The sequence below is a fragment of the Tamandua tetradactyla genome, chromosome 24 (assembly GCF_023851605.1).
Source record: "Tamandua tetradactyla isolate mTamTet1 chromosome 24, mTamTet1.pri, whole genome shotgun sequence".
Classification (NCBI taxonomy): domain Eukaryota; kingdom Metazoa; phylum Chordata; class Mammalia; order Pilosa; family Myrmecophagidae; genus Tamandua; species Tamandua tetradactyla.
The window spans coordinates 13629621-14630823 of NC_135350.1; the positions used below are offsets into that span (position 1 = coordinate 13629621).

The 1001203-nt window shown below is 37.5% G+C and overlaps 5 protein-coding genes, 1 long non-coding RNA gene, 1 other non-coding gene and 5 pseudogenes across 11 annotated transcripts; 7 read left to right on the plus strand and 5 right to left on the minus strand.

The window, feature by feature from the left end:
* Positions 1-52433: 52433 nt before the first annotated feature.
* COL25A1 (collagen type XXV alpha 1 chain) lies at positions 52434-539413 on the plus strand. The gene is given in 34 exon segments (XM_077143256.1): positions 52434-52730; positions 53748-53817; positions 333070-333114; positions 342615-342622; positions 376066-376083; positions 399646-399672; positions 399815-399841; positions 431685-431744; positions 433333-433440; positions 435757-435792; positions 450367-450393; positions 452407-452451; positions 468862-468915; positions 470876-470902; positions 473324-473368; positions 480758-480790; positions 481198-481233; positions 485727-485771; positions 500191-500253; positions 503991-504059; positions 506461-506505; positions 507580-507657; positions 513667-513711; positions 517109-517153; positions 520140-520220; positions 521191-521253; positions 521980-522030; positions 524128-524154; positions 527260-527340; positions 529919-529954; positions 531560-531613; positions 536813-536866; positions 538292-538318; positions 539270-539413. Coding segments are annotated over 34 exon segments (1971 nt in total).
* LOC143668641 (U6 spliceosomal RNA) lies at positions 484573-484679 on the plus strand. Its single transcript, XR_013168506.1, has one exon. It is a non-coding gene; the product is annotated as a U6 spliceosomal RNA (small nuclear RNA).
* A 52545-nt stretch (positions 539414-591958) lies between the features above and the next one.
* Positions 591959-612393, plus strand: ETNPPL (ethanolamine-phosphate phospho-lyase). 3 transcript variants are annotated; one of them, XM_077142584.1, is made up of 14 exons: positions 591959-592210; positions 594905-595023; positions 595483-595642; positions 597607-597681; positions 601736-601826; positions 603013-603129; positions 605019-605101; positions 605695-605920; positions 606845-606999; positions 607748-607837; positions 608039-608169; positions 609732-609799; positions 610832-610940; positions 612134-612393. In XM_077142584.1, the coding sequence occupies exons 1-14, from the start codon at positions 592155-592157 to the stop codon at positions 612139-612141; spliced, it is 1488 nt and encodes a 495-aa protein (XP_076998699.1). In that variant the 5' UTR covers positions 591959-592154; the 3' UTR covers positions 612142-612393. The 3 variants fall into 3 exon arrangements, with proteins under 3 accessions (XP_076998699.1, XP_076998698.1, XP_076998700.1); XM_077142583.1 differs by lacking the exon at positions 612134-612393 and having other exon boundaries at positions 610832-612127; XM_077142585.1 differs by lacking the exon at positions 612134-612393 and having other exon boundaries at positions 605695-605740; positions 610832-612127.
* Positions 612394-677712: 65319 nt separating this feature from the next.
* On the plus strand, positions 677713-679529 carry LOC143668443 (casein kinase I pseudogene; annotated as a pseudogene).
* Positions 679530-701347: 21818 nt separating this feature from the next.
* On the minus strand, positions 701348-702561 carry LOC143668581 (RAC-beta serine/threonine-protein kinase pseudogene; annotated as a pseudogene).
* Positions 702562-711470: 8909 nt separating this feature from the next.
* Positions 711471-711985, minus strand: LOC143668582 (adrenodoxin pseudogene; annotated as a pseudogene).
* A 3894-nt stretch (positions 711986-715879) lies between these two features.
* Positions 715880-716698, plus strand: LOC143668584 (thioredoxin-related transmembrane protein 1 pseudogene; annotated as a pseudogene).
* An 18346-nt stretch (positions 716699-735044) lies between these two features.
* On the minus strand, positions 735045-744067 carry OSTC (oligosaccharyltransferase complex non-catalytic subunit). Its single transcript, XM_077142586.1, has 4 exons — positions 743850-744067; positions 742041-742134; positions 740291-740488; positions 735045-735627 (listed from the first exon to the last, which is right to left on the minus strand). Exons 1-4 carry the CDS (start codon positions 743986-743988, stop codon positions 735609-735611), a joined length of 450 nt encoding a protein of 149 aa, XP_076998701.1. The 5' UTR covers positions 743989-744067; the 3' UTR covers positions 735045-735608.
* Positions 744068-800644: 56577 nt separating this feature from the next.
* Positions 800645-805511, minus strand: RPL34 (ribosomal protein L34). Its single transcript, XM_077142588.1, has 5 exons — positions 805410-805511; positions 803925-803998; positions 803745-803844; positions 803345-803448; positions 800645-800772 (listed from the first exon to the last, which is right to left on the minus strand). The coding sequence occupies exons 2-5, from the start codon at positions 803987-803989 to the stop codon at positions 800688-800690; spliced, it is 354 nt and encodes a 117-aa protein (XP_076998703.1). The 5' UTR covers positions 803990-803998; positions 805410-805511; the 3' UTR covers positions 800645-800687.
* A 103-nt stretch (positions 805512-805614) lies between these two features.
* Positions 805615-837058, plus strand: LOC143668048 (uncharacterized). Its single transcript, XR_013168262.1, has 3 exons — positions 805615-805883; positions 834939-835019; positions 836897-837058. It is a non-coding gene; the product is annotated as an uncharacterized LOC143668048 (long non-coding RNA).
* A 39937-nt stretch (positions 837059-876995) lies between these two features.
* Positions 876996-878824, minus strand: LOC143668585 (uncharacterized; annotated as a pseudogene).
* A 94179-nt stretch (positions 878825-973003) lies between these two features.
* Positions 973004-997286, plus strand: LOC143668049 (uncharacterized). 3 transcript variants are annotated; one of them, XR_013168263.1, is made up of 6 exons: positions 973004-973344; positions 973794-974123; positions 981386-981514; positions 981848-982006; positions 992373-992555; positions 995152-997286. XR_013168263.1 is itself a non-coding variant. In XM_077142589.1 (6 exons), the coding sequence occupies exons 2-5, from the start codon at positions 973886-973888 to the stop codon at positions 981872-981874; spliced, it is 306 nt and encodes a 101-aa protein (XP_076998704.1). In that variant the 5' UTR covers positions 973004-973344; positions 973794-973885; the 3' UTR covers positions 981875-982006; positions 992373-993468. The 3 variants fall into 3 exon arrangements, 1 of the variants encoding a protein (XP_076998704.1); XR_013168264.1 differs by lacking the exon at positions 995152-997286 and adding an exon at positions 978370-978485 and having other exon boundaries at positions 992373-993468; XM_077142589.1 differs by lacking the exon at positions 995152-997286 and having other exon boundaries at positions 973794-973899; positions 973988-974123; positions 992373-993468.
* The last annotated feature ends 3917 nt before the right edge of the window (positions 997287-1001203 follow it).

Here is a 1001203-nt window from a genome sequence, read left to right on the forward strand (position 1 = left end):
ATATTTTATTCACTTGATTTTCAGGATACTACATTTCCTGGTTGGTCCTTTTCAGTCTCTTTTTCTGGTTCTCCTTTTTTCTTCCCATCTTCTGATTATCTGAGTAGTCCAGGACTTGGTTTTTGGGCTTCCTGTTTATCCCAACTATACCCATCCTTTGTTCATCTCATTTAGTCCCTGTTATGTCCAAATTTATACCTCCAAACCAGACTCCCCAATTCAAGTTAATTATACCCAATTTCCTACCCTATACCTCCATTTTAGGTATGGTCACTATCTAAACTCTACGTGTCACAAACTGAATTTCTCCTCCTTGCCCCCCACCCCTCACCAAGCTTGCTCTACCAGAAGCCTTTCTCATTCATCTCCACCGACTGCAACTCCACCCTTCCAATTGTTCAGGTTGAAAATTTGGCAGTAATTTTAAAATTCTTTCTCACATCTCAGACCTCACATCTCATACACCAGAAAATTATCTTGGCTCTACCTTCAAAATATATCCAGAGTCTGATCTGAGCACCTATCACTACTCCCACTGCCACAACTCTGGCTGAATCACTGCCGCCATTCTCCCACAATATGGCAATCATCGCTAACTTGCTGTCTCCCCAGCCTATTGTGTGTGTTGGGGGAATCCACCCAAAACTTTTCTAAATCAGCACACAGAATGATCCTTTAAAATAAAATTCAACATAGATTGTTCCGGTTTGAAACTATGATGTACCCCAGAAAAGCCATATTCTGTAATCCTGATTCAAAATTGCTGTGTGAGATCTTTTTGATGAAGTTGTTTCCATGGAGATGGGGGGGGGGAATCTTTTGATCAGATGGTTTCCATGGAGATGTGTCTCCACCCATTCAAGGTGGGTCACTCATTAGAGTCCTTTAAGAGGAAGCCATTTTGGAAAAACCTTCAGAGCCCACACAATCTGAGACTTTTGGAGATGCAGAAAGAAAACATCCCTGGGGAAGCCATCTGAAGGAAAAGCTATGAGAGAAAGCAAGCAGACATTGCTATGTGCCTTCCCACCTGACACAGAAACTCTGAACATCATTGGCCCTTTCTCGAGTCAAGGTATCTCTGTCTGGATGCCTTAGTTTGGACATTTTTACAGCCTTAGTACTGTAAACTTGCAGCTTAATAAATTTTCCTTTAAAAGCCAACCCATTTCTGGTACATTGCATTCCAGCAGTTTTAACAAACCAAAACATAGATGAACCTTGAAAATATTATATTGTGTGAAATAAGCCAGGCACAAAAGGACAAATATTGTGTAATTCCATTTATATGAAGTGTCTAGAATAAATAAATTCATAGAGATAGAAAGTAGAGTACAAGTTACCAGGGTCTGGTGGAAGCGGAGAATGGGCAATTATTGTTTAGTAGATATGGAGTTTCTGCTAGGAATGATGAAGATTTCTGGTGATGGATAGTGGTGTGGTGATGGTAGCACAATATTGTAAATGTAATTAGTTGCACTGAATTGTATGATTAAAAACACAAATTTTATGTGATCTATGTGTTGCCACAATACATTTTTTTAATTAGCCATGCATACCCACACACACACAAGATACAAATCAGATCAGTCACTCCTTTGCTCAAAATCCTTCAGTGGCTCTAGATTTCCCTCAGAGTAAAAATCTAAGCTGCTGTAACTGATCTACCCCATTACCTCTCCTACTTCATTTCTTAAAGCTCTGCCCCTCATTCACTCTGCTCCAGCCATTCTGATCTTCATTTTTTCCTGGTACATGCCACACTGGTCCCATCTTAGAATCTGTGTACTGTTGTAACACTCTACTCTGATGTAATCATGGTTAATGACAATGCTTTAAGTTCAAATGACACTTCAATGAGGCCTACCCTGACAATCAATGGAGGGCTCTTCCTAATGCTCCAAGTCACCCTCCCACCACCTCTTACAGTAAGAATGCAATTCAAATGAAACAATTAATGGCTGCTAAGGAAAAAAGGGCAATTTTAGTCCATTTTAGTAAAACCACAATTTCCAAATGAAGAACGTCTTATTTCACCGTACTCTGGAGTAATGAGTTAAATCTTTCGGAATACTTTATTGTGCTTTATATACACTATTGTAACTGTTAATATCCACATAATATTATAAGGTATGTACTATTGTTTTCTCTGTATTGTCCATGAAGAAAATGGGATGCAGGTAGGTTAAGTAAATTTCTCCATTCACACAGCTAAGAACTGGTAGAACTAGAATTCAAACTCAGGCAATTGTCTCCAGAACCCATATTTTAAATGGCCTCATTAAGCCTGGAGTGTATCTAGATCTGAGTGACTGGTTCTAGAAGCTATGTCGTATGTCAGAAAGCTGAAGGAAATGGCATTTTTCTCAGAAAAGAGAACACTCATGAGGACGTGGCAATTTTCCAGTGTGTGAAGGAATGATAAGAAAGAAGGATGTGATTTTATATTGCTATAGAAAGGGAAAACTGGGGCCTACCAAGGAGATGAACCAGAGAAAAACATTTTAGCCTAATATAAAAAGGAGATTTTTAGCTAATAGAGTTGTCTAAAAGTAATATGATCTCCTATTCAAAGCGATGACTTCGCTGTAGTGTAAAGTTTATGCAGACCCTGGATGACCCCCTCTGGAAGATGAGGTTTGTATTAAGTGGAAGTTTAGACTTGACCTTCCTACTTGCAGTTCCTGTGATTCAACTGCCCTTCAACTAGTAGCTTACTTGATGCCCAGAGCAATGCAAGGAAGGAACAGTGTGAGGCCAGAACTAATTCACTTGTATGGGCAAAAGAAGCAATTCATACCCATTCATGCTCCCCTCCATTCTACCAGCACCCTTGAAATGGGGGAGGGGTCATTTATATTTCCTAAATAGCAAAGTTTGTTCCTCATATGAATGTGACATGATTAAGCTCACAACATGTTGTATTTTGCCCTTATTTGAAAGTAGGGCCTATGTTAATTGGACTCATGAGAAAACTTGTTAATGCTCAGACTGGAGGAAACATGATTAAACACTTTCTAAATTAGTCTTAATTTGGAAAGAACTCAGTGAGACACTTCAGACTAGATGTGTCAAAGAGGGCATCTTTGGAGACTGAGTGGGTGGGAATGGGTTGGAGGGATTATGGTGGAACAAGAATGAGAATCCAAGAGAACCAAAGACAAAATTTGCCGACTTTTCTGGAAGACTGGACCTGCTTTACTTCTTATCCTCAAATTAGTGGCTTCTTGACAAGTTGGGGACAACATAGCATGGACTGGAGTTTTGCTATCAAACTGAGCTAAGTTCACATAAGTTCTATTCCACTTACTAGTTGTGAACTGAGTTCATTAGCTGCTGAGTCTCAGCTTTAGCAGGTCGATGATCACTGACCTCTAAGGGTTGTTTTCAGGATTGAATGGAGGTAATCTGACCAAAGCTAATTGTAATTTTGATGCTCAGAAAATGTTAGTTCCTATGGTGGTTTGAAGTTGTATGTACTCCAGAGAAGTATGTTCCTTAAGTTAATCCATTCCTAGGGTGTGAACCCATTGTAAGTAGGATCTTTTGGTGAGGCTACTTAAATTAAGGTGGGATCCACTCCATTAGAATGGGTCTTAATCCTCTTACTGGAGTACTTAATGAGAGAATTAAATTCAGACAAAAAGAAAGAAAGCCACGTGTTTTGGTTTGTTAATGCTTCTGGAATGCAATATACCAGACATGGAACAGCTTTTAAAAAGGGAATTTATTACAAGTTTACATTCTAAGGCCATAAAAATGTACAAATTAAGGCAACCAGGGAAAAATACCTTGAATTCAAGAAAGGATTGTTCTAGTTTGTTAGCTGCTGGAATGCAACACACCAGAGACAGATTGGCTTTTAATAAAAGGGGATTTATTTTGTTAGTTTTTCAGAAAAGGGCAGCTAAATTTCCACTAAGGTTCTCTCTTATGTGGGAAGGCACAGGATGGTCTCTGCTGGCCTTCTCTCCAGGCCTCTGGGTTCCGACAACTTTCCCTGGGGTGATTCCTTTCTGCACCTCCAAAGGCCTGGGCTGAGCTGCAAGTGCTGAGATGAGGAATGCCAAGCTGCTTAGGCTGTGCTACACTGTGCTCTCTCATTTAAGCACCAGCCAATTAAGTCAAACATCATTCATTGCAGCAGGCACACCTCCTAACCAATTGCAGATGTAATTAGCAACAAATGAGGTTCACATACCATTGACTCACGTCCACAGCAACAGAACTAGGTACCTTTACCTGGCCAAGTTGACAACTGAACCTAACTACCACAAGGATGATGTCTGTTACATGGGAAGGCAGGTAGCTGGCATCTGCAGGTCCTTGTTTCCAGTTCCATTGCTTCCACTTTCTGATGCTCTCTAAGTATCTGTGGCCCTTCACTTAGCTCCTCTAGAACACAGCTCTGGGTTCTGGCTTGCTTAGCATCACACAGGAAAATACACAACAATGCCTGCTGGGCTCTGCATCTCCAAATGTCCATGTCAAGGCATCTGTGTCAGTTCTGAAGCAACTGCTCTCTAAGCATCTGATTCTCTATCAGCTTTGAAGCAACTGCTGGCTCTCTCAGCTACTGGTGTCTCCTGGGGCTTCTGCATTTCCAAACGTCTGCGTCTGCATCTTCATCTGAGGTTTCTTCAAATGTTCCCTCTTTTAAAAGACTCCAGTAAACTGATCAAGACCCATCTTAATAGGCAGAGACACATCTCCATCTACTTTAAATGTCATTCCCACAATTGGTTGTCACATCGACGTGGAAACGATCCAATCAAAGGGTTTCCACCTGACAATATTGAATCAGGATTAAAAGAAACATGGTTGCCCCCACAAGATTGGATGAGGAAAAAGACATGACTTTTCCGGGATACATAACAACTTCAAACTGGCACCATGGAAGCAAGAACCTGAAAGTAATGAAACCCAGAAGAGAAAGGAGAGACTAGCAGACACCACCATGCACCCTGCCATGCAGTAGAGGAGTCAAGGATTGCCGGCAGCTGGTCTTCAGGAAGAAAGTGTCATCTACATTTGAACATTTTCATGGCTTCAAAACTGTAAGTGCATAAGCTAATAAATTTTATAGTTAAAGTCAATGCATTTCATGGTATCTGCTTTGATCAGCTTAACAAAAATTTTTGTATGCCATTTTTTAAAAATATATTTTTATTGAAAAATCTTCACACACATACATTCCATACATGGTATACAATCAGTAGCTCACAACATCATCTCATAGTTGTATATTCAACGCCATGATGATCTTATAAAATAGTTCCCTTCCCTCTTCTTGAACCAGGGAAGAGAATCTCTAGAGTTGCACTACTCAAAGGATGATTCGCATGCTGTTGCTAGATCAGGAACTGTCTGTCACTGATTAGAGATGAGATAGGAAGCTTGCTCCAGATCTATATCAGGTATGCTGCTTCTTTTATCTAGGAAGTATAACCCTTTTCACCCCCCAAATTTGACTGAACTGAACAGCATGTTTAATGACCTAAGTCTTTATATTTGTGCAAACAGCTTGTCTGTTTGTGGTCTAGTTACAAATATTTCATGGGCCAGCACTTGAGATAGCACTGTTTCTAGAGACATTATAATAAAGACTAATGACATAGAAACTAGACCCTAGAACCAAAACTACCTGGAATCAAATCCTTGTTCACCTGCTTAGTAATTCTGGGCAAATTACTTACCTCCCTATGCCCCAGTTATCTCATATAGGGCATAATGAAAATAGGCATATTAATAGGGTTTTTTTGTATATTGTTAGTAACTCTGTAAACCTTTAAAACACAGTCTAGCATTTATTAAGTAGCATGCAAGATTTTGCTATTATTATTATTGTCCCCAAAACCCTTAGAAGTTTTCGTTCAATATGGACTAAGACAGGTTACTTTCATTCTATTATAGGCTACTTACTCTTTAGTGGCTCTTTATTTCCTTTTGTCTCTCCTTTTTTCTTCTTCTTCATTCTTCTCTTTCTTGTCTTTTCTGCTCCCACCTTCTGCTGAAATAGATGGCATCATGATCATTTCTGCCATCCTGCCAGCACTGAAGTATATTGAACCTTTGGTGAATTCGTTCATCAATATTAATATCTTGGAAGCTAGGTTTGTAGTGGGTTGGGGCTTAAAATACTTGTCCTGGGAAAGAAAATGTCTACATCAATTTTTCAGAGAAAAGAGAGAGATAAGATACATCCTGCAGATTTATTGACACCGCTCACTTCTGTTTTTTAGGACAGGGGTCTCTATTTTTTTTTTTGAGTCTGCTCATCTTTTTGTGTATATGTGTGTGAAAACTTACATAGCATTTTTAAAGAATTTTTTGTTCATTAAATATTTTGCAATAATTTCATTTTTGTATACCATTTTTTAAAAATATATTTTTATTGAGAAATCTTCACACACATAAATTCCATACATGGTGTACAATCAATAGCTCACAATATTATATCATAGTTGTGTATTCAACACCATGATGATTTTTTCAAACATTTACATCATTCCAGAAAAAGAAAAAAACTCATGCATGCCATACCCCTTACCCCACCCTCTCATTGACCACTAGTATTTCCAGCTACCCAATTTATTTTGCACTTTGTTGACTCTATTATTTATTTATTTGTTTGTTTATTTATTTATTTTTTATCTATATCTTTTTACTCATCTGTCCATACCCTGGATAAAAGAAGCATCAGCACAAGGTTTTCACGATCACATAGTCACATTGTAAAAGTTATATCTTTATACAATCATCTTCAAGAATCTAGGCTACTGGAACACAGCTCAACAGTTTCAGGTGCTTCCCTCCAGCCACTCCAATACACCATAAACTAAAAAGGGATATCTATATAATGCATAAGAATAACCTCCAGGATACCTCTTGACTCTGTTTGAAATCTCTCAGACACTGTAACTTTATTTTGTCTCATTTCTCTCTTCCCCTTTTTGGTCAATAAGGCTTTCTTGATACCTTGATGCCAGGTCCTGGCTTATCCCCAGGAGACAGTTCCCGCCTTGCCAGAGAGATTTACACCCTTGGAAGTCATGTCCCACATAGGCAGGAGGGGAGTGAGTTTACCTGCCGAATTCTTAGGGAGAGTAGCCACATATGAGCAACAAAAGGGGTTCTCTGGCGGTGACTCTTAGGACGATCTTTAAGAAGGCTTAGCCTATCCTTTGCAGGAACAAGTTTCGTAGGGACGAACCCCAAGATTGAGGGCTTGGCTATTGATTTGTTGTCCTTAATGTTTGCAAGAATATCAGAAATTCTCCAAATGGGGAAGTTGAATATTTCCTTCTCTCTTCCTAGTCCCCCAAGGGGACTTTGCAAATATTTCTTTATTCACTGCCTAAATTACTCTGGGATATATCACGGCATCACATTAACCTGGACAAACCAAAAGATTCTCATGCTCTATTCAAGATTCCATGTACTTATGTTGTTCAACTAAACTGACCATACAAGTTAAGTTAGGAAATGCACTAGCCAAAATATAATTTTTGCCCCAAATAAATATCTCTCCCTTTATTCTCATATAGAAGTTGTAGTTTTAAAATATGGGCGATATCATCTTTTATTCTGTATTCTGATATACCTTAGTCCTATCCCCAGATCAGCTTCATTCATATCTCTATTAGAAGTCTGATCACTTTTTCATCTTTTTAAATAGTTCCTATATGGGGTACTACTGAGTTTCATAGCTTCAGAGCTCTAACTCTGAGTCTCAGGTGTCACATAAATACCCGAAGTTTCTGGGAAAAATCAGGTTATAAACAAACTGCTCAGTATCTCACAATTTAGAAATAACAGTTACAACTCTTGAATATATGTGGCTGCTGTAAAAACTTACAAACTAGGCCTTATACAATAGGTCCCAACCTGATAACCCATGTTCTCAACTTCGGTTTAGTCAGGTTGTTTGTTAACTTTCTAAATTATATAGTATAACATATATACAAAGCAAAGAAATAAGAAAGCGATAGTTTTCAAAGCACTCTTCAACAAGTAGTTACAGGACAGATCCCAGAGTTTGTCATGGGCTACCAAATGATCTTCTTATATTCTTCCTTCTAGCTGCTCCAGAATATAGGAAGCTAGCGAACTTAAATACTTTATTATCATCACAATCGACTTTTTTTCCTTCTTTTCTTTTTGTGAAAAGTAACATATAGACAAAAAATATATAAATTTCCAAGCACAGCACCACAATTTAGTTGTAGAACCTATTTCAGAGTTTGACATGGGATACAATTTCACCATTTTAGGTTTCTACTTCCAGTTTCTCTGAAATACTGGAGACTAAAAGAGATATCAATATAATGATTCAGCATTCATATTCATTTGTTAAATCCTACCTTCTCTGTATAATGTCACCATCACCTTTGATCTTTCCATACCTCTCTTTAGGAGTGTTTGGGTTATGGCCATTCTAAATTTTTTATATTGGAAGGGTCTGTCACTAATATGGAGTAGGGAGATGGAACTATCTGACATTCTGGAGAGGCTGAGCTAGGTTTCAGGACTTATCTGGACCAGGGACCCATCTGGAGGTTGTAGGTTTCTGAAAAGTTACTCTAGTGCCTGGAACCCTTATAGAATCTTATATATTGCCCTAGATGTTGTTTAGGATTGGCTGGAGTGGTCCTGGTTGGGGTTGGCAGGTTATGACAGTAGCACGGTCTAACTGAAACTTGTATAAGAGCCACCTCCAGAGTAGCCTCTCAACTCTATTTGAACTCTCTCTGCCACTGATACTTTATTAGTTACACTTCTTTTCCCCCATTTGGTAGGATGGAATTGTTGATCCCACAGTGCCAGGGCTGGATTCACCGTCCCTGGGAGTCATTTCCCACATTGCCAGGGAGACTTTTACCCCTGAATGTCATGTCCCACCTAGTGGGGAGGGCAATGATTTCATTTGCAGAGTTGCGTTTAGAGAGACTGAGACAGCATCTGAGCAACAACAGACGTCCAGCAGGAATAACTCTTTAGGTATACCTATCGGTAGTCTAAGCTTCTCCACTATCTACATTAGCTTTACAAGAAGAGGCCTTATGATCTAGGGCATGGCCTATTGATTTGGGTGTCCCTAAAGTTTGACACAGTATCAGGGGATTCCCTGATGGTAAGGTTTAATAGTTTTATATTCTTTCTCCCATCCCTCAGGGGACTTTGCCAATACTCTTTGATTATCTGCTTAATATACTCTAGGATATACCTGGGCATTACAATAATCTATACAGGATTAAAGGATCTCTTTTTTGAATTAGATTATGCACTACAGAAAATTTCAGTTCCAGACCAAATAAACCTTTCTTACATTGGTCTTAAAAAGTATGTGTGGTTCGAAAATACAGACACTGTCTTCCTTACCCCCATGTTCTGAATTACTTTAATCCCAATCCGTCCGGCTTTGTTCTAATCTCTAAATATCAGGTTATAAATATATAACAGCCTCTCAAAATCCAGAAATAATAATCACCACTCCGAACTTAATGTGTCTGCTCTAAAAGCTTACAATCTAGGCCCCTGTTTTCTTATTAGCATTTTCTAAAGGTGACCATACCATTGTTGTTTTTTTTGTTTCTGGTTTATTTTGTCCCACCAAATGTCCCACATGTTCATTCACATCACTGCATGCCTCACAACTTTATTCCTTTTTCTAGTAACACAACCTTCTTTCATAAGTATACACCATCGTTTGCCAATCTACTTCTCCGTCTGTGCATTCTTCAGCCACCTGCATTCATTGGGCATCATGGAGAGGGCCCAAAGTCCACAGCCCATCAACATTTTCAATTTTAGATAATTTCATTGTTCCCAAGAGACAGAAAACCAATCAACACACCCTCGCCAAATAGGAAATCTAAACCTCCTCTTAACTCTTGTCCCTCACCCCATTATTTACCTCTGCTGTTGCTGTGGTAGTGTTGACGGTTTCCTTTAGAACATAGCCCATAGCATGCAATAGTAGTTTTCCCCCTGTACGCTGAACTTAAACACTCTTTATACAAGAATCATATCTTTGAAGTAATTCTTGAGAGAACAAATTCATATTTCTAGTGTTAATCAGTGGGACACATAGGTCTATACAACCCCTTTCAATCTTGTTCATCTTCAATATAGTGATATTACTTATAGACCCACTGCAGAACCACCTTCACGCCTATTTATTCCCTTACATTGGAGTCCAACCTCATTAGCTAAGGGTTCACCCATCTCTAGCTTCTATGTATCTCTAAGTCCCCTATCTCCTGTAATATAAAAGTCCATGACTATACCTTTATGCTGATCATTAAAGTGGAATCATACAGTATCTGTCCTTTTGTGTTTGGCTAATTTCACTCAGCATTATGTCCTCAAGGCTCATCCATCTTGTCCTGTGCTTCAGGACTTCTGTCTTACTGCTGCATAATATCCCATCATATGTATATACCACATTTTGTTGATTCACTTGTCTGTTGATGGGCTTTTGGTTTGTTTCCATCTTTTGCCGATTGTGAATAATGCTGTTATGAACCTTGGTGTGCAAATGTCTGTTTGTGTCATTGCTTTCAGCTCTTCTGGGTATATACCAACTAGTGTTATTGCTGGGTCATAGGGCAACTCAATATCGCTGAGTTTTTATATTATATTTTGTCCATATGATTGAGGCATGTTAATGTTTGTCTTTTTGTTCCTGACATTTCATTCAACATACAGTCCTTATGTTGTATGTCTCACACCTTCATTCCTTCTTGTGGCCACTCAGTAGTCCATTGTTAGTATACACCATAGTTCCCCCTTCCATTCCTCAGTCGTTGTACCCTTAGGCCACCTCCATCCATTGGAGTCTGCTTGTCTTGACACTTATCTTCTTTACCTACATAAAAACCACTGTGGGCAATCTTTTGAGAGTGGTTCCAAGAAAAATTTACATATTGCCATATTTTCAAATAAATAAAAAGTTAAACACTTTAGTTTAAAATACTAGATAATCCAAGTGCAGTGTTTCAGGGCAGTCAGCGCATGTAGTCATTTGTGTCTGTATATATTCCTGCTAGATATTTCAATTTGCTAATTCTGTATCCTACTACATGGTCATCTTTGAATGATAGCTGTCTGTTCTCATTTAGTTGGCTTCTTAGACGATTCATTTTTACATATCATCCTTTTGGAACAACACTTCACCTACTTGGCTTGTTTTGTTTGTCTGTTTGTTTTTCTGCTTATGCTCCATTTGGATGACATTGTCTTAAGTTTTAATTCTTTCTGATTTTCACTCAGTAAATAATTGAAGAATTAGCATCACCAGCTGTCCCCGCTCCACATGCATCCCTTTCCTCTCATATTCTTGCAATTGATTACAATTGATAACAAACATCATCCAACCATTTTATTGACTTTTGTCTATTTTTAGAGAAAGTAGATTGGTTCCAGCTGTCACTCTTTTACTTTTATTTTCTCTATCCCTACATCAGATCTATGAGAACTTCTGAATGTGCTCAGCTATAGTGGCAAATTATTCTATTAATAACTGCTCTTTGTGGGGTCACTTCCAACCTTCCCCTTCAAAGTGATCCTCTTACTAATCTTACAGGGCTAATTTTCAAATTTTAGAAGCTGATAGGAAGTCATTGGAATGGATATTACTGGTTTTTGAAATAGGCTTTGGCTTCCCATCGACCTTAGATTTTATGACACTATGAATGTAATCACTAAGCAGCTAAATAATTTTTAAGAGTCTTCTCATTGAACTCATAGTATCATATATTTCTATGATTCTTGGTAATAATCTGAAATTAATGTTAGGATCCTGAGTGCCTGAGAAGTAAAACAAAACAATTTTAATGATACAAAATAATGCAAGGCAAACACGCTCATTTGGAAGTTGGGTCTTAATTTTATTCATGGCCCTTACAAAAGGTTTAGATGAAACCAAGGAAAGAAGTACAAAGAATTTTTATTAAATATGATTTTTCTCATGTATGAAATGAAGATAGTGCTTGCCCATTAATTTAAAGTGCTTTGTGTCTTCTGCTTTATAGGTATCCTGGGTGTGTCTGTTTGAAAGGATTATGTGCCCTAGAAAAGCTGTATTTTAATCCTGATCCATCTAGCAGGAGCAGCAGTTTGTTTAATCCCTATTCGGTACCATAGGTTGGAAACTTGATTAGATTATCTCTGCAGAGATATGACTTGCCCAATTGTGGGTATTAACTTTTGATTAGAGGGAGATGTTGACTCTACCCATTCCAGGTGGGGCTTGATTAGTTTACTGGAGTCCTTTAAAACAAGAAGCATTTTGGAAAGAGCTTCGGAGTGATAACAGAGCCAGGAGAACGACACAGTCAGAGACCTATGGAGATTAAGAGGGAAAACACCCCCGGGGGAGCTTCCTGAAACAAGAGGCCTGGAGAGGAAGCTAGCAGACTTCGCCATGTGCCTTTCCAGTTGAGAGAGAAACCCTAAACATCATCAGCCTTTCTTGGGTGAAGGTAATCTCTTGTTGGTGCCTTAATTTGGAGATTTTTATAGACTTGCTTTAATTAGGACATTTTCTCCACCTTAGAACTGTAAATTTGCAACTTAATAAATTCCGCCTTTTAAAAGCCATTCTGTTTCTAGTATATTGCATTCCAGCAGCTAGCAAACTAGAGCACTGGGTGTATACATTATTTAAATGTAGAGTTAAGACAATTGAGATAAACCATTTAAAAGAAAATTTTGGCTGTGTGCTGAGGGGGAAGAATCTGGTTTGACTATCTATCACAATTACACCAGTCGGACAATTGTTCAGACCTTGATTCTTATCTCTTCTACATAGCTCTCCCCAAGTACCCCTCCTTTCCCTACCCTGCATTTAATCTATCACTAAGTCCTGATGGCACGACCACATCAATGTTCTTGAATCCATTCTCTTCTCCCGTTAGTCCAGGTTATCATTATCTCCAGCCTGGATTCCTACAATGGCTTCTAACTGGTCTCCTTGTCTCTAATCCTGGCTCTGTACCCAGGCTAGAAGAATCTTTTGTAATGCAAATCTGATCAAGACATTTGCCTGCTTAAATCCCTTAGATACCTTCTCATCATCCTCAGGGTAAAATCAAATACCTTAAATGCTTATATAACCATTTTGGACCTGGCCACTGTCCATCCATCCAGCTTCACTGCTGGCCACTCTCCTCCTTCTCCATGAGTTCTTTTTATGTTCTCAGACTCAGCACACATTTTCACATGCCATCTCCATTCTGTCCCCACTTTTTACCTGTTGAACTGTCTATCCTCAGGGCTCAGCATAAAGGCTGCTTTCTCAATGAGGTTTTGGACCCATAAACTGGTTAGATTCCTTACTATAATGTTTTCATTTGTCTTTTCTTCTTTACTAAACTATAAGCTATGTTTGTCTTGTTAGCTCGTGTACATGTATTACCTAGTCCATTGTCTGACACATCAGAGGCATTCAACAAATATTTATTAAATGAATGAGTAAAGTGATTTGCACATTGCCAGGCATAGTGAGCATTTAATGAATGGCAGCTATCTGCATCTATATCTATATCATTTCACACACACACAGAAACACATGGCATTGTCAACATTAATAGAATAATCTTGCTGCATATAATAATAGACCTATAATGAAGTCTGTGATGGGAAGGATACAATCTATTTATTGAAATTACTGAAAGTGTGTAAATTGGCTCTCCACCCAAACTGGAAAATAACCTTATAAGTAAGCATGTCCCTGTACTGCTGGACAAATCTTGAATGAGCTTTCTGTGCAGTAGAGGTGGTAGTAAAGTACATGTGTAGTGAAATTTTAGTAGCCCATATTATTTGAACATACACAGAGGTTATGGTGAGCAAATGTTTAAGTTATTGCTATTTGACACATACGTGTGGTACTGAGTGCTCGCATTGTGCCTGGGTACAGCATATAATTTAAAAGCAGACGTGGTTCCTTGCCAAGTGGAGTTACATGTTCTGATTTACGAAGGGTTGCAACAGGTTTAGGTTTTGGTAAACCTAAGCTTTACTACAAAGCCCTTCCTGGCTCCCTGGCATTATATTGGAACCTTGTGGCATTAATAGTGAAGGAGATCATGACGTGAGAGGCAATGAGGACTGTGAAGTGAGAGGAGTAAGTGAAAGGGACTAACTAACTTTCAGCAGCTGGCTTCCAGTTGCTACTTCCTACCCAGAGGAAACGGTGGTGTGCATGAGGGAAAACAAATCAGGGAACTAGAAAGCTGCAGTCTGTGAGACTTGCGTCACTTACTACGATTGAAATGTTAACAACTGAAAAGTTACTTTTCCTAGTCAGTCTCTCATTGATAAACTCCATTTCAGGAATAGCTAAGCTACGTCAAGTCAATGAAGGTAATCACTTTTTTCTTATTACTTTCTGATCCTGGTGCCAAAAGAAAAAACACATATCCACTTAAGAGACTCTGTAAGACTGTAGTATGTTTTTCCCAGGCATATTCACTTTTGATTTCTCAAATATAGAAACAAAGATTTATTTCTTTAAAATTAGAATTAGAAAGATTCTCAAGGAAATATATATCCAAGTTGGATAATTATTTGTATTCAGTCATTCTCCTTGAGTGCAATCAAAGTCTCCCAATTTGGCACTGTCACTCTGGAAGGGAGCACGGGTGACTGTGCTCTAAGTATCTGCTCCCCCCGAACTGTTTAATATTAATACTGTGTTATCATGTATGATGGACTTTGCTTAAGTAAATCTATTGGTTCTTGTTCTCTCATATATTAATTATTTCATTTGCATTGTACACTATTGTACGATATGCAGGTTGAACATTGTTAAGAGATGTTAAAAGGATGTCCTTTAGGGAAATCATTTGCATATGATCACCATTAATAAAGTTAGGCTAAATAATTCCTGACCTCATGTTCACTTTCTGGTTCCTAAATAAGAACCATGTGGCCCCGGGAAGTATAGAAGTCATTTTTTTTTCCTTTTCCTCTTGAGTTCTTCATTGATCAGGGAAATACCCCAAATACGTGGCTGACTCTTGCTCAGTGTGCCCCAGTCTTGAAGCAGTTGGACCCTTGGATTGGCCTGTTCTGGACTCTGCACCATGCAACTCTGTGGCCCATTGACCCAGAACTGGAGAAAGGTTGGTTCTCCACTCCCCAGTGACATTTTTTTTTAGACTCTGAAGGAATTTATGTAAATGCTCAGGTCTCAATTCTAGATAAAAGGTTTGAGAGTATATAAAATATCTTTTTATTATACTTTTCTTCCAAGAAGTTGAAGTTTTTTTTTTAACATGTCATAATCATTTTTCCTATGAATGCTCTGATGGAAAGATAGAAATGTTTTAAAATATAATTTAAAAATTGAAGCAAACTCCAGGAAAGATTTATATATTTTCAAAATACATCAGGCATGGCTGTTAAAATAATGATATCTTAGTATACATGCTACACAATAGCATTTTTTTTCCTATTATAGAAGGGAAAAGTTTTATACTCATATATAATTATTCACATCCAATTTTTATTTTTGAAGAATAGACTTAGTTTACTGATATGATTTCTATATAAATTATGACTGTGAGCATCTCTCCTTTTATCAGTTTCTTGTCTTTTCTTGGTTTACTTGAAAAATAAAATCCACATCCAATGATCTGAATATGAAAATAATTCCTGAGAATATGTATAAGGGCTGTTCATAGAACTGCACAGCTGTTATTTTATTTAAATGTCACAATTTTAAAGAGACACTGTCATTCTGGGACATATGATGTATGCACAGTATCTAGCTGTTCTAGAAAGAGTCAAGGCAAATTCCATTTTTATGGCTTTAGTTTTTAAATCCTGGGAAGACTTTATAGAAGGAGACTGACAAGAGGGACAGGTGGATATTGGCTCCAACTTGGTGACAAGTTTTCAACCTCAGTTGCATTCTTACAACAGGGGAGTGTAGAGCAGCTGGCAGCCTGGGAGCCACTGTTGTACAGATGGAATTCTTGTGGTAGAGAGAAGAATGTCCTATTCGGATCTCCATGCTTTATGAACAAAGAGTACAACTTAAGAGATTGCAGCTACTGTTTGATCTAAATGGTGGAGCTCTACTCCCTCCTCCCCCCCACCCCCCAAAACATCTTTTGTATTACATTTCTAGTGATTTATGTTTAGGAAAGAATATAACATTTCTCAATTTATTGCTAGTCACTGATTTTCTGAGCTCAGTGTGTTTTTCTAAAGGCCCACCCCTCACATTTGTATGGCTGGGGACAAGAGTACAAATGGAAGCCCACACATCGTATAACTAAATATTTACAATATATTAATCAGGTTAACTTTTAAATAAAAGATGTTCTTTATTCCTGTCTTGGAGTTTCCTACTAGAGCAGGGGTGTGGGAAGGGAGACAGGACCCTGTTCTTCTCATCACTGGTTCCATCCTACACTACAAGAGGCTTCATGCACCCTTATGTGAATATCCCAAATCCCAGATCCAAGCTCCTTCCACACTCCTTTGCCCATAGCTGCCCCTTGTTCACCCTTAGGTCTAAAAACTCTGGAAGCAGGTTGAAGACTATCTGGGCAAGGAATTCTATGGTCACTCAGAAAGTGGTCCAGAAGGGATGGTGCAGGCTCTAAGTGTGAATAGGCCCCTTCACCTGGCAGACTGGTGGGGACATGGGGGAAGGGGAGGGCTCAAGGAGGACAAGAGTGGGGGCCCTGTAAAGCACAGGGTCCAGGACAAAGGTTCTCTTGCCTGGTCTAAGGACAATACTTTTCTCCCAGACCTCATAGTACCTTCCATGGCTAGAAAGGGAGGATGACTTTACTTTGTGGTCAACTTCTGAATTCTCCATTAGGTTAAGAATGGCTAAAGCCAGTCATATACCTGATATTTATGGCCCATCTGCTCTCACACTAGGAATGATTTCAGTAAGGATCAGGTAGAATTCCTATGGCTGCATATAAAATACGAAACCTGGTGGTTCAACATGCAGACTTACTCCCACCCTGTATTTCTATAGCATTTGGACTGGAGCTGCAAATGCATAATGACCACTTGTCAGTTAGTGATGTGTGAGAGCACCTTGGTCTGAAAGGTAAATGGCAACCATTGTTACCTCATTGCAATCCTACAAATAAAGGAACTTGGTTCCTTTATTTGTAACCACCATTTATGGTTACTTTAAATACACAATAAACTAGGAAAGCTACCAATTAACAAAAGCAAGAGTTTTACCTGAGCTTATAAATCAGTGAAATTTGGGTTGAGATGGAATACACAACCAAAATGACCTGAATAATAAATATTGCCTATTGATATATAAAGTAGATTTTCAAAAGAAAGAGCAGAGAAAGAAATCCCCATTCACATTTTTCATGATATCACACATAGATTAGTGTGGCATGATGTGGTTAGAAAACCCCACAGTGTTAGTAGGAAGGCTAATGTTACATAGATTTCTACTTTAAAGTCCAGGGGGACCCAACCAAGTGGAAAAATAGTTGAGTTATGGTGGAAACCAGTGACCTTGTTAAAACTGAACAACCAGGTGTTCAGGGAAAGAATGGTATGAGAGACTGCTTTCTTTCTTGCTGAGCATAATCATTCACTGTGAACACAGAGAAAAGGAATCTTTGTTACCAGCACAGAGGAAGATAAGAAGTGCTGTGTATTTGAGTGTTTAAAAACTAACCTGTGTTACAAGTTCATTTTGGGTTCACACCATAGTCAACCCCAAATTTTGAACTGTAATTTAGCTATAGTGCCTGGAATAACGTTAGCTGGGTGTTGCAGCACACAGTTGATAGCAATTAAATGGGGATGCTTATCCATAGGTGTAGGATATATTTGCTCTTTCTATGTAACTTAAAAATGAATTTTTTAGAAAATTGAATGGATGTGGATAATTCTCATTCCAAAATAAAAACCTTGGGTGATTATGTTATGGCAGTGGGTGAGAGAGGTTCAAAGTGAAAGATCTTGCCTTTAAAAAATTGTGTTGCCAATATTTAAAAAAAAGTTGATCTGAGACATAGCTTTCACAATGTGACTGTGTGATTGTGAAAGCCTTGTGTCTGATGCTCCCTTTATCTAGGATATGGACAGATGAGTAAAAAATATGGATTAAAAAATAAACAAATAATAGAGGGAACAAAGGTTAAAATAAATTGGGTAGATGGAAATTCTAGTGGTCAACGAGGGAGGGGTAAGGGAAATGGCATGTGTGAGTTTTTTCTTTTTATTTCTTTTTCTAGAGTGACGCAAGTGTTCTAAAAAAATGATCATGGTGATGAATACACAACTATGTGATGATATTGTGAACCATTGATTGTACACCATGTATGGAATGTTTGTATGTTAAGAATGCTTGTGTTTGTATGTTTTATCAATAAAAATATTTAAAAAAATTGATCTGAGAAGTATAAAAAATTTACAAACATAAATATAAACAAATACTTTTGGTTGGATTCCTGTTGCTGTTGGGATTAAAAAACCTACCTGAGGACCATGTGATGGTGGCTCTGGCAGAATTCTCGCCTGCCATGCCAGAGACCCGGATTCAATTCCTGGTGCCTGCCCATGCAAAAAAATATCCCTGCATGGTCTGGCCCCTTCCTTCCTGTCTAGCTTCCTTTCCAAAATGCTCTCCCTGCCCCACCCTAGCTCCCTTTACCTTTTTCTTCCTATCTCACTCACGTGTCTTCCCTCACTTGGCTAACCCTTCTTCCAGTCTCAATTTACATGCTACTTTCCCAGGGATTTTGCTTCATTTGCCAAACTAGTTAGGTCTTCCCACTGAACGCTTTTCATTAAACCTTGCCCTTGCCCTTTCCCTACTGTGAAGAACTAAACATCCATATCATATGATGTTCCTGCCCAGTTGTTAGAGAGTGTGCTGATTTGTTAATTCCTCTCTTCCAGGGAAGATGTGGAGGTGCTGAGGGGACAGTGGAAGCAGGAAAGAAACCAGAGAAGTAGGAAATGGAGAACAAGTACAAATAAAGGGAATACTGTGGCCTTGGGCTAGAGAATGAAATTTTTGGGGAGGGACTTTAGGGCATGAGGCAAGTAACAGAGGAGCAGGGACTTCTAGCAGTATTGCTGAAGTTATATATTTCCTTCCCATGGTTCCAGTGGAATTACCTGTTATTTTCTGGACTTTAAATAACATAAAAAAAAAAAATACACATTTTCATCCAGGAATTCTTGGTTGTCACTTCATTTGTCAGTCTATCAGCTTCTTTTCTGGACCAACCACCTGTTAATCTAGATTTTCACTCAAGATCCATTCTGGCTTTTGCAATGTCATCCTCTTTGTTATTAGTCTCCCAGGCCCATCTTGAAAGTTTCCTCCCCATGGAAGAGATCCTCACGTACTCCTCTTAGAGGCTCATATAACAAAAATACATAAATTAAAGGCAGCCGTAAATTGGTTATAGGAAATTCGTTATTTCTTTCTACTAATATAAAAAATAGTAATAACATTTCTTACGAGCTTAGTAAGTATCGGTAATTATTCTAAGTTTTTAAACGTATTAACTCATTTAATTCTCATAAAAGCTCTATAAACTGGGTACTTATATTATCCCTTTTTTATTACATATTACAGACAAAAATTGAGAAAACTTTCCCAATTTTCAGCTAGTAAGTATCAGAGTAAGGACTCACCCAAGGCAGACAAGTTCCAGAGCTCATTTATATACAATGCTATGCTTCCTCTTCTTAAATCTTTCAATAAACCACATTTGGGAGACATTACTGAATCAATAATCTTTTTATTATATTTTTAAAGAGGGTGTTTTGTCACAGTTCATTCATTCATTCATTCAATTATAAGAATGTTTTGTGTGTCTACTGGGTGCCAGGCCCTGTGAAGATTCAGCAGTGAAGAAAGACGTGGTCCCTGCCCTCCCAGATCTTACAATTTAGCCAACAGTTAGATAAGATAATAAAAACAGCATCATTGGGATTAAGATTGGCTTTATATAATTAAAGAATTACAAATCAACAGTGATTTAATGAAAAAGGAAACTTGCTTCTCGCCTGAATGGGTGAGAGAAAGCCTGGGGCTGGCCCTGCACTCTTTACTGCCATCCTTGACAAGCCACTGTGGTCCGAGTCAGCTGGTCCACCCCCAGCTGACTCGGGGTGCCTCCCAACCAACGGGGAGGAGGGGAAGGAAAGAAAGGCGCCCCCACTTCCCTCAAGGAGACTTTCTGGATGCTTCACATTCGCCTAACATCGCATTTGCCAGAACTTAGTTACATACCTATACCTAACTGCAAAGGGGGCTGGGGAATGCATATGCTCAGCTAAAAACCAGAGTTCTAGTTCTGTTTTAAGGAGAAAAAGGAGAATTAAATTTGGGGGGAGGCAATTAGCAAGCTTCCACATATGCGGACATATTTTCCAAATTGAAAAGAGCTTTATAAAAGTAAAAGAACATATTATTAAATAGAGTTTCTTCCCTTATATGGGTTTTTTTTTTCTCCTTCAGAGCATAGGGTTTTCATTTGGTTTCTTCAGCAACTCTAATATCGCTAAATTTCTGTCCATCTTCTTTGACGTATTTTGGAAAAAAGAGAGCTAGAAGCCTTTATGTATACATATTTTGCTACATTTTTTCATATTATGTTACCTTTTGGTATCACACAAAAATGAAATACTTCAAAATTCTCCCAAAAAGTGAAAATCTTTTGGAGGATATTAAATTTTTAGTATCACTTGGGAAAAGAGAAGAAACTGTTTTGAAAGGAGTTGATTCTTGTGCTATCTACACAGGGGACAAATCGAGCAATTTTAATTATGTAAAAATTTCAGATTAAGTTATTTTCTATATGTTATTATTATTATTACTTTCTTTGTTTTTGCCGTGTAAGCCAGACATTGTCTCAGTTCTCCGTTTTATTGTTTGTATCTGTATCAATGAATGTCCATCATGACATGAAGCAGATAAAATCTAAGGGGTCAATTTAAAAGTGTTGAATGGAGAGACTGCGGAGATGTGGGCAAGGTTAAGATAACCAATAAGAAAACTCCCAGGGACTAGCATCAATGCGAAGCTGTTACCACCCCTGGCCTGAAAGGGCAAGTGGAAGCAGTGGTATTGCTGGAATGTGGTGAGAACAATAGCTATGGCACAAGGACCACCCCACACGGCCTTACAGAGAATAATCCAGGATTAACTAATAAGAGCCTGGCAGAGAAGAAGAGGGAGTCTGGGGAGGGATGTGGAATGTATCCCCTCAATCTCTCCCTCCTCCAGCAATCTCATTTCCTGACAACACTTCCTATTAGCTGAACTCAATTGAAAGCCCAGATGACATAAAGCTGGGCCACAGATCAGGGTAGAGAAAGTCAGAGAATGGGTCTGCAAGGTCAAATGAAGAATGACCAGCATGACGTATATAGTTGATGAAAGTCATTTGAATAAACCTATACCGCGATCCTCTCACTGATCAATGTTTGCTGACATCAGTATTATGCGTTAATATTCCAAACTGCTGCAGTTTAGCTTTTCAGGTGAAAGTTTCAGATACATAGTTCCAATTTTAGAACATGGTACCTGTGCCAGTTTGAAACTATTATGTACCCCTAAAGGCATGTCTTCATCCTGATCCTATCTTGTAGGGCCAGACCAATTGCTTAGTGTGGGAAACTTTGGATGGTTCCATGGAGTTGTGACGCACCTAGTTGTGGGTGTGGTCTTTTGATTAGATAGAGATGTGATCCCACCCCTTCAAGGTGGGTCTTGATTAATTTACTAAAGTCCTTTAAAAGGAGAAACCTCAGATGCAGACACTTGCTTCAGAGCTGACAGAGACACAAATGTTTGGCGATGTTTAGAGGGCCGGGAGAGAGAGCAGATGCCTAGAGCCGGCAGACATAGCTATGTGCCTTCCGATGAAATGCTAAGCCAGCCAGAATCCAGAGTTGTGTCCCAGAAAAGCTGAGTGAAAGTCCACAGACACTTAGAGATGAAACCAATGGCCTCAGGAGCTGGAAGCAACAGAACTGGGATTAAGGACCAGCAGACACCAGCCATGTGCCTTCCCACGTGACAGTCATCGGAGTCAAGATATCTTTCCCTGGATGTATTAATTTGGACATTTTTATGGCCTTAGAACTGTAAACTTGTAATAAATTCCCTTTATAAAAGCCACTCCATTTCTGGCATATTGCATTCCAGCAGCTTTAGCAAACTAAAGTACCTATTTATATATTCTGATTTTGACTGTACCTTTCCTGGAAATGACCATAGGAGTGATTACTTATTAAGGATCAGTTAGTATGGAAAGACAAGCACAACCTGGCTATGCAAGAGTAATCCAGGTTTAGAATACAAAGGGAAAAAAATAAGGTGGGGCTCCCAAATTTCTGGTCAGTTTAGTGATTCAAGAGATTTCAGCCATATCGTGTTCATTTTCAGAAGTCCTTGAGTTCCCCAATTTGGGTGACAGTTCCTTGACTTTAGTCTCTCCTTAGAGTCATGGAAGTAGTTAAGATCCTTCAAAGACCCATAGGGGAGTAAGACTAAAAGGGGCTCACAAGCATAATCTAAGTTGAGTAGATTAAGAGGGGCCAATAAATGTGCCTGAGGAGGACCAGCAATGAGAAAAGCAGGAGGAGAAATGGGGGAGAGTGGCATTGAGAAAGGGAGTAGAAGCCTGGGCTGGGGTGTATTCGAGTAGTTTCACACAGTGACAAAAACCTCTGCTTCTCCTGGTGCCTGTCCATACTGCTAAGGTGATTAACCCTTCAGGTTTGCCCAGAACTGAGGGGGTTGCTTGGATGTGGACTTTTTATGCTAAAACCTGGAATGGCCTGGGCACACTGGGATGAGTTGGTCATCCTGCTTCTTCTCTGCTTCATTTTTTTCATATAAGCTAATTTTTAATCAGGGCCCCATTTTCTCTTCCCTCAGCCCAAAAGATAGGTCTGTGCATGTTTTAACTCTTAATTGTAGGTTCAGTTCAAGTTCACTCCCTCATCCTTGGACCCTAAGAAAATCAAAGCATATGTCTAGGTATGCATTTGTGACAAGAATCTTCCAGAAAATCCCAAAGCAGTTAAGGGATTGGTTAGTTCAGTGCATGCAGTATGCCTTATTGGGGTTTATAAGATAAGCATCAAATTTAGTCAAAACTATCCTCGAGCTTCTGATGAGGGCACCACTTTGGAGACCAGCATAGTTTATCTTGATAGAGTAGGTTCTACCCACTCAGAGTCACCTCTAGCTTTAAAAAAGGTCAGTGTCTCTTCATTAAGAATTGGGTACTAGGTTGTTGTGGGACAGCTATAGGTTTTCATTCCCACCTGGGATGGTGGCATGCAACTTCTGACCTACAGAAAAGATACGCTTTAAAGATGGGCCCTTGAGAGTCTTGGTATTTGAATATTACCTAATCTGTTTTCCCCCTTTTTGAATTCTTTTGCTTCTGCTCTGGCCCCCATTGCCTGAGCACCTTATTCTCCTGAGTCATCAAGGGGTTATTGTTATAAGCAATATTTAATTATGATCCCCTTTCAACTCCAAGATGACAGTGCATTGAATCTAAAAGGTTTTCTGATAAAGTGGGCACTAAGTACCATAGTTCATGCTGAATATTCACCTATGTATGGAAGGACTGTTGATATCACTGCTCCAGAATGTGCTCAAACTATTTGATCTGATTCATTATTCAACTAAGACTTGATTATAATAAATTAGACAAAATAGAGAATATATTAATGAACAAATGTGTAGATACATTATTGTGTAGAGTTAAAATTTTCCAACCTTAAAAGTGAAAGAATACAAAGTCATGGTTTTCAGGGATTGCATTTCTTTACTACACTTTTTGCTACAACATAATGAAAGTTACTTTACTTCATTAATATAAAATTTAAGGCAGCTAATGAGGTTGAATTGAGGCTTATGGCAGGAAAACTAAAGGAACTTGAATACTTTTTCCTACCCTATTCATTAATGGCCATGCAACCTATTGTGCCTGCCCCATGCTGCCAGTTTGCTGTGAGAATAAGGTGGTTGGAAAGAGTGAGGATTCAGAGAAGGAAAGGTAAGGTTGGAAAGTGGAATTAGTCACCCAGAAGGGTCTTGGTCCCTCCTCCTCCTGACTATAACCTCTTGTTTTTCAACTTGGAGTTGAATTGTTCAACAGAATATAATGGATAGGTTAAATATGGAATTCAGATTTTTCTAAATTGATTTTTTGTTTCTTATCAAATAATGTAAACGTAGTTAAAAATACAAATTACATAAAACCCTACTAAACTGAGTCCAAAGAAATTCAGTTGTGCATAATATGGGGTTGCATTACTGTGAAGCTTGCAAAACAACTGGGGGAGTCTAGTGCAGAATATGGGAACCAATCTCCAATCACACTACTGTGGAACTCATGCTATTGTGAGGCGGGTCATCAAAGGGTTTCCTTGTGGATCTAAAAGTCATCATTAAGATCAGCAATTCCCTCATCACCCACACCCAGACATTTTTAGCTGTTTCTGCTGATAATGATGTACTTTTAGATAATATTTTTGGGGTGAATCAAAGAGTTGATATTATCAGGATCTCTGAAGAGCATTCAGTGAACCCTCAAGCAGTATACCATGATTTTGGTTCTTTTCATGCATGTTTGCTATGAATTTTTACTTTATTCAGTTTTCATGTTTATCCTCAGTTCTTTCTATATGCAACAGAGAGCTCTCATACATCAATTTCGCTTTCCAAGTGCTCAAATATACCAAAAGATCATCTTATAGTGTAAAGTTCCAGTGTACCTTCAGAGTAGCAATTAATTAACAGTGTTTACTGTAATCTGTTAAGAACTGAATGAGAACACAACAAAGAACAGTTTTAGAATGTTATCCCATTAAATGACTGGAAAAATTCAATGTTTAATGCATATTGTATTACCTTTGACTAATTACTCCATTTTTTAATTTCTGAAAGTAGAATAAAATACATTCTAGACTTGAAAGAGGCTTCATTCATTCTTTTTTTTTAACCGTTGTTTTCAATATATATTTTCCAATACTTATTTAACTACATTTTAAATCTACCAAAAATGGCAATTTTATGCGATTCAGCTTAATACTATATTTCTGGGACCCTGGTAGGCACTGAGTCATTACGATCTTATCCAGTCCCTTATTTTACAATTAAAAAAGGAAAACAAAGTTATTCTATAAAGTCTACCGATAAAGATATTATAAGAAACAATAAAGAGTAATACATTTCTTGGAGCTAAACAAAAATATGATTGTTAGCATACACATTGGAAGTGTACTTTTATTTCCTGCTGATTTATGGTTCATATGGTATACTTTCCTTTCCTTTCCTGCTCTAAATTTGAACATGTTACTGAAGTCCTATGCACTAGATACTTTCAAAAGGAAAAAAAAACAAAAACTAAAGTGTAAACAAATAAAAACATTGTAAAGTGGGAGAGTCTGAAAACATGCCTATTTATTTTCATGGTAACGTGGAAAACTCTTTAGCCTCCTGGAATATTCATTATCTTAATTGACTTCTGGCTAGTCAAGTCTTCAAGAGGACAAAAAATAGTCTGTGGGTTAAATAAATTTGTTGGAAAGTAAAGCTGGAATGAAAGCAACATCTGAACTTTACTCTGAAACCAGAAAATCGAATACAGTAATGATTAAGGCATGCTGCTTTTTCCAGGAATGATCAATAAACTGGGGGAAGTCAAGTGCTACCTTGAGCACCCAAACTCAATAAAGAATAAAGTAAAGTGCTGAAAAGGAATCAGAGCTCCATTCTTCAGAAGCACATATTGGAAAGAGAATGTCTAAATGGAGAAAAAGAAAGAAACAAAGCTGTTTCATTAGAAAGGTGTTTAAGGGGCTTATTCTTCGTTAGTGTGTGTGCATATAAATTCCATTCATGTTAATAGGACCTAAATTCTCAAGAGGAGAATAGAGTGAGTTGTGTATGTGTGACTAAATGAAGTCTTGGAAAAGTCAATTAAAAACCACAAATGGTAGTTTAGGAGCCTAATAGAGTTGTAAACATCTGCAAGAGAGGCATTTAATTTTAATTAATGGAATAATGTAGTTTTCTTTTGATAAGACAAAATCATAAAAATGGCAAAGGGAAAAAAATCTTAAATAAGCCTAAACTTAGCTCTCAATATCATGGCTTAAAGTTAAGGGATTTTGTTTTAAACTCCAGATGGTGAAATTGACCCCTTTTGAGAGGTTCATAATTTGCATTCAAATTGCAATATTGAGTTATATAAAGAATTCAAATCCACTGCCCATTTTTCCTAGGCTCCACAGTTCAAGAAAGAAAGAAGACACAGTTTCACACACACGCATTCACACACACACACACAAACACAAACACCCACCACACAGAGGCTTATTTATAAAGAAACAACAAAACTTTAACCTTTGGTTATTTACAAAATGGAGCAAAATCAAACCAGATTTTTAAAAAACAACAATGACTGCATAACAATACACCAACTAGTAGAGGGAAATTTCTTAATTGAGGGAGAAATCTGTTTATGGAAGAATAATCTGAAGTTGCACTGCTGCAGTTAACATATAGTTTCAAGTGAACAATAAATTTCTTTAGTAAAGTTGGGGGTTACAAATAAACTTTCTCTTTATGAATATTTAATACATTATTTCCTATTCAATTTTTTTAAGTCAAGCTTTTTGTAAGCTTATACTTTATTTCTCATAATTTAAAGTATTAAAAAGGTGCTCAAATATTTAAGTAAAGAAAAATACATGAACATGAGACAGATTTGAAAAACCTTCATGTCTTACCTGAAGTGCTTTTCTTTGAAGCGTCTCATCTAGCCTCAATATTTGGGAAAAGTTGAATTTGGCACCGAGAAATGCTTTAGAAGGAAACTGAATGACTAAGAATTTATTTGATCTCTTTTCTAATAAAAGGAACAACATTTAGAAAGAATATGAGTGAATCCTCTTTTGGTAAGATTATTAAGAACAGATCTTAGAGGGATTTGATAAGACACATTTGCATTAAGTCTTAATCTTTTACTCTATGATATCTCCAATATTATGGCACTGAAATCATAGTTCTTGCTATAAAGTAGTAAGTCTCTAATATTGGTATCTTCTTCCCATTCACTTTATTTATAATCATTGTAGAGGGTTATTTATATTTTGGGATCTAATATAGCATCATTTTAAAAATAGAAGATTCATAAAATTTGTACAGCAACAGAACTAGCACCAGATGTGTACACACACACACACACACACACACACACACACACACACACGATTATATCCTTGAGGCATAAAATCAAATCACTGCAAATGTAGGACACGTTAAATATAGAAAGTTTAAGAAGAATATGCAATATGTGGTATCATTTCTTTACTGATAGTATACATAAGGTATGCTATCAGAGGGGTGAATTCAGTTTTAAGGCAAATACTTATTGCAGTGCTGCTTTTGAGACAGGCTGCCAGGAGCCCATGGATAGAGAGTGGAGACAGGAAATAGAAAACTGTCTCAATATAGTGGGAGGTGGGTGAGCTGTGAAATGAGGGAATTAAATAGGACCCTGAGATACTAGTGTTGGTAAGGGTGTAAGCCACTGGAACTCTCATCACTGCTGCTTAGAGTATAAACTGGTGCAACCATTTTGAAAAACTACCTGGCAGCATCTATTAAAGCTGAACATTTGCAAATCAGCCAACCACTCCTAGATATAAAAGCAACAGAAATACATAGATGTTCATCGACATATTCAAACAAGTTTACAGCAACACTATCTGTAATAGCCAAAGGATTGGATACAACCAAAATATCCATTAATAGTAAAATGGATAAATTGTGTTAGAGTCAAGCAATGAGATATATGCAGCAATAGGAATAAAGGAACTACAGCTATACACAATATGAATGAATCTCACAACCATGCTGATGAGAAAAAGAAGTCAGGCATAAACAAGTATGTACTGTGTGATTCCGTTTATAGAAAGTTAACAAGAAACGGACCAAACTAAACTAGTAGCCGTCCCATGGCAAGGGGAAGAGGGAGTTGTGACGGCTTCTTAATCAGGGCATAGGTTGCACAGGAGTGCCCATTTTGTAAAAATTTATTGATCTGTACACTTATGATTTGTGTAATCTTCTATTTCTGTATGTGTATTTACTTTCAATGAAAAATTTACCATTTTTTTCTCAAGCAAGTTAACAGGTCCCATAGAAACTTGGGAACCCAAGCCAAAAGGAAAGAACTTTAGGAAAAAAGGGTAATGAGAGCTTTAAAAGGAATTGGAGGAGGGACAATCAATGTAATCAGAAAATTAGGGTTTGAACAAAAACTTATGTCACAATGAATAAAAATATAGACTGACCATTAATATTCAGGAAGATCCGAGGAGACTCAAGTTTAAATCAGAACAGACAGAGATATGAATATCAAGAGAATGAGGTCAGATGCAAGGACAAACTGGAATGCCATTAGACAAAAAAAAAACAAAAAAAAACAAAGCTGTCAGTATATGAGCAGTGTGTCACACAATAGCCTGGATGACCTGCCAAACCATGCTGGGGTTTAAGGACTCTTGCCCAATGGTGAGGGCTTTGTACAGTTCATATAAAGGACTAGAGGAAAAACTACATGACTTACCATTTTATTTATAGATCATTTACACATGAAGTCATGGAATAAAAAAAGAAGTAAAAAGAAAAAGATAAAAACCACAATTACATCTGAAGATTACAAGATTCATCTCTTAGTCTTTAGTAGAAAAAATTAGAGTCAGTAAGCATAGGAGAAGTCTTAATCAATATTATCAATTTATTGTACCTATTTGATATTTGTAAAACATTTCACTTAACATCATCAGAATAAAAATTCTTTTAAAAGTGTATATGAAACATTTACCATGATGGATTATATGTTGTTTCTAAAGCAAGTTTCAGCAAATTTAAAAGAATGGAAATCATAGAAAGAATATTCTCTATTATGTAATTAAATTAAAAATCAGTAACAAAAAATATCTTGAAAATCCCCCAAATATTTGGACATTTTAAAAGACAATTCTAAATGAGCAATGGATAGAGGAAGAAATCACCATGAATATTAGAAAATTTAATATGTAAAAAGGATTAGGATCCAAGTTGGTTTATCACTCAAAAAACAGTCAATGAAGATGTAGGTGATAAATACAATAATAATAAATGATACTAAATGTCTTTATTGTTTAAGTTGGTTTGAGCTGGATTTTCAGCTCCTTGTAGGTAAAACATTTTAATAGATACAATAATTTTTTTCTGCTTCTAAAAGTAATGGTCGGTCATTTAAAAAATTTAGAAAAGATAGAAAAACATGAAAATGTAATAATCCCACCATCCAGAAATTATTTTATGATGATGTTTATTATGACTTTCTAGTCTTTTTCTATGTGCAGATACATGTACTTTTAAAAACTCAGGGATATTAATGTTCTTATAGTTTATATTTGTTTCCTTCACTTAATGTAAAATAAACCCAGGAGAAATTATTCTACTCTAAATTAATTTAAACTTTGGCATATTATTTCATTTCATGGTGTATAATAAATGTCCCCTTTTTTGATATTTGGGAGTGATTCATTTTTTCCATGTTATAAATAATGCTATAATAATAATATTCTGCCTGTATTTTTATACATGTTTTTGTTTTCTTGGTATATATTCTTACAAGCAGATATTTTGGTCAAAAGATATGAACAAACTGAAAGCGTTTGATCCATATTTCTAAATTTCCAGCTTGTTTTCAAAGTGAGAGTTTTAATTTGTGCCTAAAACAAAAATGTCATATTGAAAAATTCCTGTAAGGACTTGCAACAGTCTTTTACATCCACATTACCAGGGCAGTGTAGGAATCCAGCAAAGATTATTGTGTGCTTCTGACATCGGTTATTGGATGGACATTCTCAAAGAGCTCTCACTCTCAAAAAAATCAATCCATGAAATTCATCATATTGGTAGATGGAAAAAGACAAAAAGCATTTGATCATCTTAATAAATGTAGAAAAAGCCTTTGACAAAATCCAACATCCATTCATAATTAAAAAAAAAAAACTCTCAGCAAACTAGGAATAGAATGGAATTTCCTCAATCTGAGCAACTTCATCTATGAAAAACCTGCAGGTAATAATTATACCTATGGTTGAGTCTGAATGTTTTATCCTTAACATCTGGAACAAGGCAAAGGATGCCCACTCCCATCCTTTCGATTCTACAAGTGTCTCTTCAGGGCAAAAATGCAGGAAAAACAAATAAAAGGCACACATCTGTCTTTATTTGTAGACAACATGATTGTGAACATAGAAAATCCTAAGGAATCTAAAAAACGAAACAAAACTTAACAGACTAGTCAGTGAGTTTAATAAAGTCGTTAAAAACATCAGTGTTTTAAAAAACCTAATGTATTTCTAAGTACTTGTAATAGACAATTGGAAATTGAAATTTGCAAAATCCGGATTATTTTCAATTACATAAAAATTCTGAAATACCTAGGGAAAAATTTAACAAAATATGCAGAAGACCTATAGAAAAAAAGCAAAATATGCACACAACCTATAGAAAACATTCAGACTCAACCATAGGTATACTTATTACCTGCAGGTTTTTCATAGATGAAGTTGCTCCTATAGAAAGAAAACCTATAGAAAGAAAATTGATTAGAGCCACTAAAGAAGATTTAATAAATGGACAGCCATGCCACATGCATAGACTAGAAGACTTGATATTGTTAAGATGTCACTTCTCATGAAGTTGATCTAAAGGTGCAATACAAAATCTACCCAAATCCCAGAAGGCTTTTCTCTAGAAATTGATAAACTAACTCCATAAAGCTTTATGGAAAGATAAAGTAAATAGGATAGATTAAAATAACATTTTATTAAAAACAAGAACAAAATTGGAGGGTTTATACAATCTAATTTCAATGCATACTATAAAGTTACAGATTTCAAAATAATGTGGTGTTGGTATCAAGATAGAAATATAGATAAATGAACCATAATAGAGAGACCAGAAATGGATTTACACATACTGTTGGTTGATTTTTGACAAAGTTGTTGAAGTGATTCAATGAGGGGAAAATGATAGTTTTTTTCCAACGAAGATGTTGGAAAAACTGGATATCCATATCAAGTAATAGGACTCTAGGCCCTTATTCCACAGCATACATAAAAATTAATTTGAAATGAATTGTAGATTTAACTATGAAACCAAGTGAAAAGTACAAAATTTCTAGGAGAAAATCTTTATGATCATGGCTTAAGCAAAGATTTCTTCGTCTAGAAAAGCACAATTCATGAAAGAAAATATTGATAAAAAGACTTCATTGAATGAAAACATCTGCTCCTCAAAAGAGACTGTTTAATAATAACAAAAAAGCAAGGCATAGACAGGGAAAGAAATAATGACACAGGCATGTCTGAAAAAGGACTTGGATCCAGAATATATTTTAAAATTTTCACAACTTAATAATAAGAAAAGAAAAAAATCCAATTAAAAATGGGCAAAAGATTTGAACCAGTTCTTAAGTTGGGCCTCAGTGGTAAGAACGCGATCCCCTTCCACACTTAAACAGCAGTGACTTGACCTTTCACGTTGATCTGAATGTTGTGAGTCTCCCAGCGGCTGGTGTGGCCCTACTCTGTGCCTTACTGGAATCTGGTCTGTGTACTTCCTCCAGCACATCGTTTGCTTCTTTAAATCACTAGATACTTTAAACTTCCATTCGACATGCTTCTTGCTCCTTACTTCTTTATAGAATAAGATCTTAGGAATTCCTGCTATTCTTTCACCTAATCCCTGCCTGATGGATGACACCCTTACTCATCCACTAGATTTAACCATATACTTCATAACTACCTCTTGATGGACCAGGCTCAGCTCTGCTTGAACAGAGAGGTCCCTGATAGAGGAAACAACGGGAAATGTACTGCTAGACGCTTTTCATGACACTACATGGGATGGGGTGTTCTTAACTCTGATCACAAATGATCAATGTCTATCTGGTCTCCCTCAGCCCGATACCTTCCCTTCTTAAGATTTTGCCTTAACTCAAGTTCCAGTAACTTCCTGAATGCTAGGATCTTGGTGTGAAAATATGGTCAGACTTGCTGATCTAGAGACCTTATTTCTTCTGTGTCCCTGGACTAGACTAAAACTTTCCTTATTTAAGAATGGGACATAATAAAGTATACCCTAAGGGATATTAGGATTTGATATTCGAAAACTCAACATTTACTCTAATAGTCAGGACCACAGTCCCTAAACCCTACTCTGAAACAGAGTTCCTGGGGGTGGTTTTTCCACTAAAAACTCTGGCAATAAAGCTGCTGGGAAGGAGCTTGCATGGACTGGTTCTCCCAGTGACCAGCTTAGAAAGATACGATCAAAACACAGAACTTATGATCTTAAATCCCTATGGGAAGGATATTTAAATGGCCGTAGGGGTGATGAGGCCCTGTGGTCTAGATTTTCTACGTAGAAAAATAGGATTAACAAGGCGTTGGGGACAGGGATGGATTTGAAGGCCTAAAACTGATCATCTGATTCTGAGGAGAGGGTCTGGAAGCTGCATTTACATATCACTTTTCATTAGACTGAGAAAACGTGGGATGTGAAAGATAGTGGCAGAGGACTGATGGGAAATGTGGTAAATTGGAGAAATTAAGCTCTCTCTAAGGAGGCTCAACTTCAGGTGATTGCTGCCAGTTGGCAATGGGGATGGTTGCCAGATCTTTGACTTTTCAGAAGATGGAAATCCAGCTTTTTATAAATGGGAAATCTCCTATTTTTAAAACACTGTGTGGGCCAAATAAAACATGCTTGTGGGATGAATTCAGTCTGCAGCCTACCATTTTGAGGCCTTTGATTTATAGTCCACACAAAACATGACATTTCTGTTCCAATTTGTAATCTCGAGGCTTGTTACTCCCAGACTCAGTTCATTTTCTGCACTTCACCTTTCTCCTTCACTCCTTTATTATTTACACACATGTCTACTTCTCCCACAAGGTTATATGTCCTTTCAATGGCAGAGCTTGCAGCTTTTTCATTTTTGTATCTTCTTTGAGGTTTACAATTGTGCTTTGAATAGTGCAACACCAGAAGGTATTGCTAAACAACTGTCCATTAAAGAATTATTTTCAAATCTAGTGAAAGGAAACTTGAAGCTCTACTTGGGGTCCATTCATTGAAAATCAATTTTTCAAAAGTCAAATATCTGAAAGCATTTTGGGATTTCTACTTTCAGTAATAGTTTGTTTTAATTCAGCACAATTTCCTTGCAAGATGGACTGAACTATCTAGACAACATATAGAAAACATATTATTAACAGCATCAAAGACCTAACAAGATAATGAAGAATTGCTTTGAGAAAACAGGGCTGAGCGTAAAGTATAAATTGATGAACTGATAATTATTTGATCCTGGCGGCATTTTCAACTCTTGGGAGGTGATAGAGAAGGGCAGGAAAAGACCCATGAATGCGTTAAGGCTGGAGAAAAAGATGGACGCCTTGGAGACTCCCTCCTTCCCTTTGCCTCACAACTTCTACCCCCAGCCCCAATGGCTGGGACTTTTCCTTCTCTCCCCAAAATTAGACATTTGCCCTTTGGGAGAAACAGCTGTCTAGTGCTTTGGGCTTTAGCAGGACAAGAGCAGAAGCTGAGACCCATCTGATGTCAGAAACCTCATGTGGTGAATCCTTTGCCCTGGGATAGTTTGGTGAATTCACTTTCCCCATTCAGCATTCTCTGCTGTAGCTCATTCTGAAAAGGCTAATCCTAGTGAGATGATTGTTGAAACTGTGGATAATGGAGCTGTCATAAATATACCAAACGCAACCTGAGGCACTCTTCCTCTGGACTTCATCTTTTGAGGCTTCTATTTGTGTCTCCTTCAGATATTCCCCTCCTCACATAGTGAAGGGTGCACTGGGCTAATGGCATGTGCCCATCCAGTTCTGGTGCCTTCCTCCTCCCACTCCCCCATGGTCTGGGGACTGAAGAATAGGATTCCCTGCCTTGTGGTGCCAAAGCCCATTTCCTAGGCCTCCATATACTTCTTTTCCAGGCCCATCCTCCAAAGGTCATACCTTGCCATTAGGATACGCATTCCTAGGTCCCAAAGAGAGGCCATGGGGCAGGTGCATATATGGAATATGTGTGGGCAGAGATTGGACATGAAGTTAACTGCCCACAAGATCCCACACATTCCTTTATTTTAGGACTCAAAGTAAGTTACTAAAGAGAAACAAACTAATTGTTATTTTAAGAACTTTCTGAAGCTGGGGTTGTGTAAGATTCCCTGTGTCAGACTTGTTACTGTGATAACATGAGAGTAGCCAACTCATAATGACAACATTGTACCTAACAACAGTCTTGTTGTACAACTTGGAGTCCCAAATCAGAGAAATTTCCTCTTCAGGTGCCAGATGTGTAATAGATGCCTCAATAATGGGGAGTCTGGGAGACTTAATTAATAAGGTTATTAAAATAGCTGGACCGGATCTTTGCTCACAGCCCACTGTGTCCACTGCCAGACTCTCCAGATGCCACACTCCATTCACTTGCACAAATTCCTGACCAAGGCTAATTTATAGGCATTTACCTGATCACCATGGAGCCAGACAAATTAGTGACAGGAGTAAAAACATGCAACACCATGTTAGCAATGTGTTAAATATCCCCTCTGTTAATTATAGTAAGTGACACATCAAAAAGTGAGAACTCAAATATTCTTTGAGTTGTCAACAGACTTCAGAAAAAATTAAATGATTTTCCACAAATAAGCATTAATGACTTAAATAATAATTATTTTAGGTATATTGGAACATCAGATCAAGTATATTGTGTTGAGAGAACTGAATAAAAGTTGTTTTTTTCAAATTTCCCCTATGAACTCTAACTTCAATTTAAGTTCTACTTCATTTTGAATACATGTCTGTGGTAGATATGCTTTATGTGTGAGAAGCTGAACCTTGGTGATTTTTTAGAATGTTGTCATTCTGCTGGATACTTGATTTAAATGGAAAGGCAAGTGTTTTTGTTTACTAAAGCTGCCAGAATGCAATATGCCAGAAATGGAATTGCTTTTATAAAGGGGATTTATTCAGTTATATGTTAACAATTCTAAGGCCTTAAAAATGTCTAAACTAAGGCATCTAGAGAACAATACCTTGACTCCAAAGAAAGGCTGAATGGTGTCACATGGGGAAGGCACATGGCTGGTATCTGAAGTCCTTGCTCCTGGTTTGTTACTTTGTTCTTTTGATTCCAGTGGATTCCTCTTAAGCACCTGTGGGTCCTTTATTTAGTTTCTCCAGGGTAAAACTCTGCGTTCTGGCTTGCTTAGCATCTCATGGGAAGGCACATCAGCTGGGCTTCTCTCCTGGCTTCTGGTTTCAAGCAGCTCTCGCAGATCCTGTGGGTCCTTTTGGCATTTTCCCTGCATCTCCAAATGTCTGCCTCTGTGTTGGCTCTGAGCTCTTTCTCTCTCTGTGAGCAACCTTAAATACTCCAGTAAACTAAATAAGACCCACATGAATGGGCGGAGTCATAGCTCCATCTAATCAGAAGTCCAACCCAAAGTGGATGTGCAGCATCCACATGGAAGCAATTTAACTGAAGTTTCCACCCTACAGTATTGAGTCAGGATTAAAGAACATAGCTGCCTCTACAAGTGTGGATTAGGATCCAAAGAACATGGCTTTTCTTGGTTACGTAACAGTTTCAAGCTATCACAGCAAGTTTAATAACCAACTTTTATCTACTCTGCAACTACCTCTGAATTTTAAAGAACAGAAAGCATCATTTAAGAAAACAGCATTATAGAGATAAAATTCACATTGAAGTCACCCATTTAAACAGTACTATCCGATAGTTTTTAGTATATTCACAAAGTTGTGCAACCATGACTACAATCAATTTCATAACACTATAATCACTCTAAAAAGAAACCTTGTATACTTTAGCAGTTTCACACACCCCCCTACCCCCATTCTCCCATCATCTAATATATTTTGTCTCTATAGGTCCACTTAGAATGCAATTTCATGTAAATGTAATCATACAACATATTGCCTTTTGTGACTGGCTTCTTCCACTTAGCATAATGTTCAAGATTCATTCATGTTGTAGCATATATCAGAACATCATTCCTTCTTATGGGGTTGAATAATATTCCATTGTATGTGATTTGTTTATCTATTCATTAGTTGATGAATTTTTGAGTTGTTTCAACTTTTGGACTTTTATAAAGATTCTCCAGTCTCTCCAGTCTTCAAATGATTGTAGCCCCGCTTAACATCTTGATTGGAACTTCATACCAGACTTTGAACTTGAATCACCCAGCTAAGGCAATCCTAAATTCCTGCCCCACAGAAACTGTGAGATAATACAGTTTTTTTTTTTACTGCTGTTAAGCTTTGAGACAATTTGTTATGCAGCCAAAGACAGTTAATACAGTAATAAGTGCTCTCGCACTTGTATAAAGTTGATGTGTAGAGCCATGTTTATAGTAACATTGTTTGAAATAGGGGGAAAACAGAGAAAATTCAGAAGCCCATAAGGAGGAGAATGGATAAATATATTGTGTTATAATCATATAATGGTATATGTGCAGTAACAGCAGTGCTTGGACAGAGTATTGTCACCACTGTTTCATCTAAATTTTGTCTCTACTTGAGTTGTGCTGTATGAAACATATAGCAAGCAAACATATGCAGGAAGGCATTGAGAACTGCAGCTCCTGCAGCCATTGCCCCAACACGTCATGGTGAACAACAAAGTTCCTAGCCAGTGAAATAGCAAGAATTCATCTTGATGCTAACCACAAGTTCCTGCCTTGCCACAGCTGGGGATGCACCTTTCCCAGAGCATGTATACTAAACCCCCAAACTTACTTCATCTTTGCTCATTATAATAGTAAATTTTCCACCTCTGAGTGGGATTCAGATGCCATTTTCTGAATGCCATTTTACTTTCTGTAAAAGTATGTTCTAGCATGACCAAGGATGAACATGTATGTAAAAGTAAGTTCTAGCATGATCATAGCCAATGATTGTAGGAGCAAGGGCTAAAACAAGACCTGCAGAATTTGTTGAGAACAGCTGGCTTCAGAGTGGTGGCAGTGGTAATCTGTGGAGATTGCTATTTGCTTAATGGAGAACAGTCTGGGAGAGAGAGAATGTTTGTTTTGTCTTAGCCCCAGGTTCTTTACGGTCATCTTAAGTAAGCACTCTGTATTCTCGCCAGGTGCATACGCACTCTTTGTCACATGAATCCTGCAGTATATAAGCAGGAACCAGTTAAGAATAAAGTTGTCTGTTGTCGCCGAGCTTCAGACCCCCTGATCCCGTCTGTCTTGCTCATTATTCCTTAATATCCTTTGCGCTCCACTCCAACGTGGAAACAACAAATGATGAAACCCCACTGCCTGCCTGCACAGCCACGTGCAAGCACATTCCTGACCCCCTATAGAAGAATCTTGCTCACCTCCCTTTGGGGAGAAGGTGACTTTTGGACATTTGTCCATCCTTCTGCATTCTTTGGCCAAAGAATAAAGTTCTGCTTTGCTTCCCCAAATCTGCTTTTGTTCTAGGCTGTGAACAGCACTAGACAGGAGACTCATTTCAAAGCTCTGACACAGGGAGTGTCATAATAGTAACAGTCTAAGTGGATCCCTCAAATATAATTTTGAGAAAAAATAAATATATTGGGCAGGCCACGGTGGCTCAGCAGGTAAGAGTGCTTGCCTGCCATGCCCGAGGACCCGGGTTCGATTCCTGGTGCCTATCCATGTAAAAAAATAAAAAATAAATAAAAAATAAAAAAATAAATATATTTATATAAACAGGACATATATGTGAAGTTAAAAAACATGTAAACCATCAACAAAATGCTAGCTTTCCCTTAGCTATTGATCAGCCTAACAATGGGCCTAAAAAACACTAGACAGTATCTCAAAGCCATATGTAGAAATAAAGATTTCTGGTAAAGGCAACTCTAAGGGTGCATATAATTGTCAGTACTATTGTATTTTTGGAATTTAACTTCACTTTTATAATTTAACACTTATAAAAGTAATTGTAAATCTTTGCTGTTGGACACACAATATTTAAAGATGTAATTTGTGACAGAACGACATAAAGTGGTTGAGGAGGAGTGTTATAGAAATATAGTTTGTGTACGCTATTAAAATTAAGTTGATTTCAAATTAAATGAGATTGTTATAGATTTAAGATGCTAAATTTGGGCTCCAAAAGAAATCTACAAAAAAAATAAATAAATCTACAAAAAAATCTAACAAAAAGAAACGAGAAGAGATTCTCAATGTTTCACTAAAACTAGAAACAAAAGTAGGCGATAATGTCTGACAATGAACAAAACTGGTGTAAGACTTACAAAAAACATAGTAAAATGGCAGAAATGAATATTAAAATATCAATAATTTCTTTAAATGTAAATGGTTTAAACTCTCTAATCAAAAGACAATTATTGACAGAATGGACAAAAAATCGTGACCCAACTATATACTGTTTACAGGAGACTCATCTCAGACCCAAAGGCAGAAATGGATTGAAAGCGAAAGGATGGAAAAAATATTCCAAGGAAATAGTAAGTAAAAAAGGGTTGGGATGGCTTTAATATATGAGATAAAATAGACTTTAAATAAAAAACTGTTACAAGGGACAAAGATGGACACTATATATTTATGAGAGTACCAATTCAATGAAAAGGTATAACAATTATGAATGTATACATAAAAGAAAATTACAGAATGAAATCCTTTATGAATATGGAGGCCAAAATCCTCTGCAAAATACAAGCAAACTGAATCCAATAGCACTTTTGTAAAATAGTTAAACACCATGACTGTGCTGGTTTGAAACTATTATGTATTCCAGAAAAGCCATGCTCTCTTAATCCAATCTTGTGGGGACAGACATATTGTTTGTTGGGTGGGACCTTGCAATTAGATTGTTTCCATGTAGATGTGACCCCACTCATTTAGGGTGTATCTTAGCCCACTTACTGATTAAGTAAGTCTCCTTTTAAGAGGGAGACCTTTTAAAGAAAGCACAGACACTTGGAGACAGAAAATGCCCTGGGAGATGCTAAACTAAGAGATGAAATCCATACTTTGGCCTGGAGAAGCTAAGAGAGATCCCACAGACACTTAAAGAAAAAATGCCCCAGGAAAGGCCAGAAGGACCTGCAGAAGCTGAGAGAGCCATTTTGAAACCAACTCAGAAGAGAAGGTCCAATCAATGTCACCATGTGCCTTCCCATGTGATGAAGAAACCCGGATGTCAGTAGCCTTTCCTCAGAGAAGGTATCTTCTTTTTGGTGTCTTAATTTGGACATTTTCATGGTCTTAGAACTCTAAATTTGTAAACAAATAAATTCCTGTTGAGAAAGTCAGCCCATTTCTGGTATATTACATTCTGGCAGCTTTAGAAAAATGAAACTTTATATCTATATAAAATCACTAGAAAACTTGGAATAGAAAGTAACTTCTTCATCTCATAGTTAACATCATACTCAGTGGTGAAAACTGAATGCTTTACCCCTAAGATCAGGAACAAAACAAAGGTGTCTTCTTTCACTTATTGCTATTCAACATTGTACTGGAAGTTCTAGTCAAAGCAAATAGGCAAGAAAAAGAAATAAAAGGTATGTCATTTGTAGAGGAAGAAGGCAAACTATTTTTATTCTCAGAAAATACAATCATATATATAAAAGGAAAATCCCAAAGAATGCCCAAGAAAGCTACTAGTACTAATAAACAATTTCATCAAGAATTTGATATTCTTACAAGCACTGTGGACAACCAAAGCTATAGGCTGAGCCCCCAGTCTTGGGGTTTGTTCATATGAAACTTAACCCCACAAAGGATAGGTCAAGTCTACTTAAAATCTAGGCCTAAGAGTCACCCCCAAGAGAGCCTCTTTTGTTGCTCAGATGTGGCCTCTCTCTCCAGCCAACAGGACGAGCAGTCTCACCACCCTCCCCCCTCTGCGTGGGACATGACTCCCAGGGGTGTGGACCTTCCTGGAAACATGGGACAGAGATCCTGGAATGAGCTGAGACTCAGCATCAAGGGATTGAGAAAAGCCCTAGAATGAGCTGAGAATTAACATCAAGGGATTGAGAGAACCTTCTCAACCAAAAGGGGGAAGAGTGAAATGAGACTAAGTGTCAATGGCTGAGAGATTCCAAACAGAGTCGACAGGTTATCCTGGAGGTTATTCTTACGCATTAAGTAGATATCACCTTGTTGTTCAAGATGTAGTGGAGAGGCTGGAGGGAACTGCCTGAAAATGTAGAGCTGTGTTCCAGTAGCCATGTTTCTTGATGATGATTGAACATTGATATAGCTTTCACAATGTGACTCTGTGATTGTGAAAACCTTGTGTCTGATGCTCCTTTTATCTACCATATCAACAGATGAGTAGAACATATGGAATAAAAATAAATAATAGAGGGAACAAATGTTTAAATAAATTTAGTTTGAAATGCTAGTGATAAATGAAAGCGAGGGGTAAGGGTTATGGTATGTGTAATCTTTTTTTTTCCTGTTATTGTTTTATTTCTTTTTCTGTTGTTTTTTTATTTCTTTTTCTAAATTGATGCAAATGTTCTAAGAAATGATGAATATGCAACTATGTGATGATATTAAGAATTACTGATTATATATGTAGAATATGTTAATATTTTTGTCTGTTAATTTTTTAATTAACAAAAAATAAAAAATAAACAATTTCAGCAAATTTGTGGAGTACAAGAGCAGCACACAAAAATAAGTTGCATTTCATACACAAGCAATGAACAGTCTTAAAAGGACATAAAGAAAACAATTCCATTCACGATAGTATATTCAAGGACAAAATATCTAGAAATGAATTTAATCAAGGATGTAAAAGATTTGTATGCTGAAAACTATAAAGCATTGCTGAAAGAAATTAAAGACGGCCTAAATAAATGGCAAGACACTCTGTATATACAGATGGCAGATTTAATATTGTTAAGATGTCAATATTACTGAAGGAAATTTACATTTTCAAAGCAATCCTGATCAAAATTCCAGAGGACTTTTTTGTAGAAGATTAATCACCAAATTAGCATGGAATGGCAAGAGACCCCAGATAACCATTACCATCTTGAAAAAGAAATTTAAAAGTTGGAGGGCTCTCATTTCCTGATTTCAGAACTTAGTACAATCTTACATCAATCAAAATAGTTTGGTACTGTTTTGGATGAACAAATAGACTATTAGAATAGAAATGTAAATTCTGAAATAAATCCACACATCTATGGCCAATTAATTTTCAACAAAAGCGCTAAAGTCAACTCAATGGGGAAAGAATATTGTATCCCACAATGGTGCTGGGAAAACCGGATATCCTCATGCGAAAGAATAAAATTGGACCCCCGCCTCATTACATATACAAAAATTAACTCAAAATGGATCAATGACCTAAATATAAGATCTAAAACCATGAAACTCTTTGAAGAAAACATAGGAGAAAATCTTTAGGACCCTGTATTCAGAATGGATTCTTAGATATGGCACCAAAAGCATGAATAACCAAAGAAAAAAATGGATAAATTTGACCGTATCAAAATTTAAAACTTTTATGCACAAAGAACATTATCAAGAAAGTGGAAAGACAGGGTGAGCCACGGTGGCTCAGCAGGCAAGATTGCTTGCCTGCCATGCCGGAGGACCCGGGTTCGATTCCCAGTGTCTGCCCATGTAAAAAAAATAAAAAATAAAAAAAAAGAAAGTGAAAAGACAATCTATAAAATAGGAGATAACAGTTGCAGAACATATATCTGATAAGGGTTTAATATCCAGAATATACCGAAAACTTATACAACTCAGCAACAAAAAGACTTAACCAATTGAAAAATGGCAAAGGACTTGAACAGATGTTTCTTCAAAGAAGATATCAAAGTGGCCCATAAGTACATGGAAAGATGCTCAACATCTTTACAAATTGGATACTGCTGGCCATTAGGGAAATGGAAATCAAAACCACAGTGAGATACCAGCTCATACTTACAAAATGGCTATTAGTGAAAAAAGAATAAAGAAGGAAAATATTGTTGGTGAGGATGTGGAGAAAGAACTGTTGTGCATTGTTGGTAGTGATGTAATATGGCCTGACCACTGTGGAAAACAGTTTGGCAAGTTCCTCAGAAAGTTGAACGTTGAGCTACTATATGACCTGGCAATCCCACCTCTATGTACATACCTTAAAGAATTAAAAACAAAGGCTTGAGAAGATATTTGTACACCGATATTCATAGTGCCATTATTCACAATAACCAGAAGGTAGAAGCAACAGAAGTGTGAGGACCCATGGCCCAGGCCCTGCCCTGCCCCTTTCGTTTTTTTTTTTTTTTTAGGGGGTGCATCGTTCCCTTTCCATTCTGAGAGGCACACATTCACCTACATGACTAGGGACAGACATTAGCGGTCAAAGAATGTAATACTCCTCCCCGTTTCTGCACACCAACCACTGTTCGTAACCCATCCTTATGAGATTCTACTGAACCAGATCTCATAAGAGTCTGCTGAAATCCTGTTGTAACAAAGTCTCACTGGACCCTGTTAAATTTTATAGGCCACCCTCTTGGTACATGCCTTCCTTTTGGTTTGGGGCGCAGAGTGCAGATCTTCATGTCCCAAGCAGCCTCCATTGGGAAGATTTTCTTCCTATTGGTAAGTCTCTAATTAAAACTCATCAGTAATATTCTGCCTGGTATGTTCTTTGGTCTTGGGGTTGAGCTGGGTTGGGACATTTGGCAAGCCAGCCAGGAGACCAAAGAGCTGCTGGTCATAAAAAGCAGGGATACTGGGGAGGGAGACTCCCTAGGGGGAATCCTGGGATGACCTGTATTGTCCATGTGGGAAGAAGTGGCTACCCTTCTGGACAAATGGGGTAACCAAGAGAGTTTGGAGATGCTTATAATTCCCTGCCTGGACTAATTGTCCTCCTGCAACAGGCTGTAGGACAATTGGGATTTTATAAGAACAAGGAAAGCTTCCAGGCAACCACACCTGTAGCCTGGCCTTTTTTGGAGGCCTTGGGATCAATTATGGAAGAGGACTTGACAGTCAAAATGGCAGTTCACCACCTGAAAGAGGAACTTAAGTCAGAGAGGCATATGCAGGTAGCCTAAGTAGAGTTCAGTGATGCTTTGAATGAGAGGCTACACTGGGTAGAAAAGAATTTTGAAATATTAGCAGGCCACTACATTAGGACAAGGGGGCAAAAGTTGCCTAATTTTCAAGTAAGATACATTCTAGCTTTCCCCAGTTGATATCTCAGAGTCTGGGACCTAGTGGAGTTTTCTTGAGGGTCCCCAGTCTGACTGAGAGGAGGAGGATAAAGGGTGCAAATTTGTTCACCCTCTGATCCAACATAAGATTAAATCAGAGTACATCCCAACCCAGCTGGGCCCCCAGGCAGATTGGGATGATGCCACTGATGTGCCCCAGCCATGCTGACCAAGAAAAAAAATACATTACGATGCGAGATTTCACTGCCTCTGAATTATGAGAGATTGGGATTCAGTATAGGTAAAAACCTAAAGAACTTTTATCAAATTGGCTACTGTGATTGCGGGACACCATTGCAAATGGTATACTGCTCTCAGGGCATGAGATGAATCAATTGTCCTCTCTGGCCACCCATCCTTCTCTGCATCAATGCATGTATTCACTAGCTCCCCAAATGCAAACAAATTTGCTACTTACATGGCTCATATTTCAGTTCAAAGAGGTGTGGCCCAATTTGCTCCATCAAACCCCACATTGGAACACCACTGATGAACTATAAGATGTATTAAGTGGGCTAGGGATAAAGCGTGTGATTTCCACACTGAATGCTATTGGACCTGATAGGAATTAATGAGTCTATTCAACTACCGCTCCTAATCAGTAGAATGGGATGTTGGTGCCAATTCTCAGCACACTTATAAACAGTCCAGGAGACATGCTGGCCAAATGATTGCACACCTGGAAAAGACATCACCTAAGGCAAAGGGGAGCTGGAGTCAGAGTTAAGGGTTGCATTTCAAGGGGACACGATGGTTCAATCTGGGTGTCATGCAGCTGGACCTAATAGCTGCTGGAACTAAAGCTAAGGATATTGATAGGTGCTCAAATGCAGTATTAGTTAGACTGTGGAGCAAACTTCCCAAGGCGCAGAGGTTTACTAGTTGAAATTGGGCCACTAGAGGAGGATGTGGATTCAGGTCAAAAGACATGGCTGACATCACACAGAAAGCCCTCCACCAGCACCCCCTAGCCCAGGCGGTCTGGGAGGCTTCCCCCTAGCATTAAGGGGTGGGTCATCCCCAAATAAGAAAAATATGTAGGGACCCTGGGGATTGGAGGCCAGTGGGTGATCTTGTGGTCCCCCACTGATGAACATAGTAGGGTTTTGGCCTTAGTAGACAGTGGATCTTAATGCATTTTAATGTATGGGAAGCAGCCATGAACTGGGGGCCCCATGCCAACCATTGCTGGATACCGGGCCAAGGCATTAAAGTGACATAGTGGCAATTATTAATGCAAATTTGCCGATTGCTACTTCAGACGTATATGGTGTATATATCTCCTATCCCGGAGTATATATTAGGAATTGATATTTTGCAAAATATTACCTTGCAAACTACCATAGGCAAAATCTACCTCAGATACTGAGTGGTCAAAGCTGTCCTTAGAGGACATGCTAAGTGGTCACCAGTGACACTAGATTTCCCCTAGGTGCACTGTGGCAGTGCATCAGTATAAGTTGCCTGGGAGCCATCAAGAAACCACAACCTAAGTTAGGGAATTTTCAGATCATCTGAGAGTGGAAAGGTTGCCTTGATACTATTCTATTATTGTAAACTGGGTCAGGACTGAAATCATTATTAAAGTATACAGGCACCACACAGCCTAAAAGCGTTCATGGTTCCTGCCCTTCAGTGGCTATGGATCAGTAAAATGACACCTTAGTAATAATAATAGCCATACCAGTAAGAGCGACAATTTATATTGTATTTAATATGTGCTAAAAATTGTGATGCTTTATAAGTAGTTTCCCATTTATTCAACACAAAAGACCTATGAGTCAATGGCCATCCTTGTTTTGTAGATGAGAAAACTGAGGCATCCAAAGCCACCCAGCTAGTAACTGGCAGAGCTGGATTATGAGCCCAGGCAGTCTGGTCTTGGAGTCTGGAGCTCTTAACCATGAATTGACTCAATGCTACAAACATGCTCTGTTCGTATGACCTTACAACACAAGGTTGACATGTTAAATTTAATGAAAAGGTGCCTCTTGTTTGAATTAGCAGTATAACTCAGACCCATTATGTGGGGTTATTATTGAAGTTTAAGAAAAAATTCATCTCTCCCCTCCCTGCACAAAACAAGTATCAAACTTCTGACTCTGCACTGAGAAATGGGATTTTGGCAGGCTTGTATTTGCAGATTATTGGATTCATACAGTTGTCACCCCCCTGCTTAACCAGGCTTCTGTAAATGTGGTCAGTTTTTTGATCTGCCTGAAAGAGTATTTTTCAGCCTGCTACTAAGATCCAAATCCTCCTTTTCTGCTCTTCTGTGCTGGAGATATTTATAATTTGTTTATGATTTATTGAGATGTGCCTGACTGTGGGAGAATTATCTCTTTTAAGTTTCAGTTCACTTAACTGTTCACTGCCTACTGTGTTCCCTTTGGGAACTTTGTCTTAAAAGGTGTTCCTATGAGAGCACATTCTCATCTAACATCTGTGAAATAGCAAGTACGATACAAGACACAATTTATTTTCATATTTTCTTTATTAAGGTCCTTTGTGGGCACAAAAGGTGGTTGCAGATGTAAAGGGTGGCCATGATACTCTCATACATTTGCTTCTGTTTGATAACTTTGATGGTGGACTTTGGATAACACTGGTTTCAGGAAACTAGCTTCAAAAATCAATGGTCTTAAAAAAAAAAGTCAATGGTATTGGGGAGCAAGGGTATTTCAGTGGTAGAATTCTTGCCTGCCATGTGAGAGACCAGGTTTGATTCCAGGTCCATGCGCTTCCCAAAAACAAACAAACAAGCAAAACAAACAAACAAAAAATTCAACAAATGCAATAACAGGTTACTCACATGGAAGAATAATGAAATGTGACACACCATACAGCATACAAAAAAAAAAAAAATCAATGGTGCTAAAAGATATTTTCTAACCAAACTGAAGAATTTCTCTTTTGTGTAGTTACTATTTAAAAACATCATAACGTTATTTTCATAGCTACTTCCTTTGGTCAAATAATCTTTCTAAATACCCATAAGACATCAAAATTTTAAAGATGCATGAATGCTTTACCTCTATCTATATATCCTTTATCTATATATTAGCCTCTTAGAAGCATATAATAATGAATTTTGCCTTTTTTACATTAACACTTTACCTTCCTGTTCTATCTTGTTTATTGTCTTTGTCTCTCCCCCCCACACACACACCTTTCTTACTTTAACTTCCTGCCACTCCTCTGCATTTCTTTCTTTCTTTTTTTTTCTGGTAACCTAGGACCAGTAGTACTAGCAGCAGTCCTGAGAGCTGGGTCAGGATGTTGGCAAGGCTAGCATTAACAGGTAGGAAGGATGAGAATGGCTGAACAGCTTGTCTGGTTTGCTGCTTTTGAATTGCACAAATGAATGGCATAATGAAAATAGAACCTATTTGGTTCACTTTAATATGCCTCTATAGAGGGCGTCCTAATTTTACATGCCATGGAGAAAGCATAGCTCTTCAGTTCTTTCTTTTTGAACATGTCAATAGTACTAGAAATGCATAAACATTTAAGAGACAGAAATTGTTTACTACAGTGCTGTTTCAATTATAGGGCCTTGTGGCAATTCCAGTATCACTTATGATGCCGTAGCGGATGAATATTGAATTCCTGAGTTAGTGATTGCATTTGCTGGAACCAAGTATCATAAACGTAGTGGCTTAAAAACAACAAAAAGTATCTTATAGTTTCAGAGGTCAGAAGGGCTAAAATCGAGGTGTTGGTAGGGGTGCAATCCTTTTAGAGCTTCTAGGGGAGAGTCTATTCTTCATTCTTTTCAGCTACTAGAGGCGTGTGGCCTTCTTCCATCTTCAAAGCCAGCACTCGCATCACTCTGACTTCTACTTCCATCATCACATTTCCTCTGACTCAGACACTCCTGCCTCCCTGTGGTAGGTTGAATTATGTTCCCCAAGAAAAGTTGTGTTCTAAATCTTCTTTTTTCCCTTTTTTATATTGGGAAATCTTCACACACATACAGTTCATAATGATATACAATCAATGGCTCACAATATAATCACATACTTGTGTATTCATCACCATGATCATTTTTAGAACATTTGCATCACGCCTAGAAAAGAAATAAAAAGAAAAAAGAAAAACTCATATATACCATACCCCTTATCTTCCCAATCATGACCACTAGTATTTCATTCTATCCAATTTTTTACTCTTTACCCCCTGTACTATTTATTTGTTTTTTATCCTTATTTTTTTACTCATCTGTCCATAGTCTGGATAAAAGGAGTGTCAGACACAAGGTTTTCACAATCACATGGCAACATTGTAAAAGCTATATAGTTACACAATCATCTTCAAGAATCAAGGCCACTGGAACACAGCTTAACATTTCAGGTACTTCCCTCCAGCCACTCCAATACACCATAAATTAAAAAGGGATATCTACATAATGCAGAAGAATAACCTCCAGGATAACCTCTCGACTCTGTTTGAAATCTCTCAGCCATTGACATTGTATTTTGTCTCATTTCTCTCTTCCCCCTTTTGGTCAGGAAGCCTTTTTCAATCCCATAATGCCAGGGTTGTCCCCACTGCTTGAGAAAGAATTCCCTATATGGGGAAGTGGAATATTTCCTCCTTTCTCCCCCGTCTCCCAAGGGGGCTTTGCAAATACTTTTTTATTCTCTGCCCAAATTACTCTGGGGTATATTGTGGCATCACGTTAACCTGTACAAACCAACAGGATCTCAGGCTCAATTCAAGATTCCATGTAATTATGGTGTTCAAATCAACTGGTCATACAATCTAAATTAGATAATGTGCTACCCAAAATATAAATTTTTCATCAAATAAACATCCATTTCTTTGGTCTCACACAGATGTTGAAGTTTAAAATATGGACTATATCATCCTTTGTCCTGTATTCTGGTTTACCTTAGTCCTATCCAACTCCTTTTCATTCATATCTCTAGTTGAAGTCTGATCACTTTCTTGGCTTTTTTACCAGTTGCTATATGGGTAATGCTGACTCTCATAGCCTCAGTGCTCTAACTCGGAGTCTTAGGCATCAGAAACAAACAAGTTTCAGGGAATATGTTCTTAATCTTAATTCGCGTTTTTATGGGTTTGAATTTATCTGAAGGCAGGACCTTTCAAAGATGCTATTATCAGTTAACATGTGACCAGTGGAATCAGGGTGGGTTTTAATCCATTTACTGGAGGCCATATAAAGAGGAGAAACTGGAAGCCATAAGTCATAGAAGTCCACAGAGGAGCCAGAAACTAGAAGTCAGCAGGAACCAAAGAGCAGACACAAAGGGGGGGGGGGGGAAGAGAGAGACAGAGAGAGAGACAGAGAGAGAGAGAGAGAGAGAGAGAGAGAGAGAGAGAGAGGGAGAGAGAGAGAGAGAGAGAGAAATTGCCATATGACAGGAAGCAGAGGTACAAGCCAAGGAACCCCAAGGATTGTGGCACGCCAGCACCAGGATGTTACAGACTGCTGGGGGGAAGCAGAGTCTTGCTGATGCCCTGAGTTTGGAATTCTAGCCTCCAAAACCATGAGACCATAAATACTTGCCATTTAAGCCAATCCATTGTGTTGTATTAGTCATAGCAGCATGGCATACTAAGACCCTCTCTTTTATAAGGACACTTGTGCTGACTTTGGGCCCGCCCGGATAATCCAGGATCATCTCCACCTCTCAAGGTCCTTAATTTAAATCTATAAAGTCTCATTTGCCATGTAAAGTGACATATTCACACATTTTTGGGATTCACACAATGTGGGTCCATTAGTCTTCTTACCACATACCTGTTCTACAACAGCTGCTTGACTATTTTTACTGTTGATACAGTTTTAGGTAAACTGGAGTCACCTGAACTATACCATTTTTAGTGTCATTTTTACTTTCTCGACTCCTTCTCCACATATGAACCAAAACAACTGTGCCATGATGAAGTATAGAACAATGTGGTCAAACCCCCAAGCTTTCTTGATCCACACATTCTCTGTGCTTGATGCAGAGAATCTACTGGGTTTTGACATCTTAGTTCTAATGCCTGGCACATTTCTGAGTTATTGCACCCACCAATGAAATAAAGCAAATCTAATCCTCTGAATTAAAGTCCCAAATACATGAAATTCCAACTCTATCCCCTTACGAATATATGGTGGTTCTGAAAGCTTGTAACAGTTCTTATGGACCTTCTCATGTGCATAATTTCTATAAAGTATGCTATTGTATCACCAAAATTAAATGTGTAATCTCCTCTCAGCACCAGTTAGGACAGAAAATAGCCTTTCTATTGAAACATTAAGAGAGTGGTGCTTTGTCCAAAAGAAAGACTTTTCATTGTTCTTGTCTCCATACTTTTATTAGAAAAATTGATGTGGAGAACATGAAGGGAAGAATGAGCAATGAGGTAGGTGAGATGGCAGATGCCAGGTGGTGGTGGGACTTGTCAGACATATAATCTTCATCCTAAGAAATACTGAAGGGATTTAAATGAGGGGAGGAGGGTATGGGGGAATTCAAGGCTTGGTACTGGATATTTTGGCTTAGGGACACTAGATGTATGGTAGCGCCATTTACTGAGATGGGAAACAAAGGAAGAACAGCAGGGTTTGGAGGAGAGATACTGGCTAATTTGGAATTTCCTGGGGGACATCCAAGGGGAGAGGCTAAGCAGATGATTGGCTGTATGGATCTGAGGCTTAGGAGAAAGGCTAGCTCTATGGGTTTATGACTTAACTGTAAAGATGGTAACTGGGAATTTTACTGGAGAGAGTGTACAGAGTTAGAAGAGATGATGTAAGACAGAGCCTCACGGCACCAACATTCAGAAGACAGGCATGGAAAACTGTTTCCCTATATATAAGACAAGGTCAGGAATTCCCTACTCATGTCACTGGGTTATGAGGTTCAAATGAAAAACGGTCTTTGAAAGTACTTTGTAAGGTATTATACCAGTGGTTCTCAAACTCCAGTGTGTGTAAGAATCATATGGAGGGTTTGTTAAAATAGGATTGCTGGCCCTACCCAGGAAATTTTGATTATGTAGGTTCTGGGGTGGGGTCCCAGAATTTGCATTTTGCTTAAATTCCCAGATGATGCTGATCCTGCCTGTCCTTTGAGAACCACTGTGTAATACAGATATATAAAATTATATCTTTGATTGCATAGCGAAATTGTTTCCCCCCAATGTTTTGTCGGTTTCTTTTCCTATTTTTTCATTCCTATATACTCCACAAACAGATATTGTTGAAACGTCTTTATCCAGCTTTATGCCTACCAATATCTTTTCACACACGTGAAAGATCTTAGTGCATTAATTTTTTTGATTGTTTAAAATAATGAGCAACGACTTGACAGTTTGGTTAAGGAGGGTAGAAAAATATTTAGCATGCCTTATGGAGAAGAGATAAGTTGAAATAAAAAGTGGGATTTAAAAAAATGTCAATTAAATGCAGAACGCTACTACTTACCAACTTTCCAAAACCCCATTAGAGACCTCGTAATTTGATACAGAAAGAACAGCATAAGGAGTCAGGTAAGGGGAAAAATTGACCTCATTCTTTAGTCCTTTCCTAAATCCTGAGAAATGTGTACACCTCAACGCTCACTTTTTCAATCCCACAAAACGGGGAATCAGGAAAACGCATTAGCACCCCAGAGTACAGACTGGGAACACTGAGCAGGGAGGAGACTCAGCATCGCCAAGACAGAAGGAAACTGGGGGAGGGGAGAGAAAACTTCCTCTCGCCGAGAATCTGCCGCGCGGCCGTGGGAAGAGCAGGGAAGTAGGGAAATGTACCTCACGCGTCAGCCAGACACTGCCTCTGGGCATGGGGGAAAGTGAGGGAGGAGGGATAAACGCTGCACCAGAGCGGAATAGCAAGAGCTCCCGCCTCTGGTTCTGAGTGGAGATCTGAAGTGCTCCAGCGTTCTGCTTCACTTCTTTCCTCCTGGAGGCCATTTCTCCATTTTTAACCGAGATAAAGAAGGGGTGCCGGGCTGAGTCGGTATAAACCAAAGTTGCTGCCTTCCTCACCGCAGACCCCGCAGCGACCTCGAGTCCAGGGAGGGAGGGTGGCCTTAGGGGGAGCAGAAGTTATCCTGTGGGCAGGGGGAGGGGCCGTCAAGGTCCTCGCCAATCACGGATTCCGCTCCAGCTATCTGCATACATTATGTTAATAACAGACCTCCTGCTCCGCGCCCACCTCGCGGGTCTCCGGGCCGGGGCTGGCTGGCTGCTCCAAGGTGAATACATTATACTAATGAGCCGGCTCCGACCTCGGCGTGGGGAGGGGGGCGCCCTGCAGCCAAGGCGGCGGGCCGGACGCCGGGAGGCGGGAGAGGACCGGGGGAGGGACCTCGTACACACAGAGCGCGCGCACTCACACACACTCACACGCGAGCATCCCGAAGGATATTTAAGGCTCGCACACGCGAGGCTGCGGAGATACTTCGGGAAGCCGCGACTTCGGCCTCGCGCCTTGCTTCTGCTCCTTGGGTTACTTCGTTTTCCTCCACCACCCCCCCCCTCCGGTCACCCCTTTTGCCCTGAGCTCTCTCGGTCTCTCTCAGCCTTTTTTGCCTTTAACTGAATCCAGGTGGGACACAGGTCGGCGTGCGGAAAAACGTCGTATAGGTAGAAATAAGGAAAACTAATAGAAAGAGAGACGCAACAGGTCCGGTGCTCGGTGGCAGCGGCTAGCGGCGCCCCTCTCCGCTTCTTGCCCGCAGCCCCTCCGGCTCTGTGCGGCGGCTCTCGGGACCTCGAAAACCGGTGTCAGTCTTCTGGGAGGCTGGGCGGATCATCGGGTGGGTTTCGTTTCGGTTTTTACTTCATTGCCACCCAAACCCCAGACTGCGGGTGTTTTTCACGCCCGGCTGGGAGGGGAGAAGATAGCGGAGGATGGTGCACGCCTGCTGGTTTCGGAGCTGAGGAAAGTGGAGGTCCATCTCCGCTCTCGAGCTCCGACTCGGCCAACTAGTGGTGCAGGCACTAGGACAGAACTTTGGAGGAATCGGCCTTTTTTCTTTGCTTTTAAGATTTTTGGAGGTAATAGAGGGTGGTAGGCGAAGCCGAGGCAGCCGACCCCGCCACAATGCTGGTGAAGAAGCACGCCGGGAAAGGAGGGGGCCGTGAGCCCGGCTCCGGGGATCCGAGCCCTGCGGTGCAGCGCTGTGCCCGGACCTGGCCGGCGTGCGCGGCCCTGGCTGCCCTACTGTCGGTGGTGGCCTTGATGTTCTGCCTATATCTGGGGGTGAAGACCAACGACCTCCAGGCGAGGATCGCCGCTCTTGAATCCGCCAAAGGGGACCCTTCCTTTCGTCTGCTGCCTGATTCCCTGGATCAGCTCAAAGCAATGGTGCAAGAGAAAGTGGAGCAACTTCTGGCTCAGGTGTGAAAGGCTGGGGTATTTTGCACAGACGCGAATCTGTGTACACGATCAGTCTTTTCCCTTACTGTGTGCATACTCCGTGTGGCTGTCTGTGTGCATGTGCTAGACCACTGTAGCATACATTTGTATATGCTCATCTCTCCGGCTCTGTCATCATCCCTCAGTCTTCCCTGATGTTTGCATGATGAACATATATGGAGGTCTATAAGGGGACAGGGTGGGGTGGTATTTTATCTCTTTCTAGTTTTCTGGAGTCACATGTGATTCTTTAACGTGGCGCTTATTCTTGCAGAGATAACATCTGTTTTTTTCCTTCACATCTTGTAAGAAGGTTAGGGCCATACCTGTTATTAATATACACAAGATACTCTTAAAAATGAAATATCCCTATATATGATTTAAAATTAATGATTACAGCATTAAGTGTTTTCATACTAAATATTTAAAAGGAAAAAAAGTCTTAATTTTTGTAAAGGATGTAGTACCATGGGTGTTTGTGAATGCAGAGCCACTGTAGTTGAGAGTTGAAAGGAATTGACATGTTTATTAAAACATGTCTTGGCTTGGCTTTAGACAAGAATTAGGGGTTTTTCTGGAACACGCTCTTCCAACAGAAAGGCTGTTTGGCAGTAGTTGCAGCACAGTGTGATAAAGCAATCCATCTTTATGTATAAGGTATTGGCTGTTTTAAGACACACATCTTACATAGAACTGCAGTATGTTAGTGCCAGGCTTTTGTACTGATTGCCTGTATTTGAGCTGGGGTTGAGAGTTGGGGTAGTTGGGGAATGAGAAAGATGTTGCACAAGTCCAGCATTCTTGATACCATGTAAATAGTCTTTTTCCTTTTTTTCAACATGGATATTATTAACTTTTGACTGAAGTCTAAGTACATATGTAAATGTTAGTTATGCAGGCTATCAAATACTGGTAACTCAGGCATATGGCCAGAGAGCCCCTAAAGAATCCATTTCTGCTCAGTGCTGTTGCTGATTGTTAATACTTCTTTTCCTACAGAAATCCTATGAACATATGGCTAAAATAAGAATCGCAAGAGAAGCACCTTCAGAGTGCAACTGCCCAGCAGGTAAAGTGAAACTATTTAAGAAGGTTTCTTTTGCAGCAGATCTTTTTAAAACCAAGAGCTGGTGTCTGTCAAGCCTACCTGTAACAATAGTAAAGAAAGAATGCAGATCCAACTTAGTTTAATAAAACCAACATGTCTCAGTCAAAAGAATGGCAACTAAAGCCCAAATATTATTTTAGGCAGCATACCAAGATTGGCTATGGGAAAGCAAAGGACATACTGATAATCATCAAAGAGAATACAGGCAAGATGAGGTACAAGATGAAATTCTTGATTCACAGATTTAAAAATATTTTTCAGTTTTATGAAATTATCTTAATACCTGTGGTAAAAAAAGATACATTGTAGAAATGTTAGATTCTGAATTCCTTGGTGGCTAATGTTGCATTAGTGCGAGTTTCCCTATCATTCTTTTTGGCATGTGATTACATTGCTAGGCCACCTTCACTTCCTCTGCTGCATTTTTCTTTTCTATAAAAAGCATTCTCTCTCCTATATTATTGCTAAAGATGAAGACTAAAAGAAGATTGGTGCTTTATCTTGAACTTCCCATTACAAACTATTGCATTCTCAATGACTTCTCAGAAAAGGTTTTCATATTTTTGCCATTTTTCTGTGTAGCTTGTAAGAACTGTATTAATGATAGTATATTAGTAGAAGGATGGAGACAAGAGACCTCAATGAATCAAACCTCCTTAGTAGTCCTTTTTCTTTTTCCCAGACCTCTGAGGCTTGGTAGTTATCTGTAGACCTCCTCCCAATTTAGGAGCTCTTGGAATGTGGTCCTTGGGATACGTCTAGTGTATTCAACTAATAAAAGCCATGAAAAACGCCTGAATCTTGAGATAAACTTTGTTAATGCATTTATGAAAATTTTAGTTTCTTTAATCATCACTGATGTAAAAGTGAGTGTCTTTACATTTTCTTTAATGACCAGGGTCATGACGCTTAAATTTAAATACATAGACTTGGTTGTATACATGGAAAGTTTAGTTCCCATATTTTTCCATATTCTGAGTTTTTTACCCCTGCTGACAACTTGATTTGACACAGCTAAACTAGACACCATGTCTAGCAATTTTTAATGTCAACCCCAGGATGTACATCATAAAAATGTTTGCTGTTTTTATGTTCGGCTATATTGTTGACCAAATGCTAATTTTTAAATGATGCCCTTGGCTTGAGAAGAAATACATGTTAGGTGACCAGAAAACCTAGAGTTAACATTTGACGTGGTGGGTTTCATTCTTAGTTATTTCAAGTTGGCAAAGATCTCAGAAGTCAGAAATTTGAGGAAGGCACTTTTCTAGGGCAGGAATTAACTCACAACAACCTCATCAGCCTGTACAGATTATTTAAATTCCCAGGACAGTTGGTACAGGACTTTACTGATTATACCACTTAGAGCCCAGCATTTTCTGTATACAATACTTTTACTAGCTGTGTGCAAAATAACTAGTGTTTAATTAATTGAATTCCTAGTGAATTTGATAAAAAGTAGAAAAGTGCCAACCACAGCACTGAGTTTGGTTTTATGTGAAGATATAATTGCTTCATGAAATTTATTGTCAGTAAGCTATTGAAGTCTAACTTATAACCTGGAAGACAAAAATAAGGGAATACTATTAGATTCAGAATTTACTTTGTATTATCTTGGAAGATCAATTTGAATCATTTGTCATCTTAACATATTAATTTAGTAATAAATGGCAATTTCCCTGGCTTTTTTGTTGGCTCTCAGAAACAACTGCTTTACTTCTTGCCACCACTAGAGCTCCACATTACATCAGTTTTTACCCAGATACTTGCAAGGTAAACATCTGAAGGTGCACATTCCATTATACAGAATCAAACAAGTTTCTTGCTGACTAAACTACTGTTATACAAATACTTCTTTCTGCTTGTGGAATATCAGACATCATCAAAATACGGCATTATGTTGAAAATAGTATCCCAGAGAAAACTGGGTATTTTAAATTATGGTCAGTGAAGTATTGTCTTAGGGCATGAATGGGCTGGCCAAAAGGATTAGAAAGGAGATACTGAGTTTCCCACCTGGTTTGTCTCTAACCCTGATTTGCAGGGACTAAGAGTTGTCACCCAGACATCTGTTTGCAGGGCAGAGCCCGGCAAGTCTGTGACCTTAGCTCAGTTCCGGTGGACAGATGCCCACCCCTTGAAGTTGACACTCTTGTTGACAGTCTCAACCAGAGAGCAATCTTTTGACAGCAAAAGAGTGAGTCTGTACTGTTTATCTTCCACTTTAATTGCATTTGATAGAACTCAGTCCCAGCGAGGTTTATCCAAGTAGTTTACGACAAATTCATAGAACTTACAGATTTTTTATATATATACAGAAAAGAACCTTTGTGGAAGAAGGATGAGAAAAACTGTTTATTGAATTATTTCTAATTGTAAGGGTTGCACTGTCTCATTTAATCTTTACAACAACCCTGAAAGCTAAGTATTAGCAATCTCAGTTTACATATGCGGAAACTGTGACTCAGAGAAGTTAAGTAACATAGAAAGTTCAAGGTCAGGATTCATGCCCACATCTGATGGAATTGAAAGCCTAAAGTCTGTTGAGGAACAGAGAATGAGTATAGGCTTTGGCAGTTTTGGAATGGAATATTGGGTCTGCTGCTAAATAATTACGTGGTCTTGGTCAAACTAATGCACAGAAATCTTTGTGTTTTATTTTCCTCATCTGTACAAAATGGCCAATAATACCTTCCTTGCAAGGTGATAATTAATAAGTGGCATGGCATATTAGTGGCTATTCGTTAGTGATAATAATTACTATTCCTTTTACTATAATATATACTACTCAACTCTAATCTGGCCCATGGAGACACTTGATATAGGAGTATTTTAAATTCCCAGAACAGTTGGTACAGGACTGGAGATATTGGATAACTTGCTCAAAGCTAGTTAATGGCAGGTTTTGTGCTAGAACACTATGTTTAATTAAACAAATGCATAGATAATTCGTGCAGATAATCAACTAGTCAGTGTCTCTTGGTGAGATATTGTGAAGGTTGTTTCTTTACAGATATTTATAGTGGTCTCTTAAATTGATTTTATGGACATATCAGGGAAAACTTTTGATCTTTTGGGTCAGCTATGATCCAAGTAGATAGTATCTTGGTTAGAAAAAGCATGGAGATACTTAAGACTCTTTTTACAGTTTCAATAACAGATGTTCTAAAAAAGTAGTTTAACTATCATGCTCATTTTCACATTACTCCTTTTCAGGCAGCTTTATTGATATATCATTTGCAAAATTCACCCATTTTAAGTATACAGTTCAATGATTTTAAAAAAATTATAGAGTTGGGCATTCATCATCACAATCCAATTTTAGACCATCACCCTCACCCCCCAATGTCATATTTATTTTTCTCATGCACTCAGGAGAGGCTCTATTTTTTTGAATATGTGCTTTAAAGAAGCCCAAATTTAAAAAAAGCACAACCCATACAAATTGAAGTTCTGTTTAGCAGAATGTTTGATTTAGCAGAAGGTAAGCCATGGAAATCCAGCTGGCATCTGTGGCTTGGCCTCTGTAAAATCTTCTCCCCTCATAGGAGAGAATAAGTTGGCTTTTTGCTATGGCTGTGGAACTCTGTTTTGGGCTCTGTGCTTAGAGTCCTATGAAAAGTCTGTATAAGCCAGGCATTCTTATGCGAGGGTTTCTATGTGCCATTTGATAAAGAATGCTGAGAGCCAGGCAGCCAGCCAAAAGATGATTAGATCCTAAAGGTTTCTGTACCTTACTCATCAGTAGTGTTGCCTGCCCAGGGTATTAGGTAGAACAGCCTCCATGGTGTAGTGGGCAGAGAATGCAAATGGGAAGCAAGAATCCAGAGTTCTAATCCTGCCTTTGTCATTAACGTGTTATATGATCTTGGACACATATTCCCATGAATGACTTTTACAGACTCCATTTTCATGTATCCATAACAGGAGTGTTGAAGTAGAATGATTTTGAAGGGCATTTGTTGATTCTCCAAGTATAAATGGGGACCCTGCTGTATGCCAAATACTGTGCTTGCCATTGGGAATATACTGATGGACAAGGCAGACTTGGAATTTGCCCTCATGAAGCTTATATTTCAATAAGGATGACAGACATTTATTTTAAAATGACACGAATTTATAGGTGGGATAAGTGCAACCAAGAAAAAGTATAGTGTGCGTTGGTACACATGACCAAAATCTCTTCCATGTTGTAGATATGAAGAATTTTTTTTTTCTTTTCTCTGGGGAAAAGAAGAGAAAAATATAATTCCCTTTTAGAAATTCACAATAGGCAAAAATTTGGCTTCTGATTTAAAAAAAGCTTCAGCAATGACTAAAATGTTGATTTGCCTAGTCCCACTTAGATTTTGGGTTTTCAAAGAATTTATGTTAAGATAATGGTACAGGATACCTGATATACCCACACTGAAACTTACCCCAACTCAAGCAAAAAAAAATGGGACTTTAAATATATAAAGGGCTGTTGCAGATAGGATGGTGATGATTTATTCTCTACGTTTCTCCCAAAAATAGAGAGATTCGGGTTGGGTAAGAAGAAAACCTTTTTGTCTGATGGTTCTGGACAGTACACCTGGACCTGGTTACTGTATATTCACTGATAATCATCACATTTAGAATAGCAAGTCATCTTCTTAGAGGATAAGCTAGAGATAAAAAAGGGTATAGTAGATAAGTTCCCTTAGGCCCTCCTAATCTATGAAAATGATTGTATACAAGTAAGAATAAATGTAAGCAAGTAAAAGTACATCTGTTTTCTAAGTGTGAGTTATACAGCTCTTAGCAACTGACTTTGTGGTAACTTCTAAGTTTTGAGTGGAAATACATATTAATTGTTGGTAGCTTTAAGGTTTTGCGCCCTATTCCATCTTTTAAAAAGGACCTTTAAATTACTTGGCATAACATAATTTTTTTTTTATAAAGTCATCGGGATTTTGAATGATGTCCAACTTCCATAAATTTTATTTTATCTTATAAATCTTATATTTCCTACTAACATGGGTTTTCACTTATGCTGCACACTTTTTCTAACCAGCCACACAATGAATGGAAAGAGTGCATCAAGAAAATAATAATGTGTACATTTTCAATTATGTAAGGTAAAAAATAGTTGGGATAAAAAAAAACCAAATTAGAAATACCATTAATGTTATTTAAACTAGAATAGAAGGCATTCTCCTCTTCTTTGGCCAAGCAATACAATGTGACATCTGAATGTCTGAAAGCATTCATGTTAAATTGTGTCAGTCCTAATGAGTACAACAGTTTGGGTGTAACACTTTTAGTTGTTGCAGTACTGGCAAAACTCCTGTCACCCAAGGGACCAGGGACAAATTTCTACTTGCATCAGTGTTCTCCTTTCTTGGCTCTTGGGTTCTCATGTTTATGTTATTAAGAAGCCAATTCTTCAAATTTCTTTTTTCTTCCTTACCTTAGTAATTCTCCCCCCCCCCACCATGAGCTAGGAATTATTTAAGAGAAGGATATGAATTCTACATGTAGTGTAATTCTTTCTAGCTCATTCGAAGAATATGTAGGTACAAGTAGCCTCTTGGGGCCATAATAACCTACTGTGTTTCTGGTTTGCTTGTAACTGCGCTAAGCCAACTATATGGCATTTAAAAGAACAGTATCTAAATGTCAAAATTAGGTCTAGAAAATGAGAAGGGAACGCGTCCTCTCATGTGCAGGATTAGGAAAATGGAGAGCTGGGAGTGGCGGTGAGGAACAGACCAGAATCAGGAATGTTTGCAGTCCAGGAGGTTATTTCCTGCTGCCGGAGGAATCCCACTGGACATTTACCAAAATAATGTCAATCTGTGTTATTTTGAGTGGAAACTATCACCAAAACCTATCATAAAAATTTTTTTTATTCCATCCTACTACTTTATAAACATTGCTTGGTTGTTTGATGGAAGCTGAGAATGTGAAAACAGTGTGTGACCGCTAAACACAGTAGCATTCTTGCCTCCCTGAGTTGTCAGCATGGGTGAAGTTCCCCACAGTGGTTTAATGCACCATGATATTCAACACTTGTTTTCCAATTTTGTTAAAAACAACTGTGGCATACCCAATTCTTAGACATGGGTAGTGGCTATTTCATTTGGAATTTGTTCAGCAGTCTCTCAATTAAAAGAAATACTGGTACTTTAAAATCGACTTCTAAAAAGGAGGGAATGCAGAAAGGTGGGATACAGAAGTAAGTGGAAATCACTTACCTATTAAAATAGAGCACTTTTCGTTGGTGTCATATATTCCTTCAAGTGACTATTCTATGTCATCTGATTGATTCTTCGAGGAACTGCCACCAGGTGGCAGGCATCTTCCCTTTGTGACCACAAGGTGGAGGAACTGAGCTGGACTGCCTCTGATCTGCCGACTCCTTCCCAATTAAAACTGTAGCTGACTTCTCTCTTGACTTCTATTTGCAATGGAAAAGACTTATGGAAAAACTTATGGAACTCTCTCCACCTATATTTGGAGGCTGGTGTGTCCTATCAGTTTTGAGATATTTAAAAGAATCTAGTACGTTTCACATTAATATTGTCAGAAAGTTGAGTTATTTAGTAGGCAAATCCACAGATAAGAACTTGAGACTGGTATTCCAGTAGCTAGAATAAAGGAGCTAAATGTAATCATATTTGTCAGTTGGGGATTTTTGTGCCCACCTTTTTAAATTTCTCAGAATGAAGGATTATTTGGAATCACTTACCAGGCTTTTGACAATTTATTTGGAGTCCCTTTCAAGTTCATTCACCAAGTAAGATGATGGTTAAAATAAGTTCTTTATTTTCCCTCATACAGAGTACCTTAATCTGATGACTAAATTTGTCTTTTTGTTATAAAAGCATTTATTTTCCAGGATTGCCAAAAACCGTGTCTATTTATTTGGATAGTAATAGCTTAAATTTTAGGAGCTCTAGGCTCCTGGATTATGTAGACAAAGTTTTTATTCTTGTATTTTAAACGTAATCAGTACATTTTAAAATACGTTTTTCACATTAGGCTCAGTGGGTGAGCATTATGGTAATATTGAGACTCAGAATATAATATGTCTATATGTGTAACTAGAAGTAGCCTGGTTGGAGTGGGGATAGAGTCTATGATATTTCCTTTCTTTACCAAAGACGTCATGTGAAAGGAGAGCCAAAGGAGGGAAAAGCTACCCATAACCCCTAATCCTCAGAATCATATATCTTTACCACTATACTTAGAAAGCTTGGCATTTTAGAGTTTCCATGATAATGAAATTCTGGATAATAGTTAGGGAGCCAGAGGAATTCTCCATGATGGCTGTATCCTTTCTCATCTTGTAACAACTAATGGGTCAGAATAATCTCAGGAGTTTCTCTTTCAAGACTGTTACAGGGTCAGAATTGCGCTCTTATTTTTGATCCCTCAGATACTGGAATTAAACATGCAGGAAAATTGACAGATTTCTTTCCTGACATTCCAGTGTTTTAGCTCAATTCTGGCAGCTATCAAAGGTAAGTTGTTTGTATTACCCTTCTAGGAATTATGCAGCTCTAATTAATGGCCTCAGGGCCTCTAGAATCGCTGATAATTTTTAGATATACAGGATATGATCATTAAATAAAGCTGATTCCCAAGAACCATGCACCAAATCCAGCATTAGAAAAAGCTGGCAAATTCTAGGATTCTTAGGTGAACTTTGGCATGCTAAAACTAATTTTTCACTGATGGAATTAGGGCACAAGATCAAAGCAGACTAAGGCTGAATAGAAACAAATTTCTTAACTTCATTTTTGGGGTGGTTACAACCAGGCTGGGGTCAAGTGGGCTAAGTGGGTCAACGATCAAGTGACCCTTGTAGGCGGGTCCTGACCCACTCTAACCTGTAAGTGCTCTGGTGGTACAATAGTGTTCTACTTTCAGATGGAGGGGGTCGAGAGGCCAGTTCTACCAATCTCATGTATGAATTCCTTGGCAGGGGGTGTTGTTTGATTCTGAATCTCTGGGATTTATTCTAGAGCTCTCTCTCTACTAGAAGGTTCTCCATAAAGTTTCATATGATCATAATGAAGAACTGTTAAATTGGCTTGGTTGAGAGACATATATATATATCTTATATAGGTACAAATATTCTCTTCTCATGCCTTTTAAACATTTTCTGAGAACTTGGTGGGGCATAGAGTATTAAAGCAGATGCAAATCTTGGAAATCAAGTAGTTTAGGGGTTTACCGACATTTTTTGAAGAAGTTGAACCTTTTAAACAAACTAAATCTTTTGAGAAACCCCAGTATGTGAAATTAGATACAATTTTGGTGGGGGCTGAGGGGACAGAGGCCAAAGGCCTTTATAGTCTTCCTTTCAGCTCCCCACTCCCACCCCCTACTGCCGTGGTAACCCCAAAGAACCTCAGGACTCCACAGGGCACTGTTAAAATGACTGAAAGTCCAATTCCCAGGGTGACCGAAGATCCCATGTCTATATAAACCATATATTTGGTGACATAGAACTCCCCTTCCAAATCCTGTAGCTAGAAGTGTTATTAGAAATGAGGAAGGCATTTTGAATTATTTATTAAGATAATGGAAAGCTGGAAAGCTGGGTAAATAATCCTGTGTAACTGAGCATGCACTGCTTACTAGAAAGCCAACATCTTACTGCATCCTTTTTTCTTAAAAGTCACTTATTTTTTAAAATTTTGAAGTCACAATAATGTTCTTTTTTTATGGACATTTTCTGTGGTTTTTGACTTTTCCTCCTTTGTGATTTCACTTGTTCTTTAATTCTAACTATTAATATGAGGCTATCATCATTTTATAGCAATCCCTTACCTAGCTCATATATTTATTGGAAGCAGTTTTTTTTTTTTTTAAACTAATTGGCTTTTTGGATAATGGTTAATACTTAGCTTGCAAAGCAGTATATGAAAAATAACTTACCTCCATCTCATATTATTTGTAGAAAATCCATTTTGCCAATAAATTGTCAATAAAGATCCATCCAAGATCTTTGAGACTTTTTCATTGGATTTGATTTTGGGTACTATGTAAAGCTGATATTGTTTTTGTCTTGAAATTTAAATAGACAGTACAATGAGAATATAGGAATTATATCTATGTTTAAATAATAAGAGGAAAAATCTCCAGGAATTAAAAATAGTTTACCAAAAATGAAAGAAAAGCATACCATATGTCACAGAGATAGTGTAAATCTGGCTACAATCATTCTGTAGCAAATACTGCAGAAGAGTATTTGAAAGGCAGTACTCTGCCTCCCATTGAAATGAGCATACACTGTCATCAGCAATGTATTTACTGTATGACTGGTTAGTTGTGGACAGTAGTTTGGCCGAGTGCAGCACCTTTCTCAATTGTCTTGTAGGCACACATAATATAATGATATGATGTCTGGGGTTATTGAGCTTTGGTGAGCAATTTATTTTCTCTTTAATATGCAATTTAATGCTATGAACTTCCAGGAAGTCTGGAAGAAAAAACCACTTTTCTTTTTAAACCATTTTAGTGACTTTGCCTTCTCGGTGAAGACAGCTATAGTAAAGCAGCAAAGATAGGAAGGGTTACCGAGTAATAGAGGCTGGCAAGATCACATATGTCAACTAAAGCTATTGTAAGCTGAAGAAGCAAGATTTAAGCCAAACAACCTATCGCTCCTAAATCTACTTCCAAAACCCTACAGACATATTGACAGCTTCCCTGAAGTTTACGCAGCAAGCCTGACAGTAGGGTTTAGTACTGCCATACGTGTTATGCATCTGGAAGTTTTTAATACGAGAAAAACTCTAGCAATGAGAAATTACATCTGCAAAGAAATCAGAGCTTTTAGGTTTTTGCATATAGTTTCGTTCTGCATAAAGCTATTTAATGCTCTAAATTTCGGATCTTTCGGAGAATGCTTTCCTGAATATTGGTTAGATTCTGTCATCAAGTTCTGTGTGGCAAATGCTAAGTATTGGCAGTAAAATTTAAGTTGCCAATTTGGAATATTAAAAAATAAGGTTAATTTATTTTTATGACAAAGGTGTCCTGGAATTAAGAGGTCTGAGGTATACTTTCCATTTTCTATGTGTGAGCCCATGACACATGGAACTCAGAATGTGTTTTATTCTTTTAAGCCTTCATCTTGAGCAGAAAACCCTTGCTTTTAGCATCAGTCTTTAAAAAGCAATCCTCACAGGGGTGCGAGGGTAGTTCGGTGGCAGAATTCACACCTGTCATGCCGGAGACCCGGGTTTGATTCGCGACCCATCCAGTTTCCAGACAAACAGACAAAGAAACAAGCAAGCGAACAAAAAACCAACAAACAAAAATTCAACAATTGGTGCTGTGATCAAGGGATACCCACATGGAAAAAGAATGAAATGTGACCCCCCCACCCACACATATAGCATACAAAAAAAAAAGCAATCCTTAGGCAGAAGAATTTTATAAGCAGCCAGATTTACCTCTTGCATGTGCACATCCTATATCATTTTTTCACCATTTGCATTTTTAATGTCTCCGCTTTTGTTTAATTGTGATCATCTGCCACTTCTCATTAGCATTTTGAGCATCCACATTGCTTTTGAAGTTATCAGATTAACCATGTTCATAGAACTTCTGAAGACCAAAGCAACACAGCACACACATCCAAAGACAGATAAACAATGCTCCCTCATGCTCTCCATAAGCAAGCGTCACCGTAATGCGATCTGTGGTTGGGGAACAGAGTGGACAGGATTATTTATGGAATATACCTAAAGATTTAGGAAACCACTAAACTAGTGGATCTTCTATATTCCTAAATAAGAACCCACCTTGGAATCTGGCCACTTGACTTTCTAATTTCCTCCCCTTTCTCTGGCACACATGTGAACTCTTTTGTCTCCATTCCCTTTATGATGCTACCTGCCTTACTGCTGGCCTCTTCGGTCAGTTTGGTGCTTCATCTTGGTAAAGTCTAGTTGGCCAATTCTGGGTAACAACTACATTTATGGGTAAATCCAGCATCATAACCGAGGAAATATCAATGGTAAATAGGAATGCTTCCAAATTTCAAAAAGTAGTGAATTATTTTCTCAAAAATTGCTGTTAAAAATAAGTTTCTAAGAAAGTAAAATCACAACTTTCATACAGATATAAAATGAACATGTATTAAAGATTTTACACAACACATTATTAAAGAAGGAACGGGCAATATTGCAACCAATTCATAGGTTGTAGATATTTGTAGCTCAGGAATATTGAAATTGACTTGTGATCTTTTCCACAATGGAGGAAAGAAGTCATTTGCCCTCTACCAGTCAAAATTTCCATGTCTTGAAGCAAATTTTTTTTCACTGATCAGTTGTCTGCAATTCACAGAGTTGTAACATAGCCCTTCTTACCTCTGAAAATCAGAATCAGATCAATGGAATGGTTGTTCTGTAGGCAATGCATAGTTTTTCATTGAAGTATAGATTTTCCCCTACATCACTGAAGAGACTACACAGGAAAAAAATTCCTTAGGTAAGCAATTGAATCATCATAGTCATAATAATTACTTATTATTCTACTGCCTACCGTATTCTTATTTTATGGGTTATGTGCTACTTCATTTTGTTGTTAAAATTAGTTATTAAGAGCACAGTTTCTTTTAGTTTGGGCTTTATGTACTTTATATACTAGACCCATGGGGGTAGTGCTAGACCTGCATTACTGGCCTGATTTGCCTAGTGGCCTTTAAAAATGTAATACTGAAAATTTCTTTAAGGAAGGGAGCACTTTGAAAGAATCAGCTTCCTCTACTGAAGGACTGGTGAGTACAGCTTCACAAATGTTAAAGAAAGAGTTGCTGACCCTGCCTTGGTATTTTGGGAAATTATGATCAAGCTATTAATTTATCCTTTCTCCCTTTTCTGCTCTCCTGGAAACCACTCCGACTAATAATAGTGGTTATTGTAAATGTCCAGTTTAAAATAACCAGGAAAGTAAGACATAATAAGGAGTCAAAGATAATTAAAAAAATTTTTTTTTATTAATTAAAAAAAAATTACAGGAAAGAAACACAAACATTCTTAATATGTGATCATTCCATTCTACATATATTATCAGTAATTCACAATATCATCACATAGTTGCATATTCATCATCATGATCATTTCTTAGAACATTTGCATCAATTCAGAAAAAGAAATAAAAAGACAACAGAAAAATATAACAAACAGAAAAAAAATGATACGTACCACACCCCTTACTCCTCCCTTTCATTGATCACTAGCATTTCAAACTAATTTTATTTTAACATTTGTTCCCCCTATTATTTATTTTTATTCCTATATGTTCTCCCCATCTGTTACAAGGTAGATAAAAGGAGCATCAGACACAAGGTTTTCGCAATCACACAGTCACATTGTGAAAGCTGTATCATTATACAATCATCATCAAGAAACATGGCTACTGGAACACAGCTCTACATTTTCAGGCAGTTCCTTCCAGCCTCTCCATTTCCTCTTGGATAACAAGGTGATATCTACTTAATGCGTAAGAATAACCTCCAGGATAACTTCTCGACTCTGTTTGGAATCTCTCAGCCATTGACACTTTGTCTCATTTCACTCTTCCCCCTTTTAGTCCAGAGAGTTTTCTCAATCCCTTGATGCTGGGTCTCAGTTCATTCTAGGAATTCTGTTGCACGTTGCCAGGAAGGTCCACACCCCTGGGAGTCATGTCCCACGTAGACAGGGGGAGGGCAGTGAGTTTTCTTGTTGTGTTGCTGGAGAAAGAGGCCACATCTGAGCAACAAAAGAGGTTCTCTTGGGGGGGACTCTTAGGCCTAATTTTAAGTAGGTTTGACCTATACTTTTTGGGATTAAGTTTCATATAAACAAAACCCAAGACTGGGGGCTCAGCCTATAGCTTTGGTTGTCCACACTGCTTGTGAGAATGTCAAGAATTCAACTTGGGGAGGTTGAATTTTCCCCCATTCTCACCATTCCCCAAAGGGGACTTTGCAAATACTTTTCCACTCACTGATCAAATCACTCTGGGATTCATTGGGGCATCACTCTGGACAAACCAACAAAATCTCATGTCCTACCCAAGGTTCCATGTACTTAGGTTGTTCAACCAAGCTATCTACATAAGTTATATTAGGAAATGCACTAGTCAAAATATAAATTTTGTACCAAATAAACATTTTTTGCTTTAGTCTCACATATAAGTTGAAATTTTAAAATATTAATTACCATCTATTTTCAGCACCCTGCAGTAACGACATTCCTTTGTTCTTCCTCATGCAAAAACATTTTCTAAATTTGTACATTTAGTCACTATCATTATACACTCTAGGCAATCCTAGATTATACCATCTCAATCTTTATCGTCTATCTGTCTTTCTGATTTCATTTGTGCCCCCTGCCTTCCTCCCTCTATCATTCTCACATGCAGCTTCATTCAGTGTTTTAACATAATTGTATTACAGTTAGGTAGTATTGTACTGTCCATTTCTGAGTTTTTACATTCAGTCCTGTTGCACAATCTGTATCCCTTCAGTTCCTATTACCCAATATCTTACCCTATTTCTATCTCCTGATGGTCTCTGTTACTAACGAAATTCTCCAAGTTTATTCGCTAATGTCAGTTTGTATCAGTGAGACCATACAGTATTTGTCCTTTTGTTTCTGGCTAATCTCACTCAGCATAATGTCCTTAAGGTCCATCCATGTTTTTACATACTTCATAACTTTATTTGATATGATAATATTCCATTGTATGTATATACCACAGTTTGTTTAGCCACCCATCTGTTGGTGGACATTTTGGCTGTTTCCATTTCTTGGTAATTGTAAATAATGCTGCTATAAACATTGGTGTGCAAATGTCCATTTGTGTCCTTGCCCTCATGTCCTTTGAGTAGAGACAGCATATAGGTGGGTCCCGTTCCCTGATCCATTCTGCCAGTCCATGTCCCCCGATTGGGAAGCTTAATTCATCAACATTCAGTGTTATTACTGCCCGGGCAATACCCTCCTCTACCATTTTGCCATTTGGCTTTTATATGTCCTTCTAATTTTCCTTCTTTTTACCTTTACTCACAGTTTTCCTTTCTACATTCTTCTCCACACCTCTCTCTTCTGCCTTTGCATCTGTCTGTAGTGCTCCCTTTAGTATTGCAGAGCTGGTCTGTTGGTCACAAATTCTCTCAGTGATTTTTTTTGTCTGAAAGTGTTTTAATTTCTCCCTCATTTTTGAGGGACAGTTTTGCTGGATAGAGAATTCTTGGTTGGCAGTTTTCCTCTTTTAATAATTTAAATATATCATCCCACTGTCTTCTCGTCTGCATGGTTTCTGCTGAGAAATCTACGCATAGTCTTATTGGGCTTTTCTTGTATGTGATGGATTGCTTTTCTCTTGCTGCTTTCAAGATTCTCTCTTTCTCTTTGACCTCCGACATTCTGATTATTAAATGTCTTGGAGTATTTCTATTTGGATCTATTCTTTTTGGGGTATGCTGCACTTCTTGGATCTGTAATTTTAAGTCTTTCATAAGAGTTGGGAAATTTTCAGTGATAATTTCCTCCATTAGTTTTTCTCTCCTATTCCATTCTCTTCTCCTTCTGGGACACCCACAACACGTATATTCATGCACTTCATATTGTCATTCAATTCCCTAAGTCCCTGCTCATATTTTTCCACTTTTTTCCCTATATTTTCTTTTTCTTGTAGGATTTCAGATGTTCCATCCTCCAGTTCACTAATCCTATGTTCTGCCTCTCAAAATCTACCATTGTAGGTTTCCATTGTTTTTTTCATCTCTTCTACTATGCCTTTCATTCCCATAAGTTTTGTGATTTTTTTTTCAAACTTTCGATTTCTTCATTTTGGTCATTCCTTGCCTTCTTTATATCCTCCCTCAATTCATTGATTTGGTTTTTGATGAGGTTTTCCATGTCGTTCATATATTCTGAATTTATTGTTTCAGCTCCTGTATCTCATTTGAATTGTTGGTTTGTTCCTTTGACTGGGCCATATCTTCAATTTTCGTAGTGTGATTTGTTATTTTTGCTGGCGTCTAGGCATTTAATTACCTTAATTAGTTTATTCTGGAGATTGCTTTCACTTCTTTTACCTAGGGTTTTCTTGCTGGATGAATTTGTTGTCTCTCTGTTCTTTGACACTCAGTTCAGCTTTTTCTGGACCTCTAGCTTAGGTTTTGTTTAACAGAGGAGAATTTTTCAGTTCTTGTTTTCTTGTTTCTTGCCCTGCTTGTATGGTGCTTTTCCCCCCCACCCTGAGGAGGGTCTACACAGGTATTATAGCCCCAGCCAGATTTTCCCAGACCAAACTGGCCTCCTATCAGGAGGAAAGAGTCACCTGCATTGGTTTTCCCTGAGGGTGAGACCCAGCAGGTTGAAAGACTTTCCTGTAAAGTGTCTGGACTCTGTTTTTCTTATCTTGCCCAATATGTGGTACTTGTCTTCCTGCAGGTCCCCCCAGCATAAGATGATGTGGTACCTTTAACTTTGGCAGACTCTCCCTGCTCGGGGTGTGGTGGAGACAGAGGAGAGGTTGTAGACTGGTTTTAATGGCTTCAAATTGCCAAGCCCTGGTGTCTGAATTCCTTGAGGGAGGGATTCCACTTGAGGTGGACCTCACCCCTCCCCTGGGGAAGGTACAGGCTTGAGACAAGCCCTGAAAGGAGCTTGTTTCTACCTATGCCTGGGGCAGTTGCATCCTGAGAAGTCCTGCTGCTGAATCCAGAGGCAGTCAAGCCTTTGTAGAAACACAGCCACAAAAAGCTCTGCTTCCTTTTTTTTTCTTTTTCCATCAGCCCTGCCCCCTTGCCGGGTCAAAAATGAGTGACCTCCACATTGACCAGGTTCACCTGAGCTGGGGGCCTATTTTTAGTAGTCAGAATTTGTTGATTAATGCCACAATTGGTGTTTGGTTGGGCTCAGCCCCTGTTGCTGGTAAAGTCTCTTTCCTTTCCCTTCTGGGAAGCAGCCTGTGGGGGAAGGGCGCCGGCTTCCACGGCTTGGGGAACTCACGGTTCTGGGGAGGTTTGCAGCCAGTCCAGCTGGTCTAGACTTGGGTACGCTGTGTGTCCCATCACTGACGTGGCTCCAGGAGCTGTTCTGAACTGTTTCTGGTTATTTAGTAGCTGTTCTGGAGGACGAACTAAAATGCGCACATTGCTAAGCCGCCATCTTGACCCCTCAAAGATAATTTTTAATCATAACAGAATTTGGAAGGGACTGCATTATGACTTGACAAAAACTTTGTGACTAAATCAGTATAATCCTCATGTTTTATATTTTTCTCTCTGTGTATTTAGCAGTAGAGCAAATACAATGTGCTATATTAACTCTACAAATATATGTAGCATATCTTCTTAGCCAAGAGTGTATACTCTCCCCTTTAGGGGGAGCAAATTTTAGTTATTCATGGGTTTGCGTAAGACTGGTTATGGAGAAGCCAATCTTACATTAGCCTTACGTGAGTTTGTGGTCTCTGCCTGGATTTTGGGTTGCTATTTTGGCCACCCTGACCAATAAGCAATGCTCCCTCATGCTCTCCATAAGCAACCGCACCCTAATGTGATCTGTTATTGGGGAACAGAGTGGACAGGATTATTTGTGGAATATACCTAAGGATTTAGGAAACCACTAAAATAGTGAATCTTCTATATTCCTATATAAGAACCCACCTTGCAGTCTGGCCACTTGCTTTTCTAATTTCCTCCCCTTTCTATGACGCACATGTGAACTATTTTGCCTCCAGAATTCAGGAATTTATCTACTAGTATGGCTTCACTTTGGGCACATCCTTCCAGTCTCCATTTCCCCGCCCTTTCATTCATATGTTGCTGCTTCAGAGACTGTATCTTTAGTTCAAATTTCTAATGATTTATTTACCATTATTGGCCAGCTACCTGTTCCCTGAGCCACTGCCATATTTGATCTTTCTCCACCTCTGTTGCTACCTATATACAATGTGTACTTTATCACATTACCCCAAATATCTTGGTCCTCAACTATCCAGGTGTATGGGTGCACTCCTCTGCTCCTACCTGGCTCAGTTGCTGCCACCTTTTGGTTGAGTCCACTTTGGTTTGGGCAGAACAATGGTCGTAACTAGATAATGAAACTGTGTGTATGTAAGAAGAAATATATCAGAATGGGGGATAGCAGGGACACATCAACACTTATGTTTGGGTAGTCTTATATTGTGAGATAGAGGAGACAATTAATTATAACTATTAAGTATTCTGGGTATTAACATCTAAAATTAATTATGTATTGTGAGTAGCACCTGACCTCTGAAGTGCAAGCAGCTCTGGCAAAGGCATAAGAGCCATGCATATTGTAGTCTTAAAAACTCTTTTTATTTGATTAATGAATAAAATATTTATTACTGCCTACTATGGATAAGACCCTGTGCTAAAAGCCTTAACATTTAAAGAAATAAGTAGGCTGCCTAAGCTCATGGAAAAGAATAATAGTGTCAGATAATGGAGACTGAAAACTTCAAGAGAACTAAAAGGTGCAAAAGTAGTCTGTAGCTGACTGTATCTAATTTTAATGGATTTAAAATGACAATAATTGCTTTTTAAAATCATAATTCCAGGTCATTTACTTTTCATTATTTCAAGCATAGATAACATATTAGAGAAGTTGGCATTTGAACTATAATTTTTTTTTGAGAAAATTGAAATGTTTTCTAATGATTTATGATGCTTTGCAGAAATTTTGGTGATACATCAATTCTTTTTCTGAAGGTAAATAATCTTTGTCAGTTGTTAGGTCTAGTGTGAAACTTTTGATCACTCTTCAGGCTACCTTCTTCGGCAGTTATTTTTAAAGAGCCTTGTGTGGGGGGGTTTCTTAAGCTTCCATTCAGATTCTATGGTCATGTTTTCAAGTGAAGAAACAATCTCTGGGTGTTGGCTACACTCTTGTGTTGGAAAAGGAGACCCACTCAGCTGGCCATGAATTACTAGTGCAGCGTTTCTCAACCTTGTCACTGTTGACATTTGTGGCTGGGTAATTCTTTGTTGTAGGGGCTGTTCTGTGCCTCGTAGGATGTTTAGCAGAATTCTTGGCCTCCATCCACTAAATGCCATTTACAACTCTTGGTCATGACAGCCAAATTTCTCCAGACATTGCCAAATATCTCCTAGGTAGCAAAATTGTCCACCACTGAGAATTACTCTTCTAAGGACACCCAGTGAATAAGGAAGGCAAGTCTGTCAACTCTAGAGTCAGCTCTCCTGGAAGATCAGGACTTGGAAAGTGGCCAGAACAATCAGGGTATATTGTCATCCCCTCAGCAGAGGCATCCATTGCCTGTCCACTGAACTGAAGACTTGTGCTCTACTTCAGTGACTCTTCTCCAGGCTGCTTACTGCTCCATTCTCTCTACCTCTACTTCATGGCTTGCATTGGCTTATAGCCAAGGTGTTGCTCAAGGTTGATCTCTTTCTTTGTGTTTGATTACAATATTGTTATAATTAAAATATTACATGCACATGGCAAAAATTGCAAACATTTAGATTCAAAATAGTATACAATGTTGCAGCCTCCCTAGTCCTCTATTAGTAGTTTGTAGTGTATCTTCTCAACATAAATTGATTTACTTCCTTCTTTTTAAAGGCTATAGGGTATTGTACTGTACAGATGTGCCGTAATTTATTTGGTGAGAAAGCAAATAACTTTTGAAAGTTCATATAACTACCTCCTGTTTCCTGAAGAAGAATCCTTTGATTTCTATTTCTATTCTCTCTACACAACCTCCAGCAATACCCTGTATACGTGGGAGCTTATTAACATTTGTTGACAAAATATAATACTGATGTGGTATTATAATACTTCTCTTTTGGCATAGGCAGGCTCCAGGAATCGAACCAGGGCCAGGGTCTCCAGCATGGCAGGTGAGAATTCTGCAACTGAGCCACCATTGTGCCACCCTGATGTGGTATTATGATGATAAATATTAAAAATCACTCTCAAAAAAAAGCTCCAAGTTGAAGCATTTGCAGATTTCTGGGGTGCAAACATTCCCACCATGGTTGATTTCAGCTTACCATAGTGACATTCAGAAGTGATAAGTTTGAGTGTTCTTTTGCTTTGTTTCAGTAGAGTTGATTTCATTGTAAGTTTATATAATTTAATTTTTATTAATGACTGTTTAACAGTGGGCTCACAAAATCTTGAAAACTCCTGTTTCGTACAAGCCATATAAGCTTTTAGCACCTTCTGGCACTGATATTCTTGTCTCCATACAGACTGCATTCCTTGTCCTTGGTAATGTTTTCTATTAGTGGTAATCCTGTCTTCCATAGTCTTTTAGAATGTCAGTGTCAGGAGGCTCTTTAAAGGTTAACTAGACCAACATCATCTGTACTTGAATTCTCTCAAGGACGTTCTGATTAAACGGTCCTTCAGTTTATGACTATCTCTTGAAATAGACCATTTAATGTTTGGACAGACTTGTTAGAAAAACTTCATCTTTTTGTTAGGTTGGAATTTGTCTCCTTATGTAGCATCCACCATGCTACAGCACCTCACCCTGTATCATAGAAGACAAGTTGAATACTATGACACTCTTCAAATAATTGAGATCACCTATTATGTTTCCCTTCGATGCTTTTAATTTTAGGGTAAAATTCAACTGGTCCAGGTTGTTGTCTGTCTTAAAGTGTAGCCCACGCATACGAATGAAGCTCCAGGTGTGGCCTGTCAGGCACATAGAAGGGAGAGGGAAAGAGAAAACTTCTCTAGTTCTAGGTATTATACTGTTAACATGTGCAGCCTAAAATCACAATAATTTTTCTTGCTGGCCCTGTCATTCTGTTAACTGACACTGAGGTTAGCACTGATGAAAACCTCTAAGTATTTTTTGTGTATATTCTGTTAAGTTCTTTCTTCCTTCCTTTGTTTGAGTGGGGGGATAGAATACAAATTCAAGACTTTGTATTTATTTTCACCTATTTTTATAGGACCCAAGTTCAGCCTTGTCATGATTGTTTGGGATCATGATTCTGTATTTTGATAAATTTCCTACTGCTTGGCTTCATATAGTTTGGAATTTTGATGAGTCAGCCTACAGTGTTTTTTTTCTGAGTCTGAGCATGATATAATGAGCACAAAAGTCCAGTGGCTTAGTAGATTTTCTTTTTTGGTTGCCATTAGTCTATTTATTAGTACCTTTGGAATTGACTTTTTACTAGCGATTTATCCACTTAATTTTCTTTTATGCATTGCTGTACTTCCAACTGTGTTCCTCAGAACACATTTTTTTTCTTTCTTTCTTTCATGTTAACAAATGTTCTGAAGAAGAAGGCTTTTAGACCAAATAAATTAGAAGCATGCTAGATTAAATTGATATAAGCAGATTTGTTTACTGTAGGATTTGTGCATTATGAATCTCCAAAATAGGGACTATAATGCATCATGTTTTCTAAATTTATTTGGTCAAGGAAAAAATTTTTTCCTTTTAGATAAAGTGACATGACTAAAAGCAATTTGTCTGGTGGTTTGGTAAATGTTTTCACGAAGGCAAAACATAGGGATGTACTGCAGGGGTTTTTAGAACTTTAGCTGACATTGTCTAGGTTTAATCAAGTGTTTTCCAATTTTTCCGAAATACAGGTTGATGAGTTTGTAGAAAGGAGGAGAAAGTATACAAACTAGTGATATTCCAGGTAGGACTGAAGTCTAGAGTTGGAAGACAAACTTAGATGCCAGGCAAGTAGCATAAATGTGTGAAAGTGTTAAATAATAGGGAGTAGGCTATATTGCCTTCAGATTCCGGTGTAAGTCCTGCTCAAAGTGCTCAAATTATTTTTTAAAGTATTTTGTCAAAAAAGTAAGCCTTTGAATGTTATTTACTTTTGCCTAAAGGCTAAACTTTATTATTGTAGATACCTAACTCAACTACTCACAGGGACACTGCTTTTATCTTTGGAGAAACATTGAAAAGCTCGTATTTTATACACATTTCTTCTTTTTTCAATACAGCTATCCTCCCTATTTAGCATAGCTTACTTTTCTTTATGTCATGTTTCAGGGTATGTAGCCTGCTCCTATTATATTCATTAAGAATATTAAAATATATTCTTTCCTGAAAAATATAATCTTAATCATTTGTTTTTTTTTAATACTCCACCATGGATAGAGCAATATGATTTAAATTTTAATTAAACATAACTAGGTACAATAAGTATTTAATTTATATCAAAACATTTTATGTAAGTCTGCCAAGTAACCTAATAATAATAGCTCAATGAAGGCTCATAAAACTTCAAAGATATAGCCAGAATAAACTTAAAAATATAATTTTTATAAAGGTAGAAAAAATAGCTTCTCAAATGGTATCATTCTTTAAAAATTTTTTTTTACATATATATATTATATATTCGCATGCCAGGTATCATTCCTTTTAAAGGTAGCTCACACTCATTTTAAAATCATGCTGACTTTCTGTATGATAGTCATACAAATTTACACTAATTTAACTGTTCCCTTCTTTTTATACATTTTGGTTATTTTCAGTGCTATTATAAATAACCCTGTAAAGAATAATCTGGTATAGAGGTCCTTGTGTGCATAGCTGATAATATATTGTAAGCAGAATTGCTGATTCAAATGCTATAAACATTTGCACAGTTCATGAGGCATGCAGCCAAACTGAACTTGAATAAGTTAATTGTAGGGCTGCACTTTCACTCATGTTGTGGGGAACTCTTGAAAGGGGATGGATAACATAGCCACAGTATATGAATTTGGCAAATGATATTTGGGAATATTTTTTAACAGTGCTTGATTCTATAAATAGAAAAGTGAAATTTGTTCAGAACTTCTTCCAACATCTGTTCATTTCTTCACCATTTAGCTCAAATCCGTAATGTTTGGTCTTTATAGTCTTTATTTTCCTAAAAGAACAACTTTTAGTTCCTTTCCAATTCTGGCTTCTGGCCTCATTTATTTTTTTATTTTTTTATTTTTTTGCTGTAGAAGGAAAAAAAACGTTGTAGTCTTCAAAGAACAAAAGTATACTCTAATTATAATATCATTCTTTTAGTTTTGTCCTGTAGGCTTTGTAAGAACTTTGGGTTTCTGTTGTTCTTTACTCTTTGGGGAGCTAGATTTAAAATCCAGCCAGAAATCCATCAACATTATGCTGTGTGTTTTGGAGTCTGAAGAACTGCTTAGCATGAACATTAGTGTTCATATAAAGAAATGATTTCATTGAGAGATGAATTCGTTTTAGAAACATATTTGAAATGAAAATATAATTTGGGTATAAATCATCAGTTTCCCCATTAAGTTGGTTTTTAGCTGCCTGCAGGATGGCGCATTGACACATCCACAGGATTAACTAGGAAAAGTTAAGACTATGTTAACAGCAGTGCTTTTAGTTGTATCTTAAAAGAACAGTCAGTATTCTAAGAAGAAAGATGTTTCAAGGGAAGAAAGTTCAGTGTAATGACTAGCAAAAGTGGGTTATATTCTTATAAAATAAAGGTATAGTCTAAGAAAAACAAACTACCCTCTAAGACATTTTGCTTCAGTATTGCTCCTTGTTAATTAGCTGATTAGCTGGGGGTAATCTTTTTTTTAAAATATTTTTATTGCAATCCTTAACAAACATAAAAACATTATTTTTTCTAGTGCATTTCTTTTTTTTATTATGAACAACAAACATACAAATATTCTTGACATATAAACATTCTTGGCATGATTACAATTAATGGCTTACAATATCATCATGTAATTGTGTATTCATCACCCTGATCATTTTTTTGAACATTTGAATCATTCCAGAAAAGAAAGAAAAAAGAAAAAACTCATAAATACCATACCCCTTACCCCTCCCTCCCTCTCACTGACCACTATAGTATTTCAGTCTACTCAATTTATTTTAATCTTTGTTCCCCCTATTATTTACTTTTTAATCCATATTTTTTACTCAGCTGGCCATACCCTAGACAGAAGCAGCATCACACACATAGTTTTCACAATCACACAGTCACATTGTAAAAGCTATGTCATTATACAATCATCTTCAAGAAACATGGCTATTGGAACACAGCGCCACAATTTCTAGTACTTCCCTCTAGCCACTCCAATAACCATAATTTAAAAAAGGGATATCTATATAATGCATAAGAATAACCTCCAGGATAACCTCTTGACTCTGTTTGAAATCTCTCAGCCACTGACACTTTATTTTGTCTCATTTGTTGATCCCATGGTGCCAGGGCCAGACTCATTCCTGGGAGTCATCTCCTATGCCACCAGGAAGACTTTCATCCCTGGATATCATATTCCACATAGTGGGGAGTACAGTGATTTCACTTACAGGGTTGGGCTTAGGGAGAGTGAGGCCACATCTGAGCAACAAAAGAGGTTCTCCAGAAGTAACTCTTAGGCATACCTGTATATAGGCTAAACTTCTCCACTAAAAATAGCTTAATGAAAGTAAGTCTTAAGATAAGGGCTTGTCCTATTGATTTGGGTATCCCTAATGTTTGACACAGTATCAGGTGATTCTCTGATGGTAGAGTTTAATAGCTCATGTTTTTTTTTTTTTTTTTTTTAGCATAGAAACATTTTTTTTATTAATTAAAAAAAGAATTAACAAAACAATTAGAAATCATTTCAATGTACATGTACAATCAGTAATTCTTAATAACATCACATAGTTGCATATTCATCAGTTCTTAGTACATTTGCATCGATTTAGAAAAAGAAATAAAAAGACAACAGAATAAGAATTAAAACAATAATAGAAAGAAAAAAAAACAAAAAAAACAAAAACAAAAAACCTATACCTCACATGCAGCTTCATTCAGTGTTTTAACATAATTGCATTACAATTGGGTAGTATTGTGCTGTCCATTTCTGAGTTTTTATATCCAGTCCCGTTGTACAGTCTGTATCCCTTCATCTCCAATTATCCCTTCTCTTTTTTTTTTTTTTTAATTAACGGAAAAAAAGAAATTAACCCAACATTTAGAGATCATACCATTCTACACATGCAATCATTAATTCTTAACATCATCACATAGCTGCATGATCATCATTTCTTAGTACATTTGCATTGGTTTAGAAGAACTAGCAACATAACCGAAAAAGATATAGAATGTTAATATAGAGAAAAAAATAAAAGTAATAATAGTAAAATCAAAACAAAACAACACAAAACAAAACAAAAACCTATAGCTCAGATGCAGCTTCATTCAGTGTTTTAACATGATTACTTTACAATTAGGTATTATTGTGCTGTCCATTTTTGAGTTTTTGTATCTAGTCCTGTTGCACAGTCTGTATCCCTTCAGCTTCAATTACCCATTGTCTTACCCTGTTTCTAACTCCTGCTGAACTCTGTTACCAATGACATATTTCAAGTTTATTCTCGAATGTCCGTTCACATCAGTGGGACCATACAGTATTTGTCCTTTAGTTTTTGGCTGGATTCACTCAGCATAATATTCTCTAGGTCCATCCATGTTATTACATGGTTCATAAGTTTATCTTGTCTTAAAGCTGCATAATATTCCATCGTATGTATATACCACAGTTTGTTTAGCCACTCTTCTGTTGATGGAGATTTTGGCTGTTTCCATCTCTTTGCAATTGTAAATAATGCTGCTATAAACATTGGTGTGCAAATGTCCGTTTGTGTCTTTGCCCTTAAGTCCTTTGAGTAGATACCTAGCAATGGTATTGCTGGGTCGTATGGCAATTCTATATTCAGCTTTTTGAGGAACCGCCAAACTGCCTTCCACAGTGGTTGCACCCTTTGACATTCCCACCAACAGTGGATAAGTGTGCCTCTTTCTCCGCATCCTCTCCAGCACTTGTCATTTTCTGTTTTGTTGATAATGGCCATTCTGGTGGGTGTGAGATGATATCTCATTGTGGTTTTGATTTGCATTTCTCTAATGGCCAGGGACATTGAGCATCTCTTCATGTGCCTCTTGGCCATCCGTATTTCCTCTTCTGAGAGGTGTCTGTTCAAGTCTTTTTCCCATTTTGTAATTGGGTTGGCTGTCTTTTTGTTGTTGAGATGAACAATCTCTTTATAAATTCTGGATACTAGACCTTTATCTGATATATCATTTCCAAATATTGTCTCCCATTGTGAAGGCTGTCTTTCTACTTTCTTGATGAAGTTCTTTGATGCACAAAAGTGTTTAATTTTGAGGAGTTCCCATTTATTTATTTCCTTCTTCAGTGCTCTTGCTTTAGGTTTAAGGTCCATAAAACCGCCTCCAGTTGTAAGATCCATAAGATATCTCCCTACATTTTCCTCTAACTGTTTTATGGTCTTAGACCTAATGTTTAGATCTTTGATCCATTTTGAGTTAACTTTTGTATAGGGTGTGAGAGATGGGTCTTCTTTCATTCTTTTGCATATGGATATCCAGTTCTCTAGGCACCATTTATTGAAGAGACTGTTCTGTCCCAGGTGAGTTGGCTTGACTGCCTTATCAAAGATCAAATGTCCATAGATGAGAGGGTCTATATCTGAGCACTCTATTCGATTCCATTGGTCGATATATCTATCTTTATGCCAATACCATGCTGTTTTGACCACTGTGGCTTCATAATATGCCTTAAAGTCAGGCAGCGCGAGACCTCCAGCTTCGTTTTTTTTCCTCAAGATGTTTTTAGCAATTCGGGGCACCCTGCCCTTCCAGATAAATTTGCTTATTGGTTTTTCTATTTCTGAAAAATAAGTTGTTGGGATTTTGATTGGTATTGCATTGAATCTGTAAATCAATTTAGGTAGGATTGACATCTTAACTATATTTAGTCTTCCAATCCATGAACACGGTATGCCCTTCCATCTATTTAGGTCTTCTGTGATTTCTTTTAGCAGTTTTTTGTAGTTTTCTTTATATAGGTTTTTTGTCTCTTTAGTTAAATTTATTCCTAGGTATTTTATTCTTTTAGTTGCAATTGTGAATGGGATTCGTTTCTTGATTTCCCCCTCAGCTTGTTCCTTACTAGTGTATAGAAATGCTACAGATTTTTGAATGTTGATCTTGTAACCTGCTACTTTGCTGTACTCATTTATTAGCTCTAGTAGTTTTGTTGTGGATTTTTCCGGGTTTTCGACGTATAGTATCATATCGTCTGCAAACAGTGATAGTTTTACTTCTTCCTTTCCAATTTTGATGCCTTGTATTTCTTTTTCTTGTCTAATTGCTCTGGCTAGAACCTCCAACACAATGTTGAATAATAGTGGTGATAGTGGACATCCTTGTCTTGTTCCTGATCTTAGGGGGAAAGTTTTCAATTTTTCCCCATTGAGGATGATATTAGCTGTGGGTTTTTCATATATTCCCTCTATCATTTTAAGGAAGTTCCCTTGTATTCCTATCTTTTGAAGTGTTTTCAACAGGAAAGGATGTTGAATCTTGTCGAATGCCTTCTCTGCATCAATTGAGATGATCATGTGATTTTTCTGCTTTGATTTGTTGATATGGTGTATTACATTAATTGATTTTCTTATGTTGAACCATCCTTGCATACCTGGGATGAATCCTACTTGGTCATGATGTATAATTCTTTTAATGTGTTGTTGGATACGATTTGCTAGAATTTTATTGAGGATTTTTGCATCTGTATTCATTAGAGAGATTGGTCTGTAGTTTTCTTTTTTTGTAATATCTTTGCCTGGTTTTGGTATGAGGGTGATGTTGGCTTCATAGAATGAATTAGGTAGTTTTCCCTCCACTTCGATTTTTTTGAAGAGTTTGAAGAGAATTGGTACTAATTCTTTCTGGAACGTTTGGTAGAATTCACATGTGAAGCCATCTGGTCCTGGACTTTTCTTTTTAGGAAGCTTTTGAATGACTAATTCAATTTCTTTACTTGTGATTGGTTTGTTGAGGTCATCTATGTCTTCTTGAGTCAAAGTTGGTTGTTCGTGTCTTTCCAGGAACCCGTCCATTTCCTCTAAATTGTTGTATTTATTAGCGTAAAGTTGTTCATAGTATCCTGTTATTACCTCCTTTATTTCTGTGAGGTCAGTAGTTATGTCTCCTCTTCCATTTCTGATCTTATTTATTTGCATCCTCTCTCTTCTTCTTTTTGTCAATCTTGCTAAGGGCCCATCAATCTTATTGATTTTCTCATAGAACCAACTTCTGGCCTTATTGATTTTCTCTATTGTTTTCATGTTTTCAATTTCATTTATTTGTGCTCTAATCTTTGTTATTTCTTTCCTTTTGCTTGCTTTGGGGTTAGCTTGCTGTTCTTTCTCCAGTTCTTCCAAATGGATAGTTAATTCCTGAATTTTTGCCTTTTCTTCTTTTCTGATATAGGCATTTAGAGAAATAAATTTCCCTCTTAGCACTGCCTTTGCTGCGTCCCATAAGTTTTGATATGTTGTGTTTTCATTTTCATTCGCCTCGAGGTATTTGCTAATTTCTCTTGCAATTTCTTCTTTGACCCAGTCGTTGTTTAGGAGTGTGTTGTTGAGCCTCCACGTATTTGTGAATTTTCTGGCACTCTGCCTATTATTGATTTCCAACATCATTCCTTTATGGTCCGAGAAAGTGTTGTGTAAGATTTCAATCTTTTTAAATTTGTTAAGACTTGCTTTGTGACCCAGCATATGGTCTATCTTTGAGAATGATCCATGAGCACTTGAGAAAAAGGTGTATCCTGCTGTTGTGGGATGTAATGTCCTATAAATGTCTATTAAGTCTAGTTCATTTATAGTAATATTCAGATTCTCTATTTCTTTGTTGATCCTCTGTCTAGATGTTCTGTCCCTTGATGAGAGTGGTGAGTTGAAGTCTCCAACTATTATGGTATATGAGTCTATTTCCCTTTTCAGTGTTTGCAGTATATTCCTCACGTATTTTGGGGCATTCTGATTCGGTGCGTAAATATTTATGATTGTTATGTCTTCTTGTTTAATTGTTCCTTTTATTAGTATATAGTGTCCTTCTTTGTCTCTTTTAACTGTTTTACATTTGAAGTCTAATTTGTTGGATATTAGTATAGCCACTCCTGCTCTTTTCTGGTTGTTATTTGCATGAAATATCTTTTCCCAACCTTTCACTTTCAACCTATGTTTATCTTTGGGTCTAAGATGTGTTTCCTGTAGACAGCATATAGAAGGATCCTGTTTTTTAATCCATTCTGCCAATCTATGTCTTTTGATTGGGGAATTCAGTCCATTGGCATTTAGTGTTATTACTGTTTGGATAATATTTTCCTCTAACATTTTGCCTTTTGTATTATATATATCATATCTGATTTTCCTTCTTTCTACACTCTTTTCCATATCTCTCTCTTCTGTCTTTTTGTATCTGACTCTAGTGCTCCCTTTAGTATTTCTTGCAGAGCTGGTCTCTTGGTCACAAATTCTTTCAGTGACTTTTTGTCTGAGAATGTTTTAATTTCTCCCTCATTTTTGAAGGATAATTTTGCTGGATATAGGAGTCTTGGTTGGCAGTTTTTCTCTATTAGTATTTTAAATATATCATCCCACTGTCTTCTAGCTTCCATGGTTTCTGCTGAGAAATCTACACAAAGTCTTATTGGGTTTCCCTTGTATGTAATGGATTGTTTTTCTCTTGCTGCTTTCAAGATCTTCTCTTTCTCTTTGACCTCTGACATTCTAACTAGTAAGTGTCTTGGAGAACGCCTATTTGGGTCTAATCTCTTTGGGGTGCGCTGCACTTCTTGGATCTGTAATTTTAGGTCTTTCATAAGAGTTGGGAAATTTTCAGTGAAAATTTCTTCCATTAGTTTTTCTCCTCCTTTTCCCTTCTCTTCTCCTTCTGGGACACCCACAACACGTATATTTGTGCGGTTCATATTGTCCTTGAGTTCCCTGATACCCTGTTCAAATTTTTCCATTCTTTTCCCGATAGTTTCTGTTTCTTTTTGGGATTCAGATGTTCCATCCTCCAAATCACTAATTCTATCTTCTGTCTCTTTAAATCTATCATTGTAGCTATCCATTATTTTTTCTATGTTTGCTACTTTATCCTTCACTTCCATAAGTTCTGCGATTTGTTTTTTCAGTTTTTCTATTTCTTCTTTATGTTCAGCCCATGTCCTCTTCATGTCCTCCCTCAATTTATCGATTTCAGTTTTGAAGAGGTTTTCCATTTCTGTTCGTATATTCAGGATTAGTTGTCTCAGCTCTTGTGTCTCATTTGAGCTATTGGTTTGTTCCTTTGACTGGGCCATATTCTCAATCTTTGAGCGTGGACAGTTATCTTCTGCTGCTGGCGTCTGGGCATTTATTCAGATTTCTCTTGGTGTTGGACCCAGCAAGGTTGTAATATTTTTCTGTGAAATCTCTGGGTTCTGTTTTTCTTATCCTGCCCAGTAGGTGGCGCTCGTGGCACACGTTTGTCTGCGGGTCCCACCAGTAAAAGGTGCTGTGGGACCTTAAACTTTGGAAAACTCTCGCCGTCCGGGGGGTTCGCTAGCCTAAACGGCTTGAGCCGGCCCGGGGTCCGAACGCAGGGAGGGTTGCTGGTCGCCGCAGCCAGGGAAAGAGCCCGTCCGAATTTCCTAGTCGGCCCTGGGCAACAAGCGTGGCGGGAAGGCGCCAGCGGCAGCGGCCCGCCCGAGAGAGTGCACGTTCCCCGGGAGTCACGGGTTTGGAAGGGGCCTCCCCCACCCGTCACCGTTCTCCGCGGCCTGGGGGTTTCCGATCCAATTCTCTCAGTTGGTCCGGGGGCTCCGTGTGGTGTGGGCGCCAGCCGTCTTTGTTTCAGGGGACCGCCTCTCCAATTCTCCCAGCCGGCCCGGGAAGGGGGAAGGGAGTAACTCCGGCCGCTTGCCACCCCGCCCGGTAAGGCCCGCGCGCCTCGGCGATCTCACCCGAGCTGCTTCTCTCAGCCAGCCAGCCGTTCCAGGATGGGGTACGCTGTCTTTTTTATCTCTGTTGTGGCTTTGGGCGCTTTCTGTATCGTTTCTACTCCCCTAGTAGGTGTCCTGGAGAAGAAACTAAGATCCGCGCGTCTTACTAAGCCGCCATCTTCTAGGAAGTCCAGCTCATGTTTTTTCTCCCATCCCTCAGGGGACTTTGCCAATACTTTTGGATTATCTGCCTAACGTATTCTAGGATGTATCCAGATATTTACATTAAACTATACAGGATTAAATGCCCTCATTCTTATGCTGGGCTCCTTGTGTTTCAGTTGTTCAACTGAGCTGTGCAGACAGTTGAGTTAGATTATGTGTTATAGAAAATTTGGATTCCAGACAAAATAAAGCCTTCTTCCTTTGTTCTCAAAGAGTATATTCTAAAATATAGACAATGTCTTCTTTACTCCTGTATTCTGAATTACCTTAATCCTGACCTGACTGGCCCTATTCTTTTCTTATTTTTTTATTTTTAACTTTTTTATTGTATAGTATAACATATATACAAAGCAAAGAAATAAAAAAGCAATAGTTCTCAAAGCACTCTTCAACAAGTGGTTACAGTACAGATGCCAGAGTTTGTCATGGGTACCATACAATCCTCTCAGATTTTCCCTTCAAGCTGCTCCAAAATATAGGAAACTTGAGGGCTTAAATTTTTTTTATCATCACAATCAATTTTTTCCTTCTTTTTTTGTGAAAAATAACATATGTACAAAAAATCTATACATTTCAAAGCACAGCACCACAATTAGTTGTAGAATATATTTCAGAGTTTGATATGGGTTACAATTCCACAATTCTAGGTTTTTACTTCTAGCTGCTCTAAAATACTAGAGTCAGCCTCATTCTTATTTCTAAATACCAGGTTATACAAATATAAAACAGCTTTTCAAAATCCGGAAATAATAATCACCATTCCAGACTAAATGTGACTGCTATAAGAGCTTACAGTCTAGGCCCCTGTTTTCTTATGAGCATTTCCTAAAGGAGGCCATACCATAATTGTTCTTTCATTTCATTCTGGCTTATTTTGCCTCACCAAATGTCTCACAGGTTCATTCACAATGTTTCAGGCCTAACAACTTCGTTCCTTCTTGTAGCAGCACAATATTCGATCATATATATACACCTTTGTTTGCCAATCTACTTCTCTGTCAGTGCATCCTTCAGCCACCTGCATTCATCAGGCATCATGTATAATGCCCAAAATCCACAGTCCATCAACACTCTCAATTTTACATAATTTCATTGTTCCCAAGTCAAAGATAACCAATAAACACATCCTTACCAGACAGGAAATCTAAACATCCCCTTAACTCTTGTCCATCCCCCCATTATTTACCTCAGCTGTTGCTGTGGTAGTGCTGATACTTTCCTTTTGAACATAGCCCATAGCATGCAAAAGAAGTTTACCCCTGTACCCTGGACTTAAACACTTCTTGTACACGAATCATATCTTTGAAGTAGTTATTGCAAGAATTTATTTATATTTCTAGTATTAATCAGTGAGACACATAGGCCTATACAACCCCTTTCAAACATGTTCACCTTCAATATGGTAATATTACTTATAGACCTATTTAGAATCACCTTTGCTCCTATCTATTCCCTTACATTAGAGTTCAACCTCATTAGCTAACCGGTCACCCATCTCTAGTTCTATGTATCTCTGAGTCCCTTATATTCTGTATTATAAGCCTCTGATTTTACCTTTACCATGGTCATAAAAGTGGAGTCATACTGTATCCATCCTTTTGCATCTGGCTTATTTTAATCAGCAATATGTCCTCACGGTTCATCCATCTTGTCATGTGCTTCAGGACATTATTTCATCTTGCTGTTGCATAATATTCCACCATATGTATATACCACATTTTGTTAATTCATTCATCTGTTAATGGGCATTTGGATTGTTTCCATCTTTTGGTGATTGTGAATCATGCTGCTATGAACTTCAGTGTGCAAATGTCTGTTTGTGTCATTGCTTTCACCTCTTCTTGGTATATACCAAGAAGTGCTATTGCTGGGTCATAGAGCAACTTAATATTTAGTTTCCTAAGGAACCACAAAACTGTCTTCCTTAACAACTGTACCATTATGTATTCCTACCAGCAGTGCTTCACTGTCCCAATTTCTCCACATACTCTCCAACATTTGTGGTTTCCAGTTTGTTTAGTAGCAGCCATTCTTATAGGTGTGAGGTGGTAGCTCATTGTAGTCTTGATCTGCATTTCCCTTATAGCTAATGAAAATGAGCATCCCTTTATGTGCTTTTGAGCCATCTGTATTTGCTCTTCAGAAAAATGCCTATTCATATCTTTAGCCCATTTTATAATTGGGTTGTTTGTTCTTTGTTTTTGAATTGTATGCTTTCTTTGTATATACAGGAAATCAAATGTTTGTCTGATGTGTGATTTCCAAATATTTTCTCCCATTGAGTTGGCTGCCTCGTCATGTTTTTGACAAAGTCTTTTGAAGTGCAGAAGCATTTGATTTTGAGGAATTCTCACTTATCTATTTTTTCTTTTGTTGCTTGTGCTTTGGGTGTAAAGTTAAGGACGCTACCTCCAATTACGAGGTCTTGAAGATGTTTCCCTACATTTTCTTCTAGAAGTTTTATGGTGCTAGTTTTTTTTTTTTTTTATTTTATTTTTATTAATTAAAAAAAGAATTAACAAAACAATTAGAAATCATTCCAATCTACATGTACAATCAGTAATTCTTAATAACATCACATAGTTGCATATTCATCATTTCTTAGTACATTTGCATCAATTTAGAAAAAGAAATAAAAAGACAACAGAATAAGAATTAAAACAATAATAGAAAGAAAAAAAAACAAAAAAAACAAAAACAAAAAACCTATACCTCACATGCAGCTTCATTCAGTGTTTTAACATAATTGCATTACAATTGGGTAGTATTGTGCTGTCCATTTCTGAGTTTTTATATCCAGTCCCGTTGTACAGTCTGTATCCCTTCATCTCCAATTATCCCTTCTCTTTTTTTTTTTAATTAACGGAAAAAAAGAAATTAACCCAACATTTAGAGATCATACCATTCTACACATGCAATCATTAATTCTTAACATCATCAAATAGATGCATGAACATCATTTCTTAGTACATTTGCATTGGTTTAGAAGAACTAGCAACATAACCGAAAAAGATATAGAATGTTAATATAGAGAAAAAAATAAAAGTAATAATAGTAAAATCAAAACAAAACAAAACAAAACAAAACAAAAACCTATAGGTCAGATGCAGCTTCATTCAGTGTTTTAACATGATTACTTTACAATTAGGTATTATTGTGCTGTCCATTTTTGAGTTTTTGTATCTAGTCCTGTTGCACAGTCTGTATCCCTTCAGCTTCAATTACCCATTGTCTTACCCTGTTTCTAACTCCTGCTGAACTCTGTTACCAATGACATATTTCAAGTTTATTCTCGAATGTCCGTTCACATCAGTGGGACCATACAGTATTTGTCCTTTAGTTTTTGGCTGGATTCACTCAGCATAATATTCTCTAGGTCCATCCATGTTATTACATGGTTCATAAGTTTATCTTGTCTTAAAGCTGCATAATATTCCATCGTATGTATATACCACAGTTTGTTTAGCCACTCTTCTGTTGATGGAGATTTTGGCTGTTTCCATCTCTTTGCAATTGTAAATAATGCTGCTATAAACATTGGTGTGCAAATGTCCGTTTGTGTCTTTGCCCTTAAGTCCTTTGAGTAGATACCTAGCAATGGTATTGCTGGGTCGTATGGCAATTCTATATTCAGCTCTTTGAGGAACCGCCAAACTGCCCTCCACAGTGGTTGCACCCTTTGACATTCCCACCAACAGTGGATAAGTGTGCCTCTTTCTCCGCATCCTCTCCAGCACTTGTCATTTTCTGTTTTGTTGATAATGGCCATTCTGGTGGGTGTGAGATGATATCTCATTGTGGTTTTGATTTGCATTTCTCTAATGGCCAGGGACATTGAGCATCTCTTCATGTGCCTCTTGGCCATCCGTATTTCCTCTTCTGAGAGGTGGCTGTTCAAGTCTTTTTCCCATTTTGTAATTGGGTTGGCTGTCTTTGTGTTGTTGAGATGAACAATCTCTTTATGAATTCTGGACACTAGACCTTTATCTGATATATCATTTCCAAATATTGTCTCCCATTGTGAAGGCTGTCTTTCTACTTTCTTGATGAAGTTCTTTGATGCACAAAAGTGTTTAATTTTGAGGAGTTCCCATTTATTTATTTCCTTCTTCAGTGCTCTTGCTTTAGGTTTAAGGTCCATAAAACCGCTTCCAGTTGTAAGATCCATAAGATATCTCCCAACATTTTCCTCTAACTGTTTTATGGTCTTAGACCTAATGTTTAGATCTTTGATCCATTTTGAGTTAACTTTTGTATAGGGTGTGAGAGATGGGTCTTCTTTCATTCTTTTGCATATGGATATCCAGTTCTCTAGGCACCATTTATTGAAGAGACTGCTCTGTCCCAGGTGAGTTGGCTTGACTGCCTTATCAAAGATCAAATGTCCATAGATGAGAGGGTCTATATCTGAGCACTCTATTCGATTCCATTGGTTGATATATCTATCTTTATGCCAATACCATGCTGTTTTGACCACTGTGGCTTCATAATATGCCTTAAAGTCAGGCAGCGCGAGACCTCCAGCTTCGTTTTTTTTCCTCAAGATGTTTTTAGCAATTCGGGGCACCCTGCCCTTCCAGATAAATTTGCTTATTGGTTTTTCTATTTCTGAAAAATAAGTTGTTGGGATTTTGATTGGTATTGCATTGAATCTGTAAATCAATTTAGGTAGGATTGACATCTTAACTATATTTAGTCTTCCAATCCATGAACACGGTATGCCCTTCCATCTATTTAGGTCTTCTGTGATTTCTTTTAGCAGTTTTTTGTAGTTTTCTTTATATAGGTTTTTTGTCTCTTTAGTTAAATTTATTCCTAGGTATTTCATTCTTTTAGTTGCAATTGTAAATGGGATTCGTTTCTTGATTTCCCCCTCAGCTTGTTCATTACTAGTGTATAGAAATGCTACAGATTTTTGAATGTTGATCTTGTAACCTGCTACTTTGCTGTACTCATTTATTAGCTCTAGTAGTTTAGTTGTGGATTTTTCCGGGTTTTCGACGTATAGTATCATATCGTCTGCAAACAGTGATAGTTTTACTTCTTCCTTTCCAATTTTGATGCCTTGTATTTCTTTTTCTTGTCTAATTGCTCTGGCTAGAACCTCCAACACAATGTTGAATAATAGTGGTGATAGTGGACATCCTTGTCTTGTTCCTGATCTTAGGGGGAAAGTTGTCAATTTTTCCCCATTGAGGATGATATTAGCTGTGGGTTTTTCATATATTCCCTCTATCATTTTAAGGAAGTTCCCTTGTATTCCTATCTTTTGAAGTGTTTTCAACAGGAAAGGATGTTGAATCTTGTCGAATGCCTTCTCTGCATCAATTGAGATGATCATGTGATTTTTCTGCTTTGATTTGTTGATATGGTGTATTACATTAATTGATTTTCTTATGTTGAACCATCCTTGCATACCTGGGATGAATCCTACTTGGTCATGATGTATAATTCTTTTAATGTGTTGTTGGATACGATTTGCTAGAATTTTATTGAGGATTTTTGCATCTGTATTCATTAGAGAGATTGGTCTGTAGTTTTCTTTTTTTGTAATATCTTTGCCTGGTTTTGGTATGAGGGTGATGTTGGCTTCATAGAATGAATTAGGTAGTTTTCCCTCCACTTCGATTTTTTTGAAGAGTTTGAAGAGAATTGGTACTAATTCTTTCTGGAACGTTTGGTAGAATTCACATGTGAAGCCATCTGGTCCTGGACTTTTCTTTTTAGGAAGCTTTTGAATGACTAATTCAATTTCTTTACTTGTGATTGGTTTGTTGAGGTCATCTATGTCTTCTTGAGTCAAAGTTGGCTGTTCATGTCTTTCCAGGAACCCGTCCATTTCCTCTAAATTGTTGTATTTATTAGCGTAAAGTTGTTCATAGTATCCTGTTATTACCTCCTTTATTTCTGTGAGGTCAGTAGTTATATCTCCTCTTCCATTTCTGATCTTATTTATTTGCATCCTCTCTCTTCTTCTTTTTGTCAATCTTGCTAAGGGCCCATCAATCTTATTGATTTTCTCATAGAACCAACTTCTGGCCTTATTGATTTTCTCTATTGTTTTCATGTTTTCAATTTCATTTATTTGTGCTCTAATCTTTGTTATTTCTTTCCTTTTGCTTGCTTTGGGGTTAGCTTGCTGTTCTTTCTCCAGTTCTTCCAAATGGATAGTTAATTCCTGAATTTTTGCCTTTTCTTCTTTTCTGATATAGGCATTTAGAGCAATAAATTTCCCCTTAGCACTGCCTTTGCTGCGTCCCATAAGTTTTGATATGTTGTGTTTTCATTTTCATTCGCCTCGAGGTATTTGCTAATTTCTCTTGCAATTTCTTCTTTGACCCAGTCGTTGTTTAGGAGTGTGTTGTTGAGCCTCCACGTATTTGTGAATTTTCTGGCACTCTCTCTATTATTGATTTCCAACATCATTCCTTTATGGTCCGAGAAAGTGTTGTGTAAGATTTCAATCTTTTTAAATTTGTTAAGACTTGCTTTGTGACCCAGCATATGGTCTATCTTTGAGAATGATCCATGAGCACTTGAGAAAAAGGTGTATCCTGCTGTTGTGGGATGTAATGTCCTATAAATGTCTATTAAGTCTAGTTCATTTATAGTAATATTCAGATTCTCTATTTCTTTGTTGATCCTCTGTCTAGATGTTCTGTCCCTTGATGAGAGTGGTGAGTTGAAGTCCCCAACTATTATGGTATATGAGTCTATTTCCCTTTTCAGTGTTTGCAGTATATTCCTCACGTATTTTGGGGCATTCTGATTCGGTGCATAAATATTTATGATTGTTATGTCTTCTTGTTTAATTGTTCCTTTTATTAGTATATAGTGTCCTTCTTTGTCTCTTTTAACTGTTTTACATTTGAAGTCTAATTTGTTGGATATTAGTATAGCCACTCCTGCTCTTTTCTGGTTGTTATTTGCATGAAATATCTTTTCCCAACCTTTCACTTTCAACCTATGTTTATCTTTGGGTCTAAGATGTGTTTCCTGTAGACAGCATATAGAAGGATCCTGTTTTTTAATCCATTCTGCCAATCTATGTCTTTTGATTGGAGAATTCAGTCCATTGACATTTAGTGTTATTACTGTTTGGATAATATTTTCCTCTAACATTTTGCCTTTTGTATTATATATATCATATCTGATTTTCCTTCTTTCTACACTCTTTTCCATATCTCTCTCTTCTGTCTTTTTGTATCTGACTCTAGTGCTCCCTTTAGTATTTCTTGCAGAGCTGGTCTCTTGGTCACAAATTCTTTCAGTGACTTTTTGTCTGAGAATGTTTTAATTTCTCCCTCATTTTTGAAGGATAATTTTGCTGGATATAGGAGTCTTGGTTGGCAGTTTTTCTCTTTTAGTATTTTAAATATATCATCCCACTGTCTTCTAGCTTCCATGGTTTCTGCTGAGAAATCTACACAAAGTCTTATTGGGTTTCCCTTGTATGTAATGGATTGTTTTTCTCTTGCTGCTTTCAAGATCTTCTCTTTCTCTTTGACCTCTGACATTCTAACTAGTAAGTGTCTTGGAGAACGCCTATTTGGGTCTACTCTCTTTGGGGTGCGCTGCACTTCTTGGATCTGTAATTTTAGGTCTTTCATAAGAGTTGGGAAATTTTCAGTGATAATTTCTTCCATTAGTTTTTCTCTTCCTTTTCCCTTCTCTTCTCCTTCTGGGACACCCACAACACGTATATTTGTGCGGTTCATATTGTCCTTGAGTTCCCTGATACCCTGTTCAAATTTTTCCATTCTTTTCCCTATAGTTTCTGTTTTTTTTTGGAATTCAGATGTTCTATCCTCCAAATCACTAATTCTATCTTCTGTCTCTTTAAATCTATCATTGTAGCTATCCATTATTTTTTCTATGTTTGCTACTTTTTCCTTCACTTCCATAAGTTCTGCGATTTGTTTTTTCAGTTTTTCTATTTCTTCTTTATGTTCAGCCCATGTCCTCTTCATGTCCTCCCTCAATTTATCGATTTCATTTTTGAAGAGGTTTTCCATTTCTGTTCGTATATTCAGTATTAGTTGTCTCAGCTCTTGTGTCTCATTTGAGCTATTGGTTTGTTCCTTTGACTGAGCCATATTCTCAATCTTTTGAGCGTGGACAGTTATCTTCTGCTGCTGGCGTCTGGGCATTTATTCAGATTTCTCTTGGTGTTGGACCCAGCAAGGTTGTAATATTTTTCTGTGAAATCTCTGGGTTCTGTTTTTCTTATCCTGCCCAGTAGGTGGCGCTCGTGGCACACGTTTGTCTGCGGGTCCCACCAGTAAAAGATGCTGTGGGACCTTAAACTTTGGAAAACTCTCGCCGTCCGGGGGGTTCGCTAACCGAAGCGGCTTGAGCCGGCCCGGGGTCCGAACGCAGGGAGGGTTGCTGGTCGCTGCAGCCAGGGAAAGAGCCTGTCCGAATTTCCTAGTCGGCCCTGGGCAACAAGCGTGGCGGGAGGGCGCCAGCGACAGCGGCCCGCCTGAGAGAGTGCACGTTCCCCGGGAGTCACGGGGTCACCGTTCTCCGCGGCCTGGGGGTTTCCGATCCAATTCTCTCAGTTGGTCTGGGGGCTGCGCGTGGTATGGGCGCCAGTCGCCTTGGTTTCAGGGGACCACCTCTCCAATTCTCCCAGCCGGCCCGGGAAGGGGGAAGGGAGTAACTCCGGCCGCTTGCCACCCCGCCCGGTAAGGCCCGCGCGCCTCGGCGATCTCACCCGAGCTGCTTCTCTCAGCCAGCCAGCCGTTCCAGGATGGGGTACGCTGTCTTTTTTTATCTCTGTTGTGGCTTTGGGCGCTTTCTGTATCGTTTCTACTCCCCTAGTAGGTGTCCTGGAGAAGAAACTAAGATCTGCACGTCTTACTAAGCCACCATCTTCCAGGAAGTCCCCTGAGGTGTGGTGCTAGTTTTTATATTTAGGTGTTTGAGTTAATTTTGAGTTAATTTTTGTATAGAGTGTAAGGTAAGGGTCCCTTTCATTCTGTTGGCTATTGATATCCAGTTCTCCCAGGCCCAATCAAATAGACTATTTTGTTCCGTTTCAGAGGATTTGGGGACCTTGTAAAAAATCAGTTGACCATAGATTTGGTGGTCTATTTCTGTACCCTCAATTTGATTCCATTGGTCAATATTTCTATCTTTCTGCCAGTACCATGCTATATTGACCACTGTGGCTTTATAATAAAGTTTTAAAGTCATGAAGTGTTAATCCTCCCACTTGGTTCTTTTTTAGGATGCTTTTAGCTATTTGGGGTTTCTTTCCCTGCCAGATGAATATGACAGTTAGCGTTTCCAAGTCTTCAAAGTAGTTGTTGGAATTTTGATTGATACTGTGTTGAATCTATAGATCAATATATTTAACCTTCTTATCCATGAACAGGGAATGTCTTTCCACCTATCAAGATCTTCTCAGATTTCTTTTAGCAATGTTACGTAGTTTTCTGTGCACAAGTCCCTTACATCCCTAGTAAAGTTCATTTCTAGGTACTTGATTCTTTTAGTTGCTATTTTGAATGGACTTTTTTCCTTAACTGACTCCTCAGTTAGGTCATTGCTTGTGTATAGAAATGTTACTGACTTTTGCACATTAATTTTTTATCCTGCCACCTTGCTGAATTTGTTTATTAGCTTAAGTAACTTTGTCATAGATTAGTCAGAATTTTCCATGTGTAGTATCATATCATCTGCAAATAATGGAAGTTTTACTTCTTTCTTTCCAATTTGGATCCCCTTTATTTCTTTGTCCTGCCTGATTGCTCTTGCTAGAACTTCTTGTACAATGTTGAATAATAGTGGTGTCAGAGGGCATCCTTGTCTCTTTCCCAATCTTAGGGGGAAAGCTTTCAGTTTGTCTGCACTGAGTATGATGCTGGCTATCAGTTTTTTATATATGCCCTTTATCATATTGAGGAAGTTACATTTGATTCTTATCTTTTGAAGTCTTTTTATCAGAAAATGATGTTGAATTTTGTCAAATGCTTTTCAGTATCAATCAAGATGATCATGTGGTTCTTCCCTTTCAATTTGTTAATGTGCTATATTACATTATTGGTTTTGTTGTGTTGAACCATCCTTGCATTCCTGGTATAAACACCACTTGGTTGTGATGTATAATTCTTTTAATGTGTTGTTGTATTCAATTTGGTAGTAATTTGTTGAGAATTTTTGCATCTGTGTTCTTTAGGAAGACTGGACTGTAGTTTTCTTTTCTTGTAGCATCTTTACCCGGTTTGGGTATTAAAATGCTATTAGCTTCATAAAAATGAGTTAGATAGTATTCCCTTTTCCTCAATTTTTGGAAAAGTCTGAGCAGGATTGGTGTTAGTTCTTTTTGGAATGTTTGATTAAAATCCCCCTGTGAAACCATCTTGCCCTGGGCATGTCTTTGTAGGAAGATTTTTGCTGACTTATTGAATCTCTTTACATGTGATTCATTTGTTGAGATCTTCTATTTCTTATTAAGTCAGCATGACTTGTTTATGTTTTTCCAGGAATTTGTCCATTTCATCTAGTGAGTCATGGGTCATGGGGCTGTGCTGGTGAAGGTTCTGTGTTCAAGGAACTAGGCTTGGCTCACTTCCTAGTCCCCATCTCCCTGTCCATGCACTCCTAAGGGTGCCAGACTTCTGCATTAGGGTGTTTCACCAACTGTATGGTCTCCAGTTTCTGCTTCTCAATTCCTCAGCTTTTGCAACCAGTTCCTCCCTATGTGGTGCAGAAGACTCTCCTACATCACTTGCACCCTAGAATCACCATCTCAGTTGCTGTCCTATCCCTTCTCTAGTTGTTCTTTGGAGCAGGAGTGAAGTCAACATATCCTATTCCGCTATCTTCCCGGAACCCTCCCCAGGTGGGTGTAATCTTCAAGCCAGTTTTCTTAGTTGGGTAAAATTTTTTAACCTGTTATAATCTATAAACCAGTTTTCTTGGAAATAACCAGATTAATAACATAAAAACCATTTAAGAACTGGAAATGGCTAAATGGCTTTTCCTGTTTTTCAATACTATTGAGCTTTCCACATACAAAATATGGTTTGTGTAGATTGTTTAGTATTTGATAACCTTCAGGTCACAATTGGCTCATATCCTGATACCTTCTATAAGGGACTAGGTGGTCATCTAAAAGCATTCTAAAAGCAGTATGAGAGGTAGTGTCTTTTTCTTACAAAATTAGAACTTCTAATATTTCACTAAAAAAGGAATGTAAATAACTGCTATTCTTTTTTGTAAATTGACAAACCAAAACAATATACAAATGTGAACATTGTTAACATACAAACATTCCATACATGGTGTACAATCAATGGCTCACAATATCATTACATAGTAGTATATTAATCACATGATCATTTTTTAGAACATTTGCATCACTCCAGAAAGATAAATAAAAAGAAAAAAGAAAAAACCCATATATACCATACCCCTTACCCCTCCCTCTCATTGACCACTAGTATTTCCATCTACCGAATATATTTTAACCTTTGTTCCTCTTATTTTTTTCTATGCCCCTTACCACACTCCCTTTCATTAATCACTAGTATTTCAATCTGCTCAGTTTGTTTTAACATTTGTTCCCCTATTATTTTTAAATTTTTAATCCATATTTTTTACTCATCTGTCTATACCGTAGATAAAAAGAGCATCAGACACAAGGTTTTCACAATCACATACTCACATTGTGAAACCTATATCATTATACACTCATCTTCAAGAAACATGGCTACTGGAACGCAGCCCTACAGTTTCAGGCACTTCCCTCTAGCCTCTCTAACACACCTTAAACTACAGAGGGAATATCTATATAATGCATAAGAATAACCTCCAGGATAACTTTCTCAACTCTGTTTGAAATCTCTCAGCCACTGACACTTTATTTTGTCTCATTTCTCCCTTCTTTCTGTTGAGAAGGTTTTCTAAATCCCTTGATATTGAATTCCAGCTCATTCTAGGATTTCTGACCCATGTTGCCAGGGAGGTTTACACCCCTGGGAGTCATGTCCCATATAGAGAAGGGGAGGGCAATGAGTTTGCTTGCCATGTTGGCTGAAAGAGAAAGGCCACATCTGAGCAATAAAAAAGGTTCTCTGGGGGTGACTTTTAGGTCTAATTTTAAGTAGGCTTAGCCTATCCTTCGTGGGGATAAATTTCATATGAACCCCCCCCCCCCAAGATTGAGGCCTCAGGTAATTGATTTGGTTGTCCCCACTGCTTGCGAGAATATCAGGAATTCTCCAAATGGGGAAGTTGAATTTTCCCCCTTTCTCACCATTTCCTCAAGGAAACTTTGCAAATACTTCTTTATTCACCATTTAAATCACTCTGGGATTTATTAGGGCATCACACTGGACAAATCTACAAAATTTCATGCCCTATTCAAGGTTCTATGTACTTATGGTAATAACTGCTATTCTTGAATGTTCAACCCATCCTTCTAACTTTTTCCTTTATTTATTTATTTTTTCTTTTCTTTTCCCCTCTAACTTTTTAAAACACTTAGTTAATGTCTTGAAAAGTCTTGGTCTTATTGTAATTTTAGCTTTGCAAAGTAGTGAATAGCAACTACTATGCAATAATTCATAGTTAACTATATTTATTTAGAAGCTTTTTCTATGCTATTTTGGATAAAAAGTGGAGCTTATTCTCTACAGATAAATATTGTAAAATGTTTTCTTGTATTGTCTCAATTAATTAAATTGTTTTCCCATTCAATAGCCAAGGCTAACATATTCCTATATTTGCTTTCTTTATCTAGCCACATATCTTTATATCTATGTCTCTGTGTATCTATAGCTATATAGATCTGTGTGTATTTTGTTGAACTATATGAATATAAGTTGTAGACATTATGACATGTCACCACTTCACCACTAAATGCTTCAGCATGAATTATCCAAGACTAAAGGTAATAGCTACAATACTATTATCATGCCTGTCTTATTTTTCAGGGGTTCCTATGATAAATACCATACACTGGGTTGGCTTGAACAACTGAAAAGTATTGTCTCATGGTTTTGGGAGCTAGAGGTCGAACATCAAGGTATTGGCAGGGTTTGCTTTCTCCTGGAGTCCATAGCATTTCAGCAGTCCTCCCTCACATTTGAGGAAGGATTGTCCTTGTGCCTGCTCCTCAGATTTCCACCGACTCTCGACTCTTACTGACTTCCTTTGCTTATAATGTCCCTACTCACATTGATCAAGGGCCATCCTGATTATGTTAGTCTTCATCTACAGAGGATTTTTGCAGATCCAATTCAAAATTCAAAATTCAAGATAAGTCTACACCTTATTTAATGACACATTCTCAAAGGTATTCTTTACACATGGGTTTGCACACCTCCAAGAATGTAGATTAAGACTCAAACATGTGACTACTAGGTGAACAGAAACAGTGCAGAACAGCTCCCGGGGCCATGACAGGGAATGGACACATAGCGTACCCCAGTCTGGACTGGCTAGTCTGACTGCGAGACTCGGCAGCGGTGAGATCCCTGAGCGGCGCGCGATTTCCTGAGCAGCGGCAGCTGTGGTGGCCGGAGCTCCTCCCTCCCTCCTTCCCAGGCCGGCTGAGAGTCTTGGAGAGGCAAGTTTCCCAAGCCGCGGTGGCCGGCACCCTTCTTTTGCGGGTGGCTTCCTGGACTGGCTACGAGTCTCGGATCAGAGGGCTACCCAAGCCACGGTGGCCCTCCCCCGCGGGCGGCTTCCTGGTCCGGTGGTGAATTTCCCGGGCCCGCTGCGGCCGGCGGCCGACACCCCTCCAGGGAGAGGAGGGAATTTCCGACAGTGGCAGGGACCGGGTCCACCCAAACACCAATAGGGGCATTAATAAAGGAGCCACAGGGTCCCCTCAAGCCGCGGCGACTGACGCCCCCGCCACGCGCGGCCCCTCGAACCAACTGAGAGAATTGGATCGGAAATCCCCAGGCCGCGGAGAACGGTGACCGGGGAGATCCCTTCCAAACACATGAGACAAACGTGTGCCACGAGTGCCACCTACTGGGCAGGATAAGAAAAACAGAACCCAAGATTTCACAGAAAAATCTTACAACATTGTTGGGTCCGACACCCAGGGAAATCTGACTAAATGCCCAGACGCCAGCAACAGAAGATAACGGTCCACGCTCAGAAGATTGAGAATATGGCCCAGTCTAAGGAACAAACCAATAGTTCAAATGAGATACAAGAGCTGAGACAACTAATGCTGAATATACGAACAGAAATGGAAAACCTCTTCAAAAATGAAATCGACAAATTGAGGGAGGACATGAAGAAGACATGGGCTGAACAAAAAGAAGAAATAGAAAAACTGAAAAAACAAATCACAGAACTTATGGAAGTGAAGGATAAAGTAGAAAAGATGGAAAAAACAATGGATACCTACAATGATAGATTTAAAGAGACAGAAGATAGAATTAGTGATTTGGAGGATGGAACATCTGAATTCCAAAAAGAAACAGAAACTATTGGGAAAAGAATGGAAAAATTTGAACAGGGTATCAGGGAACTCAAGGACAATATGAACCGCACAAATATACATGTTGTGGGTGTCCCAGAAGGAGAAGAGAAGGGAAAAGGAGGAGAAAAACTAATGGAAGAAATTATCACTGAAAATTTCCCAACTCTTATGAAAGACCTAAAATTATAGATCCAAGAAGTGCAGCGCACCACAAAGAGATTAGACCCAAATAGGCGTTCTCCAATACACTTACTAGTTAGAATGTCAGAGGTCAAAGAGAAAGAGAGGATCTTGAAAGCAGCAAGAGAAAAACAATCCATCACATACAAGGGAAACCCAATAAGACTATGTGTAGATTTCTCAGCAGAAACCATGGAAGCTAGAAGACAGTGGGATGATATATTTAAAATACTAATAGAGAAAAACTGCCAACCAAGACTCCTATATCCAGCAAAATTATCCTTCAAAAATGAGGGAGAAAATAAAACATTCTCAGACAAAAAGTCACTGAGAGAATTTGTGACCAAGAGACCAGCTCTGAAAGAAATACTAAAGGGAGCACTAGAGTCAGATACAAAAAGACAGAAGAGAGAGGTATGGAGAAGAGTGTAGAAAGAAGGAAAATCAGATATGATATATATAATACAAAAGGCAAAATGGTAGAGGAAAATATTATCCAAAGAGTAATAACACTAAATGTTAATGGACTGAATTCCCCAATCAAAAGACATAGATTGGCAGAATGGATTAAAAAACAGGATCCTTCTATATGCTGTCTACAGGAAACACATCTTAGACCCAAAGATAAACATAGGTTGAAAGTGAAAGGTTGGGAAAAGATATTTCATGCAAATAACAACCAGAAAAGAGCAGGAGTGGCTGTACTAATATCCAACAAATTAGACTTCAAATGTAAAACAGTTAAAAGAGACAAAGAAGGACACTATATACTAATAAAAGGAAGAATTAAACAAGAAGACATAACAATCATAAATATTTACGCACCGAACCAGAATGCCCCAAAATACGTGAGGAATACACTGCAAACACTGAAAAGGGAAATAGACTCATATACCATAATAGTTGGAGACTTCAATTCACCACTCTCATCAATGGACAGAACATCTAGACAGAGGATCAATAAAGAAATAGAGAATCTGAATATTACTATAAATGAGCTAGACTTAACAGACATTTATAGGACATTACATCCCACAACAGCAGGATACACCTTTTTCTCAAGTGCTCATGGATCATTCTCAAAGATAGACCATATGCTGGGTCACAAAACAAGTCTTAACAAATTTAAAAAGATTGAAATCATACACAACACTTTCTCGGATCATAAAGGAATGATGTTGGAAATCAATAATAGGCGGAGTGCCAGAAAATTCACAAATACCTGGAGGCTCAACAACACACTCTTAAACAACGACTGGGTCAAAGAAGAAATTGCTAGAGAAATTAGCAAATACCTCGAGGTGAAAGAAAATGAAAACACAACATATCAAAACTTATGGGACGCAGCAAAGGCAGTGCTAAGAGGGAAATTTATTGCCCTAAATGCCTATAACAGAAAAGAAGAAAAGGCAAAAATGCAGGAATTAACTGTCCACTTGGAAGAACTGGAGAAAGAACAGCAAACTAATCCCAAAGCAAGCAAAAGGAAAGAAATAACAAAGATTAGAGCAGAAATAAATGAAATTGAAAACATGAAAACAATAGAGAAAATCAATAAGACCAGAAGTTGGTTCTATGAGAAAATCAATAAGATTGATGGGCCCTTAGAAAGATTGACAAAAAGAAGAAGGGAGAAGATGCAAATAAATAAGATCAGAAATGGAAGAGGAGACATAACTACTGACCTCACAGAAATAAAGGAGGTAATAACAGGATACTATGAACAACTTTACGCTAATAAATACAACAATTTAGATGAAATGGACGGGTTCCTGGAAAGACATGAACAACCAACTTTGACTCAAGAAGACATAGATGACCTCAACAAACCAATCACAAGTAAAGAAATTGAATTAGTCATTCAAAAGCTTCCTAAAAAGAAAAGTCCGGCACCAGACGGCTTCACATGTGAATTCTATCAAACATTCCAGAAATAATTAGTACCAACTCTCCTCAAACTCTTCAAAAAAATCGAAGCGGAGGGAAAACTACCTAATTCATTCTATGAAGCCAACATCACCCTCATACCAAAACCAGGCAAAGATATTACAAAAAAAGAAAACTACAGACCAATCTCTCTAATGAATATAGATGCAAAAATCCTCAATAAAATTCTAGCAAATCGTATCCAACAACACATTAAAAGAATTATACATCATGACCAAGTAGGATTCATCCCAGGTATGCAAGGATGGTTCAACATAAGAAAATCAATTAATGTAATACACCATATCAACAAATCAAAGCAGAAAAATCACATGATCATCTCAATTGATGCAGAGAAGGCATTCGACAAGATTCAACATCCTTTCCTGTTGAAAACACTTCAAAAGATAGGAATACAAGGGAACTTCCTTAAAATGATAGAGGGAATATATGAAAAACCCACAGCTAATATCATCCTCAATGGGGAAAAATTGACAACTTTCCCCCTAAGATCAGGAACAAGACAAGGATGTCCACTATCACCACTATTATTCAACATTGTGTTGGAGGTTCTAGCCAGAGCAATTAGACAAGAAAAAGAAATACAAGGCATCAAAATTGGAAAGGAAGAAGTAAAACTATCACTGTTTGCAGACGATATGATACTATACGTCGAAAACCCGGAAAAATCCACAACAAAACTACTAGAGCTAATAAATGAGTACAGCAAAGTATCAGGTTACAAGATCAACATTCAAAAATCTGTAGCATTTCTATACACTAGCAATGAACAAGCTGAGGGGGGAATCAAGAAACAAATTCCATTTACAATTGCAACTAAAAGAATAAAATACCTAGGAATAAATTTAACTAAAGAGACAAAAAACCAATATAAAGAAAACTACAAAAAACTGCTAAAAGAAATCATAGAAGACCTAAATAGATGGAAGGGCATACCATGTTCATGGATTGGAAGGCTAAATATAGTTAAGATGTCAATCCTACCTAAATTGATTTACAGATTCAATGCAATACCAATCAAAATCCCAACAACTTATTTTTCAGAAATAGAAAAACCAATAAGCAAATTTATCTGGAAGGGCAGGTTGCCCCGAATTGCTAAAAACATCTTGAGGAAAAAATACGAAGCTGGAGGTCTTGCACTGCCTGACTTTAAGGCATATTATGAAGCCACAGTGGTCAAAACAGCATGGTATTGGCATAAAGATAGATATGTCGACCAATGGAATCGAATAGAGTGCTCAGATATAGACCCTCTCATCTATGGACATTTGATCTTTGATAAGGCAGTCAAGCCAACTCACCTGGGACAGAACAGTCTCTTCAATAAATGGTGCCTAGAGAACTGGATATCCATATGCAAAAGAATGAAAGAAGACCCATATCTCACACCCTACACAAAAGTTAACTCAAAATGGATCAAAAATCTAAACATTAGATCTAAAAGCATAAAACAGTTAGAGGAAAATGTTGGGAGATATCTTATGGATCTTACAACTGGAGGCAGTTTTATGGACCTTAAACCTAAAGCAAGAGCACTGAAGAAGGAAATAAATAAATGGGAACTCCTCAAAATTAAACACTTTTGTGCATCAAAGAACTTCATCAAGAAAGTAGAAAGACAGCCTACACAATGGGAGACAATATTTGGAAATGACATATCAGATAAAGGTCTAGTGTCCAGAATTTATAAAGAGATTGTTCAACTCAACAACACAAAGACAGCCAACCCAATTGCAAAATGCGAAAAAGACTTGAATAGACACCTCTCAGAAGAGGAAATACAAATGGCCAAAAGGCACATGAAGAGATGCTCAATGTCCCTGGCCATTAGAGAAATGCAAATCAAAACCACAATGAGATATCATCTCACATCCACCAGAATGGCCATTATCAACAAAACAGAAAATGACAAGTGCTGGAGAGGATGCGGAGAAAGAGGCACACTTATCCACTGTTGGTGGGAATGTCAAAGGGTGCAACCACTGTGGAAGGCAGTTTGGCGGTTCCTCAAAAAGCTGAATATAGAATTGCCATACGACCCAGCAATACCATTGCTGGGATTCTACTCAAAGCAATTAAGGGCAAAAACTCAAACGGACATTTGCACACCAATGTTTATAGCAGCGTTATTTACAATTGCAAAGAGATGGAAACAGCCAAAATGTCCATCAACAGACGAGTGGCTAAACAAACTGTGGTATATACATACGATGGAATATTATGCAGCTTTAAGACAGCATAAACTTATGAAGCATGTAATAACATGGATGGACCTAGAGAACATTATGCTGAGTGAGTCTAGCCAAAAACTAAAAGACAAATACTGTATGGTCCCAATGATGTGAATCGACATTCGAGAATAAACTTGGAATATGTCATTTGTAACAGAGTCCAGCAGGAGTTAGAAACAGGGTAAGATAATGGGTAATTGGAGCTGATGGGATACAGACTGTGCAACAGGACTAGATACAAAAACTCAAAAATGGACAGCACAATAATACCTAATTATAAAATAATCATGTTAAAGCACTGAATGTAGCTGCATCCGAGCTATAGGTTTTTGTTTTGTTTTGTTTTTACTATTATTACTTTTATTTTTTTCTCTATATTAACATTCTATATCTTTTTCGATTGTGTTGCTAGTTCTTCTAAACCAATGCAAATGTAGTAAGAAATGATGATCATGCATCTATGTGATGATGTTAAGAATTACTGATTGCATATGTAGAATGGTATGATTTTTAAATGTTGGGTTAATTTCTTTTTTCCGTTAATTAATAAAAAAAAAAAAAAGACTCAAACATGTTTTTTTGTGGGCTACCTGATTCAATTTCCAACAGTCTTCCCTCTGGATCCCCAAAAGGCATGTTCTTCCCACATGCAAAATTCATTCATTCTGTTCTAATATTCCAAAAACCTTAAGCCATTTCAGTAACAGCTCTAAATCCAAAATACCATCAAAATTTGCTTTGGGTGTGGTCTATCTTGGGGTGATTTGTCTTCTGTCTCTTCTTCTTGCTCTTAGTCTCATGTCCAAATTTCTATTTCTTAAAGGACTTCAGTCATATTGGATTAGGCGCACCCTGATTCAGTTTGCCTTAACATCCTGTTTACAAATGAGTGCACACCCACAGGGGCGTCAGCCTTGAACATGACTCTGAGGGGGACATGATTCAGTCTACCACAAGGGCAATAAGGATGAGCAAGCGTTGGAAATTTAAATTGTAGGAAATACAGTAGAAGAAAAGGGAATCATTAAACTTGAGAAAGACAAGACCTGAAGGTGATGGTAGCAATGTTAAGGAAAACATGGTGACAGCCATCAAATGTGTTTGGATAACACTAGAGGACAGAACTTGGATTGAGGGGGGTTGTTAACAGGAAACAAATTTATGTTAAAAGGATTCTTTTTTCTTCCTAATAGAAAGGCTGCTTATAAATGGCTTTCTTTTGGTGTGGTATGCTCCCCATAATTGGAAGATTTAGGAATCACAGTAGTACGACACTGTGAATGTAATTAACACCACTGAAATATGTATTTGAACGTGGTTAAAGGAGAAATTTTAGTTTGTATTTATGCTACTGTATTAGCTAGGGTTCTCTAGAGAAACAATCAGCAAAAGATATCCATAGAAATAAAATTTATAAAAGTGTCTCACATAACCGTGGGGATGTAGACCCCAAGGTCTGTAGAGCAGGCTGCAAGCTGGTAACTCTGATGAAGTTCCTCAACAAACTCTCAGGAGAGGGTGGCTGGACAACCATGGGGACGGAAGAGTCCAAGTCCGTAGGGCAGGCTGTGAAGCTGGTGACTCCAGTGAAGAGTCTGGATGAACTCCACAGGAGAGGCTCACCAGCTAAAGCAGGAAGAGTGACTGTCTCTTCTGAATCCTCCTTAAAAACCTTTCACTGATTAGATTAAGCATCACTTATTGCAGAATTCTGATTACAAATGCAATCAGCCGTGAACGCAGCTCATGTAATCGTGATTTAAGTCAATGAAATGTCCTCATAGAAACAGACAGGCCAGCGCTTGCCTGACCAGATGACTGGGAACCACCACTTGGCCAAGTTGACACATGAACCTGACCATGACAGCTTCTATGAAAAAAACTTTAAAAAAACCCTGTTAAGACTGTACAATATAAGCAGTGAACCCTAATGTAAACTATGGACAATAGTTAATAGTATAATTATAATGCTATTGTTTCATCAGTTGTAACAAAGGTATGAGACTAGTGCAACGTGTTAATAATAAGGAAAACTATGTGAGAGGGGTTATATCACTGTGTGATGTAAGTGAATTATGTATTTTCTGAATGATTTCTCTGTATATCTACAACTTCTCTAATTAAAAAAAATTAAATAAAAAAAGAATTGCTGTAGCAACAATAGCAAACAAATAGCTATTCAATGCTACTATGTGTCAAGCACAGATTTAGGTGTACAAAAAAAAAGACATAATCTTCACCGTTGAGGGCTTATCGTTTAGTAAAATGGTAAGAATAATTAAATCATAGTTGTTTCTGAGAGCAGTATATATGAGGAGAAGAGTGACCTAGGAGAGTTTGTCTTTGAGTTCAACATTGAAAATAGATATGTATTTGCCCCATGGACTGGGAGTGGGAATGAGGAGAGGTTGAGAAGAATGAAAGTGGTCATGTGACTTCCATCAAAGACTTTGTAGAAAGACTCACCATTTGACAATTGGTGGCTATATAACCGCTAGAGCCTGTTTTAACTCGACAACCCTACCAAGTGATTGCTTTGTCAAGAACAACAACTGCAAAGCTTTATAGAGATGTCTAACATTATATTCTTTCTAAAAATTTTGCCTTGGGTTGAACAGAAATTGCCATTTCTATTAATATTGCCCGCACAAAAAGTGATGGTGATGGGATCATTAAAACTCTTTGGGAAAATGCCTGTTGACATTAATGAGCACTTGTTTCAAAAGTGAAGACAGATTCCTCTCCAATACTCTTTTTTTCCCTCAGGCGCCTCTGCATATCCTATAGTTTACTGCATTCATTGTTCTTTATTCTGTGTGGCGAGATGTGTTACAAAGAGGTTACTCACATCTTCTGTCTTACTTTGTGCCCAGACACACTAATCTTTTTGTTAGGCCGTGGTTGGTCACCTCAGACCAAACCCTATGAAACCTCTGGGGTAAAGTGGCTTGAGATGAACTTTTTGTGACAGACAGCCATCAGTTCAAAGCCTGTTTAGTGTCAGTGTTAAAGGAAACTATAGTGTCCTTTAATAGAGGCTCATAGGGGGACCTTTTTCAGGTCAAAAGGACAGATGATTTTCTCCACTTGAGATCATATACAATACACAATAGAACCAATACGTGCTTTCCCACCGTGCTATGTACGCGCCTGGTGAGAACCTGCAGTTTCTATAGACCCAAGCTGGAGACATTTACTTGCTGCTACTGTTCTTTTCAGCTGTGTTGTTGGTAGGCCGAGACCGCCCTTTTGTAGAGTGACAAAAAGGGATTTTAGTAAAACATGGGCTACATAAAGAAGGCCATTGTGGATACATGTACCTTCTGTGTAAAAACTAATTTTGAATTTTAACCACAGTCAAAGGGAAGTTCAACAACCAGTAGCTCTGGGTCTCAATTATTTGTGCTGAGTTGTAGTCAGTGGTTTTGACTGTGCTAACATGTGCTGAAAATTGTCATACAGAAAGTTAATCACATGTGTGCTGTAAAAGAAGATACATGGTGTAGAATATTTCTAGACAATTCGTGTTTGACCATATGTCTGTACTAAGTTTCTTAACTACTCTTATACCAGTTTACTTACTGAATTTAGTAGTTATTTTTGCTTATATATAAAATATGGTTTTTCATTAATATTTTCATCTTAAATACTTAGTTTTTACTTTAGAAAGAAAATGATAGTTTTCTATGTTTCTCTAAATTTTTAAATTATTTGTTTGAACAAAAATTAATTAGCAAAAACAATTCTGGGCATTTTAACTGACTGCTTCTTTCCCCTAGGATATTTTGGCATATTTCCTGTGCATTCAACAATGTTAATACAAAATAAATTAGCACTTACTATGCATTCATTTTATGACAGACAATAATCTGCTCTCCATAGTTTTCAAGTATTCAGTGGAAGTGATTTCTCACTCTGTAAATGAATCTGAAGCTAAAAAGAGTAGCTATTGATTCATTAGAATCTTATTAGAGAATTTAGTTTTCTTTTCATCTCTTTTTTGATACATCCAGTGCATATGGCTTGCAAATTTGAGATGAAAGTGAACTTTGCATGGCAAATTAGGGTATCTTTAATTAGAGAATCTGAAATCTGAATTTAGATTATCTGATTTTTTAAAATAAAAAAAGATAAATAGACCATTTCATTGACAGGAAAATAAAAGATGCTTTGAAAAATTTGTGATGGTGCAATGCATATGCAAACAACATAAAATAATACATAATTAATTTATAGTGAGTGGTACTGACTGTAAGTGCTGTGTATTCAGAGGAAAGAGGATTCAGGTCTGTGTATCAGGTGATAGTGCTTTTTTGCTTTATAAATAGTAATTGGTTTCTTTTAAAGATTCCTTGTGTTTATTTTAGTATTGTTTTTCCAGTTTAGAATTGATCTCACATTAATGATCTCATTTGATCTGTTTAGCAATCTGGACATCAGATATGACACGTATTATTCTCACAATTTGCCTGTAAGAAGACTGAGACCAGACATTTATACCACTTATCCAGGATGGAGATGCCATCCTTTTCTTTTTCTATGTATAAGGATACATTCTCTGCTGATGCACACAGTGCTATCCTTAAGATAAACTTAGGAAGGTAGCTTTAGTACTTTTTATAATATTAGAAACCATTGGATCAAACAAACATAATGGCTTTCAACCAACTAATTATATGTATTCAGAAGTAAAAATCTTATGAGAGTGTATTGTTTTTGACAATATGACATTTTATCATCTTCTGGCAAGCAACAAATGTAAAGGTTACATTAATTTTCAGTATATTGATGATTATTCAACAGCCTGATTTGCTGATGTAGTTCAGTGCCAACTTGTCCTTCCATAGGACTACAAAGGCTCTGTGTTGTACTAGGCTAACTAATATTTTCAGTTACTAGCATCTCGTTTTGTAACAATTTGGGGATTTCTTACATAACTAATTTTTAGTTAAAAAGTCTCACTACCTTTTATAGAAGACTCCTCCTTAGTAATTCAGACAGTTACTGTAACCTTTGCATGTATAAATTGAGAACCTGGTAAGCATGAGGTATTTCAGTGGGCCTGTGGATATAGAGGCAATGAAGAAAGTCATCCTACATGTGGCATCTGATCTCTCATCTCCTTTATCAGACATTCCCGCCTCCCCCAGTTTATTCTTCATGGTGTCCAAATTGGGATGTTCCTAGAATACAAATCTTATATCAGCTTAAAAATTTGCATTGGCTCCAGCCCAGATTGTTCCCAACCTACCATTTCAGTCCCACGTGACACAGTGCTTAGTACCCACAGGAAGCTTTCCCTCCCTCAGAAGTGCTCTGTCCTGCTTTCTGCGTTTGTCTGGACCCCTCTGCCTGGAAGGCTCTCCACTCTCCTTTCCTGTCTGGTAAATGCCTGCCCATCCTTTAAAACCCTTCCAGATGTCAGTTCAGATGATAAGCCTTCCTCAACCTGTAGGCAAAGTTAGAGAAGCTTGCTGTAGTGCTCTGAAAGCAATATCACTTTACATCTCAATTACTTTTTTCTGGGCCTGTGTAGCCTAGCCATGGTGATTAGCCCATAGGATGTGCTCAATAGCTCTTTGATGGAAAACTTCTGCTTTCAAAGAGCTTTATGAAGAAGTTGTGAAACCAACACGAAATGTCAGCAAACATATTTCAAAGTAGATTATATGGCTAGTCATAGATAAGGCTCTCATAATTGCCTGTTTCTACCCCCCTTAAATAATGGAGTTGTATTAAATAATTTCTAGTGCTTATTCTAGCTTTAAAATTGACAATGTAATGGCAATAAAAATTTGGTATATTTTAATAATGGTATGTGGTAAATGGTAGTTTGTTTGTACATTGTTGTATGCATTAATCAAAAACTTTATCTCCACTCCACCATTGACTCCTTGACTCTTTATTTTTTGAAAAAAAATTTTCTTGATTAGAGAAGTTGTGGGTTTATAGAACATTCATGCACAAAATACAGGATTCCTATACACCACCTCACCACCAACACCTTGCATTGGTGGGGAACATTTATTACTGTCCATGGTTCAGCTCAGGATTCACCTTTGGTGTAGAGCAGTTCTGTGGATTTTTTAGAGAATTTTTATTCTTTAACCATATATACGAGCTAATATTTCTCCTTTTAATCACATTCAGATGTAAATTTCAGTGCTGTTAATTGTATTCACAAGTTTGTACCATCACCAACATCTTTTGATTCTTGACTCACTTTTACAAAAATTTACTGAAGTACATTGCATGCCAAGTTGAATGATAGTTTCCTGAAAATGGTGTTTACAATGAAAATATTGTTAGAATTCAAGAGGATTTGAACCTTTTTTTCTGCCAATTCTTTGAAAAATTTTAGCCCAAATATTGTAAAAGTTATGAACTTTCTTCCAGGTTCTCAATCCACATCTTAAAATTTGAAATAGAAAGGAAATCATCAGAATGAAAAATAACTATGGTTTCCAGGGTTAAAATTTTTTTTAATATAAACCATTCCCTTGAAAGATGCTGCTCAAATTTCTCTTCTGCGTAGTGCATAGTGTATAACTGGCACTCAGTAATATTTAATATAATGAATTACAGAGGTTGAGAAAAGTTAGGCCTCCAAAGAGCAAATCCAAGATGGTAGATGGGATTTTCACATTATTGGGAAGACAAGGTAAAAGTTGACATAGTTGGTCTGCTGGGAGTGATTCGTCACATAAGTGGAAGTGCTGCATTTATCTAATTTATTTTATCGAGGGAAAGACTATTCTCTTTAATAGCCACTTGTTTAAGGTTGAAGAAAAAAGATGGCCAGAAGAAATAATATACTTTCCAGCTAGGAAAAGTAGAATTTAGTATGCTATAAAATGTGACATTTTCTCTTCCAACTTCCTTGAAAAGCCAATATAAATTTATTTGTCCTCATTTAAATGTACATTTTAGTTTTTGCTTTTCTGTGTTAATGGACATTTTGCATATAAGTATTTTTAATAAAAATAGTAATGAAATTTATTTATATTTAATATATTTATTAAATAATAAATAAATATATTTATTTATATTTAAATAAATGATAAATTTATATTTAAATAAATTATAAATAAATTTATTTATATTTAATGAATATATTTAAATAATAAATATGATAAATGAAAATAGCACCATATTCTAAATTGACACAAAAAAGAATTTCTGTAATTTTCCACTGGGGCAGCAATGATGTAGCAATGATAAACTTTTATTTAAAAGAGCTCAGGCTTTGAAACCTGCTCCTGGTTCTGGTTCAGCTACTTACTAACTGGGTTTTAGCAAGACATTTAAATATTTGGAGACTCAGTTTCTTCATCCATAAAATAGGAAAATTAATATCAACCTGGCACTGGTTGTTTTAAATATGAGAAATAATGTATAACTGCCATCTAGCATAACACTGGCACATAGGTAGGTATTTAATAAATAATGATTAACATTATATAATTATGGTCTTTAGTTTATATAACTTTTACTGAAAAAAATATTTTCCATAGATTTTTAGTGCCTAACATGGTACCTGACACATAGTAAAGTTACAGTAAATACTTACTGAGTAAATCAACTAATGTAATTTTGTGCAAAGAGAGCCTGGTCACATATACCATTAGCGTCACATGGTATACATATGAAATAGGGATACTTGAGGAAAAACTTGCCAGTGGAGAAATTAGCCAAGTGTGCAGAACTCCCTGAGCTGTCCTAATTCACAGGGAGTAGTAGTGGATTACGTCTTCCATGGTAAATCCCCAGAAGAGGGACCGCCATGCTTTGTATATTTGTATGGGTTGAAAGGCTATGACAGCGAAGCACTCTTGAAAGAGGGAACCAAGGAAAGCCTGCTGACTTGGGAAGTGTTTTTGTTAGAAACAGTAGCCTTTGGAGCTCAGAGAATGGTCAGCTTGTCTCTCTGTTGAGCCACCTCCCTTGTGGGGGACCAGGTCTTTGCCGAGCCTCAAGACATCTGGACTTGTCTGCCTTCAATAGAGGATGTGATCCTTTCGAGCAATTACCCGTTATGGTTCATATATACTAGGTTATCATGGACTGGCTTGAAATCCTTTTCTGTTTCATAAGTGACATTATATTTGTGCATGTCTTTGGTTCCATACATTTTATTTTAGAATATTATGTTATTTTTGAATGGGCTACACAGGTTCATTATGCTAAGATTAAAAATGCAAAAGAAGAAGTCTTTCTCCCACCCACCCCTATGCCAAACTGCTCATCTATGCAGAGGAAATAACAGCTTTCTTGTGTATTTCTATTTCTTGTGTGTCTTTCCAGACAGAGTCTATACATACAAGTGTTTATGTTCCACATGCTTTATACAACTTGGACAATGGTCATCTCTCTTCTGACCTTACAACAGCAATAATTAACAACATAAAATATCTCCAGCACTGTGACTAAATGGCATAATTCCCTCCTTATTACAGCCTCATTAAAAGAAAATAAAACAAAGCAAAAGGAAACCCTTGAAATTATTGCAGACATTCTTTAGACACCCAAATCTCTGAATGCATATGCCATTACCTGGAGAAAATAATCATGCTTTGTTAAAACAATATTCTCTTTGTAATATTTAGCAGATATTAACTCATTTCTTTAGAAAAGCATTCTAAAATGAGTTTTCAATTACAGTGAAGATTTACTTGCAGTCAGAATTTATGGTAAACTAAGTTCAACATTTTCTAAAGTTTTAGATTTCTCTCCCAAATAATTTCTACCAAAATGAAAATTTTTACTTACTAATGAGATAATCTTGATGAATGCATAAGTAAGAAAGAAAATATAACTTAAATTGTAAACTCAGATGAAGTCTGGTTGATTAAAGCTCCACTAGGCTGTTTTACACTGTGTTATTCATAAACAGAATCCTTACTGACTAAAGAAAAAAAGATGAAGGTTTAAAACTTCTTGTTTGATTATCATACTCAAAATTTACAATGGAATTTAGTTTAGTTTGATCAGGGACACTGAACATTTTTTTTTAGTTGGGATAGTTCCTAGATTCTTTAATTTTTTTTTCCTGTTTAAATTCTTGGATACTTACAAATAGAGTTGAATAGAAAAGAACACTTAATGTTTTGAATATGAAACATTTTTTTAATTATGAGTTTAGAAAACTTTTATTTAAATAACAGGTAAATATGGGATTTAAACTGATTTATTGGACCTTCTTACATTGCCAGTTATAGGAATGAGAATTTGCTCTTGTATTTGTCAGCAGTAGTTTCTGACAGTATTTTTAGAAAGGTGACTACATTTTAATTTTTAACAAACCTACAGAAAAACCCTGTAGACTTTTCCCATCTGGTTTCAAGAGCTATAGCTCAGCGTTTGGGTTCATTAGCTTCTTTGCCATGTGATTTTGGATGCTCTCAGATTCAAGTGATGCAGTTCATCTAATTAAAACAAAAGGCAGAATAAGCTTGATGTGCAAAAGTGAAGGTTCTTGGAGGACTCTCAGAAAGCTGACAGCATGAAAGTTATGGGTTGAGTTTATAACTGTAATTGCTAGTTGGTTTCGCTTGAAGGAAACATGTAATTTAATTGTATGGAAAAAAATTTTGTCCACATTTTTTGGTCATTTTTTTTCTATTCTTTCTTTCTAAAATGAATGCTTTTTTAGATGACAGTAGTGGATGCAGCCATTTCAAATTGAGGATGTCAGGCTGACTGGTTAGGGGACAGCCATTTATTTATGAAGACCAATCTTAGGTTATTAGCACATTCTCCTTACTACATTAGTCTTGTTAGTACTCTAGTACATTTTCTCCTGTCCCTCATATCTTGTTTTATAAGTTTAGTGCTAACAATTTAACTCATCTATAAAATATATTTCAGGGGCAATGGGGATTTTTAAGATGCCTGAAGTTACATTGCTTAAGGTATAATTGCTTAAAGTATAAGCTTGATACTATTTTCTTTCTTCAAACCACATGAAGATTTCTGGAGGCTGCTCAATCTTCATTTCATTATTGCTGGAGAAACTTGTAGCTTGTCTGCTTTCACAGATGCTCATACATAGTCTTCCAGGCAAATAGTAAAAATAATAGCTGACATTCATTATACCAAGGGCCAAGCACTATTTTAAGTAATTTTCATGTATTGTCTCAGTTAATCCTTACAGTAACTTATTATCCTAATTTAGTAGGTGGCATAAATGAGCCCCAAAGAGGTTAAGTAGATTTCGTTTACCATGTAAATTTAAGTGGCGAAGGTTAGCTCTGACTTATTCCACAGTCCAAGCTTTTAGGGCTTAACATCTATTGCTCCTGAAGAGATGGCCTTATTAAAAAAGAAGCTGGAGCAAAGGGAATGTTTGGAGGTACTATTGGCAGCAGGGAGGATGGGTAGGAAGTAGAAAAATATCTGAGAAGAGAGAAGTGCTATGGCAAAGCTTTAGAATAATATTAAGGAAACCAGGAAAAGAAACTATTTTCACTGATATGACTTGGCTTCTGTTTCTGGTGTTATAAAATGTATTCCAGTACAACCTGTTGCACTATTAAATTCTTTTTTTTTTCTTTTAGGGTTGGGTTTCTGAATATTTATCCTCTTACTGTTGCCTGTTTTCATAGCCATTTAGTTGGTAGATAATTTTAAAAAGCAGATTACTCTAAGGGTAATATTTAGGAAGGTCTAGTGGGATATGTTGTAGCACAGGGCCAAAACGGTGGCTGTTCTAGAGAAGAATCCTGAGCGGTGGTATTCTTAAATTATTATACTTGTAATTCTTTGTATCTTTCAAATGATGTAAAAGTACGGAGACATCCTATTTTTGTTTATTAAATCCTCTGTTAACCCATCAGGAAATGCATTCAAGAATAGTCCTTCTATGAAATAAGGAAAATTTCATAATTATTTGAAAAGAAATATTAAAGAGAAAGCATAGTCAATTTGTTTAAAAAAAAAGCAGAGCTGTTTAAACTGTCCTTTGGCCTTCAGCTTAGAGTATTTATTTCAGAAATGACTATTAGTCCAAGATGTTAATCCATGCTGAATACTTTGCAGTGTTTTAGTTCTCTAACTTCAATATATAGGCTAATACATTAGACTAGGGGATTTGAACCATTATAGCTTATGGTTTGCCTGAAAACTTGAGGATTTTCTAATTAAATACTGGATGTTCAGTGACTTTGTTGAGCTTACTAAATCATGAGCTTTTCTGTCTTAGTGACATGGCTAAAATTGGAAATGTCAAAAATGCCTGAACAAAAGCATGATTCATTGTCTTGGACCTGAATTTAATTTTAATTTTCTTTTTATTAAAAAAGAAATTATAAATAGATTAACTAGAAATTCTGGTGTTCACATATTTAATTTTAGCAATTCTTTGTTTCCAAGTTGCAAAACACTTTCATTGCCAAATGTGATAGCAGTGCCTATAATATAATAAAATTAATTAATTACCCAACATCAGACGCAGAGCTACATGACTGAAAATTACTGAAGCTAGAATTCATTAATCTAAATGAGGTGGGATTGCTGAAGATGTTTGTGAACCTGGTGGTGCCAATAATTCCATGTGTTGCTGGATTTCATTTGAAATCTTAGAGGGATTTGATCAGCAGGTCTGATCTCTAGTCAAGACTTCAAACTCAACTGAATTTATCATTTCCACTTCCCTTACCTAATCTGCCCCTCCACTTTTGCTCCTCTCAGTGAATAATGGTCATTGTCCAAATCAGACACTTAGGAATTATCTTTGACTTCCCTTGCATGCCCTACAATTTTTCATTCACCAAGTCCTATCTGTTCTCCTGCTAAATAATGCTCGTCTGTCCACTTCCCTCTGCTCCTCCTGCCCACCGATATCTCTTTCTTGGGTTACACTAACAGCCTTCTGACTGATTTCCACTACCCCACTTTCGTGCTTCTCTAGTCGATTCTGTGCACCGTAGGCAGGGTGCTCTTTCTAAAATGCCAATCTGTTAAATCCTGATTGAAGCCCAGATATTAGAATGTGGCTAACATTTTTGATGGGGCCTCTATCAACCAGCCCAACTTCATTTCTCTCCCCTCTTTGTTGCCCATTAGCCCTATTACACTATTTTCTCTTCTCTCTTGCCATGCTCTTTTTCATCTCTGGGTCTTCACCCATAATACCCCGTCATGGAATACTTTACACCATCCTCAGCCTGCAGTTCCCTCCTTAAACTTCTCTTCATTCTTAAAGCCTTTTCTGACTTTGCTCCTCTTTTACTCATCAGAGTAGTGGATTATGTTCTGCTGTGTGCTTTCACAGAAGTCTGGATTCCATAGAATTTAGTACTTTTATTTTTAGAGACACTTAAAATCCTTTACTGTTATTTCTTGTTGAATGTTTTTTTCCATTAGACTGTAAGGAACATAGAGGAAGAGACCCTTCTCTTGCTCACCATTGTATACCAAGAGCTTCTTGGGGTGCCTGGCACATTGTAGATATTTATGACTACATATATCAAGAATGAATGATTGGCTACATGATTTATTTATTTATTTATTTGGTAAAAAGGGAGAAGGAGATATATAAAATGTATGTGGTAGAGTACACAGGGCTCAGGGGCAGGAAGTGAGGCACGAATGTAATATAAAATCCTAGAGACAGAGAGGGCTCTGCTTCAAACAATGTTTAGATTATCAATCAGCCCACCTCTTTATAACAACTTCCAGTAGAATGGCATTGTAGTTTTCTGCAATAATGAGTTGTAGGAACCAACAAACTTTAAGTTAAATTATGTAGTCTTTTCTAATATCTAATTTAAACTTCTTTATGCTGCTATAATATAAACTCATTTCTGATCTTCCTTAGGTGAAATGAAAAGCCATATATGCTTATGTTATTACCAAGTTCTTCCTGTTTTCCTCCAATATCCAAAGCTTTTTTTTTCTTTTCCTCCTTTCATTCTTATCTTCTAGTCTTTTAATTACTTTTTATTGGTGGTATTTGAACCTTTCTGAGCATGCCACCTGTTAAGTCATAAACTGAGATAATCAAAACCTAATTAGTCCTGAGTACAATGAAAGGAGTACTTCTTTAAAGGCTCATTATTGTTTTTTTTAAATATAGCTCCAGTAACTCTTCAGTATTATATATAGTAATGAAAGTAAGAATTTGCCATTTAAAAAATTATTGCCCCTATTCTGAAAGGTTTTGATAGACAAATTGCTAGAAAATTGTTCCTTCTAATGAAATACTTTTGTGCATGAAGAGATTAAAATTTCCCTGTGTGAGCCTGTGTTTTGTTTGAATTGGGACTAATTATGACCCTTTTATTAAAGAAACTCTTAAAAAAATATATACCTTTGCGAAATAGATGACATTCTTTTTTTGAAAAATAAAAACTTTTGTTGATGAAACTTCAAACCTAAGATGGTTATAAATATCTAGTATGATGCTAATTCTAATAATTTATTTTATTTAATAGGTAAACGATTATACCAAGGGAAGTTTTAAAACCTACATTATATCATGCATTTAGGAATATAGTAGGTAAATGTTTGGGAGGATAAGGAAATATTCTGAAAATGTAAGATCAAAAATCATGATCACTCTGGCCCATAAAGTTATGTTCCCTTACTACTTGTTCTCACATTATCAAAAGTACCCTGTTTTAGGGAGGAAAAAAGGAAAAAAATTAAAGAAGTTAGTTACATGGATATTTTAAATTACTGTATATCAAGATAGTAGATGACTATACTTTTTAAAAAACTTTTTTATTGTATAGTATAGCTTATATACAAAGCAAAGAAATACAAAAGCAATAATTTTCAAAGTACTTTTCAACAAGTAGTTACAGGACAAATTCCAGAGTTCTTTATGGGCTACCATATGATCCTCATAGATTTTTCCTTCTAGCTGCTCCAGAATATAGGAGGCTAGAAGGTTTAAAATTTTTTTATCATTGCAATCGACTTTTCTTTCCTTCTCTTTTTTTTTGTGAAAAATAACATGTATGCAATAAAGCAATAAATTTCAAAGCACAACACCATAATTAGTTGTAGAACATATTTTAGAGTTTGACAGGGTTATAATTCCACAATTTTAGGTTTTCATTTCTAGCTGCTCTAAAGATACTGGAGACTAAAAAAGATACCAATTTAATGATTCAGCATTCATATTCATTTGTTAAATCCTATCTTTACTGTATAACTCCACCATCACCTTTGATCTTTTCATCTCTCTCTTTAGGAGTGTTTGGGCTATGGCCATTCTAACTTTTTCATATTGGAAAGGTCTGTCACTAATATAGGGTAAGGAGATGGGACTAGCTGATGTTCTGGAGAGGCTGGTCCCTCTAGATTTCAGGACTTATCTGGATCAGGGACCAATCTGGAGGTTATAGGTTTCTGGAAAATTACTCTAGTGCATGGAACCCTTGTGGATTCTTATATATTGCCCTAGGTGTTCTTTAGAATTGGCTGGAATGGCCCTGGTTGGGGGTTGGCAGGTTATGATAGGTAGCAAGGTCTAACTGAAGCTTGCATAAGAGCAACCTCCAGAGTAGCCTCTTGACTCTGTTTGAACTCTCACTGCCACTGATACTTTATTAGTTACTCCTCTTTTCCCCCTTTTGGTCAGGATGGAATTGTTGATCCCACGGTGCCAGGGCCAGATTCATCCCTGGGAGTCATCTCCACACATTGCCAGAGAGACTTTCACCCCTGGATGTCATGTCCCACGTAGAGGGGAGGGCAATGATTTCACTTGCAGTGTTGGACTTAGAAACACTGAACCATATCTGAGCAACAAAAGAGGTTCTCCAGAAATAACTCTTAGGCATACCTATAGATATGCCCACATTCTCCGCTACCTATATGAGCTTCACAAGAGTAAGCCTCAAGATCTAGGGCATGGCCTATTGATTGGGTGTCCCTCAAGTTTGACACAGTATCAGGGGATTTCCTGATGGTAAAGTTTAATAGTTCCATATTCTTTCTTCCATCCTTCAAGGGGCTTTGCCAATACTTTTTAATTATCTGCTTGATATACTCTAGGTTATATCCAGGCATTACAATAATCTATACAGTATTAAAGGATTTCTTTCTTATTCTAGGCTCCCTGTATTTCAATTGTTCAAATGAACAATACAGGCAGGTTGAGTTAGGAAAATTTCAGTTCCAGACCAAATAAACCTTTCTTCCTTTGGTCTCAAAGAGTATGCGTGGTTCTAAAATATAGACACTGTCTTCCTTGCCCCTGTTTTCTGAATTATTTTAAACCGAACCTGATCGTCTTTGTTTTTATCTCTAAATATCAGGTTCTCTCTCTCTATATATATATATGCCTCTTGAAATCCAGAAATAATAATCACCACTGAGGATTTAATGTGTCTGCTATAAAAGCTTACAATCTAGGTTCCTGTTTTCTTATAAGCATTTTCTCAAGGAGACCATACCATTGTTGTTCTTTTGTTTCTGCTTATTTTGCATAACCAAATGCCCCACAAGTTCATTTACATCATTGCATGCCTCATGACTTTGTTCCTTTTTGTAGTAACACAGCCTTCGTTTATAAGTATACACCATTGTTTGCCAATCTACTTCTCAGTCAGTGTATCCTTCAGCTACCTGCATTCATCAGACATCATGTATAGTGCCCAAAGTCCACAGTCCATCAACATTCTCAATTTTAGATAATTTTATTGTTCCCAAGAGAAAGAAAGCCAATAAACACACCCTTGCCAAATGGGAAATCTAAACCTCCTCTTAACTCTTGTCCTGTCCCCTATTATTTACCTCTGCTTTGCTGTGGTAGTGCTGATGGTTTCCTTTTGAACATAGCTCATAGCATATCAATAGCAGTTTTCCCCCGTTCCCTGGACTTAAACACTCTTTTTACACAAATCATATCTTTGAAGTAATTCTTGCAAGAACTAATTCATATTTCTTATATGTGTTAATCAGTGGGACACGTAGGTTTATACAATCCTTTTCAGTCTTATATCAATATTACTGCCAGTGTAAGTCAAATATGAGTTGCTGTTGTTTATAATGAGTATACTTATGGCCAAAGTGTGCTTATTAAAAGGAAATAACATCAATTTATTTGTATGTAAAAGCTGATTTCAATTCAAGAAGTATTTATTTGGCAGTTATGTATCTAGTATTAACAATGTACTCTGAGGAATGCTATTTTTACTTTAAGAAGCTGAAAGTAGTCAAATCTCAAAGACAGAGGATATTTTGAAATACTTTAATTTGAAATAAGGCTGCTTGAACTCTTAAACACACTTATGGGTTTTATCACCTAAATTTTATCAACTATCTTCCTTTGTTGCTTTATTTAAAAATGATAATAATTTTTATCATTCTTTTAAATTTAAAGATGACTTTTATAGATAGCTTTTATATATTATATAAATACATTGTGCCAGTTCTTTCCACTTGGTATTTACTCTAAACCTAAATTTTGCAAAAAATATTTAATTTTTTTTTCCTGATTATGATAGTAATACGAGCTTCTTGTGGGAAAATGAATAATAAAGGAACTTGCAGAAAGACTGTTCTACCAAACAAAATAACTACTGCTAATGTTTTTTAAAACATATTTGCTTTTAGAATGTTTTTAAAACATATTTGCTTAAAATTTTGAAAATGTTAAGTATGTACTTCGTAGTTGAGATCATATGCTATCTACAATATTATATTCTATTTTTCAACTGGACATTATTCAATAAACCTTTCCCAGGTTGTTAAAAATCTTTATAAATATAATTCTCAACATCTACATGGTAAAGATTTACATAACTATTCTACCTGTTTCCTATATAAATATATTTTTAAATTCAGGCGTAAAAATAAAATAGTGTAGCCTCAAGTAAGACTTTTTTTTTGCATGTGTTAAGTGCAATATTGATTATTTGTTTGAGTAGAAATATATTTCTGTCTTTTTTAAGTTCCAAAAACTTTACTACTTCCCCATTTTACTCATTTCTTTTAAGTTTAACCACCATCTTCCCTGTACAAATTACTATGCAGCTCTTTCCGAATTAAGGAATCAACTCATGAAAATGGTTCTTCTCTTGCCATCTGCCACCCATTCCTCATTGAATAAAAAGATATTTCAACGACCTTACAGCATGCGATCCAGGAATTCAAAGAGAACACTTCATGGAGTTGATGTTGAAAATGGAGGCAGTTTTGTGTAAATGGAGACTGTTTTCTCACCTGTTCTAACTTTGTACCTGGTGCAGCTGTACCTTGGGTCATAAATTCAAATTCTAGATCTCCAAGTGAAAAAATTCAAAAGGTGTTCCTTCATCCCTTGTTAGTCACACATTAAATCTTTATTTTCCAGACTCTTCCTGCAATACATGGATGACAGGGCAGCTTCTGGATATATTGTGTGTGCCTTCTTTCTATAACTACATATGTTTTTCTTTAGCTGTCTTGAAACCAGCATTGTTTTAAGGGGACTAAATGGAGAAAGATGCCAATGATGGCTGTTAAAAAGTGGAAGTAGATAGTGGTTATCTGCCTGTGCAATCACCAAAGATTGTGTATGTGAATGCAAACACTTAGAAGTGTAAACCAGAACACATGTCTCTATATGAATCTGTGCTCTTGGTAATCCTAGCTGGTCTTTGTAGGTCGTCTAAAACTATCAGGAAGACTCTGTGGTGTACTTTAAGGTGCCAGTCCTACTCATGACTAGGGTAATACCTTACATATTGAAACAAATCAGTATAACCTTCGGGCCTTGTTTTGGTTTGCAAAAGTTGCCAGAATGCAATATACCAGAAATGGGTTGACTTTTACAAAGGGGATTTCTTACCTTGCAAATTTATAGTTTAAGGCTGTGGAATGTCCCAGTTAAGGCATCTACAGGATGATACCTTCTCTGAAGACAGGCTGCTGGCATCTGGGGTTCCTCTGCCAGTTTGCAAGGCACATGGCCAGCCTCTTCTGGTCCTTTGCTCCTGGGTTTTGTTACTTTCAGTGCCTGGTTCCAGAGACCCCCTCTCTGAGTTTCTGTGGGTCCTCTCTTAGCATCTCCAGGGCTTTTCTCTCAGTTCACTCTGGGGCCTTTTTCTCTAAGCCCCTCCAAACTTTTGTGAGTATTTCTCTCCTAGCTCTCAGAGCTTTTTCTATCCTTTATCCTCTCATAAAGGATTCCAGTTAAAATGATCAAGACACACCTTGAATTGGATGGGTCACATTTCAGTTGAAACAGCCTAACCAAAATGTTCCACCCACAATAGATCTGCACCCACAGAAGTGGATTAAAAGAATGTGGCCTTTTCTGGGGTACATAACAGCTTCAAACAAGCACAGACCTTATATGTTAAATCAAAATAAAGATGTAGGAAAGGAAAATGGTGTTAATCACTGTGACAGAATTGTAGTTCCTGTCCACAGTCTTTTTTTAAGTAACTATGGCAACGAAACCTCAATTTTCTAGTAATTTAGAAATATTAACAGTAAATTTGGAAGAAACAGATGATAGTTTGCAGGAACTAGATTACACATGTTCACATCTTGGTGCCATTACTGCTTTATTCATATTATTATCACTGATAATATTCATGTTGGGGTGTCATACAATATTTGGCTGAAAAGGTAATAATGACAGTAATATTATATTGATAATACTTGTATTATTATTAATAAACTGATAATGATAATAATAATTGCCATTTATTGAACACTGAACAATTCAGGCACTGTTTCAAGTATTTTACATAAATTCATTTTATTTTTAAAATAATTTATGAAGTCAGTGCTATTATTTATTCCCATTTTACCAATGATAAACTGAGACAGATAAAATAACCAACTTCCCAAGGTCAAGCAGTTACTTAAATGGTCATAGAGTTTGTAAGGTTAACTAGGGTTGTACTGGGGAGTATTTTAAATTTAAGAAAGCTCATGAGTGGTAGAAAAGACTTTAAGGATGAATATTGTATGATTAGTGGGAAACCAGTTGGCTCTCTGTAGATGAATAATATAGTGAAAATAGCATTTTAGAGAGACTGAGCTGGAAAGTATAATGTGTAGCTGGAACAAAGCACACAGAAGCTGGGAGACTACAAGGTACTGTCGTTATTCAGCTGTGACATTGTAAGTGCGAATGGGTGGTGGCAGAATAGAAAGGAAGAGCAGGAAAGAAGGATTCAACTGAGTTCTGTGACTGTTTGGTAAGGGAGAAAAAGGCATCAATGATGACTTACAGGTGTTTTACTTAGGTTTATGGTAGTATCATTAACAGTTGGTCATGTGTCTTCATATTTAACCAACTTCCTGATGCTCAACATTTTCAATTAATCTTTAGAAATTCTCCATCCTTTTTTATGTGGGTGGCCATTGTGAAAACTTGATTCTCTTCTTACCTAATTCCTCTTTCAGAGTTCTCTTCTGTAGTGTGCCGTCTTCCAAGTCTCAGTCTGGGACTCATTTCTTTTTCTTTTATATACTCACTTCATTACAGAATATATATGATGTCCAATTACCTTTAATCTGGAGGTAATGCAACCTAATGGAGGGAAATAGATCTGGGCTTAAATCCCAACTATACCATTATTAGTTCTGGAATAACAATTCCTTTGATCTTAGTTTTCTCATTTTTAAATGGGAATGATGCCTACCTTGTGAAGTTATTATGAGCAGTAAATGAGCCTAAGGAAAAAGCCCAAAACCCGGTTGACCCGCCATGAGTTTTTCTATTTGCTCCTTTTGTTCAATTCTGTCCTATCACAATATTTCTCTTTAGTTCAAGTTGCTTCCCTGATGGGGACTCTTACTACAGTAAGAGGAATAGCCAGGATTTTTTTTTTGCTTGCCAGATGTTAATCTGTATATTATCATCTCTCATAGTTAAATAGCACAGTCATTGTCTTTCTGTTTTAAACATGGAATGAGTTAATATTCTAAAAATACAAGATAGGAACTACAAAGAGACGTAATAATAAACTGGGTTTATGTGAAATTACACTTCAGACTGGGGGTGAAAATTTATCTTCAAAGTGGATTCTTAAGTGCAGTATGAAGACAAGCTGTGGGAAGATGATATGTGAAATATAAAATTTTCCAAACCCCTCACATATCTAGAAATTTTATTTGTACAGATGTTATGAATGATATAATGATTGATCATTCATGTAGCAATTAAGGTAGAAATTCATTTGGTTAAACAGATGCTATCGTGAAGAGAATTTATCGCAGCAAAATACTGACTCATATAGAATGATAGGAGTCACCTTTTTTGTAGCTGGGTGAACTTAGATGAAACTGCTAAGGGGAACTAGTCAAGCTAGCTAAGTTTGGAAATTATATTAACTTCCAACTGCTGGCTCCAGTATCTTGAAAATGAAATATTACAAATAATCTCAGAGCATTACAGTCAGGAGACATTTTAGGTATGATCTGGTACCATCTTGTTTTACAGAAGAGGAATCTGAGGTCTGCAGATTTAAGGGGACATGCTAAAGACTTCCAGAAATGATAGTGGCCGGTCAGAGATCAGACTTAGGTCTCTTCATTCTCAGCGTTCTTGCCATTTTGCCACAGAATTCCCATGAGCGTTAACACTATTTTCAACCAAATGGTGGTTCGGAAATGAGGCTTCTGTAAAATTGGAAAACAAATAAAAGTAGTACTTGGAACTCAAACTTCTTTCATCATTAATGTTGTTTGCTCTTTCTTTTGTGTTTATTTCTTTTAAAATACATTTAAAAACCTTTAAGATCACAAAAATTCAGTTACCTCTCAAATCATCACATGAAGTGGATGCTTGAGGGATGGGCGTTTTGTGCATTGACATTCCGTAGGCATGTGAACTCCAGCCTGAGAAGATGCCACCCTGCTTTTCTGCCTAGAAAGTCACTTATAGCCAAGTTGGTTGCAATTGTATGCATTCCCCCAAGGTGGATTTGATCTGAATGAAATTAATTTAACTGTTTACACTTTTTTTTTATTAATTTAAATTTTTTTAAAAAATACCAAAAAACACCAAACACAAACATTTGTAACTTTTGATCATTTCGTTCTACATATATAATCAGTAATTCACAATATCATCGCATAGCTGCATATTCATCATGATGATCATTTCTTGGAACATTTGCATCTATTCAGAAAAAGAAATTAAAAGAAAACAGAAAAATTCATACATACTACACTCCCACCCCTCCCCCTCACCGATCACCAGCGTTTCACTCTAAATTTATTTTAACATTTGTTCCCCCTATTTTCATCTTTATTCCATATGTTTTACTCATCTCTTGATAAGGTAGATAAAAGGAGCATCAGATACAAGGATTTCACAATCACATAGTCACATTGCATAAGCTATATCATTATATAATCATCTTCAAGGAACATGGCTACTGGAACACAGCTCCACATTTTCAGGCAGTTCCCTCCAGCCTCTCCACTACATCTTGACTAACATGGTGATATCTATTTAATGCGTAAGAATAACCTCCAGGATAACCTCTCTACTCTGTTTGGAACCTCTCAGCCATTGACACTTTATTTTGTCTCATTTCGCTCTTCCCCCTTTTGGTCGAGAAGGTTTTCTCAATCCCCTGATGCTGAGTCTCAGCTCATTCTAGGGTTTTTCTCAATTCCTTGATGCTGAGTCTCAGCTCATTCCAGGATTTCTGTCCCATGTTGCCAGGAAGGTCCACACCCCTGGGAATCATGCCCCACGGTCTACACATTTTTTTTTGAATGAAAAAACTTACCACCTAATTATAGATAAAACTTAAGAAATAGTTGGAAATAGAGTGCTAGAAGATGCTTTAAAATAATATGGCCAACTCTTTAGTTTTCCTTTCTAGGTTAAATCCATACCAAACACCCCATTCCCCACCCCCATCCCACCCAAATAAAAATCCGGAAAACAATGCTTAGCATGTTCAATTTGCGTATAGTTTTGCTTTTGGCTCCTTTCTGAAAGGCTTTGGGTTCATGTGGAGGAGGTGAGGTTAACACTGACTGACAATGTGGGAGCCAGGCTTTGTTCTAAATCCCAGTTATGATTCTGGACTGGCACTTGAAATCTGAAAAATACTCGTTTCACTTATGCACAAGAATGGAATGAATTTGAAACTTTAATGTGTCTGAAACTCAAAGCAAGTTTTGCTTGTAAATAGTAGATTACATCTTCTTCTTTCATGATCCAAGTTTCTCAGATTTTCTCTCACCTTTATATGAGTTATATTTTCATATACATAGTAGAGTGTATAAGAGATACAGCATTCATTGTGAGATAAATATATGAGATTATTAGAAAGTAGCAGTATTTTAAAGTTGCTAGGTGTTTTAATGAGAAGAATTTGTTGCTGTTTTGATTTTTCATCAGCTTCTCACCTCTTCTTTCCTGGTCTTGGGGGAAAACCAGAGAAAGGTAAAGAGGTTTTTAAAACAGTCTAGCACATAATAATAAAAGCTATTTGAATGAATGAACAGTAGTTCTCATCTGAGAAGGGGTTGTAGTGGAGGAGAGGAAGAGGATTGCACACAAGAATTCTCCAGGTAGACTTTTCCAACCACAAATATCCATCCCCTTTCCCATTCTGAAATTCTCTCCCTGGGGAAGAGCCACTGCTTTGGAACAATGAGTTAAAATAAATTTGGAATGCACCCAAACCACAAGGTCTTGAGCTTTGCACCAAATTTTCAACTTCAGTGGGGTCTGAGTTTGTGTTAGAAATGTGGCACTTTTTCTGTTTTGCCATTTAAGTTTTATTTTCAAATTAATTTGGAGTATAAGATGAGGTTACTTTTGAAATATAATCTTAAATATTACAAGGATACTATTTAGGAGAAAAATATTTTTTTCATCATATCTGTGTTCAGAATTCTTAAAAAAACTGCAGGAGTCACATTTTTACTGCCCCAAGTGACAGAGATTTCCCATCAAGTAAAAATTTCATTGAGAAAAGGAATTTTCCCACCCAAATAAGATCTTTTCTTCTCCTTCTCCTCCTCCTCCTCCCTCTCTTTCCTCTCCTTCTCCTTTTTCTTCTCTTCTTTTTATGTATTTCAACTCTACTCACGTATTTCACCTCATAGAAGAAGACAGCATTTTCTTTGCCTGGGGACTCCAATTCATTCCTAATGGGTGAGACAGATTTTCCTAGCCTTATATTTGTATTAGTGCTTTTTGAAACTAGCTAAATCTCTGAAAGCATTCAGTTCAATGCCTGGTGCATGGTAGAAGCTCAAAAACTGATTTTCTCTTTTCCTTCTTCTTTCTTTTCAAGGGACATCCAAAGACATGAAAGATTTCATTTTTAGGAATTCTTATATTTATTGGTTTGAAATCCCCGTCAAAAACCTAGAAAAATCTATCTGCTAGGGACTGTCTCATTTTCAGGCATATGGGTTAAAACACAGTAACGAAAATCTCATTAAAGAAATTTCATCCAATAAATTCAATTTAACCAAAATTTGTTTAGGATCTACTGTAAGCAAGGCACTTGTATAGGCATTGCAGGGAATAGAGAGTAAAGGACAGCCTTGTTTCTTTGTAAAAGAGTTTTAGTCCAGGATTGGTGAAAATTAGTGGGGCATAGATTTAGTCTATTGCACTTAGACACAGTAAATTCGAGTTTTGGGTTCCTTCCTTATTTAAACACAAAATATAATTCTTATATTTTAAAAATACCTATAAAATGAGTACTGTATTATTTTAAAGTTTATTTTATTTGGCATTGCTCAAAGGAGAGATTTTGAAGAGATTATGGGGAAAGCACCTAGATTTTTTGAGTAGGTTAGGTGAAAATAAATGCTCAACAGTGTTTGCAAACTATGGCTATTTGGTTTATTTCCCTAAAAATTAACATCGTGTCTTAAAGCTTTTGTGTTTCAGTCACACTAATTCCCTACCATTTATATAGGCAACTGTTGTGAACACATTTTACAGCAAACCTATCAATGAGGTACTATTTAATTGTACTGGATATTGAACAGATCTGGGGAGTTTAAATGACTTGCTCAAGGACACAGAGCTCATTATACGAGTAAGGAGCCGAGAATTCAGGACACCAAACCTTTAATGCATTAACCTTTTCATTATCCACACCCCTTCTACTAAAGGATGCCCATCTCCTCAAAGAAGAAAGGTGGCTCTTAAATCTCACCTCTCTATTACTGTTGGCTAGTGCAGCCCATAACAACTTCAGTGTGTCTCCAAAACTATATGTGTTTTCTCTCAGTAAATTGGAGTATTTGAAGGAAGCTGGCATGAATTAGCAAAATATATGAATTATAGATTGCTTATAGGTAAACATAATTTTAAAAATTACTCAAGTACATACAGTAATTCAACTTCCTTGCTAGCAAATATTTTATTGATATGGGAAAGTAGAAATCTTACAGGGTCTGCTTGAATGAATATATACGACTTGAGTGTAGATAATATTCTAAAATACTTAAAAACAGTTCACCTAGAAGATTTAAGTAGATCATGAATAGTTACTCTAGCAATTTCTTTTTCTTTTTAAGTAAATCTCTTCTTTAATACATGCAAAGGTGAAGTTAAATCCTGTCTTGATTAAAGCATGACAGGTTTTGTATTATTGGCATTGGAGTTATGATTACTTATTATATTGCATTCATGCATAATGTCTTTTCATTGTTTACTTTGTCTTTCTTCTTGGATTTTAAAATTGCTCCTGGCTAGACAGTGTTTTCTCCCAAGCATCTAATTCTGGGTAGGGCCAAGGAGGAAAGCAGGTAGTTATCTAATATGTTCATTATGCAAGTAACTGCATTATGCTTAGGGAATATAAAGATGATGGGGGTCTTAAGCAGGCATGAATCTTTGCTTCAAGGTACTTGTAGTCTCTTAGGAGACACCATATAAATAATTACAATGTGGATTATCACCATGTTCCATAAAAGAGCTACTAATAGAATGCTGTGAAAATTTAGAGAAAAGAGTTGATTACTATTGCCTGGGGTACTCCGGGAGCCCTTTCCAGAGATGTTGGCATTTGAGTTGGGCATTTAAAAGCTAGAATGGATTTGAAGATTTGGACAGTTTCTATCATGCATATGAATTAGTTAAGTGGCTATAATATCTTGTCCTTACTGCAACAGTATCCAATCAGTGTTCAATAAATGTATGGTTGAATATGTGCATGGACCATACTTTGTATGTCACTGGCCAGCTGTCTTCTTGATATGGGTATAGTCAGGAAAGCAATTGGAAAATTTTTGCACAGCAAGCAGCTGGCCCTAGCAGCCCAAACTTCACTTAAACAAGAACTTTAACTGCTTAGTTTCCTTGCATTCATTGCCTCATAAACATTAGCCGTCATACTTTGTCTCTGAAAAATGGTGCAGCTGCTTGTTGGCTGTTTCACCCACCCCTCACTAATCAGCTGTTTACCAGAGAGCTGGATTGATGTCTGACAAACAGATGATCTCCTACAGGGAATGACAGGAGGAGTAGCCTAGCAGCTGGGAGGTTACTAGGGCTCTGGCTTGGGGTCGACACTGACTTGATTGCATTGCATGGTTGGAGATTAGTGTGCACTTATTCTCCAGCCAAATACGAAGATAGGCAGATACTGATAATTTTGGGGTGGAAGAACTCTGAAATGCTGAGTCCATGGAGGCAAACAGAGTGTTAAACTCTGGAGAACTTAGTAGGAGGCTTCACTAGATTCAAGTGTCTTTACTGCTACTAATTTAATGAGTGGCTGAGGCAGGGGACATCTTCAACACAACTGTCTTGAACAAGTGATGAAGATTTCAGCCACTGTGTAGGATCAAGGAATATTCTGGACACACTTGTCAGGAAAATAATCCTTTGCCATAGTTGAATGTATGCATGTTTATAGGTGGCAATAAGAGTTTGAAGAAGGGAGCTATTAATCACCCTTTGACTAATCATAATTCTGAAGTTTAGATGAAGAATAAAGGGTTTCAAATCACTTTGGCTAAGGACTAGGGAATAATAGTAATTATAATCATAGTGATAAATTTATATTGGGCTTTGTAAGAAGGTAAAATGTTCTCACATGTTATCTTGACCCTGGAACATTATGGCCTGTTCTCAGTTCTTACTCTTTTCATCTCTTTTTGGCATTTGACTCTTTCCCTTGGTTTCCATGACAACGAACTCTCTTAGCCCCTTTCTTTCTCTATTCTCCCTATTCTGGACCTCTTTTTTCTTTCTGCTGGCCAAAAGTACCCCATGATTTCTTACTTAGACCTTGTCTCTTATGTCTTTATAGTCTTTCTCCTGAGGTCATCTATTCAGATGAAACTCAAATCTTCACTTTCAGTTCTCATAGAGATAAAGCCCTGTATGCTTAGCTACCTGGTGGTCACTCCACAGATACTGTAGTTCCTTTTTGCTTTGTTTTGTTTTGACCTCAGACTTAGCATGTCTAAGACTAGCTTCGTCTGCTAAGTTGCTTCTCTTACTAGTTATCTACCATGTGTTTGTTATTGACATCACTATCCTTTAGTCACCCGGTTCTTTCCTGTGATTCTCAAATTCGTTTTAAAGCCTGGCAATTGTACCGAAACAACATTACATGTGTCCTAATTCAGGCACAATTTATCACTTGTAGGCTTCTAAAATAATCTTTGAGCTGGTCTCAATTGCTGTCTTTTTTGCTTGTAAAAATATGAATTGCCTTTTTCTCTTTCTTCTTTCCTAATCTGACCCTCAAAGTCTTCCATGATGAGGCTCTTTTGTACTTTTTCAGGCTCATCTCTTCTCACTCCTTTTCTCCTGTACCATTTGCTCCAGCCCATCTGGAACACTTTAAATTCTTCAAACACACTACACCAAGCCTTCTCATTTTACATCTTTGATTGCATTCTCCCTCTTTATTTCCATCTTTTATGGTCCAGTTCAGTTGCAGGTCTCCTAATTAGAAATGTTATCTTTATCATTTGAACCTGTAGAATGACAATTCTGTTTTTCTTTAATGGCAATTATTACAATCTGCTTTGAATTCCATATTTTATTTTTATGCCTTTTTCATGTAAGCATCTTGAGGGTAGAACTCATATTTGGTTCCATCTTTTGTGTCCCTCATTTATCCCAGAGCAGAGGTTGCCTCCTAGAAAATTTAACCCTTTTGTAAAGTGAATAAATGAATTAATGAAAAGGTTTAACAGAGAGAGACTAGATAGAAGAAAAGGGGTAGATTTAAATATATGGAGGAATAAGAATAGCGGTGTCGATTCTGAAGACGAATGAAATTTCTCCACACATATGGTGGAAAATTTCTGCGATTTTAGGTTGGATCTCTATCATTGCTGAGTGCTTTAACTTCCAAAATAAACTTTCCATACCTTTTTACTCGTTAATTGTCTCTTGCATACAAGTCCCAACCTAGAGGACCAAGTTCTAAAAGACCTTGCGGATTTCTCTGTTTAACTATAACAAACTGGATAATATTGGTCTGTGACAGGACTGTCCCTATTTCCTTGGTTTGTCAAGGAGAGTTTTGTTTTTTACCAGCTGTTCTGGTGTAATTATTAATAGAGTCCCTTTCATTCTCCAAAGTACCTTGGTTTAGATAATAAATTATATAACATGGTCACCCAACCTCTGTTCCAAGATATGATAGTAACTGAACTTTTAAATTTTTTCTTATCTGTGTCAATTATAGTGCCACATTGTGAAATTTTGAGGTTTTGTTTTTTAATCAGATAACGTAAGACGTCTAGTTTAAGTGATTTCAAGTTTTTTAGCTATTTGATTAAGAGACTGTAAAATGCAAATACAAAGATATCAAATGGACAAATCAAGAAATATATTTTTTTTCTCAAGGCCCACAGGTTTATTTTGCATTCTGTTATCATAGGCTTAAGAATTCCTGGGAAAAGCCAACTCTAAGAGATTTACTTCAAGCTCTTCATCAAATATTCTGTGAAGCAATGCACTGCCTAGACACGAGTGTCTGTGATCGTATGTGTTTACTTATGTAAGCTCTTCTGCTGACCATATTGCAATTGCTACAGTTATTTAAATGCTCAAATGAAGGGTGATAACAATTCCAAAAACATAGCATCTCAAGATATTTAAAAAACTGATCAGATGCTTTTTATGTGCAGTGTGGCGGAAAATGAGCAGGTCCTTATAATTATTCTCAGGGCTGCTGTTTGAGGATTAAGGTTTAAATTACTTGAATTGCAGATGCTTCAACTTCTTTTTATTAATTTTGTAAAGCCCCTTAAAACTTGCCAATTACTGCAATAGAAAGGGAGCAGTGGGGTCCTGTGAATATATTTAGATGCATCATGATCATTGTAAAGCCTACAAGATGACATAAGCAGTTTCTCTGATAAATACTGTGAGCTTTACAAATATTATTATCCTGCTTTCAGCATTTCAAGGGATACTAAGATATTGAAAAAAAAAGAGCAAAAATAATCCACAGTATAGACTCTATGCTTTCCTATTGTACGTGACCATTTTGTCTTGACTTAGGGAGTTAAATGTATGTCATTGGGCTTATTTTCATGATAAGGAAAACAAATTTGTTCCTGTTTCCTTTTCTCTTTATCCCTCTACCTATTCCAGGATTGATAAAGAGGATAATATTTCTGGAAGATCAAAAAAGTTGGGAGTTTATTGAAGTCTAGGGCTGATTTGTGTAAGGTATAAGAATCTTGTATGTAGGAAAACCTTTATCCAACAGACTTGTTTCTTTGATTTCTTATTTACTGCCTCCCGTACTTTCTAACATAAGTCACTGTGTATTAAAATAAATAGACCTAAGAGACTCTGACTCAAAGTCATAGATTTTGTAATACAGAAATGATATGAGAGGATTGATCTTCACTCCTATCACCACCCCATCTCAGATGGTAACACATGTCAGATTTAAAGACTTTGGGAGAGGATTTCACTCTCAGGAAAATCATCCTGATATCTAACGTAAGTGCTTCATATTGGAATTTAAGGCTATTTCTTTTGGTTCTGTCCTCATTGTAGCTGGAAAACAGCTGGTCACTGGGATAACTGATCAAATACCTTAAGAATGTTACTAAATCATCCATCAGCCTTCCCTTCACCAGGCAGAATAATCCCAGCTCCTTTAATCTTTCCCCATAGATATTACTTTCCAAACCTTTAATCATCTTTGTGATCCTTCTCCACTTTAGTGAATTAAGTTTGAAGCCTACAAATTGGGTGCAGCTTTTTTTAAAAAACCCATCATTTTAGAATAAAGAGTAGCTCTCTAGTCCTGCAAAGCTTTTGGCAGAGTCACATCAGCACCCAGAGGCCCCTTTCTTCCCAGAAGCAGAGCTGGCTCCTGGACTTTTTCATTCCAAATTTATAGAATAATTTCTTATGCATGTGTTGGTGGCAAAAGACTCATGGGATCAAGAAGAGATGAAGGCTTCATTTTAAGGTAACACTTCCCATATCTTCTATTTTCTCCCCCCTCCCACATTAAAAAGTGTATTGTAATTTTTAATAGCTTTTGAATATCACTATTAGTAGTTGAAGAAATACTTTGAATAGGGTAGTTAGTATAGAGAAAGAGAAGTTTTTAAAGGTACTAATCATTACTTAGAGAAAGCATTTGTTTATTTTCATGTAAGAAATACGAGTACATTTGCTAAATTAATAATGTATGATCGTTACTATACATAAAGAACTTCTCAAACTCTGGAAATGAAAAGTTGGGAAAACTTTCGTAAAATGAAAAGCCATTCATTTCCATTAATTGCCTTAAAATATTGGTGTCTAAAAGCAAATAATATAAATATCAAGATGCCTTTTACTTAAAATGTGAGTTTAACAACAGGGAAGAATCATTGAATCATATTATGTGACTTCCGGTCTCTAGGGATTATAGTTTAAGCCTTTTCCAGTTCCAGCTCCATTTTATGAACACTAGTATTGGCTGGTATCCCAAACCATAAAACTACCTTTCCTAATTTGACCTATCAACCCCACCCTCACCTCTTGAAAAACTTTGACAAATTGTGTGTTGGGCTGTGTGTTTATTGCAGGGAGTGAAGTGGAGTGTGAATAGGTTAAGGACATTCATTATTCCAAGGTCAGTGTTTGTCTTTTATAAAATGAGGCTAAAAACTTTCAAACAGAATAGGCTGTTGGTGAATTGTTGGTGGAATTGATTTCTTGCTACAGTCACACAACTGGTGCAAAGCTGAGGAAATGTGGCTGTAAAACACAACAGCTATTGGGCTGTTTGTGGGAAAAACTGGATGGCAAGCACACAAACATGTGCCAAGCAAACAGTATTCCACTTTATAAAGGCTCAACCTACTGATGTCACAGTTAGAGAATGTGGCACATACAAAAACAGTCCACCATCCATTAGTATGCCAGAGCCCAGGCTTTTGGTCTTTGTATCCAGCTCTGCCAAAGGTTTGACACAACTCAAGGACACAAGGTGGAAAAAGTCAAGACTTCATGGTGCCTTTCTATCCACTATTTTTTGTTTGTTTGTTTAAGTGCTCTAGAAGTATATTATACTTTTTGTAATAAAAAAGACTTATGGACACATCAGGAGTCTGTACAAATGAATTAAAGTCATGGAGGTAGTAGTCTAGGGGTGAGATTGGGGTTACTAGGTTCCACTAACTCTACTTCAACAACAAATTCTAAATGTTTCCTGTGTTGTAAATTAGAAACTACTTGTTTTTAATTAAGACCATCTGTAAGTTCCAAAAGACTTGGGGACTAAAAGAGTGCCAAGGTGAAGACTGGTGGTGTTTATCTGAGTTGTGTTCCTCAAGCCAAGTATTTTTTTGTTAGGCAAAGCTTCATAGATTCGAGTTAGCACATGGCCTGTTTCCTCTAAAAGTTACACATGAAGTGACCAACAGGTGACTGAATGATTGTATATTCAGAAACTATCGAGCAAAGAAGACCACCCGGCCTGGTGTATATAAGATCTAATACAATTTTAGCATTAGATCTTGGTGATTAAAACAAAGTTTCTGTTATTTTAGTGCTTAGACAAAGAAAGAGAAAGCAAAGAGACATGGCATTCCAGAAAATACAAACAGTACAGATGACACTGGAAAGAAAGAGGCCATCTGAGGGAGAAGGCCAGAGATGTGGCAAAGCTAAAAAGGAATAGCTTCAAAATAGAGCAAGAATAAGTTGAATCTAACAGGTAGCATTGGCTTCTAGGATGTAAGAATCGAGGGACACCTTAGAGATTGTATAGCCCAGTTCCTTAAATTTATAGATAAAAAGCTGAGACCTAGAAATATCTTCCTTTCTTTTTGCCTCTGTTTTTCTACTGGAAAGCTGGTGGGGTAAATACTAAGGTGATGAGTAACCATTCAATAAATTAATGCAGGAGGCATTGTGTAGTGTTCTGAAAGAATTCCATTCAAGTAAACAAATAATAGCAATTGACTTCAGGTAAAGTGATTAAGTTCTATTAAGGAAATATTGATTTGTACCTCGCATTGTTTCAGATAGGATTTATAATTTAATATGGGATGGAAAGATGTACAAGTGATAACAGTACAGTAACAGTGGTTGAAGTCAATGGACTGCCAAACTTCTGGGCACGCAATTCAGTTGTATTATCTCATTTAATTCTCACAGTGACCTTGTAAGTTCCATTTATTGTTATCGTCTCTATAGCTTAGGGAACTGAAGCACAGGGAGACTAAATCACGAGCTCGGGTGGCAGAGTTAGGGTTTGGACACAGATCTGTTTGTCTGTGGAGAGTGTTCGTAACTGTGACATTACCATGTATCTGCCTATACAAGGCAAAATGCTGACATAAACCAAGAAAGATGTGAATTTATATGTGACGTTCAAGATTCAGGGCAATGCTGGAAGTGGGTCTGCAGTAGACTGTGGCCTTGGCATTGGCCTTTGAAGAATGTTGGATTTTAGACAGATGTTAATGAAAGGAAAGATATGTTGGGCAGAGGACACAGAAAAAGCATAAAGGTAGAGAGAAGGAAAAGCTGTGCAGCGAGTGTGGAGGGTGCTGAATTAGCTGGATGGAGTGAGTGGAGGAGCAGTGAGAGTTACGACTGGGAAGCCAAGCTGAGCTCATGCTGTGAAGAGCCATGCTAGGATTTTCTACTCAATTCAGCAATTTAGGGAGCTTGATGTAAGTGTTTTGATGATGAAAAATTGAAAGAAAATATATCTGGGATTTCCTCGGAATGGGAGATACAAGAAAAAGGATATGTGATATTTTTTTAACATCATAGGAATTATTCATAGGCATCTTCTTGGTAGTTGCCAAATTTAGCATCATATTTCTCTTTGAAAATATTTCTCTCTCTCTAAAAGCCCTTGATTTATAATAATGAAAATTACAGATTAGCATTCTAATAACCTTTTTTTCTAAGTATTTATAATGTATTTCAATGTAAATGTTCTATTTTTTAACAGTTTACTATTTCCAGAGAAGGAAGTTTATCAAAAGAAGATTATATTCCTGAAAGTTTAAGAATGCCACATTCTTTTAGTAATGATGGAATGGATCCAAGAATAGTTGGTTCAAAGTTTACCATCAGTCCTTCCCTTTACCAGTGTACATTCTCTATGTTAATATAAATGGAAAAACCAGTGTGCATTCTCTACGTTAATATAAGTGGACATTTGCCAATTTTGGCTTTAAATAATCCTTTGGATAACCCCTTATTTATTCATGTATTTTTTTTATTTCTACTTTTACTGCCCGGTTTGAAAGTTTATTCCCTTGTAAATTTTACGTATGAAAAATTCTATCAGGGTGAACCCTAATTTCCCCTCAAATAAGTTGAGCCCCAAAAAAGAATTTTTCAAAAAGGTATCAGTTGTTTTATTCATCTCCATTATGGGTGAATTGCCCTTGCTTTCTATTTTCCTAGTTGTGCCATTCACACAAAGTCTTACCACTCATTATTCTTTGTTAAGAAAGGATCACAATAGAAATATTTTTGTTTTCCTATCTGGTTATATATGAAGGAGAGTTATGTACTGTGACTGCAATGCTAGGATAATACCTAACACTTTTATGAAATAAGACATATTCTAAATTATTTCCCTTGTACATGTTTGAGACAGATCACACTTAGCTTTTTAGCATGCTCAGCTAGCCAACTAGTAGTATAGTTCTTAATTTAAAAAATTTCTTTACTAGTCTTTAATTTGACATATTTCTGAAACATTTTGAAACCGTTTCCTCCATTTTTCAGTGATCATTCTATATAAGTTAAAACTATACAGCAACTTTCCTAGAAATTTTTCCTTCTTTACTTCACAATATTTTTTAGAGAAGCAAAGAGCCCACACCAGTCTGTTTTTCTTCCTATCAATTCCTGTTGAGATCCAAATATAGTAAAAAGGCTTAGTATTCAAAAGCCACAGCTTTTAGCATAAATTTTATATTTATGAATTGATATTTCAAAAATGTAAATCATCAGAGGGAAAAAATTGAATCAAGGAATGTTCTAAAAACCAGGCAAACAATAAGATTATTTTAAACTGTTGTAGGACAATAAATAAGGCATTTCTGGAAATTAGATATTTGGAGGAGATTCAGAGTTAAAGTGCCTTTCTTGGATTTGGATGACTTATTCAATAGAGATGGTATTTAGCAATCAATTATATTTTGTGCCAGGCTCATAGATTGAACATGATTTATTAATTTCCTGAAGTATTGAATGAGGAAAGTGGCTGTTTGTGGTTGTACCCACGAGTTTTATGGGAGCTTTTAAGAATGAAGCGGAGGAGTTACAGGTGTTTGGGGAATGGCTTTGGGTTTCATCCAATTCAGGGCTGATGTTCTCTTCCAGGTTCTGTTGCCTTTGCTGCCTGGCAAACCAGAAAATATGCAATAACTCTTATTTAGAGAAAATCAATCTTTGTTATGTTTTGATTTATTCAGCAGATGTATTATTGAACATTTATATGTAACGAAATTTTATAAATGAGGTATTTTAAATACATATTGGGACTTCTAGTTTAAGTGATATTGCAAAAAGGAAGAAATCTTTGAAAAATGGATCATTTCACTGAAGTTAAATTTTTCAGAATAAGAGTTTGTATTTTGATGATTTTTAACTTATTTTACAGTAGGATATGACTTTTTAACTTCAAACAATTTTTTGAAACATGTGAATTAAATGACTACAAATATAAGCAATGTGTAGGAAGCTGGTATTGTATACTAAGCAACTACAATTATTGAGCCATGTGTTAAGGAATTGTGGAATGCGGAGAAGTGAAACAGTCTGTCCTATAGAGGAGGCCATGCCTAGCTCTGACTGTGCAGCCTAAGCCAAAGAGAAGCAGAGGGCACAGCTAGACTAACTGCTCAGTATGTTCCGTCAGGGAGGCTACACTTAGACTGATGTACATTATCTGCTTGTTGAGATGGTTTCACTTATTACTGACCAGGGTGTGCTATGGAAGACCTGAATGCATAATTTGTATCATAGAAGAGTTTACACTTAGAGTTAAGTGCCCAGGCTCTGCCTTCGAGGATACAACATCTAAACCATACTGTATAATTTGTACCACAGAAAAGGTTGCACCCAAACCTAGCTGTATAGTCTGTACCATAGCAGAGGTTACATTTGGACGTGACTGCATTATTTGTAGCATTGATGAGTTACTTCTATTTCTAGATATGCTTATGATGTTACTTCTAGATATAATTTCATAGTGTCTGCCACAGAGAAGGTAGATAGTCTGTGCCATAGGGGAGGTTACATATAGATCCAAATGTACCATTTGTGCCTTAGGGCAAGTGACATCTGTTCTGGTTTGCTAGCTGCCAGAATACAATATACCAGAAATGGAATGGCTTTTAAAAAGGGGAATTTAATGAGTTGCTAGTTAACAGTTCTAAGGCCAAGAAAATGTCCCAATTAAAACAAGTCTATAGAAATGTCCAATCAAAAGGCATCCAGGGAAAGATACCTTGGTTCAAGAAGGCCGATGAAGTTCAGGGTTTCTCTCTCAGCTGGAAGGGCACATGGCAAACATGCATCATCTGCTAGCTTCCTCTCCTGGCTTCCTGTTTCACGAAGCTCCCCAGGAGGCATTTTCCTTCTTCATCTCCAAAGGTCACTGGTTGGTGGACTCTGCTTCTCATGGCTATGTTGTTCTCCTCTGCTCTCTCTGAATCTCTCTCATTCTCCAAAATGTTTCCTTTTTTATAGGACCTCAGAAACTAATCAAGACCCACCAAAATGGGTGGAGACATACCTCCAGCTAATCCAGTTTAACAACCACTCTTGATTAAATCATATCTCCAGGGAGATGATCTGATTACAGTTTCAAACATACAATACTGAATAGGGATTAGAAGAAATGGCTGCCTTTACAAAATGGGATTAGGATTAAAACATGGTTTTTCTAGGGTACATACATTATTTCAAACCAGCATAACATCTGATCTAACTTCCCAGTCTGGCTGTAGAAGAGGTAACATCAACACCTAGCTACTCAATATTTGCTATAGAGGAGGCTACCCCTTTACCTAGCTATACAACCTGTGCCTTAGAAAAGGTTATAGCAGACCTAATTGCATAATCTGAGCCAGTGATTGGGTTTCATCTGTACTTTGCTGTTTGTTTCATGACTTTACTGGATTAATTTGTGAAGTCTGTATTCTTTGTTATTTGTGTACACTGATGCATCAATTGGTTGGCTTAGTGATCACCTAATATTTAGACAGAGGTTTCCTTAAGTGCTTTGCAACATTAAGTCTCCCACTCTTTGTCAGGGGGCCCTGTGTATATACTGGAGCATTTCTTCAATGTTCTGGCTGTTTACAGCTCTATCTTAACCTTCACTTCTTATTTGCACAGGACCTCAAGGTCAGCCAAAGATGAGAAATTAGGACCTTCTCAGATCTGTTCTAGGCATGTACACAGGCTGACACATAAACATCCCTGGGAATATATTGCAGCTTTTCAAAACCCCCTATAAATATCTCACTCACCAGGTTTTCCTTTCAAAATTTTTTTTGCCAGCCCCTTACTAACCCCAGCTGCTGTGGCCACTTCAGGTAGCTATGATCTTAAGCAATTGCCATTGATTGGTTATAACAAACATCCGGGTTCTAGGGCTTTTCTCACTGACTCAGGTTAAAAAAAAAAGAAAGAAAAAACAAATCCTGAGAGTGATGTTTTTCCAGAAAGTTTTCTGGAATTGGGGCCTTTCTGGGGTCTCCAGATCAATTCTACCCCATCCACTGACTGCTGGGCTGCTGCTCTTCATGGCTACCATGGTCGCAAGGCCACTGCTTTTCAAGGCTGTCCAGACTTGGAGAGAGGGGAATGGAAATAGGGTAAGTTAAGATTCCACAGAGCTCACTGTTGTTACTGAGATTCATCTGTGTGGGACAATGGACTAACCTTTGAGGAAAAGTTTGGAAGAAGTAAGTAGGTAGGGTATTAGAATATACCTGTGATGAGAATTAGTCGATTGTATTTCTGTTACTGAAGTTGGGAACTTTGTTAAGGATGCATGTTATGTTTGGAAGCAGTGTCTGTGAGCTGCAGAACTTAAAATTATTCAGTAGCTGGAACAGAGTGACAGAGGTGTACTGATCAAGAAGTTTTAAGTATGGCACATTATGTTCTTTGGCCCATGGAAGCTTTTAATAAACCACTGCAGAATATTGAAGCATGAGTAATGGGTCTTCATGTACCATAGTAATGTCAGATGGCTCATTTATTAGTCATTCATCATAATATCTTTGTGACACGGGTCTGTATTATTATAATCATTACCTGTCTCCTGCTTGATGAATAAATTGAATCTCAGGATGTGAATCGCGTTAGTAAAGGTCACACAGCTTATGAGTAAGTTTTTTGTTTTTTTGTTTTTTGTTTTTTTTACATGGGCAGACACCAGGAAACGAACCTGGGTCTCCGGCATGGCAGGCGAGAACTCTGCCTGCTGAGCCGCCGCAGCCCATCCTATAAGTAGGTTTTTGCATCAGTTCTTCCAGTGTTTACTCAGTGCTCATTTAATGGAATTAAATGGATTAAATATGATGTCTTTTAATGGTCAGGAAACAGAAAAAAATACACAGACTTTCTTTCAATATCTGTATTTCCTGATCTTCATAAATGAGATAGTTTTGGATTAGTTGGAACAGAATGAATCTGGTAGTCAGGGTACTGTAGAAAGAAGTCTAAGTGCAATTAATATGTACGGACAAAGAAATAACACGAGAAAGAGAACATGGATTAAGCAACCTCAAAATAAGATGATAAGAAGTAACATTTAGTAAGTATTTAATTATAATGGTGATTTTATTTTCATTAGGCAGCACATTCTTCGGACCTGCGAAGTGAAGTGCAATGCTGTTCAGTTGATCAGCATTAAAAACCAATGTCTCCCTTAAAGAAATAAAAACAAAACCAGGTCCTTTAATTCATAACATGCAGATTAAAGCCAACCTGGGTAGGAAGAAAGAAGACAAAACTCTTGAGTACCCAAAAGTTAGTTGCTGCTAATGTTTGGTCTAATTCCAACATTTTGGACTTCCTCTTCTCCACTGCGGATAGCAATTATCACTTTTTAATGTGGCTTTGAAATTTTAGAACAGAATCCTTGTGAAGTGCAGCAAACATTCTTGAACTGTTTTCAGAACATTCTTTTCATGGAGCCATGGAACCAGCTGCTCCTCTGCCTTCGTCAGTCAGTATTTTGTCATTGATGCTTTCAAGAATGTGTGTATAATAAAACAGGATCTCGACATGGATCTAGTTGTAGCTATTTTAAGGCTTTCATAGCAAAATGAGACACTGATTTATACCATATTTTTCCTTCCGGTCTAGCCCAAATTGCATGATTTGTTACAGAGGTTACCTACATATATCTCTCCAAAACAATTTTGTGGGTGCAATTGTAGAGCAATTGAACATTTTTTTCTCTTCCTTTTTTTATCTTTTTGATTGTGAAGGAGAACATGGTCTTTTATTAGAGAATTTTAATGGGCTAAGGTCCTTGATATCTTCCTTGATATTTGCATAAGTGTGTTAAAACGTTGGCACAACTATTCATTTTAAAATCTTTCTGTTGAAGACAATGTTTTATTGATAATAAAAGTTAAAATGTTAAATTACAATTTCAGGCAACATGTTAAAAGTTGGCAAATATGGAGTAAATAGGAAGTATATTGGAGTTCTCTGTGTTGCTTTTATATTATTTTTGCAACTTTTCTGTAAGTTTTGAAATTATTTCAAGATAAAAAGTTTTAAAACTTCAAGCCAAAATTTACAGGAACGCTGCTGCTTAGCATCAACATTTTGCTTTTATGTAATATATAAAGTTATCTTCACATTTTTATTGACTGAAACTGTAATATTTAACTATCTCACTTATTTTTCAGTGTGCCATGTCAGAAAATCAACTCATACGATAAATACTGAGTATATCATTTGGAAGACCTGGAGGGAGAAATTGTCAGCATGAATTATATTATGTTCTCTTGTTCACGTTGTGGCTTTATTGACAAAGTATTGATGTTCGTGCTTAGGAGTTGAAGGAATATTTCTCTTTTCTTAGTCACTTATTTTGCAAATTATATGCAGAAACTGGGTGACTCCTGAAACCAACAGTAATCATTTTTAGATTTTTAGTAACATCTGGCTTACCCAGTAAATTGAGTTGCTGACTTCTGTATTCTTTGACAATATCCAGTGCCAAAGAACTATCATATGTTAGGTAGTTATGTATCACCAGATTCCATGATAGGTGTACTTTATACTTTAATCTGCATGATTTTCACAGCACCAACCATTTGGTATATGATTTTAATTTCCTTATTTTACAAATGAAGAAACAAACTCAGTAAGGTTCTACCATGCCCATGAGCACAAATTTAGTAACTGGAAGAGCTGAGGTTCAAACCAAGGGCTGTCTAAATCACAACGCCATGCTTTTTCATTCTTCTATGTTGCCTCTTAATAATTCAGAAGCCTTTTTCTCAGCAAACACTAATCAACCTATTTAGAAAATCTTATTCAATTTGGATTATCAGGATGGAATTTGTCATAGGTTAAAAAAAACAAGAGCTGTAATGCTTATCCAAATTGACCTCTTTTATTGTATTCCTGACCACATACCTCATGTCAAGTAAAAAGAGCCACTGCTACCCTGCAGTTGTCTTTCCTGGATTTCTCTGTGAATTTTGCCCTCTTTGATATATAATATCATACACAACACACAAGAATGTTGTACTTTAAAATATAAAGTCTTATATTTTAAAAAGAAGAAGTTGCACTAAATAAAAGCTAAATCTTAGAATTTCTGCACTCCAGATTGCTAAGATGTATAGCATGTTTGTCATACAACATGAGATTTGACCATGAGTATTTAATTATGTAATAACAATAGTTACATGTCATAGTTATATTGAGCAACTCTCATCAGCCATGGTAAATTTTATTGATTAGCTTAAAATTTTTGTCAACATTTCTGAGTTTCTGCACTATAGAAATCTATTTCTGTGTCACTTCACCTCCATTTGTTCTCTGTACTATCGATTTAAGTGTCTGTGTGAATGTACTACTTCTTTCTTTTTAATTCTTTGAAATAGACCATTGGATTGGCATACTGACATTGGCATAGATGTTTCCCTATTTGACAATTTAAACAGCACTTGCGACTATGAAAATATTATTGTTAAACTTTGTAAGATCTTTGGGACACTTAAACACTTGCACTGTTAAACATACATTCCCTATTTAAGGCTACGTCTGAAATTGTAAATGAAATATAACAACTGTTGATTGTCATGAGGCAGGAGAGATATAAATCATTGAAAATGTTATAAATAACACTATTTATGGTACAATCATGCATTTTATTGCAACATTACATCACTCTGGAAAAAGGACCTTAGAAAATGCTGTACTGTGTATAGCAAATAAAAAATGAGACTCTCGCCTTCTTGGTGAATGTCTCCAAAATAACCAGGAAGCCTCCAAAATAACCAGGAAGGCCTTTGAAATGTAACTACTTAGAGTCCATTGTGTGTAGGGATGGGGGGAGGGTGGGAATCCGGAATGACAGTGGCGAGGCTCCACGCGATTTTGTATTTTCTCCAGGTGACTTCTGGTATTTTCCGAGGTAGTGAAATGTCTCCTGTGCAATTTTGTTCATTCTCACTCCCAAATTTTGCTACTTCTTTAGATTTATACTGTAAATTACTGTATAATTGTACAAAGTTATATTTTAATCAGATATGTAGTTGGGCCTTTCAAAACCGATTTTGTTTACAGAAATGATTCAAGTAATTCTAAGATAGGGTCTACGTAACTTAATGAAGGATGACAAATATATCCTACATCTCACTTGGCCACTGAGTTTTCAGGAATTCCACAATAATGCTAAACACTTTAGTGAACCCTGCACATGGAGGGGTGACGGGCCTCCCATATTTGACCTCTGGTTAAGAACAGGATCTATAGGGTGGTTTAACAAGTTTTCACATTGTAGGAAAAGCCTTGGTAAAACTCACTTTTGCTGTTCTACTGTCCAAAGAAAGAAAATAAGCCCTGAGATTTTTCCTTGGGATTGAGAGACAATAGCTTGATTAAATTGAATATATTCATTTAAAATGTTATGTAGGGATTGAATGAGCTTTTAACAAATCTCTGCTATTTTTCTACGGGCATTTATTTTACTGAGAACCGTTCTTTTTGAATGATTTTTAGAAGCAATTGTCAGATACCTGTTGAAGTGGAAGTATAACTAGAATATCTATCCTTCCTGAGAACTGATTGCTATGTTTCTCGAAATGTGATTCCAAGGCCAAATGCAACATGATCAACTAGGGGATTATTATTCAGTCCTGACTGATTAAATTGGTTTCCAGGGAATATGGCCCAGGTATCTATTTTTTTTTACAAGTATTCCAGGTGATTATGTACAATATAGTTAGAGACTCACTTTCCTGCTTAGGTGGAAGAAAAGCAGAATTTCTGTCATATTTTAGTCAGGTAATTTACATTCTTTGGCTAAAAATTGAAGTATAGATGGTTTTGATTTGTTAAAGCTGATGGAATGCAATATACCAGAAATGGATTGGATTTTATAAAGGGGACTTATTAAGTTACAATTTAGAATTCTAAGGCTTTGAAATGACCAGATTAAGGCATCCAGAGAAAGATACCTTGACTTTAAAGGTAGGCTGCCCATATCTGGAACACCTCTGTCAGCTGGGGAGGCACATGGCTGGTGTTTACAAGTCTTGTTCCTGGTTAGTTGCTTTCAGCTTCTGATTCCATTGGCTTTCCCTCTAGCATCTGTGGGTCCTCACTTAGCTTTTCTGAGGCAAACTCTGAATTTTTTCTCTTAGTTTAGCATCTCCACAAGTCTGCGTCTCTTAATTTTATCTCTCTGACCCTTGTGTCAGCTTTGAGTTGTATGTTTTCTGCCTTTTATTCTCTTCATAGAGGACTCCAGTAAAAGGATTAGGACCCACCTTGAATGGGTGAGGTTACATTTCTATGATAACAATGCAATCAGAAGGTCCCACCCATAATTAAGTGGGTCACATCTCCATGCAAACAAGCCAATCAAAAGGTCCCATCCAATAATCGGTCTGCCCCCACAAGATTGGATTAGAAGAACATGGCTTTTCTAGGGGAACATAACGGTTTCAAACCAGCACACAGATGTAGTCCCAATTAAATAAATTTAATATGTGAAAATACAAACCCTAGGGTAGGATTTTAAATTAAGATGACTCTTGTTTAAACACATATGCCAAAACTTGGAAGTATAAATGGTATTATGCCTTTCAAGGAACCTCCATTTATAGTCCACTGACTTGGCTTTATAAGTTCCACACATATTTCAGTGGGGAATTCCAATGATCTTTTAAATTTTTTCCTTTCGAATTACCTCAGAACCTGATTCAACACCCTCTAAAGACAGTCTGATTACTTTTTCTTCTTCTTCCTCCTCCTCCTCACTTTTTTTTACCTTCTTCTTATGTACAGTGATATTACCCAGCATGTTTAAAAATGTTATCACAAGTCTTGGCTCAGAATGACTTTTGACTATTTCTGTAAGTAATATTCACTTTTGAAGGATAAAAAACTCTGAGGATATTAAAAATACATTAAAAACTTCAAAATATATTTACAACAATGAAATAAGTGTCAATGTAGCATCTTCAGGTATTTACTTTGAAGAGGATAATATAAATTTTAATTTGTATATTTCAAAGTCAGTAAGTCTAGCATACTTTCCAGATATCTTTATTGACATCACCCTCTTATATTTAACACTAGTCACACACTATTTTGTATGCTATGCCTGGCTATAAAAGATATTATTTAGTAATAAACATGGAAGACTTCATTACTTAACACCTTTACTGAGGCCCTGCTAGATATAAGACATTATGTTCAACAACAGGCTGGTAAATAAGACCTAATTTAAAAATACAGTGGATAGGATATCTCCTTCCTTTTTCTGAAGCCTCTTTTCTAACTTAACTTTGGGTGTTGCCCAGTTGCTAGATAATATCACCAACTAAATCCCTAAACTGTATTTAAGAACCATTATTAGTGTAGTTTTGTTGGTTGTGTTAGTTTGTTAAACTGCTGGAATGCAGTATTTCAGAAATGGAATGGCTTTCAAAAAGGGTGTGTCATGGTTAGGGACAGGTGTCAACTTGGCCAAGTTGTGGTACCTGTTCATCTGATTGGGCAAGCGCTGGCCTGTCTGTTGCAATGAGGACATTTCATAGGATTAGGTCATGATCACGTCAGCTACATCCACAGCTGATTCCATTTGTAATCAGCCAAAGGGGAGTGTCTTCTGCAATTAGTGATGCTAAATCCAATCATGGGAAGCCTTTTAAGGAGGACTCAGAGGAGACAGGTTCCATTCCTGCTTTGGCTGGTGAGCCTCTCCTGTGGAGTTCATCTAGGCCATCCATTGGAGTTATCAGCTTCGCAGCCTGCCCTGTGGATTTTGGACTCTGCATTCCTACGGTCACGTGAGACACTTTCATAAATTTTATATTTGCAAGTGTTCCCTGTTGATTCTGTTTCTCTAGAGAACCCTAACTAATACAGGGTGTTTATTAAGTTGAGTTTACAGTTCTAAGCATATAAAAATGTCCAAATTAAGACATCCAGGGAAAGATACCTTAGTTCAAGGAAGGCTGATGGGTCTGTAACACCTGGGTCAGCTAGAAGTTCATGTGGCTGGTGTCTGCTGGTCCCTTGTTCCTGGGCCCTGTTGCTTTCAGCCTCTGTTCCTGTTGGGGTTCCTTACTTTGCTACTATGGGGCTGACTTTCATCTCTTGGCTTTCCTTGGCTCTCTCCAGGTTCTGATTTGCTTGGTATCTCATGGCAAAGTCTACTGGGCTCCAAGCGTTTCAAAACATCTATACCTCTGTTCTCTGAAGCAACTGTTCTCCAAGTGTCTTCATCTGCTTGCTCTGTCATTTCTGTCAACTCCAGCTCTACCCACAATGTTTCCTCTTTTAAAGGATTCCATTAAACTAATCAAGACCCACCTGGAATGGGTAGAGTCACATCTCCATCTAATCAAAAGGTCACGCCCACAAATGGGCACACCACAGCTCCATGGAGATAATCCAATCAAAAGTGTGTGCCCTACAGTCTTGAATTAGGATTAAAAGAAACTGCTGCCCCCACAAGATTGAATCAGGATGTTAGAAAGAAAGCTGTACCTGAAAAAGAATAAATGCTCCTCCAATTGTGGAGAAGAAAAGAATTTATTCACAATATTGCAAGAAAAAGCGTGCAACCAAAATGTGATGGCTGGCATGCCAAGTGATAGAATGCTGCAGATTTAATACCCTAAATTTAGCATTCAGGTCCCTTCCCTGTTTCTCTGCTGATTGGATACTCCAGAGATTACAGTCTATCCACATAGTCTAATTCAAATTTCCCGCCAAAGTTTCCCGCTTTTGATTATACTTTACAGTCCAGTGACCCTGGTCATTACTTATTTAGATTTGTTTTTACCCATATAAGGATCTGGCGCCAATTCTAGGTTTATGTCAGAGGCCCTCTCCTTCCCTTGCTTGCAAGCTCGTTCTGAGCTGTTTTGCAGCCTTTTGTTTAGTTAGTTCCATTTCTCTAATCCTGTGCCACTTTGTGTAAAAGCTAAACTTAATTCTATTCCTACAAGGATCAAAACATGGCTTTTCTGGGGTAGATAATATTTTCAAACTGGCACGTTGGTAAACCTAGAATGAAATATCAATTCCTAATGTTTCTATGGAAAGCTGTACCCTGTGTTTCTGAGAGAAAACCTGAGAACAAGGTTGAGATCTTTTTGATGACAACTGTTATCTTGGAATAGTAATATTTATTTTGGGGGATGGTCCACATAGGGGGCTTGTTAATAGGCTGAAATGTTTTGGAAAGATGCAAATATTTACATCTAATTTTGAAATTTTTATTTCTGTAAATGTCAGAAAATTAAAAATTAGGCCTTGGCAAAAGAGATTTAGGCTGGCAATAAAGAACCATTTTTTGATAGTGTATGGACTTCAAACATTCTTAAGAAAAGAAATGAAATATCTCTCCTTCAGAAATTAATTCTTGGTCAATTTGAGCTGGTTTACATGTGGTACCATCCGAAGGCAAAAGGATCAACTTCTGTAATCTCATTCGGCTCTCTGAGTGACACACACACACACACACACACACACACACACACACTCACAGGCTCACATACACACAACCAACCACATTTGTTGGTAGGAAACAAATTTCAGTTGGAATTATTTATATATTTTTATAATGAAGTTAAACTTGTTAATTTTCAGATGTATACAAGATAGATTATTGAAACAAGAAAGTAGATTTATAGAGAATTTGTTTGGTCAGGCAGTTATGTAAAACAGTGGAGCTTTTCCATTCAGCAGTATAGATTTACTTAATCTTAAACCCAGGACTGACACCTCCTTGGGGAGTATTTCTGGTTTATAGCTGTGAAGACAACATGACCTTCTACAATTCTCTTGGGTCACTGAGGAAATAGTTGACTAGGTGTGTGAAGTTAGGATTCTAAATTGTACGTTTAGTGTTAATGTAAAGGCAGATGAAATTTATAAGTTGAACATGTTAAAATGTTTATCTATGTAGTAAGTTTTGAATTGATTATTAAATTGATAAAAAGAATTATTAAATAGCTTAATAAGGTAAGATGATTAAAAAAAATGTGAGCTAATGGTTTGCTTCATTTAAAATTTTTATGACTTTCTTAAGCACTTATGCCTATTATACTGAGATTTGGCACCACTTAATTTCTCTATGCCCTTTTTAGAGGTTACAATAGCAGCAACATTGGTCTGTGATACTGTCCTGTTCTGATCCTTATAATTTATAATACCAATAAAGACTGACATAATAGAACGTTAAGATACAGACAGTTAATGAATAATAAAGTATTTACCTTTCAGATAAGATCACGAGCCTCTGTTTTGTAGGTTGATCAGTAAAAGGAAGGCCAAGACTGGTAGGTTTTTAGAAACATTGGTTCAATCCCTTAACATAGAAGGTGTGGATTGAGTCCATTATCTGTGACCCAATTTGCATTGCAGTGTCCTCATAATCTGATATGCAAAACCAGCCATTGCTTAAAATAATAGAAGTGTGAAAAAAATAGGTTTTTTTTTTTTTGTATATTTATCTCAACTGCCTTCTAATCTCACTTCCTTGTTTTAATTGGTATGAATATATGTTTTGAGTATTGAAAATGAAGCATTTACACAATGTGTTTTAAGGATGACAAAAACCTGGCTGGATTCAGATGTATTTCTGCTTATGCTTGCAAATATTAATGTGATTTTATCTATTACTATTTTAAACAAGTTTAGTGACTTGATGTAATTTTTATGAGTATAAATTTTAAGAGTTGATACTTTAAGAACAAGAGAAATTTGCATGAATTTTCATTCTACTCTGATTTAATGGTGATGAGGTAAATTTGAAACATTTTGAAAATGGCCTCATTTTTTTTGTGAAAGTTTATTCAAACAATGGGCAATCAATTTCTTTCTTTCTTTCTTTCTTTTTTTATTGGTAATACCGTTTGGGTCAATTATTTGCCCCAAATTATTTAGTTCTAAATATGAATGACATCATGTTGTGTTGGAAAACTCTTGTTCCCATGAATTTCTGGCTTTAAAACCTACCTAACATTCAGTTTAGGTCCATACTCCAGCCGTACAATTTCCTGGAAAAATACCCATACATACCAATAAGATATGTCTATTTATATTCTTTTCGGAAGAATTATAAATGTAGAAACCTCATAGACAGTATGACACTGAAAACAGTGAAATAACGATATCACAGGAAATAAATCATAGTGTGTTTTTTGTTACTAAAAAGTAAGAAAATTGTTTCCATGTGCCCTAAAAGAATATGAATTTAGTTTCCAGAATTCAGATTTCAATAAAGTACTTTTGAACTTTTTTCTACTCTAATCTTAGTAATGTTATCCTTATGAGGTTTGATTTGATCTTCATAGTAAAACCCATTCATATACTTATGAAAAAAATTGCACTTATTATAGAGAGTACTTTATATCTGCATATTTGTATCTGATAGTAAAGACATTATGTCCAGACCTGATACATGTAGAATTAATTCCAACTTCAAATCTTCATTTAAAAGTGTTGTTAAAATTCTCTACATTCTATGGGGGGATCCACAGGGTACGGGGGTGAAAAATTTTTTGGATAGATTTTGTGTCTAGTTTGAATTGCTTTTGCTCATAAAAATCTGCTATATAGTTATTTCTGAATAAATCATCAGTTGAAATAAACCACAAGTACCTAGAGTGAAGGGGATGTCTGCTTAATCTCAGGGAATGTATCTTCAAGTTTATAAATAGGGATTCAGTGAAGAGCAAAATCAGTTAATTTTTAAAATAAAATGTAATGAGCCAATAAAAGAACTATAGTTGGGATAGCTGACATCATACTAAATGTTTCCAGAAAACATAGATTTTCTCATAATGTGTTTTTTGATGAGTTTTTTCTTTATGGAATACACAAAGACTCTATTGATTGAAGGACTCATAATAACTGGTGGGTCCATTGCCTTTATTAGATTAAAAGTTAGACCATAAATAATAAATGGGTCCTTCTAACCTGCTTTCTAATTAGAAAAAAAATTTATGTAGAGAGTTTCCTTTTCAGTATTGAACACAGATACAAACAAAACTTTCTTGTTTTTCAAGAGATTATAAAAATATAGAAAAAAACCAAACTTACAAAGGTTTTTATTTTACCATGACTTTTAAGGTAAGTTTTTATTTTTCATATATATAGCAATGAATTTTGTTTACTACGTTTCTTAGTTTGCCAGGGTTTCTATAACAAAGCACCACAGACTAGTTGGCTTAGCAACAGCAGAAGTTTATTGTCTCATAGTTATGGAAGCTAGAAATCCAAAATCAAGGTGCTAGTTGAGCCGTGCTTCTTCTTAAAGGGTGGGTGCTGTTTCGTGCCTCTCTCTCTTTCGGCTCTGGTGGGTGGCAGCAATCCATGACCTTCCTTGGTTTGCGGCAGCCTAACTCAATCCCTGTCTCTGTCACACGATTGTCTTTCTCTCTCTGTCTCTATTTTTCTGTTTCTATCCAAATATCTTCTCCTTGCAAGGACATTAGTCTTGAGTTTCGACTCATCTTTGCTAATTGCATCTTCAAAAATTCTATTTATAAATAAGCTCACATACACAAGACCAGGGGTTACGACTCGAACATGTCTTTTGCTGGGGGAGGGGGACACAATTCGAACCCATAGCAGGAGGATACCAAAGGAAGTTGACTTATGAGTGCTAAAATAGTTATTTCATGTTGTCATGTTGTAGAAGGCTACTTTAAGAAGAAACTAAATTTTAGTTATAGTGAGGATGTAGGGAAGTATTAGTCTTTTTTCTACAGGCATAGATAAATAAAGCTAAGTTGTAGGAGGCTGTGTACACTAAAGATGTATGGCTTTCTCCTTAAATTCATCAATCAGGAATTGATGAAACTAAGGGCATGGCCTAGGAGAGGTGATACTAAAAATTCACACCCACCTTTACGTTTCTTTTCTGGGGGTGGCATAGAGGGTGCTGGTGTAGGGGTAGGTGGGATATAGAGTAGGGGAAGGGTGGTAGGAAGAGGCAGGTAGCATGGAATGGAGTTAAAAATTGGTAATTAAAAGACAAATTCCTTATTCTTCCACATTTCTTTATACCTTTTCAAAAACAGATTCTTTTCATAACCATTGCCAGAAACTGCCTAAAAATACAGGCTTCTGAGAAGTGAGAAAAAGTGTGAATTAGTGGAAAGGACACTGGACTAGAAATAAAAGTATCCAGAAATTCTAGTCATGTGCCAGCCACAGTCTTCTATTGCATGAATTTTGTCACCTGTTAAGTAAAGAGTTAATAGATTCACTGTAAGTTTCCTTCTAGTCTGATTTTCTGTGATTTGGTAATTCTGCAACTAAAGCCTTCTAGACTGGCTTAGTTATTTTTCTTTTTATAGGATTCCAGTTGAAGAGCATGGGCAACTTGCCCAGGAAGAGTTTGTATTAACTCATTGATAAAAATTTATATTGGTTTACCACTGAACCAGTCAAATTTCGCTTTTTGCTAAATTGATAGTGTCGAGACCATTAGATACACATCTCAAGTCTAGAAAAGAAAAGTCTTGAGAAACATCTAGAATCTTGTGGAAATATTAATGACTTGGAACCTATTTTGGCAGTGAATATTATAAAGCAGAAAGAATTAGTCACTTTAATCTTATTTTGGATATAAGTTATATAGATCAGTATAATCTCATTAAATAAAAAACTCCCATGATTAAAGGATGACAATTTGGCCATTTTTACTAGATTTTTTTTGAAGTATAGAATATGTAAATTAGTGATGTATAGAATATGATCAAACCAATAAAAGTTTAAAAGCAGTTCATTGTATAAGAATATATATCCGACATTTTTTTGAGTTAAAAGACTTATGTGGTTTCTGCCATAGGAGCTGAGAGAACACAGTCTGTATAATTTGAACAAGGACATGGCAGAGTGACAAATTATATAAAAATCTGAGATGGGTAGAAGCAAAATCTAGACAGAGCCTGGATTGTCTTGAATTTGGACACACTTTAGATCCTTCGTGGGGCTTCCCTTGTTAAGCTGCCATGGAAAGTAAATTTAATTCAAAAGCCAAAAAGAAAAAAAATTGTAGCAATTGGTTCTGCAGACTTTAGTATTTAATAACACTTTCCACTATAGCTCAATAATAAATCATGTCTCCTAATCTACAAAGTATTATGGCGCCTCAAAATCACATCTTTTTAAACAACAGTGCGTATTATAGAATTTATCCTGAAGGTGAGTACTGGTTTATCTTCTCCATTATTGGAAACTGAGAAATGACTTTACCGTATGACTTTTAGTTGATCTAGGGGACTCTTGTCTGTTATTCTGTATGAAAAAGCCAATTTTGGGGAAAGCACACACTTCCCCAAAGAAGATATGAATATAGATTAGTGCCTAAGAGTGGAGGCTCTGGAGCCAGATTGCTTGAGTGCCCCACCGCTTATGAGCTGTGGGAACATGGACAGATTACAGGGCTTGATTTCTGGCTAGTCGGGTCCCCTGTGTAATGGTTGACACCACTGAGACCTATTGCACTACCCATTTCAAAGCTTTGATGTTTTTTTTTTTTTTTTTAAATTTTTTTATTAATCAAAAAAAAGAAAAGAAATTAACACAACATTTAGAAATCATTCCATTCTACAAATGCACTCAGTAATTCTTAGTATCATCACATAGATGTATGATCATCATTTCTTAGTACATTTGCATCGATTTAGGAAAAGAACTAGCAACACAGCAGAAAAAAATATAGAATGTTAATATAGAGAAGAGAATTAAAATAATAATACTAATAATATATATATATATAAAGGAAAAAGAAAAAAAACAAAAACAAAAGATACAAACACACAAACAAACAAACAAAAAACCATATTTCAGGTGCAGCTTCATTCAGTGTTCCAACATAGTTACATTACACTTAGGTATTATTGTGCTATCCATTTTTTAGTTTTTGTATCTAGTCCTGTTGCACAGTCTGTATCCCTTCAGCTCCAATTACCCATTATCTTACCCTGTTTCTAACTCCTGCTGGTCTCTGTTACCAATGATATATTCCAAGCTGATTCTCAAATGTTGGTTCACATCAGTGGGACCTTACAGTATTTGTCCTTTAGTTTTGGGCTAGACTCACTCAGCATAATGTTCTCTAGGTCCATCCATGTTATTACATGCTTCATAAGTTTAGTCTGTCTTAAAGCTGCATAATATTCCATCGTAGGTATACGCCACAGTTTGTTTAGCCACTCGTCTGTTGATGAACATTTTGGCTGTTTCCATCTCTTTGCAATTGTAGATAATGCTGCTATAAACACTGGTGTGCAAATGTCCGTCTGTGTCTTTGCCCTTAAGTCCCTTGAGTAGATACTTAGCAGTGGTATTGCTGGGTCGTAATCCATTCTGCCATTCTATGTCTTTTGATTGGGAAATTCAGTTCATTAACTTTTAGTATTATTACTGTTTGGATAATATTTTCCTCTACCATTTTGGCTTTTGTATTATATATATCATATCTGATTTTCCTTCTTTCTACACTTTACTCCATACCTCTCTCTTCTGTCTTTTCGTATCTGACTCTAGTGCTCCCTTTAGTATTTCTTGCAGAGCTGGTCTCTTGGTCACAAATTCTCTCAGTGACTTTTTGTCTATAAATGTTTTAATTTCTCCTTCATTTTTGAAGGACAATTTTGCTGGATATAGGAGTCTTGGTTGGCAGTTTTTCTCTTTTAGTAATTTAAATATATCATCCCACTGTCTTCTAGCTTCCATGGTTTCTGCTGAGAAATCTACACATAGTCTTATTGGGTTTCCCTTGTATGTGACAGATTGTTTTTCTCTTGCTGCTTTCAAGATCCTCTCTTTCTCTTTGACCTCTGACATTCTAACTAGTAAGTGTCTTGGAGAACGCCTATTTGGGTCTATTCTCTTTGGGGTGCGCTGCACTTCTTGGATCTGTAAATTTAGGTCTTTTAAGAGTTGGGAAATTTTCAGTGATAATTTCTTCCATTAGTTTTTCTCCTCCTTTTCCCTTCTCTTCTCCTTCTGGGACACCCACAACACGTATATTTGTGCGCTTCATATTGTCATTCAGTTCCCTGATCCCCTGCTCAAGTTTTTCCATTCTTTTCCCTATAGTTTCTGTTTCTTTTTGGAATTCAGATGTTCCATCCTCCAGTTCACTAATTGTAGCTTCTGCCTCTTTAGATCTACCATTGTAGGTATCCATTGTTTTTTCCATTTTTTCTTCTTTGTCCTTCACTCCCATAAGTTCTGTGATTTGTTTTTTCAGATTTTCTATTTCTTCTTTTTGTTCAGCCCATGTCTTCTTCATGTCCTCCCTCAATTTATTGATTTGGTTTTTGAAGAGTTTTTCCATTTCTGTTCGTATATTCAGCATTAGTTGTCTCAGCTCCTGTATCTCATTTGAACTATTGGTTTGTTCCTTTGACTGGGCCATATCTTCAATTTTCCGAGCGTCATCCATTATTTTCTGCTGGTGTCTGGGCATTTGATCAGATTTCCCTGGGTGTGTTACGCAGCTGGTTGAAAGCTTTTTCTGTGAAATCTCTGGGCTCTGTTTTTCTTTTCCTGCCCAGTAGGTGGCGCTCGTGGCGCTCGTCTGTCTGCACCGCAGTTGGCCCGGGAAACCGCGCGTGGAGGTGGGGGTCGCTGGCCGCCGCGGCTTGGGAGAGTGCCGGTCCTAATTGCCCAGCTGGCCCGAAATGCCAAGCGTGACGGGAGGGCCCCGCTATCCAACGTTCCCAGTCAGGCCGGTGAGCCACGTGCGTGGAGGGGACCCCAGTCGCCAGCCGCCCCGGCCGGGAAAACGCGCGCCCCTCGGGTAGCTCACCGCAGCAGATTCTCCCTGCCCGTTCAGCTGTTCCAGAATGGGGTACGCTGTCTTTTTGGTCTCTGTCGTGACTCCGGGAGCTGTTTCGTATTGTTTCTGTTTCTTTAGTTGCTTTTCTGGAGGAGGAACTAAGACCCGCGCGTCTTACTAAGCCGCCATCTTCTCCGGAAGTCCCAGCTTTGATGTTTTTATCTATTAAATTCAAATATTAGTAGTATCTTTCTTTCAGAGTTGTTTTGAGATTAAAAGATTAATCCACCAAAAAAAGGGTTTATACATGTGCCTAACACATAATGAGTTTGATTGAAAGTATTCGCTATTTATTACTCTTATTCTTATTGTGTGTGTGTATCTCTCTCTCTCTCTCTCTAGTATATTTCAAATAAATATTATGTTAAATGTTATTTATCATTCACGTAACTTCTTTGGAGAAATTTCTATTCAAATCCTTTACCCATTTTAAAATTAGGTTGTCTTTTTCTTTTTGCATGGTCAGGCACCATGAAGCAAATCTGGGTCTCCCACATGGCAGGTGAGAACTCTGCCTGCTGAGCCACTGTGGCCTGCAAAATTGGGTTGTCTTTTTATTGTTGAATCACAAGAGCTCTTTGTATATTCTGGATCCAAGTCCCTTATTAGATACATGATTTGTAAAGATTTTCTCCCATTCTGTACGTTGTCTTTTCACTTTCAGATTGTGTACTTTGAAGCTCAAAAGTTTTTAATTTTGATGAAGTCTAATTTATCTACTTTTTTCTTTTTTCCTCTGTGCTTTTGGTGTTCTATCTAAGAAATCATTTCCTTATCCAAGGTCATGAAGATTTACTTCTATTCTTTCTTCTAAGAGTCATAGAGTCTAAACACTTACATCTACGTCTATAATCCATTTTGGTTTTGTGTATGGTAGGAAATAGGGGCTCAACTTCATTCTTTTGTACTCGGATATCCAGTTGTCCCAGCACCATTAGTTGACAAGATGATTCTTTCCCCCATTGGGTTGTATTGGCACCCTTGTCAAAAATCAGTTGACTGTAAATTTAAGTCCTATATCCTTTTTAAAACCTAGGCTTCGTCTAATTAGTTCCAGTTAAATGGAAAAGTGTAATTTTTCTTAAATGTATTTCATAATAAATTCCCTTTTCCTTTCTTTCAGTTGTCAATGTCAGTTTCTTATATATTTCTACACTAAATTTTTTATGCCTTAGTTAAAACTAATTTTCTTTTATTTCCATCAGTCAAATAACCCTTGTCCTCCTTAAAGGACATTACTAATTAACCTTCTATTTATATGCTTATTACTACATTCAGAGGGAAATATGTTAATCTGAATGGAAGTTATTTGTAGCTAGCAAAGGAAAGAATTTGAGTTACACATAGATTGTATTTCTGATTCTCTATTTCATTTGTTGTAAACTAACAAGATTTCTATAGCTATTGTGTTTATTTAAAGTAGTGAATTTTTGTTGGTTTGAATCCTTGAATTCTTCTTTACATGTAACCTTTCATCTAGTGTACTCTTCTTTTTTAAATTGTCTTGATAACATAGATTGTACCCTAAACTCAAGAATTATCAAAGAAAAGTGAAATTTTTATTTGAATAGATTAGAGAATTGAGGTGCTGTATTTTGTCAAAGACAAAAAAAAGTCAATACTTTCCCCAAACAAAGAGCGATATTGATAAAATACCTAAAATATACTAACATTGATAAAATACAACAGATTTTTTGAGAAGTTAAAATGTTAAATATGGTATAACTAAACAATGAATACAGAATAATTTTAATATTAACAAAATTTGAGAGAGATTGAGAAATTTTCATAGTTTTCAAAAGGATAATTTATAAAAATCTGGTATAATTTCCAAAAGAGAAATAAAACTTACATAAGAAAATCCATCCATTGCCCTTTTTGTAAATGCCAGTACGCTCGAATTACAACTTTACTGTTATTCTCCAGAATTTCATTTTTATGAGGCATTGTCTTGTCTAGGTCCTGCACAAGCTATAAAACAAGCCACATCTGTTTTAAACTGCCTCATTTGCCAAAATTTCAGTATCGGTGTTGCAGTCTTCCACCTTTGTTTCCCCGTCTTTTAAGTTTGCTAAAATCACAGCATTAATTACAGCCTCTGACTTAATCCCAATACTTTCATGTCACGACAAGATGGTGTGACTGGCAAAACTTTTATCAATTATTCAAATTTTGCATATCACTCAGAAAAAGTGATGATAGGAAATGAAGGTAAATTAACTTTCTTAGGGGCTTCAGTGGAAAATCTAATTGAAATGAAATCTGCATTCCACCTCCTTTGTTAACAATGTCTTGAAACTGTAGTTTATATATGACTTTATAATTTTATATAGGATTCCAAAGGATTTGAAGAAGTAGATAATAAAGCGTACTTAAGGACCTCATCAATTAGGGCTAAAAGGCTCCAGAAGTGTGATTCTTTAGCTTCTCATTTCAATCCTGTTTTTATCTTCATGAGCGTGAGTTAATCATCTCTTTCATCTGTATAATGGGTCTGGTAGTAGCTGTGGGGCTAGCTTGAAAATGTGTCCAGTCCATGCCTGTATCTTACTACATATAGCAGTGATATCACTGTGAGTTTCAAATTAAATCTTCATATATAGAATAATTATAAATATACCAGTGTAGTTCACCACTCAGAGATTAACGTTTTAAAACAAATAGTCCTTTTAAAGCTACCCACCTCCTCATTTATTTAGAGTTATATTTTAGCTTTTTTTTCAATCAATTGTAGGGACCAACAATTTCTACCAACTATGTAGTGTGAAAATAATATTTGAACTTACTAGGCTGGAAAAGATCTTCTAATGAATTAACTGAAAATAATTTCATTTAAGTATAAAATAAAAGCTTCAGAGTTTAGGATCTCCTCTTTGGAAAATTCATAACACCAAAGTAATGAAATTAACAAGAATAAAAATAAAAATAATTGGATTTCTGCTATGTGCAATTACTTGTTGTCATTTCAAGTCAAATATTTGCTCATTGATAAGAAAATGCAATTTAGTGTCAGATTTTTTATTTCTTAAAATCTTTGGGAAACAAACGAAAGCATTTGCTACATAAACATTTGCTGTAAAAATTAGGCAAAGAGAGATTAGGTTACAAAATAACTCTAGGATTTTTAAAACAATAGTCAACCATTACTCTTAGAATTTCCTTTTTAAAACCCCTAGTACATATTTTGTTAGTTGTTTAATAACCAAGTTTGCTTTACTATAAAGGCAAAATTTGTCTTTAGTGTCTTCTGCCTCTCCCTTTTTGAGACCTCCTCCCCTCTCTTAATATGCTCCATTTATTATTTTTGATTTCCTGAGGTCTTCTACCTGGCAGTCCACTGGATTTCTTCTTTTCTGTTATCTTTGGAGCCTTCTTCCTTCCTGCCACTCATCCTTCCATCCATCCATCTGTCCGTCCATCTATCCATCCGTCTAAACATCCATCCATACAGTTAACAAATGAAATGAACATCTGCTGTGTGCCAGGCATTGGTCTGGACATGGAATACAGGATAGAATGAAATAAAATTCCTGCCCTCATGTACTTATATTCTGTTAAGAGGTGACAGAGAATAAATACATTAAATATATACAGTATCTGTAACTAATTGGTGTTACAAAGATAAATAAAGCACGAAAAGAGATAGTGGGGCAGATGGGCGTGCTATGTATGTAGAAGCTACGTTTCGGTCAAGGTCAAGGCTAGTCAGCTATTCTGATAAACAAATCTGTCGCTGCTTCTCAGTGACCCAATGTGTTGATTTACCCATGTACCATCTTTTAAAAGGTCTTTCTAGAAGTAACTCCTTAAGTTAGAGAATTGGTACATGCATAGATTTTTTTTTTCCAAGGTAAGGAAGACAGCTTGAGGAGGGTCTTTTGCTGTATTCATTCATCTAATATGTACCATGTGCCAGGAGTTGTGCTAGGTGCAGAAGATGCAATGTTGAGCAAGAAAAAGGTGGCTTCTGGGCTCATGGAACTTTATTTTAGAGCTGTCTCTCAAAATTGTGATATAATGTGAAAATCATTCTTGGATAACAAAAAAATAGCAGCTGATTATGTTGGGAAGGGTCAGTTCTGATCTGACTTTACTTGTATCTTTCCTGCTGATCTCCAGACAAAAGAATTGAATGTAATCTCATTAAATTGTTTAAAAAACATTCCCCAAATACTCATCTCTTACTGACTATATAGTTTAATGTTTCAACATTATAGGGAGGTGAGAAAATTTTTAGTTTAAGTGTTGATGGCTGATAACCATATTGTTTATAGATAAACTATATTGTTTCCCTTCGTTTTAATACGTTCTTGAGTTGTTTTTACAGAAATTTTATGGTGGAAAATAATGCTGTGAACTGTATAACCCAGATGCGAATCGTGAAAGTTGGTATAGAGCAGATTTTTTATATGATGATTTGTTTATTGACTTTCAGAATACTGAATAAAAAGAACTCATGTACTTTCATTTAAGAAAACAAATTTTTATTTTTTGCAGGACGAGTCAAAGATTACTGAGTAGCTCACCTAAAAAATGACCCAAGTTGTTACCCTGATTTCCTGCAGACTGTGTATATCTGCCAGCTATTGTTTTACTAAGATGAATGAATCCCTGCCAAAGGATTTAAAAGCTCTTTTAGAACTATAAAATTCCTTAGTGTACAGGAACAAAATTTGCTGAGCTAAATGTTCATCAAAAGGCAATGCATCAAGTAAGGGAAAAATCTCCAGACATTCCGGCAGATTGTACATTTAGATTTTCTTGTATATCATGTTAAAACAAAAATTATGGAAAGCATCTGTTACTGGCCTGAAAACCAGATGAATCCAGAATAGAACCCAACGAGAGCTCCTTGCTAGCACTGTACCAGTCTTGCTATGGTGGAAGGGCAGCCGTGGTGTGTCCTAAGTGCTTCATAAGACGCCTATCCGGCATCTCTGACTCACACAAACATCAGCAGTTCTGATGCTATTCAGTTTTACTGAAGCAGAGGATAGATGGTTCCGTGCTTTCCTGCTGTGTTTTATCTCACATTGGTGTTTTTTTCCCCCGACTTGGCTTTCCTCCAACAAGCAACTTGTTTAACAGATTTTTTTATATCCTAGCTGAGACTGTCAAAGTCCTGTTATGAGGAAATAAAATATATACATTTTTTAGCTATAAAACTATTGTTTGTTAGTTTTTCTAAAAGAGTTGATAATCTAGGGCTTTTCTTAGCCACTGGTCTCTCACATGAACAATGTAGATTGATTGGGAGACTCCCCCCAGTTTCCTATACTCTACAGATATGAAATTAAGTATAAAGTCAGACAATAATATAGTCTATATTCCAACTAGATTTTTTGGTTTACAATGAGAATCTCATTTTTAGTACTATTGTATGAAATAGGCTATTTGGTATGATGAAATTTTCAATGTATTTTGCTACTTTTTTCCCCCTTGAGATTAGGTTGGTTAAAATGGCCCTTTTAAGAGGTCAGGGACACAGATTTATCCCCGTAAGTCAAAAGTTTTGTTGTCTTTCATGAACCCGGACTGTACCTTTAATCACAGGTCAGTACTCTCAACAATATGTGTCATTGATTAAGAGGGAACCCAGATAAAAGGGTGAGGATGGGTTTAGGCTAATCCAATCATGATCATGGGATGTTATTTTCTGATATATGACAATAGGTTCACTTTCAGGGATGAAAGATATGTGGGGGACGCTCTTTTATGTTACAGCACAGTTTTTTTTTTTTTTATTATTACTTGGTATAAAATACAAAGGGTAGGTTCTTCTGTTATATGAAACTCATTTTTTTTTCCATTGGGGAGCAAAGGCAGTATTAAAGTAAGTTTATAATTTGGACAGAGTAGGCTAAGGCATTGTTCTGTCTATTACTACGTGACAACCGCTCTAAGACGTAGTGGTTTCAAGCAGCAACAATCACTGAATTTGTTCACAAACCTGCAGTTGGGACAGGGCTTGTCTTTGCTCCATGTGGTATCAGCTGGGATAGCTCAGCCAGGGCTGGGGGATCCGTTTCTAAAATGCGTCACTCACGTGGTTGACAAGTTGGTCCTGACTGTTGTCTTGGAGTTTAGCTGGTGCTGTTGACTAGGGCTCCAAATTTCTTCCCACATGGGCTTCCCCATTCAACAGCATGGCAACTGGGTTCCAAGAGCAAATCTTTCAAGAGGCAGGAAGTAGACGCTGCCAGCATTTTGAGGCCTGGGCCTGGAAACTGACCCAGCATCTTTTCTGTCATATTGTATTGGTCACGTAGTCACAGAGCCCATTCAGTGAAAAAATAAATTTAAGAAATTGTAATGGTTTGTTCTCGAAAGCCTGGCAACATGTACTTTATTTTAGAGAACCTCCAAAGAATTATTCCAGTCCCCCACTTACCCCTTCCCCCCACCTCTGCCTTCTTTGGCTTCCACCTTCTTCTCTATCCATTTGGAGAAAGTAGTCATATAGGTACTTTATAAACAATTTCTTCCATCCTGGTATGAGCATGCTGCTCTGGCTATGTCAAAAAATGGAACGCACTGATTATATATGTAGAACAGAATGATCGTATGTTAAGAATGTTTGTGTTTCTTTGGTTGTCATATTTAAAAAAAATTTTTTTAATTAATAAAAAAATTTAGAAAAAAAAGTGGAATGTAATTCTCCACTTCTTTAATTTGGACTGATCTTGGTGCTTTGCTTAATCAATAGAATGTGGCAAAGTGATGTTCTGGGACTTTCGAGGCTTGATTAAATGAAACCTTATAACTCGCTGCTAGGCTTCTTAGAATGCTTGTTCTTGGGATGCTCCCTTTTGGAACTTGGCTTCCATATTGGGAGATGCCCACCCTCATGGAGAGTCTTTGTGTAGGGCTCCAGGTGAAAGCCCCAGTCGAGCATTTGGCTGGTAGTCAGGGAGTGAACCACTTGTGAAAACAAGGCTAGCCACGCTTTCAAGTGATTGCAGCTCCAGCCCATATCTGTTACCAAGTAGGAGACTCCAAGTGAGAAACACCCAACTGAACCCACATACCATGAGATAGTGTTGTTTTTTGAGTCACTGAGTTAAGAGGTGGTTTTTTGCAAAGATAAATAATCAGAACACCATTCTTCCTTATTCTCCTATTTTTTAATGATCTTCAATGAGTCATGATTAAACGATTCTCATACCAACATTAAAATATGCATATTATTTTATAGATAAGGAAACTGAGGCCCAGAGAGGTTTAATTAATCTCTTCAAGGGTAAACAATCAGGAAATGAAAGGCCTGAGATTCAAAACACAGGTGTTTTAGGATATAAAAGTCCATTTTGTTTCTACTACATATCTTAGGTAAGATTGCACAGCCATTGTGAGATAATTCTAGGTGTTATTTAATATGGTTCATGGGGATGCTGAACAGACCATAACAGGTAGATGCTCTAGTTGGAGACTTGGGTTCGGAGGGGCTGGAGAAAGTAAAACAAAAGCCAGATTAGAAATATAATGGCAGGGTCCAGGGAACTTCTATTAAGAGATACCCAGCAATGGGGGTGTCTCCAGAAACTTACATAATACCCTGCAAGAGAAAGAGTGTTGAAATAACTTCCAGTGAGATGCCGGCTTAGGACAAGTACCAGTGTTCCCGCTTCTCGTGCCTCTTCTTCCTTCACAGTTACTACCACTCATTTCCCACCTCAGTCCCCAACCTGGATGGGTTAAGGCTAGTAAGAGAGGAGGTGATCATGAAAGAAAGACGTCCCGTAATCCTTTTCCTGTGGGTAGACTTTATCCAGGGTAGATGTATAAGCTGGAACGTGAAGTGAAGTTGGGAGCCTTAATTATATGGAACGGCCTTTCTAGGTAACAGATTGAGACTGCAGTTTGCTATTTTGCTATTTAAAGAAAAAACAGGAGTTTTTATTACCTCAGATTGATCCAAAAGGTCATGATTGTTTGAATTTTCTTTCATCAGTTCTGGGAAAAGAACTCATTCCACTGTATAAATTATACAGAGACAGTAGTAGAAAAAAATAAGGATATATTAGGATTGTGTTCTTTTAAATTATGCTGGTTCAGGTCACCTGTTTGTAAGTAAAATATCTTGCAGCTAGAATTCACTGTGCAGTGTTTTGTAGGGTGGGCAAAATCCTGAAAGAGAGTGTTTCTGTTCAGTATATAAAAATAGTAAAAAGTGGGAGCATCATGTAATCCTTCCAGTGAGACTGATACACTGTATAAAAATGTTCATATAATTATCATGGAAAATAATTATGTTGTATTTACCAAAAGCAGTTAAAAGAAGGCAAAAGAAGTTTATCAATATAATTACTGATACAATTTTCTATTCTATTTAATAATTTGTGAACAAAACATTTTCCCCAAATACATTGAAATTTACTGCTACATATCTGGAAAGAAATAAAGTTTAGCAGTTCATACACATAAATATTTTTTTGGGGGGGTGCATGGTCTGGGAATCAATCCTGGGTCTCCCACATGGATCAGTTCATATATTTTTTGTTTCATTTTACATTTTATCATTGCCTTTACTTGTATTAAGTAAAGCTCTCATTGATTGGGATGAGATTTTATATCTGAAGGAGTTCTGGGCTATTCAGTTAAATATGAACGTTTCAGGACCTCTTATTTTTTTTCTGGCATGATCTCCGATCAGCTGTTTGGTACAATAAAAATAAAGTCTTTACCATTCAGTATTATTATGTGACTAGCTTCACCTGCTTTTGGAGACAGAAATAGATACGGGCTTATTCTGAATACTTATGGAGCAGCAAACATCCTTTGTTTTTGGGCTGTCCTTTCTTGCATAGAACTTTCACTTATGTTGTTAAATTTACTTGAAAATATTAATTCAGAGTCATTTTGCTTTAACACAGACATCTAGTAGAAGATGACCTACAAAGAAATATCTCTAATTAACATTATTATATACATGAAAGAAATGTTCACTGAATATAACCAATAGTATAATAATAAAATATTTCATTTAGTAAACTAATATTTATTATATAGCTACTGTTTTCCAAACACAGTGCTAAGAACAGGAGGTAGATAAATGTAATAAATAGTCTAGTTTATGTTTCTGTGTATGAATGAGGATAGAAAAAAATAGAGAGGGCAGTAATGCTGCTGGGGACACCTTTTATTTCCTTCATGAGATGCTGTCTCCTGTGCCATTGCTTTTTGTGACTTAATATCAAGGAAACCTAATGTGGTATGATGAAGGAAAGCTATGTGGACTAATGCATATATGTGCCCTTTTTTTTCCCAAAACGAGAAAAAGAAAAGCATTTGTTAACTTTCCTCCATAATATGATTCTTTGTAGTATCATCAATAAAGTCAAGTGCAATTTTTAAAAAATTCTGAGATCACTATGTTGATTACCTTTTGAGAAACGTTACTGTTTTTAAACTACCTGAATGAAGTCTAAAAAATGTAAATTTTTCTTACTAGAGTTTTTTTCTTAAAAAAAGAAATTTTTGGTAAGGCCTGCTGGGGCTGAGGTGGAACCCTCTGCAGGATGTGGAAGAGTATCTGCTAAAAGGAAACCCTTCAGTGTTTTGTTGAATGAATGAATGCAGACTGAAAAAGTGAGGTATGATGAGTGCCAGTTACTTTTTTTTTCACCGTATAGCTGTGCATTTATAATCACAATTAACTTTAGTTTCTTTTTTGTGAAAAATAACATGTGTACGTAAAAGCAATACATTTCAAAGCATAGTGCAACAATTAGTTGGAAAACAGATTTCAGAGTTTGGTATGGGTTACAATTCCACAATTTTAGGTTTTTACTTCTAGCTTCCCTAAGATACTGGAGACTAAAGGAAATATCAATATAATGATTAGCAATCATACTCATTTGTTAAGCCCCACCATCTCTGTATAACTCCACCATCACCTTTGATCTTTCTTCCACACTTTAGGGGCATTTGGGATATGCCCATTCTAATTTTCTCATGTTAGAATGAAAGGGACTGTTGATAATATGGGACAGAGTGATGGAACTAGTTGATGTTCTGGAGAGGCTGGCCTCTGCATTTCAGGACTTACCTGGTCCAGGTACCCATCTGGAGGTTGTAGGTTTCTGGAAAGTTACCCCAGCACATGGAAACTTTGTAGACTCGTATATAATGCCTGGGTGTTCTTTAGGATTGGCAGGTATGGTCTTGGTTGGGGTTTGGCAAGCTATTATAGGTAGCAATGTCTAATTGAAGCTTGCATAAAAGTAACCTTCAGAGTAGCCTCTCGACTCTAGTTGAACTCTCTCAACCACTGATATCTTATTTGTTACACTTCTTGTCTCCCTTTTGGTCAGGATGGCAATGTTGATCCCACAGTGCCAGGGCCAAGCTCATCCCTGGGAGTCATCTGTCATGCCACCAGGGAGACTTTCACCTTGGATGTCATGTCCCATGTAGAGGGGAGGGCAATGATTTTACTTAGAAAGTTGGGCTTAGAGAGAATGAGGCCATATCTGAGCAACAAAAAGAGATCCTCCAGAAGTAACTCTTAGGCATAGCTATAGGTAGACTAAGCTTCTCTGCTATATACATAAGCTTCACAAGAGCAAGCCTCAAGATCAAGGGCTTGGCCTATTGATTTGGGTGTCCCTAATGTTTGACACATTCTCAGAGGTTTCCTTGGTGGTAAAGTTTAATAGTTTCATATTTTTTCTCCCATCCTTCAAGAGACTTTGCCAGTACTTTTGGAGTATCTGCTTAATATGTTCTAGGATGAATCCAGGCATTACATTATGATATACAGGATTAAAGGCCCTGACTCTTATTCTGGACTCCCTGTGTTTGGATTGTTTAAATGATCTATCCAGACAGGTCGAGTTAGATTGTGTGCTACAGAAAATTTAGGTTCTGGACAAAATGAACCTTTCTTCCGTTGGTCTCAAAGAGTAGATGAGGTTCTAAATATAGACAATGTCTTCCTTACCCCTGCATTCTGAATTACCTTAATCCCAACTGGATCGGTTTCATTCTTTCCTCTAAATACCAGGTTATACATATATTAAACAGCCTCTCAAAATCCAGGAATAAAAATTGCCACTCCAGAGTAAGTGTGACTGCTATAAGAGCTTACAATTTAGGCCCCTGTTTTCTCATAAGTATTTTCTAAATGAGACCATACAATATTTGCTCTTCTGTTTCTGGCTTGTTTTCCCTCACCAAATGTCTCACAGTTTCATTCACATCATTGCATGCCTCACAACTTCGTTCCTTTTTGTAGCAACACAATGTTCAATCACATGTATAGGCCATTGTTCACCAATCTACTTCTCAGTCAGTGCATCCTTCAGCCGACCTCCGTTTATTAGGCATCATGTAAAATGTCCAAAGTCAATAGTCCATCAACACTCTCAATTTTAAACAATTGTTCAACAATTACTTTTGAGGTACTGGGTTACCCATGTTCAGAATCTGTTGCTCTAGCCAAAGCAGTTTTGCCCAGGCTTATACATGGTAGGTAAAACGAAAGACTCGCTTCAGAGTTGTTAATTAAGTGCAATCTGCTCCCAAGATATGATTTTCAGGTGATCGCATATTCTCATTACCCATGTGAGCAGGTGTGTCTCTTCCTGTGATGTTATTTTAAGCTGCAGGACACCTGCTTTATGATTGCAAGGAAAGGAATGATTTGTGTTCGGCTTGCTTTAGAAAGAATAGGCAAGCCCTTTCAAGTGATATTCGAAGAAGTTTAAGAAAGTCTTGGCAGCAGTTGTCATGGTATCATGCTGAAAAGCAGTTCTTTGATAGCGCATGCTTTGATAGAGGAAAGCTCTGTGTAAGTAGAACTGACCCACAAAGCATAACTCTGTTTATCTATTTGGATGAATTGCAAATTAAAACTTCACTTTCTCTTGCTTCTGACTTTTTTCAACAACCTGAGTATCTTTAATGAGCAATAACAATTAGGGTTAGTAATCACTAACTCATTGTAAATAGAGTTGAGACAATTCTAGGGCTTGAGGGCAATATTTAGTGCTTATTTGGAAGCAATAGCCAGCTTGTTACTTCTGTTGTCTTTGACATTATCTAGTGAGAAAAACAGCTGTTTTCTCAGTAACTTCTCCTCAAGGAAAAAACCATGAGATAGAAAATTAGCATTATGAGACATTTCAGTGAAAAGTGACATTCAACTCCTGAGCTATATGTTTTGTCAGTGACAGAAGCCTCAGGGACAAGGCTTCAAGAGTGAGAGTAGACTTGTTTTGAGGACCTCAAATGATTCTCTCACAGTTCACTCAGGCTCTGATATTACTTACATCACTCAGACTAGGCTCCAGGAAGACTGCCAAGATGTGAAAACTTCCCTCTCCACCCCCCACAGCTAATTGATGATCTGATAGGGGATGCTTTGACTCAGCCATATCACATATACACACGTGAGTTACAGAGGCAGCTGGCATGCTCATTGCTGATTTCTTTGTTTGGCAACTTCCTAAAGCAGCATGGGGCAGGCTGAAACACTTGGCACTTCACCTAAAAGGGAAGAAGTCTGTTGGTTAACCCCAGCATGAGGGCAAACAGGACATTAAGCGGGGTCACTATGGTGTCCAATAGCAGGTTAAGGGATGTAATTTATGGACTGGATTTATAAACTTCTGACGTTTTTGTTTGCAATTATCAATTCTTGTTTCAAAAATCTCTGCGGAAATTAAGTACCTGAAACAGATTTCTGTATACAATGAAGGAATGTTAACTGAAAGAACCCCATTTAGTCGGGTTCGAGGCCAAGTTGAGTTGATTGGACAGGTCCTCAGGGGTCGTTGATATATTATAGCAGACAGTAGACATGAGGGAGTTGTCAGACTGCCACCTGGGCTTTCCTTTTCCCACTTATCCCCTCCCTGGCTCTTGCCAAATCTGCTTTGCATTTGAAGTTGATTGAAATGGGTCTCACTGTTAACCTGTCATCTGAAACCCCAGTGATTTAGAGAGCTGTTTGTTCATTTCAGTTGGTGCAAGAAATTGAAGTGAAAAATCTGGATCCTTTTAGAGCATTGGAGATGACCAAACAGAAGTGTCTGGACTTACCCCCGATTAATGGAAAAGTGTTGTCAGATGCAAGGGATGAAATTTCTGGTGGAAAGGTGGTCCTTTGGTGCCAAAAGTTTGTTGTGGGTAATGACCTCTGTGGGGCTGTTCAGAAAGCCCCTGGAAAACATTAAAAAAAATTATACCATCTTGGATTTAGGTGGGTTTATTCCTCCTAAGAGCACAAAATGTTTTCATATATAGGTTATCTCATTTATCTTCATAACATCAGTGTGAAATAATTTGTGCACTTATAATTATTCTCTTTTTTATGGAGGGAGAAGATGGGGTGCCAGGGGAAACTAGAAAACCATGAAATGTTTTTGTTTTACAGTATTTTTCTTTCCAAATATAAGTATATATGTATTTGAGCCTATCTTTATTATACAAGAAAACTATTTATTTGGGGTGAGTTGTGTAGAGTGGAAGGATATTAACCATTTTGTGCCGTAAGATAATTTTAATGAAAGGTCATAAATTCCTATTAAAGCACTTTGCATATATATATTTTGTAAACTTTTGGTGAATTGAAGCAATGGTGGATGGAAAAGAACTTGTTCTGAGAAATGAGTTGAAATAAGCTGGTTTTTGGTCCCTGAACATTGGAAGTTTAGCTTGCCTAGCAGTAATGAAGTGGAACCCAACATTACTTTCCAGGGCAGAAAGCAGCCTGGCCTGAACACCTTGGTCATGAAATCTGGGAATTGTTCCAACCTTAAAATGTTGTCATTGTATTATATCAGAGATGCTATGAAGAAAAATGATGTAAAATTATGGAGAATGAATTGGGCTTTTTAGCAAAAAATGTTTTGTGACGTAGGTGCATTATTGAGAACACCTGAATTACATTTGAGGACAGTATTTGGTGAAATTTTATTAGCTAGGATACAGGTTTTTCTGAGGCTATGGAGAATCTAAAAATATTATGACTTAATCAAGAGAGAAGTTTGTATCCTTTCTTGTACAGCTGGTAGGTGGGTAGGCTGGTCTGGCGGCTTGACGTAATCAGGAACCCAGGACTCTTTGGTCTTCTATATTCAACACTAATGAAATTTACAGTCTGATATGGCTGTTCTTATCTTTCCTTTCTATATTTGCATTCCAGTCAGCTGGGAGGGGGAGAGGCAGTGCAAAGCCTGCTCCGTATTTGTTGAGTGCACAAATCAGATGCCCTACATATCAGTTTCTGTCCACAGTCTATTGAGCCAAACTTAGTCCTATGGCGCATTAGCTTCAGGAGTGTCTGGGAAAGGTAGTGTTTAGTTCAGCAGTCTTATGTCCAGCTGAAATGTGAAGGATTGATTATTAAAACAAGAAAGAGAGCAGATACTGGGGAAAAAACAACAGTCTCCCACACAGAAACATATTGTGACAAAATTTTAATTTATTGTAAGACGTATCAGCTCTATGACTGTTTTAGAGCTAAATACTATGCCATTCTGGATAACGTTTCTGGATAATATTGCCATTAATTCATTTTCTGTAATAGAGCTTCTTAATTCAATTAATACTAATCACGTATCTAGATCATTAGGGTAATGGATTATATATTTATATGTTGTATTAAAAAAAATAGAGCAACTATCAAGTTCCTTACTTTTTGCCCCTGCTCCTTAGTATTTTGAGTTGGGTTAATTATATTCTGATGAGGAAATTTTTCACACATGTGTGCACACATACACACACACAATGATAGTAAAGTTTGGTAGAAGTATCAAGACTTTATTTACTAATCTGTTCTGTATTGCAAAATCGAATCTACCAGTCATAGTAGAATCAGAAGTACTGCTTGGCTTCAAGAGAGAGTAATGGGCAAATTTTCATTGAGCTGGACTACCAGGAATAGTTTTTAGGCATGTATTTTCCTTCATTTTTGCTTTTGTAGTTAACTGCAACACATTATGAAAATAAGTTTCTTACAACATACTTTAGAAAATGTCTTCAGTTTACAGGATAGTACTTATGAAAAGATCAAGTCTCTTTCTGTTTGATGTTTAAAAAAATTAGCCATGTTGTGTCTACAAGCAGCTTCTTTGTGAAATAAAAATTCCCTGTAGTTTCAATTGCATAATTGATCTTATAACCATAATGTGATATTTAAATTATTTTCTGAATACACTGCTTCTCAGTGGTAGTTGTTTTGTTTTGTTAATAGCTGTTACTGTTTTTTGCTTCCCTGGTCTAATAAAAGAGGGTGTAATAAATAATTTTTCAAAATTACACCTAAGCTATAGGGGAAAATTGCTTTCCAGTTGGATTATTTCCCTCATTTCTTTGTACAGAATCTTTCAGGATTATTTTCTCAAATTATAATGCAAAAATGATAACCTTTAAAAGTGTTAAAGCCCAACCATTTTGGAATTTTCTTAGAGATCCTTTGGGAAAGAATGTATTCCTTTACAATTTTAAATTAGGCTAACATAGGTGTATTGATAAAAAAAATCATAATACTTATGAAAAAATAGAGCCTTTTTCTGCCCCACCCACAATTTCCATTCTAAGAGACAACTACTTGAAACCATTTAGCTATTATGTCTGTTATTTACTCCTATTTCTGAATAATATGCTCATGGGGCTATTTTTTATTTTTGAAAAATCCTACACATTATCTATTGTTCTCTAATTTTGTATGGTGAGGATTTATTGTTATGTTTGCAATTATTCTCTTCTCCTATAACACCTGCCAAACACATATGTATCTTTCCCCCACCCTTTCAATATAGCGATTTTATTATTTGTGGTTCAACCAATATTTGGTGACTGTTTTGTATGATTATATAGGAATTAGTCATGGCTGAGCCATATACTTTTCTCTGATTATGTTTTTCCTTGATAAGAAACATTACTTTGTTTATTTGCTTACTTTTCTATGGACTTCCCACTCTTCGCTTTACCTGAAAACACTCTGCTATAGCTATCAAATACTTCTCACTACAGTTAAAAACTCAGTAAATCTATGGATTCTTTTTGTTTGTTTTCTTGTGACATCCTAACTGGATTAATACTCCTCCTCTGTGGACTGCTACTTTTTAGGTCTCCTAAATTGTGGTCCTGAACTTTCCCCTCAATATCATCCTGTGAATTCCTTTTGCTTCTCTCTCTGCTTCATAGATCCCACATCTTCTCCCTTGGATGAGTTACTGGGTTTGGTATACTACATCAGCCATTATTAGTTCCTGAGAAAGGGTAAATAGGAAGTAAAAGTTTTTAGAACTTTCATGTAGGAAAATCTCCTTTATACAGTTGATGTATCTAATGGTTAGTTTAGTTGGTAAAGAATTCTAACTTGGAAATTATTTTAGCTCAACAATTTGAAGCCATAATTCCACTTGTCTTCTCCCTTCCATTATTGGGGAAGCATTCTGATGCCATCCTGATTCTCTGTCCTTCATGTATGTCCTGTTTTTCTATGTATAGTTTTGAGGAAGCTTCTCTTTATATACAATTTTCTGAAATTTCAGTTTATGTTTTGTGTCAGTCTTTATTCATAGTTAAGGTGGGTACTCAGGGGAGTCTTCAATCTATAAATTGTTGTGTTTTTAATGGTATGGCCAGGAGGAGATATATATCAAATAAGTGAAACAAGTTGAGGATAAATGGTTTGACTCATCTGTATCTTAATGACAGTTGAAACTGTCCAAGTAGATGAGATTGTTAAGGAAGAGATGCAAAAGAGATGAAAGAACTGAAAAGGGACTCTAGGGAGTGCTATGTAGAGAAATAAAAGAGAAAGAAGAACAGCAAAATAATCTGAGAATGCATGTCAAGGGAGAACCAAAATGATATGGTATCCCAGAAGTAAAGTGAGAAATTGTGAGGATCAGAGATGGTGAACAGCAATGAACGTGGAAGAAAAATTGAAAAGATGGGAACCAAGCAAGGAGCCATGGATTTGGCAAGCAGAAGTTTATCAATAGTTTTTTTTTTTCATAAAGTATTAGGAGTGTGTGATGATCAGGTTCATATGTCAACTTGGCCAGGTGATGGTGCCCAGTTGTGGTCAAGCAAGCGTTGGCTTGTTACTGCGAGGACATTTTGTGAACTTAAATCACCAACAAATTGATTGCATCTGTGGCTGATTACATCTACAGTTAACTAAGGGGAGCCTCTTCTGCAATGAGAGGTGTTTAATCCAACCAGTTGAAGACTTTTGAAGAAGTGATGACTTCAGCAGTTAGAAGAGTGAGGTTTTTTTGTTTGTTTGTTTGTTTTTGCTTGGGCAGGCACTGGAAATCAAACCCAGGTCTCCGGCATGGCAGGCTAGAACTCTGCCACCGAGCCACCATTGCACCACACAAGAGCATTGTCTCTACTTTAGCCAGCTACTCCCTCCTGGGAAGTCCATCAAAACCCTCATTGGAGTTGTCAGCTTGCAGCCTACCCTATGGAATTTGGGCTTGTGCATCCTCACAGTTGCGTAAACCACTTTAATAAAATCTCGTGCTATTTTCAGGTATCTTCTGTTGGTTCTCTTTCCCTGGAGAACCCTGACTAATACAAAGTGGAAGCCAGAATGAATAAGATAGAATAGGAAGTGGAAGTAGTGATTGTAGAATATGGTTTCAAAAATGTTGACAGAAAAGACAAAAGAAGAGAGAAGACAATGGAAAGGTGTAACAAACTCAGAAGGTGGCCCACCAGCAATGAGACTTCAGCCTGTTATTGTGTGAAAGGAGGCACTGGCAAGAGACATAAAAGATACAAACTGGAAAGGAATTCCATATGGAATTAGCTTCCCATTTATACATTCTGGCCTCAAAATAAACTGACATTTGTGTGATTGGTTACTGACTGGTTTATATGCATTTTAGAAAGCTTTATACTTAAATATAGGTGTATATCAATTGGCTTAGGCTAGATTACTTTGTGATAAGCAACAATCCCCAAAACTCAGTGGCTTAAAGTAACTGAGGTTCTTTTTCTTGCTGACACTTCAGGTAGACTATGTAATGGTTAGGTTGGGGATTTTGCTGCAATTTGTCCTCACTTTAGGACCCAGGCAGATCATAGCAGCCCTCCTTCCTGTGTGCTGCCAGTCACATTGGCAAGAGGGAAAAAGTCATGGCAAATTACACCCGTGGCTTTAAAATTTCCAAGTAGAAGTAACTTTCAGCCGCTTCCCCTCACACTTTATCTGCCAAATCAAGTCATTGACCATGCTGCCTTCTAAGGGGTGGGGACATGTGGTCCTAACACATGCCAGGAAGAAGAGTTAAGCAGAATAGTTGAGCATGTCCCTAATGTTTAACATGAGGTGATACTTATTTGCATTACAATATTGATGTAGAGTTCCCAAATAAACAATGGTGTAGCCTCCATTCCATCCCTGATTGCAGTTTATAAATGCTGTATGGGGAAGTGTTTAGTGTTCAGACCAAGAGCTGTGCTCTGTTATCCTAGTTTCACGTACCAGAGTAATCTCTTGTATCTGACAGATTTTTCATAAATGTGCATATTAGAAGTCTTCAGGGAAGCATCCCAGACATTTGTAGCGTTATTAAGAAGTTAAATTGTAAACCATTTTAAGTGTGGGAATGACAGGAGTAGTAATTTTATGGATTTTGAAACATTTTTTTCATCACAGCTGAAACAGATTTATGTTTAACACTTTGCTCTATCTGTTAAAAAGTGCAGTTCCAGTGCTAGTGTGGAGTGCAATCAGAGCATTATTACTTTAGTGTGACACCCATTTCCTTGATGTCATCTGGTTTTTCAAGAGCCTCTCTGTTGGATTTGATCTTCCAATGAGTTTTACCTACTTAATCAGTGAATGTAAGTGAGTAAAAGGAGTCTCTTTCCACAGTACTGATAAAGTTCTTTTGGAACACTTAAAAAGAGTTGAAATCAAACGGGAAGAAGACTGCCAGAGAGATAAAGCAGCATGTGTTTTGAACATTGGTTTTCTTTTGCTCAAGTACATAGTCTTAATGGTTATCCTCCAGTTTTTTGGTAGGTAGAGTGTGGTGTGGTTAATAAAGTAGATTTCACTATTCGAAGAGCTGAGATGAGTTATTTCTGAAAAGAGCCAGTGTTGTGTTGGGTTAAAGAGTCTATGAAAGGAGTAAATGCTGGCCAGAGACCCACACTCATCTTTACAACAACAGGAGTAGGATAAAATGGAAAAGGTTCAAAGCAAAAGCAAACAGTTGATGTAAAAGCACAAGAGAAATTAATTTTTAAGACACATGACCCAAGAAAAATACAAAACCTTTGTGTCATCAAGGAGCAGAACTTGTTTAAAATAGATTTTCATTAAGACAAAATGTATTGGATGGATATAACACTGGCAATATGTTAAAGTTTCATATGTATTATGAATAATCTTAGTTTATACTAGAGTGGCATTGCCCTGATAATTGTTTATTATTTAATTTCATAGAATATATAGTATTTTGACAGGATGACTAATTTGAATTAGTTACCTTGAAGCCGTAATAGTGATCTGCAAACTGAAGCATATTTAACCTTAGAAATTATTAGTTGATTTCAACAACTCTGGGCGAAGGTGTTGGTCAGCATTTTAAATGGAATAAGGGCTTAGAAACAGTCTGTATAACATTAGTTTTATGAAAAGGAGAGATAGGCTTATATGTAGATGTTTCCCAAGGTGTACTTGTAAATTTTAATATGAAATTTTGAAAGATTGTTCTATTATTTTAAATATGTAGTATTTGAATGTGTAATATGACTAAGAATTTAAAAAGATATGTTTGTTGGATATATTTATCTGGTTAATAGATTTTTAAATGGACCATGACTAACAAGAAATAACAACTCTGTTCATCTAAAAGTAATATATTCTAACATTACCTGATTTTTATAGTAAAGGTCAGACTCTCTAAAATAAATCTGGCACCTATCAGTGTATGCACATTGGTACACAAAATATCCTAGGAATTAGTTGATTTTTCTTTGTTTTTCAGGAGCACTATAGCTTTCTTGTTAAACCCACTACAAAGGTAGAAGTTTTGATGTGTAAGATACGGAAGGTGAAGTATATTTGACTGTTCTTACTTGTACACACACAGAAGAATGCTTTGCAGTGTCTTCACTTTACCCATGGGCTGCATTAAATTTTTATAAATGATAGACTCCATATTTGAGAGGACAATTTTTTTTTAAAAGTACATTCTTTCTGCAGATTTGAAAAAGTGTCGTATTCATTGTATGGAATCCTGGTAGAGATATGATGAAGATACAATACAGACTTGTGTTTGCAGCACATTTCGCATTAGTGTAAGCCCATTTCACATATACAAAATGTACACATATCTACATTTGCACCCACACACACCCACACATGTACATATCCACATTTATACATATTACAACATATGGTGTTTATGTTTTTTGTACATTCCAAATTGTGAGAGAAATGTACATTTTTTTTTGTATTTAGATAACAGACTTTAAACCGACATCCCAACTGTGTATCTGTCTTTAAATGCTGCTTTGGACTTAAAGAGGAAAGGAAATCTGTCTTACTGAGTTTCCTTTCAACATTGCAATGATGATTTTACAGAGATCTATCTAGCTGGCCTAGAACCTTCATCTCAAATTTGATTTTAATCTCATTTTCTCCTCTCTGCCTGTGTCTGACTTGACCAGTCCTTCCTGGGATCTGGGAGAAGGACAAGATCTTCTTTTCACTTATCCCACTTCCTCACCTTGGGATGGTGTCGGCAGGGTGTTGTTTGAAACTCACAATTCTACCCACTTCCTCTCCCCGGTGAGTCATGGCTCTCATGCTCACTCTGTTTCTCTAGTCTACACCGACTGATGTTTACTGCTGCAACTTTGGCTAGGGTTTAGAGGCAGGCTGAGTTTTGGTGGGGGGGGGGGAGAGGCAGATGTGAGTTTATTTCATCACCCACCTTGAAATGAGGGATCCAGATAAATCAAACTCTTTCTTTCCTTTGCATTTCCCCACATCACTGCTCCTGGATGTTGGGTCCTGTTGACCAGTGGGGAGCCTTCTGGTGTGGAAACCATCAAAGTGGCTCAAGCCCAGATACCTTCCACAGTGTCCATGAGGCCATAGGAAACTTAGACTTCCTTTCTACCCCAGGTGACGGGGTATCTGGCTGCCTTGCTGGCCACTCCCTCTTTCTCTGCCCTATCATCATCTCACTCCAAGTTTTTTCAATCCTGTTTGGACAGGCACAGGTGGGGTGATGGTCAAGACCACTGCCTAAGTGGACATATAATTAGAGGACAGAATGCCAGTCTTTTCTTCCTCATGACACCTCCAACCTCTTCCTATGACACACTGGATGAAAGTGGGTAGAGGATCTAAGAACTTCCCTTCTTCTCACCACAAACACTGCACTCCCTGACAAGGTGGGTGACCCGGATCTTTCAATCTCCATCTTTACCCCTCATCCTCAGTTTTCATTTTTCAAATAGGAGGGGTGTGTATATGTGGGCTGGGTAGGCAGCTGTCTGTTGGGGCTCAGCAGGATTGGTTCTCCAGCCTCTGAGAAAGATCCCAGTGGAAGACACTTAGCTCCAATTGTTGATGACTGTGTGATGTGTGGTACGTACGAAGTACCTCTTGAGCCTCAATTGTGAGTGACAATCAGAAGCCACAGTGAACTTCCTCTCAGCATCCTGTCATTCATGGTGGTAAACAAAGGCACCGAAGCATTAGGTGTCGCTGGCAGAGTTTGTACAGTGGAAGAATAAAGGAAAAGTAGAGATGGCGATTAAATCACCCCTATGTTGCACTTCCATAAAATGAGACTACATCTGTGGTCACTGGACGCTCCCTCCTCTCTCTGTGTGTGTCTTCATTTTGCCCACAAGATTTAGAAATTCCCCCAATTGTTTGTCTTCAATTTTCTGTCCTGATTCTTCATTTTCTTGCTGAATAACTTTCTTGTCTATTCTCATAGCCTCAACTTTCACTTCTATCAGGATGGCTCCGAAATTTAGCTCTTTCCTGAGCTCTGTTGCCACATGTGTAATTGCTTATATTGTTATTTGGATATCTTGCCAGAACTCAAACTTAACATCTTGTAAACTGAATTAGCATATTCCCTCAGACAAGTTTCCTAACTTTCTACTATTTCATATTTAATAGCATTACCATATTCCTAGATGCCTGAAGTTCGGTTTTGTCATTTTTTCCTCTACTAGTTGTTGCCAATTGCTCTGAATTAGTTCTTCCCTAAATCTCTCACATATATCCATGTCCATTCTTACTGATAACCTTTAATCAACTTATATTTCTTTCTTAGACTATTGCGATCCCTTCCCCTCCCCTGTTTTCCCTGCCTTTAGTCTTCCGACACTTTATTACAGATGATCACTGGATTCATTTTACTGAAGTCAAGATCCAAATATTCCTCAGTGACACCTTGGTTACTTCTAAGCCTGATATGTATGGTAATTCACCATGGGGCCACTTCTGCCTTTGGCTCCCACTGCTTCTCCACTGTTCTAGTTGAACTAAATTACCGCTGTGTTCCAAACAGGTTCTGTATTTCCCTTGGCAATCTTCCTCTGTTTCTAATCCCACTTGCTCTTCAAGACCCAGCTCAAATGATTACTTAACTTATGAAGCTTCCTCTGATACTCCTTGTTGGAATTAACCTCTCTCTGACCACCACTTCTGCTGCACTTAGTTTTATTTCTCCTGGAGAACTTACCACATTTGATTATAGTAATTTATATACGTCTTACCTCCCATACCAGTGTGTAAATTGCTTTAACATGGAGATTGAATATTGCATTTCTCTCTATGCATTCATACAGTTGAAAGAATAGAAACTCATAGTCATTACTTAGATACCTTTCCTGTGATATCTTCTTTAGAGATTCAGGATTTTGTGATATAAATTTTAAAAGCAGGATATTGCTGCATGTGTAAGTGCTTCTCACAGTTCTTATTGCTGTCAACATTCATAAATTATTTGAACTGTATTCTCCATTTTTTTTGTACAATATATATCACGTCTATTAACCCAAAATGTGAGGAGACTTTTAAAGCTGAATGAATTCATTATGGAAAACAGGGGAGACCTCAGAGCTGAAGGTGGTTGGCAGAAGTGAGAGGCTTTCAGGGAAGGTGACTGAAAACAAGCAGGCTTCTAAGCCCTCAGTCTTTTTGAGCAGCTGCTCTGCTCTTTGTGTTTTGCGTGTCCCTTTCTTGTGGGTGACAAGTACCAAATCTCTTAAGGCATGCAAGGGAATGAAAATGAGAGTTTGGGGCTCATGGCCTCAGCTGTTTAAATTTATCACCCTGGTCAAATAGCACAAATTCTCTTCTCTCTTTTGCGTTGTCCTTCTTAGTTTCCCACAAGAATGTGCTTTCCCCAACCTGACGGGCAAATGTATAATTTATTTCATCACTGAATTTACTGTGAAACCAATTGTTTTCCTAGTGCGTGGAACCAATGTAAACAAAACCAAGAAGCCTGGTTTGTGGCTTATTTAAAACACTGCTTTCTGAGTACTATTCCAGCAAGCTCCCTGCTTTGGGATAGCGATCTGGTGTGTATTAGCAACGTTGCTGGAAAATGCTGAGGCAATTTGCCATCTTAAAAGTAGCGCTACTATAGACCAGAAAGGTGATAGGCTTTATGCAATAGATCTAAAATAATTTCAGAACTCATAAATCTGGGCCATTCTCAAATTCTTATTTTGAATTATCACTTTGATGCTTCTTTATGTGAAGCAGCAGATGAAAAGTTGCTACTTAACTCTAAATGTTAGGCTTGAGGAGTGTTCCCAAGTTCATTAGTTAGCTTTAAAACCTACCACCTAATAAATAGAAAAAGAGATCTGGATTATGAGACAGTTATGAAATTGCACGATTTAAGATATTTAGTCTCTTTTAAAAAATTGAGCATCATATATCCATATGTTCCATATTTTCTTCAGGAAGAAACTGTATCAGTGCTCAGACACTTTCAGGCCTATAAAAGCTTCATTACTTAATACAAATCCCGTAGTACCCACTCATATCAGTATGATCGCTAATATCTTACACAGCTTTCTTTTAGAGGACTGGCCAACTCACTTTCCCCCTTTGTAACCTCAAACTCTCACACAGTCCTGCCAAAGTTGCCTTGTTTATGTTCAAGAGAGAATCTGAAGATCTCCCAGTGGCAGTGCAGATAAAGGAGTGTGGAGATGTGTTTAGGCGGGTTTGGTTCAATATTTCTTACACAGATTTCCTCACCCCCTACCACCTCCAAGTCCTGGGCTTTGCAAGTAGTGGTTCTACAATGTGCATTTTGAATTCTCTTTGCTGAGATTTGTGTGTGTACCAGTGGGGTATAGAAGTCCAGATTAGCTGCAGGATTAATTCAGAAACTCAGTGGATAATCTTTCAGAAATATCAGCACCTTGATTTGTGTTTTTGCTAGTTATTTCCAGTTTTTAACTTCATTTATTTACGTTTCGTTATAAGATAAATGCAAGTCTATTTGTGAAAATTGGAAAATATAGAACAATAGGAAACAGCAAAACACACTCATAATCTCACCAGGATCAACCATGACTAAGATTTTGGCATAGTGCTTTAAAATATTTTAGCTATGAATTTGTTCTTTGCCTTATTAAGATCGCACTGTAATATTTTATTCTGTTTCTTGCATTTCAATTAGTATTAAATCATTGATATTGCCTTGTCATTAAATATTCCTTATATAATTTTTAGTAGCTGCAAAGCCTTATAATATTACATTGATGTTATAAAATTGCTGACATTTGACACACATATCACATGGTTCAACTTAATATTTTATTATCCCTTGATTCTATACATTAAGATTTCTTCTAATTTTTCATTATCATCAATACTGCTTTCATTAACAACTTTGTGTTTAAATCTTGTTCTGCAATTTTTTTTCCTTTGTGATAGATCAATTTTATTATGCAAATATTTCCCTAGTCTTGAGTTCCTAATCTTGATTCCATTTTTTTTGGAGGTGGGCCAGATTGGAATAGACCATCAAATAAATTTTTAAAGAAGACTATATGCTTAGTATACTTCTATATTGCATATAAAAAATCTTTATTGCTTTTGCATATGAAAACCAACTCAATTGTTTATGAGATTCTTGGTAAGCAGCCTTCTTCCCTTAGAACACTGCATATATTGTTTAGTTGTGTTCTGGTTTTTGAGTTGAGGAGAATGGCAAGCTTTGATTGATCTCTTTCCCTCCCTCCCTCCCTCCCCTCCCTCCCTCCCTTCTTTCTTTCCTTCCTTCCTTCTTTTCTCTTAGCAAATGTTTTCCTTATTCTTGTGATTGAAATATTTGTAAATATATTTCTTGAAATTGGCTTCTTTTCATAGATTTTTGCATAAAATATGATGAGCCCATTTCATTTGCACATACATGATTTTTTTCAGCCTAGGAAAAATTTCTTTGCTTATTGTTTCTGTTCCAATTGGTTTGGACTAAATGCCACAATAGTGGTCTAGCTTTCCAGTCTTTGGTCTACAGATGGGTCATCTTCTCTTTCATTTTTTTCATGGACTTGTTTGTTTCTGTACTTCAAGTTTTTCCTTATATCACTGATTATATTTTCTGAAGCATAAATTTCCCCCTTTATGTTCAATTTAGCTCTATTCCTGCTTTCTTAGTGTTATTTTTTTATGCAAAATTTTAAACTACCATTCTTTAAAAAGTAACATAAACAAATGAAAAGCATAGGACAAATATTTTGTAGGGGAAAAGTCTCAAAAAATATTAAAGGTTGATAAAATTAATATGAAAAAAATAATCCTTTCAACTAAAAAGTATATCACTGCCCTGCGACAAAAATGGGCAGAGACAATTACAAGCTCTTTGCAGAAGACTTAAAATAGGCAAGTGCAGGAATAATGTCCAGTCTTATTAGTAAAAATTTTTAACCAACATAATATTTTTAAATATGAAGTTTAAGGTTAAAAATCAATACAATGCTGAAATGAATTATCACAAACAGTCCTGATGGGAGAGCAAATTTCAACAAACTTTCTTAGAATCAGTTTGTTGATATATGTTAATAATCTTAAAAAGGAGAAAATTTGTTGATCCAACATTCTTACATATGGGAACATATCTTAAATAAATAAGAGCTATGATGAATACAAAGATGTTCATTTATGCCATAAAATTAGAAAATGTAAGCACCTAAATATTTAAGAGAATCACACACACTAGAACATATACATAATGGAACATTATGTATCTATTTTTTAACCCTGTTTTAAAAGAAAATTTAATTATTTGGAAAAAAATTAATTTTAATGTTAACTGAAAAAAGAAGAAAAATATTATGTATATTCTATTATCTAAATAAAATCCTCTCTCTCCACACACACACACACACACACACACACACATGCACAGTTCTTGTATGTATCATTTTATAATTATTATCATGAACTTCATCCCATGGTCTTTTTTTTCTTTATTAGAGAAGTTGTGGGTTTACATAACATTCATGCATAAATGCAGGACCCTATTATTAACACTTTGCATTGGTGTGAAACATTTGTTTCAACTGGTGAAAGCACATTTTTATAATTGTACTATTAATTATAGTCCAAGGTTTAACTTTGGGTTCATCATTTGTATAGTGTGTTTCCCCCAATGGTCTTTAAATCACACCTTGTTCTCTTCTCTGGATTTTTCTTCTTTCGTGGAAGGCATGCTGTCTTCCATCACACAAAGGATTTCCTGTGGTAAATAATGTTCAGATATCTCTTCTGATTCTTCAGACTGATGGTCCTCTTACCTTGTTTTGCAGTGCTTTCTTCTTTAGGCTACACTTTTGATTTTTCTTTACTCAGTCTAGAAGAGTGAGAGACTGACTTAAGAGTGGTGATTGCCAATGACTTGCCTTTGGCCCCATTCTTGGACCACTTGGGTATGATTTTATTCTCAAATCTACAGCTCCCTGGATGTTTGATTCATGTATCTTCTTGCCCAATTTTTCAAGTCTAATAGGCTTTCATGTAATGTAGCTTAGCTGGGTTGAAATCGCATCTTCTCTTATATTTCCCTTTCCTTCCCCACCCCATTACTCTGACACACTGAACAAATGGGATACATTTGTATTTTTCTGAAAATTTATACCATAATATATCAAATTTTTCTTCTAATTTTTTACCTTAATATTCAGAGATAATAAATATCTGCAAAAAGATAAATGTAATAAATATGCAAAATAGACAAAAAGTGAATAAAGATTAGGAAAAACTTTATTGTTTTGCTTATAGACTAGGAGAGTGCTAGGACTGCGACCTGTAGTTTGCCAAGAAAACTGAATCACAAAGAATCTAAGTGATTTCTCCAAAGTGACATAATCAGCAAGAGGGCAACAGGAAGGAGACCTCAGTGTGGTTATCTTTCTGTTATGACAGATCCCATCCACTGGAAGGCCTGGGAAAATCATGTAAGGTGTAGCTAGAGAGATCCTTTCATTGTCATTTTTCTGTCCTGTATTTGGTAGATCGTGGAAATTGAGAGAAAGTTCTGAAGTGTCATCTAATTATAAAGCGAGTGAGGAAATCTATAAAAGATACTTTTCCAAAAAATAGGCAAGAGAGGACTGCCTAGCAGAAAAACTTATATTTGAAGTCAGACAGACCTAGATTTGTATCTATAACTCCTCCACATACTAATTATGTCACTGTGGGTATGTTACTTCATTTTTCTGATCCTTAGTTTTCTCATTTGTAAAATGGGAACGTTAATGCTTCAGGACTATTATCTAAAGCCACGATATCACTGGTATAGTTCAGTGCTCAATATGTGAGAGTGATTATTATTATTATCAGCCCATAGATTCAGTCTAGTCCAAGGACTCCATTTCCTAACCACAAGAACTATCATAAGGAAATATTTCCAAGTCCTTGACTGGCTTAGATTGTGAATAATCTTGAGAGAGGTAAAGCAATTATTATGAAGTGCATAATCAGGAAAGAAGCAAAACTATATAGATCTTTTGTTTTAAAATAGCACTTTCTTTAACCTTAACAAGATTCTTAAATGCTCACCACACTTTTTTCTTTTCTAAAAATTTTTGAATTTCAAAACACCAAACAGTTTATGCCAGGAAAGATTTTCTACTGACTCGTCTTGTTCTAGGGACCCCAGAGGGCAGAATCAAGATGAAGAGATGGGAGTTCCCAGGAGACAGATTTAATTTCAACTAGAGAAAGAACTTGGAACCGTTTGAGCTCTCTGAATAAGGAATGAGCTACCTTAGGAGATGGAAAATTCTTCACTCTCAAAGAGAACCACCTGGCCTGAATACTCTAATAAGGCTTCGAGCAGAGGGTGGGAAGTTATTCCGCTCGTCCTCCGAGTTCTCTTACACCCTGAAATTCTGTGATTCCAGAATGTCACTTTCAGGAAGTCTCTTGCTTTAGAAAAGTAAGTACAAATGGAAATTTACCTCAGTGTCTGGTTTATGACTTAGAAAATAAAACTCGGATGGGCCTGTCCGAGCCGCCTGGAACTTAAAGTTCATTCAGATTGTACCTTAGGTCTTAGTTAGCGCTACTGACCGTGGCTTTGGAGTTAAATAAAGTCTAGAAAGTACCGTTGTCTGGCACGGGGAGCCAGTGCAGCAGACTTGGTTCTTACCTTGGTGTTTAACACTTCATTAGGTTCTGGACATGATTCTTTTGTTAGATGCCAGCACAAGCATTTCATTACAGGTTCAGGAAATCATGAAGAGATAAATGCTCAAAAGTATGCTTCCGAGGAAGATATTAATGAAGTGTTAATGCATATAACCCTCTTTCCAGAGTCGAACCCTCTAGAGGGGGTTTGGATTTATGGATGTGAGAGTTAGTTCATGCCAATAGAATCTTTAGATTCATTTAACTGCAGAGTAAATATGAATATTAATTAAAAGACTTTATTTAGTACTTCCTTGTGAGCAAAATTCCTTGAAAACTTCTTTCTGGAACAAAGCCATCTGCTTACTCAGTCATGGAAACCTAGAGCCAACAAAACTAATATATGCTTTTCCTTACCCTGAGATGTTAGACAATAATAACATTGTATTCTCCAAGCTGGAGAATTTTAGACAGAAGCTTCAAAGGAGACTTGTGAAAGAACTCTTCAACAAGCTTCCGGAGCGCAATCATGTTTTAAAGCTGCTGTGTGTTTTAAAGGTTTTAGTTGATCCCCTCTAAGGAATTTTTAATTTCTGGTACTGTAGTCTTCAGCTCTGTTTAGTTCCTTTTCATAATGTCCATCTCTCTATCAACATTCTGTTTGTGTGCATATATTATTTTCCTGATTTCCTTTAGTTCTTTGTCCATATTCTTCTTTCGTTCTTTGAGCCTGTTTAGGACCATTTGTTTAAGTCTTTTTCTGGAATGTCCTAGGTCAGATTCTCCTCAGTGATGGTTTCTAATTCCTTAATCTTCTTCTTTGCCTGGGTCATTGCTTGTAATCTTTTGTTGAAACCTGAACGTTTTGATATTTTAGCGTGCTATCGGTGGATCTTGGATTCTGAGGTGTCTGTTCCTTAAGATTATATTCAGGTAGCATATGATAGAGTTTTCCGTGAATGCCAGGTTCTAATAAAAAAAAGAGGAAACTCGTTTCCCAGTCTTTGCAGATAGATCTTTACCAAGCTTATGGCCTCCCTGGTACTTTCTGCATATGCCTCTTACCTTGGGCATGCACGGCACCAGGAATTCTTCTGTTTACTTAGATATGAATGTCCCCTCTTCCCTAGGAGACAGTTTCCTCGCAGTCCCGGGCACTGCACTGTGTGTCCTGTATTTAGCGATTCCTTGACCCAGGCGTTCTATTGGAGAGCTCTGAGAGCTGCCTTCTACACCTAGGGCAAGTTTGGGGACAGTGAGTCCCTTACGGTACCACCAGGCGATTGGGCAGACATGCATGATCCCAGTATGTGTCAGACGTTTACTCTGCTCCCTCTGGAACCAGGACCAGGGACCCAAATGGGCCAGCTCCGTGCCTGGCCAGTGAGGGGTGAGGGAGAGGCCAGCCAGGGCGCCCCAAGATCAATGTGCTTGTGGCCTTTTTTCTTGAGTCAGTGCCTGTCCTGGGACTGCAGTGGTTTACCTATTTTCTGAAGCTTCAGGAAAGATATTTCTGCCAGTGCTTCCTCATTGTTTAAAGCTTTTGTGAGGGGAAGCAGCTCACTCTGCCATCTTGATTATGTTTTCATTAGTTTTCCTCTCTCACTTTTGACTTTGATTTCCTTCTTCTTCCCCTTTTTTTGTCCTTTTCAAATTTTATGGCTGGTGGGGATGGGAGCAAAGGACCAGGGTTTTTCATGTTGTATGAAAAGAATGCCGGCGGGAATGAAGAACAGTTAGGTTGCTTTTATTTATTTTAAATCCTATTTTAAAATGTTTGTGAGCATGGAGGGGTGCCTCTCTCTCTGTCACCTTATTACTTAGGTTAATGATCCTATAAGATTAATACCTGATAGTTTTAATTGTTGCAGGTAAAAAAGTAAGCCAATCATTGTTGTAAATGTTCCTAACGTCCAGGTGAAAAGGTTGAGTTATAATGAATGGTGAAGGGGGACCAAAAAGGACTTGGATAAAGCCGGGTTGATTCTTTGTCTTCTTTTTTTTTTTCTCTCCTCTGTGCCCTCTATAGTTTTCAGAAAAGCAGCTTGAAGCTTAAAGGGCTAATAGGAAACTTTTTCTCTGTTTTAGTATAGAATGTTTCCAGGCTCCAAGTTTGCAATTTATCCTAACACCTGCTGGGGTAGACGCCTGAGCTCTAAATCTGCCTCTAATTCTATTGCCCATAAAGTGTGGGAACTCTGCACATTTGTAATTCCAGTTTTGTTTAACTGAAAAATTTGTAAAAAAAAATTCTACAAATTTTACATTATGCTATCTAAAAGAATTCTATTTTCACAGATTACCTGGGAATTCCCAGTGCTTTAGCAATCTGTTAAACTGTTGGGAAATGCTAAGTGCAACTATTCACCATAAAAATTGCTCAAACTTTTACCATGTTCATCAAATATTTTACTCTTAAACAGTCAGATTGATTTTAAAAGTGAAGATATCTTATTCAAATACAACTGTATAGCAGATGGGAGTAATATAATCATCATAATTTACCCATTGGGGTCCTTTATTTAGTAATAAACAAAAGTTATTCTCCTGCACATTGCTATTCCTTTGTACTATTTATAAGCAATTTAAAATGATAACAACCTTCCTTGAGAGTGATATATTGTGTTTGATATTACCAATTGGTCTTTATTTTTAAGATATTATATAGAGATTAAATCCATGTTAATTAATTTCCTCTTTATTTCATGAAGGTAAATGATGTTTTACTGAATTATTAAATTTAATTCCAGGGTAATGCAGAAAAGTAACCATTTAGAGTAGGGGGTTTTATGAATGGACCTCTGGTCCGTGAAACCCTTGAAGTTGAATGTAAATCATGGGTTTTGTATGTTTTCTCAGAAGGTCCATGCATTTCTTCAGCTTCTCAAAGGAGTCTTGTGCCCTCCCACCCCCAAACACATTCAAAATGCAAGAAGCAGAGGCTTAACATAAAATAGAATGGGTGGGCAAAAATGCTTTCAGCTGGTGAAAAGCTTTAAGGATTTATTTCCCATAGTGCTGTGATGTAACAGCGGTGAAGCACCATGAGGAAATGCTTCTTGATTTACAGAGCTCACATCATTTAACACAATCTGCCAAAAGGCCTCAAGAAACCTGGGGTGCATACAGGATATAAGTGCTATGAATTATAACATTATATATTCAGTTCTACTTTTCCTCCTCAGTCTCTAGAAATGCCACAAATGTGTGTATCAAAGCATTATTTCAGTGGCACACTTTACAAATATTAAAAATAGGCATACACTATTTTATCATTTCATGGAAATTTTAAATATCTTACAAAAACTTTTTTTCTAATGTTACAGCCCTTTATGACATTATTTCAAGGGGATCTTCAAACTACAAAAATATGGGTTTGCAGCTTATTTGACAAACTTGTTAGTGGAAACCCCGTTGATATAAGGGACTTCTTTTTGTATGTTTGGACTCTCAGAGCCACCACCATCGTCATCCCTGCCCTCACCACTGTCACCACCACCACTGTCTGTGCCAGATACTGGTCATGCCCTTTTCATGCGTTAGTTCATTTACTTATTACAACAATCCCATGCTGTCGGTACAGCTCTTATCCCATTTTACAGGTAAGGAAGCTAAAGCAGAGAGCGGTTCAGTGACTTGCCCAACCTGCTGTCCATGGGCTAAATGATTCAACTTCACTTAATTCCAGTTTTTCTTTGTATCTAGTCACCAGAAAACTTATACATTTGACTCCTTTTCTGGAGCTTCAGAGCCAAAATGATTTCAGCAATTGTCTTTGTATGTTGGGGCATTGTGGCTCAATGATTATGATCATTTGTGTGCCTTTACTAATTAATTTATGATCTACAAGCAGTTTATTTACATTTTAATCTTCTTAAATTTCTGAATAAATTTGAGAGCAAGGTATTAAACAATACACTAAAGTGATGCCTCACTTAAACAAGGCATATTCCTACCTGAATGTGTTTATGCTTCCAACATTTGTATACATGAAGAGCAGGGTTAACATTTTTTCTAAACCTCATGGTGCTTGCTGCACTGCAGCATCTATTTCACAAAAGCCTTGCAACACAGTAATTAAAATATGCAAATCTCTTCATAATGAACTGTGATTTTACAGTCTTTGCTCATGGAAAATACTTATTGATTTCAAATGTGAAGCATTTTGTTGTTGAATTTTCATTATTTGTTGAACAACAAACATGCACAGAACTTTCTAAACCTCTATTTAAAAATAAAGCAACGTTCTGATAAACTTTCATAGTAAGTTTCCAAGTATCCAAAGTCTACAGAAGGCTACATAAATAAAAACATTACTTCAAAAACTTCAACTTTCCGCACCGATGCAAAATGTTTATACTATGGAAAGCTGTGTGATGGGGGTGGTATATGGGAACTCCGTGCTTTCTGCATGATTTTTCTTTAAACCCACAACTGCTCTATTAAGAAAAAATAATATAAAATAGCCCTAAAACAAATTTAGTTTTGAAAACAAATATGTATATCCATAACACGGAAAACAATAAGACAAGTGTTTAAGTGCCTTTGTGATGTAGTTTCACAAAATGAGATTTGTAAAACAAATTGAGATAAACTATTACATATTTCCTTAGAAACTACCTTTTTTCTACCCTAACATGTACACATGTAAGCCAAACAGGGAGTTTAGTTTCTGAAATCTGGAGCAATGGAAGGAGGAGCAAATGTTTAGGATCATGAATGCCTATTAGAGGTCTCAGATGACCGTGGTGTGACAGGATGGGACTCACTTGCATAGCTGAATGGGACAGGGCTTTGAAATCAACAAACAGTTGTTGCGTCAGGTGCAGGGGGAAGGGGGAGGACAGAACAGTTTAGGCAGGTTGCTTGGAAGGCTGTCTGTGGCTGAAGTGAGGATGTGCTTCTTTCACCAGTTTGGAGGGCTCTTGGAGATGTTGATTTAAGGTAATGAGACACAGGTGGCAACTGTCACCTTGAAGGCACCCCTCCCCTGCGCCCGTCATTGGAAGCAGACAGGTTTACTGTGCCTTTAGACCAGGAAGGAAGAACATGATTTTCTGAATTCCTATCCCCAAGTGCAGAAGAAGCTTGGAAGAACATTTTAGGACAGTTCTTTTTTTTTTTCTTTATGCAATTATAACATTTCCTTAAATGAATATATATCTTAACATTATCTATTGGATTGATTAATAGTTAACAGTTCTATAAAGGCCTTACATCATGTGAACTTTTTAGGTACAATGTTCTGTTGGGTTTGAGCCTCATAAATTTCCTGGAAGGTGAGTTGGCTGCATATTATGAAATCCATTTTCCAGATGAGGTAACTGAGGTTTAGAGAGAGAGAGACCATTTGTTATCAGCCTCATCATAGTTATTAAGTACAATGTTGACTATAAATCTGTATCACTTGGTTCCATACTCAGTGTTCTTTTACTATGTTAGGCTCCCAATAGACGAAAAAGCTCTGGTTATTGATATTTTTCCCTGAATGCCACAATATTCAGTCTAAAGTAGCTATCTTAAAAAACAAAAAAAAAACAACCTCCAGACCCATACATAGTTAATAAGCCCTTACTTAACACAACTGAGAAAGTTTGAATTTTGATACTTTAGGAGAAAGTATTTGGCAAGTCCCCTTTTTAAAGGAATGCTTCAGATGTTTGAAAATCTAATTTGAATAATTGGCATGGAAATGTATGTAGGACATATAAACTGTAAAAATGGAAAAAAAGAAATTGTTTTAAATATATAACTGAATTAGGGCAAAGAATTGTAGTCCACTCCTCATAAATATTAGTCTGTCTTTAAGCCTATAATAGTGTATAAAAGTAGATATTTTATTTGTGTTTAATTCATTTACTCATTTTGAAGCATTACATTTGAAGCACTACTCAGTTCTTTATGCAGTTTATGACAACTTAGGCCAGCTTTACTTTTCACTGTCTTCCCTCACAAGATTAACGTGTTTTTCCTCTCTTTTGCTTTATTTATATCGTTAATTTTAATAACAGGCAGTTCATAGTCACCGATGTTTGCTGTACAGGCTCCCATAGAAGCAAATTTAACTGGGGCCACGACTGCACAATGAATCACATTATCTGACATCATGTTTTCAACTTCTAAATTATTCAAAAGTGTTTTTGTTGTGAGCGCTGGCATATTCTCATTAGCATGGAGCTGGTCAGCCAGGCTGAATCAATCACGCAGGGAGAATTTGTGTCCTGCCAGGCTTGTCGCCTCCTGTTAACTCACACGATAAACTTGGCCTGGGACTCTTCTTGGCTGGGAATAGTGGAGGCTGGACTGATAGCAGATGGTGTCCACTGTATTTGTCCTAAAGGTTCGGCATCCAAAGTGGAGTAATAGGGTCTGGGGGTGGGAGTGCGTCCAAGGAGGAAACCTGTCGGAATAAAATGTTCTTGCTCACTCTGGTCACTGGAATAATAAAAGATCCTCAAGTTTTAATGTTTTTGAGAGGCTCTTTTTGCCAGCGATCCCCAGAGGTGATGATGATGGGTGCTTCTGCAGGCCGTTGTTTGGGATTTGTTTATACCACATTTTAAACATTTTCAATATTTTCTTCTCAGCCCCACTGACTCTACAGACAATGAAATCAAGGCTCTTAGAGGAATGTGTCCAAGTGACGCAGCCAGTCAGTGACAGATGGAGCTTCTGATCTAGGCCAATTGCTCTGCTACGTCCCATCTCTTGTCATCACATTTAGAAACTTGGTTTCGTTTGTTTGCATATTTGTTCCTGGGATGGTCCCCAAACCAGGAAACCCAATCACAGATACGCCAACTTTACAGAGCTGCTGTAACAAATTATCACAAATTTGATAGCTAAAAGCAAGAGAACTTTATTCTCTCACAGTTCTGGATGACACAAGTCTGAAGTCTAGGTGTTAACAGGCCCAGGCTCCCTTCAGGTCTCTCGGGGAACACTGTTTTGCCTCTCCCGGCTTCTGGTGACGCCAGGTGTTCCTAGGTTTGTGACGGCACAACTCCAGTCTCTGCCTCCATCTTCACATGTCCTTCTTCTCTGTGACTTGTGTCAAATGTCTCTCTCCTTCTCTTATGAAGATCCCAGTCACGGATTTAGGAGCCCCCATCAATCTAGGATCATCACTTGGTTATATCTGCAAAGACTCTTTTTCCCAAATAAAGTCACACTCACAGATAGCAGGGGTTAGGAATTGGACAGATTTTTGGGAGGTCACAACTCAATCTACTAAACCAACCTTAGCCTGTGTCAATTCACTCAGCACTCTACTCTCTTTATTGGAACTTTCTGATCTTCACTTTTTTATTACAACCTGTATATTTATTGATCCTTTCTAGTCTCTGGGAGAAACATTAATTATTTTTCCTAAATCCTCCACTCTGATAAATCAAGTCCCCTCTCTAAACTCTATGTGAGAGCTTTAAAGTCAGGGACTGTATATTTTATCTTTGTGGCTTCCATGGCTGTCCCAGGCAGGTGCCCAATAAATGTTTGTTGCATGGATGAATGATTGTATGACCATTAATAGATCTTTGCAAACATTTTTGATTTATTACACTATTCTCTAATGCAGTTACATCAAATAACATCCTCACTATAGGAAATGACTCTTCCTGGGAAGGACATTTGGTAGGTCATAAAGCATACGCTAAAAATAATCTTTAACACATTGAAAAGTACTGATACCACAGGCCCCCTGTAAAGATATGGGAAAAACTCCGATGCAACTAGACACCTGTAGGTCTTCACTGAACACCCAGCCCATCATTCCAGCTCCACCATGGCGTTTTGTGTAGCTGCAGATGTGTCGATTGAAGTATTTCCTTCTCAGAATAATTGAAACTATTTCTAAAAATTAAACACCTTGAGAGAAATAGGTAAACCTCGTGTTTTGTGAGTACTTGGATAGATTGGTTTTATGTATTCACTGGGAAATATTTAATTTTAAAAAGTATGGAATGAAAAAGAGCCATATGTTTCTAAAATATCAAAATGGCAGTTGTGTGTTTTGTATGGAGAGCTCTTATCGGGTGCTGTATATTTCACTGAACTTGTGGTTCAGTTAGATAAGATTCCCCTGAATCTATGTGAATGTAAACTAAAGTTGGTAAATTATGACTACATCAAAGAACATTCATTGAGTGGTGTTGCTTCATTCTTAGGTTCCAGGTTTCAAATTAAAATATGTTAGCTGCCTAAAATCCCAGGTTTGAACACTGTGCAAACTATTTGCTTCGTAAGACTAGAAACTTGATGTCTTTTCTCATGAGCTTGACCATGAGCAGAAGCCCATGGAAGCTTCCATATTCTCTTCTGACAAGATAGCTTAGCACTCAACTAAAACAATGGTTTGTATGGATGAAAGGCGTGCCTGTGGTTTTGCATCAGAACAACCAATGTGGTTGTTGTTTCCATCTCTTCCTGTTCACCCTGTTGGTGAGGGAAGGATTCCTGCCCTAGGATTATAAGAATGACCAAATTCAGGACACTTGACACTGGACGGATGCGATTGAAGCAGTTTATTAAGTCATGGATACTCACAGCTCTGGGAGGAGACACCATGTGCCAGGCAGGACCTCATGGGGGTTGCGTTCAGGAACAGGATAAATGAACAAAGGCTGTGGGAGCCAAGTTTTGTCGTGTCAAGAGAGAGAGGTGTCCCCTGGTACCTGTGTAAGGATGTGATTGGTGTGTTATTAAATAATTCCACAGGCTGTGAGGGAACTGGAACCTGTGCTCAGGGATGAGCAGAACCTGCCTATGATTCCCTTGCAAAGAAGAGGTATTTGGCTAGGAGCTCCTTATGTGAGGTAGCAGAGCGGGAGGGGAATTTATGGTTAGGCCATTAGAGGCCCTCCCAGTTTCACCGGATGACAACATGGCCCATAATATTGGGCCTTAACTTTAGGCCTTACACCAGAGTTGCTACTTGTGGCTCACAGATTTTTCATGTTTCTGGTCACAGAGCTGAATTTATTTCTCATAAACATTGGAGGCATAGATGTTGATAGATTTTTACTTGTGGTCTATGGACAGAATTTAGAAAGTGGCTTAAAGCTCATGTTTTTCATATTCTAGCATCTCTCTCAGCTTTTAACTTTAATCCTTATAAAATTAGAAAATATAGCAATATTGAACACATAGAATTATGTCTGATAATGATTATAGCTTTGAATGTATGGATGATTTATTTTAAACTGAATGTGGTTATTGAGTTCTAGTCAGTGAGAATTTCTATAATGAATTTCTTTTGCATTGGTATTTTTGCCAGCTCAGTCCTGCCATTTGGTGGCTCATAGAGATCCTTAGAAGCAAGCACTTTCCTACTAAGTCAGAGTGTAATCTGACATGTCCTCATGTGCAATGAAGTTTTATACCTTTTTAATGTAATTTATTAATATCCCTAAATAATATTTCCCATAAAATATAATTTAGATAGGAGTCTAACTGAAGGTCATTTTATTTAACAAAAACATCTCACATCTTGCTGGTGGTTTTATCATGTTTTTACAATTTTAAGAAGAACCTGGCACCTTCCTAAAGATTGAGCTTTTCTATACTGAAAGCTACTACAGACTGTTCATCTACCCTAAGAAATTTTAAATGTGTAAGTATGACATTTTATTTTAAGGATTTGCATGACACCTGCAATTGATTTGTAGACTTCTGACCAATCATGATTAGTATTTACCACAAAATGCTATTTCCATGATGTAGATTTATTTTTTCTACTCAACTTAGAGTGAGTGAGTGAGAGGAGTGGCTGGTTGAAAAGCCCACAAAGCATTGTGTTGCCGTTCTCGGTGTTGAGTTCCTAGGATACTGTTTATTTTGCTGTTACATTAAAGGATCTTTCAGTTTTTGAGGGGGATTCTGAATTTGTGTGTTCTGATAGGACAAAGGGAATGCAGTCATTACTTGGGGAATTCACAGGGTTTGTAGTAGATTATGGTAGATTATGGTCCTACAGGCAAGACATTTAGACTCTCGGGAGGCAAATGGAATCCGACTGTGGTCACAATGTCAATTGCAGAAAGGTTTAAATCAATTCATTTCATCTTCAGTTACCAACTTAGACATCCCACACCCATGTGTGTCCTTGCCAAGTGCCTTATTCTTACTCATTATATTTAATCACACTTTATGATCTTTGCCTACTTAAATATCTTGTTCCCCCTACTAGACTATGAGCTCTGTGAGGGCAAAGACTGCCACTGTGTGCCACAGCATGGTGCCTGGCCAAGTTGAACAGTGAGGAGGGGAAGAAGGGAAGGAAGGTTTAAGGAACAGGGAATGTTCTTCGTAAGCTCAGTAAGCAAATTGCTCCTACATAGTGTCAGACTTCCAGAGCTGGTGGCTCAGGTGACCCTAAAGGACATATTAAACCTTCAGATGTCTGGAACTACTCTATCAGGTCCTAGTCCCTTGAGAACAGACTATTAAAACTTCCCCTAGGCCTTACTCCCCTAGGATGCCTCTGGCTCTGTGTAACCATGGGGTCCAGAGTCTCCATAGTGACTCGTCTTTATTAAAGGCCTTGAGTAGCTCCACGTCATTGTCATCTTGCAGAGCACAGTTAAGGGAATGGCTGGGGCCTTAGTAGAGGAGTCCCGAATTTAATCAATTGCAAAGAACAGGTTGTTCTACTTTGCACATTTTCAAGGTGTGTGACGATCATTTATGAGTCAGGTATCGCTTCAAGTACTGACTGTTCAAAGATGAATAAAACTGAGCTCTTACCTCGGAAAAGCTCAGGGGAAAACAAGTGCCTAAGCAAAATGACTGTGAAACAGAGTCTTTCGATGTTTCCTATGTTATATCCCACCATTCACTTTATATTTTGGTGAGAGAAAATAAAACCACCTGCCTTGCACAATTTTTATACATCGACTAAGTGAGGCAAGAGATGAGAATGTTGGGTTGTGAATGAGAAGGGAATGATTGTATGGAGCCCTATATTGGCCTTGCTGTGGTGGGAACCTCCAGGATCCCTTCAACTACATCCATCATCCAATTTGACTCAAGTGACATTCCTTGGACAATGTATACTCAGTCTTGGTGATGGGATTTACATTCATGCATTCAGTCAATTATTACTTACTTGATAAGTAAGTAATAATTGTTTAGCACTGAGTGGGGCACTAGAGATAGTTCCATGAGAAAGACAAACAGTCGTTTCCCTCATGGAGCTGTGGAAAGTGCCTGGCACATACTGACAGCTGATGGAGGACCCAGTAACAGGATGGAGGGAGAATGCATGCTTATTAACTGTTTAAATCCTTGTATCACACCTATACTGTTTCTATATAGGAGTTTTGGAACAAATAAATATACTATGTTGTATTCTTTTTAAAGAGTCTTGTCTAGTTCAAGTGCAAATGAGTTGATTTCTCCTCCTCTTCCTTCCTCTCCACCCACCCTTCCCAGGACCTCCTCACTGTGCACATATTGAAAGGCATGCCATGGACACAGGTCCTCTGAATTGAAGTAGTTTAAATCTGTTTTAGTTTCCTTGACTGCTCATGCAAATACCATGAAATGGGTCAGGTTTAAACAATGGAAATTGATTAGCTTACAGTTTTGAGTCCAAAAGGAAGTCCAAATCAAGGCATCATCAAAGTGATGCTTTCTCCCCCAAGACTATGGCATTTTGGGGCTGGCTGCCCATGATCCTTAGATCCTCTGTCACATGGCAAGGCATGTGGTAGCATCTCCTGGCCTCTCCCTTCTCTTCCCTGTTCCTTGCATGTCCATTCTCTTGCTTCCTGTGGCTTTCACCTTGAGTTTCATTTCCCTTATAAAGGTCTCCAGTAATAGGATTAAAGCCCATCCTGATTGAGGTGGGCTACACGTTAGCTGAAATAATCCATCAAAAGGTCCTAAAAATGGGTTCACACCACAGGAGTGGATTATATTTAAGAGCATGTTTTCCTGGGGTATGTGCAACTTCAAACCGCCAAAACATGAGTTTAAATATCCCTCTGTGCTGACAATGAAGATTAAAAATTTTTTTTCAGAAAAACCTTTAGACATGCATATCCAGCAAGAACTAGAGTTTCCACTATATAGGGGTGGAGATATGAAATTGAGCTGTAAAGTATTCACTTCTCCACTTGAACTAAACAACACAGTATGTAAAAACTGGTCATTGCTGCATGTGTTTAGGAGGACCTAATGTAGATATCCCATTTTGGTAACTACAGCTTTTAGCATTAATAATTATTTTATTTGTCATTTTCATCTTTCCTATCAGGGAATTGTCTCTTCTCCCTCATGGAAAAAAAAATCAGGAAAATATATGTAGAATTCTTGTTTAATTTCTTCCTTACTTTCATTTTTTTTCCTATAGAACATAATGGAATTTTAGTTAAATAAATTTTATGGAGTACACCCTCAGTTCAGATTAATTTCATGGCATACTTATTTTCTCTTGAACTAAAATTCATAACTAAAAATACCAACCATTATTTTAATATTGATTTTTCTGAATTGTGCAAGCTATTGCATATAACATATGCTTTCATGTACATGATTAATAATACACTTTTCAAATAGTTTGTGGCATTTTAAATATTGTATTCTCTAACTCTTTGGCTAATTAAACAACATTGTAGAGTGATATGTTTCTATGTCATAAAAGATATAAAATGTTTTATTTTTCCTTTTTGTTCCTCTCCATTTTGAAGGTAAAAACAAACATTTGTATGAGTTTAGAAATCTTTTATATACAAATCCAAAAAAATTGGTTGAAGAAAATGTACCTTTCATCATATTATGGTGGAAATAAATTGTTATATAGATTCCACCTTTATTGAAATCTCTAGAACTGCGATAGAGTTTGATCCACTCAGCCAGAGTGGTTCAATTCAGCCTAAATATGTATTTAGAAATTTCATTTATCTGTATCTATCTATCTACTAGTTAAAACATAGTCTCTGCTCTCAAGAGTATGTACTAGACCATTGGAACAGGTGAAGGCAAAGAGAAAACAAACAAATATGAGTAAGTGCCATAACAGGGGTTAAAAAATTACTGTGACAACATTGCTAACCATTCCATGCTAAATTACAGAAGGCTAGCTTTGGATGGTTGCCAGACATACGATGGAGGGGAAGTGAATTTTAAGCAAAGTAAATAGCACGTACAGAGCAAGATTTGCTATAAAGAGCCCAGGTAGGCAGAAGTGACGTATGACATGTAACTAGAAACACTGAGTAAATTAAGTGGAATAGTAGATGAGACTGGAGAGGCAGGTCAGGGAAAGGCCATTTAGACCAAGTTAAAGAATTAAAATCTATCCAGTAGAGAATGGGGAGCATGTGGAGGCTTTTAAGCAGGAGCATGGCATTATCAGATTTTTAGCAAGGTAATTTTCAGAATGATGTGTGGAGGAGGGAAAAGGCTGGGGAGATTATCCTGGAGACACCTGAAATTGCACAGGTGAAAGATGCCAAGAGAGATGCTAAGGCATTATGTGTGGGGATGAGGATGGTGCATTTGAACAGTCCGGTGAATTCATTTTGAAGTTTAGTCTAGAGATTCTAAGAATTTTAGCTTAAAAATAGTTGATTCTTGCCAGGATGATTTATTTTTCATTTGTTTTATAAGCTCGTGATACTTTCTGAGTCAAATTTTGGAGTAGTTTGAATCACAGCTTGGTTTAGTTTTGTCTGGTTCCAGATTAAATTTTTGGCACAGCCTGGAAATAGCATCTCCTGCAAGGAAATGTATATGATATATAATAGCTCCTGAGAGTCATATTTGTCAACAGGAACTTGAACTTCATTGGTGTATTTTGAGTTTAGCAAGGAATATACTAGGAATAACAATACAAATTTGTTAATATTTTATGAATGGATATCCTACCTGTTGTTTATATTTATGTTTGTGTGTGAAATGCATGCAATAAAAGTAGTTGGCATGATATAATAATTGCCTTTGCCTATTCGTAACAAAAAAAAAAAGAACCGTAACTCATAGGGAAACTGCAATGCAAGAGAAATATGCATTACATATTTCATACGTTTCCAAAGTAAACTAGCAAAACTCCCTCTCTCTTGCTGGTTCTTGCTTTTGATCTTTTTTATTTATCTAGTAGCATTTCTTCAGCCCATGACAGCAAGAGTGCTGTACTAAGTTCATTTAAAATCTTCAGTTATTTAGAGCTAGAATAAAAAGTGGGAAAGCAGAGTTGCAGTAGAGGAAGAGTTCAGAGGGTTACCACTAAAATTTCACATAACCTTAAAAACAGTCTTAGCTGAGGGACTGCCACAGTTCATTTCATTTCGGATGAAGATACAGAGCCACCTCCAGGAGAAATGATGAGCTGTTATAGGAGAACTGGATTGTCAAATTTGAATTTATCATTCTTTCTTAGGATCCTAAGAAATGGCAACCTAAAAACCCAACTAGCTACTGTTATCCATTCTATTTCTGCCCAAATTTCCTGGTTTAAGGAATTAAGATGATATCTGAATGGAGGCCAAGAGTAATAGTTTTGACTGGATTATTTCTCTAGCTCCTCCCCTATTAGTCAATCAATCTTTGCTCCCCGTCTATGTAAAATTACTGATAAATTGTTGGGTCACTCATGATTACTTCCTTCTATAATTTGCTCTGCTAGTATCCATTACTTTTTCTTTTGTGTTGTTTTCACTTGTTCGGTGATGGTGTTTTCTACTGGAGTGTAAGAAACTTTATTCATTTTGTCTATGGGGCATAGTCAGAGCAGAACAAGTGCCTGGCCCCAAGCCGATGGTCATTAAATGTGGCTCCAAAGAATGGGAGGAGAAGGGAGGGAGGGAGGAAGGGAGGGAAGGAAGAAGGGAAACCAATTTTAAAAAGTAGAGAAGAGAGTAGTAAAGGCTTATAAATTCAATTACTGTTATAATTGCACTTGTAGTGATAATGTTCTTACAGTGAGAATAACATTATAATGACGCATTTGAAGAACGGTGCCTGGCACGATAAATACTTGTTTTTGTTGAATGTTCTCAGATTTGTTCTTCATCTGTTCAAGAAGCCATGGCCAAAAAAGTCCTTCTTATTTCTTTTTTCATTTGTGCTATATGGGTGGAATTAGTGATCAAGAAATAGAGGAATTATGGGGCATAACTCAGAAAGAACTTGGCTCAACCCTTGATGTGTCCCTTGCCTCGCTTTGCAGCCATATATTGCCTAGGATTTGCACACATGTTATCCTGAATGGGACTCTTGAGAGGGAAAGATGAGTTTTATAAAACATACTTCTGGTTCAATTTCAAGGATTATTTAAACCTACTTAAGATGTTATATGAATTCCTATAGGATTCTTTCCCCTTACAAACTTTTGTCTAGCAAGACTAAGTTCTCATTTTCCTCTTACTTTGTAAAATTCAGAAGAGCATATTTATTTTTAAAATTCCCAATGAAGCCCTCATTGTGTATATCTGTTTTACAAAAAATTGGTAAAACTTAATTTCCTAGTTTCAGATGCACATCATTTACATACTTGTCTACTACCTTTAAATATTGTCTCCTTGCAGATTTCCCATTCACTAAACTGGAATGAAAGAAAACTGTGATAGATCTATCAAATTCAGTAGAAATGTCTAATGTCACTCAGCAATAAAAAAAATCAATTTATACTCCTGGAAGAGGCCATTTTTCAGAAGCTATAATTTGTGTATTTGATTTATATTTAGTGAATACTTTATTTGATGCTAAAATAGATAAACAACAGCAAAGTGCAACATTTAGAGCCTTAATAAGACTTGTGTTCTCAGTGGGCCCGAAAATATTTTCATTGTAAATATGTTTCACTGTTACTATGACTTGACACAGATCAGTGGAGTGTAAAGCCGATTTTACAAATAGTTTGATGTTTAGCCCTTGGAAAGATATTGACATTTGTTCCAACTCCACATGCAGAGCCCAAATAAACAGCAGTCACACAACACCCTTAGAAGATGGTTTAAATATTTTTATTTGTGAGCCAAAAGTAATAAGGAGATCAGAATTGTGCATGCCAGTTTTTTTGGGAAGCTTGTTCAGTTGAGTTCCCAGCCAAAATGAAAGCAGGGAAATGACACTTACTTGGTTGAGGACATAAAGGAGGGAGAAGCGATGGAATGGTGGTTAGATTGGCAGAAAGGAGCTAATGAGTCCCAGCTGTACTTAAAAAGAATGCTTTTAGGTTTTTAAGCGCAAGAAGTGATGGAAGGAAGGAGATTGGGACAATTGATCTAACAGACATGCCAAATAAAACACATTTGTTGTTCGGTGGGGAATCTGGTATATGCTACTGAATACTGTTAGCTCATCTTATAAGTTGTAACTAAAATTACACACCCTTACATGTACTCGTAGACAGCTCATGTTGAATTGGCCTGTGCTGATTTTGAAGTTCAGACTCTAGATATTCACAGCACTTATTAAATAGAAAATCTGGATTATTTTTGTCCATTGTGCATGTTTTTTTAAATAAAAGTGGAAATTTAAACTAAAAAATGTCATCTTTTAAAAGTAAGGGTTCAAGAAATCATTTTTTTTTTACATGGAAATTTCAGGTGCTTTCAGATGCTGAAAATACTTCGGGTGCAGAAACATTTTTATTGAACTCTTGTTTATATAAAACCCTCTTCTGGATATATATCCTATAACAATGTTTATTTTACATTTATGTTATTTTTGAAAGTTCCTAATACAGAGGAAACACTCACTTAAAAATAGTTGATTCCAGCCTGGATCAGCAAATGCTTCAACATGAAGTGTTTAGGATATGGGAATTAACTGTAGATGGCCTGGAAGCCTCAATGTGTGTTTCTACATCTCTCCTCTGTTGAAATGTTGACGGGGAACATGTACGAATTAGTAAGGAGCATCAGGTGTGTTCTGGTTGCACTGAGATATTTTAAGAAATGACATGCTATGATTGAGATTTTATTTTTTAATGATGTACAGAATGTCCAAAATTCCTTCTAATGATCTTTAAAATCTGTATGTATGCCCTAATTTTTCTCCATGCTCTTTTGGTTTTCTTGTCTCACATTGATGGTTGGAAGCCACTAGAGATGACCCTGATAACTAACTTTAAGTCTTAACTGTGGTTAAATAGAATTGAGGAGTTTTTTTTTTTCCTTATTCAGTGTAATGCATAGGAAATTTGTTTCATGCTGCATATTCTGCTTGAAAGTTATAAAACTTTATTTAAAAAATAAAAGCATAGTTTTATAATAATTGATGCCCTTTCCTATATTAACTATTGACATTAAAACCTAACCTTGGGTTAATGTAAATACTTAAATTATTATTTTTAATGTCAGAGAATATACAGGCTAGTTTCTATGGGCAGATGATGTTACATGACTGTCATACATTGTTTTTCCATTTGGAGGTAAAATGTTTTTTTTATGGACATTTGAAGGATTCCTGCTTTGCTGAGTTCAGGTATAGAGCCTATAGTGACAAAATTAATACTGCTAGAGCTAAGTGGTGCTGAGATCATAGTATCCTGAGCCATCCAGCCAGGTTTAGTAATTAATTATTGAAAAGCAAGAAGATGCCGGAATATCAAATTAGACCTGATTGTGATTATTCAGAGAGAGACTGGGCTGAAAGTCTCATATTGCTAATTAGTATCACAAACCAAATTGTTGTGGAAATACTTAAAATATTATGAGAACAAAAAATATCTTCATGCAGCATAGAAGACCCATTTAGAAAACTTGCTCTACATGATTTTATCCATTTATTGAAACATGTTCCCTAAAGACCTGTTGAACAGATGAATGAGATGAATACTCCCTGTTAAGTAAGTGATTAAATGGATATTGTTAATCTAGTTTGAATTATGAATCTGAAATCATATGGCACTAGCCAGGACAGGCTTACTGTTGTAACAAACAATCTCCCCAAATGCAGTCTCTGCATATAAAAAAAGTGTTTAAGACACAGTCCAAAAAGTGTTTAAGTGGGGCATGGAGTGAGTGGCAGGGAAGTGGTGTTTTCTGCTCAGTGCATTCATTTGGGAGTCCAAGATCCTTTCATCATATCTTGTGCCATTTCAGGAACTTGTCTTCCTCTATAATCAACTGTGTATAGGAGCAGAGAAGAAAACAGAAGGATTTGCATAGAGGCTCCTACACAAGCCAAGCCTAAAAAGGATTCATGTTCCTTCTGCCTACATTCTATTGTGTGCCTGAGAGAGAAAGGAAACAGGATTTGGTGAATACATAGCATTCTCTTCCACAAGCATTTCTTAAGAAAACATCTTGTAATTCATCATTTTCACTAATTAAAACTGAGCAATACCACTTGTGAATCCATATTACTCAGGTTTTACTACTTAGATTAAGTAATTACTGAGCTGAAGTGTTGAAGCAATTTGCAATTCTCTGATCATCAACATTGACCATTTTTGCATTGGCTCTAAGCTGAAGGGTCAGGAAATCTGTATGAATTATTTATTTTACTTGTATAATTAGAAATGACTCCTCAGTGTATTGCAGCAGATCGGAACCAGAAATCAGCAGGATTTGATGAACAGAGACACAGGTGGCTTCTCATAATGAACCCGATATGAGGAATTTGGAGCAGTTCAAGAGCTGAGCTGGCTTCCAGGTGTTCTTGTTCGCAAAGTCAGACTTCAGTTACCTGCCAAAGAAGTAAAGCCTCATTCATCGGAAAACACCTTTAGCCATTTATACTGTTTCGGCTTCCAAAGGCTGCTGTGCAGTAGGATTTCCTGCTGAGGGGAAGTGGTTGATCTTCTGCAATTAGTCTACTTCAATTTCCCTGCTGCTGCTTCTCCTCTGTATGTTACTAGCCCACCTCTCTTATGTCCTTAGTACCTTCACATCACATTTTGCATATTCTCTTGTCATATAAAACAAAATACTCTGGTAAAATGATTGTTACATGGGTTCATCAAAAGCCAGTATCTGGTGGAAAGAATTTTAGGCTGATAAACTGGCAACTTAATGTCTGTCCACTAACTTCAAAACATTGTACAAAACTCCAAACTTTGCTGGACTGATCAAACTGATTGGCAAATAATTCAAGCTAGACACTTGGGTCACATTTTATTTGCTAGGTAGTATGGCTTTTGTCTTAGCCCAGGATGTCCAGAAAACAGAGCCTGAGTCAGAAACTTACGTGTTAGCACTTTATTTGAGGAGTGTAGACCCAGGGAAGCAGAGGTGAAGGTTGTAAAGGGGTACAAGGCAGGGAAGGTAGAAGGTAGGTCTGCAAATATAAGAGGGCATGTTTCTACCTGCCACTGTTCTGTCACAAAGGGAGGACATCATCAGAAAGGACCTATGGGCTATTGTGTCAGAATAGTCTGTCGGGGAAAGAAGAGAACAGTTTATCCACTGGTTTGCCCTGTTAGCATTAGATTTCCATTAGTGAAAATTCCCATTGATAGGTATTGGCTCCTGTGCCCTTTCAGGTTGTGTCTCTTGGCATCTCCAGGCAGCTGCCAGGAAAGTTAGTTCCCCTTGTGTCCACTTGTGTCCAGTGCCGCCATTCTCTCCTGGTTGGACAGTGCTGTGCAGGGCTCCTGCATCTGTAGTGGGTGCACCAGCTGTAACAGCCACTTGGCTCCATGACTGGAGGAACCTCTGTTGCTGGGGTCACTCTGGCCAGAAGGCAAGGCAAGTGTGCAGATCTGAGGCACATAAACTTAGTCCAGTAAACTGTTATTCTTTCTTACAAACTCTTTTAAGTCATACGTATTCTGATTTCTATAGCTTCCTACAATCCACCTCATTTTAATGTGGTCTCCTTGAGTCTAGACATTCTTCATTGCAAACCGTACCCTTTAGTGCATTTAACTTACACTGCAGAGAAGGAAACCAACAAACTTCAGGTACACAAATAACTATGATAATTTTAGGGAACAATGCATGGTGTGAAAAAAACAAAACAGACTGATATATATATAATTAGAGGTGTCCTGAGAATACAAACAACTTGGTACTTAGATACTTTGACCAACTCTTTTTTATTCTCTGCATTACCCTGCTAATCTCAACAAATTAATTCTTATTATTCAATTTGGTCTCCCTCTTCCAGCAACTTAAAACTATTTGCAATCCCCTAAATTTGACTTGGTAATTTCTTTTTGTGCGTTTACCATTTTTTGACCCCAAAATGCCCTAAACCTATTCTTAGTTAATCTTTCTCCTTCAAAATGCAATTCTTAACTCATCTACTATATGACACCTGATACACTTAAATGTTCATATTCCTATATTTACATCAACTGTATGATATTACAGTAATTTGAACTGAATTCTATTTTTTAATCACCATCGACTTTTTTTCTTCCTCTGCCCTCTTTCTTTCTGCCCTCTTTTTTTTGTGAACAATAACATATATAGAAAAAAGCTATAAATTTCAAAGCACAGCACCACACAATTAGTTGTAGAACATATTTCAGACTTTGACGTGGGTTACAATTTCACAATTTTAGGTTTTTACTTCTAATTGCTCTAAAATACTGGAGACTAAAAGAAATAACAGTTTGATGATTTAGCATTCATATTCATTTGTTAAGTCCTATCTTCTGTGTATAATTCCATCATCATCTTTGATCTTCCCATACCTCTATTTGGGGTTGTTTGGGCTATGGCAATTCTAAATTGTTGCTACTGGAAGGGTCTGTCACTAATATGGGGTAGGGAGATGGAACTATCTGATGTTCTGGAGAGGTTGGGCTAGGTTTCAGGATTTATCTGGACCAGGAACCAATCTGGAGGTTGTAGGTTTCTGGCAAGTTACTATAGTGTGTGGAACCCTTGTGGAATCTTGTATATTGCCCTAGGTGTTCTTTAAGATTGGCTGGAATGGTTCTGGTTGGGGGTTGGCAGGTTATGACAGGTAGCAAGGTCTACCTGAATATTGCATAAAAGCAACCTCCAGAGTAGCCTCTTGACTCTATTTAAACTCTCTCTGCCACTGAAGCTTTATTGAATACACTTCTTTCCCCCCTTTTGGTCTGGATGTAATTGTTGATCCCATGGTACCAGGTCTGGATTCATCCCTGGGAATCATCTCCCATGTCGCCAGGGAGACTTTCACCCCTGGATGTCATGTCCCACACAGTGGGGATGGCAATGATTTCACTTAGAGAGACTGAAGGTAGGACAGCAAACACAAGAGGGCATATTGCCACCTGCCGCTGCTCTGTCTCACTGAGTCACGTCTGAGCAACAACAGATGTCCTCCAGAAGTAACTCTTAGCCATGCCTATAGGCAGTCTAAGCTTCTCTGCTACCTACATAAGCTTCACAAGAGTAAGCCTCATGATCGAGGGCATGGCCTATTGATTTGGGTGTCCCTAAGGTTTGACACAGTATCAGGGGATTCCCTGATGGTAAGGTTTAATGGTTCCATGATCTTTCTCCCCTCCCTCAGGAGACATTGCCAATACTTTTTGATTATCTGCTTAATATACTCTAGGATGTTTCAAGGCATTACGATAATCTATACAGGGTTGAAGGACCTCTTCCTTATTCTGTTCTTCCTGTGTTTCAGTTGTTCAAATGAGCTATACAGATAGATTGAATTAGATTACGCACTACAGAAAATTTCAGTTCCAGATCACATAAACCTTTCTTCTGTTGGTCTCAAAGAGTATGTGTGGTTCTAAAATACAGATATCGTCTTCCTTACCCGTGAGCTCTGAATTACTTTAACCCCAAAGTGTTCGGCTTCGTTCTTATCTCTAAATATCAGGTTGTATACATAAAACAAAATCCAAAAATAGTAATCACCACTCCAGACTTACTGTGTCTGCTCTAAAAGCTAACAATCTAGGTCCCTGTTTTCTTATCAGCATTTTCTAAAGGTGACCATACCATTGGTTGTTTTTTTGTTTCTGGCTTATTTTGTCTCAGCAAATGTCCCACATGTTCATTCACATCATTGCATGCCTCATGACATTGTTCCTTTTTTGTAGAAGCACAACCTTCGTTCATAAGTATACACCATTGTTTGCCAGTCTATTTCTCCATCAGTGCATCCTTCAGCCATCTGCATTCATCAGGCATCATGGAGAGGGCCCAAAGTCCACAGTCCATTAACATTCTCAATTTTAGATAATTTCATTGTTCCCACGAGACAGAAAACCAATTAACACACCCTCACCAAATAGCAAATCTAAACCTCCTCTTAATTCTTGTCTCTCCCCCCATTATTTACCTCTGCTGTTGCTGATGGTTTTCTTTTGAACAAAGCTCATAGCATGCAATAGCCATTCCCCCCACCCCATACCCTGGATTTAAACACTCTTTATACAAGAATCATATCTTTGAAGTAATTCTTACAAGAACTCATTCATCTTTCTAGTGTGAGTCAGTGGGACATGTAGGTCTATACAACCCCTTTCAATCTTGTTTATCTTCAATATGGTAATATTACTTCTAGACCCACTAGAGAATCACCTTCACTTCTATCTATTCCCTTACATTAGAGTTCAACCTTAATAGCTAACGGGTCACCCATCTCTAGCTTCTATGTGTCTCTAAGTCCCCTATATTCTGTATTATAAACCTCTGATTATACCTTTATGCTGGTCATAAAAGTAGAATCATACAGTATCTGTCCTTTTGTGTTTAGTTAATTTCACTTAGCATTATGTCCTCAAGGCTCATCCATCTTGTCATGTGCTTCAGGACATAATTTTTTCTTCCTGCTGCATAATATTCCGTCGTATGTATATACCACATTTTGTTGACCCACTCATCTGTTGATGGCATTTGTTTTGTTTCCACCCTTTGGTGATTGCGAATAATGCTGCTGTGAACATTGGTGGGCAAATGTCTGTTGTTGCTTTCACCTCTTCTGGGTTATACCAAGTAGTGCTATTGCTGGGTCATAGGGCACATCTATGTTTAGTTTCCTAAGGAACCACCAAACAGTCTTCCATAGTGGCTGTACCATTATACACTCCCACCAGCAGTGCATAAGTGTCCCAGTTTCTCCACATCCTCTCCAACATTTATAGTTTCCTGTTTGTTTAATGGCAGCCATTCTTTTTATTTATTTATTTATTGAACATACCAACATACAAACATGAACATTCTTATCACATGATCATTCCATTCTTGATATATAATCAATAACTCACAGTATCATCACATACTTGTAAATTCATCATCATGATCATTTCTTAGAACATTTGCATCAATTCAGAAAAAGAAAAAGAAAAAAGAAAAAAATTCATACATACTGTGCTGGTTTTACCCTAGAAAAGCCATGTTTTAATCTTAATCCCATTCTGTAAAGGCAACCATTTCTAATCCCTATTCAAAACTGTAATTAGATCATCTCCTTGGAGATGAGATTTAGGGAGTCACATCTTGATGTGTTTGCTGTTATCTTGATGTAATCTTGAGTGGTCAAGAGTGGTTGTTAAAATGGATTAGGTGGAGACGTGTCTCCACCCATTTGGGTGGGTCTTGATTAGTTTGCTGGAATCCTATAAAAGAGGAAACATTTTAGAGAAAGGGAGATTCTGAGAGAGTAGAACAACGCAGCCATGAGAAGCAGAGTCCACCAGCCAATGACCTTTGGAGATGAAGAAGGAAAATGCTCCCAGTGAGCTTCATGAAACAAGAAGCCAAGAGAGAAAGCTAGCAGATGACACTGTGTTCACCATGTGCCTTTTCGGATGAGAGGGTAACCCTGAACATGTTTACCATGTGCCTTCTCACTTGAGAGAGAGACCCTGAACTTCATCAGCCTTTTTGAACCGAGGTATCTTTCCCTGGATGACTTAGATTGGACATTTCTATAGACTTGTTTTAATTGGGATATTTTCTTGGTCTTAGAACTGTAAACTAGCAACTTATTAAATTCCCCCTTTTTAAAAAGCCATTTTGTTCCTGGTATATTGCATTCTGGCGGCTAGCAAACATACCATACCCCTTACCCCTCACTTTCATTCATCACTAACATTTCAATCTACTAAATTTATTTTTAACATTGTTCCTGTTATTATTTATTTATTTTGAATCCATATGTTTTACTCATCTGTCCACAAGGTAGATAAAAGGAACATCAGACACAAGGTTTTCACATTCACACAGTCACACAATAGCAGCCATTCTTATAGGTGTGAGGTGATATCTCATTGTAGTCTTGATCTGCATTTCCCTTATAGCCAGTGAAAATGAGCATCTCTTTATGTGCTTTTGAGCCATCTGTATTTGTTCTGCAGAAACATAACTATCAACATCTGTAGCCCATTTTGTAACTGGATTGCTTATTCTTTTGTCATTGAGTTATATGATTTCTTTGTATATATAGGAAATCAAACCTTTGTTTGATATGTGATTTCCAAGTATTTTCTCCCATTGAGTTGGCTGCCTCTTCATCTTTTTGACAAAGTCTTTTGAGGTGCAGAAGCATTTGGTTTTGAGGAGTTCCCATTTATCTATTTTTTCTTTTGTTGCTTGTGCTTTGGGTGTAAAGTTTAGGAAGCTACCTGCTGTTACTAGGTCTTGAAGATGTTTCCCTACATTTTCTTCTAGAAGATTCATGGTTCTAGTTTTTATATTTAAGTGTTTGATCCACTTTAAGTTAATTTTTTTGTAGGTACAAGATAGGGGTCCTCTTTCATTTTCTGAGCTACTGATATCCAGTTCTTCCATGCCCAATTATTGAAAAGACTGTTTTGCACCAGTTCAGAGGATTTAGGGACCTTGACAAAAATCAGTTGACCATAGATTTGGTGGTCTATTTCTGCACTCTCAATTCAATTCTATTGGTCAATGCTTCTGTCTTTGTGCCAGTACCATGCTGTTTTGATCACTGTAGCTTTATAGTGGGTTTTAAAGTCAGGGAGTGTTAAACCTCCCACTTCATTGTTCTTTTTTAGGATGCTTTTAGCTATTCAGGGTCTCTTTTCCTTCCAGATGAATTTGGTAGTTAGCTTTTCCAAATCTTCAGTGTAGGTTGTTGGAATTTTGATTGGTGCTGTGTTGAATCTATAGATTAATTTGAGGAGAATTGACATCTTAACTATATGTACCCTTCTTATCCATGAGCAGGAAATTTCTTTTCACATATTTAGGTCTCCTTTGATTTCTTTTAGTAATGTTATGTAGTTTTCTGTGTACAAATTCATTCTTAAGTATTTGATTGTTTTAGTTGCTATTTTGAATGGAATTTTTTCCTTAACTGACTCCTCAGCTAGCTCATTGCTTGTGTATAGAAACATTATTGATTTTTGCACATTAATTTTATATCCTGCCACCTTGGTGAATTTGTTTATTGGCTCAAGTAAGTTTGCTATAGATTTCTCAGGATCTTCCAAGTATAGTATCATATCATCTGCAAATAATGAGAGTTTTACTTCTTCTTTCCAATTTGGATGCCTTTTATTTGTCTTGCCTCATTGCTCTAGCTAGAACTTCTAGCACAATGTTGAATAATAGTGATGATAGTGGGCATCCTTGTCTTGTATCTGATCTTTGGGGGAAGGCTTCCAGTCTCTCTCCATTAAGCGCAATGCTGTCTATCAGTTTTTCATATATTAAGGTAGTTACTTTTGATTCCTATCTTTTGAAGTGCTTTTATCAGAAAAGAATGCTGAATTTTGTTGAATGCTTTTTCAGCATCAATCAAGATGATCATGTGATTTTTTTCCTTTTGATTTGTTAATGTGCTGTATTACATTAATTGATTTTCTTGTGTTGAGCCATCCTTGCATTCCTGGTTTAAACCCCACTTGGTCATGGTGTATAATTCTTTTAATGTGCTGTTGTATGTGATTTGCTAATATTTTGTTGAAAATTTTTACATCTATGTTCTTAGGGAGATTGGCCTGTAGTTTTCCTTTCTTATAACATCTTTACCCGATTTTGGTATTAAAATGATATTAGCTTCATAAAATGAGTTAGGTAAAGTTCCTTTTCCCTCATTTTTTTGGAAAACTTTGAGCAGGTTTTGGTGTTAGTTCTTTCTGGAATGTTTGATAAAATTCCCTGTGAAGCCATCTGGCCTTGGGCTTTTCTTTGTAGGAAGATTTTTGATGACTGATTGAATCTGTTTACTTGTGATTGGTTTGTTGAGATCTTCTATTTCTTCCTGAGTCAGTGTTGCTTGTTTGTGTTTTTCCAGGAATTTGTCCATTTCATCCAAGTTGTCTAGTTTGCTGGTGTATGGTTAATCATTATGATTTCTTTTATTTCTTCAGGGTCTGTGGTAATGCATTCCTTCTCATTTCTGATTTTGTTCATTTGCATCCTCTCTCTTTTTTTCTTGTCAACTTGCTAATGGCCCATCAATTTTATTGATTGTGTCAAAGAACCAACTTTTGGTTTTATTAATTCTTTCTGTTGTTCTTTTATTCTCCCATTCATTTATCTCTGCTTTAATCTTTGTTATTTCTCTTCTATTTGCTTTGGGTTTAGTTTGCTGTTCTTTCTCCAGGTCCTCCAGTTTACTGTTAAGTCCTTGATTTTTGCTCTTTCTTGTTTTTTTAATATAGGCATTTAAGGCAATAAATTTCCCTCTCAGCACAGCCTTTGCCACATCCCATAAGTTCTGATAAGCTGTATTCTCATTTTCATTCATCTCCAGATAGCTGCTGATTTCTCTAGCAATTTCTTCTTTGACCCACTGATTGTTTAAGAGTGTGGTATTTAATCTCCATATAAATGTGAATGTTCTCAATCTTTGATGGTTATTGAGATCCAGCTTCATCCCATCGTGATCAGAGAAAGTGCTATGAAAAATTTCAATATTTTTAAATGTATAAAGACCAGTTTGGTGCCGCAGTATATGATCTATCCTGGAGAATGTTCCATGAGCACTAGAGAAGAATGTATAACTTTGTGCTTTGGGGTGTAATGACCTATATATGTCTGTTAGGTCTAATTCATTGATGAAGTTATTTAGCTTCCCTATTTCCTTGTTGATCTTCTGTCTTGTTGTTCTATCTGTAGAGGAGAGTGGTGTATTGAAGTCTTCTACTATTATTGTTGAAACATCTATTGCTCCCTCCAGTTTTGCCAATGTCTGTCTCATGTACTTTGGAGCTCCTTAGATTGGGAGCATAAACATTTATGATTGTTATATCTTCTTGTTGAATTGACCCTTTAATTAGTATATAGTGTCCTTCTTTGTCTCTTATGATGTCTTTACATTTAAAGTCTATTTTGTCCGATATTAGTATAGCTACTTCTGCTTTCTTTTAGTTGCAAATTTCATGGAAGATCTTTTTCCATCCTTTCACTTTCAATATATTTATATCCTTGTGTCTAAGATGAGTCTCTTGTAAGCAGCATATAGCTGGATTGTGTTTCTTAATCCATTCTGCCAATCTGTATCTTTTAATTGGTAAGTTTAGTCCTTTAACATTCAAAGTTATTACTGAAAAGACATTTCTTGATTCCACCATCTTATCTTTTTATTTTATTTGTCAGATGTTTATATTCTTTCCCTCTTTCTCTTTATATTGTTTAAATTACCCTTAATGGTACTCTTCAATTTTGTGCCCTCCTCCAGCCCTTCCTCTCCTGTCTTTTTTTTTCAACTGGCAGAACTCCTTTTAGTATTTCTTGTAGGGCCGGTCTCTTGTTGACAAATTCTTTCAGGACTTCTTTGTCTGTGGAAGCTTTAATCTCTCCCTCAGTTTTGAAGGACTTTTTGGCTGGGTACAGAATTCTTGGCTTGAAGTCTTTCTCTTTCAGGATCTTGAATATAACATACCACCCTACTTGCCTCCAGGGTGCTAGTTAAGTAGTCTGAAGTCAGCCTTATTTGATTTCCCTTGTATGTAGTAGATTGCTTTTCTCTTGCCCCTTTCAGGATTTTCTGCTTCTCTTCAGCATTTGACAGACTGATTATTATGTGCCTTGGGGAAGGCCTATTTGGATTTATTCTCTTTGGAGTTCTTTGGGTTTCTTTGACTTGTATATTTATGCCCTTTATGAGGGTTGGGAAGCTTTCCCCCATTATATCTTAAACTACTCTTCCTAGCCCTTTACTCCTCAATGGGAAATCCCTGAGTTCCCATTCAATTTTTTTCATCTCTTTTGCCATTTGCTGTTTTGAGTTTTCAAAGTCAATTATCCTGTCATCTATATCACTTATTCTTCCTTCTGTCTCTTCAAATCTGGTATTGTGTGCCTCTGGTTTGGTTTCTATTAGGTCAACAGAGTCTTGAATCTCTGTGATTTCTGCCATTTTTGTATTTACTCTTTCAAATTCCTATTTGTCTTCTTTTACTGTCTTCTTGATCTCATTTATGTCATTTGCTAGCTCACTTATTTTATTAAGTAGAGAGTTGTAAGAGCATCTTTGATTAGTTGTTCCAACGTCTGTCTCCTCTGGTATTTTAATCTCATCATTAGGCGGGGGTATATCTGTCTGCCTTGTGATATGCTTAGTGATCTTCTGCTGTCTTCATGGCATGTAAATATCTTGATTGATTTACTTTGGGAGTTGATTTCTCTCAGTAGTCTAAGGCCTTGTTTTTGTGGGGATGGTTGTACAGCAGGGAGCAGGGCACAAGGTGGAGCACACAGTACATTTTTGTTTCAGGACAGGTATGGGTGCAGGTGGGGGATGTTATGGTAATGATTATAAACATGGGTGCCCAGTGGCCAGGGAGGATGTAGCTGTGCAGGTGCACCGGTCTGGGGAGCATAACTTTGGTGTGCACTTAAGTCTAAGGAAATGGGGCCCTTTGTGCATATGCATAGAGCTGTGGCAGCAGGTTGGCATTATGCCTTCATAGATTGGGTGCAGATGTGAACTGGCTATGCAGGTTGGCACTTCTCAGAGTTGGGAAGTGAGGCTGAGGGTTGTCCTGAATTCTATTTTATGTTAAAATTGTTCTACAGTCCCTTTTAATGTTGTTTATTAAACATTATTTTCTTTTTTTCTAAACATAGAAAATTGTATATAAATTTTGGAAAGACTGAAAGAAATCACACAGGAAACTTCAGGGTGCTGTTGAAAGAAGAAGTTTAGAGTGACCCACTTCATATCTAACAAAAGTTAACACAAGTTTTGTGGTTGTGTCACTAACTAGTTCTGTGATCTCAGGCACTTCCCATCTGAAATTTCCATCTGTAAAATGAGTTTTACAAATAATGTTCAAGGTCTTTTCTAGCTTCAGGATAACTTTAAAATATTAATATTAATGTAGCAATTGGAATGATATATCTGTTTTGTTTTTCTGAATTATTTATTCACCATTCAGAAATAAATAAATATTATTTATTTATACACCATGACTTCCAGAATTTAAATATGGGAAAGAAAATTTTATTATATTAAACAGGACAGATATTTGGCTTTCAAAGTTTAGAGTGCAGGAGAAGCAGTAGGGTGTTAGATATAAAAGAAAATTTCTTTATCCCTTTCCCAACCATTTGAATTCAATGTGTCAGGGTACAGGAAGTTTATATTTAAAGAAGCAATTCAGATAATTCTATTTTGAGTAGTCCTTGATGTAGATATTTAGGGTTGAAGAAAGAAAGGATTGATATACTAAGTTATAAGGCAAAATAATAAGAGGAACTAATTTGATTTTTCTATCAGCTAGAACAATGATGGAACTACTGATACTTTGTGTGATAGTTAGGTTCAAGTGTAAGCTTGGTCAGGTGAAGGTGCCTAGTTCTATTGATGTGGACGTGAGCCAATGGTACGTGAACCCCATTTGTTGCTGATTTTATCTGCACTCAGCTAGGAGGCGTACCTGCTGCAATGAATGATGTTTGATTTAATTGGCTGGTGCTTAAATGACAGAGGTCAGTGTAGCACCGCCCAAGCAGCTCAGCATACCTCATCTCAGCACTTGCAGCTCAGCCCAGGCCTTTGGAGATGCAGAAAGGAATCACCTCGGGGAAAGCTGGTGGAACCCAAAGGCCTGGAGAGAAGGACAGCAGAGATCACCCTGTGCCTTCCCACATGAGAAAGAACCTCAGTTGAAAGTAGCTGCCTTTCCTCTGAAGAACTATGCGTTAACTAAATAAATCCCCTTTTATTGAAAGCCAGTCCATCTCTGATGGTTGCATTCCAGCAGCTAGCAAACTAGAACACTTTGAATGGGGTAATTCTTTGTTTGGGGAACTATCCAGTGCACTGTAGAGTTCAGTGGCATCTTTGGCCTCTACCCACTAGATGCCAGTCCCAATCTGTCCTTTCTAAACATGGCCACAGCAATGACTACCAAAACTGTCTCCAGACATTGCCAGATCACTCACGTCTTAGTCTGCTAGCTACTATGACAAATACCACATAATGGAGTGGCTTAACTTCAGAAATGTATTGGTTCACGGTTTCAGAGGCTTCTTTCTGGGGTAGATTGTCTCTCAGCTGGTCAGCAAACCTTGGGTCCCTAGGCTTTCCTGCCACATGGCGGTATCCTCTCTGTGAGGTTCTCTCGTATCTGATTTGCTGACTTCCAGCTTCTGGTTCCTCCTGTGACTTTCTCATTTTAGTCCTTTTCTCCAATAATAGGATTAAGAGCCATCCTGATTCAGTTAGCTACACCTTAAGTAAAAATAGCATCTTCAAAAGGACCTATTCACAATGAGTTCATAGGAATGGATTAAGAGCCAGAACTTGTTTTTTTCTGGAGTACATAACTCAATCTACTGTTCTCCTGGTTCAGAATCACCAAACTGAACAAGAACAGGCTCTGGCTGAGATCCATATAGAGGAGTTGAAATATTTAAATTATTTACATAAATTTAAAATATGTGAATTAAATTTCATTTGTTGATTTTATAAAATGTTCGGAGTCTAACAATCAAATTTTTCTTTCTCTCTCTTTTTTTTTTTTTTGCATGGGCAGGCACCAGGAATTGAACCTGGGTCTCCGGCATGGCAGGCTCTGCCACTGAGCCACCATTGCACCGCCCAACTATTAAATTTATAAGATAAAATTATTGACTGTAAATAAAAGAAAGAAAACGATATAGTATGTAGGATGGTGAAGGGACTTTTGGGTATGCTTAGATCAAAACTCTGTTTTTATTATTTTTTTAACTATTATTTTCTTTGAAAAACAGTAAATCCTAATGAGCATTTTTAGTTCCTCACTTACAGGTCAGGCCAGCAGGTCACTGTCCAGTGAGGTCAATGGGTGGTTCATACAGCAATTCCAGTTGACTGCCTCCTCACTGACTGTCTGCTGGATCAACAATAGGCCACTTTTGTAGTAATCACAGCAAATTTGCTAAATGGTGCAGCTGTGCAAAACCTGTTTCACAAGAGAACTTTTTGATGGTAGTGGCTTATCTTTGACAGGTCAAACTAAGGCAAACATAGATACAGAAATATAAAAATGAGCAAAAGTCGCGTCTGTTTGTCTTTGTTTTTAGTTTTAAGACAATTTGGCATTTATAAACTTAAAATTGAATATTATAAATTTGTGATATGTACAATTTTGATTAATTATGGCCAATTTCCAGGGCAATTTTGCTTTATTCTTACAGTTTGCTTTGTTTGTAAACATTTAATTAAAATTTTTTGTTTGACTTCATTTCATTAATTCAAACAGTTACTGAAAATGAGCCAGAGAGATGTTCTGTTCTTTTTTTCAACTTTACGCATATGCTCAATTTTTAGGAAGCTCTGAGCTGAGCAATGAATTATGGTTTCTCCTCAGACCTTTTTTACTCATGGATACATCTTGAATCTAAGTTAGAAAACGAAAAGCTGTATAGATTTCTATAAGACTGACTTTAGAGAAAGCAATGGAAATGTGGACTCTTATCTTTAGGCTTTAGTCATTGACTTGTTATACTACTCCTAGCCAAGCATGGTGTCTTTTGTAGTTTCTCTGTTTACATAATCTAAGAAAAATTGGTTTTGTCGCTGTTACAAGTTTTTATTATTTTACACTTTGGCCTGTTTGAAAGTACAGGAATTTAAATATTTGTTTTGTGCTATTTATAGTTTGGTGATCAATTTTGCTCCCCCCACCCCTTGCTAGATCGTTCTAATTGCCTGGCTATTTTACATAGATTGTTCTGTTTCTGATGCAAACAAGCCTGCTTACTTTTACACTTTAACCCTCCCAGACAGCTTATTAACATTTCTTCTATTCCCGACTTCCCTCCTTCACCTCCAAAATGCTAGAAATGCTACCTTTTGTACATAACACACCAAACCCTTTTTGTTCAGACACATTTCAGCTACATATCTGGAACCCTGTCTTTTGAGTTTAGAATACCTAAGATGGGTGCCTTTCTCTGACAATTTCCGTCACAATTAATGGCTCTCTGTAGCTTTCTCTCTCTTTTTATCATTCATTCGGTACTGCAAAACATGCATCGTATTACCCAATTACTTAACTGTCAACCATTGCGGTTTCTGGAAGAAGGTCTTAGGGTGCTAGTGAAGTGGAAGCAAAGTCCTAGGAAAGACAGACTGGTGGGATGTTGATGAAAAGTGAGGCACTGTAGATTCTCTGTTATTTTCTTTGTTCTCATGTATGTCTCTAGTAGTGAAGATAAGTGAGAACTGACTGATTGTATAAATTATCCTTTTATTTTAAAAATCCACCAGAATTACCACTCTTAAGATTGGAAACTTGGTTAGATTGCAATAAGAACTGTTTGAGTAATATATTCAACTGAAGCTCTGACAACAACATTAGATTTAATGAAAGCCTCATGTGCTGTGGAATTTTTGCTGTTTTCTCTTTGCATCTAGGATGCAACCTCTGTTTTCTCTTGTTTTGCTCTTACTCATTTTTTTCTTCTGTATTTTGATTGAGTTCCCTAGAATTTTAGTAGGGAGACTTGGAAGTATAGTTGAGAAAATGTTTTATCTATTTTTTATTTTGCCTTTAAAACATTGCCATTTATAGGAAAACACACAAATTAGTGAACGTTATATAACAAAAACAGTCCTCCATCCTTCCAGGAGTCTTGATACATTTTAATCAGCTAAAATCAAACACTTTCTTCTCTTTCCTGTTTTTTTTTTTTTTTTTTTTGACATGGGCAGGCTCAGGAAATCGAACCTGGGTCTCCATACAGCAAGTGAGAATTCTGCCGCTGAACCACTGGTGCACTGCCCCCCCCTTCCTGTTTTTTATTTAATTTATCCTGGCTTTCCATAGCTGAACATCACAAAGCTTTTTAAAATGCAATAGGTGCACTGAAAAAACTCAAAGTGCAAATTTTACAGGAACATGCAAAGAAAAGTGGTTTTATAAAGGCACAGTTTTGAGTTTTTTTTTCTTGAGCCCAACAGGTGGTTTGTCAACATCCATGTAATTTTATATAGAGGTATTCTGAGGCTTTAGCACTGTAGATGATGGCATGCCAGATATGTCCAGACCTTTGATCCTGGGTGTGCTTCAGTATCAGGAATGGCACGGCACGCCACACTCTGCTTTGCAGCAGTGGCTATATGGCTGTGTGCTTAGTGCCAACAGGAGGGTTTCTTGTGACAGTGACTGCTCCTCCTGGGCATGGATGGGCAGCTGTACTTGTAAAATCTGTATTTTTTATATACTAAATGGTTGTCATGGTACCAGTATTCTATCAGCATTCTTAAAAGATGAGATTGGTGATTTTAAAGTAAATGAAATAAAATTGCAGCAACTTTCTTTCTTTTTTTTTTTTTTTGCTTCAGCTGATTATAATTCAGAATATACATCAAGAGCAGCAAGAGTATTAACATGCTTTTGAATTTATTGCCATCTTTCTTAGGGAAGTTAAAACACATTGTACATATTGTCTTCAATATTCCTTAGAGGACTTATGAGATAGTACAGGTGAATATATGGGGGAAACCCCACAGGAAGCATCGAAAGTTATTCTGTTGACTGAATTATGGAATAACTTGATTCTCTGCACTGTTCTCTGGAGGTCATCTGCCATGGATAGTTTTATAAACTGAGTTAATTGAAAGTGGTTACGATCTTATTGGAGTATACTCTTTGGGTTTTAGTTGTCTTAGCTCATATGTTTCAGTGTGCATTGATCTTGAAGATAGGAGATTTTAAAATCCTGGTAATTTTTGTTGAGTCAACATTCATTTTGTGAACTTTCATCTCGATTTCTTCAGCAGTTGAAAAATTATACACAGCTCCCACTCTGCCTATGGTCATTTCGCCATTTTCTGAGATTTATTTTTTCTTGCGTTTTCTTTCTTTATTAGAGAAGTTGTGGGTTTACAGAACAAGATGCATAAAATACAAGATTCCCATATACCACCCTATTATTGACACCTTGCATTGATGTGGAATATCTGCTAAAATTGATGAAACCATGTTTTTATAATTGTACTATTAACTATATCCACGGTTTAACTTAGGGTTCACCATTTGTTTAGTGCAGTTCCTTTTTAAGTGCTTCAAATTCAGGAGCTATATATAAGACAATCAGCAATCAGTAAAAGGTCCAATGTAGGTATGTCATCTTGCACTGGATCTTGTACACTTGATAGCTAAAGTGCTTTTACTTTTGTCCAACTTGTGTTGATAATGGAAGCAGTCTTCCAGATATTATAGCAGGTAGTTAGAATTCACATGCAAATTCATCTAAATCTAGAGCAGTAGCTCTTGACTTTTGTGGGGTTACAGACTCCTTTGATAAGCTAAAGAAAGCTATGGAAACTCTATGCAGGAAAAATGACCCATGCAATACTTTGTACAGGTGATATTAGGGGGTTAAAAGACTCCCTGAATCTTTTAATGATCAAGATGATAGACTGAGATGTTTCAGGGCCCCATCCACCCAGAGTCTGTGCCAGCAACCACTGGCAGAAACATCTTTCTCAAAGCTCCAGAGAACAGTTGAATGACTGCAGTAACAGGGCAAGTGCATATAGGGTCACCTATAAAATAAAAGGCTAGCACTCAAAAGCAGTAGGATCTTGTGCAGTCTTTGCTGGCACTCCCCAGTCCCTCACCAGCTCAGCGCAAAGCCATTCTTTGCTCCCACTGTGGATCCCCAAGGCTAAGGGAGTTTATCACCACTAGGTCCAGTCCTACCAGAAAAGCTAAAGAGAATTTTGCAAGTTGAAAGAAAAGAGCAATAGACAATAGATTGATAAGGGTAATGATCAGGCTAAATATAAACGTCAATAGTATTGTATTTTTGGTTTGTAACTACTGTCTACTTCCTACAGGGTAAAAGGGAAATGCATAAAATGTAATGAGAAATCAGTGGTTTGGGGCTCATAATGTATAAACATGTGATTTGTGACAAGAACTACATAAAGGTGGGGGGAAGAGGGATTTGAGAACAGAATTTGTTTATACTATTGAGCTTAAGTTGGCATCAAAGCAAATGTGTTTATTACAGAGTTATGATGTTGAATGTAAGCCCGTTGTAACAGCAAAGAAAATATCAGAGAATATGCAAGCTCATAGAAATAGGAATCAGAGTACACGTTGTCAAGGGCAGAAGGAACGGGGAGTTAGTTAAAAATGGCTGTAGGGTTTCTGTTTGGGGAGATGGGAAAGTTTTGGTAGTGGAAGTTGGTGAGAGCAACATAGTAAATGCAATTTATTCCACTGAATTATATGCTTGGGAGTGACTGAGATGGGAAAGTTTATGCTATATATATGTTCCTGTAATAGTAAAGAATAAGGAAGAGCAACTAAAGACACAATGACAATTAAAGGCAATGCACAATCCTGGGCAGTACCCAACAAGGAAGGAAATAAGATGTGGAAGAAAATGATTGGGATACATGAAAAAATTGGAATATAAACTGTAAGCTTTATATCAGTGCTAAATTTCTTGAACTTACTAACTACACTTAAGGTGGACATGTAAGTGCATATCCTCGTTCTTAGGAAGTGTACATGCCAATATTAAGTGTTCAAGGAGCATAACGCATACAACCTACACTCAAGTGTTCAGAAAATGGATTGATAAATAGATAAACAGACAGATAGATGGATAGTTGGATAGACAGATGGAATGATACAGCAAATGTGGCAAAATGTTAAAATTGGTGGATCTGGGTATCTGAGGGGATAGAGTATGTTGGAATTTTCTGTGGGGATTTGTATTGTTTTTATAACTGTCCTGTAAGTTTGAAAGTATTTCAAATTAAAAGCTTAAAATTTGAAAGCAGACTCCTTGAATTGCACATAAGAATCCTTGATCTAGGGTTCATTAGTAACCAGAAACTGGATGAGATAAATGAATTTTACTCTGTTTCATGCTATGTTCTTGTTTCTGTGTGACTTTACAGTTGAAATCCCAGATTTCTATTTTCACCATACCTCTTATCCTCTTTAATGCCCCAAACAAGCCCTATAGTTTTTATGTATCAAGGGATCAGTTTGCTTGGTGGTTGATGTAGTAACACTGACATTGTATATATAGATTTGGGGAAGTTCCAAAGTAATCGTCAGTGATGGAGAATTTAAATGGGAAACCAGATTTAAAATCACTAACAGATGAATGCTCTTCATACCTTGCTATTTGGGCCATTAAGAATTAAACATTTTAATTAGCTAATTTTGCTAAACTATGACATATAGTTGGCTACGGTATTCTTCAGTTTTCTCAAAACAACCCGGCAGGCATGGGAAAAAATCAAGAGAGCTTTCAGCTTTTCAGCTGTACTCCTTCTAGTACAGGGAGGCTGACTTCAAAAGCTGGACTTGAAAGGTCCTTAGCTTTTATCTAGAACAGACAACATGCTTGAGAAAGTTCCTTAAGTTTTTTGTTTCAGTTGACATTGACACACTGGGTCAGACTTGTCCCGAAGCACCATGTCTAAACAGCCTCCTTTATGTGTTTCTAATTGGGATTCTTTCTCAGGAGGGTCAAATTAGAGCTCCCGTGACAGCACTGGCAGTTGACAGCTTCAGGTCAGTTCTGCCCCTTGAGACACGTAAGACAGCCACTTAAAGGTTTGTTCCTACAGACTTTTGACAAATGGCCCTACTTTGACTGTGTACCTAATAGACATTTTTGTTTTTCTTCTGGATCAGTGCCCCAAATCATGGTTTTTCCTTAAGCACCTTAGCTTCTGCTTTCCTCTCTTTGCTTTTGCCTTTTGTTTGCAGTAATTCAGTTTGTTCAAAAGCATTTGCTAATTTTCTTGTTTATGCATCGTATCTAGCATTCTTACATAATGGGGCCAGGCTTAACCAACCTCCTGATGTATTTAACTCTGAAAATTCATTATGCTTGAGTGAACTGAACAGAACTACAAACACTGGAATTGTTCCATTGGTCTGTCTGTTTTATGAAAATAACATACGCTTGATTAAGCTATGATAATCTATATTGAACATTGTAATAATGAAAATTAATTGATTAGAAACGACAGAATATGGTTTAAAACTCTTTAAAAGATCCATTAATTTTTTGATTACCCACCATGTATGAGAACCTCTGAAGAAATATATTAAGTGTATTGATTTTAATCTTATTTCTGTAACATACTAATTCACAGATATTTGAGGATTGCATCTTTGGTAGCTTTTGTAAGGATTTCAAATTGTTTCATACATATGAATTCAGTTACTGGAATGGAAGTACCTTACAGTGTCCTTTTAGATTCCTGTTGTTTTAAAGCCTGAGCAGTAATTTATGCCTGTGAAAATAGGAGTGATAAATTGGAGACTGAAGTATGTGTTGCTTTTTCCCAACAGTCTAAGGGGTAACAGGGAAGGTCAGACAACTGTAAGTCTGTTTCTTTTTCTTGAGTTCTGTAATGCTTTTGTAGAAGGAGAGGGATTGTTTCTGAACAGTGGAAGCAAGAGTGCTAAATGACTCTTATCTTTAAATACTGTAAAAGTTTATTAGTTTTATGCTCCCTTGCCTAGAGTTGGTTAAAAAGGATTATTTAATACTATGAATATACCCAACACCATGAACATCCTCCCTGCCTTGCTTTGAAATCATTTGAGTGATATCAGAGCTTACTTTGTGGTCAGAGAGATCTGAGTATATGGCAGAGAAATAGAGGCTAAGTAGATTGTATAATAGGATCATCTTTTCTTTCCCTTGCTAGCTAAGAATACATTTACCAGGCCCTTCTCCTCTATCCACTAAAGAAAAAAGACAGAGTGGCTAAATGTTGGGAAAGGTTTCTCCTGATTGAAATCTCAAGAGTAGGGAAGTTAAATAAAAATAAGAGAAAGACTTCCTGCATGCTTTGCTTCAGTTGACACACCATGAGATTTCAATTCCTCAAGGAGGATGCTTTTTCATTTTCTACTGATGACTTCAATTTCCCATTGCTTATTTGCATCTGCTTATTGATCACAACACAGAATGTTTTCTTTTGCACTCATGTTCAGCATTATTTTCATATTTTTGCTGATGAGGGAACTGCCTCAAGTATGCAGATGAACGATTGCCCTGCCAGATCTCCATGAAGTTCTTACATGCCCACAAACACGCCCCAAAGTCCTGCTCCACAGTTCCATGCTTTATTCAGAGATGCCTTCCTCAGCAATCCTCTCTTCCCCTGAGCTTTGGGAAAAACTAGTATGTGTGTGTGAGAGAGAGAGAGAAGAAAGAAAGGTTGTGTCACAGAAAGTACCTATCAATAATAGAAACCTAGAGAGTCCTCCAGTGGCAAATGACCTCTAGAAGTGATCTTAGGTAATACTGTCCATAAGCTGTATAAGACAGATGATCGATTCTCTCTGTGTTATATTCTTAAAGACCTCTATGTGTAGAAATTCTACCATCTCCTTCACTAATCTTTAATTGCCACCCAGACAAAAATCTTACAGTTAATTGAGATTCAATTTATTATAATTGTGATAGTCAAAATCCCTGCAGTATTTCTAGTTTGTGAATAGTTTGTATTTTAATAATTTTCTTGCTACTGCTCTAAATTTTCATTTGCTCAGATATGTTATTTTCTTATTGTTTCTAATTGTCATGTTTCAGTATTACACAGTCAAACAGGACTTCCTAAAACCCTGCCTGTACCACTTGGCAAGCTATTTACTCCTGGGCTTCAGGTTCTTCATATGAAAAGAGGTATAATAACACTGACCTTTTGGGTTTGCAGTATATGTTAGTTGAGCTAAAGTATGTATGGTATTTGGTACACAACAGGGCGCTCAAGGAGTGATAACTACTGGTTGGTGTTAAACTTTTTGTAAGTTTCTTATAACCTATATCCACAATGAACACATAACAGACAATCAGTAGAAATTGAATAATTTTGGTTGATAAATAGAAATGCATTAATTCTACTGAACCAATATCAACTCTCTCGTAGTATTTTCAAATGATTTATGTCTTCACAAAGATTACCCAAGGAGTAAACTGATGACTACTACGTTTTGTTGAGGAGACCAGTAATAATTTTCTGGTTATTCTTTGGAGATACCTGTATTTTATAACAAAATGGAGTAAAACTCTCTTCTCGGAAATGTTTCCCTTTGGCTTAGAGCCTAGAACTGCTATTAATCTTGCTTTTCTTTAATTTTTACTTTTTAGTTTTTAATGATGTGATTAAGTACCATTTAGAGTGAAATTTTATTCTCCTTTATATAAAATATATATACTACTATCATGGAAATACTGGTACTTTTACATTTAATGTTATTAAGGGAAAAGAATTTTTAAGAAAAAAAGCAAACTAGACTTGAGTACTTCAAAATGTAGGGTACTTTTACTTCTCATAGTTGCTGTGTCTGAATTTTCCTGACCAGCTATAATTAAATACATGCTGATGAGCTTGGGTAATGTAAACCCATCAGGATTCAAGTATAGTTTTTGAACTTCACTTATATTGTGCTAAGTTAAATTTTGTCCCACTGATCTACTATTACAATAATTATTAAGGTTGTTAATCTTCTCTTGGGCTCATTGTTGTGGTTTGTTTTTCATTTATACATCAATATGCTTTCAAAAAATGTTCTCGATCCCCTTTTAGTGTAGAGCAAATGCCACATCCTTTCAATTAGATATTCATGCTTTCTCTTGAGCATTACCTGTTCATACAGAGAGTCAGAAACCTTGAAATTGCATTTCTTCTGAACACCTGTATATTTGGGAACATCATTAGGAAATACTGGACTAGATCTAGTCATGCATCCAATTAAGTGGAAGTTTGCCATCTAGTTTAGGATTCTTATACTTTCTATACGCATAGAAAATTCACTGTAATAAATATCTTTTTATGTAATCTAAGTTAGCTTTATTCACTGGATTTTAGCCATTTCTTTAGTCTAGGCCTATGTTGTCTAATGTAATTAGATCAGATAAAATCTAGTCATAAATACTGGGCATCTTTAGAAAGATGGAAGATCCTATTTCCAACATTCAATGAGAAATTAGCCAGATTTAGAGTGGTTGAAAAATAAAAGAGGAAAGGGTGGTTCCTGTACCCAATGCTCTGTGAGGTTTTATTCCAATATGTCTGAGTTTCCTAAGGGTAACATGGAGAGCTTCTTCTTAGTTGTACTAACTAAAGAATTTCAGATGCCATTGCTGAGTAAATGACTTTAAACTGTCTCTCAGGAAAATTAAGAATTTTTTCAAAATCAGGTTGGAATTGTATATGCTATACATAGATGTCTTCTCCCTCTAGGGATACTAATAAAACATGCAATGCTGAAACTCTAATGGACATAAAATAATTGTTCTGTGGTTAATGTCAGTCACAATTTTATGGAAGAGTTGATTAAGAGAATGCCAGCAAATTCTAGCAGTCTTAGAAGAGATACTGCACAGTTAGCAACCCTAGAAGGATCATTCTAGTTAGGAAGAAATCATTCACTGAAGTACTTGTTAACACGTAGGTAAATTTCAGTGGGAAAGAAATGACCTCTATTAATATTTATACATTTTTTAATCAAGATGAGATGCACAGAACATAAAATTAACCATTTAAAAATATTGACAATGTGGCACAACTAATGTATTATTTTTATAATATATATGACATTCTTAAAAATTGCTTTTGTCAAGGTAAAGACCTTTCAGAAATATTTCAAATATTTCTTTATGAGCTCACACCTAATTAATTTTCAGCCAACCAAAATAGAAGTCAAGAAGACAGAGTTCAATATCTAACAATTGCTTCTTCTTATATTTGCAGAACTAATAATGTTGGAAATATTAAGTTAATAGATGAATAGAAAACATAATCTACTTTTTCAGAGCTTTAATTGGAATAAAATGTCAAGGGTAAACAGTTTCTTTCGTAAGAAATTCAATGATCATTTGGTGTGTAGATCATCTTAAGGTCTAAAATTGATTATTCAGCTGGCAGAATGCTAAAGAATATAAATCCATATATAATATATTTCCTATTGAAATTTTTCACTAGACATGAAGGTCCCAATGTTAAGTTTTAGTTCTCATAAAAAAAAGTTGTTTCCCCTACTTTAATTCTAGAAGGAATTTTCATATCTTACATAACTGTCAATTACTTTAATGATAATTATTTTTGAAATGCGCTGTTAAAATAAATTAGAGAGCTGCAAGAAATCTTTCACCACATATCTACATTTCTTCTTTTTGCCCCCAGACTGAAATGGAACTTCTTGCTATGTAATATCCCTTGGGTTTATCCAATGTATAAATTCCCATTTCCTTGACAGTCTAGAAATTATGACCCCAGCTTTTACTCATCTCAGAAGTGCCCTTAGGAGGTATTTTTTGATTAGCTAAAGAGGGAGAACTGCCAAAGACTTTAGACACTTAAGGAGCCTACTAGATTCTCTTTTTAAGAATCACAATGGAGTTAGACAGCTTTTAGAAAAATAACAGAAAGATCGGACTGTGATCAGTCATAGAATTGCAGTGGTCTATGTGTGGCTTTACTCTCTGTATCTAAAAATTGTTGCAACCAATTCATTTGAAATAGCTTAGCTAAATTGGAGACAACAGAAACTGCACACACACACTCACACACGTAGTAGACATGTTTATATAACATTATTTCCAGCAGACTATCAATCCAGAAACTTTCATTAAATATAAACCAGAAGTGGCCTCTTGATCATTTATATATGTCTATATTATCATCCATCTAATGCTGTAGAATAGCCAGCTATTATATGCCTTACATCATTTTTCATATATATGACATACATTTGAAAAAAAACACAATTGTTTAAGAAAGAAGTTGTAAATAAAATACAAGTAGCACTTTGCCAGATATTTCACGGCAATCTCAATTCAACATCCATATAGATGTCTGATTTGCTGTGTTTCATAGAATCATTTATATTTAGCAGCTCCTAACCTCAATGACATTCCATATATTATCCTTATGGCTTGAAGTCAGAGCTGTGTATGTTGCCAACATCATAACTTTTAGGTTGTAAATTCCCATGAGAAGATATTATATTTTATTAATGTTATTTAAAATCACCTCAGAGCACGGCACAGTTGTACACTTCAGTAGGTTCAATTAATATTCATTAATGTACATTTAAGAATAGTGTAGTTTTCTGTGTATTTCAATATTTAATTTCTGAAATTTAAAATATATTAAATTGTTAAATGTTTTTTATGATAGCAAATGATACAGTAGGAAATCATTTCAGAAATGGGTCTTGATCATTGTCTATTGGCAATTGTGGATTCATTATCAAAGTGATTCAATTCCACACACACTTATAAAATTCTTACTATCTACAAGCACTTTGCTGGAAAGTGGGGCTACAAAAATAAATAGGCAGCTCACAAATTAAGGGGAAATTGAGATTGAAGATCTTTTAGAGAGGCAAGCAAAATGCAAGTAAAATGTACTGTGATAATAAACTGTTGGAGGGGAGTGGTCAATTGATTCATCTTTTATGTTCATGAGGGATGACTTCAAAGAGATGAAATGAAGATGCATAAAAATATACAGGTTGAAGAAGGAGGAGAAGGGGCATGGATGGGAAGAAGATTCTCAAAAAAGTGAGAAGTATAAGCCAAGACATGGGGGCATGAATGTTTGGGAAATGGTGAAAAGACTAGTGAAACTGCACCAGAACATGAGTGCAAGAGAAGCAGCAGAAGGAAATGACTAGAGATTAAAACAAAACTGTGAAAGGTCATTGAATACCATGTAAGGAACCGATGGAGGTTGTGAAGCTGGGAAATGGCAAAATCAAAGCTGTAAATAAGAAATATAATTATTACAGCAGTATGGAGGATGAATTGGGAATTGAGGAAGACTTGTGGCAAGGAGATGTTGAGTTCCTGAACAGGGCAGGGGGAGTGTGAATGGAGAGCAGGGAACAGATTCAGGAGACATTCTGTGAGAGGTGACAGATGAACAGATATCCAAGAGAGTTTTACTCCTTCTGCTTTGGGCACCCGGCTGGATGGTAGAATGGATTTTTGTTTGGGACAAATGATTTTGTGTTTCTTTTGCAAAAGGAAGAACACGCTGTCTTTTTTGGCATGGTAAGTAACACTTTGAATTAATTGCCAAATGTAGACAGGTGAAATTGACCTGCTTTACTGCTTTTAAATATTGTTATTAAATCTCATTTCTGTGAGTTTAATTCCTTCATCTGGAAAACAGTGTGAGTTGGGTTGTTTAAGACAGTCAAGATTTGTTAAAGTTCTAAATTCTTTTGATCATAAATTTCTGTTGATCTAGTTTGTTAAAAGAAACATGCCTGCAGTAGAGCAGTAATGGCAAAACAATGGTAGTGGAGCTCAAGTTCTTTATATTTAGGGTGCTTCCCTCTGCAATATTTATTTTCACTTTAATTTATACTCTGTCAGCCATTTTCAGACTGCCTAGGAGTCAGGGCATGGTGGCAACACATCATGTGTTGGAAGTGTGGAATTTAGTTAGTCCTCCAAGACAGCTAGTAAATAGTCTGGAACTGTCTGGAACAACTGTTTGGGGAAAATCTGTGACCAGGAACACATTGAATACCAGCCTGGAATGGGTAGAAGGGCTGAGATCACATCCAGAACTGTAAGTAAAGTCTCCTAAATTGTGAAGACTAGCATCCCTCCCCCACTGGCATGGCAGGCTGTTTTGGAGACACTTCCCCTTGGGAAATAGAAGCTGTCTCTATTAGGAACAAGTCAGGGAGAGCCCAAGCAAGCTCCAGTTGTAGATTTAATTGAAAAATTTGGACTGCTGAATACAAACACTGAGCACAGATTAAACTCAGAGCAAGCAGGAAAGGAACCCTGAGGTCTTTCCTGGCAGAGAGGAGGCAGGGCTGAGGGAAAACAAACAAACAAAAAACAGAGGCTTTTGTAGTTTGTTGAGCTCAGAATATTGGAAAAGTGCTGTGCCAAGTAAAAGGGCACAACTCTGGCTCTTGATTGATGAACCCAGTGGGGCTGGGGACTGGCTCTGAAAAGGATTTTTTTTTTTAATTTTAACTTTGTAGCAGTCTATTTATAAAGCACACACAGACACACACACACACACACAAACACACACACACAGGCATTTTCACGTGTCAGCATTGACCCAGGAAAGATTGGAGTTAAGGTATGTCAGAGAGATTAAGAAACTAGTCAAGTAAAGGAGATAATTCCCTAAAGGACATATTGTTCCCCAAAATGGGGGTGCAGGCAGGGCCCAACATAAGAGGCAGCTCTCATTCAGAGGATTCAGACTCCAGGGACTGGAAAACAGAAACAACTTAAGCCCACCTTCTACCTCACCCTCTGTCTCAGGGACAGGGGCAGGGTCCTCTAAGAACTTAAGGCACTGCACCACTTTATACCAATGGGGAACTCTGGGCTGAAAAGTGTGACTTGCTGGGCAGGACAGAAAAAGCACAGAGTTTAAGAAGCTTCTCAGGAAAGACTGGCAACCTGCTGGGCCTCATCCTCAGGAAACTTGACAGTGATGACACCCTCCTCCTGAGACTGGGCCCATCTTATCTGGGGAAATCTGATTGGGACCCATCATATCTGGGGAGACCCTCCTCAAAAAAGTGTTCCATATAGGCAGAGCAAGAACCCAAAAAAACTTTTTCTGTTTAAATGAGGAATTCTGATCAGTGACACAGAGGTCTAGAATAAGTTGAAATGAGTGTCAAAGAACAGATAGAGAGCAAAGCCGAACAACAAGAAAACCCTAGGTAAAAGATAGAAAATGGCCTCCAGAAAAAACTAATCAAGGAAATCAGATGCCTAGACATTAGCAAAAAATCACAGGTCTTACCAGGAATAGCAAAGATATGGCCCAGTCAAAGTGAAAATCTAACACTTCAAATGAGATACGAGAGTTAATCAAAGATATTCAAACAAATCTTCTAAATCAAATAAAAAATCAAATCAATGAGGTGAAGAAAAATATGGCAAAAGAGATGAAGGATATAAGAAGACATTGTGTGACTGTGCTGATTTAAAACTATTATGTATCCCAGAAAAACCACATTCTAACCCTAATCCAATCTTGTGGGACCACTCTTACTGTTTAGGATCCAAACTTTAATTGGATTATTTTCATGGAGAGGTGACACATCCAATTGCTGGTATGGCCTTTTGATTAGATGGAGATGTGTCTCCTCCCATTCAAGGTGGGTCTTGATTAGTTTACTGGAGTACTTTAAAAGGGGAAACATTTTCAAGAAACCTCAGATGTAGGCACTTGGAGAACATTGCTTCAGAACTGACAGAGACATGGATGTTGGAGATGCTTGGAGTGCCGATACCAACAGAGCAAGCAGATGCATAGACACAGGCAGGGCCCAGCAGACATTGCCTTTCCATGAGATGCTAAGCAAGCCAGAACTCAGAGTTGTGTCCCAGAGAAAATAAGTGGAGGCTTACAGAGGAGCCACTGGCATCAGAAGCTAGAAGCAACAAACCGGGAACAAGGACCAAAAGATGCCAGCCACATACCTTCCCAGATCGGCCTTCCTTAAGCCAAGGTGTCTTTCTCTGGATGCCTTCGTTTGGACATATTAATGTCCTTAGAACTGTAAACTTGCAACTTAATAAATTCCCCTTTTGAAAGCTGCTCCATTTCTGGCATATTGCATTCCAGCAGCTTTAGCAAACTAAACAGATTTTAGTACCAGAGAAGTGGGGTGCTGCTGCAGTTTGCAAATACCAAACATGTTGAAGCAGATTTGTAAATAGATAAGGAGAAGATTCTGGAAGAGTTATGAGGAGCTTGATAGATGTTTTAGTTTGTAAAAGCTGCCAGAATGCAATGTACCAGTAACAGAGTAGCTTTTAAAAAGGGGAATTTATTAAGTTGCAAATTTACAGTTCTAAGGCCATGAAAATGTCCAAATAAAGGTAAGACCATAAAAATGTCCAAACTAAGGCATCCAGGAAAAGATACCTTGGTTCAAGAAGGCCAATGATGTTTGCAGTGTCTTTTTCAGCTGGAAAGGCACATGGTAATGTCTGGGTAGCTTTCTTGCAAGGCTTCCCTTGGAATTTTCTTTACACATCTCCAAAGATCTCTGTGTGGGCTCTGTTGATTCTTAAGCTTTTTCCAAAATGGTTCCCTCTTAAAGGGCTCCAGTAAGCAACCCCAGCTTGAATGGGTGGAGACATATCTTCATGGAAATGATCTCATCAAAAGTTACCACCCACATTTTGTGGGCCACATCTCCACAGGAACAATAAAAAGACCCTACCCAACAATATTGAATGAGGATTAAAGAACTTGGCTTTTTTGGGGTACACAACAGATTCAAACCCAGCACAGTAGAGAAGGCCTAGAATGTTTTGAAGAGACTGTTGGTAGAAATGTGGACTCTAAGGATACTTCTAATATGGCTTTAGACAGAAATGATGAACATGCAAGCTGGAAGGAAGGCATTCTTTGTGGATAGAAGGCAGAATTTGAGAGTGATGAACCTGGATATTTAGCAGAAGAGATTTCCAAGCTAAATGTGGAAAATGCAGCTTGGTTGCTACTGGCAGCTTAGAGCAAAATGTGAGAGGAAAGAAATAAGTTGAGAACTAACTTTTGGGTACAAAGAAATCAGAAACACATGGCCTGGAAAATTCTGGGTCCAGTGAATACGGCCCCACATGAGGATTTAACCAAACATGGAAGCAGTCAGCCATTGCAGGACAAGCAAGGATTGGAGATGGGGTTATCCAGAAAGGATTGGTGAAAAGTTCTATTGTCTCTTGGGTATGACCCCAGTATACTGCATAGAAAACCAGCGAGAATGTTATGGGATCTGTATAAATGGAGCCACTACCAGGCTCCATAAAAGAGACAAATTGAAGGATAAATGACTTCAGAGGCAGAACCACAGAAGCTGAGGTCTGGAGCCAGAAAATCTCAGACCAGGAGAGTGGACTCACCCATACATGTGGACAGGGTGAATTTCCCCAGGAAGCAGAGGGTGGGTCTTCCACTTTTTTACTCAAGAAGAATTTTGTGACACCAGGCCTCAGAATGTGCAACAGAACAGAATGTAAAGATTCAGAAATGAGTAGCACAATACTATCTGATGGTAGCACATTAATATAAAATACCTGAATGAAGCTGAATGTGGGTATGGTTGAGGGAGAAAAGCTGGTGGCATATAAGACACCAGAAGGAAAGATAGAGGATAAAGATTTAAGAATGCCTGGAGTGAACAGTGATGGTGGTTAAATGTACAAATATAAGAATATTTCTGCATGAGGGACAAGAAATGAATGCCAACATTGCAAGGTGTTGAAAATGGGATGGTATTCAGGAAAAAATATAATTAATGCAAACAAGGGTCTATAGTTAACAGTAAAATTGTAATATGTTTCCATTGAATGTAACAAAAACAATATGCTAAACTAATTTCAATAAGTGGGAGATATGGGGAAGTGGTATGGGATTCTTCGTAAAAGAAAAGGAAATGTCCTCATATAGATTGTGGTGGCAAAGCGATGGCTAGGTGATTATACCAGAAACCATTGATTTTTTTACTTAGGTTGGATTGTGTGGTGTGTGAACAAACTATATAATAATGAACAGAGGGATATACAAGTGCCAGAGAATATGTGGAATGAGAGATGTACCTGCTCACAGTTGGTAAGGAAGCTGAGAGGGGCAGCCCCTCTGGAGGGCAGTGTGGTGGTTCCAAGGGAGGCTAGGGGTGATCCTGCAACCCTGTTGCTAGGTGGTATATACTTGGAGGAACTGAGAGTAGGGACATGAATGGACGTCTGCATATTGGTGTTGATGGCAGCAGTGTTCATAATTTGCAAGTGATGGAGGTGACCCAAGGGTACATTGAGGAATGGAAGGGAGAACTGTGGTATATACATACAATGGATTACTGAGCAGCTATAAGAAGAAATGAAGCTGTGAGGCATGCAACTAGGTGAATGAAATGAGTCAGAAATGAAAAGACAAATATGATTGAGAAATTGAGAGCCTAGGCTATCAAGTTAAGGCCTATTGTAAAGATTCCTAGACTGTAAGCTCTTATAGCAGTCACATCTATTCACGAGTTATAGCTGTTATTTCTAAATTCTGAGATACTGAGCTTTTTGTGTATAGTGTATAACTTATTCATTGCCTGGAAGTCCAGGCATTTGTGTGACAACTGAGGCTCAGAGTTAGAGTCTGAAGCTATGAAAGTCAGCATTACCCCATACAGCAACTGTTAAAAATTTGAAAATGTGATCAAACTTCAGCTAGAGAGATGAATGAAACTGATCTGGATAGGACTAAAGTGAATCAAAATACAGGGTAAAGGATGATACAGTCCATATTTTAAAACTTCAGCTTCTGTGTGAGACCAAAGAAAGAGATGTTTATTTGGTGCAAAATTTATTTTTTTTGTAGCACACTATCTAATATAAGTTGTATTGTCAGTTTATTCAAACACCATAATTACATGTAATCTTTAATAAGGAATCAGATCTTGTTGGCTTGTACAAGTGAGTGTGATGCCCTGATACATCCCATACATTTTCTGTCTGATACATTTGGATAGAAAATAAAAAAGTATGCAAAGTCCCCTTGAGAGACTGGGGAGAAAAGATCAAATATTAGACTTCCCCATCTGGGAACAGCCCATTTAATAGGCTAAGAGCTTGGTCTTTGGGCTTGCCCCTATGAAACTTATTCCTGCAAAGAAGAATCTAAGCTTACTTACAATTATGCCTAAGAGTCACCCCCAGATAACGTCTTTTGTTGCTCAGATGTGGCCTCTCTCTCAAAGCCAACTTGACAGATGAACTCGCTGACCTTCCCCCTGTTCCCAGGGGTGTAAATTTCCCTGGTAATGTGGAACATGATTCCCAAGGATGAGCTGAGATCTGGCATCATGGGACTGAGAAATCCTTTTTTGAGCAAAAGGGGAAAGAGAGAAATGAGACAAAATAAAGTATCAGTGAATGAGAGATTTCAAATAGAATAGAGAGGTTATTCTTATGCATTATATAGGCATCCCTTTTCAGTTTTTAGTGTATTAGAATAGCTAGAAGGAAATACCTGAAACTGTTGAACTGTACTCCAATAGACTTGATTCCTGAAGATGATTGCATACGTACATAGCTTTTACAGTGTGACCATGTGATTCTGAAAACTTTGTGGATGTCTCTTCCTGTATCCAGAGTATGAATAGATGAGTAAAAAATAAGGACGATAAATAAATAAATAATAGGGAAGATAAGTGGTAAAAAACTGGGTGGATTGCAATACTAGTGGTCAATGAGAGGGAAGGGAAGGGATATGGGATGTATGGGGTTTTTCTTTTTTTCTTTTTATTTCTTTTTCTAGAGTGATGCAAATGTTCTAAAAATTATGCTGATAAATACACGACTATGTGATGATATTATGAGCCATTGATTGTATACTTTAGATGAATTGTATGGTGTGTGAAAATGTCTCCATAAAAATATTAATAAAAAAAAGAGAGAGCTTTAAAATATTTTCAGATGAACAGACACAGAGAGTTTGTAAACAAGAGACTTGCTCTACAAGAAATACTAAAGAGCACTGCAGGCAGAGAGGAAAAGGCGGGAGTGAGAGGTTTGAAAAAGAGTATAGAAATGAAGATTACACTGCAGGAGATAGAAAGAGGGTAGAGATTGTGTTTTTGATGCTGAAGGAGTACAGAATATTCAACAGGATTGATTGTAAAGATCCAGACATGGACAGCACAATATTATCTGATGGTAGCACAGTATTGTAAGTATACTGAACAAAGCTCTGTGAGTATCACTGAAAAAGGAAGGCTAGGGGCATGTATGACATCAGAAAGAGAGAGAGAGGGTGCAAACTGAGACCGTATAATTTAGCAAAACCTAGAGTGGACAATCATGGTGATTTAATGTACAAATGTAAGAAAGTTTTTACTTGAGGGAGAACAAGTGAATGTCACCATTTTGAGGTGTTGAAAATAGGATGGTATACGGAAAACATACAATCAATGCAAACTAGGGTCTATAGTTAACAGTAACATCGTAATAAGCTTCCATTAATTGTAACAAAGGCAATATACCAAAGCTAAATGTCAGTTAGAGTGGGCTATAAAGGAGGGGTAAGGGATTCTTGTTGTTGTTGCTTCTCCTTTTTATTTTTTTTCTTCATTTAATTTTTTTTCCTCTTTCTTTGTGGAAGAAATAGAAATGTTCTTATATAGATTGTGGTGGTAAATGCATAACTATGTGGTTATATCAGGAGCCATTAAATATTTACTTAGGATGGATTGCCTGGTGTGTGAACAAAACTGTCCAAAAAATGAACAGAAAAATACAAGTGCTGGAGGAAATGTGAAGAGAGAGAGGTATCAATTCATTGTTGTTAGGGAAAAGAATGGTGCAGCCGCTCTGGTGGACCATACACTGGTTCCACAGGAGACTAAGTATAGGTTTACCTTATGATCCTGGAATCCCGTTATTTGCTATATACTTGGAAAAACTCAAAGCAAGAATGTGAATAGAAATTTGTACACTGGTGTTTATGGTGGCATTCTTCACAATTTGCAATAGGTAGGTACTTTGATGGATGAATAGAAGGATGAACTGTGGTGTATACATACAATCCAATATTGAGCAGCTGCAAGAAGGAATGAAGTTGTGAGACAAGCAACTAGGTGAATGAACCTTGAGGACATTATGTTGAGTTAAATAAGACATAAATGAAAGGACAAAATTGTAAGGCCCCACTAATATAAACTAACTATATTGAGCAAGTGCTGAGAATTGAATTTGAGGCATAGGTTATAATGGGATAGGACAGGGACAGAATTGGGCAATCAATGATTAGATGGTACAGAATGTTCAATATGTCTTATTGTAAATGTTCCTAGACAGTAAACTCTTACAGCAGTCACATCTAATCCTGAGTTTTAACTTTTATTTCTAAATTCTGAAATGGTGAGCTCCTTGTGTATGAACTTGTGTACCAGGTGAGGAACCTGGTAGTTCCTTGGAACTTTGGGATCTGTGTGAAACCTGAGACTCAGATTTCTGCAACTCTGAAAAGCAGCATTACTCCATACAGCAGTTGTTAAAGAAGCTGAAAAAGAGATCAGATTTCAATTAGAAATATGAATGAATCAGACTTAATTAGAACAAAAATAAATCAGAATACAGGGTAATGGCTGATATTGACTATAGTTTCAAAGTTCAACTTCTGTATGAGATCAAAGGAAAAGATGTTTATTTGGTACCAAATTTATATTTTCTGTAGCCCACTATCTAATATAATGAATGGTCAGTTTATTTAAACAACATAATTACATGGAACCTAGAATAAGGATGAGTTCTTGTTATTCTATACAGGTTAATATAATATCCTGATACATCCCAGACTATTTTAGACAGAAAATTTTGAAAGTATTTACAAAGTCCCCTTGAGGGACTAGGGAAAAATGTGAAAATATGAAACTTCCCTACCTCAGGAATTCTTGATATTTTTGTAAGCTTTAAAGACTCCCAATTTAATAAGTCAAGCCCTTATGAAACTTATTCCAGCAGAGGAGAAGGTAAACCTACTTATAATTATGCTTAAGAGTCACCCCCCCTCCCCCACAGAACCTCTTTTTTGCTCTGATGTGGTCTCTCTCTCTAAACCAACTCTGCAAATAAACTCACTACCCTCTCCTGCTATGTGGGACATGACTCCCAGGGGTGTAAGTCTTCCTGGAAACATGGAACATGACTCCCAGGGATGGGCCTAGCCCTGGCATCTTGTGATTGACAATGCCTTCTTGACCAAAAGGGGGGAAAGAAATCAAACAAAAATTTTCAGTGGCTGAAAGATTTCAAATAGAGTCAAGATGTCATCCTGGAGGTTATTCTTATGCATTATATGATATTCCTTTTTAATTTCTAGTGTATGAGAAGGAATTTCCTGAAACTGTTGAACTATAATCCAGTAGACTGGATTCTCCATGATGACTGTGTAACTATATAGATTTTATTGTGTGACCGTGTGATTGTGAAAACCTTGCGACTGACACTCCCTTTATCCAGCATATGGGCAGTAGAGTAAGAAAATAAAGGCTAAATAAATAATAAGAGGGATAAGGGGTATGGGATATTTTGGGTGTTCTTTTTTATTTTTTTCTTGAAATAATGAAGATGTTCTAAAATTGATTGTGGCAATACATGCCCAACTATATGATGATACTGTGAGCCATTGATTATATACTTTGGATGGATTATTTGGTGTGTGACTACTCAATAAAATAGCATTTTTTTAAAAAAACTGCCTAGGAAGTGAAGGAACTCTGCCTTAACAAATTGTGAAAAGGATGAGTCACCCCTGGCCACATAGCTCTAGGATCTGGACAATTTCTTCCTTCAGCCTGGGTTATGCTTCAAGCAATTCATTGATGCGGGCAATGCTCTCACTTTAAGATTGCCTTTAGATACACTAACTGGAATACTTTATCTGCTGCGTTCTCAATAGATTATCAATACAGACCCACAACAAAAAGAATTTTTTTAATAAAACCTGAATACAGACACAATGTGAAAAGCAGTTTCACATAACTAATTTTCCTGTTCGAGGCTTCAGAGTAGTGAGTGAGTCCCTTGGGGTCATGCACAGGTCCATGATAAACAAAACGAAGCCCCTTTTACTAGAGCTAGTTGGTCCTGATGGGGGATACCCAGAACCTCATGCCAGGTCTCTGTGGGTTGGAAAAACCAAATAGATGGCTCTGATTCAGTGCTAAGCTGTAAATGTGTTTGCAATTTAGAAGTCCACACCTAAATTCTGTTAATCGTTAGGAATTTTAAACAGGTTTTGAATAACAAGCTGAGATGCAAGTTCAGATTTTAATCAGGAAAATGCAGGTGAGAAATGCAAACGTTGCCAAGGGTCTTTACATGCTGTCATTTTTGCCCTTGTCTTGCTCATGTTTGCACAGTAGAGGATACTGTGATCCTCCCTGGTCCCCATGATTTGGTTTAGATAGTTCACACGATGCTTGTTACAATCTCTGAGTCAGGCAACTCTTATATGCCTCATTTCCGTACATACCCAGGTTTGGTCTGAAGATATTTGCAGATTCCTGGCACACATCAATGCAACATTCTCAGGCCCAGTAGTTACACAAATGTAAATTTTGGAGGTTATTAATTGAAATGAAAAAATAGGAAATGAGAAAAGGAAACTCCATATTCTTCAAGAGTGGAAACCAGCTTCTCTCTAAGGAAATGGCTGCAGAGGGGCATGGGATGCATCACTGCTGCCTCTTGACAGGTTCACCTTGGAGAGACACAAATTAAATCCTTTCAGTTGCTGTTTTGAAGCTAAAAGTGTTTGACCGATTCAGCCCCTGAATGGTGTTTAAGGAATAAAGAGAAAAGAGCAGGAAGTTCTAATTGGCAAATTACTTCTTGTTATTTAGTTTGGCTTCCACGTTGGAAATTCCAATAATGAGGAGCTTTGTGGGACCTGCCCTTGAGCAGAACCAGGGGGCTTTTTGTTCAATTACTATTTAATGTGAAGATATTCAACAAACATATTGTAACATTTAAGCCATCACTTTCTATTAAACAAATATTGTAGTATAATGATTTTTAAATCTCTCTCCATGGATGCTTTTATGATTCTGAACCATCTAAAGTGAAGTGTAAATTGCAAATAAGACCTAAATGGATTTTTCTTGTTACATGGTATTTATAGGGGTATTATTACTTAATGACAGTTTCGCAAAATATTCGAAAATATATGTTTACCTAACAATTATCTAAACTTCTTCACCATGGTTTTTCTAATACTGATTAGGAAAAAGAACCTCAAGAGTTTTTTTGGTCATTCTAAACTGAATTTACAGCAAGGTGAACATCTCCTTTTGATGCTAGTATTTCAGAATGTTAATGAAGACTTTTTCAATTGTTTACTTAATAAGTTGCAGAAGACATTTTGACGTAAGTTTAGACTTACACCCTTAAATTTTTAAAAAACGGGCTTAAGTTTGCAAAATTATGTTACAGACATCTTACTGAAACATGGAGAGTTATTTCAAATTTGGAGATACATCAAAGTGGTTAAAAGGAAGATACTTTTCACTTTGTATCTAAATGGTACTTGATGAACTTTAATACTTAATCAGAAGTTAATAAGTAGCAAAGTAAATAGTTTTGCTTAATGCAAGACAATTTAAGAATATAAGATTCTGTGTTATTTTTCATTAAACTTTACAGAATGTGCTTACATCATTTAGATAAATAAATATGAAGGTTTTAGTGAAAACCCTCTGTACTCTCATTTCATAGATAGGGTCATTGGTTTTTAGAGGAGAAAAAGACCCTGACTTTCTTGATTATTGGAACTTTCCATATTCACTTAACAGTTTGTTACTTGACTGCAGGATTTTATGACACAATATTACTTGCAACAATTGTGCAGTTAAAGTCACTGTAAATTAATTACCAGTTTCCTTTTCACAATTAAATGTCTCACACAGGAATAATTCATATAATGCTTTTGGAAATGCTAATGACTCTTGAGGTATAATCTTGCCTTGTTTCTGAATACTTAAAAAATTGTGTCTCTTGGAATGGACTATGGACTTACAGTGTGCTGTGAAGTGCTACACAGAGGTGTCAAGCTGGTAAATGGAATAGTTTTCTGATGAGATGTGAATCTGAGTTGTTTTTTCCCCAAATCTCAGATACTGTATTAAGTTGTGCTTTGGATAAGTCATTGGAGATGAAGGGAAAGAGACAGGAACCATGCCATTGAAGTATACGTATAATGTGCATAACAATTGAAATAGTTTCTTGTATTTTGATGGTGTATGATGTGATTAGCTCTCCCTTTTCTGAAGATAATTGGGGTCTTATACAAGATATTTAACCTTAAAACTAGAATTTTGTAGCAGAAATGGTTGTTTACTTAAATGGTTATTTTCATTGTTGGTTGCAGATTATTCTTTCAAATATAATGACAATTTTCCTAAGTGTCTAAACTTGCTGATAAGAACGTTTAAAATGTTATTTCCTGTTTAAAACTCTTTATCAGATTCCCATTCCTTTAGGTAAATACTCAATCCAGTCCTTTGACATGACATATTAGTTAATTATTGCTGTGTTAAATTGCCCTAACACTTAGTGGCTGGAAGAAAACCACCTTTATTATCTCACAGGTTCTTACCTGTGTCACGTGTACAGGAGGGGTGGCTCTGGCTTGGGTCTCCCATGAAACTGCAATTAAGAGGGCTGTATTCGCTCCAGGGCTTGACTTGGAGAGAGAAAATCTGTTTTCAAGCCCACTTACATGGGCCTTTCTAAGGACTGTCTCATGACAATTGGCTTCCCCCAGAGTGAGAGAAAGCACCCAACACAGAAACCACAGTCTTTTTATAACCTAATCTTGGAAGTGATATCATTTTGCTTCTGTATATTAGTCATTAGTAGCAGCAGGGCAGTAATCCAGACCACACTCAAGATTGTGACGATAACACAAGGGGGTCAACACCAAGGACCGGGTGCATTTATGTCCATCTCAGAGGCTGCCTACCACAAATGGTTTATATCGTTCAGATCCTAATGAACCGTCTCTCCAGTTTCGTGCTTTACTGATTTTCCATTCACACTAGAGTCCAACCTGAAATGCTCCATATTCTCTCTTGCCTCCGGAACTTGACTGGATATTCTTCCTTCTCCTCTTCATTTAGCCAACTCACACTTGTACTATGGGTTTCAGTTTGAGTACCACTTCCTCAGGAAGCATTTCTTGACTTATTTTCTCCCAATTCCCCAGCTTAGGTTAAGTGTTCTTGCTCCTTCTTCATTTATAGTATGTATCCGACTCTTTCAATTGTATGCCTTTTGTGTCAGACTGTGGTTAATTTTCTGCTGCTTTTGCTAGAGCTGTATCCCCAACACCAAGTCTTCTGTGTGGCATAATACTAGGCACTTAATATTTGTTGGATGAATGGGTTAACGATTACCGAGATGCATAAGATGTGACCATTTCATTCAGCTAGTTTATGGCCTCATTTATGAATTAATCAGAGAATCACCGAATGTGACTTCCTCTGAATTCATTTTATTGAGCCAAGTCTCAGGTCTGTTGCTTAAAAAAAATAGACTTCTGGTTTTTATAACTTCACTCTATTTTCTCCTCTGATTTTTATGACTTAATATTTAGACTTATGTTGGAGATTGAAATTGGAGTTTAGAGAATTACATTAAGAAATAAGCTACATTTAAGTAAAGCTTCAACTGTTTTGCAGAAACCAGTCCCTGTTTTGATTTAAGCTGTCCTCACTTGTTTTGAAAGTTGGTGGTAACTTAAGTGAAGAATAATCAGCTGAATTTGGCTTGAACATGGAATATTTGCTTTCAGTATAGATGGAGTCTTAGGTGGTGTTAAAAGTTTTGCATTAGAAGTAGGGATATAGGGCAGTGCAACGGTGGCTTGGTGGCAAGAACTATCGCCTGCCCAGCTGGAGACCTGGGTTCGATTCCCGGAGCCTGCCCATGCCAAAAAAAAAAAAAAAGGAAAAATAGGAATGTAATAGTCTGAACATTATGTCTGTATTGCCTGCCCTTAAAAGCAGGTCAAATTTATGATTATGCATTTCTTTTTAAATTTAAAAGTTGAGAGGGGCAAATTCTTTTTAGTGAGTAAACACAATAGTGAAGCAGTACAGCAAAAAATAATGTGTTATTTTTCACTTCTTCTAAAAGTAATACTCTCTTTTTATTTTATTCATTTTCTCAATTCCTATTCATTCCTCAGTCCAATATAACCTGTCTTCTACGTCCATGTTCAGGAATTTCTTCTGGTAAAGCTCACCAGTACTAGCTTGCTACCAAAACTAAGGGGCTACACTTCCTTTTCTTGCTGGACTTGCCACTGCATTTAACTCTAGATCGCCGTCTCACTTTGAAACGTCTTTCCCTGGAGGTTTTGTAACACCACTCATGGTTCTTTTTTTGTTGTTTGTTTAACCACTTTGGCAATTTCTTCTCAGCAGACTTCTGGAGGTCCATGTCTGCCCACTCCCTAATTGTAAGAACCCCACAGGTTCCATTTGACCCTCCATTTCTTCATGGACTACAAATTGCATTACTTCCATTTTTTTCTGTCATCTATATTCTGGTGACTTCAAATCTCCAAACCAGATTTCTTCTTCATGTCCCAAACGTATATTTCTTCCCCCCTGTTGACTTTTTCACCTAAATATTCTTCAAGCACCTCAGATTCTAAATTCCTTCTTTTCTATACCTCCTTGCCCATCTCAGCTGAGGGCTCCACCATCCATCGAGTTCACAGAATGAACCTTGATTCCCCCTATTCCATTAACCACTTCTCTGCACCATTATCTAATTACCAAGTGCAAGTGATTTTACTTTCTCAGCCTTTCTTAGTTCTTAACCTTTTGAACACCTTTTTTTTTTACATGGGCAGGCACTGAGAATTGAACCCGGGTTTCTGGCATGGCAGGCGAGAACTCTGCCTGCTGAGCCACCATGGCCTGCCCAGTTCTTAACCTGTTGCTTCTTCCGTCACCTTAGGCTATGGCGCATTGTCTAGTCATCATTAATAATGCATCGCCATGTCAGTGGTTCTCTTCGGAGGTGGGGAGCACTCCTTGGGGAAGTCCTTAGAGGGAATGCAGGGGCCATGGGTAGTTTGAAACAGGTCTGGAAGTGGTTCTAATGGACTTCCAAGATTGACAATCTCTGTCCTGAGCATTGTGTAAATGAGTTCTGCTTTCTTCCTTCCAGATGCTACTGTTGTCGTTCGAGCCCTTTTCACCTCTCCTGAGCACTGGAATACTGTTCTGTCTTTGATCTAATCCACCTTTCTATAGAATTGCCAGAATAATGATCTAATATAAATACCTGTCTATTGTCTCCTACTTAAGACCCTCAAAGGCTGTCTGTTATTCAAAAGAAAAAAAACCAAGTTCAGTGATCTGACCTCTGCCTCTCTCTACAGCTCTCCACTTTTTATTTAATCCAAGGCATGTGAAACTTGTCTTTTCTGAGCATCCCATTCTTTTACTCACCTCTGTTCTTCTCTGAAGTACTCTTTTGCACTTTTATTTGTCATCCCTTTAAAGAAATAGTTCCTGACCCTCTGTCCCTCTCTTACATTTCTCCAAAAGTGTGTTAAATGTTTTCAGAGAAAATTTTGTGAAGATCTCAGTCATTGCACTTTCCGTATTATACGATTATCATGTTTGTGTCTATATTTCCTAAGTGAAAGTTCTTTGAGGCCGAGGACCTTTGTCTCTAGTGACTAACATAATGTCTCTATGTGGTCACATATTTGTTGAAGGAAAAGGTGAATTAATAGATTTGTGCAATTGTCCATTCCTTCACTTAAAAATTATGTATCGAATGGCTACTGTGTGCCAAGCATCATTTTACATACAGAGGGTTACTGTAATAGAAAAAGAAACAGAAAAAAAAAATAGAAAAGAAATAGGGTGCTGCCCTCATAGACCCTATATTCAGTTGCTAATTCATGCCAATGTAATATTTGTTGATATTTACATGACATTTTGATAAAGAGAGGAGACTTTCTTGATAAACTGAACAAGTTGGGTCCTATCTTAGGAAACAATTCAATCTCTGCTAATTATTTTCTTAATTTGTAAAAACTTCCTCATGGGGAAATACTTATTAGATGGAGTTGTGAACAAAAAAGATATGTCATAATAGTAAATATTAAACAATAGTAAAAAGAACAATTAAAATAGAACCTAGTGTTTCAGTGAAATTTTTACTTCTATTACTTAGGTCTTTAGCAACAAATCTTCCTTTACATCATATAAGGACAAATGCACTGTTTCAACAATAATTGCACAAATTGAAATTAGTCTCCTTACAAATCTTTCATGATAATTATCACAATACTTAATATACTTTCATATTAAGTATAAGAAAGGAATTATATCCTATTTTTGAAACTAGTGGTATAGAATAGACTTGTGAATGGATCCTTAGATGTAGTATGATGTTAGAAAGTGCTCTTTTCAGTTGTGTTGTAGATGGGTTTTATGTTAATAGTTGTTTTTCCAAAAAACAATGAGCAAAGTCATTTTCAGGAGGAAGTACAAGGTGTCGAAATCAAGTATTTCATTAAGAGAAGCGTGAGTGAATATTTAAAACTAATACTCTTTTTTTTGTGCCACTATACATCACTATGAATTAATTGATCCCTACAGCTTCAAATATTACTATGCAGCATTTTCAGGTGGAAAATCAAAACAGAACATAGATTTCTGGAGTGATGTTTTTGGAAGAGGCTTTGAAAAGTTATCTTTTTATTCTTCTGTCTCCTAAAATGAAAAATCTATTCATTGATTTCTCACCTTCAGATAAGGCTAGTAGTACACTAACCCAGAAAAAAACATTCCAGTAAATCAAAAGCCATGTTATAGTACAATATGCTGTCTTAATAGCTAATTGAAATTTCTCCTTTTACATTAAAAATAAATAATATGGTTAAGTTAATGTTACCATATAATTAATTTAAAATGTGGTTGCAGGATCAACTTATTAGACAGCTCTTTGTGATTTTATTTAAATTAAAAACCTTTTATATATTGTCAGGAATAAAGGTTAAATCACTTCTGAGATAAGTCCTTTAATCATATATACCAATCATCAATAATTCTGTATTATTTTTGTTCCAAGAAAAATCAATTTTTAAAGGATATTGGATATAGCCCCATTGAAAATCTTTCTTGGAAATCTGCGAGCAAAATTGTAATGACCAATTTAAAAAATAAAAACAAATCTAATATTTATCTGAAAGTCTCATTAGCATTTTTCAGCACCATGAAATCTGCACGTGTAGCTTTGATGAAATTATTTGTGACCTTTCTCTCTGCCAAAGGAATGGTATCATGGTAGCTCTCTTCCATTGAATGGTGTCCTTGGTGATGGCTGTTCAGTAGTAACACATACTCTAGTTCTAGGCACTACTGGGTTTCTGACAGTGCACTGCTAAATAAACTGAGTTGCAGCTATTCGCATGCACTAGCTGAGTTCCTGGCAAATGTGGAAGCTGGGAGAGGTGGCTTCCGTGATTTATTTGTCTTGGTTTGTGCCTCCCTGACTGTGTGTGTATGTGTGTATGCGCTGTATGGTGGGGTCACATTTCATTCTTTTTCCGTGTGAGTATCCCATTATTGCAGCACCATTTGTTTGTTTATTTTTTTATTTTTTATTAATTAAAAAAAATTAACTAACACAACATTTAGAAATCATTCCATTCTACATATGCAATCAGTAATTCTTAATATCATCACATAGATGTGTGATCATCATTTCTTAGTACATTTGCATCGATTTAGGAAAAGAACTAGCAAAACAACAGAATGTTTGGTTTTTGTTTGTTTGCTTGCTTGCTTGTTTGTTTTGGGAAGTGCATGGGTCAAGAATTGAACCTGGGTCTCCCTCATGGCAGGTGAGAATTCTACCACTGAATCACTGTTGCACCCCCTCTTCCTGACTTTTGATGTGTACCACACTCTTCCTGTCCCCAGTACACATCACATCTGGATAAGGACGTATATGAGGACGGTTTTTACTGCTTACTTGGTGATAGTCACATCTTTCATCTCCCCTTACCTTGCTCATGGACTCCCCTTACCAATTGAATATCAATGAAATATGTGGCACTAAAAGACAAAATACACAGAACCATAGAGAGTAAATATCAGTGATTGCTAGACCTTCAGGAAGAGGGGGAAAGGGATATAAAAGTGAACTTAGGTGAAATTATTCTATATAAAACTGTAATGGTGGATATATGTCATTATGCATTTATCAAAACCCATAAACACGGAGTGAACTTCAATGTAAACTGCAGACTATAGTTAATAATAATGCATCATGTTGGCTCATTATGTGCCACACTGATGCAAGATGTTAACAAAAGGGGAAATTCTGTGCCTGGGATGGAGGTGTAGGGGTGGGGGTGATATATGGATATATGGAATTAATACTATCTAATCAAGCTGTAAATATAAAACTATACCAACAAAGAGCCTATTGTTTAAAATCACACACAGAAACAAAAAATCCAAAATATATACCTTTCCAAAGATAATTTCATTATAAGTAGAGAGAGTATAATAGTATACTTAAAATTTTATTTGGGATAATTTTGTTTCCCCTAGTCTTTTACATATCAGCCACTTTAATGCAATGAAAGCCACAAATGTAGGCTTTGTATGTAATTTATGCTTCTCTAGAAACCATACTTAGAAAAATAAAAGCTAAACAGATAAAATTAATTTTAATGATATATTTAACCTAATGTATCTTAAATGTCATCTTTTCAAAATGCAAGCAACAAAAAACATTAAGATATTTTTCAATCATTCTTTCATACTAAGTGTTCAATAATTATGAAGCCAACTTATTGTATTAGTGAGATACCTATGTTATCATTGATAAAACAATATCATTATAATTATGCTATTAATTATAGCTCATTAGGGATCACTGTGTTGTACAGTTTAAAAAAATTTTATTAGAGAAATTGTGGGTTTACAGAATAATCATGCATGTACTGTAGGATTCCCATGCACAATCCCGCTACTAACACCTCGGTGTGGAGCATTTATTACAATTGGTGATAGCACTTTTTTTATAATTGTGCTATTTTTTTTAGCAGTAGTTACCTCTGTTACAATTGACAAAATATTATTAAAATAGTAGTTGTACTGGTTTAAATCTGTTGTGTACTCCAGAAAACCCATGCCCTTTAATCCTCATTCAGTATTGCTGGGTGGGATCTTTTAGATTGTTTATGGAGATGTGACCCAACCAATGGTGGGTGGTGACTTTTGATTAGAAGTTTTCCATGGTGATGTGACTCCACCCAGTCAAGGTGGGGTTACTCACTGGAGCCCTTTATGGGGGAACCATTTTGGAAACAGCTTTAGAGCCACAAGAGCCACCGGAACCAACAGAGCTCACAGAATGGGGAAGCCCTTGAAGAAAGCTACAAATCTTACCATGTGCCCTTCCAGCTGAGGGAGAAACCCTGAACATCATCACCTTCTTGAACCAAGGTATCTTTCCCTGGATGCCTCAGATTGGACATTTCCATAACCTTGCTTCAATTTGGACATTTTCATGGTGTTGGAACTGTCAACTAGCAACTTAATAACTCCCCTTTTAAAAAGCTGTTCCGTTTCTGGTATATTGCTTTCTGGCAGCTTTTGCAAACTAAAACAGTCGTATTAACTATCATTCATGGTTTACATTAGGTATATTTTTCCCCATATACCACCCTATTATTAACACCTTATATTACTATTGTACATTTGTTATAATTCATGAAAGAACATTCTTAGACTAGTACTATCAACAGTGGCCCATTATAATAAATTTCACTGTGTTATACACTCCTATATTTTATCATTTAATTTTTATTCTGGTAACATATATGGCCCAAAGTTTTCCCCTTTTACCATACTCACATACATACTCAGTGCTGTTAATTCCATTCACAATAGTGTGCTACCACTATAGTGTACTACCACACCCACTTCCAACCCTTTTCAATCAACTCAAATAGAAATTCTGTACAAGTTAAGCATCAACTCCCCATTCTCTTCCCCCAGTCTATCCACTGGTAACCTACATTCTAGATTCCAACTCTATGAGTTTGCTTCTTCTAATTAGTTCGTATCAGTGAGATCATACAATATTTATCCTTTGAGGTCTGGTTGATTTTACTCAATATAATATCCTCAGCGTTCATTCATGTTGTCACAAGCATCAGGACTCCATTCCTTTTTACAACTAATATTCCAGTATTCCATTGATATCCATGTTCAAGAAATTTGGCTTTTTCTTGTTCAATTGAATCCTGACTCTTATAGGAATTAAAGAGTAGAGTTATATATTGAGGATACAGTACTATTGGGTTTTATGTTTACCCTTTTAGTCACCCTTACTGATAACTTCATTTCTTCACACTATTCCAAACCACTCTCTCCTGCTTTTTCCTTTCAACCTGCAGAGCTCCCTTTAGTAATTCTTGTGAGGCAGATCTTTTGTTGATGAACTCTCTCAGTTTCTTTGTATCTATGCATATGTTAAACTCTCCATCATTTCTGAAGGACAGTTTTGTCGGATAAAGAATTTTGGGCTGGCAGTTTTTCTTTCAGTACCTTAAATGTAATCATAGCACTACCTTCTTGACTGCATGGTTTCTGATGAGAAATTGGAACTTAGTCTTATTGAGGATCCCTTGTGCATAACGAATCTCTTTTCTCTTGCTGCTTCCAGCATGCTCTCTTTATCTTTGTCATTTGACATTCAGATAGTATGCATCTCAGAGTAGGGCCATTAGAATTTATACTGTTTGGAGTACACTCCACTTCTTGAACATGTTTGTATATTTAGGTCTTTCATTAGAGTTGAGAAATTTGAGACCATTATTTCTTCCAATATTCTTTCTGCTCCTTTTCCCTTCTCTTTCTGGGACACCCATGGTATGTATGTTTGCACACTTCATGCTGTCACTCAAATCCCTGAGACACTCCTCAAATTCTTTTCTCTATCTCTTTTCCTGACTGATTTCAATTGCTCCATCTTCTAGTTCACTGTTTCTTTCTTCTGCCTGTTCAAATCTGCTGTTAGATACCTTTAGTGTGTTTTAATCTCTTCTATCGTGCCTTTCATTCCCATAAAAGTTCTGTTAAATTTCTGTCTATACTTTCAAGTTCTTGTTTATACTCACACACTGTGTTCTTAATATCCTTTATCTCTCTATGTATATATTCTGTCATCTCTTTGAATTGAATTAGAAGATTTGTTTGAATTTCTTTAATTGGTTGTTTCAAACTCTGTGCCACCCCTAAAATTTTCATGTTTCCTTAACTGAGCCATATCTTCTTGTTTCTTAGTATAACATGTAATTTTCTTTTTCTTCTGATGTCTGTGCATCTTATTATCTTTGTGAGTTAACTCCAAAGGTCATTTTCTCCCTCTTGTCTAGGGTTTTAATGTTGATTGACTTTCATTAAGGCTCTTTTTGACACTTATTCTAGACCTTTAGAGTAGGCCATGTTTAACTGATCAGATTTTCTCCTTTACGTTGTCTGCTTCTTGCCCCGGATATGTGGTACAATTTTTAAGGCTGCACTTTTTGTGTAATTGTTTCACATCCAGGAGAAAACTTCCCTTCCTCTTTTCTTCATCCAGGAATCTTAACTTATACTGTTTATTTTTGAGCAAAACTTTCTCCTCAGCTCCTATGATTTGTTTAAATTCTCTCCTTCAGTCAGTGCCCCATTTTCTTTCTACCTGTGAGCTCTGGAACCCTCCTGTTTCAGCAGTTCAGTTTAACAACACCCCTACCTCCTTTTTTTCCCCCTCTCTTTCTGCAAGACCTTTCTGCCTCTGTTTTTTTCTCTGTTAGAGTGTCCTGCCTTGGGGAGCTAGATGGATTCAATTCAGAAAGGCGGGACTCTAGAAAAGTCCATTTTGCATGTAGGTAGTCCAGTCAACAGGAATGTAATTGAGTGAGGGTGCAACACTTCTCACCCATCTTTCTATTGTGATCTGCTCCCCTCCTTGCCCACCACAGGTTCTTTTGTATGCAACACTCCTCAGAGGCTCCTGTGGACTTGTGTCCCTGTGCCTGGAGAGACTCTCACGCTTTCCTGGAGAGACTCTCATGCTGTGAGTGCCTCTGTAGTCTGTGTCCCAGGTGTCAGGTGGAGGGATCCAGGCCACAACTCCAAAGGTGCACATCCCAAGCTGCACAGGACTAAAGAGGGGGAGGGAAGAGAGCTGGTAGTCTAGGAAGAAGTTCCCTACCTGATATTTTTCTTTTTCTTTGATTTGGTGTATGTGGAGACTTTCTCCAGTCTCTACCATCCTCCAGTGTTCTAAGCAAGTGGGATTTGTTATTTTATTTGCTGAACCTCTGGGGAGGTGTTTTCAGGAGGTGTCTTAAGTCGCCAAGTTGATGGAGTCCTGTGGTGTATTTTTAATGTGAGCTACCCCTGTCCTTTCTCTGGCACTGCCACTTTTGCAGCAATGCAACTACTCAAATATCTTCTGGAGCAACATGACTCCAGTCACAAGGAAGATGACCACACCCTGCAACCCATTCTTTTCAGTGGATGCGAGAGCAAAAAGTCCAGTATTTTTTTATTATAAATTTTATTCTAGTAACATATATAAAACCTAAAATTTCCACTTTTAATCATATCCAAATATATGATTCATCAGTGTCAGTTACATTCACGAGGTGCTACCATTACTACTATCCACTACAAAAACATTTCCAGCACCACAAACAGAAAGTCTGTACCATTTAAACATTAACTCCCCATTCCCACCCCACCCTCACTCCAGTCCCTGGTGACCTGTATTCTAATATCTGACTCTAAAATTTTCTTGTTCCTTTCAAATTGGTGAGATCATATAATATTTGTCCTTTTGTGTCTGGATTATTTCACTCAACTTGATGTCTTCAGGGTTCATCCATGTTACGGCATATTTCAGAACCTAATTCCCTTTTAAGGCTGAACATTATCCCAATGTATGGATATACTACATTTTGTTTATTCATTCATCTGTTGAACCTTGGATTTCTTCCAAGATTTGGCTGTTGTGAATAGTATGGTTATGAAAATTGGTGTACAAATACCTATTTCTGGCACTACTTCCAGTTCTTTGGGGTATATACCTAGAAGTGGGATTTCTAGGTCATATGCTAATTCTATACTTCACTTTCTGAGGAAATTGCCAAACTGTTTTTCACAGCAATTGCACAGCAATTACATCCCCATATGAATGTTCATATATTTCTACATCCTCTCCAACACTTGCTATTTTTTCTAATATATCCGTTCAAGGGGTTAAAATGGCATCTCATTGTGGTTTTGATTTGAATTTCCCTAATGGCTAAAGATTTTGAGGACCTTTTCACATGCCTGTTTGCCATTTTGTATATTCTTTGGAGAAATGTCTAGTCAAGTCTTTTGCCCATTTTTAACTGAGTTGTTTGTATTTTTGTTGTTTAGTTGAAGGATTTTTAAAATATTCTGGGTGGTAAACCATTATCAGATATGTGCTTTCCTAATATTTTCCCCAATCTGTAGGTTGTCTTTCATCATATAGACCTCTGATGCACAAAAATTTTTGATTTGATGGCATCCCCTTTACCTAAATTTTTCTTTCGTTGCTCATGCTTTTTGTGCAAAGTCTGTCCTGAAGATGCTTCCCTATGTTTTCTTCCAGCAGTTTTTCAGTTTTGATTCTTATATTTAGGTCTTTGATCTATTTTTAGTTAATATCTGTATATGATGTGAGGTAGGGGTTTACCTTCATTCTTTTGCATAAGGAAATCCAGCTTTCCCAGTACCTTTTGTTGAGGAAACCATTTTTTCCCCATTAAGTGAACATGGCACTCTTGTCAAAAGTCAATTAGCCATAGATGTAAAGGCATATTTCTATTCCATTGGTCTATATGCTGTTGTTGCACCAGTACCACACTTTTGATTACTGTAGCTTAATAATAAGTTTCAAAATTGGGAAGTATGTGTCCTCTACATCCATTTTTCTTTTTCAAGATGGTTTAAGTTATCCAGGTCCCCTTACCCATCCATATAAGTGAAATTACCGGCTTATCCATATCTGCAAAGAAGCTGTCTACATTTTTATTAAGAGTGCAATGAATCTGTAAATCACTTTGGGTAGAATTGACATCTTAACCGTATTGAACATGGAATCTTCTCCCATTTATTTATACTGAAGAAATTTCTTCCTATTCCTAGTTTCTAAGTGTTTTTATTAAGAAGGAATGCTGGATTTTGTCACAAGTCTTTTCTACATCAATTGAGATGATCAGGTTTTTTTTTTCCTTTGTTGTATTAATTCAATGTAGTACATTAATTGATTTTCTTATGCTTAACCACCTTTGCATTTCATGTATAAATCCCACTTGATCACGGTGTATAATTATTTTAAAGTGCTGTTGGTTTCTATTTGCTAGTTGTTTTATTGAGGATTTTTTGTATCTATGCTATAAAGAATATTGGTTTGTAATTTTTTCTTGTGGTCTTTATATGGCTTTTGTATTAGGATGATGTTGCCTTCATAGAATGAGTTAGGAGATATGCCCTTCTTCAAGTTTTTGGAAGAATTTGAGCAGGATTGGTATAAATTCTTCTTGGAATGTTTGGTAAAATTCACCAGTGAAGCCAGCCATCTGTTCCTGGACATTTCTTTGTTGGAATGTTTATGATTACTGATTCATTCTCTTTACTTTTATTGATCTGTTCTATTTCTTTTTTGAGGCAGTTTAGTTAATGAGTTTCCAAGAATTTGTCCATTTCTTTAGGTTATCTAGTTTCTTGGCATATAGTTGTTCAAAGAATTTTCTTATAATACTTGTTATTTCTGTGTAGTCAGTAGTATACGTAACACATTTCATTTCTGATTTTAGTTTTTGCATCCTTTCTATTTCTTTGTCAGTCTGCCTAAAGTTTTTTGATATTATTTATCTTTAAGAAAGTACCTTTTATTGATTCTCTCTATTGTTTTTTGTTCTTTATTTTGTTTTTATCTGTTTTAATCATTGTTACTTCATTCCTTTGGCTAGATTTGTGTTTGGTTTCCTGTTCTTTTCAATATCTTTCCGTTGGGTCCTTGATTTGAAATCTTAGTTTTCAGTGTAAGCATTTAGAGCTATAAATTTCCATTTCATCACTTCCTTTGGTGCATCCCATACATAAATTTTGGTATAATGTGATTTGTTTTCATTCTCCTCAAGATGTGTCCTTATTTATATTTGAAACTTAACATGTAGTTATTCCTGGAAAATGACCTTTGTGCAACAGAGAAGAATGTATTATCTGCTGCTATTGGTGAAGTGCACTATATGTGTCTGTTAAGTCTACTTGATTTATATCATCATTCAAGTCTTCTATTCTTATTGATCTTCTCTCTAAAAGTTCTCTTATTGCAAGCAGTGTATTTAAGCATCCTAGTTTTATTGTAGAACCACTCTTTTTCCCTTTAGATCAGTCAATATTTACCTCATGTATATTGGGGGCTCTGTCAGTAGGTGCATATATATTTATAAATGCTATACCCTGTTAGATTGACCCTTTTGCCACTATATAGTGACCTTATGATGCTTACAACAACTTTTGATTTAAAGTATGTTTTATCTGACGTTAATATAGCTACCTAGCTCTCTTTTGGTTGCTATTTACATGGTATATTTTTTCCCAGCCCTTCACTTTCAATCTACTTGTGTCTTTGAATTTAAGGGGAATCTCTTGTGTAAATCATATTGCTGGGTCATGTCTTATCCATTCTGCCAATCTCTGCCTTTTCACTGAAGAATTCAATCCCTTTTAATTTAAAGTAACTAGTTATGCAGAACTTTCTTCTGTCACTTTCCTCTTTAGTCTTTGTAAGTTGTATGCTCTTTTATCCCTGAATTCTCCCATTAATGCTGTCTCTCATTTTTATTTGATTTTTTGTGTGTAGTTTGCCATTTTGATTCCTTCTCATTTCCTTTTGTGCCTATTTTTCAGGTATTTTCTTTGCAGTTCTTGTGGGGTTTAAATTTAGCAACATACATCTATGACAATCATGCTTGACTTTATACCAACTTCAGTAACATAGACAAACACCATTTCTATACCTTTTTGCCTTATTTGCTAGATACAATATATGTATATTAGTGTAAATACCACATATTTACCCTAATATTAAATGCTTGCATTTAAATCTCTAAGAAGCACAATGCCAAAAAACATGAAACAGCAGCACTGGCATTTATGCTACCCACACTGTTATCTTACTGGAGGTCTTTTATTTCCTTACACCACTGCTATCTGCTGACTAGTTCCCTTCCCTTTCATTCTGAAGACCTCCCTTTAGGAATGTTTAGGGCACATCTAGTTGTGATGATCTCCCACAGCTTTTGTTCATCTGGGAATGTCTTGGCCTCTCCCTAATTTTTGATAAATGATCTCACTGGATATAAAATTTTTGGTTGGCAATTGTATTCTTTTAGCACTTTAAGTATTTTGTCCCACTTCTTTCTGGCCTCATGGTTTCGGATGAGAAATAAGCACTTAATCTTATCAAAACTCTTGTACTTCACATGTTGCTTTTGTCTTGAAGCTTTTAGAAATGTCTCCTTGTCCTTGCCATTCCACAGTGGGTCTACTATGTATGTAGGCTTAGTTCTCTTCAATTTTATCCTCTTTTGGGGTTTGTTGGGTACCTTGAATATGTATATTCATGTCCTTCTTTAAATTTAAGAAGTTCTACCATTATTACTTTGCATATTCTTTCTGTTTCTTCCTTTCTTTATTCTCATTCTGGCACTCCCATTATGTATTGATAAGTTTGATGGTATCCCACATGTCTCTTCGGCTGTGCTCACTTTTTCCCTTTCTTTTTTTCTGTCTGTTCCTCAATCTACATCATTTCAATTGTCTTGTCTTTGAGTTTACTGATTCTTTCTTCTGCCGGCTATACTCTGCTGTTGAATATTTCTAGGGAATTTTTCATTTCAGTTGTTGTGGACTACAACTTTAGTGTTTTTATTTGGTTCTTTAAAATAATTTTCTCTTTACTGAGATTCTCATATTGTTATTTTTCTGATACCCCTTAGTTCTTTCTCCATGTTCTTCTTTATCTCCTTGAGCATATTGAAGATCATTTTTTTTTAAAGCCTTTGTCTGGTAAGTCCAAAGTTTAGTCTTCTTCATTGGCAGTTTCTGAATTTTTACCTTGTTCCTTTGGATAACATCATTTCCTGTTTTTGTTTTTTTTTTTTTGTCTTGTAATCTTTGTACACTGTAATTATAATATTTTAATTTAATAACTCTGAGATTTAGTCCCTTTGCTATCTGTTCCTTAAGTTTATGTTCAATTAGTGATATGATCTATTTCCCCAAGTGCCGGGAGCTAACAGAAACAAACAAACCAACATAAGAAATGTCGGTCACTGTATTTGTAAATTGGCTCTGTGTTGGTTGGTACTTTCTTTCAGAATGTAGCCCTCCTGTCAAGAATAACAACCTGATGCAAATGCAAAATACAGGGTCCTTCTTTGTCTCTTCTGAGTCTATGTTTTGTCCTGGGCTTATACTTGCTCCTGATTTTAGAAATCACCCCATTTACGAGAATTCGAATTCTCCCTCTGCTCCCTATGAAACAGACTTTCTCTCTCTTCCAGCTGCTGTATTGTAGGATTTATAGCAGCTAATCTTTTGCCCAGGCCACTTTGACTTAATTGTTCTTTACACTACTTTGGTTGTCTTCAAATTGCTTCTACCTGTGGGGCAAGTGAGGCTAAGACAAGTTTCCAGGTTCTGTCTTTCATGTTGCTACCCAATAGACTGGTGCTGACCTACAGGCAATGCGGTATGTGCATAGGAGTTCTCGTCTTCTTCCAGAACAAGACCAAGATCCATAATGGGAGCAGATGCTGGCCCTGCTCTATGCTGGGGGTGTGGTAGCTGACAGCAAGGGGACCAAACGCTTCTCCTACCCTTTTAAAAGCTGTGTTTTTTATTTGTCACTCGCCCAGTTTCTGCAGCCCTCCCTTTAAATGTTTACTGGAGTTCTGAGGAAGACATGTTCAAAGATTCGGTAGAAAAACAGTTCTCTGGGGCATCCTATGCTGCCATTGATCAACAAAATATCCAGATTCTCCTTCTTACTATTTCCTTGAACCCGACATTCTCACTTCTCAATTCTATGATTTTGCTTAAGCTGATTTTCTCATATTCTCCTCCCCTTCTTCTTTCAGCTGTACAAATATTGCATACTCAATATTCAGTACAATTTCCACCTCATAGAACTCACCCTTAACCACTTTATCCTATAGTCCTGTCTTTCTGGTCTGAATTCTCATAATACTTTTTCTGGGCTGTTCATTTTGACATCTATGTATATATATATATATATATATATATATATATACTACCTTGCATTATTACTTTTTTTAATGTGTGTGCTCTCTCTCCTCATCTAAATCTTAAGCATTTTGAAAACCGACTTTGTGCGGCTTTTTGGTGGCTGTTACAATGTAGGGATGTACAAAATGTACATATTGCGTACATAGACATGCATATTGTGGAAATAAACACTAGCTGAGACAGGACTACAATTTAAATACTCCTGTTGATTGACTTTAATCACCCTCATCAATATGGCCTATCTTAGGCTCCACTGTCTAGAGGGATTTTATTGATTAATGCGCATATGTTCTATGGGAAGATGGGTTTAATAAATAATGCTACCTTGTGAAGTGAAGGAATTTCCAATGCTTATCTCACTTCAGAACTCCACAATTCTTTTATTCTTAAATAGCTTTGTCCTTGCAAGACAGAGAGATAATTTAGAATCTTTCCTTGAAGCACTTAATAAAATTGGTCAACTTTATATAATTTCCCATAGTGTGTTAGTTTTGTGCAACAATCCAGCAGGAATGAAAATATGGTGTGGTTTTTTGATACAAATTTTGTCACACTTTGTAGCTGAAAGATAACATTTGACATCCGTCAAGGGAATGGGTCAAATTTAAAAAATCAAAGACAAGTGTGACTCATCTTTTAATTACCATTTAAATCATGCTTTGCTTATATTAATTACAAATTGTCCTCTCTGAACATTTTTGTGCTATCTCTCTAGAGCATTTATTTTTTAATTTTGAAGAAAATTGTTATTTTATAATATGTGTTAAATTTGAGCATAGTAATGGGAATTTGAATGAAAAATTACAGAGAAATTACAGAAATTATTTGAAAAAAAATATGGCACACCTAAATAAAAACATGCTTTATTTCACTGATTCCCAAGACTGATTGTAACTTAGAGTCACCTGGAGAGCTTTCATAAAATGCACTTCTCCAATCTCCCCTTAGATGGATTAAATCAGACGTTTTGGCCTTGGGATCTGTGTTTCAAAATCTGCCCAATTTAAAAATCCACTGCTCTGTCTGCTGCTAGTTTCTGACATTGCTGCACTATAACACACTTCTATCATGGCTTTACAATTATAAAAGTAATACTGGTCTGGGGGTAGCTAAACAGGAAGGAACCTTGGGTAGGTTCTTCTCTGAAGGAGATTTTGGTGACTTGATAGCAGAAAACATCATGACGTCACCATCTTCAGCTTCCTCCCACTATCCCATCTGGCCTTGTTTTCATCCTACACTAATGTACAATATTCAATACTCTGGGCAGCACAACAAGATAACAGCCTAGTCATGAGCAGTTCCCAGCTGATCCCTCAAGGTAGGGTAGATGTTCACTGGAAAAGGCTAGTTGCTTCACCATAGGTGTTTAGCTATGTTTCAGTAATAGAGGCCAGGCACCATTTGGCATAGAGCTGTCTGCATTGCTAAACTCTTTCCGTGATTTATTGGCTGAGATATTCCTTGGAGATATGGGAACTCAGTTACCAAACTAAAATATTATTTATCTCTAGATACCCAGAGGAGGCATATCAGAGAGTGATTCTGTCATTTTTGACAATTTCAATTCTATTAAGTTTCTTTTACACAGTTTTTAAAATCTTTTGTTTTCCATAGTGTTCTGGAATTGTGTTTAAGTTTGTAATGTGCACGTGATCAATAGTATACACTGTTCTCATTAAATGCTGTTCAATAAAATTTATTTACTAATTAAATATATATTGCTTTTTGTGTTATTTTTCACAAAAAACAGAAAAGAAAGAATGAAAGGCCATTGTGATGATAAAAAATATTTCATCTTCTAGCCTCCTATATTCTGGAGCAGCTAGAAGGAAAAATGTGAATGGATCATATGGTAGCCCACGACAAACTCTGGGATCTGTCCTGTAACTACTTGTTGAAGAGTGCTTTAAAAACTATTGCTTTTCATTTCTTTGCTTTGTATATATGTTATGCTATACAATAAAAGTGTTAAAAAATAAATATATATTGTTTGTAGATAAATAATATAAAGTCAATATCTCAAATAAAAAGAACATTTAATATCTGCTGTGTTCCAATTGATTTTTTTTTTTTGGGTGCATTTACTCTTCATGCTATAATCCAAGGTTGGTTTTACTGTCCTGTTTTATTTTTCTTTTACTAATGAAAATTCATAAGCCCAGAGAATAACTTGTTTGAGGTCACCCAACTACTAAGTGGTAGAATTATGTTTATGTGCCATGAATTTGTGAAGCCAAAACCAATGATTTTTCTATTCCAATATGCTGTTTCAACTAGAAGTTACTTACACATCAATAACTAATACTTTCTTTGAGTATTAGAAAGAATAATGGATCAAATTGTGATCATGAAATGTTGAGGCTTCCTTATGACTTATATAAATGCTTAATTAGACAGTACACAATAAGGGTTAAGGGTATGGTTCTAATAATCATATGTAACAAAACATTTTAGAATATTTTATGTCTAGGGAAAATATATATTGTACCAGTGAATGTTCTGCTTGTCATGAGTGATTCTTGTTCAGTTTTTTGAGACATTAATATCTTTCTCCATTTCTGTTATTTTTCCCATCTATTTATTCAATGAATCAGAAAATGAGCTGGGAAAGTAAGAATGCAAAATGAAATGAAGAGCAAAATTTCCTGTGAGTTAGCATCCCATAACTGTTAAAATGAAAGTCTCTTACCTAATATTTGTAATAAATGTAATAGTCCTTACCAGGTCTCTGATGCAATTTAGTTTCTTTTGCCCTTAAAATGAGAACTCCCATGCTTTGGAACGTTATTAAAACGTGCACTATTAAAATAACATTGCTATTGTTGTGTTTTGGTTTTACTATTAGTACAAGGCATAGTGCTATAGTAAAGAAATATTCTTTAGATCTTATCTCAAATCAAAGGATCAGGTTAAGAACCACTGTTCTACATTCTTGTTTTCAGAAATTTTTTTTAAGATATGAGTCTCATTGTCTGCAAATATGTTCTGATTCCCTGAGAATCCACTTTAAAAGAAGGTGTAAACAAAATGAAGTAAATTGGCTCTAATGATTCAATTGGCCTTATTTTAGAAAGAATGTCTACACTCATCAAGTGTGTTTTTCATTGTTACGTTTTACTGTTCTTGTTTGCCATGAGAACTATGAGGATATTCTGTTTTTTTTTTACCTCTTTGCATTTCAATTAGCAAAATAATCAAAGTTTTCTCATATACATATATTTCTCCTAAAAAAATATTACAACATGACAGAGGGTATAGGAAATATTTATAGAGCTTGGTAAAGGAGTGAAAAACCCTGTGCTGGGAATAGAAATTGGAATTATTAAGTGGATCTCTTCTTGTCTTTTTCTTAATGGAGGAAACATTAGAAGGTAGTAATTTATCTTAAATGGTCACGAAATAGTGGCTATCTAATAATCTTACCAGAAAAATGGCAAGGTTTGTTTCTAAGTGATGTTGACATCATGTTCAATTGCTCGTCTTTTTATGTTCATATGTACTGCCAATTGTAATTCTCATTTTATCCAGGGTTTTAAAAGTAGGACAGCTGTCACTTATTTCCCACATGACTTGTCCCTGTCTTGGGTTGACTCTTCAGTGGACTCAGATCACTGATTCCAGGTGATGAAAATTGGTGATGATTGTAACAGTAATGATGGCGTTAAGATGCCTTTTTTAACCACTGCAGCTCCTCTCAGCCAATGATGATGCACACGCTGACCTTTGGGTTAAATATTTCATAGAAAAATAAAGGGAAATGTTGACAGGTTTATATTCTAAAAATATTTTTGTTTAAGAAGATGCATTGAAATAACCCATTTTAGTCTCAATTTTCAAAGATTCATTGAGGGCTGATTTAGATTGACTATGAAAATATACCCATTGAAAGAAATCGGGTGTTCAGCGCCCTGCCAGCTGTATTTAGCACGCAGTTTCCTGTCATTTAGAAGTGTTATTTCCTGAGAAGGCTATTTCCTCTTTCACTGGGGATAAGTTTGTGTGTTGAATAGATTTACCTAGAGTACAGCATTAGCCTTGAAAAAAATCCTCATAATCATTCGTGATGTAATATCATCATGTTTTATTCCCTAAAGGATAGCAATCTGCTCCCCACAGCCCCCAACCCAGCCACACACATAGAAAAAGTTTACACAACCTTTTGATATTTCTTAATAGGAAAACAGTTTCCCATCTGTAGATGTAGGTTCTGTTGGGAAGGAGTCTTTTGGGTAGTGTAACATCTAAGAATGCCTCTGCTTACATTTGTTGCTATTTATTTAAGGGGAAAAATAATATTTGGGGCTTTCTTTGCTTTTCAGAATTCTGTAAGAATTAAGAAAACATGACAAATAAGTAGGCTTCTTCAAACTTTCAGAATACCCAGCCAAGCAAATAGAATTAAATGTATTTATCAAGAAATTTTCATGTATAGTAAAAGGAGGGATAAAAATCATATTTAAAAAAATTTTGTTATGTTTTTCTACCTAAAGAAGAAAGATAAATGTGTGGTTATTTTTCAAAATAATAGATTAGCATTACCTGGCTATGTAACTCTGTGGTTTGCTTACTTGATTTGTAAAATTCTTCCTCTTTAAGAATAGGACAAATAGAGGTAATGATGGATCATTTTGCATTTAATGTTGGGTATTTGCTGTAGAGGGAGAACGTTATTACATTTCAGTTAACACACTTTCTTTTTCAAGCAGTGCTGACTATTCGTGTCTTCACTAACAGTAAAAATTAGAAGTTGGAAGGAAAATAAAGAAAGCATTTCAATTTGGAGGCTTTCTTTGTGATCTCATGCTTTCTCACGTGATGATTTTGCTGAGTTTTTTAGAAAAGAAAGAAATTTTTACAGTATGTGTATATTAAGGAGAGGTCATAGACAGAATGGGAAATTTCACAAAATCACATTTTTAAAAACTTTTAGTTTAGAAGATGATTGTAGTTAATATTGTCTGGCTTCCAGTGAGGACTTTGCCCACATAATTAATTGCATGACATATCTGAATATTACATTTTAGGACATTAATTAAAACCTTGAGATTTAATTGTGGAGAAATATATGGTGGAAAAGCTGAATGACTACCTAACTGCTTGAAATTAAAAACTGATTAAGTAGGGAACAGAAATTGCCAAAAAATACCATCTTACATAAACTAAAATGCTGATTTTATAGATTATAAAGCCAGTGTTAATGTCTGAAACAGAGTGGTAAAAAATGGTTATGGAAAGTTTTCCCTCTTGTATTTCTAGATGCAAATCTAGAATGTTATTTTTCATGTATCTAACATGCTTTGAACTTTTAATGTAAACTCATTAGTGTAGCATCTGGGAATGGGTAGAACAGATAATTTATCTACCCGTAGGATCAAAAGAACCAGGGATTTCAAGAGGAAGGAGAAATTCTAAGGAGATAGAGGCAGCCCAAGGCCCATGCCCAAGAGATGGCCTCATAGGAATGCCTTAGAATAATTAAAAATATATCATGGTTCCTTACACAAATGCGGAAATAATCTCATTTGCCAATTCAAATATGGTTAATAGAATAATATTTCTTTGTAGTTGTGAAATACTTTACTTCTTTATCTTTAGCCTAAATATGAGCATATTACTACAAAACATATTTTGTTAGAGAGTTGTTCAATATGCCTTACTTTTTGTATTTCCATGTACTTAATGATTTGCATAAGTCTTTTATCATAACTTAATTACTTCAACTAAATCATTCATTCATTCACTCATCCATCCAGCAAACATTATTAATATGGGCTAAGGACTTATTTCTTTATTTACTATAAATCATATTGTGAAAATCATGAAAAATAATTTTTCATTTTGAAGGACAAATTTAATAGAATGCTATGATTTTGCTTTGGCAAGCAAAGATCTCTAAATCTACATGTACAGCAAAAAGCCTGTTATTTTAGGCAGTAAAATCTGGTCATACTAACATCAAATCCTTTTTTTTTTCTTTTCTGATGGTTATTATTTAGAATGAAAACACCCTTTACATAGTTCTTGTTAACAGGAAAAAGTTGATTAAACAATGCACACCTCAGGCATTGTGTATATACTCTACTATAGAACTGAAAGTTATCAGATATTCTCTGGGAAGAAATTTCATATCCCTAAAACAGTGGGTTTAATTAATAGAATATTTTATTCTTTGTAGGTAGCTTAAGTGGGTCTGTGATTGCAGTAGTTTGTATTTTATCTTCTCTTATGAAATAAGCCATTTGTGGATAACTAGCTATGGCAATCACCTGGCATGGTTAGTGAAGAACACTAATATTTCTGAAGACTTTATTGTCCTTATGTTTATTTACTCTAGGCTGTTTCCCTAAAATTGTCTCATTCTGAGAACTGAAAAATTGTGTAAATAACTCAAGAAATATATATCTACATGCTCCTGATTCAGTTTTTTCTTAGAAAGGCATTCCTCAGTACATTTTGCATCAAATTTACTTTCTGCCTTATCTAAAAATCAGTCACGTCTTCTTTTTTTCTATCCTTGATATACTCACAGCTCAAAATGTCTCTCAATTAGTATGTGAATTGTTTCGTTGAGAAAGTTCACTGGGAACTCTTCAAAGTCCTATAATCAAAGTGCAATTACATATCTTTCAACTTATAAGGAATGTCTTTCTTTCCTAATGCTCATAGCGCTTCCTTTGTGGACATCTGTAGTTCTCACATTCTACTTAGCTTTGCTGCTGAGGTTATGTTTCTCGAAAGAGAGGATTGTACCTTATTCCTCTTCATATATCCTCTCTCAGAACTATCATAATGTCTCCCACACAGATGCTTTTTAAAATGAACAACTAGATATGTGTTTACATTATCATAAACTTTTATCGTTTCTTTCAACTGTTAAAAACTCCAGCTTTTTTTCTTCCTCTGTTTTAAAATGTGACACCTCTATTTTTGCACATCTGGGTATTGAATCTAGAACAATTCAAACAGGTAAATGATGATAACCCAGCTTTAACCAGAGCAACTTCCCCTGTATCTGTCCCATACGTAACCCTAGGATCGCCTTCTCTAGGATACATGATAAGTAGAGGAAGGTGTTTTATGCCCACTATTGAGACATCCCCTTGGCAGCAGCTTCTTCTGCTCACATCTAAGGCCTGCTGGGGCTACTTCTCACATCGATACAGTAGGAACTAAATTTCGGAACCATTTATCTCCCTGATGCTCCTATCCTTACACTGGCCTCATTGGAAGGGCTCTGTAAGAAAAGCCACAATTCTTTTATTGCTGGATAACTTAACCTTACCTTCTCCCCCCTTATGTCAACCCTCCCACACATACACACATACACACTACCCAACTTTCTATGACTTAATAATCACCTTTTCTGAAGGAATGGGCATGGTTGATGGAAGCTACAACATAGATGAAAAAAGATTTAGATTGTTGTGCCTGTTCCTCTAGTTCAAATGAAAACAACCACAACCACACAATGAGAAACCCTACTTCCTCCATTTCCTAGCTTTGCTCCTTGAGGTCCTTCCTTCAACTTATTTGTTTTCTTTCCTGCATGGGCAGGCACCGGGAATCGAACCAGGGTCTCTGGGGTGGCAAACAAGAATGCTGTCACTGAGCCACCGTCGCATCACCCCTTCCTTCAACTTTTGACAGAACTCCTCAAAAATCAACATTTTGACTCCCTATCTGCTACCCCCTAATCCCACACCATAGGGCTTTGTCCTCTAGAATTCATCCTCTTTTCCACACGAGAAAATGCCTGAGATGCATGAAGCATTTAGCAGTTCCCAGTACCTGAGATAATTCTACTCAGCATGAGGTGTTTTGGGAGGTGGTGAGTCTCCAGCAGAAGAGTGTATGCAGACTATGATACTCCAATTCTGGATCCCTTCGAGGCCTCCCTGCCAGTACAAAGTACAGCTCTACTTCATTCTTCAGAATAGTTAAGTGGACAACTCTTGGGTCAAACACACATATATATCTACCCTAGACAGGCATCCTACCCAAATATAAAAGTAACTTTTTATTGACAGAGCAGTATAAGTCATATTAAGCAAATCTACTTCCCTATTGTATCCTCACCTGCCCACAGTGTTTTCTGCTGTATTAAGATACAGCAGAAATGAGCCCATTACCTTTTTTCAAAATAGCAGGCTTATGAATCTCCTGCCCGACAATGAGGGCTCTTTGGCTTTCTTACCTTGGTCTTGAAATTACTTGTTCCTGAATCTTATGCCATTTTAAAATCTGCGTTAGAGTGTTAGCTACAATAATATCTGGAAATGGAAAGGAGAACAATAAGGGGATTTATTTTCTTTCCGTTCAAGTAAATCTCCCATAAGTAGAGATGGAGTTATTCTTTTAGTTACTGTTTAGACTCTACTGAATAAGGTGATTTCTAAGATTCCTTTCAGACCTATAATTTTATTATTTTAAATAATAATGGAAGAATGTTTTACATTATTTTGATTTTGATTTCAACATGTGAATTTCATTTTGGACAAAAACCATTTCAATTTCATTTTGTTTTTATTGTACAAGTCTTTCATTGGATGTCTGTATTCCAAATTTTTAAATTACATCCTGCTTCCTACTGTTCTAGCAATTAGTGGTCTAGCTGTCTAATTTGACTGGAGTTTGATTTTGCCTGAATAAGTACTTTATTCAAACTGTTCTTTATTATGCTGGTAATTTTCTTATGCCATAAATATACAGCCATTCATTCTTTGGTAGACCAAACAATGGGGTGGTCCTTATGATGTTGTTATACCAGTTTAAATTCAAAAGAACTTTTAGCATCCAGATAGCCATTTTAGTTGCTAACAGTACTTACATGCTCTGCATTTAAAATGACCCTATTCCCGCCCCCCCCCCAAAAGGAAAACAAACAAAAAGAAAAAAAATGACTCTATTCTTTAGGGTTGGTAACCCCACAATCTACTACCTGCCCAAAATGGAATCTCTACCAAAAATGGAATTCCAACATGTCATATTGATAGTTAAGTAAATGTGCTTGAATCCTGTGCTTTGGCCTTACCGAAATATTTTATTTTCCAGGATACATGAGTGCTTCTTTAATGTCTTCGATGCTGTTCCCTTAGCCTGAATGTCACATTCTGCCTTTCAACCCCCTCTCTACCACCTTTTATACCTGGATAACTCCTTTTAAAAATGCTTGATTTTTTTGTGTCATATCCTTTAGGAAGCTTTTTTTCAATTCTGCCATTCCCTTCAAGTCCGAAGTGAAAGACCATCCTACATTTGTGCTTTCATGTAATTACCACTGTCACTGCAAGAATAAAGTTTGTAAAAATCTTTCCTAAACTATGAGGCTGTAGAGCTCAGGAACTACACTGTTTATCTCTGCACTGACAGCAGAGATAGAGGGTAAATTTATGTTTGATGAATTGATAAGAATATTGGTTGTAGGTAATTATTTGAGTATTTATTCTGTTGTCTGAATAGTTCCTGAATGATGTATGCAGAGCTTACTGTTATACCAAAATATTCCCAAATCCTGTAGAAAGGACTTTTTCAGTTCTTAGCATATTGGGATCTTATTCTAGGGTAATTTTTGCTATTGTTATTTTTGTTCTCTTTGTGAGGGGAAGATAGTGACAATTATTGGTCATCTACTGTCTGTCAGGTTTTCTGCTAGGTGCTTAGCACATTTTCTCATTCAATCCTTAAGACAATCCTTTAAGATTGATTTTATCATCTTCATTACATATTAAGGAACTAGACACTCATGGATGTTAAGTAATTTATTCAACTTCATATCCACAAAGTGGTAGAGCCAGAATTTGAATCCTAGGTCTGTCTATTTAGTGCTCATATTTTTTGTAGTACACCTATTGTCTCTCTTTTGATACATATGGAGATGCTTATGAAAGTGTGTAGTGTTTATGAAGTGCTTTTGAAAGGTTATTGTAAGGACAATTCCCATTTAAGGAAATAGCATTAAAGGAATGATTCATAGAATGTAGGTCAGTCACCAAGTCTTCTTTATTGCCCAATTTACCATAAACAGTTATTTAATTTTAGATATGTTTGGTTTTAAATGTATCCATTAAACAGCTACAGAGTTAGCATTTTCAAAAGCTATATTGGGGTAAAATAGAAGCCTCTTGGATATACTGAGAATTACAACAAATGTAATAGTAACACAAACTAAAACACAAAATTACATTTGGGATCACACAGAAAAGTCCATACATGGTAAACCATCAAAACAGAGTTTTGTGTTAAAAAATCTCTTGTGTTATTAGAAGATCACTTTGGAATTCCCTAAAATGTGATATTACTGCTCTGCAAAATGTCCAGGATGCAGGGTCTGGTTTGCACATTTGTGTCAGATCTCTTCCCAGAGCTGCAAAACAATTTGTTTCTGTCATCAGGGGGTTAAAGAAGCAGTTTTCTTCCTGTGCTGTTGAGAGACTTTTTTTTTCCCTAAGAGGTCAGGGAAATACATCAGAAGAGGAGATTATTCACTTTTGCCCCAGTGCTACTAAAACAGTTGTTTGTTTTTTCTTCCTCTCCATTGTAAAAGTCATCCTTATTCTCCACTTATTACTGGAATTTAAGAACTGTATCTATGCACTGATACCACTGCTGATTCATTCAGTTCTTTGGTTTTCCCCATATCAATCAGATTTTTATTTGTCAGTATGGGGGTCTTAGTTTGAAGCTCAGCTGAATTTGGTGGCCCTTCTTAAAATCTTTGTGGACATTTGCCAATTTTTAAAAATTGTTACAGAGTTCAACAGACTTTTGCATTCTTGGCAAGATTCCAGTGCTAAGAGAACTGGATTAAGAATAGAAAGAATGCATAGAGAAATAGGAAAACCTTTGTGGAAATGTGATGGGGTAGTGTATGTTATAAACTTACTCATTTTTTTCTCTACTCTGCTGTCATATGAATTTTTCAGGTTAAATTGAACTTAAAATTTACTTTCTTTGAGACTATTCTCATTTTTTTTTGAGAATAAAATAAGAAAATATTTGCATAGTTTTACATTATAAAAAAGCTTAACATGGACTGAGGAGAGAGATTCAAGCAATAAAGAATGAAAGTAGCTTTTTTATTAATACTATAGCAAAATAGAAATACTGACTTATATCATGTACTCATCTAGGCAACTGGAAAGAACCACTTCTCAAAGTTTCATAATTGAATTCATTAATAGTAATAATGACAATAATAACCAACCCATACGAACATTTATTTCATATTTATAAACTGTTCTCAGTGCTTTACATGTATTATCTTACTTAATCGTCAAAAGAATTGAATAATTTATCTTCCTTTTACAGAAGAGGAAATGAAGCACAGAGAAGTTATGAAACTTTCCCAAGAACATACAGCATTTCAGTTAGTATGCTTATAATTGCAAGTAAAAAAACACACAACAGTGTGAATATTTACTATTTCGTATAACAAAAAATCTAGAAGTAAGGTTACTCTGTGGTTGATTAACTCAATGGTACCATTCAGAGACCATCTCCTTTCATCTTCCTACTTTGCTGACCTCAGTATATTCACTTGCTTACCTAGCTTAGTTATCCTCTAAGATAGCTGCCATATTTTTAGGCATTATAGAAAACTTTGTCCATAGGTAGAAATAAAAGGGGAAAAGCCCTTTTCTCATTCCTCTCTTTTTTTTTTCAAGAAATTGGAATCCCTTGCCTGAAACTCCATAGGCAGCCTTCTAGTTCTGTCTCGTTGGCTGGAACTACATTATATGCTCAAGCTTAAACCAGTCACCAGGAAAGGAATGAAATACACCAGATTGGTGTAATCCAATAAAAATTACTCCTTGGAAAAGAAGAGGGGCTTAGCCTCTCTTAGAAATGGACTATCAAGTAAAGCAAGCAAAATGGGATTTCATTAGCAAAGAAGCTGGGGGTTGCAAAGGTAACCAACGTCTGCACATATAAGCTAATGTGTTGTGACCTGAAAGTCAAACATAGGCGGTCTGCCTTCACTTAGCCTGTGCTCTTAGCCACCTTACTATGAGGTTTACTTTTCTTTAATCTTTTACTTAAGAAAAATTGACTATAGTCATCATCTCTAATTGCTTCTACTTCCCATGAGAAGGAGTAAATTACTACAGAATAATATCAGGGGGAGCTCAGGCCCCATTTGGAATATTTGGAAGATCTTCCCTAACAACAGAGTTTATTGTCTATGTTTATTGATAAGAAAATGGAAATATAGTCAGATAATTTAATTAATAGTATGATATCAATTCATTCATTCATTTACTCACTCTTTCTTTAATTCACTGAATAAACATTTATTTAGTGCAAATAAAAGCAAGAAGATACAACAAAAGAGATTAAAAGCAAAATCAGGCAAACAGACTGGAGAGAATAACCAGAAGCCCAGGAAACCCATAATCTTTATCATAAAAATTTAATGTAAGAATCTTCCAATGTATTGAACATGAATTTCTTTAGTTTTCAAGGAATATCCACAGGAGAAAATTGTCATAGAACGAGGTTTTTGTCTCCACTCCCCTCCATTATGTATTAAGCATCTACTATGTTCTTGACATTTGGTGCTGTGGATGTAAAATAAATGTATAATGGTGGAGAAAAATAAGCACTGATTACAAGAATATGGATGCTGTATTATAAAATTTGTCCAGCGTCCTAAGAGTTTATGACAGAGGGAAGGTCTAGGAAGGTTTCACAGAAGAGTGTAATGTTTGAGCTGAGATTTAAAAGGTGAGAATTTTATGAGGAAGTCTCTCCATCACCTGGTGGCTGGGGCCACACCCATACTGGAATCCTGGTGCTGCTGTCACCAAGGTGTGCAAGACAGAAGTTCCAGAGGGAGGATTCCAAGGCCAGGACAGAGGGGGCTCATTACTGAGTCATTGCTCTGGGTCATGAAAACATAAACAAGCCGTGACAACTCATGGTAGCAAATTGGTAGATGATAGGCTGAAGAATTTGTAAAGCAAGGAACTGGCCATGAGAAGACTAAATACAAAAGGAAATCCAGAGGATATTGAGACTTCAAATGTAGAGAAGGCTAGGGCAACTGAAGAGGGACTATAGGATAGGGTCAGTGCAGGACACGTTTTTCTGGACAGGATTCGGGCTCTCACACATGTTGTAAAGCTGTCAATTCCTGCTGTTTACATGGAAGTGGAAGGGAAGACATCACATACAGAAAGAACAGGAGCTGCAAAACTACAGCATGGTACATTGAAGTAACACATCAAATATTTCCATATGGCAGAGTAAAGACTCCGCATTCGGGTGTAAAGAAAGAGGTTGGAGAAAAATTGGAATGGTGACCAGAGAAGGGTTTTGAAGTGCCTGGTGTGGCACTGATCTTCTAAGGGATGAAGAATCCTTGAAAGATTAATGTGATCAGCTTTGAGTTTTATACAATTCATTCTGGAACTTGTTTGGAGAATATTTCAGGAAGATGGGGCTGGTATCATGGAGACTGGATAGGATGCTGTTGAAATAGTCCAGACAAGAGAAGATGAAGGGTTAAACTAAGACAGTGGTAGTGGAAATGGAAAGGGGAAAGGAAAATATGTCTTGTCTGGAGCCTATAGTATTTGGAGACAGATGTGTGGTGTGGCAGACAAAAAGGGTCAAGGATAAATCTCCAGTTTCTTGGTAGATGTGACACCAGTACTCTCGACTGAAATTTAAGGAGGAGGAGAAGCAGGGTTACTTGGGGAGTGTGAGTTTGGGGCAAGGAAGTAGAGAAATGGAAGGAGGAATGACAGAACAGTATGAGAAATTCAGTTTTGTGCAGATTACATTTGAAGTTGATAACACGGACCTGGAAATCAGAAGTGATGTTGGAGTTGAAACTAGAGATTTGGGAATTGATATTTAGGTTGAATCACAGAAGAAGGTAAGATCACATGAGAAAAACAGTGAACTGAGAAGAGGGTAAAGAACACACATATTTGAGAAGCAGTAACATTTCAGGGACAGAGAAAAGAAGTGGTGTTCACAAATATCAAAATGGAATTTTGAGAACAAAGAGTAAAGAAATTTCAAGGAGACTGCAAAAACGCAAAAAAAAAAAAATAATAAGCATTATTGTGAGCAAGTTAGGCTTTGTGCTAGCTGGCTGCTAGCAGTCCTTGATCCTTGGCTTTTTTTGTCACATGGCAATTCACATTGCAGCATCTCCTTTCTCTTCCAGCTTCGTGTTGACTTCACAGCTCCAAGCTATGCCAGGGTGCATGCGTTTTGTGGATTAAAATGTTGTTAACTGTGCATAGAAATAAATATAACCTAAACACAGTATTGTATTTCTCTCTCCACTGACAAGAGTTGACATTTTATATCCTAAAGCATAAAATAAAACATGCTTCCTACCATCGTATCCTACAAATATCTGTATTCTTAGTTCAGATATCGATATTATGAAAACTGGCCATGCACATAAATAGGTTTTTAAAGTATTTAGGAGCTGAGGCTGATAATTTTCCCATTTATACTTAAAAGGACGAGGTGGGAGAGGAGTTGATCAAGTGAAATTCAAAGTTAAGTAGAATTTAAGGAAAAAATGCTGTTATCCATTGTTGCCTTCCATCTGCTTAGTGATAAGTTATGTATCTATTAGGAGCCCACGGTGAGAAAAATAACAAATAGCTAGGATTTATTTTAAAATATGCCTTTGTTTTAGTGTCATTATTAGTCATGTTGGTGGTCCTTTTTGGTGTAAAATTTAATTGATTCAGTTTAAAACAAGAGAGTATTTGTTAGTATGGTTTCAGAGATGTCCGTTTTGGTCTGTGTGCTGTTTTACCCTGGACAGGGGCTGGTATCTCTTATTTCTCTGTTTATTTTAGGTGAAATTTTATGACGAAAGGGGAGAGCTATTTGCTCCTTATCTTTTCTGTTTTTCTCTTAATCTTTTCCTCTTTCCACTCCCAACATCACCAACACATCTTATTAAATGACAAATTTTTCATTTTCTTTTCTCAGTGGAAATAGACAACACTTTTTTATATCATAGCTCAGGTGAACTATAAGGCATGTTATTACTTTTGAAATATTTCACTGATGTATAAACTTTAAAATATCTAGTCATCTTTGAGGATGAAATAGAGAAAAAAATTCTATAAATATAGACTATCTAGAAAGTAACTCCCGAAGTCCTTCTTTGAGGTACATTTAGAAACCTAGAAAAAAAATACTATCTTGGGGAATTCGTAGCAGCAGGGGAAAAAAGTATGTTTTTAACAACTGCTTTATTTTACTTATTGTCACTTTTATCTAAATTGTTTTATTTAAATTTAGGGTGAACACTGATTTTATCAGAGGGATTTTCAGTGAATAAAATATTTAAAATATTCTTTTGTTGGAGCACATATTACATTTTAAATGGAGAGTGAAAATTACACACCCATATAGTCTGAAAGTGACCGATGGGGCTGAAATTTTGCTCCATTTTGGGAGAACTCTTAATTCTTACTCTTGGACTTAATATATGCTGCACACTGTTAACAAGACATACGGACAAATTCTCTTAGACATACTTTTCCTGCATAGCACTTCTCATTAATTGATTTCCTGTAGTTTCTGACATAGTTTAATACTTTGTTATGAACAATGTCAAGAAGTAGTTATGATGAAAAGCATATCGGTCTTCCTGTAATGTACGCAATTTCAGAATTTCCAAGGTATTTTTTTGACAAACTTTAAGGTAAAGAAAACATCCTTTAAATTACAAAGTAAATAAAGATATCAATTAATTGATTTTAAATTTGTATCATTTGTAGGAAAGTTGAGGAGTGATGAGGAGTTGGAGTAGAAATTTCACAGTCCACCACTTCAGAATTTTAAAACATGACGCTTGTGGCTAGTGTGACATATCACTGTCACAATCGATGATAGAAAAATGTGAGGGAGGAGTAGGAAGGCAGGAGAAAAATGACAAGTTGTATAGTTCATTACTATGTTAAAAATTTGTTTCTTATAAACAAATTACAGTGTTCTTTTTCCTCTGTTCTTATCCTAATCATTACAGACCTATCATTCATACCAAAAATGTAGAAAACCCAATTCCTTCATTAATTGTAATTAAGGATCATGTCCATCCTTAATAACAGCATGTACTTGAGTGAAACTGGTAATTAAGATTGACATAAAGTAGTTTTGGCAGAAAATTTATAGTTTCTAGAAATTAACGATATTCAAAGTTATTGAAAAATTGATAGGTTTTATGAAGAAGGCTGATGCATATTTAGAAGTAAAAGCTGCCTCTTGGTATATTACAGTGTGCTGAAGAAGATTTGGGGTTTATTTACCATCTTTACCTTCTGCTTCCTTGAGAGAATCATCCTTAAGCACAAGTACCAGAGCCCTTCCTAGCATATTTTTACTCTCTTTAAAATGAGAAAAATAACATATTCCCAAGTGAAGCAGATTTATTTTATTCACCACTTCATAACACTCTATTTTATTTTCAGTTACATCTTACTAAATTCTCACAAATAAAGTTGTTATTTAATGAGTTTTTACACTATTTTTTCTTTTTAAAAGTACTTTTATAACTGGCAATTACAGACATGCAAAATTAGAGAGAATAGCTTAATGAACCTAACAGTTATCAATAAATGGCCCTTATACCTACTCGAGTCCCCCCACTGTCATGATTATTTGAGAAAATCCAGAATAAAATATTATTTCATATGTAAATATTTCAGTATATCTATAAGGGTTTAGGACTCAATGCTGATTTCTTAATTCACCAAATATTCAGACAGTCTCCTTATTTTTCTGATGGTGTTGTAGTTTTTATCAGTTCTTTTGTTTGAATCAGGATCCAAATACTTTACAATATGTTGATATGTCTCTGAAAATTTCTTTCATCTATAAGATGCCCTTAGTGGTTTTTTTCCTTTCTCTTGTTGAAGAACTAGGTGATTTTCCCTCTAGTTTCCCACAGTCTGAATTTTGTTATTGCATTCCCATAGGTGTCTTTTGGTGTATTCCTCCTCTCCTCTCTGTATTTCCTTCAAATTGGCAGGTAGAGCTAGAGGCTTGATCAGAATTGGGTTCATATTCTGGCAAGTGTATGTTGTAATGGGAATTTGGGGATTCTGCTAGGAGATAAGTATGATTTTGTTCTCTTCCTCTCTCTCTTTGTTGTTATCTGACTTTGATGAATATTGACTGGAACCATTAATTCATTCAGAGCTGCATAAAAGGGGGATTTTAAAATACTAGTATTCCTTCTTCATTTGTTAAATGGAATACGTCTATAAAGGAGAACTTCCAATCACCAACTATTGAGTCATGCTGAGCTAGAGTTTCTGTAGAAAAGGAAGGTCACATGCTAAATTCTTTCTCTTTATCAGTGTTACTCAAAATAATGAATATCTCCCAAAGGTATTCTGTGTGTGGGCATTTTTAAAATATTATAGTCATCTCATGGGTTTGTTTTGTCAACACTTTTTAGTTATTATCCTTATTAGTACTCAAATTGTCTCTTCTTTGTTCCAAGTTGACTCCTGAGCCTTTTTTACACAATTCTAGTAGTCTTTATAGCTTTTTTCCTTGCTCCTTTCCTGTCCCATAGCTGAACACAGGTATTTTTCAAAGGAGCCCTTGTTCCTTTCAGTGGGAGATGATATATCAACCCAATGTTTCTGGATATTTTTCTTTTTGAATTAAGAACAATTACTTTCAAATTTGTTTGCCAATTTAAGAGAAAGTAGGCACATGGTTATGTAGCAAAGAATGTCTTGGTGTTTTTAGGCATGATCCCATGACTTCAGATATGACCCTAAATGACAGATGGGAAGTTAATTTTCATTTTAATGATGTAAAAACCAATGAGAGTTGACATTGAGTGCATAATATAATATAAGGTCAAGCAGGAAAACAAAGCATTTGGTATTGCTGTCAAAAATAATAAAATCCCATTGAATTTGTCCAGAGAATTAACATTCCCATTTATAATCACCAAAAAAATATATAGTTGGGTGCTAAGAAAAAGAAGGATGAACTTTCTATGAAAACAAATATTCTAATCATTGTATCTTGTTTGTATAAAGATGTTTGAGTTTATTTGAAATTAATGTAGTTGGATCTCTTCTTAGCTCTGGCAAGAATGAGTATCTTAGAAGATCATGTTGTTCGTATGCACCTTGATGAAGTTCTCTACATTAAGAAATCTTTTGTTTCCTGAATGCTAGTGCTGTTACCAAACCAATGACATGATTTTAGTATTTACATGATTTGTAAATATCTACATTTCAAAATAGTATATTTAAACACAAACATAATGATGATTTCATTAAATATAATCAGTCTAAACTCACCAATTAAAAGGCAGAGATTATTAGAGTAGACAAACAGCAATACCTAAATGTATGCTGTTTTCCAGAGAAAATCACTGCAAATATAAAGAAGGTGGGAGTGACTATATTAATGTCAAAGTTGATTTTTAAAAAAAGAAATTGTGCAGAGTTCTCACCTGCCTACTGGAATCCCGGGTTCAATTCCTGGTGCCTGCCCATGAAAAAAAAAAGAAATAGTGCCAGAGGTAAAGACAGACATTTCATAATGATAATGTCAATTCATCACAAGGACATAAAAATCCTAAATGTGTATGCAACTAATAACAGAGTTTAAAATATATGAAGCAAAAATTGATGAACTGAAAAGAGAAATCGAAATTTTTCATAATTTTAGTTGGAGATTTAAATATTCTTATCTTGAAATTGAGCAAACTCACAACAAAATAAGGAATAGAAGACCAGGTAAACATTATCAGCCAACCTGATTTAATTGACATTTGTAGAATTTTCTTCCCAGTAGCACCAGAATGCAGTATTCTTCTTAAGTGTACATGAAACATTCACCAAAGAAGGCTGCATTCTGGGCATTAAGCAGGGCTCAATAAATCGAAAAGAAGTGAAGTCATACAGAATATGACTTTGACCTTATTCTTTTTACCTTAATAGAATTGAATCAGAAATCACTGACAGAAAGATATCTGAGAATTTGGTGATACACTTCTAAATTACATGTTAGGAAAAAACTGCAAGATTATAAGATGTTTACAGTTTTATATATCATGTTTTACATATACATGTGTGCCTGATGAAAAGTGGCAGTTTCATACATTGAACATTAGTAGAATTAGGAAAGTTGAAAGTACCTGAAAGACTTCTATGGGGCAAGCATAGTAATCATGCAACTGCTCTGTATAATGGAGACTGTTCCTCATAAAGAATTTAGTTCCTAAGGGGAACAAAATATTATAAAAACACAAATACAATGCATTCCATGTTGGTCATTAAGCTTTTTATAAAAATGATAGTCTGGATAATGTTTAAGGGGTGATTTATTCATGAAATGAGGTTCACTGAGCTCTTTGTGGTGAGTTTTCCTAGGGGATGGAGGATTACTTTTTGGCAGTAGCTCAATTAGTTCAGGGTGTGTGGAGAGGAGACCGAAAAGAAGAATTGAAAGGGTCTTAATTTTGTGACCAAAATTAAGCTGTAGAGGGGCCTTTGTCTGCTTTCTATACTGAGTAGAAAATATTTCATGAACGAGATAATACACATGAAATAAATTATTGGGAAAGGCAAATGAAGGGGAGAGCACGGGTGAGTTCAAGAGACACCTACACTTGATTCTGGAGAATGGGGATTATATATTATGGGAAAGCAAGGGAATTCTTCCAAACAAAGTGGTTATATTAAAATAGATGGTTTTTCATTTTTGTATACTTTTACATTTTTGCATAGCTTTAAATCTCTGTTTCTAAGGTGTATCACTGCAAATTCAAACTTCTTTCACAGACATTTTTCTTCAACTTTATCTTCCACAAGTTCAGATAGAATTAGGTTTGAGGCTTTAAGAGTTGCTGAATGCAGCTTATTTTAGCAAATTTTGCCGCTACTAACTAAACTTTTACTCTTTTACATAATCCTTCTTTTACATTGAGAGTCCTGCTTGATCTGTCCATTCCTCTTCTTGTTCTTTCTTCCACCCGCCATCATTGCTACATCACACAATGTTTAGCAAAGTATGCTGAGTATTTGCAGTTCTCAGGTGACTCCCATTGAGTTCTCTTTTGAAGTATTTTCAAATGGTTCAGGAACATTCAGTGACACAGACAATATTCTCTCATCACACTTCATTTATTTATTTTTTTTGACATAGGCAAGCACCGAGAATTGAATCCAGGTCTCTGGCATTGCAGACGAGAATTCTGCCATTAAGCCACCATTGCACTGCCCCTCGTCATACTTGAGAGAGACAGTTTGGAGTTTCTACTATTCCTTTTATTCCATACTCCCCTAAGACATTTTCCATATCTTAATTGGTATTCTACTTCACAAGTTTTAATGATAGCTGGTATTCTTTGTCCTAATAATTTAATGTTGCTCTGTTATTGAATATATAGTAGCTTCTCTTTTCTCATGACTGCATATATTATTGTGGGGAGCAATCCTAGACAGATCCTTGCATATACTCATGATTACTTCATTAGGTTAAATTACTAGAAGAAAGAATATGTATAAGTTGTTAGACTACCCTACAGAAAAATTACCCCAATTTTTATTCCCTTAAGCAGTGTATGAAAGTGTCCATTTTCCTGTCAATTTATGTTATCATTTTTAATCTATCAATTAGAAAGACATTGGCTCTCTGGGCTCCACTCTTAGGGTACAGAGTTTGATGTCTCCTTATTTTATTACACCTATGCCCTTCAAGTGTTTGTGATAATTTTCCAGTTTTTTTAAGTAAATTTTTTTGACCTGGGAGAAGGGTCAAAAAGAAATTACCTGAGACTACTTAGAAACTCAGGTGGAAAGATTTTATGGGTGGGTTTGAAGGTTCAAAACTAAAATGTTGACCAGAATCAATATGGAGTCAGTGTGCTTTAGTAGATTATATTTAATAAAGAAATATGCATGAGAGACAGACACAATGTGACTCTTAAATAGTGGTGGGAAAAAAAATAGTGGTGGGAGTTAAAACATGTGATGGTGGGATAGGAAAGGAGAGGAATTATAGGCTTCAACTGTGTGGGACATGATTGTGATGACAAGAATAGAGTTTCAAGTTAACTAAGGAAACTTTAAAACAGTATTGGCAGATGAGAGTGGCTGCATTATAATTTAAATCTAATTAAATTTAAAATGTGTTGCAAAGATCTTTGCTTTCATAGATGTGATTATATAGGGTACATTTTATTTCAAAATGATTCCTTTGTAATCTTGCATATATCTCTATGCTGTCATATTTTCTTGGTTTTCTCTCACTAAGTTTGACATAACCTGTAAGCATACCGTTTACAGTATAGTCAAAGCCTTACTTTGTGTTTTACTGAAATAGAGTTTTCAGTAAAAATAGAATACATACTTTGCCATAGTTTTCTCTTTTATATAAAAAAGTAATTACATATAGCATTAAATATATGATTAACATTCATCTAGAAAATCAAATGTTAGTTGGATCTCTGTTCACTTCTGTTTTTTCCAATTCATAGCATAACTTTTATGTTAATTTAGATCACTCGTTCCTTGTTTGTTGTTGTTGTTTTGGGTCGGGGGAGGCGGGGTGCATGGGCCGGGGAACTAATCCGGGTCTCCCGCATGGAAGGTGATCGATCATTGTACCACCGAGCCACCCAGGCACCCTGTTGTTGTTAAATCTCCATTTTCCCAAGCAAAGAAATCTTTCTTCTGAATATCTGGCTACAGAATTGTATAAAAGATTCAAGCTGGTGGTTTTGACTTCATTATATTTCTCTGATGTACACAATACCTCATAAAGGAAAGTCTATAAAAGGTATTTAGTACATTAGAAAATAATATAAAATAATAATAGAGCTAACATTTATTGTGCATTTACCATGTACTGTATGTCTTGAATATTTTACATGGATTATTTACTCTGAGGTGGCTAATGTTATCAAGCTCATATTACACATAAAGAGACTGAGTTCGGACAGGTTGAGTCACCCTATGCTAGCTAGTAAGCAGTGGAGCCAGGAAACAAACTAATGCAGACTGGCTTGACAACCCGAACTTTTAATCGCTGCATAATGAGTTCCCACATTCTCTCACTTGGTTTTCTGATCTCTCAGTTTTTGTAATTAGCTGTGCTTGTATAATATCCTGTTCCTGGGAGGCTACAGGTAATTTCATTCTTTATCTCCTTGATGAAATTTATTTCTTGCTCTCTGATGAAATTATCTGACCCAGACTGCTTAGTTGTTTAAATTAGCAAAGGAAACTAATGCAAGTAGAGAAGACTCATGAATTCTTTAGTGACCTAAAGTCAAAATTTTTTTGTTTTTTTTTTTTTTGATCTAAGAATAAAAGGGTTTAATTATCACTCAGAGAGCGAAAACGATCCTCAACATCAAAGATATTTCAATTGTACTTAAAGCAAACTGGTCTATACTACACAGGAAAATGTTCACCCAACTAATTACAACAGGTAGTGGTATCATCTCCGCTAAAACTACATCTGCATAGATATGGGGCTCCTCAGTTAAAGCAAGTGCTGGTATCATGAACGGAAGCATCGTGTTGGCCGAAGTTATCAATGCTGAGGGGTTCTCGGTCTACCCCCTGCTTCTGAGCACCTGGGCTTCACTGTCACATTTCTCATCAGATTACTCAGAGCTTCCTCTGGCCCTCGGACCCTTGTTTGTATGAGAATTTGGGCCTTAGAAACTAGGTATCAACTTAAGCAATGCAGCACCTCTGTGTCTGCTTCAAGAAAAGCAGCCCACTATAAATCCATAAAGTTTTCAGGAAGTACATGATATTGATGAGGGGTCATAAAAGTGATGTCTAGAGCAACAAAAAAAACCTTGGTGCATGTGCATTCGTATAGTCATAAAAATAGTTTGCTGAAGCAGAGGCCTTCACAAAATCAGCATGCCATCTGTCCTCCAGCAAATATCATTGCTCCGTCATTTCAAGTGATTGTTATTTACAGTTGACAGAGTGAAATTTGTTATTTACCTATGATAATATAATTTCTATCAAAATGGTCCACATTTAAGCAATTGCTTCCATAATCTTGGAGCAGAAATAGCTTTTTGTTAGGAGCTCTGCAGCTGAGCAGACCTCTAGAGTCTCCTTCTATGTATTTTTAAAGGCCTGATTTGGGTTAGTGTGTTTATTATTATTATTATAAAAGAAAAAAAAAGCTGGACTTGGGAAAAGTTTCTGTTTGGTTAATTAAGTGGCAAATGGCATTTTAAATGTGTGGAATTTATAATCATATTATTGATAATAACAGAGCCAGTCTCTTAGCAGCAAACTGTAGAACAGAGTTTGATTCACTACAGAGAAAACATTGATAGTAGGGCAGGGGTTTTAAATAGCATATACACTGTTTTCCTATGCATGAAGAAACATGCATCAAATGTTGAGTGATAATGGCAGTGTTCATTTGGCTATCATGTCACCAACCCAGTTTTCCTACAGCTGCCTACGCTTTCATTCTACCCTCAAACACTTTCACTCTATTTCAGTTTTTCAAACCTCCATTCAGCAAATGACTCATTTACTGAACAAATTCTAAAACTGTGGAAGCACAAAGGCCAAATTTCAAATGTAGTAAACTTTTTTATTGCCACTTTCACGTGATTAATTCTGTGGAGGTGGACATGCCTTCAGGGGTTGCCACAGACAATAACAGTGTGGCAGAGAACTTGATCTACTCTCTCATTTTCCACACAACAGCCCGTGGTATATAAGGACATTGCCTTATTGAATGCAACGAGGACCTTTTTTTTTTCTAACATCATGGCCTCCCACCCTAAAATTGTTCAGTTTACTATTCTCTTATTCAGAACAATACTTTCAGAGACTTTTTCAGAGGGGCAGCTCAATTTCAGGGTCTGAGAAGATTTGGCTTCGGATCCTCCAAGCTTTCTCAAGAGAATTTTGAGCAGCTCATGCATTGTCTCTGTAAGACGTTTTAGAATGAAACCTTTGGGCGTAAACATATTGGCTGCACGTGTGCTTCACTCCAGCAAAATGCGCCTGAGAAGACGCCACAGGAGAAGCCAAGTCCCTACTGATTCCTGGCATTCTGGTTTTGCATTATTATGCCCTCCTCCAAGGAAGAATAATAGGATGAATTTCCTTTGTTCCCAAAAGCATATCTGAGCACCACATTTCTGCTATTCCTAGGTTAAAAAAAAAATGCCAAAATATTTTAAAAAGAGAATTACATATAACATCCACTACTCTAATGGAAGCTTAGTTCTTAGAAAGTATTACTTTGGTGTCCTAGCACATGTAGCATGAAATGGATTCTCAGTAATACTGGAATCATGTATCAGATAGTATCAATATAATGATAACATGTATGTTCACTGAAAGAGTTAGGCTTTGGGGAATATCTAAAATTTTAATCAATTTGAATATTTGAGTAACTCATTTTGTTGTACGTGGCTGTAATGTCTAGTGTATGAAAGAGCATTCAAGCTGAAAATACTTCTTTGGGGGATAATGTCTGCCACATTCATGGCAAATGGTTGTTGGTTACGTGGGAGTAAAATAAAGTGAAAGGAATTCTTTTAAAAACCTCAAAAAAAAATAATCGTGAAGAAATGTAGACCAAGGATCCAAATGCATGATTAGTATATATTTAAGCTAATTCATTCTTGTCTAATCACTAAGAGATGCTGCTTCACCTTCTGTGGTTTTTGAAAAAATCCTTTTGTAGTCTTTATAACTCATCAGATGACTTAAGTGAAGGCTTATTTTGAGTTTTGGGAGAGGATTTGCAAACTAATCATTAATGATGCCCATTTGCACTGATGAATGTTTGAAATCCTGAAGTTTCCAGACATAAACAAAGTTAACTTCGATGTTCAAGTGGATTATGGTGATCTATCTAATTGTTCTCTTCTGGTGGAGTTCAGCGTCCATGACAAACAAATGTAATGGAAATGAGGAAAATTAAATTCAAGAGTTTGCCTTGTGAAACTTCAGTTCTTCTGGCAGGATCTGAATGAGGACTTGTTTGACTAATGAGACTTAAATACTATCTCTTATCCATCATGTGCCTATGGTTTGGATATGTCTCCTTTTGTATTTTATTTAAATATCACCCCAGTAAGGAATAGTTCACTGCCCCCCACTGGAAGAATATTTTACAAATGCAGAAAGTCTGTACTAGACTCTGGAAGACAAATTTTAGTGGTCATTCATTCATTTATTTCATTAACTTTTGTTTCATTCATTCAGCAAACATGATTTGTTATAGTTGTGTTCCAATTAAAATTCCTTAAATGGTTAGAAATATTTTTGCAATGAAAAGGACTGAAAGAAATCATAGTATGAGTTGCTATGAATTTAAGAAAAGTAAGAGACTTTGATGATAATTTTGAAGTAACCAAACTATTGTCATCTAAACTGCATGAAGAATTAGTGCAAAAATGTTTTTAACAAATTTGGTCCCGATAGGATTTGTCTCAGATATTATTATCCATGATTAGCTCTGGAAAATTTTCTTAGTCCTTAGGTCACAGCAATTTATTTTTAAACCTACCTTTTGATTTGTACATTTTGAAAGAGATAATTAGATTGGTTGAGATATCAAAGATTTTTAGTTGTAGACCACAAAATCGTATGGAATTCCATCTTCATGGAGGGAAGGGGTATGTTATTTTTAGTTTTAGTTTGTATTTTTTAAAGCATTATTAAAGTCATGTTTGGTAGTTCCCTTTACATTTATCATCTGAGCTCCACATGTGCTTGGAAGACGATTTAAGTTTAGACTTCTTGTTTTATAAGGTGGTATATGGGAAAAAATACAGCTAATGCAAACAATGGACTGTAGTGAACAGTAATATTGTAATACTTTTTTTATCAATTGTAACAAAGGTACCATACCAGTGCTAAGTATCAATAATAGGGGGTATAAGAGTATGGGATTTTCCTTTCTGGAGAAATGAAAATTTCTGAAATTGATTGTGGTGATGAATGCACAACTCTATGATTACACTGAGTCATTGGTTATACAGTATGTTACTGGACAAATGCTGTGGATTCTTTTGCCCGACGCACTCACTAACCAATTCCTGAGACACTGGGGTTTCAAAGAGAGAAAGAATTTATGACTATGCATGTAGTAGGAGGGCAGATGGCCTAGAAGACCAAAATCTGTCTCCTCGAACTGCAGTAATGTGGGTAGTTTTATTAGAGAAAAGATGGGCAGGGTTTAGGGCAATGAGCACCGTGGGCCCCGATGATGTAATTGGAGGTGATCTGGTTATTGAGCATGCGCAGAGTGATACATGCTTAGTCGCTGAGGGTGTGAAAGAAAATGGTGGAATGGGGGATGGGTGACTTGTAGGTTAAAGTCTAAGCTACTGTGCATGTCAGGTGGGCCCACTTTGGTTAGGTCCAGTCTCAATCATCAAGATAATTTGGGATTTGGGGTGAATTCGTTCTGGGCAGACCCAAGACCCTTCATTTACAAACATTAGGGGCTACAAATTACACTTGTTGTCTAGTGATTACAAGACTCTGAAGTTGAAAAACTGGGTAACTGGGTGCAGATGAAGTTTAGTCACAAGGTTTTTACAATCACAGGGGCAGAAGATAAGGGCTATACAACCATTATCAGAGAGCAAGACAGCTGGATTACAATGCAGAGATTTCAGGTATTTCCTTGTCTACTTCAATACACCGGAAAGCAAAAAGAATTATTTATATCAAGATCATCCCTTAAATCCTGATTTCTCAGTTACACGTATGATGTGTGAATAAAAAACAGTTTTTTAAAAAACTTCTTGTTTTATTCAGGCCCAGAGTGGGAAATTTGACTAAAATTCAAAATAATACTTTGCACTGATGATTAAAAAGTGACTGTAATTTTACTTTATTTTATAAAGCGGTTGACAAGATTTTTAAAACATTAGCAATAGCTCACAACCCTCAACCTTTGCAATCTCCTATGAACATAGATTATTGCCACCCCCGTTTTATATAAGAAGAGCATAAGGCCACAAATTGAACGAGTTGCTCAAAGTCACACAACTTTGACAAAGCTGAGAATTCTAAGTTTTCTCTGGCCAAGTTGTGTGCTTTTTTCCACTATGCCATAGCTGCCTCCAAAAAATCTCGGGAAATAATAAAAAATGCATGCACACAGAAGGCACTAGGGATGATTTATAGGCATTGTTGCTTATGAAGTTTGCATATTTTTTGACTGACAGCAAGGGAAACAAGTTTTAGCAATTTTGTTGCATCCATAACTTATTACAAGTATCTTAAAAGTTCAAGATATCATCTGGGAAAGCTAGAAGGTAAGGAAATGGATCTTGAGCGCTCTGGTTTGCCCTGAAGGAAGTCTGTTCTTTATGGAACATGGTATTGATTATTGATTCCCCCGTGTGGAATCCTAGGAAGCATGGCTATGTCCCAGATCTCACTGTGGACCAGCGGTGGCAGCCTTTGTCTTATGTTCACTTTCTGCCGAGTCACAAATACCTCTCCTTATTGCATTAGAGGGCTATAAATTTTTCACGATCCCAAGCTGAGTTTTAACCCATCACCTCCAGGTGAAAAGCTCCCTATCACATTACTGTTTCCTTGGGCTGTCATCCACTGCCCCTGACCAACATGCCATTATAAATGTTTTAAGAGCATGCAGGTCTTTCAGCCTTGGGCTTGGTAAACAGAGCTGGCTCACATCTCAATGAACCTTGGAAAACCTGCCCCTGCACTGGGGTGTTCATGCAGAGCAGCCAGCCTCTTCAAAATAAGTGATGATGTGTCCTGGCCTATTCAGATTAAAGTGGATTCCGTCTGAGTCTAGTGTTAAAGGCAACAGTATTGTACAGGACTCTTTTCACCCACAGAGGTATTAGTCAAACATGTGAGCCACCACTTTTCTAGTCGGTAGGAAAGGGAAGAACTATGCTGGCTTGCTTTGGCTGACTTCTAAAAGAACCCTCACGAAGTGACATATGCTTTTGAGCACACTTTCGGGGAATGCTGTGTTAAGTGTTGTGGGTGATGCATGAAAGTCCTCGACAGAAAGGCATGCAAAGACAATTTGGCGTAAGGTACCTTGAAGCAGCTGTGTAAGATAGCTCACAAAGAAGTGCATGAGCAATAGATTGAATAGGCACTTGCTGTAGAAGTTCTGAAGGCAGAGGAAATACTTGGGGCTGAGGAATACTTCCTCAGTGAGATGAGGCTGAGCTGCATCTTAAACAGTAATGGGAGTTGGATGGACAGAGAGAAGGAGAGAGAATGTTCAGGAGCAAAACACTGGAAAGAAGGCCGGCCTCTTGGGGAGCCGGGAGACCAATCTGACTGCAGCTAAGGAGTTATGCTAAGGAGGCTCTAAGTGAGCGAATCGGAAATGAAGGCTGTGGGCCAGATTGTTGAAGCCATTGAGTGCCAGGCTAACGACTGGACTTTATCCTGAAACAAACTTGAAAAAGGTTCCACTGATTTCCACTAACTTTCCCCTCAACCCATTCACATTGGTTCTCTGTCTTCCAGGAGGGCTAGGCAAATTTGGTTTTTGCCTTTCATGGTGGGAAAAAGAAGGTAGCCAGCAACTTTGGATTCTCTTTCTGTAGATAAAAAAATAAGTTGTGCTGAGGAAGGTCTTTCTTCAAACCATTTCATTTTATTTTATTTTTCTTGCTGATCCTGACTGTAAATATTAGCAACTTTGATTTAACTTTAGGGGATGCACATCCATCTCCTTGTAGAGGTCAATCACTATTTGACCTCTAATCTGAGCTAAACAGAAGAGGTACTTTCACTCGTTGTTACATCATCTCATGCTACTCAATAGAGCTCTCAATGATGTTAATTCAGAAAATAAACTTCCAAGTGGAATTTCAAATTGGTATGTTCTACTTGGCATTCTGACCACGAAGTAAGTGTTTGAAACCCAAGTAGTAAAGAAGGATTTTTTTCCTTAAATAGCACTTATAAGTATATTATCTTTAATAAGACATTTAGACATAACATAACTACATTTCAGCACTTTCAAGCAATATGTTTACTTCTGGTTGCTATTAGTTCTAGGAATGTATATTTTAAATTTAATTTCTGAAAACACTTTCAGGGTGTCCTAACAGCTTCTTGAATTTTTGATAAATGAAATAAAATGACTGATGACAGATGCCTTCCTCTATGTTTAATTAAGATGAAAAATCATTTACAAAAGGGAAAAATTATGTGAAGGCTCACTGTAGAAGAAAAATAAAGCAAACTTGCTAAATAGAAAATAATAGAAGATTGAAATGTAAATTAAGCATTCACAAATAAATTTTCAAAGGCTTGATATAGAAGGAATAATGTAAAATTTTCGGCTCCTATGCCTTTCATATTTCAAATGTATTAATTTGAACTTAAACTCTAAAAAAGTAATTTTGCCTAAAAAATAACTTCACTTTATTCTTAAATAGAAATGTTTTACATTTGAATATACATTTTATTTGGAAATAGGAACATTTTACATTTATATGTACTGAACTCTGTAAGCTTAAACTTCCTGCTGAATTTATAGTGCTTCATGTTTGTATCACTTCAGCTAAATCTTTGAAAAAGATATTACCTGTTCAGTAAGTACAGTTCTAAAATATATTGAATGTCAGATAGCAAATGTATCTGTACTGAATGCTTCAAGTAGATTTGATGTTATTAGTTAAATCTTTGCTAAAATTTGAATATATGACTGCTCCAATAGGAACTGAGGTGAATTTGATCTTTGCATAATTTATGAAAAAACAGAATAAGTAAAATCAGTAGAGTACGTCCAAGCACTTTTGAATTCTCTATTTAGTAGAAGGGAAAATAAGTTAATATTTATTAAATATAGGTGTTTCCATGTTCCTTTATTCATATCCTGTGAAGTAGGCATTCTAGTGAAGAAATTGAAGATCAGAAATGAAACTCAAGTTCCCAGAATAGATTAAAGACATTGCGTTGGAAAAGCTTCTCTTTTCTGGCATTTATATCGGTGCTACTCCACTCTCTTCAACTGTTGCATCTTGCCTAGTGGAAGTGTGAAGTTATTCTGATTTTTTTTCTCTTGCTCTTAGAAATGACCAGATCTTTTGCGCAGGTAAATTCTATTATTCTTTATCTGTAACTTTGTTAAGCTATGTCTCCATTTTGATGATTCCATGTCAGTTTAATGATCTTTTCGATTCAGGTCTTGCTCTTTTGTTTTCCTTGAACCACTCCTTCCTTATCCACTGGGCTTGTCCAAGCTTCTTCAGGTGCCAGTCGTGCGCAGGTGCAGCAACCTTTGCAGTCTTCTCTGGAACGTTTTGTTAATAAAGAATTGAAGAGTAAGGCAAAGATGACATTTCTGTTTCTGCTTCTTTTTCCTTTGTGGTATGTGAGTGATTTCTGGAAGTAAAGGGGGGCATGACTATTTAAACTGGAATTCCCTGGGAGGAAAACTCTTGAAAGAGTTCTCTATATCCACTGTCTTCACTCTCTTACCTCCCACTCTCTACTCAAAAGGCTTCATTTGGCTGCTACTGTCCCCTTTACATGCCTGTCAAAATCGTCCATTATCTCATGTTGTCAAATTGAGTGGTTCCTTTGCTGCTCTTCCGTGTGGGACCGCAGTGAAGCATTTGGCACAGTTGACCACTGTCCTTGAAATTAACTTGTCTTCCTTCACACCACCCTCTCTTCTTTCTCCTCCTGACAGCTCTTTCTATATCTCTTTTAGGATTTTTCCTTCTCTGCAAAGCCCATACAGAGAACTCTAACATACCTCCACCACCCCCTTGATACCCAGATCCACCAATTTTAACATTTTGCCATATTTGCTCTATCATCTGTAACTAGCTATCTAAACATCTATCTTTCTATCATTCTTTCATCTCTCTGATTTATTGTCTAGATATTTGAGAGTAGGTTGTATACATCATGTTCCTTGAACACATAAAACTTTCCTGTACATTTCCTAAGAATAAGTATATTCACTCATGTAACTACCTTAATTACAGTTATCAAGTTCAAGAAATTTAACATTGCTAAAATGTTTCAAGTTTATATTCAATTTTTTTTCATATGTCCCAGTAATGTCCTCAATTATCAGACCCAGTCCAGGAACATATATTGCATTTAATTGCATTTGTTGTCTCTTTAGTTGTTCTTTTAAAAAAATGTGGATACACTTATACAATATAAATTTTCCCTTCTCAGCCACTCACAAGCATAGCACTCAGTGGGATTAACTGCATTCATACTGTTGTGCTACGTTCACCATCATCCATTACCAGGACTTTCCCATAACCTCAAACAGACATCCTACGCCGTTATGCTTAACATTCTAAATCTACAGTCTATTTTGATTTGATACCAGCTTAACTCTGATAGCATTTACAAACTATGTTCCTATAGATTTCCATCCTCCTACCTTCATGTAGTGCTGATTGCAAATTATAAATTGATACCTTGTGCTCAAAGCCATTGATTTATCATTATTTTTGATGCATTTTCATTTAAGATCCTATAGGAAGTAAAAGTGGAGTTGTAAATTTAAAAATACCATAGTATTGACATTTATATTCACTCATATTTTTAACTTTACCAGAATTCTTTATCTTTTCATGTGGCTTCATTCTATTGCCCAGTGTCCTTTCCTTTCAACCTGCTGAACTCTTTTCAGCATTTCTTATAGGGTTGGCCTAATAGTAATGAACTTCTTCAGCTTTTGTTTATCTGGGAGTATCTTACTCTCTCCCTCATTCTTGTAAGATTGTTTTGCTGGCTATAGAATTCTTGGTTAACAATGCTTTGGTTTCAGCACTTTAAATATATTATCCTATTGCCTTCTTGCCTCCGTGTTTTTTGATGCTTTAAACACTTAAGGTCCCCAGGAATCTATTCTGGATTCCTGCCTTTCGCAATATATAAAGTACTTTATGGTGACCTCATCTAGTGCCAAGTTAAAAAAAAAAACAACCACAAAACCCCCCCCAGCAGCGATGTATATATTTATGACTTGCCAATCTAATACCTCCAGTCTTGACTGTTGTACAGATCTTCAGATTCTTATATCCAGCATCCTACTTGACATATCCATATGGGTTCTTCCATTCAACCTTTCAAGACATATGCATCAAGTGCTTAGTATTTACTCTGCACTGTTCTAGGTGCTGAGACCACAAAGAACAAGATGAAGCTCCTGCCTTCTTGGAGGGTACATGCTTATTTGGCCAAGACAGAAAAGAACAACCAAGCAGATATGTAGATGACCCGATTTTTGTCAGGATAAGTGCTATGAAGGAAATTAAGGCAGAGTAAAAACGATAGGATATAGAAATGTCTCTGAGAATGAGTCATCTGGAAAGGCTATTAATTGACTCAGACTAACAAGATTAATAATTAAACCTTTTAAAACTCTTTCTTCTAAATGTGCATTTCCACCTAGATTTTTATGTGTATAGTCCCTTCCTATGTCTCTGATGCCATTTCATGCCACTGACCCATTAAACTTCAGCCAAGCTATCTTTTTTATTTGTAACTTGAACACACCAGGCTTGTTTCCACCCAGGACTTTTGCTTTGGCTGTTCCCTCTTTCCAGTGATTGCTTGGCTCAAACCTTTTTTTTGCTTTTTGTTATTCACATCTCAACATGTCCCCTTTGTAATAAGAACTTTCCTGACAATACAGTTTAAAGTAGCCACCTAGTTTTTCTATTTTAGTCTCTGCATAGCACTTTTTGCTAATGAGACTTTTTCTTATTTGTCATCATGTCCTCCATTGAAATGTAAATATCATGAGAACAGGGAAATTATCTATCTTGTTTATTCCCATAAATTCAGTGCCTTCAACAGTACTTTATTCTTCACAAATATTCAACTCATCAAAGTTGATTGAATGTCTACTATGTCTAACTCTTTAAGCACTACCTTAGGATTCATGAGACTAAGTTGAATGCAACAAGGTTCCTGTCCTTTAGAAGTTTACAGATTTGTGCCAGGGGTTGGGGAGCAGCCAGGTAAATCAACTATTTTATGTTGATAGAGGTACCCAGCCGGTTCACTGAAAGAATGAGCATATCATATCTATTCCTTGAATATATTGAGGGTTTTTTTTTATTTTTTTAAAAACATATTGACAGTTACTATTGTTTTTAAAATTGACTTAATTTTTACATCTTTTATGGAATTTAGATCAAAGAACTGGATTCTAGTCTTGGATCTGCTACCAAGTCCTAGAGTGATGAATTAATCTATCTGTTAGGATTTACTCACCTTTAACATGGGGATGAGATAATGACCCCATTTTAATTTAGGGATTTATGGGAAGGTTAAAATGAGATGTTTTAAAAATATAGAAGTACCCTAAAAATGTATTTAATACTGTCTTGTCATTAAATTCATTATTATTTCTGTTTCTAGTGGATAGAGGAAACTGAATTGGCATACATTTGTGACTTCTGAAAATAATGAATATAAAGCTTAACACATTGCATGGCATATTGTGAACAATAAATGCAAACTATTATAGTAAGTATTAAAAATAGTGGTATTTTCATGAAATGGCAGAATTACTTTGTCCTCCCCATAGAATCCACCACTGTAGAGTTTTCTAATTTATGCATTTTAAAGATTGTGCTTTTGGACTATTAAAATTGGAAACATAAAATTTGGTCTTGCTTAATAACTTCTGCATATAAAATATAGAACTGTTAAGAATTATAACACTCTATATTCATTATGAATCTTATTCAGGATGAAATCTTTATTAGCAGGCTGGGAATTGTTTTATATATGTGGATTGAAAACAATCCAGCCTCTCACTACTAAAAAAGTTTGAAGAGTTTATGGTTTCATGTGGAATTTTGAAACTTGAGCTGGTTCTGGCAACTTGTATGTGGTTAAGAGCTCAGAACCACTGATTTGAACTTTGGTTCAGTTTTGCTGCAGTTGGCAGAAGATCCTCCAGTGCCTTATCATTCTGGTGCCATATTTACTCTTAACAAATTCAGAACTATTATTGTCAGTTAATGAAATTAGAAATGTAGTCTCATAAAGCTAAGGTAATAGTAGATGTTTTTGGTTTATTTCATTTGCATTTAACTCTCACTTAAATCTTCAAATTGTTGTAACTAGGCAAATTAGGAAGCTGTTACCTATTTTTGAAAATTAGAGAACAATGAGGTTACAAAATCTAGAAAATAAAGCACCAACATCACTAACTTTGATAATTATGGGCACATGACATATCTGTGACACTTAAGCTAAACTTAATGATCTATAACATTCCCCAAATGCCTGTTAATAGGTGTTTTTATGATTTAGGATCCAAGATAAAAGGGTATTTTTTTAAGGTATCGTCTCTAGTTTATAAATCCTCTTCTCTTTGTATCTGCAAAATGGTATTTTGGTGAATACCTATGCAGGGCACTGTATAAGATGCTTTTCAGAAATTAAACTCAACTGAAACACCACAAACTGTATTAACTAACATTCTCAAGTTTCATACAAGTTTGATAAGATTAAAACTTACAAAGGACTTTATAAATACATACGAGTCACATAAAATACGCATTTCCATTTTTATTGATTATTTTTGAAATGTTATCTTGACTTTTAAATTCGTCTGTATTTTACCTAAGAATGTGTTTTCAATGAAAGAGAAAAAGGAAACTGAGAGTCCATTCATTACCACAGAAACCTCAGAGTATTAAATAACTCCTGCATTAACTTTTTGGATGTCAGTCAAGTTGTGTGTTGCTTTTAAAATATAATAATATGAACAGTGTCTAGAATGAGACTCAAATAATAATCACAGAACAGAGTATTCCTCAGTCCATTTCAGCTATTTGACCCAATAGTTAACTATTATGGGAATTCTAACATTTTTAAAAATACTAGGTGAAACATACTATGCAGAGAGCAATAAATTTTTGAGTATTATATATCCTAATTATATCCTAAATGTCTGTAATTAATAACAGAGCTTACTAACCTACAGGAAGCAGGTAAAAGTACAATGCCGTCTTCCACGTGCAGCAGCTCAGACAGTAGTGGATTAAATGTTCTTAATGAAGCTGAAGTGGCCACATAGAGCAGATGGTCACTGAATGTGGAATAAGAATCTTGTACATTTATAGATGAGTGACTTTGTATTTCATCCATATACGTGAGAGACTCCACTTCTATCTTTCAGACAAGGGCAGTGCAGGGATCACTTCACAGAAGGCGGCAGGACTTTCTGACCCTGGTTAGGTCGTGGTATTTCCATGCCTGGTGCCATTTCAGTAGTGAAGGAGAGAGGGGAAGGCAGGTGAGAGGGCGGGTAGTGTGCTTTAGGTGCAGAAATATTTTATTGCTCTGCACAGTCAAATGGTTGTTTAATCCTAAGGATTCTAAGAATATGCTTCCTGAATACACTACTTCCCTTAAGAGAGTTTTTGTTTACTTTCATAAGAGGAAGAATAATGCCGTAGTACGAATATCAGTGGTATTATTGAGGGCTGAACGTCATCCACAGCTCTCAGATTACGTGAAGGTTGCTTCTCCACCAGCTTCCTGGAACATGTTACCCATACCCTGAGTGGTTTATAGGCAGGTCCATATTCAGCTTTTCTGGAATGGAGGGATTCTGCACAGTCTAGGTGACAGGAGCCATCCAATTAGTCACTGTCTGTGGACCCTTTTTTTTTTTGTATGCTATATGGCGGGAGTCATATTTCATTCTTTTTCCATGAGTATTCTGTTATTGCAGCACCATTTGTTGAATTTTTGTTTGTTTTGTTTTGAGAAAGTGCATGGGCCAGGAATCGAACCCGGGTCTCCTGCATGGCAGGAGAATTCTACCACTGAACTACCCTTGCACCTCCTGTTGACCCTTTTCTTTTTCCTCTCCCAGACTCCTGCTATGTCAGGGGACCTATCAGTGAATTTGTTTTTGGGATTCTGGACATGCTTTGCGTATTTTCAAGGAATATTCAACTGACTCCTCTAAAGATATGTGAAGGAGCCTGATGCATTGAAATAGCGGCTTTCTTAAGCTCCTGCATCTAAGAAAGGACTCTTTCAAGAAAAGTTAACAAAACTATCAGCATCTATTCCTTTGGTTTTATGGATGTTGAGAGTCAAACATCAACATATGTTTTAATTTATCAAGTAAGATTCCTGTTCTCTTTTGGTACCAGAATATTTTTGAGTTGAACATTCACCATCCTTTGGCTAGTATGTTAATTATGCATTATTCATAATGAAAGGTTTGAATTTGTTATGCTGCAACTGTTTAGCCCTTGACAAATGATTTCGATAGGTGACACCCAGTTTTAAGTAAATAAATAACAGCAGGGGCCAATTTTTTTCTAAAAAATGTGTAGTACTGGGAGCTTCTTTGGCAAGTTACCACTTGCCCTTTTACTTTAATTCTAGAAAACTCATGTGCTTTCCAACAGAGCTAACAATCTTTTGGTAGGAGGGTTCTCCTGGGGCTTCTTTAGTAGCTTCCATTCCCATTACTACTTTGTCTTATTCTACTCTCTGGATTTAGTAAAGTTTATGGTAACTTTTACCTCATCCTTATAAAGTATACTGGATGTGTTTTCAGGATAAAGCTCACTTGCATGCGATCATTCCATCCTTAGTAAGTATTTTTGGAGTGCGTTTGTATTCTAGGCAGTGACTATAGAACTAAAAGTGGAACATGTAACCTGGAGCATGCACGAAGATTTAGTTAATCAGTTTTGCTGAAAAGCTGGCTCTCCAAAGGGAGTGTAGGAAACTAAAGTTGGGAACATGGGAGATATTGTAGGGGACCCTGAATGCTAAAGTTTTTATATTTTCTCACTGGTTGTTTTTTTTGAGCTGTGGAAGTATATGATCCGAGATGTGCTTGAGGAAGAGTAATTGAAGACCAGTGTGCTTAATATGTGGGCGAGGTGAAGGACCGGGAGCTAAGCATTCGCTCGGAATTTTACAATTGTCTAAGTGAGTGGAACTGGAGACCTAAAGGTGGAGTCAGTGGAATCAGAAGAGAGAATGGATGCCAGACGGATTGCAGAATAAACAGTTTATAATAAGATAGGAACCTGAGAGATGGGGTGCATGGTATATGGCTTCTAACAGAAATAAGATTCTTGGAGCTTGTCTGAGGGGTAGATAGGTTCTGTTTCAAAAATTTTGTATTTGAGAAATCTGAAGGATACCTATTAGATATATAAGATAAATAGAAATGCAGGATTGCATTTTGTATAGGGCACAGTGCTGGCACTTTAGATAGGGGATTCAGCCAAGCAGAGGTGATAGAAAGGATGGGAGAATAGACAGAGAAGAGAATGGGATCAAGACAAAAACTTGGAGAACAGGTATACTGATTTCAAAAGGAATTGAAAAGGAGTGGTTCTGAAAAAAAATGGTAGAAAAATGAGGATAGTTTGAGTCACAGAGGCCATGCTGCTTTGAAGATTTAAAATGGGGATTGAAAAAAGAAAAAACTCATTGAATTTGGAAACTTATTGGCTACTTTTGAGAGAGCTGTTTTAGAATTATAGGGGTAGAATATCAGAATAGCCAGAAGGAATGAGACATATATAAAATGTTATTTATGACTACTATTTGAGAAAACAGAGAAGCAGTAAACATTACGTTCCAGAAAACAAAACACAATGAAATGAAACATCTTGAAAAACAATAGGTCATCCCAGATGTGAAAACCACTGATTCATACCAACTGGGAAATTGATATTGCATTATAAATGAATCATGCTGGGCACACAAAGTATACTGGGATATGGGCTTGGATACAGGGTATAAAAACATAGTGTGTGGTGCTTGGTAGAGCATTGCTTATATCATAACATACCAGAATAAATTTTAAAGGAATTCAATTTACTTTTAAAAAGTGGTTCAGGCATCCCTGTGGTGTTAGAGAGATTAAGTGTGTGATATAAAAATAAACATACTTCAACCACTGGGTCACCAGAAATTATCAGATCATGAGAGTTTGCAGTGGAAAATGTGTTTTTCCTACTTTATATTGCTGTTTCCTTTATGGGAGGTAACTTGTAAACAGTTTTCCTTCATTACAAGTTTTAAAGTTCAGCTTTGCAAGAATAATATTAATACCGTGGCATTAAGGAGGGAAAAACAGTCCTATAAGTTTTTTTTTTCTTTCACCAAATGTTGGTTAATTGAGTCCCTTCCAAAGTCCATACTAGGTGAATAGGACATGTACCCCAGCCTCCAAGAACTTATGGTCCCATAGTAGAGACAGCTGAAAGAAATTAATGCAGTGATTTGCTGTAGCTTCTAAGACAGATGTACTTGATTTGAAGGATACACAAAACAAGGGAACTCTAAGTTCTATTGGGGTCATCAGGTAAAATCTTTAGAGAATTTGCATTGCTTATGATGAGCCTTGAAATATGGATGGGAGGATTATTATTTTTTCTTTTTTTAAAAAGCACATGTCCTCTTTTACTTTAAATTGTTTTTCTCCTGCAGAATATAAAAAAATTAGAGAATAGCAGGAGAAGAAAAGATGGAAGGGAAACACATGAAAAACTGTGGAGATGAAAGCTATTCCTTTTCTTTGTTCTCTTATTTTTCATCTTTTTTTGTGCAAGAATATTAGAGGTCAGTCTACTCTCTGTAGGTTTATATGTATTAAATTATTTTATTTGAAAACTTATTTCTTTGTTGTATTTTATCATATTGAATATATAATTGAAGAAATGCAGCAGTTTGGAGAGTATAGAGTAATACAAATTGTTTTAGTTTCCTTTAGCTATCCTTTTTTTCATTTTTTTAGGCTTTTAAAATTTTTCAAAGTCACTTTCTTATTTTAATAAGCAGTAACTAAATAAATAATTTATCACAGTAAATAAAATGGATGATTATTGTGGAGCTAAAAACATCACAAATTCTTAAAGTAGACTGATCAGGCAAATACTTGGATTTGTTTCTCAAACGGCCCTGAAATAGATGAATGCATCTTTGTTTGGAAGTTCTGTTGAATTTTCATTACAATATCAGATTTTTTTAACTGCTGTACCCTTTAGAAAGTTTTATTTTGGAAGCGGCTATATTAAACTTGCTTTATTTACTATGATTTGTTGTAAATTTCCTTCTCTCATTGTGTTGCATTTTCCATCCAATAATATTCCATGAGAAATTCTTTTTTAGGAAAAATATTATTTTGTTGAACAGGTCGGTCTTGAAAACATGATGCAATTAGATCAATTGGGTTTATTACTAATGCTTAGTATAATTATTATTGTAATATGAAATAAAAACAATTAGAATCAATATTCTCTGTCTTTCCCATCTATAGAGCTTTACCCTAATTTTTGTATAGCTCTTTCTTCTTTTTCTAGATAACTGATCTAGATCATATTTATGTGATATGAAAAAATTCTGGTGGGTGATGGAGTTTTGGAAGTTCAGTCATAATGGTATAGTAGACTAGAACAACTGTGTGCATTTTTCCAATCATGCACCAAACATGTATTAGTCACTTTAGATGTGTGAGACACAGGACACGCGCAGTGAGGCAGCATGGTGTCTTAGGAAGGTATGGACTATGCATGACACAGCACCGGTTTTGGCTTCTGGGGCCGGCGGTACTACTCATCAGCAATGTGACCTTGGGCAAGTTACTCTGTCTCTATGAATCTTTTCCTTACTGTTCAATGTTGATGCTACGATTCTGTTCAGGAGAGGATCAAATAAGAAAATATTTATGCCTCTAACACAGTATGTGAACATATAACATAAGTTAAGTAATTTAAGGGAATTGATTGCAATAATTCAAGTGAGAGGTGATAGCTGAAAATTTCATTGAACATGGGGAGGAAAGGATTGATCTTTAAAATTCCTAAAATATAGGAAGTAAAATCTAATAGTAGCACAATTGTGAAAGAATAGTAAGAAATAGGAGGCATTCTGCACTGAGAAGTCAAAAGAATATAAAACATGGGAATATTGTGGGAATCCTGTACAACACTCATGGAACCCTGCCTTTAGTATCTTTTGACAGTTCTGTAAAAATATGGCTGGTCATCAGCATCTTTAAGGAAAGTTTAATATACAGCATATTTAAAAATTCTATAAATTGGGCTTATTTAGGCAAGGAAAATTAAAAAAGATTTTAGAAAAGAACTAGTCAATGTTTTTTGCAGTGGGGCACCTTTGCGTAAGGGTATCACAGACTTATGGAGTCCTGGAAAATGATTTATCCCTTGCTTCTTGCATATAATCTAACTTTTTTTTTCTGATGGAATTACCTGTCTTACGTAAATATTATATTACCATATTTATTTTTATTGTATTTTCAAAATCTACAGAGAAGCCATTTGGTATACTGGGTAAGAGCTAAGATTCTTGAGCCAGACTGCTGAGAGTCCTTTCCTAGCACTACTACTTACCAAGTAATTAAAAAGTTCCTTAGCTTCTGTGCCTTGGATTTCTCATCTGTCAAATGGGGATAATACTAGCACCTATCACATGAAGTTGATGTAAGGATTAGACAAATTAGATAAATAACTGATCTAGATCATATTTATGTGATATGAAAAAATTCTGGTGGGTGATGGAGTTTTGGAAGTTGATGTAAGGATTAGATAAATTAATATTTGTAAGAACACAGTGGTGGCATGTGGCTTATGCTATGCATGTGTTAGTTGTTGCTAATATGGGATGCTGTTGTGCTGCTGACACAATTGTTTTGATGATGACGTGCAAACTGAAGCTGGCACCGTCCAGTTTTCCCGAGTAAAGCACTCACCTCTCATGTGTATCAGGAGTTCCATACTGATGAGAAAGAAAGCCATTTGATTCATTCTATCGCCATCATGATGTGAATTCTGATTCCAGATCAGTCATTCCTATTTCACACTGCCCTTGTTGTCTCCAGTTATTCCAGTATGTGTGACGAAATTCTCAAAATAGATTAGTTTTGACCCCCTTCAGCTCTTACAAATGTAAATAAATAGGACTTTCCAGGACAATTGGTTGCATGTGACACAAAAAAATAGCATGCCATATCCAAAATGCTGGAAAATTCTGCTCTAAATCATAGGAATATTTTGCCTTCTTACTCCCTCTGCATACTAGAATCATCTGATGGATAAGGGCATTGCATTATTTTTCAACATAGCCAGAAAGCACCAACATTTTTTTTGGTTATAGAATGAATGTATTTATGACTCAATCTAGAAGGATTGCCCAAATGACTATAAAGAAAATTTTCAGTTATAACAAGCACTATTCTGTATAGTTGGCGGGTTAATCGTTGAATAATGGAGAGTATTCTTTAATAGAACAATGAGAACATTCAGCTGTCTAGCTGGGGAATCTGTCTGGACACCAAGAACAAATGAAAATCTTGGATAGAAGAAAATCCACCTAAAAGATTGTGAGGCTTTGCTTTAGCTCGATCTGAATCTCAGGATTATTCTGCAACTATATTTCAGAAAGATCTGTCTTATTTAACACCATTCTCTCATTCACTTGAAAAAAAAACGCCATAACCTAGACCATCAATCTGTTTCTTGGAGGATCAGCGGAAATTGTACGATTCCTCTGACCCTGCAGCTCTGTAAGCTTGCCAGTGAAAACATGCTTTTTTTTGCCTATTGCATTCTGTGTGCCATGTAATAAGTGGAAACAAAAGTCAGGCTTCAAAAGCTCCATAGGCTTCTCTTGCCCCTACACTCATATTCTGATCTGAGCCAGCTTGCTGCAGTTGCTTGGCTCTGGGAAGACAAAGGACAAGCAGGAAGAGCTTCCCAGGATATCAGCGCAGGGTTCACGTGAGTCCACCTGTGTGATGCTGGGCCCGCGCTGCCATGTTTTACTTCCATGGCACACACCCCGCACTACACTCCTGCCTTGTGATTCTTCTAGTTAAGTTCCTCCACCCCTAACCCACGGATTTTAACATTTCTTGTGAAAATAACTCTCCTACATCTTGTAAGCCCTACCATTCATTTGAAGGGCTTATGATAATTGGTGTCTTTTTTCCATAATCCCCTTGAATCTTGATCTGCTCTGTTTCTGATGCCAGAAAGGGCTGTGAAAAGCAGCTTTATGATAAATACTGTTTTAAAGCCTGCTTTGCTAGTTTTTTGTTTTTTTTAAGAAAAGTCTAGTTGACAGGTCTGATGATAAAAATGATCGTGTCTTTACTTTAAGAGAGAACTGCAATTTTGAGAGTGGTCGGCAATAGATGATAAATAGATCATCTCAAAAGTTATATGCAATAATGCTAAAATTCCCACCCAAAAAGGATGGTTGTTTTAGTTACGCCTCACTAAATGGTCTGAAGGAGTATTGTAAATATCAGAGGCTACTTTTAAATAGTACCAAAGTTCCCTGATTCTTATTTAAAAATAAAACAAAACAAACACAACACATTTTAGGAAAAGAGTTAAGGGTGATATTATCCAGTGCTTCTTTGAGTTCTGGAGGGTTTAATAAGAAAATTAGCAGATTAATACAGAAACTCCATGAAAGGCTTCTAAAGAGACAAACAGGTCAGGAGACTATCCGGGCATACCCTGGAAATGGCGACGCTCCAGGATCAGTCAAGAAGACAAGACAAGAAAACAAAACATCCCATCACCAGACCACTTCTGTCCTCTCTCGTCCCAGGATTATCCTCCAATGGGTGATGGCCAAAGAGAAGAAAATAGAGCTGTCAAAATATTCTAAACATGAAAATTTCAGTTACCACCTCGCCCCCACCAAAAACAAACACGAAGAAACAGTGAGTGGGTGACTACCCTTTTCAGATTTATAAATGACCTCTTTTCCTTTCTCCTTCAGTTTCATCCTTCTGCACGTGATCTTAGTACAGCTTTCAACACCACTGTGAATAATGTAGCTTGAAAATGCTTGAGGGATTTTTCTTTTTTTGTCTATTTCTGTTTTAAAATGGTTTCATTCTTACCCTTCTGACATTTGTCCTCATGGATCAATGGCTGCCCACAGTTCTGGGGCTGGTCTCTAGGCTGGTGTTCACTGGGGTTAAGCAGACCTATGACTATTTAAATCCTTCAGGCTGCTAAGGGCAGCTGGGTGCTGGACACCACAGTAGCTGTCACGGTTAACTGAGCTGTTTAAAGAACACGCTGCTGCTTTTTTGTTGTTGTTCTTTTCTTTAGAGGGCAAGAAATGGGAGGCTAGGTTTTTTTTTTTTTGTAAATGACATTATGGAAATACAGGTATTCCACAAGTTAATGGTTCCTCCTGTATTCCCTAGAGCAGTGGTTTTTAGCCTGCGCTTAAGTATCACTATAGACAGGGAGATGACCTTCTCTTGTTCTCTACTTGTATTTCTGTTTTAAAAACTTATTGTTTTTAAGGTCTTTTTTTATATGACTTTATGCTTTCTGATTTGGTTTTCCATTTTCGTGTAACCCATACTCACTTATCAAACTCTCTACTCACTGTGCTGTCATCTACCAATTAGCTTATCAGATGACTTGCTTTAAATACAGCGAACAGATAACACTCATTGCTGGTCCCTCTGCTGTACTTAGTAGCATAACAAATTCTTCTTGGCTGATCCTGGCACATCACCATTTATAGAGTGTGTCCTGGAGTAGGCAAAATTTCTTCAATGTTGGCTCAGTTGGGAGTCTGCAGAACACCAGGGTTGGGCATATAATAAGCACCTAAATATTAAATCAATTAATAAATGGATAAGCTACTAGGGTTAATAAAAATTGACAATGGGGCAAAAGAGTGAATTCTACTTAAAGAGAAGTTTATAATTTTATCATGAAGTGCAAAGCAAGTATTGTTTACTGTGTAGTTTGCCCCCCTGCTGTGAGAAATAGCATACAGTGAGTTTTGGCCTAACATCCGGAACTTATTGGCTCATGGTTTTGAGGCTAGAAGTCTGAAATGAAGTTATCAGCAAGACCATGCTTTTCCCCTTGTACTAGTTAGGGTTCTCTAGAGAAACAGAATCAACAGGAAACACTTGCAAATACAAAATTTGTAAAAGTGTCTTACGTGACCGCGGGAACGCAGAGTCCAAAATCCGAAGGGCAGGCTGTGAAGCTAGTGACTCCAGTGAAGGGTCTGGATGAACTCCACAGGAGAGGCTCACCAGCCAAAGCAGAAATAGAGCCTGTCTCTTCTGAATCCTCCTTAAAAGACTTCCAGTGATTAGACTAAGCATTACTGATTGCAGAAGACACTCCCCTTTGGCTGATTACAAATGGAATCAGCTGTGGATGCAGCTGACCTGATCATGATTTAATTCTATGAAATGTCCTCATTGCAACAGACTGGCCAGCACTTGCCCAACCAGACAAACAGGTACCACCACCTGGCCAAGTTGACACATGAACCTGACCATGACATCCCTAAACTCTGTAGCATTCTGGTGCCAGCTGGCTATGGTCCTTGGTATTCCTTGGCTTGTATCTCTGCCTCCTGTCACATGATAGGGTCCTCCTGTTTGTTACCCCTTTCATCTGCTCCTTTCAACTTTTCCCTGTGACCTTCTCCACCTTTTACCTTCTGGTTTCTTCTCTTTATAAATCCTCCAGTAATATGGATGAAGACATCTAAAAACGACATCTTTCAGAGGTCCTCTTTACAATGAGTGCACGCCCAAAGGATGCAGATTAAAATTAAGAACGTGTCTGTGTTGGGGTACATAATTCAATATATCACGCTTACGTTGTTTAAAACACCTGAACAGTCATATTCATGGGACCCTTTCACCTAGGAAATCCTGCTATATACTTGTAATATAGAGAGATGTTTTGTGAATGCTTAGCCATTTAAATTTTTCATAGTAAGAACTCCCTCCCTGGGAGTGATGTTTTTGCACTTTCGTGGGCTTTCAAATGACAATGTGATATCAGGCATACTGATAATTTGACTATGTCTGAATGACTTACATAGAAGGTAAATATGCATAGACTGAAATACACACTAAAATTTTTAAAGTATTTTATTACACATTTTCCTATGGGGCAACATTTTTCCCAATGATAGTGGAAGTCTTTGGGGACAAATATAATTTGCATTTATTTGCTCTCCCACAATTTTATGAGAAGATCTAATATATGAAATGAATTCAGTCTTCATACACATTTATTTTTGGTCTATTTTATCATCCTATCTTTTTCAGCTCATATAATGCCAATTCTTATGACTATTGTTCTCTTCAAACATGATTCTGGGCATGTCTTTAGTTTAATCCCCAAGTTTTGGAATAATTGCAAATGTCTTCTTTCTTCCTTTGTTGGTATGTACATGTAGTGAGTTTGTGTCTGTTTTTTCTGTATGTTCACACCCGTTTCGACATTATTAAGAAAAAACTGTATTTTACTGGCCTGAGTAGCACCAACGGTGCCCTGGTAGCTTTATAAATAGTTGTTGCTAAACAAGTTTGGTTTTCTTAGATAAAACATGTGACTTCATTGAGCTAGAAGATTCAGGTGAATGCCTAGCTGGTGGCACTATTGAAGTGTAGAGCATTGAATCATTTTCTCATCAATCAATAAGAATAATGTACAGAATTCTCTTTGGATCTTATGTTAGTTGCATTACTTGAACTAAATAACATCATTAGGAATCTAACTGCCTGTGATAAGATTTGGATGCAATTTAAGATTTCATATGTTAGCTGTCCCCTGTTTAACATTTTATATCATTTGGCATATCTATACTGAATTCTCCTTTTTATGTGACTTCAAGGGGCATTTTAAAGAGAAGTTATTAGTCTTTAAATGAAAAACAAGAACCTAATGAAACCATGAGTTGGTCTGGAGCTACCTTGGTCCACTTTTCAACTAGTCAGAATAGCCACATTAATATTGAAGGGTGACCCTGCCTACATAACCTGCATCTTCCTTACCTTTTTGTGGATTAATTGATTAGGATCTGGACAAGAAGATGCAATTGTGTTATTTTTTTCCTTTGGTGTATTAAACTATTACTTTTCATGTGGCTATTATGTCCTGGAAATGACCCTGAAAATTTAGTAGAATCCAAGGATAAACAACAAAATAATAAAGGTTTGAAGATATGATCTTTGAAAAGTTATTTTAAAAATGGAGCATTTCTAAACTCTAGGGAAAGCAACCAGGAAAGATGTGATAGCATCTTAAAGCATATAACTTAATGTCATATGAGTAGAGTAACACTGTTTATCAGTAGACCACACAAACAGATAAAGCTGCAATATTTCAAAAGACACATTTTATTGTGTTTCAAGCTAAACTTTAGATATCTAGCATTAACAACACCACACTATATTATAAAGCCAAAATTCCAAGGGTGCTTATTAAAGAAGATCTGCTGCAATTGTTTCATTCCTTTTGAATAACTACACACCAGACTGGGAAGCTAACTCAAAGAATGAAGATGAATTTTGTCCTTAGATATTTTGAGTAGAAATCTGGGATCTCTGGTTTAATGGATCTCCATTGTCTCATGAGTTATGTCTAGAGTAATTTCTAAATCATAAAGGAAGTTCAAGGGAAGATTAGCAGCAGAGTTATTTTCAGGAATTAAGAGCATTTGTTTGTTTATTCTGAGGTGAGAATCCAAGGTTTTGGTTTCTCTCCTTCTTTCACGATTCCTCTCTCCCTCCTGCCACCTACATAACATACACACACACACACACACACACACACACACAAAACTGGTTCATTAGAAGTTCTCTGAATTTACCCAGATTGTAGGTATAACAGCATAGTGATTCCAACTGGAAGCTTAGTGACTAATGATAAATTTGTCCTCAAAGAAAAGCTTCAACCTGATAAACTGGATTGAGACTCCCAGCCCAGAACACAGTGGAGGAATGGGATAAACCATAAAAATCCTAACCTGTGTTGTAGAGTCAGGGTCCTCTCAAGTTGGGGATTGGAGTGTGTGGTGCTGAGCAGTATAAAGTTTTATGTGGGCCCCTTATAGAGTTACGTAGCTGATTTAGCACATCTGGGCAAAGAATAGCTTGGCAGCAGTAGTGCTGTAGTGCCACATTTATTATTGAGAAATAAGACATCTTGGTAAGATTGAGGAACTGAAGTGGTTGTGGTGCTTGTCATTTCAGAATCTTCAAAAGGTTTCAGAAAGAAGACAGAAAACTTGCAGAAGGTTCTGCAAGCTGAGAATGTGGGTGTGTGTATATTATAGACCTCAGAAATTACGAAAATGGTGAAATCAATAGTACCCACTAGATTTGAGAGACCCATATTGCTCTAATAATTGCAGGGAGAGTGAGATTCCAAAAGCTGGGATCCTTCTGGCATGAGTAAGTTATGCTTTGGACTGGGAATGGAATTTTAATGATAATCTTGACTTCAAATAATTTTCAAAAACAGGAAAAACTTCTCATTGTTTTATTCTCTCTCAAAACTCACTCCCTACATAAGACATAAATTGAGTTTATGTTATAAACTAAAAAATGTTCAGCCTAATAAGGAAAGAAAGAAATGTGAGTTGAGTAAAGGTGACATGGCATAGATTTGGAGAAACTAGAGCAACCATATATTTCTGGTGACAATATAAACTAGTATAAATGTTTTGGAAAACAATTTGGCAAAATGATCAATTGCCACAAGAAGTGTGTCTTTGAGCCCTTCAAACCATGAGCCATATTTCTGAGATTGCTTTCCAAGAAAGTAATCAATCCGATAGAAAAATCCATATGCACGAAGATGTTCATTATGTTTTATTGTTATTTGTAGTCAAAATGTGTGCAACCAAAATGTTCAACAGTAAAATCAGGATCAAGGATTATATAATTTAGTCTAAATTAAACAAAATATGATTATAGATAATGATTTTGGAGACTAATGCAACATAGAAAATGCTTATGATATGAAAGTAAGCAAAAAAAAGATTAAAAACATTATGTATGTAAAACACACATATGAAATATATGGTAATGAAAATACACTCAAGTCAAATAATAGTTCTGTTAGGCAGTGAACCCTTTTTATTGCTTTTCTTAATTTTTAAAACTTCCGGTTATATAGTTATCTTGCTTTTATTTTTAAAGTTGTATCTTTTAAAATTTAACTATTTAAGCTACGTAGCATTATGCCTATTCCATAGCTGAATCAGTAAAACAAGTTGTCAAATGTTTGGAAGCCAGCAGCCTCCATGTTTCCCACGCAATTTCAGTTCTCTGTTTTCTTCTTCAGAAAGAAAAAAAATCACCATTGATAGACATGAATGCTTCATTTTCACAGAACTCAGAAAACGCACTTATTTCATTTGTACTAAGTGCACTGATTCTTTGTACATCCAATTTTCCTTTTAGATGACTTCACACACATAGCATGTGTGACATTCTGCTCTTGACCTCAGCATGCTCACAGTGCTGGAATTTGATTAAATGCATATGGTATATGACACTCTAAATTAAGAAGAATTTTAAAGTTGTCATGAGATATTTTAACCATACTTTAAAGAAGTGATTAGGTATTCTTTAAAGTGATAAAGGTTTCAGATGAGGGAATTCATATTTCTTGAGGGCTTAATATGCATTACAGCCTATGCTTTTTATATGTGATCACCCTCCTTATCATAATTATTTACTCTCACATGTCCTCCTTCTATCGCTCATAGAACTAATCACCATATATAAATATGTATTGCATTTATTGGTTTATTTATTTGCCATCTGCCTCCCTTCTTTGTATGAAAGCTCCACAATAAGGATCTTGTTATACATCCCTTTCTCTGTTTTAACTCTAGGACCTAAGCAGAGACAAGCCACAGTAGATTCTTGAAATATTTTTGAATATTTGAACTATAAAACACAAAAACCCCTACTCTTTTCACTTAGATATGCTGTTAGTTGTATATTTTAAGCCACTAAGTAGATGGATATTTATCAAATCCATCATAGCACATTTAGAAGTAAACTTCATACCAACAAAGTTTTATCCTGAGTTTGCTTTCCTCTTCCTTCCCTGTTTCTTAATCTTTTCTCTGATAACATATATGCAACTTAAAACTTCTCCCTTGGGCAGTGCGACGGTGGCTCAGAAGGCAGAGTTCTCGTCTGCCATGCTGGGGACCTGGGTTTGATTTCCGGTATCTGCCCATGCAAAAAAACAGGAAAAGGAAAAAAAAAAACTTCCCCCATTTAACCACATTCAAATATATAAAACAGTGGTGTTAATTACGTCCACAATGTTCTGCCACTGTCACCACCATCCAGTACTAAAATTTTCCAATATCCAAACAGAAACTCTGCACCAATTGAGCATTCACTCCCCATTCCGTTCCTGACACTGGTCCCTGGAAACCTGTGTGCTAATTTCTGATTCTATGACTTTGTTTATTCTAAGTTTCATATCAGTAAGGTTATGCTTGTCCCTTTACGTCTGGCTTACTTCATTCAACATGGTGTCTTCAAGGCTCATCTATGTTGTCACACATTTCAGAACGTCACTCTTTTTTATGACTAAAAAAAATTCTGTTGTATGTTTATACTGCATTTTATTTATGTATTCATCTGTTGAGGGACACTGTGAATAATGCTGCTGTGCACATTGGTGTGCAAATGTTTACTGAAGTCCCTGCTTTTGATTTTTTGTTTTGTATATACATCTAGAAGTGAGATTTCCAGGAAACGTCTTCCTTTCCAATCTGGATGCATTTTATTTCTTTTTCTTGCCTAATTGCTCTGTCTAGTCTTTCCAGTACAATATTGAACGACAGTGGTGACAATGGGCACTCTTGCTGTGTTCCTGCTCTTCAAGGGAAAGCTTTCAGTCTTTCACCATTAAGTATGATGTCAGCTCTGGGTTATCATACGTGCCCTTTATCATATTAAGGAAATTTTCTACTATTCTTAGTTTTCTAAATGTTTTTCTCAAGAAGAGATGATGGACTTTGATAAATGCCTTTTATTCATCAGTTAAGATGATTGTGTGTGTTTTTTCCTTTGTTCTATTAATGTGATGTATTACATTAATTTATTTTCTTATGTTGAACCACCCTTACATACTGGGGATAAATCCTACTTGATCAAAAAGTAATTCTTTTAATATGCTGTTGGATTCAGGTTGATAGTAATTTTTGAGGGTTTTTAAATCTAAATTCATGAAGAATGTTGGTCTTTAATTATCTTTTTTTGCAGTATCCTCATTTGACTTTGATATTAAGGGAATGTTGGCCTCAAAATGAGTTGTGAAATGTGTCCTACTCTGCAATTTTATGGAAGGGTTTTAACAGGATTCATGTTTATTCTTCTTGGAATGTTTAGTAAAATTCACCAGTGGAGTCGTCTTGTCCAGTGCTTTTCTTTTCTGGAAGGTTTTTGATTACTGACTCAACTCTTTACTTGTCATTGGTCTGTTGAGATTTTCTACCTTTTCTTTTTTTTTAAATATTTTTGATTAATAAAACGACATACAGCACAAACATTAACATACAAACATTCTGTACATGGTGCATGATCAGTGGCTCACAATATCATCACAAAGTTGTATATTCATCACCATGATTGTTTTTTAGAACATTTGTATCATTCCAGAAAAAGAAATTAAAAGAAAAAAGAAAAGAACTCATACATACCACACCCCTCACCCCTCCCTCTCATTAACCACTTCTACCTTTTCTAGAGTCAGTGTAGGTACTTTGTTATGTTTTTAGGAATTTGTCCATTTCATGCAAGTTATCTAATTTATTGGCTTACTGTTTTTTTTACAGTATCCTCTTGTAATCCTTTTTATTTCTGAAGGAACATAGTAGTGCCCCTACTTCATTTCTGGTTTCATTTATTTGCATTTCTCTCACTTTCTCTCTCTCTCTCTCTCTCTTTTTTTTTTTTTGTCAGTCTAGCTAATGATTTGTTGGTTTAATTGATCTTTTCAAGAACTGTTGGTGTTGTTGATTCTCTCCTGTCTTTTTTTTTTTTTTATATACATTCTCTATTTCATTTCTCTTTGCTCCAATCTTTGTTGTTTCCTTCCTTCTGTTCACTTTGCGTTTGGCTTGCTCTTCTTTTTTCTAAATCCTCTAGTTGTGAGGTTAGGTCTCTGATTTGAGATTTTTTTTCATTCTTAAAGTAAGCATCTAGAGATTAAAATTTCCTTCTCAGCTCTTCCTTTGCTGCAACCCACAAGTTTTGGTGTGTTGTGTTTTATTTTCACTTGCCTCAAGACATTTACTGATTTCCCTTATGATTTCTTCTTTGACTCATTGGTTATTTTAAGAGTGGGCTGTTAATTTACACATAGTCATGAATTTTCTAGTTCTCCTTCTCTTATTGATTTCTAGTTTCTTTCCATTATGGTCAGAGAAAATACGTTGCATTATTTCAATATTTCTAATTTATTGAGAATTGTTTTGTAACCTAACATATGGTCTATCTTGGAGAATGCTCCATGAGCACTAGAGAAGAATTTGTGTTCTGCTGCTGTTGGATGAAATGTTCTGTATATATGTTAGGTCTATTTGGCTTATAGTGTCTTTTAAGTCTTCTATTTATTCATTGAACTTCTGTCTAAATGTTCTATCCACAACTGAAAGTGGTGTATTGAAGTGTCTTACTATTAATATAAAGCCATCTGTTTTTCTCTTAAAATCTGTCAATATTTGTTTCCTATATTTTGAGGTTCTGCCAATAGGCTCATAAACATTTATAGTTGCTATGTGTTCCTGTTGAATTAACCCCTTTGTAAATAAAAGGTGACTTTTTTATCCCTTGCAAGAGTTTTCTCTTAGAGTCCATTTTATCTGATATTGGTATAGCTACCCCAGCTCTCTTTTGGTTGCTTTTTGCATGGTATATTTTCCCCCATCATTTCGCTTTCAACTTTCTTGTGTCTTTGAATTTCAAAGGCAAATCTCAATTCAACAGCATATAATTGGGTCCTATTTTTGTATCCTTCTTTCGATTTCTTCCTTTTGACTGGAGAGTTTAATCCATTAATATGTAAGATAATTATTGATAATATAGGACTTTTCTTCTGCCTTTATAAGTCATATACCATTTTTGTCTCTTAATTCTTCCCTTCCATGTTGATTGGATTATTGGTATTGTGCCATTTTGAGTCCCTTCTCATTTTTTCCTGTACATATTTTCCTTTTTGTTTTTGTGGTTACCGAGGGGCTTAAATTCAACATCCAGAACCTATGACAATCCTGTTTCATTCAATACCAGCTTACCTTCAATAGGATACACATAAATTTTACCTATATCCCTCTGACCCCCCCATTTTGTTTTACTTGTTACAAATTTTATCTTTATTCATTGTATGTCCAAATCCATAGATTTACCATTATTTTCTAAGCATTTGCCTATCAGAACAAGAAGTGAAAAGTGGAGTAATTTACCAAAAAATACTGTATAATAGTATTGATATTTATAATATCTATATGGTTACCTTTACCTGAGGTCTTTATTTCTATTTGCCACTTTGAGCCACTGTCTAGGGTCCTTTCCTTTCAATATGAAGAACTCCCTCAACTTTTGTTTGCTGGAAATGTCTTAATCTTTCCCTCATTTTGAAAGAAAATCTTTCTAGATATCAAATTCTTATTTGGCAGTCATTTTCTTTCAGCACTTTAATTATTTCAGCCCACTGCCTTCTTGTCTCCGTGGTTTCTGATGAGAAATTGGCACTCAATTCCCTGTGTATAACATGTTGATCTTCTCTTATAGCTTTCAGAGCTCACTTCTTGTCCTTTACATTTGATAATGTGATCAGTACATGACAGGGTGTATTTTTCTTCATTTTTATCCCATTTGGTGCTCTCTGGGCTTCTTGGATTTGCATATTTAGGTCTTTTCCTAAGTTTGGGAAGTTCTCTGTCATTATTTCTTTGACAATTCTTTCTTCACCTTTCTCTCTTTCTTCTCCTTCTGGGACTCATATCATGCATATATTGGTATAATCGATGGTGTCCCAGAGGCGTCTTAGGCTACTTTCACTTAAAATTTTTTTATTGTTGTTTGTGCTTCTCAGCCTGACTCACTTCAATTTCTTGTCTTTAATTTAGCTGATACTTTCTTCTGCCAGCTCCAAACTGCTTTCGAAACTCTTCTGTGAATTTTTCATTTCAGTTATTGTAGTCTTCAACTCAATAGTTCTACTTGGTTTCTTTTAAAATTTCAATCTCTTTACTAAGATTCCCAAATTGCTCATTCATTGTTTTTCTGATATCCTCTTGTTCTTTCTCTATACTTTCCTTCAAATCCTTGAGCATTTTTTAGAAGTCTTTTTTTGGTGTGTCCCACATTCTGGCCTTCAATGGTGTTTTCAGGATTTTTATACTTTTCCCTTGAATTGGCCATCAATTCCTATTTCTTAGTTTATCTTGTAGTCTTTTATTGCAAACTGTACATTTAAGTATTTTAAAGTGTTAACTGGGATTTATTCTCTGAGATGACTGTTTCTTGATTTTGTAGTCAGCTGGTGATAAGATAGATGTTCTTGAGCTTTAGCCCTACATCAGGAAGGTCTGCTCCAGGCAAATGCGGTGTGCAGGGTCCTGTCTGTCTTTTCTGGGCGCGTGTCTTGTCCTGGGCTTGTGCTTGTTAGCTGTTTTGGAGCTCCCTGTTTACAGGAGTGTGAATGCTCCCCTATTTCCCAGGGTATAGATTTCCCTCTCCCCGGTGTTTAAAGCAGGCAAGCCTTTACTCTAGACTGTCTGCCTCCACAGTTTCTTACACCTCTTTCATTATCTCAAGCTGCTTTTGTCTGCAGGGAAAATTCTGGGAAGGAGTGGGGAATGGCAGAGAGGTGTTTCCCAAATCAGTTTTTCCAGCTGAAACAGGGCTAGGGACCCATGAATGGAGCACAGACCAGTTCCAAAGTGCCCTGGAGAAGGGATAAGGAAGGGTGCCAAGACCCTCTTCCATGACTCCCCACAGTGAGCTTTCTTGGCCTGTCCAGCTAATGCAATCCTTCAATTAATTGTCTCCTGCAGCCTTGAGGAAGTATAACATCTTTGAGTCTACTCTGCAGTTGCCTTTGTCTGGGATGGCCCCCACTCTGAGCCTGAAGTCGATAATCAAAAGCTGTGATCAGCAATCAGCCATGCCCACTCCTGTTTGGGGGAAGAGTATTTTTATGCCCTTTTCTGTTGTCAGTGAGCTAGCAAGGGGCTGGGTCCCATGGCAGTGTGCTGTGAGGATGGGGGATGGGCACCTGTACCTCTGCACAAAAGAGCAATTGACTAGTCTTCACCTTAATTACAAGCATCTTCCTCCTGCACCTCCTTGCATGCTATACAGTGTCCTACTGGCCTCCAGTGTTTAACTGTTGTTCTAGGGGAAGAATTGACTACTAGAGCTTCCTACTCCAATATCTTCCCACACTTGGAACTTGAATCTTGTTGGTATTCCTTTGTACATAACCAGTTGCTTTTCTGTTGTAGCTTTCAGATCTCTCTCCTTATCCCTGGAATTCCACTGTTAGACTGTTGTGTGTTTAAGCATGGCTGTTTTGAGTTTATCCTGCTTGCAGTTGTATTGGGTTTCTTGAGTGTTCATATTCATGCTTTTATTGGGTTTGGAAATTTTTCTGACATTACTTCTTTGAATATCCTTCTGCCTGTTGCTCCTTTTCTTCTCCTTCTGGGCCCCCCATAATGCATATAATGGTGTGTTTGATGGTGCTCCATAGCCTGTAGTATTTAATTGTCTTAGCTTTGGGGTCACTGATTCTTTTGTTAGCTCTAATCTTTTGTTGACATTCCTAGGGAATTTTTCACTTCCATTATTGTGGCCTTTAACTCCATTATTTCTGTTTGGTTCCTTTCAAAAATTCCATCTCTTTGTTGAGATCTCATATTGTTCATTCATTGCTTACCTGATAGCCTTTAGTTCTTGTTCTATATTCTTTCATCTCCTTGAGCATTTTTTTCCTTTTATTATTTTTTAATGGAGTTTTATTGAGACATATTATATATGTACATACCATATTATCATCCAAATTATATGAGCAGTGGTGCCCATTATCATCATGTAGTCATCATGAAGTTTTAAGATACAGTCAAAATGACTGAATGTGATGACATCACTTTGTCATCATGATCTATTGTTGAATATTTTCATTACTCTAAAATGTATATATATATATATATATAATAAGACTAAAGGTAAAAAAAGAACACCTAAAACATCCCATATCTCTTATTCCCCTATTATTTATTTAATTTTTGTCTTTTCTTTCCCTTACTCTTTTATATTACTCATCTGGATAAAGGGAGTATCAATATCAAGGTTTTCACAGTCACACAGTCATACCTTAAAAACCCTGTAGTTATCCAGTCATCTTCAAGAATCAAGGCAATTGGTTGCAGTTCAGTAGTTTCAGGAATTTCTCTCTAGCTATGCCAATAGCCCCAAAACTGAAAAAGAATATCTGTATACTACATAAAAATAATCTCCAGAATGACTTCTCGACTCTATTTGAAATCTCTTAGCCACTGAAATTTTATTTTGTTTCAGTTATCTTCCCCTTTTTGGTCAAGAACTTTTTCTCAATCCCATGATGCCAGGACCAGGGTCATCCTGGGAGTCATCGGGGGGGAGGCTGAATTGGCTTAGAGAAACCACATCTGAGCAACCAAATTTCTCTGGGGGTGACTCTTAGACATAATCACAAGTAGGCTTAGCTTCTTCTTTGCAGGACTAAGTTTTATAAAGCAAGCCCCAATGTCGAGGGCCTAGCCCAACAAATTGGCAGTCCCCAGTGATTATATTAATATAAGGTCTTCTCCAGGTGGGGAAGTTTAATATTTCCACATTTTCCCTCAGACCCTCAAGGGCACTTTGGAAATACTTTTATTTAATCTTCTGCCCAGATTACTCTGGAATGTATCAGGATATCACACTAACCTATACAAACCCACGAAATTACTTCCTATTCAAGATTCCATGAAGTTATGGTGTTCAAATAAGGTAACCATACAAGTTAAATTAAACTTGATAATGTGTTACTGAAAATATAAGTTTTACACCAAATAAACATCTCTTCCTTTGGTCTCACACAGAAGTTGAAGTTTTAAAATACAGTCAATATCGGGCAGGCCACAGTGGCTCAGCAGGCAGAGTTCTCGCCTGCCATGCTGGAAACCCAGGTTTGATTCCCTGCCCATACAAAAAAAAAAAAAAAAAAAATACAGTCACTATCATCCTTTACCCCTAAGTCTAATTTACCTTAGTTCTGCCCAGATCAGCTTCATTCATATCTCTAATTGAAGTCTGATCACTTTTTCAGTGTTTTTAACAGTTGCTGCATGGGTAATGCTGACTTTAGTGCTGCAGAACTGTAACTCTGAGTCTCAGGTGTCACACAGATACCCAAAGTTCTAGGGAATGACCAAGTCATACACAAAGAGCTCAGCATCTCAGAATTTAGAAATTACAGTTACAATGCCGTAATAGATGTGACTCCTGTAAGAGTTTACAATCTAGGAACCTTTACAACAGGCCTTGACATGATAACCTATGCTCTTAAATTAAGTTCTCCGAGTTTGCTATAGTTAGTCCATGTTAATAAGGTGCTATATAATTTGCCTTTTTGTTTCTGGCTTATTTCATTCAACATTTCGTCCTCGAGGTTCATTTGCCTAGTTGCATGCCCCACTTTAGTCCTTCTTGCAGTCACTCAATAGTCCATCATATGTCTATTCCACAGTTCCCCCTTACAATCTCAGTTGATATACCCTTAGGCCACCTCCATCCACTGCAAAATGTGAACACTGCCTCCATAAACACCAGTGTGCAAATGTCCATTCATGTCCCTGCTCTCAGTTCCTCCAAGTATACACCTAACTACAGGGTTGCAGGATCATATGGAAACACCACCCACAGCCTCCTCTGGAGCCCCCACACTGCCCACCAGAGGGGCTGCACCACTTTGCTTCCCCACCAACAGTGTATAGGTATGTCTCTCTCTCCACATTTTCTCCAGCACTTGTATTTCTGTTCATTTTTGAACTGTTGTAGTTATACATAATACAATCCAACCTAAGTAAAAAACCATGGTTCCTGGTATAATCATATGGCCATGACTTCATCACAACAATCTATATGAGGACATTTCCATTTCTTCCACAAAAAATCCCATACCTCTCTTCTGTATCCCCCACTTATTGACATTTAGCTTTGGCGTATTGCTTTTGTTACACTCAATGTTACTGTTAACTATAGATCCTAGTTTGCATTGATTGTATCCCCCATATACCATCCCATTTTCAACACGTTGTGATGTTGACATTCATTTGTTCTCTCTCATGTTGAAGCATTCCTATCTTCGTAAATGTAATCATCATTATTGTATACTCTGGGCATCACTAAGTTATACCATCCTAGTCCTTCTCTTCTGTCTTTCTTCTTTGATAATTTTTAACATTATTTTTTGAAAGTCTCTTTCAGTATATCCACATTATAGTCTTCTTCATTGCTTTTTTTCTGGATATTTATACTCTTCCTTTGAATGGTCCATCATTTCCTGTTTCATTGTTTGGCTTGTAATCTTTTCTTGCCCACTGTACAGTTTAATATTTTAAAGTGTCAACTCTGAAATTTAGCCCTTGAGTTGTCTGTTCCTTAAGTTTATCCAGCTATTGATATGACAAAGATTTTCTTGAGTGTCAGGAACCAAAAAATACAAACACACCAATGCAAAACACAAAACAAAACAAAAAAACAATACCTGTCACAGTTTTTGCAAGTTGAGTAGGCATTGATTGTTGCCCTCCTTCAGAGTTTAGCTCTCTTATCAAAAAGATCAGCCTGAGGCAGGCAATGGTGGCTCAGCAGGCAGAGTTCTCACCTGCCATGCGGGGGACCCGTGTTCAATTCTCAGTTCCTACCCATGCAGAAAAAAAAAAAAAAAGATCAACCTGAGGCAAATTTAAAGTACAGGGACCTCTCCATCTTTCTGAATCTGCTTCATTCCCCCCTCCTGGGTGCTTTTATTGGATGACTCAATTTAAGTAATCCTTTTTCCAAGGCTTATATGACTTAATTATTACTGTACTGCTTTAGCTGTCTTCAAGTTGTTTCTGCCAGAAGGGCAAGTTCTGGAAGGGTGAACAAGAGAGGAGTTTCCCAGTTCAGTTTTTCATGCTGCCACTAGAATGATTGACACCAACATTCAAGCACCGGAGTATGTGCATAGGAGTCACTCTGCGCCCTCTGTAACAGGTCCGGGGACCCACAGTGGGACCACAGGCTGGCTCCACACAAGGCCGGAAAGCTGGGCAGCAACACACAATGAGCTTTGTCTATCATTTTTTCAAGTTTTTTTTAATTTTAATTTGGCACTCATCTAGTTACTACAACCTTTTAATCTTCTTCTGAATTCTGAGGAAGATTGCTCTTCCAATTTTTATTAGAAGTTCAAAGATTCTGTGGGAAATCAACACTCTTGAACATTGTACACCACGCTGTATCTGACCAGAAGTCCCTCCCTCCCTCCCTCCCTCCCTCCTTCCTTCCTTCCTTCCTTCCTTCCTCCCTCCCTCCCTCCCTTCATTTCTTTCTGGCTCTCAAAAATGCTGATCTGTTGCATGTGCACCAGGCCTTTAGACTAAATATCTTACTTACTCATTATTGTTTCTTTGTTGTATTTATACTTTCATTCAGATATAATGATTCAAATGATGTGTTGAGTTTGGGGAGCCTTCAACATGTCATTAGGAAGACCCTGTTAAAAGAAAAGGGCAGGTATCCCCTCTGTGAAAAAGCAGTAAAATAGTGTGGATTAGTTTCCAAGGTCCAGCATGGGCTTCCTGTACTGGCCAGCTTCCAAGCTACTGAAGATACATGTACAGCTGACTTTGGAGGAATCACCAAAAGCAATGGCACATGCACCTATAGACTTCTGGGCATTGGGTAGAATGGGACCTGAACTTGGAAGACAGGTTTTTGGTTTTAATTTACGGCTGGACTCTTTGACATTCCTCTGATGCATCAAGTCAGAGAACACCCAGCACTAAACCAGCTTCCTTACTTTATTTGAAATCTGACTCTCCTCTCAATTACCCAAAACATACTCTAACTTTGAGTTGAATTAGATTGTGAACAATTTTCACCTACCTAATCTTGTTTCTTCCATCTTTTCCTCCTATTCCATTTTGCTTCTATCCCTCCTTAAATCATAACCATAATCTTGGCCTCAAAAAAGTCAGTAGAAGCCAAAGGCAGTCTCATGAGGGAAATATTACTTTCATGTGTGGCCTAAACATAGCACATAAACTACTTCCTGGTAATGAAAAAAAAGAACTGTTCACCAGGAGATGGAGAATGTATTCTTTTGTAATGAAATTTTCCACCGTGCTTCCTGATATCCTAAGTGTTCTCCAATGTGAGGATACAAAAATTAGGTTCCTGTGTGGCACCAAAGCATTGTCAAGTAGGCATATAAATAAAACCATTTCTGTGACTCTGCTTCTAAAATCTAGAAGATAGTATTTACAGTGCTTTTTTTTCCCTGAAAGTCAAAGTCAGACTATATGACAAGGCTTTCCACTAAAACAGGAGAGGGAGATGGCACAGGGGTGCACAGTGGAGTCTCTTAGATATGGTACTTATTCAAAAAGTAAGGATGTACAAGGTCTAAAGATGATTTTGTGATTGCCTAAGATAAAAGAAATTTTTAAAATTTGGATATTTTTATAGTCCTATTATAGGGTGGTATCTTGTAAAACTTATTACACTTTCCTACTAAAGTAGTAGGAGTGAGATCAAAAGCATAAATAACTCAAAAGAGTTCTCTTTTTAAAGTCATTAGCTCATCATTGTGATCTCTCTGTATGAAACCCAAAGAAAACTTAAAGGCCATATTTGTTAAAGGAAAATCCTTATGAGAAATCACAAATACAGTGTAGAAATGAGAATAATTTTATCTAAATGCATTATACTATAAAGGTTATATGATAAAATTTGAGTTTTGTTACTCTTTCATTCATATATCAATTCTTTAAGTATCTATTAACACTCTGTTATTGTCCTCAGTACTAGGAACCAAGGATGAATTAGTCTGGTTCCCCATCCTCAAGTGATTGAGAATAGTGGATAGAAGCAGACTTACATAGAAATAATTGCAATGCAAGATGGTAAGTGCTGTGATAATGATGGATGTGACGAGATGATACTAAAAAAATGTATGACACACTATAGCATAAGCGTCAACAAGTCAGGATCGATGCCAACCCCAAAGCTGGAACAGAGTTTGGAGACTCTTTCTGGGCCTGGTGTTATCTCCTATAGTGCACATTTTGTATGGAAATTCAAGGGGTTCCTGGGCAGGGACCGGGATGGTCAGGGTATTAGGAGGACACTGTGGGTGGGGGGTGGGGGGACTGTCTCCCAAACCAGCATACAACCAGTGTGACAAGGCAGGGCTGGTGTATACCAGTTGCAAATCAGCTCTGGATTTGGAGCATTTCAATGCATTTCAAAATGAATGTCCAGATACTTCCATCACTATTATTATAGATTGCTGTCTATTTTAAATTCACTGAGTACATTTCTGCAGCTGCCACTGAGCTTTGGTTCAAATGATGCATGTATCACTGCAGGGCAGGTGGAGAATGTGAAGAAGACTTTGATGGGACTCCGTTCAGCTTCAGGTTCTGGGTTTAAATGACGGATCAGCATCTGTGTGGTCACCAAAGCAATTACTACTACAGAGGGGTAGATATGTGCTACCTTTAATCTGACCATATTGCATTTCATCATTGGTTGTTGCGGTGAAATGAAAAACCCTCCCATACGGTGAATACTTTATTGTCATAAAGAAGGCCTTACCAATCTTAGCTAAAATTCTAGGCTTAATGACCAAACTTAAGAGTCTTTAATAACAATGGAGGTTGTTCTGTAGTTGTCTCGGTAAAATTTCCCTAAATTAATATTAGATAGTATTGGTTATTTCATCCAATAGAATAGAAGTAAAGAATAAAATTAAGGCAGAATAAAATTATTATTTAAACACATATACAAACGCATGTATCCCTGTAAAGCACGAAAAAGATGTTTACGAGCCTTTTGGCATTACCTGGGTTACGGCATTACTATTTCAAAGCACAACAAAATGTTTCTGTCAGAAGAATAAAAGTTCTCCTGGAATGTAGAATTGCTCTGGTCAGCTTATAGTGGACACAACTGAACAAGGACTGATTATTGATTTCTCAGAATTTGTGATACAATTGAATGGAGGTGATCCTATTTCTGAATAGTCCTGCTGTTTCTTCCTAAGAGAGGCAGAGTGTAGCAAGTTGAAACAACTGTGCTTCATCATTGTGTGTCCTCAGGCAGAATGGTTAGAACCCCAGGAGGATTTGCGTGCCTGCATCATGCCCTGGGCACTTCCCCTACTCAATCCCTGTGGAATTTCTCAGCTGCAGCCATCAGTCCGCAGAGTTAGATGAACCTGAAAGCAGCAGACCACATCGCTCTTGTTCATTCCCATTCTCTAGTTCTTGTCACAGTTCCGAGAAGTCAATAGAACTGTGGGCTCTGGCCCACCTCCTACTGTTGCATTTGATAAACCATCCTCTTGCCCTCCTATAGGAAGAGCCTTTACATTTGATATAAAAAATCTAGCAACAGCTGTTATTATTTTGCTTGCTTAATGCTATGGCTGCTTATAGGGATATGAAATCAATTGACTTAACTGGCGTTCTTGTATTTACTTTGGTGGAATGTGGGTTACTACTTTTATAGATACCGGACAGCAGCTGTGGTCATTTAGTTAGAAAATGAATTGTTTTCTTTGCTTTTCATAGAATCATCATGCTGGAAGGCAGCATGGAGTTTTGTTGTTTTTTTTTTTTTTGGCATGGGCAGGCACCTGGAATCGAACCCAGGTCTCTGGCATGGCAGGTGAGAACTCTGCCTGCTGAGCCAAAGCATGGAGTTTAATACAATTCTTTTATGTTAAAGATAAAAAAAAATCCAAAACCCTGCAAAACTCAGTGCCAACAAGGAGGTCTCTGTTTTCTGTCCATTGATTATGTTGCCCCCTTGTTTCAGGATGACTCAGATCAGAAATCCACTGACAGAAATTCTGAATTAGTGCACTACTCTGTATGGGTGGAGATATTGGGAAGAATTTCAGTAGAAAGATGCAAACAGCACTAGTAGGTTTGGTCACACTTTTGAAACCTGTCATTATAGATACTATAATAGCATCATCAAGTTATTATCCACTTTACTTGAGTGAAATTTTTAAATTATGTCTATGAAACTGACCCTAAATGTTATTGATGTCTAAGTACAAGAGCAATGGCATGTTTTCCAGGTTTGGGGGCTTGCCCCTTCCATTTTAAAGATCTGTGTATCTCATCTTTAAAGGAGAAATGAAGATTCTGCAGAAAATCAAATCCATCTTAACATGCCGATATTCTGATACTGTTTCCAAGGTTGACATATGATAATGATAGAGGGACATTTCGTTGAGTCTATCAAATATGTGTAAATAGTACCACCTTTTTTTTTCTGAAAGGCTCAAATCCTTGGAGCGACCTTTGAATTTCAACCTCTCATTCATTCCTTACATCCATTTCAGCCTCCACATTCAATTCTTCTTGTCATATATTACTTTTAGTGTTTTATATTCTGGCCCCATTGCCACCAGTCCCTTTACAACCTATTGCCTAAGCTTTTGTAAGAGCCTAGTAATTGGCTTCCCTAACTACTGTCAGATTATTCCTCCCAAAACACCATTTTCTTCATGTCATGATCTTACTACTCAATCTTTATTAGCTTCCTATTATCTCTTGGAGAATTTCCTAACCTCGTCTTCCACCATGTGAGGGCTTCTGTAATCTGCTCTCACCTTATTTATCCATCCAACCTGTTTCAAATAATAAGGTGGTCCTAAATTAGCTGCAGTGCACATGGTTAGCTGTATTTACTATTATCTTATTCTATAACGTCCTTTATCCTCTTTTTAATCTATTTTTCTAGGTCAGACTAAAGTCTTTCTCTGAAGCTTCCCCCAATTCCATTCCTGAGCTCCTGTGACATAATCTATGCCATATATAACACTGTATTATATACTGGTTAGCATTGGTCTTTAATTGTTTTTGTTTTAATCCTTGTATTCTAACAAGATCCTGAGACCTTTTAAAAAAGAAACCATACATACAATGTTGAAACCTTGCCTATTCTTTGATTTAAAATATTTTTAAAGTGAAGAACTGATTAGCCATGCTCACCTTTATCTCAGCATAAAATATTCAGAGAACAATAAAATTCAATCAAGTTTCCAGGGGATTTACTTTATTTATAATAATCCTTTTTCATTCTATGTATTAACAACTAGCTTCAAAGCTTACTAGAACTTAAGAATTTCTTAATAATGATTATGTAATGAAGAGGCTGAATATGAGGAATAATTAAACCTCATTAAGTCATACATTTTTGGAAATATGCCTGTGGATGCAATATAGGTAGTGTCAAAATGGATTAAGATCCTCATTTTCTAATTCTTGTTCTCACTCAAATATAGATATGGGAAATCATTAAAAATGGAAATCTTTTCTATTGAACACATTTTACACAAAGTTCTTTTGTGCAAGAAACTTATTTTACTTATATTATACAATTGTCTTATTCAAGACACTTTCCAAAATATCTTGAATAGGATACCTAATGTGCCTACCTAAAAGCACCTTAAAAATATGAGCATAAAATAGATTTTGTAGCACCAACGACATTTTCTGAGCATCAAGGTTTTTTTTAATATTTACTACCATCAATGGTTTTCTTGAAGGTTTTTCCTCTAAGGTTACATGGTATCATAATACAATGCCATATTTTAGAGCTGTTCTCTTTTATGCAAAGCTCTTATGACAGTCAAGTTGCAAAAAAGTTTTTTTTAAATTCTTCTTTAAAATTACCCTTCCCTTCCTAACCTAATGTTGTAAAGCTGAACTTGAACCTCTGATAGTTATTGCCAGAGCTTCCAGTCTACTTTTTCAGGGGTCTTTTCATAAGTCCTTTAAGATTGATTGGCATTTATAGTTAGACCTTACACATACTGCTTATTGGCCTCTGAAACACTTCCAAACGCTGGCATGCTTTGAGGTTCCCTTTTTTTGTCAGAATAAAAGATGCCAGATGGGAAGCCAATTAAAATTTGGTGTATGCCTTATTATTTAAGACTGTAAGAGTTTTTTTGTATCAAAACAAGAGCCATTGTGTCCATTTTTTAAAACTTTGTCTTCCTACAAAGTATAGAAAAGAAACTCACCTTCCAAAGTTAAAATCACATGTTTTAGAATGGCCCTACTGAGGTTTCATTGAAAAATGTTTGCTTGCAATGTGATGGGAATAGCAGCAGTAAAGTGCCAAAATTATTATGAACTCATGTGGGAAAACATTTTATTCACAGAAATACACTCACAATATTTCCATTTTCTAGGGAGTTTTCCTGTCAGGATGAATCTGAAACTTAACTGTAAAGAAACAACTGTGTTTATTTTGAAAGAGGCAGTAAAACCTGCGGTGATTTCAAGTACCTAGTTTTGAATGGTCAAATGGGATTTGATTTTCTGGTGCTTTATCACCTATTTAGCATTTTCTATGGGCGGCCAACCACTATCCTAATCTGTCCTGTATTTTACTTTCAGTTAGTTTAACAAGATAATTTGGCATTTTGTAGGGCACTTTTTACATGCATGACAATTCCAAATACATCATAGCATTGGACAAATTGATTCCTCAAATAGGCAAATAGTAGCTCCTCTTTAAACTATGGCTTGAAGTATAAAATGCTTTTTATACTGTTCCTACTTAAAAACAGAATAAAGGCAAAAAAAATTGTGTATTTTTACTTAAAAACGTATAAAAATGTTTGTTAAACTGATGTTACAATACAAGAAAGAATTTATATCACAAAATGAATGACAAGAATCATTCATGGTAGGTAGGAAAAAATGGAGAAGGGTGGGCCAAATACATTACAAGGGCACAGAGGATTGTCATATTATGTTTTTGGAATTAAGCATCAAAATGATGAAAGACCACGGATTAGTCAGAAAAGACTATCTGACATGGAGACCTGGATTTGAGGGATAATAGGGCCTTATAAGGGGTTAGATTATGGCCAATGAAGATGCGCTCCTTTCCATATTTAATAAGGAAGGACACTGATCAGAGGAATTGCGTGACAAAAATATATTAAAATGATTACCCTAGTATTTGAATGCAGATGGATTCAGGGGATACCAGTAAGACTCAGTACTAAGGAGTAAGGAACAAAACTATGCAATTAGAATTGAGAATGGAAATAAAGAGATTAGCAAGAATTGTTTTGAAGAAAAAAATTAATAATACACAATTTCTCGAGAATATGAAAGAAGGATTTAAAAATGACTTTGACATTAATTGTGTCATGACAGCCCAAATTCTGAATGCAGTGCAACTGTTCGGTAGGTAGGTGATGCCTTTCTTATTCAGAATCTTCAGTCTAAGGTTATTGGGAATCTAATATGTTGAGGTTATCAATTGTCATTTGTAGTAGGACTGGACAAATAAGAAACATGTGGAAAGTGATTATAATAGGTAATACTGAAAGAAGGCTTTGTCTGTGCCAGATATGTTTCTAAATGGATCAACCTGCTTGATGAAATAGGTGCTATGAGGCACCTCATTTAGAGATAAGAAAACAGGCATAAAAAGGTCACACAACTGGGAAGTGTTTTAGCCACAGTATGAATCCAGGTGGACAGCTCCTGATTCCATATTCATAATCGATATACTATGTAATTCAGGAAAGTCACACTCTTAAGGAAGTGACAAGGCATTCCTTGATGTCTCATTCATTCATTCATTCATTCAACATCTTAGGGTCTCTACTGCTTGCTAAGTATAATGCTAGGTCACAAAGCTGATGAAACTGGACTCTACCCTCCTGGAACTGGTCCAGAATCTGCCTGAAGGACAGATATATGAGCACAGAATAAATTATAGTTCAGAGCATTCAGATCAGTAAGTAAAGGGCAATAAGATCACATAAGAGGATAATGTCATCAGCACACGGTGTCTGGGTGGCTTTCTACAGTTCCCCAGCACTAAGCCTAAACAGTAAGTAGAATTAGCCAAGCAGAGAGAAGGACTTCAAGAGAAGAGTGGAAACAAGGGTGTGCAGCTAGAGACAGCACGAGGTGTATGGATATTGCAGCATAATGTTGGAAGAAGGAGAAATAATTGGGGGCTGAATGTAGTGGGTCTGACATGACATCAAGGCAATGGGGGCAGGGGCTACCAAACAGGTCACTCTGGGAACTCTGTGAAGGCTGGTTTGTAGGCAGAAAAGGGCTAGAGGCTGTTCTCTTTTCCTGGTTTTCTAATTCTTCAAAGTCAGGTCTCAAACCTAATATCTCAAAAATAGAATCCAGATTTTCACTTTTTATGCATTGTGTTTTGCAGCATAGACACATATATGTCTTCACGGCTGCTCTGTGCCTGGTACCTCACAAATAAAAATATCTCATTTGTTCTGCAAAACAGCTTTGAGGTTGATATTACGTACATTTGTAGATGAAGAAACGTGTTCTGAAAGATTAATCTGTCTAGAGTCACTCAGCTAATATGTTGCAGAGACAGATTCAACTTTGGTCCATATGGCTGACTTCAAAAGTGGTGCCCTCCTGTTTATTATTGTTTTAGCAGAAGAAATATTCAAAGGTGTTATTATTCCAGCTTTCAAAAGCAATAGTCATCCATTAAACTACCACTTAATTACTTGCCAAATCCTTTCTAATACAATAGTGAACGAGACAGCCAATATTTCTCTTTTCAAAAAACTCAATCTTTTCATTTGTCTTATTTTAAATACTGATATGTAACAGACTTGTTAAAAACTGATGTGCATGGTGTAAGAGTGTATCAACCAAGTATATAAATGTGTGCTTGTCTTATGCTGGTCACATCCCCTTAGGTTTACCATGACGATTTTCAGTGTATGATGAGAGAACTATTCCTTGTTAACTTTGTAAAATAAAAGTTTATCGATGCTTGACCAGTAATTTCTCATGATTATTTTTCAGTAGTACAATACATTTGGTATTTTATAGGACTGTTTGCATTTTAAGATATATGCCTGGTAAGCTAGAATCATCAACAGAGGCCTTCAGAAATATATTATGAACCTAGTCTTTCTAGATTTAAAGCGCCTATTTTCATTAATAGTAGCTCAATGACTTTGTATCAGAAAATACAGTGTTCTGCAGGGTGCTCAGTAAACAAGCAGGTCTTTGGTTTTAGAATTCACATTTCAGGAGACTTTCAGGATCTAAATCCCTAACCCATCACATACTAGCTGTGTGACCTTGTAAAAATCCCTTAACCACTCTACATCATCACTTTCTAAAATTGTATTGAGGTCACACAACTAGAATAAACAAATGAGCTGATGCATGTGATGTGCGTAGCCCAGTGCCAGATGTGTAACGAGCACTTATAAAATGATAACTATCCGCATTGTCCCTTTTGTTATGTCCAAGTATTTTGTACGTTCCCTCCTCTGCCTCCCCTTCTCATGACACTGTGGGTTTGTCAGGTCCTCTGACTTCCACGGACAGCCTCTTATTCTATCACTCCTGCTTTAGTACATTTGTGGCCAGATGCTTGCTTCATCTGGTCGCCTGGCTTCCATGCTGCCCTTTCTCTCTGAAGTGGTCCTATTCATAATCTGATGATCTCATCCTGATTTTTTGTTTACTCATTTCCCATCGCTAATTTTCAGTGTTAAACCAGTTGTCACTTTCTTTCATGATTAGTTTTCCCATTGTTTGCTAATTTTGGCGAGGATCCTGAATAATTAATTTAGCATCAGCTTAAAATAATTTGGGTCATTTATCTGAGTGTAATGATATATATGGTTCTGCTGTGTTTAGTTCCCTCGTCAGAAATTTGGCAAAAGTTTGTGACATTGCAAAGCCATTAATGAAAACAAATCCCAGTTTCCACTAACCCGCTTTGTTTTTCACTTTCCCATAAGAAAGATTGCTTCAGTCTCTGACAAATCAAGAATTAGCATCAATTTTATTATTGAGCATGTGAAAGACGATATTTGCCCATTGATCTTATTCTCTTCTGTTTGTTTAAAAGTTCTCCTTTTCTTAAATGATCTATCACTCTGGATTACATTAAATCTTGTTATCTAGGAAGCTCATTTACATTCTTTACAAGTTTGGAAATTGGCATGTTTTTCATTTTAATCTATTACATTGTATACATAATGATCACTCTTGTTACAGAGCATAAAATCTCAGAACAAATCACATCTTACCTAGTCTACAACCTATTCTCTGACATCTTGCAGACCTCTCTCCTGCAAGTAAAAAAAACCTATCATGAAAAATCTCTTGTAGGATCATGGGGCAAAATTTTCTAGTACCATAATAATGAAACACTTTATGTGTGGGAGACGAATAATAGGTATAACAACTGTGTCACATCAGACCTCATTAGCGTCAATGCGCTGCAGCTCTAGCTATTTGGAGTCTTGAGCAGTTTCTATTGAATATTCTACTATATTTATTATCTACATATTGGACACAGCAATAAAGACAACTCATTTGTTTGAATTCCATTCTGGAGACAAAGTATCTAAACAAAACCAAGAAAATACTTCATTATACTCTGTTTAGAAATCCCTTTATTTTATTGTTTAATTACCATGGTTTTCCAATATATTCATCAGCATCTCCGGTTTATGTGTGGATATTTTTTTCCTGGTGTAAAATATGGAAGTTTCTCGGTAAACTTGAAACACTTCATTTAAACTTAGCATCAAGTTAAACTGAGCTCATATTGCGATAATAGGGAGGAAGGTTTAAAAGGGTCCATTGGTCCCTTTCCACAAGGAATAGGAATTCAACCAATTTAAAAATAACTCTGATGACCACATAATGTTGGGAATTAGATTCACCACAAGCTTGTTGTAATTCCTCACAAGTACTTAATTTTAATAGCAGTGATTAAAATTCCACTTTATTAAAAATTTGGAAAACTACAGGAATAGATAAAACAAAATTCCTGCTCTCAGCGTATTTCATGAGAAAGAAAAAAGACAGACTTCACCAGTAAGGCATGTCATACCTTCTTAGGAGCTCTTTTAATGAAAAGCATATTGTGGGATGTCTAGCCTATTTTCTTGTAAACCAATGGCTTTCAAACTTTTCTGGCTACTAAGAAAGTATTACATTTTACATCTAAACCAACACACACACACACACACACACACACACAGTTGACTATAGGTGGCCTATTGTGTACACTGTTAACACATCCACATTTATTATCCGTGGATTTCATTTTTTATCTTTTTATACTTTCCATGGGTTACATTGTTTTTTCCTCATTCCGTGAATGCAAATTCTGCACATACTTTATATCTCATAAATTTTACATTGAATGGTAAAAAATTTCCTGGAAGAAGTACAAAATTATAAATATAATTGGGAAAGCAATATTTGTAAAATCATTTCAAAGATGTAGTATTTTTGTTTGATTCTTAAATTACCATCTAGGAATTTAACAAAACAACTGTAATTACTAAGTGTAGGGTACCAGTGTATTATAAATATTCACATTCTTATTTAAATTATGATATGGCCTGGTTAGGGCATGGAAATCAAAATTTCATCTTTGTTGCTTATAACAAAAATACAGTGAACAATTTTACCAGTAGAAGTTATTAATGTTTGTGGTTTTTGTTAGTCTAATAACATGTAAGATTAGAGGCCCTGAAACATTGCTAGTATGTCTCTTGAGTTGTTAAAGCAAGTAAGAAGTACTTTTCCAACTTTTCAATTGAACTCTTCCAATTTTTTAGTTGAGTTTACTGCCTTTAAAATAAATACTATTTATCTGAAAAAATACTCTAGTGAGAGATATAAAGCTTGACTATTGTAACCTTAAAGTACTACCTATTTTTATTATGTTTCACTTTCTTTTAAAAACTAACAGACCACTGAGATTAGAAACTTGAAAAAATTTGAAACAGAAACATCCATAAAAGATATTTAAAACAAATAAGCCTCTGTTAGGAATAGAGTACATACACCTATATGTTAACAAAATCTTAGGCAGTAAATATCCTAAATAAAAAAACAATTTCTTTTAAAAGCTGACTGGTAGGAAACAATGTTGGCTTGTAGTACATAGTCATAGACAGGTTGCCTTTAGCGATTCATAAAGTGCTAAGCCCCATGCCAGTTGCTAGGGCTAGAAGGATGAACAAAAAGTCCCTAACCTTAGGAGTTTAAAGTCTATTGGGACTGTAACAAATAATATTAATGCATCTGCCCAAGTAGTTAGAAAAATATGAAGCAGGCCCATTAATAAAATTAAGACGTTTAAATACAGTCTCAGTCTTTTCATCTGTAACCTCCAGAATGTGAGTTCAGTAAGGAAAGGCTATGTGTGGTAGAGATCACTGAGTTTGGAATCAGGAATTGATATCGGCTGCGTGATTGTGGCAGGTTGTTTCACCTCCTGGGCCTCAATTTATATGCGCAGAAATGAGAATCATTGATATTATGAAATAGTTTTAGCTAATGAACTTTTACTTGAAATTGCAGCCCAATATGGCAAATTGGAGCTGGTCTGGCAGTTTCGACAAAAAGGGCAGTATGAAAACCTTTGGGTTGTTTGATCTCCTGGTGATGCTGTAGTAATGCCATTTTATGGGTATGGAGAGAATACATTTAGTTAAAATTCTACTTCTGCCAGGCATTTGCTATTTAAGCCTTTTACTTCTAATTGTGGATTGAAAGGCTTTGGTCTGTGTTGAAAGAATTTGGGGCATTAATCAAGCCAGCAGGTGGGAGGACTTTGGGGCAGGCTCTGAAATGAATCTATGCCTACTTGTAAGGTTAATCCAGAAGATCTGAAGGTAGACCTGGTTTAGCTGGAGACTGGGGGAGGTTGGTTCAGAGAGGATGAGCGGCAGTCTCCTCTGTGCCCAGACAAGTTTCTCCCTCTCAAGCGCCAGCTGCAGCTGTTGAAGATCTATATTCCTGGGAGCAGCTGGGGTGGAGGGGCACCCTTGGTTTGCACCCAGTTCTCCTCCAGGCCTCTCTACCTAAACACACATTTGCCCAGATGGACTTCCCCACCTGCTGGCTGCTTCTTCTCCACTGTTTCTCTCCCTGACCACAGGCTCGGTTTCCTCTGACCTTTCCCTTTCTGTAACGTCTCTGTCTTTCTACCTCCAGAATTTTGGACGCATCCGGTATTTTGTTTTTTTGGAATGGTTACTGTTGTTTGAAGTATTTTATGATTTTTTCTCTTCTGAAATTAAAAGATCCTCATACCTCTGGAAATGAAACTTTTGACTGAGAAATTTCAATGTTTTGTTAGAATGCATCAAATTATTTAGAAGTCTTGCTGTATTTATTGGAGAATAGGCAGCAACATAGCATGGAAATAAGTAGCTTTTGAGCTTCAATGCATTAATGAAAAAATAACATACAGTCACTTAATATATGTATACAGGACTTTGCAATTTTAATCCTTATAGTAATTATATACATTTGGCAGAGAAATAACCTGCTATTTTAGCAGATTAAAATCAAAGAAATTCATTGGAATTAGCCTCAGTTCACTGAGTATTGAAAACCTATAGGTCTTTTAACTCTGCCCTATTTCTCTTCATTATACTACATTGCCTCTTAATATTTTGATTAGAAGGTAATATTGACCTTTAACAATATTATTCACATATATATGTTCAGTTTTTTTTATCACATACCTAGATGTATTACAATCTCTGCTGACTAAATGTAAAGAAAAAATGGAAACAAAGCAAAGGGAAAGCTAATATTTATTGAGCACCTAATACTGAGCACCTTTACACACATGTGTTATCTCCGTCATAAAGATTCATTCATGAGTTAATTCTCTAATGATCAGTGTGCAAGCCTCACTCTTGTAACCAGATGGCTGCATTTCTCTCTGTTCTCAGGTTTTTATGACAACACATAAAAGCAGACTCACACAGGACATGGACTCTTCCCTTTGTTTTCTATCTATATATGATACCAGCTGTCCTAAAAGCAGGCAGAGCCAGAAATGTATGTTGGAATAGAAAACAGGAGAGAAAGAAACAAAAAAAGTCAATCACGAATTTGGTAACTTTTCTCTAACACTTCCTGTGTGTTGATAGCTGTTTATGAGAGGTAATATTTTTAAAATACAAATAAAATTCCTATGAAAGTCTTTTCTCGGAGCTCCAGAAAAGTTTATTTTAAGCTCAGTCTTAAAATACTAGCAGGAACGAAGATGCGTGAACAGATGCGAGTAATAGAGGTAGAGCTGACTGGTATTGGTAATTTATCTAAACCAGATAAGGGCGAAGGCAATCTCTAAATTTTTCCAGGTGTTTGGCCGATGTGAAGGGGAGGATGGTGATTCAAAACAGAGAGAAGAGCATGAAGAGCCGTGTTTGGGGTGGATAGATGATATGTTCATGTATGGACATATTGAGTTTTATTTAAGATGCTTGCTTGCAGTCATCTCATAGGCAACTGAAATGACAACAAAGATTCATCCTACTCTACATGGAGGAAAATGGGTTCAGGAGGGCCCTCTGAACTGAAAAAGGGTCTTTAGAGAAGATAAACATGCAGCATGTTTTTTTTTTGCATGGGCAGGCACCGGAAAACAAACCCAGGTCTCCGGCATGGCAGGTGAGAACTCTGCCTGCTGAGCCACCAGGGCCCACCCTGCAGCATGTTTTGACTCAAATAAATAAGTGGGTTAGAGGAGAAAAGAGAGTAATTATCCTCTGTTTTTTGACAAGTCTGCTTTGGAGAAGGGTTGCAGTTGGATAAGTTGATAGGCAACTAGTGTTAGACCTATAGCATTATTTTCTGCTTACATGCTGCTACTACTACTACCATTTCCCTAGTGCTCAGTTTGTCAGAATGAATGAGAAAGGCATGTAATTCACACTCTTTTCCATGTGAAATGAACGCATGTGTTAGGAGCGTCAGAGGTCCTACTGTTTTCTGTATATTCAGCTTTCTCAAAACTGCTCTATCAGGAGAACCATCACACCACTAGTCCCCAAGCTATGAGATGCAACAACTTTATGCCCAGCCAGGTTTATCATCTGTCATCACAGCTGGCCAACTTCCTCTTCAAGGTGCCTGTGGTTTCTGCCCTTCCCTCCAGTCCTGTTAACATGAACTCACTGCAATACTTCATTGCCTTTTTATTTTGTTACTGCAACTATTCCTACATGGCTCGTCTCCTCTATATATTTAGTTCTTTTATTCTTTTCCTTTAATCCTTCCTTTGAGCCATTGGTCATTCAGTTATCTTAAACATCAACTTGATAGTATGCTTCTGCTCAAAAGCTTTCCATAACACCCTGTTATCTCTCAGATAACAGCTAAACTTTTCTTCTTGTCTTCCAAAGCTGCTTAAAATCTGGGCCTGTTTTGCTTCTCCCTACTGTATTTTCCAAGTCTTCCAACATGCATGTTATTTGTAGTAGATAAGTCTCCTCTGTGCAATGTAAAGCTACTATGTTCATTTCAAGCTTGTATATAATCTCCTCTCTGATATATTTGTTCTGGTGAAAGGCTCATTCTTTGCTGCTCTCATCCAAATCCAGCCCTTGCCCAAGTTCCATGTCCTCTACAAGCTTATGTGACACTTCAGTATTCCTTGGACCTTCCCTTGTGATACTTAACTTTATAATCAATTCTCCATACTTAATTGTATGTGGTCTTGCTTTGACAGCAAACTTTATATTTTCATCACTTTAAAACGTAATAGAAAGTATTACTTAACATTTCAAATTCTTTACCGATTATGTGAGTTACATTTACTAAACTGAACTTATATTTTCAAGGAGAGTTATAAAAGGTTACATCTTAAGAGATATCTTGTTCTAGGTGGAAGTTCAGATGATATATTCTTACATCTAATAAAAAGACCTACCAGGCACTAGAGGAAGCCCAAACTGAATAGGTGATGATGGAGATGATGGAGATTCTCCCATTGCTAAGATCCTCCTGGGTTTTCCTGGAGCCTGTGGAGGAAGCAGGGCGTCAGCATTAGCCATGCCATCCATTACCATGGCAGAGAAGGGGCTTCCTGGTTTCCTCAGTGCAGCTGAATTCAGGGCCAGGGCAGAGGCAGACATTAGTCTGGCTGTTACCAATAACCCCCAGCCCATGTGAAGGCCCAGATATGGGCATAAGTTTGCTTTTGGCACACATCAAGAGCAGAGTTTTACCTCAGGTGAGTACATCATTAGCAAGGAGGATAATGCTCCAACAACGTCAGTGGTGGGCCAAGAGAGCCAGCTTATCTGAAGAGACCTTGCTATGATGAGATTAAATGACCTGGACATGTCTACGCTTGGTTTTATAGTCATCTGTCTTTGAAGTATAAATATTATGGTTGATTTGTACTAATTTCTATCTCAGGCTGACCTTTTGCACCTTCTTTCAAGCATGAACTCTTTTTGAAGCATAAGCAGTACCAGTTGTCATGAATTTTCTTATCATGAAGAACACTCTGGTTTTATAGACTCCCTCTGTTTTCTGTAATTCACTCTTCATTTCATGAATTCTCTGCTTGTGAGTTTTCACTTCCTCTATTGCTGATAACTTCTGCTTTTCCTCTTCCTGTTCATATTTTTCTTGAATTGGTTTCCTCTGCAGAGTCGTGTCTTTCTGCTGATAGAATTTACTGAGAATTTCTGCTACAGGGACATGGCTATTCAGTAAACCAGTCAAGTTCCAGCTTCTGTATTTGTTCATATAACTCATGCTTGACTGACGCTTCATTGCTCAGCTTGGAATAGAAATAGTCACTCTATTTTTCAAATATTGTTAACATCAGTTTTGTCTAGGAAATAGCTATCATTTTTCTTCTCTGATTTTCCCACTTCTATGATCTGCCAGCTGTCCACTGTCAAATCATCTCATCCATTACATTTTTTAATTATTTTTGTCCTTAAATTCAGAAGCAGGATCAAATCTTCTCATCTGCACAGGAAGCTTATTTAAAACTTCATTTTTATTCTTTGTAGGAAAGATACTTATGTCTTTTGGAGAGTTTTGCATATTGTTCACTCCAGTCTCTGTTTCTTATAATAATTCTAACATGTTTTTCTTTAATCTATATTTTCTTTGTACATCCAGTAGAGTTTAGGTTCCATTCTTCTAATTATTTAGCTTAGTTTAGCCTCACTCTATCTTTCTTTTTCAAATATTATGAAATTCTTTCTACACAACCTTGTCATATCTAATAGATTTGTCTTGCTAAATGTCTTTTCAGGTTTCTACATTCTGTTCTTCCTCAATTCCAAATGTAACCAGCTGTTTTTCCACATTTGATTCATTTCTTTATGCCTCCTGACTTGACTTTTTTATTTCTTCAAAAGATATCATTGCTTGATTTTTTAAAAATATCTTTTAAATATTTTTAAAAGTGTAGTTCAAGTTCTTTCTAAACTTTTGTACAATCTATTATTTTTACTTGATAAATTCTACAATGTAAGAGGAACATTTTTTTAAGGGGTGAAATGACAAATAAGCCTGATTCCTAATAAATAAGTAATATAGACTTCTAGGGTATGTAATACAAATTAAGATTGGGACTTTCTGGCATCTTTGTTGTAGGTGAGGCAGCCATCAGACTAACTCCCTTCCATTGTCATTTTCCCTCTGGTAATTTCTAATATTGTCTGTTTATTCTTGAGTATTCATAAGTTTCCACATCCATGTCTCTAAGTTTGAATTATTTTTACATGACACTTGAAATGTAAATTCAATCTGAGATTCCTGTGTTCAATTCTGAATATGTCTCATCTGTGATCTCTTCTTCAGTGACTTCTCTACCATACCTTCCATTCTCTTTGTTTGGATTCTCTAATAGCACAGGTTAAATAATGTCTCTTAACTTATATATATGCAAATATGTTTATATATTTTTATTACTATTATTATTATTATTGTAATTTTAATCTTTCTCCTTGGTCTGCATTCTGCATCTTCCAATTCATTAGTACTCTCTTTGACAGTGTCCAGCTAGCATTTACTCAGTTTATATTTCTTATTTCAATGATTGGCTATATTTTTCATTTTCAAAATTTCTAAAGAGCTCTCTTCGAAATCTATCTCTTCTTTTTTTCCAGTTTTGTTTTTTTTAATTTTAAATCCCTTAACCTTTCATTGAAGTTATTTCTTAGTGCACAATTAATATACTGATGTTTATGAAGCATTTTTTAAAAAGTAATTAATTTAACCTGGAAAGTTCATGATCCTGTTGCTGAGATTATTTATGACATTTCTTTAGCACTAGATTTCTCATTGTATTTAGGAATTTTAGTTTGCATACACGTTATGTGTGGGAGGGTTTTGTTTTGTTGATTTTTTTCTCTGTTTGTGTCTATATATTTTTTTCTTTCCTCTATTCTCATCCTTTCTTATCAAGCCATTCTATATTTGCATTTACCTGACCTCCCAGCCTCCTAAACAACCATTTCAGAACTCCTGTCACAGTTTTATGTTAAAAGTTAGGTATCAACCCAATAGAATCTTGAATCATTTTTTGAGAGGTTTCTTGTGAGATTTTATGTGTTTTCTTAAGCCTTTAAATCTTAGACCTGGTTGATGGTCAACACTTTTTTTTTTTTTTCAACTTCTCAGAAATTCTAGCCTATGGCTTTATAAAGTGAGAACTTTTGAATCTCTGTCTCTTAGGAATAGAATTCCTGGCCATCGCTCCTCCTTCTAGAACTGAAGGCCAGCTGGCATATGGTTTCATTTCTGCACTCTACTTCGCCTTTCTGGTCCATTTCTTGTCCATGATGATGTCCATCTCTTTTTTGAATCCAAATTCTTCTAAAAATTTTTCACTTTTCATAATTAACGGTGTGTTTGGAGCAGAAGGAATCATTAGAGCATAAACTCACCGTGCTACCTTGAAAACATGGTAATAACAAATTTTTTTCAGTTGTCTCATTTTAATCTCTCCAACTTCTTTGCCTCTAGAAGACAGGTATACATTTTTTCCCTCATCTCTAATCCCTACTAGATGGAACACAAATATCACAGGCACATTGTGGTTGCTGAATATTTCTTAGTTTAAGTGATTTAGTAATAGAAAAACTGATTCCTCATCTTAAGGATCTTGTATATATCAGAATATGTCAATATGTGTGTGTATGTATGTATGTATAAATATACTTTTCATGCCTATTTGGGTCCCACTGGGTTTATTTTGAGTCCCAAAGGTCTTTATTTACCTATTCTTATTTACATGATTCTCCATTTCCTCCTATCTATCCACAAATGTCTTGAACATGATGAAAACCTCATTTTATTCTAAACTCCAGAAAGAAATCTGAAATTTCTAACGATGTCTTGGGGCTCTGCTTCAAAGCTGCTTCTCATAATATTTTCAACCAACTTTATCGCTTGATTGTTTTTAACCTCTTACAAAACACAGATGGCCAGACTTATTCTGTGTAAGGGTTTGAGAGGAAACCAACTGGCCCATGGATGTTTTTGTTTCTGATGATGGTGTTTCCATGTGGAAGGCAGTAGCGCAGGAACACACATTGTGAGTCTGGTGAATACTAAGACCTATACTGCCTGTGTTTTGAACTTTCTAGAGTTTGGAAGCCATCAGTCCTAGTTAGCAGCTCATTCTTTAAAACCAGGCAGTTCTCTATTTTCCTTGGCCTTTTTCTCCCAGCAAATATCTTAAGGTCTCAATTCTTATTGTGGGCTAATTATTTTTTCTACTTGTCTGAACCATTATTCAGAGGAGGCTATTCCTACCCAAGGAAATGAAGACAGAAATTATATAATTGAAAATAATAGCTTGGAAACCATGAATGTCTAGAAACTTGTGCTAAGTCTGATATTTATTGGCTTGGTGGTCTTTACAGGAAACATGCTGAAATTTTTTCCCCCTTCTTTTTAAATGCAATCATCATAAAAGCTAAATATTTATTGAATGACAAAAAAGAGCTAAGACCTATAGTAGCAAAGACCTATAGTTACTTCCTAAACACTTTCCAGTTAAAAGGGATGTGATTTAAATTCTAGGGGTCTCGGGTGGGCCACTGTGGCTCAACAGGCAGAGTTCTTGCCTGCCATCCTGGAGACCCGGGTTTGATTTCTGGTGCCTGCCCAAACAAACAAACAAAAAATTCAAGGGGTCTCCATTAGAGAAATTCCAAAAAAAAAAGAAATTTCACACTGAATAAAATGGAAATATTTGCAAGAATTATTTCCATTATTAATGTATATACTCAACTAATTACCTACTAAATATTTTCAAGAGAATTCCCAACGGATCAAACTGAAAAGAAGCCAGTGCCATTTGTATATAGTACTTTAATTATTAATTTATTGAAAATTGCAGAAAAACATGATTTCTTAAGAATCTGGAAATCTCAGCACCACCAACTTGCTTACAAAACTTTTCTTTGTTCATGATTTCCAAGGAGGATGAACAAAATTCTGACTTTTAGTGTTCTTAAGTAACACTAGATGATTAGACATCAAGAGCAGCTTTTATAATTAAATGAAGCTTAAGAGTTATGCTGAAACCCCAAAGACAATGCTGTATCAAATATCTGGTCCCTTTCTTGGCGTTAGTAGTTAAAAACAGATTATTAGCTATGTTGGAACCTGGAAAACAGGTTGAACTACACTCAAAAATTATTTTTCATTATTTCAGGCCCTCCAGGGAAACGAGGTAAGAGAGGCCGAAGAGGAGAATCTGGTAAGTCTCTCTTTCAGCTGCTCTGTGTCACTCATATTCTAGTTAGTTTCCCTCATCTGTTCTTCCTAATTAATGATTGTATGGTTTCGCTGGAGATTGTGTGTGTGTGTGTATGTGTTTAAATCTCCTTAGCTAGATTTAGAATGGTATTTTTATCTTCTCCATATTTCCACCAAACTGTAGGAAGGAAATTTTAGCAAATATTTTAAATTACAATTGAATAAAATTGGCACCTAGTTTTGGTTTACTTACTGTGTCAGAGCTGTCCTTCCTGTGTATAATGGAGTCTGTGACCTGCACACAGTACAGTGGCAATAGCCATGCTTCCATCTCTGTAGGTGGTCAGTAAATGTTTGTAGGTTTTCTGTGGAAACATCTGCCTTGGGGCACATAACTTGGAAAGTTTATTATTTTTTCCAATTGGCATGATTTTGTTGTGCTTTTACTCTCATTTTTTCCACAGAATGAGAATTTTTTTTTCTGTCTTGTATAATTGTAGAATTTTAGTGATAACAGGAGCCTTAGTTGTCAATCTAGCACTTTCACTTTGTGATTGAAGAAATAGAGTTCCAGAGCATGCAGGTGATTTGGACAAGGCCACGACATTTTTATGAAACAGATCAATTGTCCTGATACCCACTTAGGTGATTTTTTTGCTTTTAGGCCAAATCCATATATACAAAGTAAGGTGAAAAAAAGGTCTAATTTAAAAATTTTTGGAATCAAGAGATCCAAGCGAGTGATTTCACCTACTGTTTTACTTGTTTTGTAACGTTTAAGTTTCCAAAACTGCAAATGGCAATGTGAAAACTCATCATGCCATCCATCCTCCCTTGCAAGATAAGAGGAAAGTAATTTGAATTTTGGTTATAGTGTGCTGAGAAATGTTCTTTTCAAATATTTTCTAGGAGTACTTGTCAGTATTAAAAACAATCAATTACCAGGGTTAAAGCAATAGAACCACTAGCCTACCAAGAATAGCAGACATCAGGTTGATGTTTTTCTGCCCCTTTCCCATTTTTTTTTGAAAAAGAGGTAAAAGTAAAAAGAGTTTATGAGAATCCATTACTTTGGGCTTCATTCCTTCAAAAGTATTCTCAAAAGTCATCTTTAAATCTTATTGAATCTAAATAACTGGAAATGTGTATAGCTATCACTCTTGAACTATGAATTTTTAAAATTGGAGATGCTTTATAAATTTGCTTTGAGGAAAAAAGAATGATAAAGCATTAGTGGAGTCAGGTAACCAGTGAATTGATCTTGTGTCAAAAGAAAGAAAGAGGGATAAAGATGTTTGTGGAGCTAAAGGTCATGTCATCAACATGGTGATCACCTGAAAGATTTTCCCCAGAGATTTAGTAAATAGGAAAAATTCCACTTGCTTTGAACTCTGGAGGATGGTAGAAACCAGAGAATGACTCCACCAATGCTGAATTGAAGAAACAAAAATTTCAGGTAGAAGTCTTTCCTAGATGCTGGTCTGTTCTCGTTTTGTCCTTGTCCTCACTTGGTCCCGTGCAGCTCAGGAGACACACAGAGGCAGCAAGACCCCAGGTCCCTCTCACCATGGACAGAAACTTGTAGCCCGAATCACAGCAGTGAGTTGGAACTTCAAGCACATCCAGGCACAGGGACCTAGGTCTGCTAAGACCCAGGACAGAAGCAGGAGCAGCTGAGGAGTGCTGCATACAAGAGGGCCCTTGGAGATGGGGGGCAGAAATGCGACCAGCCTAGAAAGGTTGATAAAAATTGTGACCAATTCAGTTTTAATTGGCTGGACCACCGAAAGGAAAACAGACTTTTCTGAAGTGACCCACTTTTCTGGATTGACCCCATCTAGCTCCCCGGGGCTAAATAACCTAATGGGGAAGAAACCAGAGGCAGAAAACCCTCACAAAAGAAAGAAAGGGGGAAAAGGGTTCAAATGAACTGTTTTGAGAAAGGACAGGTCCCACAACTGAAAAATAAAAGGAAAATGGGGTATTGAGTGAGGGAGAGAATTTAAACAAATTATAAAAGCTAGGGAGAAAATCTGTACAAAAACAAACAGAACAGATCAAGATTCCCAGGGAAGTAGCAGAGTAAAGGAAGCTCTGTCCTGGAGGTGAAACAATTGCACAAAATGTGCAGTCTTAAAAGCTGCACAGCATACCTACGGCAAAAAATCAGATAAAAGCTGAGAAAATCTGAACAGTTAAACATGGGCTATTCTAAAGGTCTAAAATAAGTTAAATCAAGCATCAAAGAAGAGAATTCATATGAAGCTAATCAACAGTAAAACCCTAAATAAGAGGGAGAAACAGACCTTCAGAGTTAACCCATCAAGAGAATCAGATTCTAGACATCAGCAGAAAATCACAAGCCATATTAAGAAAAAGAAAGCTATGGCTCAATCAAGGTAACAAATTATAACTTCAGAGGAGACTGAGAAGTTTGAACACCTAAATAAAGATATTCAAACAAATCTAAATCAATTTGAGAATTTGAGGGAAAATATGTATAAAGACATAAAGGATTTTAAGAAGACAATGTGTAAGCATAAAGAAGAATTTGAAAGCATAAAAGGAAATATAACAAACTGTGGAAATGAAAAGCACAATAGTAGAGATTAAAAATACCTAGATGCATATAATGGAAGATTTGAACAGGCAGAAGAATCAGTAAGCTAGGAGACAGGGTAATGGAAATCATACAGTCAGAAGAATAGATAGAGGAAAGAAGAGAAAAAAAAAATCAGTGTCTCAAGGATTTGAGTAACAATAGAAAGCACACAAACATACATGTCTTGGCCAGAAGGCGAAGGTAAAGAAAAGGGGGCAGAAAGAATATTGAGAAAACAATGGCCAAAAACTTCCCAACTCTTATGAAACACTTTAATATATGTCTAAGAAGCACAAGGTACTCCAAACAGAATAAATCCTAATAGATATCCTCTGAAACACATACAAATCAGAATGTCAGATGTCAAAGGTAAGGACAGAATACTGAAAGCAGCAAGAGAAAATTTGTCCCATGCAAGTGCTCCTCAATCAGACTGTGTCCATTTCTCATCAGAAACATGAAGGCAAAAAGGCAGTGTATGATATATTTAAGATACTGAGAGAAAAAAACTGTCAGACAAAAATTCTTTATGCAGCAGAACTGTCCTTCAAATATGAGAGTTTAAAGTATTTACAAATAAACAGAAATTGAGAGAGTTTCTCCATAAGAGACTAGCCCTACAAAGTAATACTAAGAGACTTCTGCAGGTTGAAAAGAAATGACAGGAGAGAGTAGCTTAGAGTAGTGGGAAGGAATGAAAATCACCAGTATGAGTAACCAAAAGAGTAAATGCAAAACCCAGTAGTACTGTATCCTGAAAATACAACTCTATTCTTGAATTCTTAAAAGAATCAGAATACAATTGAATAAGAAAAAGTCCTGTGATTCCTCTTAATGAATATACAAAATATAAAGTGGTAAAGTCAGACAAAAACAAAATTAAGAGGGAAAACAGAGAGATATGGGAGCAAAGAACACTACTGAAGCTAGGTTGGTAACTTTTCAAATTGGTAGATTAGCGATGTACCAATTTGTAGATTGTGTAATATAAACTGCAAGGTAACCAGAAAGAAGGTATTTTAAAAATATACAGAAACGGAAATAAGAAAGAGATCAGTCAGATGCATTCCAAAGACTGACCATACAGAAAAGGAGATTGCAATAAAGGAAAAGAGAGGCAAATAAATAAAAAATAAGATATGGCATATAAAAACCAAAAGATAAAATGGCTGAAGAAAGTACTGCCTGTAGAGTAATAGCATTGAGTGTTAGTGTATGAACTGGCAAATCAAAAGATGCAGGTTGGTTGAATAGATAAAAAAGCCCACTATCACCACTTGCTTTGGTTTGTTAATGCTTCCAGATATGCAGTATACCAGAAAATGGTTGGTTTTTATAAAGGAAGTTTATTAATATAGTTCTAAGGCCATAAAAATGTCAAAACTAAGGCGCCCAGAAAAAGAATGACCCAAGATAGGGCTGATGATGTTCGGGGTTTCTCTGTCAGCTGGAAAGGCAGGTGGCAAAGTCTGCTAGCTTTCTCTCCTGGCTTCTGATTTCAAATAGCTTTGCCAGGGACATTTTCTTACTTTAACTCCAAACATCTCTCTCTCTGTGTCAGCTCTGAAGCATTTTCCAAAATAATTCCCTCTTAAAGGACTCCAGTAATTGACCCCAACTTGAATGGGTAGAGACACATCACCATGGAAACAACTTAATCAGAAAGACCCCACTCAAGCAATATTGAATTGGGATTAAAGAACATTGCTTTTCTAGGGTACGCAACAGTCTCAAACTGGCACATCACTGTTATTTATCATTGTACTGGAAGTTCTTGCCAGAGCAATTAGGCGAATATAAATAAATAAAAGGCATCCAAATTGGAAGGGAAGAAGAAAAACTTTCACTATTTGCTGATAACATGATCCTATATATAAAGTCCCCCCAAAAGTTACTAGAGCTAATAAAGTAAGCCAGCAAAGTGGTAGGGTACAAGAAGAATGTGCAAAAATCAGTAGTGCTTCTATACACTAGTAATGAGCAATCTGAGGAGGAAATCAAGAAAAAATTCCATTTACAATATCAATTTAAATCATCAAAAATCTAGAACAAATTTAACCAAGGGTGCAAAAGACCTGTATACAGAAAACTACAAACATTGCTAAAAGAAATCAAAGACCTAAGTAAATGGGAGGACATTCCATGTTCATGGATTGGAAGACTGACTATTGTTAAGATGTCAGCTCTACCCAAAATTGTTAACAGATTTAATGTTATCCCAATCAAAAGTCTAAATTTTAAATATATTTAGAAGGGTAAAGGGCCCCAAAGAGCCAAAAACATCTTGAAAAAGAGGAGCAAAGTTAGAGGACTCATGCTTTCTGACTTCAAAGCATATTACAAAGCTACAGTGGTGAAAACAGCATAGTATTTGCACAAGGAGATATCAGCCAATGGAATCAAATTGAGAATTCAAAAATAGACTTCTACACCTATGGCCAGTTGATTTTTTTTTAACTTTTAAAATGTGAAATATAACATATACAAAGAAAAGAAAGAAAAAGCAGTAATCTTCAAAGTACACTTCAATAAGAAGTAACAGAACACATTTCAGAGTTTGTTATGGGTTACCATTCCACTATTTAAGTTTTTCCTTCTAGCTGCTCCAAAACACTGAAAGCTAAAAGAAGTATCAATATAGTGATTCAGCAGCCATACTCATTTGCTAAATTCTGTTTTCTTTGTTATAACTCCTCCTCCTTTGATCCTTCTCCCAATCTATAGGGATCTTTGGGCAATGCCCATTCTGACGTTTTCATGTTGAGAAGGGGTGTTGACAATAAAGGAGGGGGTGTAATTAGTTGATAATTTTGGAAAGGTTGGTCTATCTGGATTTCAGGATTTATCTGGCCAAAGAACTGTCTGGAAGTTTATAAGTTCCAGGAAAGTAAATTTAGTGCATGAAACTTTTATAGAGTCTCTATTAGAGCCATAGGTGTTCTTAAGAGTTAACAGGAGTTATATTGGCTGGGGTTTGGCAGACTATAGCAATTAGCAATATCTAGCTGAAGCTCTCATAAGAGTAGCCTCCAGAATAGCCTCTCAACTCTATTTGATCTCTCATACCCACTGATGCCTTATTTTATCACCCTTCTTTTCCCATTTTTGCCAGAAAGGTGTTGTTGATATCCCAGTGCCAGGGTCACACTCATTCCTGGGAGTCATGTCCCATGTTGTCAGGGAGACTTTCATCCCTGAATGTCATGTCCCACAGAGAGGGGAGGGTGATGATTTTCTTTGAAGAATTGGGTTTAGGGAGAGAGAGAGAGACCACATCTGTGCAACGAAGAGGTTTCCTGGAAGCAATGCTTAGGACTCATTATAGTGGTCATAGCTTCTCCACTACAGAAATAAAGTTCATAAGGGCAAGCCTCAATAGGCTTGGCCTATTTTCTTGTGAGCCCCCAATATTAGAGAGGGTACCCAGGACTTCCCAGATGGGAAAATTTAATACTTCCATATATTTTGCTTTGGTCCCTCAAGGGACTCTACCAATACTTTAAATTATCAGCCCATCATAGTCTGGGATGTATCCAGATATTACATTAAATTATACAGAATTACGTTTTGACAAGGTCCCACTCAATGGGAAAGAGGAACCTCTTCAAAAAATGATGCTGGGAGAACTAGATGTCTATAAGCATAGGAACGAAAGAGGACCACTATCTCATACCATTATCTCAAATACCTTAATTTAAGAGACAGGACTATAAAACTCCTAAAATATATATAAGGAAGCTGTGCTAGTTTGGCAGCTACCAGAATGCAATATACCAAAAATGGAACTTCTTTTAGGAAAGGAATTTAATAAGCTACAAGTTTATAGTCTATGAAAATGTCCAAACTAAGGCATCCAGGGAGATATACCTTAATCCAAGAAAGGCAGATGTGACTGGAACACCTCTGTCAGCTGGGAAGGCATGCTGATCCCTTACTCCTGGACTTCACTGCTTTCAGTTTCTCTTCCCGTGGAGGTTCCTCACTTTGCTTCTCCAGGGCTGGCTTTCATCTCTTAGCTTCCTTTGGCTTGCTGCAGGTTCTGGCTTGCTTAATATCCCATGGCAATGTCTACTGGACTCCAAGCATCTCCAAACATCTGTGTCTCTGTTCTCTGGGTATTGGCTTCTGTGCCAGCTCTGCTCTGAAGTGTCTGTTGGCTTTATCATTTCTGGCTCTCTTCAAAATGTTTCCTCTTTTAAAGGATTCCAGTGAACTAATCATGACTCATCCGGAATGTGTGGGATCATATCTCCATGTCATCAAAGGTCACACCCACAACTGGGCAAATCACATCTCCATGGAGATAATCTAATCAAAGTTTCAAGCCTACAGTGTTGAATCTGGAATAAAAGAAATGGCTGTTTTCACAAGATTGGGTCAGGTTTAAAACATGGATTTCTGGAGTACATAATACTTTCAAGCCAGCACAGAAACATCTTCAGGATCTTGAGTTAGACAATGGTTTCTTAGACGTTACACTCACACAAGAAATAAAAGAAAAATAGGTAAATGAGACCTCCTCAAAATAAAAAACTTTTGTGCATCAAAATTCTTCATCATGAAAGCGAAAAGACAACCTACTCAATTGTAGAAAATATTTGAAAACCATATTTCTGATGAGAGTTTAATATCCAGAATATAGAAAGAAATCCTGCAACTCAACAATAAATAGACAAAGAACCCGAATAGTAAATGGGCAAAAGACTTGAAGACATATTTCTCCAAAGAGGATATACAAATGACTAAAAAGCATGAGAAAATATGCCCAATATCACTAACTAAAAAGTTTAAACTAGCTATTAAGGAAATGCAAATAAAACCACAATGAGATACCATTTTTACACTCACTAGAATAGCTGCGATTGAAAAAACAAAATGATACAAGTGTTGGAGAGGATATGAAGATACAGGAACAGTCATTCAGTGCTGTGGAATGGTATAATGTTATAGCCACTGTGGAAGATAGTTTGGCAATTCCTCAGGAAACTAAATATAGAATTACCATACGACCTGGCAATCCTGCTGCTGGATATAAACATAGAAGAATTGAAAGTGGGGACTTGAACAGATATGCACATACTGTTCATAGTGGCATTACTTACAGTTGACAAAAATGGTAGCAATCCAAGTGTCCATCAGCCAATGAAAGGATAAATAAAATGTAGTATATACATACGATGGAATATTATTGAGCTGTAAAAATGAATGAAGTCCTGATACATGAGACAACATGGATGAACCTTGAGAACATTGTGTTGCATGAAATAAGCCAGGAACAAAAGGGCAAATACTGTATGACCTCACTGATATTAACTGATTATAATAAGCAAACTCATAGAGTTAGAATCTAGAATATAAATTACCAGGGGATAGATTGGGGTTATTGAATGGGGAATTGATGCCTAATTTGTTCAGAATATCTATTTAGGTTGATTATAAAGTTTGGAAATGGATGGCAGTGACGGTAGCACATTATTGCAAGTGTAGTTAACAGCACTGAACTATATATGTGAATGTGGTTGAAATGGGAAGTTTTGGGTCATTTGTATTAGAATGCGAGTTGGAAGGTAAAACATGGGTCTGTGTAACACAGTGAACCCTGTTGTGGACAGTGAACTGGGGTTAATAGGACAAGTGTAAGAATACTCTGTCATGAATTATAACGAATGTATGCCTTTGTTACAAGGTATTAATAATGGGGTGGTATATGGGAAAAATACACATAATATAAACTATGGACTATAGTTAAGAGCACTATTCAATATTCTTTCCTCAGTTATAATAAAGGCACCACACTGATGCCAGGTGTCAATGATAGGGGGGTACATGGGAATGTTGTACTTTTTACATGAGTTTTCTGTAAACCTACAACTTCTCTAATTAAAAAAAATAACAATAGTTTTTAAAAAGTCATTGTGCTAAGTGAAAGAAACCAGACATGAAGCACTATAGTATTTTATGATTCCACTTATATAAAATGTAAATTTAAATAAATGTTAGAGACAGAAATAGACCAATGGTCATATAAGCCTAGAGAAGCATAGAGAGATTGAGAGGTGATTGCTGTGGAGTATGGGGTTTTCTTTTTGAGTAATTAAAATGCCCTAAAATTGATTGTGGTGATGCATGCACTGTTCTGTGATTATGCTAAAAGCCATTGATCATACACTTTGGGTGGATTGAATGGTATGTGAATATATCTCAGTAAAACTAATTTTAGAACACAGAAAGAGGTTTGAGGAAAAAAAGGATTTTGTATTTATACAAAGTTTTATAGAACATGTAAAGGCAATGCCCAATTGTATTTAGACTACTTAGAAGTGGTATTTGTAATTGGGTTATATCGTATGTGAAAAATTGAAATCCTCTTAGGCTTTGTCTGTATTTTGATGAGAATACATAGCTTTAAAGAAACTTTAGGACTTAGTCATTTGTATATGCAGTATTGTTGAGTGAAAAGCGTTCATCGAATAATGGGAACATTTCTGATTTGGTCATTTTACCAATCTCAAGAAGGTACATATCAGTTACACTATAACAGGTCTATCATAAATGACCAAAGTTTCTTATGATTCATATTTTATCTAAAATCCTAGGTATATCAGTTAGACAGTCTTTATTAAAGGTAGGTGAACCCCTCATTTATCCATAGACGAGACTCCGGGAATCAGAGAATTTCCTGAAATGTTATGTGCATGTGTACATACATTTTCTAAGAAAGCTTCAAAGGGGCATATGATCTAAAAAAAGATTGAGTGGCTAAATTTGAAATGACGTCATGATCTTTATATTGTGCTGATTTTAATGGTGCTTTAGTCTTTGATTTACTCTTAATATTTTGCATATTCACTGATTGTTCTCCACTTTTTTTCCCTCTCTCCACCTCCTCTCTCCCACAGGTCCTCCTGTAAGTATGTTTGCTGCATTTTGGCTCTTCTACATTAATCAGGATCATGTATGTTAAAACTTTGTAAAAACATCAAATTGTAATCTATATTTCAATTTTTAAAAATATTACTAACTTTTTAATAGTTACATAAGTGGGATTGCTGAACATCACTTAGGAAATTATTTTTATATATACTCTTTCGTGATCATTTGATATATTGGATTGCAATATATGTCAATTAAAAAAAAACCTTTTATTTTTGATAATGATCACAAACCAATTACTCTCAGAACTTTTGGAATAGCTTATGAAGTTCCTAATTTTAAATTCTTTTCTTGGAATTCTGAGAGTTCTTTTGCAAGCAAATCTCCAGGCTATTTCACACTTCTTTTTTCATCGGTTTAAACTTGTATCTGAGATATTTGCATTTGCCAGTCGACCAAATGTAGATGGCAATAGGATCTTGGAAATGATACCCCCTGTGGGCTTTGTCCAATACTCCCTCCTTAGGCCACACTCTCTTTGAAGTCTGTTGGAGTTTTGCCTGCATAAAGAACTTGAGATGGAGTCCTTGGAGAGTTTCACTTTCTTTTTTCTTTCCTTGGGTAGGTCATAGCTGCAGCATTCCAGTCTGCTTTGCACTCACAGGAACAGATTATCTTGTCAGCTTGGAGCTAGATGCGTTTTTGAGTAATATCCTGGAAATCTCTGTTGTCTGACCCCAGTGTTTATTCTGGGTACTGTGCATTTACGGTAGCAATGAATGATCATTGGCCTTGAGATGTTTTCTCCTACGAAATAGCCAGTTTGCTCCAGGGTTCACAGACTCCACATTGGCAACTTATCTAACAGGCCAGCGTGGTCCAGGGAGAGGGGCTTAACAGATACTCATTTACTTTATTCAGAGGAAGCATTGGCTTCCAAATATCTTTTGCAGTCTTCCTGCCACATTCAAGGATGGGACATAAATCATGTTAGAAATGACTTTCCTTCTGTAACTGACTTTCAACTCTTGCTTAATGCTAGACAGATGGCATGCCCCAGGTCTGGGAGCCTTTACTCTTTGGCTTCATATTTAAGTCTCTGTCTTTAAAACTAAAAACAAACCACTACTACCCAGAGGAAACTCCGGAGATTACAGCTAGAATATAGTGTTCAAGGCTTCTTTTAGTGGATCTACGTCTTAGGCATGCCAAAAGGTAGTTAAATTTCATTTCTGTCTTATGGTGACTTTCAATTTTCTGAAATTTCCTCTTTGGTCCCTTCGCATTTAGGCAGCCGTATAGCTTGTGCTTTCTTGTGGCCATCTACTAGTCTAAATTCTGTATCTGAGGATTTTAATTGTTCTTCCTTTCTTTATTATATAAAAAGAAAGGCTCACTAGTATTTATTAAGCTCCTACTATACGGCATGCATTACCCTAAGTGCTTTACATGCATAATTTCATTTCGTTCTCTCAACAACTGCTGATGTTACTTTTCCCATTGTTCAGTGAGGAAATTGAGGCTCAGAGAGGTTAATTGTGATTGCATAGTTAAATGGTTTGCCAAGTCGGAATTCAATTAGATATGTCTGATTTTAAACCCCTTTCACAGCATTCCCTATGTCTTATGAATTATAAGTGTGTAATAATATGGATCATTGTTAGACAAATTTGGGAGGCCATGGGCCAAATTCATTGATACAAATCAATGATACAAATAATTACATATAATAAAAGCATGATCTAAAATGCAAAGTGGCTGGTCTAAAAAACAAACATAAATACTGCCCCACTGCATTTTAAAGAACTTATAATGTGTTTAACAAAGTGCATCAAAATCAAGAAATCAGGAATAGTCATGAGTTTTCATATTGACTGAAAGATAAGTCAAAAAATTAGATAGTTCTTGCATCCAATTTTGCTATAGAGTAGGTGGCCCACTTTAGTTTCCTGGCTGCTAAAACAAATATGATATGATGGGTTGGCTTAATAACATGAATTTATTCACTCATGGTTTCAGAGACTAAAAGGCTTGCTTCCTCCTTGGGTTAGTGTGTTCTGGCTAGTCAATGACCTTTGAGGTGCTTCAGCTTTTCTGTCACATGATAATGCACATGGCAGCATCTTTTCCATTTTCCTCTGGGTTCTGTTGACTATCAGCTTCTAGCTGCTCCCCATGGCTTCTCTAACTGTGGCCTTCTTGATAAGCCCTCCAGTTAAAGGATTAAGACCCATCCTGATTCAGGTGGGCCACACCTTAACTGAAGTAAGCCCATCAAAGGGTCCTATTTGCAATAAATTCATATCATAGGAATAGATTGAGATTAAGAGCATGTTTTGCTGGGGTACATGACTCTAAGCCATGACATGGCTTTATAGCAAATTTCCATTGTGTTTCTTACATAGGAATAAAAATTAATGAGCAGCAGCAGCATGATTAGATTTGTAGAGGTATTATCCATCTGAAAACTCAATTTTTAGTAAATATACTATTCCTATTTCAGTATCATTTTAATGTGTGCATATATATATATTTTTTAACATGGGCAGGCACCGGGAATCAAACCTGGGTCCTCTGGCATGGCAGGCGAGCATTCTTGCCTGCTGAGCCACCATGGCCCTCCCGTGTGTGTATTTTTTTGTTTTACATCTTTTCTATGAACTCAAATCTAATAGTTTCTGCAATGTTATTCTCAGGAAAATTTTGTTTTCCTAATTTCGTGTTTTTTTTTTTTAAGTATTCAATTATCTCCACAAAGAAGAAATTGAGTAAAATATCAAGACATATGTTGCAATTTTAACTGCGATTGCCCTTGCCTCCATTCTATAAACTAAATGAAATGCACAAATGTGCCCAAAATGTTAAATAATCTTGCTTCTGTTGAACAATCATTGGCACAGAATTTATATCAAATGGATCCTTAGAGCCTCCTTCTAGCCCTGTGCTGTGAGTTCACAGGTACAGAAGGGATTTAAGGTATAACCTGATGTTCTGAAATGTATTTTCTGGTCATTTTGCTTTTGTTTTGTTATTAAAAATGCTCCAGTAGTGCAAAGGACAACACTAGGGCACTCCAGCAAACAGGGACAAAGAATTCTTGGCGCAGGTGAAAATGATAGATTTAATTGTTACTGTGATTCGTCTTTTTTTTTTTCATTACCATCATGAAGTAATACCCTTGAGTAAGATTTGTTTAAATCCTTACTTAATTATAAAATATAAGAAGCCTTTTCATTTGCAAATTCACTTGATACAGATTTGGAAAACTTGGATATGTTATGCTAGGCTTGTATGTGGCTAAGTGTTTCTTTTTGTCACTTTCTGTTTCTTGCATATTGAGATCATTTATAATTTAAAACTTGAAATACAGCTTGAATGAAATCTCACGTATCAGTTTACTCTCTAAGAAGCTGTTCAGCTTATTACTTAGCCTTATCCATTTTGACAAAAAGGTATTGCTACCGTAGCAGTCTCAGGTACAAAAGGCAGCAATGGAGCAATTTTATATAAAGTATATAATTTATTTTTATGTGAGAATCAGATACCTTTTTTCCTATTTTCTTTCTCATAAAAGTAACATGTATTAAATTATTACTCTAAAGAACTCCATGCAATTGAGTGCCTAGCTCAGATATCACAAATAGATTTGCTAGAATGATTTGCCTGGCCATTGTGTTACCCGAATCCAGATGGCACAAAATTACACCTTCTATTTTGGGATATTTAAAAAATAAAAGCATTCATGTTTCAATGCCCTTATTTTAAATTAAAAAAATTTTTTTTACATGGGCAGGCTCCAGGAATCAAACCTGGTCTCCGACATGGCAGGCAAGATTTCTGCCACTGAACCACAATTGCCCGCCCATAATACTTTTTTTTTTTTTGAGCAAAATTTACAGAATTAATTCCGTTTTCAAATGTAGCAGGTTTTGCACCTAGTTCTTGATCTTTTTTAGAGTTAATGTGGGACACAATCTCTTCATCCTTTTCCCTCAAAAGGAAGTGCCATTCTAATATTCACAGGTCACAGGATGAAGCACGTCCTATAATTGTAGCTGGAAAAGAGTCAGGAGACCTGTTTTAACTGGGTTTGTATCAATCCATCAAGCCCTATAATTATGCTTGACTGACAGAGATATGATGTTTTTGTTGGTAGCCAGAGCCCTCTGAGGTGTGAAATATGACGCTGTCGTGCAGCCTGTTCTGTTCTACCCACCATCGACAATTGTCAACTCAGTTTGAACCCTAGACTCTTGTTGACAGATGAATGAAGCAGATTTAGCCAAGTCAAACTTACACTGTTATTTCTGCCAATGTGGTAGATGGATTAGGAAAATAAATCTCCAAAGAGCTTTTAAATGGAAAACCCCAATATCTTCATTTCATATTGTAAAAAACCAATGATTTTTAAGTCAATAATAAATATTTTCCAGATATTCTAAGGATTATAAATCATAGTCTCTGCCCATCACGTGTCACTTAACACCAATTCTCTTTCTAGCCCTGAGAACTAGATTTATTAGACCCATTTTACAAAGGAAGAAACAGAGGCTTGAGAAGATCAACTAATTTGCCCAAGATCTCACATCTAGCAGAAGGCAGAGCTGGGATTTGAACTCCAGGCCTGTCTCTCTTTAAAGACCATTTGCCCTCATATTTCTACAGTATGCTTTTTCAGGCATGTATGATTTAAGTGTTATTACTTTCTTTGTAGTATCTCCTTTGTTAAATCTTATCCTAACCTCTATCATATGCAATTCATATAGAGCTTTTCTTAGTTTTCTGTGGATTGGGCATCTTGTATATGCTCTTTCATGCTGCTAGTTACTCAAAGTATCCTATAAATCATTTAATTCTCAACTATTGAAGCAAATAGGATAAAGGAGCAAGCTTTGGCTCCTGAGTCAAGAAAACTGGGTATAAAATTATGTAATTTTTCAGCAAATGTCCCCTTAATTCCTTTTTTGTTATACTCCTGCTTAAGTATTCAAGCATTTTGATTTTCTGAGGCCCAAAAGAATGCGCTATTGAACCTGTAGGGACTATTTGCTCCATAATAATAGGGCATTATTACGTGGAGGGAATAAATCATTTTCTTGTTGGAGGCAGTGCTACTCCTATGAATGGATAGATATATTCAGATGCAGTCACTATAACAAACCAAGAAAGCAAACAAAGACCTGGAGAATTAATTTCTGGCTGCTTGCAGACAGTTACAGCAGAATGACCATGGGTTTCTCAGAAGGGTTTTTCACTTTAGAACCCTATACACTGGTTTATCTCTTGAAAGAAAAGCATAGTAAAAGGGAGCGCAACTATGAAATCTTACATGGAATAGTTTCCTCAATGACTTTTTATGTCTTCTGACCAAATAATTTTTGAGTGCTTCAGGTGGCCACATTTGTAGAGAGCACTATGTTCAGTGGCATTTTGTTTCAATGCTTCCTCTACTATTGTTCACAAAACCTTAGTGCCAGGTGAAGCAGAACTTTGGAGTCTTAGAAGTAACAACAGAGATGGATAAATGCCTGCAAACTGGGGTAAATAAGGGTATTTAGTCTAAAAAGAAGAAGAAGAAATAGACATTAGAAATATTGACCATATTTTTCTTTCTAACATTATTTTCTTGTGGTCTATTTCTAGATACCATCTGTGTTAGAATAACTTTAGCTCTTACGTCTGACAAACCCTGAAATATTACAATAGAAATGTATCTCTTAGACATGGTGAGGGGCAGTGCTTCATACAAGGACCCAAGCTATTGGAAGCTCTGCCGTCATTAGCATGTGTCCTCCAAGGTCCCCCTAGGCCTGGACATTTAACCACCATATAAGGGAAGAACGGGAGTAGAGGGCAAGATGGGAGGATTTTATGAACCAGCACCGGTAGTGGTTTATATCACTTCTGACGACATTCCTTTGTCAAGAATCGAGTCACAGGTTCACTTTCCACTGCAAGAGAGGTAAAGAAATGTAGCTGTCTGCTCAGAAGGAAAGGTAAAATGATTTGGTGAACAGCCAGTTTCTTCTGCTCTTTCTGGAAATAATTTCATAAGAAAGAGAAAGAACCAGAGACAATCAGAGAGATGTACATAGATCCATCACTTGGGTAATAATGCAAACTCTGTCTTCTGTAACATTTTAGAGAAGAAAACCACTTATTAAAACTTTTACCAATAAAACCCTTGAATAGGAAAAGAATAAAAAGACAGGGGTTAAAAAGAGAATAGCATAAAAATTGTGGGTGATTTGGAAAAAGAGTAGGTTATTAATGCCAGGCCACCCACCTACTTCTTGCCCTTGGTGATATTGAAGCCTTTTTATCTTTATACACCAAATCTTTAAGCACCAGCAGACACTGTTGTGGTCTTCTCTGTCTTCTGTCTGCTGTTTCTCATGCCTCTAAGTGGTTTCACTCTCTTGTGCTTATAACAGCGTTGGGTCCAGGATGACCTCCTCAACTGGTTATTTAGGGACAATTCTGTTGTCTCTCCTGTTTCATATTCCCAATTGTTTTCACACAAAAAAGTAAGCTTCTGTTCTAGTTTGCTATCTCCCAGAATGAAACACACCAGAGACGGATTGGCTTTCAGTAAAAGGGAATTTACTGATTTAACATATAGTTCTTCAGAGTTAAGGCAGCTAACTTTCAACCGAGGTTCTTTCTTATGTGGGAAGGCACATGGCGATCTCTGCGGGCCTTCTCTCCAGGCCTCTGGGTTCCAACACCTTTCCCCGCGGTGATTGCTTTCTGCATCTCCAAAGGCCTGAGCTGAGCTGCAAGTGCTGAGATGAGGTATGCTGAGCTGCTTGGGCTGTGCTATGTTGAGCTCTTTCATTTGAGTACCAGCCAATTAAATCAAACATCACTCATTGCAGCAGGCACACCTCCTAGCCGACTGCAGATATAATCAGCAACAGATGAGGTTCAATGCCATTGGCTCATGTCCACAGCAGTAGAACTAGGCATCTTCCCCTGGCCAAGTTGACACCTGAATCTAACTACCATAGCTTCTGTAAAAAAAATGACTCTCACACAGTCAGAATCACTTTTATTACATTTGAAGGATGAACAATTGCCATTCATTAGATTGCCAACAATTAGATTAGAACAAAAAAAATGAGAGTCTGGAAATGCATTTTCTTTCCCAAGGGTACTTGGTAGGTGAAATGAGAGAGGGCTGAAAGAGTCTGTTTCTTTTTTGACTAAAAACAAAAAATACCAGGTAGCACAAGGCAATCAGAATTTCTAAAGAGGAAATTAAAAATAAAACTCTCAGCTTTAAAGTCTCTCTGCTGTTGGTTGCTGATAGGACACCTGCATTCCTTTGTAATATCTATACTAGCAAATGGGGTGTCATGATACCTTCTCTTGTTTTACTTTTCTGTGATCAAATACTTAGTCATCTTCCTGAATTTCTAGAATTGTCTACTCATATTGGCCTATAAATATCTTATGGGACAAATGCAAGAAGTAACTATATGACCCCTCTGAATTTGTGAAGCAATAACTAATCACATTTTAGAAAGCCACTCCAAAATAAATTCAGTTACAAAGCACTTTGGACTCATTTCGAATGTTAACATTTTGAACAATGGCAAATGAGCAGTCTGAGGGTGTATCATTGTTTCCTCAGGAACAGCCAAGCATTTAATAATCCTCCACACCTATGATTGCAGAGTAGAGCTCAATGTCCCCCATTCTTCCAAACTAGCCACTTAAAATGCCTGTGACAACTTCTTATACAAAGAGTGGCTTCTGCTTATTTTCTGATTATTTGAACACCATGAAGTTGGCTTATATTTAGTCTAACTTAAATTACCTACTTAATCGGAATTAGGTCCTGGGCTATCACTTGGAAATAATTCCCTACTTTAGCTAGTAAATGAACTTTGGTTCTTTTGCTTTGGTGGGGTTTGGTGGAGTTAAAAAGAAAGTCAAACCATGGAATCTAAAGTCTCCCAGTTTAACTAAATGTTCTTAGTAATTTTTATCCTCTTTAATGGTAATTTAAGTGTACTTTTTATTTTCACAAGCCTTCCTGCCTCTTAAGGTTCTTAGGGTTAAATAAAATAAAATTTTTGCTTTACTAGTTAATATTGTCAGCCTCAAAGATACATATAAACATTTCTAGCTTTTATTTCTGTAGAATTTTTTATTAGAAAGCATTTCTGTATGATCAAGGAAGTGAATAAAGGATGGAATAATAGGATTTAAAGAAGAGGTTTAAAGGAGAACTAATAATTAGTTAATACAAATAGTTAAAATATAGGGCACATTCATTCACTGATACATTAATCAAACTCATACTGATTATCTAGTATATGCCATGCCCCCTGCTAGCTGATAGGCATGTGATAATATGTGGCCCCTGTCTTCAAGGATCTTAGAGTCCAATGGGGACAAAACAAAGCAAAAGCATAACAATAATATGTGAGGAGAGGATGCTCAGCATAAGTCAAAGTGTAGTTAGGGAATGGTTGAGAGTTAAATAATCCATTTATTGGCCATCCCCTGAGAAGATCCTTCTTGTTCAGGGGCAAAGATGATGGATGCTTCTGGACCTAAAATAAGTTAAGGAGTCATCAAAGTGAAAAGTCAATCTTTTAGGAAGGCTGGCATTTCCAAAGACTTTAAGGCACAGAAAAGAGTAGAGATTTTTTGGAACTGCATGTTAAATAAGGCTGAAATGTATAGTTCCAGAAGATTAGGCAGTAAACAGTGAAAAAAGATACTGAAGTATGATGAGGCTGTGAAGGACATTGTATGCCTTGCTAAGTAGTTATCTTGAAGGTAGGTGGAGTCTTTGAAGGATTTAAGCAAGGGAATGGCATGGATATATGAACATTTTAGGAAGATCCACCTCGCTTGGAAGACAGATGAGAAAAGAGAAATGGTTAGGATACTGTCACAGTTATTCAGGTGAGAAATAAAACGGTCTGGAAGAATGGTAGTGGGAGATGTTGAGAGTGGGGCAGATTCCGATGGCATTGATGCAGTGAAAATGGCAGAAAGGCGTTACTAAATGAGGGCATGAAGAGGAGGAGTGTGGGAAGAAGTGGGCATGATCCTTTGCCTCTCTCTGGGATATAAGAATGCCGGCCACTGGGAAAGAAAATAGAGAAAGAACAGGTTTGGAACAGGAATGATGCTGAGGTCTGGTTTGGAGATGCTGAGTCATAGATGCACATGAGATATCCATGTGGAAACATCCAGTAACCAGTTGATTATATTGTTATTCTACTTGGGAGAGAGGCTGAGCTGGAGAGAACTTGAGGAATAATCCGAGTATATGTGGATGGTTGGTGAGGTGATTGAAGCAGATGAGGCTACTCAGGGAGAAGGTGTTGGGTGAGAAGTTAGTGGAATGAGAATCAAACACCCCACCACCACCTTCACCACCACCCAGAGTTTATTTGCCATTTATGAAAAGTGGATCCCTTAAAGGAGACTGAAATAGGGTATAGAGAGGTTGGAGGAGGATCAGGACATACTAATGTGATGGGAGATGCAAAAGGGGAAAGACCCAAAATAGGGACAGTGGTCAACAGGGTCCAGCACCACAAATAGGCAAATAGGTTAAGGACTGAAAAGTGTCCTTTAGCAATAAGAAGGGCTTGGTGATGTTTTTCAGAACATTCTTGTTTACATTAATTAACGTACTTTGTTTCCCACCAAGGTCTGTTTATATCAGCTGCTTAACCCCGGGTGCATGATATGGAATGTCTTAATACAAATCAACCACCACGACGGGAAAATCCATGTATCCTCAGGACAGCACATTTAACTGAAATGTCTCTTTTGAAAATGTAATTACTCCAACAGTTTGAAATAAGTCTAGCATTTGGAATGGAAGATGGATATAGTGCCAGTTTGCTCCTCACAGCTTGTGAGCATAATGGAAGTCTCCTGTTTAGTTTCTCCCTCCCTCCTCTCTTTTTTCTTTATAATAATTTTAGAGATCAAGTCTCAGTACAGCTTTTAATCTGGTTGAAGAGAAAAACCTTTACCTATGTCCACTGTTGAATCATCATACAAGCCATTCTACACTGCAGTCACATTTAAGTCACAGCAGTAGCTCCGAAAGTTTCATTAAGCCTATGAATGGCTAGAAAAACTGGGTCTTGAGCTGTGACTTGAAAGATGGGAAATAACTGTATCAGTGACGAGGGCGAAGTATGGCTAGGGAGGTGGAAATGAGCTGCTGGACAGACAGAGGTGGCTGAGGTGGATGGAAGTAGGAGGTTAGCCCATGAGGAGCAGTTGGGATCCCACTTAGGATTGAGTGCCAGACTGAGCAGTTTAAATTTTAATAGAGAAAGCTATGGGTGGCTATTAAGCAATAAGTGAAAGCTTGTTTAGAGTGATTGGTCTGAAGGTGATGTGCAGGATAACATCTGAAGGAGACATAAAGAAAGTCTAGATGGGCTGAAGGCATGCATAGGAAGGGCTTCATCTGTGAAAGCTTACTAACAAAGAGTTATCAGGCTTAGAGAATGAATATGCTGCATGAACAGAGGAAGAGGTTAAGGATGATTCTGCACTGGGAACAGAGTAAGGCATTGCAGGAGCAGCAAGTACAGAAAGGAAAGCTTTTAGGGTGTCTTAATTTCCTGGGACAGCCATACATGTGACTATAGACTATGTTTTAGTTGGTTAATGCTGCCAGAATGAGGTATGCCAGAAATGGATTGGTTTTTACAAAGGGGATTTATTAGGTTACAAATTTACAGTGCTAGGGCCATGAAAATGTCCAAATTAAGGCATCAAGAGGAAGACACCTTTTCTGAGGAATGGCTGCTCACATCTGGGGTTCCTCTGTCACATGGAAGGCACATGGTGACGCCTGCTGCCTTCTCTCCTGGTTCTGGTTTCAATAGGTATTTCCAAATGTCTCTGGGAATTTATCTCTCTCTTAGCTTCTTTAAGCTCTGAGTTTCATCTGTCTTTTATCCTCTTATAGTGGACTCCTACTAGGGAACTCAGATCCACCTTGAATGGGCTGGGTCACATCTCCATGGAAACAAGCTAATCGAAAGGACCCAGCTGACAATAGGTCTGCCCGCACAGGGGTGGATTAAGAGAACGTGGCCTTTTATGGGGTATATAACAGATTCAAACCAGCACAGACTGTGGCTTAAAATAATGGAAATTTATTCTCTCTAGAGCTGGAAGTCTGTAACCAAGGTGTTGGCAGGGCCGTGCTCCCTCTGAAGGCTCTAGGGAAGGATTCTTCCTTGCCTCTTCTGAGCTTCTGGAGATTGCCAGCAGTCCTTGGCACTCTTTGGCTTGTTACTGCATAATTTTAAGCTCAGCCCTGTTGTCCGTGGCCTTCTCCTTTATACTTGTGGTGCTGTGCCTCTTGTATTATAATGACACCGGTTTTTGGATTTAGGGCCTACCCTAATCTAATTTTAACTAATTACATCTGCAAAGACCCTATTTCCAAATAAGGTCACATTCTGAGGTCCTGAGTAGACATGAATTTTGGGGAACACTATTCAACCCAATACATTGGGAAAAAAGATTTCGATTTTGAGCATTTTGAGTTTGTGTTATTGGTAGAATATCTAAGTGGAGATATTCTGCAGACCTTGACACATACCAAACTCTTCTCATTTTGACCACAAAGTTTAATTTACTTAGGGTTTATTTTTGCAACACTGTATTGTGGCAAGGTTGGTGTGGAAATACAAGCAAGAAGATACTCTGACAAAATGGAATTAAAGACCACAAGGAGTTGACTGGGTTTACTAATAAAAAGGACCTTGGTGATGTCTTCAGATAAATGCCTTTCAAGCTGTACTTCAGATCCCTAATGAACATACATAAATGTATCTTCTGCTTGTCCCTTTATCTCCCTCTTCTCCTTCTTCTGTGAATCTTTCCTCCTTCCTCCTCTGTCCCTTTTCTTGGCTCAGCTTTCATAGTCCATGTGTATAACCTTATAACTGTATACATCCCTGACTGGACAAGAATTCCCAGCTAATCATGCAGTACATTCAATGCAAAGTTCAGAGAGCCAAAGCTTTTTCAGATAGGTCATTTGATGTCTGTGCCATACAAGTAGGCAAGGCTGACAGCCATCCTCTACTTTGCTGGAGGGGAGCAACGTACTTAGGGCCGCATGGATCATAAGTGGCATGTGGATCATGCGGACAGCACAAAGCTCTGGGGGGCTCAGATCTGATCTTTCTATAGCAAGTAAATTCAGACCCACAATTTTTTTTTCAAAATAGTCCACAGAGAGTCTCTCCTGCTTGACCTATTTCAGGATTAAACATTTCTGGAAAGCTGGTAGTTGGAAACTATGTAAAAGAAAGATTAATTGGTGATAGCATTTTTGCTGCCCAGAGCACACATCGTGAATCAGGGAAAAGCGTGAGTGAGAAGTTCCGAGGCAGCAGCATGAACTCAGAGAAGGTGAGGGCTTGCTCTTCCTGATCAGAGTCCCATGATGCTCTCTGTCCTTCCTGGCTTTTGACCTGTCACACTTCACAATGTTCCTTGGGAGGAGAAGAGAAGTGAAGCTGGGAAAACTAGAGTGTTTATGCAAAGTGGCTGAATCACCACGTCCTTCTATTAATAGACAAATGAAGCCCATATTTGTGTAGTTAACCCACAGACAAAGAAAGATCATGTTTGGCAGGCATGGTCAAAACCCAATCTGGAAACTACAAATTTAAAAGCAATTATTTTAACTTTCATATCACAAACTTCCTTTTGGACGCGTCCATTAGCTACATCTATGTTAGGCAGGTCTTCTGGGAGTAGAAATATCAGCATTCCAGAGCTTTGTACTACCCAGACCCCGTGGATTTTATAGGACACATGAAAGCATACTTTAGCCCTAGGCTGCAGACACGGTGTTTTATTCTGATATATAATTTCATTCAACAGTAGTAGACACACATACTTTGTCTCTTGATTTGCAGTTTTGGGAACAATTTCAACTTGCTTGCTTCCAGAGCACATTATTAACAACCAATTGGCATACAGTTTCAGGCTTTTTCACAGATGAGAGTGAGAACTGAAAGAGGGGATTAGGGAGTTCTCTACAGGCACCCGGATAATTTATCGCCCTTCTGTTGTAATGGCTGAATGTATATCTTTCACCATATGTAGCCTTCCATTTACTCTCTTAATCAATGGTAAAGAATAAGAATTGGTTTTTAAAAACCGTCCTTGGAGTGGAACTAATCAGCTTGTGGTTTCCTTTCAGGTAGTATGACCATTATCCAATATGCCTTATATAGATACTCTGATAGGAAATGACCTAAACTTCCACTTCCAGTTGTGTGGATTTATTATCCTGACGTGCCCTTCACCTCCACCAAACCCTCTACTTTGCATATTAAAGTTAAGCCTCTACTCATTGAATCTTCATGTCTGGAAAGTTGATCTGGCATTACCATTACATACAAACATACTTTGTACATTATGTGGCATGAGTTGAAAAGAATTGGTTTAGAATCCTTGTTTGAAAGTTGTGTGAAAGATGAGGATTTATTCATCTGCCTAACTAGAGCCCTTGGGTTTTATTTGTTAAGAATGTTATTTTCCCATAGACATTAGCTCCCCTATTTGAAGGAAAGAAAACCCCTTGTTTTATCTTTAATTTGGTAAAGTTAATAGAGTTTAGGAGGAAAAGATTTGAAGACCATAAACAAACTGATGGCAATTTCAGATCATTGGAACATTTGGAGAAAATGAAAAATTGCTTGACCTTGTTTCAAATATCATAATTTATAAGAAACTCACTACAGAGATTGTATAGTTCCTATACTATGAAGTTTCCTATATACATATGTTTAATCAAAATCACAAGGCAAATGAATTTAGATTGCAAAAAAACCTTCCTATTAATCATTATGAAGATGGGATGCTTTTATTTTCTCATTAAAAATGATCATTAAAGTATAGGCAATTATTTCATCACTATTAACTTGTAAAACTTTCAGTATGTTCTAGAAATTTCATAACTAACCTACCTGATTCATTTTCTAGGCCTGTGTACTTTTTTTTTAATTAATTAATGGAAAAAAAGAAATTAACCCAACATTTAGAAATCATACCATTCTACATATGCAATCAGTAATTCTTAACATCATCACATAGATGCATGATCATCATTTCTTAGTACATTTGCATCGGTTTAGAAGAACTAGCAACACAACAGAAAAAGATATAGAATGTTAATATAGAGAAAAAAATAAAAGTAATAATAATAGTAAAAAAAAAAAAAAGACAAACAAACAACCAGACAGACAAAAACAAAAAATAAACAAACAAAAAAAAACCTATAGCTCAGATGCAGCTTCATTCAGTGTTTTAACATGATTACTTTACAATTAGGTATTATTGTGCTGTCCATTTTTGAGTTTTTGTATCTAGTCCTGTTGCACAGTCTGTATCCCTTCAGCTCCAATTACCCATTATCTTACCCTGTTTCTAACTCCTGCTGGACTCTGTTATAGTGACTTATTCCAAGTTTATTCTTGAATGTTGGTTCACATCAGTGGGACCATACAGTATTTGTCCTTTAGTTTTTGGCTAGACTCACTCAGCATAATGTTCTCTAGGTCCATCCATGTTATTACATGCTTCATAAGTTTATCCTGTCTTAAAGCTGCATAATATTCCATCGTATGTATATACCACAGTTTGTTTAGCCATCTACACATAGTCTTATTGGGTTTCCCTTGTATGTGATGGATTGTTTTTCTCTTGCTGCTTTCAAGATCCTCTCTTTCTCTTTGACCTCTGACATTCTAACTAGTAAGTGTCTTGGAGAATGCCTATTTGGGTCTAATCTCTTTGGGGTGCGCTGCACTTCTTGGATCTGTAATTTTAGGTCTTTCATAAGAGTTGGGAAATTTTCAGTGATAATTTCTTCCATTAGTTTTTCTCTTCCTTTTCCCTTCTCTTCTCCTTCTGGGACACCCACAACACGTATATTTGTGCGATTCATATTGTCCTTGAGTTCCCTGATACCCTGTTCAAATTTTTCCATTCTTTTCCCGATAGTTTCTGTTTCTTTTTGGAATTCAGATGTTCCATCCTCCAAATCACTAATTCTATCTTCTGTCTCTTTAAATCAATCATTGTAGGTATCCATTGTTTTTTCCATCTTTTCTACTTTATCCTTCACTTCCATAAGTTCTGTGATTTGTTTTTTCAGTTTTTCTATTTCTTCTTTTTGTTCAGCCCATGTCTTCTTCATGTCCTCCCTCAATTTATTGATTTGGTTTTTGAAGAGGTTTTCCATTTCTGTTCGTATATTCAGCATTAGTTGTCTCAGCTCCTGTATCTCATTTGAACTATGGTTTGTTCCTTTGACTGGGCCATATTTTCAATTTTCTGAGCATGATCCGTTATCTTCTGCTGGCGTCTGGGCATTTAGTCAGATTTCCCTGGGTGTTGGACCCAACAGGTTGAAAGATTTTTCTGTGAAATCTCTGGGTTCTGTTTTTCTTATCCTGCCCAGTAGGTGGCGCTTGTGGCACACGTTTGTCTGCAGGTCCCACCAGTAAAAGGTGCTGTGGGTCCTTTAACTTTGGAAAACTCTCGCCGTGGGGGAGGTTCGCCAGCCAAAGCGGCTTGGAAGAGTGCCAGCTGGCCCGGGGGTCCGAACACGGGGAGGGTTGCTGGCCGCTGTAGCCCGGGAGAGCGCCCGTCTGAATTTCCTAGTCGGCCCGGGGCGCCAAGCGTGGCGGGAGGGCACCAGCCTCCGCGGCCCGGGAGAGTGCACCGTTCCTGGCCGGACCGGGGAGTCACGTGTTTGGAAGGGACCCCCCCCGGTCACCGTTCTCCGCGGCCTGGGGATTTCCGATCCAATTCTCTCAGTTGATCCAGGGGGCCGCGCGTGGTGGGGGCGCCAGCCGCCGCGGCTTGAGGGGACTGCCTGCCCAATTCTGCCAGCTGGCCCGGAAAGGGGGAAGGGAGGGACTCCGGCCGCTTGCCGCCCTGCCCGGGGAAGCCTGCGCCCCTCGGCGATCTCACCGGAGCGGGTTCTCTCAGCCAGTCAGCCGTTCCAGGATGGGGTACGCTGTCTTTTTGATCTCTGTTGTGGCTCCAGGAGCTGTTCTGTATCGTTTCTACTCCCCTAGTAGCTGTTCTGGAGGAGGAACTAAGATCTGCGCGTCTTACTAAGCCGCCATCTTCTCCGGAAGTTCCTCTAGGCTTGTGTACTTTTAAAATTTAAATTAATGAGAAAGTTTTCACTCATGTGAATTCTTGCTAGAAATTGATCTGTCTCATCCCTCTATTAGCAGTAACTCAACCTTTGCTGCATAACCAACATAAGTACATTCAGTGATTTATAATACTCATATTGTTAGTAAACCAGGCTCCATGTTAGGATAAGCATTCCTTTGGGAGAGAGTTTTTAATCTTTTTTTTTTTTTTTTGCATGGGCAGGCATTGGAAATCAAACCGGGGTCTCTGGCATGGCAGGTGGGAACTCTGCCACTGAGCCACCCGCCCTGGGATAGAGTTTTGATAGTAGTCAGGGGGATGGTTTATTTTAGAAGTTTCTTGTTTTGGGACTAAGCCAGCATTGTTTCAGGTATCAATTTTTTCCTTGGTACATCCTGCTTTTGCTGGCTGACAAGTAATTACAGCAGGTGGCATACTATTAAAATCATTATGTTAAACCTCTTAGAAAAAGATATTTCTGCTGTGAAGTGTTTGTTCTCACCTTGTCTTACCCTGTGCTGGCAAGTCTTTTAAATACCTTAGGATACCAAGTATGGCCTAATAATAGGATAAGTTTTAACTTTTTATCCTAAATTATAGACCTTCTTAATTTTAAACTATATAAACCTACTTAATTTTAAACCATAACCAAGAATAGCTAGGCTTTTTGTTTGGCTTTATCCATCAAGGGCATGATAGGAAGCCCAGTGATACGAATATTCAGGCATATATAAAACTCTGGCTCCTTGTCTAAATATCTAGATATGCATATAGTGGGATAATAAAAGTACAATAGTGGAATATTAGTTTTAATATTTAGCATTTAGAAGTTTTAGTTTCTTTTTTTTTAAGTTATTGTTTTTTTGTGTTTCTTTTTTTGGTTTTTTACATGGGCAGGCACTGGAAACCGAACCTGGGTCTCCGGTATGGCAGGCGAGAAATCTGCCACTGAGCCACTGTGGCCCTAAGTATTGTTATTTAAGAAAACACACATTATACTTAGAACCACCAAAAATGGATATCTTAGTTAACTTATCCATAGGCATATTTAAAAAAAATATCGAAATAATCATTGTAAAACCTGTCTTTGTGTAGAATGGTATGATTTCTAAATGTTGGGTTAATTTCTTTTTTTCCGTTAATTAAAAAAAAAAAAAAAAACCTGTCTTTGCCTAGTAAGTTTCATAAATCAATTTAAAAGTAAGGCAACAAAGAAAAAAATCTGCAAATACAGATATCAGAGACACTTAAATTCTAAATATAAATTTCAGTTTATTTGTTTAAAAATGAAGAAAAAACTTGGACTTGCTCTCTGGGGTTCCCAGAAACTAAAATTCTATGATTTTAGTATTTTATGCATTCTGAAACTGTGGGGTGGCACAAAGGTGGCTCAGTGGCAGAATTCTCACCTGCCATGTGGGGGACCTGGGTTTGATTCCCGGAGCCTGCCCATGCCAAAAAAAGAGAGAGCTACACTGTGGCAGGGAGTTTATTTCTTACTCCTTAAATAATATTAACCTTTACTTGAATTTAATCTCAAAATTTTGTTAATCATTTATTACTTGGGTTTTACTTTGTATTAAAAGAAAAAGCTGAGAGGAAGTTTGAGAATCTATTTACTATTGATTTGAATTTAAATATTTTAATAATTTGGCTTGTTTATTAGATATAATTTTATTCATCTTTTGGATTCAGATCTTTTATTAAGGCAAGATTAATACTTGCCAAATGAAAAATTGAAAATGTTATAGAATGACATCCAATGGAATGATACCAAATGTTTTGTGTGAAGGATATCATTATAAAATACGTTTTCCCTTTTTTTTTCTACAAAAGTTATAGGAAAACATGATTCTACTGCATTATTAAATGGGTTAACTGTCTCTCAGTCTTTTCTTACTTCGTAGAATGGGAGATGCTGAAAAGAAGAATTTAGTCAGGAAAGGTAGCAAAACCAGGGAAATTTCTACACCTGGAAAAAGGCAGGCCAAAACTCCGTAGAATCACAAAGCAAAAAGATTCTGAATTTATTGTTTCCTTCAACAATCAGCGTCGTGGTCTGGTTGCATTGCTTGACCTCTCTCCTCTGGTTGGGACTACCTTTCGTGTTCCCGCCCGTTACCACGTCTGTGCAAGCAAGGGGACCAGATTTCATTGTACTATGGATCGTTCCTATGGGAATATAACAGGAGCTAAAAGATTCCGGAACTGTACTACACCTGCCCTCTGACATCGGTGAAAAACCCTCCCTCTGCTTAATGGCAGAACCAGGTCCTTTGACTTCCTTTGTGAATAAGGGCAGTGCTACATAATTCTCATGTCTTAGTTCATGCCTCATACACCTATACTCTCTTTGTGTGTGTGTGTGTGTGTGTGTGTGTGTGTGAATGTGTGTATGTGTTGTGTGTGAACTGAGCTGAAACTTCTCCCTGACCTCTCCTTTCGGTGAAAAAAATAATAAATGGCTGAGGTTTGCAGTTTGTCAAAAACTTTAGAAAGATTGCTTTAGCAGACTTTATTTCTAGAAATTTGTACTGCCTTCCCACCCTCTTTTGGAAGGACCTGGTGGGACACCCGAATTTACTTCATGCACACCAATTATCAATACAAACATCTCCCTTGGCCTACTTCCTTTCACTTACACAATTTCAGGGATGGCCAGTTAGTCCTGCTCCAGGTGGGCACAGAACCGCTCATGCGTGGGGGCACATGCTTTCTTCTCTCCCCAGTAAACACAAAGCATGCTGTGTCTGCAGCCCATGGAACACTTCCTTTTATCCCTCAGCAGTTATTTAGAATTATTCAGAAAGAACCCACCAGGCTTCATTAATAGAAGCAATTTAGCCAATGGCTCTAAAAATGCAAAATGATGTTTCCTGCTTACCTTAACTTAGAATATTTACATTATAGAAGAAAATAAATGCATTCAGGATATTCATGATGATAATATTCCAATATCTAATTTAGTCCCAACATCACTAATTGTGCAACATTTTCCATTAAAATAAAGGTGATTTAGAGCAGGCCACAGTGGCAGAGTTCTCACCTGCCGTGCCGGAGACCGGAATTTGATTCCTGGTGCCTGCCCATCTGAAAAAAAAAAGAAAAGAAAAAGGTGGTTTATTTTTTCAAAACAGTTTTATTGCAGTGAGAAGATGGGGGGATTTTAAATAATTTTGCACAATTTAAGCCTTTCAAAAGACTTTCCACTTGTTTGGAGGAAGGGAGTGGGGGAACCCTGTCAGTACAGGGGTCTGAAAGTGTGTGACTCGGAGTCCCTTTGTGGACTGGGAGTGCCTCTTTTGAAGAAGGGCCCTTGCTTTATTTTCCCTTGTTGCTCCAGCCACCACCACAGTGCCTGCCAATTCTGGCTGGATAAAAATTACTATAAGGAGGAACTTTTTAAAAATCAAGTGTTTGTTGCATGCCTTGGACCATCCAAGGTGACATTCAAAGATGAATGTCAGTGTAACAAGTGTAACATAATTGTTAAAAAGTGTAGGTTCTGGGAACTGGCAGTTCTGCTTTATATCTCAGTATTTCTATAGTAGCTATGTGATCACAAGCTACTCAAACTATGTCTCGGTTTCCACAATGGAGCTAATAATAGAACATTCAACACAGAATCGTGGTGAGGACAAAATTAGATCACGTCCACCAAACAAACATCGCCCTGCCTGGCTTATTGTAAAAGCACTGTAAATGTTAGTTGCTCAAGGAGCAACTTTCTAATGGGAGAGCTGAGATACCAATACCTATAATTTAGGACAGTATATAGTGGCATAAAGGAATTAAGAAAAAGATCTAAGGCTATTGGGGAAAAAAAAAGTTTCCACCTATTGTTGGAAAACAGGCAGAATTTTGTGACGGGAATGAAGTAAGAGATGGGACTTTGAGACGTGGAATGGACACGAGGGCACAGCAGGGAGAGGGAACAGCAGGAGAGGTGGTGTGTGTCGGGGCGGACAGGAGCCTGAGGCAGCTGGAGGCAGTTTACAATGGATGGGTCCCTCCAGAGGCTACATCTAAGGGTTGTTTGTTTGTTTGTTTGTTTGCATAGGCAGGCACCGGGAATTGAACCTGGACCCTGCATGACAGGCGAGACTCTACCTACTGAGCCACCGTGGCCCCCCTATAGCTAAGGGTTTTGACTGCCAGCTCTAACGCAGCATTGCTTGATCAAAATGAAAGGCCATTTCTTTCGATAGAGTACAGGTGAAGTTTTAAATTTCAGTCAGTTCATTTTACTAAAATTGCCATAGTTCTTCCTCTGGCATTTCAGCAGCACTTTGTTTCCGCAGTCTCTATAGACCTTAGAATTTTGTGATTTCCCTGGTAAAGCTTAATTTGGCTCTGTTACAGAAGACATAGGAGTGGATGAGCAACGTGAATTCTATGATAGCTTGTTGTGAATGTCTGAAGTATTAGACCACCTCAGGAGGAATCTGAATATTTTTCAGCAGCTCTGTGTTTAATGTCTAATTATCATTGTTTCATGCATGTTGTCTTTAGAATTTTCTCTGTTTAAAGATATCGGAAATGGCCCAACTGTATTTCCAAAATTGATCCATATTTAGGCTCTAGACAAACAAGTATCACAATGCACTCAATTCAATTCAATATTTTACATTAAAGCCTCTGTTGTCACGACAAACTAACTTAAGTAACTTGGCACTTTCCATACACTAATTAGCTCCTTCCCATAACTTCAAGTTCATCTCAGACCTTCCTTGCTTGCAGATTAGTAGGGTGGTTCAGTGACATGCCCTGATATAATTATAAAAGGTTTTTTCTGCTGGAATTTTCTCTTTCATATACAAAATTTAACATAGGATGTAAAAAGAGGCTCACATCATAGCTTTTAGGAAAATGCACATTGAGGTAACACTTCGTACCTACTAGAATGGTCAGTATGACGACAAGTGAGGCAAACATGGGTTGAAATTAGAGCCCTCATCACTGCTATTGGGATAGTAAAATGGCTCAACCACTTTGGAAACCAGTCTGGCATTTTTCTCAAAAAGTTAAACACAGAGTTACCATGCAACTAGCAGTTCTACTACTAGGTATATACCCCAAAGAACTGAAAACCTATGTCCATGCAAAAAATTTTACATGAACATTCATAGCAGCATTATTCATAGTAGCCAAAAAAGAAAACAATTCAAATGTCTATCAACTGAAGAATGGATAAAAAAAATATGGCTATATATATATCCATAGAATGGAATATTAGTAAGCCATAAAAAGGGATGAAGTACTGATTCATTCTACATCTATGAAATTTGAAAATATTATGCTAAATAAAGAAGCTAGACACTATATATTATATGAATCCATTTATATAAAATGTCCAGAATTGACAAGAGACAGAAATGGATTAGTAGTTGCCAGGGTCTGGGAAGAGGATGAGAAAGATACAGAATTTCTTTTAGAATGATGAAAATGTGATAGTTATATAATGTGTGAATATATTAATAAACACCAAATTCAGGGATGAATATTATATGTGGATTATGTCTGAATAATTTAAAAAATTTAACATAAGGCACCTTCCATGCCATTCAAACTTTTGAAGAATTTTATGTTCTTTTCTATAAAATTGACCCATATCATAGACATAAGAACAGCTGTGATCTAAAGTTTCTGCACACCCCTGCCCTTTGCCCCAAGATATTTATTATTATAAATGACATTTCTATTTGACTTCTTTCAATAAGCTCCTGCTCTCCCTATTTCTTCTTCTCAATGCAAAATTAAGGGGGAATAAAAAGAACCTAAAAGTAATATTGCAGGTTGTGGAGATCACTGTTTTTTAAGGCAATGTTGAGATCCAAAGATTATAGGGAAATTCAGAATATTTTAGGCAGGAAATTGTATGTCATGCAAAATTATACTTCTAATGATTTTGAAGTCCATAATGAATAAATATAGCCTATAAATTCCCTATGTTATTGTCATATATAACTGAGATTATACTCCTGAAATTCAGCATAAAAATAAACATGAAACAACTAAATTAAACAAATTAATATTATGTTCAAAAATAACTGATAAAAGATATACTAGTAAAAACTAAAATAATCACTCAACACATCTGACATTTTGCTGATTGATAAAAGTAATAGTGCTTACTGAATATAACCTAATGGATATATCATAAAATGATGCGAAAAGAATTAAAAAGAAAATTTCTGACAAAGAAATGGAAACCCACGTCCTCATCATTCTGTCTTCCAGAACTTCTCCCATCAACCTAAACATCTTCAACAACTTGGCATCAAAGTTCTTTAACTTCCTAAATGATGACCTTCAGCAACACTGCACTACACTTTAGCAACTCATTTCCATAGCTTCATCCTGGACCTTTCCATCCCCCTGAACTGTTCCATGTCTGAAATCTTCAATTCTAATAGACCAGTCCCCTAGCATTACACTCTGGCTTTGCTAGTCCCTGACTTGCTTTGTTCCCTCCTTCAACATCTCCCCTTCAACATCTCCCCTTTCTCCAGTCCTTCCGCAATCACCATCAATCTCTGACCACAGCCATGGACCACTTTCTTCCCATTTATACTAGTCCTTCTGGTTTCCATCTTAGGGAATCAGTTTCTACCCTTTTGCCATTCTCAGTCCTTTATCTTTCAACACACATACCCTGAAAACTCACCATTTTAGATTGTTCAAATGATCTGATTTCCCTTCTACTCACAGCCTGCTGAACTATTGAGAAAACATAGCACAACTATTTGAATTGATTCTCTGATGATGTTTTGCCTGCTTGCAGACTTATGGTATCCAAACTCAGAGTTCATGGGCAATACTTTTTTTACCTGTTCATCTCCTTCTCCCATTCTGCACAATGGCTATTTCAAATTTCACCAATCTCCTTAGCCTCGTCCTTGATGATACCCAAGACCTTATCATTACAAGTAAGAGAATCATCTCCATGGTCTCAATTTCAATCCTTCTACTCTCTGAGCAATGCCTCCTCTTTTTCCATCTCACTCTGTCCCTCTAGCCCTTTGACTCCAATTCCTCAACTGTACTGGCATCTCCAATCCATTTATCCTACCACCTTTTCATAATTCCACAGACATTCTCTGTTCTTCTTCCTTCCCTCCTTAACAATTTAGATGTCATGGTCCGTTATTATAATCATACCCTTGCCTAAATACACCTATAACTCCCTTGCTCTTCTCCGTCTCTCGTTCTATCCCCGTCTGGGAAAACATCAATCCTGGTTAAATACAAGTCATCCTTTACTCTGAATGTGAGTGTAGAATAGCCTGTTAACTGGTCTCACTTTAAATTCACAACCACTGATCTCAGGAGATCCCTCAGTGTTGCCCAGCAGTGTCTGTAATTCAATCACTCTCTTACTTTCTTACATGACTGTTTCAAATTAGTTAAGTTGGATTTTAAATATGGATCATGATGAGAGACCAGTGTGACACCGTGGAAAACCAAGACCATGACGCATAAGAAATGATAGTTTGTTATTCAGAGTTCCCAGAGACAGAGGGGTGCCATGAAGTGTCTCTAGGAAGCACAGTCAGCTTGGGTGACTCAACCCACAGGTGGGGATTCCACAGGCAGAGTGAAAAGGACCCATGGACTCATGCCTTTATTGTGGTCCAGGAATGGGGGTTAGTGTATTTCCTGTATGAGTCGAGGATTGGTTCTTTTAAAGCAAATGAGTGCAAAAACGGAAAGGACTGGGTGTCCAAGGACAATGGGGATGGTTAGTTCTCATTTTGGGCCCACTGTGAGTTTGGGGTGAGGTGTATGGGTGGTGGGCATAATTGCCAGTTTGGTTGGAGGGCAGCGTATTTATGCCCCAGGACTGGAGACCTGCTTATTAAGTAGGCCAGAGGTCAGTGTTGAAGCGAGTGGCTTAGCCAAAGGAAGATAGATACCGAGGCGTTCACAAAAAAATTTTGATAGTTACAACAGCTATTTCATACCTTTTTCTTGGACCTGAATCCTCCAGAATCTTCTCCCCACACAGTGTCATTGGTAACCTTGTTTCTTATTTCCTTGAGAAAGTAGACGCAATCTGAATATATCGACACACTCCCAACACCAAAACTGCTAACTTATTCAGCTCCATACCCTGCTTTCCTCCTTTAATAAGTGATAAACTGTCCCTTCACTTGTGCAGTTGATCCCATCCCCTCTGTGTCTTTCAAGGTCATTTCTTTTACAATTGCTTCCCTCCTGTATCATCAATTCTTCTTTTCTATTTGATAATTCCACTAGCATACAATTATGTCATAATATCGTCCATCTTAAAAACAAATTTACCTGACCCCTTATCTTTCCTTATATACTTTCCCATTTCCTTCATCCTGCTGCCTTTTATGACAAAACTCCTAGAAAGAAAGGAGTCCATACTCATCAAATATTGCTTTCCCATTCTCTCTTAAATTCAATAAGGCTTTTCTCTTTACCACTCTGCCAGAAACATCCTTGTCAAGGTCAGTGGTTACTTTCACCATGACAGGTTCAGTGGTCAGGTTTTAGTCTACGTCTTCCTCGACCACATTCAACACGCAGACTGCTCCCTCCTTCTTGAAATACTTTCCTTGCTTTTGTCCACCCTCAACATCCTTCTTTCAAGGTGTTCTACCTACCTCACTGGCCACTTTTTCTCAACCTTCTTGCATGTTCTTTTTTATTTTGTACTCTCTAAATATTGGACTGAGGGCTCAGTTGGACATTTTTTCTTTTTTATATTTACTCACTAGATGATACCATATAATTTTATGGCATTAAGTATTATTTGTAGGTAAAAGACTTACAAATTTGCACCTCTGATTTGTACTTCTCTCAATTTTGCACTTGCATATACAATGTCTACTCAATATCTCTACTTCGATGTCTCATCTCAAACTTAACATGTCCAAAACCAAGTTCTTGTATTCCACCTCTACTCTCCAGATCTGCTCCTCTTACAGTCTTGTCCCAGATCGGTAACTGATATCTCCATTTCTAATTGCTCCAGTCAACCTTGTAGTTATTTCTGACTCCTTTTTCTTCTTACCTTATGTCCAATCCGTCAGTAATTCTTGCATCACTTCCTTCAATATAGATCCAGACTTTGACCACTTCTCACTTCCTCCACTGCTGCTACCATTGCCCAACCTGTCCTTTATCTTTTACTTGGATTGTTATAAAAGTTTCCTAACTTCTCTCCCTATATACCCTTGCCCCACTACATACTTTTCCCCTCACTGAACATGATCCTTTTCAAATATAATTTAGATTATGCCACTTCTCTGTACCCTGCCCCCTTGGTTTTCTATCTTTCCCAGATTAAAAGCCGAGTTCTTATCATGACTTACAAAGTCCTACATGATCTTCTCCCTCCACCACTGTGACTTCTTGTCTGTTTCCCTCGCTTGCTCCAGTCTAGATGTACTGTCTGTTGCTTGAACACTCTAAACATATTTTGACCTTATAGGTCACTTACGTGTGATGTTCCTTTTTCCCTATCCAGCAAGTCCTTGCGTGAACCACACTACAAAATAGCCCCCTCCTCTGTTGCTCTCCAGCCTCTTCATCCTCATATAGTTTTCTTCTTAGCCCTTCTTATCACCTGCCACACTATTTATAAACAATCTCTTAAAGTCTGTTTCCTCCAACAAGAATAATATCAGGGAGTTTACTATATTTACTATCTTCCCACTACCGTTAACAATGCTTGGCACAGTGTAGTGCTTTGATAAATGTTTGTTGATTGATTAAATAAATGATCAACCTTATTCTCCCCATGCCCAACCCATCCCCAATAGACTTCTACTTCAGAGTCCATTGAGGTCCAGGGCTTGGAGTACTCCCCCTTTATAACTGCATAATCCAAGTTTCTCTTTATCTAAGGCCACCTTCTTCTCTTCTGCTTAGACAAAATGATATCCCTTCTCCTACGCCTTATTCTCTGCCTTCACTTCCTCCTGTAGTGAATGTTGATGATTTTGCTCCCTAAGCCATTTGTTTTCTCTCAACTGACAGTTTTGTAGACATTTTCCAATCCTTTCTACCTTACCACAAGAACAAAGAAACAAATTTTCCTCAATCCTGTATTCCTTTTAGCTATTACCCTGTTTCTTATCTTCCTTTGACGCAGTAACTAAAAAGAATTGTCCCTTGAGTATGGCAAATGCTTAGTGGATATAATCATGATTTCGACTTTTTGACTTCTGTAGATAATTGCAGATTCGTACCAGTGTTCTTTATCAAAGTCAGAACCAGCCTCGGGGCCCTCTTAAAACAGTATTCCAGGGAGCCCTTAACAACTAATCACAGTTGAGATGACACCTGATTGCTGTCAGTGGTGCTTATTCTGTTCTTAATTTCCTCACCTCACTACTCAATCAGTTACAGTAAAGCTGACTTCCTGTTGGTTAAATACATTAGACTCTTTGCAATTCTCATTTTTATCAACTTAAAAAAATTCTCTCCAATCTTAACTTCTGTAACTGTTTTTTGTTTGTTTGCATTATGAGTTATTCTTTTCCTCCTCTGTTTCCTTTTTGGGGGCACTATTCCTCACCTGCCCCTGAAATGCTTAGATTTTCCGACCCAAGAGTTCTTAATCTGGTGTAAATGATTCCTTAGAGGATCCATAAATAGAATTAAGGTGACTTTTCTCCTTTCAAACTTTTCAGTGTTTTATATATGCTACGTCTACTAGAGCAGCTATTGCTTTTATCCAGTTAAAAGAGGGTTAAGAATCACCGTTATTTGCTTTCCCTGGGCAGTCTTGTCCAAGTCCATGGTTTCAACCACCAGATGATGTAAATAAGAGCACAAAAAATGTCAAGTCAGACAAATCCGTGTTCATATTTCAACTTCTTCTTTTAGAAGCTGGATGTCTTTGGACATGTTAATGAACCTCCCTGAAACTTGGATTATTTAATGACAAAATGGGGAAATGACCTCTGATTTGCAGAGTTCCTGTGACTAAGAGACATGTCGTTTGTAAAGCACTTAGTACCTTGTAGTAATCAGTAAATGTAGCTATTATGATGTAGCCCCAAACACGTGGGCCCCTAGAGCATGTATGCTTGTTGCTTGCAGAGCCTCTCCTTCGCATTTTAAAATAGGTTTTCATTTTCAGAGCTCTGCCTTACTGAAGCAGTAAGCATTATGTGACTCATGCATTATGAATTAATTGACTCTCCGGGTGTTAGAAATCCACTAGCACGCATTTATATATGTAAAACATCTAGGACAGCTGCAGAGTGCATTGTCAAAGTCCATCTCTTTGCATAATGTTTAGAAATTGTAATTGGGCACTTATATAAATTTAATCAGACTGAGAGCATTTCTATAAATTGACTTCCAGTATTCATCTGGAGCATTCAAAATGGCAAACTTGTAAAGTAGTTTTAACAAAAACATGCAGAAACAAATTTATTCAATATACACAATGTAATAAAATTTGGTAGGGCAGTAAAAATTGCTTTTGCATTCCTTAAAAGGCATATGTTTTAAAGCTATAGAAGTGGGGCAGGTGTCTCTCCTCACATGTATTCCATATGTATGTTGTATCCTATTATAACTGTGTCTGTAGAACTGATCATTTATTTACAATTTGTTAACTAATCCTGATTCCATACCAGTTGCTCAGAAGGCTTGGATGAACCTTATGTTTTAAAAATTTGTTCACATCTATTGCCAAAAGCATATATTCTCTAAATGATTCCTTGAAATAATACAGCTAACCTCCCAATCCAAATATTCTGTTTTTCCAGAATAGCAAAGGTTCCAACAAACTCTGAGCCTAGGAGGCTCCCCAGTCTCTGTGGAGCTATGACATCCGATCACCAGTGTTTGAACATGTAACTCCCCTGTGCCTCATCTATGCCTAAAAGCGATGCGGGGCATACCATCACGTAAAGTTAAAGACCTTACTTATTGAATTTAAATAATATATTTTAAGAATTTAGCTGCATTCCATCAAGTAACTAAAACCACCCTGAATTGAGAGAATGCTGAGAAATGGATTTCAACATCATTGACCTAAATCTTTGAGTGCATGAAACGAGCATGGAAAATTCTAGTAAATTCACTAATTAAGGTTCTGCATAGAAGGTCTCTTCAGTGAATTAAGTATCATGTGCTAATGTATTTTTATTATGAGACAGGGGTCTAGCAAAATATTTTCATTTTCTTTTTTATATAGATTTATAACTATATATCACATAAATATGTATGTATACATGTATAAAATATATCTGGGAAAGTATATAATACTTTTATATACTTTTAAATATACTTATATATATATATACTTTATATATACTTTTAAAATATAAATAAATATAATGTATGCAGGTATATAAATTTCATGATTGGAATAGTACTATATTTCCAGTGTTCATTCTAAGGGAATACTCAGGGATACAGTCAAGTATTTCTATAGAAATATGTAAACACTGTTTATGATAGAAAAAATCTGAAGGCATCTAATAAACATAAATGATATAAATAAATGCATAAAGAAGAGACTTTACCTTTTTTATGTTCTACTTATGAAAAGTTTAGTGACAATAAAATTCACACAGTAAAATTCTTTATTTTTAGTATGTTCCACATAGGAACAATTAACCATAAGGAAGAAAAGATAAATATGGAATTGCTCTAGAAAATATAATAATGTTTTTAACTGATGTGGAAAGGATTCATTAACCTACTTAAATATAAGAGTATTTATTAATGAAAGGCAAACGTCATGGAAGAAATCTTCCAAATTTTGAAACCATTTGTATTTTTTTTACCTTGAGCCCAACAAAATCACCTTCATGCTTGTGCCATCTCTCAAATTAAAAAAAATATATATATATTCTCTACCCTTGAGACTATAGCAATTTAATTTCCTCCAGCATAGCACAGAAGATAGCTTTTCCTTCCCAGAGTTAAGACTACTGAGGATTAAGTATTTTTCAAAAGAAAGCTTTAAAAGGGAAGGCTCTTATCTAAGTTATTATGTGGCTGCAGCTAATGTTAGAATTATTAATATCTATCCTGTTTGGTAGCACGACAGGTAATATAGATTATAAATAATGTTTATTTCAGTCAAGCATGTAAGAGTCCTTAGAAGCATGAACAGCTTACAGACTTTGGAAGATTATTTAGGGGCCCAGCAAATTTACTTTTTAATTAATGCACATAAGCCATAATGCTTTATTTTTTCTATTGCGTTTCTCTCAAGTATATCATTTGCATATTAATTTGTTTTAAAATTAGTAGGGGCAGTGCGATGGTAGCTCAGTGGTAGGATTCTCACCTGCCATACGGGAGACCTGGGTTTGATATCCTGGTGCCTGCCCATGCCAAAAAAAAAAAAGATATTAATAGATACTTCCTACCGAATTTGGTGAATGAATTATTGACATTGCATATATAACTTACTTTAAATCAGCATGCTTTGTTTGCATAGCACTATATAATTAACAAAATAATTTTCATCATATTTTCAGAGTAGTCAGATATGGAGGCTTAATCAAATTAAGGAGTGATTTTTTGTCAAGATAGAATGTTCTTACTTTTTCTTCTGTGAAACAGCTGTGTTGATAAGTGTTTATTCCCCTGAAACCTCTGCAGTCTTTAACTGTTTTAGTTCCTGCTCTTCTGTCTTGAGACTCTATTATGGGGCAAACTTCCTCTTGGACATGAATGTGTTCATTCTGCAGTTAACAGAAGCTAAGAGATCCCTGTCTGGAATATCAGATGGAGCACCTATATTTTGAAAATATGACACCATAATATAATAAGAGTAACCTTTAACATGGTTTTTCAAAACATTGCCAACTGATTTTGGGCCAGTCAAAATATTCTCACCTTTCTGCAGTTTAGCAGTTGTTTCTCAAGTACCTGCTCTCTTGGGCCCTGGGATAAATACTGGAGATAAAATTGTGGATAAATTCACAATGGATGGAGGGTGGGCGAGATTCCTGCTTCCTGTGCAGCAAGTGTAGAAGGAATCTGTTCCACTTACTGGCACAGACTCTGGGTCAAACTGCTACTCTTGAAAGGTTAAGGGCCCTGTTGAGACGGTGTGGCCCAGAACCAGAAGATGTTCCATGATCGGATTCTTTCTGGTTCTCAAGTCCTGCTGCCACCAGGACAATCCTGTCACCACCCCTCAGAGTTCTTCAGTGGGATTCGTAAGTGTTGTCTAGGTGCTATTTTCACCTGAAAAGATAAATAAGCTTCATATCTGAGTGGATGGGCTTGGGAATTTTCAAGAGATAATTAAGTTTTAGTCATTTTCTTCAAATGATATTTTTAGGCAGGAAGGGTTCCAAAATGCAAATTATAGAAATAATTATGTTAAAGTTTTTTCTTTCAATTCAAGAGACTAAAATAAATCTGAATCCAAGTGTACTAAAATAAAAGTGATAGTCAAGCCTGGATGTCTGAATAAAGCAGTTTTGAGTTCTTAAAACAGTTTCTTTCTTACTACCTTGAAGTAGAGTTTACCTTTTAGAGTTACATGAACGATACTAGTATTCCCCCAGCTTTTGCAAATGAAGGTATTTTTACTTAAAGTATGAAGACATATGTGAGTCCATAATTTAAATTTTGAAATACGATTATATTTTAAAACTACAAATTTTGTGTGCCTATCTGCATGTATATTAATGAAAAAAAAACAGCATTTGTCCCATCTGAAAAAAGAATGACACAGATTTCCAATCCATAAAAAAGTATCATGTAGAGAAACTAATTGCCTCAGTCAGAAATCTAATGAGTTTGTAGATTTGTTGATTGAGAGAAGAGTGTTGGCACTTTCTGGAAACCTTAATTGTGATAGCAGCTAACAAAGAAGGGTTAATATGGTGCATTAATTGCCTAATTTAACAATACATACTCCAGTGATCTGTCATCTATTTATCATGTTCCATTGTGGTTTACTTGGCTCCCAAAACTTTCAACTTGTTTTGAACTCTTTCATGCCAAGCACCAGCTCCTGGCTGATTGTTTTCCACCACACTGATCTCATTATCCCTTTTTAAAGTCAGCTCCTCCTGCTGTTTCTTTTTCTTCACGCTGGTGCCTAAGCTGCCCTTAGGTCATCGCATTTAATTGTTGACAGTAAGTCAGAGTATTCTCCACCGTTACATGCGTGTTCCTAATTCAGTATTTCTGTGGTTTAACTATTTTCCTTTGCATGGTTCTTGATTAACAGAGTCAGGTCTTTATTTATAGAAACATTTTGTTTATTTGATTGAGGGGAAAAAAGGACCTTCTTGGGAATTCCTTTAAACAAATTATCTTGTGTTCTGTGTGACTTAATCAAAATTCACAACTATCATTTGTGGTGTACTTGAGAAAATAAAAAAAAAAAAAGTTAACTTTCACAGTTAACTATTAATAGTGTTCACTACCTGAAATAAGAATAGAAAATATCCACCAATAAATGAGAATACATGCATTTCACAGTGGTCTACCCAGATGCAACTTAAGGAAATCTTGAGGGTTTTTTTTGTTGTTGTTTTTAAAGGCAGTTCTTCTGTGGCCAAGTCCTTATCTCCCAGCACCCTCAGCCACAAATTTGTTGCTGAGGGGCTCTTCACCTTGGATTCTGGCCCACCTCTGTCCATGCTTTGTGCCCCCATTCAAGCAGCTGACACTGCCTCACCTGCAGAAAGCCTTTCCCCCTCATCATTTCCCTCATTTGGCCAGGTGGCTTTATTATGAAGACTACAAAACTCCAGCTCCCAGACTCTGCTTTTGTACAGATATTTTAGGTTTCTTCTGATGAATAGTCTGTTACATCATATTGAGTGAGAAGACTTGGAGTAGGCAATCCTGAATCTTACAGAATATTTGTAAGGCTTGTATTGTATGATCCATGTTTTAGGGCAGAGTTAAGAGCTTTATCATGCCGCATGCGTCATTTCTTAGGCAAGCCTCCCTACCCATCCATGTCCACCCAAACTTCCAGAGTGGGAGACAAAATGACCTGATGGAAAATGCATGAGCTTTGGAATCAGCTTTGGGTTTAAATTCTGGTTTTCTACTTGTAAGCTATGTGATCTTTGTCTCCGAACCTCAGTTTCTCCATTTGTAAAATGCAGGCAGTTTTAAGGAGTAAATGAAATAGTATATCCAAACGTGCCTGGTATTTGGTAAGGAATTAATAAATGATATTTTCTTTCTTCCTCTCCACCACCAGAGAGTACAGGAATGGGGTGACTAACACCCACAGTGACTTTGTTTGGCTCGCCTTCCTGGCGCAACTAGATAAGACCTAGCCAACCACGTTTTCAGCCAAAGTTCTAGAAAACCATCTGCTCTGTCCCCAGTAAGAAGAGGTGCCTTGAGAAATCCCAAGCCTGATGTGGGGACAAATGAGAGAGTTTTGGGGTCTTCTCTGGGCGTTGTAGTAGTTCTATGCTTTTCAGTGTAATATCCAGTGACGTAAGCGGCTACACCAAGACTGTACATTATTTATTTCTTCTAAAAATTCCCTAACTCTGTGTGAACTTTTTCATTAATCTCATCTGACACAAAACCCAGCTGGAGATTTTAAATTGATGTGCAATCAATACTTTCATTCACAAGTGATTTTTCTTTACCTAGAGGCATTTACAATTATGCTGCTCTGAAATTTTTATCTGCTTAAATAACAACACAGTGACATTCAGAATGAATGAGATTGGCCAGAGGTTATATTATCTATTGACTATGTGAAGAATTATGTGACGCTCTTTAATTGAGCCAAAGACTTCTCATATCCTTTTTAATGCCCGTAGGTTGAATTGTGCAGAGTAAAAGTAAAACTTTCTCTAAGACTTAAAATATTATTGAAACAAGGAGAAATGCAAAGACTCAGTGAGTTCTTAAACTGAAATATCTGCCTTTTCCCTTAATTCTGGCCATCTTTGAATTTGTAACTCATAGTCATAGTTCCAGCTATAGGACTTTCCATTTAAATAACCCATTCATTACAGTAATGTGAGGTGAAGTACTCCTTTTGTCTTTTCTTTCCCTAACTAAATTCTGGAGGATGCTAAAACCTTTGAGTCACTTTAGAGTGACATCTAATTGCCCTTAATATAAGGATGTTAGATAAATAATATCGTATAAAGATATTAAGATGTGATAAAAAGTTTTAGAACCGCGAAATGGAATTTGTCAGTAGTTAAGTCTTGCCATCTTCAGAAATATTTTGTAAAGCTCTTCAGAACTGGTTGAAATTTTGGTAATAAAGTATTCACTTTTGAAGATTATTTTATAATTTTTTAATTCTTCTGCTTTCAATTTCAGGGTCAACCTGGTCCCCAGGTAAGTGAATTCTTTTCTAAAAAGTTCATTCCAACTTAGGATTCCCCAATGTGGAAGTTTTACTGCAACTCTTTTCAAAGGATATAAAAAAAGCTATAAACTGGTAATCACGACACCAACAGTAGACCAAATATTTCCCAGGAGTAAAGCCGCGGGGCCTCTTTTGGGTTGTGTGAGCCATATCAGCTGTTGGACCAGATGGCAAGTTTAACAATGTACCATCATATAAAGCTAAACCCTTAACTGATCTGAAATAGTGCCACAGAACTTTAATGTAAGATAGAATGACTTAGTAAATATCAGGTCTGAGCTGGTTTGCATTGGTACTGATTAATCATGTACTAATAATGTTGTAAATCCATGCAGGCTCTGATTATTTAGACTGCCATTCTGCTAGCTATTTTTGATTCATTATAGGCAGATAATGAATTTGTTCCACATTTTCAATATAAACCAACTGCCGAAGACATGATTTATTATGAAATGTGAATGCAATCAACAGAAAAGTTTTTAAGCCCTCAGTCATATTAAAGAAAATGAACAAATTTTAGGAAGGATAGAAATGTGTGTAAAGATGAAAGTAAAAAAGAAGAAGGGAATTGTCAGAAATTCAGTCAATAAAAAAATCACAAACTCAACCTTGATACTAATAGCAGTCTGTATGAAGCTATGGAGAAGGTAATACAATTATTAATGCTTTAATTTTTAACACCATAATAACTGCAAATAATTATTTGTTGAGTTTCTTTCAAGTTTCTTTCCCTTGATGTCCCAGGGCCATTTCACTCTTATGCCTTTGGACATTTTCAGAACATCTTTATCAATGAATATCATGAAGTAATAGTCTATTGTGTCCTAATTCTCAAGAGAATATTATTTAGAGACTTTATGAGCTCTGTATATAAAAATGACTGATAAACAAACAAAAACCCACATCCTTCCATGAAGCAGTCCTTTTCACACTAAGTTCATGAGAAAAAGATTGGCTTTTAATTTATATTGATATTTGAAAACAACTCTCATTATTTGTGATTTTCATTCCTATATTCCAAGTTGACTGAAGGTAGTTATTGAGACAGAAAGCCCACAAGAGAAAGTGAATAGTTTCTTCCTCAAATTTGAAACTGCTACATGGAAGTGGAATGAGGACAAAGTAAAAACCCTGGAAGGTGTCACTGTCCTAGTTGTATAGAAATGAAAACAGCATCAGAAAAGACAAATGATTCACCCAGGGTGATGCTATAGGAGTGGGAACAGAAGTCAAGTCTGTCCCTAAAACATTCATTCCATAGTAGCACTCAGCTTTTGAGAAAGGAAAGTGAACCAGTAGATGGTAAAAGAAAGTGAAATATTGGTTTTGAGGGGAAGTTATAGTCTTTAATGTATTTTAAGACTTAATAGTAGCTTTGTCTTGCCCCTATCCCCCTCCCCAAAGCTGTCCTTGAGTTAAGAAGTTGGCTTTATTCGGGAGATGATTAGGAAGCATTGTGAGGGACTAGAGAAATAACACAAAGAAGTCAAGAAAACCAAAAACAGATGCATTGAAAAGCAGATTACTGCTATGAACAGCCAGGACTCATTGTGCTGGGGAACCTATAACAGCCCACATGGGACATGACTCCACATCATCCCAGAGAGGCAAGAAAGTTTGGATGTATTTATCCATAGTCTCTCTTCCTTCCCTCATTGTTGAGAGTCCTGCCTGGGTGTTAACTCCCTGGCACTTCTGTCTGCTCCAGGCAAAAGTCTAGCACACGCCAGCAGCCAGAGGAATGCATGAAGCCATAGGGGACCTATATTGTAGCTTTATCTTAAAGGGCAAGGAGCAATGTAAGTGAACACATATGTCTGCTACAACATTCAGTACTTGTGTCCCATTGACAAAATGATGGGTGGAAACTTCAGATGTGGTTATAAAGAGTTGGAAGTTTGCAAATAAAGGCAGTATTAAAACATCTTAGTTAATGAGAGGCTTAAGAGGGGTAACTGTGAAAAGAAGATTACAGAGATAATAAATCTTGAGTATACAGCCACAACTAATGAGCAAAAGAAGGATGATAAACCAGTAATATAATAAGCCAAGGATGGACAGAACCAGGAGCAATATGGATCACTGTCATTAAGATTTGAAAGTGTATTATGATACTTAGGAACACCTTCATATTGGGTCTTATTTTTACTATGACTTTTGAGAAAAATAAAATCTACCTATTTGCCTATACTTGAAAATTTTGGAAACTTGCAAGGAGGAGGGAGGGTACTGGCATTTCCAAATGTTGGTTTGCTCTGGTTTTCCTTCATTTTAGCTGCTGTTTTGCTTTTAGTGGGCACTCTGATCACATAATGGCTTCCTCATCATTTCAAAAGAAAAGCAGTGAATAGAAGGGATAGGCTTAAGGGGAAATGGGAAGCCAAGAATTACTCTCATATTGTCTTTCTGTAGCACAAAAAAATTGGCAAAGTTTGTGTTGCTATGTCCCCAAGGAAAAGTCTGACCTACCTCTTATATCTACATCATTATCGTATTTTTCTGAAGAAAATTCCAATTTTAATTTTAAATTATATAGTTCTTAATGAAGTTTTTCATTTAGCTTTAAGATTTTTACAAACTATGGATGAATAACTTTATATAGGCTTCTGTCCATCTATTTATTTCATTTTCCCCATCACCTATTATAGTGTTACTTTCTCAATCCCTTGTCTACTCTTGGGAATTTTCTTTTGCAAAACGTGTATCTTTAACAGTCAGTTAACCCCAAGTACATATTTTATCTATCAAAAATATGAGCATTTAGAAATGCCCTATCTAGTAGATGTGATTATAAAAATGTGCAGCAGAGTTATAGTATTTTATGTAGTGTATCTTAAATTGACACCTTACCATGAGTCCACTTTTCCTTAAGCAGATTTATATAAACTATACATTAAATCTGCCTAACACAAATCTACAAATTACATATAGTGAATAAGCAAGCAAAATACATTTGAAAAACAAATAAGGAAATGTTTATGGGTTTTTAAATGGTTGAAAGGATTCTTATATTTGACCAAATTTCATTTAAAATTTCCATACTCTGTTATTTGACTTACTAAAAATGATCTTATTCACATACCGTGTATTTCCAGCACCATGAATTGTAATTCTGTGTGTGTCATATTTTGTCTTTTTCTTTCTTCTGCTTCTTCTTTGTCCTCTTCTTCTTCAAGTTTTGTTTTTGCTTAAAACAGAAATACACTTTTTTCTTAAAATGTCAACTTTTAAAATTTCCTTGGTCTTATAAGATTTCTGAGCTAAAATGCATAACTTGCCTTTTGTTATTTATCTAAGATTTACTGTGGCATATTTACCTACATTTCTTCCCTACTAAACCCACTCCTTCCTACAGCCCCTTGTCTGTCTCTTAGCACATATCGTTAGTTGTGGGAAAAAGGAAGGTCATGAAGGTTCTAAAATTTTCTTTTTACCTTTCCTTCCCACCTTCTGCTGCAACTAATTAAGAACGGGAGAGGAAGAAAGAGTTTGCCACCTTCCAAGCGTTCACCAACAGATTCCCTTCTGTAAATGTCAAGCCTCAAAGTTCCCCTCCTCTCCCTGAATCATAGCCGCTTCACCCAGGCACTCTTCTCATCTAGTCTACATACTCCATTGAAAATTCACACTCCTCTCACTTTGTAGCTTTGGCAAGAGATACATTAAAAAAATTCCAAATTCCAACACTTAATGCATTTTCCATAAAGACACTATCACCGATGTTGTTTGGTTTCTGTTGTACAATAGGAATTGTTTTTAGGTACATAGGAATTGCATTGGCTTTTGTGGATTAGGCTGGGAAAATAAACCATATTTACATTAATATTTGTATAGGGAGATACAATCAGAGTTCCAAACAATTAATTTCCAAAGAGCCAAAGGTGTTTGAGTTGGAGGCTTGTACAAATTATAATTAGCAACTTTTTAATCCACATGCAAATGTTTATGCCAATGAACTGCTTCTTATATATGTTGAATGTTCCCACATCATCTTATAAACAGTATTATACAGCCCAAAACTCTACCTTTAGAGAGTAAAGCACTTCTTGAATATTTCATGTTCTTCAGTAAGGGCTTCCTGATTAATAAGGTTTTATTTTGCAGACTGAAGGTAAAGAGGGAAATTTCTATTATTCAGAGAGGCCTTCGGATCATCTTCTGAAAGCTAAGACAGCTTAGATGGTTTTGCTTTGATTGCTAAGAAATTGTGAAGAAGGCTGGAAATCTAAATGCCAATGAACCCTGTTACAGTGATAGTATGAAAAACTGAATATGAAAATAGACCTTAGGAAAGAGAGGGGCATCTCTGCACTTACATAAATGGGGGAGAAAATGGTTCTTGACAAGAGAAATGAGATGGTGAAAGGGAATTAGGAAAAAAAGGCCTAGTAGCTGTGGTTAAGATGGAAAAAAGTGTGGGGAAATGAACAGAAAGGATGTTGCTGAGAATCCACTGTCTACTATGAAAGCAAATCAAAAGCCTGGATATGAAAAGGAGTGGAATAGAGTGGATATTGTCCAAAAGACTTGGAAAAATTGGTAAAACAGGAAAAACAGCAAGGGACATAGTGAATGAGTAGAGCAGAAAGGAAGAAAATTAGAGAAAAAAAACCAGATGTGCATTAGTATATCAAACTAGAGATAATGAGACTCTTTGGTGGGTGTGGCCAAATTAATATATTGAAATGCAAGTCATCTTCATATGTGTTCATTAATTCATATTCACATAATTTGGTTCAGTCCATCAACAAGTGTTTATTTAGCCCTTCCCATGACCGAGGCCTAGTGCTGATGCTGAGAAGCTGTGGTGACCAAGATAAGCCCAGTCTCTGTGCTCAGGATGGTCCTTTCAGGATTCATAGTCAAATTAGAGTGTCAAAGTTCTGTCTTTCCTGGCAGACCTACCACTTCTGAGGGTGACTTTAACCCCACCTGCAAGTCTGCCCTACACCTGCACATCTGCCTAGTGCCCGGGATCAATCTGGATCAAACCCATGGGGAATTTAAGGAGACCTTTTTCCAATGTGCAGATGATCTGAGGTCAGTGTTTGCCATGAGCATGGAACTGTGTCATGGGCCTCTGGTAACTGAACCACTATCTGGTTCCCATGCCTGCAAGCCCCTTCCACATTACTTGAGTTGTCCCAGGTCCTGGTTTCCTATCCTTTCTAACATCAAACATCAGAGTCGGGATGGTGCTGCTCTGAGTCTAGCTAGGCTTTCCCCATTGCCACTGAGGGCACTGTCAGGGCATACCTGCTGTCTGGCCACTCACTGCTGCAAGGAAAGCAAGTTGGGAAGGTGAGCATTTAGCTTTTCGCTGTCTTTATAGTAGAAGCCTCAAGGTAGAGCAGTCAATCATCAAATATATTGCCAGATAAAACTTTCCGAGTGTGGTTCTGATTGCCACTCTTCTGGCCCCAAAACTTTGAGTCTCAGTGTGTTTTCCATTTAGAGTTATAATAGAATCTGGTTCCTTGCTTGGCATTCCAATCATTTGATTTGGACTGTTTTTCTAGCTGTAGCTCTCATTAGTTCACTTGTCATCCTGGAACTATGCATCACCCAAACTGAATCAAACCATTTACTTTTTTCTTTTCAAATCTTTTTTTTTTCTCATTTTCCTTTCCTTAGACAGGTCTTTTCTCTAGAGCTGCGCCCCTTCCAGCCCCTAGATTTCCACATGACCAAATATTATCGGCCTTCATAATTGAAGCAAGCAAGCTATCTTTACTGTACCTCAGTTGAATGTAAATTATCTCTTTTTCCAAACTCCCATTGCATGTTATCTGCACAGCTTTTAACATTATTTTACACCTAAAATGAAAGAGGCATAGACTTCAAAGCCAGACAGATCATAAATCAAATCCCGGCTCTGCCACTTAAAGGCTGTGTGATCTTGGGCCAGTTACTCGATCACTCAGAGTCTCATTTTCCCCAGCTATAAATCTTAGATAATAACGTCTTATTGCAAATGATGGTGTGAAGACTAAAATAATACGTGTAAAATTTCTAACGTGAGGCCTGGTACATGACAAATACTCAGTATATGTTAATTTCCTTCCTCCCTTCCTTCCTTCTATTTTATCATAGTTATTTGTAATCACTTTTCTCTCTCTTTCTCTTAACTTTAAGGGCAGGGCCTCTGTTCTCTTCATCTTTAGTATCCTCCAAAAAAGCTAGTTTAATTGTTCATGTATCAGAAGTTCAACAAATATTGTTGAGTTGTGAGCAATACGTGGGAGAGCTCCCGGGGGAAGGAAGCCAAGGGACACAAAAGATTATTAGCTTGTCATAATTCTGAATCCTTTAGTCAGTAAAAGCCTGTGTTATAAATGATGCTATTTAAATCAAATCTTCGAGGTTTCTAAGCTCTGGGATTTTACCAAATATTTATCAAGCTTTCTGTCTTGCTTCCACATGCTTTACTGTATTTGGTTTTCTTTCATTATAATAGTTTATTTGTATTGACATGTAATCTTTGCTTAAAATAAACAGGTAAAAATAGCCCAGCTCATATTTATGATGTATTAATTTATTTTTTTAGCAGTTCATTTGTAGGGTCAAGACTTAGCTTTGATTTGTAACAAGCAAGGCTATTATACCATGTAGTTCAGGGTGGTTGTATGAAATATCACTTTGCTTAAACATTATTGTTCTCCCACTAGTAAATAGTTTAAGACAAAATGTAGAAATTAGTTATTTTGAAAAAAATCTCTTAGGACTCCGTCTTTTATTATTCACATAAATACATCAGCCTTAAATTTTCCCCAACAAACCCAGCAATGTCTTCAATAGAAATGCCTGATAATGAAACAGGGGACCCAGGGTATTAGGTGAAAGGTTCTCTTTCAGACTAAAGTCCCTTCTTTTGCCTAAAAATTTTTTTAGCATTTCAAAGCTCTCCTCATGACTCCTCTTTGGCATTTCATATAAACGCAATGATAGTTTAATTCCCTTAGGTATTTGGAGGACAAAAGTGGCATGTATGTTATAATTCTGTATTACTCAGGGAAAAAAAATGTCAGAGAAAACCACAAGCAAATACCACGAGACATCTACACATAGAGACGTGTGGCTTCTATTTGAATTTTTTCAGCTTCAATTGAAAAGCAGTGGAAGATGTAGAGAAGTCATTTTATCACTGTCTTTTTTATCAGATCACTTTTTTTCCTTTTCTTTTATTCTGCCATTGTCATTGCCATTTCACAATGTGTTACTGAAATTTACAAAAATCAAACTGTGTAGGCCTTGTAAGGAATTATGAATAAAATGTTTCATGTGGGGGGTTTATATGGCATTTAACTTTCTGTTCATATGCTTTTAATTATATACTAAACTCCTTCTAACCTAACACTTCAGCAATTCCCATATTTCATGTTTGTGTTACAGCCTAGCCTTTTTCAGTTCCATATAGTCTAATTTGGGGGCAAAGGGAAGACATACATATTCTCCAAGAAATTTGAAAAGTGTTTGTGTGTATGTGTGTGCTTGAAAAGTATTTTGCTCACTATGTAATAGAACTGTCATATTAAACTAGTAATGTATTATTCTGTCCTGAATAAATGACGCCACACTTGACAGAATATTATCATCCCCATTATGTACATGTGATGTGGTGACTACATGACAGTGTTTATAGGAGTCATAGCACCTTAGATGTGTTAGTATTATATGAAGTGGTTAATATGAAATGAAAGACTCTATTGTACTTAAAATGGCTTATATTTTTGAGAGTACATGTAGTTATAACAACTTGTTTTATTTTTACTATATTCTGTATCTATTTTTATGTGGTCATTTGTGTATTGAAAAATGTATAACATCATTCAAGTTTAATTTTAGTTTAGCATTCTTTTCCAGTGAAACTATTTGCAGAATTTCTCTTACCAACTCTATGCTATATTTTATATCAAATATATTCCTTTTAACTCTGTCTGAATAAAGGTGGCTAACACACAGCATTTCATGAGTAATTGAGTTAACCTTACGCTATTTGCATATGTGGAAGCTTTTGTCACTCCCTCGCTTCTACTTCCACCGTATCCCGTGCATGTTTCTATCATTGAACGTATCAGACTGAATTTCACTAAGGAGCTGGAACTAACTCATTTTTTGAGTCTTAATTGCTTTGTACAGTTATTGACAAATAGGAAATGCATAATGCATTTTTGCTGAATAAATGTATATGTTTAATAATTAAGATTTAAGGATAATTTTGTATTCATTTGATGATCAGACAACTTAGCCTACTGAAAAACGTCAGCTTTTAGCAATCTATTTTTAAAGTAGCATGTGAAGTACATTGGATAAGGCTAATGGTGTGGGCTCCAGATGCAGATTCTTGAGTTTAAATCTTTATCTACCATTTGCAAGTTGTATGACTTTGGACAAGTTATCTAACTTTTCTTCTTCAGACTTTTACATGTAAAATGAGAATGATTTATTTGACCTAACGCATGACTTAATAAAGTATTTAGAATGTGTAGGACGTACGTAGGTTGTATTAGGGTTCTCCAGAGAAACAGAACCAAATTCCTTACGGCAGACTCCAAGTTAGTAACTCTGATGAAGGTTTCAGTGAATTCCCGGGAGAAGCTGACTGGCTAAAGTAGAAATAGGAATTCTTCTTTCTGTTATTAAAATCATTAGTTCTTTTTTTGAAGCCTTCAACTGATTATAAATTTCTCTCATTGCTGAAGCAATCTCCTCTGTTGATTATAGATGCAATCAGCCATAAATTCAATCATTTGACAAATGAGTTAGATTCACAAAATTCTCTCACAATAGTAATCAGGCCAGTGCTTGCTTGACCAAACAACTGGACCCCATAACCTAGACAAGTTGACATATGAATTTAGCATCAATATAAGTGTTATTAAAATTATTAAAAGTATATTTATGCATGTATAAGCACCCATATATATATATAGTTTCTCACATAAATACTCTCGGAAACAGAGCAATAAAAACTTTATCTTGCCCAAATAAGTGGATAAACATCTAATAAGATAAAAACCTTACAACATAGAGAGGTTTAGGAAAAGTTAAAAATCTTTAACTTAAGAATTTCATGAATTTTATAGTAGTGAGTATTATAGTATAGGACTCTCCAACTAAAACACTTATGCTCACATTTGTAAGTGTATATAATTATATCTAAAGATAGCAGAGTTTTAGTTCAAATTATTATTTTTTGATGAAATTGTCACTTTGAAATGTTTCAAACTTTAAATGTTTTATTTACAAATTGTCTTAAGTATATATTATATCTATACTCTTTCATATATATGTTTTTACAGATTCCTTGATAATTTTGATACCCTGACCGAAATTCTTAATAAGTGTAAATTTTATTTTCTAAGTATCTCCAATCATCCAATTGGTACCACAGTTTTAATATAAAATGTATTTGTTGTATAATGCAAAGTTAAGATGGGGACTTTGTTGGTATAAGATTGTAGGTGGAAAAATAGCTCCAGACACATTTTATTCTATTTTCTTTCTCTCATATAGACAACATGTGAACATAGTGCAAATAATAATTATCAGAGACTCTACCATTTCCCTTAATAAATATTCAGTTTTACACTTCACTTTTCTTTCAAATGTACAATATATTTCAGTGTTAATCATTTAAGTGTTTGTCAGGCAGAATCCATCACAATAATTCAGGTTAAGTGACTTTTCTTTTATAAAAAATACATGAGATTGGAGATAAAGGTGATGTATACTTAATTCATATGGTTAAATAAGCAGCATTTATTATCATTTTGCTTGGAATAATAATAGCACACCTTTCTTGAAACCTTTACCTGGCAACTTGAGCTATGGCTCTATTTGGAAAAACAATCAGCATCATAGAATTTTTTTATTTCTAAAAGAAATGTTATTCTTTGCAAAAAGCCACCATTTGCATTTGTCCAGGTTGTGCACAGCTAAGGGCTGCTCAGCCAAGGGACAGGTACAGCCTGCAATCCAACTCATGTTTTAACAGTGAGCCCTGGAAAGGGGCTGTATCTGCATAGAGGAAACAGTTCTTTTTCTAATTAGCATGAAATCTGCATTTAGGCTACTAGGCCTGTGAATAGAGTGCATGCAGTTTACTTAGAACAAAACAAGCCAGAGTCTTAGTGGTGCACATAAAGAGTCTGAAATGAGAACAATACATCCAGAAGGAGATGTAGAGTGGGCAGCAGAGTTCCTGCAGGAAGACAGAATGGGCAAGTTGTAGCTGAAACTGCAGAAATTAATTAGATTTCCCAGGGAGAGTGTGTAGAGGGGTAGAGAGGTAGGGAGAAGGGAGGAGATGCTTTCGTTAACTGCAGAAAGAGAAAAAAGATCCAGAGAGGAAGACTGTGGAAGCCCCATTGGGCAGGAAGAGACCCAGAAGAAAGTGCTGCCAAAAGCTAAGGGAGCTGTGATCAGCCATGGGTTTGCTATTAGGAAGTTATTTAGTAACCTCCGTAACCTGGTGGTTTTCAAAGCAGTAGTGCCATGGTTTCAGGAGCAACTCGTGTAGAAAACTTTCTAAAAATTTGGAACCACAGGCAGAACAGAAAAGGAGCCAAAATATTTGCTTAGGTTTGAGATGTGAGAAAAGAAAAACTTTTCACTGAATAGCATTCATCTCCAAGAGACTGTGTGATGTTGACTTGTTCTTTTTGCTGTTAGTCATAACTCTTCCGGACTAGTGTTATAAGTCAACAGACAAGAACTATAATGACCCCAAAGGCACAATTTCTGGCTGAGCTCAAATACTTTCTTGAAAGCATTAATTGGAAAAATGTTGGACGTAAAGATAATCTGTGACTTCTTGAGCCTCATCAGACTTTTCAGGAAATGCTTATTTTAGCCTTGATGCTCTGTTAAAGACCTCGGTTGTGGATATCTGCTTATATATTTATTGAATCCTTACCGTGTATAAGATACAGGGCTATACATTTGAATTATGAAGAGAGGAGGGAGAGGGATATAAAATATATAGAAGACCACATGTCCTTTTAATTACTTCCTACAACTCCCATATGAGGTCTTTATCATTTGCTCCATCTTACAAATGTGAAAACTGAGGCTCAGAGAGTTTAACTACCTGTCACAGGTCACATGCTCATACTTATTAGAGCCTCTAAAGTCAGTGTTGTTACACCTGCCTTATTCCTCTCTCCTTACCCTCAAGAGCTTGGCTGTTCAGTGAGAGGCATATATATGTATATAGCAGGGTAAGCTAAGTTTTACAAAGAGGTTTATGTGCTTTAGGAGTTCAAAAAAAAGAAGGGGAAGAGCATATCCAAAAGGAGATCTAGTGAAGATTCAGGGAAGAGAAGTTCCTGAGATGAGACATCAAGGACTGGCTATAAAGTCAATGAGACTGTGGGAAAGATGGAGACGGAAGGGGGTGTTCCAAGCAGAAAGAATGCATAAGCAATGACATGGAGAATGGCAAAAGTGAGGGCCATCTCAGGACAGCTGGTATTTAAGTCCGTCTGGAAGAGAAGACAGACATGGAAATAAGGGATGATCAGACAAAAAAGAAAATTTGGAGGACTTAAGACACAGTTAAAAGTTAAGAATGTATTTTTTAGGAATCTGAAGCTTTTTAAAAAATTACATTGTATAACTTATTATGGGAATTCTCAAACATACTCAAAGGAAAGAGAAAATAGCATCAAAAACAGACATAAACCCATCACCCAGCTTCAAAATTCCCAGTAGTTAATTTTGTTTTCTGAATCCTTTTCCCCATGTTTATTTTGTTTTGCTTTGTTTTGTTTTTGTTGGTATATTTTAAATCAGAAGTCTAAATATCAGATCAGTGCATCTACAAATATCAGAATATGAATTTCTGACAAATAGGGACTTTTAAAAACATAGCTGTCATTTCATTATTAACTCATAAAATTAACGATATTCCCTTAATATCAGCAATACATAGTCCATATTTAATTTTCCCCAATTGACTCAAAATGTCTTTTTACAGTTGGATAGCTTGAATCAAGGGCTGAAATCCACACTAGGCATTTAATTGCTGCAACTTTTAAGTTTCCATGTCCACTGGAAGTCTTCCCTGTTTATTTTTCCATGCTGGAATGGTTAATTTCGTGTGTCAACTGCGCTAGTCTGTGGTGCTCACACTGGTCAAACATCAGTCTAGATGATACTGTGAAGGTGTTTTGTAGATATGAGTCTAACAGCCGTAATCAGCTGACTTTAATTAAAGGAGATTACTCTTGATAATGTGGTTGAGTTTTTTGTCTTAAGAGCAAAATCTGAGATATTCTATCTAGTGTGATGGTTTGAAGCTCTATATACTCTGGAAAAACATGTTCTTACATCTAGTCCAGTCCTATGGGTGTGAAACCCATGGTAAGTAGGACCTTTTGATGAGTTTACTTCAGTTACAGTGTGACCCACCTCAATCAGGATGTGTCTTAATCCGATTACTGGAGTCCTTTATAAGCAGAATGACATTCAAACACAGAGAGAGGAAGCCACAGGAAGCAAAAAGCTGAGATGGAATCCAGAAGAGAAGGAAGAGACCAGGAAATACCACCATCCCTTGCCATGTGACAGAGAAGCTAAAGATCACTGGCAGCCAGCCCCAGAAAGCTATAGTTTTCAGGGAGAAAGCATCATCTTGGTGATGCCTTGATTTGGAAATTTTCCTGGCCTCAAAACCATGAGCAAATAAATTTCCCTTATTAAAGCTGAACCATTTCATGGTATTAATTGAGCAGCCTAGGAAACTAAAATACCCAGAGAAGAAGAAATTATTTCTCAAGACACAACATCAACTTCTATCTGAATTTCCACCCTGACTACCTGCCCAGTGAATTTCAGACTTGCCAGATTGCGCATTTGATGAACCAGTTCCTTAAAATAAACCTCTACACATATATCCATTTGGCTCCATTTCTCTGGAGAATGCTGACTGATACATGTCATCAATTTTTCAGGACATTTGTCCTACATAAAAGAGAACACCTTACTTTCTGGTTCAGTCTAATTACTTCCTCATGGTATTGTTATCATGTTCCCTTATTCTCTTTATTTCTTGTAAATTTCTAGCTAAAAGTAGAGGTTTTATAGGTTTGGGTTCAATTTTGGGGACAATCTTTTATAAAGATATATTTTATCATATCTGGAAGCACATAAATTTTGGTTGATCAGTGGGTTAGTGTTGACCTAATTCCCAACCATCCATCACCTAACGACTTCTGCATTCTTTGAGAATCATGGCCCATAGCAGTTGTTTCACTGTGCATTACAAAATAGGCCTCTGAAGCTTCTGAGCTGAGGAATTATAAAGTTAATCTGACAAAAGTGCACAAGATGGAGTGGGGTGAGGAAAGACCAGGAGAGTCTTGTTGGGTATGCCGGTTATCCAGATGAGAAACCGTTTGGGAGCAAGGGTGCTGGCACCCAACATGGGATTTTGCAGAGAATCAAATGTATAGGACTTTGCAATAGATTATTACATTTACTGAATCAAATATATCACTGAGGTTTTAGGCTTGCAAGAGTAGTTCTCTTTAAGGAAAATTAGTAGTCCTGATTGACTTACAGCAGAAATTGTGAAGTCTGGTTTGAGAGTGTTGAGTTTGAGCTGACAGTGGTATGTCTTGGTTTAGACATCTGGTGAGCAATTAGGAATGCAGGGTTGCAGGTTGGAAAAGAATTTAGGATATGTCAGGTAATAGTTAAAGTCTTGAGGGTATATTTGATAGCTGATGAAGGAAGCAAAGTGAAAAGAGAAAAGGTTCAGACACAAATTTGAGCAATCCCAACGTTTATGGGCTCTGTCAACCCTTCCTCCCCAAAGCACCGGTTTATTTCATTTTAGGTTAGCTCAAGGTAACTCCTTTCCAGGGCCCATTGGACTGGCTCAGCAATTTCCCTTTCCATAGCTCAGCTTTCTTCCTCCTAATGGAAAGAAATGCCCACAGGACCAATGTGTATTTCAACTCATTTTCCTTTATTTTTACCAAAACAAGACTGTAAAATATGTAACTTCTATTATGCTACCACCCTTTTATTTTCCAAAATTCAATTTCCTTTCTTTCTATGACTAGCCTATTCCTTAGGGAACTTTGGTAGAGACTGAAAGGTAGATGAACGGGCATTAAAATGAGGGTAGAGCAAAGACATTTCTTCTCCTTTTCTTTAAGAGAGAGAGAATGAGCATCTTTAAAACCGAGGGAAATAATTCAAGGGAAAAGTAATGGCTGAAGAGACAAGGGAGTGAAATAATAAATAGCAGAACGTGACTGAGAAGGACACAAGATGGTACAGCTACTACCTTTACTCCACAGAGAGAACGGTGACGATACAGAAAAATCTGGAAATGGAGAGCACAGAACTTGCAGACTCTCCTATTAAAAGGTTTTGATCTCAGTCGACCTTCAAGGATGATGGAGGTCAAGGGTAGGTTGGAAGCTTGAGAATCATAGCCAAGTCCTCAGATTCAGGCTCTCCCAGCCTTCTCTGACTGTTACTTTTCCATGCTTTCTGAATATCTCCTTAGACTCAAAGGGATGCCCCACACTTATCCTTGTGTTGTGCTTACTTTCCCTTTACTATATCGGTGTTGCTCTATAAGCTACTGCAAATGAAGCAAAGAATCAAACTGACCTTCCAGCTCGGCTTTCTTGAATAGCCTGGGCAAAATTATGTTGGGACAGTCTATTCAGAAATATCCTGAAATAGAGGATTATAAATTAAACCCAAGGTTTAAAGATGGATATACCACTGAATTCATGTGAATAATATTTAGGACAGTAAGGGTATTGTTGGGTAGCTCACATCATTAACCATAAATTCACAGGGGCTAGTCTGGACATTAAACAAGTTGATACTTTCTTTCGACAAAAGGAATGTTTAGGATTCGAATCTTTCATTATGAAGTTCATTTTATTTTGACCTCTTCAGAAAAAGTAAAAAAAAAAAAAAAAAAAAACTAGAAAAGTTAATAAAAAAATTTTAGCAATCTCATCAAAAACTTAGAAGTAAGGGACAGATGTTAGGAAGAAGGGACTCCATGGTTTTGAATGGCAGGAGCAGTAATTTGGCTGTATTTAATTTGTATTGTGTTAGGAAAGAAAGCCAGAGTGAGCTTTCCGATCCCTGCTGTTTTATAAGCCCTTTACTTCATTGAGCTATATCAGTCTTACTTTTAAGGGTCCTTTTTCAATGTTTGCTTTTTCTAAATTTTCTTTTAGTGCTAAACCCTACTAATTGCTTCCTTATGGCAGCTGCTTATAATTTAAGATTGATCATGGACACATACAGTCCCTTGTTCAAGGTTCAAATGAACATCTCGAAAGACCCTATAGTTATGATCTCACAACAGAAAATACCCAGAAAATAATAGCCGTAAAAATTAGTATTCTAGTAGTGGGACTGGTTTTGATATTTTAAATTTCTGTTTCTACCCACCCCCTTTTCTGCTTGGTCTCTTTTAATGTTCAATGAAAAATGAAAGGTGTAAAGTCTGAAGCTATAAATCTGTTTATGGCTCTAAGTCCCTTCCCTGGCTTAGTTGAGTTTGACACTATAATAAACAGTTCTTCTGCAGCAACACTGAATCTGGTTCTTGTATGATTCTTTATATGTTGCTGCTTTGAACACTGAGAGCTTTATTGCATTCTTTTCTCTCTGGGTGATTTAATTCAGCAAGATTTGGTTGAGGACCTAGTCTGTAGTAAGAGTGAGAAAGTGGTTCTAGGGCCTAGAGCATAAATTTGCTTTATTCATTGGAGTAATGTGGTTAAACTGCAATGAAGATTTTGGGGGCGGGTAGGGGTGGTGGGTGGTTTAAGTTATAGTTCCTGAACAATAGAAGTAAACTAACTTAAACATGCATATTTTCTAAATGTTTTCAAATGTCCATCCAGCATATTTCCCAAAATATTGCCTTTTGATTTTAAGAAATCAATTTGTTTCTTATTCATCCCGTGGTTGAGTATCTAAAAAAGAAATATTATTTAATTTTATATTTACAATGGTTAAAACTATCAACTGTGGACTGAATAATCCACAACTGTTGGTAGACCAGGCATTTTATAAGATGCTTTGGGTATCATGTTTGATTTTATAAATGAGGAAACTGAGCTCAAAGAAGTTAATTAGCCTGCCAAAGATCACACAGGATTCTAGGATTTCAGCCTGGATCTGTCTGACTCCAAAGCTTGGTCTCTTAACTGCTAAGATACTTTATTTTATGTGCTTTATTTTAAAATAATTCCCCCAAATTATATTTTACTTTTTGCTGAAGCATTTAAAAATAAATTGCTCAAAGGCATACATATTTACAATTTAGCTAGACTTATATATAGGGGCTCCTACAAATTTTTTCCTACAACTTCAAGTTTTCAGAAAAAAGAACTTTTAACTTGAAAACGCATACATTATTATTTCAAATTATTTGCAAGGTTGAAAGTCTATAAAGCAAAATAATTTAGGGGATTTGAAAAAGAAATGTCCCTAAAATACATATTCTGTTAGTAAAGCAGAAAAATATACCAATGAATTCAAGAAATTCAAGGTTAAGGCGTTTGTTTGGAAGAATATATGTTTATATTTTAGTTAGATGTGAGGCTATGCTAACCACATAAAACGCTTTATTCAAAAATAGATTTGTCCACACCTAAATAGGTATGGTGCCTGGTTTTTTCAAATAAAAACTAGATTTTCCATCATTAACACTATTTATCACTATGATTTTGTACAGTTTCAGATGCTAATTAAAAGCTTGGCTCCAAATTTAATTTCTTCATGGACAGGTGGTTTAAGAGTACTTGTCTCGTTGGCATAATAGGCCAAGTTAATAGTGCTGTCTACTGAGTAGGTAAAAGTCTTAGTACAATTGAGGCGTCTATCGTGGTTGTATGAGGGAAAAGCTAGCTAGTCCCTGTTTCTTCCCTCCCCGGAGACTTCCTGGGGTGCCTCAGGCAGACATCAGACCTTCAGGGAACACTGCTATGGTGCTCTGCCTCTGGAGAAGCAGTCTGCCAAGGTCCAGACTCTATCTTCTGCGATTGTCCTGTAAACCCACAACTTCTCTAATAAAGAAAAAAAAAAAAGGAGACTAAGGAAATTATGGCTTTTAAAATATGATAACCTCAGGTTTTCAGTTTAAAAAGTAAATGAAGGGAAATGCAATTTTATTCCAAAGTTAGCATGAAAGAGTGGCTTCTGTACAACATGACAGCACAGCCTGGCCAAGCACACAATATCCAGCCTCCTTTTATGCAGCGATGAGGAATGAGAGAATTGTTCTCTATCAGCTGTTTTCGATTAGGCCAGCCAAACTGTCAATACTCTGTTCTGGACTTCAAATGCACTCATGAAACCAAGCTTAAAATTCTGTGGGGTCCCCTTGGCTTGGAACTGCTAGGTTTGTGTGGCATAAGCCCTTAGACCAACACGTTACTGCAAATACAGGTAATTGTGAGCATTCAAATGAGTAGTCAGGAGTCCCAAGTCCAATAAGTTAACTGATCTTATTGGTTCTACTCCAGAAGAGGTCTTCTGAAACTTGAACATCTCTAAATCCTGCCTGCCACAATCTTTTTTCCTTTTTTTTTTTTTACATGGGCAGGCACCGGGAATCGAACCCGGGTCCTCGGGCATGGCAGGCAAGCACTCTTACCTGCCGAGCCACCATGGCCCGCGCTCTGCCACAATCTTAATTCAGACTTTCACCATTTCTCTCCTGGACCAAAGCAACAACTTCCAAAGAAGCTTCCCAAGCTCTCCAGTTCTGGAGTTCTGCAGACACACTGGATCTCTGCAGTCCACTATTAAGCTGATGGCAATATTGGGTCCAGACACCTAGGCAGGGTTAACTAACCCCCCCTAATCTCCCTTTCTTGCTGCTACCCACCCCCTTTCCCTAATCTACATATGCTATCACCACCCTGAACTCTCTTGCTTTTCTCTACTAGCACAGTTTCCCATCACACTTATGCATGCTCTTCCCTTCAGACTGAACTGCTTCCCCCCACGTAGTTTTCTTATCTCTGGCCAATTTTCAAGAGCCAATTCCTATATCATCTTTTCAACTCCAGCTCTCCTATTTTCTTTCTTCTCTATACTCCCACAATACAACATCTCTTCCACTGATTGCAATTTTATTTTCGTGTCCCTCTCCAGACTCTGAGTACATTGCCTGGCTGAGCTCAGGCCGTAAATGTTTAGAGGATGAAACCTGCTCGTCCTCATAATTCTATGGTAGTGAAAAGCATAATCAAAAAAAGTTTTCTTATATTTCAATAACGAAAGTATGTCTGGAATTAAATTGAACTTATCTATAGTTTTCTGGGATAGAAATCAGAACCCCATTCTTATGCCAGCAGATCTGGCTGTCAAGAATTTCCAAGATATGCTTCTTTTTCATGTTTTCGACCTCTGGCAGAAATTAATTCTGATTTCATGATGGTCATCTTTAAAAAATGATTACTCCTTACCTTCTGCCAGTTCAAAGTAGGCAAAAGTTACAATTATAGTGATGAAAATCCTTTATCGAGGAACCCAGCTCCTATGAATGTATCTGTCTTTTCCAGCAATATTTCAATTACTTTCATGGACTTTGAAATCCAGTATTTTCCTGAATCTCATTCATTGTGCCTGTCTTTGCTTTTAGTTTGGTCTTATCATTTAATTGAAATAGACGATAATGTATGGGGAAACTGCTAAACACTTATTTAGCATTTGGGCAGAAATAGATTTGTGGAGGTTGAAATCGATACAAGTGAAGGTCTACATTATAAGCTTGCTACTATAAATTCTGAATCGGAAGTTGTTCTAGTTTGCTAGCTGCCAGAATGCAATATACCAGAAACGGAACAGCTTTTTAGAAAGGGGGAATTTAGTAAGTTACATGTTTACAGTTCTAAAGCCGGGAAAATGTCCCAATGAAAGCAAGATTATAGAAATGTCCAATCTAAGGTATCCAGGAAAAGATACCTTGATTCAAGAAGACCAATGAAGTTCAGGGTTTCTCTCTCAAGTGGAAAGACACATGGCAAACACAGTCAGGGTTTCTCTCTCATCTGGAAAGGCACATGGTGAACGTGACAACATCTGCTGGTTTTCTCTCCAGGCCTCTTGTTTCGTGCCTGGGAAGCATTCTTCATCTCTAAAGTCGCTGGTTAGTGAGCTCTGTGCTACGTGGTCCTGCAGTGTTCTGAAGCTTTCTCCAAAATGCTTCCTCTTTTAAAGGGTTCTTGTAACATTAAGACCCACCTGGACACGTCTCCACCTAGTCAGGCTCAATACCCACACTTGATTGAGTCACATCTCCATGGAGATAATCTAATTAAATTTCCAACATACAGTACTGAATAGGGATTAGAAGAAACAGCTGCCTCTACAAAATGGGATTAGGATTAAAACATGGCTTTTCTAGGGTGCATGCATCCTTTCAAACCAGCACAGAAGCTATTTGATAAGGGGCTAGTTTGAAATTTGCCACTGAAATTCATAAATAGAGAGTTTGCTAGTAAGTTAATAATACAAATTATTCTCTAAAAGAAATGTTCCATCAGCTAAATAATGTCACTAATAAAAATCTTATTGCCTTTAAGTATCTTATGGGTACCTATAATTACATAAACTAATAGAAGAATGATTGCAAATATTGTTATTTTTTATTAAAGTTTTTTTTTTTAAAAAAAAGATCTGCTTCCAAGACAATGGATCAGGCCAGAAGAACAGGAATATTAGATTGTTAGCTTCGTGTCATTGGAAGCAACAAATGTTATTGGGTTTAAAATGATCTCTAATTCAAATATGTGTTAATTCGTATTGTTGTCCATCCATCAGTTTATACTAGTGAGGGTTTTTGTTTTGTTTTGCTTTGTGCTTTTTACCCTAAAGGGAAAAAATAAAAACCCTATCTTGAAGGATAACCTAGTTTTATTTTTAAAGGTTGATAATCAAAGAATCCTTTCTTTCATTTGCAATGTTTTGACTTAGAAAAGAACTGTGGCTCCCAAACTTTGAAATACCATTGTGTTTACTAAGGTAGCTCAATTTCTCTTCAAATTCAGCCTGTATTTCCAGGGATGAAGGTCCGATTCAGAAAGAAGAGTGGTATTTCAGACAGAGCAGAAGAAAACACCTGCCATTAATCCGGATAGCACAAGTGGGGTTTGGAGTGTCCAGAGGGGCTGCCACAGCTGTGAATGGTGGTTGACCTCTGCCTCAGTTCTGTCTTGAGCTGGCAGGTGCCAGGAGCCATTCTGTCTGCTCAGAAACACCCCTTTTTGAAACCACATTATTTGTTGTTCAATTGTGATACAGATTTCATGTGTTCATGAATTAAGCGTCTTACTTGTGGTGAGCTGACATGTGTGGCAATGACATTAGTGACTCAACATTGAGAAAAAGACAGTTCCCATTTTAGACACTGCAAAATCATTTCAGAGAAGCTTTGACTTCAAACATATCTTATAACCTAACAAAATGCCTTCAGAGGATTGGTACAAGTAGAGAGTTGGCTCCTGAAATCTCACCAGCAAAGCAAACAAAGCTTTAAAGAGGAGAATCTTTTTTAGGGGGCAGCGGGGGAGGCTGCATAGGGGTCCACAGTAACAGCCGGCCTTAAAGTAGCTGGATTTTCTGTGAGTCATTTTCGTAGTGCTAGTTTGTGGAAAGTGTTTGTCATTATTACACTGGACTGTTAACTTTTCCAGGAAAGGGCCCTTGTCTTTCTAAATCAGTTTCCCCCCACCCCATACCCTCTTCTATATTGGTAAACTATAGGTATTTAACAAATGTACATACAACTCAAAACAGAGTCAAATAACATGCTACTTAAATCAAGACTAGAACCTCCTTTGTATTTCTTAGACCTAATGGTAAGCATCATTGCGTTATTCTTTTTTTAAGGTTTCTTCCCCACCACGCCAACCCCCAAAATCCTACTTATATACTGAGAATTTTGGCGTGTTAAAATGACTAAAGAGATTCCTTAAACAATTTTACAGAGGAAGGCGCAGAGACTGCATGTTACTTACTATTTGTTTTACTGAAAACATGAATCAAATCATTAATGAAAAACTTTTACTGAAAACATCATGAAAAATGATCTTCTTAGGTTCCATATTTTTATTGGCAAAATTACTATGGGGTAACAAAAAAAAAGAGTTCCGTCTATTTGATTCCATTATCTTAGTCTTCTAGACCTCTTCCTGTTCTTCAAATACTCTTTCTCTCATTTTGAATGTGAGATCTTGGGGACATTTTCCATGACCCTGCGGGAAGTACAATTGGGAGACATTTGGGGAGGCACCAGTTGAAGACAGAACCAGTTACCTGGGCACCATCCTGTCTGAGGATCTAGTTCTAGAGCTGTATCCCAACACTCAGTGTTCCAAACCACTGTATTTAAAGTCACACACACTATAGTAAAGTCCTGGCTCACTCACTTCAAAGAGGCTTGACCAAGCTTTGAGTAGTCCTTGACTTTTATTTTTAGTATCTACGGAGGGGAGATCATTATGTTATCCTTACTGGACTGTGGTAAATTACATGCAATAACAGGTGCAAGTTATTTGTTGATGGTGAACAAATACATATACAAAATATGACACATGTTGTTATTATTATATTACTATTATTAATTATCTTATAGCCTCATAGTTGTTATCAGAAATGCCACAACTGAAAGAGGGAATGTAGTACAGTTCTTCTGTTGCTGACACTTAACAGAAGAAGGTATTTCCATAGGCAGAGCCTTCCTATGTTCCCACCTGCAGTGAGGCGCAGGGACCTAAGAAGAGGGTACTTTACTTCGCTGCAACCTTGACTTTACTTCCTGTCTAGACTTGTCTCTGTGTCTTGGCCTCATAAGGATGGAGGCAAGAAATTATAGGCAACTCTGAAATGCCCCAGTTCTTCAGGTGGGCTGAACACTGAAACATGACTTCATCTCTAAGAACTAGAAAAGGCAGCATTATTGATGCCTCTAAAATGATTATTTCCTGTAAGCATTGTTTTCAAAGTTAAGACAATTACATTTTGACTCAAGAATAGACCAACTGCCCAATGGAACAAAACAGAAATTCCTAAAAAGATGCATATATATGGTCACCTGATTTCTAACAAAGAGAAACACTAAAGTATGAAGGAAAAACACCATTTCAGATAAATGGTGTTTGGTTAATTTGATATCCAGATGGGAATAAAACATCTTGACTTTGGCCTCAAGTAATACACAAAATCAATTCTAGATGATTCCAGATCTAAATATGAAAGCTTTTTGAATAGCCATTGAACAACATCTTCAAAATCTTGGAGGACGCAAAGATTTCTTAAGTGGTACACCAAAATAGTTAACTGTAAAGAGAAAATGGATAATATTAATATAAGTTTTGGACTTACTGGTTTTAAAGATGATTCAAAGTTTTCACCATTAAAAGAGTGAAAGGGCAGTCTACTGAATAGGAGAAGATATGTGTAATAGATATCATTGACAAGATACTCATACCCAATTTATATAAAGAACTCCAAACTATTATCTATACCAACTTATACTACTAGATATAATATATAAAGAACTCATACAAATCAATAGGACAATTCTAGAAAAAAAGCATAAGGTATGAATAGACTCTTCATGAAAAAGAATATCAAAATGGCCAAGGTATTCAACTTAATTAATCATTAAGTAAATATAAATTAAAATCACAATACGAAACTACTACACACCCACTAGAATATATAAAATGAAAAAGGTGGTAAATGCCAAGTGTTGTTAATGATATGGGGGAAATCAAATCTTCATACTCTGCTGACAGGAGAGAAAATTGTTGCAACTACTTTGGAAAACCATTTGGCAGTTTCTACTAAAACTAAACGTGCAGCCTACAATTCCATTAGTATTACGTAACAAAAATGCATTCAATTTTTCAGCAAAATATATAGTAGAATGTTTATAGTGGTACTATTTGTAGCAGCCGTAAACTAAAAATTCCTGGAAATCAATGGCCATCAATAGGATAAATAATTAAACAACGAAATGTTATAAAGTAATAAGATTGAAAAATTTATAAGTACATGTAAAACTATGGATGAATTTCATGCATATTGAGCAATTAAAGGCAGACCCATAACATATGATCCTATCTATCTGAAGTATAAGTATAGAAAAACGAATCTATGCCATCAGAGGTCAGAATAGTGGTTACTCATGGCAGAGTTAGTAACAATAAAATGCCACAAAAGGATCTTTTGGGTTACTGGCAAAGTTCTATTCCCTGAGCTGGGTGCTACTTGCCTAGGTATGTTAAGTTTATGAAACTAAATATTCAGCATATTATATACTTATGACATTCTTTTCTGTGGTTGTATATATTAAATTGTTTTCACATTCTAACCATATTTACAATTATAATTTAGAACCCAAATTTCCCTGAGAAACCTCACTGACAGACATATTTCTGTGCTCTTTACATGTATCTTGCAACACTAGGTGATCTATTCAAGCTACAATAATTTCTTAATGAATTTTTTTTCTCTTTTTTCAGGGCCCACCTGGTCCAAAGGGTGACAAGGTAAGAAAATATGTAGCAGAAATAAATTAAATTAATGGATATCCATTTTGGCATGAACACACTATGTTATATTTTGATGTTTTTAGTGACCTTCATATATAGATTTTTTGCTAAGCTCTCATCTCATCTTCCTACATTGCAGGGAGAACAAGGTGATCAGGGCCCTCGGGTAAGTTGTACCCCTCCTAGCCTGGGCAGAAAATTAGTTTTCAGCTCCAAATTTATTGAATGAAAGTACCCCAGCTTTGTAACTGCCTTTGTGTTGCATGGTTTAGTAATGGCTGTCGAAAATCCTTAACACTTATAAATGAAAAATCTATATTAATAATTACTGCATATATCTTGTTGCATTTTCTTAACTTGATGCTTATAAGCAGAACAGTTTTCAATAATTAGCCTTACTGACTAAAGGTCAGAATCTCTTCTAAAATTCAACAACAACCACCTTTTCAATGGCTATTGAGTCCTACAGAGCTGCATGCATTGTTTTGTAATATAGAGGCTTCATGGCCCATTCAATAGAATTTGGCCTTTTTCTGCAGTTAAATTTTATGTGCTATTGCATAAATATATTTTATTACAGAGGATGTAAATATTAATGCAATTTATATTTCTTATTGTTCATCATAGGTTTGAATTTCATAATTCTTATAGAATTTAAGTAGATAAAAGGTGTTGCAGAGTTTAGCATTCTATGGAGGAGGGACGTTCTATTATTCTTCTCAAATGTAGTTCTTTTAACCATTATAATACATGGTGAATGCTCAGTTGTTACCTTGGTAGTGCCAAGTCCTCTGCTTCACATCTGTGCCTTATTACCCAAATGTTCAGACATACTGTTCCAATGATGTAGTGGCTCCGTTCAGACATACCTCTCAATTTTCTCATGTCACTATGCACAAAAACGAGTATTTGGTTGAAGAGAGTCATTTTTTTTTTTACAGTTGAAAAGCACATTCAAAGCTTTCACATTGCAAACCAAAATTACTTAGCTCTTTTTGTAAAATGCACTGTGCTTAGTTAATTATTGAATTCACGTACACTGCAGTAGAGACTTTATTGTAAAAGGTATAGTTGATGCAAATTTGTAAGGCTTGCCGTCTTATCTCCTCCTGTTTCTCAAATTAGATAAAACTTATGCTATGATTTACTTTCCCTTCTATTCTTCAGCCATTTCTTAATGTAGAAATCATCAGTATGCCTCAGAGCATTTTATTTCTCGTGCCAGTTATTCGAACTGATGACTGACTTGAAGCTAAAAGTTCATCATAATGGTCAAGGAAATTATACATGCTATCCACTGTCATGGACATAACTGGGACAAAACTCTTATAATCATAAATGGTTAGAATATAGCCCCTTGCTCTTTACCTAGTGACTCTTTCACATGGCATGTCTCCATGTATTGAGTATCATTTCTTTCTACACATGTATCAGAATCACTCAACTTGCCCTTTGCAAGTAAGAGGGAACTTGTTTCCATTTTGAGAAATCTTCTTTTGGCGAAAGAAATTAAAGGGTGGTTCACAGCTTAGCTGTCATCAGTATGCATGCAGTCATCATTTTTAAAGGTGTGTTGGCTTTCATCATTCCAACGAGTGATGATTGATTATAAAGCTAGGCCACATTTTCTGGGTGAAACCTGAAACCCTGTGAAGTTCACCTGGTTTCATGTTGCGTTACAAGCTGAGGCTTAGACCTGGTTGCTTGAAAGTTTGGCCAGAGTTCATGAACTGCTTTGACAAATGCAGACTGCCTTTCCTACAGATTTCAGCCAGTTTTCACACTGAATGGGGCCAAGTTTCACTCGATCCAAGGGCCAGTTAGAATTTCAGGTGGAAAGTGGCAACATTGGATCCCATTTCCCACTGGATTTCGTTTTGTATTGGGGAATTTGGATTGACTTCATAATGCAGGGAGAATCTTTATGGGAGAGGATCTAAGTGTCCTGGGAAGATTATGTGAAAGAGAATGAGAATCTACTGAATTGGCTGTCTTTTCTTGGAGCCCTAGTTTAGAGACAAGTCAGGTCACATTAAGTGCTCTTAGAATTTTTTTTTACATGGGCAGGCACCGGGAATCGAACCCGGGTCCTCTGGCATCGCAGGCAAGCATTCCTGCCTGCTGAGCCACCATGGCCCGCCCTCGTAGAATTTTATAAACATTACTTTCCAGTAAGATAGTATTAGGTTATTAGGTAATAATTATAAAATTTATTACCTCAAGATATTAGAAAGAAATATTTGTATTTCCCGAAAAAATAAAAAATAAGCTAGAATTGGAAAAGTCTTCAATTTAATGGAAATTAATTTTATCCGCATCCACTACTCAGGCACAGCATCCCAGTAGGTGCTTACCGAAGATTCTCTTTTTTAAAATATGGATCTTTACATTTGAATTTTCATCCTATCATCATTGATTCTTAATTCCACTTTTTACCAATTCTTTCAAGTGATTTCTTTCTTTCCTTAAATAAATTAACAATGTAACCCTCTAAACACCATCACTTCAATTCTTTGTTAGGTGGCTTTCCCTTATGGAATCTCTACTGTTTTCTATGAATATGATGTCCTTTTTTCTCCCTGGCTCCTAAGTGTCAAACAAGAATATGTTAAGCCATAGTATATGAAGCAAAGCAGGAAGAACTTGAAGATAAATCGAAATTAAGAACGTGAAACTATTTCAACGCGCTTGAACATTTAGTCAGCAATATATATATCGAACATCTACCATGTGCAAGATACTGTTAATATTATAAAGACCATAAATTTGTCCTTTTCTCTCTATCTCTTGTGCCACTGCCAAATTCAAGCTACTGTCATCTCACGTTCTTGATTACTGCAATACCCTCCCAATTAATCTCTGCTTCCACTCTTGACCCTGTATAATCCATTCTCTACACAGCAGCCAGAGAGATCATTTTATGTTATAAATTAGATCGTATTACTCCCATGTTTAAAGCCTTAGAATGAAATTCAAACTGCTTTCCTTGGCCTCCAGGGGATTTTTATGATCTGGCCCTTCCCCACCCCGTAACCTCATCTCACAGTAATCTTCCCCTCCGCCCACAGCACTCCATGTGTTCTTCAAACTCCAGGACTTGGGTTCTTATCATTGAGATTTCTTCTCGAATCTCACCTCTTCCAGGAGTACTTCCCTAACGACTCAGACTAAATCTGAAATTATCCTGTTTTGCTTGTTTACTTGTTGACCATCTGTGAACAAAACATATACTCACCTTAGAACATCACCTTCATGAGAGCAAGGACTTAGGTACTTCCTCCACCTAGAATAGTAAGAACTTGATAAATATTTGTTGAATGTATGAATGTAACATTATTACATCATTACTGCTCTCAGGGAGCTGTAGTAATAGCAATAGATAATCTCATGGGTGCCTGACTAAGAACACTATGGGATTGTGTGTTTATGCCTTAAAAAGCTATGCCTAGAAGATGTTAGAAAAGTGAACATTCTTCCATTTTAAGTGATCAGAAGAGACTGGGGAAGAGGCAACACTTGAGGATTTAACAAATGAGTAAATTTTGGAAAATAAAGTGAAAAAGGGAAATGATATAAGCAATTTTTACAGGTAAGAAGTGGCAGAATTTATTAAAGAACCATAATATTCCATTTGCTGAGAGACTAAGTTAAATATGGAAACTTGTCTCAAAAAAAGTTGGTTGAAGTTGAGTAAGAATAGGTTATCAGAAAGAAAAAATAGGAAAGGAGATGTGAGATGATTATCCACGTGGGCTAGAGTCAGGCAGGGCAGGAATTAAAGTCCATGCTATCACTTTCTATTGTTGCTATAAGGATAAAATAAAATTATATATGAAAAAAAACAAGAAAATATAGGAAATGTTTTGGGCAGGCCACAGTGGCTCAGCAGGCAAAATTCTCACCTGCCATGCCAGAGACCCGGATTTGATTCCTGGTGCCTGCCCATGCAAAAAATATATAATAATAATAATAATAATAATAATAATATATATATATATATATATATGAAAAATCCGTAGTAAGCATTCAACAAAATCATAGCTATATTTTTCTACCTATTCTCAAGTGAGACGCTGGGATTAAGTAATTTGCCCAAGCTCACAGAACCTCTATGTGATAAAAATAGATATAACCCAGGTTTTTCGCCTCAGCTTTTTGTTGTTTCTGTGGCATAGACTGACTCCCTATCAATAAGGTAGTTGTTATAAATGTCAGTATAAAATGATAGGGATTCCAGAAATATCTATGGTTAAAATAATGTGACAATAATAACAATAAATAAATTACATTGAGTGCTTACTGTAAATTTTCCACATTTTCAGAGCAGCACAATACCCTGATAAAAATTATTAAACACTAAAATGGCTGTGCTTACTTTTAAAGCTATGGTTTTTTTTTTAAAGCTAATGTGTCAAACAATCTATAAAGACATACCTTATTTCAACACCCCTGTATAATAGTTACTTCTACTATTCCTGTTGAATAAATGAGAAAATCAAGACATAAAAAGTTTAAATATTCTGTTCAAGGTCACAGAGCCAAGCAGTGTCAGAACCAGGATTTAAACCCAGGTACTTACAGATTTCCTTTCCCACATATTATCTTATGGACCCCATCTAAGGGTTATGAATGCCCGGGTACCTTGTTATAATAAAGTTTTACTTCTTAACTCATTGGCACCAATTTAAACATGGTATAATTTCAAAATCCTGGTGAATGTACTATCAGTGATATTTTTCTTCAGCATAACCAGATGAAGTCTGTGTCTGTTTTCTGCTGTTCATAATGCTGATTACATGTTCTATAAGGTATTCTGTTGTTTCTGCTTTTATTCTGAGTCTCTCATTGCAAAAGATTGAATTACATTCCTTGAGCAGTAACAGAACCTGAATGTCAAGCGTAAAAGACTTTTAAGGCGTCCCCATGTCATCTCATCTGAACCCATCGTCACCATTTTTGGGTGCGTGTGCCCAGTTCATAAGGGCCTTTGCCCTCATCACAAACTGCGGCCCTGGGAGTCACAACTGTACCCAGAGCTTCATTGTTTTGACTCATATTTCTTTTCCCTATCTTGGTGACTTAAAACAATAGCTTTAAAAAAAAAAAACATAGCTTTAAAAGTAAGCACAGCCATTTTAGTGTTTAATAATTTTTATCAGGGTAGTGTGCCATTCTGAAAATGTGGCAAATTTACTAAACAAACCCAAACATCACGAAGGTATCTTCTGACGATGTATCAATCTTCTAATCAGTTGGTTGCCATCTCTTTGCCAAATAACATAGATCCCTGATAAATTAAAGATTTAGTGGTCGTTGGTCTCATCATCAGCCAACAGCTGGTTTTAAATGATCCTTGGGTTCTCACAGTTTCAATAAACCACCCAGGAGCTCTGCTTAACTATTTTCCAAAAAATTCTTTTCTCCTCACAGTGTGTTCAAGTAAATTTCATAACAGCTGGGACTGGGCAAAACCGATAGCATCTTAAAAACATCTTCAGCAGGGCAGATTACATTCTAGAAAAGGAAAGCATTTAGAAGTTTATTTTATTATGTTAACCTTTGTTGACTTGAGTGACTAAACAGATTCTTTGGCTCTGCTAAAACATTTAGGCCTGGATATTAATTTGATTTTCTTATTTACTTAACCCTTGCCTCTCTCTTTAGCCTTAATGAATACACTACTCATTTGGTACTGAATATAATGCCTGTGAAAAAGGACTAGATGTAACACAATGGAAAGAAAGAAATTGTGAAAAATGGTTTTAATGCCTTCCAGATTCAGGATAAGTTGGCATGGAAACAGAAAGCTCATTAAAATTTGCAAATGTTCTTGTTATATCTTATAATCAGAGATCCCTTTTGAATGTTCTTTGTCATATTTCAAATCATTTAGAGTAGCCTTTTTGAATTGAGCCCAGGAACATTTATAAATTTGTCCTAATGTAGGCCAATTTTAAAAATGTATTTTTGCAATCAGTTGTTGTTGATGTGTAGACAATATTTTGCCTTGGAATTCAGTCTTGTAGATTGTATGTCACAATTTACAATTTGATGATTGGTCTCATCAAATGAGAAAAAGAAGAGGTATTAGGAAAGACTAAGGAATAATGACTATTTTCTATCACTTTGCATCTTGTAAGTTTTTCCTGTGATATAAAATGCTATATAAGTAAATCTATCTCTGTAAAATAAATATAATAACCCAGTTGTGTAAGCTTGTATGCAAAATATTTGGAAGTAAGAGGAACATATTGCATTACCTTTATATCAAAACAACAACACACAGCAGAAAGCTTCAGAATTGAGTCCTTAACTGGAAATTCTATTAATGACCCTGGGTATATTAAAATAAAACCGAGATCCAAACCTAAGCACATTCTCTGATAGGGAATTCTGAAGAATGATCCCATTTACGCAACCACCGGATTTCCTCTTAGTCTTTTGAATGCAGTGACCTTCATATTCAAATAATTATCTCATTCCATTTCATGAAGAAAAGGAAAAGTTTCATTTGTCCACACTTTTGTGCTCATTGCTTAAATTAACTGTAACATTCTCTTCTTTTTACTTTCTCATGATTTATATTTCTGAACCTATACCTTATAATCTTCTAAGACTACTGTACACTATATCACATTTTTTCTTGAAATTAAGTGAAATGAAAGATTTTAGATGGAAAAGAATATTTATGGAGTGGGCCACAGTGACTCAGTGGCAGAGTTCTCACCTGCCATGCCAGAGACCCAGGTTCAATTCCCTGTACCTGCCCCCCCCCCAAAAATTACGTATATATATTTAATATTGTACTATTTTTCTTTTGATTGAGGTCTTACAAGTGTTGTTTTGTTTTCTGTAAAATATTCTGTAAAATATTGGTTAAATAATTCCTTGATGAGAAAAATATTAATGATTCTTTCGCAAACACAAAACTATACGGACGAATTTATTCTCTTTGTTTCATATTTAAACAAGTTGATTTTCACTGGATTTCAGGAACAAGTTTCTGAGATTTGTTCATTTATATTTCATGGAGTTATGATTTCCATTAATGCCTACAACTAAATTGTATCATAAAATATTGAGGAAATGGTAGACTTGTAGTTGGTTTCTTTCTTTATTGTGTAAGGAAAGGAAGTAAGCCTTTTAGTAATTACATTAAAATCTGCTTTTTAAATGGGCAAAAAGTTCAACTTATACTGCAATTGATAGTATCAATGAATAATAAGTATCTGCAAATAGGAACTCCAGTAATTTATAAGCAATTTAATTAACGAAATCTAGCATGTTTAGCATCATCCCTTCCATCACTCCCAAATGCATAATTTTTTTTCTTTTTTTTTCCAAATGCATAATTTTAATTACAACTGAAAATGTTGGAAGTGAATAAACCAAACAAAAACAAGAAATGCATGAACAAGCAGATATTAGTGGTGCATCAGGATTTGCAGAAGGGAGTAGAAAGCAAGGCTATATTTTTTATTCTTCCCTTCAGAATGGGTGAAATAATGGCTTTTGCATTGATAGATCATGTTCAGGGAGAACAGTTCCTGTAGGTCAGAATAAGATAGGTCTCTGGAAAGACATTTAATGCCAGACAGTAGCATCCTTTCATAAGCATACCTGCACTAATGTGTCCAGCAGCTCCCTATAGCAGACACAGCCTGTAAATCACATGGGACAAACAGGACAGGCTTTGTAGGAAAAGGATGTCAGTTGCAAAGTTAAACTTCAAATGCAATCCTGTAGTCACTTTGGGGGCAATCAGGAGGTTTAGATTTTCATCTCTTAGAAGTCAATTGAAATTTGTTTGAAAAATGTTGATATTCAGAGAAAACCTTACTGACCACTAGTGGTTTTTTTATTAGCACAAGTGAAACTTTGAATAATTTAATACATACACGCATTAACACATACATAATAATATAATGCTCTTATAGTCCCACATACCAAGAAAATTTCTGAGCATACTTATCTTGTTTTATTAGTGTATGAATTTAAAAGAAATCTGTTGATAAAGGCATCTTAGTGATGGAAAAGGTGGTTTCAAAACCCACCTTTGTTTCCAAAATATCATAGAATTGGTAAGAGGACACTCTTTCCAGGACAGTTGCTAAAGTAAGCCACAGGGCTGAAGGAATTCATTAAAATTAAGAATTAAGATAGATCAATAATGGGGAATGAGCAGGAGGAGAGGAAAATTGGCAAGGCAGTGTCAGTGCTGTTTGAAGCCCATGTGATATGATGTGGTGTGAGCTGGCAGGAACTGCTGTAACCCGAGGAAGTGCAAGGGAGCTCACAGCTGGCAATTTCTATCCCATGTACCATGTCCTCAGAGGACCATGTCAACCTGAACATTCAAAGTTTATTGGCAGGTGTGAAAGAAAAGACTAAGGGAGACATCACTAAGTTTTTAATTAAGGGTACATTCAGTCATTTAAAAACAATCTTGATTCCCTGGGCCTTTCATTAGGCTTCCTATTATTAGAAACTGAGTTAATCTGTTTATTTAGATTACTAAAATTGTGGCCCAGTATTCAAACATCTCACCAATGTCTTCCCCTCATCATCACTTACAGGAGGTAATCACTGTGAGACTCTGGGATCACCTAAGGGAGAGTCTTCCACTGATGAAGGTGAAAGTACAAATTGAAGGATGTCACTGAGAGAGCTATGTCCAAATGCAGGACAGGCCAGAGAATTTTCTAAGACTTGCCTTAATTCTAAGTTGCATATACTGTTCTATATGAAAGAATTTTTCAAGGTTGACCAATTGTCTCTTAATATGAGAATTATTAGAATCTTACCTTTTTCACAATTGATGGTTTAAAGGGTGTACATATGAGCAAGTCTCCCTAGCAGTAATTATTCTATTCATTGATGTATTTTATTTATTCATATATGTGCATGTAAATAATTTACTCAGAATTGCAATTCTCCATAATCTGTTTATGAAACAGAGTTCTCAGTAAGTACAGATTATTTTTCACGAATACAAGATCTAAACTCATGCAAATAGTGTACTTACTTTTGTTTATGCACTAATTACTACCCAAAAAAGATCAGTAATGTTCAAAGTAATCTATGAGGTTTCCTGGATTAAATTGATATATCTTCTCAGTTTTTTTTAAATAATATTTTCATTGTGGCACCTCAGGAATACTTAAAGAAAACCTAAATTAATTTTGATCCTTTAATGCTTGATTTTTCTTCCTGCATATCGTAGCATACAAAGAAAACCATTCTTAATATTCCTTTATAAAGTTAGATGGAAATGAGCCCAGTGACAGTTCTCGACTATTACAACAAAGGTTAGTTCTGATTTTGCAGCAGAATCCACAGAGCTTTCTCGTGATGTTCCTTGAAGGACAAATATTGGCCTTGATTTAACATCAGAGGAATGTTTGAGTGCCAATTCAGGAGACATCAGTTCCCTTTTCGTAGATATCTTATTTCTTTAAAATTCTTAGTGATTGAGGAAGTCAGAAGTTCCAAAAGCCCCTAGAATGCTAGCATCTAAATTTTCTTTTAGAAATATTCACTTTTATGACACAGAAGGGGTTCAAACTCATTCTTTGCGTTCAGTATTATTATAGCACTTTACTCAAAATCTACTTTTATGCTACCCAACTGTTCTTTGCGAAGGTAAGCATTTAGAAAGATTGTAAACTACTGTAATAGTTTTATCAGATGTTTAGAAATGTGCAAAAATTTTCATCTTCATAAGTAAGGCTGATACTTGTCATATGGCAGGAAAACTAACAACTATTTAACCGTTCTTCTTGATTTCTTTTACATTTCTTTGATATATCTTTGCTTTTAATAAACTTATAACCTATGTGACAATCACTATAATGATTTTGATGGTGGAAACCATAATAAATATTTTATATTTAACAATATGCTCTTCTTTCTCTGCCAAGTAGATAGTTACTATGTTTAAATTAAGAACTTCCCTTGTACACACACACCACTTTCATTTTCTGGCATAGATAAGCAGCCATTATTTATACTTTGACAAAAGTGACATTTCTAAAGGATCTTCAGTGTTATAGGAGACTCTGGAATACAACATTTTAAAGCCCTTAGAATGGCTAGAAAACTAGAAGGTTTTTTTGCCTTTCTTCACTCAACACAAAATTACTTTCCTACCTTACAGCCTATAGTTTATCAGTCATTTAAAATTACTCAATACTATCATAGAAGGAAATGAATTTTGAAAGTTACAGGAAGAAGGGAATATCTGGAGCTCTAATAGACATTTTGGATTTGTTCAGAAATTAATGTAGAGATTTACAACTTCACCCTTCATTTCACACTTTTAGGCAGAAAAGTCAAACAAAATCAAAATGGAAAAAGCTTGCTATGCTGCCAGTGCAGTGCTAAATGTTAAAACTGTAATTCTATACTGGTTTGTGGTATTACTTCCACTTTGTAGCCATGTAGTTCTAATAAATGTGTCAGAGAAGAATGCAACGTTTGAATCATGGTATGTACCCAGAATTTTATATAGTAACTGTTATAATAACTCAAGATTTGTAGAACGTGTCAAATGAAATCGCATGTGCCAACAGAGTTGTAGTTTGAGACACTGTCACAACTTACATGGGGTTTCTCTTTAGAGTAGAGATTAACACCCTTGGTTATATCAGGGGACAGTTATTCAATGTCTTTATTTTTCCTTATTATTAAAATATGTCCAACACTTTGTGCACTCTTTCTCTATGTTTTGAATCATTCTCAACGAGGTACATTAGAGACTGTGAAGTTGGTAGCCAGTGGACCGGATTCTGGTGATAGATAAATTTTATTTGGTTTTCCCAAATTAATTGCTAAAAATCTTAATTGGTAAATTTTACATAAAACTTGATTTTTTAAATTTCCCTTGAATAAATTGGCAGATATAGCCCCCATTCGATCCACATTCTTATATAAAATTTCAGTTGACAGAAGACCTGAATTCCAGAAGCTGCTTTACTTGGGACACGCATCCTCTATCAGCACAGTGACATCCAGCCCACTTCATTTATTTACATGTATACACATCTCTGCTGGCATGGAGTCTTCAGTACTAGGATTAGATACTGAAGTTATTTTGCTTCTGATATTATGAGGACAAATCCCATCAAAATTTGCAGATAAATAAAACAAATCGCAAAACAACTGATATGGAATCATTTATTTTTCAGGCAAAAAAATTGCTTCCTTTAATTTCATTCTATTTGCTTTAAAATTGCACAGAATTCTTCTAACACAGGTGATTGCCAATCCACAGTACAATGGAATGGTTTTTTGTTGTTGTTGTTGTGTTAGTGTGTCAACCCTGTTAAAGGTTAAAATTAGGAGAAGCTTGGAGTAGTTTTATATCAAGATTCCAGTACAATTTATTCTAGGTTTTAAGCTTTTTTGTTTAAAATATAAATTGTAGAATAATAGAATCTTTTAAAAGTTACCCCAATTGTACATAGAAGATAACAGTAATTAAATAACATGTAAATAATGCTTAAGAGATACATTTTAGTTCTTTAGTTATAAGTTATATATAACTTATAGTTATATATATAAACTATAGTTAACTATAGTTTATAGTTAACTATAAAGTTAGAAATGTCACAGACTTTGAAGGCTAACACTTGAAAGTCACTCTTTGGCAGAAAAATGTGGCCCCAAATTTCAGAATTTCCTCTAGGTTGCTTTGAAAAAAAACTGCATGTGTTGATTTATTACTTAATATGTTCTAGGTTAGATATCTGTGTAGGTTGTAGCTGAAGTTCATAGTTACTTAGAATCATAATATAAATTTAGTTGCATATGCTTTAAAATAATTTTCTTCATCATATTAGTCAGTATACTTAAAATGACCCACCAAGGGGCGGGCCGCGGTGGCTCAGCGGGCAAAGTGCTTGCCTGCTATGCCGGAGGACCTCGGTTCGATTCCCGGCCCCAGCCCATGTAACAAAAACGGAGAAACAGAATACAATAAAACAAGAAAATGTTTAAAAATGTTTCCCTTTCTTCCTTCCTTCCTTCCTTCTCTCTGTCTTTCCTTTAAAAAAAAAAAAAAAAAAAAAAAAATGACCCACCAAAACCCTGACCTTATAATCACTCCCAGGAGATTATCACTCTGTCAGATTTCCGGGATTGCTGAAGGGAAATTCTTCTGCTATTGAAGTAGGAAGTACAGGATGAAGGCTGTGATTGAGAAGCTATGTCCAAGTGCAGGACACATCAGAGAATCCTCTAGACTTGCCTTAGTCCTATGTCACATTTATTGTGTTATTCTGATTGCCTTTTTCAAGGTTAACAATTTATTTCTCATATTAGAAATTAAAAAGAACACTTCAAGAAGCACTCGTGTTTTAAGACATTATGTTTTTTGTTGGGTTTTTGTTTTTATCCTGGTTGTATAGTTCGACTAATAGAAACATCTCCTCTCACAAACATTTCTAAGAAAATTGTCTTTTTCAGACACTGATACAAAGCAAGTACATGAATTGTTTGTAATTGCCCTTTACAACTGTACTGGCAAATGTGAAGAGAAAGAAATAATTTGGATCAGATTATTTGACCCTTTCCATTTTGTGACTTCTTTGGTATAAAAATAATTTTATTCCTGATTTCTTTGAGGGCAACAAATACAGAATTTGAGGATGTGGTCTAAAGGATTTTAAAGCTGTGGCATTAAAAAACATTATGTGCACATAATCAGTGTTTTATTACAGTGTTTTTAACTTTGACTGATTTAGTGATTAAAAATTGGCAATTTCTTAGAGTCAGAAATCCTTTATCACTGTCAGAATGAATATATAGATAAATCTTGATTTCTTATTTTAAAAAGGCGTTTGGGGGAAGATAGTATGGGTGGGAGAAATTCACTTGCTGCCCTATGAAACTTTCTCTTACGGCTGCAAAACAAACCCATTTCCAGCCACCCATATTGTCTAAAAGCCCAAATGGAATAACTTTAATGCAGTGTTTTCATTCAAACACCTTCGCTGATAAAGAGCTCACTCCCTCACAAGGCAGGCTATTTTATTTATAGATAGTTCTAAATATGGCAAAGTTATTTAATCACTCATTCAAAAAATATTTAGTGTTCATTCCTTTAAACCTTGTCTGCTGTGCTCTACTTTTTACATATTTAGTCTTAGTCCTGCCTTCCACGTGACAGCCCTTTAGTGATTTTGGAGAAACACTGAAGCTCAAGGTTGTATTGGACCTCAAAGTCCTTCTAGTCCAAACCCGCATTAGCTACATTCCCCAAAAGTGACAGCCCAGCATAAGCCTGAACACACAGCAAGATGCTGAGGTTATGCACTGTGCATAGTTCTAAACCTTTTCTTTCTTTTCAACTTTTTTTATTGTATAGTAGAGCATATATACAAAGCAAAGAAAGAAAAAAGCAATAGTTTTCAAAGCACTCTTCAACAAGCGGTTGCAGGGCAGATCCAGAGTTTGTCATGGGCTATCATACGATCCTCTCAGATTTTTCCTTCTAGCTGCTCCAGAATACAGGAAGCTAGAGGGTTTAAATATTTTTTTATCATCACAACCGACTTTTTTCCTTCTTTTTCTGTGAAAAATAACATATATACAAAAAGTATACACTTCAAAGCACAGCACCACAATATTTCAGGTTTTAGCATGGGTTACAATTTCACGATTTTAGGTTTTTACTTCTAGCTGGCTATAAAATATTGGAGACTAAAAGAGATACCAATTTAATGATTCAGCATTCATATTCATTTGTTAAATTCTATCTTCTATGTATAATGCCATCATCACTTTTGATCTTTCCATACCTCTCTTTAGGGGTGTTTGGGCTATGGCAATTCTAAATTTTTCATATTGGAAGGGTATGTCACTAATATGGGGTAGGGAGATGGAACTATTTTATATTCTGGAGATGCTGGGCTAAGTTTCAGGACTTATCAGGACCAGGGACCCATCTGGAGGTTGTAGGCTTCTGGAAAGTTACTCTAGTGCCTGGAACCCTTGTGGAATCTTATAAATTGCCCTAGATGTTCTTTAGGATTGGCTGGAATGTTCCTGGTTGGGGGTTGGCAGGTTATGATAGGTGGCAAGGTCTACCTGAGGCTTGCATAAGAGCAACCTTCAGAGTAGCTTCTTGACTCTATTTGAACTCTCTCTCACTGATACTTTATTAATGATACTTCTTTTCCCCCTTTTGGTCAGGAGTTCTAAACCTTTTTAAAGACAGCTCTCACATTAAAGACAGCTCTCACTTTTCATCTCCTCTTCTCCTGCTCCAGCCTCAGCTCTTCATTGCATTCCTCAAGCAATAGTATTGTGTCCTCTTGCCTCTCTGGTTCTCTGTACATGCTCCTGTCTTCCTGTATATCTTCTTAAAGAATAACGCCCAGAAATTAAACACAGTAATTCAGATATGGCCTGGCCTGAGTAAAGTGGAATATAATCCACCTGCCTATTTTTTCTGTTTCTGTTAATATAGTCAGAATTAGATTAGCTTTCTACAGCATTGGCAGCCATATATCATCTTGACATATAAGTTTATTATCAAGTTAAATTCTAAAGTCTTTTTTTTCCCCACTAAACCTTAGCCCCTCAATTGCTTACTGAAAATATCAGTCTCAGTCATTGATACAAATATTGCATGGATCAGGTCTCAGCATGCAAACCATAATCAGCTAAGTATTATTATCTTGGTAGATTGTTCTATCAGCTATAAATCTACTTTTTTTCATTGGTTTTCAGTTAACGTTTCTCAATTTAGTAAATAAGAATAAGACAAGAATCCTTGACCTACTCTTGCCGTAAGCCATTTACATATGTATACACCCACCTTTTATATAACTTTCTTAAAAGCCAAGTAAAGATAGCAATTTCAAACTGCACTTCTATTTTTTAATATAAAGCACACTTCTTTTACAAATTTTCACGAATTCTCAATAACCTATTCTAATCTTGACTTATGTCAATAAAATTTTTTTACCAATCTGTCTGTATTTCACAGGATCTACCCTCTTCCTTGTTTTTTGTTTCTTCTATGACTTCCCCTACTTTCCACAGTTCCTAAAAAAAATGATCTGAATAGTTTGACAATTGTTTTTGGCAAATGCTCAGTATGTTGGAAGTCATTTCTGTAGGCCAATACACTTGAACTACTATGGATTCCCTAATCTTTCATTATAATTTCTTCATCTTTGTTGGCCTTTTGTTTAATATTACTAATATTTGAGGCAATTTTTAGTCCAAATATTTATACATTTTTTTTCTGTTTGACAGAGACATAGAAGCTAAATAGGAGTTGGCTGCTATTACTTTCTTCTACCAACTGTTAACATTTTACTCTCAGTTGACAGGAAAAAAAAATAGGCCTATCCTTTCATTATTCTTCTCTCTCCAATTCTACCTGACAATTCCCCCCTTACTGCCCTTAGTATTTTCCCCCAAGCCCTGTGGGGCTTAATGCTCTGGCATACATTTTAATGTTCCATGCCACTTTTCTTACATTAGTCCTTAGTTTGACTACTGCTTCTTTTTCCCTTTCATTCCTTACATCTAATTAGGGTAGTCATAATCAAGGAAATCCTGCAAAGAATAGGAGAGTGGAAGAGAAATTAAGGGCCTAGTAATTCACAGATTGGGTAATGATGTCATATAAAAGTTGACTCTGTGTCAGTTCCTTTGAAAATGTTTTTGTCCTTATTCACATTTGTTTAGTGCAATTTTCACAACTTTTAATAACTTCCCCAAATATTTCACAAGTCAAGAAGCATGGCATTTTTACTGTCGGTCCTTTTTGAAGGTTCATCTCAACTCTATGTAACATTTTTGAAGCTTAATCCCAGAACTATAAAAAGACAAGTTATTCTTTCTCCCTTTTGTGTTCCCTGACTGCTAATAACCATGTCACAAAAGGAGAATGGTTGACAGTGACTTATGTGTAAATAAGTAGATAGTTCAATCTCAAAAACGATTTGATAGGAATACATCTTGCAGTTTCTTAGCCACATATGGGAGTCATAGAAGTTGCAATTGATGAGGTGGTGGAACTGGTTACTTATCTGAGTGTACCAGATGCCACCTGAGTTTTAAAAGTAAGCTTTGTTCCTTATGGGTGCTGAAATTGGAGACTCACTGACGAAAAAATTTGGATCTACGAAATCCATCTGTATTTTGTAAACCAGGTGATTGCTTTTAGATCTTAAGACGTTGGAGGAAGATTTTTTTCCCTTGGTTTTTGTTAATATAATACCATCACTTCATGTGTTCAAACACAGACCATTTTGAGACACAGGTATTTTTTTTCTCTTTTTTTCTTTACTGATCAATAAGGTAAACACTTCATCTGAATTGAAGGCCATGTTACATTCTATAACAAGTTAATCTTTACTCTTGACATTTTCAGATGGCTTATTATCCAAATGTTTGAAATTTGGAGTTACAAAAGGAAATTTGAGGTAAAATGTTTGAATATTATCAGCGTGCTTACTTTACGTAAGTTGTATATGCAAATAAATACCACTGTTTAAAACTAAATATAATCATTGTATTATGTGATATACTACTTAATATTAAAAATGTTTTGCACTTCATTAAATAACATCATCAACTACAGCCAGGAAATTAAAACCAAAAAGTAAAACATTCACATTATGAATTCTAATATCCATATCATTATAAAGTTTAGATTTAATTTCACAGAAGTCAGGAAATTCAGTTCTGTGATCCCCAAAGAAGCTATAACTCTCACATAGATTACAACAGCTTCTTTCATTAGGAGCTCAAATCATAGCGCTCCTCCCAGATGGATCCATCACTTTGGAATACAGTACTTCCTTTTCCAAAAGAAATTGCACCTTGTTCTGTTCTTTTTCCTCCTAGAGGTACTGTATAACAATCATATTTTTAAGTTTTTATGACTTAAGAATCAGTATTCTGAATAACAACATATGATTGATGCCATGAAAAGTTGTAATCTTTTCTTTAAATGTGAATGCAACCAAAATAAGTTACTTCAACTGGGCAAGCTGTATTATTTCCTTCCTGAAGCAAAGCCCTACTACAGTTGTTGTCTTGCTTCTAACAGCATATAAAAGCACCATATCAGAGATCTTAAACGGATGGTCTGTGGGCCACAGCCTACCCTCGAATCTCTTTTTGTTTGGCCTATAAAATATTTTAAAGTGAATTTGAATTGGTAACAAACATTGAAAATCTGACATATTCATTAAAAATACTCCATTTCTAGGCTTCTCTTGAAATACATGACAGTGAAGCAGCCCTAGTTCTGCTTTTCCATGTAGCAAAAATCACTTGAACAATCACTGCTTTCTTTTGGCTCCAGCTTTACCCTCCCAGTCAGCCAAGTAACCCCACTACCTTTTGTCTTAAACCAGCTTCCTTATATGTGTTATCTGCCTGGTTCTTATGGTCATTTCAATTCATTCATATGTAATAAGTATGAATGAAGTCATTGAATTCATTCATATATACATAAATGTGAATATATTTATAATAACATCACTGATGTTATGCATGTATAAAGCACATCAAATAGAAAGATAGTTACAGGTTGTCCAAACCTGTCCCAAATTGCAATATTTCACCCCCTTATAAAAATGCTCATATATCCCAGATGTTGTCAAGCTATGGGTTCTGTTTTAGTTTTGTGTGATTGAATAGATGCTAGGAAAACACAAAAAATTTAGGATATGGACTAAAGGGGTATGTGTTGAATTGTGAATCCTAAAAAGATATATTGATGCCCTAAACCTTAGTACCTTATCTGGACATAGGGTCATTGCAGATGTAATTAGGTGGGTTAAGATGAGGTCATATTGGAGTAAGGTAGACACTTCCTCCAAAATGACTGCTGTCCTCATAAGAAGAGAAGAAGCATAGACACAGACAGGAGAACATCACGTGATGACAGAAACATTCAGGGGAGAAGGCCGTATGAAGATGAAGGCAGAGATTGAAACCAAGGAACTCTGAAGGTTGCTGACCAACACCAGAAACGAGGAGAGGCAAGAAAGGATTATCCCTTACAGGTTTCAGGAGGAGCATGGCCCTGCTGACATTTTGATTTTGAACTTTTTGCCTCCAGAACAGAGAGAACAAATGTGTATTGATTTAGGCCACCTAGTTTGTAGTCCTTTGCTAAAGCAAGACTAGTAATCTAATACAGGGGATCTATGAGAATAGATCCAGATTAACGAATGGATGCAGGTACCTAGAACAGTACCATTTGAAGTAACATTACTCTCTGGTGAACTCTTCCAACTTCCCTAATTCTTCCATTGCTCATGTCACTTTTGAGAAGTTAAGTTATCCCAGAGGACCATCAGGTCTTTATTGTGAGTGAAACTTTATTATAGGGGATGGTGAATTTCAGAGATGGAGTGGGATATACAAGGTTAACTGTCCACTGGGACTTAGCTCTTTTATGGGGCAGCTTCGGCTGTTTATGACTTCTGTTGGAAGAACAGAGGAGTGTGCCATCTAGAAAACATGGCAAAGAACTTTGGAGTCAACTCAATCTAACATCATAGAAAAGAAGTTAAGTAAATACCATTTAAACTAGAACACTAAATGGAGTTTGTAGGAAATAACACACCAATGTGCTTCCTTTTCTAGAATGAATGTGTGAAAAAAGTTGAATTTTTCTCCCAGACTCCCTTCAGTAGAATGTGCTCTGTCAGCTAATGAGTCTCCTATCGTCTTGGTGCTTTTCTTCTTTCCTGATCCACGTTGTGTCTCTGCTCCCAGATTTGAACTGTTTCCTTTGGGAAAATGGAAATGGATAGGGTATTTCCAAACTGAGTTGAGTCTTTGACCTGGAAACCTCAACTAAAGAACACATTTGGTTTTATAGAAGTATAGCTCCAAAATATTATTGAATATCATATTAGTGTAAACTACGCCAGCCTAGAAGATTCCTTAGGTATTAAAAGACTATTTGATGATGGCTGCCTGTGCAAAAAAAAAAGACTATGTGAGCTCCAAAGTTCCGAATTTGTACTTCATATACAAGTTGCATGAAATTCAGATGCGACTGTATCAGAAGTTTACTTTTGCTTTATTTTTTTTAAGGGCGTATTTTTAAGTAAATGAATGAGCATTCTGGGGTACTTATTTTAATTACATGAAGGAGCAAAATTTTTGCAGGTCCCTTTCAGCATTTACTTGCAAGCATACATGCTAATTATAAAAGTTCTTATTTATTCATTGACAGTTAATGCAATTATATATACTAGATACTAATTCATCAGGCTGGTACTGCTTAAAAAATAAATTTGAGGACCACGGTGGCTCAGCAGGCAAGAACACTTACCTGCCATGCCAGAGGACCTGGGTTCGATTCCTGGTGCCTGCCATGTATAAAAATAAATAAAAAAATAATTTGAAATTATAAAAATAAAATTATTTCTAATATAAATTAGCATAAATATAGTATTTTATAATTATAAATTATAGTATAGTATATATAATTATAGTACAGTATATAATTATAATATAGTATATAAATAGTATAGTAAATTATGGTATATTCACATATATATAATTATAGCATATAACAGTATAGTATATATAATATAGCATATAAAATAGTATACTATAATTACATCCTGTGTATACATACTATAATTACTATAGTATGTATTTATAGGATAGAATGTAATTATAATATAATGTGCTATTCAGATTGCTATGTATTTAGGCAGGACATTTCCCAGATTAACTTATTTTAACAAATTTTATTGTTCAAACGCAAATTCATTACCTTAACTTTAAAATTTAGCAATTTTTCTGTAATCTTTAATTCTGTTAGAGCATCTTGTCATCAACTTTGAAACAAGCCCACACTCCCTTCTTGTTTTATTATCTAAAGAGTTTTTAGTAATGCACACACAATTTATCCAGAGTGAACAATCAATGGCTTTTGATATGGTCACGGAGTTGTGCATTCATCACCACAGTCGCCACAATCTCTTCTTTCATTTTTTAACTTTAAAAAATTTTAAAATATATACACAAAGAAAATATATATATGCACAAAGCAAAGAAAGAAAAAAAGCATAATTTCAAGCTATACTTCAACAAGTAGTTACAGCACAGATCCCAGAGTTTGTTATGGGTTACCACTCCATCATCTCAGATTTTTCCTTCCAACTGCTCCAAAACACTGGCGGCTAGAAGGAGTATGGTGATTCACTATATAATTATTATGATTAATGTACTGTGTATATAATAGATATACGCACATACAATGGACTATATAGCCATACTCATCTGCTAAATCCCATCTGTTCTAGTTTGCTAGCTGATGGAATGCAACACACCAGAGGCGGATTGGCTTTTAATAAAAGGGGATTTATTTTGTTGATTCTTCAGAGGAAAGGCAGCAAACTTTCCGCTGAGGTTCTTTCTTACATGGAAGGCACAGGATGATCTCTGCTGGTCTTCTCTCCAGGCTCCTGGGTTCCAACAACTTTCCCCGGGGTGACTTCTTTGTGCATCTCCAAAGGCCTGGACTGAGCTGCTAGTGCTGAGATGAGGAATGCCGAGCTGCTTAGCGGGTGCTACATTGCAATCTCTCATTTAAGCACCAGCCTATTAAGTCAAACATCACTCATTGCAGCAGACACGCCTCCTAGCTGACTGCAGATATAACTGGCAACAGATGAGGTTCACGTACCGTTGGCTTATGTCCACAGCGACAAGACTAGGTATGCTCACCTGGCCAAGTTGACAACTGAATCTAACTAACACACCATCTTCTCTGCTATACCTCCTCCTTCTCATTTAATCCTTCTCCCATTCTAAAGGGATCTTTGGGCAGTGTCCCTTCTGACTTTTTCTGACAGTGTGGGTGCCTGTACTTAAGGATAAGGAGGTGTAATTAATTGATAATCCTGAAAAGGCTGGATCCTCTAGGCCTCAGGACCCATCTCACCCAAAAACCCTCTGAAAATTATATGTTCCAAGAAGACAAACCTTTATAAAGTCTCATTTCGAGCCCTTAGGTGTTCTTAAGAGACCACAGGAGTGATGTTGATTGGGGTTTAGCAAACCATGATAATTAGCACTATCAAACTGAAGCTTGCATAAGAGCAGCCTCCAGAACAGCCTCTTGACTCCATTTGAGCTCTCTTGGCCACTGATGCTGTATTTTATTACACTTATTTTCCCCCTTTTGGTCAGGAAAGCATTGTTGATCCCACACTGCCAAGGCCAGGCTCACACCTGGGAATCATGCCCCATGTTGTCAGGGAGAATTTCACCCCTGAATGGCTTGTTCCACATAAGGGAGAGCACAATGATTTTCCTTGCAGAGTTAGGCTTAGAGAGAGAGGCCACAGCTGAGCAATAAAGACGCTTCCCGGAAGCAACTCTTATGCCTCATTATGAGTAGTTCTAGCTTCTTCCCTACAGTAATAAGTTTTGTAAGAGCAAGCCTCAAAATTTAGAGCTTAGCCTATTTTCTCTGGAGTCCCCAGTGTTTAGGAGGGTATCCCAGGGCATCCCAGATGGCAGAGTTTAGTAGTTTCATATATATATATTTTCCCCTTCAGATCCTCAAGGAACTCTACCAGTGTGTTTTAATTATCAGCTCACCATAGTCAAGATGTCCCCTGGCACTACACCAAGCCATGGAGAATTACAAGGCCTCATTCCCGTTCTGGACTCCAGGAGTCTGGGCTGTCTAGAGGGGAGATCCAGAGAGGCTGATTCAGACTACGCATTGCAGAAAATTTAGGTTCGAGACATAATAAACCTCTCTGCCTTTGATCTCACACAGCAGCCGAAGGCCTAGAGTACATACACTATCAGTTTTTACCCTGCATTCTAATTTACCTTAAACCCAGATAAATTGGCTTCGTTTTAAACTCTGAGGCCTGATCCCTTTCTCAGTTACTTCAACTATTATTGTATGTATCTATGCTAACTTTCAGGTCTGCAGCACTCCATTTCTGGGACCCAGGTGTCACAGAGCTGCTCAGAGGTCCAGGGAAACACCACCTAATACTCATATAGCTCAATGTCTCAGAATCCAGAAATACATCCACAACTTCAGACCAAACATGGCTACTATAAGGATCTACAATCCAGACTCTAATTTTTTAATGAGCCTTTTCTGAGAGAGGCCTTAGCATATTTGTTCTTTTGTTTCTGGCCCATTCTGCACAGTCCATTGTCCCCAAGGTTTATGTAGTTCATTGTGTGCCCCTCAATGTCCCTCCTTTTGTAGCCGCACCAAATTCCATAATATAAATGTATTGCCATTTGCCATTGTCCTTCTCAGTCATTGTACCCGTTCACTCCCTCCAGCTGTGGGGCATGATGGATAATGTCCAAAATAAGTAAACCGTGTCTTATTGTATCTTCATTTTGTTATACAATCAGCAGCACTCTCAATTTTAGGCAATTTTCATTGGCCCATAATGACAAAGAACTGGCAAACATAATGTTCTACCAGCCATGGGATCAAAACTACCCCTTATCACTTGTCCCTCCCCACCCCAGTTAGTTGTCCCTGCTAGTGCTGGGGTACTATTGATGTCTTCCTGTTAACCACTGGCCATAGCATGCATTTTTAGTTTTCCCCCTATACCCCTCTACCATTGGCTCCTTGTCCACTATTGAACCATTGAAATAGTTCATATGACATATTATTTATACTCGTACACTTAATCATTGGGATGTATGGCACTATTCATCTCCTTTCAGTCATATTCACCTTCAATATGGCAATGTTACTTATAAACTCACTAAGTAGTTATCATCACTTCTATCCATTCCTTTGCATTTAGATTCAACCTCTTTGGGTAACCTTCCCCCATCTCTAGCATCTTTGTATCTCTCGGTCTGCTATATTCTACGGTGTAACCTCTGAGATTACCTTTACCAGTCATAACGAAATCATACAGTAATGTCCTTTTGTGACTGACTTATGCAATCCTTTCTTGAAAACTTGAGAGCCAAACGTGTTTCAGAATGTCAAGTTTTTTTTTTAATTATAAAGTCATTATTGTATGTACACTGAATATTGTCTAACACTCTTAGAGAGACCCGGACACACTGTAATCAAACGGGCATTATTTCTGCAGTAAACATAGGCTTATTCACACAAAGAAGGGCTGTTAAAGACCACACCTGTCCACACATCTTTTCAAGTAAGTTTTTGCTACCAAATGAGTTTGCCACAAATTTAGAAAAATCTTTGTTTAAACCTATGAAAAAATATTTTATTTTCAGGGACTTTGGATCATGGACAGTATCTTCTTAAACCCACTTGTGGCATATCACTCTCATTCTATAAAAACCTTAATGCCTCTCACTACCTATAGAATAAAGCTTTCCCCACTTTAAGCATCATTCTGTCAAGGACTCCCACATTTACACCTGATCAACTTTTCCAGGCTTGTCCCCAAAAAGTATGTTCTCTACTCCAGCCAAATGTAATTTACTAGAATTCCTTGAGTATATCCTCCACCTTTTTGCTCACTGTTTTTCAGACTGAAATACCTTTTCCAGAGGCTCCAACTCCATGCCCCACCTAATGTACAATTGCCCTTCCTTAGCTCATCCTTCCTAGCTCACCTCAAATTCTACCTTTTTAGGAACCTTTCTCCATTCCCTACTCAGAATGTGCTTAAACAGCATTCTGCTTGCACCTCTATTTAGAGCACCAGTTCAGTATATTTTCCATTTGAGTTGGTGTTCATGTGATAACCCTCCTCCCCACCCATTTAAACCTCTGCACTTCTTTCACTTGGCAGATAGCATGTATTTCAGAGACATTTGTCACATGAAAGAATTAGCGATTTAGTTCATTCCTCTCTCACTCTCATCAAGCTGACTTCCCCAGGAATCGTACATCGCTCAGTCACGGTCATTGCCCTTATCCTACCTTCCTCCGCGTAGAGAAGAGGGTCTACGTTTCATTGAAAAGTGTTCAGAACAATTCCTAATCTTGATATTCAGGTATAGATGCATATAACTTTGGAAAAGGAAAGCATGGTTTCTGTTTGGTTCCAGTATTCATCTTAATGATATCATTTAGAAAAGAAAGGTGTCAGTACCTTTTGAGGGTGGTCAGCCTCCATGGGTCTAAAGGGCTATTTCTACTCATTCTGCAGGTCTCAGCTTCAATATCACTTCCTTGGGGAAGGCATTCCTGAACAGCTGTCCTGGGTTGAGTCCCCTTTCTGTGTACTCCTGCAGCTTTTGTTTCCTAACAGTCATCACACTCACTTACTGGGTATGAATCTCAATCCAAACTGAAATCAGAACTGTGACTTAATTTTCTATAAAAACCTGGTTTCAGAATCTGAGCCTCCATTGTTCTGAACTGACCAAAAGAAAACAAATCTGCCCCCATGTAATTTCTACATTTCCCTCCTCCTTTAGGACTCTGTCACACTGTGGGGCTCTTCTGTAGTATCAAATTGTTTAGAGGTGATTACTGGTCTTTGGTCATCAGTCCATGCAGTTAGTGTATCTATGTGGCATGGACTTTTTCTGCTGTTTTTGTGCCATGCTTAGGCAGGGGAATCTTTCGTGAGGCTGCCCATGGTCCTGTCCTCCCAGACAGATTACATGGCCATTTCTTCTCTGGGGTATTTTTGCCTTCCTGGAAGTGCTGTTGGGAAGCAGGGTTAGGCACCTCTCTTTTGGAGCCCACAAATCTACATCCTCTCTCCCATCTTGGAGGAATATCTTGCTGGACATTTTTGCTTTCTAGAAATATTGGTGGGCAAGTTTTATTTCCTACCCTGCTGCAGACCTACTCTGAGGCAGTAAGCAGAGGGCCAAATAGAAGCTTGATTGGGGGTCAAAGGAAATTGAAAATAGCAAGTGAAAAAGAATATAGGCGAGTATCCCAAAAGATATCCCAGCCACATTTGTAATTGCTGGTTCAATTTCTGCCTTTCTTGTTATATTCTAAGGTCTGCGAGGTCTACCTTGTTTCCCTCTCTAATCTCAATGCATGAATATTACCTTGTTTGTAGAAGGATCTTATTAAGTCCTTCCTTCCTGAATGAATGAGAATGAAATTCAGAGACAGTGAAGATTTGGGGGCGTATAATAATGAAGAGGGTAAATTCTGGAAACAGATGGCCAGTGTGACTCTTGGCTCTTCTACCTTCAGTTAGGTCCACGTTTCCTAAAGGACCATAAAGGTCTTATCCTTGTCATGTTTCCATTTCTCCCTCTGCCGAGTGACTGTTGTGAGGATTAAAAACTTAATATTTTTAAAGCTCTTAGAACAATTCCTGGCGCATGGTAAGTATCATGTGGTGTGGACATTATTATTATTGTTATTATTAAGAAACCTTAGAACCGGACTGCCCTTACGTTCATTTAGCAAGCATAGATCTGATCCAATTATGATGTTTCCATAAACATTTGCTGCACTTTCATTTTTGTACACCCTTCTAACCTCAGGGTGGTTTAATTTTTCTCCCTGGTATTCTGAGTGCCTACACTGCTCTTATTCCCTCAGGGAGGCTAAGTGCTTCTTCTGGAACCCTACCTCTTTACAATGGATCTCATCTTTTGTTGCCCTTTCTTAGCTTCATGTCTTTAGAAAACACTTTACAACCACACCTAGAATCATAAATTCTTTGCACTATAAGTGTAGCTTATACAATTTTTCTTATGCTTTACGCTTGCCAGTGTTGAGGCTTATCTTCCATTTTTCTGCCTACTCAGATCTTTTGCAGTTTATCTTCATCATTTTTGTGGCTATATTAACAATTTAATGACATCTGTTAATATAGAAATTACATTCATCACTTTGTCTTCCAGATAATTTGTAAACTCATATTTATAACTTATGAATAAAAATATATTTCCTGGGTTGACAAAGGTTAATGTTTAGGGTAGAAGATCATAGAATGGAACTTAGAATATCTATAAAAAAGAAAAATTAGCATTTTGAGCCAATATCGCATTCAACTACAGAAGGCTAATTTTTCCCATAATTAATACTTCCATAAGCAATCTTTTTCATTTAGTTATAAATTCTGATTTTCACAGGCTCCAATTCTCATGATATTTAGTTGTTCAGGTGATTCCTGTAGCTGTTTAGTGTAGCTGATTTTTTTATTCATACAAAGAGATTATACCATCTACTGCAATATGGGATGATTTATCATCAAATTTCTTTCTCTTGATTTCTTCCTTTCCTTACTTGACCTTCTAACAGTTCCTGCTGTTATATGAAGTTATTATTTAACCTAAATACTTTCACATTCTATTATAATATTCTCCATCTGGTATCTCTTAGGTAGAAATAATTTTATCAACTTCTAGGAATATTTATCTTTATTTGTGCTGCACACATGGCAACCCAGTGTAATGGTTGTGTTGTAATGCGTAATATATTTTGGGCAAACAGAATTATGCTACTATTTGTATTATGGAGAAACTCTGGTATTTTCATTTCTCAGCATAGCATTATTTTTCTTCCAATATGATTTGTAACATGGCCCCTTGACCACCCTTGTACTTAAAAAATTCAGATTATTTTTTCCTCCATGTGTCCACATCCTCAGGCACACTCCCTTGTGCTTACCAATGAATATCCATTGTCAGAACACACTGACTATTGTTAACATGTTCTTGCCACAGGTCATTTATGTGCATTTATATAGCACAATTCATGATACAATAAACAGTGAAGTATGTGTGTCTATCATTTCAGTCATTTGCCAGTAGAGAATTTTCGTGAGAAGGGTTAGCATTCTTCTTATTTCTACAACTATTGTTTTGTTTGTTTGTTTTAACACTTTTTGTAGTTGCCTCTTCCTCTACTCATCTCTTAAGTAAAAGTCTTTCCTAGGTTCTTTCACTCTACAATGTCCCTTGGTAACTTCGCCCAGACCTCCTATCACTCCTTGGCTGCCCACAGGCATTTCAGATTCAACAAGTCCCTAACTGAATTCCTCATTCGTTAGCTACTTATCCTGCCCCCAGAAAAGTCACGCTTCCTCTAATGTTTCCTCTACTGTCCTTCCCTTGTTCAAGTTAGAGACCTAGGACCATGATATGAGTTTCATTTCCCCTTACATCCTCAGCCAAGCTACCAGGTCTACAAATTCTACCTTCTTGATACTGCTGAAAACTATTTGTCCCCCTCCTAGTTCTAGCACCCTCCACTGGACTTTTGTAATGTTTTAAGGCTGGGAAAGTCCAAAATCGAGACATCAGCAAGGCAATGCTTTCTCCTCAAGGTTATGGCATTCTGTGGCTGACTGCCAGCAATCCCTGGTCCTTAACTTTTCCATCATATGGTAATGAACATGGCAGCATCTTCTTCTTTCTCCTCTGAGTCTTTTGATTTCCAGCTTGTGCCTCCTCCCTCTGGCTTCTCTTCTGTGTCTAATTTCCTTTGCTTATAAGGACTTCAGCCTTCATTCAGTTTGGCCATACCCTAGCTAACGACATTTTCAAAGGTTCTATTTGCAAATGGGTTCAGCCCACAGGATCAGAGGTTGGGAATTTGGACATGTCTTTTGTAGGGGATGTGATTCAGTCTCTAACACTCTGTGAGCTTAGAATCTTGCTCACCTTTAAATCCCAGAGCCTAACATAGCAAATGCTGCACAGAAGGAACGCAATAAATGCTTCTTAAATCTTTTTGAATATTTATTAGAGTTTAAGCTTTCTAATACTTAAACTGTAAAACAAGTAGAAAGAAATTATAAGCACATACATCACTCAATAACAAAATCTGGAATTTGAAGTCCTAAATTAACATTTCTGCTTCTATCATTGCCTTATTGAATGCTTTTGATAAAACACAAATTTTTCTCCTGATAATGTGATTATATAACATTCATCATTACAGAGCATACAATTAAAAAAAACAGCATCTTGAATTTATGGCTTTTAAGGAGTCAGAAACATTTATTGTGAATTATTTATTCATTCACCATCCCTTTCGGGTAGGCTTGCATCTTTCCTTCTAAAAGGAAATGAAGGGAGATGAATCTCATCGAGCAATGATGTCAGAACACAGGATCTGTGCTGGTTGCCTGTTTCACAGAATGTCATGAAGATTCATGAAGTTGTCTGAATCTTTATAAGTTTAGGAGGAAAATGGCATGTATCAGGTAATTTTACACTCTTGTCATCCATTTCTCAAGAATTCACAAAATTTGAAAATACTTAAATATTATTTCAGTATTTCAACACTTCCTGGACACTTTCTCCCCATTTTTTTTCTGGAGACATTTTTTTTCCCACACCCACTCAAACCATCTGTGTACCAGGCAAGTTTGCTGAGATTTAAAACCAAATAAAATATATCCATTTCATTTATTTAAAAAAGATACTGACTAATGATACTGTGGGGAAAAAAAAAAAGGGCAGAGTTAGTGTCAGTGTATTCTCTGTGCTAACATCTAGAGAAGTCTAAAAATAACAGTCACACAAAGCCATGACCTAAAGACAACTCTGCCACCGGGACTTTTCAAACTTGTCCTCCACAGAACCCCTGCAGGAAGCAGAGGGTCAGTGCTTACTGTGAACATCTGGAGGTATCCCTGTGAGAGGGAGCTTTCTACTACCAACAAGTAGTCAGTTAAAAAACAAATTTTGCAAGTTTTACATTCTACCCTATAATGTTTGCTCTACATAAAATTTTTTTAATTATTTAAAAATATTCATTTAATTAAAATGGGTTTTTACACAAGATGCAACATATTTACTATTGCCTTTAAACACTCTTCTGGAGACTAACAATCCTGAAGATTAATGTTAGTCCAGTTTGAAAAGCAGAAGCCATGGAATTTTTTTAGAGTTTAAGAGAATTCTTCCACATGCCCCTTTTTTATTTTGCTACATGTAAACTCTGGAGTCTTTTTGCCTAGCTCATTAATTAAATTTTTCAAATGTAGCTTCACACACCTAATTGGAAGCATCTCCACTGTTAATATAATCGAAAGATATAAAATCAGCTTCATCAAATAGAAATTTTCTATTTGTGGAAAAGGATTTATCCACGGTGAGATTACCTACCCACTTTCCTGCTTAGATCTCAGTAATGTTGGAAACCAAACTAAGAAGTCACACTACATACTTAATTGTAGTGTGTGTGTATGTGTGAGCATTTAGAAAATATAATCAAACAGTAAGCTGGTCATATTTAGATAATGATACAAGAAGTGACTTATTTATATATTCAGATTTCAAAATTTCCATAAGATATACCATGTGTGCTGTTACAAGTTTTTCAAAAATTTTAAATTATGTTTGTTAGATAATCCTGTTTAAAGTGACAATATGATTTATCACTACTAATCAGGATTCTGATCCTTCATTGACTTCTTGTTCGTATCTGTTTTCATTCTTTGTTACATAAATATGAGGTTTATATATAAAATTCTGACTGTGTAATATAGGGCTAATGAATCACAGATGGAAAGATGCTGGCACATTACCATCTAATAACATTTTAAACTCATATTCCATAGTAAAACAAAAGCAAATTGTACACATCTGTTTTCCAACTTACAGCATTTCTGAATTTGTGCGGAGTCTATACTTAAAGGACTTTTGCTTGGGGAGAAGAAAAAGAGGATACAGGTCACACTGAAACTCCCCGGCCACGTAATTGCCTTATCAGAAAGGATTTGGCGAAAGGAATAGATTTCATCTGCTTTGCTTCCAGAGAAGTCCTAGTTCTAAAGAAGGAGAAGCAAGAACCTTTGCACTGAGAAATGTATTCATACTACAAACATAATTTTATTGCCTCTCTTAAAATGAAAAATGTATCCCTAATATGGAAGGAATAGGGAGAAAACTATCCTTAAACCTAATAAAATTTAAAACCTAGAAACTTTCTGACCTTAGGTGAAAGATAGCCTCAAAATAGATCTGGATTTCAGACCTGGCACCGTAGGATCAGCAATTACATCCTGACTAAATGAGGGGAAAGAAGTGTAATTAATAAAGTATCAGTGGCAAAAAGAGTTCAAATGGAGCTGCGAGGCTACTCTGGAGGTTGCTCTTATGCAAGCCTCAGGTAGACCCTGCTACGGATCATAACCTGCCACCCCCCAACCAGGACCATTCCAGCCAATCCTAAAACACCTAGGGCAATTTATAAGATTCCACAAGGGTTCCAGGCACTAGAGTAACTTTCCAGAAACCTACAACCTCCAGATGGGTCCCTGGTCCTGATAAATCCTGAAACCTAGCCCAGCCAGAACATCAGATAGTTCCATCTCCCTACCCCGTATCAGTGACAGACCCTTCCAATAGCAAATATTTAGAATTGCCATGGCCCAAACAACCCCAGTGAGAGGTATGCAAAGATCAAAGGTGATGGTGGCATTATACATAGAAGATGGGGCTTAACAAATGAATATGAATGCTGAATCATTAAATTGATATCTCTTTTAGTCTCCAGTAGCTTACAGCAGCTAGAAGTAAAAACCTAAAACTGTGAAATTGTAACCCATGTCAAAGTCTGAAGTATGTTCTACAACTAATTGTGGTGCAGTGCTTGGAAATTTATAGCTTTTTTGTATATATGTTATTGTTCACAAAAAAAGAAGGAAAAAAAGTCTATTGTGATGATAAAAAAATATTTAAGCCCTCTAGCCTCCTATATTCTGGAGCAGCTAGAAGGGAAAATCTGAGAGGATCATATGATAGTCCATGACAAACTCTGGGATCTATCCTGTAACCACTTTTTGAAAAGTGCTTTGAAAACTATGGCCTTTTTTAAAATTTCTTTTGCTTTGTATATATGTTATGCTATACAATAAAACAGTTTAAAAGAAAAAAATAGATCTGGATTTCTGGGTCACATGCTAATTCTAAGTTTAACTTTTATCATTTGCGGTGCCACCAGACTGTTTACCACAGTGTGACTATATCCTTTCACATTCCCTCCAGCAATGTATGAGGGTTCCAATTTCTCCACATCAGCCCCAGCACTTCTCTTCCTTTTTAAAAAATAAAATATTTCCATCTCTATTAAAAAGAATGCATTTGGAAGGGAAGAGAGGCAGGGCAGTGTGGAGGAGGGAAGTAGAAAAGAAGCATGCAGAAACTCGAGGCTGTGAATTGCGGTGGTTGTTGTTTATTTTATTTCTATGATAAACATATTTTGTAATTAAAAAAAGAAAAATTAAAAGGCTCTGATTTCATATGTTCTTGGAAAAGGAATAGAACAAAAGCAAAATTTCTCTCTCAGAACTACCCAACTGATAACGCCTGTGAGGATTAGTTAGGATAAGTCCCTGAAGTACCTGACGGCAAAATGTCTCTCATTCCTACTGGGTAGGGGATTCAAAACCACTTTCCTGCTTTAAATGGTTGTGTGAACTATGGTGTTCTTTGGAAAAAGTTATATGACAGAAGTGATAACTGCTCAATGTGACCATAAATCTCCCTGATATGAAATACTCGTAAGAGACAGATTTCCATCAGCCACCAAATTCCTCAAACAGTAGAGAACCAAGAATCATCATATGGCTTGAGAGAGAAATTTTGATGTGTGGGCGGTGAGACTATATCCTGTGACGCTTACTGCATTTATTCTGAGGAAAACTTCTAATCGGACCGCAAACATTCTGTTCAGTGTTGTCATCCAAAAAGGAATTAATATCCGTATTGTGTGTCCTGAGTTTGTAAACAGAATATCAGTGGAGGGAAGTTTCAGTGCTGTGTTCATAGCAGTTTATGTAAGTATCTCTACTCTGTAAACTAACGTTTTGTACCTAAGATTCCAGAAATGTTCAGGGTAGCGGACCCTTTACAAGGGTAAAGGTACTGATCCCTTTGTACCTGCTGGAAAGGACAGGTACCTTGAGTTCTCAGTCTCCCCATTCCCTTAAAGGAATGATTTACTTGTCTGATTTTGTTGATCGTGTGTCCAATAAGGCAAGGCTTAGAACAGGGAAAGGGAGACGCGAGGTACTTGCTTGTTTTGTTCGTCCGCCAATGAAATGTCTGTGTGACGTTTTGTGTCGTGTTGTTTTGGCGCTGTGCTGTGTCCATAGGGGCTGCCAGGCTTCCCCACAGTGGCTGCTCTGCACAGTAATCAGATCCTCACCGTCAAGGTCTGTGGTTAGTACCCATGCCTGCTCAGTCAGAGCCCGCAATCAGCATAAGAGTGAGCAAGAACAGTTAAAATTGGCTTGCAGAGTTCATCTGCGTCATCTCATCATACACTTAAAGTTATCAGTACCTGGGACCTCACCTGCACCGAGGAGGTCAAATATAAATTAAAAAGGTGTATCTTGAGCGTGCATGAGAGTAAGATATTGAAGTTGAGCAGATACAATGAAGAGAGGCAGGCATAAATACCCAGGACTGTGCTGTGCCTCGGTGGTTTAATTTGCATACATTCCAATGCTCTGTGACATTTTTCAGTCAATTAAATAACCCCAAATCCTCTGGACTTCAAGCATCATTAAAATGGCAGTTGGGTTCCTGCCACAATATGCTGGTTGCTAAGTCTGACAGTAACTGAACTGGTGCTTTGTCTCTGGACTTTCTGCTCAGACCGCTGAGTGCAGAGTGAGTTGAGTTTACCTGGTCCTAGGATTATACTATGTTAAAAAGCATCCAACATCCAGAACAAAGAAATGATGGGGGACATAAAAGGAATCATTTCTAATTAGAAATCTGGTCTCACCGCCCTGTTTCAGGGTTATATTTCTTTCCGGAAGAGCCAGAGGGTCTGATGTTAGACACAAGCGCCAGTTCTGTTTTGTTAAATGATTATCATGAGTCTAATGTGTATATCTTTATTTCTTTCTTGGGGCCTTCTGATGTCTATTCTTCAACTCTCTCATCTCTGAACTTCAACCTTTGACCTCACCTGACTGATCAGATGGTGTTTCCTAAAATCAATCATGGGTTTCTCTCTGCTGATCAGCAGCTCATTAAACGCCGCCTCATTAAGGTAGTGCTTATTCTCGCTGAACCTGATTTCTTCTTTACATTCGGTTATTACTCTGTATACTGCTGCTTTACCATTATCTCTAAGGGGCAGGGGGAGGGGCTGTTTATTTATTTGGAAATATCCTAGAACAAAATTATGTTCTGTGAGCTGCATTTGTATGAAATATTTATGCAAGTACCAAGATAAAAAGATATAGAAAGATCATATAATCTTTTCTTAATTAAAAAGTCACACAGCTTAAGTTGGATCTAGTCATAGATTTAGTTTCTAAGCTTTCCAGCTTTAGTCATTTATAAATTCTTGCATAGTGTGGCAGGAGCCACATATGCTGAACTTTTTATAGGTAATAAAAAGGTAAGCAAATTTGCTCAACTATAAATACAGCCATTTCATTTAACAAGATGAATATAACTGATGCAGCTTTGTCATGGATAAGGTTATGCAAAAGTTTTGTACAAGCTCTAAACATAGTTGTAACCTATACACCATTTCCCAGAGCTATGAGGGCTTGGTTCCTGAGCTGCTCTGATTTTAATAGCATCTAGTCGGCTCACCCAGCATGAATATTTATTTGCTCCCCGCTGGCAGGCAAATTGCCTACAGACTTCATGTTTCTGGTTGCTCTGGTTCTTTTCAAGGTGCAAAGGTGGGTTAGATAATACAAATTTAAAGCGTTGAAACAAAAACCTGGGGCTTTGCCTTTTATGGTCATTGTAAGTCTGTTCCCTTCTCCGTTGTAGGGTGACCAAGGACAGACAGGGCCTCCCGGCCCCCCGGGACCTCCGGGCCCCAGAGGGCCTCCTGGGGACACAGGGAAAGACGGCCCCCGTGGACTTCCAGGAGTGTCTGTAAGTGGCTTGTTGGATCAGTTGTTCTCACAGGTTTGGTTTGGTTTTAAGGGCCAAGAACTGGGATAGAGTGTGATGGGGAGGGGTCCCAGGGTTAGCAGTTGAGTCGGTTGGGTTGAGACAAGTGGGGTGATAGGAAAGTCCCTAGACAGGGCAGGGCAGGGCAGTCCCAGCCCCAATTACTTCACTACTCAGTCAATGGGGAACCCACACAAACCACAAAGAGACCTGGAGGCAGCCGCTAAACTGAGACGTTTCTGATTGGAGATGCCTGCTAGGTGGGAAATTAATCACACTTTCAACAGCAGAGACAATAAAGTTCCATGTTATTTGTGGAGAGAAAAAGAGGTATAACTTTCTAATATCTAAGTCCTTATAAATAATTTGACTGAAAAATTGGTAACTAATGGTTAAACCATTGGTAAGTATGGTTTGAATAACGTTTGTTCTTTATATGTGAGTCGTATTAATAGAAATAATTTAAAAGTGATCTCTATATTTAGTTACTAAGATTGGTCAAGTGTCAATAAGAAAGTGGTATGGGAAAAAGCAGATATGTTGGTTTGGTAAAAAAGCAACCTAGCATTTACAAATGATGCATGAAAAAAGCCAAACATTTTTGGATTTATATTTTAACTTTATGACTTGAAATTCAGTTTTATTGCTGAAATATGTTATTTAACACATTGCTTTAACTTAATTGCTTTCATTAGTGTTTTCATAGTATAAAAGTATAAGGTATCTACAAAATAGAAAATTTGGAAAATAAAGACAACCAAAAAAGAAGAAACAAAAACAGCCAGAGTAATTCAGGTTTTGGTATATTTCCTTCCAGTTCTAGGTGCATACATTTATATATTTTTTCAAAGAGCATTCTTTTTAAGAGTATGTGGAAAAGTTTTCTGAGCAAACCTTCATAAGCCCAATTTCCCTTTCTGAAAGCAACTGTAAATTTCCTCATATGAAATGAGGAATTGACTTTCAACATAAGATTTACTGGTTGTTAGGACTGCTTTCAATGAGTCAAAAGAGGTAGTGAGCGATTTATTGCTTAAATTATTTTCTAATGTCTCACTATTTCTCAGGATGATAAACCATAGATAGAGAGATCAGTACCTGTAGGGGTGTTTAAAGATGCCTAAGTTGCTGGTTGCCAACAGAGGTACGAAAAATATCTCTTCAAATAAAAAAAAGTAGCTAAAATCATTTTTATGATACAAAATCAGTCAGATTACTGGGTGTTGTCTAGGACAATAATAGAAATAAAATTCAAGGCAGGAATTGCTTATAAGAAACAAAAATAAAGAGAAAGTATGACAAACCATAAGCAATCAAAAATTGTCATCTTTTAAATGTATATAGTTTAAGTAAAAAATAGAACTTTTTTGCACAAAGGACAAATTACTTTTTTTTAATTCCATAAATATAATTTGAACTGGATTTATGGTCTCAGAGTTTATTTGAATATACTGTCATAAGCACCAGAAAAGATTTCACAAAAATAAACTGGGGGTGGGCCACCGTGGCTCAGCAGGCAGAGTTCCTGCCTACCATGCCAGAGACCCGGGTTCAAGTCCCGGTGCCTGCCCATGCAAAAAAATTTTAAATAAATAAATAAATAAATAAACTGGGGAGTTTTTAAAGGCCATCAACATCTACATATATCAGTTTATAAGCACAAATAAAATATATATATTTGACTAATGACAATGTCATTATAATATGACAAGAAAACATGATTATCAGTTCCTTGTTAATATGACTAATAAGAATATAGCAGAATTTTCTTTACAGATTTTAGTAAAACCTATTTCTTCAGCCATGATTAATCCAGGAGGACCAAACTTCAGAAAAATATCTGGCTCACTTTATTTTTTAATTCTTGTGCTAAGAGTAATTGTCTCTCTGCCCTATAAAAAAAAATTACATCTATAAAGAGGACATTGGTCACTGTATTTTTATCATCATAAAGAAGATAAAATAAATGGGATGTTACTGTAGCTATAAATACTTTTCTTAGGACAATTTATTGACTTACAATATAATCACTGTTGTCAGTTTTATTTAGAATGTATTCTAGATATAATTCCTAAATCTCTGCTAGATGCTAGATTCATTTTATTAAATCCTAAGATGTATTTGAAGAGAAAGAATCAGCTCTCTTTTGTGTTATTTTTGCACCACACCATTTAGTCTGAAAAATATATTTGACATTTACGTGCCCCGGTGGGTATTGTGTAAAAAAAAAAAAGAAAGTGATTGAAATGGATTGTTATGTTTACAGCATTAATAAAGTTATTACCTTTCTTTTTAAAGGGTGAACCAGGGAAGCCAGGAGAACAAGGCTTAATGGCGAGTATCTCAGTTTATCTTTTTTTATATTGAAAATAAAACTACAGTCAAGATTTTGTGTGACAGATGCATCTGTTATGCAGCCTATAGCAAAAGAGTGAAAATTAATACGAGTTTAAAATAATATGGTCTATTTACTATAAGTTAAGGATCACAAAACTACACATCTACAGAACTGACTCAGGAGGAAAAAGCAGTTTCCAGGTACAGGGCAGAGAGAGCAAGACTTTCAGAAAGGTCAAAGGAGAGAATTTGATTTAAGCAGCTCTGCGGTAAAGGAGATTAAATGCAAGGATATGCTTATTAGCATAAATAGAAATAACTTTTCAAGGGGGTCAAGAGCTACTAACTGTGAATCAGCCTAGCAAACCTTCCACAGTGATTCTAGGAGGTGTGTTTTCATTGAAGGGCTCCACGTAGAGAGAAACAGTTGTGGGTTTTGCTCTCTATGAGTTAAAACAAGGTCATGGAATGATTACTTGTAGATTTGCCCATAGATGTTTGGGTCCCAGTTCCTCATAATTTGCTTATCCTTTGCCAGTGGGAGAGATTTTGGGGCAACCTTGCTGAGCCCTGATGAGTGGAATTCTTTCAACCTCCCCTCCCTCTCTCTTCCTTTCTGCTTCTTGAACCACTTAATATCATAAATCCATTTATGATATGAACAATATTGGGGAACACAGGGTGATGCTCTAGTAACCCAAATTAGCGAGGACAGCTATGTCTCACACTCATGCAATATGGGTGAGCTCAGAAACGGCCAGGAAGCTGGAAGGTGATTACAATATCTTGATAATGGCCATTCTATATATATAATGTGTGGCATACAGCCTGCAGGTGTTCAGGGTATAAAAATTTATTTTAAAAATATTTGACTAGGTCCTAGTGAAATAATGCACGGGTATGTAAGAGCTGGTCTGGAATTAAAACACATGGTTAGTGGTTTAAAGGTCCAAGGCTTCCTGCTGCAGGGAGTGCATTCAACAGCTGGCCTGGGGGGAAACACTCGCTCACTTGTAGCTTTGCTGCCTTAGCAAGCTCACTAGCAAGATGGATATACTAGCACTAAAGCTGACCCACCTCCTGGAAATAGTCTCGGTTCCTGACCTATAACATCAGTACAGATGTTTGATAGAGATCATTTTATTTGGTACTATAGTAGATTCCTTTTAAAAAGCATAAAAAGAGGGCAGGCCACTTGCAGAGTTCTTGCCTGCCATGCCAGAGTTCATTTCCCTGTGCCTGCCCATGCAAAAAAAGTGTAAAAAGAGAAAAAGACCGTAGATAAAAGTTAAACAAAATATATGTCATTAGTGTTAATTGTATATAATGCATTTAACTCTCAATATTATAGTGTCACAGAGTATGAAGGGGTTTTGGAAAGCTCCAATATAAATTTTGAAACTGCCTTAAGCAATTATATACACCTATAATTTCTATTCTCAATGATGGTCAAAATATATTCTTCCAATGCATTCTGCTTACACTGAAGGCTGCTGGGAATTCTCAGGAGTCCTTGTTGCCTCAGGAATGCACAAGCTAGTCAGGTTTTATCACTGGCATTGGCTTTCTACCCTGATGCCCAAAGCAGAATCCTAATATATAAAGTTCTAAAATAAAACGGATATTTAAAAATATCTCATCTTCTGTAAATACATATATATTATGTATACTATATGAATAGCTCATATAGAATACGCTATATGAATAACAGCGTAATTCCATTTCCTTAAAAGCTCTTACCTTGATATCATTCTATATAAATGATAAACCCAGCCATAAATGAATTATTTTATTATCTTCGTGTACTTTAATCTCTTCTTTCCTATAGCAACCTTCTCAGATAAAGGAAATCCTGGATATCTTTTTCTATAAGCTTTTTCTGCTTCCTTTTAAGTCTACGGATTTCCACTTGTAAAAATGCAGCTAAAAAAATTAATCAAAAATGCAAATGCTCTAAAGGGAGATGTGTTATAGTGATCATCTAACTCTTTCATGTTAGAAGGAGGTTTTAAAAGAAAACTCCTATAATGTACATAAAGAAAAGCAGGCAAATCATAAGTGTACATCGCTGGATTTTCACAAAGTGAACATCCCTGCATAACCACAAACCAGATCAAGAATTAGAACATCATCCCCAGGAGCCCCTCTAGTAACCCAAATTAGTGAGGACAGCTCGGTCTCACACTCCTGCAGTAGGAGTGGCCTCAGAGACTGCCAGGAAACTGGCAGGTGATTACAATAATGTTGATAATGGCTATTCTATGTAATGTGTGGCATGCAGCCTGCAGGAGTTCAGGATATAAAAATTTATTAAAAAAATATTTGACTAGGTCCTAGTGAAATAATGCACAGGAACATAAGAATTGGGCTGGAATGAGTGGGTGAAAGTTCCAAGGCTTCCTGCTGCGTGAGGTGTATTCAACAGCTGTCCTGGGGAGAAACATTCACTCACCTATACGCGTGGCTGCCCCCTTCCCAGAGTTACCATTATTCTGACTTCCACCATACGTTAGTTTGTCGGCATTTGAAATTTTATTAATAGAATCATACAGTATGTACAACTTTGTGTCTGGCTTCTTTTATTCATCATTGTATTTGTGAGATCATCCACCTCTGTTTTAATAATCTTCACAACTGGTTAGGAAAAAAAAACACTCAGGGGGCATGACCTCACTTCCTTGACAGCCCTGCTAAAGCTGCGTCATTCAGAGAGCAGCAAATGGTTGAACAGTCTGTCCAATCTTGGGCAAGTCACTTAACCTCTCAATTCTCATCTGTAAAGAAAGAATAATAATACCCTCTCTGCCTTCCTTACAAAGTCGCCAAGGACAAATGCAGTAAATTAGGGGAAAGCACTTTAAGGTTTATAATGAGGAGTATGTTGTTATTATCACTCAGTTGTCCTCTCTAGAGTAATTACAGGTGAACATGGACTTTATGTAGCAGACATATTCCTATAAAGTTTTATATGAATCAAATTTCATAAATCAACCTATTTTAAATGTACAGGGGAGTTTTACTATTTAAAGCAACCCTATTCAGAGTCTTTATAAAACAATAAAATCCTCTATTCCCTCTTCCCAGCAAACTGAATTTTTATATCTTATATTTGCTAAAAGTGGATTATTTCTATGTTTTAAAAAAACAATATTTTTAAAAATCACTATTTATTAACTTAAATAGCACCTGTATATTTTAAGCTGTCTCAAAGAGAGACAAGAATATTGAAAATATAATTGTGAACAAGTTTTTATGAGGAGAAAAGTTTCCTTAGGAATTTTCTCTCACATTTTTATGTGTATGTGCACATATGTGTGTTGTAATTCAGAATTTGGCAAGGAGAAGGGCACTTCTATCAGTAGCTCAGGTCTCAGAACTACTTGTTATAAAACTATAGTCTGTGATCCTTTTTACTGATCTATAAAATATAAATGATAATTCCTGTTCTCCGTATTTCTGGGTAATGGTGAGAAGCCAATGAAGTAATATGAAAATGCTTTATGAAACAAAGAGTTCCATAAATGAGAAGTATTAATGTTAAAAATATATATCCTGTGACAAAGCTTGGCAAACACTAAGTCTACTCTATGACAGGTAAGGGCTAAGAACAATGAGAAAACAGCCATCAATTATGGTGTGTCAAATACTGCAGTTGTAGTGCAACTTATTCCTTTTGTCCTAAGATTGTTCCCTTTTCTTTCCTCTTCCTTCCCTCCTTCCCTCCCCTTTCCTCCCTCTCTTCCTTCCTTCCTTCCTTTCTATTTTTGCCTTCTTCTCCTATATACCAATCACATAATCTTACATTATCAATTGTTGATAATGTACCTGTTAAAAGAAAAAAAAGGATAAGGATAATTAATGCCACTACTTTTATCTTTTCCACAGTATATAAAACCTATTATATTTATTTGTTTGTGTTGTGGAACAGCTCTTATGGCAGGAGATGCACTGGAGAATTTTTTTAAATGTAAAATGTTTCTGATAATGAAATGAAGACACTAGGAATAATCTAAAAATAGCTCTTACAGAGCTGTTTATGAACATGTCAGGTGGAGAATTAGTTTTCATAATCCAGGAGATGTATTTTATATTGCATAAATAATCATTGGAAGATTAGCAACATCTATGATAGAATAAAAAAGACCCGCAGCTCAAGCAGTTCCACATTTATTTAATCCTGCCATACATCTATTCTGTACACATGACATTCAGGTTTTCCAAGAAGTTCAGGAAGAGATTTTAAAAAGCAGAATCTTGAGCTTAAATAAGTCATTGCTTATGCTTGTTTAAAATAGATTGGAATAACTGCTGTGTGAGAGTTACTGTAAAGTTATTCAGTTACAAGCCATTGCTATCCCACAGATTTTACAAAACTCATCATTTTACTGAATTGTATTTTGCTTTGCTGATTGTCTTGGTCATCAGAATGACAAACTTGGAGACAAGAGCAGACTTCTCCTCCTGATTTTGACCTAGCAGAGAAAGCAACCCCTAAACCTTCAAATCACAAATAACCAAAATCATCTCAGCATGTTTGGTTGTTAGCCTGGATTTTAGTAATGAAATCTTGTTTGGTGAAACTGCCTGTGCTTCATTCAGTATATGCAGTGCCTGCTAGGATCCTTAGCAACTGTTCTAAAACTTTATTATTCTCTCTTAATCTCATTTCCATGAAGTCCACCTAAATGCCACACTGACAGAGCCCTTCCCACCTCCTTGGTCTTTTTATTCAGAGCCTCCTATATGCATGGACTTCAATGGTGATGCCTAAACGTTACTTTAATGTGCTAACAGAGAACTCTGGCCCTCCTTTAAAACTGGCTCTGTCTTTTAGAAACAAAAGGGAGCATTTTCAATAGTGAATTAGAAGCAGAAATACAACCAAGTAATAAAAGTATGAAAAGATGATCTAAAATGCTGAGTAGATGACCATTCGTTCATGATTTTGTTTTGTTTCTCTTAAGGACCTCCAGAATGAATCAACTCCATTTTTAACTATCTTTACATTTGCTGTAGTGCAAAGTCTAATAAGCTATCTCCTACTGGGCAAATTATTTATGATATTTAGGTTCAGATTCCTCTTCGTCTGTATGAGACTAAGTAATATTTGAATCCCCCTCCAGCTCCAAAGTCCTGTCATCCTTTTATGTTTTCATTATAAGTGCACAGTCACATGTTAGAGACCCATTTATCCATGTTATATATACCTAAATATTTTGTAAATAGCTAAAGGTAATGAACACAGTTATATGTTATTTTTTAATGGAAGATACTCTTAACTATCTCCTTCAAAACTGTAACTTCAAAAACATAACTCTAACAAACTTTTAACTTTAGAATTTGATGTACTATCACCATAATGATGCAAAATATATCACCCTTATGTGTGGATATTAATGAAACTACAGTGAATCTTTTTCACCAAACTCATGTCTCATCATTAGATTAAGAAGAAACTTTTCCAGATACAGTTTCAGTCCAGGCAATGCCTGTTCCTTGCTTCTGCAGAGTCTATGGCAAGAGTACAAATGGAAGTCCTTATAACCTTGATATATATGTCCTCATAATGATTTGGGAAGTTCAAATGTAAAATTCTTGCACTTCTTGGAGTTGCAAGTCAGAGTGTGATGGCATGAAGAGAGCCGTAACCAAGCTCCACCCCTGGACCTTGGCCTGCTCCTTCTCTCTCCCACATTGCCTCCAACCCTCATCTTTAGAAGACTCACGTTCTCACATGTAGATATTCTTGGATGTCCGCAGGACAAGACTTCATCCAGTGTTCCCCAGATATCCACCTTTTTGCCTCCTCTTCCAACTCATTGGTGTGCACACCGGCGGTGAGGTCCACCTCCGAAAGAAAGAAGCACCCTGCAGTCCTTGACACAAGCTCATATTGTTGGAGCAAGAAATTCCAGCATTTCTAGTAACCAAAACATAGTCTGAGGTGGGAAGGGGTTGGCTACAGTTGGCATGTCCCCTTGGTCCCATGGGATCCTGACCTTATGAAGAGGAGCACGACCACAGAAGAGCTCTCTAAAGCTTGAGGCCCAAAGCAAGAGCACTCTTGCCCAGGTTTGAGGGCAGCAGGCTTTGGCTTTGGGCCACCTCCTTTGAGAAAACTCTGCACACATCAGACACTCACATGCCCTTCTAAGCTAAGTTAGAAACTGTGTTCTCCCTCTTTCTCCAAAGCATTTATCACATCATATTATAATTGTGCTTGATACTTAGTTCAAAAAGTGAGTGACTGAATGATATGAATCAAAGATTCAATAAAACAGTATTACTACAAAGGAATCAGTTTTATATTTTTCTCCCAACTAAAATCATCGTACCCTAGGATTGAATTCCCAGGGTTGGATTAGGTATTATAACTTCAACAATCCAACAGAATTATTAGAGAACTACTTTTTCTTCTATATCTTCTTACATTCATTCATGCATGATATATTATTGGACATGTAGATATGTATCATAAATTCAGATATTAAATGGTACGTGTGTGTGTGTGTATATATATATATGCTTGTGACTGTATGGTATAACTAAAAGACTGATCTTCATGTGAACAGTAGAAAAGTAATTGTATCAATTTATAGTCACTGTGGCTAATTTTCAAATAGACGATAAAAAATTTAGTAGAAATCATTTCATTTCCCACTTCACAGATTAAGAGACAACATCAGAATGATTAAGTAACTTGGCCAAGGTCACGCAGCTAGTTAGTGGCAGAACTAGGTTAGAATCCAGTTGACCTGATTACAGACTTACACATTTTATCATCTAGTTCTGTACTGTACAATGCAATAGCCACTAGTTACACGTGGCTATAGAAATTAAAATTCATTAAAATTACATTAAAAATTCAGTACCTCATTTGTACTAGCCACATCTCAATAATGGCATGTGGTTAGTGGATACCATTTTAGAATGAGCAATATAGATAACTTCCATCATCACATAAAGTTCTATTGGACTGCCCTGGCCTGGATAGAAAACAGACTTGAACAACTTATGAGCATATATTATCGTCTTAAATTTAAGACCTTCTTCTGTTGATTGTGGGGTTTTTAAATCTTTGCAGCCAGTGTTTCTCAGCATTGTTGATTTAAAATAGGAAATGCACTTAACCTTCGCTCAATAGAAGTAATTTTTGCTGGCTGTAGTGTAGGATGATAGGCCTTTGTGAGCCATAAATTTGTTTCCTTTATGGTACACGAAGGAAGTATGTTTAATCACAGAGGGGAGAGGAAGCCTATTAATTTTTCTTTTACTCTGGGTCATTTCCACTTTGGGTTCAACGACAAGAAACAATTTATTAAATATTTCGAAGGTAAGGAGGGAGCTAATTTCAGCCCTGGATTTCTGGTGGGGGGTCGTGCAGAGCCTCTGTTTTGGGACCTGATAGTGACATAGATACTCTCAAATATCTAGATCTGTCTTTAATCTACAAGTGGTATTTAATGTTCAATATTTAGTCTTGGATTCTGGTTTTGTCAAATGGTGAGAAAAATGCCCTACTTTTTTAATTTCCTGAGCTTTAGGAGACCTCCCTAAAAGAGGTCATGGCCTCATGGTTCTGAAAAACATCAATAAATGAATCATCTTGTTTTAATATTTTTCCTAAAAAGTCAGCACGTGATAGTTTAGAAATAATTTACTCTTTTATTAAAAAGCTAAGACTTATTCCATTTAAAACTTCTTTAGTGAATGTTTATAAGTAAGTATAATGACGTGCCATCTTATTGATAGGCTCTAAATGAGACTTGGCTTAGAGGACCTTCTTCAAATAAAAGAAATTATAGGGAGATATTATTAAAACAAAAACCCCAGATCCTTAATCAAAAACCTCTGCCTCAAAAACTGGGAACTTTTTCCAATGAACAAGTTATGTCAGTTGGGTGAAGTTATGGAGGAAATTCAGTAAATGGAATTTAATGATATTTATATTCACTCAAACACTGTTTCAATTTCGTCAATACGTACTTATTCTCTAGGCACCGGGCTAAGTGCTGAGGAGGTAAAATATATGACCGGAGTCCTGCTCTTGAGGATGTCACTGCTTAATCAAGTGGATTTTTAAAATATGTAAGCATAGTAAAATACAGCCACTTAAAATGTGCTAGAGAAACACAGACGATGAAAATAAGCTCTGTCTGGGTGCTTGGAGAAGACTGGCAAAGAAAATGAGCTGTGATCACTGAGCCTCAAAGAATGCCTAAGAACTTCACATGAAGACTAATAGGAGGGAATGCACTGCTCAGGAAAATATAAATGATCAAGTGTAGCTGAAGACCTGCTTCACAAACGGCTTGAAACAAGAAATGAGGCTCTCTGCTCTCAGTAACATCTCACTTTTTTTCCTTTTTATTCTGTGTTCCTTCTTACCTAGAACAACTAAATCATTAAGTTTTAGAATCAAAATATTTCAGCATGCATTCTTATGTTCTAAACATTACCCAATAGTTTCAAATTGGGCATTTCCATGCACTTAAGGCTATGAAATCTGAATCTTACAAAACATCACTTGAATTACACTCCAGACAGACTTATAATAGTGGCTAGAATTTATGTTTCTTAACCTTCCCCATCAAACATCCAGGGAGAACGTGGAATTTTTTATGAGTACATCTTAAATTATTCCTTCTTAAGGAAGACAAATTTCCATTATTTGTTCCATATTTCTTTATGAACCAAGTTTAGGTATTTTCCGATCTAATGATGCTTTAGCCAAGGTTAATATCTTTCAAATACTTGTAATTTAAAAATTTGTTGCACCAAATTCTTGAAGAAATGTGATGTTAAATTTTAATGATTCCATAAATTAGATTATATATGTTATCATCCTTCTCTATGGAACTAAACTTTAAAAAGTATTTTCTTCATGTTGCCTGACCTTTATTAAGTCATGGAGGAAATCTTAATTCAAAAAGGAAATAATTTTGAAAGGCTTAATAGTTTGGGATTTTTATCCTCTTCACAGATGGATCGCCTCTTTTTTTTTCATTCACTGAGGTTTTTTTTTTTTTATTACAGAAGCTGGTTGTATATTCTTAGATCCAAAAATGACCAGCAGCTTCAGAGCTTCAGATTTTACTGTCAGCCACCAGGGACAGATCAGGGACTGTGTCTGCCCCCTGCTCACACAGAGCACCATTTCCTAATAGCAGGCAACCAGAACCTGCCTTAAAACACCTCCCAGGGGCACCCTAAAGCACATCATTTAGAAATTCTGCATCCTGTTTAAGTAATTAATACCTCAATCAAATTTGTGTTAACATGGGTATCAGAAAAATTCATTCATTTTTTTTCCATTTCATGAATGATCAAGCAAGACATTTTACCCCCCATGAACTAGAAAGTACAGCCAAAGCATAATGAATCATCCATTTCTTAATTGCCTGCTTTGAAGATTTACTCAGGTTGATAATTCTGTCTGCTGTTTGCATGGTAGCTTTCTGAATTGCATTAAGGCCTTAGACCTGCATTCACAATCCCAGCATTCTCAGGGCGAATGATACCATGCAACTGAAATGAGTCTTGCTTTACCATTTTAATATAAAAACCAGGAACTGAATTTCTCCACTCGCTCTCACACTTAGACGTAATCAGAGGCAATTAAGATAGGCCCCTAGAATTAGACTGGCTCAAGAGAACAAACTGGTACAATAGCTCGTCATTCTTATGTTAAGGCACTATTCTCTTTTGTTTAAAAAGCTCAGTATACTTTATTCTTCATTTGTTCATTCATGTAATTTCCATCATACTCAGAATAAACACAACTGTTCTAACAGTCACCTCAGGTCATGCAACTGTGGTCTCCCCTTACTGTCTTTCTCTCCTCCTGCTCTCCTTTTGCCTTACTCGGCCACAGCTTCCTTGCTGTTCCATGAACACACTCTTCATATGCCCACTTCATGATTCTTGCACGTACTGTTCCCTTGTCTGTAGCATTCGCCCCAGGCCTTCTGCTTGCCTTCTCTCTGAGCTCTTTGCTCAGAGTCCCTTTATCACTGAGGCATTCCCCATTGCCTCAATTTAAAATTAATCCTACATCTACTTGTCTCAATCCCTGTCCCCCTCTTTGCTTTAGCACTTACCACCTGACACATCTTTATATCATACTTGCTTATTTATTTGTTGTCTGTCTCCATTCACCAAAATATAAAGTCAGGAGGGCTTGTATTTCTGTCTATTTTGTTCGCTGTTGTATCCTCAGCATCTAGAATATTGCCTGGCACTCAGTGAACTCTCAACAACTAGGAAATGTATGAATCAATGAGTGAGTGAGTGGGTGAATTCAAAAGGGTTCCCTGAGCAATTACTGTGCACCAGCTACTGTGTAAGATGGAAGACATGTAGAGTGAGGGAAAAAGTACCAATTATATTGCTGCATAGTGAGTCCAGTGAAAGAAATGCTATCACAGGGGTGCTTTGGAGAATGAAAGAAGGGGACCAGACCCCAAGAAGAAGGGAATGGATGAAGGAGAAAGAGGACAAAAGAGCAAAAGCCTTTAATAGGAGAAGGCAGTCAGATGTCCAAAGGTGGGGACACGTGGAATTGTGGCTCATGTGGCAAACAACACTATTACCAACACTTAGATTTTTCTTAAACGCTTTAGAGAGTCATTGAAGGATATTTAAGCTGAGGAAAGGTAAGAATGCATTATTAGCCTTTTAGAACGTTCACTCAAATGACAATGTGCTGAAAGGATTGGAGGAGACAAAAAGTGGAGTGTCCATTAGGCGAATGTTACATGAGTCAGAGAGGAGAGAGGAGAGTTTGAACAAGACCATTGCAGTGCAGTTGGAGAAGAGGGCTGGGCTGGGCGAGATACCCTTGAGGAAGAATCTGGTAACTTTGACAGGAGTAGTAAGGGATCATTCTCAGGCCTGAGTAACCTGCTTTCGGTAAAGACAATCATCAACATATGGGCTATTATATGTATTTACCTTGCTCACTGTATGTTGAATATTGTACACAGTCTTTAGAAATGGAATCCAGCAGGGGTGGAGGAAAATAAGAAAGAAAATCAAGTGCACTATGTAATTTTTTATTTGTTTACAAATTTTTAATCTTAACTTTGCATAGCTTTCCATGGCTTTTCTGAAAGGTCATGAAAAGTTCAGTGTAAAGATTTCTCTTAAGGTGAGTGAAATTGCCACTCCACACTTAGATTTTTTTCAATGACTCATTTGGTTTTTATCTTTTGAACAAAATTACATCCATGATGCAAAATTCTTCCATGAAAAAGTTCAATTTACATACAATTTACATCACCCAGAACATATGTTGAAATGAGTATACCTTAAGGTTCAAAGTTTATTTGACATATCTGGAGTTAAACTGAAAGAAATATACCTTAATATGTTGAGATTCTGTAGGTTGCCTAGTTTCCCATTTGAAAACATATACAAAGAAAATATCTTGAAAGTTAAATAGACCAGATTATTTCCATCTCTGTTGGTTGTATACAAAATATATACAAACATAAATGCGCCTGCCAAGAAAATGTCTAAGGAAAGGGCACTTGGTTGGTTGGTAAAATGGACTAAAAAGAACTTTGCTCCTTGGTTTGGAAAGCTGATTTGATCCAAACCTACTAAATCATGAAGATACAATATGAACGTGGAATTATTTTAGAAATCTTGGAAGACTAGATCAATTGACTTATTTCTGAATTAATATACAAGAGAAGCACTAGTTTGACTAACGAATAAAGACTTTATCTTTTTTTTTACTAAGTTTTTATGCAGGCTGAAAATAAAAAAATATAAGAAAAGTTAGATCGCTTAGTCAGTGACTCTATGGTATTTACCCATTGTTTTATAAATTCATGTTTGCACTAGAAGCCACGAATATTAATCAAATGTAGAAATCTTAACTAACCGACATATACTCATTTCAAAATAATTTGTTTTTGGAAGAGGAACCTTAATTTGTAAGCTTAAATTTAACAACCGCAATGTCACTGATATATAATGGATGTATCAAGGATGCCGGAAAGACACACATCTAAAGCAAAAATTTTGATCAGTAAAATAACTATTTGGTGTTTTACCCTCATACATGGTTTTGGTGGTGGGGTGGTATATGGAAATCCTGTATTTTATTCAAGATTGTTCTGTGAACCCACAACTTCTCTAATTAAAAAAATACAAAATTAAAAAATAATAATAATAACCATTTGGGGTGTATGTGCACCTTATGTTCAACATCCCCCTCCCAGCTCCCTCTTAGTAATGTATGACACTATCCTTGGCTTGTTAACACTTTTTTCCTGCTAGTGATATCAAAAAGGTATATGCACAGTTTCGGTAGCTGAGAATATATTCTTGACAACAGTGTTATGAATAATACATATGACATCTACTTACCATTCAAAATTAATGTTTTATCTTAAAAACTGGTTTTATTTTTATAATTTAGCAAAAATAATAGTAGTTTCCTAGCACTAAAGAAAGCATTATATGTATTTTCTTTGTGGAAATCTCTTGATTTTCATTAACTATTATGTTAACATGTACAACTAATATAATTTTATGGACTTCAGAGTTGTGAGTTGTCTTTCTAAGTAATTGGTTGGATGTGATCGTGCAACACAGACAAAATTAGAAAATGCCAGATGTGTTAGTCTCTAGTTCAACAGTTGATTTAAAATTTGCTCTAATTTTCATATGAAATATTCCATTCCACACATGCAATGAAAGATCCAATTTTAGTGAACAGTATTTTTTCAAGTGGCAAAGTTAGGTTTACAAAGGGAAGCGAACCTTTGTGAGTTAAACATATACAATCTCAGTCTAAACATTGAATTAATTTATTTTTGTTGTATGATTTCCAGTGTAACATAAACATTTTAAGAAATAAATACTCTAGAGGCACTTAGGAAAATGGAACCAGAGATAATGCTAAAACCCAAGTCTTTTCTTCACTTTCCGATCTCCTATTACCACAACCTCTAAATACTACCAGCATTAACAGTCACTTCCCAAACAGTATACCCCAGTGAGGAAATGATGAAGCATGTTTATGTAGATAGGAGAAGGAACTGGTGATGAACAGGAGGTTCTGATATGGATGCAGGGATAATTGATGGAGAAAGATCCCTGTGGACAGAAGAAAGGATGGATTCCAGACCCTACCAGAACACTTGCCTTGTGTAGGAGGAAGGACCCTTCTTCTGTTATAGGAAAGATGTCCATGTGAGTTTGAATTGATGAGGGACATGATATTGAGAGAATTCACATCCAATAGCCTCTGTTTTCTCTGCAAAACCTAGAATAGGGAGGATTTTTTTTTAAAAGGTGTAGAATAGGTAGAGAGAATGTGTGACCACACAGATGTGTCAGATAACAGGATCATTAAAAAGTTGGTTGGTTGAGTAAATCAAATAGGAATATATTAAGGTAGTATTGCATACAGTACTTTCAGTAACCTAAACCTGATTATATCAGGAAATTGTGGGTCATTGTATGTTTTTTATAAAATGTATGCGTGGCCAGTTCTTCCTCTACTGGCCATCCTCGTGCTTTATTCAGTATTACTATGTGTGAATGCAAGATGCTGATTAACTGAAATGGCATACATTGAAAATAAGCTAGCTGTTAGTTAAGTGCAACGGAATGAAGAGCTCACTACGTGAAATGATGAAGCACCTATAATTTTGCTAAAATATACCAAAATTAAATATATTTTGAAAGAAATGGAAGAAACTGCTTCATATTTTTTATTTAAAATAGACTCAAGTAGTCAGAATTATAGCTGGATCTCTGTGTGCTTTTCCATGAATACACATGGAAGACAGTTCCAAATCCATGAGCCTTTCTCTAAATAAAGCTAACAGAATGCCAGCACTGGCTTTGTGGTTGAAAAGCTGCCAAATCTCAGAACTGCCACATTTCCATTTTATGTGTAAATACGCTCATTCATTTCCCTAAATACTGTATTTCTTTTCTTCCCCTGAGTATTTTAGTCTAAGTTACAGCTGACAGCATCTTTTGTTCCCTTTTCTGGGACACACTAGGAGCCACAACTGACCTTGGCATCTCTTGGTTTGTAAACAAGTTTTTGGGCAGGTCAACTGGATACATTTCCTAAGAAAAAAAAAGTATATTTTTTTCATAATGCTGCTCAATTATTTCGTTTGTAAATCTATTTACTAAAGCTTTACAGATGCAGAAGCAATAAAATGTCTATTTGCTAGGGAACTGCATTAGATTTTAACTAGTTTTAGCTATAACATCTCCAGACTTCTAAATGAGATTGATATAGTCAACCTGCAGATATCTGAAAAACAGAACAGAAGCTTTGGAATAGCAGAGTTTTGTTGTTGTTTTTCAAGGAAAATTCAGAATCCTATGCTTAATGTTCTTCAAAAGAGTGCAAGAGAGAAGAAAAGACCTATTGTGCAGTTGCAACTCAAAATTTTCATTTTCCTTAATATACAGAACATCAGCAGATTTCAGTCCAGCTCTTAGAAGAGACTTATAGAATAAGGGAGTCTTAGTTGGTCACTTAAGCTCAAATGGCTTTGCTATTATGTTAATTGAATTTCTTTTTTCTTTTAGGGTCCCCTGGGGCCTCCAGGACAAAAGGTAGAGTATAAACAACAGTACTGTGAAAGTAATTATACTCCTGTTGCCTAATGTCCAGCAAAAATGGTGAATGGAATTAGCTACTGTAAGCAATCCTGAAGCACTTAGTCTGGTTTGTACATTCGGCTTTCTCAAAATGCAACCATAATGTAAGCTGTTAGATTTCTAATTGACTCCATTATAGAAAATTCAATAAATCCAGAGCAGATTCTTTTCAATCTGTCTGCAGAATTTGTACGTTATTAGAATTTTTCGTCCAAACACCGGTAAAGCATTGAAACCAAACTTAAGTGAAGGGTCATATGACATTGCAAATTGAATGCATAGTCTTGCTCAAAATATATGATTGCCAAATGACTATAAAACTGACCAGAACAGAGACTATAGATCTTGCTTGATTATTATATTCAAATGGCTCAATAGTGTCTTCCTTTGTTGAGGCAACCTGAAAGTCACTTCCTGCTTTTCATTTCAACGTTATCCTCAGTCACCAGACTGATCATTGCATTCAGACGGAGGGGGTCTCGGACTTCTAAAATTACACCAATAATACAGCACTAAATATATCAATAGCCGGTAGATGGCTCTTTGCCAACAAAATATCACTAAGTTACCATTCCCCATTCTATCCCCTTCCCTCTCAAGGGGAATAAAGGATACTTAACCTGCAGAAAACTTTTTTAAAAAAACTATTATAACAGGTGGAAAAGTGATTATTCTTTATCTTTGGAATCCATCAAAGACAGAGACTTTTTATCCCCCAAGCACTGGGCATGTGGCATCTGTTGAAACATAATCCTACAAACCAAGCAAAAGCCAATAAGTTGTGTGACAACTAGTGTGTAGGAACACTTTGTCCTTCGCAATAATGTCTCTATTAAGCATGGTGTGAAATTGTAAAGCTACCCTAATCCACATGCAACCAGGATAAAATTACTGCTTCAGGCTTCGGGAAGTCCTTTAATGACTTACCCAATATAATCACCGAATGCAGTAAGGAACTTGCCATCTCAGTTTGTTTTGCATATGATTATTATTTAATAAAGTTTTAAACTATATATTATGAGAGAAATTTAATATCATACATCGACTAAGGAAAATCTGTTTTCTAGTGCTAGAAAAAGAATAAGAACACTGTATTTTAAAATTGTTCTTCCGGAGTCTAAAAGGGAAGCCTAAAAGAAGGAAATGACATCAGTAGTTGAAAACATTTGTTAATGTCTCTACGTCCAATTAAATGTCATGCATTTTCTCAGGTAATAATTAGCTTTCTTATTCTGAACTCACCCAATCTCTCTGACCATCGATAATCTCTCCACTGTGCTTGCGTGGTCTGAAGGTGCACAGACGCAAACACACACACACAAGCAGGCACATACACACAAACACACAAGGTAAAATTTTTTGTTCGGAAACCATGTTGTTCCTGGACAGTGTTTAACACTTTTACACCTTTCTAGTTTGCTTTGAAAGACAAATTCACACTCATGTGACTTGAATATACTCCCTTAAGATTCCAGGAGGGAAGTACTTCGAATCAACAAATCTGAGTTAAGATTGGTCCTTTATTTGATTAATTGTGTAACAAGTAGCTGTTATTTGAATTACCTTTTGTTTCATGGTATTTCAACTCATGAAATTCAAGAGCTACTTTTAGGGCTAGGCTTTTTCCAGATGGAACTAAGCCTATTTTTTTCTTGAAAGCACCAAAATTTGGAGTCATATGACCTTCAGATAGATAGGAATCTCAATTTCTGTTGTGAATTTTTTTAAAACTGTATTTGGATTAGGTAGAGCTATAGAAACAAGGTTAAATGGAGAAACAACTCATTCAGAAGAAAAAAGTTCCCACTGGCATACATAGAAGTTGTTATATAGATTTGAGAGAGTAGAATAGAGCAGGCTGTTTTAGCAAGATAAAATTATGGCTGGCATAACTAACACAATATAAATTTAGAAGTGATGTATTTTATTATTATGATTTCAACTTAATATAATCATATTTCTCCTTAGGGTTCTGTTGGAGCACCTGGAATTCCAGGGATGAACGGACAAAAGGTGAGCTCTATAGATTATAGTTGTGTTTTTTTTAATAATTTGGAGAACATTAAATCAACAGAATTATTTTAGTCAGTTATATTAGTATTAATTTTATGTGCCCATTAAATACATTATTTATACTTCTGAAACATAGGGAAATTATGGTGCAAATGATCAAAATAGTTTAATTTTTTAAGATGCATAAAATAGAAACTCTTCACATAAATTTCTATTGTAAGTATTTTGGATGTATTATTTTTTATGTTTTATATATGAGATACAACTATATCTTTCTCATAATTATACATGGAGTAGGGAAAATACTATGTTTAACGTTAATTGATTTAAAAAATCACACTCTGCTTCTGTCGTGGTAAAGCAAATATATCTCATTTCTTTGGTTCTCAAAAGTAACTTTTAACAGAGGGAGGTTATCAGGCCTGAATCCAGAAACAAGCTCTTTTTACAGCTAAGTACAGTAAGGAACTATTTAGAGTTACCAAGCTCTGGTACTAAATTTTATTGTAATGTTTTAATAGGGAAACAAAATAAAGTTAAAAAAATAAAAAGAACAAAAACATCCCAACAACTCTATATATACATATCTATTTGTCTGTGTACATTTATACCTGCACTAAGCTTATGAGTTGGGCAAACCATCTATCATCGTCCCACAGATTAGTCTGGCATCCTGTGTTCCCCAACAGTCCTTCAATCTGGAACTCTACCTACAGAGACCACTGAGTTGGCTAACAAAGCTGCTAGCTAAGCCAGACTACTGAGAGCCAGGATGCTGAGCTCGGGACTTTCCAGTCCCCTTCAGTGATCTTGGCCTGGCCCTCGGAACTTCTGTGATTCATCATTTTGTCTTCCCAGAGGTTTTAAATCCATGTGCCCTTGACTGTATTCTAATATCATGAGGTGCATAATCCATACAGGAAAAACTTTGTGGCCTTTTACGTCTTGTCCATCTTTTTCTTCGCTATCAATAAGACATAAACAATCACATTTTTGAAACTTCTGAGTGGTTAAGAGCAAAAGACTGCCATTCGAGGGTGTGTGAAGTTTGGCAAAGTCCTTGAAGCCTTGAAACCTCACTTTTCTCATCTGTAAAAGGAAGACAATAGCGGTTCATACTCAGTAGGATCAGTGTGAGAATGAAATGAGTAAACATTTAAAAAGCACTTGCATCAGTGTTTGGTATAACTGTTAAACATTTTCTTCATTTCATTTTAGTGAAATTCTGGAAGTTTGATTAAACTATTCTTTAAATGGGGCTCTCTATTTCAAGAATTCCTCACTTCCCAGGGGAAATTAAAGTTCTCTATGAAGACTTATGGTATCCTTGAGTCCACAAACCAAACACTGCACACTCACTGTCCATGCCTCAGCTCTATTTTTCTACTTCGTAAAATGCATGTCCATTTGCTTCTCAGTTCCTGGTAAAGACAGAAGACTAAACTTCTTGTTTATTTCGTAGTGCTACCAGAACAAATTACCACACACTTGGTGGCTTAAACACAACATGAATCAATTCTCTTACAGTTCTGGAAGCTCGAAGCCCAAAATCAAAGTGTTGCAGGGCCATCTTATCTCTGAAGGGTCTGGGGAAGAATTCATCCTTGTGTCTTATGGGTCTTGATGGCATTCCTTGGCTTATAGCTGTATCACTCCAACATCTACCTCAGTCTTCACCTGAGCCTCCGTCTTCTGTTGTCTCTTTGTGCCCTCTCCTCTTCTTAAATGGACACCAGTCATTAGATTTAGGGTCCACCCTAATCCATATAACCTCATTTCAACTTAATTACATCTACGAAGACCCCATTTCCAAATAAGGTCACATTATTTGGAAGTATCAGGAATTAGAACTTGAACATATATTTTTGAGAGTCCACAATTCAGCCCACTACAATCATAAGCAAAAAATTGAAAGTGTAGTCATACTGAGATGGACTTTAAATTATAAAACTCAAGATGATGTTTAGAAAATACAAATGATGAGCATAGCCTAAATGTAGTTTTTTACATTGATGAAAACCAAAGCCTGTATGCCCTGAGGGTAATGTTTTGATGCTGCTTCTTCTACTTTTTTCAATTTTGAAACAATCATGAAAGTTTTTAGAAACTTTTAGCCTGAAACAAAACAACTGTAAAACTGTCACATATACTCTTATGAAGACTAAATATTCTTCATTTTTGCAAAGGAAATATGCTATTTCCTTCTCAAGAGAAAAGAATGTGATATTTTCTTGTCCAAGACACCAAGCTTGAATTATATTTCAAGAAAATGGACAGTTAATATTTACAATTTATGTCTTATTATATGTCTTTATGACATTTAAAAAATGTTTTCTGTAAAATGTAGGAAATTAAATTTCACCCTTCTATGAAGGTGTTAACACAATGTAACTTAAATTTGTTTTTCCATTTCATAGAATTTAACCTGAGACTTTGTGCATGGAATTTTTGTTAGCCTGGGCATTATCTAATATTTGTAACATCTGCTATGTCATCTTTAGGAAAATAAAGGACAAAAAAGGAGCCCTCTTCTCTGAAGCAGGTTATTCAGATAGCAAAAACAAAGTTGGGAGTAGAGTAATAATTCTATTCTTTGAACATATGAAATGTGTTTTGATCCTCTAGGATTTGTTTTTCTAAGAAAGAAGCTTTCTATATATATATATTTAAAAACCTCGGTGTCCTTGATGTGTCTTGAGAATGCATTTCTTTTCTATATTACAGCCTCACTTTTGCTGAAGAAATACTTTTAATGCTTAGAAAATAGGTTTCAGATAATAGTGAATGGAGGATATAATTTCTAAACTCTCAGAAATACGGCATATAACGACTGGGAAACAAAAATATTTTTCTCTTATGTCTTGAAAAAAGAAATTAAGCCATTTGTTCATGGGTTCTTCGCTAGAATGCTTACTAGACTTGACAAAATTGGCGATTGGCCTTGACTGATAAACTAGGGGTGACATTTTACATTTATTTTCCTTTAAATTATAGTCACCTAGACTGCTAATCTGAATATTTCTTATTTTTCAGTGCTCTCCCAGGTCTTCAGATTGTATTAGGAAGGAAGACTTAACTAAGCAGTAACATGGTGTTAAACTCCAAGCTAGTCTCTTGTGGCATCACAACCCAAAACACTAGCGTCCTTCTGTAAGAAGTGGGATGCCGTGTAATACAGTGGAAAGGGTGTGGTCTCTGCAGTCAGACAAAGAATGTTTAGTCTCCTTGTCTGGGCAAGTTCCTAACTTCTCTAAGCCATGGGTGTAAAATATAGAGGCAGACCTAACAGAATTGACTAGATATTGAATCTAAAGTGAACACTATATAGTGAGTGCTCAATAAATGTTATCTAGTAAGAGTGTATAAGGATTAAACTATCTTAAGAAGAATTTCTGCAAATGAGCTAGAGCTGTAAGCCTAGACATTTACATTCAAGCAAAAGCTAGTTGAATTCAAGACAGGATAAAATGAATATGCAAAATCACACATGAATATAGTATGAAAATGTTTCTTCTGGGTCTCCCCCTTCCCATTACTGAGTAGATGGGCTGTAAGTACCACAGATATGGGAGGGACAAGATACAGCTCTCATTATTTCAAATGCCTAGTTATCGGTGTGGGGTCATTTGGGAGAACTATCTTGGAGTCTGGGAACTCTGTCACCTCATGTGTAGCCTTTGAAAGACACTTTTTCCTCTCTGGTCTCAAAAAGCTTCATTTCTAAATTGATACAGGGGTCGATGCTAATTTATCTCTAAGTCCCTAAGAGATACTGAGTGCATAAAAAGTTGCCCTTGACTCGTCCAATTCAAGCAGTTTCTAGCTTCCTCTGTTGCAATTCTGAAAACTGTTGTTTCCTTAATTTACAATATTTTACAAAGCCAAAGCAACAAGTACAGATTTAATGATAATTTTTACCTAAAATTTTGAAATGTTTCTCTCTTCTCTGGCAAGTTGTATTGGACTCCAATTCTTTTTGTAATTCTCGTGGAATAGATCTTGTTAGTTTTTAAAAGTAAAATTGGCATTTTATTTATACTTCATGATTCTTTCTCTTTCCCTCTCTCTCTTTCTCACCCACACATACATACACTTGTACACATACACACATGAAAAATGTTTATTTGAATATTTTGTCAATTAAATCTACTTCAGATACACTGGGGGATTGAGCCAATTAAAATAACCTTATGGTAAAACCATTTTCTAAACTGAAGAATCATGTGGCAAAATAAATTGCTGCCTACAATTTTTATTTGTATATTCATACATCTGATCATTAAAAATTTGAACTCTTAGTAGGTGTTTTAACCCTTAGTAGGTGTTTAACTCTTAGTAGGTACTTCTCAACTCTTAAATATTTTCTCATTAATTTGTATCCAAACAATAAATCACAATAATGACGTTGTGTTTGATTAGTAATTGTACCCAGCATTTTGCAAATGCCACATAAGAGAAGAGATGGGATTGGAGAATTGGTTCATCAGAAATCTAATTTGTGCAACCTTTAGTTCACAGCTTTGTCTCTTTTTTGCCATGAAAATAATATTAAAGATTTATTTTCTTGCTTGTTGTCTAAGCAAGCTAGAATTTTTCTGAGGATCTCAAAGTAGTAGAGATTGTTTCCAAGGCAAAAGATAAATATCAAACAATCTTGTTTTATGTATTTTTTTAAATGTTTTCTAGAATTTATTATTATTTTTAAGACTTCAATATAAAATACAAATAAAAAATTAATATTAATTTGTTATCTGTAAATCTATCCCACACAGTTATGTGATTTTTAAGTACCAGTACATTTTAATTAGTTTACAGTTATGGTATTTGGAATTCCTCTTCATCTCTTACACATAAGTCTCATGGTCCTTCACTGACATTAATCCTCACAGCGTACTTCTAATGGCATTTTTATTGGAAGTGTATTGGGAGAGCAGGTAAATTGAAGCTTTCAGATCTCCAAAGATTAAGCCATTTATTTAAACACATTTTCTGGACTACACAGTGAACTCAGTATTTTTTATTCCTGATCCACTTCTCTAACCAATAAACATGTTCCTTTCTTTTTCTGCCTTAACACCACGGTATAAAAATGAATTAAATTCCTAAAAGATTTGAGTGTTGTAAGTACACTTGTTTTCTGGTTAGTTAACTTCAGATTTTCCTCTATCAATAGCAAAATTTATCCAGTTATCTATTCTTCAATATATTTATGATTTTCCCAATTTAGACTTTAAGACACTTAGAGTAAATATAGCATTGATTACTGATTCCAGATTAGATAATAGTTCAAAGAAAGTATTTTACAACAATTCAATCCTTGTGTAGATGAAAGGTAAGAATTAAATAACTGTTATTAATTCTTCTGTTTTTAAACGAGCAATTATGAAGATCAAATAAATTCTAAGAATTTTTTTAGTATTAAGAACATTTTTCTTTAGTACTATAATTATAGAATGTGGTTTTTTCTTCTTAAAGAAGCACAATCATTTTCTTCTTATAGAATATTTCATAAAGTCAAACTATTTTATCCCTGAGTGGGTGTCATACATTCTCAAGCATTTTTATACACAAGCGTGCTCTTGACAAGACCTCTCACTCAATTTTACTTTTTAACAGAACAAAAGATATTTCTATTCTTTATATAATTAATTTTAAGCTCCTTTGAAGGGGAATAAAAAGTTAGTTGAAAAGGGCAATTTAATTCTGGTTTGATAAAAAACAATTACAATATGATTTTTTAAATCCACTTTTCACCCTGACTTTATTCAAGCATGCTATTTTGAAATTTAATGTTAGTTATCATTCTAGTAAATGAAAATATTGTTGGAGGAGGAGAAAAAAAATTGAGGAGAGAGGATTAGTGGGGAAAGGCTGTGAGAGGAAAAGAAGCACCGCACCGGCTGTTGTAAAGCAGTAACCATAAAAAATGAGGGAACATCAAAGCAAATGTGTTTAAAAGAAATATGACATCCTGAAGTCCATTTATTTTTTATTTAAATTTAATACACTGTATTTAGTAGAAGAGATCCATAAAAATACTTGTTCTTCAGAGCAGATTGGATTGTATACGTACTCTGGGAAAGTTTTTGCCAAAGCTTCCCTTAAATGTGTTCATTAATCCATTTACTGATTTCTTCAATCATTCAGTCAACAAATAATTATTCAGCCCTTACTTCTAAGCACTAGGCACCATCCTGAGCATTGAGACCAAAGCGCTCTCTGTCCTTATGGAAGTTCCAGTCTATTGGGTGGTGTGGACACTAAATGAGTAATACCCTGAATGCCATGACGGAGAAGCCCAGGGCCGCATGGGGCCTGGTTTGAAAAAATAAAGGAATGCTTCCTTAATACATGATGTTTAGGAAGGACTAAAAGGATAAATGGGCATTGCAAGGGTAAGAGAAACCATTGCTGTGCTGCAGTACTTACATATTAAATAAGAATTCTATTTCTCAGCACCATATTCATTACTACTGTGGGGTGCTGCATTCATCACGGGCCCTATTTTTCCTTCACGTTTCTGACCGCTAAAATATTAAGTCGATACGAACCACTAAGCCTGTTTTTTCATCATTAGATTTGCTCTCTAAATGACACTCGTGATTTTGAAATATGTATTAAAAGTAGGGCTGCAATGAGACAACTTGCGATAACAATCATAACGGGCTCACATGCACCCATTCCCATCCATTCGGTTCTGAGCCTCAATGCTAAGAGACTGAGAGCCATTGTCCAGTTGTGAAGCAACACTATGAGACTGATTCATGAGAAAGAATTTCTTTCAGGATCCTCTTCTTCAGTTCCTTCGTGCAGAGAGCAGAAGCGGTGTGTGATAATTACTCATATTCAGCTCTTACTAACTGTTGCACTGTTCTAAGTGGTGCATACAAATTAGCTGATTTCATCCTCATAGCAAATGAAGTGGGTACTGCTGTTATCTCCATTTTATGAATGAGGAAATTGAGACCCAAAGAGGGTAAATATTTTGCCCTGTATCATACAGGTAGTAAGTGTCAGAGGAGGGGTTAAAGTGTGGATTTTAAATTCAGGAAAGCCTAGGTTCAAATCCCAGCTTTGTTATTCTGTATTTGTATGACCTTGAACAAATTACTTGCCCTCTCTGAGTCTCAGCTTCCTCATTTGTCAATATGGGGATTATAATATTTACCTGTAAGTTTAATTAAAAAAAAAAATGAACCAAGTAGCATGTTTAACTATCCATTAGAAGATTATTATTCCATGAGAACAGACCACTTCCCTCTCTGAATTGGAGATATTAGTACCTCCGTGACTCAGAAACCTCTTAGCCATATAAGTGAATTTTAATAGGAAATATTATCTCTTCACTGACCTTTGCAGTTTTTCCAGTTGGACATAACCATCTAACATTTCTATTAATAATTAAGCACGTTCTTTTTCCAAGAGAAGAGAAAGTGTTATCCTTCAACCTATGGATTTATTATTAGTAACTATATTTTAAGAAAGAACAAATTAGCTGGATTTTTTTAAACTTAAAAAAATGGATATCTTATCAAGGGCACATTATGTTGCAAGTCATAGAAAACTTACCAGAACCAGTTTAAAAAATAAAGGTATTTATTGGTTCATGTAACTTGAAAGTCCAGCATTAATGCAGGTTTCAGCCTTGCATTGCTCGAGCAACCAAACCACGTCATTAAGAACCCAGTTTCTTTCATCTCTTCGCCATGTCCATGCAGCTGTCCTCATCGAATGGCCCACTCTCCTCTGCATTGCAAACTGACTGCCAGCCACGCCTGGGTCTTCATCTTCCTTATCTACATCCAGAAAGGAAGAGTCTCTTTCCCCAGACAGCCTCCATCTCTCATTCCCTCTGTGAGGACAATGTCAGATGCCGACTTGGCTTAGACCCAGGCTGCTGTGGCTGCTACATCCATCACAGCAGCACAGTGGCGTGGAGAGTTACCAGCCAGCACTAAGTATCCAATTTAGAAGAGAGATTCTTCTTACACCAGGAAGCTAAACAATTGTGTTGCATCGGACTTATCCCAGATCTAGGAAATTCTTCCACCTCATTAATCCTCTTCATCCATTATAGTATTTTGTCTTCCTAAAACATAAGCCTTTATTCTTTATCTTTTAAAATAATCCATTCAAGTACACACAGGCGATTATTTTCTCCAAAGAAGAGAACCTGCTGTGGCCTCATGCTCTCAGGCTGGTTTTTGCTCACCTTTGCATCTTTCATGAGTTGTTGAAAAAGGCAATACTGGACAATGCCTCCCTTAGATCCAGGCCAGCACTGCTCTTCATTTGAGCCTGCTTTGTCCTTCTTCTGTCTGTGACACCCCCGACAGGGGGAGGGGCACAGAGGGCCAAGAAATAATGCCTGCTCGGCGCCCAACCTCCCCTCTTCTAGATGGTGCATCTGGCTCCCAGGTATCAAGACTTCCTGCTTCAGCTGTTCTGAGTCTGCTTCTAGTGGCCATTTGGCTTTTTCCTCAGGTCCATCTTCCAAGGGTGAACCATTTTGCTGGGGTGCACACCCCCAAGTCTACGGATGGCCTCTGGGCAGCTGTTGGTGAGGGGCTGTGAACAGAGCTTGCAGACTGAGGTGTGCCCACGGCTCAGGGAATACCAGAACCGGGGTTGAGAAGAGAATAGGGCTGTGACGAGAAGGAGGCCAAAAGCAGGGTGGGGTGAGGGGCCGTCTCTGTGTATTCCTACCCAGAAGTCCAAATGTTACGTGAGCTCACGGCACATAATTCCTCTCACTTACGTAAATTTTATCCAAATAAACTCAATCTAGCCGTGTTCTGTGATGCTGAACTTTTAGGTATCTCTTTGCACTTCAGTTTTCTGTATTCAAATTCTATTGTGCACATTTCTGTCTACATTAGAGTATAGAAATGTAGAGCAAAAATTTTTAACCAGAAGAATTATTTATGATGTAGTTCATAGTAATATAATTGATATGACAGTCATGGTTTTTATTTTACATTTTTATGCATTTGCAACTACTGAAAAAATCATAATGAAGGTTTGGTTAATAAGTGTAATTTAGTTATTACTTTAATCAATTTAAAACCCATTTCAAAAAATTATCTGAGGGCAGTGCAATGGTGGTTCAGTGGCAAAAGTCTCACCTGCTGTGCTGGAACCTAAAAATAGAGAAAGATTATCTGAAATAGAATATTTTTATTAAGTACCTGATTGTTATACCTGCTACCTTTCTAATAACTAGTATTTATGTTACCAGTGTGGACAAAGAGAATCTATTTTACAGAGTGAGTCTGCTGATGAGATAAACAAGACAAAATTCCCCTGTAGGAATACCTGCTCCCCGATACAGAACCAAACCTAATCCCCAGGCTAAGGTATTCTGGTCTTCCTTTCACCATGTTCTTAAAGTCCTCTCTGCCTCCAAGGAAAAATAAAAGAAAAAATTAGGAATTGGTATGAAGGAGGAGCTGAAAAGATGAAATTGCTCCATATGAGAGAGAGAGAGAGAGAGAGAGATGCAGAATTCCCAGGAGAGTCGAGGGAGGAGGGAAAGAGGAGGAACGATGAGATGGAAGGGGCAGAGAGAAGACATCAGCGAGGTGAAGAAAGGCTGCAGCTCTGGGATGTGACTCCTTCCACGCACCCCAGATGTCCATCACTGAGCTAACAAAATGCCCATGGAAAGTGGGGTTTTTTAGACAACAGACGAAGAACTGACTGATGCATGTGAAATTGGTCTGGAAAAAGATAAAGGTAACACAATTGGACCCAAGCATCTGAGCAAAGGAGTCTGGGAGAGCAGGTCTCAGACTTCCACGACTTGTAAAATTGTGACTTGAGCCAAGTTTAATCAAATCTCTATAAGTAAGGAGCCGCAGGGGACTACTTTATTCCAAAAACAACAAAAGCTAATTTTGATCTTTAGAGCTTAGAAAAAGCAAGACATTAATGTACCACCCCACCCTCCAATACCTTACAGAATAAAAGTTGAACTTTACAGAGGCTTGAACAATTTGCTCTATATCCCAAGACCAACAAGGCAGAAAACTAAGATGCAACTTGGATGCAACTGGAGGGGCTTCTGGGCTTTCCTTGGAAGCCACTGAAGTTCTACCCCCCTTCAAGGGACTCTGTGCCTGCACTCACTCCCACCCTTTGCTCTGAACTTACCCTGTTCCTCTCTGTTCTTCAATCCTAATGTTTCATACTGACCTTGGCATGACCCATCTTCTCCTTGGGTCCCCTTCTCTCTGTAGTCAAAACAAGAGTCCTCTCTTACCACCAGGGTCAAAAACCATTTTCCATTTTCCCATTAGGGCAGCTTTGTTGTCTCAGTGTATGTTGGGCCTAGAGTGCACATGTCTTAATATAATATCTCTCCACTCTTCCAGAGCTCCATTCATCATTCTTACAGCATATGTTGAACAATTATTATGGGTAAAACACAATTTCTAGGCACCGTGGAAAGAGTACTGCACAAAATACACAGTCTTGCCCTCTAACAATTCATGGTTTACTGGAGTGGGGGCGTGGAGGGTTGCCAGGTAAAATACAGGCTGTCCAATTAAATTTGCATTTCAGATGAATAATTTTTAATATAACTATGTCCTATTCAATATTTGGGACATAGAAAACTGAAAAACTACTCATCATCTGAAATTCAAACATAACTGGGCATCCTGTATTTTTATTTGCCAAATCTGGCAGTCCTATTAAGGGAGACAGAAAAGAAACAAAGAATTTTATCTTAGGTGCTAGGTTTGTGCCATAGATAAATGAAGGAAGGTGACAGGCATAAGGAGAGAGAGAGGGTGGTTGTGGACTTGGGAGCAGCCCTTGTAATAATGGAGCATTTGAGTTGAGACTAAAGAAGGTGATGGAGTAAGCCTCTATGGGTGTCTAAAGGAAGAGCCTAAGGTGGTGCATTAGAGAGAACCCCAAGTCTGCTCAGCATGTTGGAACATCACCCTTTACTGCCAGTGTGCTCTGTGTTCCTTGAGCTCATGTTCCTCTTCTTTTGATGAAGTCTTACTAAGGAGGCGTCTCCACTCAGTGATGGGCCCAGTTTACCACTAATAGGCTGCCAAACAGGCCTAGACATGTCTGAATTCTGGGCAAAGATAGCTCCCGTCCAATCATGGGTTTCAAGAGAGAAGCAGAAGTGCCAGAGGCAGCCACATGTGGCAGCAACCATTTAGTTCAGTTTCTGGTTTTGAAGTGAAGGACTACCTGTACTCCCTAATATTTTGTACTCTATCTCTAAATCTTCTTTATAAATGTTAGAATTGTTGCTCTGGTAATATATACACACAGCAATTTTTCCTTTTCTATCTCTTGTTCCCCACAAAGTAAATTATGTATGGTGTGCTGGTTTGAAGCTATTATGTACCCCCAGAAAAGCCATCTCCTTTAATCCTCATTCAATATTGCTGGGAGGAATCTTTTTTATTGTTTCCATGGAGATGTGACCCACACAATTGCGGGTAGTAGCTTTAGATTAGATGGTTTCCATGGAAATGTGTTTCAACCCATGCAGGGTGGGGTTGCTTACGGGAGCCCTTTAAGAGGGAAGCATTTTGGAAAAAGCTGTAAAGCCACCAGAGCCACCAGAATGGACAGAACTTCAGGGAAGCCATTGAAGAGAAAGCTAGCAGATCTTACCATGTGCCTTTCCAGTTGGGAAAGGAACCCTGAGCATCATCAGCCTTCTTGAACCAAGATATCTTTCCCTGGATGCCTCAGATTGGACATTTTGCTTACATTGGACATTTTCACGGCCTTAGAACTGTAAACTTGCAATTTAATAAATTCCCCTTTTAAAAGCTGTCCCGTTTTTGGTATATCACATTCTGGCAGCTTGCAAACTAAAACATATGGCCACAGGTAATAATATGTTTTCCTTTCTAAGATATTTAAACTAGTTGTTAATTAACATTAGTAATATATGCACATGGTTAATGTATTTAACAATGCAAAAGGAAATGAATTGAAAAATTAAAGCTCCCCATCCCAACCTCAAACTCTAAAGACACCACCTAGATGAAAATCACTATTGATGGTTTCTTTTGTAGCCTTCCAGAATTTTTCTGGAGGTCTCTACATTCCTCACCTTGTATTTCTCACTTAATGATTAACCTTGGCAATCTCTAGATATGTGCATTTTATTCCTTTAACTATTGTATAGTGTCCCATTCAATGGATCTGCTATAATGGATTTAACCAGCTCCCTATTCGCAGGGTGAGCAGGTAACGGGTATCATCTAAACTTGGGTACCTTTGAGAGCAGAAGGGCTCTGTTAACAATCAGGTTAGAACTACAGGCAAACCTGGGTTTCCTCATCACAGACCTGCTATCTGTTGTCTAATATCAGAAAATATATTAAATATGTTTATCTATTGATCTCATTTTGAATATTTCTGAACTTTAGTTATTACAAACAGCATTGCAGTAAAATCCTTGCAATAGATTTTGGTATACTTCTGCAAGCACATCTGTCAGGTAAATCCCTAGGCCATCCATGTGCTACTGACTGGGAATTTAAATGTGCAAAAGCCCATAATAGCTGGTTCAATAGTGAGAGGCTTTTATCATTGTTAAAGAAAATGTAGTACTGAAAAGGAACAAATTTACTTTGACAAGGTAAAAATATATAATTTTAGTAAAATTATATCATGCTAAAAATTTAAAGCTATGACTCATTTTAAATTCCTACTGCCAGACTGGAAAACAATTGTGATTAAAGCAGTGGTAAGCAATATCACTGCTCAATGGCGTATTTCCCTAAAGTGCTAAATCTTAATAAGAAAACTGTGTTCCATTGAATCTTTGCATATTCTTTCAACTTGTGCTTTAAAAGCAGTACCTGAAATCATTATAAAAGTCTTGCATGATATTTTACATTACTGATATAAAGAATGTTTCGTTAAAATAAAAAAAAAAAGGAAGCAGCAAACCATTCTCTTTTTTTGCATGGGCAGACACCGGGAATTGAACCCGGGTCTCTGGCCTGCCAGGTGAGAACTCTGCCTGCTGAGCCACTGTGGCCCACCCTAAACTATCCTTTTTAAAAGTCACTCCAATTTATTTTGTGCAAATATACAAATGGTCATTTGGGAACAATGCACTAGGACTAGCCTTAGAATTTAATTTATAGTCTAAGAAACACCTAACAGTCTACCTACAGGTACAATGGTAGCTGTTGTTTTGCTCTGTTGCCATCTGCATGTGTATTAGTCAAGTTTCTCTGGAGAAACAGAACCAACAGGAGAGATATGTAAATATGAGATTTATAAAGGTGTCTCACGCAACCATGGGAATCCAAGAGTCCAAAATCCATAGGGCAGGCTGCGAGGCTGGCAACTCCAATGAAGTGTCTTGACGAACTCCACAGGAGAGGCTCACTGGCCGAAGAAGCAGTGAAGGAGTCTCTCTCTTCTCCCTTAAGAGTCTTCAACTGATTGGATCAAATCCGAATGAATGGATTTTTCTTTAATTCAAGTAAGATTCACATAACATAAAGTTAACGATTTTGAATAAACCACTAATTGGTGTTTAATACATTCACAGTGTTGTGCAATGACCATTTCTCTCTAGTTCCAGAACATTTTCATCATCCCGAAATAAAGCGCCATACCCATTAAGCCGTTACTCTCCATTTCCCTCCCACTAGACCCTGGTTACCACCAATCTTTTCTGTCCCTTTGGGTCACCTATTCTGAATACTTCATACAAATGAAGTCATAGAATGTGTTTTTCTTCATGTAACTTATATGCGGACATATTGAATCTTACAAGTGATAAAAATATATAAAATTGAACAATAGCAAGCTCTCATTTGTACTTATTAAAAATAAGAACAAAATGAATTAAGAAAGTGAAACCCAATCCTAATGAGGTTATGACAATGGTAGCACAGAGTGGATAGCTCTAAAAGCAGATAAAACATTCAGAAACCTTTTGGGAAACAATTTAGAAATATGCAATTGGTGCTATAAAAATACTTCCATTGACTGGTAAAACCAGCATATAGAATTTATCATAATGAAATAATTTGACAGAAAAAATTGTTAAGTTTGCTAACAGGGGTGTTTACTTAATTCATCTTTAAGAACAAAAATTGGGAACCACCTGAGTATTCAGCGTTAGGGGACTGATGAAACAGATGATTATCCATAACTCTGATAGATGATAAACTATTCACAAGACTTTCATGAAGACCATGTGACAGCAGGATATATAATGTAAAGATAATGAAAAAGATAATGAAACATCAAGCTATGTAATATGCTTTCAGTTGTTTACAAATATATAAGCATATGTAAAAAAGATTTAAAGGAAATAGAATGAAATGAAATTATAGAGTGAATGGATTACAAGTCATTTTTTTGTATCCTCTTATGTTATAGCATTATTTTAACAATATATAAACTCAAAGAAAAAAAAGTAATAGTCCCTTGATGTTCATATATTAAGGAGAATGCTGTGCAGATACCTAAGCAACATTTCTCTTCCTTGCTTCAAAATCTCAGCATGTATTTTGTCCAGTGCCAGCAGTTGAACCAATTTTTTTTTATAACTCTGGCTACCATGGTTATTCTTGAAAATCTAAACAAAGTTTGTATTGTTCCCTGACAGCACCTCATATTTGGATTAAACCATGAGTTATGATTTTAGTGCATCCTGTTGAGGATTCTTTGAAGGCAGACTATATACCTCTTTTTTTGGTTACATAGTAAATGATAGTCCTCTTTCAGGGTGTATTCTGTTTCCAAGTTCTTATCCTTTTGCTATATTCAAATAGCATATCAAAAATTTCCCATAATAGCCATTGTTATTCTAAGTCAAAATCATTTTGCCATTTTACCAAGGGAAGTGCAAGAGTTAGAATTATAGTGTGACTTTGTATGGAAAGCAGAAGTTCTTCCAGGAGGTTAAGACTGTAGCAACTATAATAACCTAATGTAATAGTAAAACACTTTGCATATGTAGAAAACACTATGAGTGTCATATTGCTTAGTTTATCTGTGTATAAATCATCTTTTATAGGTTCTATTTCATTTAATTCAGTTCAGATTTTCATACATCCTGAAGACCATTACTAAATAAGAGTATAAACCAAATGATAATGAGGATAGACATGTTCATCATCTACTCTCTCCTAAATTTATATCAACTTCTAGATTCACTCATGCATTCATTTGGCATTGTAGCATAGTGTTAAGAGCACAACCTCTTAAGCCAGAGCATGAGAGCTCAAATTCTGGCTATAGCTGTGTAACACTGGGCAAGTTACTTCAATTCTCTGTGCCTTCATTTATTTACCTGTAAAATGGTGATAGCAAATAATATTACTTCATAGTACTTTGTGGGAACTGAGTTAAGGAATGTGACGTTCCTCGCACATAATAAACACTTAAAAATACTACTATTATTATGAATAGTAATAATATTCATAAATTTGAAGTGTTTTTGAAGCGGATAACACAAATCTAAAAAAGGCTCAAGCCCTGCTCTACAGGTGCTACATTTCAGACTTGGAAAATATGCTCAATTAAAGAAGCAACCTCAGTGCAAAGAAGAATGTAGCCCAGTAATTGGGGTACATCATAAAGAATTTCGGTGAATGTTTTTAAATGGAAATTAAATTCTAGTTGAAGTATATTTGAGCCACATGTAGGATAGAGGGTGACAGTAGCTTTCCTTTGCACTTGAAGATTCTTCCTCTTTACAAAACAGTTGCTGATTCAGAGTCTAGGACAACTGGTGTGTGTGTTCATCTTTCTGAAATGGGAGAATGTTCTAATGCAATAGCCATCATCATTTTCCCCAAAGCCACTAAGACAGTGATGCCCACAAATCTGAATGTTTGATTCTAAATAGTTTTACAGTAAAGCTGGAACAAGAAATTAATGCCATTTTTTTACTCTTGTGTTAAATGCGTCTAAGTGAATTAAGTAGGTGTTCAAAGATGTGTACATTCTTCAAAAATTTCAATTTGGAAACACTCATTTGATTAACTCTGACCAAAAAGAAAGGTAATGATTTAGTCTTTCTTTTCCTGAGCTGATGAATCACTTAAGAGTTTTCCATTGAGAGGCCCATATTTTCTATTGTCTTCTACTCATGCAACAAGTATTTATTTGCTTCCTATAATAAACCCAGCAACAGGCTAGATATTAATTTCTTTTGGTAAGTTGCTTCAGCTTTCTTAATGGGGAACAGACTGAACAAAGGAAATCAATCCTGTGTTGGCTTTGGTACCTTGCATATACGATTGTAGACTATATAAGCTAACTTGTATTTACACTAGTTGGCACTTATTTTCTGGCTACTTCTATAGCATTATTGAATGGTTATCCCCTCTAATGATGTTTATAACCTAATGAGTTTGTCTGTTGTATTTAGTAGTGTTCATTTTTCATTTTGAGGGTGAAGCCGGGTTGCCTGGAGCAGTGGGACAGCATGGAATTCCAGGTCTAAAGGTTAGTTCATATGAAACCAACCATAGTCATCTGAGACCTGAATTTACATGAAATTGTAAGTTATTACAATGTCTTATATTCTGCTGATTATACTTGGATGGAAATTTTTTGTCAATACTGAAATATGCTATAGTATGGAATTTTGTAACTAATGAATAAATTATGTTTGTGATTCTCATTAGCAATAAAAATGCAGGAAAGCAAATAAGATATGATTCTCTATAATCTTTACTCTGAGACAACCTCAACATAAGAAAGCCCATATTTCCTATAGTCATGAGAATATAAAAACATAGACCCTGTCCATATTACCTACAATTAGCATAATATTTACAAGATTTACTGGAGATGATCACCGTGACTCTGTGGCTTTTCCTCAAAATTCGCCCACCTCCAGCACTTATGCAATGTAACCAGTTCATCGTGTAAGAGCAGAATAAAGATGTGGCATGTTTAAAATTTTAAAATGGGTGTAGTCTGAATTACTAAATAGGGAAAAAATGTAATGAGCGTTGTTTTATTTTTTTGGATTGCCAGCTTTTCTTTGTTTCTTGAAGAACAAATGAGCCTGTTAAATATAAAAAGATTGGTAACCATTTAGTTTAGCCATACAGGCAGACAAATCCCAAAGCCTTTGATGCGCAAACATCCCTTACAGTACAAAAACTAATGTCTAATCCTGTCAGCTGTGCTGGTGTGTACCTATAACCACAGATGCCCGTCAGCTGATTTTACAGATCACATTGCCATTGTCAGGAGCCTAGGGCAGACCTAAAATTCCTAGACCTAATCCTTTGTCCTGCAGGAGAGGAGAGAAAATATCTTTGCTGAGGCTACAGCCATTTTCCTGTCTTCTTCGCTCCCTTGCTCCATGCTAAAAAGCCAAGCAATAGGAGTAAAGGCTTAATGCACATTCACGCTGCTATTCTTTCATTGCCTAGTGGCCACCGGGATAAATGTCTAGCGGTGAAGGGGGCCAGCAATTCAGAAAGCCCATTGTCAGGTTGACTTTCAAGGAATGAGTCTTGTCTGCAGACTAATTCCAGAGTGAGTGGGTTGTAGCAATAAAGAACACAGTCATCTCCTTAAACAATTTTTGAAAAGCAGTTTGATTGCTTAGCCATACTAACCCAAGTTTTTCATAAGAGAAGTGTTATCATAATGTATATGATTTATTTTAGATCCCATTCCATCTCCTGTCCCTTGCCTGCTTAAGGTTATAATGAAATTCTCTTCAGAACACAATCTTGTGTTTTAGTTCTCATTCTGTCTGGTCTACATTTTCAGTAGCAAATTATTTCCTAAACTCACTTGGATACTGTTGCTTTCTGGTGTCTTTCCTGAAGGTACCATACCTCTTATAATACACCTGATCTGGAACATTCTAGACACCAGCAGGTTATAGAGAGTCTTTGGCCTCGTTAAGGGGTCCACTCAGCACGGAGTGCTTGTGGTTATGTTAGGGGAAGACAGCCTGGAGAACCGCCCTGGAGAACCGCCCTGGCACTCAGGACCCCTGTAATGATCCAGGAACCAGGGGATGCTTTGAGTGAAATGCTTTGTAGAAGAACAGGCCAGTCTACCTTATAGATGCTGTGTTTGGGCAGAATGAAAAATAGCAAACCATTTGAATGCTCTCAAAACATTGAACCCTCATGCCATTGGTCTCTTTTGTGTGCCAAAAGCCAATTTCTGGATGATAATCTTAAAATATCTTTTGTTGTGCTCTAAAAGCAAAAAAGTAAGCTTATATTTGATATTCATACTCATACCCAGTTCTCCAGGAAACTCCCCTTGTTTGTTTCTATGTGGCAACCATGTATAACCAGAATAGAAAGTATCACACATGGCTTAGCTAGCATGTTCAATATCTTATTTTGTTGGATGTCATTTAATTATGTATTTTAATATATTTTATTTGTATTTTAATATATCCCTCAAACTCTGTTCTTTTGCTCAGGGAGAACCTGGAGAACGAGGAGAAAAGGTGAGTATGATTCTGCTTATATATTTCTTCTTTTTTTCCCCCAAAAGGTATCCGAACTGAATCAAACTGTGTAAATATATTATATATGTATAAAGTGACAAAAGGATTTTTTAGTAGAAGAACATGGTGTAATTCTTATGTGTGGACAAAAGTTTGGGTACAAAGGCTTAAAGAAATGGAGGGAAAGAGAGCAAGTTTAAACATTCTATGTTGAATTTTTAAGTAGCTTTCAAAAATACCTAGGCTTGAAAAATTTCTATTCTAACTACTTAATAACACCACTCCAATCCTTTTCTCAGCACCACAGCTCTCTCTACTGCTTCTTATGTCACTAGGTTAAAAGGATACAGATGTTTACCTGCAGCAAATGTGCTGAATGTTGTCCTACAAAGAATGCTCATAAAAACTAAAAAGAGAAGCGAAAGAAGCAGCAGTAATGGTGCATGTTAAATTTCTCTTGGACTCTCTTCCTTACTACTTTGGGACCTGTCCTGATTATTTTTAGATTCTCAGCGTATATTATGATGCCTATTTTCCTGATTCTCTTGCTATTTACTTTAATAGTGAGTAAGAAATATGCAGTCTGTGTGGGAAACAACCTGTATGCTGTACAATACTCTTCATGCGATCTTTGCTAGTCATGCGATCTTTTTGGCCAATCAGTATTATGACTGTAATTCCCAAAAGACATTCATCTAAAGATCAAACTTCTTGAATATAACTCTATTTTTTTTTTTATTATTATTTTTTATCATGGGCAGGCACTGGGAATCGAGCCCAGGTCTCCAGCACGGCAGGCGAGAACTCTGCCTACTGAGCCACCTTCACACCACCCTATAACTCTATTTTTCAATATTGCAAAGCAAACAGAAAATACATCTATTTAAATGGGATAAAAATAGAGAGCAGAAAAGGCAATTTCTTGCTCTGAGTCCATACTCCTAAGAAGGTTTTTGTTTTTTCAATAAAGAGATATTCAAACAATTTTTTAAAGCATGCTGATGGGCTGCCTACCAAAAGTTCATCCTAACTGATAATCAGTATATTTATTTAGCATGCAGTCGGATCACTGTAAGTTACATGAAAATTAATGAGACAACAGATGAGACATCTACTCTTTTGTGTAGAATTTAAGGAGGAAAGGTTGCGGTGTTAGCACGTTCCCGGGATTCATAAGATAAAGGGTCTCAGGCTCTCCTGGGCGCCGTGGTGCATCATTCTGATAGACAAAAGTCCAAGCAGGTTAAAGTTACGCTTATTTGAAACAATAATAGAAAATGGAAAGAGAAAAGTGAAAGTCTCCCTCTCCTGCCCACTCCCCTCCCCCAAGGAAACTATTATTATCATTAGTTGCTTTCTTAGCTTAAGGAAGTTTTGACATGACAGGAAAGTGACCACAGCCTTTGGAATATACTAAGAATAATACATTGCTGTCACTACTAAGAGCTACCATTTATTAGGGCTTATTATGTGCTTGATACTGTTCGAGTTGCTTTACATGCAAAATATAAGTTATTTCATAAAACTCCATAAAGTATTTTTATCCTCACATTACACACGATAAACTTGATGCTCAGAGAATTTCATTTGCCCAGTACGTGCTGAAACTGAACTCAGAATCCGGATCTCCCTTGCTGCAAACCCATGATATTTCCGCTATAACGTGCTGAAGATTTACATTAAATAATTTGGAGTTTAAGGAAGCAAAGCATAGATAATAAATGAATGCCTTTTTCTAATGCATTGTTCTATGGGTACAAAGGAGACATCAGTGAGGGAATAGGCATAAGATGTCTCAAAAATCAAAAGGAAAAAAGCCTTCAAACTCATTATGCTCTGATTCAGAAAAATAAAACCCCAGCTTTATAATAAACTTTTCATATTATTAAATGCAAAAATATAGGCTCAGATAAATAATCCACACATTTCAAAGGTATTGTCAAACACTTTAAGGCTCTTGAAGAAAGCGTAGGATTTATATAACCAAATGGAAAAGACAGGTTGGGATTCCAGGTGGAAGGAATAACACAAGAAGGGATACAGAGGAGGTGATGGTATGGCGTCTTGAGGGAAGAGGAGAAAGTCTTTTTTAGTGGGAGGTTTAAGCATGGAAGAAAATAGAATGGGTTGAGGAGGCTTTAAGTGCCAGAATAAGGTATTGGGAGACAACATGGAAGTTAATGTTTTCGGTTAATATTGTGGAGTAGTTGAAAACTGTTCAGCCATGTCCATTGTAATAAAATTTCTTTGGATCAGTTGATATCAGGCAGCTGGTCAAGTTAAAGTATATTAGCTCTGTAGATCATCTATAAAAAATCTTAATATATGATGCTTATGAAAGAAAACGTAAAATGATGAAAAATACTCTTTGCTTAATGTTACCAGTATATTTTATATACTTTCCTTTCCTCCCCCCCTCAGGGTGATGCTGGAGAGACTGGCCCTAAAGGTGACGCAGGAGAAAAGGTACAGTTTTGTGAAATATCAAAGTGTTCGGAATGAACAAAAAATATGATTTCACATATATGAAAATGGTTAGATTTTGAGAGGAGAATGAGTGAGTAGCTTCAGAAGACAAGATTAGAGATAGTTCTGCAGGATTAGAAAACATTTAAATATTTGATTTATAAAAGATGACTATTCTTCCAGTTCCTGGCTATATATCTAAACATTTTTTAAGGTGAAATGGTATGGCACAAATTCTAGAATATACGTAGTTAAGTTTCCAGTAAGGTGGCTTTCAAGGAATAAAAACACCTGGTCATGTGCAAATGGGAAACTTCCTTTATACCCAGGATATAAAAATACAGTTCCTAAAGTGATTTAGTTTATCCCAATTTTAGAAGGGAACATGTCAAAAGATAGGGGTGAGATTAAAGAGTTTGAGTCTTAATTAATGTCACTGCCTTTAATTGATGTCACTGCCTTTAATGCAGTCTTGAAATTGTGCCTCAATTTGAAATCCACTAAATCTTGATATTTGTTCAGACTGTTTCTGCCACTTTCTTTTCTAATTTTTAAACCATTATTAGCATTTATATTGCAGTAGTCATGTGGCTGTCTTCCTACATCTCCTTTTTTGCTCCCTAGTCTATTGCTGTGGCTATCTTTTGCTTGGATTCATACTTTATAGACATCTCTGACATAGGAAGAATATTTTACTTCACTTATGCTTTGCATTAGGAAATAAGATCTTTTTAAGACACTGAAAATAGAATAGAGTCACTTGGATTTTAAATTAAATCAAGCCAAGCAATTGAGTGATAAAAAAAGAATCATTCATATAGGCTCACAGTTGGGAATGCAACTATTCTGCATTGGAAATTATTACAGTACAGATGCATAATGATTAGCCATAAAATCCACAAAATAGAAATCAGTTTGGTTGGGCCACAGGGGCTCAGCAGGCAGAGTTCTCGCCTGCCATGTGCAGACACCTGGGTATAATTCCTGGTGCCTGCCCATATCAAAAAAAAAAAAAGAAAGAAATTTATCTTCCTCATTCTTATAAATATTAATATAAATATGGTGTGGGTGGTAGGATTGAAATAATGTCACCAAATAGTGTGTTTGTATTCGAGGGGCTGTATTTCCACAGCCTAGAAATTTATGTGCACACTCGGCTTCTTGTAGAACAGGTTTCTCAGTCTCAATCTCAGCTCTGTTAACATGTTGGTAAGGATTGTGTCTACCTGCTGGTGCGACAGCATCCTCTCTCAATTTGTGACAACCAAACAGGTCTCCAGCTATAGCCAAATGTACCCTGGGGGGGCAAAATCACCCCCAGGGTTGAGAACCACTGCTGCACTCATTTCACTTATCTGTCGAACATAAATATCATACTACAATAAAAAATGGAAGAAAATGTTTAATACTAATGAAAGCAATGATATACTCCAGCTACTCTTGAAGTCAAAATTTGAAACCCCAGATACATAAACCTCGATGTTATATTTAACTTTCTGGGTTTTTTTTTTTTAAGTGAAGTAGTAGATTTACAGAAAGATCATCCATAATAAAATTCCCATATACCCCCTCATTATTAACACCTTGCATTAGTGTGGGACATTTGTTACAATTGATGAAAATATTATTATAATTGTACTATCAACTATAGTTCATGGTTTACGTGAGGGCTCACCATGTTGTACTACCCTATGATGTTAGTTTTTAAATTTTTATTCTAGTAACCTATATATAATCTAAAATTCCTCCATTTAGCCACATTCAAGTATATAATTCAGTGCTGTTAACTACATTCACAATATCTGTGCTACCATCACCACCATCCATTATCAAACCACCTCTATCACCTGAAATAGAAACTCTGGACAATGTAAGCATTCTTGTTCATACTTAGAAGCAGGGTCAAAAAAGCATTTTCTGTAAAGGGCCCCAAAATAACTATTTTAGGTTTTGTTGCCTGTATGGTCTCTCTCACAACTACTTAACTCTTCCAGGGTGAAAGCAACCACAGACTATACATAAGCAAATGAGTATGGCTGTGTTCAATAAAACTTTATTTCTGGGTACTGAAATTTTAATTTTATGTATCTTTAACATGTCATGATATATTCTTGTACTTTTGATTTTTCAAACCACGCTTAGCTCACAGGCCATACAGAAACAGGTGGCAGAATAGGCTTAGTCCACAGCCCAGAGTTGTCAACCTCTGCTTAAAAGAAAGAAAATCTTCTAAACAGAAAGCAATTTCTGAGAGTGAAAATAATGTGTGCCAAGTCTGAATTATGCCTATATGGATTTATACAGAAGATGTGTTTTGAAGCTTCATTCAGAACATTGGCCAATAATTGTTTATCTTATCACACATATTTTAAATTGAATTTTCCAACAGGAAAGCATCATTTTTTTTCTTTTAAAAGATCAAGTACTTCTTAAAGGAATACTGTTCTTATTTTTTATAGTAATGCAAATCATTTACCATACTGACTCACATTGTAAACTCTTATAACTGTTACCTTTTCTTAATATGTAGAAATTGAAATCGACTAGGTTGGTTGTTTTTCTTTTGTAACGAAACATTTTATTAGTCAACTGAAATTAGGCACAAGAATGCTTCAGTTAAAAAGGAAATCATTTCCATAAGCTTTCAATGGGTCTAAGCAGGGAATTGTAAATAGAAATCTGTAACATATAATATGTAATCTGACCTGTAGCATTCATCTCCGAGAATGCTGTAATTGGAAAATAATTTTTGATGTGTTTTTTAAACATTTCCTGCTTCTGTCATATAATTTGTTTCCAGCATGTTGGAAACACTCTTCTTATGGCCTTTGTATTCAGTATGTGAAACTCATTCATCATTTACCAAGTTTGGGATGTAAAATGAAAAAGCACTTCTTTTGTGCCATTGATGTAGTAAATTACGTCATTGACTGATTCACTTTAATAGGATTTTTTTTCCTTTTGATCCAACTCAGCGCCTTTGGATGGTAAAGCAATCTAAGTCTTTCCAGACTAGTCATCTGGAAATGCTGTGGAACTATAAAAACCATTAGGCTGGGTTTTCTCCATGGCCAGCAACCATGCCGCACTCGAGGTTTCAGAATGACCTGCCAAAGACTGATTTCAATGAAATGTACAGTTATTACTGGAAGGTTAAGTTCTAGCCTTTGGAGTATTAATCCCACCACCTAAAAAGTATGTAGAAATGGGTTTCTTAGCCATTTCCCTGCATTTGAAAATAGGTGTTTGTCCAGGACTCTGAATTGTTTGACCATGCCACTCTATTCATGAGTCTATCCATTGATTCAAAAGCTCCCCCTTCTTTTGGTTGGTATTACTTTATTATGTCTTCATTTTGCTCGCTGACCTCCATTCCTACAAATATGCTGCTTTCTCACTTTACATATGACATAGCATCTTTGAGTTGCATCCTTGAGTATTTTCCCAAGCCACAGTCATCTTTGGAGACACCAACCCAATAATTTTCTTTCAATCAAAGCTAAAGTGAGCACTCCTATCCCAGTCTGTGTTGGGCATCCTCTAACTTAGCACGGTATTCTTGTAGCTTAGAACACTTCTACCCTTTGTCTACCTCTCCTAACTCTTTACCTCCACTTCCCCACTTTCCAACCCTCAGTTAGGTCCTATTCCCAAATTCAGTTCCTCGAAACACTGACTTCTAAGTCATTTCCTTGGGGCAGCCTTTCAACCTCCTCTAAATTGGTTAGGTAACCTAATACATGCCCCCATCGAAGTCATCATAATCCCTTTCATAATCCTCTCATGGTTTATTGTAATTCCCAGTTTAAGTGAACATCCAGACCACTGGAAAACTAAAAGCGCACAAATAACCATATGATGCCAGACAGCTGTATTTCCAATACCAAGTCAAGCTCTTGGCATATAGATAGAGCATAATAAATATTTATTGAATGAATAAACTTTTAGAACTGTGTCTGATTTTCACTAAATGGTCAGACTTTTTCTTAATCTATGCATTTGTTTATCATGTCATCTGTGTGACTACAGTGAGTATCAGCAGTCACTGTCATTCCTGAATGCTTGCCTTGTCCCAGCCCCTGTACTGAGTGATTTTCCTCCATTGCCTCTTTAATCTTCACAACAGTTCTAAGAGATGAATGCTAGTGTGGAGAGGCTTGAGTATAGGCCCGGTTGGAACGTGGTGGCTCTATGTCCATAATCTGTGCTTTCATCCACATACTAGGAAGGGGATAGCTATCATGTGGACAGCAACCTTAGGCCAAACCACTGTTTGTAAATAGCATCTTAGTTTTTTGTTTCTGTGGTATGTGAACTGCATGACAGTAATGGCTGAGTTTTAAAGACAAAGGGTATATTTAGGATTTGGGTAATGGGACAGATATGCAAGATCATGCATATGATTATGGTATCTAGCCTTGACCAACTGCACATAAAAAAAAAATTGCAAAACAATTTGGTGGATTGGTCAGAATTCCCCAAAACATGATGGTCTGTTCCTATCCCAAATTTTAAAAGAAAGAAAGAGAAAGAATCTATTACTGCCAAATTGCAGGTTAAAGACAGGGATTGTGACTATGAACTGCTGTCTCCCCAACTCCCTCGTCCAGGATATGCTTGGCACATAATTGGTGCTTAATAAATATTTGTTGATTTAATTAATGAATGATAGAAATAAGTCACCACGTTCACTTCAGATTCCACTCTTTCTTTATTAGCGTATACATTTAATTATCTACCAAATGTGTATTTGAAAATAATCACAAACAAAAACAGAAATTCTGTGGTTGAATGAACAAGAATAAAGTCAAATTTGTTTAACTCTCTTACCTTCTTATGGTATTTCTCAACTAAGACTTATCCTGTGGAAATTTTTATTTCCAAACCAACTGACTCATCAGGCTTAAAGTATACTTAAGGCGCTTCCCCTATCCACCTACTTTAATCCTCCTTAATCCATATTCATTTTCACTTTTGGGGAAAGGAAGATTAAAATTCACTGTTTTATTTCCATTTCTTCCAGCATTAGCCTTGAATATATTTAAGTTGTGAATGTCTTCCAACAGTTGCTTGGCCACTTAAAAATTATAAAATTCTTTGAGATTTCACAGTTTTAAGTTATTAAAAAGAGAATAAAGATACCATTCATAGTTGTACACCAAAATGAAACTGTTCAGATTTCTACAAATAAATCAGTTTTTCAGGAAACTATCCTTATCTTCTATGAGAATTAAATTTAGTCTTTATTTTCATTAGATTATGTAGTCATGTGAGATTAAAAACTGGAAAGAAAAAAAAAACCCAAACTGTTAACTAAATTAACACAAGCAGCTTGCTTTTATTTACAGGTTTATTGCAACTTTTACGCCCCTGTTGTCAAATCGAAATGAACCAATTACTCTTTTCTTTGTTCAATAAAAAAATGAAATTTAGGAAGCCCAAAATTCACTTAACCTCAAATTGCTTCATTTTCCTCATCTATTAAATCTGCCTATTTCATGGAAATTTTGTGAAGTATACAATGAGTTGAAAGAAAGGTCTTTGCAAAATCAGAATCGCTTATATCAATACAAAAGTCTTATTGTGCTAAGTATTACAAACCTGACTCATTGGTGTGGATGGCTCTCAGAATTGATTTGCTAAAAATAGAAATGTTATTTTATTAGCTGTATTTATTTCGCTTCTTATTCGGTACTCAATGAATGTTCATGATTGGGAAGAGAAATCAGTGTCATCCTACTGTAAGACAGTAGGACTTGAGGTCCTCTTCATCATTATGTTTAGTCATGTTCTCATTGTTACTTGAATAATAGCAATTACAGATGTCAAAGAAACTCATATATATATATATATATATATCAGTTTCCTCAATAACCTAATTTATGATTTCCTTCTTGTTCTTAGGCTTTATTTTCCTTAAAGCTTTTTTTCATTTCATCTTTGACTGCTGACCTGCTTAAAAAATTATTTTTGAGGTGCATTCATTCATTCATCATGTATATGTATCAAGCATATACTAGTGCCAGGCACTGGATAAAAATAGAATCTGCTCAAATCCAAACTTTTTAATGGAAGACCAATGAATAAGCAGAAAATCTAAGTCCACAGTTATAAAATGAGTTGCACAGGACATGGACAGGAAGTTACACAGGACATACGCAGGAAGGTGTATGTGTGAGAAGTATGTGTCTGGTTGGTCAGTGAAAGTTTCTCTGAGGTTTTGCCACTTCAGCTGAGACCTGAACAAAGAGTGCCAGAAGACGGAAGAGAAGTTGGGAGATGAGGACAAGTGTTCCATGTACAAAAGCCTGAGGCCTTATCTCCGTCACTAAAAGAGATTTATGAGCTGCTTCCGGAATCTAGAACAAGGAAATAGACACCTGGACCAGCTCCTTGACGACTTGCACAGATGGGGCAGCTGAGGAAACCTGAATATGTGCCTTCCTTTTTGTGGGTGTTTCTGTTTTCCAGATGGTCATAAATGACTAAGTTTCCCCCCACCCCCACTCCTTTTTCCTTTAGTATATTCAGGTGAGAGAGAGGGCTAGAAGATACTTGAAGATAGAAGTACTTTGCTAGCCTCATTTCAGAAATAATCTATATTCCCTGCTATCCTCCATATTTTGTCCTCTACTACTCTCCCCTGTTTATTTGTATCGTATTTACTTTAGAAAACTACTCACCCTCTGAGATCTGAGCCGAATTTTGTGCCTTTTAAAAAACTCGATTCTGTGTCAAGATGTTATCTCGGAACTTACATGCATCCCATCACCCACAAGTCATCCGTCATCCTGTAACTTCACAGTGACTGTGTTACAATGAAATAAGTGTAATGCTTGAACGGTGATGGTTGTAACTGTGACAGTGCTTCATGAGGAAAATAAACCCACCTGGTGCATGGCTTTTTCCAACCCAACATCATTAACCCTTTGACTTCATCTGTTGAACCTTGACTTCCCGAAGACCAAGAGGGTCAGGGAACTCTCAGTAAATGATAGCCAGTGACATTAACGAATTCCGGAAATAGAGAAAACCAAAAGTTTCAGATTCCTGAATTACAAGTTATTGCTGCAGAATGCATTTTTGCAGTGTATCAAAGGAAAAGATCCATATTCATAAATTGATATTTATTTTAAGAAATATAGCCCTTATGTGTTTTGCAATCAAAGTAAGCCCTATTTTTAGGAAGCACACTGCTTATCTTGGAAACTGTTGACATCTTAGAAGCTGACATATTGATACAAATGTTTGTGAAGTATAGTTAGGCCCATTAGCCATGGGACCCCCTTGAGTAACTGTGTCAATAATGATTGGTTGCGTGTTTGTGTTCTTTCCTGTTCTCACCATATTTCTGACATGTGGAATAATCTCTTGTGGATTTCATTTTAGGGTGATCCTGGATCATCTGCTGCAGGAATTAAGGTAATTATAGCCTTCCCAGCATTTGTACCCTAAGGGCCACAGTTCTGAATTAGTAAGTTTTGACCTTGCTTTCTTTCATCAACTTTGATAGTTATAACTCTTTCTATTCTTCTGCATAGTCACCTTCAAACAGAAGAAAATTTCTCTTAGAAATCTGATAAAGGCCTAAATAAGAGATCTTGCCTTATCTTTCCTTTCTGCTTGACTCTTCTGGAAAGAGGGATTTGTATATTCAGAGAAAAAAAAGTTTTCTTATGTCTAGTAAGATACTGAGCAGTAGAATAACATAAATAAAGTGCATGCGAATGAGAAGGAGGCTGTGCTTATGGTGAACATTTCCAGAGGCCTATGCGTTTTTGGAAAATTCTTGTAAGACTGTCCCTTTCATTGTTGGTTTTCTTGACCAGGGAGAACCTGGAGAATCTGGTCGTCCAGGGCAAAAGGTAATATCTCTATCTCTACTGTGTGCTTCGTACTGCCCCATATTCACTATTTTACATCTATTACTTACTAGGTAATATGAAAACAATTATGGAAAAATGATGTGGTTTCTATGCTTTGCATGTAGACTGTTATTGATAACTTTTCATTTTCAAATATCTTGGTGTTGGCTGTAGCAACATCTGAGAATTTTGTGCATGTAAAAGGTTGATACATGAACTAAGGTTGGTATATACTCAGCTGTTTGAAACTAACAAAGATCAATTGCATTGGAATGCCAACAACTTATTTTGCATGTTTAAAGATAACCTGCGTGTTTGCAATCTTTCTTGAGAAGAAATGCATATTGACTAAACTGTCTCAATAGGTAATGATGGACAGCTCTTTAAAAATTTTATTTCTTTTCCTTTCATTTTAAATGCTCCCCTTCTGATAATTTTATTATGCAAATCATATCTATTTGTGCAGTGAATGTTATATTATGCAAACCAGATTTGTTAATAAACTAAATTTTAATTAGAGGTGTGGTCATACGTTTTACTAACCAATCGTTAGATACATGATTTTTTTTATCACTGTGTTTCATTTCAACTGTAAATTAAAAGACATGTATCAAATATGTTTAGATCCACATTCTCATTGGAGTTGGCCGCAGGAAACAACTGTTAGCAGTGCATGGTCTGAGCCTCTGGGTCCCCATATCCAGTGCAGTCAGACTGTCGGAAGATGGACTTTACCTCGTTAACAGAAGGGGGGAGAAAGAATAAATTCCTTTTGCAGTAGTTGGAGCTTTAAGACATACTAAAATAATGTTCCCACATTCTGGAAGTCACTGAGAGGACCATTGTTTTATTTTAAACAGTTGGTATTGAAGTAATCTTTTATACGATCTTTCACATCCTTTTAAAATTTCTCTAATTTAAAAGCAATTTTTTTCACTTGAAATTGAGAAATGGTTCATCAGGCACAGTTTCAGGTAAAGTTGATACTTTTCCAAAGAACCCCGCTGAACTCTGCCACCTTTACTATTGAATTCCTAAGATTTCTTGATTCTTTACGTTGGAACCTTAAAATTAGTAGCGTAGTCAGAGATCCAAGGTCTGCTTTCATTTGAAAAAGCAAATACTCTTATCAGATTATCTAGTTGTAGGTCTCTTAGACTTTAACAAAAGTAAAGGCTAAATTTAAGCTGCCCTCCAAATCTGTGATCTGCTAAGAGATGAGCCTACCAGACTGTTCTGTCTCTTTATAAAGCAGCAAAACTACTCTGCCATAATCTTCGATAGATTCCACTGTTTCCAGAATAGAAAATCCAAATTGATTTCAATTATTTAGTGAAACATTGCCTTATCATGAATATTTAGTAATATAGTTTAGATTCATTTTGGGGAGTTTATAGGTTTGCAAATGAAAACATTGGTTTTCCTTTGCAGTTCATTAGAAAACAGTTGTAAATTATTTTGAGAGAAGGGGATAGCCTTATTAGAAGCTTATAATGCATCTGAATGAACATGTCCACTTAAATAAGTAATATCTTTTCATTACTATGTAGACTAAATTTTACTCCTCACAGTAATTCTTCTTTCCCACAATATTTATGACTTATTTTGTCTAATACCAGAATTTGATAACACTTACCCCAACACTGATTTAAAAATCAAATATTTCCACACATGCTGCTTTCTGAGATTACAAAAATGACAAACTGAAATGAGTACAGGATCAACTCAAGAGCTCTCCCTATCTTCCGTTGCCATTTTCCTCACTGCTGTAGAACTGGCACTTAAATGCCAGTGTTAGGGACACTCCCAGGAAAATGTAGGATATCATAATGGAGCCAAAAAAATTGATTAGCTTTCCACTTTGGTTAATTTCCAGTATGGAAGTTTGCTATTTATAGTAACATTCATCATATAAGAATAGTGTAGTTATAAACTTTCATAGCTTCAACAATGGCGTATGTGATTGATATGTGCCAGTGTGTGTATATGTACAGTGAGTGAATGTGTAGATTTATGAATTAAGGTGTGTTTTATCACATAATTCTGCCCTTCCTCACTTCTCTCACATCTTTTTTAAAGTATTGATTTTAATGTCAAAGGAGTGACATTAGTTGATTCTTCCTAAGAGTGGATATTCACAGTGGAACTATTTCTGGCAGGGAAGGGCAACAGTAATAGAGACACAGGGTGGATACAGAGCCCCAACTTTGAGAGTGTACAGGGTCTGTTATGGTGACCTTCAAATTATGACCCAGATCTGACCTACTAGCTATGCATGCCCAAAAACTCAGCTCAGGGACGCCCCCAAACCAACGAATATGTGACAGTGGTGAAGTTAACTGAAAAATTCTCTCTTAATTGGAAGATAAGCCTTCATATAAAGATGGAGAATTTATATAAAGAGAAATATCTTCCCTAAAATTTTAGATGATCCACAAAGGGGAAAACAGCAAGAGTAACTATTGTATAATCTTCCATTATATCAACTAATGGATTTGAGCTAAATGCTCAAAGTCTTTGTAAGTATTCAATCTGTATTATAAAATGTTCCATAATGTCTTATACATCTTTCTTGTTGTTAAAAGACATGGATTGTGTGTCTGTGTATGGGTGTGTGTAACAAAATCTTCCTTTGAAGTAGTCATACGATCCTTTTAATTTGGTGGGAGGGAAGAGTAGAGGATGAAACAGCATTACCACTTATTTATTTCTACCAGTATTTCAGATAGAATGGCCTGAGCTTGGGGTGGGAATGGTGTTCAAAAAGAATGCAAAACTATAAATTTGTCATCAGTATGTTTACGTGTATTGGTTGCCTATTCATTTTGGTTGCATTAATGTGTTTTCAAGGGCATTAAGCTTTTTTACAGTGAAATGGAGTCTGCAGTAAATATGGATCCAAGCTCTTTCAACTGATCTTCCTCAACTTTTTGAGTGAAGGGGAAAAGGGAAAGAAAATAGAAAATCAAATTACTCTATTCTATTTATGTAAAGTTTAATTTATTTGGACAAATATTCTATGAATGGAATAACAAATCAGTTCTTAATAGTCATTCATTAGCATGAAAACCAGAATGATTGAAAAAGGATCCTTTCTTATTTGGCTTAATCTCATTGTATTGTTCACAATGCAAACTTTCATTTATATAGTTTCAGACAGAATAGTTTTTCTTTTGCATTCCTGAAGTACCTTTGACCGACACTATCAAGAAAATTATTGTTCTTTCTATGTCTAACTACAGAGCTTAATAAACAGTGTCTGAAATAATTTTGTGATAATATCAGAGCAAATTATGGTGCTTCACGATTTGAAAAATACGTATTAAAGATGGCATGTTTGTGCTCGCTTCGGCAGCACATATACTAAAATTGGAACGATACAGAGAAGATTAGCATGGCCCCTGCTCAAGGATGACATGCAAATTCGTGAAGTGTTCCATATTTAAAAAAAAAATGGCATGTTTGATGTTCTTAGTAGATTTTCCTTGGAATAGGGACAGGTTACAGCATTTAGATTAGAAGTGCCTCCCTGTGTTACTTTTGTTGTCAGTTTTGTGTTCCCATCTTTTTAGCATAATTATCCCATTTAGTGACCGTCATGAAATGATATGACTCTTATACCTTCAAATGTCATTTCCATAAAGAATAATCTCATCAGTCCAAAACGGGGTGGGCTTTCATTTTCTCCTGCAATTTTTTTATACTTCTTTCATGGAATTCAGGAGATTTTCTAAGCAATGTAACCTCCTGTCACCATGCTTTGTGTTTAAAGTAATGTAGACAATTCTGTGAAAATGAGAAGGTTTAGTTTGTCTCCAGTGAGCTCACCCAAAATGTACCACTTAATCTCAAACCTGTATTCAGGAACAGCTGCACTGTACCATTAGCTAAACTGCTAAGCAGCATTGCCCAGACTTAAACAAATGTCAAGAACATAGGCTGGAGTTAAGTATGACCTTAACCATTCATTTATCTTCTCATCATTCAGGAATGGAAAAGAAATCTTACTATACTTTTAAGTGAGCGAGACATTTAATGTATACCATTTTGATGTGACCATCTGTTCCTCCAGCCAACTCTTGATAATCTGAGGTGAGGGGGGTACTGGAATCGGATGCATTACTGGAATGCACACATAACCCTCATTTCAGCAAATAGCCTCAACCTCCTCCACAAATCTTTGACCGAAGAAATAATGAAATATACTCACAGACGTTCCTTCTCCTTTCATTCCTCTTTCTCACCTTCTGCTAGAGACGATTAAGAGCATGAACTGGCAGGAAGGGGGAAAATCCTAACTAATCTGCAAAGTGGTCAGCAAATCCCCCGAATCAAGAGTTGACTGAACTGCATAATCTCACCAGACTTCTTGAAACTAGACAGCATTTTTTATGTAGCAGAAAGTATTCACTGGGATCATTTGCCATGTTTTTCTCCCAATATTGTGACTGCATGAATATCCTCCTATAACGCTATGTGATTTTCCCGTGTAGGGTGAACCAGGCCTTCCTGGACTACCTGGACTTCCGGGGATAAAGGTAAATACTGTACTGACAGTGTTGGCTTCATAGAACTGTGCTTACTAGAGTCACCCAAACAAGGCGAGAATAGGAAAGGATGAAAAATAAAAATGCAGCAGTGCTGTTTAAATGCCCTCCAGCCATCTCAATCAATTAAATTTGTAATTAAAAATTAAGCACAGGTACTGCTAAAGTTTGCCATGCTCTATGAATTGTATAATCAGCTGTTTAACCCATGATGCCACTTAAGTTGTAAAAGCCGCGTCATTTGTCGCCTCGGGAGTTCTTTTAAGCCTGGAACTTCCCCTTACCCTTGTATTTTAATTTTATCCTTAAGAACCTGTCAGATTTTGACCAGAATTAGAGTCTTAGAATCCCCATAAATCTGACATTTAGGCAGCTGTTTTTGTGATTCACCCATTATAATAATCCCTCAAAAATGTTTTGTGCTTCCACTTCCTGTCAATAATTGTCACTGTGAAATACAAGTGGTGTTATTAAAATATTTTGACCCAACATGCACTATCCCTATAAATTTTCTGTATATCTTTTGAAATGATTGCTTAAAGCTTAGTTTGAAAGCATTTTCTTTTTAAAGAATAGACAGTGTTCAAAATGTCCCAGGGCAACCGGCAAGCTTAAAGTTGTATTGCCATACCTGTAATTACTCCTTTAAAATCAGCTTCTTGTTCCCAATTTTTTTTATTATAAACTGTTTGATAGGGTAACCTAATGTAAGTAGTTTGTCCTTATCCTGTTCTCATCTCAGAGTTCTGACTCCATTTCTAGTCCATATTTCAGCACTCTAAAATTAATATTCCTGAGTTTCAGTGTGAGAGTTGCGGATGCTGATTTTATGAAGATTATGTTTAGAGTATGAGTTACTTGAAATAATATGATTTTTTTTAAATAAGCATTAAGATATTGCATTCCCTTAACAACAACAAAAAATACTGAATTCCCAGAGATCATATGGTATCATATATAATTTTTTAGTAAGTCTGTTTAGTATAACCATTAGAAATGAAAGCTCTGTCTTCCCGACTGGCACTGCGGAATTTTGGTCCTGGCATTTTGTGTGATGTTTCCAGATGAGTATCATACATATCTAGATATGTCTTTTAAATATATTTTTGTCTTTGGTTTCTTCAGTGAAAAAGTACATTGTGTGACACCAGTTTACTAAATAGTCAAAGTCACTACCTTTTCCCTTGGTATTTTGCAAAACTAACTTCATAAATTAATAGGCGATTTCATTTTGTAGAGTTCATTTACAGCACTTCCTTAACTGCCACACAGAAAAAGAAAAAGCTTATTACAAATGATTGGGGGAGCATAGATTTTATAACACGCTTTAGAAAATTATATTCAGAATTAATTTAAAAGAACCTGGTACCTTTATAAATAAGGAAGGAGAGTGTTTCAAAGGAGAGGCATTGTGGAGGGGCTGGGAAGAGGCCCCTACATTGGGAGCTGTGGCTGCACTAGCCAGCTCATCTGACGGGAATCTCTGTGCTGTGAAATCCACAGTCTGCATGCAGCACTTTCTTAGTGGGAAAGCAGACATGAAGATAAAGGAATTGGGTCTTCCCCTCCAAAACAAAAGGCATATGTATATAATTTCCACTACTACTATTTATCATTATCTTTTATTTATTTTTTGTTCTCCAGCATTGTAAAGATTGTAGATATCCCACTAGGCACTTGCCATTTCCCTAGTCATCAGTAGACAAGTCTGAGTACTGTGATCTTTTCCAAATAGGGAGGGATAATGCTCGTCTGCCTCCTCCAGCAAATGCTTTTCCTCCTAGGCACATAGGAAATTACCAGACTGACTTAGTGAGGTCATGGAACGCTAATATTTTCCTTTGTTTTTCTAACTCTGATGAGTGACTAAGTGAGAAGGAGCTATCAGTTTGCAAGGACCCTTTTTATCCATTCACTACAAATACTTTTCTATGTAACCATCAAGGACTATCGGATAACAGTCCGGCATTAGATCACAGATGCTATTTTTGGTGTGATAAGTTTTGTCTTCTCGCTCTAGTTCAGGATGTGAGAGATTTGATTTCCAACGATGTAGTAGGTAGTATAATTAAATGCATTTTAAAAGGTGACAATTTAAGGACTCATCAAGGTCATTCATAGGCGTTGGAAATTTGTAAATGCAGAATTTAAAGTGTGTAATTTTATGATGTAGTTCATTGACTTGAGGTGTTCTTTATTTGATTAATTTGCCTTACCTTATTAGGTGTCAGCTCCTTATTAAGAATATGTGACTTCATGGTGTGAATGAGGAGGAGCATGTACAAGAGGAAAACACCATATATGGATTTAGAATGGGTGGCAGCAAGAATGTTAGTCATATTCTTCCTAGACTTGTGTGTTTGTTTATGCTTTGGAAATACTTCCTGTTGCTATTCATCCCTTCTTATCTGCTGGTGCTACAGAGAGCACACAAATGCCATCCATTATTGCTAAGACGTTGAGGAAACCAGCCATGACATACCAGGGAAGCTTTGATTCACCACCTGTTGCTCTCGGGGAATGGTTGGAAACTTAATGAGCATCCAAATGCCTTCCACACAGATTTCAGGAAATGAGGAAAGTGCCTAAATCCAGACAGCAGACTCACCTATCTATCATCTTAGAGTACCACTCCGAGAAAAGTGCTAATACCTTAAGCATACATAATAAAAGTCATGAAGAACAGAAATAACCTAATTTCAAACTACTCCTAAGCTTCCTGCACAGCTATTCATGTGGAAGGCATTTGGAATTCCTATTTCATGCATTCATGGTTCATATAGTGTCAAGATATCCAACTGGGAAAATTAAATTATGTACAATCTACCATGCAGGCATTGATCTTCTGGAATAAGATTTTAGCTCAGAATGCCTTTTTTTAATATACAAACCTTCCAATATATTTTTTAATAAGTAAAGTTTATTATAATGAGCTTTTTTGATATTACATTAAAGGCTAAGATTCTAAATTCCTAAGTTTTCTAAATTTTCTCACCACGCTTATTTTGAGAAATGTCAATGCATTTCTTACCCCATTTTATGAGTACCTTGCCCTAGTCATTAGGCAGTATAGAGCACCGATCAAGAACCCTGATTTGAGAACCAGCCCACCTGTTTGCGAATCCTAGTTCTTCTCCTTAGTAGTCATTAGGCCTTGAGAAAAATATGCAATCCCTCTGCCCTTCACTTTTCCTCATAAGATGAGAATCATCATTGCATATAACTCAGAGGATTGCTGCAAGGATTAAATTAATTAAGATATGCACAGCTCTTAAAATATTTATTACCAAGCATACAATAAACTGTTGGTTTACTAGGGCTGCTGTATCAAAGAACCACAAACAACGTGGCTTAAAACAACAGAAATTTATTGTCTCACAGTTCTGGAGGCTGGAAGCCCAAAAGCAATGTATTGGCCAAGCCAAGCTTCCTTTGAAGTCTTTCCGGAAGAGTCTATTCCATGTCTTTTTCCTGGCTTCTGGAGATGGTTTGCCAGCAATGGTGTTTGTTCTCTGCCTCAGTTGTCACATGCCATTCTCCCCTCCTCTGTCTGTGTAACTGGCCTCCCCTTCTTAAAAGGACACTTGTCATATTGGATTAAGAGTCACCTTAATCCGGTTTGGCCTCATTGTAACTAAAAACATCTTTGAAGACCCTATTTCCAAATAAGACTGCACTCACAGGGCATGCCTTTTGTGGGGACACAATTCAACCCATAGAAAATGCTATATAAATTTTAGATATGTTATTTCCTTCTCTTGGGGCAGCTTAGAATGTTGGAATCATTGGTTATACATCTGTTCTACATAGTCTTTCCCCGTGTGAGTAATGTTAACTATAGAACATACAGCAATTTGTACTTTACAGAGTTAATAGATGTAAATTCCAAAAACTGCTCTGCAGTGATGGGTAAATGTCACTTTTAAGAGCAGTAAGAGAACCTGCTTTCTCTTGAAATGTGACAACACACTATTCCCCTTGTCCGAGTACCCAAATATATTCCCAGGAACAAAAGATGAGGGAACACAATGTCCTGGACATAAGACGTAGCACTGTCGCAGTGCTCCTCGGCACTGCTGATGGGAAAAACATGACGTGCAATGATGGAAATCCTCCTAGGCCCTCAGTGAAGACATTTTAACAAATATGGAGGCTCAATGCTTGCTTTTCGCCTTTCAACATATACCACCAGTTTATCACACCATATTCAGAGAGTAAATTAAAAAAAAAAAAAAGTAGGGCAAGGGAGACATAATATGGTAAAAATTGCATTCAATCAAAAAGAGCCTATCAGTTCATGTCATAAAAAAATGTTTATATCTCCCTAAAAGCTCGATGTTTTTGCTCTGTCTCCACATTAGTGAAAATTTATCATTCAGATCAGGACGTAGAGGACTGAGATAGTATGAAACAGTAACTGCCTCTGTCTGGCTCATTATGTTTAATCACCCTTGACATTCAATCATATAAGACTTACTTTTATAGGTGGCAGAAACATTTACTTTGGCATTCTTAAGATTAAGTATATTGCTCAGGAATCTAATGGAAACCTATCCTCTAAATCCACTGGAGATGAGGTTCCTTCCTCTGAAATGTCAAATCACATTTTAAAATTAGCAGAGGAAAACTTTGGGAAGTAACAGCGGATGTGAAATGAATTCCTAAAAGGAAAAGGAAAGAGAAGAAATAATGGTTAAAGGATAACATTCTCTTATTGTTACTTATAATTATTTCCTGCTTGCACAAAGTCTATCTGAGTTGAGTAATTCAAAGGTCCAATTAAGAAACTCCTGCAACCAGAAATCAGAGACTTTTAGCAGCTATAATGAAACCTCCAATAAATACAATGTGTGCTTTCATGATGCAATTCTGTTTTAAAAAATCAGAATGGTGTGTTTTCTGGGTTTTCAATAAACCTGCTATTGTAGTTCACTTTTAACATAGCGACCAGGATGTTTTAATTTATACTCAAATTTGATCCTTAAGGGAAATAAGTGTTTTGGGGCAGATACTACTTTCTCATTCTTTGTTTTTTTTCTCTCCCTCAATAATTTTACAAATCAATCATTACCAAAACTGGCTGGATGGAGGTTGTTATTACAACAAATGTTCTTGCTGTAATCCTCAAAAGCAGGTATCATGCTGACTTGAATTCTAATCAGCCTTCAAGCAAGAAGAATATTATATGGCTAATGCATTCAGTGTCAAGACACATTAATCAAAATTATTGGTGATGTTTTTAGCACCCAAGCAAATCAGCACATATTTTTCAAGGTTCATTGTACTATTTTGGGGGACAATGAAAATTAGATCTTCTTTGTGGCAATCAATGTCTTGGAAGACATGATGTAGTTTAAGCTGGCTTATTAGAGGTTTTTAGACAGGTTTAAAAATAATACTCTTGCTCCTTAAATTGATAATGACTTATAAAAATAAAGCAAATGGTAATAAGTGAAAAACCAGAGATTTTTCTGTGGGTGAGAGCTATGCAATTAGGACTTTCTAGCCTACCATTCCATTTAACCGTTGCTAAATTCTGAAAGTCCATCGGGAAATATCTGGTGAGCCATTTCTGTGTGGATGAAGCTCTCTTTTCCCTCCTTACCTCTATTAATAATTCCATTTGAGTATTTGTTGATTGTCCTTGTCTATATGAAGGACATTCTTTATGTAATTTGAAAAAATAATGTAGAACGAGCTGTCTTACTGGTCATTTTGAAGATAAAGTGAATTCATCTGAAATAATTTCTTGCTATGTATTGAAAGTGGATTTAGAGATGAAACCTAGCCCAGCCTCTCCAGAACATCAGATAGTTTCATCTCCCTACCTCATATTAGTGACAGACCTTTCCAATATGAAAAATCTAGAATTGCCGTAGCCCAAACACCCTTAAAGAGAAGGATGGAAAAACCAAAGGTGATGGTGGAGTTATACAGAGAAGAGTATGAATGCTGAATCATTAAACTGTATTTCTTTTAGTCTCCAGTATTTTAGAACAGCTAGAAGCAGAAACCTAAAATTATTAAATTGTAACCCAAGTCAAACTCTGAACTATGTTCTACAACTAATTGTGGTGCCATGCTTTGAAATTTATAGCTTTTTGTCTATATGCTATTTTTCACAAAAAAACAAAGAAGGAAAAAATGTCGATTGTGATGATAAAAAATATTTAAGCCCTGTAGCCTCTAAAATATGGAGCGGCTAGGAGGAAAAATCAGAGGATCGTATGGCAGCCCATGATAAACTCTGGGATCTGTCCTATAACTACTTGTTGAAGAGTGCTTTGAAAACTATTGCATTTTTATTTCTTTGCTTTGTATATATGTTATGCTATGTAATTTAAAAAGTTAAAAAGAAAATAAAGTGTGTTTAGAGAAAAATCAGTCAAGATTTTATTATGAAATTCTAAAACTCAATGAGATCTTCGGTGGCCATTGTTATATTTCAGAAAGGTCATGTTCTTAAGGAATTTCCTAGCTTCTCCTTGCCTTTTTTGTAATATATTCTGTTGTGGTTGGGAGAGGTGGTCTCCCTCCCCCTCTTTTGTTGTCTTGCTTTTGTTTTTTGAGCCAGAAGACATAGAATTTAAGCTGCAACCTCAATAAGCTACTTAGCAAATGGATTGAAGCAAAATGACTTCAATCGAAAATCATACTTATATAGTATCTTCCTTTTATCTATAACCTTTGGATAATTTCACCCTGAAAGATAAAGAGAAAAGAATTCAACTTCCTATAGCTAGATCTTCTTGTGGGTCACTTCATTCATGCATATTGGCATACATATACAATATAAATTGGCAGTATACATGTTGCCAATTTATGACAGAAAGAGAGGGAGAGAAAGAGAGAATCAACCCTAATGCTGATACCCTAATTAACAATGGAAGTTTTTGGCTGGTGCAAAAAACAGGATAACGTTTCAAATATAGCGCATATGAGTTATCATGGCTTACCTTCATTGATTTTAATAATACTAGGCCTATATTGTGCTTCATCCTGTATTAATAACATATTGAGACCTGGTTTGTGAATTCAGATGATTGTGAGTTTGGCAAATTAATAATGTTAAGGAAATACAGCCAAAGGATAAAACTCCTGAAACAACTCAGGATGAAATCCAATACACTATCCAGAATAAAACCAGAAAATTAGACCAAATTTTTCTTCATTTTGTAATTTGATGCTGTATCAGTCCCAAATTATAATAGCAGCAATAGGGATGAGATTTTTATTGCCCTTACAACCATTGATCACTGGTTAGGTATCAGTTTTTAATTAATTATGTTTTAGCAATTAAAAATTTGATTTGTTTGAAATAATCTTATAAATAGGGTTGTATAGGTTTTATTTCCAGGTGTTGGTTAAATCATACCTCTATACTATTTTAAGAATTAAATAATATATCTTTCATATTTTTCCATATTTGTTACAAGTACTCTTGTATAACTAATTAAAATACAACTACATAAAACAATAACAAAAACAAAAGTAACAAAATAAACTTGGATGTAATTCCTATTGTAATGAGTAGATGAACAGAACATTTTAAAATACCTTTTCCTCTTTATTCTTGCTCTTTCCTTTTCTTTTTCTCTATTTTCTCCCTCTCTTCTCCCTTTCTCCTTCCCTCCCTCCATTCCCTCATCTACTTCCTCTGCTCTTCTTTCTCTTCATTCTTTTAACTTTTCTATCACTAATGTTTTCAGAGACTGATTTTTAGCCAATACAACTTAATTTTATCCTCCAGTAATGCAAACAACTATAAATTGCTTCTAGTTCTTATTTGCAATATTATTAATAATACTTTTTAATAATCTCTGTTAAATAATCTCTGTCTTTTATGCTCTGCTATATCCTTTTTTTAGGATATAAGAAAGCTGAAGCACTTGGACTTTCTTTTATGCAAAGTTACTCAGTGAGTCAGATACAGGGCTGGATATGAAAGCATCTTCTTTTATGAATGTTACCTTCTGTAGTCTAGAACTCAAGGTCATGCTCTAGAAGGTGATGACAATGTGTTGCTTACAGTGATGGTTGGTGTTAAGTAGGTAGTGCTCAGGGTAACTTTTTTGCAAAAACATTTTGGTTCTTTGGAATGCTATTGCTGTAGGTGCCAGGAATTACTAGAGGTAGGAGGTTGCTGTTATCACTTTACTGATGGTCATATTAGGCAAAGTATATTAACTGTTAAAGGAGCCTTGGTGATTACCTAGCTTATCCACTCACTTGATAGATGAAAATCTGGAGACTCAGATTGTCTTTTCAAGAATTCAGAGCTAGACCATGGAGAACACAGATTGAAACCCATCTCCAGGCTCCCATCCATAGCCCTGTAACCTCTCATACCAATCGAATATAAAAAGTTATGATGCCCAGAATACTGCTCGAACAACTATGAAACTAGGTCATATAAAGTCTCAGATCTGTATTCTTTTAGGTCTCCAAAGTAGTGCCACTAAAAGTCTGCAATGCGATCATGTACAGAAATTAAAATAAATACATAGGAAAGTTTATTATAACTTAATATCTGTTTTAATAATAAAAAGTCAGGCTTATATTTTATATGTCCTACTGTCTTAAATTTCATTTTTCCATCAATTAACTTTTTTTTTTTTTTTTTTTTTTTTTTAAACATTTTCTTGTTTTTATTGTATTCTGTTTCTCCGTTTTTGTTACATGGGCTGGGGCCGGGAATCGAACCGAGGTCCTCCGGCATAGCAGGCAAGCACTTTGCCCGCTGAGCCACCGCGGCCCGCCGTAAGAAAGGGAAACATCTTTTAAACATTTTCTGGTTTTATTGTATTCTGTTTCTCCGTTTTTGTTACATGGGCTGGGGCCGGGAATCGAACCGAGGTCCTCCGGCATAGCAGGCAAGCACTTTGCCCGCTGAGCCACCGCGGCCCGCCCCCATCAATTAACTTTTACATATTTTACAAAATATTTTGGTCTGTGATTAGTTGGAAATTAAAAATATAAAAAGTGGTCTGTCTTCCTCCCTTTCTCTCACTTCCTCTCTTTCTTCCTCATCTTTCCATTACGCAGACAAAGTCTTTTCACTAAGCCTTTCTCATTTCTTTCTGCTCCTCCCTTTCTATTATAATAACTTCCTCCACATTCCTTGATTTTCCAACACTGCATCCGATACTAACCATCTGGTCAGGTGAGGACTGTCCTCTGCTAGTGAGAAGAGTGGGGAGGAAAACCATGTGGCCAAGCCTAAATCGTCTTTAGTGGACGCTGGAGAGGACAGGCTAGGACTAGTCATGGTGTACATTTGTTTCCTTTACCCATTTGTGCACATATTTAAAATAAAGCCATTCAGAAAGAAAAATGTATTTCTTCTCGTACAAATCATGAATAGCTATCTTAGAATTACAGAAGCCACATGAGTAATAATTACCTTTTAGCTCACTGATACTTCTGACGCGTTATTAGAGTTGTTGAATCTTCAAACTCAAAGCCTGAGGAAACATTTGAGAAAACAGATCCAAGATGTTAAGTGACTTACCCCAGGTGGCAAAACAAAAAATACCAAGCGTTTGGAAATTCTTGCACTGTACTCTTACCTCGTTTTAAAAATTACAGCTTGGCATTTTATCTATAGGACTTTTACGTCCATGCTCCTCCAAATCCATCAAAATGAATCTTCAGATTGGTTGAAAGTATTTATACACCAAGAATACGTGTAAACATACAAACAATAGTCATCTTGCTCATTCTACCCATATTAGTGATACAAACAACTGATAAGTGTTAGGCACCGTTTTGGGATTTTGGATGTAGAGCTCATCTTATAGAAAATTTTTTCATTCTTAGGTTTTGATTTAGATCATTGCAAATCCCAGAATATGGAAACTAATTCGTATTTTTGCTGCGTTGATGCCTCTATTTTCAAATTATATTGAGAATAAAGTGTTAGGACGACACTGTTTCCATTATGGGAATTTTATTTTTTTTAATTCTATAAATAAAACTTTTCTGGATTGTGGTTTTGTACTAACAACATAGCATAGAATTAAATGTTTTAATACAGAGGTCAAAAAGTGGGCCATTTTGAGCAAATGTATTCCATTTATTCTATAACTTCCCATTAAACAACCTACATAAATAGCCTTTTCCTAAATTTACTCCCCCCCCCCCATTTCATACACTAAAGTAGAAATCCAACTTTGAGATTTTATGCACCTTTTGACCATCATTTCTGTAGTTGCCCTTCCCTGTCGAGCCATAGTACTGGCATTTTAACAATGTCATTTTAAGATCTCTCAGTTTTGGTTGCCTACACTCTTTTCAGTCTTTTCTACATGCTGTTGACAGCACCAGTATGAATGGAAGCAAAATTAGCTTTGTAATCATTTAGCTGATCCAAATGATAACAGAAGTAAAAATCTACAATACTCTCTAAATTGACATGGTGAGTAACTAGAGAGATGGGAGAAATGTACAACATATACTATATAAATGTGTATCCATACACACACACGGGAAACATGAGAGATAAACAGACTAAAATGGCTCTGAAATAATTAGTGCTCTTCTTAACTTATCCTTATGCTATTCTCTGGTGCCATGTTGTACAGGACAAACCAGACATTAGAGACACCACCATTCCCCCATTTATTGTAGATTTAAAAAAAAAATTTTTTTAATCAATAGACCATAAACGTAAAAGATAGTTTCAAAAGATGCCCTATTTTATTGGTTTCACTTCAGGGGCAGAGCTATCTTACTTACTGTTTGCCTGCTTAAATCTGTGTTCCCCTGCTTATAATAGCCAGTAAGCCACATCACTGGCTCTTTTCAAAGATCTCTGCCTTATTTTTCCATTTAGTCCTAAAGTGGCTTATTAAAATTATGATTTGAATTTTTTGTTCAGGCAATTGTCATAGTAAAAAACAAACCCCTGGTTTTATTTTTTTCTTCATTAAAAGCAATTACATTGTAGTTGTACTTTCTTCTATTGCATCTCTCCCCCTCTTTGCCTACTCAGACAAATATGTGTGAATAACCTTTAAATTAGCATTCTCCTATTCCTCATTAATTAAATGAGATTGAATATGTAAGACAGCCCTGAGAATTGTTATATAGTCTTGTAGGAATAGTGATTTCTCCCATTTGTTGCCCTCAAAACCTATGGAACTTTATTTTCATGTGGACTGATTTACTCCAAAGATGATTCCCCAAAAACATCTTCTCTTTGATTCTATTTTGATTATCCATCCCCACCTTTTTTATGACCCAATCTCTTTTCTTTGTCTGGTTAGTAAGAATTGTGACAACAACAGAACAGCCACTTGTTTATTTTCTATCCAATTAAAGAATTTACATAACCTTAGATTGTCATTGTCTTTCTCCTGAGTATTTTAGATTTTAAACCTTTGAAATTTATGTCAGTCTTTGTTAAAGAGGCAAAAAAATTTTTTTTAAAGGATTACATTCATTTAGCTTAAGTCAAGGGATATGGCCATTTTCTCCTTTCCCTTTCTTAGGAAGAAAAATTATTCTTACTAAACCTGTCACTTCTCTACATCACCGAATCCTGATGTGCTTTAAACCCCTTTTAGTTTTACAATTCTAAATGCCCTGGCAGATGGAAATTCTCTCTTAAAATGATGATATAGTTACAAGAGAAAATGTAGGGTTGATTCTTGAAGGAAGTGGAAGAGAGGTTGAGTACAGCACCATGAGCGTGGCAGGGTGACAGGAGGTCACCTCACTACACCCTCAGACTGCAGAGGGCTGATCAGGTCCTGTAACTACTACTAATAACAGTAGCTACCATTTCTTGAGCCTGGAAATTGAGGACAATAATAATAATGACAAGCATTTTCTGAACACTTACTTTACTCTGGGGATAGCGCTATGCGCTTTGCTTGCATTATAATTTATAGGTCTTTACTAAGCTCCCTTTCACTAAGCCAGAATCTTCATTACTTGTCAGATTGAGGCTCCAGCTTGCAAAGTCGGGCTCTAACTCAATTCTGTACATTTGTATACAGCAGCAGTTCTCAAACTTTTTAGTCTCAGAACCCCTCCTCAATCCTTAAAATTATTGAGGCCCAAAAGAGCTTTTATTTTTGTGAGTTATGTTTATTGATATTTACTATGTTGGAAATTAAAGCTGAGAAAGTTTTTAGAACCCATTACATGTAACATACGTAACATGTTTTATGCAAAATAACTGATTTTTCCAAAACAAAGTTTAGCAGGAAGAGTAGCATCACTACACATTTATTTTCATCTTTTTTATGTCCAGCTTAATAGAAGGTGACTGGATTCTTATATCTGCTTTTGCATTCAATTTGTTGGAATATTTTGTTCGGTTCAATGTATATGAAGAAAATCCAGCCTCACACAGAAATGTAATTACATAAGGGAGGATTATTTTAATAGTCTTTTCAGATAACTGTGTATATTCTTTTTTGATCCTACCCGCAAACTCCACAAGTAGTTGTTTCTTAAAGATTAGATGCAATGTGGAATCTGAAACATTAATGAACTTTTCATACTCTTTACACTCATGAGGGAATGAAAGTAAGGCAAATCATGTCTTTGTGTTATTATTAAAATCATTTTACCTTGCAGACTCCCTGAAATGGAGGTTCCCAGGGATTACCAGAGCATACTTTGAGGAACGTTTTTATAAATTTAGGAAGATAAGAAACAGCCCAACCAGCTCAAGTCCATGTATGAACCTACTCATGACTTAGTTTCTTCGATAATTGTCTTGAGAGGCAGAGAGGGCAGAGAGACTGCTGACCAGGATCCTTCAGTATTTTACCACGGGCTCACTGGCTGATCCTGGCAGATGCCATAAATTCAATGGCCTCCTATAATTTTCTCCTCCTTCTCCTGCCAAGATATAGAGATGCTGGAGATAATGGTTCTAAATGATTGAGCACTCCAGAAGTAAGCACAAAACTGTGATCCAATAGTTAAATGTGCTGCTATTCCCCTTGAATAGATTGAAATAAGAGATGTGTCAGTATGTGTGGATATGGTAGATGCCTTACTAGATTGGCTTGGTAAGGTATAACTAATCATACTCAAAGTCTTTAAAAATAGTAAGAATAGTGCTGAAATTGTTGCGACTGTCAAACATATATCTAATTTTATATTTTGGAATATAAATTATTCCTGAGAATATTCTGTTTAAAGTGATGTTCTGTTCACTAATTAAAGGGAATTTATTGTAGGTTTTGTTTTTAAAAAAAAATGGCAGGAAATGAAACACTTTTGTCTAGCCACTGACATCACAAAGGCTTATTTATTTATTTGTGTATTATGAAACTGCATGCTTCATTTTTTAAAAAAATTTTAATAAACTAAACACTAACATGAATATGAAATATGTTTTTGCAAAGTTTAATCTTTTTCTACTCTATTATCAGCTGTGCTTTAATGATGCTTCTATTTGCTTTGCTTAAAAGTCAGTTCATTTTCTTTCTACTTGAAGATATGCAAGAAGTTTTGAATACATATGAAGTTTCTATGTATTAACTTGCATTACATTTTCATGACAGTAAGTCATTACTGATGATACATGTTGACTTCAATACAGCTTTTTTTCTTAAGGGTGGATAGGGAATCTGTAGATTTCATTTTATGGGAAAATATTTTACTTGTAAATAAATGTATTCCTTAATTTTTTTATTTATGAAATAATTAAACACTTTTATTAGAAGCAGAACAGTTATCATTGATTTCTCAGAATACAGTTCAAATTGTTATTTTAGACATTAAGAGAAGTATACAATACTATTTGTCCAGATTTTCCTTTCCATTATGTTTAAGGGTATGGGGAGTGGAAGAGTAGTTACAGAAACCTCACAAGCAATGAATCTAAAGCATTAGTTGCCCCCTTTTTTTCTTAAACCAGTGCCATGAGCATCAGAGTTATAGATAAATCTGAGTTATATATCAATATGATATATAATGTCATGACTTTTTGTAGGGGTGACACCCTGTTGTTTCCCACCCAATACCCAAGGTTTTATAGAGCATTTTTTAAATGTTTGATTTCTGTTCTACTCCGTCATAAAATAAGGGCTGAAAATCACTGCCTTAGAAAAAATTTTAAAATGAAACCAGAAATAATTATTTCTGCTCCAGAAATAATCTTGGGTGAAAACAAAACAAAGCAAAACAGTAAATATGGGAACAGTACCATTATATCCTTTGTTTTAAAATTTTGTTATCGATTTCAGGTAGCTAGATATTTACATTTGAGCTCATGTACTTAAAAACGAAATAAAACTTTGTGATATTCAATAAAATGTGAGCACTGGATTCCTCTAGGTATTTTCACTGTGTGTGATCGAGGGAGGAAAATCCCAGTAGAAGGAAGTCAGTTTGACTTTACTTACTGACAGATGAATAACAATCTTGTATCCCCATCTTTTTAAAGGGAGAACCAGGTTTCATTGGTCCTCAAGGAGAACCGGGCTTACCAGGGTTACCAGGAACAAAAGTAAGTGAGAAAAATAAAATAAAAAAAAAAGTAGATGGAGACTTTCTCCCTTCCTTTCTTTCTGAATTTTCTTCATCTATTTTTAGTCCATTGTTGCTGAAAAAAATGTGGGTAACCTTCTTATCTAGATGATCAGATATTTTTTCCTAATGGAACACTAAGGCAGTCTATTCTTCCCTTACTAACACATCTAATGGAAATATCATTTCAAGTAGAGTAAAGGGAAATTAAGTTCAGAAGTCCTTAGGCAAGATGGTGGTATATATTACTTGTTCCAGGTGTTCCCCAAATCGCTCCTAAACTATATATATGATGCTCTAGGCCTATCGGCCACTGGAAAGATGAGGGAACTCTAAGGAGGAGACATAGTACTCATTAACTCCTACTCCTCATCCGTGATTTTAGGACAAATTGTAGATCAAATATCATTAATAGATTTCAAGGCAAGTAGTGATGTCGTATAGATTCTTCTCATCCCAGAAAGTTCCAACCGGAATCATATCTGCAGAAGGATCCTGTAATGGAAGCCATTGCATGACCCTCTACTTGGCCACCCTAGAAAGAGCCCTAAAAGCAAAGTCTTTATGCTTCCAGGTAAAAAATTATGCTGCCACAGCCGTAGTCAGGGTCATCGTCTGCTTTTCTCTACCCAGTGAGACAGAAAAAGGTATGATACTGCTGATGGAGCTTTACTCATGACAGACTCATGCATCAAAGAAGGGGCAAAATTAGATCAAACTCCATCCTTTTATTTCTAAACCACAGTAGTCTTTGCCTCAATGTGCATTTCATTCACCAAAAGCTAGAGAAATAGGTTCGTGGTCTATTCTGACAAAAGGGTCCTCATTTCTGCCGGTCAAGTGAAAATTAACTCTAATCCTAGTAAATGGAAACTATGTGTGGCCTAAGAGAGAAGGAAACTCAGTCAAATGATGCAAAATTGCTGTTTTCATCAGCGATTTTCCTTTTTTACATAATGAGCTGTCAGGCTTATTAACCAAATATGAGGAATACCTGTTTTAGCCTGAACAGGTTCACACAAGAAATGTGCTTTCTGGAATTTTAAAAATAAGAGGAAAAGCAATTAGCACACCCTGTTACTATAAGGACTGTTGTATGTATTCACGCCCGTAGCTTTAGAGCGGGGCAGAGAAAGACGCTGTCCCCGGTGAGCACAGCACACAGGCAGGGGAAGCTGAGCCGTGTGGGAGGGAACCAGGTGTGAACAAGATTTGCAAATATCGGGGGCTTTTTTTTTTTTTTTTTTTTTTTTTTTTTTTTGCTTAACCAGGGAAGAGAAGAAACACAGGAAGTAGAGGGTCGAGTTCATCCCTGAATGTCTTTTCTCTAATTCACTGATGTTAAACTATTCAGCAATTTCAAAAAAGATCCAGATGCAGATACATAACATCAACATAAATTGCTGCTTATGAAGAACCCAGAATGATGTTACCGACCAGATACTTTCATAAACAGACACCTACTCTGAACCCCCAATAAAAAAGAATGTCCTATATCTGTTTTATATTTCCTTAGGAAAGGAAATGGATGGGAAATTTGTTTTATTAGCAATATTTTGAAGTCAGTTTTCAGCTGAATTGCCTAAGATGAATTCAGTATCATAGAAAAATATGATTATTTAAAAATATCTTTTAGCTAAACACCGGTCTTTACTAGAAGTCTGGGTTTGTATCACTGAATTCAGAGTAAAAAAATAAAATGGGGTTCATTTCCCGGAGCCTGCCCATGCAAAAATAAATAAATAAAATAAACTGACCCTTCTTTACTCCTAACAGAGATTACAGGGGGAAAGATTTGTATTAGCCTCTAAAAATCTGGTCTCTGTACTGCTGAATCATCAGTGTTTATGTCACTGCCCGGGATTAGGCCTCTGTCAGCCTAAATGAATGGGATTTTATTCAGAATGTTTTAAAATACATTGAATGATATTGTTTATTCATCTATTCAACAATTTTTTTGCTAGACGTTTTTCTAGCATTTGAGAATGGGGCATAAATACAACAAATGCCACCTCTGCTCTCCTGAAGTTTACTTTCCAGTATCTGTGAGAGAGGGGTGGAAGGAGAGAGAAAGAAGTAAACAAATAAGATAATTTGAAAGAGTGATGGGGAACTAATTAGAGGCATTGTGATAGAAAATGATTCTATATAAAGATGTATAGACTCCATTCCTGTGGTAAATTAGAGATAAATGATTCTTAAAGAAACATTAAATTATGTCATTTTTAAAACAGAAGTTTCATAAATGGATAGAAGCCCTGTAGTCTCCAATCCCTGGGAAATCCCCCTCTGTACCCTCCTTTCTATCTCCAACATCTGGTCAAGTCTGTTCCTTTCTTCCAACTTCTCCATTTTCACACCCTCCTCGGTTCATGCTTGGAACCCTGCTGAATCCCCTGCCGTCTTGCCTCCTGTCTTTCTTAATTCTTGCCCCGATTTATTCCATCTATCCTACAAAGCAGCAAAGGTTTCCCAATGGGCATGATACAGATAAGGGTCTTGGAATTTAGAGTTCTACATCATCCATCATAGATCCAGTCCTTTCTCCCCTTCCTTTCCAAGATGAATCCCTTCCTTCAGTGAGGAACAGATCATCAAGAGTCTGAATTTCAAACATGTTTGATTATTGAAATTCTAGCTATCATGAAGCCAAACACATGGGGAATGTAGAATGGCACCCTTTTCCTGGAGGGCAATTTGGCAAGCTTTTAAAATGTTCATACTTTTTGACCCAGTCAGCTAGGACTTATCCTAGGAAAATGATAAGAGATACCAAAAGATTTACGTATGAAGACATTTATCCAAAAATTGAAGGTTGAACACAATCAGCTTTAAATGATATCTCTCCTGCCTTAAGAGCTTTGAGACTTTGGGCAAGTTATTTAACCTCTAATATTTTCCCCATTTGCTCTGAGGAGTAAATGGGATAATGCATGTAAAACTTTTTGTGCAGTTCCTAAATTCATCAACAGTACATTAGGAAACAGCAATAATTATAAAGTGAACCCTACCCAGCTTCAAGACATGACTCAAGTCTCACCTCCAGGAGCCACTGTACCAGTCAAGACCCCTTGGGGTCCCTCTACTGTCACACACAGCCTTACATTACTCCTCAATTCTTATCTGTTTTGTTTGTGGAACTCTTGTGGAACTAGATCACTAGTTCCTTGAGGGCAGTAACCAATCTATACTCCAGAGATTAAGATGAAACACCTACGTGCATTGTACCTTTCCGTGCCCTTTTCACCATAGAAGAAACTGAGCCTCAATTTCTTCTAACTGAGCCGCAGTTAGAATCCAGGATGTTGAACCACAAAACCTGTGGTTTAACCACTTTGCTATGCTTCTTCCCAATAGTATTTAAGAGGTGGTTATTAAATAAATGCTCACATACCAAGTCCATTGCTATCTTCAGTTGTAATGATGGTCCATATCAATTCCCATTAAAGGTTCCTCCTATTTATCAATATAGGTATCTGAGAGACATTGACCAAACCATTTCCTCATCTATCAAATGTAAATGATCCTATTTTGTCATACTTGATTTAATTATTAAATGAGATCATTCATGTTAAGAAATTTATATAGTGATGGGTACATGGTAAATAAGTAGAAGCTCTCTGCTCTCTTTGGTTTACTCAACTCACTTATTAATCTCCAGGAACCATCCTGGGAGGGAGTGGGGTTGCCACTGAAGTGTTCTGTGATTTGTAACAGGGTGAGCGTGGGGAGGCAGGGCCTCCTGGAAGAGGGGAGCGAGGGGAGCCTGGAGCCCCGGGACTTAAGGTCAGTTATTCTTATATTGGAAGATAACACTCTTTGGTCTGGAAATATGTGCCACTTGCTTTAGAAATTGAAACTAAAATAAAATTCTACAAGAGGCATTGAAACAGCCCAAATCTCAAAGAACTTATTGAAATGCACACCAGTTGGGTCTTTTCAAAAGGAATGGAATGATTCAGCTTTTCCAGTATATTCTATTTTGTTGGTCAACAAATTTAATAACATATCTGAAAGTAAAGGGGGAAGGTATTGCCCTACCAATACATACCACTCAATGTGTTTTAAAACTTACTGAGAAAAATCTTTGTTGATATGTGCTGTGTTAGTTTCTATAGTAACCTGATGGTAACACCTTGAAGATATTAGAGCAAAGGATTTATTTTATTGTTCAATCTTTACTCATCTAAACTTCCTGCAAGCTAATGTGGAAACACTTTATTTTAATAACCCGTTCTAGAGACCAAGGAAATGATTTGATCTGATGAAAGGGAAATTTATGCAAGCAAACACCGTTGAGACTAATTATTGAGAATTATTCACAGAATGCTTTCCCACCCACTGATGGGAGAGTCGCCTTCAGAATGAAAATGGAATGAAGGCTGGTGGGGGGAACAGAGAATGAACTAAAGATATGGTAATGATGCTTAGTGTCATATATAGGGAGTGTCATGTATATGCATATATATTATATATATATGCATAATGCTATATAAATATATAGTATTAAGGAAAGCCATATATTGAAGCAATTAAAATAAAGTGTTCCATTTTTCTTCATTATTCTGAGTCAATGCTAATTTCTTTTTTCTGTTCTTATCCCCTATGTCATTTTCTCTTTTTCATCTTCATATTCTCCTATAATAGGGGAAACAAGGTGAATCAGGAACTAGAGGCCCAAAGGGGTCAAAGGTCAGTAACAACATTGGGTAATCATTTTAATGGAACATGAGCCCATCAGAAGCTCTTGGCCTTTTTCACAGAGAATCTTCCCACACTGAGATTGTAATAAATTTATTCCATTTGATGAGATCTCAGAATAATTGGTTTGTTTCATCTTGTTTCTTTGTGTATTCTTATACTTCAGACTGTTCTTTAACAACAGTTTGCTTTTTCTGTATCATAAATATAGCTTCTTTGGGAAAAATTAAGTAGTTTAATTTAAATTATGTATTATGTAATATTATTTTCCATCCCCTGACTATCATTATGATAGATGTTCAAATTATATGTTGTTTTTAAGTTAGTTGACTCCGTTCATAGCATTAAAATTTCACCACCAATTGAAATTTTTCCTTTTACTGTGTTCTTTTATAGTATCTGCCACGGTACTATACACTGTTAGTAGAATCATGTTATTTAAAGAGCTTTTAGCTAATAACATGGACAAATGTGTGCAAAAAATTAAGAAAAAGAGCAGAAATTAACAATGCTCCATTTCATGGCAAATATCATACTTATTGCCAGTCATATTAGCCTAATGTAGATCAAAGAACTTCTAATCCTTTTTCCTGCTTATCTTCACTGGTCCCCCCCAAGCACATAGGAATACATGTAAAGACATATAAAAATGCTTTGAATCCCATATAGGTAAGAGGTTCTACAGATTTAAGGCTATTTTAAAGAACCATCAGATTCAAACCTCTTCTCCACTGTTTTGGTTTAGACTACTGAGAATTTTGAGTATTCTTGGGGCCATGCATGTGCCGTTTGGGGCTTGGATTACTCCTGGTGTCTCTCCTGGTAGAGTAATAATACCGTAAACGGAGAGATCTTCATATTGCACTGAAAAAAAAAAGAGCTGATTTTGCCCTGCCCCTGGCCTTCAGCTAGCTGCCCTCCACCCAGCACCTTCTGAGTACTGATGTTTCCTCATCAGTGCATCAAGCATAGATGTTTCCTCATCAGTGGAGGGATCCTCATCAATGGAGGGAGGACTAGCCAGTGACCTTTCCCTCCTAATTCTCTCTAGCAATGAACTTTCCATTCCGTCCCTTCCCCAAATATGTATACTTTTCTTCCAGAATACAGACAACCCAATTGTTTGACTTTTCTTTTTTACCTTTGCCCCAAATCTCTTCATGTAAAGACAAGGACTTGGCTCAATCTGAAAGATAAAAGCTTTGCATGCTATGGAAACCACTCGTTTTGCCTTTGAAGATCACATTCAGGAAGAGAGTTGCCATGTTGTTCCAAGAAACTATTATCTGAAAGGAGAATTTTAATTCCCTTCAAGATGCATCTTAAAGAAGCAGTTGCTGTTATGGTGATATTTGCTACTGCTGCTGCTGCTGTGCTTTTCCACCTCAAAAGTTCATATTAAGGGTGCTGCCGGGTTAGATTTGCAGAGATTTATTTTGACCCCACCACTAATTAGTATCCTTTTTTCTCTTTTCAATGGGGACAGGGTGATCGTGGAGACAAAGGGGATTCTGGAGCTCTGGGACCGAGGGTAAGCGTGCCTATCCACCAAGTTTTTGCCCATCCAAGCCCAGATCTGAGGTTATGTGTCTGTGTGACTTTTCACAAGGAACCAAAAATGAATAATATCCAATATTAGCATTGGAAGCAAACCAGCTGTAATTATTTCTGCTACCCTCCTCCTTTCCTCTTTTTTTTTTTTTTTTTTTTTTTGACATGGGCAGGCACCGGGAATTGAACCCAGGTCCTCTGGCATGGCAGGCAAGCATTCTTGCCTGCTGAGCCACCGTGGCCCGCCCCCTCTTTTTTTTTTTTTCTTAATTTTGTTTACCAGGAGCAATGAGTGTGGGGATTTTAACACATAAAATTAAATTCATGAGAAAAAGGTCTGAGGAATTCTCCCTAGCTACTTTCCCTCTGCTAAATGAGCAATATAGCAAGCTCATAGCTATCCAACCAACGGCATTTTTTTTTCAATTAATCGAACTATAAAAGAAAGCAATAACCCATATGTTCATAGCCTTTTTTATAAACAGGCAGGGTAACAAAACATGACGAATGGCAATTAAGTGACAGACCTAATGACTAAGGTAGAAGTCTTAAAAGAAATATATATTCTTCTTTTTGTTCCCTATTTGGTTTAATTTTGATGTGATTCTATTCCTTTTGGGAAAGCTAAACATTTCCTACAGAACAGTGTTCTATCCTCTTAAAGAATGAGGAAGAAATCTATGGGGTTTAGATAAGCAGAAAGAGGTGAGGAATTGCTTTACTAAATATAGATAAAGCTGATACAATTTTGCAAGTCCCATCAGATTAGTTGAACTTTATAATTTTCAGAAAATAGTTGCAGATATTAATTCATACCTCTTTCTAATCAAATTTCATATATTGAATCTACCAAAGACAAGAAAGTTAGAAGTGGCTTGCCTCTTTTGAAATTAGGACAAGACTTGAATGTCATTATTTGTTTGAAAATGCGGTTGGGCCCTAGTAGGGACATCATGGTCAGAGAGAGCTGCGAATTGCGATTTCTGTTCTGTCATGGTCTCTCTACGTGCTGTCCTAATTCTCATGACTTTCCACTTACTGGTTTTTTCCACAGGGTCCACCTGGGCAAAAAGGAGTTCAAGGAGCCACCGAGATCATAGATTACAATGGCAACCTCCACGAAGCCTTGCAGGCAAGTGCTGCTCCCCTCCTTTACACATGCACACAATGACACTAATGTAATGTTTGTAAATATTAACTCCCACGCCTCTTGATTTTTGGAAGACTGCTGCTCAAAACATACGTTCTCCTGAATCCATCCCTTTCTCCCTACCCCAGTTGGCCTTCTTTATTTTGTAGCATTTTCAGGCTCTCCTTTTTAATTTCTCATTTTCTTTCCCTGCTACCTTCAAATATGCTTCTTTTGGCAGACTCAATCTTTGCGTTAGTTTAGCCAAGATTTACTTTTTGACTGGAGCTGCCTGGGTTCAAATCTCAGCTCTCCCACTTGCTAAATGCTCAGCTGTGAAGATATTTAACCTCTCTACCTCAGATTTCCCATCGGTAAGATAAGGATAATAATCTTTATTTCATTGGAGTGTTGTGAGAAGGAAATGGTTCAATACATATTATGCACTTAGAACTGTGCCTAGGCCATTGTAAACCGCATATAAATAATTCTTACTATTTCATTCAATTCTATTTCTTCCATTAGCTAAAAGTGCGTAGACGATGTGACCTGACTCCACCACTTTTGCTTCCTATCCATCCTTTCCTACTTAGATCCTTGTATTCTAGCCTCTATCATGCTTCTTTTGAAACTGCTCTGACAAAAGTCAGCAGATAACCTCCAGATCAAACCCACTGCCCTCATCACCCTTGGCTTTTCTATGACATTTATACTAAACCATCTTCTTTTTGAAACTCTTTCTTTTTCATCCCTCAGAACTTCTACTGTCATTTCTTTCATGTGTATTCTCTGATGAATCTGCTCTATTTTGGTATTATTAATTTCTCTGTCCATTCCCTAATTTTTGGTATCAAGTCTCTTCTTTTCTTGGTACAATCTCCCCTTTGTTCCTTCACTTTATGGCTCCCAAATCTTTTATCTCCAGCTCTGATCCACATATATCTCCAGCTGCCTAAGGGTCTTCCCGCTGTGGATGCACCGTTGCCTCATCACCTTCCACCAACACATGCGGTTATATTCGTTATCTCTCCCACCTATCAAACTCATTCCCTCTCTTAACTAACCGGTTTCTGGTCATGACATCAGGAGTCCTGAGTACCTTGGGATAGAAACTTTAGAGTCTTAGTCCTCCATCCATTATAAATCACCAGATACTGCTATTTCCCCTTCGACGTGTCTCTTGAGGTTGCCCCATTCTCCCCCTTCCCAGCACTACTGCCATGTCCTAAAACATTTCATGTCAAACACCGCAGCAACCCCAGATCAGTTCTTCTGCCCCGGGTGCCTCCTTGTCCTTCTGATATTGCCTATCACTCCAAGGCTACTTTTCCTGAACTATCACTACCCTGTTGCCTACTCTATCAAGCCCAAATTTCTCCATATGACTTTTAAAGCACTCTAATCCTGTCTTTTCTATGCAGAATTTTGTATTTATCCACTACATACAATTTCCCCTGAAGTGGTCACTTTTATCATAATTCTACTAATTCTCTCCTTTTTCCCTCAGGCTCATTCCAGTCTTCTTTCCTTCAGCCATCTAAATTCTTTCTAGCAATAAACTGCCACCACCCAGAGGAGTTCTTCCTCTTAATCCCTTTAAACATTAGCAGCCCAACTAGAGCCCAATAGTTTAACATTTAATTGTTTGCAAATTGCTTAATTGATTTTACTCTTGCTTCTTACCTGATTATAAATTTCTTGGTGACAGGAAATGTGCCTTATGCTTATTTGTTTCCCCCAAAATGCAAATGTCTAATCCAAGTCTGGGCATGAAAATATTAAATAAGCTGCTATTGGTTAAATAATTGGATATATATAATTCATATAACCAGGTCATTTTTCTGCTTATTAAAGCCCAATTCGACGTGTTAAATCTTTCTCTGCCATTTGGTACCTGTTTGAATTGTTTTTCTGCCCTTATGAGTTAACATCATCTAATTGTGATAGATCTGCATTTCTATAGGTAATTTGCTATCGCTACCATTTTTGACTATAAAGTATTCATTAGTTTTTCAGAATCTATCTTCAGCTAAACCTATTTTTCTGTTGTTTCCATTCTTTTCCTTCTGGTAAAATGTAAAGAGAAGCAGGTTTACTATTTTGAAAAATGCTGCCTGGGCAGTTTATACAATCAGCAGCTGGAATCGGTGTGTGTCAGAGTAACTGGATTATACATAAGCAGTTCCCTCTGGACGATTGTCACTGTTCAGAACCTGTTTTCTGAATTGTTGCCTTCCTCCCACAAGTTGTTATCTTCATGGGGAGAGAAGCAGAGGCAGAGACAGAACACACAGTTTTGGTGTTTCTACTGTATTTACCAAAATTCTTACTTATTAAATATAGGGACAACGTATTTTAAACCTAATTTAATTGCAATATGGTAATTTTTCCTCAAAGTGCTTCCAATGTTCCATTCCTCTTGCTATTACTCTTATCTTCCAAGAAATCTTCCATTATTATTGACAACTTTCTGTGAGATTGTGAGATCCTTTACAGCACTCTTTGCACAAACAGGGCCTGGCATGGGGCAAGCTACCCCTCGCCTAAAACTGGAATCTCTGCTTTGATCACCTTTCTCCTACTAACTAGCTGAGTCATTTGGAGAAATCACCTAATGTATCTATACTTCATCCATCTCATCGGTAAAATGAGGATGTTATCAGGATAGCTTTTTTCCTAGTCCTTCAAATCTGACGTTACTTTTTTTTTAGGAGAGCTTGAACACTTTATGCTGATATGTCAAAAAGCATTGTACTTAAAATTTAAAAATCTGACAATTGCATCTTGATATGAAAGATTGTGTATTTTCTCTTGTTTTTTTTTTTTCTCACTTCAAGTTCTGAATGACTGTCAACCAGTCAATATCCATCGAAATTAACTAATTCATGCTTATGCCTCAGCCTAAAAAGTTATTCTTATTGGATTGTTGGGGCAATTATATGTTGTACTTGTAAATAATTTATATTTATTTACTTTTTCACTTCAAACCTAGTTACTGGTTTTTCTAACACAGTACTTTAATGAACTAAGAGTCCCTAATAAAATCAATTTAAACTAATAGCCATTAGACTGAGAATAGGTAAAAGACATTTACTTTCCAATTCTCTGAACAATAATGGATAGTTACAGTTTTGCAGATTTTATTTCATTATTGCCTCCTCTAAAAGAAATATCTGCAAAACAAATCTAGAATAATTAAATAGTAGTATATTACAGTTATAAAAATACCACATTAGAAATATAAAATTTTACTGTCGCCTCTACTGAAAATTGTTATTTACATGTACCTTCTCCAAACGTCATTTATTTTATTTTTATTTAAAGTGGTTATGTTTCCACAATTAGCAGTAAAATATCTGTTTCCTAATGCAAACTTTTAAAAAGCCTCATCACCATCTAAACTAAACCTGTTCTCTTGCATGAATCATGGGTGATTTTAAGCTTGCATCATTATGAGAAATGAAACAAAATACTCTTTAATTCTAAACAAATTCAATAAGTATCTCAGGAAATAATTAAGAAGCTGCCTGATTGGAAGCCTTCAACCAATTTACAGTTGCTCTACCTCAAGCCTTCCATTTCATTTCCTATCTCACTGGAGAACTGAATGTCCTTCTCCATCCTACCTAAAATTCTGATTTTCAAATCATTACTTGAGTGCAAGAGAAAGTGAGTTTATGTAACTTTAACTTAAAGGATCCTGTTACAAGAAATCCGAGGCGAGCTTACATCTTCAGCATCCTGTGGGTGCCTGAACACTGATGCTTCAGGGTGGTGGTAAAAATGATGTATTTGTGAAGGCAACTTAGTTTGTTGTCATTTGTTCTTCCATTAACTGGATGCAATCTATCCTGTACAATATTCAGGTCTCCCAAATATAGTTATTTAACAAAATTATTTAAACCCCAATAATATTCTTTTATTGTGACAGGTATTATTAAGCTAGTTGTTATCCTTAATCTTTTTTTTAAAAAAAGCAAACAAATTATCTTGTTCAGATGAAAAAATAAATACAATAATGCATGACGCATGGGAAACTTCAGAGTCCCTTTCTATAACTATTTTCTCTTCCTAAAGTTTTATAGTTCTGCTTCTTACTTTAAAATGTAATATGTAATTGGAAAGAATGGTAAAGAAATTATTTCTACCCTATCATTTTCTAATAGCCTGTTTACATGACTCCTCTATACTCTAGTGAAAATATAGCTTTTTTGTAACTCTAAATCCAACTCTTGCTCTAGGTGAATCTCTTAAAAATGAAATATGGTTTCTTATGTTACGCAGATACAATGATTTTTTTTAAGGCTTGATTTTTTTGTAGCCTTGCCCCAGTTTTGTGGCCATTTTTGCCTTTTGAAGCACTGATTTTTTTTCCTACCACGTTTTCTCTGAAGCTATGATGATCATGACTGACATTATCTTAGAATACTAACTTTGACTATTTATACATATGTATAACTCTGCTGGTTTCTAAGGAATATTGACACCATGTCACTAGAGACACAAATGTTTGAAGTGAGATAGATTATTTTAAGATTTTTTTTTTTGCAACAACCATAATAAAAATAGCAGCAACAACCTGAATTAGAGATTAGGAAGGAATCATGGAAAACAAAGGGATGGTGATATCCCCAAGTTTAAATGTAATTGGGTAACATTTCCCTATGACCAGAGTCCCTAATGAAAAATGTTCCCCCTTGGATGACTTCATAAGGTGGATATAGGCTCCATAGAACGTTTAACACAGACATAGACAAGAAAATATTAATGCAAAAGCAAGATTCATGAGTTGAGGTCCAGATTTTAGAGATTCACACTTTGAGAGAGTATATTCTGTAACTGGATTCTAGTACGTTATACTAAGAAACAGTAAATCCATGTCAATTTGTATCTTCAGTCATGGCACCAGGAAAAAAAAAAAAGCTGATTATAATGGAACAAATGAACTACAGGTTAAAAGAGAAGAAAAATACTATTTATGTATTTGGATATTTCCATTTTCTTTAATCAGAGTTCTTTCTGGAATAAATCTCTTACGAATAGCAGTCTCTTTGGTTCATAGTTACACTGACAAAACTCTAGGGTATACCATGCCACTACATAGTGTTAATTTTGAAATTTTTTTTCCTTATCCACCGACTTTTTAAAATAAAATTCTATAAATATATTTTTTTAAATCCTTTACACCCATACTGTACTCATTTGAAGGCAGGATAATATTTTCTCAGTACCTTATTCATTCCTCACAAGACGTCAAACTTGCAGACATACTCAAAAAGTTTCTTATTTCAGAAATGTGTTATTGTACCTTTTCACACAAAATAGGTAACTCTGTCTTTATCAATACATTTTCCCAACAGAGGATTACCACCCTAACTGTCACGGTAACTCAGACTTGCATGGTTTTTGTGGTTTATGGCTGTCTATTGGTGTTCATGCATGCTGGTCATATGGTACTAATAAAGCAATTCCTTTTGTCTGCTACTTAATAGTACATTTCCTTATATTAATAACCTTGTATGACATTTGGCTCCAATTGAATTACCCTGTTTGCTTACTGCAAAAGTCAAGAAAACTAAGCTGTTGCTATTTTTCTTAAAAGTCTTCGGCCCTATCTTAATTATGTAGCTGTGTTCTTTAGTGCTTGGGAAATCAAGGCCTTTTTTCGGTAAGGGATGATGTGTATTATAACTGTGGGTAATCTTAGTAGGCTAATTCATCCCAAGAGGATGAATGTGAGACAGGGCTGCAATTTTACGTTGTCGTATAGAATCAGCCCAAATGCATCTTCCGTATTATTTTCACTTAAATATGTTGATACGTTATTAGCATATAAGTAGGTAGTTTTTATACTTGGGCAACCTGTGAGTTTTTTTCCCCATTGCAAATCAGTTTGGGGGATATTTGATTATGAGAGAAAGAAGAGAGATAAATGAAGCTTTTGTTATTTGAACGTGGATCCTAATACCTACACCTGCTACTTTAAAAACTCTGTGTCTTCTCTTGACTTAGGGCCCCCCGGGACCTCCTGGACCTCAAGGACTGCAGGGGCCAAAGGTTATTCTTTATGTCACTTGTTTCTATTGCGACAGACTCACGGTGCAGATGATTCTGTATTACGTATACGGGCCTTTGAAAATCAGCCTTACAAAACACTGGAGAACTCAGCAATATTGTTTAAGAGGCTTAAGAAAGGAAAGTCTTGGTTGAAGTAAGAGATATCAGAAGAAAAGAAAATTAGGAAAAGTGGGAGAGAAATATGATGGTATTTATCTTAGGGGGAGGACGCTGAAAAGAACAGAGAATATAAAATGAGAAAAATGAATTCTGCAGAAATTGAAATTCTAAAGAAGCACAATGTGCTGTACAAAAAAAAAAGGAAATATTTAAGTAGAGGAGGATTGAAGGGAATTTATTCTGACAGTAAGAAAGATTCTTCCCTCCAATCCTTTTGTAATAAAAAAACAAGGGACGTTTTAGCATGATAGATTCACAAAGGACCATTTTTTAGTTTTTTTTTTAAAAACACTTCTCTATATTATACATATTCGATCAGATATCCTAACCTTCACATCTTATCTAATGAGACATGCCAACTATAAACAGTAGAAACCTAAAATTACTTGATTATATCTAGAATTTGTTAGTAGTGTCAGCTTTATGGCTTCAAACTAATGCTTAGTTATTCAACAGTGTTTGATTAATTAACACAGGGTCGATTCAGAATAAGATTGTCTGAGCTACATGTGTTGAAATATGGCTTTCATCATTGTATTTTGCAGGGGATTAAAGTGGTTTTGAAATTCATCTTCTGTTTCTGCTTCTTCAGGCAGTTTATTTGCTAAGTCTGTTACAGACACACACACATTCATTGGCTTTTGCACTCATTTCTTTTTAGATACTTAAAAACAGAAATTTAGTGTATAACAAAAACATTTTTTCTTTTACATAGAATTATATTATTTTATTATGGATTGTATTACTTAGGTCCTTGCCTATGTCTGTATTATTTAGAACATAAATCCTAATTTCAAACAGATTTCATTTATAACATTAATGTAAGGTTTTGGATTTTTAACTTTCTATTCTTCCACCACATTCTGGCCCCTAAGAGATGTAACACAAAGAAAGTTCCAGTCATACAGACAAGCTTTATTCCTGGTGAGCAAGTCTTCCTGGATCCCTATTCTATAATATTTTGGTGAGCTGGACTAGACAACTTGGAGGAAAATCTGCAGGCTCTTCTTTCCTCTACAACCAAGGTCCAAGTCCTTTGCTTTGTCTCCCCTAGATCACCCAATCGACTAGGTTTCTGAAGCCAAAACTGTCCTCAAAGCCAAATACATACCTCATTCCCTGCAAATCACAGAAGCTTCTAGGACATTGTACCCTTCCTTCAGCCTAAAGGCCTACAGAAGCCAAAAAGGTGCCCCTCCCTTGACCTTAAAAGACAAAAAGGCCCAGATAACCAAAAAGCTGTATCACTAAAACCTACCTCCCCTTTCTTTTATAATCCAATAGCTATTCATTTTCAATTATTCTGTAATTTCTGAGCCAACACTTTGATAGAGAGTGTGGTGTATGGTTTCAACAAGGAGCTTACTGCCCAGAGAGAGAGGAGGCAAGTGGAGGCACAATTATTAATAAATAGAATAAGTGCTTTAAATAAGAGCACATGCTATGGACAGGCAGGGGAGGGCCCCTCTCAGTCTTAGGAGTTAAGGAAGCCTATGAGCCAAAACTGAAAGGGAGAACTTCACCACTGTAGGTCCAAACAAGTGGTGTGGGGCAGGAGTGTGTGTGTGGGGGGGAGGTCAAAGCCCTAAGAAAAAGTCTTATTCCATATCCACTTAAACTTTACCATTTTACACTTTCACTATTGTTTAGCTGATTTGGTCCTTTATGCTTCTGATGATCTCTCCTTGAGAAAGTTGGGATAATTGGGGAAGGATGTGGCTCAGCCAGGAGTCTGGAAAGCGCCTGGTTCACAGTCTTAGACAGAAGAGGCACCAAGTCAGTTAGCATTTCTCCTCCTTCAGTGAAACAAATATTGTTTGATTCCTTAGACATCAAATAAATGTTTACAAAGAACATTTGAGCAGTGAAAGATAAACAGTAACAACCCATGAGTTAGGTTTCTCCTTAAACACACTGGTGAGCTACATTGTAAAGGCAAAGCCTAGCAAAGCAGTCATTGTTGCACCCAGAATGCTGACAAGTTTGCAGATGCTAATGGAAGGAGGGCTTAGCCAGGTGCATCCAACCTCAGCATACTTGTTTGTGGTAAAATAAACTTTGCTGCTACCACAAAAAGAAGGAAATCTGAAATCAGGAAAGGCATCTTTAAATTTCATTTGTTTGGAACCACAATTCATGCCTTCCTTAAATATTGGAAAGCTCAAATTTCATGCTGTGGCTCATAGCTCTTAAAGTTTTTACCAGGGCAAAAACTCTGGCCATTTCAATATTGTGGTTTATAACATCACCAAACAAGGCTTTCTAGAAAATACAGCTTCAAATCAGCTCCATTGGAATTGTGTCTGAGAAGCAGGCCACTTAGACCTCAGAAGGCTGTTTTCACAAAGTTTCCATGGTGTAGGAATCAGAGATGTTTGTAATGAGATCTGCATAAATGCCACATTGATTTAAAATAATACCTAGCCTTTCAAGGAATTTGTTCAGTATCTCTCAAACTGAAAGGTGACTAGACATTTGTTGTTTGAATAAATCTCTAGCACATTATTTTTAATGGAATATCTTCGGTTTCTTTAAAAAAAAGACAGCATAAATCTATTATTTTTAGTTTGTTAAGGGTTCTACTAAATCATAATATGATATTAAATTTTATTTCATTCTTAGCGTGATATAGGAAATTGAATTGATCCAAATGTAATTTTATGTGAATTAAGATATCTGTTTATTACACTCATCAGTGAAGCTTTTCTTAAAAGTAACATATTTACAATGATTATGAATTTGTATCTAGTGTTCAAACCGTATCAGTTAAAATATTGTAAATATATGAGACAGCATTTTATTATTTCTTTAGTTAACTCATATTTCGCTTTTTTTCCAAATTCGAAAATAAGATAAATCAGACAGATTTTTTTAAGGAAAAGAAAAATAACCAACTAGGGCCAAAAAGCTGTTGCCATAGTGGTCTGCCATCAAATGGTTTGTTAGTTGACTTTCACCATTGTTTTTCTTTAGCCTGCATCTCCCATGGGAAAAAAAGTTAAAACACTGGATTAGTTACATATAAGTAGTAGTATACATGATCTTCAAGAAAAATTTACTTCATTTGGTTTAGATATGAACTATGATATAATGAATATTCTTAGATTGACAATGGATTTGTTAAATTGTACGCTTAACAACCAGTATCATTTTTCATTTAGTATAACATGTCACCAATGATAAATAGACACACAGCATGACATTTTTATCTTAACAGGGAGAACCAGGTTCCCCAGGAATCCCAGGAATTGATGGAGAACAGGTAATTTCCAAAGATATATACTGTCATTTAATGCAGCATTATTGATCACTGCTTTCATTATAGTTTAGAGCCAAAAAAAAGTAGGAGTGTTGATTTATGATAACCTTTTTTTTTCACCATCTATTCGAAAAACTACTTTTTTTGTTTTTTTGGCATGGGTACTCTGGGAATCGAACCTGGATCTCTGGCATGGCAGGTGAGAATTCTGCCACTGCGCCACCATAGCACCCCATTATGTTAACTTTTTTTTTTTTGGCGTGGGCAGACATCAGGAATCGAACCCAGGTCTCCAGCCTTGCAGGCGAGAACTCTGCCTGCTGAGCCACCATGGCCCGCCCCTACATTAACTTTTAAAAGCAATTAGTTTTGAAGTAAAATTAGAGTGTTTTTTTTTCCAGAAAGATACAATGTGATATTTTAGTTTTGTCCTTAATACTCCTTATCAATCTACCAGTGACTCCTCTGTGAATTTTTAACAGCCTTGCAAGGTCATTATCAATTTCATAAGACTAGCTTAATTTTTTGTCAGTGAATAAAAATAATTCAGGATTAGAATTAGTGACTGTAGTTTCCACAAAATTTCTATATGTTGTTATTTTGACAATGCTTTTTCTCCACAATTAAAAATTATACCTAATATTCTGGTGCCTTAGAAAAGACAGGAACAAGCAGGGTACTTGCAGCTTTGCAGATGCGGCAGTATTTCAGAAGGTTTCCCCTAAAACATTATGAAAACGGGTCAACTAGTAAATGTCTTAGGCTTTGCAGGCCACTTAAGCTCTCCATCCTGTTTTTTGTTTTTTTTTTTAACACCCTTTAAAAATGAAAAAAATATATTGAAAAATAAATTTTAAAAATCATTCAGGCCATACAGAAACAATTCCAGGGCTGGAGGGCCCTAGTTCGCCAACTCCAGCTCTGAAAGTATCTGATCAGCAGAATGTGGACAATACTCAAAATTCAGAATCAAATCTCAGGGCTTATTTCAAGATCTTTGATGTTTTCTGGGCTGTCTTTATTTCCCAAGAGATGGTTAAAGTCAAGACCATAAGAAATCAATAGGATTCTTGATACAGGTGGTGAATAATTTACTCCTCAGGACAAAATACTATGTAAGAAAATTCAGTTTAGGAGAAGAATTGTTTTTAATAGTAGATTTGTATGTTGAAATCATGTAATGTCACTCTAAGTAAATATGTGATAGTTTAAAAATAATTTTTTAATGGCTTTGATGGCTTGCTATATCAATCAGAGATCACATTAGAAATTTCAAATTTGGTTTTATTACCTCTCCCATTGTCGGTTATTATAAATTATCAATTTGACGTCTGTAGTGACCTTGACATTCGTAGTGACATACTCCCTGGCCCCTATCTATGCAATAGCTGGGGTTTTTTTCTAGAGGCTTTACAGGGTCTTATTCTGCTAAGTACAGTGGTTAGTTGTCCTGCTGATCTCCAACATCGAATTCCTAACACAACCATGGTCTGATTGACCAGTAAGATCCATCTAGCCATTCAGGCACACTTACCACCCACCCAGTGGGAGATTTTGAGCAAGGTTTTATGAAACAGATGTAGTTTACAAGAAAAGACACTTTCCTGTTCTTAATGTAGAAAAGGTAAACAAGTTTGTGCATCCTGCAGGCACGTACAATAATAACTGTGATCATCTCTGCTGAAAAATGGACCATCTGTTCATATTGTAGTGGATGAAAATGCTTAACAATGGAAATTAATTTCAGTATTAGTATCACAAATTTAAAATTTACCAAGATTCAGAATACACTTTAAAGTGAGAATAAAAATAACATCCTGGCTTACCTCAAAGAGATGTCATGAGAACAAAATAAAAACATTGTAAAAAAGTTGAAGTTTCTAAAGGATTAACTGAGCATTAGTTTGCAGTAAATTATTTACCTATCTGTAGATTGGACCAATGAAAATTGATGGTGATTGAAACTTCTTCCTGAATTTAACAGGGTATAGTGGGTGGAGGTGGGAGAAATGTATTGGTATTTTTGTTATAATATTCAAAATTATATTATATTGTTGACAATTAAATCCATTAAATTGTTTTCAGGCTGATGAGATCCCGTATTTTAGCTATGAGTTAAAATTATGGAATCAGGAGAAATGTTGCTGTTCTAGTTTGCAGGCTACCGGAATGCAATGTACCAGAAACTGAACTGTTTTTAAAAGGGGGCATTTATTAAGTTGTAAGTTTATAGTTCTAAGTACATAAAAATGTCCCAATTAAAGCAAGAATATAGAAATGTCCAATCTAAGACTCTAAGGCATCTCGAGGATACCTTGGTTCAAGAAGGCCGATGACATTCAGCGTTTCTCTCTCAACTGGAAGGGCACATGGCGAACACGGCATCATCTGCTAGCTTTCTCTGCAGGATTCCTGTTTCATAAAGCTCCCCCAGGGGTGTTTTCCTTCTTCATCTCCAAAGGTCTCTGGCTGGGTGGTGTCTCATGGTTTTCATGGCTCTCTGCAAAATGTTTCCTCTTTTAAAGGATTCCAGTAAACTAATCAAGACCACCCTGGAATGGGTAGAGTCATGTCTCCCTCTAATCAAAGGTTAATACCCACAATTGGGTATCACATTTCCATAGAGATAATCCAGTCAAGCCTCTAACCTATAGTGATGAACAGGGATTAAAGGAACAGCTGCCTCCACAAGAAGGATCAGAATTAAAATATGGCTTTTCTAGAGTACGTAATCGTTTAAAACCAGCACAGATGCCAAACCTAAGTTCATGTTATTCATATTTAATTGGCACAAGTAATAGAATTTAATCCTTTCTATTGCATGGGAAAGGAGTATTGATTCAATGTAGAGGGTTGCTATGAGATATAACCGTACCTAAAAATGAAAACTAGAACGATCCCAGCAAAATTGAACTGGAATGCCATTTTCCCTAGAATATAATTATCAGGAGTCAGTATGATTCTTACGAGCAAACCATATCATTTGTAGGGACTCACAGGCTCGAAGGGAGAAACGGGGGACCCAGGTATGCCAGGTGAAAAAGGAGGAATTGGACTTCCTGGATTACCGGTATGTTTATACTTTTTATGATATATTCTTATTAAGACAAATTTTTAAATCACAGAATCACATATTACTAGCTGTAGTCTCATATAGTGGGTATATATAATATTTTTATTTTGAAATATTTGAGGCATTATAGTGCTCCAGCTGGGACACTAAAATGAATTTTAAAGCATCTAGCCAAATAAATTATAAAATAGACATAAATCATTTTTATTAGATGATAGTAAAATAAATATATGTGGCCACTTTAATTTGGCATGGATAAGATGACAGTAAGTGATCAATCTAAAATAAGCTGTAATTGAGAAATCACATACCATGTAAAATAAGCTGTAATTGAAAAAAATAAACAAAACAAAAACTACACAACAATTTAAAAATAAGCCACTCTGGAAAGTGTTCTTTGTGAGTGGGACACTGTAGGATGGTGTTTTATGAGGGTTTTCCCCCTAATTTTAAGTGAAAATTTACAGGGAAATTGCAGGAAAAAAAAAGTAGAAAACCTCACTGCCCCAGATTTTTTTTAAAGAAGGATGTGTATAAGTAATGCCAAATAAAAGCTATAAAAGACTTATCTTATTGATTGTACACTTTAGATGGATTGTATGGTATGTGAATTTATGTCAATAAAATTGCTTTAAAAAAAAAGACATCTTTGCTATTTAAAATGGGTATGGCCATAAGAAATACAACATTTATAACCTGATATATTTGACACTGCATATGTTTAACCAATTAGGCCTAACCTACTTTTTATTTACTTAATATTTTCTTTCGCAATCCTAGGGATTTTAAGTAAACTTGCTGTTTTAGGCTAAACTGCAAGGAAATAAAGTCTTCTTTTATATTTACAGTATATTTATATTTATGTATAACAATCTCAAGAGATGATGGGTTTGGGGGAAATTGTCAGGTTTTTTGCACTTTGGAAATAATGTTCACCAGTTACACTCTGCTTATTGGTTATTTGTAGGGGGCCAACGGAATGAAAGGAGAAAAAGGAGACTCCGGATTGCCAGGTCCTCAGGGTCCTTCTGTAAGTCGCTGGGGGTGAACTTTGGTTCCTGAACAACTCTGACACGAGCTGTCGTTTCCCTAGCGCCAGGTGCTTTAGCAACAGTAGAATGACCGCGAACCTCTCATTTGTCAAACTGTCGGCCTTGTTCAAAAAGCAAGTGTCTCAGAGACCTGAGTTAGAAGCAGTTTTTCAGAGAACTGTCTGATCCTGGGGAGAAAATCAGTGGTTTTTCCGCAACGCTTGTGGGTAGAGCTCTGTGAATACAGAACATACGCTCTTTTTTTTCCCCTTCACAGCCCTGTTTTTGCTTAGTGAAGTGTTTAGAGTTTAACAGTGGTTGTGGCGTTATAGCAGTTGCTCGGTAATCAGTTGCTTCCTTTTCTTTTAATGTACTTTGGATTTATTCTGGCTTTGGTAGACTGTTTTCTTTTTTTAAGATTTTGTTGTTGTTGCTGTTTTTTTTTTTTTTTTTATTTTAAACATGGGCAGGCACCGGGAAACGAACCCGGATCCTCTGGCATCGCAGGCAAGCATTCCTGCCTGCTGAGCCACCGTGGCCTGCCCTGTTGCTGTTTTTATAAAGGGATTTCTCGACCTAGAGAATCACATGCCTCACTTCTTCCACTGTCCTTCTTCCTCTGAAACTATTGATAAACTATTAGCAGAACCCCAGTGCCGGATTCCGGCTGAACTGCCTTATCTCAATGAAGTAACCAAACCCATGTCTGTTTTCTGGACATACAGATCATAGGCCCACCAGGCCCGCCGGGTCCCCATGGCCCACCAGGCCCCATGGTAAGTCTCTCTTCTCTCCAGAATGTAACTGTCTATTTATGAGCCTGCTATAGAGACACGAACATGTCCCTCCAACAGCCAGCCTGTAGGTTGTACTATTCTCCATGGCATGTTCAGAAAATATGAGGTGCTTCGAGATATACGGACTTTACAATGTGTCCTTTGCTCCCTCAATCACACATGCCGGAAAGAGATGGAGTAGTTTCAGATAAGATTGTTGAGGAAAGACAGGTCAGGCCAGCTTTCCTCCTACCTTAGTGTGTGAATATTGGCAGGTCGTTTTGACCAATCACTCCTCTAGTTTATTAGTCGTCAGATAATATTAATGATCATTGCCATTAAGCAATATTTCTAATCTACTTTGAGGCTTGAGGTCCTTGAATGAAATGTTCAGTGAGAACATTTATAAAATAAGGTTATAAAAAGTGGAGCTTCCTTCCACAGGCATCATCTGTTGGCAGACCTTTTCCTTTTTGTTTATAGCGCTTTCATTGATTCAGCTTGCAGCCCCAGTATTTCCTGCAGGTGTCTCACAGTGCCCAGCACAGACAGGTGGCCCTACCCTCGTGGAACTTATATGCAGTGAGAAAGGCCCCCATTAAACAAGAGTAATTCCCCAAATGGTGAAGAAGTGATGGTTAAGACTAGAATGTAGAAGGCAGAGTGCCTCAAATGTTTATAACTGGCTGGGGCCAGAGTAAGTCAGGCAGATTAAATAAAGTCACATTAATCTCTAAGGTGGCTCCATGAATCAAATCTCTTCAGTCATACAAGTTAAATAAATTGTGGTCACTCTTTTCTCCTATTGTGCTCTAAGAAAGAATATCATTGGAATGATTTAAGCCATAGACTGTAGCTCCAAATCCAATCATCTACTTCTTACTAACTGTCGTTACTATTAGATAACATGAAACAATTATAATTGAACTCTTTTTCTTAAAATTAAACAGTTTGTTAAGAATTAAACAAATGACATACTTTTGCTTTTTTATACTCCCTCCATTTAAGTTAGAAGGTTAAGTTAGATAATACTACATCCTGCTTATATCATAAAATTAATTAAAGGAATTTTTAACCATTATTAAAATGAGATAAGAATTCTTAATAAAGTAGCTGCCATTTCCTGAAAATGTTTATCCACAACTTATCTAAAGGGAAACTAGTATTCTAGTGTAGACATTGTAACAAATATTTATGCATTGCTTGATAAAGTGCTTTTTCTCTGATGGATATTCAAATATTCCTTTCTTCAGACAGTTAATTAAAATCACTTGGGAACTTTTAAGTAATCCATAGTAGATTTCAATTAATTTAGCATGATTAATTAGTTTCTATATTTAGATTTTCCACAAAATATATTTTTGTTCTATTTTTATGCTGGACTCACACATACATTATGACTCTTACATTGGTAAACAATTGCTACAAAAGCCTTGAATAATTCATCTTTTATGCATTCTGAATAATAACACTTAGACCTGTTATATTAGGATCATTTCCTTAATCGTAAGTAAGTGATGCAAGGAGGCTCCAAACTCAACTGTCATCTTCCATTTCCTTCCTCCTTTAGATTCCCCAACACTTTGGGTCTGAAGGCACTAATAAAGGAAGTCTCCTCTTCCCTGGTACTTAAACTGTGGGACGTCTCTTTGGCAAATTACCATCTTTTAAGTCCTACCTTTAGTGAATTTAAACACGCTAAGCATCTAAATATATTCCACTCAAATTTTTATAAAAAATGAGGATTTGAGAAATAGGAATAATATGGGTTCCACATACTTTTTATTTCTTCCATATAACTCCTACAAGACTCTCTGTCCCTCCCACAGGTCATTTATCTCATAGTGTTGTTATGATGATTTAATGAGGTCTGACTAGCAGACAGAATTGCTATGAATGAATTTCCTATTACAGAGGAATCTGAGCACTGGAAGAAATTTTCCAGTGGGTCATGAAGTCCATTCTCCTGCCTTTAGCTATAGCTCAGACAAGAAGACTCTAGTTTTGCCTCCCTACCTTTTTTACTTTGCAATAATATTCACTCTTGGAAAAACAGTGAATCAATTCTTAATTAAAAGCTATGTTTTCCACTTTCAGGGACCACATGGACTTCCTGGACCAAAGGTAATCCAACAAATCCCTTGATGATTTGATTTCCGTTTCCTTGTGAATCATGGAGGAGCATGATGGAGCATGTCTGTCCTGTCTTATTTATTTGTCAAGTAATGTTGATACTCTTTAAGCCTTTAAGCATCCGGATGTTTAAATCTCACAACATTTAATGGCTCACACCAAATTAAAGCTTTTTCCTCGGCATTATGTAAGTTTCTTAAACTAATATACTCAAATCAGCCAGCTAGAAATGAACCTGATGAGATTATTAGACGAGTCCAAAAGATCTTTTTTATTATGGTATCTTTATGTTATATTTGGATGTTATTAATTGGTGCTACTTATTTGCCATATAGTGGTACTATATTTGAAGATTTTAACTATCTGTTATTTTAATTTTCTATTGCACAAGAGGTCGCTGATCTAGAATCGGGGAGGGTTTGCTGTGGTGGGGGAAGGTCACATCACAGGCATGTGTTGAAGTCTGTACTCTTTGGGTTAGCAAGAGGACAATGGAGAATAGTCTGTTCTTGCCAGAACTAGTGCAACTTGCATGGAGATATTCTCAAACTGATATTTACAGTTGTGTAGACCAGGAGGACACCCGGGAGGATTGAAAGGATCCCTGAAAGACAGGCTCCTTCTTCTAGGGACAGTACGTGGTGAGGCTTTAGTCTCCACTTTGCCACTGACAGACTGTGTCATCTTGGGTCGATTAATGACTCTCTCTGATCCTCAACTTGCACAATTACTTAATTATTGGGTAATTTACCTCATAGTACTGTTGCGGCAATTTAATGAGATATGATTTTAAAACACTTGGGAAAGTATCTGGTACCGTTGTTGCTAAACACCCGATAAAAGGCAGTTGTTGTTACTGTCTTATACTTCGATGCTTTGTTCTGAGCAAAAGAAATTCCACAGCTAGTTCTCAGGGCTGATGAAGAGTAGGTTCAAGGACCCCTGAAAGTTCTCCTGAGTTGGGGCATTTAAAAGGAGGGAGGGGCACGTAAATACAACATTAGCACTAGGCATCAGAGAACAAGAGGCAGCCCGTCCTTTCCTGTGGCACCTTCTGGCCCACCTTGCTTTAGGGTTGGCAGCAGGAATTGGTCTGATTCAGGAAATCTGAGTTTCCTTCTCTGGGTCAAGCATTAATCATAATGACTAAGACTAAAGACACCAAGGCTGCAGTTTTAAATTCCACAAATGGTTCTGATACCCTATCACCATTGGTTTAGGAGATGGTCCAAGGGCTTTTATATATCTAGGATACTTTGATTCCTATGTTACTGAAATCATAGATTTCAATAAAGTTATAAGGTTGCAAAGACATCACAGATTCTCTGTTGTAGTCCTTTGCTTTTGCAGATGGTAAGCTGTAGGCCAAGAAGGCTTGGTTTTTCACCCTAAATTACATTGCTAGTTAATAACAGAGCTGGGACTAGAATGTAAGTCCAGAGGAAGTTTTACCTTTTTGCCACTGGTTTTGATCACTTATAAACTCAATCAATTATTGCCTACTCCTATCAATACATGATTTCTCACCAAAGAATTTTATAGCCTACCATCTGCCTTGGACATCGTCATCTCAAGACCACTTGCCATGTCCACACACATGCAGAGCCATGAATCTCAAGTCTGAAGTTGGCCATTGAGCCTTGGCCTTAGTCTAGCACTCACTCTGACTCTGGCAGTTCCTGGTATCATGCACCATACTTTACCCTACCATAACATATTTGCATTTCCTAAATTGGCAGCACTGAAAGCAATATATTTTCAAAATCCAGAATATTCATTGTCATGCCAATATGTTCATTATTTTGCGACCCCTTTGAAAGCTCAAATATATAACAGTGTTCCAAGGATGAACCTAGTCTATGTTTTCCAGAATTTCCTGATGAAAAGATTTGCCTGGGAGGCTTATTAAAAATATCCATCCCTGTGGGGTGGCGTAATGGTGGCTCAGTGGCAGAATACTCGCCTGATATGCAGGAGACCCAAATTAGGTTTCCAGAGCTTGCCCATGCCAAAAAATAAAAAATAAAAATAAATAAAAATATCCATTCCTGTGCTACTATAGTTGGGTGGGGCCCAGGAGTCTATATTTTCATCATTAGGCAAGTTGGGGAAATATTAGCCAGGTTAATCCCTTCCCCTTTGTGAGCATAAGTCCCCCGTTCTGCCCTCCAGCAACACTCTATAAGGCATTTGAGTCTGCAATCATCATCCTTTCATAAGTCCTTCAAGATTTTCTAGATGAAATTAGTATCTATACTTAAAAGATGAAAAGTGTACCAGTCAGAACTTTTACTAGCTATAACAAACTCCTATACATAGAAAATAGGTATATTATTCATTAAAAAAATAGGTATCCTAGATTCATAAAAAGAAGCCAAGAGAATTTATTACTGATCTTGGCTTTTGTAATGTCACCTTGAGTTAAATTTGTACCTCTTTTATTCTAACATTGGTTGAAGCAGACAGTAAAACTGCATTTAAATTCTTTTATCTTCAGACTCTCTTCTGGGATTGGTGATTTGTTGTCTACTCTATTGATTAATCCATGTAGGGTCCTGACTTGGCAATATCAGTGAATGAGGACTTACTAGATGGCATTACTTCAAACATCAGCTGCTACAGTTTTAGCTTATTCCCCTGAGCAAAATGCTTAAAGGCTTAAAATATCTGTATATAACACTGTCCTGCAGATTCCAGTTTTCCATTCCAGCAGAGTGGGTTTTACCTACTGAACCTCCCTTAGCATACTGCACTTTGATGGGCTTGGTTTGCTTGGTCAGAACAACACAGAATAACACTAATTTCTTGGAATATAACTCAATAATTCAGGAGTTCAACCATATATATCTTGATTGTAATGAACACATTTTCTCAGAAGTTTTATTTCCCAGAATATTATTTCACTAGCAATTTCAGTTTATTAATTTTTTAAAAATTTTTTGCTTAAATTTTTGAACTGATGGAAGAACAAATCCTGGCCTTACTCTGCTGTTGCCTAAAACTGGAATCTGCAGTCATTTTAGAGACTGGCTCTCTTCTCTCCCAATTTAAACACCCATAATAGCAACCAAAATTGGCATTTGCTTTTGCATTTAGGGTGAACCAGGGTTAAATGGTGTTAAAGGATTGAAGGGTGAAGCAGGTCAAAAGGGTGACAGAGGACCCCTTGGCCTTCCAGTAAGTAAAGAAAATTTTCCATTTCAGTGCAAATCTCAGACTTTTCTTTCTACCCTAAGTAACAACTCTGGTTTACTCAGTAACTGTTTTGTTGAGATTTCTGCAGTTAAAAAACATACTCTATTAGAGCAAAGCTGGTCTAGTTGTGTTTATTCTGATGCCTGTTCTTATGTCAGAAGGAAGATCCCATATTAAACAGTGCTATAAATGTTTTGTCATTCTTCAATTACGCACATGCTAGCCCTCTGCTTTCAGGGCTGATTGTTTTCCTCATATCCCCATCTCTCCTTTAAAAAGTGTTGTGCTTATTTTTTTCAGAATTTCTCCCAAACACTTGTATAGTTAATGCACCTTAAATTCCTCCCTTAGTTATTTTTTCTTCTTCAGTAAAAAAAAAAAAAAAAAAAAAAAAAACTGTGGTCCTCTCTTGGTGGCAGGTATGTGATTGGCCATTGTTAATGGCGTGAGGTCAAAGCTGTAGTCCCTTCCTTACATTAATCAATCATATTGTGCTCTCAATGTTTTATGTTGTATGTTTTGGAAATAACCTGTTATGAGGTTCTTGTGGCAATATTGGCTAGTATGGAAGGCGTGTTTTGCAGTTGTTTAGAGATTTTTTTATTTTTAATTAAAAAGGGATTTCCCCCTTTCTATTACAAATAAAAAGATGTTTTAAAATGACTATTGAATATAAGGTTCTAATTTCAAGCTTTTAATTTACTATCTATTCAATGAATATAGATAAAAGTCAATAAAGAACCTTATAGACAATATTATGAAGGTATGACATAAAATCAGTATAAACTCTGTTTTATACATATTTGAGGAAGGGGAGGGAAAAAAAAAGTCAGTGACCATTCATTCCGTTTGTCCCTATGAGTTCTGTACTTTAAGATGCAAAGGTTTTCTACTTGATATCCAGTGCTTTCCACAGACCAGGCACATAGGAGATGTTCAACATTTATGCATTTACTGAATGAATAAGAAATTAGTGAATTATATAAGCCTCATATTAGAGTATAGGTTAAATCATACCAATTACATTAACAGACCACAAGCACAGAAATTTTGTAACAATAAGAGTCATTTATCAAACATTCCAGATAGATACAATATTATCACTGACTGTAAAATTTTACTATTCACCCATTTTTTTTCCAGTGTTAAAATAATGGTGACTCTACAGAGAGTAAACAAAGGCTAAAGAAAGTTTTGATTTTCTACTTTATTTTAACCCTCAATCTGTCTTCTTTGAAGTTTTCAAATTTGGGGCTAGTGATAATTTTTATGCAACATTTAGCCAAATGCTCTACTCTGTGCTAGCATTAAACAAACACATGCATATTTTTAATTTAATCACTGCTAACTGAAGATGTTTTGCAGTTATAGTATGGATAATAATAGGATTGTACTGAAGGAATTTTAAGATTAAAAAGGCAAAAAAAGAAAATATTTATAGTGCAGCATCATTGGTAGAGTTTGCAGCTGGAATAGATTTTTCTTTCCATTTTGTATTATTAACTGTATTTGAAGCATAAAATGGAGAAATAGTTCTGCAACTTTGCCAAGAAAATTTATAGGGCCAGTGCTTCATCTTTCTTGAATACGCCTTGATCTAATCAATATTTAAAAAGGGCTGGAAATAAATATCTGGGCTCTGAGATTCAAAAGCTATATCAAAGAGGTAGTTGTGTTTGTTCTTGATATAAGCATTGGAAATGTCATTTTTTTTAATCCTACACTGTTGATGCATAGTCTAGAGCTCAAGATAAAGAAAAGCATACATTTCCTGAGAACAGAATCAGATTTTTTTTAAATTTTCCATTCAGGCTCTAATGCAAGGATTATTTGAAATGAATTGAGGAAAGATTTAGCTTGGGACAGTTTTATTTTTTGTTTTGCATCAGGACTTTTTTTTTTTTTTCCGGCTTTTTCCTGTTCCTAGAAGTCCCTCTAGTGGTGACTAGTGTAAACGATAAAAATAACCCAGAAAACAGCATGTATTCTTCATATAAAAATCCAAGAATCATCCTGGCATGTGAAAACTGCATTTGTTTTATTAAACACTATTTTAACAAGTGAAACTAGAGCCCTTTCCTTGTCCTCTAAAATGCTAAACTTGATTGATTATTATAGTGAGCTTTTTCTTAGGAGGTTGGTCATTAGTTTTTCTTCAGAACATAAAAAAATATATCATGACTAGTATAGTCTTTAACAGGTAAATTTCATATGGAAATGATATACCAGTCTATGGCTGTTATCGGCAATTACTTTGTAGCTCTCTTTATTTTTTATTTATTTTTTGTAACCCTCTTTATAAACCTCATCAAGTTGGTTTCTAAATAAGAATTTGTCTAAATAAAATGTCATTAAAATGCCATCATCTGTGGGGTGTTTACTGTCATGTGTTGTTTATTTTTCTACTAACAATTTGTAGCAATGTGATATTCACCCAGAGCCCTGTGACTGCATACTATGTTGTTTGAAGTGTTACATTTGTTCATTGGTACCTCATACTAATCTCTGTTCTTGTCATTTGTGTGACACCCACCAACCCTGCCACCAACCAAACACACAGGGAGCATCTGGCTTAGACGGAAAGCCAGGATCCCGGGTGAGTCAGTCCCTCCTCTTGCTCTGACAAGCTTTGCAGCTGTGAATTGTGTGCATTGGGACAGACCCCTTTGCCCAGTGTACTCCGTCCAGTGATGAGGGGTCCATAGGGCTGGAGTGAAAGGCGAAGGTGGACAAAACCGGACGAAAAAGGAAGATGGATAGAGATGAAGCTGCAACTGTTTGAAGCAGTATTGCCTGAACTGCCAGAATGCTTTTCTGAAGCCCAGGTTCAAATCTAGATAATTGGCTAGGAGGGGAGAACTGCCAGTCTAATTGGCTTCATTGTCTTTATATCCCAGACAATCTTTCCTTAACAGATAGACATTCCCTGAAATTCCATAAGAGATGCCCTCAGAAGGGATTAAAATATCAAATCTGGCCCTTTTTGTTTTCAATTTGTGTTTCCTTTTATGTCGATGTCCATCTTAGGAATGTAACTTCTTCCTTGAAACTAACTTTCAAATCTTCCTTCATAGAAATAAGACTTGTCTGTCCACTGTCATTTTGTCTCTTTTCTTTGGTTCTTAGCAGTTCCATCTCTTAAATTTCAGCCACAGATATGCAGTATTTAGAAGTTTTTTAAAAATGAGCTTTGAGTATAGGCATAAGAAAAAGTCAGCTAGGGTGATGAGAATTCATCTACATTAGAATGAATTTAAAACTCTGAATTATTTCATATCACAAGCTTCTAGCAGAATAAATCAGGATAGGAGAGCAGAAATAGGAATAAATACTATAAAAAGTTATGCTGGAATGGTTCCTGCATTTGAAAATGTTATAATAAATTCTTTGCAAATCTAAGCATACTCTTCCTGGAAATGAGCAAATATACTTTAAATCCTTGTTTCATTTTTAAGAATCTGAAAGAAACTCCCAAGCTCTTCAACCATAAAAGCCGGGTTCAGGTAGTCATTTTTAGTGGACCGCAGTGTTCCTATATTCATTCAAGTATTACCTCCTCCGCCACAGACAGCTTAATCCTGAAACAGGCCAGAAGGCAATTATGCCATTAAATCATCCTGGCTGCCTGGTTTCGGTGTTGTAAACCTAGTGACTTCACCAGAACCTTCAAGAAGAATTCCTTCCCTCTAAGCCCCTGCTGCCCCCAGCAGAGCCACAGAAAGTTTGGTTTGAACACTTAAACCTGGTTCTCATTCGTTTAATAATTTTTTCAACACATGGAACTGTTCCAGCCTCTTATAAACAACTAAGCACAAGGCTTCCCAGTATTTCTCACAAGATGTAGGGCATGGGGATGGCACCACGGGGCTGAGGAAGGGGCGATGGGAAGGAAGAATAAGTGCATTACTCTTCTTAGGTTCATGGGGGCAAAGTGACGAAGTTCCATTTAGTAAGGGAAGAAATATAAAACTGAATATGACCTATGGCTTTTTGTGTGTCCCTTCACTGAAATAGATGGTTATATAATTCATCCTTTTTGCATGAATTTCTTGAAATAAATGAAGTGCTTGAGAAGGACATGGGTTGTCTAACTAACATTCCAAGGTATCACTCACCCAGGAAAAATCCAGGATAAATTATAACTACTTTTCTTACAGCCCTTGTGATATCACATGTGATCTTATTTTTTTCTTTTTTTTAGGGTACAGATGGCCCTATGGGACCCCATGGCCCTGCAGGTCCCAAAGGAGAAAGAGTAAGTTGTTTCTGAAGTTATTAAGCTCTGTACTAAAATAGCTTCTCCATTTTAGTTGTGCTGAACTGTTCATTTTTCAGACAAAAAATTGGGAGCTATCTAATATTAAATGAAAATAGATACCATCTTGAGTTCCTTGAGAGTCCATACACTGAGAGATGAGAACCACAAAGTATAAAAGAGAATATGGGCGTCTTAATAAAAACAATGCATACATTTTCCTAGCTAAAATAAATGGCTCATATTATTTTTCCTTAAACCATAAGGATGACGTTTCATTTGGCCTTAATCCAGAAAGTGGAAGTCAATGGAGCTAAAATTTCCAGGACTAAATATTTTGGTTGATAAAGCTACTGTATTCTTTCAGTGTAAGTTATAACTTTTTTAAAAAGGAAATTACAAAACCTGAGTACATTTCTCCTCACCGCTATGCATGCTCCCGCACCTCTTTTTTTTTTTTTACCAAAAGAATAGCCTTTCTTTAAGCATAAGGAAATAATTTCAGTGCATTATAGAACAAAAATCTTTCACTCCTCTCTATTGCTAGGCCATGTTTTCTCATATCCTTTGGAGGAAAAAAAAAGAGACATTCAGAATGGAAGATAAATATCTGACGCAAAATGTACTGTAGCATCAGCAATCATCATCTGTCTGGAACTTCTCTCCCTCTTTCTCCAATTTTCTCCTACTTTTTCTTTTCCTCACCTCAGAAAACTCAGAAGTTTTTTGTGGGTGTCTGAGTGGAATTGTGTCATCAATTTCCCCAGCATCCAGGATGGGATATAAAGAAAGTATCTTGAGAGTGAGGGCTTCGAAATGCTGGAATGAGTCACTGTACATGTTTGTGGTCTTTTAAAACTACATAGATTTTCATCCGTCTGGAGTATTTGCTTTAAAATGGAGAACCAGGTAGTGATTTCTTTGACATGCCTTCAAATACCATAATTCTCTGTTCTATGAAATTAATTTATTCATTCAGTGAGTATTTATCAAATGCTACTATGTGCAAAATACAGTATTATGTCCCGCATGAAGTAGAAACATTGCCTTCACACTTACATAAAGCCTGTTTTGCTTATTTGTTCCAGTGCATTGACTGATAGCACTATACTTGATTCATTGTGCCACAGTGTTTTATTAATGCTTACATACTGAATACTGCAAAGCAAGCAGCTATTTTTTCCAGACCTAGAAGAGTTTACAGTCTAATTGTGGAGGGGAAAAAAAAAGCAAGAAATAAGCAGAGAATGAGGCCAAAGTGTATGCAAATAGTACCGGCTGTACATACAAAGATGAGAAAGTCTGGCTTTATTCAAGAATACTTCCAGAAAGAGCTGAGTCCTAAAAAGATTTAATCTAAAAGAGCATGATTTCTCCCCAAATGTGCAATTTTGTTTCTAAGAACAAGCCAATGACTTCTGAAGATAAACTTAATTAAAGATAATATTTAAAAGCTGAGAGCCTCAACACTGCTGACACAGATGTGCTTTCAAGCATTGTATCAAGAAATCCAGTGCGTGTACTAAAAATGGAGCAGCAAATCTTAAGCAATCTTTTGGCAGAATGCCCTGGGGCTCAAGAGGGCTTACCGTTTGGTAAATCAGCTGCTACTTCCGATGGCTCCACTGTGTCACAAGAGTATCATGTCTCCCTGCTGGGGCACAATGAACCAGGAGAGCAAATGAAATCGCTAAGAATTTGGGGAGGCATAGTTGAAGTCAAATGGTGTGCAGTGTAAAGTGTTACACTTGTATTTACTCAGCATGTTAACTATCTTAACTAGATCAAGTATCAGTTCTGTCCAAGTGCTCCTCAGCCAAAGTGCTAAACTGGAGTGCGATTCTCAAAGTTAATTGACTGAGGTGCCACCTGGACTCTTGACAAAGATTCAAATTTTAAAGAGGTAGAAATTAAGAAAAGGAGGCATTCTAGAATAATTCCTCAGTGTAGACATGCAAATTAAAGAGTCTGAGTGAAATTAGACCAGCCTAAAAGAATCCAGGCTTTTGACAGGCATTGTTACTTTTCAAGTGACAAATAAATGATTGACAGCATTAGTATTCAATTCCTCAAGAACCTGATGCTTCCTGTCTTCGTTGGGCCATGTAACTGCTTCAGAATTCCATAACACGTGTTAAGTTATAGAGGTTCAAAAGTTCCTTTGGAATTACTTAATCTCGGCAAAGAAATTGCACATTCGATCTTTGTGTTAATATTCAAGCTGGAACCATTAGGGTGCCTTTGGCTCTGAGTGACAGAACCCCAACTCGAAATGGCTTTTCCTTGAGATGGCTCTGTTTGCTACCCATGGGCAAGCTGGTTTTAGCGGTTCCAAGTGTCATATCCATTGAGTCAATGGTAGAAAGTATAGAGATGGTCTCCTCCTCTTTTTCTTCCTCAATGGTGAGGAAAGAATTATTCCCCATTGCTTCCCAGCAGACTTCCTGACCTCTCATGGGGCAGAGTTTCATCATATGCACATTTCTGAAGGTGTAACTGACAAGAGAAAATTGTTGTTATTAGCTTTAAGTGAGGAGGGCAATTCTATAAGAGAAGTTCCACAGGAAAAAGGAAATGTTATGGAGGCAATTTTATTCAAACCAGCTAGGTATCCTTGTTCTTAAAATAAAATGATGTTTTGGTTCTCAGTCAGAGGAGGAGGAAGGGACTAGGTATAGCGGAATAACCTGTGGAGTTTTTTCAGAATAGACCTACTTGAGGTTAGGTGAACCCTTCCTTTCAGTCCCTACTTCCCACTACTCACAGTACACATGCACACACACACACACACACACACAGAGTTTAAAAAACTGTAAATAGCACTGCCAGGTCAAACTGAAAGAAAATTATTTTAAATGGCTGCTCTGTGAGTTGCCAAACCCTTTTCATTAAAAACAAGATCTCTAATTCCTTAACACTAATGATATCTACCATTTATGGAACATATGATGTGTCAAAGTATAACTTCCTATATTATAATCATGCTTAACCTTCAGAACAATTCTTACAGAATGCATATTATTATTGTTATTTTACAGCCAGTGAACTAAGGCATAGAAAGTTTAAGCTGTCTGAGGTCACACAGCCAATAAATGACAGAACCGGAATTCAAATTTACATCTGTTTCATTTCAAAGCCCAGACATGTCCCTAAATGTAATTGCTGCTCCTTTAGTAATAAACATAAAGTACTAATGAGTAGAAGTTCAACAAGCTTTTACCGTATTTATTCTGAATAATCTCCTATATCTTAAAGAGCTGTACTATATGCACCTCTAGGTAATGGTGAAAATTAGCTCAACCCACCCCTGAAGTTTAAGTTATAGAAGAGTGTTAATATTCCCCTGAAATGCTAAAATTGACCTGAAGCTGGGATTCAGAGAACACGAGCATAATATATGGCTGTACCTGGACAGTTATGAGCAGAGTTTGACATTTTGCCCGGCAAAGATTTCCTGACTGTTGAACTTCTTCAAGAGTGTGAAAAAGGAAGGTAACATTTTCTATTTGGCTACTCATATAAATATCACAGTTAGTCCTGAAGTAACACTTTCGATCACTTTAGTAATTTTAAACCACTTAAATAGTCACTTTAAAGTAATTGACAAACACTTTAATTTTAGAGATGGCAGCAGAAGAAAACACAATTAAAAATGCAGAATCTCTCTTTCTTTGACTATGATCACAATTAATTCATATTCATAGGAGTGCTTCTAGTAACACATTCTTTAAAAGCATTCATGATTATCATTTAAGCTAGAGCAAGCATGTTTTTAAACAGGCAGAGAGAGAGTAAAATGATATGTACTTACCAGGCATTTGGTGGAAGGAATAAAACTTTTTAAACTCTATCTTTTGCAAGATAAGCAAAACATATACATGACTGTATTGATTTAGATTGAATCGTTAATTCAACAAATAGTTACTGATGCACCAGCTACTATTCTAAGTACTGTGGCTTAGTACTTAGGTAATACTAAGTACTAAGACACATATTCCAACGAGGGCAGCAGAGAATCAACAGGTTAACATTTGGGTGTCTCCCAGTGAGATAAGTGCCCTGAAGTAAAATGCAGCTCCTTAAAGAGAGGGGTCCGTAAAGGAGGGGCTCGCTGGAGGAGACGTTTGATAAGAAAAAACAAAAGCACCTCATTCTTTTTTATTTAACATGTATATATATATATATATCACACACCATGTGATCATCCAAAGTGTACAGCCAATGGTTCACAACATCTTCATATAGCTGGGCATTTATCATTGTGATAGACTTTTTTGTCTTTTTTGTGAAAAATAACATATATACAAAAAAGCAATAAATGTCAAAGCACACTACAACAATTAGTTGTAGAACAGATTTCAGAGTTTGGTGTGGGTTACAATTCCACAATTTTTGGTTTTTTCTTCTAGCTGTTCCAAGACACTGGAGACCAAAAGAAATAACAGTATAAGATTCAGCACTCCTACTCATTTGTTAAACTCTACTTTCTCTGTAGAACTCCACCATCACCTTTGATCTTTCTCCCACTTTTTAGGGTTATTTGGGCTATGGCCATCTAAATTTTTAATGTTGGAAGGGGCTGTTGATAATATGGGATAGGGAGATGGGACTGGATGTTCTAGAGAGGTTGGCCCCTCTGCATTTCCAGACTTATCTGGTCCAGGGACCCATCAGGAGGTTATAGGTTTCTGGAAAGCTACCCTAGTGCGTGGAATCTTTGTAGAATCTTATACATTGCCCTCAGCATTCTTTAGGATTGGCAGGAATGATTTTGGTTCGGGTTTGGCAAGCTATGGTAGGGAGCATTGTCTTACTGAAGCTTGCTTAAGAGTGACCTCCAGAGTAACCTCTCAACTCTATTTGAATTCTTTTCAGCCACTGATAAGCATTTCATTCTTAACAATTTTTTAAAAGAAGTAGATATTTCAAATAGTAGCAAATAAATGCTTCACACTAACGCCAAAGATACCCAGTTGCAGCACTCTTGATATGCAAATCCCTTCACTCACGTGGGCAGCACAGGCTCTATGTTCTCCTGTCACAGGTGACTTTAGTAAAATTGTGGATTACATTCGCTTTATCCTGGATAGCGATTCTGTAAGAATGGTGCTTCAAATAGAAGCTTTACACGCAGGCCGTAACAGAGAGTGTGTGTGACTACAAGTGTGTATTATTTGATCTTTCCACCTTTCATTTTAGGGTGAAAAAGGAGCCCCCGGAGAGCCAGGACCCAGAGGTCCCTACGGTCTGCCTGTGAGTTCACTGTCGCCTTCAGCATGCAAAGATGACCTTTCACGGAGCAGCTAACCCTACCTGTGGGCACACTAATCACACTAGAGGGCAAGGAAAAGTCACTAATTATCTAAAATACCAATATGATCGTGTCCTTCAGAGTTGCGTCACGGGCACCGCGTCCCTCGCCCTCTCGCGTTCTCTCCCACATGCCCCCTGAGATGGCGGGGGGGGGGGTGGGTCACAGACTGTCCCAGGGATAAGCGTTGCCCACCCGAGGGCAGGGGTCGCGCTGTCAGGTGCCGCCCACCCGTGCTATGTGACGCAGACCCGTCCTTGGCACTTCTTGGAAGGGTCACTGTGTCCAGCAAACATGTGAGAAAGTTTGATTTAAAACAACTTCCTTCAGGTTTTTTTTCTTTGCTCGCAGATTATATACTAAAACTACTCTGGCTGATAAGAGCGAATTTTCAAATTAAGTTGATATTGGCAATGATTCTATATTTGGGATCTTCAGAACACAGATTGTTCATAGCACATTACATTCAGGTACATAGAGTTCAGGTGTGGAGGCCTCAGGTTTCCTCATCTCTGGATAATTATAATTGATTCTGCAGTCTAGCCACAGGAGAAACTTATGTTAAGATTTTTTAACCTCTACATACCTTCCGCACACTTTTTATAAACTGCAATAGCAAACATAAACCATAATTAACTTCAGTACCTAAAAGATGCTGGTTTTGAAATAGATTTCCACATCTACTTGATGGAAGCAAAGCAGCCTCTCATTGGCTTCGGGGTGTCAGGAGGGTGACACAGTTGGGGTATCAGGGTGATACTTATCCTGTGGGGTGCAGTTATCATCCTTACACAGCAGTCTTAGACTCCTTTTATATCTGGGGGTCTTCATTTACAAAGCTTACTTAGAAACAGTTTTTTAAGTCGCTACCTTCTCACACTTCATGTTTACACATAAGGTGCACGCCTAGCCAAAGTAAAACTAACATTAACAAATACACTTTTCACATTCTTTACTCATCTTTGAGCTCACAACTAAGTTATTAAATTGAGGTGACACAGAGCATTGATTCACATACTATATTAGTGCTAGTGTGTGTGTTTTTAATTCTACTAAACAGTGTTTTTGCTTTTGACTTACTCCTGGTCTGATAAGTTGAATATCAAACATCATCAAATTTCAGCAAAATCTCAGCATATTTAACCCTGTATATAATCCACATTCTGTGAGACTTAACTGCAACATTAACAGTCACTTCATTCAAATTAACGAAAGAAATTTGTACTGCTAATCAATGGAGACTTTCGCATTTCTGAAGTAGTTCTAATATTGCTGTTGCATGCCCTAGCAGCCTGAAAAAAAAAAAAAACAATAACTGATTCATGAATCTTAGGAACACTAATGTAGCTACTATGGTTCTTTGGCAGGGAAAAGATGGAGAGCCTGGTCTTGATGTAAGTAATACATACGATACACATCTTCCTGCTATGCTAGATGCTGATAATTTCCATCATCAAGAGCATCAGGAATACTTCTTATTTTTTCCATGCATATAGCTGTGCCTACAGCATATTTTGCTGTGCATGTAGACAATGATATGAAAGAGTCCACTGGTATTTGCATGAAATAAACATAAAAGCAAGAATGTAATCTGATATAAAATTAATAACTCACAGGGGATAGTGGCACTTCAGAATACATTCCCCAAATAGACACATTCTTAACATCAGCAATTGAACCACCTATGTAAAAAATATACAAAAAATCAAAATATCTCTCCCATGCTATCCTTAGGGAATGGTATATAGTGTTTATTCTCAAAGCTGTAGTATTTTTCCTTTAAAGACCCTATATATCTCTGCTTACATAATTTTATGAAAATAGAGAATGTCAAAAGCAAATGCCTCTATGAACCATCACTGCTCATCATGTATCATGTGAATAAGAACAGTAGCAAAAGAAATAATAACCACTGTTTACTGAGCACCTATTATGTACAGGCAACGTGCTGGCACTTTATATACATCAGTTCATTTCTGCTCACACCACAGTCAAGGCAATAAAATGCAGAGGTAAGTGATTTGTGAGGATCACACAAATCAGTGAACTTGCCAGGATGCACACTGGTATTCTTGTGTTCTTTCCATTTACGTTTCTTAGGAGAAAAAGCAAGAAACTTGTTTTATATATATATATATATATATATATATATATATAAAACTAACTGAGATATTAGAAAACCATTATTTCTAAGAACTGTTTTACCTATTTCAGTTTTGGGTTTGTTTGACTTGCCGTTATTCTTCATGTTTGAGTTCAGAAACATGAAATCCTAATTTTTTTTCAACTTAATATTGTCACAGATAGATCAATGGATATTTTTGGTTTTGTTTCTGATCCTATAGGGCTTCCCTGGTCCACGAGGCGAGAAGGGTGATCTAGGAGAAAAAGGAGAAAAGGTGACTTCTCCACTCTAGCATGTGCCCTGCTTTGCTGTTTTCATGGTTTCTGCTTTGCTGTCCAACCATGTGATTCCATCACATACCTAATCTTTCTCCATCCTGTGCACCAAAAATACAGTGTTGTCTGATCTAAGGAACCGGGTCTTCCAAGAGGAATAAAGAGGCCTACATTAATAGAAATGAGATCATCGCCAGTTTAGAGCAACTTTTATAATCTCCAGATTTCCAAATTACTGTCTTTCCACCACCTGGCACCAATTCGGCAATAAATTTAATAGCCAGGGATTCTTGAAAATGACCACCTGGCACCAATTCGGCAATAAATTTAATGGCCAGGAATGCTTGAAAATGACGAAAGAAATTAATTGTATTAAAGGAAAATTAAATTGCACAAATCTGCAATGATCTTGTCAGAGCTCACCTAGCCCGGTAAAGTCAGCATCTTCTTTATCTTCTCAGCATTCCCAGTAGAGAGCCAGAAGATTGCCAGGTATCTTCATTTTTGGTTGGCAAAGGGAGGGCAAGTAGTGTGAGTGATAAACCACAGTGAGCCCATGATGTAGGAACTAGGACCTGCCACTTTCAGACTCGGAGCTGACTGCTGTAGCTATTTTTAAAACCTAGATACTAAGAATTTTATGACCTAATGTTCACGTTTTAGCTCAGGAATAGCAGCTCCAGGGTATAGAGGACCCAACATCAGGCAAAGTGGTTTTATGTCGGAAACCAATATTTGGACTATGGATTTTCCCTTTCCTCCCTCTTATTCTTTTCTCTCTCCATCCCTGTCTCAGTTTCTGTCCCTCAGTCTCTCTCTCAATCTCTCTCTTTCTTCCTCTTTATGTCCCTCTGTTTCTCTTTACTTTGCTGGGGTTTTTGCCCTAATAGGACTAAGAAGAATTTTTTACCTAGGCAGAACAAACAAAAGCTTAGCACCTCAGTAGAACAGTGAAAATTGATGGCCGGAACTGAGCTTTCACAGTGCAAATTTAAACTAATTATCTTTCTCAGATGAATTCATGTCCTGCTGTACTTAACAACACAACACACTGCTTTTAAAACCCCATAAAGTCTCTTGAACAGTGAAGTTCATAGCTATTCAAAAGCAAGGCCAAATCAGAATTGTCAAACAAAGAACGTTAAGCCTGCTGTGCATCCTTTAGGCCTTAGACTTGACTTAGCCTTCCATTGGTAAAGGAGAGCAAGTGACTGGTTATCTAAAAGCACCCTTCCATCACATCTATTGTACACTTAGCGTGTGCTTTCCTGAGGTCTTTGCATGTGTCTTTTAATCCTCATAACAATTCCCTGACGGTGGTGGTGTTCATATCCCCACTTCACAAAGTAACTGAGGCATAAAAACTTATTTTAATCTGAATTATAAACTCTAAACTATAAAACACATGTGTTTTGAGATAAAATGGGCGTGCAAACTTTTAGCCCAGGTGTGTTGCTTTAAAGATTACCTATATTTATATTTATATGTACCTAATTGGTCTGGATCTAAAATCTTATTAAAAATATGTCACCGTTGGAAGGATGCTCATTTTTATGCCTTTGAATAAGCAAGGAACTACCAGTATTATAATTTATGAGAATATAAAGCTACAAATTTAATCCTAAGAGTAATATAAATCACCTACACAAAAATACTTCCAAATCTCAGAATCCATGATTAGAAGTTTTCCTTATTTATGAAAATATGATTCTAAATTTGAACACTTTTCTGCACACCATCCTTTGACATGGAGGACATAAACTAGCATGTGTTCACACCCACGACAGATGGTTTTAAGTATTTGGAGAATCACTACCTATCACAAGTGAATATTGATAATCAATAACATTGATACACTATTCTTTGTACAGTAGTGTTTGTTTTCCATAAAACTTGAGATTCACTGAAATGTTACTGAAAAGTGATTCCCATAGCTTGTCACAATCAACATTCATAGGGAACATTTTATCTGCTGAATAGGTTAAGCTGAATTGATTTACCAATCAAACAATCAGTTGAATTCTAAATTAACACCTAACACTCCTGGTCTCAGTCACGCCTAAGTGAAGAAGAGTCCGTGGCCTCCTGGGAGAAAAGAGCTCATCCAAACACGCTTAAGTCAACTTTCTGTCCTGCACTGAAAAGTTATTTGTTAAGGAAGGATGTTGAGTCTTCTTACATGAGTGAGCATTCTACTCCAGGATGCTTCTTTCCTGTTTCACCTGCATTCACTTCACCCTGGCTTCTCCAGTCTTTGTCCACTCAGAATTTTTCTTTCTTTCCCCAGTATTAAGAAAACCCAAATGTTTTTCATTCTGAGACTTCAGATACAATCTTTTTGGCACACAGGAAATAAATGAGGTCCTTTCGTGCACTGTCAGAATGAATGTATTAGTTTGAATGTAAACCACATATATGTTCTGTCACCTTTGAATATTCATGTTGTGTTGCTCCAGAAATTATTTATTTTGGTTTTATTGTAACTGCCTTCCTGACTGCAGAATGAATACACTAAATTTCTATTGTATGGAATTTTGTATTCTGTACAGCACCAACTCCCTGTCTATAAATATGCAGAGAAGTTCATGTTGATGTGAAACAGCTGAGGTGCATCCCTTCCTTCTCCTCCTTTTGCCTCCATTCCTTAATTCTCCATCCCTATGATCCATGCAAAAATCCCACAACCTTTACCTTGATTCCTAAATACTAATTTCCATGGCTATATTCCCACCAATAATTATTCTGCCTCCCTCATTTTTACTGTTAGCTCAACTGAGTCCAAACTGCTTTTCCTATCTTGAACAGACCCCCTTTTTTTTTTTCTGTTGTTATATTGTAAGCTGGAAACTCATTTACCATTGGAAACATCTGGCATGAAATCACGAAGAGGGTGAATTAAAGAGGGTCCCTGGGTTTATAAATAAGCCTCTTTCTCCAATTGGCATTGCAAAGAAGTATTGGCACCTTTAAAATTTGTTTGCCTGACCTAATAAAGGAAATTCTTTGCTTTAAAAACGTTTTGTTTCCTAAAGAGGAATGTTAACAGAAAGAGAAGCACATTTTTAATACATTAAATTTTTTGAGAGCTACAAGAAATATCATAAAACATGATACATCTTGAAAAGATAGAAGTTATTAATATTCCTTCTTTTTCCTCTGGCTCAAAGTAGTTTTCATCTGTCACAGTATTGGGAAAAAAGCAGATTGACAGACATTGAAAACTGAGTGAAGAATCCATTATTCCTATGAACTTCACCTGCCGCTGTCTGACTTCAATGCAGCTGGTACTTGTCCTAGCCAGATGCATGGAGAGACACCTAATTCACGATGACAAAGGCTTTGTGGGCCAAGTCAGCACTGATTTGTCTTTCCTTGGTGCTGGCTCTTTGGGTCTCCTTCTTTCTTCTTATTGAGCATTTTAAATGAAATCCTTCATACAGCTGCCCAGAAGCCATCCAAGCACTAGCACTCTGAAAGTATAATTTATTTTTTAGTAACATCATGCCTTACCCAAACCAGAAAACAGTGGTAAATGCCCTTCCAGACTTTTATTGGCTAAACCATTGTTTGAACCACACTATTTCCTCCCAAATAAAACCTGTCTTTTATCTAAACCCTTGTATCCACAGGGGGAAAAGGGAAAGAAAGGCAAAAAGGGGCCTAAAGGGGAGAAAGGAGAACAGGGTGCCCCTGGATTAGATGCACCTTGCCCGTTGGTATGTCCGACTCGTGGAACTCTGTCTCCAGATGTCATGTGTGGAGAGAAAAGATGGGAGAAGAGCAAGCTGGAGGGACAAGTAACTGTAGGACACTCTTTGGAGTCATTTAGCGTAGACTTTAAGGCTACGAGAACATCTACCTCGAGTTTACCTGATGTACTCCACACCTTACCCATGCCCACTTGCTCTTCCTGGTTTCTCAACATTCAGGTATCAACACACAGCTTGAAACTGAAGATCTGGTCAGAGAGGGAACCAGCACTATTCCGTGTGCCTCAAGAGGTCGCTGTTCCCCACACAAGCCTTTGTTCTAGGAATATGCTGTAGCTAGCTCCATTTTATTTGGTCCACCTTCTCCAGATGTTACTTTTCCCTTCAGAGTCGCTCTTCTCCCAGCCTTTTGTTGTTATAGTTATTTCTGTAGCAGAATGTGCGCTTAAGTGATTTCTTGTGATAGTAACGTTATGAGTTAATCTTTACAAACAGGGATTCCGAGGCGTTAAGGGGGAAAAGGGGGAGCCAGGCCAGCCTGGCCTGGATGGGCTGGATGCCCCTTGCCAATTGGTACAGTATTTCTCTTTCCTACCCTCCTGCATGCGATTCATTTGTTTATTATGTATTCATCTCTATCCGTGTAAAGTGGTGCTTTCTGGAGCAAACTTGACGTGTTAAACACACTGCCCGCATGTGCACGGACAGGCTCCTTCAACGACTCTTAGCCATGGGAAGAGACCAAGCATGGTTGAATGCGCATTAACCTCCTGGCATTGTTCTCACAACTGACGTAGCCATCATACCTGTGTTCTTTGAAGTTTTAATTTATTCAATAACTATAAAGATAACATTAACACTATATCAACATTTTCCATGTAAAGGCACTGCTAGTCCGTAACTTTTATTTTTACCCCATGTGTAACTTTTTTTCTCTTGTTCTTTAAAAGAAATAAGGGCATTTTTTGTTTCTTTCACTAAACCTCTGTCAGGCCATAAATAAGGCCAAACCAACAGAGTTACACTTCTGTTGTCCAAGAGTTAACCAATTCAAGGGAATGCTGTTAAGAGACCATAGGGAAAAAAAAATGAATTTCCCCAAGCTTCTAGAGATGATCATGGTCTGCAGCCCAAACCCTCTTCTTTGTCATGTAACCGTTTCAATATAATGGTCTCGCCTTCTGAAACTCACTTTCCTGAAGTAGAGAGAACTCCCCTATCTCCATTAGCATGAACTCAAAATCCTCCTCATACTAAAATCTAAAATTCTACTGGTTGATCCTTCTCCTTGTACCAATCTGGCATTACTGAATATTTTCCCAAAAATTTTATAAAGCTATTTCAGTTTTTTTAAGAGGAAAGCATATTCATATTTTCTGAGGTATAAAGAAAAAAAAATGATGGTTAAATTAATGATTATACTTGGTGTGCATGTTCTTATATTATTCTTCATTGCTAAGCATGATTCTTTAAAATAAAGTTGTCATTTTCAAGTCTTTTAAGAATTTTAATCAATCAATAATTATATTTAGAAAAATCTCAATGTGAAGTGCTCAGTCTTTTGTTTTGTTTGCTTGATATTGATAATATATCATATTTTATCATCATTTCATTGAAGGAAAACACAAGCATGCTTTCATATTACACAACTTTTCCTGCCTTATTTGTATCATTTGTATCTGAAGAATTCTTACACTTTAAATTGAAATAAATTGTGCAACATTTAGGAACCTCTTGTTTATTCAGAATTCATTAACTGACTTCTGAATAATCTTAATAGATGGAAAAATTGTTGAATGCTATAGACAAGATTTTATTATAAAAGTATAGATAGGCTGCTTAGCTTTTAAGCCAATTAATTGAACATACTCTACTATACCTACTTTAAATGTAGGAAACTGAAAAATAATAACATGTTAAGATCTTTAAACTTCAGATAGAAATGGCTTATCACTGGTGATTCATCATTATCATGCATTAAGCCATAGACCATAGCGACCAGGAAGAGAAGTCATTTCACGTAATCTAATAAGGATAATTGGAAGGTGTGTTTTAATAAAATTAAGAGTTATAGTGCAGGTTTATTAGCTAAAGGTGTAACTGTGAGAAGACCACTATGCTTTGTAAATTGCTTTTTCAAAACTAGGTGTAGCTTTTTCTATATTTGATTTATTTTCAAAATGTATACTCACTCTGGAAAGCATTTGAATTTTCTTCAGTGTAACTGACGTCTGGTAATACATTGGGAGTTGTAATTAGAAAAAGATGGCTGTGACTGACGCCACCTCACAGGTTGAGATACTGTTTTTTAAGCTTGTGAGCATGCGAATTATGATGTATGGCCACTTTTGTAGAGCCTGAGGAATATTTTTTCTTCTCTTTTAAAAAGGGACCAGATGGATTACCCATGCCTGGCTGCTGGCAAAAGGTAGGCTGTGTTTCAGAATTATTTCTAAAAGGTAGCACTCTTCCTTTCTCTTATCCTGGGCTAGTTTTTCCATTCAGAACAACAGATTTTCTAAATTGCACATTTCTGAAAGTTGTTTGGGTATTGAGCAAAAGAGTCCAACTTCCAGATTATCTCTTGGTGAACATGTTTGCTGTTGATTTCTCACTAATCTGATGAGTAAAAACAACTCTTAGCAAACATAATTTGGAAGCTTCCCTATCTAATTATACGGAATGGAAAGAGGTGGCGCATATTGATAATGGTGTGTTTGTCTCTCAATAAACTCTCTTCTCCTACTGGTTATAGCTATTCTTAATTGTGATTCTTTTTCTATTTATACTCAATTACTTAGATAAATATGCTAATACAAGGTAGAACCCTGTCAATATTACTCACAAAGTTGAGAAAGCAGAAAATAAATGTATTATGACCAAATTTTTTCTTAAATGGCATCTTGGTTAATTTAGAAGGACCTGGATATATTTAAGTGCTTGTGCAAAGGCTATGTGAAAACCCTTTCATATAAAAGATATCATTTGAGGATTGATGTAATCTTCAAATTAACCTTATAAGGTAATATTATCCTCCGTGATACAGATGAGGAAACTGGTTTCCTCAAGTGGCTAACTTCTGGCAAGGCAGAGCTGCATATATAACAGGCCTAGGAGAAGGAGACACTGGAAAGCATTGGCAGAATCTTAAGCAGGCAAGAGACGTGAATGAGGTGTACTCTTCAGAGAATACCAAGCCTTTACGCAGTAATGGTGTGAACATAATTATAAAAGAGTGCACCTATACTACTGAACCAAAAAGGAATACTAATGATAAAAAAAAGTTAAGGAGAAGCATGCAGGCTACTTTGGTAATTTAAGATGGTTTTATCCAAAATCTTGTGGTTTATTCAGCAAAACTACAACAAAGCTATATGGGATTGTCAGAAGGTGAGAAGAAACTGACTCTATTGGTTACCTCTTGCCTCGGCACTCCTGGTAGGGGAGATCTTGTGTAACTCATTCTCTTGCTTAATCTGTTTCATCCACCCAAGCCAGAGAAAGAAAATCCTTCCTCTTAGTAACATCATTTATTCAGCAGCTTCCCAACACTCCACTTTGAGGCTGTGAGATAATTAGCGTGATGACGTCTGAGGTCAAGTGGCTCTCAGGAAGATGAGTTTGTTATCATATTCCTTATCACCTGAGAAAACCATCCTTTCACCGTCAGAACCCCAGTTCACAGAATTTTTAATAACATCCTGAGCTGGAATCACCATTTACTCTCTAGCCCTTGCCCTATAAGTTAATACTAAATTAGCACACTTTACATAGGGGACATTTGAAAGGCTTTGTCCAGCCTTCTGACACCATTCAGAACTTGGGTTCACATTCATTTTTGCCTCTAACCATCTTGCTTTTTGCAAGAGCATAATGGCAAAAGCAAAGGACATGTCTTTTTGGTTCATGAAATAGCCAAATCCAATAGCAATATAATTAGCATTAGGAAATCAGAAATTTCCCTTATAAGTATACATTTTTGCACAGAATAGTTACTTTATTCCACATAAGATTAAGGATTTCATGAAACTAGCATCTTCTTATATGAAAAATATTAATGCTGATAAAACTTCAGTATTGCTTGACACACTCCCCAGCACACACAAATGCAAACCATTCTGACTAACCCCTCATGACCAAAAGAAAAGAGATAGAAAAAGAAAAGGAAGAAAGGAGGGAAAGAAGGAAGGTAGGGAGCAAAAGAGGGAAGAGGTTGGGGAAGGGAGCAGAAATGAGGGAGGAAGGAAGGAAGGAATTAGAAAAATGAAACATTCTAAATTTCTTGTGTGGTTAACTTAACCATTTCAAACATTCTTGTCTATCACATTTAATTATTTTTAAATGATACTTTAAAAATAAAGCCAGTAGATTGCATTCAGAAGCCCTATTTTATGTGAGCCAACCATTTGAAACCCTGTTACGTCAATGAGGTTCTAGAACACAGTGGCAAATGTTTGTTGGACTTTAAATTCCGGTGTGATGATGATGCTCATCATTGTGATTAATTAACAAGTCCCCTGTGTCTTACTACTCTGTAGCACTTTTTCAGACAGAGCTATTTGATCTTTGTTTAAATTATTTTTCCCCCCAAATATAGTTCAATTTCCTAAATTAACCAACACAGGAAGAAGAGTTGCTAAACTAGAACTGAATAATGATGTGCCAGTTCACAGTGTAATTCATACAGTGGGTAAATGGCAGAATTTACTGTTAAGATAATACCTACAGGCTACTAAGGTTATCATCCATCCTCATTCAATGACTAAAAACCATTTATAGGGGAAAAAATGCCTATAGCTTTGTTCCATAATATTAAACTTTCATCTCTTTTAATGTTTTAATAAACTTTATTTTTCCAAGAAGGGTTAACAGGTTTAAAGCAGAACCTTTCCAAAGCAAAGTGACAGTTTTTTTAATGATGTTTTAAAATCTCAGAAAACAAAGTAAGAATCTTTAAAAGTCTATAGATTTTTGACAAAACAAAAATTGCATCAGATTTGAAATGTGAAATAAGTGGGCATTTGGAAAAAGGAATTCTTCCCACAGACACATTTTTTGGCATTGACACAATGTGCAGAAAACATTTTGTGAACTCCAGCTCTGAATACCACAAATTGCCCAGCCTCTCACCCAAACGCACCTAATACAGAGAGGAAAACCAGGGTTGTTGGTTAGTAAACTGATGGCTCTTTGGGGATGTCCAGTTGTGAGTGGTGGACAAAAAGGCCTTTGTCATTCTCCTTCTCTGTTCATTAGTCTCAATTAAGAAATAAAATCGAATTTTCTCACTGCCTTTCTTTGAGTAAAAGTCAAGGAGGAGTCTGGGTGGGCAGTGGTGGCACAGTGGCAGAGTTCTCGCCTGCCATGCTGGAGACCCGGGTTCAATTCCCAGTGCCTGCCCATGCAAAAAAAAAAAAAGAAAATGTCAAGGAGGACTCTAAGATCTGCTCTATAAGTCTGTGCCTCAAAGATCACTGCTTCCAGTCCTCTCAGACTTAACTTCAGTTCTGGGAAACCCGTAATAATCAAAAAAGAAGCAGAGATTTCAGGTACCTTAGATCATGGTGGAACCTTGAAGTCCTGATAGGAGGAACGTCCACCTTGCGTGCCATTCATGGCAGGACAGGGCTTACAGAAGGAAAGAGGCAATGAGGACTGGAGGAGAATAGATGTTATAGTCAGGTGGCAGTGCAGTAAACAACGCTAGCGGGGTCAGAATCCTAGCCTTTTCCACAGTTGTGTTTTAATGCTTGGAGAAGATGTATGTAAATTATAAAGAGGAAATGTATTTTAATCATGATACACACGTGATAAAATCCCAATTTTCTGCTTTCCTAGAATATTTACCGAGACAAACTTCTCAGTGGCAAAAGAAAAATGTGGGTTGAATCTAGGATGGAAATTTTCATGACATCCTAGAGGTTATAATTTTATGGGGCATATGTTAGGTCCTCAATTGGCTCGTTGAAAAAGACTGTTCAGGGTTCTACCTTTTTGCTTAAAGTGTGTTAAGAATTTTTATCCTAGATTACTAATTCTACCTATTTGTCTTTTTTGTTGTTTGTTTTTCTGCAGTGATGAATCTAACCTTCCAAGCATGAAGTTATGTATATTATGGTCCACTTTTTATATTTATAGTTAAAACTGAACTGCAGACTTTACAAATCTGAGATATGTTTACATATAGCTGCTTCTTCTGTTTGCAGTAGTATACATCTTTTCTTCACTTACATCTGATATTGGGCAATATGTGAAACCAGTGGGAAGCCTGCAAAAATATAGCTCAGTAATTCTTTATCTTATGTAAAGATATGTATTTATATGGACATGTCAGTGACAGAAAATTATTGTTCTTGCTATTTTCTTACTTTGGGCTTGTTACTTTGCATGGACAAAAAGTGCCATGGAATAGTTTACATGAAATTGTGACCAAATATGGACTCAAAGTTATAGACTGACTGAGTTTAGAGTTCACCCTAACATTCCTATCACCTTCAGCCTCAGCACTGAGTCATGCCCGCACCATCCACTGAAACCGTCTAAAAAAGCATGACTGTGTGCCAACCCTGCCTGTCGTTGTGCAACTTCAGATGCTAGCATGCCTCTTGATGCCTTCTTTGATCACATCTGAACTTTTATTCCTTTTGTCATCTCAAGGGGGTGACGCCGTGGCTTATTGCCAAAAAGAGATAAAGTGGCAGAGAACACACGCACAAATGGTCTTGTGTTTTGAGGGAGTTGCAGTCATCTACAGCTTCCGGTATTGTGGGCTCACGCGCCTGCCTTGGTTGAAATATCAAGGTTTTGAGCTGGTTGTGGTCGCCAGTTTTCCTTAGGTGCCCTCCGCAGTGAAGACACGGGAAGAGGACTGGTTCAGCATCCTGCACTGTCTCTCGTGTGACCAAATAGGAACGAGGTTTACAAATGCAGACACCCAGAACAGCAACTTTTTTTTTTTTAATAAACTGAGTTCTAGCAAGCGATGATATGGGTGCTTTTGGAAAATGACAGAGGCTTAAAGCATTTCTTTGGGGATAGAGATTCTTGGAATGGCAGCCCCTGTTTCTGGTGTGTACATCGATCCAATGCTCAGGTTGCTGAGAACAACACACGCCCATGAGGGATTAGCCAAGATAACCAACCTCTCCTACAAACGCAGAGAAGCTCCCTGATCCATCTGTACAGAAGTCGATGTGAGAGATTTCGTTCTAAGATTCAACCAGTGTCAAATATTTTCTGCAAGCTCCTAGAAGCAGAAGGATATTTTCCATTCTTTTAAATATTTCTTTCTTTTCTATTTTTTTTCTTTTTGGTTCCAGGAATATTTATAAAATATTTGTTTCAGTTTTTTGTCACATTTTTTGAACAAATTTTTAAAGAAAATTCTGCAAATCATCAAAACTTTGTGCCAACAGTCAAAATAACCTCTTACAAACTTCTCTTTTGTTTTGAATAATTGAAAAGAACACAAAAGAAGCTCCGCTTTCTGTTTAGTTATTGTAAAGAATCAGAATTAAGCATTTTGTTCAGTACTTTTTGATTTTTTAAATATGATGAATACATACATTCATAGTGATTACAATTAAGATAATGCCAAGATTTGATCACATTTATAGTATTAATTCATTTCTATTTCTTATAGTTCTGTTTAGATCTAAATTTTAACTAGTTCGATTTCTTTATACTTTTTTACATTTTAATTATTTGTCTGATCCTTTTATCCACAGACCAAATCTGAGATGTCAGAAAGCTGTGAAATATAGTTGCCAAAAAGAAAGTATTTTTCATCTTCTTAAAGTAGGCTCTAAATTTACCTGATGTATAGGCTGAGCCTTTCATTGCAGAATGAAGAGTTGGTACCATGTTTTAAAATGATTATTCTAGGTTAAAGGTTTACCTAAGGAGAAATGCCGCCAATGAGTAGTTACCCATTCAGCCCCTCAGACAATTTAATTTCCCTCCTGATGCAGTGCTGTTTTGTGGGGAAATTACCTCATAATTGGCATAGAGTGACAACAGTTAATATAAGATCATAAGACAAGGATTCTAAGATCTTTATGATCTCTTTCAAATTATGTAACCAAATGATTAATTATTCAAAATGGCTTTTTTCCCCATTAAGTTTTCCAGGTTGAAAAGCTGTTCAAGATAGATTAATCTAACTGGTGACATTGCTAGTAACATTCCATGCCCAAAATCCAATTTTGCGTTTTAAAAATATTAGAAGGCATTTTCTAACCATCTCTTATGTGACATGGTTAGGATAAGGTATCATTCAATGTCAGAAACAATTTGTCTTCAAATGGTTTGGAAAATGAACTAAAGCAGATGGGACTATAGTCTGTTCAGGAAAAGAAAGTTTAAGTCTTGAGAAAAATTCGGTGGCTATATTTCTTCCTTTCTAGTTTCCTTTCTGCTCCCCTCAGAGAAAGAAGTATTGACATGGATCACTATTTAAAACTTGTATAGCTTCAAAAGCGAATAAATATTCAACATCAAAAGACAAACACTTCATTTACAAAAAAAAATTTTTTTAAACAGAGCCTTTTGAAGGATACTGTTCTGTCCTACACATATATCAGGTTTTTGCTCTATAACCAATTTTGTAACATTAATTTTGACTCCATAATCCAAAAAAAAAAAAATTTGAACCTCCCATTACATTTTTTTCCTGGGATAAATAAAGAAATGGTACTCCTCTTTGTTCAGTGGAATTGCTAGGTCTTAATCATCATGGATAATCTTAACTCTTGGTTACTCAAATATTTTCAAGCATCCAATCTATCATCGAAATAGAAAATCCTCGAATAATCCCCAAATGAACTAATGAATTATATTTAGCGACCGATGTTTTGGATAGATACATATTTTTCTTAGATAGTTTCCCTTTCTTTCATTTTTGTTGCTGGATAGATGATTGAGAAAACATACATGAGGGACACATAGGCAGTAAGTCAAGGTCAGGTTCTATTTCTGATAAAATATCTTTTAAGGATGCCAAGTTGGTATGTGTTTTAGCTTTAAAATTGTTTTCCATTCATGTTGGTGCTGATGTATTTCTTTTCTTTTTCTTTATGGACAATGTATCTACTATGGTTAATTTCATGTCTCTGTTTAATATCATTCCTAAGCTGTGTGTGATTTTTATTTTTAAAATTCATGAATTTGCTATAATTATGGTTCAATGACCAGTCTTTCTTAATGTAAAACCAAACAAAACAGTGTAGCTGTAGCTGACGTGTGCTTACTTGGATTGTGGGTTCCTTTATTTCATGTTCATTTCATTCATTATACACCTTTATCAACTTTCATTCTCACCTCTAGCTTATACACTTTGATTAAGCATGACAGAACCAGAGTTAGACAAGTTTGCACATACTAAACAGAGTACCTGGCACATAAAAATGCCTAATTTTGCTTTCTTTTTTTCTTTTTCATTTTTCACTATCAAAAGCAGTCTTGAAGGATTTTATAGAAAACATGAGCATATCTTTCAATTCTACCATAAAGTCTTGTTCTTGAATTTATTGTCTGTGCATGATGTTCTAGTGGGGCGGCAAGAGCTTATATATCCATTACTTCATATTATATATCTTTTGTCTCTAGTATGTGTATATAACTGCTAGTTTGGAAAATCATCCAATCAGCATGACTGTACCTATTGAAAAATTGTCTTGGGTATCTTATATTTTTATGACTTAGAAGGTTTTCTTTTTTAATGTCACTAATTATAGCATTAAAAAAAGTTAATAATTTTTAATCCTTTTTTTTAACCACTATATCTCATCTTACCCGCAAATGGGTTTTTTAAAAAGGTGTTTTGACATCTTCTAAGTGCTCATAGGGAATATACAGATATTGCTGTTTGAAACCTTATTTTCTTCTACTTCTTGATAATCAAATTATGTTAATATGTAACATTACCAAAATGAACCTTAGTAATTTCTACCAAAAAAAAAAGAAAAACTGCTTTCTCTAGGAAGTCAAGTCCTAATCTTATCTTGCACAAGATATTAAGTAAGAACAATCACATGTAATTATGGCTGTTAAAATCATACATCCCTTTTGGAATTAACATGCTTGACCAATTATGATTCTGCTAAATTGTCTTAGAATATAAAGACCCTCAGCCCCTGCTTTCTCACTTTGAAGGTGAAATATCTTCATATTAGCTAGATTTACTGTGTGCCCAGCAGAGATATCCCTCCAACTTAAATAGTGGATTTTAGTTTTGGTAATACAATATTAATAAAAATTTTAACGAGATACCTGATTTTCTAAAAAGATATTTAAATACATAAAATTGTGCTGCTTATTCACAGAATTATAATTTAGGGAATAGGAAAACTTTTTCAATCAGATTCGTTATGTTTGATTTACTAATAACAAAGTACCAGCATTTCTCAAAATCAGTTAATATTCTCACATCTATCAGAAATACTAATGAATTGGATTCACAAAAGAATGTCTTACATATTGTTGGCATTTATGTGAATATTCTTTATATTGTTGTAAATGTTTCAAACAACTTAACATTGTTAAAAGATGTATGTATCTGATATTTCTTTAGAAAATATTATATTTTATTTGTATTTTTTACACTTTAAAGTTCATCTCTTTGTGCAGCTATTTTTATATTGCAAAAAATAATCACATAAATTCAAAATAAGAGCAAAATGCAAAAAAATATTTTGGCCATCATTGCAGAGTATTTTTTTTAATGTTTTGTGGGCCAGTGTCAAGTAATTGATTATTTTGAGAATATGTTGTGTCTTATCACTGTAAATATGGCACAAATCTTTTATTCCCAGTAGTGTAAATAGTTGAAAGATTGAATTCTCCCTGTTTGCTTTTTTATTTCAGTTTCATTGTAATTTCTCCAGCTGACATTGCTGAATTGAAGACCCCTGTGGTTTTTTATTTGCAGTTTGATGATAATTGCATTGTGTTCAGTTTCTAATTTGCTTTTATTTGATTTTTTAACTTGTTTTCAGGGTTCTTAGTTTGTAAGAAGTTGATCTTCAGAATTATTTTTTACACTATTTATGACTTATTTTCTTAATGTAAAAAGTGTGTAATAATTACAATATTAATCCAAACAATGATAATGAATTGTATTGTTATAAAGCTTTATTGATGTTCATGAAATTGGCTGTGTGCTGTGATTGAACCAGTCTATAAAGAATTTTATTCAACTCTTCTATAATATTGTAACCCACAGTTCCACTCACAGTAGTGATTTGTTAAAACTAGTACTTTCTCATTTTTAAGTGTTGCCTCTAAAATGAACTTTCCCTCCAAATTCACTTTTCTTTCTGAATTTCCATCTTAACGAATTGAACTGCCTTTGCACTTACACCAGTTGACTCATCACCCCAACACAACCATCATATCAGTCATCATTGTGTCTCTAGAATGTAGCACATAATAATCACTTAATAAATATATATTGGATGGTGAATGACTGAATGACTCGACTAAGGGCATCAATTCTTTACATGCCCTAAAACACGTAAAAAGCGCATTTTCAGTCCCCATCATTCTTGCTCTGACCAATAGCACCAGATGCAGTTGGCCACTGCTACTCTTCTAAATACTCTTTTCTTTAGTTCTCATGTATCTGCACTCATATTGTTTCCTACTATTTTTCTTTCTTATTTTCCTTCCTCCTCTACCTGATCATGAATGATGAGCTTCAGAGCTTGGCCCTACATCATCTCTTCTTCTCTTCCTCTTCTCTGCCCACATTCTCTCTAGGACAGCTTGTTTACTCCTACAGAGACCAAGTTTCCATCTCCATCGCAGACTTCCTTCTGGTTTCCAGATCTACCGCTATAGGCACACCCACCTGCCATCCAGACAAACAGATGACAATATTAATCCAAACAATGATGATGAATTGTATCGTTATAAAGCTTTATTGATGTTCATGAAAACCTTGGCTGTATGCTCTGATTCAAACAGTCTATAAAGAATTTATTCTACTCTTCTATAGTATAGACACTGCTAACCTCTCGTCACCACCCTCCATCCTCTCACTCACAAATCCATTTGCTTTTCAATGCTACCTCCTAAATGTCTCTCAGATACACTTGCTTTGCCTTGGTTTGGGCTCTCCTTATTTTCTCTCAGACTTTTAAAAGAGCCTCCTAACTGGCCTCTCTGCCTCTAATAACTACCTCTCCTTTACTTCATCCCTACATCACTGTGAGGGGTGATGATTCAAAGAAGGCAAAGTTGGCTGTGTCTTATTTGTTTACCAATTCATTCTCACATTTCATTTCACATGGGATTTCAGGCAAATTGAAAGAATGCTACAAACAAATTAAAGTTTAAAAATAAAAACCAGGAGAACCATATATATATAAATAGTTTAAGACCATAAAGAGAAGTATAATGAAAAGATATATAAAATTGAACACTGTCATTAAACTTGAGTAATTGATGTGATTGCGAGTTTCCTGGTGTCCATAGCAAAAAGGGAAATAAATCAACAATAGTTTACATCATCCATAAGATAAAAACATCTAGTTCTTCAAAAGAATGAAAGATGATTGTAAGTAAATTTCTCTTGATATTTCTTATTAGAGGACATTGCAATTTAGGACATCCCTACAATAAATACAATGGTATATTTTTATAGTGTTCCTAAATGTTATAAGATAAGCACATATGCCAAAATGACTTTCACTGAAAACAGTGAAAGACGAATGTAATCATTTTATTGTTTTGCTTAAAGTCCTCCAGTAGTCCTCCATTGTGATCCAGCTTTAGCTTTATAGTGTCATTTCTTGCTCATCAGCAACCCTCCCCCAGACACAGATTGCTGGACCCAACCCCCTGAGTTTCTGATTTCATAGGTCTGGGCTGGGACTTGAGAATTTGTATTTCTGACAAGCTCTTAAGGGGTGATAATTCACCCAGTCCAGAGTCCACATTTTGAGAATCACTGTTTAGTCTATTTTAATGGAATGTAAGTGGCATTGATGCAGTGATGACAAACTTCCTCTTATCGTGAAACTCTTAGAGGAATTATCTCTCCCTGATGTCTTAACTAAAACTCTGAGCTCATTCTTGTCCAGCTCTCTCAAGTGGAGACTGCTATTTCTCTCACAGCCTTCTACTTTAAGGGTGAAAAGAAAGGTACCCATGTTGTTCCTCAACCTCCCCCAGTGGTTTTCCCATGTTAAACTACTTGTCAATCCCTTTAGCTGCTCTGAAGGCCCGAAATAGTCTCCATTTCCACCTCCACCATCCATTTGAAGAACTCATTCTCTTCTTTCAAGGCTTAATGCACATTTCATCTTTTTACTAACCTACCCTTCCTGCCAAGCTTCTCTTCTCTGCTCCAATAATTCTTTGTGCTTGTCACTGATAAAACACTTGATAGATGGTTAATAACTGTATGTTCATCTGTGTGTTTACTAAATGGTGACCCACGCATGAACCCAACTCATACTAGATTCTCAATAAATATTTTTAAATTAATAATGAAAGTTGCACCAACAACAGCAAAAATAAAAAAAACTAGAACGTACCAATTTTATTATAGATATATGTAATGAATGTAAAGCAATCCACACAGCTAATTCCTAGCATGCTATGTAGTTCTCAAGCCAAAGGAAGATGTGTTATGCTCTTTTTTGAGTCTAAATTAAGAATATGTTTTGTATGAAATAGGGTGCAATGATATCTAATAGAAAGACAGAGAAGATTAAAAATTTAAAGTCAATGGAGACGATTTGAATGACCTCTTTGGTGAACAGAAGCAGTGAGAAACACATCAAAATTGTTGGGAGATTTTGAGCAGGTCACTGAGAACCATGATTTTGCTGTAGATCTAATCCATATCTTTGTGCAATGTGCTTGGTGTTGTCATCCACCTAAACATCAGTTATTGCCTTGTAAATCTTTCTCTCAATTTGTCTTTATTTTATTATGCTTTCATTGTCCCTTCATGTTGGGAAACTAGATACATGCCAATAGTTTCAAACTTTAACATCCATCAGAATTTGCCAGAGAGCTTGTGAAAACACAGATTGCTGGACCCAACCCCCTGAGTTTCTGATTTCATAGGTCTGGGCTGGGACTTGAGAATTTGTATTTCTGACAAGCTCTTAAGGGTGATAATTCACCGAGTCCAGAGTCCACATTTTGAGAATCACTGTTTAGTCTATTTTAATGGAATGTAAGTGGCATTGATGCAGTGGTGACAAACTTCCTCTTATTGTGAAACTCTTAGAGGAATTATCTCTCCCTGATGTCTTAACTAAAACTCTGAGCTCATTCTTGTGCAGCTCTCTCAAGTGGAGACTGCTATTTCTTTCACAGCCTTCTACTTTAAGGGTGAAAAGCAAGGTACCCATGTTGTTCCTCAATGCCAGTTCCAGACAATTAATTCTCTGTCCATACACACAAAGCTCTACTTTCTTTGAGACTCATGTTACTTGGTTACTAGTACCATCTGCACTTCCTTGTTGCAGTCATCTAGTGACCCACCAGTTATTCCGCTTCATTCATTGAAGGCTTTGGTACCGGTTTATAGTTTCTTCTTTGCCGTAAGTGCTGCCCATCATCAAAAGTGATTTAAATGTCAACATGGACAATGCAGCCACAACTTTCAGTCCATTTTCTTCTCAGACTTCATGTCTAATGACTTTTAACTTTTTATACTTAAAAATTTCCAGGAACATTTTCCAAAAAATAATACAAATCTCATACAGATATCTCTAATATATCCCTAACCCATCTCCCAGATACCCAGATCCACCAATTTTAACATTTTACCACATTCGCCATGTGAGTCTGACTATCTATATCTATCTATTTATCTATCTATCTATCTATCTATCTATCTATCTATCTATCTATCTATCTATCTATCTAATCTATCTACCTACCTACCTACCTACCTATCTATCCATTTTCTGAACACTTGAATATGGGTTATATAGATCATGCTCCTTGAACATTAATACTGCTATTTACATTTCCCAAGAATAAGAATAATCACTTATGTAGCCACCTTAAGTGCAGTTATCAAATCCAAGAAATTTAAAATTGGTATAAGGCTTACAGTCTATATTCTAATTTTTTCATGTGTCCCAATAGTGTTCCTTCTCTCCTCCATTGTTCAGATCCCATCCAGGATCATGTATTGCATTTAATTGTCATGGTATCTTCAGTTGCTCTTTCTTCTTCTTCTTAATTGTGGGAAAATACATATAACATACAGTCATCCATTTCAGCCACTCCTAAGCACACCATTCAGTAGTATTAATCACACTCACAGTATTGCAATACTCTCACCACCTTCCTCTACTAAAAATTTCCCATCTCCCCAAACAGAAATCCTAAACCTATAATGCATTAGTTCCCCCAGTCTCCTTTCCCCCTGCCCCTGGCAACCTTATTCTAGTTTCTGTTCCCATGAGCGTGCATGTTCTCCAACATTTTCTTTATAGTTACCACGAGATGAAATTTAATATCTTAAATCAACTACAATTTCATTTGCTTTGGTACCTACTTAACTTCACAAACTACGTTCCTTTTTCCCTCTATCCCCCTACTTTTATGTAGGCCTTATCACAAATTACATGTTTATACATTATGAGTCAAAAGCCACTGATTTATCATTTGTCTTTTCGATCTGGTAGGAAGTAAAAAGTGGAGTTACAAACCGAAAGTAGAAGGGTACTGTTATTTACATTCACCCATTCACCAGAGGTCTTTCTTTCTGTTTTGATCTATTGTCTATTTTTCTTCCTTTCAACCTGCAGATTATATGTACTGTCATAGGGACAGTCTAATGGTGACAAACTCCCTTAGTTTTTGTTTATTTTAGATTGTCTTAATTTCTCCTTTTTTTCTTTCTTGTGTATGCTGCATGGCGGGCTCACATTTCATTCTTTTTCCATGTGAGTAACCCATTACTGCAGCACCATTTGTTGAATTTTGTTTGTTTGTTTCTTTTTCTATTGGTTGCTTTGTTTGTTTGGGAAGTTCATGGGCCGGGAATTGAATCTGGATCTCTGCCATGGCAGGAGAGAACTCTACCACTGAACTACGCTCACACCCCCTCCCTTATTTTTGAAACACAGTTTTGCCAGACATAGAATTCTTGGTTGGCAATTCTTTACTTTCAGCACTTTAAATATATCATCCCACTGCCTTCTCACCTCCATGGTTTCTTTTTTCTTTTTTTCATAGTTACATTAGGTGTGTTTTTTTCCCCATATACCATCCTATTATTAACACCTTGTATTAGTGTCATACATTTGTTAAAGTTTATGAAAGAATATTCATATACTTGTACCATTAACCCCAGTTCATTGTCCACAATAGAGTCCATTATGTTATGCAGAACCATGTTTTATCTTCTAACTCTCTTTCTAATAACAAACATGATCCTAAACTTCCCCCTTTCAACCACATCCACATATATATTTCATCAATGTTAATTATCCTCACAATAATGTGTTTCCATCACCACCATCCATTTCCAAACATTTTTAATCATCTAAATAGAAATTCTGTATAAATTAAGCATCAGTGTCCCATTGTCTACCCCATCTATCCCTTGGTAACCCATAATCTGGATCCAAACTCTATGAGCTTGCTTATCGTAAGTTTATATCAGTGAGATCAGCTAGTCGTTGTCCTTTTGTGTTTGGTATTTCACTCGCATGATGTCCTCCAGGTTCATCCATGTTGTCGCATGCATCAGGGCTTCATTCCTTTTTACAGTTGAATAGTATTCCATTTTATGTATGTACCACATTTTGCTTAACCATTCATCTGTTGGTGGACACTTGGGCTGCTTCCATCTTTTGACATTTGTGCATAATGCCACTATGAACATCAGTATGAAATCATCTGTTCAGGTTCCTACTTTCTATTCTTTTATACCTACTAGTAGTGTTACCAGGTCATATGGTAATTCTATATTTAACTTTCAGAGGAACTGCCAAATTATCTTCCACCATTGCTACACAGTTTACATTCTCACCAGCGATGAATGAGTGCTCCTATTTCTCCACATCCTCTCCAACACTTCTAGTTTTCTGTTTGTTTAATACTGGTCATTCTAGTGGGTATAAGATGATATCTCATTGTGGTTTTGATTTTCGTTTCCCTGATCGCTAATGATGTTGAGCATCTTTCCATGTGCTTTTTAGCTATTTAGATATTCTCTTTGGAGACATGTCTCTTCAAGTCTTTTGCCAATTTTTAATTGGGTTATTTCTTTTTATTGCTCAGTTGTAGGATTTCTTTATATAGTCTAGATATTAAACCCATCTCAGATATGTGGTTTCCAAGTATTTTCTCCCATTGAGTAGGCTGCTTTTACTCATTTTTTACAAAGTCCTTTGATACACAAAAGAATTCAATTTTGAGGGAGTCCCAGTTATCTATTTTTTCTTTCATTGCTTTGGGTATCAAAGCTAAGAAGCCTGTGCCTACCATAAGATCTTGAAGATGTTTCCCTACATTTTCTTCAAAGAGTTTTATATTCCTCCTCTTATTTTTAGGTCTTTGGTCCATTTTTTGGTCAAATTTGGTATAAGGTGTGAGATAGGGATCCTCTTTCATTCTTTTGGATATGGATATCCAATTCTCCCAGAACCATTTTTAAACAGATTGTTCTGTCCCCATTGAGTGGACTTGGCAGCCTTGTCAGAAATCAGTTCTTTTCTCTAACTGTTCTTCTTTCTGTCTGTAAGATTTCAATTGTCCTGCCTACTACTCCACTGACTCTTTTCTTCTTTCTATTCAAATCTGCGGTCATATGCCTCTAGTGTATTTTTAACCTCTTCTATTGTACTTTCATCCCCATAATGTCTGTTATGTTCCTTTTTATGCTTCCAAATTCTTTATGCTCACACATAGTCTTCTTAATATTCTTTATCTGTTTAGCCCTCTTTTTCTTCATCTCCATGAATTGATTTAGGAGCTATGTCTTAATATCTTTGATTAGTTACTCCAAATTCTGTGTATCCTCTGAAGTTTTTGTTCCCTTGATTGGACCATATCTTCCTAATTCTTAATATGTCTTATAATTTTTTGCTGATATTTAGGCATTTGATTATCTTGAAGGGTTTTCTCTGAAGGTCATATTCTCTCTCTCTTCTCTCTTCCTAGGGTTTTATTGTTAATTGACTTTGTGTTGTGTCTTTTTTGACACTTGGTTCAACTTATTCTAAACTTTTAGCGTAGCCTGTATTTCACTGGTCAGATTTTTTCAGCTCTTCTTTGGTTGATTCCTGCCTTAGATATGCAATTTTTAAGATGGCATTTTTAGTTTTTGTTTTGTTTTGTTTTGTTTCACTTCACTTCCAGGAGAAGGCTTCCTTTCCTCTGTTCCTTATTCAGGAATTTTGACTAGTTCTGTTTTTGTTTTGTTTTGTTTTTAATTTTAACAAACACATTTTTATTATAAGAGTAAATGTAAAAATAATTAAGGCAAACATATGTATGCTTTGCAAAAGAAAGTTAAACATGACATAGAGGCATAAGGTGAAAAAAGTTCCTCTCACATCCTTTTACCTCTACTACTCTACCAGTCTCTCTCTGAGCCAAACCTGGTACATAGCTATTTACCCCATTTTACAGAGACTAAGTCTTAGTATATAGCTATGTCTATCCTTTTTTATGTAAACAGGAACTTACTACATAATTCACTACCACATTATTTTTCCACTTATGTTCTGTTTTCTTTTGCTTTGTCTCTCTAGTTTTTTTCATGTTTAAGTTATTAAAACTGTGATTTCCTTCAGAATTCCAAACTATGCACACTGATGATTTCAAGTATGTGCAACAATATTTTTAATGTTGAAAACATGAAAACCATTGTTACAGTAATTAGAATTTTTGATGGAAAAAACCTTTGAATTTTATAAAATCTTTTAGTTGTTTAATATAAATTGTTAACTAATTTAAACTAATTTCAACAGCAAACATTTTGCAACTGAGAGGGTGGCTGATGGTTTCACATAGGGTCAGGTGACTCTGTTTTGCTTCATTCCAACCTTGATGTGAATCTGTGCCCATTCAGTGCCCACCCAGAAAATTCCAGTCATGCCAAACATAAAATGAATTTTACAGTTTTCCTGAAAATTGTCAGGGTTAAAAAAATTATTTATGCACAATATTTCTGATGGGAAACAAAACAATCCTCCATTGTCTATGTCGTTTCCCAAGTCCTTTCCCTTATCTTTGGCCACCAAGATTCTCTCATTCTGGTACTTTCCTATCGTTTTGAAACTGGGCTCATCAAAAGTATTTTTGAACAAAGCAAGTCTTATTTTACAAAGAAATCTTTCTAATGGCTAGAAAAGTAAAAAAAATTCTCCCTTGATTACAGTCTACAATGACAAATTGGAAACTCAATCTGCCGCTTTTCCTTGGGATCCACAAATTTATCTTGTGCTCAAGACCAAGTACGTTGGACAGGCAGAATAAAATGCACTCTCCTAATAGATGAGCCAACTGCTGGTACATTCCTTCCTCTATCTTCCTGAGCATATATAAATACTCACTGGAGACGGTGACTCAGGTGGGCATGTTTTACGACATCCAGCTCACACTCCAGGGTATATCTGTCTCTACCCAGGAGCAAATGGGATTCTTCCACTATGGCACACAAACACAAAAGAAGAGTGCCGCACAAAGAACACTTCCCTGAGTTGGCTTTGGATTGTGACCTGCTGGCTAGGGGAACTGATGGCCACTAGTGAAGCTGTCCTTCTCTATGTGAGTAAAAGGCCTTTCTATCAGACTCTGAGTGGTGCTTTTGTTAGCAACTCTGACACTGTATTGGAGCAGTTGATAACTCTTTAGGTGTCTTTCTTTTTTTTATTTTTCAACTTTTTTTATTGTATAGTATAATATATATACAAAACAAAGAAATGAAAAAGCAATAATTATCAAAGCACTCTTCAATAAGCAGTTACAGGACATATCCCAGAGTTCGTCATGGGCTACCATACAATCCTCTCATATTTTTCCTTTTAGCTGTTCCAGAATATAAAAGGCTAGAGGGCTTAAATATTTTTTCATCATCACAATTGACTTTTTTCCTTCTTTTTTTTGTGAAAAATAACACATATACAAAAAAGCTATAAATTTACAAGCACAGCACCACAATTAGTTGTAGAACATATTTCAGACTTTGACATAGGTTGCGATTTCATGATTTTAGGTTTTTATTTCTAGCTGCTCTAAAATACTGGTGACTAAAAGATATATCAATTTAATGATTCAGCATTCATATCTTCATTTGTTAAATCCTATCTTCTCTGTGTAACTCCATCAACTCCTTTGATCTTTCCATCCCTCTCTTTAGGGGTGTTTGGGCAATGGCAATTTTAAATTTTTGATATTGGAAGGGTCTGTCATCAATATGGGGTAGGGGGATGGAACTATCTTATGTTCTGGAGAGGCTGGGCTCGGTTTCAGGACTTAGCTGGACCAGGGACCTATCTGGAGTTGTTCTGGAAAGTTACTTTAGTGCATGGAACATTTGTGGAATCTTATATATTGCCTTAAGTGTTCTTTAGGATTGGCTGAAATGGTCCAGGTTGGGGGTTGGCAGGTTAGGACAGATAGCAAGGTCTAACTGAAGCTTGCATAAGAGCAACCTCCAGAGTAGCCTCTCGACTCTATTTGAACTCTCTCTGCCACTGATACTTTATTCATTACACTTCTTTTCCCCCTTTTGATCAGGATGGAATTGTTGATCCCACTCTGCCAAGTCTGGATTCAGTCCTGGGAGTCATTTCCCACATCTCTAGGGAGACTTTCACCCTCTGATGTCATGTCCCACATAGGGGGGAGGGCAATGATTTCACTTGCAGAGTTGGGCTTAGAGAGCCTGAGGCCACATCTGAGCAACAAAAGAGGTCCTCCAGAAGTAATTCTTAGGCATGCCTATAGGTAGTCTAAGCTTCTCCACTACTTACATAAACTTCACAGGAGTAAGCCTCATGTTCGAGGTCATGGCCTATTGATTTGGGTGACCCTAAAGTTTGACACAGTATCAGGGGATTCCCTGATGGTAAGGTTTAATAGTTCCATAGTCTTTCTCCCCTTCCTCAGGGGACTTCGACAATATTTTTTGATTATCTGCTTAATATACTCTAGGATGTTTCCAGGCATTACAATAATCTATACAGGATTAAGGGACCTCTTTCTTATTCTGTGCTCCCTGTGTTTCAATTGTTCAAATAAGCTATACAGTTAGCTTGAATTAGATTATGTACTACAGAAAATTTCAGTTCCAGATCTAATAAATATTTCTTCCACTGGTCTCAAAGAGTATGTTCTGAAATATAGACACTGTCTTCTTTACCCCTATGCTCTGAATTACTTTAACCCCAACGTGTTTGGCTTCATTCTTATCTCTAAATATCAGGTTATATATATATATAACAGCCTCTCAAAATCCAGAAATAATAATCACCACTCCAGACTTAATGTGTCCGCTCTAAAAGCTTACAATCTAGGCCCCTGTTTTCTTTTTCTTTCTTCTTCTATTTTTTTTTGTTATAGTATAACATATATACAAAGCAAAGAAATTTAAAAAACAGCAATAGTTTTCAAATCCAAAAGTGGTTACAGGATAGATCTCAGAGTTTGTCATGGGCCACCATACGATCCTCTCATATTTTTTCTTCTAATTGCTCCAGAATATAGGAGGCTAGTGCCTCTCTAGCTTTTTTTTTTTTTACTCTCCTCTCATTGTCTCTAGCTGCTTTTGCCTGGAGGGAAAATTCTGGGAGGAGAGTCCCCCATGAGAGGACTCTACCAAGTCAGTATTTCCCAGCCAGAACAGGGCCAGGGAATCATGAAAGAGGCACAGACAAGCTCCAAGGTGCCCTGGGTATGGGATCAGGAAGGACACCAAAACCTCTCTGATGGCTCCCCAATGCTGTGTTTCCCTGCCCTGCCCAGCAAATGCAGCCCTTCAGCTATCAGTTCTCCTCTCCCCTGAGGAAGCAATGTGTCTTTACATCTCTACTGCCTCCATTCCTGTTGGGCATGGGGTTGAAACAGTGGCTTATGCTGCCTTTACTGGGGCAGGTTGAAACAGTAGCTTAGAGCTGCAGCCCCAGCAATCCAAATTTGCTAATTGAAAAATGTGATCCTTGATCGACCAGGCCCAGCTGTCTTATTGGGGAAGAGGATTTTTATGTCCCTTGCCAGCCCACCACAAGAGTGGGGGATAGCCTTCAGCTGCCACCAAGTAGAGAAAGCAGCTCACTGTTCTTTACCTTAGTTTATCAGCCTCTCCATCTTGCTCTTCCCTGGATACTGTATACAGTGTTTTTCTGGTCTCTTGAGCACCAGAACAGTTGTTTCACAGTCCCTGCCTTTTAATAGTTGTTTTATTAAAATAAAGACTGAGTCCTGGAGCTCTGACTCTCATGCCTATGGTTTCTGATGATAAATCAGCACTTAATCTTATTGAGGCTCCCTTGTACATGACATGGTGCTTCACTCCTAGAGCTAGAATTCTCTTTATCTTTGACATTTGCCAGTTTGATTATAATATGCTGCAGCATGGGTCTATTTGACTTTATCCTGTTTTAGAGTCCATTGACATTTTTGGACATGTTTATCCATGCCTTTCATTAAATTTGGGGAGTTTTTAGTCATTATTTCTTTGAATATTCTCTCTGCCTCTTTCCCTCTTTTTTCTCCTTGTGGGACTCCCACAGACATTTATTGGTACACTTGAGGTTTCCCATAGGTTCTTTAGGCTTTGTTCAGTTTTCTTCATTCCTTCTTCTTTTTGACCATCAGACTAAGCAGAATTCACTGATTCTTCTGCTGTCTCCAATCTGCTATTAGAACGCCTCTAGAAATTTTCTAAATTCCTGTTATGGTGGTTTTCAACTCTGTTTGATTCCTTTTCATAATTTCCATCTCTTTTTTTAATATTTTTGTGTGTATCTATCATTTTCTTGGTTTTCTTTAGTTCTGTGCTGATGTTTTCTTTAGCTTTTAGAACATATTGAGAACGATTTTTTAAAAATCTTTGATAGGTCCCAGATTTGGGACCTCACTGATGGCTTCTAATTATTTAATCTTCTCCTTTACTTGGGCCATTGCATCTTGTTTCTTTTGTGGTCTTTTGTTGAAACCTAGACACTTTGGTATTTTAATGTGTTATTGCTGGAATTTAGACTCTGAAATGCTTGTCCCTTAAGCTTATATCCAGCTAGTGTTATGATCAAGTTTTCCTTTAACACCAGTACTAACCCCCAAAAAGAAGAAGGAAAAAGAGAAAATACCTTTCCAGGCTTTGCAGATTGACCTGTGCAAGTTCTCTCCTTTAAGGAATGGGTTTAGAGACTAGCTCCAGGCCAAAGTATAGGAGCCTCCTTGTTCTTTTCTGTAATTCATCTCATCTTGGGCATGTGTGCATGGCTCTGGAATTCCTCTGTTTACACAGATGCATATGTCCCCTCTTCCCTAAGAAATCATTTTCTCATGGTCCTAAATACTGTATTATATGTCTTATAGCCAACAATCCCTTGTCTTAGGCAGCACAACTTGACTCCTCTCCCCTGAGGAGAGCTTTGTGAGCTACCTTCCACATGCAGGGCAAGGTCTGGGATGGCGAGTCCCTCTAGTCACCACCATGTAGACTGGGCCAGATATACAAGCTTCCAGTATGTATATGAGAGTTAGACCAGATATCTGCACTAGGAGTCTGGGCCAGCTCCTCAGAGCTAGTGATGGGAGTAGGAGAGGCTAGTCACAGCACCAGGGGATCTATCACTTTTGAATGTAACTTTTTTTGGGGCATGAGCAGGCACTGGGAATTGAACCAGGGTCTCCAGTATGGCAGGTGAAAACTCTACCTGCTGAGCCACTGTGACCTGTATCTATCATTTTTATGTAGACTTTTTATTGATTCGTTGCTCTCCCTGTTACTGGATCCTTTGACTATTTTCTGAAATTTTGGGAAGGATGTTTCTGCCAGTTCATGCTGGTTGTTCAAAGCTTCTGTAAGGAGAATGGAGACTTGAAGTGTTTCATTCTGTCATCCTGATTAGAGCGTAATGACATTTTTAAAAAATTTTACATATATACAACATAACATTTCACATTTTAACCACTTTTAACTATACAATTTAGTGGTATAGATATGAATTGTAATTAACAATTCAATGGTGTTAATTACTTTCACGATGTGCTACCAACACCACCATCCATTACCAAAACTTTCCCATGAAACCAAACAGAAATTCTATACACATTAGGCATTTCTAATGACATCTTTGTACTTGCCAAAAAAAATCACACACTCTGAGCTTTTCAATACTTGGAACAGCTCCAACTATGAAAACATGCATTGAGCATCTCACTCTGAGTTTCAACTCCCTTCCTCCATCGTGTTTCCATTTGCCCACTTGGCGAAAGCCAGTCCTACGATGTCTCATCCATCCATCTTCTCTGCTTCTCTAAGGACTCTGGTCCACTCCATTCCACAGGAGAAAATCACACATCGATAGAGATCAGTCTCACCTTAAATTCAAAATCTTTACACTTCTCTGTGCTTTCAAAACTACCAAAAAACAACAATCTTTCCTTATTTCTTTTTTTTCCACTATCCTGAAATTTCCACCCCATTCACTCTCAGCAGATGATATTGCAGTCACAGAAAAAGAAAAGAAACCTCCAGTGTAAGACTCCCTCAAATCCTCCCATCAGTACTGAGATGTGTGTTCACATCCACACATTTGATTTTCTTCCCTCTTTTCCATTATGAGAGAAAACAGTATCCCTCTTCTGACTAAAAGCTAACCTCTACCCTAAATTTCCATGTCCACCCCAAGCTTCTCAGGAGCCTTACTTTATCAGTTATAAATCTTTCTCTTCAGATTCTTCCAACTTTACAATATTCCAATTTTATAAATCTTTTCCTCAACCACCTGTACTCCTTCAGCTGCTGTCCTTTCTCTTTCCTGCTTCCCCTAAAAGACAACTTTCTAGAAGTTAATTATATACGCACCATGCCCACTTCCTGTCCCCCATACATTCTTCAGTTCACTATTAAGCTCTATCTGTACTATTCCACCAAGCTACTATTTCCCACAGCGAGCGCCTCAAGTCCCATGAATTAGGTTACCATCAATATGCCCAATTCTCTCCCAAACTTCAATTTTGGGTTGCAACCGCTCACTCTGGATTTGCAGCATGGTCCTTAAACTCAGCTTATGCAGAACTGAGCTTTCCCTCTGCCCCATGCCCATGTTCCTCTCCCTGTGTTCCATTTCTCAGAGAATGGTGCTCCACTCACATAGTGATGAAGCCATCATATCTGACTCAACCCTCCCTTTGCAATCCCATCACACTCCAAGACCAGCTGATTCTACTGACGCAATACATATTAGACCTACCCACTTCATTCCATTTCCATGGTCATAGCTCAAGGCCAGGAAACTTGTATCTTTTGCCTGGATTACTGAGTAGTGATGCTGACAGTATTTGGTCCTGCCCCACACCGTATCCAGAAAAATCAGAATGATCTTTCCCTGCTTAACAATCTTTAAAGTGAAGTTCTATGTTTCTCTGAGGATAAATTTCAAATCCCTTATTGTGGTTTGCAAGACACTTCCATACTTAGCTAGTATCTATTTCTTCTCTAGCCTTACTTCTCATCATTCTCTCCCTTGAATTTTGCCTTGACAATGTGCACTTTTTCAGTTCTTCAACCAAGTTCTTCTCTTTCACCTCTAAGTCTTCTCTCTGCCACTTTTTCATCTTTATTTAGCTAAATAGTCACTTTACTTTCTATCAACTCCTACTTATCCTTCAGCCTTCTGCTTAGACTTTGCAATCTCTAGGCAAACTTCTCTAAGTTGTCAAATTTCCTCTTCTCTGGGCTTCCATTATATCCTCTACTTGACTTATAATAGGACTTTTTACGTGGTATTACTCCATAAAGTGAGGGATATTTTTATTGTGGGGATGTTATACATAATGTCCAGCATAATGCCTGGCATTTAGTTGGCACTCAACAAATATTTTTTAAAAATTAGTAAGAGAAATTACTCAGAGGATACAGAACAAGCCATCCAAAGGTAGCATAACCAACTGGATGTGAGAATATGCAATGCAACAGTGAGCATTTAATTTGTGTTAAAAGTTAAAAGAAATTAGGGTGGGCCGCAGTGGCTCAGCAGGCAGAGTTTTCACCTGCCATGCCAGAGACCTGGTTTCAATTCCTGGTGCCTGCTCATGCAAAAAAAAAAAAAGGTTAAAAGAAATTGTAAAGAACCCCTCAATACAAGGGTATTCTATAATTCTTACAAATTGTAGTCCCGTAACAAATAGTGATAGCAAAAAAATATATATTTAGGGGGCCTATTTTCACTGCTTCTGGATCAAGCTGTGTTGTCCAGAAAACAAGTGTCCTATGAATTAGTAACTGGTATTCCATTAATCAGCTAATTTAATATAAAAATATGAACTGATGGCAACCATGAAAGGGATAAAGGATACAATTTCCATGGAACACAGTTTGGAAAATGCCACTCCACAGTATCATTTGATCTAATTCACTTGAAACATGTCATATCTCAGAGATGCAGGCAGTCAATGTACCTTGCTACCCAGTGGCATTCTTATTACAGGACTTCCAAGAAGTGACCCTAGTCAAAGCTGTTTTCACAGTAGGGTGGTAACACCTTACTCTTTGGTGTCCTTTCCACTCTCCATTCCTTCTGCATGAGCATTTTTCTTCTCTCATATCTTCACCCTAAGATGCCTGAAGATTTACTTCTTAGCTTGAATTAAAGCCTCATTTCAGTGTCCACCCAAGTCCATCATTCAAAGGCAATAGTGACACAGCGCCATTTGGGAAATGTTCTTCAATAGAGTGGATAGTAGACAGTCAATTAGATACAAGCTTTTCTTACTAAATTACAAGTCTATACTTACAAATTAAAGGGAAGCTTGCATATGGGAATGAGAAAAGGCAGCAAGCTACATTTATATTGAGCCAGTATATCAAGTCACCAAATGAGAAGCTAAGAATACTGAAATAGTCAGATTGTGGAAGAAACAGTTGTTGACTCCAACTGTAGCTGACATGTTTGATCGATGGGCAAGGTATCAAATATCTTAGTCAATTCAGTACTAATACTGTGGCACTTCCTAGACTGTTCTGTCTACCTTCATGAGACAAAATGAACATAAAACAAAAAAGATAATAGAGAGCTTGAATAAAGATGTTTGACAAGAGAGCTTATCCTTAGATGGTTTTAGCCACATAGTTTGCACAATTTACTGTTTTAAACTTCCTGCCTATAACGTACTATCCATAACTTGCTGCCCATAATTTGCTCTCACTGTCTTCCTTAATTCATCCAACAACCTTTGTGCTAAGAGCTCCACAAAAGTAAAGATAACTTTTCTACTAAAGGCTATTCTTCTACTAAAAACTAAAGGATTTTTTAATCTTGAAAGAGTATATTCTTCAATTTTTCTGTCTTATATTCTTCCAAAAAATAAAAAAATGAAAAAAAATCTGATTATTTTATGTTCTTGACACAAAAAAGGAGAAAATATATAATATAAAAAGGGGAAAATTAAAATATAACATTTAATAAAATTCAGTAGTGATTCCTGATAAAAACTGAAATGGAACAGACTCTCCTTAACCTGACCCAGGAATGACTATACCAAAATCCTGCAGCAAACATCTTTCTTAATAGCAAAAAGTTAGAAACATTCTCTTTAAAATCAAGAAAAAGGAAAGAATATCAACTCCTACTGTTCAATATTATATTGAAAGTCTCAGGCAATGTACTTAGAAAAAGAAACAATAAGATAAAAGCGTTTGGGAGAAAAAAGGAACAAACCTCCTGTAATTAGTTTTATATGGCGGCTGTAACAAATTACCAAAACTCAGTAGTTTAAATCAACACAAATATGTGATCTTACAATTCCACAGAGTTCAAAATGAACATGTTGACAAGGCTAAATGAACATATTGATGAGGTTCCGTTCCTTTCTGGAGGCTCTGGGGGGGACTCAGTAGCCTTGTCCTGGTCAGCTTCTGGTTGCCCCTTGCATTCCTTGGCTTATGCCTCTTTCCTTCTCAGCTCCTTCTGGTGCTGCTGTCTCCTGCTTCTGTCTCCCTCTTCCACTCTGAAAGTCCATGGGGTTAAGTTGGGCCCAAGTGGTTAACCTCCTTCTTTTAAGTCAGATGATTAGCAACCTTAACTTTACTGGCCACTTTAATTACTCTTTGCTATATAATATAAATGGGGTATTGGATCTGTATCATCTTTGTGGTGGTGGTTCCACAACTATATGCATTTTGAAATTCATCAAATTGCTTACATAAAATTGGTGAATTTTATTGTGTGTAAAGTATAGATCCTCATATTTTGTTATGTCTGATTTTGAACTTAATCTAAACAGAATCATCTTTTGAGGAGAAAAGACTAGGAGAGGGCTAAAGAGAAGCTTCTCGAATGCAGATAATTTTCTACATATTGATCCAAGTGGTGGTTACAAGGAAATATTCATTTTGGAAAAAATCAGTGAGTTGTATATGTAAGATCTGTACATTTCTGTGTAGGTGTGTTAAATTTCAATTTACAAGTTTACCAAGAAAAATAATAATAAAACAGGAATCTAGTCACTCTCAAAACAAAGTATCCTAATTTTTTTATATTTTTATTCTCCAGTTTTTTATAGTTGTCTTACCCACATCTAATTCAAATACTATTTTTAATTTTTTTTTCTTTTAGAGTTTGAGAAAATTTGTTTTTTGAGCTTTCTAAAGCATTCAGGAAAGGTTTAAGTTTTTATTTATAGGTTTTCCTATTTGATTTTTTAACTAAAATTGATTATTTGTTAAAAAATAAATATTTTCAACAAAAATACACCACATAAGAAAGTTATCATCACTTTGATTTTGTAGCATTGGACTCTTCTAAAAGTTACAAGTAGTCAATTTATATTCTTTGCTTTTTTGTGTGAAACTAGAAAAATTTCTATTTTTTTATAAAATAAAAATGATATTGACATTTTGTTACCTCCATATCGAAAGTGATTTAGCATTCTTCTTGTTAAATATTGATTGATTTTTAACTGTTCAAAATATTAAGGTGTGTGATTTTTGTTTTTATTGATTTCAACTTGTAGCCTCTTTTTTTGTTTTGCTTTGTTTTGTTTTTAGCCTTTCGAGGATTAACTGAAAGAGCATGTAATAAGATATTACTGTTACATGCTGTCACATTTACTCTTCATAACCCTGAAAAGCAAATATTATTTTCACTTTTTGACCAATAAAGAAGCTGAGACCCAGTAAAGTTGAATAACTGTCCCACGGTTATCCAGCAAATACATGGCCAAGCAAGGATTTAAATGCAGGGTAAATGCACAGCCCTTTCTACTCTACCACTCTGCCCTCCGGGAGGTACACAGTATCTCTACCATTTCTCCCAATTCTGAGATGACATGATTCCATATGTGACTAGCGACAATAAACAATAATACCCCGTTATATTTCCACAGCAGTCTGTATTCCTAAGCCATTTTCACATCAATTTTATCGGATTCACCCAGAAACTATATCAGATGAATGGTCCAGTATTAATGTTTTCATTTGAGAAAAGAATGTTTTCATTTGAGAAAAGAATTCCACAGAGTTCAAAATGAACATGTTAAATTGACTCGGCCTAACGTTAAGAGCAGAACCTGGGACCAGAACCTCCTAACTCTTAGAACAATCAATCCCCTTTCACCAAGACATGGGAAAGTCACCCAAAAGGATACTGTGTTCCAATAACCTTTTATTAACATGCATTTTCAATTTAAGATCTTCTTAGAGCAGAGGAAAATCTATTCCAAATTCTCATCATTTTCTTCAGAGTTAGACTCTGTCCTTTTTCTTCAATATTAAAAGTAAATTAGTTCTAGAATGTGCTCAGTTGCTCTCAAATTGTTTCCAGGTGTCCACAAATGTTTAAGAACTCAGGTGCTGGAGTGAAATGGCCTGTAATTGGATCCTTGTTCAAATAATAAGGTAAATTGCATTAACTTCACTGGGCTTCAGTTTCCTAAATTTGTAAACTGGATAAAAGTACCTACGTCAAGGTGGTGTGTTATATCTATTTAGTGAGCTAATTACATATGCATGCTAAGGATAGAGCCTGCCAGGCCCAGAGTGAGGACTCAATAAACCACCAGCTATTATTCTCTTCAGAGCAAAAGCCCTGCATAGTTATCATCTTAGTAGGAAGTTTTGCAGTGATTAGGAGGTTTATATCTATGTTAAGAAAGTGAAACATTTGTTCTTAAGGACAAATGCTTTTTCTTGCATTTCAGTGACTATTTTACTGTCCCTAAAGCATCTGACATAGTATGTATAAAGGCTTAAACATCAATTTTGATGTAAAAGCCAATGAGAAACTCAGGTAGTTTTCTACTGATAACTTAAGTTCAAAGTTAGTGAATATCATCATCTCCCAAGACACTTGGCAAGTTGCCTTGTGTAAAGATAGCCAACTATTGACAGGGGAAATGTACCGTGCTCTTAGAAATGAACAATTAAAGGAAAAGGCATCAAAAGACAGCTCCATCAAGAACCAATGATATCGAGACATTCTGTTCCATGTTCACCCACGATGTTTACACAGAGTCTGATCAAACTGCTAAAGAAGCTGTTACTCTGACTGTCTTGTTCGAGCAGTCCCACCGGCCAGAACACTTATATAAACCCGGCCTTCTGTGTCCCAAGCTTGGCTCTACACAGCATATCGTAATATCAAAAGAGATTAACAACAGCTAGCTGAGGGTAGTAGGCTTTTCATGAATTAGTCTCTTCCTGTTTAAATTCAATATAGCAAAATGTTATCAACACTATTTACAGGTTAACTCATGACAATGTCACAGATGGCATATAAATTGCCTAGCAATTCAGTGTATGCTAACATTATCCTAAAGATATTTACATTTTGACTTACATATTACTAACATAAAACACAGCTAGAAGTCAATAAGCAACTCTTAGGGATGCTAAGAAAATTCATCCAATGGCATGAATTTTAAGAGACCTACCAACAGGTCCAGTCTAACTGGTTCCTTGGCTCCAAGTGACTTGAGCACTCTGGCCAATCTCTAACTGCTAACTTAAGCTCAAAAAATAGTCATGGAGGCTGCTGCCAAATCGGTGCAAAAAAGATACAAAGGGATACATGGTCTAGACAAGCAAACAGATAATAATAACACTTGTCATTTAATGACTGCTTACCACATACCATTATACTAAACCATCACATTCATTATCTCATTTAATTCTTACACTCTCCCTGTGGGTTAGGTACTTTACAATTCTCATTTTATACATTTATAAAGCTTAGAAAGATTAAGTAATCTACCCGAGCTCACACAGCTAGGAAGCAGCAAAACCAGGCTTTAAAAACTAAGTGATTAAAATTAAGTACTCGTACTCCACAGTCTTTATTACAGTGCTAAAATGAATGGCCGCGTAATCATTGCAAACTTAGAGATATGTTTAGGGTAAATGCAACACAGAGGTGGAACATTGACCAAACTAATTTCATTTCTCATTCTGTAATTCAAGAATGCAAGTAAGGGGTGTAACTGGATTCATGGCAAGAGCCTACAAATTTACCCTGAAGGTCTCCCAAATGTCTGCTCCCAACACCTGGTATAGACGATGAACTGCTCCCTCCTTTCTAAGATTCAAAGCAAAATTTGGAATTATGATATGTGCTAAAAATGTTGTCTGCCCCTCTACCACACATATCAATCACCCAGAGTAAATTGGGTCACTATCTCTTGATGAATTTCCAATTTCCAAAAGTTAACCATAATCCCAGTACACCCCTCTTTGGATAATAATGTATAATATGTAATCTACTTTTTTAGCAGATTAACCCTGACAGCAAGAAGAGACCAATTATTCTGGTTAAACTGACACAAAATTTCCAGTGTAATTCTGGATGCAGACATGACTAGCTATCATCTAGCTATCGATATACTAATAAGTTAATGCTCTCGCTCGCTCTCTTTCCCTCCCTCCCTCATATATATGTATGTATATGAGAGAGAGAGTATTGCAGATATATATGTTACTTAGGATCTAGAGACAGCAGAAAACAGAGAAAGAAGTAATCCAGAATTGTGGAAGTAGCTGATTCATATTCCCAGATATACAAGGATGAGAATAAGGTAGAAAAAAAAAAAGAAGAATAACAACAAGTCTCATTAAATGATTACGGTTCTGTCTCTTGTTATATTGACTATACTCTGAGAATCGTTTGCACTAAAATCACTAGTGAGTGATGTGAATCATATAATGAAAAAGCATGCATAAGGCGGGAAAAAAGAATAAATCCAGTTAATGCTTAAAATCCTCCCAAGTTAGAACATTTAATGGTGGAACGACCTTCAAATGCTCCTCAATTTATGATCCTTTTCACAAGTGAAGGAGGAAATAGGGATCAAAAGATGCATTGGTATCATGTGAAATTAATAATGATAATTAAAGTTTCCATTTAACAGTACTCCACGGCTCAGAGTACTCCACTTTCTTATATAGTATCTCCAAAGGACAATTATACTTTGATTTCATGTTGTACTTGACTTCCCGAAGTACTGAATGTAGCTGCAAGCAAGCAGAACCTCCCCGGGGAAAAGCAACGTAGCTTCAGTGAAATAAAGATAATAGGAATTCTTTGCCTTGTATTCCAGGACACTAGTGGATGTAACCTTCAGAAAACCAAAATCTGATGCATAGAAAAGTGTGGAAAGGCATGGGAGGTAAAATACACGAATGGGTAGAAATACATGTAGAGAACCACAGAAGAACCACAGAGTAAACATACAAATAGCCAAGCAGCATCCAGCATCCCAAAGGTTTTGAAGGGTCGTGGATTCATCTTTGGGTTCATGGCAATAGTAAAAACGTTCTGAGTAAGAAGTCGGGATAATTGTGCTTGAGTCCTTTTTAGACACTAGGAACTATATAAACATAGGCCACTCAAGTACCCTTGTGAGCATCAGGTTCTTCATCTATAAAATGGGAATAATGTTCAGCAACCTGCCTTTCTCTCAGTTGTTCTAAGAATCAATAAAAAGTGCTTCAGTGCAGCTAAATCATTGGAGACAGATGCATCCGTGCCCAGAGCTCGACTCTCGAAGGACCCCGTTTGTGATCACAAATCAGGCTGAGAAGGAAAGAACAGAAAAAACAAGTGGAATACAAGTATGACAGGTATCACCCTGGGAGTTTTGCTTTTCTATCCCAAAAAATCATGGTACCCAGAAAGCTGCTTGAAACAGAATATTCAAGATGTCGATACTCTCTTGTTTCTGCTGAACGCTTAAAAAAAAAAAAAAAAAAGTCAAGCCTTCATACAAAATTAAAAGAACATTTAGTTTGGCATTCTTTTGAGGCTGATTATTAATAACAGATTTTTATGTGTTGAACCAAGGAATTTACTTATATTTCAGACTACATCAAGATCTAGAATCAGACAACTGGGGCACGTAGGTAGATAACGCACGACTTGAGCCCACTCACGTAGCATTGATTCCATAGGGAGTGTTTTCATTTCCTAGGCTGCTTAAGCAAATAACCTGAAATGGTTTCACTGAAACAACGGGAATTGATTCACTCACGCTTCTCAGGCTGGGAAAATGTCCAGACCAAGGCATCATCAAGGTGATATTTTCTTCTCAAAAACCCATTGCCTGCGATCCTGTGTTCCTCTGTCACATGGCAAGGCACATGGTGACATTTGCTGGCCTCTCCCTTCTGTTGATCTCAGCTTCTTGTTTCCTTGGCTGTCTCTCTGTGTGTCTGAATGTCATTCTCTTAAAAAGAAATCCAGTAATAGCATTAAAACCCGTGTGATTAAAGTGTGTTGCACCTTAACTGAAATGGCCTCATCTAAAGGTCAAACTTCAAATGGGTTCCCACCCACAGGAATGGGTTCTGTTTTTCTGGGATACAAACAACGTCAAATCACCGCAGGGGGTAATACAATAAAATGTTTTCTTCTCACAACCTACTCTTAAATGTTTAGAAAATAGATGGCTAAACAGATCAGCTAGATCGATAATAGATTATAGACAATAGATGAGATAGATGTAACATGATAGATTGACGATAGATCATAGATTGAAAGATAGAGAGGCTAGAAAGCTACAGCAAATTTGACAAAAGGTTCAAAGTTGGTAGATCTGGATATTTGAGTTGGGGGTATGTTGCATTCTCTGTTTGGGTTTGTATTATTTTTGCAGCTGCCCTTTAACTTTGAAATTATTTCAAACTAAAAAGTTAAAAAAAGGCATTCTTCAAGACTTCTCACATAAATTTTTAAAATGCAAAATAATATATCAAGCAAGAGATCAAACAATGTGAATAGTGCCTGTTTTACATATTTTTACACAGTTTTGTTTAATGTCCACATTGAACTTTAACAAAATTATATTAGGATTTTAATTGTTCAGTGAAGCTATATTATAACTTCATTGTGAATTAGAAACACTTCAATTGGTGGTATTCTGCAAAGAACTAAAAATTCTCTCAAAATATTTAATCTCACTAATAACTAGAGCACTAGGTTCACTATTAGGAAGTAATTGGTATCAAGACATACTATGTAAAATTAAAGAGTGTTTTTAGGTACGTGGAGAAAATAAACCTTTCCAGCCCCTCATTTAATTCAAGATTATCAAAAGAGATATTCTTCTAAATGTAAAACTAAAAACTGTCTATGATTTGCCCATTTTTCTTTAGCATTCTCCCATCTTTCTTCCTTTATTAAACTCCAAATCCCAGACTAAGAGAAAAATGTTATTTCCTTTTGAATTTTTATGAAGTTTCTACCTTATTCACTTCTGACTTCTTCCCCCTTACCTAATCAATAAAATTGATTTCAATCCTTTTATACCTTAATTTTGAGGTATAAAAATCATACCTCATCTCACCAATAGAGGGCAGACCCTGAGTGCCCAGAGAAGTTATTTAACCTTCTACGCCCTTGGGCCTAGTTTTCTAACAAGTTCGCACATGATGAAGAATTTCAGTGCTCACACCGCCAGTCCTTCCGGACTCCAAATGTAATTCATTTATTTGACTATTCTCTACATATACATCTTACGTCTCAAATAATGTCCTCTTTTCCTTTGAGAAAATGGTATCAAAAAGCAAACAGAAGGTTTCTCTAAGTTCCAGATCCAAATATCACAAGCATAAGAACAAAACCTGAGACATACAACTAGCAGGTTTTTCCAATAAATCCAAGGCAACGTGGCACTTCATAAATGCAGACAGCTGGATGCTAATTTACATAAAGATTTATATTCCAACTAAAATAAACTAAATATTTGCCCCAGAAGTCCCACCTATCTGAAAACTGGCAGAAAGGACTGACCTGTGTGTTAATGAATCTTTGATTTTTAAAAAATTAAATTAATTACGCAACTGATTTTTAAAGGGTAATATTACCTTTAATGAAGTCACCTTTATTGAATCAATAGCAATTTCTAAAAGTTCAATTAATATATAATTATTTCATTTGATTCAAAAAGCAAAACCCTTTTGATATGTTTCCCTTTCTTTCTCCATCTATTTTCCCCACCCCACCCTTCACTCAACTCAAAAACACCTTAGCACCCATCATACACAAAGCACCAGAATAAGATGGATAAAGCGAGGCTCCTGCCCTCAAGGTATCTGCAATCTATATAGACAGAAAAACAACCCTCCAGAATATCCAGGCAGCACAAAATAAGCTCGGTATTAGTAGCACAAAGAAAGCATTGTAGGGGAAGCCAAGAAGAAATCTTAAAGTGTTCTTGGATTCATGCTCCTTAAACTGAAAGAAAAAGTGCTTTCATATTATCTTCATGGTTTGTAAGCCCTACTCAGGTTTCTTTTAGCAAGTGAGTAAATTCTGACTGGAGTTTGGCAGTGGTTCTGGCATCCTTGCAAATGAATTTGTTTCTGCATATGGACCTTTTATAGAAAAATCTTTTTATAATAAAAGGAGAAAAATACTCCAATCACTTATGGACATGGTACAAGTAGAGCAGCAGAGCGGCGACCTGTGGGAGTGAATTAAAATCTTTGGGCTCTTCCTTAAAAATAGGGGTGACTCTGAGCTGTGGTGGACCTTGAGGTCAGAGAGATTCAAAGTGGGGAAATCCCAGCAGGTGGAGAATCTGTTCATCCTATCTGAACTATGAGCACTGCTGGAACAGGTATAGTTAGACCAGGGGGGACAGCCTGTACTTTCTCCCTTGACCTCTACTAATTACTACTGTTCTAGTTTGCTAGCTGCTGGAATGCAATACACCAGAAACGGAATGGCTTTTAAAAGGGGGAATTTAATGAGTTGCTAGTTTACAGTTCTAAGGCCGAGAAAATGTCCCAATTACAACAAGTCTGTAGTAATGTCCAATCAAAGGCATCCAGGGAAAGATACCTTGGTTCAAGAAGGCCAATGAAGTTCAAGGTTTCTCTCTCATCTGGAAAGGCACATGGATAACACAGTCACAGTTTCTCTCTCGGTTGGAAGGGCACATGGCAAGCAAGGTATCGTCTGCTACTTTCTCTCCTGGCTTCCTGTTTCATGAAGCTCCCCGGGAGGCATTTTCCTTCTTCATTTCCAAAGGTCGCTGGCTTGTGGACTCTGCTTCGTAGTGCTACAGCATTCTCTGCTCTCTCTGAATCTCTCATTCTCCAAAATATTTCCTCTTTTATAGGACTCCAATAAACCAATCAAGATCCACCTGAATGGGTGGAGACACATCATCCCCTAATTCAGTTTAACAACCATTCTTGACTAAATCACATCAACCAGGGAAAGGATCTCATTACAGTTTCAAGTATACTGTATGGAATAGGGATTATTCTACCTTTATGAAATGGGATTTATATTAAAACATGGCTTTTCTTAAGGGGCATACTTCCTTCCAAACCAGCACAACTACCTATGTTTATTGAGTCATGAAATACAAAAGTAAGTAAAGGATCCTAAAAGGATTGGGCATTTGGAAATAAAATTCATTTCTGACTTGTCAACGATCCATAATACATAACTTTAAATAAACCCCAAATTTACAGCCCATGGATAGTTTAACTCCATATGATTATTATCCCCAAAACACTCTATTTTCCTTCTCCAAATTTTATACTGTGGCAAATAATTAGCATCATTTGATAAATATTCATTTTACAACCTTCCTTATATAGATCGTCTTGCCCAAATTTTACCACCACTGCAAAATGAAAAGAATCAGACGGTTAGCATGTCTAAGACGGTTAGCATTATGACTAAAAAAAGAAGCAATGGTTCCGTGTAAGCCCCAAGGACTCACCTATAGATAAAATCAGTGGCCTGATTACTACTACATTATCAACATAGTATATGATATCATTTGTCTAACATTTGTTATGTCATCAGAATCTTACACAATCTGCAAAAACTGAGGCTCAGCAAAGTAAAATACCTCGCCACAAGTCCCTCACTAGAAAGTGAGGAATGGAGATAGAATTCAAATCTCCTGGCTCCAGCTCTGGCCAGAATGAATTTCAGATCTCTCAGAAGAGCTGTGACTGCCAAATATTATGGCTTAAGGATGCTATTATCAGGAGATCCAGAACCATTTTAATTCAAGATATTATCAGGAGATCCAGAACCATTTTAACTCAAGATTAAGGGAAAAGGCAGAGTGGTGAGCTTTCAGAGAGAGGGCATACAGCCCTAAACCCTTCCAGGAAATTAAGCGTTAGTAGATTTAGTAACTTTCTGAGCTGGGGGTGGGAGGCAGTTTGGTTGGGGGTCCGCAATAATTCAGTGAAGTATCCAAGCAAATTAACAGTCAGAACCAACACTTAATTCAGCATTTAGCTTATGTTAGGAGTATGTAGATGATCCATTCACCCCTCAAGAACCCTAGGGGCTAGCTACCCTATTTAACCTGAGAAAGCCAGAGTAGAAGAATTAAGTGATTAGACCAAAGTCACAGTAGTAAGGGAGCTCTGAACCAGCACTTAAACCCAGGCCCTGGAATATCAAAGCCCAGATTCACCAGCCTGTGCCACTTCTCAGCAAAGTTCAGTCACAATCAGAGCAGTAAATTGTTCAGCTCCACAGTGACAAGTGCCTGGAACTTTTTCAGTTTTCCAAACCCTGCTTTTAAAACACTCTTTATTTAGTATGGCATTAAAACTTCTGGCAGTTGGATTTATACTACATATACAATGGGAAATTGATAGCTGTCAATCTAGAGCAATAATAAAACTAACTAAAAGGTGAGGAGACTCCGAGGAGCATGACAAAGGAGAGCGTGCTGCCCTCAGAAGGTGCTGGAACACTGGCAATTCAAAGATTCTGCGTTAGACCAAACTTCAAGGAGATTGTCAACGTGCAAGTAGAAACATAGGGCATAAATAAATTTAAAAAAAAACAAAAAAATTAAAAATTAAAAAAGAAACAAACACAGGGCATATTTCTCAGAACTGAGAGCACTTGTTCAAATAAAATATATTCGTGTATCCACAGCATTTTAAGCGACTTTACCCAGAAGTGAAGAATTGTTATACACAATGAAGTGGAGAGAGAGATTTCTTAAAGCTTATATGAACATTCAAAGCTGATGTATGTTATCAATTAATTCTCTTTTAGGTACTTCTTCTGAGAAAAAAAGAGGTGTCAGTAGAACAGGAATCCCCGTGTTGTATTTTTATAAAATGAAAGAGCAAAGTCATTCATTAATATCCTGTTTGACCAGTCATTTTACACATATTGTAGTAATTATAATAATAATAACAACACTAGCTGACACTTAATAGGCCCTTATTGTAACGTTAGGCATTATTCTAAGCGTTTTACTGCATTATCTCATTTAATGCTCCAACAACCCTAGGAGGTAGATCCTCTCCCTCTCCCTGTCTCCATCCCATTTATAAAGGATTCCAGTAAGAGGGTTAGGACCCATCCTGAATTAGGTGGGTCACACCTTCCGGAGTAGCCTCGTCAAAAGGCCCTGTTCACACCCACAGGAATGGATTCGATTTAAGAACATGTTTTTCTGGGGTAACATGAAAGCTTCAAACCACCACAATTCTCAAGGCATGCATGGCATGTATCTGCAATGCCCCCTCCCAAACTTGCTGGGAAAAAGAGGTTTACATGACTACATCAAAGCAAACAACTCAGAATTCAATACTGGACATCCTTGTTCTTCGAAAAAAAGGTTCCTTGACATTTTCTTCCACTCAGGACCCAGCTTCCCCCTATACACCTCACATCTCTCTCCTTATCCGTCTTTTCTTTGAACCTTCCATCTCCGGAGCAAGAATTTTTCCCCTTTCCTGGGCAGAGCAATCCAATCCAATGACCTCTCTTTATTCAAAGCCCTGCTCTGAGGCCTAGCATCTCATATCCAGAAACCTTCTCAAGGCATTTTGGCTTTCCACACTCACTCTCACGGAGGAAGCATGACTCTGGTTTTTAAAAGCGCAATTTTCCCTGCTACAAAATGTACCACAGATCTTGATACTCAGGAAAAGAAATGGACTTTGGGGTGGGGGTGGGGAGTTAGTTATTTCAAGGCTACAAAAGTCAAAATGTCATGAAAACCTCAGTATACTTAATTTTTTGGGGGGTGGGTGGGTGAAATAATTGCAATTTTACAGGACAGTTACAAAAACAATACAAAACCCATTCAGAGCTCCGACATATACTCCAGATACCCAGATCCAGCATCAGGTACACTTAAATTTTAAAATAAATTTATAATGCCAATTTAAACACCCCTTTATTTCCATTTTCTAAAAATTGACTTCGCCTGTCTGGCCTGCCTCCATATTCCTTCTGAGTCTCAATGGAAAGCCAGGAAGAAAAGAGTCTTCTTGGCCAACAAACTTAACAGCCACGTGGCTCCAAAAGTCTGCCAGTTCCCAGGGAGGCTGCTTCCTGACAAAGACTGCCTGGAGGGGCTGCCACTCCCGTGTCCCACGGGTATTCTTGCCATGTCTCCCATCATTTCTATAATTAGTCATCTAAAGAGACTTATTAACATCTCTGGATTTTTTCACATAAAAATGAAGCTAACACATCACCCAAATGCTGCTGCATAGATGACTGGGAAAACATGAAATTGTTCGGTTTGACTGCAACTGTGCAGCATAGAATGTTCTCCAGGAAAAGCAGCTGATGCGTTCAGTCTCAGCCAAACCTGCAAGCAGTTTTGTCTTAACCCTCTAATGGCAAAAGTGTAGCTTGGCAGTGCGAGGAAGAGAATAAACACAAACTTTCTAGGAAAGGGTTTTCGAGACGGTAGGTAACAACTGGCACACCAAGTAGCACTTGAGCAGCCAGTGGGGCACAGGCTTTAGAGGAAAACAGACCTGGGATCTTGTCTAACCCCGAGCAGGAAGCCGTGGGCAAACCATGCAAGCTTCTCATTTTCAGTTTCCTTCTCTGAAAAAGGAGAGAATATCTACCATGCTGGTGCAGATTGGAGATAAAAAATTCGCCCAACATATACCACTCACGTGGGGAGGAAGGCAATATGAGGTAGCTGTGATCGCTATTATACCTATTGCCAGAGTTGAGATTTATTTTTAAAAAATAATTATTGAACATCTACTGCATGCCAGGCCCAGGATTACCACTAGGGGCAGTAGGGAACAGATCAGACCCAGTTCCAACCCTATAAAGCCTTTATTTTAAAGAGGAAAAATTGGCCTTAGACACCACATTTTTATCAATTAATTAATTGCTATTGAGGTTATTGATAATTTAATTGATTTAGTGAAAGTGTTTAAATGTATTCATTAAAAAACATTTCTATTTATTAAATTATAAAATTTTAAATACCAGCTATTAATGAATGATTTTTAACATTGATTTATTACAATCATGACAAATGCTCTGAAGGATCAGTGTGAAAAGATTCAACAGCGCTAGGTCAGCTGGAGTTCATTTCCTAAGCTGATGGGTAGTGGATGCAGGTCAGGCAGCTACCACGAGCAAGCATCATCCGAGCTGGCATGTGGAGGTTGTGAGCGAAGCTGAGACCCGAAGGTTGTGAGTCGAATGGAGAGAGGCAGAAGTGGAGGTGGGTGCCGGGTGAGCCACATGGCTGAGACCTGGGAGCTGCAGTGCAGAAGGCCAGTGAGGCCGGACCACAGCGGGGGGAGGCGGGTGGGGGTGGGGGTCGGGGGCCAGGCTGGTAGACCCGCAGTCTTGCAGGCCTTGTTTAGGATAGTGGACTTTATTCCTAAAATAAATGGGAAGTCATTGAAGACTTATTTAGCAGGGGGGTGGGATTTACCCAGCTTTTGTATTAAATCCATTAGTCTGGCTGCTGCACAGAGGAGGCACTGGAGGGGAACCCACATATAACTGTAGAGCCATCATTAAGAGGCAGTTACTAGAGCCCAGGCAACAGATAGTTTTAGACAATGAATAAAAGAGATATGTTGGAATAGCCCCACGAACCCTGCAGTCTCCTAAACAATTTCTCAAACTTGTCTGATGATGAGACTCTGAGACTTGGTAAAAATGCAGGTTCCCAGGTTCCCCCCTCTGGACATTCTGTTTCTGTTGTGTCTGGGGCAGGGCCTGGGAATCTGTACTTTACACAAGCTTCCCAGATGATTCTTCTCATCATGCAAATACACTGAGAAATGTAGCTTCCTTGCCCTTGTAAAATAAATCTGGATTTCTAGAGATGGTGCTCCTCATCCAGCAGAGGATCCAGGTGTAAATTCTCAATTCACGTAATGTTTTTCCTACCCAGAATTAAAAGGACTTCAGTTATAATATTTCCAATGTTCAAATCATCTAAATCATTTTCCTTGCTTGCTTTAATTTTAAATTGGTCTATGAAACATTTTGTACAAACAGGTTTCACAATGACTACTTAGATATTTTATTTAAATATGACTATGGATTAGCTAAATAAGATATCCATTTTTGCTGGTTAAGATTCTCATACGTTAAATGTAAAAACATTTGTATCTTTATATTTTCCTACAGTCAGGAGATATCTTCACACACCATGCAACCCATCCAAAGTATACTAACAGTGGTTCATAATATCATCACATAGTCATATATTCATCGCCATGATTATTTTTAGACATTGCATTATTCCAGAAACAGAAAAAAAAAGAAAAACCCCTCTATATCCCATATCCCTTACCCTACTTCTTACTGACCACTAGTATTGCACTCTACCCAATTTTAAGACTGGCAATAGAGGTAGGTTAACTAAGACAGTGTAGTATTGACACTGTTTGTTCAGTGGAACAAAACAAGCATCCAGGAGTAGACCTGTACAAACATGGGCAACTGACTTTTTTTTTTTTAAATATAGTTATACAATCATTATTAAAGATGAGGGCTATCAGATTGTAGTTCAAGAACCTTAAGCATTTCCTTCTGGCGACTCTAAAACACTAGACTCTAAAAAGAAATATCTATATAAGTCAGTATTTCTTAGATTCTAATTTCAAGGAGTAATCTTTTTGAAATCTATCTATCCAGTAGCACTTTCTCTCTATTCATCCACGGAGAGGCAGCATGGCATAGTGGTACAGAGAATAAGTATAAGAATCAGTGTCTCAGTGGGCAAACCCAGCTGCTTTACTTATTAATGGGAGAAGTTATTTAACCTTTCTGTTTTTCAACTTTCTCATCTGAAAAGGGGGATAATTATGGTGTCCACCTGTATTAGTTTCTTTAAACTGTGTAGTAAAGTGCCACCAACTGGAGGTCTTAAAACCATAGAAATTTATTCCCCACAGTTCTAGAAGCTAAAAGCCCCAAATCAAGGTGTCAGCAGGGTCATGTACCCTCAAAAACCTGTAGGGGAGAAGCCGTTTTTGCCACTTCTAACTTCTGGTGTTTGCCAGCAATCCTTGGCATTCTTTCGTTTGACATTCTTTTGTGTGTGGGTACGTCAATCTAGTCCCTACCTCCATCTCCTCATGGCTTTCTCCACTGTGTGTCTGTCTTCACCTCGTGTGCTCCTCTCTGTGCCCTCTCCTCTTCTTATAAAGACGCCAGTCGTATTGGATTAGGACACGACCTTCATTCAGTATGACCTCACCTTATCTTGAACACATTCCATCTTGTGTAGTGTGTAGTAACCTGGAGAATATCTTTTGTTGGAAACATACATTTCACTCACCTTTGCATGCTTTTCACAGACCAAATGATTATAATTTGCCATTCATATTCTTCTCGTTGGATTACTGAATGGATTTCTAATTGTCGCAAGCCTGTGTGGGATACATCTCTTCATTTCAGTTAGGCACAAGTATGCTTTGCTTGGCTAAACCTAGGTGATTGAGAAATCTTGATCTTCACGTCAGGACTCACTCTAATGCCAATCAATAGAGTCAGAACCAAAACTGAGGGAACATCAACCTCTGAGGAGGAAAGGTACAACAAATAACCACATACTAGTGAAGTACTTGAGAAAATATAGAAAAAAAAAAACTCAACACTTATTCATTGACAAAGCCTTTATAGAACAAACTGATGGACATTATCTCTCTTCATTTTGGGATTATTAATGTGTCCATTCTTTATTTAAAGACTGTCCTTGGTACTTAGCTAATTACATATTCCACATTGTAAAAGAAGAAACAAAAGGGAAATGATCTTTTATGCAACAGTAACTGGCCCATAAAAGATAATGACTCTAAGTATCTTTCTCTTAAAGAAATGACTGAAATGTAAATTAGCAGTCAACAAACAGTTATACTGTGCAGTTCCAAGGGCCAGTGAATACTTTCACCTTCAAAACAAGGTATTCAGTTTTCAAATGTGTTCCTCTGTCACTCAATCAGTCAACAAATATTATCAAAGCCTATCACATCCTGAGCACTTTGCTAGCACTGGGGAGTGCCACTGATAAGCTAGTCAGATAAGGACCAAAAAGGATATTAAGACGGAGAGGCAGGGTAGGGGGTAACTTGGATGACAAACTGTTTGAGGTAAAGTAGAATGGCCTCTCTGAGGCTGTGACATTGAAACCGAAGCCTGAAGAACGGGTGGAGAGGAGGCACATCAGGCAGAAGAAAAAGCAAATGCCAAGTCCCTGAAGTGATTCAGGGCAAGGAAGACCTGTGTGGAGATGGTTGTGGGCCCTGGGGAGGGTGGCTCGAGATGCCTGTAGAAGTGAGGTTCAGGTGTCAATTTGGGCCAGTTGATGATGTCCACTTGTTCTGCTGCTTTGGACTTAAATCACCAACATGTGACTGTCATCTATGGCCGATTCCATCTGTGGTCGGCTGAGGGGAGTGCCTTCCACAATGAGTGAGACTTAAAAGTAGAAGTCAGTGGTGCAGGGTAGTTCAGTGGTAAATTCTCACCTGCCATGGGGAGACCTGGGTTTGATTCCCCACCCATGCAAGCCCACCCTCCCCCCAAAAAAGAAAGAGTAGATATACAGCTGGCAACCTCCCCCAAATATGGAACTAGGCCAATATTACGTGATTGGAATTTATTACAAGTCTTCAAAGTGTCTTTTGCCCTTCATTTACAACACCTAGATTCTTTTTTTTTTTTAACTTTTTAAAAATTATATACCATAACATATGTTCTAGTTTGCTAGCTGCCGGAATGCAACACACCAGAGATGGATTGGCTTTTAATAAAAGGGGATTTATTTTGTTGGTTCTTCAGAGGAAAGGCAGCTAACTTTCCACTGAGGTTCTTTCTTACGTGGAAGGCACAGGATGGTCTCTGCTGTTCTTCTCTCCAGGCCCCTGGGTTCCAACAACTTTCCCCGGGGTGACTTCTTTCTGCATCTCCAAAGGCCTGGGCTGAGCTGCAAGTGCTGAGATGAGGAATGCCGAGCTGTTTAGGCTGTGCTACATTGAGCTCTCTCATTTAAGCACCAGCCAATTAAGTCAAACGTCACTCATTGCAGCAGACACGCCTCCTAGCCGATTGCAGATATAATTAGCAACAGATGAGGTTCACCTACCATTGGCTTATGTCCGCAGCAACAAGACTAGGTATGCTCACCTGGCCAAGTTGACAACTGAATCTAACTAACACAACATATATACAAAGCAAAGAAATAAAATAGCAATAGCTTTCAAAGTACTCTTCAACAAGTAGTTACAGGACAGATCCCAGAGTTTGTCATGGGCTACCATATGATCCTCTCATATTTTTCCTTCTAGGTGCTCCAGAATATAGGAAGCTAGAGGGCTTAAATATATTTTTTATCATCACAATTGACTTTTTTCCCTTCTTTTTTGTGAAAAATAACATATATACAAAAAAGCTATAAATTTCAAAGCACAGCACCACAATTAGTTGGAGAACATACTTCAAAGTTTGACTTGGATTACAATTTCACAATTTTAGGTTTTTACTTCTACCTTCTCTAAAATACTGGAGACTAAAAGAGGTATCAATTCAGTGATGCAGCATTCATATTCATTTGCTAAATCCTATCTTCTCTGTATAACTCCACCATCACCTTTGATCTTTCCATCCCTCTCTTTAGGGGTGTTTGGGTGATGGTGATTCTAAATTTTTCATATTGGAAGGGTCTGTCACTAATATGGGGTGGGGAGATGGAACTATCTGATTTCTGGAGAGGCTGGGCTAGGTTTCAGGACTTATATGGACCAGGGACCCATCTGGAGGTTGTAGGTTTCTGGAAAGTTCTCTAGTGCATGGAACCCTTGTGGAATCTTATATATTGCCTAGGGCTTCTTTAGGATTGGCTGGAATGGTCCTGGTTGGGGGTTGGCAGGTTATGATAGGTAGCAAGGTCTAACTGTATAAGAGCAACCTCCAGAGTAGCCTCTCGACTTTATTTGAATTCTTTCTACCACTGATACTTTATTAATTACACTTCTTTTCCCCCTTTTGGTCAGGATGGAATTGTTGATCCCACTCTGCCAGGTCTGGATTCATCCCTGGGAGTCATCTCCCACATCGCCAGGGAGACTTTCACCCCTGGATGTCATGTTCCACGTGGGGAGAGAGCAATGATTTCACTTGCAGAATTGGGCTTAGAGAGACTGAGGCCACATCTGAGCAACAAAAGAGGTCCTCCAGAAGTAACCCTTAGCATGCCTATAGGTAGTCTAAGCTTCTCAACTACTTACATAAACTTCACAAGAGTAAGCCTCATAAAGTTTGACACAGTATCAGGGGATTCCCTGATGGTAAGGTTTAATAGTTCCATAGTCTTTCTCCCATCCCTCAGGGGACTTTGTCAATACTTTTTGATTATCTGCTTAATGTACTCAAGGAGGTACCCAGGCATTACAGTAATCTATACAGGATTAAAGGACCTCTTTCTTATTCTGTGTTCCCTGTGTTTCAACTATTCAAATGAACTATACATGTAAGTTGAATTAGAGTATGCACTACAGAAAATTTCAGTTCCAGACCAAATAAAACTTTCTTCCATTGGTCTCAAAGAGTATGTGTGGCTCTAAAATATAGACACTGTCGTCCTTACCTCTATATTCCGAATTACTTTAACCCCTACTTGTTCAGCTTTGTTCTTATCTCTAAATATCAGGTTATATATATATAACAGCCTCTAAAAATCCAGAAATAATAATCACCACTCAGACTTAATCTGGCCCCTGTTTTCTTATAAGCATTTTCTAAAGATAACCATACCATTGTTGTTCATTTGTTTCTGGCTTATTTTGTCTCACCAAATACCCCACATGTTCATTCATATCGTTGTATGCCTCATGACTTTGTTCCTTTTTTGTAGCAGCACAACCTTCGTTCATAAATTTACACCATCATTCACCAATCTACTTCTCTGTCAGTGCATCCTTCAGCCACCTGCATTTATTGGGCATCATGGAGAGGGCCCAAAGTCCACAGTCTAACAACATTCTCAATTTTAGATAATTTTATTGTTCCCAAGAGAAATAAAACCAATAAACACACCCTCACAAAATAGGAACTCTAAACCTCCTCTTAACTCTTGTCCCTTCCCCCATTATTTACCTCTGCTGTTGCCATGGTAGTGCTGATGGTTTCCTTTTGAATATAGCTCATAGCATGCAATAGCAGTTTTCCCCCTGTACCCTGGATTCAAACACTCTTTGTACAAGAACCATATCTTTGAAGTAATTCGTGTGAGAACTAGTTCATGTTTCTAGTGTTAATCAGTGGGACACGTCGGTCTATACAACCCTTTTCAATCTTGCTCATCTAACACCTAGATTCTTAACGTGCTGTACCTCATAGCTCTTCATTTCTCCACCCACTTCTGGTAATGCAACTCTACCACTCCAATAATGTATTAATATGAATATAAATGCAACATTATCAAGAGAAAGAACATAGAGATATTGATCAAATGTATTGTATGCAAATTAGGTGTCCTGTGCTGCCCTTTCTAAACACACAGAGAATGAAATGATCTAGTCTTAACTCCATGGCTAATTAGTTATGCAAACTTGAATAAGGTTTTACTGTTCCTGGACCTCACTGTTCTTATCTACACAACAGAATGGGTAAAGGAAAGTTCTTAAAATAATTTATAATTTAATATTATAGCTAATTGAGATTCCCTTGGTCCTCATATTTAACTTCATATTTGATCCGTGTGAAAAGACCATCCTAAAGAAAGCCAAGATGCCTGGGGGAAATCCCGAATTCTCCACTATACAGATGTGTAATCACAGAACTGGCTTAACCTCACTTTCCCCATTTGTTGAATGGAATAATAATTCTCATCTTCCTCTCTCAGTGGTCTTTTTAAAAATTTTTTATTAATAAAACCAATCAACATACAATATGAATATTCTTTTTTTCATCATATAGTTGTATAATTCATCATGATCATTTCTTTGAACATTTGCTTCAATTCAGAAAAAGAAAGAAAAAGAAAACAGAAAAAAATTTCGTACATACCATACTCCTTACCACTCCCTTTCATTGATCACTAGTATTTCAATCTAAGAAATTTATTTTGACATTTGTTCCCCCTATTATTTATTTTTAATCCACATGTGTTACTTATCTGTCCATAAGGTAGATAAAAGAAGCATCAGACACGGGTTTTCAATCACATAGTCACATTGCAAAAGCTATATCATTATACAATCATCTTCAAGAAACATGGTTACTGGAACACAGCTCTACATTTTCAGGCAGTTCCCTCCAGGCTCTCGGTTGTGCCTTAACTAAAAAGGTGATACCTATTTAATGTGTAAGAATAACCTCCAGGGTAACCTTTCGACTGATTCTGTTTGGAATCTCTGTCACTGACACTTTATTTTGTCTCATTTCTCTCTTCCCCCTTTCGGTTGAAGGTTTTCTCAATTCCTTGGTGCTGAGTTCCAGTTCATTCTAGGATTTCTGTCCCACCTTGCCAGGAAGGTCCACACCCCTCTCAGGGGTGTTTTGAGGACTGGATAAAATAAGTCACGTGAATGCACTTTGTAATCTGCATAGTTGGAGAGAAATTAGAAGAGCAGTTACTGTTAAAAGTAAGCTTTTGAAACACTTTATACATTATCACTTTCAACATATTAAAAGCTGTGTCCCTATAATTTATAGTTCATCACACTTGACTTGCTTGTGCTGAGTAAATAAATGATCGATTGTTGTTGAAACATGCTCAGTGTAAGAATGAAGAAACCTGGAAAACAAGTGGAAAGAGGGAATTCAAAGACAGAGCAGGAAGAAAGGCGAAGGCGAAATAAAGTTAGGAAAATGAAAGGCAAGTTTTAGAAATAACAGGGAGGGGGAGGGAAAGTGGGCATCAGCAGAGCACGGGCAGGAGCCAGTGAGACTGGGGGCGGGGGTGGCTGGCGAATGGGTGGCTAGTGCAGTGACATGACAAGCAGTCATCAGGCCGGGGAGGGGAGGAGAAGGAGGGACTTGGCGGAGGGCAAAGGCAGGGCATGACATAAAAGAGAGAATACCCTAGCTGGCTGATGTCACCAGGAATCTCCAGCGGCCGGGGTAAGGAAACCCAAAAGGGAATAACGTGAGGGAAGGTCAGCTGCCGAGTCCGGACTCGGGCTCGCGAGGGAGGCGCACCCACCGGGCAAGGGGGACTCCCCGCAGCGCCCGGCAGACCCACCACCATGTGCGAGCTGTACAGCAAGCAGGAGACCCTGGCGCTGAGGAGGAAGCATATCGGGTAAGAACTCCCCCACGAGCCGCAAAAAGGGAGAAATCAGTGCCGGGAAACAGGTGCTGGAGCGGAACGCGAGCGAGAGACGAGGTTGACCCAGGTTCCGGAGTGCCACATGCCGCGCGCCGCCCTCCTGCTGCGCCTGCGCACGCGCACAGCCGGCCGCCCTCGGCAGACAGGGGCCGCCGGGCCCGCGCAGGAGCCGCGCGCTGGGTGAGCCGCGGCGCTGGGCCGACACACGCACCTCCAGCCCGCGAGCGCTGGGCTCAGCCGAGCGCGCCGCGGCCGCCACCCCGCCGGCTCCACCGCCGGCCCCGAGAGGAGTTGACCCATGAGGGATAATCGCTCTAAAGGGAGAATACTATCTCCAGCCCCAATCCGAAAAACTTTTGAAAACTGCGGTTGCAGAAATATCCTTGGTGATGACTGTGAAAACTAACTCATTCTGACAAATTTTGTTTAAAGTGAACTTTTCCATCCTTTGCATGCTTGGTTAAGGTAAAGGGTTATTCCGGTAGAAAACCTTAGAAACTTCGGAAACTTCATTCGCAGATGCAGCTCACCCACCCTGGGATCCTCAACTATGTCCTCACGTCGTTTTAAAAATGCACGTTCTAAATCGCTTGTGGTGATGAATGCACAGTTGGTGATGACACTGTGAACCGCTAACTGTGCAATTTAGATGATTGTATGGTCTGCGAATGTATAATATATCTCAATCAAATTGCATTTAAAAAAATGCAACGTTCTCCCTAGTCTGCTTTTATTTTGTCCGTGTTTTAAACAACTTGGTAATACCGTGGTGTGGGACTCAACGTGGAGCCAGACCTGAGCTCTCCTGCTGGTTGTGTGTCATGTTATCTGTGTGACCTCTGCCCAATTACCTTAAGTTCCTCTTGGATGAAAGTAGGAATAACATTCCGCTTCATAGGCACGAACACATGAGATTTGTGTTAGTGCATTAGGGTATATGTAAATATGCTTTTAAAAGGGTATATGTAAATATAAATGATTGTGGCCATTAGACAAACCCCTTGTTACTGTGAAATCAACTATCTACAAATTTACATGTAATTAAGTGTAAATTAATTGTATTAATTAATTAATGCAGCTGGACTGATGGAAAAGCGAGAGGATTGGGTGTCACAAGAAAAAGAAGGACCAGTACAGTCTTCTGAGAAATGTGGGCAGTTTCTCAGACAGGCTCCTGTTTTCAGCCCGGGAGGCTCGGGATGGCATGGGAGACCGGATGTTAGTTGAATCTCCCTCAGGCAATGGGATCAAAATGGTTAAATTCCTCTCACCCGCTATCCAGTCACCAGATCTTTTTCTAATCACCTCTACTTTCTGTTGGTTTTAATCCCATGTAGTTAGATCCCGATGAAAACCTGATCATTTCTGACATGAGCAGAACAAATTCTGTAAGAGGGGAAAGGGAGGAGAATTTTACCTTGAAAGCTGAGGGATATGGTGGAACGTACGTTAAGGCAAGACACAATCTGCAGGTTTCAAGCCAAATCCGTAACAAAGGTGTTCTTTGGATTTTAACTTGTTGATATAATTTGGCAGCTGAGTTTGAACCAATTAGAAATTCTCATTAAACATTATTTTCTTCTTAGCTGTTGATGCTTAATACAGGCACCAAAGATTAACACAATTAATATTGGGCAATTTTAAAATTTAAGATTTTTTTAATTTAATTTCTTTATCACAAGAATCAAAATACTTTCTAAACACTAGCATATCAATTTAATGTGTAAATATGGAATTATCGCAGCACTACTCCAATGTATGTGGTATTTTTTGTGCACACCAAATCACTTTTAGTTAAATGTCCATGGAGCCCAAAGTAGATTCATTGTGATGTCTCTTTGCTGCAGATGGTCATCAAAAAAAAAAAAGAAAGAAAGAAAGAAAGAAAAGAAAAAAAATGGGGTAATTTTTTATTATGCTCAAAAGAGTGGATTAGGGGATTGTCTAATAGCCACAATCATTTATATAAAAAGTTCCATCAGAGTGTTTGACTCAAGTTACTTACTTGCATTTCACATGTAGAGGTATTCATTTCTTCATAAATTAAATTACAGACAGAACCTTGGGCTGATAGATGGGGCTATGGCATAAGACAACCTAGTTTCAAATTCTGTTTTGTTCTGTTTTGTTTTTAACTTACTGGCTGTGTAACCTTGAACAGTTATTTTTCTGTGCCTTGGTTTCCGCATCTATAAAAAGATGAGAATGATAATTCCTGTCTGGAATTATTAAGGAAGTATTAAGGAAGACATTTGTAAACTATATAACACAGTTCCTGTAAACTATATAATACAGTTTGGAGTTTTTCTCCAAAAAAAAAGAGAAAAAGGCTGTTGTTGTTTCTGGTAGAAAAAAGCTTCCCAAAGGAAAATTTTATTATTGATTTATTGATTAGAGCTGTCACAGAAGTTAATCTGTGGTGCTGAAGAGAATTGTTAAATCATGGTAAATTTAATATAAGCATAAGAAATTGGAGCAGTGTTAAGATTAAGGTAAAAGGTAACAGGCTGATATGAAATGAAAAAAAAAAATCCAATACATGTCACCAGGTTGTGTTTTCCCTTTCTTTATGTAATCGTAATTTTCCACTGATAGTGACCTTCATTAAGAAGGAAAAATACTGAGCAGTCCTACCAGACCAAAGTGTTTTCCTTTCATTATTTCTAGGCCCTCGTGTAAGGTTTTCTTTGCTGCGGATCCCATCAAAATAGTGCGAGCCCAGAGGCAGTACATGTTTGATGAGAAAGGCGGACGCTACTTGGATTGCATCAACAACGTTGCCCATGGTAAATGTCCTGCCTGTTGTGCTTGGACGGATACAGTTATGGGGTATGGCAGACCTGGGACTGTTCGTATTTGTGCCAGGAATTGCAGTGGCTGCGGTGCCTTTGTTAAGCAGCCAGCTTAACAGGGAAAAGTTGCAGCAAAATGTGGAAGGAAAAGAAACTCCTTCCGTCCTCCTTCCTTCCCAGCCTCCTTTTTTTTCTTTTCCTTCCTCCCTTCCTCCCTTCCTCCCTCCCTCCCTCCCTCCCTTCCTCCCTCCCTCCCTCCCTCCCTGCCTCCCTTTCTTTTACTTTTCTTCCTTCCTCCCTCCCTCCTTCTCTCTCTTTCTCTCTGCCTCTCTCTCCCTCTCTCCGTCCCTTCCTTCTTTCCTTTCTTCCTTCATGTTTGCTTCAGAATTTCTCTCATTTCCCAGGCACGAAGAATTGTAATTTTTTTTTTGACTTTTGTCTGTTAAATTTCAGTGGGACACTGTCACCCTGAAGTGGTCAAAGCTGCCATGAAACAGATGGAGCTGCTAAATACAAACTCTCGATTTCTCCACGACAGCATTGTTGAGTACGCCAAGCGCCTTTCAGCAACCCTGCCAGAGAAACTCTCTGTTTGCTATTTTACAAATTCAGGGTATGTTTTGGGGTTTCCCACCCAGTCCCACTCCCACCAATCTCTTCATCTCCTCTACTGCCATACCTTTCTTCTTGAAACATGATGTCTAAACAGGTGTCCTAAGATCTTTGCCATTTACTATGTGACCACGCAGAGGGACCTGACCTTGGTTTCTCTGCTTTGCTGCATGAGCCTGCTGTGCACAGGACACTGAACCTATGCACCAAGGCTTTTGAGCACAGCCTATGACAGTTGCGCATGCCGCACAACTTTCTATTATCACAGTTTCCTTGGAGAAAGATGGGAAAAATATACCCTTAAGTCTCCCTGAAGGATAGACACTTGGGTAGTAACCATGGTAAAAAGTATTCAAACCTACTATTACTTTTATTTTTTTTCTCTATATTAACATTCTATATCTTTTTCAGTTGTGTTGCTAGTTCTTCTAAACCGATGCAAATGTACTAAGAAACGATGATCATGCATCTATGTGATGATGTTAAGAATTACTGATTGCATATGTAGAATGGTATGATTTCTAAATGTTGGGTTAATTTCTTTTTTCCGTTAATTAATTAAAAAATAATTATGCAAAAAAAAAAGTATTCAAACCTAATGAGTCAAACGATGCTCACCTGTTTGGGCAGTAGAGTGAGTAGTTAAGATTTGATGGGCCACACAGTATTTTCAAAGCATAAATGAGGAATTTTAGCAAAGTAAAGACTTTTTAAACAAGCTATAACTTTTGTAAGATTTTTTAATTTGTTTATTTTCCTGGGCAGTTGAGCATATTTTCCCCAGCACAAATACAATGAAGGAAGGAGGAAATTCAAGTGACTTGAATATGTTCCAACAACTTAGTTCTGTAAATTCAAATTATTATCCGTCCATTCTATGAAATATGATGCAGATGTTAAAAAGTATGTTTTTGAAAACAGTAACATGAACAAGCTTGCAAAACAATGTTAAGCTATATACACAGCAGAAGTTCATATTTTTAAAATTATATATATGTTACAATTAACTATTAGAAATTCAGTAAATGTTTGATTATATGATTCTATGATTCACTCTTCTCTTTTTAGTGAGATGTTTTAAAGCCAAATTTATAACCAAACGATTATTCTCCTTTTTTCTTATAAAAATATGTTAGGATCTAGCTTGTTATAAAGAATTCTTGTCTTCAATAAAGGAAATATCATATTTGACTTTCACTTCTAAAGAATCTTATGCTATCAAAAAAGGTTAGCCCCAAACATCACAGTCCCGTAGAGAAGAAGTAGCAGAGGCTGGAATAGTACAAAAAGCATTGTTTCAAAGTCAGACAGCCTTTGTTGTGAATCCTGGCTCTACCTCTTTCTAGCTGTGACACCTTATTCTGCTCACTTAACCTCTCTGAAACCGCTTCCCCATCCAGTAAAAGTAGATAGTGATATTTGCCTTACAGAATTGTTCTGAGGGAAAATACAAATAAAACTCTCAGCATGATGTCTGGCATATAGTAAATAGTCCAGAACTGTTTATTTTCTTTCTCTTATCTGGTTGTATATTTAGATGCTGTAAATCAGGTAGAAAAAAATTATGGTCTTCATTTCATAGATAAAAATAATTAGTGTTAAACAGTGGATCAGTACAATGTAGTCTGTTAGCCAAGCTCACGGCCTTAGACTCCCTTTCCTCCTGCTGGGATCAGTCTTCTTGTCCCCAAAGTTAGTCACCTACTGACTCAATTGAACTGGGCTGGAGATTGAAATAGCAGCAGATTCTTCATTTTTGTTGGTTTTCTTCGTGCATTTCTTCTTCATTGAAAACATCTGGGGCACTTGTATGAGAAGAGTGAAATGAGATTCTAGTGTGGGGGAGATCGAAGATGATAGATTTTGGGATAGTTTTAACCTTGCAACTTTTGTCATTAAAATTTTGGTGTTTTTAAAAGAGATTGCATTACATTGACCCCTCTCTCTTATCTGTTATCTTATTAGCTCCGAGGCCAATGATTTAGCCTTACGCCTGGCTCGGCAGTACAGAGGCTACCAAGATGTCATCACTCTCGACCAGTAAGTCTTAATGCAAGATTTAGGAAGTCTTAAGTCTTAGGTCTTAAGACTTAAGAAAAGAAAGAAGAGGAAGAAGCTCCTTCAGAGAAAAAGTTGTATTGATCCTTTCCAAACTAATACTATAAGCAGGTGTAGAGGAGGGTGGGTATATGGTATAGGATATTTATTATTGAATAAGGTATCAAGTGCAGTTTAGGCTCAGAGAATCGTAATTCCCTGTAAGCACTGCCGATGGGGGGGCTCTGTTGGGTGGTATGGGGCCTCTCTATATTTCACACGTTGAATACTTGTTAAGCTACTACTACGTGTAAGTGAGTCAACTAATCTTTTTTTCTAAAAAAAAATGCAATTCAGTTCTCAAAAATCAAAAAATCCCATTCACTCTTGTGACTATCCACTATAATGAATTTAGAAGGTAATTTAGAGCAAATGTTCTTAAGAAGAACAAGCGGCTAAGTAAAATTTAGTACTTTCTCGTTTGTTTCTATTCTTAATAGTTACTACTTAATCTTACCTGTCAAACATGAAGTTACAACATTTTATTTATTGTATTCACTATCTGAAGGTTGGCCTGGGACTCAGATCATTTAGGCCAGTGAACGTAGCTTTCCTCCACTTAAAAAAAAATGCTTTAGAACATGAAATCTGACAATTGCCTTCTTTACTAGGGAATTAGATTTTCTTTTCATTTTCTTTTTCTCCACCCTCCCTCCACTCACCACCTGACTAACCTCAGATGCAGAGGACTAAATCAAACATGTGCCTCATTTCTTGGACTTTTTTATGCTCCTCTCATTTTATGTGGGTGTATAAGTTTTCTATTGCTGCTCTAACAGATCACCACAAAATTTCAGTGGCTTATAAAAAATAGAAATGTATCCTTTTACAGTTCTCTATGTCAAAAATCTGAAATGGGTCTCACTGGGTCAAAATCCAGGGGTTACTAGGGCTGAATTCCTTCAGGAGGCTCTAGGGGAGAATCCATTTCCTTGTCTTTTCCAGCTTCTAGATGCCATCTACGTTCCTTGACTTGTGGGCCCCTTCCATCTTCAAATCCAGTAATCACATCACTCTGACCTCTGCTTCCATCATCACATCTCCTTCTCTAACTTTGCCCCCCTGCCCCCATCTCCTTCTTTCAGTTAGAAGGATCCAGTGATTACATTGGCCCCACCCGATCATCCAGGATAATCTCTTCATATCAAGATCCTTAATTGAATCGCATGCCAAGTCCCTTTTGCCATATAAGGGGATTAGGGCGTGGGTGTCTTTGAGAGCCCATTACTCTGCTTACCACAGTTGATTTGTTCTCTTTTATTCCCATTCTTTATAAACTCTGTCCTCACCATTTATAAGCAACTGTTCTAATGTGTTTCGTGTATACTTTTATTTCTGTATTCTTACAAAATGTGTATTCATTTATGTGCCTCTGTTTTAATTTTGCAGAAATTACTATAGTTCTGTTTCTGTTTCTGACTTAGCACTGTCTCTAGAGCTCTATGTCGTTGGGTGTGTATCTTTTCAATTCTTATAACTCAGCACTGTCCAATAGAAATATAGTGCAAGTCACCTAAGTACTTTTGCATTTTCTATAGCCTCACATTTGTAAAAAGAAAAAAAAATAGAAATTAGTTTTAATAATTTTAATGTTTTCTTTAACCACTGTGTCTGAAATATTATCATTTTAACATGTAATCTATAAAAATATTGAGATATTTTACATTTTTGTATATGCACCAAGTCTTCAAAATCCAATGTCTATGTTACACTTACAGCTCATCTCAGTTCAGACCAGCTACATTTCCAGTGCTTAATAGTCACGTGTGGCAAGTGGCTGTCATATTGGACAGTGAAGGGGTACAGCATAATTCAGTTATGTTTGGTGTTTGGAGTGATAGAAGTTATTAATACTTCAAATTTGCCCAATTCTAATTAATGGAGTAATTATCATAAAAATAACATCTATTTCAGTTAATCACTGAAATAGGTCCAAATATTGGACCCTTTCAACATGTAATTAATATGAAACATTTTTTTTGTATGTCTTTGAAATCAAGCATGTATTTTGCCATTGCAGCTCATCTCAATTCAGATTAGCTGCATTTAAAAAGCTCAATAGCCCTAAGTGGCGAATGGCTACTGCAGTGGGCATTGCAGCCTTAACTACTGCATAATGCTCCCCGGTGATTGTCCTCTACTCCTGGTTACCACAAGCAGGATGCTGTGAGCATCCTCGTACATTCTTCTACGTGTCCTCTTTCAGACCTTTCTGAAAATTTCTTGGGGGTAAATACCCAGAAACAGGATTGCTCAGCCATATGGTGTATAAAACCATAGTTAGTTTCACTAAAAACTGCCAGATTGGTCTCTAGAATAATTGCAACAATCTACACAGTGTATAATAGTTCCTATTTTCCCATATCCTCACCAGCATTTGACATTATCGAGATTTCTAAATTTTGCCAATCTGGTAATTATAAAGTATCTCAATGTTGTTTTTAATTTGCATTTTTCTAATTATGAGTTTGAGTACCTCTTCATTTGCTTATTATGCTTTCTTGAATTCTTTTTCTGAGAATTGCCTGTTCCTATTCTCTGCCCGTCTTTCTTTTGTGATTTTTATACTTTTCTTGTTGACTTCTAAATCAGAAGATCTCAACCATGACTGTGATTAAGACTTACCTGGAGAAAAAAATGTTTTAAGTCCCTACTCCAGATCAATGAAAAAGAATCTCTGGGGGTGGGTCCCAGGAAGAAGTATATATTTTTAAGATTTCCAAGTGATCCTAATATACTGCCAGAATTGAGAATCACCATTTTAGGTATTAATCCCTTTCACTTTTAGACATTTCAAATATCTTTTCCCAACTTATTATCTGTCTTTTAACTTTTTGCATGGTATCCTTCAACAGAAATCTTTAATTGTTATAAAATCAAATAGATACAAATAGCCACCCACTTTGTTACTATTTACGTATGGGTGTACCTCTGAGCTCTTCTTCTGTTACAGTGACTTCTTTGTTGTTAATCCAATACCATATTAATTTTATTACTATGGCTTTGTAAGATGCCTGATATCTGGTAGGACAAGTCTCTCCTGTTTGCTTTATCTACCGTAATACATCTTTCATAATTACCTTTCCAGACCTCCCAATTATATCTATGGGCAAGAAACAGAAAAAAGAATATCAAACCACCAGTAATTCAAGTGAGAGAAAAGAATTCCATAGCCACTTGATAACCTCTCATTCTTACTTCTTGAAGTGGCCTCCTGTTCCTTCCCAATTGGTACTGGCCCAGGTGTTTGCAACTGAAAATCCTTTATACATCATTCCAAACAGAAGCACGTGCCCATTGTATAGGATGTTTTTTAATTTACTGGAATATAACTTTCAAATACACTGAAATGATACATACACATGAACTTTTTCATGAAGATATAGAAAATAATTTTTTTAGATTTATGCAGTCTAACTTAGCAGATATAATCCAAGGAAATTTAATTTTTTTCTACTAAAGAGAAATAGTCTCTGAAGCCACACACTTGGTTTTGCATGTGTTTTATTGCTTGTGTAAGGAGAACTGGACAAATTAAATGGCCAATCTTGACATGAAAAAATTAAATCTAGTGTAATCAAATCTGGCACCAATGCTGAGACTTTTCCTGGATGATATTAATACTATTTTTAGGTTTTTATTTTGAAATGTTTTCAAATTTTCAAGACTGTTACAAAAATAATCAAAACCAATACAGAGAATTCCAACACACCCCTCACCCAGATGTCTAGACCCATCACCCCTTAGCATTTACCACTCCTTCCATGTCACTCTAAATGGACATGTTCATCTACCTACCCATGTATCTATCTGCCTGTCTATCTATTACCTATTTTTGTAAACATTTGAGAGTAGGTTATATACATCGTGCTCCTTGATCACTTAATACTTTCATATGCATTTCCTAAAAACAAGTATGTAGTGCAATGCTATTTTTAATATACTAGAAAAGCATCTTTCTTTGAGTAATTTTGGTTACTTTTCTTTTTCTTTTCAGTGCATACCATGGTCACCTATCATCTTTAATTGAAATCAGTCCTTATAAATTTCGAAAGGACAAAGATGTCAAGAAAGAATTTGTGCATGTGGTAAGTATCTTAAGAATCCCAGAATCCGAATGTTAGACTTGAAGACTGCCTAGTGATAATCTAGTCCAACCCTTTCATTAAAATGAAACCTTGTAAAAAAAAACTAAGATCTAAAGCAGTTATGTGATTTGCTAAAGTTAAAGAGCTAACTAATAACAAGATTGGGCTTAAAATCCACTGATGATTATAAACAATAGGCAAATTAGGATGGTGGTAGAGGATGTTAGAGCTATGACTTCAATTAATTTTTCCATCATTGATGCTAACTTACAACTGAGTTGAATGTGTATAACTCTTAAAATTCAATGGCACAATACTACCTAATTGTAATGTAATTATGTTAAAACACTGAATGAAGCTGCATCTGAGCTATAGTTTTTTGTTTGTTTGTGTTTTTTGTTTTTTCTTTTTCCTTTTTTTATATATTTTTTTATTTTTTATTTTTATTATTTTTTAATTTTTTTCTCTATATTATCATTCTATATCTTTTTCTGTTGTTTTGCTAGTTCTTTTCCTAAATCGATGCAAATGTACTAAGAAATGATGATCATATATCTATGTGATGATATTAAGAATTATTGATTACATATGTAGAATGGAATGATTTCTAAATGTCGTGTTAGTTAATTTTTTTTAATTAATAAAAAAATTCAATGGCTTTCACTAAATTATTATATAGATTTATTAAGTGAAATAAAGAAACCATCCATGTTGTTCAAACAGTGGAACTGATTTGGTATGTTTATATTTATTAAGGACCTGAAGACTTTCTTAAGAAAATCATCAAGTACCTTCTCTTATATGTTAGAGATCTAGAAACATGTTAAGGCATGCTTCAGTTTTGTGAGTGATTGCAATTTGGGATTTGATAAATATTGGTTTATTTCCATATAAATAGTTACTACGGCTTCCATTAGTTCACATTTTCAAATTGTGTAATCACACTTGTTGATTTGAATTTGCTTTTTATGGAATGGGGATGTAGTCTGGATCTGGGAGCAAATCCAAGCTCCTGTTCACAATACAAAGACTTCAGTTCTTCACAGAATTCAGAAATGTTATGGAAAAAGAATGGCAAAGGAACCTAGAGTCCCTGGAATCAACATGATCTCCTTTCTAATATGCCCATGTGGGGAAATACTTCTTTTGTCAAATTATGAGAAACAGCATCATTTGATGTTTTCAGGCACCAAATCCAGACACTTACAGAGGAAAATATAGAGAAGACCATGCAGACCCAGCTACTGCTTATGCAGATGAGGTGAAGAAGATTATTGAAGAAGCTCATAAAAGTGGAAGGAAGGTTTGTATTTACAGCTCTGGAAATATTCTAACATCTTTTGTTAAATAAATTGAAATCATAGTGATAAATTAGGCAGGTGGAAAAGGACTAGATCTAAACTTCCTTCTGCTTTTCTCTGGTTACATTTTTTTTATGATACATATTTTTAAAAAACTGCATTATTATATTCATGTTTCTCAAACTTCCTACTTTTATTTATCCCACAAATGCAATCGCTATGTCCATTCCCTCTGGGGTGAAGGATCTGGTTCATAGGGCTGGAGAAGAGGGAATTAAGAAATGTCAGAGCTGAGGGCTAAAGTCCAACAAGTCCAACTGAGAGCAGCAGCAGCAGAGGTTAAACTATAGTGAAGGGAAAAGAAGAGGCAGGGTGGCCCAGAGCCTCAGGGTCTGTGCAGACTTTGAGGGAGGGGCTACATCTGGCTAGGACAAGGCAGAGAATTTTCTTTCAATCCAGACCTGGACTTCCAAGGCAGAACCAGAATCTTCCAGACTAGGAAAAAAAGGTTTCCATTTTCTCACTCTTCACCCTACTCTCTTCAGCTTAATGTAAAGTACTCATCCTATTTTGGGGTTACTTATGTGTAGTTGTAAAATGACTTGACATATACTTTGTCTTTAGATGGCTTGTGGCACAGATGTGGCAATGAAGAGAACCTTAATTGAGATTAGCGATGAAGCCCTCACTTTTTTTCCAATTAATGGAAATATTTTTGCCTTAATGACTGGACAGTCATTTGCACTTCTTAACTGTTTCATCATTTTTCTTTCGAGTCATTTGTTTTTTCATATCTTCCTGTGTAATATTTATGTGCAGAGAAAAAAATGACCTAAGATGCTAACTGTTGTGGGGTGCTCCATACTCTTTTCCTGTTCAAATGTAGCCTGTACCTCTTTACACAAACAGTAAACACTGTTTCCAGGGAGAAATATTCCATTTACAAGATCATATGGACTTTCTGTGGCTAAGAGAAGGTTTGCGTAATTTTTTGAGAACATTAGACTTCAGTAATTATAGGATTGATGCTCTCCCTTAAGCTCCAACACAATAGTGAACAGTGCTTAAAGCAATGAACAAATATAAGAGAGATGCTTCAGAATATTAAAGGTACTTGTGAATTTATGGAATTTTAGACCAACAGTCTCATTTTACAGATAAATAAGCTAACTAAAAATTTACCCAAGGTAATACAGTTACTATGAAATAGTCAGAACTAGAACCATGGTTTTCTTGACTTCACATCTCATCCACTTCCTGCACTTTCTGTTTTTACATCAGCATTTATCTATTTTCTACTTTTGCTTTCTTAGCTCTAGAATACTTCATCTGCAGTTCCTAGTGTGAATTGCTTAATTCTGTTAAGTCTGGTTCAGGGCAAGAACTAGAAAAATAGCATGGTAACCATAGTGGGTGTTTGCAAACCACCCTCCCATTTCATTAGGGCAGATCCCAGTCTCAGAACTAAGGATAGAGTCCAACAAGTCCAACTTTACCAGGCCGTGGAAGCGGGCACCACAGTGATAACTTTGTGACCTGATACCTTTGTAATCTGGGTAATTAACATTTCAGATCAAAGGCTGACCACAATAAATACTTCATCCTATTGAAACCACGCCATTTAAATTAATTTTAGAGAAATGGAAGGTACCCACTCATCTACATTTCTCATGGTAGTTTTCTTTAATACCCTAGCATTTCAGAAACTAATGCTTCAGAGCAGTTGCTTTACAAACAACTGACTTTTCTTTTCTCTTTTTAAGCCAGATGGCCTTTTGTCACAGGTCTATCTCAAACCATTTTTGAAATAACTAGTTTTATAAGAAATCCTCTTTTTTAAGGGGGAGGAAGGAGGATCTAATGAACTTTGACCCCATCTTCTCTTGTATAGATTGCTGCCTTTATTGCTGAATCCATGCAGAGTTGTGGCGGACAAATAATTCCTCCAACAGGCTACTTCCAGAAAGTGGCAAAGTATGTACTTGACTCGGGCATCCTTGGTAAAGCTGAGGGCACTTTGATAGTTTTTTGCTGAAAACTGCCAACGTTTAGCATGCACAATTTTGTAGGGCCATTATTGAAATACTTCCAGACTAACTGCCACTCCATTACTCCTGGACATTCTCCCACATTCCCAAGATCCAGCAAATGAAGGGTTTACATGTCATCCTAGAGAACCTTCAACCCCCACTCCAGCCCTGGACTGGCATCTTCTCTAATTGGCCTTACCAGTTAGCAAATATTTGAAGATTAATCCTGCTAAAAGCTACTTATTGTTCAATTCTTTCTCTTCTCACTTAAAATACTGCAATATCACTTACTTTAAGTAGCACAAGCCCCAGCAATATAGAATATATCTAATATAGAAACTATGATTCTATTGGGAAGTCAGTGACATCTAGTGAGTTGAATACTGACATTTTGAATACTGAAATGTTTTTAACAAGGATTACAGGCTACAGGTTAACAAAAAATGTTTTTTAGGTCTTCAATAATCCGTATCTTTGTGGGAGAGTTTGGGAACTTTCAGTGACCTGAGGGCATAAGATTGACTCTTTCCTTTTCAGATACATCCACAGAGCAGGAGGTGTGTTTATAGCTGATGAAGTTCAGGTAGGCTTTGGCCGAGTCGGGAAACATTTCTGGAGCTTCCAAATCCATGGTGAAGATTTTGTTCCAGACATTGTCACAATGGGAAAACCAATGGGCAATGGCCACCCAATGGCATGTGTGGTGACAACCAAAGAAATTGCAGAAGCTTTCAGCAGCTCTGGGATGGAGTATTTCAATACGGTAGCTCTTCTTCTCTGATTTTGAGACTAAGAGATAAAAATGATGATTCATTTTACACTTTTTGCCAAAGTGATAAAAAATAAAATTCAGAATTGTCAACTCACCACCTCAGGACCTAGCCAAAGTTTGATCAGATTTTATTCTATCTGGCTCAGTTTTCTATGCATGTTTCCTAATGTATCTTTCCCCTTCCTAAAATGTTCTTATTAGTTGTTCTAATGATAGATGGCTTTCCTGCTAACCTCTGGAAGTTATAATATTTTCATTAACAGATGATATCTCCTTCCTGTGTGTTTTGTATTATATCAAAATTGCCAAAACACTTTTAAAGTATTTAGGTGGCTTGGTACTATAAATGCTGTGTGGCTGCCATATAAGGTATTTAGCTTTTGTCTTTGGAAAATTTTACTTCCTTGGTTTTGCCCCCAGAAGTCAGAATCTTTAAGATTGGAAAAATTCTGTAGTTTGTAAAATATGCACAACTGGAGTTGTTATAGCTTAAGGTAAGATTCAAATCTAAGGATATAAATTGCCTGACAGAAATCTCTTTACTTAGCTGTTTTCACTAAGCTCTTGAAGGGCAGAAGCCTATATTGCCCTCACTGAACAACACTCTCAAATCTTTAATTCCCAATGCAAAGTCTGTTTTTGTTCGAATGAACCAGTGAATTCCCTTCATACCAGTTATGCAATATAATTTGGATTATGCAATATAATTATATGGAGAATATAATTTGAAATGAACTTTCACTCAATTCTGAATAAGTGATTATGCCATATTCTAAACCCAAGAAACAAGGGAAAATTTTATTGAAATTATATCCTCACTTGCTTATGTTTGAAACAGATTTCTCATGGATGAAGCAATGCCACTAATTCAACTGTTACACATTTTCTCATTGATCTTTTTTTTTTTCCATATAGTATGGGGGAAATCCAGTATCTTGTGCTGTTGGTCTGGCCGTGCTCGATATAATTGAAAATGAAGACCTTCAAGGAAATGCCACACGAGTAGGGAATTATCTTATTGAGTTATTGAACAAACAGAAGGCTAAACACACTTTGATAGGAGATATCAGGTATGTTTATTATGAAGTCATCATGTAGTGTTTTGTTTTTCCAAATTAAAAACAGATTATATTTTATCTTTATAACCCAAAATAAATGATAGAAAACAGTGAAAGACTAGAAAGAAAAACAATTCTCAATCCATAAATTAACATTTGGATATATCCTTCATTTTTTTAAGTAAAACTGGGATTGTTTAGGCATGCAAAAGATAAAAAATTAAGTAACTCGAAATGATCTATTAAAAATTAGTTAAAATGCTGTCCTGGAAACCTGGACGTTTTCCATAGCTGTGTATAAACACTTGTCATCATTATCATCCTGAGAAACTAAATAGCATGGAAAAAGTTGTTGTTTTTAAACCTTTTTCTTTTATAATTAAGTGGGAGTGAAAAACTGGGTGACAAAAAGCTTCTTCCAAAAATTAGAAGGAGCTGTGAACCCTGGGTTGGTGTCTTAGCTTAGTCAGAATCAATAACAATTGCCCTTAAAGACCATCATGTTTGGCTTCAAGTTCAAATTTAGGGACAGTTGATTAATTATATTTAATTAATTGTATGTTAATATATAATTTATGTATTAATCTATAAACCTATATATATGTATATAATAAAAGTTATATATCTTAATATATAACTATATATCATTAATATATAGTTAATTAATTATATATGTGACTTATATATACATAATTAATTTTTGTGACAATGCAGGGCTTGATAGAGGGTGTGTCAAGTTTTCTTTCTTCACCTTCCACAGAGGTGTTGGCCTTTTTATTGGAATTGACTTAGTGAAGGACCAGCAGAAAAGGACGCCCGCCACAGCCGAAGCTCAACACGTCATCTACAAGTAAATCCACCCCCTGCTCGTTAGATCTCTTGGCGCTAGGATGCCCACCCAATTAAATCTGGTTTTACTTCCTTCCACCTCCCCGAGAAAGGGGAGGTTAAGACCCAGGCCCCTTATACATGTGGGCTCCTTTCATGCGGCCTCAGTTGACATCACTGTTCTGGAATACTCTTCGTTAACATTTGTATGTACTCGATATAGGATGAAAGAAAAGCAAGTGCTTCTCAGTGCTGATGGGCCTCACAGAAATGTGCTTAAAATAAAACCGCCGATGTGCTTCACTGAAGAAGATGCAGAGGCTATGGTGGGCCAACTTGATGAGATTCTATCAGGTGAGTCCACAGACCTTTAGGATGTGCCTTCCTGACCCGATCGCTCAACCTGGTTTGGTAACACACCGCCTGTGTGCATCTTTTACTTATGAAAGAGTGAGGGAGGACAGAAATGAATGTACAACTTTGCATTGAAAACTAGAAAAGAATAGCTGGAAATAACAACTAAATGAACTCAGTTTAATCACAGTTTTCGTTTTGCACTTATACCACTCCAAATCTAAATGTTTACTAAAATATACTGTGGGTTCTTTAAATTATTATCATTTATTTTCATTTCCAATATTTGGGATATATAAAACTGCATGTTGTCATTATACCAAGCACCACAAATGCTGTAGTGTATAGCATTTCAGCCTTTCACTATTAAAATAATTGGAACGTGTTTAGTAAAACTTGCAGGCCACAGGTTAACAAACTTTTGTTATATGCTATATCATTTGACCTTGTGATTATTTCACTTATTAAAATTTAATTTTTGATGACTTTTGTCATTCAAAACTATAGCCTCTTGCAGCAATTTATCTTTTCTTTATGCATATTATGCAATTAGTTAATTGTTCTAGTTTTTCCATCAATATTTCAATGTTATGTGAAACAGGTGAATAGATATGTAATTCTAAAAATTATAATCAATTCCTAATTATCTATGCAAACATATCAAAGGACAGTCGGAAGAATGACAATCATAGAATAAAATTTTTTACACTTAATCTTCCATCACACTTTCCCAGTCCCCACCCCAAACTGAAGAGCACCGAATTAGCAATCAAGAGTTTTAAATTCTGATCCAAATTTCACCATTGATTTGCTCTTAATTGGGGGGGAAAATCACTTAACCTCACTGTTACTTAATTTCCCCACAAAAAAATGGAAATGACAGTAAATCTCAGGAGGACATTTCGAGCATAAAATAAAATTAATTAGCAGTATAAAATCATGTTAAGAACCATAAAGCACTGTTGAACATTAGATCACTGTTGTGGTTGCTATAGTTAGCACTCCTGAGATTCGACTTTCCTGCTCCCTTATCAGCCTTTGGGATTAGGATAAGGGTGAAAAGTCATGAATCAGTATAGCAGAAGAAATAGATAATTAATATTGGGAAACTTGAGGGTCAGCCTAAGTTACTTGTGATATGGTCTCTGTCTGCAGGCGCTGAGAATGCTCATACCCAAAGCTGGCAAGTGTTCCTCTCAATTCTGTGAACTATGATCCCAAGAAGTGCCAGGTGGAAGGGTGCCACCAGGTTGAGGCAAATCTGTCACCTTTACTTAAAAATCAGTACAGAGCTTGAGCATTATTCATTATGGACTCAAAGAAGTTTCTCTAAATGAAGCAGACAAGGCCTAAGGAAAACTCTCTGTAATTAGGCTCAGTGCTACTTGTAAATGTTAATGATGAAATGCTACAATAAAATGTTAATAGCAACAGTCTTAATAGTGACACTTTCATTAACACATTATATTTAGCTCTCTGTTCTTCACTAAGGTACCAAAAAGGGTTTTGACCTTTTAAGCACTTTATATTATTCTGCCTTCATTGTATCTTTCTGGATTTAGTTTTAGAAGCAGCCACGGGAACCAAAGCTGAAAGTGTGGTCTCTGGGAATTATCCATGCAGAACCAAGGTAAGAGTCTATTTTATTCTTAGGGGAGAAGATGAAAACTTTAGGAATTTGGAAAGACCGAAATTAAAAAAAAAGAAGCACAATGACGTTTTTAGAACAAAACTGGCTTATTGTTACAATTTTGAGTGCACAATGAAAATATTTCAAAGAAAATTTTCATACCGTTTGAAAGGAATAAAACCAAGCAACCATTCTTACAGGACCATTCCCTTCTAAGCAACCTCAGTTTGCTCTAAGGGGACACCTCATCCGGCCTCCGATTTCCACACGCAGCTCTTTAAGTCAGCAGAAGCATTAGCTGGGTGACTCCCAGATGCCAGGGTTTGGTTCTGAAGTGACTGAAAGTATAAACTTCGAATGGCAGACCCGGCCCGAGAGCCACCAGGCACGGCTGGCCTAGTTTCTGTATTTGATGTGCTTCCAGCAGGGAGCCTTTCCACTTTCCCCCCACGCTGCCTGGGGTGTGAGAAAGTGCGCCTGAGCCTGGGAAACCAAAAGGCGAGACTTGAGAGGCTCTGTTGCATAATTTGTTGTTTGTTTATGACTAAGATATATAAAGGAACACTGAGTGCCTCGAGTGTGGCTGCTCAGCCAGTGCAGTCAGCAAAGTCCTTTTTGTGATTAAAAACACGATTTGCTAACTGGGCTGTTTCTCTCTCCTAACAACACAAACCAATTACAGAGATCAATTATTATCTGATGTTCAAAAGTTCTCTGTTGAGTCTAGGATAGAATCACTGCTATAAAAACTGACCAAGCATTGCAAAGAAGCTTGCAGAAAAGGGAGTTTGCCTCAGGAAAACTCATTTTGGAGTTAGAAAAGTCAATGCATGTTTTTATGAAATTTTGGCTTGGAGACCCAGATTGAAAAATTGAAGTATTTCAATTGCCTATTGAAGATACTAAAAGGGTTAGGAAGGAAAAACCAGTGTTGTTTCTTTGTTTGTTTCTCGGCTTGTTAAATCAGTCCTGTGGAGGCTCACGGGGTTTAGGGGAGGTTTACCCTCTGGAATTTTGTGTCCTGTGCTGCAGGTACCTAATGAAGCACACTCAGAATTGCTCAGCGATGGCTCCACTGACTCCAAAGAAAATTCCAGCAGAAAGAGAAATGGACTGTGTACAGATAAACATTCGCTGCTCAGTAAGAGGCTCAAGACATGAAAAAATAACAAGATAAATGTCCAGAGTTACTGAGAATGAGTGGGCATGTCTCTTCTGTTAATAGCTCTGCCCCACCCAATAAAGGTGGACTTTTCATTCTGTTTGGGTTGTAAATAAAAAGGTCAATGAGTGATAAAGATAAACCAAATGATAATCAACCATGTCAAGATTATTAGTTCAGCCTCTAGCCTGGTAATTCCTTACTTGAGATTGTTGGACATGCTTAATGTATTCTACTACATCTAAACTTGCAATTCAACAGTAAGTTGGAGTATTACTCCTCATGTTTTAATGCTTGAAATTAGAGAGCAAAGTGCTGTAGATGCCTTAATTTTGGAGACTCGGTTCCTTAAAATTAAATTCTACAACGATTTAATATATGAGTATGTATATAGATTTTAATAAAATAAAAAAATGATATAGACCCAAACATTTTTTATTAGAGAAGCATCTACCCTTCCTTTACAGAGAATATTCAGGGTTAGGGTGCTAAAATCAAAACCATTTGGAAAAATATACATACAACGAACATCAAAAAGTGAATGAATAACTCACACTTCTGGTGGTGAACTAGGTTAATTGTGATCCGAGGAGAATGCAGGAACACTCACATAAAGTGTAGCTGGGATGGCAGCCATAGCCAAGAGTGCTGTGTTCAGTCGGGAGACCTCAGCTCTGTCACCTTGCAGACTGTGTCACCTTGGACAAGTCACTTACCTGTTGGGTAAGAGGTTCATTTTAACCTGGCATCCTTCTCAAGTTTATGATCACCTATACGCATGCCCTCACACATAGGCACACGTTATTAGCCAGAAATTGGCAGAGGGAAGTGAGAAAATCTAAAACATCAAGTGTGTCTTCATTGCACGCTGGAGCCATTAGACAGTCTTTTGGAGGTATTTATGCAGAGGCTAATGTACTGAACTGGGAGAAATTTGATGTTTAGTGTTGACTTTTTCCAATTTCTCTCTATTGCTTTCCCAACAGTTATTAAGCTTTGTGTTTTGTTTTTTTATTTCACAAAGAAGAGATGATAATTCTGCTTTGGCCATCCCATGATAACTGAGAGCAGTGTTAGGAGGAAGGAAATTAATTGTAAAAACTTCCTTTCTGAGTTCAGCATAAGTACAAATGTAAAATTCAAGATCCCCTTATTAAATGTTTTACTTGCAGAAGTATAACTGCAGAACCTGAAGTTGGCTGCTGGGAGCTGTAGAAGAGGAGACAGAGGGAAAAGAAGTCCGAGTTTTGCTCTTACTAAAAAGTCGACACAGTCCAGATGAGCACTCCTGAGAGCATCTCTTGTTATTCGGCTCAGGAAGTGCTTGTCTCTTCTTATTGGAGCCCAGCGTATATGACTAGAAGGGGAAGGAGGAAAAAGAAGATAACTTAGATCTGTGCTATGAGTTTTACAAGTATAAAATAATTAAAATTAAGACTTTATGCTTTGACATTCTCCACTCTTCTCTTTCACTTATACATCAGTTTTATAAATTAGGTTTACATAGAGGGGAGATACAGAAATGTGACCTCTTCCTGAATACAACTGACACTACCTGTGTGTGAAGTTTGAGGTACTTGCCTCATTTCTGTGGTGTCAGAATAGGCTGTCAGTTTGGGTCCCCCCTGGGAAACAAATGCCAAGATAAAGTTAGAAGTACACAGATAGATTCGGGGTAACAGCTGTGAAAGATAAAGCAGCGAGGGACCAAGAATAGTCAGGAAACACCTTCTGACCATGACCCAGACCTGACCCCTGTGAAAGGAGAGGAGATAGAAAGGGAAATTGAGTGGGAACCCCCTGAGACTGAGTTGCAGCTCTAAGAAAGTCTCTGCCGGCATTTTTGGGGTGCTCCAGGGCAAAGCAATGACCAGGCCCTGGCACCCCTACGGACTTCAGTCATCACCTGGGAACTACCAAGGAGAGAAATCCTCAGCTCAATCGCTGCAGTGTGTCTGGAAGATGCTATAACTGGTGGCTGTTAACTGACTGCAATCTCACCATGGGTTGTCTCCTGAAGGGAGAGATGAGCAGCATGCTCCATGGTACCACAGTCCACCCCTTTTGCTGCACAGATCCACCTCCCCATACACTTTGGTGAGCAGCTTCTCAATGATACCCATGAGTCTCCCTTCCTGAGGGGAAGACTTAGCAGAGTGATATTAGTGGGACAATTTACCATTCTGTAACTGCACTCTCAGGGCCACAACTGATACCTATCATCTCCCTCCTCCGTTCTCTAAATTCCACTCACCTTCAGCTGTCACTTCTGCATGTCCTGATAGTGGTGCATCCCCTAAGGAATCAGAGGTCCCCATAATCACGCCACTCTCGACCATGGCTGCTGCATTGGTTCATCCAGTTACAGTTAGGCAGGGGGTACCAAGAGATACCCAAGTATATCATTTGAGATCCATACATTCTTCCCTGTCTTCTCTTCTCCTGCTAATCACCATCAACTACCCCTGCCAGCATGATGATTCTTTACCTGCTGCCCTTGATACACATAAGGAGTCCAAGGCACTCAGGTATCAGCCAGACCTTGAAGTTTAACAGGACCCTCGCTATGTGTTTTAATTCCTAGGCTGCTGAAAGGGATATACCATGAAGCAGTCTGGCTTGAACAATGGGAATTTATTCACTTACAGTTAGAGTCTGGGAAAATGCCCAAATCAAAGCGTCAAGACCACTCTTTCTTCCCAGAGATCAGCTGCTGCTGATTCTTGACTCCCCTGCCCCATGGCAGTGTCTGCTGGTCTCTCCCTTCTTTTCCAGACTTTTTTGGCTTTTGGCTTCTTGCTTCCATTGTTTTTTCTCCCCATATCCATCCTATTTATAAAGGAATCCAGTAAGAGAACTAAGATCCACCCTGGGCCATGCCTTAACGAAGTAACCTCATCTAAAAGTCCTACTTAAAATGAGTTTTAAAATGGTAAAAAGTGCACTGCTGTGGGAAGATGGCAGAGTGGAAAAAATGGGGACAGGGAGACAATGACCAAGACTGCAGTCCCGGGAAGTGATTACAGCAGTGCACTTTTTACCAAGGTGCATAGTGTGGCGGTTTAAAGCTGTATGCACCCCAGAAAATCATATTCTTAAAGCTAATCCACTCCTGTTGGGTGTGAACTCATTTTTTTTTTTTTTGAAGTTTTTTTCTTTTTTTTATTAATTAAAAAAAGAATTAACAAAACAATTAGAAATCATTTCAATGTACATGTACAATCAGTAATTCTTAATAACATCACATAGTTGCATATTCATCATTTCTTAGTACATTTGCATCGATTTAGAAAAAGAAATAAAAAGACAACAGAATAAGAATTAAAACAATAATAGAAAGAAAAAAAAAACAAAAAAAACAAAAACAAAAAACCTATACCTCACATGCAGCTTCATTCAGTGTTTTAACATAATTGCATTACAATTGGGTAGTATTGTGCTGTCCATTTCTGAGTTTTTATATCCAGTCCCGTTGTACAGTCTGTATCCCTTCATCTCCAATTATCCCTTCTCTTTTTTTTTTTTTAATTAACAGAAAAAAAGAAATTAACCCAACATTTAGAGATCATACCATTCTACACATGCAATCATTAATTCTTAACATCATCACATAGCTGCATGATCATCATTTCTTAGTACATTTGCATTAGTTTAGAAGAACTAGCAACATAACCGAAAAAGATATAGAATGTTAATATAGAGAAAAAAATAAAAGTAATAATAGTAAAATCAAAACAAAACAACACAAAACAAAACAAAAACCTATAGCTCAGATGCAGCTTCATTCAGTGTTTTAACATGATTACTTTACAATTGGGTATTATTGTGCTGTCCATTTTTGAGTTTTTGTATCTAGTCCTGTTGCACAGTCTGTATCCCTTCAGCTTCAATTACCCATTGTCTTACCCTGTTTCTAACTCCTGCTGAACTCTGTTACCAATGACATATTTCAAGTTTATTCTCGAATGTCCGTTCACATCAGTGGGACCATACAGTATTTGTCCTTTAGTTTTTGGCTGGATTCACTCAGCATAATATTCTCTAGGTCCATCCATGTTATTACATGGTTCATAAGTTTATCTTGTCTTAAAGCTGCATAATATTCCATCGTATGTATATACCACAGTTTGTTTAGCCACTCTTCTGTTGATGGAGATTTTGGCTGTTTCCATCTCTTTGCAATTGTAAATAATGCTGCTATAAACATTGGTGTGCAAATGTCCGTTTGTGTCTTTGCTCTTAAGTCCTTTGAGTAGATACCTAGCAATGGTATTGCTGGGTCGTATGGCAATTCTATATTCAGCTTTTTGAGGAACCGCCAAACTGCCTTCCACAGTGGTTGCACCCTTTGACATTCCCACCAACAGTGGATAAGTGTGCCTCTTTCTCCGCATCCTCTCCAGCACTTGTCATTTTCTGTTTTGTTGATAATGGCCATTCTGGTGGGTGTGAGATGATATCTCATTGTGGTTTTGATTTGCATTTCTCTAATGGCCAGGGACATTGAGCATCTCTTCATGTGCCTCTTGGCCATCCGTATTTCCTCTTCTGAGAGGTGTCTGTTCAAGTCTTTTTCCCATTTTGTAATTGGGTTGGCTGTCTTTTTGTTGTTGAGATGAACAATCTCTTTATAAATTCTGGATACTAGACCTTTATCTGATATATCATTTCCAAATATTGTCTCCCATTGTGAAGGCTGTCTTTCTACTTTCTTGATGAAGTTCTTTGATGCACAAAAGTGTTTAATTTTGAGGAGTTCCCATTTATTTATTTCCTTCTTCAGTGCTCTTGCTTTAGGTTTAAGGTCCATAAAACCGCCTCCAGTTGTAAGATCCATAAGATATCTCCCTACATTTTCCTCTAACTGTTTTATGGTCTTAGACCTAATGTTTAGATCTTTGATCCATTTTGAGTTAACTTTTGTATAGGGTGTGAGAGATGGGTCTTCTTTCATTCTTTTGCATATGAATATCCAGTTCTCTAGGCACCATTTATTGAAGAGACTGTTCTGTCCCAGGTGAGTTGGCTTGACTGCCTTATCAAAGATCAAATGTCCATAGATGAGAGGGTCTATATCTGAGCACTCTATTCGATTCCATTGGTCGATATATCTATCTTTATGCCAATACCATGCTGTTTTGACCACTGTGGCTTCATAATATGCCTTAAAGTCAGGCAGTGCAAGACCTCCAGCTTCGTTTTTTTTCCTCAGTGAACTCATTTTAAGTTGTCCCTTTAAGATGGTAGATTCAAGAACTGCTTTCACAATAATTATTTTGAAAGTCAGTGGATTAAATTAACCAATTAAAAGAAACAGATTGGCAGAATTGATTTTTAAATGCAATCCATTTATATGATGTTTACAAAAGACACATCTTAGACCCAAGGATACATTTAGGTTGAAAGTGAAAGGGTGGAAAAAGAACTTCTATGCAAGCAGTACCCAAAAGAAAGCAGGAGTAGTTTTACTAATATCAGATAAAATAGACTTTAAATGTAAATACATCATAAGAGACAAAGAAGGACATTATGTATTAATAAAAGGGACAATTCAGTAAGAAGAAATAAGAATTACAAATGTTTATGCTCCTAATCAAGAAGCTCCAAAGTGCATGAGGCAAACACTGGCAAAACTGAAAGGAGTAACAGATGTTTCAAAAACAATAATGGGAGGGGTTGCAAGGGTAGTTCAGTGGTAGAATTCTCGCCTCCCATGTGGGAGACCTGGGTTCAACTCCTGGCCTATGCACTTCCCAAGCAAACAAGCAAGCAAACAAACAAACCAAAACAAACAACCAAAAATTCAACAAATGGTGCTGCAATAAGGGGAAACTTACATGGAAAAAGAATGAAATGTGACCCCTGCCATACAGCATACAAAAATAATGATAATGATAACAACAATAATGGGAGACTTCAATACACCACTCCCCTTTATAGCTAAAACAACCAGACAGAGAAATAACAAAGAAAAGGAGAACCTAAACAATGGAATGAATGACCTAATAGACATATATAGATCTTTACACCCAAACACATGAGGATATACATTCTTCTTTAGCACACATGAAACATTCTCCAGGATAGCTCATATGGTTGAAATTATCCAAAGTACTTTCTGTGACCACAAGGAATGAAGCTAGAAATTAATAATCACCAAAGAACCAGAGCTTTCATAAGTATGTGGAGATTAAACAACACACTTTAAGTAATCAGTGAGTCAAAACAGAAATTGCTAAAGAAATTGGTAAATATTGAGACAAATGATAATGAGAATACAACATATCAAACATACAAAAACTTATGGGATGCAGTAAAGGCAATGCTGAAAGGAAAATTTACTGCACTAAATACCCATATTAAAAAACAAGAATGAGCAAAACCTGAGAATTAACTATTCACCTAAAGAATTTAGAGAAAGAACAGCAAAGTAACCTCAAAGCAAATAAAAGAAGAGAAATAACAAAGATTAAAGCAGAAATAAACAAACTGGAGAACAATAAAACAATAGAGAGAATCAACAAAACCAAAAGTCAGCTCTTTGAGAAAATCAATAAAATAGACACCTAGCTAGACTAACAAAGAAAAAAAGAGGGAGGGTGCAAATAAACAAAATCAGAAACTAGAGGGCGTTGTTACCATGGATCACAAAAAATTAAAAAAATAATACAAGAACAGTGTCAACAATTATATGCCAACAAACTAGACACCTTAATGAAATGGAAAAATTCCTCAAAACTCATGAACTACCTATACTGATTCAAGAATAAATAGAAGATTTCAACAAACCAATCACAAGTAAAGAGATTCAATCAGTCATCAAAAATCTTCCCTAAAGAAAATCCCAGAACTAGACTGCTTCACAAAGGAATTTTATCAAACATCACAAAAAGACCTAACACCAATCCTGCTAAAACTCCTCAAAAAAATTGAGGGAAAAGGAATGATAAAAATCAAACTCATTTTATAAAGCTAACATCACTCTAATACCAAAACCAGATAAAGATGCTGTAAGAAAGGAAAACTACAGGCCAATTTCTCTAATGAACATAAAAGCAAGAATTCTTAACAAATAACTATCAAATCGAATCCAATGACACATTAAAAGAAGTATATATCACAATAAAGTGGGGTTTATATCAGGAATGCAAGGGTGGTTCAACACAAGTCAATCAATGTGATACAGCACATTAACAAATCAAAAGGTAAAAATCACATGATCATATTGATTGATGCTGAAAAGGCATTCGAAAAATGTCAGCATCCTTTCTTGAGGAAAACATTTCAAATGGTAGGAATTGAAATAGCCAGCATCATACTTAATGGTGAGAGACTCAAATACCCCTAAGATTGAGAATGAGACAAGAATGCCCATTGTCATCACTATTACTCAACATCATACTACAAGTCTTAGCTGGAGTGATTAGACAAGAGAAAGAAGTAAAACGCATCCAAATAGGAAAGGAGGAAATAAAAGTTTCATTATTTGCAGATGGCATGATCCTATACTTAGGAAATCCTGAGAAATCTATGACAAAGCTACTTGAACTAATAAACAAATTCAGCAAAAGTGTGTGGAATACAAGATTAATATGTTTCTATTCACAAGTGATGATCTGCTGAAGAGAAAATTAAGGAAAAAATTCCACTCAAAACAGTGACCAAAAGAGGGAGGTGTGATGGTGACTCAGTTTCAGAATTCTCACCTGCCATGCTAGAATCCGGGTTTGATTTCCAGCACCTGCCCATGAGGAAGAAAAAAAAAAAAGGTGAACAAAAGAATCAGGTATCTAGGACTAATCCCAATGAGAGATCTCAAGGACTTGTCAAAGAAAATTACAAAACATTGCTAAAAGAAAAATTTTTTATGACCCAAATAGATAGACATTCCTTGCTCATGGATGGGAAAGTTGAATATCATTAAGATGTCAATTCTACCCAAACTGATCTACAGATTCAATGCAATCCCAATCAAAATCTCAATAACCTACTTTGAAGACTTGGAAAAGCAAGTTATCAAATTTATTTGGAAAGTAAAGAGACTCTGAATAGCTAAAGATACCCTAAAAAAGATGAGCAAAGTTGGAGAACTAACAATTTCTGATCTTAAAGCTTACTATTAAAGCCACAGCAGTCAAAACAGCATGGTACTGGCACAAAGATAGAAGTATCAATCAATGGACTCAAAATGAGAGTGTGGAGATAGACCATTATAGTTATGGACAATTGATCTTCAATAAGGCCTCCAAATCCAATGAACTGGGATAGAATAGTCTTTTCAATAAATGTGCATGGGAGAATTGGATATCTATAGCTAAAAGAATGAAAGAGGATCCCTACCTTACACTCTATACAAAAATTAATTCAAAATGGATCATAGACCTAAATGTAAGAGCCAATACCATCAAAACTCTAGAGAAAGTGCAGGGAAACATCTTCAAGATATAGTAATGGGAGACAGCTTCTTAAACTTTACACCTAAAGCACAAAACAGTGGAAGAAAAAATAGATAAATGGTAACATCTTAAGATCAAGAGCTTCTGTGCCACAAAGTTCTGTTCTGAAAAGATGAAGAGGCACCTTTCTCAATGGAGAAAATATTTCAAAGCCACATATCAGAAAAGGGCTTGATATCCTGTGTACATAAAGAAATTATACAGCTCAACAACAAAAAGACAAACAACCCAATTATAAAAGGGGCAGAGGATATGAATGGACATCTTTTGGAAGGGAGAATACAAATAGCTAAGAAGCACGTGAAGAGATGCTCATTTTTATTACCAATGAGGGAAATACAAATAGAGGCAACAATGAGCTATCACCTCACACCTATAAGGATGGCTGCTATTAAACAAACAGAAAACTGTATGTCGGAGAGGATGTGGAGAAACTGGAACATTTATTCACTGTTTATGGGAATGTATAATGGTGCAGCCACTGTGGAAGACAGTTTGACCATTCCTCAGAAAACTAAATATTGGGAGAAGCAGGGCAAGATTGTGGTGTAGTAAGGTGTGGAGTTTGGTTTGTCTTCCAGAGCAGCTAGTAAATAGATAGGAATGGTACAGAACTGCTGGGGGAACACCAGTGACCAGACACACAGTGTACATCAGTCTGGACCAGATGAAACAGCTGAGATTCCACAGAGAACTGTAAGTGCCCCAAGCCACAGACTCGGGTGCCCCTACCCCATGAGCACGGTAGGCTAGTTCCCTAAGAGGAAAGTAAACAGACTGCTCCTAGTAGCAAGGGCTTAGCTCAATCAAGCTCCAATGATTGAATTAATTAAATTCTGACTACTAAAATCAGGCCCCCAGCATAGAGAAACCTGCAATAAACACGAAAGGAAGTAGGAGTTTTTGCCCCAGCAGAAAGGGGGTGGAGCTGACAGAAAAAAAGAGGCTCTTTGATTTAGGCAGCACAAAATATTGGAAAAGGGCTGGACCCCAAGAAAAGGGGGCACATACAGCATGGAGATACATAAAGCCACATACCTAATCAAACTCTTGATTGGCAAACATGGGAAGCAGGAGTCCAGCTCTGAAAATTCTTTTTTGTGTGTGGTTTTGTTTGTTTGCTTTTTGTTTTTTCACTTCTTAAATAGCTTGTTAGATAGAAATGCATTGCCCCAGGCAAGGGCAAAACTAAAACACATCTGAGAGAGAAAGTAACTAGTCAGGTGAACAGGGTTAATTCCTTAAAGGGTCTATCTTCCCCAGTGAAAGGGGTCGGAGCCCATTTCAAGTGGAATAGCTCCTTCAAGGAATTCAGGTCCCAGGGACTGAAACAATAAAAGAAACAAACAGAAACAATCAAAGCCCACATACTGCCTCACTTCTGTCTCAACCATGCCCCTGACAGGGAATGTCTTTTGAAATTAAAGGGACTTCATCACTTTCATATGATTTGAAACTGCGGGCAGACAAGTGCCATAATCTGGGCAGGACAGGAAAAGCACAGAGTCTAGAGGTTTCATAGGAAAGTCTGACAATTTGCTGGGTCTCACCCTCAGGGAAAACTGATGCTGATTACTCTCTTCTCCAGAGTTCTGGGCTGTCTAGTCTGGGAAAATTTGACTGGGGTCTATAATATCTTAGAACCTCCTCCTCAAAAAAATAAAAGAGTCTCCATATAGGCATGGCAAGAAACAAAAAAACAAGAACTGAAAAATCCTGATCAGTTAAGCAGAATCTGTGCTTGAGGTCTAGAATAAGTTGAACTGAATGTCAAAGAACAGATATAGAACAAAGCCATCCAACTAGAAAACCCTAGATAAAAGAGTGAAAACAACCTTCAGAATAAACTAATTAAGGAAACAAAATGCCTAGATACCAGCAGAAAATAATGAGTCATATTTAAAAAATCTGAAGATATGACCCAGTCAAAGGAACAAACCGAATACTTCAAATGAAAAACAAGAGTTAAAACAACTCATTAAGGGTGTTCAACAGACATGCAAAAATCTCATCAAAAATCAAATAAACAGGTTGAGAGAGGATAGAAAGAAGACATTGAGAGAACATAGAGAAGAACTTGAAAGTTTGAAAAAAATCACAGAATTTATGGGAATGAAAGGCACAATAGAAGAGATTTAAAAAACAATGGAAACTTACAACAATAGATTGGAAGAGGCAGAAGAAAGGATTAGTGAACTAGAGAACTGGACATCCGAAATCTGATGCACAAAAGAAAATATAGGGAAAAGAATGGAAAAATGTAAGCAGAGTCTCAGGGAATTGAATGACAGCATTATGCACATGAAAATAAATGTTTTCAGTATCCCAGAAGGAAAAGAGAAGGGAAAAGGAGCAGGAAGACTAATGGAGGAAATGATCACTGAAAATTTCTCATCTCTTATTAAAGACATAAGATTACAGATCCAAGAAGTGCAGTATACCCAAAACAGAATAGACCCAAATAGATATACTCTGACACTTGCTAGTCAGATTGCCAAATGTCAAAGATAAAAAGAGAATTTTGAAAGCAGCAAGAGAAAGGTAATCCAGAACATGCAAGTGAAGCTCAATGTGATTATATGTGAATTTCTCAGCAGAAATCATAGAGACATGAAGGCAATGGTATGATATGTTTAATATCCTGAAAGAGAAAAAAATGCCCATCAATAATTCTATACCCAGCAAAACCATCCTTCAAAAACAAGTTGGAGATTAAAATAATTTTCAGACAAACAGTCACTGAGAGAATTTGTGACTAAGACACTGGCTCTACACTACAGACAGATAGGAAAAGGCAAGAGAGAGAGGTCTGGAGGACAGCGTAGAAATGCAGAATATCAGTAAAGGCAAAAAGAGAAAAAAATTAGATGTGACATATAAAATCCAAAATACAAAATGGTAGAAGAAAGTACTGCTTTTACAGTAATAACATTAAATGTTAATGGATTAAATTCCATGTTCTAGTTTGCAAGCTGCCAGAATGAGATATACTAGAAATGGACAGTTTTTAAAAAGGGGAATTTATTAAGTTGCAAGTTTACATGTTCTAAAGCCATGAAAATGTCCAAATTAAAGCAAGACTATAGAAATGTCTAATCTAAGGCATCCAGGGAAAGTTAACTTGGTTCATTTAGGATGATGACGTTCAGAGTTTCTCTCTCAACTGGAAAGGCACATGACAAACATGGTAACATCTACTAGCTTTCTCTCCAGGCTTCTTGTTTCATGAAGCTCCCCCAGGGGCGTTTTCTTTCTTCATCTCCAAAGGTGTCTGGCTGTGTGGGCTCTCATGGCTCTTTCCAAAATGTTTCCCTCTTAAAGGCCTCCAGTAAGCAACCCCACCTTGAATGGGTGGAGACAAATCTCCATGGAATCCATCTAATAAAAATTTACCACCCACAATTGGGTCATACCTTCATGGGAACAATCAAAAAGCTCCCAACCAGCAATATTAAATGAGGATTAAAGGACATGGCTTTTCTGGGATACAGAAAAGATTCAGACTGGCATATTTCACCCTATGGACTCCAAAAAGACATGTTCTTCACAAATGTAAAATACATTTATTCCATCACAATATAAGAAAGGCTTAAACTATTTCAGTAACAATACAAATACAATACAAAGTCAGAAATGGTACAAAATCTCATCATCTTCTTCAAGGTCCGAGGCAGTACAACTCTTCCACTGCAGCAAGATGGAAGGCTCACCCTCTGCCTTTGGGCAACCTCACCCTTCCCTAGTACTTGAGTGGGTCTGCTCTCCTAGGCTGAGGTTTCTTGACTTCAGACCTTAGACTACATGGTTCTGGCTCTGAAGATATTTTACCTTCACTTCATCCCTCTTCTGAGACTTTTTAGTCCAGATTGGCAGCAATTCCATTTATACAAAGTCCCACAGCAGTCTTTTGGCTTTCTATGTTGTAAGGAAGAATCATGGCCATAAGACAGAAGGAGTTTCCAGAAATCCTTCCTGGATAACTCCATCTCCAATCCTTGCCTTTTCTGAAATGGCTGACTGGTTCCACAGCTGGTTAAATCCTCATGTGGGGCACTATTCTGGAGTCTTCCTTCCTGGAAGCCCAGAATTTTCCAGAACATCAATTTCTGGTTTCTTTCTACTCAAGAGTTCAGTTCTCAGCTTATCTCTTTCCTGTCACATTTCACTATAAACTATGAGGAGAAACCAGGCTGCACTTTCCACATTTCATTTGGAAATCTCTTCTGCTAAATATCTAAGTTCACAGCTTTTAAAATTTGCCTTCCATTCAAAACTACTCATCAAGTTTGCCAGATTATCTTCCATTTTAAAATAAGGATAGCTTTCCTTCCAGTTGGCAATAACACATACCTCATTTCTGTCTAGAGTCTCATCAGAGGTATCTTTAGAGTCCATATTTCTACCAACAGTCTAGGTCGTCTCTATCAAGCTCATCACATCTCTTCCAGAATCTTCCCTTTATCCATTTAAAAAGCTGTTCCAACATGTTTAGTATTTGCAAACCTCAACAGCACCCCACTTCTTTGGTACCAAAATCTATTCTAGTTTGCCAGCTGCTGGAATACAATATACCTGAAACAGACAGCTTTTTAAAAATTTATTAAGTTGCAAGTTTACATGTTCTAAGGTGATGAAAATGTCCAAATTAAAGCAAGGCTATAGAAATGTCCAATCTTATGCATCCAGGTAAAGATATCTTGGTTCAAGTAGGATGATGACATTCAGGGTTTCTCTCTCAACTGGAAAGGCACATAGCAAACATGGCAATGTCTACTAGCTTTCTCTCTATGGTTTGTGTTTCATGAAGCTCCCCCAGGGACGTTTTACTTCTTCATCTCCAAAGGTCTCTGGCTGTGTGGGCTCTTGTGGCTCTTTCCAAAATGTTTTCCTCTTAAAGGACTTCAGTAAGCAACCCCACCTTGAATGGGTGGAGACACATCTCCATGGAATCTATTTAAACAAAAGTTACAACTCACAATTGGGTGGGTCATTTCTCTTGGGGAACAATCAAAAAGGCCCCACCCAGGAATATTGAATGAGGATTAAAGGACGTGGCTTTTTTAGGGTCCACAAGAAATTCAAATTGGCACACTCCCCAATCAAAAGACATAGACTGGAAGAATGGATTAAAAAGCAGGACACATTTATATGCTGTCTACATAAGACTCACTTTAGACCCAAAGACAAAAATAGGTTGAAAGTGAAAGGTTTGGAAAGATATTTCATTCGAACAAAGATCAGAAAAGACCAGGGGTAGCTATGCTAATATCCAACAAATTAGACTTCAAATGTAAAACAATTAAAAGAGACAAAAAGGATACTATGTATTAAGGAAAGGAATAATTCAACAAGAAAACATAACAATCATAAATATTTATGCACTGATCTAGACTGCTCCAAAATACATGAGAAAAACATTGAGAACACTGAATGGAGAAGTAGACACCTCTACCAAATGAGTTGGAGACTTCAATTCCCTGTTCTCATCAATGGATAGAACATCTAGACAGAGGATCTCTAAGGAAACAGAGATTTTGAATAAGCTAAATGAACTAGACTTAACAGACATTTACAGAACATTACACCCCACAAAGGAGGATACATGTTATTCTCAAGTGCTCATGTATCATTCTCAAGAACAGGCCATATGCTGGGTAATAAAACAAGGCTCAATACATTTAAAAACATTGAAATCATACAAAACACTTTCTAGGATCATAACGGAATAAGGTGGAAATCAACAATAGGCAGAGGGCCAGAAAATTCACAAATATATGGAGGCTAAACAACATACTCTTTTTGTATTATTATTATGAACAACAAACAAACATACAAGCATTCTTGATATACAAACATTCTTGACATGGTTGCAATCAATGGTTCACAATATCATCACATAGCTGTGTATTCATCACCATGATCATTGTTTTTGAACATTTGAGTCTCTCCAGCAAAAGAAAGAAAAAAGAAAAAAACTCATGCATGCCATACCCCTTACCTATCCCTCTCATTGGCCACTATAACTTTTAATCAACACACTCTTAAACAATCAGTTGGTCAAGGAAGAAATTTCAAGAGAAATCAGTAAATATCGCAAGGCGAGTGAAAACGAAAACACACATATCAAAATTTATGGGAGGCAGCAAAGGCAGTGCTGAGAGGGAAATTTATTGCCTTCAATGCCTATATTAAAATGAAGAAAGAGAAAAAGTCAAGGAAATAACTGTTCACTTGGAAGGACTAGAGAAAGAACAGGAAACTAGCCCCAAAGTGAACAAAAGGAAAGAAATAAAGAAAATTAGAGCAGAAATAAATGAAATTGAGAATATGAAAACAATAGAGAGAATCAACAAAACCAAAAGTTGGTTCTTTGAGAAAATCAATGGACCATGGCTAAGCTGACCAAAAGAGAGAGAGAGAGAGAGAGAGAGAGAGAGAGTGAGGATACAAATAAATAAAATCACAAATGAAAGAGGGGACATAATCACTGACCTCATTGAAATAAAGGTAATGAGAGGATACTATGAGCAACTATATGCTAATAAATTAAATACCATAGATAAAATGGACAACTTCATAGAAAGGCATGAACAACCAACCCTGACTCAAGAGAAATAGATGACCTCAACAAAACAATCACAAGTAAAGAGATTGAATCAGTCATCAAGAAGCTCCCAAAAGAGAAAAGTCCAGGACCAGATGGCTTCACATGTGAATTCTCCCAAGCATCCAACAAAGAATTAGTATGAATCCTGCTCAAACTCTTCAAAAAAGAGAAAATTGAAGAGGAAGGAAAACTACCTAACTCATTCTATGAAGCCAACATCACCCTAACATGAAAGCCAGCATAGATACTACAAGAAAAGAAAATTACAAACCAATCTTTTTAATGAATATGGATGCAAAAACTCTCAACAAAATACTTACAAATCGATCCAGCAGTGTATTAAGAGAATAATACACCATGACACAGTGGTATTCCAGGTATGCATGGCTGGTTCAACACAAGAAAATCAATTAATGTAGTACACCATAACAATAAGTCAAAGTGCAAAAACCACATGATCATCTCAATTGATGCAGAAAAGGCATCCGACAAAATTCAACATCCTTCCTTGATGAAGACACTTCAAAGGATAGGAATAGAAGGGAACGTCCTCAACATGATAAAGGGAATATATGGAAAAACCCACAGCTAACATCATCCTCAATGAGAAAAGACTAAAGTCTTTCCCTTTAGGCTCAAGAACAGGACAAGGATGCCCACTGTCACTATTGTTGTTCAACATTGTGCTGGAAGTTCTAGCCAGAGCAATTGTCAAGAAAAAGAAATAAAAAGTATCCAAATTGGAAAGAAAGAAGTAAAACTCTCACTGTTTGCAGATGACATGATTCTATATGTCAAAAATCCAAAAAAAAATCTATAGTAAAGCTGCTAGAGCTAATAAATAAGTAAGCAAAGTGGCGGGGTACAAGATCACATCCAAGCATCAGTGATATGTCTATACACTAGTCATGAGGAAATCAAGGAAAAAATTCCATTTACAATAGCAACCCAAAGAATCAAATATTTAGGAATAAATTTAAGTAAGGATACTTAAGACCTATATACAGAAAACTACAAGAAATTGCTAAAAGAAATCATGGAAAACCTAAATAAATGGAAGGGCATACTGTGTCCATGGATTGGAAGGCTAATATAATTAAGATGTCAATTCAACTCAAATTGATTTCTAGATTCCATGCAATATCAATTAAAATCCAAACAACATTCTTTGCAGCAATAAAAAAACTAATAACCAAATTTATTAGGGGTAGGGTGCCTAATAACTAAAAATATCTTGAGAAAGAAAAATGCAGTAGGAGGTTTCACACTACCTGACTTTAAAGCATATTATGAAGGTACAGTGGTCAAACAGCATGGTATTGGCACAAAGATAGATATACTGGCCAGTGGAATTAAATTGAATGTTCAGAAATAGATCTTCTCATCAATGGACTATTGATCTTTGATAATGTAGTCAAGCCAACCCACCTGGGACAGAGTAGCCTCTTCAATAAATGGTGTTTGGAGAACTGGTTATCTGTATGCATAAGAATGAAAGAGGATCCATATCTCACACCTTATGCAAAAATGAACTCAAAATGGAACAAAGACCTAACTACTAGAGTTAAGACCATAAAACTATTGGAAGAAAATATAGGAAAACACTTTATAAGTCTTGTAATATGAGGCAGTTTCCTAGACCTTATACCCAAAGCATGGGCATTGAAAAAAGAAACAGATAAATGAGATTTTCTCAAAATTAAACACTTTTGTGCATCAAAGAACTTTGTCAGGCAAGTAAAAAGGCAGCCTACACAATGGGAGACAATATTTGGAAGCCACATATCAGATAAGAATTTAGTGCCCAGAATATATAAAGAGATTCTTCAACTCAAGAACAAAAAGACAGACTTCCGGGTCAAGATGGCAGCTTAACAATGTGCACATTTTAGTTTGTCTTCCAGAACAACTACTAAATAACCAGAAACAGTACAGAACAGCTCCAGGAGCCACGATAGTGACCAGACACACAGCGTACCCCAGTCTGGACCAGTTGGACCAGCTGCGAGCACCTCCCAGAACCGTCAGTTCCCAAAGCTGCGGCGGCCAGTGCCCCTCCCCCACAGGCCGCTTCCCAGAGGGGAAAGGAAAGTACTTTACCAGCAGCAGGGACTGGGCACAATCAAATGCCAATTGTGGAACTAATTAACAAATTCTGACCACTAAGAATAGGCCCCCAGCTTAGGTGAACCTGATCAAAGTGGAGGTTGCTCATTTTTGCCCCAGCGCCAAGGGGGCAGCACTGACAGAAAAAGGGGGGGAAAAAAGAAGGAAACAGAGGTTTTTGTGGCTGTGTATCTACAAAGGCTTGACTGCCTCTGGATACAGAGGCAGGACTTTTCAAGCTATAACTGCCCCAGGCATAGGCAGAAGTGAGCTCTTTTGGGGGCTTATCTGGAGCATGTGCCCTCCCCAGGGGAGGGGTGAAACCCCACCCAGGTGGAATCCCTCCATCAAGGAATTCAGACACTAGGGCTTGGTAATTTGAAGCCATTAAAACCAGCCTACAACCTCTCCTCTGTCTCCACCACACCCCCAGCAGGGAGAGTTTGCCAAAGTTAAAGGCACTGCATCATCTTATGCTGGTGGGACGTGCAAGCAGACAAGCACCACATACTGGGCAGAATAAGAAAAACAGAGTCCAGAGACTTCACAGGAAAGTCTTTCAACCTGCTGGGTCTCACCCTCAGGGAAAACCAACGCAGGTGACTCTTTCCTCCTGATAGGAGGCCAGTTTGGTCTGGGAAAATCTGGCTGGGGTCTATAATATCTAAGTAGACCCTCCTAAGTGTGTGTGTTGGGGGGGGGGGAGGCACCACACAAGCAGGGCAAGAAACAAGAAAACAAGAACTGAAAAATTCTCCTCTGTTAAACAAAACTTAAGCTAAAGGTCCAGATAAAGCTGAACGGAATGTCAAAGAACAGATAGACAACAAATTCATCCAGCAAGAAAACCCTAGATAAAAGAAGTGAAAACAATCTCCAGAATAAACTAATTAAGGTAATTAAGTGCCTAGATGCCAGCAAAAAATAACAAATCACACTAGGAAAATTGAAGATATGGCCCAGTCAAAGGAACAAACCAACAATTCAAATGACATACAGGAGCTGAAACAATTAATTCAGAACGTACAAACATACATGGAAAACCTCATCAAAAACCAAATCAATGAATTGAGGGAGGATATAAAGAAGGCAAGGAAAAAACAAAAAGAAGAAACTGAAAGTCTGAAAAAACAAATCACAGAACTTACGGGAATGAAAGACACAGTAGAAGAGATGAAAAAAACAATGGAAACCTACAATGGTAGATTTCAAGAGACAGAACATAGGATTTCTGAACTGGAGGATGGAACATCTGAAATCTGACAAGAAACAGAAAGTATAGGGAAAAAAATGGAAAAATATGAGCAGGGACTCAAGGAATTGAAAGACAATATAAAGCGCATGAATATATGTGTTGTGGGTGTCCCAGAAGGAGAAGAGAAGGGGAAAGGAGGAGAAAAACTAATGGAGGAAATTATCACTGAAAATTTCCCAACTCTTATGAAAGACTTAAAATTACAGATCCAAGAAGTACAGTGTACCCCAAAGAGAACAGATCCAAATAGACATACTCCAAGACATTTAATAATCAGAATGTCAGAGGTCAAAGAGAAAGAGAGGATCTTGAAAGCAGCAAGAGAAAAACAATCCATCACATATAAGGGAAGCCCAATAAGACTATGTGCAGATCTCTCAGCAGAAACCATGGAGGCGAGAAGACAATGGGATAATATATTTAAATTATTAAAAGAGAAAAACTGCCAACCAAGAATTCTATATCCAGCAAAATTGTCCTTCAAAAATGAGGGAGAGGGCGGGCCGCGGTGGCTCAGCGGGCAAAGTGCTTGCCTGCTATGCCGGAGGACCTCGGTTCGATTCCCGGCCCCAGCCCATGTAACAAAAACGGAAAAACAAAATACAATAAAAAACAAGAAAGTGTTTGGAGATGTTTCCCTTTCTTCCTTCCTTCCTTCCTTCTATCCTTCCTTCCTTCTCTCTGTCTTTCCTTTAAAAAAAAAAAAAAATGAGGGAGAAATTAAAACATTTTCAGACAAAAAATCACTGAGAGAATTTGTGACCAAGAGACCAGCTCTGCAAAAAATCCTAAAGGGAATACTAGAGACAGATACAAAGATGAAAGAGAGAGGTGTGGAGAAGAGTGTAGAAAGGAAGACTATGAGTAAAGGTAAAAAGAAGGAAAATTAGATATGACATATAAAATCCAGAAGGCAAAATAGTAGAAGCAAGTACTACCCATGCAGTAATAACACTGAATGTTAATGGATTAAACTCTCCAATCAAAACACATAGTCTGGTAGAATGGATTAAGAAACAGGACCCATCTGTATGCTGTCTCTACTCAAAGGACATGAGGCCAAGGACACAAGTGGACATTTACACACCAATGTTTATAGCAGCATTATTAACAATTACCAAGAGAGGAAACAGCCAAAATGTCCATCAACAGAGAGTTGACTAAACAAACTGTGACATTTACATAAGATGGAATATTATGCAGCTGTAAGACAGAATAAAGCTATGAAGTATGTAACAACATGAATGGACCTTAAGGACATTATGCTGAGTATGATTAGCCAGAAACAAAAGGACAAACACTGTATGGTCTCACTGATATGAACTGACATTAGTGAATAAACTTGCAATATTTCCTTGGTAACAGAGACCATCAGGAGATAGAAATAGGGTAAGATATTGGGTAATTGGAGCTGAAGGGATACAGATTGTGCAACAGGACTGAATATAAAAACTCAGAAATGGACAGCACAATATTACCTAACTGTAATACAATTATGTTAAAACACTGAATGAAGCTGCATATGAGAATGATAGAGGGAGGAGGGCTGGGGCATAAATGAAATCACAAAGAAAGATAGACAATAAAGATTGAGATGGTGTAATCTAGGAATGCCTAGAGTGTATAATGATAGTGACTAAATGTACAAATTTAAAAAATGGTTTTGCATGAGGAAGAACAAAAGAATGTCATTACTGCAGTGTGCTGAAAATAGATGGTACTTAATATTTTAAAATTTCAAAAAAAAAAAAAGAACAGAAAGACAAACAGCCCAAATAAAAAATGGGCAAAACACATGAACAGACACTTCTCAGAAGAGGAAATACAAATGGCTAAATGGCATATGAAAAGATGCTCAACTTCCCTGGCTATTAGGGAAACACAAATCAAAACTACAATGAGATATCATCTGACATCCACTAAAATGGCCATTATCAAAAAAAATGAAAAGCAAATGATGAGTGCTGGAGAGGATGTGGAGAAAGAGGCACACTTATCCATTATTGGTGGGAACGTAAAGAGTACAACAGCTTTGGGAGGCAGTTTGGCAGTTCCTCAAGTATAGACTCGCCATATGATCCAGCAACTGCATTACTAGGCATATATTTGGAGGACCTGAAGACAAGGACACAAATGGACATTTGCACACCAATGTTTGTAGCAGCATTATTTATGATTGCCAAGAGATGGAAACAGCCCAAATGTCCATCATCAACTGTAAAACAGAATAAAATCATGAAGCCTGAAGCAATGTGGATGAAACTGAAGGTCATTATGCTGAGTGAAATTAGCCAGAAACAAAAGGACATATACTGTATGGTCTCACTAATATCAACTAATGTTAATGAGCAAACTTTAAGAGTTAAAGTTAAGATCACATTTTATCAAGAGATAGAAAGAAGGTTGAGATCGGGCATTTGGTGCTGAAGGATTATAGATTGTGCAACAGCATTGACTGTAAAAATTTAGAAATGGATAGCACAATATTACCTAATGGTAGCACAATAATATAAATACACTGAATAAAGCTGAATGTGAGTATGGTTGAGGGAGAAGGGCTGACGGCATGTATGAAACCAGAAAGAAAGATAGAAGATAAAGACTGAGACAGTATAACTTAGGAATGCCTAGAGTGAGCAATGATGGTGATTAAATGTACAAATATAAAAACTATTATAAAAGTCACAATATTTATGAGTTGTAACTGATATTTCTAAATTTTGAGATCCTGAGCTATTTGTATATAACCTGGTTATTCCCTGAAATTTCAGGTATTTATGTGACATCTGAGACTCAGAGTTAGAGCACTGAAGCTATGAAAGTCAGTATTACCCCATTCAGCAAATGTTTAAAAAGCTGCAAAAGTGATTAGACTTTGACTAGAGATATAATGAAGCTGATTTGGAAAGGATTAAGGTAAATTAGAATGCTGGGTAAAGGATGATATGGTCCATATTTTCAAACTTGAAGCTCTGCACAAGACCAAAGGGAGGGATGTTTATTTGGTGCAAAATTTATATTTTGGGTAGTACATTATCTAATTTAACGTGTATGGTCAATTTACTCGAATACCATAATACATAGAATCTTGAATAGGGTGTGAGATCTTGCTGGTTTGTACAGATTAGTATGATGTCTTGATATATCCCAGAGTAATTTGGACAGAGAGTTAAAAAGCATTTGCAAAATGAGGAGAAAGGAGGAAATATTCAACTTCCCTATCTGAGGAATTCCTGATATTCTCACAAGTGGTGGGGACAAACAATTCAATAGACTGAGCCCTCAGTCTTTGGACTCATCCCTATGAAGCTTATTCCTGTAAAGGAGAAGCTAAGCCTACCAATTATTATACCTAAGAATAACTCCCAGAGAACCTCTTTTCTTGCTCAAATGTGGCCTCTCTCTCTAAGCCCACTCAGCAGGTGAACTCACTGCCCTCTCCCCTATGTGGGACACGACTTCCAAGGGTGTAAATCTCCCTGGCAATGTGGGACCTGACTTCCAGGGATGAGCCAGGACCCAGCATCACGGGAATGAAAAAGCCTTCCTACCAAAAGGGGGAAGGAAAAAATGAGGCAAAGCTTCAGTGACTAAGAGATTTCAAACAGAGTCAAGAGATTATCCTGGAGGTTATTCTTACACATTATATAGTTATCCCTTCTTAGTTTATGGTGTGGCTAGGGGGAAATATCTTAAACTGTTCAGCTGTGTTCCAACAGCCTTGGTTCTTGAAGAAGACTCCATAACTATACAGCTTTTACGATGTGACTGTGATCCTGAAAGCCTTGTGTCTGATGCTCCTTTTATCCAGGGTATGAACAGATGAATAAGAAAATAAGGATAAAAAATAGTTAGTAGGGGGAGATTGTTCTAGTTTGCTAGCTGCCGGAATGCAATATACCAGAAAATGGAATGGCTTTTAAGAAGGGGAATTTAATAAGTTGCTAGTTTACTGTTCTAAGGCTGAGAAAATTTCCAATTAAAACAAGTCTATAGAAATGTCCAATCTAAGGCATCCAGGGACAGATACCTTGGTTCAAGAAGGCCGATGAGATTCAGAGTTTCTTTCTCAAGTAAGGAGGCACATGGCGAACATGGTCAGGGTTTCTCTCTCATCTGGAAAGGCACGTGGTGAACATAGCATCATCTGCTAGCTTTTTCTCCTGACTTCTTGTTTCATGAAGCTCCCCAGGAAACATTTTCCTTCTTCATCTTCAAAGGTCGCTGGCTGGTAGACACTCTGCTTCTCGGGGCTATGTCATTCTGCTCTCTCAGAATCTCTTGCTTTCTTCAAAATATTTCCTCTTTATAAGATTCCAGTAAACTAATCAAGACTCATCTAGAATGGGTGGAGACACATTTCCACCTAATCCAGTTTAACAACCAGTCTTGATTGAGCCACATCTCTAGGGAGTTAACTTAAATTTCCAACATACAGTACTGAATAGGGATTAGAAGAAGTGGCTGCCTTTATAAAATGGGATTAGGATTAAAACATGACTTTTCTAGGGTACATAATCCTTTTCAGACCAGCACAGAGATAAAGGATAAAAATTGGGTAGATTGTAATACTGTGGGTCAATGAGAGGAAAGGGGTAAGTGGTAAGAGAGGTATGAGTTGCCCAATAGATGGAGGGAGCCAAAGGGTACAATTACTGAGAAGTAGGATGGTAAACTGTGATACATTTATATGATGGAATTTGTTGTGGCTACACAAAGAAAGGACATCAAGAGACATACAATGAACTGAATAAACCTTGGGGACAATGTGTTGTACAAAATAAGCCAGAAGCAAAAGAGAAAATATACTAAGGTATCTCTCAGAAAATACTTATAAGAGAATTGGACCCTACCTAGATTGTAAACTCTTACAGCAGCCACACTTAGTCTGATGTTCTAAATGTATTTCTAGATTCTGAGACACTGAGCAATATGTGTATCAGCTTGTATTTCCCTGGAACTTTGAGTAACTCTGTGATACCTATGTCACAGAAATGGAGTGTTGCAGCCCCCAAAATTAGCATAGCTATATATAATAACAGTTAAAGTATCCAAAAAAGAGATCAAGCCTCAATTAGAATTTAATATGAAGCCACTCTAGCTGGGCTGTGTCTAAGGTAAATTAGAATACAGGGTAAAAGATGATAATGTCTGTACTCTAGAGCTTCACCTACTGTATGAGGCCAAAGATAGAGAGGTTTATTATGTCTAGAACCTAAATTTTCTGTAATACATAATTTAAATCAACCTCTGTGGATAGCTCATTTAAACAACCCAAATGCCTGGAGTCCAGAACAAGAATGAGGACTTGTAACTCTCTATATCTTCATATAACAACAGAATATAACTCAGACTCTGGTAGGCTGATAATTGAAAGGTATTGGTGAAGTCCCTTGAGGATGTGAAGGGGAAATAAATATATATATTTATAATATAATACATATATTAAACTCTCCCATCTGGGAAGCCCTGGGTACTCTCTCAGCCATTGGGGACTCCCAAGAAAATATGCCAGGCCCTATATTTTGAGGCTTGCCCTTATAAAACATGTTTCCATAAGGGATAAGCTGAGATTACCCATAATGAGGCCAAAGAGTTGCTTCCAGGAAGTCTCTTTGTTGCTCAGATGTGGTCTCTCTCTCCCTAAGTCCAACTCTGCAAGGAAAATCATTACCCTTCCATCTTCAAGGAACTTGACATTGAGGGGTGAAACTTTCCCTGACAATGTGGGGCATGGATCCCATGGATGAGTCTGGCCCTGGCACTGTGGAATTGACAACACCTTCCAGATCAAAAGGGGGGAAAGACATGTAATAAATAAGGTACCAGTGGCCAAATGAGATCAAATGGAATAAAAAGGCTATTCTGGAGGCCACTCTTATGCCAGCTTCAGTTAGATAGCGCTAATTGCCATGGTCTGCTAAATCTCAATATCACTCTTGTTGACTTAAGAGCACCTAGGGCTTGAACTGAGCCCTATAAATGTTTCATATGCTAAATTTGCTTTCCTGGAACTTATAATTCCCAGAGGATTCCTAGGTCAGAAAAATCCTGAAATCCAGAGGGACTAGCCTCTCCAAGATAATCAGTTTATTACATCCCCTTGTCCTTTAGTATTAACACCCCTTCTCAACATGAAAAAGTCAGAAGGGACACTACCCAACCCTATGATTGGGAGAAGGATCAAAGGAGAAGGAGGAGGTATAACGGAGGAAATAGGATTTAACAATGAGCATGGCTGCTGAACCACTATATTAATAACTCTTCTAGCCTCCAATGTTTTGGAGCAGTGCAAGGGAAAGATAAATTTGTGGAGTCTGTTCTGTTCAACTGATGTTGCCACTGCATGCAACTGGTGTTGCTGTTGCTTGACCTTGGTAAGAAATAATTGAAATGTGCACTCTAGCTGGGAGGACTGGCTATCCTCCCAGAAGGAGGTGTACTTTAATAAAGTTTTCTAGGTCCCAGAAAGCTCCTATAAGTCTCTAGTCAGTTCCCAGAGGACCCAACTGGGCCTAGCCATGTAAGCTAATTGGAACTTGGCCACTACTGTGTGAATATCATAAAAACTGCATGCAAGCAGTTAGAGAGAGAAAGAGGAGATCTTAAGAAAAAGAAAAAGAAAGAAAGAAGAGAAACTTAGGAGACATAGAAGAAGGGAGAGAAGAACCTTATGAGAGAGGGAGAGCACCTCATCAGAATCTTATGCTCTGCTATGGATTTTAACTATGGAGACTCTGAATGCTGTTTTCAAGATTGCTGTGGATTTTTACTAACTTGGAATGCTGCTTCTGAAACTCTCCAGCACTTCTCTTCAGGTGTTGGTGCCATCTTATCTGGTGATGTAACTATGCTTTATTTTTAAAGACTCTTTTAATTACTATCTTTTAATTATTTTCCTTAATTACTTTCCTAATAAAATCTATTTTTTAATCATTGAAGTCTAGGTTGTCTGCAAATCCAAACCTATAAATTATGTGGCCACAAATATTATGTTGCATTTCGTGTAGCAAGCAGTTAGGTGGAAAAATCTGGTATGGTGGAATGGTATCCCAAGGCAAATTGTTGGATCTTTTCTGTAACTACTTGTTGAAGGTGCTTTGAAAAGTATTGCTTCTTTTTTCTTTCTTTACTTTGTATATGAGTTATATTTTACTATAAAAAAAGTTTTGTTAAAAAAGTGCATTGCCTTTGGGGACCAGGACTTCCAACCCTGCAGAATACAAAGTTTCAAGGATGAGAAGAACAAAATCCTCCAGTGGTTAACTGATGGCAATTTGGATGGCTCCTACTTCCACACCTTGGATCTAGAAACCTTTTGGAGACACTGTGTCATACAGAAGTCTCTGATTCAGTGAAAATATTATATCCTAAAGGATAGCACTCCATCCTTGCACAATATTACTTCTGAGCTGGTGCTTCACCTGCACCTTCAGCAAGGTATTCCAATACTTTATCTGGCCAATAGCTTCTGGATCTTATGGTGTGTAGCACAACTAGTCAGTCTTCTGGTCATGGGCTCACTCTTGTATCTCTTTACTGTAAAATGGGTCTTTGGTTGATATGTTTTGTGGGATTCCATGCCTGTGAATCAGAAACTCTGTAAGCCCTTAGACTGTAGTGGTCGCTGAGGCTTTGCAAATAGAGAAGGCAAAGAAAAAGCCCTACCCAAAGAGATGTCTCCCCTGTGAGAACAAACCACTAGCCCTCCCAGGATGGAGAGGGTCTGATGTAGCTAGCTTGACACTAAGTAGCTGGTTGGTCTCTTGAAGGAAAAGTGCCATCTAAGGGCTATAGCATTGATCTCTGTCAGATTAGGCTTTCAGAGGTGGTTATAGCTAAACCAGTCTTGGTAAACTAGGACCAATACCCTTGGCCCAGGTGTAGCCTCCACCTTTGCCACTGTGGACACTCTGTTCATGTGCCCATCATGCCTGTTCTGGAGTGGCTGATGACAAAGTCTGTCTAATGTCAACTGGACAAATCATTTTGCCTACAATTAGTTGTAGAACATATTTCAGACTTTGACATGGGTTACAATTTTACAATTTTAGGTTTTTACTTCTAGCTACTCTAAAATATTGGAGACTAAAAGAGATATCAATTTAATGATTCAGCATTCATATTCATTTGTTAAGTCCTATCTTCTATTTATAATTCCACCATCACCTTCGATCTTTCCATACCTGTCATTGGGGTTGTTTGGGTTATGGCATTTATAAATATTTTACATTGGAAGGGTCTATCACTAATATGGGATAGGGAGATGGAAATATCTGATGTTCTGGAGAGGCTGGGCTAGGTTTCAGGACTTATCTGGACCAGGGACCCATGTGGAGGTTGTAGATTTCTGGCAAGTTACTCTAGTGACTGGAATCCTTGTGGAATCTTATAATTGCCCTAGGTGTTCTTTAGGATTGGCTGGAATGGCCCTGGTTGGGGGTTGGCAGGTTATGATAGGTAGCAAGGTCTAACTGAAGCTTGCATAAGAGCAGCCTCCATAGTAGGCTCTTGACTCGATGTGAACTCTCTCTGCCACTGATATTTTATTAATGACATTTCTTTTCCCCCTTTTTGTCTGGATGGAATTGTTTATCCCACAGTGTCAGGTCTGGATTCATCCCTGGGACTCATCTCCCATGTCACCAGGGAGACTTTCACCCCTGGATGTCATGTCCCACATAGGGGAGAGGGCAATGATTTCACTTGCAGAGTTGGGCTAAGAGACTGAGGCCACATCTGAGCAACAACAGAGGTTCTCCAGAAGTAACTCTTAGGCATGCCTGTAGGTAGTCTAAGCTTCTATGCTACCTACATAAACTTCACAAGAGTAAGTCTCATGATCAAGGGCATGGCCTATTGATTTGGGTGACCCTGAAGTTTGACACAGTATCAGGGGATTCCCTGATGGTAAGGTTTAATAGTTCCATAGTCTTTCTCCCCTCCCTCAAGGGACTCTGTCAATACTTTTTGATTATCTGCTTAATATACTCTAGGATGTTTCCAGGCATTACAATAATCTATACAGGGTTAAAGGACTTTTTCTCATTCTGTGATCTCTGTGTTTCAGTTGCTCAAATGAACTATACAGATAGGTTGAATTAGACTATGCACTACAGAAAATTTCAGTTCCAGATCACAGAAATCTTTCTTCTATTGGTCTCAAAGAGTATGTGTGGCTCTAAAATACAGACACTGTCTTCCTTACCCCTATATTCTGAATTACTTTAACCCCAACATGTTTGGCTTCATTCTTATCTCTAAATATCATGTTATATATATATATAACAGCCTCTCAAAATCCAGAAATAATAATCACCACTCCGGACTTAATGTGTCTGCTCTAAAAGCTTACAATCTAGGCCCCTGTTTTCTTATAAGCATTTTCTAAAGGTGACCATACCATTCTTGTTTTTTTTTTTTTTCTGGCTTATTTTGTCTCACCAAATGTTCCACATGCTCATTCACATCGTTGCATGCCTCACGACATTGTTCCTTTTTGTAGCAGCACAGCCTTCATTCATAAGTATACACCATCTTTCACCATTCTTCTCTGTCAGTGCATCCTTCAGCCAACTGCCTTCATTGGGCATCATGTAGAGGGCCCAAAGTCCACAGTCCATCAATAGTCTCAATTTTAAATAATTTCATTGTTACCAAGAGAGAGAAAACCAATAAACACACTCTCACCAAATAGGAAATCTAAACCTCCTTTTAACTCTTGTCCCTCACCCCATTATTTACCTCTGCTGTTGCTGTGGTAGTGCTGATGGTTTCCTTTTGAACATAGCTCATCGCATGCAATATCAGTTTTCCCCCTGTACTCTGGACTTAAACACTCTTTATACAAGAATCAAATCTTTGAAGTAATTCTTACAAGAACTCATCCGTATTTCTAGTGTGAGTTAGTGGACACATAGGTCTATACACTCCCTTTCAATCTTGTTCATCTTCAATATGATAATATTAGTTATAGACCCACTAGAGAATCACCTTCGCTCCTATCTTACATTGGGGTTCAACCTCATTAGTTAACAGTTCACGCATCTCTAGCTTCTATGTATCTCTAAGTCCCCTGTATTCTATATTATAAGTCTCTGATTATACCTTTATGCTGGTCATAAAAGTGGAATCATGCAGTATCTGTCCTTTTGTGTCTGGCAAATTTCACTCAGCATTATGTCCTGAAGCCTCATCCATCTTGTCATGTGCTTCAGGACATAATTTTGTCTAACTGCTGAATAATATTCCATCATATGTATATACCACATTTTGTTGATCCATTTGTCTGTTGATGGGCATTTGGTTTGTTTCCATCTTTTGACGATTGTGAATAATGCTGCTATGAACATTGGTGTGCAAATGTCTGTTTGTGTCACTGCTTTCAGCTCTTCTGGGTATATATGAAGTAGTGCTGTAGCTGGGTGTTCTAGTTTGCTAGTTGCTGGAATGCAATGCACCAGAAATGGAATGACTTTTTAAAAGGGGAATTTAATAATTTAATAAGTTGCAAGTTACAGTTCTAAGGCTCAGAAAATGTCCAATTAAAGCAAGTCTATAGAAATGTCCAATCTAAGGCATCCAGGGAAAGATACCTTGATTCAAGTAGGCTAATGAAGTTCAGGGTTTCTCTCTCAAGTTGGAAGGCACATGGTGAACACAGTCAGTGTTTCTCTCTCATCTGGAAAGGCACATGGTGAACACAGCGTCATCTGTTAGTTTTCTCTCCTGGCTTCCTGCTTCATGGCCTCCCTGGGAGGCATTTTCCTTCTTCATCTCCAAAGGTCGCTGGCTGGTGGACTCTCTGCTTCATGGTGCTGTGGCATTCTCTGCTCTCTCAGAATCTCCAGCTTTCTCCAAAATGTTTCCTCTTTTATAGGATTCCAGTAAACTAAGCTCCACCTAATCCATCTTAAGAACCACTCTTGGTTCTCCAGGGAGATTACCTAATTACATATTCATACATACGTACTGAATAGGGATTAAAAGAAATGGCTGTCTTTACAAAATGGGATTAGGATTAAAACATGGCTTTTCTAGGGTACATACATCCTTTCAAACCAGCACACTGGATCATAAGGCAACTTGATATTTAGTCTCCTAAGGAACTGCCAAACAGTCTTCCATAGTGGCTGCACCTTTGTACATTTCCACCAGCTGTGTATAAGTGCTCCAGTTTCTCCATATTCTCTCTGAGATTTATAGTTTCCTGATTGTTTAATAGCAGCCATTCTTATAGGTGTGAAGGGGTGTCTCATTGTAATCTTGATCTGCAATCCCCTTATAGCCAATGAAAATGAGCATCTCTTCATGTGCTTTTGAGTCACCTGTACTTGCTCTTCAGAAAAATGGCTATTCATATCTTTAGCCCATTTTATAATTGGATTGTTGTTCTTTTGTTCTTTTGTTGTATGATTTGTTCATATACATAGAAAATCAAACCTTTGTCTGATAATGTGATTTCCAAATATTTTCTGCCATTGAGTTGGCTGCCCTTTCACCTTTTTGACAAAGACTTTTGATGTGAAAAAGCATTTGATTTTGAGGAGTTCCCATTTATCTATTTTTTCTTTTGTTGCTTGTGCTTTAGGTGTAAAGTTTAGGAAGCTACCTACTATTACTAGGTCTTGAAGATGTTTCCCTACATTTTCTTCTAGAAGCTTTATGGTGGTAGTTCTTATATTTGGGTATTTGATCCACTTTGATTTAATTTCTGTATAGAGTGTAAGATAGAGGTCCTCTTTCATTCTCTTGGCTATTGATATCCAGGTCTTCCAAGCCCATGTATTGAAAAGACTATTTTGTCCCAGTTCAGAGGATTTGGGTACCTTGTCAAAAATCATTTGACCATAGATTTGGTGTTCTATTTTGCATTCTCAATTTGATTTCATTGGTTAATACTTCTGTCTTCGTACTAGTACCATGCTGTTTTGACCACTGTGGCTTTATGTAGTTTTCTGTGTACAAATCCTTTACGTGCCTAGTTAAGTTCATTCCTAAGTGCTTGATTCTTTTAGTTGCTATTTTGAATAGAACTTTTTCCTTAACTGACTGTTCAGCTAGCTCATTGCTTGTGTATAGAAATGTTACTGATTTTTCCACATTAATTTTATATCCCACCACCTTGCTGAATTCATTTATTAGCTCAAGAAACTTTGCTGTAGATTTCTCAGGATCTTCCAAGTATAGTATCATATCATCTGCAAATAATGATAGTTTTACTTCTCATTCAAATAATGACAGGGATTATTTCTCATCAATTTGGATGCCTTTTATTTCTTTGTCCTGCCTGATTGCTGTAGCTAGAACTTCTAGCACAATGTTGAATAATAATGGTGACAGTGGGCATCCTTTTCTTGTACCTGATCTTAGGGTGAAGGTTTTCAGTCTCTCTCCATTTAGTACAATGCTGGCTATCATAAGTTTTTCATATATTCCCTTTATCATATTGAGGTAGTTACCTTTGATTCCTATCTTTTGGAGTGTTTTTATCAGAAAAGGATGCTGAATTTTGTTGAAAGCTTTTTCACCATCAATCAAGATGATCATGTAATTTTTCCCTTTTGATTTGTTAATGTGATGCATTACATTAATTGATTTTCTTGTGTTGACCCATCCTTGCATTCCTGGTACAAACCCCACTATGGTCATGGTGTATAATTCTTTTAATGTGTTGTTGGATTCGATTTGCTAGCATTTTGTTGTGAATTTTTGCATCTATATTCATTAGGGAGATTGACCTGTAGTTTTCCTTTCTTGTAGCATCTTTACCTGGCTTTGGTATTAAAATATTAGCTTCATAAAATGAGTTAGGCAGAGTTCCTTTTTCCTCAATTTTTTGGAAAAGGTTGAGCAGAATTGGTGTTAGTTCTTTCTAGAATGTTTGATAAAATTCCCCTGTGAAGTAATCTGGCCCTGGGTTTTTCTTTGTAGGAAGATTTTTGATGACTGATTGTATATCTTTACTTGTGATTGGTTTGTTGAGATCTTCTGTTTCTTCCTGAGTCAGTGTAGCTTGCTCATGTGTCTCCAGGAATTTGTCCATTTCATCTAAGTTGTCTAGTTTGTTGGCATATAGTTGTTCATAGTATCCTCTTATGATTTATTTCTTCAGGATCTGTGGTAATGCACCCCTCCTCATTTCTGATTTTGTTTATTTGCATTCTCTCTCTTTTTTTCTAGCGGTCCATCAATTTTATTGATTTTCTCAAAGAATCAACTTTTGGTTTTATTGATTCTATTGTTCTTTTGTTCTCCCATTCATTTATTTCTGCTTTAATCTTTGTATTTCTCTTCTCCTATTTCCTATGGGGTTAGTTCACTGTTCTTTCCCAAGTTTCTCCAGGTTTTGCTGTTAAGTCCTTGGTTTTTGCTCTTTCTTGTTTTTTTTTAATGGCTTTTTTTTTTTTTTTTTTTTTGCATGGGAACTGAACCTGGTTCTCCAGCACAGCAGGCGAGAATTCTGCTGCTGAGCCACTGTGGCCTGCCCTTGTTTTTTAATATAGGCATTTAAGGCAATAAATTTCCCTCTCAGCACAGCATTTGCCACATTCCCTAAGTTATAAGTTGTATTCTTATTTTCATTCATCTCCAGATAGCTACTGATTTCTCTAACAATTTCTTCTTTGACCCACTGATTGTTTAAGAGTGTGTTATTTAATCTCCATATATTTGTGAATGTTCTCATTCTTTGGTAGTTATTGAGTCCAGCTTCATCTCATTGTAATCAGAGAAAGTGTTGTGAATTATTTCAATATTTTTAAATTTATAAAGCCTGTTATGTGTCCCAGCATAAGGTCTGTCCTAAAGAATGTTCCATGAGCACTAGAGAAGAATATATAAACTTATGCTTTGGGGTGCAATGACCTATATATGTCTGTTAGGTCTAATTCATTTATCAAGTTATTTAACTTCTCTATTTCCTTGTTGATCTTCCATCAGCTTCACAGCCTGCCCTGCGGATTTTGGACTCTGTGTTCCTATGGTTATGTGAGACACTTCAATAAATTTTACATTTGTGAGTGTTTCCTGTTGATTCTGTTTCTCTAGAGAACCCTAACTAATACAACTTGGTACCAGGAGTGGTGTGCTGCTGAAGTTTGCAAATACCAAATATGTTGGAACAGTTTTTTGGATGGCTAAGGGGAAGATTTTGGAGAAACTGTGAAGAGAATGATGGAGAAGTCCTGGAGTGCTTGAAGAGACTGTTGCCGTAAACGGAACCACTGCCAATCTGAACAAAGGGGTCACAAAAGGGACAAATCGGAGTTTGCAGAGTAGGAACCATGGAAGCTGGGGTCTGAAGCCAAGAAACCTCAGCCAGGAGAGGACCCACCCATATACATGGAGAGGGTGAGTTTACCTTAAGGGCAGAGGATAAGTCTCTTATCTCTTTGCAGTGGAAGAGTTGTGCTGCCTCAGGTTTTTGAGAAGATAAAGCATGCTTCTTTGGGACTGGGGAGAGACTGGCTGCCACCACATGGAGGGGTTGAGCATGTGCCCTGGAAATGGCAGAGAGCCCAGGTGTGGCCCTGATGCCTGGAGAGAGTGGAGCCAAGAAAAAATGGTCTCTTCAATGTTCCCCAAGGTTGAATTGGAAAAAGGCGGACCACTGAATAGGCCCTTGGAAAAGGTGGGACTGCCACCTTCTAAAACTGAAGGATAAATGACTTTCATATTTTGAAATCCAATGGTGTTTGCCCTGCAGTTTCTCCTTCTAATTTCTCCCTATGGATCCTGTGACTGTCCTCCTTTGCATATTGGCACCAGATAACTTGTTTTGAGATTCACAGGTCCACAGCTAGAAGAGAACTTTTTGCACCTTAATGTTGTTTAAGGTGATGCGTGTAGTTGCCAAGTTGACAAGGGGTGGACTTGTGCTTCTCTTCAACATTTGACAGACTGATTAGTATGTGTCTTGGGAAAGGCCTATTTGGATTTATTCTGTTTGGAGTTCTTTGGGTTTCTTTGACTTGTATATTTATGTCCTTTATGAGGGTTGGGAAGTTTTCCTCCATTATATCCTCAACCACTCTTCCTAGCCCTTTACTCCTCTCTTCTCCTTCCGGGACACCAATTATTCTTTTATTGGTGTGCTTTGTTTTGTCTATCATTTCCCTGTGTTCCCATTCAATTTTTTCCATCTTTTTTGCCATTTGCAGTTTTGAGTCTTTGAAGTCAATTATCCATCCTCTATATAATTTACTCTTTCTTCTAGTATTTTTTTTTTTTTTTTTTTTGGTCAACAGAGTCTTTAATCTCTGTGATTTCTGCTATTTTTCTATTTATTCTTTCAAATTCCTCTTTGTGCTCTTCTACTGTCTTCTTGATCTCCTTTATGTCATTTGCTATTCCTCTTATTTTATTAAGTAGAGTTATATGAGCATCTTTGATTAGTTGTTCCAACGTCTGTGTCTCCTCAGGTGTTTTAACGTGGTCATTAGGCAGGGCTATATCTGTCTGCATTGTGATATGCTTAGTGATCTTCTTCTGTCTTCGTCACATGTAGATATCTTGATTGATTTACTTTGGGAGTTGATTTCTTTCAGTAGTCTAGGGTTTGTGTTTGCATGATGGTTGTACAGGAGGGAGCAGGGCACAAGGTGGAGCACTCACTATGGTGATTTGTTTCAGGGCAGGTATGGGAGCAGGTTGGGGATGTTACACTGATGCTTGTGAACATGGGTGCCCAGCAGCTAGGGACGATGTAGCTGTGTGGGTGCACCGGTCTGGGGAACGTGACCCTGGTATGTGCTAGTCTAAGGAATGGGGCCCTTTGTGTGTATGTGTACAGCTGTGGCAGCAGGTCAGTGTTATGCCTTCATGGACTAGGGGCAGATGTGACCCGTCTGTGCAGGTCAGCACTTTCTCAGAGCTGGGAAGTGAGGCTGAGTGCTGTGCACATGCGTGGTTCTAGGACTGCTGTAACGTGCAGCTCCCAGAGCTGAATGACGTGATTGGGGGCCGGTGCACATATGTGGGCCTGGGAGTGTGGTAAATGGGTGTACTGAGCTCAGATAGGGCAGAGTGAGGCTGTGCGACACTATGGATGGGGGTAGACTAGGTATGGAGGTTAGTTTCCACAACTTTCATGTGCTGTTAACAGCCTGCAGGGAATAGGGAGGGGAAGGTAGTGCTTGGGAGGGTGCAGGAGAGGTGGGTTGCGCTGCACTTGGGGTAAGGGTGTGGGAGGCAGGTACGTTCACTGGGGGCTGGTGGGTTGAGGGCACCTGGAGCATGGGGAATGGGAGCGGGTGAGATGTGAGGTGAGTCACTGGTCTCAGGGCTATGCTGGTGAGGGTAGCATGCCCAAGGAACGTGGCCTTCCCTGCACGCCTGCGGGTTCTGCTGCTCCGCAACTCCACACCAGGCTTCAGCTTTCTGCCTCTCAGTTCCTAGGTCTCTGTCTATTTCCAACATTTTATTATTAAAATATAATAAAAATTACATTTTAAATGTGCCTATTGAAGTGGCATGTAGTTAGATTTGTATTTTTGATCTAGTCTGACAATCTTTGTCTTTCAATTTGAACATTTCTACTTAACATGGTTCTATTTGAATTTAGACATATCATTTTATTAATGATCATTTGTTCTGCTTATTCCTTGTTTCTTTTCTTTCTTGTCTTCTTTAGAATATATTTGAGTATTTTTAAAATTCCATTTTCCCTGCACCATTAACTTGGAAATTGTGCAGCATTTTAACACTTTTTAGTAGTTAACTTAGAGTCATAGTATATGTCCTTGACTCATCAAAATCTGTTATCAGCTGGGATTTTTGTTCTCTTCCTGCTCAATGCAAAGACTTTAGCATACCTTGACTCCACTTAACACCCTCTGGCAGGTATAGTATTGTTGCAGATTTTAATTCCATAGTTTTAAACCTAACAAAATACTATTAATGTTGGTTTTAAATACTCAATATTAATTTAGATTTACCCACACATACATGCTTTTAATTGATCTTCATTTCTTCCTGTATTCCTGACCTTCCACCTGGGCTTATTTTCCTTTTTCTGAAGAATCTCATCTTAGTACTTTCCTTTAGTTCAGGGCTGCTTTGTGATTAATTCTTCCCTTTTTTTTTATTTGTTTGTTTGTTTGTCTGAAAATATTTTTATTTCATTCTCATTTTTGAAGGATATTTTACTAGGTTTAGAATTTTAAGTTGGCAGTTATTTTCTTTTAGCACTATAAATATATCAATCTAGAGTTTTACTAATATTCTCTGTATTAGACATTCTCTAATGTCTCAGGCTTCCACTGTTTCTACTGAGAACTTACCCATCAAATTAACTGTTCTTTCTTTGAAGGTAATCTATTTTTGTTAGCTGCTCCAAAGTTTCTGTTTCCCTTTTTTTTTTTTTTAACTTTTTATTTATCCTGCTAGAAATTAATCAGGCTTCCTAAATCTGTGGTTTAACGTCTTTCATCAATTTTAAAAAGATCTCAGCTCTATTTAAAAGACTGCGTCTGGTACATTCTCTCTCTCCTTTCCTCCTGAGACTTCAGTTAAACAAATGCTGGATCATATCAATGTGTGTATTGTGCTCTCTTCTATATTTTATTTATTTTTTGTGTGTTTTTATTATTTTCTTCTGCCCTATTTTCCAGTTCTTCATCTGAGGCTAATATGCTGTGAAATCCATCCATTGCATTCTTCTTTTAGTTTTATTTTTCAACTTTAGAATATACATTTTGTTCTCCTTTATAGTTTCTGCTTCTCTGCCTATATTCTCAATCACGTTTTTTTCTCCTCCTTGAATATAATAAGCAAAATTATTTTAAAGACTGCATCTAATATCTTCAGTTTTTAAATTCTCTAGGTCTATTTCTATTGTCTGTTTTTTTTTCTGTTGGCTGTTGTCCATGTTTTTTACTGTGCTTTGTGTTATTTTTTATTTTTGATACCAGAGATATCATATAATATACTATATTTTTTAAATTGTGTTTAGAGATAATTTGAGGCCTAAAATGTTATTTTCCTCCAGAAAGGCTTAATTGTCCTCATTCCAGGTGCCTACGGCACTAGCACCTTGGAATCACCTTAATTCAATCAGGAACCAAGACTGAGATACAAAGCTGAGACACTGTCCCTGGAAGAGCCTGTTGACTTCCATGTCACCTTTGCTCATAAGGCATCATCCTTGGGGTGTGAACCTAGAGTGAAGGGGTTGACCATAGAACCCTGCCTTATTGGGCCATGGAACACAGTGTCTGATCCTAGCCCTGCAAAATCTCAGCTCAGACAAATATCTTGCTCATTAAAATGATTTCCTACTATTCATAGTTAATTCCTCAAGACAGCTACATCAACTTAGGTTAGATTTATGCCCACATTGCCAAAGTTCTTGATCATTTGAATGTTTTTGGCAAGGAGTCAAATACATTACATGTTTTTCTTGTTATTTGGCTGGCAAAGAAGACATACCAATATATATACCAGTTTTGCTATTTCCTTGTTTACCTGTGCTTGCATAAATTTGTATTATCTTTTGCTTTAGTTTGCCAAGTGCTGCTGGAATGCAATATACTAAAAATGGAATGGCTTTTATACAAGAGATTTATTAAGTTACAAGTTCACAGTTCTAAGGCCATAAAAATGTCAAAACTAAGGCATTCAAAAAAAAGATACCTTGACTCAAAGAAAGGCCAATGTCTGTCACATGGGAAGGCATTTGGCTGGTACCTGCATCCTCTCCTGGTTTCAAACAGCTCTCTTAGCCCCTGTAGATCCTTCTGGCTTCTGGCTTGCTTAGCATCTCAGTAGGAGGCACATGGCAACATCCGTCAGACTCTGCATCTCCAAACGTCCATGTTATCTCATTTAATCCTCTCAATTCTATGAGGTGGTTACTATTGTTATATTCTCCTCCTATTACTAATGAGAAAATAGAGGGATATTGGTTCAAAAGAGAAAAATAGGTAATTTTTATTTTCCCTAAGAACACGTAAGAAAAGTGACAGAGTTAGGCTTTTTCCTTATGGCAAATACATTTCCCTCATGTAGCTAAGTCATGTTTGGGTTAATAGTATCAAGAGACATCTTACATAGATTTATGATGCTAGTCAAAAGGAAAAAAGGTAAAGAAATTAGCTATGGCACCTATAGATGGGCTATGATCTGTCACCTTTTCTTTCTTTATTGAATATTTTTATTCCTTCCTCTTTCATAGCTCTCAATATGTTTTAGTATAAGTATTTATCTGTTTGCTGCAAATTATTGTAATTAGTCATTTAATTGACTTTTAAAATCCACAAGGACAGAAATCTGTTTTACATTGCCTAGATCATACTAGGTTCCCAAAATGTTTGTAGCATGAGTGAATGAATTCTGAGAACTCTGCTAAGTGTGGTGGCAGAGAAGGAATAGAGTTACTGCATCTAAGCTCTGCAGTGAGGACAGCAATGTTCTGGCAATATGTATCACCATGTTGGGGTTTGGTGTTTTTTTTTTCATGTTGGTATTTTGACTTGACCTGAAATATAAATCAATATGTAACATTGGGCAGTGCTTTCTTGCATGTTCTTTTAATCAGTCCTTTACCCAATTTGATTTTTCTCCTCTTTTCCATATAGCTTCTCACCCTCAACATTATTCATATATCTATTTTTCTCTTTGAAACCAACCTTCCCAAACCTATTTTTTTCCTATTCTATCCCTCTCCTATATAACCTCTTTCCAAAAACTTTCACAAGAATATAGCTTTAATGCTAGTTTGGTAGCAAAGAATAATCATGACATTTGTGTATGTAGAAGAGCCTTAGAGCTTATCTAATCCATTTTTCAAGCTGTGTCATCCTGGGCCTTAGGGATTCTCTGGAAGTTCAGTAAAAAGGGAAGAAGAACACGAAGCCTCATTAACTCAATTAGAGCAGATCAACTTCCACATAAGAAAAGGTCTGTAAACTGCATTCTGGGTTCAGCCCACTTGTTCCACCGACGGATGAACTAGAGGCTACAAATATTGAGTGACTAGATGAGGTGTCCCATATCATTAAGGGAAAGCTGGGACTGGTGCCCAAATGACTGTGACTCCTGGGCCAGGCTCGTTCCTCTATACCTTTTAAAAATGTTCAGGTCAGAAGCATAAAAGAATAATCAATTAACCGGGTGGATGAACCTACTAATGGAAGGTAAAACCAGTTATTTTGATGAATTGGCTTTTAATTACTAGCAAGCAAAAAGCAAAACACAGTTTGTCAATCAGTGATAGACATGAAAATATTAATTAGGAAAACTCACCCTAGTGACACCGTAACAAATGCACAATAATTCTCCTAGGTAATATTGATCTGAACATAATAAAAGATTGGCTACCAAATGCTGATTTATGCATCCTTGCTACTTTCTATATCAATAGCAATATCACCTGTTGAACTGAAATAGCTACCCCAAGCAGTGGAAATCCGGAGTGCATTTTTCATTCCCTAGAGAGAAAATAACAGCAGTTACATAGGATTTCAAGTAGAAATGGCATTATGGGAGCAGAAAATGCAGATTTGGAAAGCAAGAAAGACATTTACAGAGAGCAATAGTCTCCTAAATTTGCTCTTTCATAGCACCCTAAGGGCTCACCCACACTTACCATGCCTCTATCATGCTTTGCACATAGCTATCCCTCTTGGTGTGATAAGATATCAAAAAGGAAGGGAGGGATTGTGGGATGAAGCTAACTATTAAACTATTCATTCTTTTCATATATTCAATAATATGTTCTTTTATTTTCCACTACCCCTAAAATATTGCTGTATAATATTGTTGAGTCCTAATTTATTTCCTGTCTCCTTGAAATCTCCAAGTTGTTTCTTTTCTTTCTTAAACTGCTTCTTTATTTAATCCTTTTCTAAGGAGTTTCACTTATGCAGATTGCTTTTCTAGAAGCACAGATTTCCCTGTGATGATCTGAATCAATCACCCAGCCATTCCTGTCATTGCACCATGGGCTCATTTAAAAATGGCAATGGAAGCACTGATCTATGTATAGATTTAGCAACATGGATTTCCACTTACCAAGGCTGACCTGGCTACAGCCACAAGTGAGTGCCCAATCCCAATCAGCACAGACCAACTTTGAGCCCCCAGTATGGCACTATTCCCCAAGGGGGGATCAGCCAGCTACGCAGTGGCAAACTGATTGTACTGGACAGCTTCAATCATGGAAGGGGTAATGCTTTGTTCTTACTAGAGGAGATACTCTGAATATGGATCTTCCTTCCCTGACTGCAATGCTTCTGTCAAAACCACCATTCATGGACTTACAGAATAACGTATCCATTATCACGGTATTCCACACAGCATCACTTCTGACCAAGGAATACCTTTCAAATTAAGTGTGGCAATGGCCCATGCTCATGAGATTCACTTATCTTACATGTTTTCCAACATCCTGAAACAGTAAGATCCCACAGGCAGCTTTAGAACATAAATTCACTTTGAGGTATGGTGGCCCGCTCTTTAACATTTCAGTTAGTCATTGTCTGTAGGACAAGGATGGGCTAAGTTTCCAGACACCTCTAGGTTGCCAGCTCCACTTGGAAGAGGGCAGTTCTCCAGAGAAGGGGGACAGCTGTGGGTCATCAGCAGCCAATGCTCCCAGCAGCTGAGGGCTGGGTTCATCAGCCTGATAAAAGGTGGCTGGGCAGGGCATCAACATCATCCATTAAAAGGGACTTTTTCTTTTAAACACAGAAGAGATTTTCAACTTGATGTACTTGTTTTGAGACTTCTAACATGCTTTCTTTTCTCTTGAGATGCAGACTCACATCCTCTGCTGAGTGTCTGGAGAGCATTTCTTAAATGTCATATCCTTGAGTGGTCAGTATAAACAAACTGGAAAATACAAATACTGGAAAATACCACAATGATTAGGCCATTTGATTGGCAAAAATTGAAATACTGGAGAGGATGTGGATCTGCAGGACAACTTTATAAGATGCTGGTAAGAATATAAATTGGCTTAACTGCTTTGATAATAGTTTGTCATTACCTACCAATGTTGAACATTCACAAACCCTAAGATTCTCCAAAGTACACATTCAATAGAAACATGCAATGTGCATGAGGAACCATATATAAGAATATCCAAAGCATTATTGGCAGTAATAAAACCTGGAAACACCCAATTTCCCCTCAGTGTTAGAGTGGATTAATAAACTATGTAATAATCACATAGTGAATATTGCATGGTGATAAAAAATTATGAATTTCAATGCCACATAATACTATTATAAAACTTGGCAATATAATATTGAGTAAAAAATAAGTCCAAAAGATACATAAAGCATGATGCCCCTTTTTATAAAGTTAAAAACTGAAATCACTGGGTTTAGGGCAGTGTGATGGTAGCTCAGTGGCAGAATTCTCTCCTGCCATGCCAGAGACCTGGGTTCAATTCCTGGTCTTTTTTTTTTTTTGGCCCATGCATAATAAATAAATAAATAAATAAATAATTACTGGATTTATATTGGTATTAAAAATGCATTTACTACCAAAAAAAAAGTATAAAGAAAGCAAAACAAAGGAATGATGAACACAGAATGATGGTAAGTACAGGTGACAGAAAGGACAGGATAGGTTGATGAAAAGTACCACCTGGTTAGTTGTTGGTTATTGTCAGGGTATTAGTTTACGATTTAGACATTGGGGTCTCACATATTTGTTGTATTATTTAAAATAATTAAATGACGAAGTCAAATAAAAGCAGACCCTTTATGGGCCTATGTTTAGGATATAATATGATTTGAGGATTTTGATTGATTTAATTATATACATACACAGACATAATTTTTTTAAGTGGAAGAGAAGGAAAAAAAGATGGAAATCGATGAAAGGAAGAAACCACTAACATTAGGGAACTTGAAACAGAAATCATTATCTTCCACATAGTGGTTGTATGACACATTTATTTCTTTAACTCCCATAGTGCTTCATCCTTTCATGCTACTTTTAAAAGATGAGCATCAACCTCCATTAAAAATCAGAAAAATGACCAAATTTCATAGCCCATTCCTGGGACTGCACAATCTCCAAGTTAAGAATGTCACAGGAAGAGTTTGCTCTTGTTTTTTACAGGAAGAAAATCTTTTACTTTGTCATAAGAGCAGTTAAAACAGTGTTATAAAATTTTTATGGTGTAAGACTCACCTGGAGACTTCAAAAGATTAACTGAGATCCATTCTTAGAAATTCATTTCAGTTGCTTTGGAGTAGGATTAGGAATCTGCATTTTTAACAATCATTCCAGATGGTTCTGACACAGGTAGTCTGTGGACCACACTTTGAACAATAGTAGGTTAAGACTTGAAGCAAGAGGGAATTTGTATAGCTAAGGAAGCTACTGGTAAGAAGTAGTAGCTCAGTCATGAAACAACTAAGAACCAATTTTATTGTGAGCAAATTAATCTTATAAATATGAGGCAATCAAGAAAATGATTCTCTTCCTTTTTATGCATTTAGTCTGTGTTAATGCTAAGAATTATATTGGTCCTTGGGAGTTGCATGTGAGTGTGTTTGTTCTTTTTCACATCTGTTTATAATCCAACAGTTACCTCCTGGACATTTAGTAGAATAAACAAGTAAATGTGCAAAACTCACACTGGGAGGAAGACCTTGGAAAGGACTGGACTTGAAAGGACCAACACCCACCCTACCTGGGTCTTCTCAAATAGAATGCTAAAGTTCATTATAGACCATCTTGAAACCAAGTAAACTACTCATCATTGAATCTAATTGTTTTTTCCTTTTTGACGAATATAATGGTGCAAAGTGACCCTTAAGTTTGAGGGGAAACTGCTTTGGATTTCAAACATTATTAAGCTACTTCCAAATTTGTCTTTTCTAAATTAAATAAACCTAAAGCATAAAGCCTCTGTAGTTGACTCCTTTGGGCCTTACATGAAAATTTGGAAAGTTGTTATTGTTACCAAGAACTGCTTTGAGATCCTCAAATAAACAATATATGATATTAATTTGCATATTCAATAGGAAAAACCTCCAGTAAATATTACAAAATTCTAACAGAACCTTCACTCTGGGTCACCTTTTTCTCTACGACTACTACGACTAACAATAATAATATGATATCTACAGCTCTGAAAATGAAACCTGAGTTTCTCTGAAATTTTCTGGCATTACAGGATGGAATCCAGTTATCAAAGGTAATCTGAATAAATAAGCTTTGCTCCAGAAATGCATAAAACTGTTTCACTGTGATTGTTTCCATGTGTTTTTTTGCAAAGCTTCGTAGTGGTCAGACTTCCAAGAGTGATATAAACAGCCTTTTTAAAAAAATGCAATGTTTGCATTAGCTAGTCCTTCATTAGTGTCATATGTAATTGGCTTGATTCTGGTGTTAAAATTTCTGGGTGCAGACTTTCATGAGCCCTGGAGAAGGAGTTGCTGCCAGTGTGTATGTGTGTGTGTGTAGGTCAGGTGGGCGAGGGCAGGGGGAGGGGAGAGTAAAGTATCTGCAAAGTTAACAGTTGATTAGAACATGCAAGGACTTCAAAATGAAGATGTAGTAAAATGTTATCTCAATCTCTGTTCTAGTTTGGTAGCTGTAGGAATGTGATATACCAGAAACAGAATGACTTTTAAAGGGGGAATTTATTAAGTTGCAAGTTTGTAGTTCTAAGGCTATGAAAATGTCCCAATTAAGCAAGCCTATAAAATGTCCAGATTAAGGTACCAACAAGAGGTTACCTTCACTCAAGAAAGGCCAATGAAGTTCAGGATTTCTCTCTTAACCTGAAAGGCACATGGCAAACATGGTGACATCTGCTAGCTTTCTCTCCAGGCTTTTGTTTCATGAAGGTCCTCCGGGGGGGCATTTTCCTTCTTCATTTTTAAAGATGCATGAGCTCTGTGCTTCTCATGATTCTCTCCAAAATGTTTCCTCTTTTAAAGGATCCAATAAACTAATCAAGACCCACCTAGAATGGATGGAGTCACATCTCCCTTTAATCAAAGGTTAATACCCAAAATTGGGTGAATCACATCTCTAAGGTGATAATCTAATGAAGTTTCCAACCTATAGTACTGAATAGGGAATAAAAAAAATGGTTGTCTCCACAAGATGGATCAGATTAAAACATGGCTTTTCTAAGGTACATAATCCTTTCAAACTGGCACAATTCCTATATTGACTAGTGAAAGTCTTGGCTTTCCCTAAAGAGTGGCCACCTGGTTTCAAATAATGCCTCAATTTGGGTTTCCTAAAGGAGACACTGCAACAAGGATTTGGGTGTAGATAATTTTCTTTGGAGATAACCCCAAAAAGCAAAAGTAAGAAATGGGGAAAAGTGAAAGTAGAAAGGGAGAAAAACAACAACGAAGGGATTACACACTAGGCAACCAGGGCCCTAGAACAAGCTGTGCAAAGCACAGTTTACAATTGTCCTAATGAAGAATGGTGTGATGATTAGGTTCAGGTGTCAACTTGGCCAGGTGATGATGCCCAGTTGTACTGTTGCTGTGGACTAAAATCCTCTGCATTTTAGTTGGCTAAAGGGAGTGCCTTCTGCAATGAGTGACATTTAATTTAATTAGCTGGAGGCTTAAAAGACAGAGGTCAGAAGAGAGCTCAGAAGCTCAGTCTCAGACATTTGAAAATACAGAAAGGAATCACCCTGGGGAAAGCTGTTTGAACGCAGAAACTGAGGGGGAAGAGCAGCAGACATCTCCATGTGTCTTCCCATGTGACAGAGGAACCCAGATGAAAGCTAACTAGAACTATAAATTTATAACTTTTATACATTGATAAAAGCCAGTTCATTTCTGGTGCATTGTATTCAGGCAGCGGTTGCAAACTAAAACAAATGGAGAACACAGAGAATCTTACCCTCTTCTTCCTCCATTGGTTGAGGGATACCCCAGGGATATTGCAGCCTCCACATTTCATACTTGCATCTGTTTGCATGGAAGCAAGTTCCCAAAACCCACAGATAACAGTTGCTTGATGTGATGTTAGACAGTTGGGTATTGTTAGGTGAAACATACAACTGTTATTGTGTTCTATTTGGAAATTAAGTGTGTTTCAAGGTGATATGTATAGCTGCCAGGTTGACAAGTAGTAAACTATAATGGTTAGGTTTCGGTGTCAACTTGGCCAAGTGATGATGCCCAGTTGCCTGGTCAGTCAATCACAGGCCTGACAATGTTTCAAGGATATTTCATGGCTGGTTGATACACCAGCCTTCTGGTTTATCAGTTAGTTAATTGCATCTGTGACTGATTACATCCGTGATCAACTAAAACTCGTTTCCCACCAATGAAATAATCCAATCAGCTGAAGACTTTTAAGGAAGAAGGGAGACTTTTTCACTGCTTCTTCAGCCAGCAAGCCTCTCCTGTGGAGTTTTTCCAGAATCTTCATCAGAGCTGCCAGCTTTACAGTCTGCTCTACAGATTTTGGACTCATTCACTCCTACGGTTGCATGAGACACCTTTATAAATCTCATATTTACAGATATCTTCTGTTGGTTTTGTTTCTCTAGAGGACTCGGACTAATATATGTATGTACTCTAGAGTTTCACCTACTGTATAAGATCAGAGGCAGAAAGGTTTATTGTGTCTAGAACCTACGTTTTCTTTAATACACAGTCTAAATCAGCCTGTCCAGATAGTTTATTTAAACAACCCAAACACATGAAAATGAGAATGGGAATGAGGCCTTGTCATTCTATATAGCCTTAATGAAATACCCAGAGACGTCTCAGACTATGGTGGGCTGATAATTAAAAAGTATTGATAGAGTCCCTTGAGGGACTGCAGAAAAAATTAAGTACTGTAGTCCTTTGAGGGACTGGATTAAAAATAAGGAACTATTAAACTTTCCCATCTGGGAAACCCCTGGCACTCTCTCAAATGTTGGGGACTTCAAAAAAAATAGGCAAATCCCTTAATTTAGGCTTCGCTTTATGAAACTTATTTCTGTATTAGAGAAGCTAAGACTACCTATAATTATCCTTAAGAGCTGCTTCCAGAAAACCTCTTCAGTTGCTCTCATGTGGCCCTCTCCCTCTCTAAGCCCAACTCTGCAAGGAAAATCATTACCCTCCCCCCTATGGGAAAATGATACTCAGGGGTGAAAGTCTCCCAGACAATGTGGGACATGACTCCCAGGGATGAGCCTGGCCTTGGCACCATGGGATCAATAATGCCTTCCAGTCCAAAAGTGGGAAAAGAATGGTAAGAAAACAAGATATTAGTGGCTAAGAGAGTTCAAATAGAGGGGTGTGAGTGTAGTTCAATGGTAGAATTCTTGCCTGCCATGCAAGAAACCCAGGTTCGATTTCAGACCCATGCACTTCCCAAACAAGCAAAACAAACAAATGAAAAGTCAAACAAAAACAAAAATTCAACAAATGCTGCTGCCATAAGGGGATACTCACATGGAAAAAGAATGAAATGTGACCCCCCCCCCCCATAGAGCATACAAAGAAAAAAAAAGAGTTTAAATAGAGTCAAGAGGCTATCTGAAGGCTATTGTTATGCAAACTTCAGCTAACTATTGCTAATTGCCACAGTTTGCCAACCCCTAACAACATCATACCTATTAACCCTAAAGAATACCTAGGGTTCCGACTGAGACTCTATATATTTAGTGCACTAATTTTATTTTCCTAAAACCCATTACCTCCAGAGGGTTCCTTAGCTAGATAAGCCCTGAAACCCAGAGGGACCAGCCTCTCCAGGAATATCAATTAATCCCATCCCCCTATCCTATATTATTGACATCCCTTTTAAACATAAAAAGTTAAAAAGGATATATAGCACAAAGTTGCTCACAGAGTGGGAGAAGGATCACAGGAGAAGGAGTTATAACAGAGAAGATAGGATTTAACAAATGAGTATGACTGTTGAGTATGACTGTTGAATCACTATATTGATATTTCAGTGGAGTGATATTATAGTGAGGAAGCTAGAAGGAAAAACCTGAAACTGTGGATTGGTAACAGAAATCTGTTCTGTAACTGCTTTTTGGAATGTACTTTGAAAATAATTGCTTTTGTTCTTTTTTGTGTATATGTTATATTTCACAATTTAAAAAAAAGTTGGGAGGGCAACGGTGGCTCAGTGGCAGAGTTCTCACCTGGCATGCCAGAGACCCAGGTTCAATTCCTGGAACCTGCTCATGCCAAAAAAAAAAAAAGTTAAAAATGGATTAAAATATAATTATAAAAGCTCAGAACTATCAGATTCCTAAAAGAAAACATACGGAAGCATGTTCAGGATCTTGTATTAGGCAATGGTTTCTTAGACTGCACACCCCAGGGTACAAGCAACAAAAGAAAAAAAAACAGGGCATTCTCAAAAGCAAAAACTTTTGGCATCAAATGACTTTATCATGAAAGCAAAATCATAACCTATACAATGGGACAAAATATTTAGAAACCACATATCCAATAAGGGTTTAATATCCAGAATACATAAAGAAATCTTACAAGTCAACAAAACAACAAACAACCCAATTAGAAAATGAGCGAAAGATTTGAATAGACATTTCTCCAAAGAAGAAATAAAATGGGCAAAATATACATGAAAAGATGCTCAACATCATTAGCTATTAGGGAAATACTAATCAAAACCATACTGAGATAACATCTCATACCCACTAGAAGGCTGCAATTTAAAAAATGGAAAATTCTAAGTGCTGGAGAAGATACAGAGAAATACAAACACTCATTCAATGTTGGTGGGAATTTAAAATAGTGCAACTGCTGTGGAAGACAATATGACCTGGCATTCCCACTTATATGTATATACCCAGAAGAATTGAAAGCAGAGACTTAAACAGATATTTGCACACCATTGTTCATAGCAGCATTATTCACAATTGCCAAAACATGAAAGTAACCCATGTGTCCATCAACTGAAGAATGGATAAATAAAATGTAATACATACATAAAATGGATTATTATTCAGCCATAAAAAGAAATGAAGTTTGATACATGGAACAATATGGATGAACACTGAAGACATCATGTTAACCGAAATAAGTCAGACATAGAAGGACAAATGTATAATTTTTATTTATTATAAATAAATAAAATAATTTGAATAAGCAAATTCATATATTTAGAAACTAGAATATAGGTTACCAAGGGCCAAGATGGAGGTATGGAATGGGGAATTAACGCTTAAATTGCACAGAGTTCCATTTGAGTTGATGGAAAGTTTTGATGATGGATGGTAGTGATTGTAATATAACATTGTGACTGTAGTTAACAGCACTGAATTATATATTTGAATGTGGTTAAAAGGAGAAATTTTAGGTTGTAAATATAAATTTTAGTACAATAAAAACAAAAAAAAATAAAATATAGAACTGTTCTATACAAACATTGAACTCTAATATAAATGATAGACTAAGTTAATACAATTATAAAAAAGTTCTCTCATAAAATGCATCAAATGTACCACACTAACGTAAGGAGTTAATAATAGACTGGAGTTTTATTTTCTTAGGCTTCTCAAAACAAATACTATGAAGTGGGTCAGCTTAAACAATGGGAATTTATTTACTCATTGTTTTGGGGCTGGGAAAACATCCAAATTACGGTATTACCAAGGTGATGATTTCTTCCTGAAGACTGGCTGCTGGTGATCCTTGGCTCCTCTGTCACATGGCAAAGCACATGGCCTTAGTTTGCAGGTCTCTCCTTTTTCTCCCAGGTTTCATTTATTTTGGCCTCTTTCTTCCATGACTTTCTCTCTATATATCTGAATTTCATTCTTTTATGAAGGACTCCAAACTGATTGAGATAGGACATGCCTTAACTGAAGGAACCTCATCAGAAGGTCCAACTTACAGTGGGTTTGCAACCACAAGAATGGATTAAGTTTAAGAATATATTTTTCTGGAATACATACAGCTCCAAACCACCACAGATGGTATATGAGAACTCTTTATTTTATACATGACTTTTCTGTAAACCTACAACTTCTCTAATTAAAAAAAATTTTTGATTATACTGGGGTATAAAAATGGGTATCAGGAGCCATGCTGGGAGGAACTGACAGAGGGGTTAACCAAGAAAAAAGTTATTTATTCACTTTCTGCCCGCTCCTATTATTTAGGATGTTTTAGATGGCTAAAACAGGTAGGCCATCTATCTTTTGGCAGGAAGGTGAGACTTGTATTTTGAGAGGGAAGCAAAAGCAAGCTGCACGGGGTAGTCCATCCAATTATTACTCCTCCCTGCCACCTACAGCTGTCTGCAATCTCTCCTCTGTGCAATCTCAAGGACAGAAGGACTCAAACTAGGCTACCTGATCTGCCCTGCCCCCTGAGCCATTTCATTGCACCTACAGTCTATTCCCTATCTCAAGAGGGAAAATAATCCAAGCCAATTTAAAAAGGAAAAGGAGTCTTGACTAAAGCATGACAACAATTCTGTAAAGATGCTCCCCTTGGTAACTACCAGAAAAGGAGGGACACTGAATTTATAGATGCTCAAGTGGAAGATTGAATTGACCAAAAAAATTGTATAGTCCCAATCCCTCTTTATATAAAAAGAGATAGAAATGTCTGATTATTAAATGATGTGCCCAAGGTCATACAGCCCTCCTCTGAACTGGACATCTTTTGGTGAATCTGTCACTTTATAACATAATTTCCTCTCTGGGAATTTTCCTTATACCCAGGTGAATCTCTTATAGCCCTATTTATGCTGCCTATAACTGATAAGACAGGAGACTATATCCAAGCTGTGCCAATCATACGAACCAGTAGTGATTCGTGATTCTTTGTGTGGCTGGAAATATAATATGTAAATTCAGGAAATATAACTTGAGAATATGTTGGAGAGCCACATTCCCCCTGTCATGTACCTCATGCACAATGTAGCTGAGAAACTGGTCAGCAGAGAAGGGTGAGGTAGATGTGCAGAAAATAGTAGAAAAATAAAAGTGAATAAGCCCTGGGGGCCTTCTAGGTCCTCCTTCCAGCCCTCACTGAGCCCAGCTGCATTCCTGCTCTTAGGCTGTATTACATGTCCCTACTTCCCCTCTGCCCCCCACCTTAAGTTCGATCAAGTTACTTGCTTCTCTTAATTGCAACCAAAGAATACTAAATCCCTTTGCATTGAATGTAAGTAGATAATAGTACAGAGATGGCTCTCTCTGCTTGCACTACTAGCTATCAAGCAAGGTGCCTCTCTGATCCTTCCATCTCCCATTGACCACTGAGGAAACGCAGAGACAGGGGCACAATGGGGAAATGCTTTTCTGAGCCCAGAAAGATATGACCTGGAAGGAAAGTTGCTAAGAACAGCAAATGTCCACATTTAAGTATGCACATAAAATGTGGACAACAAGGGTCAGTAACCCTTTTTTCTTCCAAGGATGTAGATTCAGCATCAAGGAATCCCACAGGATAGAGATATTAAAGCTTGTCATAATGGAAAGAGCATGGCCTTTGAAACCAATCAAATCTGGACTTAACTCTATCCCTGCATTTGTATCTTTAAAAAAATCCTTTCCAACTCTGAAGTCATGAAGATATACTCCAATACATTTTCTAAAAGGTTTATAGCTTTTCACATTTAACTATTTAATCCAGCTATAACTGACTTTCATTTATGTGGGGCTTTCCAGATGCATATCCATTGTACCAGTGGCATTTATTGAATATCCCATACTTTCTCCACTGGTCTACTTTATCACCTTTTCATACCAAGTACCCATAAAAGTATGAGTCTGTGTCTCACTTCATTTCTATTCTTCATTTCACTTCATTCTATTTCTAGTCTATTTGTCTACTGCTGGGGCAACACCACACTGTGTTAATCAATACAGCTTATATGTTTTTATATTCAATAGAATAGATTTTCCTACTTTGTTATTTTTCTTCTAGACTGCCTCACCTATTCTTGGCTCTTTGCAATTCTGTATAAATTTTAGAATCAGCTTGTGAAAATTTTGATTGGATTACTGAATCCATAAATCAATTTGGGGGAGAATTGCTATACATACAGCATGTATCCATTTATATAAAGTGAAAAAAAAACAAGAAAAACTAATCTATAATGTTTAAAAATGGATAAACTTTTAGCAAGGAATTGATTACCATAAAAGTCAGTGTTGTGGTCACCTCTGAGGGATAAGGGGTCATGATTGGGAAAGGATACATAAGGCCTTTGTTTTATTTCTTAACCTGAATTGTAATTATGTGGATGCCTGTTTCATGTTTATTTATTAAAATGTGCATTTATAGGTATACTTTTTATAGGTATATTCATGTTAAAATATTTTTAAAATTCTGACTCTGCTCTTGATAACTGTGTGATCTTTGTTATATTCATCTCTCTCCGAGCCGGTTTCCTCAAAATCTGCAAAATAGCGCTAATACCTGCATTCACAGGTTTGTCTCTTCTTACAGCATTGCAAACAACAGAGAACAATGCTTAGCATATGGCAGATATTTTTAAAATACTGATTTCCTTCCCCCTCCTGACAATCCCAAGTAGAATCAGAGCCAGAGATGAAAAGACAGTCTCCATGAGGATCACCTATTCAGGAATGCCCTGGTTACATGCAGCCTTGGGCTTACATTCTGACCTGTACAAAAGGAATGCTGACTGGGCAGTGAGGTTATCACCTACTTTTTCTAAAAGTCATAACATCTATCAGTTTCATCACCTTAAGAGCAGGACAAAGTAAAGCTCGTTCAATAATGCTTATCTCTAAACCAGCCACCAATTGGCAATGGACTTTCTACCCACCCCTTTCACTTTGTCCTCAGGTCTACAGAAAGTGAACCTGTAGCCATTGACCCTTAATGGTAAGCACTGCCAGAGTGTAGCAAATGGCAGTAGAGCCATGTGGGTTTTTGGGTTGTTTTTTGTTTTTTTTTTAACTCATTCTGAATGGAGATTCCTATAAAATAATGCCATTGAGCTCCTGAGTTTTTATGTCCTTTGAACATCTTATGTGTTAAGGGCAAGTATGGTCCCTTAATAATAAAAATTAAATAATAATAGCTAAAATATTTTGAGTGATTACTAAATGTGCCAAGCATTTTACTAAGCACTTCAGGGGTATTCTTTTATTTAATACTCACATGATAATAAATATAATTTTTACTTTCCATTTTACATATAAATAAATTGGATCTCAGAGAAGTTATGATTTGCCCAACCTCCCATGACTAGTAAAGTATGGAGACATTTACCATATATCTAAATTCACTTAGTGACAAATTACATAGTAGATAAACACAAGCATTCATACTCGTACATACAAATGATATGCCATACTTTCTATTTCTGCAATTGGTGACTATCACAAAAATGGTATGTTCTCCAATCCATTTCATTCATCTATGACTGATGACCAAAATCAGGGCAGTAACAAATAACCATGATAATTCCCCTGATTAAACTAGCTCAATGTGAATTAATTTACCACTATAAAAATGAGATGATAGAAGAAAAGGAACACACACCTTATTATCCTCAGTATCAGAAGTGCATTTTATAGCCAAATTGTTCCATATCTAAAGGAAATAAAACTATCAGCTGCACAAAATAGCAGGTGCTTTTTGGGCCCTAGAGGAAATAGTCGTATGATCACAAGAGATTTCCAACCCAAGCTGGGCTGATAGAGATGTTCTGCTGAAAATCTGGAATTGAAAAAAAGAGGAGATTAAGTCTCTTTCTTTAGCCTGATATTTAACTCATGAACTCAGGTTCTATCAGGGAGAAATACATTCTGTGCCCAGAGAAGCTGAGAAAGCTGTTCACTAGAGAAACAAAGTGAAACTCTCAAACAAAAAGAAACAGAAAGGTGGGGCTGGCAGTGCCTCACCAACCACTTTGTCAAGCCCATTTCCTGCTATGAAAATTAATTTGGCTACAGCAAACAAGGACCTTATGGTCCATGTGGCCTCTAAGGGCTAAGTGCCTCCTGGACCACCAGCCCCAGCAATAGCACAAAAGGAAGAGAGGCAGTCAGCTGCTGGGGAGTCCTTTCCACAACTCAATCCTCCAACACCGAGAATCTCCCATCTCTACACAATGTCCATGCCAGACCCCCTGAAAAAGGGGGGTGGGGCTCAGAAGGTCCTACCTTGTCATGTACCATCAATAAAGTATACTGAATCCACCTAAAATGAAGAAGAAGAAGAAAGAAGCAGAAAAACGAGGTTAAGAGAAAGCGCTCTGCAGGGCCCATGGTTCCTCATTCCAAAACCTTTGGGTGTCTAGCCGCACGCCTGCATCAGGTCCCATGACACATCCCCTTACCCTTTTCATTGGTATCCTTTCTTGGATTGGTTTTTGTCTTAACTAGTTGAGTGTGGAAGAAGGTATTAAAAGGAAACTAATCTACACACACACATACTTTCTCGTGGTAAAGCTTAGAGGGTATCTATTTGCCAATGTTTTATTCTCTCTATCCCAAGCTTCCCCTTCAAACTTCACTTGTGCTTTGAGAAGTATTGCTTAATAACTTGTCTCACCAGCACTGTCATGGGACCTTAAACCCAGACTTAGTGCCATATCCCACTCCCTGAGACTGTGATGGAATTCGTCTCGGGTGCACAGCATCAGGTGTTTTAAAATGCCCCAACTTCCCAGGTGGTTCTAATGAGCACCTAACGCTGAAGACCTCTGATGTAGAGCAGCTGTGTGGTTGGTCTCAGCATCACCTGGAGAGCTAATAAAGAAGACAGATACCCAAGGTGCCAAAAGTAGGACAGCACCTCAGCACTGAACGTTTTCCAAGTCATCTCAGATGATTTTGATATGGATTATTTTAGTTTGCTAAAGCTGATAAAATGCAATATAACAGAAATGGGTTGGCTTTTACAATGGAGATTTATTAACTTACAAGCTTACTGCTCTCAGACTATGTAAATGTCCAACTCAAGGCATCATCAGGCAATGCTTTCTCCCTGAAGACCAGCTACCAGTGAGCTTGGGCTCTTCTATTACATAATAAGATATATAAACATGTCTGTTAGTCCTTTTCTCCTGGTTTCACTGCTTTCAGTTTATGGCTTCAGTGGTTTTCTCTCTCAGGTCCTCTGGGGATTTTTTCTGTCCTCTTATACAGGACTCCAGTAGGAGATTAAGACCAACGTTGAATGCGATGGATCACATCTCAATGCAAATAACCTAATCAAAAGGTCCTACTCACAGAAATGGATTAAAAGAACATATTTTCTGGGGTACATACAGCTTCAAATCATCACATGGACCAAAGTTTGAGAACCCTTGATACAGAGGGAAAATGTTGATGGCAAGAAGTTAGGCAAGTTTTAGAAGAACATAAAGGTGGTGAGAATTATATTGACAAACTTTATATCCTCCACAGCATCTCGTTTAAAGTAACTACTATCTAATTGAGCACTTGCCTTCCTGGGGCTTACCCTAGGGGAGACTTGAAGCTCATTAGTTATCTCCAGTTGGAATAAGATAGCAGCTCCTTAGCATCTGAGACCAAAAGACATAAAAAAAAACCAAGTTTATAAAGTTCCTGATCTACCGAGGATGAGGAAGGGGAGAGGATATGCAGAAAGAAAGCTCTCTAAAAAGGGTTAAAATTCAAAGTTTAAGAAAATGTTGGAATTTGTGCCAAAGCCTACTTTCTTATCTTCACAGACACTCTGATGGTGTGGCCTGAGAAGGGAAGCATTCCATGTTTGTTTGGGGTGGCTTCAACGCTAACAACACAACAGGGCCAGGGCTAAAGCTCTTGCCTGACCTGAACAGGAATGGGTCTATCCCCGGAGTCTATAGGACTTGACATAGAACAATTTCTAGAAAATAAACATTATAATTACTTCAACAGATGAGTAAAGATTTCATTGTTTTCTGAAGAACATTTGCTGTGAACATCTATTGTTTTCTGAAAAACATATGCTGTGAATGTCTCATCAGGAAGGTGGCTGGGAGCCTGGGGCCACGAGTGTTTCCATTTCATTTCTTCTAAAAAGTGGGTAGGTTATAGGGCTGAAGAGGAAAGAGGATGGATTTTGAAGTTTGGGAGAATGAACGGGAATCTCAGCTTCTCCACTTATTTATTGTCTTAGTCAAAGTAACTCCTTTAGCTTCAGGTTTTCTTGCTCCTCGGCACAGTTGTGAGGATTAAATGACAAAATACATATAGGATGCTTAGCAAAATGACTCCACCATAGTAAGCAATCAATAAATCATTGATATTATTTTTGTAGATATGCAAAAAGGAGTAAAAATGTTTGTGGCTGGTATCTTGACACATCCCCTACCAATGGAAGCTATAAGTTTCCACACTTACCTTCTAGAATTGCTGCAATTTTTCTATATATGATATATTCATTAAGTGTTTTCTCATTCAAAAGGTGTGTGAGGGCCTAGTAGGTTTAACACTTACAATGGAGAACTGCAGGAAAGACTAGCTGAAGACAAATTTCCAGGAACTCCATTTTTGCCTCTAATCCCTGCCAAATGAGAATTGTTTCTGATATGAAAATTATGACTAGAATGTGTTAAAGATTAAATCATTGATAATACTGATCCTTTGGGTAAAGAGAGAATGGAAAGAAGTTAAGGGTGTTGGTAGATCACAGAACTTAAACTTTTGAGATAGATATAGTGTAAGTGGGTGAGAAAAAAGCACCTAAGAAGTTGAGGCAGGATGAAGGCAATGAGGCAAGGGAAGTTACAAAGAAAGAGAAAGGGATCTAGATGAATGAAAGGCAAAATACCCAGAAAATCTTGGGTACTTTGAGTATTGCCTGGGTCTCATCGTGGCACTGAACCCCACTAGGTCATTTATTCAACAGCACTTTGTCCATTCATTCATTCATTCAACAGATACATATTATGTACCTACTATGTAATTAATCTCCATAGCAGGTACATGATAAATTCCTGATCTGGATGTCAGGCTGCTCCACTTACTAACTGAGTGGTGGCAGGTTACTTTTACCTCTATGCCTTAATTTACTAATCAGTAAAATGGGAATAGTAGTAGTACTTACTTCTTACAGGTACAGTGAGAATTAAATTAATACATATGACGTGCTAAAAAGGAATGTCTGGCAAATGGCAAATTCTCAGTAAATGTCAACTGCTGCTTATTAGTAGTACAAAGCCATTGGGGTACCAAACTAAGAATGCTACTTTTAGGAGATTATCAGTTCTTTCCACCACCCCACCCCCTTGCAGACAAATACCCTCAAATTCAAGATTTATGATTCATAGTCAGACTTCAAAATTTCAGAACTTTTTTCTTTTTCTTTTCATTGTGTACCTCACCTAAAATTCTTCTGTTTCATTTCATTAGCACTCCCTTCTCTCACTTTAGCAACTTTGGAATTCCTGTGTTTGTTCAGAGTACTCATTTTATTCTCATATTTTTTGTCCTTTCTACAGTAGTGACTCCTTGCCTCTCAAGGCCATTGGAAACATTCAGGTCTTTTATAGACCTGAATAAAAAGTACTCACTAAATGTTATTATCTTTTCCCTTTCCTCTCATCATTTCGAGCTCATAGTATCATTTTCTATTTTTGAGATCTATGATACAAGTTAAAAATGGCTGGTTCATCTTTAAAGTGGTTAATAGACTTTCATTTTTATCCCCCCAAAAATTATAAGTCATCCTCTGATGACTCTCAGAGGATGTAATGCAAGACTTACTTATATTTGATCTATGTCTACAATTGTCTTAAATTCTCCATCTCCATTTATCCACCAAAGAGACTGGAAATCTCATCAAATTTCTGGTGAACTTACAAGTATTATAAAGGTTAATGAGGCAATCTTTCAGCGATTCTTTGCATACTGGGAGTGTATAAATATTATTATTGCATACTTTTTGAGGAACTTCAGTGCTTATAAAATAGCAAACATCCCCCTCAGGCTATTAATAAGAATTCTTAATTTTAACTTTTCAGATTGTATTGTGTTCAGTTTCTTTCATCTCTAGAGTTTTGTTAAGCATTTTATTGGTATTTTGATGCAATGAAATTCTGAAAGTCATATAAATTAGAATGTATATGTATAAATCAAAAGTTTGGATGTGTTTTATATATATATGTATATATATATATATATATATACATATATATATAAACTTATCATCCACATTAGGGATTTTATACGTAATACTAAAAAATCTTTCAGAATTAAGCTTGTAAAGGATAAATATTAAAGACTTGAGGGAAGAACAGTTTTCTTCCTGATTTTCTTCCTACCTTTCCAGCTATAGGTTGGTTTTCCCTTCAAAATATATCACTTCTAGCCCCACCCTCACTGCCCCTACCCTGGTCTAAGCTACCTCATCTCTCTCCTATATTATTGCAATTAGCCTTATAACCGCTCTGCTCTTGCAGAATGTTCTCACACCACCGCAGCCAAACTGATTTTATTAAAATATGTTAAGTCAAGACATTCCTCTGCTCAAATTCTTTCAGTGATCTCGCATCATATTCAAAGTAGAAGCCAAAGTCAATACTATATCCGACAGCCCCTATGTGATCTGGCTCTGTTATCTGTCTAACCTGTTCTCTCCTACAACTGTCCTCTTTGTTCACTCAACTCCAGCCACACTGGCCTCTTTACTGATCCTTTAACTAATGAGTTATTTAACTAATAACTCATTAGTTAAAGGATCACTGCCTTTGCACTTTCTCTTCCTTTTACTCTTCCCTTAAATGACCTGTGGCTAGTTCTCCCACTTCATTGATTTCCTTACTCAAAAATTCCCTTCTCTGTGAGAACTTCATTGCTATCCCATTAAAAATTGATGCCCCACCCCCCAAATTCATGTTCCCTTTTTTTCTTCCTGATCATTTCACATATATACCCATATTATCTATTTCCCATATTTGTTTATTATCTGTCTTCCCTACTGGAAGGTAAGCTCCACGAGAACAGGATTTTTTTTCTCTGTTTTGCTCCCTGTTGTATCCAGTGTCTAGAACATTGTCAGGAAAAAAGTAAGTACTCAATATAAATATCTGCTGAATAAATGAATGAATGAAACAAATGGATTAATCATTTCATTGTAATTGATATGTTGCTAAGAAAATAAAATCTGAAACAAATAACTTTAGGCATCAGATCACCTCGCTGCTGTGGGGTTGGCCAGACACTCTTCATCCTATGCGCCCAGTAGGCTTCTGTTGCTAATGAAGCATGTGGGTGGATGACCCTCACCCCAACTCCACAGGCATCTTCTGCTGGCAACCTCCGTCCCTGCATAAGCTTCATACATCTTCAAAAAGGACTGACTCTCCATAGAAAGAGTTTTTCAGACTGCTCACTGGTAGCTAATCAACAGAGACAAATAGAAGTTTGTCCTTTTTCAATGTTCTACTGGGTTATCGGGTCTCCATCTTTATGCCCTTGCCTCTTAGTTTTGTTCTCAAATCCAACGGATGACGATTTCTATTCAGACTTAATTAATCCCTTAAGGAACTGGTTGTATTATGATTTTCTGCTTCAAGAGTTTGGCTCTCAGTGTCAGCCTGAGTATAAACATTTAAGTAAGAGAGCACTCATCAATCGGCAAACATTTGTAGAGCTACAAGTTTCCAGGCACAGTATGATGAATGCAAACATAAATAAGATTTAGTCAGTCCTTGCCTGTGAGGAGATCAAAGTCTGGCAGGGGAGGGAGACATGTAGACTAATTCAACACAAGGTCATAAGCCTGTGATGGACAAAGGGTTGTGGGAATACTGAACAAGGACAGCAACAAAGTCTGCAGCGAGAAATGAGGTTTGAAGGATGAGAAGGAGGTTACTGAAAGGGGAAAGTGCATTATAGTCAGAATAACAACATGAGATTCTCACAGCACACAACATCCCCTGCTTTACCCAATATAACATAAAACAGCAGTCACCTTCTGTGTGTCTTAAAGATGAAAAATACAGCAGAATTCCAGGTAAAATAACCATTATTTACAAAATTTTATGCTTTTCATTGACGTGTGATTTAATTCACTTCCAGAAATTCCCCTCTATGGTGGTCAACAGACTGAATAAAGTAACACAGGATAAAGCAATCTGAGGTACCCATTTGGTGTGTTTTCCACTGCAGCCCTTCAGGCTGTTAGACTTTAGAAATCATTTTTGCCCAAACTTGACCTCCTCCACTGATAAGGAAGCCAAGGGTCCTGGAAGGATAAGAGCACAGCAAGGCTAGGTCACCTTTGTCTCTCAACAGGACCTAATTTAAAAATAAATCAAGTGTATGCATCAATTCTTGCAACTTCCAGCACATTCCAAGCTAGTTTACTGCTCTACAGACCTGCTTGCCCTAGCCCTCTCCCAGATGGCTGTTTTGGTTGCAAAGGGTCTCAGTATCCAGGAGAAGCCAGCGACAGATCTCACCTGATTGCTCTCCCATATCTCAAACAGTCCTTGATTCACCCCAACCTTTGCTTTTTTTTTTTTTTTTTTGCATGGGCAGGTACTGGGAATCGAAACCAGGTCTCTGGCATGGCAGGTGAGAACTCTGCCTGCTGAGCCACTGTGCCCCACCCTCCAAGCTTTGCTTTTAACGAGGCTCCTGTGCAGACCCAAGGGCTGTGAATCTAATTTCAAACCTAGGTCCTTATTGGGCATTAAAACCTATCACATCTCAGCATTGAAGATTTTTTCAGATTCACCACTGGTATTCCTGATTGAACTAGATTTCCCATAACTTGTGCTCAGAATGGACAGGAATGACATGGAAACAAAGGGAATGGAAGGAATGACATGTTCTCTGCCCGGTACTCTGTCTTCCCCACCTCGTTGTAGCTCTAGAGCATAAATGTTCATAACTATGTGTAGACTAGCATCGTCCCGAGTGGACATTAGACTCTTTCAGCATTCATGCTCAAGTTACTTCAGTTAATGAGGGCTTATTTTGAGGTACCAAAGGGAAATGAAGACAGGAAACCATCTTTATAGTCATATAATTGGCCTTGCACAGCTATTCAGGATACCATAGAAAGTTGGTCGTCCAAGAGTTCCTGGTCTGGGTCATCTAGTCATCTCTATTCTATTACCTCCACCGGTGCCCTCCCCTCTGCTTGTCCTACAGCGTTCACTAAGACTCCATCTGCCTCTCCTGCTGCTGCTGCCAACCACCATCTGCAGCCAAGTGACCTGGACTTGCATTCCTCAGCTTTCTACTCTCCCTGCCTTTTCCTTTCGCACAATTAAAAAAAAAAGTATTCAACTGTATCTTTTCTCACAACCTAATGTATTTCATTTCTGCTAGTCTTGATATAGGCCACTAGTCAGTCTCACTATAGGGCCTTTGGCTAGGAGAGCATTTTGCTGAGCAGTTGAGGTCAGAGCAGCCAAACACCTTGATTTGGAACAGATCAAGGGCATTTGGAACAGATTCTGGGCATAAAGAACCTCTGCAGTCAATTTTCTCAGAAGGCGAGCCATGTAAATAGCCAAGGAGCCTATTAAGTACACACTATGTATTTACTTGTTTGGAATATGCCTCCCTCTCTAGAATATAATCACCATGAAGAAAGGAACTATACCTTGTTCACTGTTACATCCCTGGCATCTGGAAGAAAACCTGCTAACTAGTAGCGCTCTTTAAATGCTTTCTGAATAAATAAATGTAATCTCCCAACAACCTATGAGATTGGTACTATTATTACCCCTTATATCAGATAAGGAAACTGAGGCACTGAGGGGTCAAGTACATTACCATAGGTCACACAGAGTAAATGGTGGAGGCCAGATTGAATCCCAGACTGAATCCCATTCTGACACTAGCATCCCCAGGCTTAGTTACTGTGCCCTGTGCCTCTCAGCATACTTCCTACGTTGGTTTGAAGCTGTTGTGTACCCCAGAAAAGGTCAGGGTTCTTTCAGTCCATTCTTATGGGTGCAGACCTACTATGGGCGGGTCCTTTTAACTAGGTTGTTTCAATTGAGATGTGGATCACCCACTTCAAGGTGGATCTTAATCCTTTAGTGGAGTCCTTTAGGAGAGGATAAAAAGCAAAACACAAAAACAACCAGAGAGACTCCAGGGACATCTTGGAGAGGTGTTCCTAGAGAAGCAAGCAAGGACCCACAGAAGCTGAAAGCAATGAAAACTGGGAGAGAAGGATGAGCAGATGTCAGCCACTTGCCTTCCCAGCTGACAGAGAAACTCTGGATGTCAGCAGCTTTTCTTCAGAGAAAGGATCATCCTGTTGTTGCCTTAATTGGACATTTTTATGGCCTTCAAACTGTAAATTTGTAAACTAATAAATCTCCAGTGTAAAAGCCTATCTATTTCAGGTATATTGCATTCCAGCAGCTTCAGTAAACGGGAGCACTTCCTAAATGTTCTAGGAAGAAAATCTTCTTTCCAGTTTCTTCCTATCTGAATCAGACTCAGACCTGATAAAAAATGAAATAATGGTTCCCTTTGGAACTGATGCTATCCACAATCACCAGCAGAACACTTTTTTATCCCCCACTAGAAGGGAGTACGCCATAGCAATCCCTACATCCAAAACCATATTAGGGGCAAATGTCAGGTCCAGGGAAAAACTCAACCTGGCGCCTCAGTTAAACTGATGAAATACCAGTATCTAAGAAAGTTAAGATGGATTAGGCACACAGGTTGCCCAAGAAAGCTGTAATCTGAACTATTATGCAAACTATGTAATTTTGTCAGTTAATTCATGTTCTCCAAATGATGAACAATTAGCTCTTCATTAACAATAAGGAAAAAACCTCATTGACAAGAGCGTCAGGTTCACTTCACTTGCAGTCTGTTAAAACCATCACGCAAAAAATAGTCTCAGAGCAAAGTACTTCAGATATGTCTAAGCCAACATAAAACCTTCAAAAAACAGAAGTGGCTAGAGGCAAAGAATTCTTAAAGTTGAGAAGTAACACTTTTTCTCACAAATAAACACATCAAGAGGAGACAGTGATAGAATTAAATTGAGCCAAAAGTATAGCCCTGGAGCTAGACTTACGTAATACGGCTTCCCTTTGGTAACAATTTGTGAGGTGTAACTGATGCTCACGGATAAATACTGTGGTTCTGACCTATTATCTACATTCTAACAAATTTATTCAAAATGTTTATTTCTTTACAGACAAAAATAGATCTCATCATCTGGGATTTATTTCAAAATATTTGAGGACAGGACTAGTGACTGGGGGCAGTGACACAGAGGAACAACACTGGCCATGAGCGGACAAAAGGGAAGCTAGGGAACGAGTATGTGGAGGTTTATGGTACTAGTCACCCCACTTTTACCTGTGTTTACAATTTTCATAATAGTTGGTTAAAAAATAAACAAGTAATTTAAAAAACCTTTAAAAAAGATGTATTGAACACTTACAATGCACACGACAATATGCTACGTACACCCAGTGTTACAAGATCACATTCTTCTCTCAAGGAGCTTAATGCTCAGGTAGGAAAAATAAAGCATTAAAGGACAGAGTGAATTTGTACTCAGTGAATTAAAATACAAAGAGGGTGTCCGGACCTTAAGAGAGGGAGAGAGAACCTCAAAGAGTTCAATTCTAGTACTGTGCTAACTGCAGCAGCCCCGTTATTAGACCAATCTTACAGGGCCCATTGCCACTAGTCACATAGTATAAACATCTGTTATCTTATGTGTTGTGGGGCACACATTTTCTCCCTGGACAGGACATAGCTGTGCTCAAGCACACTCTAGTAAATATTTAATTAAGAAAGAGAACGGGGGAGGTGGGGAGTAAATGTACATAATAGGTACAGTAGGATAATAACAGGTGAAAGATGGTTTTGCAAGCATTACATAAACTACCTGACATTTTAAAAGAAGACTGAGGGCGGGGCGCGGTGGCTCAGCGGGCAAGAGTGCTTGCCTGCCGTGCCGGAGGACCCCGGTTCGATTCCCGGCCCCAGCCCATGTAAAAAACAAACAAAACAAACAAAAAAATAATAAAATAAAAAAAAATACTAAAAAAAAAAAAAAAAAAAAAGAAGACTGAAATGTTATGACAAAACTGGGTCATTTACAGGAATTGAACATTTTAAAGGCTTTAAAACACGTATTTTATGATTATATATTATTGATTACTACTAAAAACTAATGTTATTAATTCGGTTTTGTAATTAGTTTGCATAGCTGTGGGTACAGCAAAAAAGTAAGAAAAAATAATCGCATAGGTAGGTGCAGTCATTTGATATACATCTGATCTCATTTCAGCAAATGATATGACAAAAGAGATGGCACTATCAGAGGAACTGAACTAATTCATTTCAAATACTGAAAAACAGTATTTCATGATAAGGTAAACTGCATCCTCAATTGTAAAAATGTAAGATATATCATAAGAAGTAATGAACGAATTATGGCAACCTTGAAATACCTTACCAACTACATGTTGGAAAAAGACATTTGCCATAAGCCTTGAGCACGCCTGTGCATTCTTGCTAGACATGCTAAGCACGCAGGGTTCTACTGCTCTCTATCCAGGACATTTCTTAGGACTGTGTTTGCAGAGAGCAACTTTGAGGAACGAGATAATCTCTCTCTCCAGACAAAGAACAGGCATTTCTTATTCCTCACCATAAAAGCAGTGGATTCCCCAAGTTCAGTGTTCCCTGGCTGCCACACACACTGGCAGTGTGAAAAATAACCACATGGACTCTTTCACAGCACCCCTGCGGAATCTAGGGTTGGGAGGCGGGGTGCTTTGGGAATTGACACCAACATGAAGCTCATGCTGCTTCTATGCTATGAGTAATGAAATCCTTCGTCTCTGACCCAGAAGTCTCATGCTAGCGTCCATGAAGCAATAATTGGCTTGCTTATTAGCTTACAAAATAGGGTAAAATTCTACACCCTTTGGAAGAACTTATTCAGATTATAAAATATGCCAAAGCACAAACTTGTTAATTTTTAAATCAAAAGTCAATGAGGGCAAGCCACAGTGCCTCAGCAGGCAGACTTCTGGCCTGTCTTGCTGGAGACCCAGGTTCGATTCCCGGACCATGCACCAACTCCCAGAAAAAGTCAGTGACTCCAGCAAATTACTAAATGTTCATTGTCCAAGGTGACATAGATGGCAGGCAAGTTAGTTAAAATATTTTACTATGCAAAGTAACATCTTAGGTGGGATAAACATTTCAAATGACTAAGCACTTTTATCACAACATATGTGCTATGTGACTGGTTTTATGTAGCTTAAATGTAAGACAATCCTGACTTCTGCTATCATTTACTTCTTAAATATTCTTTAATCAATTAAGTGCTAAATGTGGCATCTCATGTTTGAAAATAATTCAAACTTCATTACTTCTTACTGCACATTCTGACTGAGTGAATAAGCCAAAGATCCACCAAAGATGGTTGAATGGAGACAGCGATGAAATGGAAAGTTTTTCCAGAAAATCACCTGGCAGACCTCAGCTCCAACCTGTGTGGATCTGTCCCTCAGCTTTGCTAGATCAGAAATACAGTTTTGACTGCATTTTGAAAATAGTCTCAAAGATGTGACTAAATTTACAAGTTTAATTTGTAAATCCCAATCCCATTTTACTGAATGAGTATCTAACACAGTGTCTGTCAGTCATGCCCAGAGCCCATCCAGAAATAATTGCTTGGACCATAGGACATCTGATATGAAAGTAGCTAAAACATGGCACCTGGCGTGAAAAAAACTAAGCTGGAGAAATTAGATTTTTTAAAACTAGGACGTATTGATAGAATATGTTTCTAACAAAAGAAGGTATACAAGAAGCTACAATGAGGTTGGGGTGTGTGTGGTAGAGAGATAAATCAGAGATATAAGGAATCATGATAAATTCAAGTTATAAGGAGGCAAAAACTGTGAGTAGGAGTACATAGATAAGGAATACATTACCTAAGAAACAGTAATACCACGTAGCCTAGGAAACTCAGAAAATCAACAAGTTCTTTTATTTGCCTGAGGGGTTACACATGTTCTTTCACTGAATATTTATTTAGTATCTATTATTCAGTATCAGGACGTTCTACATTCTGCCTTCACGTAATCTAGACAAAAGAAATGAATCATGGTATATTAGACAGTGTTAAGTGGAAGGGATCAAAATAAAGTAGGGAAGCTAGGGTTTGTGATTTTTAAATAGGGCAGATGGGGAAGGCCTCCCTGAGAAATGAATTTTTAGTAAAGACTCAAAGAAGGTGACCAAATGAGTTGTCTGGGAGCAGGGAGAGCAAGAGCAAAGGTCCCAAGGCAGGAGTATGATTACTGTGTTTTATGCAGTTTATGTAGAGCACTGTACACATTTCTCAGATGCAAAGGTGAATGGGACTAAACTGATACAATGTAACAAGTGCTACAACAGGTGAGTATGGATGTTCAGCTAGAATTAGGAGCAGAAAATTTTGTAAAGTAAATGAGAAACAGAAGCAGAACTTGAAATCAAGCAGTTTCCAATGTAGCTGACTCCTTTTCATAAACAAAAGATTCCTATTCTCTTAGGGCCAAATAAGGACATATTCTTGGAAGTTCTCTTCTTGCTTAAGAGCTGAGGCTCTGGATCTAGGCCCTTGGGCCACCACTAGTATCTGTGCAACCTTTGGCGCTTGCGTTTACCTCTCTGTGACTGTTTCCTCACCTGCAAAATGGGCATAATAGTACTACCTTAGGAGGTTTTTGTGACAGTGCAGTGAGTTGATATACAAAAAGTACTTAGAACAATGTCTGACACACAGTATGCGCTCAATAATATTAGCTATTTTTACTCCCTATGGTTCCTTGAACAACAAAACTTTTCAACAATGAAAGAAGACGGTTTCAAGGGGAGTTCCCTGGAAGAATGTGGGGTTTAGAAGGTTAAATGCTGTAAAGAATCAAGTGCTGCACTAAGGCCAGTGAATCAGCAGTTTCCCATTCCCTGTTTACTCCCTGTCTGTTAAGAAACACTGATTAACAAACTCAGAGGAAGAGATCCAAACTGAATTTAAATGACAAGGAAAACAACAAGTTTTCCTGATATTCGGGCAATTTTCCTATTAAAGTTTTACTTTAGTAAAAACCTGGTTGCATGACCTTTTCCAGGAGTGGGGGTACAAAGAAATCTGCACACTCCAGATGCAGAAGCTCCAGTGATACTTGGTAGTCAGCCTTTCCTGGTATATCTGTCTGTTCTTCTCAAAGTGCTGACCAGGTGTGGCACAGGGGCAGAGGACACCAAACCATGTGGTTCCAGACATATCACAAGCTTGTGACGATCTGCACAGTTTACTCAACCTCTGGACACCTCAGAGAAGAGGCATTTACACGAAGGGGCATACGACCTTTCGCAAGTGAACACATGTCCAAGCTTAGTAAGCGGAAGGACTGGTAGTATGTCATGGACTACCTTTGAGAGGTTATTTAAATGTTTGACAAATCCTTTACTTGATTGTTACAGCAGTTTTAGTGGTACTGTCAACGTCAGTGCAGCCTCTATCTTCTCAAAATTAGTTAACTGATTGGTTGTTTTTTTAATTGTGGTAACATATATACAACTCAGAATTTCCCATTTTAATCATTTTCATATGTTCAATTCAGTGTTATTAATTCCATTCACAATACTGAGCTTCAATCACCACTGTCCATGACCAAACCTTTGCCACCGCCCCCCATTCTCCAAACAAAATCAGTAACTCCCCACTTACCCTCCCTCCCAGGGGCAGCTTGTCACATGAGACATCTATTACCTACAAATGTCAGAGTAATGTATAATCACCACCATCCTATAATTAATACTGCAGTATTGTGCCTCGGCTCTTTAAAAAATAATGACGGGACGGCCAACAGTGGCTCAGTGGCAGAATTGTCGCCTGCCATGCCGGAGACCCCGGTTCGATTCCCAGTGCTTAAAAAAAAAAAAAGAAAAAAAGATGGCCGGTATTTAAAAACCAATAAGAGAGCTTCAAGAGAGGCAAAGAGAAAGCAAAGTTCCAGAAACATCTGGGTTTTTCTACTCATCGGTTTAGTTGGTACTGGGGGTGGGGAGGCCTGGGGGGGGTGGGGAGGCCTGGGGGGGGTGGGGAGGCCTGGGGGGGGTGGGGAGGCCTGGGGGGGTGGGGAGGCCTGGGGGGGGTGGGGAGGCCTGGGGGGTGGGGAGGCCTGGGGGGGGGGGCGGGATAATGGCGCTGGTACCAATTTCCTTTCCCCTCCAGGTTGGCTGGAGCCGGAGGAACAAGATGGCGTTGCGGGCGGAGTGACGGCCCCGTGGCCCTGCCTGGCGCCGCCCCGATTCCCGCGACCCTTTCCCCAAGCCGCCCAGAACGCAGGAGGCCCGCCGGGTAGCGGCGGAAACGCCCTCCCAAACTGCAGCCTGGCACAAAGCAACGTTCCGGGGGGGCACGTGACCCTCTTCCGTTTCCCGCCGTCCCCCCCCCCCCCCACGGCGCCACGCCGCCGCCCACCCTCCATTTCCTCTCACAAGATGGCGGCGAGCAGCCTCGGCTCTCAGGCCGACTTCGTCGTCGGAGGGAAATACAAACTGTTGCGGAAGATCGGATCTGGCTCCTTCGGGGACATTTACGTGGCGATCAGCATCACCAGCGGTGAGGAAGTGGCCGTGAAGCTAGAATCCCAGAAGGTCAGGCGTCCTCAGTTACTGTACGAGAGCCAGGTCTATCAGAGTCTTCAAGGTGGGGTTGGCATCCCGCACCTGCGGTGGTCTGGCCAGGAAAAAGACTACAATGTGCTCGTCATGGATCTTCTTGGCCCCAGCCTTGAAGACTTCTTCAGTTTCTGTTCGAGAAGGTTCACAATGAAAACCATACTTATGTTAGCCGACCAGATGATCAGTAGAATTGAATATGTGCATACAAAGAATTTTATACACAGAGACATTAAACCAGATAACTTCTTAATGGGTATTGGGCCTAACAGTAATAAGTTATTCCTTATTGATTTTGGTTTGGCCAAAAAGTACAGAGACAGCAGGACAAGGCAACACATACCGTTCAGAGAAGATAAAGATGTCGCTGGCCCTGCTCGATACGCTAGCATCAATACACATCTTGGTATGCCACAGAGTCGCCGAGACGACTTGGAATCATTAGGATATGTTTTGATGTATTTTAATAGAGCCAGCCTGCCATGGCAAGGAATAAAAGCTGCCACAAGGAAACAGAAGTATGAAAAAATTACTGAAAAGAAGATGTCCACTTCTCCTGAAGTTTTATGTAAGGGGTTTCCTGCAGAATTTGCTATGTACTTAAACTACTGCCGTGGGCTGCACTTTGAGGAAACCCCGGATTACACGTATCTGAGGCAGCTGTTCCGCGTTCTTTTCAGAACTCTGAATCACCAATATGACTACACATTTGACTGGTTAATGTTAAAGCAGAAAGCAGCGCAAAAGGCAGCCTCTTCCAGTGGGCAAGGTCAGCAGTCCCAAGCCTCCACGGGCAAGAAAACTGACAAAACCAAGCGTAATGTGAAAGGTTTCTAAGCATGAATCTCTGGACAGAAGCAGCAGAGCACATGATCAGAGCAGCGTTTGTTTCTCCCCCAATCTAGAAATGCTAGTTCATATTTACACTGGCCAGTGGTTACGGACAACCATTTACGTGATGTAAAGAACTTAATTTTAGTATAAACTGGTCCTGGGCAGCGTTGGTGGTGCTGTATCCTGAGTATGCTGTAATTGTGAATGTTAACTGAGATAGTGAAAGATGATGTCCAGTTTTCTAATGCGTTTTTTTTCAATAGAAAAGTTAACTAAATGGTTGATGCACATAAATTGGTGGAGAAATTATGCTTTTTGTTAAAACTTTATTTTGAGCTATACTGCTTTGAGATTACGTTTCAGAAGAACTGCATGAACAGTCTGCAGCCACGGTTATGATGGCTGTAAATGTTCACAATTGTGCATTGTTAAGTTTTTTCCATCCCTCTGGTTTTTGCAAGTTGTTCACTTAAAACATTCTTAAAATGGGTGGCTTCTTGTTCGCAAGCCAGCTGATGTGGTCGTAACTAAATATCTGAGATTCTATCTGCTTACCTGTGCTAGAAAAAAAAACAAAACAGCATCTAAAGTAAAAACTTCTGACTGTTAGGTTATCCTTAGGACTCTGCATAACTCTATAATATGCTTTGTATTAAAAAATGTGTATCTGTCACCGAAATTTAGAAACATCTTACAACTGAACATGTATGTTGCTTACATAAATGTTATCACTAAACATCTATATGATCTGGAATTTTCTTTTATTTTAAAATAGGAGCTTTTTTTATTTTCCAAGTTCATTAAAAACTAAAAACTTTCTGTGAGAAAATGAGATTTTTAAAAAAAAATCGAAAGTTTCTCCCTAACTCATTATGGAATAAAAGTTTCCCCAATTTTTGAATAGACTACTTCAAGCCATTTGTTAAGAAATAATCCCTTGCAAATCATTTTAGATTTAGTGTAACAACTTTTCCTCAATTTTTTAAAAAAAGTTTTTTAATCATCTGAAGGGGAAAGATATTCTTTTTTTTTTTTCTTTTTTAATGGCTTGCAGGTACAATACCTGGTACCGCAGCTGCCAGGAGTTGCTTTTGTAACTCCTACCATCACGGACTTAACAGTTAGACTGATTTTGAATATAAATTAAAGCATTAAACGGTTTGACAACACACACACACACAATTATGTGTAATTTAGCAATACTATTGAACTTTCCTGGGCTTCTGTATCTTCTTTATGATCACAAAAGCCTTGATAAGATGCACGTTCCAGCTTTTGAGTTTCTAGGAGACATTTGACACAAAAGGACACAGAAAATCTGACACATCAGTTCCTTTGCAAAGTAATAATGAATTCCTAAAGTCACTAACTCTGGGGCCTCAACTCAGCACTTTAGAGTTGGGACAAGTCTCATTTTATTCAGTTTTCCACAGGAACAAGTTCCTTTTTGGTAGAGGGGTTTTTTTGAAACCCTTACTACAGGTAAATCATAATTTGAGAGTGCTAAAATCATAATTATGTAAATCTGAAGCAGCTGCAATATTGTGCCTCAGCTAAAGCCCGGCACACAGTAGGCATTCAGTAAATACCTCTTTGAACTCATAGTTGATGAGTGAATGATCTATCAATTAAAGGATTCTATTTTAGGAGTTCTGTCATCCTTCCTGCAAATACTATTCAATTATCAATAGCCCCATCTGCTGGCCAAATGGAATTCATTGGTAGCACCACAGATAGTGAATAAAAAACCTACGTGCCAGAAAATTGAAGATTAAAAAAACAATCAACAGTGAAGGAGGCATTAGAGATCATCTGATATAATCCATTAATTTTACAAATAAAGTAGCTAGTTAATTAATGACACATTCCTAACTAGTCCAGAAGAAATGGAGAAAATAAAATAATTTTTCACAATTATGCTTCAGGTACAGGAAGTCTGAAAAATATAGACTGAGACAGAACAAGTATGAAATTTTTAAGATGAATGTGATCCACATATTAAAGTTACTTCCTGGTTTAAAATTGTTGCCTGCTCTTCTCAGTGGAAAGGATGAAATGGGAGTTTGGACTTTAAGTCAAACTGCTGGTTATTTCTAGGTTGAGATATTTACCTTTTTGGGCTTAATACCCTTTATCCATAAAGTATGAATGATAAAACTCCACTATGAGGATGAGAAAATCCCCCTTTTAAAACACAACTGCTGGCACACAGAAACTCCAAAATTGTAGGAGGAAGAAGAAAAGTTGCTATGGTTGTTGTTATTAAAATTGTGGAATAATAGCTTCCCTATATACCTAACAACAGGATTGTCAGGAAAATTGAAGTAATATATATGAAAGGTCTTTACAAATTAAAAAAGTATAATAGGACTGGAAGTTATTATGAGTTAGAGACATTAAGTGATGTCCCCAAAATTATACTTTTAATCATCAGTTAAGCAACAAAATCTTAGAAAGAAAAGAGAAAGAAAGGGAGGGAGGGAGGGAGGAAGGAAGGAAACATTCACATTTTTTCTTGGATAAGCTGTTTTTGGAAACAGGTTTTCATTTGCTGCCTGGAAAGGCCCTCTAATTTCTCTTAACTCAGCTCAAAAAAAACAACAATTTCTTCTTTAGTTCACCCCACTCTCTCACATTTTACAATAAGCAGCTAGAGAAAGCCAACTCACAATTTCTGTTTTCTGCCTGGAAAGCTCTCCAGCCACATCAATGAGTTCATTAGGTGCCCTTTCTATTTTCCATCTTACCTCAGGCAAAACTTAGCAAACTTTCTTCGTTTACATAAATGTCTCTTTCCTTCAACCTCCAATATCATTTTCCTCACTGTTCTTCAAGACCCCATCAACAGTGTCCTCTGTTGGCTATCACTAATAGTCTTTTGGGGGTCCTTCCAGCTTGCCATGACAGCCTCCTCAGGAACCTTCCAGTTTGCCCCAACTACCAGTCTCAAAGCCAATGATACATTTCCATTCCAGGTATCTATTGCTGCATAAAAAAACACTTTGAAAACTAGTGGCCAAGAACAGCAGTTTGTTAATCTTTCTCAAGTTTTTATAGGTTAACTGAGCTCAACTGGGAAGTTTTCCTTGGGGGTTCTTTTGCAGTTGCAGTCAAAATGGTAGCTGGGGCTGAATGTCCATGATGGCTCATTCACATGAGTAGCAGTTAATAGTGGCTTCCAGCTTGGAGTTCAGCTGGTGTTGGCAGGAGTGGCCACGTGTGGTTTCTCCATATGGCTTGGACTTCTTACAACCAGGCTGCTGGTTTCCAAAAGGGAACATCCCAAGAGCCAGCATTCTAAGACTCAGGCAGCAGTGGCTTCCAACTCATGTAAATAATGGTGTAGTATCACTTCTGTCATCCTTTATGCATAAGGTCCATCTGAGTTTCAAGGGTCTAGAGAAATTATCTCCGCCTTTTCATGCAGAGTGGCCAGTTTCCTCTGTTAAAAAAGAAAAAAGCACATGGGTTAGGAGCTATCATTGTGCCATCTTTGGAAACTACAATCTGCCATACAGATTATTTAAAAATATATGAATCAAAAAAAGACAAAAGAGGAAGAAAAAGAAACATTGAAAAAGTGAGACAAATAGTACAAAGTAAGAAGATAGAAAAAAGACCAGATACATAACAATGACAATACGTGAAAATTGGCTAAATTTACTCATTAAAAGACAAAGATTATTGAATAAAAAGCAAATAAAGCTATATGATATTTACAGGAGACACTACTCAACTCTAAGGTCAAAGAATGGTTGAAAGAAAATGATAATACATATACACAGCAGATTCTAGCCTTCAGAGAGCTGAGTTAGCTAGCTGCACTAACGTGAAACTACGTAGATATTGAGATCAAAAATCATTGTTAGAAATGAAGAGGGTCACTACATAATGATGAAAACTTCAGTGCACAAGAAAGTTATGGCAACCAAATTTTATAAAACTGAAAACATTGGAAAAATGATAATCATGGTGCAATATGAAACTTTAGGTTATTGATGGGTCAAGCAGTAACTCAAAAGCAAGACAAACTAAACAATAGATTGTGTTCATACATATATAGTAACATAATCTTTTGAAAGGTAAAGACACGATAAACACAATGATAAATCCCTCTAGGACTGTGGATATCTCCAGAGGAAAAGCAGGGACAGGTAAGGGTCGAGTATAAAGGTGAGTGGTATTGCTGATATTTTAATTCTTATATTAGGTGAGAGATTCATAGGACTTTATTCCTTGATTGTGCTGCACAACATACATCTATGTTTCATAGACTCTTTTGATTGTATTAAATATTGTGTAATTAAAATGTTAATATGAAAAATGATACAACATCAAGCTTTATAGGGGAAACAAAGGACTGTAAGATACTAAAATTAAAATTTCATTAATTTTTAATTTGCATCCTTTCCATAGTGCAGTGCTTTTAAAAATTTTTCCTCTGTCAATTTTTAAAAATTGGATAAGACTTCTTAAATGGTGTCCAAGAACCTCTGAAACAACAGAGAAAATGTGCATGTGAGAGAGAGAGAGGAGAGATGAGGGAAAGGGAAAAAAAGTACATTCTCCTGACAAGAGTGTCTAAAGATAAGCAGTGTGCAGAAGGGTTAAGGATGAACTTAAGAAGCAGAAACTTCAGGGTTTGAATCCTGAATTAAAGATTTCTTAGTGCTTGATCTTTGTCAAGTTGCTTACCTCTCTGAGACTTGATACACATCTATGAAATGAAAATAGTAATGCATCTCACAGCAGTGTGGCACAGATGAAAGGAAATATTAAATGTAAGGAGTTTGGCATAGTTCCTGGCACAGAATGTATAAATTTTTATTGCTATTCTTTTTATTTTAACTATTATCAAATCCTCAGTTGGTCTATGACCCAAAAGATTAAGCCGCATTGTAAGAACCAACACATCCCCCTCGATTCTGTGTATCTGGCTCTCATTTATCCATTATATTTGGTCTGTAGTATGAGCTCACTTTGTCCACTGCAATGTAAAAGCAGTGTTAGATTCCAGGGATAAGTAAGTAAAGACCTCACACTTTCAAAGGAAAACTGGCTTTCAAAAAACTTTTATTGCAATATAACATTCACACAAAACAAGTAAAATCATAAGTATGCAAGTCAATGCATTTTCCCAAAGTGTTAGCACTTATGTAAGGAGTGTCCAGATGAAGAAATAATATTACCAGCTGCTCATGAAGCTGCCCTCATGCCTCTCTGGTTACTGTTCCCACCTCTCAAAGGGAACGACTATCCCTCTAACTCATGGAAAAGATTGACTTTTAAACAACTAATTAGAATAAAGGATGAGAAATGCATGATGTCCTTGTAGAAAGTACAAGGGTTAGGAGCTAGACAAACTTCAATTCCATCATAGCTGATCCCTGAGAAATGCAGATAAAAATATCCACTAGATTGAATAGCTGTTAAGATTGGAAATAATACGTATAAAGTACCTAGTACATCACCTTTCTTTGTTGGCTCAGCCTTCTATTTCTTTTTATGACTACTAAGAGATCCAGAAGGTAACTGGGGCCCTTGATAGAATTAAATAAGATAGTATATGTGAGGGCATTTTAAAGGTTGAAACATATTATACAAGTGTAAAGTGTTATGTGAGAAGATACAGTACAGTAATTGCTCTGTGGGGTTAAAATTGTTAGATATTTTCCTGTTATCTCTACCGGTTAAAATAGTGCAGACCTCGCTGGAGACTCTGACTTATGACAATTCTAATTGTAAGCTGTGTTGAAGTCCTATTAACCCGGTCAAACCTTGAATGTTAAGCATTTGGACTGGCGCTCTACTCTCTTCTACTGTCAAGAGAAAACTTTTTCTGAAGTGGAGCCACTGTCAACACAAGCGCTTAATGCCATGTGTGAAGGTTCATCCTCGATAGGAGGCATCTGAAGAAATGGACCTTATGAAGAGGAGATGCCATCCATTAACCACAGGCAGCTTCTTGGCCTTCATTCAAAGGCTGGCGTCATGCTACTAATAGACCATTTCTATGCAGCAATGAATATAACATAAATCCTAAAAACACCTTTTAAATAGACATAAAAATAAAGGCAGGCCGGGCCGTGGTGGCTCAGCTGGCAGAGTTCTTGCCTGCCATGCCGGAGTCCTGGGTTCGATTTCCGGTGCCTGCCCGTACTAAAAATCAATAAGTAAATAAAGGCAGACATTGCATGCTTCAACTGCACTTTCTCACATGCCTGTGTGAGCACATTTCCAACACTTCTATCCCCGGGGAAGAATATATAATCATGCAATCAATAAAACTACAGAATGTGAGGGTGAAGAAGAACTAAAGATAAGTTTAGAGCTAACATTTATGGAGCACCTAAAATGTTCCATTATCTCATCAAATTCTCACAACCCAATAGATAGGTATTGTTATCTTTATTTTATTGAGAGGAAAATGAAGTTCAGAGAATCCAAATAATTTGCTCAAGGTTACACAGCTCCTAATTGGCAGAGCTGGAATTTGAATCCAAATCGGATTGACCCCAAATCCAGAGATCTGTCTGTCATTAGTTTCTAGCTTCATTCCACTGTGGTTGGAGAAAATGCACTGCATGATTCATATTTTTGTATTTTACTGAGACTTTTGTGACTTAATATATGGCCTATCCTCAAGAATGATCCATGTGCACTCAAGAAAAATATACATTCTGTTGCTGTTGGGTGAAGTGTTCTACATATATGTCTGTTAGGTCTAGTTGGTTTAGAGTACCATTCTGTTCAAGTCTTCTGTTTCCTTACTGATCTTCTGTCTAGATGTTCTACCCATTATTGAAAGTGGCATAGTAAAGTCTACTAATATTAATGCAGGACCATCTATTTCTCCTTTTGAAACTGTCAGTATTTTCTCTGTATATTGGGGTCTTGTTGTATATATATTTATAATTGTTACATGTTCTTGTTGACTTGACAAAGACAGTATAATAATAACTGTCTTTCTCCCTCATAACAGTTTTTTACTTGAAGTTTATTTTATCTGATATTAGTAAGATACCCCACCTCTCTTTTGGTTACTGCTTAATTGGTATGGTTTTTTGGTTTTTTTTTTTTTCATCCTTTCACTTTCAACCTTCTTATGCCTTTGAATTTGAAGTGAGTCTCTAGTAGGAAGCATATAGTTGAGTCTTGTTTTTTTGTCTATTCTGCCAGTCTTGACTTTTTGACTGCAGAGTTTAATCCATTTATATTTAAAGTCACTACTGATAATGCAGGATTCTCTTCTGCCATTTGCATTTAGTCTTTGTAAGTCTTACACTTTTTGTTTCCCTCAATTCTTCCATTAATGCCTACTTTGGTATTTATTTTATTTTTTATATTGTATGCCTTCTAATTTCTTTCTGGATATATTTTTTATATATTTTCCTTATGGTTGCCATAGAGTTAAAATTTAAGCTTCTAAACATACAACAATCATATTTGATTTGATACCAACTTGACTTCAATAAAACACACACATATGCTATTCGTATTTCCTTCCATTCCCACACCTTTTTTGTACTCATAGCCAATTATATCTTTGTACACTGTATATCCAAAACAACAGACTTATTATTATTTTTATGCATTTGCATTTTAGCACTTATAGGAAGTAAGAAATGGAGTTACATGCCAAAAAATATAGTACAATAGTACCGGCATTTATATTTTGCACATATGGTTACCTTTACTAGAGTCTTTATTTATTTATAGCACTGAACCACTCCTAGTGTCTTTCCTTTTCAGTCTGAAGAGTTCCCTTTAGCCTTTCCTGTAGCATAAGTCTAGTGGTGATGAAATTTCTCAGCTTATGTTTATCTGGCCCTGGGGAGGAAATGAGGGATTTAGGAGCTTCTTCCATGGCTCCCCCAAGGCTGCACTTTCTTAGACTTGGGTCCTGCCCAGGCTATGCAGTCCTTTAACTGTCTTCTGCAGCTCTGAGGAAGTGAACAGTCTTAAAAGTGTACTGTCTTCAAGTCTCCTTTGCCGCCTTTGTCCAGGGTGAGGTGGAACAATGGCTGCCCTTAAAGCTATGCCCTGGCGATCTGAAGTAGCTAATCTAAAATAGTGGTCAGCAATCGCGCTACAGCCTTCTACCCCAGAGATTGGGGAATTCAGTTTTTATGTCCCTTTTTGCCACCAGCAAACTGTGCAAGGGGCAAGCAAGACCCCACTGCTGCCTTCCCTCACAATTAAGGATGGGTAACGGTAACTGTTGAACAGAGAGAGCAATTCATTGGTATTTACAATTTACTAGCCTCTTCCTTCCACTCTTCCCTATATCTATTCAGAGTTTTACTGGACTCCAGAGTTTCAAAATAATTGATTCGGATAGTGCCTGCCTGCTTAACAGTTGTTCTGGTGGATGGACTAATTCTTGGAGCTTTGTACTTTACCATCTTCCCACAGTTCTATTCAGTCAGCACATCACTCTCAGTTTGGACAGAACATCTAGACAGATGATCAAAAGAAACAGAAGACTTAGACAAGACTATAAACCAACCAGACCTAACACACATACATTGAACACTTTACCCAACAACAGCAGAATACCTATTTTTTTCAAATGCACATGAGTCATTCTCCAGGATAGATCATATGTTAAGTTATAAAACAAGTCTCAGTGCACTTAAAAAGATTGAAATCATACAAAGTATCTTCTTCAGTAACGACAGAATGTAGTGAGAAACCAATAATTGGAGAACCAGAAAACTCACAAATATGTGGAAATTAAACTATACATTCTTAAACAACAAATGTGTCAAAGAAGAAATCCCTTGGAAAAGTAGAATATCTTGAAACTAATGAATATGAAAATGCAACATACCAAAACTTACAGGATACACAAAGGCAGAAAATTTATAAATGTAAATGCTTCCTTTAAAAAGGAAGAATGGTCAGGCGGGCCACAGTGGCTCAGCAGGCAGAGTTTTCCCCTGCCATGCCTGAGACCTGGGTTTGTTTCCTAGTGCCTGCCCATGCAAAAAAAAAAAAAAAAAAAAGGAAGCAAGTTCTCAAATTTGTTGCCTAACCTTACACTCGGAGAAATTAGAAAAAGAAGAGTGTACTAAACCTAAGTGAGGAGAAGGAAAGAAATTAAGATTACAGCAGAAATAAATTCAATAATGAACAGAAAAATAACAGAATCAATAAAACCAAAAGTCAGTTCTTTGAAAAAATTAATAAATTAACAAATAATTAGTTAAATTGAAAAATAAAAAGAGAGAGGACGCAAGTAACTAAACTCCAAAATGAAAAAGGGGCCTTACTACCAATTTCACAGAAATAAAAAGAATTTTTTAAGAGAATAATATGAACAATTGAATGCCGATAAATTCGATAACCTAGATGAAATAGACAAATTCCTAGAAATACACAAACTACTTATACTAACTCAAGAAACAGTAGAAAACCTCAGGAGGCCAATTATAAGTAGCAAAATTGAGTAGTAATCAAAAACTTCACAGCAAAGAAAAATCCAGTATCAGATGGCTTAACTGAAGAATATTAACAAACATTCAAAGAAATAACACCAATCCTGCTCAAACTCTCCCCAAAACATTGAAGAGCAGAGAATACTTCTAACTCACTCTAGGAGGACAGCATAACTTTAATACCAAAGCCAGATAGATAGAAGTACCATAGATAAAACAATTATAGACCAATATCTCTTATCAACATAGAAGTAAAATTCTCAACAAAATACTAGCAAACTGAATTCAAAAGTACATTTAACCCTCATACTCATTTGTACTGATATTTCTTTTAGTCTCTAGTACCTTAGAGCAACTAGAGGTAAAACTTAAAATTGTGGAATTGTAACCCATACAAACTCTAGAATCTGTTCTACAAATAATTGTTGTGATATACTTTAAAATTTATTGCTTTTTAAATATATGTTATTTTTCACAAAAAAAAAGAGAGAAGGAGGAATAAAACAGAGAAGATAGAATTTAACAAATGAGTATGACTACTCTGTCAGACTAATCATTACACTGATATTTCTGTTGGTCTCCAGTGTTTTGGAGCAGCTAGACTTAAAAAACGAAAAATCGTGGAACTCCACCCCCATGCTAAACTTTAAAATCTGTTCTATAACTACTTCTTAAAATGTACTTGCAAAAATTTTTTGTATATATGTTATATTTCACAATAAAATTTTTTTTAAAAAATGTTTAGAAAAGGACAAATACATGCAGAGGATCATATAATCCATTAAACCAATTTGTAAACAGGGAAATAGATTGCTTATTCCATTAAATAATGCTTTATCCTCTTAGAGACTTTTTTTAATGCTTTCTCTCTTTTTTAGATCTTTATTTTCCTGCTTTTTTGCTCTATTTTCTAATAGTATTTCTTAACGCATTTTATTTTATATTTTAAAATCATACTATTATCTTTATATTATTTGTTTGAATGCTTCCCAAATTCTCTAGGCATTGGGGTTTAACTAGTATCAATTACAGGTGTTATAGGAGATAGTTGTTACAAAGCAATTGCTTGTTATGCTAACTTTCTAATGTGACTTTTTGGCAGGGATTTATATGGTATAATAAATAACTATCAGCAAGTTGTTTCTATTCTGTTCTCCTAATTCATTGTCCCTGTGAATGTTTATTTAGAATTCAAAGTAACATTTAAGTATAACTGTGATAACATGCCCATTCTCAGGAAATTTTGTTTCTAATTATTATATTCAAATTTAATAAATTTAAAAATAATTATAAAATCATAGGAAGTAAATTTTTAAGTTTGCTGCAGAAATAGTTTCTGTAAATTATGAATAATAATCCTTTTATATAAATGTAATCATACAATATGTGATATTTTAATATTGGCCCTTGAGATCCATCCAAGTTACGTGCATCAGTAGTTTGTTACTTTCTTTTGCTGAATAATATTTGATGGTTTAATATGCTGAATAGTATTTCATGGTTTAATAGTTTAACAGTTCCTCTATTAAGGGATATTTTGATTGTTTCTAGTTTTTGACTGTTACACATAAAGCTATTACAGATCACCATTATTTTTTTTTAAAAAAAGGACATTTAAAAGGGGAAGTTTAGAGTTATGTATATCACCAGAATGAAAGTTGGAGGTTAACCCATGGGAATGTATAACACTGTGAATCTTGTAGTGGACAACGTTTGTGATTAACTGTACAAATATAAAAAGGTTCTTTCCTGAACTAAAGCAGATATACAACACTATTATAAGGAGTTAGTAAGAGAGGAATATATGGAAAAAATGTACCTATTACAAATGAAGAACTATAGTTAACAGAAGTATTTTAATACTCTTTCACCAACAGTAACAAATGTACCATACTAACACTATGGATCAATAATATGGGAGGATAGAGAGTATGGGAGGATTAAGCTTTTCTTTTTTCGTTTTTATTTCTTTTCTGACGTAATGAAAATGTTCTAGTTTTGACCATGGGGCTGTATGCACAGCCATGTGATGACACTGCAAGCCAATGACTATATACTTTGGATGGTTTCTATGGTGTGTGAATATATCTCAATAAAAAGCATTAAAAAATAAATGCAACTTAAACTACAAAAAAAAGTACATTTAAAGTTTGTATACCACAACCAAAGTGGGATTTATCCCAGGAATTCATGAATGGTTCAACATAAGAAAAGTAATCAATGTAGCGTGCCACATTAATACAAAAAAAGGAAAAGAACAAGTACAACCATTTAAATTGACAGGGTGTGGTAGGTAACAGGGGGTTAATACTTAAAATGTACAGAGTTTCTATTTGGGATGATGGAAGAGAATTGGTAATGGATGGTGCTGATGGTAGCTCAGCGTCGGAAGTGTAATTAGCAACATGGAATTATAAATTTGAATGTGGGTAAAAGAGAAAATTTTAGGTTGCATATATATTACCAGAATAAAATATTTGAAAAAATCCATGGAACTGTACAACACAGAGAATCTTAAATTAAATCATAGACTATATTTAATAGTACAATTATAAATGTGCTTTCATCAATTGTAGCAAATATACTACACCAATGCGAGGTATTAATAATGTGGCAATATGGGACACCTGTATTTTATGCATAATTTTTCTGCAGATCCACAACTTCTCTTTACAAAAAAAAAAGTAGCATATTGAAGTTTCCTACTATTAATGTAAAACCATCTATTTCCCACTTCAAATAAAGAATGTCTTGTTTAATTGTACTTGATTCTATTGCATTTCACAGTTAGTGTTTTTTGTTTGTTTTGTTTTGTCTTACATATCGAAGGTTTGTGCTATCCCTGCATCAACGAAGTCTATCAGAGCCACTTTCCCAATAGCATGTGCTCCTGATGCCCCCTCTTCTCACTATGAAGTAGTCTTTCCTCCCTGTCAGGTCCCATGTGCTCTATTGTATGTCTGAAACCCAGTAATCCCTTGCCTGAGGCTGCTACGATCTGACATTTCTTTCAAAGATTTAGCTGCCTGTGAGCTGCTTCTGTGCACAGGACAAATTCTGGGATGGCTAGCCAGAGATTAGTGTCCTGCTTATCTTTCAGCCTGCCACTAGGTAGACTGATGTGCATATACAAGCTACATGGTATGCACATAAAGGTTGCTCCGCTTCTTTCAGACCTGGGAGCAGGGACCACACTTGAGAGCATGGGCCGGGATGGGATGGGGAAAGGTCCATAAGGTTTTCCTATCATCCCTCCTGCCCCAGGATGTTGGACCAGAGCAAGTACAGGCTGGGTCCTGATCTGAAATGACCGTAAAAAGAGGTCAGCGGAGATGGAAGAGAATTGTCAAATAAACAATAAACACACACGAAAAGGAAAAAAGACAGCCCCCCTCAAGAAAACAAACTCCTACCCATCCCATGATACCCTTTTGTGAAGTGCCTAGTACAAGAGGTTGGGTGAGGGGATCAAAACCATAAAAACTAAATGCCAAACACCTGGAGATGTTGGGTGGCAGGGTTGAGAAGAGGGGGGAGCCATGGACAGGGCAGCAGGTGGATCCCAGGCATGGTTCCTCCCACTAGGGCATCACCCCTCCTCCCCAACACAGGATGAAATGTTTGGGCCAGGGATAGAGGCCCAAGCTGACACACACCACAAACGCACACCCTCCAGAGACCAGACACACTTGTTCTCACACACACACATTCGCATCTGTGTCCCAGACACACAGGGCACCCAGTGACACAGTTCAAGGCATGCACACGTATGTCCACAGCACACACATGTTGCCAACAGCATTACATGCACTCACACTCATACTCACATCAATGTCGCAGAATGAGTGGCTCTGAAGAGTGATGAGGTGTCAAGGAGCCTGGAAGCCTCCCTCCTCAGAGGTCCCCCACCCCAGTACTGTCAGGACCCAGACCCCTAGAACCCTAGATCTAAGTCCAGTAGGGCCCAGTCTCATCTTGGTGCAATTCGTAACAGCTGAGGTGTCACTCCTCCTCCAGGACAGAGAAGGGCCATCCCACCCCGTCACCTCATATGACTCCAGCCCAGGGTCCAACAAGAGGAAAAGTTACCTAGAAGGAAGACTGGTAAGGCATGGGCTGGCAGGGAGAGGGGCCTAATCCCTAAATATTCCTCCTGCCTCATCCACAGGGTCAGGAAAGCAGCTTGGAGGGTACAAGGAAAAGGCAGGGCCAGGAAACAGTGGCCACACTCATGGCCCCTCCTGGTTTCCCACAGGACTGATATGAGGACCTGGCTCTGTCCACATGAAGGAGCCTTAAAACTCCTGACCCCCCAGTTTCCAAAGGTGCCTTGTCTGTCCCTGGACATTATTACTTTTCTGGCCCCGTGGAGGATAACGACATTGATCTTCCCCACACCAGGCCGCTTCAATCTAATATCAGGTCCTGTGCAGTGGGCATCACACCATCACAAGAGAAGCAGCTGCCATCCAGGAGCAGCAGCACACGCAGGCCCCAAGGCTTCGTGTTTCAACCCTCATTGGGGCTTGTGTTAATTAAAAACCTGAATCAGGGTAATGGATTCAGGAGTGAATGAACATATATAGTTTGTTCTACATCATTTCTTCTTGGTAGACCTTCAATAGACGAACTCTTGGTGGATGCCAGTAAAGATGTAGCTTCAAGCAACACTAACATCAACAATAGCCACCAATAGATGATTCAGAAAACAAAGTCCAAGGAGATCAGGATGAGTCCTAATCCTCTAACTGCAGTACTTTTTAATAGAAATGAAAACACAGAGAGAGAAAAAGCCATGGAAGCAAGAAAGCCTTAAAGAGAAGGGAGACAGGAGTGTGGACCTTCCTGGCAACATGGGACAGAAATCCTAGAATGAGCTGGGACTCAGCATCAAGGGATTGAGAAAACCTTCCCAACCAAAAAGGGGAAGATAGAAATGAGGCAAAATAAAGTGTTTGGAATGAGAGATTCCAAACAGAGTTGAGAGGTTATCCTGGAGGTTATTCTTATGCATTAAATAGATATCACCTTTTTAGTTACAGCACAACTGAGAGACTGGAGGGAACTGCCTGAAAATGTAGAGCTGTGTTCCAGTAGCCATGTATCTTAAAGATGACTGTATAATGATATAGCTTTTGCAATATGACTATGTGATTGTGAAAACCTTGTGTCTGATGCTTCTTTTATCCACCTTATGGACAGATGAGTAAAACATATGGATTAAAAATAAATAAGTAATAGGGGGAACAAATGTAAAATAATTTTAGTAGATTGAAATGCTAGTGATCAATGAAAGGTGGGGGTAAGGAGTATGGTATGTATGAATTTTCTTCTGTTTTCTTTTTCTGAATTGATGCAAATGTTCTAAGAAATGATCATGATGATGAACACACAACAGTGTCATGGTCAGGTTCATGTGTCAACTTGGCCAAGTGGTGGTACCTGTTTGTCTGGTTGGGCAAGTATTGGTCTGTCTTTTGCAATGAGGACATTTCATAGAATTAAATCATGATCATGTCAGCTGCATCCACAGCTGATTCCATTTGTAATCAGCCAAGGGGAGTGTCTTCTGCAATAAGTGATGCTTAATCTAATCACTGGAAGCTTTTTAAGGAGGATTCAGAAGAGACAGGTTCTCTTCCTGCTTAGGCCGGCTAGCCTCTCCTGTGGAGTTCATCCAGATCCTCTGTCAGAATCGTCAGCTTCACAGCCTGCCCTGCAGATTTTGGACTCTGCATTCCCATGGTTATGTGAGACACTTTCATATGTTTTATATTTGCGAGTGTTTCCTGTTGATTCTGTTTCTCTAGATAATCTAACTAAAAACATAATTATTGAATTATAGTTATTGAATTCATGAGTTATTGATATATATCAAGAATGGAATTATCAGGGTGGACCATGGTGGCTCAGCAGGCAAGAATACTCGCCTGCCATGCCAGAGGACCTGGGTTGAATTCCCGGTGCCTGCACATGAAAAAAAAAAAAAAGAAGAATGGAATGATCATATGGTAAGAATGTTTGTGTTTGTATACGGTTAAGTTTAATAAATAAATAAATTGAAAAAAAAAAAAGAACAGAGACTAGCAGATGCTGCCATGTGCCTGGCAATGTGGCAGAAGAGCTAAGGATTGAGGTGCCGGTCTTCAGGAAGAAAACATTGCCTTGATGATGCCTTGATTTGAACATTTTCTTGACCTCAAAACCGTAACCTAATAAATTCTCATTGCTTAAGCTGAACCATTTCATGAATTTGCTTTAATCAACCTAGGAAACTAAAACAATGGTGATTTTTAAAAATTATCCTAGATGTGGCCTTCCTTGTGAGGTGTGTCCACCTGTTCATCTCATATACAGATGTTAGAATGATTAATTTATTTTTATGTATTTTATTTAGTTAGAACATGTTATGCTTTTAAGCAATGAAAAGGTATATATATAATATATATATATATATATATATACCTTCCCACTTTTGCCTCTCTCTTCTAGTTGCTAAGGGCTAATGTGATGTGAGTGAATTTCATCAGTTGTGCCCTGGATCTACCTTCTGCTGGATTTGGTGAATGAGCCTTTAACAAATATACAGCAGATATCCACAGCAGTTGTGGAATAAATTTGGCTCTCACATCTACCATTTGCTATTTACCTGCTAAGGTTGTACATAGATCTGTGTGGTCAAATACAGAGGAAAAAAAGGGATTAACAAATTCTATCTCTGTTTTGTACTCAGAAAGTAATGAATCTACTCAGGAAGAACAATAATTGGTTTATAATTCTGGAAGTTGGAAAAGTCAGTTCTCTTAATACATTACTTTTATTTATGTAAAAATCATTTTTATTGGGAATAACCGCTTCCAGGCACACCTAAAATCAGCAAAGCTTTATGTTTATTAGTTGGCAAACTGATAAAGGCCTTAAAGAATCACACACAAAGTGAGAAACTTTTAATTATATGCAATTTAAAAATTTCTTGTAATTACTTAAATATGATAAAGGCCAAGTACCATGAGATTTTAAAATATTATAAAAGAAACTCATGATTATTTGCTATATGTGGATTTTTTTTCATTTTATCTTTATTGTTTTTTTTCTTTTTGTGAAAAATAACTTATATACAAAAAAGCAATGAATTTCAAAACACATCACAATAATTAGTTGTAGAACAGATTTCAGAGTTTGATATGGGTTACAATTCCACAATTTTAGGTTTTTACTTCTAGCTGCTCTAAGATACTGGAGACTAAAAGAAATATCCATATTATGATTCAGCAATCATACTAATTTGTTAAACCCTATCTTCTCTGTATAACTCCACCATCTTTCTCCCACTCTTTGCCCATTCTAACTTTTTCATGTTGGAAGGGGCTGTTGGTAATATGGGAAGGGGCATGGAACTAATTGATGTTTTGGAGAGATTGGCCCCTTTGAATTTCAGGATTTATTTGGTCTAGGGACCCATCTGGAGGTTGTAGGTTTCTGTAAAGTTACCCTAGTGCATGGAAGAATCCTTTGTAAAATCTTATATAACACCCTAGGTGTTCTTTAGGATTGGCAGAAATGATTTTGATTGGGGTTTGGCAAATTATGGTATATAGCAATGTCTAATTGAAGCTTGCATAAGAGTGACCTCCAGAGTAGTCTCTTGAATCTATTTGAACTCTTTCAGTCACTCATACCTTATTTGTTACACTTTGTGCCAGTTTGAAAGGATGTATGCACCCTAAAAAAGCCATATTTTAATCCTAATCCCATTTTGTAAAGGTAGTCTGTTTCTTCTAATCCCTATTTAGTACTGTATTTGGAAACTTTAATTAAATTATCTCCATGGAGATGTGATTCACTCAAGAGTGGGTATTAAATTGGATTAGGTGGAGATATGTCTTCACCCATTCCAGGCAGGTCTTAATTACTTTAATGGACTCCTATAAAGTAGGAAACATTTTGAAGAAAGCTGGAGATTCAGAGAAAGCAGAGAAGAAGGACAGAGCCACAAGAAAGCCACAACAGAACACTGCAGAACCACAAAGCAGAGAGTTCAGCAACTTTTGGAGATGAAGAAGAAAAACACCTCCTGGGGAGCTATAGAGGAAGCTAGCAGATGACACTGTGATTGCCATGTGCCCTTGCAGCCAAAAAGGAAACCCTAACTGTGTTCACCATGTGCCTTTCCACTTGAGAGAGAAACCCTGAACTTCATCAGTCTTCTTGAACCAAGGTACCTTTCCATGGATGCCTTAGATTTGATATTTCTATAGACTTGCTTTAATTGGGACATTTCCTTGGCCTTAGAACTGTAAACTAGAAACTTATTAAATTCCACTTTTCTTAAAGCCATTCTGTTTCTGGTATAATGCATTCTGGCAGCTAACAAACTTGAACAGATTTGGTACCAGGAGTGGGGTGCTGCTGTGGTTTGCAAATACCAAGCATGGTGAATGGCTTTTTAAATGGATAAGGGGAAGATTTTGGAGGAGTTGTGAGGAGCGTGACAGAAAAGGCTTAGAATGCTCTGAAGAGACTCTTGGTAGAAATGTGAACTCTAAAGATATCTGTGATCAGGCCCTAGACAGAAATGAGGCATGTGCTATTGCAGACTGGAAGGAAGGCGATTCTTGTTTTAAAATTGCAAATAATCTGGCAAAGTTGACTAGTGGCTTTAGCTGGAAGGCATATTTTAAAAGCCATGGACTTGAATATTTGGCAGAAGACATTTCCAAATTAAATGTGGAAAGTGCAGCCTTGTTTCTCCTTGAAGCTTACAGTGAAATGTGACAGGAAAGAGATAAACTGAGAATTGAACTCTTGAGTACAAAGAAATCAGAAATTGAAATTCTGGAAAAAGAGATGCCAAAGAATAGTGTTCCATGTGAGGATTTAACCAAATGTAGAACCAGTCAGCCATTTCAGAGAAAGCCAGGCTTGGACTTAGAGTTACCCACGAAGGATTTGTGGAAACTCCTTATATCTGATGGGCATGACCCTAGGCTACTGCATAGAAAGCTAATGAGAGTGTTGCAGGATCTGTATAAAGAGAACCACTGCCAGTCAGGACTGAGAGGGACAGAGAAGGGACATATTGGAGGAAAAATAACTTCAGAGGCAAAACTATGGGGGCTGGGATCTGAAGTCAAGAAGCCTTGGGCAAGGACAGCAGACCCATCCACACATGTGAAGAGGGAGAGTTTGTAGCGAAGACAGAAGATGGGCCTTCCACCTTGTTGCAATGGAAGAGTCCTGTCTCCTCAGGCCTTAGAGAGGGTGAAGCACATTCTTCGGTTCTTGTGGAGAGCCTGGCTGCCACCACATGGAGGGGTTGAGCATGTGCCCCAGAGTTGGCAGACAGCCTGGGTGCAGCCCTGATCCTTGGAAAGGGTGGAGCCAAAAAAAGGCAGTCTCCCCAGTGTCCCCAAGGTTGCATTCAGAGAGAGGAAGGCCTCTGTGTAGTCCCTTGGAAAGGGTGGGACAGCTACTTTCTAAAGCCTTGAAGATAAATAACTCTCAGACTTTGAAATCTAATGGAGTTTGCCCTGCAGGTTTTCAAAACTGCTTGGGTCCCATGACCTCTGTGTTTCTTCCTCCCTATGGAAATGGGTGTATGTATACTCCAACTGTTCCTCCTTTGTACAGTGGCAGCAAATAATTTGTTTTGAGTTTTTACAGGTCTGGAGCCAGAGGAGAACTTTGCTTTAGGGCAGACCATGCCTGAAACTAACTTTGAGATTTTTGTACTGATTTTAACCTTGTTACTAAAATGGTTTAAGTTTCTCTGATATTGTTATGGAATGAATGCATTTTGTATATGGGGAAACATGTCTTTTTAGGGTCCAGAGGGTGGAATGTGGTGGTTTGAAAGGATGTATGCACCCTTAAAAAGCATGTTTTAATCCTAATCTCATTTTATAAAGGAACCTCATTTCTTCTAATCCCTATTTAGTACTGTATTTGGAAACTTTAATTAGATTATCTCCATGGAGATGTGACTCACTCAAGAGTGTGTGTTAAATTGGATTTCGGTGGAGACTCCACCCATTACAGGTGGGTCTTGATTACTTTAATGGAATCCTATAAAAGAAGAAACATTTTGGAGAAAGCTGGAGATTCAGAGAAAGCAGAGAAGAAGGACAGAGCCACAAGAAAGCCACAACAGAATGCCACCGAACCACAAAGCAGAGAGTCCAGCAACTTTGGAGCTGAAGAAGGAAAACACCTCCTGGGGAGCTAAAGAGAAAGCTAGTGATGACACCTTGTTCGCCATGTGCCTTTCCAGCTGAGAGAGAAACCCTGAACTTCATTGGCCTTCTTGAACCAAGGTATCTTTATCTGGATGCCTTAGTTTGGACATTTCTATAGATTTGCTTTAATTGGGACATTTTTTCAGCCTTAGCACTATAAACTAGAAACTTACTAAATTCCACTTTTTAAAAAACCATTCTGTTTCTGGTATATTGCATTCTGGCAGCTAGCAAACTAGAATACACTTCTTTTCCCCCTTTTGGTCAGGATGGCATTGTTGATCACACAGTGCCAGGGCCAGCCTCACCCCTGGGAGTCTTCTTCCACATGTAAGGGGGACTTTCATGCCTGGATGTCATGTCCTGCATAGGGGAGAGGGCAATGATTTCACTTGCAGAGTTGGGTTTAGAGAGAGAAAGTCCACATCTGGGTAACAAAGGGGGTCCTCCAGAAGTAACTCTTAGGCTTCCTACCTTCATAGGTAGACTAAGCTTCTCCCCTATGTACATAAGCTTCACAAGAGCAAGCCTCAAGATCAAGGACTTGGCTTAATGATTTGGGTTTCCCTAATGTTTAACACAGTATCTGAGATTTTCCAGTGGTGAAGTTTAATAGTTCCATATTTTTTCTCCCATTCCTCAAGGGATTTTGCCAATAATTTTTTATTATTTGCTTAATGTACTGTAGGATGTATCCAGGCATTATATTTAGCTTTGCAGGATTAAAGCCCCTCATTCTTTTTCTAGGCTGCCTGTGTTTGAATTGTTTAAATGATCTCTTCAGACAGTTGAGTTGGATTATGTACTACAGAAAATTTAGGTTCAGGACAAAATAAACTTTTCTTCCTTTGATCTCAAAGAGTAGGTGAGGTTTTAAAATATAGACAATGTCTTTCTTACCTCTGTGTTATGAATTACCTTAATCCCAACCTGATCAGCTTCGTTCTTATGTCTAAATACCAGGATATACATATATAAAATATCCTCTCAAAATCCATAAATAACAATTGCCACTCCGGACTAAACGTAACTGCTGTAAGAGTTTACAATCTAGGCCCCTGTCTTTTTACAAGTATTTTCTAAATGAAACCATACAATATTCCCTCTTTTATTTCTGGCTTATTTTGCCTCACCAAATGTCCCACAGGTTCATTCACAATGCTGCATACTTCACAACTTCATTCCCATTTTTTTTTTAATGTTTTAAAAACGGCACTTATTGATTGAAAATAAATGTGTAGATAAGCTCTTGGTAGCATGGAATCCAGTTTTTAATGAACTTGAAGTACATGAATACTCCTTAAATCTCCTCCCATTTATCCACCACATTCAAATAGGAGTGAATTTTTAATATTTTACCAGGAAAAAAATTTTTTTTAATTCTTCCATAGTTTGATACTTTTGGAAAGAGATACATAAAAACACACTGTTGTGATGTACATTTAACATTTATTACAACTAGTTAGTGATGTGATAAGACATTGATCACGTGGGCTGAATATTGGTCATGGTTACAACAAAGCTTAATCCAGCCCGGCATATACAAGTGAAAATGTAAACCACGAAGAGATGTTTAAATATGAGTGAGTATGTATAAAAGTAATATTGAAACAATTATATAACTTTTAAAAGTATAGGACCCACTAATGCCATTTTACCTCATTCAACTCTCACTTTTCTATGAAAGGTGTCTTTTTATTTCTCTAAGACTTCTGATAGCCAGACAGTACCATGGAACGGAAGGAAGACAACCATAAAGTTTGCAGTAGTTCTAAGTAGAGGGAAACAATAAGAAAGCAAAATAAATTTGGCTTTATGAAGCATCTCAGAAGGAATATTTGTGCTTTAAACAATAACTTATGGAATGCTTTGTGAAAAGACCCACACGTTTTCTGCTAAGATACTGTTATAAAGTCCTGCTAAATCAACATTTCCACTTTATTTGGGGCATCAAAACAATGCAATTAAGTAACTAAATGATTACAACCACAAATAATTCATCTAAGCAGTCAAATGTGTCTTGGCCTTAAATGAAATGTGCTAAGATGCAACATTCGGTTCTGTTTCTTATCCCAGGTTCAGAACACCCAGGAAATAATTTTTTGTGTAAAACAACATCATGCTAATTAAGTGATTTAAAATCTGTATTCCTTTTATGTCTTAAGGTATGTAGCTTCCAACAGGGGTCTTTGGTCTAAATTTGTTTTAGAAAGTCTCAACATAGAGTCAGTTAAATTTTCATTCATTATGTAACATGCCAAGTTCCTTTATTCTCATGTATCAAAATACTGCACCAATCTTTGGTTTCATAAAACCAGGTTTCATGTTATAATTTAACAGTTTCCTTTGTCAAATACGGTAACATAGTAAATGGACATTGCCAGGTGGTATCATTTTCATACATACACAGAATCAGATTAAGAGAAACTGATATTCAAACTTTCAACTATCCAGAAAAAGGTATCTTTCTTTCCTGCATCATTCTAATTCATATTTAAGTCCTGTAATTTCTCACTTGAGTAACCAAAGTTCCCTTTAAAAAAACAAGAAGTATTTTTCTGTAGGTCTGAATGAAGCGGCGTAGCACACAGTAATACTGACAAACACCTTACACCGTTAGCTAACACGGACATGGAGGCTGTGAACAGCTACAGTGTGTGAAATGCCACAAGAAGTCGTCAACAAGGGAGAGGAGGTATGTCAGTCCAATGGCTTCAAGAACACAATGTGGGGTTCAGCTTCCTCCTGCAGGAGATCTGCCTGCTCAGTGGCCTTGAGGACATTTTTCTTGGATGTTTCCTGAACTTCCCCTCCCAAGAGAAACTCATCCAAAATAAAGTAAGCCTTCTCAAAATTAAAGATGATATCAAGTTCACACACACACACTGCCAAAATACTTGTCAAGTAATTTTGATGTGGTCAAGAACCCCCACATCGTGTTCTTGAAGCCACTGGACTAGGAGAACTGGGGGAAGTGGGTTCACTGGTCCAGGTCCTTCTTCAACAGTCCAGAAGAAGGAAGTTGGTCTAGCAGCTGAGGACATGGGGAAAGTGAACCTTCCTCCTGAGATGAGCTCAAAGAGGCACTAGTAGTCTTGGTTGTAGAAGGGCAGGTGGCCGCGCACCGTCTTGCACATGACCACTCCCAGCTCACAACAGTCGCGGCCCACCCGCAGTTGTTATGGAACTTGGACGCTAAGTTCCCTGGAGTTCCACAGAAGGTCCGCAAGGTGCCCTCTTTGCACAGCCAAAGTCTCTGGTCTTGATGTGACCATCTTTGTACACAAAAAAGTTTTCCAACTTGATGGTACAGTATACCACATCCTGAGAGTGCAAATACTCAAGGGCTGAGATGATCTCTGCACCATAAAACCAGGCTTGTGCTTCCATGGAGACGTACTTCCCAAACAGGTAGAGGAATGGTTCACCACCTTCGGCGTACTCCATCGGGAAGCAAAGGCGGTCATGGAGCTGGAAGGAGGAATGGGTGCCTGGTGTGCCGGAGGACCCTGCCTCGGTGACTGTGGGTGATGGTGGCCTCCTTCCGTAGATCTTCACCAAGTAGTAGCAGACCACAGCCTTCTCCCGCACCAGGAAGAGTTTACCAGAGATGCCCAAACCGAGGAGTTTGTGATAGTTGAAGGCATTCATAGTCAACTTAGCCCACGCCTTGCTGACCACCACTTCCATCTCCTCTGTCCTGGAAAAGACGCTGGGCAGTCATACTTGTAGACCATGGGGTTGTTGCCAGGCCCCACTGCTTGAGGCTGTTGGCAACAATCTGGGTGGCCAGCATCCACTTCAACCTCTTATCTGGAAAGTCCATGTGTAAGGCCCCTCAGTGATGGTGGTCCACTACAGACAGCCTCTTGGTCTTCATCAGTTGGCATTCTGATGTTTAAGGGGGTGAGTAGGGTCAGGTTGGGTGCCTCAGGCATCTCCTTATACCCAAGGAAAGTCATCAGTCTTCAGCAAGAAGTATGGAGCCTCCAGGTCTTGATGCAGACCTGGAGCCTGCCTTCTTTGATGTCAGACCTTTGTTCATGGTAGCAGTGTGACATGCTGCGACCTCCTTGCAGCAGCTCAGGGCAGCAGGACATGTAGAAAGTGCCATGGATAAAACACAGTCTTTTACAGTAGACATCCAGCCTCTAAGACCAGGCTCTATTCTCTCTGATTACCTCGTTGGCTTGCTTGGACTCCTTGTGTTCCCCTGGCAAGGTGGCAGAGGACAGGACTCTCCATGGCAGGCCGAAAAGCTTACCTGGCAAGGTCCCTCCAGGTTCTTTCTAACTGCAGCTTACCACCTCCTACCATCCACCACCCTCTCTTTCCTGTTGTTTTTTGAGCTGATCTTTTCTTGATGCAGCACTTGTCCAGTTACTACAACCCTTTCTTTGTGTTCTGGTGCTCTGAGGAAGACAGTTCTGCCAGTATTTGCTAACTGTTCAAATATTCAGTAGGGCAGTGGAACCCCAGAGCATCTCACTCCACCATCTTGGTGACCCCTAAGGACTTTATTTTTAAAGGACATAGGCAACCTAGAATGTAGTTAAAGAAGAGTTAGTGTAAAGGAACTGGATCCTGTGTTTCTGTTCCTCAGAGAAACTAGAAATGATGAGCATGGAATAAGGAGGCACAGGAGAAAATTTTAATATTTGAAATGCTGGCTGTCATGCAGTGCAGTTATGTTCTAGATAGACAGAAGCAGTGAAACTGAAACCAAATAACCAAAACAACCATACCACCACCACCAAATAGCTTCCTAAAAGATAAAAGGATACGAAGATGAAATGGGCAACCTTAAGAGGTAAGCAACTTCCCATTATTGGTCAACTGAAGTTAAAGGACACCTAACATGGACAGTGAAATTAGGATTTGAATTTTTTCAAATGACAAATTGTATGAACTAAATTCCTTAAACTTGATAACAATCTTGCAAAGAGGCAGCTAGACAACTGGGTGCAACAGAACTGGGGAAACAAGTGGGGTAGCCAAAGAAAGGAAGACGTAGAAGTTTCCATTCAAGGAAGAGCCCTTTGAAAACTGACTGTTTGACAGCTTATCTGAGGAATACTATGCATATTTAAAATGTGCAATTTATTAGTTTGACATATGTGAAGAGGCCATCACCACAATCAAGATCACAGACATACATCACCTGTAAAGGTTTCCTTGTGCTCCTTTGTGATCTCTCCCTCTAGTTTCTCCCACTCCATCACCTCTCCCCTGCCTCCATCTTTGAGCAACAAGATATAATTAGATACAAGTCCTTTGTCTGATATACCTCTTGCAAGTATTTTCTTCCAGTCTGAAACTTGTTTTTTAATGTTCTTAGCAGGGTCTTTTGAAGAGCAAAATTTTGAATTTTTAAGTCCAAATGATTGATTTTTTTAATTTATAGTTCATCTTTTTTTGCGTATCATATTTAAGAAATCTTTGCCAAACCTAAAGTCACTAAGATTTTCTCCTATGTTTTCTTCTAGAAGTACTATGGTTTTTGGCTCTTACATTCAGTTATGTGATCTACAGGGTTAGCTTTTCTATATTTTGCATATAGATGAGGTAAGGGTCATTGTTCTTTTTTCTTTTCTTTTTTATTAATGTTTTAATTTTTTTAAACATAACAACAAACAAGCACAAGCATTCCTACCATAGGATCATTCCATTCTACATATCAGTAATTCACAATATTATCACATAGTTGTATATTCATCATCATGATAATTTCTTAGAACATTTGTATCAATTCAGAAAAAGAAATAAAAAGAAAACAGAAAAAATTCATATATAACATATCCCATATCCCATACTCCTCCCTTTCATTGATCATTAGGATTTCAATCTACTAAATTTATTTTAACAGTTGTTCCCCCTACTATTTATTTTTAATCCACATGTTTTTACTCATCTGTCAAAAAGGTAGATAAAAGGAGCATTAGACACAAGGTTTTCACAATTACACTGTCACACTGCGAAAGCTATATCATTATACAATCATCTTCAAGATACGTGGCTACTTGGAAAACAGCTCTACATTTTCAGGCAGATCCCTCCAGCCTCTCCATTACACCTTAACTAAAAAGGTGATATCTATTTAATATGTAAGAATAACCTCCATTATAACCTCTTGACTCTGGAGTCTCTCAGCCATCGACACTTTATTTTGTCTCATTTCACTCTTCCCCCTTTTGGTCGAGAGGGTTTCTTAGTCCCTTGATGTTGAGTCCCAGCTCATTCTAGGATTTTGTCCCATGTTTCCAGGAAGGTCCACACCCCCAGGAGTCATGTCCCATGTAGAGAGGGGGAGGGCAGTTAATTTGCTTTTTGTATTGGCTGAGAGAGAGAGGCCACATCTGAGCAACAAAAGAGGTTCTCTTGGGGGTGACTCTTAGGCCTAATTTTAAGTAGGCTTAGCCTATCATTTGCGGGATTAAGGTTCATATGAACAAACCCCAAGATTGGGGGCTCAGCCTATTGCTTTGGTTGTCACCACTGCTTGTGAGAATATCAAGAATACTCCACCTGGGTAAGTTGAGTTTTCCCCCTTTCTCGCCATTCCCCCAAGGGGGCTTTCCAAATACTCTTTTATTTACTGTTCAAATCACTCTGGGATTTATTGGGGCATCTCTTTGGACAAACCTACAAAATCTCATGCCCTATCCAAGATTCCATGTACTTATGGTGTTCAATTAAGCTGTCCACATAAGTTATATTAGGAACTGCACTAGTCAAAATATAAATTTTGCAACAAATAAACATTTTTTGCTTTAGCCTCACATGTAAGTTAAAGTTTTAAAATATTAATGTGCTGGTTTGAAAAGATGTATGTCCCCTAGAAAAGCCATGTTTTAATCTAAATCGCATTTCATAAAGGCAGAATAATCCCTATTCAATACTGCATGTTTGAAACTATAATCAGATCATCTCCCTGGAGCTGTGATTTAATTAAAGTGGTTGTTAAGCTAGATAAGGTGACGACATGTCTCCACCCATTTGGGTGGGTCTTGATAAGTTACTGGAGTCCTATAAAAGAGGAAACATTTTGGAGAAAAAAAGAGATTCAGAGAGCAGAGCAGAACGACATAGCCACGAGAAGCAGAGTCCACCAGCCAGCAACCTTTGGAGATAAAGAAGGAAAATGTCTCCCAGGGAGCTTCACGAAACAGGAAGCCAGGAGAAGAAGCTAGCAGATGATGCCGTGTTTGCCATGTTTCCTTCCAGATGAAAGAGGAAACCTGACCATGTTCACCATGTGCCTTTCCAGATGAGCGAGAAACTCTGACTATCTTCGCCATGTGCCTTCTCACTTGAGAGAGAAACCCTGAACTTCATCAGCCTTCTTGAACCAAGGTATCTTTCCCTGGATGCCTTTGATTGGACATTTCTATAGACTTGTTTTAATTGGGACATTTTCTTGGCCTTAGAACTGTAAACTAGCAATTCATTAAAGTCCCCTTTTTAAAAGCCATTCTATTTCTGGTATATTGCATTCTGGTAACTAGCAAACTAGAACAATTAATTACCATCTACTTTCAATGCCCTGCAGTGTTGACATTCCTTTGTTCTTCCTCATGCAAAAAACATTTTTAAATTTGTACATTTCGTCACTATCATTATACACTCTAGGCATTCCTAGATTATACCATCTCAGTCTTTATTGTCTATCTTTCCTTCTGATTTCCTTTCTGCCCCCAGGTCTCCTCCCTCTATCATTCTCACATTTAGTTTCATTCAGTGTTCTAACATTATTGTATTACAGTTAGGTAGTACCGTGCTATCCATTTCTGAGTTTTTACAATCAGTCCCATTGCACAATCTGTATCCCTTCAGTTCCAATTACCCAACATCTACCCTATTTCTATCTCCTGATGACCTCTGTTCTTAACTGAAATTATCCAAGTTCATTCATTAAGGTTAGTTCATATCAGTGAGACTATACAGTATTTGTCCTTTTGTTTCTGGCTAATCTCACTCAGCATAATGTTCTTAAGGTCCATCCATGTTGTTACATATTTCATAACTTTATTCTGTCTTACAGCTGCATAATATTCCATTGTATGTATGTACCACAGCTTATTTAGCCACTCGTCTGTTGATGGACATTTTGGCTGTTTCCATCTTTTCACAATTATAAATAATGCTGCTATAAACATTGGAATGCAAATGTCTGTTAGTGTCCTTGCCTTCATGTCCTCTGAGTAGATACCTAGCAATGGTAATACTGGGTCATATGGCAATTCTATACTTAACTTCTTGAGGACCCACCAAACTGCCTTCCATAGTGGTTGTACCATTTGACATTTCCACCAATAGTGGATAAGTGTGCCTCTTTCTCCACATCTTCTCCAGCACTTGTTGTTTTCTGTTTTATTGATAATGGCCATTCTGGTGAGTGTGAGATGATACCTCATTGTGGTATTGATTTGCATTTCCCTAATAGCCAGGGAAGTTGAGCATCTTTTCACGTGCCTTTTGGCCATTTGTATTTCCTCTTCTGAGAAGTGTCTGTTCAAGTTTTTTGCCTATTTTGTAATTGGGCTGGCTGTATTTTGTTGTTGAGTTGAACAATCTCTTTGTATATCCTGTATACTAGAACTTCATCTGATATATTGTTTCCAAATATTGTCTCCCATTGTGTAGACTGTCTTCTTACTTTCTTGACAAAGTTATTTGATGCACAAAAGTGTTTAATTTTGAGGAGTTCCCATTTGTGTATTCATTTCTTCAATGCTCGTGCTTTGGGTGTAAGGTCTAGGAAACCCGCCTCCTATTATAAGTTTTATAAGATATTTCCCTACATTTTCTTCTAACAGTTTTATGGTCTTAGATCTAATGTTTAGATCTTTGATCCACTTTGAGTTAATTTTTGCGTAGGGTGTGAGATATGGATCCTCTTTCATTCTTTTGCATGTGGATATTCAGTTCTCTAGGCACCATTTATTGAAGAGACTATTCTGCCCCAGTTGAGTTGGCTCGACTGCCTTATCAAAGATCAATTGTCCATAGATGAGAGGGTTTATAACTGAACACTCTATTCAATTCCATTGGTCCCTATATCTTTATGCCAGTACCATGTTGTTTTGACCACTGTAACTTCATAATATGCCTTAAAGTCAGGTAGTATGAGACCTCTGACTTCATTTTTCTTTCTTAGGATACTTTTAGCTATTTGGGGCAAAAATAGTTGCTGTTCTGAACAAATTTGTTTATTGGTTTTTCTATTTCTGAAAAGTTAAGTTTCTGGGATTTTAATTGGTATTGCATTGAATCTGTAAATCAGCTTAGGTAGAATTGACATCTTAACTATATTTGTCTTCCAATCCATGAACACAGTATACCCTTCCATTTATTTGGGTCTTCTGTGGTTTCTTTTAACAACTTCTTATAGTTTTCTTTGTATAGGTCTTTTATCTCTTTAGTTAAATTTATTCCTAAATATTTTATTCTTTTGGTTGCAATTGTAAATGGAATTTTTTTCTTGATTTCCCCCTCAGATTGTTCATTACTAAAGTATAGAAACACTACAGATTTTTGAGTGTTGATCTTGTAATCTGCCACTTTGCTGTACTCATTTATTAGCTCTAGTAGCTTAGCTGTGGATTTTTCGGGGTTTTCGACATATGGTATCATATCATCTGCAAACAGTGAGAGTTTCACTTCTTCCTTTCCAATTTTGATGCCTTGTATTTCTTTTTCTTGTCTAATTGCTCTGGCTAGAACTTCCAACACAATGTTGAATAACAATGGTGATAGTGGACATCATGTCTTGTTCCTGATATTAGAGGAAAGTTTTCAGTTTTTCCCCATTGAGGATGATGTTAGCTGTGAGTTTTTCATATATTCCCTTAATCATGTTAAGGAAGTTCCCTTCTATTATTATCCTTTGAAGTGTTTTCAACAGGAAATGTGTTGAATTTTGTCAAATGCCTTTTCTGCATCAATCAAGATGATCATGTGGTTTTGCTGCTTTGATTTGTTGATATGGTGTATTACATGAATTGATTTTCTTATGTTGAACCAGACTTGCATACCTGGGATGAATCCCACTTGGTCATGGTGTATAATTCTTTTAATGTGCTGCTGGATTCAATCTGTAAGAATTTTGTTGAGGATTTTTGCATCTATATTCCTTAGAGAGATTGGTCTGTAGTTTTCTTTTTTTTGTAATATCTTTGTCTGGCTCTGGTATGAGGGTGATGGCTTCATAGAATGAGTTAGATAGCTTTCCCTCCTCTTCAATTTTTTTTTTTGAAGAGTTTGAGCAGAATTGGTACTAATTCTTTCTTGAATGTTTGGTAGAATTCACATGTGAAGCCATCTGGCCCTGGACTTTTCTTTTGGGGGAGTTTCTTAATGACTGATTCTTTTTCTCTTTTTAAGTTTACTAGGTTTTCTTTAAGTGATACAATTCAACTTCTTTAATTTGAACTTTTCAAATTTGAAATCTTTTATTTTTTAATTTTTTTAATTTATTTTATTTTGGTTCATTATTATTTTTTTCAAATTTGAAATCTAAAACCATGTATCTTTGGAAAAGAAAGTTTAGATAACCCCTCTGAGACTACAAGGAGAATATTGAAGCTACTATAAACAAGAAATTAAGATTTAACAAATGATTATGATTAGTGAATCATTATATAGATGTTTTATTCTTTTTTTATTGTAGAATAGCCAAAAGTTAATGCCTGAAATTCCTGACACTCAACTCATCTTGCCCTTGTCTATACCTACTATTGTAATGGTTATTCTAGCCTGGTATTGGCCGAGTTTATACTTGATATTGTAATGGTAACAACTCTATCTCCCCCTGTTTGAATCCATAAAAACCCTGAGCTCCATAGACTTGGGGAGACAGATTTTGGGGCCAATAGGCCATCTGAGATCCTGCTTCACATGTAGCAATAACTCTGTCTCTCTTTGAAACCCTGGTGTCATGATTGGTTGTTATTGTGCACAGGGCAGAGAACCCCATATTTGTTAAACATCACTACTTCAGAGAACACATTATTTTAAAGCTCTCTCCACAGAGAAGGCACAGAAAAGTTTTTAAACACCTAATGAATATTACAAGATTCAAGTTCTTCCTAATCATGATTTACATATTAATTACTTTAAAAGAATCCTTGGTTGACAAATTGGTCATTTTAACTCAACCAGATTATTTGTATATATGTTCCATCTTTTGCTGATAAAAGGTGAGCAAAATTCCTTCTCTTATTCAGCTCTGTATTCCCCAATAGAATATGTGTCTTATGCCAAGTATCTCATGCTGAATATAAGTTGACAAATATTTATAAAAATGATCACTTGCAAGTTGTCCCCTGAACAACTTGAATTCAGTTGTTCACATTTTTTCATTAATTTATTCTGCTCTTTCTTACAAATAGTCCTAGTTTTACTATACATCTGAAGAGCAAACTGTCCAACCGTTCATTAACTAGTACATATTTACTTTTAGTAAAAATAAGGATACAACTATTTTCCATTTTATTTAGTTGTCTGTGATACTCTAAGCCATTCCCTCATTTCTGGGACTCACGCGTACTGTTATGCAACTTCAGCCTTGTTTAAGAGAATGGTGCCACCTAGAGCTGTGCAATGAGGCAGCCTATTCATTTCCTTTTCTGGTTCAGTACAGAGACAACCAGCTCATAAGATTTCCATTCTGCTACAGAGATTTACACTCTGTGGTATTTTTAAAAGATTACACAGATAGACCATTCTTAGACTAGGAAAGAATAAAGACTACTAGTATTTAGTTTATTTCTCCTGTATTGCCATTACAGAAATAAAACTTTTATAGCTTTAGAATTCCTGTGTTCAGACTTGTCAATGAATCAAATTTTGAAATATTTCCTTATAAGGTTAATAATTGTCTTTGAAATTAGGTTAGTAACTGTCTTTGAAATCGCTCACTGAGCAATTAAATATTTTTTCTCTACACATTCATATTTAATTACTTCTCTCAGTAAGATATTCATATTTTTTTTCCAGTTTCAGTCTGAACATTTAACTTGTAGTAACAAGAAGTGGATTCTATACCAGATCTAATTTAGTTGTATGGCCCTAGACAAAAAGTTTTAGATTCCCACCCTGCCTTCATCCAGATCAAACAGGGTGTTCCAGCACAGCTCTTTAAGAGCTGAGTCAGCACAGCCCCAAGACCAAAGAACATGCTAGGCAGAGAGGCAGGTGCAGATTTAATTAGGATTTACAAACAGGAGAAGATCTTTCCCAGTGGCGGTCATCCAGAAAATGGAAGTCAATGCTCCACAAAAGGGCAAAGAGTGCAAGGGACAGCTTAAAAGGGTTTAAGACAAAGACATTCCATTGAGCGTAAGAACAGAATTTCAGCAGGGCCTCGTGAGACAGAGGTATGGAGGTTTATGATCAGCGGTGATCTACGGTGATCGAGGGGAGTTTAATCTTTGTTTACGATACCATCTGTACGTTCTCCCCCTCTGAGGATGTATGATGATCCTCAACTCTGTCCCAGTCACTGTAGGCAGCTCCATGCAGTAACTTATTCTCAACATGGATAGGGGCCTGGCTTGGGGTCTCCACCCAGGGATAATAGCTTTTTAATCTACTTTATGGTTAAAAAGACGTAAGATTTAAATTGAAACATTTTTCCAAAGTCACTAAACAAATATAAGGTAAACTATGCTAGATTTTATCATATTAACTATTTTCTAATATTTGACTGACATTTTTATAATTTAACTGAAAAAAAGATTGTATATTTTCAGAACTGCAAAATTCAGGCATTATACAAAATGAATTCAAATAGTAAAGTTAGTTAAAATAATAAATCCATTCATGCATGTTCTCATTTAAGTACAGTAAGAAATAATAATTATAAGAATAGGTAAATTTTCAGGTGGTGTGGCAGAGGCTCAGTGGCAGAATGCTTGCCTGCCATGCTGAAGACCTGGGTTCAATTCCCGGAGCCTGCCCATGCCAAGAAAAAAAGTATGTAAAATTTCATGAAAGTATTCTATTTATTGTAGTTTAGGAGATCTAGCCCACATCAATGGATTGTCTGGCATCAGTCACTGAGTCAGGGACTGGAACAGTCAAAGGGTCCATAGATTTTGTCATGCACATTTGGCAGCCCAACTGTGGTGTGTCTGTTAGTCCCCAGGCCGCATCAAGCATGTCATTCTCCTAATCAGTGATTGCTTGCAACTTTCAAGTATGTGCTCTCCAAAGATGAGGTGACGGGTGGCACATCAATGTCAGATTATTTTCAACCACAACTTCTAGCAGAGAATCACCAACTTTTCCTTGGGCTGTTAATGTTTCACAATCACGGTTTATAAAGTGGCCTGTTACTTTATCTTCTGCTCTGTGCCAGTGCTGACACACTCGGCAGCCTTCTCGTTCCTGCTTCTGTCAAGCTGCTGGGTCCCCAGAAGTCCACAGACACCCACACAAGGTCCAGCAAGGAGCAGCCACCCACAGGCGGTGCTGCCAAAAGCCATGGAGGCCACACGTAGAAGCAGGATGCCCCCAGCAGGTCCAATTTTTCCATATCAATTGACCAAATATTTGTAAGTCAATTTCTGGACTCTATTCTGTTTCATTGACATATTGCCTATCTTTATGCCTATAGATTTTTCAGTCTTTTAAAATGTATTGAAACTTATTGTAAGATCCAGCCTATGGACTATCATAGTAAATATACCATGTACACTTAGAAAGAATATGTCTTCCTAGAGGGCCACTGGCAGAAAGAGCACCAGAAACCTTGAGATAAACCTTCAAACTCAGGACTCCGGTGCCGTGCCCCAAGTGCCACCAACCTGGCATGAGGTCCAGGGACTGAACTGTCTCCTAAAGGAGACACTACCTGTGGCAAGTGAAGAAGACTGAGGATGCCTGAGACTGCACAGAATTCTGCTGACTTCACACTGGAAAGTCAACGTAGAGGAGCCTCGGGGGACACTCAACGTGGCAGTTTGTTTATTCCAGGTGAGAGACCTTTCACAACAAATTTCTCCTTGCCAGAGACTACGCTGCTGTTCCCCATGTTCAACTAGGTACCTCAATAACATAGTCAGAGACTTCTATACTCACACCAGTAGGGCCTGCTGCCCACTCACAGCTTGAAGAAATTACAGAAGATGCATCATCAGCTCAAGTTCCCTTAAGATTAAGGCACAGGAACGGGTAAGGGGTATGATATGTGTGAATTTTTTCTTTTTTCTTTCTTTTTCTGTAGAGATCCAAATGTTCAAAAAAAGAGATCACATCACAACTATGTGATGATATTGTAAGCCATTGATTGTACACCAAGTATGGAATTTTATATGTTAAGAATGTTTGCATGGGGCCATGGTGGCTCAGCAGGCAAGAATGCTTGCCTGCCAGGCCAGAGGACCCAGGTTTGGTTCCCGGTGCCTGCCCATGTTAAAAAAACAAACAAACAAAAAAAGAATGTTTACATGTTTGTATGTTAAGTTTTATTAATAAAATTAAAAGAAAAAAGACCAAGGCACATTAAAAGCCTTTGAGGGAGAAATGAAACAGCATTAAATTAGGGTGGTGGCTTGGTTGAGCCCAGGGCAAATTCCATGAAGTGATCAGGTTCAAGGAAAAAGATATCTCTGAGAAAAACAGCAATAAACAGCACCTGGAGCCAAACAACCTGAGTGAGTCATCTATAGAGAAGGGTGGAGCTGATCAACCCACCCAAAAGCACATTATCTACAACCAGGCATCACCCCGGACAAGGAGGGTGAGCAAAGAGCCCCAAACAAGGAAAGGGGAGGAGGAGAAAAATCGAGGTAATCAATAAAACATTGCGGGGCCTCTTGACTCACAACACTCTTTTCTTTGGAAGAGTGCCCCATGCTCCTCTCACATGTGCATCTGATAAATTTTTTGCCTGCTTACTCTAAAAAAGAAAAAAAAAATGAGGGAGCAATTATGACATTCCCAGCTAAATAAAATCTAGGAAGTTCAGCACCACTAGACCAGCTAAAGAGAGTTCTTTGGGTTGAGAGGAAAGGACAATAGATTGAAGCTGCATGAAAAAATAAAGATCTCCAGTTAGGGTAACGCCATGGGTAAATCTAAATGCTGGTATTATTTTATTTTCAGTTCATGACTCCACTTTACTTACTACAAATGCACAAAAGGCAAACGCATAAAAATTAATGATAAATCAGAGGTTTTGCACTCATGTATAAACATGTAATTTTTTACAAGAACTACATACATTTGTGACAAGAACTACATTTTCCTTACTGATAAGGAAAATTCCATCACCAAGCGATTGGGTGGCTAGATTAAACAAACAGGACATGAAGGAGCCCAAATTCGCATCCACAGTCTGGACTCTATACGATTCATCCTTTGAGCAGCAGCTGGGACAGTGAGGCTGTGGTTCAAAACTCTCATTCCACTGCCCTGCTGTGTGCACTCAGATGTACTCGTGCAACACTGACCTCTGCTGACACCCTGCATAAGGCTGGGGGATCAGCACATCCATGCACATCTTCCTGTGCAGGGTCTCTAGGATGCTGCAGACGTTGTTCTGTGGGTTCTGTGCCCCGACACAGTCAGACTAGTTGCTTCTAGCTATTCATTTGTAGGCAGCCCCTCAGGAATACCCTGTGAGGGGTGCAGCCCCTTTCCCTGCCTGACTTGGGAGCTCACAGTGTCCTTGTTTTTCCAGGAGACCCAGGCTTCACCTTTCTCCCAGCAACCATGGGTCTGCTGTGACCTGTCAATCTCAGCAACTTTGTCTTGGGAATTATCCCTGAGTCTTCTCTGCAATCAGGAGGAGATACCACATTTAGGGTAGCCAACTTCTCTTTGTGTCCAAGTAACTGCAAAACTAACTCTATCTAGGGTAATTGGAGGAGATCTTTTTAAGGATTGAAAGTTTTTAATCAGACATTAATGTGGTTTTTCCTATTTATTCTCAAAGTGCCTAGAGCACTTTCTACAGTTTCATTTTCAGTAACTGCAGATTATAGCTAAGAAGCCAATATGAGAAATGAAGTCAAATTTCAAAGTTATTCAAATATCTAAAAAGAGGCAGTAAAGGAGGAACAGAGGAACAAAAAACATAGAAGACATGTAGAAAACAAATAACAAAATGGTCCCAACCCAACCATATAAATAATTACATTAATTGGTAATGGGCTAAACACCTCAATTGAAGAGCAGAGATTATCAGAAGTCCTTTTAGTCCTTTTTTATTTATTAATTAAAAAAATTAACAATAAACAAACAGAACATTAAGATATCATTCCATTCTACGTATATAATCAGTAATTCTTAATATCATCACATAGTTGCATATTCATCATTTCTTAGAACATTTGCATCGATTTAGAAAAAGAAATAAAAAGACAACAGAAAAAGAAATCAAATGATTACAGAGAAAAAAAAGATTATACATACTATACCCCTTACCCCTCACTTTCATTTATCACTAGCATTTCAAACTAAATTTATTTTAACATTTTTCCCCCTATTATTTATTTTTATCCATATGTTCTACTCTTCTGTTGATATGGTAGATAAAAGGAGCATCAGACACAAGGTTTTCACATTCACAGAGTCTCATTGTGAAAGCTATATCATTGTTCAATCATCATCAAGAAACATGGCTACTGGAACACAGCTCTACATTTTCGGGCAGTTCCCTCCAGTCTCTCCACTACATCTTGAACAACAAGGTAATATCTACTTAGTGCGTAAGAATAACCTCCAGGATAACCTCTCAACTCTGTTTGGAATCTCTCAGCCATTGACACTTAGTCTCATTTCACTCTTCCCCCTTTTGGTCGAGAAGGTTCTCTCAATCCCTTGATGTTAATTCTCAGCTCATTCTAGGGTTTTTCTCAATCCCTTGACGCTGAGTCTCAGATCATTCCAGGATCTCTATCCCACATTGCCAGGAAGGTCCACACCCCTGGGAGTCATGTCCCACGCAGAGAGGGGGAGGGTGGTAAGACTGCTTGTCGTGTTGGCTGGAGAGAGAGGCCACATCTAAGCAACAAAAGAGGTGCTCTTGGGGGTGACTCTAAGGCCTAAATTTTAAGTAAACTTGACCTATCCTTTGTGGGGTTAAGTTTCATATGAACAAACCCCAAGACTGGGGGCTCAACCTATATGGTCATTTTTAAATACACGGATTTACTTTTATTTTCTTTGATGAAATTGGGATCTCACTCAATTTTGTTTCCTAAACATCTAACAAATAGTTTCCTGTTTCATTAAATTTTGTTCTACAACATAATTAATGATTTTATAATATTTGATTCAATATACCATAATTTATTTACCCAATTACCCAATAAGTTATTTACCCATATCACTCTTCATTTAGTGTGCTTTCATTTTTGCTGTGATAAAAACCTTTCTGTAGGTGGGGGCCACCTCTCTTGGTGTGGGATGTGCGAGTGGCTGACATGGCACCCTCTGGGAGTCTTATGGTTCCTGTGACAGTCCTAGTGTTGTTACTTTGGGAGACTCCATGGATCCATGGGCAGAGGAGTGACATGGGCATCATCATGAATGTGAACTGGAAAAAGTTGCTGGCAGGAGAGTGGAGGATAAAACTTTATGCTCTATGGTGTCCTGCTTGTCAGAGTCTTCACTCAGAATGGGGAAGTTTTGCTGAATGGGAAGATCTTGAGATTACTGTTGCAAAAGTAGGTGTCACAGAGCAGCCAGGACTGAGTGGACAATTTATCATAACTGCTCTTCCTACCCTTATCCTTGTAAAGACGGTGAATTTAGGCACTATCAGAGCTCAAGAACTAAGGACTTCATAAACTTTATAAGTGAAGAAGAGTGGAAGTATTGAACCTGTTCATAATGGCATGTCTAGGTTCTGTTTGATGAGTAGCATGTCAGTACTCCTTCAGCTGTCCATGTGGATCAGGACTTGCCATAACTATTTTATTGATTTATTCAGGCATCATATGCAATTTTTGCTTTAGAAGTTCTGCTTTCAGGGTTATTAGGACTTTGTATGACATTTGTGGTAGATTGCCCTTCTCCTTCAAAAAGGTGCAGAACACAACCACATACCTCAAAAAATATATTACCCAGATCTTCTTAACCTTTGAAAAAAAGTAGAGGAGATACAAGAGGCTGATGAAAATGTATCAGAAGAAGATGGTGAAAGTAAAGAACAGACAAATAACAAAGACTTTCCACAGAATGCCATGAGACATTTTGTGGGTCCTTCGTTGGCTGCAGATAAATCCCAATTATTTTTGTAAATATTTTAGTATTATGATTTTGGCAAAAATAAAAGATTGATAACTGATTTTGGAACAAACTGTGACTTACTTTTGCACTGCAAGGTTCAGCCTAGATTGCCAATAGATTGAGCAATCTACCTTCAGAAAATAAAAGTAGCACTAGGTATAAAAATTTAAAATAGGTTCCTAGAAGATGGTGGAGTAGGATAGATGAGTTCAACTCTGTTCCAAGGAATAGCTAGAGAAGGGACAGGAGGGTGACTGAGAGGGCAATTCCAGGGTGTAAGTGACCACAGAGAGTCTTCTGCACCACATAGGATGGTCCTGATTGCAAAAGCTGAGAAGCAGAGAACCGAAGACCATTCGGCTGGTGCAAACAGCCTAACACAGAAGCCCAGAGCCCACAGGAATGCACAGATGGGAGTCGGAGACTAGGAAGTCAGCCAAGCCGCATTCCTTGAACACACTACCCTCACTAGTGCAGCCCCATGACCTGTGAATCACTCCACACTCCAAGCACCTGAACCTGTTCACCTGCCCCCAATCCCCATGCTCCAAGTGCCCCCACCTCACCAAACCCTCATGCACACATAATCACCTCACAAACCCACTTCACAAACCCACCACAAGTGCATGTATACCTTCCCCAGCCTAACTCACCTCTCCTGTGCAAGCGCAGTCTTGCCCCACCCCTCCTGAGCCTTACCTCCCTGTCTCTGCCCCCATTAAGCAGTCACCAGCACATAAAGGCTGTGGGCACTTACCTTCATACCCAGGCTACACTCACCCCCAGCCTATGCAGTCCTGCAGCCCCACCTGGACCTCCCTGAGCTCTGTGTATGGATACATCAGTTTACAGTACTCTCAGATCTGCACATGAGCACAGCTCCCAGTCATGCTCCACAGCTCTGGGAAAGCACTGGCCTGTGCAAATGGGCCACATCCATCTCCAGCCCTTGCAGGTACAACACCAACCTACTGACCTAGCTCTGTGAATGCATGCAAAGGGCCATGCATCCTGGATCAGTGCAAACCAGGGCCCCACCCCCAGACCAATGCACCCACACAGCCACATCCTCCCCTGCTGCTGGGCGCCCATGCTCACAGGCACCAGTGTAGCATCCCCAACCTGTGCTGCAACTCATCATCACACTGTTGTGCCCCACCAGTGCCCCACATCCTGCTCCACATCCATCCAGAAAATACAAGGCTTTAGACTACTGGAGAACATCAATTTCCAAAGTAAACTAATCAAGATACTTACATGCCACGAAGACAGTGGAAGATCACTAAACTTATCATGATGCAGACAGATATAGTCCAGCCAAACAACCGAATTAAAACACCAGAAGAGACACAGATGTTGGAACAACTAATCAAAGATGTTCATATAACTCTACTAAATAAAACAAATGGGATGGCTAATGGCACAAAGGAGATCAAGAAGACACTAAAAGAGCATAAAGAGGAATTTGAAAAAATAAATAGAAAAATAGCAGATATCACAGAGATTAAAGATGGTATAGACCAAATAAAAAACATACTAGAGACACACAACAGCAGATTTGAAGAGGTAGAAGAAGGAATAAGCGAAATAAGACAGGACAACTGATTTTGAACACTCAAAAGAGCAAATGGCAAAAAAACAAGAAGAATTTGAATTGGATCTCAGGGAAATTATGGACAAAACAGAGCACACAAATATAAGAATCATTGGTTTGCTAGAAGGAGAAGAAATGAGTAAAGGACTAGGATGATTAGTTGAGAATATAATGGGGGGAAACTTCCCAACCCTTATAAAGGACATAAATAAAGAAGTTAAAGAAGCTCAATGAACTCCAAACAGAATAAATACAAATAGGTCTTTCCAAAGACACATACTTATAAGTGTGTCAAATTTTGAAGAGAGGCAGAAAATCCTGAACGTGGCAAGAGAAAAACAATCTACTACATACAAGGGAAACCACATAAGACTGAGTTCAGACTACTCAACTGGCACCATGGAGGTGAGAAGTCAGTGGGATGATATATTTAAGATACTGAAAGAGAAAGACTTTTACCCAAGAATTCTTTACCTAGACAAATTGTTCCTCAAAACTAAGGGGAGGGGTTAAAATTTTCACAGACAAACAAATACTGAAAGAATTTGTCAACAAGAAACCAGCCCTACAAGAAATACTAAACGGAGTCTGCCAACTGAAATAGAAAAACAGGGAGGGAGGTCTGGAGGAGGACACAGAATTGAAGAGTACCAGTAAGGGTAACTTAAAGGATAAAAAGAGAAAGAGAGAAAAGAATATATAGATCTGACAAATAAAATCCAAGAAAGGTAAGATGGTGGACTCATGAAACCCCTTTTCAGTAATAACTTTTAATGTTAACAGACTAAACTTACCAATTAAAAGATACAGATTGGCAGACTGGATTAAGAAATATAATCCACCTATATGCTGCTTACAAGAGACACAAGGATATAAATAGACTGCAAGTGAAAGGATGGAAAAATATCTTCCACACAAGTTGTAACAAAAAGCAAGCAGGAGTAGCTATACTAATATCAGACAAAATAGATTTTAAATGTAAAGACATCATAAGAGACAAAGAAGGAAACTATATATTAATAAAAGGGACAATTCAGCAAGAAGAACTAACAATCATAAATGTCTATGCTCCCAATTAAGGAGCTCCAAAATACATGAGACAGACATTGGCAAAAGTGAAGGGAGCAATAGATGTTTCAACAATAATAGTAGGAGACTTCAATACACCACTCTACTCTATAGATACAACCAGCTCAACAAGGAAATAGAGAAGTTAAACAACTTGATAAATGAATTATACCTAACAGACATATATTGGTCATTACACCTCAAAACACTAGGATATACATTCTTCTCCAGTGCTCATGGAACATTCTTCAGGATAGATTATGTGCTGGGGCACAAAACATGTCTTTATAAATATAAAAACATTAAGATTATTCAAAGCAGTACCTCTGATCACAATGGAATGAAGCTGAATCTCAATAACCACCAAAGAATGTGAACATTCACAAATAAATGGAGATTAAATAGCACACTCTTAAACAACCAGTGGCACAAAGAAGAAACTGCTAGAGAAATTAGTAGCTATCTGGAGATGAATGAAAATGAAAATGCAACATATCTGAACTTATGGGACGTGACAAAGGCTGTGCTCAGAGAGAAATGTATTGCCCTAAATGCCTATATTAAAAAACAAAAAAGAGGGAAAATCGAGGACTTAACTGCTCACCTGGAGGAACTTGCAAAGGAGCAGCAAACTAACTCCAAAGCAAATAGAAGAAGAGAAATAAAAAGATTAAAGCAGAGTTAAATGAATGGGGGGAACAAAATAACAATAGAAAGAATCAATAAAATCAAAAGTTTGTTCTTTGAGAAAATCAATAAAATTGATGGACCACTAGCAAGGCTGACAAAGAAAAAAAGAGAGAGGATGCCAATAAACAAAATCAGGAGTGAGAGGGGGTTGTTACCACAGACCCTGAAGGAAAAAAAATTGTAAGAGAATACTATGAACAACTACACACTGACAAATCAGACAACTTAGATGAAATGGACAAATTCCTGGAAACACATGAACACATAAAGTTCAGGAAGAAGTAGAAGATCTCAACAAACCAATCATAAGTAAAGAGATTCAATCATCAAAAATCTTCCTACAAAGAAAAACCCAAGGCCAGATGGTTCTGCAGGGGAATTTTATCAAACATTCCAAAAAGAACTAACACCAATCCTGCTCAAACCTAAAAAAAAAACCTGAGGGAAAAGGAATACTACCTAACTCATTTTATGCAGCTAATATCATTTTAATACCAAAACTGGGTAAAGATGCTATAAGAAAGGAAAACCACAGACCAATCTCCCTACTGAACTTAGACGCAAAAATCTCAACAGAATACTAGAAAATTGAATTCAACAACACATTAAAAGAATTATACACTACAACCAAGTGGGGTTTATACCAGGAATGCAAGAATGGTTCAACAAAAGAAAATCAATTAATGTAATACAGCACGTTAACAAACTAAAGGGAAAAATCACACGATCATCTCGATTGATGTTGAAAAAGCATTTGACAAAATCAGCATCCTTTTCTGATTAAAAAAAACTTCAAAAGATAGGAATCAAAGGTAACTTCCTCAATAATAAGAAGGGGATATATGAAAAACTGATAGCCTGTATCATACTCAATGTAGAGAGACTGAAATCTTTCCCCCTAAAATCAGGAAGAAGGCAAGGATGCCCACTATCACCACTATTATTCAACATTGTACTAGAAGTTCTAGCTAGAGCAATCAGGCAGGACAAAGAAATTAAAGGCATCCAAATTGAAAAGGAAGAAGTGAAACTTTCATTATTTGCAGGTGACATGATACTATACTAGGAAGACCCTGAGAAATCTACAACAAAGTTACTTGAGCTAATAAATTCAGCAAGTTGGCAGGACATAAAATTAATATGCAAAAATCAGTAACATTTCTATATAAAAGCAATGACCTGAGGAGTCAGTTAAAGAAAAAATTCCATTCAAAATAGCAACTAAAAGAATCAAGTACTTAGGAGTGAACTTAACTAGTGATGTGTTCTAGTTTGCTAGCTGCCAGAATACAATATAGCAGAAATGGAGTGGCTTTTTTAAAAAGGGAATTTAATAGGGAAATTAATAACTTGTAAAACTGTTACAAGTTAACAGTTTTAAGGCTGAGAAGATGTCCCAATTAAAGCAAGTCTATGAAAATGTCCAAGCTAAGGCATCCAGGGAAAGAAACCTTGGTTCAAGAAGGGTGAAGATGTTCAGGGTTTCTCTCTCAGCTGGAAGGGCACATGGCTAAGTCTGCTAGCTTTCTCTTCCCATTTCTTGTTTCATGAAGCTCCCCGGGGGCATTTCAAAGTCACTGGCTGGTGGACTCTCTGCTTCATGGTTCAGCAGCATTCTGAAGCTTTCTCCAAAATACTTCTTCTTTTATAGGATTCCAGTAAACTAATAGAGACCCATGTAGAATGGATAGAGACATGTCTCCATCTAATCAAGTTTAATACCCACAAATGATTGAGTCATATCTCTGTGGAGATAACCTAATCAAATTTGCAACCTAGAGTACTGAATAGGGGTTAGAAGAAAGTTACTCCCACTAGATTAATTAGGATTAAAACATGGCTTTTCTAGGGTACATAAATTCTTTCAAACCAGCACAGGATGCAAAGGACTTACACACAGAAAACTAGATTACATTGCTAAAAGAAATAAAAGAAGATCTAAATAGTTGGAAAGACATTCCTTGCTCATGAATAGGAAGAGTAAATGTAGTTAAGATATCAGTTCTACCCAAACTGACCTACAGGTTCAATGCAATACCAATCAAAATTCCAACAACCTAATTTGAAGTTTTGGAGCAGCTAGTTACCAAATTATCTGGAAGAGAAAGAAACCCTGAATAGCTAAAAGCATCGTAAAAACAGAAAAGTGAAGTGGAAGCATTAGCACTTCCTGACTTTAAAACTTACTAGAAAGCCTCAGTGGTCAAAACAGCATGATACCGGCAAAAAGATAGAAGTATTGACCAATGGAGTCAAATCAAGAGTGCCAAAATAGACCACCAACTCTATGGTCAACTGACTTTTGACAAGACCCCCAAATCCACTGAACTGGAACAAAATATTTTCAATAAATGGGCATGGGAGAACTGGATATCAATAGCCAAAAGACTGTAAGAGGACCTTTACCTTATACTCTATACAAAAATTAACTCAAAGTGCATAAAAAACTTAAACATAAGAACTAGCACCATAAGGCTTCTAGAAGAAATGTAGGGAAACATCTTCAAGATCTAAACTTTACACCCAAAGCACAAGCAACAAAAGAAAAACAGATAAGTGGGAACTCCTCAAAATCAAATACTTCTGCACCTCAAAAGACTTTGTCAAGAAGATGAAGAGGCAGCCAACTCAATGGGATAAAATATTTGGAAATCACATATTGGACAGAGGTTTGATTTCCTGTGTATAAAAAGAAATCATACAACTCAACAACAAAAGAACAAACAACCCAATTATAAAATGGGCTAAAGAGATGAATAACATTTTTCTGAAGAGCAAATACAGATGACCCAACAGTACCATGAAGAGATGTTCATTTTCATTAGCTATAAAGGAAATGCAGATCAAGACTACAATGAGATACCACCTCACACCTAAAGAATGGCTGCTATTAAACAAACAGGAAACTATAAATGTTGGAGAGGAAACTATTAAAAAGTGGAGAAATCGGGACACTTGTCACTGCTGGTGGGATGTGTAACGGTGCAGCCATTATGAAAGACTGTTTGGAGACTTAGGAAACTAAATATCGAGTTGCTCTATAACCCAGAAATAACACTACTTGGTATATATCCAGAAGACCTGAAAGCAGTGACACAAACAGACATTTGCAGACTAATGTTCATAGCAGCATTATTTACAATTGCTAAAACATGGAAATAATCCAAGTGCCCATCAACAGACCAGTGGATTAACGAAATGTGGTATATACATAGGATGGAATATTTTGCAGTAGTAGGACAAAATGACATCCTGAAGCACGTGACAAGATGGATGAGCCTTGAGGACATAATGCTGAGTGAAATAAGCCAGGCACAAAAGGATAGATACTATATGATTCCACTTTTATGACCATGGAAAAGGTAAAATCAGAGGCTTATAATACAGAAAATAGTGGATTTAGAGTTACATATCAACTAAGGATGGGTGAATGGTTAGCTAATGAGATTGAACTCAAATGTAAGGGAATAGGTAGAAATGAAGGTGGTTCTCTAGTGGGTCTATAAGTAATATTACCATGTTGAAGGTGAACAAGATTGAAAGGGCTTATATAGACCCATGTGTCCCACTGATTAACACTAGAAATATAAATTAGTTCTTTCAAGAACTACTTCAATGGTATGATTCATATACAAAGAGTGTTTAAGCCCAGAGTACAGGGGGAAAACGGCTATTGCATGTTATGGACTATGTTCAAAAGGAAACCATCAGCACTACCATAGGAACAGCAGGGTTAAAAAATGGGGAGAGAGACAAGAGTTAAGGGGTAGTTTATGTTTCCTATTTAGTGAGGGTGTGTTTACTGATTATCTTTCTCTTGGGAACAACATCTAGAATTGAGAATGTTGATGGACTGTGGACTTGGGGCATTATACTTGATGCCTAATGAAGGCAGGTGGCTGAAGGATGCACTGACTGAGTAGATTGGCAAACGATGGTGTACACATATGACTGAATATTGTGCTGTTACAAAAAGAAGCAAAGTTGTTTGTCATGCAACGATGTGAATGAACCTATGGTACATTTGGTGAGGCAAAATAAGCTAGAAATGAAAGAACAATTATTGTATGGTCTCCTTCAGAAAATTCTTAAAAGAAAATGGGGGCCTAGATTGTAAGCTCTTATAGCAGACACATTTAATTGAGAGTGGTAATTATTATTTCTGGATTTTGAGAGGATGTTTTACATATCTATAACCTGGTATTTAGAGATAAGAATGAAGCCAATCAGGTCGGGATTAAGGTAATTCAGAACAAAGGTGTAAGGAAGACATTGTTTATATTTTAGAATCACACCTACTCTTTGAGACCAAAAGGAATAAAGGTTTATTAACAGAATCTAAATTTTCTGTAGCACATAATCTAACTCAACCTGTCTGGACAGCTCATTTGAACAATTGAAACACAGGGAGCTCAGAATAAGAATGAGAGTCTTTAATCCTGTATACCTTCATGTAATCTCTGGATACATCCTAGCATATATTAAGCAGATAATCAGAATGCATTGGCAAAGTCCCTTGAGATATGGGAGGAAAAATAAGGAACTATTAAACTTTATCATCAGAGAATCCCCTGATTCTGTGTCAAACATCAGGGACACACAAATCAATAGTCCAAGCTCTTGACTTTGAGGCTTATTCTTGTGAAGCTTATGTAGGTAGCAGAGAAGCTTAGCCTGCCTATAGATGTGCTTAAGAGTTACTTGAAGGACCTCTTTTGTTGCTCAGAATTGGCCTCACTTTCTCTAAGCCCAACTCTGCAAGTGAAATCATTGCCCTCCCCCACTACATGGGACATGACATCCAGGGGTGAAAGTCTTCCTGCTGGTGTGGGAGATGACTCTCAGGGATGAGTCTGGCCCTGGCACCATGGGATCAACAATTCTATCCTGATGAAATGGGGGGAAAGAAATGTAACTAATAAAGTATCAATGGCTGAGAGAGTTCAAATGGAGTCGACAGGCTACTCTGGAGGTCACTCTTATGCAAGCTTCAGTTAGATGTCGCTACCTATCATAACTTGCCAAACCCCAACCAAAACCATTCCAGCCAATTCTAAAGGACACCTAGTGCAATATATAGGATTCTACAAAGGTTCCATGCACTAGGGTAACTTTCCAGAAACCTACACCCTCCAGATGGGTCCATGGACCAGATAAGTCTTGAAACCTAGAGGGCCCAGCATCTCCAGAACATCAGATAGTTCCATCTCCCTACCCCCATATTATCAACAACCCCTTTCAACATGAAAAATTTGAATTTGCCATAGCCCAAATACCCCTGAAGAGTGGGACAGAAAGATGAAAGGTGATGGTGGAGGTATACAGAGAAGGTAGAGTTTAACAAACTAATATCATTACTGAATCATTAAATGGATATTTCTTTTAATCTCCAGTATCTTAGAGCAGTTAGAAGTAAAAACCTAAATTTGTGGAATTGTAACCCATATCAAACTCCAAATATGTTCTACAACTTATTGTTGTGCTGTACTTTGAAATTTATGGCTTTTTTGTATACATGTTATTTTTCACAAAAAAGCGAAAAAAAGGCATTTGTGATGATAAAAAAAAATTATTCCTTCTAGCATCCTATATTCTGGAGCAGTTAGAGGAAAAATCTGAGAGGATGGTATGGTAGCCCATGATAAACTCTGGGATCTGACCTGTAACTACTTGTTGAAGAGTGCTTGGGAAACTATTGCTTTTTTCTTTCTTTGCTTTGTATATATATGTTATATCACACAATTAAAAAAAGTTAAAAAAAGTTTGAAGTAAAATTTAAGAACAGTATGGTGCTAAAAATCTGCTGTCAAGCCAAAAAATTTGATTATGTTTTTTTTTTAATAATAACCTGGTTCTAGTCTGAGTTCAGAATTTACATTTTCTAAGTAGTCCATTATTATGCTATTTAAAAAGATATACTAAGGAACTTGTTAGTGAAAAAGATTTCATTTGATAGAAATTTTCCCAGTTTCACTGTGTGAAAAAAAAAAAACATATTTCCCATAAATGGGAATTTTGTCCATTGTCTCAAGAAATGTATATTTCACTGACAATTCTGTGGTGTTTTGGTGATATAGTAAAAAAATTTCCTAACATTCTTAGATTATGCGATTGATAAAACTACCTTAATTTCATTACAATTTTCTACATAAGATAATTAATATAGGATATGCTACTGATTCAGGAAGTTTTTATAAATCCATGGAATTGTTTTAATTCCCATACAGGTTGATAATTGCCTTTTTTGTCTCTCTCAGTTCAGTACATAGTTTTTTATTTTTCAAATTCGGTAACAATTTCCTGGAAATTTCCATGTTTTGGTAAACAGTGCTTTTCTGTTGGTTCAACTTGATAAAGTTTACTGAGAGATCCTTAAAATTGAAGACCGATCTATGGATAACTTTAAAGTTTTGCTACTCATCTCAGATTTTACTTCATTCTTATAGAATTTACTTGTAATGTTTTCTTTTTTAATTTATGATTTGAAGATAAGCATTCCTGATTTTTCTTCTTTTGGTGTTGTGGAAAAGTCTTGATATTTCACATTTAAAAAATTCACAGAAGCTTAAATTGATATAAAATAAAGTTTGCTTTCTACTCAGGAAAAAAAAAAGCATCTTATAGGAAATGTTTTCAATGTATTTTGGTCCCCATATGTGGAAAGTTCTTATTTGATTCTACAAAGTCAGTATATTCTTGATATTTTAAAATTAAAAGAATTTTATGTTTTTAAAAGAAAATATCTACTGTAAACACACTTGACATACATCTTTATGCATATCTTATGCATATGCATATTTAGGGATAACTCTTAGACATGGAAATTGGTAGGACAAAAGGTATAAATATTTTCAAGGTTCTTCATACATTGCCAGATTGCCCTTTAAAGAGATTATACCAATTTGTACTCAGTGTATGAAAACTGTTTTAGTTTTCTAGGCTTCTCAAGCGAATACCATGAAAGGGTTTGGGTTAAACAATGGGAATTTATTTGCTTACATCTCTGAAGTTAAACCAAAGTGCAAATCGAGGCATCATAAAGGTGACGTTTTCTCACCAAAGACTGTGGAGTTCTGGTGTTGGCTGCTGGAAATTCTTGGTACTTAGCTTGTCACACGGCAATGCATATGGCAGCCTCTCCTAGCCTGTTAGTTCTCTTCCAGGTTCCATTGGTGTCATTTGCTTAGTTCTTGTGGCTTTCTCTCTGTCTGTCTGAATTTACTCCATTTATTAAGGATTCCAGTTAGGAATTAAGACCCATCCTGATTGAGATGGGCAACATCTTTTAAAGTGAAGTAACCTCATCAAAAATTCCTACTTACATAGGTTCACACCCGCAGGAATGATTAGATTTCAGAACATGTTTTCCTAGGGTAACATGAAGCTTCAAACCACCACAATTACACATTGGACATTTTTTTTCAATTAATTTTTTTATTCAACTCACAATATCATCACATAGTTGTATATTCATCATCATGATCATTTCTTAGAACATTTGTATCAATTCAGAAAAAGAAATAAAAAGAAAACAGAAAAAAATTCATACATACTATACCTCCTACCTCCTCTTGCATTGATCACTAGCATTTCAATCTACTAAATTTATTTTAACATTTTTCCCATTATTTATTTATTTTTAATCCATACGTTTTACTTGTCTGTTTATAAGGTAGATAAAAGGAGCATCAGACACGAGGTTTTCACAATCACACAGTCACATTGCAAAAGCTATATCATTATACAATCATCTTCAAGATACGTGGCTACTGGAAAACAGCTCTACATTTTCAGGCAGATCCCTCCAGCCTCTCCATTACACCTTCACTAAAAATGTGGTATCTATATAATGCATAAGAATAACCTCCAGGATAACCTCTCGACTCTGTTTGGAATTTCTCAGCTATTGACACTTTATTTTGTCTCATTTCACTCTTCCCCCTTTTGATCGAGAAGGTTTCCTCAATCCCTTGATGCTGAGTCCCAACACATTCTAGGACTTCTGTCCCACATTGCCAGGAAGGTCCACACCCCTGGAAGTCATGTCCCGTGTAGACAGGGCGAGGGCAGTGAGTTTGCTTGTTCTGTTGGCTGGAGAGAGAGGCCACATCTGAGCAACAAAAGAGGTTCTCTTGGGAGTGACTCTTAGGCCTAATTTTAAGTAGGCTTAGCCTATTCTTTGTGGGGTTAAATTTCATATGAACAAACCCCCAAATTGAGGGCTCAGTCTATTGCTTTGGTTGTCCCCATGGCTTGTGAGACGATCAAGAATTCTTCACCTGGGTAAGTTGAGTTTTCCCTCTTTCTTGCCATTCCCCCAAGGGGGCTTTGCAAATACTTTTTTATTCACTGTTCAAATCACTCTGGGATTTATCGGGGCATCACTCTGGACAAACCTACAAAATCTCATACCCTACTCAAGGTTCCATGTACTTATGGTGTTCAATAAAGCTGTCCACAAAAGTTATATTAGGAACTGCACTAGTTAAAATATAAATTTTGTACCAAATAAACATTTTTTCTTTAGCTCACACATAAGTCAAAGTTTTAAAATATTAATTACCATCTATTTTCAACACCCTGCAGTATTGACATTCCTTTGTTCTTCCTCATGCAAAAAACATTTTTAAATTTGTATATTTAGTCATTATCATCATACACTCTACGCATTCCTAAATTATACCATCTCAGTCCTTACCATTTATCTTTCCTTCTGATTTCATTTGTGCCCCCAGGCCTCCTCCCTCTATCATTCTCTCATTCAGCTTCATTCAGTGTTCTAACATTATTGTGTTACATTCAAGTAGTATTGTGCTATCCATTTCTGAATTTTTGCAATCAGTCCCATTGCATAATTTGCATCCCTTCAGCTCCAATTACCCAATATCTACCCTATTTCTATCTCCTGATGACCTCTGTTCTTAATTGAAATTCTCCAAGTTCATTCATTAATGTTAGTTCATATCAGTGAAACCATACAGTATTTGTCCTTTTGTTTCTGGCTAATCTCACTCAGTATAATGTCCTTAAAGTCCATCCATGTTGTTACATACCTCATAACTTTATTCTGTCTTACAGCTGCATAATATTCCATCATATGTATATGCCACAGCTTGTTTAGCCACTCATCCATTGATGGACATTTGGGCTGTTTCCATCTTTTGGCAATTGTAAATAATGCTGCTATAAACCTTGGTGTGCAAATGCACACTGGACATTTTTAATGTGTCATGTGCAACTGTTTTTTCTTTTAGGAATTATTTGGTCATGTCTTTTGTGCATGTGAATAGGTTATTTCATTTTTAGAAAGTGTTAATTGTTTCAAATACTCTCTCTACATTGTGTTTTCCTTAGGTTTTGTTTTATAAAGTGACACAGAATGAAATGTATCACAGCCTTTCTTATTCTTGAAGACAGTTCATTAATACACTGTTTCAGTTCCCTAAAGCCAACAGATTGTAGCATACCAGAAATGGGTTTTTTTACAATGGGGATTTATTAGCCTATAAATTTACAGTTCTCAGTCCATGAAAATGTCTAAATTAAGGCATCAGCAGGACGATACTTTCTGTGAAGAAAGGCTGCTGCCATCTGGGACACCTCTGTCACGTGGGAAGACACACAGCTTGCATCTGCTGTTCCTTCTTCCCAGGTTGCTTTTTCTTCTGGCTTCAGTGTCTTCCTTTCTTAGCTTTGTGGATGTGTCCTGTCTCTCAGCTTCTCTGGGGTTTCTCTGAACTCTCTGGGTTTTTCTCTATGAGCTTCTCTTGGTTTCATTCCTAGCGGCTTCTCTGAGCTTTTTCTGTCTTTTATCCTTTCAAAAAGGACTGCAATAAGAGAATTACGACCCACCCTGAACGGGATGGGTTACATCTCTATTGAAATAACCTAATCAAAATGTCCCACCTACTATAGGCCTGCACCTACTATTTTTTTATTACATCTTCAAAACCCAAGCTTGACTTATAGCTCATCTTAAGTCACATTAGCTGCATTTCAAATACTCAATAGCCACTTGTGACTGGCTACCAAAATGGACAATGTAGGTCTACAATAGAATGCTGTTGTTTAGTCTTTTGACTGGTAAGGATTAATACTTCAAATTTACCTAATTCCAATTATTGGAGTAATGATTTTAAAAATAATATCAATTTCCATTAACCAAACACATGGCATGGTATAAGAAAACATTTCAGCAAATTGAGAGTGTTACAAAAAAATAAAACCAAAAAATAGGGTAAAAAGCCAGTAATATGTTCCCTTGGTACATATTATACCTTCTACCCTTAAGCCCTGCAAAATTAGCAACCTCACCTCACTTTCTAAATGTATTTTCCAAAACAAAAGAAGAAAATGTCCACCAAATATCTGATTGAAACTGATCAAATAGCCATTTCCATTGGGATTATAGACTTGAAATTTGTAATGGTATCAAGAAAATTTCAAAGTGTCTGAAGCAGTTAAGTGTAATGATCAAGACAGGTTGGCAGCTGTGCCAGTTTGAAATGATTATGCACGCCTGGAAAGTCATGTTTTAATTCTAATTCAATCTTTTGAGGAAAGCCATTTCTTTTCTTCCTAATTCAATATTGTGAGGTGGAAACTTTTGATTAGATTATCTCCATGGAGATGTGGGGTGCCCAATTGTGGGTGTGGCTTTTTATTAGATTGAGATGTGACTCCACCCATTCAATAAGGGTCTTGATTCACTTACTAGAGTCCTTTAAAAGGGGAAACATTTTGGAGAAACTTCAGATTCTGATGCTTGAGAACAGTTGCTTCAGAGCAGACAGACACAGATGCTTGGAGATGCTTGGAGTGCTGATAGAGAGCAGATGACTAGACACAGGCAGAGCCCAGCAGACATCACCATGTGTCTTCCCATGAGATGCTATGCAAGCCAGAACCAAAGTTGTGTTCTGGAGGAACTAAGCGAAGACCCACAGAAGCCAAATGAGGAATCTCACAAGAAACTGAGGCTGAAATCAACAGAGTCCAGGAGCAAAGGATGAGCAGATGCCAGCCACATGCCTTCCCAGCTGAAAGAGGTGTTTCAGATGGCACCAGCCTTTCTTAAGTAAAGGTAACCTTTTATTAGTGCCTTAATTTGGACATTTTCCTGGTCTTAGAACTGTAAACTTGTAGCTTAATAAATTCCCCTTTTTAAAAGCCATTCCATTTCCAGATGTTGCATTCTGGCAGCTTTAGCAAACAATACACCTACCTTGCCTTTGGTGATTAAGTGTCGCCATTTGGCTTCTGCCAACTTGGGATCTGATCATCCCCCTTGTGTTCAAGGATTCCACTCAGTGACGGCAGTTTCTACAGTAATATCTGACCTACAGAAAAGGGCAATTACCGAACTCTTCAGGGATGATGGAGTCTGTCTCAAAAATTTATTCCTCAAATTTCTAGTAAAAGGTGTGTCTTCTGGACATTCCTGTGGTGTTTGAGGTCACCCATGATAAATCCACTCTAACATTCCAATCTAAGTTGTTTGATAATCTACATTATACTAGGGCAGTTCTGGCATTTCTACCTCAGGTAATGTCAGCCACCTTTTGATCCATGCTTCAGCTAACCATCCCAACAAACTGTTCATGCCCTTTCTAACCCCTTGAGCTACAACACTGAATGCAGAATTTTTGCTTAGTGGGCCCGTATCAATAAATTCAGTCTTATCCAACTTCATATTCCTTTTACAGTTATCTCACACCCTTAATATCTACACATATTCCCTTGGTTTCTATTTATATAAATTTGAAAACTCATGCAGTTTTTGTGGAGTATAGAGTACTTCCTATGGTTCACACTTTGTACCTCACCTTTCAAGGCCTATTGGGACTTTAGTCTAGTTATAGGTCATGAAGAAAAGACGGGTGGTGGGATTGGGTCATGAAAAGAATCAGAAGTGTCTCTCAAGTCAATTACCTCAGGGCATTCTGTTGCAGTTTCATATGGTGAAACAGGATTAAATTTCAGACAGAGGAGTCAGGACTGTTTCCCCCAGGGAAGGTAGTTACAGATTTAGCAGGCACTTTCTGAGACATTTACCATCGGGGCTTTAGAAAGTGGCAGTTCCACCCTTTCCGAGGGCCTACAAAGCAGCTGCTAATCATAGTGTGAGGGTTGCAATACTGGGGATCAGTGTGTGCGTGTGTGCGTGTGTGTGGTGGGGGTGGGGTGGGAGGGTATCTTGAATCCACCTCTCCAAGCACTGGGGTAACACCCAGGCTCTCTGCCATCTCTAGGGCATATGCTCAACCCCTCAGAACAATGGTACAATTGCCAGGCTCCCACCAATCCCTGGCCTATGTGCTCCACTCTCTGATGCCTGGGCATCAAAACTCTTTCTGAACAACAAAGTAGAAGGGCCACCTTCTGCTTCCGTGGCAAACTCACCTTCACCACATGTATGAGTAAGTCCACTCTCCTGGCCTGAGTAGCCACAGACCTTAGCTTCCATGGTTCTGCTGAAGATATTTTTCCTTCAATTTGTCCCTTTTCTGTTCCATTTAGTCCAAACTAGCAGTTCTGTTTATGTTGCTCCTGCAACACTCGTCTTCTATGCAGTATACAGGGATCATAACCATCAGACAACAGGACTTCCACAAATCCTTTCTGGATAACTCCATCTCCAATCCTCACTTGTCCTATAATGGTTGACTGCTTCTATGTTTCGTTAAATCCTCACATGGGGCCCTATTCACTGGGGTCTCACTTTCTGGAAGACCAGAATTTTCCAGACCATCAATTTCTGTTTGTACCCAAGAGTTCAGTTCTCAACTTACCTCTTTCCTGTCACATTCTACTATAAGCTGCAAGGAGCAGCCAGGCTGTATTTTCCACATTCAATTTGGAGATTTCCTCAGCTAAGTATACCAGGTCATTGCCTCTAAATTCTAGCTTCCATCCAACAGCAATTCTCAATTTGGCCAAATTCTCTGCCACTTGAAAATATGAGTCACCTTTCTTCCAGTTTCCATTAACACGTGCATTTTTCTGTCTAAAGGCTCATGGAAGTATCTTTAGAGATCATATTTCTACCAATAGTCTGTTCAAAGCAATTCAGGCCTTTTCTATCAAGCATATCACAATTCTTCCAGAATCTTTTCCTTATCCATTTAAAGACCATTCCAACAAGTTTGGTATTTACAATATACACCATCCCACTCTCAGTACCAAAATCTGTTTGGTTTGTAATGCTGCCAGATTGCAATATACCAGAAACAGGACGGCTTTTAAAAAGGGAATTTACTAAGTTACAAGTTTACAGTTCTAAGGCCATAAAAATATCAAACTAAGGCATCCAAGGAAAGATACCTTGAGTTAAGAAAGGCCAATGTCTGTCACATGGGAAGGCACATGACTAGCATCTGCTGGTGCTTGTTCCCAGCTCCAATGCTTCCAGCTTCTGATGCCAGTGTTTTCCTCTCTAAGCATCTATGGGCCTTCAATTAGTTCCTCTGGGGCAAAATTCTGGGTTCTGGCTTGCTTAGCACCTCATGGGACGGCACATGGCAACATCTGTCAGGATCTGCATCTCCAAACATCCATGTCTAGGCATCTGCTCTCTCTGTTAGCACTCCAAGTATCTCCAAATGTCTTTGTCTCAGTCAGCACTGAAGCAACTGTTCTCACATGCAACTAAATCTTAATATGCAGAAGTAAAATGAGGAAAACGAGTAAGAGAGATTTTGGCAGAGATGTGTCGGTGCTTGAAACTTTTAAGCAGCTAGTAATCCATGGTTCCAAAAAATTAAAATATTTCCTCATCCCAAGTCTGGGTCTAAGTGTTCCTCCTATGTGCCTCTCCTATACCAAAGAAAATTTGCCTTTTTAACAAAATACTCACTAGATATAACTTTACCTGGATAAGTATATTTTCTTTTGTTCACTGATAAAACCCAGCATCTGACATGTCTTTTTCAAATAAATAAATGTATAATTCTTACTACTATGTTAGCAGATTTCAGCACCAATAAACAGCAGCACATAATGGAAACAACTGGTCCGCTATCTGGAAGATATGGCCTCCAGTTCGAGTTCTATAGCAAATGAACCTGTTACTTACTAGCAAAATGGGAAAAGTCTTGTTCTTCCAGCTTTATACTTCAGGAATGTACCATTTAGTGAGCGTCTAAATTATTTCACATATCCCAATTCAAATAAACAATCTAAGTTCAATCTGCTATGAGCCAGATACATAGGATTTCCTCTTCATTTGAATTTTGTAAATATATTTTCTTCATAAATCTGTGGCAGAGATGTGCTACTTACACCCACTTTTTTCAAGAAAGGACTTGCTTCCCATTGCAAGGTGTGGCAGCTAGCATCATTAGCTTCATAAGGGTTCACCTCAGCTTTCTAGCCAGACTATTCACTTAATTTTTTTGCTTTGCATTTATTAGTACCTGACATTTTACAAACATTTTCTGTTGATTATCTGACTTCCACATAAGAATGTAAACTCCATGAGGAGTCTGTCTCCGTACCACTATATCCTGTTACAAAGTCCCTGGCATTTAACAAGAATCCAATACTTTTTGAATAAGTGAATCTTTCCCTTATGAAAGGCTACATTTAGATCAGCCTTGGAGTTAGGGGGAAAAATCACCTAAGAGGAAATTTTACTGTAAACTTAAGAGATTTTAGGGTAAAAATTGAATCTAAACCTTTAGAGAAGCAAAGTTCATGGCATCAAAGAGAACTGGAAGGCCTACATAGAAAAAATTAGGAAACAAAGATCAGACTGGTCTAGAAATGTTTTTATAAATGCTCAAAGTTGTGTCAACTGAAAATTAATGGCTGATGGGAACTTTCATCTAACACCATCCTATGCTTGAATACTGGAGGGATATGAAGTTGCTCCCTCACAAAGCAATTTTTTTGAGACTCTAGGATACCACTGGCAGCTAAACAAAGTCACAAGATGGAACTGAATGATTACAAACCAAAAGACGAATATTCAATATCAGTCATTTAAAAAATAAACAGAAATGGTGTTAATTAGAAAAATTATTTATTTCTGCTCCTTTCATAAACCTTATTATTCAGGAAACAACCTTACATACACATCTGAAATAATGTTCTATCACACACTCTGTTCAAAGGCAAAGCACCATAGACAAAGCTGCTCAACTGTCCGGAGTTCTCAGGTTACAGGAGCTCGCTTCCTGATTTTACATTAATTTCTGAAAATCAGAAATGCTATCTCCAAAAAACTGTTAAGGGAATTATAAAAAAAAAAAAAATCACTCTCTTCAATATTATACTTGTAGAAATGGAGTATATTTTCTTCTAGAAATAAAAAACTAAGAAGAAAATGCCATTTCACATCGTTGGTATGCTAGCAACAGGAAAAAATACTGTAATAAGATTGTCTTTCCGATATTTCCAAGAAGAAATTCTAGTCCAAGCTTTAATAAGCTTCTTGTTTTCACTAAATGCTTCTTTCTCTGCTGCTTTTCACCTTTTTCCACATTTCATACTAGAGGATTGGTACAGCCTTTAAAACTTCATTAACAGGAGCAAATCCAGTATCCACTGCTTTCTTCTCAAAAGGCACTCTAACCCATCAGATAGCCTCTGTAGAAATAAAATTTATAAAAGGAAGCAACATTTTAAAGTGTCCAAATAATTTCAGAATGAATCAAATAACAAACCAAAAATACTGTGTGATTCCTTATTATGATTCTTATTTCGTATCATAACCCCACCAAAATAAGTAAGTTACTGCACCTTGGTTCTACTACCCTTCTCTCTCAAAGTATAACAAAGTTACAAACCGATATGGTAAGAATATAAGATGAGAAAAAGTTAAAGAAAATGTTTTGTAAAAGTTAGAGTCAAACAATTTCCTTTGGACTCTCAATTGTAGCACAAATAGCAAACCTTTCTATGGAAAGAAGTTGGTTCGGATTTCTAAAAACCATAATATTGACAGAAGAAAAAAGCTGAAAAATTTAGAACTATTCACATTTGGTAGGTGAGCCACTGAGTCAAGAAATACTGACTGTATTCCTTTAGGAAATGTCCATCTGACACTGCACCTCTATTCCTTTAGGAAATAACCACATAACTGTCAGGGGCTCTAGCCTGACAGTGCCTGCCACAAAGTAGAAACTCAAAAATGTCATCTTCTTCCCATCCAGTTTCTGGACTTACTTGACTTCCTATACAGCTTAGCTATGTGTTGGGCCCACGCAATCTGCCTAGAACCCATATGCCCTTTATCTTTTGCTGTATTGGCCCAGCCAATCCACACTCAAGTAAAGAGAACTTTCATCTACCACAATCACATTTACAACACCTCAGATACAGATATTCAGCCTCTGCTTGTATATTTCCTAGGATATGGACTTGCTCTCTCACAAACATCCTGCCAATCACTTTTTGTTTTATTGTTACTTTTTCTGAGATCCTTACAGATTTCTGTGCAGTTGGAAGAAACAGAGATTCCTTGTACAAGACTGCAGGTTACCCCAATGGTAACATTTTGCAAACTAAAATAAAACTTGGATGTTGACATTTACATAATCCATAGATCTAATTTAGTTAGCAGATGACGCCATATTCACGATGTGCCCTTCCAGCTGAGAGAGAAGCCCTGACTGTGTTCGCCATGCGCCTTCTCACTTGAGAGAGAAACCCTGCACTTCATCAGCCTTCTTGAACCAAGGTATCTTTCCCTGGATGCCTTAGATTGGAAATTTCTACAGACTTGCTTTAATTGGGTCATTTTCTCGGCCTTAGAACTGCAAACTAGCAACTCATTAAATTCCCCTTTTTAAAAGCCATTCCATTTCTGGTATATTGCATTCCGGCAGCTAGCAAACTAGAGCAGAGAAATAACAGTCACACAGGAAATAAACTAAAAAACTGAAAAGTAGTACTACACATTAAGTATAAGCATCAAAACATAAAATGACCTTGAATCAAGAGCTATAAAATTATGCTTAATGTTCATAGGTATCCTGCAAACAGTTGGTATTAAATAATATTTGCTAAATACAAATGCAAATGTTAAGGTGAAAAGAAACACTTTTGAAAGAGATTTACCAAAAATGAGTAAAATAAGTTTTTGTACCTGCAAGGTTAAATTTCAGTTAGGTGGAAGAATCACATCTATATATCCTCTTAAACCCTAAATAATGTTAATTTTAAGTATTACTTGATTTTTATTCTTTACTTTTCATTCTGTGCCCTAGCCCTACACCATGCCCAAACATTACTTTTTTTTAATTTGAAGATTTCACACGCACAATTTTACATATATCATCTCATGAAGTATACTAGAAAGTTTTTTTATTTTCAAAATGAAAATTGCTCCTCTGTAACTGTACTAATAAAAATATTTTAACCACTATAATTTAATTGTTCCTTTTAAAGTATATGGCCATGCATGCAAATAATTAATGCCATGCATTTTATTAGTATCCATATTTCTTCAAAAGATAAGACATCAGATTAAATCATGTTCTAATTAGTAAAATTTTATCAGTAAGAGAGACAACATCAGGTCTTTAGGAGAATGTAAATTAAAATATATAGAACCGGTAGTTCTATTTCAGTGCTACTGTTTTCTATTTTAAAGGTAACTCTTGCCAAAAGAGATAAAAGAGTCTGTGAAAAATAATTAGATCCTGAAGCTGTCATAGAACATTTTATAGCATAGCCATCCTTTATTCCTGATGCTAGCAACTTACTTGATTTGGAAACACCAGTGGTCTTTTCTTCCCATTTCGTAAATATCAGTCTATTTTTATACATCACAACATCATAGAAAATGCATGTGAAAGAAGAAAGACACATCCCTTCCTTGCTGATGGTACTAACCACAACTTCCTGTGGGCAATGTATAGCCCTCAGACCTGGATCATCACTTGTTTCAGGACCTGCTAATATTCTAACAAAGGCAATACTGTTGCTTCCTTTCCTACCTAAAACTGAAATTGTTTTTCCCCATTCTATATCCCAAGTAAAGGGCATTACAAGTTGTGGATGAGAAATCATATCAAAAAAGGAATAAAAAATTCTTTCATCTTACAAATTCAAGTTCTAGATTTAGCTGCATGGCAAATTACAGAAAGTAGCAATTCAGAACATTGTTCTGCCTTGATTACATCTAAATATGATCTACAAGCCAACTTTGATTATATCTTATTATATTCCTAAAACCCAGGGAGTTCCTTATTTCCATTCCCCCTAACTTGGACTTTGTCAACAATCCTGGATATTGGCCTATAGGATGGGGATAGAAAGACAGATATTGGTATAAATAATTGGAAAAGATGCAGACAATTAAAGATGTCCCAAAACTTTTTTGCAAGTAGTAGATATCTCCAATCATCTTAAAGCTAAATGCCTGAAGTAAAAGATAAAACACCTCTTTTCTTATTTAACACACATCCTCAGTATAGCATCTAAAAATATAAGGAATCATGGGAAGTTTTTGTAGAAGTAGAACAAATCTAATTATATGGGCAAAGTCCACTAACTTCGGTTTTGATATATGTCTTCAAAGTTTCTTTCTGTGTGGCTGGTAGTTTTTAATAGCCTGTTTATTCTCCCTAGGGGTCTCCTCTTTTCTTATTCTGCTTTAGAACACTTCGGTTTCTTTCGTACAAGAATATCTTACCAGCCTATACTGACTGATTTTTCAAAAGAAGCAAGAAAAAAAGAGTACAAAAAGAGGAGACTGGGGTACCTAAGACTACTTACAATTTGGTCAGTGGTTAGAATTGTTTCCCCCAGACAAAAATAAGAGCCATTGGTAGAGGAATCAGAAGGGGCTATATTGCCACAGAGATAGTCAGCGAAGAATACAGTGCTCTTTTCTCTTTCTGCCAGCTAAGACAGAACATGGTTATAGAATAAGTACTTCTGACTTTCTTGGGGAAGCCTGCCCATTCCATCCAGATATGTTATAGGCAACAGATGGGTTAGGCCAAAGGACAAGTGAACTTGTGAAATTCGAAACATTTCTGTATTCCCTTTTATTGCCTTCTATAAAAAGATAAGGAAATATTAGTTATAAGAAATGAGGTTTAACATATTTTCCAAAAAATGAACTTAACTAAGAACTATTCTTTGTACAGGTAAGCTTGCTCAAAATTCCTAGTTACTAATTGCATCCATGGGTGAAATCAGAGTATATGGAAATGTATAGGCTTGTCCACATTTCAAAACCAATGATCTCAAACTGAATTATAAAAATGGCCATAAAACCTATTTATTTTTCTTCTAAAGATACTGTAAATCTTCTGAATCAAAATGATTTAGAAAAGATATAATACGATCTTTTTCCTGTTTTTCTTTTGGAGGCAATTATTCTCTTCTCCTTCCCCAGACTTAGTGGCTTTTCTTCATGCCAATATTCAAAATGCAGCAGCAACTAATGGCTTGAAAATATTCCCTACATAATTGCTATCCTACATGTCAAAGATTAATCAAAAAATACTTTAAAGAGCTGACTATGGATGTTCATGAAGTAAAAAACTAGAATACAGGTTACCAAGGGCTGAGTAGGGAAGAGGAATGGAAGTTAATGTTTAATTGTTATGGAGTTTCTGTTTGGGGTAATGGAAAAGTTTTGGCAATGAATGATGGGGATGGAGGCTCTGTGTATTTAAGACCAATGAATTATATCAGAAAGGGATAAAAAAAGGAAATTTTAATTTGTATATAATTTACCATAAAAACACAAACCCACAGAACTGTACAATACAGAGTGGACTCTAATGTAAACAGTGGACTAAAGTCAATAGCATAATTATAATAATACTGTTTCACGAATTATAACAAAGATACTATACTAATGCAAAATATTATTAACAGGGGACTATGTGAGATGGGGTATATAGGAATGCTATACTTTCTACAGGATGTTTCTGTAAATCTACACCTCCATTATACTGAAATAAAATGTTAAAAAAAAATTTTTTAAAGCACTTTAAAGAAATAACAATTTTCTCCAGTCTATGATACTGAGGCAAAATAAATGAATTTTCTCATGAATATGCATTGGGATAACAATCAAGAAGAAGAGCTATTGGTCTCAATTTTGTTACTAATTAGTTATAACCTTGAGCAAGTCACAAATTTCTTTGGGGTTATATCACCACAATAGATTTTCCATCTGTTCACATGATGGTTAAGTTAAATCTCCTATGATTTTATGGTGTCCACGCAATTGTTTTACTTATTTGTAACACAAGTTATTAATTATGCAAAGTATAAAATCACTTACGGCAGTTTCATTCTCATGAATACTCTAGCCATGAAAAAACTCAACAGGACACAGACGAATCCAATGAACAAGAGAAGAAATCTATTGAGTTTTGGAATGTTTGGTGCATTGGATCGGTCCAGGATTATGAATCCTAAACCTCCCATTGTGAACAGGAAGCTGGATGCAAGTCCTTCCATAATATATTGTCCATTTACTCTGAAAAAGAAAAGAAAGACCTTAGCAAAAAAATAAATGAGAATTCCCAGAAAAAAATGAAGCTTTTTCTTCAGATTAAAATTCCTATTTTTGCTTTAAGCTAAAAAAATTTTTGTACTAACTTTTTATTCTTACTCCTACAATTATTTTACTACATACCTGAATATGCATTCATTCATTCAGTCAACAAATGATTTACTGAGAGGCTTTTACATATCAAGCACTATCCTAGGTGCTGGAGATACAACAGAGATAAGAGACAAAAATCTTTCTCTTCATGTAGTTTACATTTTAAAAAGTCTTAAAACCCCCAACCTATTGTCTATATAAAATCAACATTTATATTTTAATTATTAGCTAAAAAAATGCCAATTATTTTATGGATATGAACTCTTTACTCAGAACTTTAGCTTAGCTTTTACTACTTTAAATTTCTACTATTAATTTAAAATTATTCTTAAATCAGTTAGAAATGTTTCTTGAGGTTTATAAAACCTCTTGTTTCAAAGGAAAATATTTTCAAATAAGTATTCTTAACTAAGGCTTCATGAACCCCTATAAAGCCCATGGATGGGCTTCCAGCAGTCCTTAAATCTTTACAATTACAGCAAATTTGTATATATGCATGTATCTGATTAATCTAATTCTCATAGTTCATGGACCTTGAAAAGGTAATTTTTCTGTAAAGCAAATGATTTAATCATATGCATATAGACAGAGGATATACGATACACTTTTTTGTTAACTGTTTTAATTGAAAATGTAATATATGTATGTACCGTGTTCAAATTTCAAACAGCACAAAAAAGGACACTGTGAAAACTCTCCCTACCATCAAGATCTCTTGTCATCTAGATCTCCTCCCCAGAGAATCATAATAATCTTTTCAGGAATAGTCTATGCATGCAATGCCCTTAATATAAACATAACGTAAATATAAATATGCTTAGGTAGATATAGATACCAAGTGGGTTTTAGTAAGCAATACAATAAGCACTGCCCAGTTGAACCAAACCACACTGGACTAATGTTTCAGTGCTGAAACTGAACCCCCAAGTCTCAAAAATTATCATTCTTACTGAATGGTATATAGTCAAGGAGTCCATAAAGTTTTTCTTAAATGGCTAGATATTAAACACCTTTGGCTAATAGGCCATATTATTTGTGTTGAAATTATTCAATTCAGCTGCTGTAGCTCAAAAGCATTATAAACATATACAGAATATATAAACAATGGACTGGTTTGTTCTAATAAAAACTTCACAAAAACAGGTAGCGTGGTTTGCTGAACTCTAGAATAGTCTATCAATATATTTCAATTTGATATCCTCCTTTAAATTTGTGATTGCATTAATCATTGTGAAATATTTTCGCTCAAAAAAATTTTTAAATATATTTTTACTCTTGTTCTTGCTATCGCCAAATCCAGCATTTTAAAACAACTATTGCCTAAATACGGATAGACCCCAGAGGTTTCATATATTTTTAAATAAGTCGGCATGCCCTAGTAACCTTTTTTCCCACCAACAACCTTCAAATAAAAAATCTTTACCTGTAGGCCAGGAAAGCTACTGGCCTCTGATGCCCATGCTCATCAGTCATAGAACCAACACTTGGAGGTTCAACAATAACATCATAAATTATTCCTATATCAAAAACAATAGTACAGATTAATTGGATTCCTAATTTAAAGGATAGGATGATAGATAGTTTTCATTTCTCTAAAGGTTCACAGGCACTTAAACAGGACTGCTTTGATTGGATTACTATAATCATATGAGGCCCAACTATCCCCAAAGCTTCATTTTGATAAACCATTCAGAAATTCAACTCAATATTCTAGAATGTCTTGTAAAACAACATTCTCTCTGAGAGGTATGAATTTCATAAATTCAATAATAATAGTGTCTAAAACTCAAAAAATGACTCCAAAATAAAGAATAACACTTAAAGGCTATGTTTTAGCTGAAGAAAATGTTGCCCATATGCTTGGATTTATTTCCATAAATTGAGAGGTAAGTAGAGAAATTTTTAAGTTTAAATGTAAAACAAGGAGACACCTGAAAATCATACTATCAGGTAGATGATTCATGATCAACAACTCAAATTGGTATTTACCACTGATCCATCAATGTTAGGATAACATATTTTTAGTCTCCCACTGTCTGTATCTTTACTTTCTCCACTATTCTCAATTTCCTCACCCTAGCCCATCCCTGACTAACAAAGCAATGTCACATAGGAATTCCCTTATCTTCTCCCCACAAACATTACTTCTACCCTCACCTCAATTATTCCAGCCACAAAAGGGAAAAGTCCCTCCTATCAATGTGGGATCCTTTCTATAGAAATCAGGATCCCATCCCTCCTTGCCTTCTCTTGGATTTTACTTTGAATGTATCTGTATTTTCAACCTCTTCTTTGGTACTAAATCAGCCCTCCGTTGACTCCAAATCCTTCTAGCTAATAACCTATTTTTCGATTCTTTTTCCTAAAGGGAGTCAGGCTTTCTTCTTTGAAAGAATTAGGTAAACTTGCTGTCTCCTCCTCATCACTTCTCCCCCAAATCCTAAAACCACAGTAACACATTCTGGAGTAAATTTTAAACTGTGGTTTAAAAGGGTGGTGGCTCTGAAAAGACTTAGTTGGACTGCCACCTCACCACTGAGCAAAGCAACGCCCCTTTGCAACGTTCTATTTGAAAAGGACAGGTTAAGACGGAAATTCGGAAGCATTTAATAGAAACGCTGTTTTGCTTATTCTTTAAATTCTCAACTCCGCTCTCTGAAACACAGAACCTTCTGCAAATCTCATCTCCAATCTCAAATGTTTGGCCAAACCGAGGTTTCGGGAAATCTCATTCATATTTATTGTCTATCCAAAAAGCAACACAAGATCCTGGAGGGTGAGGTAACAAACCCAATGACTCTCAAGTCTCTTCCAAGGTTCCAGGGACCTCAGACAACCAGAAGTTAAAAAGCTCCACACTCTCTTTACCAGATAAGCAGAATGGGCCAGACCACACTTTCCCAGGACCCTTTTCAAACAACTTATGGTAGGCAATAAAAAAAACCAACAATCATAGGTTTGAAAAATATATTTGACTCGGATCCCCGGGATAAGAGGACAGGAAAGGCAACAAAAGAAGACTTCTCTCGAGATTCAGAACAGAGTCAGGCTGGAGGACAAAGAAACCTGCGGGTCAACACTTGAGACCTCAGAACTTTCCGTCTCCCTCCGAAAACTCGAAAGCACAGCGATGCTTTCCCCGGGGACGAGAGTCAACGGAACAGACGGGCTTTCTGGGGCGGAACAGCTCGCCGCGCTTCAGCGCCTCTCGGCCCCCATCAGCCCGAGTTACCTCCGGTGATGAGGAAGTAAGACACCACCACCAGAGCGTACACCGTCATAGCCGACGGCATGTGCACCCAGGGCGGCTTCTTCAGCTTCAGGTTGGGACATTCGAGCACTAGGAATGGGACTCGATACAAGGTCTCCATGTTGGTGGCAGCAGGGACAGCTCTCTGTCTCCAGCCCCACGCGCCACCCGGAAACAGAGCCGCCGGCCCTCTTGCCCGCGCATGCGCGGGGGAGTGAACGAAGGTCCGCAAAGCTCAGAGGCGGTTTAACACACCCATAGAAAAAAGAAAAGAAGCTACATGGAAAAGATGAATGATATAATTTAATGCTATATACTATTTCATGATTATAAGGTTAATTTGAAATAAGAATCTCAATTTACTGCCCATGGATCAAATAACTATTTATGTACCTTTCAAGACCTGCAGGGCTTCAGACGTGGCCAAGCTGAAGGAGCAGAGGTAGCAGAATCCTTTCTGAGCTCTGCCAGCCTGCTGACCGAGTGATTTAGAAGCTGATTGGACGCCAGACACTCTGGGTTCCCAGAGCTCAAGGATGAATGGGAGGGTTTAGAAATCTCTGCCTTTTCTAGTAGCGGTGCTTTTGAAAAGATTGAAAAAGCCCTGGGTTGTGGAGCTTTTTTTTCTTAACTAGTAATGATGGGGATAATGATGATGATGCCTATGACAATAGTTATAAATATAGTTGCTAAAATAATAGATTGTTATTAAAAAAAAAAAAATTCCAGCCCAGAACTATCACAAATGCCAACAAGACTTTTTAAAAAGGATGCTCAGTGCTGTTGCCTTAACACAACCAATCCTTATCCTCGTAATCCCGTCCTTACCATGTTTGATGGTAAACATCAAAATCATACCCGACAAAAATCATTGTTGTCCTGATTTCTCTCCTTATTAACACTCCACATTCAAAAGTTCAGCAGATCTTTTTGGCTATCTACCAAAAACTATCTTTAATTCATCCACTTCTTGTTGTGGGGCGCACCAAAATAGAGACCACACAAGTCAAAGCTATTTGCAAGCCAATTAGGAGTCTTTATTAGCCGGCCAGCGACTGCCTCAGAAACTCAAGAAGGAGGAATCAGAAAGCAGGCCCGAGGAGTTCTCAAGGGGGGCTTATAAAGGTAAAAACCACAAGCGTATACACAGAAGCAGGAAAAAGGACCTTATCTTTTTGAGCCACATCTTGGTTTGCAGCTGTAAGCAAGCAATCTTATCTACAGAAGCAGAGAAATGCCATTTGCTCTTGCACATTACATCCCATTCTTTTTGTTTCTTAACAATGATTATTGTTCAATTTTTAACTCTTGGGAACTTCCCACCCTGGGTCTTGTGGCTCCGGATACCTTCTTCTAGCTAGGGCCTGATTTATTGCTCCTGACCCCCTACATTCTTTTCATTTTCGTTGCTACCACTCTGCTGCCATTCACCATTATCTCTTTTTTTTTTATTAATTAACGGAAAAAAAGAAATTAACTCAACATTTAGAAATTATACCATTCTACATATGCAATCAGTAATTCTTAACATCATCACATAGATGCATGATCATCGTTTCTTAGTACATTTGCATCGGTTTAGAGGAACTAGCAAGACAACAGAAAAAGATAGAGAATGTTAATATAGAGAAAAGAAATGAAAGTAATAATAATAGTAAAAAACAAACAAACAAACAAAAAAAAAACCTATAGCTCAGATGCAGCTTCATTCAGTGTTTTAACATGATTACTTTACACTTAGGTATTATTCTGCTGTCCATTTTTGAGTTTTTGTATCTAGTCCTGTGGCACAGTCTGTATCCCTTCAGCTCCAATTATCCATTATCTTACCCTGTTTCTAACTCCTGCTGGACTCTGTTACCAATGACCTATTCCAAGTTTATTCTCGAATGTCCGTTCACATCAGTGGGACCATACAGTATTTGTCCTTTAGTTTTTGGCTAGACTCACTCAGTATAATGTTCTCTAGGTCCATCCATGTTATTACATGTTTCATAAGTTTATCTTGTCTTAAAGCTGCATAATATTCCATCGTATGTATATACCACAGTTTGTTTAGCCATTCTTCTGTTGATGGACATTTTGGCTATTTCCATCTCTTTGCAATTGTAAATAACGTTGCTATAAACATTGGTGTGCAAATGTCCGTTTGAGTTTTTGCCCTTAATTCCTTTGAGTAGATTCCCAGCAATGGTATTGCTGGGTCGTATGGCAATTCTATATTCAGATTTTTGAGGAACCGCCAAACTGCCTTCCACAGTGGTTGCACCATTTGACATTCCCACCAACAGTGGATAAGTGTGCCTCTTTCACCGCCTCCTCTCCAGCACTTGTCATTTTCTGTTTTGTTGATAATGGCCATTCTGGTGGGTGTGAGATGATATCTCATTGTGGTTTTGATTTGCATTTCTCTAATGGCCAGGGACATTGAGCATCTCTTCATGTGCCTTTTGGCCATTTGTATTTCCTCCTCTGAGAGGTGTCTATTCAAGTCTTTTTCCCATTTTGTAATTGGGTTGGCTGTCTTTTTGTTGTTGAGTTGAACAATCTCTTTATAAATTCTGGATACTAGACCTTTATTTGATATGTCATTTCCAAATATTGTTTCCCATTGTGTAGGCTGTCTTTCTACTTTCTTGATGAAGTTCTTTGATGCACAAAAGTGTTTAATTTTGAGGAGCTCCCATTTATTTATTTCCTTCTTCAGTGTTCTTGCTTTAGGTTTAAGGTCCATAAAACCGCCTCCAATTGTAAGTTTCATAAGATATCTCCCTACATTTTCCTCTAACTGTTTTATGGTCTTAGACCTAATGTTTAGATCTTTGATCCATTTTGAGTTAACTTTTGTATAGGGTGTGAGATATGGGTCTTCTTTCATTCTTTTACATATGGATATCCAGTTCTCTAGGCACCTTTTATTGAAGAGACTGTTCTGTCCCAGGTGAGTTGGCTTGACTGCCTTATCAAAGATCAAATGTCCATAGATGAGAGGGTCTATATCTGAGCACTCTATTCGATTCCATTGGTCGATATATCTATCTTTATGCCAATACCATGCTGTTTTGACCACTGTGGCTTCATAATATGCCTTAAAGTCCGGCAGCGCGAGACCTCCAGCTTCGTTTTTTTCCCTCAAGATGTTTTTAGCAATTCGGGGCACACTGCCCTTCCAAATAAATTTGCTTATTGGTTTTTCTATTTCTGAAAAGTAAGTTGTTGGGATTTTGATTGGTATTGCATTGAATCTGTAAATCAATTTAGGTAGGATTGACATTTTAACTGTATTTAGTCTTCCAATCCATGAACATGGTATGCCCTTCCATCTATTTAGATCTTCTGTGATTTCTTTTAACAGTTTTTTGTAGTTTTCTTTATATAGGTTTTTTGTCTCTTTAGTTAAATTTATTCCTAGGTATTTTATTCTTTTAGTTGCAATTGTAAATGGGATTCGTTTCTTGATTTCCCCCTCAGCTTGTTCATTACTAGTGTATAGAAATGCTACAGATTTTTGAATGTTGATCTTGTAACCTGCTACTTTGCTGTACTCATTTATTAGCTCTAGTAGTTTTGTTGTGGATTTTTCCAGGTTTTCGACGTATAGTATCATATCGTCTGCAAACAGTGATAGTTTTACTTCTTCCTTTCCAATTTTGATGCCTTGTATTTCTTTTTCTTGTCTAATTGCTTTGGCTAGAACCTCCAGCACAATGTTGAATAATAGTGGTGATAGTGGACATCCTTGTCTTGTTCCTGATCTTAGGGGGAAAGTTTTCAATTTTTCCCCATTGAGGATGATATTAGCTGTGGGTTTTTCATATATTCCCTCTATCATTTTAAGGAAGTTCCCTTGTATTCCTATCTTTTGAAGTGTTTTCAACAGGAAAGGATGTTGAATCTTGTCAAATGCTGTCTCTGCGTCAATTGAGATGATCATGTGATTTTTCTGCTTTGATTTGTTGATATGGTGTATTACATTAATTGATTTTCTTATGTTGAACCATCCTTGCATACCTGGGATGAATCCTACTTGGTCATGATGTATAATTCTTTTAATGTGTTGTTGGATTTGATTTGCTAGAATTTTATTGAGGATTTTTGCATCTATATTCATTAGAGAGATTGGTCTGTAGTTTTCTTTTTTTGTAATATCTTTGCCTGGTTTTGGTATGAGGGTGATGTTGGCTTCGTAAAATGAATTAGGTAGTTTTCCCTCCACTTGGCTTTTTTTGAAGAGTTTGAGGGAGTTGATACTAATTCTTTCTGGAATGTTTGATAGAATTCACATGTGAAGCCGTCTGGTCCTGGACTTTTCTTTTTAGGAAGCTTTTGAATGACTAATTCAATTTCTTTACTTGTGATTGGTTTGTTGAGGCCATCTATTTCTTCTTGAGTCAAAGTTGGTTGTTCATGTCTTTCCAGGAACCCGTCCATTTCATCTAAATTGTTGTATTTATTAGCATAAAGTTGTTCATAATATCCTGTTATTACCTCCTTTATTTATGTGAGGTCAGTGGTTATGTCTCCTCTTCCATTTCTGATCTTATTTATTTGCATCCTCTCTCTTCTTCTTTTTGTCAATCTTGCTAAGGGCCCATCAATCTTATTGATTTTCTCATAGAACCAACTTCTGGTCTTATTGATTTTCTCTATTGTTTTCATGTTTTCAATTTCATTTATTTTGGCTCCAATCTTTGTTATTTCTTTCCTTTTGCTTGCTTTGGGATTAGTTTGCTGTTCTTTCTCCAGTTCTCCAAGTGGATAGTTAATTCCTGCATTTTTGCCTTTTCTTCTTTTCTGATATGGGCATTTAGGGCAATAAATTTCCCTCTTAGCACTGCCTTTGCTGCGTCCCATAAGTTCTGATATGTTGTGTTTTCATTTTCATTCACCTCGAGGTATTTGCTAATTTCTCTTGCAATTTCTTCTTTGACCCACTTGTTGTTTAAGAGTGTGTTGTTGAACCTCCACGTATTTGTGAATTTTCTGGCACTCCGCCTATTATTGATTTCCAACTTCATTCCTTTATGATCTGAGAAAGTGTTGTGTATGATTTCAATCTTTTTAAATTTGTTAAGACTTGCTTTGTGACCCAGCATATGGTCTCTCTTTGAGAATGATCCATGAGTACTTGAGAAAAAGGTGCATCCTGCTGTTGTGGGATGCAATGTCCTATAAATGTCTGTTAAGTCTAGCTCATTTATAGTAATATTCAGATTCTCTATTTCTTTATTGATCTTCTGTCTAGATGTTCTGTCCATTGATGAGAGTGGTGAATTGAAGTCTCCAACTATTATGGTATATGTGTCTATTTCCCTTTTCAGTGTTTGCAGTGTATTCCTCACGTATTTTGGGGCATTCTGGTTCGGTGCATAAATATTTATGATTATTATGTCTTCTTGTTTAACTGCTCCTTTTATTAGTAGATAGTGTCCTTCTTTGTCTCTTTTAACTGTTTTCCATTTGAAGTCTAATTTGTTGGATATTAGTCTAGCCACTCCTGCTCTTTTCTGGCTGTTATTTGCATGAAATATCTTTTCCCAACCTTTCACTTTCAACCTATGTTTATCTTTGGGTCTAAGATGTGTTTCCTGTAGACAGCATATAGAAGGATCCTGTTTTTTAATCCATTCTGCCAGTCTATGTCTTTTGATTGGGGAATTCAGTCCATTAACATCTAGTGTTATTACTGTTTGGATAATATTTTCCTCTACCATTTTGCCTTTTGTATTATATATATCATATCTGACTTTCCTTCTTTCTACATTCTTCTCCATACCTCTCTCTTCTGTCTTTTCATATCTGACTCTAGTGCTCCCTTTAGTATTTCTTGCAGAGCTGGTCTCTTGGTCACAAATTCTCTCAGTGACTTTTTGTCTGAGAATGTTTTAATTTCTCCCTAATTTTTGAAGGACAATTTTGCTGGATATAGGAGTCTTGGTTGGCAGTTTTTCTCTTTTAGTAATTTAAATATATCATCCCACCGCCTTCTAGCTTCCATGGTTTCTGCTGAGAAATCTACACATAGTCTTATTGGGTTTCCCTTGTATGTGATGGATTGTTTTTCTCTTGCTGCTTTCAAGATCCTCTCTTTCTCTTTGACCTCTGACATTCTAACTAGTAAGTGTCTTGGAGAATGCCTATTTGGGTCTATTCTCTTTAGGGTGTGCTGCACTTCTTGGATCTGTAATTTTAGGTCTTTCATAAGAGTTGGGAAATTTTCAGTGATAATTTCTTCCATTAGTTTTTCTCCTCCTTTTCCCTTCTCTTCTCCTTCTGGGACACCCACAACACATATATTTGTGCATTTCATATTATCCTTCAGTTCCCTGATCCCCTGTTCAAATTTTTCCATTCTTTTCCCTATAGTTTCTGTTTCTTTTTGGATTTCAGATGTTCCATCCTCCAGTTCTCTAATTCTAGCTTCTGTCTCTTTAAATCTATCATTGTAGGTATCCATTGTTTTTTCCATCTTTTCTACTTTATCCTTCACTTCCATAAGCTCTGTGATTTGTTTTTTCAGTTTTTCTATTTCTTCTTTTTGTTCAGCCCATGTCTTTTTCATGTCCTCCCTCAATTTACCGATTTCGTTTTTGAAGAGGTTTTCCATTTCTGTTCGTATATTCAGCATTAGTTGTTTCAGCTCCTGTATCTCATTTGAACTATTGGTTTGTTCCTTTGACAGGGCCATATTTTCAATTTTCTGAGCGTGATCCATTATCTTCTGCTGGCGTCTGGTCATTTAGTCAGGTTTCCCTGGGTATTGGACCCAACAGGTTGAAAGATTTTTCTGTGAAATCTCTGGGTTCTGTTTTTCTTATCCTGCCCAGTACGTGGCGCTCGTGGCGCTCGTTTGTCTGTGGGTTCCACCAGTAAAAGGTGTGTGGGTCCTTTAACTTTGGAAAACTCTCGCCGTGGGGGAGGTTCGCCAGCCGAAGCGGCTTGGAATAGTGCCAGCCGGCTCGGGGGTCCGAACGCAGGGAGGGTGGCCAGCCGCCGCAGCCCAGGAGAGCGCCCGACCGAATTTCCTAGTCGGCCCGGGGTGCCAAGCATGGCGGGAGGGCGCCAGCCGCCGCAGCCCGGGAGAGTGCACCGTTCCCAGCCAGACCGGGGAGTCACATGTTTGGAAAGGACCCCCCCCGGTCACTGTTCTCCGCGGTCTGGGGATTTCCGACCCAACTCTCTCAGTTGGTCCGGGGGTCCTCGCGTGGTGGGGGCGCCAGCCGCCGCAGCCCGAGGGAACCGCCTGCCCAATTCTGCCAGCTGGCCTGGGAAGGAGGAAGAGATGGACTCTGGCTGCTTGCCGTCCCGCCCGGGAAAGCCCACGCCCCTTGGCGATCTCACCTGAGCTGGTTCTCCCAGACAGTCAGCCGTTCCAGGAAGGGGTACGCCATCCCTTTGATCTCCGTCATGGCTCCGGGAGCTGCTCTGTATCGTCTCCACTTCCCCAGTAGCTGTTCTCAGTCAGCGCCTTGCGCCGCGCGGGCCGTACTTGCCGTTCCGGTAGCCGCCACCGTGGGTACAGGAAGCTGCTGCCGCGGGCGTCCGGACCCTTTAGCTCCGCGGGTCTCGCTGCCCGCCTGTCGCGGGCCAGTCCCGCTCTTGCCTGGCCCTGCCCTCCCCGAGCGCTGCAGCTGCCACCGTCTCAGCCCCGCCCCTTCCCCCACCCTGGCCCAGCCTCACCATTATCTCTTGCTGGGCTTCTGCAAAAGTTGGGGTCTCCCCACTAATATCCATTCTCCACACAGCAGACAAGATGAGGCTTCAAACATAAATCAGATGATACCACTTCCTTACTGGAATGGAATTCAAATTTCTTATTAGGGTCTACAGGGTAATGGGTAATCTGGACCCTTTTTACCTAAGTGATTTCATCTCCTACAGCTCTTACTGTACCACGTTATTTAAAATAATATGCACCCACCTTGCTTTCACATTATCTTGTTCCGTTCCTCAATTTGTAATCATGTTTTGATTAGTTATTGTTTAGAACAAAGATGCCTTAGAACAGGTATGTTGTCTGTCATTCATTGCTGTATCCCTGTTCCCTAAAATGGTGCCTGGTTTATAATATGTACTTAATAAGTGTTTTTCGATTGCTTAATGTCATTGTTGTAATTTCCAGCATCACCAGGGATGGGAAATGCTGACATCATGGGCCTCTTGGCGTAATGCAGTGGGAAGCAAATCTATGAAGTATTGTTGCCAGGAATATTTGACCTGAATCTATCAGAAACAAACAAACAAATCTAGCATGTAGGAAATTCGGTAAGACTCTTCAAAGGATCTAGTATCAGGAAGAACAGCGAGAGTCTTGGAGTAGGTTCCTTTTCTAGATTGAGGAAGATTTTAAAGAGGACAAATAACCAAATGCAATGGATGAACCTAAGATCCTTAATTTAAAATGAAAACAAAACAGAAAAACAACTTCAAAGGGCATTCGGGGACAATTGGGGAAATTTAAAAATAAGTCAACGGATGATGTTATTGAATTAACATTGATTTCCTTACATGTGATACTTGATAGGTTTCTCAACCGGGAGAGAGGAAAAGAGATCAAAACTTGATCAAAAGAGCTTTATCACCAGGCTATGCAGAGGCAGACTGAAGCCTAAGAGGACAACAGCCCTGAGCAGGGAACAGGGTACCAGTTATATAGGATGGTTGGCGGGAAATAGGGAAACGGAGGTGGTGGATTTTCATTGTCTAGTTCAGACACAGAAATTGCCACATTCCCATTGGTTGGTTTAGAAGCCAAGGGCTAAGCGGGGAGTTGGCAGCTTTTCATTGGTGAAGTTTAAAATTTAAACGCCACTTTAGTCATGCAGAGTTGCAACTGCCTTGGCCAGATGTTGGGTAACAGGAGCTTATCACAGATTATAACTGCCAGAAGACAAGAGGGCGTGGGCTGGGGTGGGCTCCGTGGGTTTCCTGGAAATCAGAAGTGGTGGAAGCTTCTTGGAATATTTGCTAGGGGGTTGACACATCATGGAGGAAGGGGTTCTGCCTAACAGTACTGACGTCCTAGTTGTGTAGGAGTCTGTCCTTGTTCTTGGGAGAGAATGTCTTTGTTCCTGAAATATTTAGAGGAAAAATGTCACATTGAACTCACCCAACTTTCCAATGATTAGGCAAAAGGAAAATGTGGGTATGTGTGCGTGTGGAGAGAGATGGAGCAGGTGTGGCAAATGCTAATAGTTGATGACTCTAGGGAAGAGAAATGTGTTCATTGTACTGTTCTTCCGATTTTATATGGCTTGAAATATTCTAAAAATAAATTTTTAAAATGTAAATTGTGAAACTTTGAACTTTTATAGATAAAACTAAGTACAAGGGAGTGCAAGGGTAGTTGAGTAGTAGAACTATTGCCTGCCATGCTGGAGGCTTGGGTTGGATTCCCGCCCTTGAACTTCTCCCCACCCCCCACCCCCCAAAATTCAATGAATGGTGCTGCCATAATGGGATAGTCATATGGAAAAAGAATGAAACGCGATCCCCACCATACAGCATACAGGAAACAAACAAACAAAAACTAAGTACTAGAGTATTTGTGGTTGAACTATTGTAAAGTATTTCCTGAAGGAAATTTGCTTCTAGTAATTTTACTGTTTTCTTCAAAAGAGAGAGAAATCAAAACTTTTCTTTAGAATATAGTGTTAAAAATTGTGAATGAACCTTTAAATTTTATATGTCTTCTTATTTTCTCAACGGTACATGTCTTTAATTGCACCCAAGTTTTTCTGTATGCATTCTGGAGGGGAAGGAACTGGATGGGGAGTGGTGAGCTAAAAGTTAACACAGAAGTCTTGGACTTTCTAGAAACGTCTATTTATTGATCTAAGTGCTGGTTACTCAGGTGTATTCACCTTATGGAAATTCATCTAGCTGTGCTAGATTTGTGCTCTTTTCTGTTTATTTATTATACTTCATTTGGAATTATTTAAAAGAGAAATTCATGTGCATGTTCTATCTTAGAATAAGATAGAATATAATAAAATCTTGTTGTTATTTCTTAAAGGCCATCACATGGAATTTAAAAGTCAAAAAGAAGCAAAAACTATCCAAGATCAGACAGGGATTTAGATCCTTCTGAATTGAAGTGAATGTTCATTTTGAACTTCATTAAAATCTTTCAGGCACTTTTTTTTATAGCAAGCTAGCTTCCAGATGGAAATACCTCTTGTATTACTTCAAGCATTTACAAACCAAATAGTTAAAATGCATGAAAATATAAGATGGAGAATTAGTCTTTGAGAATGAGTTAGATGGCCTAACATTTTATTATTTTCTGTTTTGTTTTGTTTTCTATAACCTTTTAAGAATCTACAAATGTCAGTTGCTTTTTTTGAGTAACAGTTAAAAGTGATTGATGATATACATCCATTACAGAATGGTAGATTTATTATTGAGCCAATCTTGAAATTTTTGTTCTATTTTTTTTTGCTTGTTTGTTTTACTGAGCCCATATTATATTATGAGAAGTCATGAATTGGTTCTGCACTTTTACTTAGTTTATGACCCCATTTTTGAGAAATTGTTTAAAGACATATAACAAAATATATGTGATGTGGTATTATCTAATTCTACAGACAGGTGAAGCTTGTTGCTCTTACTGTTCAATAGGGAGAGTCCTCCCAGAGTCTAAGTCACACTCTAATAACAATCAGAATGTAAAAGGAGGTATATGAATCTTAGGTTATAAAGGTACCACTAACAGTACCAATAATGAAATATTTTCACACCTGGAATGGTTAGGTTCTGGTGTCAACTTGGCCAAGAGATGATGCCCAGTTCAGTGGTCAGGTAAGCACTGGCCCAGCTGTTGCTGCAAGGATATTTCATAGCTGATTGATAAACCAGAAGGCTGATGTATTAAATCATCAGTTGGTTGATTGCACCTGTAGCTGATTGCATCTGTGATCAACTAAAGGCATGTCTTCCGCAAATGAAATAATCCAATCAGTTGAAGACTCTTAAGGAGGAAGAGACTTTTCCACCACTTCTTCACCCAGTGAGCTTCTTCTGAGAAGTTCATCCAGACCCTTCTTTGGAGCTGCCAGCCTTACAGCCTGCCCAACGGATTTTGGGCATTTCTTCCATTTCCACGGTTACATAAGACATTTTTATAAATTTCATATTTTCAGCTAATTCCTCTTGATTCTGTTTCTCTAGAGAACCCTGACCAATACAGCACCAGAACTAGCATTTACATGTAAGAAGAAGTTTTCTTCTTCTCAACAAATATTTATTGAGTGGAAACTCATACTAGGCACTGTTTGAGGCACTGTCTCATGATATAAATACAAACTCCTTACAATGTTAGCTTATGGGGTTTGTAGTGATTATTTTAAATTTTGGAAATTGTTTTAAAAATCACGCAGCAAAACAGATATGTTCTTATTGCAAAATAAATACTAACAATACATATGTGACTGGGAAAGTCTTGCCACTTCAGTTTAGAAGCTAAACCTTCTCTATCTTTCACGTTGGGGGGGCGGGGGGGGGGTGGAGAGAGAGAGAGAGAGGCTTTCCTCTCTTTCCCGGAGGATCTTCTTAACAATTCAGGTCTTGGAATCGGGAGCGAGCCGGATCAGTAGCGCTCGCTGGAGTCTGACTGGAGGCGAGGACTACAGGATCTAGAGGTCTCTGGAAACTTCAGCAGCTCCAAGCTTGTTGGCTACTGCAGTTTCCCGGAGGAGTGACGCTGTGAAAACAAACCCTGATTGGGCGGGCCCGAGCTGAGTTCTCCATTTATGGACAGATCGCCCGGCCCGAGCTGAGACTCAGCCAGAGTAGGGATGCCACCGAACCCGCCTGGATGGAGACCCGCCTGGGTTCCCATTGGCTCCTGTGAGTGCTTGGGTGTCAGGAGACTGTTTTTGGTGAGAGGAGCCAACTTTTGAAGTTCGCCCGAGACTGCGTTCGGGCCCCAGCTCCCGGCAGCCGAACCCGGCAGAGGCATGACTGCCGGCGAATCACCATGGATTTGGTATTTACAGAAGAAATAAGGGGTTAGAGGTTAAATGCCAAAAGTATTAAAAACAGATATCTCGAGGACTTCCGGAGAAGATGGCAGCTTAGTAAGACGTGCGGGTCTTAGTTCCTCCTCCAGAACAGCTACTAGGGAAGTAGAAATGATACAGAACAGCTCCCAGAGCCATGACAAAGACCAAGAAGACAGCGTACCCCATTCTGGAATGGCTGACTGGCTGGGAGAACCCGCTGCAGTGAGATCACCGAGGGGCGCGAGCTTCCCAGGCCGGGGCGGCAGGCGGCCGGAGTCCCTCCCTCCCTCCTTCCCAGGCCGGCTGGGAGAATTGGATTGGAGATCTCCCAAGCCGCGGAGACCGGCGACCGGGGTCTGTTCCAAACACATGGCTTCCCGGTCCGGCTGGAAATGGTGGATAGGCATTCCCCCAAGCCGCGGCAGCCGGCACTCCCCCCTGCCATGCTTGGCGCCCTGGGCCGGCTGGGAAATTTGGACAGGCGCTCCCCCAAGCTGCAGAGGCCAGCGACCCTCCGCACGTGCTGATTCCCAGGCCGGCTGGGAGATTCAGATTGACACTCCCCCAAGCCGCTTCGGCTGGTGACCCTCCCCTACAGCGAGAGTTTTACAAAGTTAAAGGAGCCACAGCAACTTTCATTGGTGGGACCCGCAGACAAATGAGCGCCACGAGCACCACCTACTGGGCAGGATAAGAAAAACAGAGCCCAGAGATTTCACAGAAAAATCTTTCAACCTGCTGGGTCCTACACACAGCGAAATCTGATTAAATGCCCAGATGCCAGCAGAAGATAATGGATCACGCTCGAAAAATTGAAGATATGGCCCAGTCAAGGGAACAAACCAATAGTTCAAATGAGATACAGGAGCTGAGACAACTAATGCTGAATATGCGAACAGAAATGGAAAACCTCTTCAAAAACCAAATCAATAAATTGAGGGAGGACATGAAGAAGACATGGGCTGAACAAAAGGAAGAAAAAGAAAATCTGAAAAAACAAATCACAGAACATATGGGAGTGAAGGACAAAGTAGAAAAGATGGAAAAAACAATGGATACCTACAATGATAGATTTAAAGAGACAGAAGCTAGAATTAGAGAACTGGAGGATGGAACATCTGAAATCCAAAAAGAAACAGAAACTATAGGGAAAAGAATGGAAAAATTTGAACAGGGGATCAGGGAACTGAAGGATAATATGAAATGCACAAATATATGTGTTGTGGGTGTCCCAGAAGGAGAAGAGAAGGGAAAAGGAGGAGAAAAACTAATGAAAGAAATTATCACTGAAAATTTCCCAACTCTTATGAAAGACCTAAAATTACAGATCCAAGAAGTGCAGCACACCCCAAAGAGAATAGACCCAAATAGGCATTCTCCAAGACACTTACTAGTTAGAATGTCAGAGGTCAAAGAGAAAGAGAGGATCTTGAAAGCAGCAAGAGAAAAACAATCCATCACATACAAGGGAAACCCAATAAGACTATGTGTAGATTTCTCAGCAGAAACCATGGAAGCTAGAAGGCGGTGGGATGATATATTTAAATTACTAAAAGAGAAAAACTGCCAACCAAGACTCCTATATCCAGCAAAATTGTCCTTCAAAAATTAGGGAGAAATTAAAACATTCTCAGACAAAAAGTCACTGAGAGAATTTGTGACCAAGAGACCAGCTCTGCAAGAAATACTAAAGGGAGCACTAGAGTCAGATATGAAAAGACAGAAGAGAGAGGTATGGAGAAGAATGTAGAAAGAAGGAAAGTCAGATATGATATATATAATACAAAAGGCAAAATGGTAGAGGAAAATATTATCCAAACAGTAATAACACTAGATGTTAATGGACTGAATTCCCCAATCAAAAGACATAGACTGGCAGAATGGATTAAAAAACAGGATCCTTCTATATGCTGTCTACAGGAAACACATCTTAGACCCAAAGATAAACATAGGTTGAAAGTGAAAGGTTGGGAAAAGATATTTCATGCAAATAACAGCCAGAAAAGAGCAGGAGTGGCTAGACTAATATCCAACAAATTAGACTTCAAATGTAAAACACTTAAAAGAGACAAAGAAGGACACTATATACTAATAAAAGGATCAATTAAACAAGAAGACATAATAATCATAAATATTTATGCACCGAACCAGAATGCCCCAAAATACGTGAGGAATACACTGCAAACACTGAAAAGGGAAATAGACTCATATACCATAATAGTTGGAGACTTCAATTCACCACTCTCATCAATGGACAGAACATCTAGACAGAGGATCAATAAAGAAATAGAGAATCTGAATATTACTATAAATGAGCTAGACTTAACAGACATTTATAGGACATTGCATCCCACAACAGCAGGATGCACCTTTTTCTCAAGTGCTCATGGATCATTATCAAAGATAGATCATATGCTGGGTCACAAAGCAATTCTCAATAAATTTAAAAAGATTAAAATCATACACAACACTTTCTCGGATCGTAAAGGAATGAAGTTGGAAATCAATAATAGGCGGAGTGCCAGAAAATTCACAAATACGTGGAGGCTCAACAACACGCTCTTAAACAACAAGTGGGTCAAAGAAGAAATTGCAAGAGAAATTAGTAAATACCTCGAGGTGAATGAAAACGAAAACACAACATATCAAAACCTATGGGATGCAGCAAAGGCAGTGCTAAGAGGGAAATTTATTGCCCTAAATGCCTATATCAGAAAAGAAGAAAAGGCAAAAATTCAGGAATTAACTGTCCACTTGGAAGAACTGGAGAAAGAACAGCAAACTAACCCCAAAGCAAGCAAAAGGAAAGAAATAACAAAGAAAGTATCTTGAGGAAAAAAAACCAAGCTGGAGGTCGCACGCTACCGGACTTTAAGGCATATTATGAAGCCACAGTGGTCAAAACAGCATGGTATTGGCATAAAGATAGATATATCAGCCAATGAAATCGAATAGAGTGCTCAGATATAGACCCTCTCATCTATGGACATTTGATCTTTGATAAGGCAGTCAAGCCAACTCACCTGGGACAGAACATTCTCTTCAATAAATGGTGCCTAGAGAACTGGACTATTGCTAGGTATCTACTCAAAAGACTTAAGGGCAAAGACACAAACGGACATTTGCACACCAATGTTTATAGCAGCATTAGTTACAATTGCAAAGAGATGGAAACAGCCAAAATGTCCATCAACAGATGAGTGGCTAAACAAACTGTGGTATATACATACAATGGAATATTATGCAGCTTTAAGACAGAATAAACTTATGAAGCATGTAATGACATGGATGGACCTAGAGAACATTATGCTGAGTGAGTCTTGCCAAAAACTAAAGGACAAATGCTGTATGGTCCCACTGATGTGAACTGACATTCGAGAATAAACTTGGAATATGTCATTGGTAACAGAAAAAAAAAAAACAATACATATGTGGAACAAGTTTCTTTTCAGTAGTACTCCCAGTTTAGTTCTCCTTCAGGAAGTATGGATTACTATTCCCCAAATTCTAGAATGCCCAACTGGAATAGAAGAACAACATAGTCATCAAATGGAAGAATCTTTACATTAATGTCCTGACCCATAGACTGAGGGCAATTATGGCAGGAAAGTTTACATGAAACCTGTTGAACTGCCTTCACCTATGAAAATAGTAAATCAGAAGTGACTGCAGAGGTTAATGTTTCCATAAAAGGACTTGAAAGACACACAGTGGTGATACCTAGCACATTTTATTTGACTTTCCAGTTTGGTCCTTGCAAAAGAAAGAGGATTTTGGAGGACAATACTGGATTATTGTGAACTTAATCATGTGGTAACAACAATTGCAGCCGCTTCTCTACACATGGCTTTCTGGCTGGAACACATCAACACATCCCTTGGCACCTCTTAGGTAGCTGTTGATCTATAAAGTGCTTTTATTAAATAAATCTATTAGTGAAGACTTTCAGAATAAATTTGCTTTCAACTGGCAAGGCCAGCAATGTACTTTCACAGTCCCCTCTCATGACTGTATCAATTATCCATTCATTGATGTAATCTGATTTTCCAGGGTACTTGATTGTCTTTTTACTGTACAGAACAACACATTAGACCATTGCATTGAAGATAAATTATTGGTTCTAATCATTTGAGTAACACCTAGATACACTGGTACTAGATACACTGGAGTAAGACACATGCATACTGGGGGACAGGAAATAAATACACAAAATTTTCAGGGACACCTTGATGAAATTTCTAGGAGGCCAGTGATCTGTGGCACATTGAAATATCCCTTCCTAGGTGAAGAACATGTTGCTATATCTTACTGTCTCTTCTACTAAGAAAAAAGCACGATGCCTAATGGACCCTGTTGGATTTTGAAGGGAACATATACCTCACTCAGTAACACTATTCTACCTATATAATGAGTTCTCAAAAAAAAAAAAAAAAAAAAAAAAAAAACCTGTGAATTTTGAATTGAACCCAGAGCAAAATGAAATACCTGCAACAGATCCAGCCTGTTAGGTAAACTGCTCTGCCACATGAGCCAAATCTCTCAGCAGTTCCAATATTGCTTGAAATGTTGTAGCAGATAGGGATATAGAGATATTCTATGAAGCCTTGATAAGGTCCCATAGGTGAATCACAGCAAGGAACTGTATGATTTTGGAGCAAATCTGTGTTATCCTCTGCATTTCTCCTTTTGAGAAATAGCTTCTGGCTTATCACTGAGCCTTAGTAGAGACTAAGCTACTGACCATGGGCAACCAATCCAATCCCCTGAAATCTGAATTACCCTTCACCAAGTTGATGTTGTCAACTATGCCCGTGGATGTGGGTGTCCATAGCAGCATTCCATCCTCAGAAAGTGCTATGTGTGAAAGTAGGTCTTAAAGGCACAATAAATCATATGAAAACTAGTCCAGATAGACAGATATCCTGCCACATTGTCTCTTCTCTCTTGATCTATATGTATGGTATCATGGAGAGTGTCCTATGATCAGGAGAAATTAAAAGTTGGGGTCTCTTTTACAGATAGCATTGCATAACATGCCCGCAGTACCTGAATGTAGATGACTTTGCACTAAAGCCTCACTTGAGGAGAGGGATGGGCATGAAGGAAAGTGATGAGAGGACATATTCCTATGGGCAAAACTTTGGAAGCATACCTGGTTTGCTCATTTTGCCCGGAAGGAGAGATGGCCAGAGGTTCTGGTCTACAGTGATTTGTGGGCAGTGGCTAAGCATTTGCCTCGATGGTCAGAAAATTATAAAGACCACAACTGGAAAACTGGTGACAAGGAGGTCTGGGGAAGAGATAAGTGGATAGATCTCCTATATAGATACAGTAAAAAGTGTGAAGATATTTGTGCCCCACGTGAATGTTCATCAAAGTACAATCTCAGAAAAGGAGGACCTTCATAATCAGATTAATAAAATGTCCCATGCTATGGATTTTAGTCAGCCTCTTTCTCCAGCCATTACTGTCCTTGTCCAATAGCTCCACAAACAAAGTGGTCATGGCAGCAGTGATGTAATTTATGCATGAACTTCAGCTCACTAAGGGTGATCTAGCTAGAATCATGGTTGAGTGCACAACCTGCCAACAATAGAGCCTAAGGATGAGTCCACAATATGGCACACTATTTCCCAGGAGGATAACTCAGCTGGGAGGTTAATCACATAGGAGCATTTCAGTAGGCACTGATTTTTACTGAACTAGACAGTGGATACAAGGTTTCCTTCTCTGCCCACAAAGCTGCTAACAAAATCACTGCTCTGTGGACTTGTGGAATGCTTATTTACCATCAAAGTATACTGTATGGTATCATTCATTTTATAAAATGTTTTTATTGAGAGATCTTCACAGACATATAGTCTATACACGGTGTACTAGCTGTGGCTTACAATATCATCACATAGTTGTGTATTCATCACCATGATCAGTTTTAGAACATTTGCATCACTCCAGAAAAAAAAATAAAAGGAAAAATGAAAAAACTCATACATCCTATACCTCTTATCCCTCCCTCTCATTGACCGCTAGTATTTCAATCTACCCAATTTATTTTACCCCTATCCCCCTATTATTTATTTATTTATTATCCATATTTTTTACTCATCTGTCCATACCCTGGATAAAAGGACCATTAGACACACAGTTTTCACAATCATGCAGTCACATTGTAAAGGTTCTATCATTATATAACAGTCTTCAAGAATCAAGAATACTGCAACACAGTTCAACAATTTCAGGTACTTCCCTCCAGCTGCTCCAATACACCATAAACTAAAAAGGACTATCTATATAATGCATAAGAATAACCTCCAAGATAACCTCTCAACTCTGTTTGAAATCTCTCAACCACTGACACTTTATTTTCTCTCATTTCTCTCTTCCCTCTCTTGGTCAAAAAGCCTTTCTTAATCCCATGATGCAAGGTTCTGGTGAATTCTGGGAGTTCCATCCCATACTGTCAGAGAGATTTACACCCTGGGAGTCATGTCCCATGCAGGGGAGAGGACAATGACAACGAGGTCACCTGTTGAGTTGGCTTAGAGAGAGAGGCCCCATCTGAGCAACAAAAGAGGTTCTCTGGATGTGATTCATAGGCCTAATTTTAAGTAGGCACAGCCTATCCTTTGCAGAAATAAGTTTCATGGGGCAAATCCCAAGATTGAGGGTTCAACTTATTGATTTGGTTGTCCTTATTGTTTGCGAGAATATCAGAAATTCCGTAAATGGGAAAGTTGAATATTTTCTACTTTCTTCTCAGTTCCCCAAGGGGACTTTCCAATACTTCTTTATTCACTGCCCAAATTACTCTGGGATATATAAGAACATCACACTAACCTGGACAAACCAACAAGATCTCACGCCCTATTCAAGATTCCATGCACTTATGGTGTTCAAATAAACTGACCGTACAAGTTTATTTAGGTAAATGCACTACCCAAAATAAAAATTTTGCACCAAATAAACATCTCTCCCTTTAGTCTCACACAGAAGTTGAAGTTTTAAAACATGAACAATATGTTTCTGATACACCTTAGTCCTATCCAGATCAGCTTCATTCATGTCTCCACTCGATATCTGATCACTGTTACAACTTTTTAAACAGTATAAGGAGGTTTTCTGAGACAAGCCCAAAGGTAATGTATATCTCTTCTGCCTGCATTTCATGGGCCAGAACTTGGTTTGTTGCCACAATGTAGCTGTCTTCCCAGGAGGTAAGAAAATGTGTTTTGTTAAACATGTAACAGATTTGCTACAAAAATCTTTAAAGACTCATCCAGGACTTCTGAAATGAATATAATCTCAACATTGCCTTGACATAAGAGAGATGACCATTTGGTCTTTAAGTCTATAGGAATACTAATATGGTAGCTAATGAAAAACTCTGGGATCTATCCTGTAACTACTTGTTGAAGAGTGCTTTGAAAATTATTGCTTTTTTCTTCCTTTGCTTTGTATATATGTTATATTATACAATTGAAAAAAATATTTTAAAGGTTAAAAAATAAGTAAAGTACTATTGTAACTGAAAAGTATTAAGTAACCAGTAACTTCTTCTGTAACATGCTATTTATAGTCATCTGCCTCTTAAGTCCCTCTTCAGGACATAAACATTCCATTTTTCCTAGCTAATTCTCTGAATCTCTTAGTTCTGAAGGTACTTTTCTTTCCCCCTCATCTGGCTGTCTGAAAATGGCAAACACAGTAACTTTAACTTAACTACTTCTGAAAGCTAAAGTGAATCAAATTAGTATAGCCCAAATGTTATTTTTTTGCCTCACCCGTGTGAACAGGTGACCAAGTCAGTGTTTTAAAAAGCACACCTCATGAACCAATTCAAGGCTAAAGTCACGTTTCTTTTTTTTCTTAAGCTATGCATTTTTGAAAGCTTGAACCCAGACAAAACCTCAACAGAACGTCCAAATAGTCTCTGAACTGATATTTCATTTGGTCCAAGTAGCTGGTTCAGGCCTGATTTCATGAATTCCTGTTCATTACTAAGCCTTCTGAACTCTGCAATGACCTTGAGTGACTTAGGCTATTCCACTGCTGATGCAAAAGAAAAAATGCCCATAACCAAGGCTCCAGAGCAAAGATTAGGCAGAAAACTGAGGCAAGTACCCAGAAAATTCTGGTAAAACCTCACAGCCTGACTTGTAACTCCTTTTAATATCACAACCCCAGAACAAGGCAGCACAAAATTGATAGGCAAGGTTAGAGGAGAGTAACTGAGAGGAGGAAACCCTGCTGGGACTAACCTAGAAAGAGATAAAAAGGAACTCAGAGAAACTGGTTGCTCCATCTTATCACAGGACTGGGAGGTAAATATTTCTGAGATCTGGTCCTGGGTAACCCCTCAGTGGCTTCAAACATACTGCTCAGCATTTCTATTTGGGTAACATCCTTTTTCAAATAGAGATTCCTCTCTGGGCTGAAGGTGACATTCAAATGTCATCTATCTATCTTGTCTGTTCCCTTTCCAGGCAACAACCCATCTATGTACTTATGTACATAACCCATAAGTTATCCTTAAATGTTTTTAAATTATGCAATTGTTAAATTACTGGATATAAAAGAGGGTCTATGACTCATTTAGAAGAAGAATGATTATCACCCCCCAAAAAAAGATAAAAGAACTTTGTTTCTTCTTTTGGGGAGAAGGCTTCAAGTTTCAATTTTACCAGGGATAAGTTGCATCATGTGAGGTGGGTGCATGAAGGTTTCATAGCCCTTATTTGAAAATTAAGTGTGGTTTAAAAGATATATGTGGATGCCAAGTTGACAGGGAATGGTATATGGTGAATTTGTATTGTGACAACTTAGCTAAGTGAGAATTACATTTCCCAGAATCCCTTCCCTGGATAGTTCTGAGTTAGTGTGGGCCAGGAGACATTATTAAGAGGCTTTTTTTAAAGTAACAAAATAAAAATTTCTACGTGATCTTCAATTACTCCTGAAACATTCAAAATACATGAAAATGGCGGGTTAATTAAATGAATTATGAATCATCCATATAGTGGAATACTCTGCAACTATTAAAAATTACACCATGCAGAGCAGCTAGTAAATAGCCAGGAACTATATGGAACAACTGCTGGAGAGACATCTGTGACTGAACACACAGCACCCACCAGTCTGGAATAGGTGGAATGGCTGAGATCCCACATAGAACTCTAAGCCTCCCAAGATGAGGAGGCCAATACCCTTTCCTCATGGGCATGGCAAGTTGGTTCTCCAAGGAAAGGGAACAGACTTTAGTAGTAGCAAGGACTTAGTTCAACTAAGCTCCAAATGTAGAGTTAACAAATTCTGACAGGAGGGGCCAAGATGGCGGCTTAGTAATGTGCGCGTTTTAGTTTGTCCTCCAGAACAGCTACTAAATAACCAGAAACAATACAGAACAGTTCCCAGAGCCACAATAGTGACCGGACACACAGCGTACCCCAGTATGGACCAGCTGGACTGGCTGCAAGTCTCCGGAACAGCGAGTTCCCCAAGCCGCGGCAGTTTCCCAAGCCACGGCAGCAGGCGCCTGGTGCCCCTCCCCCACAGGCGGCTTCCCAGAAGGAAAGGAAAGAGACTCTAACAGTAGCAGGGACTGAGTCCAACCAAACACCAATTGTGGCATTAATAAACAAATTCTGACTACTAAAAATAGGCCCCCAGCTCAGGCGAAACTGGTCAAGGCAGAGGTCGCCTATTGGGCTAACCAAAAAAAAGGAAAGGGGATGAAACGGAGGCTTTTGTGGCTGTTTCTATGGAGGCTTGGCTGCCTCTGGATTCAGCGGCGGGATTACACAGGCTGCAACTGCCCCAGACATACGCAGAAACAGGCTGCTTTCAGGGATGTCTCCTGCCTGAGCCTTCCCCAGGAGAGGGGTGAAACGCAACTCAGGTGGAATCCCTCTCTCAAGGAATTCAGACCACAGGGCTTCGCAATTTGAAGCCATTAAAACCAGCCTACAACCTCTCCTCTGTCTCTACCATGCCCCCAGCAGGGAGAGCCTTCCAAAGTTAAAGGAGCAACAACATCTTTTGCTGGTGGGACCCGCAGACAGACAAACAACACATACTGGGAAGGATAAGAAAAACAGAGCCCAGAGACTTCACAGGAAAGTCTTTCAACCTGCTGGGTCTCACCCTCAGGGAAAACTGATGCAGGTGACTCCTTCCCCCTGAAAGGAGGCCAGTTTAGTCCAGGAAAACCCGGCTTGTTTCTTGTAATACCTATGTAGACCCTCCTAAGGGTGAGGAGGGAAAAGGCACCTTACAAGCAGGACAAGAAACAAGAAAACAAGAACTGAAAAATTACCCTCTGTTAAACAAAACTTAAGCTAGAGGCCCGGAAAAAGCTGAACTGAAGGTCAAAGAACAGATAGACAACAAACTCATCTAGCAAGAAAACCCTAGGTAAGATAAGTGAAAGCAATCTCCAGAATAAACTAATTAAGGTAATTAAATGTCCAGACACCAGCAAAAAATAACAAATCACACTAGGAAAACTGAAGATATGGCCCAGTCAAAGGAACAAACCAATAGTTCAAATGAGATACAGGAGCTGAAACAACTAATTCTGAATATACGAACAGAAATGGAAAACCTCATCAAAAACCAAATCAATGAATTGAGGGAAGACATGAAGAAGGCAAGGAATGAACAAAAAGAAGAAATGGAAAGTCTGAAAAAAAAAAATCACAGAACTTATGGGAATGAAAAATACAGTAGAAGAGATGAAAAAAACAATGGAAACCTACAATGGTAGATTTCAACAGACAGAGGTTAGAATTAGTGAACTGGAGGATGGAACATCTTAAATCCAAAAAGAAACAGAAACTATAGGGAAAAGAATGGGAAAATATGAGCAGGGGCTCAGGGAATTGAATGATAATATGAAGCACACAAATATACGTGTTGTGGGTGTCCCAGAAGGAGAAGAGAAGGGAAAAGGAGGAGAAAAACTAATGGAAGAAATTATCACTGAAAATTTCCCAACTCTTATGAAAGACCTAAAATTACAGATCCAAGAAGTGCAACGCATCCCAAAGAGAATAGATTCAAATAGACATTCTCCAAGACACTTAGTAGTCAGAATGTCAGAGGTCAAAGAGAAAGAGAAGATCTTGAAAGCAGCAAGAGAAAAACAATCCATCACATACAAGGGAAACCCAATAAGACTATGTGTAGATTTCTCAGCAGAAACCTTGGAGGCAAGAAGACAGTGGGATGATATATTTAAGTTGCTAAAAGAGAAAAACTGCCAATTGAGAATTCTATATCAAGCAAAATTGTCCTTCAAAAATGAGGGCGAAATTAAAACATTTTCAGACAAAAAGTCACTGAGAGAATTTGTGACCAAGAGACCAGCTCTGCAAGAAATACTAAAGGGAGCACTAGAGACAGATATGAAAAGACAGAAGCGAGAGGTATGGAGAAGAGTGTAGAAAGCAGGAAAATTAGATATTATATATAAAATACAAAAGGCAAAATGGTAGAGGAAAGTACTACCCAAACAGTAATAACACCAAATGTTAATGGACTGAACTCCCCAATCAAAAGACATAGAATGGCAGAATGGATTAAAAAACAGGATCCTTCTATATGCTGTCTACAGGAAACACATCTTAGACCCAAAGATAAACATAGGTTGAAAGTGAAAGGTTGGGAAAAGATATTTCATGCAAATAACAACAAGAAAAGAGCAGGAGTAGCTATACTAATATGCAACAAATTAGACTTAAAATGTAAAACAGTCAAAAGAGACAAAGAAGGATACTATTTACTAATAAAAGGAACAATTCAACAGGAAGACATAACAATCATAAATATTTATGCACTGAACCAGAATACCCCAAAATACGTGAGGCATACACTGAAAATACTGAAATAGGAAATAGACACATCTACCATAATAGTTGGAGACTTCAATTCGCCACTCTCATCAATGGACAGAACATCTAGACAGAGGATCAATAAAGAAACAGAGAATTTGAAAATTACAATAAATGAGCTAGACTTAACAAATTCTGACTACTGAAAACAGACCTGGAACACAGATAAACCTGGAGTAAGCACTTAAGGAACCAGGAGTTTTTGCCTGAGCAAGGAGGGGGTGGGGCTGATGGAAAAAAAAATTTAAAAAGCATTTTAAGTTAGACAGCACAAAATACTGGGAAAGGGCTGGATGCCAAGAAAAGGGGGCACATAGAGCCTGAGGATACATAGAGCTACATAAAAACACAAGCTTTTGATTGGCTAACCTGGGGAGCAGTGGTGTGCTCTGAAAAGGCTCTTTGTAATTCTTTTACTTCTTAACAGCATATTAGATAGAACTGCAAGCACTCTCAGGCTCAAGCACTGCCCCATTCAAGGACAGAATCAAGGCATGTCTGAGAGACAAAGTAACTAGTCAGGTGAAAGGGGTCAATTTCCCAAAGGGCATATCAACTCCAAGAACAGGGGGATAGTGTTCAACTCAAGTGGAGGACCTCTTACAAGGAATTCAGGCCTCAGGGGCTAGAAAAAGGAGGCTGCCTATTACCTCACCTCTGTCTCAACCACACCACTGGCAAGGAGAAACTGCTGAAATTAAAGACACTGCATCACTTTACACTGGTGGGGAGCTGAAGGCTGACAAGTGCCATATGCTGAGCAGGATAGGAAAGCACAGAGTCTAGAGACTTTGTAGGAAAGTCTGGTAACATGCTGGGTCTCACCCTCAGGGAAATCTGATGCTGATTAGTTTCTCCTCCTGAGACATGGGGCTGTCTGGTCTGGAAAAATCTGACTGGAGTCTATAATATCTGAGGAGACCTTCCTCAAACAAAAGCTCCATATACGCATGGAAACAAACAAGCATACAAAACACAAGAACTGAAAAATTCTCATCAGTTAAACAGAACCTATGCTAGAGGTCTAAAATAATATGAATGGGCTGTCAAAGAACAGATAAAGAGCAAAATCATCCAGCAAGAAATTCTTAGGTAAAGAGTGAAAACAACCTCCTGAGTAAGCTAATCAAGGAAATCAGATGCCTAGGCACCAGAAAAAATAATGAGTCATACTGAGAAAATTGAAGATATGGCCCAGACAAAGGAACAAACAACATTTCAAATGAGATACAGAAGTGAAACAACTAATTCAGGATGTTCAGACAGACATGCAAAATCTCATCAAACATCAAATCAATGATATTCTCACAAGCAGTGGGGAAAACCAGAGCAATGGGCTGAGCCCCCAGTCTTGGGTTTTGTTCATATGAAACTCGATTCCATAAAGAATAAGTCAAGCCTACTTAGAATTAGGCCTAATGTCACCCCCAGGAGAATCTGTTTTGTTCCTCAGATGTGGCCTCTTTCTCCAGCCAACACAACAAGCAGCCTCATTGCTCTCCCCCTGTCTGTGTGGGACATGACTCCCAGGGGTGTGGACCTTCCTGGCAAAGTGGGACAGAAATCCTAGAATGAGCTGAGACTCAGCATCAAGGGATTGAGAAAACCTTCTCGACCAAAAGGGGGAAGAGTGAAATGAGACAAAATAAAATGTCAGTGGCTGAGAGATTCCAAACAGAGTTGAGAGGTTATCCTGGAGGTTATTCTTACACATTAAAAAGATATCACCTTGTTAGTCAGGATGTAATGGAGAGGCTGGAGGGAACTACCTGAAAATGTAGAGCTGTGTTCCAGTAGCCATGTTTCTTGAGGATGACTGTATAATGATAAAGCTTTCACAATGTGACTGTGTGATTGTGAAGACCTGGTGTCTGATGCTCCTTTTTTCTACCTTATCAACAAATGAGTAAAACATAAGGAATAAAAATAAATGATAGGGGAAACAAATGTTAAAATAAATTTAGATTGAAATGCTAGTGATCAATGAAAGGGAGGGGTAAGGGGTATGGCATGTATGAATTTTTTTCTGTTGTCTTTTTATTTCTTTTTCTGAATTGATGCAAATGTTCTAAGAAATGATCATGATGATGAATATGCAACTATGTGATGATATTATGAATTACTGATTATATATGTAGAATGGAATGATCGTAATAAAAAAATTTAAAAAAAACAAAAAAAAATCAAATCAATGAGTTGAGGAAGGATATAAAGAAGACATTGGGTGAACATAAAGAACTCAAAAGTTTGAAAAAATCACATAACTTATGGGAATGAAAGTCACAATAGAAGAAATGAAAAGAACAATGGAAACCTACAATAATAGATTTGAAGAGACAGAAGAAAGGATTCATGAACTAGAAGAAAAGACATCTGAAATCCAACAAATAAAAGAAAATATAGGGAAAAGAATGGAAAAATATGAGCAGAGTCTCAGGGAATTGAATGACAACATGAAGCACATGAATATATGTATTATGGATGTCCCAGAAGGAGAAGAGAAAGGAAAAGGAGCAGAAAAAACTAAGGGAAAAAATAATCACTGAAAATTTCCCATCTCTTATGAAAGACATAAAATTACAGATCCAAGAAATGCAGTGTACCTGAAAGAGAACAGATCCAAATAGACCTACTTCAAGACACTTACTAATCAGAATGTCAAATGTCAAAGACAGAGGGAGAGTTTTGAAAACAATGAGAGAAAAGCAGTTTGTCACACACAAGGGAAGCTTGATAAGATTATGTGAATTTCTCAGCAGAAACCATGGAAGTGAGAAGGCAGTGGTATGATATATTTAAGATTCTGAAAGAGAAAAACTGCCTGCCAAGAATTTAACACCCAGCAAAACTGTCCTTCAAAAAGGAAGGAGAGATTAAAATATTTTCAGGCAATCAATGAAAGAATTTGTGACTGAGAGACCAGCTCAGCTAGAAATACTAAAGGGAGCACTACAGGCAGATAGGAAAAGACAGGAGAGAGAAGTCTGGAGAAGAGGGTAGAAATGAAGACTATCAGCAAAAGTAAAAAGAGAAAAAAATTAGATATGACATATAAAATCCAAAAGACAAAATGGTAAAGAAAGTACTGTCTTCACAGTAATAACATTAAATGTTAATGGATTAAACTTCCCAATCAAATGACATAGACTGGCAGAATGGATTAAAACAGCAGGACCCATCTATGTGTTGTCTACAAGAGACTCACTTTAGACCCAAGGGCAAAAATAGGTTGAAAGTGAAAGGTTGGGGGCAGGCCACGGTGGCTCAGCAGGCAAGAATGCTTGCCTGGAATGCCAGAGGACCCAGGTTCGATTCCCGGTGCCTGCCCATGTATATATAAAAAAAAGAAAGTGAAAGGTTGGAAAAAGATATTTCATGCAAAGAACAATCAGAAAAGAGCAGGGGTAGCTATCCTAATATCTGACAAATTGGACTTCAAATGTAAACCAACTAAAAGAGACAAAGAAGGACACTATTTATAAATAAAACAAACATTTCAACAAGAAGACACAACAATCCCAAATATTTAGGTACCAAGCCAGAATGCTCCAAAATACATGAGGTAAACACTGACAAAAAGTAAGCACTTTTGGGCATCAAAGAACTTTGAAGGAAAGTAAAAACACAGTCTGTGCAATGGGAGACAATATTTGAACACCATGTATCATATAAGGGTTTAGTATCTAGAATATATAAAGAGATTCTTCAACTCAACAACAAAAAGACAAGCAATCCAATTAAAAAATGGGAAGAAGACATGAACACTTTATTGAAGAGGAAATAAAAGTGGCTAAAAGGCACATGAAAAGATGCTCAGTATCACTGGCTCTTAGGGAGATGCAACTCAAAATGATAGTAAGCTATCATCTGACATCATAAAATGGCCATTATCAAAAAAACAGAAAGTGACAAGTGCTGGAGAGGCTTTGGAGAAAGAGGCACACTTATCCACTGTTGATGGCAATGTAAAATGATGCAACTACTCTAGAAGGCAGTTTGACAGTTCCTCAGGAAGCTAAGTATAGAATTGCCATATGATCCAGAAATCCCATTATTTGGTATATATTTGAAGGCAAGGACACAAATGAACATTTGCACACCAAGGTTTATAGCAGCATTATATATGACTGCCAAGATATGGAAACAGCCCCAACGTCCATCAATGGATGGTAGCTAAACAAACTGTGGTATATGCATACAATGGAATATTACACAGCTGTAAGAATACAGCTGTAAGAATTCAGAATAAAGTCTTGAAGCATGTAACAACATGGATGAAACTTGAGGACATTATGCTGAGTAAAATTAGTAAAATTAGAAAAAATATGAACTAACATTAATGAGTGAACCTTGAGAGTTAAAGTTAAGAACACAGGAGATAGAAAGAGGGTAGATATTGGGCATTTGGTGCTGAAGGAATACAGAATGTACAACAGGACTGATTGTAAAAATTCAGAAATGGATAGCACAGTACTATCTGATGGTAGCACAGTAATATAAGTATACTGAATGAAGCTGAATGTAAGTATGGTTGAGGGAGAAGGGCTGGGGGGCACATATGAAACTGGAAGGAAAGATAGAGGATGAAGACTGAGATGGCATAATTTAGGAATGCCTAAAGTGGAAAATGATGATGATTAAATGTACAAACATAAAAAACCTTTTTGTGTGAGGGAAAAAAAATACTGCAAGGTGTTGAAAATGGGGTAGTTTCCTGGTTTGAATCTGTTCTGTACCCCTCATTCAATATTGCTGGGAGGGATCTTATTTATTGTTTCCATGAAGATGTTACACATCCAATTGTGGGTGGTAACCTTTGATGAGATGGTTTCTTTGGAGATATGTCTCCCCCCATTCAAGGTGGGGTTGCTTACTGGAGCTCTTTAAGAGGGAACCATTTTGGAAAACGCTTTGGAGCCACCAGAACCAACAGAACGGACAGACCTCAGGGAAGCCGTTGAAGAAGCCTGGAGAGAAAGGTAGCAGATGTTGCCCTATGCCTTTCCAGCTGAGAGAGAAACCTGGAATATCATCAGCCTTCTTGAACCAAGGTATCTTTCCCTAAATGCCTTAATTTGGACATTTTCAAGGCCTTAGATCTATAAACCTGCAACTTAATAAGTTCCCCTCTGCTAGAAGAAAAGGAAATATCTTCAAATAGAGTATGGTGGTGAAGGCAAGTCTATATACTTAGGGTGGATTGTATGATGTGTGAATAAAACAGTTTAAAAACAAACAGAGAGAAACAAGTCCTAGAGAAAATGTGGAGAAAGAGACTTATCTATTCATTGTCAGTAGGTACACTGATAGGTGCAGCCCCTTGGAGGGCAGTGTGGTGGTTCCACAGGAGCAAAAAATGGGGTTGCCATATGATCCTGTAACCCTGTTGCTCAGTATATACCTGGAGGAACTAAGTGTGGGGGCACAAATGTACATTTGCACACCAATATTTATGGTGGCAGTGTTTTTGCTTTTGCATAAATGGAGATGGCCTAAGTGTACATAAACTGAGGCAGAAGGAGAACTGTGGTGTATACATACAATGGACTACTGAGCAGCTGCAAGAAGGAATTAGGTGAATGAACCTTAAGGACAGTGTGTTGAATGAAATGGCAGAAACAAAAAACAAATATTTTCATGCCTCACTCATATAGACTAACTATAGTATACTAACTCAGAAAATTGAAGTCGAGAGCATAGGTTAACAGGTTGGGGTCTGTGCTTTTTTATTGTTTCCATAGAGATGCGAGCCACTCAATTGTGGGTGGTAACTTTTGATTAGATGGTTTCCATGGAGATGTGTCTCGACCCATTCAAGGTGGGCTTACTTATTGGAGCCTTTTAAGAGGGAATCATTTTGGAGAAAGCTTTAGAGCCCACACAGCCAAAGACCTCTGGAGATGAAGAATGCCCCCGAGGGAGCTTCATGAAACAAGATGCTGGGAGAGAAAGTCAGCAGACTTTGCCATGTGCCCTTTCAGCTAAGAGAAAAACCCTGAATTTCACTGACCTTTTTTTTTGAGTGAAGGTAACCTCTTGTTGGTGCCTTAATTTAGACATTTTCATTGCTTTAGAACTGTAAACTTGCTACTTAATAAATTCCACTTTTTAAAAGCCTTTCTGTTTCTGGTGTATTGCATTCTGGCAGCTTGCAAGCTAGAACAGGGGCCTATTGTAAAGGGTCCTAGATTGTAAGCTTTTACAACAGTCACAAATATTTGGGAACTGTAACTGTTATTTCTAAGTTCTGAGATATAGAGCTGTTTGTATATAATCTCGTTATTTCCTGAACCTCTGTTTATGTATATTACACCTGAGACTCTGAGTTAGAACACTGAAGCTATGAAAGTCAGCATTATCCCATACAGCAACGGCTTAAAAAGTTGAAAAAATGATCAAACTTAGACTAGAGATATGAATGAAGCTGATTTGGATAGGACTAAGATAAATCAGAATACAAGGTAAAGGATCATATGGTCCATATTTTAAAACTTCATAGCTAAATGTGACAGGAAAGAGTTAAGCTGAGAACTGAACTCTTGGGTAAAGAAACCAGAAAATGATCTTCTGGAAAACTACAGGCTTCCAGGAAGGGAGAACCCAGAGAATGTGCCCCATGTGAGGAGTTGGCCAAATGTGGAACCAATCAGCCATTTCAGAGAAAGCCAGGACTGGAGATGGTGTTATCCAGGAAGGGTTGTGGAAACTCCTTATGCCTGATGGGCATAATCTGAGCTTACTACATAGAAAACCAACAGGAGTGATGCAGGATCTGTAGAAACAGAACCACTGTCAGTCTGGACTGAGAGGAACAGAAAAGGGACCCCTTGGAGGAGAAATAACTTCAGAGGCAGAACTGTGGAAGATAAAGTCTAAAGTCAAGAAATCCCAGGCCAGGACAGCGGACCTACGCAAGTACTTGGAGAGGGTGAGTTTGCACCAACGGCAGAGGACAGGATTTCCACCTTATTGCAGTGGAAGAGTCATGCTGCCTTAGGCCTTGGAACAGGTGCAGCACATTCCTTGGGAACTGGGGAGAGCTGCAAGGAGAAACCAGGCTGCACTTTCCACATTTAATTTGGAAATCTCTTCTGCTAAATATCCAAGTTCATGGCTTTTAAAATCTGCCTTCCAGCCAAAGCCACTAGTCAATTTTGCCAGATTATCTGCCATTTTAAAACAAGGATTGCCTTCCTTCCAGTTTGCAATAACACACACCTCATTTCTGTCTAGAGCCTTGTCAGAGGTATCTTTAAAGTCCATGTTTCTACCAACAGTCTCTTCAAAGCATTCTAGGACTTCTCTATCGAGCTCCTCATGACCCCTCCAGAAACTTCCCCTTATCCATTTAAAGAGCTGTTCCAACATGTTTAGTATTTGCAAACTGCAGCAGCACCCCACTTCTCTGGTACCAAAATCTGTTCTAATTTGCTAGCTGTCAGAATGCAATATACCAGAAATGCAACAGCTTTTAAAAGGAAGAATTTAATAAGTTGCTAGTTTTACAGTTCTAAGGCTGTGAGAACGTCTAAATTAAAGCAAATCTATAAAAATATCCAAATTAAGGCACCAACAAGAGGTTACTTTCACTCAAGAAAGGTCGATGAAATTCAGGGTTTCTTTCTTATCTGGAAAGGCACATGGTGAATATGGCAACATCTACTCACTTCCTCTCCAGGCTTCTTGTTTCATGAAGCTCCCCCAGGGATGTTTTTCTTCTTCATCTCCAAAGATCACTGGCTGGTGGACTCTATGGCTCTCTAGTTGTTCTCAAAAAAAGGACTTTCTCCAAAATCCTTCCTCTTTTAAAAGATTCCAGTAAACTAATCAAGACCCATGTGGAATGAGTGGAGTCACATCGCCCTCTATTCAAAATTAATACCCACAATTGGGTGACTCATATCTTGGTGGAGATAATCAAATCAAGTTTCCAAAAAGAAATGGCTGCTCCCACAAGACTGGATTAGGATGAAGACATGGCTTTTCTAAGGCACATAAATCCTTTCAAACCAGCACAAGTGGGTAATACTGCTTCCCAATTTTATTTCCATCCCAAGTAAGAGTATTTGCTTTTTGCTATGTTGTTTACTAAGCACCATCAGGGAACCCACAGGAGTATGAGAAACTCAACACCTTAAATTCAAGAATATCTTTTTCTCCACAGAAAGGTGGCACATAGTAGGAATCCTTAAATATTAGTTTTATAAAACAATGAATGAATCCTTCACTCTTTCATCTTTCTTTTTTTTCTCTGAAGCAAGGTTTACATAAATTTTATTGTTCCAAGTAAAGATCTGCCCATCAGAGACTTCTAAATAGATATATGTGGTCTCAGATGTCACCATGGAGATATAAAAAGGTCCTGATTGCCGAAGAGGTTACTACAGTTAAAGGACACGATCAAGACTGGCCCAGAGTGATTAAGTCACAGCATGAGGATGAGGACTGCCTGCTTTCTCCTGCTTGTAGCTCTACAGGTGACAGGACCCATCCCATAGCACAAGAAAACACAGGAAGCAAGAGGTGAGCCCAACAGTGACATCTGTCGGCTTGAGCTGCTTCTGTGGTGGCTTAGAATAGATCTGGGCGTGGGCACAAGAAGTTGCCTAGCTGGGACTATCCCTCAGGAGTGTCAGTGCAGACAGAAGACACCAGCAGACAGCAAGTGTCGGCCAGCTGGAGCCCAAGTTTGGGAAGTGAAAATGGTGGTGGCAGCTGGAATTTCCCTCTCTCATCTTTCTCGGTCTTTCAAGGTTCCAGCCTACCACTTACACATAATGTTCTTTTGTGTTCCCTCCTCTTTGCCTCCACCACCACTTATTAGTCCAAACCAGATCCCCATCATATCCTGCCTCCAATTCTTTCCATGGTGCAAGTCAGGATGCTCTTTCTAAGAAACTGAAGGAATCTCATTATTGCCAGTCATCCTGACTGCTGGCTAGAGAGAAGTAAGTAACTGGATAAGAAGTAAAATTTGGTTTATTTTTATCCATTACTATCTTTTGTTTGTTTGTTTAACTCATAGCTCTTTTCCGTATCCTAATACCTGTTTTGGGGGGAATTGGGGTTGTGCACTGAAAACATTTGCCTAGTCTCACATACTTCCCTCCCTTCTTCTGGAGAGAATGGGCACCAGTGAGGGTAGGTGAGTGGTTCTGTTTGACTGAAGAGTAAAGTTGGCGAGAAAGAATGGCTGGAGATAGTACTGAAAAAGGAAGGATGAAACCTGATCGAAGAGGGTCTTTCAATGTCCTGATGTATTTGGGTTTTATTTGATAAGCAATGAATAACCATCGGAGTTATTTTTTTAATTGACATAATCAGTTTTGTGCATTTAAAAAACAGATTTATCTTCTAGCCCAACTCTTGGAAAGCATGGGTCAGGGAAGCCTGAAAACCAAAGAACACACTAAGCAGAGAGTTAGACATGAAATTTAATTAAGACTTATGAACAGGAGAAGATATTTTACCGTGGTGGCTGGCATTGGAAAATGAAGGTTGGTGCTCCACAAAGGGGGCATAGAGAGTGCAAGAGCTTATAAGAGGTTAGGACAATGGTATGGGAACAGAGTTTCAGTGGAGTCTCGTGATTAACAATGATCAGGGGAGGGGAGTTTTGTGGCTTGTTTATGAAATCCCCCCCACCCCCACTCCAGGAGGTTGGATGACCTTTAATGTCTCTCCTGGTCATGTAGGTGGCTTTGTGAAAAGACTTGCTCTCAATATGGATGGGAATACTAGCTATATGGAGGGGAGTCTTGTGCCCTGAATCTTCACAATAAGGTAGACAGTTCTTTTAGGAGCTCAACATGGAGTCCACATGAGACAGTGTTGAGGACCTGGAATAGAGGGGAGGAATAAGGAAAGCAGGGAGTCTGATGGTAAGAGAAAGATTTAAAAAGATCTTTCATAGGTAGAATTTTATAAACAAATGGATACAAGGCTTGGATGCTATGGAAAAGAAGGCTGTGATGAAAGAGAATGGTGTAATAATTACCCCTGGCATCTCTGGAGCTGTGACCAAGAGCTGGACCAGAAAGAAGGCTTTTCCTAAAACTGCCGTCTTCCTGGTGAGAACTATTTGATAGAAGGAAATAGTTCTTTCTCCAAGAGAAAGGACCCTGGTGGTGTTGAGAAGTCAGCAGCTGAAGACTGAGAAAGAAGCTGGGGTTATAGATCCAGGAATCGACAGTATCAGGGTGCTAGTGGAAGTCAAACAGTGGATGAATGCGCCTAAACATGAGATATTGCAGGTGGAGTTGCTACACTTTGGAGGGGTCATAGACTTCTTGGCAGAATTGATGAAAGCTATGCGCTCTCTTTCCAGGAAAGTGTCCATACCTACCCACCGAATGGAGCCTGCAATCACAGGAGGTTCACAGACTGAAGCCAAAGGAGTGAAAGGAAAGATAGCTGAAGACAGATGCCCAGAAAATCACCCACATGATTAGGAAGATACTGAAAAGTAGATACGACAAGATCAAAGGAGGAAAAGAGCCAAGGGAGCAGTAGAAGTCTCAGAAGGGTAAATTTGACCAGTGAGTAAATTGCTAAGCACACCATACAATAATGACTTCAGCATGAGTTTGACTTAGATACTAGGTACAGCGCCTGGACATGGTATCCTGATAAATGCTTATAAACGTTTGGTGAGTTAATTCATTAATTTCAGTAGCATGGTGGCAGGAGAAACCAGATTACAGAAAAAAAGTGAAGAAAAGAAACAGCAAATGTAAATATAATGGTAGTGAATTAATATATTTCATCCCACACAGCTGGGTATGAAAGAAAGCCAAGAGCTGGGGAAATGGCAGAGAATATTTTTTTTAATATGATGGTGGGACTTCAGCATGTTTGTAAAAAGAAGGAAGAACATTGTGGAGAAGAAGGGACCAAAAATGCCAGAGGAAAGGGACCAAGGGTCATGTTTCAGTTTGTTAATGCTGCCAGAATGCAATATGCCAGAAATAGAATGGCTTTCATTTTCATTATAGTTTATTTTTTTGGAATAGTTATTTCTTTTTTAATTTGTTTTTATTATCAAACCAAAACAACATACAAACATGAACATTCTTAACATACAAACATTCTGTGTATGGTGTACAATCAGTGGCTTACAATATCATCACATAGTAGTATATTCATCACCATGATCATTTCTCAGAACATTTGCATCACTCCAGAGAAAGAAGTAAAAAGACAAAAGAAAACCTCACACATATGATACTCCTTACACCTCCCTCTCATTGACCACTAGTTTTTCCGTCTACTCAATAGATTTTAACCTTTGTTCCCCCAATTTTTTTTCTATATCCCTTACCACTCTCTTTCATTGTTCACTAGTATTTCAATCTACTCCATTTATTCTAACATTTATTCTCTCTATTATTTATTTTTAATCCATATTTTTACTCATCTGTCAATATCATAGATAAAAGGAGCATCAAACCCAAGGTTTTCACAATCCCATAGTCACATTGCGAAAGCTATATCATTATACATTCATCTTCAAGAAACATGACTACTAGAACACAGTTCTACAGTTTCAGGCACTTCCCTCTAGCCTCTCTAACACCTTAAACTAAAAAGGGGATATCTATAAAATGTGTAAGAATAACCTCCAGGGTTTCATACTCTGTTTGAAATTTCCCAGCCACTGACACTTTATTTTGTCTCATGTCTCTCTACCCCTTTTTGGTTGAGAAGATTACCTCAATCCTTTGATGCTGAGTCCCAGCTCAGAATGGCTTTTGTAAAGGGGATTTATTAAGTTACAAGTTTACAGTTCTAAGGCTACAAAAATGTCCAAGCTAAGGCATCCAGAGAAAGATTCCCTGATTCAAGAAAGACTGGTGTCTGTCACATGGGAAGGCACTTGGCTGGTGTCTATATCTTCTCCTAGCTTTAGTTTCCAATGGCCCTTTCAACCTCTGTGGATCCTCTGGCTTCTGGCTTGCTTAGCATCTCATGGGAAGCACACGGCAACATCTGCTGGGCTCTGCATCTCCAAACGTCCATGTCTAGGCATCTGCTCTGTCGGCCATCAAATCATCTCCAAGTGTCTGTGTCTATGTCAGTTCTGAGATTTCTCCAAAATGTTTCCCCTTTTAAAGGACTTCAGTAAACTAATCAATACACACCTTAAATGGACATAGTCACATCTCCATCTGGTCAAAAGGTCACACCCACAATTGAGTGGATTACATCTCCATGGAAACAATCTAATCAAAGGTCTTGCCCACAAATGGGCATGTCACATCTTCATGGAAAAAATCCAAAGTTTCCACCCTAAATGATAGTCTGGCCCCACAAGATTGGCTCAGGATTGACAGCACATGGCTTTCCTGGGGTACACAACAGATTCAAACCAGTACTGGCTATGGCAAGAGTATGTGGGATCAAGCCTACCAGTGGCAAATTTATCTTGGAAAGGATTTGTTTTAAAAAAAGATTTAACTTTCTTCTAAATAAAGAGCATAAAGTAGATTAAGCAGGTATAAAGCAACCAATACTTAGTGTCTGCTATGTACAATAGTCATATTAGGTGGCCTTACTTTATCCATTCACTCATTCTTTGGAGTAGGTGTCATTGGTTCTGTTTTTCAGATGATGTAGCTGAGATGCAGAGATTGAGCAACATGTTTAAGTTGACACAGCCAGTAAGTGGCAACACCCTGGCCTGCTGACTCCCAAGTCCGTACTTGTTATGTACATTGCATTTTTGAGGTGCCAAAGAAGAAAAACAAGCTACAGAATTTCATCTCTGATAGTTTCTGTATTTTAAGTTACTGGAAGGCTGCTAAGAGAGAGTGTTGGATTAGGGAGAAAGGTAAAGACTTGAGACAGCTATTGTGTAAGCAGATTGCTTTGTAGTACTATGGATCTTCATGAATGAATAAATAAATAATATATACACATACATATAAATATGTATACATATAGATTTTTAAGAAAAATTTCTGCAGATCTGCATAGTTTTGATCTTCACTAAAAACTGTTGCAATTCAATTACGAAACAACTTCTTTTTCTGAAAGCTGCACACTTGTAATTGCTCTCTGTGGCCACAGCAGGGCAGGAGTTCTCTTTTATAAGAATCAGAGTTTTAATCTCACCAAAATGTATTTTCAGTTCCTTGAGATCCGCAAACTATATTCACAAGTATAATGAAAAAGGAAACATATTTAAAAGAAACTCTCGATACTGTGTTCAAAAAAGAGTAATTGAACTTTACATAAAATGGAAAAGACTCCTCCTGGCATGCAAGGATATCTTAAAATGCAAATAGTTTACTTTTTTAATGATGAAAGAAAAATTGTGTGAAAGCAATATTCCAGAACTTTTTAAAATTCTTTTTTTTAATATCTAGTTGTCTTACAAACTATATAGACTTGTAAAAGTAAGAACAACAACAAAAATTGTGTGTGTGTTTGCCTGGAATTTTTGGTGATTAAATCTTTTAAAAGAATAATTTCTGGTTAAGCTTTTTAACAGTGAATGTATTGGATTTTTTTTTCCAGCACAGAGATTTATGAAAATTTAAACAAAAAATGCCCCACAACACCACCATCCAGATGATTCCCCTTTCTTCTTAAATAAGATTACATATTCAGATTTATAAAATTCAGAGTACAAAGCATAAAAAAATGAAAAGCAAATGCCATCTCCACTTATCATCCTATTCCTTCTCCATAAAAGTAACCACAATTAATAAATTTCTGTGATTGAAGAATTTTTTGCAAGGAATGTTTTACCCCAACCTTAGGAAAGGCATTTTTAACAGACTTTCATGTCTTAAAAAAAAATGTGAACCAGAATCCAGGTTGCAATTGAGCTGCAATGTGAAATGTGGCGACTTTGTCAATGGCCAACCTCACCACCACCATGTCCATCGCCACCTTTAAGAGCAAGTAAGAAATGAAAGTGCCGTCTCACCTCCACAAATGGTCCTTGCAGAGGTAAGGTATTTGGGGTTCACTTTAGCAGCAGCTGCTCCTGGTGACTGCCGGGAGCCCAAAGAAAAGACAACTGTCTCCACAGCTGTCAGCATGGCCCTTTCATATACACTGAAGTCAATTGAGCAAAACAAAACAATTCTAGCTTAGAAATGATGAGGGAGTCTTTAAGACATTGATTTATCCATACTTGCACAGATTGAAGAGAAAAGTATGTTTTATATATATATGTATACATACACTGAATAAAATATCTAACTTTTTAAGAATGTTGTAAAATATTTCCATATGTACATTATATCAAAGTACTTCTCCCCAAGCTCAGTTGAAAGGAAATACTCAGAGCATTAAGCCCTACAGAATAGATGTCTCAAGTTGTGGTTTTCAGATGTCCTAACATGCTTCTGCCCAGAACTAATCAAATACAGCTTGGCACATTTAGCTATTGTGTGTGTGTGTGTGTGAGTGTATTTAATTCCTTACAAAGCAAATAAAAGATCATTTGGGGTAAAGCATTATATAGGGGGGTAAGATATCAGTTGACTCTTTGGTTTACCTCCAGCATTATCACTTCTCTTTAATCATTCAAAATGAGAAAAACGCCATCCTGACCATCTTAAGGCATTTTGTTTATCCACAAGTATGTAGAAGGCAGTTCTTGTACTAGAAACAAGAGAGAGAACAAACATGCACAGATCAGCTCTGCAATGTGCCAGGCACTAGTGTACATAACACAAAATATCTAATTGAACCCTCATAATCTCTGAAGTGGTGATTATCATCTTTATTTTACAGGTGAGGAGACTGAGGCTTAAAGAGAATAAGAAAGTTGCGGGGAACTACCTAACTGGTTAATGATGGGCCTAAGATTCAAATCCATATTTGTTCAACACCACATCCTACATACGTTACTATCTCTTCGTGAAAAGGCCATCCAAGATCCATTTCTGTGAGAAAATGCTGGATGTTGGCCCAACTTTCAGAGATTCTTATTGGGGGAGGGGTTTTAATGGGGCTCAGGAATCTACATTTTAATAAGCTTCCCAACAGATTCTTAAGTGAATCTAAAGTGTGATAACCACTGTGTATATTGTAATGCTTGGGTTTTTAAAACACGAAAGGAGATCTCATATGAAAACTTCATTGAGCCTCTGTTCTAGTTTGTTAGCTGCTGGAATGCAGTATATCAGAAACAGAATGGCTTTTAAGAAAGGGAATTTATTAAGTTGCAAGCTTATAGTTCTCAGCCCAAATTAACGAAAGGCTATAGAAATATCTAATCTAAGGCATCCAGGGAAAGATACCTTGGTTCAAGAAAACTGATGATATTCAGGGTTTCTCTTTCAACTGGAAAGGCACATGGCAAACATGGCGACATCTGCTAGCTTTCTCTCTTGGCTTCTCATTTCATTAAGCTCCCCTAGGGGCGTTTTCCTTCTTCATCTCCAAAGGTCCCTGGCTGCGTGGGTTCTAAAGCTTTTTCCAAAATGATTCTCTCTTAAAACGCTCCAGTAAGCAGCCCCACCTTGAATGGATGGAGACACACCTTCATGGAAACCATCTAATCAAAAGTTACCCCCCGTAATTGGGTGGGCCACCCAATTATCTCCATGGATAATCAAAAAGCTCCCACCCACCAATACTGAATGAGGATTAAAGGACATGGCTTTTACACCACAGATTTAAACCAGCACAGCCCCTAATGACAATTTTTCAAGAAGTACCCATCCCAGTGTGTTCTTCACATGTCCTTTGGTTTATCTATTAGCTTTTTATACCAGTTTATTTTTAATAGCTATTTTTATTTCTGAAATATATTTAGTTACTATTCATTAAATATTATATGTATTTTATATTTATTTACTTAGTATGGTTATATTTAACTATTATATAAATAGTATTTATTAAATATTATTTATATTTAATTGTTTGTATTTAATAATGTTTATATTTGGTTATTTATAGATTGCTGGGATCTCTGACTCCCAGCAGATTGAGTTACCAGCCTCACCTGCTCAAAATTCCTTTTGCTAAAGTCAGTCTTTCAACCCACAATCAGGTTTGTGGAAATGTAAATGCTCCTAGAGGGAATATACTGACTCATCTTCATACAATGACTGGTAGCAAATGTTTTTCTGAGATTAGGTTTTGAAGAAAGATAGAAAGGGGACAAGAATTAACGTTCATTAAGTACCTACTAGATAGCAAACACAGTTAATTCTTACAACAACCTTGGAAGATAGGATTTATTATCCCTATTTGAGGAGTTCATAAACAGAGTCTCCAAGAACTTGAGTTCTCAAGGTCACAGACTGACTAGGTAGTGGAGCCCACTCTTTGTCCCCTATGCCAAGTTGCACACCAATGTGTGTAGAAAGAGGGTGCAAGGGCACTGGGGAGATGGGAGGCTTTGTAAACTCCAGAAAATTTCTCCAAGGTTAGTGCTAGCACAGTGCCGGTGCACAATTAATGTCTGTTGAATTAATTGATGTGACTTCTCTTTGTTATCAAAGAGGACTTTCTAAATGCTAATGTGCTCAAAACCCTTTGATGTCTCCCTATTGCCCATTATAGTGGCTCGCAAAGTTGTTCAGAAAGAAAATCACTTAGAAATCATGGTGCTTCCTGAAGAACATGATATATTTATATATAACACTATAAATTAATAATTTTTGTTAAATCAGATTTCATGCAAACAATATCCAGCACCATAAATTTAAGGGAAAGAAACTAGATCAATAAATTTACCCATGCATTTACTTTTTTTTCTAAAAATAGGGAATCTTGCATCACCTTAAAGAAGATCAATGTTTTATGGGAGCTTAGCTTGAAACACACTGGTCTCTATGATAAAGTCCAAACTTTTTAGCAGGGCATAATAATTGGTAATATTTATTGAGCACTTACTACATTCTAGGCACTAGGTAATAGAGAATGAGTATATATTCCTCACAGAAACCCCATATGAGCTATACATTATTATTCTTAACCCAATTTTATATGAGGATACTGATGTTCAGAGAGGTTAAGTAACTTGGCCAAGGTCAGCAGGTGGTAAGTGGTAGAGATGGTGTTAAAACAAAACAGCTTGAGTCCAGAGAGCTCTGAATACTATAGGATACACACTTTTGTGACCTGCCCTGCCTACTCCTTTGGCTTTGTCTCCTGCCTCCTATATCCCCAAAGTATTGATATGCTTATCCTTCCTCAACCAGCAGTGCTCTTTCATGTTTCTGACCTTTGCACATGCCATTTCCTCTTCCTGTAATTCCTTACCTTCCATCTTCCATTCTCACTGCCTACCACATTAGACTTCCTGAAAAAAGTTATACCATTCCTTCTGGATTCAGCTGTGAAATTTCCTTTGACTTTCTCCCCTTGGGCATAGTCAGTAATTCCTTCCTGGGGTCCCGTTGGTACCCAGTACATATTTCCATTGTATTTCATTTATCATATATTACTCTAATTATTTAATTTTCTTAGCTTGTGGCTTAGTGTAATAAAGAACTTGGCTGGTCTTTGTCCATAATTCCTAGGCGGTAACCTCTTCATCCTTGGAATTTCCCCTGATGGGAGCATCTTATGTTATTCACGGTGGGCCTCATATCACACCTGACAGCTTGTGCTAACGAGATGACTCAGGTTAAGCGACTGACCTATTGGAAAGACCATCTATGTAATTAGGAGGTTGGAGCTTTGAACCACATCTTATCAACCCCATCTCTGGAGAAAGGAAATGGGCTAGAGATTTGAGTTCAACAGCATAGGCATTATTCAATCAATCATGCCTTAGGTGATAAAATCCCGTAAAAATTCTAGATATCTGAGGCTCAGAGAACTGCCATGCTTGATAATATACATTGTGGTGCTAGAAGGTAACACATTCTGACTCCATGGCGAATCAACAGGGAAGTTTCATGTGGGGCCATCCAGAGCTTGCCCTAGGCAACTCTTCTTATTTGTATCCTTTTTGCTATAATAAGACTAATCATAAGTGTAACACATCCTGAGTTTGAGATTGTTCTAGCACATTATCAAATTTCCCCAGGGATCAGGACCTCTCCCTTAGGGAAAGGGGGGGCTTTAGGCACGTAACAGCCCACATGACAAGAGAATAGACATTCATTAAAACTCCCCTCCCCTAATCACTATTGTTAGCCAACTCTTGAGGGAGTCTCTGCTTCTGCTGCAACTAAAATATCATGAGATTCTGCTGAACCTTTTAAGACATCCCTCCTTGACATTCTCACTCTCTTGGTTTTGGTGTGGCGTGCTCACTCCCATTTCCCAACTGGCTGCCATTAGGAAGAATTTTCTCCTGCCCATAAGTCCCTAATTAAAGCTCATGTGTACTTTTCTCCCAGGTGTGTTCTTTAAGTCTTGGGATAGTGCTGGGCTGAGACATTTAGCAAGCCAGCCAGGAGTCTAAAGAGCACTGGCCATAGAGAGCAGGAGTTTAGGGAAAGGAGACTCTGCAGAGTAACCCCAGGGTGGCCTGCTTCCTTGATGTGGGGAGGGGTAGCCCACTTGCTTGACTGTGCTGCAGTCAATTAGCTGCAGTTGGTTGGCCTGTTGTGTGCAGTACAGCCAGCTACAGCAGACTGTCTCAGAAAGACAGAGAAATGCGTAAATTTGAAAGATGCATTGAATGAAAGGCTACACCTTGGAGATAGGAGTTTTGAAATATTGGCATAACCGTATGCTAGAGTAGGAGGATGTGGACTGCCCCAGGGACAGTGAGGCATATCTTGACTTACTTTGACTGGGACCCAAAGGCTTGGGATCCCATAGATTCTTTATCTGATGATGAAAAGGAGAAAAAAGTAGTTTGGGAGGAAAAGAGTGGAGTGATTCCCTCTTTGTACGCAGTGGTTCCAAAGGTTCCTCTTTACTATTAACACTCAGTTCTTAAGTATTTCCTTAAATAGGGCCAGTCAGCCTGTTTTTGCCTTCACTAGGGAAGGAGAACAAAATATTTTCATCATGCTCCCATGAGGCTATTTACATATACCAATCATCTGCCACAGTCTCATAGCAAAGGATTTGGTTAAGTGGAAAAATGTAACTCATTATACTGTCATGATAATCAGTAACTCTTTTTTAGAACTAAAAGAAGCCTCAGGCTCATTGTTGTTTTGCCTTGGGAGTTGGATGGGCAATTAATCATGATAAATTGCAATCCTTTGGCTGCCTTGTCAAATTCTTGGGATTGTTGGTGTACTGGAAACATTTCATTCCTCACTTAGCCCAAATGTTAAAACCCGTGAATGTTTTGATTAGGAAAAGCTATCTCTGGGAATAGCATGTCTCCCAGCAGGCTGCTTTTGAAAAAGCTACATGGGCTATCATACTGTCTCAGGCTATATAGGGGGGTGGGGGGGGTGGATTGATCCAGATGTGCCTTGTGAATTAGACACAGCCAGTACTGATATTGGCTTTGGATGGGGCCTGTGGCAAAAGCAGCAGGTAAAGCAAGTTACCATCAGCTTTTGGTCTGAACTACAGCATCGCTCATTAGGTAAACAACAGTGGGCTGCCTATAATGACTTACTGCAGATTGAAGGACTAACTCAGAAATGTCCTGTGAAATTAAGAACAGCCATCTCCATACACAGTGGATATGTGATGCTGCCACTGAGCCTCACTCTGGCAGTGCGCAATTAAGCATATTAATGGAATGGAAAGCTTATCTGTTGCAGCATAGCATTTTCAACAACAGCCCCTTAAGTGATATTCTGAGACCAGTTTCCTATGTGGAAGAACAATGCTTGCCCTTCCCTGCTGATCTTTCTGAGGTGGCTGTCTGTGTGCACACTACTGACAGATGTGGTAGTATATCTGAGTCTACCAGATACACTGATGGATCAGCACACAGGCAGCATGCCATCTGGATGGCAATAGCCACGCAACCTAGTACAGATACTATATGGTGGGAAACTGGAGCTATGCAAAGCAGCCAATGGGCTGAATTAAGGGCTTTATGAATGGTCATTGTTCATGAACCAGGAGATGCATTAACTGTTTGTGCTGACAATTAGGCAGTGTACCAGGGCCTGACAGTATGGATGGCCACATGGAAGCAAAAGTAATGGACTGTTGTCTGCCACCCCTTTTGGGGAAAGGAAATGTGAGAAGGCATCTTAACTACCTGTAATAAGCAGAAGATAACTGTGTTTCATATTTCTGCCCATAACACTCATTCTTTACCTGGCAGTATTGAAGCAGTTGCTTTAGCAACAATTCATCGTCTTTAGCCAGCATCATACAAAGCTGCTGAATTTTGCAATGAAAGACAGGGCACCAAGGGTACCACACTCTGTGGAGACTAGCACAGCAATTCCAGCTGCCCATCATCAAACAACTGAAAGAAGTTGTTGATGTCTGCCCCTCTTGTTCACTGTGTTGCCCTAGCATGTTTCCTCACCAACTCAGTCACACTGGCCACAAGCAGACTCTGATCACATGTCAGGTAAATTATATAGGTCCCTTTCCTTATCTGGAGGTACAGAATATGGTTTTACTGCTGCAGATATGGCCACTGGACTGTTGATGACTTTCCCAGTAGGGAGAGCAAACCAAAGAGCTATAAATACATGGCTTAAAAAAGCTAAGTGCATTCTGTGGGTTCCCCACACTGTGGACAGTGATGGAGGACCCCCTTTACAGGACAACTAACCTACGTCTGGGCTACTGAATATGATATCTTATAGACATTTTATTTGCCTTAGAACTCCAAAGCAGCAGGGCTAATTGAAAGAAAGAATGGGCTTATAAAGGAGCAGCTAAAAGATAAAAAGCAATCTTGGTAGCAGTGGTCATACTGGTTGTATCCAGCCCTCACCACCCTTGATTCTCAGCCCTGAGCAGTTGTTCTTACACCTGTTGAACTGGTAATGGATGGAAACCATGGAGGCATTGTGAATTCAGGTAAAAGGGCCATCAATCAACACTACAGCCACAATGAGGCAATGAAAATAATTTGCTATTGCCTGCACTACAAGCATTAGAGATTGGGGAAAATAAGGTCAACTGGCTGTGGTTTTGGCCAATGCAGCCATACTGGTTGGGAATCCTAAGCTCAAAGAGTTTCTGAGTCATCCAAAATTTGAGTATTAGACCATACTTTATACACAAAATGCCAAAGTTATATATGTAACTGTCCTGATTTGAAACCATTATGTACCCCAGAAAAGCCATGCACTCTTAATCCAATCTTGCATGTTCATACATACTGTGGGTGGGATCTTTTGATTAGATTGTTTCCATGGAGATGCAACTCCTACCCATTCAAGTTGGATCTTAATTTGTTTACTGGAGTCCTTAAAAGAGCTCATGGAGAGAGATTCCAGAGCCAAGAGAGAGAACAGAGAGATGAAACTAAGTGACAGACATTTGGAAATGCTTGGAGACAGACAGATGCTCAGAGAGGAGGCCACTGGAACCAGAAGCTGAAAGAAATGAAATCCAGGAGCAAAAGACCAGCAGACATTGTCATGTGTCTTCCTATGTGACAGAGAAACCCCAGACATGATTGGCCTTTCTTGAGTCAGGGTATCCTCTTGTTGATGTCTTAGTTTGGACATTTTCATGGCCTTAGAACTGTAAATTTATAAACTAATAAATTCCCTCTATAAAAGCCAATCAATTTCTAATATATTGCATTCTGGGTAGCTTTAGCAAATCAAAACAGATTTTGGTACCAAAGAAGTGGGATGCTGTGGTTTGCAAATACCAAACATGTTTGAATACTCTCTAAATGGATAAGAGGAGGATTCTGGGAAAATTATGAGAAGCATAAAGGGAAAGGCTTAGAATGCTTTGAAGGGACTGTTTGTAGAAATATGGAAGCTAAAAGTTCTTCCAATAAGGCCTTAGACAGAAATAATGAATGCGTCATTGCCAACTGGAAGAAAGACAATCTTTGCTTCAAAGTGGCACAGAATTTGGCAAAGTTGAGTCCTGGTGTTGGATGGGAGGTAGAATTTGAAGGTGATGAACTTGGATAAATAGCTGAGGAAATTTCCAAACTAAATGTGGAAGATGCAGACTGATTTCTCCTTGCAGCTTATAGTAGAATGCAAGAGAAAAGGGATAAGCTGAGTACTGAACTCTTGGATACAAAGAAACCAGAAATTGATGGTCTGGAAAATTCTGGGCTACTGGAAAGTGAGACCCCAGAGAATAGTGCCCCATGAGAAGATTTTACCAAACATGAAGCCACTTAACCATTTCAGAAAAAGCCAGTATTGGACACAGAATTATCCAAAAGGATTTGTGGAAAATCCTATTGTCTGTCTGATGGTTTCAACCCCTGTATGCTGCATGCCAGGTCAACAATTTTTTTTTGCAAGATCTGTATGAATGGAACCACTGCCAGTCTGGAGTAGAAGAGAGAAAAGGGGCATTGAAGGAAAAATGACGTCAAAGGCAGAACCATAAAAACTAAGGTCTGGAGCCTGAAAATCTCAGGCCAGGAGAGTGGATCCACTCATGCATGTGGAGAGGGCAAGTTTACACTAGAAGCAGAGAACAGGCCTTCTGCTTTGTTGCTTAGGAAGCGTGTTGGGCCCTCAGGTCTCAGAGAGAGTAGAGCACATTCCTTGAGGATTGGGGAGAGCCTGACTACCACCCCATTGCTCTGGAGGGTTTGAGCATGTGCCCCAGAGATGACAGACAGCTGGGTGCAGCCCTGATGACTGGAGAGGGTGGAGATGAGAAAAAGGTGATCTCCCCAATTTACCTTCAAGATTGCATTCAGAGAGAGGTGGGCTGCTGCATAGGTCCTTGGAAAGGGTGGGACTGATGCTTTCCAAAGCCCCAAGGATAAATGACTCTCAGACTGTGAAATCTAATGGCATTTGCCCTGCAGGTTTCCAGAACTGTTTGGGTCCAGTGACCCCTGTGCTTCTTCCAATTTTTTCCTGTGGAATTGAGACTATGTATCCTATGACTGTCTCTCCTTTGTATGCTGGCAGCAGATAACTCATTCTGAGTTTTACAGGTCAAGAACCAGAGGAGAACCTTTCCTTGGGACAGACCATGCCTGTTGCTGACTTTGTTGAGATTTTGTACTGTTTCTGACTTTGTATTGTATTTGTATTGTTACTGAAATGGTCTAAGTCTTTCTAATATTGTTATGGAATGAATGTATTTTGCATTTGGAATGAACATATATTTGGGGGGGGGGGTCCAAAGGGTGGAATGTGCCAGTTTGAAGCTTTTATGTACCCAGAAAAGCCATGTCCTTTAATCCTCATTCAATATTGCTGAGTGGGAGCTTTCTAATTGTTTGCATGGAGATATGTCTCCACCTATTCAAGGTGGGATTGCTTACTGGAGTCCTTTAAGAGGAAACAATTTTGGAAAAAATCTTTAGAGCCCCAGAACTGACAGAACCAATAGAACAGACAGAGCCCCAGGAAGCCATTGAAGAAGCCTGAAGAGAAAACTCACAGAAGTTACCATGTGCCTTTCCAGCTAAGAGAGTAGCCCTGAACATCATCAGCCTTATTGAAGCAAGATATCTGTTCTGGTTTGCTAGCTGCTGGAATGCAATGTACCAGAAATGGAATGGCTTTTTAAAGGGGGAATTTAGTAAGTTGCTAGTTTATAGTTCTAAGTCAGTGGAAATGTCCCAATTAAAACCAGTCTATAAAAATATCCAAATTAAGGCACCAACAAGAAGTTTCCTTCACTCAAGAAAAGCCAATGAAGTTCAGGGTCTCTCTCAACTGGAAAGGCACATGGTGAACATGGCAGTGTCTGCTAGCTTTATCTCCCAATTGCTTTTTTCATGAAGCTCCCCTAGGGATGTATTCTTTCTTCATCTCCAAAGGTCTTTGGTGATATGGATTCTCTGTTTCATGGCTCTTTCAAAAATGCTTGCTTCTTTTAAAGGATTCCAGAAAACCAATATTGACCCACCTGGAATGGGTAGAGTCACATCTCCCTTTATTCAAAAGTTAATACCCACAATTGGGTGAATAACTTCTCCGTGAAGATAATCTAATCAAGTTCCCAACATACAGTACTGAATAGGGTTCAAAAGAAACAGATGCCTTCACAAGATTGGATTAGAATTAAAGCATGGCTCTTCTAGGGCATATAAATCCTTTCAAACCAGCACAGTATCTCTCTCTGGATGTCTTAATTTGGACCTTTTTATAGCCTTGCTTTAATTTGGACATTTCATGCCTTAGAACTGCAAACTTGCAATTTATTAAATTCCCCCTTTTAAAAGCTGTTCTAGTTCTGATGTATCACATTCCAGTAGCTTGCTAACTAAACATAAGGCCATGAAAATATCCAAATTAAGGCACCAAAACGAGGTTACCTTCACTCAAGCTATCTGGAATACCTCTGTCAGCTGAGAAGGCACATGGTGACATCTGTTAGCTTTCTCTACCAGCTTCTTCAAATGGCTTCCTCAGGGACATTTTCTTTCTGCATCTCCAAAGGTCTCTGGCTATGTGGGCTCTATGACTTTTTCCAAAATGATTCTCTCCCTTAAAGGACTTCAGTAATCAACCCCACCTTGAATGGGTGGAGATCAAGCTACCAAATCAAAAGGTCATACCCACAATTGAGTGGGTCACATCTCCCTGGAAACAATAAAAAAGATCCCATCCAACAATATTGAGTTAAGATTAAAGAACTTGGCTTTTCTGGGGGTATACAACAGCTTCAAACCAGCACACCATATGACGGAGAAACCCCAGACGTGATAGACTTTTCTTGAGTCAAGGTATCCCCTTGTTAATGCCTTAATGTGAACAGTTTCATGGCCTTAGAAATGCAAATTTGTAGCATAATAAATCTCTTCTGTAAAAGCTAATCCATTTCTGTTACATTGCATTTCAGCAGTTTTAGCAAACCGAAACACTAACCAAACGGGGATGCCCTATATCCCAAGGTACAGTATGTATGACTCTGTGGATACTTATTGTGCCCAAGCTAAATGTGAATTTGATTCCAGAAAGCTCCCTGCAATTGCACTGGGAAAAGGTGTAGTATTTGTCTCCTAATGGAAATTTAACTTGTATTCTTTTTGCCATTAGCAATCCGTTCTAGTTAGCTAGCTGCTGGAATGCAATATGCCAGAAATGGAATGGCTTTTAAAAAGGGAGAATTTAATAAGTTGCACATTAACAGTTTTTAGGCCATGGAAATGTTCCAATGAAAGCAAATCTATAGAAATGTTAAATCTAAGGCATCTAAGGAACGATACCTTGATTCAAGAAGGCCGATGAAGTTCAGGATTTCTCTCTCATCTGGAAAGGCACATGGAAAACAGTCAGGGTTTCTCTCTAGGCTGGAAGGGCACATGGTGAACATAGCATCATCTGCTAGCTTCCTCTCCAGCTCCCCGGGAGGCATTTTTCTTCTTCATCTCCAAAAGTCGCTGACTGGTGGACTCTCTGCTTTGTGGTGCTGTGGCGTTCTCTGCTCTCTCAGATTCTCCAGCTTTCTCCAAAATGTTTCCTCTTTTATAGGATTCCAGTAAAGTAATCAAGACCTACCTAGAATGGGTGTAGATATGTCTCCACCTAATCCTGTTTAACAACCACCTTGATTGAGTCACATCTCCAGTGAGATGATGTAATTAAAGTTTCCAACATACAGTACTAAATAAGGATTACAAGATACCATTGTTCCCGCAAGGTTGATTAGGATTAAAACATGGCTTTTCTAGGGTACATAAACCTTTTCAAACCAGCACACATTTGTACTGGTTTGAAAGGGGGCCATGTCTTAACTGTGATCAGTTTTGTGGGAGCAACTGTTTTTTCTAATCCTTATTCAGTATATAGGTTGGAAATGTGATCAGATTATCTCCATAGAGATCGGACTCCACCCATTCCTCATGGGTCTTGATTAGTTTAACTGAAAGTCTTTAAAAGAGGAAGAATTTTGGAGAAAACTTCAGAATGAGGAGATTCAGAGAGGGTAGAGCCATGATAGGGTAATGAGAATGATGAGAGCAAAGAGCCAGGAGAATTGCAGAGCCTATGCCACCAGAGACCTTTGGATATGAAGAAGGAATACATTCCCCAGGCAGCTTCATGAAACAAGAAGCCTGGAGGGAAAGCTAGGAGATGTCATCATGTTTGCCACGTGCATTTCCAATTGAGAGAGTAATGCTGAACTTCTTTGGCCTTCTGAAACTAAGTCATTTTTCCCTGGATGCCTTAGAGTGGACATTTTTATGCCTTGCTTTAATTTGGACATTTCTCGTAGCCTTAGAACTATAAACTAGCAACTTATTAAATTTCCCTTTTAAAAAGCTATTCCGTTTCTGGTATATTGCATTCTGGCAGCTAAGAAACTGGAACAGCATTGTAGGAAATATCTTTCTGCAATAGGCTTCTGCAGGAACCAGCATGCACAATAAATCTCAAGGTTGAGTAAGCACTGAACTGCCACTGATGGGTGCCACCAGCCAGCCTTGGACTGTGACCCCTGTGAATTGGAATACATAGACTACCCCGCTGGCCTGCAAAACTCAGCACATTGGAAAATCTAAAAAAGAATCTTCTGATTTAAGTCTGAAATCACAGGTTTAACTATTTTCCTTTTCTTGGCCATAACGGTATCACAACGTAGAGTTATTATTTCTGTGTGAGGGACTCTTAGTGTTCTGTTCTCTCTTATACTGTTGTTGCGGAATATGGATGCAGTGTCTGTCCTATGGTCAATGCAAACTGCTGTGGGGGGATGGTGTGTTGTGGCAGCCCAGGAATCAGGACTCCTCCCTTAGGGAGAGGGTGGGGCCTTAAACTAATGTACTAAGAGTGGTAAGTGGTTGAGCTAAGACTGTGAGTTCTGGAGGGCACCGGTGGCATCATCCAGAGTAGGAGTTGGCAAACTATGTACATGGGCCAAACTTGACCCAATTTCAGTGTTTGTAAATTAAGTTTTACTGAAACATGGCCACACCCATTTTGAGCATATTGCTTATGGCTGCTTACACACTAAAATGATAGTTGAGTAGTTGCAACAAATGCCATATGGCCTGTAAATTTTCATGCAATTCAAACTAACATCCAATAAACATTTGAATTTCCTCAAGTCCATTTGTTCTTTAGGCATGTCAAGCTATAAGCTTATTTCCATACGGGGGGAGAAAGAGAGAGAGAGGGAGGGAGGGTGGAAGGGAGAGAGAGAGAAAGAAAGAGTTATTCAGAGGGCAGAGCCCCAGGCTATTTGCCTTGGCCAAGGAATATAGAGGCTGAATGAATAACAGGGGAATTGAGTCAATAATTTTAATCCTTTTCCTCTTTGATAGTAGGTTGATGCCTAAATTATCTAGAAGATTGCATAATTTAAATATCTCATTATGCAAAGGAGAATTTCTTTGTTACTAACTATAATCAACACTTCAGGAATGCTTTTCTTTCACTGATCTCTCCTAGGAAGAAAAATGTGGCATAGATTTCTGTGGCACTAGGACCACATAGGTGTGCTAAAAGTGATGTGCTAACAGGGATGTTCCCTCTTATAGGGATTAACAGCTTGTCCACATATTTCAAATTTATTGTGCTCTAGATGTTGAAAGCAGATTGGGTTGCATGAATTAATTTTACTTATACAAGTTAGTTTCTTGACTTAAGGCATTTGAACATATCGGTTCCTCTCTCTGGAATTTTCTCCCTACTTTTTACCCAGCTAACATCTACTTATCCTTGCTGTGAGCTTAAACATCACTTCCTCAGAAAGCCCTACCTTAACTCCACGGTGACCTTCTTGTCTTACGCTATTTCACAACATATGCGTTTTTCCTTTATGATCCCTATCCCAAAGTGTACAGTTAAAAATACTTCTGTATATTCTTCATTTAACATGGTCCCTGCTCTGTTCAGTGAGATCAGGTTGACTTTTGTTGACTGTTGTATTAATATTTATCAGCAGCACAGTTTCTGGCACATAGTAGTTTCTAATAAATACTTGTTGAATGAATGAATGAAAGTTAAAGTAAATTATGACACAATGTGAATACATGGAAAAATATTAACATTGTTCTTCAAGTCAGCCAGAAGCATTTCAGAAGACCTACTAAAAATCGTTGAATAATCAACATTTAGAAACCAAAGAGCATCTTTGATCCAGATGTTTTTTGTGCATGTATTTTATCCTTAGTTTAGAAAGGAAACTCATGAAGATAATCTTAATTTTTCTACACCTGAGTTAGAATACAGTGATTATCACATCTAGTTTTCATCGTTAAGGGAGATGAAATTTATTTTTGCAAGATTTTCAATTCTGTTTCCCCACATTCACACGCATACAACTGGTCATACACACAAAACTGGATAAAAAAAATTTTGTTTTGTATTTTATGAAACATACACCAGAACATTTACAGAATCAAAAAATGATAAGCATTTATAACAAAAACTTTTTAAGTGAAAATCATTGTCATACATGTATCAGAGTCCTGGTACCAACCGCATCATATTTAAGCTGCAATAAAAGACTGAGGCTTGAAAAAGTCTAGTGGCATATTGATAATGTTTAATGATCAAGCTGTCTGGGGGCAATAAAAAAAAAAAAAAGATTTGTAGCATTTCCTGATTTCCAGAGTGTAAACACTCCCACCATGACCAATTCAAAGCTGTCAACCTGGGAGCTGGGTAGAGATGCACACAAACAGCTTGCACAAGTCAGGGAGAGCCGCTTTCAGCACACCACTGGTCCCACTGGGGAGACCTAATCATTATAGAACTACCAGCAATAAGTAATCTAAGACACTGCTTCCCAACCTTATGCCACAAGAATTGTACATGATTTTAGTTGATTTGACAAGATGCACACTTTATAGTCAAAGATGGACATAGTCCTGGGTTTTAAAATCCTGGAAACCCAAGTTCCTAATCATTAGGGCAAAAAATTAAAAGTATGTTGTTAAAGCTGCTGAAAGCAAACTTGATTTACTTATTTAAACATATGGAGTTGTTTTGCTGCTAAGCGTGAAAGACAGCCCACTCTATCCTTCTAATGGAATTTATCAATTCAATGAACAGAGAAATACTAGACTTTAAAAAGAAAACTCCTGACTACATTCACATGTCTTTTTAGGAATCTGTCAAGAATATTTTAAGTCACACACGTGGAACTGGATTCAATAAAAGCTTTTTTCTTCTCTCTCATTTTTTTTTTTTTTTTTCAAAACCAAAATCCAGAGTAGTTACAGAATCCATTTTGGTCACTTGGAACTTGGACGGAGTTGGAAAATTGTTCACACCAGTCAATGTTCTTCTATATTCTAAAAATCACCAGGTGTGGGGGTGAGGGAATTATTGGTGAAAGGGTGAGGGGCGGTGAAGAGGGCAAGCATCAGCAAAGGGAGGCTGAAGTGTGGTCAATAAGTTATTACTTAAAGGAACAAAGATGAAGAAATGATCACCAATCCAGGCACATTTTACATCCTTAGAAAACATTCATTGTTATGCTAATAATTAAACTTGATTATTTAATGTCAGATTATGAATTTTTAAAAAATCAGCACACAAAATAATCAGATGTATAAGACTGCTTATCAGTTTTTTTGTTTTTTTTGTATGTTGTATGGTGGGGCCACATTTCATTATTTTTCCATGTGAGTAACCCGTTGCTGCAGCACCAGTTGTTGAATTTTTTGTTTGTTTGCTTTGCTTGTTTGTTTTTTGGGAAGTGCATGGACCGGAAATTGAATCCGGGTCTCTCACATGGTAGGCGAGATTTCTACCACTGAACAACCCTTGCATCCTGCTTTTAAGTTTTAAATAGAGAAAAATTGGCAATTGTCCAAATGTTCAAAAGAAAGCATATATTTAAATATGGCAGGTGGATATGCAGTCATTAAAATAATTTTTTCAAGAAATATGTCCACAGAGGTTAAACAGTAAGGGTTGAAAAGCTATATATTTATATTACACTTCCGATTTTGACCTCAAATGTCTTAGTGCTGTGTGAAGGGGATGTTTAGTCATGTATGTCACCAGAAGGAAAGTTGGATGTAAAACATGGGAACGTGTAACAGTGAATCTAGTAGTGGAATTATCCATGACTGTTATTACAAGCTATTCCATGAACTAGAGCAAATGTTCAGCATTATTGCAAGGAGTAAAAAATACAGGTGCATATGGGGAAAAAAATGTACCTATTCCAAACTATGGACTATAGCTAACAGTAATATTTTAATACTCTTTCATCAACAGTAATAAATGTAACCACACCCATACTATGGGTCAATAATGGAGGTGGGGTGGGGATAGAGTATGGGAGGTTTAGGGTTTTCTTTTTCATTTTCTTTCTTTTCTGAAGTAATGAAAATATTCTCTATTTCATCATGGGGATGTATGCACAACTATGTGATGATACTCTGAGCAGTGATTGTATACCTCAGATAGTTTCTATGGTGTGTGAATATATCTCAATAAAATTGCACTTAAAAAAAATATCCACCTTATTGCCTAGAAAACAAAATGGGAGGAAAGACATCAAATTAAGAGTAACTGAGAGAAGTGACAGTAAACGGAGTTTTTACATGCTGTTTTTCCAAATTGTCTCCAAAGATGTCTTATAAGTGAAAATATCTTAAATTTAGAAAAGATTGAACCATTTAACATATCAATTCTTTGAAAAGTATGCATACTTTAATACCAGCTTTCTCAAATTTGTTAACCCATTTCTTATTTTGCTGAAATTTGATAGTCTTCATCAGTTATAGCCCACATATTCAATTGTATTATTCTGCCAAATTTTGCATAGTAGGCAAAGAGAAAGGCCTTTATTGGCTAGAACTCATGTTGGGGTGGTACAGGCTTTCCTCTTCACAGCTACTATTGAGTAATTTTATCTCAAACCTTTGAAAAATTAAGCCAGTCTATAGAGTAAATAAAAAAGTAACTGGATTTAAATTTTAAAGCACATTGTTTGGCAGTGTTATAAAAGGACCGACTTTCAGACCAACCACCATTAAAACCCTATACAATCCCAAAACGCCTTGGTGCTTTACACATCAGCCACACTAAAGCAGAGTTAAATAAGAGATATTAAGCTACCTTAACATCCAAACCTTTTCAAGTTTATCTTCCCATTAAGAATGTTTCTATTTTAAATAGTGATCAAATTAAATATTATGCAAGATAATTCTAATATCCTGATTGCTTCTTTACCCTCAGGATTGGCAATGTGATGAATCTCACAGACTCCTAGATGCCTTGAATCTAGGAATGTTGACAATAGGGGACCCAGCTATCATTTCTTAAGATAGTTTTCATCAGTGTCCACAAAACCATTTTAAATTTCCAATCACGAAATACACTATCTGTAAGTCTTAGGGACATGAACAATTGAGCTCTGACACTTAGCAACTGTATGACTATGGGCAACACTGTACAACCTGTATGTCTCAGTTCCCTTATCTGTAAAATGCATTTAATACAGTCATTCTGAGGATTAAATATTTCAAATGTTTGGAACCAGATAAAGAACATGGCAAATATGGTGACAGCCACCACCACAAAGTATTATGGTTAAGAGTAACTTCTTTTTCAAAGTGCTTGGGTTCCAATGCCAATTTAGCTACTTAGCTGTAATCCCGTTCCTCATCTACAGACTGATTAGAATTAGCTATTTAGAAGAAACTTGCTGGCAGCAGGGTAGCAAAAAAGGTTTTTCTGGGCGGGCCACGGTGGCTCAGCGGGCAAAGTGCTTGCCTGCTATGCCGGAGGACCTCGGTTCGATTCCCGGCCCCAGCCCATGTAACAAAAACGGAGAAACAGAATACAATAAAACAAGAAAATGTTTAAAAATGTTTCCCTTTCTTCCTTCCTTCCTTCCTTCTCTCTGTCTTTCCTTTAAAAAAAAAAAAAAAAAAAAAAAGTTTTTCTACTCTAGTTAATTCTAAGGTGTTACCTAAATGAAAGATTAAAATAATACTTGAATTCTGTAGTACTCAGTTTCCATATTCCTCAGCTTGTGCAAATAAGCCTGGGAATCCCTTTTACTCCCTGAATTTGGAAATACACTTAACATAACCTGAATAGTCTTGAAGACAATTCAAGATGCATGGGTTGGTTCAGTGGTAGAATGCTCCCTTGCTATGCAGATCAGGGTTCAATTCCCTACCCATGAACCCAAAAAGAAAAAGATAATTCAAACAATCTTATAACGAGCACTTGGAACGATGAAGTAGTCTAAGTGCTGTTAAGTATTATCTATTAGCTTCATGTAACCTTATAAACATTTGTCAAAATTTATACTGTAGTTCCCAAGGGAAGGGTGGGAATTGATATACTAACATTCTTTTAGTATCCTGACCTTAGAATGTGAATTTCACTAAATATGAAGTTTTGTAAACAGTAGCTCAATTGATGAATAGGTAGATGTTTTGAAATCTTAAAACTGCAGCCTATATTGTTGTACCTCCAACTAAATTAAGTTCTCCAAATTAGTCATTTCTGAACTGAACTAAAACAAGTAATGGTTTAGTGATGATATATAAAGGCCTGGTTCCAAATAACTTGTTGAGCATAAAAGTTTGTCTTTATGAAGGCTCCTGCCACTGAAGGATGAACATAGTCTAAGTGGTATTTTAAAATGAGATAACAAAAGATCTATAAACTGCCCCTAGGTCTTAGGCTATTAAGAGAAATGCATTTATGCTCCAAGGCAAAGTAGTGGCTACAGTTGCCATAAAAAAAATTCCAGCAATCACTCATCTCCCAATTAGTTTCTTTTAGAAAAAGTAATCAATTAAAAATCACGGGTCCCGGGTGGGCTGCGGTGGCTCAGTGGCATAGTCCTTGCCTGCCATGCCAGAGACCTAGGTGTGATTCCTGGTGCCTACCCATGTAAGAAAATTAAATAATAAATGAATAAATAACGGGTCCCAAGATACCACACAAAAAACAAATCTGTATAACAAGTTACAACAAAAATAAACATAGACAAACAAGTCTTTGATTTTTATTATTCAAAAAAGCTTCACATTTTTATTTAGCTTTTTGACTCTGTGCTTGTGCCTTCAACACTTTCACAACGATTTTCTGCTCCTCAATCAGGAAAGCACGTTTGATCCTATAAAGGAAAATACTGTATGAATATAATTTTGAGAACTGTTATCTCACTTATTAACATAGGACAGGAAAATAACTGAACAAATGATTAGAAACAAACAAAACTTCTATTGAATAAAAGCTTATACAGAGAGATCCTTTTAACTTTTCAAACTCCTTCCCAATGTCATGTAAGGAAGGATCAGCATTCTTCAAGTTCCACGCCAGTAGCACCCACCCTTCCCTTCTTCTGGGTTAACATAAACGACTACAAAATCACTCCCACAGGAGACCATTCTCTGCCTTTTATGTTAACTTTCCTTTAATATCATTTATTACTACTCCCTCTGGAGCAAGGTGTAAGAATAATTTAGTGCCTATTTAGAGGGTTGTGATGAAGACTAAATTTGGAAAGACTTCAAATTTTCTGGGTTTTGAATCTCCATTTAGGGAGGGAGTACATTTTATAGATGATAATTATTTACCTAAACTCTATAGTTTTGCCATTGTGTAAAGGAAGTTGCTCTACTTATCCTTTTTTCTTGCCTGCTCAAGGGCATATGGAGTGTTCATACTTGTACTTTATGAAAAATGCTGTTCAGCACAGTGAAAAGCACTGGAAATCAAGAGGACCAGGGGTCAAGTGTCAGACATGCATTTTGTGATAAGCCATTTACAAATTTTTCTCTTTACATTGCAGAACCCTATTCCCAATGACTTCTTGTATATAATTCACACAGCAAAACTCATCTTGCTCTCACTGAAACTTGCGCCACATGTGTTCTCTATGGGTACTACCTAGACTCAAAACCCTGGGATCTCTCTTTCGTCAAATCTCCTTATTATAATCACATTAGAGATACAATTGATGTCTTAATCACAACCCTTAGTTTCCTAAACATACAAATAGCAAAGACTAAACAGACTTGCTCAGCATCAACCCAAAATCCTAATTTCCAGGCCACCCTTATTTGGCCTACTAAATTCATATCCCCAGGACCTAGAGCCTGAAAATTTGTATTTTAATAAATGTGCTCCTGTGAGTCTCACATTCACACAACTTAAGAACCAAAGACTGGTAAAAACCCAAACTCCTCTAGCTTCAAACTGGAGTTTATCTCCAGTTTATTTTTCCAACTTCACTTCTCATTTCTCTTCTTACATCCTCAACTCACCAGATCAAACAATTAGAGTAGATTATTTATCTTGAATTTACATTAATGCAAAGTCTGATCCTCCCCTTGCAAATTAACTCTTGAGAGGTAAAAATGGAGGTAAAAATGGAGGTTTGCACGTTTGGTGTGAAAAATCTGGCTACAATCTTAGCTAGGCAACTTTACAGAAGAACTAATTAAAGTGGAGGAAAACCACTTCTCTGAATCAATTTCAGCTCTTGCCAACTAGTTGTTAGTGGTATTACCTAAAAATGTTAAAAACAAATTCGAGCCATGCATACCTGTCCCTCCCCACTGCTACTTCCTTTGCCTGGATCTTTAGTTATTGCCTAAGTTACTTTAATATCATCTTGACTTGTTTCCACTCACAGGCTTTATATACTAGTCAAGCCAGAAACCAGGAAATCATCCTTGACTCCCCCTACCCCATCAAATCAATCACCTCCCCAAATCCTTCCATTACTGCCTTCTTTGGTGAGGAATTTAACGAAGTCAGTGGGGTTAAAAGCAAGGGTCTCAATAAAACTCAATGAACCCTGGTGCTGCCCCTTATGTGAACTTGAGTAATAAGCCCTAGTTTCTTCACAAAATAGGGATATCAACTCCCTCTTGATAAGACTTGCGAGGATTTTAGAGTTAACCACAATGTTTGTCAATAAATGTTACTATTACCAATTCCACTGCTACCACCCTACGTTATAACCAATACTTTCCTAGACAATACCCCTATAACAGACTCCACCCAAACAGAACCCTCACTCATCCTTCAGGTCTTAATGAAAACATTTCCTCATCCTTGACAAAACAGAGGAGCTATATGTTCCAAATGCACAGCTTTGTTGAATGACTTCACCATCCACTCTGTTGCTGTTACGCTTCTGGCACAACAAAGGGTTCCCTGCGCTGCTCAAAACCCATGTATTACATTTAAAGGATCCAGTTAAAAATCATGCTTTAAACTTGGAAGGTTCTTCATGATATGTGACTTTTCTTCTGCATCACCTCCTATAATTCTTTGCTCCTGCCGCATCAGAAGCACAGTTACTTCGTTCCTATGCTTTTGGTCTTTCATGCCAGGTACTTGACTGGTTCACCCTTCAAGACTCAGATGAAGTGTACCCTTTGAAACTCTTTCTCGGATCCCCAAGAAGTCGACCAACTTTAATTACCACTGATCATATTTTCTTACCTGCCTCCTTCATAAAACTTAATATTTTACCACAAGCATAAAAGTTTTCAAAGATTTTGACTGAATTAATACCACTTATTGGTTTGCATAGCACCCAACTTCTATAGTCAAGGAAGGATTCAAAAGCATGCAACTTTAAGTAGCTAATTCTTCTTGGCAGTCTTCTGATAATGACTGAGATACAATGTAACAAATACACCAATGTTTAAGAAAGTCCATTTAATATTTACCTGTCACGGACACATTTAGCACACATGGAACCACCATAGGCTCTGCTGACGTGCTTTTTGGTCTTAGATAACCGCATAAGAACCTTAGGCCTCACAGCACGAACCTGAATAAAGAGAATGTTGAGATGAGTTTGTGATGCTTTACTAGAAAAATAAAATTCTGATTTTTGCTAAGTCTTATTTTTGAAAGTGCAAAGGGAATTGGTTTCCAATGAAAATTTACTTATTATCTGAAAGGTATTTCATATATAGGGTTTTAAAGGGCTGTATTCTTGACAGATTTGGACCATGATGCTTCATAATTTTCAATCCTCTTAGTGGTGACTTTTCCTTTATTCATCCCCTTACCAAGGGAGTGTTCCTCAAAAATCCAACCCTTGCTATGCTGCTTATCACTTACACCCCGAAGTCGGCCTGGGCACACCCCACACGCAGATTTTGGTGCTTTCCCAACTTTTTTGGTATAAAGGTAAACAATTCTATTCCCAGGGGTCCGGGACCTAGGAGGCAAAGGATAGGAACAGGTTGGAATTTTGTAGAGTAAATGAAAATATGTATTTAAAATTTTAGAACTACTTACAGCCTAGTTTTATTAGAAGCAGTATTGTAGGACAGCCTACGACGGTACGTCAAACGCTGGACCATTTTGAATGCCTAAATTAAAAAGAGTGGGACAAAATCATTTTTCTCCATTATGAAATAAATTCAAACCTCAAAATACAGTAACAAATAACTTTTAGAGTTGCTCTTGTCCAGCCACTTGTTACCGCTCCTGTGCCCTAGTTTTCTCACCAAATATACATTAGTTACCTATACGCTGACATATATCCTAACATATTAAGAAGTCTTATGAAAAGCATTACACATTTTAAAAGAACATAATGAAATATTTTCTTATATTATGTGCTTGTATATGCTACTTGGTTAAAATTCTGGTCACCAGGCCCTTTCCTCAGGGTCTTTGGGGTTGTACCCAGAAGAGCATTAAGACCAGGCAAGTTGGAGAAACACTGGTTTTAAAAAGAAGGTTACATGGGAGATGTGAAGTTGAATCCTAGCTATGCCATTTACTGGGACTGCTGTGCAACAAACGAGCTCCCATCCCCCAAATGGGGTTTTCTACGTACTTTATACAACCCTCATTAGGAGTGAATGAGCAAACTATCCCAGTTAAAACAGGGTTCACCAAAAAGCAGATGCCCAGGGTTGTGTCTTGCCCCAAAGAGTAAGTGCCTTTAGTCCTAGATTAAATAGGTGCCTTTGCATTTTGCACCTAATTTATCTCCATTTATCAAGTTGAAATATTTGTTACTTAGCATGTCGATTTTAGATACGCACATGACAACTAAGGAATTTTTAACTACTCTACTCAAACTAACATAAAACATAAAAACTTGAAACAAGCTAAACCATTTCATTACAGCATGTTATGCCCTCTGGCAGAGTTCTCACCTGCCATGCCGAAGACCCAGGTTTGTTTCCCGGTGCCTGCCCATGTTAAAACAAACAAACAGCAACAACAACAAAAAACCCCAAGAGCCTGAATTTGTTGTTACAAACGCCAACATTTTTCCTCCGTGGACGATCTTATTACTTACTATATGGCGAAGACAGGTGACTTCTAAATTACTAATATTAACTACACTAAAACAACTGTCCAAAACCGACACGAAAGCCCAGTGCGAATGTCCCAGAAAGCCTCTGTCCCGTTTGCATCGCAAAAACTAAAAGGCAAAACCCATACTAAAATACCTTCCCTGTTTGGGAAACAGAAAACACTTTAAAACAACCACCCCAACTTGGCGGCTCCCCGCCCTCCCTTTCACGGAGAACATCTTCAGGCGCAATGTGAAGATATGAGTTAAGAGTCGAAAATGCCCCATAATATTAACCAGCCTGACCACAAGTCTTTTCTATTTTTCAACGCTGGACTGGGAAAGCGGCAAAAGCCCCTAGCAGTGAGCTCTGGCCATTACTGGCTCCGAAGGGACCGTCGGCATCAAGGGGTGACCCAAGTTAAAGGCTAGCGTTTGGTCCCCGCCACCCTCCCTCCTGAGCCCCTTACCCCCACGCAAGTTCAAAGGACCGCGCCTGCGACTGCCCAGCTTCTAGAACCACCCGGATGGCAGACGATTGTAAAGGGAATAAAAGGTACAAAGCAGCCATACCTCAGGGTACCGTCCCCGGAAGAGAAAAAGGAAGCACTCCCCAGTTCAAAGGTCAAATATTAGTGCGCGGGTCAGGAAGTTGTGTCAGCGCTAGGGGCGTGACGGACAGAGCGCAGCCATGTTGTACGGTAGCCGACGCACCGCCCTTCCAGAGGGCGGGGATGCCTTTCAGCGTTCTATAACACAGAATCTTTCCGGAGTCATTGAAGAAACAAAGCTAAGTGACAAATGAGCCGCAAAGGACAGAGGGGGGACAAAGTTTTGTTTTGTTTTATTTTGTTCCGACCGGCTCTTCGACACATCGAAGCTAAACTGCGCTGACTCTGGTGTGAGACCTGGGTTTACATTCCAAATCTGGCACTTATCATTAGGTGACGTTTTGAGGAATTATTCTTTGGCCGTCCCTTCTTTTTCCTTGTCATTCATTCAGAACACAATCTTTATAAGAATATTGGGGTTTTCATTCAGGATCTGCTAATTATTAGCTCTATAACTTTGGGCAAATCCTTAAATTCTCTAAAATGGAGATATCAGTGACCACCCTACAGGTTATGTCATGATGAAGGACATCAGGAAGTTTTAACACAGGGGCTTGTTAAGAGTAAGGGCGCAATAGAAGGGTTGTGAACAAAAAGACACTAGAGGTTTCATGTGGGTGGTAAAGCTTGAGCTGGACCTTACAATGAAACAAAATCACCTTTCTAAAATAATCTGTAGAAATTTACATTAAATGTGTATTTTCCTGAGAAGAGGGTCCTTATCTTTCATCACGTTGCCAAAAGGGGTCAAGACTCCCTGAAAAGTAATGAACGCTTTGCTTGGGCTCTAAGGGAATATGCCAAAAAAAGTGTGTGTGTGTGTGGGCGATCTTTAAGATTTTATCTTAGATTAGGTTCCCTGGCAACAGACTGAGAGGGGGAGTTTTGTGCTGGTTTATTGGGAGCGCTTTTAGGAAATATCCACGTAAGGAAGTGAAGTTGACAGGATCAGGTGATCCACAAAGTGGTTGCCACTGAGGCCACAGCTGTTCCAACAGGAATTCTGGAAGTCGAATGGCTCTTTGGAGTTTTCCCTTTGTGTTTCTGCATTGGTCAGTCCTTAGCGTGTTCCTCCCCGACTGTGAGTGAGGCAGTTCCCTGAGGCTGAGGGCAGTGTCCATTGAGGGAGGCGGCTGTGGGCCAGCAGCAGCCTCTATTCCCAGCCGCTAGGGGGTGATGATGCTTTGACCCGGAAGAGAAGATTTTGGGAGAGCATCGCAGTATCCACTCAAGTTTTCTTCCAAAATAACGTTTCAATTATTTAAATAAAAAGTCGTGTTAATGACTCATTTAGAATTTTTTTTTTTTTTGCGTTGAGAGAAAGGTAAGGATGCAATTTTGCTCTTTCCTGATGGATGACCATTGTTTTCCTCTCCCCTTGCGTAATCTGATGTTACCTTTTGTCATATACCAAAGTTCTGTACATGTAGGGGTCTGTTTCTGGCTTTCTGTTTTATTCTGCAAGTCATTTAGTCTTATTTTATCAGTTCCATACTTTAATAAATCCTAACATTTGGAAGGACAATATTCACATACCCTTCCCCACTTCAGAAGGGAAATTCTTGACCTTTTTCTCTTACAGAAACATTTTTAGCTAATCTGAAATTTAGTAGTACTTGATATTAATCTATGGTAGAATTAGGGGAGAATTAATGTTTTTATGATATGTTTTTCTAAGCATGAATATGGCATATCTCTCCAAATATTTAAATCTACTTTAATGTTCTTTAATAAAGTTTTATAATTTTTCTACAACATTTGCATGCCTTTTTTTAGATTAATTTTTAGGTATTTGACATTATCTGATTCCATTTTGAATGGTGTCTTTTAAAATCTGTATTCTAGCTGTTTGTTGCTGGTATATAGAAATACAATCAGTCATCTTGATAAATTCTCTGATTATTTCTAATAATTTGCATGAAGATTCTTTTGTATTTCCTATAGAAATGATCATATAACCATTAAGGAAATTTAAGTGGTAATTAAACATCATCACACAATAAGTTTACTGCGTAATGAATTGTCACAACCACGTACACCTAGATTAAGAAATAATATTATCATCCTTCCAGAACCCCACTTGTTTCCTCTTTCTTTTCCTCCTCCTTTCTTCTAGTGTAATTACTATCTTGACCTTTAACCCCATAAATAATCACTATTCTGACTAACCACATAAATAAGTTTTTCTATTTTTGTAGGAATTATACTCTTTGTATCTGGCTTCTTTCACTCAACCTTATATTTACAAGATTTAGCTATATTATTTTTCATTATTATTACTTCACGGAATTCCACCGAGTAAATATACCACTATTTATTGTTGATGGACATTGAGTAGTTTCCAGTTATGGCTATTATGAAAACTTCTCTGTGAACATTGTTGCATGTATCTTTTGGTAAAGATATGTTACCAAAAACATATCTGTTAGGTATATACCTAGAAATGAAATTTCTGGGTCATACCATATGTGTGGTAGGCAGAATTCTAGGAATTTTAAGATGGCCCCATGACTTCTGTCCCTGTAGTGTTACTCTTGTGATAATATAGTATTACAAGACAAAAGGGATTTTGAAGATGTAATGATGTTTACTAATCAGTTGACCACAGTTGAGGCCAGAATCAGAGATGGACTGAGGAGATGTGATGTAGAACACCAACAGCTTGTCCCAGGCTGAATATAGAATTCTAGTTTGGCAAGGTTTCTTTATTCCCTTTCCTTTTAGTACTTTGAATATATCATTCTTTTATTTTCTTTCTTCTGTGAGCTGTTGAGAAGTCATAAATTATTCTTATTTTTGCTTCATCAAGGCAATTTATAATTTCTCTCTGACTCCTTTTTTAAATGTTTATTATTGTTAAATATAATATATATGCAATATATGTACAAAGAAAAGTAGAAAAAGCAATGATTTTCAAGCAGGTACAGAACAGATTTTAGAGTTTGTTATGGGTTACCATTCCACTATTTCAGATTTTTCCTTTTAGCTGTTCCAAAACACTGGAGGCGAGAAGAAATATCTATTTTTCTTTGTTGGAAAAGAAAGAGATATAGAAAAAAGCAATAAATTTCAAAGCATATCACAACAATTACTTGTAGGATGGATTTCGGAGTTTGGTATGGGTTATAATTCCACCATTTTAGGTTTTTACTTCAAGCTGCTCTAAGATGCTGGAGACTAAAAAAAATAGCAATATAGTGATTCAGCAGTCATACATATTTGTTAAGCCCTAACTTCTCTGCATAACTCCACCATAAACTTTGATCTTTCTCCCAGTCTTTCATGTTGGGAGGGGCTGTCAATAATATAGGATGGGGGATGGAACTATCTGATGTTCTGGAGTGACTGACCCCTCTTCATTTCAGGACTTATCTGGTCCAGGGACCCATCTGGAGGTCGTAGGTTTCTGAAAAGGTACCCTAGTGCATGGAACCTTTGTATAATCTTACATAATGCCCTAGGTGGAATGGTTTTGGTTGGGGTTTGCAAGTTATTGTAGGTAGCCATGTCTAACTGAAGCTTGTGTAAGAGTGACTTCCAGAGTAGCCGCTCAACTCTATCTGAACTCTCTCAGCCACTGGTACCCTATTTGTTACACTTCTCCCCCCCCCCCCCCCCCCCCGCTTTTTTTTTCAGGATGACATTGTTGATCCCACAGTGCCAGGGCCAGACTCATCCCTAGGAGTCATCTCCCGTGCCACCAAGGAGACTTTCACACCTGGAAGTTATGTCCCACGTAGTGGGGAAGGCAATAGTTTCACTTGCAGAGTTGGGCTTAGAGAGAGAGAGAGAGAGAGAGAGAGAGAGAGAGAGAGAGAGAGAGAGAGGGAGAGCGCCCTCTGGAAGTAATTCTTAGGCATACGTATAGGTAGACTAACCTTCTCCACTACATACATAAGCTTCACAAGAGCAAGCCTCAAAGTCAAGGGTTTGGCCTATTAATTTGGGTGTCCCTAATGTTTGATGCAGTATCAGGAGTTTCCCCCGTGGTAAAGTTTAATAGTTTTTTTTCTTCCATCCCTCAAAGGACTTTGCCAATGCTTTTTGATTATCTGCTTAATATACTCTGAGATGAGTCCAGGCATTACATTAAGCTATACAGGATCAAAGATCCTCATTCTTATTCTGGGCTCCTTGTGTTTTATTGTTTAAATAATTTAACAAGACAGGTTAAGTTAGATTATGTGCTACAGAAAATTTATGTTCTGGGCTAAATAAACCTTTCTTGCTTTGGTCTCAAAAATTAGATGAGGTTAAAACATAGATAAAGTCTTCCTTACACCTATATTCTGAATTACCTTAATCCCAGTCTGATCATCTTCATTTTTAACTCTAAATACCAGATTGTATATGTATAGAACAGCCTCTCAAAATCCAGAAATAATAATTACCATTCTGAGCTAAACATGGCTTGTTTAAGAGTTTACAATTTAGTCCCCTATTTTCTTATAAGTATTTTCTAAATGAGTCCATACAATAATTGTTCTTTTGTTTCTGTCTTATTTTGCCTCACCAAATGTCCCATAGATTCATTCACAATGTTGCATGCCTCACAACTTCATTCCTTTTGTAGCAGCACAATATTTGATCATATGTATACACCATCGTTCCTATGTCTCAGTTAGTGCATCCTTCAGCCACATTCATTAGGCACCGTGTATAATGTCCAAAGTAAATAGTCCATCAAAAGTCTTGATTTTAGTTAATTTCATTATTCACAAGAGAAAGATAACCAATAAACACACCCTTACCAAATAGAAAATCTAAACCACCTGTTAACTCTTGTTCCTCCCCCTTTGTGTTGGTACTATTGTTTTCCTGTTTAAACATATCCCATAGCATGCAAAGGCAGTTTCCCCCCATACCCAAACTTGCATACTCTTTTAACAAGAGTCATACCTTTGAAGTAGTTCATGCAAGAATTTATTTCTATTTGTAGTGTTAATCAGTGGGACACATGAGTGTATACAACCCCTTTCAATCATGTTCACCTTCAATATGGTAATATTACTTATAGACCCATTAGTGAACCACCTTCACATCTTTCTACTCCCTTACATTTGAGTTCAACCTCATTAGCTAACCAGCCACCCATCTCTAGCTTCTGTGTATCTCTAGGTCCCCTATATTCTGTATTATAAGTCTCTGATTTTACGTTTACCATATCATAAAAGTGAAATCATACAGTATCTCTCCTTTTGTGCCTGGCTTATTTCATTCAGCATTATGTCCTGAAGGCTCATCTACCTGGAATGAGCTTCAGGACGTCATTTTTTCTTACTGCTGCATAATATTCCATCATATATATGACTTGTTTCCATCTTTTGGCAGTTGTGAATAATGCTGCTGTGAACATTGGTGTGCAAATGTCTGTTTGTGTCACTACTTTCAGCTCTTCTGGGTATATGTTGAGTAGAGGTATTGCTGGGTCATAGGGCAACTTGATATTTAGTTTCTTAAGGAACTACCAAACAGTCTTCCATAGTGGCTGTACCATTATACATCCCCACCAGCAGTGCATAAGTGTCCCAGTTTTTCCACATGCTCTCCAACATTTGTAGTTTCCTGTTTGTTTAATAGCAGCCATTCTTATTATAGGTGTGAGGTGGTATCTTGCAGTCCTGATCTGCATTTCCCTTATAGCTAATGAAAATAAGCATCTCTTCTTGTGCTTTTTAAACCATCTGTATTTGCTCTTCAGAAAAATGCCTATTCATATATTTAGCCCATTTTATAATTGGGTTGTTTGTTCTTTTGTTGTGAGTTTGTATGATTTCTTTATATATACAGGGTATCAAATCTTTATCTGATGTATGATTTCCAAATATTTTCTCCCATTCAGTTGGTGCCTCTTCACTTTTTTGACACAGTCTTTTAACACTCAAAAGCATTTGATTTTGAGGAGTTCCCATTTATTTATTTTTTCTCTTGTTGCTTGTACTTTGGGTATAAAGTTTAGGAAGCTACCTCCTATTACTAGGTCTTGGAAGATGTCTCCATACATTTTCCTCTGGGAGCTTTATTGTACTGGCTCTTATATTTAGGTTTTGATCCACTTTGAGTTAATTTTTGTATAGGATGTAAGATAGTGGTCCTCTTTCATTCTTTTGGCTATTGATTTCCAGTTCTTCCATGGCCATTTATTGAAAAAACTATTGTTCTAGTTTGCTAGCTACCAGAATGCAATATACAAGAAATGGAATGGCTTTTAAAAAGGGGAATTTAATCAGATGCTAGTTTACATCTGTTCCAAGGCTGAGAAAATGTCCCAATTAAAACAAGTCTATAAAAATGTCTAATCTAAGACATCCAGGGAAAGACACCTTGGTTTGAGAAGGCCAATGAAGTTCAGGGTTTCTCTCTCAAGTGAGAAGGCACATGGTGAACACAGTCAGGGTTCCTCTCTCATCTGAAAGGGCACATGGTGAACATGGCATCATCTGCTAGCTTCTTCTCCTGTCTTCCTGTTTCATGAAGTTCCCCGGGAGGCATTTTCCTTCATCATCTCTAAAAGCCGCTGGCTGGTGGACTCTGCTTCTCATGGCTATGTCGTTCTGCTCTGCTCTCTCTGAATCTCTCATTCTCCAAATGTTTCTTCTTTTATAGGACTCCAGTAAACCAATCAAGACCCACCCGAATGGGTGGAGACAAGTCATCACCTAATCCAGTTTAACAACCACTCTTGACTAAATCACATCTCCAGGGAGATCATCTGATTTTAGTTTCAAACATACAGTATTGAATAGGGATTATTCTGCCTTTATGAAATGGGATTTAGATTAAGACATGGCTTTTCTAGGGGACATACATCCTTTCAAACCAGCACAACTATTTTGTTCCAGTTTAGTGGATTTGGAGGCCTTGTCTAAGATCAGTAGACCATAGATTTGGTGGTCTATTTCTTCACTCTAGATTGAATTCCATTGGTCAATAATTCTGTTTTTGTGCCAGCATCATACAGTTTTGACCACTGTGCTTTATAATAAGCTTTAAAATTGGGGCGTGATAATCCTCCCACTTCATTCTTCTTTTTATAGGATGATTTTTTAGCTTTTTGGGGTCTCTTTCCATTCCAGCTGAATTTCCAAGCCTTCAAAATAGGTTATTGGAATTTTGATTGGTACTGCATTGAATCCGTAGATCCACTGGGTAGAATTGACCTCTTAACTACATTTAATCTTACTATCCATGAGCAGGAAATGTCTTTCCACTTATTTAGATCTTTTTTGATTCCGCTTAGCAATGTTAAGTAGTTTTCTGTATACAAGTCCTTTACATCCCTAATTAAGTTCATTCCTGGATACTTGATTCTTTTAGTTGCTATATTGAATGGATTTTTCCTCTTAATTGACTCCTCAATTAGGTCATTGCTTGTGTATAGAAAAATTACTGACTTTTGCACATTAATTTTATATCCCGCCACCTTGCTGAATTTATTAGCTCAAGTAACTTTGTTATAGATTTCTCAGGATTTTCCTAGTATCATGTCATCTGCAAATAATGAAGTTTTACTTCTTCTTTTCCAACTTGGATGCCTTTTATTTCTTTCTCCTTCCTGATTGCTCTAGCTAGAACTTCTAGTACAATGTTGAATAATAGTGGTGACAGGGGGCATCCTTATCTCATTCCTGATCTTAGGGGGAAAGCTTTCAGTTTCTCTTCACTGAGTATGATGCTGGCTACAAGTTTTTCACATATGTCCTTTATCATATTGCAGAAGTTACCTTTGATTCCTACCTTTTGAAGTGTTTTTATCAGAAAAGGATGTTGAATTTTGTCAAATGGTTTTCAGCATCAATCAAGATGATCATATGATTTTCCCTTTTGTTTTGTTAATGTGCTGTATTACATTAATTGATTTTCTTGTGTTGAACTGTCCTTGCATTCCTGGTATAAACCTCACATGGTCAGGGTGTAGAATTCTTTTAGTGTCTTGTTGGATTTAATTTCTAGTATTTTGTTGAAAATTTTTGCATCTATGTTCATTAGGGAGATTGACCTGTAGTTTTCCTTTCTTAGAGCATCTTTACCAGGTTTTCATATTAAAGTGTTGTTAGCGTCATAAAATGAATTAGGTAGTGTTTCTTTTTACTCAATTTTTTTTGAAAATTTTGAGCAGGATTAATGTTAGTTCTTTTTGGAATGTTTGATAATATTCCCCTATGAAGCCATCTGGCCCTGGGCTTTTCTTTGTAGGAAAATTTTTGATGACTCATTAAATCTCTTTACTTGTGACTGGTTTGTTGAGATCTTCTATTTCTTCTTGAATCAGTTCATGTGTTCATGTATTTCCAGGAATTTGTCCATTTCATCTAAGTTGTCTGGTTTGTTAGCATAGAGTTGTTCATAGTATCCTCTTATGATTCCTTTTATTTCTTCGGGGTCTGTGGTAACAACCTCCCTTTCATTCTTGATTTTATTTATTTGCATCTGCTGTTTTTTTTCTTTGTCAGCCTTGCTAGTGGTCCATCAATTTTATTGATTTTCTCAAAGAACCAACTTTTGGTTTTATTGATTGTTTGTATTGTTCTTTTGCTCCCCTATTCATTTAACTCTGCTTTAATCATCGTTATTTCTCTTCTTCTATTTGCTTTGGGGTTAGTTTGCTGCTCTTTTGCAAGGCCCTCCAGGTGAGCAGTACAGTCCTCGATTTTTGCTCTTTCTTCTTTTTTAATATAGGCATTTAGAGCAATAAATTTCCCTCTCAGCATAGCTTTTGCTGCATCCCATAACTTCTAAAATGTTGTATTCTCATTTTCATTCATCTCCAGAGAGCTACTGATTTCTCTAGCAATTTCTTCTTTGAGTTACTGGTTGTTTAAGTGTGTGTCATTTAATCTCTATATATTTGTCAAAGTTCTGGTTCTTTGGTGGTTACTGATTTCCAGCTTTATTCCATTGTGATCAGAGAACGTGCTTTTAATAATTTCAATGTTTTAAAATTTATAAAGACCTGTTTTGTGCCCCATCACATGATCTATCCTGGAAAATGTTCCATGAGCACTAGAGAAGAATGTATATCCTTGTGTTTTGGGGTGCAATGACCTATATAAGTCTATTAGGTCTAAGTCATTTATCAGATTGTTTAACTTCTCTATTTCCTTGCTGATCTTCTATCTGGTTGTTGTATCTATAGAAGAGAGTGGTGTATTGAAGTCTCCTACTATTATTGTCGAAACGTCTATTGCTCTCTTCATTTTTGCCAGTGTTTGTCTCATGTACTTTGGAGCTCCTTGATTGGGAGTATAAATATTTATGACTGTTATTTTTTTCTTGGTGAATTGTCCCTTTTATTAATATAGAGTTTCCATCTCTATCTTTTATGATGTCTTTACATTTAAAGCCTATTTTTGTCTGATCTTAGTATAGCTACTCGTGCTTTCTTTCGGTCACAGCTTGCGTGGAACATCTTTTTCCATCCTTTCACTTTCAATCTATTTGTATCCTTGTGTCAAAGATGAATAAGCAGTAGATAGTTGGGTTATATTTCTTAATCCATTCTGCCAAACTGCATGTTTTAATTGGTAAGTTTAATCTGTTAACATTCAAAGTTATTATTGTAAAGGCGTTTCTTAAATCACCATCTTATCCTTTGGATTTTATTTGTCAGTCTATATATTATTTTCCCTCTTTCTCTTTTAATCCTTTAAGTTGCCCTTACTGGTACTCTTCAATTCTGTGCCCTCCTCCAGACCTCCCTCTCCCATCTTTTCTTTTCAGCCAGCAGAAACTCCCTTTAGTATTTATTCCTTGTAGGGCTGGTCTCTCATTGACAAGTTCTTTCAGCATTTGTTTGTCTGTGAAAATTTTAATCTCTCCCTCAGTTTTGAAGGACAATTTGGCTGGATACAGAATTTTTGGTTGGAAGTCTTTCTCTTTCAGGATCTTAAATTATCATACCACTGCCTTATCACCTCCACAGTGCCAGTTGAGTAGTCCAAACTCAAAATTATGTGGTTTCCCTTGTATGTAGTAAATTGTTTTTCTCTTGCCACTTTCAGGCAATCATACTAACCTGGACAAACCGGCAAAGTCTCATGCCCTATTTAAGATTCTATGTACTTATGGTGTTCAACTAAACTGACTGTACAAGTTAAAGTAGGAAATGCACTACCCAAAGTATAGATTTTGTACCAAATAAACATCTCTCCCTTTGATCTCACACAGTTCGAATTTTAAAATATGAATATGTCATCCTTCTGATTTACCTTAGTCCTATCCAGGCCATCTTTTTTCATATCTCTACTTGAAGTCTGATTCTTTTTCAACTTTTTAAACATTTCTTTATGGGATACTGTTGACTTTCATAGCTTCAGAGCTCTAATTCTGAATCTCAGGTGTCACATAAATACCCAAAGTTTCTGAGAATGACCATGTTCTAAACAAACAGCTGAGTATCTCAGAATTTAGAAGTAACTATTACAACTTGTTATTTGACTGCTGTAAGAGCTTATTATCTAGGACCCTTTATAATAGGGCCCAATCTAATAACCCATGCTCTCGATGTCAGTTCACCAAGTTTTTATATTATAGTTAGTCCACATGAGTGAGGCATAATGACATTTGTCTTTTTGTTTCTGATGTTTCATTCAACATTCAGTCCTTAAGTTTCATTCACCTAGTTGCATGCCTCACACCTTCTATCCTTCTTGTGGCCTCTCAGTAGTCTGTTGTATGTGTACACCATAGTTCCCCCTTCCACTCCCCAGGTATTGTGCCCTTTGGCCACCTCCATCCATTGTGAATCATGAACACTGCCACCATAAACACCAGTGTGCAAATGTCCATTCGTGTCCCCACACTCAGTTCCTCCAGTATGTACTGAGCAACAGGGTTTCAGGATCTTACTGAATGCATTTGTTCTTGGTTTTATTAATTTTGGAGGGGTAGGTCTACATGTATTATCCGGGCATATTATCTCTTCCTTTCTAATATTTATTCTTCTTGTCCAATTCTGTTGGCTGATACCTCCAACACAATATAAAATAAGTAGTGGAGGTAACAGGTACTTTTGCCTTGTTCCTGACTTGAGCAGGAAAGCATTCACGGTGTCATGTATTAAGAAAATAACCATTCATTGTTAATTCTTAAATCATATTAGGAATAGTTGTTGAATTTGTGAATATCCTCCTTAGTATCTGTTGAGACGATAATTTAAATTTTCTTTTTCAATCAGTCAAGTGAGTAATATTTATGGGGAAAGACGGGCGACCTTTTCTAATTTGCACAAAGGTATCCAACAGGTGAGTGGTATTCCTGGTTTACTGACTAGAATGTTCTTCCCCCATACCTGGGCAGCTCACTCTCACTTCCTTCACATCTTTGCTCAAGGTCATTTTTTCAGTGAGGTCTGTTGTACTATCCCAGTTTTTAATTTTACAACCTCCATTGCCATGTACAGTTCTTCCCACCTTGTTCAATTTTTTTCTACAAGCACCGCTTTTTAACATACCTTGCAGTTACTTGTTAGGTTTATTATATATTGTCTGTCTCCCTTTAAAGTATGCTCCATGACACTAGGTAGCTTTGTCTGTTTTTTTTTGTTTGTTTGTTTTGTTTTTACTATTATATCTTTGGTGCCTAGAGTAGTGCCTGCACATAGAAAACACTCAAAAGTATTTTTTTGATGAATGAATAGAGATTAGAGCCTATCAAGGAATGGGACAGTGGGGAGGGAGGTTTAGACTTCAGCCTCCTATTCAAGAAGAGCTTCAAATTAAGAATTTTATTATGTTTTAGGTGAGGTTATATTTACAGTCATTGAGATACAGTAATGAGATTGAAAGATTTTCATTGTAGAACTTTTACATTTTGTCCCAATACTGGACCTCACAAGTTGTAGTGTACCTCAAACAAATGCATTTAATGATTATCTGTGAATAGCTAAAGTCTATTACATTGCATTTTGTGTATTGAAAGCATTACTAATTGGTTCAATGCAAGCATTTAAAATATGCCATGGTTTTGGTAATCTTGCTTTGGCATGTCATCACTTAAAAAATTTATAATGAGGGTGGACCATAGTGGCTCAGGAGGCAGAGTTCTCCCCTGCCATGCCAGAGACTCAGGTTTGATTCCCGGTGCTTGTCCATGCAAAATGCAATAAAATTTATAGTGAGAACCTCAATAGAAGTAGCAAGAGCAGCCCAAGCTTTTCTTAATCTCTGAGAGGCCTTAACAGAGTCTGACTGCCTATTATCTGCAGCCCTGCATCTTCTGAACCACTATTGAGCCCTTTTGTGAAATGTTCCACCTGCACCTTTAATTGCTTAGCCAGGTTGAGGTAGAATTTAGAGATTTTTCTTTTTTTGCTACAAAGAGTTAAAATATCAGAACATTTTAACCATTCTAAATTTTAGAAATAGACATTTCTAACAAATTAGATTTTTCTAATAGAAATGTCCTGAGCCCAAAGCCCTAAAGGGGAGTAAGGAAGACAATTCATTTTAATTTAAATAATCATTTCTTAAGTAGCAAATGAACCTAGTTCTATTGTTAAAGAACATTGTATTAAATCCCTGAATGTTGAGTTTCAAAACAGCATAAATGCAGTGGCTTCAAGTTTTACTAATGAAATAAGTTACTATTGGTTACTGTAACCTCTGTTTATTGTCTTACTGGGTGTTGTTATTGGGAGCAGATGAGAAGAATGATTTAGAGATCGAGGAAAGAATAATTGTGTGAAATCCCCATCGTACGTTTCTATTGTTAATAACTTCTTTAAAGCAGCAAACAAAAAAAGCTAACAATTTCATTCCTGGAGGAAAAAACAGCATAAGAAAATGTGAGAAAGCTTATTTTGTTACCACAAAAGCTACACATACAGTGTCTGATTGTTTTGTTTGTGCTTGATATTTAAAAATAATACATTTTATGATGATTGAGTTCACTATTCTTATTTTAGATACAAACATTTTTTATTTATAGCCAAAATGACTGAATTTCAGCCAATGTCTGAAGCAACATTAAAGCAACCATCAACAATGTATTAATAAGGTCTATATTATCCCTAAATTCTAGCATTGGACTCCTTTCTGGGGATTTATCTTGGGTGAGTTAATGTAATAGAGTAGAAAGAGCAGGAGTATGACAGACAGTATAAGTCAATCATGGAATGCTTTAAATTCTATGCTAACAAGCTTAAACTTTATTATATTTTCTTTTACTATATCTTTCTCATTATGGGCTACCTTTTGACTTTCAGAAAATAAATTACTCTCTGACACTGTCATTTCATCTGTACTATGGGTTAATGATTCTATATTACAATTATCTTGGGAGAATTAAAGGATATGGCATGTAACTGAGGCTGGCCCATAGTAGATACTCATTAAATATGGCTTTAGTATGTTTTGTACAAATGAAACACTGCTTTCTGCTCTTCCTTATTAATCAGTTTTGAACATCAGTGTCATATCTTGTGCTTTACTAATGTTTATTGTGTTCTTGGGGAAATCTTTTTATTCCTAGTCATTTACAAAGAAGCCTAAAGAAACCATTACAGAATTTACCAAAATGGAAAATAGCATGGGTTGACAAAAGAGAGCAAAAGGAGCTAAAAGGTTTGGTGTATCAAAGCCTTGACTTTCTGGAGATAAAGTTTTCTTCAGAACATAGCGACTAGCTTTGCTGACCACATGAACTGTGCATTGAATTGGTTCTGCATGCAAATCAAATCATTGTTTTTTCCTGTTGAGGACTTGGTGAAATGATGCTATAGAGAAACCCAATGCATTTCCATTATTACTTTCTCACAGCAAAACTATTTTGTAGCAAGAAGAAAATAATTGTACAGAGTGCTCACCTAGCCCCACAAAAGAAGTACATAATATTTTGTTTGTGTTGAAAGTTTTTCTTCCAAAATGTCATAACCCCATAAGAAAGAGAATGAAAATCCCGTTATTTTAATTTACATCTAGCCACAAGATAAGTGAAGTCATCATTGAAATTCTAATTAAATGGGATGATTGACTAAGGTAGCACATCAAAGAAGAGAAGCGAATATGATAAGTTGAAGACTTATTAATTAGTCTGCGTGGAAGAAATTCCAGGGATGTCAAGCTGAGCCTGCTGCAAGGAGAAAAAAAGCAGACAAGAAATCGTTCGTTTCTTTGAAGTTAGGAAGTAAGATAGTGATGGAGGTAATTGTGTCTGACTGGATCCAGTAATGAAGAGCTGTAAATCAGACCTCAGAAATGAAGGAAAGATTCAAGTAACGAATGTGGCTACCCCCCCTGCTGCGAAGAAACAGAATGCAGAGCTCACTAATTGACCCAACCTATTTCCCAGTAGTTCTCTGTTATTATTTATTAATTTTTAATTTCTGAATTATTTACGTCCTGGGAAATTATTTTTGACAGCCTGTTAGGCGTGCCAGAGTTAATGGAGGATGAAAGGACTGGTACCAGAATTAGCAGGGATGTAGTCACAAGCTACTGGATTTAATGATTTTGGAAAGAAAAATTGATTTCACATAGCGTGTCACTTTATACTACTTTAGGGATACACCAGCCATTTGATTAATTGAGGAATAACCAATTCAAAGTATATTTGAAGTGTAAATGAGCCACAGTGCTCAGCTGTTTATTTTTTGCCCTTTCTGAGAGATCTGAGTTTTCTTGAAGCTGATAATTAAAAGCTGATGAAGACACACTTGCATACTTTGACTGCACACCTGTTTGATTTGTATTAAACTCAGGAGGGAGGAAAACCCTGAAATACAAGAGAAATGTTCTCACATTTCTTCTTTGTCCCTTCTAATCTCTATTTGATTTCTTTGCTTTAGCGTATGGCACAGCAGAAGTTGCAGTTTGCATCCCATAAGAATGAAGGTAAAGGACATTTGTCATTCACTTTATGGTTTATAAGCATGATCAGAAAAAAAAAGCAGTGCTTTCTAATGCATAGAATGGGAAAATAGAAGAAAATTTATTAAAAGAAAACAATGACTTTAATGAATGCAGTACATTGAATCATGTCCCGCACTAAGACATGTTCAAATCCTAACACGTGCGAACCCATTTGTAAAGGGGATCTTTGAAGATCCTGCTACGATGAGGCCAAATTAATCAGAGTGGGCCTTAATCCAAACGGCTATAGTCCTTCTATACAAAGAATATTTGAACCCAGAAATAGAAGCCACAGAAGGTGACAATGAAAGATCTCCGTGTGGTGGAAGCAGAGATTGATTGCTAGCAAGCCATGATCAGAAAACTACAGACTTTGCAGAAGGCATGGCCTATCCATATCTTGAATTGGTACTTCTAGTCTTAAACTATAAGCCAGTACATTTCTGTAGTTTAAGCCAAACAGTGTGCAGCATTTGTCATTGCAATCCTTGCAAACTAAGACAGTAAGTAAAGGAAGAGAATTAACCTATGAGAAAAACTAGTGGGGCAGAAATATGCTTCACCATCCAGGCTGAAAGCTCTATGCCATTTATGGCTTCTCCCTTTCTGGCCTCCCTTGTTGGCCTTGATGTGTTCATTGCCAGCATTTTTGTTTGTTATCTATCTTTGATCTAATCCCATAACTGATCTCCTTACATCCAATCTTCCCCTTCCACCACATTCTACACAAGTGCTTCTCAAATTTTAACATGCACACAAGTTGCTGGGAACTCTTGCTTCTCTACAAGTTCAAATTCAGTTAGTCTGGGCTGGAGCCTGAGATTCTGCCATTCTAACAGGCTCCCAGATGTCCAGGCTATTGGTCATCAACCCACTCTATGCTGTCTAAGTCTCTCTGTTTTTTCTTTCTTTTTTTAAGCATTGCTTTTAACCATGTAACTCTCTCATTCAGAAACCTTACATAACTTCCAGTGCCTACAATTAAATACAAATTCCTCAGCCTGGCATTCAATATCTTCCTCATATGGTAACAACCTGCCCTCCTGCACATATTGTACACTTTTCCATCTCAAATATTCCATTTGTCTCAAGAATATCTTATGTATATATTTTTTTCAAATTAAGATCAAATCAAGTTGTTCACTCATTGTAATTGGTTGTTATGTTTCTTTTGTTGCTTTCCGTTTAGAATAATATCCTACTCTTTTTTCATGATGTTGACTTTTTAAAATAGACTCTTTATTATGCATGGTTAATGTTAAAAATATGAAATATATGGAAGCCATTGCTTGTGAAGTAATTTGCCTGCTCTAACTGCAGGGATGCAACATCTAGTTCATTGCTGTATATGAGTACAGATTTTCTTCCTGGGCTGTATGATTTGGAGCTTGCTCTTTATTACCAGAGTCGGAATATGGAAATCATATTATATCTTTCCTTTTTTTTTGTCTGACTTATTTCACTCAGCATTAAGTCCTCTAGGTAAATCCATGTTGTCATAAGCTTAAGGACCTCATATCGTCTTACTGCTGTATAACATTCCACTGTGTGTAAATACCGCATTTGCTGATTCACTCATCTGTTGATGGACACTTCAATTGTTTCCATCTTTTGGCAATTATGAATATTGCCACTATAAAAATGTTTGTTCATGTTACTGCTTTCAGCTCTTCTAGGTATATGACTTATATTAGTATTGCTAGGTCATAGGGCGACTTGATATTTAGTTTTCTGAGGAACCACCAAGCTGTCTTTCACAGCAACTATACCATTATACATTCCCACCAGCGGTGAAGAAGTGTTCCAGTTTCTCCACACCCTCTCTAATATTTGTATCTTCCTGTTTGTTTAATAACAGCCATTCTTATAAGGTGTGAGATATCCCACTGTAATTTTGATTTGCAATTCCCTTATAGGTAATGAAGATGAGCATCTTTTCATGTGCTTTTTAGCTATTTGTATTTGCTCTTTAGAAAAATGTCTATTCATATTGTGATGGCTAGTGTTCTAGTTTGCTAGCTGCCGGAATGCAATATACCAGATATGGAATGGTTTTTAAAAAGGGGACTTTAATGAGTTGCTAGTTTACAGTTCTAAGACCGAGAAAATGACCCAATTAAAGCAAGTCTATAGAAATTTCCAATCTAAGGCATCCAGGGAAAGATACCTTGGTTCAAGAAGGCCGATGAAGTTCAGGGTTTCTCTCTCAAGTGAGAAGGCACATGGCGAACACAGTCACAGTTTCTCTCTCATCTGGAAGGGCACATGGCAAACACGGCATCTTCTGCTAGCTTCTTCTCCTGGCTTCCTGTTTCATGAAGCTCCCCAGGAAGCATTTTCCTTCTTCATCTCTAAAGGTCGCTGTCTGGTGGACTCTGCTTCTCATGGCTATGTCGTTCTCCTCTCTCTGAATCTCCCATTCTCCAAAACGTTTCCTCTTTTATAGGACTCCAGTAAACCAATCAAGACCCACCCAAATGGGTGGAGACATGTCATCCCCTAATCCAGTTTAACAACCACTCTTGACTAAATCACATCATCCAGGGAGATGATCTGATTACAGTTTCAAACATACAGTATTGAATAGGGATTATTCTACCTTTATGAAATGGGATTTTGACTAAAACATGGCTTTTCTTGGGGCATACATTCTTTCAAATGAGCACAGCTAGGTTCTGCTATGAACCTAGCCAGGTGATTATGCTCAGTTGTTTGAACAGGCAAGCACTGGCCTGACCATTGTTTCAAGGATAGTTGGTGGCTGGTTGGTAAACTGGAAAGCTGGTGTAGTAAATCATCAGTCAGTTGATTGCATCTGTGGCTGAATATTGCACTCAGCTAAGGCAAGTCTCCCACCAATGAGATAATCCAATCAGTCGAAGACTTTTAAGGAAGAAGAGAGACTTTTACACTGCTTCTTCAGCCAGCAAGCCTCTCCTGTGGAGTTCATCCAGACCCTTCATCTGAGCTGCCAGCTTCACAGTCTGCGCTACAGATTTTGAACTCTTCCACTCGTGTGGTTGTGTGAGACACCTTTATAAATCACATACTTATATATATCTCCTGTTGGTTCTGTTTCGCTCGAGAACTCTAATACAGATTGGTACCTGATATGGTTCTTGAGAAACAGAATCTTAAAAATGTGTTTTACAATTGTTTTTCTGCTCTGATTAGACTCAAAGGCACTAATGACTCTGTTTCCAATAATCAAGATGATACTGACAGTCCATTTGGGGTGAGTTGGCAAGAGAGATATGCAAAACATCACCATTAGATTCTGCTGATTGTAGGCTTATCCGAGGCAAGGCTTTTGGTGAGAATGTTTCTGACGCCTTTACAGAGTTTTGTAGAATTAAGAAGTATAATTTTGTTGGCTGGCTAGATAAGCTAGGTACAGTGATGAGGGAAAGGGATGAGCTGAAGGCTTAAAATTTGCAGCTTAAGTGACATATGAATGATGTAAAAGTTTTCATGTGTTCCCTGAGAGAAATTTGTATTTCCTGTGGGCGCAGACTTGAGATCTCTGAAAACCAGACATAGAACCTCATTGTGCAAGTAGCAGATTTACAACATATACTAAAATTCCCTTGTAGGGGGTCTGCTGTTAAAGTAAGGGCTTTTATTGGGACAAAATGGGATCCTGAAACTTGGTTTGGGGATATATGGCTTGCTAATGATGGGCATAAGGAATCCCTGGAATCTGCTGAGCCTTTGCTAAATAAACCTGCAATAGACTGCCCTGAGGAAAGAGCTTCCTGACCTCCAACCTGCCTTAAGGAAACAGCTTCCAGGCCCCCAGTCTTTCCAGAAGAGTCTGCTATCCAACCTCCCACCTAACAAGATGAACCCTTCAGTGCCTGCTAACCCTCTAACCATCTTCCCTGGGGAAATAGCCCTCACTCCTCTGTCTGGAGTGACTGATCCTGTTTCACCAGATGAAACTGCAACGGAATGCCCTGAGGTAACTGGCTTAAAAGACACTTCTATTTCTTTTCATGACCCACCCCCAGCGCCCCCCTCAGCCCCCACGTGCTTTCTTTAAAACCTATAACCAAAGTCTCAACAGGCCCTGAAAGGTGAGGTACAAAATGTGACCCATGAGCAGGTATGCTGTACTCCAAAAGAACTGCATGTGTTTCCATGTGCAGGGAAATATGTGTGGGAATGGATATTAAGGGTGTGGGATAATGGTGGAAGGAATATAAATTGGATCAAGCTGAATTTATCAATATGGATCCACTAAGAAGAAATTCTGCATTCAGTGTTGTAACTCGAGGAGCTAGAAAGGGCATTAACAGTTTGTTTAGATGGTTGACTGAAACATGGATCAAAGTGGCTGATATTACCTGAGGCTGAAATGCCAGAACTGCCCTGGTATAATGTAAATGAGAGGATCTAGAGGCTTAGAGAGATCGAAATGTTAGAGTGAATTTATCATGGAAGACCTGCTTACATACCCCAGGAATGTCCAGAGAGCAAATCTTCGAAGAGAACCTTGAGAAATAAATATGTGAGACTAGCTCCATCATCCCTGAAGAGCTCTGTGGTTGCCCTTCTCTGTAGGCCAGATATTACTGTGGGAACTTTTGTCACTGAGCTGGAATCCTTAAACAGAATAGAGATGATTTCATCCCGAGTTGGCAGAAGCCATGTGGTGACAGTTAATCACCATAGACAAGGTAGGTGTAGCCACCATAATGGACAGTAGACTAAAAGCAGCAGTCAGAATAATCTGACTTGCAGAGACTTGTGGCATTGACTAGTTTGATCATGGTGTAGCTAGAAGCAAAATAGATGGGCAGTCTACTAAATTCTTGTTTGACCTGTACAAGAAGAATTCTAGAGCTAGTGAATAAAAGTCTAAATTGAATTACAAAACAGAGAGTCATGGCCCCTTAATCAAGTCCCAGACTTGATGGGCAGTCTACTAAATTCTTATTTGAGCTCTATAAGCAGAAGAATTCTAGGTCTAGTGAACAGGAGTCTAACTTGAATTACAAAAGCAGAGTCATAGCCCCTTAATCAAGTCCCAGACTTGACACATTCAAGAGCTTCTTGAATGAGGAGTCCGGGTATCCTTGGGGAAGGGCCCTTTTACACTGCCCAAAATTTACACTGTTAACCTTTTTCCCAGTCATCTCCAAGGAGACCTATGGCCTTTTACCAGAGTGACTGTGTACTGGGAAAAAGGAAATGATCAGATATTTCAGAGATTATTAGACACTGGCTCAGAAGTGACACTAATTCCAGGAGATCCGAAACATCACTCTGGTCCACCTGTAAGTGTAGGGACTTATGGACATCAGGTTATCAATGGAGTTTTTTTTTTAGCTCAGGTCCATCTCACAGTGAGTCCAGTGGGTCCCTGGACCCATTCTATGGTCATTTTCCCAGTTCCATAATGCATTGGAATCAACATACTCAGCAACTGAAAGAACCCCCACATTGGTTCTCTGACTTACGGAGTGAGGGCTATTATGTTAGGAAAGGCCGAGTGGAAGCCACTATAGCTACCCATACTTAGCAAAATTGTGAATCAGCAGTAATAGTGCATTCCTGGAAGGATTGCAGAGATTAGTGCCACTCTTAAGGACATGAAGAATGCGGGGGTGGTGATTCCCACTACATCACCAGTCACCTGTCCTATTTGGCGTGTGCAGAAAACAGATGACACTTGGCGGATGACAGTGGATTACTGTAAACTTAACCAGCTGGTGACTCCAATTGCACCTGCTGTTCCAGACGTGCTATCATTGCTTGAGCAAATCAACACATTGCCTAGTACCTTGTATGCAGCTGTTGATCCAGCAAATTTTTTTTTCTCAATAGCTGTTGATAAATACCACCAGAAATAGTTTGCTTTCAGCTGGCAAGGCCAACAGTATACCTTCATTGTCCTGCCTCAGGAGTATATCAACTCTCCAGCCCTATGTCACAATCTTGCCCACAGGGACCCCGATCATTTCTCCATCCCATCCCCCAAGACATCACACTGGTACATTATATTGATGATATCATGTTGACTGGACCTAGTGAGCAAGAAGTAGCAACTATTCTAGACTTATTTGTAAGGCATTTGTGGGTCAGGGGATGGGAGATAAATCCAACAAATATACAGGGACCTTCCATTCAGTGAAATTTCTAGGTGGCCAACGGTGTGGCATGTTGAGATAACCCTTCTACGGTGAAAGAGAAGCTGTTGCATCTGGCCCCTCCTACAATCCAAAAAGAGTTACAATACCTAGTTGACCTCTTTGAATTTTGGAGACAGCATATTCCTCACTTGCGTGTGCTACTCTGGCCCATTTACTGAGTAAAAAGCTGCTACTTTTGAATGGGGAATAGAAAAAGAGGAGGCTCTGTGACATGTCTAGGCTGCTGTGCAAGGTGCTGTGCCACTTGAGTCATATGATCCAGTAGAATCAATGGTGCTGGAAGTGTCGGTGGCAAATAAGGATGCTATCTGGAGCCTCTGGCAAGCCCCTATAGGAGAATCACAATGCAGACCCTTGGGATTTGGGAGCAAAGCCTTACCATTCACTGCAGATAACTACTCTTATTTTGAGAAACATCTTTTAGTCTGCTACTGGCCCTTAGTAGACACTGAACACTTAACCATGGGCCACTAAGTTACCATGAGAGTTGAGTTGCCTATCATGAGTGAGTGTTTGTCTGACCCACCAAGCCATAAAGTTGGGCATTCATAGCAACACTCCATCATAAAATGGAAATAGTATATATGACATAGGACTCAAGCAATTCCTGAAGGCACAAGTAAGTTACATAAGCAAGTGGCCCAATGCCCATGGACCTCTCTCCTCCATATTACCTTCTCTTTCCCAAACCACAGCTGTGGATTTTTGGGACGTTCTTTACCATCTGTTGATTGAGGAAGAGAAAACCTGGGCTTGGCTTATAGACAGTTCTATATGATATAGAGGGACTATGCAGAAGTGGAAACTGCAGCACTATAACTCCTTTCTGGGATGTCCTTAAAGGTCAGTCATGAGGGGAAATCCTCCCAGTGACTGAAACTCGAGCAGTGCACCTGGTTGTTCATTTTGCTTAGGAGAACTGGCCAGAGCGGCATTTGTATACTGATTCATGGACTGTTGTTAATGGTTTGGCTGGACGGTCAGTGACTTGAAAGGAGCTGATTGGAAAATTGGTGACAAAGAGGTCTGGAGAAGAGGTATGTGGAAAGACCTTTCTGAGTGGGCCAAGAACATGAAGATGTTTGTGTCCCATATGAATGCTTACCAGAGGGTGACTTTAGCAGAGTAAGATTTTAATAATCAAGTGGATAAGATGACCCATCCTGTGGATACAAGTCATCCTCTTTCCTCAGTCACTCCTGCCATTGCCCAATGAACTCATGAACAAAGCAGGCATAGTGGTAGGGATAGAGGTTATGCATGGGCTCATCAACATGGACTTCCACTCATCAAGGCTGACCTGGCTATGGCCACTGCTGAGTACCCACCTGCCAGCAGCAGAGACCCACATTCAGTCCCTGATATGGCATGGCTCCCTGGGGTGATCAGCCTGCTATCTGGTGGCAGGTTGATCACATTGAACCACTTCCAGCATGGAAGGGGCAGTGATTTGTTCTAACTGGAACAGACACATACTCTGGATATGAGTTTGTCTTCCCTGCATGCAATGCTTTTGCAAAAACTTCCATCCATGGACTTACGGAATGCCTTATCCACCATCATGTTATTCTACACAACATTGCTTCAGATCAAGGAATCCATTTCACAGCGGATTAAGTATGGGAATGGGCACATGCTCATGATTGTCTGGTCTTACCATGTTCACCATCGTCCAGAGGCAGCTGGGTTGATAAAATGGTGGAATGGCTTTTTGAAGACTCACTTATGGTGCCACCTAGGTGGCAATACTGTGCAGGGCTGGGGCAGTGTTCTCCAGGAGGCTGTGTAAGCTCTGAATCGGTGTCCACTGTATGGTGGTGTTTCTCCCTTAGCCAGGATTCATGGGTGCAGGAATCAAGGGGTGGAAATGGGAGTGGCATCACTCACTATCACCCCTAGTGATCCACTAGGGAAATTTTTGCTTCCTGTCCCTGAAACCTTAAGCTCTCCTGGTCTACACGTCTTAATTCCAAAAGAAGAAGTGCTCCTTCCAGGGACACAGCAAAGATTCCATTGAACTGAAAATTAAGACTGCCACTTGGCCACTTTGCACTTCTTATGCCACTGAATCAACAGGCAGGAAAGGGGATTATTGTTCTGTCTGGAGTGATTGATCCTGACTATCAAGGGAAAATAGGACTGCAACTATGCAATGGAGGTAAAGAAGAGTTTTCCTAGAATACAGGAGATCCCCTAGGGCATCTCTTAGTACTACCATCCCCCGTTAAAATCAATGGAAAACTGCAACAACCTAATCCAGGCAGGATTACCAATGACCCCAAAACTACAGGAGTGAAGGTTTAGGTCATTATCTGGCAAAGAACCACAGCAAACTGTTGTGCTTGCTGAGGGTAAAGGGAACATGGAATGGGTAGTAGAAAGTAGTGATAAATATGAACTATGATCATGTGGCCAGTTACAGAAACCAGGACTGTGATTGTATGAACATTTCCTCCCTGTTTTTGTTACGAGCATGTTTGCAGTTGTATATAAGCAAATATCTTTCTTTCTCTTATCATCTGACATAAGTTGTATTATTCATGTTATAGTATTTAAGTCATAGGACATGAAGTTTAAGAGTGAATGCCATCTAAAGACTTGAATCCTATTCTGGACAGATGTAGTGTGTTTCAGGTTGTACACAGGGCAGTTGAGTGTTGTTAGGTGAAACATATGTCTGTTATTGTGTTCTATTTGGAAATTAAGTGTGTTTCAAGGTGATGTGTATAGTGGCCAAACTGACAGAGGGTGGACTGTGATGGTTAGGTTCTGGTGTCAGTTTGACCAGTGATGATGTCCAGTTCTCTGGTCAGGCAAGCACTGGCCTGACCATTGCTGCAAGGATATTTCATGGCTGATTGATAAACCAGAAGATTTGAGTATCAGTCAGTTGATTGCATCTGTGGATGATTGCATCTGCCATAAGGCATGCCTCTCACCAATGGGATAATCCAATCAGTTGAAGACTTGAGGGAGAAGAGAGACTTTTTCACTGCTTCTTCAGCCAGCAAGCCTCTCCTGTGGAGTTTGTCCAGACCCTTCATCATAGCTGCCAGCTTCACAGACTGCACTATGGATTTAGGTCTCTTCCATTCCCACAGTCACGTGAGACACCATTGTAAATCTCCTGTTTACATGTATCTACTGTTGTTTCTATTTCTCTAGAGAACCTTGACTAATACACTTGGCTTGGATCCTTGCTCCCATCACATGGCAATGTCCTCTCCTTTCTCACTTCTGTAACTTTTTTGGTCCTCTTTTTAATGTCTCCAGTAATCTGGATTATGACAACTCTCATATAGTTTTGCCATGTCTCAACTAAAAATAGCATTTTTAAAAAGGTCTTTTTTACAATGCGTTCAAACCCACAGGGACATGGATTAAGATCAAGAGCATGTTTTTTGTTGGGGTATGCAATTCAACCTACTACAATGATGGTTTACAAAATTGTAGGGAGTGCACAGGTGGTGCAGTGGTAGAATGCTCGCCTTTCATGCAGGAGACCCGGGTTCGTATTCCCAGACCATGCACCCAAAAAGAAAAAAAAATGTAGGGAGGATTAAAGAAACCAACAAAGGATGGTGCTGTACTCCTGTCTAGCAACAGTCAAAAGCCATTAATATATTTAGATCTGAAAAAGCAAGAGGAAGAAACAGTTATCAGAATCTGGAGAGAGTAGCTGTAGAAGAAGGCTGTAGAACAGGCACTGTCGCCTTGGGGTGAGGGAAACAGCCAACCTGCAGAGACATGGAGAGTGGGACCCAGGAAAGTAAGTATACTAATTTTACTTTCTTCCTAGACTCCGGATTTCTTGCTGGTGTCTCTGTTTGGTTGAACACAACCACAGGGCATTAGAATCTGTGTTGCAGTCAGTAAAGGTCTACTTCCACACCACAGACGAGGCTGAAGAAACAAACTTTTCAGAAATCATGTCTTTCTTTTGCTTGATTTTTTCTCTCATTTTTTGTGGATGTTTACTAGTATACTAGTATACTTACTAGTTTCTTGAGAAAGAGTACATGAGTCTTAAAACTTACTTATCTTCAATGTCTGAAAATGTCTTTATTCTTCCGTCATATGTATTTGAAGGTTTGGCTGAATCTAGAATTTCTGTAGGAACAATTTTCCATGTAGGAATAATGTTTCCTCAGAATTTTTAAGGGTTTTCTCCATTGTCTTCTGCAACTTTGAAGTCTGAAAACATTCTGAGTTTTGATTCTTTGTATTTAACCTGTTTTCTCTTTGGAAGCTTATATGATCTTCTCCTTGTCCCCAGTGTTATGCAATTTCACAATTATGCACTTTGATATCATTCCATTTTAATATCTTTTGTGGGGATGCTTAGTGGGCCTTTTCCACCTGGGAACATGCATCCTCAATTCTGGGAAATTTTATTTATTTCTTAATGATTTTTTTGTTTTTTTGTTTTCTCTGTGCTCTTTTCCTGAAACTTCTGTTACTCAGATTTTAGACCTTCAAGTCTGCTCTTTTTATTTTTCTTTTATTTTCTCTCCTATTTTCCTTCTTTTTTGCTGTACTTTCTCATAGCTTTCTTCAACTTAATCTTTCAACTTTTTTACTGAGTTTTTCATTTCAGCGATTTTTTTTTAACTTTCAAGAGTTCTATTTACTCTCTGAATTTTCCTTTTATAAAAGCCATTCTTTAGTTTCATGGTTATAATGTCTTCTCTGATATATTTGAGGATATTAATAATAGTTTCATTGAATTTTTTTTCTCCCTTAGTAGTCTCTATTTCTTTAAGTTGCTTTCCTCTACTTACTGGTTTTGGTCTCTACTTCCCATGTTAGAGTCCCGCCCAAATATTTAATATTCCTTGGTTGGTCTCTGTTGAAGACTGAGAATGGAGTACTGAAAATATAGTTGGTTACTGAGTACTTTCTTGTTTTTTTAACATGGGCAGGCACTGGGAATCGAACCCGGGTTCTCCGGCACTGCAGGCAAGTGTTCTTGCCTGCTGAGCCACCGTGGCCCATCCAAGTTACTGAGTACTTTTGTGGGGCTTATTTACCCTGGTGTTAGAGTGATCTGATGGGCTGTCTGTTGGTGAATTCCTGATGTATTTTTACGTTTCCTCCTTGGTTGGTTAAGTTCAGCAGTCAAGAATCTTCCAAACTTATGCATAGAGGAAGATGGTCAAGCTACTGACATCTAGGAGTGAAGTTGGGGAAGAGATAGAAATTTTTTAGCATTTAGCTTTCAATATGCATTCAGTAATGCAATTTCTTTGCATTTGGTATGAATTATGCATACACCTTCAATTGTGTCTAATGTCCCCCAGTCCAGAGGTCTTCACTCTGAACCCACTCTTTAGAATAAACTATTATACTCAGGTGGGGAAAGAGTAATTGCCCAGCATATGCCATATGAGTAGAGATATAGGGATCTAACCCAATGACCTTTCCCACGATCTTCCTTAATTAAGCCTTCCTCCCCTTTCCCCTAATTAGAGAGATATATTGTGCTACCAGTTGTCAATCTGCCTCCCAGATTCTGAAATTGTACTGCTTGTATTCTCATGTTCTCCTCTCTCGTGTGGGTTTGCTACCCTAAAAGACAATCTCTGTACCCAAGTGTAGTGTGATTTTGCAGAGGAGCAAAATGAGACCTGTGGGTCAGCCTACCATCTTGACCCAGAAAACCATTTAATCTACTCTTGCTCCTTTTAAAATGGGCAATGAGATGGAAATTTCAGGATACGAGAGACAAGCCAATTAAAGGGTTTTCCTTCTGCCTCCTTTATTCTCTATCCATGACAATGTGAAGCAATATGTAGAACAAACCAGCATTCATTTAAGCCATCTTCTTTTCAGGAAAATGGTTTTGAAAGTTGAGCAGTGTGAGCAACTGTATTTTGGTCTTTGGAACTGACCCAAAAGGGTTTTTCCACAAACCATGACCGAGCTGAAAGAGGGAGGCCTTTTTTATTTTTGTTTCTTTTACTTTCTCTAGGTCAGAAAAGATAGGTTCCTCTGTGCTCTAATAGAAACTATACTAACTCACTTAAAAGAAGTTCAATGTACAGGGCGGGCCATGGTGGCTCAGCAGGTAAGAATGCTTGTCTGCCATGCCCAAGGACCTGGGTTTGATTCCCGGTGCCTGCCCATGTGGAAAAAAAAAAAAAAAAGAAGAAGTTCAATGTGCAGATTTTCTCTGATCAACACGTTAAACAATAAGCAAGTGAAAAAAAAAGAGAAATTTTTCTTATGTTATTTATTATACAATTACATGTGTTACTTATTGAAATATAGATAAATTATCTTCCGGGAAAGGTGCACTTAGGACTTTCCTAAGATGATAATGAAGAATGATAAACAGCAACAAAATACAATCCCTTGTGTTTCCTATACATATATGAGGAAAAGAAATCAATTGTATTATTAGAGTTACGGATACTTCAGACCATAATATGGGGATTTTGCCAAAAGGCGCTGAGATTGACTTTAATGAATGTTTATGGATTCCGTCATCATTCAGTCAGTCATTTACTCAAACATGTTTCTTGATTCCCAATATGTGCAAAGTTCTAGTTCCTGGAGCTCTTGCTATGGACAAGACAGGCACCGACCCTGCCCTCCTGGAACTTATATTCTGGCAGAAAGGATAAGCATGAAAGAAGTAATTACAACAATTAGTGTGATAAGAATATATTAAAAGGGGGAGTTGCTCTAATAGCATAATGTTTGAACTGAGATCTGAGAGAGGAGTAGAAGTCAATTAGGCAAAGAAGGGATTTAGGGGACCCGGGAAAGCATTCCAGTCTTAGGTAACCATGTCTACAAATGTCCAGAGGCATTCCTGGATGGCCAGGACAAAGAGTCAGAGAGAGAGAAAGAGACTGGAGATGAGATAGAGCAGCAGGCAGAGTCCAGTTCTTGCTGGACTATAATATTCCTTCAGAAAGAAAAGAACTCCTAACAGCAGAAATATTTGGCTGAGAAATATACTTGCTCAACAGTTTGAGTGGTCATTCTGCTCCAATAAGACAATGCTTTTTTATTCGCATGGGCAGGCACTGGGAATCGAACCCAGGTCTCCAGCATGGCAGGCCAGAACTCTGCCTGCTGAGCCACCATGGCCCACCTAACAATGCATTTTAATAAAAACATTTTATTTAGGACAAGTTTTCAAAAAGTATAAATATTTTTAATGGCTGGGACTTTTATTGGAATGACAAAATGGTTTTCTAACAGGTGAGCAAAAGAGAATCTATTAAGAATATTCAACACCATCTATTACATTTGTGAATATATTCATCCCCGAAGTTTTTGTTTTGTTTTGTTTTAATCACAATTCAGTGGTCAAAGGGTAAAGTTTTTTGTTTGTTTTGTTTTTTTTACCACTCACTATTGCTCAAATAGCTTCATGTGCTGTCCTAGATCATGAGGTTAGTTGTGTTTATTTCCATATTAAATATAAGGATTCATTCTCATTAAAGCAGCAAGGGAATTAAGCTTACAACTTCAATTACCATTAATTAATTCCCCACACTTCAAGCCATGCAGTTTGCATTTAAACTCCCAATACCCAAAGAATAACAAAAATCTATTTTGGTCACTTTTTATTTTCATCATTTAAAGAGTACATCTTATTTCAATTAGACCCATACAGTTCCAGATTATAAGAGAGAACAAATACTCCCTTCTAAAAAAACTAGAGATGAGGGGAGGAGTCTTTTAAGTCTTTGTCCTCAAAGAAATTCTGGCTTCTTTCCATTTCTCTTGCTTTAATTGAAGGAGCTCCTAACATTGGGTAGAATTAGCCACCTCATATACATGAACTTATTATTTACAAGCAGATGGATAGTTTCCCTAAATTTGTTTTTCCTTACACATTAAGCTATTCCTGGGTGGCTTTTCACTATCTGAGAAAGAGAAAGAAATTGAGCACATGATTTAAAATAAAGCAAAATTAAGTCTTCCTCAAAAGCCAACCCCACCATCTCTGGCAGCAGCAAGAGGATCAGACGAACTCTTCAGAGAGGGAGGCTTGATCTAAAGATGGATAAGAGACTGAGCTCGTCAGGATGTTCCCCATTCTTTCGGCAAGTTCTGAGTAACAAAAAGAAGCTGGCAGGGTGTTACAGAAGCAGACACAATCAGAGCTGGAGTTCTTAGAGATAAAAAGAGGTGCCTGGAATAGGTTTCAATGGAAGCTGGGTGGCATGCTGAAAATAAGTTCTAAGAAGCCTCATCTTTTAAGTTTTAGAGCCATGAGGTTTCTTCCTGCAATGGGTAATTTTGCCTCAAATACATCCATAATTCATAGTAGAATTGACCATGTTACAGTAAAATCTCATTTTAGTGGAACTCAATTAAATGAAACCATAAATTAACTGAAATTTTTGTCTATACTTGGCTTTCAGGAAAAAGATGGAAATCATGAAAGGAAGACTGCACTGTCAGTCATTTGATAAAAAGTAATAACTACAAAGTCAAGTTCTAAGGTCAGTACAAATTAATCCCAATCTTCACTCCACAGCTGTACAAAGTCTGATTATGTCCAGAATTTTGACTCTGGGACTCCACAAGATCTTTGATATAAAAGTAGCACAGTAAAAAACAAAAATGAAAAAAAAAAAGATTAAATTAAATGCAGCGCGTTATATGTTCCATTGGAAGAAAACAGTGTCAACAGTATATTTTACATGAGTCCATTAACAAGGGTTAAGGCTAAAGCTATTTTCTGGTCAAATGACCCTTAATGAATAAAAATCTTAATAACTATTCAGCCTATTTTTCAAGTATTCTGATTAATCAATAACTTTTTCCAAGATTAAGTAAACATTTAAACACATTGAAAGAGATCCAGTTATCAAATAGAAATTCAACCCAAAATTTCCAAATGCAAGGAGAAAAGAAGGGTTTGCCGATATTAGCATATAATTTAATATATTTTATATTAGCATATAAAGGAAACAAACAAAAATCAATTGTATACTCATGGTGGGCAAAAACCACATCTATTAAAATCATTTAAGCACAGAGAACCATCACTGGTTCAGCCAGGTATAGGTATATGCCTGATGCCATTGCTGTTAGCATAGCCAAATATTTCTACCCTGGGAAATTAAATATAAAGGATTTAAAAGTGATCTTTTTTTCACATGACAAATTTTAAAGAATGCTTTTATTCCTTTCCTTTTTTAATGCACGGTTTTTGTTAATGGACCTCTCTGATAAAGAAATGGTGAAGATTGATTTTGTGTGGGAATAAAGAGCAACTATGTGACATTATTTTTAGGCTTCTAGTGTCATGCCTTCAACAATAAAGACAAGTCACTTGTTTTAGACTCTTCATTACCTTCCCGCTCCACATCAGGTCTTAAAAACATTCCCCTCTCTCACTGCTTTGGCTCCTTTTCAATACATCTGCATATTCTACCCAGGAACTTTATTGTGGTACCATACAAATGCCATGTTTCCAAGCACAATGGATTTTATTAGCTCAAAATATCCCTACTGGACCACACAGCTCTGATAGCCAAGGGGAACAAAGAGAAGAAAGAAGACTCAAATTTGCTGAGAAAGATAGATCAACTGTTGGGGGTCTGGGACAAGCTGTTCTCGCGTAGTGACTCCCTGGAAGAGGGTAGGAGAGCACGGCAAACCCACTTCCCAAGATTCTGTAAACGACAGACTCCTGAAGCCAGCAGTGACCCACAGGCTACAAACACTTGTGTAAGTGTGTAAGAACTCAAAACAGACTAGATGGAACAGCCAGTGTGATCTGCTTTGTTTCCCAGTCGGAACTGGAGAGCTGCAGGAAGATTACCAGTCAGTCAAAGGGGAAAAGATATGCTATTTTTCATGAGCAAAAGAGACACAGTTTATGCTTGATGTGTGTTGCTCAAGCATTTTCGAGTTGCTTTTCCATTAGAGACAATGAACTCATCTCCCTCTGCTCTGTGCTTCATATTACCAAATTACTGTTTTTGAGGCAAATACCTAGTTAGGGCACTCGCTTTAGCAGTGGAAGAAGAAATTGGTTCATGAGGAAATGAACCTGTGCTTGGGCCATCAACAATGTCAAGCTCAAAGGAACTAAATGAATATTAATTGTTTCCCTCATTTTGTTAATAGAGAGTTGAAATGATATGTATTTTTTTTTTTTTTTACCTTTTGCCATTTTGGTTTTTTGATTGTTGCTTTTGACTGTTGTTTTATCCTGCCATAAAAGTGAATAGAAAATGAAGGAACATCTCTATCTCTTTCCCTAGGATCTTCAGTACAAGGATAAGTTCCAATAATGTGCTTAGCTTTATAGATAATCGTTTTTCTTGTATTTTTTCTTTCCCTATATACCCACCTTTTTGATTAATAGCATCCTCTCCCAAAGTCTTCAATTTGCAAAACATCTGATTGAAGGATTGAAAAATAAGATTTATCAAAAAGAGGGATGAATTAGTGTCTTCAAAGAGTCTGAAAGTCATGGGAAGAATGATTTCTTGCTCTTCATTTTCAAAAAGAACATTTAAATAAATGGTTTCTCACTGTAGCTATGAGTCAGATGTTTTATTTGAAAGAGTCATTTGCATCCAACTATAGTGATAGAGGAAATCAGGTTTAAGAAGGAACATCACAGAAATTGTTTCCACTAAGTGGGCGTGAAAGTTGGTGTGGGTTGATGAGACGGCCCACATGTCTTGCCTCAGATACTGCACCTCTCCCAACACCCAGCAGTGTGGTGAGGCATGAGCTTTTATACCTCATGAAAGAGGCAATGCTCAGGGCCAAATAGGGCAAGGAAGAGTAGGTTCATTTTAAAACTGTTTGTATGATCCTATACTTTAACTCTTTATTTTTAGAATTAGAATGAGAAAAAATAACACATTCATCACAAATACCACACAATGTAGAAATCAGCAATTAAAAAAAAAAAGTAGACAGTCTGAATACACCTCTTTAAAGTACTTATCTGACATTTTGGGCTGCACACTTTTCATGGGAAAGTCATGCAGAAAATACAGAATTCCCATATACCTCTCTCACACACAATTTTCCCTATCATTAACATGATTAGTGTGCATTAGTGTGGTACCTTTGTTACAATTCATGAAACATTATTATTATATTTGTACTGTTAAGTATAGCCCATAGTTGAAATTAAGGTTCATTCTGTGTTGAACAGTTTTATGGGTTCTTTACTCTGATAACTTATATACAACTTAAAATTTCCCATTTTATCGACTTTCAAATATACAATTCACTGGTGTTGATTTCATTCACAAAATTGTGAATCCATCATCACCATACATTTCCAACACTTTTTCATCACCCAAAAGAGAAAGTCCATACCAATTAAACATTAATTCTTCTCCCACCCAGCCCACAATAACCTGAATTCTAGTTTCTGACATTGTAATTTGCATATTCTGCTAAGTTCATACAAGTGAGCTCATACTGTATTTGTCCTTTTGTCCCTGTCTTATTTTACCTAACATGATGTCTTCAAAGTTCACCCATGTTGGAACAAGTATCAGAACTTCATTCCTTTTCAGAGATGAATAATATTCTATTGTATGTATATATCACATTTTGTGTATCCATTCGCCTGTTGATGGACTCTCAAGTTGTTTCCATCTTTCAGTTATTGTGGATAATGCGCTATGCACATCAGTGTGAAAATATCTGAGTCTTAACCCTTTTTTTTTTGTATGCTGTATGGTGGGGTTACACTTCATTATTTTTCCATGTGAGTATTCCATTATTGCAGCACCATTTGTGAATTTTTGTTTGTTTGTGTTTTTGTTGCCGTTGTTGTTATGTTTCGTTTTGCTTGTTTGTTTTTTGAGAAGTGCATGGACCAGAAATCAAACCCGGGTCTCCCGCATGGCAGGTGAGAATTTTACCACTGAACTACCTTTGCACCCCCTTTTTACTTTTAGTTACATGGAGACCAAGGTCATAAAATTCCAACTCTTAACGTACAGAGGTCCAGAAGGATCAAGTGACTAAGGTCATAAAATTAGATGATAACCAAACTCAGACTTGAGTTCAGATCTGCTTATTCCAGAACTCTTCTCACTTTACCACCCTGCTTCTGTGGCTATATAAAGCATTTTGCAATGTCTGAGATAGATTGTCTATTTTCCTCTGTTGTAGGCAGGAAAATGCCCCAGCACAACCCACTCCCCAAATGTCCATGCCCTAATCCCTGGAACTTGTGAATATATCTTGCTGCATAGCAAAGGGGAATTAAAGTTGCAGATGAAATTAAGATTGCTAACCAGTTTCCTTAAAATAGAGAGGTTATTTTGGATTATCTGGGTGGGCTCAATGAAATAACAAGGTATGTAAATGTGGAAGAAGAAGGTAGAAGAGCCAGGGTCAGAGTGATTCAATGTTAGAAAGATTTGATTGGCCATTGCTGACTTTGAAGATGGAAGGGGAACACCATCTGAGAGATGTGAGTAGCTTCTAGAAGCTTGAAAAGGCAAGAAAATGGATTTTCCCCTAAGAGCCTCCAGAAAGTAAGTGTCCTGCCAATACCTTGACTTTCCCAGTGAGACCCTTTTCAGGCTTTTGACCTTCAGCATTATAAGATAAATTTGTGTTAAGCCACTAAATTTGTGGAAATTTGTTACAGCAATAATAGAATTATCATCATACTCTGCAAAAAGTTCTTAAAACACTTAATCACTAATGATGGTATATTGCACTATTTTTAAAAAGTATCATCCTTTCAGGTTTGATCTAATAAGTTTTAGCAAATAAAAATAACTGCAAATACTCATGCACTTATTTTGTGTCAAGAACTGTTCTAGACATTGCATATATTAACTCTTTTAAACTTTTTAACAACATCGTGAAGTAGGTTCTATTACCACTCTTACTCTATAGAGAAGAAAACTGGGGCACAGAGAAGCTGTGGAACTATCAGGTTGCAAAGCTGGAAAGTTGCAGAACTGGGATTGAACCCAATCTGGCTGTAAGGGTCTGTATACACTGCCCTGCTCTTCTGCTGCTAGTGTCGGGCAGGGATCTGAACTGAGAGCGTCTCTTCCAAAAGTGGATATAACTAACCTAGTTTTTTACCCAAGAGCTAAACAGAATTGCTTATGGAGGTCCATTTTTTTTTTCTAGTTCTAGATATTCCTTTTCAATATTTTTTAGCTATTTCCTGTACCTCCCCTTATCGGTACTTAAACTTTACCCTCTCCTTAGCCCTGAGAATGTTTCCGTATGTTAATCAGTGGCAATTTCATAGTCTTGCAGATATGGATTATTCAAGATCTGATAAACATGTCTGTGGCTTTCTGGCTTGATTATCTCTCTCCTTTTTTGCCCACTTCAGAACACATTGCCCTTTCTACAGACAGTGAAGGGCAAAAGAGGTGAAAATAAAATCTGCAGACTTAGTTATTGGTTAACAGCTCTGACAGTTTTATGCTACTTTATTGTCAAATGAAGCTGAAGCTTTTTGTGTTCCTATGATGTTTTATATTTGGACATTATTTTCTTTTAAGTCTTTATTTCTAACACAGGATTTTGTTAATCTGATTCATTCATTCATAATGGAGTGTATGCTAAGCTGTATACTCCATTATCACAGGTGATCAAGAATTGGCTTTAAAATCATGTCTTTTTTTTTTCCTGTCTCTAGACACAGAAACCAAAATAAGAAGTCAAAAGCAGTTTATTTTTCTTTGAGGCTTCCTTCCCATTTTAAATATGCACTACTCTGGAGAACTTTTAAGAAGGATTTTGTAGGCAAGTCTGGAAAATAATTCTCAGATATCTAGCAGATGGAGATGCTCATTAGTAGATAGAGATATGTATTTGGAGCATGCTACCCACTTGCCATCCCTGTTCTGGGTTAAAGTACTGAATCACCATAAATTCCTACTGAACTAATATATGGGAGAATGTGAGTGTTGGTGGCACCCTCTTACCATTTTTCTGAGTCCTCAGAGTTTTCAAGAATGTTTAAATGACATAGAAGATGTGTAATCCTCAATAAAATACAACCTAAAATAAACAGAATTAGGATGAAATTAAATATGGGGAGTTTGAGGATTCAATATTTGACCAACTTGAAAGATTGCTAGATAATGTGGACGGTCATTGAGAGTTGGTGCAAACTCTCTCTTTAGAATAACAATTGTGACTTTTCAGGTCTTTTTATTTGTGAGACCCTTTGTTAAGTGACTTTGCCTTTTTAACATGTTTAACCCTCATTCAAACACATAAGACGGTATTTTTTTTAACTTTTATATTGTGAAATATAACACATATACAAAAAAGCAATAGATTTTCAAGTACATTGTTAACAAGTAGTTATAGAACAGATTTTTAAGTTTGGTATGGGTTACAGTCCTACGGTTTTTAGTTTTTTCTTCTAGCTGCTCCAAGACCCTGGAGCCCAACAGGAATATCAAATATCAATGTAATGATTCAGCAATCATACTCACATGTTAAATCCTACACACAAGCTAGGTATTTTTAACTTCTGCTTTACAGAAAAGGAAACAGAGGCCAGCAAAAGTTAAATAACTTTCATTGGGCTTATAAAAGGGAGCAAGGATGTCAATGCAGGACTGCGTGAATCAGGTTCCAGAGGAGTCTCCCCAGGGAGGCTTCTGTGGTGGGTTGTTGCCTGGAAAAGGAACGGACAAGATAGATAAATGACATTTGAATGTGACCTTCAGCCCAGAGAGGAATCTCTATTTGAAAAAGAACGAGTTACCAGAATAGAAACACTGAGCAGTATGTAGTATGTTTGAAGCCATTGAGGGGTTACCCAGGACCAGATCTCAGAAATATCTACCTCCGAGTCCTGTGATAAGATGGAGCAACCAGTTTCTCTGAGTTCCTTTTATCTCTTTCTAGGTTAGTCCCAGCAGGGTTTCCTCCTCTCAGTTACTGTCCTCTAACCTTGCCTATCAATTATGTACTGCCTTGCTCTGGGGTTGTGATATTTGAAAGGAGTTACAAGTCAGGCTGTGAGGTTTTACCAGAATTTTCTGGGTACTTGCCTCAGTTTTCTGCCTAATCTTTGCTCTGGAGCCTTGGTTATGGGCGTTTTTTCTTTTGCATCAGCAGTGGAATAACCTAAGTCACTCAAGGTCATTGCAGAGCTTCAGAAGGCTTAGTAATGAACAGGAATTCATGAAATCAGGCCTGTACCAGTTACTTAGACCAAATGAAATACCGGTTCAGAGACTATTTGGATGTTCTGTTGAGGTTTTGTCTGGGTTCAAGCTTTCAAAAATGCATAGATTAAGACAAAAAAGAAATGTGACTTCAGCCTTGAATTGGCTCATGAGGTGTGCTTTTTAAAACACTGACTTGGTCACCCGTTCACACGGGTGAGGCAAAAAAACAACATTTGGGTTATACTAATTTGATTCGCTTTAGCTTTCAGAAGTAGTTAAGTTAAAGTTACTGTGTTTGCCATTTTCAGACAGCCAGATGAGGGGAAAAGAAAAGTACTTTCAGAACTCAGAGATTCAGAGAATTAGCTAGGAAAAATGGAATTTTTATGTCCTGAAGAGGGGCTTAAGAGGCAGATGACTATAAATAGCATGTTACAGGAGAAGTTACTGGTTACTTAATACTTTTCAGTTACAATAGTACTTTACTTTTTTTAACTTTAAAATAGTTTCTTTTTATTGTCTAATACAACATATATACAAAGCAAAGAAAGAAAGAAGCAATAGTTTTCAAAGCACTCTTCAACAAGTAGTTACAGGATAGATCCCAGAGTTTTTCATGGGCTACCATATTAGTATTCTTACAGACTTAAAGACCAAATGGTAATCTCTCTTATGTCAAGGCAATGGTGAGATTATATTCATTTCAGAAGTCCTGGATGAGGCTATAGAGATTTTTGTAGCAAATCTGTTACATGTTTACCCAAACACATTTTCTTACCTCCTGGGAAGACAGCTAGGTTGTGGCCACAAACCAAGTTCTGGCCCATGAAACGCAGGCAGAAGAGATATACATTACCTTTGGGCCTGTCTCAGAAAACCTCCTTATATTTTTTAAAAAGTTGTAATAGTGATCAGATATCGAGTGGAGACATGAATGTAGCTGATCTGGATAGGACTAAGGTGTATCAGAAACATATCGTTCATGTTTTAAAACTTCAACTTCTGTGGGAGATTAAAGGGAGAGATGTTTATTGGGTGCAAAATTTATATTTTGGGTAGTGCATTTACCTAAATAAACTTGTACGGTCAGTTTATTTAACACCATAAGTGCATGGAATCTTGAATAGGGCGTGAGATCATGTTGGTTTGTCCAGGTTAGTGTGATGCCCTAATATATCCCAAAGTAATTTGGGCAGTGAATAAAGAAGTATTGGAAAGTCCCCTTGGGGAACTGAGAAGAAAGTAGAAAATATTCAACTTTCCCATTTAGGGAATTTCTGATATTCTCGCAAACAATGGGGACAACCAAATCAATAGGCTGAACCCTCAATCTTGGGATTTGCCCCGTGAAACTTATTTCTGCAAAGGATAGGGTAAGCCTACTTAAAATTAGGCATAAGAGTCACCCCCAGAAAACGTCTCTTGTTGTTCAGATGTGGCCTCTCTCTCTAAGCCAACTCGGCAGGTGAATCACTGTCCTCTCCCCTACATGGGACATAACTTCCAGGGTGTAAATCTCCCTGGTAGCATGGGACGGAACTCCCAGAATTCAGCAGGACCAGGTGTCATGGGATTGAGAAAGGCTTTTTGACCAAAAGAGGGAAGAGAGAAATGAGACAAAATAAAGTTTCAGTGGCTGAGAGATTTCAAACAGAATCGAGAGGTTATCCTGGTGGTTAATCTTATGCATTATATAGATATCCCTTTTAAATTTATGGTATATTGGAGTGGCTGGAGAAAAGTACTTGAAACTGTAGAGCTGTGTTCCAGTAGTCATGTTTCTTAAAGATGATTGTATAATAATATAGCTTTTACAATGTGTGATTGTGAAAACCTTGTGTCTGATATGCCTTTTAGCTAGGGTATGGACAAATGAATAAAAAATATGGATAAAAATAAACAATAGAGGTAACAAAAGTTAAAATAAATTGGGTAGATGGAAATACTAGCGGTAAATGAGAAGGAGGAGTGAGGGGTATGGTATATTAAGGGTTTTTCTTTTTTATTTCTTTTTCTGGAATGATGCAAATGTTTGAAAAAATGATCCTGGTGATGAATACACAACTATGTGATGATGTTGTGACCATGTATGGAATATTTGCATGTTAAAAATGTTTGTATGTTTGTATATTGTTTTAATCAATAAAACTATTTTTTAAAAACCCTCATTATTTTCCATATTCTCTCTGACCTCCATCCTCTCACTAGTTACATATGACAAGGGACAACTCGGAGACCCCAGTTATTTTAGAACCACAAGACTGTTAAAACCTAGACCCCTGAATGACACTACAGAAAGTCACTTACCTAAAAGGTATAACCACATAGAGCATTGAGTGAAAGAGAAATAAACTTTTATTGTGTTAAGCTAGTGACATCTTGGGATTTGTTATAGCAGCTAGTTTTACTTAATCTAACTAATTAAGAAATGGTCTTTACAATCAAGGTAAAGGAAAGTAATTTTTATTATTAGGTCTGGATAAATAAAACTGCATCACTTTTCATAAGTTAAAATGGAGCTGAATTGAGATCTCAAAATCTGTACTTTTTCTATTGTTATGGCATGTAATACAAGATCAGTTGAAAATTCAGTCAGTTGATCATTGTATTTGTAATTATATCCAACTAGTTTGTCTGATATTTAAATTAAATTAATTGATGTTTAGATTCAAAAGGCTAGTTGTTTGGTGGCAGAAAAATTTTCAAGGCTTTGTTATGTTAGGCATCTCAAAATTTTATTTTTGGCCTATTTTCAACAACAGAACAACAAACAGAATTCTTTTTCTTTTTAAAACTTCAGTCTGTCTTAGGACATTTTAATATTCAATTTAAAGTAACAATATTTACCATAAAAAGCTCACTGAAACTTTCTCCAATTTAATTTATTCACGTACCCAATCTTTCGTTACCTAGAGAAATGTTCAAGTGAGTCTAGAATCTTTGGGTAAAAATGATAGGGAATATGATGTAAGATAGTGATTTTATAGCATTCATTACAAGATTATTCTGTGAAACAAAAGTAGTAATAGTAATAAGAACAAATGGGCTTTCAAATAATCTTAAGATATGATAGAATGGAATTTTTTCACTAACTCTGAGTGGTAGAACTTGGATGTCTTTTGAAACACAAATTGGAAGGTACTTATCAAACAAGGTTAATTTATTCTGGGTCTACACCACAAAATGGCTTCAAACTTTTTAAAGTAAGTCATTTGAGTACTTTAAAAATGTCTGGTGTATGGTAACCTTCTTTAGCAAGTTTATATGAGAATTAGGTGGCATCCCAACAGCATCTTGGGATTTCTTACCATATCAAAGCGAACCAACTCTGCTTTCAAGCTTTAATGAGATAGTTTATGTAATTGAAGTATTTTAAATTACCATGTAGTACAGCATGAAAAAATCACTGTTTTCATTAGCTGAACTCTTTCTGTTAGCCCAAACTAAAAGTCCTGATACTGAAGCATGGTATAATTAATGCATTGTTAAACATGTTAAACAGCAGGTCACAGAGGAATTTAAATGAAAGAATTCACCTAAAATAGCAAGATTTTGCCATAACCATTATTCTTTGGCATCAATATTGTATCACTGACTCTACCAAGCCAGAGGAAATAGCAATCAGAAATAGGCCTCATCTATACAAATAAAAAACTAATAATTGTGGCATCACAATTCAGTCATTTTCTTTGTCCTTGTAGGTAATGCAGCTCTCCTGTCAATGCACAGGCACAGTGGATTGCCTTAGACATGTTCCACTTAAAAGTGCTTCTTAGAGCTTTTTTGATGAAGAAAATAGACTTATCATGACTTAAGAAGAGCTCATTCATAGTCAACTGGGGAAAATTCATATAACATTTGCCATGATTGTCTTCCATTGAATTAACTGGTCATCTAACAGTAGAATATCAGGCTGAAATTTCCCATCACTTAAAATCTGGTCCATCTCAGTATGAACCACTTCTGTATTTAAGCATGAACAAGTATCCTAAGAATCATGCTCCTTGCTCAATTGATTGATGCGTCATGAGCTAGAATGTATGGCATATTAAAGAAGTTACATAGCAGAGGGGGTGGGAATCCCCTAATTTCACTTAAGGGCACAGTTTCCTTTAATATATTAAATGAATAAATATCTCTATCTTTTTCCCTAAGATATTCAGTACAAAGATAAGTCCCGTTAATGTGCTTAGTTTAATAGATAATCGTTTTTCTTGTCTTTTTTCTTTCCCTTTATACCCACCTTTTTGATTAACAGCATCCTCTCCCAAAGTCTTCAATTTGCAAAACATCTGATTGAAGGATTGAAAAATAAGATTTATCAAGAAGAGGGATGATTTAGTGTCTTCAAAGAGTCTGAAAGTCATGGGAAGAATGATTTCTTGCTCTTCATTTTCAAATAGAAGAACATTTAAATAAATGGTTTCTCACTGTAGCTATGAGTCAGATGTTTTATTTGAAAGAATCATTTGCATCCAACTATAGCCAAAGAGGAATTCAGGTTTAAGAAGGAACATCGGGCGGGCCATGGTGGCTCAGCAGGCAGGAATGCTTGCCTGTGATGCCAGAGGACCCGGGTTCTATTCCCGGTGCCTGTCCATGTTAAAAAAAAAAAAAAAAGAAGGAACATCATAGAAATTGTTTCCACTAAGTGGGAGTGAAAGTTGATGTGGGTTGATGAGACGGCCCACACGTCTTGCCTCAAATACTGCACCTCTTCCAACACCCATCAGTGTGGTGAGGCACGAGTTTTTATACCTCACGAAAGAGGCAATGTTCAGGGCCAAATAGGGCAAGTAAGAGTAGGTTCATTTTAAAACTAAGTTTGTGCTCTCCTCTGCAGAGGAACCTCTCAGATACCTCTTTGTATGATCCTATGACGTTAACTCTGTAGTTTTAGGTATAAAAATGAACATTCACTTAGAATTAATATGAGAAAAAATAACAGATTTATCACAAACATCATGAAATCTAGAAAACAGCAATTTTTTTTTAAAATTAGAGAACAAACCTGAATGCACCTCTTTAAAATACTTTGGACTGCATACTTCTCATAGGAAAATCATGCAGAAAATACAGAATTCCCATACACCTCTCTCACACACAATTTTTCCTATCATTAACATTTTACATTAGTGTGGTACCTTTGTTACAATTGATAAAATATTATTATATTTGTACTATTAACTATAGCCACAGTTTAAAGTTCATTCTGTGTTGGACAGTTCTATGAGTTCTTTTCCTAATAACTTATATACAACCTAGAATTTCCCATTTTATCCACTTTCAAATATACAATTCACTGGTGTTGACTGCATTCCATTTGATATTGGCTTTGCTGTGGGTCAAGAAAAGAATAATACTCAACTCTGTTGATTGAAAAATGGTTTGGGGTGGGTCATGGTGGCTCAGCAGACAGAGTTCTTGCCTGCCATACTGGAGACCCAGGTTTGATTCCCGGTGCCTGCCCATGCAAAAATAATAAATAAATAAAGTGGTTTAAGATGGATTTTTAGAAATTACATACAGAGTATTAGCAATAGAAAAGAGCATTTCTTTGCATTTTTAGTGCTTTGGTTTTACGCAAAGGAATAGTTATAACTTGAGAAAAAAATTGTTTTCATAGGTTAGGTATATAATTTGGCAATAATTTGAGGAATGTTTTTCTTTGCTTCTCTGTAATTTTTGTGGGATATTAATTTTGTTGGTCTGTTTTGTTTCATAATTAAATGTCCTAGATGCTTTTCTGCCAATACTCATTCTAATAGTTAAGTTCCAAAGTCTTTCCAATTTATACAAGGTGTAGCTATGGACAGGCGAGATGGACCCAGTAATCTTCATTTCATTAGTTTCCTTATACTTCTTACATTTTTTGTACAGTATGTATATGATTTTGAGGGTTCTCTTCCTAAAATAGAACCCTCCCACAGAAATTTTTTCCTCCCACAGAAAAAGTATTAGTGCACTATGAAATATGTCAATTCTTTTTTTCTACCATGTTATAAACTACAAAACTGGAAACTTTGATGTTTTGATTGTTAGTCCCTTGAGTACTGTATTCAGTTGGAGTTTTATTTTCCCATCCCTAATCCAGGCTGATGTTCTTTTTTTGCAATTCAATCTCTGTTGCTTTAATCATTTTGGATTGTGCCAATGGCTTCTCAGTAAGAAAAGAAATAGGGAGCCAGGCTTGGCATGGGACAAGTCTCATCAGCAAGAGTAAGACATTACCTATGAGTCTATGCACAAAACAGCCCACTGTCAGATTAATGAGGCACATGTTTTAATCGTTAAGAAACATCACTATGTGGATTCTTTGCCTCTGTTCTAATCATTTCTATGTTTTTACCAGAGAGATCATCAAATGCTTTAATTTCAGAAGTCATCCCATTTCACTGCAAAGAACAGCATCTATGTGGGGCAGAAATAAATATTTCAGGTCCTAAGAAATGCTAAATAGCTTTGTGCATCAAGGCTTATTGAAATTTATAACTATTTCTTTGTCCTTCAATGCATGATTTTGGAGGGACAGGTCTGTGACAAATGGAGCAAATGGAGCCAGCATGGGTTTCAATTTGTAAAGAGTTGAAGTAGAATTGGGGAAACATATGTCCAGGCTGCTGAGGTGGAAATGGATTATTTCATAGACTTTGGGCAGCATTTAAACTGGGCGAGTTGAAAGAGACACTGCTGACTAAGCCAGCAGGTGCTCTGCTCATTTTGCCTCAGCTAGAAATTGCTTTGTGCAAACTTTCAACTCGCAGGTGGTATCTGGTTGGCAAATGTTGGCAAGAAATTGTGGTGTTCTCAGGAGAGTTCATTGTGAGCGGATCAGAACATCGCTCTGAGACCTGATTTTTCTAATGAAGTCATGTTCAGAAAAGACTGTAAGCATTTTAGTACCATTTGAATTTCTCCTCAGATATGTAGGTTATGCCTAAGTGAAATCTAGAGCATAGGTTCAGAAAGACAAAAATCTAACTACTAGTTAAATTGCTCAGGATGTCAAATACATGTCTTAACTGATTTTTCACTGAATTTATTAAATTAAATCATTTTATGAACTCTGTGGAAGTGTCACATTGCCCAATGTGTTACCACAGCGTGCATTCGCAATTCTTCATAGCTTTTCTTATATGGACTAATAATCTTTATTTCATTAGTTTCCTTACACCTCTTTCATTTTGTATACAGTATATATATGATTTTGAGGGTTCTCTTTTAGGAACCCTGAAGAAATTCCTCCCACAGGAAAAGTATTAGTGTATAAGTTGTTCTTATATATATACTATTCAACTGTGAGCTTTTAGAGGGTTGAGCCAGTTACATATTTACCTTTGTGTCCTCAAGCTTTCACATAGTAGATGCTGCCCTAAAGATTACAGAGCAGAATTAATGGTGAAGGGATAAACAGAGAGTTTCTACTTTACTTTCTGGAAATGTAGGGGATAATGGAGAGAGTTCAGAAATACAAAATTGTAAATTTACAAGGAGTCTCCAAGATCACCTAGTTTAATACCCTTATTTTTCAATTGAGGCAGAGAGGTCAAATGACTTGCTCAAGGTCACTTAGTTGGTAGCAGAGCCAGGATAGGGAGGAGATTGAACTAGCATTTACCAAAAGCTGCTGTAGACTAGGCATTGTGCTATCCGATAAGATAGCTACTGTCCTCACATGCCTGCAGGCACTTGAAATATGGTGAAAGACTAAGAATTAAAGTTTTAGTTTTATCTAATTTTAATTTAAAAACTTAAGCACTGTAAAATTTTTATGATTTTTGTTTAGGTAGGACTACATTTCATTTTAATCACTGAAAATGTGTTGTAAGTGTAAAATACGTACTGGCTTTGGGAGACTTCTAAAAGAAAGCAGAGATCTCAATCGTTTTTCTATTGATTGCTTCCTTGGAGATGTGATATGCCCAATTGTGTAACTTTTGATTGGAAGGTTTCCATGGAGGTGTGTCTCACTGGAACCCTTTAAGAGAGGGCCATTTTGGAAAAAGCTTTAGAGCCTATGCAGCCAGAGACCTTTGGAGATGAAGAAGGAACACACCCCTAGGGGAACTTCAGGAAACAAGGAGCCTGGAGAGAAAGCTAGCAGACATCACCATGTTCGCCATGTGCCTTTCCAGTTGAGAGAGAAACCCTGAACGTCATTGGCCTTCTTGAACCAAGGGATCTTTCCCTGGATGCCTTAGATTGGATATTTCTATAGCCTAGCTTTAATTTGGACATTTTCACAGCCTTAGAACATGTGAACTTGCAACTTAATAAATTCTTCTTTTTAAAAGGCTTCCATTTCTGTTATATCTCATTCTGGCAGCTTGCAAAGTAGAGCATGGGTTAAATGAAATGTATAATTACAATTACACCCACGTGTTTCTTTTCATTTTAAATGTGGTTACTAGCAAACTTAAAATGGCATGCTTTATATTTTCATTGGGCCGGGAGCTGTGCTAGAATTTTGACATATATTATTTCATTCATTTCTCACAATGCTCTCTCCATTTTACTCTCTCCAATTTACTGATATGGAAACTGGGGGCTGAGAGGGGTTAAGGGATTTGCACAAATCAAACTGCTAGGAAATGGCAGAATGAAGACTGATATGAAGTCTGGTTGACTTTAAAGCCTGTACTCTTTCTAGCCCTAATTTGACAGATTCTGCTTCAGAATCCAAATGTAATTGAGACATATGAAACTGAATTTTATATTCCAATAGAATGATTCACCATTCTTGCACTTATTTTGGCTGACTACTTCATAGGAAAAAATGGTGAAATTCCTTGACTGATCACTGCAGAATTTAAAGTGGTTTACCTCAAGGTTCTCAGTTCTCTGTTCTACATGTGTCTCTTCCAGAACATTCTGAAAACCAGACACATGTAACTAATTTACTTCAGGGAATTTTCTTATATTTTTGTTTGCCTCATTTTTTATTTTTTTTTAAAAGTAAGTTTCTAACAATGTTTGTGCTTCTGGTTGATTAAAATCATACATGAAGCTGATTTAGCCTTTTTGCTGATTCATCCATTTCTTTCCATGAGATTTAGTTCATGTGTTTTGGAAAAGGGCTATCATTATTTATTTTGAAGCTAAAATTATTTATTTGGGAAATTAAAAAATTTAAATAGATATTATATTGTATTCTAATATTTGCATTGCCTTTGTTTCCAATATAGGTTTGCTTTTTAGCCCAGGGAAGGAAAATGAAAAGATAATCTGGCAGCTGTCTGCAGAGTGTGTTTTCTGTACTGGCGGCCTCAAGGTGATTCTTACTTGTTGCTATCTGAGACTTGAAAATTCCACTACGAATTTGCTCTGAGCTCTAACATTGGGTAGATACAGATGCCTAAACATGTGGCCCCCAAAATTCACATCCACGAACCCCTAAACATAGGTTTTGATGAAAGGATAGTAGGCTCTGTCCAAAGACTGTGAATTCACTGAGTACCTGAATTTGTAGAAAGAACTGTACTCTCCTCGCAGCTCTCCTACTTATAAAGGGACTTGGTATCATTTTAGTGCCACTGCCTTTGTCGTCAATAGAGGGCACCAAAGGACAGAGAAGTATTTATTGATAGATTTTGTTTGTTTGTTTGTTCATTTTTCCTCAGCTCAAATTCGCTACTTTTCTTTTAAAAAATTCTTTGAAAAGTACTGCCATCCATATGTGTAATGTCTCCTTTGCCCGTTCATGGCCAAGCTGAGCAGGGCACAGGCTGAAGCGGAGATACAGGATATGAGCGGCCTCCGAGACTGAGACAGAACTCCCAATTCCCAGGCACTTTCTTTTACCACGTGGCATGGTCCCTGTTTCCCCAGCTAGGACTCTGGTCTGCAGCTTCACTTGCACTGATCCCTTAATTATTTAGCAATTTAATTCCTTTAGTGGAAAGTAAATTGACTTAGTAAATATTTACATTTCTGACATAAGGGAGGCACTTTATTAGTTTCTGGACAAACTATTAAAGTGGGTATTTATTTTACCTACTAGGTGAGATAAATACCTACTTTAAAACTATTAAAGTAGACCGGCCTGCAGGCAACCTGCAGTCTAGCGGGCAATGGAGTGACCCAACAGTCGCGCAGACAGACCCTAAAAAGTGACCTTGACTAAATGGTGCTTGAGCTGAGAGCTGAAGACTGAATCAAAGTTAACTATAAGGAGAGCTAAGGAAGATTCCAAGCAGAGGGAACTGGAGGCTCTTCGTATGTGAGTCAGGAGGCAGCAAGCTTTCCTGGAATGGAAAGAAAGCCAGGTGGCTGGAACCTGGAGGAGGAGAACAGAGGGGCTAGGGCTGGATAGGGAGCAGGCAAGTGTCATGCAAGGACTTCCAGGGCAAAGGAGTTTGGGTTTTGTTGTATGTGCAACATAAAGCCCTTGAAAAGTGCATGAGCGATAGGATCGGATTTGGACTTTAATAAGGATTACTCTAGCTGTTTCAGGGAGACTAGACTAGAAGAGAGCAAGGTCAGAGGAGGTGCCCACCAAGGTTCAGATGAAAGATTAGGATGACTTGCGCCGGGGTTGTGAAGATAGAATTTGCAAGCCTTAGCTGTAAACCGGGTGGGGTGGGGAAGGAGAGGGTATTGATAACGATAATTCTTAGGCTTTCACAGGTTAAGTTTTTCAAACGTAGAAAACACAGAGGGTAGTGACTAGGAAGTGTTATTATTGATGTGATATGGAAACCAGGAATTTAAACATGAGACAGTAATTTGATGGATAATCTTAGTCCAGGTTATTGGTCTTTGTATCAAATCTCCAAACTTCTCTGTCATCATCTGAACACCTCAAGAAGAGCTGGGAGTTAACAACATTGTAACACGGTATCTAAATACATGCCTGATACCAATGTACATGCATAGAAAAACATTCTGGAAGAATATAATTAAACTATTAACTATGGTGATTTTTGAAGGGGTGAGATGAGAAAGATGGCCAATTTCAAGTTAAGACGCTACTTTGTTTGAATATTTAAAAGTAAGCCTTAATTGGTCTTCTCATTAGAAAGACCCATAAAATCACCACCATCACCAGCAGAAAGCTTTTGGCTGGGAAATTTAAAGCCCTTTGTGGAGCCCCCAATAATGTTCCACCTCCATTAAACCTCGCTCCTGAAATCTAGAGAGCTTTTCCGTTTTGGGACCTTCTAGCCCCAGAGAGCATAGATTTCTCTCCCTGCAGCTCATTAGAGATGCTTGGAAAATCATCTCAAGGACTAGCTTTAGAAGCCCTCCCAGCCCCCTTTGATCTTTTCAGTAGCAAATGTTATTATTTGTAGCACAACCATCCAGTTTTTAGGTGAGGCTAAAACAGAGCCATTCCAAGGTGCTTTTGAGACTCCCTGAACTCGAACAAATGACTCATCCTTCTCCCAACTGATGTATCAGCTCAGTTACATCCCCAGGGATGTCATTTCCATTTGCTTGGTAAATAATTAGCCTGGCTGCCTTTGGCTATAGAAAGGATTATAAATATTTTAAGTGCACTGTAAGTGATTGACGGTCTCTATTTGATGTCATCCATGCCTTGCAATGCTCTGGGTGAAAATTTACCTCTAACTACAAAACATCCTTGGGCAGATAAAGATTCTAAGCAGTCAGAAGAAGAAACTGTCATTTAGGTTGCTATGGTCAATGGGAATTCACAAGCAGGCTATGATAAGCCAGGAGTTTCACCCTATCCTATTTTAGCTCACACCTCACACCAGTCACTCTCTCACCATGAGAGAAATACAGGACCCCATTTCCTAAGAAGACCATTTATGTGTTTATAGGAATTTAAAAATAATTCATTGCACAGTAAGTTATGTGGAACATAAAAATTCCCATTATGTAATTGATTACAATCTTGCAGCGAGTTCTTTGTGATTGCTATGAAAACCCAATGTCCACCTAGAGCACATCAGTACCTGAGTAGTGGCACTGAGGACCTGGTAAGAACCACTGCCCTAGCCAGAGAGGGCAGGGAGTCTGGAGGACAGAAGCCAGCGTCAGGGGAGAGGGTGCATCCACATCCTTGCCGAGCATTTTGTTCTCAACTCTTTCAGTGTGACTTCTGATTAAAATGGCAACATATGCTTATTGATTCACAAAGTGCAATGATGGCGTGGTGTTCAATGTGAATGGGGTCTGTACTCCCCCCCCGCCCCAGAGATAATCACCGTTAAGGTTTAATATATATCTTTGCTATAAATAGGTTCCTACTATGCTCATTATTTTGCAGCTTGCTGATTTTATTCAACAGTGTAATGTGTTCCACTTTCCTAGGAGGAAAAATCTGAAAGAATGTATGGTAGCCCATGACAAACTTTGGGATCTGTCCTGTAACTACTTGTTGAAGAGTGCTTTGAAAATGATTGCTTTTTTCTTTTTTCTGCATTGTATATATGTTATATAATAAAAATTTTTAAAAAAAAGATAGCATATTTAAGTTTCTGATACATAATACCAAATTACACTCTCATCAGAAGTATATGAGAGTACTATTTTCTATCTAAGCCAAGAGAAAGCATATGAATCTTTTAACTTTGCCAATTTGTTAGGCAAAAAAAAATGTATTTTTGCTTTAATTTTAATTTTTATTAAAATATTAATGAAATTTTTATTTCTGTGTTGTTTTTTATTTTATTTTTTTGTTTTTTTTTTCAGTTTAGTTTGTGAAAATTCATGTGTCCATTTTCTATTAGCATTATGTACTTACTTGACTTTTTTTCTTCAGAGGATTGCTTTTTTAATCTGTTAGGCTATTTTGAGTTATAAGTAACAGAAAACCCAAATCAAATGGTAGAGTGGTACAAGGTTGATGGATTCATCAGATAAATGCATCATCAGTCACCCTCCATGCTTTCACGTAGCCTTCCTCATGGTTGCAAGATGGCTGCAGCAAATCTAGCCCTCACATGCAAATGCAACAACAGCCAGTGGGAAGGGAGAGGCTGTTTCTTCCTACCTGGTTATCTGTATCGTTGAAAGAAGTCTTTCCTGGATACTCCCCTCTTCCCCCCAAAGCTTACTCTCACTTCTCACTGGACACAGCCCCATCACATGTCCAATCCTAAATAAGTCAGTTGCAAGAGGAATGAGAATTCCATGAGTGATCTAAACTATAACAATTTACTCCTACGGCTAGGGCAGGGGGACACCTCCCCTGATGGCTAGATGAGGAAATCAACAGAATTTGCTGGAGATTGAGGATGTGTAGGGGAACCCTGGGAGATCAGACTGGAAAGACAGGGAGGACTGGAGAGGGAAAGACCAGGGGAGCCAGTTAGGACATTTAAGTAGGAGCTATCATAGACAGAGAGGCTGCTAGAAAGCCACTTCATAATCTAAATTAGAGATGATTAAATTCAATATGCACTGTTGTCGTGTTCTGTGACATATGCGGAAGGTACTTGGCATACAGCAAAGACTAAAGTAGACTTTATAGATATTATTGTCCAGCATTTTGATTTTTCTTGAATCAAAATGACTCCATTGCACTGATAAGCATAAAAATAACATTTTCAATGACTAATAGTTATTGAGAACTCACTATAACTGGACATTTGTTTTAAGCACTTCACATGTATCGACCTGTTTAATCCTCCCCAAAACCTTAGAATTAGGTACTTCTATTATCTCTATTTACAGGTGAGGAGACTGATGCACGGAGAGGCAACGTTACTTTGCTCCAGGTCAAAGAGCCAGTTTAGATGGGCGAGACAGGACTCAAGCCCAGGAGTCCTGAAGGGTAGTAAAACAAACCCTTCAGAAGCGAGAACGTTAGTAATACGAGCAATGGGCGGGAGTGGATGCAGTAGAAAGGGAAAAGCAAGTCACTATTTATATCTGGCAATTACTGAAGGTTTACACTGATGGACTGTGTTAAGTGCTATTTACACTTAAGCTTACTTAACTCTCTCAACTCCATAAAATACATATTTTATTCCATCAGTGAGGACATTGAGGCTTAAAGATGTTGTCACTTGCCAAATGTCAATGTGGTATTTGAACTCAGGTCTTTAAAACTCGAAATCTAGTGAGACTCATCACTCCACTCTATTAATATGAAAATTATTTTTTAAAGAGAAGGCAAGGAATTCATAAAAGATCACTAAAGGATTTAAAGATGTACTAGTGCTCCTTTTTTTCTTTTTTAATTGAAGAACATCAAGAAAGTCAAGTTTTAAGTGTGTTACTGTACTTCGGCCAGTCTGAGTTGACCTTTGCACAGATCATGGTACCAATTAGACATGATTCTCTGAATGTGGTTGATTTTAGGATTTTTTTTCATTTTTTTTTTTTTTTCACATGGGCAGGCACCAGGAAACGAACCTGTGTCTCTGGCATGGCAGGTGAGAACTCTGCCTGCTATGTCACCATGGCCCGTCCTGTACATAGGATATTGAAAATTGTTTTTATTGAAGGGACCTAAAGCCAGGCTAGAGACACCCTCTTTCCAAACACTTTATTCAAGAAAGAAGTCATGCATATTAAGCCTTTACTATGCATTTATAGTCTCTCTCCATGATGCTTTTGTGCATAGAAGAGGCATCTTGCATTTATCAATTTCTTAGATGAATGCAAATTAGTTTTAATTTGTATAAACATCCAGCCAAATCCCTGCCACCCATTCTCACAAGCCAGGAGCTCCACCAGACCCCACAGCACTCCACTGTGGTCCCCGTGGGAGAGAGGCCTGCTGCCCTGCAGAGCTAGGGAGCAACAACTGCCTGGAGGCTTTTTGTTTTTTTTCTTTTCTTTTCTGTTTCCAGGGAGATTCCCTCAAGCCCTTGTCCAGATGTTAATGTGGCACATGTTGCTTTGGAGTCTTGACTTTTCAAATCTTCTTTTCTTTAGCAGAACTGGCTGGAGCAAAGAAAATTGCTATGGGGTATTATGATTTCTTTTTCTTCTAAGCTGAGTTGAATCCAGCCAATATTAGCAGTGACCAAAGTCACTGCCATCTGTCAGTTGTGGGTGGCCCAAACCAGTGGGCTCCTTCTTCTCCCAGTGGACAGGTAGCTTGCAGTGGAAACACCAGCACACCACATCTGGAACTTATTGGCAGACTCAAGAGAGAATTCAGAAGTGGGATCAGTCACAGAGATAGAATGCCCTGCTTTTTCTTGGAGCTGGTATCTCTTGGGCTCAAGCCTGTGGCCAGTGGGTATAACAACTAAAGAAAGTTTTCCAACAATATAGTCCAACTGAACATACTTTTATGAAGCACAACTTCTACCAAAAATGGAGAGAAAGAAAAAAAAGAAAAAAAACCCCCAAACCAAACACACCCAAACCAACTCACTTTATGCATGCCACGGAAAATAAAATTGCCTGCCATGAAGATTTTTGGATTTAAATTGTTGCCAATTCTAAGAGAAGAGGTAGAGTAGCTGCTTTAGAGATAACCAGTATTCTAACAAAATAACAAGGACTAATACTATAATTAGTAAACAGAGGTGGGACAACTCTTGCTTCCTCTTCCTTAGCTATATAGAGATTACCAGGGGAATGAGAATGGCAGGATGGGAAAAAAAATAGAAAACATATAAGGAAATAACTTTATAAATAGTCAGAATTATAGTATTGTTTTGCATTAGAATGGTAAAAATAGCTGCACATAGATTTTGAAAGTATTTTATTTTGTAATATTTTATATACATATAAGTGTCTCAAGTTTAATTCATCAGAATTTAAATTTACATGCATAAACGTTCAATATACACTCAATTTCAAATATAAACTATGGCTATTATTATAGAAATAGTAAAGAATTTGGATGAGTGAAGGGAATGGGAAACCGTTTTTGAAAAATTGCCTGATGAATCCATGGAGAGGCCAAACAGGTTGTTAGAGATACGTGTCATGCAGTCACCCAGGGGCTTACGTTCCTACGTTTTCCCCTGGAGCTCTGCACGCGGGGTGGAGGCAGTATGCAGCACAGGGGAATTCATGGGCTCTGGCATCAGGCATACGAGCAAAGGGCAGGAGTGGGTAACTCCTGACTGTTACTTCGTAGCTATGTAACTTTGGGTAAATTACTTAAACTTGCTGAAGCTTTATTTTCCTCACTTATGGAATGAAAGTTGTTAACTCCTTCGGTGGCGGTCTACTGTGAGGATGAGATAAGATAATGGTATTAAAGCACCTAGTGCCTGGCCAAGGTTATTTTGTTTCCTCTCTGTACTCTGTAGGTGTTAAAAGTCAAGGTCATCATGTTAATACACAGGTTTCTCAGACATAACTTGTCTCTGAAAGGGTGGAATCTGGTCTCTTCTGCCTTGCACTGCTTTTTTTTCCTTCTCCTTTCATTTTTTTTTTCTTTTTCTAATAATAATATAATTGCACAGCCTTCATGGAAGAGCTGATTCACTTTAAGCGTTCCTTTTCCTTAGCCCAACGGTCTAGCCTAATGTGAATTCAATGAAGAAAACTTTTCCTAATTGCTGGAAGAAATTCATAAGCCACACGGCTCGATCCCCACCCTGACCCGCTCCCCTTCCCCTCCCACCCTCGGTGGAGAATGGAGGAGAACCGGACAGTGAGGAGACTGGTCATGAGATGATTTAGAGTCAGTTAGGAATTGTGCTTGTCTGAACCTTAGCCTAGAGGCCACTCTGTCCCAAAGTAATTGGGAGTTAAATGGATATTAATTCTGCCTCCGAATTACCGTTGTGCTTGTGTGGACTGGTCCGATTCACTTCCTCACACACTGTGTAGCACTGTGTCTTCATGGACTCCTGCGTGTCTGTGAGTTTCTCCGGGTATGGACGAGCTGGCTGGTTTTGTACCTTTCATGGTGCCAACATCACATCGGGGCATCTAGCAAGCAGTTGATAAATAATGGATGAACAAGTGAATGAATTAATGAATGACATCTAGAACAGTATTTCTCCACTTTTTAAAACCTATGTCATCTTATCTTTTAATCCACATCACCCTCCCTTCAAATGTGGTATTCTTCTAAAAGAAGCTTACCCTGAAAGCGGTATTTCTCCGTTATCTTGGCACTTACAACTTTGTTGAGCTTCACTTTTTCTACTTTTTTTCCCCCAAAATTATACATTTGAAAAATAGTATGGAGCCTGCTCTTTCAAATGTCCCCTCCTGCCCAAAGATCTGATATGCATCCCCTCCTACCCTTATTTCCCCACCTCCCAACCCCAGCCATAGAAATATCTGTACCATTTTAGTTAAGAGACCTTGGAAAAGCAAGGCCATCTCTAAGCAAAAATCTTTTGACTGATACCTAGTTCTGGGCCAAGTAAAAGCTCTGTTAGTTTCTAAATATGAATACTTTCGATAATGGCGCAAATGACAGTTTTGGGAAAAAAACAGTCATGCCCTACCATCACCGAGGATATTTAGTAGTTCAAAACTGAATTTAAGTTCAAACCTCCTAAGAAGGGACCCTGTAGCCTATGCTGAGATAGAATGCCTGGGATTCTTCAATCATTTTTCCTTAAATATCTGTCCAGTTTATGCCCACGCATGTGCTTTTGAAGTAAAAATGAATCGTATTCTTTTCCTGACTCAGGCATTTAATATTATTAGTGAAGACAGAATAGCCAGAGTTTAATTTTTTTGAATGCTCTCAGCTTGAACTTTCAGAATCTAGGAGCAGAAAGTTTGGCCATGGTAGCTAGAAGCCTGCCTATACTTTTTGTCTGCATGATTTAAAAATGAAAAACAAGGAAAGTGCTGTGTAATTTTATAGCAACCAAACACATGGTTTTACCCTTTCCTTTGGGATGAAAATTCCTTCCTGTAGAAACGAAGGTTATGCCCCTACTTGCGGAGCCCACAGCGAGACACTTTGATGTGAAAGAGGATCCTGGTAAAGTAACGGATACAGAAGCCAGTGTGGGAATAGGAGGAGTCTCCAGAAACAGGAAAAGGCATTGTCCCAAGGAGGGGTTATTTCATTCCTCTCCGTCGTCATTTGGGCTGTCTGGCTTATTTCCTCCCCCAGGTTGGTGAGAGTTGGAAGGAGGGTCCTTTGTTAATGAGGTCAAGAACAAGACTGCCCTTTTTGTGAGGTGGTTAGGATTGAACTTTCAGATTTCATATTTTATGAAAAGTGACCAAGAAAAAAAATTAATTTAGGCTTCATCTAAGCAAGTCCAAAGAAACTGGCTAGGAAGTGAAAACTCTAATCAACTGATGTGGCTAAACAACATCAAACAACTTGGTTAGATTGATTTTCCAAGGAAATGCCTCAATTGGTCAACAGTTGAAGCGCAATATAGATATAAGACTTAAATTTTGCTCACGGCCAAGTTGCCTGCAAACCAGATCATCTGCTAGAAGAAAATGGATTTTATGTTGAAATTTTCATAGAGAAATGAATGGCGGTTGGTTGGAAGCATTTATAAACACAGAGCAATGCTTTGCACCGGGAAAATTCATGGACTTGTTTTCTGGGTTGGCATTGTCTCTGTGTGGGTTCTGTCTTCCTTGGGGGCTTCCTCATCACACACCAGGCTGTACCCCACAGCTCCCTTTGGGGACACAGATGCCTGGGCTCTGGCAGAATATTCAGCCAAACCTCCAGCATCTGGGAGCAGTATGGGAAAGAGTGTCAAGGCGGATTTGGGTTGGCAGAGGCCTGAGGCCTCTGGCCACATTGTTTTCATTCTACTTAAAGCTGAATGTTTTCAGAGTGCTTGGGAGTGATTTGTATTAGTCTTCATACCAGTCCATGGCATGGGACAACTCTGATGTTGAAGTTCCCATTTTAGAGTTGGAGAAACTGATGCTCAAGAGGCTTAAAGGACCAGCCCATCGCCATGCAGAAAATGAATGATAGACCTAGATTAGACTGCATCCGTGGCTCTGAGGCTGTAATGGTTGCACAGTTCACAGAGAGCACTTGCATCTGCTATCAGAAAGAGAATTAATTTCTATCACCAAGACCATGTGGGTTCCCCCTGTCTTCCCAAGGCCAAGTGAAGCTCCAGCCAAACATACCTCAGCACATGAAGTTTGTCTGAACTGCTAGAAATGTTCGTCTGAGTTTGGGCTCAACCTAGCTTCTCATTCTTTATGCCAGCTTTTAGATTACATACAAAGACCCATCAGGAGGGTTTGAGATGAGCAGGAATTTTTTTCTAATTTGGAAAATTAGTGCATAAAAACAAAACCAAAGTACCTTAGGGAGCATAAACTGAACAAGATCTCATAAGGCAATTTAACTTGATATGGCCAACATATGGGGCACCTTTCATGTGCAAGATCCAAAGATGAATAAAAATAGTCCTGCCTCTCCATGAGTTCACAGCCTTCTGAAGCAGGCATACAGACACACACATCTATGTGACAAGGCAGGCTGTATAATCGCTGCAATAGAAGTGGAAACACATTTTTATGGGTGTCCAGAAAAAGAGGAACAGACAATGATTCTGATCAAGAAAATGTGAAGGTTTCTCAGAGGAGATCATAATTGACAATTCAGATCTGTGGGTCAGAAATGGAGGTCAGAGTGGTGAGACTGGCCCAAGGTCGGATCCAGTTCTATTTCTCTCATACCCCAATTTCTTGAGAGCCATCCTCTGAATGTTACCTGGAGACATGGTAGACTGTGAAATTAAGAATTTATCCTTAGCTCTATTTTGCTTAAAAATCCCAGAAATGAGACAGTGTGGAAATGATCCAATTTTTATCATTTTTGAATAATTTTGTTATTTAAATTCTCACTATTGGGAACCTTCATAATAATGAGATTTACCCAGTGGCTTGTATCAGTTTTAATTTTTTGATTTAAAATTTTTTTTAGCATGGGTAAGCTTCAGGAATCGAACCTGGGTCTCCAACTTAGCAGGCGAGATTCTTGCCACTGAACTACCACTGCACCACCCTGTATTGCTTTTAAAGGACTTAAATTCAGAGGAAAATTTTCAAATAGATCAACCATGCATTGAAATCTATTTAAGTTTTCTATGTTTCTAAATGGCATTTTCCTGAAATACTTGTTAATTACTAAATTATTTGAACCATGATTGAATCTGCTGGGTTTTCCTACTTATTTGAATTAGGGCCAAATGAATAGATAAAACCAAATCTATCGCCTCCATAGAAATAGAGTAAGAGGTTATAGACATAGAATTAGAATTAGCTACAGTACTGAGCAGGTGAGCCTGGTCATCAACATATGATGTTTTTTCACATGCAAAAATAGCAGGCTTCTCAAAGTACCTGGATATTACACTGAGAGATGCTTGGTAAATGCTTTCTATTAATATCTCCCCATTAAAAGTGATTTTCTAATAAATGTGTAAAGCAAAAAAAAAAAAATAGCCACTTCTGCTTGGATAGATCTAAATTCCTTTATTTTTAGTCACCCACATGTGTGAAAGTTTTCACTTAAAACAGGTACTAAGAGCTCAAATTTTGGGATAACATCTTGCCTACATGTGAGTCTGACAGTGAGAATATATATACATTTGCTTTTGTCCATAAAACTTGTCACCTGATTATGCAGAGTGTTGTGTACAGTCTGTTTAAACTGATACTCATACAAAACTGTTCTAAGAGGAATTGATTCAGTTACTCACTACTGAGCACACACTGCACCAAGCACTGTGTTACATGCAGATCAGAGGTGGTGCTTGCTCTAAAGGAGCTTATAGTATTATAGGGTAGGCAAATAAGAAACAAACATATTGATACTCAAATATTGCGGTGAATACTATGTTTCCTTGATTAGAGATGCCACTGGTTATAATATGCACCATTATTATTTGAATCACTTAGAAAAACAGTGGCCAATTAAACTATGGCACATTACTGATTTTAAGATTTATCCCAATTTCTGAGGCATTAAAATATATTAAAAAATATGTTTTAGCATCAGTGAAATGCAATTCTCTCAGAAAAAGAGAGGACTGGGATAGATTGTTCTGGGGGATCTTTAAAAATAGGGATGGCTTCTCTGATGAGATGGCGTTTTTGCTCACACCTGAAGAATTAGGAGTCGATCCTACTAAAACCCAAGAAAAACATATACCAGACAGCAGTAACAGATGTCTGGATATGTCTGAAGGAGGACAAGTCGGTAAGGGGCAAGTGGAGGAGGCTGAGAGGTGGGTGGGGCTGCGAAGGGGACTTTCTTGGGAGCCTGGGTTTTATTCTAAGTGCAGGGGAAGTTATCGGAAGGCTTTCAGAGAAATGATCCAATTTCTGTTTTAAAAGAAGGATTACCTGATTACTGCATGGAGAAAGGAGAGCTGCTTCCCTTTGGGATACTTACAGGTTTGGTAGCAATTGTTTTGGAATGTTCTCCAAGCCTCCACTGAATTTTGTTATAGAATTCTAAACCTTGAGGCACCTCCCTTTCCACCAGGTTCTTTAAGGCTATTATAGTTTTCCTGCTGTTGCTGGGCATTTTGCTGGCCGCCCCACCTCCTCCCACAACTGCTGCCTGCTCCAGGGCGGGCTCCCAGCCCTTCCGTACCACCATCCTAATCCGTGGCCTGGACCCTGTCGCAGCAGCCATCTTCTCAATCAAAGCGAATGCCACTTTTTGGAAATCTTGGGTGGTCTGACCCCATAGTTTAGTTCAGTGGCCACAGATATTTCAGGCTTCCAAGAAGTAGTCTTATCCTTTCATGGTACCACCATTTAAGCAACTTGAAACAATTTCCCCAGGGACCAGCCTGGAGGTACAGTTGAATAACACCACAGTGTTTTTCTTCCTCCCCACAAAGGACCAGCTGGTGTCTCAAGACCAGGCATAAACCTTTTGGCGTTCTCCTAACTCAGCGTGAGAGAGCGCTCTGCTTTCCTTCAGCATTCTACCCTCCAAGGTTGGGGAAAAACCCTTTCTTCCTTTGTTGTTTGAGACTTTTAATCTTGATGCGGGACAGGCTCACTTCTGATTTTCATTCTTTCCCTTTCACAGGAGAATTTGTTTGCACTGTGCCTTGGTACATTATAAGACCCCGTGCAGATTTTCAGATTAAGTCTCAATTCTCTATCCACCCCTCCACTAGAAAAAAAGAGAAGTGGGAAAGATAGTGTTTAGAACCGGCAGCACCGCACGCTTACCCCGTTTTAGTTTCCTAGGCTGCTCCAAGCAAATACCATGAAATGGGTTGAATTCAACAATGGGAATTAGCTTACAGTTTTGAGGTTGCAAAAATGTCCAAATCAAGGCATTGAAACAATGTTTTCTTCGGAAAGATCAGCTGCCAGCGGCCCTTGTCTCCTCTCTCACATGGTAAGTAAGGCACATGGCTGCGTCTGCTGGGTTTCTCTTCTGGGTTTTGTTGATCTCAGCTTCTTGCTCCTGGGGCGCTCTCTCTCCCTAACCCATTTGCCAGGTGAGGAGGTAAGGAGATTAGGTTTTATTAATCACCACCAGGCTGGTGGTAGCCAACATCTGGTAGCTGGAATTGTTACAACTCCACAGTTGGTTCTCTTTGCCTATATCTTAACTGTTAATGTCAAGTCCTGGTTGTGACCAGGACTAAGTGGTTGGAGATGAGCCTTTCTCATTCAGAGAAATTTTTCAGTGGAATTTGATTTTTCCTGGGTTATGCAGAGTTATAAGAGCATTTCAGGCCAGAATCAGGTTGATCCCTTAGTGCTACTGTTCTTAGCAGCTGCATCATTGTTTCACACCCATACTGTTTATCAGAGTGAAAAGTAAACCCAGATAGGCTGGGTCAGGACCCATCCAACTTCTTTCAATGCACCCCCAGAAACACCATCACTCACCCCTTTTGTCTTAGTGCTAAGAACTGGACATCTCTTTCCTCCTGGAATAGTTTTTGGATCAAGTCACACCAGCTTTCCTTGACATATTTTCCTAATTCTAAATCTCCAGGTAAAAGAGTGAGAGGTTTTGGATCCTTTTTTTCCCTAAGGAAATCATGGCTTCTTATACTGTCTCCGACCACATCTTCACATCCTATTTTCCCTAACCACCCACATCCCATTCCTCCTTCATCCGCTCTGCTACGGTTTCCATTGTCAGCAAGATTTGTAGTGATTCCAGCTAGCTAAATACAAGTCACTGCTCCCTATAACCTCATTTTCCTGACCAAGCAGCACATAGTTAACAACTTCTCATTTTAAAAACACTCGTGGCTTTCATGTCACTACAGTCCCGTTATACCATTAACTGCTTTTTGTTTTCTCCTTTTTGATGCTCTTTCTTTGTCCCACCCCTACATTTCCAATGACTTGATCCTATTCTCTATTCTTTTCTATCCATAAACTCATTTTGGTTGATCTCACCCATTGCCATGACTTTATAAACCACCTGTGTGATGATGATTTCCAAATGTATTTCATGAGCTTCACCAAGCTCCACACTCACATATCCAACCTCCAACCTCCTTGATATGCAATTTGATAACCAATAATCTGTCTTAGTTTACCAGGGCTGCTGTAACAAAGTGTCACAGACTAAACAACAGAAATATATTATCTCACAATTTTGGAGGATAAAAGCTTGAAGTCGAGGTGTCAGTTGGGCCTTGCTTCCTCTTCAGTCTATAGGACCCTGATGGTAGCCAGCGATCCATGATGCTCCTTGACTTGTGGTATAATTCAATCTCTGCCTCTGTCTTATGGCTACTGTCTGCCTCTTAATGACTGTGTCCAAATTTCCTCTGATTATAAGGTCACCAGTTATATTGGATTAGAGCCTACCTTGATGCAATTTGGCCTCATTTTTTTTTAAATGCAATTTTACTGAGATATATTCACATCCAACATGTACAATCAATGGTTAACAGTATCAAGATACAGTTGTGCATTCATCACCACAATTAATTTTTGAACATTTTCATTACTCTAGAAAATACATATAAGAATGAAAATAAAAATGAAAATGAAAAAGAATACCCAATACATCCTAGATCCCTTATCCCCCACCTATTATTTACTTATTTTCTGTCCTTATTTTTTTACTCATCTGGTCGTACACTGAATGAAGGGAGTGCCTCCCACAAGGTTCTCACATGGTCATACTGTAAAAGCAGTATAGACACAGAATCGTCTTCAAGAATCAAGGCTACTGGATGGAGAGATGAAACCAGACACAGACGTTTGGAGATGCTTGGAGACAGACAGAAGCACAGAGCAGAGCCCCTGGAACTGGGAGCTGAAAGCAGCAAAACCCAAGAGCAAAGGGCCAGCAGATGTCACCATGTGCCCTCTCATGCATGCTGGCTTGACACTGTTATTTACCCCAGAAAAGCCATGGTTTTTATTCTAGTCCAATCTTGTAGGGCCAGGCCTATTGTTTGGGTGGGACCTTTCTGATTAAGTTGTTTCCATGGAGATGTGACCCACCTCATTGTGGCTGGGACCTTTTGATTAGGTGGTTTCCATGGAGCTGTGTCTCTGCCTATTCAAGGTGGGTCCTAATCTGCTTACTGGAGTCCTTTAAGAAGGAACCATTTTTGGAAAAAACCTCAAAGCCAACACAGACAGAGACATTCAGAGATGGAGACAGAGACATTCAGAGATGGAGACAGACACATTCAGAGATGCAGAAAGAAAATGCACCCCCCACCCCCTCCAGGAAGCTATTTGAAACCAGAAGCCAAAGGTCCAACAGATGTCAGTTATATGCCGTCCCAGCTGACAGAGATGTTTCAGATGCCATCAGCCTTTCTTTTTTTTTTTTTGAATATTGTTAAATAATACTTTTTAAAAATTTTATTTATTCATTAAACATAACAACATACAAACACCAACATTCTTACCATATGATCATTCCATTCTTGATATATAATCAATAATGCACACTATCATCACATAATTCTATGTTCATCATCATGATCATTTCTTAGAACATTTGCATCAATTGAGAAAAAGAAATAAAAGGAAAACAGAAAAAAATTCATACATACCATACCCTTACCCTTCCCTTTCATTGATCACTAACATTTCAATCTACTAAATTTATTTTAATATTTGTTCCCCCTATTATTTATTTATTTTTAATCCATATGTTTTACTCATCTGTCAATAAGGTAGATAAAAGGAGCATCAGACATAAGCTTTTCACAATCACACAGTCACATTGCAAATGCTAATCATTATACAATCATCTTCAAGAAACATGGCTACTAGAACACAACTGCACATTTTCAAGCAGTTCCCTCCAGCCTCTCCATTACACCTTAACTAAAAAGATGATATCTATGTAATGCATAAGAATAACCTCCAGGATAACCTATCGACTCTGTTTGGAATCTCTCAGCCATTGACACTTTATTTTGTCTCATTTTGCTCTTTCCCCTTTTGGTCGAGAAGTTTGTTTCAATCCCTTGATGCACCATCAGCCTTTCTGGAATCAAGGTATCTGTCTCTGAATGCCTTTCTTTGGACATTTTTATGGCTTTAGAACTGCAAACCTGTAACTTAATAAATCTGCTTTATAAGAGCCAAACCATTTCTGGTATATTGCATTCCAGCAGCTTTAGCAAACCAAAACAGATTTTAGCAACAGAGAAGTGGAGTGCTATGATTTGCAAATACCAAATTCTGAAACAGCTTTATAAATGGATAAGGGGAAGGTTCTGAAAGAATTCTGATATGCTTGATAGAAAAGGCCTGAATTGTTCTGAACAGACTGTTGGTAGAAATGCGGACTCTAAACATAATTCCAATGAGGCCTTAGACAGAATGTGTCATTGAAAACTGGAAGAAAAGTGATTCTTGTTGTACAGTGGCAGAGAATTTTGGCAAAAGTGAGTCCTGGTATTGAATGGAAGGTAGAATTTGAAGTTGATGAGCTTGGATATCTAGCTGAGGAAATTTCCTAACTAAATGTGAAAAATGCAGCCTGGTTTCTTCTTGCAGCTTATAGTAAAATGTGACAGGAAAGGGATAAGCTGAGAACTGAACTCTTGGGTACAAAGAAGCCAGAAATTGATGGTCTGGAAAATTCTAGGCTTCCAGAAAGTGAGACCCAAGGGGCTAGTGACCCACAGGAGGATTTAACCAAACATGGAACCAGGCAGCCATTTCAGGAAAAGCCAGGATTTGATATGCAGTTATCCAGAAATGATTTGTGGAAAGCCTTGCTGTCTGATGGTTTTGACTTCTGTATGCTGCATGTCAAGTCACCAATTTTTTTGTGAGATCTGTATGAATGGAACCACTGCCAGTCTGGACTAAAAGGGACAGAAAAGGGGCAGATTGAAGGAAAATGACTTCAAAGGCAGCACCATGGAATTAAGGTCTGGAGCCAGGAAATCTCAGTCCAGAAGAGCAGATCCACCCATGCATGTGGAGAGGGTGAGTTTGTCCGAAAAGCAGAAGGTGGACCTTACTCCTTGATACTCAGGAAGTTTTGCTGCCTCAGAAAGAGTGGGGCACATTCCCTGGGGATTGCAGAGAACCTGGCCACCACCCCTTAACACTTGCATATGTCCTTTTGAGAATGCAATCCTATCTATAACACAATAATTTTAAAAAGGAAAATTCTTGATTCCCCTCTTTAATTTGTTCTCATCATCTTAGTAAATGACATTGATATACAACTAGCTGTTTGACCTAAAAACCTAGACACTAGCCTTAATTCCTTTCTTTTTCTTAGCGCTGTGTCCAGTCCATCAGTAGGTCTAGTCAGCTCATCCTCCAAGCTTAAATCTGACACTTTTCTTCACAGCTACCATCTTTGTCTAAGTCACTCACTGATATCACTCACCTAGTTTCCTCCTTCCACACTTGCTCCCTCAAAGCCCATTCTCTACTTAGTAGTAAGAGTGATTTTTATGTAATTCAGGTCATGTCCCTTCTCTCTCATTTCACTAAAGGAAAATCCAAATTTCTTACTTTGCATGATTTGGTCTTGCTATTAAAACTTCAACTTTTTTCTTTCAGAAGAAGAAACATTTTAATGGAAATGGAAACACACAGAAGGCCAAACAGGGAGGCTCAAAAAGGAACAGTATCTAGAGTTGCTCTAGAAATAAACTTAGTAGGAACTCACTGATGATCTCAGTAGAATTCTGGGACAAGAATAAATAAATTCCCACATTTCCCTTCTGGTTCATGTGAAACTGAACTGCAGACTTGAAATACTCGGGGAGAGAATCCTATTACCCAACAATGGGCCTAATGCCTTTGGCTAATGTAAAGGACATTACCACAAGTATGCACACAGCAGAGATGTATTTCTCCAAAGAAAACTAGAGTACATTTACCAATGAAGGGGGAACAAAAATGCATGGAAATAATAACAATTCATTATGATGGGTTCTCTTAAGAGGGAGCCCTTAATGACTGCTAAACCTGCTTGTGTGGGCTACTTAGTATAAAGTAAAAACTTATTTGGAGTGAAACTGAATCCTTTCATTATGAGCTGTTATTTTAGTTATAAATTCTAATGCTGAGAAATGAAAAGATAATATGGGTATTTACCATACAATATGGAGAATGGAGAATGTTACTGCACAAACTATCAAATACATGTATAAAAAGTTATATTTAAAAATACCAAAGTTTTTAAAAGCTAATATTACTCAGAAAAGTCATACTAAATATTCCATAAATTTTAGAATATGTTCCTTTCTGGTTTTTTGACCACTGCTATTTTTTTTTATTGATTAAAGAAAAAAAAAGAAATTAACCCAACATTTAGAAATCATTCCATTCTACATATGCAATCAGTAATTCTTAACATCATCACATAGATGCATGATCATCATTTCTTAGTACATTTGCATCGATTTAGGAAAAGAACTAGCAAAACAACAGAAAAAGATATAGAATGTTAATATAGAGAAAAACATAAAAATAATAATAATAGTAAAAAAAAAGAAAAGGAAAAAGAAAAAAAAAGAAACAGACAGACAGACAAAAACAAACAAACAAACAAAAAAACCTATAGCTCAGATGTAGCTTCATTCAGTGTTTTAACATGATTACTTTACAATTAGGTATTATTGTGCTGTCCATTTTTGAGTTTTTGTATCTAGTCCTGTTGCACAGTCTGTATCCCTTCAGCTCCAATTACCCATTATCTTACCCTGTTTCTAACTCCTGCTGGACTCTGTTACCAATGACATATTCCAAGTTTATTCTCGAATGTCGGTTCACATCAGTGGGACCATACAGTATTTGTCTTTTAGTTTTTGGCTAGACTCACTCAGCATAATGTTCTCTAGGTCCATCCATGTCATTACATGCTTCATAAGTTTATTCTGTCTTAAAGCTGCATAATATTCCATTGTATGTATATACCACAGTTTGTTAGGCCACTCGTCTGTTGATGGACATTTTGGCTGTTTCCATCTCTTTGCAATTGTAAATAATGCTGCTATAAACATTGGTGTGCAAATGTCCGTTTGTGTCTTTGCCCTTAAGTCCTTTGAGTAGATACCTAGCAATGGTATTGCTGGGTCATATGGCAATTCTATATTCAGCTTTTTGAGGAACTGCCAAACTGCCTTCCACAGTGGTTGCACCCTTTGACATTCCCACCAACAGTGGATAAGTGTGCCTCTTTCACCGCATCCTCTCCAGCACTTGTCATTTTCTGTTTTGTTGATAATGGCCATTCTGGTGGGTGTGAGATGATATCTCATTGTGGTTTTGATTTGCATTTCTCTAATGGCCAGGGACATTGAGCATCTCTTCATGTGCCTTTTGGCCATTTGTATTTCCTCTTCTGAGAGGTGTCTGTTCAAGTCTTTTTCCCATTTTGTAATTGGGTTGGCTGTCTTTTTGTTGTTGAGTTGAACAATCTCTTTATAAATTCTGGATACTAGACCTTTATCTGATATGTCGTTTCCAAATATTGTCTCCCATTGTGTAGGCTGTCTTTCTACTTTCTTGATGAAGTTCTTTGATGCACAAAAGTGTTTAATTTTGAGGAGTTCCCATTTATTTATTTCTTTCTTCAGTGCTCTTGCTTTAGGTTTAAGGTCCATAAAACCGCCTCCAGTTGTAAGATTCGTAACATATCTCCCTACATTTTCCTCTAACTGTTTTATGGTCTTAGACCTAATGTTTAGATCTTTGATCCATTTTGAGTTAATTTTTGTATAAGGTGTGAGATACGGGTCTTCTTTCATTCTTTTACTTATGGATATCCAGTTCTCTAGGCACCATTTATTGAAGAGACTGTTCTGTCCCAGGTGAGTTGGCTTGACTGCCTTATCAAAGATCAAATGTCCATAGATGAGAGGGTCTATATCTGAGCACTCTATTCGATTCAATTGGTCGATATATCTATCTTTATGCCAATACCATGCTGTTTTGACCACTGTGGCTTCATAATATGCCTTAAAGTCAGGCAGTGCGAGACCTCCAGCTTCATTTTTTTTCCTCAAGATACTTTTAGCAATTTGGGGCACCCTGCCCTTCCAGATAAATTTGCTTATTGGTTTTTCTGTTTCTGAAAAATAAGTTGTTGGGATTTTGATTGGTATTGCATTGAATCTGTAAATCAATTTAGGTAGGATTGACATCTTAACTATATTTAGTCTTCCAATCCATGAACACTGTATGCCCTTCCATCTATTTAGGTCTTCTGTGATTTCTTTTAACAGTTTTTTGTAGTTTTCTTTATATAGGTTTTTTGTCTCTTTAGTTAACTTTATTCCTAGTGTATTTTATTCTTTTAGTTGCAATTGTAAATGGGATTCATTTCTTGATTTCCCCCTCAACTTGTTCATTACTAGTGTATAGAAATGCTACAGATTTTTGAATGTTGATCTTGTAACCTGCTATTTTGCTGTACTCATTTATTAGCTCTAGTAATTTTGTTGTGGATTTTTCCGGGTTTTCGACGTATAGTATCATATCATCTGCAAACAGTGATAGTTTTACTTCTTCCTTTCCAATTTTGATGCCTTGTATTTCTTTTTCTTGTCTAATTGCTCTGGCTAGAACCTCCAACACAATGTTGAATAATAGTGGTGATAATGGACATCCTTGTCTTGTTCCTGATCTTAGGGGGAAAGTTTTCAATTTTTCCCCATTGAGGATGATATTAGCTGTGGGTTTTTTATATAGTCCCTCTATCATTTTAAGGAAGTTCCCTTGTATTCCTATCCTTTGAAGTGTTTTCAACAGGAAAGGATGTTGAATCTTGTCAAATGCCTTCTCTGCTTCAATTGAGATGATCATGTGATTTTTCTGCTTTGATTTGTTGATGTGGTATTACATTAATTGATTTTCTTATGTTGAACCATCCTTGCATACCTGGGATGAATCCTACTTGGTCATGATGTATAATTCTTTTAATGTGTTGTTGGATTCGATTTGCTAGAATTTTGTTGAGGATTTTTGCATCTATATTCATTAGAGAGATTGGTCTGTAGTTTTCTTTTTTTGTAATATCTTTGCCTGGTTTTGGTATGAGGGTGATGTTGGCTTCATAGAATGAATTAGGTAGTTTTCCCTCCACTTTGATTTTTTTGAAGAGTTTGAGGAGAGTTGGTACTAATTCTTTCTGGAATGTTTGATAGAATTCACATGTGAAGCCATCTGGTCCTGGACTTTTCTTTTTAGAAAGCTTTTGAATGACTGATTCAATTTCTTTACTTGTGATTGGTTTGTTGAGGTCATCTATTTCTTCTTGAGTCAAAGTTGGTTGTTCATGTCTTTCCAGGAACCCGTCCATTTCATCTAAATTGTTGTATTTATTAGTGTAAAGTTGTTCATAGTATCCTGTTATTACCTCCTTTATTTCTGTGAGGTCAGTAGTTATGTCTCCTCTTCCATTTCTGATCTTATTTGTTTGCATCCTCTCTCTTGACCACTGCTATTTTATGCTTAAAGCAAATTTTCATGCTCAATCATGAAAGTCTACCACCTAGAGTGAAGATTTTCTGTACTCTTTATAAAAAAATACTTTCAGTTCTGGGCCAAGATGGCGGCTTAGCAATGTGTGTGTTTTAGTTTGTCCTCCAGAACAACTACTAAATAACCAGAAACAATACAGAACAGCTCCTGGGGCCACATTAGTGACCAGACACACAGCGTATTCCAGTCTGGACCAGCTGGACCAGCTGCGAGCCCCCACAGAACCATGAATTCCTCAAGCTGCAGCAGCAGGCACCCCTCCCCCACAGTCTGCTTCCCAGAGGGAAAAGGAAAGAGACTTTACCAGCAGCAGGGGCTCAGTGCAACTAAGCTTAAGTGTGGAATTAATTCACAAATTTTGACTATAAAAATAGGCCCCCAGCTCAGGTGAACCTGGTCAAAGCAGAAGTCATTGATTTTTGCCCTGGTGCAAAGGGGGCAGGGCTCATGGAAAAAGAAAAAAAAAAGAAACAGAGGTTTTTGTGGCTTCATTTCTACAAAGGCTTGACTGCCTTTGAATACAGCGGCAGGACTTCTCAGGCTGCAACTGCCCCAGGCATAGGCAGAAACAAGCTTGTTTGAGAGCTTGTCTGGAGCCTGTGCCTGCCTCAGGGGAGGGGTGAGGCCCAACTCAGGTGGAATCCCACCCTCAAGGAATTCATACCCTAGGGCTTGGTAATTTGAAGCCATTAAAACCAGCCTACAACCTCTCCTCTGTCTCCACCACATCCCCAGCAGGAAGAGTCTGCCAAAGTTAAAGGTACCACATCATCTTATGGTGGTGGGACCTGCAGGCAGACAAGCACCACATACTGGGCAGAATAAGAAAAACAGAGCCCAGAGACTTCACAGGAAAGTCTTTCAACCTGCTGGGTCTCACCCTCAGGGAACACCGACATAGGTGACTCTTTCCTCCTGATAGGAGGCCAGTTTGGTCTGGGAAAATCAGGCTGGGGTCTATAATACCTACATAGACCCTCCTCGGGGGGGGGGGGGGAGGCACCGTACAAGCAGGGCAAGAAACAAGAAAACAAGAACTGAAAAATTCTCTGTTAAACAAAACCTAAGCTAGAGGTCCAGAGAAAGCTGAACTGAATGTCAAAGAATAGAGAGACAACAAATTCATCCAGCAAGAAAACCCTTGGTAAAAGAAGTGAAATCAATCTCCAGAATAAACTAATTAAGGTAATTAAATGCCTAGACGCCAACAAAAAGTAATAAATCACAGTAGGAAAATTGAAGATATGGCCCAGTCAAAGGAACAAACCAACAATTCAAATGAGATACAGGAGCTGAAATGATTAATTCAGAATGTACAAACAGACATGGAAAACCTCATCAAAAAGCAAATCAATGAATTGAGGGAGGATATAAATAAGGCAAGGAATGAACAAAAAGAAGAAATTGAAAGTCTGAAAAAACAAATCACAGAACTTATGGGAATGAAAGGCATGGTAGAAGAGATGAAGAAAACAATGGAAATCTACAATGGTAGATTTCAAGAGGCAGAAGATAGGATTAGTGAACTGGAGGATGGAACATCTGAAATCCAACAAGAAAAAGAAAATACAGAGGAAAAAATGGAAAAATATGAGCAGGGACTCAGGGAATTGAAGGACAATATGAAGCACATGAATATACATGTTGTGGGTGTCCCTGAAGGAGAAGAGAAGGGAAAAGGAGGAAAAAAACTAATGGAAGAAATTATCACTGAAAATTTCCCAACTCTTATGAAAGACTTAAAATTACAAATCCAAAAAGTGCAGTGTACCCCAAAGAGAATGGATCCAAATAGACGTGCTCCAAGATATTTACTAATCAGAATTTTGGAAGTCAAAGAGAAAGAGAGAATCTTGAAAGCAGCAAGAGAATAGCAATCCATCACATACAAGGGAAGCCCAATAGGACTATGAGTAAATTTCTCAGCAGAAACCATGGAGGCGAGAAGACAGTGGGATGATATATTTAAATTATTAAAAGAGAAAAACTGCCAACCAAGAATTCTATATCCAGCAGAATTGTCCTTCAGAAATGAGGGAGAAATTAAAACATTTTCAGACAAAAAATCATTGAGAGAATTTGTGACCAAGAGACCAGCTGTTCAAGAAATACTAAAGGGAGCACCAGAGACAGACACGAAGGCAGAAGAGAGAGGTGTGGAGAAGAGTGTAGAAAAGAAGATTATGTAAAAAGGTAAAAAGAAGGAAAATTAGAAGGATGTATAAAGGCCAAAAGGCAAAATGGTAGAGGAGCGTACTGCCTGGGCAGTAATAACACTGAATGTTGATGGATTAAGCTTCCCAATCGGGGGACATGGACTGGCAGAATGGATTAGGGAATGGGACCCATCTATATGCTGTCTCTACTCAAAGAACATGAGGGCAAGGACACAAACAGACATTTGCACACCAATGTTTATAGCAGCATTACTTACAACTACCAAGAGATGGAAACAGCCAAAATGTCCATCAACAGACGGGTGGCTAAATAAACTGTGGTATATACATATGATAGAATATTATGCAGCTGTAAGACAGAATAAAGTTATGAAGTATGTAACAACATGGATGGACCTTAAGAACATTATGCTGACTGAGATTAGCCAGAAACAAAAGGACAAATACTGTATGGTCTCACTGATATGAACTGACATTTGTGAATAAACTTGGAGAATTTCGTTGGTAACAGAAACCATCAGGAGATAGAAATAGGGTAAGATATTGGGTAATTGGAGCTGAAGGGATACAGATTGTGCAACAGGACTGAATGTAAAAACTCAGAAATGGACAGCACAATACTACCTAACTGTAATACAATTATGTTAAAACACTGAATGAAGCTGGATGTGAGAATGATAGAGGGAGGAAGGCAGGGGGCACAAATGAAATCAGAAAGAAAGACGATAAAGATTGAGATGGTATAATCTAGGATTGCCTAGAGTGTATAATGACAGTGACTAAATGCACAAATTTAAAAAATGTTTTTGCATGAGGAAGAACAAAGGAAGGTCATTACTGCAGGGTGCTGAAAATAGATGGTTATTAATATTTTAAAATTTCAACTTATATGTGAGACTAAAGCAAAAAATGTTTATTTGGTACAAAATTTATATTTTGACTAGTGCATTTCCAATATAACTTATGTAGATAGCTCGGTTGAACAACCTAAGTACATGGAACCTTGGGTAGGACATGAGATTTTGTTGGTTTGTCCAGAGTGATGCCCCGTTGAATCCCAGAGTAATTTGATCAGTGAGCGGAAAAGTATTTGCAAAGTCCCCTGTGGGGAATGGTGAGAATGGGGGAAAATTCAACCTCCCCAAGTTGAATTCTTGATATTCTCACAAGCAGTGTGGACAACCAAAGTTATAGGCTGAGCCCCCAGTCTTGTGGTTTGTTCATATGAAACAAGGATAGGTCAAACCTACTTAAAATTAGGCCAGAAGTCACCCCCAACAGAACCTCTTTCGTTGCTCAGATGTGGCCTCTCTTTCCAGCCAACACAACAAGCAAACTCACCACTCTCCCCCTGTCTGAGTGGGACATGACTCCCAGGGGTGTGGACCTTCCTGGCAACGTGGGACAGAAATCCTGGAATGATCTGGGAGTCACTATCAAGGGATTGAGAAAAACCCTCTCGACCAAAAGGGGGAAGAGTGAAATGAGACTAAGTGTCAATGACTGAGAGATTCCAAACAGAGTCGTGAGGTCATCCTGGAGGTTATTCTTACGCATTAAGTAGATACCACCTGTTATCCAAGAGGAAATGGAGAGGCTGGAGGGAAGTGCCTGAAAATGTAGAGCTGTGTTACAGTAGCCATGTTTCTTGATGATGATTGTATAATGATATAGCTTTCACAATGTGACTGTGTGATTGTGAAAACCTTGTGTCTGATGCTCCTTTTATCTACCTTGTCAACAGATGAGTAGAACATATGGAATAAAAATAAATAATAGAGGGAACAAATTTTAAAATAAATTTAGTTTGAAATGCTAGTGATCAATGAAAGGGAGGAGTAAGGGGTATGGTATATATTATTTTTTTTCTGTTTTGTTTTATTTTTTCTGTTGTTTTTTTATTTCTTTTTCTGAATTGATGCAAATGTTCTAAGAAATGATCATGATGATGAATATGCAACTATGTGATGATATTGTCAATTACTGATGATATATGTAGAATGGAATGATCACATATTAAGAATGTGTTTCTTTCCTGTAATTTTTTTTTAAAAAATTAAAACAAACAAACAAACAAACAAAAAAACATACCTTCAAATCTGGAACATGATTTTCCATGTAACATAACTGAAGGGAAATTGCTTTTCTGATTCATTCAACTTATAAGGTGCTCATGAATTCCCTGAATTAAATTTTCAAGGTGATCTACATTTGAACATGTACTACTCCTTATTCCTTCAATTATTCTCTTGTCTACAAAGATTTGTATGACTTCTGAAAGCTTCTGTATATCAAAAGTGACTGTTTTCTATGTGATTCATCTGACATAAAGGTATTTTTAGAAACTTCTGCTCATGCATCCTGTCTGTATGATCATCTAAAGTCTCCTGAGGATGGGTTTTTGTAAGAACACTTCTAGCATTCGCTTAATCATTCTGATTCCTCTCTTGTGAGTTTTCTGAAGTATACGAAGCCCTGAATTCCAACAGAAAGATTTCCCACATTCAGAGCACTTCCATGGTTTCTCTCCTGTATGAATTCTCTGGTATTCACTGAGGGATGACTTTCGAGTGAAAGCTTTCCCATATTCACTACATTTAAAAGGTTTCTCTCCTGAATGAGTTTTCTGATGTATCTGGAGTGATGCCTTCCTTGGATAGGCTTTTCACATCCATTGCATTCATAGAGCTTTCTGTTGAATGAATTCTCTGAAGTATAATGAGCCGTGATTTCCCACAAAAAGCTCCTTCACAGAAGCTACATTCATAGGGTCTCTCTCCTGTGTGTGTGTTCTCCTATGTATAATGAGGTATGACTTGCTGCTGAAAGCTTTCCCACATTCACTGCATCCATAGGCTTCTCTCTTGCATGAACTCTCAGATGTGCAGTGAGCTGTTCCTTCCTACCGAAGGCTTTCCCACAGTCACTGCATTCAAAAGGATTATTTCCTGTGTGAATTCCCTGATGTTCAACGAGTCGTGTCTTCACATTGAAGGCTTTCCCACAGTCACTGCATTCATAAGGTTGCTCTCCTGTATGCATTCTGATGTACACAAGGAGGTGTGACTTACTCCTAAAGCCTTTCCCACATTCATTGCATTTGTGCAGTTTCACTCCAGTATGAGTTCTCTGGTGTACAACCAATGGTGATTTCAAATTAAAGGCTTTCCCACATTCACCACATTCATGAGGTTTCACTCCTGCATGACTTCTCTTATGTAAAATAAGTGGTGACTTCTAGCTGTAAGCTTTCCCACATTCAGTGCAACCATAGGGCTTCCCTCCTGTGTGAACCTCCTGATGAACAGGAAGCTGTGACCTGAAAGAGGAGACTTTCCCACATTCATCACATGCATAGGGCTTTTCTCCCGTATGAACTCTCTGATGAGCATTAAGGTTTGACTTGGCACTGAAAGCTTTTTCACGCTTAGTGCATTCATAAGGTCTCTCTCCTGTATGAACTCAGATGTACATTGAGCTGTGATTTACAACAAAAAGCTTTCCCACACTCACTACATACACAGTTGTTTTCTACTATATGAACCTTTTGATGCTTAAGAAAATATGAATCCTCATATCCATGAAACTTATTGGGATTCTTTCTTACATAACTTCTGGTAGAGCCTGAGTTTTGTGTCAAACTTTTTTCCATGTCTGTTATATTTGTGGATTCTTTCTCTTGAGGAAAAATGGCTTGTGCTCAGGTGAAGTTTTCCAAAAGTGTTATAAGCAGAGCTTCTCTCAATACTTTCATACTTTTGTTGCTTTTCCTGGTACCATTCTTCCAAGTCTACTAAGACTCAGATTTAGTTTTTCACCTCTGAAGGTAAGCCTAAGTCCATACAGCAACTGAACAGCTCTGACTGGAAATTAGTATTTAGTATCCAAAGCTCTTCTCCTTGCTCCAGCTTGAACACTAAATCAGGTCTGGTACCATGATATCCCACTGATAGTAAGTTGTTATAGTTTTCCAATATCACGTTCTATACAGGTATTTCTGCACAGAATTTAATAGCTGCCATTCTTCCCAAGTGAATTCCCCAGATAAATCCTTGAATGACAATAATTCCGGAGAAATAGATCATTTCTGCAACAAGGATCCCCATTTCCCTCACACTTCAGGATTGGCAGCTGGCAGTAAAGTGTACCTGCTGAACGCGCCCCACACGAAACTGTCCGGAGCCTGGTGGCCACCCTGTGTTCCATTTGGCGAGCTCCGCCTGGGGAGGGTGGGGGGCAGGACCCGAAGGCTGTGCACCTCCACGAAGCCCGCGGCCAAAAAGACTCAGGTGAAAGGCTCCCGGGGCGATGTGGTCCCGGGACAGCAAACCGCACTTCAACTTTTTTAATGGATTAAAGGTGGATTCTTTTACTCTTGAAATGTAGATCCTCTTACCTTTTTATGTAGATCCTTTTACTTTTCAATCTAATCCCAGTCTCACAGGCAATTGAACACCTCCTGATTTTTTAGGAACTGGTTGTGGGCACGTCAAAACGAATTCCAGAATGACTGGACTTGTAGAGACTCTAGGATGACGCTGGTCCAAATAAATAGGGAGGACCCGGGTGTAAATGAGCAAACATCAATGTTCCCTGATAATCTTCAGCTCAGATCTTCAGCTCATGGCTGAACCTAGAAAAATTGTAAAGGAAATAAAAGCTGTCTTCAGTGCACCAGCTTTTTTTTTTTTTTTTTCTTGAGGCAAGACTCCTTTCAGATCACCATTACCTGCTCCTATCTTGGACTTATTTTGCCAAGTTTATAGCAAAATTTGTTCTCATAGTTTGTAAATGTGAAATTGTTTTTGAATGTGGAGAGAACAATAAGACAAACATTTTGTATCAGTTTTTAAAAGAAATGCCATATTTCATTGATTCTAAGCACCTATTTTGTCCTATTTAAATTATTAATAATTCACTACCAAATTCTTTCCCCAATACTAATCTCCTCTCAATGTGTCCTGACACATCATTCAATCAGTTTCATCTTTTTTTAAAAAAATTGCAAACATCTCTCTTAGTGTCTTTGTTTTCTGCTTTTTAGATGCAATTCACAGTTGTCATCCTAATATCTCTTTTCACATTGTGTTTTGGGGATTTACTTTGCCTTTCCAATATTCTTTCCATGTCCTAGGCCCCATGTTCTCCTCTTTCTTGGTCCTCAATTGAGAAGTGCACATGTTCCAGGATCTTCCTGAGAAAGGAATTTTGCTATCGCAGATTGAAGATGCATGCAAATTCTTTGACACACCTTCCATTGCAAGAGGTGTAGTTGGACTGGCTTGCGACTACTTTGACTAATAGAGTGTGACAGAAATGACACCACACCAGTTCTAGTCCTAGCCTTTAAGAGGACTGGCAGCTTCTACATTGGTGTCTGAGACCAGGTAAGAAGTCTGACTAATTTGAAGTTGTTGGGCTATGAGGAAGACCAACTAATCATGCAACAGAGGTTATGAAGAAAGAGAGAGAAATGCCCTGCCAGCTCCCAGCAATTCAAGTCATCCAATCTGAGATCTCAGACACTGAGGAGCAGAGAAGATCTGTCTCATCTCTGCTCTGCCCAAATTCTTGGAGTTATGAGATTATGTTAATAAATAGTTGTCTTAAGCCACTGAGTTTTTAACAGTATTTTAATTGAGATATCTTCACACACATACAGTCCATCCAAACTATTCAATCAATGGCTCACAATATCATCACATAGTTGTGTATTCATCACCGTTATTAGATCATTATTAGAACAAGGAATAAAAAGAAAAAAAACCTCATCATGCATCCCATATAAACTACTGAGTTTCAAGGTAGTTTGTTATGCAATAGTAGAAAGTGGAATGTGTGGAAAATAACTTGAGATGCTGAGTATCTTGAAATGTCTTCATTCTATTTATTACTTATGTAATAGTATGTCTGGGTATAGAATTCTTGGTTGGAAAAAATTTTCCTTCAGTATTTGAAGGTATTGTGCAATTGTTTTCCAGTTTTGAGTGTTGCTGTTGAGAAGTCTGATGTCAACCTGATTTATATTTATGTTTTCTGATGCCATTCTAATTTATATAATTTTATATGTGACTTTTTTTTCCCCTATGGAAGGTTTAGGCTTTCGTTTTTGATCACAGTGTTCTTAAATGTTATGATGATGGGTTTTATTGTAGGTCTTAGGTTTCAGCTTCCACTGATTCACTAAGTTCATCTCATTTGTCTGCCTTCTAATTTATAAACTTTTGTTGTTCCACTCCTCTACACTACCATTCCCTTGTAGATCTATGCTTTTTAAAATCCATTCACTGTAATTTTAATGGAGTTTGGGAAGCAGGGGCTGTAATTGTATGTGAAGGTGGTCATCTGAACTTCTGCAACATATTTTGTAATATTTTAAAATTGCGTGTTCCACATTGTCTCCCATACAAGACTGTAAACTCCTTGAGCGTAGGGAGCATTCCCTGTTAGTCACCACTTTATCCTCATCTCCTAGCACTGTGCCAAGCACAAAGCTGTCAATAGATATCTGTTGAAGGAAGGAAAGAAGGAAGGAAGGGATGGAGGGAGGGAGGGAGGAAGGAAGAAACGCTTAGAGGCAGAAAGCAGGAGAGATGGCAGGGGCAGATGCTTCATAATTAGACATTATCTAACTCCTCATTTTTCTAGATCATTCTTTCTTAACTGGGGTGATTTTGTGTCCCAGATGACATTTGGCAATGCCTGGAGGCATTTTTGAAAACATTTTTTTATTGAAAATTATAACATGTATACAGAAAAGTGATAAACTTCAAAGTTCAGTTTAGCAAGTACTTATAGAGAAAGTTTTAAAGTATAGTGTGGGTTACAGTTTCATAATTTCAGAAATTTACTTCTGGCTGTTCTAGTACACTAGAAACTGAAAAGAAATGTCAGTATAATGATTCAGTAGTGATACTCCTTTGTTAAAATCTAACTTCTCTGTTACAACTCCTCCATCTCATTTGATCATTCCCTCAGTCTTCAGGGATTTTGGGTAATAACCATCCTAACTTCTTCATGCTGAAAAAGGGTGTTGACATTATGAGGTAAGAGGATACAACTGGTTGATGTTATGGGAGAGAGTGGTACCTCTAAGTTTCAGGGCTTCTCTGATGTAGGAAAAATCTGTAGGTTTTACGTTTCTAAAAAATAAGCTCAATAAATAAAACTTAGAGTTTGAGATAGAGCCCCAGATTTTCTTTAGGATTTTCAGGAATACTGTCGGTTGGGGCTTGGCATACTGTGACAGTATGCAATATCTGGCTGAAGCTTGCATAAGAGTAACCTCCAGAATGACTTCTCAACTCTACTTGAAATCTCTTAGCCATTGAAACCTTATTTTGTTATGTTTCTTTTCCCCCTTATGGTCAGGAAGACATTCTCAATCCCATGGTGCCAGAACAGGTCCATCCCTGGGAGTCATGTCCCACATTTCCGGGGAGATTTACAGCCCTGGTATAGAGTAATGAGTTTATTTGCAGTTTGGCTTAGAGAGCAAGGCCACACCTGAGCACCAAAAGAGGTTCCTGGGGGCATTTTTGATGGTCACAACGGTTGGGACTCAGGGTGGGATGTTCCTGGTATCGTGAGTGGTGGTGAGGGATGCAGTTAAACATTCTACTGTGCACAGTGCAGTTCCACAACAAAGCATTATTCGGTTCAAGATGTTATTAGTACCGTATTTGAGAAACCCTGGTATAACTAAGTTCTAATATAGCTAATTTTTAGAGCTTGGTCTCTTTTAAATCTGCAGCCTATTGTCAAAATGCCACACATGCCAAAACTGAATTCCAACTATCTGTTCTCTTTGATGTCTAGGCTCAGTGCAGAAGTACTAAATTTGAATGTCCTACAGCTATTTTAGGATATTTTATTTTATATTTATGATATTTTATTTTATATTTAATATATCCATTATTTTCTTCAAAGCTATGATTAACAGTGGATAAAAAAGGGAGTAGAAAGGAAATATACAGATTTCTTATTTGATTATTTTTCTTTCTCCCATGGAATAAGTGGATTTAATGGTGTTTTATATTTTTTGTCACCTGCTCCCCCACCTTCTCAGAGGCAAGTGTCCATCAGCTCTTCAAAATAACCAAATGAGCTGTCATAGCACCCTAGGGTTAGAAGGGGCCTCCTTTTAAGATAAAGTAGTTGTGCCTTATGGAGATAGCTCAACACAGGGCTAGAATAAGAATCCAGTCTGTCCTAAAAGGTAGCTTTATTTTGATGTGGCATGTTATTTGAATTAACAACAAGAATAATCTCCTTTAACTACATAGATTCACCATCAAAAACAACAACAAATAAAATGCTTACTCCCTTCTGCTTTCATCAGACTTGAAATCAGCTTGGGCAACCCTTCCATGTCATTCAACCATACCAGATACCACACCACGGACCCTGTTGACTATGGCCTTGCAGACAAAGCACAGATTTGTAGTTATATGTCATAACATGCGCTGCATTCAGGAGCCTTGCATAAGCTAAATCTTGATGACAGCTATGTTTGCAGAACAGATTCACTCAGGCTAAACTCAGGGGTTAGTCATGGTTATTTAATGCTTCACCACTCCCCAACGCCACCTCTCTTCCAACTTCGCCATTCAAGCCTAATCTAAAGTTGGCACAGAATGAACTCCGTGCCTTCTCCTTTGCGGTCCTTGTTCCACTAATGGCTTGTGGTAAATTTCAAGAAGTTAACCATTTTGCCTTTGTTACTCTCTCTATAGAAGCAGAATAATAGCTCCCTCCCTCCTTTTCTTCTCCCCCAAACTTCTGAAAGTCAATACCACAACAAAGGTCCTTTGACAGGTTCAGATAAGTGAAAGCCCTGAACCAAATCCATGGAACGTGCCTGCTCCTCCCTTCAGTGCTCTGCAGGATGAGAGTTCAGTCATTCCTCTATCCCACCTGCAAGGTGGGGAAGGAGTCCTCTTGCTCCAGGTCCTGCAGGACCTCTCTAAATTTAACCACACCTCTGGGCAGGAAAAGTCACCCAACCTTCTGAAGAGGCCCACCCACCCGTGAGGATAATCCACATCACTTATGGCCATGGTACAGATTTAAAGAGCTTTTCATCATCAGGAGGGATCCTGGGTGCGAGATACTTCTTTATCAGTTGCCACTAACACTTTCCTGCTACTTATTTTTGTTCACATTCTTGTGTCATTTGTGTACATGACCTTTTCCCTACTAATCTGTAAGTTCCTATGAAGGTAGGGCCCGATCTTTTAAATATTTGAGTAGATAACATATTTATTCATCCATCATAACAGCCTTAATCTATGCTTTGGCCTTAGGGGTTCGATGAATAATTGTGGTGGGGTGTTAGTTGAAGGTAGAACTGGTACCCTTGTTTACCGGTGACCGCCCATATGCCCTTTTCTTCAGGAGTTGTCAGTGATGAAATCAGAAGGAAAAAATGCATGCTTTTACCTTTTAATATCAAAATCTTTGTTTTGAGTATAAGATGGGAAAAAATTGTAAAAGATAAGCAAATAGAATCATTTCTTCTCTTCCTTCCCCAGTCTCCCCACCAAATAACAATTACATGGAGAAGGAGAGAGTGGGAAGAGCAAAAGAGCTTAAGAAATTGGTCTGTCTTTGGACCTTGCCTCCTCCTCAGTCCCCAGAGACCTTTAGAATATCACTGATATGAGTTCACCTGGGCTTGGCTGATCCCCTCTGGAAACTACTCATGTCCTTCTAGAGAAAGGGAGCAGAGATGGTTTTGCAGGCTGGAAGGAGCAGAATGGTTGCCTGAGACAGTTTCAGATCCTTTGGGGTCTCTAGAGGGCTGGAGTTGAGTAACTTCTCAGGCTCCATGAGAAGAGGCCTGGAAATTGGAAGGGAGGAATGACGTAAGGAAAGAGAGAAGGAAATGGACAGGAGGGAGAGTAAGTGAAAGAGAGAGAGAGAAAAAGGGAGGGAGAGGAAAAAGGAGGGAGAGAGGAAAAAGGATTACCTACTCAAGCTGATTCTGCCTGACCCTAATGAAGATTTTCAACTAACTAGCAAAGGACCTTCTGAGAGAGAGGTATTAGGTCAAAACTGATTTAAACAGTCGATCACCAGCAATTTCATGTCATTCAACCTAGTACAATAGGCAAGGCTCTGATGACCTCTGTGGGTCTCAGTTACTTTAACTTTTGTGAGTTTTTTCCTCCGTAAAAATGCTGAAAAATGTATCTTATGACTTCATTGTTATAAAGACAAAAATATTAATAGTATATATCAACCACGTGTTCTTTGCCCCCCAAATCAGTTTTTTTCATCTGATTTATAAAGAAATAAAAAACATTTTGTGGCTCCTAGGGGTCATGTGTCCCCTCAGCACTGGGCCCAGTGGGGAATCAGCCAAAAAAGGACAAAAACGTCCTGCAAGACTTGGGACTCCACCGCTGAGAGATCCTTCTTCTCTCCTGGGTTTTATAGATCCCCTCCTTCTCCCTAGAGTAGGCTTCGCTCACCTTGGCTTTTCCACAGGTGAATTAATCCCCCTAATCTCCAACCCTGGTCAGTAAATCTAGCTCGTAATTAGGGAGGATAATTCTATTTCAAGGGAAAACTAATTGCAATTGCGTTTGTGTTGCAATGTAAATTAGCCTGGCTATCACATGGAGAGCTGCCCATTACATATTGAAAAACAAAACAAAACAACAGAAAACAAAAAAACAAGCTTAAAGCTACAGGCTCGTCAGATGGATACTGAGTTCCTAACCACCATCCATCCACTTTATCCCTACTGACCCTAAGCTAAGAGAGCCCATCTTTGTAGGCAGGCAAATTTACACTTTAGCAAGCGTTGAGACCTCCCGCTCCTTTCCCCCTCCGCCAATTGCCTTTCTAGGATTGTAGCAGAAAACACACTGGATCCTGCTTTGAAAGTCATAGGGGCTTGTGCGAGTGAATGGCATTTTATTACTCCCCCCATTATGAAATAGCCTCCTTACTGTCAGACCTGCCGTGGAACTTTTCTTCACTTTTTCCTCAAATGCCAACCACCCACATTTCAAAAGCTTTGCAGAAGAATGTTGAAGCTTTGCAGAAGAATGATGAGCTTCATCAGACAAACTTTACAATACACAATCCATTAATTGGTTATTTTTGGTAAAACATAGGCACACATGCATGTGTGTGCGCGCACACACACACACACACACACACACAACTCTGATTTTATGAGACTTGTTCTTAATAGATGTCAGTGGGGTTTTATTCCACAGAGTAATTCTCAGTCTTTGGAGTACAACATCCAGTCTTCTACTTCTTACCCTACAGAGTATGCCTATAGTTTTAAATTAGAGAGAATTAGTTTTTTTTTGGTTTCAGTAAGTGCTTTGACAACTTTATGATACCTTTTGGAATTTACTTTTCTAGCTACTTGTGTCATCTTTGTGTTATATAAAGTGATGTTTGCATTTCAAATTAACAGTTGACTTTTGAATACATATGGAGAACTTCAAGTTAATTAAATATTTTAATGAACAAGGTATATATACTATTCACGGCCTATCAGTCTTTAGGAATTATTATAGAATATATTTGACAATGAAACTAGGCTAAACTCATTATTCCCTTGATGATTATGAAGATATTTCCTATCTGTAAGATTAAGAAAATAAATTTTCATTTGATACTGATGTGGGGATTTCCAGTTTAATGGAAAGTTCGGTAGCCAGAATAATAAAGTAGACCTAACTGTGTTTCACTCTTGGATCTGACTGTAACACCTGGAAATTACATATATTTTGTTAAATGAGGCAGTGTATATAAATAAGCCAAGCACTGGGCTTACCACATAGAATCTTTCCAGTCAGTGAAGATAGAATTTGAATATGAAATTATTTGCATCTTGGGGAGTAAATTCCTAGAATTACTTATATATATATATTTCTTTTCTATCAATCTCATTCATTCCACTGTATTTATTCAGCACATATTATATTGTGTCAATTCTAAGTTGGACATCAATTTATATTTTATTAACTCTAAAATTGGGATAAGTTTAACAACGGTGTCCTGCAAATGCTGTCACCCAGAGGCAATCAACATGTAATAGTTGGCTATTAGCCCTGTGGCACAATGAGATAAATGTTTCTGTCAACAGACTTTTTGAAGGCCATTTGAGGAAGGCATATGAATTGTGGTTGTTGTGTGAAACCTAACACTTGGTAAGACCAAAAGCCACCATTCCCCAAACTTGTAAAATGGTGGGTGTCAGTGGCTTGTTAGAAAATCCCAGAGACAATAATGAATCACTCTTTTAAAAATGGTGCATCTCCAAAACTTTATATGGCAGAATTTGACATTGTGGGAAAACTCATGGATACCAACCCCTCTAAAAAAAGTAAGTCAGCAGAGTTAAACTCAGAATATGAAGAAGTTTAGGAAAATTGAACCAGTTTGTTTCTTTCATTTTCTTTTTTATGTATGTGCAAGACAAATATGATAAAAATCTATGACCAAATAAATCTCTTATACTAAACAGAAAAATGTCTAAGTAAGAAGAAAGCATAGTGTCATGGTTTTGAGCATTATGTCACAATACTTTGAAGGCTTTTCTCCCCTTTCTTAATGGTATACAAAATAGTGGTACTTCTTAATATTAATGTGCCATAGAGTCAATGAATTCTGAATATCTGCTAGACACTGTGCTAGACTTTGCAGATACAATTAATCAAGTAAATATTTACTGAAAGCTTACCATATGTTCCCAAATTGTGCTAGGCATAATAAATGGACAAGAACAGCTCTCATGGAGCTTGCCCTGGCTAGGATGACACCAAACAAGATGCTTCCAGAGAAGGATAAATACTATGAAAATAAAAATATGTAATGTATTATGAAGAAAGTATATTGAAATAGTTAAAACACTGGTGTTGAAGACACAAACCCTGTTCTCAAGGAATTTGCAGTCTAGTGTTAAAGAGAGAAGGAATGAAAAAATGGTAGGTTAGATGCCTGAACTCCTGAAAGCATCTGGAGGAAGTAACCATTACAGTATCTTCAGGGGTAAATAAAGATTAGCCACGGGAAGAGGAACTGAAAGGTTTTCCAGCAGAGACTGTCATGTTTGAAAGCCAAGAAGCGATAAGGAGGCTAGTGAATTTCTCTAACTGCAAGTAATTCATGTTGGAGAGCTTGCAGTATGAGGTTTGAAAAGCTTCTATGCAATGGTGAGTCTTTTGATCTTTATCCTGAGAGAATGGAGAGCTACTGCAGGGTTTTAGACAAAATATGATTTGCATTTTAGAAAGATCACTCTCGATGGATTAATTTTCTACTCTTCCCTTCTCCACCAGCCAAGAAATAAATTGTTGCAGAAAATTCAGGAAGGAGAGGATGGTAGGCATGCTAAGTTTCCCAGTTTTTCCAACTTGACTAGATCTTCGCCCTGATTGTATGGTGGCTTTGTTATAACATGTCGACTTCAGGAACCCATCGTTAAAGGCAAGGAGGTCCAGTTTCAGACATTAGAATCATTTTGTAATGAAGGCCTTTCAAGCTATTTGACTAGAAAAGCAGGTTAATAAAATCCACAAATCCACAAATCCAATAAATAAATAAATAATAAATAAATCCAATAAATAAAATCCACAAATCCAATAAAAATGTCACCCAAATTACATGATAAAGTAAAAAAATCAAAGTGCATGGCAAAGTCCTATTTATTAAACTTCTGTGGGACTGGAAGACTTCGACCTGAAATTTATTAAAGGGTCTTGAAAGTCAAAGAATAGTAGCTCAGATGAAACCCAATTGATTATGTGTTTCTGTCAGAACTCAAGAGTTGTCCACAGGTCTCAGCTAGAGCTTCTTTTCATGTTTTAGAAGGGAAAAGATCCTAGCAACTGTTAAACTGGTAAATATGAAGCATGTGTCTGTTTAAACAGGTGTAGATGAAACTGTCAAAAGGCTTGAGCTCAAAGGAAAGACTCAGTACTGAGATGCCCCTTTATGGAATTCCTGCACTTTTTGAAAAGCACTTGGCACAAATTTTCTCAGGCTACTCAAACCCCTTCCTCTGACTCAAATGGTGGAGAAGGTGCAATTTCAGAGCAGTTTATGCCTCTTCCAGTGGACATGGTTATGGCCTTTTCTTCTTGGAGCCCATGAAGGGATACAAGGACCAGAATCTTATTTGGAGAGATGGGCTGCTGAACAAGCTACCCCAGAAGACTCCTGGTCCCAGGGAGAGTGTTAACATTGTTCCTTCGTTGCTTTAGCCTTTTTGAAACTAGCTGCATTTTATAAGCAACCCCTTTTTTAAATATATAATCATTTATTGAGTTGACTTTTTATAAGCAATCTCTTGCAAGGAAATAAGGTTGGGCCAAACAAGTCGCCTCTTTTTGGATATTTTATCCTCATGTGCCTTTATATTTCTGGGTGTGCGTGGCTTACCCCTTCAAACCATTTAAAGAATGTAGATAATACCTATCAGAGTTGAGTCACCCTGTCAAGAGAGTAATGCACAATTGCGCATCCTTGTAAGTTATTTATCATACCCTGGGGCTTGATAGAATACAATTTCCTTGATGAAGAGATAAAAAGGAGTAACATAAAAGCAGGGTAAAAGAAGAACATGTCATTAAAATTGAATCTACCTTCTGGTGTTAACTTTTTCTGAGTTGATTTTTTTATTAGTATTACTGAAATTTATTATCACAAAAATTTACTCTGTAGAGCATCTTTCCAGAAAATGAAGAGAATGGTGGGGTAAGGAATGGGGCAGAATTATGGAGAGATGGAGGATACCACGAACAGAGAATGGTAGGAAGGCAAAGAAAGAAAAGGAAAAGAGAGGAATTAGGGAAACCAGGCCCAATAGAACTGGAATGCTGAAAATGCGATTAAAGGAACTGATCCCCAGAGAATGGAAATAAACACCTCTGAAAAAGCCACAGCTTTTGTCTTTTGAAATTACTGGAAGGAATTCAGCTTGGCTAGTCAGAGAGTACCCTCTGGCCCACGGCCAACCCCCTTAGCTCCCCCAAGGTTAGTAAAATGAGGTTTTAGAGAAAAGGACCAACCTTCAGGAGCAAAGCCATTGTAATTTGAGCCAGCCAGGACTTTTAACACCAGGGTTTTAAAGCAAAGGTTTTTTTTATTTTGTTTTGTTTTTAAATTTTGTACCAAATAAATACTTTTTGCTTTAGTCTCACACATAAATTAAAGTTTTAAAATATTAATTGCCATCTATTTTCAACACCCTGCATTATTGACATTCCTTTGTTCTTCCTCATGCAAAACGTTTTTAAATTTGCACATTTAGTCACTATCATTATACACTCTAGGCATTCATAGTTTATACCATCTCAGTCTTTATCATCTATCTTTTCTTCTAATTTCATTTGTGCCCCCAGGCCTCCTCCCTCTATCATTCTCACATTCAGCTCCATTCAGCGCTCTAACATTATTGTATCACAGTTAGGTAGTATTGTGCTATCCATTTCTGAAGTTTTATAATTAGTCCCGTTGCACAATCTGCACCCTTCAGTTCCAGTTACCCAATATCTACCCTATTTCTATCTCCTGATGACCTCTGTTCTTAACTGAAATTATCCAAGTTCATTCATAAATGTTAGTTCATATCAGTAAGACCATACAGTATTTGTCCTTTTGTTTTTGAGTAATCTCACTCAGCGTAATGTCCCTAAAGTCCATCCATATTGTTACATACTTCATAACTTTATTCTGTCTTACAGTTGCATAATATTCCATTGTATGTATATATCACAGCTTGTTTAGCCACTTATCCATTGATGGACATTTGGGCTGTTTCCATCTCTTGGCAATTGTAAAAAATGCTGCTATAAACATTGGTGTGCAAATGTCCATTTGTGTCTTTGCCCTCATGTCCTCTGAGTAGATACCTAGTAATGGTATTGCCAGGTCATATGGCAATTCCATACTTAACTTCCTGAGGACCCACCAAACTGCCTTCCACAGTGGTTGTACCATTTGCCAGTCCCACCAACAGTGGATAAGTGTGCTTCTTTCTCCACATCCTCTCTAGCACTTGCCGTTTTCTGTCTTATTGATAATGGCCATTCTGATGGGTGTGAGATGATGCCTCATTGTAGCTTTGATTTGCATTTCCTAATAGCCAGGGAAGTTGAGCATCTTTTCTTGTGCCTTTTGGCCATTTGTATTTCCTCTTCTGAGAAGTGTCTGTTCAAGTCTTTTGCCCATTTTGTAACTGGGTTGTCTGTCTTTTTGTTGTTGAGTTGAACAATCTCTTTTTATATTCTGGATACTAGACCTTTATCTGATATATCGTTTCCAAACATTGTCTTCCATTGTGTAGGCTGTCTTTTTACTTTCTTGATGAAGTTCTTTGATGCACAAAAAGCAAAGGTTTTTAAGGTGCCTTATGGTTCTAAAATTCTGTGTCTCTCAGGTTGGGTGGGTGAGAATGGCCAATGAGAAGTTGTAGGTTCAGATCCAAGGAGGGTAGAAAATTGAGATAGATTGTGTCTTATTCCATGTTGAAATTTAGTTCAAATTCTAGTTGTTTACTCTCCCTCTTCGCATTATTCTCATACAACAGAACCTCAGGAGTACAGGCCTCTGCAAGAAGAAAAGCTGAGTTTTAGGACAATATTAGGGTTTAGCTGAACAGAGTAATGCAAGAAAGAAATGCTAATTTTTTTTTTTTTAAAAAGAAGACCCTCCTAATACTGTGCCAGTTCCAAAGACTTACGTTTTAACTTTCTAAATCTACATGGCTACAGTTTCTTTGTGCAAAAGTGAAAATATGACAGCTAAGGCTAAACTCCCCTTTCACCACTATTCCTAATCTCAAACATCCCCCTGCTTCCTCCAAGAGAGCCATTATATCAGTTCACCGTGTTTCTTTTACAGACTTTTTTCCTAGGTAGGAATTATAGAGTATTGTTTTGTGTATGTAAATCTGTGCATGCTTTTAATGTAATAGTATCATGCTTTTTATTCAATCATTATGGCTTAAAGATGGTGTTTTGATTGGTATATAAACTCCACCTTATTCTTTTTCATTGATTAATAGTGTTCTTTAGTAAATATAGGCCAGAGTTTAGCCATTCCCCTATGATCTACAATTAGGTGGTTTCCAGGTTGTTGTTGTTCTTTACTGCTGTAAATAAATGCGGAAACAACCATCTTGTACATGCTTCCTTGTGTACGTATGTGATTGTTTGTTTCTCTAAGGTGGAAGGAATTTGTTTTCTAGCCTCTGAGACTTCGGGTCTTATAAGGGCAGCTTGAGCTCAGCTATATGCCACAGAGGGTCTGAAAAATTACCTCAAAATTGGTGGGAAGGGAAGAGTTACTCTTTAATTTTAGCAAAACATTAGCTCATTTCCCAGCTACATAAAATGGCTATTAATTTTCCTGTCAAAATGAGACTATTGATTAAGAATGTCACACATGGCATCACTTGGAAAAATACGATTTTAATATTCTTTCTCTCTTTTATAGCTTGCATATAAGCATGCATTTCAGTAATAAAAAGGAGTCATTTTGTATGTATATGAAGATGTGAATAAACCAAGACAGTAATCATGATGCAAAGTACCAGTCCTTAAAAATACTGTCTTTTCTTTTTCTAAAAGAACACTTGATAGATACAGGAGCAGGAAAAGAAAACAAAGAGAATGATGTCAAAAAATGAAAAGCAGCTGATAAGCTTCCTTAGTCATTTCTGACATGTAATGTCTATACTGGCAGCTTCAGGATCAATCCAGCTGCAAATCCTTTGAGCTGTGTGCCACCGACTAATGAACTTTTTGAGTGCTCGGTCATTATTGTATGAAGAGGGAGAGGGGATAAAGAAAGACTGGACCAAAGGAGAGCCATTCGTAAGAGAGATGCCCCTTCCCCAGCCACTTGTGGAAATCCATTTCCAGTCAACTGGGACCAATTGTGAGTTCTGGCCTTGGGCAAAATTCCTGTTTGCAGTCAATAAATTAATAGGTGACACCTTGAAATGGGTTGGCTTTAATGGAATCAATGTCTGATGTGGCAATCTATCCTCAGGCCAAATTTCCACTGAAATTCAGAAGCTTGGGGCTGACAGAAGAAATGGACTTCTGTCCTTTTTTGTAAATTAAATTTTTATTTTTTTCCTTCTTTATTCACAGCTGAAAAAGCACACTACAGTACTCAGGCTCTAACATTTTTTTACTTTTTACTTTTTTTAATTGGCATGGGAAAAACCGCCTCCTGATGGGAATCCATTTCATTTGTACAGAATTCTACAACGTATGGAGTCCTTTGTCTTGCTGATTCTAGTTTAGTCTGTTTCCTCTAAGAAAGTTGTGCCTGAGGCCAAAGAGGTAACTGCTCCTTTACAGTAGTTCCTTTTGAAACATTGAGGCAGCAGGCAGCAGAGAAGGGCTACTCTGTTGGTTCAGCTGGCTTTTACAGCTGAAGATAACACACACCACAAATCTGTTGAGACTCATGTTTTCTTGGAGGGGGAGGATAATTCAGGGAGCCAAATAAAGAGAAGTTTGCATTTAATGTTTCATAACTGTGTGCTCTTTTCCAGGTTTTAGTCCTGTAATATTCTCTGTGTGTGGCCAGCCGTTCATAACACAGCACTATTGAAGAAGAGAAAGGAAGGAAAAGGAAAAGGGAGTTAGGGGTAAAAATTTGCCTTTGGGGGGTGAAAAGACCCACTGCTTTTAAGTACCATGGCCTTAACGGGATGTAGTTAAAACCTTGTGGAATTGAGTTGGCCGTTCAAGTCTTAAAATAGGGTAGGGGACAAGTATGGATATGGCATTTGTAATAAAGCCAGAAAAAGAAAGTGACCCACTAAGGATCTTCTTGGAAAAAGTGGGTTCCCAAGGCCCATAAAGTTGATGGGCTTTCCTTTCTCTGAGGTTGTGCATGGATAATGTCTGCTGGGAAAAAAATATTAAATCTGAGGAACAAAGATTGAATGAAATATTGGAGTGTATCCTTTTGTTTTTTTTGCATTTTGAAATATTTGAGTTTAGCTTTTTTTGGATTTTGAAATACGAGAGTTTAATCTTTTTTTTCCTTTTGTATTTTGGAGTCTATTTGTTGGATTAAAAAATAGGAGAAAGGTTTTCTTTTAATTGGTGGAACGAGCATTGGCACGTCCACATTATGTATGCGCCGCTGTTCCTGCCACCAGACTGGAGTCTAACAAGCTGAGCTGCTTAGGAAAAGCGTCTTTTATTTTTGAGCTGGCCAAAGTTATTTCCTATTTCGGAGCAAAAACCAGTGTAGCTACTGTACCTTGACGATATTTTTTTTCTCTCTGAATATCACAACCTTTTTAAAAAACAAGTATGCTGTTCTTTCAAGGACTCTGCAAAGACAGATGGAGAAATACAGCAGCAGTGTTTTATCCCCCTCCTCCAGAACACCCGTTTTTCCAGGACGAAAAACCATTTCTGGGGGTTCTAAGTATACACAGAGAAGACAACAATTGTTTGGATCTCTCAAGAGGGAGAAAATATTCCCCAAAACACACGATAAAAATGTAGTCCTAAAGTTTTGAAGAGGAGATAAAAAAGGGGCTGGTTACAGTTTCTGGTCTGGTGAGGGTCTGCCTCAGTGGAGCCGGGTGTGCTGGGCGGGGCAAGTGGTATAGAGAGGGTCATCATGTCCATGATGAAAAGGCTCAGCGAGGGTGTTTCATAGCCTATGATCATGGACTTGCTAGAGTTAGGGACAGACAGGCTTAAATTCCAGGACTCTTGTCTCCCAGGTTGGTATTTTCCAGTGCTTTGAGTTGGGCATTCTACCAGCCAGGTTAAAACACACGGTCTCTGTCTTCTAGTAGCTTATAATTTAAAGCATCTATTTCCCAGAAAAAGCAGTCATTCAGGGAATGAATTAGCACTGAGGTGACCAAAGGAAGACACTCTCATGGTCACCCTGACTCGCTGGGTGACCATAGGAAAACCGCTGAGCTTGTCTGGGCTTGGGAGGGACCCAGATGGAGAAAGAGACTGGGGCAGCTTCGTTGGCATTTGTAATCATCACTGGTTCTGTATTAAACCAAGGGAGACTCTTTATGGGGCCATGAGAGATAAAAGAGTGGTTAAATGTGAGGTTAAAGCTCTCATTTGAAAGTGTAATGTTGGAATAATAGTCCTACCTGTTTTATGTCAGAGGTCAGTGTGGGTTTTCACAGAAACCCTGGAATAAAGTGCCCTGACCCTGGACTTCTTCCTTTGCAAAACAGGCACATGTCAGCTTCCTGACTGACTTCTGGTAAATTATCCTAAAATGATTCCTGGCATTCACCTCACAGAGGGTTAAAACTTCCTTTTCACAAACCAAAGTCCACACACACACACACAGAGGCGAGAGACTACAAAGGAGAATGTTGTTGGTAGGTTTATGCCAATTGGGAGACTAGAATGCCAAACGGAGAAAAATGTTGTGGTATAAGTTTAAAAATCCAGATTCAGAAGAAAAGCTTTTACAGAAATATTTTTACTCTGATTTTTCTCTTCCCTTTCCACCCCATCTAAGCCGTACCTGGAAATGTCCTTATTGTGTGAGAAAGACTGTTCATGCTATCGCACTGTCTGTGGAAACTCAGAAACAAAAGTCTTGAGCAGAGGCGGAGCAGGTAGGGATTAGTGAAACCTGACTGGATTCCCATCCTCAAACCCAGAAGGCAAAGCTAGTTTCCTGTGAGGCTGATTTCATCCCTCTCTTTCGCAGAACTGAAAGAAGAACTTGGCAGAGGTGGAAGGGAAGCACCACTCTCTCCATTTCCCTGCCCCGGCCACCTTTTTCTGAGAAATAAGTTGAACAGAGTGGTCATATCCATCAATGACGCTAACAATTCCTGAAAAATGGCAGCAGGTTAGATTAAACTAACCTATATTATAGGAGACAGGGGAGAAACAAGACAAAGGTATTCGGTTTAGTTCATATCCATGTGGAAAACGGCAGTATTTTCTTTAACGTAGATTTGGTTCTTAACCACTCAAGAATACTGTGCTGGTCAGTATTATATCTTGCAACTTTTGACTGATATAATTTTTCAAGAGGTGAAATACATGAAATGAAGAATTAATGTCTGGTAAAAGACCACTGACAATGTATTTCCTTCTGCCTGGCTGGAAATGTTCATGCTATTACATTAATATATGCAGACAGGCTGGTAGAGTGTGTGTTTAAACAGTCCAGAATGAGACAATATTAAAAATACTTATTTTGGGACCCAGTGTAGGTGTTGAAATTTATGTGAAAGGCATACAGACCCACCCAACTGTCTTTCTTTCTGTGCATTGCTTTTCTGTTTAAAGGACTACCCACCTCCTGAGAGTTAACATGTAAAAAATCCTTTTGTTCCATTATTCTTTGGAGGTAAAAACAAAAATTGTCAGCAGTCTAGACAGCCAGGCAGAAGGAAATACAGCTTTTATTTTTCCTTCTTAATCTGCTTTGATAATGTATCCAAAATAATCAAGCAGTGCCTATATACTAAAAATATACTGAATCAGAGTCTCTAGGGTGAGGTCAGGTCATCAGAACTTTTTTAAAGCTCCCCAGATGATTCTATTTTGCAGTCAGAGCTGAGAAATCACTTGTCTGAAGATTCATGAGCTTAAACGGGTGTAAGGAGCAAACTTGGTCTGCAAAGAGAGCACTAGATTTAGGAAAGGCAAACATGTAAACGAGCTATGAAATATGAATTAAGCACATGAAAAGAACTGTGAGAGTTCAGTTATTTCATTAGAGTGCATCCAGATATTAATATACCTCAGGAATTGTTATTCTAGCGTTCTGTGCTAGACATCCAAGTACCTTTCTGTAATCCAATCCCAAACATTGCAATAGATGGAAAAGCAATCCATAACTAAAGTAATATACTCAAGTAGATTAATAGTACAAAACATTATAGAAAGACCCTATTTTTACAGAAAATGAAAATGAAAGTAAAAGGTTAATTCAAGATTACTTTCTGACTATGCACAATGGATAAATTTTCATGTATGTGTTTTACAAATGAAACTGATCTCACAAAACCAATTTATGAATGCTCTTAGAACTCCCTACAAAAATTTTCCTTCATAGTCAAGGCCAGAGAGGGCATTTTAGCCAGTACCTTTTGTAAAGGTCCTGGTCTGGCCAGGTTTACAGGTAATTTCCAGAACGTAATAGCAATAGCCTGCAACATACCCATATTTTAAAAACTGTAATTATTACAGGAGAAAATTAAGGGTGAACCTTCCACCTCCATTGAGATACAAGAGTATAGGAAAATTTTAGAGAAAGAAAGACTCCCTCTCCCCTCCAAAATCATATATATGTTGAGGTTGAAAATATAATGTTTACCTTTCTTAATTAAAGAAATTTGGTGATACGTAATTGTGAGGATTCTTTTCTTTTAAAAGCTCAATGTGCAATCAGCTAGGCTGAGCCCTAAGACTTCATGGTCTTACTTCTTTTGTTCCTTTAGCGTAGTTTCCTTTTGTCTTGTTTCACTGCATCAAGGAGGTGCGCAGAAATCCTTAAGGCAGGTGTGGGTGGCATTGTTGAGATCTAGAAGTGGGATTCCATTCAGTTGATAGTTGGCTCTCGTTTGTGTAAAGTGTGGTTCTGAAGTCATTTGGAAAAGTGCTAAGCATAAGCAGGGACGCAACTGCTGAACAATAATGAATGGGATCCAAGGGGCGACTCAAAACCCAAAAGAAGTAAATAATGCCTTAACATTCCCACACCATGAAGAGTCTGAGCAGGATTGGTACTAACTCTTTCTGGAATGTTTGGTATAATTCACATGTGAAGCCGTCTGGTCCTGGACTTTTCTTTTTGGGGAGCTTCTTAATGACTGCTTCAATTTCTTTACTTGTGATTGGTTTGTTGAGGTCATCTATTTCTTCTCAAGTCAAAGTTGGTTGTTCATGCCTTTCTGGAAAGTTGTCCATTTCATCTACATTGTCGTATTTATTAGCATAAAGTTGTTCATAGTATCCTGTCATTACTTCCTTTATTTCTGTGGGGTCAGTGGTTATGTCTCCTCTTCCATTTCTGATCTTATTTATTTGCATCCTCTCTCTTCTTCTTTTTTGTCAGTCTTTCTAAGGGTCCATCAATCTTCCAAGTGGACAGTTAATTTCTCGATTTTTGCCCTTTGTTCTTTTTTGATATAGGCATTTAGGGCAATAAATTTCCCTCTTAGCAAGCACTGCCTTTGCTGCAGCCCGTAAGTTTTGATGTGTTGTGTTTTCATTTTCATTTGCCTCGAGATATTTACTGATTTCTCTTGTAATTTCTTCCTTGACCTATTGGTTGTTCAAGAGTGTGTTGCTGAGCCTCCACATATTTGTGAATTTCCTGGCACTCTGCCTATTATTGATTTACAACTTCATTCCTTTATGATCTGAGAAAGTGTTTTGTATGATTTCAATCTTTTTTAATTTATTGAGACTTGCTTTGTGACCCAGCATATGGTTTATTCTTGAGAATGATCCATGAGCACTTGAGGAAAAGGTGTATCCTGCTGTTGTGGGGTGTAATGTTCTATAAGTGTCTGTTAAGTCTAGCTCATTTATTGTATTATTCAAATTCTCTGTTTCTTTATTGATCCTCTGTCTAGATGTTCTGTCCATTCATGATAGTGTGGAATTGAAGTCTCCAACTATTATGGTAGATGTGTCTGTTTCTCTTTTCAGTGCTTGCTTCATGTATTTTGGAGTATTCTGGCTTGGTGCATAAATATTTGTGATTGTTATGTCTTCTTGTTGAATTGTTCCTTTTATTAATACATAGTGTCCTTCTTTGTCTCTTTTAACTGTTTTACATTTGAAGTCTAACTTATTGGATATTATTATAACTACTCCTGCTCTTTTCTTATTGTCATTTGCATGAAATGTCTTTTTCCAACCTTTCACTTTCAACCTATGCTTATCCTTGGGTCTAAGATGTGTTTCCTGTAGACACCAAATAGATGGGTCCTGTTTTTTAATCCATTCTGCCAGTCTATGTCTTTTGATTGGGGAGTTTAATGCATTAACATTCAGTGTTATTACTGTACTGGTAATACTTTCTTCTACCATTTTGCCTTTTGGATTTTATATGTCATATTTAATTTTTTACCTTTACTGATAGTCTTCCTTTCTACACTCTTCTCCACACCTCTCTTGCTTGTCTTTTCATATCTGTCTCTAATGCTCCCTTTAGTATTTCTTGCAGAACCAGTCTCTTGGTCACAAATTCTCTCAATGATTTTTTTGTCTGAAAATGTTTCAATTTCTCCCTCATTTTTGAAGGACAATTTTGCTGGATATAGAATTCTTGGTTGGCAGTTAGTAATTTAAATATATCATCCCACTGTCTTCTCGCCTCCGTGGATTCTGCTGAGAAATCTACGCATAGTCTTATTGGGCTTCCCTTGTATGTGATGGATCACTTTTTTCTTGCTGCTTTCAAGATTCTTTCTTTCTCTTTGACCTCTGACATTCTGATTAGTAAGTGTCTTGGAGCAATGTCTATTTGGATCTATTCTCTTTGAGGTATGCTGCACTTCTTGGATCTATAATTTTAAATCTTTCATAAGAGTTAGGAAATTTTCAGTGATAATTTCCTCCATTAGCTTTTTCCTCCTTTTCCCTTTTCTTCTCCATCTGGGACACCCACAACATATATATTCATGTGCTTCATATTGTCCTTCAATTCCCTGAGTCCCTGCTCACATTTTTCCATTTTTTTCCCCTATAATTTCTTTTGCTTTTAGGATTTCAGATATTCCATCCTCCAGTTCACTAATCCTATCTTCTGCCTCTCGAAATCTACCATTGTAGGTTTCCATTGTTTTCTTCATCTCTTCTACCATCCTTTCATTCCCATAAGTTCTGTGATTTGTTTTTTCAGACTTCTGATTTCTATTTTTATTCATTCCTTGCCTTCTTTATGTCCTCCCTCAATTCATTGATTTGATTTTTGATGAGGTTTTCCATGTCTGTTTGTACATTCTGAATTAATCATTTCAGCTCCTGTATCTCATTTGAATTGTTGGTTTGTTCCTTTGACTGGGCCATATCTTCAATTTTCCTAGTGTGTTTGTTATTTTTTGCTGGTGTCTAGGCATTAATTACCTTAATTAGTTTATTCTGGAGATTGTTTTCACTTCCTTTACCTAGAGTTTTCTTGCTGGATGAATTTGTTGTCTGTCTGTTCTTTGACATTCAGTTCAGGTTTTTCTGGACCACTAGCTTAGATTTTGTTTAGCAGAGGAGAATTTTTCAGTTTTTTTCTTTCTTCTTGCCCTGCTTGAATGGTACCTTTCCCCCCCCCACCTTTAGGACCATCTACTTAGGTATTATAGACCCAGCCAGATTTTCCCAGACCAACCTGGCCTCCTATCAGGAGGAAAGAGTCACCTGCATCAGTTTTCCCTGAGGTTGAGACCCAGCAGGTTGAAAGACTTTCCTGTGGTCTCTGGACTCTGTTTTTCTTATCCTGCCCAGTATGTGGTGCTTGTCTGCCTGCAGGTCCCACCACCATAAGATGATGTGGTATCTTTAACTTTGGCAGACTCTCCCTGCTGGGGGCATGGTGGATACAGAGGAGAGGTGGTAGGCTGGTTTTAATGGCTTCAAATTACCAAGCCCTGGGGTCTGAATTCCTTGAGGGAGGGATTCCACCTGAGTTGGGCCTCACCCCTCCCCTGAGGCAGGCACAGGCTCCAGACAAGCTCTCAAACAAGCTTGTTCTTGCCTATGCCTGAGGCAGTTGCAGCCTGAGAAGTCCTGCCGCTGTATCCAAAGGCAGTCAATCCTTTGTGGAAACACAGCCACAAAAACCTCTGTTTCTTTCCTTTTCTTTTTCTGTTAGCCTTGCCCCCTTTGCACCAGGGCAAAAATCAATGACTTCTGCTTTGACCAGGTTCACCTGAGCTGGGGGCCTATTTTTATAGTCAGAATTTGTGAACTAATTCCACACTTGAAGCTTAGTTGCACTGAGCCCCTGCTGCTGGTAAAGCCCCTTTCCTTTCCCCTCTGGGAAGCAGCCTGTGGGGGAGGGGTGCCAGCTGCCGCGGCTTGGGAAAGTCATGGTTTGAGGGGGGCTCGCAGCCAGTCCTGCTGGTCCAGACTGGGGTATGCTGTGTGTCCAGTCATGACGGCCCCAGGAGTTGTTTTGTACTGTTTCTGGTTATTTAGTAGCTGCTCTGGAGGATGAACTAAATCCCACACCTCCCTAAGCTGCCATCTTGGCACCATTCCCACCCCATGAAACAGTAAGACTTTCCCAGTTTAACTGGATTGGGCCTGGGCTTCCCCCAAGGCTATAGTAGGACTTTCATGGACCTTAGGCATTGTTGCCTTTATGGGGCTATTTTTCTATTAAAAAAAACCTTTGAAATTAGATATTATGCCTATGCTGATGTAAAGATGAATATATTAATATTATACTTTGAAATTTTTTCTTTGACCTCACTTCTTTTTTTCTTCTGTTTTTAAAGAAATGAAAAACCTTGCAGACTACTAGAGTATGATGGGACTTGGGCTCTGTGTCTCCTGCTAGTGGGAAAGCCTAACTTCACTAGCTGTGTTAGTAATTGCTGCCGTCACCTCTCCTCCTAAAAGTGGCCCTCAAAACATAGTTGTGGGGCAGAGGGTGCTGGGTTTTTGCTGCCCAGCCATTTCATAGGCTGGGTTTGTAAGGATGCACTGGACCCACACTAAGCTCCTAGGTCTTTCAAATTCCTGCTGAGGGAGGCTGAATGTGCCCCATAAGATCACCATGGCCATTTTGGATCTAACTAATAAGTTTATGCACATAAGTCTTGGAAACAGGGCCAAAATCCAAGTGGATAAAGGCTAACCCTGAAAATGGAATCAATCTTTAATTTTCCAGTGGCTGGTGATCCAGCATCTGGGTTACTTAGGTCCACGGTTATTCTTCTTTCTTAGAGAGGCCAGGAAGTTTGGAGTACTACATTTCTGGGAGCAGATTTCAGCTCAACACTTGAAGAACAAAGTGACTTTAGATAAGTTATTTACCACTTCCTCAAATTTCTCATCTCTAAGATGGGGGTAATAACAGTTACCTTGAAGGACTGCCTTGTGCATTATATGAGAGGATAGCTGTATAATTTTCTGGTGGCTGCTATGACAAATTGCTACAGACTTGGTGGCTTAAACCAACACATTTATTCTCTTATAGCTCTAGAGGCAAGAAGTCTTACATAAGTTTCACTGAGACACTGATTTTGTTGGCAAGGCCATGCTTCCTATGCAGACTCTAGGGGAGAATTTTTCCTTGCCTCTTTCATCTTCTGATGGCTGCTGGCATTCCTTGGCTTGTGGCTGTATCACTTCAACCTCCACCTTGGTGGTCACATTGCCTTCTACTTTTCTAGGTGAAAATCAGCCTCTGCCTCTTTCTTAGGAGGCTACGTGATTGCATTTAGGCTCTGACACTTCTGCCCATAATGCGGGATAGTCTTGCCATTTCAAGATCTGTAATTTAATTACATCTGGAGAGTCTTTGCCATATAAGGTATACATTTATAGGTTCCAGGGATTAGATGTGGACATCTTGGGGGATCATTATTAAGGCCATCCTATGGCATACAGGAAATCTTTTCTTTTCCCTTCATTTTCACCATTTTCAAGTGTACACTTCAGTGGTATTAACTGCAGTCATGATGTTGTGCTAAAATCACTACCATCTATTACCAAGACTTTTTCATGATCTCAAGTGGAAACTCTGTACCTATTAAGCTATAATTTCCCATTTCTGTCCCACCTCAAATCTCAGGTTCTGATAACCTTTCCATTCATCTGTTGATGGACATTTGGGTTGTTTCCATGTTTTGACAATTGTCTGTTTGAATCCTTGCCTTCAATACTTTTGGGTATATACCTAGAAGGAGAGTTGCCAGGCCATCTGATAATTATGTTTAACTTTTTGAGAAACTATCAAATTCCAACAATACACAAGGTTCCTGTTTCTCTGTATCCTCATCAACACTTGTTATTTTTTGTTTGTTTTTTCTTTAATAATAGTCATCCTAGTGGATGTGAAGTGGATCTCATTGTAGCTTTGGTTTACATTCCCCTGAAGACAAATGATGCTGAGCATCTTTTCATGTACTTATTGGCATTTGTATATCTTTTCTGAAGACGTGTCAATTCAAGTCCTTTGCTCATTTTATAATTGGGTTATTTATCTTTTCACTGTTTGGCTCTAACAGTTCTTTATATATTCTAAATATTAAACCCTTATTAGATATATGATCTGCAACTTTCATTTTCCATTTTGCAGGTTAGTTTTTCACTTTCTTGATAATGTCATTTGATGCACAAATATTTTTAATTTTGATGAAGTACATTTTATCTATGTTTTCCTTTGTGGCCCTTGCTTTTGGATTTGCTTTGCTAAATCCAAAGTTTTGAAGGTTTTCTCCTATTTTTCTTCTAGTGGTTTTTAGCTCTTTCATTTAGGCCCTTGATCCATTTTGAGTTAATTTTTATATGTGGTTGAGGTCCAACTTCATTCTATTGCATGTGAATATATAGTTTACCCAGCACCATTTGTTGAAGTGACTGTTCATCCCCATTTAATGTACTTGGCAATCTTGTCAAAAATCAGTTGACTATAAATATATGGCTTCATTTCTGGACTGTCAAGTCTAGTCCATTGATGTATGTATCTCTTCCTATGCTTGTATCACACTTTTTAAAATTACTGTGGCTTTGGAGTAGGTATATAGAAAATCTTTAATAAATATTTACTGCTTAGTAAGAAAATGTATGTATAGTGGTTATCACATTAGTATGTATTTCCATGTACTTAATTTTTAAATTTAGATACATTTTGCTACCAAAAGATTTTAAATGAATTGTGAAAGCACATACAGAGCAAAAGTAAAAGAAGAAGTTAGGAAAATTTGGAGAAAGACACTGTGTGTTGGAAAAGAAAATGATGCTCAAGAGAAATTAGCCACAGAATATTCCATGAGGTTCCTGTACATCAACTGAGGGTATGCTACACACTTGGCTCTAAGCCTTCCAACAGCCAAACATGATTAATTGCTTGCTTTATTGTGTTTATTGATTAAGAATATTCAATTATAAGGAACTGAAGTCTTCTTGTTAGTTAGATCTTAAAGGAGTTTCTTTTAGTAAAGTTAACACAGGGTTGTTTCTTTTAATATCCTTTAGTGTGAGTTGAAGTTAGAAGGCCAAATGTAGTTTAATTTAACCAACTATGTTGAACCAGACAAGGCCAATAGATTCTTTCACCTCCCTCAGTGTTCTTTTAGGAGAAAAATATATAAATATTGAGATTTTTATAAGAATTTTCTTATGCGACTATACTGATGGGCAAGTCCAAATTCTGTAGGACAGGCTGCAAGATGGGAATGCCAATGGAGGTTTTGATTAATTTCCTAGTAGAAGCTGGCTGGTTAAGTTGAGATGGAAATTCTCTCTTCTGGCTGCTGAAATCATTACTTGTTTTAAAGCCTTCAACTACTGGATGAGACTTCTTTCATTACTGAAGCAATCTCCTCAGTTGATTGTAGATGCAATCAGTGATAGATGCAATTAACTCACTGATGATTTTAATCCACGAAATATTATCACAATAACAATCAGGCCAGTGCTTACTTGACAAAATAGCTGGATGCCATTTTGACACAAGATTGTCAAGATTGTGTTTTAAACTCTCTGGGAAAATGAATGGAAGCCTGGTATTCACATAATCATCCATAAATGTTATTTTTTAAAGCTTCTAATCAGGCTTAACTAAGTTCTCAATAAATGGCTTCTCTTATAATTATTCATTTTCCCGTTTTGTTGAGGTTGGAAACATTAGGGTAAGAGGTGAAATTTTACAATGTTCTCAGTTATTAGTAGTTGTTTTGAGGATTTTGACAATCCACAAAGTTAAAATGTTAGCCGAAAATCACTACTGAGAAATGTCTAGATTTCATTCATCCCGACTTTCTTTACCTCATCATTCTCCTGAAAAAGACACAAGTTTTCTATAATTTCATAAAATTTTAGGTCCAGATAAATGTTTGCTTGCCCTAGCTTAATATATCTCCCTGTGTAAACAAAGCAACTTGTTGAAATTTATTTTAAAAAAAAATTAAACAGCACTTTGTATTTCCATGTTGACCTAAGGCTACCCATCACTCATTCATTCATTCACTCATTCAATAATTTACTGTGCACTTATTACGTTTCAGGTTCTGAGTGCTGTTCATAGTAGTGAATAAAAGAAAGATCCTATTCTTGAAATGTTACATTCTAGTGGAGGGAACTGTCAGTAAACAAACAATTTGCTAAATGGTGACAAGTGTTATGAAAATAAAATGATAGTGCATTAGTAACACCTCTAACGCGGTGTTACTGAGTGCTGGGGGTGGTATAGGTGGGTTTGCTATTTTAGGTACAGTAATGAGGCAAGTCCTCTTTCTTAAGATGGGATTTGAATGAAGATCTGAAAAGTGAGCATGGCAGAGACATTTATTGCTCACTAATATCTGTTTCCCCTATTCCTTGCAGTGGGGCAGAGCTATCAAACTAGTTTAGCCAATGGGCTGCTAGTGGAAGTAACAAGTGTCACATTCTGGGTCAGAGTAGGTTCCCCATAAGCTCTTTTCTCCTGCTTTGGCAACTGAGGAGTCATGTGTTCTAGAAGGTGCATCTCCATGGTGAGGGAGCAGCTATCAGCCTGGGTACTTCAGTGGATATGTGGGGTGGAATTCCTGCTAACTGCCCTACAGGAGAAAAACCAAACTTTTGTTGTGTTAAGCCATTGAGATTTCAGGGTTAATTTGTTACCTGATGTACTATACTGACAGTGAAAAAGCTATGCATCCATCTAGGGGAAAAACAATCCAGGCAGAGGGGACATATGCAAGGGTTCTGAGACTGGACTATATTTTCCATGTTTGAGGAAAACCAAGGAGGCCACTGTGACTGAAGTGGGGTAAGTGAGGAGGGGGCCAACAAAAGAAATCAGAAAGTAGCAAGGGGACAGATCACATAGGGCCTTTGAATCCATTGTACTATGGTAAGGATTTTGGATTTTTTTTTTTTTTTTTTTTTTTTTTTTTTTTTAAAGAGAGAGGGAGGAAGGGAAGGAAAGACAGAGAGAAGGAAGGAAGGATGGAAGGAAGAAAGGGAAACATCTTTAAACATTTTCTTGTTTTATTATATTTTGTTTGTTTGTTTGTTTGTTTGTTTTTTACATGGGCTGGGGCCGGGAATCGAACCGAGGTCCTCCGGCATGGCAGGCAAGCACTCTTGCCCGCTGAGCCACCGCGGCCCGCCCAGGATTTTGGATTTTATTTTCAAGAATGAGATGGGACAATTTAGAGAGTTGTGAGGAGAGAAGTGCAAGACCTGACTTATATTTTAGAAGGTGCACTTCTCTTGTGGTAAATATGCACTAGGGTTAAGAGAATGACTCAGAGAGACTAGGTAGGGGACTGTTCCAGTAATCCAAAATAGAGATGATGTGGCTTGCCCTAAGGTATTTGATGGAGGTGGTAAGAAGTGTCCAGTTTCTGAGTAGACATTAAGGGTAGAGGCAAAGAGGATGTGTGATGGAGTAGATATTGAGTGAGATAGAGAAGGATCAAGGATGTCTCCAAGGCTTTGGCTGAACAATTGGAAGAATGAAGTTTCTGTTTATTGATATGGGAAAGATCGTAAGGAAAGCATATTTAGGGAGCAAAATACAAGAGTTCAGTAGGGAGCATGTCAAGTTCTGGATGTTGTTAAAATTGTGTCCCCTATAAAAGATTGTTCAAGGCCTAATCCTGGTCCCAAGAATGTGACCTTCAGTGGAAATAGGGTCTTTGAAGATGTGATTAGTTAAGATGAAGTCAAACTGGATTGAAGTGGGCCCTAATGCAACGTGACCGCTGTTCTTATAAGAGGACATAGATGCAGACAGACTACTCTGAAAAGATGCCTGCATGATTGAGGCAGAGACTAAAGTGCTGCAGATTCAAGCCAGGGATGCCAGGGATTGCCAAAAACCACTAGAAGCCAGGGAGAAGCAAGGAACGCTTCTTTTTTATACCCTTCATGGCCCTGCTAACACTTTGATTTCAGACTTGTAGCTATCAGAACAGTGAGATAATGAGTTTCTGTCATTTTAAGCTGCCAAACTTGCAGTACTTTTGTTACAACAGCCCCGAGAAACCGTTAAACATCCAAGTTAGATGTTCATTAGACATCCAAAAGGAGCTGTAGGGAGTTTAGAAAATGTTCCAGGCTAGAGATAGAAATTTGGGAACATTCACTCACAGGTGAGAGTTAAAACTAAGGCAGAGGATGATGTCAGAGAGCGAATGTTATGTAGAGACAGTGAGTAGGAATGAAAGGAATAAAATCTCAGATACTCTGATATTTACAGGTTGGGCCCCTGAGGAGGAACCAATGAACGAGATTTAGTAGGAAGGGCCAGTTGAGTAAAAAGATAACCGGGGGGGTGGGGGGTGGGGAGTGGGGGTGTCTAGGAGACCCTGAAAAGAAACTCCCCAGTCTGCAAGAGTGGTTGCTTTTCAAACTTTTACCATCTTTGGCTGCTTAACACCACATGAAATGATAATAGACCCAAAAGTTTCCTCCCCCTTCTTGGGGAGTTTTGGCAATTCTTACTGTGAAAAATGTGGTAGAAAATTAGCATAACTATTCCTCCTTGACCTATAGGACTCACCAAAAATAAATTTATGTCATCTCTTCCGGTTTGATTGTGGCCCCAATACCCCTGAGAGGGTGGGATAGTCTCAGAAAACAAAATATTTTTCTCATGGTCAGAGAGTCCTGCTTGTAGAAGGATGATCTCTTCTGTTCACATTTGAAGAGACGGTCTCTACCTGCCCCCCGCCCCCCAGAGCTTTGGTGTGATTGTGAGGGCCATGGGAAGAAAGGACGTGCAGCATGTTTAAATGGCAGCAGTAAGGAAGGAATCGCATTCTTGTCGATTCTTGTTAATTCTTGTCATGATGTGACATGATGGATGTGTAGACATGATGAGGGAGGAACTCAGGAAAAGAGAAAGCACAGCTCAGACCTAGAACAGAAGTAAACAAAAGGCAATCAGAAAAAACACCTGTCTTGCTCCAAAGAAAACTGTGCACATCCAACAACAGTTCCATTTCAATATGATACCATGGAGTCTGTCAGACACTGGTTATACGCACCTCACCAGTGCCCAAGACTCTTGTAGGATCTCAGAAGATTTTAAGAAGACAGTAGAAGAAAATCTTGGGTCACATTTTATACAGGGATATAACTTTAATGATAAAAAATGCATAGGAGAAGGAAACAAATTGTCATTAGTAAGAGAGTGGTGAAAGGCATGTCTGAAATTTTCAAGCAATTTAGAATTATAATCTTTTAAAAACTGCTTCATTCTGAGACCACATCCAGACACAAGAGATACAAAAACTGTATTCTGTTCAATGGAGTTAATGTTATAAAAAGGGACAAGGACAGAAAAAATAAGATTATGCTTTTTTTAAAAATTAGAATTTCAGCATAAATTTCACAAATGTGAAAAACAGAGAAGAGAAAAAAATACTGTGAATTATTGCTTTTCAATCATTCTTTCTAGGCAAAATTTCAAACTATATAGTTATAAATGATAAAAGATACAAACTTTCTTTTATTACTTTTCCATAGAGTATTAAGACATGACTTTTTTTATGTGGAGAATTGCCTTTCTATGCTGGAAATTCTTTAAAATAGGAGGAGCTCACCTATCTTTGAACCGCAACTCTTTCATTCTTTGAAAATTATTTTCCACTAGGAAATAACAAAGAATTCTGTAAAAGACCCATTAATTGTTGGCCCTATGGTGAATTCTCCTTTTTCTTATAACCAAAGTCCTACTTTCCTTCAGATGTTCACATGCCCTTTATTGACACCCACTTCCAGCTCCAAAGTGGTTGAGCTTAGCCAACCCTAAGGGTTCTATTCCTCTTGGTTGGGATTGGTTGGGGAAGAACATGTGACTCAATTCTGTCCAATGAGATTTGAGGAGAAATCTGGGAAAAATTTATTATGAAAAAAATCACAAGGAAGACTCATTGCCTCCTGTTGCACTGGACACTTTCATGCTTGTATACTATTCCCCATCTCCTTAATTTCAGGAAAGAAAACTTATGTATCTCTAAGATATGGTTTTACATTTTGGAAATCGTACAGTCATATGAACTCATTAAACAGGTGTTTGAGCACTTTCTTTGGTCTTATAATAGATAAGTACAAAGAATGATGTCATTCCTTAGGCTGGCCGAGCAATAAATATATACTGATTGCCAGTCAGGTGCTAGATGCTGGAGTTATTACAGAGACCAAACTCTAGGGGTAAGACACATGCTGTGCCTTCCCCAGATAACCACCAAAAAATAAAACAAAACACCTAAATTCGATACACTGTATGCTATATTATAACAGTGGTATAAATAAAATATTCTAGGAGTCAAAAATTGGGAGAAGACTCATTTTCAAAATGTCAGGAAAATTTCACAAAAGAAAGAATATTTGATTATGATGTGGCTTGGCATAGAAATATTTCTGTCCTGGATATTGAAGGATGAAGAAATGTAGAAGTGCAGTAGGCAAGTACATTTTTTTTCTGACAAAGAGCACAATATGAACAAATGTGTGGAGTCATATAAAAGCAAGAAACATTTGGAGAATGGTGAAAAGTTCATGGAAGTAGGAGATGTGTGGAAAGGGATTGGGAGCTGAAGCCACAGAGGTTATTGTATGATTGTGATGTCTTGGTGGGTCAAGCTAAGAATTTGGGGTTTTATCTTATAAGCAAGTAAACTTGCATACAGGAGAAACATGCAGGTCATGGCGCCAAATATTTAACTGGAAGCATAAAATTTGTTTGATGCTTTGTGGTTTTTATTTTCTTATATGAAGTTTGCAAACCCCACTACATAATATTTCTATATTTGGTATAATAGACTTAATATCTTTTTCTAAAACTTTAGGTAAAATTAATGGCCAAGGAAGAAGCCTCTAGTTCATTCTGTATTTTAGTGTCCTAGCATATTGCCACAGTCTTTGGGGGTATATACTCCAGTTGAGTAGCACTCTGCAGGCAGGGCAAAGCCAAAAATTGCTTTTAAGGAACAGAAAAAGGAAGAGGAGTAATCCCCTCCCCCTGAAGTTATCTCTGGCTTTAGAGTGGTACAAGAACAAGAAAGAGAGAGAGAGAGATGGCGTCATGTAAATGGCGAGTCCCTGAATGGCCTTGGCGAGAAGTGGGATTTAAGCTAAAATAGACATTAGTTATTTGTGTCCCTAGAATCCATTTCCCCCTCTTCTAGCAATAGCCCTGGCTTTAATGTGTGGATCTACTCTCTGTTCATGGAATCTGTCTAGGACTCTTCATCTAACTCTAGCATGTGACTCTTCCCTGGGCCAATAAGTGCATTGTATTTCCTGACCTCAGATGTTGATTAAGAAAAGGCATGTGGGAGACTTCCGGAGAAGATGGCGGCTTAGTAAGACGCGTGGGTCTTAGTTCCTCCTCCAGAACAGCTACTAGGGGAGTGGAAACGATACAGAACAGCTCCCGGAGCCACGACAGAGATCAAGAAGACAGCCTACCCCATTCTGGAACGACTGACTGGCTGGGAGAACCCGCTCCGGTGAGATCACCGAGGGGTGCGGGCTTCCCCGGGCCAGGGCGGCAGGCGGCCGGAGCCCCTCCCTCCCTCCTTCCCGGGCAGGCTGGGAGAATTGGACAGGTGGTCCCCTCAAGCCGCGGCGGCTGGCACCCCCCCCACGCGTGGCCCCCTGGACCAACTGGGAGAATTGTATCGGAGATCCCCAGGCCGCGGAGAGCGGTGACCGAGGTCCCTTCCAAACACGTAGCTTCCTGGTCCAGGTGGGAATGGTGCACTCCCCCGGGCCGCGGCGACTGGCGCCCTCCCGCCACGCTAGGTGCCCCGGGCCGGCTAGGCGATTCGGACGGGCGCTCTCCCGGGCTGCGGCGGCCGGCGACCCTCCCTGCATTCGGATGCCCAGGCAGGCCGGGAGATTCGGATTGGCACTCTTCCAAGCCGCTTCGGCTAGCGAACCCCCCCCACTCCCACGGCAAGAGATTTCCAAAGTTAAAGGACCCACAGCACGTTTTACTGGTGGGACCTGCAGACAAACGAGTGCCACGAGCGCCACCTACTGGGCAGCATAAGAAAAACAGAACCCAGAGAATTCACAGAAAAATCTTTCAACCTGTTAGGTCCAACACTCAGGGAAATCTGATTAAATGCCCAGATGCCAGCAGAAGATAACGGATCACGGTCAGAAAATTGAAAATATGGCCCAGTCAAAGGAACAGACCAATAGTTCAAATGAGATACAGGAGCTGAGACAACTAATGCTGAATATACGAGCAGAAATGGAAAACCTCTTCAAAAACGAAATCGATAAATTGAGGGAGGACATGAAGAAGACATGGGCTGAACAAAAAGAAGAAATAGAAAATCTGAAAAAACAAATCACAGAACTTATGGAAGTGAAGGACAAACTAGAAAAGATGGAAAAAACAGTGGATACCTACAATGATAGATTTAAAGAGACAGAAGATAGAATTAGTGATTTGGAGGATGGAACATCTGAATTCCAAAAACAAACAGAAACTATCGGGAAAAGAATGGAAAAATTTGAACAGGGTATCAGGGAACTCAAGGACAATATGAACCGCACAAGTATACGTGTTGTGGGTGTCCCAGAAGGAGAAGAGAAGGGAAAAGGAGGAGAAAAACTAATGGAAGAAATTTTCACTGAAAATTTCCCAACTCTTATGAAAGACCTAAAATTACAGATCCAAGAAGTGCAGCGCACCCCAAAGAGAATAGACCCAAATAGGTGTTCTCCAAGACACTTACTAGTTAGAATGTCAGAGGTCAAAGAGAAAGAGAGGATCTTGAAAGCAGCAAGAGAAAAACAATCCATCACATACAAGGGAAACCCTACAAAACTATGTGTAGATTTCTCAGCAGAAACCATGGAAGCTAGAAGACAGTGGGATGATATATTTAAATTACTAAAAGAGAAAAAGTGCCAACCAAGACTTCTATATCCAGCAAAATTGTCCTTCAAAAATGAGGGAGAAATTATAACATTCTCAGACAAAAAGTCACTGAGAGAATTTGTGACCAAGAGACCAGCTCTGCAAGAAATACTAAAGGGAGCACTAGAGTCAGATACAAAAAGACAGAAGAGAGAGGTATGGAGAAGAGTGTAGAAAGAAGGAAAATCAGATATGATGTACATAATACAAAAGGCAAAATGGTAGAGGAAAATATTATCCAAACAGTAATAACACTAAATGTTAATGGACTGAATTCCCCAATCAAAAGACATAGACTGGCAGAATGGATTAAAAAACAGGATCCTTCTATATGCTGTCTACAGGAAACACATCTAAGACCCAAGGATAAACATAGGTTGAAAGTGAAAGGTTGGGAAAAGATATTTCATGCAAATAACAACCAGAAAAGAGCAGGAGTAGCTATACTAATATCCAACAAATTAGACTTCAAATGGAAAACAGTTAAAAGAGACAAAGAAGGACACTATATACTAATAAAAGGAACAATTCAACAAGAAGACATAACAATCATAAATATTTACGCACCGAACCAGAATGCCCCAAAATACGTGAGGAATACACTGCAAACACTGAAAAGGGAAATAGACACATATACCATAATAGTTGGAGACTTCAATTCACCACTCTCATCAATGGACAGAACATCTAGACAGAGGATCAATAAAGAAATAGAGAATCTGAATATTACTATAAATGAGCTAGAATTAACAGACATTTATAGGACATTACATCCCACAACAACAGGATACACCTTTTTCTCAAGTGCTCATGGATCATTCTCAAAGATAGACCATATGCTGGGTCACAAAGCAAGTCTTAACAAATTTAAAAAGATTGAAATCATACGCAACACTTTCTCAGATCATAAAGGAATGAAGTTGGAAATCAATAATAGGTGGAGTGCCAGAAAATTCACAAATATGTGGAGGCTCAACAACACACTCTTAAACAACGAGTGGGTCAAAGAAGAAATTGCAAGAGAAATTAGTAAATACCTTGAGGCGAATGAAAATGAAAACACAACATATCAAAACTTATGGGACGCAGCAAAGGCAGTGCTAAGAGGGAAATTTATTGCCCTAAATGCCTATATCAGAAAAGAAGAAAAGGCAAAAATTCAGGAATTAACTGTCCACTTGGAGGAACTGGAGAAAGGACATCAAACTAATCCCAAAGCAAGCAAAAGGAAAGAAATAACAAAGATCAGAGCAGAAATAAATGAAATTGAAAACATGAAAACAATAGAGAAAATCAATAAGACCAGAAGTTGGTTCTATGAGAAAATCAATAAGATTGATGGACCCTTAGCAAGATTGACAAAAAGAAGAAGAGAGAGGATGCAAATAAATAAGATCAGAAATGGAAGAGGAGACATAACTATTGACCTCACAGAAATAAAGGAGGTAATAACAGGATACTATGAACAACTTTACGCTAATAAATACAACAATTTAGATGAAATGGACGGATTCCTGGAAAGGCATGAACAACCAACTTTGACTCAAGAAGAAATAGATGACCTCAACAAACCAATCACAAGTAAAGAAATTGAATCAGTCATTCAAAAGTTTCCTAAAAAGAAAAGTCCAGGACCAGATGGCTTCACATGTGAATTCTATCAAACATTCCAGAAAGAATTAGTACCAACTCTCCTCAAACTCTTCAAAAAAATCAAAGTGGAGGGAAAACTGCCTAATTCATTCTATGAAGCCAACATCACCCTCATACCAAAACCAGGCAAAGATATTACAAAAAAAGAAAACTACAGGCCAATCTCTCTAATGAATATAGATCCTCAATAAAATCCTCAATAAAATTCTAGCAAATCGTATCCAAAAACACATTAAAAGAATTATACATCATGACCAAGTAGGATTCATCCCAGGTATGCAAGGATGGTTCAACATAAGAAAATCAATTAATGTAATACACCATATCAACGAATCAAAGCAGAAAAATCACATGATCATCTCAATTGATGCAGAGAAGGCATTTGACAAGATTCAACATCCTTTCCTGTTGAAAACACTTCAAAAGATAGGAATACAAGGGAACTTCCTTAAAATGATAGAGGGACTATATAAAAAACCCACAGCTAATATCATCCTCAATGGGGAAAAATTGAAAACTTTCCCCCTAAGATCAGGAACAAGACAAGGATGTCCATTATCACCACTATTATTCAATATTGTGTTGGAGGTTCTAGCCAGAGCAATTAGACAAGAAAAAGAAATACAAGGCATCAAAATTGGAAAGGAAGAAGTAAAACTATCACTGTTTGCAGACGATATGATACTATACGTCGAAAACCCAGAAAAATCCACAACAAAATTACTAGAGCTAATAAATGAGTACAGCAAAGTAGCAGGTTACAAGATCAACATTCAAAAATCTGTAGCATTTCTATACACTAGTAATGAACAAGCTGAGGGGGAATCAAGAAACAAATCCCATTTACAATTGCAACTAAAAGAATAAAATACTTAGGAATAAATTTAACTAAAGAGACAAAAAACATATATAAAGAAAACTACAAAAAACTGCTAAAAGAAATCACAGAAGACCTAAATAGATGGAAGGGCATACCGTGTTCATGGATTGGAAGACTAAATATAGTTAAGATGTCAATCCTTCCTAAATTGATTTACAGATTCAATGCAATACCAATCAAAATCCCAACAACTTATTTTTCAGAAACAGAAAAACCAATAAGCAAATTTATCTGGAAGGGCAGGGTGCCCCGAATTGCTAAAAACATCTTGAGGGAAAAAAAACGAAGCTGGAGGTCTTGCACTGCCTGACTTTAAGGCATATTATGAAGCCACAGTGGTCAAAACAGCATGGTATTGGCATAAAGATAGATATATCGACCAATTGAATCGAATAGAGTGCTCAGATATAGACCCTCTCATCTATGGACATTTGATCTTTGATAAGGCAGTCAAGCCAACTCACCTGGGACACAACAGTCTCTTCAATAAATGGTGCCTAGAGAACTGGATATCCATATGCAAAAGAATGAAAGAAGACCCGTATCTCACACTGTATACAAAAGTTAACTCAAAATGGATCAAAGATCTAAACATTAGGTCTAAGACCATAAAACAGTTAAAGGAAAATGTAGGGAGATATCTTATGAAACTTACAATTGGAGGCAGTTTTATGGACCTTAAACCTAAAGCAAGAGCACTGAAGAAGGAAATAAATAAATGGGAGCTCCTCAAAATTAAACACTTTTGTGCATCAAAGAACTTCATCAAGAAAGTAGAAAGACAGCCTACACAATGGGAGACAATATTTGGAAATGACATATCAGATAAAGGTCTAGTATCCAGAATTTATAAAGAGATTGTCCAACTCAACAACAAAAAGACAGCCAACCCAATTACAAAATGGGAAAAAGACTTGAACAGACACCTCTCAGAAGAGGAAATACAAATGGCCAAAAAGCACATGAAGAGATGCTCAATGTCCCTGGCCATTAGAGAAATGCAAATCAAAACCACAATGAGATATCATCTCACACCCACCAGAATGGCCATTATCAACAAAACAGAAAATGACAAGTGCTGGAGAGGATGTGGAGAAAGAGGCACACTTATCCACTGTTGGTGGGAATGTCAAATGGTGCAACCACTGTGGAAGGCAGTTTGGCGGTTCCTCAAAAAGCTGAATATAGAATTGCCATACAACCCAGCAATACCATTGCTAGGTATCTACTCAAAGGACTTAAGGGCAAAGACACCAACGGACATTTGCACACCAATGTTTATAACAGCGTTATTTACAATTGCAAAGAGATGGAAACAGCCAAAATGTCCATCAACAGACAAGTGGCTAAATAAACTGTGGTATATACATACGATGGAATATTATGCAGCTTTAAGACAGAATAAACTTATGAAGCATGTAATAACATGGATGGACCTAGAGAACATTATGCTGAGTGAGTCTAGCCAAAAACTAAAGGACAAATACTGTATGGTCCCACTGATGTGAACTGACATTCAAGAATAAACTTGGAATATGTCATTGGTAACAGAGTCCAGCAGGAGTTAGAAACAGGGTAAGATAATGGGTAATTGGAGCTGAAGGGATACAGACTGTGCAACAGGACTAGATACAAAAACTAAAAAATGGACAGCACAATAATACCTAATTGTAAAGTAATCATGTTAAAACACTGAATGAATCTGCATCTGAGCTATAGGTTTTTTTTTTTTGTCTGTCTGTTTGTTTGTCTTTTTTTTTTATTTTCCTTTTCTTTTTTTTTTACTATTATTATTATTTTTATTTTTTCTCTATATTAACATTCTATATCTTTTTCTGTTGTTTTGCTAGTTCTTTTCCTTAATCGATGCAAATGTACTAAGAAATGATGATCATGCATCTATGTGATGATGTTAAGAATTACTGATTGCATATGTAGAATGGAATGATTTCTAAATGTTGGGTTAATTTCTTTTTTTTCTTTAATTAATAATAAAAAAAGTTGAAAAAGTGATCAGACATCATGTAGAAATATAAATGAGGCTGATATGGATAGGACTAAGGTAGATCAGAGTACAGGGTAAAGAATTATGTCATCCATATTTTAAAACTTCAACTTCTGTGTGAGGCTAAAGGGAGAGATGTTTATTGGGTGCAAAATTTATATTTTGGGTAACACATTTCCTAATTAGTGCTAGTATTTTGGGTAGTGCATTATCTAAATTAACTTGTATTGTCAGTTTATTTGAACACTATAATTATATGGAATCTTGAATAGGGTGTGAGATCTTGTTAGTTTGTACATATTAGTGTGATACCCCAATACATCCCAGAGTAATTTGAGCAGAGAATAAAAAATATTTGCAAAGTCCACTTGGGGGACTGGGGAGAAAGGAGGAAATATTAAACTTCCCCATCTGGGGAATTCCTGATATTCTTGCAAGCAATGGGGACAAGCAATTCAATAGGCTGAGCCCTCATCTTGGGGCCTGACCCTATGAAACTTATTCCTGCAAAGGAGAAGCTAATCCTACGAATGAAAATGCCTAAGCGTCACCTCCAGAGAACCTCTTTTGTTGCTCAAATGTGGCCTCTCTCTCTAAACCAGCTCGGCGGGTCAACTAACTGCCCTCCCCACTACATGGGACATGCCTCCCAGGGATAAGCCAAGACCAAACATCATGGGATTGAGAAAGCCTTCTTGACTAAAAGGGGGAAGAGAGGAATAAAACAAAATAAAATTTCAGTGGCTGAGAAATTTCAAACAGAATCAAGAGGTTATTCTCATGCACTATATAGATATCCCTTTTTAGTTTATGGTTTATTGGAGTGGTTAGAGGAAAGCACCTGAAACTGCTGAACTGTGTTCCAGTAGCCTTGATTCTTGAAGATGATTGTATGACTATATAGCTTTTACAATATGACTGTGTGATTGTGAAAACCTTGTGTCTGATGCTCTCTTTATCCAGGGTATGGACAGATGAGTAAAAAAAATAAGGACAAAAATAAATAAATAATGGGTGGGGAAGAGAAGGGGTTAAAAAAATTGGGTAGAGTGCAATACTAGTGGTCAGTGAGGTGGGAGGTGGTAAGGGGTATGGGATGTATGGCTTTTTCTTTTGTTCTTTTCATTTGTTTTTCTGGAGTGAAGCAAATATCCTAAAGATGATTATGATGATGAATACACTACTATGTGATGATATTATGAGCCATTGATTGTATACTTTGGATGGACTGTATGGTACATGAAGATATCTCAATAAAAATATTTAAAAAAAAAAAGAAAAGGCATGTGACTTGGCAGGTCTAATCAGAACAAGCTCAGAACTTTTGCTAACAACACTGGGAGAAAGACATTTGCTCTGTCCCACTGGATTAGAAACTAGAAAGAGGTAGCCTAGAAGCTTCTGGAAGTCTTCTTGTGACTACTTGGAACCTGAGAAAGGAGAAAAGAAATGGAGAGAGAAATATAAATTCTGCTTTGATTTGGGCACTTCAGTTATGTGAGCAAATAAATCCTGATTTGTTTTCTGCAACTTGCAACCACTTGAGTACTAACAGAGACAGAAAATGAAAAAAAAAAAACTTGTTGTATTTCTAAATGCTAAATTTATTGATGATATTGAAGGTCAAGTTCCATGGAGAACCTGGAAATTTGGAGCACCCTATCTCTTTATTCTGCTTCATTTCTTTTCCCAAAAGTAATCTAAATTTTTGTTATTGCTATAGTAATATAAGCAAAAAGGAAAGGGCTAGGTTCTTCAAATTAATTAATTAAGTGGATACAATTTTCAAAGGCTACGTTGAGGGTGTTTTTTAAAAAAGAACTTTTTTTGTTGTTAAATATAACATATATACAAAGAAAAGAAAGAAGAAGCAATGATTTTTAAAAGTATGCTTCAACAAGTAGTTACAGAACAGATTTCAGAGTTTATTATGGGTAACCATTCCACTATTTCAAATTTTTTCTTCTAGTTGCTCCAAGACACTGGAAGCTAGATAAAATTTATATTTTTCTTTTTGCAAAATATATATTTACAAAAAACAATAAATTTCAAAGCACATCATAACAATTAGTTGTAGAACAGATTTCAGAGTTTGGTATGGATTACTATTCCATAATTTTAGGTTTTTACTTCTATCTGCTCTAAGATGCTGGAGACTAAAAGAAATATCAATATGACTCAGCAATCATATTCACTTGTTAAACCCTACCTTCTCTGTACAACTCCGCCGTCGTCTTTAATCTTTCTCCCACTCTTTAGGGGTATATGGGCTATGGCCATTATAACTTTTCCATGTTGGAAGGGGATGTCAAAAATATGGGGTAGGGAGACAAACCAGTTGATGTTCTAGAAAGGCTGGGCCCTCTAGGTTTATCTGGTCCAGGGACCCATCTGGAGGTTGTAGGTTTCTGGAAAGATGCCCTAGTGCATGGAACCTTTGTAGAATCTTATATAACACACTAGGTGTTCTTTAGGATTGGCTGGAATGGTTTTGGCTGGAATTTGGCAGGTTATGATAGGTAGCAACGTCTAACTGAAGCTTGTATAAGAGTTACCTCCAGAGTAGCCTCTTGACTCATATCTGAACTCTCTCTGCCACTGATACTTTGTTACACTCCTTTTCCCCTTTGGACAGGATGGCATTGATGATCCCATGGTTCCAGGGCCAAACTCATCCCTGGGAGTCATCTCCTATGCTGCCAGGGATACTCACACCTGGATGTCATGTCCCATTCAGGGGGAATGGTAATGATTTCACTCACTAAGTTGGGCTTAGACAGAGAGAGGCCACATCTGAGCAACAACAGAGGTCCTCCAGAGTTAACTCTTAGGCATATCTATAGATAAGCTAAGCTTCTCTGCCACATACATAAGCTTCACAAGAGCAAGCCTCAAGATCAAGGGCTTGGCCTGTTAATTTGGGTGTCCCTAATGTATGACACAGTATCAGGAGTTTCTCTGGTGGTAAAATTTAATAGTTCCATATTTTTCTCCCATTCCTCAAAGGACTTTGCCAATGCTTTTTGATTATCTGCTTACTATACTCTGGGATGTATCCAGGCATTACATGAAGCTATACAGGATTAAAGGCCCTCATTCTTATTCCCTGTGTTTGGATTGTTTAAATGATCTATCCAGACAGATTAAGTTAGGTTATGTGCTGCAAAAAATTTAGGTTCTGGACATAATAAAACTTTCTCCCTTTGGTCTCAAAGAGTAGATGAGGTTCTAAAATATAGACAATGTCTTCCTACTCAAGTATTTTGAATTACCTTAATCCTGACCTGATCAGCTTCATTTTTATCTCTAAAAACTAGGTTATATGTATATAAAATAGCTTCTCAAAATCCAGAAATAACAATTACTGCTCTGGACTAAATGTCACTGCTATAAGAGCTTACAATCTAGGCTCCTGTTTTCTTATACGTATTTTCTATGTGATACCATACAAAATTTGCTCCCTTATTTCTGGCTTATTTTGCCTCACCAAATGTCCCACAGGTTCATTCACAATGTTGCATGCCTCACAACTTCGCTCCTTTCTGTAGCATCACAATATTCAGTCATATGCATACACCATCATTCACCACTCTACTTCTCAGTCAGTGCATGAGGATCTCTTTTAAACATCCACCCACCTACCTACACAACTTCAATTGCATGGGGACATTTTGTATGACAGTGATTTAGTGGAAAGTCAAATGAGAAGGAAGACAGAATGCAGGGTGATTCTTCTCTGCCATATCCACTGTAGCCCACTTTTGAAGCAACCTGCTCCACATTTTCCACCAGAAACATGACTGAATCTTGGAAGTAGAAAACAGAATTGTATATCAAGTAATAGTCTCTGGACAATAAAATAGTTCTAAGTTAGGTTGAATCTGATCTAGGTCTTTGAAGATTTAACCTAACACTTTATGGGTTTAGCAAGCTGTAACTGCTGTCAAGCTCACTGCCTCCATTTCTTCAATTGTGTGTGCCACTGACTTGGCCTAACAGTGAGTTACGTGTTGCAGTCATTTGGCAACCTGCATGGAAACCTACTGGCTCCATAGGCAGATATCAGCTCTTCAGTTGAGATATTGCAAGTTGGAAATAGGTTTTCAGCTAACACATCATATTTTGCTTTGACTGCTATAAAACCTACCCCCAAAACTTCAGAAAACATATATCCTTCTCACACTGGTGGTATGACCAAAAATAACCAGCCCACAAAGACACATTTTATTTTTAGGGTGCTGTGGAATAGTTGGTTGAAATTTCCTCTAATAAATGTTTCACAAATAGATGTTGCCATGTAACGAACATCAAAAGATAAGTCTTCTGGTATGATAACTCTGACTGCTGTGTAGCAGATGAAGTCGAGTGGGAAGTGCTGCTGCAAAAACCCAGACAAGATGTGAGGACAGTGGCAGTAATCAGTATGGATACATACGGCCATGGAAGAATTTTAACTACGCACCTATCATGTTCCAAGCATTGTGGTGGATGCCTTCTACATGTTCCAATGTAAGCTCTATGAAGGCAGGGATTTGCCCTTCTTGTTCATTGTTTGTTGGGTAAATATATAAATGAATGAATGACCCAATGTAGCCAATTCTTACCCTCCTCTCCAGCCCTCTTTTCATATTATAACTCTACTGAAAACCCAAAGCCCACCTGTGGCATCTCTCTCTAAGTTTATAGGGAAAGCGAACTCATTGCCCTCCCCCCACCTCTACGTGGGACATGACTCCTGGGGTATAAACCTCCTGTGCAATGTGGGACAGAAAACCTGGCATGAAGGGATTGAGAAAACCTTCTTGATCAAAAGGGGGAAGAGAGAAATGAGGCAAAGTTTCAGCAACTGAGAGATTTCAAACAGAGTAGACAGGTTTCTATGGAGATTATTCTTACGCATTATATAGATATCCCCTTTTTAGTTTATGGTGTATTAGAGTGGCTAGAGGGAAGTACCTGAAATGGTAGAGGTGTGTTCAAGTAGCCTTGTTTCTTGAAGATGATTATATAATGATTTAGCTTTTACAATGTGACTGTGTGATTGCAAAAGCCTTATGTCTGATGTTCCTTTTTTCTAGAGTATGGACAGATGAGTAAAAAATATGGATAAAAAATAAACAAATAATAGGGGGATAAAGGTTAAAATAAATTGAGTAGATTGAAATACTAAGGGTCAATGAGAGGGAGGGGTAAGGGGTATGGAATGTATGAGTTTTTTCTTTTGCTGGAGTGATGCAAATGTTCAAAAAAAATGATCATGGTGATGAATACGCAACTATGTGATAATATTGTGAGCCACTGATTGTAGACCATGTATAGAATGTTTGCATGTCAAGAATGGTTTTATATTTGTATGTTAAGTTTTTACAATAAAAATATTAAAATAAAAAAGCTTGTTCAAGTTAATAATTTGCATATTGGATTATGTTATAGAAAATTCATTGACACCCCCAAAGTAGAGTATTCTGAGAGATGCTCCAAGAGCTTATTTTATTTTTTGTAGGCCACTTATGAAAACAATTTTAAAGCACTTTTATTGTGATATATTCACAAACCATACAGTCGATCCAAAGTGTGCAACCAATGGCTTGTACTATAATCACAGAGTTGTGAATTCAGCACCATAATCAATTTTAGAACATTTTCATTACTCCAAAAGGAAAAACTCCGTACCCCTTAGCAGTCACCTCTCAGTCCTTCTATCCTTCCCCAGCGCTACATAACCACTAATCTAACTCTGTCTCTATAAATGTGTTTGTATGTACATTTTATATAAATGGAGTCATATAATTGCAGTGCATTGTGTCTGGTTATTTTCACTTAGCATAATGTTTTATTAATTATTGTAACTTTTTTTTAATTAGAAAAGTTGTGGGTTTACGGAAAAGTTGTGTGGAAAATACAATGTTCCCATATGCCCCCAATGCAGTTGACACTTTGCTTTATTATGTACCTTTATTACGACTGATAAAAGAATATTAAAATATTAGCTAACTATAGTCCATAGTTTACATTAGGTGTTGTATTTTTTGCTGTATACCACCGTATTATTAACACCTTGTAATAGTGATATACCTTTGTTCTAATTCATGGAGGAACATTCTTATATTTTTTCTATTAACTGCATTCATCTTCCACGAAAGGGTTCACTATGTTATGCAGTCCCATATTTCATCCTCCAGCTTTCCTTCTAATGACATACATGACCCTAAACTTCTCCTTTCACCCACAATCACACGTGCAATTTAGTCCTATTATTTACACTTACAATGATGTTCTACCATCTATAATCTATATTATAGGTTGGTACTCTATATTCTAGATACTAACTCCATGAGTTTGCTCATTATAAAACTCGTATCAGTGAGATCATCAGTATTTGTCCTTTTGTGTCTGCTTTATTTCACATAATGTCAAGGCTCATCCATGCTGTTGCATGCATCAGGACTTCATTTCTTCTTATAGTTGAATACTATTCTGTTGTGTGGATTGACCACATCTGTTCCTCTATTCATCAGTTGATGGACATTTGGGTTGTTTCCATCTTTTGGAATTTCCTTCTGTAGGAATCTCGATCTGTTCTGTTTGTTTTGTTTTGACTTTCTGAATTTATTGTTACTTCTAGCTGCTTTTGTCTGGAGGACCCATTCTGGGAGGAGGGTCACCCCGAAGAGAACTTTCCAAAGTCCTTATATCCCAGCCAAAACCGAGCCAGGGACCTACAGAGGGGGTGCAGTTCAGCTCAATAGAGCCCTGGGGAGAGGGGTGAGAAAGAGCCCAGAAGCCTTTTTGACAACTCCCCAGAGCTGTGCTATCTTGGCCTGCCCAGCAGCTGGCACTTTTCAGCAAACTGTTGCCTGCAGCCCTAAGGAGGCACTGTGCCTTTACACATTGTCTGTGTTCCCCTTGAGAATGGGATGGGCACCAGCAGCTGCCACACAGCCAGTCACTTGTAGTTCTTTACCACAGCTTCACAGCCTCTTCCTTCTGCTCTTTCCAGGATGCTGCACGGTGTTCCTCTGGTGCCCAGAGCCCGAGGACAATTGTCTCAGACAGTTCCTGCCTGTCTACTAGCTATTTTGGAAGATAAGTGAGTCCTGGAGCTCCCTATGTGGCCATCTTCCCCGAAGTTCCCTCTAAAAGTTTATTTTTTACTTCTAGGCCTTTTTTTTACTGCCACTTTCTGGCCACCTACATTTGTAATTCCAACAATATTTTTAAAGGCAGATTGTATGCAAGAAATCATAACATACATCCATCTGCTTGTGTGTCCCACTTATTGTTAACCACACTGTGTACTTAAGTCTCTGTCATTGTGTCAGAGGGTTAGGTTAATAAATGGGAAGTCCCCGACATGATATGAACTTGGTATAGCTCTTAGAGGAAATATAACTACTGGAAAAAAAAACAAAGTCCGTAACAAAACTTCATACTCCCAACCAAAAGAGAATAATAGAAATGATAATGCTAATAATAACTTTTACTAAGTGCTTGGAATGTCAGAACTGTGCTAAAAACATGCCATTTGGTCTCATTCAATCCTCACAGCCCAGGCATGAAGCAGACACTATTAATATTCCTTTTTTAAAGAAAAGGAAACTGAGCCTTAGAGAGGTTAGTAATTTTCCCAAGTTCATACGGAGAATGAGTACAAACCGAGACTGAACCTGAATCAGTCTGACACCCAAGCCTGTTCTACAGAGAGAACAAAATGTTTGAGGGGGTATTACATTGGAGGTTCCCGAAAAGCACATTTTCTGCTTAATTGGTGTAGAGTTACTGTGTGGAGTGACGGAATAGTTTTGGTAATGTCTGGTAGCACAATTGTGAATGCGATTAACACTTCTGAATTATATATTTGAAAGCAGTTAAAATGGAAAATTTTATGTTGCACACAGGTTATCACAACACAAATTTAAAAAAATAGAACTGAACAAACAATTAGTGAAAATTAATGTAACCTATGAGCTATAATTAATAATATAATTCTAGTAATATTGGTTCCTCAATTGTAACAAATGTACCACACTAATGCAAAATGTTAATAATAGGGAAAACAGTGTGTATGAGCATGTGGGAGTAGGGTATATAGGAACTTTCTATTTTTTGCATGATTTTTCTGTAAATCTACAATAGCTCCTAAAAAGGCAAATTAAAAAAGTTAAATAAAGAAATGTACATTTTATAATAGTGAAAAAATTTAACCTCAGGGCACTGGAAATTTGTCAATTTCTAGATACCTTAGACTTTGTTTTAATATTGTTGATGTATTATATATATATATAATACATATATATATATTACCTTTTTCTCTGACATTTGGGAGCATGATTAAACAAGTCTTTCAATCCATCATTTTTGTGGCAGCAAAGCTGGCTTAAAATAAATGTATTTCTTCCTCACTACATAAGGCATGATTTCAGTGTTTCTCTCTCACTTCACCTCCAAGGCATCTCCATCAAAGGAACTTGTCTCTCAGTACAAGTGTGGTCTAGTGGTTCCCAAATCTGACTGTGCATCAGCATCCGTTGGGAATTATTATTTTTTTTAGTATTATTAATATCTAAAGCAAAGCAGTTCAAAAGTAAAGCACAACATCAACCTTCTCATTTAATTCTCCCAGTGATTTTGAGTTAGATGTTACTGAACTGCGGGGTGGAAACTGACTTGTCACAGTGATGCACGTGTAAGTGGCTCAAGTTCCCAAACCCTGGGCTACACGGTCTCCTTTTATTGATTATACCAAAACCATTTCCAGAATACTCCCAGGGAGACAACTAGAGCCTCCCAAATCAGCTGATGCCTACCCTTTTCGTTTTCTTTTTCAGGGGGTGAAGCTCACCATTAAGTGGAGATTAAACATTTTAATTCTTAGGAGGTATCCTTACTCCTATTATTTCTAAAATTTTGTTATGGGGAGGCAGGGGCGAGGCCCTCTCTGCACCTGGAGAACGAGAGAGTCCAGGTGTGTGGGGCAATGGTGAACTGAAGTAGCACCAGGTGCGGCCTTCACGCAATAGAAAGGTTCTCTTTATCTAAATTGATGGTCTCTTTGCAAAACTTTCATTCAAAGCAAAAAAAACAAACAAAAAAACCCATAAATTCCACTTTTAGAAGTTTGTGGAGAGAATATTTTAGGTCAGTAAAAACATTGAAATAGAATGTAGGATTTTAAAAGAAGAAAGCAATGGGCGAGCCACAGTGGCTCAGCAGGCAAGAAGCTTACCTGTCATGCCAGAGGACCCAGGTTCGATTCCCAGTGCCTACCCATGTTAAAAAAAAAAAAAAAAAAAAAAAAAGAAGAAAGCAAAAATCCTCACATCATTTGAAGAGAGGAGTTAAAACAGCCAGGTAGGTGTTTTTTTTTTTTTATGTATTTGAGGTGCAAGGGTGGTTCGGTGGTAGAATGCTTGGCTGCCATGCTGGAGACCCGGGTTCGATCCCCAGCCCATGCACACACACACACACACACACACACACACACACACACACACACATAAAGTGGACATTCATGTTTAGCTGCTTGCTGAACTGCTTAGTAAACTCCAAATAGTAGAATAAATGGAGTTATTGGAGTTATCACTTGAATCATCTTGTTTCCTTGAATTCCTCTAAGAGTTCAAAATGTTTTATAGACAAATGAATAAAAGATACAATATGGAATCAAATGCTATAGAAAAAATAAGCAGAGAAGGAGAATAGGATGTGTGGGTTGGGGGTAGAGTTGCAATTATAAACAGAGTCATCTGGAAAGTCTTCCCTGAAAAATAAAAGCATTTAAGAGAAAGCCTGAAGAAAAGGAGGGTGTGGAGAATAGTGTTCCTGGCAGAGGGAGCAGTCGGCACAAAGGTCCTGAGGCTGGCAGATTCAAGGATCAATAAGTATTGTTTTCTACGGTGCCAAGTAACAGAGTCTGGGTGCATTTCCTTTCTGTCCAACTCCTTCATTGTTCTTGGAGGCAGTCTTTGTCTCAACTCATTGTTTGCCTTGTTGGCTTTCCCTTGAGTAGCCTCTCAGTATAGCTTTCCACATCATCAAATCTCTGCAGGTGATCTATTCATAACTTTTCTCGCCCTGTCTTAGTTTGTCAGGGCTTCCATAACAAATACCATAGACTGGTGGGCTTAAACAACAGGAATTCATTGTCTCTCAGTTTTGGTGGCCACAAGCCCCAAATGAAGGTTCCAGCAGAATCAAGCTTCCTCTGAAGTCTGCAGTGTTCTGGTAGTGACTTGCTGGAAATCTATAACTCAATCTCTACCTCCATTACATAGCTTGCTTTCTCCCTGTCTTCTTCTGTGCCCACATTTCCACTGCTTGTAAGGACTCCAATCATATTGGATTAAGGCCCATCCTGATTTAGTCCGACGTCTTTTTAAAAAATATTTTTATTGACAAATCTTCATGCACATATAGTCCATACATGGTGTGCCATCAGTGGCTCACAATATAATCACATAGTTGTATATTCACCATGATCATTTTTAGAACATTTGCTTCATTCCAGAAAAAGAAAAAGAAAAAACTCATACATACCATACCCATTACCCCTTCTCTCATTTGGCCACTAGCATTTCAGTCTATCCAATTTATTTTACCCCTTGTACCCCTTACTATTTATTTATTTTATCCATATATTTTTTTACTCATCTGTCCATACTGTGGATAAAAGGGGCATCATACACAAAGCTTTCACAATCATAGTCACATTGTAAAAGCTGTATCATTGTACAGTCGTCTGCAAGAATCAAGGCTCCTGGAACACAGCTCAACAGTTTCAGGTCCTTCCCTTTAGCCACTCTAATACACCATAAACTGAAAAAGGAATATCTATATAATGCATAGGAATAACCTCCAAGCTGACCTCTCAACTCTGAAATTTCTCAGCTACTGAAATTTTATTTTGTTGCATTTCTCTCTTCCCCTTTTTGGTCAAGAAGCCTTTCTCAATCCCATGATGCTGGGTCCCAGCTCATCCACAGAGTTCTGTCCCATGTTGCCAGTGAGATTTATACACTGGAAGTCATGTCCCACATAGCAGGGGGTGGCGGGGAGAGGAGCATGGAAGGCAGTGGCTTCCCCTGCCAAAGTGGCTTAGAGAGAGAGGCCACACTGAGCAACAAAGAGGTTCTTTAGGGGTGACTCTTAGGCTTAATTGTAAGTAGGCTTAGCTTATCTTTTTCAGGGGTAAGTTTCATAGGAGTGACCCTCATGATCAAGGGCTCAGCCTATTGATTTGGTTGTCCCCACTGCTTGTGAGAATATCAGGAATTCTCCAAATGAGGAAGCTGAATATTTCCTCCTTTCTCCCCAGTCCCCTAAGAGGACTTTACAAGTACTTCATTATTCTTTGCCCAAATTACTCTGGCATATATCAGGGCATCATGCTAATGTGGACAAGCCAACAAAATCTCATTCCCTATTCAAGATTCCCTGTACTTACAATTTTGAACTAAACTGACCATACAAGTTAAATTAGGTGATACGCTACCCTAAGTATAAATTTTGCGCCAAATAAACATCTCTCCCTTTGGTCTCACACAAGTTGAAATTTTAAAATATGGATGATATCTTCCTTTAGCCTGTATTTCTAATTTACCTTAGTCCTATCCAGATCAGTTTCCTTCGTACCTCTAGTCGAAGTCTGATCCCTGTTTCAACTTTTTAAACAGTTTGGCCTCATCTTAATAGGTTCTTTGAATATTCTATTTACAAAATAGCTCACACTTACAGGACAGCAGGGGAGTTTAGACATGAATAGGCACTTGTGGGGAACCAATTCAATCCAGAACAGCTCCTTTGATATTTCCTTCACAGAGCCCTCTGTCTTCCTATTCTAACCTGGACTAGCTACAATTCATACTGAGTGTTCACCTGCTGTCTGGCACATTCTCTTGCTCCCATCATGGAGATTTCTTTCAGTTCCCTCCTGTGTTACACCCTTGTTTAAGTTTCCATATAATGCGTTGTCTTAACAACAGAAATTTATTAACTCATGGTTTCAGAGGTTAGAAGGCTTGCTTCCTCCAAGGGTCAATATCTTCTGGTTGCCACAAATCTTTGGGGTTCCTTGGCTTTTCCATCACATGGCAATGCACATGGCAGTGTCTTCTCCTTTCTCTTCTGGGTTCCATTGACTTCTAGTAGCTTCTTTTCCTGTCTATCACTCTGTTTATAAAGTAATTATGTTATATTTTTATAATTTTATATTATAATTAATTCTATAATTATAATGATATCTGGATTATCTTTCTCTACTTTGTGTGTTTTTTTAAATGTTAGTTTAGGCTTTTGTCTTTATGTTGAAAGCTTTCATAAACGTCAAAGCTTTGACTTTTAGTTCATAATTAGTTGTGAGGCACTAAGAAAGTATCTGTGGAAGTGGGGGGAAAGGGTTTGTGTTATTCAGTGGGTTTCACTGTAAGACAGGGCCTCTCAAACTCTGACACTATTGACTATTGACAGTTGGGGCTGGATGATTTTTTGCTGTAAGGGATGGTCTGCATACTGCAGGACGTTTAGCAGCATCCTGGCTTCCTTCTAGATGCCAGCAGCATCTCCCTGGGTGACAACCAAAAATACCTCAGATACTGTCAAATGGTTGTGAACCATTACTATAAGGTGATAGGAGAAGAAGCTAGATTTCTATTGCAAACTTTGCAAATATCATTATCTGTAACTTTTTTATACCTGGGGTTATAAACTTAGCTGCAGGCTTTCTGGGAGATGAACTGGGAGCTTCACTGTTTCCCTGCCTAAGGGGAAGTTAAGTGGAGGATATATTGAGTGTTGGTTTAATACATGTTGGACTAAATATCCATGTAGTCCGTAGTCATTTCTGACTGTTAGGGGTAGGAAAGACTTGTAGGAATCCTTCAATCATACACTGTGGCAACCCCCCTAGCTTCATGACATGCAGGGACAAGGGAGAATCTGATTGTCATGCAAACATGCATGATTACCACAGGTCTGAATTGCCAAAAGTCCCTACACTAGAGGAAAAACTAAACTATTCTTCATTGTTGCAAAAGAAAATGATACAACAAAATTGTCACTTAAAGAAAGCAAAAAGTATGCAGCTAAAAAAGCAGAAAAATATTATAGAAGTGTATCAAGCAGTGAATGAATGAAAATATTCTGTCAATCTGCATTTTGTGATATTTGTATTATTTAATCCTTTAAAATTATTCTTAAATATTCACTTTCTTTTTTTTTTTTTTTTTTTTAAAGGAAAGACAGAGAGAAGGAAGGAAGGATAGAAGGAAGGAAGGGAAACATTTTTAAACATTTTCTTGTTTTATTGTATTCTGTTTCTCCGTTTTTGTTACATGGGCTGGGGCCGGGAATCGAACCGAGGTCCTCCGGCATAGCAGGCAAGCACTTTGCCCGCTGAGCCACCGCGGCCCTCACTTTCTTATATAATTGTATTTGTAGTTTTGAATTCTGTTTCTTAGTGGGCTCTAAGATAACAATTTCGGTTTTCTGGAAGACCCCTGAGGGCTCAGGAAAATACAGAAAAAGGCAGTCAAAAGTGTGGTCACTAATTCCATTCATTAAAACAGTTACATTTTACTTGTAGATGAGGCACAGAAGGTCTCGCTCTTAACTTACATGCACGTCTACTAAATTTAGTTACACTATTGCTCAACATTAAATTTAAAGGTAGTAAAAAAAGAGAGAGAGAGAGAGAGAGAGAGAGAGAGAGAGAGAGAGAGAGAGAGAGGTACTGTGAGGTAGGGTACTTCAGGAAGATATAATTACTGTAGATGTAAGAAGGCAGAGAAGCTATGAAAAGAAGAAACCAGAACTTGAAAAGGAATAGGGATTTCATGTGGACAGCAAATAGTTCCACGTAATCACAACTGTTCCTGAGGACTATGCATCTTAAGTGATTTTCATCATAAACAACTCTGAGCCATGAATAAAAGTTTATTTTTCTTCGGCATTCCTCTAAAAATTATAACCTTAAATTTTTAATTAAAAACTCAATTATCTAGAAAATACACTTGCATCTTATCAGTTTGTTCTATAAGCTTGTGGCTTTAAAGAAAACAAGTTCTAATAAGGAGCTGCATGAGAATACCATTCTATTTTATCTATTTTTGGAGTGCTCTTCATGAGTTTTTCTCAGGCACATTTACCTACTTGCTTTTTGCTCTTATTATATTAAAATTATTTGCATTTGCCACCCACACATCCATCGAGAGAGCTAAGGAGTCCACCACCTCAAGGATAGAGATAATGCGAGATTAAATATTTGCTGTGGATAATTCAAATCATGTATGTGTATAATCCACACATAATGAATAGCAAGTGTCTGTGCATCACCTGGGAGAACGGATGCAGGATTCTCTTCCTAGCATTTCGAACCACGCCAAGCTCTCGTGCCGTAAGTGCACTGCTATATCCTCCACTAGATGGCGCTGAACAAGCAGTGAGATCTGGAGCCAGGAGACCTTCCTCTGAGTCCCCTCCCCTCCCCTGGACCCTCACTTCACCCCGCCCTCCACCTTCAGAGGGTGATTGTTCAGGAATGCCTAACGCTAACAAATCCCTTTCGAACATTAGACGAGCACAAGCTGAGGTGGGTAAACATCGTTAGTGGACTTCTTTGTCTGCTACTGAAAGGAGTGAAGCCCAGTAGCCCCAAATGGGAGCTGGTGGGTTTTCAGTTATCATCTGGGTTACAAAGCACCTTTTGAAATATGGTGATCATCTGCTTGGGATTGGAGAAGATCAGGCACAGGGGTGGGGTAGAAGGACATTTCAAAGGTGTGTGTATGTGTGCGTGTGTGCGTGTGTGTGCGCGCGCGCGTGCGTGGTGAAATGTGAATTTCCTTTTGACAGCAGTAGTAGACGGTCTAGACACAGCAGCTTAGAGGCTGTTCAGAGGCTCCGGCGTTGGAACCTGCCTATATGCAGAATCAAAAGAAACAGGAGATGTTATTTGCAAAGTATTTGCCTGCTCCTCCTAACAATAAGTGACATGTATGTGGAGACAAGAAATCAATTTTTCTTTGTGATTAAGACCTTTCAATTTATCGCAGGGAGAATGCTCCTGGCTGTCCCAAATGCATCCTGTTAAAACAGAAGTCTGCCCTTAATCATTTCTTTTTAGAACACATTCTGATTTCAGGTCAGGCAAAAAACATGAAACGGGGGTGGAGGGGACCTTAGGAATAAAGTAATCTTTGTTTCCACTTTTGCACTGGAAAAAAAAAAGTATGACACATTCAATTAGTGTCGATACTTAGGTGTTCATTTTAAAGTAAGTTGGGAGATCCAGTGAGTTGAAATGAACGCCTTACCTTATAAAAATCTTAAAGAGCTGCAAGTCAAAGGAATTTAACTTGACATAATGGTGTGAAATAAAGAAATTTAAATATTATTACTCTACTGCTATTATGATTACCAAACCAACTAAAACAGAATTTCTTGACCAAGACCGTGAATCTGAAGTAGTTCTTTCTATAATATCCTAAGTCTGACATAATGCTGTCCTTGCTTCCTCCAGGGGCAAAAGGCTGTGTTGAGGTGAGCATTGTATTATTCCTTCCAAGGTACTGCCTATGTGCCAGGAAATGTAGGGGAAGTAGAGAGTGGTAATGTGCTTGGAGACAAAGAGGGGTTGAGATATATATAAGACCAGAAGGAAGGTGTAGTGGGTTGAATTATATATTCCAACAAAAACATGTTCTTAATCTTAATCCACGCCACTGTGGGTGTGAACCCATTGTAAATAAGACTTTTTGAAGCTGTTGTTTTAAATTAGGGTGTAGCCCAACTGAACCAGCATGGGTCTTAGTCCAGATTACTAGAGACTTTATAATGAGGACCCAAAAGTGGCAAAAGCTAAAAAAAGGAGAAGACATCATCACATGACCAAAGACAGATATACAACTCAAGGAACCCCCAAGGATTGCTGGCAGACAGCACCAGAACAGTACAGTCTTGGGGAAGAAAGCAAGCCTTATTGACATCTCTTTTTTTGGTGCATGGTCCAGGAATTGAACCCAGGTCTCCCACACGGAAGGCGAGCATTTCACCACCGAACCACCTATGCACCCCTCACTGACATCTTGATTTTGGACTTCTAGCTTCTGAAACTATGAGCCAGTAAAAATCCCACTTGTTTAAGCCAACCCATTGTATGGTATTTGTGATAGCAGCTCTGGCAAACTAAGACAAGGAGGAAAATCAATGCTAGCTGAGTGTAGCTACGGCTCTGCTGATGTATGTGGGGAGCAAGAAATGTCTGAGGAGAGAGATGCTCTGGTCGGGAGCAGGAGAGATGGGCATGGATGTACACATGGTCTCACGCAGGCATGTTCCTAAAACTTCATTTTAGGATGGAGGCTGAGAAAGGTGAAAGCAGATCGGAGAGGAGAGCAGGGACATGCAAAACTCTGAGTCCATAGCAAAGGTCAGAGGACACAGAAAATAGTGCTGGTGCATTTTTTTTTGCCAGATGTTGTACTGTGCAGTCACCAGCATGGCATCAACGCTGCAGCCAGGCGGGCGGCTCCTGGGGACTGGGCTGTTGATCCCTGACTGCCAAAACCAAAATGCCTCTCTCTGGGTGCCCATCTAGTGGAAGGATCATTGCAAACAGCAAAGGTTAACTGTGGTCACTGGCTCGCATCTTGAAATGGAACGCAGGGCAGGATGTCTTTGGCTTCCTGCTGCTGGGGCAGTCCTCCACTGGCAAGTGGCCTTGGCGAGACACAGGAAGGCCCCATGTCACTGTGGCCTTCAGTATTTTAATGCATAAAGAATTACCCTATAGCTTAGCAACTTAAAACAGGAAATATTTATGATCTCACCCAGTTTCTCTGGATCAAGAATCTGGCAGTGATTTGGCTGGGCAGCTCTAGCTCAGATTTTTTCATGAGGTTTCAGTCAAGAATCAGCCAGAACTGCAGTCCTCCGAAGGTGTGATGGGGGTTGGATGATCCCCTTCCAAGGTGGTTCACTCACATGCTTGGCTAATGGCAGGAGGCCTCAGTTCTTCCCCCTGCGGACCTCTCTATGGGGTTGCTGGAGAGCCCTCACGGCATGGGAGCTGACTCCTCACAAGAGCCAGAGATCCAGGAGAGTCTGCAAGGAGGAAGCCACAATGCCTTCCATGACTTACTCTCAGACACCATATACCGTCGCTTCTGCCATGTTCTAGTAGTTAGAAATGAGTCATTAAGTCCTGTCCATGCGAGAAGGGAAGGGAATTAAGCTCCACCTTTTGAAGGGAGGGGTATCAGATGATTTGTGGACTTTTTAAAAAAATAACCACAAACAGGGGAGATGGCCACGAGATGATGGCTAGATGGCTCTCTCTCAGATGGTTGGAGCAGAACCTGAAAAACCCATGGCCCTTGGAACATTGTCACACTTGGAGCTTAAAAAAGAAATGCCGACACCAGAGCCTTCATCCCAAACTAATTGAATAAGAATCCCTGTATTTTTAAGGCTTCCCATATGATTCCAAGAATTGGAGGGTTTGATGACTCCTGGAAATCAGTTTTTCCCCTGGAAATATAATGTAAGCCAAATATGTCATTTGAAATTTCTAGTAGCCACATTAAAAAATTAAAGAGAAACAGGTGGAGTTAATTTTAATAATCTATTTTATTTTACCCAATATATAAAAAAATGATCATTTCAACATGTAATCAGCATAAAAAGTTATTGAGATATTTAAGGTTTTTTTGCACCAAGTGTTTGAAATCAGTGTGCATTTTACACTTTCAACACACTTTAGGTTGGACTAGCCACATTTTAAGTGCTCAGTAGCTGCATGTGCCTAATAGCTATAATGTTGATGAACACAGATCTAAATTACAACTTCCATCAGAACTGGAACTTGGCCATTTTGTTCACTGCTGTATTCTCAATACTGTTCACAGATCCTGGCGTATGGATGTACTCAAGAAATATTTGTGAATAGGTGAATAATATGCTGCTATAAAATTACATGTAAATCATAAAATATATATTGTTTTCATACATAGCAGATTTACAAAAGATTCCCAAAAAAGACTGTGCCATTATGTACAATGCTGAAACTCTTCTCAAGAAACTTTTTTGGAGCTTTGGTCTTTAGGGGTCAAGTTTAGCTCAAGAGAGCTAAACACCGTTATCCTTTTTGTACGTGGATCTTATTATTTCAAGCCTACATATGCTTTCTTTTTTTGGGGGGGGGGGGTTGCATGGTCCAGAATCGAACCCGGGTCTCCCGCATGGAAGGCGAGCATTCTACCACTGAACCACCAAGCCTACATTCACTTTTACGGTCAGCATAGTAGCCTAGTCCCATCATTAGTCCCTGTACTCCTGTATTTTCTCCCGTCCCTCCTCCTACCAGCTCCACTCCATAGCTCCTGATCACTCTGGGTCAGTCAGATTTCTGGGTACCTTCTTCTAAACAGCCATATGGCCATAAGCCAAACCCCTTGCTCACCTTCTTGAGCATCTATCTCTTTCCAGAACAGTTTTCAGCATGCTGAAAGAAGCTTCTGGATTATTCTTTTGGGAATTTTTGCTCCTTAGGATTGAAAGAGTGTCTTAGAATGATCAAAAGACTGAAAACAAAAAACAAAAAAAAAGCTGAAAACGATGATGCCAAAAATAAGACAATAGAACCCAATTTCAACAAATAATAGAAGATTTTATAATGTCCAGAGGTTTGATAATGAGTAGAGGCCTGTTTTTGTTCAATTTGTAAATGAAACATTTAAAATAAATCAATATGAGCACAATACTTTTTGCTGTGTAGAGCAGCATGTAAGAAAAATCTGTATTCCAAATTCTTTTAGTTATTTTCTTCCTATTCATATATATATATGACTAGGAATATGTATATACATATATATATAACACATTTTACAAAGTGGGCACATAATTTACTTGCTGTTCTATATTACTTTTTTTTTCACTTAATTGCACATTGTGATTATATTTTCATGACCCTACACAATAATTTACCTTACCATTTTTGATTGGCTGCATAAAATTTCATGGAAACAGGCCATCTTACTGATAGCCAGTTATCATTATAAATTTTATTAAACATACTTGGACAATAAAAATAATTGGTATCCTCACTTCAAGGGTATGGTTAGTACTCCTGAATATGTGAAGAATAGAGGAGACCTTGAGCAAAGTTCCACAGATGGGGGTGTCTAATATAACATAAGGCACAATCCATTGTGGAGCTTGCACTTTCTGAACATCTGAAATTACTTCTAAGAGCCAGAGCTTCCAAGGGTGGGCAGTTAGAAGACTCTGCCAATTGTTAAATTAGTAAAGGCACTCGAAGTTCTAGGTCAAACTCATCAGCCATGCATACTGACTGATTCCAAACAGAGTGGCAATCAAGACTGCATCTAGGAAACTGGCCAACTTACTCTCCCAGGTGAGACTGACTCCTGAGGCACTAAATATCTGAGCCCATAGATCAGATGGGACCTTCTGTGACACAGATGACAACAATAAGTGGTGGAATGACAGGTGGGGGTCACTTAACACAGCACCCACTCATCCCAGGGGAAAAAAAATCTAATTCCACGTGCTAGGACTAAAATAAAGAAACAGTGATTCTATGCTGGCGGTCTTTTAAAGAAGTATACTATGCTTCCAATTTCGTAGATTTCCATTTACGAAGACCTCAAATATTTCTTAGAGACATGACACCAGAAAAGTCACTTAAACTTTCAAATTTAGTTTCCTATTTGGGGGAAGCTTAGTTTCCTCAACTTGATTCTTAGAACTATGGTAAGAATAAAAGGAGATAGTCCTTGCAAAGAGCTGAGGATGGAATCTGGCACGTGGAAAACATCCAATAACTGGTAGCCGCTGTTCTTATTTGAAGGAGAACTAGGAAGGAAGAAGAATTTGTCAAATGTAAATAGTGTTTCATACAAGACAAATATATTCACTAATATATCAAGGTCAAAGAATGAAACTGTAGGAGGAAAAAAATTGGCTGATGATTTAGTAGGAACAGATTTCCACCAAACCCAGATTAAAACAATGTTCAACTTCAAAAACATGATCCAAAACTGAAGCAGACATCAGATAGGATGCTGAAAGTTGTTGCTCAGAGACACTAGTTTACCTCCCACATGGATTCCATTCACCTTGTTAAGTGTTAAAAGTCAGATCCCAGTCAGTTACTGTACCTTATTTTCGGTCCCCAAGGGCATGGTAACCAACCAGGGCACCTGGCCACAAGTCAATGATCCATGTTGTAATGGCAATTCTGACAATTCACATCCATGGCATCTCTCCAGGGATGAACCAAGCTTTTTCATTTTCTGTTTAGTTTCACATGAGTGGTCATTATTTATGGAGAAGCAAGATGTTAAAAAAAATTTTAAGTTGTCATTTGCTGAGCAACAGATTGTGGGTTTTGCGGTTCATTCTCTAACTAATAATAAAACAAATAGTTTCATTATTATATGTTGCTCCCTCCACATTTGCCGTGGAGCCACTGAGGACAACGTCACGGCAGTTGACATTGGGGGCACGTCATAAATACAACTCTCCACACTATCCTGTAACTTTGAAGAATTTTGTCTGATGTACCCAGTTTTATCATTCATTTGCAACCATTTTCTGTAGTTTCTCTTTCTTCTGCCACAAGTGATTACACTTGGTTTTTGGCTTGTTTCTTGCCTGCCACCCATCCCCATTCCCATCACCCTTTTGAATTTTCCTAGTTCCCTTTTGGCTACAACCACTGGGAACCAAGTTTTTCTCTGCAAGGCCAATACTGCCAGCTTAAAGCTGTACAAAAGAATTCTCAGTTGTTGCTGGATTGATGTGGTGCCTGGGTCAGTCAGCCCCTATCCTGTGTTTATAAAAAAGTGTTCAAGAGGCTTCAGTAGAATCTGCTATGTAGTTTCCAGAGTCAGTTCCCAGTTGAGTGTTTCTATTAAAGAAGGTCTTCCTGCTTTAGTTCAAGGTGGGAAGAGGTGGAGTCTTAAACATCTGCTGCTCTTACATTCATCCAGCAAAGACTCTGGATAATAACCAGGTCACATGGAGCTTATTGCTCCATGATATCCTGGGTTCTGGGCAGGAAGGCACACTCCATGCATATGTTCTTATTCATATATTTATTAAATATTTACATTGCCCATCCCAAGTTACATTTCCATGGGGTTCAAAAGTGAAGGACAAGAACCAAAGAGCAACGTTGATAAATGGTTTGGGAAAATTTAGGAGCAACTAGAAAAAAATTATTTGAAGACAGGAACCATGCAAATCTGATTTATCTCTACATCCTGAATGCAGTGTAGTAGACACTGTATTCCTGGCATCCATTTCCTAATTTTTACTTCTTGATTGCACTCAGCTTCCATTTGCAGATCAGGTGATCCCCGAGAAGCCAACTACACTTCTGGTTCCAGGGGTGATGCCCATTCCTGAACTTAGCCAATGATTGTAGTCTTTCTTCTGGTCACAGTATTGGCTCCAAAGTGGGTATGTTACCAAGATGGGCCAACCATAACGAATCTCAGAATTTTTCAGGGAATTATGGGCCAAAGAAATTCTCTCTAGCAGCTGCTGGCAGTCATCTTGGGACCAGGAAGGAATGAAGTCAAAACCATAGAAAACAGAGCAGAGAGAGAGAGATGGCAAAAAAAAGTTAGGTCCCTTGGTGAAATTGTTGAGTCACTAGATTAAGCCTCACTTGAAGTTAGTTATCACCATCTCTGTACTTTTCATTTACACAAACCAATACATTTCCTTCATTTTCAAGTATTTTGACTCATGTTTTCTTTTATATGTAATGAAAAGCATCCTAACCAATATGTTGCAATGATGACTGCACATAGAAGGTACTCAATAAACATTTGTTAAATGAGTGAATGAAGGAACAACTACATCACATTGAAATTTTACTGAAGACTGATGCCTTCATTTTTTCCATTCTTCAGCTATAAGTAAAACAAGAAAAACTAGACGAAATCACAAATTTATATGTAGAAAGTATTTTAGTAGTATTTGGGGGAAGTTTCATTGAATATGTCTTAGAGGTTTTTTCTGGACACAAGCACTGATAGCCTTTTAACTCAGAAAGATGTTAATTACAAAGTAATGCATGTGGACACTTAGGAAATTGTTTTTAAAAGGGACAACAAAAAATCATTTACATAACTCTGCCATCCACATGCAGTTATACTTACATATTTTCCCTTTCTCTCTCCTTAATTTTTTTTTTTTGGCATAGGCAGGCACTGGGAATCAAACCCGGGTCTCCAGCATGGCAGGTGAGAACTCTGCCTGCTGAGCCACCGTGGCCCGCCCTCTCCTTAAATTTTATGTGCTGCAATTAGAAATTTTCATGCCTTTCCTCTGAACTCTGTAGTAAAACTCCTTTAGCTATTACTTCCTCAGAAGTCCTCAGAGGACACAGACAGATAGGAGGCTGGGAGTCCAAGTCTGTAAATGTTGTGAGAGACACAACATTGCTGGGACAAGCCAGGGCAGGATGAGGCCAGTTAACAAAAGCTCATAATAATGTGTATACATGGAGATAGAGGGCCATCTGGTAATGCAAAGGATGGGGCTGCAAACCTGGGGGCTCTTCTGAGACCTATAGGTGAGAAAAAGTCTGCAGAACTATCTGGGAAGACCCAGGATGTCTAAGATAGAGTTAAGTAGAAATAATTAGGTTATCCTGAACCTCAACAAATGAGAGGCCTGTGGGCAGGTTCAGAGTCCATGAGACCTTCCAGAAGACAGGCTTGCTCTGCAGACCCAGAACATGCCCTTACTCCTCCAGGAAGCCAAAGGTAGCCTTGGATGAAAAGTTAAAAATCTTAGCAAGAATAAAGACAGGACAGTGAGTTGGGGGTGGGGTTTGGAGAGCAGCAATTGAGAGAAAGAAACAGGGAGAGCAAGGAAGGGGCTGTTTTAATGTTTGCTGAGTAGAACCAAAAGCTTTAAACCAGTGCCAAGCTAATTGAGTAATGAGAGGCTTTGTGCTCATAACTCACCTAATCTCAATGTTTCCTGTCCTTTGAGATTCCCTCACGTTGTCACGTGAACAGTTTGGGTACCTGAACCAGTTGTGTATTCTAGTTCAGTGGCTACAGCGTGGAAGGATGTGACTGAAGAGGAGAATGGAGGAGAGGCCAGAAATCCTACTTGAAAGAAACAGTTCATATGCCCCCAATGAAGTCATGAGAAATATTTAGAGATATAATGGGCGGATCCTGCGAGGTGATGTTTTCGGCTTGAGGGTTGTCTCTGAGTTCCGCACCTCACTGTCCTTGCATCGGCTGGGATGGACTTGCCTTCTCAAAGCATTTTGGGGTGAGGCACCTATATTCCCTGTTATTCCAAAGTAGCAGGGAAAAATGTTGTACAGTCCCCACCGCCACCATAAAATTTTGGATGATCTCCAAACACTTTGCACATCCCTAAAGTTATCAAGAGAAAGCAGCCAACTAGAACTTCTTTCAAAGGAATTCCAATCTTCCTCAAAAATCTGGGCAAGATGAGAGATTAAGCAAATTTGTCAGTTCAGGGTTAAGTAAGGCAGGTTGAAGATTCCACAGATACAGAAGGTCGATGGGTGGGGGGATTTATGCCGATGGAAACCAAAGGATACCTGAAGGAAGAAGTTGAGGCAGGATCAGAAACACCAAATACTTAAAAATCAAATACTCTAAATCCACATTGTAACACCATAGAGAAGCATTCCCTAGAAAGTTGAGATGATTAGAGCATCTAATCCAATAATCAAGGAAGCTGAGGCCCAGGAAAGCTGTGATTTGCTCAAGGTCACACTGTATGAAAAAGGAGGCACAAAACTTTAAGATATGCAAATGATCCATCAATATGCTGTCCTTCAAAAAGTCAGGCTGCCTTTTTTCTTTTTGTATACTGAATGTCAGGGGTCACATTTCATTCTTTTTTCCATGTGAGTATCTCCTTATTGCAGCACCATTCGTTGAATTTTTGCTTCTTTGTTATTTTGTTTGTTTGCTTGTTTGGGAAGTGCATGGGCCGGGAATTGAACCTGGGTCTCCCACATGGCAGGCGAGAATTCTACCCCTGAACTACCCTTGCACCACCCCGGGCTGTCTTCTGAACCAAAGCCATCACCTACTGAAAACAAATAGCCCTTTTCCCAAACTAACAACCCCAAATAGAACTCACAACACAAATAAAATAGCAGCCACCAAAAAAAAAAAAAAAAAAAAAATCGACACAAAACAAAACAAAAAACTCCTTTAACCCTAAAAGTTTCATTTGGAAAAAGAGACAATGGCCAAAAACTCCCCTATGACTGGAAAAGGATTTATCTTTCCAGGCTCTGAATCCATCAGAACTCGAGAATTTGAACCTCTCACCCAAGGACACAGCCGCAGATGGAGCCCAGGAAGTGCTGATAAAAGAGGCAGGGGACACCTTGATTCCTCCTCTTATTGTATCTTCCCTTCGCAATAGGTACTTGACATTCATTATCCTACTTAGTCTTTGCAACAGCCTTGTAAGCAACCTCATCTACCCCACAGAGGAGGCAACTGAGGCTCAGAATGTAAGTATCAAATTCACTTGATTAGTGAATGCTCAAGCTGAAATTTGAACCTAGCTGATGTTCTTTTCCTTAAGTGACTCCCTAAGTTTTGGCTTTGCTCACAGCAACACAGATTAGGGAATATCTGGGGTTCAACTTTGCTGTCCCCATGTCAACTAAGTGTGTGAAATCTTAAGGTCCATCTCTGAGAATCATTCCACCATCTCCTCGTGGCTTTTCCTTCTGATAAGAGAAAGGGAGGGTGTTACCAGCTGAGAATCATCCAGCTTGGTAGGAGATCTGCCCAGAGAAAGGGCCTTGCTTATTTGAAAACAACATCTGACCTTGTCATGCCGTTGATTCAGAGCCTTTGGCTGCCATTTGAATAGCCCCAGCACTGACCAGGCTCCCGAAGACTGTCGTGGAGGCTTCTTTGCCTTTTGGACACTGACCCTGTCTCCAAATAGCACCACTGTGCCAGCAGGGTGGGGGTAAAGAAGAGAGACACTGGGGAAAAGATAGGCCAGCCTTGTTGTCAGAGAGTTTCCCTGAGGAGTAGGTCATCTTTTTTTTGTTTTTGTATGCTGTATGGTCACATTTCATTCTTTGTCCATGTGGCCATCCTGTTATTGCAGCACTATTTGTCAATTCTTTTTTTTTGGAAGTGCATGGACCCAGAGTTGAACCCTGGTCTCTCTCTTGGCAGGTGAGAATTCTACCATTGAACCACCCTTGCACCCCCTAGGTTGTCTTTTTTTCTGGCAAACTTTACAGAGACAGTGCATGTGGCGTGTAGTGGATTAAATATGTTCCCTCCTGCACCCCCTCCCCCCACCATAAGATATGTTCAGGTCCTAACAGTTCGTAACTGGGAATGTGACCTCATTTGTAAAAAGATGTAATCAAGTTAAGATAAGGTCATACTGTATTTGGGTGAGCCCTAAGTCCGAAGACAAATAAATTCCGATCAGAGAAAGTATGGGGAGATTTACACACAGAGACCCAGAGAAGATGCACAGGGAAGGGCGCCATGTGAGAACAGAGGCAGGGACTAGAGTAGACTAAAGTCTACAAGCCAAGGAACGCTCAGGGTTGCAGGCAACCACTGGCGCCCTCAGGTGGAGCATGGGCCTGCCCACACCCTAGTTTTCTACCTCCACCTTCCAGAACTTGAGAGAAAAAATTTCTTTTCTTTTTAAGCCACTCAGGTTGTGGTAATCTGTCACAGCAGTTCTGGGAAACTGAAAGGGTTAAGGGCGCAGGGAACAGAGTCACTTGCCCTAAGTCTCAAGTCTCTGCTCTACCATATTCTGGCCATGCGACCTTGGAGAAGTTATCTCCAAGCTTGTTCTCTCCTGAAAAAATACCACAGAGATCCTACGTCATAAGGCTGCTGTGAGAACGAGTGTAAATCACGTAGGGCAGTGCCAGCCCATAGGAAATGGTGAGATGTTAGCTATTGTCATCATCATTACTGGAGATCGAAACAGTAATGGATGGTTTCCTCCAATTTCATTCTTGAGTGAGCAGGTATTTGAGCAAGATCTTGCTTTAGGTTTTGGGTCATGCAGTAGCCTCATCTGTCAGGTGGAAAATGCAAGCATCAGTGTGTTTCACACAGTAGCAAATGCTTCCCAGCATCATGAAGCAGATGCAGAAGGGGTCAGTAAGTAGCTTAAGTGGTTGAAGGGAAAGAAAGAACTCTAGCCAAGGCCTTTCTTTTAAACTGAAGGTTTAGACTACTTATAATTTCTTTCCTTTTATTGTTTAGAGAAAAAGAATCTCTATTTTGATGAGAAATGGAAACAAAGGGATTAAAAGAATCAGGAGCGTGATTTGTAATTGGTCTCCAGACTGCACTCCCGTTTCCATTTGTCAAGAGCAAGCTGGTGAATAAAACAGCACGGAAGGACTTTATTAGCAGTAGCTTCCTCCTGCAGCCTGGGGTTAGAGGAACACTGTAACCTTGACACATTCATTTTATCACCACAAAGCCCTTCGCCTATCGGTCTATTTGCCTCTTTTCATATTTCCCTGATCCTGGCAGGAGCCTTAAAGATGAACAGAAAATGGTTGTTTCTCTCTTTCTCTTGCCCTCCTACCCTCTTTCTCTCTCTCTCTTGTCTTCCCCCAAATATATTCATCCATTTTTGTTGCGACGAAAAGCAAAAAACAAACAAAAACAATTAACCCTTAGGATAAGGGTAAGACAATACTTTCTTTTTACACTTCTAGAAGGCTGCCTAAGGTGACATATGCACTGCCCTCAATGAAGGTCAGTTCATACACTATTGATGCCCAGAAAGAAATTTAGTGAAATGAACAGATTTCTAGGGATTGTAGGAAAAACATAAGGTGCATTTAGCCATCAGCTCATCCCCAAGGAACAAAGGAAACCAGGAAGCTGCATGGGAGAAAACATTTTATCAGAGTGGTGATTATAAAAAGGATGTATAATCTTGTTTATGAGACACCGCTTGAAATTGTGCCTCTGATGTGCATAGATATATGAATGTACAGAATCAAGTGCACAATTGACTTGTGTATTTGTTAATATTGGATCTTTATTCAGAGAGTTAAATGCTAATTGTAAAATACTTAACTATAGGATCTCAAAGACCCAACTATCTTTATTGTTTGATAGGTGGAGAAAGCTATCCACTATACACCAATTTATGGTAATTATGGAGTTTTACTTTACTTTTTTCTTTATCCAGCAACATTTTTGACTTTTTTAGATTAAACTGTATGTCTTAGTAATTATAGCGTTTAGTTCTCAGTTTGTAATTGGTGCCTGGTGCTTCTAACTCCGAGAGCTCTTAGTGCTGCTGGTTCCAGGGGCTGACGGATTTGCCCGAGGTAAACTAAAATGGAAATTACCAACTTACTTAAAAAATTTGAATTATCTTTTGTGGCTTCTGTGATGTTTGATCATTCCGGCATAGGGGGTAGGAACGGTGAAAGGTGGGCAGTACATCCGACTGGAAGAGCAGAGATGGGGGCTCGATGTTACTGGTAGGGCCACGTGCCAAAATGTAATCAAATAAGAAACTGGGTGCCAATGGTAATTTTTTGAAATGTGCTTTTATGACATCCTCCACAAAGATGAAAGCAGTGTGCACTAAAATAAACAAACAGTACTGACTTGGGCTAAAGCTCTGACATGAAATTTATTTATGTTTCACCAAACCTGACTTGAAAGTAATTGCACATGATCTGAAACTTTTAATTGTTCTTATTGTTGCTTTCTGCAAATAAGGAAATCCTGGCTTTCTGCAAAAAAAAAAAAAAAACAACCCTCTAGATCCTGCCTATTGGTTTCTTTTCAAGGTTCTGCCACACTAATTGCTTTGTTTGATTTTGTGCCCTTCTGAAATGGAAGGTTGCCTCGAGGCAGGGAGAGAAGCTGCAGGAGTGACGTGCTGTGGGTTTGGGACTGGGGTAACCCATGGCTGTGGCTGCGGGCCAGTCTCATTATACCCCGCTCTGCTGGGGCAATCTGGGGGGGCCCCTTCACTCCTGAGCTGAGCCTATGACTGGAAGGTTTCGAATCTCAAAGCTTTATCTGCATTATTTATCATTCCTGGCTGATAATAGCACCACTTTCTTCTAAGAACCAAACACTGTTCATTAATGGAGTTTGTTTTAATGTGGTAGTTGCGATTTCTGTTTTTCCACCACAGATTTATAAGTGAAGACAGTATTGAGTGGTACGCATTTCACAAGATACTGGCACTTCACTTCTTTTCAGCAATGCTATGACTTTACTGCTTCTAGACTAACACGGTCCTAATATTACTGTGTGATTGCATCCTTGAAATTTGGTTAAACTGAAGTGGTGAATGCTGAAGTGACTTTATCAGTCAGTATCTAGGAACCTGTATGTGCTTGGTGAAATCAGAGATAATTACATCAGTGGTGTGGCCAAGCAGTTTTGGAAATGAGATTTCAAAATCCTAGATTCAAAATATTAGTGAAATGAATTGCTTGGTTGCCCAGAAAGGTTGTCCTGACTGGAACAACAGTGGTTAAAGGTGTGGGACCTGACCGCCTGGATTTAAATCCCAGCTCTGGACCTCACCAGCGAGGAAGCTCAGTCACCACACTTTCCCGAACTTCAGTTTCTCCTCTTTCACTGGCATATAATTCTAGTGCGTGCCACACAGGACTGTGAACACTCATCTAGTGCTTAGAATAGCACCTGGCACTTGGTAATAAATACCGACTGCCGTTATTTTCCTAGAATGCACTAGGTGCTTCTTGTATTTTGCTCACTGTGTGTTAGTTAACTAGTCTTTTCCCGCGCACGCTGCATCATCATTAGGAACTTTGGTGACTGCACAGTGGCATTGGCCGCGTCGGCCTGCCTGCCCTCAGGGGGTGCTGCTGAGGCCTCAGGCCATTCCGTCATCCACCGTGTCGTTGTGCCGCCCCCGAGAATTCTTCCTGTCCACCTCTTACTGTCTATCTCTGTTTTCTGCCCTCTCTCCAGAGGCAGCTTCCTGGGTTCAAATGGCGGGTTCACAGTTTGCTGGCCTGTGCCATCATGAGGTTACTTACTCAAGCTCTCGTTTTGAGTTTTACTTATCTCATCAATAAAAAAAGATGGCAGTAGTACAGACTTCTCAGTGTTGTGGGGATTTGATGAAGTGAATTAAATAGAACAAGTAGCCTGTAATAAGTTCTCAATAAAAGTTAGCAGTCATGATGGCGGCTACACTGAGGAAGTAATCCATAGCTTGCATCTATGTAACTCCTTTATTCTCTGTTGTAACGGTGGGGGCTAATGTTGAATGGAACTCCAACAAAACAGGAGAAAGGAACTGAACAGAGCAGGAGCTTTCAGTGCAATGCGGTGCCATTACTAACAGGAAGTTGAAATAACTATTCTGTTCATTCAAATCAAAATTGAATATAATCTCTCAGCTCTTAAATAGGAGAAAAAACCATGGTTGGGCTATAATAATGCCTTGTCTCCTAGCGGCATGATTCACTTTCTAAAAGGCATCTGCTATCTCATTTGACCTTCACATTCAGCTTCTTAGGTTTGCCCGGAATTATCTGAACTATTTGTCTGCATGATCCATATTCTTGAGATAATTAGTATAGCCCCAATAGTTCCAAGCACCATTTCAACTGTAAAATTTAATAAAACGATTCCATGAATTCTTTCTATATAGGAGTATGATCTAAGCAAACATTTTTTGCTCTATTGACCATCCCACATTTGTGGATATTATATATGTGGGGTAGGTTGGTAGATTTACAGACCCCCATATCTGGAAGGGACCTCAGGAATCATCCAGTCTAAATCCATCATCCTCACAGGTGAGGATAAGTAGCAGCTAATTTCTGGTTATGGAGCCAAAAGAAGACTTACTATCTGTTGGTTGCTGAGTGAAGATTTGTGAGCTCAGATTCCTCCTTATGCATGTTTTTAACGGAACTTTCCAGTTTGATTACAGATTTTGATTAAAAACATATTTACCAAAAGAGCGCTGGATCAGGAATCAGAGACCTGACTTGCCTGACTATGCATGGCAAGAGTGGGACCTGGAACAACACTTATTGCTCGTCTTCAAATGTAAAAAGGAGGCCACGGTGCCTGCCCTGCCACCTTCACAGGGTTGCCATAGAACCAGACAAGTTAATAAAGGAGAAAGTGCTTTTGAAGAAAGACCAAGTAGACACTTGTCAGCACAGGGCTTTGGTGTCAAAAAATATTGGTTTGGGGTTAAATGTACTGGGGTAAAAATCTACCCTGGCTCTATCCCATATCATTGACCATCTAACCTTGGTTAATGTTGTTCATAAGTGGGAATATAAAACTTATCTTCCTATTATTAAATCTGCCTGAAGATTTAATGAGATAGTATATAAAGTACCTGATACAAAGTGAGCTCTCAGGAAACAGTAGCTCTTATTAAATCATTAAGTAGCTTTACATAAACATTGTGCTGTTATCTGCTTCTTATTACAGGGATGGACACTGCATTCTGTCCATCACGGCCGACATATTTCAGTTTCAATCTCTGTGGTTTGTTTTTTTTTTTGCATGGGCAGGCACTGGGAAATGAACCCTCGTCTCCAGCATGGCAGATGAGAACTCTGCCTGCTGAGCCCCCGTGGCCTGCCCAGTCTCTGAGGTTTTTGTCTTTCCCCAACACCAAGAACAGAATCATAGTCAACACTGGAGATGCCAATGCGCTCATGCTAGACAAAACTTAGCAAACCCATAGTGCGATTATAAAAAAGTGGCTTGTTAAAAACCCTCACTGGGGGTGCAAGGGTAGCTCAGTGGTAGAATTTTTACCGGCCATGCAGGAGACCCGGTTTGATTCCCAGTCCATGTATTTCCCAAACAAATAAACAAACAAACAAAAAACCCAACCAATGGGCAGGCCACGGTGGCTCAGCAGGCAAGAACGCTTGCCTGCCATGCCAGAGGACCCGGGTTCGATTCCTGGTGCCTGCCCATGTAAAAAAAACAAAACCCAACCAAACAAAAATTCAACAAATGGTGCTGCAATAAAGCAATACTCACATGGAAAAAAGAATGAAACATGACCCCCTTCATACAGCATACAAAAAAAAGAAAACACAAACTGTTGGATTTGTGAAGGAAAAACAATGGCTGTTTTGAAAATCAGTTCCTAACTTACTCAGGCTTTTTTTTTTATCTTCTAGATTTCCTTTCCCACTCAGTCCAAATTAAAAATGTAATATACACTGAGTATGGGGAGATGAGGTTCAAATGGCAGATGAGGGGAACTATGAAGCTCTAAATGACCTTGGGCCAGGTCAGATTCTACACACACCATATGCATGTGTAAGCAAAAACTCCACAGAACTATGCGGAAGTTACTAAAAAAGCTTCCAAGACAAGTGAGTGCATGGCTGAGGCTTCCTGGACTATCGATGCTATGTGCAGACTTTTCCCCACACAGAAAAGCATCAGGGGCACCTAATGGCTCTTTCACCTTATTGCAGTTTTACTCTTCCATTTTTGGAGAAGAAGAGGGATGAAAAAATTAAACCAGTGCATAGTAGTACGCAAAAATGTATAAAATCGTTCATTGCAAAGTAAAACCATGGGGTGGGAGCGATCAAAATAAATTGTATTGTCATAAAGCAATTAAGAGAAAATTAGGCAATCATAAGGTGATAAAAGCTTATTAGTTAAAGGGCCTGAAAAACACAGCGGGTTGTAAAAAATTAAATTCTCACACACAGAAAAAATGCAAATACATGCTCTTGTCTCTCCATGGCAAAGAGTCAACTCACTGATGTGTGTGAAGAGTTAAAATAAAAGCCTCAGAAAATGTGCAATTTTATTTCTCATCAGTTTTCAGATTTTAGAAATTCTGTTTCCCAAACGCTTGCCTTCACTTTCCTTCACAATATCTAACAAAACAGTTCTTTGAAAATAAAAAAAAGATGCATCCTTTAATATGAAATGTAATAGCATGAAATGAACCTCACATAAATTCCCACTTTTTAACTCATTAAGACCATTCTGGAATGATAGTCTTTATCAAAAGAACTTTTTTTCTAATGCCATTACTACAGATGAGGAAACTGAGGCCTATAGAGGTTAAAAGCAAGTTTGCACTTGGCCATGGTTTAGTTAACAGGAGCGGTTCTGATTCTAAAGATCAGGTCACCACTTCTCTTTTCCCCAGCCAGAGTTCTTTCCACTAGGCTGTTCAGTGTCTAGGCTACTTAGGTACCTAGGCTACACTGCTTTTCTGCTATGATGATGGCGTTTGAAAGATCTGACATATATCAGAAATCGGAATGTTTTTCTGGGTCAGATAGAAATTATTTTCAGCTTTGTGGGCCATAAGTGCACTAACCACTGTCAGTGCAAAAGCAGCTGTGGACAATCATACATGCATGAGCATGGCCGCATTCCAGTGAAACCTTATTTACAAAACAGGCAGTGGGCCATTTGGCTGGGGGCAGTAGCTTGCCAACTCTCCGGCCTATAACCTTTATTTTAGGAATTGTTAAAGAGATCTTAAATAAGCTAAACCAACACTTCTAGGCATTATAGAGGTATTTTCAATGAGAAAATTGACTAGCTCCCTTGATCACATAAGTATTTTTTCCGAGCCCTAGTTTAGGTTCTCCGGAGCCAGATTCACAGACCCCAGTCTCTGGTACTATAAGCAGCAGAAGCCCTAGTCTTGGATTAATTTTACCATTTTCTTCTTTTTCAACATCAGTTATTTGCACAATGCAGACTGGCGCCAGTACACAGTGACTCTGAATTGCAGCTGTCTCAGGACAGTTCCTCTCCCTATTTGTCCGCAGTAGCTGATCTGAGCTTAAGGTAGGGATCTAACTACTTTTTACGACTGTATGACCAATTGTTCTGACACTTTGAATAATCTGCCTCTTAGCACTAGTTTGAAATGCCACTTTATGGAATATTGAATTTCTTTATGTACATGTCTGTTTTTAGGTTCTCACTTCTGTTCCATTAATATATTTGTTTATTCCTGTACATTATGCCTTCAGAATAGGGAAATCTCTATTCAGCTTTTCTTTTAGATTATTCAGTAAAATGAATGGTTTTTGTAATATGTCTTGCTCATTTTTACATAGACAACATTTCACTGATTTCTAAAGTAGCAAAGAGGAACCCAAGTAACTGAAGCCAGTTTAGTGAAATTGTACAAGAATGAATTTTAAGCACTTGCAAATGGAGAGTACTGGGCATTGCAAGCGACTGATTGGTGTGGATCAAAAATGAATACAGAGTGGACAAGACCTGGATGAAGAAGACAAAATGTTGGCTAGTTTTCAAAAGGACTGAGTACAGAAGCAAGGCAGGGTCTTAGCTACGGGTGAAGTGTCTCATTGGCACTCTCATGAACAGGGGTCAGAAACTGCAGCTGACCCTCAAGGACAAGCACTGCAGAAACAGCTGGTCTTGCAGCATCTCCTGTCAAGTTTCACAAGCTTTTAGTTATTGTTTGCACAAAAGTTGATGCTTCTACCTTTCCCTCATACTTCCTTCATTCCCACCATTTTGGTTAACTAACCTCAACTCTTGCCTGGTACCTGAGTTGATTGACTTCAAGGCAAGTTGGCTCAGCTTGCCTCATTTTCATATTCTGCTTCTCAATCTCTCATTCACTTCTATGCCTGTGTTTATTTGAACTGGTATATGTGCACTTAATACCCAATTCTAGCCCCTTGAAATCTCTTAGACTGCTGTTAGAATGATCTACCTTTGCATCATTTGCCTTCTCGCATCCCATTTTTAGGCAATGCTGCTACTAAGGAATGCCATGTTCTCCAGGGGCACCACTCTCATTACTTACTGACTTTCTGGGGAACGATCCAGACCAATCAACGCCTTTATCCTCCCCATGACTCTTTATTGCTCTAGTTCATACAAAACTTCACCAGGTAGCTAACTTAGCATTTCTATTTTCTTGTTTGTTTCTACCTTAACTGTTTACTAAGAGATATAAAATCCATCTCATACAGTAAGGTTACTCCTCAACGAATCCTAGTGTATATTTTAGGAAGTACTGTGCTAAATGAACTGCTGCAGGTATTTTGGAGAAGGAAATATCTAAGCCAGGTGGATCCAACTAAGATAGGGAGTCACTGTCCTGGTGAGAACTCTGGGCAGATCAAGTGATGCCCACTGGACTAAGGTGCCTAGTACCTGAATGGATTATTATTGTTGACTTTACCACTCCCAGAAGCTGCTAACATATTATTTGAAGTAGATCTTCATGTATCAGCTGAGACATACCTATACTTGGACATGGCCAATATCACCCAAAGAATTTCAACTGGCTTTGCACTAATGCGGTGGCTCTCAACCACGGTCTTAGAATTAGTCTGGAGAGATTTTTTTAAATACAGATGCCCAGGCCCCACTTCAGTCCAATTGAAGCAAAATCTCTAAGGGTGGGACCCAGGCATTGGTGTGTGTGTGTGTGTGTGTGTGTGTGTGTGTGTGTGTGTGTGTGTGTTTTAAATTCCCAGGTGATAAAGTGCAGCCAAGGTTGAAAACCATTGCCTTAGCAGAACTTTCAGAGGCAATGGTTGTTCTGCCCTCTACACCATATTACCAGCAAATCCCCTCTCTCTTAAACTGTGGGAGCCCAGTTAGTGATTTAGGTCTGGCAATCTACCTTAGTATTCAAAACTTGAACTTCTTTCTGTCCTTTCTCTATCACATTAATCTTTTCAACCTCAGGAAGGAATATATCAAAGAGAATTACTTATACTTTTTTAAAGGGAATGTATTAGCCAAGGTTTTCTGGAGAAACAGAACCAACAGTAGATATCTGTAAATATGAGATTTATAAAAGTGTCTCATGCAACCTTGGGGATGCAAGAGTTCAAAATTCTTAGGGCAGGCAACTCCGATGAAGCTGACGAACTCCACTGGAAAGTCTAGCTGGCTGAAGAAGTGAAAAGTCTCTCTTCTCCCTTAAAAGTCTTCAACTTATTGGATTAAATCCAACTGATTAGATTCGAAGATACACCCTTAGTTGATTGTAGATGTAATCAGTCACAGATGCAATCAACTGAATGATTATTTAATAAGCCAGCCTTCTGTTTTATCAACCAGCCATGAAATATCCTTGCAGTAATGGTTAAGCCAGTGCTCTCCTGAACAGACAAGCACCATCACTTGGCCAAGTTGACCTCTGAACTCAACCATCACAGGGATGCATCAATGCCTGGATGCCATGAATTAGAGTCCACAGGAAACAATTGTGATATCTTTGAACAGCTTGGAAGGAATTTCAACAGAAAAAAATGTCCACTGAATATTAGTGGAATCTAAACAAGTCTGTAATCAATACTATTGTTGAAATGACACTGTATCAGCCAATGTCTGGTTGTAAGACTAGCTATAAGACTCACTGAGGCTAATGTAAGCAAAAAATTAAAGGATAGGTTGCTAAGAGCTCAGAGGAGTTCCCAGACCATGTCATGGCATCGCTTCCATGAAGCTCAAGCTGCTGCTTCTGTAGGTCCAGACAGAGCAGTTCATACTGTCAAGTTGTCCTGGACCCCTGGAAACTCATTGCCAACCTTGCGGCAAGATGTCTTTTATCAAGTTACTGTTTTCTGAGTGGAAATCTCAATGGTGTGCATCTGACTGGCATAACCTCCATCAAATACCTGAACCCTCACGGCAAGTATTGTTGAGCAGATGAGTACTGATTTCTACACTTGGGGAAACAGGACATTCACGGGAAAGTCCTCAAACGTATGAAGGATTTCAAAAGATCTAGAGTGGCCTGAGAGAATGACAAATTCCAACTACAAATGCCCTTTTTTTGTGCTCTTTCCTTAGCTTTACCAGGGATACCCTTGTGTGCACTCACTCCTAAGAAAAGGCCTTTCATTGTTGTCTGCAATCCCATGTGGATTTGAAATTGTAGCATTCTCTCTCCCTGGAACATTTGCACTTTGTCTCATCTTTAATAATGGAGTGGAAGAAAGGCATTATTCTCTGCTGAAGAAATGCTTGCTATCAGTGTTTTTGGTGGGATGTGTAAAATAGATGTGTAAAGAAGATAAGAACCTCCGTCTGAACTCTACCCAAAAAATCAAACCAAGAAGAGTTATCCGCTACCCTACCTACTTTCAGTTACATACAAGTTACCCCTGAAGCCTAGATTTGGACTTCACAGTTAATAAAGTTTACAGAGCACTTGAAGCAAATTTTGAAAGTGCTATGTTAAAATACTAACAGAGAATTGGACATATGAGGAAATACTGGTGAGAGAATGCAGAGAAAACATGGAAAAATTTTCAAGAATACAATAGATTTTGTGGAGATGTTACTGTATTAGGGACAGATCAAAAGGAAATTGCTTTATTATGGAATAGAATAAGGGATTTTATTTGGATCAAAGGAACGGTTCCCTGACAGCGTTGCCCTCAGGACATTGTGGGATTCCTTTGGCCCCTCAGTAGAGGCGATGGTCGTCTAAAGCAGATTTCCAAGTGACCTTGCCTAGAGGCAATATAACGACTCAAATAATCCCTTTTAGTCCCTTGCAGGTTTTGATGCTCTGAGAAAGCTTTTTCCTAGACCTCCAGTGGAAACCAAATCATTGTCTTCAAGCACACTGGTTAAGTTTGTAGGGTCAAATGCAGCCTCTGAGTAGTTTGTGGAATAAGTAAGTAGATACACGTTTGAGAACCACCCCACCCCGCAGTGGCTTAGCCTTGCTTTCTCCTTCTAGCAGAGGCACTTTGATTCCATTTTGATCCCCTGTTGTCCTGCCCAGAGTGGGCCCTTTCTTTCTTGAAAAGGAGCAAAATGTCTGAAATACAGAATTCAAAGGTGAAGATATTTCTCGTTTAATATTATGATTTCATTATACTTGGTACCAATCATGAAAGGTCATCAGTAAAGAACAAACAAGATAAGCATGGCCTGGATATCCTCCAAAAAGGCCAAGGAAGAAGTGGCTGCAGAGCAAAGCACAACATAACTAAATGTACACTGGCTGCTGACAATGCATATTCAATTCCGTTTGCACGTGGGAGGGAGCAGTTTTCCTCCACAAGCGTTTGGTTGGAATTTGGTTGGTCCAGTGTTGCTGAGGGTGAAAAGTTGTATGTGAGAACACTTACTGAGTTATCAGGCTGTATAAAGATGTTACCATTTCTTGAACCGCCAAACTACATTCTGTTCTTGTTGCTGCACACTGTTACTGGGAGCCTGACACAGATGCCAAAGAAGTGGCCAAAGCATATGTCAAAGTGAAAAGCAGGAGACCCAATCAAACACTTCAAACATTACGTTTGTTTTCACTCAAACTTTTGAAAAATGAATGAATGGAAGCAAGAATATCTTGCTGTTAACATCTAGCGTTTATTTATCTACAGGGCACTGTAAATGCATTCTCTCTCTCTCTCTCTCTTCTTTTTAATGCAGCATAGATTCCCACATTTAGGGGAAATCCCAGGGGTTCGCATGCCTGGAGTGCAATCAAGGCTTGCCCTGGGAAAATCACTGTTGCAATCATGTATTTCCCCTGCCAGATAAGTATCATTCCCTCATTTTTATCTTCATAAATTACCTGTGAAGTACCTATTATGGAGGAAAATGAGACTCCAAGATGTTAGGGAATTTGATCAAGACTTCATAGCTAAAAACGTGATTTGAAGCTGGTCCTATTTCACACAAAGCCCATGATCTTTCCTTTTGACCACACCATGGCCTCTGACCACACCATGGCCAGATGTTGCTGGAATCAGCAGCTGTTGGGTATTGTAATAGACACTGTCAGTACCCTGGCATATCCCCTTGCCCTTATCACTTCAGTGCATGCTGCCCAGCTTCTAACTGCCAGTACTTGCAGTTTTTTGCCTGAAGACTTTCTCTGGCTGCCCTTGGAGGCTCTCCTGCTCCTGCAGCAGGACAAAAGTATTCAGATGTGAGTGCTCCCTTCCCCCCCAAGCTATCCTCAAACAACTGAGAAGAGCTGGTCTTTGGCTTAAGAGGAACTCTTAAGTTACAATAACTCTGAGGCATGTATTCTATCTGGTCCCCAGTTGCTCAGCAGGAATAAGCTTCCATTATCCACAATGGTATCGTGCTTTATATCAGACCTTCTATTGGCTCTTTCCTTTCCTTTCTCATTTCTCCACTCCCTTAGTAGCATTTCCTAGCATTCCAAATAAACCGCTTGCACTTGAATCCCTATCTCAGGGTCAGCTTCCAGAGGAACTCAAACTAAGATAATTGTGTTTGTGCCTTGCTACTAATAAATGGAAGTGGGGTTAAGTTAGCTGTAATAGCTTGATTGCAAAAATAGTGCTTGTTTTCTATCCACCTCCCCCCACCACCGCCCCATCCCCTGGCCCTTTGTTACTATATCCTTTGTCATGTGAATTTGAAGCTCCTCTCATCAAGAGGTGGTGTCCATTTTCCTACCACTTGCACACCAACTGGCTTTGAACCTTACTTTGGCCAATAGAATGAGATGGAACAGACAGCATGTCAGATTTGTTTGTTTGTTTGTTTTTTTTACATAGGCAAGCACCAGGAATTGAATCCAGGTCTCTGGTGCGCCACCGTGGCGCACCCAGCATGTCAGTTTTGAGCTTAGGGTTTTGTGGCCTTGTAGGCTTTGGCTCTCTTTCTCAGTTGCCTGATACCTCCAAAAAGAATAGGTCCAGGCTACTTTGGTGGAAGATAAGGAAACACATGGAGAAGAGCTCCTCCAAGGCTGAAATTGTCTGAGAACTGCCAGCTCCTAGTTGGCCCACCCGCTGACTTCATATCCATGAGCAAATCCAGACATTCTCAGTCAACTCTGGCCCACATCAGTAAAGCAGCCTAGCTGACCCGTAGATTTTTGGGTAAAAATAAATGCTTATTATTGCATGTCTCTTTTCTTTGTTATGCAGCATTTTTGTGTGTGTGGCAATAGATAATTGTTCTAGTTTGCTAGCTGCCAGAATGCAATATACCAGAAACGGAATGGCTTTTAAAAAGGGGAATTTAATAAGTTGCTAATTTACAGTTCTAAGGCTGAGAAAATGCCCCAATTAAAACAAGTCTATAGAAATGTCCAATGAAAGGCATCTGGGGAAAGATACCTTGGTTCAAGAAGGCCGATGAAGTTCAGGGTCTCTCTCTCAAGTCAGAAGGCACATGGTGAACACAGTTAGGGCTTCTCTCTCGGCTGGAAAGGCACATGGCGAATACAGCATCATTTTCTAGCTTTCTCTCCTGGCTTCCTATTTCATGAAGCTCCCGGGGAGGCGTTTCCCTTCTTCATCTCCAAAGGTTGCTGGCTCATGGACTCTCTGTTTCATGGTGCTGCAGCATTCTCTGCTCTCTCTGAGTCTCTCATTCTCCAAAATATTTCCTCTTTTATAGGACTCCAATAAACCAATCAAGACCCACCCAAATGGGTGGAGACGTGTTGTCCCTTAATCCAGTTTAACAACCACTCTTGACTAAATCACATCATCCAGGGAGATGATCCTATCACAGCTTCAAACATACATATTGAACAGAGACCATTCTACCCTTATGAAATGGGATTTTGACCAAAACATGACTTTTCTAGGGGGCATACTTCCTTTCAACTCAGCACAATAATTGATGCAGTTACTGTGAATTCTATTGATTTCTGCATCTTTCCACTTCTTTCCTTCATTTTAATTCCATCTTTCTATGTACATATTTACTTTCCCTGTTCTCCTTTGCTAGTGTATGCAAATATATTAATATTTCCTTCAGATCACTGATCAAAATGGAATTACCCAGCAATGTGTAGTAAATTGCCATTAATTTTACTCTAGCCTAAAATTCTGGATAATCTTTTTAGACCATGTCTTCAGTTACTCTGCTTGTTGCAAGTTGAGTAGCTACATTATTTTTTAACATGACTGTACTGCAAGGAATCATTTCAAGAGAAGGTAGAAGCGGGCACAATAATGAAAAGGAAGATTCTCTCCAGAAATATTAAGAAAAAAAAAGAAACAAAGAGAAAATGGAAAACAGGACCATGACTTCATTTCTTCATTCAGTAAATGCTTGAGCCCCTACTATCTATCAGGCACTGTGTTAGGTGCTGAGCATACAAGGGTGTGTAAGAACACGGCCTCTGCCCTTGAAGCCCCAAGGTTTTAGCAAAGGTATGTGCTGGAAAAGAAAGTCAAATAAGTCTCATCTCCTGGAGGATAAAGGAATGGTTTGGTAATAGTTTAGTGTTTCCAATGGGGACAAGGTTAGACAAGTGAGAGAGTTCCTGTGTGGTCTGTGGCTTCCCATAAGGCAGGGTCCAAGGAGATCAAAAGCTCAAGCATCCAGAGGATAGGGCAGCTACTAGTGGAGAGGAGGGAGGATTAACTAGTGCACAAAGTGGGAGGGAATTCCAGGCCACTACCAAGATTCATTGTGTGCAGCAGAATCCTGAGAATCTGGACTGAAATGGAGAGGTGCATGCCAAGGGCTCCCGTGTCTGCTCAGGATGAGAAATAGCTTCCATGGTTGCTGAGGGAAATGGGTTTTTACAGTCACTCAGTAGTTCACAGATCTACATGTGGCTACCTACTTCATGTCAATAAATGTGTCATTTGACATTTGTGTTAATTAAACTTCTTAATAAAACTTTGGGTTATGCATGCTTATCTCACATTTCAGATACTCCCAAGAGTGCTAAGAAAGGGGCCTGGGAGAAGAAAATATATGCCATTTGGCAATATTCCATGAAACTAATTACCATGAAGAATCTGAAAATTCACTCAGAAAGGCTTGCTACAAATATTTGAATCAATTCAGATGATAATTTACCTGGGTTTGTCAGATTCTAAATATACCCAATCCCTCATCTCCAACACTGATGCTTGGGGGAAATTAAATCACTCTGACATCCCAAGATTCCAACAATTTGAACTAGTTCTTTAAAAATCTGACTTAATTTTAGGACTCCATGGAGGTGCAGAAGGTAGCACCATGAAATAAGGGGATGTGTTTTTCTTTGCTCTTTAGATCGGAGTCACCAACATGAAATATTCTATTGAAGTTCTGAATTGAGAATGAATTCTACGTGTCATCTTCTGAGACAAAAAAAGTAATCATACCATTTGAACTAGTTGATTGTAAGTTCCTTGTGAGAAAGGACTTCACAGCTTAGATTTGCTTGACTGTCTTCCCAGTGTCCAATATATTAATTAAATAAAAGAATAAAAGGATTGTATACCATTTCCTAACAAAGAAATACAAAGACAAGTAAAAACAAAACCAAAGCAAAAAAGGGCACTTCTTACCCAGGGAAATGAAGAAACAACAACCTTTGCAATATATGAGTTACAGGTACCTATGCAGAAAGAATGTCCATGTGGTGCAGAAGTAAAAGAGTTCTTAGAACTATCCTGGGCAACTGTCTCAGGTCCCATAATTTGAAATCTCTGGGAAGCTCCCCATAACTTTCGTCTCAACCACATTCCACCTCTCTGCCCCCATTTAGAAGAGCCATGTGTGGCCTGTGATGGTGATGAAAGAAGTGGTCCCCTCTCCCTGCTCTGCCAGAGTGACTTTTAAACAACAGAGGACAGGTGCACACTGAGAAAGAAAGCATTCGTCATAGTTCATAAAAATGATGATGGGTCACAGCTTTCTCTTTCTTGTAGTCTTCTGTCCTGGTTGAGTCCCATAAACAGAGCTCTTCTGAAAACAGTTGCATTATTTCTGTGGTTGTTCTTCAGATTTAATTTGATTCTAAGTGTTTTTAAGAGGTTTAAGACTTGCTGCTTTGCAAGTGACCCCTGGTAAAGCAATCATTGAGATCCCCACACAGAAGATAACAAGGATATGCTCCATTCACTTGTAAAGTACTAATCAATATCTATGCATCAACATGCAGAGGAATTTTGGTTAGATGGTTTCCTTTGCTTGCATCCTATGGCTACAATTTTATGAGTTTCTTCTGAGGAAGATAAAGATGTATTTCATAAATATAAAAAGCATTGTCTTAACTTGAACTTTGTTCTTCTGAGTTTCCTTGGAAATCATTAAGAAACGTTCAAATAGAAATATCAAGGGATGGATGAGGTACATGGACAGTACTCTGGGAGTACGACTCAGACTTTGTTGGAGTAAGAAAGAGAATCAGTGGTCAGCGGTAAACGAGACCGCTTGTCTGGGGATTATCCATCCCAGATGCGTGTCTCAGGTTTGGAAAGGATCTTAATCTTCAGGTCCAACTCCTCATTCTGTGTTGCATCCCCATTCAGATGTGTTGCTCATCTTTGCCCATGTTTTTCAAGATGTTCCATTCCATGGAAGAGAGTGCAAACTAGTAGTCCACAAAAGTGCTTTGTATGGCTTGCCTAGTTTCTAAAAATAATATATTTTTTAGACTTATGGGCTAACATTTAAAAATTGGGAGCATCCTTCTGGATTCTTATAAGTCTGGCTTCTCCTGAAAATCAGTTAACAACATTGGTGCCATATTTTGTTCCCACTGGCAACAAAAGCCTAAAACTGAGTCGTGGTTCCCCCTTTACCCAGGCATATGCTTTCTAGCTCACAGTCGCCAGCCAGACTGCTCTTCACTCATTTACCTCGCCTCTGTAGGCCTTTAAATCTTTGACTTCCATTCTGGAACCGCTCTCCAGTGGCTTGACTCCTTGAGTAGCCAACTCTAATCAATATGTGTGTCCATGTTTTTTTATGAAGAATATGCCACTTCTTTAGTTATAGTCTCCCTGCTGTGTTTCATATTTTCTTCACACTCTTAATTTGTGTCTTGACAATCTATTGATTTTCTAGTTCATTTTGGGTCAAATATTTTTGAGGTTCTTACAGGGTCTGCTATTCTTTAATAGGTCTCATGAAGTTGAGTAAAGGAACAAATATGGTCCCTACACTGAAGGTGTTAGTAGCTCTTTAGGCAAAGTAGAAACATGGATAGTTGGTAGGCTTTTTAATGTACAGGTAGTGATAAATAGATCAGGATGAACCCTTACCCCAGGTATGGAAAGTTGCCCACCTGCCTATTTACCATTGACTAGATGGGTCTACCTATGTCAGGAGAACATCTGGAGGCCCTTCAGATGCTCTTTGCCTTAAGACTTGTCTTAAGAAAAGCAGAATATTTAATATCCATATGGGAACTGCATCTGATATGTTTCTCTGATTTTTAATGTCATCAAAGCAAATGTCTTAAACTCATATTTTTTCTCTGGACTCACTTGTTGTTTATTGTGCTTAGCTCAAACCATGGGAAAGCTAACATTTACTTTATATTCATATTCAAAATATATTGGCATTATGACTGTTTTTGGGTGGTCTAAATGTCTCCTCAAACTTGGATAGGGCCCACCCAGTATTAGGAGAGATTTTCCACTTACAGACTAATAACAGGACACTCTTCAACAGGATTTTTCAGGAAATTTAGATTTTATTAAATCTCTATCTCCACCTGTATACACATACCTACATATACAGAAGAAGAGAAAGAGAAACATGGGGAAATTATTACTATAGACATGGTTACGTTCTAAAAATTAAAAATGGACATTTGACTATCTCTTGTCATAAGCAAACAGCAATGAGTATACACATACCATGTTACTGAGCTCCCAGCATTTCCATGTGGCCTTTCCTACTGGATCTCACTGGCCCCCAGCTGTTTCACATCAACAGACACTGGCGTGAAGCACCTACATTTACTAGGAAAATTCGTTATTAGTTGGGGATTGGGGAGTCATTTCAAGTAAAATAAAGGATAGCCCAAATCTTTATTCCAATTCAAACTCTACCCCATTTTCTGAAATCCTAATCTATTTAGTTGACATTTTTAATGGTGGCTTTTTCAAACCTTAACCTTATTAGAGGGTGATTTAGGACTGGCAACAACATCATCATATCCCACAAAAGGATTTTTTTTCTGATGCTATTTTTGGCCTACTGGAAACTGGAAGCTCTAAGAATCTACCAAGACTATCTAATCTTGTTAGATTTATAGCTGAATATTGAGGCCTGTGGGTTTGGATAAAGGTCAGAGAAGTCTGTGGTAACATCTCAATACAGATATTCCCATATAAAAATACTAGAAAAAGAGAAAGACAGTGTGGGTGTGAATGTATTAAAGAAAAAAAATGTGAATGCAAACTTTTATAAGTTCAAATGGTTTGGGTTCTTGCCCAAAGTAGCACTGCAATTGAAACGGAAACAATTCAGTGCACCAGAAACATGCTGAGTCTAAGTGGAGTTGCTTACAATCCATGTGATCAAGGGAAAATACTTATGTCCAGTCTGATTGAAGTCATTCAGATAACCCCCAAGAACGGTAAGATTAGGGAGAGTGGATCATGGAAGAGAGGCTCAGATAATTTATCTGGAAATCATTGAACTGATTCAGGCTTCCATGAGAGGGAAGAATTGAGAGGTGAAATAAAAATAAGGAAGAACAGGATCTAGAGGTAAAACTCAAAACTTGTACGCTCAGAGTTTGTGCTGGTACAATAAAAAATCCCTTTTGTTGATATGAGTGCCCCTCACTTTACAGAATGGAGTTACTTCTAAGAGCTTACATGTAAACTGAATCTCAGGGAAGTGATTCCTATTGGAGAACCGAATGGGAGAACATTTTATGGTTCTTTACAGAGATTCCTTTGTAAATCCAGGCATTTTAGAAATAAGGAAGGGATTTGTTAATTCAGTGATGGTGCAACTTTGAGTTTTCCTATGATGCGATTTCTTAAAAAGGGCACAGCTCTTGTTTATATATCCAACTGAGCCACTTGAAGGGCAAAGTTTATTTCTTGGTCAATTTATTATGGTTTATCTGTTTTTGTGAAGATATTATTTCTACTCTATTTATAGAGCCTAGTTAAGGGCTGCTTGCTATTCATTTGGCCTCATGGCTACTATGTAAATAAATTTATCTTTGATTTTTTAAGAATTCCTTTGTGGAGCATGGCCTCAAGATCAGAGGACAAACATTTAAATTAGCACCCCCCCATCACTATGTAATAGGAAGAAATGGTGGTGGGGAGGGGAGCATTCTGCAACTTGAATAGAAGACAACTGAGGGTGGAGGGAATGGAGAAGAGCTGGCAAGGCATTGGCGTGATTCGCAAACATGTTTTAAGAACTTGTTAGAGACAAATCTGTCTTTATGGGGGACATGTGAAACCCACTTCTGTAAGCATTTCCTTTGGAATCCCACCACAAGGCTATCTCTTTATTTGCTCTCAGCCACAGCTGTTGACTCAGTGAGATGGTGTGAACTGTTGTCTTCCCTGTTGCAAAACTCTTTTGGCTGCTGAGCCCTACTTCAGTCCTGGGTACCTGAAGATGGATGTAGGGGAGATTCCTGATGTGGAGTGAGGAAAGAGGAAACAAGAGAGTGGAGACTGGTGGGCTTTTGAGACACTAGCATCCCTGGGGCCAAACACTTTAGAATTAAGGAGCAGGTCTCTACTCGTTTGCCCCAAGAGTGTGCCATGGCTGCCACCCCATCCATCCCACATGGGGTTCAAGAAGGTGCTTCTAGGTCAGTGGTTGAAACTACTTATCTGTTTGGTTCAACCAACCTTCCATTGTCCAAAACCATGGATAGGAGGGGAAATACAGGGGAGAATTTCTCTCAGCCAACACAACAAGCAAACTCACTGCCTTCCCCCTCTCTACATGGGGCATGACTCCCAGGGGTATAAACCTTCCTGGCAACATGGGACAGAAATCCTAGAATGAACTGGGACTCAGAATCAAGGGATTGAGAAAACCTTGACCAAAAGGGGAAAAGAGAAATGAGACAAAGTAAAGTGTCAGTGGCTGAGAGATTTCAAACAGAGTCTAGAGGTTATTCTGGAGGTTATTCTTATGTATTATATAGATATCACCTTTTTAGTTAAGGTGTAACAGAAAGGCTGGAGGGAACTGCCTGAAAATGTAGAGCTGTGTTCCAGTAGCCATGTTTCTTGGAGATGATTGTATAATGACATAGCTTTCGCAATGTGATTGTGTGATTGTGAAAACCTTGTGTCTGATGCTCCATTTATCTACCTTATGGACAGATGAGTAAAACATATGGATTAAAAATACATAAATAATAGGGAGAACAAATGTTTAAATAAATTTAGTAGATTGAAATGCTGGTGATCAGTGAGGGGGAGGGATGGAGGTATGGTATGTACAAATTTTTTTCTTTTTATTTCTTTTTCTGAATTGATGCAAATGTTCTAAGAAATGATCATGATGATGAAATATGCAACTATGTGTTGATATTGTGAGTTATTGATTATATATCAAGAATGAAATGATCCTATGGTAAAAATGTTCGTGTTTGCATGTTCTTATGTTTAAAAAATTAATTAATTAATTTAAAAAAAAAGAAATACAGGGGAGGAGAGATGGAAGGAAACCCTTTGCTGAAAAGTATTCATTTCTCTCACTTAACTTTCCCATTTGTAAAATGAGAGTAATACTATTCACCACAAATGATATTAGAAGGGTAAATAAAAATAATATACGCACATAAAGCCAACAGAGGTTCTGGCCTATAGAAGACACACCATCTACTAACTTGAATTGGGGTCTCACTGTTGGAGTCTGTGCTAACCCAGCTCTGATGGGAAGCAGAAGCAAAGCATGGTGAGAAGTCCATTCCTCTTACAAATGTAGCCACCCCTGTGATCCTACGTGAGTTGCCCAGCCTTATTCTGTGCTGGTTATTAAGCTGTTATCTCTTACCTTCAAATTCTCATACTCTACTCTAAGACCCTGGGAGCTATGTTTTCCCTTTGTCAGCTGGTTCTCTGAGAGATTCTGCCAATAGAGAACACTAGGAGAAGAGTGGAAAGCAAGAGGAGGCCAGCATTGACTTGTCCCCTCCTGTCTATCAACATTGCACTAGCAATGCCATTTGTTCTAGCAGCACAGTTGATTCCCTTCTCCAGAACGGGTCTCAGTGCTCCACCCCAGAGACAATAGCATTGGCAACATTGTAGCTCCCTGGGAGGCCTGAGTCCCAGCTCCAAAGGCTGTCTCCTCAACCTTCTAAGGTTTTGGTAAGCCCGACACCGTCCCTGTGTTTCCCAAACTTTAGAAGTCACGGCTACTTTCTGCAGCAATATCTCTGTGTTATCTCAGTGTGTCTTTTTTTTGTATGCTGTATGGCAGGGTCACGTTTCATTATTTTTCTGTGTGAGCATCCTGTAATTGCAATACCATTTGCTGATATTTGTCTGTTTGTTTTGTTTTTTGCTTGTTTGTTTGTTTTTTGGGAAGTACGTGGATCGGAAATTGAACTAGGTCTCCCACATGGCAGGTGAGAATTCTACCACTGGACTACCCTTGCACCCCTTCAGTGTGTCGTTTTTATTTTTTAGTTCTTGAACATCTGTTCTCTGATTTCCCCACATTTTAGTATAAAGCTTATCTTACTATACACAATTCTTCCCCTTGCTTTTTTGTAGATACTTGTATGTTTGTGCATAGAGATTTTCCCCATTCTTTATATTAGCCACATAGTATTCCTTCAGGTTGATGTGCTATAATTTATTTAACTAGTGTTTTATTGGTGGACATTTGGCTTATTTCAATATTTTGCACATTCAAACAATGCTTTGGTGAATGACAATGTAATATTACACAAATCATACATCGTTTTTGCATATGTGCCAATATATCTATAAGACAAGTGGTATTGCTTGGGTCTAAGGGAATATCATCTAGATGTTGCCAAATTGCCCTCCATAAGGAATTTACGAATTTATGCTTGTACTTCCAGTATACAAAAGTGTCTATTTCTCTCCCCAGCTTCCCCGACAAAGTGTTATAAACCACTTCCTAGAGTTGGGAAAAATGAATCTTTCATTGAGCTTCTGAGGTCAAGATTAAAATAGTTAAAAGACTCTCTCTTTTATAGGCTTTTAAGATCTAGAACATTAGTTTGCTTGCTCATAGACTCTTTCTCCAGGCAGATGGCTCAGGTTTCCTCAGGAAGCCCTGTACTTTTCCTAGGGCCATATTCTTTGCTATCTTAGCACAAAGATGAAGCCTGAGGTGAAGCAGCCAGGGGATGCTGAAATTTTGTTGTTGTTGTTGTTGTTTTTAATTTTTACATTAGCTATTTTTGAAGTTGGAATCCTGAGGATATCTCTTTCTGGCTGTCACTTTGACCTTCCCGTGTCCTTACCTCCAGATTCAATTTCAATGTTATCTTTCAATATTTTTATTTCAGGAAATTTTATCTTAATTTTTAAAGGTAGTGGGAGATTATAGAAAAATGTCCTCAAGGCAGTAGCTAGATTAGCAGCAGGGTGAGTGGGAAGCGCCCAAGAGGTGGAGAAATGACCATCAGCTGATAGGTTGGAGGGAGCAGGAGCACTTGAGGAGGCAGGGAGAAGTTACAGATAGTTCCAAAACTTTTAGCTGGAGCTAATTAGTGAATAGTGAACAGAAAAGGAAGGGTAAGTGGGAAGTAGAAGAGAAGTTTTGCATTTGTGTTTTCAAATTTTTGTTTCTTCCAATTTTTCATTATGAAAATTTCAAAGCATACAGGAAAGGTTGACAGAAAAGTATATTGAATACTCCTATACTTATCACCTAAATTAAAAAATGATTAATACACTGCCATATTTGATTGATACACACACATACACACAGATGCTTGATTCTGCAGAAACATTTGAAAGTGATTTGTGAGCCGCAGGATAATTCATCCCTAAATTCTTTAGCGTGACTGTCCCAAGAATGAAGATATTCTCTTTCATAAACATTATATCATTACCATGTTTCAGGAAATACATGTTGTTTTTCTGATGTTATCTAATTTAAGGCCCATATTCAAATTTCCTATGTTGTACCCCAAATCTGCTTTTTGTTTGTTTATTTTTTTGTATGCAGTGCAGTGGGGGGGTGGGTCACATTTCATTCATTTTCCATGCGAATATCCTATTATCACAACACCATTTGTTGAATGTTTTTTTTGTTTTGGAGTGCATGGGTCAGGAATCAAACCTGGATCTCTGGCCTTGCAGGCGCCAAATCTACTTTTATGGGTGATTGTTTCAAAGCAGGATACAATTAAGTTATACATTGCAATTGGTTAACTCTCTATTCTAGAACACTTTCCTAGAACACTTAGTTCCTTTATTCTAGAACACTTTCCATTTTTAAAACTGATATTGACTTTTTATTATTATCTTTTTGAGGAGACCAAGCAAGTCATTCTTTCGAAGTGCTGTATTCTGGATTTTCCCAATTGTTACCTTGTGGTATCATTTAACTTGTTCCTCTATCCCTTAAATTTTATGTAAATAGAAAATTAGGTCTAAAGGTTTGATTGAGTTCAAAATGTTTTTGCTAAGCATTTTGGCAAAAAATAATTTATAGATGATGCCATGTAATTTCTATTCCTTCCTCTCAGCAGGTATATAATGTCAGGCTACCCCACAGTTAGTGATGCAACATTTGATCACTTTTTGGTGGTGATCCCCAAGTCTCTTCATTGCAAAGATATGTTTTTCACCTTGCAATTAACAAGTGATTTGTGGGATGATATTTTGGCACCTTGTAGACATTCTGTGCTCCATTATAACTTTTATTTTGGAAAGCTGACCTTTGAGACATCAGGTGGGGAGTTCCTGTGGGCAATTGGAGGAGCTTAAAGAGAGTTTAGGTCTAGAGATGGGACTGGAATCAGTAGTATCTGAATAATGATTGAAGCCATTGAAGATGACATCACCCAGAAAGGGTAAGCAGAAAAGAGCCAGCAAAAGTATCCAGGAGAAAAAAAGATCCTGAACAAGAATATTAACATGGAAGCTGAGAGGAGAAAGTCTCAAGTAAGTGTTAGGAAAAGGCAACAACATCAAACCCTGCCCAGGGTCAAATTAGGTGAGTCCTGGAATGATGTCATGGGATGTGGCAAAGCACCAGAAGATTATTACTAGATTGTTGAGAACACCATCTGGGTGACGATGAAGAAAAGTCTGAGTCCTGCAAAGATCACCTTTTTTTTTCAAGAGCTGCCTGTGGGGCTGAGAAAGGAAAAGAGCATTTTCAGAAAGTAGTATGGTTATGGGGAAGATTTTATTTTGCTTTCTTGTTCATTTATGGGATGCAGCGTATTTGAGCCTAGTTGAGGGCCAATGGCCAGAAACCAGTGGAGAGGGAATGGACTAAAGACATGAGGAGATAATTTATGGATCCTGGTGGTGGTGGAGGAGAGGGGAGGAAGTGTGACCAAGGAAACGGGTGTTTCACCTTTGGAAGGGATTATCCCCTTCAGGATAAAAACAGAGTCAATAAAGATGAGTGAAAATGTTTGAATATGTTGAGGAGGGAACTTGGAGGAGTTCTTGCTTGATGACCTCAATTTCCTCAATGGGGTTGGAGATTATTGCATCTTCCAAGACAGCAGGTGTGGGGGATTGGGGCCTTGAAGAGAGTGGAGAGTTTAGAACAGCTGCTGTTGAGAATGGGAAAGGCAGCCAACACATGCCCCTGTGATAGAAGGGAAGAGGATTGTGTAAGGCCTACCTAAAATATGAATGAAAGGTCTGTTTCTTACACATCTGTAGCTCATTAAGAAGTTCATAGCTTCCTAAAGGGTCCTCACTTGATTTATGTCTGCCTCTGCTCTACGTTTAAAAAGTGGTGTCAGTGGGTGCCTGGAAGTCAGCCTTCCCACCCTGCCTTCCCACCCTGCCTCCTCAAATGGACAGTCCTCTTGCCCCTCATCCAGAGCCAAGGAGATGCTTGAGAAGTCAGGCTCACAGAGAGCCATTGTGGCATGTCGGAACCCACAGAAAATGTTCCTCCTGTGCATTATTTATGACTTTCCTGCATTTATATAATATCCAGCTTCCTGAAAGTAATTTGTTTTGGATTGTGTAGTGCTGGGCAGCACATCAAAGGTATGCTAAGCAGTGGTAATAAAACATTGAGGTTTATGGTCACTGAGGTATTAAATATCGCTCATAAATTATGGGGCGAGTATTTAAAATGAGCTATGGCTGAGAGAATAGTAGATGCCCCATCTCTGAGCATATTAATTGCTACTGCCTGGCTTATTAATTATCAATAGTTTCAAAGGCTGTGTTGTTGTCTTCTTAAGGAACCACTCCATGCTGGTTTTGCAAGTATGTGTATGAGTGGATGTGTTATGTGCCTAAGCTGACACTAAGCATAATAAAAATGTGAGGATAGTTTAAAATACCAGAGAGCCCAATAGCCTTTCATGTAAAAATCAACTATCCCTCCATTTTAACCACTGGTGCTCTGGTTGCTGTTTCCCATCAAAGCACTGTTTATTGCTTAGGACTCCAAGCAAGAAAGTTGGGAGGACAGTGCAGATCTGTTTCCTTTCAGGATCTGGTCAGTTTGACTTTATAGTTCTAAGGCTCTATCCCATTGATTCTCACCTTTTCCTGCCAAATCACCCCTCTGGCATCTAACTTATTTTACAGGCTCCCTTTCAGTTAGGTTATTCCAATGTCTGCTCTCCTCTACCCACCTCTTTTCATAGGCTCTGAGCTCCTGCCTTCACTCCTCTGCAAGCCTCTGTGTGTTTCTTCTCCAGTGAGCTCCTTCAGATTCTTACATTTAGCTATTCATTCTCAAAATTTCCAAGGAGTCTTAAATGGCACTTCAGCATGCACTTAGAAAGGGGCTGGTGTCTTAATAGAACCGAAGGGCTCACACTCTACCCCTTGGGACCTTATAATTTAAGACACCCCGGCCACGAAGAATCAACCCAACCAAGGCTATAGAACCTTGGGATACTCTCGTAGGTTTGTCTGTTGTGGAACCTTGAATGGCAGTAGGCAGTGGAGAGGTTAGGAAGTAGGTGACTGAGCATGTCATCAGAAGAGACTGCTGTCATCAAGTGGCCTTGACCCTTGCAAATTGATATACACTTTTTGCTGCAGGTGCTCTTTGTGGCTACCTTTGTCCGACTGCTCAATCTTTTTTTTTTTAGTTTGATTTCCACCATATGAAAATAGGAATCCCAGAGAGGAGAGGTGGTGGATATAGATCATTTCTTTGTACCTATAGGTTAGACCTGCAGTACCCCATATGGAAACCACTAGCCATGTAGGCTGCTATTGGTCACTTGAATTGTGGCTAGTGAGTCTGAGGCACAGCATTTATAATTTTATTTAATTTAAATTTAAAAAGTGATACTTGATTTAGTTTTGTGGAACAAGCTGTGTATGTGAGATCATGCTTTCAACTGTAAATTTTATGAAATCTGAATACCATCAAGTATTTCTGATGAAAATTTAGCTTCCAAGTAATGACGGTGCTCTGAGCATGAATTGTTTTAATTCTTCAATGATTTAAAAATCTTAATATTAAAATAAAACATTGTAAAATATCTTTTCAATGCATTTTTATTGTTTACAAGTTGATATGACAATATTTTGGATATATTGAGTTAAATATAATATACTGCTAAAATGAATTTCACCAGTTCATTTCCATTTTTTCAATATGGCTACTAGGAAATTTAAAATTGCATATGTGGCTTACATTATGTTTTTAGCGGACAGCTCTGAGTTAAAAAAAATACTTCTTGGAGAGGTATGGTGCCCTTGGAACCCAGTCCTACCGAATTCTACAGATTTCTTGATTATAGCAATTACTTGGTAACAGCAAGGCAAAAGTTTCCAGAAAACACTGAGATTAATTTAAGAGAAACTGCCCAGACTGCGAGTTCAGACTCTACATGTAGATTAAGAGTTTGAATTTCTCAGTAATAAGAACTGCCAGTGGTTTTCTTTCGAATATTTGTTTTTAACTTTATATAGCCGATATCATCCTCTATGCTTCTGTACCGTTTTTAAATATTATGAATCTGAGAGTGATCCAGAGTAATCCCTGTAGCTCTAGTTAATTCATTTTCAGTGCTGGATAGTGTATAGTATGCCATCATATGAATAGACCATAGTTTATGTATTGGGGTCTTTTGATGGACGTTTAGATTATTTCCACTATTGAGATTGTTTCTCCCCATTACAAACAAATGGTGTCATGAATATTCTCATACACGTTTCCTTGTACATGTGCCAGAATATAGGCATAGGGTATGAATCTAGAAGTCAAATGTGGGTCTTAGTGTATGCACATCTCCACCTTTACTAGATAAGTATTAAATGATTTTCCAGGGATTGTATTAATTTACACTTTCCACCTGCATTGTCATATGGTCTAAATAAAAATGCTTTGCCAATCTGAAGTGTGAAAGAGTATCTCTTTAGTTTAATTTGCATGTCCCTCAGCAGCTTTTCAAGTTTATGATCAGTCATGTTTCTTTGGTGTCTTGCCTTTTCATGACTATCGCCCATTTTTTCTACTGGGTAATTCATCTTTTTCTGTGATCTGGAAGCTGACATGTAGGTGACATTCTCTGAGCTTTTCAGTATCTCATCATTACTCCTTGTTCTACATTTGTTTTCCCTTCTCTCTAAATAGTTATCTTGTAAGTTTGTCATCTGAGATCAAAGAACCTCCCCTTTTCCCACTCTCCACAACTTCTGCCTTTTCTGATAACTTCGAGAAGGGAGTGAGAAGATTCAGGCAGGATGTTGAAGCAATAGCTATGAGAACCAGAAGAAAAGAAGAAAGCAAGCCCTATTTCTTCACCATGGTAAATGGCCATTCTTATGTGTCCTTTCTATGTTAAGGAGAAAAATTGCTATGTGCAAGAGAAGAAAAAAGATTTTAAAATACCACATTTAGCATATATATAAGTTGTGAGAAAGTTCCACTGAGCATGTGATTAGATAAGAAAAACAATTTGAAGATTCAAAATTTCCACCTTAAAGTTAGTAATGAAAACTAGTTAGAAGACAGCAAAACTGCTTTAAAAGCATCCCTTGAATACACAGCTAAATATCTATTTGAATCCACAGGGCTGCAACTTTTTAAGCTGACAATAAGATACACACTCCCTTGATAATTCTAGCTTGTCTCTTCATAGACACTTGTGAAGCAGCCTTTGAAAGTTTTCTGTGGCCTTTAACAGCTTTTGTTTCTTAGGACATTTGGTATCATAAGTATAGATATGGTCATTAAATGTTAATAATGATACCTAGTATTTATGTAACACCTTTCATCCTAGGACCTCAAAGACCTGGGCAAACATTAACTCATTATTTCCCATAAGAGCCGTGAGGCAAGAGTTATTATATCCATTTTACTGATGAAGGAACTGAGGCAGAGAAAAAATTAAATGTCTTAAGCAACTTACTCAAGGTCACATGGGGTATTACAATTTTAACACAGAATAGTCTAGATTTCCTGCTATCTGTTCAAGTTTATCTAAAAAGTTATCTACTTGTCTTAAAAAATCTATGGGGTTTTCCCCCTCAATTTTCTGCTAGTGAGCTGTGTTAAACAAGCAACTATATAAAAGGTACTTAAAAGTAAATTTCCAGATGACAGTGCAATGTCATAATTTTGAAGCCATGGCTACTGAACAAAAAATAAACGCATGTGGCAGAAGAGGACTAAAAGATGATATAAGATGTACCACAAGTTTCTGATAAAAGGACCCCAAAACTATTCCTTAAAGAAGTTCCCTTTCATTTCCTTAAAATCGACTAACTAAAAAAATTTCTACCATCTCAACTATAAATAAATCCCACTACATATCTTCCTCTCTGCCTGACTATTTCCAAGGACTTTCATTACTTCACCTGCAGTCTTTCTGTTAGGCTCTGATTTCTTTTTATATTGAGCAGACATCTGACCTCAGTGGTTTTAGTTCTGCCCTTTGTCATGACACGGAACAATGCTAATTCCTCTTCAACATGACAGAAGTTCATAGATTTTGACATGGACATTTTGTCTCCCCCAAGTCTTTTTCCTGGAACATCCAGAGTTTCAGCAACTGTAGCCCATATGTTGCCATTTCTTGGTACATCGCATCACATTCCACCCCTTTCTGACACACTCCAGTGATCAAGGTCACTCTTAAAATGCAGTGACCAGAACTGAACATAATATTTCAGATGTTGTTTGAGGTTGGAGAACAGCTGCTCACTGCTAACCACACCATGGCTCCCCCTTTATTTCAAAACTGTGATCGAATCTTCCAGCAGCATTTTTTTCTTCAGGCAAAGAACAGAAGTAAAAATAAAAACAGAAGAAACCCAATTTATGTTGTCATTTCCTAAGATTTTATTTTTCATTATTTCAATAATATCTATGATTATTTCTAACTCTCCTTATCTAATGTATTTCTAAATTTCAGGGAAGTGAACATCTTGATCAACATTATTTTTCAGCTGATTAAAAATGGTGAAGCTCAATTTAAGTATTTTTTTCTTCTTAATCAGCTGTCAGACTGTTACCTTAATGCATGTGCCAGAAAATGTTGCTGTACATCTAATATTTATCATGCATATTAATACTAAATGCAACATTAGGGTTTATTTATTTTTAGCATAAAAATATATGTATCTGTGTTTCTGATTACAAAAGAAATAAAATTTAGTGCAATGGTTAATAAGCCCAGTTCTGGAATCAGACATACATAGCTTTGACTTCTGGTTCCATCATCATGAATCTTTGGGAAAATTTATTTAAACTTTCTAAACTTCAATTTTTTCATATGCAAAGTGAAGATAATAATAGGACCTTTTTAATAGGGTTATTATGAAGATATTATGTACTAATGATCATAAAAGACTTAGCACAGAACCTGACATAGTGAAAGCACTCAACAAATATAATCTACCCTTACTGTGGAAATACTTCAAAAATGCTGAAGAACATAAAAACTTAAAAAAAAAAATCACCCATGATCTGTAGCTCAATCCAAAATTAACTACTGTCAATCTTCAGAATATACTTCTAGCATTTTTTATACTTTAATTCTGAGTAAAAGGATTCCTTACAGAACAAACAAGGTTATGAAAACTAGTACTGAAATCTCTATGTCATAATAAGGATTAAAACAACAATACTGTCAACAACTATGACAGAATAGTCTAGTACATAAGAAATTCACATAATCATATTTTACATCATTGTCATTCGAAGGTGCCTAAGAATAATACATAATGGATCAGACATTCTCCCTTTTATAAAATCCAATAAGTGCGTTTGGTTAAGGACAGCTTCTTGGAAGGCGCACACATGAGTCCTGGACAGGTATATGGATACATCCAAACCAAAGGGCATCAGGTAAAATGTGGTTCTCAGCAACTTTTCTGATTTTCCTTAACCGAGTTAGCGATTTTATCAAGTATTGGCGATAATACCAAAAGTAGTACCTCGAAACTAGTTATCTCACTAAGAGATTTATAATCCAATAGCAGGTAATTAAAACTGGTTTAGCCGACAGGATTTGTGCTATTATAATAGATTTAAACTTGCGTTAAATTGGTTTCTTTATCTCTTTCCCCAGCACCTGCAACATTTCCTTCCCACAATGTGGCCTCTACTCTGAGCGAATGGATCTATGGTTTACCAAAAGCAAGTTTATTTTTGGCTTTCTCTGCTGCGCCCGACGTGTGTGAGAGAGCTGCTACCCACGGGACCACACTTGTTCGTCAGGAGCTGGACGGAGCCTCTAGTTTCATTTATTGCCCCTTCACACGGCCTCCTGCAACCGCTAATAATATCCGGCCATTACCCTGCAGGGCTGGAATGCTGCCAAGGCGGAGAGACGCCCAAGCCCAGCCCCAAGACCCTGAGGCGCCCTTTACCATCCCCTTCCCACCCCCCTGAGCCATACCATTCCCACATAATAAAACTTCTGAGCAGGGCACAGAAGGGGGGGGGGGGGCGGGGGGAGGGGAGCAGCGCTGACTCAGGCTGGGCCCTCGCCCTCTCTGGCTCCTCGGACACAGGTTGGGCCAACGGCGTGAAGACGGAACACCTGCCAGATGGTCCTGGGAGCTGGGAAGGTCTCCAGAGGTTTGACAGGGTGCCAGGCCAGAAGAGGGGGTGCGACCGGGTGAAGGTGGGGAGCAGGGGGGCAGGAGCTGGAGACACTGCAGTGTTTTATGACACAACGATATCAGCACAAAGGCAGATGGCCAGGGAGGCTGTTTGAAGAGCAGCCTGTGACGGACCAGGAGCGTGCATGCTGTGTGAGTCACGCCGACAGGTGTGTTATTATCAGAGTGATGTAGGGGGTCTGGAATGTGTCTTAAAGGGCATATTAACATATTAACTGCTTCAAGTAACTTGCCACTAAAAAGTGAGGATGGATCTATTCTCATGAAATCTCTGCTCATTCATTGGCCACAAATGATGAAACATAAGTGATGGGCAAGCAGAATAAATAAGCGAAAGGGAGGAGCTGTCACTTCTTTCTGGGGGAAGTGACACTACCCTATTTTCTATACTTCTTCCCTGCTCCATTTTCCCAACCTAATTTCCATAATTACTGCAAACTGACTTCCCATATTTCATATCTTGCCAAATTTTAAGGGACTCTTACCCTTTCTTGCCGTTCTGACCCAGGATGTCATGCCTCTCTCTGGAAGTATTGTTTGACTTCAGGCTAGAGGGCAAGGTGTCAACTGCTGCTCCCTATTTTTTCCTGTCCTTCAGGATCTGAAAAGATATGCTTACAATCTACTGTGCAGACACAGAGACCTGCTCCAGCCTGGGGCCCTGGGCAGGAAGCATTTGTCTTCAGTGTTATGGCTGCTGAACTGTAAGCCATGATGCATTTGCAGCAATTGGGCTCAGCAGTGGCTTCCACTGGCCACTGTAGCTGATGATGCCTGAACCTTTGTCTTCAGCCCAGACCTGGCTCTTCTGTACCCTTCAGGGCTGTCTCCATCTGTCAATCCAACAGCCTCAACTGCGAGCCGGTCAGGCACCTCCCAGGATGTTTTATCACCACCGGAATCATTTTGGCAGAGACGGACTCTGGAGGTTAGCCTGAGCAATTATAATAAATAGGGGGGAAAAGCCCATTTCTGTTTTTCACATCATTTATGTTTCTCCTTTCTGTTTCCCTGCCTACGGAACTGGGATAGTTTACAGCTTGAAACCTGCTTCGCCTTGTTTCTACTTGACTGTTTTTCCTTTTAGCAGTATTATCATCACAGTAATATCAATAAACAGCACCTATTTTGCCTATACTTATAATGTTTTCAAAAATTGTAGATATTGTATCTCAGCTCATTATTAATTTTTCCTTGTTAATTTTACAGATTTATTTTGAGCAATTTCGGTGCACTCCTAAAGAGTGTCAGTATACTTCTTAAGACTGTAATTTACTCACTGTTTTCATGAAAAAAAAATGAGATGATGTCCTTGTGCATTAGCTCGAATTTTGGCTAAGTGCTGATGAAAATGAATAGTTTTCCCAAACATAACTTTTTTTTAAAGGTTTTCTTTTACTGATTAAGAGAAAGAAGGGAGAAACTAATTAATTCATTGAGACCTAACATATGCCAGACACCATTCCTGTACTACGCTACTGAGTCCTCTCTGCCTCGAGAGATACTTATTTACATATGATAGATGAGAATTTAGCAATATTGCCCAAGGTCACAGAACTAATAAGTGGTAGAGACATCTTAAAACCCATTTCTCCCTGGCTCTAAATATTCTAATAGTGAGTCTGAATCTTTGATATGAAATGCAAAACTTTTAGAATCACTAACCCAAAATATCCATCATTTTAACTTAATTGACAAAATTGAATAAATCATACAAAACTCACTTGAGAAGATTGAAGTTCATAAGTTAAGAAATAATCTTGTCAAGTAAAAAACTATACAGCAAATGCAACTTGTAAGCATAATTATTTGCTAGAAATATTTGATTTTCAGTTATGCCACACAAAGGATAAGTAAGGAATAAATCTGACAATACTGAAGAAAGACCAGTGTTAGCAAGGGGATTTTTATTATGATGCAATTTTAATACTTCAGTTTACATTTTCTAAATGATTCACTTATATTTCTGTTCTGTTTTGGAACTCAAGACTCTGAGAGTTTTATTAGCTAAACCATTCCCACTGCTAGCCAATAGCCATCTCTCTCCACATAAGGTAAATGTGGACAAATGTCCAATAAATGCCAGCTACCATGTTGGCTCCTTTATACTTTTGCCACAGTGGAAACTAAACATACTGAGTATGCATTTTAGATGTAAAATTTAGCTGGAAATTAAATGCCAGCTACAGAGAAACACTACAGATAGTCCTTTACAGTGGGTATTTGTTATTTGAGGTTGAAGAAGAGTTTCCTCATTCTTTTGATAACAGCATGTGCCCCCACCTTTGCTTTGGCAAGCAGCTTTTCTCTCCTCACTGCTCCAACAACCACAAGACCCCTGTCACGCAATTCTGGTGAGACGGTCAATCATAGCACTCCATCTACATGACTGACCATTGGGAGGAGGCAGTGGCCAGCATGTGACTCAGGTGGGCTAATCCTGGCTTTTCTCTGGGATTTTTTCCACAGAAGCTGGCAGGGATAACAAACAATCTTTCCCCCTAGCCATATGGATGTAGCTCTAGAGCTGCCTGTCCTCGCGGCCCCTTACTATGTGGGAGGGCTGGTGAACAAGATGCCAGGACAGAGGCAGAAGTCAAGATGAGAGAAGGGGAGGAGAAAACGGATTTCTGATGGTTTTCACATCCTTGCTTCTGGTTGGTACTGAGGTCAGCTCCACCGCTGGCTTTCTGTGACTTTGTTGTGGAAAACTATAAAGACAACTTCTTTGTTCAGCCCTTTAGTTTAGACTCTCTGTCACTTGCAATCAAAACAATTACTACCTTCTTCCAACTGCCATTATTCTATATTCCAGTTCAGTTAAATTTAATGAAAATCAATTTTAATGATTTCAACAGTTTGACAACCTTCCCTAATCTCAGGTATTTTCTCTTGAGGTGGTGCAATCAAATGGCAGACTTAGATCAATGCTACAAAACACTGTGATTTCAGTTTTTGAGGGCTGTGTTTTAAGAGATGGATATTTTTAATCATGAACCAAATAAATCTCTTCCTCCACAAGAATTTCTTCCTCCACAAGAATTTCTTCCTCCACAAGAGATCTTCTTCAGTGTCTTGATTTTTCCCAAAAAAGGAGAGCCAGCAAGAAAAAAATGTCAAGCAAATCACTGAGTTACTAGATAGAACTAGCAAAGTGAAACTCAGAAGTTGGGTATGTTGTCTGGCATGTAGAACTTGACACTTGATCAAGAAGTAATAGGGCCTTTTCCTGGTGGTATTGTAGGAGGGAAGCAAGACGAAAGAGGAAGAAGCAGCAAGCAACACTGGGTGATGCTTCTGAAAATTCTGATCTAGCATCATGAAGAATTTTTGATCAACCTTGGAGAGAAGAGTAAGCAGAACATTCTGTATGAAGGCTCAGATACCACCCAGAGCAGCCCCAGCTCTCTACTGCTAGGAAAGTAGGGACACAAATTTGGGGGGAGTAGTCCAGCAACTCCAGAAAGTAGAGAGACTATATAAGGACACTTAGTCTAATGGCGAGGGAGGAAAGACACATGCAAAAACTCCAATCTACAGCTACAAATGTAGGTTGGGAAGAGAGGCCTTTCTGCCTCACTAGAAAGGACAACTCTAGAAAACCCAAAGGAAACCGCCAAGGTCCATGACCCAAGTTGTGGAAGACACAAAATCCAGTGAGTGGCTGGAGCACAGACTGACTCTAAGATCGGGGAAGATGGCTTCTGGGGGAGAAAACCAACTAGAGCTACTCTCCACCACAGACATTGAAAGATAAACAAGGTTGTTTTCAGTTTAAAGTGCAACTTATTTGCTTAAATACAAGTAAACCTGAATCCAAACTGCAAGAGGACGTGTATATCCACAGTAAGAAAAGTGCTGGGATCTCATAGTTGAGGATTGATTTACACCAATATAATGATCACTGCAGCATACTGGTAGTATTTTATGAAGTAAAGCTTTAACACTGAACATATGATTGCAGGGTTGGTTAGGCTAAGCACCATCATTTTGATTATTGTAAATTTAACCCTGAGGGGTTTATAAGATTAAGCTCTCCATATACATTATTTGTGCTTCATCTTTTTCTCTGTTGCCTCAAGCATTCTGACACTTTTCTAAAATTATACTCTAGTGCTGGAAGGTACATTGGAAATGGTCTGACTTAACTTCCCTACTGTTTTATTCTTTCCTTCTTCCCTTCTTCATTCCCTGTCTCCTTCTCTCCCTTTCTCCTTCCCTCTCTCCTTCCCTCCCTTCCCACGCTCCCACCCTCTTTCCTTCCTTCTGATGTGGCTAAAATCCTGCAGGCTGAGACCAAGAGCCTCGAGGCCCAAGCTTGTGGCATTGCCTCCTTGATCAGCCCTATAATTTAACCTCCTTATCTTTTGAAGAACAGGGCACAAAAACTCAAAGAGATGATGTGATGTGCTCGAGATCACATAGTTTGCTAATAAAAGGGTCAAGGCTAGAAGCTGATCTCTGGAATACCTGGTCCTGACCAAAACCACTGCTCCAGAAGCTCCTTCTTAGAAGACAGACATAACAGGGAGAGTTTACGGAGGATGTGGAGGGAACAAGAACACCAGTTCAAACTGATCAAAATGAAGGAGAGTCCAGGTCAAAACCGTAGCAAGATAAAAACAAACAACATTTACTAAATGAAAACTACCAGGGTCTCATTTGCAATCTAAAGTATGATGTTGGGATGTTAACTGGTTGTAATTGCACTTAAAATTTTGATAATAGCTAACATCTGTATAGCACATTTCATCTGTAAATTCTTAAAATATCATTAAAAAAAGAGTAGAATTAACTTAATTTTACAGATGGGGAAACAGAGGCACTGGGTGGAATAAAAACTCGCCCAAAGTTCTACAGAGAAACAAGAATGGAATTTAGCCTATCTCCTTGCTGTGAATCACAGAGATTTAAAATACAAGTGTCCATAGAAATGATCTGGTTTCATGCTCAGAGCAGGAACCAAGTTGCAAAAAGCTGGATAAAGTTGGTTGTAAATGAGCTGCAGTAAAACCCAGGCCCTCCGAATCTCAGTGATGTACTCTTTGCCCTCGTTCACATGACCTAAAACACTTCTGCTCAGGCAGATGTGAAGCAAGCCCCAGAAGCGAGTTCTGCTGTCCAGGGTGCTTTTCAAGGTGGAATCTGAGCTTCTTCCTTCTTTCCCTGAAGAGATGATTGACTCTAGGGGACAAGCTGTTCCTGCTCTGGGCTGTAAAGACTGAGTGAGACCCAGAATGAGGAGAACCCACTGGTTAAGGAATCCCACCCAGCAGCCTCATTTCGGCAGGTGGGTGCCATCTCCCAGACTCCTCAACTGCATTCACTGCCCTTGTCATCGTCAATCATCTGTTGGAGGTCCAGTAGTTGTAATGGTCACGTAGCATTTCCTGGCTACTTACTGGAATCATTGGTTCACTCAGAGACTCTTAATTGGCATGTTCTTCAATATGAAAACACCTAGGATTCTTCCCCTTGCTGGTTACCCCTAAGCAAAAAACACCCTCTTATTTTTTCTTTAAATATTCTTTTGGCAAACACAAGAAATGGCAACCATGCTACAGTTGAAAATCTGCTCTGCATCAAAACCTCCCTTTCCTTTTGCCATGCTTATAGAGTTTTTAATTCCCAGCCCTCCTGAATGCTCCAGATGCCACCAGTGCTCATATTTTGCATTCACAGTTTTTCCTGCTTAAGAACCATATGCCCTATGACTTTAGTCATGTGATTAACACACCCTGCTTCCTTCCTTTTCCTCCACTCTTCTGGCCTCTGACTCAGTTACACCCATCCTGGTTGGTGGTAGTGTAGGAACATTTGAAAGATATTGGTTCTTGTCAATGCCTGCTGACATGGGTCCCTTGTGCAGGAGAGAGAACACTTCTGGCCACTCGGTAGCCAAAGTGCCACCAGTATTCCTCACAACTGATGCCTTCATTTCAACAAATGCTCTCCGATGATGAGTAGTATAGAATTCGTTTGAGCTGAAGTCTACTTTTACTGCTCTTGCCCCTACTGAACAAGAGTCAGAAAGTAAGGCTAAAAAACAGAGTGTTTGTAATCCATGTCTTTCCTCAGAGTGAAAATTAGAAATCCAGTTTTACTCAATGACACTGGATGGAAAAAAAATTACAGTCACTTTGGGAACAGCAGAGCCATTAACAGTCTCCTCTGACCCTGCGAAAGGATGGAGAGTGAATTTTCCACAGAATTCTTAATTCTTTCACAGAGAAAACCTGTAAAATATCAAGTCACACCTTTTTTTTTTTTTTGGTGTGGCTGAATTCATTCAATAAAATATTTATTGACTGTCTACCATAAAGTTCTGGGGATAGAATAATGAGTGAAACACATATGGTTCCTGCCTCTATGGAGTCTGCAATATAGTAGGAGGCTATTTTGCATTGGTTACCCACCTCATCCAACGAGGTCTAGTCAGTCAGCTAACATTTAAAAAAATTAAATATCCATGGAGTACAGAGTATTATATAAGTCTATAGATTGGTATGCTACTGAGACAAGCCCTGCTGAATCTGTCAACTGCCAGAACTGCCTGCCTTTGGGTCAGCTGCCTCGCCAGTAGGGGGAGCCATTGCATACGTGAACAGAGGCAGTAGCGACAGTAGCTTTGTGGGTGCTCTCTAGGAATGGGTGGACTAGAGGAGACTTCTCACCTGCTCATGGGCTATGGACACGCTAGATGGGTCCAGCACCATGTGTAATATTCTCAGTCTCCTTTAATACTGTTGATGGGCCTGTCAAGTAGATGTTGTAGTTTCTGCTTTATGGTGACTCTGAAAGTCAGGGAGGGAAAATAACTAGTTTAAGATCGACAGCTAATGTTTGATCTGAACTCAAACCACCAAAGTTCTTGCTTTTTCTCCATGGCGTGCTGCCTCTTCAATCATAGAAATTAAGATCTGCAATGCAATAACTTAAAACTGAAACTCTGCCAAAGGCTATTACATGTCGTGGAGGAGATGTATTTTCATAAGGAAGCTGTTTGATTGTTAGAAACATGAGGATGGGGTTTGGCAATGTCTTAGTTTTCAAGCTGCTAAAACAAATACCATGAAATGGGTTGACATAAACAACAAGAATTTATTGACTGACGCTTTTGAGGCCAGGAGAAGTGTAAAATGGAGGTTAGCAACGTGATGCTTTCTCCCTGAAGACGGTCACATTCTGAGGCTGGCTGCTGTCGATCCTTGGGATCAAGGCTTGTCTGTCATATGGCGATGCACAGGAAGGCATCTTTTCCTCTCTCTTCTAGGTTCCAATGACTTCAAACGTCTGCTCCTCCACATGGCTTTCTCTCTCTGTCTGAATTCAATTTTGCTTATACAGACTCCAGTAATTTGGATTAACACCCAACGTGATTCACTTGAGGTCCTATTTATAATGGGTTCACACCCACAGGAATGGAATAAGATTAAGAATATGTTTTTTTTCTAGGGTATATAACTCAACACAAGCAGTAAATTACCTATCCTTCCTCTTTTCCTTTTCTTGTCTGGGGTCTTTACAGAAATGTTCAGATTCTAGAGCTTTTTGAATATATATATATGGTGTATTTCACATCTGGATCTACTATTTCATTTTTGGCTTAGTCCAGAAGACAAACAAAAACATTAGTAAAAGAGAAATGCTATAGGAGCATTCACATGGGAATTGTTATTTAGAAATCATGTCCCTAAGTTCTACTTGTTCTGATTTTCTCATACAGTTTATCCCCAATTCTCAAGACAATGGGATATTTTGTCATACCCTTGAGGAGAACACAAAAACCAAAAACAGTACTTCAAAGCCCAGAGACTCCTTACTAACTGAAAAGAAATAATCAAGCAATTTAATATGAATATGAGTCAAATGTTTAAAAAACATAATTTGAGGTCTATTGAATGAAGCCAAAGAGATCATTGGTTGTTTTTTTTTTTTTTAAACAGATTGTTTTGAAAAGAAATCAGGCTTTTCTAAGAAACCCTATGCTTGTTGAATGTGGTCAGCTTGTTAAAACACGGCAAGAAAATGTAGGATTCGTGACTCTGTTGTCCAAATTGTGAATGTCTGATGGTTTCTAATTCCCCAGAAAAATTGTATATTAACTCTTAACTGTTGTCTGCCTGTCTATAACACCAGAATGACTATTATGATAAGACTTTTAAACTACTAATCTTTATATGATTGTAGGAATTTCAGCAAAAATGGAATCATCTTGCAATGATACAGTTGCAGGGTACCTGCAACGAACAAGTGCCCCGGCTGTTGGAAGGGCACTTTGTGATGAAAATAGAGACAGGGGACACCGGCGGAAAGGAGGTAAGTGTTTACAACAGAGCCCATGGGAAGTTCACATAAAGTGAGTCACTAATGGACATACGGCCCAGACAATCATGGTGGCACAAGGTCAATATTTAGAAGGAGCTAAGAGGAGAGGTATGGGGAAGAATTGTGTGTTAAATAGAGTTTGAGCCAGGAGCTGAGCTACAGTCCAAAGCCTGTGTTGGACTATAAAGAGGGAGCTATAAAAAGGGAGCAATGAGGAAGGAAAGAGACCAGGATTCAGAGTAGGAGTGATGGATGAGAAGGGTTGTTAAAAGATTCTTATCTCCACACTAACCAGGATAACTTTGTATTACCATTGATTTTTAGGTCACCACCATATGCGAGGGTCAGTAAGCATGTATACGACATAATCACTTGGAAGCTAAGGGCCTCTAGGTCACGCCTTGTTCATACCAGAGTCTCAGGCAGAAGCCACAGCCCAGAACACAACCAGCATGGAGAGGCTTAGGAGAGCAGCGGGATCAGGTACAATGCAAGGAAATGCTCAGAACATTATGAAGTGCGGAAAGACAACCCAGCAGGAGCTGAGGAAAGACACTCTGGCCAGAGTAGCACTGAATATGTCCCAATTAAGGAGAATTACTCTCCCGGTTAAGCAACTCTCATGACTGTTGAGAAGCTCAAATGAATTTGCTGGGCACTGGTCTGATTAAGCACATTGACTGATTTAGTGCACTGTAGTGGTTATTAATAATCCTTTGCAACTACATACTTCTCTGAGTGCTTTAAGACTTAATTACCACTCTCACAGATCCTTGAATGAAAAGGATCCTGGAAGTGAAAAGGACACTGGCCTCAAAAAGAAACAGTTGGATGGCCAAGATAGGTCCTATTGAAATGCGAATACAGATAGATGCCCAAGCTTTCCATGGAATTCTGGCTTATTCTCTCTCCCTGGATATCTCAAGTCTGTGATCTAACCAACTCTTAGGGGTTCTTTGGTCAGGCACTCTGGCTCTGCTTCCTCCTATCCCTTCGCTGGTAACTCTCACATAGACTTCAATGGCCAAAAGCTGTCAACAGTTCATAAAAGGATCAAACACCTTAAGATGTTGTATACAAGTTCCAGTGATGTTTTCAAATACACTTCCTTTCCTAGTTCCTCACAGATAACCTTTTGGCATCCAGTGAAGTAATGTGGAGGGCGAATAGCCAGTCCTGATTTGGGGGAAATTTTTCCACCTACCAGTTGTCATCGTACATGGTTTGGTTTGAGAGACGTTTCATCAGTGGAACCTTGTAATATTCCTGTTAACAACCTTCCTTTTCCTGGGGACCAGGGGTCAAGGAAAGGCCTTTTAAAGGAGGTCAGTTCTAAAGGTCTGGACTTACTTTCATATCTGCTGTCACAGCTCTTAACCATTCTTCCCCAAGAGAAGCAAAAGAAAACACAGACTTTCCAGAATGCCTGTTCCTTTCAGGCCTGCTTAATCACAAGCAGAAAGAAGTAAAATGAAGTAAAGATTTTGGTGTTTTGATTTCCAAGTCTGAGTCTAAATGTTGTTACAGGGAATGTTTAAAGAGGGCTTAGAAGATAGCAAGAGTATTTTGCTGGCATCTTATCCCTGGCTAATGGGATTTTTTTGCTTTCTGGGGCAGGAGGCAATGAATGGATAAGCTGGCAAGGGAGAAGTTAAAACTCACCCATTTTTAAGGGTGTCACAATTGCTGATTAGCCTATGAGAAACTTTTTTTCTGAAGATCTCTTTTGAGACCCTGAAGCTCTTTCATTCTGGGTTTTCTTTATGTGAACCACAAAACATAGGAAATAATTTGGGTGACAATGTTCAAAATTCTCCCAATAATGGTAGAGAGCTAGTACCACTCTAGGAAATGCACAATAGAGAAGTGAACTCATTGCATATGGTGGATTCCTTATAGCAATTAGGGTTTAATTCCATCCCTGAACTGACTGGGGGAAGGACATTAGAGAAACACCACACCTAAGCCCCAAGACTGGACGCTGTATAGATAAAGTTCGCCTCTTCAAGAAGCACAAATGATCAAAGTGGTTAAAGAAAATAAATGGGTGTACTTAAAATTTGACTTTCATAGAGTCAAAAATTTAGGGAAAATTATTTCAGATGAATCCAATTTTCAAAAAAAAAAAAACTTTAAATGAGAGGGTAGTAACGGAAAGAAACAAAATCACTTTACTTTGGGTCCAAAGAGCTAAATTGAACACATGTTCCATAATGCTAACACAATAGCACTGTTAAGTAATTAATTTTTCCTTTCTTCCAACAAGCAGACAAACATTTTGCAGGGCACTGTCTGGGTGAGGGACATTAGGGGCCCATTTGATTTCAGCTATAAATTAAATACCATCGGGGGGAAGAGGACAGGCGAACAAAATGGTTCTGGGACTGGGAGAAAGAGACGGATGTGAGAGATGTTAAGGAAACAGAACATTTAAAAGTTAGTAGTCAACTGTATGAGTAGAATGAGAGAGGGCTGGTGTGGATTTTCCAGGCTGAAATTCATGAGGCAGACTTCAGTCGTGGTAGTGGTGGCTGTGGTGGTATTTGTCACTTGGAGCGGTAAGGAGGTTGTTCTAATTTGCTAGCTGCCAGAGTGCAATATGCCAGAAACAGAATGGCTTTTAAAAGGGGGAATTTAAGAAGTTGCTAGTTTACAGTTCTAAGGTTGAGAAAAATGTCCCAATTAAAACAAGTCTGTAAAATGTCCAATTTAAGGCATCCGGGGAAAGATACCTTGGTTCAAGGAGGCCGACGATGTTCAACGTTTCTCTCTCAGCTGGAAGGGAACATGGTGAACCTGGCGGCATCACTGGCTTTCTCGTGGCTCTACCAAAAAGGGGACTCTCTCCAAGATGTTTCCTCTTTTAAAGGATTCCAGTAAGCAACTCCACCTTCAGTGGGTGGAGACACATCTCCATGGAAATCATCTAATCAAAAGTTACCACCCACAACTGGGTGGGTCACATCTTCATGGAAACAATCAAAATGCTCCCACCCAGCAATATTTAATGAGGATTAAAGGGCATGGCTTTTCTGGGGTCCACCACAGATTTAGACCAGCACAGAGGTATACCAGACAAGGTTCTCCAGAGAAACAGAAGCAATAGGAGGATAAGATTTATTTATTTATTTTAAGGAATTAACTCAAGTGATTATGGAGACTGCAAGTTCAAAATCTAGAGAGGATGGCAGACTGAAAACTCAGAATTTTTATGCTGTAATCTTGAGGCAGCCTTTCTTCTTCTCCAGGAAACCTCAGTTATTGCTTTGAAGGCCTTCAATTGACTGGATGAGACCCACCCACATTTGTGAAATAATCTCTTTCAAAAAGTCAGCTGATTATAGATGTTAACCACATCCTCAAAATAGCTGTACGGCAACACCTAAATCAGTGTTTGGTCAAATAACCGGAGGCGATAACCTAGCCAAGTTGACACACAAGAATCACCATCACAGGGCATACAATGATGACAAGTTTAGTGTGCAAAGAATCTGAGATTCCGGTGAGGCACCCAAGTGAAGATAAGCAGTGAACGAATGGACACAGATCCTGGGATTCAGGAGAGAGAAGTACCTGGAGATATAAGGTTGAGAATTAGTGAAGTAAGGGGTTGGTTGAAGCCATGGGATATGCTCAGGTGCCTCAAGTAGGATGTGTTTACTTAGGGGAGGAAAAGTCCACATTTTTGATAACTTGAGAAACAAAACTGTATTTTCGGTAGCAGCGTCTGTCCTGTATACTCAAAGGATGACATAAATGAAGACGCCAGCAAAATTTATGGCCTTGACTTTGACCCAAGGAAAACTTTGCAGGCTTCCTGCTTTAAACATCAAATTCAACAGCTTTGATACTGTTTTCTAGGATACAACTCCATTTTCTTCTTTCAAAAGCTGTAATTCTCCAAGTTTTCCCTAAGCGCCTAACTTCCCTGAAAGAAGCTATAAAACTGCTTGTGCTCCAGGAAGCCATCTTTGGAAATCCATGTGATTATTCTGCCTGTTGCAAGAGGAGATAAATAGGAAGACAAGCTAATAGCGTTTAATTTAATTAGTATCCAAAGAGCCAAAGTTTTGCCAGATTCCTCTAAGAACTTAAAAATATCTGTATCTACTCCCGTGGGGAAAGAAAGAATTATGATGCTATGAGATTCTAAACAATGACCCCTGCCTATAAAAAAAATACTAAAATTTGTGCAATGCACAGGTGGTTCAATGGTAGAATGCTCGCCTTCCATGTGGGAGACCCAAGTTCAATTCCGAGACCATGCACCAAAAAAAAACTATTTAAAATGTGTACATGATAAATCAAAATGTTATTTTTTGCAAAACAATCAATAAAATAATGTAATCTGAAAAAATTTAAGGCAGAGTGAAAATATGAGAGAGAACACGCTATATAACTTTCACAAAAGTAAAAGGCGAAAAAGTTATTTTTGATAATATTCAAAATTATATGTAGCAATTTACTCATGCAAAAAAGTCCATGAGTCAGGTAGTTTAAGATAGTAATTATTTCTAAATGCAATAAAAATCAACTCTAATATCTTCATAAACGCAGAGGGTTCAGAAAGGGTCCCTTATTAGTAGTAGTATTGAGTTCTTAGTTATTAGTATTATGTTATTAGTTATTAAGTGTTCCTTAATCCAATATTAAACTGTGCATAGCTGTAGAGAGTTAGTTTGTTCGCATGGGCAGGCACCAGGAATCGAACCCGTCTCCAGCATAGCAGGCGAGAACTCTGCATGCTGAGCCACGTGACCCACCTGCTAGTAGAATTTTTTGAGGAGTTGTACAATATGTTGGTTAAGAGAGTGGGCTGTGGAGTCAGGCTGGTTGGAATCAAATCCCTGCTACACTGCATAATCTTGGGAAAATTAACTTCCCCAAGTCTCATATTTCTCATCTATTCAATTGGTATCACATTAGAACTTCTGGCTAGGCCTTGTATAAGGAATAAATGAGATAACATAGTGTCTCATCCATAGTAAATACTCAATAAATATTATGAGGCCATGATCATGATGACTGAGACTGCTCTGGAGTTTGCAGAGCAGTTGCCAAGAGACTTCCCATGGCTCACCAAAATCTTTTCTCTCCTTCTTCCATTGGAACAGAGCTGTAGCTGGGCTTATGACTGACAGAATATACTACATTGTTAACCTCCTTTGCATCTTTTTGTGATTGTGCAGCTAAGTTCTTACCAACTAATGCAGGCAGAAGTAACATGAGCTACTTCTAAGACTGGACCTTAAAACCCTGATAATGCATCCTTCAAGCTTTCATTCCTTTTCCTACAGGTAGAAACCTTGCTACAGCAGTAACCATGCTAAACCATGGCATCATGATCCACCTCGAGACTGGTGGAACGAGAGAGAGGGCATCTCGATCCCTGAATGATTCTATGGGCCAGAAATCCCCTTGATCTTGACCATTCATGTCAGGACTGCTATAGTAGAGGCAATCTAATGAATTTGTTAGTTAAGTGATTTAATTATTGGATCTCTGTATTAGTCAGGATTCTCTAGGGAAACATAACTAACAGGAGATATCTGTAATATGAGATTTTATAGAAGAGTCTCATGCAACTGTGGGGATGCATGAGTCCAAATTCAATGGGCAGGCTGCAAGCTGGCAACTCTGATGAGGGTTTTCAGTGAATTCCCCAGGAGAGACTGGCTGGCTGAAGTAGAGATGAAAGTTTTTTCTAACTATTGAAGTCATCACTTCTCCTTTTAAAACCTTCAACTGATTGGATTAAACATCTCTCATTGCAGAAGATACTCCCCTTAGTCGATTGTAGATGTAATCAGCCATAGATGCACTCAACTTACTGATGATTTAAGTCCACGAAATGTCCTCATAGTAGCCAGTGCTTGCTTGACCAGACAACTAGGCACCATTACCTGGCCAAGTTGACACATGAAAAACCATCACAATCTCTTTGTTACAACAGTTTAAGCTTCACTTAAACAGATACAATAGTATATTATGAAGACATTGTAGTGTCATAAGGAAGGGTGTTTTCCCCACATTGGCAACCTAGTTTTTCTTTTCTCCCCATGTCATGTCTTTTTTTAAGAAATGTTAATTTGTGGGTTTAGGCAACTTGCCCAATACAGAGCAATATCAAAGTAAGGAAACTAATCTGGCACCGTTAGCAGTGTAACAACTTTACTGCCTTATACTCTTAAAATAAACAATTATTTAAATAGAAATTTGCCTCAGTTTAAGAACACCCAGTTTACATTTATCTGAATCTACTTAACAATTAAAAGTAGTTTTATCACAAAAGAATTGTTTCATGAAGAAATTTAATGCAGACTTTTTCTTTAAATAAATTACTTGATGCCAGTGGTTTCCAAAATTTGGGCCTGTCACCTCCTGCAAGAAATGTGCTTTATATCACATTCAGATATACATACACATGCATATGCAGCTGAAGCAAAAGTTTTAGAAGACAATACCTACATTTATATTTATATATTTATATATTTTCTCTTCTCTCCTCTTTTCATTTCTTTCGATGACAAAAATTTAATTTGTCACACCAAATTTATGTCACAGGTCACTTAATGTGTCATTGTCCGCAGTTTGCAAAAACTGCCCTAACACTGCCTTAGATCAGGGGTCAGCAAACTTTTTCCTAAAGAGCCAGAGAGTAAATATTTTAAGCTTTGTAGTCATAGAGGCAAAATCAAGGATATTATGTGGGTGTGCATACAGCCATGTGAAATGTAATTGGCTACACAAAAACAGACAGCAGGCTGGATTTGGGCTGTGGGTCATAGCTGGCAAGGCCCAGCCAGCCCCTGCCAACCTCTGCCCTACATCTCTGATTTTCAGTGACTCACCTGGAAATGTGTTCTAAGTATACATACACTTGCAATATTATTCCCTTGCCTGGGTTGAAGATCATCACTAACATGAGCCACTGTTACTGACGTGTGTGTGTCCCTCAGCACAGTGGGGGCTTCCAGCCCATTTAAACATTGATCCGGAAGAAATCCTAAAAGCATGAAAATACTAGTTTAAGATTTTAACATCAATATGATCCTACTGATATGAGACAGAGAATGGAATTAAGAGATATACCTAGAGTGATGTAAATGATGGTTATAATTTCCATTTCTCTCTGAGTTAAGGAACTGGGGATATGGTTTGTCTTCCGTAAGAGGGTGTACTGTTGGAGAGGTTTTGACCAACATTCTAAAGATAACTCCTAAAATCTGACTCAAAGCATCAACATTTATTATTGGTAGATTTTGCAAATGTTGGATTCAGCCAGAGAGCTACATTTATTCTCTGTACTATTCCATCTCCTGAATCCCACTCCAGCACCTTATCTTCAGGATGATCCTTATATCTTGTCACTCATACCCCACACGTGCGTACCATGTGTTCAAGACGACATCCTATTCAACACAGCTTCACATGTACTGATTAAGGACCAGTGTGTGCTAGGCACTGTGCTAGGACCTGGGTAGCATTGCTTTACTCTTGATTTTTAAATAGGCACTGCAACAATCCAATGTATATATATTTTTGATGGCTGACACTTCTATCCTGTCTGTAGGGAAAGAGCCTGGGAGATGGGCAAGGAATTGTATGTGCTGTTGCTTGTAGAAAGTCAACTACTGAATGCACTTCATTAGCTTTAATTGTTGGAAAACATACTTCCTAGGTAGTAAAGTTTTGGAAATGGGTAGTCTGTTTACCACATCTTAGGTATAATTGAATGCAATAATGATGAGTATCTTATTTAAGAATTTCCTTAAGTCACTTTTAGAATTAAATTTGCAAGTTAGACATTAATTATTATGGCCATTTATTTGATTGGGAGTTTTTTCAATTTTTTTGAAATGTGGTACATGGGTCATCAGAATCACCTGGGGTACTAAAGAATGCAGATTTCTAGGACCCAGCCCGACCTCATTCAGACTTTCTGGAGTTGAGCCCTGGGAATCTGCATCTTTAGCCAGAGTTGGAGATTCTTCTTTTGAAAAATTGGAAATTGGCCTTTATCATAATTGAAAGCTTTGGCTTTATGAAAGATACTGTTGTGTAAGTGAAAAGACAAGTCATGCACTGGGAGAAAGTATTTGCAAATAACATTTCTGCAAAGGGTTTGTATCTGGAATGTATAAAAAGCTCTTAAAACTCAACAATGAGAAAACAAACAACCCAATTTAAAAGTGGGCAAAAGATCTGAAGAGATGCTTCACCAAAGAAGATAATATATATGGCAAATAAGTATATGAAAAGATGCTCAATATCATTTGTCATTAGGGAAATGCCGATTAAAACAATAAGGAGATATCACAATAAACCTATTAGAATGGCTAAAATCCAAAAATACTGACAATACCAAGTGCTGGTGAGCGATGTAGAGCAACAGGAACTCTCATTCATTAGTAGTAGGAATGCAAAATCATACACCACTTTGGAAGACAATTTGGGAGTTTCCTGAAATGTTAAACAGACTTACCATACAACTCAGCAATTGCATTCCTAGGCAATTATCCAAGTGATCTGAAAACTTTTGTTTACCCAAAAACCTACATGTGAATATTTACAGCAGTTTTTCTTCCAGCCCCAAACTGGAAAATACCAAGATGTCTTAAAATAGGTGAATGGATAAAGAAAATGCAGTACATCCAAACAATTCAATACTACTCAACAATAAAAATAATGAGCTATTGTTTCACTCACCAATGCAGGTGAATTATAAATGCATTTTGCAAGTGAAAGAAGCCAGACTAAAAAGGTTTCACACTATATGATGCATTCTATGATATTCTAGGGAAAAAAAACAAAATATGGGGGCAGAAAACAGATGAGTGATCACCAGAGTTTCAGACAGGAGGGTGTGTTTGACTAAGGGAAGCAATTTTTAGAGTAAAGGAACTAATCTGAGAGGTATTGTGACAGTGGATACATGAATCTTAGGCATTTGTTAAAAACAGAGGACTTTACAGTGCAAGAAGTGAACCTTAATATATGCAATTTTAAAAATTCAACCAGGAATTCAAGAGATCTCAGGACAGTATGTAGACTCTGTGTCACAGATATTTGACATAACCTCACTGATGATGAAGAGGGAGAAAATGGTGTCGATCTAAGTAACTTCGGGACATGGTGTTTTAATCAGGAACTGCTAAGACAAACAAAAAGAACTGTCTATAGGCACTGTGCTCTAGTTGGTACATTTGTTCTTCACAGGGGCATGAGTTAATAATTCTGAATGTGCTGTACATGATTATTGGAACTGAACAAATAAATAAATGGATGCCATCTGGTAAGAACCAGGTTTCTTGTGGTTGGAGAGGGAGGTTACAGGTGCGCAATGAGAGGAAGTAAAGTGAATCACTTGGTAATGGATAGAGTCAGAAACTTCAATACAAATGCATGTTTGGATTAATATCGATACCAATGAATATGTATGGGACTAACTATAGATACGCTTGTATCTATATATATATTTCATAGCTCTGTCTGAAGAAGGGGCCTATCAACAATGACACCCCAGTAACAATGAACACACCTACTACCCACATCATGGTTTCTAATACTTTTCTCCCATGAGAGAAACCAGGGCTCTTTGGAAAAGTGACTGATTCTAGAGTGGAGGAGGGAATGTACAAGATGAGCCTAGAACGTCTTGTAGTGCCAGTAAAGAAGTGCTTTAAAAACATAAGATGGAGGCATGTCAAAGGGACGCAGGCGCCAACTTGAAAGAACTCCTAATGGCCAAAGATGGAATAATTTGAGCAGCAAAATAAATAATATAATATTGTATTATAACAAATCAAGAATTCTTCATGAATCCATACTGTTATAAATGACTGAATAAGTAAATAAATGAGAAAGAAGAGACAAATCTTCTGTACATAGGAATTCCAAATACTTTAAATAGATAGTCTTCCTTCAAAGAGGTAGAGCATTACTCTACAGCTGTGAAAAAGTAGAATATAAAAGGGGTGGGTGAGTAGCATCACAGTGGGGAAACCTGGAAAGCATTGCTTCAACTGGGTGCTCAAGGCCACCATTGTTAGTGATGAGTCACGAAAGAGAGTGTGTGTCTCTCATATGACATGATGAAAATAGGATTTCATCTCTGTGGTCTTCCTCCTCCAAACTCATAACCCCAGTCTACTTAAGGAAAAAAAATCAGACCAATCCAAATCGAAGGACATCCTACAACGTAGCTGACTAGCACTCCTCAAAACTGTCAAGGCCATCAAAAACACGGAAGGTCTAAGAAAATATCACAATGAAGAGGAAGCTAAGGAGACATGAAGGCTAAATGTCAGGTGGTAGCTTGGATAAGATCCCAGGAGAGAAAAAGAAGACATTAGAGAAAAATCAGTGAAATCCAAATAAAAGGTGGAATAATGTATCCTTATTGGCTCTAGTCATGACAAATGTATAATAGTAAGACACAGGGAAAGCTGGGTGCAAGGTATATGGAGACTCTACTATTTTTGCACTTTTTCTGTAAACTTTTAAAATTAAAAGTTTTTATGCAAATTTAAAAAGCATATGAAGTAAAATATCAATTATGGGCATATTATAAAAGAGCATTTACAGAAAGATCACAATTTCAGATAACTGATATGTGAAAGTGCCCCCAAGACCAATAAAAAAGTATGTGTGTACCCAGAGATAGGAATATAGGTAAGGTTTATTTCTTCTTTGTGCTTATCTGTGTTTTTCTAATGCTGTATTTTATATCTGACAGGTATGACTTAAACTTGAGAAGTAGTTTAAAAAGTTACTAAAATGAATTAATACAGCAGTGGGAAGAGGAGAGATGGGCTGCTCCTGGGGAACCAAGGCTGTTATTTTCCAGGCTGGATCCTTAGCCTCACTCAGGAAGCAGTAACCCAGGTTAGAAGAGATGACTGAACTAGCATGCTGAATGCCTGGGTCTCCATGATCGTCATTACTGAGTCACAGCGAGAGAATGGCCCCATCATTCTTAGAAGAACTAAGCACGTCGAGATAAAGTGACTCCGTCAAGGCCACAGAGGTGGTGAGCATGCTAAGCCATCTTGTGGAGTGTTTTCTTCTGACCCACTCTCACCTGAATACAGGGAAGCAGATGTGTTTTATTTGAGCTATTCCATGTTCCAAAACCATTTGTATATGAATACCTTCAGGCAGGGCCACTTCTCTCCATTTTGGCTATAGAAAGCCCAGCTCACACGGGATTTTTTTAACTTCCCAGTCCCTGGAGGCATTTGAATTTGGGATACTTGATTTAGGTATAGTAGCAGAGGTGGAATCCCATGTATAGGTTTAGAAGTTCTGAGATTAGACAGGTAGATGTGCTTTTTGTGTTATTGTTAAGAACTCTTTGTCTAATCTACGTCATGCCGATTTTCTCTTATGTTTTCTTCTGGAAGTTTTATACTTTCACATTTTGATCTATAATCCATTTTGAGTTTATTTTAGTATAATGTATGAGTCATAGGTGGAGATTCATTTTGTTGCACGTGAATGTTTCATTGGTCCAGCACCATTTGTTGAAGACACTATCCCTTCTCCATTGAATTGCCTTGGTACCTTTGTCAAAAATCAGTTGACTATCTGTGCATCTGTTTCCAGCCTTTCTATTTTCTTTAACTGACCTGTATGCCTATCATTTTTCTAATTCTACACTACCTTGATTACTGTAGCTTTATAGTAAATCTTGAAGTAAGGGAATGGCTAATCTAAATCCTTTCAATGTAAGTATATGTGTGTGTGTGTGTGTGTAATCAGTTTGGTGGTAACTACAAAAAACTCTACTGGGATTTTTATTTTGAATATATAGAGTAAATTGGGGAGAAATGGCATCTTAAAAGTACTGAGTCTTCCAGTCCTGGAACATGTTATATCACTTCATTTATATAGGTCTGCAATTTTTTTTTCATCAGAGTTTTATAGTATTTGACATACGATCCTGCCCCTATTTTGATGGAATTATAACTATTTCCACTACTAGTATAAATATACATATCTATATATAAATTTTGAAGTTTGACTATTCCTTGCTAGCATGTAGAAAGAAAATTGAATTTTTTGTTTGTTTTTATGCTGACCCTATTTTTGCTAAACTCACTTACATTTTCGAGGAGCTGTTTTGTAGATTCTTTGGTATTTTTTTACATAGACAGCTATAATGAAAGACAATTTTAGTTCTTCCTTTCCTAACTGTGTACCTTTATTTCTTTTTTTTATCACTCTGGCTAGAACTTTCAGCATAATATTGAATAAGAGTGGTGAAGCCATCCTTGCCTTCTTTCTGATCTTGGGTGGTGGGTGCCTCAGTACTCCTGTCCCTTCCCCTGGTTATTGTTCTGGACACAGGAGTAGGTTTTTTTTTTCTGTTTCCTTCTGATAGCTGCCCCAAATTTTCACCAGTGCTGCCAAGGCTAACAGTGCTGGTTGCCTGTTCCCGCATAGATTAAGTGGGAAATAGGGGAGAAGGGTCTGTGGGGCATTAAGCGTCCCTTCAGCAGCAACTGCTTTCTCTTTGCCCAGGTCTGTACTACAAGGGACATTCGTTAAAACTTTCTCCATTCTTTTTCTGTGAGCATCTAGTGAATTTATGGAGATAAACTTGAAAAAAGTGCAAATGGCACCCCCCACCTCCATTTCAACAGCTCCAAGGGGTTTTACATTCTCACATCACTACAACGCTGGCCTCTACCACATCACAAAGCACCCTGTTGAACTCTTAACTGAGTGCACGTGCATGTTCCCCTATGAGCCAGCACCCACATCTCCCCTGCCCCAGCAGGCCTGCCTCTCCTTGAATTTTGGGCCAGTTTGCTGTGCTACACACTCAGGCTTTTGACAGATTCCAGAAAACTCATGAACTTGTCATTTTTCTGGCTATTTTCATTATAAAGATGAGTACAACACTCTTTCTGGGCTTTCACATCCTTCAACAGACATAAAAATAGCTTTTGGGAATAAAAATTAAGACCTTCCCTATAGCGAGGCAGGCATCCACATAGAGATGGCTCTGGTTCCTGGCTTAACTTAAATGGAAATTTTACAATGTCTGCAACCCTGGTTCCTACCAATGAAGAAAGAGAATGTCCTCAAATTCTTTGCTGCAGAAATCCACTTGGGTGGTACCGACCTTGGCTCTCAGATGGAACAATACTTCTACAGAAGGAAAAATGATATCTATCATTGAAATCTAAGAAGAACCTGGAGAAAGTTATTTGAGAACCTCAGGCTATTGTTGTGATTGAAAACCAAAAGCGTGTCCTACAGGGAACCTTGCCAATATGCTGTTCTGACATTTGCTGCTATCCAGGTAGCAAGTTCTTTTGTTGGTGCTTTATTCCTGGAACTTTCTGTAATCAGATTCAGGCTTTTCATATTTTGGTGATTACTCACTCCAGAACTGACCATTAGCTTCTCCCCAAGACATGGGAAGTTAACCTGCACAACCACCACTGCTCTATCACAGACCCCTCTGTTCTCCGTCTACACTGCTATCATATGTAAGATAAGAGAGCATATTCATTGGGTCTGATATGATGGATGCTGGCCTGTGGGGTCTCATACATGAATGGCACTATTTCCTGTGAGCCCCTGTGGGAAGTCATACCTTATCTTTCCCTCTACAGGGATCCCTAAGAGATTGAAAAGGAGGAGCAGACCCCTGCTGAAAAGGCAGAACTAAAAAGGAGTTTCGGAGAAAATGTATTTCTCATGTTTCCAGGTTTACCACAATTCATCCTAAGCCACAGATTAGTCTGAAGTTTCCTGATGAAGAATGGAACGTTCTTCTTGTCCTGAAGACTGGTCTAGAGTACAAAAATAAGGTTGATGGAAAATAAATCTCTCTCTAGAAAATAATAATAACAACAGTAGTAATAACATTTACGAAATGAGCTTAAGAAGACTTTAGAATAGATTTAAGGTGGATTCCATAGAAATAATAAAATGAAAAGAATGAAATGATATTTAATGTTTATTGAGCATTTTCTCTGGGACAAATCCTTTTACATGCATTTTAGCAATGTATCTTCACAAAGTGTCCTGTAAGGTTTCCTTATTTTACAGATTAGGAAACTGAGGCTCAGACATATGAAACAACTTGCCCAAAGCTACAGAGCCAGGAAGTGTCGGAGAAAGGTTTAAACTTCCATTAAATTGTGAGGTAGAAGGCCATTGTAATCCTAATATTCTCAAGGTGAAAAGGACCTTAAAAAACCATCTTGTTCAATTCCCTAATTTGGAGAATAAGGAAATTAAACCCAGTGATCATAGTCACTCAGTCACTTATTGCAGAGCCAGAACCAGAACACATTTATTCACTTTAGTCCAATGCAGTTTCTTCAATCCTATTTAATGAGACTGAACAGAATGACTCAGCATAGAGTGATAATCATTTCCCCATGTGTGTTGATTTGTATCTGTTACGTACCCCAGAAAAGCCATGTTCTTTTAATCCATTCCTGTGGGTGCAGATCTATTGTGGGTGGGACTTTTTGCTTAGGTTGTTTCCATGGAGAAGTGACCCAGCCCATTCAAAGTATGTCTTAATTCCCTTGCTGGAATCTGTTATGAGATGGTAAAAGTCTGAGACATTTTAGAGAGAGATAAGAGCTAAAGAAAAACTCTCCAGGAGGAGCAAGAAGGACCCACAGGAGCTGAGAGAAGAATCCAGGTGAGAAGAACCAGCAAATATTGCCATATGACAGAGGAAACCTGGCTACCAGTAGCCTTTCCTCACAGAAGGTATCTCCCTCTTGATACCTTAATTCAGGCATTTTCATGTGCTCAAAATTGTAAATTTGTAACCTAATAAATCCCTTTGGAAAAGCCTGATATATTGCATTCCAGCAGCTTTAACAAACCAAAATAGATTTTGGCACCAGAGAAGTGGGGTCCTGTGATTCCCAAATACTAAAAATTCCAGAATGGTTTTGTAAATGGATAAAGGAAAGATTCTGGAAGAACTGTGAGGCGTTTGAAAGGAAAGGCTTAGAATGAATGCATTGAAGAGACTCTAGAGATACTTCCAATGGGGATTAGACAGAAATGATGAATGTGTCATTGCAAACTGGAAGGAAGATAAGCCTTCTTTTAAAATGGCAGAGAATTTGGCAAAATTGAGACCTGATGTTGGATGGAAGGTAGAATTTGAAAGTGATGAGCTTGAATATCTAGCTGTGGTGATTTCCACACTAAATGTGGAAAATGCAGCCTGTCTTCTCCTTGAAGCTTAGGGTAAAGTACAAGAGAAAAGGGATAAGCTGAGAACTGAACTCTTGGGTACAAAGAAACCATAAATTTGATGGTATGAAAAATTCTGGGCTTCCAGAAAGTGAGACCCCAGAGGCTAGAACCCTGTGTGAGGATTTAACCCAATATAGGAGAACCAGTCTGCCATGTCAGTAAGAGTCAGGATTGGAAGTGGAGTTATCCAGAAAGGATCTGTGGAAAGTCCTATTGTCTGATGGTTGGGACCTCTGTATGCTGCCTGCCAAACTGACAAATTTTTTTTGTGTGTGAGATCTATATGAACAGAACCATTGCCAGCCTCGACTTAAAGAGACAGATTAAAGGAAAAACAACTTCATAAGCAGAACCATGGAAGCTAAGGTCTGGAGCCAAGAAACTTTAGGCGAGGAGAGCAGATGCACCCATGCACATGGACAGGGTAAGTTTGCCCTGGAATTTGTGGAGGACAGGCCTTCTGCCCCATTGTTCAGGAAGAGTGCTGCCACATCAAGGTTCTCAGATGCCTAGGGAACTGAGGGAGGCTTGACCTCCCCATTGTTCAGGAAGAGTGTTGCTGCCCCAGGTCTCTTTACAGTATATTTACTTACATAGTTGAAGTCTTGTTTTTCTTTGTATGCTGTATGGCGGGGGTCACATTACATTCTTTTTCCATATGAATATCCCCTTATGGCAGCACCATTTGTTGAATATTTTGTTTGTTTGTTTGTTTTTGATGGTTTCTTTGTTCATTTGGGAAGTGCATAGGCCTGGATTGAACCTGGGTCTCCTGCATGGCAAATGACAATTCTACCACTGAACTACCCTCGCACCTCAGTATATTTACTTATATGCTTTAAAGGTATAGGTAACAGTAAGCAACAGTAGGCAGCATATGTGTTCAAGCCAGTCTTCTTCCTGAAATGATCCCCAAAAGACTCATCCTAGCAGTCAATTTCACTCTGGGTGACCGGGTAGAGCCTATTCCCCTGGGATTGGGGATAGCCTGGCCACCACCCCACTACTCAGGAGAGGTGAGAGTGTGCCCCAGAGATGGCAAAGAGTCCAGCTGCCCAAATGCTTGAAGAGAGTGGGGCCGAGAACATGGCAGTCTCCCCAAAGCCTGGAGATATTGGAACCCTCATTCCAGTGTCTGAAGAGAACAGAGCTGCTATGCAAGCCCTAGAAAAGGGTGGGAGTGCCACCCTCTTAAGCCCTGATAATAAGACATCTTTCTGTTGATGACTCTCAGACTTTGAAAATTAATAAAGTATGCCCTGTAGGTTTCTGAAACTGTTTGGAATCTTTGACCCTTATTTTCCTTCCAATTTCTCCCTATGGAAATGGGAATGTTTGTCCTATGACTGTTCCTCCTTTGTATATTGGAAGCAGATAACTTGTTCTAAGTTTCACGTGTCCTCAGCCAGAGGAAAATTTTGCCTTAGGAGAAACCACACCTGTAACTGATTTTGATAGAACTTTGTACTTAATATTGTTTCTGAAATGATTTAAAGCTTTTGTGATATTGTAAAGGATGTATTTTGCATATGGAAAGAACATCTTTTTGGGGTCCAGAAAGTGTGCTGATTTGAATTTGTTATATACCCCATAAAAGGCCATGTTCTCTTAATCCATCCCTGTGGGGGCAGACTCATTGATAGGTGGGAACTTTTGCTTAGGTAGTTTCCATGGGGATGGGACCCAGCTCACTCAAGGTGGGTCTTAATCACCTTGCTGGATATGAGAAGATAAAAGGCAGAGACATTTTGGAGAAAAACTGAGAGAAAGGAAATATCCCCAGAAGAAGTCAGAAGTATCCACAGGAGCTGAGAAAGCCATTTTGAATCCAGAATCCAGGAGAGAAGGACCAGCAAATGTTGCCACGTGCCTTCCCATATGACAGAGGAACCCTGGATGCCAGCAGCCTTTCCTTAGAGAAGGTGCCTCTTAATGCCTTAATTCAGGCACTCTCCTGACCTTAGAACTAGAAGGTTAGTAACCTACTACATCCCCTTTGTAAAAGTCAATCCATTTTCGGTATATTGCATTCCAGCAGCTTAGGAAACCAAAACATCATGATTCCTCTTTACAGTTTATTTACTTATATACATTAAAGGTATATGTTAACAATAAGCAATAGTAAGCAGCATATGTGTTCAAGCCAGTCTTCTTCCTGATATGGCCCCCCAAAGACTTGCCCTGGCAGTCAAATTCAGTCTGATCACATAGACTAATCCTACCTTCCATATATACCCATTTCCCAAGATCTCTCTACCATAACCTCTGTCTCCTTCAGGTCCTCTGAGCAGTGGATCCAAGGAAAAGAAGAGGGTGGAAGGCTCTGGAACAAACTCTTTTGAAGGAGAGAAATGTGAAGTAGATACATTAAAAGCCAAAAATTTACACCAAGAGAGAATGTCCCTCAGAAACCTAAAGACAATGGAAATTAAAAACATGTTCTGAGCAAGGCTAACAATATAAAAGTTAATTTGAAGCTTCTCAAAAGGACCCCTGAGAGGATTGCACTTATTTGTTTATAGTTTGGCATGTTACTCTAACAAACTGATTTGTAGCATTTTGTAGTCATATATCATATTCGATCCATTTAATGTCAAATAAAAGGGAAATAATAACACCTTATATTTGTATACTGCTTTACAGCTCACTAAGCACTTTTATAGCCATGATCTCATTTGATCATTATAGTAATATTACGAAGTAGCCAAAGAAGGTTATTATTAATCCCTTTTTAGAGAGGAAGAAACTGAGGCTAAGAAAGATAAAATGAGTTGCTCAAGATCATACAGCTAATAAGTAGGGGCCAAGACCAGAATCCAGCATGTGGGACAGAGTGGGGGCTAGTAAGGGACAATTGAAGAATTAGGTATGGATAAGGCAAAAAAATTTTTTTCTATTTCATAGATTCAGGTTAAAACCAAGACCTCAAGTTGGGTTACTGAAAGAGAGCTTGAAAGTATATTGGCATTATGGTGCAACAACACGTGAAGGGATCAGAAGGTGAAACTTCTCTGTAAATAGAGACTAGACTGGGCAGCTTCAAGATAGGTATAACTTTCAGAACTTCACTTCACTGGGGAAAGAGATGAGTGCTAATGAATGGTGATTGCTAATGAAATCCAAGAATGCCTTAGAGATGTCACAGAAAGCCAAATAACTTGAACTCTACTTTTGTCTATTAAAGAGGAAGAAAAGGAAGGAAGGAAGGAAGGAAGGAAGGAAGGGAGGGAGGGAGGGAGGGAGGGAGGGTGGGTGGGAGGGAGGGAGGGTGGGTGGGAGGGAGGGAGGGAGGGAAGGAAGGAAGGAAGGAAAGATCTAAAATGTGAATGAGAAAAAATAGCAAAGCAGACATTTCTGGGACTCTGTTTATCAAAAATTAGGAAATATTTCAATCTCCCTAAGTCACACACAAATGATTTCAGATGAGCTAAATGTGTGTGAGTACATACACACATATTTCTAAACTAGACTACTGTTGAATTTTTAACAATCTTGGGGCATAGGAGTTTTGTAAGCATGATACCAAGACAGAAATTTTAAAAGAAAAGATTTATAGATATAATTACACAAAAATTAGGCATTTGTTTTTCTTAAGTCAAAATAAATCTAAATGTCAAAATCAAAATTAAAAGAAAAGGGAAAAGTTGGGAAAATATTTGGAAAATACATGGCTGACAAAGGGTTAATGTCTTTCAAAAAATCTCTAACAAATTAATAATGGTGATAATTACGATGATGATAATAATAAAGATAATAATAATAATAAATGAAATTCCCATTTGAAAAATATGGGATTGGAGCATGAATAGGAAATTCAGATCAGACACAAAAATATATAGCCTATAAGCACATGACATTATGTTCCACCTTATCTGTTATTATATCAATCCACACTAAAATAAATTTATTTTATTGGTGTAGAAAATGTTATAATCAGTACATACAAGTATACTAATGATCAGTATTGTTCTTTTTTATATAGAGATACACATCTAAGTCCTGGAGGAACAAATGTACTGACTCTAAGCAGTTGGATGATGGCTACCTTTTACATTTTCTTTTTTTTTCCTTCTATAAACTTAAAAATAATGAACATGAACTTCTTTTGTAATAAAGAAATAAATTTGGTCATTACACCGGTGAGTAGGGACATACCTTCCTATTAAACAATTGTTTCTATCTAAAAATCACATTTGACTTACAGCGTTTGGATTTTCATTCCTTGTTTTAGAATCACGATCTGCCGTGAAATGGGAAGGCTTTGAACATTCCATTTGAATAAATAAATTGAGTTGGCTTGTTCCCCACCTAGTGTTCCTCCCTTCAGGGTAATGCACACAGTTACCTCCTGGCTGCTTAGAAATAATTACTCTACGAGGAAAAGAGGTACTTAGATTATTATATAAACAAACAGAATAATCATATGTGGTATCT

Bases quoted from the DNA above. Each gene is read 5' to 3' on its own strand.
- LOC143668049 (XM_077142589.1), top strand. The intron at 974,124-981,385 runs GTTAGCCTGAGC...ATATGATTGTAG, and splicing joins GGCAGAGACGGACTCTGGAG to GAATTTCAGCAAAAATGGAA. The intron at 981,515-981,847 runs GTAAGTGTTTAC...ATTGATTTTTAG, and splicing joins GGGACACCGGCGGAAAGGAG to GTCACCACCATATGCGAGGG.
- RPL34 (XM_077142588.1), bottom strand. From the start codon at position 803,989: ATGGTCCAGCGTTTGACGTACCGTCGTAGGCTGTCCTACAATACTGCT. The intron at 803,845-803,924 runs GTAAGTAGTTCT...TTTGCCTCCTAG, and splicing joins GCTTCTAATAAAACTAGGCT to GTCCCGGACCCCTGGGAATA. The intron at 800,773-803,344 runs GTAAATATTAAA...TTTCCTTTATAG, and splicing joins GCTAAATGTGTCCGTGACAG to GATCAAACGTGCTTTCCTGA.
- OSTC (XM_077142586.1), bottom strand. From the start codon at position 743,988: ATGGAGACCTTGTATCGAGTCCCATTCCTAGTGCTCGAATGTCCCAAC. The intron at 742,135-743,849 runs GTAACTCGGGCT...TTTTTGATATAG, and splicing joins TTACTTCCTCATCACCGGAG to GAATAATTTATGATGTTATT. The intron at 740,489-742,040 runs GTAAAGATTTTT...TTTCTTTTTCAG, and splicing joins GTAGCTTTCCTGGCCTACAG to AGTAAATGGACAATATATTA.
- ETNPPL (XM_077142583.1), top strand. From the start codon at position 592,155: ATGTGCGAGCTGTACAGCAAGCAGGAGACCCTGGCGCTGAGGAGGAAG. The intron at 597,682-601,735 runs GTAAGTCTTAAT...TTTTCTTTTCAG, and splicing joins GATGTCATCACTCTCGACCA to TGCATACCATGGTCACCTAT. The intron at 608,170-609,731 runs GTGAGTCCACAG...TTCTGGATTTAG, and splicing joins ACTTGATGAGATTCTATCAG to TTTTAGAAGCAGCCACGGGA.